Source organism: Lissotriton vulgaris, chromosome 8, assembly GCF_964263255.1.
Source record: "Lissotriton vulgaris chromosome 8, aLisVul1.2, whole genome shotgun sequence".
NCBI classification, from domain to species: domain Eukaryota; kingdom Metazoa; phylum Chordata; class Amphibia; order Caudata; family Salamandridae; genus Lissotriton; species Lissotriton vulgaris.
The window spans coordinates 122405945-123292384 of record NC_141696.1 but is presented as its reverse complement, the minus strand read 5'-3'; the positions used below and the strand labels follow the sequence as shown (position 1 = coordinate 123292384).

Here is an 886440-nt window from a genome sequence, read left to right as displayed (position 1 = left end):
TACTGGTTTCCTTAAACTGCCTGATGTCAACCACTTTAAGTAAATATTTCAATTTTAAAATAATTCTTCAAAACAAATGTTACCAAAATTTCATCACGAAGTACAGCAGCAGAATCACAATAAAATAACCTGTCTGATTTAGTTAAAAATCATACAAGGACTCTACATTAAATGCATACTCTGTTCATAGTTAGACCTTGTACTAAAACCATCAAAATATTCCCCATATTAAAACGTTGATGTATTTAAGGTCCCACCAATTTTTATAGCTGCCAGTAAATAAGAGGCAGTCGCAAAACATTCATATGGGGTTTCTAGTTGTTGAAAGAGAAATAATGCCTCCGCAGAGCAACAGAGATTAAATTTCCACACCAATCAAACATTTGTAGAGTGCGCTACTCACCCATGAGGGTCTCAAGGCGCTGGAAGGGCAGGGGGATGAGGCAGCTTCTTATCGAACAGCCAGGTCTTGAGGAGTCTCCTGAAGGTCAGCAGGTCCTGGGTCTGTTGCAGGTGGGTGGGGAGGGAATTTCATGTCTTGGCGGCGAGGTGGGAGAATGATCTGCCGCCGGTGGTCGTACGGAGGATGCGTGGGATGATGGCGAGGGTGTGGTCAGCAGAGACGAGTTGGTGGTTCGGGGTGTACAAGGTGAGACGTTCGTTGAATTATGCTGGTCCGGCGTTGTGGAGTGCTTTGTGAGCATGGGTAAGGAGTTTGAAGGTGATCTTCTTATTGATCGGGAGCCAGTGCAGGTCTCAGGTGGTCAGTGATGTGGCTGTGGCGAGGGAATCAGAGGATGAGGCTGCGGAGGCGTTTTGTATGCGTTGGAGTCTTTACTGGAGTTTGGCCATGGTTCAGGCATAGAGGGCGTTGTCTTAGTCCAGCTTGCTGCTGACGAGAGCTTGGGTGACCGTCCCTCTGGTTTCAGTGGGGATCCCTCTGTAGATCTTGCAGAGCATGCGGAAGGTGTTGAAGCAGGAGGAGGAGACCGCGTTGACTTTCTGGGTCATGGAGAGCATTGAGTCCAGGATGAATCCGAGGTTGCATGAGTGGTTGGTGGGTGTGGGGGCAGCTCCCAACCTGGCCAGCCACCAGGAGTCATCCCATGCGGAGGGGGTGGAGCCGAGGATGAGGACCTTTATCTGGTCAGAGTTCAGTTTGAGGAGGCTGGTTTTCATACAGTCTGCGACAGCCTTCATTCCCTCGCGGAAGTCGGAAAGTGAGCCGGAGTGGATGGTGTTCATGATTTTGATGGTCTCTTCGTTGTTGACGTTGTTCCAGGAGAACAGGAGGTCGGTGTGTTCGGTGGGCATTGATTGGGGGGTGGGTGTCCCTCGTCGTGTCTGGGTGTCGAAGCGGTTGTGGATGTCCGCGATCTTGTGATGGTAGAAGGTGGCTAGGGAGTCGCAGAGTTCTTGTGATGGCTGGATGTCATTGGAGCTGGAATTTGGGGTGGCGAGTTCTTTCACGATGCTGAAGAGCTCCTTGCTGTTGTGTGCATTGTTGTCGATTCTTTCCTTTAAAGAGGTTCTCTAATTTATCGGTTCTAACTGCCAAGTCATCATTAGGATGTTTAGGGTGATTTCATATAGGGAGTGTGTGAAATGGTTTATTTGATCTCCATTGTGGTCCACTATCCCACAAAATCTCGGTTTGTCTCTTGGTCACGTTCGGGTGGCAATACGTTAGATCCTCAATAGTCCTTCCTAGAGACTCTACCACTGATGTAGGATTCTCAAAGTTGTTATCATAGTAATTTGTTAGAATTAAATCCCAATTATTGTACCCTTTTATTATTAAGATATAAAAATAAGGAGAGTTATTCCAGAATGTCAAAATTATAAGCATTATAGTATTTGCTAGCATAGTAAGGATAACCGCCCTTGGCTCCACCCCCTTTGCATGGAAGAGCTGGTGTATGGAACAAATGGAAGCCATTTAAATAAATAGGTTAAATTTCCCACGCTTTCTGGACACATACAATCTGTAATTTTAATTTAAAGAAATCTCTGGCTCATTAGTAGATACATCCGTTAGGGCAGTTCTCGTGCTCTGAGCCACTGAATCCTCATTAATTCCCCTACTTTCCATGCTCGCTAACTCACTCCTACCACACCCCAGGAGGCTAATTGAAGGGTCTGACTGAGTGTGGCTCGCAAGTCGGTCACAGACGTCCAGGATTTCTAATGGGAGGAACTTATTTGAGATGAAAATCGATGGATTTCTCTCGGGATAGGCCAATTTCTGGCGGTAAGGGGTTCCATACCTATCCTGTGTATCTGTGGTCTTTGGTTATAATTTGGACTGAAAAAGAAACCAAGGGGTACAGTGCATATCTGAGACACTGCTGTAGGAGCTGGGGGAAGTTGTGCTAATAAATCTCCCAAAATCTTAGTGTTACATAAGTTAAGGACAATACAATCCCCATCCCAAGTCTTTGGTGAATGACCTACCCAAGGAGTTCTGGCCATGATCAGATGGTGTTGGATGTGGTGCCCTACCCTAACGTGCTTGGTTAGCCAGTGCTGTGCTTTGTTCAAGAGTTGGGCAGTAGAATTTTGTTGTGTCAAGTTTAGAGAACTGAGGCGTTGATATGAAAACAAAAGGACAGTCTGCCGCTGGAAGGTGTAAACCATGATGGTTAACCCCCCCCCATTCTGAGAGGAGATCTCAGAAATTGATCACTAATCTGTGAGTTCCTTTCTCTCTGAGCAGGTCTGGCATCTATGCCCCGTGGTATTGTTGGACTGTGAAGGAAACTAACCTAGGGCCTGCCTGGAGCTCCTAAGCTATTGTTTCTTTCATTTAAAGCCCCAGCCAAGACATTAGTGCTCTGTACTTTATGCAATGTTGCATAGGTTGGGGGGTCTCTTAGTAGTTTCTAGCCCTTGTTTCCCGTGGTTGCTCATGTTGGGTTGAGATATAATCGATGCCGCATTTGAGATGGATTTATGTTGTGGTTCTATTCGTTTTGCATTTGCCTCTAAATTTCTTAGAACTAGTGAACCATTTTCCATTATCTAAATTCATTTTGTCCAATAAAATTTCTAAATTTGAGGAGGTCTGCGCTGATTCCTATGTTACATTCTGGAGTTTTGGGATGGTCTGAATGGGCGATATCTTTCTTTGTCTCTTTGAACTCTTTAGTAGGGTTTCTTTTGGAGGGACTTTTTTTCTTTTACCAAGGGTATCTGATTGTGGGGGGGTTATATCTCGACCTGAGGGGTGTGTGGGGGAGCTGGATCTCCATAAGTAAACTGGGAGCTTCCCCAACACTTTTTGTGCCTTGATTTCCTTGAGGCATGCTATCAGTATTGTCACTGGGTGTAGAATTACAGGTCAAAGTTCATCCACCACCAAGAGACAGCCTCCTTTCAGTCATTGCAATCTCCTTGGAGATGGCGATAGTAGCTTTAGCCAAAAACGGATCAAGTGTTGACATAGTTACCCCTTCAGAGTCCATTGTGTTAGGCTTCTTTTCCCCATTCAAGAGCCTTTACAACAGCTGTCAGTCCTTGAGTTCCAAACGTTAGAGGGGGGCCCCAGCCTCCGAGCGTGGACGGCCCGCCCTTGGCCCGGGTGCGGCTTGCGGTCGTCCCACACCGTGGGGCCATAATGTTGTTAATAAGCCCCTCTGAGCGCAAAAGAGTCATGGTTGGAGACCCGGAAGTCTGGGAATCAGAGTGCATCCCCTGGCCCGGTCTCCATGCGGCAACAGAACAGGTTTGGCAAGTTCCCCAGGGCCTCGGTGTTGGTAATAATCGGCTCCGGGCTTGAAAGTGACGTGATTGGAGACCGGGGAGTCTGGGAATCAGAGTCCTTCACTTGGCCCGTTCTCCGTGCAGCAGCAGAACAGGTTTGGGAGGTTCTTATGGAATCATTTCCAGGTTCTAGGGTGGGACATCCTTGGCCAGGTTAAAAGCGGCAAGGTTTAAAGCTGCACTAATTCATGTGTCTTAGTCCCTGGCTCATGTTGTGTTTTCCTTCTTGAAGTGCCTGCCAGTCTCAGCTGTACTGTGACTTGCCATTTTTATGGATTTGCTTGGTGAACTTTGAACTTACTTTCTTTGTGGGCTACTCTTTCTCTGCACCCTGTTATGATGGAGTAACCGGTCTACTGAAAACCAAACCAGGCCCTATCTCAATTTTTATGCTCCAATTTCAAATTCCTTTACGTTTACAGAACATTTTTATCATTTTGAAGTTTACATTTTGCTACATTATTTATATGCACTAAATTAACCCGTTAATATTATTTATTTTCTAAGCAGTCGCTGACCCCCTGAGTTCACTTTGTAGATCCTCAAGGATCCCCGGACCATAGGTTAAGAACCACTGCCATAACATTTTCTGCTTTTGTGATGCATGCTACTGGTTCTGGCTTAAACAGCAATGGAATTAATAATCCGCTAGGCCCAGTAGAGTTTTAATTAAACACCAATAGATTTAAAAAACAACTGCAAAAAATAAAATAGTGTTAAGATTGAGCAAAGAATACGTGAAAAGTAAAATCAACTACCTGTTTTGTAGGGATCATTATAACAGACATCATTAAAGTGAAGTACATATCAAAAATTGCCATAAGAAATGTATTGTGTCTTTTTTCTGGGTTCCTGTCCTCGGATCATAGTTGACCATGATCCTGGACATTTCCTAGCTTTTCTGAGAACTCCATGTCCAAGAGTCCCAGGGCAATCATGGCTAGTGGACTAAAATTGTGTTGAGTTTTTCACTCCTGATGTCCTGTGCACCCTTTCTGCGAACCTTCAAACTGGGAATTTTTTAATAACTTGACTCTCAGGGTAGTGAGGCAAGGTAGTTCAAAACTTACTGTTGGAAGTGTGTAAGTGCTTACTAGCCAATCCACCAGCCAAGGGCTTTCTTTGAAGTGGTGTGTTGGCTATAATCTTTTTATTTTACTTTTAGTTTCACAACTTTAGATGTGTTCATTGGCAAGTTGACCCCATGCAGGTGCCCCTTGTTTCCTAGGCACATGAGTCAGCAGTCCAGCCGACTGTGTGGACTTCGGTTTCCCTCTTTGGTCCAGTTGCAGGTAGACAATGGAAAAGCCTCTTTCTAGTCTCCAGTTGTCTGGAGTTAGGAAAAGAGCACAGTGGTACTACTCAAGCCTGCCCCAGCTCTGCAAGCGGCCACAATTTCAGGCCGAGAGGGTCCCACCTACAAGGGGGGCTTTTGATAAAGGTGCAATGGTGTTTCTGATCTACCAGAGGGACCCCAAACCATTCCTGCCATAGAACATCCCACCAATCATCTGTCACTCCTCACATGAGTGGATACCTCTTTTTATGATAAATCTAATTCCATTGCTCCAATATACAGTTATTTCAATCATCAAAAGTGTTATTTTGGGCCCTCTGTAACCCAGCGATTCAGTTAGTGTTTCCTTAATGTTTTTATTATTGCTCTTTGACATTGCTTATTCCTCTTTTGCTGCAGCAGCAGCTGGAAAGGAGCCTGAGCCTACTCTCTTGCCTGCCCTCCTCTGCAGCCCTTGGTAGTATCTTGACCTAGGAACTTCCTGGCGGCAGCCCCCCATTGGTCCTCAAGGTGCTTCCCAAGTAATCAGACTTTATCTGCTTCAGGGTGTATGTGTGCTCCCATCACCTGGGTTAGCCCCCTTCCTTCAGGGTCTGCAGCAAGTCCACCATCTGTTAGCCCTGAGAGGGAATCATGGGACTACCACTGAAGACAAAGTTCAATGAAAGTCCCAGGAAGACAAGTCCAGAGAGTGTCACCCACTCTCCAGACAAGGGCAAATTGCTATGTAGAGCCATTGTACTGCATTGCTTGTTCTTCTATTTCTCAACTGTTCTTCCATGTGCAGAGGTTTAAAAATAAAGGTGGAGGACTCTAAAAGGGGAGAGACAATATCCAATCCAAACATGTCGCATCACTCCCTATCCACAAACAGCAATTCCAGGGAAATGCCCTCTGTCCAACGCCCTGCACAGCTTTCTGAGAAGAACCAGCATGGCAGCACATCCCATTCTCTAAACCATGCTCCACCCACTTAAGTCTTGTTGCTAGACAGGCTTCAAAGAGAATTTCCTGTAGTGACTGAAGCCAGAAGCCTGCCTGCACTCTCAATGTCCCATGTGGGCACATCCTTTCAGTGCGAGTCTGGGAGAGGCAGGTAATTAGTCTATGGAGATTTCAGTGCCACCCTTCTTCTGCAGGGAGAAGGCTAATCTACAGAATGGGCCTGTTGTTCCAGTATAAGCTCTGAATTGGTATGGCCAGCAGACTTAATAAACTGACCCAGGAGCTTAAAGCGTAAAAATCGATTAGGCTAGCTCAGTGAAATATGTCCAATTATATACATGCATAATGTGACTCTGGTGGGTGAAATATTGTTTTCCCGGCAGAATTGGTGGAATTTTGGCAACTCAACTTTACTCTTATAACACAGACTTCTGGTGACATTTTTCCAATAACTGTGTGGTGGATTTTTTCCTCATGTGTGCAACAAAACAGTAAGTTTGAAAGCACAAGCGAGATTTGGTGTCCCCTACAATGCGGGTGGTTGCGGTAGGTCACAACCGTTTACGGTTAGAAGGCTACCACTCAAGTAGAAAATCTACTTGAGTGGCAGCAAAATCAACTCGAGTAGCAGTACTCTCTAGTATGCCTTTTGGTGCCCTTCACGCTGATAGTTCTGTGCGGAATGCGCTCCTGGCACTAAATCATAGTGCATGCTGGGCAATGTGCATATTTCCACATGTTGGTAGACCTTTTATTGTAACTCTGAGGAATTCCACGGAGACAAATCCCACAAGTTCTGCTCACTCATATACTCTGGATGTACAGTGTGACCCAGTCACTGAAGCCAATGAGAGGTATTCGGCACACTTCACTCAAGTTGCAAAAATAGATCAATCCCTAAGGATGTTACATGTTTTGCCAAAACGAAAGAACATTTCATTCAGGAGTCCACAGTTGAATTATAATATATTTTCAGGCCATAACCAATTTAAACTCAGTCCCACCTGTAGACATACCAAGCTGAGTTACACAAGCAATCCATCTTGGTGCCTCTACACACATGAACTTTTCTTTTATATGTTACCTCCTCCAAGCCCTTACCTCAGTTGCACACAGCATCTGACCCCATTTTAGGAAGTAGCCAATGATATTTGTACTATAAATCTTTTTTTATTTAACAGGAGATTAGATTGGGTGAGACTGTTAGGTAGACATGTTGGCAACATAAGTTCCAAAAATAAGGCTGATGCTCGACCAGAATCTGATTTATAAAGCTGGCATTCCGCATTCACTATGCGGTAACAGATGTATGTTTTGGCAGTTTTGGCCCATTTTAGGGTTGAATCTGACTCCAGTGGAACTTGGATGAGCAGTGACTGAAACAGTAGGGGTAAGAGACTCAAACATGGTTCATGAGTGCACACAATTAACAACACTGAATATTTGATCCAAAGCCTGTTAGGTTTCTTTCTGCTCTCCAAGTAACACATGAGGAGCATTGGCAAAGCTAAAAGGCTGGTTTCTAAGTGGTAATATACGCAAACACAAGTCTGTACACATGGGCATAGATTTGCTTTGCTGCGTCAATGTGCAATCTGTGTCTTTCTACGTCTGTGCCCTTTTTTATTCCCCAAGTTTGCAGTTATGCTGTTGTTATTTATTACTTATCTTGAGTGGGAGGTGCCATGCAGCACAGCCTGCTTGGTAAATATAATATAGGAAGAGTTTCTGGTTTTCATTTAAAACCAATAATAGCTGAATAAACACTGAAGGAAATATATGTTTTTGAGCAAAAACTGGAAAAATTGGAATGTTCTACACTTTTACTGATGTGATGCCCCCTGGAGATTAAAGCAGTACAAATATAGAATCTACCTCTTAGAATGATTCTGTGATGGATGCTATTGGGCCATTCTCTTGTGACTATCACCATCTGCAAGGTCCATGCACCGCCAAGACCTGGTTCATCTCCTGTTTTGGGGGATGGCTCACTTCACATTGCTTTGGTTCACTGCTCATTGCACCTTACTGTGTGTCCGCAGGCTCACAACTGAAACATGAGAAGGGTCCCAGTCCAGGGAAAGCAGCATCACCATACTGTGATACCCCTATACCGAGAAGCTTATAGTTGTGCTATGTGAGGGCAATAAAACATATGATGCACAGAAATGGTGTCATAATTAACGTCCTACCATAAAGCTCTGCACTCAACACTGTTCTTAGGTTGCATCATGATGGTCTAAAAAGCATATACTAGCTACATCCTCTCTTACAGAAGAAGCAGGGGCCATCATGAATATATTTAATGCGCAGGCACTGACCCAGAAGGGGTCCAAAAAAACAGGGCAGAGTGACACTGACTTGCAATATTAAAGCACAGAGCAGCCCACAAAATAACTATATCTTAAGTCCTAAGTAGAAAGTCTAAATTTGGCTGATCGTTGTCATTGAGCTGAAAACTAGAGTAGAAAGAAGGTGTTTTAAATGCCCACTATTAAGCTTTCATCTGCAGCAATCGAATTCTAATGAGGGGAAACCAGGTACATCCATCACATGTGGTGGGACTGGCCATTTGAAAAGACGAGTTTGAGTGCTGGCAAAAGAGAACGAAATGGAGGTCTGGCTAATCATGAAATGTTATTTGAAAGAACGGGCATGGGCAGTCACAGTCCTTCAACCAATGGGCTGCTTGGTTTAGAGAAGGGAGCAGAATGAAGAATAACACTGACTGAGAGTGTCCCAGCCATCTTGTCAGATACACATGCCCTTGATAGATCAATCAGACGTGTCTACAGTACTGAGTCCAGCACACCGTCGTGCCTAGACACACTTGACGGGTGATTGCCTCAATTACATGAATTAAAATAACAATCTCACACAGGGTTCCTTTAAATCAATGTACGCTTGCAGAACTGTGAAGATAGCATGAATACACAGGCTTGTTTGTGAACTCATTTTCATGCCTCACTAACTGCGTTTCCTGACATGAAAGTGGTCCACAGGAGCTCCAGGCATGGCTACACAGCACACCTGAATGGCAGACATGTTGGAATGGTCTCAGTAATGAAGTTCCAAGATTGGTGGTTAAAGGATACTTAACAGATAACAGCAGTTGGGCATGATGGCACCTGAATGAGCAGAAAGCTTAATCAACTACCTCAACAGTTAGAGGCTCCATGATGGTTATGATGGCAGAGCCAAGAGCAGGTGCATGGTGGTTGGAGGCAGGGCGTGTGGGTTCAGTGTTACAAATTGTGTTCATATCTAACTTGAGAACAAACAAACAAAACATTCAGTAGAAATTTCTTTCGCTTCACACACTGCCTCAGACAACTGAGGCTCCACGATGGTACGTATAGGAGCAGTAGTGAGTTTGAGGGGATTTGAGGGATTTAATGGTGCAAATGTTTACATTCTAAAAAATGCTGTTGTTAGAGATGTACATTTTAGTGTAAACATCTGCAAAATGCAGTGGGTTGTACTAAATAAAAAAAGTTGATTGACATCCCTCAAAAGTCAGAAACCAAAGCAGACTCACCAAAACAAGCTGAATCCTGAAGATATGTAAGAAAAATTCAGAGCACTTCATTTGGATCTGAAATCATTGGCGTGGTTTCCCCCAACGTTTTGCCTTCAATCCTCCTGTTTTTGCTGACTTTGTTTTTGCTGGCCTTAGAAAATGTTATCCCTGTTAACCAGTGCTGAAGTGCGTGTGCTTTCTCCCTAAAACCTGGCAACACTGGCATACACCCAATTGGCATATTTAATTTACTTGTTAGTCCTTAGTAAAGTGGAACTGTATTTACCCAGGGTCTGTAAATTAAATGCTACTAGTGGGCCGACAGCACTTATTATGCCACCCTTTTAAGTATCCTTTTGAAACCTGTCGGAGGCCTGTCATTGCAGCCTGAATGTGCAGTTTTAATCTTCCATTTCGACCTGAAAAAATCATCCTTTTGCCAGGCAGCCAAGAAGTGCTGCGAGAAACGGCCTGGCATTGGCGGACTGACCAAGCTGGGAGGGCATTCGAGGAGCATGGGTCGACCTCCTCCGAATCACTGACAGAATTTCGATGTCTAAAAAATCGACCTACTATAACATCGAGTCTCTATTATCGATAGCACTAATATCGACACCCTATACTTAACATGTAAACTACAATAATATCGATCAAACTATATCGATGCACAAAAATATCGTATACAGAAATATCGTTCGCATTATTTTCGAATACAATTATATCGACACTCAATACTACATATAACACACTACAATAATATCGATTACTAAAATTTCGATAGCACTAATTTCGTACATATCAAAATATCAATAGCTAAATAATACTCCTTTTTTTAGATATAACACCAATAAATCTATTATCTACGTAATACACACATTTCAAATGACTTCACTAATGTAATTTCAAATTATTAAGTAACATTTAGTGTACAAAATTTTTTTTCCGCCAACTAACGAAATTTTTATATAAACTTGTTGTAAACATACTTATTTAATACTTAGTACTCATTTTACATAATCTTTATTTATTTAATAAGTATTTTTTTACATAAATATATCATTTCAATTCTTCAACATAAACTATTTAAGAAGATATATCTTAAATATTTAACTTAAAAAAAATTCAAACTAACCAATAGTAACTCGTCTTTACATATCTGACCAATCAGAAAGCAAACTTAATTACACATAGACTATATAAACCAATCACAAACAGCCATACAAGTTGCAGGAAATATTCTTCGTGACCACATACTGCCAATTTTGGGAGCACCATCTCTATTCTTCTCTGCAAGAAAATTCGTCCAGAAACTACAAGTAAGTAATCATATAACTCTGTTACTAAATTCTAATGTTATTTTGCTATTACTTATAGACCAACTTTTGTAAACTAATTTGTTATTTCTTTATGTACTTTACCTTTAAACAGACTCTACAAACAAATAAAGTTATACTTCAACTTCAAGATACAGGACACTTTACATTTAAAAAAGGTATCTACATATGTTTAACATTTACTTAACGTTATTTGCCAATTATTGGCCTAATTTAAAACTCTATACTTTGTTTCTTAGCCTGTAAATCTTAATACATAGTGTGAAGCCAGAATGTTTTGATGAACAAACGTTACAATGCTGTGTAAAAAAAAATTTCTTCCTCTTCTTAAATATGTTTTTCTGTGCTTTTACTCATAATACATATGTCATCCTCGGTTCTTTTTAGCAAATAAGTAACAATGCTTAATCACAAATGTGCATTCTTTATATAACATATAAACGCATTAGTAATTTTCATCAACTTTCTCTCTAAACAGAACTCAAAAGTACAGAAATCAGAAAATTCACATCAAAGAACAAACATTCTGATACTACTATAATTCTCTTGGTAAGTTCATAAATAAAACATAACTAGTCTTTATAAACTCTATATAATGTACTAGAAATAAAAGTGACTCTTTTTATGCATCTGTTACTATAATCTTCCTGTTCTTAAATATGTTTTTTTGTGCTTTAACTCATAATACATGTATCATCCCCGGTTCTTTTTAGCAAATAAGTAACAATGCTTTAGAACAAATGATTATTATTTATATAACATATAAACGCATTAGTAATTGTCATCAACTTTCTCTCTAAACAGAACTCAAAGATACAGAAAAGAGATAATTCACATCAAAGAACAAACATTCTGCTACTACTATAATTATCTTGGTAAGTTGATAAATAAAACATAAGTAGTCTTCATAAACTCTAGAGAATGTGCTACAAATAAAAATGACTCTTTTTATCAATCTGTTAGTATAATCTTGGAAATTTCTCTGTTTAAATCCAAAGAAACTAAACTATTTTTAGAGACGTTATAAAGTAAAACAAATGTTACCAAAAAACAAATAGTAACTTTTCCTATAACATACTTAATTATTTCTGTACAGACCGTGCCAATAGAAGAACAACATCAAAGTGAACAAGCATCTACTTTCGATAAATAGAACATTACTGCTGGTAAGTAAATTACTAGAAGAATACTAGCTTTATTTAAAATCTTTTATACATTTCTAATTATATTAATATTTGTATATTAACTTTTCTAGATACCAGAACTCAAGAATGACTGATGATGCAAAATTTATTACATCTCAGAAAGGCAAATTTTTGTTATGCTATATGGGCTACATTTATACTCAGGAGAAACAAAAAGACCTTAAAGTGAATTGGAAGTGTACAAAATATTACTCCAATAAATGCTATGGCCGTGCTACAACAAGGGAAACTAGTGTTATAAATACCACTGAACATAATCACCCACCAAACATCTCAGAAATAAAAGTGAGATCCACTCTTGAGAATATCAAGGAATTAAGTACCAGATCAGAACTACCTACCAACGTAATTCTTAAAGAATTACTACCTAAAGTTCCCAAAGAAGCAAGAAGTCAGCTACCATCTATTGCTTCCATTAAAAGAACAATAGCAAGAACAAAAAAAGCAAGTAGACCCAATATACCAACTCCTAAAACTTTTGAAGAAGTCATAATTCCACCAGAGCTTGTAATTACTCATAATGACGAGCCATTTATTTTTTATGATAATCATAGCAAGGATAAAAGAATTATAATGTTTGCAACTAATAACAATATAAAAAAATTAACTGAAAGTACTACTTGGATGATGGATGGAACTTTTTCTATATGCCCAAAACCTTTCTACCAGTTATACACAATTCATGGGCAATATCATAATACCTGTATCCCCTTCATATATTGCTTATTACCAAACAAACAAGCCACAACTTACTCTGAAATCTTACAAAAAATAAAGGAACAAACTTCTGATTACTTCCCAATGAAAATCATCATAGACTTCGAGCAAGCTATGATTAATTCAATTTTGAAAACTTACCCACACACATCCATTCAAGGATGTTATTTTCATTTCAATCAATGTCTCTGGAGACATTTACAAAAATCTGCCCTTAGTGTTGAATATGCAACAAATATAACGTTTGCATGCCAAATCAAACATCTCATTGCTCTGGCATATGTACCAGTAACTGATGTTGCCGAACATTACAATTTGTTACTTGAAAGTCCTTTCTACACCCAAAATGAGCAAAGACTCGCCCCACTTTTAGATTACTTTGAGGACAACTGGGTAGGAAGACTACACAGGTCAGGCCACAGACGCCAGCCAAAATTTGCAATTCCCTGGTGGAATGTCTATCTACCAACACTCAACCAAGAGGCAAAAACGAACAATGCTGTTGAAGGTTGGCACAATGCCTTCCTCTCTTCTACTGGACGTACAACACCCACATTACACAAGCTAGTCACAGCTATACAAAAAGAGCAAAGCTTTCAGGAACTACGTATGCAGCAATCTGTCATACAACTGAAACCAAAACTCTCTAGACAAACTGCTCAAATGTATGTATATCTTCAACAGCAAGTCCAACTATATCCTACAACAAGAGGACTGGAATATTTAAAAATGATAGCCAAAACATTGAACTAATTGCAATAACTAAATTAATTAATAGAGATTAAACAATATCCTTAATGTAATAAAACACATATTTTAATATAATATAAAAATATTTATTTAGTCTAATTTATATTTTAACACTATTCTAAAAAGACTAAATAAATATATTATTATATCACAATATTTGTTTTTAAAAACTGCTTCCATCCAAATAAAATAACATAAATGTATAACTTACCTTTAAATAAAACATCAAAAAGATAATCCTTTACCGACAATACAATGTGTAAATATCAAAAACTTAATCCAACAAATCATTATTTATGTTTGTTTAACTCTGCTAAAACTCTCCATCATCCAAATTAAACGACTATTTAAATGCCATTTAAAATAACGACTGTTATCTTAAAGTGTGAAAAATATTTCACAGAACTGAAAATATAAAGGAAGAATGTAAATCATCTCCGTTCTAACAACTGAAACACACTTCCTTTCCCAAATAAAAAAAAATCGGAAACGGAAATAGCTGTTTCAAAATACGAGAAAAAAAACAGCTAAACAATCACACCGACATAACACTAACGAGTATCCCATAATATATAAACATAAAAATCCTATTCATTTTTATTTTAATAAAATTATACCACATACTCATTAACTCCAATTTTTTTAAATGGCTCAAAAAGTCGTGAACGAAAATACGTAATAATTCCACTCCATTATATGTAAATAGTCATACTTTAATTACCAACCCCAAATTAACAAAATATAACCTTTATTTGTAATTTACATTACTTTAAAAATATAAAAGTAGAATCGTACCTACTCAAAAGTGAACCTGCTTCCAAACGCGACTTTCTCTTTACCAAAATAACGCAAAAAGACAAAGAGTGGTTACAAAATAAACGAGCCAAATTATATGTAACTGTGAAAAGTACTACTATAAAAGTCCATTATTGTTATATATATAGCTTGAAATTATGTGTACTCTTAAAAAAATTGTATAGTATATTGTAAATATAAAATCTTTTTGGCTGTATATGAATTATATATTACATAATTTTAATATTTATTACATTAAGTATGAAAATATATAAATATTTAATGTAATATTTATTAAAATTATTATATAACTAAATATGGAATATTGTTTTTGTTTATCAGATTTAATTGTTTACAATATGACTAATATGTGAAAATTGTTATTATTAAAACGTATTTATTAATAATAATAATCATACATAAGAATATTGTAATGTTAAAAGAATCATTTATGATGATGTACATGTTCTCATTAGTATATTAATCTTTTATAAAACATTTGAAAGTGTTCATATGTTAATATCATCATCACTATATCACAATATGTATAAAAAAATTGTGACTTATGTTTTTCATTACACATGTCTGATGTTTTATTAAGAAACAATAATTGTATTCTGTATGTATAATATCATACATTGCATTATGTGAACTAACAATTTTTTCTCTACAAATTAAATTTACTTGTCAAGAAAATTACTCAAAAATGTGATTCTTCAAAGAACATTATCCTCCTTTTTTGTTTATATGTATACCAAACATAGCTTGATAAAATGTATATGTGATCGTATATTTCAAGTGTTGAATAAAAAAATATACAAAAAAGAAAACTGGTGTCATTATTTTGTATTACCTATGACAAAATCATTATTATGTATTTTAGCAAATGTATTATAACTGTAATGTTCTATCTATTTCTATATACCACATATAAATAACATACTATACACCGAAGTTATAACAATTATTAATCATACACCCATATACATATAATATCAATATTTGAAAGGCACATAATTAAATTTTGTAATATTCCGACTCCAATAACCATTTACTTTAGGTAATTGCTTCTCAAAAACCGTGATTGATTTACTATTAGAACAGCATTCACCATTTAATTAGAGTAAGTGCAGGACACAGAACATATTAAATTTACTCTTCCAACTCCAAATAACAATTAATTTAAGTAACTGCAGGACATAAAATAATAATTTATTATTATAGTAAATCAAAAGTTAAAAAATGAATAATGTAATATAATTAAATTTAATTTAATGTAATAAATTTAATTTAAATAGAATCTTAATTTATGTTTTCCCTGAACACCTATAACTAAAAACTGACCCTGAAACCTAAAAATACCCCTTGACCCACAAACTAAAAACTGACCCTGAAACCTAAAAACACCCCTTCACCCACAAACTAAAAACTGACCCATAAACCAAAAAATACCCCCCTACCCACAAACTGAAAACTGACTCTGAAACCTCACAAAACCCCTTTACCCACAAACTAAAAACTGACCCTGAAACCTTACAAAACACCTTTACCCACAAACTAAAAACTGACCCTGAAACCTAAAAATACCCCTTGACCCACAAACTAAAAACTGACCCTGAACTCTAAAAATACCCCTTCACCCACAAACTAAAAACTGACCCAGAAACCTAAAAATACCCCTTTACCCACAAACTGAAAACTGACTCTGAAACCTCACAAAACCTCTTTACCCACAAACTAAAAACTGACCCTGAAACCTTACAAAACACCTTTACCCACAAACTAAAAACTGACCCAGAAACCTTTCAAAACTCCTTCACCCACAAACTAAAAACTGACCCTGAAACCTTACAAAACACCTTTACCCACAAACTAAAAACTGACCCAGAAACCTTACAAAACTCCTTCACCCACAAACTAAAAACTGACCCTGAAACCTAAAAATACCCCTTTACCCACAAACTGAAAACTGACCCAGAAACATAAAAATACCCCTTTACCCACAAACCAAAAACTGACCCTGAAACCTAAAAATACCCCTTTACCCACAAACTAAAAACTGAGCCTTAAACCTTACAAAACTCCTTCACCCACAAACTAAAAACTGACCCTGAACACTTAAAATACCCCTTCGCACATACACAAAAAAAGCCCCTAAAAGCACAAAAAGTACCTTTGAAAAAACTACCCACCCTGATCCACTATAAACTCGACATCCCACTCCAAAAAACATGATACATTTATTTTTAAAATATCTACTAACTTATATATTTTTATACTTTTTACTACATACACAAAATACCTCAATTTAGAACACAAACATAATACTGTTCATAATTTCGTATTTAAAGCAAATGTTTATAAAATTTCTAAGAGAAAGAAATTTTAAATAAAATACGAAATTTTTCATTCTATGATTAGATTATACTTTGTTTATACACTACCCACCCTTATCCCCTTGAAACTATACATCCCACTCATAAAATAATTAGACAAATATTTTAAGAAAATATCTACAATTATTATAATTTCTAATCTATTTTAGTATATACACAACAGCAAACTAAAAAAATAAGTACTATATTCGATAACAATCGATAGCATTTCGCATGATTCAAAATATTTTTAATTTTAGAAATTTCGCAAATTTATCTGAAATTGCGAAATGTAATTTTATATAATTACCCTATATATGTTTAAAAAACTACCCACCCTTATCCCCTATAAACTCTACATCCCGCTCCTAAATTTATAGTACAAATATTATATAAATATAATGTAATATTTTATTTTTTTTAAAACTTTTTTGTACATACACAAAAATTAATCATAATGTTTAATATACTCCCTTAATTTCGATAAAATGTCGACTACGACAAATATTGTAAAAAATTTGCGAAATTTTGAAATTTTAAGGAAATTCGAAATTTTAAAGTGTACAATTTCGATATACTTTTTTAAAACACTACCCACCCTTATCCCCTATAAACTCTACATCCCGCTCCTAACATTAAAATACAATTATTTAGTAAAAAATTAAAAATTTCGATATATTTACACAATTAATTAATATATATCCAAAAGCAAAGTACAAATAATTTAACAATACTCAATACGTTTATATAAAAAATCGAAAATTTAAATAATTTGAATTAAATTTCGCAAATGTAAAATTTTTTTCAAATGCGAAATTTATTATTCCATATTTACAATATACTTTTTTAATACACTACCCACCCTTATCCCCTATAAACTCTACATCCCGCTCCTACACTTCTAACTAATAATTATAAAATTATATGTAAAAATTACATTATATATAAACAACATTTAACTATATCATTACTTAACATACTTTAAAACATCACTTTTACATATCGATATTTTTGACATTCGATATTTTCGGCATCGATATTGCTGATTTCGACATTAATGTCTTCGATATTTTTGACACACACATAAATCGATATTTTCTACTACGATATTTTGGTTTCCGATATTTCTTACCATCGATATTTTGGACTCGATAATATAGTACATCGACATTAACAACTCGATATTTTGACTGTCTACCGCTCCTCCATTGCTGGTGTGGCCGTTCCGGCGAACAGCGCCTCAGGAATGTGTTGCAAGGAAAGAGACCGGAAACACAGAAGGGGCAGCTGAGCCGGGGCTGCCGGAGCGACAGATGCTGACTGACTCGATGGGCTTGGAGGGGCAGGACCACCCGGCAACCTGCAGCTGCAAAGGCGGGAAGTATGGAAACAGGAGCATGATCAAGAGGCTGCCTCCCCCTCCACCTGGACAAGTGGAAAAGAAGAAATAAAGCAGCACTACAGTGAGGCAGTGGGCAAACGGCCTCAACCAGAGTGACCACAGAGTAAAATTTGGGAAAGGACAGAGAAAATTGTTAAGGACTGGGCTAAAAGGAGGACACAACAGCGGATGGTGTGGGCAAAAGAAATAAAAATAAGGCACACAACAGGAACGGCAGCCACCACCCCCCTTCCTCTTACTGAAAGTTTTAAGAGGAAACAAGCAACAAAATTGGGGGGGAAACCTGAAAACACCCATTTTGAGTGGACAAAGGCGCAAAAGGATTAAAAATAAACTTGAAAGGGGGAGTGCCTCAACAACCAACATGGCAGTGAAACGCTTAATCGCCGGGAGGGAGATACAAGGGCCGGCAAGCTTCAGGGATTCCCAAGGTGGCACGGAGCCCCGTCAAAAAGCACAGAAGAGGCCAACAACGGATGCGGGTCACGACCAAGACGCAAAACTACAAGTGATGCTGGATAAAGCCAGGGCATTGGTAGCCCTAAAGGGGAGGTCCTGGATGGACCAACACACCAGGAAGGCCCCCCACAGGAAGGGGAATGACCCAAGGTGGGCAAGCTCCCTGGCACCACCCCCCTAAGCAGCCAAGAATGGAGGGCCTGCGACCAAAACTGCAGCCCCCAAGAAGACGGCCAAGGTAAGGGGAAACAGCCCTATTGGCGGAAGAACAACAGGCACTGGGGGCAGGAGAAGAGCCCAGGCAAAGGAGAGAGTGGCGCGCCCCCCCTGAGGTGCTAAGTAGCTCGGACACTGAGGAGAACAGAGAAAACGAGGGGTCTGTGGCCAGCACAGCAGCCCCTCCGGAATCACGAGCAAGGCAGAACAGCACGACAGACAATGACACAGGTATGCACTAGAACAAGAGCGCAAGGGGAAGCTGCAAAGGGGGGCAATGCAATGGTGCGGCAAGTGAGAGAGCCAGGCAAAGGGCGATCTGGGGGGCGCAGCAAGGGATGAACAACCTAGAAATGCAGGTGTCGTGGCCTATCCAGCCACCATAGTGTGAAGCAGTACAAAAGGGGGTGGTGATGGACGGAGCATCTGAATCAATCAAACACTCACACCCAGTCAAAAGATCTGGGTTTAATCCATCACCGTTCTTTAGCCCACTATGCCACCCCAGTTCAGACATGGCTATATGCAAATCAGTCTGACCCTGTGCCTCATGGGAACAGTCCATCCCAAACTGCCAAGCCATTTCTTCCCTGGACCTGAAACAAGCTTCCGAGGACCGGTTTCTGGCATTCCAGCCGTCTTCAGCCCGGCTTGCTTGAACCCAGTGGCAAAGTGATCAAGGGACTCACGTCTGAGAATACCCTGCCACACTTATGGCGGCCAAAAGCGGTACAAAAGGGGGTGGTGATGGACGGAGCATCTGAATCAATCAAGCACTCACACCCAGTCAAAAGATCTGGGTTTAATCCATCACTGTTCTTTAGCCCACTATGCCACCCCAGTTCAGACATGGCTATATGCAAATCAGTCTGACCCTGTGCCTCATGGGAACAGTCCATCCCGAACTGCCAAGCCATGTCTTCCCTGGACCGGAAACAAGCTTCTGAGGGTTCGCTTGACGTGGCTCGCGAATCCTCCGGAATTTTCTTGCGGGGCTTCTCACGACCCTCGAGCTGAACCGCTACCACTGAAACCGCCCCACGTTGGGCGCCAGTTGGAGATACGGGCCTTATGGGCCGGGCGGCGCAGGGCACACCTAAATCCCCGAGTTCACCTGCCTTGCAACTAACAGAGACACGAGACACTCCGTTGAGCGTGGAAGCCAGGTTTATTAGCTGCAGCTAAGCACAGTTGTCCGAGAAGTTACACGCAGGGTGGATTCTAAGGAGACTGCCACTTCAATCCGTGGCGCACAGTCTTTTATAGGAAACACATTTACAATATTCCACTCTTTGCACATACAAAATGAACCAATGAGAAAAGTTGAAAAACAAGCTATCAGGTATCTCAAATACGCCCCTTTCTCAGACCCCGTGTGCTACTCCTCCCGACAAATTAATCAGTGATGGTGTCCACAATCCCCTCTTGCAGGTGGCAGGATGTATTTGTGTGTCTCAAAGGATGGTTGTGTAATAGGAGCATACAAGGAGAGAATAGCGAAGGCTAGTCGGATAAGATAGTATAAGGAAAGAATAGGAGAGGGCAAATCGGCCGAGACAGGGATCAATCGAACCAGACATGGATTAACAAACTCGGCCAGACCCTGACATCAGGTTTCATGAACAAGGACAATGGAGTTACTTTTTAACTGAAAGGACACGTAGCAGCTGGAAAAGCAAAATCACATCCTTCGCCGTGCTGCCTGAGTGAGGGCAACACAAAATGGCGACAGGACACAAAATGGCGGCTAGATACGGAACGAAATCTGAAATCGTAGAACCTCAACAGTGGAACACCGAGAATAGCGGGGGACCAGGAGTGAGAACAGAGAGCGAGGAAAGCTAGGGACCAAAAAGGGGCCGCTTGCAAAGGTCGGGAGATTCTCCATCAAGAAAGGCAGGACCAGGCGGCAAGGACCGCTGAGGTTACAGAGGGGGGTGGCAGCTCCAGAGGGCAGTACTGGAAAGAGCAGAGCCGGTCAGGGCCCTGAACCAAGAGGTAAACTGGCCAGCGAATACCTACGCCACTCCCCAGGAGACCCTCCACAATCACAAGACTCTTGGGCTGGCCAACTTCATCCCTTAGGTGTTAAAATAAAGGATATGTAGAAAGGAATATATAGATATTTTCACACTATTGGAGGGGCGCCAGACTGTCCTGAACCTAACGACGCAAGACAAAAAAGATGATGACAAAAGAGACAGACACAAGCCCAGGGTGGAAAGGTCCTTTGATAATTGGCTACGAGCTTTCAGGACCCCCCCATGTGTATTCATTGAGAAGTTCCCCCAGAGGGCAGCAGCTATGATCTTATATCAGCAGAGGGTGTACAAAGCACAACAAAAATGCCAGGGGGAGGCATGGTTAAAGTAGGAAGAGGGCTTCCGGATAAATATGCAAACATGGCTGGTGATCCAGTAGGATTGCCAAGACATGGAGGGGTTCACAACTCATGTGGTGGCCGCCAGGTAAGGGGTAAGCTAAAAGGATCATACTTTTCATCCCTATGGGGCAAAAGGGAAAGTTGAAGGCCAGGGAAAGTACTCTAAAAGTAAGAACTAGAACAGCAGCAAGGTGGGAAAAGCATGTTGGAAACATGACTAAGACGAGTGCAAGTGGGGGCCACTTGCAGGTTGAAGCACGCATGCAGATCCTGTGGGGGCAGCCACCCTGCAATTCGCTGCAGACAGACCCAGGGGGCTGGGGCCAACAAAGAAAAGTGTCCCTTCCCCAAAAGTAAGAAGCAAAGAGCCCCAGAGAGGGGTGAGGGGGTGGAGGAAGGGGGGCTCCCTTTACCTTCCCCCATAATAGCAAGCAGGCTGATATATTTATTAGGGCGCTATCCCAAATATCAGACAGGGACACATTGACAGAGGGTTTCTCAAGGGGTTTACCCATCATTTACAAGGGTCCGGTAGGGGCCCGGAAAGCCGGAACCTGAAATCGATATGGGAATACCCGGGGGCGGCACCACATAAAGTGGTTAGGGAGGTCCAACTGGGAATGGTGGTTGGCCCATTCAGTTCACCCTGCTAGAAAGCTTAGTGTTATCCCATCTGAGAGTCGTGCCCAAGAAGGAGGCACGCAAGTTCAGGTTGATCCACGATCTGTCGTACCCCCATGGTGATTCCATCAATGATTGGCTAGATCAAGGGAGTTGCTCGGTGGCGTATGCATCCGTGGAAAATACAGTGGTCCTAATCAGACAAGCAGGGACGGGGTCTTGTTAGCAAAAGCAGATATAGAATCTGCTTTCCGCCTCCTGCACCGAGATAGCTACCAGTTGCCATGGTTTCAGCTGGACGCCCAATACTATTACAACAAATTCCTTCCGATGGGCTGCTCCATATCCTGTGCATATTTCGAGGCTTTCAGTGGGTTCTTTGAATGGGAGCTAGGGAAACGCTCCCCGGCCGGGGGGAGAGTCCACTACTTGAATGATTTCATTTTCATCTGTGCCACAGACACAGGGGAATGTACAACCCTCCTCCACCTATTCCTAGAGCTGGTAAAGGAGCTGGGGGTCCCCCTAGCTCCGGACAAGAAAGAGGGCCCCACCACTAAATTGTCCTTTCTTGGAATAGATTTCGACTCGGCAGCAGGGACATGCAAACTGCCACCGAGAAAGTCACAAAACTAAGGCACATCATAAGCAGGCTGAGACAGCAGAAGAAGGCGACCCTAGGTGAAATACAACAGCTTCTGGGAAAACTGAATTTCGCCACTAAAGTAATCCCCACCAGGCACCCCTTCGCCAGACGCCTAGCCTGGATAACCAAGGGCTTGACACACAAGCAACTCCGCTCTTCATCTGTCCAAGCTCGGCAAACTGAGTATCATTTGGTTAAGTAAAACTAGCACCTTTTTGTATAAGGTTTTTAAATACAGAAAAAAACAGTTTGAGAGCACCGTATAACCTATTATTATTATTAATTCATTAGTATTAGACATGAATTCTACTGAAGTCATGTAAGCTCTATACATGACCTGCCTTAATCCTGATTAAGGTGCAAATGGGAGACTCAAATAAGGCCCAAAGGAGGGAAGATAACCAGTGATTAGGGCACTCTCAATGTCAACACTAGCACCTTGCTGGTGTAATGTTCAATAACAGAAATGTACCAATCATTGCCTATATGCAATATATCAGGGCTGATTGCAGATGTTGTGCAGTAAGGGAAGGCGTCGAGTTGATTGAGGAAGCTGAGGAGTGGGGGAAGTGATCCTGCTACTCGGCCCAGTGTCTCCGCCCTGGTTCGGGAGCCCCCGGCCTTCCTGGGATTCAGCAAGTAGCAATTGGAACCCCTCAAGCCTGACTGGCTACAACGTCGGCCCCACGTTGTGGTTAACCACAACCACGCTAACAGTTCGGCTGGTCCTGCTGGGTGGCCTATCCTTGCTGCCTGGCTTGCACTCTGGCTCCAGGGGGGTGCGTGATTAAACCCAGACATTATGCCTACACTAAAGTAAACTGCGGCTCAAATTTCCACATCATTTTTGCTTCCTTGTCCTGCTGCTCTGCCCAACTAGACTACAAGCATGACTGCTGGCTGCAATAGAAGTAATACAAACTGTAATACAAGCTCTGCATGCAGCAGAGGGTGCATGTGGAAATTTGAGTAGTCGAGACCTGTAATCTACCTCATGCACCCACAAGCTGCTCTGGAAAAGGGCATGTGACCATGTGCCTGCCATTAGCATATCAGCTGCTTTCTGGCTCATTAACTGGGGAGCGGAGGGTCGTAAGGCCACTTGAAGCACTTTGCCTCCACCTATTCATTTAGCGCACTCTTCATTTGGAACAAGGTGCGCAGGAAAGCAAGAAGACCAGGAGCAGGCAGTGGTGCCGGCGTATGTGGGGGATGAGGCAGTGATTGAACACAATCACTCCAAGGGCGATGCCTGGTCCAGCAGAGGAGACCCAGCTAGGTCTGGGTGCTGCTTCTGGGCAGCCTGGTGAGCTCCCCTAATTGTCCTCCACCACACAATGCCACATAGAGCCACTCAACACTCAATCCAAGCTGTTAGTCACCTGAAAGGCAGGCTCTCAAGGGGAATATGTACAAAAGAAGTTGCCTTCCCTCTCTTTTACACAATCAAGCCAGGAAGGACAAACTGGTGATCCGCACACCAGGTACCATGCTACATCCAGCATGGTGGATAAGGAGCCAAAAGAGTCTACAGAAGCAACAAATCATTCTGTAGATGAAACTATACTTCCAATAACCCCACAAGGGATATTGAATCTCAACAGCCCAGCTCAGCACCAAGGGAGTAAGGTACTAGTAAAAATGTCTAATAGGAAAACTGTGCCTCGGACAAAAGGCCAAGCATAGGGCACCCCTCATCACCCACCTTCCCTAGAATGCCCTGCCACCCCCCTGATATCACCTACTCATTAGACAGTCCATCTCGAGACAAAAGGCAGACATCAAAGCAGGTGGGTGAGGGGGATGGGGTGAGCGACAAGGGGGGGCACTGCGCCAGGCCACGGAATTCCAACGAATAGCCCAGAGTTTTCTAGTAACTGTGAAATTCCATGAAGTACCACTACGCAAACTCTGCCCACCCCTGGATTTAAGAGCAGCATACCATCAAGTGTAACACATATTCTTGTCATGTAACTGCCTTTGTTACACCAGAAGGGGTATTTCAATTTTGTAGGATGACATTTAGAATAGCTTCTGCTGTGGCAGGGTTCCAATGATTAATGTCAAATATGCTCAGTAATATGGCACACGTGTTCAAGATGACATCTTGATATTTTCAAACACTAATTGCAAACAATTATCATGTTTTGAGTGAAGTGTTGGGAGTATTTGAGAAAAGGGGGGCTACAATGAGGAAAGACAAGTGTACCTTTAAGACAAGAGACATAGAATATCTTAGCCATGTTTTCTTGGAACAAGGGGTTAAGCCCAGACCAAGTCTGGTCAGAAGTATAGTTGAAGCTCCAGAGGCAAAAAATAGAGAGCAGTTGTTATCTTTTCTAGGACTTTGTGAATTCTAGGCAAAATTCCTGAGAAACGTTATGAATATTACTGAGTGTTTTGAAGTATTGTTAAAAAAAGGTGTGAAGTTTTAATGGTCCGAGGAAAGCCATAGCACTTTTGAGAAAGTCAAGCAGGAGATAGTTAAACCACCTGCTCTACGGCTATTTGTAGAAGGCAGAAAAGCAATTGTCACAGTGGATACATGCAAATATGGACTGGGAGCAGTTTTGTCTCTACTGGATGACATCTATGAAAACACAAAAGGGTTTGCTTCCTGAACTCTACGTCAGACAGTATGTAAATATTCTGTCATAGAAAAAGAACTACTAGCGTGTGTCTGGAGTGTGGAGAAGTTCAGAGCATATCTTTAAAGAAGGCCATTTGTGTTAATGACAGCCCATCATCCCTTAGTAGACATCTTATCAGGAAGGAAGTTAAAACACTGGACTGCTAGGATTGCAGTTAGAATTTGTTAGAATTCACGTTCTCAGTGGAGTTTATTACAGTCGACAAAAATCGCAGAATAGACTGCCTTTCGAGGTTACCTATTGAAAATTCAAGTGAATATGAGTGGGAGTCTGAAGTGGATGAGTGTTTTATAGTGCATATTGGAGATATAAGTTGTGGTATCCAGATGTGTGGCATCTTTCCCTTCTAGGTATTAGCAATAGTAGAATGTTAAATGTAGAATGTCATGATGTATACTTGAGGAGCTTCTTTCGCTTTTTGGCAGGAGGAACGTACTTAAAATGCTCATCCTACCAACATTTCTATATATTTTTAGATCTATTCCGCTGGAATTCACCCAGACTAGTCTTAACAGTGCAGAAAGATGCTGTAATAGATTTTTGTGGAGTTATCGTCAGCCCAGAAGGGCTGCTAAATGGATGTGTTTACCATTGGAAAGGGGAGGGTGGGCAGTTCCCAGTCTCCTGCTGTACTATTGGACTGCATTTCTTCAACACTTGGGTCAGCCAATATTTGGTCAGCGATCTTCACTTCCGACGTCACTTAGCCCTTCTATATTTGAGATTGGGTTAGGGGAGGAGGCCAAGGGGATTCTTTCTTTAATCCTTAAGCCCAGTTACTATAAAAAAAAAGTTCAAGGTGATCAAAGCAATGTATTCAATTTGGAGGAAGGTGCGACGGAGGTGGTTAATCTCCAACATTAACTTTTTTACACCTCTGGTTGCTGATAGGCTGCTGCCCTCCATTTTCTAGGACGCAGTCACAATAAGGTGGAGATCGCATGGTATATTTACTTTGGGTGATCTGGCTCATGAGGGCAACATGGCTTCATTTACTTATTTGAAAGAGAAGTTTGGTTTGGGAACACATGAGTTTTTTAAATATTTACAGTTGCGCAGTTATTTATCAAGCCTTCTGCATACTTCTCCGAATGCACTCACGAAAAATGCACTTATGGATCTTATACTGAGGAAAGTACGTATAGGGGCCCTTTATCAAAATCTTGTGGCGGGGCTTCCAGATGATCTTTCCTCCCAGTGTATGAAAACAGATCTTAAATTAGGAATAGTTGGCACAGACATTGGTCGGACCTTGGAATTTGCAAATTCAGTTTTAATTTCAGGGAGCCTTCGTTCCCAAAGCTATATGGCTTTGCTCGACTTGTATTACACTCCCAATAAAATATCTAAATGGGCAGGGGGAGTGGCCCAGGTTTGCCCAAGGTGTGCTCTGCCAGCAGCTAATGATGTACATTTGTTTTTTTCATGCGCCAAATTGGAAGAATTTATTCGAGATATACAATTCTTTATTAATAATTCTTTAAAAATTTCAGTTGACATTACAGCAGAACTGGTAATAACGGGTTCTGAGACACAAAGTGCTAGACCGGTTTGGGAAGCTGCTTTTCTCACTATTGCAATGGCATTATTACGGTTATGTATCACCTCTGAATGGATTAACCCTGATCCCCCCACCTTCCCGAACTGGAGAGCAAGGATCTTAGCTACCTATAATTTAGAATCAGCGGTATTTTTGAGAAGTGGGAGGAAGAGACGGGAGAGGGGTGGGAAAATATGGGCACCATTCAAGCAGTGGTTGGAAAATTAATAGTTTACTTTCTACTCTTTGGTTTGGCTTCTTAGTAGTTGCAAGTGCATTCCATGATACTGCTCGTTACTATGATTTAAATTCTTTTTGGTACTATATGTAAAAATGTATTTCACTGCCATGTTTGGAAATCTTTTTCTTTTTTGTGTAAATGTTGTTTTTCAAGCTTTTTTTTTTAATAAAAAGTTAAAAAAAAAGTTTTAAAAAAAAAAGAGGAGCTTCTAGTGATGTTCTACTGAATCCAAGACTGTGTCAGTTGATGCCTTGGTCTGCTGTGGATGAGATCTTTCATTACTTGCATCTTAATAAAGAACCTATCCTGCACTACCTGGTCTTCTACTTCTTCACACTGGCGATGAGGACTGGTGAAGATCCATCTTACATTTACATTGAAGATCACCTTATTGGATGTGGGTTGGTGCGAATTTGGAAGAGGTGTGAACTTAGAAAAGATCTCAACACTGACTATCTGATTTATAAGGTATTTTGCTCTGCAGTTTGTTTCCTTAAAGCGGTTAAAGGCACAAGACTTTAGTGAAAAGAATATTTTGCTTTCTTTTTAATAATTAACTGTTATCTAATTGTTTTATTCTTCGATAGGAAATGGGCTTTTAAATTAAGACTTTGCTTTAAAGATAAAAGCATTCCTGTGTCTGTGCGATTTCTTACATTTTACTACTCCAGATCTTGACCCCGAGACATCGATTTACGCCGTATGTTGATGCGTTTTGATTTTAAAAGCATCAGTTCGCATTTTACGAGAATATTAATAAATATTTACGAGACGAGGACATTTATTGTAACTATCTCTTTGAACTGTGGCTCTGCAGCTTTAGCCCAACTTTGCTGCCGTTACTTTTCCTTTGACATTTTAAAAAAAAATACAAAATAAATAACAAGTACCTGCTACGGAAAAGCTCACCTAGTCCGGCATCCTTCGTCACCACGCTGTTGCTTCACGTTTCTTGCTTCAACGTCACCGCAACGCCAACCAAGATTTCTCCTTGGCTACGTACATGATTACGCTTTACCTGCAGGCCAATTCTGCGCCCTACGTCACCCAAGCTTCTTCCCTAGCAACGCTTGACAACGCTTCATTCAACAACAACCAGAGCGGTTCCAACGCGACTTCAGCCTGCATTTCGTAGAGCGCTTCACGTCGAGGGAGTCCATCAGGGAGATAAGCATTGGTAGCGCCAAATCGAGCGCTTTGAAACATTTACAAGAGTTTGACAACTTTCAGCTTATGGTTTAACTTTGACATTTTTTTTTTATATAGAGAACTTAAGTGATACATCCCTTATACGGGAAAGTTTGAGGTATTTTCTTTATATGTGCAGAATAATTTTTTATTTTTTATTATCTGCTAAGCACGGTTGAATATTTATTTCCTTTTAGGTTGGTCTTATACTGCGCAGGTGTGTCTATACTACATGTGTATATCTCTTACACGTGCATCTTCGCTGACACACTCAGCTCTTCAAAGGAACTACTACGCGCTGGTATATACAGCTATAGGATATTAATGTATTTTATTGTACTTTGAACTTTTCGTGAGGTTTTATTACTCGCGTTCACTCTATTTTGCTAGAAATGCAGAACGTCACTGCTGCCCCTTTCTTCCTCTCAAAACCTGGCGATCCTCCCATTCGCTGGTCCAAGTGGAAGAAAGTGTTCCTCAACTATGCAAGAGTGTGTGGAACATCTCTCTCTGCAGAAAGGAAGTCTGCCTTATTAATGCACTGTTTAGGCTCTGAAGGGCAAGAAGTGTTTGAGCATCTGACTGAGTTGACTACTGAGGAGTCAAATAATTTAAACAAATTTGAAGTGAATCTTAAAAAGCTCGACAAACATTACCTACTAAAGGTTGGTACCATATTGGAAAGATATCACTTTGGCAGGCGTACACAAAAAGAAGACGAGTCTGTTGAAACGTATGTCACTGTGTCACTGTGTTAGGATTTATGCTTAATGGAACACTGAGCGAGTTGCTAGGAGCTCATAATGTTATGTTGTAAAGTGCTGCTCAGTAAGAAGAGGTTGGTGAAGGAGCTGGAGGTCTTCTGATGTATGCCTATCTAAGTAAAGCTTACTTCCTCCTATAAATTGTTTTGGACTCATCTTTACACTGGCAACGAGGATGGGATGTTAAGTGCTATGGGTGGGGTTGTACCAGAAGAGTGATTGGTTTTATGGAAAGAGTGTTTCTGAATGAAGGGATTCAGAAACTCTAGTATCTGACAACGGGGTGCAGTTGGTTTCTAGAGAAATGAAAGAATTTTTTGGATGGTATGGGAATCCGTCATGAGAGAGTTGCGTTATTCAGGCCGCAAGCTAATGGTCTTGTGGAAAGGATTAACAGATTGTTGACGGAAAATATTCAACTATCTCTTGCTAACGGCTTAGCATGGTCAGATGAACTCAGGAAAATGGTGTGGTCTTATAGAGTCACGCCACATTCAGTTACTGGTGTCTTGCCTTTTGTTTCCCTTAAAGGGCGGGAACCTGGTACAAAGGAGGTTCCAGGTTGGCTGAGGAGCAAAGAGTGTGTTTGGGTTGATCGAATGGGTGTGAAATGTAGTGTTGATAAACGGCAAAGTGATTTGGCTCATGAGTGTGCGCGAGAATGACATTAAAGTGGGTGATTGGGTTGTGACTAGGAAGGGTGGTATAGTGATTAAAGGGGAGAGTAAGTTTTCACAACCTAGACAAGTGAAGTGTGTCAAAAGAAACATCCTTATCTTGAGTGATGGTTCTGCTTGGAGTAGTGGTAATGTTGCAAAATGTCCTACTCCTTAATCTTTATTATTTCATGAAATGTAATCTTTATGGAACATGTTATATCATATTGTATGGATTATCTTGTATTTTGTTTGTATTTGCAATGGGGGGAGATGTGTTATGATTTATGCTTAACGGAACACTGAGCGAGTTGCTAGGAGCTCAGAATGTTATGTTGTAAAGTGCTGCTCAGTAAGAAGAGGTTGGTGAAGGAGCTGGAGGTCTTCTGATGTATGCTTATCTAAGTAAAGCTTACTTACGCCTATAAATTGCTTTGGACTCATCTTTACACACTGTTTTGCGAAAATTAGCCTCAACTTGTAAATTTGAAAGTGCCGCAGAAGAGAGAAAACACCCCGCCGCCATCACCTGCGAGATCGCTGGCCACGCCCCTTTTTAGGCCACGCCCCCCACCCTCATTACTTAAAGCCACGCTGATTACAAGCGCGGTTGCGACATCTATTATCCTCAGAGCGGAAAGCCGGGAGTAGGCGAATCTTTGCACCTATTTTGAAAACTATTTTACCTTTCACTTGCTGCACCACCTGCTCCTCTTGGGGCCACACTATCCTGTTTTCAGCGGACCGTGCGCTGTCACGGGACTCTGGGGAAAGGAAAAGACCCCGCCGCCATCACCGGCGAGATCGCTGGGCCGGCCCCTTTTTAGGCCACGCCCTCCCTTTTGCCGTCTTCCAGCACCCATAAAAATGTGCCATTTTAGGAAGCGCAGCGGACGAGCGCAGCGGGGGCGCGCCTAAGGCAAGCCCGTCCGCGCCAGACCGGGCCCAGGGGCCTGCCAGGCTGGCCATATCATCACATATTCGGCCACTTCCCTGCGGGACTTACAGTCTCCCAACCTCACACCCTCCCCTTCCACCATCAGACGCATCCTTACGGCCGACATTGCCCAACCAGATCGGCATCTCACCAATTTGGTCACATCTCCTAGTCAGCCGACTCAGAGCAACACCACCATTAGAGTCCTCTATTTAAATACTCGATCCTTAGTAAAACATCACGCCGATATCTTCATCCTTCTTTCTAATGAAAAACCTGACGTCCTCCTGCTCACTGAAACTTGGTTGACAGTGGATTCACTCCCTGACATTCTGGCAGCCCTCCCCCCAGACTATTACATCCTCCGCGACGATCAGCCAGGAAACCGCCCGGGGGGTGGGGTAGCGGCCATCATTTCCAAACACCTGAACTCCACTTCCACCTCATCCATCTCCCTCCTGGGAGTCGACAATCTCATTTTCAGCTTAAACATGGATAGCGGGGCCTTAACCTTCCTTCTTCTTTACCGCCCCCCTCAACCGATGCCAACTTTCGCGGCCACTTTGTCTGATCAGTTGATTAATCTCCTCACCTCCCATCCTAGTTTTGCCCTATTTGGCGATCTAAATGACTTGTTCAATGACATCAATGCCGGGCCCCATGCCTTGGAGGCCTTTGAGGCCCTCACTAGTCTCAATCTGTCCCAACAAATTACTTTGCCCACACACATCAAGGGCCATATTTTAGACCAAATATGGACCCAAAACCTTACTCTATCCCCCCCTCCGTTTCACCCTGTACTTGGTCAGACCACCACTTAATAGACACCACTCTTACGATCAGTGGCAAACCCCCCATCCCACTGATGGCCGGAGGTCTATCTCGCAAAAGGAATGCCTATGACGCTGAAGGATTTCTCGCGAACCTATCAGACACCCGCCCTGCCCCTATCCCATCCACTAACGTGGATAAACTAGAAAATGACATCTCCCTCTGGCTGCAGTCAGCCAGTGACAAATTCGCCCCCCTCACCAAATTTCCCCCGACCAGACATCAAAACTCCCACAGAAGGTTCTCGGATGACCTAAAAAAAACTGAAATTGAAGGTACGTCAATCAGAAAGGGCATGGAGACGTAACTACTCCGAAACAGCTAGATCACAATATATCTCAGCTCGCAGAGACTATAAAATTGCCATAGTTTGTGCCAAATCTACTCACTTCTCGGACAGAATCTCCTCCTTGGACAACAAATCCAAAGAAATTTTTAAAATTATGAATGAACTGACATCTGACGATAGAACCCTCCCAGGCCAGACTCCCACCCAAGAAACCTTTTTTTCGTCGAAAAAATCAATAAAATTAAGGCATCGATCTCCACCATCCCTCAGATCACCCCCCTGGAATCTTCCTCCAATAACCCTTCTGTTTTCACCGAATTCCCCCCCATCAATCCTATCTCCCTAGTACAGCTTGCATCCCGGTTAAAATCAGGTTCCCCAAATGATGGCTGCCCACCCTCAGTCCTGCGTAGAGTATGTCACTCCTTACCTGAATGCATACTACCTCTCTTGAACAGCTCACTCAGCACAGGCACTGTTCCGAGATCCTTCAAAGAAGCCATTCTTGTCCCGCTATTAAAAAAAACCAGTCGCGGACCCAGCGGGACTCTCCAATTATCGCCCCATATCGCTTCTGCCTTACTTTTCAAAACTTCTCGAAGCACATGTCACCAGATGCCTCTCCAATTTCATTGAATCCTCTTGTTATCTGGAGCCTAATCAGGCCGGCTTCAGGCCTTCATTCTCTACTGAGGCCGTCATCCTAGCTGTCCTCGACACACTGAGGAGAAATACCGACTCAGGAACCCCCCAGGCTCTCGTTCTCCTGGACCTCTCGGCCGCGTTCGACACGGTTGACCATAACATCCTGCTCAACCATGTCGAACAGGCTGGCATCCAGGATTCCGCCCTCAACTGGATCTGGTCTTTTCTGTCTGACAGATCCCAAGCCGTCCGCCTGGGCCCCTACACAGCTCCCAAGACCCCCACAACCTGCGGAGTCCCTCAGGGCTCCTCCCTGTCACCTTTCCTGTTCAATCTGTACCTCCGGCCCCTACTCCATTCACTTTGTAACTGGGACATTACAGTTTTTAACTATGCCGACGATCTGCAGATTATTTTTCCACTCAATTCTCCCAATGCAATAGACAATTTTCACTCTGCCATGCTTCATATCCAAGATTGGATGAATTCCAACCAATTGAAGCTAAACCCCGGGAAAACCGAGCTCCTCCTCCCAGGCCCCAGCTTTTCTTCCTGGGGAACCCAGTTCTGGCCTTCCGAACTGGGCCCTCCGCCGACCCCTTCCACCTCTGTAAAAAGCCTCAGCGTAATTATTGACGCCGAACTCTCCCTCCGACCTCATATTGGCTCAGTGATCTCATCCTGCTCCTTCCAGCTCAGAAAAATCCGAAAGGTCAGCCATCTGCTTCCCACACCTGCCCTGACCCAGGTTATCATCTCTCTTGTGCTCTCCCGCTTGGACTTTTCCAACTCCATTTATCATGGACTTCCAAAAACTCTCCTTCACCGCCTTCAGGTGGTCCAAAACTAGGCAGCCCGGATCATCTTTAAATCTGCTAAATGGCAATCTGCCAAACCCATGATGTACAAACTTCACTGGTTAGCAATTGAACAAAGGGTGGCCTTCAAGTTGGGCTGTCTCACGTACAAAGCCCTCAACTGCCCCAGCCCTGCCTTCCTGAGTTCCCTTATCACTCCCTACTGTCCAAACCGCAACCTCCGTTCCACCCATCAAAAATCACTTATCACACCCAAAACCAGAACTAACAAATTCAGTGGACGAAGATTTGCCTTTATGGCTCCGAAACTCTGGAACTCCCTTCCCTTGAACATCAAATCAAGCAGCTCCCTCCTTCATTTTAGGAAGTTGCTTAAAACTTTTCTTTTTCCCTCATCCTGCTAACCCTGCACTTTACCTCAGTCCCGGAATTCGATGTCCCATAGCGCCAGGAAACTCATGGTGTCAGTGCGCTCTACAAATTTCATTTAATAATAATATTAATAATAAATACGTGCCCAATTCATGCTAGGGTGCAAATTCGAGAAAGTTAAGGACGATCTCTGGCAGAAAGATGATCCGGATTTGAATGAGGTAATCACTATAGCCAAGAGGTTGGAACATTCTCTTGCCTGTGTTGAGGTTTTTAAGAAAGAGAAAGCCACTCCTGAAGAAAAAGTCCTTTATGTTAATCAAAAAAAATTGTTTAGAAGCCAACTTCAAAACCAACTCTCAAATTCACTAAGAAACAACCCAACTCTACTGCTTCTTCCTCTAACTTCTTTAAACCCTCAACTGGTTCTGGTATTAAATGCTTTCGTTGTAATGCCTCTGACCATCTTGCCATTGATATGTCATGTCCAGCTTTGTCTTCAAAATGTACGAATTGTGGCAAGGTTGGGCATTATACGAAAGCTTTCAGAAAACAAATGAATAAGAGGAATAGCCGGGTTAAAGAAGTTTCAATTGATGATGATTCTGATTCCGACACATTGCATTGTGGGGAAATTTCATTGTCATGTGATAAAAAGTGCAAGGGGGCAGTAGATATTGTTTCCATTGATAATTGTGAAGTCAAAATGCTTTTTGACTCCGGGGCAAAAATTACCCTAATACCTAAAAAATTTTTGGATAAGAATCTTCTTGGAAAAGTAAAATTGTTCAAGCCTGATAAAAGACCATTAGCTTATGGGGAACAACCAATCAAACTTTTTGGTTATTTCATTGGTCAGATTGATTATAAAGGGAGGCTCACTGCGGGTAACATCTACATCTCCTGCATGGGGGATAGCATTCTCAGTTGGTTTCATCAAGCTGATTTGGGTGTCTCTTTGGTTCCTGGTGGGAATCCCTGTATTGTTCTGAGAGACATTACATCTGACTCAAGTTCGTGTAACACCGGGGAAGATTTATTGTCTTCTTTTTCACCCAACAATGATTCTGTTGTTGATCCTAATATCTTGAACTTGATTACATCTGGAGATTCTCCTCCCGATTGCCGTGTTAAATTTAAACCGGTCTTAAGCGACAAACTGGGTTGTCTTTCAGGCTATGTCCATAACATCACCTTGAAAGCAGATGCGGTTCCCATTGCGTGCAAGGTACGTAACGTCCCTTTAGCCATGCAGAAACCTATGTGCTTAGAATTGGAAAAACTCAAGAAAGAGGGGATCATTAGTGAGGCTGAAGCAAGTGAGTGGGTAGCTCCAGTTGTTTTAGCACGAAAACCTTCAGGTGAAATTTGTTTTTGTGTGGACCTTAGGGCTCTCAACAGGGAAGTTGTAGCGAATAGGTATCCTCTACCCAACATCAACACCATGTTAACTCAACTTGGGGATGCCTGTATATTTTCTACTCTTGACCTCCGGGCAGCATATCATCAGGTGAGGATTGATGAGAAGTCCATGGATCTTACATCCTTTATAAATCCCTTCAGCACATATAAATTCACTCGCTTACCCTTTGGCTTAATTTCTGCGGCCTCCGCGTTTCAAAGGGTCATGGAGAATGTACTAAAGGGGATCGTTGGAGTTAAGATTTATCAAGATGACGTGCTAGTTTATGGATCATCTCAAAATGAACATGATCTTAGGCTTAGTTCTGTTCTGGAGCGTTTTGCTGACAGGGGTTTAACAAGTGTAGGTTTAACCTGACTGAAATTGATTATTTGGGTCACTGGTGGGGTTAAACCTAAAGATAAGTTGGTGAAAACGATATGCAACCTTACTACACCAAAGTCTAGAGAAGAGTTAGTTACCTTCCTAGGTATGGCAGAATATTATAAGTTTATACCACATTTTGCAAGCAAAACTGTCAACATGAGATCTCTCTTAAAAAAGGGGGTGAAATTTACATGGTAACAAGAGTGCCAAAAGGAGTATGAACATGTTCAACAAGATCTGAATCTGGCTCCATCTCTACAGAGTTTTGATGTTTCCTATAGCTCGATACTAGTCACTGATGCTAGTTCTCATGGCCTAGGAGCTGTTCTCAAACAAGTAAGGGATGGGAAAGAGGTTACCATCCTGTTTCTCTCTAGATCTTTGTTTGGTCCTGAATTACTGTATTCAGTATTCGAGAAGGAAGCCTTGTGCATTTGTTGGGCTATCAAAAGCTAAAAAAAAATCTTTGGGGAAATCCTTTCACGGTTCACACAGACAATAAACCGTTGAAAGACGTCTTCTGTAAAAAAAAGCCTTGATGCTATTTTGTCTCGTATTTGCAAATGGGTTATTGCTCTCCAAGATTTTGAGTTCGAAGTGAAATATATACCTGGCATAAACAACAAGGTTGCTGATTGCCTTTCTAGGTTGATGCCTGAGCAGGATGCTCAAACTCCTTTGTCCTTGGATGATTCTTGGGAAGTGGATGAGTTTAAGGTGTGTGAAATTGTTGAAGGGGTTGTTCCGGAAACTGACTGGAGAGATGCTATGAGTAAGGATGCAGACTTGCAAGAAATTTGTAAGTTAGTTCGTGTAGGGTGGCCAAGTCTTAAGAATTTGAATGAGAATGCTAAGAAATTTTGGAATGTTAAGGATGAGCTTTCAGTGAGGGAGGAGTATATTTGGAGGGGAACCAGACTCTTTCCTCCTTCTCTTATTAGATTGAAGATTCTTCAATTAGCTCATCAAGGACACCAAGGCATATCCAAGACAAAAGAAAGGGTGCGTCTACATTTCTGGTGGCCTGGTTTAGATATTCTTGTTGAATGAATGAATGAATGAAATTATTTGTAGAGCGCACAATGGCCAAACGGCTTCCTGGCGCTGAGAGCTCTAAGGAACAGAACAGACAGGGCCAGGAGGATTAGCGGGGGTAGGCCAGGGCAAACAGAAAAGTTTTGAGCGCCTTACGGAGAAAAAATAGGGATAGAACGCATGGAGAGAGGAAGGGAGTTCCAGAACTGGGGTGCAAGAACAGAAAATCTAGTTCCACCAGTGCGAGTTTTGTGAAAACGGGGAACAGTGAGGAGGGCTAAAGAAGATGAACGGAGAGTACGGGCAGGGGTGTGGAGGGAAATAAGAGAATTGATGAAAGCCGGTGCAGAGTGATCAAGGGCCCGATAAACAAGGCAACCTAGTTTGAAAAGAGATCTCTGCAGGATAGGTAACCTGTGGAGGGATTTGAGGACAGGAGTGATGTGATGGGTTTTGGGCAAGTGAAAGATGAGACGGGCAGCCTGATTTTGGATTGCTTGAAGGCGGCGGGTTTCGTAGGCAGGAACGCCTGCGAACAAGCTATTGCCATAATCAAGGCGGGAAGTGATAAGGGCGGAAATAATGATTTTGAGAGAGTCAAGTGAAAAGAAGCGGGAGATTTTCCGGATCATCCGGAGGGAGAGGAAACAAGAGGACACCACGGCACTGACCTGGCCATGCATGGACAGGTCCCGACTGACCTTGATGCCCAATGTTTTGACGGAGGGAACCGGGGTGGGGGGGGGCCAAGAATAGAGGGCCAGAAAGCAGGGGACCAAGGGCTGGATGAGCCGCCAGTCAGGACAAGCTCCGTCTTATCTGGATTGAGCTTGAGGTGATTGGCGCTCATCCACCCAGAAATAAAGACCATGGTGGAGTGGAAGAAAGATAGGGAGTGAGAAGAAGAGGAGAGATCAAAGACGAGCTGGAGGTCATCTGCGTAGTTATACACAGAGACCCCCAGCTCAAGGATGGAAGAGATAAGTGGATGGATGTAAAGATTGAAAAGAAGGGGAGAAAGGGAAGAGCCTTGGTGAACCCCACAGGGCACCGGGAGGGGGAGAGCGGAAAAGCCGGGGAGGTGAACAGCTTGAGAACGTCCTGTCAAAAAGGACGTGATCCAAGAGAGGGCGGGGCCTCGTATGCCCGCTGCGCTGACACGGTCCAAAAGAATGTTATGGTCGACCGTGTCAAACGCAGCGGACAGGTCGAGGAGAATCAGAGCTTGGGGAGAGTTTATGTCGGCCTTGGTTTTGAGCTCGTCAAGGACGGCTAGCACCACAGTTTCGGTCGAGTGACCCGAGCGGAAACCAGCTTGGTGAGAGGCAAGGAGATGGTTCTGTTCGACATAAGTAGAGAGACAGGAGGTAACGTAGGATTCCAGAATTTTAGCAAGATAGGGAAGAAGAGAGATGGGTCTGAAGTTAGAAGCGAGAGAAGAGTCAAGACCGGGTTTTTTAAGAATGGGGGAAACAATAGCAGATTTAAATGAAGAAGGGACCAAACCAGTGGAAAGAGAGGCATTGAGGAGGGAAAGAGGGGTAGCAGGACAGGAAGAGAAGAGAATTTTAAGGATGCGGGCAGGGGCACAATCAGTGGGGGAGCCAGACTTGGTTTTAGTGAGCAAAGCTAAAAAAGAGTCCAAGGAGAGGGGCGGAAAAGAGGAAAAGGAAGATTTAGGCACAGAGGGGACAGAATGAAGTGGAGTAAAAGGAGTAGCAGAAATGTTGGATTTAATTTTAACAATCTTCTCGATAAAGAAGTTGTTAAGAGAAGAGCAGAGGGCCTGGGAAGGAGTAAAGTGAGGGCAAGCACGGTCAGAGGTGGCCAAATTGTTGACCAAGGAGAAGATTTCTTTAGATTTGTTGGCCGAAAGAAATACTTGGTCAGAGAAGTACTTGGTCTTTGTGGCCAGAATGGCCTTTTTGTACTCTTTAAGAAGAGATTTGTATTTGGCCTTGAAGTCGGGGCAGTAGCTACGGCGCCAAAGGTGCTCCGAGCGTCTAAGTTCCAATTTGAGGATCTTGAGCTCCGAGTTGAACCAACGGTGAGCCTCGTGAGGACGAATGGACTTGACTAACTTAAGAGGGGCTACTAAATCGCATGCGGAAGATAGCCAGTTGCCAACTGCAGCGGCCTGTGAGTCAAGGGAAATGCCAGTGAGGTCGGGAGGAGAAGAAGCAAGGGAATGAGAGAGTGAAGGCAAATCAACGCGATTCCAGCTACGTGAGAAAACATTCTTGGGACGAGTGGGTTTGTGAGGGGAACCAATGTTGATAGTGAAGGAAATGAGGGAATGATCGGACCAGGTACAAGGGAGGATGCTGGGGGGGGAAACTATGTCCTGGGATGACCAGACTTGGTCCAGAATGTGACCAAGGTTGTGGGTAGGGACCAGTACATGGGACTTAAGGTTGAGACATGAAAGAGTGGCCATGAAGTCCTTGGACGCTAAGTCCTCCCTGGGGTCGCCAGGCCAGTAATTAAAGTCTCCTAGCAGGAGAACAGAGGAGTTGTTAACTACAAGCGTAGCGAGGAGTTCCTGCAGGGAGGCCACAAACAGGGGCATGCTCAGGGGAGGGCGATAGACTAGGACGACAGTGAGAGGTGCAGAAAGATTAGAGGAACGAGCGACCAGAAAGTCCACCCCAGCTATAGGTGATTGGGAGAGAAGCTGGAAATGAAGAGTGGATCGGACAATCATAGCGACACCCCCCCCGGTCTTGCCCACGGGGCGATCAGCCCGGAGGGCATAGTAAGAGTCGGGGAGGATGGCAAGAATGTCGGGGAGAGAGGCCTCAGAAAACCAAGTTTCCGTTAAAAACAGAAAATCTGGGGAGTCTGTGGTTAGAAGGTTGAACAGTTCAAGTTGGTGCTTGCCTGCCGAGCGGGTGTTGAGGAGATAGGCAGAGACAGTGTGAGGGGGTGATGAGGGTCTAATGGGGGGAGGTCCGGTGTCCTGAGCAGGCAAGGGAACAGTGGGGCGAGGAGGCACAACACAGTCTGAAAGGGGGACATAGATATCTAATGCAACAAGGTGCTGCATGAGGGTATGGGGAAGAGGCACAACAGCAGTGCAGGCGCGGAGTTGAGCAGACGAGTATGACAATGAAGAGGCAGGGGGGGTGGCCCCTGGTCCCGGCCCGTCGCGGACGGGCGCAGACGGGCTTAACTTAGGCGCAACTTCGGCGCGCCTTCGTCGCGCCTGCTGCGCGGACGGGATAGTAATGCCATAAGTAGGGGACCGGAAGTAGCAGAGGCGTGAGTGATAAGGGATTGTGTTGAGTGTAGTACTTCAGACAAAGTGATTAAGACTAGAACACAACTTATGGTTATTAGAGAAGCCCCTGTACGGTGTTGGCAGGATGTAGCACTAGATATTCTTGGGCCTGTTTTTAACAGAAGTGGTCAATTTTATATTTTAATCTTGATTGACATGTTCTCCAGATGGCCAGAAGTTAGTCACTCAAAACATCGAAACCAAGGACATCACTAAATTTTTGCAGGATGTGTTCTGTAGGGAGGGTTTTCCTGAAACAATCCTTACAGATAATGGTGTACAATTGGTGTCAAGTGAGATGGAGGACTTCCTAGCCAATAAGGGCATCAGATATAAGCGTTGCTCTCTCTATCATCTGGAATGCAACGGAATGGTAGAGAGATTCAACCGGGTTCTTAAAGAATCTATTCAAGTATCTAAAGATCAAGGCACTGATTGGAAAGCGAATTTACTTGAAAGAGTAATGGTGTATAGGATCACACCACATTCCAATCACTGGTGAGGTACCTTTTGTCTTAATTAGAGGTCGCACACCAAACACGTACATGTTCCAATCTTGGATGAGGAACTTAGGCATTGAGACTAAGAGTTCCAATGTAGGTTTAGGTTTGATCAAACAAAAGGTTAGGTCTACTAATAGGAAAGTGAACTTTGACATCAGACATGCTGTTGCCCACACGAATGTTTCAGTTGGGTGAGAGTTTGTCTCCCTCTTAAGTCCTCTGGAACAAAGTTCTCCTCTCCTTTTCATGTCACAAAACTCTTTCGTAATGCTGTTAAACTAAATGATGGACGCATATGGAATTTGAAACGTGTTGCTCCTATTTCTGGTTTGACATCAAAAGGTAATCAATCGAACAATACTGACATTTATCCCAATTCTAGAAACAGCTGTGGTCAGTCTGTAGTTTGCACTCCTGTTAGGAAAAGTGCTCGTGCGACTAGGGCTCCTGCAGCTCTTTCAGATTATGTTTGAAATAATTTTTTTTAATTCTTTTTTTTTTGGTATCCTCTTATGGTTTTGAACAGCTTTATAGTTGTTGTTTTGGGTTTCAGGGGGAGGTGTGTGGTATCCAGGTGTGTGGCATCTTTCCCTTCTAGGTATTAGCAATAGTAGAATGTTAAATGTAGAATGTCATGATGTATACTTGAGGATGTTCTAATGATGTTCTAATGAATCCAAGACTGTGTCAGTTGATGCCTTGGTCTGCTGTGGATGAGATCTTTCATTACTTGCATCTTAATAAAGAAACTATCCGGCACTACCTGTTCTTCTACTTCTTCACATAAGTATTTGCAAGAGAGATGAGGATTGGATAAGAACTGTTGATGAAGATGAAGTGTTGAAGGAAGTGAAACCACTGGTGTACTCAGTTTGCCCAAAAGAGAAAAGTTTGACTGATGAACTGCAAATGATTTGTAAGATATCTGATGAATTTTCAGTTGAAGGTGGTAAGCTAGTATGCAGAGACTAACTCATTCCACCTTTGTGCTTTCAACAGAAGATCATTAAGCTCCAACATTCAGGATATTTGGGGTCCACTGTAACTAAAAGAAAGATGAGGGAAGATTTTAGGTGGCCAAAGATGTATGGTGAGATTGATAAATTTGTAAGAAGGTGTGTACAGTAAGTGACCACGTTCTGAAAACTGATGGTATACCTGAATTGGCTGTATTATGTCCCAGAAGAGCGTGGCAATGCATGGGTGTGGATTTCTTGGGTCCATATCATATTTTACCTAATCAAATGAGGTACTTTATTTTTATGGTTGACATTTTTTTTAAGATGGGTCAACGTTGATCTTGTAAGTGAACCTACTACTAGGAGTGTGACTAGTTGTTTTCAGGAAGTTTTTGCTAGAAAGAGGATCCCAGGTGAGATCATGATTGATAACGGTGTTCAATTTACATCACAAACACATTAGAACATTAGAATACCGCGGTACCACCTCCAAAGTAATGGAAACGTAGAGTGCTTTAATAGGATCCTGGTTGAATGTGTGAAGTCCACCTACGGATGCAATATGGATGTGGACAAAGCTACCTAAGAGTTGGTATGTTCATACCCCATGACACCCCTTAGTGTTACTGAAAAAACTCCCTTTGAACTGATGAGAGGAAGAAAAGCTGCTACAGAGATGTGTCCTTTCTGGATGGTCTAGTTATTTTCCAATAGTGCAAATGTCAGTGATTGGTGGAGAATGGCTGAGAATAAGTCTAATATGAATAACGGGGAGAGAGAGATGTTGACAAAAAGAAAGTACGTTGAAAGTAGGAGATTGGGTGCATATAAAAATCCCAATTTAGTTGGGAAAGATCTATCTAAGTTTAATGAAGCAGCACAAATATGTGAGTTATGAAGGAACTCGGCAAAATTAGCATAGCTTTAGATCCAAGTGTACAGAATGGTTATGAGAATGGTTGTAGAGGAATACATGGAAAATCAACTTCAGGAGAAAATGATAATTGTGTGAGAAGTTCTCAGGATAGGTATGTACCAGGTCACTAGGCACTATGCAGTATTGCTTTCAAGTAAAGTGTAGGGATAAAAATATGTATTTTATAAGTAAGGTGTAGTATGGATTGCTCAATTATGTAAGTTGAATTTTGTTGGAAAAAGTGGAGAGGCGTTGCGATGGGTAGTATAGGAAGTCATAGAATCATTGTTGACACTTCGGGATACAAATACTTGAACACTACTGCATCTATGAGTGCTCACATCACAAGGCCTGCGTTTCTCCCTGCTGAGTGAGGGCACATAACCCAGTAAAACCAAAATTACCTGCTCTGGAGCCTGGAGCACCAGCACCTGACTGCATGCCAAGAAAAGTGTGCCCTGTGAGGAAGAGAAGAGCGTTGAAGGGAGCTAAGTCCAGTGGGAAGCCTTACCGTGGGGACTTTGTCTGTGAGATGTGGGAATTCTGCTGTGCACTAATTATGCCATAGCCTGTGTGCAGCACTGTTTTCAGTGACCCCAGTATACAAGTAGAGGGCTGCCCTAACTGAGTCATGCAGACTTGTTGCGGTGACCCCCTATGCCAGAGTGGCTTACTGTTGAAGTAGCTGCGCAACCAGCATACCAGAACTTGAGAACTCCTTTACAGCAACCCTGTTTTTCTCAGGAGAGGCCTCCATGGTGTGGGCAATTGCACCAGAGGAGTCTATGTTGCGGCCGAAAGATGTGCTAGGAGCTGCCTGAACCAAATCACCAAAGACTTTGGGCCATTGCCCAGGACTGGAATGAGACTGCCACCAGCGGGTCTAGATATGCTTTGAGATGAATTCATGATGATACAACGCGTGTAAGTACAACGCGTGCTATTAGATTACAGTTGTTACAACGACTGCGATGTTACTACGCTATGCCATTACAACGCAAGTCTATACATCGACTTCTAACATTAGAAAAGTGTAATTTACTATTCCAACTCCAGTCCACTTATCAGAAAGGGAAGGAGTTGGGATAGGAGACTACACTATTTGTAATGTTAGCCCGCCATCTAGCGCAAGTTGATGTAAAGACTTGCATTGTAATGGCATAGCGTGGTTATATTGCGGTTGTTGTAACAACCGCGATGTAACAGCATTGCGGTGTACTGTCCGCGATATTAATGATGTTTCCCCTTTGGAATGTATGATGTTACAATGCGTGTTAGTACAACACGGGCTGTTACATTGCGTAGATCTGCACTGACTAACCCCTGAGGACCATTTGGATGCTTAGAAGAGTGACGGGCCCACATGGGACTGCAGTTAGGAGCCGAAGGATTTAATTTCCTCCGCTAGGGAGAACTTGATTTACTGTATCTCTGTGAGCTGGAGAGAGCCCGTCTTGCCACTCCAGAGCCTGAGTCTGTGCTCATGCTACATTGCCACTTATACCACTAGCAGCCTGAGTTCTCTTAGCAGGAACTGATCTTGCTGTAACTTTGAATGCTTCAGTACTGCAGGAGCAGGTACAACTTGCACTGAATCTGTGAGCTCCAGGGGATTCACTGCTAAAGGTGCTATGGCACCATAGACACTTTTGACTAATTTCCTAAAGAGTCAAAGGGCAACTCTTGAGTATGGTCTTATAGTCTGTATTCTCTTGGATGCGGCCACCAGTGAATGGGGAGGATGCACCCCATTCAGTGTGTAAGGCAGCTAAATATAAGCTTTTTAAATCTGTTGTTCAAACCACATTTGTCGTCAAATAAAAAGAACAGCATAATAGTAATGTAAAATGAGCAACTGTGTCACATAATAGAGCTATGAGCGACCTGCTTCTAGAAGCTTGGTCAAGAAATGCCTATTGTTGGCGAATGATGATGACATCTGTCATAGCATTCCCTCCCTCTCTCGGCCCTCCAGAGGATCTAATTTTGTGCGGAGAAGGGTTGGATATAAACAGTCCCAACAGTCATCCAACAAGACCCAGGATTTAGATAACTGAACTACAAGCTAGAAATCAGACTCATGTGTATTACTCCCAGAACAAAGCTATAAAGATCAAAGCTAATTTCTGCAAGCCCAAATATCCTTAAGAAACATAGGCGAGCCAATATCATACACTCTAAGGGGCCCATTAGGATCTCTGGCGGATCGACACCGCCCGCATGGTGGTGGCGATCTGCCCGAGATCCGTCCCCGCCTGCATATTATTACGGCGGGGGGACCCCGGCGGATGGAAAAACCATCCACCGCTTTTCCACCCGGTCATCAAGTCGACCGGGCGAAAAAGAGTTTAATATGGTGGTAGTGTCTGTTAGACGCCGCCATCCATATTACTATGGGGCGGAAACATGCCTTTCGGAAAGGCATGTGGGAATTGCTTCCGGGGGCCCGTTGCGGGCCACCAGGGACTCTGGGGGTTGGGGGTGCACATGGGGGGTACCTATGGTACCCCCTGCAGTTCCATGCACAACATGGCAGGCACCGCTCAGTGTCTGCCATGTTGTGCATGGAAGTGCGCGACATGCCTTCCTGTCATTGTGGCGGTTCTGCGTGCACCGCCCACCACAATGTCATGAATGCAGGATGCACCCGCCACTGTGGCAGGCGCATCCTAATGGCCCCCACGGGACCCCCGCCGTTATGGCGGCGGGCCCGTTTTACGACAGTCCACCCGCCATCCTAATGACCCCCTAAGAGTTCAGTTAAAGCTATACAAAATAATAACATTATAATTTGATGCTCTGAGATCTCTCTTATTTGATCTCCTATAGACATTAGTAACCTCAAGTCAAGAATACACATTCATTTGAATAGAAATAAATCATGATAGCTGAGTTGCTATAGTAATTTAGTATAGTTTATCAAATCCGAATATAAGTCAAATGCATTAATAAAATTGCATCAGATTATAAAACATTTTAGGCCAATCATTGATGTAAGACGCCAAAGCTAGAGAGTTCTGGAAGGGACATGAAATATGCCAGTACAAGCAGAATCCGAAGAAGAAAGAGACCACTCAGCGCACACAGCGTATGCGTCAGTTCTTAGGGATAGACAGGTGAGTCTGCATTCTGCAAAGGAAAGTTCTGCAAATAATTCAGTAAGAAATTAGCCAACAGTTCGTCCATCACCATCAAGAGCCAAATGAGCAGACAGCAAAAGAAAAGAGCCCTTGTCTCTTGCCCAGCACATGAGACTTCACAAAAGAAAACACGGTTTCACATTATTAGTTCTGCTGAGAAATACTCTCATGAGAAATGGATTCAGCAAATCAAGAAATGTCATAAATGTAGTTAGGCCTACATTAAATCTTGCTATTTTAATGCTAGATACATAGAATGGTTAAATATACATTCCTAAGAAATATAAAGGTGTCATAATTCAAGTATAACTCTGCACTTAAAATCATTTAGTATAGTTACAAAAGATACATAACAGTATAACATATTGCTGCTGTTCGAAGATAGTAATGTGCAAATATGTTTTAATTCTCATTTTATAAATGTCGCTCTAGATGCGTATCATTAGTACAGGTGCGAAATACACGCCATGAAAGTTTCATGTGAGCATCAATCTGGAATGTGGATGCAGACAGAATATCGAGTACGAAATATTAGGTTGCACAAATATCGAGTCATCAATATTGTGTGTCAGGAATATCAACAGCAAGAATATTGTGGTCAAGAATATCGATTTAAGGGAAGAAATATATATTTTTTTGAATCTCAAAGTGCTAAATATCTTTTGCAAAAATATAGGGGCCTATAAAGATAGCGGTCAGAAAATCACTCTTACCGCCATGGTAGCGGGAAAACACCGTCCGCTAGGACCGCAGCATAACCGCCGGTCCAATTAGTATGCTCTGCAGTCAAAATCTGAGCGCAGCAGTCTGAAAGCGGCAGTCAACATTGCGATGGTTGCTGCTGCCAGCAGCCCTGCCACAATGTCCAAAAAAGCATGTCCTGCATATCCCTGCATTGCATGGCAGGCACTGCACAGTGCCTGCCACCTGGTACAGGGACATGCCCATTGCACCCACCCCCCCAAACACATTGGGGGCCCCCAATGGGCCCCCCGTAGACATTCTCCGCATGCCTTTCCATGGCGGTTCCACCGCTGTGGAAAGGCTGGCTCCGCCGGCATCATCATCATGCCGGTGGAGCATGGCCCTGCACCCCCCCCATTTTAGCGGTCCATCTCCCCCCCACCAGGCGAGCTTGCGGACTGCTACTGGCGGAAAAGTGGCTGGTGGAAAATCTCAATGCTGCAGTTTTCTGGTTTGCGATCGCGGGTGGATGATCGCCGCCGGCCCGGCGGTGGTCATCCGACCGCAATCCTAATAGACCCCATAGTTAAAAATATTGTTTTTATTACTATGTAGTTTAGTCTATATTTTAAATGTATGTATTTTGTATACGATTTGTTTGTATTTTTAATATATGTTTTACATTTTTTGTAGTTATTAAAAAAAATGAAATTTACCCTTTTAGTCCAGTATTGGTTTGTGGGTTTATAGGGAGGGAAGTAATTTAATTATATTAAATGTATTCGTTTTTTTATTAGAATTGTGCCCTTAAAGTTCCGTAGCAGGTTGTGGGTTCATAGGGGAATAAGGTGGGAATTAATTCAATTATATTAAATGTATGAATTAAAAACATTTTTTTTTTTTGCATTTTTTGTTCTGCAGTGGGTTGTGGATTTATAGGGAAATACGGTGGGAAGTAATTTAATTATATTTAATTTGTTGATTTTTCTTATTTATTAATATTTGTTTAATTAAGGTGTTAGTGTTAAACGTGCACATTCATTTATTATTTAATTAATAATTGGTCATTAATTCAGAAAATATTTAATTGAAGATTAATTATGGTAATTGTGTAATTAATTTCAATCAATCAGGTGATTGTACGTGCACCAATCACCCGTGATGGTCTGAAGGCGCTGGGGAGGGCAATTAATTTTGGTAATTGTGGAATTAATTATATTTGTGTGTGGTAGTTTGTATAGGTGTAAAGGGTAGGAAGTAAATTATTATTGATTGATTAATAGTTAGTTAACTCATTTTAATTAATTATGATGTGTAATTAATTTTGTGTGTGTTGTGGTTTTTATTGAAGTAAAGGGTGGCAAGTAATTTGTGTTTGATATATATATATATATATATATATATATATATATATATATATATATATATATAGTTAATTAATGTTAATTATTTGATATTTATTTTGGGTAATTGTCTATTTCTTTGTGTTTTATTTTTACTTTTAAAGAGGTGAAGGGTGGGTATTAAATAAAATGTTATTTAATTATTAGTTGTTAATAGTAATAGTTTTTCTTAAAAAAATAATATATAATTGTGTTTTATTATTTTATAGTTGGAGAGGTGTGGTGCAGCAGCCAGGGCAGCTGACTTCGGGGCACAGGATTCACAGTTAGATCCCCGGCTCCAGCGGCAGCTCAGCTCAGCACCATGTGACTCTGGACAATAGCTCACTTAATTTCCACGACGGCCCCCAGCGCCTTGAGACCCGTAAGGGAGAGTAGTTTGCGCTTTACAAATACGGATTTATTTATTTAATATTTATTTATTTATTTATAGTTCAATGTAGGTGTGTGTTGTGGATATTAGAGTGTTAAAGCTTGTGTACTCAATGTTTTTAACTATAAATATGTTTTTAATTTATTATTATGTTAATTATGAAAATAAATGTAATTAAAAATGGTGAAGTGTTTTGTTATTGGTGTGCTGTTATAGGGTATGAAATTAAATAAATGCATTTATGTTTTAAAAATGTTTTTAAAAATGTTTTTGTTTGTTAATATTTGTTACTTTTAAATAATTATTGTTCATAAATATATTTTATTTTATATAATATTTGTAGGTTTTTGTTAGATGTAATTAATATTATATGTGTTCTTTTCATATGTTTAATAGATGAACATTTTATTTTTTTAAGATTTTTTTATTTTTATGATTTTTCAATTTTTCCAAATTGTTTTGCCTTTTTCCAACTGTTTAAGTCTTATTAGCATTTTGTGTTGCTCTGCTATCCAACACTTTCACTAACGTTGCACTACTGGAGTGGGAATAGTAATTTTTACTCATCCACTATCCATAACTTTTCCTACTGTTCTATTCACTGGAGTGGAAATTGTAATTTTTACCCCTCCTCTATCCACACTTTCTGTAATGTTGCACTCACTGGAGTCAGAATAATAATTTTTACCCCTTCTCTATCCAACACTTTCCCTACTATTGCACTAAATGGAGTGGGAATAACAAATGTTACCTATCCGCTATCCAACAACTGTTGTATTCAGTGGAGTGGCAATAGTAATTTTGACCCGTCTGCTACCCAACACTTATCCTACTGTTGTATTCAGTGGAGTGGAAATAGTAATTTTTACCCCACAGCTATCCAACTCTTTCCCTACTGTTGCACTCTTTGGAGTGGTATTAGTAATTTTTACCCCTCCTCTATCCAATACTTTTACTACTATTGCACTCACTGGAGTAGGAATCGCACGTTTTGCCCCTCCTCTATGCAACACTTTCCCTACTGTTGCACTCACTGGAGTTGAAATAGTAAATTTAAATCCTCTGCTATCCAATACTTACACTACTTTTGCACTCACTGGACTGGCAATAGTAATTTTCACCCCTCTGGTATCCAACAGTTTCCCTACTCTTGCACTTTTTGGAGTGGGAATAACATTTTTTACATCTCCACTAGCCAACATTTTCCCTACTGTTGCACTCTCTGGAGTTGAAATAGTAAATGTAATTCCTATGCTACCCAACACTTACCTTACTTTTGCACTGACTGGAATGGCAATAGTGATATTTACCTCTCCGATATCCAATACTTTACCTACTGTTGCACTCTTTGGAGTGGGAATAGTAACTTTTACCTATCCGCTATCTAACACTTTCCTTACTGTTGCACTTACTGGACTGGGAACAGTAATTTTTACCCCTTTGATATCCAACATTTTTCCTACTGTTGCACTCACTTGAGTTGGAATAGGAAATGTAATTCCTTTGCTATCCAACACTTACCCTACTTTTGCACTTACTGGACTGGGAATAGTTATTTTTACCCCTCTGCTATCCAACAATTTCCCTGCTGTTGCACTCTTTGGAGTGGGAATAGTAGTTTTTACTCCTCCGCTATCCAACACTTTCCCTAGTATTGAACTCTTTGGAGTGGGAATAATACATTTTATCCCTAAGCTATCCAACACGTTCCCTACTGTTGCACTCACTGGGGTTGGAATAGTAAAATTAATTATTCCGCTATCCGAGACTTTCCCTACTGTTGCACTTATTCTATTGGGAAATGTTAGTTTTTTTTATAGTTTAATGTTTTAATTTAATATATAATTATTTTTATTTTTAATGATTTATATATATATATATATATATATATATATTTTTTATTTTTATATAATTTTAAAGTTGAAAAGTTGAATACAGATAATAGTTAAATTATTTTTAAATACATATATGTATAAATTATCATGTTTGTGTTTATATTTCTTTAATTAAGTTTATTTGTTAAATGTAGTTAAAATGTATAATAAATTAGATTTATTTTGTTAAAAATATTATTATTTAGTATATATTTTATTTTAATAATATTTTGAAAACAAAAAACAGTTACCTTGATATTTTTGAGTCAATATTTTTGTACTTACCTGCAAAGGTATGGGAGTCGACATTTTTGTAGTTGATAGTTTTTAATTTGATATTTAGAACATTGATGTTTGTGACATCGATATTCTCTCAGTGAACTAAGAAAGAATGTTTAACACCTACTTTTCTTCTGGCATTTCGGTGCACATGTTTACACACATAAATGATAGATTGTAGTAAATTTATTATCATAAGAACATGTAAATATTAGTATTTGATACATTTTTATTACTTATTCCCATGTAAATTATAATGGAGAGTGATTAGTGGCAAATCCCATAGCGTGAGAGTTCACCATTTTGTAAATTTCTACCACTTTAGTAATTCACACCCTATATTATTCATATGAAAGATATCATCTACACTACACCTTTTTCTCCATGCTTTTACGATGACGTAACTAAGATTCTCGTGTTGCGTCATTATTTTCTAAAATGTGTATTTCGTGCATGTTTTTTAATTTCTCTCAGAAAATGTGGTAATTCTGTTTAAAAGTTTGAATGTATTGCCCTTTCCAACTCATCATTATTTATCTTTACTGTCTCCAAATCCTGCAGGCCCTGTCTCTTAGTCCCCTGAGGCTTTAACAAGCAGGGACCGAAACTAAAAACACGGATTGCAACAGCCAAAGATGCTCGTAAGGACTGAACTATACCTCCCAAGAGAACAGTGCTTGGGAAATCAGAATGTCTTTCTTATGTGTTTTTTCTTGTGCACTTCATTCGTCATTACGTTCACATCATCACTCCTCAGAGATACGGCTGCTGCATCCTCGCATCTAATAGTTACAAGTACTTAGTAGGTCCTCTGAAAATGTAGGGGCATCTGGAGAATTATTCCCAGGCAAGAACGGCTGGTCCATTAACGTGGGCTTCTGTCCATAGAATGATGCAAATGAGGTGGAAACAGAACAATATTTACAGTACACATTACACATCATTGCATCGGAAGAGTAAATTGGTCTCGTGACACTTTACATTTAAACTATGAGCATCAATCATGCCCGATATAATTATTTAAACATCATGTAATATATATTTTTTTCAATTAAACGGGAACTCTTTCATTATCTGTTAGGAAGGAACTACTCCCGGTTAAGATGCAGTGCCACAAAATTAACTTTTTGTCTTTGACCTAAGATTTAAAGATATTTTTCAGATCCTATTTGGCAGAAGTGACAGAATTTATGTAGAACGCAGCAATATACAGAAGTAGCTTTCATGACATGGTGACTAATAATCAAAGAGTCAAATGCTTTATTCGGTTAAAGCATAGTAACCATAAATGAATACAAATTATAAAATGTTTCACACAATTACAGAAATGCACTGTCCACAAATTAAATGAGGAGAGATTTACAAAAATGTAAAGCAGAGTTGACGAAAAATTCCACTGGAAAAGTAATTTCAGTGTGTGTTAACATTTGTAAGAAAATAAGTCTGAGTACTTCTTTAATAACAGAACTTGATATCTAAGGTTCCGATTACGATGGCAGTCGGAAAACCTCCCCGATCGCCATGGTAGAGGGAAAAGACCACCCGCAAAGACGGCAGCATAACTGTTGGTCCAATTAGAATGCTCCGCAGTTGAAATTCGTCCGCGGCGGTCGGATTCTGGTGATTAACATTTCGGCGGTAGCTGCTGCCAGCAGTACCGCCGCAATGTTAGAAGGGGCATGTCTTGCATCTCCCTGCACTGCGTGACAGGCACTGCATAGTGCCTGCCACCTAGCACAGGGAAATGTAGGGGGTACCACGCCCCCCCAACACATTGCGGGCCTGCAATGGGCCGCCAGAACATGTCTCCAGCATCTTAATCGTGCCAGCGGTGTTTGGCCTTGATCCACAACAATTGTAGTGGTCCAGCTCTGTCCGCCAGGCAAGAGGACAGACTGCAACTGGAGGAAAAAAGTGGTGAGCGGAAAATCACACCGCAGTGGTCACGGGCGCGATGCTAATTGGACCGGCTGTTTTCCGGGTTTCGATTGCGAGCGGATGGCCGCCGCTCGTACGGCAGTTGCCACAGCCCGACCGGCGGCTGCCATCCACCGGCCATCCTAATCGACCACCAAGTGTACACAGAAAATAAAATTTACAAAAGAAGAACAAATGCAATAAAGTCTAAATGAGTTCTCATCGCAGGAACAACACATCAGATTAGTATTAAACTGTCCCTTGGAAAAAGACAAATAACACAACGTGAACCTACAAAGAAGAGCTGTCTGGCATTGATCTGTAATTGGATGTAACTAGGGGGCATATTACCAACAACTAGCGATAATTTTTGTCTCTAACTTGTTTAGAGACAAAAGTTATCGCCGCAAATCGACGATTTTTATCGCAGATAAACCTTGCTATTAGCAAGGTTTATCGCAAATGCGATAAAAAACGGCCGCAATGCATGAATATCGCTGAAAAGTCAGCGATATTCAAGCATTATCGAGCAAATGCTCTTAGCCATGTTATCCATGATAACATGGCTAAGAACTGCTCAGGGCAGGTGTTAGCTTTTGGAGATATTCGTGCTTAGCGCGAATATCTCCAAAAGTTGGTAATAGGAGATAGCGATGTTAGGGACTGTTTCCAGTCGCTAACATCTTGGCACGCCCACTTTGCATGTCATTAGTGATAAATATCACTGACATGCAAAGCGGGGCCCAAGATGGTCGCTATCTCCTATTAGCTGTCGCTAACTGGTGTTAGCGACAGCTTGGTAATAGGGAGATAATTTTATCTCCGCTTTCTTGGCTTTTAAAGCCAAAAAAGCGGAGATAAACCCCCTTGATAATATGCCCCTAGATCTTCAGAACCACAGTGGTCTGCGGGATTGCATATTGTGCAAGCATCAGCTTTGCAAGCTCAACAAACTCTCGGGAGCTACACTTGCCTTCCAAAAGAAGCCTTCTAGTCACACTGTTTATCATGTTTTATAATTAGTCCAGGGTGAAAAATAATCATGCTCTACCCAAGTCTGTCAAAGCCAAGGAATTTTCAAGCCCTTCGAACAATTTTGGCAATCTTCAATATTCGTCCTGTTAAAAACATTTCATGATTGGTTCATTGAGAAACCCAAAGCAATAAGGGAGCCAGTTAAATAAAATCCGATACACAGGAAATACCTAATTCTTCCGGGCAAAAATAATTACAGTTTCTCGAGGAAATAGCTGAAGCCAGGTGACAGAAGCAGTTTTCTTGGACTTGAAGATTCCTGATAGCACTTTCTGACGCAGAAACCATAAGACAGAATCATTACCTGCACGCTACATTTTATGCATCTCCAGGGAGGAATAGATTTACTTCCGTAATTTGTAACAACTAAGATTTCAAATCATTAATACATAAAATGACCAAAACAGGGGCAATAACACAGGCCTGCCAAGTGCCTCTGTCCAATTTAAAGGAAGTGATACACTCATCCTCTTCACCAAACCTGATAGATGGAGAGAAATCAATTTAAAGCATGAACATGCACACTTATTTGATTGAGGGAGCGTCAAGGCCCAGTTGTGAAATAATTTGCCATAATTTGGTCCTGTTCACAGGATTAAACGTGCTACTCCTGCCCATGAAGGCAGGATGAACAGTGCTCCTCTCAGCCACAGTATACTTACTAACAGATAAATGCAAGTTAAGTCATTGTTACATAATCCTAAACTCTCTCAAAAACTGTATTGGACATGAGTATATCATTTTCATCTGCCCAGGCTAAAATTCTTTTTAACAAGATCCTGCCTACCATCTTGACAATAGACTCAATCATAGTGATTGGCCTGCAGCAATGAGGATCTTGGCGGGTATTCTTTTTTGAACACATGGGCTATGATTGAAGATAACCACTAGCGAGTGAACAAAGTTCGGCAGGCAAAATTCAACCCTATAGTCATTAAAGGGACACATAGGCCTATATTGATGCTGGGTTTGGTGGCGTAGTGGACTAATGCATCCACTGTAGGGGCCTGTGTTCAACCTCATGGTCACAGGCTCGATTCCCTGCAGGTCCACTAAGCCTTTCATCCTTCTGAGGTCAATAAAATGAGTCTCATTAAGTTGGGTAACAATAAACATCTGGTATTCAGCGCCAAGATTAACCCTGGGCATAGTTTGTGTAGTAGCGTTATGCGCATCTACATGAAGTGCACTTTGCACTACGCAAGCTACGCGAACTGTGTAGTGCACTGTGCAAAATGCTGTTTGCACTGCTTGTCCACACTGTGCAATTAGTGCAAATCGCATCTTGCACAGTGCAAGCGGTCGTTTTCTGCCGCTCAAGTAGATTTGTACTCGAGCGACAGTTTTCTCAACGCGGACTGGTAGTTTCTCATCTGGAGCGGTCGCAAGCATACGCGAACACTCGCAATGAGAAACCTGACCTCCCCACATTGAGAATCTCACCGGGTGGTTTATTTTTTGCGATCGGCAACTTGATGTTGCTGATTGCGAACGAGGAAAAAGTGTTGCTGGGATGGTAGTTTACTCTTTCGCAGTCGCCAACTTGACGTTGAGGACCGCGAGCAAGCAAAAAGTGCCTGCTATGCGTTTTTGCACTGTGCTACGTGCAATTGGCGTAGAGTGTAGTTGCCCCAACTACGCACGCTTTCCGAGCGTAGCGTAGTCCTACGCCCAGGGCTAGCCAAGATGCCCTTGGGTGAACGTGCGCTTTGTAAATGCACATTTTGTTATTAGATTTGTATAGAACCACAGGTGTCCTAACAGGCCCCAGAACTTTACCTCCAGGGCTGTCATGAATGGCGAAAACTACTTCATGATAATAAAAATTCAAGGCTAGAGGAAAAGCCAAAAATAAGGAATATGTGTCAGCACTCTCACAGTCTACTTAATGATTAATATTTGTAAACATGAGTGACCTATTAAGCTGCTGACCTATTAGCTGTCAATGAGGGAAAAGTAAATTAGTGGAAGTTATACAATTTGACCACTTTCCAAAACAATGAAGCGTTTTTTAATTTACAGCTTCTAAGGTGTGCCAGGTCTTTGCACTGATCTTTTTTGTCCTGTTCTTAAGGTCAGATTTGTAACTTGCTCTATAGAGAGCAATTTCAGCTTGCACCTAGCCAGGGCAAAGTTTAATCTCCCATTAACTAAAAAAAGGCAGAATCGAACCATGTACAACTAGTCAATGTTTTTCCTGCCTATAGGATTATTGAGAAATCTTTAGACAGGCAATCAATAAAGAGTCTCAGAATCTTAACAGGGCTAATGATCAGGGATAAGTATGACTGACCTCAGACTAAATGAAGTCTTAACAAAGTGAAATAAAATATTTTGGGCTCAGACTTCTTCCAAATAAGTCAGAGCAGATATCCTTAATGGTTTTTAAGTATGTTGCCCAAAAAACAGAAATCGAAAATTGGAAAAAAGACAGCAGAAAGTCTACAATGAGTGGATTATGGTCTCTAAAACAACAGGTTAAGGTAACTCCATCAGTAATAAAAGTCACTTATGCTTCTAGAGACAAATACATTACCAATGAAAGACAAACAGTCCAACCCAGTAAATGAAGAACTAAACCTCTCGTTGAGGTTACAAAATTTGTGAACATGGAAAAAATCACATTGAATTGTTATTCTAAATTTCAGAACTTAGACAATAACCACAATGGATGGAGGAAAAGGGCTGATGAAAAGTGACTTAAAACCAATCTTGGCATTAACATTCTCGCTGAAAACCTAGAGCCTGATTTAGATTTCAGCAGACGAGTTATTTAATCACAACGATGATATCCTGTCCGCCCAAGTATAAATCGCGTAGGATATTATGGAATTTATACTTTGGCAGATGGGATATCCGTCACCGTTGTGATGGAGTAACACGTCCACCGAAATCTATACCAAGCCCTAAGCCTAAACTTGACCAATGCACTCAGAACTGGTCTTAAGACCATTGAAAAATAAGAATAAAGTATAAGAATTAGAATTATTAATGTTGGGGGGTGTGGCTTGGCGCCCAACGAGCATGGCGGCACTGGTGTGAGCGCTCCGCTGGCGTTGGTGGGAACCCGTGGTTCGAGACACTCCTCAACCTCGCGGGAGCCGGATTCTGTTGTTGGAAAGTGGCGGGCATGCTTTAAAACTTCTTCCGACGCCCACTGAGGCTGCAATCTTTTCTTCTCCGTCTGGGTAAGTTCGGTTGCGGCTCTTTGCCGGCCGCGACCACCATTTTTTTTTTCTCCTCAGCGCGATGCGCCTGATTTGACCCTTCGGCTCCCGGCTGCTACATACTTGGGCTTGCTGGTCCATAATGCCTCACAATATGACTTTTTTCTTCCTACAAGTTTTCCTTTGACAATCTGATGTCTACAGTCAACTGCTGCTCCTTTATACCGCTTCATGAGGCATCACCTCCTTTTCTAACGAGGCAGCCATTTTGAGGTTTTCCACAGCCTTTTTACCTCTCATCGAGATATTGCCTATATACATTGTGCTCTGAAATACGATCATGATGCCTTCTTCTCTTTAACGGCTGGTACTTTTTTCTTTTGTTTGCAGTTAATTAATTAATAAAAATAAAAATTCTTGTCCTACTGCATATTCCCCGGCTCTTCGCTACGCATGCCACAGTCTTGACTATAACGCTCTTGCCGCTTGATTTTACCACATTGCAAGATTCATTTCTTCCTCATATCCTCGTATTGACTATCACATTTACCAACATTTTGTGGTTTTCAGTAATATACTTACCTGTCCCGTCTGCATTTGGATATTCTCCTCAGCGTTTGTATCTTATGGGCAGGAACAAGACTTTGTCCCTAATAACCCGAAACATAGCCTCCTTAAAAACGCCAAGCTGTTTGTTTTCTGAATTCGCCAAGTTGAGGCTTCTCAACTGTCTCCTACTCAGGACGCACAATCCATGATGGAATCGTCTGTACCAGTCTCAGGGAAAGCTACCTCCAAAAGACTGAAAAAGGACCCTCCCTCTCTGCCTAAGTCACTATCGTCTGTCTTTGTGGAGCTTTTACTGGAGGAAACAAGAGCTCTTCACCCTTTCATGGAGGAGACCATCGCCAAACTACAAGAGCTGACAGATAATTGGTCGCAAATGGATGCAAGAGTCACATCAGTGGAACAGAATGTTTCCTCTCTTCAAGAATCATCCACCAAAGTATCCCACTTGAGCTCACAGGTCTCTTCACTTCAGCGGCAAGTGGAGGAACTCGAAAATCGCGCATTTACGGCCTGGTGGAAGGATATGAGGGGAATGACCCGATTACCTTCTTTAAGTCTTTTCTCCCAAAGCTCCTACACCTGCCAGAGGGAACTGTGCTCAATATCCAACGTGCCCACAGACTTGGCTGGATCCCTTCTCCAACATCCACGGCGTCAAGACCGAGGGGAACTATTATGTATTTCTTAGAATACACAGATCTCTTGAAAGTTTTATCAGCGGCTAGAGCCTCTCCTCGGCTCACTTGGTCAGGATCTTCTCTATTCTTCACACAGGATTATGCTAAGGCTACAGCAAACCGACGTAAAGCTTTTCTGGACATGCGAGCTGATCTCCGATCCATTGGTGCTAGATATGGTCTTTTTCACCCGTGTCTTTTTAAAGTTACCTACAACAACAAAACAACAAATTACAAAGATCCTGTGCGCCTTCCAAAGTTTCCTGAATTCCTGCAGAACAGCCGATATGGATCTTTCTGGTCCTTCTTCCTCCTTCCCTACTTGAGCCTCTTGATTATTATGTGACTATCTTCATCCTTGTTCCTTTTTTTTCTTTTGCATGCTTTTTAATTCTTACTGTCATTAACTATGTTCTCCATGTTTTTGAGCACTTTTGAAATGACTATGTTACAGTTGTAATTTTTCTTGTTTACTCCTGACTCTTTCAATAGCTTTGACACTGTTGGTTCCTTTTTCCTTCTTTGGTATTTTCACTCAATGCTTTTCCTTATGTCTCCGTAGATTTCACATCTCGTTCCGTGGTGTTCTCCCGGTTGTGCGCCTTGCTGACTCTGGAAGTTTCGCCTGCTCCATGTGGTTCAACCTCCCCTCCTTTCACTCCTGGTTTTGTTCCTGGTTGTGCTCCCTCGTCTTCCCCTTTTTGTAGGTATGTTTTACCCTCAAATGTTTCGCACATCTCTTTCCTTCTACGTCACCCTTCTCCTCTTGTTCTATCTTTTCTACTATTCTCTTCCTTCTACCGCCTTGTCTATTCATTGGCGATATGGCTCTCAGTTCTTTGCACCTTTTTCTCTAGTCCAATACTTCTTTCCTCTTTCTCTCTGCTTTTCGTATTCTTTTGTACTTTGCAATGTGTTCTACTGAACTTCCTTTTCTTTTTCTACTTTCTCTATGTTGTATATCTTCACTAGTTTTGGGTTTCCTTCTTCTTGTGGGTTCTCTCTATGACTTTATCTAAATTGGCTATCATATTTTTGTCATACTTTATGTCATTAAGAATTATTTCCTGGAACGTTATAGGTCTTCATTCTCCCATTAAGAGACCAAGGATTTTATCCCATCTACTCAAATTGAATGTAGATTTTGCATTTTTGCAAGAAACTCATCTCTCTGATATTGAATCTGTTAAACTCAAGAGGGGTTGGGTGGGTGAAGTTTTTTATGCTCCTGGTGATGGTAAACGTAATGGTGTAGTAATTTTATGTCGTAAATCCATTTCCTACTCCTTACTCACTACAGAATCGGAGACTGATGGCAGATGGCTATATGTCAAACTTTCTTCAAGGGGTTTTCCAATCTCTCTTTTATATGTATATGCCCCCACAGGAGGCGACCCTAATTTTTGGCATACGATGGCTACATCCATCACCAAATTTATGGATGAGAATTTCATCTTAGCGGGAGATTGTAATCAACCTCTCAATCCCTTTCTTGACAGATGTTCCAAAGCCTCCTTCAATCCTAACAAACCTCATAAACTCTTTTCTCTGGCAATTTCACAACACAAGCTTATTGATGCTTGGCGCCTGTGCAATCTGGCAACTGAAGAGTTTACCTTCTATTCACCCTCCCATCACTCTCAGTCAAGGATCGATTATATTTTTGTCTCCCATCACATTTCACAAACTCTCACTAATGCAGAAATTGGTCCTATCTTATTATCAGATCATGCTCCTGTCTCGATTAATATTGATATTCTGCCCAAAATTACGGGACCTAGGAGATGGCGTTTGAATAATACTCTTCTTTTGGACCCCAAGTTTAACGCCTCTTATACCAATTTTTTTGATGATATTTTTTAGATTAATTATACTCACTCTCTCCCCAAGCATACCATTTGGGATGCCTTTAAAGCTGCACCGAGGGATTTCATAATTAGTTTTGTTGCCAAAAAAATGAAAATTGCTCGCAAATTTACTGGAGATCTTCTCCAAAAAATTAAGAGATTGGAGCACTCCTATTATACTTCACATTCTCAAGAAAGTTTGACAGCTCCTATTGATGCCAAGATGCAATTCAACAAGAAATCCACGGAAGATGCTTCTTTGTATCTGTTAACATCTAGTGCAAAATTTTACGGGGTCAAGAACAAAGTGGGGAAAATTTTTAGCTAATTATTTAAAAGTTAAACATAATAAGTTGAATATTGAATCTGTTTTTGATGATAACTTTGATCTTAATCATAAGGATGTTGACATTTTAACTGAATTTTCTTGTTTTTACAACACTCTTTATTCTTCTGATACTCAACCCTCCACCCAATCCTTATCAACTTTCTTCTCTAGCATACATCAACCCCACCATTTCCCTCTTGATTTAACCTCTCTAGAATCCAACAATTCCCAACAAGAATTATTCACTGCACTTCAACACCTTGAAAAAGACAAGGCCCCTGGACCAGACGGTTTCACAGTGGAATTTTATCTTCATCTTTCTAAATTACTCATACCAAAATTGCATTCCCTCATAGACTCGTTTGTTACTCTGGGTAGCTCCTCGGGTTCCTTTTCTGACGCTCACATCTGCCTTATACCTAAAGAAGGGAAAGATTCCAGATACTGTAAAAACTATAGACCCATTTCTCTGGTTAACATCGATTATAAAATATTTACCAAGTCACTTGCTGCGAGTCTGGATCTCTTTTTATCAGACCTGTTGGGTCCAGAACAGTCTGGATTCGTCAAAGGGTGTTTTATCACTGATAACACTAGACTCTTGTTTAACGTTCTCTCCAAATCCTCACGTTTACAACATTCCCTAGTAGCGATTGCATTGGATGCTGAAAAAGCACTTGATAGGGTTGAATGGACCTATCTCTTCTCTACCCTCAAATGGTTCGGTTTCGGCCCCAAATTTATTTCTTTAGTTTCCTTTATTTACTCCAACCCACGAGCGGCAGTTTGTGCCAATGGCTTGGTCTCTTCCTCTTTTGACTTAGGAAGAGGCGTTCGTCAAGAATGTCCCCTCTCCCCGTTTCTTTTTAATTTAGCTCTGGAACCCTTCCTTTCCAAGCTCCGTCAAAATCCTAATATACATGATTTTCAGACGCCACACTCTCATATCAAACTCGCTGCATATGCTGACGACATTTTACTTTTTTTGTCTAACCCTACTGAATCTATACCCGCTTTCCTGGAAGAGGTACGTGAATACTCTTTGATTTCCGGATATAAATTAAACAATGACAAATGTGAGATCCTACCCTTAATAAAATTCACTTTTAAACCTGATTTCAGTGCTTCCAATTTCACTTGGAGTCCCTCTCATATTAAGTACTTAGGACTGCCTGTTACCCCCTCAATTTCGGACACAGTCTCACTCTGTCGGAACAAATGCATTAAGAAGCTTCCAGATCTGACAATTAGATGGCATCCTCTTTATTTATCATGGTGGGGCCGCCTTGATACCATTAAGATGAGGTTGTCCCCCATAATCCTTTACAAGATCTCTAATATTCCAGTCCCCATTCCCACAAAATTTTTCAGGAAAATTAACTCGTTCCTTCTTTCTTCACCTGTTTATTACGCCTCAGTACTGCTTACATTGTCTCATTTTTATGATATTTTATCCCATTTGTTTTTTCTTAGAACCCATTTTAATTATCATTACTGATGCATTGCTTTATTTGATTGTTATTACATTTTCTTTGTATCGCTTTTGTATTTTGTATTGACACCCTTCTCTTGATCAATAAAAAAAATTCTGAACTTAAATGGATTATTAATGTGGAAAAAAATCATCATTATAAAAATGAGCAAGGTAAAAATGAAAAATACCCGACTAGGTAACAAAAAATTATAAAATCCCAACATGTTTGATATTGATGGGGATGAATTGACAATTCAGAGATATTCTCTCTGAATAAAAAGCCCCCTTGGATAATACTTTGGGCTTCCGCCCCATATAACTATTCCTTTTACCCATATCAGCTGCTATATTAAAATCACTGCATACACATCGGCGGGCTAGGCCATGTTGTGAGCTCTACTTCCAGATATTCTAAAATCTTGGGATTGTCTTGATTTGAACCATATATTGGACATATAGTAAACCCGATTCCTAGTTCCACCACCGCCCACAGGCCTAGGGCATCTTTTATTTTACACTTAGCCCCACCTAGAGCTGTTTTCCCAAAAATCGCAACACCCCGGATGGTGGAGGTTTGGGATGTGCAGGCCAGCAGATCGAACCCTCTCAAATTCAACAGGTTTCTTTTCCCCCATGGAATATGCGTCTCTTGTATACATACAAAATCAAAGTGGTTCATCCTAACAAATTCCCCCAACCGTTGCCTCTTCTTCCAATCATTTAAAACCCCTACATTTATTGCACATATATTAAATTTCCCCATTGTTTTGTTTCCTTGTACCATCCACTTCCACTACAAAATTGTAATGGTTCGATTTGCAAAAACTTTTCCTGACTATCTATATGGTTCCAAGTATTAGTTTTCTCCCTGTGACCCCCCTCCCACCCACCTTCTCCCCCCTTCCCTTCCCCCTGGCCCCTCCCCTCCCCCTCCTCCCTATGACTACCCCACCCCCCTCCTTCATGCCCTGCCCCACCACCACCCCTGTGAAGCGCTCGGACATAGGTCGGAGCATAGGATGTGCGCAGCATATGTGACAAGGCTGATACTTTTTCTATAATTAGGGACGATTCCCCCGTGGGGTCCTATTAATTCATAGAACTAAACATCTCTAAACCTTTGCTTCCTTAAAACAGTGTTGCGTGCTAGTGCCTGTTTAATTGTGCCTGATTCCCCATTAAAATGTCCTATGTCATCGCGTACATTGAATCAGACTTATTTTAGCTTTATTTGTCCATGCCATCAAGAAATTACTTTGCTTTGATTTCCGATGTGAAATATCATGTCTGACCCTCATGGATCACCTTTAACTGCGCTGGATTAATCAGATAAATTTGGATGTTTTTTGTCCTGGAAGAGCTTAATCATCTGCCATAATCTCCAACGCCTCTCCACAGTGGTATGACAAAAGTCTGGGTGCAAACTGAACAACACATCGCTGCTTGATCTTTTGGATTCGGGTCTGGCCTTCTCCGAGATTATCTGGCCCATCAAAAAGTTGCCAAAATGCACAAGAATCGCACGCAGCTTGGCTGCTTCCTTCGACTGATATCTAGGTTTGAAAGGAGTGCAATGGGCTCTCTGTACTTCCACTGCCCAGTTCCATTCTGACAGTTCTGGGAACGAGGACTTTAGCAGCTCGACTATGTATGCCTGGGAATCGGACCCTTCAACCCCCTCCAATATCCCTAGCACCCTCAAATTATTCCTCATCTGTCAATTTTCAAAGTCCTCCAGCTTCCACTGGATGTCTTTGATTTGTGATCCGTGGACTTCGGTCAAAATTGCTGTGCCTGACACATCTGCCTCTGTGGTAATTCATTCTTTCCCCTATATTAACACATGATTTAGTCAGTTTCCTGAAAACCCTTGCATCTTCCGCATTGCTGACTGGGCTTTCCGGCTATCCTGGTGAGTCTCCTCCCTATGGGACAATATTGCCTTTAGCGTAGGAGGGACTGAACTGGCATCATTAGGGATCGCCCAGGTTGAGGAGCCTGCAAGCTGAGTCGCAGATGTATAGTCCCATTTAAGGTCTTTTCTATCTTGGTGTTGTACAATTGAATCTTGACTTATTTTTTTAGCTACATTACAACAAAGGGAGAGATAGGGAGATTCAAGGACACTCTCTCAGTCCCCGGTTAAATCTACGTAAACAAAAACAGAGAGGTCAGGTCAGTCTCAGGACTGCCACAAAGACGGAGCAAGGTAGAGAAGAGTCACACACTCACTCTGGGTGAGTAGGAAGGCCCTCACACACCGACCTAGTCCGTGTCATGCTTCATCACTGGGCCCCACCAAAGAGGCCGAGTGCCTCTTTGGTGTGCTGCGATGCCAGAAAGACTGTGGAGCTGGTTGTGTGAAGAGGGCGTGACGTGAGGGTGGATCACTGAAATATTATCGACGGGCACATTATCGACTTACCAAAATATCGTTGACAAATTATCGACGACAAAAATATCGACTTACTATACTTATTACACAAACTACAAAAATATCGAGTAAAAAATATCGAGTACTAACTATATCGAATACATAAATATCGCTTTAAAAAATATCGACTACAATTATATCGTTGGACATGAAATTAGCCCTAACACTACAAAAATATTGACTACAAAAATATAGACTACCACAATATCGTTAAAAAAAAAATATCGAGTTCATGTTTGCACACTTTTCTTTCTAAAATACCATCTTTATCATCAATAAAAGTCATTTCTCACTAAAAAAAACTTTTCACATATAATACCTGTTTCTTACATAAAATTACTATTAATCCACATTTGCTATACATTCTATTACATGCATTTTATCATTTTCTATTATTCTTTGCATTTAACTAACATTTTCATTACTTATTTTCACATATAAATATATTTCATTTAAACACGAACCTGCTTTAATGCGGGAATAACCACATACCACCATTCTCACATCAACAAACACTCCAATTAACTTAAAAAAATTCAAACTAGCCTATACTATGCTTCCTTACATCCTACAACCAATCAAATCAAAGCACACATAACACATATACTATAAAAGGGATACATGCATTCTACCATTTGTTGCTGCTACCTCTCTGGAAAGTAGATGCCAACACTTTGAAGATTTTGTTGCAGAATAAACATCTTTAAAGATCCAGCTCACTAGCTCCCTAGCTAATTAATCAAGTAAGTAACACAGCATTTCTGTAGAAAACTAAATTAGAAGTGCACTATTTTCCTTACATCTCCTAAGTCTTACACTTATTTTATTTTCATGTCTTCCTACTTTTCTGATAGAAACTACTCCAACACAATTCCTATTACATGGTCATATTTCTTCACGTGCAAAATCAGATAGTAAGTATATAATAATTCTCTGTTACACACCAACTGCTGTTTTTAAACACTAATTTACAAGAGTATTTATTTTTCATTAACATTATATTTACAGATATACTGAAATTGTGCTATTTCTACAGCAAAAACGATAAAACTACCCTAATTACACATGTAAGTATAGATGTGTTTGTTATAAAACGGCCAATTTCATTAATGCACATTTTTAAACAACATATCTTGCTTTTTACATCTTCCCTATAGATCATTTGAAAGATCCAAGATCAACTATAGCAAAACACAAGAATACCCTTCAGAAAAATGTAAGTATAATTGTTATTTGCTAAAATGTGGGCACAAAAAACGCTAACTATATTCTTAACACCATTTTATTTATTTTGAATTGCCTCTACAGATATTCAGAAAACATCATACATCTATTCTACATATCATATGAAAACATCCTACACAAAATATACCAATATAGAAGAATAGCCTTGTAAAAAATGTAAGTATATTTGTCATTTCTCTAAAACTGCCGAAAATAACACAGACTATGTTCTTAACAACATCTTATCTATTTTATATTTCCTCTACAGATATTCTGAATACATCATACAGCTATTCTACCTACAACAAAGAAAACGACATATTTAGAAGTTAGTATACGTTTAAATCTGTTACATTTCCAAACGGTTCAGTATTAAAATTATAATATTTTGCTTTTATTTCTTCTATCTACTCTACAGATCATACCTGTACTAAATTGATGAACTCCAGCAATTACTACTATTCTACTATTTAAACAAGTAAGTTTATGTAATGTTTACATCAAATGCACTAGTAGACAAAAATGACAACTGCTTTTGAGTAGGAAATACGTTTGTTATATATAAACATTAACGTTGCTTTTCTATATTTTCATACCAACAGCAAATAAAGACATACATACAAGAACATCATTCGAAAGACATTTCTGCTTCTGTGACTACTACTTTGATTAACTGTAAGTATAAATGCATCACTAATGATGTTAGCACCACATAAGTAAAAAAGATGTGTACTGATTTTGTTTCTTTCTACTCTTTCCTAGAACAAGTAAATCAAAATGACTGAAGGTGCAGAATTTGTCATGTCTCAGAAAAATAAATTACTATTATGCTACATGGGTTATGTGTATAATCAGGAGAGACAAAGTGGTAGAAAGGTTTTTTGGAAGTGTACAAAATATTACTCCAACAAATGTTATGGGAGGGCCACTACCGAGGAAAGTAATGTGCTATTTACTAGAGAACATAATCATCCCCCAAATGTCACAGAAATTGAAATTAGAGATGCTTTAGAAAGTATTAAAAGTGCTAGCACACAAAGTGACAAACCCACCACACAAATACCTAAAGAAAAATCCCTGCCCATGCTTCAGGGCAACTACCCTCTATTGACTCCCTGAAACGCACAATTGCACGCACCAAACGACTCACTAGCACAACCCAACCCAACCCAACTTGTTTTGAAGAAATTATTATTTCACCCGAAATGGCCATCACACACAATAAAGATAAATTTATTCTTTTTGATAATGAAAGCAGTACAAACAGAATAATTATGTTTGCAACTGCAAGTAATTTACGCAAAATCCAACAGTGTCCCCAATGGATGATGGATGGAACATTTAAACCCTGCCCAAAACCTTTTTACCAACTGTATTCCATCCATGGTTTATACCATCATTCTAACATACCTTTCATTTACTGTTTGCTACCCAACAAACAGCAAACAACTTACACCGAAATTTTAAATGTTCTCAAAACGGAAATCAATAATTATTTTCCCGAAAAAATAATTATTGATTTCGAATTAGCTATGATAAATAGCATTTTGAGAACATTTCCCCACACAGCAATCCAGGGTTGCTATTATCATTTTAATCAGAGTATATGGAGGCATCTCCAAAAATCTACTTTAAGTGTACTATACTCTACAGATAGCACCTTTGCCTATCAAGTTAAAAAGTTAATAGCCCTGGCCTACGTCCCTGTTACAGATGTTGCTGAACATTACAATTTATTAATTGACAGCGCATATTATAAGAGGAATGAGGATAAACTAACACCATTGCTAGACTATTTTGAAGACACTTGGGTGGGAAGGTTGCACAGATCAGGACATCGACGCCAGCCCAAATTCCAAATCCCTTGGTGGAATGTCTATCTCAGTACTTTAAACCAAGAGGCTAAAACCAACAACAGTGTTGAAGGGTGGCATAATGCTTTCCAAGCAACTACAAACAGAGGCAAACCCACATTCCACAACCTTCTAGAAGCTTTGAAAAAAGAACAAAGCTATCAGGAACTAAGAATGGAACAATCAGTGTCACAAATAGGGCCCAAACTCACTAAACAAACCCAACAAATGTTCCGACTACTTCAAAGTCAAGTCACATTATACCCTACAACTAGAGGTTTAGAATACCTGGCAATAATAGCAAAAAGTCTACTATAAAAATGTCAAGTAAATATACGAATGTCTTCTTACAATACTAATAAAATTCACATGTCATAAACATATATAATGAATTATAAATAAAACATATTTGTTTGACAAACTTTTAAAATTTATATTAAAAAATTCGTAACAAATATGCAATGTTTATAATTTTTTATAACATACACATAACATTAGAAATCGACATTTCCCACCCAATCAAAATTGTAAAATAAATACTTACAATTTGTGGACTTGAGAGACGCAATCAAGGAAAAATCAATCCATACAATCCAATCCAATATCTTACTATTCCAATATGGGAAACCCTCAAAAACCCGAAAATAAATTGTAAAACGTAAAAAAACGCTCCAGGAAATCCCGAAAACAGTAGTGTGTACACGTTAGGATTTAAAGTTATATACACACTATTTTAAAAAAACGGTCACACATATCAATGTATCAATCCGATTCGAAACCCTCCAAAAAACCCGAAAAAGGTTTAAAAAGTGAAAAAACCGCTCCTGGCAAACACGAAAAATAGGAGATAAAAGTCAAAATATAAGCATAATAACTTAAACATTTGTTTCTCCGTTAAAAAACACGCTTCCTTCCATGTAGTTTTCATGCGAGGAACCGAAACCTGTAAAATAATATACATAACGAAAGCCACCCACAAATACCCCCTTTACATTTGTAAATATACTAACAATTAACATTAACCATGTAAGAAGACATTTCCGAACACTTAAAATTAGACTTGAAGGAAAAAAAGCACGACACATCTATAACGGAGACTTTTCACCCAAACGCTACTTAAACTATTAATACATACACCAAAAACACACTACAGAGTTCGATTATACCCTCAAACATGACCACTTACTTATAATTTGTAGTTAAAAATAACCTTACCTCTCTCCACGCGAAGCAACTCCCAACCGCGAGCTTCTCCAGTCCTGAATGGAGCGCAATAACCTTACGCGGTAAAAAAGTAGTCCCCTTAACCCATTTGTGTAAAAGGATAATAGAATAAACAATGTCAAATGTAAAATATATAATACATACACATGTATAATGTAACAAATTAATACACTATACTCATGACATTTTTCCTTTATTAACAAAAAATAATATATTTAATATAAATTAATATATAATATGTATTATATATTAATAATATTAAATAATTATGTAAAACTTTGAATAAAAGATGTAAATATTTAGTTATTCAGTATATTTATATGAATAATTTTGTGTATAATTTTAATAAAACATTATAAATGTTTATGGGAATAATTAATAATGATAAATAATATAACTTATTTATTGTTATTAATATAACAAGTAGAACCATTTAGTATATAAAGAATGGCCTGAAAAAAGTATCTATTTTATCTGTGAATGTATATATTTTTGTTAATAATAAATGAATGTTTATGTTTATTAATTAATAATAATAATAATAATTAATAAAATAATTATTATTTTTATTAATTATTAAAAAAAGTTATATAATTATTTCTAACTATAACAAAATTATATAATTGCTTTACTAATATTTGATAAATACCAGATATTATAATTAAACATATTGTTTCCCTATACAATTATAAACTTTACAACCAAATCGATTTATATGTTTTATGTAAAAACAACATTGTGTAAAATATACACCAAGAAATTTTTTTTTTGTATTTCAATTTATCCTAACAAATGTAATAATAGTTATGTTACTTGTTAAAAAGAAATATGTATTATATATTTTATTATATAAATATTTAATATTAACATTATTAAATATTAATGTAAGAAATATATAACAAATCATTGTTTAATTTATTTCTATTTAAATACTTTAAATTGTAAGTGACTGATGGGAATATGTTAAATTTACTGAAAGAATCTAGTAATCCAAATTATTTTTTACATTTACCACATGTATATAAATGTAAAGATGTTATTGTGTGAATAATAAAAGTCAAAAAAAATGTGATGTTATATTTGTTTGTGATTTTATTGTAGTACACAATAAAAAAATTAAAAATTGTTTAATAAACTTATTTGAAAACATCTATGTTGCATTAATTTTTATTATTAAAATACAGTAATGAACAAATGTATACAAATGTGCTGCACACTGACCAATTTTATATGTATTGTTACTACTCCAGTCAATCTAAAATCATAGAAGCTGCAGGACACTAGCAAAAATTATTTTACTATTCCTACTACACTCAAGGTAATACCATAAAATGTGGTGGAGACTAACCAATGTATTTTTATTAATCCTACTCCAGTGTAGGTAATATTACTGATGGTGCTGGACACCAACCAATTAATAATTAGAATTCCAACTCCACTCTAGCTACTGTCTGGAAACATGCTAATACATAAATTGTTTTGATCTAAATAAAGGGTACTAATGAAAAGTTATAATAATAGCTATTTTCGTGTAATAAATTTATTTATCACTGTTAAGTTAAACTATACATCAGCACTCTAAAATACCCAAAACTGTCCCAAAACACTAAAAAGACCCCTTCACCCTAAAGGCCAAAACTGACCCAGAACACTACAAATACCCCTTTATCAACAAACTGAAAACTGACCCTGAACCCTACAAATACCCCTTACCCACAAACTGAAAACTGACCCTGAACCCTACAAATACCCCTTTACCCACAAACTGAAAACTGACCCTGAACCCTACAAATACCCCTTTACCCACAAACTGAAAACTGACCCTGAACCCTACAAATACCCCTTTACCCACAAACTAAAAACTGACCCAGAACCCTACAAATACTCCTTTATCCACAAACTGAAAACTGACCCTGAACCCTACAAATACCCCTTTACCCACAAACTGAAAACTGACCCTGAACCCTACAAATACCCCTTTACCCACAAACTGAAAACTGACCCTGAACCCTACAAATACCCCTACACCCACAAACTGAAAACTGACCCTGAACCCTACAAATATTCCTTTCCCAACAAACTGAAAACTGACCCTGAACCCTACAAATACCCCTTTACCCACAAACTGAAAACTGACCCTGAACCCTACAAATACTCCTTTCCCAACAAACTGAAAACTGACCCTGAACCCTACAAATACACCTTTACCCACAAACTGAAAACTGACCCTGAACCCTACAAATACCCCTTTACCCACAAACTGAAAACTGACCCTGAACCCTACAAATACTCCTTTTCCCACAAACTGAAAACTGACCCTGAACCCTACAAATACCCCTTTACCCACAAACTGAAAACTGACCCTGAACCCTACAAATACCCCTACACCCACAAACTGTAAACTGACCCTGAACCTCCAAAAAACTCCTTTACCCACAAACTGAAAACTGACCCTGAACCCTACAAATACCCCTTTACCCACAAACTGAAAACTGACCCTGAACTCTACAAATAGCCCTTTACACAAGAACTGAAAACTGACCCTCAACCTCAAAAATACCCATTTACCCACAAACGTAAAAATTTCCCAAATCCCACTAAATACACCTTTACTCACAACTAGAAAAATGACCCAGAACCCTAAAAAATTAACCTATGACAAAAACTATGAAACTGAGCCAGAACACTATAAATAATAATGAACACAACATTAAACATAAATATATAAAAAAAAACAAATTATTTTAAAAAAACTATTATAAAATATATTATCACATTAGCTACAATAATAATTTAGATTAATTAATTTTGTTTAATTCCAATTAATTAATTAACATCAACATAAATTAACACTTTACATTAAAATGTATCCAATTAATGTAATTAAGTCATTATTATAAATTAATTACCAATTAATTTATTTAAATGATATGCAATATATTAATTACATCATTAACTAATTATAATTGTGTTAGCAATTAATAAATGTAAATAATATACTAATTCTTAATACAATAAATCACTAATTATTATTAATTAATAACCAATGTATCAATTAAAATCATATACAAATTAATTATTAAAAATAATAATTATTAATAATCAATTACTCAATTAATCAATTAAATTATATGCTAATTAATCAATTAAACAATTAACTAATTAATATTAATTAATTACCAATTAAAATCTAATTAAAACAATTGCCAAACATATATTGACTAATTAATTATTATTAAATTACTTCCCACCCTATTCCCCTATAAACCCACAACCCGCTCCTAAACATTAGGTACTATTTATTTATATATTATATATATATTATTTTATAAAATCAATATTTTCTAACATTTTCTCGATATTTTTTACTTTCACTATATTTCGATATTTTGTCTAGTCGATATTTTTGAGTCGATATTTTTGTATTCGATATTTTTGGGTCATTTTTGCAGTCGATATTTTTTTCAACGATATTCCTATAGTCGATATTTTGTTAATGTCGATATTTTTCCGTCGATATTTTGTCCATTCGATATTATGTAGTCGATATTATGTCCAGTTACCGTGAGGGTAACTACAATTAAAAGTGCCTAAGAGGGTATCGGTAAAAAATTATTTTAATGAGTGATCCCTAAGACACAAGTGAAGAGTATTTCTGTGTCTGAATTTACATGCCAAGGTTTAGGATTGGTTAAATTCAGAGAAATACAATAAGTCAGTCAACATGTTTCTGCCATACGGGTGGTTTTAGTTTACCAAGGCATTCGTCAGGACTATACCCCGGCGGTATGGACTCTCTAATCGTCCACCCTGACCAGGGGGCGTGAAAGTGAAAATAAAAAATAGTGAAAAAAGTGCTTAAAAAATTAGAAGAGCAAGTCGCTCATTCTAAAAAGGAACTCCAAATTCTGGAGTATCTCAGCACCTGTAAAGTGGAAATACACATACAAACACAAAGAGACATACATACAATTAATATATGCCATTGCGATTGATCATAGTGCTCCATAGTTTGTGGCAAACAATGGTGTACCCAAAGTAGACGCTATTTTTAGCACCATCCAAGTAGCCCTGTGGGGATGATAACGTTAACTTTGGGAAGTGAAGTGCTAAAGGTGTTTTGTTAAAAACTACAACTGTGGAAATGGGATTAAAAACACGATGTAAATGCTCCTTATGGAGGGATCAATGCACCAAAAGGTCTGTGACCCCCTAGGTTGGTAACTTGGATGATATCTCACTTTAAAACAGGGTGCTACTTGCACCATGGGTCTCGGGAGGGGGGTTGGAGCGTACCTGGCACATCCTGTAAAGAAAGAGGGTTTGATGTAAATGCTCAGAAAGCAGGTGATACTTAGCTCGTTATGGTGGAATACCAATAGTCCTGTGTCCGGAGTGCACTCACGCCCTCAACGCTCGCAGCCCACTTAGAACCTTCTTATCACCTCCAAACCGGACCCCGACAATGGTGAGCGGGGCCGGTAACTGAGTATAAGTGTGTTGTTGCTGCCAATCGCGTTCTTCCGGGTGGGCGTGTCCAGCCAAACCGAGGCTTGGAACGCACCCGCCCAGACTGCAGAGGCGCGGGCCGTATCCAAAGCGAGGTTTGGAAGCGGGAGCCATTCGGGAGCCTAACCGGCGTCTATGCCGGTGAATTCCTGCGTTAGCAAGGCTGAGTTATGTCAAAGATAAGCGATGTGATACAGACAACAGGGGCGTTTGCAAAAGAAATTGCCAAAGGTAATTCATGGCACATGGGTACCTAATACGGATTCAAAGCGCTGCTTGCGCTGTATTTATTAAATACAATCACAGCAGGGGTATTCCTACTTAGAGAGTAAAAAAAGAGAGATTGGCAGTGAAATGATTACTAGAATGGGATATTATTACAGAAGGGTACAGAGAAAAAGATACGCACATGCATTCAAATTGTTAGGGACATGCTACTTGGATTATTCATATTATTTTGAGGTTCCAAGACATTATGCTCAGGAAAGCACAGTATTCCACGGGATGTCGTCGTTGAGGCCGTTAGTGTTAGTGCCTAAACGATACACCCTGCACTGCTCTTTTTCGAAGAGTCTGTTTGTTATATTTCTTGTGCCGTTGATTGATTCAATTATTGTCCACCTCATGTCATTAGTGGTGTGGTTATTGTCCAAGAAATGACGGCTTAGCTCGGTTGTTGCCTTTTTGCACCTTACATTGCTCCGATGTTCGCAAATGCGCTGTTTGATCTTGCGTGTGGTCATGCCAACATAGCGGAGCTGGCAGGGACAGGTAATTAGATAGACCACATTCATTCTCTAAGTAGGAATACCCCTGCTGTGATTGTATTTAATAAATACAGCGCAAGCAGCGCTTTGAATCCGTATTAGGTACCCATTTGCCATGAATTACATTTGGCAATTTCTTTTGCAAATGCCCCTGTTGTCTGTATCACATCGCTTATCTTTGACATAACTCAGCCTTGCTAAAGCAGGAATTCACCGGCATAGACGCCGGTTAGGCTCCCGATTGGCTCCCGCTTCCAAACCTCGCTTTGGATACGGGCCGTGCCTCTGCAGTCTGGGCGGGTGCGTTCCAAGCCTCGGTTTGGCTGGACACGCCCACCCGGAAGAACGCGATCGGCAGCAACAACACACTTATATTCAGTTACCGGCCCCGCTCACCATCGTCGGGGTCCGGTTTTGAGGTGATACGAAGGTTCAAAGTGGGCTGCGAGCGTTGAGGGCGTGAGTGCACTCCGGACACAGGACTATTGGTATTCCACCATAACGAGCTAAGTACCACCTGCTTTCTGAGCATTTACATCAAACCCTCTTTCTTTACAGGATGTGCCAGGTACGCTCCAACCCCCCTCCCGAGACCCATGGTGCAAGTAGCGCCCTGTTTTAAAGTGAGATATCATCCAAGTTACCAACCTAGGGGGTCATAGACCTTTTGGTCCATTGATCCCTCCATAAGGAGCATTTACATCGTGTTTTTAATCCCATTTCCACAGTTGTAGTTTTTAACAAAACACCTTTAGCACTTCACTTCCCAAAGTTAACGTTATCATCCCCACAGGGCTACTTAGATGGTGCTAAAAATAGCGTCTACTTTGGGTACACCATTGTTTGCCACAAACTATGGAGCACTATGATCAATCGCAATGGCATATATTAATTGTATGTATATCTCTTTGTGTTTGTATGTGTATTTCCACTTTACAGGTGCTGAGATACTCCAGAATTTGGAGTTCCTTTTTAGAATGAGCGACTTGCTCTTCTAATTTTTTAAGCACTTTTTTCACTATTTTTTATTTTCACTTTCACGCCCCCAGGTCAGGGTGGACGATTAGAGAGTCCATACCGCCGGGGTATAGTCCTGACGAATGCCTTGGTAAACTAAAACCACCCGTATGGCAGAAACATGTTGACTGACTTATTGTATTTCTCTGAATTTAACCAATCCTAAACCTTGGCATGTAAATTCAGACACAGAAATACTCTTCACTTGTGTCTTAGGGATCACTCATTAAAATAATTTTTTACTGATACCCTCTTAGGCACTTTTAATTGTAGTTACCCTCACGTCACGCCCTCTTCACACAACCAGCTCCGCAGTCTTTCTGGCGTCGCAGCACACCAAAGAGGCACTCGGTCTCTTTGGTGGGGCCCAGTGATGAAGCATGACACTGACTAGGTCGGTGTGTGAGGGCCTTCCTACTCACCCAGAGTGAGTGTGTGACTCTTCTCTACCTTGCTCCGTCTTTGTGGCAGTCCTGAGACTGACCTGACCTCTCTGTTTTTGTTTACGTTTATTTTTTTAGCTGTTAGGAGCTGTGCTTTATCACTCTCTTTAGGATCTGATTCTAAGTTACCCAGCTCCTTCCGAGACTTAAAAAAAGCAGTCGCTTGGTTCTCTATCCAGCTCCCCCTTGTTGTTGTTCTCACTATCTACCAAGCTACATGCCAGGTTATGTCAGGGTTCAGGCACCGTGGTACCACTCTTGTGAACCACATCCTCCACGCATTCTCGTGCCTCCAGGCATGATTTGTCTTCCTTAAATAGGGAACCTAATTGCTCTGGGTTAGAATTACCAATATCTTGGTGCTCTGGTAGTTCTAATGGTTCTCCTTCTTTTGACAGTTCTTCACCCTGCTCCAGTAACTCCCCAGATTTATTTTCTTTACTGCCAACCCCTGCTGGCAAAGTGGTATTAGTTCCTGCTATTTGCTGGTGCCTCCCTTCGTTGTTGCTTGGGTGAAACAGTACCTGCTGGCTGCACCAGAGGGGTGTCCAGACTCTCACTTTGGCTCTGCTCCAGACCTTGCTTGCATTTTTCCCCATTGCTCACTCCTAGCTGAGCTTCCCTGGTTCGCTGGAACAGCTCAGCCACCGAGGGGCTGGCAGAACGTGGTTTCCCTGCTCCCCCGCCCCTTCCTTTCTTCTCAGCTGGGTGCTCACTGCTGGAGATCTGTGGCTGCAGGCGCTGCCCGCGTCCAGCTGCCTGAACCATCTGACTCGGTGAGTCATGCTCTGCAATATTCCCTCCGCGCATCTGGCAATTATTCCCTCCCTTGGGTGCTCCGGTACTTGCAGCTGCTTGCGGTCCCATCTCGAGGCTATACGCCAGCTCGCCACGGTCAGCGCAGGATAAGTGCCCCACTGCGGCTTGTTTCAGGATCGACAAGCTGAGATCAAGCCACTCAGCCCAGGCACTACAGCAGCACCTCTGGGATCTCTTCAGTGGTGGACTTTTTTAAAGAATGTTCATTACCACGGACCGAAGTTCATTAAGGATTCAATGTGCTGTACCCCTGCATAGAGAAGGGTAAGTTTTGAGGTAAGAAGAGAACTAATATAATTTAAAAAAATGTAAAAATGACTGCCTAACATTGACACAGTCACAGTATCTTTGTCCTCAGTATTATAAACATGAGTGCCCCTCTTATTCTGCTTGGACAGTTAGGGGGAGGTGGAGAGAAGATCTTAGTGTTGGTTGCAGGAGTAGTGAGATGCTCTGAGGAACGAGACTGCTAAGCAGCAGGATCAAGACCTTTGAGCAAAAAGAGGAACAGGTGAAAAGGGTAATGGTTTGGAGCGGTTGATCGAAAGGTACATATTGGCACCTTCTATTTCTTTTGAGATAATTCTCTAATTGCATGTTGTATGAAACAGTCACTTTTGGTGCCCCTCAAGTGGATTGGTGATGGGGGGGGGTCGGGAGTTTTATCTGCTATCTTCATTTGCACATATTGGCTCAAAGCAGCAATGGAAAAGAGGTGGGGCAGCCTAGCCACTACTGGCCACTGGCAGGCACAGACAGGCCCTGTCTAGTGCAGGACTGCGACCGGGAGTGCCCCACATGTGTCCCGCACAGCAGTATGGCTAATACCTTTTATAGTGCTCATCTCACCTCCTTGTCCTCCATGAGATGCAGGCTTGGATGTGTAGTTTGGTGTCACTCTCCCAGACACTCCCAAAAGCAGGCAACAAACAGCATGTCCCTGGCTTACGGAAACTACTATGGGGTGACTGAATTGGGTACATTAAGAGTTAATATTTGTAGGAATGGTACTCGCAGTCACATTTGCACACATTATGGCAATGGGATTTTTTGAGGTATGTAATGGAAAACTGCAATCATCTGGAATGTGTACGAGGAAGGTTAAATATGTGTCTACTGCATGAGCTGAGTCAGAGAGACAAGTGTTCCAACTGGACACTGTGAATAAAACGCTGAGGAAGATTATGGGGGACATATATGTGTGTGTTTGTTGGGTGAGGAGTGTGTGTTTGGGTCTCTGTTGGGGAAGCATGTGTGTGTCTGTAGGGGGAAATGTGTTTGTGTGTGTGTGGTAAATGCATCTTTTAGTGGAAGAGTGGAGTGAGAGACAGTTGGAGAAAGCTGGAATAGATATTAGAGCTGGCAAGTAGCTGCTGACATTGTTAGCTGAAACTGACCTGGCCAGTATTTCTGTGCTTACCCAAGAAACAGACACATCAGGATAGTAATTTCTGGCCAGTCACCCTGACCACCCTGATGTACAGATTGGGGATCTCTGGACTGAAACTCTTAGAGTAAGGTGGGATTTAGTCCTTCAGAAGACCTAGAACTGATTGAAACTAGAATCTAAGGTAATTTGGCTGGAGTCTAGTACCCCCTGAGTTTGGGTACCTTTCACAAGTTGCTGTTTTGATCAAACTGACTACAGGTTAGGGTTAGCCAGTGCATAACAGGCAGAGGAGACAACTTTTTTTCCAAGAATAAGACCGTAAAATCCAACCTATTTATCACATAACAATAAAATTTAGCTATGCTTGAAGTAAGATTTGTGCTCCACCTTAACCTGTGAGAAGTTTGTTTTCTAGCTGAGAATGCCTGATTTAAGGAAGAAGGTGAAGAGAGGTGAAAGTATTAAGTGAAAGGTTACATTCCAGAAGGGGGGATGGATGCCAGTAGAAGAGGTGTTGAAGAGATGTCACAGAGAATACATAATAGCAACAGAAGGATCAAAGTAAAGTCAGTGTAAGGTATAAAGCAGTATGTAAAGCAGTTACTGATTTAAATTTTAGATTAATGGATAGACCAGTACGAAGCATAATCAAAAACAAAATGCAGCATTACAGTAATAGGAGTATTATGCAGTGATGCAACTCCTGTGAAGTGCACAAGTCAAAGACAATAGAATACCTACTATATAGTAACAACTGATGCAGTGATACTTTAATCAGGCAGCATAGAGTTTGAGGAGGCCCTGTCCATTATAGGTGAATCCAAGTCTGAGAGGTAAGTACGTAGCAGGACTCAAATGACACATGTTCTAGAAGTGAGGTATAGGAGTGAGGTATATGTTTCGAACACGTTGCAACATAAAACAGGGTTTGTTTATTTTCGTTTTTTTTATTTTCTGTCCTCATTGCGCAATAGTATTAGTAAGGAGTTGTCGGAGGCCCATCTCTCTTTGTCCTGGTCCTTCACTACCTCGGTTTCACGTACCTTAGCTGGGCAGTCTCCCTTTGGGTTCGGTGTAGAGAGGGTCCCTTTGTTTCCATTACTATTTCAATGACTTTCTCCAAGGGGGATGAGCTAGCCATCCTGGCTACTCGAACAGGCATTTTGCCTGGTCTATTATTGCCATCGCGTAATCATTGGACTTTGAGATAGAGAGCAATCTTTGACCAGAGGGTTATAGTAATCAAATAGACTGGAATTCTTCCCATATTTCCCAGAATTTATATTTTTTATTGGGTACCCTTTTTCTATCCAATTTATATATTCTTAAAATTGAGGCCAACCATTCGCCATGCATGGGTGGGGCGGGCTTACCCACTTAATGCATATTTCTCTTCTAGCCAGTAGGATTAATAGGAAGAGTAGATTCTCTTGCTTTTTTGTTAATTTTTCAGAGAGATCTAGACTAACAACCCCGAATATAACAAGATCTATACTTTCGGCAAGTGGTCTTCTTAGCGCTTCACTTAGTGTCTTACCCACTTTGTTCCAGAAACTGTGAAGCTGGGGGCAATGCCGAAACATGTGCAGATCATTCGCTTTTTCCAGTCTGCATTTAGGGCAGTTCTTCACTTTGGCCCGTTGAACTTGGAAAGCCTCTTCGGTGTCCAGTAGGCTCTGTGGGTGGTAAATAGGTTTTATATCCAGCGTCGGCAGTTCTTGCCCCCAGGTTTTTTCCGGAATCTGGAAGTCCTCCTCCCCTGCTAGTATAAGGGCCCAGTACCAATGAGAGATTTCTTTGTGAAAGGTTGCCTTCTTCCTCATCTCAGTCTCAAGGGTAAAGTTTCCCTTTTTGTTTTCTTTCAACGTTTTTGCCCAGTTGGAGAGTTGATAATAGTAAAATTTTGCAAGAGATGCGTTTGTTGTTACTGAAAGCTACTCCCAATCTACTATTTTGTTCTCTGACAGTAGTTGAACCCACTCCCCGATTCCAGCTGTTTTTAACGGGAGTGCTAGACTGTCTTTGAGGCAATCTGGGGTACCTGGCGATTCCCATATAGGGGCAAGCTCGCTATATTATGATATGTTCAGAGTGTTCCTCATATGATACCATAGTTTTGCAGCAGATTTAAGAATCTGTAGCTTCACCCTTTTGAAATACTTTGGATGGCCGAATTTATAAAGGAAATGGCTGGTTCCCCTGGTCATTGCTTGAAGGTATTCCGGGGAGTTCTCGCAAGTGTTCAGTAGTGGCCTGGTGTGTTTAAATTGAAAGGCTCTGTAATATTCAAGTAGATCTGGACTAGCTATCCCTCCCTGTTCTTTTTTTCTTCTTAATTTGCTCCATGCAATTCTTGACCCTTTCGATGACCAGATAAAACGTATAGGTTCCCCTTGAATTTTTTCTATCGTCTGCCTCTTGAATTCTAACGGAATGGCGCTAAAAGCAAGTGTAAAATTTGGTATAATTGACATTTTAACTATGTTTGACTTTCCAAGGAGGGTCAGTGGGAGACCTCCCATACCTTTAATAGTTTCCTTACCTCACCTTCAATTCTATGAATGTTTATGTGTGTCACTTTGTCTCTGATTTTCTCCTTAGTGTAGGGGCTGTTAGGATGCACATTCCAGCTCATGACTTTGGTTTTTGACTGATTGATTTGGTAGCCGCATACCTTCCCAAAACTAATCAGTGTATCTTCTATTGCTCTAATGGAGCCATTCAGGTCTCTAGTGAAAATGAATAGGTCGTCTGCGTACAAAGCGACCTTTTTATGTCAACCTAGGTACGTGAAGAGGGATATGGAAGGATGGTTTCTAAGGCTATCTGCCATAGGTTCAATGTAGAGATTAAAAAGTAGCAGAGAGAGTGGACACCCTTGCCTTCTTCCTCTCTTTATTTCTATGTTTTCCGTGAGGTCTCCGTTGATTACAATTTTGGCCCTAGGCGAACTGTAGATCCCTTTGACCAACCCTTGGAAATTCTCTCCCAGATTATACTTTTCTAAAACTTTGTTTAAAAATGCCCAGTTAACCCTGTCAACCGCTTTGGCTGCGTCGAAGGTGATTATAGATGGGAGAGTTTTTATTAGTAGCTATGTCTATTCCCTGATAAGTTTGTGGGTTAAGTCTTGTAAGTGTCTTCCTGCCACAAAGCCTTTTCGGTCAGTATGGATCAATGATCCAACTAACCGCCCTAACCTTTTTGCCATAATTTGCGTGAATATTTTGTAATTGCAGTTCAAAATCGAGATTGGTCGATAAGATTCGCATTTTCGGGGTTTTTTACCTGGTTTAAGGAGGATGGATATAGTTGCATCATTCCAGGAATCAGGAGGGGCACCTTTTTCTACGAAGATTGTATTTAGTACAGTTGTTAGAGGAGGAACCAGGGAGTCTCTTAGCTTTATAAAAAAACTTGTTCGGTAGACAGTCTGGACCTGCTGCTTTTCCTCTCTTGAGACCCTTTATGAATTCTTCAACTTCTTAATTTGTGATCTCAGCATTTAGTTCTTCTTTTCCTGCAGTGAATAATATGGGGAGGTCAAGACCATCAAGGAATAACTTTATTTCCTCACTTGTTGGATTACTGTTCTCAGTATAGAGCTCTGAGATAAAGGATGTGAATTATTGTCTAATCACAATATCCTCTGAGCTTGGAATTGTAGAGTTATGGGGCTCGATGCTGACTATTTTATTTCTGGACTGATCCGTTTTTGTTTTCCATGCCGGCATCTTGCCACATCCTTTCCCGTATTCATAATGAGACAGATTGCTGGCTTCCCATTCTTCTCTCACTTTGTCCTATAACATTTCTGTGACAGATTCCATTTGATTTAGTCTATCTGCCTCTAACTCCTCTTTTTTGGAGGGTACTATTTCCGCTGCTATTTGTAAGTCCAGGGATTTAATAACACTTTCTAGTTGGTATATCTCCTGTTTTGTCCTCCTCGATTAATGCACTGCTAGGCTAAGTATCTTTCCCCTAATTATTGCCTTATATGCATCCCAGGTGGTTTGTGTTGAGACGCCAGCTTTGTTTTTTTCAAAATAAAACTCTATCTCTTGTTTAAGCTGCTTGATAATCTGAGGGTCTGAGAGGATGGTGTGGTTGATTGTCCATCTTGATCCAGAGTTATTACCATTGAGTTGTATTTTTAGTTGAACAGCTGAGTGGTCAGATAGGTGTGCTGGAATATGTTCCACTTTCTGCATTCTTTCTACTAAACATCGATCCACTAAGAAGTAGTCAATTCTGGATTCGAGCCCAAGTTTTTTTGTTCTGGAATGTGAAGTTTTGTTTCTTGTCCCCCTTCTCTTTCCATATGTCCGCCAGGCTCACATCCTTTATGTATAACCACAACTATTCCCTCATTTCAGCAGGCCTATTTGTTTTCTATGAGGAAAGCGATCCACCTTTGGGTCTAGGATAATATTGAAATCACCCCCTACTATTATCGATGAGGACGCCAAAAGCAGTTGTGTGTATAGATTTTGTAAGGGAGCTGGATCGTCAGTGTTTTGGCCATATTAGCCCGCAATCGTGTATAGATTACTATGTATTCTTACTCTGGCTACTGCCCATCTACCTTTTGTTTCCGTTTCTGCAGACTCTATTCTAGCTTTGAGGGATTTTTTAAACAGGATAGCAATTCCCTTGATAACACAGTCTTGGTTTGTACAGACATATGTGTCTACCCAGTTTAATTTCTTTATATTGTCCTCCCACTCCTTTTTTAGGAGATGAGTTTCCTGCAGTATTATAAAACAGGGTTCTTGAACCATACTTGGAATTTAATCCTTCAGCCAGGAGGGTGCTGTAGGCCTCTTAGCTAGTTGGAGTAATACAGCAGTTAATGTACAGCTAGGACTTTTTTCAACAATCGCCACAATGCCCAATAATGAAATTGAGGAGGTCTCTATTGAGAGGTGGTGATGTCATTTTTGACATAGCACTAAAACTCTCCTGTTGAGACAAAAAAGTCCCCTGCATGTTGATGGTCATGTACCCCTATTTTGAGTGCAGCAGCTGCATGGATCTCTGGACCCCTTGTACTGATATTGGGTCATGGGCAAACATGGATCATGTGAATGTGCCAGGAAGTAGGCCTGTCTCTTGGTAATACAGTCTTACTGACCGGGACAGGCGCACCAAGCTCTACCTTCATAGTAGGAGACTGCTACTGTCCGTACCAGGAGTGAAGTGAAATAAGTGCAGTGTTTAGTAAGAATCAGAAGTGTGGACAGACCTATTTGCCACTGTCACTGGAGAGATGCCCAACACCCTCTCATGTAAAGTTTTGCTGCAGTGTACTTTCACCCTTTGCCCCCACATATAAACTATGCGGTGTGCTGTGCAGTGCAGGATAATTGTGTGTGCATGCTGGGATGAAGGTGTGCCTGTGCACGGTACTTAACATAACTTTGAGGCCTGTGGTTTCCATTTTAGAAGAAAAGCTAGTTAGAATTAAGTATTGCAAGCCCCAGACAGGACTAAATAGAGCTGATTTCGTAAGGGCTTGCGTGGGAATGCACTCTGGCAGAAGGGGAGCAGAGCACCTATATGCACCTCAAAGGTCTCTTTAATTATAGGAAGAGTTACTGGTCAGTAGGACTGGGCTTATTATAATACAAGATTGTAGGTTTAATATGGTTGGCACCGTAGGACTATGAAATTGCCTTTAAATCTCTAAGTGGCATATTTCACTGGAGACTGACAGCTAGGTGTGATCCCTGGTTACCCACTTGGTATGTTTTGCGGGTTAATCAAATTGGAGTTGCTCTTGCTATGACAGACTCCCCCTGTGGCAAAGAATGGGGCAGAGGATAGGACACTTCAAAGGAGTCAACACTCAAAGCTCACATTTCAAAAGACTAGACACTAAATCACATCTGTGTCTGCATATGTGCTATAAAAGTAGGAGCATGTGTCCCACAAGCTGTTCATCAGTGTTGAAATAATGACCATGACTTTGAGCAGTTGCAACCAGAAATAGAGACCATGATCTGCTAGGCTCCAAACTGAGAGCGGCAATCACCCAGAAGGCCAGAAAACACTTGCTCAGTGCCTGGAGCACTAGCCTTTTGCCTGTCTGCCAAAAGCAGTGTGCCCTGTGTGGAGGAAAAGAAAGCCTGGAGGTATGACACCCAGCGGGGATCCTGGCAATTCGTCTGTGGTGAGCAAAGTGTGAGGATTCCAATCAAGTTGGGTCATTGTTCCAAAAGAAAGCTGTCACACAGAAGTTGGCGACCCCCATTGAGGCTGGCGTGAAGTTTAGGTTATCGTCTGTACCTGTGTGACCTCTGTGTGTCGGGAGGGCCGCTTGAACCGATGGGACCATCACCCAAATTGAAGGAGTCCACTCAACCAAAGAGGGCTTGAGAACAAGAGCAAAAATCACCCAGCAACACTGCTGCTCCCCATCATGCTACCAGCATGATCCGCAAAGGAGATTGTAGAAGAATTAAGACTCCAGAGAGGTGAGTAAACGTCTTTATTCTTTGATCCTCCAGCATCAACTGACATTACATGAACGTTCTAAGGGAAGCTTCGCGCCAACATTCTACAGGTGAAAGGTTCCAAAGGGAAGGAAAGCGGAGGGGAGAGCAAGAGGGAGAGAAAAGGCAGAAGGGCTGAAGTGCAGGTAACTACAACAAGGCTAATATGAAAATAGATTACAACACACCTCTCTTACAAGGGAACATCAAACAAGAAGATAATCAATACAGTAAGTAAACTGAGCATGGGGTAATGAATGTCCTCAAAGTACGGTCACATCTCCTAGTCAGCTTGCCACCTGGGTGGATGACGAACCTGACATCTCTGATATCCTTGGGTGATCTTGCATTTGGTAATAACTCATCAGGTCTCTCAGATTGGTTGAACTCGGGTGTGTACACCCTGGGGCAAGGTGCCACATTGGCCATGCTCTAATTGTTACCATCCTCCAACAACAAAGAATTTTTAATGGCACATTTGATTCTGAGGGTTTTGGAGAAAGCGGAATACTTGTAACGATTATCTTTGGGTCTCTTGATCACCACCCATTGACCTACTTGCCATTCTGCTGTTTGTTCCCCATATCTGGTTGTACCTAGATTTGTACCCAGCCTGATGCTCTTTAACCTCTTCGCCGCGGCGCAAATTTTGCCACCGCAGAATTTGCCACGTGCGCAGTTTGGACGGCCCCTGGCTGTCTGACGCACTCAAGCACCGTAACGTCGGTCGACCGGGGGCTGTCCGATGCATCGAAGAGGATAACTTTGTCTGAAACAGTTGTTCTATCCACCCACATGGGACACCCACCATTGAGCCAGTTGGGAGTCAATTTCGAACCTGGATTCCTTCCTTTTAAAGAAGTGAAAGCAGAGACTCCGGTGACACTGTTGGGAGTAGTGTGGTAGGACCACAACATTTTTCTTGTGAAATCCTCAATGGGATCCTTAGAGATACAAGCTAATTGTATGGTATCCTTTATCAACCTCTTGGTCATTTCGACCAGCCCATTAGCTTTGGAACAATAAAGCAGAGATTTTACATGAGTGATATATAAAGTCCCCAGAAACAGTTTCATCTCATCAGAAGAGAATTGAACTCCGTTGTCAGTGACAAGGGTGTTGGGAATACCTTCTCTAGCAAACATGTCTTTGAGGAACTCAATAAGTGTTGATGTGGTGATAGATGTGACAGACTTGGTACAAATCCAACGAGAGTGGTAATCCATTAACACAAACCTGAATCTTTGAGAAGGACAAAGTAGATTGAGTGGACCTATAATTTCAAGTCCTAACTTGCCCCATGGTTTGGAGGGAATGGTAATTGGTTAGGAGGGGAGCCTTGCGGGTGATTTTAGTCTTGTCACTGGATCCGGAAGCAAAACAATCCTTTACTGCATTTTCTGTCATAGAGTCCATGCTCGGAAACCAATAACCATTTCTGATTTTTCTCTTTGTCAAACTCCTGCCAGGGTGACCCTTGTGAGCTACTTGAATAATGTGTTCATACATTCCTTGAGGTGGTACAATTTTGTTGCACCTATGTATGTGGTTATCGATAACCGAAAACTCACCTCTTACACTCCAAAAAGGTTTAAGGTTATCAGGGACATCGTTGAGGTTCATGGGCCACCCTTTACTAATGAATTCTTTGAGAAGTTCCCAAGTGTCATCATCTTGAACACATCCCTCCCACTCATTTTTACTGATGGCTGGAATGACAATAGAAAGAATTGCGTAGTCAGAGTTCTCGGTGTTAAGAGTTTTTTGCCTCAATAGGGAGTCTAGACAGACAATCTGCAACTGTTTGTTTTCACCTTGTACATATATCATGATGTAATTAAATCCTTGTAGACCCAAGACCCATTACAGATACGAGGGGTGGCTTTCTCAATGCACTTGGTGGAGAACAAGGGTAAAAGGGGTCTGTGATCAGTTCTTAAAGTGAATGGGATGCCCCCAAAGAAAAAACTAAAAATAATTTACCGAACAGCAACAGGCAAGAGCTTCCTTCTCTATGGTGGGGTAGTTCTACTCAGGGAAACTTAATGCTCTGGATGAGAAAGCTATTATTTTCTATTTCCCCTCATCAACTTGTGTAAGGGATGCACCTAATCCCTTCATACTAGCATCAGTGGTTAAGGTGATTTTAACATTGGGGTTAAACATGCTCAAATGAGGAGCCTCTGTAATCGCTTGTTTGATGTGTGAGAATTCATTTTGACAATCAGCATTTCATTCAAAGAGAGTGCCATTTTCAACAGAGATCTGAGTGAGTGTACACAATCCGCAATTTTTGGACATGTATTCAATCAGACCCAGGAATGACTTAAGTTCCTCCTTGGTGGAGGGTGCTGGAGCTAATTTGACAGTCTCTACAAGACTGGACTTGGGACTTATACCCTCGCTGGTGATAGTATGACCAAGGTATACAGCAGGTTTCACTCCTATCTTACATTTATCAATCTGTGTGGTAAATCCTGCCTTGCTTAACCTCTTCTGGACCTCCTCAAGTATTCTGGTGTGCTCCTGCTCTGACTCACCATACATAAGGATGTTGTCCTGGAAACACAGAACTTTGTCAGTGCCCTGCAGTATATGCTGCATGACACGCTGTACAACTGCTGCAGCGGATGCTAATATGAAGGGTATTCTGCTATATTGGTATGCAACAAATGGGGTTATAAATGATGTGAGAGGCCTTGAGTCAGGATGGAGGGCTACTTGGTGGTATGCCACTGAAAGATCCAGAACACTAAAGTACTTAGCTCCCTGAATGACGCTAAGCATCTCATTTATGTTGGGGAGGGGATGTCTATCCACCCAGATGTTTGTGTTTAGTTCTCTCAAGTCGACACACAACCTGATGCTCTTAGCCCTCTCTTTGGATGCTATAACGATGGGGGCCAGCCACTCAGAACATTCAATCCTTTCAATAATCCCATTGGATTCTATTTTATCCATTTCCTTGTTTAAGTGTCCCGTACTAGTAATGGGACTGACCTTGCTTTGTGTACAACTGGTTTGCAATGATCTTTCAATTTTATTTTGTGGACGTAGCCCTTGAGTAAGCCCAATTTGTTGGAAAAAACTTCAGGGAATTTTTTACAAATGTTTAACCCAGTCATGGATTCATCTACAAAATAGACTGGATCAGGGTCATTAGGATTTAACTTGATACCAAGTTCTTTTTGATGTTTCCACCCTAGTAGGTTTGAACCTGATTTAGTTATGTATACATTCCCAGTGGTGGTCTATCTTTGAACCCAATCTGCACGACTAACATAACTACCAAAGGTATGGGGTCATTGTTGTAAACCCCTGGGTGTACATCAGGAGGAAGAAAGGTATATTGTTTGTTCTTATAGTTCTCCACAAAATACGACTCATTAATCAGTATGAACGGGGAGCATGAATCTGAAAACACTCTGAAAGAAACCTCATCCAAGAGTATATTACATGTGGAGTAGTCGTTGTTGTAGACTCCTAGGTTTTCAGCAATATGAAAAACTATATATTCACTATGATTGTCCTCACAGTTGACAAAGTGAGTGACATTCCTTTGCAAACTTTTGAGAAATGTCATCTTTTATTGCATTTCTTGCATAATACACTTCTGGCTGGGCATCTGTTATTATTGGCTAAATGACTGGGATTTCCACACCTGAAACATTTAAACTTCGTAGGCTTGTTCTTTTGCTTGATACTCTCAGTGGTAATAGGTTTGTTTTCTATCTGTAAAACCATGTGCACATATTTTTCATTAACCTGTTTGACATCAACAGCTTATTTCATTTCATTCTTGCAAAAGGCAGTATGCTCTATGCTTTTTGCAATATCTATGGCCTTTTTAAGGTCGGGTGCATCAGCCAGAATTCTCTCTTTGATTTTTTTTCCACTAATGCATCTCACCCGTTGTTCCCTAATTAGATATTCAGTTAGTATACCAAAATGGCATGTGGAAGCTAGACCTCTCAAAACCGCTGTGTAATTACTGCCTTTTCATTTTTTCGCTGCGATCTTGAAAAAAATGTATTTCGTTCTAATACCACAATACATTTTTCACCAAACTGAATTTCTCATTTCTTAAGGGTATCACGATAAATATTTTGTTGCATATCCCCATCGCATCTTCATTGGTACTTCGATTTTCTTCAGCAAGATCAGTTAAATCATCATACATTTCTCTGGCATGCTTCCCCAGATTATGCAAAAGAATGTGTTGCCTACGTACATTTAAGAATCTGTCACCTCATATAGCTATCAAATAAGATTCACAAAGATGAATCCACTTTTTCCAAGAGATGAGTGGTTCACCCTCTTCATTCAAGAACGCAGGAGGTTGAGACATAGCAAAGGAAGCCATGTTAAAAGATAGGAGCAGAGATGCAGGTAAGAAAGATAGAGAAGACAGAAGAAGTGAAAATAAAAATAGAGGTTGATAATAGTGAAAGAGAAAACACAATGGTGTACAGTGGTAAGATGCAATGATAAAGAAAAAGGTAGACAAAAATCGCAGTGATTGATAGGTTGAAAGTTCACTGTAAGTATGCCTAAATGGTAGTCTTGTTGATAGATATGAGGAGTGTGAAGCAGTTCACAGGAAACTGAAAGATGTGCCTATAACTAACAATAGGGCAACAATGAGGCACCAGAAAGCGTAAATGCAAATAGTAGTGATGCCTGAAACCTGTGTTTGTCAACAAACAGAAGGCACACAGTATGTCGTAGGGAAATTACAATTCCTGGTAGACAGTACCTCGTGAAAACTGTGCATATCAGCAAAAGCAAGGCAAACAACAAGGTTGTGGTTGAGGCAGAATGCAGAGCGCAGGACCCAGGGTCACTGGAGAACACTCTGAGGTAAAAATGAAAGAGTTAATTCCAATAGCGCTGTGCTCAGAGGACGGTAGTCAATCAGCGGAACAGATGTTTGATATAGAGCCACAGACGTCATATGCTAACTTCACATTTCTCCTCGCGTTAATTAACTGAAACAAGAGTCAGTCAGCTGGGCAGCTGGGTGTCCTGAAACCTAGACGTCATACGCTAACTGCGCTCTTCTCCTCAAGCTCTCGCAGGGAAAATACACTCGAGAAACTGTGTGCTTCGGTTCAGCACACTTGACTTTAATCAGGATGAAGAGAAGCTTAAAATCTTCCCAAGATTAATGGAAAAATAACGTGCCACATTACTCAGCAACAGCTGAGAAATGAGGAAATTATGAGGCTGGCAGCTGACAAGGAGAATAGCGTGCGGAAACTTGTTCAAACACCACTTTCCCAATAGCAACTTTCCTGAAGGCAAGTAAGAATCAACGGAGCAATGCTGCCACCTGCTGGGAGGAAGGCAGAGACGCACCTCAAATCTCCTCAGGTAATGAGCATGTCAGCTGCACGCCGGTAATCAGCTGGGTGAAGGCGTCTGAGCTTAAGAATCAAGCTCTAGACTTGGATAGCACATCCCATCCTCGTCGCCAAATGTAGAAAAATTAAGACTCCAGAGAGGTGAGTAAATGTCTTTATTCTTCTATCCCCCAGCACCAACTGACATTACATGAACGTTCTAAGGGAAGCTTTGTGCCAATGTTCTACAGGTGGAAGGTTCCAAAGGGAAGGGAAGCGGAGGGGAGAGGAAGAGGGAGAGGAAGGGCAGGAGGGCTGAAGTGCAGGTAACTACAACAACGTTATTATGAAATTAAATTACAACGGAGAAGCCACCTGCAGGATGCCATCACTGGCTGAAACCATGGCAACCTGTCGCTCCTGCTGATCGAGGGAAGATATGGCGCATCATCAGAGTGCTGGAAGATGTGATTCATGTCAGAATACTTCCTCGGGTCACAGTTAGGTAAGACTGGAGCCGGGAGGCAGGCCTTTTCAGACTTGCAAAAGCCCAGCGTATTAATGCCATAGTGAGTTCAACTTTTAGAGTTGAAGAAATATTTTGTTGTGCAATGCTAGTGTGGGCAGTACCCATGTGTTTGCCTCTTATATCAGATACACGTGTGTTAGCATGGATGGAGTGCCTGGGTGGGACACTTACTAGGACAGCACAAGAACACTCGCCCCCGATAACTAGTGTTCATTATTTAGCATGGTGCATTGTGTGTTTACTAAATATATATTTTCTTACCAAAAGTAAGGATCAGACTGGACAATCAGATTTTTTGGAAGCACTTATTCTATTTTGAGTCATGTGCCTTTGCTTACCTTCCACTTGCCTCAACCCCCAAAGAGCCTTGGACTGCTTTACTCGTGGGAACTACTGAAAGTCAAGTGCTAAAGGGGTAGATGGCACATTTTTCAGGATCCATAGTAGGTGGGGCCAAGGGCACCAGGAGTAAGAGCCCCCACCACGTTAGAGCGAGCAACTCCTGCTTGTGCTCTGGCCTCTCTGAAAGGGATTCTGATACCTCCCTCCAGAATTTGTAAATGTTTGGACTCCATGCCAATGGCAAAATGTCAGCTGAGTCATGTATCATATGAGGCATGGAAAATCAGACTACATTTAGATTGGAGTAATAGGTGCAGTATATTAGTGGCAAGAGTTTAAAATGTTGAGGTTTATGCATGTAGTTCAGAGACACAATCGATGTTTGTGTGCAAACCAACTTAGAATTGTGCCAGATCTTTTTACCTGGAAGCAACAGCCAAATGGAGGATCATTGTGTGGGTGGAAGTTAATAGTATGTGGGGTCTGGAAACCAATCTAAGAGTAGTGAGAGTGCAAATAACAGCTGTAACAGGGCCGTTCTCTGGAAGTTCAAATGGTAAGATAGGAAATCTGTTACACAGAACATGTCTTAGTCTGAAATAGACAAATGTAAGTATTGGCATTGTGGAGTGACTCAGTCATCTGAGAAGGGGTTAGAAAAATGTACCTTCCAGGACAGAATTGTAAATGAGCGTAAACTCCTGTCAGTTAGAACTTCAGAAGCTGTGTTTTCCTATTCAGGGGGAGAATCAGATTGTAAAGAAGAGTCACAGCAGGTGAACAGGATGAATCAGCACTGTAGGGTAGGCATGCCACAAGCCTGAGTAGTTTACAGACGTTTATTTTACGTGATAACCACCATTTCTTTGGTGGCCTGCTGCTGTTTTTTTTTTTTACTCTCATGGCTGGGACAATGCATGAATGTGATCTGGCCTGTAAATCATGTAAAAATTGCTTTACTCTTAACTGGCATTTGTAACTTCCCTGTACAGCCATAGTTTAGAGTGTCCCAAAGTACAACCATTGCATGGAAAGATGAATGTCACCTATGGACTACAGCACCACTGTGCCATCCCCTAGTGTGACCAGGCAAACTTGGCTCCAGCCTGCCTCTGCAGACTGGCACTGCTGCTCAACACTGCAGCTTGACCAGTCAAAATAAAACATTTGGACGGGGGAAAACCTTCAAACCCTCCTTTCAAATATGAATATGTCACCCATACATATGCCTCATGGCCCATAAGGCATGGTGTATATTATTTAAAAGTAGGATATGTAGAAATGTAAGGTTAATGTATCCTTATTGTGACTAGCCTTCCAAAGCTATTTTTCCCGCAGGAAGATTGACTAGCTAATAGAGAAGCACTGGGGAACAATATTAAATATTACTTCTACTATCTCAGGCTAGGGTAGGGTGACCAGATTCTCAAAACAAAAAACCGGGACAGGTGTCATAGACTGACAGAGGAACCCATGGCTTTAAGTAGGATGGAAAACAGGGGGTGGGGGGAGGTTTCTCAAGGGCCGTGGCCGATGTAATTAAGGACGTGGCTTAAAACACTGAAGCTAAAAAAATCTGTACTTAGCATGGAGTCCCGCCCGAAAAATGTGCTGCTTCTGTCACTGTATTCAGATAAATAATATAACGAGTAACCTCACACCTAGAACAAGCCTGGACTATTGGCTTTGCTGTACATAACATTGAAAATGCCTCAGTTCTGGAATGAAGAGACTGTGAAAGAACTATAACGGGTCAATTTGAAAGCAGTGAAGGGTAAGCTTTTCTTTCCATGAGGGCAAAAATGGAGAGCCCAATAGAGACCCGTCTCAGGCTGAGAGAAGTAAAGCAGGCGCACCAAGACACTATTTAAAAACCAGGACATTTATCTGTTTTACCCCGGAACTACGCAAAAACCCGGACATTTCTTTAATTTGGAGCTAATTGTTGGGACACCGGGACACTGCTCCAAAAACCTTGACCGTCCGGGGAAAACCGGGATGTCTGGTCATCCTAGGCTAGGGACCAGCAAGAAAAATTATTCAAGGACTGTTTAATATTTAGAAAATTACCTTTACCCTGCATGAAACTCCTGGAGGTTAATTTGCATTGGCTTTATCCTGTCACACAGCTGGCGAGTAGCCCTGACGAGGTGTGAAAACTGTTCTCAGAGCAGAGACAAAGACCTTGGTGTGAAGAGGGGTTTTGTTCCTCTGGCAAGAAGACCATATGGTCAATGCCCAGGACCTTAATTGACTTCAAAGGGGGGCTTCCAGCCGAGGTCAGATGATACCTGCACCAACCCCTTTCTTTCCCGTAGATGCAGGCATCCGACCCAGTCAAGTGAAAGCTTCCCCACAACTGGTTTGGAGTGACCAAGTAGGAGGGGACTGATCATTAACCTGGTCAGTGAGTGAGAAGCACTGTGCAAATGTTTGCAGTAGGGCACACAGGAACTGATGCAAAAGTGGGTACAGTAACCCATGGCAGCTTTTTCCCTATAGGTTAGGGAGGGGTCAGAAGTCACCTGCTTTCACAATTTAGTGTCAGGCATCAATGTGTCATTCCCTGGCACCCTCCTTAGGACATTACTGGGCCTGTGGAAGAACAGAAGAAAGACTGCACAGGCTGTTTGAGACCTGTAAGGAGGTCTGAAGGGCTGGACCTTCTTCCACTTGTACTCGGGCGAAAGAATTGGACACCAAGGGTCAGTTGGCTGACCTATATCAGCCAACGGGCCACAAAAAAATGCGAGAGTTCTTTTTCTGAAGAGCTAAGCTGACAACTACAAATCGGACTGACCTTTACCTTGTTTGTGGCCCCTAGTGGAGTTAGCTCTGACCACTAAGTGCAGTTCCTGAGAACTTTGGGTGTGTCTATTTCTCCTAACATCCCTGAAGACCGGGGACTTAGACATTGTTTGGACTTGAGGACCTCTGGAGGCATGGGACAAATATGAAACTTTGATTTGCCAGGTCACATTGCTGCTGGGCCAAAGAAACAGGCTTTCCCAGCTGGGAGGATCTTTGCAGGGCAAATCGAATCAGAGGTATCTTGTTGAAAATGTAACCTTTGTTGCAGCACTCAGCCTTGCCCGCTGGAGAAATCAGAAAGTAATATTATAAACAGGGTGCAGGCACCAACACTATCTGTTGGTGAGAAGATTTCCATGGGTGCAACATTTGAAATTTGGATTTCTCCTACTCTGTGCTTTTCTCGCAAAAACAAATACCTTCTCTGGGCCTCATCCAAATACCTATCCAACATTGTGGAACCCTTCTTGGATACAGCATGCTGCCTTGCCCGACTAAAGGAAGTTTAACTTCTAGAAAAAGACTACATCCAGAGGTAAAAATTCTGACCAAATTGAACCTGGTTGGTGTATCTGACCCTCACACCATCGCGGTCAGCCTGAAATAACACATAAGTCCCTGTCTACAACGATCTTTGAATAGCATTGGCCTTTGCACTTTTTGGGGATGTACCTACTTAAAACTGAAATAATTAGTATCTCTGTATCTTCTTATTGGAGTTTTGTCATTTTGGTGTATTTTTGCTCAGTCAGTTATTCTCTCTTTTTTTAAAACGGATTTTAGTTGTGTAGCAACCAGGAGTTGAGCTCAGATTTAAAATACTAAAAACTTTAGTTTTATTTAAGAACATATTGATCCTATAACATGTGGTAGACAACCACTCACCCCAACTAATAATTCACATGACCACAAAAAGGCATTTCATTTTTACTCATGTCCTTGTTAGAAGTATATTTATAACCTTTTTAGGTCGAGCCTAGAGTCAGTGTGAACTTTTTCTTTGTTGAGATACTCCGGCCGGGGGGTTGATGTGTCCGAGTCATACGCAGAGCTCCTAGGAGGCCGGAGAGCAGTTCTCCTTGTTCCTAAGTGTTTATCTCTTCGTCTTCTAATGCTGAACTAATAAATTACATCAAGTAACACTTACCAAAAGCAAGCATTTCTTTTTATTAGTGTGTAGTATTGCAATCAAATACCATTGCTTAAAAAAATAAATCAGTTAGAAAAAAAACTTTTTAAAAGAAATTTTTGATTTTAACTAACTGAGACTGCGGGAAAGATGTCTAACCCGAAAAGCCTCTGGATACTCCTGTTTCAGTGAATCCTCTGACCTCTTAACAGAGTGGAATTATAACATTTTATTGATTACCTGCTGTCTCCACCCAGCAGATAACCGCAATATTGCACTTTGCAATACACAGGAATATAATATTCCAGTCTTTTATTTACATGCACTGAGCTGCAAAGCCAATAGGTCTGACTAACTGACTTTAAAAAGGTATCGCTCTGAGGCATCATTTTCGCTCAGACTCAGGGGCTGTGCCAATGGCAGTTTTTTGGGTGGCACACTCCAAAACGCCCAATGGAAATTAACATGGAGAATAGCAAGCTCTAGGACAAACAATGCCCAGTTCACTACATCCATGTACGGAGTATCCCATTCCACAATGCACAATGTGCATGTCCTGAGCCTGCACCCTGAATTCCAAATTACAGCCTCTAGGTGCCTGGGTATGCAGAGGGTATCAGCCTGGCTGCAGGACCTTGTAACAAACAATGTTACCAAGGGTCCCCAGTGTTTCCTTCTCAGACTTGCTCAAACTGGAACTTACCTTCTCGGTGCTTAGCTCAGGGTTTTAGGAAATGTTTGTTTTAAAGTGTGCACCACATAGCCCCCCAGACTCATTACCCAAATGAAAACCTGCCAATTCAGTTCGGGAGCCAGACATGTAGCGAACACTTCCAATAAATTATTTTGTGTTTAAATATCTTTATTGCATATTAAAAGAGAAATACAATTGTAATACACTAACAATACAGCAGTACAGAGTGAGCTATAAATATATTAGCTCAGAAAAGTTTTAAGAATAAAAAGATTTCAAAGTAAAATTCAGTGGACTGGGATAAAAGAGAATGATACACATATCTTTATTTAAAAATGTAAGCAAATAAATATCATGACATATAGTAGGTGTTACAAAATTCATCAAGTAATACTATAGATCCCAGAAATATACAACAAACAAATCAACTGCATATTTCAAGACAAAAACATATACTAATTGTACTATTTAATAAGTAAAAATGATCAGTCATGGAAAAAGTGAAAAAGAAGAAGAAAGAGAATATTGGAAAAAAAGACAGGAGAAAGAAAACAAAGGAAGGAAAGAGGTGTGAGAGGCATCTGCTCCAATGGAAGAAAATAAATTAAGAAATGGCATCAAAAGGATACTGAGCTATCAAGACCTGGGAAGACATATTCATATAGTTATCCAGAGACCACCAAACATTACTGGAGATGAAAGGCGAGTAATGATATTTCTCAACAAAAGTTTCAGCTCCACAGAAGGGGTGGAGAAAGGAATTCAAAGTTCCCTTTCAATATAAATCTAGGGGGGTACCACTTATGAATCCGGTAAGAACCAAAGGGCACCCTGAGATGCAAGGAAGGAGATCTGATATAGAGTCCAATCCGGAAGATTACAATCACCCAAATCAGAAGGTTTTCTAATGTATTTGGAGGCAAGTCTAGCTCTCTTATCTCTCCATAAAAATTTTGAAAAGATTGAATCAAACTCATAGAAGAAGGCAGAAGAAAGGTTTATAAGTAACATGGAAGATAAAAACTTAATAATCAGGGTTATCATGAATGTAAGAGCTTGTAATATTCCCCACCAAGCAATATATTTAGAAGACCAGGAAGATAAAAGGTATTTAACCTTGGATAAGATTTGAGATTCATTCATAGGTGATGACAGGTTCTTACAGAACCAAGGGGCATATTATCAAGGGGGTTTAGCTCTGCTTTTTTGGCTTTAAAAGCCAAGAAAGCGGAGATAAAATTATCTCCCTATTACCAAGCTGTCGCTAACACCAGTTAGTGACAGCTAATAGGAGATAGCGACCATCTTGGGCCCCACTTTGCATGTCAGTGATATTTATCACTAATGATATGCAAAGTGGGCGTGCCAAGATGTTAGCGACTGGAAACAGTCCCTAACATCGCTATCTCCTATTACCAACTTTTGGATATATTCGCGCTCAGCGCGAATATCTCCAAAAGCTAACACCTGCCCTGAGCAGTTCTTAGCCATGTTATCCAATGGGAGGTGGATAACATGGCTAAGAGCATTTGCTCGATAATGCATGAATATCGCTGACTTTTCAGCGATATTCATGCATTGCAGCCGTTTTTTATCGCATTTTCGATAAACCTTGCTAATAGCAAGGTTTATCTGCGATAAAAATCGCCGATGTGCGGCGATAATTTTTGTCTCTAAACAAGTTAGAGACAAAAATTATCGCTAGTTGTTGGTAATATGCCCCCAAATTCCTAAGTATTTGATACAAGTCCATTGCCATTTAAAACCTGAATCACCCATGTGAAGAGGAAAACACAATGCCTTTAGGGGAAACAATTTCGTCTTATCTTTGTTAAGCGTGTACCCAGAGAGGAGCGAAAAATCGCTTATGATGTTAGAGATAACGAGAATTGCTATTGCAATATCTTCTGAAAAAATAAGAACGTCATCCGCATATGTGGCCGTTTCAACCGTGTACGAACCAAATTGAAACCTCTTAATACCCTGATTCAGATTAAGTAGATGAAGAAGTGGATCTATAGATAGGAGAAAAAGAAGGGTTGAAAGAGGGCTCCCTTGTCTAGTGTCCTGACGAAGATTAAAAAAGGAAGATGCAGCGCCATAAATTCTGATATTAGCTTTATGTTACGCATAAAGAGACATGACCATGTTAGTAAATGAATTTGCCAAGGTTATGGGATTCTTATAGTGCTTGCAAAAAAAGGCCAAGAAACTTTATCAAAAGCCTTTTTGACATCATGGGCTATTACCATTGATGGCAATACTGAAAGCTTTGCTTTTCCAATATATGACAAAGGTCCGAATGTTGACTCTGGCAAGTCTCCCTTTTACAAAGCCTCTCTGGGAAACATGTATTAGATTAGGAATGTGACACTCTAAGCGTTTAGCTAAGACCTTGGCAAAGATCTTAGCTTCCATATTTAATAATGAAATTGGACGATCAATTTTAGGATCAGCATGATCTTTACCATCTTTTGGTATAACTACAATAGTAGCCTCAGCAGCCGAACCAGAAACCTTACCAGAAACAACATAATCATCAAAAATCCTCTTATGATATTGGATAATTGAAGGAGTTAAAGTTTTACAAAAAGCAATTGGAAAACCATCTGGAGCTTTCCCAGAGTGAGTAGCCTTAATGGTCTGGATGATTTCCTCAATATCAACTGGCGTGGGCTAGGGGTTTGGGCGGACCGGAATAACAGGCGTGGAGGCCGGATGTAGTGAGCTATGTCTTAGCTTTCTTTATTGTCAAAGACAAAGTCAGGATGGTGGAAGGTAGAGAAACAGAGGGTAGTGATGGATGAAGAGGTCTTGGATGCAGTCGTCAGGTGAGGAAGGGTCTGAGAAGGGTTCTGGCTGTACGTCTCTGGAGGTCTCCTTCTTCTGTGCGGTTGGTCCGGTGGCCCTCGGAGTTAAAGGGAGAGAGAACAGGGCGATTAGTCCTCTACGCCGGACTCTATGAATACTGTCACCAACACCCGGTTCGTGTTAGGGAAAAAGAGAGAGTGAAGGAAGAGGGTGTATTTTAGTGAGGGTTCCGGTGCGGGGTTCTCTACTTTAGGTGTCTCGGGTAGTGGTCTATACAACATATATACAGTGCTCTTACGGGTGCTATACAGTGAGGGGATGTTCTATGTGCATAAATATACAGGTCCACCTGGGAGCCAGGAGACAGGGTACTCACATGCCCCGCCGCAACTCTCCTCAGAGTTGCGGCCGCTCTCCAGCCACCTCCTGGGGACTCCACCAGTCCTCGCTCCAGATCTCCTCGTCCTCGCCTCCGGTCTTCTCTTCTCCTGTGCCTCCGCTATCTCCGTCCTCCGCCTCCGGTTCTCTGTATGCTGTATCTTGCCACGAGTCCGCCGTCAGGAACGCTCCTCCTTCGCCGCAGTCGCCTTTTCCGGGTTCCGGGCCGGGATCGTAGGCGGGACTTCCGGGGCCAGCGTAAGGTTCTTCCGTCTATCGCGATTGGCTACTGCACGGGAAGAGAAAGGGGAGGAGACCGTGTTGCCAGGGACGCTGTAGGATCACTATCGGAGCCCAGAGAGTTTGTGCTGAGCCATCGCCCAAGGGAGGTAGGGGACGGTTCCGTTCCACATCCCCTTCCCCTAGCAATCTTTCTACTAGGGTTTGTTGGGGGAGGGTATCGGGATAGGTAGTCTGCGTTTCCCTGATCCACCCCTTTTCGATGTAGGGTCTTAAACCTGTAGGGTTGTAGGGTAAGGAACCATCGCAGAACATGGTCATTGTGTCCTTTGTTTCTGGCCATCCATTCTAATGGCGCATGGTCCGTATACAAGATGAATTCGCGTCCGTCCAGATAATACCCTAGGCTTTCCACTGCCCACTTAATAGCCAATGCCTCCTTTTCGATCACCGCATAGTTCATCTCCCTGGGAAAGAGTTTCCAGCTAAGGTAGAGGATTGGTTTTTCGTCCCTATTTATATCTTTCTGGGATAGTACTGCCCCTAGACCCTGATCCGAAGCATCAGTTGGGAGGATGAATGGCCTGGTGTAGTCGGGGCTAACAAGGACCGGTACGGAAACAAGGGACTGCTTAAGTTTGGTGAAAGCTTGTAACAACACTGGTGTTGGATGTCGTAAGGCCTCTTCGGCCTTTGTGGCCTTTTTGAGGAGGTCGGTTAAGGGAGCAGCGGTCTGGGAGAAGTTGGGGATGAACCTCCTGTAGTAGCCCAGGAGGCCCAGAAAAGCCCGTAGTTCTTTGCCTGTCTGTGGAAAGGGGATGGACTGTATGGCAGTTATTTTTTTGTTCTGTGGTCTGATGACTCCCTCGCCTAGTAAGAATCCTAGATAATTCACTGTTTGGGCGGCCAGGGTGGTCTTGGAAGGGTTTATGGTGAACCCATGGGCCCCCAGAGAGGAAATGACCTTCTGTAAATGTTGTAGGTGTTGCTCCCAATCGTCGCTATAGATGATAATGTCATCTATGTAGGCTCCTGCGTATTGGGAATGGGGTTGTAGGACCTGATTCATGGCCCTCTGGAAGGTGGCCGGAGCTCCGTGAAGCCCGAAGGGCATTACCTTAAACTGAAACAGGCCATCGGGTGTTGAAAAGGCGGTTTTCTTTTTATCCTCCGTTCGGAGGGGGATTTGCCAATAACCCTTGCATAGGTCAAGGGTACTGATGTACTTGGCCTTGCCTATGCGTTCCACCATTTCATCCACTCGGGGAAACGGGTAGGTGTCAAAACATGAGATTTTATTGACCCCCCCTGAAGTCTATACAAAATCGTACGGAGCCATCCGGCTTCGGCACCAAAACAATAGTGGAATTCCAATTGCTAATGGACGGTTCTATGATGCCCATTCTCAGCATCAGGTCAGTTTCCTCCTTAATAACCGCCCTGCGAGCCTCCGGAACCCGATAGGGACGTTGTCTCACGGTTTTTCCGGGATCGGTTAGGATAGCATGCTCTATGACCGTGGTATGGCCCGGTAGGGAGAAAAACACCTGTTGTAGGGAGATCAAGGCAGTTCGAAGGTCTTCTCTGTGTGGTTCCCGTAGATCGGGATCAAAACAGACCTCGTAAGGGAGGGGTTCCTGAGTTGTGACACTGGACAGAACGGGTCGGGGTCCTTCCCATTTTTTTAAGAGATTTACATGGTAAATCTGGGTGACACCTCGTTTAGGATCTAGTTCCACTTCGTAGGTTACTGGTGTTACCTGTCGTAGGACGACAAAAGGGCCCTGCCACTGACCCAGTAGTTTGTGGTCTGAAGAAGGTAGGAGGAGGAGTACGAGATCACCAGGGACGAAGGAACCGGGCTTAGTTCCTTTGTCATATTGACGTTTCTGGGAGGTTTGAGCCGTCAATAGGTTTTGTCGCACGATTTCCCTTATCTGTCCTAAGTGTGTTTTTAGATTAGCAACATATTCCGGCTGGGGTTTGGTGCGGTCGGGCTTGGCCTCCCAGGCTTCTCCTGCCATGTCCAACAGGGTTCGGGGAGCCCGCCCATACAACAGTTCGTAGGGGGAAAAACCAGTACTGCTTTGGACCTTGCAGCGGATTGCAAACAGGGCTAGGGGTAACATCTCTTCCCATCTTTTACTCTCTAAGGCTAACAGTTTCTTTAGGGTGGTCTTTAGTGTGGCATTGTAGCGCTCGACTAGTCAGTCAGTCTGGGGGTGGTAAGCAGAGGTCCTTATTTGTTTGACGCCAAGGTGAGAACATACTTGTTTCATGAGGGAGGAGACAAAGGGTGTCCCTTGATCGGTTAGGATATCTCTAGGGAAACCTACACGGGAGAAGATCGAGATAAGGGCTTTGGCAATGTTCTGGGTGGTAGGCTGGCGCATAGGGACTGCCTCAGGGAAACAGGTGGCATAATCGACCAAGACGAGTGCGTACCGACACCCACTTCTAGAGGGAAGCAGGGGGCCTATGAGGTCCATGCCGACTCGGCTGAAGGGAACGTCTATGAGGGGCATGGGTTGGAGGGGTACTCGAGGAGGGCGATATCGGCTGTTTTTCTGGCAGACAGGACACTCTCTGCAGTATCGTTTTATCTGCTGATACACCCCGGGCCAATAGAATCGATCGAGGATGGATTGTCCTGTTTTTACATCGCCAAAGTGTCCCCCTAACAAGTGGCTGTGGGCCAGGAACAGCACCTTATCCTGAAATGGGCCAGGGATTAACAACTGTGAGGCCTGCTGAGGCCCGCCCTTTCTATACAATAGTCCCTTCCGTTTAAAGAAATATGGACCTACTTGAAGAGGGTCTTCGTTATCCAGAGCCCGACTCCATGCGTTCTGTAATGTGGGGTCTTCCTGTTTAGCCGCATGGAATTCCCTATCGGTCTCCCAGGGATGTTCATTCAACTGTATTGGATATGCGGTAGCGTGGTTTCGTTTCTCCTTCTTTTTCTGACTCTTGGTCTTGTAGGGCTTGGTAGGCATCTCTGGGCTTGTACTGGTCCGGGGAAATGGTGCTTCCGCCCACCATTTTTCCAGTGAGTCGGTCGTTTTCTGGAGGAGGTGAGGGAGTCCACTGTAATCACTACCCAGGATTACTTGTTCCGGCAAATTGGGTATCAGACCTACGGTCAGTAGGCTTCCTTGATCTGTAGGGTGTTGTACCCGTACTCTGGCGGTGGGATAGCTCTTGGTGTCGCCGTGTACACATTGGATGACAACCGTACCGGTCACCGGTCCTATGCGGGTCGGAATCTCCTGTGGGCGTAAGACACTTTGTCGGCACCCTGAATCGGCAAGCGCCCTTAGTGGTTGTCCGTCAATCCTCACCGGACAGTGAAAGCGAGGAGGATCCAACTCCGAAGTATCACAAACAAGGTTGCGAACCAGTCCCACCTCCATGGGTTCCTCTTTCTGTGGGCATACTCAGGCAATATGACCATAACCCCCACAATGATAGCACTGAGGTCCAGAGGGCGGTTGTCGGGGTAGGACCGGATAGGGAAAAAGGGGGACGGGGTCTGGCTTTCTGGGTAGGGACGGCCTTTGGGGTCGGATGTGATTGGCATGATGGCCTCGGGGTAGGTGTTCTTCTTTTATCTTCTGGTTATCCTGGGCACGACTGAAAGCACTGGCAATTTCCACCGCCGTTTCCAGTGTCAGGCGTGCGTGTTGGCATACCCACTTCTGGGTGGATGGGTGTAAGGAAGCCAGAAATTGTTCTAAATATATTTTCGCCAGGATGTCTTCTTTAGAGGAGGTGGCGGGCTTCAGCCAACGATTAGCCAGATCCTGGATACGAAATGAGAGAGCCCTGGGATTCTCCTGTGGCCCTTCCTTTGCCTGTCGGAGACGAATCCTGTATGTTTCCTCGTCAATCCCCAGACGCTCTAGAATACAGGTCTTTATCTCATTATACAGGGTTTGTCCCTGTATGTTTGCTTGCTGGTAGGCCGCCTGTAATTCACCGGTCAGCAGGGGATCCAGATAGTGGCCCCAACGGTCAAGTGGCCAAGCAGCGGCTTGGGCCAGGCGCTCGAAATTGGTAAAGAAGTCCGGGTCTTCCCCCGGGACATACTTCTGCAGGACCACCGACGGAAGGGAGGTGACCGGTCTCTGTTGGCCCAACACATCGGTTAATTTTCCCAAGGCCTGGTCTTGTGCTGTGCCTTGGCCTTTCAGGACGTCATGTAACTGCCCCCGATCCTCCTCTGCAGTCTTAAGGAATTGTTCCATTTACTTCCCCATCTGCTCCTGGGATTCAGCCAGCTTTTTTACCGCCGCCTCCATGCTTCCGGTATATCCCACTTCTGACACCAACTGTGGGCTAGGGGTTTGGGGGGACCGGAATAACAGGCGTGGAGGCCGGATGTAGTGAGCTATGTCTTAGCTTTCTTTATTGTCAAACACAAAGTCAGGATGGTGGAAGGTAGAGAAACAGAGGGTAGTGATGGATGAAGAGGTCTTGGATGCAGTTGTCAGGTGAGTAAGGGTCCGAGAAGGGTTCTGGCTGTACGTCTCTGGAGGTCTCCTTCTGTGCGGTTGGTCCGGTGGCCCTCGGAGTTAAAGGGAGAGAGAACAGGGTGATTAGTCCTCTACGCCGGACTCTATGAATACTGTCACCAACACCCGGTTCGTGTTAGGGAAAAAGAGAGAGTGAGGAAGGGGTCGGAAGGGGCGAAGATGGGAAAGAGTACGAGCGGGAAGGAAGATGGTGTATTTTAGTGAGGGTTCTGGTGCGGGGTTCTCTACTTTAGGTGTCTCGGGTAGTGGTCTATACAACATATATACAGTGCTCTTACGGGTGCTATACAGTGAGGGGATGTTCTATATGCACACATATACAGGTCCACCTGGGAGCCAGGAGACAGGGTACTCACATGCCCCGCTGCAACTCTCCTCAGAGTTGCGGCCACTCTCCAGCCACCTCCTGGGGACTCCACCAGTCCTCGCTCCAGATCTCCTCGTCCTCGCCTCCGGCCTTCTCTTCTCCTGTGCCTCCGCTATCTCCGTCCTGCGCCTCCGGTTCTCTGTATGCTGTCTCCTGCCACGAGTCTGCCGTCAGGAACGCTCCTCCTTCGCCGCAGTCGCCTTTTCCGGGTTCCGGGCCTGGATCGTAGGCGGGACTTCCAGGGTCAGCGTAAGGTTCTTCCGGTCTTCCGTCTATCGCGATTGGCTCCTGCACGGGAAGAGAAAGGGGAGGAGACCGTGTTGCCAGGGATGCTGTAGGATCGCTATCGGAGCCCAGAGAGTTTGTGCTGAGCCATCGCCCAAGGGAGGTAGGGGACGGTTCCGTTCCACAACTGGTTTGCCTATTTCAATCATGTCAGTATGAGAAATAGTATAAGTAGGAATTGATTGAAAAAACTTTTGACAGATAGCCTTGGTAGATTGATTTTTAGGAGTGTATAATAATTCATAAAATTATTGAAAGACCCCAAGAATTTCTTGGGTATGGAATTCTTTTAACCATTTTCATCAGTAATATGAGTAATTCGAGTCGTATTAACATTTGTGTTCTGATATTTTAGCATGGCGGCCAAGAGCTTACCAGCTCTATTCCGTAACAATAAATGACAAGATTTTTGGGCATGTACACCAATATGAGCTCTTTTAGTGACTATGGAATTAAAAGATATTTCAGGTTTTTGATATGCTAAAGGAGTGATTTGTCGTTTGATTGTCTAAATAATTCCACTTTGCATTTAATCTCATCTTCCATAGATTGAAGGGATTTTCTAATGTCACTGTTCCTTTTGGCCATTTGTTTTAATAACATGGCCCCGTATAGTACATTTAAATGCATCCTACGAAGCAACAGGGGAGTTCACTGAAGATTCATTATCCTTAAAGAAGTTATCAATTTCCACACTAAGATCTTTAATTCATTGATATCTTCCAAAATGTCTGTATTGTAATGCCAGTTACGAGGGCCTCTCGTATCTGTGAGATTAAGAATAGTTAAATACACTGCTGCAGGATCAGAAACAACTATTGGATGAATCATAACATTCATAGTATCTTTTAAAAGAGAGGCATCTACCAAAAGATAATCAATGCGAGAAAAGGTAGAATGTGGTGAGGAGAAAAACGTGAAATCACTACCCGTAGGATTATGCAATCTCCATGCATCAACCAAATGATGAAATGAGCATATATTGAGTAAGTGTTTATGTGCCCTAGGGAGACAAAATTTAAACACAGAGTGTCTAGCCAAAATAAGATCAAGAGGAAGAATAAAATCCCCGCCAACAATTGTTTTAGAATCCTGTGGAATATCAGTACGTTTTTTATGTATGATGTGCCAAAAGAGTGGGTCATCAATATTAGGCGCATAAATCTTCCAAACCATTAGTCAAACGGGTAAGTAGCCATCTACCACTGGTGTCATGCTCAGCTGCAACAATAGACAAACCAGAGCTTTAGGAAATAAGAGTGACAACTCCATGTTGTTTCCCTAGAGGCCTCAGAACAAGTAACATCAAAATCCCTATCATTTCTCATAAGAAGAGCCTCTTTAAAGGCTATCTTCGTCTTTTGAAATAGAACCACATCACCAGATAAAGGTTTGCAATATTACAACATTTTGTTCATTTTAACTGGTTGATTCAATCCCCGAACATTAAGTGAAACTACATTTAAGCCCGCCATAGATATGAATGGAACAACAAGATTGAGTACATCTGGTAAAGACAAATGGGAAGCCAAGAAATAATTGAAAACGAAAGTAAATGTAAAATAAATCCCAAAATAAAATGAAGCAGATGTACCAGAAGTAGGATGAAGAGAAAGGAAGGGAGTGAAGACTAGAAAGAAGAAAAGAAATAGCAAGAGTACTGCAGAAATAAATGGGGCATTAAAAAAGTGTAACCCCACCAGGGGATTTCTGTAATAGACAAATTGCATAGAGGAAACAACGTGGAGGAGCAACAGCAGAGGCCCTCAACCACGGTGCAGACGGTTCAACAATAAATTGTTATTAAGAAATTAAACAAGTTCAATAATACCAGTGTATTACTATACTGCCTAGAACCCATCAATAAGAAGAAATAATGCAATTTCAATAAGTATACCATACTTAAAAATTACCAAAGACATATATCATATCATAAATGGATGTGGTGAGGTTATATTAGCAAATAAAAATCAATCTAAGGTTTCTATAAATAACAATATAAGGCATTATACATTTCAATCTAAGGTATTATAAATAACAATATGAGGCATTATAAATAACAATCTAATCACCTATAAATTGATGGAAGTCAGGAACAGTCTCATACAATTGGAGCATTTTAGAAAATAGGAATTACATAGCGGATCTAACATTACATGCAATTCATAAGTTCAGGATAAATATTCAATAAAAGAAAAGGGTCAAAACAACAAATGAGTAGATAAGTTAAAAGTTTGCATATAAAACAAAAATCAGCAACATAATTTGGGACATTTCAATAATGAACAATAATACAGATAGATAATAAACACACATAAATAAGTTATCACCAACGAAGAATAATTAGAAGAGATAAAGAGTCAAACAGAAATGACAAAAAACAAGCCAAATAGAAAAAAAGAGTAAAAGGTAGAATAAAACAAAAAAAGAAAATAGACTATGGAAAATTGAGTATAAGATATTTTATCATAAGATTAATGAGAAAGAAAGGCAAAGATATGTCCAAATATAAAGTGTTATTTCACCAATGAGATTTCATAACTATGACCAAAGATTAATGTATAACTATTATAACATTGTTGACGAATGATGTCATTAATTAATATATCTATTAAAAGAGTGTCAGGTCTTGCCTAGCCACTAGTCAAAATAGTGGAAAAACCCCAAAAAACATGTCAAGAGTTCAGACGCAATGTAAACACTCACGCTGGAAAAGACGTCATGTGGTTCCAATAATTTTAGTAAGCGGTGTCTAATTGAACTCCAAAATAGCAGCGTAAACATGGTTGAAGGAACTCGACGCGGCAGAATGAAAAGTTGCCGGTCTAGTGTTTCTCGCTCACAACCAGTGCAGCTGGTGAGGCGCGCGTTCTAATAACGAACTGCGCACTTCAACTGAAATCGTCCTCGAAGACAGAGTGAAGTTCCGGAGTTCAGAGTTTTCCAGAGAAATCTACAGTTTTCATCCGAAAAGATTCTACATTCGCATGCGCAACGAGGGACCTGAAGTAAGATTCTTCAAGCCTCATTCTAGACCGAAAAGAACTGCTATTGACGCGTTTGGCGTCTTCTAGTCAAGGCCTTATCTAGTGACTGAACAGATATGCCAGAAGCTGTTTTCTTTCTTCTATAGTTTACTCATAGCTAGGGTATCGTGTATTTCCTGGAACACTATATTTATATTTTGTTGTCAAGCTACGGAATGCTACTTTAAATGGACTTAGTTACAGAACGCATCCCAACTCTGCCAGGTACATCTATTATAAAATCCATCATAGAGTTACACTAAACTTTTTTCCGTAAAATATTCTCGATAGCTAACGATACTGCGTTTTACATAGGTTAATTGAAACCCGAGTTCAGTTGAAAATTAATAAGAGAGAAGCAATTGCCTGGGGTTTAAGGGTAAGCGTCTTTGCTAGTGTAATAAATGATTTGCATGTAATATAGCTGCTTGAAATTAAATAGGATTTCCTTACAGGTCAAACAGAAGACCCCGAAGACCAATTCGAAGAGTGTTCTCCAACTCTCGAGGGCAGCCTCTCTTCTCTTTTGTTATTTTATCCACTTCCCCTTTCCCTGTTTTAGCGGTTACCTTGACATTGCTGTGTCGGGTGATTTCTGAGGCAGAGGGGCGTTGGGACTAAGCGTCGACTCCTGTGGATTCATCTGGCCTTCCTGACAGATTGAAGTGCCAATAATATCCACCCGAGTCGACATGGCTGAGGGGTTAGATTTAAAAGTGTTGGCAGGAATTCTAGAAGGGTTGCAGAACCAGTTAACCCATTCAGTTGAGGAGAATAGAGCTTTAAGAGAGGAGGTTAAACGTTCCCAACAGGAGACTCACCAAATTAAACAAAAAATGGAAGAGTTGTTGGCAGGTACCACCCCTTTGCCTGGAATCCATTCTAGTATGAGTTCAGCCTCTGAAGTAGCCACTCAAGTGGTTCACTCAGTAGCCCCGGTAGTGCCATTGGCAAACCCAGAGAGATTTAGTGAGGATCCACATAAGGCCCAGATCTTTCTCACTCAGTGCTCCTTACATTTTCTATGTCGGGCAGTGGTGTTTAAAGAAGATCAAGTCAAGGTTGCTTTCATGCTGTCGTATTTGAGCGGTGATGCCGCTGCCTGGTCTATGCCTTTGGTCTCACGCAATGACCCAGCCCTGTACAATTTTGATCTTTTTAAAAAAGAGTTTTTGAGAATCTTTGACAGAAGAACCGCTAACCAAGCTATCGACAACGAACTATTAGACCTTAAACAAGGGAATCGAGACCTGGTGGCCTATATTGCGCAGTTCAACAAATTAATTGTGGAAACGGATTGGCCAGAAGAAAAGCGCTCAGCAATTTTCTATCGAGGTCTCAAGGACGAGCTTAAAGACGCTTTAGCTCAGATACCGAAGCGACCGCAGGACATTTCTGAATTGATTGATTTAGTCCTTCAACTTGACCATCGTCAATTTGAAAGGAGGTCCGAGAAAAAGAAAGATTTTAAACCCTACGTTCTTCGTTTAGACCGGATCAAGTCGGAAGGCAACAAGACGGAAGTCAACACGAGCGAAGAACCTATGCAGATTGGCTCCATCAGGGGGCCCTTGTCTAGAGAAGAGAAAGAGAAGCGGCGCAACAATCAGCTGTGTTTGTATTGTGGTACTTCAGGGCATTTTGTAAAGGAATGCCCAAAAAGACCAAAGACAAGTCAAGGGGTAAAAGACAGATCCTATCAGTAGAGGGAGTTGCCCTGGTGGGATGTTGCAACGAGTCAACTCAGAAACAACAACAATTGATTAATACATTACAGTCGACAGCGCCTCATCTCACGGTCTCATTCACTGTGAAATTTGGGCTCAAAGAAATTCAGGGAGTCTCGGTCATGATCGACTCTGGGGCCACCGGAAACTTTTGTGATTTGCGCTATGCACAGGAAATTGGAGTCAGAACCGGCAAGAAGAGACATCCTGAAATAGTAAAAGCTGTAGATGGTACTAATCTCACCTCCGGTCCCATCATTAATGAAACAGAAACTCTGGAATTGGTGGGGTTGCAAGGCCACCGTGAGTTCATAAGATTCAATCTTATAGACGCTCCACAATTTCAACTCATTTTAGGATTGCCTTGGTTGTCTGAACACAACCCTTCCATAGATTGGGAATGAAGAGCAGTGAAGATGACATCTGAACATTGCCTAAAGAATTGCTTTTCGAGAGTTCAGCCTAAAAGTGAAGGTTCCCCGGCTTCTCAGCTTGCCCAACTTGAAAACAGGATTTGTGCCACCATAACCCAAGAAATTCCCCAGGAATATAGCGATCTTGCTAATGTGTTTGACAAGAAAAATGCAGAGCGACTTCCACCTCATAGAGAATATGATTGCAAAATTGAGCTAGAACCCGGAGCTGTGTTACCTTGTAGTCGCATTTATGCGTTAACAGAAGCCGAGAATGTATACCTGAAGGAATACTTGGACGAATATTTGAAGATTGGATTTATCCGGCCGTCCCAGTCTCCTGTGTCATCGCCTCTGTTTTTCCGTCCTAAGAAGGATGGCAGCCTGCGGACCTGCATTGATTACAGAGCGTTAAATCAAGTTACTGTAAAAAACAGATACCCCCTTCTTCTAATTTCTCAGCTGTTGGATCAAGTTAAGGGGGCCAAAATATACACCAAACTTGACCTCAGGGGCGCGTATCATTTGGTAAGAGTGGCCGAAGGCAACGAGTGGAAGACGGCCTTCCGGACCAAATACGGCCGGTTCGAGTATCAAGTGATGCCTTACGGATTGAGCAATGCCCCAGCAGCGTTCCAGCACTTTGTTAACGACGTATTGCGAGAATTCTTGGATCGAGTTGCGGTCGTTTACATCGACAACATCTTGATTTTTTCAGATAACGTCCAGGAGCATGTGCAACACGTACGCGCTGTGTTAAAGAAGTTGCTAGAGAACCATCTCTACGTTAAGTTGAAAAGTGCTCTTTTCATGCTGATCGTGTGGAATTCCTGGGTTTTGTGTTGTCCGCCGACGGTGTGGAAATGGATGACTCTAAGGTTCAAGTCATACAAGAATGGTCTTCTCCACGAAGTGTAAAGGAAATACAAGGTTTTATTGGGTTTGCTAATTTTTATCGCAGGTTTATACCCAATTTTTCAGATAAAGTTTCCCCAATCACTCGACTATTAAAGAAGGGGAAAAAGTTTGAGTGGTCGGATGAGGCAGAGAAGTCGTTTCAAACTCTCAAGAAGGCTTTTGTTACGGCTCCTATTTTGAAACACCCTGACTCTGAACAACCATTTTATGTGGAAACAGATGCGCCAGACTTCGCCACGGGAGGCATATTATCTCAGAGAGACAAATTAACGGGGCAACTCCATCCGGTAGTCTACCGATCGAGAAAATTGTCAGAGCCTGAATGCAATTACTCCATAGCCGACAAGGAGTTGTTGGCGGTGAAAGAAGCTTTTCAGGATTGGCGTCATTATCTGCTGGGGGCTAAACATTGTGTAACTGTATTCACAGATCACCGCAATTTGCAGTTTTTGAAGTCCGCTAAAACTCTCACGCCACGACACCTAAGATGGTCTCTGTATTTCTCGGAGTTTGACTTCGTAATCACCCACAAACCGGGATCTCAAAATGGCAAGGCCGACGCCTTGTCAAGACTGAATTCTCCGGAAGAAACTAAAACTTCCCGTCCTGAATTAATCATTCCCTTGGAAAAGGTAATAGGAGTTATTCAGCTGGAAGAAATCACAGAGGAAATTTTGAAGAATCATTCTACTGAACTCTCAAACTGGTCCATGTCCGACGACAAGAAAACATTGGTTAATGGCCTCCCCTTTTATGATGGCAAATTGTACCTGCCGTCCAAGGAAATGCAGGAAAAGGTCTTAAAAAACTTTCATGATGATCGTCTTGCTGGGCATAAGGGGGTCAAAAAGACTCTGGAACTAATAAAACGACATTTTTGGTGGCCTGGCATGGCAGCTCAGGTGGGACAGTATGTAGCAACCTGTGAAGTGTGAATTAAAGGGAAATCTAATCGAAGTGCTCCTCAGGGATTATTACAGCCTTTACCTAAAGCTCCAGGCCCGTGGCATACTGTGTCATTAGATTTAATTGTAGATCTTCCACCTAGTTTGGGGCATACAGTCATTCTGGTGTTCGTTGATTCCTTCTCAAAGATGGGTCACTTCATTCCCCTAAAAGCTGTCCCCACTGCTCCTCAGTTAGTTCAACTGTTCAATAAAAATATTGTACGAGCCCATGGAATCCCACAGATCCTCATATCAGATAGGGGTACGCAATTCATATCCAAATTTTAGAAAAAATTCATGCATAGCCTTGGAATTGACACCCGATACTCGACCAGTTATCACCCAGAAACAGACGGTCAAACGGAGAGAGTCAACCAAGAACTAGAACAGTATCTACGGCTCTTTCTGTTGGAACAGGAGGGTAATTGGTCTGAGTTGTTGTGGTCGGCAGAATTTGCCTATAACAATGCTGTGCATGACTCCACTGGGTATTCCCCTTTCTATTTAAATTCAGGAAGGCACCCGAGACTAGTTTTGGGTAAAATGGATACAACAGTGCCTGCAATCACTGAAGTCATAACCAATTTGAGAGTAGCTTATGATAAGGCCCAGAAGAATCTAACCAAGGCTAAAGAGTCATACAAAAGACAAGCAGATAAAAAAAGAAGAGTAGGGTCAAATGATGAGATCAATGATGAGGTGTCGTTGTCCACTAAACATTTGAGATTAAAAGGCAACAGAAAGTTCCAACCCCGATATATTGGACCATTTAAGGTGCTGAAAATCATAAATCCAGTGGTAGTTAAGTTACAACTTCCAAAATCATTAAAGATACATCCAGCCTTCCATGTTTCCCTACTTAAAAAGAATCCAAAAAATGTTAGACTTAAGGAGGCCCCTTCTTCCATAGACGTAGAATCTGGAGAAGAGTTTGAGGTTAGCAGGATTCTAGACTCTAACATTTCTAGAGGGAAGTTACATTACTTGGTTGAGTGGAAAGGTTATGGCCCTGAAGAGAGATCCTGGGAACCTTCTTCAAATGTACATGCTCCAAGATTAGTCCAAACCTTTCATAGAATGTATCCTACAAAACCAAAATTGGGGGACCCTACCTTGGAGGGAGGTACTGTCAGGTCTTGCCTAGCCACTAGTCAAAATAGTGGGAAAACCCCCAAAAACATGTCAAGAGTTCAGACGCAATGTAAACACTCACGCTGGAAAAGACGTCATGTGGTTCCAATAATTTTCCTTAAGCGGTGTCTAATTGAACTCCAAAATAGCAGCGTAAACATGGTTGAAGGAACTCGACGCGGCAGAATGAAAAGTTGCCGGTCTAGTGTTTCTCGCTCACAACCAGGGCAGCTGGTGAGGCGCGCGTTCTAATAACGAACTGCGCAATTCAACTGAAATCGTCCTCGAAGACAGAGTGAAGTTCCGGAGTTCCGAGTTTTCCAGAGAAATCTACAGTTTTCATCCGAAAAGATTCTACATTCGCATGCGCAACGAGGGACCTGAAGTAAGATTCTTCAAGCCTCATTCTAGACCGAAAAGAACTGCTATTGACACGTTTGGCGTCTTCTAGTCAAGGCGTTATCTAGTGACTGAACAGATATGCCAGAAGCTGTTTTCTTTCTTCCATAGTTTACTCATAGCTAGGGTATCGTGTATTTCCTGGAACACTATATTTATATTTTGTTGTCAAGCTACGGAATGCTACTTTAAATGGACTTAGTTACAGAACGCATCCCAACTCTGCCAGGTACATCTATTATAAAATCCATCATAGAGTTACACTAAACTTTTTTCCGTAAAATATTCTCGATAGCTAACGATACTGTGTTTTACATAGGTTAATTGAAACCCGAGTTCAGTTGAAAATTAATAAGAGAGAAGCAATTGCCTGGGGTTTAAGGGTAAGCGTCTTTGCTAGTGTAATAAATGATTTGCATGTAATATAGCTGCTTGAAATTAAATAGGATTTCCTTACAGGTCAAACAGAAGACCCCGAAGACCAATTCGAAGAGTGTTCTCCAACTCTCGAGGGCAGCCTCTCTTCTCTTTTGTTATTTTATCCACTTCCCCTTTCCCTTCTGTTTTAGCGGTTCCCTTGACATTGCTATGTCGGGTGATTTCTGAGGCAGAGGGGCGTTGGGACTAAGCGTCGACTCCTGTGGATTCATCTGGCCTTCCTGACAAAGAGATTACCTTCTAAAAGGTCCACAGAAAAAAGGAGAAACAGATTAAGGAGCAAGATCGAAATTTGAAAAAGCCAAAAAAATAAAACACGAGGAGATAAGAAAGATAGAAATGAATAAGAGAGTAGCTATACATTGACAGTATCACCGTTTTAACAATACACTTACAGAAGAGCCCCGGATAATTAGGTCAACCAACCTATACCTAACCAGCAAGGGATGTAATCCGAGATAACATTAATAATAGTACGGGAGAATGCATTATCCTGTAAAAAAGGAAAATCAGTTAATAGGGAATAACTAATCTAAGATGAATGACACTTCTCTCTGTAATCACCAATTACAGGAAGAACACAGAAGAACAGCAGTAACCACAAAGATTGTGGAAAGGCACAAAAAGCAAATAACCATCATGTGTAACAGATGAATGAGAAACATTAGGCACAGACAAATCAATAAATGTAAATCATTAAGGGCGAGAAGCACCAGAAAGAGAGTCTGAGTCCGTCCGCGATTCAGATTGATTGTCCAAGAATGACAAGAGATCTGAAGGTTCATAAAATATCTGTGGACGACCTTTGAAAGTTATTCTGTATCTTGAGGGACCAGCAAAGGAAAATGGAATATGCATATCAATGAGTCTCTTGCGTAGATTCAGGAAACCTTTGCGATGAATTACAGTGTCTCTGGCAAAGTCTTGTGATATCAATATTCTGTGACCTTCCCATTGTACTATTTTAATCTTCCTCATTTGATCCAGTATTTGCTCAGAATGTTGGTGACACAAAGGTTTAAAGATCAAAGGTCTTGGAGAAGACATCGTTTTAGGTTTAAAAGTTGGAACTCTATAAGAGCGTTCTTTTTCAAGGTCCTCGTGGAATGAGATATTCAGAACTTTTGGGATCCAAGTAAGCAAGAAGTCAATCACTGAAGGAGCAGATTTCTCACAATCTTCAGGTAATCAAAAAATATAAACACTACTTCCACGATTCCGATCTTCCTGCTCAATTAGGTCCCTTCTTAATAAAACCATGGATCGCTCCAAACTTTGGATGTGTTTAGCTTGTTTGTTTGTAAAGTCTTAAACATTACTTATCCTTGTTTTGGAATGAGATACATGTAATGAGAGAGTTTTCAAGTCTTTACAAATTGCTGCCTCCTCCACCTGAAGATCTGTATTAGTTTTGGTACTTTTAGCTATATCATGGACCGTATTAAGTTTATATACTATAGCTTCTAAAGTTGAGGCAGAGTAAGGACTGCCTTAGCCGGAGAATCCAAGGTAGGTGAAGTCTGTATGGATCGTTTCAAATTCCCTTTGGAGTCTCTGTCTTTAGAGCTCACCCCCATGCCTTCCGCCATTGAAGAAATTTGTAATGACCACGATCAAATAATCAGCTCTGCGTAGAAAATTCCTACTATATATTATGAGTCACAAGCCAGAACGATGTAGGGGTTATCAATAGCGGTGATAGTTGTTAGTGCCAAACAATGAAGAAGCCAACACTTCTGAGACCAAGTGTTAAGAATCCAGCTGTTGATATTTTATAGATCAATATACCAAGATCAATGGTCTGTGTTCAGAGATGTTGCACTCAGTACATCTTAGTCAGAGTAAAAATTAAGCCTTTGTGAGGAATGCAGAAGGCCGTTCCAGCTCTCATATCATGACATAACTGCAGCAACAGGCACCAATAAAGACCATTGTCACAGCCGAAATACTTCATGTGTAGTAGCCCGTCAGCATTGACTCATATCCCAAGGATAAAATTGGGGTCTTTCAGAAGGAATTATTTCACACGATAAAGTTCCGGTCAGCAGCTGCCATTTTGTAAGTACTAAAGCTGACAGAAACTCCCAGCACTGAAAAGTGTAAGTTCCAAGACCTGTGGTCTAATGTGGTCTAATATGAAAGCAAATGCGTACCAAACCTTAGCGTGGGAAGATAGTTCTGTGTGAGGCACTCACGGTTGGCTCCAATTCTTAAATGCGTGTCATGACGAAGCTAAATTAGCGGGTGCCATTTCACAGGTCTGTTGCAGTCAGAATGCCTCTCAGGCAGTAGTCCTCGTTGAAACAGCTCAGATCAAAATGAAAAGCTGCCCACAGAGCTCATGAGACGTTCCGCCACTGTCTGTAATAAAAATGTGAACAAAAATCACCCGAAACACATCGAAATTAGAACGTTCGCACAGGTGACGACGCTGAGCTTAGAAAAGTGTGGCCATCTTTGTTGCGCGCTAAGCCACGCCCCCCACTTCCAATAAATTCTTAATTTGTGCAGTTGGTTGCAGAGCCAGGCCTTATGTTACCTCATCAGACTTTGCCCCAGAGCAAGAAAAAGAAAGGCTGAAATGAAGAAATAACAAGGTGAAGAAACCTATAGAACAAGTGTTGAAAATGCAATAGGTCTCTCATTACTTAAAGTTTTAGCTATTATTTATTTATTTATTTATTTATTTGGCAATTTTTAAAGCGCGCAAATACCATTGGGTGTCTCGGCGCTGTAGATGCAGAACTCTCATGGGGGGGGGGGGGGTAGGGAGGTTTAGGCAGGGAACAACCAGGTCTTTAGTTTCTTTCTGAAATTCAGAAGGGTCGGAGCACACTTGATGTGTAGAGGGAGTGTGTTCCACAAAATGGCTGTTGCCACTGAGAAGCGTTTGTCGCCCCAGTTGGCCCTTCTTGTACGGGGGACCATGAGTAAATGTGCTGAGGATGACCGCAAGGTTCTTGTGTGTTCAAGCGGTCGGAAGGCTCTTCTTAAGAATAGGGGTCCGTGGTCATGGATAGCCTTATATGCTATGCATAATGCTTTAAATTTGATACGGCTCCTCACCGGTAGCCAGTGCAGCTGTCGGATGTAGGGGGAGACCGATGCAAACTTAGGGATGGATAGCAGTGTCCTGGCTGCTGCATTCTGCACTGTTTGCAGTTTATTGAGGACCTTTTGTTGTGCATTGAGAAACAGTGCGTTGCAGTAGTCAGTTTTGGAGAATACCAAAGTACTGACCAGGGTTTTGCCTGCATGAGGAGGAAGGTATGGGATTAATTTTTTTATCCTTTTTAGTGTGTGGAAGGAAGAAGAAACCACTGCATTAGCATGTTGCTGAATGACAGCTTGTTATCGAAGATAACGCCCAGGTTGCGTACCTTTGTTACAGGTTCTGGGGGTTGTCCCATCTGGTGGGGCCACCATTGTGGGGACCAGGTAGGTTGAAGCCTCCCGAATGTCATCACTTCTGTCTTATCAGAATTGAGTTTAAGACAGTTGGATGACATCCAGGAGCTTATTGCCATCATTCCCATTTGGAAGTTGGCTGCCACCGAGATTCCATTGTTGTGTATTGACAGCACCAATTGGGTGTCGTCGGCATAAGTAGTCAGGGAGATTCCGCAGGATTTTATGACCCTCGCCAGGTCCGACACCCGACACATAGATGTTGAATAGTGTCGGACTTAGCGAGGATCCCTGCGGTACTCCACATGGCAGGGAGAAGGTCTGGGATGTAAAATTGCCTAGCTTTACAGTTTGCGGACGGTTTGCCAGAAATGAGGCCAGGAGGTTTTTGGCTTTGTCTGTGATTCCTATGGCCTCGACACGGTCGATCAAGGTGGCATGGTCGACCGTGTCAAAGGCCGCGGATAGATCGAGGAGTATCAGTACTGCGGCTCCTCCGTTATCCATCGTAGCCCTAATCTCATCTGCAGCTTTTAGTAAAGCCGTCTCCGTTCCGTGGCCTTGTCGAAACCCAAATTGGGTGTCATCTAGTAGATTGTTATGGTGAATATAGTGTGACAGCTGGGTGTTCATAATCTTTTCAAAGATTTTTGCAGGGAATGGGAGGCAGGCAATGGGCCTGTAGCTGGCAGGCAGGAGAGGGTCTAGGCTGGGTTTTTTGAGTAGGGGTTTGATTATTGCTTTTTTCCATACTGAGGGGTAGACACCTGATGCAAACATTGCATTGCATATGATGGTTAGAGGTGGGGCAATGACTTCCGGGATGAGGTTAAGGATACTTGGAGGGCAAGGGTCCAAAGGTGAACCAGATTTGGTTCGAGCGATCAGGGGAAGGGTGATTTCGCAGGTGGTAAGTTCAAAAGCTGCGAATATGGGGCCAGTATCGGCGATCGATTGAGGGGGAGAGCGCACTACGTCAGGTGTAAACGTATTAAAAATGGCTCTGACCTTGTCCTCAAAGAATTTTGCCAATGAATCAGAGAGGGCTTGGGATCCCTCTGACTGGGGGGCAGGTGGGCTAGACAGGTAAGTTACTACTTGGAATAGTTTCCCTGAGGAGTTTTTAGCCTGATTAATTTGGTTTGTGTAATACGTGGTTTTCTCTGTTTTAATGATTTTTTTATAGTGAGAGAGAGCGCTTTTGTAAGTGATCTTATCAGCCGTATTAAAGTTACGGCGCCACTGCCGTTCGAGGTTTCTGCGGTGCTGGCGCTGGAGTCTGAGTGATTCAGAGAACCAAGGGGCTGAAGGAAGTTTTCTACTCCGATGGGATGATTTGAAAGGTGCTAATTTATCGCAGGCTTCAATCAGATTGTCCATGTAGGTATCTGATGCTGCTATGGGATCATGCTCATTAGGTAGTGGGCTGTCCTGTATCATCTGAGTGAGACGTTCAAGATTTAAGTTTTTCCAGTCTCTGAATTTGGTGGGAGGGGGAAGAGGCAAGCACGGGGAAGTGGGTTTAGTGGGAATAGAGAAGCATATTGCTGAGTGGTCTGTCCAGATTAAAGGGAAGACCTCGGTGATGGAGATTTCAGGGTGGTTGGTGAATAATCCATCCAACGTATGTCCTGCTTTGTGCGTGGGTTTTTTAACAATTTGTGTGAGTCCGGCTGTCTCTAAGTCTCCCAGGAGCGTTATGGTGTCTGGGTCATCTAAAACTTCGAGATGAAAGTTTAGATCTCCTAAGATGGTAAACTGTGGTGATCCAATTGATGTCTCGATTATATGATCCAAGCGTGCTAGGAATTTGGCTCTGGATCCTGGGGGGCGGTAGATCAACATACCTTTGAAAGTGGCTTTACTGGATAAGCCTATTGAGAAGAGAAGGGCCTCGCATTCAGGGTATGTTGTGTCTGCTGTAGTTATCGTGAGGTGATTTTTGTAAATGATCGCGACTCCTCCACCCTTCCTTATCGGTCTATCTAACTTACACACGCAGTAATTGTTAGCGTGGCGTCTCTGAAGTCCGGGCCAGAGGCTTCGTCTCCCCACGTCTCGGTGATGAATAAAATATCTAAATGTTGCGATTCTATGAAATCTGCGATTTCAAATTTGTGTTTCGGCAGTGATCTTACATTTATAAGTGCTGCTGACACTAGTGGCGGAGGTGTAGGGTGAGGGGTAGATGGCGTCTCAGTACAGGTAGGACACTTAAGAGGTCCGATCCTGGGATTGTTGTAGTAGAATTTAGGTATGGAATGGGACAACCTACTTGTTTGCTTGATGCTGAGCAGTTGGTCCGAAGTATACGTTATTGGTGAAGAACTGTTGCCGGGGTGGGAGAGTGATGGATCAGGGGGGGGTGGCCCTGTGCCCGGTCTCGGCGCGGGCGAGCGCAGATGAGCTTGCCTTATGCGCACCTTCGGCGCGCAATTGTCGCGCCCGCTGCGCTCGTCCGCTGCGCTTCCTGGGGAAGCACATGATATATACACGTGTAAGTCAGGGCGGGGGGGGCGTGGCCTCCAAGGGGGCATGGCCTGCGGGCCGCGCGCGGCGCCGATCAGGAGCTGATAGCGAGAAAGCAACTGGCGGTACCCCGCTTTTTGCAGTTTCTTAAGGTAGGTGTGCGTTAAAAACACAGTATCAACAGTATCAACAATATTTAAAAGATAGCCTAACTCCCGGCTTCCGCCTCAGGAGTGGTGCATCAGAGAGGTGGCGCTCGTGGATCAGCGTCTCTTAAGTAGTCAGGGCGGGGGGGGCGTGGCCTCCAAGGGGGCGTGGCCTGCGGGCCAAGCGCGGCGCCGATCAGGAGCTGATAGCGAGAAAGCAACTGGCGTTACCCCGCTTTTTGCAGTTTCTTAAGGTAGGTGTGCGTTAAAAACACCCCGTTGCTTTCTTATTTGCAACACTAATAGCTCAAACTTTCAGTAATGCATGATCAATTATTGCATTGCAAATGCTTGTACTTTAGTCAAAGCCATCTAAAGCTATTTCTTGTCAAAATAAATGTAGTCTGACAAGCAAGCACATTATGGGTATTCCGTTACTTTAATATTGAATGTAGAGCGACCTTCAGTTCGGATATTAGTTGGCCAAATGCTAACTCTGAAGGGAGCAAAATGTATCCAATTCCCTGGCTGGTCGTAAACCAGCGGTTTGTTAGATCACCTGCCTTTAAACGTATGCCAGGTAATAAATGTAGCCTTAAAATATAACTCATTTGCATTTTATATAATGTATTCTTCATCTTTATTAACAATAGATGCTGACATGCTCCTTTAGAGGTAAATGTTAATTCTTTATTTTGTTACACTCATGTATGCAATATGTGTAAAAGGCAATGCCTGTTGACCCTTTGTATGAAGCTTTTAGAAACACTACACCAATAAATATTTGACATTAAGACAGCGCCTCAGCTGCTATATATTCAAATATATGTATAAAAAACAAAACCCATTAGAGCCAATGTTTAATTAAGTAATTGTGAATACGAGGCCTGTGAATTATTAGAGCAACCGTTAGGGAAGTATGTGGTGTGTTTTCTATATAGCACAGCTGTAACTAGTAAAGAGCATGGGGAGCCACCGTGAAACATACCATCAGAAACTCAACTCAAGATGGCCTGACTTGAGAATGCAAATGCCCCATATAAGTCAATGAATTAGGTGTAAACGTTCTCTGGAACATGGATAGATATGTATATTACGCATTTCTATCAACTTGAACTTTATGGTAGTAGACCTCAATTAAAGTGCTTGTGAGAGTTGTTGGCGCTGCCTTCAATGTTTGTAGTTCTACTGTGACATGTAATTTACGCTTTCCAGCACAGGCGTCCTACGCTCGGAAGTTTGAAAACTCAAACATTTGAAATGCAAGGGAGGGCGGGTAGGGGGGCGCGGACAAAGAGGGGGGAGGGGGAGGAAGGGTGGCGGGCACCAAAGGACCTCGTGCCTGCAGTAGGAGAACCTCATTAACGGAACGAGTGCTCACAGCCAAAATACCAGTACCATGTAACACCCAATGTAAAGGGGCCAGTCGCATTGGGAGGTGACAAATGAAGAGGAGGAGGTACTAAGGAGGGACTAACAAAACTATTGACGAATCAGAAGCCAGCATTTGTCAGACAATGATACAGCTAATCGCAAATATGAGCGGAGAGTAGGCGAAGCTTCTATTCACATACTCCTCTACAATAAGCCTCGCAGGGCAGTGCATGCGAGCTGGCTCTAGGCTCGACCTAAAAACTGTGACTCAGGCACCCCAGTGTTCCGCAAAACCTGCGCCAAGCTCCTTTCGAGAAACTTGAGGCCCCTGGGTGTATGTTTTTATTTGCCCAACATTGGGCCCTTGGCCCTACTGCCTGCACGCGGCCGCCAGCGTTTTCATTTGATGTATTGATAAGGCGCGGGCGTCAAGCATTTTGCAAAAACTTATCACATTAATTTTTAAAGGGTGAAGAGAAAATTACAGACTGACTGGGGTTGTGATCCTTTTAAAGCAGAAACGCCCTGCACGCAATGAAAATTGCTTACAGTTTTTGTTATTGTTCATGTTATGCAGACATTTTTGAATGGCCTAGTATAATAGTTTATATTGTTCTCATGGATGCAAAATACCAGTAAAAGGTACCTAACAAGGGGGCGTGGCTTGGGAGCCAAACATGGCATACGCGACTTTGTAGAGCTCTGCTGTTCGCTCCCGCCAGAGACACTATCCGCCACAGATCCTGGTCCCTACCGGCGAAACTCTGGGTTGCTTTGCCGGCAGTTGAGCTGGGAACCTGCCGGTGTGTCTTAAGGGCTCCAGGGGGGGCCCGCTCTGGCTGCCGCGCTGAATCGCGTCCGGCTGGCCGACATCGGGGCTTCCGCGAGGACGGCGGCGACTGGGTAACGGAGGCCGCACGCCCTGGGTGAGGTGTAACGGAGGGGCACATTCCTCGCGTTAGGGCGCCCGCTTGCCGCGGGGTGGGGCCGAGATCCCGGTGACGGCGACCGCAGTCTTGGAGCCGCGGTGCCCTTCCCTTTTCTCTCTGTGCACACGGCTGCGGCCTGCCTGGGCCTGAGGGCAGAGGCCCTGGTGAGGCGGCCGACCGAGGCCGGCGAGGAACACGCCGCAGCTGTGGAGCCATATTCCACTGGCTTCACCTGGACACGGGTGCAGGGGATCTGAGCCACGCTTGCCTGTGGAGGGTTGAGGTTGGCGCCTACACGTCTAAGCGACCCATGCAACGGTTCGCCCGCCAGGTACATCGAGGAGAGGTGGGTCCCGGCCTGTTCTCACAGCACCCCCCTGTTGTGAGGGCCCCCAGATCAAGAAGGCCCAGCGACAACTGCTGGACTTGGGCCTGCTCCAGGTGGGTGAAGAGGCCTGAAGTAAATGAGAAAAACGAAAAGGCCCAGGAATCATCCCTAGACTGGATATGAATCCCAAATTCGTAGTTGTTTGGAGGAAACTTAGCTTAAGGCTCTGGACCTATCCAGCCTGTGAAACAAGGTAAGCACGGGTTGTAAGCATTTATTCCACCTTTTCCAGATTGTTCTACTCCAATCCTATTAATGGATGAATTTTCCTCAAGTATTGAGGTGAAGGGGCCTGAGGCTGCGGGACCCGTTGAGGATACCTGGGTGGGGCCCGAGATCTGCTCCTGAGGACGGCAGAGAGGTCGTCATTGTTTGGGTGTCGGTCACTGTGGAGCCTGTGGGCACACAGAGCTACACTGCCTGTGGGCCAGGCTTGCGGGGGTCCGGGGCACCAGGGGGCTACACCTGCCTGACTACATACCTTGGAGCGCTCTGCTTTGCTGCACGAGTCTCACCATCCTCCCCCTGCTCCTTGGCCCCGCGGCCCGCTCCTCCCCGGGCTGCCCCGGAATCGTCCCTCACGCCGCCATGGGCAAGCATAACACAGGCGCGGCGGTGCCTAAGCAGCCGACAATAGACCAATATGCCATGGCCACCCCAGACGGGAAGAAGGCCGCTGGGGGTGTCTCCTCTGACACGGAGATGCTTCTGGAGGCCATCAGGCAATCTTGCACTGCCATGGAGGCTCAACTTGGCGCAGTGGGCTCTGAGGTCACGTTTCTCCATCAAGACCTCCGGAAGGCGGTGGATCGCATCACGGAGGCTGAGACGAGGGTCTCCATGGTTGAAGATACTGTGTCAGCCCTCCAGAAGAAGGTTGATAAGCTGGCCATGGTCTCCAAAGAGCTTGCAGCTCAGGCAGAGGATGCGGAAGGGAGGGCCCACTGCAACAACATCCACCTGGTGGGCTTTCCAGAGGGCTGCGAGAGGCCTTCGATTGGCCGTTTCCTTTCCAACAGGCTTCAGGCGCTGCTACCCACTGAGGACATCTCATCTTGCTTCATGGTCGAGAGAGCGCACCGTGCCCTTGTTAAAAAGCCACAGCCAGGTGAGCGCCAGCGCCCGGTCATAGCCCGTCTCCTCCCCTACGCCGACCACAATACCATACTACCCTTCGCCAGGATGCATAAAGAAAAGATGGTCTTCGAGTCCCATCCCATCATGGCCTTTCCAGACTACACCCGCATTGTCAGTCCTTTGTAGCAGCAAAGCGGCGACTGCGTGACTTAAACCTCTCTTATGCTCTTCTGTTCCCAGCGCGCATAAAAGTACTTTATAATTCCAAATTGTACTTCTTTGACACCCCGGAGGAGGTTTTTGCTTGAACAGACGAGCGCTAGCTTGTGAAACCACACACTCCGGCGCCCGCCAACTCCAACTCTTCCCAGAGCTCACATTGGAGTGGCCGACAGGGTGGGGACGCCTCTCACCAGCAACACCGTTCCCGCTCCAACTGGCGCTCCCAGAGCAATACAGACGCTGCGGAGTGAGGTACATTGGGGCTTTGTGATCATTTCGTGCCTTAGGTTCCTCCTGTGTCGGCTGGGGCAACACACCAAGACTCCAGACACTGTGTCTAGGGGACCTTTTATGCTATCTCTAGTGGGAGTAAACCCAACTCGCCTTCTTGTTTTAAGTTAATGTGGGGGTTGGGTGGGGGGGATCCATTGGATGGCCACCAGGGTCTTCCCGTTGGAGGGCCAAGACGAGATTCTGCCGCGACAGGTACTCTGAGTTTCAGGAAGTATGGGGGGGTGGGGAGGGGGGTTGGGCAGTTTGTTTTGCAGTTATATTGTATGTTCGTGGTACCGCATCATCTCACATGCTCCTCTGGTCATCCGCACTTTGCTCCACTTAGGGCTCATGGCACACACAGCTAGAGACACTCCTCTGGGGGACCTGAACATTGTATCCTAGAATGTGCGAGGCCTGCTAAACAAGGTCAAGCGAGGGGCGGTACTGACCCAAGCTAAGCGGCATTCCGCATATGTCCTGTTCCTACAAGAGACTCACTTATTGGGTAATAAGGCCCGTGTCTCTCCAGATTTTGCTACAACCTGGTATACCACTCCAGCTTTTCCACAAGGGCACGCGGAACGACCATACTTGTTCATCGCAGAGTCCCCTTCCAGGTCACTCGACAGTGGTTAGACCTCGGCGGTCGGTTCACGGTCGTGTCTGGTACGTTGGCGGGGGAGCAGATAACTATGAGAAGCATATACACCCCACTCCCTCTTAGTCAGACGTTTGTGGACAGACTGACGTAGCTCTGGGGAGAACTCCCAGCGGGTTTGACTATACTCGGGGGAGACTGGAACGATTTCATGGCCCCTCTGGACAGATGGCGGGCACAAACTCCGACGGTCCCTCACTCCAGATCCAAACTTAACATCTTGGCTCATGCTCTATGTTGGACCGATATATGTTGGGTTTTTCACCCATACGAGGCAGGATATACATATGTGTCTTCAGTACACCCCACGCTGGATTTCATGTTTCTTCCATATAGCTACACACACAGGGTCGTCAGCAGCTCTATCCTCCCATGCGCCTTATCTGATCATTCGCCTACCCAGCTCAAATTCCGCCTGCAGACTAGTCACCCTTCCTATCGCTGGGCATGTCACCTTGGTTGCTTCACGATCCCATTTATCAAGAGGCACTCCACTGCGCTATGGTGGACTATTTTGCCTCGAATGTAGGGTCCGTTCCATCCCGGATTACACTGTGGGAAGCTTTTAAGCCCACGATACGTGGGGTTGACATTAGCTATCGCACGGGAGAAAAGAGGCGCCGTCTGGCGCAGATTCTTGAATTGGAGGAGCGACAACGTGCCCTCCAGGAATCGGTGGTGGAAGGGACTGACGTGGATGCTCGCCGCAATCTGCTCCAGGTTCAGCAGCAGCTACATCAGCTGCTTACAGACACTGTCAAAGAGGCCTGGTTGGCGACCCAATACCGGATATATCAGTGGGGAGAAAAATCCAGTCAGATGCTACACAGGCTCTGCCAAGCGCAGTCCTCCTCGACACAGGTCCCGGTGGTTCGGTCCTCTACAGGTGCTTTGTACTCCTTCCCGGAGGCAGTGGTGCAGGTTTTCGCTGATTTCTATGCTGCACTGTACAGCACCCAGGAGGAACTCACTGATTCGCTCATTGAAGCCTTCCTAGTAGATATTCCTCCAAAGCGTTTATCGGATGAGCAACAGGATGCCCTCAACAAGCCCATCTCTCTGGACGAATTGCAGGCTGCTCCCACTAATATCCACCTGGGACACGCACCCGGCCCCCAACGGGTTCCCTGGTGACTTCCTGCACTGGGCCCCATCTTCTCGGCGCTTTACATCAGGTACTCGAGCAGGAGATCTTGCTCCCGGACTGGCGCCACGCCAAAATCGTTGTTTTCCTCAAACCAGGCTGCCCACCGGAGGACCTGGGCTCGTATCGGCCCATATCTTTATAGAACTTCAGACTGAAGTTGCTGGGAAAGGTGTTGGCGGATCGTCTCCGCACCTGTATTCTGGACTTTGTCCATCCGGATCAGTCAGTCTTTATGCCGCAACGTTTCACCAGACATAACATAAGACGGGCACATAACGCGGTTGCCGAAGCCCAACATTTGGTTAGCCCCGCGGTAGTCCCCCTAGCCAATATCGATAAGACTTTCGATTTTCTGAGCTGGACATATCTTTTTAAACTACTAGAGGCTGTGAATCTGGAGCCCCGCTTTAGAGCCTATGTTAAACTACTATACACAGACCTGACGGCCTCTGTGCGAGTGGCCGCGTACTGCTCAGATCCCTTCCATATTCGGAGGGGAACACGGCAGGGTTGCTCTCTTTCCCCGCTTCTTTTTACTTTGGCAATTGAACCGCTAGCAGCGTGGGTGCGCCTGGACGCGACATATAGGGGTTTGGTTTGGCCCCAGGAATATTCAGATAAAATTGCACTATATGCTGACGACCGGACCAAGGGTGTTAAAAATTCTGCAGGTGTTTGGCGAAACGACAGGGCTACACGCCAACCCGTCCAAGTCAACACTTTTTCCTATCTGCGGGGATCAGGGCTGTCGGGACTGGGACTCGCAACTGGTCATAGCATATGAGGGGTTTAAATACCTCTAGGTTCACTTTATCAGAAGCCCTACTGTGGCGTGGTCGCTTAACATTGCACCTCTGCTTCCGGTGGTCCGGGATGAGATGACGATATGGTCTTCCCCTGTCCTTATACAGCAGGTCTGCGATTTTTAAAATGGTGTCCCTGCCACGTTTGCTGTACAGACTGCAAAACTACCCATATCCAATCCCGCCGTTCTGGTTCCGTCAAATGAATGCTCTCCTGAAAAGCTTCCTTGGGGCGGCGGGGCGTTTCAGGTGGCTCTGGCGACCTGTGTCCAATCTACTTACTGTGGGTGCAACGCGGCGGCAGACGTACGGTCCTACTATTGGGCTTCCCAGCTGCTAGTCATTAATGACTGGTGGTATAACCCACACAATGACCTGGCTTACGCGGTGGAGAGACTCTTTCTGGAGGTATATCCCCTGCTTGATCTCCTATTTAGCAACTCTAGCCTGGGGGCCATTCCCCCGGCCTGTCGCCCGGTGATACAGATATGGAGGTGTTATTCTAGGACCCTGGGTTGGTGGGGCATGTTGACGTGCGAGACCCCCCTCTGGCGGGGCATGTGCCTCCGACCGGTCGCGACTCTGCCCGGGTTCCGCAGATGGGATGATTTTGGGATCTCAACGCTAGGTGATGTAAAGCGTGGGCCCACACTTAAATCCTTCCAACAGCTGCAGGAGGAGTTTGACTCACACAAGTCCCAATTCCATAAATACCTTCAGTTTCGCCACACCCTGTCTCCCCTGATTAAAAACCTTACGACTCTGCCAGAATTTTACACGTTAGAGAGTAGACTGCTGATGGGGGATCTAGGAGAACATAAAATTCGCCAAATCTACCAGACACTGACCACACATTCTAAGACAAACCTACACTGGACTAGAGCAGCCTGGGAGGCTGATATATCGACCCTCTCAGATGATGACTGGACTGAGGCCCTCGCCAGTCCTAAAGGTTCTGCGGTGTCCTCCAGATACTGATTAATCCAGTTTAAATACCTTAATCGGGTGTACTACACCCGTCTCTGGAAGATGGGAGCTATCTTGTCCCCCACATGCCTTAGATGCCAATCTGATGACGGTTCCTTTTTGCACACGGTCTGAGGCTGCCCGGCACTGCAACATTTCTGATCGCAAGTGTTGTCCTGCCTGGGGCGAGTGCTAGGATGGGACCTTCCTGCAGACCATCGACTAACTCTTCTCCACAGTACGGACGACATTGGTAGGAACATATATAAACGGCATCTGTTTTTCCTGGGACTTACTTTGGCAAAGCGGGACATAGCTCAGCAGTGAAAGCCCTCTTCCCCCCCGGGGTTGGCGGCCTGGAAATCCACTTTAGACAAATGTATGTCAGCCGAAGTGCCAGTGTTTCAAGCCCGAGGCTACCCGCAGAAGCATGAGAAGATCTGGAAAGCATGGGCTACCTATCGGGCATAGACCTCTCCCGCTTTTCTTGGATGTTCTTGTTTGAATGTGATTGTGTGTATTGGTATGGGTATGATTTTGGTTTGATTGGAAGAGTGAGTGAATTGTGTGCCAATTTTTTATTCTCTTTTTTTGTCCTAGGCTGCTGTATGTGTTTTTTATGATACCCTCAAACAAAATTATGATAAAGAATTGTATGGTATATTAATTATTAATCCTTTTTGAACTGATATATTTTTCTAAGTCAATAAAAAGAAATATTTGATATCATTTATCTGGTTCTTCTTTGGGCTTCTTTGTAGAATTAGGAATTGTTTTCCCTTTCAATTTTGGGAACTCCCCTTCCATGTTCTTCTGATAATTCTCTCGCCCTGGCGGGTTGTTCCCCTCTTAGCGTGTTTAGTCTTCAGGGCCCCTCTTCTGTTCTTACATTATTCCTCTCCCTCTTATCACCATCAGCAGATTCCGACCCTATAGACAGACTTACTATTCAATGATTCCTCAATTCAAGACGCGGATTGGCCAACATGGAGATATGCTTATATGTTTATATGCCTGTACAATGTTTTTAGTGGGAAATGCGGTGCAAGGGAGGGGGGGTGGTGGGAGGTGGGGGTTGTTGGTTTAACTGCATTATTGCTCCTCAAATGCTACCCTCATCAGCAGCTTTTATATTTATAATCTGTGATTAGCATGAACGTTACTTGCCGGGGGAACTCCCCGTTGATTGTAAAATCTCAATAAAATGTATTGTAAAAAAAAAAAGGTACCTAACAAAAGAAGAGGTAACTAAAAATGTAACAAATTCATTTTTGTACTTGAGTCCTGCTACTTCATTTTCTTTTAAAGGGACTATGCACACCAGAATGTGAAGGAAAAAACTGTACTAAAGACCCACTTACGCCAGACTCAAGAAGTCAGCTGCATCGGATATGGCACGAACGTGTGCAGGCGCTGCTGATGCGTGAAAACAAGGGATGGCCCTATGGCCGATGGAGGGCGTTGCTAGAAATAGCGGCCCTGTAGAAGCATCTCTACACTTCCTGCAAAGCAAGGCTAGAGGGTCAGGCATTGCTCAAGTTTCCTGGGTCCACGCCTGTGGGTCTCATCCAGTCTGTATTTTTTTCTTTACGCTCTGAGTCTTGTTTTTCCAATATTGTTATGACATCAGTACTACATGTTCCAGAATGCAAAGCAAACTTATGGACAGGATGAGGGACTCAGTAACTCACCTTCGTGGGAATCTTCAGTGCTCTGACCTGTGAAAACTTCATGAAAAGTAGTGGAACACTATTAACGCTCTCCTTGGCCTTTGGCTCTTCCTCGAATCAGCAGTAACTATATCAACCTCAGGAGTGTGAACATATTAATTTGAGGGCCGCTGAATTGCTCAACGGAACTTATTGAGGTGAAAGCTTCGGTTCACAGCGGTTAAATCGGATGAGCGCATTATAAAATGTAAGATGGTGCAAGTCAACTTGTCATCACGAGCCTTGCAGGCATAAGCCAACATCTCGTGTTTAGGCAGTTCTGAATGGCTGCGGTGCCCTTATATAACACTGAGACAATCACAGCAATCAAATGTATAGGTTCGAGAATATAATGCTAGAACTGCATACACTTTATCTGTTATAGCTTTTTATTAACAGGCCTAAGCCCCTGTCTTGTATACCAGTATGTGTATTTACACTTTAAAACTTTCCCGCATGCTTAGCGATGACTCTATATAGAATGAAATGCATGTTTTTTTCTCCAGAGGCAAACACTGCAGGGCTTTATTTGCGGAGCAGGAATTACTTCAGAAGTGTTTTGTTATGGACAACTATCAAAACATTTTGTGTTCCATGTAGCAAGCGTTCTAGTGTTGCACGTCACGTGGGTTACGTGACGTGCAGGCGGCCATGTTGGGCTGCGCGCGCAGCGCAGGGAGAGAAGCGCGAGAGCCGGTCATAGAAAGACGTGCTCGGCGCTCTTTAGGGATTAAGACTAAATAAACAGCTACGATCATCACTGTGGCTCCAGCACTTCATTGGGGGGAACTACGATATTACATTCCAGAATTCTGAATCATACAACATGCCCATCAGATTACCGGCTCTGCGAGTGAATATTTGGTAACAACAGACAAGTGTGTAATGAATCTTGCCGGGGGCACGACAAAGAGTTACCTTTCAAAGATTCTTTCAACAGCAGCAGGCACGTTTATTCCATCCAAACAGAAATCAGAACATGACAGAGCAAGGATGACATGCATTTGTTGGTTTCTTTGCTTTGGAACGACTTTGGAAAGACTGTATTTAGTAATCCAGCTGAGCATGTTCTTCAACTTAGTTTTCAGACTCTTGTACTATTCACATCTTACAATTCCTAGCACCCAGGATAATATGCTGCATAGCCCAAAACTTTTAAGGTCCCAAAGGCGATACTGATTGCATTACAAATGCTTGTTTTAGAAAGGAAGGGAGGCAGAGTGAAGTTGGTGAACAGCCACAAGCTGACAGGACTCTAATGTCCACGCCAATCACCTGAAATGAAATGTAACAATACAAAAGTGTGTCGGGAGCGCAAAACTAGTTTTTTGTGAATTCAACAGTAGTTTATAAGTTGTAAAAAAATGCATGTGTAAGTCAAACATACTTGCACAACTAGTTTATCAAATTGAGATGCCAAACAGTAATGAAGGGCATGAAAGAAGGTAAGGGAACAGTCAACCTACATGTAACAAATTGTATGTGGGCAGACACTCTTCTATACAAGGGAGGCTATTTAAAGTGATTGCTTTTTATTGGAAATTACTATCACCTCTATCACTACCTGGCTGAAAACAGAGAGAAAACGAAGGACATGATTTGAACATTTTTCTAAAATGTTAAATTGTGTAAGTGTGTCTCCAGAGGCATGGACAGATTCTGCGGCAGATGAAATTATTATGCTTGCATCACAACAACCAGCTAAATTCCATAAGTGCCACTGCAAGTGTCGTGTAGTTCCTATATGACCAATACAGGATCTGCACATTTGGATAACATAAACTGTGGGACTGGTGGCAGACTGATTCTGGGCACCCCCACCTGATATGTTAATCTGTCTGTATCAGCTAGCTCACAGTGCCACTACAATCTCCTCTTACCAAGGAGAGAATATATTCTGGCAACCTCAGAACATGACAACCCTGATCCCTCAGGACTGTGGAAACAATATACTACTTTTCGCTCAGTCACTTGTGCTTACTTAGTTTGTCTCAGAGAGATACACAGAAAAAACAAGCTGGGCGTTTTCAATAAACATTTATTAAACAGTTGTTATTCTGGTGTAGAATAGATGTGCTGCAACAACCGTTATTGTAGAATATAAATGATTAACAGTACTATGAAAGTAAAAGGATGGTATAGTTCTACCATCGTACTAAAATTCTGAATAAATTCACGTATATGAAACAAATGATAATAAAAAGGTGCATACTCCTACGATGCCTCCCTAAATAAATTTACCTAAGTGTACCTAGCATGGGTGTAGGTGTTAAGCCAAGAATTCATTCAGGATCGAGTCAACCCCATTACCTTAAGTGAGACTGTGGGACCCCATCCTGGTCTTGGGCAGGACACCCCACGAGGGATGTTAGACCACTGCGAGCTGGAGTGTCTGCATGCAGAAACCTTAGCCTCTCTGGTCAGTGTGTCAGCCAGGAAGTCTCAATCTCCTCTTGCTATCTTAGCAAGACCTGATGTATATATACCCATAGGTCTCTCCAGCGGTCCTACCTTGCTGTGTTACTGTATCAGCCTAAGGATAATGTAGTGCCTGAACTTTGTACATAGATTTTATACAAGAGATGGAAGTCCTGCTGTGCTTTCAAGAACTCTCATGCATAATGTATGAGATTTTGAACTAGGGAAAACCTGGGTTCTGTATGCAGTCTAATATCTAGGTAAAAGGTCAGGCCCTGTAAAGCGTGAAAAGTGTAATGTAGGGAGAGAATATAGGTAAAGGGTAACAAGTTTACCGAGGTCTATATGATAATACCTATATGGAATATAACACCCACTCCTATTCCGAATGGACGCCATAGTTTAAATTCTACACGTACTACTACGTGTTTTAGATATGTGTACACAAATATACAAAACATTAGTTCCTTATAATATTAAAACATGTGTTTAAAAGCATTTTTCTAAAAAAAATCAAAAAAAAATTGTTAAAAAAAGGAAAATATTAAAAATTGACAGAAAAGCCACTGCTCTAATATGTCCGTATGGGATAGTCCGAACTACTACAAGCATTTTGAAAGCCGTACATGCGTGAAAGTATGACAATTTTGATATAGAGGTTTTAATTTTGCGAGTTTGTTTTTCAAAAGCCAAATTTCTTCCCAGCACACGATGGGCCAAATGAATCAAATGTTTATGTCTTGGCTGGTAGACGCAATATTCTTGTTGCTTGCTTCTGCAGTTGGCAGTCCCTGTAGCGAATCACTGAGAGAATATCCACTACAAGAATATCGACGTGAAAAATATCGGAGGTGAAACATCCAGATCCAGAATATTGACATCCTATCTACATTATGGTAAGTACAAAAATATCGAGAAAAAAATATCAATTTAAAAAATATTGTTGTCAAAAATATTGTTTGTTATTTAAGTCTAAAAAATAATGTAAAATAAAGTAAAGAATACATATAATTAAATTAAACATAGTTAAAAAAAATTAAAATGTTTAAAAGTTATAAATAATATATATATAAATATATATGATGTAAAAATAATTAAACATATACATATAATATATATATATATATATACATATACATATACATATATATATATATATCGAACAAATGCAATCTCCCAAGCTCCGACCACAGCGACCCAGGAAATCACGCGGATCCAGTAATTATAAAGCACAGATTTTTATTCAAAAGCTGAACCAAGCAATCTGACGCGTTTCGGGCATCCGCCCTTGCTCACAGACAGTCAGAGTTGGAAATGCTTGCGTTTTAAATAGTAACCGCTGAGCAGTGAAAAAAGTGCATTTTTTTCTCTTTTTTTCAACATACACCTCGTGATAATAGACAGCGAGGACAAACTACTAGTAAAAGATAGTCTGTTTTCCAAACAGTTTTGAAATAGCAACAGTTCGAAAAATTCATTAACAGGTTTAAATCCATATGTTAAGTAGACAGAGATAAGAACCCATGATATAAAAGTTAAAAGGATTTTAGAAAACTTTTTTAGCAGCATAGAATGCAAATGCCAAAGAATTGTATATAACAAATATATGTACATACATGTAGCCCTCGCCTATATTTGATATAGATAGTGCAAAATAGCATATTAAAGTGCAAAGTGCATTATTAAAAATAATAATTGTTGTTTTTACAGATGCAATAAAAAACCAGCAGTTGTACTATTGGTTATGTGCAAAATACGCTTAAGTGTAAACAGTATAATGTTACATCTGTATCTATCAAAAGTGCAAAACAGCATAATAGTAAACATATGACTGTAGCAGCATAATTATAAGGCATGGGCTATTTGGCATGATAATCATGGGAATATCATAGTCCAAAAAACTAACTGTTGCAAAAACATGTTTCTACATGAATCACAGAGAAAAACTTATGTCTATGTCCTCAAATGAGTGTACCCAAAAGACAAATGCAAATACCTAAATAATAAATCACAGTGAAAATATATATATACATAATACGTGCAACAACCCAACAAGGAGACAAATTATTGAACACGTGGGGGATGGCAGCAGCCAACTAAACCCCACCACCCAAGGTAATGCTAAACGGAGTGGACAAAACAGGGCTAGATTTACAAAAACACATGTAGGTCTTCCGTGTTATTAAGACCATTGGGGGATCTACTGTCTAATTCAAGAATGAAATGAGACTCCATTCTTCTCAGCATCTTAACCCTATCTCCGCCTCTTCTGGGTTTGTCTATTGCGGAGATAACAAAGTAAGATAGGCACTCCAGATTATTATTATGTATTGCCTTGAAGTGCCTGGCTACAGGGTAGGCTGGGTCGTTATTGACAATGGCACGTAGATGCTGGAGGATCCTAACGTGTACTGGTTGTCGTGTACTGCCGACATACCTGAGTGCACATGTGCAAGTTAAAACATAAATGGCAAATTCAGTCTTACAGTTGTATTGGCCCTTGATTTGGATAGGATCTGGACTGAATGGCGTGTTATATTGCCTAGTACTTTTGCCAAATTTACAAGCCCTGCAGGAGGTGCAGCGTATAAAGCCTGATCTTGTTTTCATCCATTCCTGCTGTTTTCTAAGTTCAGGAAATTCATGGCAGACGTGGGATCTGAGTGAGGGACCCTTCCTAAAGGTGACAATAGGGACTTCTGCTAAGTGAGGTTTAAGTACAGGGTCTGTGGCAAGGACTGGCCATCTTTTGGACAAAATAGATTTTATTTGTCTGGCCTGTCTGCTGTATGGCGTAAGGAACCTGGGGTTCGTGGTATCCTCATCTGAAGTGCAAGATGTATTAGCACTTCTGTTGATTTCAAGTAAAGAAGCACGAGATCTAGTCTTGGCTTTGGCCATAGCTGTTTTAAGGACTGATTCACGATACCCCCTAGCACGAAACCTAGTCAAGGCTTCATTTGTGCAAGATTCCAGATCAGAATCTGTACTGCAGATTCTCTTGATTCTTAAGAGTTCACCTAAGGGAATATTATCTACCACATGGCGCGGATGTGCACTACTAGCGTGCAAAATACTATTGCCCGCAGTGCTTTTTCGATGTAGTTTGGTGGTAAACTGACCATTGCGGATCTGGATTTTAACATCCAAAAATGCTGCTGAGGGCAAGGAGAAATTGCAACACTGATGCCAGCTACCAATCGGTGGCTAAGGACATGCTAGATAGATTCAAACAGCGTGACTACCCTGCTTGGGTGCTCAAAAAGGCCAAACAAAAAGCTGACACCGTCAAACGCTGTGACACCCTCAGCAACACTGTCAAGGAGGACATTTCACCCAGTGACAGTGTTACACGCCTTATCCTTACCTTTAATAAGGAATCTCAGCAGATCCAGAAAATTATCACCAAAAACTGGCATATTCTGCAAAGTGACAGCATTATCGGTAATCTGATCCCCGAAAGACCCAGCATCACCTACAGAAAAAGCCAAAACCTGAGGGACATATGTGTCCGCAGTGACATCACGGACTATTCCAAGAACAAGGGCCTCGGCCTCAAGGGATACTTCCCATGCGGGCACTGCAAAGCATGCAAGAGTAGCACTCTGGTCAAAAAAGTAGAATATAATGGCTTAAAGAAAGAGATCACCCAATTCTTGACTTGTAACACCATGTTTGTTATATATGTGATTGTCTGCCCATGCGAACTATGGTATATTGGCAGTACCACCGCCCATGCAAAGAAACGCATCCTAGAGCACTATCGTGCTATCATCCACAAGGATGCGAAATACCCTGTGGCACGCCACTTTAGTGAATTTCACTTCTCTGACCCCACCCTTATGAGATTTTTCATTCTGGAACAAATAGAGAGAAATCCCAGGGGTGGGAACCGTGTCCTCAAAATGAGACAGAGGGAATCTAGACACATAATCAACTTCCAAACCAAGGCCCCGGGGGGGCTGAACCATGATGAAGAACTAGCAATTCATCTAAAGAACGATTATGTTTAAAACACCCTGTTATTGTCTCATTGATTTTACTGTGATATAACATGCTCTCCATGTCCTTATCTTCCCTTCCTAGCGCCTACCATCAGGTTTATTGACGTTATGCATACGCTGTTTTTCATGTTAGATTTTAACATCTGCTATTTTTAAATTCACAGGAACTTCACTGGGATTGAGACCCTTCACTGCACCTGCACCAGTCATCTTCCCTTCACGTTCCTGATATAAGATAAGAGCACGCCTTCACCGGCTTCACTTCACAGACATTGACTTTTTATGACCAGGCCGCCTGATAGAACTTTGGCGCTTCGCCGCCTACCGCTAAACTCTGTAGGCACTATGGGAACCCAGGTATTTCACCTAGTAACTGGCTTAGACACTGTCATCCATTTTGATAGTCTTCTACTTTCTGTGCCATGCATGTTGGTCACCTCCAATACATCATTTATGATCTAGCTTGGCCATGTAACGCGAGTGCCAGCGTAGACTGCACTTGTCTCGATTTGTGCACATGTCAATAATATGCATTAATTTGATTTGTCAATTTTGTCATGATCATGACTCTTTGATTTTATATATTTGTGCAACTGTTATGTTGGTTAAGATGCATTAACAGCATAATTTGACCGTTCCAACATGGCCGACCCACTTTTTGTCATCAGACTTGCGACCTGAGTCCTTTGTTTCTGTTGTTGTTTAGTATTTACACTGAACAGATGCGATGCACAAACTTACGTGAACAAGGCTTCTCGCAAGCCGAAACATGTTGTAAGGTGTCAATAAACACCCTTGGACCTTGCTGATCTCTGGCGTTTACTTGGTGTCTGAGAGCGTGGTGAATTGTGAGACGAAGTACTGTCAATATATATATATATATATATATATATATATATATATATATATATATATATATATATACTTACTAATACTTTTTAATAATTATTTTAATAAAATAATGATTTTAAAAATATCATATATCTTATAAATACATCTATACAGATTAAACAATAATATAAATACAAATTCAATAAATATATATAACAATTAAAAAAATACTCTTAGTAATATTAATTATATGCTACAATAACAAAAATAATATGAAAATTATTAGATAGCAGAGGTAATAAAATTACTAATCCAACTCAAAACAGTGCAACACTAAGGAACATGTTGAATAGCGTAGGGATAAAAATTACTATTCCCACCCCAGTGAGTGCAACATTAGGTAAAGTGTTCGATTATGTAAGCGTAAAAATTACTATTTCCACTCCAGTGAGTGCAACAGTAGGGAAAGTGTTGGATAGCACAGGGGTTAAAATTAGCATTCCCACTCCAGTGAGGGCAACAGTAGGGAATGTGTTGGATAGCGTAGACATTAAATTAACATACTTATTAATTAAATACTTTTTGTAAAATAAATAACATATTAAAATTATTTAACTAAGAAAGTCATAATAAATACCAAAAAAATTTACTCAATAATTACTTAAATACAATTTAATTACTTCCTACCCTATTTCCCATAAACACACAACCCGCTACACATAAAAAAGAACACAACACATTTAATTTGCCATTAATCTATTAATAAAAATGAATTACCAATGAATAATAAATTAATTAACAATTAAAACACATAATAATAATAAATTACTTAATACATTATTTATCAATAACAATAAATTAAAAAATATTAATACATTTTTAATTATTAAATTACTTCCCACCCTATTCCCCAATAAATCCACAACCCACTACACATACAAATTAACATAATTATTGTAATTATCAATTAATTAATAAACATCAATGAACAATTAATTAACAATACATTAATTAACAATAGCAATAAATAAAATACATTGTTTATAAATAATGCAATGATAAGTTAATCAATTATGACAAATGAATGACCAATTGATAATTCATTAACTATAACAATAAATAAAACAAAAATAATATTTAATTAATTATAATTAAATTACTTCCCACCCTATTCCCCTATAAACCCACAACCCGCTCTGATGCTAAAACGCAAAATATACTTAAAAAAATTACTAATTTCTAAACACTTATTACATATATTTAGAAATAATTAAAATACATTACAAAAAATGTTAAACATACATATACAATACATACTAAAATACATAACACTAATAAAAATGTAGATATTATTAACAACAAAATGTTTGCTTACGATATTACTTACTTCGATATTACTAACTTTGATATAAAAACAAACTATATATCTTACCTTAAGGTCGATATTCTGGTCAACGTTATTCTTGACATCGATATTCTGTCCCTACAATATTGATATAATTGTAGGTCGATATTAAAAATTTGATATTTTGACTGCTCACCGGTCCTAGGAATGCCTCCCACAACTTTGGAATATGCTGGGGACACTGCAAAACATGGGCCATTATTGGGTCCAGTTAAGCGTCAATGTCCAGTCGCGCACATGATGGAAGTGTCAGACAGAGATCCAACACACATTCTTCTTCGCAAAACAGGCATCGGAGGATAGGTAAGATGCCTTCCATGCAGCCTGGTCTAAACGACGAGAACCAAGAAGCACTTAGTTCCCTTAGGCGAGGTGTGCATAGAAGTTGTACCATGCGATCACTGTATTTTCTCTCCAGGAGTACTGTTTCCATCTCCTTGATGACTGGGACGTCCAATGCATAGCAGAAACACAACAGTCAGGATACCTGCTATTAGAAACAGGATCAGCGGCAGTCCTCCCAAATGCTTCCCAATACAGAGTGTATAAAATTTGGAATAACTCCGAGGACCATCTGAAAGGTGCTTAACAGTCCAGAACCTACATTCTTAAATAGGTGGACAATGCCTGTCATATCAGACATGTTAAAGTTACGATTTACCATTTCTGTAAAATGAAAAAGGCAGTTTGTACGTATAAGTGCCTGTATCTCCTCTGAAGACCTTGCTACTTGAAGATCAAAAGTCTCTTGAGCATAGGTTAAGGACACAGATTTCTGTGTAAGCATGGCTTTTGTCCTGCTCAAAGTATCAAACCTTATTAATGAAATATTTCATGAAGGCCATAGCGGCGCCTCCCTGACTGTATGTGTTGGGGAAACAATACTTGCATACAGCAAGTAACCCTGGAACTTACAATCACCAGATATGCGATGCCCGGAAGCATCCCACAGCAACCTTGATCGTGCACCCTCAAGTAACTCTCATTCGAAAGTAGTTTGAACACTGGATTGATCACGGCAGCTGGGGCCCCTTCTAAGTGACAGGACAAGTTTAGTTTACTACTAAACCGTTACAGGCCCCATGAAGCATAATATCCTGGCATATAAGTGATCTACTTAATGTATTGTCGCAGTTATTACCGCTAAGAAACATTTCTTTTTCCCCACTCTGGCATCGAAATCTGTATGGCAATTTCCAAGATTCCTGATGAATACCTTATCCATTTCCTCAAAGCAGCCTGCCTGCATTTGTTCTAGGCTATAATGGAATTGAAATGTCATGACCGGGCGAGTTATGTGACCATGGATTAATTCTGTGGACAGTGATTCTGCCACTTTAAATGTTAATCTATCCAGTTATTCAACGTGCAGCATTGTATACTTCGCTCCCTTCTGTGCCACTTCTATCTGTTTCTCTGTCAGATTGTACAAGGAAAACAAAGATGTGCTGCTTATAAAATGCCAAGGCACATAGCCTACACACAAAGATTGCAACTCCCAACTTAACAACATAATAGAACGCAATTGCGATTGCCTGTGTTCTAGTACATCGATAGCAGAAGATACAATGCTGTCCAGTGAATATATCCTGGACATTAAGGTTGTTCACCCATTATCTACCACTAATAGAGCTTTCTCTAGGTTTAAAAGATCAATTTCTCTTAATCTTTCAGTGGCCTCTTGTTGAGAGATTTTCCAAACTTCATTATAGATAGCATATAAGAATTTTTTTTGACATGGTTTCCGAGGAACTAATAAAAAATCCTGTAAGTCCACATCTTGTGAAAGTAAGGATAAGTGTTGTTTCACCTGTGTGAGTGTTGAGGTTTGTAGCCAATCGAGTCATAACTTCCAAACACTGTATAATGTCACTACCCCCGGGAGTTGTCTTTGCACATAATGTGGATCTGGCCTAATATTATTAAATTCTTTGGTTTTACCCAAGGATCTGTCTTGACAGTTATTGGTGTCTATGGGTCAAACCAACCATTCCTTCCAATCGTGGTCTGATCTATTGCTTTGCAAGATGTCATTTAGTGTAACCACTTTTTGTAGTGTTACATTCTCCTCAGTGTGTGATGATGCTGGCACCCGAGCTGTATTCAAATCCTTATTCTTGGCTAAACCAAGACAGGTTGTTTGCTGCACTGTTTCATTTAAAAACATTATTTATTGAGGCAACAGGCACGCTCTATATAGCGCCTCTGTTCCCTGGACCTGCCAGTATCTATCACCCCAGTCTTATTTTAAGTCTATCATGTCTTTCCATAGGTCCAACCCTTGTTCTGACAACTGGGCAATAAAAGGAGCAGAATTGATCTGTTTTGTGTTTGTCAACATATTTTTCTATGCTTGTGTCGGTGCAACCTTATAGTATATGAGTCTGGGTCTGACGTGTTAAACCTTGAAAAATATGGATTTCTTTTTCATAAATGTTTCAGAACTGCTTTTTGATGGTGTTGGGCAATGATGATATGTGAAAACATTCCTAGGTTTAGCAGATTTATGCAAAAAATAATGACCATGATGTTGATAGCAATACATTTTCTCAAAGTATGATGTGTCTTCCAATATTTCATTATTAGAAAAAGCAGCAGATTTATCTAAATCAGACAGCATATTATTTACAGTTTCATAATCCCAATCATTGGAAAATGCTCTTGAGGTAATGATATCGCTCAATAATAATATTTAATATAAATGTAGTATTTTTAACAGTTTAGTTGGACCAAATATATCAAAATCAACCTTGTCCCATACTATACCATCAGGTATAGGAACTGCTGTAATGTTCACAGATGACAGGTCTCTTCTTTCATGATGTGATGATAGCTGTGGTTTCAGGATCACATTCACTTTTTGTACCATAGTGCTTTCTCAAAGATAAGTTCCATTAATAAGCATGCTGAGAACAATTACTAAGCCTATCCAGGAAAGAAAGAAAAGCATTCCTGTATCAGGTAAGTCTTTTCAAATAAGATCAGGAAATCTTCAAATCGCTGTCAATGACTTTTTTAGGCTTGTGTTTCAGTTTCACTTGGATCTAATGAGAATGTATCAAAGTCAATGAAATAGCCAGTTGCAGTTTGATCAATTTTCACTACTTCCTCAGGTTTTGTGGAAACTGTAGCTTGCTCTTTTTGGGGCATGTTGACATAGATATCCGTGTTTAGTTGAATTGAAATTTGTCTTTCAGTTGAGTTCTCATTTTGAACTTCAGCTTCAAGAGGAACGAGTGCCATTGCATTGTTCTTTAATCCTTCACTCTGTGTAGTTGTGAGAGGAAGGTGTCTGTTACTTCGGAGTCCATGTGGCCTACTGCTCAGTATCGGATACTTAGGGCATCAATAGGATGGCGGGCGAACTCTGTCCGTGCAGGTGGATCTCGCCATTGGGGGCCCGTAGTGGGCCCCCAGGGATTCTGGGGGGTGGGGTGCACATGGGGGGGTACCTGGGGTACGCCCCTGCAGTTCCATGCACAACATGGCAGGCACTCGCGGTGCCTGCTACGTTGTGCATGGAACTGCACGACATGCCTTCTTGGCATGGTTTAGTTTTTGCCAAGAATCTACCAAAGGTTTGTCTAGGTTCTAATCAGCTCCATATCTTAGAATGAAGGAGGTCTGGTATCTCTGTTTCGGGATTCTATTTCCCAACACCCCGTAAGGGGAGTTAGAAACACTGGAGCTGGATTTCTCAGCAGAGGAGGGCAGCTTCCTGATCAGTGCGTCAGCTAGAGAGTCGGCTTTCATCGGCACATGCTGTAACGATCTGCATCGGGCATCGTAGGTTGTCGATCTGCTCCGAACCACCGGGCTTTGCCATAGCAAGTGAAGGCATATTTATACCTTGAAGGTGTTTAGGAATGCCATGTTTGACGTTAAGTCAGGCATATGAATGTCATGAATGAACACCTAAGGAATAGATGTTCATTGTAAAACTAACTGAGTTCTTGGAGAAATCAATATTCAAGCAAGGGGAAGTCCCTAACGGCTTATGCTGGTTTTCCAAGAAATCGTTGTGATGTTTGGTGAACGGATGGTAGTAGCCATGCCTGTATTTGGGTTGCATGGGCTATGCCTAAATAAGGGCATGATTTCTATGCCTATATAAGGGCAACGTGAATTGTACCTATAAAAGGGCATGAATTGGGGGAATCCATTCCGAATCAAAAACGCCATATAACAGTCCTTGATCAGATCACGCAGGCTGAAAACCATATCTTATAGAGGCCTTATGTGTGGAAGAGCTACGTTTTTTTCGGGAGATCTCTTCTGATGGTTCAGTCCTGAGTGACTGTGGAAGGTCATTCCAGAGTTTAGCTGCCAGCCATGTGAAAGATCTTCCCCCAACTGCATTCTTTTGATTACTGGTAGCTCTACTCTTCCTGTGCCCACAGATCTCAGAGCCCTTGTAGGTATGTAAGGGGTCAGTAGATTGTGGAGGTAGCTAGGGACTTCTCCCTGCAGGATATGGTGACTAATGCAAAGAGCTTTGAACATAATTCTCTCCTCAACCGGTAGCCAGTGTAGCGTTGCAAGAGAATTCTTGGATGGAGCTCTTCTGGGAAGCCTCAAAACCAGGAGAGCTGCCGCATTTTGAATGCCTTGCAGTCTTTGAATACACCTCCTATTTGCCCCAAGGTACAACGCATTTCCGTAGTCCAGGCATGATATCACTGGTGCGTGGACCAGTGTTTTTCTAGCAGCTGCAGGGAGCACATCTAGTGTCTTCCGGAGGACCTTCATTATTCCGAAACATTTTCTGGCAACCACCCTGGTGTGGTGGTCGAAGGAAAGTGTGGGTCCAACCATATCCCCAGGTTCTTAACCTGTTCCTTGGGAGTGGGGTGGAGCCCAGGGACTGGGGCCACCACCTTCAGGTCCATATAGATGGAGTCCTGCCAACTATTAGAACCTCTGTCTTGTTTCCATTCAATTTAAGGCAATTGCTAGCCATCCAGACTTCTAGCTCCTGTAGGCAAGTAGAGAAATTTGTGGCTGCCTTTTCATGGGCTTGCGACAGGGGTACCACTAGTTGTGTGTCATCTGCATATGACATGACACTAATGTTGTATTTGGCAATTAGGTCTGCTAAGGGGGACATATATAAATTAAAAAGGGTGGGACTAAGGATAGACCCCTGGGGTACTCCTTGTGTCAGCCAAATGCTTTTTGAATAAAACAGCCTCTGAGACACTTGGAAACTCCTATATTGTAAGAAGGATCTCATCCATTCCAAGGCCCATTTGTCCAGTCCTCTTTTTTGAGGCAGCACAGGAGCAAAGAGTGGTTGACAGTATCGAAAGCGGGGCTGAAGTCAAGCAGCACCAGTGCCACCGTCTTGCCCTCATCTGCATGCCTATGTATAATTTCAGTAGATACCAACAAAGCTGACTCCATTGAATATGAAGCCTGAAAGCCTGACTGAGTGGGATGTAAAAGGTTGTGCTTATTCATATACGAGGTTAGTTGTATGCTAACCACTTTCTCTGCGGTTTTGGCAGAGTATGGAAGGAGTGAGACTGGTCGGTAATTATCCAACTGGCTTGCCTTCACACCTGTTTTTTTCTTCATTGGGAAGACGACCACCTCCTTCCATTGCCTGGGGACCACCCCTGCTTCGTAGGAAAGTTTCAGGAGGTGACCAATATAGGGAGCCAAAACTTCCATTCTCTCTCTTATGGTCTTGGGTTTTGTGAGGTCCTTGGGTGAGCCTGACTTGATGCTTAAGGCAATGTTTTTAAGCTCCTCCAATGATGGGGGGATACATCTAGAGAGGTGCTGGGTCTTCACTATGCTAGGCTCCTCATCGCCCACCCCCCTCCGTTTATTGCCTCATCCGGGAAGATGGAGTAGATTTCTGCTACCTTGTCAGAGAAAAAATCTGCAATCAGGTTGCAGGTTTCTACTGAGCAACTATTTGCCGGGGAGGTTCTGGTAAGTGTCGATATGTCCTTGAAAATTCAAAATAATTCTTGGGACTTCCCATCCTGCATCCGTCCTTTAACGTTAGCACACACAGCACTGTATTTCTGTTTACTCCCTATGGCATGTTGCACAGAACCATCAGTGTAAATAATGTTTTTATACTGATCAGGATGCATTATTTAATTTGGTAGAGGATATTCTTGTTCTTATTGCAGGAATTATTTCGATTTTTTATTTGGGTCCTACCTGTATTCTACACCTGTTGCAATGAGAGAATTAGCCCATTGTATCCATCTTGGATGTAAGGCTTTGGCGTCTGGAATGCTTGCCTTTGTTGCAGTCTCTAAAGCTGGAACCGGGGTCACAACTATTATACGTTTCCCTTGAGCCAGGGCTCTCTCTGCTGTTAGAATTATTTCTGTAGGTGCAAAATGCATCTCAACATTTGTGTACAAGTGAGATTTATATGCTATTGGTACTGTTTCATATTCATTATATGTTAGATAGGTGTACTCTGATTGACCCGCAACTATTGGGATCACCAGGTTGCATACGTTTATGCCTGTCTGTAAGTGTTTTGAAGCGATCATGTCAGCTTGTAAGGAACAAAGTATATCCGTGTATTCCTGTGTCCATTGTCGAACTGAAAAATCAGGTTTTATTAAATCGTAGAAAAGTTTAAGTCTTTCTGGGTAATCCAAAGTGTGTTTGAAGCGAAAGTTAAGGAATACTAGTATTGATTGTAAGTTTTTTAATGATTTCGTAGGTTGGAGCAGCGCACACTTTTCTAAAAGTTGGCTGCCAGGCTTTTCCCTTCACTTGAAAGTTCATAACCTAGAAAAAGGACGTTAAGGTGGTCTATTTTCAATTTTTTTAAGTTAAATTTGTAACCTTCAGATGCAAATCCCAAAATGAAGGTATTCGCTCTGTTCAAGTGTTCCTCCAGGTCATCGTCCATTAGATAAATATCATCCACATAGGACAATGCCTCTTCATCCAGGTTCTGATGTTATTCAGTTACCCTGGCTGAAAACAACTCAGGACTGTACTTATACCCGTGGGGTAATTGACAAAATAGTCGTTGGGACATTAGCGCTGAGAATACTGTCAAATATCTGCTCTCAGTTGCTATATTCTGGCAAAAGATTCCATTTAAGATATTTATAGTTGTATTGTATTTTTTCCGCACAATGTTCTTCATTAATGCGGTACTGTGTGCATTTTAAACTGCAAACGTCTTAGTGCAAGTGTTTAAATATATGTAATCTAAAACTAAATAATATGAATTGTCTAGTTTTGATACCGGAAACAAAAGGTTATTCATTTGAGAGGTGCAGGTTTTAATCACCCCTTGATATTGAAGTTGATCTAAGATCTTCCTGACCTGTTTGTTAGCTTTTTGCTTTATAGGATTCTGCCTTTGTGGAGTTGGAGTGTTTTTTAGTGGAATAATGTGGTGGGTTGAATCCTCATCCCAACCTACATGGTTTCTGTACAATGCTGGAGCTTGGGCCACCGCCCACTCCAGCGCATATGTATATTTAAAATTTTCTGGAACGTGGTCAGAAAATGCTAGTAAAATTAATGTTTCTCCCCTAGGGCAATCTATGACGAATGCTGGTGGCAAATCCTAATCTGCTGGCCAAATGTCATAGCCAAATGTCAGGTTCCTCCAAAAGAGACCTCTAACTGTCCTACATTTCCCCCCATCCATTTGTACTGTTATTTCATACAATTTATGTGGGACACTTACCCTAGTATCAGGAGTTCCCACTGTGATATAATAATTCAAGTCCGCTGTCACCAGAAATTCCATCAGGTTCTGGCGAGCTATTGTTCCTTCAGCCACACTGTTTAGCATAGTCAGAGCCCATAACCCATTCAGTAGTCGAGTCCTCAGAATTCTGGGCATGTCTGATCTTTAGACCTGCAACCTTCTTCTTTTCGAACTGTGGTTTTGGTTAGGCTTTATCTTCCTTTTTGGAATGATAGTCTTGAGCGTGCTCCTTGTCTCTGCGCTTTGTACGCTCTTCTTGTCTCTCTGACGGTCCTTCCCTCTCAGAGTTGGTTGATGAACCCTGAAAGGAACGAGAGTAATGTGTATCAGTTTCCTGATACCTGTCAGGTTTCCTAATGTTCTACCTATTCCAAAGGTTGCACCCCCTTCCGGAGGGCTCCTGTGGAGGAGATCTACCTCTGGATTGAGATCTGTTCTCTTTAATATTTAGTTTTTTTATTATTGTCCCACTTCTTTTTAGAAGAGGTAGGTGTCTGCTTGAAAGTCTCCTTCTTGGGAATACCCATCAATTGTGGTTTTAACGCTTTTCCACCCAAACTGTCCCTGCCTAATTCTGCATATGCAGTTTCAATTATTTTCGGTAATTCTTGTTGTAAAGGACTGAATTCCCTTAGGCGTTGGTGGATGGCCACTGATGCTGCTCCCCTTTAATATTCACCAGTATTATTGCTGATACCTGGGCATAGGTACCTAGTGAATGAATGAATGAATGAAATGTATCTTGTCCTGCGCAAAACTTTGCCCAATGGGCGTCAAGGCACCTACTTCAAATAATACAGCTCGCCGGATCAAACAGCATTCTCTCATTGGTAGGCTCTAATGAAGCACCAAGTTTTCAGGGCCTTTTTAAACAAATCAATTGAGGGTAAGGTTTTAATCTCAATTGGAAGAGAGTTCCAGAGCTGAGGAGCGGCGACAGAAAAAGCTCTCGCTCCCCATCTGGTCAGCCTAGTACGGGGCACTACAAGTTGAAGTAACCCGGCCGATCAAAGACATCTTGTTGGAACATAGCGGATGCGCAGGGTACCGAGTGCGTCATGGGGGCCAGCCGCAAGTGCTCTGTATGTAAGACATAGGGTCTTAAAAGAGATTCTATACTGGACAGGGAGCCAGTGAAGGTCTCTCCTAGAAGTCGTGGCCGATGAAGCCATAGGAAGGGCCAGAACAAAGCGCACTGCAGCATTCTGCACAATTTGCAGTCGATGAATGAGGCCCTTGTTGGACTCCACATACAAAGAGTTGCAATAATCCAGCCTGGAGCCAACAAGAGCGACTGCGATCTGTTTGCGCGCCTGGAGGGAGAGATAATTACGAATTCTATTTAGGATCCTAATAACACCCCAGCACGTGGCCACGGTCCTATTCACTTGGAGCGTCATAGAAAGTGAGGTGTCAAAGACAACACCGAGATTTCTGGCTGATTGGGAGGGAGTGGGGCAGGTGCAAAGCGATGAAGGCCACCACTCGCTCGACCAAACATCTTGGTCTTTCCCGAAGACCAAGACCTCTGTCTTGTCGCCGTTTAGCTTTAGGGAGTTGATGATCATCCAATCTGCCACATGCTGCATGCATGACCTAAAGCTAAGGGCAGATGTACGGACAGAGGAGTGAGCCAGCGATACCATGATCTGGGTGTCGTCTGCGTAAGACACCACCTCCATCCCCTGCGATCTTACTAGTCTAGCAAGGGGGGCTACATAGATATTGAACAGGGTCGGACTCAAGGCCGACCCCTGTGGCACCCCATATTGCAATGACTTGGCAGGGGAGAGGAAATTTCCAAGCATTACTCTCTGTTCTCTGCCATGGAGAAAGGAGTTAAGAAGACTCAGGGCCGGCCCAGTGACCCCTGCCTCCCTAAGCCGAGATGTTAGGATGGCGGGAGACAGGGTATCGGACGCAGCCGTGAGATCCAATAGTAACTTTATCCCTAAGTTTAGAGCAGGCTCTGCTCAGTACTCATTTTGTATTTGTCTCAATACGTCTGGTACTACTGCTAACAACAGGATACCATGAGTTGTGGTATATATGGCAGCGAAAACTGTACCCCATGAGGTACAGTCTTCTAGTTGTGGTGTGATCCCCATGGGCAAGCAGATTGTTAGCATTCTGTGTTTTTCAAATGGGATAGTATTTGGGAATACTGCTTCTAGCTGTGTTATTTTCTGAGCTATCCAGAATGGCATTTTCAGGTTTCTTACCCATTACTGTATTTGTTGTTGCCATTGTTGGCTGTACTGTAAATGTCCTCATGATGTATTGCACCGTTTCTCTGTAGAGTTGTATTAATTCTTTGTGAAATATGAGTACGTCGGGTCCTGGCATTGTTTCAATGTCAGGATGTGGTGTATAGGTTGCTAATATTGGCCATGCCATGTAGCTCCATCTCTTCTGAGCGGACCGAGTCTTACTCTTCTTCTTATATGGGGTAGGACCCCTTTAAGCCAGTATAAGTGTTTCTGGTACATGAGCGGAACCTCAATCTCCTCAAACGGACAATATTCCGCTGGTGCATCACCTTCTGTGTAGAAGTGAAAAGTTTTTGTTCTTGCATTTGCTGCTGGGAATGTAACTCACTAATAAAATACCTCTGTTCTGTATTATTTGTGTGTCTCAATCACGAATGCTACTATGCCACCCCTAGGTGTTAACCCATGCACAAGCAGTTTCAGGGTGACTGTATGTCTAAATTTTTCTGCAACCGGAACTGCATTTGAATATTTTTTGTCATCTGTAAGCTGTGGGTTTTGCACAACTCCTCCCCCATTATCCACGTCTTCATTCATTGTTTTAGAGACCAAGAAGATAAGGTGTTTTCGCAAAATTTTTAAGAATTTTGGAGGACATGAGGATGGCGGGTGGATCGCCACCGCCCGTCTACCATTTTCGCCCGCCAAATTAAGATGGCGGTGGGGACCCCAGCGGATGGAAGGACCATCCGCCGTTTTTCTGACGGTCAGACAGGCGACCGGGTGGAAAAGAGCTACAATATGGTGGGGGTGCCTGCATTATGGGCAGCCGTGCAGGGCTTTTCATGTCGGAGACCCCGCCGTGGAAAGCCAGGCGAAGTTTGCTTTCAGGGCCTGTTGAGGGCCCCCAGGTTTGGGGGTGTTGGGTACACTTTGCCCAATGTGGCAGGCCACACGCAGTGCCTGCCACGTTGTGCATGCAAATGCACTACATGCATATATTGCATTGTGGTGGGTGCTGCTTACAGCACCGCCCGCCACAATGCAATATATGCGAGATGCCCCCACCACCGTGGCATCCTAATTTCCATGGCGGGACCACCGCACCTATGGCGGCCGGTCCCGTTTCCCAGTGCAGTGGCGGGGGGACAAAGTCCACCCGCCATCGTAATAGGACCCTATGTGTCCTTCAAACTTGATTAACCAACAGCCAGTAAATAGGATGTTTGTCTACTCAGCTAAGGCAGAATTTAGCCTAGCAGCTCCAGACGTCTCTGGTGTTTTGTGAATAGAGATTTCCGAGAATAGCACAACTGAACGACTCAGATTCTACTGTTAAATAAGTATCCAAGAAACGTTGATGGCGCCACGTCGTGTATTTCCTACATGACCTATGCAGTTCACCACTGTACTGTAGCAGATATGATATTCCTAAATAATGAAAAACAAGTCAATAACTTTCTATGCTGACCATTTTCGAAAAACGCCAGGAACAGAGTGTTTAACTGCCGCCTACCTATATCGGTGAACCTTCTCCCAAGAAAGAAGTGAATACAGTTCAGAGTACTAGATTCGGATTTTAGGAGTGTAGAGTGTCAATTTCAGACAAATATTCTTAACCTCAGAACATGACAACCCTGATCCCTCAGGATCGTGGAAACAATATACTACTTTTCACTCAGTCACTCGTGCTTATAGGATATAAATGAATAACAGTACAATGGAAGTAAAAGGATGGTATAGTTACATACTAAAATCATGAATACATTCAAGTATATAAAACACATGATAATAAAAGGTGCATACTCCTACAATGCTTCCCTAACTAGATGTATCTATGTGTACCTAGCATGGGTGTAGGTGTTAAGCCAAGCGTTCCTCTAGGATCTAGTCAACCCATATTACCTTAAGTGAGACTGTGGAACCCCGTCCTGGCCTTGAACTGGACACCCCACGAGGGATGTTGGACCACTGCAAGCTGGAGTGTCTGCATGCAGGAACTTCAGCGTCTCTGGTCAGTGTGTCGGCCGGGAAGCCTCGACCTCCTCTTGCTATCTTAGCAAGATGTGATGTATGTATACCCATAGGACTCCAGAGGGTTCCTACCTTGCTATGTTACTTTGTCTGCCTAAGAATGACGTTGGCCCTGAACTTTGTACATAGATTTTATACAGGCGATGTCAGTCCTGCTGTGCTTCCAAGAACCCTCATGCATAATATACTGACTGCAGTGTAATATCTAGATAAAAGGTCAGTCCCTGTAAACTGTGACAAGTGTAATATAGGGTGAAGGGTAACAAGTTTTGTAAGGTCTATATTATAGTACCTATATGGAATGTAACACAAGTTCAGATGAGTTAAACACCAGAGTCTTGGAGAACCACGAATTAATAAGAATATTGTACTGTGTAAATTATTCTTTGAGTTTAGACACCCCACATGTAAAGGAATATTCTGGGTTTAGTAGCTATTGAGGGGAAGCCAATGGTGTGATAACGCTCAGTAAAAAAATTAAAGGCTTCTAAGCGCTCTACGCTTCATTCCACACAACCAAATACAATTATCGTATTAAAAAATGGCAGACTCAATAATTTTGCTTTAAAAGTACTATTGATTGACTTGGCTGAGCTACAATTTTAGACCCTCTGGAAGTGATGTCATATTTAGTGAGGTAATACACATAATTCAACAATCAAACACAATTCTAAACAGTTCAGAGACGAGCAATGCAATGCCTAAAGTGAAGATTTCAAAAACATGTAAATTATCCAACAAAGGAGTTAAAGTCCTAGAATAAACTAAAGTTAATGGCTGATAAATGATGCTCAGGAAAATGACTAATGGGATGTTAGAGAGATTGGCAGATTGTATTTGATTGGATATTGATTCTTTACTGGCAGTACCACCACTGGTATTTGTGTGAATAAACCATAAATTTAGAGATAAATGTAGAGCAAGATTGAGAAACTGATTTCCTCCTGTTTGTTCACATGGGTTTCTGGAGGAGGATCGCCTTCAGTTGGCGGTACCTGAGAAATTGTGCTGACTCCAAATGATATTCCATTGAAGATGCTCAAAGGTGATATAGGGCTACATGTATCATTATTTCAAGTACCGATTACCTAATTGCAATTTTCTAAGAGTCGCAATTAGGTAATCGCTATTCCTAATGTATGAAACACTTTTCAGTTTCATTAGCGATTCTTAAAAATTAAACTTGTTTTCCATTCTCAAAGGAGTCAGTAAAATATGAATGTTTTGTGACTGTAATTCGGTCGCAAAACATTCACACATCCCATTCGGATTCGGTATTTGGAAGGGATGCCTTAAACACACCCCTAACAAATACTGAATAGCAAACACAAATTGTGATTTGGTAACATGTTACCGAATCGCAATTGTGTTTCATACATATGTAAAAGCATTTTTGCGGTTGGAAACAGACCGATTGGCCGTTTCTGACTGCAAAAGGCTTAATGTATTTGTCCTATATTGCCCATCGCTAGATAGTTGATCCAGTGTAAAAATACTTTTTTCGGGCTATAAGTGCTACTCCCTTTCTCATTCTTAAACCACACAAGAATGCCTACTTACCATCAATTCAGAAAAATGTGTTCTTTAATAAGATACAACTTAAAATAGGTATAAGTGAGTGGTAAAATACTGGGTGTGAGGTTAGTGTGAGTTGTTAGTAGTGGGAGTCATGTGGCGGGGCATACATTTCGAGTTTTGTAGGTGGGAACAAATCCACTTTTTAGCTTTGGCCACTGAGCACAAATTTTTGCTGTTTCTGGGTTTCATGTCTGCCTTGTAGTCATCACTGATGGAACACGCATTGGTAAATGCATTAGGTTTCGCCTATGGGATTAATAGGAAGCTGTTTTTATTTTGTGAGTTGTAGCTTGCTGAGTAATTGTAGAATAAAAGCTTCAGAGAGTCTGTTAAATTGTTATGACTTGTTTATGTACAAAAAGCCAATATATTGTGCTGTTAATATTATTATAGAGTGGGTAAGTAATAGCACATTTTTGAAAAATGAAATGAAAGATGGAAATATTAGAATTCATTGATGTAATGGCAATATTGTCTGCTTAGAGGAATTCTGACAACATTTGGGCCTGGTACCACTGCACCTGCTGCACCATTCAAGTCATGCCCATAGTGCCTGCAAGATAACTGTATTTGTGACTGCCTCTTTAAAAGTAAATTATGTCAATATTAGGTGTTTAGAGGGGTGTCTAGAGCTTTTGGTCCTGGTGCTACTGCACCTGCTACACAGACCCTATTGCCTGCTAGATAAATGACCTTGTGACTGTCTTGTTTAGTAGTAATATTTTTGCAATGATCTGAGTTTAGTGGGGCCCCTAGAGCTCTTGGCCCCAGTGGCAATGCACCAGCTGTGTCGTATTTTGACGATGGCTGGGTTAGCGCTTAGCTTTGCTACACGATTCCCGCTTAAATTAGCTATACATAGAAACGCCATTTTGTATGTGTTGGCGGCCATCTTAGATCATGAACGGCCTCGTGGCCGGCGTGCCCTTTAGTCCATTGTCCGTTCCACTGACCACTTCAGTCTGCCCAGCAACAGGCTATTTTTAGTACTGGTCAAGCCACACATGCGCAGTTCACACTGACCAGTCGTTCTTCAGGAATGTGCCGCAAACTGACCAGTGGGTTTGAAACCCTCCAATGAGCTGGCAGTATTCCAAAATATGCCCTTATATGTACATAATGTTCTGTAACTTTGTGCCGCGTGTACGTTTTATTACCTGTAGAATCATATAAAAGAAGGGTCACACCGATGTTCGGTGTGATACCTCTTGCATTACCGAAGGGTGCTGTTTGAGTGTACCACCACCCCATGGGGTCTTAATAAACTTGTTCTTTGACTTTTACAGTTTCCGTGCCAACAGTTCTTGAATGTAAGTGGGTTATCTTCGGAACATGTAGGCCTTGGGAACCCTGATTACTTCAAATTGGCGACCACGAAGGGACTCATCGGCGACTCGGATGCCCGAAGGAGAGGTCGTGACGAAGGCTTGGAAACTCGCCATGGACGCGCGCTGCCACGAGTGACCCGAGTCTTGGCTGCCACGGTGTTTCTTCCTTTCCTTCCGATCTGACCTTCCAGGTGGCGCCGGTCTCCGACTGAGTTTTCGAGTGTCCGTATCGCTGAGAAAGTGCCGTTTGGCTGATTTGGCTTACAAGACCTTGGCAGTTGGAATCTGGACATTTGAGAATTTGGGTAAGCTTTGTGTTCGGTAAGGTAGTCTTCGGACGCTTACTGAAATTCTGTGATTTGTGTTCGGTAAGGTAGTCTTCGGACGCTTACTGAAATTCTGTGATTTGTGTTCGGTAAGGTAGTCTTCGGACGCTTACTGGAATTCTGTGATTTGTGATCGGTAAGGTAGTCCTCGGACGCTTGCCGAAGTCCTACGTTTTGATTTGAGTTAGCTAACATTGTGAATTTGTGATCTTTGAACTTATATGTGTAGTGCACTTCACATAGGCAGGCATGTAGAGATGTTTCTCTAACTTTCTTTTTTTTCCTCTGAGCGGCACATTTGTGTGAAGTACTGTAAGTGCCCTTCTATACGGTGTCACGCTTTCGTGATACTTTTTGAACATGCCTGTTTTTAGCACACTTCGAGGGATGTGTTGTCTCGGAAACGGTACCACAATTAGGTTAGCGGAATCACAGCCGGCTCCCCCAGAGGGAACACCAAATCGCGAGATGTACATCAAACATGGCCTTCCCCCTATTATGTACAGCAAATTATGGCATAAGTATACAAAGGCCGATCCTGGATTGCAATGGCCTCTACATGGGTCGTTCGATTTACGTAAAGTACAGTTTTAGAGCAATGTTTGTTTCAACGCAGGTCTAGACAAAATATGTTTGATTGCGTGCGAATGTGGGAGAAAGCGGTGCGCGAGCGAATGAAGCGTGAGGTTGCCTTGGCGGACAAAGAGCAGCGCAAGGCTGCTCGGAATAAGGCTTTACAGCTTGAGGAAAAGGAGGCTCAGGAGAAGAAAGAAAGGGAGGAACGGGAACGTAAATTGCAGACGGCTGGTCAATTTCCTATCCGCCGACCACTCTATCCTGTCCTTAATAATGAAATTGATGATTTTTCTTTGTTAGATCGGTCACCGCCTCCGTATGTTTTGCCGACGGCTCCGGCTGCGGATTCAGAGGACGATGGACAGGATAAGTCGGATCACAAGGGTATATCTGCTCTCAGGTTTACTACGGCGAGGTCCGCTCATTTGCGTAGTTGGGCTCGTAAAGTGAATAAGAATTGTGTTTCTCAGGAGCAGTTGTTAACAGAAAAGAAAGCGTGGTCGGATCTTGAATTAATGTATTTTCTGTCTAGTTTGGCGGATGAAGTTGTAGGCGCGTATCGGGAACTTTCAGACACGTTAGAATCTAAATCGTTGTCAGTGTATCGTGAGAATTTGGCTAAAGGTGATTTTGATCTTTCAGATGTTGACGACCTATTCAAGCAACTGATCGCGCTACGGGATGAGACAGCCGGATTGCGGGAGGAGCGGAAAAGGAGGCAAAAGGAGTCCGGTTCGGGAAATAATGGGCAGATTAAGGAGTGCTCTCTCCGTGGTTCAGATAAGAGTTCTGCATTGCATGTTATGCCTATGCGTGAAGCCACGCCTTTGTATGTTCCACCTAAAGGGGAAGGTACGGATGATGATAAATTGTCAAAGGATGCGAAAGGGTATTTTGTGTATAATTGGGTATATACGCCGTGGAATAGAGCAGACGTTATGGCGTTGAAAAATTTGTTACCTGATCTTCGAAAAAATCCGGCAGCATTTTATGAAGGGGTGGAAGGGGCTATTTCGTCTTGTGTGATGACTCTTGTGGACATAGATTTGTTCTTTGGGTTAATTCTGCCACCTGATATGTGGCGGCAAATTCGTAAAAATAATGATGAAACGATATTGGGGGGCACATGGAAAGAAATTAATGCTGCAGATTTAGACAGAGAACCAGCATGTAAGCCTTGTCAGTTAATTCTAGATCTCCCGGCAGCTATTTTGATTAAATTAAAGACGCTTGTTCCCTCTAAAAAGATTGATTGGACTATGTTGACGTCGTGCAAACAGAAACCCGATGAAACGGTCTCAGATTTCTTTACACGCTTCGAGGAGGCATTTCATGATTACAGTGGTCAATCTTTGACAGACGATACGGGTCGACATTTGTTTGTAGATAAGTATGTGGCTAATCTCCTACCGGAGATTGTGAAACGATTGAAGTCGAGTGAAAGTTCCTGGGCCACGGCGACCCCTGCGTCCTTGTTAACTATGGCTCAGTATTATGAGCGGCAGGAATTGGAGGCTAAAGAAAGTGTAGAGAAAAAGGCGAAGGAATTGAAAACGAAGGTGATGTTGGTGCAGGTTCGGGGAACACAGGGTAGAGGGAATGATAGAGGTCGACGGGGTGGAGGAAATGCGTCGTATGGTCGTACGGACATAGCGGAGGATCAATGTGCTTATTGTAAGGAGTTTGGGCATTGGGCTGAAGATTGTCCGGTACTTCGTGAGCAGCGTAGTCAGCGTGGTCGAGGTGGCGGAAGGTCAAGAGGAGGTTATACGGGAATGAGAGGTGGCGGAGGTGATCGTGGAAAGGTTGAGGAGAGGGGCCGTGGCCAGGATGAACGAAATACGTTTGATAGGCGGAATCAATATCAGATTTCGGAGGGAGAGAATGTGGAACACCAGGATTATGTGCGTGCATAGGACTGCGTAGGATGGGGTAAGGAATCAGTTGAAGTGCCGGTAGATCAGCAGGGTCCATATGTAACAGCGGGTATTCTGGGTTCTACTGATCAATTTCTACTCGACACAGGAGCTACACGTAGCGCTTTGTCAAAAAACTTGGTTCCGAGGGCTCCCCTGTCTGGCGAAATGATTACATGTGTAGGGTTTGATGGCACGCCCTCCCCCAGCCCATTGTCCAAGCCCCTTGCACTATGTCTTGACAAATACTTTAGTTTTGGTCAATTTTTGTTATCACCCCATACCCCAGACAATATCCTGGGTATTGACTTGCTTAAATATTTTCGAGCGACAATACGTTGCGCTCCGGAGGGAGTGCGGGTTATCCTGAATGACAATTATCCTGACCCTGACAGGTTTTACGCAATCTCAGATATTTCAGCTTTGGCCTCTCTCCCGCACACGTTATGGGCGACCTCAGATACGGATGTGGAAGAGATGCGTATTCCACCGATACATATTACTGTTAAGGAGGGGGCCCCTCTACCACGTGTGCCACAGTATAAGATTTCGAGAGAAGGTGAAATTGCATTGACACATATTGTTCAGGATTTGATTTCTGCAGGGGTTGTGGAGGAGGTCCCTTATAATGTTTGTAACAGTCCCATTCTTCCGATTCTTAAGGGAGACACTGACGGCAAAATCTATCGATTTATTATTGATTTGCGAGAGATCAACAAAATTGTTATTCCTCAATACCCGGTGGTGTCCGATATTACGACCCTGCTTACTTTGGTTCCACCAACGGCCACCACGTTTAGTGTAATTGATTTAAAGATTGCGTTCTTTTCTATCCCTGTTCATCCTGATAGCAGATACCTGTTTGGCTTTACGCTAAATAATAAATCGTATAGATTTTGTCGTGTTCCCCAGGGATATACTGAAAGTCCTAGCATCTATAGTCAGGCTTTGAAAAGGCAGTTGGATTCCTTTAAATTGCAGTCTGGCGTTGCTCTTATCCAGTACGTGGATGACCTTCTGCTGGCTGCTGACTCTTATGCACAATGTGAACAGAGTACACTTGCGTTGCTTTCCTTTTTGGCACAGAATAATCAGAAGGTTTCGAAGAAGAAGCTTCAATACTGTAGACCTCAGGTGACCTACCTCGGTCATCTGTTGTCTAAGGAGGGGCGTGCATTAACATCTGATCGAATTCAAGCAATTTTAGACACACCAGTCCCACGCACGCAGAGAGATGTACGTGCCTTCATAGGGTTGACGTCCTTCTGTAGACAATGGATCATGGGTTTTTCACATATAAAACCTTTGCTAGCATTACTGTCCAAAGCTACACCAATGCCCCTTGAGTGGACAGATGAATGTCAGAAGGCTTTTGAACAGTTGAGGCAGGCCCTTTGTTCCGCACCCGTGTTAGGCACACCAGACTACACGAAACTTTTTACATTGTACGTGCACGAGAATGATGGGTGCGCGTTGTCAGTATTAGTACAATTACACGGGGATAAGCAGAGACCATGTGCATACTTCTCTGCCGTTCTGGATCCTGTAGCGCGAGGGTTGCCTGGGTGTTTGAGCGGTAGCAGCAACAGCAGTGGCCATACGGCAGAGTGAGGGAATAGTGTTATCACACAAACTGTTGGTGTTAGTTCCTCACGCAGTAGATGCCCTGCTAAACCAAACGAAGACCCAATACCTCACGAGTGCACGGCTAACAGGATATGAGCTGACACTTTTGGCGCCACATATTACACTGAAAAGATGCGCTACTTTGAACCCTGCCACTTTATTGCCCTATCCGGCCGAGGAGGGTCAGGAAGAAAAACACCATGATTGTGTTTTCCTGACCGAGGAACAGACAAAGGGTCGTGTCGACTTACAGGATGTCCCACTTCCAGATGTGGATGGGGAACTGTGGGTCGATGGATCATGTTTAAGGCTGCCAGATGGTACGACTTCCGCAGCCTATGCGATCACGACACTTAAGACAGTGGTAGAAACAGCTAGGATACCACAAAAGTCGGCTCAGGCAGCAGAGCTGATAGCCCTAACAAGAGCCCGCGAACTGAGTGCTGGTTTATGTGTGAACATATACACGGACAGCCGGTACGCCTTTGGAGTGGCACATGACTTTGGGCTACTCTGGAGAGAACGTGGGTTTTTGACATCTCACGGAGAGCACATTATGCACGGAGAACTAGTGCGTGATCTCCTAAATGCGCTGCTAGGCCCAAAAAAAGTAGCGATAGCAAAATGCAGTGCCCACAAAAAGATTACGGATAAAGTGGGTCAAGGAAATGCCTTTGCAGACAGCATAGCAAGACAAACGGCTATGTCCCGAACTAGCTCCCCCATGTATGTGGCACAATCACAGGCTGAGCGATGGAGTGATGCTAGAGCAGAAATATTAGACATTCAAAAATCAGCTACTGAATCTGAACTTGTGGCATGGGCAGCAGATGGGGTACTAGATGACGAGGGTTGTTGGAGAAGCAAAGACAAGGAAAGGTGGAAATTGCCTGCAGCTTACTTGCAGGCGATGGTCCAGATGACACATGGACTGGCGCATGTCGGAGCTCTTGCAATTACTCGGCTCTTAACACGAGTTTGAGAACATCCCGAGATTGCTAATACTGCAAAGAGAGTAGTGCAGACCTGCCTGGTATGTTTGCAACACAATCCTGGAAAGGGGACCCATACTCCGAAAGGAGGGTTCGTTCCACCTTCTGCACCATTTGAGGTACTCCAAATGGATTACATCCAACTTGAGCGCTGCAATAACCTGAAGTACGTCCTAGTGGTGGTATGTGCTTTTAGCAAATGGGTTGAGGCCTACCCCACGAAAGATAATACGGCTTTGACAACAGCTAAGGTGTTGCTTAAGGAATTCTTTCCTCGCTTTGGAGTTTGCAAATTTCTGTGGAGCGATAATGGGCCTCATTTTGTTGGGAAAATTGTGGAATATGTACTGAAGGGGTTAGGGATTCAGCAGAAGTTCCACGCTGTATTCCACCCTCAGTCAGCAGGTCTGGTCGAGCGGTACAATGCAACGTTGAAGCTTAAACTGGCCAAAATTGTGGCGTCTACATCGTTGAAGTGGCCAGATGCTTTGCCGCTAGCACTACTCTCTCTTAGATCAGTACCCCACTCACGAACTGGCCTTCCGCCTCATGAGGTGGTTTTTGGGCGCCCTATGAATATCTGGGGGGTGCCCAAGCCGCGATTAATACATGATGTGCCTTGTGTTATGCCCAGCTGTGACGTCGGCCGAAGTTGAGGGAGCCTTCCCGGACCACACTGTTGCCGGACGAGAACGCTACAACTTGCGCCCTCGATAAGAAGATTTTTGTATTTTTAATGACTGGTTGGTTACCGCTCCAGGTTTGTGAAACGGAAACCGGGAATTCCAAGGGGGGGGGATCAGTTCTGCCAGTGTAGCGACACCCGTCTTGGCCCGGAGAAGAAAACAACGGCTACCTCGGAGTTCAGCACCACATTTTTCTTTTTAGGTATACACGTATGTGTATGTGAAACTTTGTGACTGAATCGAATTATTGAGACTCAGCGAAGGTTTTCAGAACTATGGCATTATCAGCAGTACGAGATAAGAGACTCTTGGGTGCCATTCTCTTTGTTCTGACTATCGTAGCGATTGCGGTAATAGCCTGGGTAGTCGAACTTGTGGTACCTGCACGTGAACATTTGCTGCTGACTACCCCGGCTCCATCTGAACATTTCCATTTCACCCTGCCTTATCATGAAGAACGGCACCGACAGACTTATCTGAACAATAGTTTTATTCAGATCCTACATCATACACACAATATGACAAACACTTCAAATTGCTGGGTGTGTGGGATGTTGCCTGGGCATCAGAAGAAAGGGGGTACTCCACTCATCCCTCTCCCGTTTTCGCATAATGGGTCCTGTAATGCATTTTATACTCTCCTCTTTACTTTGAGATGGCCCACAAAAGGGGGAGTGCTTTTTCGTTTGAATAAATTGTGTCATCATGATCGGGATGGGTATCCACAAGCTGAGGGTACTCGATTTGAATATGAAGAGTACCGCCCTGACAATGTGTCTGCTTCACGAATGTATAGCAACTAACGGAATGTCAATGTATCGAATGCACATGTCATCAACGTTATCGCTACCAAAGCAGACCTATGTATACGCAATAAAGGTGTAATTTCTGTTGGGAGAAGTGAATGTAACACTACACTTACGTTTGATAGTCCTACTGGTATATCGTTTGTCACTTCCCGAAATACTTACTTCATCTGTGGAACGAAGGGTTATCATCAGCTTCCTTTGGGATGGTCAGGCACTTGCTACGTGTCTTTTGTATTGCCGCCTGTATTCATTGCCCCACCCATGTACCACAACAACTACATCCTCTATCACGACTTTGTTTTAAATCGTGATAAACGCTCCCTTGTCTTTGACGATGTTGACCAAACGGACACTACCTTGCAACAATATGTGGACTTCAATTTGGGTTTGTTCTCTTTCGTTGGGGCAGCTTTGAACAGTCGAAAGATCCGACGACTAACTCGTGTTGTTGAGGCTGTGGCTAATGATACCGCAATTGCACTTGGAAATATCACTGAAGAAGTACAGATTTCTAGAATTGTTGCGCTTCAGAAGTGTACCACCACCCCATGGGGTCTTAATAAACTTGTTCTTTGACTTTTACAGTTTCCGTGCCAACAGTTCTTGAATGTAAGTGGGTTATCTTCGGAACATGTAGGCCTTGGGAACCCTGATTACTTCAGCTGCACCATTCAAATCAACTTTAAATTTTAACTGCAAGGCAACTGCATCTGTGACTGCCTTTTAGTAGCCAAATATAGCAATATTATGTGCTTAGAGGAATTCTGACACCTTTTGGGCTCAGTGCTGCTGCACCTGCCGCACTATTCAAATCATGACCTGGATGTTAGCCTGGTAAGTGCACTTGTGGTTGCCTGTTTAGAAATAAAATATAGCAATATTAGGTCTTTCATGGGGTGCCTTGAGCTTTTGGTTCTGGTGTCACTGCACTTGCTGCACCATTCAAATAATGACACTGTTGCCTGCAAGATAACTGCACTTGTGACTGCCTGTTTAGTAGTTAAATATAGCAATATTTGGTGTTTAGTGGAGTTATGACAACTTTTGGCCCTGGTGCCACTGCATCTGCTGCACCATTTGAAATCAAGATCCTTTCAACTGCTCCATAACTGCAATCATTACTGCCTGTTTAGTAGTAAAATATAGCAATTTTAAGTGAAAAATGACTGTTGACAATTATAGCAATAATCAGTTTTTAGTGGGGTGCCTAGAGCGTTTGGTCTTGAAGCCATTGCATATACTGCACTATTGAAATCATGACCCTTGCGCTGTCTGGATAACTGCACCTGTGACTGCCTGTTTAATAGTAGCTTATACCAATGTTTGGTGTTTAGTGGAGTAGTGACAACATTTGGACCCACTGCCATTGAAACCTCTGCACCATTTAATTCAAGCCCACTGTTAGCTGCAAGATAACTACAATTGTGACTGCCTGTATAGTAGTAAAATATAGCAATATTAGGTGTTTTGTGGATTTCTGACAACTTTTGGTACTTATGCCACTGCACCTGCTGCACCATTGAAATCACAACCCTGTTGTGTGCAAGGTAACTGCACTTGCGACTACTTGGTTAGTTTTAAATTTTACACTTTACAATTGTGACTGACTGTTTAGTGGTCAAATATAGCATTATTTTGTGTTTAGAGGAGTTCTGGCAACTTTTTTACCTGGTGCTACTGCACCTGCTGTACCATTTAAATATGATCCTGTTGTCTGCAAGGTAACTCCACTTGTGGCTGCCTTTTTAGTAGTAAAATATAGCATAGCTCTGTTCTATCAACTTTTTTTTAATATGCAATGTTTGGTACAACTTTAAGAATTTGATCATAAAGACCAGATAGATTAAGTTGAAAACATTGATCTGATAATGCCTGCAAAGCTTTAGTATAAGTATCATAATTGCGCGCAGCCAGGGGAAGTTAACAAAAAACAAGTTCCACACAAAAGCAAATGAATATAGTAATATTTCTGAGTGAAGAAAATGGTCCTTTTTAATAGCATGTTTAATTTTTTAATTAGGTTGTAAAATTCTTAACTCTAAATGTCTAATTTTATTTGCAACATATATAGGTAATCATTTGTTAATACAAAATGTTTCCTATATTGTCCAGGAAATAAACAGAGGTGTTTACGATTTCCTCTTCAGAAGCAATCCATTTTTAAGGGAAATTTGCTGGATAACTTATAGCAAAATTTGTTGATTTTCATTCCTGAAAAAAATCTTGACTGTGAACAGATTCTTTACAAAGGTAGTTATTTTCACAAAAAACCTTAGAGCTATTGTTTGAGGGGGTAGCTAACACACAAAAAATATAATGGCTCAGTTAAGTTCTGACTTTTTTCATTTGGTGAGAGTTTCAGGACTCAAGTTTGATCCTTGTAAGTCCAATTGACCCTTCCATCCCTCCGAGGTCAAACAATTGAGCATCACTGAGTAACTCTTGTTATTTATAGCCCTAAGAATTAAAATCTGTGGTATGAAGCACTATATGAAAAACAAATTATTATGGCACAGTGAATTAAACAGAAACCAAACATTTACAATGCTTTCTATTAATAAGAAGCAGGTCTATTTTTCAAGTAGTGGATCCTATGTTTTTTCATTGCAAAGGCCGGGTATTGTCCTGCATTTTATTTCTAAGGTCAGAGAGAGTGATTCCAATATATGCTGTATTCCACTATTCCAGAACAACTGAATGCTAGTTCTGGGACCTGGCCTTTTCTGCAGAGTCCCCTCAAACCTTTTGTCTTCCTCCTCCCCATTTTTCTGAATTTGTTTTAGTTGGCTTTAGGACTATAGGTACTGTCCTACTCCTAACCAGTGCTAAACTGCATATGTTCTCTAATTTCAAACATGGTAACATTAGCTTATCCACAACTGGCATATTTAATTTAATTATAAGTCCCTAGTAAAGTGCACTACATGTGCCCACGCCCATAGGTTAACATTGGTATTACCTTATTACAAGAGATGGGCCCCCGAGTTTAGTGTCTCTGGAATCACAATTTAAATTCCTAACTTATGGTGAAGTTAGATTTTAATATGTAATTCTGAAAAAGGCACTTTTAGAAAGTTGGTATTTTCTTACTTTAGCTATTTGGTACCTTCTGCCCGTCTCTGAATACACATCTTGGGTGGGTGACAGCTGGGTTTTGTACATTCCCTACAGACAGCCGGACACAAAGGCAGCTTACATATGACTGATGGGCCATCCACATCCTGATGGGCCATCCTGGGCGGGATGGAGGAGTTGGCACTTACACCGAAAAGGGCTGTGATCTGTCCCCCTGTAGTGAGCCTGGAGCTGGGGCAGGAAGAGCACGGACTCTGTGGCCTTCAAAGACCCCTCTTTGAAATCTCCACCACTTCAAAGATGCAACAGGGTATACGTTGTATACCTCGGACACCACCAACTCCTGGACTCTGCCACTGGTGAGTCTTGCCATTTCAAGTGGTGCCAATCCAGTCCTGGGCCCTTGGAAGTGGGTAAAAAGCACAGTCCCAGCAGAAGTTCATGCATCAATGTTGTTGTGCCACTCAGAATGGGCGCATCTTCATCGACGCATTGTCGCTGCTGCGAGGATCGAGTGCATCGTATCGCTAACGACATCTCACATCGCCTCCATTCCTGACTCGTGTTAGACTTTGTGTGGCCCAGAGCGGAAGCATTGCCTACAACCCAAGGATCTACTCCGATGCATTGCCTCCTCTGCTCCTTTCACCTTGTCCTCGACATTTACGCATCCCTTGAAACACTGTGTTTCAGCAGGACAAGGTTGGTCCCTGTATCCAATCCAAGCTCCATTGCAGTCGGCCTGAACTTTTGGATCTGACCTGGTCCTGCCCAACCAGATAGCCCCTATTGGATCTTTATGCTTTTAAGCACTATATTGCAAGGTATTCTTTAAATATTCATAACTCTGGTTCTACTTATTGGATTATTGTTGCTTTGGTCTTGTTCTGATCAATAAATTGAGCTATGTGTATCTAACTAGTTGTGGTATCTCGCCAAGCTACCAAATGGTGAGCACAGGTTAATTTAGAGCGTATGTATGACATTCCCTGACTAGGAGTGGGGTTTCTGTTTGGACAGGGTACATATTTCTACCAGATAGAAACCCATTTTAGCACCAGTCTATTAAGCATGTGGAAGATCACCACCTTGGTACTTCTAACTTGGAAACCACCTTAATACTTGGATAAAGTGGTACTTTCTTTGCATGTCAAGGATATATTAACACACACCCAATGAGTAATTTTAGGAAAGTAGGATCTGCTTTTATGGTTACCCCAACTTTTTGCCTGGTGCTATGCTGTTTCTGACTAGTCGGGCTGGGATACTGCTAATCAGGACCCCAGTCTCTCTGCTTTCTCCCCTAAATTGTTATGGTAAGTACTTAGGTACATCCCAGATTAGATACTGGTGTACACTTATCAGTCCCTAGTATATTGTACTAAGGTACCCAGAGCATAGGTACACCAGATGTCCCCCATGGGCAGTAGCATGTATTATGTCATCCATGGGAGACCATTCAAATGGTAACTACAGGTCTACCATTGCAGTCTGTGTAAGCTGTTGCTAGCACCACTTACGAAAGATATAGGTTTTCCTATATCTAAAGTGACTGCACTTTAAAACCTAAAAGTCACCCCTAAAGCAGACCTTACTATCCTGAAGGCAGGGTGCTTATTTCTAAGTGTGAGGTGCCCCTGCATGAGCAGGACACCCCTACAGCCTCCGAAGTCCATTCTCCAGGACTGTAAGTGAGACAGCCATATAACATGTAGAGGGGCACTGCGTCCGTATGCAATGGCCATCTCAAAACTGGCTGTAACGAACCCTATCATGTTTAGTATCAAACACGTTGAAATCATGCCCCCACACCATAAACGGTATGGGAGGTATGATTCCATGCAGTGTAAAACTCCTCGGGGAGGGCCTCAGTGCTCTCAGTCTTCTACACCCAGACAGCACAACATAGCTGCTGCCAACCAGAGACACAATTCTGCCATCCTGCTGCTGTGCCACGCTCGAGCAGGGGAAGACAGAACACAGAGAAGTGTGGCCCCCTCCTAGAAAGGGTTTAGTGTATTGGGTCTGGGTGGAAGCACTTGACAGCGCAACTCAGTCTGCTTGAAGGGCACATTTCAAGCAAAAGACACACAATTGATGGACGGAATGCTGAACAAATCAAAACATTCACCGCCAGTCAAGAGGTCTGGGTTAAATCCATCATTCTTCTGCTCACGATGCCACCCCAGTTTAGACCTGGCCATATTCAAATCAGCCTTGACCCTGTGCCTCATGTGAACAATCTAGCCCGAACTGCAAAGCCAGGTCCTACTTTGTTCACCCTAAGTTGGCAGGGTATGCCCAGACATGGGTCCCTTGTTCACTTTGCCACTGGATTCAAGATAGCCTGGCTGATGACATATGTTAGTCCAAAACCGGTCCCAGGATGCTTGTTTCCGGTCCAGGGAATACATGGCTTAGCAGTTTGGTCTGGACTGTTCCCATGAGGCACAGGGTCAAGACTGATTTGCATATAGCTGTGTCTGAACTGGGGTGGCAAAGTAAGCTAAAGAACGATGATTGATTCAACCTAGATCTGTGACCGGGGGTGAGTGTCTGAAAAGTTTCCGCACTCAGTCCATTATCTCCTTGTGTTTGCTCTGCACTCTTTGCATAGTCCAGTTAAAACAAGCTCAGGGAGCCGTTGGCTTCCGCTCTGGCATGAAACTGGACAAAGGATATGGCAGTATCCTCCCCAGTGTCCTACCCCCTCCTCTGGGAGGGAACCATGAATCGTCCTAACACTTTCCTTAAGGTACCTAAGGGCTTACCTGAGGGGAGGTACCTAGATTTGTCGTGGGACAAGATTAATTTCAAGACACCACTTCAACTTCTACTGTTTGGGCACTCTGGACTTCGCTCTGGGCATCAAGGCTGCAACGGGGAAGACTCCTACTGCTCCTGAACTTGTTGCCCTGCTCATCTGGTGCAATGTTCATGCCTGTGGAACCTTCCAAGAACTGTGGCCATCCAAGAAACCTGAAGGAATCTCCCTTGAAGTGAAGGAGTCACTTCCCTGCATCCGCAGGTACCGCAACTAAACTGACCAGTCTGCTGATCCTTGGCTCTCACAGACTCCAAAAGGCTCAGCATCACAGGTGGTGGTTCTACACACCCCTCAAGGCCTACCCTGCCCTCTAACCACGTGTGAGGCCAGTATCCCTTGTCACAGCCGCAGGAACCAACCCCTGTGCAACGCGTGGACTTGCTGTTTGCAAAGGCTTGTTGGCTTCCTTCCACTAAGGTTTTCGAGATCCAGGTAGTCCCCACCTCAAGCATCTCCTGTCACCAAGATCTTTGTCCTCACTGGATAACTTGCACCGTGGGCCTGCATCTTTGGTGAGCAGCTTGCGGTCCTATTGCGACTCCAGTGCCTCCATCCTGTGGGTCCTGTTAAGGTCCCCCTTTGATTTCTGTTCGCTCCCCTGATTGCTCGGGTCTGCCCTGACTCCCCTGTTTGTGGTGAGTCACCTGGACCTTGCTAGTCCCGACACTGCACCTTCTTTGCTTTCCATGTTATTTGCAGTTGCAAAGGCTTGTTGGTGCTCCCGACGGACACCAACATAAGCATACATTATTTATGTTATGTTACTGCACCTTCTTCGCTTTCCAGGTTATTTGCAGTTGCAAAGGCTTGCTGGTGCTCCTGACAGACACTGACCTCTCGACATTCGACGTGCGGCAGCAAGTGTATGGCCCCTGGTCTCTCAAAGCATCACCTGGTCCTCACAGCTTCCATGTCACCATAAGCTTCCAACAAAACCCCACATCGGTGTGCACTCCTCTTCTGTGCCCCCTGGTCACTCCTGAGTGACCTAGACTCTGTCCCCTCTGCTTCCAGGTACTCTTCCCTTTGAGTCCATATTTGGGTTCCACCGGACACTTTTACCTTCCCCTGCAGCGGCATATTCCTTGAAGTCTCCGATTGAGTTTGACGCCACTTGACACCTATGCACCCTGCTTTCCTGGTGTAGGTATCCTGGTTCCTGGTTGATCCACACGTTGGGTGGCTCTCCAACCTCTTGTCTTCCACTGGGTTTCTTCAGGGTCCACTGGGAAAGGTCCTTCTTCTTTAAAATTGCAAACACAACTTACACGTTGATTTGTACGGAGAACGTGGTCATGTTCCCACACTGCATACGACATCCGTAGGGCTCCTAGATACTCACCTTTGGTGGTTCCTTGGGTCCCTGACACTTCTACGTCTTCTGGGAATAGTCTTGACTTGACTTGTGGTTCACATACCACTTGTTCTGTATGAGGTTTCGTCCCCCCGTGGTGACCACTGTGCATGCTGTAATACTTACCTGTTTCTATTGAAAGGTATTGTGTGCATTGTGTATATCTCTGGCTAGGAGATATCTGTATGTGTTAGTGAGTGTCGTATAATAAATGCATATTTTTATAAATACACTATAAAATTGGGAGGCGGAGAAATTGAGAGAGTTCCATATTTTACTTATCTGGGGTTACATTTTGATGCTGATTTTAATTGGAAAAATGTTTTAAATATTAGAATAATGCAATTTCAGAAATCTATCAATGCTATTTTTAGATTTGCTAAAAGACTGGGACATAAACCAACTAAGAGATCTTATAAGAGTAAAAGTCATTTTGTAGTAACCTTTGGGGCTGGGGTGTGGGGACATGTACATTGTAAATCACTCCAAATAGTAGAGAATACGTTTCTTAGAAGACTTGTCTCAGTGCCCCAGAGTTTTGCTGTTTCTTTTTGTCATGAGGAAGTTGGTTTGATTATTTGAAAGACTATATTGTGTTCCAACTGCTCTTGCTCTGGTTAAAAACCTGGAAGAACCCAGAGGCTGTCCTCTGCAGAATACTGACAGACCTCATGAAGTTGGATAATAGCTAAGACTTCCCTTGGCTTAGGTATGTCAAAGCGAGTTTCGCCAAAATGGGTGTTCCAGAATAATATACAAACCTCAACATGTTAAACAATGTATCACCTGTCACTATAAAGTCACTTTTTTAGGTCTCCCCTACGCAGGGCGCATCCACTGCATAGGAAAAAGACCTTTAGCCATCGGCACAGCTTTGCGGGCAAAAATGTGCACATGTTGCATTGCTTTGAATGGCAACGCGTGCACGTTTGACGATTCCCTTGCGGGAGCGAGCAATGCCGTCTCGTAGCAATTATTGTGCTCCATTCCGCAAGGGAAAGGCTATGCATCCCTGCTCTCGGCCGCACACCCCTCACTTGTGAGCGCGAGGCGCACATGCTTGTTCCCTCTTGGGTTTTCCTTGTGTTTTTTTAGCCACACCTCTGACTTTTACTGATCTCATGGCTGAGGTACTTGATTCCAGTTCCCAGATGTGGCGGCTTGGTACTTGAGGGTCTTACTTGTTCTAGATCCAGCCTCGTCAGTTGCTGTCATCAAGGTCCCTTTGGGGGAGAGCTGAGCTAAGAGTGAAAAGCAAAGGGTCCTGTCAGATTCTGAGGATGAAGCATAATGCACTCCCATTTGCAGTCATTTCCTTAACCCAGGTGACGTAGTCTAGAAGTTGAGGCATGGAGAGTTTTGTGAGTCACTCCCGTCATCTCTCACGCCTAGTCCCCCTTTCTCCAACCCCTGTGCACCCTTTCAACCCTTGGAGCTGTCTTTGTCCCTGGTGAGGACTAGGGAATTTTATTCTTGAGGTTTTTTTTTGTTCTTTCCCAGTGCTGCTCTCTCCTTAGGGGCGAAATGCTGGAGAGTTACTGCTTCGTGGTTTTTTTTCTCTTTCCGGGGGGGGGGGGGGGGGGGGGGTAGGATGTTTAGGCACGTGGAGCGCTCTTGAGGGCATAGGCTCGGGCACTACTGCCCCTCCGCTATCTCCACTGTCTCCGCTCTGCTTCTTGCTTAGGCTCTCGTGGCTGCTTTGCAGCACTAGTGTTGCTCTGTTGATTGCAGGAGGGTGAAGGCTCGGAAAAAGAGCACCGGGGCGGGGGCAGGATCGCAGGCGGGGCCGCCTCTGTGGTGCCGCGGCCCGGCCGCGCTTGCCTTTTCTTGCCATTTACTGCAAGGCGTTGAACCTTTGCGCTGTGTGCCTTGTCAGAGGTGTTTCCCCTCCCCCAATCAGCATAGCGGGGAGAGTGCCTGCTCTTGCATGAAGCTCTCGGCAAGCACTGGTGTAAGTATGTGTGTGAGCATGGTACAGTTACAGAGAGCAGGGAGCTGACAGCTGGAAAGAAGAAACTTTAGACCGGCATTCCCTTCTTAGCATAATTCTAACTTAGCCTCCTCCCTCATACCCCAAAGCCCTCCCTCAGTGACAGTCATTAAATCACGCAGTCATTTTAAAGCAGACAGACAATACACCCGTCTTTATGGGTTATCATTTCACAACTTAATCTATATTGCCCTCTGTATCTGGCATCGGGACTCATCTTTGAAGATTGAGCACCAGTCATGTGGACTAGTTGAGAGATAGTGACATAAATAAAGTTGAACAGAGTGTTTATGTGCAAAGAAATGAACAACCACTTAGGTGTTGCGAGATAAAGCTACCAGTTTCTAGATACTAATAGATTCTGATAAACTCTTATGCATGATGCTTGCGTGATGTTTCCTTTTAAGGATTTTTACTAGAAGTAACATCTGCAGATAGCGCCAATATTTAAAGTGCCGAGACACTCCAAAACTAGGAGTGATTTTTGGAATGAGCATTTGCTCTTCCTATTTTTATGCACTTTAAACACCTTTTTATTTTTTCACTTTCACGTCCCCAGGTCAGGGTGGACGATTAGAGAGTCCATACCGCCGGGGTTTATCATTGTCCTGACGAATGCCTAGGTAAAATAAAACCAACACTACGGCTGAAACATGTTGACATACTAATGATATATTAATTCTGAATTAAACCAATCATTACCTTGGCTTTACAATTCAGACACATAGAACTCTTGTATTCGTGTCCTAGGGATCATTAATAAACTTTTTTTAGATACCCTTTAGACACTTTTAAGTTTAAGTTTATTTATCCTCACAACACACCCTTTACACAATACCAGCTCCGCAGTCTTCTGGCGTCGCAGCACACCGAAGAGGCATTAGGTCTCTTCGGTGGGGCCCGATGATGAAGCATGACACTGACTAGGTCGGTGTGTGAGGGCTTTCCTTCAAACCCAAATAGGGTGTGAATATCTTGAATCTGTTGGCTCCATCCAAGTGGCTTATAAGAGACATTAACCTCTCTTCTTTTGTTTATTGATATATTACTGGGGATCAAGAGAGTGTTCCTGTACTTCCCTATCTCTCCCATTGTTTTTGGGTAATCTAAAGCAGCCTTCCACGGAATCCAACTCAATTCCCAAGAATTCTAGGCACGTCAATGGCCCAACCGTTTTCCCCTGCGCTAGCAGGACCCCAAAAGTACGCATGAACACGCAAAACTCCTGCAATGCCCACGCGCACTCCTGTGAGCCCGCCGGACCCAGGAAAAGAAAATCGTCTAGGTAATGCATGACAGACTGGTGACCTGTAGATTGTCTCATGACCCACTCGAGAAAAGAGCTGAATTGCTCAAAGTATGCACATGAAATAGAGCAGCCCATGGGCATGCACTTATCCATGTAGTATTTACCCTCGAAGGAGAAACCCAACAGGCGCTGGTCCACCGGATGCACTGGGAGAAGTCTAAAAGCTGACTCAATATCTGATTTGGCCATCAGTGCCCCAGGGCCCAAACTCCGCAACATATCAGCCGCCTGGTCAAAAGACGCATACTTCACACTGCAAATTGACTCATCTATTGCATCATTCAAAGATAAGCCCTTAGGTGCCGACAAATTTTGTATGAGCCTGAGTGCAACAGTAGGGAAATCGTTGGATAGCGTAGGGGTAAAAAATACTATTCCCACTCCAGAGTGCAACAGTAGGGAAAGCGTTGGATAGCGTAGGGGTAAAAATTACTATTCCCACTCCAGAGAGTGCAACAGTAGGGAAAGCGTTGGATAGTGTAGGAGTAAAAAATACTATTCCCACTCCAGTGAGTGCAACAGTAGGGAAAACGTTGGATAGCGTAAGGGTAAAAATGACTATTCCCACTCCAGAGAGTGCAACAGTAGGGAAAGCGTTGGATAGCGGGAGGGTAAAAAATACTATTCCCACTCCAGAGAGTGCAACAGTAGGAAAGCGTTGGATAGCGTAGGGGTAAAAATTACTATTCCCACTCCAGAGAGTGCAACAGTAGGGAAAGCGTTGGATAGCATAAGGGTAAAAATTACTGTTCCCACTCCAGAGAGTGCAACAGTAGGGAAAGTGTTGGATAGCGGGAGGGTAAAGATTACTATTCCAACTCCGGAGCGTGCAACAGTAGGGAAAGCGTTGGATAGCGTAGGGGTAAGAATTACTATTCCCACTCCAGAGAGTGCAACAGTAGGGAAAGCGTTGGATATTGAAAGGGTAAAAATTACTATTTCCACTCCAGAGAGTACAACAGTAGGGAAAGCATTGGATAGAGTAGGGGTAAAAATTACTATTCCCACTCCAGAGAGTGCAACAGTAGGGAAAGCATTGGATAGCGTAGGGGTAAAAAATACTATTCCCACTCCAGAGAGTGCAACAGTAGGGAAAGCGTTGGATAGCGGGAGTGTGAAAATTACTATTCTCACTCCAGATAGTGCAATAGTAGGGAAAGCTTTGGATAGCGTAGGGGTAAAAATTACTATTCCCACTCCAGAGAGTGCAACAGTAGGGAAAGCGTTGGATAGCGTAGGGGTAAAAAATACTATTCCCACTCCAGAGAGTGCAACAGTAGGGAAAGCGTTGGATAGCGGGAGGGTGAAAATTACTATTCCCACTCCAGTGAGTTTAACAGTAGGGAAAGTAATGATTTAATATATTATTAAAAATAAATTAAATATCAATGCCAATAAAAGATTAATTGAAATTAATAACCAATGCAATATTATGTAATAATTAATTAGAAATACAACTACATATTAGTTATTACAAATTAATAACCTATTCATAAATATTTAACAACTAATAAATTTTCAATAACAAAAACTAATTAATAATAAAAATTAATACCAATTAAAAATTAACAGCAAATTAATTATCAATACACAAAAAGTATTTTTAATATGTAATTAATTACAATTACATTACTTCCCACCCTATTCCCCTATAAACCCACATCCCACTACAGAAAATACATTAATACAATTATCATAATTATCAAATATTTAATTAATACAAAATAATTACCAATTAATAAAAATAAATTGCCAATTAATAGAAATTGATTACCAATTAAAAATGAATTAACAATAAATTTAACATCAATACCAATAAATGAAAAAAATTATTTACTTAATTACAATTAAATTACTTCCCACCCTATTCCCCTATAAACCCACAACCCGCTACAGAAAATAAATGTAGAAAATTAACATAATTAACAATCAATCAATTAATACTAATTAATTGCCAATTAATAAAAATTAATTACCAATTAAAAAATAACAATAAATTCAAAATGAATACCAATAAATAAATAAAAATATGTAATTAATTACAATTAAATTACTTCCCACCCTATTCCCCTATAAACCCACAACCCGCTACAGAATCAAATTACGCAAAAATTAAATAACATAAAATCCATTACTTAAAATACATTAAAAATACATTACAATAATTAATATACACTTTTCACACATATAATAACATACAAAACACTTTTAAAAAATTGATATTATTAAAAAATCGATATATTTAATGCCTATATTGTATACTTCGATATTTTGACTTCTATATTTTGAAAATCGATATTACTTACCTTAAATTCGATATTTTTAACCACTATATTGTGTCCATTCGATATTTTGTCCATTCTATATTTTTACTTCGATATTATGTCCATTCTATATTTTGTAATAGATATTATGACTGTTTTCCATTTGCAATATCAGAAGCCAACCAAAGCAAGATTCAGGAAGTGTGTGAAACGTTAGACTCCAAACTAAATGCACTAGGTGAAAGAGTGACGGCAATAGAAGCAGAAGTGGGAGCCCTCAGTAAGAAAGTGGAAATCAATCAGAAAGAGATCAGAGCTTTAAGAGAAAAGGACATAAACATGAATGAGAAACTTGAATCGCTAGAAAACCAGGCAAGAAGAAATAACCTGAGGATCCTAAAAGTTCCAGAGAACCAGGAAGGGACGGATATTAAAAAATTTACAGTGTCACTCCTTGAAGAACACTTCCCGTGGACAAACGCAGCGGATTTGGAAGAAGATATACAAAGGGTACATCGAGACCCCTTCGGCAAAAGTAAAGAAAGGAGAACGCCAAGGAAAATCCTTATCAATTTTTAGACATACACCCTGAAAGAAAGAATCCTAAGTGAGGCCTTAAAGAAAGGAAATTTTAACAAAGGCGATTGGTCTTTCAGAATATGATCCGATATGTCTAAAGCTACCCAGGATAGGCAGTGGGAGCTGGGACAGCATATGCAGGAACAAAAATCTCTTGGAGCCACGGTGCAAATGAAGTTCCCTTCAGCCCCCAGGATCATGTGGAGGAACAAAATGCACAACATAAGGGACCCTAAGGAGGTCGAAAGTTTCCTAGAACAAATCAAGGACCAAATGCGGACCGAAAATAATGGAAAGTAAAATAAGAAAGGTAAAAGCGCTCAGAACAAACGAAGCACGGAGCTCGAAAGGGGCGAAGGATACAGCCCAAAATAAGAAGGGAGGCTTCCCCAGGGAGGGTAATGGAAACGTACACAAAAATAACAAAAAAACCAAATAAAAAAACACGGGTGGGGAGCAAACTAGGGAAAAAAACAGAAAAAATGTCCTCAACAATGAAAAAAGGAGTCGACGGTGCCCATAAACACAAACACATATATGAGTTTCACTCTGACAACATAGGAAGATGAAGACGAACCCCAAAGAATTCAGTATACTCTCTTGGAACGTCAACGGGCTCAGAACAAAAAGTAGAAGAAGGAGGATACTAGAATTCCTGAGGACAACAGACAGTGAGGTTATCGTACTACAAGAGACGCATCTCCTAAAAACAGAATGGGACCAAATAATGAAAAGTCTGAGCTGGGTAGATGCCTATATAGTTACTAACCAAGACTGCAATATTAAAGGCATAGCAATAATCTTTAAGAAATCGCTCAAAGTTAAAGTAGAACACACAGAAGCGGACAATAAAGGCAGATGGGCAATATCCAGAGTAAGAATATGTAATAACCTGTACATCATAGCAGGCTATTACGGTCCGAATGCAGACGACCCAACCCCCCTTCAAAAACTCTATACTCAGCTACTGTCAGCCACCTCTCCAATAGTACTAGGGGGTGATTATAATATAATCATAGATCCTAAAGTGGATAGATCCCCCCCAGGAAGACAAGCAAATCTACCAGAAATGAGGGAGTGGCTAGGACACTACAAAAAGGATCTGGATCTGGAGGACATGTGGAATGAGAAGGGGGACAAAAGACAGGCCTTCACTTTTCACAATAAAAAATTAGGACACACATCAAAAATTGACTACTTCCTAATAAACAGGAGTCTATAAGAAAATGTCATAAGATTAGAGCATCTGCCAGCTCACCTGTCAGACCACTCAGCAGTCCAACTTACTATACTAACAACAAAAAATAACTCACAAAGTAGATGGACGGTTGATCGAACCATATTATTAGATCCACAAATAATACAGGAACTTAGGACAGAAACATAAATCTTTTTTGAGAACAATAAATCTGGGATCTCAAAACAAATCATTTGGGACACTTACAAGGCAGTAATCAGATGAAAGTTACTAAGTACGGGGGCTTTCAGATCAAAGGTTATAAAACAAGAAATAGGAGACTTGGAAAACGGTATAAAACAGTTCGATATACAAATAGTAGCAGAGCTGATAATAACCAATAAAGAAGAACTAGTGAAGAAAAGACAAAAACAAAAAGAAACACTTACAGATATCTTGGAGAACAAAGTAAGGATGAAATGGGAAGCCAGCAAACTAGCAAATCATGAGTATGGAGAGGGATTTGGCAAAATGCTGGCATGGAAACTAAAGACTGATCAAACCAGGAACATAGTAGCCAGCATACAGCAACATAACCAAACTGAACCAAGCTCAGAAGATACAATAATTATGCAGGAATTCACAAACTTCTATTCCAATCTATATACTGAGGATACCAATCCTTCCGAGGAACACCTGGAAGAATACCTAAATGATCAGTCCCTTCTGTCGCTGTCGGAAGATGAAAAAGAAGAACTAAACGCAGAATTCACCAACGAGGAGGTAGGAGAAGCAATAAAAAGCTTAAAAAGAGGGAAAGCAGCAGGTCCGGATGCTTTGCCAAATGAACTATACATCAACTTAAGGGAAACCTTGGTACCTCAAATCACGGAGTTATTAAATCTAATATACAGAGGACACGGAAAAATCCCTGACTCCTGGAACGACGCAACGATTAGCATCATTCTAAAACTAGGGAAAAATCCAGTGAATTGTGAATCATACCAGCCAATGTCACTACGTAACTGTGACTACAAAATTTTCACAAAGATTATGGCAAAAAGACTAGGTAGGGCAATGGCAAACCTGATCCATATAGACCAGAAGGGTTTTGTGAAAGGTAGACAAATACAAGATCTAACGCACAAACTTTTTGGGGCGATAGATATAGTCACCAGTGAAAAAATACCCTTAACAATAATCACGTTCGATGCTGCCAAAGCGTTTGACAGAGTCAACTGGGCCTTCTTGAGCAGAGTCATCATCAAAAATAATCTTGGCGAGTCCTTTTTACACATGGTGGAAGAAATATACAAAAAACCAAGAGCCAAGATCTTAGTCAATGGTAACCTCACCGAAAATATAGCGATTAAAAGAGGAACTCGTCAAGGTTATCCTCTATCACCGCTACTTTTCAAACTTTATATCGAACCCCTAGCAAACAACCTCAGAAACCACGATACAATATCGCCCTTCAATTACCGAGGATGGATCAAAAAAGTCGCACTTTACGCAGATGACTTGATGGTATTTACAAATAATTTCCAAAAGTCTATTGGACCAATACAAGATACCTTAACCAACTTTGGAAAAGTGTCAGGGTACCAGATTAACCAATCAAAAACTGAGGTTATGAGCTGGAACACGCAATTCAACAACCCTTTCATCAAAGAGAAGATAAAATATTTGGGGATCAACCTAGTTCAAGATCTGGATAGAGTCCCCCAGATAAATCTTAACAGGATTGCTAGCGATACAAGAAAATTACTCAAAGTATGGGGGGTCTGCCACTAAGTTTCTTAGGAAAATCCAATATAATAAAAATGTCCATCTTGCCTAAATTCACCTACCTTTTTAATACTATACCTCTGGAATTCAAAAGGGAATCTCTAAAGAAACTTCAGGGAGAAATAACAAGTTTCATCTGGTCATCAAAAGGAACAAGAATAGCGTGGAGTAAACTGAGAAGGCGAAAAGAACATGGAGGGATAGCCAGTCCCGACCTATTAGAATACTACAGAGCTTTCCACTTTAAAAACATGAGACCACTTCTGAGAAGCTGTCAAAAATACCCAGACTTCTTGCAAACAATGACAGAAAGATCAGATCATTTCCTCTAAAAATTCGGCCACCCGAAATTCTCTAAAAAGATAAAACTAAAGATTCCTAAGGCTGTGGCAAAAGTATGGTACCAAATAAGGAACACTCTAAACCTAGCATACTACAGTTCTTTGGCTCCCATATGGGACTCCCCGGGTACTCTAGACTGCCTCAAAGATTGTATGGCCACCCGCTAAAAACAGCAGGTATTAAACACTGGGGTCAATTAATGTCAGGAAGCAACATAATCCCCTGGGATGAACTAACCACAGCTACTAACGCCTCCATATCTAAATTCAAATATTACCAACTTACTAGCTGGGCAAAATCGCTCAAAGAAAATAATAAGGGAAACAATGATATGGAGAAGGAAATGACGAGGGATTCACCCATAAATAAAGAAATATCTTGATGGTACTGGGCCCTAATAACAGCAGGAGAAGAAGACTTCCGGATTCCAGAAATGATTTGGGGGAAAGACTTGCCAACAATAGACATAGAAAATACATGGCAAATATCAATGGAGAAATGCTGGTCGACTCTAAAATCAGCCGCCTTAAAAAGAAACCACCTATTCACAGTACACAGGGCCTACTGGACCCCAAAAAGATTATCCAAGTTCAAAGGGGCCAGAATAAAGGACTGCCCTAAATGCGGACTAGAGAAGGCAAACAATTTACACATGTTCCGGCAGTGCCCTTGCCTTGACAATTTCTGGCAAGAAGTTGGTAAGACCTTAAGTACGGTACTAGGAAAACAACTCGATGTAAGTATAAATCTCGCTCTTTCTGGGATTGATAGAACAAACAGTATGGGTAAGCTAACAAAAAAACAGGAGAACTTAATTTTCATATTGATTTTATTGGCAAGAAGGGAAATATGCATAAAATGGGTAGGCCCGATGGTACCAACTCACGGGGAGTGGCTGAACTTGATCCTAAGAACGAGTAACTTGACTGACTTTGGTTTGATGAATGTTGTAAATGAAATCTTCCCACTAGCCAGGGTTGAATGCACGACTCGCAGGCTGTCAAAATATACTCTCTGGCCTATAACCCTTACAATTGCTCTTTTTTAATTCAAAATTGTTTTGCCTCATATTCTGGTTTGTCCCAAACTTCCGCAGTGGGTGGTCTAGCATTTAGACCTGTGCCATCTCTTACATGTTTAGTCATGGACATATGAAAAAAATGGATGAACTGGTAAGGTGGTATTCAATTCTAGCAAAGGGGCTATTTTACGAATATTGAAGGGCCCCACATATTTTGGCTGAAATTTATTTTGCTCTTTAAGACATAGATATTTTGTGGATACCCACACTTGATCCCCAACTCAATATACTTTCATTGATGTGCTGTGAATATTAGCATACTTCTTAAATCTTTCTTATGCTTGTAAATTCTCTTGCACGCTGATGAATTTTAACGGATTGGTGTCGTTACAACGCAGGCTATTACAACGCCTGCTGTTACAACGCGGTTTTTACATCGCATACCACTACAACGCATAGTGCTTTTAAGCGCTGGATAGTGATTTATTTAATTTACTATTCCAACTCCAGTCCCCGTGGATAGTAGGGAAGGTGTTGGATAGTAAATTAAATATATTCCCTATCCTAGAGCGCCCCCCAGCGCAATGCGTTGTAATGGTTTGCGTTGTAATGGTTGCGTTGTAATGGTAGTGTGTTGTAATAAATGCGTTGTAAGTGATGTTTCCCATTTTAACTATACTTTGCTGGAAATCATGTGCAGCAGGTAGAACGTGGTATGTTTGTGTTTTGCTGTTCATCCATTTTAGGTGAAAGCCATACATTTTCTTGCAAGCTGGTGAATTTTAAGTATAGTTTTTCTGTTCATCAATTTTAGGTGAAAGCCAATGATACAGAGAATGGGGGAGCAACCCAAAGATTCATTAGCAGAAATATTACATTAGAATTCCATAGTCCACAAAGATTCACCCAATTTGGAACTGTCTTGTAATGTTTGTCAATTAATATACTGCTCTAAATAGTAATTTGCTCTCTCACTGGCATATTTATGTGAGGTTTACGTCATGTTTGCACAACGTAATATGGTACATTGTATGACGCAAACCTCTAAGTCATATTTTTGTAGAAACGCAAAGCCATTTTGCGTGGTGCTGAGTTGTTTATGTGGCATAACTCAACACAGCACAAATCACTGCGTTGCATTACTCTTCCCTGGGAAGTGGTTCCATGGGCATTGTGTGAGTGTTCCCATTCTACTCCCATGGAGCTTTATGCTTCCTGTGATATACAAGTGCTTTTAAACCTGGGCATTCACCAAAAGAGTGTAAAATGTGACATTTCAGTGAAGTAATCAATAGTTACCAGTACTGTATTAAATCCTTCTGGTGTACGTAGTAATTCATCAATGAAATCCAATGACACCGTATGTCAAGGCCGTGGAGGAACAAGAATAGACACGAGTACCCCATGGGACATTTATGTGCCCTTTATCCATGAACACATATCCACATATTGCCACATATTTTTGTGAGTCTTTTACCATGGTGGGCCACCAAAAATGTCTTTGTAAGATGGTCCAGAGTTCTTTTTTCTTCTGGACGACCAGATAGTTTATTAGAGATACTCTAATCAAGTACCTTTCCCTTTACCCACTAGTAGGCAAGTATAGATCCCCTTTGATGTGATCTTCACTATTGTTGCAATTGGGTTCCTCCCATTCAGTATGCCCAGATTCTTTCTTTTTGATCACTCAGTTTTTGTTGCACTACTTGTGAATTGCACTACATGTGTCTTACCCACAATAATCACATGGTAAATTGACAGTGTGTTTTTACCTCCAGTGTCTGCCTTTTAAGATAAGGCTGCTGCGACGTAGCTAGGTTAAGGGGAACTTGGCTGGTTACACATGAACACGTGTGTACATGCATGTGCATGCATGTGCGGGATCCACATGTGGGACTACCATTTACACAGCCCAATGACTGAATACAAGTAGCCTGGAGCAGAGGGACTCTGCAGGATTACATATTGCCCTGGGGTAGGCCTTCTAATGTTAGTGTACACTAATGAGGAGAGTCAATATGATTTATTGTCTTGTGTGCTATGACACTCCATTATATATCTATGGGGAAGAATGCCTTAGAGTGCATTTTTGCTTCCCTTAGGCCTACAGAGACCAGTTATGTATCAAAATGGAGTGTAACCTTTCTGCCAAACTCAAATCTTCAAGTTCCAAAATTATATCTATACAACGTATGGGTCAATCCAGATTGTCATATTTCTCTGGCTCAGCTCAGGATCAGAATTTAGGTCTTCTGTCACCCTGCTGCGCCAAGTTAATCAAATTTCTCTCCAGCAGCATTAACAAAGACATCCCCACACAAAAGGGAGCCACTAACAGTGCTTCACTCAGCTCCTGGGGTGGAAAGGGGTGTAGTTTAAGGATCTGCATCAATCACTCAGCTGTCACACTGTACCAGGGATGGGTCAGTCCAAGCCCACTGAAAAAAGGAGGGAGCCTAGACTTCTGGAGTCAGCACAGGGGGGAACCCCTTTGAAGATTTGGTGGGAAAGGCCCAGGCAGTGATGCCAGTGAGGGGAAGTTCTGAGCCCTCCCCACAGGAGATATGACTAGTGACTTCTGGATGATGCCTTCTTGATCTATCCCCACATTCTATGTCAGAGGGTTTCGAGGATGGAGAGGTGACTTGGCATCCTAGGATTGGCTTTTGTGCCTGGCTTCCATATTTAAAATCTCTTATACAAAGGGGTGACTCTCTCTTTGTTGGTGCTTTTCTACTCTTCGCTGCTGGACCCTCGGACTGGCATGAACAACTCAAAAGCAGAACCCCTTGATGCCCAGAAAGGACTAAGGACACTGCCCCAGTTGACTCCAGGACCATTGGGGGGAAGCTCTGGACTTCTGCGCCCAGAGACAGTTACAAGGAGGGAACCTGGTGCAGGGAATCGGGAGAGCCATCTACCTGTAGCTTAGACAACTTAGAGGGTGAGGTTTGCTAGAACTGCTCCTGGTCGCAAGAGCTCCCTACCAGGAGTAAAATGAGCACAATATGTTTCTGATCAATCCAACTGGGACCCAGATATGGCATTTAGAAGATTGGCAAACTCTGACTCTTTCTTTCCGACATCGGAGCATTTGGGATTTTTCTGCCTGCCCTAAAGTTACCCCCAGGGTGGGCTAGAGCCCAGGGGGGGGGGGCTTCCTCCCCAGACTCTCCCTGGGCCCAACCCCCAGACCCATATACAGAAAAGGGGGCAGGGGATCCATCAAAGAGGAAGGGTAAGAAGCTCCTCACCCTAGTCAGTATGGATGTGCATGCCCTGGCTCCACATGCCTATGTCTGGGGTGAGTGTGCAGCCACCCAGCAGCCACACCATGCCCACGTAGAGCAGGCACAGGAGAACAAAGTTGTCAGCTTCAGCAGTCTCACTCAGAAATGTGGGCCACATGGGAGTTGGCGGGGTAGTCAGGGGTGGACTTCCTCAGCTGTCCCTAATGTTCCTGAGGCATCAGGGTGACCGAGTGAGACAGGTCACCTCATGACCAAAATGAAAAGAGAAGTGGTGTGCAAAGCTGAACTCTGAAGACAATGAAAATCGGCATTCCTCAGCGCTGTGGGAGAGCTACTCATGTGATATTCACAGCTTCTTGGGAGAGTGTACACATAATGGCCTGCATGGCCATTCTACCTATGGATTCACTGCTTCTGGTGGCCCTAGAATGGGCAGGATGCACCACCAATGTTATAAAGATCAGATGGGGGGCTGGCGGTGTGCAGCAGTACACCCCTGAGGAAACTTGGCTCAACTAATGCTATCTTATTTGGGTCAAGCAAACCAAATACCCTTTTAAGATTTCCACATAAATATTTTAAGTACTCTCAAAGCTGGAGCGCTTGCTCCTCAGCTGGGAGTGCAGCACCCTCTAGGTGCTTATTTTATGGCTGCATTTAATTTGGCCTAAAGATGTAAAAGAATGTATATGGTGTACAGTGCCCACTAGGAGCTGAATCTATGGTTGCATTTTATATGACCAGAACGTGATGTTCTCCAGGGCTGTTTTTCATGGTTTAAAAGTATATAAAAAGCACACAGACACACACACATTATGATCACTTTAAAAAGCTTTATTGGTATTATAATGATGACAGTGATTATTGAGTGAATATGCTTTATTAACAATAATAAGTGTATTTGCACATAATGAACATATGGTTTGTTGATATTGAGCCTTCAACCACGCCAATGGACTTATCTTATATGTTTATATTAGTTTAGGGCAACAAAGATAATAAAGCAATGTCATCTATGGTATTTACTATCTGCCTAATGTATATATTTGTAAATGACTGTGTAGTATTTGGTAGTGTGTGCATAATAAATGTACTTTTCCTTTTTCTAAAAAAAAGCACTCACTGCACAATTATTGATTGAGTGATATTATTGCACACCAGCCCACACCACCTCCCCTGAGTAGGCCCTAGACTGCTCTGCTTCGCTATCTTGAGAGAATCAAGCACAACTATGGTGTGCTAGGTTCCCAGTATGGGAAAATTGTGGACCTATCACTTGTGCAGGCCACACAACTAATAGCTACATTTCTTACAACTATCATGTTGCTCTAGGACTTCTTTACCTTCCTTTGTGTTTTGCACTAGTTGAACCAGGGTCAAAGATCTATGATTGTTACAATCTCTAACACTGTACCAACCAGAATTATAAGTGGAGGATTATGAATTTTCTTTAGGCTGGAAAGTGATAACAAAATCATAATTGGATTTTTTTTGTCTGTTTTAACTGTAGTGCAATCAAAGTCCAGGAAGAATTTAAGAATTTTAGATTGCAATAGTCAGTAAGATTGGTTATTGTGTGTTGGGCCCCCAACTGATAATGACACCATTCTTCTAATGCATATTTAGTAGCCAAAAGTTCCCTATTGCCATAGTTTAGTTAACTTCAGGAGAGCTGAGTTTACGTGAGTAATAAGCAACGCTTGGGAATGAATCAGTTACCTAGTGCGAACAAATCCCTCCCGCTGCAGTTTGAGATACATCTGCCTCTACTACAAAGGACTGGGCTTGCCCTGGATGCCTAAGAATTGGGGCCTTGACACATCTTTAACTTAGGGCCTGAAAAGATGTTTCTGCCTCCACATCCTACTGGTAAGTTTGGTAATAGGAGAGACCAAAGCACAAAGCTGACTTATGAAACATTTATTAAAATTAGCAAAGCCTGCACTTCCTTCACCTACTGGGGGATTTCTAAACCTTAACAGCTTCAACCTTCTTCATATCCATTTGCACACCTTTTGAACATCTTCAACATCAAAAATACATTTCTCCAACTTTGCAAACAGTGGGTTTTCTCTCAACGTCCTCATAATGTTTTTGACATGATCAACATGTTCTTCTAGAGAACTGTAAAAAAATAGTATATCATCAATATATAAAACAGCATAGATATCAATGCATTCTCTAAATACCTAATTTAGGAATTACTGGAATGGAACAGGGGCATCACAAAGCTCAAAGTGCATAATCAGGTATTCATAGAGACCAAACTTGGAACGAAAATCAGTCTTCGACTCATTACTCTCCCGAACCCACATCAGATTATAAGCCCCTCTAAAGTCTAATTTACTGAAAACAGTGACCTTTTTTACTTGATCTGACAGACATGAAATCAAAGGTAACGTTTACATGTTTTAATAGTAACATGATTAAAGCCTCTGTAGTCTATGCAAATATGGAGTCTCTCTCCTTTTCATGGAAAAACAATGGAGCAGACACCAGAGAACGGGCTGATGGGTGAACCCGATTTCCAGGAGTTCATCCAAATATTTTCTTAAGTGCAAATTTCCCTGCTCTATTAGAGCATAAACCTGCTGCATGGTAACATAGCCCCAGGTTGAAGATCAATCAGACAGTCGAAAGGTCTGTGAGGGGTAAAACAATTCTCTACTTTTTATCAAAAATATCCATGAAGCTATGGTATTCCATATGAACCACTGAGTCATACCCTCTCAACATACATTGTGTATGCTACTGCTCAAATGAGTTTTCTGAAAAATGTTGTAGACAGTTGAGAGAAGGGAAGGTTATTGTCCCTGAAAACCAATCAATAAATGGATTATGATGATATAACCAAACTACTCCCAGAATAGCTCGAAACTGGGGAGCAGCTATATTATCAAAGAAAATAGACTTGTGTTATCCATCAGGCATGTTAGAAATGGCTCTCTTCACAGGACAACCCCACACCTTTTGCCTTCCTTCTACACTATTTGCAGAATTAATTTTTGTTGGTGTTAGTGCTAACCAGGGGTGAAGCACTTGTGCTCTCTCCTTAAAACATCGCAGAATTGGCTTATACCCAATTGGCATATTTAATTTACTTATATGTCCCTATCTGCAGGGCCACCCGCAAAAACATTTTGGCCTCCTCCCCTTTTTGCTGAATTCATTTGTATTGCCTTTAGGACTGCATTTTACCACTGCTAGCATTGTAGAATTGACTGATACCCAATTGACATATTTCATTTACTCATAAGTCCCTGGTATGACAAACAAATGCCCCTGGGTGTACACTGCCTAAGCCCTTGGTGAGAGGCTTCAGTAGAACAAACCTAAGTCCACTTCCAGTTGATTTGAAGAGACCCCTTTCACATTTTTCTCATTTCCAAGTCATTTACCATTAGGTCGTGGATCTTCACTCAAATCATTTGTGTCATGAAGATGGTCTCATGGATACATTACAACAGAGACCGAAATATCAACGTATAACCCAGACTTCCATTTAGTGATTGTTAAATTCATCTGGGGAGATCTAGTTACTCCGTGTAGGACAGACTCTGGTTTTGTTATTTGGAGATGGGTAGTATTACATTAATGACATTAATCTTTCTTAGTTAAATTTTAATTTCTGTTATCAATGTATGTTAGATTCTTGTTATGAACCTCTAAGTTTGTGCATTTTGAAAAAAAAAATCATCAGTGTTACACCTGGCCAACTAAATTGCTTTCTCTTCATAAATATACATGCATTTCTTCAATGACTTTGTCATGATGAGACATCCCATATAAAATATAAATTTAAAGAATTACTTTTTGTAAAATTAAATCCCTTTTAGACATCCTTACATGTTTAATGTAATCAACCAAGCCGACAATGGTATATTGGATTGCCCAATTTCACTTAAATACTGCCTGCCGCACTGATTCTGCCACCCACTGAAGTAGCCCTGGAATCCAAATCAGTCTCAGGTCTGCCATTACAGAGCCTATGTGTGCAGTTTTAAATGGCAATGTCGACTTGGCAAGTTAAACCTCTTGGCAGGCCAAAACCCTTCTTTTTAATACATGTAAGTCACAACTAGGGTAGGCCCTGGACAGCCTAGGGGGCAGGGTGCGATGTATTTAAAAAGCAGGATATGTTCTTTAAAATTTTACATGTCCTGGTAGTGAAAAACTCTTACATTCATTGTTAACTACTCCAAAGCCTGTATCTCCTGTAGGATAACATGATGATTACCTCATTACATTTTATAAGCAAAATTTACAAATGGAAAAATATGACTGGTTCATGTTTGGTGTCTTTGGAAACATAATTTAAAATCCTAACCTAATGGTGAAATTGGATTGTAAATTACAATTCTGAAAATGTCTCTTTTAGAAGGAAGGTATTTTCTTGCCTCTCCTATTTGGTGCCTGAACCCTCTCTCTGGTCACATGACTGGGTGGAGTTGGCAGTTGGGCTTTGTATAGCCCACCTAGACAGCCACACACAATGAGAGCTGAAGTGGGACTAAGGTACTGTGAATTAGCTAGCCCCTATTTCAGCATGTCAAGCTGATAGGACTAAACCTCCTTGGTTTAATGAGCAAGACCTCTGACCTCCTGACCAGAGGCCTGCTCTTCCCCCACAGCTCCGCTGTTGTGCCGCTGCCCCTGCCTCACTGCCGCTCGCAGGTTCGTGTCTGTCCGTGAGTCAGTCTCTGTGATTGTGCCCACTCTGCTCGTGTGCCTGTATTCTTGTTTTTCTGCCCTATTGTTGCCTTGTCCATGCCATTTCTGTTCCCTATCCATGTCCGTCTCTGTTCTTGTGCCTTGTTCTGTATTCGTGTATTGTTTTCTGCCTCATTTGTGCCTTATTGTGCCGCGTTTGTGCTGTATTTGTGCCTTATTGTACCTTACTTGTACCTTATCTGTGACCGTTAATTCACTTTGTGACAATTGCTGTTGTTGAGTTGTGTTCTCTGTGCAGCTTGCAGCTTGCCACCCTTCCCACCGCTGCTGCTGCCCCTGTGGCCCCTTCCCCCTGCTGGTTCCTGCCTCCGCCTCCCAGCTGCACTTCCCTCACCTATTTAATGGTGGCCGTGCAGCAGAAGCATGCATCGGGCGTGCCTATGATACGCCAAAGGCAAGCCCATCTGCGCCCGTGCGCGTCCTGACTGCGACCAGCGCCATGGACACTGGATCTCTGACCCCCCACCGCTATGACTCAGTTGCCCTCCTCGCACTCAACCCTGGAAGGAACAACAACTGCCAGCTGTCTAAACAGAGCACCTCCCACGGACAGTTCTCCTACCTTCACTGCCACCAGACCTGCCCCACTGTGCGCACCCCCATGGCCACCACCCTAATGCCCAACGCCAACACCTCAGAAGCCCTGAGGTGCATCCTCCTCAACGTGCGCCCCTGCACAGACACACAGTAGAAATCTGGGACCTCCCCAGACATCGTTTTCTTCACAGAAACTTGGACCAATTCCACCTCCAACCCAACATCGCCTTTGCCATCCCGGAAAGATAGAAGATCCAGAGGAAGTACCACCCCAACCGCCCAGAGGAGGACTTGCCATTGCACACAAGAGTTCCCTCTGACTCATGATGTCCAGCTCGAGCAATAGCCCACCCACCACCTCCACCTCCACCTCCAGATCCAGACCAGCCCCAGAACGACCCTAAGAGGCAACCTCGCTTACAGAGCTTCCGAGCCTCAAACTGCGTTCACCACCTCTATGGTCGACCTCATCGTGCCCCACGCCATCGCCACCATGGATTACACACTCATTGGAGACCACCTTCTTCCACCTCAAGGACCACAACTCCACCACCCTCCTGGACAACCTTGCCAACCTCGGACTGAAACAGCTCATCACCACCCTCACCCACAAGCCAGGACTTTGCAGGCGGTAACAACATCCACTTAAGCCACACCACGCAGCCCCCATGGCCGGACCACCACTGCGTACACTTTAAAGTGAACTAATCCATGGCACCCAAACCTGCACCCGCCCTCCACGAAGAAACTGGAGCAAAATCACAGAGGAGCAGCTCAAATCTGCCCTCGCCCAATCCCAGTTCCTATGACCTCCTAATTCCATCTGAAGATCAAGGACCTCTATAACAACTTCAACGACCAGATACCAGACTCTGAGACCACTCCATACTCCAGCAACGCAGCCAGCCAGCCAGCCCACTAACTCCGCCTGGACACCAGTCACCACCGAAGACACTGCATCGTCCATGAAAGGCATCCACTCTGGAGCCCCCACAGACCACTGCCCTGCACATCTTCTACTGAGCCGCCGACTTCACCCCAGAACTATGGCGCACCATCAACGCCATCTTCGAATTGAAACCGGCATCTTTCCAGGTGACTGGAAACGGCAGAAGTCAGACCCATACTCAAGAAACCATCAGCAGATCCCACGGACCTTAAGAACTACTGACCCATCTCCCTCCTCCCTTTCATGGGAAAAGTCACTGAGAAAACCATCAACATCTAACTAACGAAATTCATCGAAGAAAACTCTATCCTCAACCCCTCCCAGTTCAGATTCCGCTGCAACCACAGCATGGAAACCGCTCTACTTGCCGCCCCAGACTACATCCACGCCCTCCTCGACCAAGGACACACTGCTGCCCTGATCCTACTCAACCGCTCTGCAGCCTTCAACACCATCTCCCACTGTGCACTCACTGCCAAACTCCACAAAGCTGCCATCCAGGGAACTGCCTTCGACTGGCTCCACTCCTACCTCGCCGGCAGAACCCAAAGAATTAGGCTTCCACCCTTCCTCTTCTAATCCACTGAAATCAACTGCGGAGTACCACGTAATAATGCTAGTGGAAAATCAAGATATACCACACCAACGGCTTCAACGTGAATGAGGGTTTTTAAAGACAGTACGAACCCAAGACCCTGGCTATAAACAGGACAATTGATTCATTCTCCTTTGATTACTTGCTTATTTAATGGAAGCCAAATGAATCTCAGCTGCTCTCCTCCTCAGATGATTATAAGACTATTAGTGGCATTGACCATGTACCTGGTGGTCCACCAAGATAAGAAATGATGGATGCCACTCGATGAATGTCATTGGTCAATCAGAAAGTACATTGGCTTGTACATGAAACGCAACTAACATTGATATAAAAGGGTTGCAAACTTAGAGGACTCCCTATAAAACCATCCAGAAGGAACCAGTGGAACACTATGTGGTGCAATAACCTGAATTACTGGGTTTGATACTTCATTGCCACATGTTGCACCCCATTTATCATCTGCTGTATGCACATCAGAATAAAGAAAAGTAGGAGGGTTTAAAATGGGTTTAATTTGACCCTTCCACCAAAATGTAGTTTTAGGTCTACCCCCAGCACCTCCTGAACCACCTTGTAAATTGTCTTACTATAGACCAAGCTTATATCTTTCCTCTAGAGACTGTTGTATTGCCTGTCATAAATCCTTGGTTTCATTCCGGTGGGGGTCTAATATAGCAATTTTATCTGCCAAAAAAAGGGTTCTGGGATTCCAACTAACTCAGACTAGAATCTTAAACTTGGGCCTTAATTCTGTAATGTCTGGGAACAACCAGTACAGTAGCAGGCTGCACAATCTTGTGGGAGTGAGACATGAATACCAGAAGTTGATTCCCTATGCCTCACAACCACGGGAGATTGGGATAGAACTCCAGGTGATAACAACACCCAGGGGAAAGGGGAAGTGTGAGAAAAGTTTTAGGGCCATATCTATCAAGCCTTTTTCCCATTTGCAAACAGGCAGATTCTCAGAATCTGCCCGATTGCAAATGGGAAAAAGTCTTTTGGAATGTATCATCCCAAAAGGCCATCGCAAAATAAAGAATCACAAAATTTGCGATTCTCTATTTTGTGAAGGCAATCAAGGAATTACAAATTGCGATTGCTTAAATGCAATTCTGGAAGCACCAGAAATTTGCTATTTGACCTTAAGGAATTGCAAATTACCACTAACTTCAAGTTGGTGGTAATTTGCGATTTTCTTTAAAAAAACACTTTTTTGATTTTTTAGTGCCATATGTCGAACATACATGCCCTTAGGTCATGTTTGTGCACAAAATGTGCACAAATGCATATTTCAGGGGTGCAACAGGGTGTCCTTTTGACACCCTTGCAACTTTGAAATTGCAATCTCAATTTGTGATTTTCTAATTGGTAATCGCAAATCGAGAATGTCGTCCCAAACATTCCTATGAGCCTACTAGCCCACAGGAATGAACGGGAAAGTATTCCTTATTTGCGTATCTTAATTTGTGATTCACAAATAAGGAATATGTAGGATTCACAAAATGTTTAGCAAATCCTACATACATTGCATTTTGCGATTCTCTAAACTGTTTTGATACATATGGCCTTTAATCACAAAGGATGCTGGTCCATGGCCCTTAATCACAAAGGATGCTGGTCCAGGGTCCCTTCAAGGTGTTCGCATCGATTCACAGCACTAGAGGTTCCTTCACCATTCTAGGATAGTAATACATCTAAATCGAAATATAATGGACTTTTAAGAACCTTTTCCTCTAACTTATGAACATCTAGAAAATAGCTTTACAACTGCTAAGGGTGTATTATTACTTAATACCTTTCACTTTCCCACTTGTAGCTCACTGCAGGAACCCAAGAAAGGCAGTGTAATCCTAAGTGAATGAAAATGATAGAGGATGCCTATTTAATAACAAAACCAAATAGTCTTATTTCTAAAATCACCCTATATTGCCCAGGAGTACCTAAGCCCTTAACTGACAGAGACTTTAAGGGAGCGACAGAAGACCAGAATTACACGATTCTCTCAAAGTCTCTCAAACAAAGTCGATAGAATATCAGTGATTTAGTCTGTCCCCAGGAGTGCCTCAAAGAGTCTTTGACAACAAACAATTAACATGCACTCTCAATCCCAGGTTCATCTGGATAAATATCCATTGACAGTATTTTCCTTCTTTTGCAGAATGCTCATGACATCATCTGTCGCATTTGAGGGATCCCAATTGCAGGGAGGTGAGTAAATATCCAAACTTACTTCCATGTATACATCTCACCAAATTGGAAGATTAGTCAGTTGTTGGTAAATGTTCTTTATACTGCTTTAGTCTCCACAGGCGAATGGAAGATGGAAAACTTCCCAAACTGAAAGGACACCAAGTAAATCTCAACAGCCATCGAAACATTGAAGGAATCCCTCCAGAGGTTCTGACAGAGGCAGCAGCATGACCAAATCAAGGAGAAGGCAGCAGTGGCAAGGCTGTTGTGAAAAGAAGGTAAGTGTAAAGTTTAAGGTAAGACTTACAGGCACAAACGGGTTCCAGAGTGCAGCTTTTATGCTGCTGCACTCGAGGAACCCAACCATGAGATAGTGCAGCTTCCAGGATGAAACCAACAATGCAGGAAAACACATGAGGACTCAGGGGTGGCTCTAGGCTCATGGCGGTCCTGGGCAGGGAGCGAAGGTAGGGGGCCCAGGAAGAGGGGGTCCGGGCGGGGCGGAGTGTGGAGGTCCGTGAAGAGAGGGGGGGGGGGTCAGGGTATTTGGAAGTGGAACAGAGCCAGAGGCGGCCAGATCCCGGCCAGGGGCAGCCACGCAAATATGTATCCATCCTCAAAGGATTATAATATTAAGGATATATATTGGCGTGGTGGCCTCTGGGATTTGGTGGCCCTGTGTGGGTGCACAGCTTGCACATGCCTAAGGCCGCCCCTGTGAGGACTAGACAGTGTACCCTGCCTCAGCCTTTCTCCTCACTTCCCCCTTGTCAGTTAAACCACGCGCCCTGAACAGGGATGCATCACTTCAGCTGTGACAAATATAATCCCTTCTTGAGATTCATTTTCACAAGGATATTCATTAGGACTGCCAGAAAGGGAATTCTGTCTGTAGTAGAAGATGTTTTTAAAAGTTCAGGTGTGTGCCGCAGATGGCCCCTCACAGACTAGAGCCCCTTCTCACCTTGTCATGCAACTACAGGACACACCTAAGTGTCTTCCTCTTATTAAGTGGCAAGCATCTTTGTGATCCTGCCTGTACTTTGTGATGCTGCCTCTTAAACAATGAGTCAATCAATCAATCAATCAATCAATCAAGGGATTTGTAGAGCGTGCTACTCACCCGTTAGGGACTCAAGGCGCTTGGGGGGGGGTCGCTACTGCTCGAAGAGCCAGGTCTTGAGTTGCTTCCCGAAGGCGAGATGGTCCTATGTCAGCCGGAGGTGGGTGGGGAGGGAGTTCCATGTCTTGGCTGCTAGGTAGGGGAAGGATCTTCCTCCGGCGGTGGCTTTGCGAATACGTGGGATGGTGGCTAGGGCGAGGCTTGCGGAGCGGAGCTGGCGGGTTGGCATGTAGAATTCAAGTCGGTTGTTGAGGTACATGGGGCCCACGTCGTGGAGAGCCTTGTGTGCGTGGGTGAGCAGTCGGAATGTGATTCTCTTACTGACGGGGAGCCAGTGCAGATTCTTCAGATGGGCAGAGGTGTGGCTGTGGCGGGGGATGTCCAGGATGAGTCTTGCCGAGGCGTTCTGAATGCGCTGTAGTCTTTTCTGGAGTTTGGCTGTGGTTCCGGCGTAGAGGGTGTTCCCGTAGTCTAGGCGGCTGGTGACGAGGGCCTGGGTGACAGTCTTCCTGGTTGTTGTGGGGATCCAACGGAAGATTTTCCGGAGCATGCGCAGGGTGTTGAAACAGGACGATGAGACGGCGTTGACTTGCTTGGTCATCGTGAGGGAGGAGTCCAGGATGAAGCCCAGGTTGCACGCGTGGTCTGTGGGTTTGGGGCGGTGCCCAGGGCAGGTGGCCACCAGGAGTCGTCCCAGGCAGAGGGGGATGGTCCAAGGATGAGGACTTCCGTCTTGTCTGAGTTCAGCTTCAGACAGCTGAGCTTCATCCATTCAGATCCAGTCAGATCTTTTTGATAACCTTCGATATGCAGGTATCATAAACGGTAAGAAAGTCTACATAGTTATTTTCTAAAAACTCCATGTATGAAACAACGTGATTATCTTTTCTCGTTTCAGAAGCACTCATACTTATCTCAGCCCTACACCCCTCCTCAGTAGTGCATGAGCTCACAGTGCTTTATCTACAGTAGTGGGTAGATGGATGGCTCATAGGCTGCATCCTCAATGCAGTAAGATGTGTCTCTTAATTTACTATTATTTGTCTCTTGCCGAAGACCCCCAACAAAGAACTCTGATGTTGCCCTAGGCACTTTATAGGGCAGTGTTCTTTCTAGGAACAAGTGTCAGAGTAAGCAACGGTGCCTCTCGCGATGAACTTTCACACTGGAAACAAATCGAATAACATGGTTGCAACAAACAGAATATTATTGAATGTATTTGCACAGCTCTTATATCCTAAGACAGCAGGTGTTAAATAACAAGTATAATAACTGGAGAAACTGCTGGGATTTCATATATGCAATAGGAGTGACTCTCGTGAAGTTATCTTGGTTCTTCATGAATCTATGGTGGACATTTAGAGCACTGCTTTAGCCTGTATATCAGTGTGTTTTATGTACATATAAATGTCATGATTTAGTCACACTGATATGCATGAGACTGCTAAAGTGGACGTATAGAGGCATGAAAACCTGACCCATGGCAATTGAAAATATTACTTTAACATGGAATGCTATTTGATGTCTTGAAAAAAACTAACATTTCTGATTTTAAATGTATCATACAGGTGCTGAAGTAATTTAGAAACTCCAGGTAAACATCTGTGGCTATAGATTAAAGTGCAGCATAAGAGAGTTCCCTGGTTATTGCAGTGAGGAGGATTGCGTCAGGAGTGAGCACATGCTATTTTCATGGTCTATATCTTCCATTCACCTTGGCCATTTTCCACCATGGTGGTGTGTTTCAGGTTTTCTGGACTGCACTTGTTCAAAGCTCTTTTTTCTTGATTTCGTAGAATGAGGAACACCAGGAAGAAACACACACACGATGCCACTTCGAAGACTAACTGAAGCCCCAGATACCTACAAGCATAAAAAGACAAAAAAGTTAAGGGTGTTGTGCTGAGAGAAATTAACACGCTTTTGAAAACCCAATAGGTCTAGCAGTTTTAACACGAAACTGCTTCTCCACTGTGTGTCGTGTTTGTGTGAGTACTTGTCAAAATGTGACTGAGAATGAGTTAAGTATTGGCTGAGAGACTAAAGAGATGAAAGAACAGGTGAGTGTCAGAGCATGGATCTAAGGATGAATTTGTGGGGGAATGGATAAACAGATGAATGCCTGAGTTTGTGGATGGACAAGTGAGTGAGTTCATTTTTGGGTGCAGACAAGTTACAGCCTTCTTGAAGACTGAGACCTTGGACAGCAGTAGTACTAGTGTTGTAAGAAGCAGTGACAGATTAGGTCTGGCCCACTGTCTCTTGACAATAAGAAGGGGAAGTGTGGGATTAGGGCTCCTTTGAAAAGCATTGGATATTTTACTAATATGTGTAGATTTGTATAGTCCTCTTTGCAACATAAACAGGTTAATGTCGGACAGATATGTTCTCAAGACTTCGGTCAAGGAAAGCCCCACACATTGTTGACTGCTGTCAGCACTGTGATAAGAAAGGCAGCCCATGTGGTCTAGAGCAGTCATGGGGTGAGCTAATTTACGCACTTTTAATAAAAAGGTCAAGGAAAAGGATAAGGTGTAACACTGTGAGATATGCTGTAATCAAACGCTGTAATACTATACACAAAGCAGTATGTCATGCCCAAAGAAACTTCATTTTATATCAAACACAGCAGCGGCTCCTATGCTATGGCAGAGGAGCGTCACCCCCTGCTGAGAGCCCGCTGAGGGAGGGAAAAATCAAATGATAATAAATCCATGTATTATCTTTTTCTTTCTGTGCTGGAGCCAGCAAGACAAGTCTGGGCGGGGTGGGGCCATGACGAGAGCAGGGGGAGGAGTTGTGCACCCTGTAAGTGTGCATGACGGTTTTGGCCGGCTGTCTAATTCCGGCTAATCCATCATGCACACTTTGATCTCTCTCCACCCGAGCTGTGCTGCACCGGGGTGGTGCTGGCGGGTGGAGAAGAGACACAGGCTCCTAAGATCTGAGCGAGTGTAAGCCAACCCGCTCAGCCCAATCAGGGCCCTGCTCTCATGCTGTATAACTGTAGCACAGTGATTGGCACCTAGGAGCCTGGCAGTGTGCACCAGTCCGAACGGAGCACCAGAGCAGAAGAACGCCTCTAACTAGTGAGGTAGTGTGGCTCACTGGTTAGAGAGCGGCAGACCCGAGAGCAGAGGACGGCCCCGGACCAGGGTCGATTCCCGGCGCGGCAGGTTTCTGGACCAGGGTCAGCGGACTCGATAATTCTCTCGCCTCGGTGCCCACTCTGATCAGCGATCACACTCGGCAACTCTGGGCATTAGCTTGCCTCATTCTCACTAACGGCCCCACCAGACCGCCGGGGATGCCTGGTCTCACCCTGGAGATACCCATTAAGGGACCATCTCTCAGGGAAGCCAGGAAGGGTTTCGCAGCGGTCGAAGCGCCTTGGGACCCTCCGGGTAAGTAGTGCGCTATATAAATGCCTATACATTTACATACATTTACATTTACATTTGAGATGGCAGCCGGCAGCAGCAGGTATGTGCTTTTTTTGTTAGTATTTAAACCCTCCCCCACACCTCCCCACCACCTGGCCCACCACCGGCCCACCACCTGTTAAGAGGAGCAGCCGCTACTGATCAAACATTTATGCAAGTTAACTATGGTACTTTTACAATAATGTATGAAACAAAAAAATATCTGACAATTATCAGCCTTTTAACAAAAGGCTGCCAGTAATTGGTACTAGAAAATAATGTATGTTGAAGTAAGTCACAGCAATTACTCTCTACAAATGCTTAGAGCAGAAGAGAAGAGACAATTTCACTCCTGAGCACTGAACAATGGTAATCCTTGTCAACACTTTGAAGAGTGCAAGTAGGTATCGCTATCTAAGTCAATAGAAAATGACCAACACCCGACCCAGCACACCATAGATAATTCCTGAATATAGGTTCCTTTGTAATAAAACAATTTAGTCAATGATAGTTGCTCTGTTGGGAAATACCGTATGAAGCCACTAAAATGAATTGCTTAAACGTGACGTGTATATGTTGAAGCCCGCATGGGCACGCAGCGGCACTTGAAAATTATTAAATAAAAGCAAAACATGGAACTATGCTGTCCTAGTCGTGACTGTGATCTTTTGGATTACATTTGGCACAAGTATTGGTTAAAATTGATTACCTATTGGTTTACACTGTGAACTGAATGTGGATCTTTATACATTTATAAGTGCAGTGCGATATTGAGCAATGCAACTGGAGGGAGCATTAGACACGTGCCCATATACATTTGCTAACTACGAAGCCGTGAGAGTGGAACGGACCACGGCACCAGTTAACGCACGTGATTGTTGAGTTAAATTATAAGAAGAAAAGTGCAGATTACATGGGAAGGAGTGCATTCGTGCATCATGTTATTTATACTTTTAGAAAGTTGGCATTTTTTTATGCCCTAGACATTTGATGCCTGCAGCTTGTCTCTGGGTCACATTATTGGGTGTACCTGACAGTTGTGCTTTGTGTACTCCTCCTAGACAGCTACACACAATATGGAGCGTAGGTGTGCCTGGATGGGCATTCACTGGCAGGATGGGAGGTAGGAACGGGGCACAGCCCTACCTACACTTAAATAGGCTGTGCCCTGCCTCCACACAAAGGGCTGCATATCCTCTGTAGTTAGTCTGGAGCTAGTACAGGGAAAACAGGTTGCCTGGGAACTTCAGAGTGAAACCTCTAGAAGCTTCTCCCTCACTTTAAAGGCACAACAGGCTATAAATACTGAATCTTAGACACCAACTCTTCAGAACACTTTTGGGCCCGTGGGTACTCGGCCAGAAAGGAGGACTGCTGTGCTGCTACAAGCAATGCCACAATGCTGCTCTGAAGAAACTGCTGCCCTGCTGCCTTCTTACTTGGGTGAGGAGAGACTTAACCTGCAACTTCACCCTTAAATCCAGGGCACCAGAGTGACTCCAAGGGGTAATCTGCTAGCCTCCTGCTTTGAGCCCTTGGGACATAAAAGTAACCCTGGGCAAAGCACTATGCTACGCTTGCGTAGTTTGCGAAGTTTGCGCAACTTTGAACTACGCGAACTGCGCGTAACACAGTGCAAACACACTTAGCGTAGTGCAGTGGTAATTTTTTGCTTGCTCGCGGTCCTCAACTTCCCGGCGAGACTTTTTCCTTGTTCGCGATCAGCAACAGCAAGTTGCCGATCGCGAGCGTGGAAATCTGCCGCTCATTAAAAATCTACTCGAGCTGCGTAAAACTACAGCTTGCACTGTGCAAGATGCTGTTTTTAATGATTGCACAGGGCTGGATGCTTGTCCGCACTGTGCAATCATTGAAAACAGCATCTTGCACAGTGCGAACAGGGTACTACACAGTTCGCGTAGTGCTACGCGTAGCTCGTGTAGTGCGAAGTGCACTTCACGTAGCTACGCGTAGCGCTACTTCGCGAACTAAGCCCAGCCCTACATAAAAGGACCCCCAACATCCTGAAACAGCTCCTGGACCCAGCTGCAGCTGACCCCCAAGTTGTGTCCCTCGAGTCGTGGATCCTTGGTGTGGCTCAAGGGACCTGAATTCATGTTTTTGGGTGCTTTGCAAATGGCTAACAGGCCTGTTCACACTGAGATCTCACTGCTCACACTGTGATTCGAAGCAAAATTCAGGCAGCCACCTCTTCAAGCTACAGCCTCGACTGCTAGTGGGGGATCACCAACACAAAGCTACAGCAATGCCCACCTGGGATGTCTGGCCGCCTCTATGTGCTACGCCAACAGTCTCCCACAACGCTTTCCCTGCTCATAGCAGCCCTCTACAACATGAACAGGACTCTTGGCACAAATTTGAGAAGGTAAATTTCAGCTGGCCCAACCTGGTGACTGTAGCTGAACAGTGCTGCATTGTGATCATCCTTTAAGTTAAACTTCCACCCTGTCCAGTGTGACCAAATATCCCAAATGGGCACTTTGTGTTTTTTGCTGCTATTTTCAGTAAACTATTTAAAAATTCATAACTTCAGTTCTACTGATTGGATTTATGTCATTTTGGTCTTATATGATTTATTCAAATGTAATTCTACTCTATATTACTAAATGGGCATGGGATCACTGTGTTTCACTTTGTTATTATTTGAAGTGTTGCACAGTTACTTTACACATTGCCCAACTGCTCTGTGCCTAGCAACCAGAGGGTTGAACACAGGTTAATTTGGGTTTGCTTATGACTTCACCTTGACAAGGATTATGGTTGCTGCTTAACCTGGGCTCACACACCAGTCAAACAACACCCAATTTCTCACACTTATACGTTTAATACATGAATCATGAGATTTTATAGTTAATTCTAGTTTCAGATGGTGGTCAATGTAGGTCTGTGAAAATAGAGTGATTTGATAAGTGATGAGGTGGAGCTGCAGCTTTGGGAATAGTCTCCAGTGCATCTTGAGTAGATTTAAGTAAGTCTTTAAGAATAGCTTTGACACCTTTGAGATTTGAGAGTACCAGAACTTCGACCAAAGCAGCCTTTTCAATGATGTTCCCAGAAAGCCAGGCTTTGAGAATGGTCACTCATTCTGGACGTCCAAGGGTTTTTAGGTTATGTTTTATTTTTCGGAAATAGTTTTTAGTAGATATTTGGAGCTGGAGAGAATTTGCCTTCTTACAGGGAGCTTTCAATCATTTTGATGATTGTAAGTGGTACGGTGGAGGCAAGGGGATATGTTGTAATGACGCTCAAGGAAACCAAGTAGAAGTTAGGAGATTTATTCCATCGACAGCTTGTACAACCACCTCAAGCAGGAGCCCAGCATAGAGTGGCTCAAGGTGCATAGAATGTTACAGAGCAAGTGTACAATAACAATTCCAACTGAGAACACAGAGAGAGAACTGCATTACATGGATACTACACACCTTCCCCCTTTGAAAAAAAAAAAAAAAAATACAAAAATAAAAAAAAAGGATTGAAGGGGGAAGACAAGGAAAGAAGGGGAAGTAATGTTCAACAACAATAATCAAGTAACTTTACAGGAATTTGTTTAACACGAGAACTTTTCCTGGGACCAGATTCAGGAAGAACATTCCCATGGGAAGTAGGACCTGGTGGTACAGGTACATCCACTTGAACACCAGAATTGTCAACATTGCTAACAATGGGAGAGGGGGGTACATAGCTCTCATTGACAGGTGTGACAGGGAAAGATGTGGAAGGAACACACTGAGAGGAAAGGCCGCACACAGGCACAGGCACACTAGTATTCTGACCCACCGGTATGAAAGTGTCAAACATAGGAGAATAAGATGCAGGATCCTCCAAAATGGGATCAATGGGTGGAGGAGAAGACAAAAGATTCGGGTTCTTGCACAGAGAGATTCTCCTGAAATTCCATACTTTCCCCCCTTCAACACGAACAGCTTTTGAGAAAATTTCAATAACTTTGCACGGATCAGACCATTTGTTCCACCTGTTCCCAATAGATTTGCCAAACTTGACACGAACAAAATCACCTACATTGATTTTCTTACTGCAATTACCAGAAGACAAGGCACAACCTTTCATTTTCTGTTGATATCTCAGCACTCTATCCTTAACTGCATCACTGTCAAAGGAAGACCCAATAGGAAGTTTAACTTTCATCCACCAGGGAAGAAGTTTTGAACCAGGTTTCCTGCCTCTAAGCATTTCAAAAGGCGAAAGTCCTGTAACCGAGTTAGGGGAGGTGCGGTAAGATAAGAGAGTAGCACCTAAGGTCTTCTTCCAGTCAAGGTTACTCTTGACCGCCAACTGGATAGACTCCTTAATAACCTTGTTAAAGCGTTCTGTCTGGCCATTGGCCTGGGGATTATAGTTGGACGCTCTTTTGTGGACAATGCCACATCTCTGGAGAAAAGACATAAACTCCTTACTAACGAACTGCGGACCATTATCAGAGACAATCTCGGCTGGAATACCTTCTCTACAAAAGACTTCGTCTAGAAATTGGACAACCTGTGTAGAGCCAATCTTATCAACAATCTTGAGCTCAGGCCATTTGGAGAAATAATCGATTAGAACTAAAGCGAAAACTTCTTTGTTCGAAGACAAAGAAAAGGGTCCAACGATATCAATGCCCAATTTCTTCCAGGGATAGTCAACAAACTCAATAGGAGAAATACCAGTAGACAAGGGTTTTACAGTTTTGTCACTATTGGCACAAGGAGAGCAGGAGTTTACCCATCTATCAACCATCCGGTCAATACCCGGCCACCAGTAGAATTCGCGGATGCGCCTTTTGGTATTGGACATGCCCATGTGACCCTCATGTGCCATTGAGACAATTTTTTCTCTTAGGGAGGAAGGAGGAACAATTTTGTCACTGCGAGACACAAAACCCTGGTTAAACATGAGTTCATCTTTAACTTTAAAGAAAGATAGAATGTCACCAGATAAGTACCTTTCTTGAGGCCAACCATACTGTAAGTAATCTACAACACCAGATAAACAGGTGTCATTACACATTGCCTCACGCCAAGCAAGCTCAGAAATGCCAGCAGATAAACTAGTATTGTTGCATTCATTGACATCACCGATGTTAAAAACCACATCAGAGTCCGAGTCAGAAGAAAGAGGCCCAACAGAATTGACAAGAGGTAACCTCGACATGCAGTCGGCATGTACATTTAAGCGACCAGGGATATATTCTACAGTGCACTGGAACTCTTGAAGTTTGGCAGCCAAACGGGCCAAACGCGCAGTCAAAGTTCTGCCACCACCAGCTGCCAACATGTGTATCAAAGGCTTGTGGTCGGTTCTTAATCGAAAACTGGTACCCCAAATGAACTGTCTAAAGTGCTCACACGCCCAGGTACAAGCCAGAAGTTCCTTTTCTATGGTGGAATAATTGTATTCAGCACCACGCAGTGTCCTGGAGGCATAAGAAACTACACATTCAACACCATCATCTTTCTGGATTAGAACGGCACCCAAACCGGTATTGCTAGCATCCACACATACTATGCATTCTTTACCCAGGTTAAAAGGTTTGAGGAAGGGAGCATTAGCTACTTCTTGTTTCATAGTGTCAAAAGCAAACTGCTGGTCCTTGCACCAGTTGAATTTTACATCTTTCTTTAGTAAAGACCTTAAGGAGTGTACTTTTGAAGCATAGTTCTGAACGAACTTGCTATAGAATTCAGTTAATCCTAGAAATGAGACTAATTGTTCCTTATTCGAAGGTGCAGGAGCTTTTAGAATACTCTGTATATGGTTAAACTTAGGTTTAATGCCCTCCGAAGAAATCTCATGACCAAGATACTCTACTTTGGACTGTCTGAACTTGCATTTAGACAATTTCAATGTTAAACCTTTTTCTTGAACAGATTTGAGAACTCTCTCAAGATTGACATCATGCTCCTCGTGATTCTTACCATAAATGAGGATATCATCCTGAAATGCAATTGCACCCAAACAACCCTCTAGCACAGTTTTCATCAGCCTTTGGAACACCGAGGCTGCGCTAGCTAAGCCGAAAGGCATGCGGCAATACTGGAACATGCCTTCCGGCGTGATAAAGGTTGTTAGGAATTTCGACTCTTCGTGTAGCAATACCTGATGGTACGCACTCGTTAAATCCAGAGTGGAGAATACTGATGCTCCAGATAGAGTAGAAATAAGTTCATGGATGTGGGGTAAAGGATGTCTGTCAATCCATATTTCCTTATTTAAACTCCGTAGATCGACACACAGGCGGAGTTCGCCGTTGCTTTTAAGTGACAAAACCACTGGCGAAACCCATGGAGAGGACTCGACAGGTTCAATAATTTTTTTATCTACTAAGTCAGAAAGAATATCTTTCAGCTTTTCACGATAAGCCAGGGGAACATTCCTTACTCTATGCCGAACGGGTACAGCTGAGTCCTTGAGGATGATGCGGTGTTTGAAATTTACAAAGGTCCCCAAATTATCTGAAAAAATGGATGAAAACTTGTTTTTTAATTGTGTGGTGAAATCATTTTCAGGGGAGACTACATATACCGGAGGTGAAGCATTGGGGTCAAGTTTTATCCCTAGGTCGAATTGATGGGGCCAACATAAGATAGAAGCTCCTTTGGAAGATACATAAACTTTCCCTTTAATGGATCTATCCTTGAATTTGATTTCAGCCCACATGTAACCCTCAATGTTAATCTTCTTACCGGTGTACCCACCAGGATTTATGTCTGATGGTAATAACTTGGTGGCATGCCAATGTCGATCAAAAATATTTTTCCCAATGATGGTGTACCAGGCACACGAGTCGATTAACATTGAGATTTCTCTGCCATCAATGGTGATGATATCAGTGGGAAAACCCTTGCATTCAGAATCACCTACGCATAACAGAGTGTTAATTTCAGAAGGTTGTTCGGTATCATCGAATTCATCATTGGACAAGAAATTTACCTTTTGAGGGGATCTGCACATTTTGGTAAAGTGGCCAGACTTTTTGCACTTTATGCAAACCTTATTCCAAGCTGGACAACCTCTGTAATTACCAACGTGATCATTGGCACCACACCTATAACAAATGATCTGGGATTTTCTAACAGGGAACCTACTTTCTCTGGTAGGGAAATCTTTTCTGGGAGGAAAAGAACTCCTCTTGAAATTGTTAAAATTTTTGACTAAAGAAACTTCAGGGATGACAACTTTAGTTTTGGTGTCCTGGCCTCTGATCTCGTTCACAAAGAGTTCAGACTGTTCAATGCCTTTGGCAATGTTCAGTACAGCACTAAGAGAGGAGTCAGTGCCCATCCAGAGGCGTTCTTGAATTTTTTTACTTTTGGTACGCATCATGATTTGGTCTCTCAAAACCTGTTCAAAATTGATGGTTTCAAAAGCACAAGAGCCAGCCAAGGTGCGTAAAGCGGCTACGTAATTTTCGATTGACTCATCATCTTTTTGTATTCTTGAATAAAATTTGAATCTTTCCATTACAATGTTAATTTTCCTGCCAAACCTAGAACTTAATTGTTTAATAACAATATCAAAAACATTTAGATCCCCAGCACCAGTACTATCTATGGGAGGTAAACTTTGTAACTCTTTTAAACCAGCACCACCCAAGCAATTTTTTAACAATGCTAACTTCCTCTTAGGAGAACAACCATCCTCTTCAACGACGTCTACATAGGCTAAAAATGTAGGGAACCAAAGATCCCATTCCACTTTAGGATCACCTGCTGTAGGTAAAAAGTGTGGAGGGGAAGAAATGTTGTTAGACATTGTGAATAAATCCAATACTAATTCCTCAAAATAAGAAAAAGTCCAAAAGAGATAAAAGAACTTATGACTAGAAACAAATGACCAATTATGGAAAATAACAAAAGTAGTCACCGTCGTCAGAGAATGTCAGTTGCAGTCTGGGTCTTGTTGTCATAAATCTTTCTTCAAAATGTCCTTCCTTTTCTTGGTGAAAATGAATAAAAGTGTAGAGGAAGCGCTGTAAATGGCTTTAAATAAACTGCGATTGAGGCGAATCATGCAGAAAACGATCGTGAAGATTGCGTGAAAACGATCGTAGTTGTTACCATGGATACGCTGGAAACAAAATGGCTGCTGAAACGCAAGCGCATACGTGATGCGTGCGTGATGACGATGAGGAAGTGACGTGCGGAGAGTCACCGGCAGGAGCAGGAACACAGCTTTGCGGCGATCGAAGCAATAGAATGGAGACGCTCGCGTGGGAGCAGCGCTCGTGTAGGCAGATGCCGGTGTAACCAAGAGTGCTCGAGGAGACAGAGAGCGCTCGTTAGGTGAGTTTCGAAAAATGCAGAAGTTGCAGTTGTATTGAAATACAAATAAAGTCACAAAACTGTAACGCGTTGGAGTATGAAAATCGCGTTAAGGTGAAAAACGAGATAAATGGATGTCAATACGTTTTTTAAAATATACATCCGGTTAAACAGGAAGCAAGTTCATAAATACATGAAATAAACTGCCGCTGGTGCAATCAAAACACTTGAGAAAGTAAACAGCCGCCGGTGCAATCTTTTACACTATAGTTATAGAAATACCTTAATTTTCTTTAAACTGCAGAGGTGAACGCTGTCAGGAATATCTTGGCTTTTTCTTTAGGAGGAATCCTTGAGTGTGGGTTCTTTTCTTTTCTTGATGAAAAAAAAAAAATAAAAAGAACAGAAATCTTGATAGTTCTTGAGTGTAAAAGAAGATCCCAGTCGTCGCCAAATTTATGTTGTAATGACGCTCAAGGAAACCAAGTAGAAGTTAGGAGATTTATTCCATCGACAGCTTGTACAACCACCTCAAGCAGGAGCCCAGCATAGAGTGGCTCAAGGTGCATAGAATGTTACAGAGCAAGTGTACAATAACAATTCCAACTGAGAACACAGAGAGAGAACTGCATTACATGGATACTACAGGATATTAACAGGGTCATTTGAAAGTGGTCATCAATTACTTAAGGGTGAGGGGCTTTTAGAAGCAATGATTTGAAGTAAAGTGTGATGTTTAACTGTTGGAATAATGACTATATGGAAATGTTTCTTTGTGATATATTTGGAGGACCACATGACAGATTTTTTTAGGTTTCTTGTGAATATTTAGGATGTTCTCTAAGATGATGTCAGCAAGGTTGAACATTAGTTTTAGCTTTGCATTGAACTGTGGATTTTCACCTCAGGTTTATTCATAGCTTGACTGTCTGGAAAAATACTGTAGGTCGGCTTCTTTCATCAGTGATCTGAGTTTTTAAACAAATGAACTCTGATGTGGCAAATAATGTTTTTATGTATTGTTTTCATGCTTTGCACATAGAAAGGTATTTGTAGCGGCGTTCAATGCAGAGACTTTATCTTTCATGTATTTTTGTATGTAAGGCATGAGCTAGCTTATGTTTACGGTGACTTAGTTTTGATATTTTTTGAGGTATATGTGAGGATGTCCACTGATTTCTCATTTCTTCCAACAGCTGCTGTTTTGCAATGTTCTTCTGGGGTTTCTGAAGTCAATGTGTATTCACAATGTTTTTGAAAATGTAACCAGAATAGTAAAATCTAGGCTAACATGCATATCGATGTTGATGATGTTAGAAGGCGAAATAATCAGGTCATAGGCATTGTCCTAGTTTCATGGTGATAGGGAGGTGTAAGAAATTGGGTTACTGGTTGAGAGGGGTAAAACTAGGGGTGGGCGTAATTGGCGTAATTCTCTCTAGCATAATCACTCTTGATTAATACAATATTACTCATCATTATGTGTAATTACATAAGAAGCATGGGCCAGAGGCTGCATTTTGCACTAAGAAAATAGCACTAAAGGATACAGGACACAAACAGCAGTCCCCAATAGCCTCTCACTCTCTCTTAGCTTTGTGTTCCCATGATCCTGCTGTAGGAGTTTTCTATTAATGTCTCTTAATTTCTTAAGCTGGCATATTTGCATAAATTCTCATCACAAGAGAAATGAGCAGTTACCGAAATGACTCTGATTACTCTGGCATGATTACAATTTCACCCAGGCCTAGGTGAAACCCTACTCAAGCAGCAACCACAATCCTTGTCGGGGTGAAACACAAGCAAACCTCAAATTAACCTGTGCTTAAACCACTCTAAGCTTGCCACATCAGCAGTCAGGTTTATCATCAAGGCAATGCGTAAAATATGTATGCAGCATTTTAAACAGTAATAAAGTGAAAACACAAAACAAGCAAAATCCCCCACCAATTTAGAAAAAATAATAAAATGTAACAAAATATTTGAGATGAAAACATCAAAAATCCGATTAGCAGAACTGGATACAGGCAAATATTAATGCTTAGGGAAAAATGGTTCTAAAAAGCACAAAGTGGCAACTGTGTTTATCTGGCTGTGCCGGGCGCGGACACAGTTACACGTTAGGGCTGACCACGATGGAGCGCAAACCCAGTACAGGCACCAAGTTAGGCCGCTGAGCGAATGACCTTAAATCCTGGTTGTTGAGCGTTGCAGGGTCCCTATTCAGTTCTGGGGGCTGCAGGGCTGTGATGAGAGGTTCTGTGTCCGGGTTTCAATTGTCCCGAGAATCGGTGAGGCTGTGATACAAAGTCCTACACTGAGAATGCATTGTGCAGCGATGGCTCAAATGGGCTTCCTGGTCCTGCATCGGGGGGGATGCATTGTGTAGCAGTATTTCAGATGCAGAGCCGTGCTGCATCAGTTCTGCTGGAACCACAACTGGGCTGGCAGGGCACCTTCAGGCCCACTTTTAATGGTCTGGGACTGATGTGGCACCATTTGGGGGCAGGACTCACAGTTGGCTGAGTCCAGGTCCAGGGTTCAAGGTGGTTTGAGCCTTTTCTGTTCCTGAGGTTCTAATCAGGGGGCCAGCCAACTGTTCCTTGGAGTTCCTCTGGTGGTCCTGGGATCAAGATGCAGGTCCAGTACTTCTGACTCAGGAAGCAGGGCACCAGAGTAGCAGGGTGACAAAGTAGCAGTCCTTTTTCGAGCACAGCAAGCACAGCACCCCTAGGTACAGAAGTGTAGTGAAGAGTTGGGTCTGAGATCCACTATTTATCTTTGATGCCAGTATGAAGTAGGAGACGTTTCTAAAGGCTTTCACCCCCGAGGCATCATGAGCTTACTCCCTCCCTGCCCTGGCCCCAGCATGTGAGGGGGCACAAAAGACAAGAATGAAACCCTTTGTGAGTGTCCTATGGCAGAGTGTTTGTGATGTGAAAGTGTGGTAGGTGACAGCTCCTTCTACTCATCCTGATAGAGATTGCCAACTTGCCAACACCTATTCCCCCTTTGTCTCACTGTCTCGGAGCAAAACACAACGACCAACTGCCAGCTACACCTAGTCACCTGACCTAGGATACAGGTTGTAGGCACCAAATAGTTGGGACAAGAAAATGCCAATTTTCTGAAAGTGACATTTTCAGAATTGTGACTTAAAATCTGACTTTACCATGAAAGGGGATTTTGAATAACTTTTTTTAGACAGCAAACTCAACATCCCTACCTGCTTGCAATTGAAAGTTATTATTCATTAAATGGAAAAAGGTCACCAATGTTATCTAATAGGAGAGGAAGGCCTTGCAGTAGTGAAAAATGAATTTGAGTTTTTAATTACCAGGACATGTAAAAGTTAAAAGTAAATGTCCAACCTTTTAAATACATAGCACTCTGACCTATGGGGTGTTTAGGGCCTATCATAGGTGCGACTTATATTTATTAAAAATTAAGGTTTAGGTCTGCCAAAAGGTTTATTTTGCCAGGTTAAAATGGCAGTCTAAACCTGCACACACAGTTCTGAATGGCAGGCCTGTGACATATTTGAAAGGCTACCTGTGGGTGGCACAATAAGTGCTTCAGCTCAGCAAGTAGAATTTAAGTTACAGTCCGTAGGTACATGTAGTACCACTTTTCTGGGGACCTATAAGTAAATTCAATAGGCCAATTGGGGATAAGCCAATTGTAACATGTGTTAAGGAGTGACAAAACGCACTTTAGTACTGGTCAGCAGTGGCAAAGTGCCCAGAATCCTAATGTTAATAAAAACGTGATCAGCAAAAAAGGAGTCATGCAAAACTTTTTGGGGGAAGACCACCCTAACCCCGACAGGTGTAGGAGAAGGGAAGTTGAGAGATGACATAAAGACTGCACATTTCTTTGAGAGTTGTTGATAGTGGGCTCCTAATGAATTTCCAGGTAAGATGTAGTCTCAGAGAAAGCTTTTAGTTGTGCAGTGAATTGCTGCTGAAATGAATGGCTTATGGATTTTATCTAGGAACATTATTCTATTGTCTAGGAGGGCAGTTGGTATGTTTATGTTGTGCATTATTTTTATCATCATAGACAGTAACAGTGAGTCTGTTAGTGCACAACTCCACATATTTTTGCATATGACAACTAGGTCCAATCCACTTTTGTTAGGTCTATTCCTGAGTCGTCATCTGGTACTAGGATGTCAAATGAAGGAGCGGACATTGAGCAGAATCCTGTTTTGGAATAAATAAAAGCTTGGTTATCTGATCTTTTTAAGTTTTACAATCTCACAGATCTAGGTTTGGTGGACTGGGCATTCAGCAGTACACCTTTTAGATTAAAGTTCAGGTGGTGTGCTGTTTATTATATAGGTAATGGAATGTGAATTTGGTTAGCTATATATTGCTTTTGCTACGGTTTTTTAAGGGATGACAGTACCTTTTTGTGCTGAGGAGGATGAGAATGTAATTCACTACAGGTGCTAATAAACTCATAGTGACTAAGGCCCATGCCAATGTAAGAGTGGGAAAAGGTACGCAGGTACCGGTCTATACTGTCAACTTGAATGACTTGGAGAAGGCCAGAAGCTTGAGTTGAATAGGGATGAGAGGTTCTTTAATTAAGCTGTGGCTCAAGAAGACACAGCCACAAACTGTGATAATGGCTTTCACCTGTCAGCCCATTCACAGCAAACATTAGTTGGTAAAGATGGTCTTGTGAAGTGTCAAAGAGCTGTGAATCCCTCAAGTTTTCACGGGGATGGTAGCCTTCACAGAAGATTTTAATTCCTAGCCTATTTGCCGGCAGAGGTTGCCTGAGTGTCTGTTGGACATTGGGAGCCATTGCTTCTTTAGTAGTTGACAGTTCACCTATCTGACATCAGCCTAGTTTTCCCTGAGAAAGCTACAGTTCCAAGTTGTCTGAAACCCTAGTTCTGATAAACACCCGCTTAATGTAGTTTGTCAGGTTGACTTAATCTGGACTGTTATTTCCACAATGAACCCTTCTAGCAGAAGCCTGAACTATCACATCAACTTGTTTGTGTAACTGTAGAAATTTCTGCCAAAGCCTTCTTTCTATATTTAAGTGACTCTTTCACAATCTGCAGCATACGTAAAAAGATGAATGTGCCTCTCAGGATTGTTTTTGTGCAGGAAGGTGTACCTTCCTGCACAAAAACAGTCCTGCTTACTATGCAAGCACCCTTGCACCATGATATATTGGTACTTGCATTGGCACTAGGCAGGCAAAAGTGTGCCAGTGATAGGAACGGACAAGATTGTGCCATATATTGTTAAATATGGTGCATTGTTGCCCTTTCCCTATCATGAAGCTCATGGAACCATGATGTCTTGTCGCGCTGCGTTAAAAAAAATTGTAAATATGGGCCTTAGTGGTTACATTTTATCTCATAGAGGAAGCCTTTATTTAAATTCCAGCCTCACCTTTGACCAATTTACATGATGCTCAGATACTATAAGTAAATCTCTGCCTAAACAATTAAACAATGCTGCTGCATTGGAAACATTTTCTGATGCCTCTCTATTCAGCATGGTCAAAAGTGCAACAATATTGAATGATATAAAGAAGGGCACATCGCTCTACATCATACCAGTCCATATATTGTAGCTGAGATTTCGGAATAACATATGTGGGCTAATTAAAGCTGACAGTAAATTGCTAAGTTAAAAGAAGTTCATTTTAACAGAATCCGGAGCTCTTTTGTATTCCCAGAAAGCATTTGCACGTCTATGTAGGACATAGTTGTGAAAAACCTTAATTTATCGGAAAAATCAATACCAATCAGGCAGAAAACGTGAATTTTAAAACTGAAGAGATTTTGGTGTCAGGTCTACTCACAGAGTCGAATTGTGGGTATGTCAGAGTGAAACCTGTCAAAATTAGGCGGACAACCACAAAACACAAGTCTGTGGGTATTTACGTGCCTTTGTTAGGGAGGAACATTTACACCCTACGATCATGCAGACATCTACTACTGTTAAGAGTAGAATTTAGTCTGTTTTCCAGGCAGGAATAGAGAGGAGTACCCCAAAATCTTGTATGGTGCAGTGGGAGGGGAAAAAGAATAAAAAAGTCTTTGGATGTAAAAATGGTCTTTACCAGTAATATTTCCGAATGTGGAAATTATATATGCACATTTTCGTGTGTGCCCCTTCAGGAATACATGCCTGACTCCCTTTATGACTTGGTATCGGAATTCATATCCGTCTTTTCAGTTAATCCTACGTTAATAACAGCTACTGACAAACAGGAATATTGACAAATGATTGAAAGACAATGTACCTTTTTCGGAGGAGTGTGTTATCATAATATTGACACGATGCATTATTGTCACATTGTCTTTCCCACAATAGACAAGTGCTATCAATGACAGAGCCATACAATACAGGGCAAGGCAAAAAGGCTGAAAAGAAAATATATTTTTGTTAAACTCTGTGAACAAACAGAACCAAAAAGAATAGTAACAAAGAACACAGATGTATTGAAAATGAAAACAAAGCAAACAAAACACAGTTCACCTTTGTTTCTAAATTCTTGACAGTTAGCAACTACATTAAAATAATTTTAAATAAAAGGCGAGACATTCTACAGTGGGAGGAGAATTTAAAAGACTTTACAATTACAAACTTGCCTTTGCATATTAATGCTCCAAAATACCAAACTAAAAATTGGTGACCAAAGAAAAAATATAATAAATGTACTTAAAACAAAGAGGGTAGGAACACACCAGTGTCTAAATTGCATAAACTGCATCAGTACTGTCAGAGGAGAAAGTGCAACCGATCCACATAATGGAAAAAACCTTCACAATGCCCTGCCTATGATGCCTCAAATTTCATGCACAAACTCTGATACATTGAGAAAACTGAGAGACAAATCAAATTGAGTCTTACAGAGCATATAAGTAACATTTGTGCCAACAATCCAAAATAAAATATAGCAGTAGATTTCAATGAACTGAGACATAACATCAATCAGCTGAGAATTCAAGACCCTGGAATGGTATCAGCCACAGAAGTCTAGCATTCAATACAAAGGGAAATATTTTGGATAAGAAAATTGTATGCAGCACATCCCAAGGGACTCAATGACAGCATGGAAATGCCTTCTTTCTTATGTTTCTGCACATTATATTATTTGTTTACAAAATATTTATCCTGTATTTATAGATTATTTAGATTTTTCCTTGTTCACTTCAACGTTTGTAAGGAACCAAGTGTAGGCTTCATAAATTTCAGGAAATTGGTTTTAGTGTTCGTGACATTTTTTGACTGGTTCAACTGAAAAGGCTGTCAATGTGAGGTAATAGTAATTTTATACATATTTTCCACATATTGTTAATTACATTTGCCCTTGCACTATACATTGGTTTAACTCGTTTTCATCAATCTTCCATGTTTGCAGCACAAGTGGGTAGCTAATATGTCACCGTACAAATGAGTACAACATACTGGTGTTTCTCTTAATGATAAGCTCAGAGACCAGAGAAGGAAAAATATTACGCAACCTCACCTCAGTAAATACCGCAAATTCTACGTCCTCTCTGAGACAGGAATTCGGTTTGCGTAGTTCCTGGGCCCAGGCAGTTGCGAGTGTGGTGCGTTGGGTTTTCAATCTAGCTAAAGGAATGCCGGGTACGCTGAGGCATCTTATAAAAAATGAGCTGTTGGGTACCTTTAATACTTATCCTTTAATTGTAAGGAACTTTCAACAGGCAGTTGCATTATTACAGTTAGATGAATTAGATCTTTTTTCACTATCCGCGGGCCAACTAAAGTCGATATTAAAATCGGCTTCCTGGGAGCTAGGCTATAGAGTAGACAGTTGGGCGAGTAAATTGAAGAGATGAATGTTTTTTACCAGTAGTTTTTGTCAAATGAAAAAACCTCAGCTATACATATCCTGGAATGTCCCCCATGGAGTCCGGCGATTTACCCTTTTGCTAAGGCAAAATCTACTCCCTTGAATTGTCTTCTGTCTAAATGGTACGGCCGTTCCGATATTTGCGATTTATGTAATTCCAATCCCCAGGACGTGTATCATGTCATTTTTGTCTGTCCGGCACTTATGGTATTTAGACGCAAATGGTTAAGACCTATGTGTTTCCAAATGGGTATCCTTACAGCTTCTGATTTTATTGAAGCAATGTTTAACCCTCCAAATGAAATGTTTTGCTTTAAATTGTTTCATTATTTTAAATGTTTCCTGCTGTTATATTGACAAATTGATATCATGTACTTTTCTATGGTATTTTATTGCTTTTAACTGTATGTTAGAATTATTATGTGGACCTCAATTGAGTTCCGTTATCATAAATAAATAAACTTGAAACTTGAAACTTGACCAGAGATGGGTAGATATCAGAGTTTCAAATGCTAGAATTAGAACTCTACATCTCGTATGTTACCTACAGCTTCCAGCATTGTTCAGTATGCAACACAAATGTTCTTGGCAAGTTACTTTGTAGCTCTTCTCCAGGTTTAAATAAACCTCTGCATAAAATTGTTGTTAAAAATTAATGTCAGTTCCTATTGGTTGTACTGTAGTATGTCTGTTTGAAATCATCGTGTCCTCCTTTAAATGAAAGAGTTAGAATGAAAATATTTTGGGGGCGGGGGAACAATTTCATACAAATATATTAACACCACAGGTTTTTTGTGTGTGCTATTCTTGTAAGTTTAATTTTATGAATTACCAAAGCAGGTTTATTCAGAGCATTTTCACATTGCACAAAATGTGTGATGTGCAAAAAAGATGCACCCTATTTGTATTTGGGTATTAGGTAAAGCCGTCATGGCATTTTTTATCAAAGGTACTAACTATCTCGAATGCATTAGGGACAAAGCTACTTCAAAAACACACATCAGTCTCTCTAAATTAAAATCTCACAGATGTGTAGCATCCCTGAATGAGAAAAGGCAAGTTTGGTAACAAGTGTATGTCACACCCATCAAGTGCCCTTTTACATTTTATTCTTGTACATACTCACAAACACCTACTCCATCTAATTTGTATCATGATTATGCACTGTGGTGGAAGGTACCATGTATATCACACCAAAAATAATATATTTCTTAGTTTAGTTGCCATTAATGATCCCTGTAAAATGAAAACTCGTGTTTATCATTTACAGATTGATTTACTGTGAAATAATACCTCTGAAGAAGGGCATTTCTGTCCAAAACAACTTTCTGATCTTTTGAAGTATTTGGAATAGTTATGATGTTTAAAGTTAATGAATGGGAATGAAATGTACAATGAAAATGTTTAAAGTTAATGAATGGGAATGAAATGTACAATGAAAATATGCCCATAAATCAATAAGGTATATGCATGGGCATTTTCTTTTGAGAAGGCTTTATCAGAAACTGAAATCAAAAGAAGCAAGCATAGGGCTGCCATTATAGCAGGGCAGAGAAGTATTACAACCCATTTTATGGAAAATGGGAGGTAGTACAAATGGACCTGTAGTACTGTAGTCTCACATGCTGTGCAGTATCTGCCAGCTATAATTGCAAAACCATGACTTGTTTTTCTTCGAAGAACTGCTATCGGTTTCACTGCTACTTTGGTACCTCCTCTAAAACTCACAACACAATGCAATAGGAGATAGGCTCCATCTCAGATTGTTCTTTCCTGCCATTTGGGTCAGATGTTCTATTGATTGGCCAGTAACCAGCTGTGCATCAACATTTCAAAACCACAGCAGGAGTTCTTGAGCAGCAGCTCCAAAGAACTGGTTTTCATCAGCAACAGACTTAAATTTCAGAATACGTTTCTCAGTGACCAGTGAATATTCTACAAATACTTGGGCCCATTCCTCTTAACAGACACAGCCACAGCAGACTTTGCGCAAAAGTCACCCAAGGATCAGACAGGAGAAGATACAAAACCTTTGCACAGGTCTACTGAAAGGTTTTGAAAGGCTTGTAATTTGCAAACAAGTGAGTGCCCAGAAAGAGACAGCATGTCCTGTCTGAGCCAGGCTTGTTCCAGGATACCTATGGTCTGTTCTGTCAGGCCCTCGTGACATTACCACAGCAATGCATTCAATGCATTGCACAGTGATCTCTTAAAAACGCAGTGCTTTCCTTTCTATGGGTGCTTTGGTATTGTGAGCTAATTTTAAGCAAGCGCCCATTATGAAAGCTTTCCAGAGTGTTAAGTTTACACTGGTGTTCTTGGGGAGGGGAAGGGTACCACCGGAAAGGTAAGCCAAACTCTCAGACATAATTGAGTATTTATAAATACCTTTCCAAATGTGTTTTCCAAACCACATACATTTGCCTATGACAAAGTAAATTGGAATAAGCATGTACACTTTCCAAGAACTACATTTTTTAGGGGATATACAGGGAGAGACTTTCCTACATGAAGAAACACTAATTCTGTAGGGCTCATTTTCCTTGCATTTACTGTCACAAATTGTCCACATGGTCTCTCACCGGGGGCAGGAAGCCACCTAGACACCATGAAGAATAAAAATAAAAAACATAAAGAAAGGGGTGAGGTGGGGAGCCCACCCTGTAATTGGGCTACACCCGCCCCTAATTGCCCACAGCAGCATTTCAAGCCCACTCATCTACCAGAGGATAGTGGAGATTGGGGATGGGTTACCTCCAAATCCCCCACTCTGGGCAGAAAGTACAAAGCCCATAAAACACCAAGAAAATAATATGTTGTGAGGGCACCAGCTGCACACCATCCCAGAAAGGGCCCAAATGTATTTCTGCCCCACTCAGAGACCAAGGGGGCTAGAAAACCCACTAGACATCTGGGTTAATTTTGTGTTGAGGACAAATATCAGGTGGGGTTGGGGGCGGGGGGGGTGAGGGGGTTCCCAGGCACGCTTCAGCTCGTTTCCTATCTACACTCCAACCTTCATGTTTCAGTTAAACTATTTGGGGACAAATGTATCAACATTCCATTTTGCGTGTCTATAATAGCGATTTTTAACGATTCGCTATTATAGACTCGCAAAATGCAATGTATGTAGGACCCTGCTAATATTTTGTGATTCCTACACATTCCTTATTTGCGAATCGGAAATTGTGAGTCGCAAATAAGGAATGGCTTCCCATTCATTTCTATGGGCCAAGAGACCCATAGGAATGAATAGGAATTGCATGCGCAATTTGCGAGTACCCAATAGGTACTTGGAAATTGCGCATGCAATTTCAAGGGTGCAAGGGTTCCTAAAGGACACCCTGTTGCACCACTGAAATGTGCATGTGTGCACCACATGGCACTTTGAAAAATGCTACAAAGTGAATTTTTCAAGGTAATAGCAAATTACCACCAACTTGAAGTTGTTGGTAATTTGCGATTCCTTACAGCTATATCACAATTTGCCATGGCTACTAGAATAGCAATTATGGAATCGCAAATTGCAGTTCTCTAAATGCTTGTGCAAAATAGGGAATCACAAATTTTGCGATTCCTTATTTTGCGAGTAGGTTTTTCCTACATTGCACACAGCTAAATTGCGATCGCAAACGTAGAAATTCTGCGAATTTCGGCGCTTGTGATCGCAATTTAGCTTGATACATCTGGCCCTTGATCCTTTACTGTGGAAAAAGCTTTTCTGAAGTATAGGATTTGCTCCTGTTCTCTGATTGTTCCGTTTTCTTAGCCGAGCATGTATTGCCTAACTTACCTACATTTTAGCCTTAGTTCAACCTAACACAGAATTGTTCCTGTTCACTAATAGCTCCAAGCGCTTACAGACAATTTCCTTTCATCTCTAAGGTTTTTCCCAAAAGCCCTTGCATGGTTCAAAAACACTTTTTCCATTTAGACTACATCATTAGTGGCTCTCCTAGTAAACTGAGAAAAAACACAGTTGGCGTCACGATCTGCATAATTGTTGCAAATATTTTGTCTCACAAAAACCTACAAACAAATAATTCTTGAAATTCTTGAAATGAGTCAATAAATAATGCTCAAATAACAACTTAACCATTTTTACAGAGAACAGACAAAATATTTTAGAATTCGTTTCTTTTCTTCAGATAAAGAAGGAAACAAGGAGTGCACATCACTGATAAATATCTAAGCATAAGCACTTTAAATCCATGCAGTCATTTGGTGTGCTCCAGGGAAGTAAACAACAGGCACAAAAAAATGAAATTTCTAATGGAAAATGGTTTCTGTTACCTGAAAGGTATCACCTAAGATTAAGCACTGACGAGCACTAACTCTAATGTGATATATGATGTGCTCTTCCTGATACATTATCAGATAAGCAAACAAAGATAAAATTATTTTCATTAGGGATAAATGTACACTATTGAGACTTCTGGTGTCCTTATCACAGATAAATCAAGCGAAGATTAAGTTCTTCCAATTGAATTGTTCAGAAAATTCGGTTTACACCTTGTCAGTCAATCTCTGTCGCGACTCCTAGAAAGTTTTGATGACTAACAACTGAATGATTTTCCGGATCCTAGCACCACAAAATGGACATTTGTAACACAACCTCCTTCAAAGAAAATGAAATTGAAGTCGCAGACATCTGTGTTGCTACAAAAGGCAGAGCATGCCTTATGAGTATCAAACATTTGTTGATGGAAGCCACCCCAATCTACCGACTGCAGAACCCTTTTGAATCAAGTAACAGGCTCTTCAAACAAAACTACTCCAAATAACTTGCTGAATTGAAAGGGTGGGGATAGACACTTCCCTGCAGAACTGCTCTTGTCTTCTTGATGCTCAAAACCCTTCGTTTTCCAGTCTGCAGGTGCAATCCTAACAGTGACTGGAATAATCAGACATTTTTCATGCTGCTGATGTTGAAATCTTCACCACCATGTTGTGGGGGTAAGAAGAGGTGCTTTCCTCAGCCACAGTCTTACATAAACTGCCCCCCTAGATTCCCCTCTCAACCTAAACATTCCAAAGGATTGAACTGTACTACGTACTATGTAATGAGAGACAGCAGGAAAGTGTGGCACACACCGTTCCAGCAACAAATATGCCACAAAGACAATTATTCCAGCTTGCCCGCATAAATAAAGTGTAGTCTCTCCTAGCCAATAAATGTCTTCAGATAAACAGTATAGGCCAGCGTCCTCTCCCACTGCCTTCCTGCTTGGTTCAGGATAAGCAAATACCACACACATACATACAATTAGACTACGGAGGACACTGTTTCATATGTACATCCAAAATTGTGTTACTCTAGTACAGGCTTCTCCAAGCAGTAGCTCCTGAGCTATTGGTAGCTCTCCAGCTATTTTTAAGTAGCTCTCTTGTGTGCAGTCCAGTCTAGTAAACCAGAAACATTTGCTTGCACCAATTAATATGTCTACCAAGATTGAAAAGAGTGTGTTTGAGGCAAAAATGTGTGTATTTTGTATAACTCATACGCTGATGTTAGGTGAAAAATTGTTAAATTTCCCCCAAAAATATAAATCTGCTATTGATTGGTAATTTATTTGGCATAGGGGAGACTTATTAATGACATTATTACCTTAGTACTTAAACAAAGAAAGGAGTACGAAGTTACTTGGTGTAGTACATAATCACACCACAAATGTCATACTTAGTTAAGTCAGACAAGTGAATTAATGGAAGTGAAGGAGGGGAATTCCTCCTTTCGGAACTAGGGCTTTCACACACCCAGCAAGCTAGATGTCATGCTTCATCATTTGAGCCTGCTCCATGGGGAGTAAAGTACGCAAGTTGTCTCATTAACCCTTTCGATGCTGATGACGAGCTCAGCTCGTCATCAACCAAAGGTGTCGTGTGCTGATGACGAGCTGAGCTCGTCATGGTGCCACTAAAATGGCATTTTCCAGCACAGGGGGGGAAAACGCCCAGCAGCCATGTGGTTAAAGAACAATTCTAGGTACCCCTCCCAATTCATTTTTTACTTAGGCAGGGTCCTTCACAGAATAAAGCAGCAGCATTAGAGGACACCGTCACCTATTTTACTGCACTTCTAACATACATCTACACGTAACTAGGCTCCACACACCCGCATGCACCCTTACTGCAAGGAACAGAAGATCTCCAATAAAGAGCCCCTTTAAGGGTGCCTGTCGGGCATTGCAGCGCCGGCCCGACGAGGAGCAGGCTCAAATGATGAAGCATGACACCTAGCTTGCTGGGTGTGTGAGAGCCGTATTTCCGAAAGGAGGAATTCACCTCCTTCACTTCCTGTAATTCACTTGTCTGACTGAACTAAGTATGACATTTGTGGTGCGATAATGTACTACACCAAGGAACTTCGTACTCCTTTCTTTGTTTAACCCCTTTGCTGCGGCGGCTATTCCGCCGCAGCGCTAAGGGGGTGGGGGGGCGCGCGGCGCGCCCATGCTGGTGACGGAACCGCTCCGTCACCAGCCGCAGTCGTGCTGTGCTCATGACGGAGCGGGTCCGTCACGGCCCCGCCCACCTAATGAGCAGGCCATGACGGAACTGCTCCGTCATCAGCACAGCGCGACTGTGGCTGGTGACGGAGCGGTTCCGTCACCAGCAGGGGAGGGGTTAAGAACCTTTAGGTCGTGTACGTTGGACTTACCAAGCCCTTATTATTGTTCCCTCCTTTTGTCTTAACTATTACCTTAGTGCCAGGAGCACTGCAGCTAAGGCTGCTACTTATTATCCATGACAAGGCATCCCAAATTAGCAAAGGCTTTTTTACATTACTGCTGGCAAGTCTGCCTGATGCATGGGCATGTTTACTGCTTGTTAACGTGCATAGTGTGGTCACTAATGTAATTAGCTTGATGTGCTTCACTATTTTAAATATTAGTAGATCTGGATGATTTCCAATGAACATAAGTAGCTCTTATTGGTGAAATGGTTGCACTAGTACACTTGAGACCATGTTGCCTGAGGGATCAAAGCTGTTAAAAATCATAGCATGAAAGGTTATGTGTGAAGGATGATTCTGTATCAAACATGCATGGTCAAACCTTTGGATATCATTGAAGAGGCCCAAATGTGCAATTAAATGCTCCTCTTTTATTATTAAGCGGATACCTCTAACCAAGATCTTAAGGGGGCAATTTCATGCTACTGGCTGGCACCAAAATGCACAGAGACTTATCACCAGACTGCAAATCAAATGGAGCACTCAAGGAAGGAAGAGATACGCTCTCTGGTGTGTGGCCAAAGCAATGAAACCCATTAAAATGTCAGTTAACAAAACTACAGCTACCTTCATGATGAGTCTGAACCACACATTGGGGCTCATTATGATTGCGGACGGAAGTGCGACCGCAGCCCTGGAGTACGCGGAAAAAGCAGTTTCTGTGTCCGCCTGCCGCAGTCACTCCGTCCGCCATATCAGGATAGGAAAGAGTGTCAAAATTCCGTCCGCGACGGAAGAGCACGCACCGCCGCCCAACTACACCGGACCACGCGGCGGACGTAACCAATCCAGAGACCCGGCCGTACGGACTGACGTCTACGACCGTCCCCCAAATCAAGATGGCGGAAAATACACATAAAACCGCTGCAGAAAAACAACCTGCCTGAACACTGCGGATTCCCCACAGCGAAGATACCATACATAGCAGAGATACCCACCACAAGCTGCTCGCCGTCATGGACCCAGCACTACACGCTTACCCGATACTCTTCGCGATCCACCACGTCCAAGTCCTGGCCCACTATCGACGACGACGCAGGTACGCTACAAACCATTCGCTGTCTGGAGGGGAGTACCTGCAAGGGTCGTGACGTTGGGAGGGGGAGTGTCATGTTTCAGAAACCACTGATTTGAAGCAAATACAAATACACAACTGTAGCACACAAGCAGGAATGACTACGACAAAGCACGACACATGATTGACTTGCTTTATTACACATAATCGGGGTATAATCACAGTGTATGCTTGAGCATGGGCATTGTGGGCACCACAGCAGGTATATCAGAGGCAGCACATGAGAGGGCAGAATGCAGTATCAGAACAGCAACAGGGCATTGTGGCCAACAGAGCAGATACATCAGAGGCAGCACATGAGGTCAGACAGCAGTATCAGAACAGCAACAGGGCATTGTGGCCAACAGAGCAGGGACATCAGAGGCAGCACATGAGAGGGGCGAAGTGCATCAACAGTCCATTGCACTGAACAGGTACATCAGAGGCAGCACATGAGAGGGGCTAAGTGCATCAACAGTCCATTGCACTGAACAGGTACATCAGAGGCAGCACATGAGAGGGGCTAAGTGCATCAACAGTCCATTGCACTGAACAGGTACATCAGAGGCAGCACATGAGAGGGGCTAAGTGCATCAACAGTCCATTGTACTGAACAGGTACATCAGAGGCAGCACATGAGAGGGCAGAATGCAGTATCAGAACAGCAACAGGGCATTGTGGCCAACAGAGCAGGTACATCAGAGGCAGCACATGAGGTCAGACAGCAGTATCAGAACAGCAACAGGGCATTGTGGCCAACAGAGCAGGGACATCAGAGGCAGCACATGAGAGGGGCGAAGTGCATCAACAGTCCATTGCACTGAACAGGTACATCAGAGGCAGCACATGAGAGGGGCTAAGTGCATCAACAGTCCATTGCACTGAACAGGTACATCAGAGGCAGCACATGACAGGGCAGAATGCAGTATCAGAACAGCAACAGGGCAGTGTTCGTAACAGAGCAGGTACATCAGAGGCAGCACATGAAAGGGGCTAAGTGCATCAACAGTCCATGGCATCCAACAGGTACATTAGAGGCAGCACATGAGGGCAGAATGCAGTATCAGAACAGCAACAGGGCATTGTGGCCAACAGAGCAGGGACATCAGAGGCAGCACATGAGAGGGGCTAAGTGCATCAACAGTCCATTGCACTGAACAGGTACATCAGAGGCAGCACATGAGAGGGGCTAAGTGCACCAACAGTCCATTGCACTGAACAGGTACATCAGAGGCAGCACATGAGAGGGGCTAAGTGCATCAACAGTCCATGGCATCCAACAGGTATATTAGAGGCAGCACATGAGGGCAGAATGCAGTATCAGAACAGCAACAGGGCATTGTGGCCAACAGAGCAGGTACATCAGAGACAGCACATGAGAGGGGCTAAGTGCATCAACAGTCCATTGCACTGAACAGGTACATCAGAGGCAGCACATGAGAGGGGCTAAGTGCATCAACAGTCCATTGCACTGAACAGGTACATCAGAGGCAGCACATGAGAGGGGCTAAGTGCATCAACAGTCCATTGCACTGAACAGGTACATCAGAGGCAGCACATGAGAGGGGCTAAGTGCATCAACAGTCCATGGCATCCAACAGGTACATTAGAGGCCGCACAAGTACGTGGTGCAAGGTACCCCTCACAAGGACAAGGACAATGCCAAAGTCTTTTACATGGACACTATACACATCAACTCCAAATAGATGTGAGTGAAGGTAAACACACCGCACATCACGGAGCACTGCCTGTAGTACCTGCCCCTGAGACACTGGTAGCACCAGAAACTGGAGTGTGAGACACAGCCACAGCCCTAGTGACTGACACATGAGCCGCAGACCCAGACACACTGCCAGCACCAGAACCGGGAGTGTGACACACAGCCACAGATGTAGTGACTGACACATGAGCCATAGACCCAGACACACTGCCAGCACCAGACATAGGAGTGTGCGACAGAGCCACAGCTCTAGTGACTGACACATGAGCCATCGACCCAGACAGACTGCCAGCACCAGAACCAGGAGTGTGACACACAGCCACAGCTCTAGTGACTGACACATGAGCCATAGACCCAGACACACTGCCAGCACCAGACATAGGAGTGTGCGACACAGCCACAGCTCTAGTGACTGACACATGTGCCATAGACCCAGACAAACTGCCAGCACCAGAAACAGGAGAGGGTACAACTGAGACAGTGCCACAACATGATGCATGACAGCAGACAACAGACACAGTGCCACTATCTGACAACTGAGAATGAACCTCTGATGCGCCACTGAGAACACCGGATTGATGAGCCACAGGCCTGTATGGGCCAGGTGGCAGGGTGGCACTGGGAGCTGGGGATAGCTGGACTTGAGCCACATCGGTGTGGTCATGTGTCAATGGTGTGTTTCTACGTTTCTTTGGGATATGTGAGGGCACCCTGGACATGACAGGACTGGCAAGTGGTGCGGACTCCAATGAAACATCACCCACCAAAGGTGGAGCGTCTGCTGCTGGGGCTCTGCTCTCTGGGGACGTGCTGGACCCTGCTTGTCGTTTGCTGTGTGCCTGCTGCCTGGACTCAGCATCATGTGTAATGGGGGATGCAACAACAGGTGACTCCTTCCTCAGCTTCTGACGGGCCAGGATGGGAGTGGAGGTATGGGGGTACTCCGCCGCGGAGACATCTGTTTTCCGTTCCTTCAACAACATCAGCCTCAGTGCAGCCAGGGGTGATGTATGCCTGTCCTTGATTGCGCCAGTGTCCATGTGAGAAGCCTTGTCCCCTGGATGTGCCTTGTCCGTAGGAGGAGTGTTGTCATTGTACTTTCCCTATTCCCTGGACGGTGCCCTGTTCTTGGCAGCAGACTTGTCGTCTGTGGTGTACCTGTCTCCAGAACACACCTTCTCCCTGTGTGTGTCCCTGCCCTTGGGAGTGGCCCCTTCCTTAGCACTGTCCCTGCCCTTGGGAGTGGCCCCTACCTTACTAGTGTCCCTGTCCTTGGGAGTGTCCCTGCTCTTTTGCTGTGCCTTTGTCTTTGGACTGTCCTTGTCCCTGCCCTTGGGAGTGGCCCCTTCCTTAGTACTGTCCCTGCCCTTGGGAGTGGCCCCTACCTTAGTAGTGTCCCTGTCCTTGGGATTGTCCCTGCTCTTTTGCTGTACCTTTGTCTTTGGACTGTCCTTGTCCCTGCCCTTGGGAGTGGCCCCTTCCTTAGTACTGTCCCTGCCCTTGGGAGTGGCCCCTTCCTTAGTAGTGTCCCTGTCCTTGGGAGTGTCCCTGATCTTTTGCTGTGCCTTTGTCTTTGGACTGTCCTTGTCCATGCCCTTGGGAGTGGCCCCTTCCTTAGTACTGTCCCTGTCCTTGGGAGTGTCCCTGCTCTTCAGAGGTGTCTTCGTCTTTGGACTGACCCTGTCCAAGGGAGTGTCCATGGACTTGTGAGTATCACTTGCCTTGGGAGTACCTTTAGTGTGGGATGCCTGTGTAGAATGTGAATGCATTTCCCCCACCACCACTTGTGGATCCTGTGTGTGAACTCCAGTGTATGTGACGTTGTCTTTGTGAACAGATTTTGCTGACCTAGGGGATGGTGTCTGTGCCCTCCGTGCCCTGACGTGCTGTCTGTGGCTGCTTCTAGTGCAATAACCTGTATTAGAGTCCTGGTCCGAATATTCACTCCCCCCTGAGACATCCAGTGGTGTAGATGTGGGAACAGAAGTAGCACCCTGTCCATGCGACTGTACAATGGCAGACGACACACTGCTTGCCAATGACTGAACTGTCCTGTGTAGACCAGCAACATCGCCATGCATCCCTTCCATGAATGCCACCACCTGCCCCAACTTCCTATCATGGTCTTGGAAAGCATTGATCATATTGGTCTGAACCACACACAGCTGTCGCAGCAGATCAACAGCCTCAGCACAAAGTGCATTTTGGGTCACCGGGGCAGGGGCAGCGGTGCCTGCACAGAAGGCCACTCTGCTCCCCCTACTTCTGCGTGCACGAGCAGTACTTGGTACAGGTGGCGGCAGTGTGGGCCCTGTGTGCTGTGTCCCGACCGAAGGTTTTGATTGCCCACTCCCAGCCTGTGACAACAGTGCTGACTCTCCGACACTGTCGGAAGATGAGGACAATGGTGTCTCGACATGCGAGTCCTCAGGGACGGTCCTGTCCCCCTCTCCGGGGCTGCCCTCTTTTGTGTCAGTCTGCGTGTGCGTGAAGTCAGATCCGGATGCATTGCCACCACTTATCTCCGCCGTCTGTGGCTGAGTGCCCTCTGCCAAAGCTGAAATGCACAGAAAAGAGGTGTAAGTCATGGCCACACTCACGTACAGAAGGACATGAAATCCCTAATTCCATTGGTGACAGAAAACATCTATCCATCATCCTGCACACGGCCCACCCCTACCAGTCATCCTCACATGATTTTACCGGTAATGGCCGTGAAACACGTACAGCATGCGGACAGAGCAGGAGCATGTAGTTATGCACACATGTCATCCCATGGGGCCACAGACCTCTACGGCATGTGGTTCAACACTCCACTACTAAGCAAGTGGCGTGTCAACATGCCGGACCTGGATGTCAAATTACACTCCACCAATGGCACCAACATGCCATTGCTGCGATACATACGCACCACGGAAGTCACTACAGTGTCTGAGCACCAATACATGCATTGCACTCCCAAGTAACATACACAGACAGTCTGCTTACCGCTAGTTTGCTGTTGATCCACACTCAGCCGGTCGGACAGGTCAGGATGCGTCACAGCAATGATACAGTGCATGAGAGGGGTCATGGAGCGTCGGGCCAGACGTGGTGTTCTTGGAATCATCCCCAGTGTCATCTCCGCTACATTCTTGCTCAGCCTGGAAATGTCGTCCCAGCGTTTGTGGCAGTGTGTGTGTCGTCTATTGCACACCCCAACTGCCCGTACATCACATGCTATGCTCCTCCACACGGCCTTGCGAAGGTGCAGCTTCACCTACCATGATGGGAGACAAGAGGATAACGTTAGTGTACAGTATGACATGCACATACTACGTAGATAGACGTATCTACATCCAGCCATGCCCTGCACAACACATGTTAAGGTCCCACAGCACACCGGCAGCCCGACAGTAGACAGGAGCCACTCACCACCTCAGGGCCAACGACATGTACACCACTGCACTTACCACCTGTCCGGGTGCACCGTACAGCTGTTCGTAGTGGCTGAGCACACCGCCCACGAGAACATCTAGTTCCGTGGCGGTGAAGGGACGAGACCGCATCTCTCGCACTCTCTGCATGGCAAGGTCCTGGACTGTGGCACTACAGCAGCAGTCGGTGGTCAGCTCAGCAGCAGGAGGTCAAGGAGATGGTCACAGCCAGCAGTCGGTGGTCAGCTCAGCAGCAGGAGGTCGAGGTGATGGTCACAGGCAGCAGTCGGTGGTCAGCTCAGCAGCGGGAGGTCGAGGTGATGGTCACAGGCAGCAGTCGGTGGTCAGCTCAGCAGCCGGAGGTCGAGGTGATGGTCACAGGCAGCAGTCCGTGGTCAGCTCAGCAGCAGGAGGTCGAGGTAATGGTCACAGGCAGCACTGGTTCACAGCGTAGAATTTGTGCTTCTGGTAATCACACATATATAGGGGCCTGTGCCCATGTCAGTGGCATACGTCGTCAGCAATTGGTCTCCCCTGGATGCGTGTTTGTAAAAGGGCCAATGACTGGCCCTGGTGTTGCGGTGCACTGCTTCCGCTACTTTCGATTGGGCATACGCAGTCCGCGTTCCCTCTTCCCATTGGCTGCATGTGCACGGACCGTCACGGTCACACGTCGGCAACCGCATGTGCAAGCTTCCGGGACGGATGCTTCTTTTGCAACAATGTTCAATCACTGGCGCCCCCATGGCGGTGCACGTATTCCGCGGGGGAGGTGCAGTCCAACACATCCTTCAGATGATGTCAATGGACATGGCAGTTCATGACCCCCCTTACAGTCACATTGCATAATCCACCGTACACCGGCCGGCCAAGCCCGGCCCAGAACCGCCGTGCCAGGCCCCGTCCACAACCACCGGTCCTGGACCGCCATGCCAGGCCCGGTCCAGGACCGCGGTGCCAAGCATGTCACCCACGGCCTGCACAGCCCCGTCGACAACCGCCGGTCCTGGACCGCCGTGCCAGGCCCGGTCCAGGACCAACGTGCCGGCCATGGCAACCACCGCCGTGCCAGGCGAGTTAACACCCGTCGGTGGGTGACATGCTTGGCACCGCAGCCCTGGACCGGGCCTGGCACGGCGGTCCAGGACCGGAGGTTGTGGACGGGGCTGTGCAGGCGTGGGTGACATGCTTGGCACCGCGGTCCTGGATCGGGCCTGGCACGGCGGTCCAGGACCGGCGGTTGTGAACGGGGCCTGGCAATGCGGTTCTGGGCCGGGCTTGGCCGGCCGGTGTACGGTGGATGATGCAATGTGACTGTAAGGGGGGTCATGAACTGCCATGTCCATTGACATCATCTGAAGGATGTGTTGGACTGCACCTCCCCCGCGGAATACGCGCACCGCCATGGTGGCGCCAGTGATTGAACATTGTTGCAAAAGGAGCATCCGTACCGGAAGCTTGCACATGCGGTTGCCGATGTCTGACCGTGACGGCCCGTGCACATGCAGACAATGGGAAGAGGGAATGCGGCTCGCGTATGCCCAATCGAAAATAGCGGAAGCAGTGCACCGCCATGGCGGCGCCAATGATTGTATATTTTCAGACGCTGCACCGTGGTGTGTAGTCTGCAGTTGCGTCATGAGGGTTGTGAGCATGATAGCGGTCCTTCATATGTTATGCTCTATTTCATGTGTGTTCATACTATGCCCATCGGTGTGCACACAATGTGCAACACATGTGCATGTCGCCGTGTTGACGTCGGGTATTTCCATACAGACGTTTATACTTCGTCACATCTACACAGTACATCACGGCTGTCTACCCACATTGTGCATCTGTTGTCAGTGTGTGGTTAATGTGTGGTAATACCAATGGTGGGGGTACACATGCATTCCGTGTATGTGTGTAGCCTGTAGTGTCACCATGCATGTAATGTCCGTATGCTCACCATTTTTGGTGTTGTCATTGGTGCATGATGACATGGTGTGTGTGTATCATTATCGTTTGTGTACTTGCACGTGCATGTGTGTCTGTTATGATGCTTCTAAAAATGTGGGTCATGACACATGTCTTGTTGGCAGTCATGTTGGCATTAGACTAAGTTGCATTGCACATGTTGACACACATCATGTTGTTAGTGGCTGCACATTGTTCTTACGGCACTCCGTGTTGTTGTGACAATCAGAGATGTCACACATATGACAATTGACTACAACAATTTTCAAGTTGGTAGAGTTGGATGACATGTGATTGAGTTGCTATGCCATGCGTTGTTTGTGAATTGACTTCCATTTCATCTACTCCCACACAGGAGGGCTCCAAATGTCCATCGCCCATACACTGTGCTGGAGGATATGGTTGACGAGGAGGTGATCAGGAAATTCCGGCTGGATCGACGTCGATTGATGGAGCTTGTAGACCAATTGTCTCCTCACCTGCAGCCACGAAGAACCTATCCAGGATCCATTACACCAACAGCAAAGGTGATGGCGGCACTACACTTCTTTGCAACTGGCACCTTTCAGTACACAGTTGGACATGCCGGGGGGATGTCACAGTCCATGTTCAGCATGGTACTTCGGGATGTTCTAAAAGCCATGATGCTGTACAAGGATGACTACATCCATTTTCCACGGGCGGCAGAGTTGGCAGCAGTCAAAGGAGACTTCTATGCACTGGGCCAGATACCACACGTAGTGGGTTCCATTGATGGCACACATATCGCTCTCATTCCACCACGGGCACGTGAGCAGGTGTATAGGAATCGGAAGCACTTCCATTCCCTCAACGTGCAGGTGCTGTGCCTGGCCGACAACATCATATCCCATGTGTGTGTAAGATTTCCAGGCTCTGCACATGACTCCCACATCATGCGGAGCAGCATTGTCCCCCAACTGATGGCAAATCTGCGTCCAGAACGTGCGTGGCTTGTTAGTGAGTATGCTGAGGAGACAGCTGTGATATCTGTGTGGCATGGGGTACCCACCAATTCTGGTTGTGATATCTCTGTCTCTCATCCCCCTACATAGGCAACTCGGCGTACCCAAACAGGCCTTGGCTGCTGAGTCCCATACGTAATCCAACTACAGCGGGTGAAATGCGATACAATGATGCCCATGGAAGGACACGTAGAGTGGTTGAACGTACCTTTGGACTGCTGAAGTCTAGGTTTCGGTGCCTGGATAAGACCGGAGGGGCCCTGCCTTACTCACCAGGCAAAGTATGCAGGATCGTGATTGCCTGCTGCATGCTCAACAACCTGGCCTTGCGCAATAACATTGAACTGCTCTTGGACCCTGAAGACTAACAAGTTCCTCGGCCTCCCATCCCACCCATGTCGACTGATGAGGATAGTGGTGAGGAGGAAGGTGTGGACCAGAGGCGCCAGCTCATTGATCGCTACTTCCCTTGAATGTGAGTGACTACCTCTTGTGCCGGTTGACAATGCCTTATGTATGTTTGCTGGTGTTGTGTGGAAGTGGTGTGCATCAGCTGGGTGTTGTGCTATGTGATGTTTGCATGTGTGTGTGTTTATTTCTTTACACATGCAAGTCTACATGATGTGTGTCCTCTCATCCAATTATTTAGTGATGAGTGTGGTTTGTGTAATGTTGCACTGCAGTGTGTTGTGATGGGTGTGAATCAGTTTGCTGACGTGTATTTGCTGTCTCAGATTTATCCTAGGTCACTCCCACAGCGGCATGATTATGTATGACTTGGATCCATGCACCTGGTAATGTCTGTTTCTGAGACAATCATGTGAATAAACATGGAGGTAACACATCATTGAGTGTGTAAGTGCTATTTATTTACAGGTTGTGCATTGGTGCTGGTGAATATTTACAGGTAAGTGTGGGGTGTGGGAGTGTGAGTTGAAGGTAATGGCAGATGAAATGTCCGTGCTGACACCACATTGGATGATGTCCGGCTAGTCCAGCAGACCTGTGCCAATGATTGGCTATGTGGGACAGGATAGTTGGCAGGGTGAATGGCTGGCTCAGGCAGTTTGAGAGTCATTGTCGGTCCCTCTTGGAGCGTGTGGACGGAGCATCCCCACTGCTCTCGCCCACTTCCAGCCTCGGACGGCCCTTCCGTCTTGGACCCGGAACGGAGTCAGCTTGTGGGGCAGGTTGCTCAGGGGCCACATCCGTCGCCAGGGGCACAGGTGGCGGTGGCGGTGGTGTTGCTGCCCGTGGCGTCTGGACACTTGGTTGAGGGGGGGTGGGGGTGTTGCGGGCTATCCATTCCCTCCACATTGTTGTCTGCTGGCCCATGATGTCCACTATTTGGCCAAGGCGGCCGTCAATGGCCCGCAACATGTTTGTGTTGTCCACCGAGTCCTGGTGGGCACGATCTGCCTGTTCCTGGCCACGCTCGTAGGAAGCTTGGACCCTGGCTAGGTCTTCCAGTGACTCAGCAACAGGATGGGGTGGGTGTCCTTCACCAGGCCGACGATGTGTGGAACTCCTGCTTGGTTGATGTGGCCTCGGCACACTCCTGTCACGCCCACTCTCCCTGCTTGGCTGTGATGTCGATGGCCCTGCGTCGCGCGGTGGGTTAGGCAGGGTGGCACAGACAGGAGTGGTGGTACTGGTGGTGGTGGCTCTGCAGCTCACAGTGGCCGGTGTTGCAGGAGTTACACAGGCGACGGTTGTCGGGTCTGGGATTTCCTGTGAGCCAGATGGCCCTGGCTGACTGCTTGGGCCGGCTCCATCCTCCGCACCGGAGATGGCTGTGGCATCGTCCCCAGAGCGTCCTGGAAGTGTGTGAGGCGAGTCTTGCGGCTGGTTGCTGGTTTCACCAGCCAGATTAGGATCACCTGAGGGACAAGATTGTGCTTATCAGTACTGTGGACATTACATGTTTATTTCGCAATGATAACATTTCACTGTCCTGTCGCACACACCCCACCCACCTCTCGACACACACCAACACCACCGCCCTCCCTGTGGACATGGTGGCCTGCTGGGAGTTGTAGTAGTGACCTCTCACACACCCCACCCACCACCACTGTTGACAGGGGGGCCTGTTGGGAGTTGTAGTAGTGTCCTCCCACCCACCACCACCGCCCTCCCTGTGGACATGGGGGCCTGTTGGGAGTTGTAGTAGTGTCCTCCCACCCACCACCACCGCCCTCCCTGTGGACATGGGGGCCTGTTGGGAGTTGTAGTAGTGACCTCTCACACACCCCACCCACCACCACCGCCCTCCCTGTGGAAATGGGGGCCTTCTGGGAGTTGTAGTAGTGTCCTCCCACCCACCACCACCGCCCTCCCTGTGGACATGGGGGCCTGCTGGGAGTTGTAATAGTGTCCTCCCACCCACCACCACCGCCCTCCCTGCGGACATGGGGGCCTGCTGGGAGTTGTAGTAGTGTCCTCCCACCACCACCGCCCTCCCTGTGGACATGGGGGCCTATTGGGAGTTGTAGTAGTGTCCTCCCACCCACCACCACCGCCCTCCCTGTGGACATGGGGGCCTGTTGGGTGTTGTAGTAGTGACCTCTCACACACCCCATTCACCACCACCGCCCTCCCTGTGGACATGGGGGCCTGCTGGGAGTTGTAGCAGTGTCCTCCCACCCACCACCACCCCCCTCCCTGTGGACATGGGGGCCTGCTGGGAGTTGTAGTAGTGACCTCTCACACACCCCACCCACCACCACCGCCCTCCCTGTGGACATGGGGGCCTGCTGGGAGTTGTAGTAGTGACCTCTCACACACCCCACCCACCACCACCGCCCTCCCTGTGGACATGGGAGCCTGTTGGGAGTTGTAGTAGTGTCCTCCCACCCACCACCACCGCCCTCCCTGTGGACATGGGGGCCTGTTGGGAGTCGTTTACATTTTGGTGAGTATGTGGACCACATGCATGGGTTGGGGCCTGGGAGATGTGTCTTCAGAGTTGTGTGAGGCAGACCATGTCGTTGTGCTGGTGGTGCTTGGTTTGTACTTACCAGCCTCTTCTCCGTCCTCAATTCCTTTCAGGCTCTCTGGGTGCAGTATGCCCAACACCTTTTCCTCCCAATCAGTGTAGGGTATGGGCTCTGGGGGTGTGCCGCCGCCAGTGTGCTGTGCTCGTAGATGGTTTTTGGCACGGATCCCTTTGACACGCGTTTTCTGGTCATGCCACCGCCTCTGTATCTTGTGCTTTGTCCTTGGCACGGTCCCTGACGCATTCACCCTACTTACGATCCTGTCCCACATGTGATTTTTGTGAGCCACGGTGGTCTGCTGGACTAGTGCCCCGAATATGTGGGGTTCAACACGGATGATTTCATCTACCATTACCTTCAACTCGGTCTCTGTGAATTTTGGGTTTTTCTTGGGTGCTATGGTGTGTGGTGCTCAGGGTGTGGGTTGAGTGAGTTGGGAGGTGCAGGTGTGTGGTGTGTAGGAATGGTGTGGTGGGTGTTAGTGTGGTGGGTGTGTTTGGGTGGTGGTTGTATGTCTTCAATTGGTGTGTGCTGTCAGTCGTCTTGGGCCTCTTGCTAGCAGCTATGCTGTTATGCAAAGGATTGTGGTAGTATGTGGGAGTCATTTTATGGTGTGTGTCGTGGTCGTGTCCCAATGGTTGTTGGCAGTCAGGTGCTAGGTGGGTGTGTTGACTAGTGTGCATTGGTAGGTACTTGGGGGGGTGTCATTGTGGCTTGTGACTGGTGTTGGTGTTGGTGTTTCAGGTGGGTGGTAGTCCTGTTTCGTGTGTTTGCTATTTCCTTCCGCAACACTTTTTGTCATTGGTTTGACGGTAGGGATGTTGTTCGTGTTGGCCTTCCGCTGAGATGCACCGTTTCTCGTTGCATTGTTTCCGCTGCGGCGGTGGATTGCGGTGCATACCGGGGTACAGGCGGCGTTATCCTAATCGCGGACACGGAGCGTCTGCAGGTATTGCGGTAGATGTGGCTGTTCCCGCGGTCATGTGCGTCCGCGGCGGGCGGTGTTTCATCGGTTCCGTCCGCGTGCGGCAGTCTCAGGTGTACTCCGTTCGCCGCGGACGGTGTTTACTGAGGTCCGTCTGCTGCAGTCGTACTTTCGTCCCATTTGTATCCTGATTGCAACGGAGGTTTATCCGCGGTGCGGTCTGGAGTAACTTGGCCGCTTCCTTGGCGGACGGAACACGTTTCCGTCCGCGATCCTAATCGGCTCCATTGTATGGCATAAAGGGAAATCACTTTTTCAGTGAGCACTGCTCATGATAAATTACACTTGCACTTCTTCTGGGCTCCTGTGGCCATTTTCCCAGTCTCTTGTTTTAAGCTTTCTTCAATTGCACATTCAATAAAGATAGAGGCGTTCCAATATGAAGAGAAAGGTGATGTGAATCCAACATAATAATTAGCAAACAACGAGAAACTTGTTAAAATCAGGTCCTTAGATTTGAAATAATGTTTGTCAATTCCCTTGTCCACAGCACAGAATTAGGTACCTCTGCAAAATTCCAAAGCATGCCTTGTGTGCTGGCCTTAGCAAAGTTTTCACAACACTCAATCCAGATGTGGGAAGAAATATACAAATACATGGCACGTTCTGGCCCATGGAGATCAATTTAAACTGTTTGCTTGCCCTGGGTTGTGTGCTGGGTAAACTGGCCGATAGAGACGTGCGAGATATTGTTAGCACCTTAATTAGGTGGCAGTCATTCACTGGTTGTTTACAGACAGATATATTTCTACCACACTGTTGTGAGCAGGTGAGAATGCTACACATTTTATATTACTTTTGGTCCACGTTTCAAACACTTTCACTTCACATGAAACGAAACCAAACAAATTATTTATGTTAATGTACTTTTACAACAAAACTTACCCAAAACTCTCAGCAACATATTCTGTATTCCAATGGCTAATGATTTATGTTCCTGCTCCACACTCCTGTGAGGAGGAAGCAAACAATCATTGTATCAGAAAAAATGAACTTGTTTCAGACAGGAAACCTGCAAATTGTAGCATGACAACCACTAAAATAGAAATACAACTACATTTGATGTGACATACTGTAATTTACACCAAGCTTTGGGTTCACCTCATGACAGAAACAGGCTAATGTTACGGAAGTATTATGATCCGAAGAAATGTTTTAAAGGAAAAGTTGGAACTGTGCAGTAAATTGCGACTTGATACTGATTGCCATATACAAGGTAGACTCAAGCTACAGGGCATGAAGCACTAAATAAAGCGCCTAAATGACAAAAATTAACGTGCTTGAGTAACTTCTGAAAGTGTCACAGGAAGTAAGATGCATTTCTACCAATGTATTCCGCCACATTTCCCTTAACAGCAGTATACACAATACTCAAGCAAATGTGCACCACAAAAAGGCATTGTTTATCTCGTTTTAGCTTAAAGGTGACACATTTGGCCAACCCTCTGCCAAAGCAAGTTTGCTAGAAACTCTGCATCCTCTTCAAATTTGACTAGTGCCAGCCTTATCAGGCCTTTGCAATACCTAACCAAGGGAAGCCCAATGTAGTCCCAGGAAGGCTAGCTCCATGTGGCTACATCAAGAAGCTGTCTTTACATTCACTGCATCTAAATGAATCTTATTTGGATATCCTGGTAATTTGGCATGGGGCCAGCAATCCTGGACACATGCTGATCAGCCCTGATTTAACCTATGACCTTTTTAATTTTTACACACTCTGTGAATATGTAGATTTTGTGTAAAGTCAAAATATACTTTTAGATCTGACTAATGGCTGGGGAGAGTCCTATTGTGTGTTTCAAGCTAGACCTTCCCTGGTGGGGCAGTGACTGCCCTGGAGGTCAGCCTAGTGAATGGGGTGGTGGCAGCTGCAGGAAGATGTAAAAGGAGGCCCAGTGTTTGAACCTGGAAGTTTAACTTCGACTTTAATTATTCAGGGAGAGGATGGCACAGCTATGTGCGGCAAAGTGTTTTGTAATATGTATTACATCTCCTTACTGTGGTGTCCAGTATAATATGATTTGTGCCATGTCACTCAGCATGACTGCTTCCTGAGAGGTGAAAGAATGCTAAAGTGGCTGGTGATGACAGAGGCAAAGAAGCAAGCACACTTCTGTGAAGGGAGGTGTAATCACTGTGCTTCACCAAGACCCATTTGGAGAATTTCTCCTGCTTCCTGAATAACAGCTAGTCTCCATTAAAGCTTCTGAGACAGCGGTCCATACAGTAAGATGTTCTAGTAAAAAGGTGAGACCTACAAACTTTAGCTTTTTGGTTCTGTAAGTACTTAGGCCGTAAGAGCCAGATGAACAAAGCCTTCCTCAAACTAGTATGTGAGTATTCCACACGGACTCACCATTTGCGGATGGGGCTTCACTAAGCGATGCAATTGAAGTACTCAGGGGAGGCTTCTCGGTTATGGTGAAGGGAAGTCCCTCCCACCTGCCAGAAGCTTCAAACATGAAAAATAAAATTATAATAAACATATTATATTATTATTTTATTTTTCTTCAGGAGCCAAGTCTTAGGGGTGGAGCCGTCATGACGAGAGCACTGAAGGACGAGTAGAGGGCACTTCTGCAAGTGCGCATGTCAGTTTGGCCATCTGTCTTAGTACGGCCACACTGACATGCGCACTGCGATCTCTCCAACCTCAGCTGCATTGCCAGGTGGGGAGGACAGGAGGCAAAGGCTCCCAGTCTCTCTGGGGGTGCAAAATCACCAGCATGAGAGCAGGAAATTTCTGGTCATAGGGGAGTTTGGGAGTCTGTGTTTAGCGGCAGAAGAGCACTGAGGTGGCGAGCAGCAGGTAACTGCATATTTCTGCGGACCCCCTGTGCTGTCTCACCACTTTTTTCAGATAGCAGCCGTTACCGGAAGTACTATTATTCAGTCGTATTTAAAAATCTATATTCAGTTTACAAAATATTATTATTAATATAACATTAAAATTGATGAGACAGGTTTTTTAGGGGGATTAACTGCCCGGACCACAAAGCGGTAGATGCTATTTTATTTTTAATCTTGACATTTGGGGAAGGCATCAGACAAAACATACAGAGGTGCCCTGGACCACTTTCTGTTCCTCGAGGGCTGACAGGTTTTCTTTGTTAATCAGTGACTCTCCAAGTCAGGGTGTCTGCAACGGAACAATAGTTTGTGACCACAACTTTAGTTACAGAAGATTGACACACTATATGCCGAATTGCAGAAAGGAGGGGCATATCCCTTTCCCATTCCATCTAATTGTGATTCAAAGTGAGTCAGGATAGTCCTCTAGCCCCTCAGGAAGAGGGAATTTTGCAAATTGCACAATACCTTTGCACATCTGGCCCCATGACATCTGGCAGAAGTTGAACTATGATTTTGATCCTGAATGTACTTGGATCCCATACTCCAGAAAGTTCTGTGAGTGATGCACATGAAACTTAAAGGATTTTCGATACACATTTCTTTCACATGTACTACAATACACCCAGGACTGTGACAGCATCCATTGCGGAAAGAAAATGTGCTGTTTGCTGTTGGGGGGTTGTTGCAGTGTTATGGCTGGAGGTGTGGGGAAGATGGGGAGGGGGAGTTGATGGGTGCTAAAAATTACACTGAAGTACATTATGGGCTGTTCACAAAGTCTTTAATGGACCCGATTGAGACCAAGTGGGATGGACGAGATGCTGTTTGCATAACATTAGGTCAGGCAGCTCCCTGCTGCATCCCTTGGAATATTGGTGCCCCGTGCCAGGGCCCAGCTCGCAGATGCCCAAGGCAGGCCCTGCATACACCATACTTGCCTACTCCTTCCTATGAGAAAATTTGATCATTTGAATATTGATCTTCAAGGTGAATAATCTCTGCATTATTTGTAGAGATCAAACACAGATATTCATTTACCAAAGCAAAGTGACAGGCTATGGAATGTGTGTGGCCTTTACACATAAACTAGTAGAAACATTAAGACATATCATTTATCAGACTGATAGCAGTTTAAATGTATTAGTGTCTAAAATAATGCATGTTTTACAGTTGTGCAGAAAGCCAGCCAGGAAGAGCTCTACATCTTCAACATAACAAATAATAGTATGTTAGAAGTTAAAATCTTTTTTGAAGTTCTTGTTGCCTTATAGATTCTTTACTGTTTATGGGCCACCAAATTGATATTGCAGGGCCCTCATAAATATGATTTAGGGAAGACATCTATGCAAATAATTAAGACAAAGATGTGTTTTCCATCATGTCAGCAAACTGTCCTTGACCTCAGATGGAGTTCTATTGTGTTCTTTAGGTTTTTAGAAATGGATCTTTTACCCTAGCACATTTTCCTAAAATGTGTAATTTTCATTAAGGGTGCAGAGGCTGATGATCTGATCAATCTAGGCTGAGGCTGATCTCATCGATCATTTAGGAACCGAAGAGTTATTTTTTCATTTAAAATATGAGCCATAACAAGCACTGCTAAGTACCGCAGGATGAGGATGAAAGATGGTGTTTGTGTAGAGCTTGCAAGAAATGCAACAATGCAGGACAAAACCACAAAGGGCACAAGCAGATTGGAGCAGCCACTGCCGCATGATCCTGGTTGAGCATATCCTTCACTTCCAGAGCCAGGGATGCAGCTACATTGAGTGTAATTCTGTAATGGGAAAAAACATGTGAGAGGTTAGCATGGTATATGTTAGTAGTGAAGCGTTTGTACTGAGTCAGGTGTTGTACAATGAATATAAAAACATTTTACTTTTTTTATTTTTAGAATTTGAAAACTGGTAGAGAAGAAAGTAAAGCTTTGGGGGTTTCCTTTGCTAGCTATGTGGTAACCTTTGAGGCATCTTTCTGCCTCCACTTGATTTTCCTTACAAGCTTTGCTGTTTCAATCCCTGTTGAAGAGCCCATGATGTTACTTTTGTACATGAAAGGTGCTGCTAGTTATAAGGTGACTTCAAGGGGCTGCTGTGACTTTCTGGTCTGGTGGTGATCTCAGAATTGACAAGCCAAAATGATACGGTCTCAGCCAAAGATATAGTCAATGGTGAGATTTTCTTTAAAGTAGGAGAAAATAATGATGGGGTGCTTGCGCCTTAAATTGTTGTTGTGCCAAAATCAATTTAAGAGTTATGCAGTAGTACTTCATATTTTCCCATTCTTTAGAGTTTGCTGAAGGATTGCATGAATGCCCCAGCCCTTGATGTTAAGTCAATTCAAAAGTACTTTATTTGTTTTTTTTCATACAAAAACCATAAAAGTTCATAAAACACAATATATTTCAAGCTTTGAATTAAAAAAGCAAAGTAGGAAACCCCATGAAGAGCTCTTCCAAACTGTCAAGATTTTTGGAAAGTAAAGTAACAGTTTTAAGAGCAGCAGAGGCAATTTTAAAGCTTGTAGGGTTGTGAAGTTGAGTTTAATTGGAATGGCCTCTGTCTTACAAGTGTGTTTAATAAAGATGGACAGTCCCCCGAATAGGTGTCCAAAGAGGTTGGTGAGTGAAGCCAGTTTAAATTTTTCATAAAATCCATGTATCACTGATGGAGTCAGAGCACGTGTCTCTTGTAGGCAAAGGAAGTCACAGTAATGCAAGTAGGCAAGCACATGTATGCTTGACCTAGTTGTCTTAGGGGGATACAACTTTACTGGCTTTATTTCCCAGTCTTTGGGTTACCTGGCCTGATGTCAGCTGGTTGATGATTATTGTAGTCAGAGAGAGGCTCGGTAATTGTAAAGTTGTGTGCAAGGCCATTAGGCAGCTGTTCATGGTAATATTTGCTGACATTGAGAAAGGTCGCCACCATGGCCAGATTCAATGTGGTCCCAGTGAGCACTTGTCCCAGTTGCAAGACGTTGGTTGATTCAGTTTGTTGACGATCGGACTGAGCAGGACCGTTGGACAGCCTACCATTTTGATGTCTACTGTCATTGAGTAAGGTCGCTGCTGCGGTTGGGTTTGGAGGTGCCACATTTAATTCTTGGCCATGTAGTGACCTGTTTGTTCAATGGATGTGTGAGCAGCCTGGATTTGTACCTGTGTCTGCTGTTGAGGCAACTGAAACTATTAAGTCCACCCACAGGTGCCTTTAGATTAACTTTGTTCGGCAGTGGGCCCTTATCTCGTTGCACATTCAATGAAGTACTGGCTGATGTGCCTAAGGTCTCAACGACCATTATCAGTCTGGCCAAGATTGACTAAGTAGGGGCATTGCTTTGTATTGCTTGCATTCTGGGGCATTCATATTTGACTTCGTTTGTAGGTCAAATACAGGAAAAAACTTGGTAGGCCCAAAGCCTGGGTGTGGCACAGGAGTATTGGCTACTCCTAAAGTCAGGGATAACCTATTTAGGATGCACTGCTTCTTGGACTGTTTTTTCAGTTTCTTTTTTACCCTTCTCAAGAGAGTGGTGTTTACTGGAGGGGGTGATCGGGCTGAATTAGCAGAAGGCACCTGTGCTCCTTTGAGTCCTTATTTGTCTCCGTTCATCGGGCTAGAAGAGGCTTGTCTTCTGTGGCATGAAGGAAGAGATTAAGCAGTGTGAGCGGGGATTGGATGAGGGTTATGTGGTAGACTGTGTGGAATTCTGCTGAAAGGTCCAGGAGAAGGAGAGGCACCATGTCACCTTTGTCTACCATGAGTTGGAAGTCATCAGTGACAGTGATTGAGGGCTGTCGCAGTCATCATCATCAACTTTATTCTGTCATTATGACCATCAAAGCACATAGGCATACAGTACATTAAAAAAACAATAGCACAAAAACATTGATGTGTTACATTATGAAGCCTTTATTGATGTCAGTGAAATATGGCAACTCACTAAAATCATTGTTATCAACAGGAAATGGGCTGATAAAAAACTTCTCAGTAGATAAGCCCAGATAGAAGTACATACAAACACCCTTGCCTGTAAAATAAAAACACAAAATACATAGAAATTGATTTCAAAACAAAATAATACTGAGCTCCTTTATATTTGGAATGAGTCAATTTGTCAAATTCTTAATCTTAAACAAATAAGCAAATAATGGTACGTAATGTTTATAGAAAACCATGGGACCTACAGATGAAAACCAGTAGGAAAGGAAAGGAAAGGAACTTGAAGTGCTAGTGCATAATGTGCAAAAATACAGTAAAACATATGTGTTTGTATATACAGTATAGGTATTGATGGAGATTTTTAAGTTTGAATACTCTATTATTGCACTACAAGAACCTCCAAATATGGTTGGCACTTAAAACAGAGTATTGTGGTATACCATAGTTCATTTAATCATGGTTCACCTAGGCTGAAACCTTGAGAAGTACAATACATAAGTAGCATGGGCAAGATCTCAATAGTTTAATCAAAAACTTCTGTGTTTAATTTGTATTTAAAAAGTCAAAATGGACTATTAACTATTGAAGGTAAGATTGCAGCAAGATCCAAGAGTCTACTTTAATCGTTTTTTAATGCCAACCTCCTCAAGAACCACATTGTTCACAAAAATGTAGCCACTGCGCATACTACTACTGGTTTTGTGTCCGTTCGAAGGATGCGCAATGCGTTTGCAGGCTTGGGCTAATCATTTAAGTCTTGCACTTTTGTATAGTGGACATACAAGGAAGATGTGTTCCATGACGCTGTGAGCAATTTCCAGGGGCGACAGTCAAACCAAAATTGGATGTGACTTTGTTTGTAGGTCAAATACAGGAAAAACCTTGGTGGGCCCAAAGCCTGGGTGTGGCGCGGGAGTATTGGCTACTCCTAAGGTCAGGGATATCCTATTTAGGCTGCACTGCTTCTTGGACTGTTTTTTCAGTTTCTTGTTTACCGTTCTCAAGAGAGTGGTCTTTACTGGAAGTCAAAATGGACTATTAACTATTGAAGGTAAGATTGGAGCAAGATCCAAGAGTCTCCTTTAATCGTTTTTTAATGCCAACCTCCTCAAGAAGCACATTGTTCACAAAAATGTAGCCACTGCGCATACTACTACTGGTTTTGTGTCCGTTCGAAGGATGCGCAATGCGTCTGCAGGCTTGGGCTAATCATTTAAGTCTTGCACTTTTGTATAGTGGACATACAAAGAAGATGTGTTCCATGACGCTGTGAGCAATTTCCAGGGGCGACAGTCAAACCAAAATTGGATGTGTAGCTTTCTCTCTTGTGGGATAGTAATAAACACCATGTATTGCTCATACACGGCAAGCAACTTAAACTCCAGAAATGCTAATGTTAAGTGGCCTCCTTGAGAATGTGTGATGACTCTCTCTGCCACCCATTTTCAAAAATAGGTCTTAACCCACTCTCTGCTGGGTAGAGAGCTGCTATCTGTCACTTCCCATAGGATCCCCAAGCCTAATACAGAGAACGATTTCTGGATATTGTTGTACCAGTCAATTTTTTTGAAGCGATCACGTTTGAGGACATCGTCAAGGGCAGTTGCATAGGGGATAAGCTCAGGTGTTTGTTTTAAGCTGAGCCAAAAGAGAAGTGGTCGAAGCCTCACCTTATCCACTATTGTAGTTCTGCCATGAGGCTGTCTCAGTCTTTTGATTGTGTCTGAATCCTGATTGGGGAGTGTCCAGGAAGTGGTTTGTATTGAGGTGACTGGCCAGATGGAAGCTGAAGAGTTTCTCTAGAACGTTGGGCAGAGAGGAGAGGCAGGAAATGGGTTGGTAGTTGGTCAGTGTCTAGAGGTGCAGCAAGCGTTTCTACAGAAGTGGCAGGATGGTGATGAGTTTCCAGGAGTCAGGGTAGGTGGTGCTAAAAGAGAGGTGTTGAGGACGGGAGTGAGGGATGTGCAGATGGGTTTCTATACACTAATCCTAAGTGTGCTCTGTTCCTATTTGATCCCTTTCTAGTGTGCAAAAGTTTTTTATTTGTCTCAGACAGACCTGTCAGCCAGGATTTGACACTGTTGTACCAACAGAATACACACAGCCCCACCCTTAATATTCTGCTGAACTCATAAGAGTAATCCCTTCCCATTTGGTTCGACCTGTCAATCAAACTGACCCATTCAGTAGCTCATGGAATGAAGTTCACAACTTTGTCACACCTCATTCAGGCAAAGTACAGGCTGGCTAGATGTAAGAGGCTAATGAATATTATCCTCATTACGACTCTGGCAGGGAAAATATAACTTCTAAAACTTAGTTTCCTTTAATAATTATTAAAAACATACTTGGAGAGGTTTTTCCAAGTATCTTGCATATTAGTTGTTCGCACAGACGCACCCAGAATTCTTGGGCATCAATTTAACATTAGTAAATCAGCATCATCTTTTACAGATTTAATCATAGAGCAGTTCTCATATGCTAAGCATTGACTTCACCTTCAGCAGACACTTCACAAAGCAATGTTTAGAACTTTCTATATAAATATATCCACCCTTGAAATGACCTGCTTCCCGTAGGATGGGGAAAACAAGCCCCAGTAAGAATACTTTTGTCATTTAACACCATGCATGTTTAACACCATCAGAATAGCTAATAAAACTGTAGAGTTATTCAGAGATAGAACATTTGTCCCTACTCCACCTCTATAATATCCAGATTACTTGTATATATGTTCATCATCAACTCCACTATTGGTAAGATAAAAACCTCAAGATTCATAATTATGTGCTCCTCGAAAGAGATAACCTTAGTTTCTGCTTGACTCTTGTGCCACCAGAAAAATAATCAACAAAAATCAATATTTTCTGTTTCCTATCACTAGTAGTAAATATATCACTTGTTAAGTATGCTTATTACCCTAAGCATAATCATATTTACAAATTATATGTAACCATGACCTTATAATTCTTCCATTCCCATCACATAATTACCCCATAATTCATTATGATAGTTCACAAAGTCTTCAGCCCAGTGTAAAATATTCAAAATTGTTCAAAGACAGTTTCTCAAGACAACTTTCCCATTACTGCTCTCAATTATTAAATGGACTTCCAACAAACTCTTCAAGAAGCAACAGTTTTTTGCATTATAAAATTATCGAAAAAGTGCTAAGGATTTCAAGTCTTCTTAGTCAGAGAGGCCTTTAATTTTGCCATCCTTTGCAACCAAAATATGGGCTTGCTCCAGAAAGCCATAGTGCCAATCCAAATGCCTAAGCCAAGGTTGAAATGGAAGAACCTTCCTATGATTGATGCTGGTATCCGATGAACAACCAGCAAAGAAATACATTTTAAATCCCTCAACTAACAGTGGGTTCTTGGATTTCCGAGCCTCTTGCAGAATGGCTCTGGCATGCTGGTGACATAGGGCACAGGCAGTTTTTGGGCACGGGGAGGATTGGGGCTTCTAAGCCTGAACCAAAATGCAATGGGCCCTTTGAAACTCCAGTAGTTCAAAGAGCTGGAGATCAAGGAGTTTCAGGAGTAGATCCCATAAAAAAAAGTATTACGCCATAATCTAGTGTCATAGAAAGTCAATGTATGTGCCCCAGTAGGGCACAGCCTCATAGACAGCTTCAACTTCATCCAATCGGGTGTGGAGAATGGAGACAATCTGTCTCAGTAATTTCACCTCCATGGTAGGATCAGTCATTTTTTATCCATGGCCATCAACGTTTGGGCCTATTTCTTTAGGCGTATGCTCATGCCTGGAGAGGAGGGAGTCGGTGATTGGCTGGTCATGGTGAGGTTCCGTGACAATTGTAAGTGGTGTTTTGGACTCGCACGAATATGGTCGAGTCTAGTATCTATGAACCGCAAACGACGAGTTTAGTAAGTGTGCGCAGTTTCACTGTGCTAACTTAAACCGTTCGTTTGTTACGTGGGCTTTTTCATCTGCACCCACGGGTTCCATCTTAGATACGGCACCCATTTTGTCTCTTGCCCTCAAGTAGTCAGCGAACGGACGCTGTCCGCTTCGCGACCCTGGGACTCCCAAGATATTTGCGGAAGACACATGTCCTTTGAAAGTGTCTTTATGACGAGGGGGTTGCTACTGTAAGGCAGGTGGCGCCGCTCGAGGCTCATCTTGCCGCACGGACTTATTGTCTCAGCCGTGCATTTCATTAGGCACGTCCCTTTGATGCCTGTATCTCGTGCTTCCCGATACCTCCCCTTTTACACCCTTTCCGATCTCCCCACTGTCTCCGTCTTCCTCTGCACCTGTCTTCGTTCCTGTTTCGATCTACTTGATTGCTGATTGGAATTTGCTAATGGTGGGAAGATGGGTTTTTACAGTTGGGAACCGCCAAATGTTTCCGCACTTATGATCCGGACCTCATGTGTTTGAAAGTGACCAAAGCGACCCCTCTGGGAGCTAGATGTGGGAACTGAGTTGTAAACCTTTGTGTTCAATGTTAGCCTATGGGTAAAAACTGTATAAAAGGAGCGATTCACAGAACCAATTTGAAGCAGTCTCCCCGAACTACACTCGATGTACTTCCTGTGACTTCTGTGTTCCCTGCAGTAAATAAACCTTGACTCTTTGACGCCGAAGGAAGTGTCCCGTGTCTCTGTGACTTGTACGCCGGAACAGGTTACCCACGAAGGTTTCAGGTGTTGTGCCCTGGCACCGCTGGGTCCAAAAGAACCCAGTCCTTCAGTTGGCGCCCAACGTGGGGCTGCATCAGTGGTACCGGTCCAAGCCCGACGATCGTGAGGAACTTCGTGTGAAATCTCCGAGGGAAGGTGCACCCCGCTTCATCGATCCTGTTGTCGAAATAAGTGGCCCGAAGACTTTTCCCGCGAAGATTCCCGCCTCCTGACGGCTGCGACGGACTGCTGCCCTGACTGTAGACCTGTCTTGGCGCCTGGCGTAGACCTTGGTATAGCGAGACGATAGACGGGCCTTCCTGAGGACGCCATTGATCTTTGAGTTAAGTATTTGTGGGTCGCTCCCAGAGTCCTTGGTTGTAAACACTTTAGCGAGTGTTTTTGTTGTAGACACTTTAGCAAGTGTCTTTGTTGTAAACACTAGTGGTTTTTGTTGTACACGCTGGGTGAGTCGGTGACACTTTGCTAGCGTACTTTGTTGTTGTATTTGTTTGACGACTGCAGCCGCCAAAGACCGAGGGTTTTGTTCTTGCTGGGACTTGGTAAATCCCGTAACCCTTGAAGTTTGTGAAACTCGGCTAGTGTGCAAGATGCCTGGTCGCAGTACTTTGTTCAGTTGTTGTAGACCTTGTGGTGCGGATTCCCTGCTGGAGGACTCGTGTCCGATACCTCCGGTTGGAACTCCTACTTATGACTTATATAGCAAACATGGGCTAGGCCCGATTGCTTTTAACGATTACTGGATAAAATATACAAAGAAAGACGGCGATCTTCGTTGGCCACCTCACGGTAGCTTCGAAGCGTCGATCTTAGATAATTTGGAAATAAAGTTGTTCGAACGTAAATCTAGGCCGGCCATGTTCGATGCCTTTCGGTTGTGGCGCAAAGAAGCCCGACAGAAAGAAATCAGACAGAATAAACGTAGTGAGCGAGATAATGTTGCTACCATAGTGAAGAAAGCTGAGCAGTTTCAGCGTGATAAGGAGGATAAGGATAAGGAAGTGTTTGAGAGGCTACAACGTATGACCATAGATAAATGCTATCCTGCTTTGCCTACGGAGTCGGATAACAAGGAAGAGGCAGTTGAGGATCCTTTAATGTCCTATCTTATGAAGTCGCCACCTCCGTACGTACAGGGTACCGTAGCTCCTGTGGTCCCTGCCGTACCTGTTCCTCCACTTGTTATTCCTGCACCCGCTCTTCCGATTGTTCCTGCTCCTGTGCCTGTTTCTATTCCTACTGCTCCTCCGCTTCCACATACTCCTGCTCACGCTACTGCTCCTGTATTGTTAACCCCTGTTGTTGCTAACGTTTCTACCCCTCCTCTTGTTAGTCCTGTGTCTTACTCTTGTCCCTCTACTCGTAACCGTAATTCTCCCATTGCGACAAATTTTTTCCAGTCGCTCGGACCTGTCTTTGGGTCCGCTGGTTCTGATGGTCCGCCGCAGAGGCGTAGTCAGCTTCCTGGTAATAGGGAACGCGCTGCACTATACAATATGGCGATGGGTTGGATGGACAATCCGCAGAGAAATCCACCCCGAGTTGTTCTTGAAACATTTAGTCAATTCAACATACCAACTCAGAGATATGTGTTTGACGAAATGTGTAAACTTTTACATGATCAGATAGCGGCCGTTGCGCCTGACGAGGTGCTGACTGCCCTGTCTAATCTTCGGCTTCAGTTCGCAACTGGACTGATAGTCGATACTAATGTCCGACGTGCTATTGAGCAGTTGCTGTCTTTTCGCCTCGCTCCTATTCCTCACGCACTGTTTGTTGAGGATCTTGAGCGCCAACAAGCCGAGTCTGGCCAATATCCTATGCGTGAAGTTCCGCCGGTTTGGATACCAGCTGATAATACTAATGCTAATGCTCCAGTGGCAGCACATTTCCAGAGAGTGTGGATACATCTCCCATGGAAACGATCGGAAGTGCTTCAGGTGAAACAATCTTTGCCCGATCCTCGTAAAAATCCTGCTGGGTATTATAAGGAACTATCGCAGCTCGTAGATGCTACGGTAATGAATCTTGCCGATATCGACATGTTGTTTGGCAACGTCGTGCCACAACCGGTATGGGCTAAGATACGTCACCAAGATCACGCAAATGAATTAGGTGGCGATTGGAATGCCATTACAGCGGCAGACGCTGGACAAGTGGCTGCTACTAAACCCGATCAGTTGATTGAACTTCTTCCTCAGCGAATCATTACATTAATGAAAACGCTTATGCCAGCTATGAGGGTAAATTGGGACAAGTTGTCAGCCTGTAAGCAAAAGAAGGATGAGAGTGTATCAGACTTCTTTACGAGGTTTGAGGAAACATTCGTCGATCATAGTGGACAGGATCTGGGTACTGAGGGTGGACAGAGGTTGTTCGTGGATAAATTTGTATCGAACTTATTGCCCGACTTGTGCAATAAATTGAAGAATTCAGAAAGTGCATGGGCCGTTTCTACCTCAGCTCAGATTCTGGCTACGGCACAATATTATGAAAATAGAGAGAAAGAAGAAAATGACCGAGCTGATAAAAAGACGAAAGAGCTGAAAACTAAAGTGTTGTTACAACAAGCGTATCCGCCGCGTTCTAATCAGAATGCGTCTCAGCAGAATAGATCTCAGTCGCAATCGAATCGATCGCAGTCGCGTAACGATTCCTCTTTTCAAAGATCTTCGTTGGGGTACAATCAATGTGCTTATTGTAGACAGGAGGGACATATCAAATTCAATTGTCCCGCTTTGAACGAACGTATTAGTGGAAATTCGTCTAGAGGAGGCCGTGGTGGTTCACAGAATGCATCACGTGGTAGAGGTCGTGGTGCTCAGAACGACCGTTCTGACAACTTATCAAATTCTAATAACTGTTTCGACCAACGTGGATCATCGCAAGGACGATCTGCGCAGTACAATGTAGACGATTATTACGTCGATCAGGGGACTGACGATAGTAATTACTAGGACAGCCAAAGACAAAAGGAGGGAGTGGTATCAGTTCCGGTTGATCAGAGAGGGCCTTACGTCGCAGTTGCTACATTGGGCGTCGTTGAGCCTTTTCTGTTGGACACTGGTGCAGCGAAAAGTTCCATTATGCATTCGAAACTCCCTGGCGCACCTTTGTCTGGCTTAACAAATGTTTCCGTTGGATTCTCTGGCGCCCCCGTTAGCAATCCAGTTTCGCGCCCTCTACCCCTTAAAATTGGGCCTCGTGAGCTCGAGGCTCCGTTGATTTTGACCACTGGTTGTGGCGAAAATCTTTTGGGTCTGGATCTGCTTAAACGTTTGTATGCAACATTGTATTGTTCTCCTGCGGGTGTAAAGCTTACGTTAGGTGAGAGGGTTGTCTCTCCTATGTATTTGTCTCTCGATAAGCTTCCACCGGAATTGGATTCTCTTCCTGCGTCTTTGTGGGCAACGGGTCCAAATGATGTGGGCCTACTTGATATCTCCCCTTATGTTGTTCAGTTGAAAGCGAATGTGCGACTGCCACGTATTCCCCAATATCGTATCTCCCTTGATGGTGAGCGGGCTTTGTTAGCGATCATCTATGATTTGATCGAGAAAGATGTTATTGAGGAGACTCGGGGAAACGTGTGCAATAGCCCTGTACTGCCCATTCTTAAACGTACTGATCCTACCAAACCGCCTGTTTATCGTTTTGTTATCGATTTACGGGAGGTGAATAAAATTGTGGTTCCTCAATTTCCTGTTGTGCCTGACATCACGGCGCTACTGACTCTGATTCCAGCTACTGCATCATGGTTTTCGGTGATTGATTTGAAAAACGCCTTTTTCAGCATCCCGATCGCCGAAGAGAGCAGGGACCTTTTCGGTTTCTCTCTTGGTGGACGTAGCTTCCGGTTCAAACGCGCTCCTCAGGGCTACTGTGAAAGTCCGTCTATTTACAGTCAAGCCCTGAAGGGACAACTGGATGCGTTTCGGTTGCCGGTCGGTGCGGCCTTAATCCAATACGTCGACGACTTATTGGTGGCTGCTGATACTCAGGACATTTGCAAAATTGCTACGGTGTCGTTGCTGCAACATCTCTGTGAGTCAAATCATAAGGTGTCACCTTCTAAACTCCAATATTGTTGTCAAGAAGTAACCTATCTAGGTCACTTATTGTCAAAGGAGGGAAGGAGGTTGACCCCAGAGAGGATTGCAGCGATTGCGCGAATGGCTGTGCCACAAACCCAAAGAGATGTGCGTGCCTTTCTAGGTATCACGTCGTACTGTAGGCAGTGGATCCCTAATTTTTCATTGCTAGCGAAACCATTGGTGGCTCTTACGTGTAAGGATGTTTCAACTCCTTTACCATGGACGGAAGAATGTCAGAAAAGTTTTTCTGAACTGCGTGATTCATTGTGTTCGGCCCCTGTGTTAGGTACCCCTGACTACAGTAAGCCGTTTACGTTATATGTTCACGAGAGGGAAGGTTGTGCGTTGAGTGTCCTAACGCAACCTTTTGGTGGTAAGCAACGTCCATGTGCATATTTTTCCTCGACCTTAGACCCAGTAGCTAGAGCATTGCCGAGTTGTTTGAGAGCAACTGCGGCAGCTGCGGTCTCCATCCGACAATCAGCAGGATTGGTCATGGATAATATGCTTACGGTGATGGTTCCGCATGCAGTCGACACTCTTTTGAATCGAACGAAAACTCAGCACTTGACGAGTGCGAGGTTGTCTGGGTACGAATTGACGCTTCTGGCAAGCCACATTCAGATAAAACGTTGTAATGTCCTAAATCCGGCAACTTTGTTACCGATTAGTGCAGAGTCAGATCAAGTAACAGAACATGACTGCTACTTGCGTACAGAGGAGGAAACAAAAGGTCGAGTGGACCTTAAAAACACTCCATTGGAAGACCCTGACGGCACTCTGTATGTGGATGGGTCATGTTTTAAATTGCCGAATGGTGATGTGACTACTGCTTATGCTGTGGTGACGTTGAATACTGTTGTTGAGACTGCGAGATTGAATCAGAATTCTGCCCAAGCTGCAGAGCTGATTGCTCTTACTAGAGCATGTGTATTAGCGAAAGGGAAACGTGTGAATGTGTACACCGACAGCCAGTATGCTTTCGGTGTAGCGCATAGCTTTGGACGACTGTGGCGAGAGCGTGGTTTCTTCACGTCACACGGTACGAAAATACAGCATGGCCAGCTTGTGAATGATCTTTTGGATGCGTTGACGTTGCCTGCTCAAGTTGCGATCGTTAAGTGTAGTGCGCATCGTAAAGTGACGGATGATGTTGGTCGTGGTAATGCATTTGCAGATGAGATTGCTAAGGAGACTGCCCGGAACCTTAGTACTCGAATGTATGTGACGAGTTCGGTTAGGTGGCCTACAGAATCAAGTATGTGTGTAGATACTTTTGAGAGTGTGAAATCAATTCAGAATGAGGCCACTGAGACTGAAAAGATGAAGTGGAAAGAAAGTACGGGAAAGTTGGATGTGAATGGTTGTTGGATTGATTTGTCGGATCAGAAAAGATGGTTGTTGCCTGATGCGTATGTGCTGGCCGTTGTGACAATGGCACATGGGTTAGCACATATTAGCGCGAAAGGCATTTGCAAGTTGTTGTCGCCTGTGTGGAAGAATGATGGAATTACAAAATGTGCTGAGCGTCTGGTGAAGAATTGTATGGTGTGCATAATGTACAATCCTGGCAAAGGAACCCCAACTCCCCCTGGCAGTTTTGCTCCTCCTTCGTATCCCTTTGAGGTGATTCAATTGGACTTCATCCATATGGAGCGATGCAATAACTTGAAATATGTTTTGGTTGTGGTTTGCGCATTCTCCCGATGGATCGAGGCCTATCCCCTTAAAGATAATACTGCTTTGTCTACTGCGAAAATCCTACTGAAGGAATACTTTCCTCGGTATGGAATGCCTAGAGTCGTGTGGTCAGATAACGGAAGTGAGTTTGTTGGAAGTGTGATGAAGAGTGTGTGTAAGGGCCTTGGAATTAATCAAAAATTCCATAGCGCCAATCATCCCCAGTCAGCTGGATTGGTTGAAGGTTACAATGGTACCCTTAAACTAAAGCTAGCGAAGATTCAGGCTACGACTGGACTTTCGTGGCCTGACGCTTTGCCTTTAGAATTACTGTCAACTAGGGCGACTGTACACTCCCGAATAGGGCTTAGTCCCTATGAAATAGTGTTCGGCCGTCCTGCGAATGTGTGGGGGGTTCCTAGGCCAGGAATATTCGTTGATCTTGAGTATCCGATGTTGATTGACTACTTACATGACTTGACTGCTAAACTGAGGTTAATTCATCAACAGGTTTACGACGCCTTGCCGACGCAGACGGAGGGTCCAGGCCACCAGCTCCAGCCCGGTGATTGGGTAGTTACCCGTAACTTCTCACGAAAGAAGAATCTGGACCCCCGCTTTGTTGGACCTTACCAGGTGCTCCTGGCCACGAGGACTGCCGTTCGTCTTGAGGGGCGGAAGAATTGGGTACATGCTACCCATTGTAAGCGAGTCCCTATTCCTTTGCCGGCAGACCCGTGGGTAAGGAAAGGCATTGCGTCAATAGAAGCAGAGACATTGCCGGCGTTTGTACCTTTTAGCGACGCACAGCTTGTTGGAGAAACCACAGCGCAGCAGAAAGCCACTGTTGAAACATTGTCAGCAAAAGACTCGAGACCAGATCAACAAACTGATCAGCAGGACGCTGTCTCTTCAACGGATCCTTTGTTCAACGAGCAGACACGTCCCGGGAAACATCGATATTCTTTGCGTTCTCACACTAAGGACAAATAAAGTTTTTCTTGCCTTGCTGTAATTGACAACTGCAATATCCTCGTTTCCCCTGATCAATTTTGAACATTCGTATCGTTGAAACTTGTTTTGTACATACATCAAGCTTCTTCCTTGTATCTTTTTCCTTCCACAGCAGGGAATTATTGTGCTAAATAAATACATATTGTGTATTGAGGGCCGTAGGGCCGCGCGCGTACTTCCTTCTGGACAGTAGGTCTTGACGTTAGGTTAAAGGCCGTCGGTTCCTAGGAACTCCTGGGGATTGACTATTGCTGCACGGAACGAAGTGCGTCAAGAAACGTTGCGGACGGTCGTAGGGAAATGGCATTTTCGAAGCTGAACGATTTGGAAGGAGCTCAGGCGTACAGAGTCAAACTGCAGAAACTCAGTCGTACTAAATGTGTTGTATTCCAATTGTTTGTATTGTTTTTAACTGCTTCTGCATTCTTGGCGGGTGGGGTGTATTACACTATGTCTCACTTCTTACTTGCTACCCCTACTCCTACTCCTTACCCTAACCTTACTTTTACTACTACTACTGCTTCTCCCCATTCCTTTCATATTTTACCGGAACACGAACAGGCTAGACGTGTGGAATTCCGCAACAATTCCTTTATCCAGCTCCTCCATCAGCATCAGTTAGTGGTTAACACTACTAATTGTTGGGTGTGTGGATTGATGCCACATACTACGGGTAAGGGAATTCCATATCTGGTGTTACCGTATAGTTCCCAAGGGTCAGCTCGAGCGTTCCAAACAATGCTTCGAAGCGCACTGGGTTTCCACCCCACTCCAGAACAACGTTCCCCCAACTCTGGTCCTACCTCGTATCAGTGGGTACTATCGATGGCAATAGAGGATATGGAAGATGAGATCCATGATGCTTTTCTCATCCCTAAAGAAGAGGTACAAGCCTATAGGGTCCTGAGTAGAGGGGAATATAGTATGTTCACTAATGAAAAGCAGCTTAAAAGCTCGTCTCCAATATGGGTCGTACCCCACACTGGTAATCTTTGTCTCGTGGGTCGTGGTTCGCAAGCCTCACTTGGAGCCAGTGCTTGCACTGAAAGTTACGTTCTGCCAATGTCCCCGTCCCCTGTGTTTCTGGCTGCCAAGGGTACGTACTTCATCTGTCATGATCGTGCATACACATGGTTGCCCGTAGACTTCATGGGCTCATGTTTTGTTGCAAATCTGTTGCCTCCGACGTTCACTGTAGATGCCGATTACCATAAGACTAGAGTTGTACGAGGCGTGATTAGCGAAGAAGACACTGCTGGTCAAGAGGCAGGAGACTTTTTCAAGGGTTTCCTTCCGTTTTGGGGACCTATGGTTAATAGTAGGAACCTGAGACATTTGACTCGAGTGGTAGAATCGACAGCTAATGTTACTGCTAGTGCCCTTGGTAATATCACCACAGAACTTCAGGCGGAGAGACTTATGACGTTACAAAACCGAATGGTTTTAGATGTCGTCTTGGCAGATCGCGGTGGGGTATGTAAAGTGATCCATTCGAGCTGTTGCATTTTCATACCTGATAATGCTCCTACTGTCTATCAAGCCATCTCAAAGTTGCATAAGATCTCCGAATCCATACACGTGGATGTAGGGGATTGGACGCTACTCGGTTGGTTTTGGGGCCTGATGTCGACTTGGGGTTGGAAGATTCTGATGATCATCGGAGTTGTGGTAGTGTTCCTGTTCACGTGCTGCCTTTGTGTACAGTGTGGTCCTGCCTTATGTGGCCTCTGTGCTACAACGTGTATGAGACAACCACCTGTTACCAAGGGGACTCGGTCGGACAGAGCTATGCTACAGCGACATCTCGATGGTCTGATGAATATCGAATATGATTCCGACTAGTGCTTGCCTACATGAGGGCAAAAGGAGCGTCTGAGGTTCCGTGACAATTGTAAGTGGTGTTTTGGACTCGCACGAATATGGTCGAGTCTAGTATCTATGAACCGCAAACGACGAGTTTAGTAAGTGTGCGCAGTTTCACTGTGCTAACTTAAACCGTTCGTTTGTTACGTGGGCTTTTTCATCTGCACCCACGGGTTCCATCTTAGATACGGCACCCATTTTGTCTCTTGCCCTCAAGTAGTCAGCGAACGGACGCTGTCCGCTTCGCGACCCTGGGACTCCCAAGATATTTGCGGAAGACACATGTCCTTTGAAAGTGTCTTTATGACGAGGGGGTTGCTACTGTAAGGCAGGTGGCGCCGCTCGAGGCTCATCTTGCCGCACGGACTTATTGTCTCAGCCGTGCATTTCATTAGGCACGTCCCTTTGATGCCTGTATCTCGTGCTTCCCGATACCTCCCCTTTTACACCCTTTCCGATCTCCCCACTGTCTCCGTCTTCCTCTGCACCTGTCTTCGTTCCTGTTTCGATCTACTTGATTGCTGATTGGAATTTGCTAATGGTGGGAAGATGGGTTTTTACAGTTGGGAACCGCCAAATGTTTCCGCACTTATGATCCGGACCTCATGTGTTTGAAAGTGACCAAAGCGACCCCTCTGGGAGCTAGATGTGGGAACTGAGTTGTAAACCTTTGTGTTCAATGTTAGCCTATGGGTAAAAACTGTATAAAAGGAGCGATTCACAGAACCAATTTGAAGCAGTCTCCCCGAACTACACTCGATGTACTTCCTGTGACTTCTGTGTTCCCTGCAGTAAATAAACCTTGACTCTTTGACGCCGAAGGAAGTGTCCCGTGTCTCTGTGACTTGTACGCCGGAACAGGTTACCCACGAAGGTTTCAGGTGTTGTGCCCTGGCACCGCTGGGTCCAAAAGAACCCAGTCCTTCAATGGGGCGGCTGACTGCTTGCGAAAAAGGCAGTGACAACCCGATGGTTTTGTGATGTCAAATGATGCAAGGTCTAGAGTATATTCCATCTATGGAATGACCAACATGAATTGTCTGGGTGCTGGAAAAGTGATCAATATCAGGAGCTAAAGAGTACACAGAGAAAGAGGAACCCTAGGTGATCAGCCCACAACATGTGACTCCAATCTCTATTGTGTAGTCCTGACACAGTACAGAACTAGAGGTAGAGGTCCCTGAACCCCACCGGTTCTGCATCTTTGAGGTATAGTGATAGACTGGCGGTGCACCTACACAGATTCTAGCTCAGTGCAAGAGCCCCCCTTCAGTAATCTCCTAAACTCAGCTGTCAGCTATCCTATCAGGGGAGACAGCAATCATAATAACAAAAGGCTACAAGGGGACATGGTTGTGGACTGACCCATTCCTAGATCCACGCTGGGTGACTGGAGACATGAACAGAGTGTCAACCAAAGGGGACTGGTTTAGACTTTCATAAGGAGCCACAGACGAACCCCCAAGCCAGCCAAGATTGGGCAGGTCATAGGCCCAATGTGGGAAAATGCCTTTCCATGCAGTGAGGTAGGCTTAATACAAAAGGGCTGGTGGATGGCTGCTTGTTCAGGTATGTGGCTACAGAACAACAGGAATGCTCTGTCCAGCGGGAGCAAATTCCTTCACATTTACTACTGGACATTGTAGGCCCCCTCTGCCTTAGGAGAGTCAGGGGTCGACCATCCCCAAGTGCAGCAGCAGGGCAGAGGCTGTTAGTGCTACAGTGGAGCTTCGAGTGGAAGCAGCCATCAGGTTGACTCTTTCTGACCCTGAATACACACTTTTCAATGTTGGTATACCTATATTATTAATTCAACCAAGTAAAAGCTTCTAATTTATTAGCCTTGGTTATAAATAGGAGAGCTATTCACAGGTAACTGGAGAGCTACCACTAGCTCTCGAGCTACTCATTGAAGAAACCTGCTTTAAGGATCACCTTGACAAGAGTTGTGATTACTCCTTGAGATGGAAAGTTGCCCACTTCAAATACTAATCCTTTTTCAGGCAGTGAGTGTCTACTCAAACATCCTGCCAGTGGTTCACAACTTTTCCTAGTACACAGGGTAGCGTCAGTCACTGAACTTGCTAAGCAAGCATACCAAAAGGAAACACATGAGCCACTAGATGAACTACCTGTCTCCTAGTTGAAGTTAGAGTACCAAAGTGTAACACAAGCGACACCAGACCAAAAGTAAAACACCAGCAGACACGGACTTGAGCACCAATGAGTATGAGGACTGAACAGCTACTTCAAGCACTTAGAAGCAATGACAGCTGCCTGTAGAATGAGCTAGCGGGATCACTGAATGAACAAATAATTGCAATTGGAGGGCTGGGAGCACGGAAAGTGCTATGCAATCCACATGGCGATGCCACTATGTCAGACCACAGATACTTAACCATAGCATTCAAAAGTAACTTTCAGCAGACACCCAGATGGGAAATCTAAAGAACGTGCATGTAATTCCTACCAAGACCTTTAATGGGATATGAGATAATTGGCAGAAGATTCCATAAGATGATCGAATAAACCCATGGGAAACCACAAGAACAGTGTTAGAGTCAGTTTGATGGTGTAAAATCTTGACCTTCAAATCTAAGATAGCAAGATCTCACATAGGCTTCCAAAGAACCAAAAGAGAAGTGCCATAAATGGCACTGGGCCTGGTATGACCATGCTAGCACCAACTGAGCAAGCTCAAAGTGAGTCTCACACAAAAGGGGGCAGGGCAGATCTTGTGCTCTCTGCAGCAGAGCCGCTCTCAAGTGTGGTCCACCCACATCAGTCCATAACACCGGCACTGTACCAGCAAAAGTCAAGTCTCGAACCCCCAGGAAATTCAGAGGTGAAGCTCCTTTCCACACCCAACGACCTGACTGAGCAAAGTGGAGCTACTCGTAGCACCTTCCTGCCACAGCGAAATGGGGAACAAAGCGTTACATGTATTAACCTAATTGCGATTTTCTATGATTCAGAATTAGGTAATCACTTTTCCTAATGTATGAAATTCATAGAGTTTCATTTTGCAATTCCTTAGGGGTTGCAAATCGAACTACCTCATTAATATTAAATAGGTAAGTCACAATTTGCGACCCCCTAGGAATCGCTAAAATCACGGGGATGATGGCCTGCTAGGCTTAGCAGACCACCATATTTGTGATTGCTTCTCAATAATGCATATAGGAAAACGAGTTACGTGTAAAAGAAAAAAAATCAAAAGTATTCTTTTCATGTTGTAAGAGCAGGCGATGGTCAGCGGGTCCACTGCCTGCTCTTACAAAATGTTTTGCCACCATTCCCAAAGGGGAACAGGTATCTTGGGGACCCCTTCCTATTTGCGAATGGATTACCACGCACTTGAAGTTTGTGGTAAAATGTGAATGTTTTGTGGCTGCATTCATATTTACAAACCATTTCTACATACCGCTGCGATTCGGTAATTGGAAGGGATGCCCTAAATACGCCCCTTCCAAATATCGAATCGCAAACCCATTCTGTAACAGATAACCGAATTGCAAAATTGGGTTTGATACATAAGAAATTTCTTTTTTGCATTCACAAACAGGTCAATTCTGTGAATCGGCCTATATGTGAATGCAAAATAGCTGCAAACCCATACCCAAAATTACCTATTGCAAGATAGTGACAAAAAACAGGAATAGGGAGCAGCATTATATCCTTAGCTGAAGGTTTGTGATAAAAATTAGAATAGCATATATGGTTGAAATTCAAGAGCTTTTTCTGCAATAGTAGTGCGGTTTGCATTTCTTCACGGTGATACTAACGCTCTTAGAGCGAAGACTGCAATGAGGAGGTAATGACTCACCATCAACAGGCTTTAAAAACTTGCCAACTTACCAAAACCTTATTTTCCCTGAAGTCGTATCTCACATCTCCACACCCTGCATAGCATGGAGAGATGTATTCAATGCCATCATAACCACAGATAGGATTGTAAGCTGTGTCTGAGCAGTGGCACTTGGTGTTACATTTGGAAATGTTTTGTCCAACTTCCTCACTAGGAAAAAACAGAAAGACTTTGTTTACAAATCACACCCAAATACCTAAAATGCCTCATAACCTTGACACAAAACACAGTTGTGTTTATCTGAGCATATTGTTTTCAGAATATAATGAATCATTAACAAGCGAACACAAGTCGTAATCAGTCCGTGGCTTGTAGCCTACACGCCACAGACTGATTACGACTTATTATTCTACTTGTACTTACTGAGGATACTGGGGGCCGAATACAGAAAAATTGGAAATGTAAGGTGTACATTGATTGAGGAGCGTCCAAAGAACACATTTTTATCTTATTGCTCTCATGACTGATAGAGAGTATTGTGTGATATCTTAATGTTTCCTAGCGATAGCCCTGAAGAAGTCTATGGTTATAAATACCAAGACGAAACACGTGTTGGCGACGGCTAGTGTGGATTTTGAAGAACAACATCTATAATAAAAGAAGATATGAAGATTACACATTCTTTGGAATTTGTTTTTTGATGGGCTCACTTAAGCTCCGGATAAAATCTTTTTGTTCAGCTCTCAACCAGTTCTTCATAGAGGGGGTTTCTACACTCATTTATCTGATGAAAGATCTTCATCTCGCCAGCACTAGTGATTGCCCAGTTTTTAAAAAAAATGTACACTTATTTTGTAAGGGAATTTGCTTAGAAGGAAAGCATTCAGATCATCTTGAATACTGAGATTGTTGCTACTCATGAACATGCCTGTCACCTGATTACAAAACCTTTAAATTTTGGGGACTCAAATTATTTCATACCAAGCCTTGCCAATGATTTTTGTTACATAGCTGCTGTGGATACACATGGCTTTACGGGGGCCATCTTTAAATGGGTTTGTTCAAAGATTATGAGTGCATTCAAAGCCTGCCATCAAGATTGCGTGCATCGCTGGTGGACATCTTTGAATGGAATTGATCAAATATTGAAAACCGATTTCCAGGTCCCCTCCAAGCATGCGCAGAGGCAAGTTTCTTGACATAGGTAAAAACCCATTTTAAGCGGGATGACAGGCAAAAGTGCAGACGGAGTAAAAAAAACTTTAAAAAAAAACTTAAATTAAGTTGTAGAGGGGAAGGGGCAACAAGCAGGGAGGGGCACAAGAGCAATAAAGGAGCTGGAGAATGTTTTTTATTTCATTTTTTTAGCGTTTTATATAGCATGAACTAGAATCGTCACCAGTTTCGTTACAGAAAGACACATTCATTTTTTTTGTTAGGCATGGGTGAAGTAGTGTGGCTCACTGGTTAGAGGCGGCAGACCCGAGAGCAGAGGACGGCCCGGGACCAGGGTTCGATTCCCGACGTGGCAGGTTTCTGGACCAGGGTCAGCGGACTCGATAATTCTCTCGCCTCGGTGCCCACTCTGATCAGCGATCACACTCGGCAACTCTGGGCATTAGCTTGCCTCATCTTCACTAACGGCCCCACCAGACCGCCGGGGATGCCTGGTCTCACCCTGGAGATACCCACTAAGAGACCATCTCTCAGGGAAGCCAGGAAGGGTTTCGCAGCGGTCGAAGCGCGGAGATACTCCTCCGGGAGTCGATCCTAGCGCTATATAAACCTTCAATTAATGGGGAGTTTAAGTGATTTGCCCAGAATCACAGGACGTTTTTTAGCATCGTTGGTGAGACTCGAACCCGGTTCCCCAGCTTCGAGGTTGACCGCTCTAGCTGTAAGGCTATACCCTCATCCTCAATAGTGATGGAGAAACAATGAATGAGTTGTGGGAGGGGTGGGAGAAGCAAGATAGCAAATGTGGACAAACTGGGGGAGGTGCAGAGGAAGCTATACGGTGATCGAGGGACTGGGGCAATGTGAAGAGGGTAGCGGCACATGAGGGAGGGAGAAAGTAAATACATGCACTTCCATAGAGTGCTTAAAGAGAATTAGTTTACTGAATGCAAAGAACGTTAGCAGTGGTAGGACACAAAGTAGGTAATCTAGTGCAGCATGGCATGAGTTAAATAAGCATGGTGCTGTGCATGAAACAGAGTCAATTTTAAACTACTTTTATTGAAAGAGTTTAAGATTAGTTTACAGGATTTTAGCCAGACCATTCCCAGCTTGCTTTCCAGCGAGCTCATGGTCAAACTCTGGGAGTCAGACCTCTGGATATTGTCATCAGGATGAACTAGCAAGGCAGGCCGGCTCGCGGTTTGGCTTGCCGGGTTGAACTTGTCCACTTATGGAGGTTTTTACAAAGTTGGTCCAAAGTTCTCCAAACTTCTGGAACTTCTTCCTGAAGTTCCTCTGCTGGTTCCAAAGTGTCCAAAACACAATCATTGGGTCTAGAAGCTCCAAGGTGGTCCTTAAAAGTTGGGTACTTCAGTTCTCACAATCCACTTGGACAAAACCCTTACAAATCCACTGGACGCACATGTGAAGCAAGTTAGGTTCTCTAGGGTCAAGCAGGAGCACACTCCTGTCCAATGAGGCACAGGGCAATACCCCAGAGCACGACCACTTCTTCCAAAATTTCGCAGCATGGTCTTCCAGAAAGCACTATGGGCACATGCATCAAGCATTTTACCAGTCGCAAATGCGCCAATTTTGCAAATCGGCCCATTTGCGACCAGTAAAATGCTATTTGCGATGCATCAAGCCCAAATGCATTCGCAGTTTTTGCGATTACCTATTTTGCGAATGCAGTTAGGGAATCGCAAATTGCGATTCCCTAATGCGATGCATTATGCATTCGCAAATTGTGTTTTCACACATTGGAATCACAAATTAGCATCAACTTAAAGTTGATGATAAGTTGCACTTCCTTTGAAAAATGCACACAAATTCATTTTTCAAACTGCAATGTGGTGCATACACATGCCCTTGGGGCATGTGTGTGCCCCACATGTGAATACTTACCTTTGTTGAGGGTGCATCAGGGTGGTCATTTTGCACCCTTGCACCCTTGAGATTGAATGAGCAATTTGCGATTACCTATTTGGTAATCGCAAATTGCAAATGCTGTCCTATTGGGTCCATAGGAATTAATGAGAAGGCATTCAATTCAATTAAAAAAAGTCTTTATTGCGATTGTTCATCATAAAAGACAAGACCGTCAATTAATTACAAATGGATACACTATATATACAATAGAAAAACTTAGAGCTGTCTTTACAAATTTATAAGTGAAATTTAAATAAATAAATACCTATAATTACAGTTTAAAATCATTTCTTAAGAGGATATTAAATAAATCCAATGCACAAGACTTTAACACATCATAGTAAAACCCATAAGATTTCCAATTCAATGTAGTCATTATAGTGACCCAACAGTTTGAGCTTAACTATTGCGACCGCCCATTTTTCAACCGTAGTATCCATGCCCAACTCAGGAACTTAGCTACTCCAATTACTGCAACATCATTATAACCAGATTTCAGTATCCTTTTAGCAACCATCGTGGATGTAGTTCCCAAGGTCCGACATACTGGTTTCAGCCACAAGTTTTTAGGTTGTTGATAGGCCGGCCAAACAAATAAAAGGTGATCGGAATCTTCTTTGTGGTCAGGGCAAAAACGGCACTGTTGCATGTAAACCTACTGAGTGGTAATGTCCCAACTCTAAACTGATGGTAAAGCTTGCGATCTAAGTGCTTCATTATGAGGTCCCAATAGCTTTCCAAACATGGTTCATCTTTTAGCTCAAGGAAATCCCTAGACAAAGTAGAGCTAGTAAGGGACGAAAACCTTCGGATTTTAATTAACTCCCAATATGCTGCTCTATAAGATTCTTTTGAGGGAAATTCCGCCGTCTCTGGGCTATCCTAGAGATCCCTCATCCCCATATCAATAAGTAGATGTTTAATACCAGTCAACCATGGGATCCTGTGGGAACGATCCAATGCCCTTACTTAGGACAGTGCCCTAGCAAAAAGTTGGAGCTCTGGAGTAATCCAGAGACACCTCCAAAAGGCTAGCGGCCTGTAACCAGCAATATCCTCAATTGTATGGCAGCCTAGATCAAAGACCAATGGGATTCGGGGGGAAGATTGAGGCAAACCCACAACCGATCTCATAAATTTGTTCTGGGCTAGCGACAGTTGGGTCAGATTACAAAAGCCCCATATTTCGGCCCCATATAAAATAGCAGGAATAATTCTCGTTGATTAAATTTTAACAACAGGAGATATAGGCTTGGTTAATGATAACCTGTGTTCTTTGATCAATGCTCCATCTAATTGGGCATGTTTCAACGCAAGAATCTTCACTTGAGGGTTCCAGCTCTGCTTATCACCAAAGGTGACGCCCAAGTAGGTGAAGACATCAGTCTGCTCCAAGAGATTTTCACCCATAAAAACACTTGCCTTAACGGGCTTGAACCCATGGAGCACCATAAACGTAGTCTTCCCTACGTTAACCACAAGCTCATGTTCGCGGCAAAACTCCTCAAAACGAGACAATGCCAACTGCAACCCCTGTCTCGTCTTGGATAATATCAGGGTGTCGTCCGCGAACATGAGCAAGGGCACCTTCTGGCCAGCTAGTATTGGCGCGTCCGTAGTGTGATTATCAAAATACTGCACCACCCCGTTAATGAATAAGGAAAATAGGTTGGGTGCCAGCACACACCCTTATCAGACGCCGCGCCCTACCTCAAATTTCTCAGTGACCTCGCCCGGTTTACCCCAGCACACTTGCGCATAAGTAGGTTTGTGGAGTCCAACCACAAAGGAGACTAACTCTTTAGGCATCCCTATTCTTAGTAAAGCCTCCCACAGTTTCACTCTTGGGACGAGGTCAAAAGCGGATTTCAAATCCACGAAGGCAGCAAAAAGTATACCCCTACCCAAAAAGACATCCTTCCAATAGACTAACATAAATCTAAATTCTTGGTCCAGGGTCCCCATATGAGACTGGAACCCCGCCTGTAGAGGTGTTAGGATGTCTTCTTCAGTCATCCAACCCTGAATCCTACCCAATATCACACGTGCTGCAATTTTTTGCACTTCATCAATTAAGCTGATGGGTCTATAATTGGCCGGAGCAGAACGATCACCCTTCTTGTAGATCAGAATGATTTCCGCTCCGAAACAAGATACGGGGATCGGAGCTCCCCCAGCTATTGAATTGATTAAATTAATAATATAAGAGACCCATAAGTCGGAATCCTGCTTAAATAAGTCAGCCTGAATGCAGTCAGGCCCCGGTGCCTTACCACTCGGGATAGACTTCAACACTGTCTCTCCATCTCTAGCGCTGAACTGCAGAGGATCATCAATTGTAATGTTTGGAACACCCGCTAAACTCTCTGTGCCAAGTTGGAATTCGGCTTTAAAGAAGGCAACCCATTGCAGCGGTTCAACATTGTTATTCAATGTTTTTAGACCGCTGCCCTTTCACCCATTTAATAAGATCCCAAAATTGGGTCATATTCCTACCTTTACAGGCGGATAATAGGCAACGCCAACGATCCTCGTCCCAATCTCTCTTGGCATGTCTTAAAGCCAGTTTATATGTTGCTCTAGACTGCTTAATAGTACCATGGGACCTAGATTTAATGGCATCCACTAGAGCTTTATGGGCTAGCCTACATGTGTTGTTGTACCACGAGTTGGGCTTATGCACAATGATCTTCTTGGCGGGTCTAGCGTTTAAAAAAAACCTTTTCAGCCCGCCAAAAAGGTCATTGTGAATTACCAAAAGTTTATCATTCAGCACCTCTTGGGAGCCGGATTTAGATAGTTTCCTTAGAGACCCAGAAACTAACACCCTAATCTCTGCCACATTCCTTTCATCTGATGCAACCTGTGCCCACCGATCCCTTCTTAAGTCGTTAGCAATAGTTACTAGGTTGTGGCTAATGTCACCTTCCCTCAGTACTCTTCCAGAAAAGCTCATATCTTTGAGTTTAAGGATCAAAGGGTTGTGATCACTTTCAGGCCGGCATTGAACTTCCATATCTACAACCAAAGAACAAAGCTCCACATTCACAAGGATATAATCAATGCAGCTTTTGGATCTACCATTATCAAAGGTCACTGCACCCTTGGCATCAGACTTAGTCCTGCCATTGACAGCCCTTACACCCCATTCCGGACACAATCCTTTCACTTGGAGTGCAGCCTCTGTCCATTTTCTAATAGGCTGGAGATCCAGTTGCGGCACCCTCCAGAGGGCATCAACCTCATCACAAGCCTGCCGTCTTCTGAATCAATTGGTTCAAAGCAGGTGTTAAAGTCTCCCCTTAAAATTAGATTGCTATTGGGGCCTCTTGTGACAGGTGATTCTCTAAAGTCATGATTACCTGAGAACTCCTCCCGCCAGGTTGTCCCCTTGCATAGACATTATACAAAATTATATCAAGGCCGCTCACAAATCTAACTCTTATGATCAGGATATCAGGACTATCAATGCAAACCTCGTCCACCCTTATCCCCTCGGTTTGCCTTACCCAACAGGTCAGTCCACCCACTGGTCTACCCCTAGGATCCCTTATTGCTGGCTTAAAGAAGTTTAAAAAACCACCATGAAAGACCCCTTCTGTACACCATGTTTCCTGAAATGCCCATAAATCTGAGCCTTCTATATATGAAATCCAATCTGCAGATGAGACTTTCGATTCCAGACACGCTATATTCTAGGAGGAAATAATCATTGATGGTCTTGCCGTGTCCGGATCACCGTGCTCACTAAGAGGCCCAACCATTATTGAACTAGATTCTAGTGTAGGTGAGTAGGGTGGGACGCTGGTTCCCGGGGAAGGATGTACCTCCGTTATAATTTGGGTCGTGCACCCTACTGTCGAGGGGTCCTGGACCCCCACCTTCTTAGCCCCTCTACCTGATCCCAGCTGGACATTACCAACCATTCCAAGTCAGTCAATCTCTTCAAGTGAAGATAAAACTTTGTAGCGGTTATTGGTCTTAATGGGGAAGACAGGTCAGTTAGGGGGTTCCTGCGGTGTATAAAAATCCCTGGTTCTAGGCATATTATGCTGCTTGTAGAAGAAACCAAGGGGGAGGATTCTAATCCCATCCTCAAATTTTGATGAGTGATTAGCCATGTCAAAAATATAATGAACCAAAGCTGGTGACCCGAAGCTCAGAACCACACAGTCTTCTGGCATAGATTTAGCAGAATGACCAACCCATCTAATGCGTCTAACCATTTTAAGCTCGAGGAATAGGTCATCCCCAATTCCAGTCTTCTTGCTCAAATAATAAAGAGCCTTGTTTTTAAGTGTGGACCAGTGCTCACGTGTCCCCGGAATGAGAGAAGGGACGTTCGCTAAAATAACCGAGTATGGGGTTGCTTCGGGTGGAAGGTGAAGTTAAGGGGACTTATCAGCTCCACCATCATTACTATTTTCAACCTGCCTCCGATTCCCCTCAGCCCTACCAGGCTGCTGCTGTGACACTGGCTTAGCATTACTAACACCAGCGGTTGGTGCACTCGCAACCCTCCCTGCTAGTTGAACCCTATCCACTGTTATCTGGGCGTTCACCAAATAACCCCCCTATTCCTTATGAATTTCCCCCACACTGACAGGGAGCCCCCCTCCTGTTGCTTGATTAGTAGGCAAGACAGGGGTCACTTGGGGTGGACGTGGCAGGGCATCTTCAATCATGCTAAGTCTAGCATCAACAGAGTCTAATCTTTTCATTATAGGATCAAAAAAAGCAGCTAATTGGTCCCTTAATATGGAACGGACATCACTTTGGTTCAACTGAGTGTTAGTGCACACTGTGGAGGTAGTGTCTGACATGTTATTACCTGGTTTACCAAAAACGAAAGCCCCCCTGGATTCACTAATACCTGGAAATGGATTTTGTTTGTTTGTACCACGCCCCATCCTTTTTTTGGTTGGTGGTTCCAAGTCAGTACCTCCTAAGACCTTCTTCCCTCTAGTCTTTACCATAGCAGGGCTTCCCACACTACTCTGGGGCTGCGGGGAGGCCAGGTTAGGAGTAGTTGACAACGTACATGATAACCTCGATGGAGTAAGGTCATTTACTGAATCAACATCACAATTGGGCTGGCTAGATGGTTTCTGAGCACTGGGCAATGACCCCCCCTGGTTGGAATCGGTTCAAGGGAAAGTCTGCACTCGGTTGCCTGAATCTCATGCATTAAAACCGATTCGGCTCTGTTTAAAAATGCATCCAGAGTGCCCACCACCCTGTCCCCAACCTTCCTTTTACTCATCACAAACGTTAGTGTCAGATTCAGCCCCCGGCAACCAAGGGCTGCAAAACTATAATAGTTAGCTCTTACTGTCTGTGGCGGGAAAGTGTCAATAATGCGTCCCAGCCCGGCCTCCTCCGGCTTCTGAAGGCTTTAGACGGCCCCCACCCTTGTCCCGGACTTCTCCCAGCTCGTCACGCGGGACGAGGATCCACGCGGCCTTTTATGCACTGCCTGGAGAGTCGTCCTCGCCACGTGAGGGATGATGGGCAATGTAGTGTGCTCGTCCCGCTGGTCCGGGTTCTAATCGCGCTCCATGCTGTGGCAGGGCAATTTCAGACAGAGTCAATGGGTCCTTCAAGCAGAGTCACTGGGTCACAGAGGCTTCGGCCCAACACAGAATTTTATGCGCCACCTGGCACGTCGTTTATTGCGTCAGCGGCATCCTCGCAGCAGCCTGGCTAATCCTGTTAACTGTGGGGAATCAGGGCAGACCACCTGAAGGCTGAATTTTGGCTCACAGACAAAAAAGTCTCATAACTTCTTTTTCATATACTTTAAGATAAATTCAACAATAGCATATTGTTGGACTTATCAGTACCATTCTCCTAAGTTCTTGAATGAAATTTGTATGTGGATTCCTAGCAGTAGTTTTAAGTTTGTAAACTATTGCAATGTTAACCTATGTGGCTGGGGATCTACAATGGGGAAAATGATATTACCAATTTTTCCAGCACCAGCCAACTATAAAACATATGTTATAAGGTCCCTGCTTATAGCTACAGGACACCCAGGGGAGACTTAAGGGTCCAGAATATGTAAAAATGGTTTAGATCAGTGCTTTCCAAACTTTTCATGTTGGTAACACACTTTTTAGACATGCATCATTTCGTGACACGGTATTCAGTTTTACTAGCAAACCGGAGGTTAAATTAACTGCATTTTTAGACATGCATCATTTCGCGAAATGCTAATTCAGTTTTACTAGCAAACCGGAGCTTAAATTAACTGCATATAAGAGATAAGGACAAATTCTCCAGGTCATGTCAGCCTCTGTTGAGTTCACTGATTTGGAGGTTGCCTTTGATAAGGTTCCTGGAAGGAAACTCTGGGAAATGTACCATCTGTTTTATTAGATATCAATGTATACCTACAAATAATTTTGCTAAGGTGCGCTGGAGACCAAATGGTTAACATATAAGTCAGCATAGGAGTCCGTTATCAGACTCTCAGTCCGCTTACTCATACACTGCTCACGACGAACTTAATTCATTTTCGGAGGCTGAACTATCTTACAAGTAATTGGAAGTCAAATAAAAGTATGACCCAGAATCCTATCCATGCCAATTTATAAAACCTAGTAGAAACGAAATCACTGACTAGGCAGGGCCACAACACAAAACGAACTGTTAGGAATGAAGTCTTTCTCTCCGGAAATGCTAAATCAAATACAAGTTATGACAAACAGGGCCTGTTGTCTTTCAAAAGGGCAACGAACACATGATCAAGAATGAAAACATAGAGACAATCTCTTTTAAAGTCTATGCCTTTTTTAAGCCACCATCAAAGACTAACTTTACTTTTTGACTCGTGCCGCTCGCAGGCGTGATTTCTTGCTGTAACTTGCAACATGTGGATTCTTTTTAACGAGGAGCCAAGCGGTCTTCACTCTAGTTCATGGTGTCTCCTGACTCTTGACTTGTGTTTTTGCCGATTTGGGGCCAACACCTGCAGCAACATACTACCTTCCAGAGGAGTGGGTCTGGGAGGACCAGCAGTCTGTGCGCATTTTCATCCAGCGCACCTGGGTCCTCTTCCCGCCCCCTTGCCTCCTATATAACATTGGACACTCCCGCTGGATGCGCCCGGGACGACGACCGGGGCGAAGCCCGGGCAAAGGGCGGGCCGTCTGTGGCCGTCCGAGGATGGTAGAGGCAGTGGCGGCTGGTGGATTTTGAAAGTGGTGAGGCGAAAAATGTTTTACCCCAATGTAATAAGCGAGCGAGCGAAGCGAGCGAGCCCGAACTGGAAAAGGAGGGTGCGGGGGGGTTCTCCCCCGCAAGAAAATTTTGAAAAAAATGGATTCAAATGGTGGATTTTGCACCACATATTTACTGCAAATTGTTGAAAAAAAGGGGGAATCCAAATATAGCATTTTGAAGCACGAGTGTGAAGAAAACATTAGAATCAAATCAAAAATGTTCCCAATCCTCCACCTGGTCTGCTTGCAAAATGACCCCCAAGCCAAGCACATACAACCAACGGAAACAGGCCTTCTAAGTGTTTCCTACCTGTAACACATCTCTGAACCACCTCTGTTTTCATTGTATATAATAATGAAAATGCTGCAGCTTGTTCTTATTTATCTTATGCTACTTACAACCATTGACAAAGCCTATAGTCCTGGCTTGTTGTAGGTTTAATGTCACTCGTATTATATATCTGGAGGCAATGACAGAAGAAGCACAATACCAGTGGGGCAGCACACTATGCTAAGTACACATTTTTAGCTTAACAGTTTTAAACCATGCTCGTAATTACATCGGCTGCCCCTACGAGAGACCCCTCAGTTTTTTCATCCCACTTAAACCCCTGCACACATACTTTGCTTACACTGTTCATGAGAGCCCTGGGAAACTGGGACCCAGAGGTTACTCGCATGTAAATCAGAGAAAGAAAAATAAACACCAAGCTCTCTGGAAGACACAGACTAACATTTGACCTCTGTCTTTGATTGCACAGCAAACGTGACAAGATAAGAACAAGATTTAAAAGCTTGTTTACAGAAAGCGAGTTTGTGGAAAAACACAGTATACAAGATTTTGGCAATGGAAGGGACAATCCCGACAGCCTAAAACAAAGCCAGCAAACAGAAAATGTGAGTTGCAAACCACACAGCTAATGGTAAGCAGCGGTTGAATGCATTCCTTGGTCAACTTTCTGAATGTCCCCAATGTCTTTCGAAAACCAGACAGCTATGCGGTTTGGTAGGCTGAGACGTAAAAAAGTAGATATATGAATGTAACCAGTGGAAGGATAGATGTCATCCAGTCAAAGAGATTGTAAAGAAGCTATTTTCCAGGGGAATGACAAACACGAGAGGAAGAAAAGACATCAAGTAAGAAGCAAGCAAACAGGCAATTAGACAGGCAACTAATGATTAGCAATGGGCTGGCACAAAGTCCACTGGAAGTTTTTGATATGGTTCACAGAATGTCTTTTAAGCACAGACAGCTAAAAGGCATCTTTAGGCAAGATCTAAAAATAACAGATGAATGCCAATGCCTAGGTCCTTGCATTGGAGGAATGGGACTATTGGGCTACTAAGGGTTTGGCGGGCTGAAGGGAGAGGGTGCAAATGCATGCGTGTGAGCGAGTGCATAGCTGGAAAGATGAAAGCATGTGTGCATGGATGAAAAGATGAATGTGTGAAATGATGGATGCTTTCCGTTTTCTCCCTATTTTGAGGGCAGAGAAAACAAATGCTTCCCCAGCTCCATGAAACAGAGAAATCTGGGTAGAGGTTGCATTGTTATGGCTATGCTGGGATCAGGGAAAGCCAAATTTCAAGTTCCAGAACATTATGCCATTTTGTTTTGAGTTTAAGTATGGTGCATTGAAGAACGTATGGCCACAACACAATGGGGATTCCTACACTGAATCCTATGGTGCTCCTGCGGAGGATAATGACCTCAGTGTTCAGAATTTGTAAGTCAGCAAGTTCAAAAAACCAGAAAAGTTCATCTGGATATACTTTATTCCAAAGTTCATATATTGTTTTTCATGTAGACTTCGATCAAGTTTAAAGTATGTTCAACGTGTTATTCACCGCCAAAACGATTTCTGAATGCCAAAATCCCAATGCATTTCGGGACGAGGGTCCCTTCGTCAGGGGCATAATGTACTCTGTGAAAGAAACCAAACACTGTTTCAGGGGGCGGACATTGTCTACAATAACGAAAAAATACAAAAGATGGCATAGGGACCTCACTGTTATACGGGTGATTAAAAAGAGAAGGATCATGAGTAACGAAACAAGCTGCAAACAGTGTCAAAAGAAGTCGAGTGGTAGAAGGTGCACCGAAAAAAGGACCGTGAGTAGCAGAAACGTGCTGTAATCAGATGCGAAGGTAATCAGGTAACAGGAGAAACACCGCGGGTACTAGCGTGAATGTGGTCTTTGAACATAAGATTTTGAAGATTCCGGTAAGCACTATGGTTGGGAAATCGGTGGACTTTAATTTCTTTTAATTCCTTTGTGTGTCGGTTAATGGTTTTCCTCGAACTCACATTTGTTGATTACAAAATTCACGCTAGTACCCGCGGTGTTTCTCCTGTTACCTGATTACCTTCGCATCTGATTACAGCACGTTTCTGCTACTCACGGTCCTTTCTTCGGTGCACCTCCTGATACTAGTCGTTACTTCAAGTCCCCCATTAGCCAGAAGGGACAATATCCTGAGGTGCCCAAAAAAGTTTGAACTTGGTTGTAGGATTACCTGTCCTGAACTTGTCTGAAAATCCAGGTGTGCCACACCACCACAAGTCTTTTTGTCACAACACAATGGGGCCACTGACCGTGCACAGACACATACTGGGGAATGTATTATTGCACCAGTGTCTGTAATGATGCGTCAATCGATGCATTAGAGTGGGAGCCTACATGGATGGCTAAATAGTTATGGACAAGTGCCTGGGTGTGGCTGGATTGATAAAGGAAGGTGCAGATGTGGAGGAGGTCAAGAGCTGGACGTCTAGGTCTATTCATAGCGTTCTCTAAGTAACTGCTTCTAGAAGCCACAAGTTCACAGCTGTAATGTGTGATTTGCAGAAGAATTTCTCCTGAAAAGTAGCAGCAGAAAAAGAAAATCACAAAAGCACAAACAAATTCCAGGTGCTGGCTAACTGTTCATGTTAAATGTACAGGCTTGTAAATGCTGAACTCTCAGTGGGAGAATGGGCTCTTTTTGCCTCTCACACTCCTCAGGGCATGTTCAGTGGGAGAAGCAGGAATCCTACTAGTGGACAATGAATTTTGTGGGCGCTCACATTTTGATCATAACCCATGTGGTGACAAATTGATTGGCTCTTGAAGACACATGACCTCATACCCAGTATTGATTTAGTTGCACAAGAAATCCTGAGTCACGTAAAATACACGGGTAGAGAAAAGACGTCCTTAATTGATTTTATCAACCTTTCTAAGGCTTGGGCTAGAAAGGTGTGTACATGTAAATTGTAAAGAGTGTTCTGAATGACCATAACCCACTTATTTTAGGCCTTAACCTACTGGTGCCCTTGGTATCTATGAATGTGAAGATTTGCTACATCGAATATATGAGAAATAGGGCTGTGCACCGTAAATAGACGGATGATGAACCAAAGGTCTTCTTAGCCCATCTTGTGGAGAATCAGAGGGAGCACTTTGAGCTGTGTCTCAGTGCTGAACCCGATCTGGGGTTGGTGCTAGGGGCCTTTGCCAAAATTTGTAAGAAGCCAACTGAGCAATTAAAATTAACACTACAGAGGCACAATACATGGTTTGATAAGTCATGCTCACCAGCTCATAGTAGCCTCATACAAGCTCTAAAAAGTTGCTGAGGGTTTTGTTAGAAATTAGAAACTGTAGGACGCTCTATAAAGAAGTCATTAGGTTAAGGAAAACAGAGAGCAGAAGGGAGGCTTAGGAGCATCTCATTGTTGCCTGTGCAAGGAATGATGCGTCTCAATTTTGGAAGGAAGTCAATGCACCTTTCTTTTCAAGTAGCTCCGCAATTAGCATAGATGGCACCATTCCTGAACATGTATGGGTCAAACACTTTATGAATTTCTATGATTCTAATAAACTGGATTATCGTCATTGAGGATTCAATTTGCCTAGGAGGTGCAGAAGAGCTAACAATCTCCTTTGGGAACATAATCTCGGCTCCGAATAGATGCCCAAGCAATAAAGCACTGGTACCAGATAAGTACCTATTGACCCTTTTAAGGACAGTTTGGCACTTTGTGCCCTAATACTGGTGAATGTGCTTCGGAGTGCGAGCTGTGCTGATCCCCCTAAACCATGGTCTAGGTCAACAATGGTCCCAATTTTTAAAACGGGTGGACAAGTGTGAGGCATTCCCTCACATTCTGACCATTGCTCATGTATTCTGAAGTGGATATTGGGGTCACCAGCAGAGACACAGGAATTGATAGAATGGTTTTGAAGGGTAGACGGCAGGGGTCATGTGCGCGTCTTAGAGAGCAAGTCCTGGTGCAGACACATGATGACACACAGTACACCACTTGCTTCCCTTTGTAAAATCATAAACTGAAGTGAAAAAATGGGCCTGGGCCTTACCGGCTGGTGGTGAACTGCTCGAGTTCACATAACACCAATTATGTCTCGTTGATATGCATTGATATAGCTCAAGTCCGCTGTCTGTTCTCTGCAGCCCACTTTACTCAGTCAGTTAAGTGTGCGCTCCTCAAGTGATAAATGGCACAGATCTGTTCCCTATTATTACTGCTCTGTGCTTGTCATGCAGAAGCGCAAGGGAGATCCGTTCCAAACTCAGAGACAATCCACTCCAGTATTTACCAGATGCTCCACGATTCTTACATTTTCAAGATCCTTGCGTGAGTAGCTCGTCTACTCCCTCGTTATCCTGTGCATTTTAGGACTTCTAGTCCTGATTTCCAAATGGAATCAGCAGGACTACGCTTCCCAGAATGCAAAGAAGATGGTTGCATCTCTTGTTGTAATCAGATCTAGAACCCTAATAAAATATTCCAGATTCATGCCCTCATGTGGTTATAACAAATCATATCCTTATAAAGGCATAAGAATCATATCCATATTTAGTCATAGCCAATGCAGTCCAAATATGGCAAGGCTACTTCCATAGACTCCTAGAAAGTACAACGCGTTCTTTAAACAAACCAAGCCTCCAGCAGCCCGGGATTTCCCCCTGCTTTTGTTTTGATTTGTCCTAGAACTCCTGAGAGTCCTGAAAGAACTGCAAGTTCTTAGTGACGTCTTATGTCCAACCTTACGTCAAACTCGGCACCTTCCAGGTATAAATATACCAGCCCCTGCCTTAAGCAAACACACAGTGGTTTGGAGCAGATCGGCTATCTACTTATCCGAAGCCCAGCTGATGCGAGTGCCGAAGGAAGCCGACCCTCCCACTGACGCACTGAGAGAGACGCTGTCTTTTCTCCTGCCGAGAAAATCCAGCTCCAGTATTTCCAGTCACCCTTGCGGGTTGCTGGGAGATAGAGTCCTGAGAAAGCGATACAAGACCTCCTTCATTCTATAACCAAGGTACGGAGCTGATTAGATCCTCAGAGAATTCTTGATTCAGATTCTTGGCAAAAACTAACTTAACTTAAACTGCAGCTCACTTCCTCCTTCCCACGTACTAGGCTTAGGTTAGGTACACCGGGGTAGGCGTATCTTAGAAGCACCAGTTGAGCATGTTTAGTCAATGATTTTAAGTATGTATATATTTTATCCGTTTTAATTATCTTATGGCTCAGAAACCATATAAATACTTTTACAGTATTATTTCATAATACTCCTTTTACTGTACGCACTTTACTTCATGATAAGTATTGCAATTGTGGCAATTCATTTCTCTTGCATGAGAGAGAAGACTGCTCAATAAATAACACCTTTTATTGAAAACACCCGTCTCTCAATTTATCTGCACACCTGGTGAAACTAACCATGCACGATTGACTGAGTAAAATAGCTATCTATTGTTTTCACACGACTCTGGAGATATACTCCTTATTCTGGGGGGAGCAAAGTTGTCATGTTTTTGCGGTTGTCGGAAAAACTAATCCCTTCTTGTCTATTCAGGAAAGTTAACCCCTTCCTGTTCACTCGAGAAAGTTTCTAGTGACCTCTGAGCTAGCTGGTATACCTAATTAAGTCTAACATATTCAGTAGAGACCTAGATGACCTCAGTCCTACGTTTAAACTACCGTTTATGTTATTTCAATGCGCAGAGCCTATTGGGAATATAGGAACTACACTACACTCTTACCACTCTGCAAACTTAACATATATAGGACATGGGTTGTACGTATCGAACTTTAACATATAGAATTACAATATTAGTTCTTTGAAAGCTAACGTGTTCTCTTCAGGCTGAGCTTTTACGAGAAACCTTCTGGCTCCCCTCCAAGAAAATGTTTTGAAAAACCATGCATACGGGTGCCTTAAATGGATCTCAAGATATCAATATTGGTCACACCATAATCTGCTTAAGGGGCACTGAAAGGTCTTATAGCCCTTTCTCTGCCCACCTCTCCTCTTTTCTCTCATCACCCTCTCACAGGCTATGCCCTATGTCTTGCTCTCCCTTCTCACTCTTCCCACCTCCGACGCTCAGAGATACAGAGACGTCCATCAGCCAAGAGGCTGTGTATGGGAAAGTGACTATGTAAATGAGAGCAAAGTTTTGTCTGACAATGCAGATGTCACACGATTGGAGGAGCCACCTTTAGTACATGACGTAGTTGTATTGCTGCTTCAGTGGCTCCTATATAAAGAAGGGGCGTATTACGTAAAGGGCATTACACTGCTTCCTTCTACTGTGCACATAAAAGGAAATTAAAGAGTGAAATAAAGAAGTGCAAAGAGAGAATGCAGGATTCATTTGTAAAAATAAAAGAGTCCAAGTGAGAGAAAAGTGATTATACAGAGAGGATAGGGTTGAGAAATTAAAAGAAAGCAGCCATGTAAACATAGCTGGCAGTGAAGGTGTGAAAATATTCGCAAACTCTAAAACAAAGGTGACAAGGTGCGAGCCTTTTTAATGATTTAAGCCTTTCATAAGCGAGGCGGAAAAGCATCTCCCTTGGTGGCAAATGGAAAAGTCAAGTACTTAGCTTTAAATCTGACTAATTACTGTGTTTAAAAGCTGAACCTAGAACATGTATGATAAACAAAGGCCTTGCAGCTAACAAGCACACAGAAGACTGGTAGATCAACATTAAAAAAGGGTCTGCTTGGTATGGTGGCGAACATAGATGTCAGACTGTACATTTATAATACTACTTACCATCAACAGGCAGGACTTGGAACAGTAGTGAAGGTGATGAAAACACTGAATGTGCTGTATGACCGACTATACACCTGCTTCACCGCATAAAATTAATTCATTAACAGTCTGTAATGCACAGTCCTCAGGTTTCTGTAGTTAAGTGGTTGCCAGGTTCACTTCAAGTACACACAGTCCCCGCTTTGAGCTCAAGTATCAAAAATATTTTTTATTTCAATAAAAGATTTTCCTAACTAGGGCAGTAAAAGAAAGACTTGATTTAATTAAAGGCATACAACGCAAATATTATGCAGTCCCCAGCCTTGCTACCTTATTCACAGTAGCCACTAACAACGAAAAGGGACTACATCCTCTATAACTCCTATAAGTCTACACTGATTGAGTTATCCAATCAAAACTTTCTATAATGCATACAAACAGGAGCAGAACAACTTCATGTTCATTTAGCCTTACTGACTCTCCAGTGTGCATCCGTAAACTATGCACCTGTAAGCCCATCACTTTTTCACGTGCAAACTCCTTGGGAAGTGCTGTGTCATGAAAACCGAGGCTTGAAAAAACAGGAAACACAGAAACTTGCTAATACAATCACTATAATTATGGAGAAAGAAATGCAACCGTCCCGGGGCTTACACATGATGACACACCACTTGCTTCCCTTTGTAAATAAATAAATCATAAAGTGAAGTGAAAATTTGGGCCTGCACGGGCCTTACCGGCTGGTGGTGAACTGCTAGAGTACACATAACACTGTCTGCAGACTCTGCACACCGTCACGATGTGCACAGCACACGTCCCTCTCCTGACAGCAACCTTTTGTGCCAATTGACTAGCTGCTGCAGCTTCCCAGCAGTAATTCATACTGACTGCTACCTCGACCAACAAACATGCAGTCAGTCATGCTGCGCAGAAGTAAGTAAGAAATGGTGTCCAGTAACGCGGGAAGAAGCCTCACTCACAAGAGGTCCAGTCTGCGCAGACTCGATCCTTGGGTCCCTGACTGCCACGGTCTTTCCTCGAATCGTCACAGGGGTGTCCCACCCACGCCCTGTAAAGAGTCAGGAAAGGGTGGGGTGACAAGGCTCCTCACTCTGTGATTGACGTGGAGGTTTTGTTATCCCGGGCTTGCACTTAAAACGCCCGGGGCAAACTTCACCTCCACGCCTTGAGGGGGTGGAGACTGGGCTTTGAATCCAAGTCTTTGCCGAGCGGATGACATCACAGCCTTTAGGGATGTGATGTTGTCCGCCCGACAAACACTTTGTTTTATTCCTAGGCGGGCTGAAAGAAATCTATCACGCCGGTGTCCATGGTGAGTAGTGCAGACAGTGTCTGCCCGACAGTGCTCCGTGTGCAACATAAAAGATGTAAATTACAAAAAGGGGGCATCTTTTAAAATGAAAACAAATAAATGAGCATTCAGCATTATTATTGCTGTATGTAACGGGGGCGGAGCCCCGACGCCCGTAAAGAGAAACCGCCACTGGGTAGAGGCCCGGCCGGGCCCCGTCTGTTTAAAGTTTGGGTAGGCATTGTGTCTTATAGTTAGAGGTATATTCTGTTATTGTTTATCCCCGGTATTATGGTTCTCCGCTCAGGAAAGGGGAGAAAGGTGACACTTATGACTGCACACGGGGCAGTCACTGGCCCGATAGACCAATTTTTAACGCGTGCAGCGGCAATCCTAGAAAAAGAAATAGCCCTGACAGAAAAACGACTTTCCCTAGATTTAGTGACAGGTAAGCGTTCGTCTTTAGGCGCCATAGGGGCTGTTGCCTCTCCTGACCCAGACTTACCTAATTTAACAGCTGCCCAACGTGCCGGATCTGGTTCTATACTGGTAGAGCCAGATACAGCGGACCCCACCGAACTCAAGAATTACCGCCCCATCTCGCTCCTCCCGTTCCCAGCCAAAGTCATCGAGAAGACCGTCAACAAGCAGCTGGCCGCCTTCCTCGAGACGAATGGATCCCTCGACCCCTCACAGTCTGGCTTCCGAGACAACCACAGCACCGAGACCGCCCTCATCGCTGCCACCGATGACATCCGAGCCCTGCTCGACAACGGAGAAACAGCGGCCCTCATCCTCCTAGACCTCTCCGCGGCGTTCGACACTGTTTGCCACCGCACCCTAGTGCAGCGCCTCAGCAACATCGGAATCCAGGAGAAGACACCGGAGTGGATCAGCTCCTTCCTCGCTGGAAGGACACAGAGAGTCCGCCTACCACCGTTCAGATCTGCAGCCACGGAAGTCATCTGCGGCGTTCCTCAGGGCTCCTCGCTCAGCCCCACCCTCTTCAACGTCTACATGAGCCCCCTTGCGGCCATCGCACGCCAGCACAACCGCAACATCATCTCCTACGCCGACGACACCCAGCTGATCCTCTCCCTGACCAACGACCCCGCCGCCGCCAGAACCAACCTCCACGAAGGGATGAAAGACGTAGCCGAGTGGATGACGACCAGCCGCCTAAAACTGAACTCAGACAAGACAGAAGTCCTCATCCTTGGCTCCTCGCCCTCCGCCTGGGACGACTCCTGGTGGCCCCCCGCCCTGGGCACCGCACCCAAACCGACAGACCACGCACGCAACCTGGGCTTCATCCTGGACTCCTCCCTCTCCATGACCAGACAAGTCAATGCCATCTCCGCATCCTGTTTCAACATCCTGCGCATGCTACGGAAGATCTTCCGGTGGATCCCCACCGAGACCAGGAAAACGGTCACCCAGGCCCTCGTCACCAGCCGACTAGACTATGGCAACGCCCTCTACGCCGGAACCACCGCCAAGCTCCAGAAGAGACACCAGCGGATCCAGAACGCCTCAGCCAGACTCATCCTCGACATCCCCCGATGCAGCCACATCTCCGGACACCTGAGAGACCTGCACTGGCTCCCCGTCAACAAGAGAATCACCTTCCGTCTCCTCACCCACGCACACAAAGCCCTACACGACCAAGGCCCGAGCTACCTCAACAACCGCCTCAACTTCTACGCTCCCAAAACGCCACCTCCGATCAACCAACCACGCCCTCGCCGCCGTCCCCCGCATCCGAAGAGCGACAACAGGAGGAAGGTCCTTCTCCTACCTGGCCGCCAAGACCTGGAACACCCTCCCTACCGACCTCCGCCTGACCCAAGACCACCTCTTCTTCAGGAAGAAGCTCAAGACCCTCTGGGTAAGTAGCGCGCTCTATAAATGCCTTGATTGATTGATTGATTGATTGATAGATATAGTAGAGGATACCATTAATTCCACCACGATCAGTGGACTCTGTAGGTCCCCTTCTTTACATAGTATCTCCCTACCTCCCCCTCCAATACTTAGTCCCCTTGTAAAAACCCCAAGTTTGGTTCTAAAAGATAATAATAAATCTAGGCTCAAAACAAACAATAATAATGGTAAAAGGAAAAGAGGGGGTGGCCCTGGCCCTCAGAAGGGGAACATAGCCAAAATCCCTAAAACAATTTGCCCAGTACCTGTGCTGAGCACCCAGTACGATAGTCCACCTACAGGGCCTCCCATACACTTCAATCCCGTCCGAGATTCTAGTGCAAATGAGCTTCTGGGTAAAATGGAAATCCTATTGAAATCTTTAATGCTGCCCTTAATAGAACGAACTAAAATGATTAACTACAAATTAGACCAGTTGGAAAATATGGTGAAAGCCAACTCTAGTACTCTGGATAAGTTAGTGGCAGTTAGGGAGCCAAATAGGGTACCGTTGATCGCCAGTCAGACCCAGAGGTGTCGCAATGATGCACAAGCAGTCCTACCTGTCCCAGTTGATAAACCTGTAAGTATAATCCCAGCTGCCGCTGTGTCCCAGCCTTGCAGTGATTCAGCTGCTGGGCCCACAGCGGCAGCTCAGGTTAAATCTACGAAGTCAGATGACACACATAAAGAAAAGGTGCAAGCGGATAACAACATGAAGGGGAGATTATTAACACCGAACCTGCCCCCAGAAGCTAACCCCTTAGTGGTCATTCTAGCGGGAGTTCCAGCTTTGAGAGTGCATGCGAAGGAACCTTTTGTTGCTCTTAAAAATAAGGTACCTAGCTGGCTTAACCTAAATAGACCTCTGTCCCCTCAAAGTTTGAGTGAGATTGTAATGGTAAGGAGGGTCCCGTGGATAGGTAGAACGACTAAAAACATAAAAGGGGATTGTATAGTGGTCTCCTTTAGAGACCCTAGAACTGTCTCCCATATATGTGCATGGCCCAACCAAGAGTTGGATGCAACTATCCAGACATTACCTTTAACTTACTTCTATCCTCTTCATTGTGAAGGGGAAGTCAAGAGGAGGCCTAATGAATGGACAAGAGTAGAAAGGAGGGGCGGGAATAGGGGGACATGGGGTAGACCGGGCCCCATGTATATCCCGGATACTTTTTTCAACCATAACCGTTTCAGCTGCCTAGAGGCAGTAGACTGACTGTACCATCCTACTTATGAAACAGGAAACACCAAAGATCAGGAGGGAGCTGAAGGAGTACCCATGGACCATTTAGAGTTGTTAGATTGTGTGCAACCTAATACCTTTGAGGATTGCGGCCCTGTCGGTGATAAGGGAATAGGGTTGCACGAAAATGTGGACCAGGGAGAGACAAATAGCCCTTGCCACTCCCATAAGCAGGGATGTAGTAGTCTGGCCCCCAATCTAGTATATGCGGGGGTCGTAGATGTTACATCCATGGATAGGGGTGATACCCCTGAGCTAGGGACAGAAAAAGGTAGGCAAGGGTACAATTTAGCCAGCTGGAATATTGCGGGCTGGAATAGTAAACTGGGCGCTCTAGGATGGAGAGAATTTGTGGAAACATATGACATTTTATGTCTCCAAGAGACGTGGAGTGTGGACGATATCAGTTTTGAGGGATATGTCTCCTTTAACCTACCGGCACAGGGTTCGAATATGGGTAGAGCCAAAGGTGGTCTACTCATTTTGCTTTCTGTTAATTTCCCAGTGCAAGTTATAAGATATGTAATAGTTGGAAGTCATTCCCAATTGTTATGGCTGAGACATAAGAATGGCCGTAACGTTTTGCTGATTAACTACTATAATAATCTGCCTGACTCTTTGCGATTGACTGCAGGTACTGAAGTAGAGAAGGCCCTGGATAGGATCTGTCGGGCTAACCGTGTTAATTTTGTATTTATTTGGGGTGGGGATTTTAATATTTCTCTGTGTCCACTATCATTAACTAAGGTGTGCGGGATAAATGATGATAGAGGAGAGGGTTGTACCCATTTTATACATAGTACCTATGGACAGTCACTGAACTCTGCCCTGGCAAAATACGACTTGGTTGTGTTACAGACTGCAAGGGATAGAGAAGGAAACCCTGTCCCAACCTTTACAGGGAGGAATACCGCCACATTCATTGACCACTTGTTGGTCTCAGATGATATTTGTAAGTATTGCGACACTCCGGTCGTATTGGAACTTGCGGTCAGCGACCATAATTGTGTCACAGTAATATAACTTATCTGGGGTAATAAAGTATTAGCAGCTAAAACTGTCGTTACTGATATTGTCCCATGTAGACCAAATGGCCATAGGATAAAGTGGAAGGGAGATAACTCGGAAAGCTGCTGGCTAAAATTGTGGTGGCTTGCTTGCCCGACTTGCATCTCTGTCTGGATGGGAGTGCACATCCTAGGGGCATATTGACTAGCTTTAATAGGATTAATGCTATAATTGATAACTCTATGACCACTTCTAAGCATACTGATTGGAAACCAAGGATAGGTTGGTTTGACTCCTTGTGTACAGAGTCACTGCAGAAGCACAAGAAGGCTCTATCTAGTAGGCCCAGGGATAGGTCGATTATTATAAACCTTAGGGCCGCTTATAAGGGGCAGTTAAAACGGCGGAAGCTGGAATTGCAGGAGGAAGCATGGGATAACTTGACGAGGGCTGTTGAACTATCGGACAGTAAACCTTTCTGGGATACGGTTAATTGTCCTCTCCTTAAGAGTGATAACACCCCAGTCCTCACTGCTCAAGTTAGCGAGGATTGTTGGGTTTTACACTTTGCTAGCATTTTTAACCCAGAGAGGGTGGTGGATCCACCAACGGGAGAGGCTGACCCATGGCCAATTGTCCGCCTAAACATTACTGTACCGGAGGTAGATCTTGCCATCAGGTGTAGTAAGGGAGCGAAAGCTCCTGGCCCAGTTGGGGTGCCCATCGATTTGTACAAGGCAGATACAACATTGTGGGGCCATGTCCTGACTAAGGTTTTTAATGCGGCAGTTATGGAAAGCACCCCGCATACCTGGGGTGAATCTGTAATTATTCCAATATATAAAAAGGGGGATAGGTCGGATGCAAAAAATTACCGCCCTATCTCCCTTTTAGATTCATCACTCAAAACAATGAGTCGGGTGATGTTGGCCAGGCTAGAAGAGTGGGCCGAGGGTAGTGGTATCCTTGCGCGGTCCCAATTTGGATTCCGAAAGGGTTTGGGAACAGTAGAACAATGTATACATTTAGATCTTCAAATAGGGAAGTATACCCGTGCTAAGCAGGGCTCGCTCTTTCTCTGCTTCGCAGACCTAAGCAGCGCATTTGATCTGTCGATCACGCGCTGCTATGGTCAACCCTATTAGAACAAGCTGCTCCTGCAGGGATCATTTATTTTCTGGCCAGATTATATTCTAAACTATCCGCCCATATAAAATATGGCCAGGGCGGGGAATGCACTGATTGTATTAGTGTTAACTTAGGTATACGACAAGGCTGTGTCCTTGCGGCCCTTCTTTTCTCCCTTTTTATCAATGCAATAGACACTGAGCTTAAGCAGGTTAATTCCGAAGCCCTGCTAGTAGACGGTCAGGCTGTTCCCATTCTGCTCTATGCCGATTACTCAGTGCTTTTATCAAGAACCCCTCGCGGCTTGCAGAGATTGATGGATAAGTTTGTTGGTTTCATCAAGGAAAGAAAACTAAAAATTAATAATACTAAAACATTCATCATGTCATGTGGAAAGAAAAGGAGGAAGCTGAAAGCGTTTCATATAGAGGGTCAAAAAATAGAAGTTGTAAACAAATTTTGTTATCTGGGTATAACATTTAGTAGTAATGGTATGTGGTCTCAGGAGATATCAAATGTAAAAGCTAAGATGTCCAAAAGTGCTTATGGAGTTTTTAAATTTGCAAATAAACTTGGGGACCGTCGTATATATGATATGTTACACAAATATCTTTGCAGATGTGTTGCAATTGCGCTCTACGGATCTGGTTTTTGGGGGTATTGTCACCACCGGGATTTGCAAATGGAAGAAAACTGCTTTATAAAAAAATTGTTATGCTTGCCTATGTCAGCTTCCACTGTGATAACACACCAGGAATTGGGCCTGGAGTTTTGATCAGATTTAATCAGTCTAAGACCATTGATGGTGAGAGCAATCTGGCAGAAGAAAGAAACTAGTTTCACAAGGAGTATTATAAATGATTGTCTTCACCTAGACAAAAGCTCACTGATCCCATGGATTATTTATGTCGTGACAACTGCCAGTGATTTATTTAACTTAAACCTCCTTGATGATCCGTAGAGTTTTTCCGACATCTCCAAGAAAGAGCTTAAGTGTCTTTATTTGCATAAGAAAGCCCAAGCACGTAGAGACACTACTATGCTGTTATCTATCTCTCAGTTCTACTATTTCAACAGGGGCACTTCTGGCTTTTCTAAATATTTAACGGTAGTCACCAGACCATCCCATCGATTTGTTCTTATTAGATTAAGACTTGGAATCGTTCACCATTTGGTGGCGTTTCCCCACATGAAAAATCATCCCTCTATATCTTGTCTATGTGATGGGGTTACTAAACAGAGTACTGTTCACTTTTTACTTTTGTGTGATCTTTATAAGCACCTTCGTATTGCCTATTTAAAACCTTTATTTATGAAAACGGCATTGACGACGGTAAAATCTGCAATGATGCTGCTGTTCTCCTTAGATGATCCTGATATCTGTATTTTACAGCTATGTATATCCTGAAATCTATGGCTGCTATGAAAAGTATGGTGTTTTAATCATCCTGCTATGTTTAGTTATTGAGCTGCATCATGTCTGTTATCTTCTTAACATTTTTAACGATTTATTCTGGCGATTTGTAAGTGGCAATTGTATCAGAGCTAAATACTATGAATGTATATGTATATATTTTGTACGCTTTTATGATTGTTCTTTTTAAATAATCAAATAAAGCTTTGAAACTGAAACTGACTCTGCACATTCTCAATACTGCAATTTGTTAACAAAATCAGAGTAAAATATCCTGCATATCGATATACTTAGAGCAGTGAAAGAGAAGATAGAACTCATCTTGTTTCAGTAAGTTTCATCTGAGGAAACACTAGTGCAGTTTATTGTGTATTGCCCGTTGTATGCCACACAAAGCAATCTGTGCTTTGAGAGTTACTGTAGTTGACCATCAGGTTGTAATGCATATATCAAGAATGAGAGGAAGATTTATTCAGTGGACAAGAAAGGCTAAAACAACTTCTGAGACCCAAGATAATCGCCACATCGAGCCAAATGAACTCATTATGAATGACTCATGTTTAACTTTTTACAACTCTGCATAATTATTTCGTACCTCCACTACAGGTTGATGCATTATTAAACCATTAAAGTTGCTTCTGCGTGGGCAACCCTGCAGCACCCTCCACAACGATACTATGCCTACCGTTTCCGAGAACAGGCCTAGACCCCTGACCGTGCCTGTAACGGCCCACTTGAGGGCAGAAGTCAGGCGGCCCCATTCCCTGACATTCTACCTATCACCTTGATTATCCATCTCCTTCACAGCGACGACAGCGGACTCTCCGTGCTCCCGCCCTGTGCCTACGGCAGGTGAAGGCTAATCGCATCCGCACCCCCCATACATCACGAAGTGCCGTGCTGTTTCAGGCAAAGGGCTTAGATTCCTGGCTGTGCCTGCGGCATAACCGGACCACTGAACGGGCCCAGAACCCCTGGCTGTGCCCGTAATGGCCCACTGGAGGGCAGAAGCCAGCGCCCCCATCCCCCGACATTCATGCCGCAATATATTACTCATCGTCGGGCCTGAGGGAGAATGGCAGCGTGATGCTGCTCCTTTCCACCTTCTGCAGGAACAAGTACTGCATCACTAACATGCAGCAGTACCATCCTGCATGATGAGTAAACCGCGTCTCGTTGTCATTGTGCAACAGACCCACACATGGCAGGCGACACAGTACTGTGTCGCGACACACAGTTTGGAAAGCTCTGGTTAAGATCCTCACTCCACAGTGCTCCTGGGACAAAAGACAATTTTGGGAAGCACTTTACTAAAATGGGGGGAGTGAAATGTGAAATTTCTCTATCCCCATGGCATTAAAAACCTCTTTTATAGGGGCCCTGCTTATAAGAACCTGACCCCACCCCTGGGACACCAAGGGAGGGACCCTGGTGGTACATAATATGCCAAAATATTGTAGAATATCAATTTCTATGTGCCCCTACCACCAATTCGAGTTGGGGCACAATTTACATTTTAATGCAGTTCTTCAACACAAAGCTGGTTTTAAACTGACCTCAGGCTCCATGCAGTGCACATATGCAAGTGCAGAAAGGACTGCTGGCCTCTAAACTGACATGCCCTATTAGATACTAGAGACTTAAAAGTAGTTTTAATCCCCCTCCCCTATTATGTACTGGGGACTTCTAGGGTACAACACAAATCAAAAGGGAGGTCCCCTCACCAATCCAATACGGGACGGGGGCAAAAGTAATACACAAATAGAGAAAGTCCCAGTCAAAAGAGAAGCTATTGAATCAAGCTAGACACAAAAGTAGAGGCTCAGACGGAAAAGCTAGTACCACCATGTCAATACACTGCTATAGACAAAGATACACATACAAAAAAGACCTAAGTAGGTTTCTGTTAAAAAATCATCAAGAATTTATTAGATATAATATACAGTTATGTGACACAAATTCATAAAAAACAATAAGTTAAAACACATATTTAAAATGGCGTTTCATATATGCTGGTTACAGTTTTCAAGAAGTAGTTGTTGACGCAGCATTTTAGTTGTTTGAAATTATAAACACCTTCTTCAGGACAATTCTCAAATTACAATTTTCAAGAGGTACCAGAAACAAAACTTGTTTTCAGTTTCAGTTTGTTAGGTTGCCAGAACCCAGGTAGAAATGTATGGCTACCAATCTTCACTTCTGTATCAATGTCCTTAGACTGTAGGTCTGATGATTCGTAAATTAACAGCGGAGCCACCAGTACATTGTTTCAGTCATATGGCGGATTCGGTTAAATTTGGGCAAGAGAGTATACCGCTGCAGCCGTAGTTGGGTTTTTGCCTCTATCAACGGCATGTAGTGGACAGGGGTGGTCCTCCTGTTTTAAGACAGTATATTTGCCATTCGGTAAAGTGTCCTCTGGCCTCCCTGCTCCGACTGTATTCATACGACTCTCCTGGTAGTGGAAGAGTCGTTCAAATAAAGGGCACACGAAATTCACACCAGACGCCAGGCTGAGGAGACGCTGATTTAAAGAGCTTCTCGAGAGGGCACACACCCGTGCTTCACCGGTTCTTTTTATAATCTGGCTGTGATTCGACGTTTAAATCCACTAATTTGAATACCGTTCAACTAGTTTCGAAAACTGGCGTCTTCACTTCGATTTGCCTACTTATAGCTTGTACCCTTATCTTCAAATACTTCTACTCGAGTATTCTTTTTGTTACCTCACCGGGTTGGAATTATCACCGGATGTGGGGTCTCCAAAATTTGGATCCAGCCTTATAGCCTGAAGAGTTGTTGAACACTGTTTTCTGCAACGAAACACGTGTCGGCAGGCTGCTTGTACTAACTATATCTGATACACGATTAAAAAAGAAACAAGAGCAGACCAAAGATTCTACTGCTTGGATCATTCTATTTTTCTCAAAAATTCACTCATTGTATTAAATGACTGTACATGTGTGCGCAGGATTCGTGTTAATTGCAATTGTGTGGCTTACTATACAGATTAAGGGGTTTGTGAGGGTCTCCCCTTCCTGCTAGCACCATTCCTTTAGGTTATGCAACACACACACTACGTAATTATTGCTTGAGCGCCACAACTTCCTGATTACTAAAACCCGTCTCTATCCACTGCTAACCTATAGCCTGGTAGTCCTCATCAGCTAAGTGGAAAAACCTAAAAAGTCCTGAGGTCAGTTTGCACACAGAAGTGAGTCCCAAACAAATATGGTCTCAACATCTTCTGGGACCAAACCACAGCAAAAGCTGCTCTCTCAAAGGCACTCTACCTCCTCTCTCTGGGAAAAGGTCGCCTATTAATGAAGGCTACTGGCTGATAAATGGCCCTCCTCATTTACCTGTAATAACACTGCTCCAATCCCTTGTTATGAAGTATCTGTCTGACCACAAATTCCTTTGTGCAGTCAGGGGCCAGTAACACTGGTGCTAAATACATAGCTGCTTTCAGAGTGACAAAAGCCTTCTGACACTCTGTGGCCCAATCCACCTTTTTGGACCTCCTCTTCTTAGGGATGAGGTCTGTCAGGGGAGCCACAATGACCCCATAATTCTGAACACACCTTCTACAGTACCTGGTCCAAGAAATACCCTACCCTGAGTCTGGGTAATAGGAACTGCCCAATCCAAAATAGTTTGAATGTTGGCCTGGAGATGATGTACGTGGCCTCCACCTACCAGATGGCCCAGGTACACCACAGAACTGTGCCCTTTTTTCAATTTACTTGCTTTATTAGTCAGGCCAGCCTGATATATGGCATGAGGCACTTCCCTCAGAAGGCTTAAGTGATCCCCCCAGGTAGAACTGTATACAGCTATGTCATCAAGATAAGCTGGACTGAACTGTTGCAACCTAGACAAGACCCTGTTCACCAACCTCTGGAAGGGGACAGGTGCATTGTTTAAGCCAAAGGGCATTACCTTGAACTGATATATCTCTCTGGGGTGGGGAATGCTGACCTCTCCTTTGCTCCATCTGTGAGGGCAATCTGCCAGTAGCCTGACATCAACTCAAATGTGCTCAGGTACTCAGCAGCACCTAACCTGTCAATAAGCTCATCAAATCTAGGTATAGGATTAGCATAAGTCTTTGTGACTGCAATAAGTCCTCTGTAATCCACACAGAACCATAATGCTTTTGGCCCCGCTGGGGATTAGGTTTGGGCACCATCACCACTGGGCTGGCCCATGGACTGTCAGAAGTCTCAATTGTGCCCAACTCCATCATGTATGCTGCCTCAGCCTTAATGCTGGCTCTGGCATGTTCAGAAAACCTGTTCAGCTTACTTCTGACAGGTAGACTGTCACCAGTGTCAATGTGGCACACACACCACTTGGTGATGCCTGGGGTGAACAAGAACAGACCAGCAAACTGCTCAAGCACCTGCTTGCAGTCTCTGTGCCACTGGTCTGTCAATGTGGAAGAGAGTACAACTCCCTCCACTGAATCATCTTGCACTGACTCAGTTTCTTCCTACCTTCCCTCATCTGTGACCAGTAACATGGTCATATCTGCCCTGTCATGGTGGGGTTTCAATCTATTCATATGCAGGAACCTATAAGGCTTCCTGGGGGTGCCAAAGTCGACCAGGTAGGTAACCGCACACTTCTTTTCAAGGATTGGATTGGGCCCATTCTACTTTTCATGGAAGACTCTGGGAACCACAAGCTCAAACACCCACACCAGCTGTCCTGAATTATACATAGGCATAGTGTCCTTCTGATCAAACCAGTGCTTCATAAACTCCTTGCAGGCCTCTGGTTTCCTGCCTGCCTTGTACATTTACTCTGCCATTCTGTATCTCAGGCCTAGCACATAATCAAGCACATTAACCTTTGCTTCTTTGCTAGGCTTCTCCAGAGACTCTCTCAGCAGGCACAACAACTCAAAGGGATTGACACCAATCCCGTTTTGTGGTACCTCCCTGTAGGCAAACAGTAGCCACGGGAGGAGAAAATCCCATCTCCTCCTAAATTTGTCAGGCAACCCATCGAACATGCCCTTCATGGTCTTGTTCAACCTCTCCATCAGACCATTAGTCTTGGGGATGATATGGGGTGGTGAACTTTTAGTTAACACCACATTTATCCCACATTGCTCTCAGACAGGAGACAGGAAGTGTGTTCCTATATCTGAAAACAACCTCTTTTGGATAACCCACTCTAGTAAACACACCAAGCAGTGCCCTAGCTGCTGCGGGAGCAGCTATAGTCCATTTATTTCAGCTTTCGCAAATAACCATTTTTGCGTAAACTATACTGTTTTCTTTCAAACAAGTAGCTATGCCTCCAAATAGTGCATTCACTTTATTGAACTGAAATGCACAGGCATTTACCAGGTAATCCTTTTTTTTCCACACTAACCTGGACACAAAATTGCATATTATATTATGTATATTATGTTTCTACTTGTGCAATTGGGGCTTTTTCTCATTCCGCCTACATACAGAGTAATATTGTTTTAAGACAAGGCATCCCAATATGTTCTCTTCTCTTCAGCCCTCTATATTTACCTCCTATGTGTATATCCTACAGTTTCATTTTAAACTTGTAATTATGCCTTTAAATATCACATGCGCTTTATTGAGTTCAAATTCACAGGTATCCCTTTAAGAATCTTGACATGCTTGTCGCCTTACATCTTTAGCTGATAGTACTGTTTTGCGGTAAACACTACACAGCCCAAGACGTGGAACATGGCGTTTTGGGGGATTATGCGGTGCAGTGTTTTGGAATCCCTTTGTGGGATAAAGGGGGAGCGTACAGCCCATATTGCAATCACGGAATACGGGAGACCTATTTTCTTGCTCTGTGGGCCCTGGTTTTTGTGCTACCTATTTGTGGTTCCTTGGTTTACAGACTTGATTTGATCCACACACATTAATAGCAAAGACTTAGTTCCACCAAGTGAAATTGTTCACACATATCTTTATTCTTTGAATTTTATTCTTTTTTCTTCACAAGTAGCCCACGCTATTTAAGGACTTCTACAGGGCTCATCAGTAATCCGTTTCCTTACACAAATGTTCTATCTTATCGGATTGGGCAAACCTTGTAATACTCCTTTTCTGCCTCTGTTGTATTAGAGTCAGCGATCAAAGTAGTGCTTATCAGTTTATTCCCTTGGGATTTGCATAGATAAATGGCAGACTCCGTAGCTGATCTGTAGAATCCTGAATAGGGCTGATATTATAGGGCATGTTCCATTAGGCGGTATATAGCCATTGTCGACTCGTGATTTGTGCTTGCCACATCGCCGACTCACTCTTCATCTCAGAATCTCGATAATGGTTCTGAGATCTGAAAGGAGTTAGTACAGTTCACCCTGTATCTTTTTGGCTCTGAATGAAGACTGAAGAGCCAGCATGGTACCTTTAGGGAAGTATTCCTCAGCGTGAAACACCAAACCTATTTGCGGTTCCTTTGGCGCTACTGATCCCTGTGTGTATTAGGGTGGATCGTAATGCACATATTGCAATAGGGGCGGGGGGGCGGGGGACCCGTGTTTTTACTCTGTGGGCCCTAGGAATTGTGACATCTAACATGTGGCTCTTCAGGTGCATTTCATCCCTTTGTGGGATAAGGGGGGATTATACTGCCCATACTGTAACAAGGAGGGGGGAGACCCATGTTTCTTTATATGCGGCCCTTAGTAGTGTAACATACGGCACTCTGGTAATTTTTTTCATATGCACACAACATATTTTAACAAGGAACCTCAACTGTGGAGAAAGCGATAGTTGACGATCACACTGGATGAGTGCAGACATTAGCAATGTCACTCAGGGAATTTTTCAGCATGCCTTCATGAGTAGTACATGTACTCATTACAGCAATATATAGTATATGACTAAAACTTTTAAATAAGAACTTTGATACTCTTTAAGCTTTACTCCACAAGGAGCCGAAATAAATAGTGGCATTATGACCATAGATACTTGGATGCATTTCCCTTTGGGCTGGCGCAGATACCCACATGGGCTGGGGGGGTTTGGTTGCCTTCTTTCATTGTATCTGATACCCATTGATACAGCCATGGATCCTTATAAAGGATCTCATTACGAGTCACGAAGGACAATGCAACGCCATTGGGGGGCACCAGCTGTAATTCTTTATTTCTCTTCTTTGAGGACATGGATTGAATTGCATATTTTAAATAAATATTCCAGAGTCCCCGCTAGTTCTAACCACGCATATTTTATACTCTACTTTCTAGGCACAGGAGCTGTGTAATATTGAACTTCCCCTGGATATAGGCAGGATCAGTTCAAATCAAAGACACGCACTGTGGTACAGGAACCCAACAGTGTTGTCTTAAACACCAACAATCTTTGAAAAACTTAACTAAGACACGATGTCTTCTGTGCGATGTTTTAACTTGGAAACATCTGTCATTGAGGACACTATTGTTCTAATTTTCTCATTTCGTTCTGGATTATGTACTGTTGTAAATGTGAACTTTTATAAGTGAATGTGTATTTGTGTACTTTTTAAATGTGAATGTTCAAATGTGCGTTTTACATGAGAGTCTTTTATGTGGAAAGTTTGAGTTGAAATAATAGGGTGTCTTATGTACATGTATGTGTTATTGCCAATCCTTTACTTGTGGTATTATACACTATATATTTTGTATGTTCTACAGCCCTGAGGAAGTCCAGTAAAGTTTGGCAAAACAGGTTCGCTGTTTGTCTGTTTTAACTAAATTTTTAAGTGAAGAATAAAGAATTGTTGCGAGAACAAGTATTGGAAGGACATAATCATTTTGGCTCTTGGAATTGGTTGTGCAATCAACATTTGGGTTTGATTCAATTTTTGTCTTGGTGACTGCTTCCTGGAAACAGCCGGAGTGGTGGATGTGCACACCGCATGAGTGTAATACTCGAAACATTGGAATTATTGTGTGGGATTTTTGTTTTGGGGAAGTGCGTCACATGTGCAATGATATGTAGATGTTTGGCTTCCTGAGAGGTATTGCCTTAGGTTACCCTAACTTTAATGCAGTAGATAGGTCCAGGGGACCAACAATGCCCATCCCCACCCTATCAAAGGGAGTCCCAACCACTGGCAGTGGTATCAAGGGAGCCTTTGGCTTGCCCCCTGCCTTGCCACTGTCCTGACAGGGGACACAGGAGCTGCAAAACTCCTTTACCTTCTCAGACATATGGGGCCAGTAGAAATTGTTCACCAATGGGTGCCATGTCCTAGTCTGTCCCAAATTTCCTGCCAAGGGGAAATCATGATCCAAGGTCAGGATGTAATCTCTGTACTTTTGGGGTATCACCAACCTCCTGGTGGCCCCTTCCTTGAGGTTTCGAGGTTTCTGGCCTCAGTATTAAGCAGTCTAACTTCTCAGTACATTCTGTGAAATCCACTGGAATCCCCCTGCTCTTGTGTGGAGGAAATCTGGCTCAAGATCTCAATGGTGGGACCATCTCTCTGTCCCTAAAATATCTCGTCTCTGGAGTGTCCACTGGCTCCTGTCTGTTCTGTCAAGTCTGACAGATAAGCCAGGAATGGGATCCCTTCCTCAAAGGGCAGATCCTTCTGCACCTCTGGAATTCCTTGGGCTGGCTCACCAGACCCCAGTGAACTTGTCCTGGGATGCATGGCCCCTTGTTACAGGGTCCAGGCACCCATTCTTTCCCTTATGGATAGCATGTGACCTAGTCACAGCACAAACCCATTCAGGGAGCTCCAATAGTTTCATATGGAATTTCTCTCCACCTCCGACCACTCGGATACTTTGAGATCATTGACCAGTAAACCCTGGACTGGGAGCACAGAAGACACAACTACCTTCAAAGAGCCTATCACACCTCCCGATTCTTTATCCACCATAGCCATGGGACGGGTTTGGTACTGCTGTCTGCATAGGTCACCTGGTGAAGCTTACCAGGTTGCAACCTCCTTTGAAGCACCAGTTTATCTAGGACTATAGTCCCACTAGACCCTGTGTCTCTGATAGCCTCAACCTCAGTCCCATTAGCTTTAGGCCTCTGCCTGTACATATCCATGTTGGGAGGTACGGCAGACAGGATTGCCATATTCACCCAACCCAGGGACACTAAGGTTGCCTCTACTACTTGCCTACCCCTCTCTGGGGCACTCTCCACCTTCACACTTACACTAAGAATCCTTGACGATGGCCCCTTAATGGGAGGCTTCTTGATGCAAACAGCATCTCCCTTTTTGTTCCTTGGCTAATTACAGTCAAAGCACTTATCCACCTTGGAGGGATCAAATATCCTGCTATTCTTTCCCTGACATGCCCTCCCTTTCAAATTGGGTTGCATTGAACCCCCTCCTCTGTGTTCAGGTCATTGTAGGTCTTTGGAGGACTTCTTCTGTTTTTGACCTTCTTTTCCCTGCGCTTTGCCCTGGGGAAGAACGTGTCCTCCTTTCTTCTGGTCACCCACCTGGTGCTGATTAGAAACCTGGTTCTCACCTACTCACCAGCTGCTTCCCACAGCTCTCTGGGGTCTGTCAGCTCAGAGTGCACTAGGTACTGCGTAACGTTGATTCACCACAATGAGTCAAAACATGTTCTTTTAACAACAGCAAATTATACAATCCCTCATATGGGTAAACATTGTTACCAACAACCAAGCTTTCTAGTGACTTCACAGAGACATCCACAAAGTCTACCCAAGAATTTGCACTCACTTTCTGGGTGTCTCTGAACTTCATCCTGTACTACTACTGGAGTCAGATCAAAACTCCTAACTAAGCAAGACCTCATCTGCAGGTAGGACTCTGCATGATCCGCACTTAGGATCAGGAGCCTATCTCTCCCAGCTACTGGAATCAGCTCCCAGAGGAGTGCACCCCAATACTTAGACCCTACTCATTCCAAGGGCCCTCTGAAAGGCTGCTAGCCACTTATCAATGCCACCCCCCTCTGTGTACTTGGATACTAGACCCTTGGGATTCTTGAGGTCAAATCCACCTCTCCTGGAATTGTCAATCTCCTCATCATTTATACTGCCCCTATTTTGTTTCTCCTCCTCCCTCTGCCACTACTTCTTAGCTATTTCCAGTGTCTTCCATTACAAGGCTACTTGGGACTCAAGCTGCCACTCTGCTAGGGGCAGTGGTGGTTCCTGCATAGGGGACCCTGCCCCCCCACCATCTGGAAATACATAGCTACCAGTGGAACCAACGGAGGAGGCATCATCTTCACCCTCCTCTTGAGTGACGTGGGGAGGAGGGTCTGTCTCCAGCCCCCCCCCCCCCTTGAATCTCTTCAGCTATCCTAGCCCAGGCCCAGCCCAGTTCAAATTCCAAAAATCAAAGTCAAACATTTGTTCTAAGACAATTAAGAGGTTTTTTAAAATCCTAATTCACTAGACTGAAAGGTGTACTTTTTAAACACAAGTTTTCATCCACACCGATGAACACTAAATGTTGGAAAGTGGATTATTAGCAGTGGTAAATATACTTTTACCACAGGCAATATGGCCATTAATAAGGTATAGGGCTCAGAATAGGTCTCAGAAAATTATTCCCAGGCTCAACCTTTGGTCGCTTGGCTGCAAGCAGGCAGGCTTAACTTCAGAGGCAGGTATGTTAAGCATATAAAAACATCAATTCGGTAAATAATTAAGACACAACACACAATAAAATTTTTATTTTTCGTGGATTTCTAGCAGTAGTTATAAGTTCATAAACTATTGCAATTTTAACCTGTGTGGCTAGGAATCTACAATGGGGAACATGAAATGTCCAATTTCTCCAGCACCAGGGCCTATAAAATATATTTATTAGGATCATGCTTATAGCTACATGACCCCTCCATGCCAGGGATGTCTAGGGGAGACTTCAGTGGATTACTGAATATGTGAAACTAGTGTAGATCCTCACTCCATTGTGGTCCTAGCACAAATGTCAATTTGGGGAAGTGTAGGAAGGTGGAATCTGACTACATGGTAGCCCCCACTTTTTTCTGGTGTTTTGATGATTTTTGACTTAGTTTGGCTGGGATCCTGCTATTCAGGGAACCAGCCTAGCTACTTCCTCTCTAAATTGATTGCATGTACATTTGCTAGTGCATCAACTTCACAAGCTTTCCCAAAGTTGTGCATTGGGTTACTTGTAGCCCAAGCCCCGAGCACCATCTGCACCAAAGATTGAAGGCCTACACTCCACAAGTGTTCTGTGGGCCTGCTTCTTGCACTTCCACTCGTGGCTCCTTCACAATCCTTGGCCCATTGACTGGTTGATCCCCAAGAAGGTAACTCTACTTTTCCTTGGGCTTCCCTGGTTGCTCCAGACATGCCCTGACTCCTCACCAAAGGGTGAGTCCCTCAGACCTTGCTGGTCTGCACCAAAGCCAATCTCTGGTTTCTGCGTGGATTGCTGGCTAAGGATTGTTGGGTCCAATCCGGTCACCGACACCGCAGCACTCGAATCCAGCACCTGGTCATTGTCAACACCTCCTGGTCCTTGTGGCTGAAGAGACAAGCTTCACCTTCTTCACCTGCAAGCACCCGCCATCTGTGGGCATTCGACTATCGTGCCCCTGGTCACTGGCTAGTGACCCAGACTCTCTCCTCTCTGCTTTCAGGTTCTTCTCATCCTCGATCCAGGCTTGGATCCCTCCGGACACTTTCCACTTGGAGGCCAGCAGCACTTTAAAGCAGATTGCCATTGAAATTGACGACGAAACCCGACATGAAAAGACACCTATGCACCCAGCTTCCCTGGGTGAGGTTACTTGAGTATTCAGGTAGTCCTGTGGGTGTTGACTCAAGAACCATCGATGTTCTAAAGGGGTTTGCTCCAAGTCCTCTTCTAAGTGTCCTTTATCCTTAAAATTCCAACCGCGACTTTCCCAATAGAAGTCAATGGTGATTTGCGGCTGTGTTTAGACACTGCACGCGTTCCCCGTGGGGCCCCTGTGTCACGACTTTGGGTGGTTCCTGGTGGCCCCAGCAGTTCTGAAGACTCTAGGCCTTGTATCTATGCAATTCGTGGTTCTTATACCACTTTATTGATATATGGTTTAGTACACCCCTAGGGCTCAACGTATATTGTGCTAATTTACTGTGTGTTATTGAGTTTACTGAAAGTTATTTTGCCTCTAGCCTCATAAAGAGACTAGAGGGATGTGTTTAGAATAAATACATATATTTTATATATATACCTGGTGAGGTTCTCCTTTCATTTGATCATTCACAAGATTATAGACTGGTAAAAGAAGCTGCTTTACATTCCTACAAGACTTAGCCTGAAGGCTGCTCTCCACAGCTGACACAAGTCAAAATATGATTCCCTTTGGGCGAATTACCGTAGAAAAACAAATTCTTACAAACATACGCATATAAACTCACCAATATCAAATCATAACAAGGAAGCAATATAACATATATTAAAAAAAGCAGTGAAAACACTATAATAAAAGTAAATCTGCACAGTTTATTAGCATACACTATATTTTGTTAAAAATGGGAAACATATACAAGACGGAACACTATAAAAGATATAAATCCAACATTCCTATAAAAAAGGAGGTACAAGTGAAGGACTAAATTCCAACAAAAACTCAGAATTTTCCTTAATTTGTTTTTCCCGTATTACTCCTTGTGCATCGACGCGTTTCGGCGGTTGTTTAATGTTTAACCACCTTCATCAGGGCAATTACAATAAATGTTTCCCAATGGTTCTCAATTATTCTATGTCATTCAATATAAGATCAGGGGTACTCTGCCTCCTTCTCAGTCTCAAAAGATATTCGTCCAGCGAATTATCTCTTCAAAGTTAAAATAGTGTTATCCTCCTAGTGTGTCTTGATAGTAATTAGAGGACAACGACACTTGTATTCTGCGTTGTTTAGAAGCTTCGTGACTGGCAACATGTGCTAATATAAATATCAGTATGGAGTGATAAAGCCACGCACGCGGTATCAGTGTGGTTGTTTACACACACTCTATCACAACTTGTATTTAAAAATCCATTGCTGATTGGCAATCCCAGGATCAGGGAACCATTAGTAACACATGATTTTACCAGCGTGCACTCCCTATCAGCGCTCAGACAAAAGCATCCCGCGTGCTGGCAAACGAAGCTGGAAACGGCAATTTGAAATTGACGACAAAACCCAACATGAAAAGACACCTATGCACCCAGCTTCCCTGGGTGAGGTAACTTGAGTAGTCAGGTAGTCCTGTGGATGTTGACTCTAGAACCATCGATGTTCTAAAGGGGTTTGCTCCAAGTCCTCTTCTAAGTGTCCTTTATCCTTAAAATTCCAACCGCGACTTTCCCCATAGAAGTCAATGGTGATTTGCGGCTGTGTTTAGACACTGCACGCGTTCCCCGTGGGGCCCCTGTGTAACGACTTTGGGTGGTTCCTGGTGGCCCCAGCGGTTCTGAAGACTCTAGGCCTTGTATCTTTGCAATTCGTGGATTTTATACCACTTTATTGATATATGGTTTGGTACACCCCTAGGGCTCAACGTATATTGTGCTAATTTACTGTGTGTTATTGAGTTTACTGAAAGTTCTTTTGCCTCTAGCCTCATAAAGAGACTAGAGGGATGTGTTTAGAATAAATACATATATTTTATATATATACCTGGTGTGGTTCTCCTTTCATTTGATCATTCACGAGATTATAGACTGGTAAAAGAAGCTGCTTTACATTCCTACAAGACTTAGCCTGAAGGCTGCTCTCCACAGCTACCACTAGGATAGCTTTCTATAAAGGTTGTCTTTAACCTACCATCAATAAGGGTCAATTGGACTGGTGCAAGGTGTCCACTAGAATAGGGGACAGCATATGCCAGGCCAACTTCTCACAGGAAGTACTTCCCTACAATGGGGGAAGTGAAATGTGCAATTTTCCTATCCCAAGGCATATACAACCTCTTTTATAAGGGTCCCCCTCATACATACCTGATCCCCCACCCCTGGGACACTTACCTGCTCCCCACCGCTGGGGTACCAGGGGAGCCTCTAGGGCCCTGGTTCCCAAACGGTGCGCTGCGGCACCCCGGTGCGGCGTAATGAGGAGCCAGGGGCGCCCAGACCACAATGAACTACTTTGAAACAACAGTGGTCCCATGCACATATTATGACACTAAAACTAGACAAAATTGATCTATATTGGTTTTGACATGTCCAGCCGGACAGAGGTCGCAATCTTTACTTGAGCAACAATGGAAATGACAAAGAATTCTGGGAGCGGTATTACCAGATGGATTTCCAGATACATATCTACCTGCTAAAAGCATGTGGAATATTTTCACATTGTAAGTCTATTTTATTATGCAGTTAATTAAAACTGTAACATACCCACTTCATAGTAATACTTAAAATAACATTTCAAAGATTAAAAATTGTATACATATTTATAAAATCTGGCAATGCGAAAAATGTCAATTCCAAAAGCAGCATATCAAGTTGATGGCAATATATCCCAATCAGCCAATTAGTCCAAAAGGGGGAGTATATAATATGAGAGACAATAACAAAATTTCACATTGCTTGTTACTGAGAGTTAACTTTCATTTACGTTCATTTGACCTTGTCTTCTCTAGTGCTGGGCATTATGCAGTGCAGTTAAAATAATGTTACCAAATTTCCCAGCCCTTGGTAAAACTTGGGCTGAATTATTACTGAAGCACAAATCATATGCTTCCCTGCAATGTCTCAGTAGTTTTTCCCGATAGAATGGGACCAGTAGACAACGACGTTCGTTGGCAAGATGGGGGTAACAACATAGCAGATGTAACCAGGACTCATGTGGATAATTGCAGAGCCTACAAGTTAACTGACCATTTTTCTGCGCCCACATAAATTGAAATCATAAATTGTAAGGGCTAACAGCCTCATATAAATAATTTTATTACGAGTCTGTGATTGGAGAGAGTAATTAAAATATACCTGAGGTTTCCCCTTAATATACGAAGCTTCAAGAGCTGTAAGGAGTTGTTTTTGGGAAGCCGAGCAATGTCTCTCTCGAATGACACTAAGGTGATTTGACTTTTTATCATTTATTTCCACATTGACAGGGGAATGATTGAATTAGAAAGGCTTGAGATTTCAATCTTCAATGTGGAAGTGGCCAGGTGCAGCTGTCTGTGCCAAGGAGAGAGTTTGTCCGTGAATACTGATTGCAATTGTTCTTTCATGGATTAAGTTTGTGCATGCAAAGTGTAGATATAGAATTTAATTAAGTCTCCTAAACAGTGAAGATCTGTACTTGCCAGGCCCAGCTCAAGTCTCAGCCTCACCCTCCTTGCATGCTGGGGAGCCAAAAATATTTTCTTATAGCCCATTATTTGGTAGTTCACTAAAAATGTGTCCATTTTACCAGGGAAAGCTAGGTGACCATAGACCACTGCCGGAAGTAGTTTGGCTCGTAGGACCCTCAGGATTGGTTCGCCTGTGGGACTGTGTAAATGAAGATTCAAGCGCCTCAGACTATGTATGACCCCTGCTCCCTTGGGCCGAAGGTGTTTGAGATGGGCTATTTGATTTCCTCGATCATTAAACCAAACTCCTAGATAATTATAGCTAGTGCAGGTCGCTATATGTAGACCACCTACTCGCCAATACAACACTTTCTTTTTTTGATGTTTCCCAAAAATCACAACTTTAGTTTTTGACTCCTTTATCAGAAGATTGTTTTTTGTGTTGTATGTATTAAGGGCAATAAGTGCTCTTTGTAGACCTGTTTTTCTATGGTCCATAATAATGATGTTGTCGGCATATTGCATAACTGTAATCGTATACCACCCAATTTTGGAGCTACCAGAGTTGAGCCTGCCAGTTCTTTAGACAAGTCGGCGGTATAAAGATTCAATACTAGAGGGGCTAGTAGACAGCCTTGCTTCAGACCATTTTTTGGTATAATTTTTGCAGATACAGTTGTGGCACTTGTTTTAATCCTCACCCAAGTTTTCTGATGCAGTGACATTAGTGCAGAGAGGAGTGCGCATGGTATCCCCCAGGAATTTAATTTGTTCCATAACGTCCCTCGTTGACTCTATCGAATGCTGCACTGTAGTCCACAAAACAGCAGAATAGAGCCAGATGATTGGGCATAGTTGCTCTCCAAGACAGGTAGGACAGTGCTATTATATTGTTCTGTCGTGGAACAGTCTGATCTGAAGCCTGACTGGGTGGGGGGGGGGATGCTGTTTTCTGTAACCCAGTTTTTGAGTTCTGCCAACAAGACGTGAGCATAGGCCTTAGCTTCGATGTCCAATAAAGCTATTAGCCTATAATTGGCCGGATCTGAGCAGTTACCCTTTTTGTAAAGTGGATGTAATATTGAGCCCTGCCAGGTAGATGGAATTGTAGCTGTAAGAAAGGCTTGTTTAATAGCGGTGTAAGGATCTCTGCCCAGAAAGATCTATTTGATTTAAAAACTGTAGCTGGTATTCCATTTGGACCTGGCGCGCCATCATTCCTCATACAACTGATGATCTTGATCACTACGGCTTCTGAGATGCTGGGGCCTTGAATGTTTACCTGATTTGGAGCTTGAGGTGAGTAGAGGGCTGACAGCTCCTCTATCCCACTACTGTAGAGCTGACTGATGTAATTCATCCAAACATTCTCGGGTACCCCATTCTCCTTGGACTGACCACAATTGCTGACTTGGTTAATATATTTCCAAAATGAAGCTGGATTTTTTTCTTTAAGAAGAGAGAAAATTTTAAGCCAGGCATCCTCAATTCGATTAGCACGTTGCTCCTATACACGTTTCTTGTAGGCAGCTCAAAGTGATCCAATTGCAGAGCCTTGCAACGCTTTTCCCCCTCAGCTTGTATTTGGGGTATATTGGCGCTTCCATTTTATTTCCGGCTTTTCCTTATTTGGGTGCTGGATTGGATCATTTGGCCCCTGTTTCTGTTGAGCATCCGATGTGCCCTCCAGCGCCGGATGCAGGTCCATCAGGAGAGTAGGCCAGTAGTCTAAGAGGGCTTGTGAACCAAAAGCAGTTTTTAATTGTTCATTTTTAATGATTCATGCAGACAATTTTGTACCAAGATTAGCGGTCCATTTTATCCTGCGCTGGACTTTATCGAATTTATCGCACGTTGATTCGCCATGTGGAATATAAGCCAGCATAAAGGATTGGAATTATGGCTTTCTCTGTGGAAATCAGTGCCACACCACTAATTTCCATATTCAAGTCTCCATTCCATAGGGCCCTACAGCATAGCAGGTTGTAATCACTGAAACGATGCCCCCAGTATAGGTTATACTACGCTCTATACTTATTACACCAACATACCAGAGCACTCCTCATTAGGAGCTTAGTGAAAAAGAGCTATCACTGCAAATTTAAGACCAGGTTTGCAAAAAATTGATTTAACCCTTCTGTGAAAAAAGTATATGCAGGTTAAAAAAATAATGCATTTTGCACAATGGCCCATTTCCAAAACTGTTTCTACCTTTGCAGAAATCGGTTGCATATGCAAAATGTCTGCTGACCGTATACAAGTAAGTCTTACTCTATATTTTTGCAGAGGTTGTACATGGGAATAGCAGATGAAGAAACATTTACGGCCTTCATTAACAAACACAAGTGCATGCACCCGCTCACATCCTGTTCTTCCCTTCCCATGCACCGGGTTAGGCTTGGCACAGTAGAAGGCAGAATTCATATAGGGACACTGATTGTAGTAGATTTAAAACCACTTTTGTTTGCTTGGATGGGTATTTAAGGGCATGTACCTCGAAATGGGTATTTCTACTATTGTGGGTAGAGATCTGCAGGCCAGTCTATCAACCCAGGTAGCACAATGGAGCTGGTGCATAATAGGGCGTGCATCAATAGTCTCTCTCTTGTGCATTGAGGCCTGGGCTACAGAGCATTTGCAGGGGTGCCCCGCCCTCCCCGCTCTAGATGCCCTGCATGTGAATAAAAGAAGTGGGCACTGTGGAAAGCATATCACACTACTCAGTTGCGAAAGGTGTACATAAGAGATGTGCTAATTGTCTTTAGTGCACAAGGGTCACAGTATATTCTTGTAAAATAGGAAACATGATGGGGCTCATTCACAGAAATAGTTGAATATATGAGAAGGACTTCTTTCAGGGACCCTTATTTGCATTTATGAATCAGCCCTGAAACACAAAGAGGGCACATTCCTTTCAAGTCTACTCATTTTTTATGAATATTCCCTAAAAAAATTCCCAGTGTATTCGCATTTCAGAATCTTTGGTACCAATCCACAAAGGCTCGTGAGAGCCCATAAAAGATTACTAGAGGACTACTACTGTACATACTTTAAAATGCCTTTGTGAACAGGCACCAATATTATCATTGAAAAACAAGAGAGTTGCAGATTTGATTAACATTTTGACAGTACTAGAAACGTGTTTTACCTTCCAACCGGCACGTGTCCTGGTGCAAAAAAAGTCTGTGTTGGACATCCAAGGAAAATGGTGGGAAGGCCTATGGTAATGCACAGGGACAGTGCAATGGCGCACATGGCTCCACACTGCTTAAGAGACAACTGGAAGTTCTTCATGATTGCCCCGCCAACAAAGATTCCCATCATGGCTGCAGGAATGAGTGTAGTACCTGAGAAGAGCAACCACAAGACAGGAGCAGCTGTATAGAGTCTTCAATCTGATGAGCAGCACATGCAAACAAGAAGTGATTTTTCATTCCAGGATTCCCTGTTAAGTTACATTGAGACATTCCTGGTTTCCTGTCAAGTTAGATAGCTCTCCTGCTGTGGTTACTGTTCTCATCTCCTTAGGACTGGAGTATGTGTATGAAATAGGAGTATCAAGTTTTCCGACTCATCTATAGTACTCCAATAGGAATACACATCCATGGAGGGGTATTATGTTCAACAGGGCATCAGGAATGAAATCTGTTATGTTAAAAAGTCTCCTTGCCTCTCACTGTCCGATTAAGAACTGAAATCAAAGACCCTGCCCATAAATACACCAACATACCGCTGATCTACTTCTACTTAGTATTTGAGTACAGCACGGGCACATCGCCTGAATGCCTGCTCTGAAGCAAAGGTGGTAGAAAACCCAACCTAGCCTGGGGAGTCCCACAGCCATCTTCCGCCAAGCAGAGGTATTGTCTCCCAATGATAAAGCTGAGCATTAGGTGGGAATTAATCACAACTACTCTTAACATAAGCAAAAGGTGGAAACATATAATATTCTCTGTACCTTATGCTGCAGTGCTTTTTAAGTAACCTCATTAGCGACCAGGATGAAATTATTACATTTCAGTGAGACAAGGCTGTGGTTCCTCACTGAACAACGTTGGTAAAGCCAATAGGTAACGCTTATGCAAGAGCTATTGGGTTTGCCAATATATTTTAGCCATGCTGTACACAATCATGGCTAATGTTCAGCATAGCTAAAAGTTAGTGTGGTAAAGAAAAGTAGTGAGGAGTGTCATAAAGTGGAGAAGAGCTGAGTGTTATGGAGTGGCGTAGAGAGTCGTAGAGTTGAGTGAAATGGAGTGTTATGAAGTGGCGTAGAGTGGAGTGGTGTAAAGTGGTGTAGAGTGTTGTGGATCATTGTGGAGGGAGTAGAATATCATAGATTTCAATGGCATAGAGTGGAATGGTACAGAGTTTAGTAGAACGGTGTAGGCTCATTGGCGTAGAGTGCAGTGGTGCAAGGTAGAAAAGAGTGGTGCAAGGTAGAGAAGAGTGGTGCAAGGTACAGAGGAGTGTTGCAGGGTAAAATGTAGAGGTGTAGAGAAGAGTAGAGTGCAGTGGCATAGAGTAGTGTGGCTGAAGCGCAGTGGTGCAGACTAGATTAGAGGGGGGTAGAGTGTAGTGGCGTAGAGTGTAGTTGCATAGAGCGCATTACAGTGGCATAGAGATGACTGGTACAGAGTAGAGTGCATTGACATAGAGTGTAATGGTGTAGAGTAGAATAACATGCAGTGGCATAGAGTGTAAGGGTGCAGAATGTAAAAGAGTAGAGTGTAGCGGCATAGAGTGCAGTCTTGTAGAATATTTGGTGTAAAGTGCAGTGGTGTAGAGTTTATTGCTTTGAGTAAAGTGGTGTAGAGTGCATTGGTGTGGAGCACAGTGGCTTAGAGTGGTGGAGAGTAGAATAGAGTGGTGTAGAGTAGTGTAGCGTAGAGTGCAGTGGCTTAGAGTGCAAGGAAGGAGAGTGGAGTGGCTCAGAGTATAGCAGAGTGGCATAGAGTGCAGAGGTGTACCATAGATTGTTTTAGAGTAGAGTAAAGTGGCATACAGTTTAGTGGTGCAAGGTAGAGTGCAGTGGCACAGAGTGCAGTGTTGCAGAGTAGAGTGTCATAGAGTGGTATAGAGTAGAGTTGTGCAAAGTAGAGTGGAGCGGCCGAGACTGGAGTGGTGGAGAGTGCAATGGCGAAGAGTGCAGTGGAGGATAGTAGAGTGAGGTAGAGTGCACTGGCATAGGGTAGAGTGCTGCAGAGTAGAGAGAGGTTTACATTGAACATAGTGGAGTGGTGCACAGTAGATTAAAGTGGCTTAGATCAGATTGGCATAGAGTGCATTGGCCATAGAATGCTATAGAGTGGCATAGAGTAGAGTGGAGTGGTGCAGAGTAGAGTGAGGTGACTTAGAGTGCAGTGGCATGGAGTGTAGTAGTTCAGAGTAGAGTGGCACAGGTTAGAGTGACACAAATGTCAGTGGAAGAGAGTGCAGTGTTGAAGAGTAGATGGTCATAGAGTGCAGTAGCGTAGAGTGGCATAGAGTGCATTCATGTAGAGTGCAGTGGTGTTGAGTGTTGCAGGGTAGAGTATAGTGCCAAAGAGTGAAGTGGTACAGAGTAGTTTGGGGTAGAGTGAATTGGTGTAGAGTACATTGGCATAGAGTGGTGTTGGCATAGAGTCCAGCAGCGTAGAATAGAGTTGTTGTAGTAGAATGGAGTGGGCAAATTGCAGTGGCATAGAGTGGAGTGGTGTAGAATGGAATGCGCTGAGTGGAATAGAGTGGTGTAGAGTGCAGTGGCATATAGTAGAGTGCAGTAGAGTCCGGTGTTGTAAAGTGCAGGGGAGTAGCTTAGAGTAGCTTAGACTGGAGTAGGGTAGACTGTAGTGGCATAGAGTGGAAGAATTTAGAGCGTAATGGCATACAGTGCATGAGCATAGAGAGCAGTAGCGCAGCAAAGAGTAGAGTGATGCAGAGTAGTCTGGTGTAGAGTTGAGAGGTGGACAATGCAGTGTTGTAGAGTAGAGTTGCTTGGAGTGAAGTGGCGTAGAGTGGAGTGGTCCAGAGAAGAACAGAGTAGTGCAGGGTAGAGGGCAGTGGTATAGAGTGGACTGATGTTATGTTATGTTAAAATAAACTTCTTAAGCGCTCATACACCGGTAGGTTTCTTGGCGCTGACTGGTAAAACAGGGCACAAAACACAGTTACTCTAAGCATACGCCTCTTTAAAAAGCCAAGTTTTGAGAGATTGTCTAAAAATCAGAAGGTCCTGACATTGTCTTAAGACAAGTGGTAGGGAGTTCCAAAAGGTGGCCACCAAATGATGGAAGCAACTACCTCCTTGGCGTTTCTTCTTAAACGGACGGACAGTTGCCAAGCCTTTATGCGGAGATCTTAAGTTGCGCGAGAGGGCATAGTTAAATACCAGGTTTCTGATGAATCTGGGGCCTTTGTCATGTAGGGCTTTAAAAGTGATGCAGCCTGTTTTAAAGGTGATCCTTTGGGCCACCGGTAGCCAGTGAAGTTTTTCCAGACCTGGCCTGATAGATTGACGTCTGGGTAAATTCCAGATGAGTCTGGCCACCTGATTCTGGACGAACTGAAGTCGCTTGAGCAAACCTGCTGGGACCCCTAAGTACAGACTGTTCAAGAAATCTAGGCGAGAAAGGACCAGGGCGATGACTACTTGAATAAGTGCGGAGTGTGTCAAGAGGTGTGCGATTTTTAATCTTTCTGAGCTGGAAGAAGCTGGCAGATACTACGCCTCCTACCTGCGCCTTAAGTGAGAGGTCCGCACAGAGCATGATCCCTAAGCTTTTGACTGATGGGGTTTTAGTGGGGGGGGGTACCCATTTCAGATGGCCAAAAGTGGGGGCCCCATCTCAGTTCACTTTTACCGGGCAAGATCAGTTCTGTCTTGCCCGGGTTCAGTTTAAGGTGATTGAGGTTCATCCATCCCTGTATGTGTGTCATAGTGGCTTGGAACTCGGTCACTGAGTCTGTGGTGTTTAAAGGAAATATTAGCTGGAGGTCGTCCGCGTAGTTAAAAATGGTAACATTGTAGTTATTTAGGGAATATAATAGTGGGCGTAAATAGAGGTTAAACAGTAAAGGTGATAGTGACGAACCCTGGGGAACCCCGCAGATGGAAGGGGTTCCCGAGGTTGTGCAGAGTAGAGTGGCATACTGTATAGTACCAGAGTGAATTTGAATAGAGGGGCGTAGAGTACAGTGGGGCAGAGAAGAGTTCAGTGGCATAGAGAGCAGTGGCATAGAATTCAGTGGCAGAGAGTGCAGTGACAGAGGGCGCAGTGCTACAGAGCAGACTGTCATAGAGTTCAGTGGTGTAGAGTGGTATAAAGTTTATTGCTATGGAGTGCAGTAGTGTTGAGTAGAGTGGTGCAGACTTTGGTGGCGTAGAGAGCAGTTACATACAGTACGATGGCATAGAGATCAGTTTGCCTTGAGTGCAGTGTTTCAGAATGGAGTATACTGGCACAGAGTAGATTTGTGGAGAGTAGAGTGCCATGGTGCAGAGTGCCATGGAGCAGAGTGCAGTGGAGCAGAGTGTACTGGCCCTAGTGCAGTAGCATTGAGTAGATTGTTTCAGAGTAGGGTGGAGTGGTGCACAGTAGAGTACAGTTACATAGAGTACATTGGCATAGAGTACCATTGTGTGTAGAGTGCCATAGTGCAAAGTAGATTCGAGTGACATAGTGTGGATTGGCATAGAGTGCAACCCTGCAAAAATTGATGCAGAAATACCATAACACTAATTACCATCAAGTACTTTAGAACATCAATGCATGTATTACACTTTTCTCTGGAGATTGTGGCGCATTATATGTTTTGGGTCCCTTCATATTCACCTGCTTTTCACTGCTACGTTACATCGTGAATATGCAAGTAAGTCAAATTTTATTGTAAGATTAATTAAAATCTTACAATTAGAACACTCTTTAATACCCACCATTTACAACATAGCAAATGAGTCTAAAATTCATAATAGTCTATTCATGCAATTTCCTCAAATACTAACACAGAAAAATGCATTATAAACATCAATTCAGACCAGCGATTTACTAAAACATTTAAGAAAAACATACTATTTTTACTAGCCCTTAAAACTTTGTTACTTTTTGTGCAAATTTATCTGTATAGTGCAAAAATGTTATCCCTAGCTATTTAATATTTCCAATTTTTACTGAGTTTAACTCACAGGCATCCAGTTTCTTTTTTACAGGTATCACAAATTTGGTAAAATTAGAGTTCATTATAATGTCCATTGGCCTAAAACAAGCTACCATTCGGAACACCTCTGTCAATGAAGCAATTTTTCTGATATCGCGTTCTTTCGGCTGCCATTACTGCACATGTGCAAACCAAATGAATAATGTTTTCCTCCCCTAAATTGCAAAATCTGCAGGGGGTCGGCGTAGATGATCTCAGCCCAGGCATAGCATGTTCTAAGCCTGGCAAGTTGCTGAATCTTGCTTTCATAAATATATTTTTAGTTTGTACTGACCAGGCTATATCTAGATATGGTTGCACTTTTAGATTTGCATATTCTTTCACTGTCATCCATGCGTGTGACCGCTTAATAAACAGTTCCTTGTCCTTTAAAGGGGATAGATGTTTTACTGATTTATTAATTATTTTCTTAAAAGCTTTATGAGTTAGAGACATTTCCCAGATCTTAAGAATTGATAATTCTTTCAAAGCCATCTGAAGTTATTTATAAAAGGATGAGTTTTGATTCCTTCGCATCTCTTGCCACAGTAGACAGCACATTCGATTATTAATTTTAGTTTTAATTTGTTTCCAGGTCTTTACATATTGACCCTTCCTTGCAATTTGTTGATTGCAGAAGTCAAATTCAGGCCTGATCTGCGCAGGCGATGTGTTGGGTGGAAATAGAAACAAATATTTAAATGTTTTCGTGATAACATTGTTTAATAATTTAGAGCCTATTCCACAGAGAACTTCACTTCAATAGGTGAGGCTGGGGAGCAATTTTGCTTTTATTACTTTTAGTAATGGGACATAAGTTGAGTATGCGTAAAGCGCAATACCTCCAAGGAGTGTTTTCTGTTGGTCACTCCTACTGAGATGTAACTGTATAATTCCCTCTTTTATTGATTGGTCCAAGCTTTGTCTTAAAATGTTCAGATGCCTTCAGTTCAAGACAGCGCTATATAAGAAAGCAAGACAAATCACAAAAATAAATATTTTGTGTGTGCAGTTTTATATATTGCAACTCGACAAGAGGGTATTGGAGCGCTGTACATGAGCACCAGTTACGTTACACAAGGACACATTCATTCTTTCTTCTAGTTGGGGGAAAAGACCAATTTCATGATTCTCAGCTTCAACGTAGGCAATATATAGTCAACCAAATCACACTGCACTCCCAAAAGTGTTCCGTAAACATTGCTTCTAAGCTGATCATACAATGAAGAACGATAAGGTTAAAAGCTATATATACCAATCAGTCAAAATTGCCTAAATCGTTAACACAAATAGCTAAAGATACTGTTGACAGCAGGTGCAAGAGGTTTGCAATCTTTAATATTCTTGCCCTTTCTTTCCAAAAAGTGCCTTAAGAGCTTGCAACCGTGGACTTTAAAATGCCACCAGAAGCCATCATTGTGGACCCCTGCACTCAAAAAAACGAATTATAATCGGCATTTCATTTTTAACACAAGTCACCATTTTATAGATAGCAGTCTTCTTGCAATACCAATACACTGCTGAATAAACTCAAGCAATCCTTACGAAAAAACATTTTGACCTTGTTCTACTGTGAAGGAGAAATGCCATTTAACAATGGCTTTATATCAGGTAACAGTGCCTAAAAGGGATTTCCTTTGGAAATGATCAAGTTCAATTTATCAAAATCAATTGTGAGTGCCCAAATTTGTGGCCTCAGATACATACATTATAAAAATTAATTAGAGGTGTCAAAAATGAATGTATTAAAAAATACTGCAAAAGGTGCATACTTTTCTTTGTAGAAATGTATATCATTATATAATTTAGTTTCAAAGAGTACAAAACAACATTCACATACACGAAAATGACAGAGATTGGTTGTCTTTGAGATGAAATTGTCTCATAGTCACTTTGTAAATAACCCATTTCAATTGACTATTAAAAAATAGAAATTATGATTCAACATTCAATATTAAATTCCTATATAACAATTTTTTCTGGAAAATGGCAAGTAAGTCGACGTTTCGGTCTTGTTTTGTGATACATCTGGTAGACCATCTTCAGGACAAAAAAATTCATATGTGGACTCAAGGCCCTCAAGATTGGATCAACAAAGGACCCTAAAGAAATTAGTCTGGATGTGTAGTGGATTCATCAGAGAAGTTGTTGCCAGCGATAAACTTAAATTTCAATGCACGGTCTTGGACAAATTTCACCGTTATACATTTGGCGAGTCGACACTTGAGTGTTGCCCGCGATATACTTACATTTTCAATGCGTGGTCTTAGATGTTTCGCCTTTATATATTTGGAGAGTCGACACTTGCGTTGTTTAAATGCAAGTTACAACTTCAGGGATCGCTTTGCAGGTTAAAGCAAAACAGTTGTGACAATGGCAACATTAATTCAAGCCTCGGAAGTCAACTTCAAGCTCTTTTACACAGATGCTCTTGAACATTAAAAAAATAAATAATGAAATATGTTGTGTCCTGTGTTTGTATGCGGCCTCTAGTAGTCCTTGGAAGGCTTCTTACAAGTAGTATATAATCTGGTGAGTGAGACTGGGTGTGGTTAATAAAATTTGTGAAGCAGTATGCTCAGTTAATGGTTACATGCTGAAGAATAAAGACGTGCAAAACAGAGCTCTTTGTGTGGCGTGGTCTGTTACAGGGTCCTGGGATGGGGAAGAAGCTGCAACTGGTAATGAGATTGGGAAAACGTGCACCCTAGGATGCAATACTGCTCATGTGTGCCACGTGTGCCTCAAAAAGCAGTCTACAGTTGATGTATTTGGACTCAAAGCACAACTCCCAATTTTGAGAGGCCCTCGAAGAAGGAGAAGCTCCTACGGAGGAGCACAATCAGTAAGCCTGCCAAAAAATCTGCTAGTGAGGCGACTGCAGCATAACAAAGAGCCAGCACCCATAAAAAGCTGAATCCCTAAAAACAGTGACAACCAGGTATGAAGAAGTGCCAAAGACATAGATAGCCAGGGTCAAGAAAGTGATAAATCGAAGGACTTCCAGGAAGAGAGAAACTCTAAACGCAGCAACAGCCAGGTATAATGCATAGAGTTAAGAGCCATGACAAGCACATGCAAGAATTGAAACCATTACTTACCATGCAGAAGGAGGATGATGCCCGCTGACCTCAGCGCGGGCAATACAATCCTGAGAACTAGTGTGGGGGCTGAAGTTTGCAGTGTTACCACCAGGCTAAAAGACGCTGAAGATCAAATGCAGTCTGAGCAGCATATATACTCACAACGTCAGTAGGAAACAGGACAAGAAATTATGCAGGTGTTTTCCTGAAACCACCGTCTCCTTTTGATATTGCCAGAAAGCAGAATATTGTCACCAAATGGACAGACTGGATCGAAATGTTTGATGACTTTATAGATGATATAGAAAGCTCATCAAATACCTAGAGAATCTTTCAGGTGACAGAGTAAAAAAGTGATGAGAAAGATATCACAAGCTGATGAAGTATCATGCTGTCAGATCAATAAGACATTGGACACCAAGTTCAATGCAATGACGGATATTTACTATGAAAGGTACAATTTCAATTAAGCAAGACAGCATCCTGGTGAGATTATGGATGAGTTTGATGAAAGAAGAAACCATGGGGCCTATTAGGATGGCGGTCGGAAAACCACACCGACCGCCATGGAAGCAGAAAACAACCGCCTACCGGGACCGTGGAAAAACCGGCAGCCAAATTAAAATCACCCGCCAAAAAAGACCGACCGCAGCAGAACCGGGCCAAGAAAAAACGCCCATAGCGGGTTGTGATGTTCAAACTCAGACCACGGTGGATGGAAACGCAGCTGAAAAACAACAACCCGCCGCAACATAGCGGAGACACCGCACGGGAAATCAGGATATCCCCGATGGTCCAGCGGTACGTTCCACTGTTTTCGACCACCACGGTCACACACTGGAATGAATGGCAGAACCAGAGGAAGAGCTGCAGCAGAGCCACCGCTGCAGACGACCCATTAAAAACATGGCGGACAATGCAAAAACCCCACAATAAGGCCAAACAGTGCAAAAGCAAACTACCCATGCCCCCCAAATACACAAAACACAACCCAATGACACAAACACATGCCAAAATGAAAAATACAATTCCCAGGACAACACACCTGACAGGAACACCCCATTTGGACACACCCACATAGCTGAGTATAAAACCAGCCCTTTCACTGACCAAAATCCTTTGCAACACTCCAGAAGAGAAGGGCATCCACCAGATCTGAGAGGAGAGGCAAAAGAATATAGCACACAAACACATCACCACCACCATCACACCTGCACCACTAACCACCAGCACATTACATACCATACACACCACCCCCACCCCCACCACTAACACCCCTGCACCCACAAACACGTTGCACACCACACACCATGGCAACCCACAAAATGCCCAAATTCATAGAGAGTGAGTTGACAGTCATGGTAAATGAGATAGTCACAACTGTTTGGTAGCCTGCTCCAACAGACACCATTAGCCACAAGGACACAAATGTGGGCCAGGATAGTCCAAAGGGTCAATGCAGTAGGGACCACCCTGTGATCTAAATAGGTGATCATGAAGCGGTGGCATGATCTGAAGAGGGTTGTCAAAGAGAAGAGAATCAAGAACCGGTATCTGGATGACAGGACTGGCGGTGGCCCTCCCATTCCACCAAATACATTCACACCATGGGAGGAGAAGGTGTTTTCCATATTACATCCAGAGAGTCTCACAGGAGTAGCCGGGGGAGTGGAGGCTGGTAAGTACAAACAAATTACTTCCACCACACTGATATGCACTGACTTGCTCAACTACAAAGGCACACCACCTAGGACAAATCCTAGGTGGCGTGTGTAATCCAGAAAAATACATCAATTAAAGAAGTGTCTGCCCTGCCAACTGATCATTGAAAAGGACACGGTTGTTGCATCCAACCGATTCAGCAGAGCCATAGGCTGCAAGTTGTTATGATGACAGGCGCAGGTGAGTATTCAAAAGACGCGGTAGCCACATCCTAACCGATTTGGACACAGCCATTGGTGGCAAGTTGTTATGGTGACTGACGTGTGTTTCAGATTGTGTCCTCATCTTGTCAAAACCAACTTGTTAACCTCCCATCACCAATGTATCAAAGTCAATCGCGGTCTCATGATGAGTTTTTGAACGACGTGGAAACTGTGTCATCTGCAAGCAATGTTATGATTTGGACCGATTCGGAAATGCGACCAAGGCAAACCTATTGCTTTGGCCACATGGAATTAAGACCACCTCTGCTATTTAGATATAAATCTATCTATTTCCTAGAGACTACAATTACCTGCACTACCTGCATCATTCCTGCACCTTCCCATCTCTCTGCTGCTGTGTCCACATCCTCTGGGAGCTACTATGGAACTCACAGTGGTAAGGGCCCCAGCTTCAGCGAGGAGGAGAACCAGGTCCTTCTGGACACCCACATGCCACTGTGCAGCCAGCTGTATGGCAAACCAGAGGAGCAGGTGAGTGATGATCGCACTGCATTTTCATTGGACATGTGCAAATACCATGCATTACTAGTATTAGGAATCTCATTGACAAGCATGTAAACTGTTTTTTGTAAGTTTAGAATTTTGTAGATAACTTAACTGGGCAGGAACACTGCTGTAGAAGTGTGTGTTCTGGTGTAAACATCTTATCACTGTTCTCATGCACTGAATCAATCTGACCATGATTTACACTCCGTCCATCATCCCCTTTGGATTTGCTTTGTTCGCCCTTAGTTGGCATGGTATTTCCAGACGTGGGTCCCTTGCTCACTTTGCCACTGGATTCAAGCTAGCCTGGCTGATGACGGCTGATTAGCCAGAAACCGGTCCCAGGATGCTTGTTTCTGGTCCAGGGTAGACATGGCTTGGCAGTTTGGGCTGGACTGTTCCCATGAGGCACAGGGTCAGACTGATTTGCATATGGCCATGTCTGAACTGGGGTGGCGGAGTGAGCTAAAGAATGATGATGGATTAAACCCAGATCAGTTGACTGGGGGTGAGTGCTTGCAATGTTCAACACTCCGTCAATCATCCCCTTTGGTTTTGCTTTGTTCGCCCTTAGTTGGCAGGGTATGCCCAGACGTGGTTCCCTTGCTTACTTTGCCACTGGATTCAAGCTAGTCTGGCTGATGACAGCTGATTAGCCAGAAACCAGTCCCAGGATGCTTGTTTCCGGTCCAGGGAAGACATTGCTTGGCAGTTCGGGCTGGACTGTTTCCATAAGGCACAGGGTCAGACTGATTTGCATATGGCCATGTCTGAACTGGGGTGGCGGAGTGAGCTAAAGAATTATGATGGATTAAAGCTAGATCAGTTGACTGGGGGTGAGTCCATCATCCCCTTTGGTTTTGCATGATCTATGTGTACAAGTGTCCAACTCAGAAACATGTTTCATGTGAACTAAGGGTTGGCACCATGTCATCCTTTCAGGTCATCCTTTCAGGTCAACTCCCATCAGAAGGCCAAGCTGTGGAGGACAATCGCCCGGAAGCTGCGCTCCGTGGGGCTGGAAACTCGGTGCGTTTGTCATTGCCGCAAGAGGTGGCAGGACCTTCATAGCTGGACCAAGAAGATCGCTGAAGTCCATCTGGGCCTGTGTCTTCCAGGCAAGAGGGGCAGGTGCTGAACCCTGACTCCCCACATGCCTGCATCCTAGCGGTGGTCTTCCCTGACCTGGATGGGAACTTGAAAGCCACCCAGCAGCAAGGAGGGGTGAGTATGTGCCTTGTCGCACAGCTTTCTTTAAACATGCAAGTTGTAGTATGTTAGACTGCTGGCCCTTTCACAGGTCGGAGGCAGCCAAAATCACTGTTCAATTTTAAAAGATTCATATGCACAAAGGATTATTAGATGCCCGGTTATGCCCCTTTCATCAGGGACATGTGAATAAGTTATATTCAGGGTAGTGCCAGTAGTGCCATGCTCATGTGATCAGCACAAATTACAACAACATGTGCATGGAGATTACCTTTAGGAGCAATGCAATTGCTCGACAGATGTCAGCACATTGACTAATGTATGGCCTGTTGTCAGTGTGGGTTCAACAAATCTGTGAAGTATGTTGTTATTGCCACACTCAAGTGTGAAAAGTGCATGCTATACATCACGGCAGCAGGTGGCGTCAATGTCGAGGCCTTACAGAGTTTTGCTTGATCAGTGTGCTAATATTAGGTCCCAGCCGTGGCGCCCGGTGTAATCAAATGTTCCCTATGGGCCAATTCCATGTATTCTAACTCTGGTCACCTGTCACACTGGCCTTTCATATGATTGTGTGGAAGATCCCATTCACTCCATCCAAGGTGGATACTGGTGGAAACATTCACAATAGTTGACGTGTGTAAATGCTCTTGACTATTTTTACTTGAGAGGTTTGTAAACCATGTGATGCTGAGCATCCTGTGATTCTGGGCAAATGACTTAATCTCCCTGTGCCTAACAAAAACAAACAAAAAAATGAATGTGTCTCCTCATGTAATGCAAGTGGTGCTATGTAAAGCGCTCTGATACCCGATTCGGGTCAAGTTCTAGTTATATAAAACTCTGTAAAAAAGATATATACATGCATTATGCTTCACTCTCAGAGTGAGAGATGAAAAATGTGCATCATTTTGAAGTAAGTTAACACAATGAGATGGAAAATAAGAGCAATATAAGCTGTACAAAGTGTGCAATATGTCTAATAGAAGTGAGGGACATTCCGACTTGGCCCATACAAATGGGCACTTCTGCAGTCTAGACAGGATTGGTACACAGCGTTGTCTGGACTCTTGAAGAATAGAGGTTCAGTACTTATAGTCCGTACAGACAATGACCCCTGATGGGCTAGTGGCGTGGTGTTCCACCAGAAGCATTGTGAATATGCAGTCATCGGACATGGAAGTGTGTTGACCATTGTTCACATCTGAAAATGGTGAGCTGTTTACAATGTGCACAATATTCTGATTCATCTTCATGACCCTATGCATAGATGAAACCGGACAGTGTGCCACATTCCTCTCACCCTAGCTATGCCTTGGTGTCTTCACAATAAGAGTCAGATGTCCTGACAGTAGAGAATCTAAGCTACAGGACAAATGAGCACACTCACTGTTATCTGTGTGAGATTGTGACTCATGCAATGACTACGCCATATTATAGTTTGACACGGAAATCATTTGACTTGTAACATTAGAGCCAATGGTTCCAAATTTGATGACTACGGATTGCAAAATATCTCAATTAAGTAGTGTGAATCCTATTTCCATTGTGAGCTCTAAACTCCCTTGCAGGAGATGAGACAGGTGTGTCAGAACACGAAACCGTCAGGGGAAAAAGACGATCCATCTCCTGCTACATAGTGAAGTAGTTGACATTGTGGTTCTGGTATTTGATGTGGATACACCCAATATTGCAAATAAGATAATGTGTGAGGGAGCAATGGTTAACTGGCAGACTAACAAATGCCATGTATGTAAATGTATCAAAAGGTAATAGCACTAGTAAAAATAATGTATTAGTTTGATCTGTGAAGATTTGTGATGTTACCTATGCGTCAAATACATATGGATAACTTGTGTTATTATTTTTCATCAGTATTGGCCAGCAGTGGAGGCAGAACCATGGATGAAGGGGAAACAGTTTGCCAGTCTGGGCCCAGTGCTGAGTCGAATGAGAAGGGACCCAGTGGCACGGGGGTGAGGGGAGACACACTGAGGGCATGTCTGAGACAACATCTGCAGGATCAGAAGACTATTCCAGCTCTAGTGATGACTCCCTTGTGGTGGTAGAGAGACAGACACTGAATCCTCTATATTGGAGTCCACCACTACTACACTCTCCACCCTCCCAGCTGCTCCCAGGCTCAGTGTCTGTGGCCGGTCCTGTGGAAGGGGAGGCTTCTCCTTTGTGCCAGGTACCTCACCCCCTGCCCCAGTCTCCCCTGCTGCCCTGAGTGTGGAGGACATTGACATCCTGAGGCAGATCTACGTGGGGCAGACAGCAGTGCTGAATGTCCTCCAGGTGCATACCAATCGTTTGACACAAATGGTATCATTCCTGGAGGGGATTCACTCAGACATGTCTGCCCTACACTGATCCAATCAGGCTCTGGTCTCCTCACTAATGGCAGCAGTGTACCAGCTCCAGCAGTTCCGTGCCCCACCCCCTCCCCCCTCCTGCCTCTTCCATACCACAGTCCCAACTACCCTCCCTGATCCAAGCACATGCAAACGTACATTTGCAGCCCCATCAATAGCCACATGCATATCACAAACACACAGACACAAGGACACACCCACACACATGTGCAATCAAACAACAGACAGCTCATTCACCACCAGGGAACTACCAGCAGATGACAAACATGCATCCACAGACACTCCGTAGACCTCAGAACCCTTTGCCTCCATACCTTCTATCCTTGCCTCTCCTGTTCCTCCCTCCACTCAAGCACGCCACCTTGTTCCCATTGAATTTTTACCTACACACCCCCACCAAAGAATTGTATATTCACCCCCACAGCCCAGAAATATACATCTGCCCACCTCCCCCCTGAGAAGAAATTAATTCCCAAATCAGCACCCACCAGAATATCTCCCCGGTCTTCCAAAAAAACAATCCACTCCAGCAACCCATACTTCCCCAGGCCAACCCAGTGCACACGTCCCCAACCCCCGTAGAGAGACCACACCCCTCCCTACTCCTGTCCACACCATCAAAGATTTTACAATCCCCAAAATAGTGAAGACTAGCCTGCCCCCCCTCCATCTAGGCATCTCACTACAGCTCCCCCCTCAATCTGAACCAACCACTGCAATGGACCCATTGCCCCCTCAATCTGGTACTACCACTGCAGGGGTCCACCCACCCCGCCTGATCCCATCCCTACAAAAACCCAACCCAGTCCCCTTTAGTTTTGTCCCTTTGGTGCCTGGCATGCCCCTAGATGCCCCTCCCGGGGGAGGTGACACTAGCAATAATTGTGCAGGCAAAAATCAATGAGCAAGATTCTTGGGCCCATAAGCCTATGAACATTTTTGGTCTGGCCATTGACCTTGTGATATTTATTTATCTGCTTCTTCATGCAGAATAAAGCCTGCTTACAGTTTTTCATTTCCGATTTCTGTGTCCACCAAATTGTTTTTTAGTTAACTGAAAATCATGTCCAATTCGTAGTGCAAGTATACAATTATGTTAGTATGGCTTGGATTGCATATGGTCCATTCAGTATATGCCCTTTGACTGTATGTTGTTAGGATTTTGGTGTCTACATTTACTGGGTGTCATCGTCCACATCAGTTTTGGCTATGAGAGTGACATGCAGTCACAAAGCTTTACTTTTTTAAATCACAATTGCACATAAGGCATGCTTTCCTATGTCAACATAGTGCACATGACTCAAAGTGCAACAGTTTCGGAGAAGCATGATGCATATGTTTGTGATGTGCAGAAAGACACCCGTCTCATAAATACACCTGGGTACATATGTAGTTTGAATACATGGTAGTCACTTTAGACACACCCATGTACACAAAATAATGGTACAATACTTGTATGTGATTTCATAGTGGTAGGCCTATGTCTGTTCTTTAGATCTGGTAGACTAGTGGCAAAGACAACCTTGCCACAGATAGCATCCCACTGTAGGCATATTCCCTTCATGGCTGTGTACTATTCTGATATATTTCCTGAGCCCATGGGGCGTGTAAGGCGAGCAGTATTCTCACAGTCTTCTGACCCTGTTGCCTTGAAGGACTCCACTTTTTGTAGATATTCCTGTTCGGCAAGGCATATGTGGTCTTAATAGTCCAGTACACTATAATGTATTTGTCAGTCATGCCATCCTGCTTTTGTTTGGGTACATCATGTTGATGGTGTGCTTTGTCTCCCCAACCTTGTATTTCATAGTTACAACCACATATAAGTCATAGTTAAGCATATTACTTATGTGTAGGTTGTTGTTTTTGCTATGCTTAATGTTCTTCCAGATAACACAGAACTGAACTAGGAGTGCTGGTATGTCTGTTGGATTGCACTGTGCTACATGTGGTAAGCCGAGTGAACAGCAAGTGCACAGATGTGTTGTGGCTCTGTCTGCTGTACAGATGCTACAGGAGCCAGTGTCACAACCATGCTCTTAGTTGCCACACATGGGAGGAGGTGGATTTTGGAATGTGAGGCCTAGCTGCTGATATGTTTTACAAGCTGTTTTACTTGATCAAGCAGCAATCAAACAACATACCTACTCAATCGCCTCTCACCACCAGTCCCCAACCTAATTGTGAGGAAATTGCCACCTTTTTCCATGAAAAATCCAACAAAATTGAATCGGATCTAAGGTCTGCCTTGCTTGAGTTATCATCCTTACCAGACTCCCACTTAAATTCCCAGGCCCTTCTTCCTACCTACCACACCCCTAAAAATAATGCTCATTGGAATCAATTTTCAGCTTTCAATGACACATCCATTCTCAGCATTCTCTCTACCCTGAAGCCCCATAATCACTACAACGATCCCCTTCCCTCATATTTCTTCAAAGAAATGATAAGATCTCTAGTTCCGCTCTAGACCAAGATTGTCAATGCCTCCCTACTTCAAGGTGAGATCCCTGACTGCCTAATGTCCGGGCTAGTTCTCCCCAGTCTCAAAAAACCTACGGCCAACCCTGAGGCTCTGAATATCTTCCGGCCAATCACTTACATCCCTACTTTGGCAAAGCTCATTGAGAAATGTGTACAGGTACGACTATGTAACCACATTGAGGAATTCCAGTTTCTAGATCAATTCCAATCAGGCTTTCGTCAAGATCACAGCACCGAAACAGCCACCACTCATATTGTTGATGACATTCTTACATTGCTCAACAGGAACAAATCCTGCCTATTAATCCTACTCGACCTCTCTTCAGCCTTCGATACGGTCAAACATGACAATCTCCTGAGCCTTTTTGAACATAGGATGGGGCTCTCTGGCTCAGTACTAAAATGGTCTGCCTCCTTTCTCCATATCAGAACACAGAGAAATAAATCCAATCAATCCCTCTCCCATCCCAGTCCTTGCACCCTGGCGGTGCCCTAAGGCATGTCGCTGTCCCCCACACTTTTTAATCTATTCATTGAACCCCTCACCGAAATCTTCAAATTATCTAACATCCAATACCACATGTATACAGACGACACCCAGTTGTACATGTAAAAAGACACTCAACTGAACCTTACTCGAAACCCCTCACTGGCTAACCTCAACCATCTCAAACTGAACACTCTCAAAACTGAATTCCTCCTTATTTCCCCACCAAAAGAATCTCCCATCATTGAGGAATAGCTGAAAAATCTTTCCGCTCTCAACTGCACACCACATATCATAGACACTACGAAATCCCTGGGAATAGTGCTGGATGGGAACTTGAACATGCAGGATCACATTACCGCATCTACCAAAGGAGCAAACTTTAAACTGAGCATTCTAAGGAAACTAAAACCTTTCCTTCCCCCTGATAACTTCAAGCCCGCAGTACAAGCATTAGTCAGCTTTCGGCTTGAATATGGCAGTGCAACTCTCTGCAGTCTTCCAAGGTACACACTGGCCCCCCTCAGAGCCTCAGTGAATGCAGCCGCCAGGCTCATCACAGGTTCCAAGAAGAGCAATCACATCTCCCCAAACTTGAAATGTCTCAATTGGTTACCTTTCGAAGCCAGGATACACCTAAAACTTGCCTGCATGACCCACAAAGCCCTTCACTTCAACACTCCTCTTTACCTCGCAAAAAACTTTAGTTATCGGGTGCTGCCCGTACCTCCAGGAGCTCCAGCACACTGTTACTTAAACCAAAAGAATTTAAAAAATAAAAACTTACAACCGTTCCTTCTTGGTAATCGCCCCAAGAATTTGGAACTCCCTGTCTTCGGAAATGAGACTGATTCCGTCAACAGTGTCCTTCAAAAAGGAAGTGAAAGCACTACTGATGAATACTTGCCTGTCCTGAAGTTTAGCCAGGGTCCTTAGTCTCTGCAACTGGATACGGATGGGTCCTTCTTAGACCATCGATTGGCTACTCCTCATCTACTATCATGATGACTCTTTCGCCTTATTCTACTGCCTAATTATTTTGCCCACTATTGTGTTGTTAAATAACTATTGTTATCTTTGTCTATTGCTATGTTCTGACACGATTGCCTCTTGGGTCATGTTTACGCTACACAAAACTCTTTAAATAACGTTTAAAAAAAAATATGGTTAATGTTGCATGTTTTAAGATAGCTTAAACAAGCGTAGAGGTGAGAAACGCTAGTGTTTCCAATTTTGAAATGGAGTAGAGACTCATAACTAATGGGGGCAGGACAAATTTAGATACTGTCAGAGAGTGTAAGGTATGAGTCAAGTTCATAGACAGTTCTTGTGCAGTGGTTTGAGTGTGAGTTGTGTGAGTGGTTTCACATGCGTGGGTGTGAATCAGAGTATGCAAGCTTGTAAGACTAGGTAAATCCTGAGCAAGGTGCAGTAGTTATAGATAGATGCAGTAGGGGTATAACCAGCTGGCAGAAGATGAGAGCTGTAGTCTGTAGCACTACGGTGAGAGATGACTGTAACAATGCACTTACAATGAGTGAAGATAGTTATTAATGTGCATAAGTCAATGGGGTTAAGGAGCATGGAAGTCATACATGGATGTGACAGGGCCACAGTGAGACATGGTTAAACTTGTAATTTTTAACAAAGTGGATAACTGTATATACAGGGTGTACACCTGTTGTGTAATTTAGGGTGCTGTATGGTGAAATGTGAGGTGTTGTCCAGCTGTATGTTGTGTTTGAATCTGTGGATGCATTTGTTTTAGAAACAAATGACAATCTGTGGAACTTGAGCAGAGTAGTTGGGTCTATGGTGATATGCGAATGACTGAGGACATATTCATTGAGCAATGTAAATATCTTGTTGTGAGATGTGGTGATGTGTTAAGTGTGCATGTCAGAGTGGGCTGTGATGCTGCACATTGCGATATGAGTGCAGTTCAAGACATTACTGAGGGTGCAACTGGTGATGAGAGTGGTCCATTTGACATGTTGCGTTTGACATCTGCTGAGGAGGGGATGAGTATAGTACATTGTGTACATGTCATGTATGTGAGAGGTGTTGTGAACATAGTGATTAAGAATGGTGCTGTGAATGTAGGTGTGGATGTCAGAAGGGCAGCACCAGTGTGAGATTGTAAGAATCGGGTTGGAAGAGTTTGATTACAAGGCTGGGGCTTTTGGGGCAAACATGCTTTTCCGGCTAGCTGCACCAGAGGGGGCTTATGGCTTGTGTGTGTATGATAGGTTTGAAAGATGATCATGTGCTTTGTGATGGATGTGAGAGGGGTCATAACCTCACAAGTAGAGTTCATGCAGGCCATGAGGTGATGTTGAAATGTACTTATGTGTAAAATATGTGTATGTAAGTAGGCAAACACGGTAGCTAGAGTAAGCATGAAGATGTGGAATGTGTTGCCGCAGCGTACTCTCTGCCAATGAATGTTCATGAAAGATTGTTGTAATGGCTGCTTTAAGTACACTGGCATATGCAAAACCTATTGGCATCACAGGACAATTTGCCTCCATATAGCCTTGCCTGGTATGAGTTGTGTGTGGGCATAAATGGGGAGTTATACTTTGTAGGTATTTGTAGTCACTGATTGGTCATTATTGCCCTGGGGTCCTGCTCTGGGATGGAGGTGGTGATTGCTTATATTGTAATGGCATGATGCCAGAACATTGGGTAGCAGTCCATTGCTTAGAGGGCCATAGCCCCCTCAAGTGAAAAGTCAAGGGTGCGTGTTGTTGGGCCATCTGGGGTCAGACTACTCCAGAAATGCATCCCCACACTTCCCAGTAGACTACACACACACAGGTTTTATTGGCATTCTGACTTTGAATGTCTGAGGTATGGGGACCAAGGGAGATGGACTCATTGTGATGATATCTCCGGTTGTGCTGAGGAAAACACAGTGTACTGTAATCAAACACACATGTACCACTGGAACAGTACATCCAGTTCCATAAGTGTTTGCATTGTCGATATTTTGGAACCTTTAACCTGATTTGGCAAGGGGAGCCCTTGTGTGTGTCTATGAGAACTCACATTTTGCCCATTAAACACTACCCTAGAGCCTGAGGGCAATATGTCTTTGTTGAAGGTCTCCTTGATGTTTTCATAGATTTGGAGACAGTGTTTCAGTGCCAAATGGGGACAAAGCAGAAGTCATTCTGCACATATCCTTCATCCTCACAAGATGTACCCTTGTCCCCTGGCTTGAGGATGGCTATGTCAATTGTGTTGGAGAGCCGCAGATTGAGCTACCCCCCTTGCAGCCTCACCAGTGCTGGGAGCTTAATCTTACACAATCAGCTGTGCGCTGGACCCTCCAACACTGTTGGTGGATCCTATATCCTGAGATTTATGCATACACCTACTACTCTGTAGGACACAAGCTACACAAGCAAAATGGGATTATTAGTTTGTGGCACACTCGTCAGCCTGAGTAGCTAGATGCAGAATTGATGTGAATGACATTCTCCGTAGATGACTATGTACACATGCAGATTGGGAGGTGTGTGCAGCACCCCCAATCCACACGTGGAGACTATATCCTACATTGTTGTTGGTCCATGCTTCTTTCAAACCCAAGATGGATTTTGTCTACAAATATTTCACTGAAGCCTGAAACACAACAACTTCTAGATTGCTGTAGTGGGAGGCACTGAAATCTGGAACGTTGAGCTTAAAGAAATCAGGCCTTTGTGTAGTTTGCAGAGTTTTGCTATACGGAACTCTGTGAAGTTACGAAAAAACTCTGCAAAGTTACGTGAGTGGCGGAGTGCAGTGTGAACTGCAGTTTGTGCTGGTATTCCTGCAGCTCGAGTAGAAATTCTACCCGAGCGGCAGCTTGCGAACTTACCGTTCGCGATCACAAGCGGGAAAAAAACTCAGTTGCACAACGTGAAGCGGAGTTTTCTGCACTTCTTGAGCTCCGCGGAGTGCAGAAAACTCTGCAAACTCCGCAAACAGAGCAAAGTTTACCGCCCAGGCCTAAAAGAAATCAAGCATGGAGCAATCGAGCATCTGAGATGCAGCTGAGACGCCTGTCATCCGTGTGAATGCAGCGGAGTAGGCTGGTTGAGCTTGTGCCCTGGCATTCTGGGCTCCGGCATTGTGACTACCCTTCTACCGCCCCCTTCCAGGGGGAGATGGTGTGATAGGGCTAGGAGGGTGCTCCTTGCCAGCTGGGTGCTCCAGCTTGAGAGAATGGGTCCCAGCGTAGCTTGTGGCCCACGGCTGAAACTGTGAAAAGCAGCTGCAGCTTAGAGGGTCACAAGGAAAGAAGAGAGAAGGGTGGAAGAAGTCTGGTAAACACTGCGGTAACATTGCACTCTGTAATGTAACCTAATAATAACCTAGAGTATAACCCCACCTCAGTTCTTGGTGGTGAAAGGTATGTGTACTGCGGAGACAGAGTTGTGTGGTGCCATGTATAGTGAAAGTTCATTGATTGTGGGATGGTCCAGAAGCACTCCATTGCCTCATTGTCATGCTCATAGCTGAAGACGAGAATTCAGACATTAAAACGTCTCCAGAAAATCTTGATGAGGAAGGGGGAGTCTCTACAACTTGGATGAACTTATTAAATGCACTTAATTAAACATTAAAAGCTCCAAATTAGCATTTGACAAAATTGGAGCTTCATTTTGACTCATTATAGCTCATGCCTTCAGCAATAGTAGATATCGATCACAAAGTGGAAACACTATCACTCGCATCTCGGACATGCACTTAAATTTCTGGTTCGAGCAGCACCAACAATGACGTGGATATTTGCTGTTCATCCCAGCCCATAACAGGTAAATTAGCTGACCTACCAGAAATACTGAGGATATTCTCAACAAATATTAAATCAGCACCACTTTACCAGTGCAAAAGGTTAAAAATGTCTGTGTTCAGTCATCAAACTTGTATCTCGATGTACAGGCACAAGTCCATCATGAGCATGAGGGTAGTAAAATCTTACTAATAGAGTCGGATATTTGGGCACAATCAGGCCCAATGGCTAAAGAGTTTTGCACAACTCACAAGCCCATCATTTTCGTCACTCTGCAATGATTCATCCAACTCAAATGTGGCTTTAAACTCCAAAATGTTTTGTGCACTTCAGCCCCAGACAAAAATGCATAGGAAAAGGCAAAGGAAAGTCCATAATAAAAAGGTCTGGCATAAGGGATTACCACCTCCAACCCTACAGAGTGGAAAAGTGATGTCAGAATCTCCAATTTGCCCATAATTGGTTCAGAAACTATTTCCCAAGTGTTCGAAGCAAAAAGTTATACAGGGCACATCAAATATTTGTGCTCATAATTGCATGCCACCTTCAGCATCTCTTGTCTCATGAGCGCCAATTTCCAGTTGTCCTGCGAATTTAGGTCCAAGTCAATCATTACATTTAAGTGCCATCTCATTTATGCAAGATTTGCTGCCTGCAAATTGAAATATTCTTAAAAACACCACAGAGGGGAAATCAAGACCCAAAAATATAAGATGTGATAGGAGGTTAAGTACCCTCATACCGTCTGTTTGAAAAAAAGTCAATATGCCATTGTAAAACAGATTTAGAGTTTGCAGATTAGGGTTCCCAATTCAATTTATTAACATTCAGGGCTCACCTCCACCGATTGATATCATAACAGGGCACCTCATAGTGGGAACCAGTAAACAAGTTGTATCTCCAGCTATTACAAAAATTGTACTGGTGGCTCTCTCAAACATTAGGCATCCAATGGAGAATAAAACAGCTTCAGATTTGCTAATTTATTCAAGCACAAATGCACTAAGACCCATGGATAACTTTCAAAGAAAATTATTTGTATGCCCAGAATTTGAATCGAGGGGACCCTTTGATATCCTAAATAGAGGAAATATTGTGAAGCTTTTGGCTGCCCATGTTGAAACAGCATATTTCATCTAAAGATAATGTATCCATCCACCCCCACCACTTCAAATGGATGCAACTTTGGTTACATGGGCATCTGCTGAAATTGCCAGATTTGTTCTTCCTCAAAAATGTATTTTCTCGAAATGGGCCATCAACATTGACAGATCAATCGAGCAGTCATAACCTGCAGCTCCCCATCCCCTGCCCAAAAGAGTGGATTCTGGAGCCTTACTCCTAAAAACAAATTCCCAAAATACTGATTCAATCAGCATCGCCAACAAATCAGTGCTTAAAAAAGTTGCAAGTACAGCAGACAGAGATACCCGTCTGCACAATCAGCTATGAAAAGTATTAAGATCAGGGGCTAGCTTATCCAGGCACGTTAGCTTCTTCCACACAGGCTCATACTACAGAAGACTGGAATTGACTAACACAGTTGCTAAATATGGAGTCAAAAGCATAAACTGAACTCCATCTACAGACAAGGTCCCTCCTCTAATTAATGTATGGTCCTTGAATGTTGGAGGGTAGGCTTTACTAATGCGTGACAGAGTAGGTGCACATTTCCTAACCTCAATCAATATCATATGTCTGCAAGAGACTTAGATCCTGGAATTTAAGAAGTAGGCCCATAAGAATCAGGCTTTGGTAAGCCAACTGGTGGCCTGGCAATATCAGTAAAAGCAGATTTAAATTTAAATATATCTTGTGTAAAGATTGAGTCTGACACTTTACAAGCTATTTGCGTAGAAGTTTAACTCAAGAATTTGTCTCCTTTAAACTTAGTAATAATTAATGTATGAATTCATCCAAGATTTCCAAAGAAAAAGTTACCTCAAAGAACTGTAAGATTCATTAATTTGTTTCTTCCTAACAAGGATGTTTTGGTCATGGTGGACTTTAACTTAAACCTAATGCAAGCATCCAAAAAACATGAAGTTGACATTTACCAAAACGAGGTATGGGGAATTTGCCCATCAGTTTACACCCGACAAAAACGTGGCAATCAAGGAGGGAAGCTGCTGTACTTGCTAGAGGCTATGGGGCTCCATCACTAAATGGGAGAATTCCAGATGATATTCCTGCAAACCCTGTGCAATTCTCAACATTCAGGAATACCATCCTTGGCTCTATTGATAGTGATCTCCAAAGCAATTAATGACATTCCCATGGCGGAGCCTACTTTATAGGCACAGCCATGGTAACGGCAAAGGAAATGCCCACCATTGACTAAAAAAGTAGTTAAAGGACGGGCGGTCCACACGGTCCACACACTGCTTTGACGCAGCCGTGTCAGCCGAGAGCCGGCGCAACTGCGCCAAACTCGTATTCAGGCCCTAAGTTACTATACCTGGAAGTACATTTCAACCAGCTTGGAGGCCAAGGCTAATCAGTGAATGTAGTCTCTCGGAGTTGATAAACCAGCTTGAGCTTCAGGATTAATGATGGGTGCCGATGCCTCACAATCTTTTTTAAAAAGCAGCATCTCCCTGGCAAAGAAAGCATTTTACCTCAGGGATAAAAATGCCTTTTGCTCCCATTCCCATTCCTGGTTTGTGACACACTCTTATAGATTATTGCACCCTCAGCAATACCTATGTTAATCATTTTCAATGCTTTAAAAAAGTAGGCACCTGCTCTATGGATTTGGCTGCTTGCCCACAAAAAACTGTGGACTGGCATGTGATGTTCTCTTACAACCAAATCATGCTTTTTTGTGCCTAACGTTTTGGATCACCCAAGGATATTTTATGTAAATTCTGGACCTATTTCTCTAGGGCTTTTAAGTAAACTACAACTTCCAGGGCCCGATTCACAGAACTAACTTAAGACAAAATTCTAAAATTACTACCAGTTTGGTATTCACAGAAGGCACTTACTCATTTTGGTATTCACAGAAGGCACATACTCATTTCGGTATTCACAGAAGTTAGAACTCCTAACTTTAGGACTCCTAAATGCCTTCTGTGAATACCAAAAGTCTTAAAATTCGGATTTTTCTCAGTTTAGGAGTAGGAAAGTTAGGACTCCTAACTTTAGGACGCCTAAATGCCTTCTGTGAATACTGAAAGTCTTCAAATTAGGATTTTTCTCAGTTTAGTAGGGGACTCCTAAATGCCTTCTGTGAATTCCGAAACCTGACCCTAGAGTATCGCAGAAATAATCTAGCGAACAAAGCTCAATTCCACCTTAGTTTGCTTGAAATTCCAAATAGTCATTCCAAAGATTTCAAACAGGCAATTTGGGCATGAATACTCTATGACTAGATTATGGCAATGGAACTTACAGTTTGCTATTCCATTGGCACTACCACATATACCTAGGCTGTCCGGTTTTAGGTTTAAAGCTATAATAACTGATAAAACCCCACTGGAAGGGAAACAGCCCTCACCAGTGTAAACATATAAACACTGAAAAAACCTGCACAACCACAAAGTAAATGCCATTCAAAGAAAGGAAAAGGAGAATGAAGGGGTATTTTTTTATTTCTTTCTGAAGAGGCCAGTACAATGTAACTTTGTTATATAAGGTGGCAATGAGAAAGACTGGGCTAACATTATTCTGCTTGCATTTTTTTGTTTAGGGATGTCACTAAAATATTGTTTCTTTTACCTTTTTTCAGTTCTGCAGACTTTGGTCCAAAGATACTGGGGTTAGAAGCATGTTGTTTATTTATTTTATAAACTGTAGAGAATCAGGAAATATCAAAATCATATTTGAATTTGTGGCTACGTTTGAGTCTTTAACTGATAGGAAAAATATAGGTTCCATAAGAATCTTTCCCAATATGTACCATCACATTTACTAATAGAGAATGGGTAAAAACCCTTGATACATCAGCCCCCTGTTCTAGGGAGTCAGTATTGATATTGGTGAATTGCCAAACACCCAAGGTTTTAAACATTCAATGCAAGATATAGTAACTAAGTATGGGCGAATTTTGCGAATTCGTGGTATGCGAATTCGCTTGAAAGCGTACTCGCAGTTCGCAAAATACGCAAACTTCGTGAGATTGCAGATTTTTTTATTTTTGCAAGTTCGCAGGATTTTTTTCACCCCGGCTACCACAAAGTTACCCATGTGGTCATATATGGGCGTGGCCATCTTGTTCGCGTTGCGTGTTTCCGTTTCCAGCCGCGAGTTGGATGCTCGCATTGCGCATTTCCTGTTCTGACTCGCAGTTGCATGTTCGCATCCGTTTTTGCGTGCTCGCGAGGAAAATATCGTGTGAACTAACCCACACGGTTGCAATGGGCGCGGCCAACTTGTTTTTCATTCATTGCTATGGTCTGGGCATGCCTTTTCTATCCAGCTTCAATCTCTTTAATCCTTTGTTTGTTTGAACTTTTTAAAATCTTTTTTATTCATTATCTATCTCTATTTTTGTACATCTATATTTTGTGTTATTGTCTACTTTTCGTTACTTTAATGACTGTTTTTTAACTCTCTCTTTTCTTTTATTTACTTTTTCCCTATTCTTTTCTTTAACCCAGGACCATGGCAAAGGGAGCCGGCAAGTCCAAGGGGAAGAGTCCCGAACCCTGCAGCCAGCTCCTTTGCGGGCGTTTAAGGGGAGTGTTTGTAAGTCCCAGTTAGATCTTCAGTGCGGTGGAGGTGGCTATACTTGTCTTCTTTGTGCAGCGCCACCTCCCCAAGACCATCGCAGCAGGCCCGGTACCGGGTACGGCCTCTGGGAGCGTCGCCAGCTATGGAGTAGGGTGTGCCAGGCCATGTATCGGGAGTCAGGGGTCCGGCGCACCTACAACCAGGTGACGCACCGGTGGTCCGACATCCTGGACCGGGAACAAGACCTGCTCCACCTGCTTGACGTCGAGATCCCTGGGCTTGGTGAGTACTAGTCGCTATTTAATAGCTACTTTGTTTTCTTCTGCTCTGTGTTATATTGCAAACATATGTTTTTTTCCGAAGAGCAAGAATGCTGCTGAATACATTACAGTTAAATTATGTTTCAAAAGCTTCTGTGATTGCAGGTGCTTGCCTGCTCAGTGGCGGTGCTACTATGCTTACTTGTTGTCAATTTTGTGCTCATTTGGCCTGAGTGATTATATATGAGTGTACTTTACAGAATTGCGTAATGCTAGAGACTAGAGAATCAAGTCAAGGCCTTTCTTTGTACTCCTGCCACTAAGAAGAGATAGTGGTTGTGGATTGATAGGTTGAGTATATTATGACTTGTTATGTAGTAGGACATTTTTTAGTGGTCTGCAATCATGACGGACTGTGTCTGTCACTTCGCGTGCTGCTGAGTGCTGCCAGTCCTAGTAGAACCTTTTTGTAGTTGGTTTAGTGAGTTGCATAACTTTCCAAGTAGACGGTCCGCGAATCCAGCAATACTAATACCCTAGTAGACCACATCAGATAGGTCAATAAATTTAGTGCAATTGTTGTTTATTTCCCTGAAATAATTTGTTATTGTTTTTTTGAAATGTTTGATTTCGTTGACAACAATAACTCATGTTTGTGTCTTTCTTTCATGTACATCAGCACCTCCCAGGGGCAAGAAGACAGAGGTGGCAGCGCTGGCGGAGCAGGAAGGCGAGGATTGGTCCACCGAGGGCTCTTCTGAGGAGGAGGAATCGCTATCGTCCATAAGAAATCAATCCGCATCTCAACCAGCTCTGACGCCAACCTCGCTAACTCCGAACACCTTCACTTCCAGATCCACATCGACCCCAAAACCACACTCAGAGGCACCCTCCTCTACAGACCACCAGGACCCCGCGCAAAATTCAGTGAAGACATCACGGACTTCATCACCCCACACGCACTCCCCTCCAAAGACTACATCCTTCTGGGAGACCTCAACTTTCACCTCGAAAAGATCAACGACCGCAACACCGCCACCCTCGTGGACAACCTCGCCAACCTCGGACTTAAACAACTAGTCACTTCCCCCACCCACATCGCAGGTCACACACTCGACCCCATCTTCACATCCAGCAACCATGTCTCCTTCAGCCACACCACGGACCTCCTCTGGACTGACCACAGCTGCGTTCACTTCACCTACAACAAACCAAAACCCAGCATCCACTTCCAACCTACCCTGCAAAGAAACTGGAACAAAATCACCACGGACCAAATCTCCGCATCGCTCCTTCGAAACACCCCAGCCCTCTCTGCTAACGCTAACGAAGCCGCCGCCAACCTCACCCTATGGTTATCCAACACCGCTGACACCTTAGCACCACTGAAAAAACGTCAAAACAAACCTGGCAGCAAGAAGGCCTCATGGTTCAACGATGATCTCAAGAAGTCCAAGAAACTCTGCCGATCCCTTGAAAAGGCCTGGAAAAAAGACCCAACCACTAGCACCAAGGATGCCTTCAAAAACGCCACCCGCACTCACCACCAACTAATCCGAAAAGCCAAGAAAACAGCATTCAAGGATCGACTTGACAACAACGCCCACAACAGCAAGGAACTTTTCAACATCGTCAAGGAATTTTCCAATCCCTCGGCCAACTCCAACGACATCACCCCCTCTCAAACCCTCTGCGACTCCCTAGCCTCATTTTTCCACAACAAGATTGCAGACATCCACAACAGCTTTGACAACCAACCCGGGAACCAACCCACCCTACCATTTGCTGATCATCTTCCCCCCGTGAACACCCTTAACGACTGGAACCCAATCTCCACTGAGGACACCATCCGCCTGATGAATTCCATCCACTCAGGATCCCCCACAGACCCATGTCCTCACCACATCTTCAACAAAGCAGACTCCGTCATAGCACCGCACCTCCGAGACGTCATCAACTGCTCCTTCAACTCCGCCACCTTCCCGGAAGACTGGAAACACGCTGAACTCACCGCCCTTCTGAAAAAACCCACAGCGGACCCCACCGAACTCAAAAATTACCGCCCCATCTCGCTTCTTCCATTCCCGGCCAAAGTCATCGAGAAAGCTGTCAACAACCAGCTCGCCGCCTTCCTCGAAGCCAACAAATCCCTCGACCCCTCACAATCTGGCTTCCGATCAAAACACAGCACTGAGACCGCCCTCATCGCAGCAACAGACGACATTCGAACTCTACTGGACAATGGAGACACAGTCGCCCTCATCCTCCTTGACCTCTCTGCAGCATTCGACACAGTCTGCCACAGCACCCTTTTACAACGCCTCAATAACATCGGAATCCAAGGAAAAGCACTTGAATGGATCACCTCGTTCCTCACCGGAAGAACCCAGAGAGTCCGCCTTCCACCATTCAAGTCCGAGGCCTCTGAAGTCATCTGCGGCGTACCACAAGGATCCTCACTCAGTCCCACCCTCTTCAACGTATACATGAGCCCCCTCGCGGCCATCGCACGCCAACACAACCTCAACATCATCTCTTACGCGGATGACACTCAACTGATCCTTTCTCTCACCAATGACCCCAGCACCGCCAAAACTAACCTACACGAAGGAATGAAAGAAGTTGCCGAATGGATGAAACTAAGCCGTCTGAAACTGAACTCAGACAAAACAGAAGTCCTCATCTTAGGTACATCCCCCTCTGCATGGGACGACTCCTGGTGGCCGGAAGCCCTCGGAAAAGCACCCATCCCGACAGACCACGCACGGAACCTAGGCGTCATCCTGGATTCTTCACTCTCAATGAACAGACAAGTCAGCGCCGTATCCTCTTCCTGCTTCAACATTCTTCGCATGCTCAGAAAAACATTTCGCTGGATCCCCTCCGAAACAAGGAAAACAGTCACCCACGCTCTGGTCACGAGCCGACTGGACTACGGAAACACCCTCTACGCAGGTACTACCGCAAAACTCCAGAAGAAACTCCAACGAATCCAAAACGCCTCAGCCAGGCTCATATTAGACATCCCACGCAACGAACACATCTCTGGTCACCTTAAAGACCTCCACTGGCTACCCGTCAATAAGAGGATCACTTTCCGACTGCTTACCCACGCACACAAATCACTCTACGACATCGGACCAGAATGCCTCAACTCACGACTGTCCTTCTACACCCCCTCCCGCCAACTACGTTCTTCCAGCCAAGCCCTCGCCACTGTACCTCGCATCAACAATACCACCATGGGAGGCAGATCCTTTTCATACCTGGCTGCTAAAACATGGAACTCACTCCCCGCTTACCTTCGCCTCACCCAGAACCACCTAGCATTCAGAAAGCAACTTAAAACGTGGATATTTGACAAGTAATCCTCCTCCCCTTCCTAAGCGCCTTGAAACCCTATGGGTATGTAGTGCGCTATATAAATTCTATGACTTGACTTGACTTGACTTCTGCTGGCCCCAGTAAGTTTTCCTGTTAATATTAATAATTATACTTCCCTTACTTTTACAGCACCTATTTATTCCAAACGTTCATCATAATTCAATTTTTTCCTAAATTGTCTTTGATCTTCTTGTAGACTGTTTCTAAATTCTTATCCTGTCTCTACTATGACTCTGTGCTACTACTATTTATTATTGTTAGTCTGTCTGTGTAGCAAGCTAAGCTTTCACAATTGGCAAAAGGTGTTAAACAAAACTACTATACAGCAATAGCTCTAAGCACTTAGTGCAGTTCTCTGGGTTGTCCATAATGTCTATTGAACTCTTCTTAATGTTTATACTTTGACAATTCCCATCAATAAAATTTCAATGGCCACAAAGAATAGGATACTAGTTTATTTTTTGATTGGATAGGAGGACATACTACTACTGTTGCAGGGACTATTCTGCACATACAGAGCTATGGACAAGAAATAGGGCATTGGTGATAATAGGCGCAGTTAGATTTTCCAAATACCTCAAGTCATAACAGAAGTTGAACCCCCAATCTCCTTACTGACTAGCTAGTGTGTCAGAGTTATTATTTAGCTCCCGAATGCAGCGATGATCCCCAATGATTATACAATCCAGGACATAACACCACGGAGTCAGAGTCCCGACCTCTCAGAGTCACGGAATCATGCTTGCAAATTGCAAACCCTTTCGCTCACTTACTCATGACCAAAAACCACAGAGTCTATGTAACTTTTAAAGCTTTATTAAAAGTAAAACAACTAGCTCTGTGTGTACTCTGTATATACATTTTCAATTGTGCCTTATATAAAAACATTTATTAAAATCAGCTTCATAGAAGAGCAACGGTGAACTCATGAAAACTGAACAGTGGCTGATTTACACATTAATTATGGGAGACCCCTCACCTGGTTGGAACTTAAAGTACTGATGATGAGTAACATATTGCTCTTGTTCGTAGAAGGGAATCTTCTGTCTGTTATGAGAAAAAATTTGCACGCTAAAAAGCAAGCATTCATCAGTTGTGCCAAAAAGTGTAGCATGTAATGGCTAAGCATAAATAAAAACACCCTCCCCTTCCGAAAGGGGAATTTTTAGTTTAGACTAGAGAGTCACAAATAATTACATTTCTTTATGTAGTAAACTTTTTTTCATTCCTAGACACAATAGGGAGTGGTGTATATGGCATCTAAAAATATGAAATGTTTTTTCTAAGTGGAACACCATCATCACAGACAACTACCAGTGCCGGGGCCAGCGTGGAGGTGGTCACTCCAGGGACGGATGCGTTGCCACCAGTGGCCGCAGGAACTGCTGTGGGGGATGCCTCAGTAGTGGCGGGCAGTGGTAAGCTATTATATTCCTTACTTATTGAGATTGCAGAGTAGGCTCGCTGCAGGGGTGTATGTTGTACAGTTCAAGTACACTTTACTGTTAAAAGAGGACTGCCTGGGTGAGGGAAACAGAAACTGTATGTGTGTGCAATATATCCTTTGGGTCAAATTCAAATGCAATTCAAGCACGGATGCATGGGTGGTGGTTTACAAAATAAAATAAAAAGAGTGTTTGTCGGTGAGAAAAAGTAAAGTTTGTCCAGTTGAGACATTAAGAAGAATGATTGACATTTACTTTGAATGGATGGATGCCTGGATGGTATCTTCCTCATAGATAGCATAGGTGTATGTAGAGTAGACAGAGTAGATGGTCACGAATGAAGAGTGTTAGTTTGAAGAGCATTTAACACCGCACGTCCGTACCAGAGTAGCAAAGCCGAGGAAAGTAGAAGTTGTAAATTTTCAGAATGCTCCCTTGACTAACAGTAATTTGCAAGCAAAGCATATATTATGTATCTATTGTATAGTTCACATTATCAAGTCAAGTCGCAAGCGCCTTCCTCCGGCGATTATGGGGACCACTCACTACCTATGTTAATAATTTTTTTTCAACTCTGTCATTCATGTGTGGCCTATCGGTGTTCACTCAATAAATAAAAACAAAGCACCTAAAGTCATCCCTTATATAAGCAAATGTCATGTGAAGGGATCAATGATAATATTAACTTCTTCATTTTCCTTTTGTAGTAGCCAGGGGCAGGGCAGGGGGAAAGTTTAATTTTATGGAGCAGTAGCCCTTGTTTTAACAGAGTATGGCCAGTGCCACCCGTAATAGAAAAGTAAGAGCTTCCCCACCTGCATGTACTGGTAACAGTAACGCGAGTCTGCTTCATCTTGGCTTGCGTCCGTTTTTCTCGGGTGCAAGCTGACTGCGCTGGCATTATGCCGGCTTCCAGGTTTAGATAATAATTTCACTAAACAAGAGAGAAGAAGAAGACTGGTGTACTGTCTGAGTCTAATGTTGTGAGTCCATAGTGCTAGTAGAATTCCTGAAAGTCCCACTAATGTTAGAGCAGAGGCCGACAAAGTGGGAGGTTAGATAGATACATGCCACAAATGTTATGTACTGAGCTCGCAAGTTGCTAGTGCTACTGTGACACAACTTTATGTTGAATTATTTTGTGTTAATCTTAAAGAGTATTGGTTACAGTATTTTTTTGTTTCTTCATATAGATACTCCTTCTAAACCATTGAGGAAGTAGGTGGCTAACAGGGCCAGGGGCCGGAAGCTGGAGGCAATTGTCGCTGAATATAGACAGATGGTGGCTCAGGAGGAGGAGGAGTCGTCTCAGTCAACAACAACAGCTGCATCCTCCTCCACTGCCCCTGGGTCATACAGCCAGCACCATCCTTCAGCGGTACGGCGCCGTGGTACTGCAGCCATCCGCCGCCACCGAGCAGCTCAACCAACAGCTGCCCCCCACAGTACCTGCAAAGCGCATGTGCAAAGCCTATCCCTGCGAGTGGCCTACCTTGAGCAGGAGGTGGAGAGGCAGAAAGTCCTGCTCAAGGCCCACCGGAGGGAGCTGCAGGACTACCTGTCCACAGGACACCGCCGGCCAAAGTAGAGACTGTCCCTTGCCCCTTTTTAAAGACTTTTGGGCGGGGTGGGAATTGGGCGTTGGGGTTTTTGAACTTCTGGGGACATTTATTTCATGGACATTGGTTGGGGTTAGGGAGGGGGGTGGGTTGGGTCTTGTGGGAAAGTTTTTTTTGTTAGGGTCGAAATAATTATTTATTTTCCACTTAAACATAGCATACGCATTTTTACTGTTTTGTGGGGGAGGCAGGGAGGGGGTTAACTGTACATTTGTTTTCTTGAAACTTAACTGGCTGGTTGATTCAAATTGTCTAAGTAATCACCCAAATTTGTACAAAAGTGCCACTGACAGAGTTAGTGAATTCAATTGTCCTACTACTTTACTAGTACTACCGTCAGTCTCCCATCTCCTCATACTCCTCCCCCAAAATGCTTATCTTATCTGTGATTCGTGTTTGAGAATCGGGCTAGGCACAGGGCTGGCTGCATGGCAAATGGTGATTAAGGTTGGCTATGGAATCCTGGACTGATGAAATGGCATCGGTGTGGTGGTAGTAGTAGTGGTACACACTGGCAGTAGCAGCATATAAAAAAAGGAAATGAGACATTGAGTGGCCTGAGAAGAACATTTGGACAGTACGATAGTACAGTACACAAGAACAGTGCCATAAATTGTAGTCTAAGCAATGCTAAAGTATTCAATCAAAACAGTTAACTACTAGTTGTGTGGATTATGGCTACTACAAGAACTAGTACTGAAAGACACAGCAGCGTAAGTTTTAGTCATGTCTAGGAGGATGTTGTCGATGAAGAATCCACTCAATGGCGGACATGAAATTCTGAATTGATTTGCAAATACTCATGGTGTGTGTCAAGCAGAATAAGAATATGTCCATGGATTCCTTGACCTGCCTTGATATAGATTTTCTGTTGCTTTTGACCTTACCCTGCCCAGCAAGCGTGTGGAGTTATTGGTGTCATTTAGTCACACCTCAATGAAAAGCACACAGCCCGCAGGAAGAGGGTTAGAGTTTGAAAAATGGATGGGAATGGGTGTTTTTGAGAAAGTTTTTTGGAGAGAGAAAAAAAAAACACAGCATGGACAAACAACAAACAAAGAAAAACAAATCTTTGGATACAAAGACATCCATAAATCTTTTAAGGAACATAAAGGAAGTGCATGCATGAAGTTGTTTGCTAAATGGATAGTTAGGTTACTGAAAAGTAGTACTTACTACAACTTACTAACTAGTACTAAACAATTAGACAGTACAGGGCTGCAGTAATTACGCAATTTCACTTGCCTATATTGCCCTCAGAGAGACTAAAGACTTAGTAGTACTAACATTAGTTTTAAAAATAGCAAAACAACTTATCAAATAGCTGTAGTGATGAATTTGAAGCAATGAGCAAAAGCACAGAGTCGCACTCATAGAAGTTCACAACAATAACATTACTTAAAAGATAAGGACAAGTGAAGTGGATACTGTAACTGAATGTTGTAGTTGTCCTGGTCTAATTGGGAAGTTGCATGCATCCAGCCATTCCTCTTATTTGCAGTACTCCTCCATTCCATTGAGCGCTCCATCGATCAATCTTGGTGACCCCACTGTCCACTGCCTGTGTAGTGCAAAAATAACACTTTCACTTTCAGAGGTGACAGTATTACATACATGCATACTTTCTAAAGTGCCTACTCTGAGTGTCACGAATGAGGTTATCACTAACCTGTTCAGCCGGATACAGCAGGAGCGATGAGAAGCTGGTTCACTCCCTCCCCTATATTGAACCACCTAGCAGTATTACAAACACCCGCCAGATGCTACCATAGTTGGGGAAGGGGTAAAAAGGGACAAAGGAAACAATAAAGTTGCAGCAGCCAAATGACGTGGTACAAGTACTGTTGTGGAGTTGTGTAGACCTCTCTCCCTGCAGTGACTCAGTGTATCCTGTATAAAGATATAATCATCCACACATAAATATACAGACAACACTGGCAGTGCTCTATCAATGTAATATATGTCTGTGATACACTTACAATTATAACTGCTGCCAGCACCTCATAACAAAAAGGCACAGAAGGAAAAATAAAGATAAGAAAGCAAATAGTGTTCGTATCACTTCAATAGCAGTGATAATTCTAAGGCATAATAGGTAATTAGATACTTTTAACTACTATGCACTTATCTGTCACCAGTCTGTCCTCTGGTACTCTTGTAGTAAAAATATATGAACGTTTCTTTTCAAGATCCGCAGTGTAGACCAATCCAATGCTGCATGCACAACTTATCCGAGCCCTCAACAGCTCAAAGGGCTAGGAGATCCATTACCTCGTAGCAGAGGCTTGAAGGTCACGTACTCCCTGTGAATGAGATTGCTCCTTTCTGCTCAGGAGACCACGTTGAGGCCAAATGGCCCTGGCGTCCAGCCCACAATAAACAATGGATCTTGCGCTTCCTGGTGCGGGAGAATGAAAGTGCCCCCAACCCGAGGAGTTTGGCGCTCCAGGAAATAACAAGGCGCCACAGGCGCGAAAAGCAATCAGGGTTTCAGGGCCTTGCGAAGCGAGGAAAATCACACAGCACCCCTGTTGCAAGGTGATAATGAAGTTTTTAGCGCCGTCCAGCGCTCGAAGGAACAAAGGACCCCAGGCGCGAAGGACTATTGGATTGCAAGTTGGCTTGTTCTTTCAGGTGACAAGCACCGTTCCCCTGGCAGGAAGCGTTTAAAAGAAAAGAAGAAAGGAAGATAGGACTAACACCATCCCTAGATTTCTGGGAGATGTAGTTCATGCATTCAACCATGTTTCCCACTATCTAGCCCTTCCTCGGGTATGAATCGTGACACTGAGTCTCTGTTTCCAGGATAATAATTAGCACACAGCAGGCCATGGCCATGCAGACGGTCAAGGCAGGCACCACTGAGTGAACCAACCTCCATGTAGCATACCTCTTTGACACAGACAGACAAAGCAGATCAAGTTTATACAGCAAGCCACATAGCTGCAATTTTACATGAACCGCTGTCTGGACTCTGGCATAACACTACACTGGCTCGACCCCTCCATACCACGACTAGACAGACATGTGATTCTGCTGTGGTTGTTGTTGACTTGTTTACCTGTTTACCACTCATGAAATGGCCATAGTTCTTCCGTAACTCGACGATGATGATCCATCCATCCCAGTGAGTGACTGTGAAGATATGTAACTTTGGTCATCATGACTCATCATCATCATGGTGTTGGCAAACTCAATGTTGTTCATGCAGTCACAGTCCACACACAGTGAGTCCAAGGAAATTTTCCATATAAAAAAATGCAACGTGGTGGCCCCTGCAGGAGAAGTACAATTTGTATTAAACAAGGTAAACAGAGTAGACTTGAGTTACATTTAGTGTGTAAAAGATTAAATAATAACAGAACTCATAGGATTCATTTCATGCAAAACAAACAAACAGCAATTGGTTTCATCAGAGCCAGACTGCCAGTGTTGTCCACTGCATGCCATCTCATCATTCACTACCTGTTCCACTTTTTGTCAGCATCTTATTCTTAAGTGAAGGGCCACAGGGCAGCCTCTCGTGTCAATTTTCAGAAGTAACAGTCAGCATAGTCCGTCATTCCAGTCCCACTTCTTTTGAGGGGACTCGTCTACGAAGCGACAGTTTCTTGATTCTGCGTAATCCGACCATCTGCCTTGAGGGAAATGAATAGGGGGAGTCTGGAGGAGGAGGATAGAGGAGCATGACTGAGTTGTGAACTTGTGAACTTCAGGAATGTAGGCAGCTGCACCCTCAATATGGAAATAAGACGAAGACAGTGCTGCTGATGGATTTGTTGTGATTAAAGTTTTGTTGTGCTAAAAGTTGCAAAACAAAGAAAGACACACAGGAATAAAAGTGAATAAGGATGGAAAAAAAATAAGTATTTTAAGCCTAGGTGTCAGGAAAGTAGAGCTCGTCCTCAAACTCTGTGAATTGAACTGGGAGTAGGTCAGCTAACAGAGAAAAACTTCCATCACCTAAATCGGTGTCCTCTTCTTCCTGCGTGGATTCACGTATTTTGTAATCTGGTGGTATGAAGTGCTGATTCATCTTGATCATTGTTAACCTCTCCACATTTTTGGGAGAGAGGCGGGTCCTTTTTGAAGTTAGAATGGCACCAGCAGCACTGAAAACACGTTCAGAAGAGACACTTGCGAGTGGGCAAGCCAAATAATTTATAGCCAGCTTGATGATCAGTGGCATTGAGGCCTTTTCCCATACCAATACACCAATGGGTTCTGATCAAAGAAGATCTCTCTTGGGTCATCCAGATAGGCCTGCACCATCCACTCAAGGTCCTTCAGGGGTGCTCCACTTTGCTTACCATCTGTTGCCTTTGCATCAACACTGGAACGAGCAAACCCTTGATGAGTTATCCAATCTGCTTCTGACAATATTATGGCTGGGCCTGGTGCAGGTGATGATATGGTTGCTGGTGTCGGTAATGGCTCTGAGGGAAAGTGACTGCCTTCGGCCACAGAAGTGGACCATGACACCGGATGGCCTGCTGCTTCAGTAGTACTTGTGGTGGTTCCTTCAATTTCCTGCCGCTCTTTTTCGAACCGAGTGACTGACAGAGCTAGCCAATGTTTGTACTTGGAAACATCTGCTTCAGAAAAAGGAATGAATATATTGCTGGCCAGTGCCTTTTTGTACTGTGGATCCAGAATAGTGGCACAAATGTAATGTTGTTCTGAATGTATTGCTTTAAGCCCTGCATTGTCAACTAGGCGGCTCAATAAGCTCTCAGCTACCCCAATCACGTCCAGCACATCTTGATGTAGTGCTGGAACCGTAACTCTGGCAAAATAGGACCGGCTAGGAACCTTCCATTTAGGGCAGACGTTGCCACAAATTCTAGAAAACCCACCCCTTCCACGAAAGAAAAAGGGAGAAGGTCCAGTGCTAATATTCTAACACGTTGGGTGGTTGTGTTCTAATGGCGCCTCCGACTAAAACATGCTTTTAATGGTGGTCTGGACCGTTTTCATATGTGATGATGATCCAGACTTCTTCAACCCAGTTAGGCTCATTGATGTACTTTTTCCCATTGGTGTCTCTACCAGACTCTTACTGTGCCACCTAGATGTTGCTGGGTTAGAGGGTGTGGCCGCTTCCACTGCAGTGCTGCTGCCAGGGCTACTGTGTGTGCCAGAAAAAATCAGATCCTCGTCATCAGATGCAATATCAATGGCTACATTTGGATTTTTACTTTTGGCTTTCCATATGTTACTTAGGTGCGCCTCCCACTGGATGCTGTGGTGTTTTTGGAGATCACCTCTCTGGCCTCCAGTACCATAGTTGGTACCAAGCTTACCCCAACTAACTACTTGTTTACAAATCGAACAAATAACATGGTTTTCCACCTTTTTGCTAATACTAAAAAAGTCCCAAACTGGGGAGTTGATTTTGCTGGTGGTGGTGGAGGTGCCACTTTCAATGCCAGATGAAGTGGGGGATGGGCGTGGCGGAATTTGACTCTGTTGTACACTTACACTACTTGAGGTAATGGAGGTCGAGCTGGATGGAGGTCCATGCCGGCCCTTCTGAAGAGAAAATATGGAAGCTGTAGGTCGTGTTGGTGTAGTAGTTACCTGCGATGGAGGTGGTACCAGTGCTACGCCGCCCACATCCCGCCCAGCATTTCGGGATAGGGTAAAAATGTCTGTCTGCTCATGCCCACTGGGGCTGGAGTGACAACTGTGATGACTGGGTTGTCATCGTCAGACGCTTTATCATCAGCAGAGTACACCACTTCTACTTCTTCTTCTTCATCAACAATAACTGCGGGAACCTTCCTTTTCCCTAGCTTTGTCATGGTGTGCCTCCCTCTCAGACTGAATTGGTGGGTGCCAATCAAGATCTAGATCATCAGAAGGAAGGGGGCTTGAAGAAGAAGTTGTACTTGCGCTAGCCCTCCTTTTCTTTGCTGGGGATCTGGAAGACAATGGATCATCAGGAGTGGCTTGCTCGGCTGATACCTCCACATGAATCTCGATTTCCTGATGTGCTGCCACTTCTGGAGGAACAAGTATTGCGGGCAGTTGTGGCTCTCCTTGTGCCTCTTCTTGTGCCTCTCCTTGCGCCTCTCCTTTTTGCACCTGTGGTTGTCGTTGTGGCTGTGGTTGAACACTCGTCAGATGAGTTACACCCTGCGTTGATTGGATGCTACTTTGTAATAAGTCAACGCCAACATCACTGGTCGATGGTGAAAGAGCAATTAAAGTGGCTCTTTCTGCGGCACTCATGGGCCTGGGCCTAACTTGGCATGGTGGCACTGAGACCAATGAAGCGGAGTTGCTGCTCCCAGCTTGGTCCCCGGCGAACACCGCTGCTGCAGGCGTAGTTTTTTTCCCCCAAAAAAAGTGGTGGTTGGCACACCAGTCTCCTTGGTAAGTGGTGCCACTTCCTTCTTCTGCTCCTTCTAACTGGCAGTGGCACTCGCAACTTTCCTGGTAGAGGAGCTACGGCTACCTTTCTTTGGGCCCATCTTCTTCAGATTTCAGAACAGCAGGTCGCAGTTGCACGAGTTGCAGAGTTGTCTGTGGCCACACGTGACGTCACGTCACGTGACATTGTACACACACCGCAGCAGGACTTCTTCCTGGCACTACGACAAGTGATGATGATGATGAGGATGAATCCTGGTTCTCTTTCTTTGTGCACCTAAAAGCAAAGAAGCCAGAGGAACATCAGTTAAATAAATGTTGCATATGTCGTGCTTCAATTGTTACTATTGCAACTAGGCATTTAATATTATTACCACAATACTCCCAAAAAGGGAAAGACCCAAAATAAAAATTGCAATTCTAATCAAAAATGGATGTTTAAATTAATAGAAGAAATACCACACAGAGAGAGTTGTTTCATGCACCCATTCATAACATTAGGCCTACTGGCCCGCAAGCTTGCCGGCCTATTGCAAAAACTGCCTGGCCTCAATATGCCCCCTCGCCCACATGGCAAGGCCAACAACAACTACAGGAAGGCTAGGCCAAAAGGAACACCAAAAATCGAAATACACACAAAAATCAACTCAGTCCAATGCCATTCATGCCCTAAATGATGTTTAAATTCAATAGACCCCACAGAAAGACTTGCTTCATGCACCACTGAGTACCCCAGGCCATTATGGATGAAAACAAGGCAGACTGGGTGCAGGTCTATGGCACAAAGCGCACTGCCTGGCTTCAAAATGGCCCCTAGACCCCCACCCACATGGCCAGGCCATGGACCAGGCCTCAAAATGGCCCCTAACCACATGGCCAGACCCTTGACCAGGCCTGAAAATGGCCCCCACCCACATGGTCAGGCCCTGGACCAGGCCTCAAAATGGCCCCCACCCACATGGCCAAGCCCTGGACCAGGCCTCAAAATAGCCCCCACCCACATGGCCAGGCCCTGGACCAGGCCCCACCACCCCAAACATCGAAATACACACAAAAATCAACTCAATCCAACGCCATCCAGGCCTAAATGATGTTTGAATTCACGAGACCCCACAGAAAGACTTGGTCCATGCACCACTGAGTACCCCAGGGCATAATGGATGAAAGGAAGGCAGACTGGGTGCAGGCATATGGCACAAAGCACACTGCCTGGCTTCAAAATGGCCCCTATACCCCCACCCACATGGCCAGGCCCTGGACCAGGCCTCGAAATGGCCCACACCCACATGGTCAGGCCCTGGACCACGCCCCAACAACACCCAAATAAATCGAAATACACACAAAACTCACCTCAGTCCAATGCCATCCATGCCCTAAATGATGTTTATGATTACATCCAAGAGACCCCACAGAAAGACTTGGTCCATGCACCACTGACTACCCCTGGGCCTACGGGCTAGTGTGGCTTTAACACGCACCCAAAATAAAAAAAAACTTCCACATATAACAGTGAGCTATTCAATTGCATGCCATCCATGCCGTAAATTATATTTAAGTTCAACAAAACTCACAAAAACAGTTGTATCATGCACCCATGACTAACCCTGGGCCTACTAGATACTGTGGCTACCCACAATATATTTTTTATAAAGTTGTGAAAAAGGTAATAAATTGTAGTTGCAGCAACGGCAATGCCCCAAACAAACAACACCAACTTACTTGTAAAATCTCAAATCCAAAAGTGATCCACACAAAAAGTCCTCAAATACAAATATCCAGCAGCAGCCACAAAGAGTAATCCTTCCAGCTCCAGATCCAAATGAAAAGTGACCAGGACATGGACAAGGCACTGAGAGGAGCCTGCTGGACAGGAACAGGAAGTTGGAGACTCTGGGGCACCTCCTTCCTCCCACCACTCCAAAAATGGACTCCTTGCACAAATAAAGTGCAGCCAAATGTCAATCTGAGGAGTTATTCTGATCCAAATCATCATTTTCAGAAGGTTTATGCTGCCAGCAATGATTTCTTGTGCAGAATTGCAATTTTTGCGACTTTGGAAAATCTCGCGCTGGATGTCAGCTGCGCGTTGCATCTACGTGTTTGCTATTGTTTGCTCATGCGATATGTGATCGCGGGCCCTTATGACGTATTTGCTTCTCAAAGTCTCGCAGTACAAGATGACGGTGCTCCATGACATACTCGCAGTCGAAAAGTCTTGTGCAATCACGCAGCCAGATCCAAAATGGCGCAGCGCAAGCCAACCGGGAGGAAAACAACTTGGCGAACTCAGAAACAAGTCAACGCCCGCCGTGCATGTGAGATTGTATTTTTGAAGCGCGAACAAGCAAAAAAAATTCGGCAACTTGCAAATTGCGAATTTTGGGGCAATTTCGCACGATTCGTGGATTGCGAAATTGCCAAAAATCGTCAAATTCTGCGAGCGGAACGAATTTTCAGCCCATGCTTAATAGTGACAGGTATATGTAAAAAGAGTGCAGTCACAAAGCATCTGGGATACTGGTGAAAGCCTGACACCGGACTATTGGGAAACTTGGAATGCAGTGTCACTTGGAATGCTGCTGCAAAATGTTTTGCCAAGTTCAACAACGATTGGAGTGATTTTGTTTGTATTTGCAGTGATTCAGCTACGTATATGAAAAGGTTGTGTGATGACCTGGTAAAATGGATACCTGAGCTGAAGTGCTGCCCTGTAAGAGATCCTTGCCACTTGTTAGATGGTATGCGGAAAGTATCTTTACAATCTACAGAGTTAATGAAGATTTCTATTGACTTTTTAGTCCATTCTGGTGCACTGTTCTGTTATGCACAGAAACTAAAACACAAATAATTCTTGTTTTGTGCTTTTTGTGGCATCAACAAAAGAGTCATCACAACTGTGTCACTTAGCTGGTGGTTCTCAGTCCTAGAGGACATGAATGCTATAACATCCTTGTGGCAACAGTTTACAGAACTTTTGCTGAGTGATGATATGTGAAGAAATGTGAGGATCTTTGGTCACATATTGATAGTGATTTGAAACAAAAAGTACACTCTACTGCATTCTTAGATTTTTACAGGAAAGAACAACTGTTGTAGTGGACATAATAAAAAAACTAGAGTTTCAAAACACCCTTGTCTACCAAGTGTTCAGCATAATTGCTGTAGATGTGAAACATCTCCTTGAGAGTAGGCTGGGCGACACTTTTAGTGACTTTGGCGCTGCAACATATTCCATGTTAGAGTGCATGCCATTTGGTAAGCAAAGACATGTGAACACTTTAAGAACTTTTATTTTACAATGTATGAGAAGTAGTCCTTCACCAACCATGGCATTTGAAGTCAATGAGGTATCACTGTGGTACTCTGTGCAAGTTATATATCTCTTCCATAAAGGGAAGTTTTCTCTGGAGTTTCAAAAGGGCTGCCTCATTTTTGACTGCTTCAATAACTCTGAGGGCATTTATGCCCAGTTCAACATATATTTTGCAGAACTTGTCGCAGCGAATCACAATCTTCAGGTGGACCACTATTGGCATGGAAAGCAATTTCAGTGGCCAGAGTTAGCAAATTGTATACTGGCTATTTTGGCGTTGCCTATCTTATGTGACAATGTTACACAGATAAAAGTGTACATGGGAAGTATGTTATGGTGTACTATAATAAGTTTGATGTATAAAAATGTATTTAGACCTCATTTACACTGTTGGTACACTGTCTATGTACCATGCACTATCAGTGCAGAAAGCAAGCCATAATAAAAGCAAAAAGTTCTATAAACACCAGAAAAACACAGTTTCTGTTGTTTTTAATGGTGTGAAAATGTGTAACCACTGATAACCACTGTTTTTTAAGTTATTATATTCACTTGAAAACACTGAAAAAACAACACCAGAATTTACCAAACATAGAAACTGAATACAGGAAAGCATTCAAGTACCTTATGCAGGTGTCTGAAAATAAGTTTATCTATATCATTCTGCGCCACACAAGATGTCGATAGAGGTTTTCAAAAGCAGAGGCATTTGGCTGAGAAAATATATGCAAAACAATATTTATTTTTACATCCAAATTCCTATTATGGAAAGCTTTATTTTTGCCCCGTCTTTTTTTAATTGTAGAATCACATTTGATCTTGTCATGATACACGCTCTCTTTCCTATGTGAGACGCATAAAAAACACTTAAAAGCTCTACATGTGCAGCCACACAGTGGCAGCAAACGTTTGCAAAGATTACCTAGTCATCTTGCAGTTACCCATTACTGCTATCAGATGTTAAGCTGATACGAATCAGGGTAAATCTGTTCCTAGCCGCCGTTAATGTGTTGTTAAATAATGAAACATCAAAATAATACTGCAATAGAATGAGATGCATAAACCCGCAACATTTATTACAGTGACCCTAACTTTAGTTAATCTTCATATTATATTGTGGCTTTGATTGCTAACAAATTGTACAGCTGAAAATTGAGCAAGAAACTTTCATGGCAAGAGACACTGGGGAAGTAAAGTTCCACAAGTTTTTACTCTACTTACCCATTATCAGGCTAGCCATTGACACTGTGATAGAGAACTGCTTCTCCATATATTTGCCCATGAATACCATTATACCAGCCACCATTGCAGATAGAGTCACCTGACCCAAAATCACCAGCAGACAGACAGGATTCTTTAGGATTTTCACTAAAACCTTCGGGAAGACTAAATAAAAATAGACAGAACAAACATGAGCAAGCGATCTGTAAAAATACTTTTTTCAAATGTATACAAGTACTTCATAGGAAATTTATGACGACCATGCCAATAACACATTCAATGCAAAATCTTAATTTTCTTTACTGCTAAGGTCTATGACCTCTCTGCAATTTTTCATGCAATGTCAACGCTCAAGCTAAGTTCGACATTTGAATATGGAATTTCAATGAGATTACTTCTATTTCAATAAGATTACTTTTACCTCTCTCTGCCTTTGAAACATAAGTCCTGAATCAAAAACATCCTTAAGGCCTGGTTATATGTAGGTACTCCATCTCAAAGTGTCTGGGTGGTTGATAAGGGAGATGCTTCTGTTCTAGTAGGTGGGGCCTGAGCTGTGTACTGCCTTGAATGTGTGTGGGAGGAGTTCAAATTCTGCAGGTTTGTATATCAGGTACCACTATATTTCCCTGTGGTGTGCTTTGATGTGAGTTCCCGAGAGGGACGTTGACAATAATTCTGACTGCAGAGTTGGATGGTTTGTAGTCTTCTAGTCAGCTGCTTGGTTATCCCAGCATGAAGGGTGTTGTTGGACCTGGCCCTCTCTGCAGGCTCACCCTCAAACATTTTGCCATTTTTCCTAAAGGTTTTTCTGAACTCATTTTTTTGTGCACTTTACCACTGCTAACCAGTGCTAATGTACTTGTGCTCTCTCCTTTAAACATGGTTTCATTGACTTGCACCCAATTAATATATGTAGTTTATTTGTAAGTCTGTTGTAGAGTAGTATAATGTATTCTCAGGTCCTGTAAAAAAATGCTTTTAGTGGGCCTGCAGCACTGATTATGCCACCCACGTATTGTCCATGCCTGCCATTGCAGCCTGAATGCAAGTTTAAGCTGACATGTTGACTTGGTATTAAAACCCCCTTGCCAAGCCTTCAACTCCCATTTTAATAAAAATAAGTCACTTCTAAAGTAGGCCCTAAGTAACCAATAGGGTTGAGTTTTGTGAAACTAAAAAGTTGGATATGTACTTCTAAGTTTTACATGTCCTGGTAGTGAAAAAATTCCTTTGTCACTACTGTGAGGCTGACACGTCCTATTGTGTAACATTGTAGATTCCTTATTAAATTTAATAAGCTGTATTTCCCAATTGAAACCGGTAGATGTATCATGCTTGGTGTCTATGAAATTGTAATGATGAATCCTTTTCAATGGTAAAGTCCGATTTTTTCATAACAATATGAAGATGCCACATTTAGGAAGTTAATCAAATAGGGGTTTGGCCCTGTAAAACCCAGCCAGAACGGGCCCCTTCAATCTGATTTTATAACAAAGAGAACCGGCTGTGACAGTTAGAAGTGACTTATTTTACAATACCCAAGTCAAATTAATTCATACCTTGGTCTGTGTATTTATTTCACATATAATTCAACCTTATTGCACATTCATCTGTTACAATTCGGTATGTCATATTGGACAATGTCCTATAAATCAAGGAAAACATGTATATCCCAAAGAAATGAGAAACAAAACCATCAAACGTGTATGACTAACCATTAAAACATCTTGGAACATATGTGACTAAACATTAAAGCATACAAGACATTGTAAAACATCAAATAACTCTATTATTTCACAAACCAACTTTATACATTTGTTATGACACAATCTCAATGGTGGAATTGGAGTGTCAATGCCAGTCTACCTAATAAGAGGAACCAAAGAAAAACTGTCACAATAAGTTGGAAAAGATGTGACACTCCTGGAACAGGCTTGGGGAATCATACTATAGTGTTCAGGCGTGGGGTGGTTACTTTAGTAGTGTATTCCAGTAACCGCCAAGTTAACCTTTTAGATTTTGCCCTGGTCTTTCTCATTGACACGTTACGTACCCCTATGTCTTCAGGGTTCTCTTCAGGACCTAGACTGGACAGAGATCTGGGCCTAAATCTATTATTTATTTGCACACTATGCCATTCCAGTTTAGACCCAGCCATATGCAAATTAGTCTTGACCATGCTCCCCGTTGGAACAGTCCAGCTCGAATTGCCAGTCCAGGGACTCCCTAGACCAGAAACAAGCACGATGGATTAAGTCCCCGATCTCTGTACGGGGTTACATTTTTGACATTAATAAGCATTCCGTATATCAATCGTTCTTTTTGTATTTGTCCCCCTAAGTAGAAAGGGTGTGCTCAGATATGGGTCCTGTGCTCAACATGCCACTGGAGTCAAGCTGGCCTGGCTGATGAGGGATGACACCCAGAAACTGGTCCCAAAATGCTTGGTTCCAGTCCAAGGAGGGACTGACCTGGCAGTTTGGACTGAACCGTTCCAATTTCGAGCAAGGTAAAGACTGATTTGCATATGGCTGGGTACAAACTGGGGTGGCATGGTGTGCAAAAAAATAATGGATTTAGGACCGACCTCTGTACTGGGGGTAATGTTTAACATTGTTCAGCATCCCATCCATCAATTGTTCTTTTTGCATGAATACTTTACACACCACCTCTAAGTTAAGTCAGACTGCTTTTTGTGCCAAGCCACCTCTGGAGTTGACTTGTGCCTCTCCCTGACATGGATAGTGGTTGCTGCTTGACCAAGGGCTCACAACACAGTCATCAAATAACCCAAGTTCTAACAGGTTTTCACACAGTCCTTCTTTCTGATGATTAGGGCATGATTCACAGTTTTTCTAATGTTGTTTGAGATTTTCTTCAGCATCATCATGGTGTGCAAGTAAGATCCAGTGGCAGCAGTTTGCGGTCAATGATTATTCTGAGGTTCTTGATGTGAGGTCTGGGTATGGGTTCCAGTTCAGCTGGTCACCAGTTGGACTCCCATGGAAAGGTGTTATTGATGAAGATCACTACTCCTGTCATCTTGATGGTGACCTTGAGACAGTTGGCTACTATCCAATTAGCAACTTCGATTTTGATGGCAATGAACTGGTGTCTTGTGCTGGGGATCTTGTCCGAGGGGAGAGGTATGAGTTGTGTGCAGTTCAGTTTGCATAGTAGAGGATGTTGATATTTTGTGCATGTGTCATGATCACTCCCATGGGTAACATGGGAAACACTGCAGAAAATTGATATGTTATACCTGCTTAGTATTATGTGAACACATGTGGTCAATTTAAGTATTATGGAAGAGAATATATACGTTGGAACATTCATGATTAGGTAAATGGCCATCTTGCACTAACATTGTTATGTTATGTTTTGTATTGTTTGTTTATGCCTTTTCTTTTTTTTATGCTTTGTATTTTGGTGTTTTGGAACACGTCAAGTGAGACGCTCCATGGAACGTCAAAAAACATGAAAGAATCACATCAGCCATCCTGGGCATGGCTGACACTATAAATAACTGTCACATCTCCAAGCTGGTGCTCCTTATTGAAAATCCTGTCTTGTATGTGGTGGGGTTCCGAGTTCCTCCAGGTATTCCTGCTGTGGGAGCATTCTTTGGCAGCAACTCTGGGATTCCCATCCTCGATCACAGAGACAGGTAGGGGACATCTCTGTTGCATTTTTGGATTGTTGTGAATGCCAGCTTGTCGGTTTCAGCCCAGAGCAGCATTTTGAAGTCAATTAGCATTTGATTTTTGTACTGAAAAGTGCTTGTAATGGAAAAATAGAAGTGAAGGTACGCTGTACCAGAGTACCTGCTTGTCTCTGAGAAGTGCTGGTACTCTCCAACTAAAATTATAGCATATCTCTTGAGAAGTGCTGGTACTCTCCCTCTCAAAATAAAAAAGTGCTGGTACTATATACCGGACAGTACCGGCTCATTTAAAGCACTGGTACTGACATAAGGAAAGAGAAAATCACAACATTGGGTTCAGTTCCTAAATCAATCAGACACTGGAGAGCACTGTTAACTAATGAAAGTTATTTATTTTATTTTTGTAACTATTATTGTTTATTTATGGACACCATTCTGGAACATTCCTATGTCTTATGTCATGGCATGAACAATAAATAAGAAACAGACAAAACAATATATTAAGACACATGAAAAGCAAGAACTGATGAAAGGTGAATTATAACCGGTGCTGTGAGTCTCTAGAAGTTCATAGGAGTGTAATCAAACCACTAGAGGAAAGCACAGTAATTTCATCTGTCTCTACAAAATAGAAGCTTTTACACTGGTACTAGAAATCAAAGTTAACAAAAAAAATCCAAACTGGTAAGAACAAGTTTCTATTGAAGGATATTTACCACCTTATGCATCAGTGACTTAACATCAAACAGTTAATTGCATGGTATCTTGTTTCAGGTCTCCCTCCGTCACTCTGACCTTCTGTTGCAAAGTACAGAATCGGTGTTGCCGGAAGGTCGTCATATTGTGGGTACTGCTCCTGAGGAATTATTCGTGACAGCATGAATGACATAGCCAGGGGGATTGTGTATGCTTTGAAAAGAGTGGGGCTCAGTGATCAGCCTTGAGGCACTTCATAGATGAGTTTGCAGGCTTCCAAGGAGTGAGGTGCCAGGCTGATAGCTTGTGTCTTAATCATTAACACCTTGGCTGCTAGGCGTTTTCCCCCCCTGTGCTGGAAATTGCTTTATTACTTTATTTATGACAAGCTCAGCTCGTCATCAGCACAGCTCAACTGTGCATCATGACGAGCTGAGCTCGTCATCAGCATCAAAAGGGTTAAGAAGGAGCAGATCCAGGATAGACAGGGCCCTTGGATGCCAACTTTGTGTAGGCAACTGATGAGGATATCATGAAAAAATGTCCATGAAAAAAAGGACTTCCCTTCTCCTTTGTAAGGATCATGTAGATGTCAACTGTGGCAGCGACGAGTGTTGTTTCTGTATTGTGGTTGGGCCTAACTACAGACTGCCTGGCGTAAAGGTGCTGGTGTTTGCTGAGGTGGCCGGATGAGGCATCAGTTGATTAGTTACTCCAAGATCTTTACTGGGTATGGTAGGAGGGGGGTGGGTCAATAGATAGAAAGCATGACTGGCTTGGAAAATGGTTTCTTTAGCAGGGGCATGACAGTGGCATGTTCCAGTTGTCCAAGACTGTGGCTGAGACTATGAAGGGAATTGAGGATGAATGTGTGCTTTGGTGATTGATAAGAGTCATTTACTGACAAGGGTTCGATGGAGCCCTTGAAGGGATGGTGTTTATGGTAGTAGCAATTTTGACGGAAGTTACGACAGGCCACGAGGTCAGGGTTCGTTCAAAGGCTATGATGGTAAGGTGAGGCGCCACCGTGACGGGATCTGTTTGAGGGTCGAAGTTGTGATATATGGAGGTAATTTTGTTACAGAAGCATTGTGAGAGCTTATTGCAAACGCATTGTGATGGGCTGATGCTGTTGGAGGTGGCAGGAGGCGCAGTGAAATCTTTGATGATGGGGAGATTTCATGCTGCTTTTAGTGCTGTCATTGATGTGATCTACAAGAGCTGTGCACTTGCAGTTCTGTATCTGCTGGCGGATGCATCTTAGGACTGATTCAAAGTTGTCTTTATCTGCTGTGTCTTGACTTGTTCTCTATTTGCGCTCAAGTTTTTTGTAGTGGTGTTTTGTCAGCCTGAGTTCCTCTCTGTACAAGCTGGCATGTGGTCAGACTCATGCTGTTGAGTTATGCTTGAGTTGAGCCACAGTGTTGGTGTATAGGGTTATCCAGCTGTTGAGGTTCTTGATGGACTTCAACAAGTTACTCGTGTGCTCAGGTCAGTGCTACGAGATTACCAAAGACCACTCCTCCTTTGAAATGCTTTTGCAGCTAAAGCAGGGTGTTACAGTGGAGGTAGGTATGTAATGGTGTAGGAGGGGTATGCTGAAACTAATGAGCGTGTGGTCTGTCCAGGTCAAAGTTGCTGGCTTGTCGACTGCAATGTTGCTGATTGAGGAGGTCCAACTGGTATGCAGCGGCGTGGGTGAGTTCGGTAACATGCTGAATGGGGCTAAGGTTTCTGAGGTTTTCTAGAAGGGCCATGGAGTTTTCGTCACAGCCGCCCTCTAGATGAAAGTTAAGATCTTTAAGGAAGATGAAGGCTCTGTCGTTGATGGTGAGGGGTATAACGAAGTCTGTGATGTAGTTGGAAACATGAGTGCAGGGTCCTAGGGGTCTTACGTGAGGTTGCCACCCAGCTAAAAGTTGGATGTAATGAGTATCTTGATTTTGAGTTGTTCTATGTAGCTCGTGGAATGTTCATGTAGGTGGGACAGCTGATGGTATCTTTGAATAGGATGATGACTCCACCACTGGACTTGTTCTGATGGTTTTGCCTAGCAATCTTGTAGCCAGAAGGGATTGCTGTAGCAACCTCTGGTGCCGAGGTTACGTTTAGCCATGAGTCAGAGAGAAAGGGTGTGCCCGGAGCATGTTCATGAAGTAGGTCTTCATATTGCCATGGAATGTTTGGTGAGTGAGTGGGTGTTGAAGAGCATGCATGTGATTCTGGAGTGTTGTTAGGGTGGTGTTTTATATGTGTGAGCATTATTTTGTGGCTGGGTTTTGTGAGTGTAAGTGGGGTGCTGGTTGTAGCCTGTGGGAGTGTGCATGAGACCTTTCAGGAGGCATATTTGAAGACTCATCCCATGTTGTGTGGTCAGCAGAGTCAGAGAGTAGCAGGCAGAAGGGTTACAAACTGAAAAGCTGGGTTTCCAGATCAGCAGTACAGTTGAGTCAAGTAGAGTCCTTTGAGCAGTTTAGCAGTTCTTCTAACAGAGGTTCAGTTGTAGGTCCAGAAGTCTCTAATGTATGGAGTAGAAAGAACCATTACTATACCCAAATGTGCCTTTAAAGTGGAGAAGACTACAAAAAGTGGTTTTGAATTGCAAGAATATATATTGTTTAGCCCAGTCCTGTCTGCCAGGCTAACAGGGGGGGGGGGGGTCAATAATTCCTTTGTGTGGAGTCAGGACACTACAGATTGAAGTGTAAGTGTTGGGACCTTCCTCCCTCCCTGCCCAAGAAGGGCCTTCAGAATCCAGATATATGAAAATGGGTACTCAGCTACACCTAGTCCTCCTCGGTGTGTTGCTCTCTGGGGTGAATGCACAAAGTGTAACTGTCACCCAGTCCAGAAGTGTATTGGAGACAGGCTGCAAGGTATACAGAGCAGTATGAGCAGCAAAATGTTCACTTTCTAAAAATGCCATTTCTAAAACAGTAATGTTAAATCCAACTTTACCAGTGAAGAGGATATATCATTACCCTTCAAAAGATATGAAACATGATAAAGCTGCTCCTTTCTCATTATTAATTACAGCTTTACATTTTTTTTGGAGGAATTCCCTATGTTAGCCTATGAGAGGGTTAGGCCTCACAGAGTTGAAAATGAATGTAGCTTTTTGTTAGTACCAGGACATGAAAGGCTTAAAAGTACATGTCCTACATTTTACTTACACAACACCCTGCGGGTTACGTTGAGCCTCCCTTAGTTGTGACTTAAGTGTAAGAAAAGGTGAGTTTTAAGGCTTGGGAAAGGATTTTAAATGCCAAGTCACATAGGCAGTAAATTGCACACACAAGCCCTGCAATGGTAGGCCTGAAACATGGTTAATGGTCTACATATGTGGGTGGCACAATAAGTGCTGCAGGCCCAATAGTGGAATTTAATTTACAGGCCCTGGGCACATGTAGTGCGGTTTACTAGGTACTTATAAGTAATTTAAACATGCCAATAGGGTATGGCCCAATGTTACTATCTTGAAGGGCAGAACATAAAAACTTTAGCATTGGGTAGAAGTGGTAAAGTGCACAGAGTCTGAAAACCAATAAAAACGAGTAATGGAAAATGGAGGGAAGCTTGCAACAAGTTGGGTGAATACCACCCTAAGACTGTCAGGTCTAACACAATGTAATTAACTTAATGGTAATTACATTAACTTAATTATTTAGTGCCCATGAAAGCAACCTTCCCAGCAGAGGAACTTCTATGTGGGATGTGCCTGCCAGGAGGAACCAGCAGGCAATCTTCTCACAGACTTCCTGGCCCAGGAAGTTGCTTTGAAGTGCACTGTTAGGGCTCCGCGCAATGTATCTACCTTAATACAGTTCACATGAACGTAAACACATTGCTCAGCCTCTCACAGTACTTTAAAAATAACTGTGCTTTATTCATGCATACTTACCCCCAATAGAAACAAGCATTAGAAATGCAATAGGCATCATTTTTTTTTTAGTTAGAGCTATTGGCATAGCTCAAAACCTACTGGACAGAAATTGCCCCTTTGCAGGTGCCAAGCAGATCATTGCTCCATGAAATGACCTACAGCCTAAAACGATGTTGATTGCCTGCAAAATAAAAAGTCAGATCAGGATGACCAGGAGGAATGCAAACCTATTGGGATGGCCAACAAGAGCAAACAATGTGTGAAATTACTTAGGCGGGACCCAATCGCGCAAAGGTGGGAGAATCAGACCCAATGCATCATTAAAACCCTGTATCTCTAAATGGCACTACAAAAAACAACTGGCAATTCAGGGCCATGCCAAAAGCTGATAGAGGAGTGTTAGACCCGGGATCACTGGTTGGCTGAGGTAGGTACGGTAGGCCAAGTAGGGACCCGCGTTCTAACCTCAGGGAAAGGAAGGTCATCTTCTTAGAAAGCCCAGTTCACCCCCCTCAGTAGCTTGGCACGAGCAGCCAGGCTTATCTTCAAGGCAAATGTGTAAAGTATTCGAACCACGCTCACAATAATCCAATGATGACACCACAAATAGACTCCACACAAGTTTTATTAATTTTATGTAAAAAGATATACGATAAGACCACATGATATAAAACCAACATATGAGGTTGTGTAATACTTCTCCTGGCCGGTTGTTAGGCCAGCCAGCCCTTGTAAGTTCTGGTGATGTCAATGAGCACTTCTAAACATTCTCCCTGTCAGGATTCCCCGGCCGCTGGTAAATCACTGCCTGCAGCTCGAATCTGTACCGGGCATGAAAAACTACAATTCCCATGATTCCTAGCTCGGCGCGTAGGAATGACGATATGCGACCAGGAAATGGGATATTACGGCGGTAGTGGAAGACGCCTTGCCGATTATTCCTTCCTGGCGAGCAAGTAGGACGGCTCGTGTGACTTGTTCTTCGGTTGGTGCTATCTTCAGTAGGCTGAGGTAAGCTCACGCCGGATTGCACTTTGGACCCGTTGGAATATTAGGTGGGGCTTAGGAAGCGCCCGTTTCGGTTGCTGAATTTCCGATTCTTGGGACTCTGTTTTCACCACCTTGTGGATTACTGGGGAGGGGCTTAGGAAGCGCCCACATCGCGTTTGGCGAGCTTCATATTCAGGTTTCCCCGATCAAGGGGGGTGCTTGTATTTTGCTGAATTATAAACTACTGTTTCCGTTATCTCCAACTTGGTTGGGTTCTACTTTCTGGTTGGATACTGAGGCTAAGTATCCTTGTACTTGTGGAGAAGTGTGGTTCATGCTTTTCCTTGCAGAGACGTATCTGCAGGGGAGCTAAGTCCTTAACAACCTTTCATTTATGCTGGGCTGTTTTCTTTTGGTTCTTTGTTCTTGGATTAGTACCCTAAAAGACTCCCATTCTAGGTGGTTGAGATACGTTTAGGGCGCTTTGTGCACTTACCTGTACTATATATTGAACTCCACATCGGAGGGGATGTTGTTTTCTTTTCACTGGACTGAGTGACAGGTTATGTGAATTCTTGTTGGCCTTCAAGTCCTCTTCCATTTCTCAGTAGGGTAGGTGTTTAAACGTTCTTCCTCATATACTGTGCTTTTGAACCCTATCCATAGAGGCGGGCAGGAAGGGGCATATTTATGGTCTTCTTTATGTATTTAAGCAGAACTGTCTGGGAATTGAGAAGACGCCTGTTCTGTCACTCTTCGTTCCAACATACCTGTATGATCTTTCAGGTGGGTGACAAACATAATATATTTGGTAGAGAGAATTTAGGTCTAGAGTAACTCTCCCATTGATCCCCTGCTTTATATATTCACAGGTTTCCATCTCCAGCCGCCCAGCTGTTCCCCTCCGGACTTCCCTACTTTTTCCCCCGCTTGATCTCCTTAATAGTCTGTGTTACTAATAGCCAGACTTGGGATGATCTAGAGGTGGGCCCCTTTACAGCATCAATCCAATCCTGAGGAGCAACGACGACAGGCCTGACACTCCTGTACTCCTAATATCATGTCATACAGTTCGTAATGCTAGAATTAAGCACTTTTGCAAAATAAAATTACTGTAATGCGTAACATAGCAATCAGACACTCTGCAATAAAAAGAATGCAATGCGTAATGCAACAACCAGGCACTTTGCAAGATGAAATAATGCAGTTCATAATACAACCACCAGATATGTCATTCTGCAAAAATAAGGCAATGCCTTACACTCATAAGTTGATTTGTTATGCAGGAAGAATTTAATGCGCAATACATTATTTAGGTAGTTTGTTATTCAGAAACAAGTCAATGCGTCATATGACACTCAGGTAGTCCATTATGAAGATAAAAATGCCATGAATCATACACTAATCAGGTAGATCGTTATGCAGGAATAATGCAGTGCGTAATACTCTAATCAGGTACTTCGTTATGCAGAAATGATGCAATGTGTAATACGACAGTCAGGTGCTCCATTCTGCAGAAATTGAATAATGCGTAATACACTCAGGCTTCAATCACCAGGGGGTACCCCAGACCTACCATAGGGGTGTCTGATGTGTATAGAAAAGGAAAGGTAAGGTCTGGCAAGTGAGTGCACTTGACAGAACAACATGGCAGTTTAACAAATTGCTAGCAGGCCCTGCAATGGCAGGCCTGAGTTCCCTTTTTAAAGCTACTTGTGTGGGTGGCACAAATAGTGCTGCAGGCCCACTAGTAGCATTTGTATTACCACCCCTAGCCTACATAGTGCACTGTACTTGGGACTTTACTAGTAAGGCAAAAATTACCAGTCATGCACAACCAATTTCCATTACTTCATACAGGGAGCACTTACACTTTGACACTGTTTAGCAGTGGCAAAGTGTCCAAAGCATCTAAGTTAGTCAAAAAATAGGGGCGGTAGAGGCAAAAAGTCAGGGGTAATCACACCAAGAAGTGCCAGGTCTAACAAGGAGATAACAACAGGTCTTGCAGACAGCGCATGAGTGCTGCCTAGGCTCGTCCTAAAAATAGCAGGAATAAATGATGTCCTGTAGGAGTTACCATGAAAATCAAGGACTGTGCAGATTTCTGTATATTTGCCTGGGACTTTCTGTAGCTACCCAGAAATGTATTCCAGGATTTCAAATACGCCTGGGCAGATGTGGATTTCCCATGCTTACGCCTTGCTGTTTGATGCTGAAAAGGGGTGAAGTTGATCGACATAGACTGTCTACGGTATACCTCTCCTATTTGTATTTTAATGTTGCAAGCAACATACTCTTCTTTCTTTGAAACATACTCCTATATTGATTACTTTAAATCTTAGGTGTATTTCAGGATTTCAAATAAGCCACCTGGTGGCATTCCAATTAAAAGCCATCACAATGCTTCTAACGAAACCTATAACTTCACCTGGTGGCATTCCAATTTAAAGCCATCAGTATGCTTCTAATGAAACTTATTACTTCATCTTGGGGGTTTCTTCTCAGAGAGCTGACAAGCAATGTTGAAGGGGGCAACACAGAAGGGCTTCTTTATAAATTTGGAGCACAATTTTTTTTAGGAAAGTGCGCCTGAAGGTTCTGAAGAATGCACTAGAAATCTGGTGCAAAGTAAGGACTAGGTGCAAGATAGGGTACTATTCTAACCACACCCCCATTGGGGACTCCCCGGGGACTCCTCTTTGCCTTAAAGATGGTCTGGCTGCACCTATTAGGGAGGCAGGAGTTTCCGTTTGGTCAGATCTGAGGACATTTATGGGATGCATCCGTGGGAAGCACTGGAAGTGAAGACAGGCCCTGGGTTCCCCAGATTCAAATTTCTACAACTGAAATCCTGGTTCGAGGCAGGGAGCGGGGGTATAATGGGTGATTGTGACACTGAGCACCTCTTTATGTCAGATCACCGGATTAAGAGAGAGGTATCAATTTGGTACAAGATATTGGTTGAAGCTGATGACAAGGATATTCCATCTCAGGCTTTGGTGTAGAGACAATCTCCCTTTGAATCTATAATAGAGGAGTTATTAGAGCCTTCTTTAAATCTACTATATAAATATACGAAAATCTGCTAGCCTAAAGAAAAACCCATTTCTTTGTAACTAACCGTATCTATTATACTCCAGCTAAAATAGCAAAATTTGCCCCAACTCCTGAGCCGAAATATTACAGATGCATGGCCCCTAAAGCAAATGACATCCACAGTTTTTTTGAATGTGCAAAGCTGGTAACTTTTCGGGAGGGGGTTGCGGGCTATCTGTGCAGGATTTTTGGTATAAACATCATGGCTAATGGGACTCTAGATTTTTGCTGACGACCGCTCATCAACAAAAGATCTGACAGCAAGGGATGGAGGACTCTTACTGTGTTTAATCCCACTAGCGCTCAGGGAAATTTGCCTGAAATGGAAAGATCCCAACCCCCCAAGAATGAAGAAATGGCTGAACTCTGCATTTGCGATGGCTCGCCTTGATCTGGTCAGTGCTGGTAATGCCCAAAATAGCCTATGGCAACCTCTTATCACCATGGGCAGAGAACTGAGACGGTGCATATACTGAAATGTGAAGTCCCTCAGTCCTATGATTACACCTTAAAACTTCAATACAAGGAGTTGGTCTGGGGACCTAAGCATCCGCAGTCGGCTGGAGGGAGCCCACGTCCACAACAACGGCTGTAACACTCTGCATAGTGCTTAAAGGTGAGATGAGGACAACAACAAAAAAAAGGATTTCAAATAAGCCTGGGCAGGGGTGGATTTCCCATGCTTAAGTCTTGCTCTTTGATGCTGAAAAAGGGGTGAAGTTGATTGACATAGACATGCCTCCTTATACCTCTTCTATTTGCAATTTAATGTTGCAAGCAATGTACTAATATTTATTTGAAACATCCCTCTATATTGGTGACTTTAAATTTTAGGTTTCACTAAAGCTTGTAATCATCTTAGAAATTTGCAAACCCTTTCCTAATGCTTTCCAGAACTTTTAAGCAACTTATGAAACGATTTGTTGCGACTCCGCTATAACCTGGAATGTTCAGTTTGAACAGGATGCATGGTACCCCACCAAAATACATCTTAAAATGACTCCATCATTAAAAGAAGACTGGTTGAAAATCTAACAATTTTATGAACAAGGATTTAAAATCTGAATTAGCTCTGGCACAATGAAGAAAAATGTTTATAACATGACCCCTTAACTCTTCCTGGAACAGTATTCCATGTCTTATTGCTAAGAAAACCCCCAAAATGCTTTAAGTAAAAAGATACATTATGTATATTTTTATAAAAAGCATTCTGCTTAACCCTGTAACCAAAATAATTTGGCAGTAGCCCATGGTCTGTGTGCCGTGTCTCCCAGTTGTTTTCAATGAACCTCAGACAGCCCAATAAATGAAAGACTGAGATAGATATAATTAAAAAAAATGTCTCCTGTCCTTGAAACTTTTACCAAAGGCACCACACAGAATGAACCTCTAACCTTCATTGTCTGTGGGGCATAAACCTTGGCAAAATTACACAAATAACACACAATCTGACCAGCGCAATGAAATGCCTGGCTCTAAAAAAGCAAAGAAAAGTTCATCAGAGAACACAATTAAGCTTACATTTGATGCTAGGTTGCAGCAATAGACTACACTGATCACTTTCTCTGCCATCTTTACCCTACACTAACCACCTCTATAATAATCCCCACAGCCAAAGGACTGAATTTGTAGCAGCAAGGCACGGACTGACATCAGGACAGTGACATTGGAAAGGTGTGTTTTTAGGGGCAGGGAGTTACACCTTTGCAAACGTTTGTGTAAGTTTTGTAATTCGCCTATTTGAAAATCAAGATGCAAGCTACAAGGAGCGCAAGACTTTGCAGCAGGACTAATCTATGGATTAAAATACATGCACCACATCAGCACAACTTAGAAATCATTCCAATGGCTGCCAATCAAGCAAAGGATTGCTTACAGACCCTCTGTCAGACGCAGCACAGCCCGGACTACCTATCGAAACTATACCACCCCCCCATACTGACCAAACAGATGCCAAAGGTTAGCATCCCACTTCCCTCTCTTACAGTGACATTTAAAATTACAAAGTTTGGAAATAGTGTCTTCCCCATAAAGGATCCTTCCTTTGGAGCTCTCTCCTTCTGAATCTGTAAAATGACCCCAGCATGTGCAACAGCTCTGTCCGAAAGAAACCTAACTACACACCTCTTCCTCCAAGTTTCATCCTGCAATGCTTACCATCGCATCTCGCACCTTTACCCCCCTCCCTGCATGTCATGGTGCTATGTAGCAATATTTGTGTTATAAAAAGACTTTTAGAAAAATGTAAGTGGCATTTATCCTTAATTAACATCAAAAAATGATTCTGCATCAGTTATACTTTGTAAACGGCTACTGCCTTCCCCATGCATTCTGTGTGGCAAAGAAAAACTGAGTAAATGGAAACTTTCTGAAGAAATATATATATTTACCTTTGTGCATACATTAGCTCTGCAAAGAGCAAATGTACAAAGAAAAAGCATGCACACATATTCCAACTTGCCTAGCTTCAATGAGAGGAAACATTAGCTCAGTGCAATGAATATTATCTTGCATTGCACAGAAAAGCTTTGCACAAGCAAAAGAAACTTGTATGTAACCTTTTGTACATATACACTTACGCTTGATAAAACCCATCAATGAAAGATACTGATGTATTTTAGGATTAGGTTTGCATTCACTAATCAGGTCAGTCCTTGGTTTGTCGTCGGTTTCCTTGTCCATTTTTTGTTCCTGAAATACAAATTGATCAATCAGTAGAAATATAAGTGAGTTCATCAGGTAATCAAACAAGATACATGTACTAATCCTTACTGAAGAGCACGGTGACTGAGAATTATACAGTATAACAGTAGATTTTGTGATAGTAATAATCCATTATTATGTCATTAGTTTTCATGGCAACACTGTCTCAGCAAATGTCAATTCATTAGTACCTGTTTAACAACAAAATGCAGTAAACAGCAACTGGAAGATGACAAGTCAACTTTTACGACAGGCCTTCCACTGCACGAGAATACATTACTATGTTTTTAGTAACTTTTCCTCAATTTAAGCTACAAATAGCATTTTTCTTCACAAATATAGATTTAGTAAAGTTAGGATTTTGTCTTAAGTTTGACTTAAGACAAATTTAAGACAAAATCCTAAATTAAGTCTGTCTTAAGTCTGTCTTAAGTTTGTCTTAAGTTAAACTAAAGACAAAATCCTAACTTAACTACTACTAAATGCCTTCTGTGAATACCAAAAGTAGTAAGTTTAGGATTTTGTCTTAAGTTAGTTCTGTGAATCGTGCCCTGTACCTTTAATTGTAATGCACTATAACAATCAAAGGTGGGGCAAAATCTTTATGCAATATGTTATCTTAATAACAATGATTGATAACATTAGAGTCTTAGATTCATTCAATCATTACATTTCAAAACTTTATTCGATTCATAAAATGGATCATAAAAGTACTGAACATACAAACCATCGTACATCATAAAAAGGAAAGAGCATTTTAAGTACACAATTTTCCATAGTTTATAAAAGACATAATAAAGGACCATTATAAAAAATATGAATGCACAATTTTTGGACAGAGAACATTATATACATATTGGTACTAGCCATAGCCCTTCCTAATCTTTAGCGAAACTCTGATAAAATTTAACATGGCACAGCAGATTTCAACGGGAGATAGTGATGACAGGTAATCATACCCTTCCTTATAAGTACAAGGTTGCCGCCCCTTCAGAATTGGTTTAATAAACCGAATTCTTGGCTCTTGGTATAAGGAGCAAAAGAGGACCACGTGTATGGTGCTTTGGCTGACCCTGTTATTACATGGACAAGGGGGCAGCCTCTCACACCAAACCCCTTGTTTCGGGAAAGCAAGCAAAAAATGCAGAATATCCAATCTAAACCTTGTTAATAAGAATCTCCATTGCACATTGAGGGTAAATGTTAAATCGAACTGAGGTTGGGGATTCATTCAATCAATTTTATTATAATGATTTTTAAGAATGCTTTACACGTATGCACTGAAAAGTTCTAGTAGTAGGGCATATTCAGGTTTAGACATTTCTATGCAATAATCACTGACAACGCTGCAATTATTTCTCTATATGAGATGCTTGATTTATTTCATAATGCTTGACATTAATCATGAGTTTATTTTACTAAATAAGAAATGCTAACTTTAAATGCATTGAATTGCCTTTTTCCCTAGTCTGCATTATTTTCTATCCTGGTGTAATGGACTTTACTATGTTTCCGCAAATGTTTATTTATCTGTTCTGTTTATGCAACAATCTTTAATCAATAAGACCCTCTACCAGTATTTCATTGGGAATGAATAGGTGAGAGCTCGGCCTTTTGACTAAACCCATGAAGAGCAACACAGTATATAAGCTCTTTGTAAACTAACCTGTGAGGACAGAATGGACAGTTATTTCTCATGAGCAACATGGGAAAATATGCTGGAGTATCAAATTTAGACCTGTGTACAGAAGAATGGTCACGTGACCATCAGACCATTGTATGGTGACTACTGATGTCACAAATGAACGATTTGAACTATACATAGTGAATGAAGGAATGGGCACCCCTCTCCTTTTAGGCACATCTACTGCTCTTCTTAGCAGAATGATTGGAATCTTTCATTGCCAAAAGCCTATCTGATTACCTTTCCATGCTTTTGCTTTCCTAACACACTTACCTGCTGGAATGTTTGGCGCTCTCTGGTGAGAGACCAGACCTCAACTTTCCTGATTGCTGCCCCATTCCCCGTTGATCATACTCATGGACCTTCCCTTAGTGAACTTTAACTTGATTCCTTTGCTCCTGCTATGAGAACTGTTTTAAACCATCCTTCGGCCTTTGTTGGTGGAATGAATCTTTAAACGTAACCATCCTCTTTAAAATATTACTTATATACATTGATTTGGCATATAATATATAATATTATACAATAACCAAATTATCTAACTTATCTGAGTATTTTTATATTGTGCAAATGTTCTACCCATAGAAACTGTGCTTAGGAGATGTTGATTTCTAAATGCATGCTAGGGAGAGTCATAGGTTATTTTCATAACATCAGGTTCTGTTACTAATATACTGTGTAGCCACTGCAGAGCTCTTGGTTAGTATCATCCTGGATTTATTGAGCTTCTTTAGAAGGTTGGGTCTTCCAATTACAATACTCTATTTTTATAGCATGGTTTTAAGGGGAGTGTACTTGAACATTATCTCTAACTTGTGAGTTAGCTACCAATTATTTGTTCTCATTGGGTGGCCACCAGCTGTACATCCTGATTTCTCGCCCCTCACTAGGCCGAAGGAAGGTTCATCTGTGGACCAATGCCTCTGGGAGTAAAGTATACAACCTTAATTCAGTGACTAAATTATATAATCATTCATGGGCCCAGAATAGTGACTGAAAAAGAAAGCTTCCACTGCAACACAGGTCAACCCACTTCAGCCATTGCTACGTTGCAGTATTATTCACATTTTTGATCTACCAACAGAGCAACCAGTCATCAGTCATCGTGAGCTATCACATTTTGCCTCTTTAGCTTTGAGTCCACCTCAGAAGGAGGTGTACATTAAGAGGTTAAACTGTCCCTGTCCAGATGTATCTGCTTTGATATCCCTCCTCCCTCGCCCCCCACATGCACACAATCATGAAGTGGCCTCCACAGCCTAACAAGAAGGCAGGGCCATGACCACCACCTACCTTAAATAGCCAATATAGTCCCTAGAGCATCTAAAACAATTGTTCCCACACATTTTACATTGATCTGGGGTGCCACCCATGCATGTCTGATTCTGCGTCATTGACCATATATATAAGGATGTATAGCATTTCAAGGTCACTCACAGTGTAGTTATTTTAGAAGTTCGTTTGTGTTACTGAAGCAAGGAAAAATATTTAGCTTAGAAATGTAGAAGAACCCATTTGAAATATAAATAGACACAAACATTATCATTGAATGGATAAGCAATATAATTAGTGAACAATGTATTCAGAGTTTCAGCTATAATAGAAAAGGATTGTGGGTAATGGATTACGGGTATGTAGTACAGCAATTATTTAAATTCTCCTAGCTGTTTTCACATGCATTTGAACAGAGGAAAAACACTAAGGGGCTGATTACAATGGTGGAGAGACTGTCACGGACAGATCTCCCGTAACTTTACCACCCGCCATATTATAATGGCGGGCGCCATGCATCCTTGAGCCTGCAGGTGCAGTGGAGGGGCTCGTAGTCACTACAAGGATTACCCACTATGAAAAGGCAGGTGGAAAGGGACTTTGGGAGCCTGCAGTGGGCCCCCCCTTATGCCCTGGCACCCAGACACGGGACCTAGGAGGCACCTATTGTGCCCCTCTACATATCCCTGCATGATGTTGCAGGCACCTCATGGTGCCTGCCATGTAGTGCAGGGATATGGAAAGTGTCCTTTTTTTTGCATTGTGGTGGGTGCTCCAGTTAGCATCAACCGCCACAATGCAAAACATAGGCAGTGGGTGGCGGTCGCATTGTAATTCGTACTGTGGGACTGCCACCTTGTAGGCAGGCGGTCCTAAATACGAAACAATAAAATAAAATAAAATACATGTAATTATTGGTTTACACTGGCCAACATTTTATACAATCAGATTTTAACAATTATTTCTTCTTTGGAAAGTCACCATTTTAAATTACCCCGATTTGTTCTATATTAAATGAGGTGTTTCATAGAAGAGAGTCATGCCTTAATTGTGCTCATCATTAGTTGGCAAATGATAAATTAAGACCTAGGGTAAAAGCAGTACTCATTTTTGGGGCCCGGCATTTCAGGTAGAGAAAAATAGGAAAACAGTGACAAAGGGAGAAAGCAGATTTGAAAAAGAACATGCAAGAGTGAATAAAGAGTAAGCACTTGTTTGCATGACTGATGTGCGAGTTAAGAGTTGTAGTACTAACCATAACATGTATAATTTTTTAATTCTTTATTTTTATCTAATTTTTAATTCTTTTTTAATTGTTAATTAATTTATTGTTAATTGCTAAATAATTTGTATTAGTAGGTAATTATTTTTAATATTTAATTTTTATTTGTATTTTTAATTGATTAATTAACATATTATATACAAGTGTTAATTATTTTAATTATTTTTGTAATTGGTATCAATATTTATTTTATTTTTATTTATGCATGAAGTATTTACTTTCCCTACTGTTGCACTCACTGGAGGGGGAATAGTAGTTTTTACCCTCCTGCTATCCAACGCTTTCCCTACTGTTGCACTCATTGGAGTGGGAATAGTAATTTTTACCCCTACGCTATCCAACACTTTTCCTACTGTTGCACTCTTTGGAGTGGGAATAGTAATTTTTACCCCTACGCTATCCTACGCTTTCCCTACTGTTGCACTCTCTGGAGTGGGAATAGTAACTTTTATCTCTATGCACTCTCTGGAGTGGGAATAGTAATTTTTACCTTCCTGGTATCCAATGCTTTCCCTACTGTTGCACTCGCTGGAGTGGGAATAGTAAATGTTATGCCTACGCTATCCAAAGCTTTCCCTACTGTTGAACTCTCTAGATTGGGAATAGTAATTTTTACCCCTACGCTATCCAATGGTTTCCCTACTGTTGCACTCTCTGGAGTTGGAATAGTAATTTTTTCCCTCCCGCTATCCAACGCTTTACCTACTATTGCACTCATTGGAGTGGGAATAGTAATTTTTACTCCTATGCTATCCAACGCTTTCCCTACTGTTGCACTCACTGGAGTGGGAATAGTAATTTTTACCCCTAGCCTATCCAACGCTTTCCCTACTGTTGCACTTTCTGGAGCGGGAATAGTAATTTTTACCCTCCTGCTATCCAACGCTTTTCTTACTGTTGCACTCTCTGGAGTTGGAATAGTAATGTTTACCCCTATGCTATCCAACGCTTTCCCTACTGTTGCACTCTCTGGAGTGGGAATAGTAATTTTTACCCTTCCGCTATCCAACACTTTCCCTACTGTTGCACTCACTGGAGTGGGAAAAGTAATTTTTACCCCTACGCTATCCAACGCTTTCTCTACTGTTGCACTCACTGGAGTGTGAATAGCAATTTTTACCCTCTCGCTATCCAATTGCTTTCCCTACTGTTGCACTCGCTGGAGTGGGAATAGTAAATGTTATACCTACGCTATCCAAAGCTTTCCCTACTGTTGAACTCTCTAGATTGGGAATAGTAATTTTTACCCCTACGCTATCCAACGCTTTCGCTACTATTGCACTCACTGGAGTGGGAACACTAATTTTTACCCCTACGCTATCCAATGCTTTCCCTACTGTTGCACTTTCTGGAATGGGAATAGTAATTTTTACCCTCCTGCTATCCAACGCTTTCCCTACTGTTGCGCTCACTGGAGTGGGAATAGTCATTTTTACCCATCCGCTATCCAACGCTTTCTCTACTGTTGCACTCACTGGAGTGTGAATAGTAATTTTTACCCTCTCGCTATCCAACGCTTTCCCTACTGTCGCACTTTCTGAAGTGGGAATAGTAATTTTTACACTCCCGCTATCCAACGCTTTCCCTACTGTTGCACTCACTGGAGTGGGAATAGTAAGTTTTATCCCTACGCTATCCAACGCTTTCCCTACTGTTGCACTCACTGGAGTGGGAATAGTAACTTTTATCCATACGCTATCCAACGCTTTCCTTACTGTTGCACTCACTGGAGTGGGAATAGTAATTTTTACCCCTACGCTTTCCAACGCTTTCCCTACTGTTGCACTCTCTGGAGTGCGAATAGTAATTTTTACCCTCCCGCTATCCAACGCTTTCCCTACTGTTGCACTCACTGGAATGGGAATAGTAATCTTTTACTGCAACGCTATCCAATGTTTTTTCTACTGTTGCAGTCACTGGAGTGGTAATAGTAAATTTAACCCTCTTGCTATCCTATGGTAAATATATTGTATATTTTTTATTAATACTATGCTCACACGAGCATGATACGGCTGCCACATGGACTACATCTGGTGTAGTTCTATTTTGTTCTATTTTGTAGGCTGAGGCGTTGGGGACCGGAGGGAGCCCTGGGCACATGAAATACGGGCTCGCCTGCCACAACACGGCCCCTCTTTTGCTGGACACACAGTGCTCACACGAGCATGATCCGGCTGCCACAAGGACTACATCTGGTGCATGCTGGGAGAGGTGGTTGGACATTGTAATGCCTCTGCCCGAACAACAATAGGATCAGCTGATCTCCCACCTATGGGAGCGTCCAAGGAGTTTCTAAAGAGAGAGAAGGCGTCACCTGGCGGTTACCAGCATCTGAAGAAGGCAAAATCGCCGAAATGCATTATGCTGTATACTGCAGTGAATAAAGGGCTCCTGAAATTAACCCCGTTGTGTCCTAGGATTACTTCGTATGCAAGTGGTCAAGTGGCGATATTTTCTGCGTCTGCCAGGAACGCAGTACTAGGACCCGTCTTGCAAGAGTCCAGGGACATTGCTGGCAAAGAAACTGTTATGGAATCGAGGTATAAATAGTTCCCTGTACCGCCCCAGGAACGAGCAGGCTCAGTGGCTGCTGCCAGTGGCAGACCGTGACTACACGGGGAGGCGGATTGAATCCCTCCCGCTTCACTGTCCGACTTGTTCTATTTTGGAGGCTGAGGCGTTTAGGACAGGAGGGAGCCCTGGGCACATGAAATACGGGCTCGCCTGCCACAACACGGCCCCTCTTTTGCTGGACACACAGCGCTCACACGAGCATGATCCGGCTGCCACACGGACTACATCTGGTGCATGCTGGGAGAGGTGGTCGGACATTGTAATGCCTCTGCCCGAACTACAACAGGATCAGCTGATCTCCCACCTATGGGAGCGTCCAAGGAGTTTCTAAAGAGGGAGAAGGCGTCACCTGGCGGTTACCAGCATCTGAAGAAGGCAAAATCGCCGAGATGCATTATGCTGTATACTGCAGTGAATAAAGGGCTCCTGAAACTTACCCCGTTGTGTCCTAGGATTACTTCGTATGCAAGTGGTCAAGTGGCGGTATTTTATACGTCTGCCAGGAACCCAGTACTAGGAGGCGTCTTACAAGAGTCCAGGGACATTGCTGGCAAAGAAACTGTTGTGGAATCGAGGTATCGATAGTTCCCTGTACCGCCCCAGGAACGAGCAGGCTCAGTGGCCGCTGCCAGTGGCAGACCATGACTACACGGGGAGGCGGGTTGAATCCCTCCCGCTTCACGGTCCGACTTGTTCTATTTTGTAGGCTGAGGCGTTGGGGACCGGAGGGAGCCCTGGGCACATGAAATACGGGCTCGCCTGCCACAACACGGCCCCTCTTTTGCTGGACACACAGTGCTCACACGAGCATGATCCGGCTGCCACACAGACTATATGTGGTGCATGCTGGGAGAGGTGGCTGGACATTGTAATGCCTCTGCCCGAACAACAATAGGATCAGCTGATCTCCCACCTATGGGAGCGTCCAAGGAGTTTCTAAAGATGGAGAAGGCGTCACCTGGCGGTTACCAGCATCTGAAGAAGGCAAAATCGCCGAAATGCATTATGCTGTATACTGCAGTGAATAAAGGGCTCCTGAAACTTACCCCGTTGTGTCCTAGGATTACTTCGTATGCAAGTGGTCAAGTGGCGATATTTTCTGCGTCTGCCAGGAACGCAGTACTAGGATCCGTCTTACAAGAGTCCAGGGACATTGCTGGCAAAGAAACTGTTGTGGAATCGAGGTATAAATAGTTCCCTATACCGCCCCAGGAACGAGCAGGCTCAGTGGCCGCTGCCAGTGGCAGACCGTGACTACACAGGGAGGCGGGTTGAATCCCTCCTGCTTGACGGTCCGACTTGTTCTATTTTGGAGGCTGAGGCGTTGGGGACCGGAGGGAGCCCTGGGCACATGAAATACGGGCTCGCCTGCCACAACACGGCCCCTCTTTTGCTGGACACACAGCGCTCACACGAGCATGATCCGGCTGCCACACGGACTACATCAGGTGCATGCTGGGAGAGGTGGTTGGACATTGTAATGCCTCTGCCCGAACTACAACAGGATCAGCTGATCTCTCACCTATGGGAGCGTCCAAGGAGTTTCTAAAGAGGGAGAAGGCGTCACCTGGCGGTTACCAGCACCTGAAGAAGGCAAAATCGCCGAAATGCATTATGCTGTATACTGCAGTGAATAAAGGGCTCCTGAAACTTACCCCGTTGTGTCCTAGGATTACTTTGTATGCAAGTGGTCAAGTGGCGATATTTTCTGCGTCTGCCAGGAACGCAGTACTAGGATCCGTCTTACAAGAGTCCAGGGACATTGCTGGCAAAGAAACTGTTGTGGAATCGAGGTATCGATAGTTCCTTGTACCGCCCCAGGAACGAGCAGGCTCAGTGGCTGCTGCCAGTGGCAGACCGTGACTACACGGGGAGGCGGGTTGAATCCCTCCCGCTTCACGGTCCGACTTGTTCTATTTTGGAGGCTGAGGCGTTGGGGACCGGAGGGAGCCCTGGGCACATGAAATACGGGCTCGCCTGCCACAACACGGCCCCTCTTTTGCTGGACACACAGCGTTCACACGAGCATGATCCGGCTGCCACACGGACTACATCAGGTGCATGCTGGGAGAGGTGGTTGGACAATGTAATGCCTCTGCGCGAACTACAACAGGATCAGCTGATCTCCCACCTATGGGAGCGTCCAAGGAGTTTCTAAAGAGGGAGAAGGCGTCACCTGGCGGTTACCAGCATCTGAAGAAGGCAAAATCGCCGAAATGCTTTAAGCTGTATACTACAGTGAATAAAGGGCTCCTGAAACTTACCCCGTTGTGTCCTAGGAATACTTCGTATGCAAGTGGTCAAGTGGTGATATTTTCTGCGTCTGTGAACTCAGTACTAGGACCCGTCTTACAAGAGTCCAGGGACATTGCTGGCAAAGAAACTGTTGTGGAATCGAGGTATCGATAGTTCCCTGTACCGCCCCAGGAACGAGCAGGCTCAGTGGCCGCTGCCAGTGGCAGACCGTGACTACACCGGGAGGCAGGTTGTATCCCTCCCGCTTCACGATCTGACTTGTTCTATTTTGGAGGCTGAGGCGTTGGGGACCGGAGGGAGCCCTGGGCACATGAAATACAGGCTCGCCTGCAATAACACGGCCCCTCTTTTGCTGGACACACAGCGCTCACACGAGCATGATCCGGCTGCCACACGGACTACATCTGGTGCATGCTGGGAGAGGTGGTTGGACATTGTAATGCCTCTGCCCGAACTACAACAGGATCAGCTGATCTCCCACCTATGGGAGCATCCAAGGAGTTTCTAAAGAGGGAGAAGGCGTCACCTGGCGGTTACCAGCATCTGAAGAAGGCAAAATCGCCGAAATGCATTATGCTGTATACTGCAGTGAATAAAGGGCTCCTGAAACTTACCCCGATGTGTCCTAGGATTACTTCGTATGCAGGTGGTCAAGTGGCGATATTTTCTGCGTCTGCCAGGAACGCAGTACTAGGACCCGTCTTACAAGAGTCCAGGGACATTGCTGGCAAAGAAACTGTTGTGGAATCGAGGTATTGATAGTTCCCTGTACCGCCCCAGTAACGAGCAGGCTCAGTGGCCGCTGCCAGTGGCAGACCGTGACTACACGGGGAGGCGGGTTGAATCCCTCCCGCTTCACGGTCCGACTTGTTCTATTTTGGAGGCTGAGGCGTTGGGGACCGGAGGGAGCCCTGGGCACATGAAATACGGGCTCGCCTGCCACAACACGGCCCCTCTTTTGCTGGACACACAGCGCTCACACGAGCATGATCCGGCTGCCACACGGACTACATCTGGTGCATGCTGGGAGAGGTGGTTGGACATTGTAATGCCTCTGCCCAAACTACAACAGGATCAGCTGATCTCCCACCTATGGGAGCGTCCAAGGAGTTTCTAAAGAGGGAGAAGGCGTCACCTGGCGGTTACCAGCATCTGAAGAAGGCAAAATCGCCGAAATGCATTATGCTGTATACTGCAGTGAATAAACGGCTCCTGAAACTTACCCCGTTGTGTCCTAGGATTACTTCGTATGCAAGTGGTCAAGTGGCGGTATTTTATACGTCTGCCAGGAACGCAGTACTAGGAGGCATCTTACAAGAGTCCAGGGACATTGCTGGCAAAGAAACTGTTGTGGAATCGAGGTATCGATAGTTCCCTGTACCGCCCCAGGAACGAGCAGGCTCAGTGGCCGCTGCCAGTGGCAGACCGTGACTACACGGGGAGGCGGGTTGAATCCCTCCCGCTTCACGGTCCGACTTGTTCTATTTTGTAGGCTGAGGCGTTGGGGACCGGAGGGAGCCCTGGGCACATGAAATACGGGCTCGCCTGCCACAACACGGCCCCTCTTTTGCTGGACACACAGTGCTCACACGAGCATGATCCGGCTGCCACACAGACTATATGTGGTGCATGCTGGGAGAGGTGGCTGGACATTGTAATGCCTCTGCCCGAACAACAATAGGATCAGCTGATCTCCCACCTATGGGAGCGTCCAAGGAGTTTCTAAAGATGGAGAAGGCGTCACCTGGCGGTTACCAGCATCTGAAGAAGGCAAAATCGCCGAAATGCATTATGCTGTATACTGCAGTGAATAAAGGGCTCCTGAAACTTACCCCGTTGTGTCCTAGGATTACTTCGTATGCAAGTGGTCAAGTGGCGATATTTTCTGCGTCTGCCAGGAACGCAGTACTAGGATCCGTCTTACAAGAGTCCAGGGACATTGCTGGCAAAGAAACTGTTGTGGAATCGAGGTATAAATAGTTCCCTATACCGCCCCAGGAACGAGCAGGCTCAGTGGCCGCTGCCAGTGGCAGACCGTGACTACACGGGGAGGCGGGTTGAATCCCTCCTGCTTCACGGTCCGACTTGTTCTATTTTGGAGGCTGAGGCGTTGGGGACCGGAGGGAGCCCTGGGCACATGAAATACGGGCTCGCCTGCCACAACACGGCCCCTCTTTTGCTGGACACACAGCGCTCACACGAGCATGATCCGGCTGCCACACGGACTACATCAGGTGCATGCTGGGAGAGGTGGTTGGACATTGTAATGCCTCTGCCCGAACTACAACAGGATCAGCTGATCTCTCACCTATGGGAGCGTCCAAGGAGTTTCTAAAGAGGGAGAAGGCGTCACCTGGCGGTTACCAGCATCTGAAGAAGGCAAAATCGCCGAAATGCATTATGCTGTATACTGCAGTGAATAAAGGGCTCCTGAAACTTACCCCGTTGTGTCCTAGGATTACTTTGTATGCAAGTGGTCAAGTGGCGATATTTTCTGCGTCTGCCAGGAACGCAGTACTAGGATCCGTCTTACAAGAGTCCAGGGACATTGCTGGCAAAGAAACTGTTGTGGAATTGAGGTATCGATAGTTCCTTGTACCGCCCCAGGAACGAGCAGGCTCAGTGGCTGCTGCCAGTGGCAGACCGTGACTACACGGGGAGGCGGGTTGAATCCCTCCCGCTTCACGGTCCGACTTGTTCTATTTTGGAGGCTGAGGCGTTGGGGACCGGAGGGAGCCCTGGGCACATGAAATACGGGCTCGCCTGCCACAACACGGCCCCTCTTTTGCTGGACACACAGCGTTCACACAAGCATGATCCGGCTGCCACACGGACTACATCAGGTGCATGCTGGGAGAGGTGGTTGGACAATGTAATGCCTCTGCGCGAACTACAACAGGATCAGCTGATCTCCCACCTATGGGAGCGTCCAAGGAGTTTCTAAAGAGGGAGAAGGCGTCACCTGGCGGTTACCAGCATCTGAAGAAGGCAAAATCGCCGAAATGCTTTAAGCTGTATACTACAGTGAATAAAGGGCTCCTGAAACTTACCCCGTTGTGTCCTAGGAATACTTCGTATGCAAGTGGTCAAATGGTGATATTTTCTGCGTCTGTGAACTCAGTACTAGGACCCGTCTTACAAGAGTCCAGGGACATTGCTGGCAAAGAAACTGTTGTGGAATAGAGGTATCGATAGTTCACTGTACCGCCCCAGGAACGAGCAGGCTCAGTGGCCGCTGCCAGTGGCAGACCGTGACTACACGGGGAGGCAGGTTGTATCCCTCCCGCTTCACGATCTGACTTGTTCTATTTTGGAGGCTGAGGCGTTGGGGACCGGAGGGAGCCCTGGGCACATGAAATACAGGCTCGCCTGCAATAACACGGCCCCTCTTTTGCTGGACACACAGCGCTCACACAAGCATGATCCGGCTGCCACACGGACTACATCTGGTGCATGCTGGGAGAGGTGGTTGGACATTGTAATGCCTCTGCCCGAACTACAACAGGATCAGCTGATCTCCCACCTATGGGAGCATCCAAGGAGTTTCTAAAGATGGAGAAGGCGTCACCTGGCGGTTACCAGCATCTGAAGAAGGCAAAATCGCCGAAATGCATTATGCTGTATACTGCAGTGAATAAAGGGCTCCTGAAACTTACCCCGATGTGTCCTAGGATTACTTCGTATGCAGGTGGTCAAGTGGCGATATTTTCTGCGTCTGCCAGGAACGCAGTACTAGGACCCGTCTTACAAGAGTCCAGGGACATTGCTGGCAAAGAAACTGTTGTGGAATCGAGGTATTGATAGTTCCCTGTACCGCCCCAGTAACGAGCAGGCTCAGTGGCCGCTGCCAGTGGCAGACCGTGACTACTCGGGGAGGCGGGTTGAATCCCTCCCGCTTCACGGTCCGACTTGTTCTATTTTGGAGGCTGAGGCGTTGGGGACCGGAGGGAGCCCTGGGCACATGAAATACGGGCTCGCCTGCCACAACACGGCCCCTCTTTTGCTGGACACACAGCGCTCACACGAGCATGATCCGGCTGCCACACGGACTACATCTGGTGCATGCTGGGAGAGGTGGTTGGACATTGTAATGCCTCTGCCCAAGCTACAACAGGATCAGCTGATCTCCCACCTATGGGAGCGTCCAAGGAGTTTCTAAAGAGGGAGAAGGCGTCACCTGGCGGTTACCAGCATCTGAAGAAGGCAAAATCGCCGAAATGCATTATGCTGTATACTGCAGTGAATAAAGGGCTCCTGAAACTTACCCCGTTGTGTCCTAGGATTACTTCGTATGCAAGTGGTCAAGTGGCGATATATATATATATATATATATATATATATATATATATATATATATATATATATATATATATATATATATATATATATATATATTCACAGAAAAAACCATAGGTTATAGTGGATATATAGTTAGGAATTTGCATTTACAAAACCTTGAAAATTCAATGAAAAAACCATTGGTTTTAGGCCATATATAGTTAGGGATTTGCATTTACAAAACCTTATTTTACTCGCATAAAACCATTGAAATTCCATATATAGTTATAAGCGCTAACTATATATCGCGCACCCGCAATCCACTGCTGATGATGTCACATATTACATCATTCATGACATGGTTAGTGACATCACTGATGACATCACTGATGACCTCTCAAATGACATCACTGATGACATCACTGATGACAACATCCAGTGACTGTATGTTTCTGTAAAGTTAAAATATGTTTTACATATTGAAGAATGAGTGGATGTATAAGTGTCTGGATGAAGGATTTACTAGGTGCATGACTGACTGATTGAGTGAGTGATTAAATGTGTCTCACTGAGTGCATGAGTTAGTGACTAAACTGTTTTAATTTGTGCATCATTATATCTGTTGTTCTACAAACTGCTGCATATGTTGATTCGTAGCTATATGAGTAACTGTATGGGTTATTGATTGGTTGTCCAAGTATTTGTATGGGAGACTGAGTGTGTGTGTATGGGTGGCTGGGAGGTGTGTGACTCTGTACATAGATGTGTGAGTAGTTAATTCACTATATGTATAGATTCAAAAGTGCATGTGCAAACAGCTGTATGGGCGGTTGACTGTGTGCATGAGTGTATTGGTGAGTGAATGGATATCTCAGTGCTACATGTCAAAGTAAGTACATATGTAAAACACAGTACATGTGAGAGTTGACATATATAAATAACTGTGCATAAGAGCCAGTGAATGTGTGAGTGGCTGTATGGATCATTGTGAACTTGTATCAGGGATTGTATAATAGAGTAAATATGTGTTAGTATATGTTTGAATAAGTAAAGTTTGTATAACTGTATAGTTGAGGAAATGGAGGTGTGATTGATTCTTTGCATGACTGACTAGGTGTGTGAGTAACTCCATGGATGAGTGACAGTCTGTGAGTGTCTGTTTACACTGATTGTATCTAAGGTTATATTAGAGTCTGAAGAGGTTCATCGTATTATCACATGAATGATATCATCAGTGATGTTATCAGTCATGTCAAATGAGATGTTTTCAGTGATGTCATCAGTGATGTCATTTGAGATGTCATCAGTGATGTCATCAGTGATGTCACTAACCATGTCATGAATGATGTAATATGTGACATCATCAGCAGTGGATTGCGGGTGCGCGATATATAGTTAGCGCTTATAACTATATATGGAATTTCAATGGTTTTATGCGAGTAAAATAAGGTTTTGTAAATGCAAATCCCTAACTATATATGGCCTAAAACCAATGGTTTTTTCATTGAATTTTCAAGGTTTTGTAAATGCAAATTCCTAACTATATATCCACTATAACCTATGGTTTTTTCTGTGAATTTCATTGGTTTTTTAATAGCAAATATGAAAAGCTTTAAAATGTCAAGTACGTGATAGATAAAAACATTTTCGTATTTATGCACGCTGATGTGCTTTGAACGCTGCACCCCCCCCTCCCCTCTTTTGTCTTAGTAGTACTCTCTCTTTGCAGATAGTGAACGGTAGTTAACGCAAGCCTTTGCCCCCGTTGTAATCCGTCGTGCCTGCTTGTCTCTCCATTTGATTGATTGTTGTCCAAGCATTTACTGTTTTAGAATTGGTTCTCTTTGGATCATTCTCTATTTACAAACAAGCACAAAGTCGCAATACTCTGTTTAGTCTTTGCAGATAGTGAAAAATCGTGTAAAAAAAATAAAAGTAATCGAGCAAAATCAGTAGGCCACTAATTGGATCTCTTTTTGACCTCGCTAAAATAGAAATATTAGGAACAACCCTTCATGAGAAATACGAAAATAGTGAGATGAACTGAGCTCCACACCATGAGGGCTGCAAGACAGCTCGGCTCCGTCACCCATCCCGCCCAAAATAACGACAAACCCTATGCAAATATTAAAAATATAGACAACACACCAGCAAAGAAACAGGGTAAAACATTTTATTAAAAAACTATTTACATAACGTTGGTTTATAAGATGATGTCAGTAGTGGACCGATGTGTGAATAGATCGAAAACAGCACAAGGCTCCAAGATCCGGATGGCAAGCTCCTGGATGTTGGGTGCCATAGTTTAGAGTTCTGAATTTCAGCCTTTTTCAATGCCTGTGCTTTGTTGAATCAAAATGGCGGCTTGACACAAAGCTGACTCAAGCGTTGCTACTGATGCTATGCAGACCAAAACTGGTTTTCAGTTTGTACATTTTTCTAGATTTTTCAATCCAAGTTTGGTTGACTTTGTAGAACGATGGCTTCAGATTTTCAACATACGGTGTGGTGGCGCTGACTGGGAGGGGGCGCTTCGCTCCTGCCCCCTCCCCAAGTAAGATTTTCATACGTGAAAGTACGTTAATGGTTTTGGTCCCTGAGATGCTTCGATGTCACTGCCATTCTCAAATAGCATAAGTTCTGGATGTTGGGTGCCATAGTTAAGAGTTCTGAGCAGTGCTTGTAACACTGTCTGAAGCTTATTTCCACCTACTGCAGCTTCACTATTCTCAAAGTAAGTGAGTGTCGTTTGTGGACCTGACTGCATTAGAAAACAATGTGATATGTTACCTTCCTAAACAGCTTGACGGAGGCCCCTGAGGGGCGGTGTGATGGCCATGGACTCGGAGAAGACGCTTGGCTCCGACACCCTCCCCAAGTCTTATAGCACTGGTGTAGCCTGAGATCGCCCCCGACATAGGCGGCCGGCTCCCGGGGTCCGGCGGAACTTTTTGCCTTTTGATGACTCTTCAATTCTGGACCTTGTCCCACAATCCGTTTGACCTGAAGACAAGCTGTAGTGGGGTGCCCCTTTATCGTTTTAGTTGCCATTCCGCCCGCTTTTGCTACACTGTGCCTCTTCCGCCATTCAGCTGTATACCGCCCGCTCTTGCGACTACAGCGTCTCGCTCACCATGTAGTTGAGTTGCGCCCGCTCTTGCGGTGCAGCGATAGGCGGCTGCCACAGGACTCTCAAAATGGCGGCCGGCTCTTCGGTTTTGGGCCTGGTCCACTAAAATGGCCCTGGGACACCTTGGAACTCGGACGCTTCCCTGATAGGGCTTGGGTCCCATTCTCGAAAAGCGTCCCCTCAGCCGTGAAGATTCTACAAAAGTCTTGGGGGCCTCCGACTCCCGCAGGCTTCTGGTGGGGAGCGACTGCCATGATTGCTCGTGGAATGGCCACGACGGAGCTACGAGATGGTAGTGGTCTCATGCTGACGCCAGCTTTAGTCTGAAACATCCAGAAACACTATAGACTACCAATTCGATCAGTTCCGGTAGCGCCCCAACATGACCCGGAAGAGAAGAACTTGCCCTCCCCTCTTTGACTGATGGTTCTTGTTGCCTGTCCCCTCTGTTGTCATTTAACAGAACTTTTTGGACTGCTGAAAGGGGTTGTGTTCTGAACGCTGGTTGGTGGAGACATTTAGACTATATTCTTGACCTACGTTGTCGCGTAATGCGTTTTATGACACGCCGCGTTAGCGCACCCGGAAGTGATCCGAGGCGCGGCGCGCAGCGCGTAACGTAAGCATAACAGGTCATGTGACTTGTTAATAAAACTTTTCATTGGTTCATTTTACTTTTGTTAATTTAATGATGAAAAGCTTGGTCATATGACCTAAAAATTACGCTTTTTATTGTTTTCGAACAATATTTTTTTTTCAAACATATGTTATAATATTCCAGGCTAATGTACTTTCCCGGAAAATTTACAACTGTCTTGCAAGTAAAATATATTCCTTTTTCGAGAAAAAGGGCGTTTCTTCCTTCCATGACGGAGCCGTTGAGTAAAAGAGATTCGGCCTGCTGTCTTAGTCGCCGATACGCCTGATTATCAGATTCTTATCGATCACTTTATGTTGCAGACATGAAAAACACAACTGCCCTTGACCATTTATCTTTACTGCGTTCCTACATATTATACCTTTTATCCGTCATGTAATTGGACTGCTTTATTTCACTTGCCTTTTACTGATTCGAAAACAGTGACTAAAAGTAAAAACTTTACCAATGTAAATACTACTACCGTGTTTTGTTTTAAAAACCTTTATTGTGAAAATGTCAGTATACAAATACGGGCCTATAACCACGTGGGCCGGCCACGGAGCAAACTGAAATCGTATATGATGAGGAGACATTTACACTGTAGAGGAACGTAACGAGCGGGCCATTAGGTTGCAAGAACTAAGGTGTCTAACAGTTGCTGAATCGGTGGACATACATTTTGTAATTAAAATAGAACAGGGCCACTTACAATAACATTTTCTAGATATACATTTGCGGGCAAGGAGTTACGAGTCCCATTTATACCGGCGCCATTTTGGGCGAGGCCGGGCAGGTCCAAGATATAGTCAAAATGTCTCCACCAACCATCGGCCAGACCAGAACCCCTTTCGGCCCTTTATGCTACAAGATGGTGTCTTCCATTCAGAAAATATTGTTGGCAGCATTTTGAAAGGAAACAGAAACAGCCGTTCTCCTAGTGAGTTTCACATTGTTACATTTAGGAAGAATGTTGAAGAGTAGTATGTGGAAAATCTGAAGCCATTTTTCTACAAACTCTCAATCAGACTTGGATGGAAAAAAAAAACCTGAAGAATGTACAAACTGAAAACCAATTTTTGTCTGTATAGCACCAACAGTAACGCTTGAGTCAGCTTTGTGTCAAGCCGCCATTTTCATTCAATCAATAGCGTCCCCCTGCACACATTCAGGGACCTGGTCGTGTCTTCAGATGAAACGGATTGTAGGAAAAGAAGCAGAAAGGAAAAGGAAAAAAGTTCCGCCGGACCTAATGAAGCTGCAGCAGGTGCAAATAAGCTTCAGACAGTCTTACAAGCACTGCTCAGAACTCTCAACTGAGGCACTCAACATCCAGGACTTGCCATTCGGATCTTGGCGCCTTGTGCTGGTTCCGACCTATTCACACATCGGTCCACTACTGACATCACCTCATAAGCCAACGGGGCACCCCACGCCGACTTTCGGCGCAGCATTGTAGGATGGCCACACCAGTGCGGCAACTTGCTGGACACAACATCGGGGCCATCCAGATCTCGGCGCGTTCGACTCACTGTACCGCAACAGTGACCGCAACTCAGCTGGACACTCCGTCTTTCGGCGCAGCATTGTAGGATGGCCACACCAGTGCGGCAATTTGCTGGACACCACCTCGGTGCCATCCGGATCTCGGCGCGTTCGAGTGACTGTACCGCAACAGTGACCGCAATTCAGCTGGACACGCCGTCTTTCGGCGCAGCATTGTAGGATGGCCACACCAGTGCGGCAATTTGCTGGACACCACCTCGGTGCCATCCTGATCTCGGCGCGTTCGAGTCACTGTACCGCAACAGTGACCGCAACTCAGCTGGACACGCCGTCTTTCGGCGCAGCATTGTAGGATGGCCACACCAGTGCGGCAATTTGCTGGACACCACCTCGGTGCCATCCGGATCTCGGCGCGTTCGAGTCACTGTACCGCAACAGTGACCGCAACTCAGCTGGACACGCCGTCTTTCGGCGCAGCATTGTAGGATGGCCACACCAGTGCGGCAATTTGCTGGACACCACCTCGGTACCATCCGGATCTCGGCCCGTTGTGCTGCCTTCGGCCTATTCGCACATCGGTCCGCTACTGACGCCGCCTCACGTGCCAACGGATTTTCTACACTTTTTGTAGCCCTATGCCGCATAACAGGTCATGTGACTTGTTTATAAAACTTTTCATTGGTTCATTTTACTTTTGGTTTCCTAAAGATGGAAGGCTTGGTCATATGACCTAAAAATAACACTTTTCATTGGTTTAGAACATTTTTTTTTCCCAAACGATGAAAGCCCCACCTTGTTTCTGGATCATTCAGACTGAAGCTGGCGTCAGCATGAGAGCACCACCATCTCGTGGCTCCGTCGTGGTCATTCCGCGAGCAATCATGGCAGCCGCTCCCCACCGGAAGCCTGCGGGAGTCGGGGGCCCCCAAGACTTTTGTACAATCTTCACGGCTGAGGGGACGCTTTTCGAGAATGGAGCCCAAGCCCTAGCAGGCAAGCGTCCGAGTTCCAAAGTGTCCCAGGGCCATTTCAGTGGACCAGGCCTAAAACCGAGGAGCCGTCCGCCATTTTAAGAGCCATGTGGCAGCCGCCTATCGCTGCACTGCAAGAGTGGGAGCAACTCAACAACATGGTGAGCGAGACGCTGTAGCCGCAAGAGCGGGCGCAACTCAGCTAGATGGCCGCCACCTGGGGAGGCCCGTTCACGCCGCCTCCCCCACGCCCCCCCCCCGGGCCGCCGCACGCCAATTTTCGGAGCAGCATTGTAGGATACCAAAACCAGTGCGGCAGTTTACTGGACATCACCTGGGTGCCTGTCGTACATGTTGTGTCAGCCATGTGACACTGGACACAGACCGCTACTGACGAGGCCTCCCCCCGCACCACCCGGGACGCCCCACGCTGTTTTTCTGTGCTGCATTGTAGGATCCCTAAACCAGTGCGGCACCCAGGCGACATCACCTGGGTGCCGTCCAGAACTCTGCATGTTGTGCTGCCTTGGGACTATTCGCACAAAAGACAGCTTCTAACCATTGTTGCTTTTTGTGTTGAGAAATGTTTAAATGTTTTTAGTTTTTGTTCCGTTCGTTAAAGTTAATAGTTAATAAAGTTTTATAACCTTACTTTGTTGGAGTGTTATCTATTTTTTTAAAAACGGGTGAATGGGGCCTTGAATCGGGTTATTGTCATGTGTGGGCTTTGGAAGTGTGCTGCTGCAGGATCGGACATTTCAAACTCAAATGCACGTTCTTTTTCTTACCTTTCCGAAGCATGGAGCGCAATAGCAAGCAGAGAAAGGGTGATGCACGTGTTGAACACTACCTGACCTGGCAAGTTGCTGGCAGTGCCCCCCCGCCCGCTCCTGAAAGAGGGCACACACACCGCCGCTCCGAGTACTTCACAAATCTTTAAAAGACCATGCGCTTGTTCATGAGGCTTAAATGGTTTATCACCTCTTCTAGAACCCCTGCATCGACCCTCTGACGTTTCCTGGAAAAATTACCATGTAACACAATACCAAGCCCTGTCAGCTGAAACCCCCAAGGAATTGTGGGGCATATTATCAAGGGGGTTTATCTCCGCTTTTTTGGCTTTAAAAGCCCTGAAAGCGGAGATAAAATTATCTCCCTATTACCAAGCTGTCGCTAACACCAGTTAGTGACAGCTAAAAGGAGATAGCGACCATCTTGGGCCCCGCTTTGCATGTCAGTGATACTTATCACTAATGACATGCTAAGTGGCGTGCCAAGATGTTAGCGACTGGAAACAGTCCCTAACATCGCTACCTTCTATTACCAACTTTTGGAGATATTCGCGCTAAGCGCGAATATCTCCAAAATCTAACACCTGCCCTGAGCAGTTCTTAGCCATGTTATCCAATGGGAGGTGGATAACATGGCTAAGAGCATTTGCTCGATAATACATGAATATCGCTGACTTTTCTGCGATAATAGCAAGGTTTATCTGCGATAAAAATCGCCGATGTGCGGCGATAATTTTTGTCTCTAAACAAGTTAGAGACAAAAATTATCGCTAGTTGTTCGTAATATGCCCCCGTGTTTTTGCTTGCAGAAATCGGGAGGCGGGAGACTAGCACTGAAATCAGTAGTCACACGCCTGAATCGGGAGGGTTGGCATGTCTGAATTCTCTACAGCTGGGGCCATAAACTACATCCGCAGGGGTAGGTGATAGCCTCCGAGTACTTCACAAATCTTTAAAAGACCATGCGCTTGTTCATGAGGCTTAAATGGTTTATCACCTCTTCTAGAACCCCTGCATCGACCCTCTGACGTTTCCTGGAAAAATTACCATGTAACACAATACCAAGCCCTGTCAGCTGAAACCCCCAAGGAATCGTGGGGCATATTATCAAGGGGGTTTATCTCCGCTTTTTTGGCTTTAAAAGCCTTGAAAGCGGAGATAAAATTATCTCCCTATTACCAAGCTGTCGCTAACACCAGTTAGTGACAGCTAAAAGGAGATAGCGACCATCTTGGGCCCCGCTTTGCATGTCAGTGATACTTATCACTAATGACATGCTAAGTGGCGTGCCAAGATGTTAGCGACTGGAAACAGTCCCTAACATCGCTACCTTCTATTACCAACTTTTGGAGATATTCGCGCTAAGCGCGAATATCTCCAAAATCTAACACCTGCCCTGAGCAGTTCTTAGCCATGTTATCCAATGGGAGGTGGATAACATGGCTAAGAGCATTTGCTCGATAATACATGAATATCGCTGACTTTTCTGCGATAATAGCAAGGTTTATCTGCGATAAAAATCGCCGATGTGCGGCGATAATTTTTGTCTCTAAACAAGTTAGAGACAAAAATTATCGCTAGTTGTTCGTAATATGCCCCCGTGTTTTTGCTTGCAGAAATCGGGAGGCGGGAGACTAGCACTGAAATCAGTAGTCACACGCCTGAATCGGGAGGGTTGGCATGTCTGAATTCTCTACAGCTGGGGCCATAAACTACATCCGCAGGGGTAGGTGATAGCCTGGGACCAGCCTGGCATCTAAAATGGCTGCCGTGCACGACAAAATTGTGGCATTGGAAGAAAGGCAAGATGGCGCAGCCGCTGGAAGAGATGTATCAACATATATCAGCCTCCTCAGCCACCCTCAGGAAACATAGGGGATTAGGATACGTCTCCCGCACCCACTTATACCTAGTAATTTAATTAACGAAGCACAAAATGGCGAATTCCCGTTTCGCTACCAGTTTGCGGCCCAGTTCGCGGCCCGTGAAGCGCTTCTACCGTGAAAAATCTTTTTTTTTTTATTTTCCCCACGGGACCCTTTAATAACCCCAACAACATTCCTAGGGGGTCAAGAGGGGGATACCTTGCCCCCTTTCATTAAATTCCCCTTTCGTTTTTCACCTCTTCTTCTCTCTCGATCCTACCGAGAGACAAGATGGCGGCCGCTCCGGACTGTCACGCAGCAAAAAAAAAAAAAGCTCACGCACAGCCGCTGGAAGAGATGTATCAACATATATCAGCCTCCTCAGCCACCCTCAGGAAACATAGGGGATTAGGATACGTCTCCCGCACCCCCTTATACCTAATAATTTAATTAACGAAGCACAAAATGGCGAATTCCCGTTTCGCTACCAGTTTGCGGCCCAGTTCGCGGCCCGTGAAGCGCTTCTACCGTGAAAAATCATTTTTTTTTTATTTTCCCCACGGGACCCTTTAATAACCCCAACAACATTCCTAGGGGGTCAAGAGGGGGATACCTTGCCCCCTTTCATTAAATTCCCCTTTCGTTTTTCACCTCTTCTTCTCTCTCGATCCTACAGAGAGACAAGATGGCGGCCGCTCCGGACTGTTTAGAATGTTGACAGACACCGGAGAGCCAATCAGCTTTCTGCGCGCAAAGTTCCGATAAGCGAAAAGTAAGCGGACCGGATCGCTGCCCGGAGCGCTGTTACAGATATATATCTTGATTTAAACGTTAATTTCTCAAAATCCACTGAAGCACATATATTGAGACCTAGCAAAGGCACATCGGGCTAACAGTCCCTACAATTTTGCCAAGTTTCGTGCAAATCCATTCAGCCGTTCGAGCTAAAAGTGAGTCCAATCGCCCTATGGAAAACTCAATGCAAAAAACGCGTTTTGGGACCCCCCTTTTTTCTCAGCCCCCCCTTGACGAAACCCCACCAAATTTTCAGGGGCTGCTCAGAAACAAAATGTGCCATTTTCCTGAAAATTTCAGCCAATTCCGTCCACAAACGCAAAAGTTATTAGACATAGAATTTTCAGAAATCCCATAGGGAATTAATCCTAACTATATATACCTACTGGCGATAGCCAGTAGGTAATATATATATATATATATATATATATATATATATATATATATATATATATATATATATATATATATATATATATATATATATATATATATATATATATATATATATATATATATATATATATATATATATATATATATATTACCAAAACTCCCCTTCAGTGCGAAGAAGCAGAAGAGGCCACACGAGGATTTCTTCAGGGAGGCACTTTATTGACAAGCAGGAGTGGCATAATGCATTTCGGCGTACTCTCGCCTTCTTCAGATGCGATGCTTTCCATGCCTTGCATGAACACCGCCTTGAAATTTATCCTCTGCACATCCCATTGGTGGAAATGCTCGCCCCCATCAGTCTTGTATCCGCCCACTGGATACAGCATGGTATCAGACTGCATCTCCCAGAGTTCAATGTACCGGGTAAGTGTTGCGTGGAGGCATTTTACTCAAAATTGTGCCCATGTTGGCTGGAGCAGTGCAAAGTAAGGCCCGGTGAATACAAGTGCCGGTAAATAATGTCCCAGTGTCTCCTCCGGTCCCCGCATATCGTTCAAACCCCCAGAATAAGTGTCCGCTGGGCCGTAGGTTCAAAATACAGTGATTTTACCTCACGTGAAGTCATGCGCTGCCCCTGCCGGCGGTCCAATGCTTTGCATGCGCTGGATGGCGGACTGGAGCTCTCCCAATATCTTGGGCAAAGAAGAGCTGAGAACAGCAGGAGCCAGTGAAAGCCCCAGCCAACTTGCTGAACGGGACCTCTTTTCGGCGTCTCTGGCTGACGCGCACAAATTACCAAAACTCCCCTTAAGTGCGAAGAAGCAGAAGAGGCCACACGAGGATTTCTTCAGGGAGGCACTTTATTGACAAGCAGGAGTGGCGTAATGCATTTCGGCATACTCTCGCCTTCTTCAGATGCCAATGCTTTCCGTGCCTTGCATGAACACCGCCTTGAAATTTATCCTCTGCACATCCCATTGTATTCTAAGTATTTCTAAATGTATTATGCATTTTACAGAATGTGTGAAATTCCTTGATTATTTAAAATTCATAGGATTGTGCGCTTGATATGATGAAATTTGCAAGTAACATTTCTTTTAATACGATCATTCCATGTCTGAAAATGGCGCCCTTATTTGTATTGCCGTCAGAATTCCCTGTGCCAGCATAGTCTTTTAACGATGTTTACCAATGACCAGAAATTGGCGCGCTTTTGTGTGTGGTTGTCCTATATCACAGTGGTAGCCCTTCCACTCTCCATCAGTGAGCAAGGACTTTACGTCCGAAACGCGTCTGAGGACTTGTACCACGAATGAAATAAAGCATTTTTGAAATTTGAAAGATTGACTCCGGCGATATTTCTGGAAGTCTGCATACCTGTCGGTGCTGTCAGGCACATTGAAGACAAGTGTGGATTCTTATATATATATATGTATATAAAAAATTATTTTTTATTTATATTAATTATTCATTAATTTTAATGTTATTTAAGTATTTTAAGTATGTTTAAGTTAGTTACATTTATTATTTCATTAATTTTAAATTACTTTTAACTATTTAAAAAATTCGATATTTTGACTATTTATATTTTTACAACGATATTTTTGATTTGATATTTTTGTACTTATCTGTTTGGAGATAGTAAGTCGATATTTTGGCTTTCTATATTTTTTACTTGTTATTTTTGTAGTTCTACATTTTTGCCATCGATATTGTTTCAGTGATCCCCCATAAACATCCCTGCACTGTGTAGCAGGCACCCCATGGGGCCTGTCACAGGGTGCAGGGATGTTTATAAACATGCCTCTTAGCAGTGAGGCTGTGCTGCAGCACAAGCCTCAACGGTAAGAGGCAAGTTACCAACTGGCTCCACAGCGGTAGGATCGTAATTTGACAGGTGGAACCGCAGACTACCTGTCGGCAGTCCTGTTCCCGCAACGATAGCTGTCAGACGCTCGCCCCACTGCCATCATAATTATTGCCACTGTTTCTAGTTTGCAGGCGGTCTCCTTTGACACATGAAGAGTTAAAACAACAAGCATTGTCAAAGCCAACAGGTGTGTCATTAATGTGCTAATGCACATATTTGTACATGCTTATGGCTCTATGGATATTCACAATAAAGTCAAACTTATTGGCTTTGCTTTAAACAACTGGATTTTCCAACTTTAGTATGTATTTGTGTGTGTGTGTGTGTGGGTGCAACATGTATGTGTAGATCTATGTCACTCACATAAAAAAGACTATTAAATATCAAAACAAACATGATTGCCTTCTGTACAGAGTGCATGTATACGAAAAATGATGTAATGTGTGATGATTCAGTGCACGTTTGAGAAGTAAAATAGTCCCTTATTGTTTGCAGTGACATTCACTTCATAGATCATCATCAAATAGCCAGTAGTAGGGGTTTCTTTAATCCCTTTATTTGTATTTTAACCTTTATGGTACATATTTGGGGAGGCCCTAATCTCATAGTTTCATCAAACTTTACATGTTCATCTAATCCTGTAAATTGTTTTCCCCAAAATTCCGAGGTTGCAGCCTTTTAGATATTTTGGGGGCAATAGTACCTGCACCAATGAGTGATTCCTGCTTCCAAGCAAACTGCTTTGTCCTTATTTCTTGGAAATGAATGTGGGTAATCAAAATATTACGTGTATTGTCTTTGAAATAATGATCAAGAACATTGGATTGTGTACAGTCGAAAGATTGTGGTCACCTTTGGAGCATCTGCCATTGCTCTTGGATGGCAGTCAACATATTTTGGTATGAAAGCCTGAGAGTGATATGACGGGGAAGACCAAGGACAGTCCTACCTATTTGGTTCTCCCTCCCTACTGATTCCTTTGACATCAGGTCCTATCTTGAGTTTTCTACTAGTATTTAATGGACTTATAAAGTGTGGAGCAAGTCACAAGGGCAAGAAAGAAGTTCACAGGAAACAAATTACAAAGAGCAGATACACTGGATCTTGATAGAGAGTGGAAACAGTAACACTATTGAGATATATGGCAGAGACTAGGCTATATTACTAGGTGTAGATTGAAAAGATGGTGCTGCGGGCATTCCAAAATGAGAGCAGATGAAGTATCCTTTATTGATTCCTTTGGCTTTGATTCCAGTTTGTTGAGGCTTTGTATTAGAAAGCCTAATTCATGTCCAGTAAGGGGATAGGTTTCTCTTTGGTGTTCCTTTCACCTCCTGAAATGAGATCAGAAAATGTGACTGCTATATTGGTGTTTAGATGTATCAGATTACCAACTTCTCTAGCTGGCTGCTCGCAGCCAGTAATATACATGCCCCCTTTAAGAAAGTCAAACTTGCCTGCCGTGCAGACGCCCAGAGATGGTTCTCCACAAAACTTAAATCTCACAAATTGACCCTACGTCAACTAGAGCGGAAATCGTGACGTAACTATGCCCCAAAGTGAGTGTGGCCAATGGGTCATTGGATACATCCCTGAGGCACTCAATTGAGTGCCTCAGGGATGTATCCAATGACCCATTGGCCACACTCACTTTGATCTATTCACACTCGCCCAGAGTGATGGGCGACACCTGAGAGCACCTACAAATCTTCTACCTTTTCACAGAAATTTACTAAAAGCAGTGCCTGGCTCTCTCCACTTTCAGTTGTAACTATGCCCCAGAAATGAAGCTCCAGTATATCACAGTGCGGAAAGAATACATGAAGGCCATTCTTTTGGCTAAAGCTACCCATTTCTCCTCACGTATCCTCAATTTGAATAAAAGCTCCAAAGAAATCTTCACTATCATGAACAAATTGACTAACCCAGCCAGAGTGCCCCACTCAAATTCTCTGCGATGCACTTAATGATTACTTCATTGACAACATTTTGACCATCAAAGCTAGTATTCCCAAACACCCCAATATGATTTCCCCTGCTCTCTACAAAAACAAATTTACAATCAACAGTTTTCCTACCATTAGCACGGAGACCTTCCTGGAGCTCCTAGCCAAGGTCAAGTCAGGAGCCCCCACTGACTGCTGTCCTCCTCACATATTACAAAATTGCCTCTCTGTTCTCCCAGACCCTGCCCTCACCCTCCTCAACAACTCTCTTTCATCTGGCCATGTTCCCATAGCCTTTAAAGAGGTTACTGTGGCCCTCTCCTGAAAAAGCCAGAAGCCGACCCCACCTGCATGTCTAATTACTGCCCCATTTCCTTGCTCCCCTTTTTAGCGAACGTTTTAGAGGCACACATGGCTAGATGCCTATCTAACTTCTTGGAAGAGTCCAATTATCTTGAGTCTCATCAGGCGGGTTTCCGGCCTGCCCATTCGACTGAATCCATAATATTAGCTGTATTGGACACCCACCATGACTGCCCATATTGTAACTCCCCACAGGCCCTGGTACTTCTGAACATTTCTGCCATGTTTGCCACTGTCGACCACACTATTCTAGTTGACCGTGTCAGACAAGCTGGCATTTAAGGAACAGAGGCCAGCTGGCTAAGCTCCTTCCTGGTGGACAGGTCTCAGGCCGTCCGTCTAAATAAGATGTTAGCCCCCAAACAGAGAATCACCTGCGGTGTCCCGCAAGGTTCCTCCCTGTTCCCCAACTTGTTCAATCTTTATATCCTCCCCCTGATTCAGTCCCCCAGAGACAGGAAGGTGACTGTCTTCAAACAACGCAGATGACCTTCAACTGGCACCGACTGATCAATCACCGATTTCCAGACCACTATGAGGCACATCAAACTTTGGATGGACCAAAACCACCTCAAGCTGAATCCTGGAAAGACTGAGCTTGTACTTACAGGAGACAGCTACAAGTTCTGTGGCCCGCACTATTGGCCTCCTGAGATGGGCTCCTCGCCCTCTCTCTCCTCCTCGGCAAAAACCCTCCGAGTCACACTAAACAGCGATCTCTCACTTACAACACAAGTGGGTCTAGTAGTCTGCAAATGTTTCTTCCAACTACGAAAAATCAGGAAGATTCGCCGCCTTCTCACACAGGAAGCCCTGACCCAGGTTGTGATAGCCACACCTGGATTACGCCAACTCCGTCTACCTGGGCATGCCTCTCTACCTGCTAAAATGGTTGCAGCTGGTCCAGAGCCATGCGGCCAGACTGATTCTACGACAGCCCAGATGGCAACCAGTCACTCCCCTGCTAAGGAAACTACACTGGCTTCCCATGTCTCAATGCTGTTCCTTCAAAACTGGATGCCTGATCTTTAAATCTTTGCACGGCAAAAGTCCAAAATTTATCACCAACTTGATACTCAGGCATTCCCCTTCCCGCAATCTAAACTCAGCCCACCTCTCACTCCTCCACACCCTTTCATTTAGGCGGAAACCATAGGAGGTTGCAGATTTGCCACTCTCGCCCCCAGACATTGGAACTCCTTTCCCCTGAAGATCCAAGCCTGCTCCAATCTTATGAAATTCAGAAAATCCCTCAAAACCTGGCTTTTTTAGCAAGCCTACAACTGATGCTCTCTTGGGTAACAACCTCTGCCTTTGCTCCTACAGCGCCATGAAACCGCCCGGTGTACGCGCGCTTTACAAGATATTCTTAACATTAACATTAAAATTTCTGTTGAGTACAAGAGGAGGCATTTGGATATCGCAGGATTTGCTTTTAGGGAGACGCATCCAGTCTGTCAGCCTTAAAGAAAGGATATTAAGACTGAGTTGTCAGATGTGACACAAACGTTAATGTTTAGGTGTGTTGTCTGGTTTCAAGTTATGCAGAATCTAAGGGACTGATTAACCCATGACCATTTGTGGAGAGGAGTTGGCCTAACGGCTAGGGCGGTCAACCTCGAATCTGGGGAACTGGGCTCGAGTCTCGGCAAAGACACTGAACATTCTGTAATTTTGGGCAAATCTCTTAATTTCCCCGTGCCTAACAAAAATAAATGTGCCCTCATGTAATGCAACTGATGCTATGTAAAGCTGCTCTGATAGCCGATTCGGGTCAAGTTCACGCTTTGTAAAAAAAAAAAAAGAAAACTGACAAAGAAGCATTACTTTCAAGCCCATAACTCTAAATCCTGCATTGTGACACATTTGCTTATACTACTGTAGGAGCCTGCTGTCTTCCTTCACAGGTTGCTCTCACCTTCCTTCAGCTAGTCCTCATCGATCAAGCTACCTGGGTAGCCAAGAAGTCAGAGTGGGAATATATTACCTCCGACAAGTACTCAATGTCCTGGTTAGTCTGCCTTGCACATCCCCTCAACACTTTGCATTGTATACTTTTATAATAGACTAGCAGCCCGTCCAGACGTTGTCCGGATATGAATTGCTGCCGGCCAGTAGTATATTGTTTTGTAGGATTTCGTTTTGATAGCATTTCTTATCTGTGACAGGCCTGTGAAACGCTCTGATTCACAGTGCACTGCTGATGCACTTAAGAGTGCGCGTTCAGTAGTGTGTGAACTCGAGTTTCCCTACTTTATTTTTCCTTGCAATATTATATAGCGCAAACTTGACAACATGGCATGAGTACAATTTACATTACAGAAGAACACATTCATTTGTGGTAGGCACAGGGAGACAAAGCGATTTGTCTGGAATCACAGGATGTTGAGCTGATGCCGAGATTCAAACGTAGCTCCCCAGCTCTAAAGTTCGCAATTCTCGAACTTGAGGCTGGAGGTGTGTCTAAAAGTGTATGTCGGTGCTGGCCATCAACGAGAGAGACATGTGCATTTTTCAAATGGGTGGTGAAAAAATATGAGTATGTTGCTGGAGATGTGGGCCACCGTGCCACAAATGTACCTACCGGGGGAGGGTAAACACCCATTAATCCGCAACTTTCTTTCCGCATACCATCACTCCGCATACTTTCTTTACGAAAGTACCATGACTCTGCAATGCCATTATAGCTCATGGCTTTACATTTTATATGCTTTTACCACGCATACATTTACAACGAAATTCGTTGTAAATGCATGAATGGTAAAAGCATGTTTTTTTTAATGTTTGGATAAGGTAAGTATGGGTACAGGGGTATATGTTTTGGGATACTGAGGTATATGTTTTGGGGTGTTTGGGTATTTTAAGGGCTCAGATATAGTTTTGAGTTATGGGGTACAGGGGTAGTTTTAGGGTTTAGGGATAGGTATGGGTTTTGGGGTACAGGGGTATTTTTAGGGTTCAGAGCTAGGTTTGGGTTTTGGGGTTATGGGGTATTTTTAGGGTTCAGGGGTAGGTTTGGGTTTTGGGACACAGGGGTATTTTAAGGGTTCATGGCTAGGTTTAGGTTTTGGGGTACAGGGGTATTTTTAGGGTTCAGGGCTAGGTTTGGGTGTTGGGGTATTTTAGGGTTCAGGGGTAGGTTTGGGTTTTGGGGTACAGAGGTATTTTAAGGGTTCAGGGCTAGGTTTGGGTTTTGGGGTACAGGGGTATTTTAGGGTTCAGGGGTAGGTTTGTGTTTTGGGGTACAGGGTTATTGTTAAGGTTCAGGGCTAGGTTTGGGTGTTGGGGTACAGGGGTATTTTAGGTTTCAGGGGTAGGTTTGGGTTTTGGGGTACAGGGGTATTTTAAGGGTTCAGGGCTAGGCTTGGGTTTTGGGGTTCAGGGGTATTTTAGGGTTCAGGGGTGGTTTTGGGGTACAGTGGTATTTTTAGGGTCCAGGGCTAGGTTTGGGTTTTGGGGTACAGGGTTATTTTTAGGGTTCAAGGCTAGGTTTGGGTTTTAGGGTACAGGGGTATTTTTAGGATTCAGGGGTAGGTTTGGGTTTTGGGGTACAGGGGTATTTTAAGGGTTCAGGGCAAGGTATGGGTTTTGGGGTACAGGGGTATTTTAGGGTTCAGGGGTGGTTTTGGGTACAGTGTTATTTTTAGGGTTCAGGGCTAGGTTTGGGTTTTGGGCTACAGGTTTATTTTTAGGGTTCAGGGCTAGGTTTGGGGTTTGGGTGCAGGGGTATTTTAGGGTTCAGGGGTGGTTTTGGGGTACAGGGGTATGTTAGGGTTCAGGGGTAGGTTTGGGTTTTGGGGTACAGGGTTATTTTTAGGGTTCAGGGCTAGGTTTGGGTTTTGGGGTACAGGGGTATTTTTAGGGTTCAGGGGTAGGTTTGGGTTTTGGGGTACAGGGGTATTTTAGGGTTCAGGGGTGGTTTTGGGGTACAGTGGTATTTTTAGGGTTCAGAGGTAGGTTTGGGTTTTGGGGTACAGGGGGATTTTTAGGGTTATGGGGTAGGTTTGGGTTTTGAGGTACAGGGGTATTTATAGGGTTCAGGGCTAGGGTTGTGTTTTGGGGTACAGGGGTATTTTTAGGCTTTAGGGACATGTTTGGGTTTGGGGTACAGGGTATATTTATAGGGTTAAGATGGGTTATGATTATGGGGTGCAGGGGTATTTAAAGAGAGCAGGGTGGGATTAGCACACAATATGAGACATGGCATGAAGGGCCGAACGTACCACACGCCCCCAGAATTTGTCACACCCCCAGCACACGCCCACAGCAGCACAATGCAGACTTGCCCACAAGGGACTACTTTGCTGGCACGGTTCTTTTATCTTTTAAATGTATATGGTGGGCGTCTGCATAGCCTATGTCCTTCTGCTGCAACTGCCCTTTCCAACGCTGTATTGGGTGTTGTGATTGGTGCTGTGGTTTCTGATATTACCTGCCTCAAAGGTTTACGCTCTCTCTTTATTATATTAGTATAGATAATCACTTCCCACCTTTGCACATACTGTGCTCCCATCTCTCCCTGCATTCTTCATTGTGTGGCAGAGGTGCCATGCCATCTTTGGTTTGTATACATGGCTAGCCACGGTTCCCACAGTACGTACTGTCGTAGTGTCTGCTAAGTGTACATGTTGTTTGTCATGTTGCATATAAGGTACTGCGTTTATTCACAAGCAGTGGTTTATCCCATTTACAAATCGCTTTCTTAAAGAGGATACAGAACTTTTTTTCGCAGGTGAAAAGTGCGACCACAATGGCACTCATTCATTAGTATCCAAGAATGTCCAACTGCACGACTCTTCTAAGTTAACAGCCCCCAATCTTGCGTGCTTTCTTAAAACCACGCCAACTCACACAATCAGCCCAACATTCACACAGCCTTCTAACAGCACTTATCTGCTTCTCAATAACATACACTCCTATAGAATATGAGCTGGCACACCATCTGGTTCAAACTGCGTAACTTCCTGTGGCAATGTCTATTCCCACCCACACAAAACAACTCCCAAACTTCAACTTGACCTTCAAAACCAACTTTGAAAACTGATTTCTTTAAACTAACTAAACTGAAACAGCTTTTGTTCAGAACAGAAGTGTCCCTCACTTCTGCAAAAGAAATGTATCGACTGCAGATAACACGAACTTGAAGTAAAATACAGTCCCTTTAAAGTACGAACCTCCCATTACACTTTGTAAATTGTTACACAATTTTCAACACATCTCACACTCAAGGTCTGGCACACTTTTTTTTAACACAGTCTCCCCCGATTTCTCACACTCTTTCAAACCGTTTTTGGTATAATACCAGACTTCATTTATTCGATCATCTATGGAATAACAGAAACAGTGCCCATAATTATCGCTCTCTTTGCGGCCATGCTACTACTATTTTTGCTTCTAAAGAATGGCTGTGCTCCCTGTGCCAACAACAATGTCAGACATAATACGCCTCTACGCAAAGCTACATCAATACTGTCAAAAAATGGAACAACATTTTGGCTGCCTGCCTCTCTCTATTATCGGAGCCAGCTACAACATGACATTTATGTACACATATGCAATTTGCATACGACCATCTTTTTATTGCAAAACTTGCCCATTCGACAGCAGGCGAATGGATCTATGCCTTGTCTACATCCCCACAATAGCTCCCGATATCCAGCAAGTAATCAACACAAAAAAGTACAATGGCGGAATGGGATTTCTGCGCAGCCGGGAAAGATCTCCTGCAAGGTGCGACCTTCACAACATCGCAGATTGTCTGCCAATTCAAATTGCCTCTCCAACATTCGAGGAACATTACTGCTCCTTCAAGGATATGAATTGGATCGCTTTGGTTTTCTCAAACGATGGCAACAATGACCTCTTGGAACATTACGCATCTCAAGCCGCTGAAGAACTTCAATCTCCAAGACTTGTAAGAAATTCACATTATTCTTGGATTGATTTTTTCCAACTTTTTCCTTTAATTTTTTTTAATACAGTTAAATTCAATTATTTTCATACAATAACTTTCTAAGTATGCTCATGCATTTGAACTCTGTTTTCATTATTGCCCCTTACGTCTCCACTCTAACCAGGGATCGGTGATGTATGGCCTATGCAAATACACTATTAACTTGCTAAATTAGCCTAAACCTGACATCCATTTTGAAACCATGTCTATTCTTTGTGCATATGTCTCTCTCTGCCTGCCTGTTATCCTTAAAGCCCTTTCACACAAATTTACTCTTCTTCAGGCTGTGCTCACAAGCTGGCGATCTTGATCAAAAAACACAACATTGTTTAAGAACTGGTTGGCACATTGTGGTGATCGTATCCTACCTTTATTTTTATTATACAATTTAATCATTCATGTCTAATAGCTATTATTCATGTTACATGGAACTGTAACATGTAATGAGGAATTCACTGATGCAGGAGCTGAGGTTTCAATACAGCAGAAGCGATTGATGTTTGCCTCAGGTCGATGCCTTAGCTCTCTGCACAAGAATTTGTACAACAGATTCCTGACTGTTGTACTGTTGCTAATTTTGTGTTACCAAAAAGCAGTACCAGGGTACCTGAAAAAGTGTGATGATTACATTTTGCAAAAAAAAAATTCTTAGTTTTCTTAAAGGATATATGTGGTAATCGTATCCTACCTTTATTTTCCTTATAGAATTTAGAGTCATTCAACTCTAATAGGTATTGTTGATGTCACATGGAACTGTAACATGTAATGTGGAATTCACTGATACAGGAGCTTACACTTGAATCCAGCAAAACAGCTTACAGTTTGCCTCAGCCGGATGCCTTTGTAGTGTAGTTCCTATATTCCCACTAGGCTCTGAGCATTGGAATAATATATCCTATAGATTTGACGAAGGACTGAGGTCAACTAGGTCTCTATCGAATATACTAAACTTAATTGTGTGTGTGCCAGCTAATTCAGAGGTCACTAGAAACTTTCTCGAATACAAAAGAAGGGATTAGTTTCTGACAACCGCATAAACATGACAACTTTGTTTCCCAAGAATAAGAATATATCTCTCAGAGTCGCAGAAACAATGGATAAGTATTTCACTCAGTCAATCGTGCATGCTTCGTTTCCACAGAGTTGCAGAGAAATAGAGAGACATTTAGGTTTATTGAACAGCCTTCTTTCTCATGCAAGAGAAGTGAACTGCTACAATCGTTATGTAGGCTGCAAAGTATAATGCGTACAGTGAGAATAGTATTATACAATAATACTGTAAAAGCATTGTATGGTTTCTAAGTCATCTAAAAATACATACATAAATACACAAGCTGAAAATACTCAACTGGTGCTTCTAAAAAATGCCTAACCAAATGTACCTAACCTAAGTCTAGTACGCGGGAAGAAGTAAGTATTGTGTAGCATAGGTTTCGTTTTCTTTGCCAAGAATCTACCAAAGGTTTCTCTAGGTTCTAATCAGCTCCATACCTTAGTTAGAATGAAGGAGGTCTGGTATCTTAGTCTCAGGACTTGATTTCCCAACACCCTACAAGGAGAGCCGGCAACACGGAAGCTGGATTCTCGGTAGGAGAGGGGCAGCTTCCTGATCAGTACATCAGCTGGAGAGTCAGCTTCCTTTGGCACTTGCTGTACCGAGCTGCATCGGGCAAGTAGATAGTCGAACTACTCCGAACCACCGTAGTTTGCCACAGCAAGTGAAGGTGATGTCATTGTTGATGTCATTTGAGATGTCATCAGTGATGTCATCAGTGAAGTCACTGACCATGTCATGAATGATGTAATATGTGACATTATCAGCAGTAGATTGCGGGAGCGCAAGTTATAGTTAATACTACTAATTATAACAGAGGAATTTCAATGGTTTTGTACAAGTGAAATGTCCCGCTAACTATAACACCCCTAAAACCTATGGTTTTTCAGTGAATTTCTAAGGTTTTTTAAAATGCTAATCCCTAACTGTAACATGTCTGAAACCTATGGTTTTTTCAGTGAATTTCAAAGGTTTTTTCAATGATAATTTTAAAATGTATTTATTGTTTTTTTCATATTGTTTTACAAGATTTTTTTAATCAATTTATTTTAAGATATCTTATTTTTTAAATAACATTACACATATTTAAAAAAATATATATTTTTTAAAATGTACAAATATTTTTTGTTTAATTATTTTATCTTTTTAAAAATATATTTATATTATTTTCTTTATTGTTTAAAAAAAAAATTTGAGTCGCGCACCTAAAGCGCACCTTTCTCGATCACTGCGCGGAACCTAGCTGCCATTTTAGGATTGTTGTGTAGGATCCGCGTAGGGTGTGCGACGGGTACGAATTTTCCTACGCGATTGGTATGCGACTGGTACACGACTTGTGGGGCATACGCAACATGTATGTATACGCTACGCAACGGTCACGCGGTTCCGCGTGATGTCATATGCGTGTTGGACGCGGTGGGTACGCGACTCCTGCAAAAAATTTTAATGTCCAAAAACATATATATATTTAACCCGTTTGTTGCTTCGAACGTTCTGCACCAGGAGACAAAATGGGTACACATTAAAATGGAGTAAAGTAATCCCCACAACCTTCTTTGAGAAACTTTGGGAGGCGTGCTCAAGTAATTTTAGGATTTGTCTAAGTACAAGTTCCACTAAGGATCAAATTATTGAGCACTTTGGAACAATAGCTGCAAACATAAAAAGTAGCCTAAGGGTGGAGGCAAAACGCAGAGCCAAGGGGCCCAAAAGCTGGCTTGACACTGCATGTACAAGGGCCCTGAAAAACCTAAAACATGCAGTACACAGATCCCCTAGGGATAAAAATGAAATAAGAGAGTGCAGGAACACATATACTCAGGCCCTGAGAGTAAGGAAAACCGCGTTGAACAAGGATGCATTAGATTCCCTTTGTGAGGCTGCGCAATCTAAAGATTCCGCTGCATTTTGGAAAGCAATAAACACCCCTTTCCCTTATGAAACTCACACGGCGCGAATCGAGATTGCAATAGACGAGGACAAATGGGTAGACCATTTTTCAAACCTTTACAAAGCACAGGCAGACATCCATGGTGGGGGTCTTAACTCTAGCCTGGATGTACAACAGAGTTACAACCTGGTTATAACAATTGATGAAGTGCTTTTAGCCTTGGGATCTACAAAATGCGGTAAGGCTGCCGGACCCGATGGGATTCCGGCAGACCTATTTAAAGCTAATACTGAAATCTGGGGGCCAATGTTAGTACAACTTTTTAATGCAGCTCTCTCACTGGGTCTGAAAGAATCTTGGTTCACCTCAGTCATTGTTCCCATCTACAAGAAGGGGGATAGGAATAGCTGTGCTTGTTACAGACCAATCTCCCTTCTTGATTCTTCAGTAAAAATCTTAGGACGTGTTGTGCTGGCAAGACTCCAAAGCTGGGCAGAGGAAAATGATATTATTAGTGATTTGCAATTTGGTTTTCAAAAAGGGATTGGTACAATTGAGCAAGGGTTAAACCTAATGCTTTTGCAGCATAAATATGTAAGGATTAAATCTGAACGCTTGTATTTTACTTTTGTCGACCTTTCTTCAGCGTTCGACTGTGTATCACACTCAAAACTGTGGGACATAATGAAAGGTTTGGGGGTGGACAATAACATCATTTGTTTTTTGAGGGAACTCTACAGAGGAGCCACAGCCTCTGTTCGCTATGGCAGGGGAGGTGAATGCTCCAGACAATTTAGTGTAGGCCGTGGAGTGCGGCAAGGTTGCGTATTGGCACCTTTTCTGTTCCTCTTATATATCAATGGGCTCGAGCGTCATCTGCTGCAGGAGTGTAGGGATATGCCCAGGGTGGGGAGGAGGGAAATCCCTGCGCTCATGTATGCGGATGACGCAGTACTCATGGCTCGCACTCCACGTGCCTTGCAGAAACTAGTGGACTGCTTCGAGAAATTTATGTTGAACCTGGGCCTACTAGTAAACTGTAGCAAGACCTTCACAATGAATTGTGGCCTAAAACCAGGTAAATTAATGAAGCGTATCTTTTTAAATATTGTGCCGCAGGATAACACCCCAACCTTTTCTTATTTGGGCATTTTATTCCATGAGTCAGGTTCTTGGACAAGCGCTATTAAGGCTAGAACTCTTTTATTTATGAAAACGATCATGGCTTTACAGAATTTCGTTAGAAAATTGGGCAGGAAACCGATAAAGGAAATGTTAACCATTTATAAAGCTACATGCCTGTCTGTGGCTATGTATGGCTCAGGTCTGTGGGGACACGCAAATGTCGACCAAATCCAGCTGGTAGAGAACAAATTTCTGAGGGGAGTCCTAGCAGTTCCTCAGTGTGCTGCCACATTTAATTGTCACGCTGAACTTGGCCAACCCTACATAACGGATATTATTAGAATTCAACCGATCCTACTGTGGCACAGGGTATGGACTACCAACGAATGTGTTATGAATCGGGCCCTGCTACGTGACACCCTCAGCTTGGACCATGCGGACAGAATGGAATGGCTGGGATATGTTAAGCACTTTTTGACCGAGATTGGTTTACATTCATATTTCTCGGACCCGTCCACAATGGACAATATTCCCAGGAAGACATTAAAAACCATCTGCCTGAACCACTTGCTGGATAAGAGGAAGAGAGTCGAAATCTTGAAACCCACAGTACACTCTCACCTTTCTACCCTCTGTGAGACTATTACTGTACAGCCATATTTATCCCTGTCCATGACTAATTATGATCGTTTTCTTTTAACCCGTTTTAGATTTTGTATATATTTTAGATTAGTGTCTTTTCCATCCATGAACTCTTGGAATCACATTTTGCCCGCTTGTATGTGTGACGGCACGTCACAACAATCTGATATGCATATCCTCTTTTTCTGCAAATTTTATACTGCTATACGTAGGAAAACCATAGTCCCTTTCTTAAAAAACATGAATTTAACCAGATGCCGCCCAGCTTTTTTAGAAGTACAGAAAATGGACACGATTTTAACTGTTACTGTGATTTTAAATTATTTAAAAACTGTTTTTAATTTTAGGAAACAAATTCAAATTGAAACATCCTAGACTCCCTATCGACCTACCTCACTGCATTACTATTTATGAGAAGTAATTATTGTATCTCCTGTAATCATTGTATTTTGTTTATATGTTTGTTACTTTTATGGTTACTCGCTTTTTAACCGAATAAAGTTTATTGAACTGAACAGTGCTGAACGTTCGAAGAAACGGGTGCGGCCACGTCGGCCAACGGATGTGCGCAGCACTGGCAAGGTAGTGCTCGCGACGGCAGCACTAAAGGGGTTAATATAAATATTAAGTCCAGACATTATCTGAGCTAATCATAAAAATAATATTCTTTAACTTTTAATAAAGTTACATTACTGTTAAATGCAATTTCGCGAAGTCGCGCGGGGTGCAAGCTGTTTGCGCCCATGTGACCAGAAAGAAAAATATTTGATTGCTTCATAACACTTCCTATTCAAAGTATTGAAGGACCCCACCCATTTCAATCACTCTTCTTAGACCTTCCTTGGGAGAAGACCTCTGCTAAGAAGAACTTTTGTTTTTTGTGAATTGCAGACCTGGTTGTGCTGTTTCTTTGCAAAATGGCTTCTCAACAACCATCTTCAGATTCTGAGCATTCAAATGAGGAGGGGTTTGTTCCAGAAACCACCACCTCCCAAAAGATACAATTCTATTGTCTGGAGATTTTTTACATGCCCACAGGGACTGAAGAAAATGAATGCCACAAAGGTAACCTGCAAAATTTGCAAAGCAGTTCTATCTAGAGGAGACCCCAACATTAAGTATTCCTGTGGAACTGCCAGTATGTTTAAACATCTGCAAAGTTTGCATCCTGTGATTCTTGCAAGAAAAACATGCAAAAGACTGCAACAGAGTGGACCACCAGCACCGCAAGTTGCAAGCACTTCTGTGGCGTCCACTTCAATATCCACTTTGGACATATGTCTCCAACTTGCTAATGCCAAAATCCAAAATCCAAAATGCAATAGGTTGCTTTGCTATGGGGAGCAATCTGTTGATTTGTTTTGCAGGCCTCTGGAAAACCATCACTGTTAGACTTTTTTTTTGCCCTAAAGTTCATTAGTTTGTTTGTCCCATTGATTTTTTTTTCATTTAAAAAACCCACTAAAAATTAAAAAATCGTTCAAAAAATAAAAAACACAAAAACTAAGAAAAAAAAGTTATTTTCAGAACTAACTACTCTGGTTAAAAAAGAGCTACATTTGTATGCTAGTGTGTGAAAGTTTAGATGAATGTATGTGTAGTGCATAATTGACTGAAAGAATGCATTTGTGGTGTATGGTGAATGTATAAGTGCAGAACTATAAGGAAATGCTACAGCACGACACTGTAAACTCTTTAGCTATAGCGTGCTGTAGTATTTTCGAAGCACAGGGATGCAACATATGTATATAAGCATTTTGCAAGTCTGTGCTTCCCTCTGTACTACTGCTTAAACAGCAGCCATGTGGTGACACAGGCACCCTTGCACCATGGTGTAAAGATATCTGTGTCGTGTGGAGTTTGTTTTTGTGCAAAAAGGCACACCTTCCTGCACAAAAATAATCTGTGAAGGTATTTTTCTCTTCAATGTATGCTGTACATTGTAGCATATTTTGAAAGAGAAACAATGAGGAGAAATCAAAACAATTCTCCTTTTGCCTTGCTACACCAATTGGAGGATGGTCCAGATTTATTATTTCTGATAAATATGGAGATGTTTCTTGTTCTATGAGTGTTCTGTGCAAACAAGCACAGCAACACCAATAGAACGCCCTTTCAATGCAAAGTGGTATGTATGATGAGGTTGTATTTACATGGAGATGAAAAAGTACACAGACTGCCTTTTCCTCTCTTTATAAATATGAAAGACTGTCTTGTGCTATAAGTGTGATGTGCATGCATAATATATAAAGAAATTAATTTGTACTAGGGTTAATGGCTAGGCCAATCCTTAACTATATAAGTAATAAGTAGAACAGTTTCAGAACTGCAAACAGAGAACAAGATACATTTATAAGTACTTAAGTTTTGGCAAACTAATAGGACACGTTTATAGGTTAGTGAAGGGAAGGGATGGGATGGGACCTATGTGACATGTGCAAACACACTCTGTGATGTGTTTTAGGTTAAGGAATTTTGTCTCTTTTAATCCAGAAATTCCCAGGGCCCTACTAGCCCACCATATCTCTCTATTGAATACCATACAGGTGTGTTGCAGAGAGGTGCTCACAAGCTATGTCCTATTTTATACCTGTTTGCAAAGCAATTCTCTGCCACTTTTTAAACATATATGGTGGGTTAGTTGGCCCCCTTTGACAGTCAGTATTCACGTTAACTTTATCCTGTAATTTAAAACGCCCATAGAGCATCTTTCCACACATATCTACTCCATCCATCTCCCCTGTCTTCACCTGTGTGCAAACACAGGCCATTGTGCATTTTAATACTTAGTTAAACTTACCTTCACAGTAATAGACATAAAAACTACACATTTTATTCAGTTGTTTTTTTATCTAAATTGTGGTAACTTGCATGTTTTTGAATTAGGATCTGTGAAAGAAAAGAAAAAATTGTTGTAATATATAATAATATATTTGTACCAGGACAGCATAATTTTAACATTTTACAAACTATTTTGTTTGCCTTTTTTGCTGTTCTCAGAATATTCTTGAATTTCACTAGAAACAGTGATTTCAATCGTACTCATCACATAATAACTGGCGGAAAAAAAACAATCAATAAGATTGTTTAAAAAAAAGAAAACAAGAATCCAGCCTCAATAAAATACCATATATTATAAATCACACATATATAAAAATGCTCACTCCTAGGACAATTTTATAACTTAAAATATAAACACTGTAAATGTTGTTGCTTAAAACTATACGCTGAGACAATGTGCATGAAAAAGTCCACAATTCAAAGAAACACCTTTCTTCAAGGCCAAATGGTATTATTGAAATCCTTTTTGTTGAAATTTAGCAATAGTAATTGTATTAATACATATTAATACATTTTTCAGACGCCGAATTATGTTCCTAAAACTTTGGCTTTAAAAATATTAGGTAGGAATTTGGTAAACGTTGTTTAAAAACCAACTGAGCATCATTACAACGTGTCCAGCCTTTTTCACATTTTAGGTAGGCAGTGTAATGTCTAGATGTTGTGGAAGGACCATCATGGAAAATTATTGCTACTGCTACAAAAGTCCTTCCTGATATTGATAGTTGACTTGCTACAAAAAGTTTTATTAAAGTGTCCAATTTTCTTCCATCAGCTGTACAACACTGCATCATTAAAATGATATATTGTCCATATCGTTCTATAAATAATGCTGATAACTTTTCTGATTTGCATGGCTACACTCCATGTTCTGATTTGCTGCTTTAACTAGTTTATTGAAAGACACTGATTTACAGTCTGGTAATGTCAAATATATAAATCTTTCAGTGTCTATGTTAGTGCTACATGTAGACATAAAATTTTCACAATGATATTTCCATTTGTAACAAAGGCCAAAAAGATTTTCAATTTCAATGCCTTCATTTTCCAATATGGTAAGTATATACATCAGAAATTCCTGAGCATCTTGTTGGATATTCTGTGTAAATTGTGTAGACCCTGAACACACAACCAAAAGATTACGAATATTACAAATACTTTGTATTTTAATTTTATCAGTTCTCAATTTTTCATAAACGCAATGCAACACACCTGAACTATTTTCAAACTGATAACCAGCAATCTCTTCAACAGTGTCCTTTTTCTTTTTGCTTACAATAACATTATCTTGTTTTTTTCTCTTCTCTAAACCTTCACTCCAGATGTTCTCATACATTCTTTTTCGACCTATCACACGCTTTTCAAATACAGGATATGGACGTAAATTGGGAGCATACAGTCTTCTTAACCTATTATACTATTTTACACAGTTTGCATCTGCAATAACCTTTGTGTCATCAAAATCAATCAAAAACAAACCAGATAAAGTTCTGACTCAGACAAAGCAACATATGCCATACCCTCTTTAAACACTGTACTTCCAATGTTGACCAAAGCATTGTCTACACTTAAACCTTGAGATTTATGAATAGTCACTGCATATGCCAGAGAAAGTGGCAACTGTTTTCTACGGACATATAAATCTTTAACAAGCAAACAACGAACTGAACAGCGACCAATTTGTTTCACTTCTTCAATCTGATCACATTTAATTTTTAAAAATTCAATACCATCTTTATTTGGATAATTAACAAAATCCACAAATTTGCCCATTGCTCCATTAACTAAACCTTTTTCTACATCCAAATTACGCCTTAAAATTACCCGACAGTTTCTGCATGCAGTAAGATTCTTTTCTAAACCAGCAGTTTTAGTTATCGATTTTTCGAAAGAATCCAATTTTGTCTTCAATTTTTCTGTCAAAATAATAGTGATTCCTTCATGCTCTATTTTATCAATAGCTTCCATTTTTATTATTTCTTCATTTTCCAGTTTCAAAAGTTGTTCATTGAATATAGAACACTCATGCAGTGTTGGTATTAGGCAGATTACAGATTTTTTTTCTGCAATTTTCATATATATTTTCTCAGGAACTATATTTTCATTTGGAAACAAATTGGAAAGTAACCGACTGCACAAAGCTTCTTTGCCTCGTTCTGTCAATACTCCAATTCTTATATCTTGAAGAATAGTTCCATAATCAACATCATTTGCCTGTCGCATATTTGTAATGAGTTCTTTGTATTCAAAATATGACCAAATGTTAACGTTTCCAACACTACCCAGAGACTTTCTAGTGTCTTCATGCGCAAGTGTTTTAAATACGGGTTTTCTTTTCACGGGAGTAAGTTGCAGTAGATCTCCAAAAACTATGACATGTTTTCCTCCAGATAACATGTTATACTCTGTTTTAAGAATTTGCTGCATTTTTAAATGCTCAAAAGCAAGCATTAAGTTTGAGACCATGGTTACCTCAATAATAATCAGATGTTTAATTTTCTTCAGCACTCAAAATTCACAACAAGCTTCTCCAGATAGCTTGTGATATTCCAATTTGTTTTCATGCTCCACAGGAAGCATCAGTAAATGATGTAATGTAATTCATTTCATGTTGTGTGCTGCCAACCCAGTTGGAGCAGTTACAAAACAAGACAAATGTGACTCAGTTGTTTTCAGTAAATAACTGGTGATCACTTTAATTAACACCTTCAGCGCGGCGCGAATTCCCGCGCTGTGCTGAAGCTTCTAATGAGCCAACGGGCTCATGACGGAACGGTTCTGTAATGAGCACAGCTCAACCGATGCTCAAGACGGAACCGTTCCGTCATGAGCATCGAAGGGGTTAAGAATCTTTTTCCTGTTTCAGCTTGTCCACTCACATACATTTGGATAGGTTAAAACGATGTGCGTGTGCATTCTTTCTTTTCATGAAGAAATCCATGATCAATCTGTTGTCTCACTTGCTGATATATTTCTTTCTGTACAACATTTAGTTGTTCTTCTAAGTTTGCTAAGTCCCTTATATCTTCTTGAGCTTGATGCATTGCTGTTTCCACCTCATTCATGGCAATTGCTGCTTCATTTTGAACAATTGGTTGTCCTAGTGGATCTTAACTCAGGGCAGCAGAACTTTGACTTTCTTGAGAATTGTCTCTAGCAATCTCAGCTGCAATAGTGGCTTCTTGATCAATTTTATCGTTCAACATTTTCAGATAATTTGCAAAAACAGAGCATTCTATAGTATCTTTGCAAGCATTGAAGGAATCTTCATAGCTCTGAAATTCTCCAAGTAATTCCATTTCTGAACGCCATGGTTTGAACAGTTGCAAAAGTGCTAAATAGTATAATTCCCTTTTATCAGCAGTGTCGCGACTCAGCTTTCTGTGATTAATCAAATTTCCTTTCGTTTGTTTCACCAAACATCCTTCATAACCAATGATTCCATATTTCCCATCATTGACGTTCTCTGTAGTTTTACGTTTAAAAGTGTAGTTTTGCAGCACTTCATAGTGTCACATGTTCTAAAGATGATAACTTATGTTTGGGTAACATGTATCCAACATATTTGTCTTCAAAATATCTGTACTTTCTGGATCTTTTTCTGCTCGATATAAAATTCTTTGAACAGAGTTCAGTACCCGATTTCGCATTTCAGCAAGAACTAGACTCACCCAAATTATTCTTCTAGATTTGGAGTAAAGCTTACAGATGATAACCGATCAGAGCATTCATACTCCAATTTCTCGATGGGATAACATTTTCAAACTGAAACTGTCTCATTTTTTACTTACTCTTCTCGTGAGAAATCTCTTCCCACATTTCTTTCAATTCCATCTGTTCTGATTTTGTAATGTAGGACATTACATATTGAGCAACAGCAATGGAATTGTCCACAACGTACTGAATATCCATGTTAGCATTCCACATTAACAGAATAACCGGATTGTGGGCATTTATGAATTTTGACTCTTCACTTCTTCTTAAAGTGTAGGTATTTTTTGGAGACTTTCTTGTGATGGTATATCGCATCACTGACATAAAACTGTTTACTCTTCCTTTGGATATTACAGGACGTGGAAAACCAAAAAGACATTTGGTATAAAACTTTTCCTTAGACTTGTACTTTCGTCGAAAGTATTTTCCACAACGATGGCTTTGGAATCATAGGACTTGTTGTCTTAAGTTGTTTTCTTCTGTGCTTTTGGGTACAGCACATGTGGCATATTCTTCAATAAAAGTCAAAATAGTATCATCTGAATCTGTTCCGAATTTGGGGGCACCCTTGATCCATAATAGCATATGGCTGAGATACCCGCCACCCCCTCTCAACACAATCCCCAAAAGGAGGGAAACCGGAAACAGTTCTTGAAGTTTTTTGGATGTGGGGAGGGAGTGACCCTCCCCCGGCCGTATTTATTAAAACAAAAAATTAAAACATTAAACGTTTCATTTTATGTACAATTTCATTATCACATTGCGATGTTTGGCTCACCTTAACATATTCTCTAATACAGAGTTTCTCCTAGCCGAACTAGCATCCAACAAAACATTCTCTAGAAACACTGAAATTGTACATCCTAACGTTTAAGGGCCAACGGCAAGGTCATAACCGGAGTCAAGATCCCTAACCAGACTTACCCCTCCCACTTGTGAGGGGCGACAGCACAGAGGCTTACCTCAAGTGCAACTACTAACAATTTCCCTTGACTTGACGGGGGCACTTAAGACTCGACGCCATTTAAAGGTCGTTCGAAGACTTGTGTGTGGTATCTAGAAGGTATCGTGGACCTCCCCCCATCCCACACAACTTACCGCATCTGCCGTCGCAGATGACCCTGGCCCCGGGAAATTCCCCAGGAGGGGGCTGTAACCCCTCCTACAAAGGAAGGGGCCTTGACCGCCTTTCCTTTACTTCCGGCGACCCGCCCTTAGACGGGACCGCCTCCCCACTGAGGGGCCAATGGCCACCTCTCCCGAGCGCTCCCATCCGTGTTGGGTGACGCCCACTCATAGGGATCTACCAATTAGTGCTCACCGATCATGACCTTACCGCCTACCAAAAATAAATACGACAATTTTTATTCAAACCTACAAAAAACATTGGTCGCTACGACCGAAGGAACATGCTAAAATTGCAACACTACATCAAATCGTTTTAATCGAAAACAACCTACACAATATTCACCATACTTTATTATGATCAACAACAAACTGATACTTTCACAGCCTGTAAACGGAATGGAAAAACAAACTTATCAATTCACTTTATTGCACAACAACTTGCTGTCCTCAGGGGCTGGTGGGTGGGTCAAAATTGGCTCTTCGTTCTGTCCCGAGCTCACGTGTAGCGAGGAGGTGCAGCTTCGGAGCACAAGAACAAGAGGACGTCTTCTGGTCTTGCGTCACTTTTTATCCGTCTTCAGGGCGGGCGAGAACCCGCCCCTGCCTGCCCCTAGGGCGGGGCTGGCTACGTTGGTGTCTAGGCCAGCCCACTCTAGGGCGGGAAAAAGCGCGCTCCGGCTACGCCGCTTCGGGCATACCAGCCGAGACACGCCTCCCGCCCAAAAATGGCTTCCCGGGGGGATCGAGGCACTCCACCATACGTTCGGGGGGACCGAGTGGTCGCCCCTTTCCATATGGCTGAGATACCCGCCACCCCCTCTCAACACAATCCCCAAAAGGAGGGAAACCGGAAACAGTTCTTGAAGTTTTTTGGATGTGGGGAGGGAGTGACCCTCCCCCGGCCGTATTTATTAAAACAAAAAATTAAAACATTAAACGTTTCATTTTATGTACAATTTCATTATCACATTGCGATGTTTGGCTCACCTTAACATATTCTCTAATACAGAGTTTCTCCTAGCCGAACTAGCATCCAACAAAACATTCTCTAGAAACACTGAAATTGTACATCCTAACGTTTAAGGGCCAACGGCAAGGTCATAACCGGAGTCAAGATCCCTAACCAGACTTACCCCTCCCACTTGTGAGGGGCGACAGCACAGAGGCTTACCTCAAGTGCAACTACTAACAATTTCCCTTGACTTGACGGGGGCACTTAAGACTCGACGCCATTTAAAGGTCGTTCGAAGACTTGTGTGTGGTATCTAGAAGGTATCGTGGACCTCCCCCCATCCCACACAACTTACCGCATCTGCCGTCGCAGATGACCCTGGCCCCGGGAAATTCCCCAGGAGGGGGCTGTAACCCCTCCTACAAAGGAAGGGGCCTTGACCGCCTTTCCTTTACTTCCGGCGACCCGCCCTTAGACGGGACCGCCTCCCCACTGAGGGGCCAATGGCCACCTCTCCCGAGCGCTCCCATCCGTGTTGGGTGACGCCCACTCATAGGGATCTACCAATTAGTGCTCACCGATCATGACCTTACCGCCACAGGTCCGGATAGTTGACCGGCTACCCGGACCCCCCACAAAACTCCTACCTAAAGGTCATGTTTCAACGATTTTAACCAAGCTAAGAAGTCTCCTATGAGTAACTCATTGCCCACCCTCGACAAATGCACACCATCCCCCAAATACATACTGTCATCATTAATACAACTATGCGAGATCGAATGCAATGTCTTGGAACGGAACAACCTACTCACTTTGTTATTCAATTTTCTAACCGAATGATTTAAAGCAGGGATCGAGATAGCCCCCCGCCATACTTTACGTGGGATCATATGAGACCATGCAATTACGCACCCCGGAACTCTCCTTGCTAACCAACTTACCGTGGAAAGCATAGACTCCAGGAGAAGTCGTCTACCGGTGGTGACCAAATCATTGCCCCCCAAATGCACTATGACTATGGACGGCGGTGACCTCATCCGCTCTAACAAACCCTCAAAGAATGCCTGAAACTGGTCAATACAGAGACCGCCCCTTCCGTAGAAGGACACTCTGTACCCGTATTCCCCAGGTACGTGAATCATGTCACCTGCTTTGAATACGTCTGCGGCCCGTCTCACGTATGAGTGGCCCACGACCCACACCTCCTTCCTCTCAGCCGGTGACGTGCGACCGCTGGCCTGGTGTTGGGTCGACTGCACAGTCCGCCCTGCCGCGTAGGCTTGCGCAACTGAAAACAAACAAAAGACAAGAAGCGTGAGTACATGATTACAGCTTCACAACATGTGCAATCGCACGTACCTCTTATAACAATTGGAGGACCAGCGCCCCACACGTTTCACTTGTTCTACAGTAAGACCCCCGGCTGCAGCTTCAGTGGCAGCCCCTATCCGAAAGGAATGGGTCCCGAATTCGCCCGGGTCCAAGCCCGCTGCGGCGATGGCCATTGCAAGCACCCGCTGAAACTGAAACCTCGTCAGTGGGGTGGCGTCTGCATGCCTTAACAATGCCCCTCCCCATGATGCCACCCTTCGTGCTAGGTAATCTACTAAGCACTGTACCGGACACATGGATGACCCGGGGATCCTGCGAATGATCGTGCAGTCCCCCCTCCCATCTTGGTCGGTCTTGGACCTGGGAAAGGAGACAATCATCGCATCGCCCTTGATCTGAACATGCTCCCTGCACAAGCCCCCCGCCACATCCTGTTTGTTCCTTGCAACCAGCTCACTAACTCTCATAGCCCCGTGAAACGCTAGCGTAAATGCAGTCCGGAACAAACAGGTCTCGAAGGGAGACGAGCATGTATTAGGGAGCGAGGCCAGTAACTGGGACAATCTATCTAGCCCTATCGGTCGTCTTACGTCTACACTGTGACCCTCTAGGCGTTGCCACCCACGCAGCGCCTTTTGAACTGTAAAAGACGCTGTTGGGTCCTGGATGCCATGGGCCCTGGCAACGAAGGAAATGGCGGCACGATGCCTTTGGGCCGTAGCCACCGATTTCCCAGCCCTACGTAAAGACATCAGAAAAAGTATTACCGACTCCTCCTGACCCCAAAGTCCCCCTCTCTCTGCCCCCAAAAAGGCTAAATAGGCCCGAAACGCCCCTTCATATGCCTTCCTTGTCCTGGGTGCTAGACTCTCTCCCACGAGGTGACGAAGTTCGGGGCACCGAGAGACCAGAGAGCTTCGGGGAAGGGTGCCGGCTCTGGGTCCGCTGAGGGAAGGAAACCCGAGAAAGCCTGCATGTGAAAACGAGACAGTGCATCAGCAGCCTGATTCATCACCCCTTGGACATGTTTCGCTCTGAATATCACGTTCAGTCGCATACACAGTAAGACAATTTCTTTGAGCAGCCTCAAAATCAATTTACAACGGGCTGCCTGATTATTGATGCATTCTACCACGGTCATATTGTCGGACCAGAACACAACAGAATGATCTCTCAACCCTTCTGGCCATGTTCTCAGGGCCACCAGAATGGGAAACAGTTCAAGGAAAGCGATATTACCCGTCAGCCCCTTCTCATGCCACCATAGGGGCCACTTTTGTGCCGACCATTTTGTGCCGAAGATGGCGCCAAAACCTACGCTTCCTGCTGAATCTGTCCATAGCCCAAGCTCTTCGGAGGACACGGCTGGCTTGCTCCAGACGACTCGGCCATTGAAGTCCGCCAAGAATGCTAACCAAATCCGCATGTCCTGGCGGACCTCAGCCGATAACCTTGTGCGATGATGACCCTCCTTCAGGCCCACCATCGCTTGGGCAATTGAGCGGGAAAAAGGGCGAGCCATTGGTATCACTCTCAAGGCAAAGTTCAATTTTCCCACTAATTGTTGCAACTGATGCAGTGTAACTTTGGATGCATTTAAACAAACTTGGAGTGCTGCCCTGAATTTTGACACTTTGCTTGCTGGTAAACGGAAGCACCCCTCCCTTGAGTCCAACTCGATCCCCAAAAACTCGAGGCAAGTCGTGGGACCCACAGTTTTACCCGGTGCCAATGGCACGCCAAGATGACCCATTAACACACAGAATTCAGCTAAGGCCTGTGCACATTCGAGATTACCGGCGGGGCCAAGAAACAAAAAGTCATCAAGGTAGTGCATTACATTTCGGAAACCCGTTCTCTTCGTGAACACCCATTGCAGGAAGGTACTGAATTGCTCAAAGTAAGCACATGATATAGAACATCCCATTGGCATACACCTATCCATGTAGAATGACCCCTGGAACCCGAATCCCAGAAGACGCTGATCGTCTGGGTGTACCGGGAGCAACCGGAACGCTGACTCGATATCAGATTTCGCCATCAACGTCCCGTGCCCCAGGCGATTCAAGATGGCTACTGCCTCATCAAAAGATGCATATCGCACCGAACAAACCTCTGGATCAATTGCGTCGTTCACCGAAAGACCATGTGGAGCAGACAGATTATGGATCAAACGAAACTCACCTGGGTCCTTCTTGGGGACTACCCCTAACGGAGAACAAACGAAATCCGGTACCGGGGGTACACTAAACGGGCCGGCGACCCGTCCCCGGCTAACCTCTTTCTGAATTTTTTCTTGCACTACAGATGTATGTTGTAAAATGGAAAGTTGGTTTTTGCACATCCCCACCCCCTGAAAGTCCCCTACCGGGATGCGGAAACCATGTGTAAAACCGTTCCGCAGCACCCCGGCAGAAGTACGATCCGGGTATTCGCTGAGCCAGGGAATCATTGCCAAGGTATCAATCGGGGTTGGTAAAGGCGCCCCTCGGCCTAGCTCAGACCTGTTTGGCGCCTCCCTTACCCCCATTCTCACTCGTTCTGGCTCTGCACGATGACTCAGGATGGGATGACCCACACGTACTACATTCGTGTTTGAATTTACACGATCCAGGAGGCCTGGTACATTTCCCCTTGTTGAAATTAAAACAGAAACCCTTTCTCCCTGTATTACCTGCGGGCCTCGACTGGTCGTCGGTGCTCGTACTTGGTCGAAAGGCCGTCCCCACGTTTTGGCGGGAGTAATCAACAACATTGCTCCCGGCCAATGGCATTCTTAACATTCCCGATTCTTTCATTTTATCCCATGTTAGAGAATCGTAACAATCCCAAGTTAAACTCTTGTTATGTTCCTTTTCTTTCCTGAACAGATTATCGTAACAAAACCAATGGTTACCTTGATACGTTGTCGAGTAACCCATAATCCTTGATTGATAAACGGGAAACTCGGGAAGCAACTCGGGCCTACGTTCCCCCAAAATCGATGTAAAAATACCCCATGCATTGCCCCAATTGCCAATGTTCTCATTTACCTTAAAGGCGGCCATTTTTGCGCGCCAAACACTCGGATGCATTAAGTCCTTCTGACTTTTCACATGCTCCACATCATAATGGTCAACAAGCAAGGAAAAAATATTCACGTATTCCCCTGCCCAGATCTTTTCCTTTATAGCTAAAGGCACATGTTGTCCCAATCTCTCTCTACGAGAGGGTGCTGACTCGTCCCTTGCAATCGGCAATGGCCGCTTACCTGAACTGGACGCAGCTTCTGCCGCTTGCGGCTTGTCTATCCCCGCCAACGGCGCAGCCACTCTAGCCGCCTCTCTCTTCTCTCGAAGCCCTTTTATCAGTGCCTGTGCCTCGGCAGCCGTGGCGCCATCACTAATATCCCCCAACCAAGCTGCCAGCTGTGCTGCCAGCTCGGGGGGCATGTCTTCCTTAGATGTCGGGGTGACGACAACGGGGATTGGATTCCCCTCCATCGGTACTGGGGTCGGCGCCTCGAGCGGGGCAGAGGGAACCGGGACGTCTCCACCGGCTGGAACCTTTCTCGGCCTCTTCGGTCTCCCGCCAGCCGGCGCAGGGCCCGAACCCTCCTCCCCATCTCGCTCCGCCAAACGTTTCTTTATGTCGGACACCTCTTTGCAAAGGGCCCGCACCATCTGGTCGGTCGTCATTCTCTTTGCACCTTTCTTGGGCATTTCTCCGAGGAAGAATCTAGAAGACAAAGAAAAAGATCAAAACGCTCAAAATTGGCTCTTCGTTCTGTCCCGAGCTCACGTGTAGCGAGGAGGTGCAGCTTCGGAGCACAAGAACAAGAGGACGTCTTCTGGTCTTGCGTCACTTTTTATCCGTCTTCAGGGCGGGCGAGAACCCGCCCCTGCCTGCCCCTAGGGCGGGGCTGGCTACGTTGGTGTCTAGGCCAGCCCACTCTAGGGCGGGAAAAAGCGCGCTCCGGCTACGCCGCTTCGGGCATACCAGCCGAGACACGCCTCCCGCCCAAAAATGGCTTCCCGGGGGGATCGAGGCACTCCACCATACGTTCGGGGGGACCGAGTGGTCGCCCCTTTCCATATGTATATGAGGAGCACCTCTTGCTTGATACTCCTTTCTCCAAAAGAAATCCACAACTTCTCCAAGAGGAGGATTTTTTTATTGCAGATAAAAGACATCATAGCTTCAAATCTATGATTAAAATACCTGCATACATTAACAGGATCCAAAGAGCACAATTCTCCATGTTTCTTATATTCAATATTTTTTATATTGGAATTTCCCTCTCGAAGGAATTCAAGTAAATCATCCCAAGCGTACTCAGCACAGCTTAGGGTAAGGAACCATGTAGGAGTTCCTAAGTTCCATAGCATACATTTCAGTTCTCCATGACGACGGTACCAATATTCATTAGTGCCACGTAGACATGACATCAGATGAATCAGCTGAGATTCCAAATGATCATCCCTCTGGTACACTTTATCCATACAATCCTTTGCAGGAATATTTTGCAGATGTACTCCTGTTTTCAATATGTGATTGACTGCATATGAAAGTCCAGACAAGTCACTTTCAAATAAAAGATGAAATATATAAGGGATACATTGTCGAAATCTTGGATCTTCTGCATGAAATCTTGTCTGATATTCAGATGCAGGTATCTGCACAGGTCGCTCATCATATTGTCCTCCTTTTCCTGTTGGAAACAACTGGGGAAAACAACAAGCTTCTTTTGAATGAAGTGGATGTACACTGTAATGTTTATAGATTTCTTCACTTCTTAACATGTCCACTTTTTCAATTTGTCCACTTGATGTTTCATTATCTTCTACTAAAAGTATTTCTTCTTCTCCCATATAAACATTTTTATAGCACTTATTGTTTTTTATCAAATATAAAGTTGCCTTCTGCACTTTCCTAACATCCACTAACTCCTGCCAGATTTTCTTACTCTTAGTAGGAACGCCATTGACTAGAATAACTAGATGTTCATTTTCTACACTCTCTACACCAATAGTTTCAATATTTTTCTTTAAATCTAACGGTAAATATACAACTCTTCCCTTTAATCCTCTTTGTAAATCTGAAGGAGGCAATTTACCTGTTTTAGGCTCCATAAGAACAATAGCCTGCAACCGATGCACACATTGAATGAGAAGAGACTCATAGGTATTTAAATCTATCAGTTCTGGAGGAATAGAAACTAACTCTAGATTATAATGCCCAGCTCTAGCTGGCATTTCATTCTCATCTAATTTGTTATAACAATATTTACAAATAATCTGATCAGAACCCACATCAAAATAATTCTCTACCAACAAATACCTTGCAAATTCCTTCCACTGATCATTATTTTTTCTTTCACTTTTTAAATACAGATCAACATTCCTAGTCTGATTTATATAGGGAGTTCGCACATGAGAAATTTTGCTTCTCACCTGAAATCACCTTAAACTTTGTAATTTGATGATCAACATTTTTTGAAATAGTAGGTTCCACATTCTCTTCAACATTTTCTTCTATTCATGTATCAGTTTCTGCACTCTCTTGTTGAGGACCAAAGTAACAAAACTCAATATCATCACAAACCTTCTTCACATCTGATACTGATCCATGCAAAAGAGCACTGTTCAACTCATTTAACTTTAGTGCTGGGCTTTTTGCATAATACAATCTTCTGACTAACTTCCGCATTTGAGTATGATGTACTGCTAACATCCTGAAATGGTGAACACATTTTGACATACTTTTCTAGAAAGACAAGCCAGAGAACGACCTTGGAAATTAGTCTTTTTCTCACTCTGCAAGGGTCTAGTCCCTGCAACATCTTAATATTTTGTTTAACACTTTTTTTTTACTATATTCTCGTAAGAAATTGCGTAAAAGATAAATAGATTCTTGTCGTACACTACAAATACTACTGTAATCCCAAGTGTACACTGGGGCTTTAGGACGTCTGCCTAGAACTTCATCAGCTATCACTTCTTCTGCATTTCTCGGAACCATTTTTTCTTTGTCAATTGGACAACCATTTCTAACCTCATAAGCTCGATCACTGGTGTCAACTGCATGCAACAAATCATTGGTCTGAAAATAACTATCTTCATTAAAGAAAGGCTCTGAACTAGAACTGTGTTTCCATTCCCCCCAAAAAATCTCAATAATTAGTTCTGTTAATTAATCTTTTTCTCTTACTTTTCTGCCTTTATTAAATGCATTGGTTTATCTAGTAATCAAATTCTGTTTAAAACTAAAATAAATAGTTTCCTTTTTACTTCAAAGGCCTTTTCAACAAAGGATTCAATATGCTTCTTCTTTTTATAAAATAGTGCTCTCTTTTTATATTTCTACATGTCTTTCAGCAAATTATGTACTACTCTATTACAAAATAATTTTTTGCGTATTTCCTTATACTGATTTTGTCTTCTTTTACCAAACGTCGTATGTTTTGACTGTACATTAGCTTTTTTTCCTTTCCTATTATTTTGATTATTTTTTCTGATTGAAGCATTGTCAGTGGTTTCAACATTCTGAACATTCTTTCTGGGCCTAGAAAGATTTTTAATAAAGTCCTTAGTGGTCTTACCAAAAGATGTTGTCTTCTTAGCCACATTATGCTGGTCATCCAATACTTGTTGAGTTTTCTTCAAGTAACTGTCCTTTAGCTCTCTTTTTCTCTTTATTGATTTTTCAGGCATGATAACTTTATTTTAATGATGATAAACAATATTTGTAAAAAATAAACATAAATAAATGGATATTAATAACTTTATAAACTATACTTTTCTATTACATTACAAACACATTCTACATAGATACTGACTGAATTGTAGACCTTAAGTATGAAGGTGGTTAGACCACCACATGCATACTGCATAGGAGTTTGAAGAACTCTGTGCCCTAAAGCCTGGCTCACTGCATGAGTACATGCTTACTGACTGAATGATATCAGTACTATAAGGAGAGACACTGGGTAAATTCATAATTGGATGAGTTTTACTTTAGGGAATGGATTACTACATGGTACTGAAAGAGTCACTATGGGATTGCAAGAGCAGTAACAGGATATTTGCTGGAGTGTATGGATACTGACTAGAGAATTGTAGGCCTGAAACACAAGTACGAAGGTGCTTAGAGGTAACTGGTTTGTAATTCTTACCAACATATGAGAACAGGATAGGTTTTTAAGCAGTTATGTGTGTACAAACACATGAAATACCCAAATAATTCTCTCACAATAGTTCCTATATGCACACAGACTCACAGTGTGATTCTACACACGTAACACCATGCCTTGCATTTTACCACAACACATTTACTACTCTGGAAGGGGTAAGGTGACTGTACATATTCCACATATTTCAGTTCTGCATTTTCGTGTGGAAGACTGACTTATTTTGCAAAAACATAAACAATGACTGGCTTTTAAGTCTACCAAAACTTGAGAACAGGATAGATTTTAAAGCACTAATGTCCCTGCCAACACATGAACTACCCACATTCTTCTGACACAATGATTTCCAAATGCACACAGACTCACAATGTCATTCTAGACAACAAAAACTACTCCCTGCACTTTCACAGGAGAAACATGTTACTCTTATTAAAAACAAAATGCACCACATACATCCCCTCACAAATTCATAACTAACCTTTCGAATTGTTTTGTAGATAAAGAAATATATCAGTCACACACCAGGTGTTCTTAAACAGAATCTCTGTATTATACTGCTTTCAGGAAAACCAAGGAATGGCAATCTTTACCACTCATTCTGCACACATTTACATGTAAATATCAAATCACATTGATTCCCACATTAATTCAGAAGCAAACACACACTTCTATTGGTTACACATTTCAACCTTTTCCAATTAACATAAGTTTCAACCCCACCCCCAATCTGCCTTCTGCCTGTTACCATAGTAACAGTTCATGGAACTCTGCACACAGGTCACAAGTTCAGTACACAATGTTGCTAGTCAAAACAGCAAGTGTGCTTGACTTTTCATAATAGCAGCTTATCCTATGTAGTGTACCTTTCAAACAGTTTTTGTTAACCAATAAGAAACATGCTTTTAAAAAAGAGAAACATGCACCCTCATTTTCAGTCTAGAATGTTCTCAAACAACCAATCCTTTCTCTTTTTTTTCAAAACTGCATCTTATCCACCATTTTAGAAGTTTGCTATGGGAGGGCGGGAGCCGCAAGACTCCCGCCCTCCCATAGCAAACAGCAGTGTCCCGGGGATGAGCACCCCAGGACAATGCAGGAGCCGGCCCTGGGTGGTGGCGGTCCCAAGGCCCTCAAGGGCTCCAGGAGGGAGGGCCATGCAGCCCCCCTCCCATAATACATAAAGCCCCAGGGGTAGCGGTCCCCGGGGCTGGGGGGCCCCTCTGAGCCCCCCATAAAATGTAATAATTTTGCCCCCGGGATTTGGCCGCCCAGGGGCTAATTATTAAATAAGCTCCATTTTATTTTTTTATGGCAGGATCCGCGCACCCTGCGCGCACTTCCCCGTTTAAAAAAATATACAAAAAAATGTTTTGGGGGCCTGGGGGTCCTTGTGGGACCCCCTAAGCAGGTCTAGAGGATAAGGGTATTTCTACCCTGCCCCCTTTATACCTTTTGCACACTTGTTCCACTGACGTCTTCAGCTTTGCTTCTACAGAGGCACACAATGGCTGCCAACACTTCCTGGTTCCGAATGTTGACAACCATTTGACAGCCAATTAGCATTCAGTGCGTGATATGGACGGTGCGTTTAGGGTGCGCTCAGGATGCGCGTATCCACGCGGCCATAGATATATATATATGCTATTAATTGTCATTTTCTCAGGAACTACTAAACGGATTAACACCATTTGCGCTGCGATGAATGGTTCCTATGGAAAAATGATTGGGAAAAACTCGTTTTGGGACCTCCTTTTTTCTCTCCCCGCACTAATCACCCCAAGACTTCCAGGATAGGAGCGGACCAGAGAGCCCCACTAGTTATAAAAACTTCACGAAGAATCCTCAACCGGCGCCAAAGTAATTTCAAACAGAATGTTGCGGATTTCCTATAACTACCTACTGGCAACCGCTGGTAGGAAATATATAAACATACATATATATAAATGCATATGCATATATATGCATATATCTATGTGCTTATGTGGGCATGTAGAGAGAGGTAGAGATGTAGAGGTGTAGATGTAGAGGTGTAGAGGTAGAGAGGTAGAGGTTTAGAGGTAGAGGTAGAGAGGTAGAGAGTAATAGAGAGAGAGAGGTAGAGATGTAGAGAGTAGAGGGTGAGTAATAGAGAGTAGAGAGTGAGTAGTAGAGAGTAGTACAGAGTAGTAGAGAGAGTAGTAGAGAGTGAGTAGTAGAGAGTGAATATAGGGAGCGAGTAGTAGAGAGTAGTAGAGAGTGAGTAGCAGAGAGTAGTAGAGGGTAGTAGAGAGTGAGTAGCAGAGAGTAGTAGAGTGAGTAGTAGAGAGTGAGTAGCAGAGAGTGAGTAGTTGAGGAAGTAGTAGAGTAAGTAGTAGAGAGTGAGTAGTACAGAGTGAGTAGTAGAGAGTGAGTAGTAGAGAGTGAATAGTAGAGAGTGAGTAGTAGAGAGAGAGTAGTGGAGAGTGAGTAGTCGGGAGTAGAAGAGAGTGAGTAGTAGAAAGTAGTAGAGGGTGAGTAGTAGTGTGTGAGTAGTAGCAAGTGAGTAGTAGAGAGAGAGTAGTAGAGAGTAGTAGAGAGTGAGTAGTAGAGAGCGAGTAGTAGAGAGAAGTAGAGCAGTAGATAGTTAGTAGAGAGTAGTAGAGAGTGAGTAGTAGATTGAGTAGTAGAGAGTAGTAGAGATTGAGTAGTAGACTGAGTAGTAGAGAGTAGTAGAGAGCAAGCAGTAGAGAGTGAGTAGTACAGAGAGTAGTAGAGAGTGAGAAGTAGAGAGAGTAGTAGAGCAGTAGAGAGTGAGTAGTAGAGTGAATAGTAGAGAGTAGTAGAGTGAGTAGTAGTGAGTGAGTAGTAGCGAGTGATGAGTAGAGAGTGAGTAGTAGAGAATAAGTAGTAGAAAGTAGCAGAGAGTGAGTAGTGGGGAGTGAGTAGTAGAGAGTGAGTAGTAGAGAGTAGTAGAGTGAGTAGTGAGAGTGAGTAGTAGAGAAATAGTAGTAGAGAGTGAGTAGTAGAGTAGTAGAGAGTGAGTGATAGAAAGTAGGAGAGAGTGGTAAAGTGAGTAGCAGAGAGCAGTAGAGAGAATAGTAAAGAGTAGTAGAGTAGTAGAGTGAGTAGTAGAGAGTGAGTTATAGAGAGAGGAGTAGAGTAGTGAGAGTGAGCAGTAGGGTGTGAGTAGTAGAGAGTGAGTAGTAGAGTAGTAGAGAGTGAGTAATAGAGAGTAAGTAGTAAAGGGTGAGTAGTAGAGAGTGAAAAGTAGAGTGAGTAGTAGAGTGAATAGTAGAGAGTAGTAGAGTGAGTAGTAGTGAGTGAGTAGTAGAGAGTGATGAGTAGAGAGTGAGTAGTAGAGAATAAGTAGTAGAAAGTAGTAGAGAGTGAGTAGTGGGTAGTGAGTAGTAGAGAGTAAGTAGTAGAGAGTGAGTAGTAGAGAGTGAAAAGTGGAGAGTGAGTAGTAGAGAGTGAGTAGTAGAGAGTGAAAAGTGGAGAGTGAGTAGTAGAGAGTGAGTAGTAGAGAGTAGTAGAGTGAGTAGTGAGAGGGAGTAGTAGAGAAATAGTAGTAGAGAGTGAGTAGTAGAGTAGTAGAGAGTGAGTGATAGAGAGTAGGAGAGAGTGGTAAAGTGAGTAGCAGAGAGTAGTAGAGAGAATAGTAGAGAGTAGTAGAGTAGTAGAGTGAGTAGTAGAGAGTGAGTTATAGAGAGAGGAGTAGAGTAGTGAGAGTGAGCAGTAGGGAGTGAGTAGTAGAGAGTAGTAGAGAGTGAGTAGTAGAGTAGTAGCGAGTGAGTAGTAGAGAGAGAGTGGTAGAGAGTAGTAGAGTAGTAGAGAGTGAGTAGTAGAGAGTGAGTAGTAGAGAGAAGTAGAGCAGTAGATAGTTAGCAGAGAGTAGTAGTGCGTGCGTAGTAGATTGAGAAGTAGAGAGTGTGTAGTAGAGAGTGGGTAGTAGAGAGTAGTAGAGAGTGAGTAGTACAGAGAGTAGTAGAGAGTGACAAGTAGAGAGTAGTAGAGCAGTAGAGAGTGAGTAGTAGAGTGAATAGTAGACAGTAGTAGAGAGCGAGTAGTAGAGAGCAAGTAGTAGAGAGTGAGTAGTAGAGAGTGAGTAGTAGAGTTTAAGTAGTAGAGAGTAGTAGAGAGTGAGTAGTAGGGAGAGAGTAGTATAGAGGGAGTAGTAGAGAGTAGTAAAGTGAGTAGTAGAGAGTGAGTAGTACAGAGATAGTAGTAGAGAGTGAGTACTAGAGTTGTAGACGGTGAGTGATAGAGAGTAGGAGAGAGTAGTAGAGTGAGTAGCAGAGAGTAGTAGAGAGTGAGTAGTAGAGAGAGTAGTACAGAGTAGTAGAGTAGTAGAGAGTGAGTAGTAGAGAGTGAGTTATAGAGAGAGTAGTAGAGTAGTAGAGAGTGAGCAGTAACGAGCGAGTAGTAGAGAGTAGTAGAGAGCAAGTAGTAGAGGGTAGTAGAGTAGTGGAGAGTGAGTAGTAGAGAGTGAGTAGTAGAGAGTGAGTAGTAGAGAGTAAGTAGTACAGAGTGAGTAGTAGAGAGTGAAAAGTAGAGAGTGATTAGTAGAGACAGAGTTGAGTAGTAGAGAGCAGTAGAGTGAGTAGTAGAGAGTGAGTAGTAGAGAGAGAGACTAGTAGAGAGTAGTGGAGAGTGAGTAGTAGAGTAGTAGAGAGTGAGTGGTAGAGAGTGGTAGAGAGTAGTAGAGAGTGAGTAGTAGAGAGTGAGTAGTAGAGAGTAGTAGAGAGTGAGTAGTAGAGAGTGAGTAGATGAGAGTAGTAGAGAGTGAGTAGTAGAGCATGAATAGTAGAGAGTAGTAGAGAGTGAGAAGTAGAGAGTGAATAGTAGAGAGTAGTAGAGAGTGAGTAGAAGAGAGAGAGTAGTAGAGAGTGAGTAGTAGAGAGTAGTAGAGAGTGAGTAGTAGAGAGTAGTAGAGAGTGAGTAGTAGAGAGTAGTAGAGAGTGAGTAGTAGGTAGTAGTCAGTCAGTGTCAGTCAGTGTCAGTCAGTCAGTCAGTGTCAGTCAATCAGTGTCAGTCAGAGTCTGTCAGTCAGTCAGTGTCAGTCAGTCAGTGTCAGTCAGAGTCAGTCAATGTCTGTCAATCTGTGTCAGTCAGTGTCACTCAGTCAGTCAGTCAGTCAGTGTCAGTCAGTGCTGACCTGGTTTCTCTGGCTCTAAAGCAGGTCTGCTGACCTGGTTCTCTGGCTCTAAAGCAGCTCTACTGATCTGGTTCTCTGGCACTACAACAACTCTGCTGACTTGGTTCTGTGGCTCTAAAGCAGCTCTGCTGACCCAGTTCTATGACTTTAAAGGAGTTCTGCTGCCATGGTTCTCTGGCTATAGAGCAGCTCTGCTGACCTGGTTCTCTCCCTCTAGAGCAGCTCTGCTGACCTGGGTATCTCCCTCTAAAGCAACTCTACTGACCTGGTTTCTATGGCTCTACAACAGCTCTGCTGACCTGGTTCTCGGGCTCTAAAGCAGCTCTGCTGACCTGGTTCTATGGTTCTAAAGCAGCTCTGCTGACTTGGTTATCTGGCTCTAGAGCAACTCTGCTGACCTGGTTCTCTGGCTCTAAAGCAGCTCTGCTGACCTAGTTCTCTGGCTCTGGGTCAGCTCTGCTGAACTGGTTCTCTGGCTCTAAAGCAGCTCTGCTGACCCGGTTCTCTGGCTCTAAAGCAGCTCTACTGACCTGGTTCTCTCCCTCGAAATCAGCTCTGCTGATCTGGTTCTCTGCCTCTAGAACAGCTCTGCTGACCTGGTTCTATGGCTCTAAAGCAGCTCTGCTGACCTGGATCTCTGGCTCCAGAGCATCTCTGCTGACCTGGTTCTCTGGCTATAAAGCAGCTCTGCTGACCTCGTTCTCTCCCTCTAAAGCAGCTCTGCTGACCTGGTTTCTCTGGCTCTAGAGCAGCTCTGCTGACTTGGTTCTCTGGATCTGAAGCAGCTCAGCTGACCTGGTTCTCTCCTTCGAAAGCAGCTGTGTTGACCTGGTTCTCTGTCTCTTGAGCAGCTCTGCTGACCTGGTTCTCTGTCTCTAAAACAGCTCTGCTGACCTGTTTCTATGGCTCTAAAGCAGCTCTGCTGACCTGGTTCTATGGCTCAATAGCAGCTCTGCTGACCCGGTTCTCTGGCTCTAAAGCAGCTCTGCTGACCTGGTTCTCCCCCTCTAAAGAGCTCTGCTGACCTGATTTTTTGGCGACCTGGTTCTCTGGCTCTAGAGCAGCTCTGCTGACCTGGTTCTCTGGCTCTACAGCAGTTCTGCTGACCTGATTTTCTCCCTCTACAGCAGTTCTGCTGACCTGGTTCTCGGCCTCTAGAGCAGCTCTGCTGACCTAGTTCTTAGACTACAGAGCAGCTCTACTGATCTGGTTCTGTGGCTCTACAACAGCTCTGCTGACTTGGTTCTCTGCTCTAAAGTAGCTCTGCTGAACCAGTTCTATGGCTCTAAAGCAATTCTGCTGACCTGGTTCTCTCCCTCTAGAGTAGCTCTGCTGACCTGGTTCTCTCCCTCTAAAGCAGCTCTACTGACCTTGTTCTCTGGCTCTAAAGCAGCTATGCTGGCCTGGTTCTCTGGCTCTAAAGCAGCTCTGCTGATCTGGTTCTCTCCCTCTAAAGCAGCTCTGCTGACCTGGTTTCTCTGGCTCTACAGCAGCTCTGCTGGCCTGGTGTTTAGGCTCCAGAGCAGCTCTGCTGACCTGGTTCTCTTGCTCTAAAGCAGCTCTGCTGACCTGGTTCTATGGCTCTAAAGCAGCTCTACTGACCTGGTTCTCCGGCTCCAGAGCAGCTCTGCTGACCTGGTTCTCTGGCTCTAAAGCAGCTCTGCTGACCTGTTTCTCTCCCTCTAAAGAGCTCTGCTGACCTGGTTCTCTGGCGACCTGGTTCTCTGGCTCTAGAGCAGTTCTGCTGACCTGGTTTTCCCCCTCTAAAACAGCTCTGCTGACCTGGTTTCTCTGGCTCTACAGCAGCTCTGCTGACCGGGTACTCGGCCTCTAGAGCAGCTCTGCTGACCTGGATCTCTGGCTGCAGAGCAGCTCTGCTGACCTGGGTCTCTGTTTCTAGAGCAGCTCTGCTGACCTGCTTCTTAGGCTCTGAGGCAGCTCTGCTGACCTGATTCTCTGGCTCTACAGCAGCTCTGCTGACCTGGTTCTCTGCGCTCACGATGCATGCACCTGACTTCGGTAAAATGTGCGGGAGCAGGAGTCGCGGACCGGTCTCATACCAATCGTGCACATCACGTAATATTAAATGTATATGATGTAACTGAAAAACATTCAGCTGTCCCACACCATACGCGTTTCCTTCACGACTTTTCTAAAATGGTGACTACAATCTGCGCACCCATCGTGAATGGGTACGCTTTGAGTGCGCGACTCCGAAAAAAATGTGGGGAACATTTTTAAAAAAAAGAAAATAATATGAATATACTAGCAGCCCGTCCCGATGTTGTCTGGGTATGAATTGCTGCCGGCCAGTAGTATCTTGTTTTGTAGGATTTCGTTTTGATAGCATTTCTAATCTGTGACAGGCCTGTGAAACGCTCCAATTCACAGTGCACAGCTGATGCACTTAAGAGTGCGCGTTCAGTATTGTGTGAACTCGAGTTTCCCTACTTTATTTTTCCTTGCAATATTATATAGCACTAACTCGACAACATGGCATTAGCTCAATTTACATTACAGAAGAACATATTCATTTGTGGTAGGCACAGGGAGACAAAGCAATTTGCCTGGAATCACAGGATGTTGAGCTGATGCCGAGATTCAAACGTAGCTCCCCAGCTCTAAAGTTCGCAATTCTAGAACTTGTGGGGGGAGGTGTGTCTAAAAGTGTATGTCGGTGCTGGCCATCAATGAGAGAGACCTGTGCATTTTTCAAATGGGTGTTGAAAAAATATGAGTATGTTGCTGGAGATGTCGGCCGCCATGCCACCAATGTACTTACTGGGGGAGGGTAAACACCCATTATTCTGCAACTTTCTTTCCGCATACATCACTCTGCATACTTTTATTACGAAAGTACCATGACTCCGCAATGCCATTATAACGCATGGCAATACATTTTATATGCTTTTACCACGCATACATTTACAACGAAATTCGTTGTAAATGCATGAATGGTAAAAGCATGGTTTTTTTTATAATGTTTGGATAAGGTAAGTATGGGTATAGGGGTATATATTTTGGGGTACTGAGGTATCTGTTTTGGGGTGTTTGGGTATTTTAAGGGTTCTGATATTGTTTTCGGTTATGGGGTACAGGGGTAGTTTTAGGGTTTAGGGATAGGTATGGTTTTTGAGGTATAGGGGTATTTTTAGGGTTCAGGGGTAGGTTTGGGTTTTTGGGTACAGGGGTATTTTAAGTCTTAAGGGCTAGGTTTGGGTTTTGGGGTACAGGGGTATTGTCAGGGTTCAGGGCTAGGTTTGAGTTTTGGGGTACAGGGTTATTTTTAGGGTTCAGGGATAGGTTTGTGTTTTGGGGGACAGGCGTATATTTAGGGTTCAGGGGTAGGTTTGTGTTTTTTGGGTACAGGGGTATCCTAAGGGTTCAGGGCTAGGTTTGGGTTTTGGGGTACAGGGGTATTTTAGGGTTATGAGGTAGGTTTGGGTTTTGGGGTACATGGGTATTTGTAGGGTTCAGGGCTAGGTTTGGGTTTTGGGGTACAGGGGTATTTTTAGGGTTCAGGGGTAGATTTGGGTTTTGAGGTACAGGGGTATTTATATGGTTCAGAGCTAGGTTTGGGTTTTGGGGCACAGGGGTATTTTTAGGGTTTAGGGATAGGTTTGGTTTTTGGGTTACTTGGCAAAATGGTAGAACCTGGTATGCAGAATATTTGGGGAAAATAGCTCCAGTAGTTGTTGAGAAAATTGAATTTTCCCAAATTATATATCTATGGGTGGGACACCGTGAGTGCACTGTAAGCTTACTGTACTCTGTACCTTCCCGAGTATGAGCAGCATGCTGATTGACTGCCACTGTCTGTCAACACTCCAAAACAGACATTGTTGGTAGCCATCTTGTGCCTCGGTAGACTGAGGCACAGGAAAGCAGAAAAACAAACGTGTAGAACTCAAGAAGGGGGCAGGGTTGAAGCACCCTGACCCCCTAGGCCTGCTCAGGGGGTCCCACAAGGCCCCCCAAGGCCCAATTTAAAAAACAAAATCCAGAAAATCACGGGGGTACGCGCACCGTATGCCTGGGGGGCTTTGTGGGACCCCCTGAGCAGGCCTAGGGGGTCAGGGTGCTTCTACCCTGCCCCCTTTGCGTGTTGTGCACCTTTGTTTCACTGCTTTCTTGTGCCTTGGTTCTACTGAGGCACAAGATGGCTGCCAACACTTCCTGGTTTGGAGTGTTGACAGACAGTGGCAGCCAATCAGCATGCCTTTCACAGGAAAGCAGCATGCTCATTGGCTGTCAACACTTCTAACCAGGAAGTGTTGGCATTCATCTTGTGCTAGGCAGACCGAGGCACAAAAGAAGCATAAAACAAACATGTAGAATGCAAAAAGGGGGCAGGGTAGAAACACCCTGACCCCCTAGGGCTGCTCAGGTGGTCCCACAAGGATATTAACATATTTAAACGTTATCCGCTAATAGAATTAGCATTTAAAATACCTTGCAAATTCATGGAAAAAACCATAGGTTTCAGGCCTTATATAGTTAGGAATTAGCATTTAAAAAACCTTTGAAATTCACTGAAAAAACCATAGGTTTCAGGCCTTATATAGTTAGGAATTAGCATTTAAAAAACCATTGAAATTGCTCCTATATAGTTAGTTGTACTAACTATATTTCACACACCCGCAATCCACTGCTGATGATGTCACATGTTACATCATTCATGACATGGTCAGTGACATCACTGATGACATCACTGATGACATAATTCATGTGATAATATGATGCACCTCCTTACACTATAATATAACCTTTGATACACCCAGTGTTAAATCCAGACTACCATTCTTGAAACCATTGACACACCAATACCAGTTACTACATTCGCACTCACTGATTGCTAGGTTTACACACACATCCACTTATTCACCCATAGAATCACTCATGCATACAGTCACTCAACAATACAACAATAACATATGCACTCATACCCCTATACAGACACTCACACACTGCCACTCATCCATGGAGTTACTCACACACCTAGTCAGTCATGCAAAGAATCAATCACACTTCCATTTCCTCAACTATACAGTTATACACTTAACACCTTACTTATTCAAGCATATACTAACACATACTTACTCTCTTATACAATCACTGATACAAGTGCACAATCATCCATACAGCCACTCGCACAATCAGTGACTCTTATGTATAGTCATTTATATATGCCGTCTACCCACACACACACTCAGTCTCCCATACAAATACTCGGGCAACCAATCAATAACACATATAGCCACTCATATAGCTACTGATCAACACATGTAGTAGCTTACACAACAACAGACATACTGATGCACACATTCAGACAGTTTAGTCACTAACCCATGCATTCAGTAAGACACATTTAATCACTCACTCATACATTCAGTCATGTACTTACTAAATCTTTCATCCAGACACTTATACATCCACTCATTCTTCAATATGTAAAACATACTTAAACTTTACAGAAACACACAGTCACTGGATGATGTCATCAGTGATGTCATTTGAGATGTCATCAGTGATGTCACCAGTGATGTCACTGACCATGTCATGAATTATGTAATATGTGACATCACAGCAGTGGATTGCGGGTGCGTGAAATATAGTTAGTACAACTAACTATATAGGAGCAACTTCAATGTTTTTTTAAATGCTAATTCCTAACTATATAAGGCCTGAAACATATGGTTTTTTCAGTGAGTATATATATATATATATATATATATATAAATACACATATATACAAACATATATTTGATGTTTTAATAATGTACTTTTACAATGTATATGACTTTACCACACATGCATTTGCGTTATAATGGCATGCGTGATAAAGCCATATGCGTTGTAAAAGTTTTAGAAATTATGTCTTTGCGGAGTAATAGTCCGGCGTTATAAAAATTGCGGAGTGATGGTATGCGGGATGTTGGTTTGCGGAATATCATCACACATTCCCGGGGGAGAGATAGTCCCTTTCTTGCTATTTCCGTGGAGGCAGGCCTTGTGTCCGGATGTGCGTGGCGCAAGGCCTGTGCGCAACAGAAGTGGAAAATCTCCAGTGTGCGCTTCAGGCGTCACCGGAGGTTAAGTCGAGATTACATTTCCTGCACAATGGCCCCTGTTTGCGCTCCTTCCGGCCCTTGGGAATAGCACCATGCCTGACCTCCATACAGTAAAGCAGGTGAACGTCACTGGGAGCGCGGGGAAAGCACACCCAGAGATGGAATGTACAGAACCTGGGAAAAAAAAAATGAAATATTGGGCACAACGCTCGCTTTTTTTTTCCGTAATCCCGCGCCCCGCACACGACCACGCCCCCAGCACACGCCCACAGCACACGATATGAGACATGGCATGAAGGGCAGAACGTACCACACGCCCCCAGCGTTTGTCACGCCCCCAGCACACGCTGATATCATAACGCAGACATGCCCACAAGGGACTACTTTGCTGGCACGGTTCTTTTAATTTTTTTTTTTTTTTTTTTTAAGTTCAATTAGCTTTATTCGATTTGGTTTAAAATCATAAAAGCGTACAGTTAAAAACAGTCATAAAAACAGACATGCAGTAGCAAAAAGTATCTACAAGTTAAAAAACTTAGGGCCAGCCTGTGGGAATAATTTCCTTATTGTTTACGTGCTTTTCACAGGATTAGCATTCACAGTTCTACCATTACATCAGATTGTCACTTACTAGAAGCAAATCAATAGAACTTTCCATGCTTATAGTTATTGAATATTGGTTTGAGTCAATTAGAAGCGGAAAAGCTACTACCATTCAATGCACAGACGCTTCTACCCATCGAATGATTATACCCTGTCTTTGTTCTTGATAGAGGGGTGTATGACGCAGTGGGGTAAAAGTCATGTAAATCCCAGGTGGAAATAGGGCCGTCTCCTTATTGGGGCTGCCAGGTATGCAGGTACGGGACAATATGTCTGTTCCTAAATTTAACTAGCACTAAATCACCGGGAATGTCTTTTGGGAGAGAACCTAACCAGCCCACCCTTCTGACACTCACTATTCTTCCATTAAGGTCCGTTGGCAGGGGTCTATTTTTTGTTAACCAAAACATAACCTTGTTTAGTAGGTCTTCTTGTCTTTCGACTTTTCCATGAGGGAGTGCTGGTACTCCCGAAGATACATTGACGAATATTGGCGCATTTTGACATGTGGGACTGTCGAGATTGAGAAACCAATGTTTTCCCATAGACGTGGGGAAAACCTCAGGGACATCCTAGTGCACACATGCCCTAAACCTACTCCCCAACATCAACCCTCAATGCAAGGAATACAGGGACATTTTCCTTGTGGAAACTGTGCTAGCTGCCACCTAACCAAAAAGAGTAAGCAATTGACCTTCGCCAATGGCACGAAGTAGGACCAACGAAAAATGACAAACTGCAACAGCAAGAATGTTATTTACATGATTGTGTACCCCTGCCATTTGGAATATATTGGCATGACCACCAGATCAGTGAAGACACGACTCAGTGAGCACAAGAGCAATATCCGCTGCAAAAAGAGTACAACGAAATTGGCGGCACATTTCTTTGAGATGGAACACTGTGTCAATGACATCTACTGGACTGTGATTGAGCAATTACCCACAGAACAAGGACTCTTTGAAAAAGAGCAACGTTGAGTTTTCCGCTTAGGTACCCACATATCTGGTTTGAATGATGCCATCCCCTGTGGCCAACTAAAACCCTAAAAGAAAAATAGATCCTGAATTAAGAGTCTTTCTCCCACTCTACACAAAAGTAACTCTGCCTCATTTTAATGTCCGAATGAATATCCCATATGAACATTTTCCATGTAAACACTTAAAATGTGCCAAATTCTGAACAACCTGTAGGACATATGGGTTAAACAAAAAGATGAACAAAATTCCATGGGATATATTGATTATCCTTACCCCTCTCTCATCCCCCTGTAAACTGACTATTTACACTAATATCTGAACCTTAGAATTGTTCTCAAAATCCTTGCGTCATCTAAACATGTGTAAATATAATTAACGATTGCCAAAATAAAAACAAACACTCGGCTCACTGCAGGCACGAACCCGAGTCCTTGAGGATAAGTCTAGAAACGAGTAGAAACCTCTTTCCGGGCATGCGCTATAGACACGAGGTCCCGATAGCCTAGCACGCATGCGCAACAGCGGGTAACTGCCTATCGCGCATGCGCGGTTCGATAGAGAAGCTAAAAGCAAACCCAATTACCGGCGATCCAAATATGGGTATCCCCGGTTACAAACCTTATGAATAACCTAATTAAGGGCGAGATACCGGCGAACCAAATATGGTGATCCCGGTTAGAAACTCTACCAATAACTCAATTAAGGGCGTGACAAGGATAGTATATATAGGGCCCCTTCTCAGGCACACCGGCACAACCAACGGAGCCGGCGTAAGGGGTAGTGAAGAGGGACTCTCCTGATAGACTCGTGAGTAATACAAGTGCAAAATGAAAGAACTTACCACCTCTACCAAAATGTAAGTAGCATGATAAATAGCAGTATACGCATTTTTTTCTCACAGGCAGCAAGGAAGCACGAGTAACCCCTACATTATCACGGACTCATGGAGTAACAAACTCTAAACAAAACAGTATGTTATGCCCACTGTGAGCTTTGCTTAATCTTCTTATTATTCACAATAATTTTAAGACTTAACAAGTACCACATGGGCTGACTACAACCCGGTTATACCATGATCATTAGAGTGTGTGTTTTATGTTACATGTGTGTCTGTCTAGTATGTGTTTATTTTAAATTAAATCATTTTTCACCATAGGCACGTTCATCATTTGTAGAATGACACAAACGTGTCTAGACTATTTTTTAACCACACCTTTTTGTGACTATATCCACGGGTAAGCATACCTATGGTGTCTCAAGGGATGGACCACCTGAAAAAAATGTTTGTCCTTTTCCTTACAGGTCAGCTAAATAGCGGTTGTTCTGTAGGTACGTTGATATACCTGCACTCGTTGACATGTGGGACTGTCGAGATTGAGAAACCAATGTTTTCCCATAGACGTGGGGAAAACCTCAGGGACATCCTAGTGCACACATGCCCTAAACCTACTCCCCAACATCAACCCTCAATGCAAGGAATACAGGGACATTTTCCTTGTGGAAACTGTGCTAGCTGCCACCTAACCAAAAAGAGTAAGCAATTGACCTTCGCCAATGGCACGAAGTGGGACCAACGAAAAATGACAAACTGCAACAGCAAGAATGTTATTTACATGATTGTGTACCCCTGCCATTTGGAATATATTGGCATGACCACCAGATCAGTGAAGACACGACTCAGTGAGCACAAGAGCAATATCCGCTGCAAAAAGAGTACAACGAAATTGGCGGCACATTTCTTTGAGATGGAACACTGTGTCAATGACATCTACTGGACTGTGATTGAGCAATTACCCACAGAACAAGGACTCTTTGAAAAAGAGCAACGTTGAGTTTTCCGCTTAGGTACCCACATATCTGGTTTGAATGATGCCATCCCCTGTGGCCAACTAAAACCCTAAAAGAAAAATAGATCCTGAATTAAGAGTCTTTCTCCCACTCTACACAAAAGTAACTCTGCCTCATTTTAATGTCCGAATGAATATCCCATATGAACATTTTCCATGTAAACACTTAAAATGTGCCAAATTCTGAACAACCTGTAGGACATATGGGTTAAACAAAAAGATGAACAAAATTCCATGGGATATATTGATTATCCTTACCCCTCTCTCATCCCCCTGTAAACTGACTATTTACACTAATATCTGAACCTTAGAATTGTTCGCAAAATCCTTGCGTCATCTAAACATGTGTAAATATAATTAACGATTGCCAAAATAAAAACAAACACTCGGCTCACTGCAGGCACGAACCCGAGTCCTTGAGGATAAGTCTAGAAACGAGTAGAAACCTCTTTCCGGGCATGCGCTATAGACACGAGGTCCCGATAGCCTAGCACGCATGCGCAACAGCGGGTAACTGCCTATCGCGCATGCGCGGTTCGATAGAGAAGCTAAAAGCAAACCCAATTACCGGCGATCCAAATATGGGTATCCCCGGTTACAAACCTTATGAATAACCTAATTAAGGGCGAGATACCGGCGAACCAAATATGGTGATCCCGGTTAGAAACTCTACCAATAACTCAATTAAGGGCGTGACAAGGATAGTATATATAGGGCCCCTTTCTCAGGCACACCGGCACAACCAACGGAGCCGGCGTAAGGGGTAGTGAAGAGGGACTCTCCTGATAGACTCGTGAGTAATACAAGTGCAAAATGAAAGAACTTACCACCTCTACCAAAATGTAAGTAGCATGATAAATAGCAGTATACGCATTTTTTTCTCACAGGCAGCAAGGAAGCACGAGTAACCCCTACATTATCACGGACTCATGGAGTAACAAACTCTAAACAAAACAGTATGTTATGCCCACTGTGAGCTTCGCTTAATCTTCTTATTATTCACAATAATTTTAAGACTTAACAAGTACCACATGGGCTGACTACAACCCGGTTATACCATGATCATTAGAGTGTGTGTTTTATGTTACATGTGTGTCTGTCTAGTATGTGTTTATTTTAAATTAAATCATTTTTCACCTTAGGCACGTTCATCATTTGTAGAATGACACAAACGTGTCTAGACTATTTTTTAACCACACCTTTTTGTGACTATATCCACGGGTAAGCATACCTATGGTGTCTCAAGGGATGGACCACCTGAAAAAAATGTTTGTCCTTTTCCTTACAGGTCAGCTAAATAGCGGTTGTTCTGTAGGTACGTTGATATACCTGCACTCGTAAATTTCACTTTTTTAGAAATAAAAAAAGCAGAAATAGAAAAACGTGAGTAAGGTGGGGATTTGTGTTTTTACATCGAAACATGTTGACACACACATAGGAGGTAGCGCACATAGGTAACGCCAACACCTCCACCCTTTTTTTAATAGTATCAGCCCGGGGGCCAATTAAAGTTTTGTTGCTACCCCACGAGCCAGGCACTTTTTAATCTCACTCACTATTTAAACCCCACCACAACACTCACTTACACTCTCCCTCACTAACACCACACATAGTCAAATCAGTGCTCCCACGCAACCGTCGGTCGCAGCACGCCTCATCCCGTAGAGGGATGCGAGGACCCCAATGATAAAGCATGAAACCAAGGGGCCTGTTGGTGTGGGAGGGGTACCCAAAAACAACAAGTGTGTTCCCAACCACAGTAGGGACACCTCTTTCCCATTTCCCAATGGATTCCTCTTGTTAAATGTGTATAACTTAGGGAGAACTAATCCATTTCAAAGGAATACTTTCTCTCTCTCTCCCTCCTTTTGTTGATATTGGTACTCCCAAAAGGACATACACAAATGGGGCGGCCTCCGGTGGTAGGTGTATATAAGGTGCTTTATTAAGCTGTGCTCTAGGAGCAGTACATTGTGCTAATACGGGTTTAGAAGGGATCTTAGGAGCATTTGGGGCTGATGTATTAAGGGCTAGTGGCCGAATTTGAACGTTAATGCTTTCTGAGGTTAACGTAGGCACTTCGGAGGCAGCGGGTGGCTGAGAGCGGTTAGATGTTACAAAGTTTTTAGTGGGTGGCAAGTTGGCCTTAATCATTTCTTCTAGTCCCGTCAGCCTATCCCCTAGAGTGTTTAATTTTTCCATCAACTGTGTTATAATAGATTTGACCAGTAATACAATCTGGGACAGTAAGGTCAGCTGAGAGGGAAGTACTAGATCAGGGGTCTCCAAACCGGTCCTGGAGGGCCGGATCCATGCCAGATTTTTTGGATATCCCCTTTGGGATACATGTAGTAATTTTAAAAATCTGGCATGGATCCAGCCCTCCAGGACCGGGTTGGAGACCCCTGTACTAGATGGTCTAATTCTTCTGCAGCCTCTGAGGTTAGGGGGATATTAGTGGTGGACAATGAGGGGCTTACGCACAGTTTTTGTAGCTTTGGGTGATTCCCTTTGTGTTTATCCCCCTCATGCTTCCTTTTAATGGATGAGACCTGGGGGAGTGCTATTCTTTGTGTGTTAGCTTTTTTAAGTAATAGGGGGGGTTCCAGCGGGCAGTTGTTAGGGGATAATGTACCGATAGTAATTGCAGGACAAGGTAGAGCACTATTTTGTTCGATTTTCGGTTCCACTCAGACATACCTAGTTTTACACAGAATATTTAGTTCCTCTTCCAGTGAGAGGCTTTGCGCAATACCGGCTGTTAGTGAAGGAGAGTCTTGGCTGAGTATACTATCTACGGGCTGGCGAGAATCATTTTCATCTCTTTCTCTTGGAATGGGCAGTATTTTCCCATTTGGGTGGTGTACTTGTGTCCCATGGCACGAACCCCTCTGAGGGATGGCTTTTCTGTTAACCCCCTTATGAGGCATAATGTGGCTTGGTTATGACTAAGGTGGATATTGTTAATACCAGGCAGCGACACGGTCAGGATATTTTAGTTTAAGGAAGTTAGAGTCCACTAATAAAGTCAAATCATATATTAGTTAGACCACAAAGTATGGAGTCCAAGTCTCTTTACCTCCTCTTGTGGGTAAGCCAAGGGGGGTGGTCCGTCCCGTCCTCCGACGTGGGTGCTGGAGTCCCTTTTGTAGCGCCTCCTGGCGTAGGATTTCCGCGTGGCGGCGTGTTCCGCCGCTAGGGCATCTGGGTAGTGTAGTTTATTGAGGCAAAAACGCCCCCCTCACACACTCGGCCCCTGGTCTGGCTATGCGGCGGCGGAGGGGAGCGATGGAGCTGCGCTGGTCCTAAGTCCTGAGAGCTGGTCAAGGCATGCCCCCAAATGTCATCTGGTCCCCCTGCTCCACCGATGCTGGAGTCCCTTTTGTAGAGTGTCCTGGCGCAGGATTTCCGTGTGTTGGCATGTTCCGCCGATAGGGCGTCTGGGTAGTGTAGTTTATTGAGGCAAAAACGCCCCCCTCACACTGCGGCCGCTGGTCTGGCTATGCGGTGGCGGAGGGGAGCGATGGAGCTGCGCTGGTCCTAAGTCCTGAGAGCTGGTCAAGGTATGCCCCCAAATGTCATCTGGTTACCTTTTAAATGTGTATGGTGGGGGTCTGCATAGCCTATGTCCTTATGCTGCAACTGCCCTTTCCAACGCTGTATTGGGTGTTGTGATTAGTGCTGTGGTTCCTGAGATTACCCGTCTCAAAGTTTTGGACTCTCTCTTTATTATATTAGTATAGATTAAAATAAAAAATAAAAACAAATATATTAATCAATATTTCAGTTCTAATTTTTTTGTTTTTTTTTTGCAATTTTCTGAAAAATATATGGTGTTTAATGAATAAAATATTTATAAACAAAGATTTAAAAAACTGTAGAAAATCAGTACAAAAAATAGGTATAACTACTATCACACTTAAAAATTAGCATTTAAAAAACCTTTAAAATTCACTGCAAAAAAACATAGGTTTCAGAGATGTTATAGTTTGAAATTAGTATTTAAAAAAGCTTTAAAATTCACTGAAACAACCATAGGTTTCAGAGACGTTATAGTTAATATGGCTGAGATACCCGCCACCCCCTCTCAACACGATCCCCAAAAGAAGGGAAACCGGAAACAGTTCTTCAAAGTTTTTGGATGTGGGAGGGAGTGACCCTCCCGCGGCCGTATTTATTAAAACAAAAAATTAAACATTAAACGTTTCATATTATGTACAATTTCATTATCACATTTGCGATGTTTGGCTAATCTTAACATATTCTCTAATACAGAGGTTCTCCTAGCCGAACTAGCATCCTACAGAAACATTCTCTATAAACACTGAAATTGTACATCCTAACGTTTAAGGGCCAACGGCAAGGTCATAACCGGTGTCAAGATCCCTAACCAGACTTACCCCTCCCACTTGGGAAGGGCGACAGCACAGAGGCTTACCTCAAGTGCAACTACTAACAATTTCCCTTGACTTGTCGGGGGCACTTAAGACTCGACGCCATTTAAAGGTCGTTCGAATACTTGTGTGTGGTATCTAGAAGGTATCGTGGACCTCCCCCCACCCCACACAACTTACCGCATCTGCCGTCGCAGATGACCCTGGCCCCGGGAAATTCCTCAGGAGGGGGCTGTAACCCCTCCTACACAGGAAGGGGCCTTGACCGCCTTTCCTTAACTTCCGGCGACCCGCCCTTAGACGGGACCGCCTCCCCATTGAGGGGCCAATGGCCACCTCCCCCGAGCGCTCCCATCCGTGTTGGGTGACGCCCACTCATAGGGATCTACCAATTAGTGCTCACCGATCATGACCTTACCGCCTACCAAAAATAAATACGACAATTCGAACTTATGAAAACATTGGTCGCTTACGACCGAAAGAGCATGCTCAAAAAGCAACACTACATCAAGTCCTTTTAATCGTAACAACCTAAATGATATTCACCATACTTTATTATGAAAAACAACAAAACTGATACTTTCACAACCTGTAAACGAAAAAGGAAGAACATACTTAGAAAATCCACTTTATTGCACAACAACTTGCTGTCCTCAGGGGCTGGTGGGTGGGTCAAAATTGGCTCTTTGTTCTGTCCCGAGCTCACGTGTAGCGAGGAGGTGCAGCTTCGGAGCACAAGAACAAGAGGACGTCTTCCGGCCTTGCGTCTCCTTTTATCCGTCTTCAGGGCGGGCGTAAACCCGCCCCTGCCCGTCCCGAGGGCGTGGCTGGCTGCGTCAGTGTCTAGGCCAGCCCACTCTAGGGCGGGAACAGGCGCGCCCCGGCTACGCCGCTTCGGGCATACCAGCCGAGACGCGCCTCCCGCCCAAAAATGGCTTCCCGGGGGGATCGAGGCACTCCGCCATACGTGCGGGGGGACCGAGTGGTCGCCCCTTTCCATATGGCTGAGATACCCGCCACCCCCTCTCAACACGATCCCCAAAAGAAGGGAAACCGGAAACAGTTCTTCAAAGTTTTTGGATGTGGGAGGGAGTGACCCTCCCGCGGCCGTATTTATTAAAACAAAAAATTAAACATTAAACGTTTCATATTATGTACAATTTCATTATCACATTTGCGATGTTTGGCTAATCTTAACATATTCTCTAATACAGAGGTTCTCCTAGCCGAACTAGCATCCTACAGAAACATTCTCTATAAACACTGAAATTGTACATCCTAACGTTTAAGGGCCAACGGCAAGGTCATAACCGGTGTCAAGATCCCTAACCAGACTTACCCCTCCCACTTGGGAAGGGCGACAGCACAGAGGCTTACCTCAAGTGCAACTACTAACAATTTCCCTTGACTTGTCGGGGGCACTTAAGACTCGACGCCATTTAAAGGTCGTTCGAATACTTGTGTGTGGTATCTAGAAGGTATCGTGGACCTCCCCCCACCCCACACAACTTACCGCATCTGCCGTCGCAGATGACCCTGGCCCCGGGAAATTCCTCAGGAGGGGGCTGTAACCCCTCCTACACAGGAAGGGGCCTTGACCGCCTTTCCTTAACTTCCGGCGACCCGCCCTTAGACGGGACCGCCTCCCCATTGAGGGGCCAATGGCCACCTCCCCCGAGCGCTCCCATCCGTGTTGGGTGACGCCCACTCATAGGGATCTACCAATTAGTGCTCACCGATCATGACCTTACCGCCACAGGTCCGGATAGTTGACCGGCTATCCGGACCCCCCACCAAACTCCTACCTAAAGGTCATGTTTTAATGATTTTAACCAAGCTAGGAAGTCACCTATGAGTAACTCATTGCCCACCCTCGACAAATGCACACCATCCCGCAAATACATACTGTCATCATTAATACAACTATGCGAGATCGAATGTAATGTCTTGGAACGGAACAACCGACTCACTTTGTTATTCAATTTTTTAACGGAATGATTCAAAGCAGGGATCGAGATAGCCCCCCGCCACACTTTTCGTGGGATCATATGAGACCACGCAATTGTACACCCCGGAACTCTCCTTGCTAACCAACTTACCGTGGAAAGCATAGCCTCCAGGAGAAGTCGTCTACCGGTGGTGACTAGATCATTGCCCCCCAAATGTACTATGACTATGGACGGCGGTGACCTCATCCGCTCTAACAAACCCTCAAAAAATGCCTGAAACTGGTCAATACAGAGACCGCCCCTTCCGTAGAAGGACACTCTGTACCCGTATTCCCCAGGTACGTGAATCATATCACCTGCTTTGAATACGTCTGCGGCCCGTCTCACGTATGAGTGGCCTACAACCCACACCTCCTTCCTCTCAGCCGGTGATGTGTGACCGCTGGCCTGGTGTTGGGTCAACTGCACAGTCCGCCCTGCCGCGTAGGCTTGCGCAACTGAAAACAAACAAAAGACAAGAAGCGTGAGTACATGATTACAGCTTCACAACATGTGCAATCGCACATACCTCTTATAACAATTGGAGGACCAACGCCCCACCCGTTTTACTTGTTCTACATTGAGACCCCTGGCTGTAGCTTCTGTGGCAGCCCCTATACGAAAGGAATGGGTCCCAAATTCACCCGGGTCCAAGCCCGCTGCGGCAATGGCCATTGCAAGCACCCGCTGAAACTGAAACCTCGTCAGCGGGGTGGCGTCTACATGCCTCAACAATGTCCCCCCCCATGATGCCACCCTTCGTGCTAGGTAATCTTCTAAGCACTGAACCGGACACATGGATGACTCGGGGATCCTGCGGATGATCGTGCAGTCCCCCCTCCCATCTTGGTCAGTCTTGGACCTGAGAAAGGAGACAATCATCGCATCACCCCTGATCTGAACCTGCTCCCTGCACAAGCCCCCCGTCACATCCCGTTTGTTCCTTGCAACTAGCTCACTAACTCACATAGCCCCGTGAAATGCCAGCATAAATGCAGTCCGGAACAAACAGGTCTCGAACGGGGACGAGCATGTGTTAGGGAGTGTAGTCAGCAACTGGGACAGCCTGTCTAGACCTATTGGTCGTCTTACGTCTATTCTGCGACCCTCCAGACGTTGCCACCCTCGCAGCGCTTTCTGTACCGTAAAAGACGCTGTCGGGTCCAGGATGCCATGGGCCCTGGCAACAAAGGAAATGGCGGCACGATGCCTTTGGGCCGTGGCCACCGATTTCCCAGCCCTACGTAAGGACATCAGGAAAAGTACTACCAACTCCTCCTGCCCCCAAAGTCCCCCTCTCTCTGCCCCCAAAAAGGCTAAATAGGCCTGGAACGCCCCTTCATATGCCTTCCTTGTCCTGGGTGCTAGACTCTCTCCCACGAGGTGACGAAGTTCGGGGCACCGAGAGACCAGAGAGCTTCGGGGAAGGGTGCCGGCTCCGGGTCCGCTGAAGGAAGGAAGCCCGAGAAAGCCTGCATGTGAAAACGAGACAGTGCATCAGCGGCCTGATTCATCACCCCAGGGACATGTTTTGCTCTGAATACCACGTTCAGTTGCATACACAGTAAGACAATTTCTTTGAGCAGCCTCAAAATCAATTTACAACGGGCTGCCTGACTATTGATGCATTCTACCACGGTCATATTGTCGGACCAGAACACAACAGAATGATCTTTGAACCCTTCTGGCCAGGTTCTCAGGGCCACCAGAATGGGAAATAATTCGAGGAAAGCGATGTTACTTGTCAGCCCCTTCTCGTGCCACCATAGGGGCCACTTCTGTGCCGACCATTTTGTGCCGAAGATGGCGCCAAAACCTACGCTTCCTGCTGAATCTGTCCATAGCCCAAGCTCATCGGAGGACATGACTGGCTTGTTCCAGACAACTCGGCCATTGAAGTCCGCCAAGAATGCTAACCAAATCCGCATGTCCTGGCGGACCTCAGTCGATAACCTTGTGCGATGATGACCCTCCTTCAGGCCAACCATCGCTTGGGCAATTGAGCGGGAAAAGGGGCGAGCCATTGGTATCACTCTCAAGGCAAAGTTCAACTTTCCCACTAACTGTTGCAACTGATGCAGTGTAACCTTGGATGCAGTTAAACATACTTGGAGGGCTGCCCTAAATTTCGACACCTTGCTAGCTGGTAAACGGAAGCACCCCTCCCTTGAGTCCAACTCGATCCCCAGAAACTCGAGGCAAGTCGTGGGACCCATAGTTTTACCCGGTGCCAACGGCACGCCGAGATGACCCATTAACACACAGAATTTGTCTAAAGCCTGGGCACATTCGGGACTACCGGCGGGGCCAAGGAACAGAAAGTCGTCAAGGTAATGCATTACATTTCGGAAACCCGCTATCTCAGTGAACACCCACTGCAGGAAAGTACTGAATTGCTCAAAGTAAGCACATGAAATAGAGCAACCCATTGGCATACACCTATCCATGTAAAATGATCCCTGGAACCCAAATCCCAAAAGACGCTGATCGTCTGGGTGTACCGGGAGCAACCGGAACGCTGACTCGATATCAGATTTCGCCATCAACGTCCCGTGCCCCAGGCGATTCAAGATGGCTACTGCCTCATCAAAAGATGCGTATCGCACCGAACAAACTTCTGGATCAATTGCGTCGTTCACCGAAAGACCTCGTGGAGCAGACAGATTATGGATCAAACGGAACTCACCCGGGTCCTTCTTGGGGACCACCCCTAACGGAGAACAAACGAAACCTGGTACCGGAGGTTCACTAAACGGGCCGGCGACCCGTCCCCGGCTAACCTCTTTCTGAATTTTTTCCTGCACTACCGATGTATGTTGTAAAACGGAAAGTTGATTTTTGCACGTCCCTACACCCTGAAAGTCCCCTACCGGGATGCGGAAACCATGTGTAAAACCGTTCCGTAGCACCCCGGCAGCAGTACGATCCGGGTATTCGCTGAGCCAGGGAATCATTGCCAAGGTATCAATCGGGGTTGGTAAAGGCGCCCCTCGGCCTAGCTTAGACCTGTTTGGCGCCCCCCTTACCCCCATTCTCACCCGTTCTGGCTCTGCACGATGACTCAGGATGGGACGACCCACACGTACTACACTCATGTTTGAACTTACACGATCCCGGAGGCCTGGTACATTTCCCCTTGTTGAAATTAAAACAGAAACCCTTTTTCCCTGAATTGCCTGCGGGCCTTGACTGGTCGTCGGTGCTCGTACTTGGTCGAAAGGGCGTCCCCACATTCTGGCGGGAGTAATCGACAACATTGCTCCCGACCAATGGCATTCTTAACATTCCTGATTCTTTCATTTTGTCCCAAGTTAATGAATCGTAACAATCCCAAGTCAAACTCTTGTTATGTTCCTTTTCCTTTCTGAACAGATTGTCATAACAAAACCAATGGTTACCTTGATACGTTGTCGAGTAACCCATAATTCGTGATTGGTAAACGGGAAACTCAGGGAGCAACTCGGGCCTACGTTCCCCCAAAATCGATGTAAAAATACCCCATGCATTGCCCCAGTTGCTAATGTTCTCATTAACCTTAAAGGCGGCCATTTTTGCGCGCCAAACACTCGGATGCATCAAGTCCTTCTGACTTTTCACATGCTCCACATCATAATGATCAACAAGCAGGGAAAAGATATTCACGTACTCTCCCGCCCAGATCTTCTCTTTTATAGCTAACGGCACATGTTGTCCCAATCTCTCTCTACGAGAGGGTGCTGACTCGTCCCTTGCAATCGGCAATGGCCGCTTACCTGCACCGGACGCAGCTTCTGCCGCTTGCGGCTTGTCTATCCCCGCCACTCTAGCTGCCTCTTTCTTCTCACGAAGCCCTTTTATCAGCGCCTGTGCCTCGGCAGCCGTGGCGCCATCACCACTATCCCCCAACCACGCTGCTAGCTGTGCTGCCAGCTCGGGGGGCATGTCTTCCTTGGATGTCGGGGAGACGACCCCCGGGATTGGATTCCCCTCTATCGGTACTGGGGTCGGCGCCTCGAGAGGGGCAGAGGGAACCGGGACGTCCCCACCGGCTGGAACCTTCCTCGGCCTCTTAGGTCTCCCTCCAGCCGGCGAAGGGCCCGAACCCTCCTCCCCATCTCGCTCCGCCAACCGTTTCTTTATGTCGGACATATCTTTAAAGAGTGCCCGAACCATCTGGTCAGTCGTCATTCTCTTTTCGCCTTTCCTGGGCATCTTCTTCGACGAAGTATCTGGAAGACAAAGAAAAAGATCAAAACGCTCAAAATTGGCTCTTTGTTCTGTCCCGAGCTCACGTGTAGCGAGGAGGTGCAGCTTCGGAGCACAAGAACAAGAGGACGTCTTCCGGCCTTGCGTCTCCTTTTATCCGTCTTCAGGGCGGGCGTAAACCCGCCCCTGCCCGTCCCGAGGGCGTGGCTGGCTGCGTCAGTGTCTAGGCCAGCCCACTCTAGGGCGGGAACAGGCGCGCCCCGGCTACGCCGCTTCGGGCATACCAGCCGAGACGCGCCTCCCGCCCAAAAATGGCTTCCCGGGGGGATCGAGGCACTCCGCCATACGTGCGGGGGGACCGAGTGGTCGCCCCTTTCCAAAATTACCATTTAAAAAACCTTAGAAATTCAAAGAAAAAAACATAGGTTTCAGGGGTGTTATAGTTAGCTGGCCATTTCACTCGTACAAAACCATAGAAATTCCTCTGTTATAGTTAGTTCTGCTAACAATAACTCGCGCCCCCGCAATGCATTGCTGATGATGTCACATATTGCATCATTCATGACATGGTCAGTGACAACACTGATGACATCACTGATGACATCTCAAATGACATCACTGATGACATCATTCACATGACAATCTGATACACCTCATCATACACTACTATAACCTTTCATCACTCACTGTAAAATAGAGTACCATATTTGAAACCATTGACACAACAATACCAGTTACTACATACCCACTCACTGATTCCTAAGTCTACACACACAGCTACCCATTCAACAACATAATCACTTATACATGCAGTCACTAATTAACAGAACACTATCAAATGCACTTATACACATGTATAAACATTGACACATCAGCAGCCATCTTAGTCGGTTATGCACTCATCCTACTCACTCCTGAAAAAAAATATTCACAATTACATTTACTCACTTACACAGTTATACACACAACACCTCATTTATTAAATCACATTGTAACTCATAGTTATTATGATAAAAATCACCATTACAAGTATACACTCATTCATAAAGTTACTCTCACAATCACTGACTCTTACATTTACTTATTTATATACACAAACTCTCACATACAATGCCTTTTATTTTTTTAGTTTGTTGAAGATGTACAACTAAAACATATATTCGCTCACCAACGCACAAATAAATACACTCAGTCACCCAAACAACTGTTTCCCCATGCACTTTTAAACCTATACACCTAATCAATCAACCATTCACATATCTATGCATAGAGTTACACACATCCCATCCAACCACACACAAGCTCAGGCCACATTAGCAAGCCATATCGCCACTTTAGCGTCACTTTTTGCCACTAAAGCGGCGATATTTGATCGACCTATTACCAAGCTGTCGCTAACAGCAGTTAGCAACAGGTTTTAGGAGATAGCGACCGGGTTGGGGCCCGCTTTGCATGTCAGCGATATTTATCGCTAATGACATGCAAAGTGGGCGTACCCAAACTGTTAGCGACTGAAAGCAGTCGCTAACACAGCTATCGCCTATTAGCAAGGTAGGCATAGCGATAAAACAAATCTTGCTAAGCGTGATTATCGCCACAATCTAATGCCTGCTAAAAACATGACTGGGAGGTGGATTCTCAGGTTAAGTCCCCATTGGCGTTAATGCGTGAATATCGCTGGAATATAGCTGGATATTTCACTCGTACAAAACCATTGAAATTCCAACGTTATAGTTAGTTGGACTCACTATAACAAGCGCGCCTGCAATGCACTGCTGATGACGTCACATATTACATCACTCATGACATCGTCAGTGACATCACTCATGACATCACTGATGACACCAGCCAGTGAAAGTGTGTCTTTCTGAAAAATTAATATGTTTTATATTTGTATTTGTAAAGGTTGATGGAAGAATAAATGGTTAAATAAGTGTGTAAATGGATGTTTAAAAAAAAATATATTGGTTAACAGCCTTATTAAGTGTATTTCATTGAATACATATATTAGCGAGTAACTTTTAAATATTGAAATATAATGGTAATGGTAATGGTAATGATAAGGATCTTATAATGTCAAGTCAAGTCAAGTCATAACATTTATATAGCGCACTACATACCCAGAGGGTTTCAAGGCGCTTAGGAAGGGGAGGAGGATTATTTGTCAAATATCCACGTTTTAAGCTGCTTTCTGAACGCTAGGTGATTCTGGGTGAGGCGAAGGTAAGCTGGGAGTGAGTTCCATGTTTTGGCAGCCAGGTATGAGAAGGATCTGCCTCCCATGGAGGTCTTGTTGATGCGAGGTACAGTGGCGAAGGCTTGGCTGGAAGAGCGAAGTTGGCGGGAGGGGGTATAAAAGGACAGTCGAGAGTTGAGGCACTCTGGTCCGATGTCGTAGAGTGATTTGTGTGCGTGGGTAAGCAGTCGGAAAGTAATCCTCTTATTGACGGGTAGCCAGTGGAGGTCTTTAAGGTGACCAGAGATGTGTTCGTTGCGTGGGATGTCTAATATGAGCCTGGCTGAGGCGTTTTGGATTCGTTGTAGTTTCTTCTGGAGTTTTGCGGTAGTACCTGCGTAGAGGGTGTTTCCGTAGTCCAGTCGGCTCGTGACCAGAGCGTGGGTGACTGTTTTCCTTGTTTCGGAGGGGATCCAGCGAAATGTTTTTCTGAGCATGCGGAGAATGTTAAAGCAGGAAGAGGATACGGCGCTGACTTGTCTGTTCATTGAGAGTGAAGAATCCAGGATGACGCCTAGGTTTCGTGCGTGGTCTGTCGGGATGGGTGCTTTTCCGAGGGCTTCCGGCCACCAAGAGTCGTCCCATGCAGAGGGGGATTTACCTAAGATGAGGACTTCTGTTTTGTCTGAGTTCAGTTTCAGACGGCTTTGTTTCATCCATTCGGCGAATTCTTTCATTCCCTCGTGTAGGTTAGTTTTGGCGGTGTTGGGGTCCTTGGTGAGAGATAGGATCAGTTGAGTGTCATCCGCGTAAGAGATGATGTTGAGGTTGTGTTGGCGGGCGATGGCCGCGAGGGGGCTCATGTATACGTTGAAGAGGGTGGGACTGAGTGAGGATCCTTGTGGTACGCCGCAGATGATTTCAGAGGCCTCGGACTTGAATGGTGGGAGGCGGACTCTCTGGGTTCTTCCGGTGAGGAACGAGGTGATCCATTCCAGTGCTTTTCCTTGGATTCCGGTGTTTCTGAGGCGTTGTAAAAGGGTGCTGTGGCAGACTGTGTCGAAGGCTGCAGAGAGGTCGAGGAGGATGAGGGCGACTGTGTCTCCATTGTCCAGTAGAGTTCGAATGTCGTCTGTTGCTGCGATGAGGGCGGTCTCAGTGCTGTGTTTTGCTCGGAAGCCAGATTGTGAGGGGTCGAGTGATTTGTTGGCTTCGAGGAAGGTGGCGAGCTGGTTGTTGACAGCTTTCTCGATGGCTTTGGCCGGGAATGGAAGAAGCGAGATGGGGCGGTAGTTTTTGAGTTCGGTGGGGTCTGCTGTTGGTTTTTTCAGAAGGGCGGTAAGTTCAGCGTGTTTCCAGTCTTCTGGGAAGGTAGCGGAGTTGAAGGAGCAGTTGATGACGTCTCGGAGGTGCGGAGCTATGACGGAGTCTGCTTTGTTGAAGATGTGGTGAGGGCATGGGTCTGTGGGGGATCCAGAGTGGATGGAATTCATCAGGCGGATGGTGTCCTCAGTGGAGATTGGGTTCCAGGCGTTAAGGGTGTTAACGGGGGGAAGATGGTCAGCTGATGGTAGGGTGGGTTGGCTTCCGGGTTGGTTGTCAAAGCTGTTGTGGATGTCAGCAATCTTGTTGTGGAAAAAAGAGGCTAGGGAGTCGCAGAGGGTTTGAGACGGGGTGATGTCGTTGGAGTTGGCCGAGGGGTTGGAAAATTCCTTGACGATGTTGAAAAGTTCCTTGCTGTTGTGAGCGTTGTTGTCAAGTCGATCCTTGAATGCTGTTTTCTTGGCTTTTCGGATCAGTTGGTGGTGAGTACGGATGGCGCTTTTGAAGGCGTCCTTGTTGCTGGTGGATGGGTCTTTTTTCCAGGTCTTTTCAAGGGAGCGGCACAGTTTCTTGGACTTCTTGAGGTCGTCGTTGAACCATGAGGCCTTCTTGATGCCAAGTTTGTGTTGACGTTTTTTCAGTGGTGCTAAGATGTCGGCGGTGTTGGATAACCAAAGGGTGAGGTTGGAGGCGGCTTCGTTGGCGTTAGAAGAGAGGGCTGGGGAGGTTTGAAGGAGCGATGTGGAGATCTGTTCTGTGGTGATTTTGTTCCAGTTTCTTTGTAGAGTTGGTTGGAGGTGGATGGTGGGTTTCGGCTTGTTGTAGGTGAAGTGAACGCAGCTGTGGTCAGTCCAGAGGAGATCCGTAGTGTGGCTGAAGGAGACATGGTTGCTGGAGGTGAAGATGGGGTCGAGAGTGTGACCTGCGATGTGGGTGGGGGAAGTGACCAGTTGTTTAAGGCCGAGGTTGGTGAGGTTGTCCACGAGGGTGGCGGTGTTGCGGTCGTTGATCTTTTCAAGGTGGAAGTTGAGGTCTCCCAGAAGGATGTAGTCTTTGGAGGGGAGCGCGTGTGGGGTGATGAAGTCCGTGATGTCTTCGCTGAATTTTGCGCGTGGTCCTGGTGGTCTGTAGAGGAGGGTGCCTCTGAGTGTGGTCTTGGGGTCGATGTGGATCTGGAAGTGAAGGTGTTCGGAGTTGGCGAGGTTGGCATCAGAGCTGGTTGAGATGCGGATTGTTTTCTTATGGACGATAGCGATTCCACCTCCTGTATGGTCGGTGCGGTCCTTGCGTGTGATCTTATAGTCATCAGGGATAGCGATGGCTATGTCGGGGGCGGAGGAAGCGTTCATCCATGTTTCCGTTAGGAAGGCGACATCAGGAGAGATGGTGTCTAGTAGGTTCCAAAGGTCAATGGCGTGCCTGTGGACCGAGCGGGTGTTGAGAAGGATGCATTGTAGGTGGTTGGGGTCGGGAATCTGTGTTGTGGTCGTAGCGGAGATGTTGTCGGTGCCGCTAAATTTGCAGGAGAAGCAGGAGAACGATCCATGGGTGCGTCCAGGGGCGGCTTGGACGCAGTTGGGGACGCGACCGGGGTTAAGGGCTAGGAGGGTGGCGGCATCGTAGGTAACGCGGGAGGGCTGGGGAGCGCGAGGGGCAGGGGGTCTGGCGCTGGGCGCGGTCCAGGCGCGGACGGGCGTAGACGGGCTTACCTTTGGCGCACCTTCGGCGTGTCCGAAGCGCGTGGACGCTGCGCGTTGGGACATCAGGCATTTAATGGAGAGTGGAAGGGGCAGAGCGTGGGAGGGGGATCTGGGAGGCGGGATCGAAGGGGGAGGGGCGGGCTGCAGGCACAACAAAATGGAGGGGGAGATAAACACCAACAGGACCGGGAGATGCGAGCTGGCGCTGGAGCAGGGGAACAATGGCAGTCTCAGAAAAGTGAAAGCAGTGCGCAGCTTTCCCAGATGCAATATGCCAATCAGGCTCACCAGTGTGTATGCAACACAATTCACGTACCAATCTTACTGAAAGCAGGGCAAAGCTGAGCGCTACGCGACCACAGCGTGTGCAGATTCAATGAGTGCCCAGTCAACAAGCACAATTCACGTGGTGATTTCTACTAAAGCAGGGCAGAGCTAAGCGCTACGCGACCACAGCGTGTGCAGATTCAATGAGTGCACAGTCAACAAGCACAATTCACGTGGTGATTTCTACTAAAGCAGGGCAGAGCTAAGCGCTACGCGACCACAGCGTGTGTAGATTCAATGAGTGCACAGTCAACAAGCACAATTCACGTGGATATTTCTACTAAAGCGGGGCAAAGCGCTACGCGGCCAGAGCGTGTGCAAAATTAATAAATGCAGAGACAATATTGCAAAATGAGCAGCGCTACAATACCACAATCAGCGCTATGGTTTCTGGAGGGAGGGTGGAGCGGCCGCCTCACACGGAGTCAGGCAAGTCACGAAGGTTCTTCAGCTGGGACGGTCCTGGTATCTCGTGGGTGGGAGGGGGATCTGGGAGGCGGGATCGAAGGGGGAGGGGCGGGCTGCAGGCACAACAAAATGGAGGGGGAGATAAACACCAACAGGACCGGGAGATGTGAGCTGGCGCTGGAGCAGGGGCACAATGGCAGTCTCAGAAAAGTGAAAGCAGTGCGCAGCTTTCCCAGATGCAATATGCCAATCAGGCTCACCAGTGTGTATGCAACACAATTCACGTACCAATCTTACTGAAAGCAGGGCAAAGCTGAGCGCTACGCGACCACAGCGTGTGCAGATTCAATGAGTGCCCAGTCAACAAGCACAATTCACGTGGTGATTTCTACTAAAGCAGGGCAGAGCTAAGCGCTACGCGACCACAGCGTGTGCAGATTCAATGAGTGCACAGTCAACAAGCACAATTCACGTGGTGATTTCTACTAAAGCAGGGCAGACCTAAGCGCTACGCGACCACAGCGTGTGTAGATTCAATGAGTGCACAGTCAACAAGCACAATTCACGTGGATATTTCTACTAAAGCGGGGCAAAGCGCTACGCGGCCAGAGAGTGTGCAAAATTAATAAATGCAGAGACAATATTGCAAAATGAGCAGCGCTACAATACCACAATCAGCGCTATGGTTTCTGGAGGGAGGGTGGAGCGGCCGCCTCACACGGAGTCAGGCAAGTCACGAAGGTTCTTCAGCTGGGACGGTCCTGGTATCTCGTGGGTGGGAGGGGGATCTGGGAGGCGGGATCGAAGGGGGAGGGGCGGGCTGCAGGCACAACAAAATGGAGGGGGAGATAAACACCAACAGGACCGGGAGATGCGAGCTGGCGCTGGAGCAGGGGCACAATGGCAGTCTCAGAAAAGTGAAAGCAGTGCGCAGCTTTCCCAGATGCGCAACTAAGCCCGGAGGCATCAAGGCGCCTAAAAATTAATATTATAAAAATGAACAGATAACAAGCACTACGGATAGGCCTTGGTGAACAGCCACGTTTTCAGGGCTTTCCGAAAGTTCTGGACCGTTGGCTGTGTTTTGATTGCAAGAGGCAGACTGTTCCACAATTTAGGGGCTACAGCTAAAAAAGCCCTCCCAACCCATTTGGTTTTAGGAACGCGGGGAACCACCAGTAGATTCTTGGTTGAGGATCGAAGAGCTCTCTCCGGAGCGTAAGGATGCAGCAGTCTCCTCACGCCCTCAGCCCCCTTACCAGTGAGCACCCCGTAGGTCAGACAGAGGGTCTTAAAGGCAATCCTAGACTCAATAGGGAGCCAGTGTAGGATTTTCCTGGCCGCTGTGCCGGAGGATAGTCTAGGAGCGTCCAGCACAAATTTGGCCGCCGTGTTCTGTACTGTCTGAAGGCGCTGCAGGAGACCTTTGTTCGCTCCAGCATAAAGGACATTACAATAATCAAGCCGCGAGGCCACTAATGCTACGACGACCTGCTTACGAGCCTGCGGAGATAGGTAGTGCTGGATTTTGCGGAGTACTTTAATGATGCCCCAACAGGTAGCTATTGTTCTATTAACCTGCAGTGTCATTGAAAGGTCCCGGTCCATGATTACTCCCAGGTTCTTAGCAGACTCTGTAGGAGTAGGACAGGTTCCCAACGAAGGAGGCCACCATTCGGCCGTCCAGATTCGCCACCGAACACCAGAACTTCTGTCTTCTCCCCATTCAGTTTGAGTGAGTTGTTAATCATCCACTCAGCGACCGCCTCCATACAGCTTCTAAAGTGATGTATAGGGGCGTGCACCGAACGAGGGAGGGACACCAAGATCTGTGTGTCATCAGCATAGGTGACTATCTCCATCCCATATGATCTCATCAACCTGGCAAGTGGGGCCACATAGATGTTAAATAGGGTCGGACTTAAAGCCGACCCTTGGGTGACCCCACATTGCACAGGAGTGGGAGGAGATAGAAAGTCTCCCAGCTTAACCCTTTGCTCCCTCTGATTCAGGAAAGAGGCCAGAAGGCTCAAGGCCACATCATCTACCCCTATCTCCCTCAGATGAGATGTAAGAACAGAGGGAGACAGGGTATTGAAGGCGGCTGTCAGATCTAAGAGAATCAGCAAGGAGGTATGGCCCTGATCGACCACAGTACGGATGTCATCAAGGACAACCGTCAGGGCCGTCTCCGTGCTGTGAGACCTCCTGAAGCCGTGTTGGGATTGATCTAACTGTCCCGAGTTGTCCAAGAACGCCTCCAGATGCCTATTTAGATGGGACTCCAGCATCTTGGCAGGGGATGGGAGCAAAGAAATTGGGCGGAAGTTCTTGAGCACCTCTGGGTCTAGAGTGGGCTTCTTAAGGAGGGGCTTAACTACAGCACTCTCCCATTGGTCGGGAAAGATACCCTCCCTCATTGCTCTATTCATGGTGTCTAAGAGCGGAGGCAACAGGGTGTCTCTGCACTCCTTCATGACTTTAAGGGGACAGGGATCTAGGGGAGACCCTGACCTCAGATTGGTTATGAGCAAGTCAATGTCCTGGAGGGAGAGCGGAGGGAACACAGATAGGCTCTCAGTGATGGCGGGGACATCAACTTCGAGAGGGGGAAGGACGACATCAGGAGAAACAGGAAGAGTTTTAGCCTTTTCTGAGTCAAGGGCCGAGTGAATGTCTACAATTTTCTTATGAAAGAATTCTGCGATTTGATCACAGAGGACTTGGGAACATACCTAGGGTCGGGCATCTGCAGTGTACAGAGGGAGTCGACAATCTTAAAAAGATCTCGCTGGGAGGTGAGAGTGGTCGTGAGATGAGCAAAATACTCTTGTTTCACCCTAACCACCTCCATCTTGTATTCCTTAAGGAGGGACTTGTGTTTCTCCCTCTCCAGGGGATCCCTTCTCAGCCTCCAGAGCCTTTCCTGCTTCCTGCACTCCTGCCTCAGGAGTCTTAGAGGCTCCGAAAACCACGGGGCTGAGGGTCTCTGCCTGGCGGAGTAGCGCAAGGTTACAGGGGCCAACAGATCCACTGCTGCCGTGACAGCAGTTGTCAATTCAGCAGTGGCTATGTTAACATGCTTGGATGAGCTAATGGCAGAAGTGTGAATCAGAGGGGCAAGAGAGGCATTAGTGACCTTCCTAAAGTCTCTTTTGGGTACCAATTTACTGGGTTGTGTCCACTAGGAATTCACAAGAACCTCCTTACGTTCCAGAGGAACAGCCGAATGGTCTGACCAGCTCAGTGGAATATATGTATCAGTGTTTCACTTTGTGTATAAGTAGCTGCATGGGTTCGTGACAGACTCACTGTTTGTATGTGTGTGGAAGACAGTATATGTGCAGGACTGTATGGGTGGATGAGTGTGTATATGTGTATGTTAGTGAGTGAATGACTGTCTCACTATAGTCTTTATTAGTAACGACATATATTTTAATCTAGTGTATGTGAGTTTTGATGTATATAAGTGAGTATATGTGAGAGTAAGAGATTGTAAGAGTTCCTGTTTAAATAAGTATTTGTTTCTATAAGTGATTGTTTAAGAGAGTAAGTATGTGTTAGTTTCCTTAGAAGTAAGGAAGTAGTGTGTGTATAGTTGTATATGCAAATAAATGGATGTTCAATAGTTTATTTGCATGTGTGAGTATGTGTGTGAGTAACTTTTGGATGACTGTCGGTGTATAACAGGATGTATAGATGTATCACTACATATGATGAGTGAGTATATGTATGAGTGACTATATAGAACTGTTGGTGAATGAGTGAATGTGTATATAGATGGTGGAATTACTGAATTGGTTGTTGTAACTGGTATGGGTATCTCCATTTTTTTGAAAATGTTAGTTTCTATTTTTGAATATGTGTTTCAAGGGTTACATTACACTAAAAGGAGGTCTGTCACTCTGTCACAAGGATGGTGTCATAAGTGATGTCATGAGTGATGTCAATGACGATGTCATGAGTGATGTAATATGTGACGTCATCAGCAGTGCATTGCAAGCGCGCTTGTTATAGTGAGTCCAACTAACTATAACATTGGAATTTCAATGGTTTTATGTCAGTAAAATTTCCAGCTAACGATAACTGGTGTGAAACCTATGTTTTTTTCAGTGAATTTAATAGGTTTTTAAAATGCTAATTCCTAACTATAACTGGTGTGAAACCTATGTTTTTTCAGTGAATTTCATAGGTTTTTTAAATGCTAATTCCTAACTATAACTGGTGTGAAACCTATGGTTTTTTCAGTGAATTTCATAGGTTTTTTAAATGCTAATTCCTAACTATATATAGGGCCTCAAACCTATGAAATGTAATATTTTTTATAATGAATCCTATATTGTATATTTATATAATACAATTTTTTTTTGCCCTGGAGCGCTCCCGGTACTCGCCCCGGTGAGCGCACCGGAAAGCGCAGTTTTCCGGCACGCCAAGGGGCGCGCACCGGTGAGCGTCCCGTTAGCGCTATTGCCGTGAACGAAAACATCATTGTGACGTATCGCGTAGCCGCGGCCGCGTGATACGCACGCGTAAGCGCACCCAGAAGCACTCGCGCGAATGCGATCGCACAACGTAAGCATCCGACGCGCTTACGCGACGCACCCCGGGGCGAGCCAAGTGGCGCGTAGCGTAAGCGCGTCGGGTCATGTGACCTGAAAAAAAACCTTTTTATTGGTGCAGAACAGTTTTGGTTTCCAAATGATGAAAGCCCGGGTCATGTGACCTGAAAATAACACTTTTCATTGGTTCAGGACAGTTTTTTTCCAAATGATGAAAGCCCCCACCTTTTTTCCTTATTCTGACTTTGTCCTTTGACTGAGGAAGACCTGTTTGGAGATCTGTGACTAATATTTTGTACTTTAAAATGGCTACAGTAGCAGCAACAGCTGGAGCATCTGCACCACCACCAAGAGGACCACCACAACACCACAGTGGTGGAGATGAAGAAGAGGAGGAGAAGGAGGAGGAGGAGGGGAGGAGGAGCTGGCTGCCAGAAGATAACACCCCATATAGGCCAAAGCAGCACATTGTATGGGAGTTTTTTTCCATCCCAGAGGGCAAGAAGAACGTGAATGCGCCAAAGGTGACATACCAAATCTGTGGCATTGAACTTTCAAGGGGGAACCCTAATAAGAAATATTCATTTGGCAATAACACCATGATTCGACACATGAAGCGCAAGCATCCCAACAACTATTCTGCGGCAGAGGTGAGAGAACTGGCCAGCAACCCTCCCCAATCTTCACCCAGCACCTCCAAACGAAAGCAACCCACTCCATCGGGACCAGAGACAAGGGAAATGGTCTCAAACATTCATCCAAATTTTGGGCAATACAAGATCACTTGTATTTTTTGTGGTAAGACCATCCCCTATGGTGAGCAAAGCATAACGCTGATCAACTGTGCTGGTGACAACCACAAATGCCCCAAAAATCCATAATTTTTTCATGATTTTTTTTTGCTCCAGTTGAGCCGTTTTCAATTCCCTGTTTTCTGTTTCTCCCCATAAAAATAACAAAAAAATATAAAATAGTTCATAAAAGCCAAAAAAGTCCAAAATGTTCAAAAAAACAAATAAAAAATATAAAACAACAAAAAGAAGAAAAAAAACAGTTCTTTTTAGAACTACCTCCAATTTATAAAAAAAGGCTACATTTTTTAAAAACTCTGTCATTCTTTTTTTCCCCATGGTACGCTCCCTGGTCCGCTCCCCGGTGCGCGTACCGGGCGCTCCCCCCGCGCAAATCAAAAAAGCCCCCACATCAAACCTAGGGGGTCAGGGGGGTCTACTCTGCCGCCTTATGGTCATTTCCCCCTTTGTTTTTGCCACCTCTTGTGTCTCGATCCTACTGAGACACAAGATGGCGGCCGCTCCGGACTGTTTGGAATGTTTACAGATACCCGAGAGCCAATCAGGTTTCCGCGCGCGAACTCGCGTACCGCGCTGGTTCGCGCCCCGGTGCGCGTACCGGGCGCGCTTATAGATATATATATTTTTTTTAACCTAAATTACTCAAAATCCACTGGAGCACATATCTTGAGACATAGCAAAGGCACATCGGGCTACCAGTCCCTACAATTTTGCCAAGTTTGGTGGAAATCCATTCAGCCGTTCGGGCTAAAAGTGAGGTCGACCGCCCTATGGAAATTAACATGAGGAAAACACGCTTTGGGACTCCCCTTTTATCTCGGCCCCCGCTTGACGAATCCCCCCCAAACTTTCAGGGAAGGACCGGAGTGCCGCGAGGCAAATTTGAAGAAATTGTCAGGTAGATTCCTCAACCGGCGCCAAAGTTATTCCCAATAGAATGTTGCGATTTCCCTTTTGAAAATAATCCTAACTATAACTACCTACTGGCGACCGCCAGTAGATATATATATATATATATATATATATATATATATATATATTTATATATATATATATGGATAAACAATGTGCCTTTCAGCATTTGGGAGGGCACTCAGCTTGAAGTTTACCATCCGGTTTGTAATTTAGGCGCTCCGAGGTGTCCCTCATTTACGTAGTCTTCCCTGACGCATTTCGATGCAGAGCACATCTCATCAGAGGCTTGCTACACTCTTCCAACAGGATAGGTTCTCTTTTATTTCGCTTTTGAGCACGCATGAATGATTACGCTGCATGCTGGGAAACACAATTCCTCTTCAAGCCGCCTATATTCCCTCAGTGGGTTCCTGTTGAAGGCGATTTATAAAGCTATTATTTCTCCTACGTAGGATTCAGGGTATCTCGGAAAGTATTTTCCCAACTTCAAATTACTGTATTGGCCGCAGACCGATTCGATGGCACAGCCTCTCTGATAGCATCGCAGAGATGGTGCCACCTCCCACGGCGGGGCCACCGTTAGAAACATGGATCAACAAGGTGCCTTTCAGCATTCGGGAGAGCACTGAGCTTGAAGTTTACCATCCAGTTTGTAGTTCAGGCTCTCCGAGGTGTCCCTCATTTTTGTATTCTTGCCTGACGCGTTTCGATGCAGAGCGCATCTCATCAGAGGCTTGCTACACTCTTCCAACAGGAATTTGGTGATTCATTTTTCTGATGGCAGCCTGCGTCATAGGAGGAGCACCATCTCATTGTTGTTTCAATAAGGGCCGTGCCGTGGAACTGTTCAGCGGCAGTATGGCGTTGGAAGCCAAGTACGGAGACTTTGCAAAATCCTACCAAGGGGAACTAATGCTTTTATTAAAAACATTTCCAATAGAAACCCACTTAGGGAATATATTTTTTGGCTCAGGAGTGGACTACACCTCCCAGCATGCAATACAATTCTAGCACTATGCGGACAATGCATGCTTACAATAGAAATAAAAGAGAGCCTGTTGGAAGGAAATGTAACAAGCAAGCCTCTGATGAGATGCTGAAGGCTTCGAAACTCGTCAGGCGACAACGGATAACTGAGGCACATTGCGGAGTGCCGTAATTACAGACCAGATAGTGGGCTTCCAGCTGTGTGCCTTCCTGAAAGCTTGCGGTTGCCAGTAGGTAGTTATAGTTAGGACCTATTTACCATAGAAAAATCGCAACATTCTATTCCCAATAACTTTGGCGCCGATTGACGAATCGTCGCAAAATTTTCAAAACTTGTGGCCCGCTTTTGGGTGTGATTCATCAAGGGGAGGCCAAGAAAAAAGGGGGTTCCCAAAATGTGTTTTCCCCATGCAATTTCCTATAGGAAACTTTAGCTGCGGCTACCACCCGAACTGCTGAATGGAATTACACCAAATTCGGCAAAATGGTAGCTCTTGGTTAAAAAAACCTCTTTTTGTTAAATGGTGTAAATCCGTTCAGTAGTTCCTGAGAAATTTCGATATCTGGACAGAGCCTAACCACACATGTCATTGTGAGATCTGATTGGCTGTCAGCACGTCATCCTGGAATTGATGGCAGACATCTTGGGACCAATATACATGATAGTACCCCATTGAAATGCATTGTAGTGAATCAAAGATTGAAGGGTTACCAAAAGGAGAACTATAAAGGGTGATAACAGATTTTAGTTACATTAGAATTCGTTTGTTGATGGTACCATACTAATTTCAGGAATTGTGGTGTGTTCTAAGGTGATTGTACCCTGTGAAAAACCTTCCACACCAACCCCAGGACCACACTTAGAGGCACCCTCATCTACAGACCACCAGGATCCCCCACACAATTCAACGAAGACATCACTGACTTCATCAGCCCACATACCCTCACCTCCGAGAACTACATTCTACTGGGAGACCTCAACTTCCACCTGGAAAAGAAAAACGACAGCAACACCACCACCCTTCTTGACAACCTGGCCAATCTCGGACTCAAACAACTTGTTGACACCCCCACCCACTTAGCCGGACACACGCTCAACCCTATCTTTACCTCCAGCAAACACATCTCCTTCGACCACACCACAGCCCTCCATTGGACGGACCACAGCTGCGTTCACTTCAGCTACAAAAAGACCACGACCCACAACCCCCCACATCCTATTCCTCGAAGAAACTGGAACAAAATCACCACCGACCAACTCTTCACATCGCTTAACCAAAACCCTCCTGCCATATCATCGGACCCAAACCATGCTGCCACCAAACTCACACAATGAATCACCCACAGCGCTGACGAATTAGCACCCTTGAAAAACCACCAGATAAAAAAAAGTATCAAAAAGGCCCCCTGGTTCAACGATGACCTTAAGAAATCCAAGAAGGTATGTCGTACCCTCGAGAAAACCTGGAGAAAAAACCCAACCACTGACAACCTGACCACCTTCAAAGTCGCCACCCGCAAACACCACCAACTGATCCGATCAACCAAGAAATCAGCATTCAAGGATCGACTCGACAACAACGCCCACAACAGCAAGGAACTATTCAACATTGTCAAAGAATTTACCAACCCCACCGCCGGCACCGACATCACTCCCTCCCAAGACCTCTGCAACTCTTTATCCTCTTTCTTCCACAACAAAATCGCCGACATACATAACAGCTTTGAAAACCAGTCCGAAGAACAGTCAACTCCACCCACCCCCAAACCAAAACAGCACTTTCACAAGCTTTACGCCTGGTACCCAATCACTACTGAAGACACCATCCGCCTGATGAACTCCATCCACTCAGGTTCACCAACCGACCCATGTCCCCACCATATCTTGAACAAAGCAGACTCCATCATCGCACCCCATCTCCGCGATGTCATCAACTGTTCCTTCAACTCCGCTACCTTCCCGGAAAGCTGGAAACATGCCGAACTCAGCGCCCTTCTGAAGAAACCCACAGCAGACCCCTCTGAACTTAAGAAACTACCGCCCCATCTCACTCCTCCCATTCCCTGCCAAAGTCATTGAGAAAGCCGCCAATAGTCAGCTCGCCACCTTCCTTGAATCCAACAATTCCCTCGACTCCTCACAGTCTGGCTTCCGAGCCAAACACAGCACCGAAACGCCCTCATCGCTGCCACAGACGACATCCGAACGCTCCTGGACAACAGAGAAACAGTTGCCCTCATCCTACTTGAACTCTCCGCCGCCTTCGACACAGTCTGTCATAGCACCCTCATTCAACGCCTCAGCAACGTCGGAATACAAGGAAAAGCTCTGGACTGGATCATCTTGTTCCTTGCCAGAAGAACCCAGAGAGTCCCCCATCGCCCATTCAAATCAGAGGCCACCAAAGTCATCTGCGGCGTACCACAAGGATCATCTCTCAGTCCCACCCTTTTCAACGTTTACATGAGTCCCCTCGCATCCATCGCACGCCAACACAACCTCAACATCATCTCCTACGCAGACGACACCCAGCTGATCCTCTCCCTCACCAAAGAACCAGGCACCGCCAAAACCAATCTACATGAAGGAATGAAAGAAGTAGCCGAGTGGATGAAAAACAGCAGTTTAAAACTAAACTCGGACAAAACGGAAGTCCTCATCTTAGGATCATCCCCCTCTGCCTGGGACGACTCATGGTGGCCACCGGCCCTGGGTACAGCACCCATACCTACAAATCATGCACGTAACCTGGGCTTCATCCTAGACTCCTCCCTCTCGATGACCAGACAAGTCAACGCCGTCTCATCTTCTTGCTTCAACATCCTACGCATGCTCAAAAAAATCTTCCGCTGGATCCCCACCGAAACAAGAAAGACAGTCACCCACGCACTGGTCACTAGCCGACTGGATTATGGAAATACCCTCCACGCCGGAATCACAGCCAAACTTCAGAAAAAACTCCAACGCATCCAAAACGCCTCCACCAGACTCATACTGGACATCCCCTTTCAAGCTCACATTTCCGGCCACCTGAAAGACCTCCACTGGCTCCCCGTCAACAAAAGAATAATGTTCCGTCTCCTTACCCATGCACACAAGGCCCTTTACGACCTAGGACCCGAATGCCTCAACACGCGACTGTCCTTCTACACACCCACCCGCCAACTACGATCATCCAATCAAGCCCTCGCCGCAATTCCGCGCATCCATAGATCCACCATGGGAGGAAGATCCTTCTCCTACTTAGCGGCCAAAACCTGGAATTCTCTCCCCACTCACCTCCGCCTTACACAGAACCACCTCTCCTTCAGAAAGCAGCTAAAAACCTGGCTATTCAATAAGTAATGCACCCACCCCCCCTAAGTGCCTTGAGACCCTCTGGGTGAGTAGTGCGCTATACAATTTCTTGAACTTGAACTTGAACTTGAACTATATCATGAATCATGTTCGAGAGAAAACTATTTTCACATGCTTGTCCCATAGAGTTTAGGAAGGTGCTCTAGAAGCTAAAATGAGAGCAAATTTTCTGTAAATTCACATTATCTTTCTCAGTCTTTCTCTAAAACATGTACATCCAACAAGGACAGAGACTGTCAGTTGATGCCTTTGTGTTCTACTGCAGCTTCCCAGAGTGTTCTAAAGAACAACTAGAGCGCTAACAGTCTTACTTATGACAAAATTATGGCACACCTGAAGCCATCTTGATTGGAATAAACTGGTAACTCTTAAAACATGTCTTTTAAAAAGGAACAAAATCAGGGGGTTCATTTTGTCATAGAAATTATGGTTTGTGCTGTAGAAAGAAAAATTAGGACATGTTTTAAGTGAGATCTCAAATATATTCCTGTTATATTTCAACAGGAGGGGTTCATTGCACTACCCTAAACCCTAGAAGAGAAGCCCCCACCCCATGCCAAATCCCCCTTACCTCTCACTCCTCACGGTTCCTCTCTCCTCGTGGTTCCTGCTTCACATCGTCTCTGAGGAGCGGTGCACGTCATTGGGAGGAAACGGAACAGCCTCTGTTTCCTTACAACGACGTGGATCATCTACATGTTTTTTAGAACGCATGGTCATTTACCATACATACCTTTACAACAAAATTTGTTGTAAAGGCATGCATGGTAAATGACCATGCGTTCTAAAAAATGCGTAATAATGACTTTGCGACGTACAACGCATGCGTGGTAATGCATGCGTTGTAATGGTATTGAGAAATTAAAAAGTTGTTGTAACAGCTGTTTACCGATCGAAGCTGCCCCCTGTTCTTCAGTGAGATGTTTAATTAGGAGGAAGGAATGTGTTTTTTGGACCGAAAAGGGCATTCCCGGCTGTTGTATTGTGAAAGTGTCAGCGTGGCCTGGTTTTGCTTCTGGTGAGAGAGTGGAAGAGTCTGTTTGGGTCTAAAGGAGTTCTGTTGTTGGACGGGGCCGACGCGACACGTCATCAGAAAACATAGCTAATGGAAAGCATCCTCCCTGAAGTGTGGAACAGTGCCATGAGAGGTTAAGGAGTGTGCGTCCTACCGCAGTATGACTGTACTGCATGACCTATGTGTTGCCTCCAGGGTACGGGAGGCAGAAGCGACATCACAGGTCCTCATAAAGACCATTGTAGCACTAATTCTACATTTTGGTACTAGGGCTTTTTAACTTCGTTGTTCCTGTTAGATACAAAGAGAATATCCTTTCTTTTTCAGTGCCCTAGTTACCTTTTTTGTGGGTTGTGGTGCTTGTCACTACGCTGCCCCGCCAGTGCACATGACTGGGCACCCCACCTCGTCTGCAATCTGCAGGGCATCTGCCCTCAGATCACTGGTTTCGGTTTCTGGAGTGGCACCATGAACATTTGCTTCCAAAGGACTAGCCTGAACACTTAGGTGAATATCCTCTGCACCAGCATTACACGAAAATTCTTTCCTAGCTCTCCCATGTCGACAAAGATGTCATAATAGCACAGCTCCACTCGCGTCAACGTATGAGGTCATCGGAGCCATAAGAGGACCTCGTCGGAGTGCTGAAGTCAGTTCCATTTTTTCCGTGCCACCGAGGCAAACAGGCGGACCGAGACATTTTCACATGTATACATAGTATAATAAATATATATATATATTCACTGAAACAGCATAGGTTTCAGGCACGTTATAGTTAGAAATTAGCATAAAAAAACTTACAAATTCACTGAAAAAACATAGGTTTCAGGCACGTTCTAGTTACAAGTTAGCATTTAAAACACCTTAGACATTCACTGAAAAAAACATAGGTTTCAGGGGCATTATAGTTTTTGGACATTTCACTTGTACAAAACCATTGAAATTCCCCCGTTATAGTTAGTTCAGCTAATTATAACTTGCGCGCCCGCAATGCACTGCTGATGACATCACATATTACATCACTCATGACATGGTCAGTGACATCACTCATGACATCACTGATGACATCTCAAATGACATCACTGATGACATCATCCATTGAATGTGTGTGTTTTCTGAAAATTAAATATGTTTTATATATGTATATCTCAAGGTCGATGGAAGAATAAATGGGTATATAAGTGTCTAAATGGATGATTTGTTTTGTAAAATCGATTGTATAACTAACTGATTAAGTGTATCTTAGTGAATGAATACATGGGTTAGTGAGTAATGTTTAAATATGTAAATATCTGTATCAGTCACTCACTTTGTGTATAATTGGCTGCATGGGTTGGTGAGTAGGGGTGGCCGAAATTTGGGAAATTGCGTTTCGCAAACTTCTGCGAAACGGCAAAACATCTCCGCGAACAAACGGAATTTTGCATGCTTGCTGAGATTTTCCGGGGGCGGGGCTACTTTGCAAGTTCATAGTGCTTTTTCTACACTACAGCTGCGTAAAGGGCCAGAAGAGTTGTCTCTCCAGTGACCATGTGTGCGTAACTTTGCCATTGCACTGAAAGGCGCCAGGGTCCCTTGATTGAACTGTCCATCATAGTGGGTAAGGTGCCAGTGTGTGGGACTGGGCCAAACGGGCGGGCTTCTATGTGAGTTCACATGCCTCTTGTGTTTTTAAAAGGTCAGAGACCGATCACAGCAGTAGATGAGGAGAAAGAAGCTCCTGGTCACAGGAACTGCACGGGGATTGCGCTCGTGAAAGTCAAGGATGCAAAGGCCTCCATCAAGCATCACAGCTAATTTTCGAAGGTAGATATGGGGAGAAAGCACAGCTGCCCAGCCTCGGCAAAGCTCACAATTTTTTTGGGCTGATTAATGAGTTACTGAATTTGAGCTTCAGCTCGGGCACCTGCGTTAATAATCTGTTAGTGCTTCCTGTTGAAGTTTCAGTTTTGTGACTGGAGCATCGTGCCAGAATGAATCCTCCCCTACATATTTATCCAAGTAGACGCCACTGTTTGGTGCTATGCCTCTACTCAGCTGGAGTACTTCCTGCTGAGTAGTGTGTGGGGTGGGGTCAAATGGGCGGGTTTCTATGCGAGTTCACATGCCTCTTGTGTTTATAAAAGGTCAGAGACTGATCACCGCAGCAGATGAGGAGAAAAAAGCTCCTGGTCACAGGAACTGCACGGGGATTGCGCTTGTGAAAGTCAAGGATGCAAAGGCCTCCATCAAGCATCACAGTTAATTTTCGACGGTAGATATGGGGAGAAAGGCAAAGCACACCTGCCCAGCCTCGACAAAGCTCATGATTTTTTAGGGCTGATTACTGAGTTACTGAATTTGAGATTCAACTAGGGGCACCTGCTTAATTTATATCTGTAAGTGCTTCCTGTTGAGGTTTCATTTTTGTGTCAGAAGCACTGTGCCAGAAAGAATCCTGCCCAGCATATTTATCCAAGAAGACACCACCGTTTTGCAATACAATTCCATTCCACCGCAGATCGCAGATGTTTTGACATTTTCGCGTTCCGTGCAGAAAGCGAAAATGCTGAAATTTCGCAAGTTCCGCGAGCGGAACTGAATTTGCGGCCCACCACTATTGGTGAGTAGCTACATGAGTGTCTATATGGGTTATTAGTTGGTTTTTTGAGCATCAGTATGAGTGTCTGAGTGTTTATATGTGTTGAAGACAGCATGTGTGCAGGACTGTATATTTGGATGAGTATGTGTATGGGTGTGTTGGTGAGTGAATGACTGTCTCAATAGTGTCTCTAAATATGTTTTCAACCAGTATATGTGAGTATTGGTGTATATAAGTGAGTATATGTGAGAGTGAGAGATTGGAAGAGTTCCTGTACAAATAAGTAGTTGTTTCTATAAGTGATTTTTTAAAAGAGTATGTATGTGTAAGTTTCTGTAGAAGTAAGTGTGGTAGATAGTGTATAACTATATATGCAAGTAAATGGATGTTGGATACTTTGTTTGCATGTATGACTATGTGTGTGAGTAACTCTATGGATGAGTGGTGGTGTGTAACAGGATGTATAGGTGTATGAGTGCATATGATGAGTGAGTACATGTATGAGTGACTGTATAGGGACTGTTGGTTAATGAGCGGATCTGTGTGTAGTTCTTGGAATTACTGAATAGGTGTGCTGTAACTGGTATTGGTATGTCCATTGTTTTGATTTTTTGAGTGTGTGTATCAAAGGTTATATTTGGGTCAGAGGAGGTCTGCCACTCTATCAGAAGGATGATGTCATCCGTGATGTCATTTGAGATGTCATCAGAGATGTCATGATTGATGTCATAAGTGATGTCATGAGTGATGTCATGAGTGATGCACAAAAAACCTAATAAACAAATGCGAAAAATGCAAAAAGGGGGCAGGGTAGAAACACCCAGACCTCCTAGGCCTGTTCAGTTTTTTTATAAATCAGCAAAATCCACGCAGGGTGTGCGGATCTTGCAGAGGGAGAAAAAAGACAAAGCGCAGGCTCCACGCTATATTAGTTATTTTCCCGGGGGCATCTTAATTAAAAAAAGTGTGGGGGGCCGAATCCCCCCCACACTTCTCCGGGGACCGCCACCCCGGGGCAAAAGTATGTATAATTGGGGGGGGGGCACACTGACCCCCCGCTGCCCTGGGGACCGCCACCCCTGGGGCTTAATACTTTAATTTTGGGGGGCCTCTAAGGCCATCCCCTGAGCCCTGGGGACCGCCACCCCTGTGCCTCAACTTTTCATTGCCGGTGGCACACTGCCCCCCGCAGCCCCGGGTATCGCCACCCCTGGCTTTTTTTTATAAATAACATACCATGTGGTCCCCGTTTCATACACATGCAACGGGGACCGCCACCTCCCCGGGGCACTAAATATTTAAGTTGGGGATGTCTGTGAGGGGACCACCACCTCCCGGGGCTTTGCAGATGGTGGGAGGGGGGCTGCGCGGCCCGCCTCCTGGAGCCTTGTGATGGCCCTGGCAACCACCACCCCCCAGGGCTGGCTCCTGTAGTATCCCGAGGTACCCACCCCCGGGACACTGTAGTTTGCTATGGCAGGGCGGGAGCCTCGCGGCTCCCACCCTGTCATAGCAAACTGATTTGCTATTTGGAAGAGAGAGCAGGAAACCTGCTCTCTCTTCCAAATAGCAAAGCAGATTGCTTTTCCAAAGGGGGAGCATCATGTTAGCTGCTCCCCATGTGGAAAAGCAAAGCCGTCTGGGACCGTGGGGGGATTTGGGACCCCCCACGGTCCCCAAAGGAGAGGGCCAGCCTGGGGGATGAGGTCCCTGGGGCTATTAGTGGCCCAGGAGGGGGGCCACATGGCCTCCCTCCCCAAAATGTAAATTACAACTAAAAAAAGGCCGCCCGGGGATGGGGTCCTCGGGGCCTTAAGTGGCCACAGGAGGGGGGCAAGGCAGCCCCCTCCAAAAAAAAATATTTTAATAAAAGGCCCATGCCCAGGGGAATGGGGTCCGCGGGTCCTATGGTATATTCTTTAAAGGCAGAACCCATTGCCTCAGAAGAAGTAATATTCTCAGAAATGCTTCAAGCAGAGGGTCAAGCTGCCTTTAAAGAATTGCTGCATGAATACTGTCCATACCAATAAAAGGAGTGTTACTTCAAACAGGGGTCTGAGTGCTTCCTATGAGTGGGCAATTCTGGAGCTTGATGTAAAATGCGGCAGCCCAGCAGCAAGGAGAGCACCAACCCCGCGAATCCCAGGGGGCAACGGCTGGTGCGATATTGATGGCACCGACACAAGTGGGGCCATGTTATGGATTAAGGACAGTTTTCAGTGCTGAGACTCACCTGGAGTTTTGTATTTCATTTGCAGAGTGCAATTATCTGAATGCTAATGAGCAACTATGGTTTCCAGCATGCACAGCGCTGTGACATTTGAACTGCCCAATCAGGGTGTGCGACCACGCACGGTTAATCTGGGACCTGCAGCATTTGCACTGAACCCATCGCCTCAGAAGAAGGAATAATCTCCGAAACGCATCAGGCAGAGGGTCCAGCTGCTTTTAAAGAATTGTTGCATGAATACTGTCCATACCAATAAAAGGAGTGTTACTTCAAACAGGGGTCTGAGTGCTTCCTACGAGTGGCCAACTCTGGAGCTTGATGTAAAATGCAGCAGCCCAGCCGCGAGGAGAGCACCAACCCCGCGAATCCCAGGGGGCAACGGCCGGTGCGATATTGATGGCACCGACACAAGTGGGGCCATGTTATGGATTAAGGACAGTTTTCAGTGCTGAGACTCATCTGGAGTTTTGTATTTCATTTGCAGAATGCAATCATCTGAATGCTAATGAGCAACTACTGTTCCCAGCATGCACGGCACTGTGACATTTAAACTGCCAAATCAGGGCGTGCCACCACGCACGGTTAATCTGGGACCTGCGGCATTTGCACTGAACCCATCGCCTCAGAAGAAGGAATAATCCCTGAAACACATCAGGCAGAGGGTCAAACTGCCTTTAAAGAATTGCTGCATGAATACTGTGCATACCAATAAAAGGAGTGTTACTTCAAACAGCGGTCTGAGTGCTTCCTACAAGTGGGCAACTCTGGAGCTTGATATATATATAGTCATAAGACAATCGGACAAGGGGGGCAACGTTGTCTTGTGGCCAAGAAAAATGTATCTAGAGGAAGCTCACAACCAATTGAATGATACAGACTGTTACAAGCGCATAACTTTGCAAGATGCAAATGCAGCAAAGAATGACATTTATTTTAAGCTGTCTGCCTGGCGTAGTAAAGGACTATTGACCATGGAGGAGTACAAGTTTTTAAAAAATGAACATCCTGTAACTCCGGTAATTTATTTTATTCCAAAGGTCCACAAAAATCAAGAACAACCGCCTGGCAGACCCATTATCTCTGCATGCAACAGTCTTTTAGAAAATGTGAGCAGATACATCGACTTCTTTCTCCAAGGGCATGTAAGAAGTCTGCCCTCGTTTGTCTTGGACACAACTGATTTGTTGAAAAAAACTCATCGATTTCAGATGGAAATCCACCTATATGCTGGTGTCTATGGACGTCACTTCTCTTTACACCAGCATATTCCATCAAGATGGTCTAAGAGCCATTAAACACTTCCTAGGGAAGAGGGATGAATGTTTTAATGAACATTCTAAAATGGTGGTAGAGATGATATCGATGTGTTTAAATAACAATATATTTTTGTTTGCTAAACAGTTATTTTTACAGACCAGAGGAGTAGCTATGGGGGCCTGCTTCTCTCCGAGTTACGCATGTCTGCACATGGGGTTCTGGGAGGAGCAGGTCCTGATGGTAGAACATTCTGACATTATGAATACAAAAGTGAAACTCTGGTCCCGTTACATTGATGATTTGTTTTTTGTTTGGGAGGGGACTGAAATAGAGGTGAGAGAATTTATTGATAAACTCAATATCAATAATCTTAATATCCAACTAACCAGCACTATCAGTTCCCAATCTGTTGTGTTTCTTGACGTTGAGATCTATGTTCAGGAAGGCACTCTCCAAACTAAGTTGTACCGGAAGCCCACGGCTGGTAATACGCTACTGCATGCGGACAGCCATCATCCCGCCCATTTAATTCGCAGCATCCCCTATGGGGAGATGCTGCGGGTCAGACGTATTTGCAGTAGTGAAAACCAGTGCCGTGTAGCACAATTGGAGTGTAGGGAGCGATTTCTACAGCGTGGCTACAAACCAGCTATCTTGGATGCTGCCATGACTAGGGCTAACAGAGCTAACAGGATGGAACTCCTAGGTTTAGGAGGTGAAAACCAGCCGACTGTCCCGGCTAGAGTATGTGACAATGATACTAGATTGATCATTGGTTATAGTAACCAGCACAGAGTAATTGAAAAAATAATCAGAAGCAATTGGTCTCTGATTTCAACGGATCCTGTGTTGGGCACTATTCTGCCTCAACATCCTAGCATCACATACAGAAAAGCTAAGTCAATGAAAGATAGCCTGGTATCAAGTAGCCCAGAAGTTGTAACTAGCTCCTGGTTAGACGACAGCAAGGGGTTCATACGATGTTCCAGCTGCAAAGCATGCAAGCATGGTGTGAGTAAAACTGAGGTAGTTACACCTTTATCTCCCACACCCATTAAGATCCAACAAAAACTTAGCTGCAAAACAGAATTCGCAGTCTATGTTTTAGAATGCCCATGCGGGCTCCGGTATGTAGGCAGTACTCGACCTCAGGTCCATAAGCGCATATTACAACATCTTCGTGCAATTGCACATGCTGATCCTACATACCCAGTAGCCAGGCATTTTGAAATAGCACAAGGTAAAGATGCATCAACGTTGCGCTATTTTGTTATAGATTGCATCCCCCCTCAAAGGAGAGGTGGTGACAGGGAGGCCCAACTCAGGAAGCTGGAGACCCGCTATATTATCTCCCTTGACACCAAGACACCTCAGGGTCTCAATATGGGAGAGGATTGCTATACACATCTATAACCTGTACATACCCATTCTGCTGTTACATTCCAGTCTAACCTGAACTAATTCCGTATGTCCTGTAACTTGAAATTACTATGGAAATGGTGGTAGGGCTATTAGTTAACATGAACCCTGGACCTTCACACTGTTTGACCAATGATTTTAACTATCACTTACAAAATTAATGAATTAACATTACTTTTTGCACAATTCACTTTACAGTAGCACTTTTTTGTCATCAAGTCATGTGATGTGGTCGTAATAACTGTGTTGCACAATTGATTATCAGGCGGTTAACATTTTATCTTGTAGTAGCCCACATGGGCAGTATTTCTACATTATCCGATCATTTGATACTTTGGTACAAAATGAATTGTGGTTTGTACTAAAGATACAACAGTACTTGTTAAGTAACAATGGTGATAATGAATCTCCCGACAAGTACATAATTAGGGTGGCGACAGTTTTAAATTGTAATATGAACAGTTAAAACTATTTATAGGCTTTTAAATGTTTTTAAACTTTTTGTACTATCAATAAGTTTATTTATTTATTTATTTACTAGCCATGCCATGAACTCTTACATACGTATGTAATTCTAATGATTGTTGATATTTGCGTTTGTGTGACTCATGCATTCATGCAGTTATTATACACCTATATTGTATTTGAATAGAAAGTAGAGTATTTCCTCGCTTTCTATCACATGTGATGACTTGTATTGCACTTTAAAAGGGGCGGTCATCCCCCGTGACGTTTGTCATGTGATCAAGGCTATCTCTAGCCGAAACGCGTCATGGCGGATTGGTGCTGGGCTGAGAACTAAATAAATTCATTTGCACCACGTTTGGGTCTTGCCTGTTCCTGACTAGCGGTGTGGCTGACTGCGCTGCGCTGCGTTGTACTGGGAACTACACGTACCTCATATATATATATATATATATATATATATATATATATATATATATATATATATATATATATATATATATATATATCCGAAAATCCTCAAACCTCCACACCAGCGGCGCGGCGAAAGAAGAAGACAGACCCCACGGCTTCAGGCAAGATGTTGCTTTTATTAAAAACCTTCCTGGCGACGCGTTTCGAGTAACTAGTACTCTTGTTCACACATATATATATCTACACAAAAATGCGATTACCGCGCTTCAGCAGAAATCAGCCGGCACTCCAATGAGTAAAGTCACTCAATCATTATTTTAGTGATGAATACATCAACACATTTCAACAGCTTCATGCTGCCTTGTGAATCATCTGTTTCAGTTAAAATAGGTATTTAGAAAAAAGACATGGGTGACAAACTAAATGCGAATACCAAATGAATGCTATGCAATACACAGCGGCCATCTTAAAACATTAGGTTCAAAGATAAATAACATTCAAAATTGCGGCATGTTACAATATTAAAAACTTTTCAACATTTTTAAATGGTTATTTTGGAGAATATGTTTACCATGATTACAGCAGTAGGAAATAATTATCGCAGGAAAACTAATATGGCTGAGATACCCGCCACCCCCTCTCAACACAATCCCCAAGAATTGGGAAACCGGAAACTGTTCTTGAACTTTTGGAAGGCGGGAAGGGAGTTACCCTTCCCGGCCGTATTTATTAAAATATGAAACAAAATAAAACATTAAAATAACAGTTTCATATTATGTACAATTTCATTTCCACATTACGATGTTTGGCTAACCTTAACAGATCTCTAATACAAAGGTTCTCCTAGCCGAACTAACATCCTACAAAACATTTGACTTGAAATTGTACATCCTAACGTTAAGGGCCAACGGCAAGGTCGTAACCGGTGTCAGATCCCTAAACCAGAAATACCCCCCTCACTTGTGAGAGGAGCGACCGCACAGAGGCGTACCTCAAGTGCATCTTACCAATTTCCCTTTGTACTTGACGGGGGCCCCAATAAACTCGACGCCATTTAACGGTCGTTCGAGGACTCGTGTGAGGTGTCTAAAAGGTAGCGTAAACCCCCTCCCGCACCCCACACAACTTACCCATCTGCCGTCGCAGATGTCCTGGCCCTGGGAAATTCCCCAGGAGGGGCCGTAGCCCCTCCTATCCAGGAAGGGGCCTTGACCACCTTTCCTTTCCTTCCGGCGGCCTCTCCTTAGACAGGACCGCCTCCCCGTTGAGGGGCCAATTGGCCACCTCCCCCGAGTGCTCCCATCCGTAATGGGTGACGCCCCCTCATAGGGATCTTCGAATTACTGCTCACCGATCATGACCTTACCGCCCGACCAAAATAAATACGACAATTCTACCTAACTTACTAAAATTACAAAGCAAAACATCACTTATTACCAAGCGTAAATACTGATCACTCCTTGTTCAACATCGCTTTATTTGCAAAACATACTGAAAATCACCATTCTTTATTGCATCTTAAAAAATTTCACGACAATCATCACAACCTGTAAGAAAACAGAGAAAACAAAAGAGATACTATATCAAAAAACTGTATACACAACGACTCGCTGTCCTCAGGGGCTGGTGGGTGGGTCAAAATTGGCTCTTCGTTCCGTCTCGAGCTCACGTGCAGCGGGGAGGTGCAGCTTCAGAGCACAGGAACAAGAGGATGCTTTCTTGGCTTCCGTTCCTTTTATCCGTCTTCAGGGCGGGCATAAACCCGCCCCCGCCTGCCTCCGAGGGCGTGGCCGACCGCGTCAGTGTCTAGGACAGCCCATTCTAGGGCGGGAAAAAGGCGCGCCCCGGCTACGCCGCTTCGGGCATACCAGCCGAGACTCGCCCCTCGCCCAAGATGGCTTCCCGGGGGGATCGTGGTACTCCACCATACGTTCGGGGGGACCGAATGGTCGCCCCTTTCCATATGGCTGAGATACCCGCCACCCCCTCTCAACACAATCCCCAAGAATTGGGAAACCGGAAACTGTTCTTGAACTTTTGGAAGGCGGGAAGGGAGTTACCCTTCCCGGCCGTATTTATTAAAATATGAAACAAAATAAAACATTAAAATAACAGTTTCATATTATGTACAATTTCATTTCCACATTACGATGTTTGGCTAACCTTAACAGATCTCTAATACAAAGGTTCTCCTAGCCGAACTAACATCCTACAAAACATTTGACTTGAAATTGTACATCCTAACGTTAAGGGCCAACGGCAAGGTCGTAACCGGTGTCAGATCCCTAAACCAGAAATACCCCCCTCACTTGTGAGAGGAGCGACCGCACAGAGGCGTACCTCAAGTGCATCTTACCAATTTCCCTTTGTACTTGACGGGGGCCCCAATAAACTCGACGCCATTTAACGGTCGTTCGAGGACTCGTGTGAGGTGTCTAAAAGGTAGCGTAAACCCCCTCCCGCACCCCACACAACTTACCCATCTGCCGTCGCAGATGTCCTGGCCCCGGGAAATTCCCCAGGAGGGGCCGTAGCCCCTCCTATCCAGGAAGGGGTCTTGACCACCTTTCCTTTCCTTCCGGCGGCCTCTCCTTAGACAGGACCGCCTCCCCGTTGAGGGGCCAATTGGCCACCTCCCCCGAGTGCTCCCATCCGTAATGGGTGACGCCCCCTCATAGGGATCTTCGAATTACTGCTCACCGATCATGACCTTACCGCCCGACCAAAATAAATACGACAATTCTACCTAACTTACTAAAATTACAAAGCAAAACATCACTTATTACCAAGCGTAAATACTGATCACTCCTTGTTCAACATCGCTTTATTTGCAAAACATACTGAAAATCACCATTCTTTATTGCATCTTAAAAAATTTCACGACAATCATCACAACCTGTAAGAAAACAGAGAAAACAAAAGAGATACTATATCAAAAAACTGTATACACAACGACTCGCTGTCCTCAGGGGCTGGTGGGTGGGTCAAAATTGGCTCTTCGTTCCGTCTCGAGCTCACGTGCAGCGGGGAGGTGCAGCTTCAGAGCACAGGAACAAGAGGATGCTTTCTTGGCTTCCGTTCCTTTTATCCGTCTTCAGGGCGGGCGTAAACCCGCCCCCGCCTGCCTCCGAGGGCGTGGCCGACCGCGTCAGTGTCTAGGACAGCCCATTCTAGGGCGGGAAAAAGGCGCGCCCCGGCTACGCCGCTTCGGGCATACCAGCCAAGACTCGCCCCTCGCCCAAGATGGCTTCCGGGGGGGATCGTGGTACTCCACCATACGTTCGGGGGGACCGAATGGTCGCCCCTTTCCATATGGCTGAGATACCCGCCACCCCCTCTCAACACAATCCCCAAGAATTGGGAAACCGGAAACTGTTCTTGAACTTTTGGAAGGCGGGAAGGGAGTTACCCTTCCCGGCCGTATTTATTAAAATATGAAACAAAATAAAACATTAAAATAACAGTTTCATATTATGTACAATTTCATTTCCACATTACGATGTTTGGCTAACCTTAACAGATCTCTAATACAAAGGTTCTCCTAGCCGAACTAACATCCTACAAAACATTTGACTTGAAATTGTACATCCTAACGTTAAGGGCCAACGGCAAGGTCGTAACCGGTGTCAGATCCCTAAACCAGAAATACCCCCCTCACTTGTGAGAGGAGCGACCGCACAGAGGCGTACCTCAAGTGCATCTTACCAATTTCCCTTTGTACTTGACGGGGGCCCCAATAAACTCGACGCCATTTAACGGTCGTTCGAGGACTCGTGTGAGGTGTCTAAAAGGTAGCGTAAACCCCCTCCCGCACCCCACACAACTTACCCATCTGCCGTCGCAGATGTCCTGGCCCCGGGAAATTCCCCAGGAGGGGCCGTAGCCCCTCCTATCCAGGAAGGGGCCTTGACCACCTTTCCTTTCCTTCCGGCGGCCTCTCCTTAGACAGGACCGCCTCCCCGTTGAGGGGCCAATTGGCCACCTCCCCCGAGTGCTCCCATCCGTAATGGGTGACGCCCCCTCATAGGGATCTTCGAATTACTGCTCACCGATCATGACCTTACCGCCACAGGCCAGATAGTTGACCGGCTATCCGGACCCCCACAAAAAACTCCTACCTAAAGGTCATGCTGTAAACTCCTTAACCAGGCTACGAAGTCTCCTATGAGTAACTCGTTCCCCACCCGGGACAAATGAACCCCGTCCCCCAAATACATACTGTCCCCTTTGATACAACCATGCGAAACAGAATGTAATGTATTTGAACGAAACAATCTACTCACTTTGTTATTTATCTTCCTTACTGAATGATTCAAAGCAGTAACCGAAATAGCCCCCCGCCACACTTTCCGTGGGATCATATGGGACCATGCAATTGTGCACCCTGGAACTCTTCTTGCCAACCAACTTACTGTGGAAAGCATTGCCTCAAGAAGGAGTCGTCTACCAGTGGCCACCAGATCGTTACCCCCAAGATGGACTATGATTATAGACGGCGGTGACCTTGTCCGCTCTAACAAACCCTCAAAAAAGAATTGAAACTGGTCAATACAGAGCCCGCCCTTTCCGTAGAAGGACACCCTGTACCCGTATTCCCCAGCCACGTGAATCATATCACCTGCTTTGAATACGTCCGCGGCACGCCTCACATATGAGTGGCCCACGACCCACACCTCCTTATTCGCAGACGGTGATTTCTGACCGCTGGTCCCCAGGAGTCGGGTCGACTGTACAGTCCGCCCGCTTCGTAAGCTTGCGTAACTGAAAATCAAACAGAAACAAGAAGCGTGAGTATATCATTACAGCTTCACAACATGTGCAACCGCACATACCTTTTATAACAGTTCGAGGACCAACGCCCCACACGTTTTACTTGTTCCACACTCAGACCCCTGGCTGTAGCCTCAATAGCAGCCCCTATCCGAAAGGAATGGATCCCGAACTCGCCGGGGTTTAAGCCCGCGGCCGAAATCGACATCGCAAGCACCCTCTGGAACTGAAACCTCGTCAGTGGGGTGGCGTCAGCGTGTCTCAAGAAGGTCCCCCCCATGCTGCCACCCTCTGTGCCAAATATTCCTCTATGCATACCACAGGGCACATGGAAGACCCGGGGATCCTCTGAATGATTACGCAGTCCCCGATTGCTCCTTGATCCGATTTGGACCTAACAAATGAGACCGTCATCGTCTCCCCCCTGACCTGAATGTGCTCCCGGCACAATCCCCCCATCGTATCCCGCTTGTTCTTTGCCACTAATTCGCTTACCCGCATAGCCCCATGGAATGCTAGTGCAAATGCGGCTCGGAACAACACTGCTTCATACTGGGATGAACAAGTTGCCGGGAGCACAGACAATAACCGGGTCAGCCTGTCCAAACCTATCGGGTGCCTCTCATCTACTCTGCGACCCTCAAGGCGTTGCCACCCACGTAGCGCTTTCTGCACAATGAAAGACGCTGTTGGGTCCTGGATCCCATGAGCCTTTGCCATAAAAGAAATGGCGGCCCGGTGCCTCTGGGCCGTAGCTACTGATTTGCCTGCCTGATGTAAAGAGAGCAGAAATTTCACTACAAACTCTTCCTGACCCCAAAGCTCCCCCCTAGCAGTACCCAAAAAGGACCAATAGGAACGGAACGCCCCTTCATATGCCTTCCTCGTCCTGGGTGCTAAACTCTCTCCCACGAGGTTTTGTAGTTCGGGGCACCGAGAGACCAGAGAGCTTCGGGAAAGGGTGCCGCCACCGGGTCCGCTGTGGGCAGAAAACCCCAGAAGGCCTGCATACGGAAACGAGAAAGCGCATCAGCCGCTTGATTCATCACCCCCGGCACATGTCTTGCCCTAAACAGTACATTCAGTTGCATGCATAACAACACAATTTCCTTGAGCAGTCTCAGAATCAATTTGCATCGTGCTGCCTGACTATTGATACACTCCACCACGGTCATGTTATCAGACCAGAACACCACAGAGTGATCACGGAAACCCCCAGGCCACGTTTTCAGGGCCACCAAAATAGGAAAAAGTTCGAGAAAAGCAATGTTACTCGTCAACCCGCACTCATGCCACCATGACGGCCATTTTTGAGCCGACCATTGTGTACCAAATATGGCGCCAAAACCCATACTCCCCGCCGAATCTGTCCAAAGCCCCAGCTCCTCGGAGGACACCGCTGGTTTGTTCCAGACAATTCGACCATTGAAATCCGCCAGAAATGCCAACCAAATGCGCATGTCCTGGCGAACCTCTGCCGAGAGTCTCGTGCGGTGATGTCCTTCCTTCAGGCCGACCATGGATTGTGCAATCGAGCGGGAAAAGGGGCGCGCCATCGGTATCACTCTTAGGGCAAAATTCAACTGACCCACCACCTGTTGCAATTGATGCAGGTTTACTTTTGTTGCACGAATACATGTCTCAAGGGATAATCTGAATTTCAACACTTTTTCCTTGGGTAATCGAAAACAACCTTCCACCGAGTCGAGCTCGATCCCCAGAAACTCGATCAAGGTCGAGGGACCCACAGTCTTACCTGGCGCCAATGGCACACCAAATCGATTCATTAAGACACAAAATTCATGTAAAGCCTGTCCACACTCAGGATCCCCGGCTGCCCCCAAAAACAGAAAGTCATCGAGATAGTGCATAACATGTTGAAAACCTGTCTTCCTTGTGAACACCCACTGCAGAAAACAACTGAACTTCTCGAAATAGGCACATGAAATCGAGCACCCCATTGGCATACATCTATCCATGTAATAGCGACCCTGAAACATGAAACCAAGAAGACGCTGATCGTCTGGATGTACCGGGAGCAACCGGAACGCTGACTCGATGTCTGATTTTGCCATCAGCGCCCCGGGCCCCAGGCGATTCAACATGGCTACGGCCTCATCGAAAGATGCGTACCGCACTGAACACACTTCCGGGTCTATCGCGTCATTCACGGAAAGACCACGTGGGGCTGACAAGTTATGTATCAGCCGAAACGCACCCGGGTCCTTCTTGGGGACCACCCCTAGAGGGGAACAAACCAAGTTAGCAACCGGTGGCAAATCGAATGGACCGGCAACACGACCTCGAGTCACCTCCTTCCCAATCTTTACCTGTACCACCGCCGCGTGCTGCAAGACCGACAGTTGATTCTTACAGTTTGCTACACCCTGAAAATCCCCCACTGGGATGCGGAAACCATATGAGAACCCGTTTCGCAACACCCCAGCGGAAGCATGATCCGGGTATTCGTTGAGCCAAGGAATCATTGCCATGGTATCAATCGGGGTAGGTAAAGGCGCCCCTCGGACTATATCAGACCTGTTTGGCGCCTCCCTTACCACCGTTATCACCCGTTTTGGCTCTGCACAAGGACTCAGGATGGGATGGCTGCCCACACCCCCCACACTCATGTCTGAATTTGCATGACCCCTGGGGCCTCGTACATTTCCCTCTGTTAAAATTCCAACAGATCCCCCTTTTCCCTGTGTTGCCACTCGGCTTCGAGTGGTACTCATTACCTGCACCCGTCCGAAAGGGCGTCCCAGAGTTTTGGCGGGAAGATTCTCCTCCGTTACTCCCTACCAATGGTACCTTCAACATTCCTGTACTCTCCATTTTTTGCCATGACACGGAGTCGTAACAATCCCAAGTCAACAATGGGTTGTGTTCCTTAGCTTTTCTAAAAAGATTGTCATAGCAGAACCACTGATTGCCCCCATATGCCACAAAATACTCCATAATACGTGACTGATAAATGGGTAACTCGGTCAGCAACTCGGGCCTGCGCTCGCCCATGATGGAGGTAAATATGCCCCACGCTCTGCCCCAAGTACCAATGTTCTCGTCAACCTTAAAGGCGGCCATTTTTGCGCGCCAAACACTCGGATGCATGAGCTCCTTTTGGCTCTTCACATGCTCTATCTCGTAATGGTCGGTAAGCAATGAAAACATGTTTACATACTTATCCGCCCAAATCAATTCCTTAATTTCTAGTGGGACATGCTGGGCAATCTTCTCCCTTCGAGAAGGTACAGACCCCTCCCCCGCAATCGGCAATGGCCGCTTACCTGAAGTAGACCCCGCGCTTCTCGCCGAACTTGGGCCTGCTGTACTTCCAGCCGCCGGAACCTGTGGGGGAACAGAAGATGTTGCCTTCGCAGCCTCCCTAGATTCCCGCAGTTGCCTCATTACTGCCCGGGCGTCGTCAGCCGTGGCGCCCTCGCTATCTTTTCCCAACCACGCTGCCAATTGTGCCGCTAACTCGGGGGGCATATCCTCCCTGTTCACGGGGGTGACCACCACAGGGATTGGATTCCCCTCTTTCGGCACCGGGATTGGCTCCTCACGTGGGGTATCGGGAACCGGGGTGTCTCCCCCAAGTGCTCCCCTTCTGGGCCTCTTGCTTTTTCCACCGGGGACTGCTCCCTGCAAAGGCCGTTTCGGTCCTCCCTCCCCGTCCTTAGCCTCCACCTTTTTCTTCAGATCGGCTATCTCCTTCATGAGCATGCGGAGCATCTGCTCGGTACCGACCCGCTTTCCGACTTTCTTGGGCATTCTCAGACGGGATATCTGTAAGACAAAAGAAAGATTACAACGCTCAAAATTGGCTCTTCGTTCCGTCTCGAGCTCACGTGCAGCGGGGAGGTGCAGCTTCAGAGCACAGGAACAAGAGGATGCTTTCTTGGCTTCCGTTCCTTTTATCCGTCTTCAGGGCGGGCGTAAACCCGCCCCCGCCTGCCTCCGAGGGCATGGCCGACCGCGTCAGTGTCTAGGACAGCCCATTCTAGGGCGGGAAAAAGGCGCGCCCCGGCTACGCCGCTTCGAGCATACCAGCCGAGACTCGCCCCTCGCCCAAGATGGCTTCCCGGGGGGATCGTGGTACTCCACCATACGTTCGGGGGGACCGAATGGTCGCCCCTTTCCATTCTTTGCATATTTCATTACATTTCCTTAGAAGCCTGCATCAGATTTTAAAAGAGTGTTGGAACATTCATTATAAAATTTATTTAATCAATGAATCAATTCTGATTAATAAAAGTGCCAGTGCCCCATCTATACTAATATAATAAAGAGAGAGCCCAAACCTTTGAGGCGGGTAATCGCGGGAACCACAGCACCAATCACAACACCCAATACAGCGTTGGAAAGGGCAGTTGCAGCAGAAGGACATAGGCTATGCAGACGCCCACCATATACATTTAAAAGGTAAAAGAATCGTGCCAGCAAAGTAGTCCCTTGTGAGCGTGTCTGCTTTGTGCTGTGGGCGTGTGCTGGGGGCGTGACAAACGCTGGGGGCGTGTGGTACGTTCCGCCCTTCATGCCATGTCTCATATAGTGTGCTGTGGGCGTGCGCTGGGGGCGTGGGCGTGTGCGGGGCGCGGAATTGCAGAAAAAAAAGTGAGCGTTGTGCCCAATATTTCATTGTTTTTTCTTCCCAGGTTCTGTACATTCCAGCTCCGGGTGTGCTTGCCCCACGCTCCCAGTGATGTGCACCTGCTTTACTCTATGGAGGACAGGCATGGCGCTATTCTCAAGGGCTGGAAGGAGCACAAACAGGGGCCATTGTGCAGGAAATGTAATCTCGCCTTAACTTCCGGTGACGCCTGAAGCGCACACTGGAGATTTTCCACTTCTGTTGCGCACAGGCCTCGTGCCACGCACATCCTGACACAAGGCCCGCCCCCACGGAAATAGCAAGAAAGGGACTATCCCTTCCCCGGTAATATGTGATGATATTCCGCAAACCAACATCCCGCATACCATCACTCCGCAATTTTTATAACGCAGGACTATTACTCCACAAAGACATCATTTCTAAAACTTTTACAACGCATATGACTTTATCACACATGCCATTATAACGCAAATGCATGTGTGGTAAAGTCATATACATTGTAAAAATACATTATTAAAACATCAAATATATGTTTTTATATATGTGTATATATATATATATATATTTCTATGTATATATATATATATAAACATTTTTTTTATTTAATTAAAACATTTTTTCTTTTAAATTAGATTATTTATATTATTTTTATTTATTATTTTATTTTATTACCCTTTACACCCTAAAAACTAATCCCACCCTGCTCCCTTTAAATACCCCTGCATCCCATAATCATAACCCACCCTTACTCCTTAAAATACCCCAACACCCTTAAACACTAACCCACCTTAACCCTATAAATATACCATGTACCCCAAAACCAAAACCTATCCCTAAACCCTAAAAATACCCCTGTACCCCAAAACCCAAACCTAGCCCTGAACCCTATAAATACGCCTGTACCTCAAAACCCAAAACTACCCCTGAACCCTGAAAACACTCCTGTACCCCAAAACCCAAACCTAGCCCTGAACCCTAAAAATACCCCTGTACCCCAAAACCCAAACTTACCCCTGAACCCTAAAATACCCCTGTACCCCAAAACCCAAACCTAGCCCTGAACCCTTAAAATACCCCTGTACCCCAAAACCCAAAACTACCCCTGAACTATTAATATACTCCTGTAGCCCAAAACTCAAACCTAGCCCTGAACCCTAAAACTAACCTTGTACCCCAACATCCAAACCTACCCCTTAACACTTAAAATACCCCTGTACCCCAAAACCCAAACCTACCCCTGAACCCTAAAAATACCCCTATTCTCCAAAACCCAAACCTAGCCCTGAACCCTAAAAATACCCCTGTACCCTATAAACCTAAACTATATCTGAACCCTTAAAATACCCAAACACTCCAAAACATATACCTCAGTACCCCAAAACATATACCCCTATACCCATACTTACCTTATCCAAACATTAAAAGAAAAACATGCTTTTACCATTCATGCATTTATAACGAATTTCGTTGTAAATGTATGCGCGGTAAAAGCATTTAAAATGTAATGCCATGCGTTATAATGGCATTGCGGAGTCATGGTACTTTCGTAATGAAATTATGCGGAGTGATGGTAAGCGGAAAGAAAGTTGCGGAATAATGGGTGTTTACCCTCCCCCAGTAAGTACATTGGTGGCACGGAGGCCCACATCTCCAGCAACATACTCATATTTTTTCACCACCCATTTGAAAAATGCACAGGTCTCTCTCATTGATGGCCAGCACCGACATACACTTTTAGACACACCTCCCGCCACAAGTTCTAGACTTGCGAACTTTAAAGCTAGGGAGCTACGTTCGAATCTCGGCATTAGCTCAACATCCTGTGATTTCAGGCAAATCGCTTTGTCTCCCAGTGCCTACCACAAATGAATGTATTCTTCTGTAATGTAAATTGTGCTCATGCCATGTTGTCGAGTTCGTGCTATATAATATTGCAAGGAAAAAATAAAGTAGGGAAACTCGAGTTCACACACTACTGAACGCCGGCAACAATTCCTACCCGGACAACGTCGGGACGGGCTGCTAGTTATTAATATTCACAATTATATATAGTGCAAATGCTTTATTTTCCTTCCTTTCCTCCAAAATACAGTACTAGATATTACAAAGTGCTAATGCTTTATACACATATCCATTACTTTTCCTTATGTTTCTTTTGGCAGGTACTAGACATGCCAGTGTTCCTCACTGATCTTAACAATTATAAATTGCAAGTGCTTTTTAAGTGTTATTATATCTCAGTTGCCTTTTTGTTTGCTTCAGCAATTCTAGAAAGCTCAAGCGCTTATTTTCTCACAGTACTAAACATAAAAAAATGGGGTAGTTGCTTTATCATACCTTAATCTCTCTACTAAGAGTGCAAGTGCATTACAGTATATTAATCCTGTAAAAAAACAGGAATATAATCATATACCTCTCTATAGAACTCCATATGTTCTCTACTTATAGCAAAGTTCTAATAAATATATTCTTGTTAAAATCACAATAAATATATAAATATCCTGCATTCTTAAAAACCAGCATGCATAAAAACATGGAGGATCACTATTCTTCATCTTATGGTGGATGTATTTCCTCCCTCGTTAAAATACATATGCACATCTTTACACTCTTATATACATTACTATACACTTCACATTACTATACGTATAAATTATAAAAAATATTTGCACTTTTAGAAAGTACTATTTCATTTTATCAGTTTTAAACTTTCATCCTCGCTTTACATCTTGTCTGTTCCGCCCCATGCCCATTTCATATAACAACATTTAAAAAGAATTTTTAATTTCTCATGTGCAGCAATTTTTCATTATCTCCAAAATCATCATTCATTTAATTCAGACAGGTGTTCACATCCTCATCAATATTTAGTCCATAGGGCTCTTTACTATTGAATTCTAAGATAAAATAAGTTTTCAGTCTCCTAAGTTTTTTTTCCCTGTATTCCCCTCTCTTCTTTTTAGAAATTTCTGCTACACAGCTATACTGCAAGCTAGAGGGATTACTCTGATGATATGTTTCAAAGTGCAATTGGGTATGTTCTGTCCTTATAAATGATCGCTCAACGGTGCTGTAAAATTCGTTGATATACAGGTAGAGTGGTACTTCCTATATATACCTTCAGACATGGGCGTTGTAACAAATACACTACGAAGCTAGATCTACAGATTAAGTAGCCTTTAACCGCAATAGTTTTGTTAAAAAATTTCTTAAAATGTGTGCGATTCAACCCATGTTGGCACGCCTTACATTTAAAACATTTTTAAAACCCATCTTTTGTTGGAGCCAAGCAGCGGTTCCTTTCTTCCTTTCTTGAAACTCGCTCCTTACCATCAGATCTTTCAATGATTTTGATTTCCTGAACGTTATATCTGGATGTTTGCTCATTTTATGGCCCAAAATCGAATCATCCCTTACCAGATGCCAAAGTTTATTTAGGATTAATCTGATTTCTTTATGTTCAGTGTTCAAAGTTGTTATAACCTCTAACACTTTTTGCCTCTCAAGAATTCTTGCTTTCTTAGCTGCCCCATTAATGACACTAGCTGAGTAACCCCTTTGGATAAATCTAGTAGTCATTTCCTGTTCTATTTTAGAGTACTCATCCAGACTACTGCATGCCCTTCTAGCCCTATAAAATTCTCCAAAAGGTCCTCATTAATGGTGTGAGGTAAGAGCTATGGGTGTGAAGGATGGTGTTCCCGGCTGTCAGTTATCTAAAGACAGTGGTCTCTAACTTGTCACCCTGTGGCGTAATTCTAATGTCTAGAAACTCTATAGATGCTTGACTGGAATGCACCACAAACTTCAAATTCAGGGTATTCTGGTTAAGGTCATTAATAAACAGTTCTACCTCATCTTCCGTGCCCTGCCACAGCAGGAAGACGTTATCTTTAAACCTGACCCACAGTAGTATGTTCCGACCACTGTTCCAGGGGGGGCCCCGAGCACCTGCTCCTCCCACCAGCCAAGATGTAAATTGGCATAGCTGGGGGCGAAGCAGGTGCCCATCGCCGTCCCCTGCTCGAACAATTCAACCCCGAACAAAAATATGTTTTTTATTAAACACCATTCCATCAATTCCAAAATCATTGAATTCTGTTTCACAAATCTTATAGGCCTCTTATTTAGAAAATACTTGGTTGCTTTAAGGCCATCCCTATGTCTTATACTTGTGTATAATGTGGCAATGTCCAGGGTCACCAATACCATATTATTCTTGTCCCAACGTACATCATATATACACTTTAGGAAATCAATTGAGTCTTTAATAAACGATGTTAATGTCCGTACAATAGGATTCAGAAAGTAGTCTATATATTTTGAAGCGTTCTCAAATAGACGGCAACAAGAGGAAATATTAGGCCTCCCTGGTGGATTAGTGGTGCTCTTATACATCGTTAGGAGCATATAGAATACTGGTAAAACAGGTTTTCCTTTCTTAATGAACTTGAACTCATCCCAACTGAGTAGCTGATCCTGTTTCCATACTTCCAACCTTGTGTAAAATTGTTCCTTCATTTTCTCATAATTCGCCATGCTAATTTGGGAATAGCATTCACAGTTATTTAGTTGACTTAGAGCTTCCTTTTTGTATAGTTCTCGCCCCCATAAAACAACATTTCCTCCCTAATCTGAGAGTTTAACCAGTATACCATCCTCTTTCTGTATTTTTGTCACTGTTTTATGCAGCATCGATTTCCTAGGATTGTACTTTCTTTTTTCTTTGGAGAGTCTTACCATACAATTGTTTGAGATCTTTAATTACATTCTCCCCAAAGATATCCAAATTATTTCGTACTCCCTGTGATGTAAATTTAGAAGGTAAATGGAATGGGGTATGATCTTCTCTCCCTAATGTCTCAGAATTAGATTCTCCTGTATCAGCATTTCCCATTGCTTCATTAGTAGTCACTACTTCTTGGCTAATATTATTCAACAGTGCCATCAGATCTCCCAAGACAGGTACATCATTTACAGTTAAATCACTGGGGTCATTGGGTGCATTCGGACGGGCTATTCCACCAGAAGAGGTCTGAGGATTCTGGTTCATATGAACTTTAGACAGTTTCAACTTTCTAATGAATCGGTATAGGTCCATCCTACTGTTTGGATAATCAAAATTATTCTCATCACAGTAGCTGAGTCCAAGTTCTTACACCGATTGATCCTCTTTAGTTAAAATCATTGTACTTAAATTGATCACTGTCTTACCATTGATTATTTCTTCATTGATTTCTTCTCTTGTGAGCGCATGGCTTTGTTTGTTTACTTTTCTGATGCTCCTCCTATAACCTTCTCCTCCTCTTCTCTGTTTCCTCTTCCTCTGCTTCTTCCCCTCCCCGGCCCCTTGTTATGCGATGATCGGTTTGTTGTTCTAGTTGCATAAAACGGTACTCATCTGTGACCACAAGTCTTACATCTTTTGTCCCTCTTCTCTTTTGGCCATCCTGTTCTTGTTCTGAGCCCGTGTCTGAGCTTATATATATATTGGAATGCTATACAGATTTCAAGGCCAAATCACATTTGGCATGGACAGGAAGCTTGTTTCTATGAGCGAAAGTTGACTGTTATTGCATCATGATGAACTGTGCTTTAAAGAGGGGTGTCTTCAGCCTTTTTCCAAACTGGACTAGGATTGGGGCAATCTGAATCTATCAGGGCTGTTGTTTCAGATCCTAAGAGTCTTTCCCGCAGCATAGCGGCCCAAGAATCCCAACAAAACACACTCTATTGGTCAAACATAGCTGAACAAACCTCATTATTAAAGAGCAATCTGCATAATCTACCGGTGTCCATTTATGAAACAGGATAGAGGAAGTGGTATCACACTCCCAATGAAATCATAGGGCTGACTTGTTATCCCACCATATAACCCATCAACACCCTCCTATGACCTACTATGGGGCTAGGAATTCGACATGGATAAGAAACCACAAAAGGTAAACAGGGCTATATGAGCCCTTTTTCTATTGTGCTCCTAAATCAACCTTTATAAACCCTCCTATCGAAAGTAGCAAGGGCATTGCTGATTACAACCAAGGTTGACAGCACATTTTTGATCCAAAAAGTCCACCATCCTTGAGCTGCTAGGAGATCTCTGAATCGGGTATTCCAAGAACTTTTTCTGAGATGTGTAACTGAAGCTTACTAAGTGTTACTCTTCCCCAGCCGAAGTTACAGTGAATCAATGAATCAATAAATAATGTACTCCGTAGTTACAGTGAATCAATGAATCAATAAATAATGTATTTCTCTAAATGTTGTATGTTATACTGAGTATGATCCCCAATATATTGACAAAGAAATAAAGGAGTAGCAGCATCATGATCATCTTTAAGAGCGTCACACCATTTGTGATACATTAATGGATTTGATTCCAGAAATAAATCTGTCCCCTCAATGTCTCAAAGGATTAGGAAACGTTATCAGAGATAGCGTCTTTGTTTTCATGATAATAAATATAGCTCAAGCACAAACTCCATATAAAAATGATCACACACGTAAACCTGTAAAAGGGTGTGGCAGCAGCCAGCAAATACATGGCAGCACTCTTTTGTCTATGCCATCCTATTCCCCTTGGCATTGGCCTTAGGACCATCAATGGGATGCTATGAGATGATACTGTATCAGGCACCAATTCAAGGCTGAAGAATGAGGATGGAATATGCATGCTCTAATGTACACTGAAAGGCAAACTCAACACTTTCTAACCTAATAGAACTGGATTTAATGTACTACTGCATGAAAACAGCATTTGTACATTGCAGTGTTTGCATACTTTAGCATGTTAAAGCCTTAGCAAAGCCAACAGGCTTAGCTTTTCTGTAGTGCATGCGCAGATCACCAACACTACAGACATGGACCGGGAACATACGCCCAGGAAACATGTGGTCCAACATGCAGAGACAACACAAACTAATCCACAGGCACACAGTAGCATATATACATGTACCACATAGGTAGCGCATACAGATCCACAGGCACATCGATACATGTATGCATGCTGTCTTTGTGCTTGTTGTGTATGGGGAATGTCATAGGCTGAAGCTGATGGATGCTTCAAATAAGCAGCTGCTTAATGAGCTGATGGGGACTGCGCTAAAATCTACTCTCCATTTGATTTATACACAATAAGAGGTCTTTTGGCTATCAAGGCTTGACTGATCATTTATTCCATCAACTCTCCTCAGGGTTGGGACAGAAAGCATGAAAGAGAGGGAGAGCGAGAGAGACAGAGCGAGAGAGAGAGAGAGAGAGAGAGAGAGAGAGAGAGAGAGAAGGAGAGAGAGTCTGAATCCAAAGTAATAGAACAATTAATATTTTTTTGCCAGGACTGCTTTTGGTTCTCAGTCTGTATTTACAACAAGGGGTGGTGAGGGACAGAGTCTCTGAATTAAGCAGAAAGCTCTCACCCAGTCAAGAGATCAGGGCTAGATCCAACACCGTTTTTTAGCTCACTGCACCATCCCAGTTTCAGAACCTGGCTGTATGCAAATTAGTCTGTTCCTGTCCCAGTGCATGATGGGAACAGGGCAAACCAAACTACAAAAGCCAATTCTTACACTGGGAAGGAAACAAGCTCCCGGGGACCGGTTTCTGGCATTACAGCCGTCTTCGGCCCGGTTTGCTTGAATCCTGATGGTGCAATGAGCAAGGGTCTCACATCTGAGAATACCCTTCCACGCTTAGGGTGGACAAAAATATTTACAACAAGGGGTGGTGAGGGACAGAGTCTCTGAATTAAGCAGAAAGCTCTCACCCAGTCAAGAGATCAGGGCTAGATCCAACACCGTTTTTTAGCTCACTGCACCATCCCAGTTTCAGAACCTGGCTGTATGCAAATTAGTCTGTTCCTGTCCCAGTGCATGATGGGAACAGGGCAAACCAAACTACAAAAGCCAATTCTTACACTGGGAAGGAAACAAGCTCCCGGGGACCGGTTTCTGGCATTACAGCCGTCTTCGGCCCGGTTTGCTTGAATCCTGATGGTGCAATGAGCAAGGGTCTCACATCTGAGAATACCCTTCCACGCTTAGGGTGGACAAAAATATTTACAACAAGGGGTGGTGAGGGACAGAGTCTCTGAATTAAGCAGAAAGCTCTCACCCAGTCAAGAGATCAGGGCTAGATCCAACACCGTTTTTTAGCTCACTGCACCATCCCAGTTTCAGAACCTGGCTGTATGCAAATTAGTCTGTTCCTGTCCCAGTGCATGATGGGAACAGGGCAAACCAAACTACAAAAGCCAATTCTTACACTGGGAAGGAAACAAGCTCCCGGGGACCGGTTTCTGGCATTACAGCCGTCTTCGGCCCGGTTTGCTTGAATCCTGATGGTGCAATGAGCAAGGGTCTCACATCTGAGAATACCCTTCCACGCTTAGGGTGGACAAAAATATTTACAACAAGGGGTGGTGAGGGACAGAGTCTCTGAATTAAGCAGAAAGCTCTCACCCAGTCAAGAGATCAGGGCTAGATCCAACACCGTTTTTTAGCTCACTGCACCATCCCAGTTTCAGAACCTGGCTGTATGCAAATTAGTCTGTTCCTGTCCCAGTGCATGATGGGAACAGGGCAAACCAAACTACAAAAGCCAATTCTTACACTGGGAAGGAAACAAGCTCCCGGGGACCGGTTTCTGGCATTACAGCCGTCTTCGGCCCGGTTTGCTTGAATCCTGATGGTGCAATGAGCAAGGGTCTCACATCTGAGAATACCCTTCCACGCTTAGGGTGGACAAAAATATTTACAACAAGGGGTGGTGAGGGACAGAGTCTCTGAATTAAGCAGAAAGCTCTCACCCAGTCAAGAGATCAGGGCTAGATCCAACACCGTTTTTTAGCTCACTGCACCATCCCAGTTTCAGAACCTGGCTGTATGCAAATTAGTCTGTTCCTGTCCCAGTGCATGATGGGAACAGGGCAAACCAAACTACAAAAGCCAATTCTTACACTGGGAAGGAAACAAGCTCCCGGGGACCGGTTTCTGGCATTACAGCCGTCTTCGGCCCGGTTTGCTTGAATCCTGATGGTGCAATGAGCAAGGGTCTCACATCTGAGAATACCCTTCCACGCTTAGGGTGGACAAAAATATTTACAACAAGGGGTGGTGAGGGACAGAGTCTCTGAATTAAGCAGAAAGCTCTCACCCAGTCAAGAGATCAGGGCTAGATCCAACACCGTTTTTTAGCTCACTGCACCATCCCAGTTTCAGAACCTGGCTGTATGCAAATTAGTCTGTTCCTGTCCCAGTGCATGATGGGAACAGGGCAAACCAAACTACAAAAGCCAATTCTTACACTGGGAAGGAAACAAGCTCCCGGGGACCGGTTTCTGGCATTACAGCCGTCTTCGGCCCGGTTTGCTTGAATCCTGATGGTGCAATGAGCAAGGGTCTCACATCTGAGAATACCCTTCCACGCTTAGGGTGGACAAAAATATTTACAACAAGGGGTGGTGAGGGACAGAGTCTCTGAATTAAGCAGAAAGCTCTCACCCAGTCAAGAGATCAGGGCTAGATCCAACACCGTTTTTTAGCTCACTGCACCATCCCAGTTTCAGAACCTGGCTGTATGCAAATTAGTCTGTTCCTGTCCCAGTGCATGATGGGAACAGGGCAAACCAAACTACAAAAGCCAATTCTTACACTGGGAAGGAAACAAGCTCCCGGGGACCGGTTTCTGGCATTACAGCCGTCTTCGGCCCGGTTTGCTTGAATCCTGATGGTGCAATGAGCAAGGGTCTCACATCTGAGAATACCCTTCCACGCTTAGGGTGGACAAAAATATTTACAACAAGGGGTGGTGAGGGACAGAGTCTCTGAATTAAGCAGAAAGCTCTCACCCAGTCAAGAGATCAGGGCTAGATCCAACACCGTTTTTTAGCTCACTGCACCATCCCAGTTTCAGAACCTGGCTGTATGCAAATTAGTCTGTTCCTGTCCCAGTGCATGATGGGAACAGGGCAAACCAAACTACAAAAGCCAATTCTTACACTGGGAAGGAAACAAGCTCCCGGGGACCGGTTTCTGGCATTACAGCCGTCTTCGGCCCGGTTTGCTTGAATCCTGATGGTGCAATGAGCAAGGGTCTCACATCTGAGAATACCCTTCCACGCTTAGGGTGGACAAAAATATTTACAACAAGGGGTGGTGAGGGACAGAGTCTCTGAATTAAGCAGAAAGCTCTCACCCAGTCAAGAGATCAGGGCTAGATCCAACACCGTTTTTTAGCTCACTGCACCATCCCAGTTTCAGAACCTGGCTGTATGCAAATTAGTCTGTTCCTGTCCCAGTGCATGATGGGAACAGGGCAAACCAAACTACAAAAGCCAATTCTTACACTGGGAAGGAAACAAGCTCCCGGGGACCGGTTTCTGGCATTACAGCCGTCTTCGGCCCGGTTTGCTTGAATCCTGATGGTGCAATGAGCAAGGGTCTCACATCTGAGAATACCCTTCCACGCTTAGGGTGGACAAAAATATTTACAACAAGGGGTGGTGAGGGACAGAGTCTCTGAATTAAGCAGAAAGCTCTCACCCAGTCAAGAGATCAGGGCTAGATCCAACACCGTTTTTTAGCTCACTGCACCATCCCAGTTTCAGAACCTGGCTGTATGCAAATTAGTCTGTTCCTGTCCCAGTGCATGATGGGAACAGGGCAAACCAAACTACAAAAGCCAAAAAAAAGTGAGATAAATAACGGTGATGGATCAAGCCCTGATCTTTGGACTGGGTAAGAGTGGTCTGCTCAATTCAGACACTCTGTTCATCACCACCCCCTTTTGTAAATCGATTTTGGCCACTATAGGTGTGGCAGGGTATACTCAGACATGAGTCCCTTTCTCACTGCTCCATCAGGATTCAAGCAAGCCGGGCCGAAGACGGCTGAAATGCCAGAAACCGGTCCCCGGTAGCTTGTCTCCTTTCTGGTAAAGAATTGGCTTGGTAGTTTAGTCTGCCCTGTTCCCATGATGCACTGGGCCAGGGACAGACTGATTTGCATATAGCCAGGTTCTGAGCTGGGATGGGGCAGTGAGATAAATAACGGTGATGGATCAAGCCCTGATCTTTGGACTGGGTAAGAGTGGTCTGCTCAATTCAGACACTCTGTTCATCACCACCCCCTTTTGTAAATCGATTTTGGCCACTATAGGTGTGGCAGGGTATACTCAGACATGAGTCCCTTTCTCACTGCTCCATCAGGATTCAAGCAAGCCGGGCCGAAGACGGCTGAAATGCCAGAAACCGGTCCCCGGTAGCTTGTCTCCTTTCTGGTAAAGAATTGGCTTGGTAGTTTAGTCTGCCCTGTTCCCATGATGCACTGGGCCAGGGACAGACTGATTTGCATATAGCCAGGTTCTGAGCTGGGATGGGGCAGTGAGATAAATAACGGTGATGGATCAAGCCCTGATCTTTGGACTGGGTAAGAGTGGTCTGCTCAATTCAGACACTCTGTTCATCACCACCCCCTTTTGTAAATCGATTTTGGCCACTATAGGTGTGGCAGGGTATACTCAGACATGAGTCCCTTTCTCACTGCTCCATCAGGATTCAAGCAAGCCGGGCCGAAGACGGCTGAAATGCCAGAAACCGGTCCCCGGTAGCTTGTCTCCTTTCTGGTAAAGAATTGGCTTGGTAGTTTAGTCTGCCCTGTTCCCATGATGCACTGGGCCAGGGACAGACTGATTTGCATATAGCCAGGTTCTGAGCTGGGATGGGGCAGTGAGATAAATAACGGTGATGGATCAAGCCCTGATCTTTGGACTGGGTAAGAGTGGTCTGCTCAATTCAGACACTCTGTTCATCACCACCCCCTTTTGTAAATCGATTTTGGCCACTATAGGTGTGGCAGGGTATACTCAGACATGAGTCCCTTTCTCACTGCTCCATCAGGATTCAAGCAAGCCGGGCCGAAGACGGCTGAAATGCCAGAAACCGGTCCCCGGTAGCTTGTCTCCTTTCTGGTAAAGAATTGGCTTGGTAGTTTAGTCTGCCCTGTTCCCATGATGCACTGGGCCAGGGACAGACTGATTTGCATATAGCCAGGTTCTGAGCTGGGATGGGGCAGTGAGATAAATAACGGTGATGGATCAAGCCCTGATCTTTGGACTGGGTAAGAGTGGTCTGCTCAATTCAGACACTCTGTTCATCACCACCCCCTTTTGTAAATCGATTTTGGCCACTATAGGTGTGGCAGGGTATACTCAGACATGAGTCCCTTTCTCACTGCTCCATCAGGATTCAAGCAAGCCGGGCCGAAGACGGCTGAAATGCCAGAAACCGGTCCCCGGTAGCTTGTCTCCTTTCTGGTAAAGAATTGGCTTGGTAGTTTAGTCTGCCCTGTTCCCATGATGCACTGGGCCAGGGACAGACTGATTTGCATATAGCCAGGTTCTGAGCTGGGATGGGGCAGTGAGATAAATAACGGTGATGGATCAAGCCCTGATCTTTGGACTGGGTAAGAGTGGTCTGCTCAATTCAGACACTCTGTTCATCACCACCCCCTTTTGTAAATCGATTTTGGTTCTCAGTCTGGCTTTGCCAGATCTGCAGAAAAAAAGTTCTATGGAACTGCAAAGCCTGAATTTTCTAGTGTGATTACGAGGAACACGAATGGGAGATATGTGAAATATCTTTCGCTGTGAAACAGACCTAATCATATATGTTACACTTTTAGCTTGTAGGCTAAGCTTTAAGCACAGAAGGTTAACTTTAAGCTCAGTGCTTTCACAAATGTACGGGTTCTTACCTCTTTTTGCATTTCTCTTGAAAAGAAGAAGATGGGGAGAGCAGAAAGCCCCACCACACTGGCAGTCACGAGAAAGCCCATCCACCAGGCGCCAACCCATCGAGGATCCTTGGGAGTGAGAACAATGTCAGCTACAACAAAAATGAAACAATACATTATTTATTTGATACTAGCTTACCCGTCGCGCGTTGCTGCTGATGAAGCGGACTTTCAGAATAATTTTAGAAATAAAGCACGCTGAATTAAAACTCCTATAATTTTAATCTACTAATGGGTGTTGCATGTTTTTGTATACTGATTCAACCTAAACTAATGTGCACCAACACGAACACGCAGGTTTAATTATTTGTGCTCTTGTTATGTTTATCATTTTGTTTTAAATAATACATTTACCTTGTCTTTTGCTTGTCATTCATTAACTGCTGCTGTTTCAAATAATGGCATGTGCTTTTTTTAAATGTTTTGTTTTTGTCGTGTCCTTTTATGTTACTGTGCTATGTTTGTTTTTGTTTGCAAAACTAGGTAACATAGATTAATGGGTTAAATATTAGTCAAGGGGTGGGTAACAGAATAATTATCATTTCTCGAATGAATTATTGTCTTGTGTTTCCTTGCATACTAGAGTCTTGCTAAAAAGGCCTGTGGCCTATTTCTGAAATGGATGTCTGAAGTCCTGTCAAAGTTGGATGTATGACATTACAACGCATGCTTTTACCACGCATGCCTTTACAACGCGGTTTTTACAACACATGCCTTTACAACGCATAGTGCTTTGGGGCGCTGGATAGTGAATAGTTTAATTTACTATTCCAACTTCAGTCCCCGTGGATAGTAGGGAAGGTGTTGGATAGTAAATTAAACCTATTCCCTATCCTAGAGCACCCCCCAGCGCAATGCTTTGTAATGGTTTGCGTTGTAAAAGTTGCGTTGTAAAGGCACTGCGTGGTAAAAGTTGCATTGTAAAGGATGTCTCCCGTCAAAGTTGGGCCTTGCACAGCAGCGTTTGAGATGGAAAAATATTTTCTACAATAATTCTTTGAAAGTAGCTCGTAAAGCAAGGCTGTGTGGAAGTATTGAATGAACATTTGATTCAGCTTTCATGGTCAAGGACAGGATGTGCAGCGGCGGAAAAGCTTGGACAGAGGAAGCTTTGGATATTTTACCTAATGTTGCGAAGTCACGGAAGAGCCTGTGACACTCTTAGTCTATGAACAATGCCGCTCTTGAAAAATGTGGTTTCTGCTATGTGAAAGGCGAATGACTTCATCGGACGATATTTTTCATCCAATCATACTTCGTGTTGCTCGAATACTTGTATTCTTTTAGTTAGTTTTAGATAGGAAAAAGGTATAAAAATTGACCCCTTCGAAGGAGCACTGCTGGCTCGTTCCTGTGCTCCAGAGATGCTGTCGGACTTTCGTTTCACGTAAGATCCATTAAGATTTACTTTTCCCTTTAGGTTTTACTTTAGCTAAGTTAGGGAAATAGGGTTTAGGGAATTTTCCTAAATGTTTGAGCACTTCTCATACTGAGTTTGGTTTGAAATTCAGTCAAATGTGCCTTTCTAATAAATAATTTTGCTTAATAAAATTGCTCATAAAAGAATTTATGCTTCAAAATGCATTCAGCTCTATAATAAAGTTAATAAAATAGATTTTGAAATGACAAGCTGGTCTTGTTTGTTTCCTTGAGTTACCATTAGTTAATCCATTGCCTATGATATTGACTTAATTAAATGTATTATAAAGTGTTTCTGATTAATTAGGTCATATGATTCAGTTGGTCAAATCATGTCTCAGTCATTTATGGGCCTAGTGATAGATTTAAGAATAATGGTGAGTATCATGGTGTAGAGTTGTTTATATGAGACTGAATTTCTCTTGGCCCGCTGGATCACTGCGATCTCAGAAGAAAGGAAATTTAAGGAAACTTGTTATGATAACATTTAATTTACATTGTGTCATTTTTATTGAAACCTATTCATTTTATTATGGAAAGCATTTTAAAGTGTTGTTTTAATTCTGTTTATGTATTCAAGTGCTTGTGGATACACTGTATTTTTTGTTTTTTATCCGTCTGGTGCGTACACGAATAAATCAGAAGGTTTTCCGACGCGTGAGCTGGCCACATACAGTTGTCCATGTGAGAAGCACGGATTCTCCAAATCTAGTCCACACACTTGCAGCGAATGTCCTTGTGCTTTATTGATGGTCATTGCAAAAGCGAGTCGCACTGAATACTGTAAACGTTCAGTATTGGAAAGATTATAAGGGCCCTGGGGGGCCGGGGGGCCGATATTTAAAAAAAAAATCTTTTTTTTTTGCCAGAAACCTTCGCGGGAGTGTACTCAACAACTTCCCAACTTTCGTTTTTATATATATAGATATTGTACAGGAGAGGCTGCAAAAACTACTGATTATGGCTACTTTTTCATCCAGCCCACTACACCGACTACAAGGACAATGTAGTTACACATCTGAACATATGAAAATGTTTATAAAAGGTATTTTATATTTCTGAGTGCATGGTGGAGAGAGATCCAGGAGACTGAACCAGCACCTGGGAACCTCCCTCAGAAGGAGAGGCAGGGCTCTTCAAAAGGCAGCTCTTTAAAACTCGGAAGAGGGGTGTCTGACTTGAGTCTTAGAGCACCATCTCCATACCAGGTTTTCATGATATTTAGGGAAAAGAGATTTACACTCAATGACACGTAATGGAACTGTTTTACTTACTCAAAGGCCATCCTGAGAACCTACCATGGATCAGGCCCTCCTGACACCAAGTTGGACACCAGTGTCAGAGAAGTTGGGAATGATGAGGAAATGAGCAGAAACGTAAAACTCTAAGGGCCTCATTTATGAGGCTGTGCGTCACTTTTTGTGACGCACCAGTGGCGTACAAAATGTGCCTTGTTGCGCCATATTTACAAAGTGACGCATGTAGATAGAGGCTTCACATTGCGCCAGGTATAATGTATGCAAGAGGGGCGTTCTGACGCCAGAGAGGGTCATGGAAGTGATGCAGTGAAATCTATAAGATTTCACTGCGCCATTTCTTAGCCGCTAATGCGTCAAAATCTTACACCTGCATCATGGCAGGCGCAAGACTGACGCAAACACTAACAACATGGGACTTGCCCATGTGACAGTACACATTGCTGGAGTTGCGTCACTTTTGTGACACCTTCCAGCAATGCTTCACTTTTGCGCCTACAGATACGTCAGAAATACTGACGTATCTGTAACTCCTTGCAACATGATGCATCATATTATAAACATGACGCATCAATCATGACGCAAGGAGTGCGCACTGAGAAGTGACGCATCCCTGCTTTCACGCAGCGATGCGTCATTTCTCATAATTGAGGCCCTAAGAGGTTTGCCGTTCTAATCAGTGTGCAGGCGCAAAGTATGTGCATGGATCGGTGGATTTTATTGATCAGCCGGGCCATAAGCATTAACTTAGTCAATGACTAAAGATCACTAAATCTTGATCATGGGCTTTAAAGGGATTGTCACTAGGATATCAGCAACGCCTGTATGTGCGTCTCTACTCTTCTACTCCTGTGACACTGTATGATGGCTGCAACATTTTGTGAGCAGCCGGCTACAAATGGTCAGAGTATGATACATATATGCTGAGTGGTTGTCCTAAGTATGACTTGGAACCAACAGGGTGTGCACGCAAACCACAAGCCTTAATTAAGGTTGTACTTCTGATTATCAAATCCAACAACATCGTGGGGAAAATATATATAGAGGACAGAATATCAAGAGGCAAAATAGCAAAAGGTGTGTGGATTTAGAAAAGTATAGACTCCTGAGCATGTACCGTGAGCTTGTATGAAACACATTGGTACACATAGAGGAGTTAGGTATAGAAAATTTAGACTTCCTTACCTGTCAATATTTTTTGGGAGATGTTTTGTTCTCAATATTTTGTACCACCAATATTGTGGGTTTAGGGTGCACACCATTAATTACTGACACCTCCACTGCTACATGTAAATAGACAAGAGATGTTTTCCTTTGTTAACAGATATTTTAGGTACAAAACAACACATTGATGTTACTCTTTCATTGTGATTTTTGGCACTTAGAAACGATGTTTTCATACATGTATATTTGGGGTATTTAGCATGGGTGAATAACACTCTGGTAGAATTTCTGCAACCCTATTTAAAAAAGAAACGTTTACATAAGTATGCTTTCAACAGTACAAAACCATGTGGTGTGAAGTTAAAAATATAGTCTGTATAAGAACAAACATGTCAGTCATAGTTCCAGTGAAATTTAAAGATGCAGATGAGTCAGTTACTGATGCAGGATATAGAATTTGGAACCAACCCAAGATCAAATAATAATCATGTTTCATTTAACTAAAAATAACTCGTCAGATCTAATGAACGTCTCGACATTCAATCTATTCATTTATTTTGGCATCATCGTGTTGTACTGCATAAAAGACATGCATCTCATTTCTAATGCCACACAAATATTCACAGAAGTACAGCAACATACCTTCTGGGATTTTGTCTATGTCCACATAATAGCTCAACATAGCGGATCCCAACATGAAGGCGAACGCAGGGCCCGTGAACCCCACAGCAGTGAGTATGCCTGAAAAACATAAAACATTTTACTATTATTTATATCAACAATTCAAAAGCAGATTGGGGTTTGATAAAAAATAGACAGTGAAATAAATTCTCAATGCACTTTACTCAATCCTATAGTGAAATATTGTTCTGATTTCACAATAATGATTTCCTTAGGGGCAGTGTGGTGTGTTACTTATGGTTTAATTCAGAGCTTTTGGGTGATTATAGATTGTAATGGGGGACTCTATTTAATGGCTGGAGTTTTAGTATTCTGGATTTGACCTTACTAAGTACTCTTTAAGGAATACATTTCTCCTTAGTAGCCCCACATTAGTGTGTGTGTCTTTGTACTTCTGAAGAGAGGAGCAGACTACCTTCTTGAACCAGTTTGGACAGCACTGCATGTGGCAGCAAGCAATGCTTGCATCTGTCACCGCTACGGTGCCAATTCAAATTGTGCTGACAAGCATGGCTGGTACAAAGAATGGCGTAATATGAGATAAGTGAAGTATGGAGCTGCAATACTGAAGGCATCGCTTGGACTCAATGTTAGTCACTTTCAGGAGACACATGATTGGGGATTGCGCTGTTCAGGCTGGGCTTTCCTGATAACATATGAAATTCTAGAAGCATAACTGTGAATTACGGGAATGTTTTTTACTAAAGGGATCTGAGTGACATCAAATAGACAATGAGAGAGAACAGTGGCAAAAGGGGCTTGAGTGTGGAGAGGTGTTTACACTTCAAAGAATAGTCTGGGGCTATACCTAGACTTTCCAGACTTCAGAAGAAGCCTGCCTTGTTACTGGCCAGTTAGGGTTAGACAAAGAGGTGTTCCTCTCCCAAAGGCTTGCACTGAGTGTAAAAGTGTCATCCCCAGAACCTGAACCCAGAACACTTCTAGACCTGCAAAGATTCAGAAGAAGGACGATGCTGCTGTCTGAAAAAGAAACTGGACTTGCCTGTCTTGAATCTAGGACTCCAGAAGCAGAGCCTCGCCACACAGATAGAAGCCTCACCAGATCCAACACTGAGTGACTCAAAGATCTACAAAGCATTGGCATGCAGACCCCACATTAAAGTCAAAAGGTAAAACCTTCAGTAGGATGAACTTGATCCTGAGTGAGGCATAAAGGCTCGGCACAGTACTTCTAAGTTAACTGCTTTTATGTCAAAGTTCTACCACACATATGCCTTTGACAAGCATGCCTTTAACATGCTAGGTAATGTATTTAAGGTTAGTATACATATTTGCATGTTTGTGGTGTGAATATGTATACTTATATATTCACTGAAAAACCATAGGTTTCAGGTACCTTATAGTTAGAAATTAGCATTTAAAAAACCTTAGAAATTCACAGACAAAAACCATACGTTTCGGGGGTGTTATAGTTAATTGGACATTTCACTCATAGAAAATCATAGAAATTCCTCCGTTATAGTTAGTTCTGCTACCTATAACTCGCTTGCCCGCAATGCACTGCTGATGATGTCACATGTTACATCATTCATGATATGGTCAGTGATATCACTGATGACATCTCAAATGACATCACTGATGACATTACTGATTACATCATCCAGTGAATGTGGTTTAGTTTGAAATTTAAATATGTATTATATATTTACCAATCTGTATTGAAGATTGAGTGGATATATAACGGTGTGGATGGAGGATTTAGTAGCTGCCCGACTGTCTGTTTAACCGCTTCTGCGCAACCGCGTTTTCCCGCTGGATTTTCAAAAATCGCGGGTTACGTGACAAAGCCAGCTCGTCATGCGCGTAGCGCAGGTGACGAGCTAACTTTGTCATCCGCCCGGAAGTGGTTAAGTGAGTAATAAAAAGTGTCTCACTTAATACATGGATTAGTAACTAAACTATGTGAATGTGTGCATCACTGTCTCTGTTGTTGTATAACATGCTGCATCAGTTGGTCACTAGCTACATGAGTGTATATATTAGTTATTGATTGGTTGGGTGAGTATTTGTATGGGACACCGAGTTTATGTGTGGTTGGATGGGGTGTGTGTACCTCTATGCATAGATGTGTGAATGGTTGATTGACTAGGTGTATAGGTTTAAGAGTGCATGTGGAAACAGTTGTTTGGGTGACTGAGTGTATTTATTTGTTTGTTGGTGAGCGAATATATGTTTTAGCTGTACATCTTCAACAAAGTAAAAAAAAAATAAAAGGCATTGTATGTGAGAGTTGGTGTATATAAATAAGTATATGTAAGAGTCAGTGATTGTGAAAGTAACTATATGAATGAGTGTATAATTGTAATGGCGATTTTTTAACATATTAACTATGATTTACTATGTGTTTGAATAAATGAGGTGTGTGTATATCTGTGTAAGTGAGAAAATGTAAGAGTGATTATTTTTTTTCATGAGTGAGTAGGACGACTTCATAACTGACTAAGATGACTGCTGAGGTGTTAATGTCTATATATGTGTATGAGTGCATTTGGTAGTGTTCTAATAATTAGTAACTGCATGTATAAGTGATTCTGTTGTTTAATGGGTAGTTGTGTGTCTAGACTTAGGAATCAGTGAGTGGGTATGTAGTAATTGGTATTGGTGTGCCAATGGTTTCAACTATGGCACTTTGTATTTTACAGTGAGTGATGAAAGGTTATACTAGTGTATGATGAGGTGTATCAGATTGTCACATAGATGATGTCATCAGTGATGTCATCAGTGATGTAATTTGAGATGTTTCAAGTGATGTCATCAGTGATGTCACTGGCCATGTCATGAATGATGTAATATGTTACATCAGCAGTGCATTATGGGCGCGCAAGTTATAGTTCACAGAACTAAATATAATGGAGGAATTTCTATGGTTTTGTATGGGTGAAATGTCCAGCTAACTATAACACCACTGAAACCTATGTTTTTTTCTGTGAATTTTTAAGGTTTTTTTAAATGCTAATTTCTAACTATAACGTCTCTGAAACCTATGTTTTTTTCAGTGAATTTAAAAGCTTTTTTAAATGCTAATTTCTAACTAACGTCTCTGAAACCTATGGTTTTTTCAGTGAATTTCAAAGGTTTTTTAAATGCAAATTTTTAAGTGTAATAGTAGCTATACCTATTTTTTGTACTAATTTTCTACAGTATTTTAACTGTTAATTTATAAATATTTCATTCATAAAATAATATGATATATTTTTCAGAAAATTGCAACAATTTTTTTTTTACAAAATTATACTGAAATATTGTTTAATTTTTTAGTTTTCTTTTTTCTTTTAATATATTTATAATATTTTCTTCGTAAAAAAAAACCATTTTTTTTTTCTGAGTTGCGCACCCAAACCGTACACATCACGGTGGGTGCGCGGATTCTAGCCGCCATTTTAGAAATGTTGTTAAGGATCCGCGTTCGGTGTGCGACGGCTGCGTGTTTTTCAGTTACATCATATACATTTAATATTACGTGATGTGGGCGATTGGTATGTGACCAGTCCGCTACTCCTGCTCCTGTGCATTCACGACACATGCACATTACGGTATGCAATGCTTGCGCAGTGGCAGGTCCCGCGTGACGTCATAAACATGCTGGGGCACGCTGGGTGCGCGACTTCCGCGAATTTGTCTTTATGATCTAACATGATATGTATGTGTCTTTAATATAGATATTAGGACAAGAGATTATCTAAGATATGCATAAAAGTAATATATTTGTACTTATAATAAACGTAACGTATATTATTTTTAAATATATTTTTGGTAAGTCACGTTTGGTGCGTGCTTCATGAGCGTAGAGTGCACAGATCCCATGTGACCTAAAAAAAAAAAGATTTAATTGGTTCATACCATTTCCCACTGTATTATTGAAGGACCGCGCCCATTTTAATCATTCTTGTTGGAGCATCTTTAGAGAGACATCTCTTTTACTACAAGAACCTTTTTTGCTTGTTTTTTGGGTGTTTTTCAAAAAAGATAAAACAAAAGGGCATCTGGGCAGCAGCAGCAGCAGGAGGAAGTATCTTCTCAAGAAGAATTCTTGTAGGAAGCACCACGTCCACAGAGTCCGGAATCTGTTGTGTGGAAATTTTTCACTTTTCCACCTGGAGAGAAGAAAGTAAATGCGAGAAAGGTGACGTGCAAAATTTGTGGCCGAGTCCGCTCAAGAGGCAGTGAAAAAAAATACTCTTGTGGTACTGCATCTCTGCACAAGCATCTCCGGATCACACATCCTCTCAATCTTGCTCGAGAGGAAATGAGGCAAGCTGCATTGAACCCCAGCAAGTACACCTGGGGCGTCGTCAGGAACACTTCCAATGGACATTAGGCCACAATATGCTGTTCTTGAGCAACACTGCGTGAAGTGTAAGAAACGTATATGCTTCGGTGAGCAGTCGGCAGATGCAGTTTGTGCTGAGCGACACAACCATTGTTGTTAATTTTTTGTTTTTTGTTTTTGGAATGATAAGTAATTCTAAAATTTTCCTTTTCTATTCGTTCTTTCTTCATTTAAAAAAATTATACAAAATTGTTAAAAAAAAATACAAAAGAAAAAAGAAGAAAAGAAAAGTTCTTATCAGAACTACCTTATCTGGTTAAAGAAAGAACTATAATTGCAAGCTAATGTGTGAAAGTTTGGTTGAATATATGTATACAGCATGAGTGATTGAAAGAATGCATTAGTAGTGTATGGTGAATTTATAGGTGAAGATTTATGAGGAAGCACTGCAGTGTGACACTCCAAGCTCTTTAGCTGCACTGCACTGTTGCACTTCCGAAGCAAAGGGATGTGACATATTTACATGAATATGTTGCAACTCCATGCTTCCCTCTGCACTGCTGCACAAACTACAGCCATGCGGTGACACAGGCACCCTTGCACCATGGTGCAACGATGTCTGTGTCGTGTGGAGATTGTTTTTGTGCAGAAAGGGACACCATTGAAAGAGGAAAGAATGAGGAGAAATAAAAACAATTCACCTTGTTGCGCCTTGCTACACCAACTCTAGGATGGCGCAGCATTCATCCACATTTCCAGATTTACGATTTCTCATAAATCTGGAGATGTGTTTTGTTCTATGGGTGTTGCGTGGAAACACCCACAGCAACACCTATGGAACCCCCTTCAACGCAAAGTTCTGTGTATGAAGGGGTTGTATTTACAAGGAGAGGAAAAACCACGCAGGGTGGCTTTTCCTTTTCTTGTAAATATGAAGTAGTGCCTGGCGTCATCACTACATTACAAAAAGTGACGTAATGGTGCTGCAGGGTGCTTGAAAATCTGCCCCATAAGTGCTTAGGTTTTGGCAGACTGATACAATAAGAACATTGTGCTGGATGGGTGATTGAAGAATTGCATGAGACTGACAGGAGGTATCCTACGCTGCATGGATACTACTTCAGTATTTAATGGAGTGGACCAATAGTATGAATCTGCTTAGAGATTTGTAGGGATTATGCACAGAATATTTTATTTGTTCTTGTGTTGGTGCCTCGGTCATTCTATACGAATACCACTAGTAACTGGAATGATGACAGTGCTGCAAACAGAGTGAACACTTAATTTATAAGTGCTTACATATTGGTGGAGTGATAGGATAAGTAGATAGTGGTAGATAAGTGATTAAAGAAGTGCATGGGACACACTGGATGATTCCTACTCTGCATGAGTACTAACTGGGTATTTAGAAGAGTGAATCAACAGTATGTAGCTAGTTAAAGTTCTGCTTGGATAGTGCATAAAATATTATAGCTGTACTTGTGTTAGTAGCTAGACCATTCCATAAGTAGTAACTAGGATAATTATAGTATTATGAACAGAGTGTATAGTGAATTTATAAGTTCTTAGGTATTGGTGAAGAAATAAGGATTCCTAGGCTGTATAGGTACCAGCTAAGTATTTAAAAGACTGTATCAATGCTATGTAGCTGATTACAGGTCTGTATGCATAGTGCACAGAATATTGTAGCTGTACTAGTTTTTCTGGCTAGGATATTCCTTAGGTACATGACTAGTAAATCGAATAATTTCAGTGCTGAAAAGAGAATACATGTTGAATAAGTGCTTGGGTATTGGCAGAGTGATAGGATACGTAGATTGTGCTCTATAGGTGATTGGAGAAATACATGGCACAGACAGAAGATTCCAACACTGAATAGGTATTAACTGGGCATTGAGAAGAGCTTGTTAGAAATCTGCATGCATAGTGTACAAAACATTGTACCTGTACCTGGGTTAGTGGCTAGGCCATTCCTTAACTATATGACTAATAACTGGAGTAATTTTGGTGCTGCAAAGAGAGTGCATGCTGAATTTATAAGTGCATGCAACAGACAGAAGGATTCCTAGACTGCGTAGGTACTAACTGAGTATTTAAAAGACTGTATCAATGCTATATAGCTGATTAGAGGTCTGCATGCGTAGTGCACAGAATATTGTAGCTGTACTAGTATTGGCGTGTCTATGGTTTCGAGAATGGTAGTCTGTATTTTAGGGTGTGAGGAGGGGTGCATCAGATGATCACGTGGATGATGTTATCATTGACGTCATTTGAGATGTCATCAGTGATGTCATCAGTGATGTCACTGACCATATCAAGAGTGATGTGATATGTGACATCATCAGCACTGCATTGCGGGGTCGTGAGTATTAGTTAGCACAACTAACTATAACGGCTGAATTTCTCTTGTTTTGTACGAGTGAAATGTCCAACTAACTATGACGTCGATGAAACCTGTGGTTTTTTCAGTAAATGTTTGAGGTTTTTTAAATGCTAATTTCTAATTATAATGCCTGAAACGAAACGTGTATATATATATATATATATATATATATATATATATATATATTCATATATATATATTTTTCTGTGAATTATATATATATATATATATATATATATATATATTTACAACACACTCCTAGAAATCGGCTCCAGGATAAAAACGGCCAGCACTCCAGTGTCGGTGTTCTTAGTTTATTTTATTTCCAAACCCCCCAGCACCCTCGACAGACGCGTTTCGCACAGGGCTTCGTCAGTGTCATCTGTGTTCAAACCTACTCGCCATATTCAAACCATCTGCCCTTTTGACAGTCATAGACATCAACAATGGTGTTACACACATATTCGTGGTGGCCATCTTGTGGTATGTACATATATACATAGTTATTTACATGGTTTACGCTTGGCGGTTAATAAAAAAGTGCTCAGTGCAAATGAATTAAAGTGAAGTTTGACATTTGACAAAAGAATATGTTTTCAGAGACTGTCACCTATATACATACATTTAACAATTTGGTACTGAGAGCAGTGTTTCAGCAACTCTATCGTAGCTGTTTATAAGGGGGTGTATCCCCTAAGGTGTTCTAATAGCATTATGCAGATTGTGATTTCCCATGTGGTGTGTTCTTAAACCCACAATGTCTGGTTATTGAACATCTTTACGGTTGTGCAGGGGTGTATCCCCGAATTCAAACATGATTAAGATGTGTACCTATTACCTCCACAATTTACAAGTACACAGTGTACCAATGTTGTTGGCCCATGTCAGCACAATATACATATTTACATCAAATTTACATATTTTCTAGAAGAATATATTCTTCCGCTGACCTTCTGGGTTCTTATTTGGTATCATATTAACTTGCAATTGTGCCACAGTTTAACCTGACCTGATGTTCTATGTTTATATATAAAAAAAAAATATATATATATATATATATATATATATATATATATATATTACCTACTGGCTATCGCCAGTAGGTATATATAGTTAGGATTTTTTCCCTATGGCATTTTTGAAAATTCTATGTCTAATAACTTTGGCGTTTGTGGACGGAATCGGCTGAAATTTTCAGGAAAATGGCACATTTTGTTTCCGAGCAGCCCTTGAAAATTTGGGGGGGTTTTGTCGAGGGGGGGGCCGAGAAAAAAGGGGGGTCCCAAAACACGTTTTTCCCATGTTAATTTCCATAGGGCGGTTGGACTCACTTTTAGCTCGAACGGCTGAATGGATTTGCACGAAACTTGGCAAAATTGTAGGGACTGTTAGCCCGATGTGCCTTTGCTAGGTCTCAATATATGTGCTCCAGTAGTTTTTGAGAAATTAACGTTCAAAACAAGATATATATCTGTAACAGCGCTCTGGGCAGCGATCCGGTCCGCTTACTTTTCGCGAAACGGAACTTTGCGCGCAGAAAGCTGATTGGCTCTCCGGTGTCTGTCAACATTCTAAACAGTCCGGAGCGGCCGCCATCTTATCTCTCGGTAGGATCGAGAGAGAAGAAGAGGTGAAAAACGAAGGGGGAATTTATTGAAAGGGGGCAACGTATACCCCTCTTGACCCCCTAGGAATGTTGTTGGGGTTATTAAAGGGTCCCGTGGGGAAAATAAAAAAAAAAATGATTTTTCACGGTAGAAGCGCTTCACGGGCCGCGAACTGGGCCGCAAACTGGTAGCGAAACGGGGACACGCACAAACCTACCTGTGAGACCGGTGAGACGCCGCCACACTCCACAGCTGCCAGGAGTATCAGCCCACGCCGCCACCGCCGAGAGTCACCTCACCTGCAGTTTGCTAGCGCCGCCGCTCCGGGACTACGAATCCCGGCAGCCTACGCGGCGGCGCGCGTCAGTGACACCGCGAGGGCGCCAGGGGAGGCGCACATAAGCGCCGGAGGACCGGCGGAGCGCTGGGACACGCACAAACCTACCTGTGAGACCGGTGAGACGCCGCCACACTCCACAGCTGCCAGGAGTATCAGCCCACGCCGCCACCGCCGAGAGTCACCTCACCTGCAGTTTGCTAGCGCCGCCGCTCCGGGACTACGAATCCCGGCAGCCTACGCGTCGGCGCGCGTCAGTGACACCGCGAGGGCGCCAGGGGAGGCGCACATAAGCGCCGGAGGACCAGCTTCGCGGGACGCGAGCGGGACGCCCGGGGCGAAGCCCGGGCAAAGGGCGGGCCCTCATCGGCAGGAGGAGGCAGGGGCAGGGCCAGAAACTCTGCAAGTGTGAAGACATCGTTTGTCCCTCAAGTAAGTCACGTACATATATTATATAGTCTGAGCAATGTCTAAAAAACCTGTAGCAGTGCAACAAAATAAGATAAACAACTACATGGTCCAGACCGTTCAGAAAATAAACATGCAAAGGAGGGAGTCATTGGGGCTGAGCCTATCACCTGACTTGCTATGCCCATCCCCACCTACATCCGCTTCAATCCTGCTCGATGGTACATTAACTCAGGACATTCATACTGTAGACTCTACAGCTGATTTTACACCCCAAGTTATACCGGGATCACCGGAGAATGCAATTCCGGCTCTTGAAGGCTTGCCTACCGATGTTATTATAGACACTGACATTGATCAAGACCCAGAGCAGGATACACAATCACAGGTCTCCGTCCTAGATCAATCCCTTATAGGACACGCTGGTAGACCTAAACGTCAATGCACAAAGAATCCTTCCAAGCGGGGGGGTTTACGCTCAGGGACTAAGCGGAAGAGGGCTACCACTCCAAAGCACAAACAAATGACTCTTGTTGAGGAACACCCTTTTTGTTCCTCCGAGGAAGCCCTCCTTGATAAAATCGCTGATCTCATTGAGATGAAAATCAATATCATTGTCAAACCTCTCATATCCAAGATCGATAAACTGCAAGCAGAGGTCAAGAAGTTGGGCGCACTTCAAAATACAGTTGCAAGTGGTATTGAGAAATGTACTACGCTAATTACTAATCTGGATAATAATCCTAGAGGAGCTGAAGCTGGAAGTAATACGGATGTTGGAGATGAAATGGAACTGCTTGGGCCAAATCCAACGCAACAAACACCATCAGTAGCATTTGAGGGCTCTATACCAGCATGCTCCACATCAGACCCACCTCCTTCGCTTAACATTCCTCCCGCGCAAATACAAGTGCAACCTCAAACTCATCCCACGGACCCCTTGCAATTTATTGTTGAGGCCACACCCGTGGTTTTGGTCCTCGCAAACGTACCCCCTTTAGAAGGGGGCATAGCTGAAACTTCAACTTCACTCTGCAGTAAAGCCCTACACTGGTTAACTACCAATATGCGACTAGCACCAGGTGGGAAACATCATCTTGCAAGTGTGATTAAATCTGCAACCAGGGTTCCTTGGCTGGGAAACCGGCCAAAAAAATTTAAAGGGGACTGTGTGGCAGTGAGCTTCTCTAACCCAGACGTTCTTCCCAATATTCTCACAAATATTTTTCCTCCCCAACGAAGAAGAGGCACTGTGGTTCCACTTACTTTGAAATTTTTTTATGGAGAGCAGCAGAATGTCTCTTTTCCAAGGACTCCCGCCCCTGGGTGGGATACCAACTGGGAGTCTCACTTTAGATGGGGGCAAGACCTAAGGAACAACGCCTCAGTTCACCGTCATCAACCTCCAACGTTTAACCCTGTCATTCAGCCACTTGAACTTTTTAATCGTTTTGCGCCTCTTTCATTCATGGACCAAAATGATTGACTTTTGCCAGCCGGAGAAGAAAATAACTCAGAAGGTTTACAGCCAGCTCCTGGCCCTTTGGCTCATTCTTCAGTAAGTGCTGAGGTTCGAAGAATTATGAGCTGGAACATCGCTGGGCTTAGAGCTAAATTTAAAGATAAGAACTGGCTGGACCTAATTAGAAACTATGATATCCTTGCATTCCAGGAAACTTGGGAAACATCAGTGTGTCTGCCTATAGATGGTTATTCACTTTTTTATGTACCTGCAGACCCCAGTAAAGCAGGAAGAGCAAGGGGTGGGTTGGCTTTATATATTTCACTTGATGTAAAAGGAAAAGCGAGGCATATTAAGTCTAACACTAAAAATTGTTTAATGGTGGAATTGAGCTCATCAAACTCCCATCCTATTTTACTCATCAATTTTTATAATTCCCCAGCCAGTCAATTTCCTACCGAGCATTTAGCATCCCTAGAGGACCTCCTATCGACTTACGATACAAATAGTTCTTATGGGTACGAGGTGATCCTCATGGGAGATTTTAATATTCATCCTTGCCAGGCGGGTTGCCAAAGAGAAACAGAGGAATCTTTTCTATATTCTTCCACGCCGCATTTTGAACACACACCTAGTGGCGAGGCTCTGGAACTGTTTTTGGCTACCTTCAACCTCTATGAATTTTATACTTGCTCAAATGACTCACGGTTACCGACTTATGAGGGCAAGGACCGAGGCACAATCATTGATTATATTTTTGTATCTCTTAGACTTTTATCTGATGTATTTGTTTGCAAAGTTTTAATCTCTGTTTTTAGCGATCACAATCCTGTGATTTTAGAGGTTTTAGCACAGGGAGCTTTGGGTAATAGAACGTCTGATAATTTTTGTGCAACAGACCTTGCGCTGAGAGACCAAAATCGAAGGCTTAAATGGGACAAAGTTACCCCTATAACCTTCTTACAAGATACACTGGCCAAGGTAGAAGGTGAAGTTGCCATATGTCTAGACAACAAAAATTCTAGCACTACTCTGGTTGAGGCCTTTCGCACTATTTGTCAACAAGTCAATTTAGATCTGACTGTGAAGGTTAAACGTAATATGACAATGGGCCCCAAATGGTTCGATACAAACTGTTCTAAGGCTCACTCAATTCTACTTAAAGCCTTAAAAAACAAACCTAGAAACAGAGTATTGGTAGCATCTCTAAGGAAAAAATATAATTTGGCTATTAGAAAGAGGAAATCCGAGATAAAAGATGAAGCTTGGAATAACCTGTTACTGCCTGAGACACAGAAAGATAGTGCTAAATTTTGGGCAGTAATAAATCACCCGTACTTTGTAGGGTTAGATCATCAAAGAGCGGATTGTACCATCCCAGACGAGCAATGGGTGACACATTTTAGTAATATTTATTGTCAAAATGATACGAGCATAGAACGGGTACTTCCTCTTTCCCTAACGCCAAATCCCATCTCTCCTTTTACTCAGGAAGAGGTGAAAAAAGCTATCAATGATACACTCTGTAAAAAGGCACCAGGTCCAGATGGGGTTCCGGCAGACTTTTTCAAGAGTGCCCCTGATTTTAGCTCGAAAATTTTAACTAATGTTTTTAATGCAACACGGGAATTTATTTTCCCCTCTAGCTGGGCAAACTCAACTATAGTGCCAATTTTTAAGAAGGGTCAGAGGACAGACCCGGCTTGCTATAGGCAATTTCTCTTATTGACTCGAGTGTAAAAATTATGGGCAGAGTCCTATTATCAAGACTGACCCTTATTTTAGAAAGTAGGGGTATCTTATCTAATGCACAATATGGTTTTAGATCCAAGAGAGGAACGTTAGATCAGTGCCTTAATTTAGAATTAATTTTAAATAAGTATGTAATCGGCAGGGAGGGATCTCTCTACATGGCCTTTATGGATCTGTCATCGGCTTTTGACCTGGTCAACAGGGCAAAGCTGTGGCGGATCCTTTTGGCCATGGGTCTCGACCCCCCCCTGGTCGAATACCTGGCCGAGCTACACAAGGACCTTATGACCTCGGTCAGAGTTACTCGGGAAGGTAGATGCACTTGTCACTTTAAGTCGGAGAGGGGGGTTAGGCAAGGGTGCATACTTGCTCCCCTCCTCTTCACTTTATATATCAATGACCTAGAGGCAGTAATGATAACAGCCCACAGCGATATTCCGCGTGCAGGGGAGACTAAGATTCCTGTACTCCTGTACGCGGATGACGCTGTCCTTCTGGCACGCTCCGGAGTTGCGCTAAATAAACTTCTTGCATCCTTCGGGACTTTTATGTCATCTTTGGACATGAAAATTAACACAGACAAATCACATGTAATGATCGCTGGACCCGCAGGAAGGAAAAGAAAGTTACTAACTTTTTCCTGCGCAGGAAAGGAGGTTAAGAGAGTTTCCTCCTTCCCATACCTAGGAGTCACCTTCGACGATAGGGGTACTTGGGGCCCTCAGCTTTTGGTCAAAAGCAGCGCTGTCGCTAGAGCGGCCGCAGGGCTGCTGGGTTTTGCCAAAAAGCTGGGTGCCCGCCCCATGGAAAGCATCATTAAAGTTTATAACTCCAAGTGTTTGTCAGTTGCCCAGTATGGCTCGGTAATCTGGGGATATACCAGCCCAGCTAAAATACAGATTGTAGAGAATACATTTTTGAGATCCTTGCTCTCTGTCCCCCAATCAACTTCGACCTTTGCAATACATACAGAGCTAGGTGTGGGCTACATCTCAGACTTATTAAAACTAGCCCCAGTGATTGGCTGGATAAAAACATGGCTCAATCAGGAGCTTACTTTAAATCATACCATCTTAAAAGATTGTTTAGCCCTGGATAGAGCCCTCTACATTCCCTGGTTGAGATACGTTAAATTGCAGCTTACCCTGGCAGGTCGTCCGGAGCTCTTCTCTTCTCCAGAGGGGATAACTTATGGCGATATAAAATCAGTCAAAAACACCCTGACAAATTTATACGCCATGGAAAGGGAAGAAGTAGAGCTAAAAAAGATCATGGTGAGGAAACATTGCACGCTCTCCTTAGCTCCAGGAATGGAACCTTATCTCCTTTTTACTACAAATTCCTATCATCGCTTTCTCTTAACGAGATTCCGCTTTGATCTAATTCATTTTGTACTGGGTAACTTCAAATCTTGGTCGCGACCCGAGGATGCCGATCCATGCGACTGTGATCACTTCTCGACACAGGACACGATGCACTTTATTATGTTCTGCGGACATTACACTGAGTTTAGGAAAAGTTATCTGCTCCCTATTTTACGCCATCAGGGCTTCATCCAGGTTAAACCAGCCCTGTTGTTCTTGCAGCTCCTCCCCAATGTACATGTAGCTTTCTCAGTGGCTAGTTTTCTGGTTGCAGGTGCACGTCAAAATAAGCACCGCACAAGGCACAGGCACTTTATCCTTGACAAATGAATTTCCTCTCTTCCTCATTTCCTAAATGAATTGTGCTCAATAAACCCTTCTTTTTTAGCTTTTTTAGCTTTTTTAGATATTTATGTATGTTGCATTGTAGCCTATCTGTTTTTATAATATTGATTGAATGTTTTAGATTTGTTAAATTGTTTTGTGCTTCAATGAAATGTATTGTAACCATGTTATGTAAAATGCTTGCTCTTTTATGATTTTAAATAATCGAATAAAGAAAATTGACTGACTGACTGGGAATTCGCCATTTTGTGCTTCGTTAATTAAATTACTAGGTATAAGGGGGTGCGGGAGACGTATCCTAATCCCCTATGTTTCCTGAGGGTGGCTGAGGAGGCTCATATATGTTGATACATCTCTTCCAGCGGCTGCGCCATCTTGCCTTTTTTCCAATGCCACAATTTTGTCGTGCACGGCAGCCATTTTAGATGCCAGGCTGGTCCCAGGCTATCACCTACCCCTGCGGATGTAGTTTATGGCCCCAGCTGTAGAGAATTCAGACATGCCAACCCTCCCGATTCAGGCGTGAGACTACTGATTTCAGTGCTCCCGCCTCCCGATTTCTGCAAGCAAAAACCCGGGGGCATATTACGAACAACTAGCGATAATTTTTGTCTCTAACTTGTTTAGAGACAAAAATTATCGCCGCACATCGGCGATTTTTATCGCAGATAAACTTTGCTATTATCGCAGAAAAGTCAGCGATATTCATGTATTATCGAGCAAATGCTCTTAGCCATGTTATCCACCTCCCATTGGATAACATGGCTAAGAACTGCTCAGGGCAGGTGTTAGCTTTTGGAGATATTCGCGCTTAGCGCAAATATTTCCACAAGTTGGTAATAGGAGATAGCGATGTTAGCGACTGTTTCCAGTCGCTAACATCTTGGCACGCCCACTTTGCATGTCATTAGTGATAAATATCACTGACATGCAAAGCGGTGCCCAAGATAGTCGCTATCTCCTACTAGCTGTCGCTAACTGGTGTTAGCGACAGCTAGGTAATAGGTAGATCATTTTATCTCCGCTTTCTTGGCTTTTAAAGGCAAAAAAGCGGAGATAAACCCCCTTGATAATATGCCCCACGATTCCTCGGGGGTTTCAGCTGACAGGGCTTGGTATTGTGTTACGTGGTAATTTTTCCAGGAAACGTCAGAGGGTCGATGCAGGGGTTCTAGAAGGGGTGATAAACCATTTAAGCCTCATGAACAAGCGCATGGTCTTTTAAAGATTTGTGAAGTACTCGGGGCGGCGGTGTGTGTGTGCCCTCTTTCAGGAGCGGGCGGGGGGGGCACTGCCAGCAACTTGCCAGGCCAGGCAGTGTTCAACACGTGCATCACCCTTTCTCTGCCTGCTATTGCGCTCCATGCTTCGGAAAGGTAAGAAAAAGAACGTGCATTTGAGTTTGAAATGTCCGATCCTGTAGCAGTACACTTCCAAAGCCCACACATGACAGTAACCCGATTCAAGGCCCCATTCACCCGTTTTTAAAAAAATAGATAACACTCCAACAAAGTAAGATTATAAAACTTTATTAACTTTTAACTATAATGAACGGAACAAAAACTGTAAAAACATTTAAACATTTTTCACCCAAAAAAGCAACAATGGTCAGAAGCTGTCTTTTGTGCGAATAGTCCCAAGGCAGCACAACGTGCAGAGTTCTGGACGGCACCCAGGTGATGTCGCCTGGGTGCCGCACTGGTTTTGGGATCCTACAATGCTGCTCCGAAAATTGGCGTGGGGCGTCCCGGGTGGTGCGGGGGGAGGCCTCGTCAGTAGCGGTCTGTTGTGCGAATAGTCCCAAGGCAGCAGAACGCGCTGAGATGTTGATGGCACCCAGGTGATGTCCAGTAAACTGCCGCACTGGTTTTGGTATCCTACAATGCTGCTCCGAAAATTGGCGTGCGGAGGCCCGGGGGGGGGGGCGTGGGGGAGGCGGCGTGAACGGGCCTCCCCAGGTGGCGGCCATCCAGCTGAGTTGCGCCCGCTCTTGCGGCCACAGCGTCTCGCTCACCATGTTGTTGAGTTGCTCCCACTCTTGCAGTGCAGCGATAGGCGGCTGCAACATGACTCTTAAAATGGCGGACGGCTCTTCGGTTTTGGGCCTGGTCCACTGAAATGGCCCTGGGACACCTTGGAACTCGGACGCTTGCCTGCTAGGGCTTGGGCTCCATTCTCGAAAAGCGTCCCCTAAGCCGTGAAGATTCTACAAAAGTCTTGGGGGCCCCCGACTCCCGCAGGCTTCCGGTGGGGAGCGGCTGCCATGATTGCTCGTGGAATGACCACGACGGAGCCACGAGATGGTGGTGCTCTCATGCTGACGCCAGCTTCAGTCTGAATGATCCAGAAACAAGGTGGGGCTTTCATCGTTTGGGAAAAAAAAATGTTCTAAACCAATGAAAAGTGTTATTTTTAGGTCATATGACCAAACCTTCCATCTTTAGGAAACCAAAAGTAAAATGAACCAATGAAAAGTTTTATAAACAAGTCACATGACCTGTTCTGCGGCATAGGGCTACAAAAAGCGTAGAAAATCCGTTGGCACGTGAGGCGGCGTCAGTAGCGGACCGATGTGCGAATAGGCCGAAGGCAGCACAACGCGTCGAGATCTGGATGGCACCGAGGTGGTGTCCAGCAAATTGCCGCACTGGTGTGGCCATCCTACAATGCTGCGCCGAAAGACGGCGTGTCCAGCTGAGTTGCGGTCACTCTTGCAGTACAGTGACTCGAACGCGCCGAGATCCGGATGGCACCGAGGTGGTGTCCAGCAAATTGCCGCACTGGTGTGGCCATCCTACAATGCTGCGCCGAAAGACGGCGTGTCCAGCTGAGTTGCGGTCACTCTTGCGGTACAGTGACTCGAACGGGCCGAGATCCGGATGGCACCGGGGTGGTGTCCAGCAAATTGCCGCACTGGTGTGGCCATCCTACAATGCTGCGCCGAAAGACGGCGTGTCCAGCTGAGTTGCGGTCACTCTTGCGGTACAGTGAGTCGAACGCGCCGAGATCCGGATGGCACCGAGGTTGTGTCCAGCAATTTGCCGCACTGGTGTGGCCATCCTACAATGCTGCGCCGAAAGTCGGCGTGGGGTGCCCCGTTGGCTTATGAGGTGATGTCAGTAGTGGACCGATGTGTGAATAGGTCGGAACCAGCACAAGGCGCCAAGATCCGAATGGCAAGTCCTGGATGTTGAGTGCCTCAGTTGAGATTTCTGAGCAGTGCTTGTAAGATTGTCTGAAGCTTATTTGCACCTGCTGCAGCTTCACTATTGCCCTTGTGTGGCCAAAGGTCGCACATGACATAGGCGGCCGGCTCCCGAGGTCCGGCGGAACTTTTTTCCTTTTCCTTTCTGCTTCTTTTCCTACAATCCGTTTCATCTGAAGACACGACCAGGTCCCTGAATGTGTGCAGGGGGACGCTATTGACTGAATGAAAATGGCGGCTTGACACAAAGCTGACTCAAGCGTTGCTGTTGATGCTATACAGACAAAAATTGGTTTTCAGTTTGTACATTCTTCAGGATTTTTTTTTCTATCCAAGTCTGATTGAGAGTTTGTAGAAAAATGGCTTCAGATTTTCCACATACTACTCTTCAACATTCTTCCTAAATGTAACAATGTGAAACTCACTCGGAGAACGGCTGTTTCTGTTTCCTTTCAAAATGCTGCCAACAATATTTTCTGAATGGAAGACACCATCTTGTAGCATAAAGGGCCGAAAGGGGTTCTGGTCTGGCCGATGGTTGGTGGAGACATTTTGACTATATCTTGGACCTGCCCGGCCTCGCACAAAATGGCGCCGGTATAAATGGGACTCGTAACTCCTTGCCCGCAAATGTATATCTAGAAAATGTTATTGTAAGTGGCCCTGTCGTATTTTAATTACAAAATGTACGTCCACCGATTCCGCAACTGTTAGACACCTTTGTTCTTGCAACCTAATGGCCCGCTCGTTACGTTCCTCTTCAGTGTAAATGTCTCCTCATCATATACGATTTCAGTTTTCTCCGTGGCCGGCCCACGTGGTTATAGGCCCGTATTTGTATACTGACATTTTCACAATAAAGGTTTTTAAAACAAAACACGGTAGTAGTATTTACATTGGTAAAGTTTTTACTTTTAGTCACTGTTTTCGAATCAGTAAAAGGCAAGTGAAATAAAGCAGTCCAATTACATGACGGATAAAAGGTATAATATGTAGGAACGCAGTAAAGATAAATGGTCAAGGGCAGTTGTGTTTTTCATTTCTGCAACATAAAGTGATCGATAAGAATCTGATAATCAGGCGTATCGGCGACTAAGACAGCAGGCCGAGTCTCTTTTACTCAACGGCTCCGTCATGGAATGAAGAAACAACCCTTTTCTCGAAAAAGGAATATATTTTACTTGCAGGACAGTTGTAAATTTTCCGGGAAAGTACATTAGCCTGGAATATTGTAACATATATGTTTTAAAAAAAATAATGTTCGAAAACAATAAAAAGCGTAATTTTTAGGTCATATGACCAAGCTTTTCATCATTAAAATAACAAAAGTAAAAAGAACCAATGAAAAGTTTTATTAACAAGTCACATGACCTGTTATGCTTACGTTACGCGCTGCGCGCCGCGCCTCGGATCACTTCCGGGTGCGCTAACGCGGCGTGTCATATAACGCATTACGCGACAACGTAGGTCAAGAATATAGTCAAAATGTCTCCACCAACCAGCGTTCGGAACACACAACCCCTTTCAGCAGTCCAAAAAGTTCTGTTAAATGACAACAGAGGGGACAGGCAAGAAGAACCATCAGTCAAAGAGGGGAGGGCAAGTTCTTCTCTTCCGGGTCATGTTGGGGCGCTACCGGAACTGATCGAATTGGTAGTCTACAGTGTTTCTGGATGTTTCAGACTAAAACTGGCGTCAGCATGAGAGCACTACCATCTCGTAGCTCCGTCGTGGCTATTCCACGAGCAATCATGGCAGCCGCTCCCCACCAGAAGCCTGCGGGAGTCGGAGGCCCCCAAGACTTTTGTAGAATCTTCACGGCTGAGGGGACGCTTTCGAGAATGGGACCCAAGCCCTATCAGGGATGCGTCCGAGTTCAAAGGTGTCCCAGGGCCATTTTAGTGGACCAGGCCCAAAACCGAAGAGCCGGCCGCCATTTTGAGAGTCCTGTGGCAGCCGCCTATCGCTGCACCGCAAGAGCGGGAGCAACTCAACTACATGATGAGAGAGACGCTGTAGTCGCAAGAGCGGGCGGTAAACAGCTGAATGGCGGAAGAGGCACAGTGTAGCAAAAGCGGGCGGAATGGCAACTGAAACGGTAAAGGGGCGCCCCACTACAGCGTGTCTTCAGGTCAAACGGATTGTGGGACAAGGTCCAGAATTGAAGAGTCATCAAAAGGCAAAAAGTTCCGCCAGACCCCGGGAGCCGGCCGCTTATGTCGGGGGCGATCTCAGGCTACACCAGTGCTATAAGACTTGGGGAGGGTGTCGGAGCCAAGCGTCTTCTCCGAGTCCATGGCCATCACACCGCCCCTCAGGGGCCTCCGTCAAGCTGTTTAGGAAGGTAACATATCACATTGTTTTCTAATGCAGTCAGGTCCACAAACGACACTCACTTACTTTGAGAATAGTGAAGCTGCAGTAGGTGGAAATAAGCTTCAGACAGTGTTACAAGCACTGCTCAGAACTCTTAACTATGGCACCCAACATCCAGAACTTATGCCATTTGAGAATGGCAGTGACATTGAAGAAACTCAGGGACCCAAACCATTAACGTACTTTCACGTATGAAAAACTTACTTGGGGAGGGGGCAGGAGCGAAGCGCCCCCTCCCAGTCCGCGCCACCACACCGTATGTTGAAAATCTGAAGCCATCGTTCTACAAAGTCAACCAACCTTGGATTGAAAAATCTAGAAAAATGTACAAACTGAAAACCAGTTTTGGTCTGCATAGCATCAGTAGCAACGCTTGCTATCAGAGTGCATGAGTTTCATGCTCGATCGCTTGAGCTAGCCGGATCGGGCAATAAAAAGTATAAAGTAGTTATGTAAATAGTTATTTAATAAAATGTTTTACCCTGTTTCTTTGCTGGTGTGTTGTCTATATTTTTAATATTTGCATAGGGTTTGTCGTTATTTTGGGCGGGGTGGGTGACGGAGTCGAGCTGTCTTGCAGCCCTCATGGTGTGGAGCTCAGTTCATCTCACTATTTTCGTATTTCTCATGAAGGGTTGTTCCTAATATTTCTATTTTAGCGAGGTCAAAAAGAGATCCAATTAGTGGCCTACTGATTTTGCTCGATTTCTTTTATTTTTTTACACGATTTTTCACTATCTGCAAAAACTAAACAGAGTATTGCGACTTTGTGCTTGTTTGTAAATAGAGAATGATCCAAAGAGAACCAATTCTAAAACAGTAAATGCTTGGATAACAATCAATCAAATGGAGAGACAAGCAGGCACGACGGATTACAATGGGGGCAAAGGCCTGCGTTAACTACTGTTCAGTATCTGCAAAGAGAGAGTACTACTAAGAGAAAAGAGGGGAGGGGGGGGGCAGCGTTCAAAGCACATCAGCGTGCATAAATACGAAAATGTTTTTATCTATCACGTACTTGACATTTTAAAGCTTTTCATATTTGCTATTAAAAAACCAATGAAATTCACAGAAAAAACCATAGGTTATAGTGGATATATAGTTAGGAATTTGCACTTACAAAACCTTGAAAATTCAATGAAAAAACCATTGGTTTTAGGCCATATATAGTTAGGGATTTGCATTTACAAAACCTTATTTTACTCGCATAAAACCATTGAAATTCCATATATAGTTATAAGCGCTAACTATATATCGCGCACCCGCAATCCACTGCTGATGATGTCACATATTACATCATTCATGACATGGTTAGTGACATCACTGATGACATCACTGATGACATCTCAAATGACATCACTGATGACATCACTGAAAACATCTCATTTGACATGACTGATAACATCACTGATGATATCATTCATGTGATAATACCATGAACCTCTTCAGACTCTAATATAACCTTAGATACAATCAGTGTAAACAGACAGTCACAGACTGTCACTCATCCATGGAGTTATTCACACACCTAGTCAGTTATGCCAAAAATCAATCACACCTCCATTTTCTCAACTATACAGTTATACACACCTTACTTATTCAAACATATACTAACACATATTTACTTTACTCTCTTATACAATCTCTGATACATGTTCTCAATGATCCATACAGCCACTCACACATTCACTGGCTCTTATGCACAGTTATTTATAGATGTCAACTCTCACATGTACTGTGTTTTACATATGTACTTAATTTGACATGTAGCACTGAGATATCCATTCACTCACTAATACACTCATGTACAGTCAACCGCCCATACAGCTGTTTCCACATACACTTTTGAATCCATACATATAGTGAATCAACTACTCACACATCTATGTACAGTCACACACCTCCCAGCCACCCATACACACACACTCAGTTTCCCATACAAATACTTGGACAACCAATGAATAACCCATACAGTTACTCATATAGCTACTGATCAACACATGCAGCAGTTTACAGAACAACAGACATAATGATGCACAAATTAAAACAGTTTAGTCACTAACCCATGCACTCAGTGAGACACATTTAATCACTCACTCATACAGTCAGTCATGCACCTACTAAATCCTTCATCCAGACACTTATACATCCACTCATTCTTCAATATGTAAGACATATTTTAACTTTACAGAAACATACAGTCACTGGATGTTGTCATCAGTGATGTCATCAGTGATGTCATTTGAGATGTCATCAGTGATGTCATCAGTGATGTCACTAACCATGTCATGAATGATGTAATATGTGACATCATCAGCAGTGGATTGCGGGTGCGCGATATATAGTTAGCGCTTATAACTATATATGGAATTTCAATGGTTTTATGCGAGTAAAATAAGGTTTTGTAAATGCAAATCCCTAACTATATATGGCCTAAAACCAATGGTTTTTTCATTGAATATATATATATATATATGTATTTAATCTCCTCTCACTCTTACAAGGAAGGAATCAGCACTCGAACCTCGATGACGATACAAAACGTCATTGTAGCATCCTTATTTAAATGTAGAAATGCCTCCAGTTGCCAACATTAACAAAGGACTACATATTACTTTAATTCAAAAAGCTAGCGGCCATATTGGCCTGGTCACGATGTGAAAATTCAGGATTTGATACAATAAAGAAAAGAAAAGTTGTGTGAATATGCACACAATGCATTTGGCTGGGCTCGAACTGGAATGGCATCGTGAGCATAAAACAGATGGATTTAGGCCCAGATCTCTGTAATGGGGTGTTGTGTTTCGTTTTAGGCTCCGAATGAATTTTCCAGATTCATGCCCTTATATAGGTACAATTCACATTGACCTAATATAGGCATAGAAATCATTCCCTTATTTAGACATAGCCCATGCAGACCAAATACAGGCATGGCTACTTCCACCGGTACCAAACATCACAAAGATTTCTAGGAAAATCGGCTTACGCAGTAAGGGACCTTCCCCTTGCTAGAATATTTATTTGTCCAAGAATTGATGTACTTGGCTAAAAACTATTATTCCCTAGGGGTTCTTTCATGACGTTATCATGCCCGACTTTACGTCAAACTAGAAACCTTCAAGGTATAAATATACCTTCACTTGCTCTAGCAAGACACAGTGGTTCGGAGCAGTTCGTCTATCTACTTGCCCGACGCAGCTCGCTACAGCAAGTGCTGAAGAAAGCCAACCTTCCAGCTGATGCACTGATCGAGAAGCTGTCCTTTCTCACGCTGAGAATCCAGCTCCAGGGTTTCCAAGCTTCCCTTGTGGGATGTTGGGAAATCGAGTCCCGAGACAGAGATACCAGACCTCCTTCATTCTAAACTAAGGTATGGAGCTGATTAGAACCTAAGAGAAATCTTGGATAGATTCTTGGCAAAGAAAACTAAAACTAGACTACACAATACTTACTTCTTCTCGCGTACTAGACTTAGGTTAGGTACATTGGGGTAGACGTATTTTAGAAGCACCAGTTGAAGTATTTTTAGTCATTGCTATTTATGTTTTTTTATATGGCTTAGAAACCATACAATGCATTACAATAATATGTTATAAAGTTCTTCTCGCTGTACGCATTATACTTTGCTGCCTGCATTACAATTGTAGCAGTTCACTTTTCTTGCATGAGAAAGAAGACTGTTCAATAAACCCTTTTTATTGAAAACACCCATATCTCTATTGCTCTGCAATCTGTTAAAAACAAAGCATGCACGATTGACTGAGTGAAATACTTATCTATTGTTTCCGCAACTCTAGAAATACATTCCTTTTTCTTAGAAAACAAAGTTGTCATGTTATGCGGTTGTCAGAAACTAGTCCCTTCTTGTTTATTCAAGAAAGTTTCTAGTGACCTCTGGGCTACCTGGCACTCACTATTAATTTTTATATATTCAATAGAGACCTAGTCGACCTCAGTCCTACGTCTAACCTATAGGATATATTATTCCAATGCGCAGAGCCTATTGGGAATATAGGAACTACAATACAGGGGTGAATGTATGACATTGTTCTGCATTTTGTCCATCAACTGTTGTTTTTGCATTTGTCACCCCGAGTGGGACGGGTATGCTCAGAGGTGAGTCCTGTGCTCTCCATGCCACTGGAATCAAGCCATCATGGCTGATGAGGGCTGAAAGCCCGAAACCGGTCCTAGGATGCTTGTTTCCAGTCCAGGGATGACCTGGCTTGGCAGTTCGGGCTGGACTGTTCCCATGGGGCACAGGGTCAAGACTGATTTGCATATGGCTGGGTTCAAACTGTAATGGCATGGTGAGCAAAACAACGATGGATTTAGGCCCAGATCTCTGTACTGGGGTGAATGTATGACATTGTTCTGCATACTGTCCATCAACTGTTGTTTTTGCGCAATATAATTTCAGCATATCTTGCCCCGTGACCGCCATACCTGTATGTTCGTCAACATGACTTATCTTATTATATTCATAATAAACATACTTAGGATTGCAAACATCAATATAAACAATGGACTACAAATTACTTTAACCTCATAGATGCTATTAAACATTCCTCCCCAGTGCTGCGCTGTCCATTGGAACTAGTGCTGAACGGACGTCCAATGGTCGTGCGCAGCACTGGGGAGGTAGTGCTGCCGTCGGCCAATGCACCGAGGCAGCACTTAAGGGGTTAAAGTGAAAGGCTATCGGCCATATTAATCTGGGCACGTTGCGTATTATAATGGTTCTTACACGAAAGAAAAGAAAAAAAAGGGGTGTTAATATACACACACAATCCCTAAATACAGTTCTAGTGATTATAGTTCCATTCTAATCACAGCTCATTTGAGATGTCATGAGTGATGTCATGAGTGATGTAACTGACCATGTCATGAATGATGAAATGTCTGAGGTCATTAGCAGTACATTGCGGGAGCGTAAGTTATACTTAGCTCAGGCAACTATAACTGCTGAATTTTACTGGTTGTGTATGAGTGAAATTTAAGTCTAAGTATACGTCCCTTTAATCTTTGTTTTTTCAGAACATTTCTAGTGTTTTTTTAACGTTAAGTAAGATGCATATCACAATTGATGGTGGGGGGTTGGAAGCAGGACCTGGCATTGTGCTGGCCCCACCCTAGTTTGCTTTTCCTGCTTTCCCTCCTCCTAGCCATCCATTGTCCAAGTCCATGTTCCTGCTCCCTTATTACAGCCCTGTGTGGCCGTTGTTCTGCCACTGGGATTCCCGTCTTCTATGAACAGTTAGCTTGCTGCCCCATCCACCTCCTCCCCATCCTCTGTTGTTTGAATCCATGAACTAGCCACTGCCCTCCATTTAGCACGATGTACCAGTCCACTCCTACTGCCCTCCATTGCCCAATTCTGTGCCCCATCATTGACCTCCTGCTTAGCCTCTGTGCTTAGCTTGCTGCCCCTATTCTCCTTCCCCCTGCCCTCCGATGTCTGTGTGCATGCCCCTGCTTCATCCTTTTTGCCCACTATGTTCCATGGACCTGCCACTCCTAGCTACTCTGAATGTTCTGTTGAGCTGCAACTCCCCTCCCACCTGCCTAGCATTGTCAGATGGCTGTAAACTGTCCCTCAAAACACACAAGATGATGTATGGAATGTTGCACAATGGCAAAACATTCCCCCCAGTAACAGATCTGGGTTTAATCCATTGGTATTTTGCTCACCAAGCCACCCCAGTTCAGACATGGCCATATGCAAATCAGTCTTGACTGTGTGCCTCATGGGAACGGTCCAGATCGAACTGCAAAGCCATGTCTTCCCTGGACCGGAATGAAGCATCCTAGGACCAGTTTCTGGCTATCAGCCTTTATCAGCCAGGATAGCTTGACTCCAGTGGCGTAGTGAGCACGGGACCCACGTCTGGGCATAGCCTTCCCACATAGGGTGAACAGCAAAACAAACAAGATGATGGACGGAATATTGCACAATGGAAAACATTCACCCCAGTCAAAGATCTGGGTTTAATCCATCATTATTTTGCTCACCAAGCCACCCCAGTTCAGACGTGGCTATATGCAAATCAGTCTTGACACTGCATCATAGGAACAGTCCAGACCAAACTGCCAAGCCATGTCTTTCCTGATATAAATATTAAGGCAAGTCATTATCTGAATTAATCATAAAAGTAATATACTTTTACTTTTAATAAACCTATATTACTTTTAAATGCAATCTTGTGAAGTCGCGTTGGGTGAGTGCTGCATGTGCGCACGGTGCGTGGACCCTATGTGACCTGAAAAAGAGAGATTTGATTGGTTCATGACACTTCCTATTCTAACTATTGAAGGACCCCACCGATTTCCATCATTCTTCTTAGACCTTCTTTGGAGGAACAACTCTCTACTGAGAAGAACCTTTTTTTTGCTGATAGCACATCCGTATTGGTATACTTTGCAAAACAATGGCTTCAGGACAGCAGCCATCATGTGAGTCAGAACATTCGTCTGATGATGGATTTCTGCCTGAACCTCCACGCCCTAAGAGGTATTCATCTGTTGTGTGGAAATTTTTTACATTCCCCGAGGGACAAAAGAAAGTAAATGCAACAAAAGTAACTTGCAAGATCTGCAAAAGAGTGCTCTCACGTGGGGTTCCAAAGAAAAAATAATCTTGTGGGACCGCACGTATGCTCAAGCATTTAAAGACTCTGCACCCTGTCAACCTGGTGCACAAAGAGTACAGAAGACTCCGGGAGAACCCACCACCAGCAGTACCAAGCACTTCTGGGACCTCTCCATCCGTGCAAAACCTGGATATACGCCCCCAAATCGCAAACCTCGAGGTGCACTGTATTAAGTGCAACAGATTACTCTGTTACGAAGAGCAGTCTGAGGATTTGATTTGCAGAGCACAAGAGAACCATCGGTGCTAGAGTTTTATTTGCCTGAAGTTCATTGTTTTGTTCTTCAAATTCTCTTTTTTTTCCTTTTGAAAAAAACCCCAAAAAATCAAAAAATTGTTCAGAAAAACAAAAAAAAATATAAAAAATAAATAAATTAAAAAAAAGTTATTTTCAGAACTAACTTCTCTGGTTAAAAAAAGAGCTATATTTGTATGACAGTGTGTGAAAGTTTAAATGAATGGATGCGTAGTGCATCATTGATTGAAAGTATGCATTAGTAGTGTAGGGTGAATGTATAAGTGCAGAACTATAAGGAAGTGATGCAACATGACACTGTAAGCTGCAGTGTGCTGTGGTACTTCCGAAGCACAGAGATGCAACATATGTACATAAATATGTTGCAAGTCTATGCTTCCCTCTGCACTTCTGCTTAAACTGCAGCCCTGTGATGACACAGGCACCCTTGCACCATGGTGCAAGGATATCTGTGTCGTGTGGGGTTTGTTTTTGTGCAGGAAGACAAACCTTCCTACACAAAAACAATCAGTGAAGGCATTTTTCTCCGTCAATGTATGCTGTGCATTGTAGCATATATTGAAAGAGAGAAAATGAGGAGAAATGAAAACAATTCTCCTTGTTGTGCCTTGCTACACCAATTGGAGGATGGTGCAGCATTCACGCACATGTCCAGATTTATGATTTATGATAAATCTGGAGATGTGTCTTGTTCTATGAGTGTACTGTGCAAACACACACAGCAACACCTATAGAACGCCCTTTCAACGCCAAGTGGTGTGTATGATGAGTTTGTATTTACATGGAGAAGAAAAGGTACACAAAGTGGCTTTATTCTTTGTAAATATTAAATAGTGTCTTGTGCTATAACTATGTTACAAAAAGTGACATATTGTTGGCACAGGATGCTTCTAAATTTGCCCCATAAGTGCTTAGGTATAAGCAGACTGTTACAATAAGATCATATTACTAGGTAATTGTATAAAAAAGTGACAGTGACATGAGGTAAGCACAGAGTTATGTCCCCAAAAATGCTCAAAGAGGAATGATAGAATGACTGAAATGATTGCGGTCCTTCAATAGGTACAATGGGAAATATTATGAACCAATCAAATTTTTTTTTTTCAGGTCACATGATATCCTATGACAGGGAGATTCCAAAACCACATAGGTATAAACTGATAAAGTGATAGGACATGTTTATAGAGTAGTGAAGGGAAAGGATGGTACCTGATGTGACATGTGCAAACCCACTCTGTGAAGTGTTTTAAGTTAAGGAATTTAGGGGCATATTACCAGACAATAGCGATAATTATCGCTATTGCTTGGTTAGCGGGGAAAAAATATCGCCGAGCACCGAGGATTTTTACCACTGAGATACCTTGATATTATCAAGGTTTATCTCAAAAGCTGTAAAAATCCTGCGAAATGCATGAATATCGCTGAAAAATCAGCGATATTCATGCAGTATCATGACAATGCTCTTAGCCATGTTATTCACCTTCCTTTGGATAACATGGCTAAGAACTGCTTTTAGCAGGCGTTAGCTTTTAGAGAAATTTGCGCTTAGCGCGAATATTTCCAAAAGTTGTTAATAGGAGTTAGAGATGTTAGCGACTGTTTTAGTCGCTAACATCTTGGCACGCCCACTTTGCATGTCATTAGCGATAATTATCGCTGACATGCAAAGTGGGCCCCTAAATGCCCGCTATCGCCTACAAGCTGTCGCTAACTGGTGTTAGCGACAGCTTGGTAATAGGGCGATAAAATTATCGCCGCATTAGCGGGAAAAAGTCCCGCTAATGCGGCGATAATACCCTTGGTAATATGCCCCTTAGTCTCTTTTAATACTCAAAGTCCCTGTGCTCTACTAGCCTACCATGTATCTCTATTGAACTCCATACAGCTGCGTTGCAGAGAGGTGCTCTGAAGCCATGTCCCATTTTATACCTCACTGCAATACAACTCTCTGGCACTTTCTGCACATATCTGGTGGGTTAGTTGGCCCCCAGGGACACTCAGTATGGAAAGGGGCGACCAATCGGTCCCCCCGAACGTATGGCAGAGTACCACGATCCCCCCGGGAAGCCATCTTGGGCGGGAGGCGAGTTTCGGCTGGTATGCCCGAAGCGGCGTAGCCGGGGCGCGCCTTTTCCCGCCCTAGAGTGGGTTGGCCTAGACACTGACGCGGCTGGCCACGCCCTTGGGGCAGGCAGGGGCGGGTTTACGCCCGCCCTGAAGACGAATAAAAGGAGGAACAAGACCGGAAAGCATCCTCTTGTTCCTGTGCTCTGAAGCTGCACCTCCTCGCTGCACGTGAGCTCGAGACGGAACGAAGAGCCAATTTTGAGCGTTGTAATCGTTCTTGTTTGTTTTCCAGATACTCTGTTGGAGAATGCCGAAGAAGGCGGGAAAGCGAATGACTACCGACCAGATGCTGCGTGTTCTCATGAAAGAGGTGACCGACCTAAAGAGGCGAATGGATAAAGACGAGGAAGGGGGGCCGAAACGTCCTTTGGTGGGAGCAGCCCCGGGAGGAAAAGGCAAGAGGCCCAGGAGGGGAGCAGCTGGGGGAGATATCCCGGGTCCCAGTGTCCCGCTCGAAGCACCCACTCCCGTGCTGGAGGAAGGGAATCCGATTCCCGTTGTGGTCACCCCCGTGTCCGGGGAAGATATGCCGCCCGAGCTGGCAGCACAATTAGCAGCGTGGTTGGGTAAAGGTAGCGAGGGCGCCACGGCTGTCGACGCGCAGGTGTTGATGAAGCAACTGCATGAAACACGGGAAGCAGCGAGGTTTTCCACGCCGGCTGCGGCCGTAGAGAAGCCACAGGGGACGGTTTCAGTCACAGACACAGCGTCCGGTTCAGGTAAGCGGCCATTGCCGATTGCGAGGGAGGAGTCGGCACCCTCTCGAAGGGAGAAGTTGGGTCAGCATGTCCCTTTAGCTATTAAAGAAAAGATATGGGCAGGGGAGTATGTAAACATCTTCTCGTTGCTTACTGATTATTATGAGATGGAGCATGTTAAAGGCCAGAAGGACCTCATGCATCCGAGTGTTTGGCGCGCAAAGATGGCCGCCTTTAAGGTAAATGAAAACATTGGCAATTGGGGAAAGGCGTGGGGGGTTTTCACATCGATCTTGGGAGAACGAAGGCCCGAATTGCTACCCGAATTGCCGATTTATCAGTCACGGATCATGGGGTACTCTGTATCACACGAGGGTAATCATTGGTTCTGCTATGATAATATTTTCAGAAAAGCAAAAGAACATGATAAAAACGTAACTTGGGATTGTTATGATTCTGTGTCCTGGTCCAAAATGAAGGATACTGGTATGTTGAAATTGCCATTGGTAGGGAGTAATGTGGGCGAATCCTCCCGTCAGTATGCGGGGACACCCTTTCGATCAGGTACGGGTACCGACAATCACTCGAGGCCTACCGGTAATACAGGTAAAAAGGGGGTTTGTTGGAACTTTAACAGGGGAAAATGTTCTAGGCCCCAGGGGTCGTGCAAATTTAGACACGAATGTAGTGGGTGTGGGCAATCATCCCATCCTGAGTCCACGTGCAGAGCCAAAACGGGTGATAACGGGGGTAGAGGAGGTGCCAAACAGGTCTAACATAGTCCGAGGGGCGCCTTTACCTACCCCGATTGATACCTTGGCAATGATTCCCTGGCTCAGTGAATACCCGGATCGTGCTTCCGCTGGGGTGGTGCGGAACGGGTTTTCATATGGTTTCCGCATCCCAGTGGGGGACTTTCAGGGTGTGGAAAAATGCAAGAATCAGATATCGGTCTTGCAGCATACGACCGTGGTACAGGAAAAGATCCGGAAGGAGGTTACTCGAGGTCGAGTCGCCGGTCCGTTTAGTGTACCCCCGGTTGCTAACTTTGTTTGTTCCCCTTTAGGAGTGGTCCCCAAGAAGGACCCGGGTGAGTTTCTGTAAACGAAGCGATAGACCCGGAAATGTGTTCGGTGCGGTACGCATCCTTCGATGAGGCCGTAGCCATTTTGAATCGCCTGGGGCCCGGTGCGCTGATGGCAAAATCTGATATCGAGTCAGCGTTCCGGTTGCTCCCGGTACATCCAGACGATCAGCGTCTCCTGGGATTCATGTTTCAGGGTCAGTATTACATGGATAGGTGTATGCCGATGGGATGCTCTATATCTTGTGCCTATTTCGAGAAATTCAGTAGTTTCCTACAATGGGTCTTCACTAAGAAGACGGGTTTCCAACATGTGATGCATTATCTAGATGATTTTTTGTTCCTGGGGGCAGCCGGGGATCCGGAATGTGGGCAAGCTTTGGCTGCATTTTGTGTTTTAATGAATCAGTTTGGCGTGCCATTAGCACCAGGTAAGACGGCGGGTCCTTCGACTTGCCTCGAGTTTCTGGGGATCGAGTTAGACTCCGGAGAAGGTTGTTTCCGTTTGCCAGGTGATAAAGTGTTAAAGTTCAGGGCATCCCTGTAAATGTGTATGAGAGAATCTAAGGTTAAGCTGCATCAATTACAGCAGTTAGTGGGACAGTTAAATTTTGCTCTAAGAGTTATACCAATGGCCCGCCCTTTTTCCCGTTCGATCGCTCAAGCCATGGTCGGACTGAAGGAGGGCCATCATCGCACAAGGCTCTCGGCAGAGGTCCGCCAGGACATGCGCATTTGGTTGGCATTTCTGGCGGATTTCAATGGTCGAGTCATCTGGAACAAACCGGCCGTGTCCTCTGAGGAGCTGGGGCTGTGGACAGATTCGGCAGGGAGCATGGGTTTTGGTGCCATTTTCGGCACTCGATGGTCTGCACAAAAATGGCCGGCATGGTGGCATAACAGTGGACTGACAAGTAACATTGCTTTCCTGGAACTTTTCCCCATTTGGGTGGCCCTGAGAACGTGGCCCGAGGGGTTCAGAGATCACTCTGTGGTATTTTGGTCTGACAATATGACCGTGGTTGAGTGTATCAATAGCCAGGCAGCACGATGCAAATGGATTTTGAGACTGCTCAAGGAAATCGTATTACTGTGTATGCAATTGAATGTGCTATTCAAAGCAAGACATGTCCCGGGGGTAATGAACCAGGCGGCTGATGCCCTTTCTCGTTTTCGTATGCAGGCCTTCTGGGGTTTTCTTCCCACAGCGGACCCGGAGCCAGCACCCTTTCCCGAAGCTCTCTGGTCTCTCGGTGCCCCGAACTTTGTAACCTCGTGGGAGAGAGTTTAGCACCCAGGACGAGGAAGGCATATGAAGGGGCGTTCCGGTCCTATTTAGCCTTTTTGGGGACCGCTAGGGAGGAGCTTTGGGGCCAGGAAGAATGGGTAGTGAACTTTCTGATGTCGTTACATCTGGCAGGGAAATCGGTGGCCACGGCCCAGAGGCATCGGGCTGCCATTTCCTTTGTGGCTAGGGCTCATGGGATCCAGGACCCAACAGCGTCTTTCGTTGTGCAAAAAGCGCTACGTGGGTGGCAACGCCTTGAGGGTCGCAGAGTAGATGAGAGGCGCCCGATAGGTTTGGATAGGTTGGCCCAGTTATTATCCAGACTCCCTACAACATGTTCATCTCAGTTTGAGACAGTGTTATTCCGAGCCGCTTTTACGCTGGCATTTCATGGGGCTATGCGGGTAAGCGAATTAGTGGCGAGGAACAAGCAGGATGTGACGGGAGGGCTGTGCGCAGAGCACGTTCAGTTCAGAGGGGAGACAATGACTGTCTCGTTTGTGAGGTCCAAGACCGATCAGAGTGGGATGGGTGACTGCATAATTATACGCAGGATTCCCGGGTCGTCCATGTGCCCAGTGAAGTGTTTAGAGGATTATTTAACACGAAGGGTGGCATCATGGGGGGGGACCTTGTTGAGACACGCGGACGCCACCCCACTGACAAGGTTTCAGTTTCAGCGGGTGCTTGCGATGTCGATTACAGCTGCGGGCTTGAACCCGGGCGAGTTTGGGACCCATTCCTTTCGGATAGGGGCTGCTACAGAGGCTACAGCCAGGGGTCTGAATGTGGAACAAGTTAAACGTGTGGGGCGTTGGTCCTCCAATTGTTATAAAAGGTATGTGCGTTTGCCCATGTTGTGAAGCTGTAATGATGTACTCACGCTTCTTGTTTTGTTTGGTTTTCAGTTACGCAAGCCTACGAGGCGGGGCGGACTATGCAGTCGACCCAACACCGGGCCAGCGGTCAGACATCACCGGCTGTGAAAAAGGAGGTGTGGGTCGTGGGCCACTCATACGTGAGGCGTGCCGCGGACGTATTCAAGGCAGGTGACATGGTGCACGTGGCTGGGGAATACGGGTACAGTGTGTCCTTCTACGGAAAGGGCGGTCTCTGTATTGACCAGTTTCAATCATTTTTCGAGGGTTTGCTAGGGCGGACGAGGTCACCGCCGTCTGTAGTCATAGTACATCTTGGGGGCAATGATTTGGTCACCACTGGTAGACGACTTCTCCTGGAGGCGATGCTTTCCACTGTAAGTTGGTTAGTGAGGAGAGTTCCAGGGTGCACAATTGCGTGGTCCCATATGATCCCACGAAAAGTGTGGCGGGGGGCTTTTTCTGTTTCTGCTTTAAATCATTCTGTGAGAAAAATTAATAACAAAGTGAGTAGGTTGTTCCGTTCCAATGCACTGCATTCTATCTCGCATGGGTGTATTAATGATGACAGTATGTACTTGGTGGATGGTGTTCATTTGTCTCGGATGGGGAATGAGTTACTCATAGGAGACTTCATAGCTTGGCTGAAGACGTTAAAACATGACCTTTAGGTAGGAGTGTGGTGGGGGGTCCGGATAGCCGGTCAACTATCCGGACCTGTGGCGGTAAGGTCATGATCGGTGAGCACTAATTGGAAGATCCCTATGAGTGGGCGTCACCCATTACGGATGGGGGCGCTCGGGGGAGGTGGCCATTGGCCCCTCAACGGGAAGGCGGTCCCTTCTAAGGATGGGTCGCCGAAAGGAAAGGGAAGGCGGTCAAGGCCCCTTCATGGGTAGGAGGGGTTACAGCCCCCTCCTGGGGAATTTCCCGGGGCCAGGACGTCTGCGACGGCAGATGTGGTAAGTTGTGTGGGGTTTGGGGGGGGGGTCTACGCTACCTTCTAGATACCTCACACGAGTCCTCGTACGACCTTTAAGTGGCGTCGAGTTTTATTGGGGCCCCCGTCAAGTCAAGGGAAATTGGTAGTTGCACTTGAGGTATGCCTCCGTGCCGCCCCTCACAAGTGAGGGGGATATGTCTGGGTTAGGGATCTTGACACCGGTTACGACCTTGCCGTTGGCCCTTAAACGTTAGGATGTACAATTTCAAAAGTTAAGTAAATATTTGGTAGGTTGTTAGTTCGGCTAGGAGAACCTTTGTATTAGAGGATATGTTAAGGTTAGCCAAACATCGCAATGTGGTAATGAAATTGTACATAATATGAAACTGTTGATTTAATGTTTTAATTTTGTTTCATATTTTAATAAATACGGCCGGGAGGGTCACTCCCTCCCGTCTTCCAAAAACTTCAGAACTGTTTCCGGTTTCCCATCCTTGGGGATTGTGTTGAGAGGGGGTGGCGGGTATCTCAGCCATATGGAAAGGGGCGACCAATCGGTCCCCCCGAACGTATGGCAGAGTACCACGATCCCCCCGGGAAGCCATCTTGGGCGGGAGGCGAGTCTCGGCTGGTATGCCCGAAGCGGCGTAGCCGGGGCGCGCCTTTTCCCGCCCTAGAGTGGGTTGGCCTAGACACTGACGCGGCTGGCCACGCCCTGGGGCAGGCAGGGGCGGGTTTACGCCCGCCCTGAAGACGGATAAAAGGAGGAACAAGACCGGAAAGCATCCTCCTGTTCCTGTGCTCTGAAGCTGCACCTCCTCGCTGCACGTGAGCTCGAGACGGAACGAAGAGCCAATTTTGACCCACCCACCAGCCCCTGAAGACAGCGAGTGGTTTTAAATAAAGTTTGATGGATAATTCTGATTTTCGTTTACAGGTTGTGGTATTATCGTGAAGATTTTGAGTATGCAATAAAGAATGATCGATTTGTGTTATGTTTTGCAAATAAAGTAATTCTGCAGTAGTGTTCATCAGTAAGCATGCTTTGAATAAAGTGTTGTTGCTACTGTCTGTTATATTAGTCTTTAGTTATTTAGTTATCATTGTCGTATTTATTTTGGTCGGGCGGTATGGTCATGATCGGTGAGCACTAATTGGAAGATCCCTATGAGTGGGCGTCACCCATTACGGATGGGGGCGCTCGGGGGAGGTGGCCATTGGCCCCTCAACGGGGAGGCGGTCCCTTCTAAGGATGGGTCGCCGAAAGGAAAGGGAAGGCGGTCAAGGCCCCTTCATGGGTAGGAGGGGTTACAGCCCCCTCCTGGGGAATTTCCCGGGGCCAGGACGTCTGCGACGGCAGATGTGGTAAGTTGTGTGGGGTTTGGGGGGGGTCTACGCTACCTTCTAGATACCTCACACGAGTCCTCGTACGACCTTTAAGTGGCATCGAGTTTTATTGGGGCCCCCGTCAAGTCAAGGGAAATTGGTAGTTGCACTTGAGGTATGCCTCCGTGCCGCCCCTCACAAGTGAGTGGGATATGTCTGGGTTAGGGATCTTGACACCGGTTACGACCTTGCCGTTGGCCCTTAAACGTTAGGATGTACAATTTCAAAAGTTAAGTAAATATTTGGTAGGTTGTTAGTTCGGCTAGGAGAACCTTTGTATTAGAGGATATGTTAAGGTTAGCCAAACATCGCAATGTGGTAATGAAATTGTACATAATATGAAACTGTTGATTTAATGTTTTAATTTTGTTTCATATTTTAATAAATACGGCCGGGAGGGTCACTCCCTCCCGTCTTCCAAAAACTTCAGAACTGTTTCCGGTTTCCCATCCTTGGGGATTGTGTTGAGAGGGGGTGGCGGGTATCTCAGCCATATTCGTGTATTCCATTGTGCATTTTAATACTTAGTTAAACCTACCTTCACAGTCATAGAAATAAAAAATGCTACATATTGTTTTCAGTTGTTTTTTATTATTTACATTTCAGAAAATGTCATATTTAATAATTAGGATCTGTGAAACAGAAGGAAAAATACAGTTATATTATATAATATTACATTTTTTACAACAAAGCAAAATTTTAGCATTTTACAAATGATTTTCTTTGCCTTTATTGCTGTTCTCAGAATATATTGAATTTCACTAGAAACAGTGATTTCAATCTTACTCATCACATAACAGTGGGCAAAAAAAAACAATCAATAAGATTGTTTAAAAAAACAAACTACATCTAACATATTTATCATATACCGAACTATTTCTGAACATTCCACAACAACTACATCCTTAATAACAAATCATATAATACAAATCACACATATTTAAAATGCTTTCTTCTAAGAGAAATGTCTTACCTGAATATGAAAGAACTCAAATAATAATATGAGGATCAAGGATTTTTAATTTTCATACACTGTAAATAATGTTCTTTAAAAATATATGCTGAGAGAATGTGCAAGATAAAGTCCTTAATTGAAATGTATACTTTTCCTCTAGGACAAATATTATTTTTTAAATCCTTTATATTGAAATTGTCCAATAGTAATCGTTTTAATACATATTAATAAATTCCTCAGAGGCCAAATTATGTTCCTAAAACTTTGGCTTTAACAATAATTGGTAGGAATTTGGTAATTCTTTAGGCAAACGTTGTTTAAAAACCAATTGAGCATCATTACAATATGTCCATCCTTTATCAGATTTCAAATAGGCAGTGTAATGTCCAGATGTTGTAGAAGGACCATCATGGAAAATAATTGCTACTGCTGCAAAAGGTCTTCCAGATATTGATACTTGACTTGCTACAAAATGTTTAATTAACGTTTCCAATTTTCTCCATCAGCTGTAAAATGTTGCATCATTAAAATGATATATTGTCCATATCTTTCTATAAATAATGTTGATAACATTTCTGATTTGCATTGGCTACACTCCATTTATTGATTTGCTGCTTTAACCAGTTTGTTGAAAGACACTCATTTACAGTCTGATAAAGTCAAATATACAGATCTTTCAGTTTCTATGTTAGTGCTACATGTAAACAGACAATTTTCAAGGAACAACATATTTTTTCATTATTCTCCATAATTTGCTATTGCAAACTTTCAAGAAAATAAACAACATTGACCACTACATTAGCATAGCAGTTGATACCTGAACTATTTTCAAACTGATAACCAATAGTCTCTTTAACAGTGTCCTTTTTCTTTATGCTTGCAATCACAACATTATCTTGTTTTTTCCTTCTCTACACCTTCACTACAGATATTCTCATACCTTCTTTTTTGACCTACCACACACTTTTCAAATACAGGATATTGACCTAAATTGGGAGGATACACTCTTTTTAACCTATTATAGTCTTTTACACAGTTTGCATCTGCAGTAAACTTTGTGTCATCAAAATCAATCAAAAACAAACCAGATAAAGTTCTGACTCGGGACAAAGCAACATATGTCATACCCTCTTTAAACACGGTACTTCCAATGTTCATCAAGCACTGTCTACACTTAAACCTTGAGATTGATGAATAGTCACTGCATATGCCAGAGAAAGTGGAAACTGTTTTATACGGACATATAAATCTTTTAACAAGCAAAAAATGAACTGAACAAAGACCAATTTGTTTTACTTCTTCAATCTGATCAAATAACATTTTTATTAATTCATTTCCATCTTTATTCTGATATTTAACAAAATCCACAACTTTGCCCATTGCTCCATTAACTAAACCTTTTTCTACATCCAAAATTACGCCTTAAAATTACCCCACAGTTTAAACATGCATATAGATTCTTTTCTAAACCAGCAGTTTAAGATATCAATTTTTCTAAAGAATCCAATTTTGTTTTAAATGTTTCTGTCAAAATAATAGTGATTCCTTCATGCTCTATTTTTTCAATAGCTTCCATTTTTAATATTTCTTCATTTTCCAGCTTCAAAAGTTGTTCATTGAAAATAAAACACTCCAGCAGTATTGGCATTAAGCAGATTACAGATTTATTTTCTGCAATTTTCATGGAAAGGGGCGACCACTCGGTCCCCCCGAACTTATGGCAGAGTACCTCGATCCCCCCGGGAAGCCATTTTGGGCGGGAGGCGCGTCTCGGCTGGTATGCCCGAAGCGGCGTAGCCGGGGCGCGCTCTTTCCCGCCCTGGAGTGGGCTGGCCTAGACACTGACGCAGCTGGCCACGCCCTCGGAGCAGGCAGGGGCGGGTTTACGCCCGCCCTGAAGACGGATAAAAAGGGACGCAAGACCGGAAGACATCCTCTTGTTCCTGTGCCCTGAAGCTGCACCTCCTCGCTGCACGTGAGCTCGAGACGGAACGAAGAGCCAATTTTGAGCGTTTTAATCTTTCTTTTTTGTCTTCTAGATACTTGGTCGGAAACAATGCCCAAAAAAGGCGCGAAGAGAATGACGACGGATCAGATGGTTCGGGTCCTCATGAAGGAGATGTCCGAACTGAGAAAGCAGGTGGCGAAGCGGGATGGGGAGGGGGGATCGGAGCGTCCATCGGCTGGAGCAACCCCTGGAGGGAGAGCCAAGAGGCCTAGAAGGGGACCAGCCGGGGGAGACGTCCCTGTTCCCTGTACCCCGCTCGAGGCGCCAACCCCGGTACCGGTGGAGGGGAATCCGATTCCCGTCGTGGTCACCCCGACATCCACTGAGGATATGCCCCCCGAGCTGGCGGCACAGCTAGCAGCGTGGTTGGGCGACAGTAGCGAGGGCTCCACGGCTGCCGAGGCACAAGCGCTGATCAAACAGTTGCGCGAGAAGCGAGATGCAGCCAAGGTGCCCGCGCCGGCGGCAGTGATAGACAAGCCGCAGGCCCCGGTTTCGACCACAGAAGCAACGTCCGGTGCAGGTAAGCGGCCATTGCCGATCGCGAAGGACGAGTCAGCACCCTCTCGTAGAGAAAAGTTGGGGCAACATGTTCCTTTGGCAATAAAGGAAAAGATTTGGGCGGGGGAATATGTGAACATTTTCTCTTTGCTTGTCGACCATTATGAGGTGGAGCATGTTAAAGGTCAGAAGGATTTGATGCATCCGAGTGTTTGGCGCGCAAAAATGGCCGCCTTTAAAGTAAATGAGAATATTGGCAATTGGGGCAATGCTTGGGGGATTTTTACGTCGATCTTAGGGGAACGTAGGCCTGAATTGCTTTCTGAGCTACCAATCTATCAGTCACGAATTATGGGGTACTCAACGTCTCACCAGGGTAACCACTGGTTCTGTTATGATAATCTCTTTAGGAAGGCGAAGGAGCATAACAAAAGTTTAACCTGGGACTGTTATGATTCTTTGACATGGGATAAAATGAAAGAGTCAGGAATGTTGAAAATGCCGTTGGTGGGGAGCAATGTTGGCGAGTCCTCCCGCCAATATGCGGGGACGCCCTTTCGGTCAGGTACGAGTACCGACGATTACTCGAGATCTGCCAGTAATTCAGGGAAAAAGGGTTTCTGCTTCAATTTCAACAAAGGTAAATGTACTAGGCCACAGGGATCGTGTAAATTCAAGCACGAATGTAGTGGTTGCGGTTCGTCCCATCCTGAGTCCTCGTGCAGAGCCAGAACGAGTGAGAATGGGGGTAGGGGAGGCGCCAAACAGGTCTAACATAGTCCGAGGGGCGCCTTTACCAACCCCGATTGATACCTTGGCGATGATTCCCTGGCTCAGTGAATACCCAGATCGTACTTCTGCTGGATTGCTGCGAAACGGTTTTTCATATGGTTTCCGCATTCCGGTGGGGGACTTTCAGGGTGTCGGGATATGCAAAAATCAACTTTCCGTCCTGCAGCATACGACTGTAGTACAGGAGAAGATCCGGAAAGAGGTTATCCGAGGTCGTGTCTCCGGCCCGTTTACTGCACCCCCGGTACAGGATTTTGTTTGTTCTCCTTTAGGGGTGGTCCCCAAGAAGGACCCGGGTGAGTTTCGATTGATTCATAATTTGTCAGCTCCACGTGGTCTTTCTGTAAACGATGCAATAGACCCAGAAGTGTGTTCGGTGCGGTACGCATCCTTCGATGAGGCCGTAGCCATTTTGAATCGCCTGGGGCCCGGGGCGCTGATGGCGAAGTCAGATATCGAGTCAGCGTTCCGGTTGCTCCCGGTACACCCGGACGATCAGCGTCTCCTAGGTTTTAATTTTCAGGGTTGTTTTTACATTGATAAGTGTATGCCGATGGGGTGCTCTATATCTTGTGCCTATTTCGAGAAATTCAGTAGTTTTCTGCAATGGGTCTTCACAAAGAAGACGGGTTTCCAACATGTAATGCATTACCTGGATGATTTTCTGTTCCTTGGGGCAGCCGGGGATCTTGAATGTGGCCGGGCCTTGGCCGAATTTTGTTTATTAATGAAACAGTTTGGTGTGCCATTGGCACCAGGTAAGACGGTGGGTCCTGCGACTCGCCTCGAGTTTCTGGGGATCGAGTTAGACTCCAGAGAAGGTTGTTTTCGTTTGCCAGCTGACAAAGTGTTAAAGTTCAGGGCAACCCTGCAAGAGTGTCTAAATGGGTCAAAAATTACGCTGCATCAGTTACAGCAGTTGGTGGGACAGTTGAATTTTGCCCTGAGAGTTATACCAATGGCCCGCCCCTTTTCTCGTTCAATTGCACAAGCTATGGTCGGCCTAAAGGAGGGCCACCACCGCACGAGACTATCGGCTGAGGTCCGCCAGGACGTGCGTATTTGGTTAGCATTTCTGGCGGACTTTAATGGTCGAGTCATATGGAACAAACCAGCCGTATCCTCTGAAGAGCTGGGGCTATGGACAGATTCTGCAGGTAGCATAGGTTTTGGTGCCATCTTCGGCACAAAATGGTCAGCACAAAGGTGGCCGACGTGGTGGCACGACAATGGTCTGACAAGTAATATTGCTTTCTTGGAACTTTTTCCCATTTTGGTGGCCTTGAGAACCTGGCCAGAAGGGTTCAAGGATCACTCTGTGATATTTTGGTCCGACAATATGACTGTGGTTGAGTGCATCAATAGTCAGGCAGCACGATGTAAGCTGATTTTAAGACTACTCAAAGAGATTGTTTTGTTGTGCATGCAACTGAATGTGCTGTTCAGAGCAAAACATGTCCCAGGGGTACAGAATCAGGCGGCTGATGCACTGTCTCGTTTTCATATGCAGGCTTTCTCGGGCTTCCTTCCCTCAGCGGACCCAGAGCCGGCACCCTTCCCCGAAGCTCTCTGGTCTCTCGGTGCCCCGAACTTCGTCACCTCGTGGGAGAGAGTCTAGCACCACGGACGAGGAAGGCATATGAAGGGGCGTTTAGGTCCTATTTAGCCTTCTTGGGGACTGATAGAGAGAAGCTTTGGGGCCATGAGGAATGGGTGGTGAATTTCCTGATGTCCTTACGTAGGGCTGGGAAATCTGTGGCTACGGCTCAGAGGCATCGTGCTGCTATTTCCTTTGTTGCCAGGGCTCATAGTATCCAGGACCCGACAGCGTCTTTCGTTGTACAGAAAGCGCTGCGTGGGTGGCAACGCCTTGAGGGTCGCAGTGTAGATGAGAGGCGCCCGATAGGTTTGGATAGGTTGGCCCAGTTGTTGGCTACACTCCCTGCCACATGTTCATCTCCGTTTGAGGCGGTGTTGTTCCGAGCCGCTTTCACGCTAGCATTTCACGGGGCGATGCGAGTAAGCGAACTGGTGGCAAGGAACAAACAGGATGTGGCGGGGGGTTTGTGCCAAGAACACGTTCAGATCAGAAGAGAGGCAATGACGGTCTCCTTTGTCAAGTCCAAGACCGATCAAGATGGGATGGGTGACTGCATAATCATACGCAGGATTCCCGGGTCCTCCATATGCCCGGTAAAGTGTTTAGAAGATTACCTAGCACGAAGGGTGGCAGTATGGGGGGGGACCTTGTTGAGACACGCGGACGCCACCCCACTGACGAGGTTTCAGTTTCAGCGGGTGCTTGCGATGTCAATTGCCGCTGCGGGCTTGAACCCGGGCGAGTTTGGGACCCATTCCTTTCGGATAGGGGCTGCTACAGAAGCTACAGCCAGGGGTCTTAATGTTGAACAAGTGAAACGAGTGGGGCGTTGGTCCTCCAATTGTTATAAGAGGTATGTACGGTTACACATGTTGTAAAGCTGTAATGATGTGCTCACGCCTCTTGTTTTTTGTTTGGTTTTCAGTTGCGCAAGCCTACGAGGCGGGGCGGACTTTGCAGTCGACCCAACACCGGGACAGCGGTCAGACATCACCGGCTGTGAAAAAGGAGGTGTGGGTCGTGGGCCACTCATACGTGAGGCGTGCCGCGGACGTATTCAAAGCAGGTGACATGATTCACGTAGCTGGGGAATACGGGTACAGGGTGTCCTTCTACGGAAGAGGCGGTCTCTGTATTGACCAGTTTCAAGCATATTTTGAAGATTTGTTAGGGCGGACGAGGTCACCGCCGTCTATAGTCATAGTGCATCTAGGGGGCAATGATTTGGTCACCACCGGTAGACGACTTCTCCTGGAGGCAATGCTTTCCACTGTAAGTTGGTTGGCGAGGAGAGTTCCGGGGTGCACAATTGCGTGGTCCCATATGATCCCACGAAAGGTATGGCGGGGGCTATTTCTATTCCTGCTTTGAATCACTCTGTTAGGAAGCTTAATAACAAAGTGAGTAGGTTGTTTCGTTCCGGGACATTGCATTCTATTTCGCATGGATGTATTAATGATGGCAGTATGTATTCGGGGGATGGTGTGCATTTGTCTCGGGTGGGAAATGAGTTACTCATAGGAGACTTCTTAGCATGGTTAAAAACGTTGAAGCATGACCTTTAGGTAGGAGCTTTGTGGGGGGTCCGGATAGCCGGTCAACTATCCGGACCTGTGGCGGTAAGGTCATGATCGGTGAGCAGTAATTGGAAGATCCCTATGAGTGGGCGTCACCCAACACGGATGGGAGCGCTCGGGAGAGGTGGCCATTGGCCCCTCAACGGGGAGGCGGTCCTGTCTAAGGAGAGGCCGCCGGAAGGAAAGGAAAGGCGGTCAAGGCCCCTTCCTGTGTAGGAGGGGTTACAGCCCCCTCCTGGGGAATTTCCCGGGGCCAGTGACGTCTGCGACGGCAGATGTGGTAAGTGTGTGGGGTTTGGGGGGAGGTCTACGCTACCTTCTAGATACTCACACGAGTCCTCGAACGACCTTTAAGTGGCGTCGAGTTTATTGGGGCCCCCGACAAGTCAAAGGGAAATTGGTAGTTGCACGTGGGGTACGCCTCAGTGCTGTCGCCCCTCCCAAGTGGGGGGGGTATTTCTGGTTAGGGATCTTGACACCGGTTACGACCTTGCCGTTGGCCCTTAAACGTTAGGATGTACAATTTCATTATTTCAAGAAAATGTTTTGCAGGTTGGTAGTTCGGCTAGGAGAACCTCTGTATTAGAGAATCTGTTAAGGTTAGCCAAACATCGCAATGTGGTTATGAAATTGTACATTAATATGAACTGTTTAACGTTTAATTTTTTGTTTTAATAAATACGGCCGGGGAGGGTCACTCCCTCCCTCTTCCAAAAACTTCAAGAACTGTTTCCGGTTTCCCTCCTTTTGGGGATTGTGTTGAGAGGGGGTGGCGGGTATCTCAGCCATATGGAAAGGGGCGACCACTCGGTCCCCCCGAACTTATGGCAGAGTACCTCGATCCCCCCGGGAAGCCATTTTGGGCGGGAGGCGCGTCTCGGCTGGTATGCCCGAAGCGGCGTAGCCGGGGCGCGCTCTTTCCCACCCTGGAGTGGGCTGGCCTAGACACTGACGCAGCTGGCCACGCCCTCGGGGCAGGCAGGGGCGGGTTTACGCCCGCCCTGAAGACGGATAAAAAGGGACACAAGACCGGAAGACATCCTCTTGTTCCTGTGCCCTGAAGCTGCACCTCCTCGCTGCACGTGAGCTCGAGACGGAACGAAGAGCCAATTTTGACCCACCCACCAGCCCCTGAGGACAGCTAGTTGTTTTAAGATGGTTCGATACTTCTAATTTTTCGTTTACAGGTTGTGGCATTAGCATGTTGATATTGAGTGTGTAATAAAGTTGGCCGTTTATGTATGTTCTGTGATTATAGATTTTCTGTTTTTGTGTCCGTTGGTATTATCATGTTGATATTGAGTATGTAATAAAGTTGGACGAATTTTTTGATGTTCTGGGATTAAAGATTTTCTGTTTTGTGTCCGTTATAAGCATGCCTATTCGGGTCATAGTGGCCAATGGATTGTTGGTTTAGGTAGCATTGTCGTATTTATTTGGTAGGCGGTAAGGTCATGATCGGTGAGCAGTAATTGGAAGATCCCTATGAGTGGGCGTCACCCAACACGGATGGGAGCGCTCGGGAGAGGTGGCCATTGGCCCCTCAACGGGGAGGCGGTCCTGTCTAAGGAGAGGCCGCCGGAAGGAAAGGAAAGGCGGTCAAGGCCCCTTCCTGTGTAGGAGGGGTTACAGCCCCCTCCTGGGGAATTTCCCGGGGCCAGTGACGTCTGCGACGGCAGATGTGGTAAGTGTGTGGGGTTTGGGGGGAGGTCTACGCTACCTTCTAGATACTCACACGAGTCCTCGAACGACCTTTAAGTGGCGTCGAGTTTATTGGGGCCCCCGACAAGTCAAAGGGAAATTGGTAGTTGCACGTGGGGTACGCCTCAGTGCTGTCGCCCCTCCCAAGTGGGGGGGGTATTTCTGGTTAGGGATCTTGACACCGGTTACGACCTTGCCGTTGGCCCTTAAACGTTAGGATGTACAATTTCATTATTTCAAGAAAATGTTTTGCAGGTTGGTAGTTCGGCTAGGAGAACCTCTGTATTAGAGAATCTGTTAAGGTTAGCCAAACATCGCAATGTGGTTATGAAATTGTACATTAATATGAACTGTTTAACGTTTAATTTTTTGTTTTAATAAATACGGCCGGGGAGGGTCACTCCCTCCCTCTTCCAAAAACTTCAAGAACTGTTTCCGGTTTCCGTCCTCTTGGGGATTGTGTTGAGAGGGGGTGGCGGGTATCTCAGCCATATATATATTTTCTCAGGAACTATATTTTCATTTGGAAACAAATTGGAAAGTAATCGACTCTGCAAAGCTTCTTTGTAATTTTCTGTCAGTACTCCAATTCTTATATCTTGAAGAATAGTTCCATAATCAACATCATTTGCCTGTCGCATAATTGTAATGAGTTCTTTGTATTAAAAATATGACCAAATATTAACGTTTCCAACGCTACCCAAAAACTTTCCGGTGTCTTCATGCGCAAGTGTTTTAAATACTGGTTGTCCTTTTACAGGAGTAAGTTGCAGTAGATCTCCAAAAACTATGACATGTTTTCCTCCAAATAAGACATTGTACTCTGTTTTAAGAATTTGCTGCATTCTTAAATGCACAAACGCAAGCATTAAATTTGAGAATATGCTTACCTCATCAATAATCAGAAGTTTAATTTTCTTTAGCACTCTTGAAACTTCACAACAAGCTTCTCTGGATAGCTTGTGATATTCCAATTTGTTTTCATGCTGCACAGGTAGCATAAGTAAATGATACAATGTAATTCCTTTAATGTTGTGTGCTGCCAACCCAGTTGGTGCAGTTACAGCACAAGACAAATGTGAGTCAGTTGTTTTCTGTAGATAACTGGTGATTACTTTAATTAAGAAACGTTTTCCTGTTCCAGCTTGTCCACTCACATACATTTCTATAGGTTGGAATGATGTGCATGTGCATTCTTTCTTTTAATGAAGAAATCCATGATCAATCTGTTGTCTCACTTGCTGATATATATCTTTCTGTTCAACATTTATTTGTTCTTCCAAGTTGGCTAAGTCCATAACATCTTCTTGAGCTTGATGCATTGCTGTTTCATCCTCATTCATGGCGATTGCTGCTTCATTTTCAACAATTGGTTGTCCTAGTGGATCTTGAATCAGTGGAGCAGAAATTTGACTGTCTTGAGAACTGTCTCTAGCAATCTCAACTGCAATAGTAGCTTCTTGATCAATTTCATAGTTCAACATTTTCACAAATGTGCAAAAACAGTACATTCTATGGTATCTTTACAAGCATTGAAGGAATCTTCATAGCTCTGAAAATCTCCAAGTAATTCCAATTCTGAACGCCACGGTTTGAACAGTTGCAAAAGTGCTAAATATTAAAAATTCCCTTTTGAGTTGAGAAAGCTTTATTGAATCAAATATACCATGTAGAACATCATTAAAAAGAGAGATAAAAACAGGTCAAAACAAAAATCACTCAATATATAAATATATGTAAAATATAAAAGTCAAAAAAAAATCCCAAAATGGGATTAATAGGAAATTATACTAGGAGAACATGCTTTTTAATTTTTTTTTAAATGGGGGGGGAGGGAAGAGAAAGAAGTGGAAAAAGAGAAAGAAAGGGAGGGTGGAGAAGGGGGAAGGTAAAAAAGTCATAAACTGTGAATGGGGGTTAGGGAACTTGTCTAGAAAGGATATCAGTTAAAGGTAGCCACACCAGATCAGAAGGGGAGTTGTGGTGGCAAAAGCACGATCAAGTTCAAGGATGATGACACAATAAATTCCACCAAGCACTGTATGTGTTGTTAGGCAGAATGGAGAATAGTCATAAGGTCTGAATAAAGAAGGAAATAAGCAATGATACCACTGGGTTTAGAAGTGGAAGAAGAATTATTTTGTCCAAGGCGATGAGCCCTTTGTATATTGACATCCAAGTGTTTAGGGAGACTAGTAATAGGAAGGACTTGAGTCTTCAAAAATTGGATGATGTCAGACCCTTCAAAATCTTCCGGAATGCCATAAATACGCAGGTTGTTGCACCGATTGTGATTTTCCAAATACTGTGAGGTTTTTTAAAGTTGATCAACTTCCTAGGTAAGGCTAGTAACCCTGGCTACAACGTCCTGAGCATCACTGACTTTTTACTACACATCCTACAGTCTCATAGCCAAACTAGACCATTTGTCATCAAGCCTTTGAAGGGTTGTGGTGGTATCTGTCATAAATGGATGAATGAGACGTAGTTCCTCCATAATGTCCTCCAACTTAACAGGAAGCGGAGATTTTGATGGAGATGGAGGGTCTTTTTTAAGATGTTTAGCAGTAGCCACAGGGTCCTTACGTGTACCAGAAGCAGCACCATGAGCCTTAGAATTATGTGAGGTTCCATTGTGACGGAGAATACCAAAGAAGCAAAAATAAAGGCAAAGAAGGAGACAATCACCAGCAGCACCAAACTATAATGATGAAGAATGAGTTAATACAGAACAGCAGACAGTCGGGCCATATTCTGACTGAAAATAGAGGCACCAGACGTTGAAATGAGGAGCCAAAAGGAGCAAATTAAGTTATCTGCATAAACTCGATGAAATGGAATGCCTAACTGGAAGAAATAAAATACTGCCTCCACATTATCAGAAGAGAATGTGAAAATACTTGAAAAACAGCTCAGATAGGTATTGAAACCCTGTCGCAGATGTGTACCTGAGGTAAGTTGCGTGAATCAAAGCAGAGGTACATTTGGTGCTTCACATTTGATGTAACAAGTCCAGAGAAGAGGCGAGAGGTCCAGCATGAATATTAGCAAAAAATGAGGCCATGAGATATGAGCAAAAACAGCAGCAAGGGAAAGACTCTGCATGAAGAAAAACGGAAAACAAAATGGAGGTCGCTAGCGAGGGAGAAACAGTTCAGCCCAATAAATTGCTCAAAACGCCATACATTATCCTGAAAGCTTGCCCATAGGTGGAGGGGTGCTTCCGATAGCAAAATCGGCCATTTTAGCAGCGAAACGCCGCCGTGGAATCTGCCCTTTCTTCAAGAGCGCTGCTCGTCGATGCGGAGCTCCTCAGGGTGCGGCCATCTTGGATCGCCGCGTCGCACGCCTCCCATAAAATTCCCTTTTATCAGCAGAGTCGCAACTCAGTTTCCTGTGATTAATTAAATTTCCTTTCCTTTGTTTCACCAAACATCCTTTGGAACCAATCACTGCATATTTTCCATCATTGATGTTTTCTGTAGTATTCCGTTTAAAAGTGTAGTTGTGCAGCACTTCATTGAGACATATGTTCTCAAGATAATGACTTCTATTTGGATAATATGTGTCCAACATATTTGTTTTCACAATATCTATACTTTCCGGATCTTTTTTCTGCTAAATATTCGATTTCTTGTACAGATTTAAGTACTCAATTTCGTGTTGCAGCAAGACCGAGACTCACCCAAATGAATCTTCTAGATTTATGATTTATGATAAATCTGGAGATGTGTCTTGTTCTATGAGTGTACTGTGCAAACACACACAGCAACACCTATATAACACCCTTTCAATGCAAAGTGGTGTGTATGATGAGGTCGTATTTACATGGAGAAGAAAAGGTACACAGAGTGCCTTATCTTCTCTTAACCTTCTTCACATCTGATACTGATCCATGCAAAAGAGCACTGTTCAATTCATTTAACCCCTTAAGTGCTGCTGACGGCCAATGGTCGTCAGCAGCGCTACCTCCCCATTGCTGCGCACGACCATTGAACGTCCATTCAGCACTAGTTCTAATGGACAGCGCAGCACTGGGGAGAAATGTTTACACGCAGCTAAGGTGTTAACATTAGTGCTGGACTTTTTGCATAATACAATCTTCTGACTAATTTCCGCATTTGAGAATGATGTACTGCTAACATCCTGAAATGGTGAAAAACACTTTGACATACTTTTCTAGAAAGACAAGGCAGAGAATGTCCTTGCAAACCAGTATTTTTCCTCACTCTGCAAGGGTCTAGCCCTTGCAATATCCTAATCTTTTGATTCACACTTTTTTCATTATATGCTCATAAGAAATTGTGTAAAATATCAATAAATTTTTGCCGTACAATACAAATACTACTGCAATTCCAAGTGTTCATCAGCTAACACTTCTTCTGCATTTCTGGGAACCATCGTCTCTTTCTCAATTGGACAACCATTTCTAACCTCATAAGCTCGACCACTGGTATCAACTGCATGCAATAAATTATTGGTCTGAAAAAACTCTCTTCATTAACCCCTTCGGTGCTGATGACGGCTCCCAGTCGTCATGAGTCACGGTGGGCATGTGCTGATGACAGCTGGGAGCCGTCATGACCACACCCATTTCTATTGACCGTCAGCACAGCAGGGGAATATCTCAAGCAGCCAAGGAGTTAAAGAAAGGCTCCGAACTTGAACTGTGTTTCCATTCACCCCCAAAAAAATCACAAAAATTAGTTCTGTTAATTACTCTTTTCCTCTTACTTTTGGCTTTCATTAAATGGATTGGTTTATCTAGAGATCGAATTCTAATTAAAACTAAAATGAATAGTTTCCTTTTTACTTCAAACAAGCCTTTTGAACAATAGATTCAATATGCTTCTTCTTTTTATAAAACAATGCTCTTTTCTATATTTTTTCACATCTTTGAGCAAGTTAACAACCACTCTATTATATAAAAAAATGTATGGATTTCTTTATACTGATTTTGCCTTCTTTTACCATACATCGAATCTCTTGTATGTAATTTTTCATATTTTCCTATCCTGTTATTCATATTCTTTGTTCTGGTAGAACCATTCTCAGTAGTTTGGACATTCTGGACAGTGTTTCTAGGCTTTGAAAGTTTTTTAATGAATTCCTTTGTTGTCCTACCGGAAGACTTCTTCTTTTTACCCACATGATGTTGGTCATCCAATACTTGTTGAATTTTCTTCAAATAATTGTCCTTTAGCTGTCCTTTTCTCTTTCTTGATTTTTAAGGCATGATAACTGTATTTTAACGATGATAAACAAAATCTGTAAAAAATAAACATAAATAAATGTATTTTAATACATTTATAAATTATACTTTTCTATTACTATACAAACACATTCTATATAAAAACCATTTACCACTTTCTTTTGTCATCACTAATTGAAATTGTAAATCAAGGTGTATACATAACTGTATAGGAATGCAATGGGAGTACCAGGGTGTTTCCAGCAGTGTACGGATGCTGACTGGGGAACTGTAGGCCTGATACACAAGTGTGTAGGTGGTTAGATGACTATATGCATAGCGCATAGGAGTTTAAAGCAGTCCATGTGCTAAGGCCTGGCTCGCTATATGAGCACTTGGATGCTGACTGAATGATTAGAGTAGTATAAGGAGAAACACTGGGTAAATTTATAATTGTTTGTGTTTACTGCAGTGAATGGATTAGTACATGGTACTGAAGAGGTCACTGTAGGATTGCAAGAGCAGTGACAGGGTGTTTTCTGGAGTGTATGGATACTGACTGGGGCATTGTAGGCCTGAACCACAAGTGTGTAGGTGGTTAGAGGACTACAAGCATAGAGAATAGGAGTTACAAGCAGTCCATGTCCTAAGGCCTAGCCCGCTATATGAGTACTTGGATACTGACTGAATGATTAGAGTAGTACAAGGAGAGACACTGGGTGAATTTATAATTGGTTGAGTTTTACTTCAGTGAATGGATTAGTCCATGGTGCTGAAAGGGTCAGTCGAGGAGCGCAAATCTTCTCTCACAATGGTTCCCAAATGCGCACAGACTCACAGTGTGATTCTAGATAATAAACACTATCCCTTGAACTTTACCAAAACACATTTACTACTCTGGAAGAGGTAAGCTGACTGCACACATTCCACATATTTTAGTACTGCACTTTAGTGTGGAAGCCAAACTCATTTTGCAAATACATAAGCAATGACTGGTTTCTAATTCTACCCAAACTTGAAACAGGATAGGTTTGTAAGCAGGTATGTGTCTGCAAACACATAAAGTACCCAACTGCTTCTGTCACAATGATTCCCAACTGCACACAAAGTGTGATTCTAGACTAGCAACATTATCCCTTGGACTTTACAAAAACTCATTTACTTGGCTGGAAGAGGTAAGGTGTCTGCACACATTCCACATATTGTAGTACTGCACTTTAGTGTGGAAGCCTGACTCATTTTACAAATACATAAGCAATGACTGGTTTCTAATTCTACCCAAACTTGGCAACAGGATGGGTTTTTAAGCAGTTATGTGTCTACAAACACATGAAACACCCAAAAGCTTCTCTCACAATGGTTCCCAAATGCACACAGACTCACAGTATGATTCTAGACAAGAAACACTATCCATTGGACTTTACTAAAATACATTTACTAGTCTGGAAGGGGTAAGGTGACTGCACAAATTCCATATATTTCAGTACTGCATTTTAGTCTGAAAGCCTCACTAATTTTGCAAATGCATAAGCAATGACTGGCTTCTAATGCTACTAAAACTTGACAACATGACAGGTTTTAAAGCAGTTATCTGTCTGCAAACACATGAATTTACCAAATGCTTCTCTCACAATGGTTGCCCAAATGCAGACAGACACACAATGTGATTCTAGACAAGCAATACTACTCCATGCACTTTAGCAGGAGAAACACCTACTCTCCTTAAAAACAAAGGCATCACACACAACTCCTCACAAATTAATAACTCACCTTTCAGATTGATTTGTAGATTAAGAATTGTGTCAGTCACACATCACATTTTCTTATTCAGAATCTCTGTACTGCACAAATCTTATCAAAACCAAAACATGGCAAACTTTCCCTCTCCTTCTGCACACATATATATGTAAATATCAAATCACATTGCTTCCCACATAAGCTAACACACATTTCTACTGGTTACACATTTCAACCCTTTCCAAATTACATAAGTTTGAACCCTACCCCCAATCTGCTTACTGCCTGTTACTCTAGTAACAGTTCATGGAACACTCAACTGAGCACACAGGTGACAAGTTCAGCACACAATGTTGCTAATCCAAACATCAAGTGTGCTTGACTTTTTAAAATATCAGCTTATTCTATGTAATGTTCCTTTCAAACAGTTTTTGTTAACCAATAAGAAACATGCTTTTAAAAAACAGAAACATGCACCCTACTTTTCAGTCTAGACTGTTCTCAAACAGCCAATCATGTATTTTCTTTTTTGAAAACTGCATCTTATCCACCACATCTATATTTTCTGGAGCCAAAGGTATGCAGAAAACAGAGGCATTGACAAAGACCTAGCTTTGCCAAATGTAGACATTACATGGATTGGAAAGAGAGGGTTAAAGTGGTACCAATTGATGCCGTTGGTTAAATCCTTTTTAAATCTCCAACATCCTGACATCATAATTGTGCACTATGGTGTCAATGACCTAGGCACTTTGACTGGGGTAGGTCTGGAAATGCTTATGAAGGAGACCTTTGGAGAATTGATGTCACTTTTCCCCCAAACTGCCTTTGTCTATTCTAAATTTTGCCAAAGGCAGAAATGGAACTGGTCCAATCAATTTTCTCCACAGGTTGAGAAAGCTAGAAAACATGTCAATAAAGCTGTTTCTGCTTTTCTCCGAGATTATAGGATGGGGTCCATTTACCACAACAATCTGCGTTTCAATATGGATGGCATCTATAGGAGAGATGGTGTACATTTAACAGAGACTTCCTCATCAACTTTAGAGTCTGCATAGGTACATACTTATAGGTACCAAAATCTCTCGATAAACACAATGGCTCTTTTTAGAGCCACCCAAGATCTAAACACATTAGCTTGATGTATATCTGAAAAATATAACTTTTTTTCTGCTTGGAGTCACTCAACCAACGCGATAGCAGTCGTGCACCCAATGCATAGGAGTCGCGCACCCAGCGCATTCACACCAGGGGGCCGCACTGAGTGCTGCACAGGGTGCACAACTCCGAATTTGACCGTAAAAAAAAATTAGCACCTATCACTAATTTCTATTCTCCCCGGGGACACCATCCCCCTGGGCCTATATACTACATTAGGGATCAGGAGCCGGCATTGCTTTTCCACACGAGGAGCTGCTGATATGCAGCTCCCCGTGTGGAAAAGCAATATGGTTAGCATTTTGAAAGAGAGCGCAGTTTCTATATCCTAACCAAGTTTGCTATGACAGGGCAGGAGCCTCAGCTCCCACCCTGCCTTAGCAAACAGCAGTGTCCCGGGGTGGGCACCCCAAGACACTGCAGGAGCCAGCCCTGGTGGTCCCCAGGGCCCTTGACGGCTCCAGGATGTGGGCCACGCAGCCCCCCTCCCACAACATACATGGTGGTCCCCAGAGCTTGGGGGGACTTTGAGCACCCCCACCCATTTTTTTGAAACCCCTAGTTGAAGTCCATGCCCTCTTTCTCCACCACTCTTCAAATGTACCTCTCAGCACACTGCTGGTGGGGGGATAAGGTGCCCTTGCATTCTGAGGGCCTCAGTACTAAAGTTAACTTTTTCCCCTGAGTAGTGCGCCAGGAGGCGCATTTGCAGAGTCTTAGAAAAAGGGGACATGCCTCTGACAACCTCTCAGTAATCCACCTGTGTGAGTCTTACTAGAGGTAACAGGAAGGCTAGTTGGTCCCTAAGGACCCTCACGAGCCAAGCAGAATTTATTCCCCAAATAGTAGTGCACCAAGAGGTGGATTTGCAGGGCGATGGAGAAATTCCTAAGTATAACAACCCTTTAACATTTTTTTTTTCTGTGAAGTCCTAAGGTTTTTTTAAATGCTAATTCCTAACTATTTACCTTGTATTACGAAAAATTATTTATATATATCTATTCGCTGGAAAAACCACAGGTTATGGGGATGTTATAGTTAGGTTAAGATTTTACACCCCGAAATCCAACAGTTATAGTTACTGGAGCCAAATATAACTTATGCCCCACATTAGTGAATTCACTGACCATGTCATGAGTGATGTAAAATGTGAGGTCATAAGCAGTGCATTTCGGGGGCGTAATAATAGTTAGATCAGGTAACTATAACTGTTGAATGTCAGTGGTTTTGTACGAGTGAAATCTGAGCCTAACTATTACGTCCCTGTAACCTTTGTTTTTTCTGGAATTTCTAATTTTTTTGTTTTAATTGCACTACAATTTCATCTACAATTTAAAAACAGTAAAAGTAGTTTTTTTTTAAATTCTATGAATTCATTTTATTTGTACAATTATAATTATAAGACATTTTAAAAGTAGAAAAGCACAATTCACGCATATGTAAACTACTTACTGGTATTCTAAATGCACTAAAACAATTGGTCACACAGACCTACTGCCGTATCCCAAAAAAGGGCACTTTTTTAATGGTTTCTAATTGTGGTCATGTTATGGGAATGAACCATGTTTCGGGACAAATCATAGTGTCAGCAAAACCTGTAAAAATAAAAATAACAGGTAAACATGCCTCAGATTTTAGTGTTTTTTAAAATACAGTTACTAATGGAACTAGAATGGCTAAAACACAAATCTACAGACTGGGTCTGTGGACTTGCTTGATCAGGCACTCAAACCTTGTCTTCTGATTGGGTACACTAAGACCCCACCCATATACATAGAAAATCACACTCTAAATCACTAATTGGACTTTCAGCTTTTCACAGAGAGGATTAAGAAGCAGTGCTGCTGTGCTTTTTTTCTTCACTTTTGTGGAGAAGAAATTAGAATAGCTGCAGGTATGTCTTCTGACCAGCAAGGAGATCATGACCTTGTTATGGAAGAGGAAGAACAGATGCGACCTGCAAAAGGGAGAGTGATGTTTGGAAATATTTTGTTATACCATGAGATAGAAAAATGTAAATGCTAAATTTGTGCAGTGTAATATCTGTGGAAAGCAATTATTGAAAGGGACTGCAAAAGTATCCAATGGGATGAGCTCCATGTGGAAATACCTCCAAGCTATACATGACCGGGTGTATAATTGGATGATGTAGGAAAAGGCAGGTGAAGCAGGGGGATAATCATCATCTTCAGGAACTTTGGATGAACCATCAGCACTGGAAGTTATCACTGTTCCAGCTTTGTGTGAGCAGTTAATCAAGAAGGTTACTCTCTGTAGTAAGTGCTTCATTCCTTGGCTGCATACCTGGATGCAGTGAAAAACAATTGCTGTTAATTTTGTTTGGGCTCCCCTTTGAACTTTCATGTTTTTGAGATCCTAAAGCCATTTGATTCTTTACAGTTACCTTCACCTAATCTCTTTTAGCTTATTTTTGTTCTGAATAAAAAAAAATATATTTAAAACTGTCAGAAAAAGTTTTGAATGTATTTATTTTTTTAAACATTTGATATGGCGAAGAAAGAGCAATCTACGTGTTTTATGTTTTTGTAGATTTGTCTGTTGAAATGTTTCTGAGTTTTTGTATTTGTATATGTCATACACTTTAATTAAGTGAAATTAAAATAGTACATCAAACTACTCCAATATTCACCAAGGAAAATAAAGCTATAAAATATTATATACTTAAGAGCGAGTAACCATAATCAACTGTGCATATGTTCATGGAATGTTAATGGCCTAGCCACCAAAATATCTGATTCAGATTTTTTAAGCTATATAAGATCCTTTGATATTGTGGCATTACAAGAGACATGGCAAGCAGACCCTCCGCACCTTCAGAGATTCTTGCGCTTCTTTACTGGTGCAATAAGAACGGCAAAATACGGTCATCCCCAAGGCGGTCTAGTAACCTACGTTTCAGATACAAGTGCACTCACAGTCAAGGAAGTTGGACCAACTTCTTCAGCGTCAATGGCAGTAAACCTTCTCTTCTCGAAACTAAACCCAGGCAATGGGGAAACTAATTTTACTTTGGTTAACTCCTATGTCCACCCAAAAAAGAAAACAAAGGCAGCTAAAGAATTATGCAGCTTCCTGAAGGAGTGCATAAGGGAAAGGCAGTCAACAAACCTCATGCTCACTTGGGACTTTACCCTTTACCTTATGGGAAACTTGTCAGATGACGAGATTCTAACTCAAAACTCAGCTTGGGATATTCCATCACAAGGGAAGCCACTAGTATCCAAACAAACCAAATTAGGTAAACAGATATTAGAAGACCTTGAACTCTTCAACATCAGACATTAAATGGTAGGTTTTCTTGGGACAACCATCCAGCCGCAACATTTCACTGGACAAGAACCAATACCATACTGGATTATACTTTTATTTCATAACCCTTGTTTCAATATATGACCTCATTTCTGATAGGTGAAAAAGCAACAGCGACCACTGTCCCCAAGAAATTGTCCTCAAAACTGAAAAAAGTTTATACCATTAACTATAAAAAGATTAAGTACTCAGCAGCAACATATGAAACCATATTAGGAAAGACTAAACAGCACTTCAGTGCCAGAATTGGATCTAGTGAAATTGAGAAATGGGAACATTTCCCAACAACTATGTCCACTTACGCTACAAGACCTAAGCCACCAGTCCAATTGGGCCGCAGCAGTATGGAACAGTTTACGCAAGAGTATAAAGAGAAGATTAGGCGCACAAAAATATCAATTTATCATATGATGAGACAACTTCAGCAGCACCCTATGGATATAGTGAAATACGATCTCTTACAGAAACTAAACGCAACGCTAACAAAATTAAAATGAGAAGCCAATAGATCTGTGGAGGACAATATGTGGGCAGAACTACATACTGACACCAAACGGAGAGATGGGGCAAGATTTTGGAAAACCATAAATCAGTTCCCAAGACCTATGCACGATGGAGTCTCTTCTAATATTACAGAAGAAGTATGGGCAAGCCATCTTGGGAATCATTTTAACCAGGATATGGATTATAATTTGGGGATAAAAACTGATAGTGTGATGAAAAATCTCATCAAATATAAAGCACAGTCATTCCAAAAGAGCAGCAGCATTCTTGATGGTCAGAATCAAAATATAAATGACGGACTGACAAATATACAAAGCATCATTAAGTGCCTAATTAAAAAAGGAAGAAGAGAGGGGGCCCCAATTCCGCCCATTCTTTATAAACAAGATGAGAACGGATGGCAGCAGCACTTGAACCCCTATTTTTGGAAATAAGACTTATTAACAGATTACCAAGCTCCTGGAAGGGCTCAATCATCGCTCCAATGTTTAAGACAGGGGAGAAGTCTCTCCGACAAAATTATCGTTTGGTGGCCCTAATGGATAACAAGGAAAAGAGAAATCCTTAATTCCGGTCAACCAGGCCGGCTTTGCCAAATCAGTTGGGACAACGACTAATATTCTAACTATGGGTATGTTAATAGACAAGGCTGAATCAACTAAAATGCCCATCCACTTCTGTTTTATAGACTATAAAGCTGCCTTTGACCATATAAATCGGAACATTTTATGGTCCAAATTGAATAGTTGGGAGGATACCAAGGCCTCTGTAAGACTTGCTGATTAACCTTCACACGGAAACATGGATCCAGATAAAACTGGGTGACGGATCACTCCTGTCACTCCGCATACCACCCAATAAAGGTCTCAAACAAGGTTGCTTCTTGGCTCCTACACTATTCAATCTGTTTTTAGGAGATCTTATCCCAATCTTAAACAGCTGTAACTCTCATGCCCCCAAGTTAGGAGGGATTCAATTGCAGTGCCTTCTCTTTGCAGATGATATAGTCCTTATCAGCCACACAAAGGTATCTTGTGGATGCTACATATGGCTATTCTGAAGCAAATGAACTGACCATAAACCTGGAGAAAATCCAGACAATGACAATTAGTAAGAATAAGAAAAAATCGTCATCCTGGTACTGGAACAATGTTCGAATTGAAGATATGTCAGTGTACAAATATCTAGGAGTAAAAATCGATAACAGTGGGCAGTTTACTATACAGAAAACTAGCATCAGAGCTAAAGGTCTTGCCTTGTCAATCTCTCCAAAAGCACTAAACAGCAAACTTACTGAGCCCTCCCTTCTTCCTCTGGTACAGTAATACGAGCTAAACTCCTGCCAATAATCACTTATGGGAGCGAAGTACAGAGAGGCAGAGACGCAACAACTCTCGATAATACAGTCATAGCCGCATACAGAATTATTTTTAGCCTGCCCAAACAAACCTCACCGGCACAAATTAGTCTAGTGTTTGGTCTCCAGAAACAGCTCCTGGCAAGGCAGGGGGCATACATGACTATCTGGGACAAAGTGCGAAAATCCAAACAGGATCTCTAAATAAATACCTATGGATGGAGTTAGAGCAACACCCTGCCTCACCAGCTGCCAAGTATTTTAAAAGTAGCCCGGCGAATACAGGCTAAAAGCAGCTTTGGCATACACCCACAAATCATACAACGCTTAAAAACCTGGTAAAAAAAAAACAAACAAACATCTTTCGTGGGCTGAAGATAAGGCAGCCCTCATAAAAAGGTCTTAAGGCTGGATGACTCTGAACTCTTATTCAACACAAGCACCACAGAGTTACCTTAGATTGGGTTATGTTAAAACTGCTAAAATGAAGTTTTTAAAGTACAGGCTGGGTTTGCTACCCTGCATCCGACATCTCCCACATTGGCTAAAAGACAAAGCGGTCTCCCTCTGCCGGGTATGTGGCTCAGTGCGAGAGGATATGCTGCACTTGTTATGCTCCTGTGACAAACTATTGGATTAACAAAAACATCTGCTGAATCACTATTTTAATCAGCGCAAGATACGTTCACAAAGACAAGCTGTTCTCGCCTGCTTTCCACCTCAGGATCCACAGTAGAACTGTAGTTTTGTGAAGTCAATAAATGCGTGGAAAAGAAAATGGCAAAATGTGAATTCTCAATGTTTTACATAATATTATAATACAAAACTGTATCTATTTCCAAGGTCATCCAAAAAGGATACATCTTTATTATTTTAAAATGAAATGAGAAATTGTGATTATGATATGCTTGTTTTATCAGTGCATGTAGATTTACTTTTAAATTCTGATGTTTGTACTGCAATGGTTTTAATTAACTATGCAAATAAAATATTACCTTAACTTACCTTACTATAAAATATTAAAGACTCTGCTTATGGCTGGGTCCAAACTTAAATCTCTTGACTGGGTGAGTGATTGAAAAGTTTCAGCACTCTGTCCATCATCTTGTGTTTGCTATGTGCCCAAGGTTATGCCCAGATGTAGTTCCCTTGCTCGCTGTGCCACTGGATTCAAGCTAGATTGGCTGTTCACGGGTGACACCCCTAAACCTATCCCAGGATGCTTGGTTCTGGTCTAGGGAGGACCTGGACTAGCAGTGTGAGCTGGAATGTTCCCATGAGGAGCAGGGTCAAGACTGATTCATATATGTCTGGGTCCAAACTGGGGTGGCATACTTCGCAAAATAACAATTGAATACAATCAGATCCCTTGACTGTGAGTAAGTGGTTCAAAAGCTTTAGCACTTCCTTCTTAATCTTGTTGTGGTTATTTGGATATTCTCTTGGAATACTGAATTATCGTGGAGTGAATATTTTATTACTTACATAACTAATTTGACTCATGAGTTTAAAACATTGACAGAACCAGATTTATGGGAGAGTATATGGCCCTGGGATAGGGATTATCTTTGGTAAAGGAGGTTAATTGTTAGGCAATATTAGTGGTGGTATTCTTTGATCAGTTCTAGCACCTGTTATAATTGTGATGATTTGTGAAATTGCTCTCTTGCGTTTACTAAAGTTGCTAGAATATATGATCATCAGATATAATAACACTACTAAGTGCTACAGCAAATTGAGAAAAAGGTTGATGGATGTGGAACAACTCAAGCAATTGAATGATAATGTACGGTTACCTAAGAAGATTAAGGTTTGAAAGATCTAATGATTAATACATTGATTAGTAGTGTTATTAGTACTTATTAAATCATAATCAGAGGGGGGGAGGTTGTTAAAAATTGTTCTGATGTGAATTAGTAATTTTAATGATGAACTAATGGTTTTGTGCTTAAAAATATATAAATATCTCATTTAGACATGTGATGAATGATGTAGTATAGTTAAGCCACATTTTAATATGAGACACTGTTTAATAAAAATTATTGCAGTTTCATCTTGCTCCTTCCCCCTCCCTAGCAGCTACAGTTGCATGTCTTCTCTCCCGGGTCTGGCGGATCAGTGGACTAAAGCAGCCACTGCAGAGGCCTGTGTTCGACCTCATGGTCACAGATTCAAATCCCTGTGGGTTCACTCAGCCTTTCATCCATCTGAGGTCGATAAAATGAGTACCATTGAGTTGGGTAACAATAAACATCTGTTATTCAGCGCCAGGACACCTACGGGTAATTATGTGCTTTACAAATAAACCTGTTATGTTCTCTCCCCACTGTTTCTGTGGAATATGGAGTACAATGGTGAAAATGCATTGTAGTATTAGAAAGCATGCATTGTGAATGAAACTGTACATTGTGTACCTGATGTATAATTTCGAAGGCTTTCTGCCCAAAGTTCTGATGCAGGGATGCAGAACATGAGTCTAGGAGTTCTACATTTATGGAGTACAGTTGCAGAGGAAGCAAACAGATTTCTTGCAACTTTACTTTAAGAAATGGTTTAGTGTTAAGAACATTTTGGATTTACAAAATTGTTTTTAATTTGCCAATGGGACATAACCATGATCGTACTATACTGAATTAGCAGTTGTATTAATTAATATGCATACTTTTGGGGGATATTTTCAAGAACATGAGATAACCACGTCTGATCCTCGACATCCCCAGCCACATCACACCCCACCTGAGAGACCAAACCTGGCTCCCTGTCAACAAGAGGATAACATTTAAGCTCCTCATCCACTCACACAAAGCACTCCACAACACCGGACCAGCATACCTCAACAGACGACTCAGCTTCCGCACCCCCACCCGCCAGCTCCGCTACATCAGACTTGCCCTCGTCGCAGTCCCCCGCATCCAAAGAATGACTCCCGGCAACAGATCTTTCTCCCACCCAGACGCCAAGACCTGGAACACCCTCCTCACCCACCAACAGCAGAGCCAAGACCTGCTGGCCTTCAGAAGACTCCTCAAGACCTGGTTCATCCAGCAGTAGCAGCACCACCCCTTCCCCCAGCGCCTTGAGACCCTTACGGATAAGTAGTGCAAATTACAAGTGATATGATTGATCGCAAATTTAGCGAAATGCAACTTTGCATATCACAGTCCTTCACAAGAAAATAACACAGTCTTAATGTCCAATTCCCAACCCGGCGGTACCATGGGATAGCAGCATGATAACGCGCCAAATGACCACGTAAAAACCAACGCGACAAACACAAAATGCCCAAAAAGTTGCAATGCCACAAAGCGCGATCCAAAATCAGCGAAAACCAGCGACAGGCCTGCAATTCTCATGCGTCATGCGGGAAAATGCATTATAAAAGCAAAAAAAGACAAACACCAAAACCTATTCAAACTGCGTAGCGCCATGGATGCATCCAGACCAAGTGCAGAGGACAAGCCGAACCCCACTAGCCCCACGGAGGACCAACCAGGAACCCCGTGTTCAGGGAAGGGCATGGAGAAGAGGAAGAGGAAGACTGATTTCAGTGCTCAGGAAGACCGGATCATCGTCACGAAAGGGACTGAACGCCATCAACAACTGTATGTCACCTCCACTGCGGCACTGGCAACCCAAACAGAAATATGGCAGTCCATCGTCACCAAAGTCAATGCAGTCAGAGTGTCGAGGCGGTCAATGGAGGAGGTCAAGAGGCGCTGGCATGAAGTGCACAGCCAAACCAAGGAGAAGCTCTCCGCCAACAGGAAGGCAGCAAAGGCGATTGGAGGTGGGCCTCCTGTTCCACAGGAGGAGCTGGAGCAAATGGTGGCCACTGTCATTAGTGTGGAGATGGTGGCAGGAGTTGGGGGCATGAACACAGCTCGAAATGACCTGACCCAACAGCAACAGGGTGAGGAACCACCAGGGACTGGGGGACGGGGAGATGGGCACAATAGCACACATGCACAATTATGTGTAGCAAACTGCACACCCACAATGATTGTGGAACATGTCCCTGATACCCTTGGCACACCGCAGCACACATAGGAACACCAAGTAGGTCCCCGTCCACTATGGGCACACATGGGCCCCCTCCAAATCACAAACGACACATCCCAACCATGCACATGTGATGAATACAGAAAATCAGTGGCTGTGTGAGCCACACTGACTATGCAAGTGACACTGCATGACTGATAGCATGGCAGCAGCCAATATACATGACATGGTGCATGATTCAACATGGAGGGGGCCCATGCACCCACAACCCATGCCGTCCAATACACGCAGCAGACGAACAATGCACAAGGCCACAAAATCTGTCCATGAGCACATATGATCCAAATCGCTAGCATGTCAGCCCCCGAAAGCACACAATTCAAAGGCACACTGCCTCAAAGGGATACGGGTACACAAAATCAGAGCTGCAGGGGCAACTCCCTGGCAATGTAGCACACACACATAGCAATCACAGAACATCAGCAATGACGGCAAAGTGGTACAAAGTGCAACACCTACACCACGGGACAGAGAACACAACAGGTTCTGCTTGTGCGTAGTAACTGGCCACTCACATCTGGCATTGACTGACACTGTGTGATGATAATATACGGGTACTACCACACATCAGTCATGTAGTCAAAAATCCCACTGTCTGCCATCAAATAGCCAGCCCCTACCAAAACAGTCACAATGTGCATTGTCATGCAGTCTGTATGTAAACATCTGCCAAGTGTCAACATACAGGGGAAACTGTTAACCTGCATCTCCCCTTAACATTGCAAAGGGACAATCAACACTTACTGCAGAGCAGACCACAAACCCCTTCATTGATGTTGTAGAGGACAACCTGCACATATGTCAAGACTCCATCCAACGCATAATGGACAGCCTCCGCAGCCCACCCCCAAGAGCAGGGCAGGCCAGCTGCCTCGAGGTGACCCCACCACCAGCACAGCCACACAGCAGGAAACACACACCATCACAGGTGTCTCCCAGGACCCCCACGAGCAATACATGGATTTTTAACGGTATGTGTTGGGTTGCCAGGTGGAGTTGGCGGATCAGCTGCGGGTGGTTTTCTAGCATGTGGTAGCCAAACTTGAGGCCATACGTGGTCTCTGAGTCCCATTAGGGACCACATACAGACCCTTACGGACATCCCCTGTCAGCACAATGCTCACCGACAATCTTTGGATGACCTCGCTGGGGCCATTACTCAGATACAGGAACTGTCCAGTCAGACAGGCACCAGTGATGACAGCACAGAGTTGGCACAGATGTGGAGGACAATGGAGGCCATGGAGCAGATGCAAGAAGGAAGTAGGGCTGCCACGGCAGCACACCAGCAAGATGTAGCTGGGATCTTCCATGCCCTGCAGTTCATCATCTTGCCATTGCTGCCACTGAGCCAGTCCCAGATAACTGCAGGGGGAACTTCGGCCCACACATCTCCGACCCCTGATGTGTCAGTGGCACACAGTGACGCAGCCCCATCACCTTCGCACCCTGATGTGTCAGTGGCACCCAGTGATGCAGCCATTACACTGCCACACACACACCGGACACACCGGACACAGAAGAAGTAGCAGATGAGTAAGATGTGGATGGTAAATACTGCATGAGGAAGGAGGTAGTAGCATCCATCACTGCCAGATGGCCTGTTCCTGCCTGGTTCAGCCCTATGCATCATGCCCTGGGACAACACCTCCCACTGTCCCCAGGATTACTCTGCGACATTCACCCGGACCCCGACATGGACTGCCACATCTTCACTGCTTGACAATTACACAGCAATCCTGCTGTGGACTGCACTCCCCCTCTTCCCAATCACTTTTCAATCCCAAAAGGACTCTTGTTGACCCACCACTGGGCTTCCATGTTATGTGGGCTTGGATGACCTTGTACGGCTTTAGCTGCGTCAATCACCAGAATGTGAATAAAACATTCAAAATAACACTAATGTGTCATGACTATGTTCACTTATGTATAAAAGTATGGCTGGATGTAGGGACAATGTTTGCACAAGAAGGTATACCATGGTGAAGGACATCAATGCGCATGTTTATTTCTGAGACACGTGGCCAATTGAATGACTGTGAAGGTGACTAATAGCTGTGTCCTCATTGCACATTGACAGCAATCTCACAACCCCCCAACTTAGGCACACGTCCATGTATTGAATAGGGCTGTGTGTAGGAATGACCAAGCCGGTAGCAGTTCAGGAGTGGTGTCCTACATCACATGTGACAACAGAACTTCACGTTGCATATCTACTCACACACATCTGTGTGGACACATTCTGTTTTGAATGAATGAAGGAACATTTCTAAAGCGCGTGGTTACCCAGGGGCATGATATATGACATTGCTACACATGGTCAGAGGTTGGACACCATACTCACATTGCTGAATACACGTAAGTGCACAGGTCTGCCAACACCTATCCCTAAACAATGTCTGGCTCACAGAGGTGGAGCTGTCAATAGGGTCCCATCCCCATTGTACATGCATCAGTCAGACTCTCCCTGTGACGATGCTCATTGTGGCACACGAGTGGTCAATCTTATCAACACTCATCACAGTTAGACACCAGGGAAGTTGTGTAGACTTTATTGGCATGTGAGTGTCATTACAGTCAAGGCAATGGCCACAACAGGCAGGGACATGCTTAAGACACCTGCATGCAGCATGGGAACCTTTTAAGTTGCAGGAAATGGGGAGGCAGAGCTGAACACATATCCTTATGGATGGCAACGGTCTCTGACCACCTTGTCTTGCTTGATGAGTCATGTGTTGTTTGACGTCTGCCCATTGCCCCATTTGAGGGGGCACGACTTAGAGTTCGTGGGGTCTGCATAGTGCGATGCCACCGGACTGCACTGACTGTCTGCTCCGCTGACAGTGATCAGGTGAAAGGGTCTGATAAATTCACATGTCGTGCAACATTGCCATGTGTGTGCTCACCCCCCAGCAGTGTGTCCGAATTGTTAACGTTGCCAAACAACGCTGTGCTGCTCCGACCATGGAACTGCATCGCCTTGTACAGGTGTGGGTACATACGCGTAGTTCAACGCACATGCATTCAGAGTTCACACGAAGGCAGACATGTCCTTTGTGGTGGTGGGATACGTGAGCATTCCCCACGATGCAACAAGGTTTTGGGACCTGTGCGGTGGGTGCCAATCCGATGTAGCTGCAGGAACGTAGTTACTCGTCCATGAATGCCAGCGCAGCCTCATGTGCAAAATGGTCCAATAGTACGTCGTTGTTGGGTACAAGGAACACCAGGGTGAGCCAATCCATTGACTGGTCCGGGCAGATGTGCTCAGTCCACGCCGTTTCCCCGATCTGCAACACAGCCCAATAGGGGAGTGCCTTGATGTGGCAACTGCACACGAGGAGTTGTGCACTGTCCCATGCGCAACTGCCAGCACATACGCCGGAGATCAATGCATCCCATGCATGGCTATCCTGGTGACAATCCTGTACGTGGGCCAACAGGAGGCGCAATCAGGTCATTATCCAGTTCAGCTACCGTTGCGTTGGATAGGCAGACCTCCATGGGCCACTCGAATGTGCATAATCGGCAGTGGAACCATGGCTGGATGCAGGTAACGTAGGCAAGACGGAAACTCAGACGGAAACTGATTTGCAATGCTGCCATTGGCAGGGATCCCAACAGATGCAGCATTCATGCACAGTACAGTTGCATGTGAAAGGGGTTGTGCATGTGCCTGGGAATTCTTGCAATGCGTTTGTTGGGCTCGTGGCACCGGCACTCCTCAGACCGGCGGAAGTTCCGTAGATGATATGCCACAGCTCTGGGCAATGAGTTGTATGTGTGTGCTATGTTTGAACGTATGGGTAGTTTTTAACTTATGTGTCAAGGGCACCTCTTGCAGGTGTAGGTCATGTTGGGACAAGTGTGTGTGAGGTGTGGACACTTTGGTGTGTCATTGGCATAGTTCATGGTGTGGGAGTCATCGGAGGCTGGTATGGTATCTCACGTAGGGTGTGCCAAACGCATTCTTATTTTATTTATTTATTTAATAATTTTGTAAAGCGCGTAGTAACTCCGAGGAGCATCCCAGCGCTGAACTGCTTCTCCAGAGATTTTTAGCCAACTAGGGGATTATATTTGCGGGAAAAGGAAGGTTTTCAGGGTCTTTCTGAACTGGAGATAGTTCGGTTCAGTCCTAAGTTTTCGGGGTAACTGGTTCCATCGTTTTGCCGTGTGAACCGAAAAACGGCGGCCACCAGTCCTGGCTTTTCTCACTCTAGGGACAACAATGAGATTTTCTGTGTTGGATCGAAGATCCCTCTCTGCTTTGTAAGGGATTAAAAGTTCTTTCAGAAGAGGGGGGCCGTTGTTATTGATTGTTTTATGGGCCAGGCAGAGGGATTTGAACAGAACCCTTTCTCTGATTGGGAGCCAGTGGAGAGAGTTGAGGGCCGGCCTGGCGGAGGATCTTCCAGGAGTGCCCGTAAGTAACCGGGCTGCGGCATTTTGGGCTTTCTGCAGTGAGTTCAGGGTGGCTTCAGGGGCTCCCAAGTATACAGCGTTACAGTAGTCTAATCTTGCCAGGATTAGACCCTGTATGAGGAGCCTTCTTGCAGTCTCTGGGAGCAGGGGAAAGATCTTCCTGCAGGCTCTAAGTAATCCAAAGCAAGTCCCTGCGGTTCTCTTTGCCTGGGTTTTGAAACTCATGTCTTTCTCAATCCACACACCAAGGCTCTTGACCTCTTCCTTGGGTGCGGGGGGGTCCCCTAGGCACCTGGGCCAAAGGTGCGGTGGTAGAGAGGGTCCATTATGGCCCATCAGGAGGATCTCAGTCTTGGACCCATTTAATTTTAATGAGGAGAGATTCATCCATCGGTGGACTTCGGAGAGGCAGCCGTGGAGGTCAGATGGTGCATGGTGAGGGTGGGAAAGGGTGACGACCAGCTGAGTGTCGTCGGCGTAGTTGATGACTGACACGCCGTACGAACTGACCCTCTTCTCCAGTGGGGCCATGTACACGTTGAAGAGTGTAGGGCTCAGAGATGAGCCCTGTGGCACTCCACACCGGAGGGGGATGATGGACGAGCAGCTGTCGTTTTCCCGCACCTGGAAGGAGCGTTCAGTCAAAAAGGATTCTAGCCATTTCAGGGCCAGACCCGTTACTCCAATCTCTCCCAGTCGGTGGATCAGGGTGGGATGGTCTACAGTGTCGAAGGCCGCACTGAGGTCTAGGAGGATCACTGCCACTGATCCTCCTGTGTCCAAAATGCTTCTGGCCTTCTCCACTGCGGTCAGGAGGGCGATGTCAGTGCCCTGACCTGGACGAAATCCTGTCTGGGAGGCCGCTAGGAGGTTGTTGCTTTCTAGGTAAAGCGATAGTTGCCTATTTACCAGCTTCTCTGCGATCTTGCTGTTTCCGGGGAGAAGGGATATAGGCCTGTAGTTGGCAAAGTCCTGCGGGTCTAAAGAGGGTTTTTTCAGCAGACCTTTGACTGCTGCTGCTTTCCAGCTGGGTGGGACAATGCCCTCTGAGAGAGAGGAATTGATCAGGGCTGTGAGGGGAGGGATGATGGTACTTGCCACTTTTTTTAGGAAACGAAGGGGGGCAGGATCGAGGGGAGAACCACTTTTAATTGCGGCCAACGTGGTTCCTACCTCTTCCGTTGTTACGGGTCCGAAGGTGTCCAGGGAGGGTTGGGGGGCTGGCAGCAGTGGAGGGTTGGCGGTGGTGATGGTAGGGTCCGGCTGTGTGGGGTCCTGTTCGGGAGGGGGTATGGTAAGGAGAATGTTTTGAATTTTCTCGTCGAAGAAAGTGGCTAATTTTTGACATTTGATTTCAGCTGCTTTGGGATCGAGGGGTTTGAGTGGGGGGTCGGGGGCATGGAGTAATTCTTTTAGAACTACGTAGGTTTCGTGAGCCGAACAGGCCGCGTTTTTAATTCTGTCCTCGTAGAAACTGGTTTTGATGCTACGGAGCTCTTTTTTATAGGATTTTACCGCGGCGCGGAATGCTTCTTTACGTTCCTCGGTTTTTTCCTTCCTCCAGATACGTTCATATCTTTTGCATGCCTTACGTAGCAAATTGAGTTCCGGGGTGTACCAGGGTGAGGGATTAACTCTCTTGATATGTCTAAGAGAGTGGGTTTTGGGCAAAATGGCGTCCAGCGATTGGGTAATCCAGGTACTGAATTTTTTGTCCCCTACTAAGGTGTTATTGGGGGGGTGAGGAACGTTTTCTCGAAGTTTGGCTGCCCAGATGTCTGGTTCCAATTTTTTCCATTGTCTGGAATACGTTCTGATTTTTGGGGGTGGCGGGGGCACAGTAGTAATGTCCCAAACCAGGGGAACCAAAAAGTGGTCCGTCCAGGGAAGGGGGATATGGTCTAGGGATCTAAGGTTGGGGATGTTGGAAAGAATGGGGTCAAGCAGTTGCCCTTTTTCGTGAGTGGCCTGTGGATTTTTAAGATCTAGGCCCATTGAGGTGAGGTCCTGTAGTAGTTCGTTGGCCGGTTTATCGTGTTGGTCCAGGAAATGCACATTCAGATCTCCTAATAGGAGGTAGTTGGTAGTAGATGTGCATTTGATGGAGATCTGGTCAACAATTTTGGTCGGAAAGTCCCCTAAATTGCCTGGTGGACGATATATCAGCGTTCCTGATATCGAGGTGACAGGGGAGATTGTAATGGTATAATGGTAACTTTCATAGCCCTTGATGTCGCCATCAGACGTTCTACAGGTGAGGGTGTCTTTGAGTATTATTGCAAGTCCACCTCCTCTGCCCTCTGGTCTGTTCTGTGAGCACATAACGTACCCGGGGGGGAGTGCTAAAACGATGTCTGGTCCACTACTGGGGGTGAGCCAGGTTTCTGTTAAAAACAGAATATCTAAGGCATTGTTGGTGATTAGGAGATTCACTTCTTGTGCATGTTTCACAAGCGACCTGCAGTTAAGTAGGCCTAAGTACAAACCTTTTGATGCCCCGGTCTGATTGGCGGGGTTACAGCGGTCACAACCGGAGAATTGTGTGTTGCTGGTTAGGATGCGCGGGCAGGAGGAATGTTTATTGGTGTTCAGGGCTAGCAACTCAGCCCGCGTGTAGGTCAGGTTGTTAGGAGCTGCCACGGCCAGAGTGGCTGGGCCTAAGGCCGGCTGGGCCCGGACGGGCCCAGACGGGCTTGCCTTTGGCGCGCCTTCGGCGCGCTGACGGCGCGCCCGCTGCGCCCGTCCGCTGCGCGTCCGGTGATTGCACATTTTTGTAGGTGGGAAGGGGGCGGGTGGGCGTGGCCTGAGAGTGGGCGTGGCCTCAGTTCCTCGCCGTGAATGGCGTCCAACTGTTTGTTTTGTTCCTGAATCGGTGCAGCGAAGGGGTCGCTGTTTGGCGTGTCTCAAGCCCGCTGCAGAGGTGCCAGCCGGGTGAGTGCGCAGTTAAAAATACAAGTTATTTAAGCGTGACACAGAGAAAATAATTTTTTTAAAATTCGGTCGTCTCCCGGCTTCCGCCTCAGGAGATTTAGCAGTTCTAATTACTTAGCGCTGTAGCTCGCGCTTTTATACTGTGGCGGGTGGGCGTGGCCTGAGAGTGGGCGTGGCCTCAGTTCCTCGCCGTGAATGGCGTCCAACTGTTTGTTTTGTTCCTGAATCGGTGCAGCGAAGGGGTCGCTGTTTGGCGTGTCTCAAGCCCGCTGCAGAGGTGCCAGCCGGGTGAGTGCGCAGTTAAAAATACAAGTTATTTAAGCGTGACACAGAGAAAATAATTTTTTAAAAATTCGGTCGTCTCCCGGCTTCCGCCTCAGGAGATTTAGCAGTTCTAATTACTTAGCGCTGTAGCTCGCGCTTTTATACTGTGGCGGGTGGGCGTGGCCTGAGAGTGGGCGTGGCCTCAGTTCCTCGCCGTGAATGGCGTCCAACTGTTTGTTTTGTTCCTGAATCGGTGCAGCGAAGGGGTCGCTGTTTGGCGTGTCTCAAGCCCGCTGCAGAGGTGCCAGCCGGGTGAGTGCGCAGTTAAAAATACAAGTTATTTAAGCGTGACACAGAGAAAATAATTTTTTAAAAATTCGGTCGTCTCCCGGCTTCCGCCTCAGGAGATTTAGCAGTTCTAATTACTTAGCGCTGTAGCTCGCGCTTTTATACTGTGGCGGGTGGGCGTGGCCTGAGAGTGGGCGTGGCCTCAGTTCCTCGCCGTGAATGGCGTCCAACTGTTTGTTTTGTTCCTGAATCGGTGCAGCGAAGGGGTCGCTGTTTGGCGTGTCTCAAGCCCGCTGCAGAGGTGCCAGCCGGGTGAGTGCGCAGTTAAAAATACAAGTTATTTAAGCGTGACACAGAGAAAATAATTTTTTAAAAATTCGGTCGTCTCCCGGCTTCCGCCTCAGGAGATTTAGCAGTTCTGGACCAAGGTTGGGCATTCAGGACCAAGGTTGGGCTTCGGTTGGCCTTCAGCCTTTCAATAATAAAATAGTTTATAAATAATAAAATAGTTTATAAAGCGCCTGGTGACGCCATCCCAGCGTGTCCCCGAGCTGAAGACAGTAAGTTATCAGAGGCATCCAGACTTCTCCCGAAACCCCCCCACAAGCCCCTATTTATAGTTTATATAGGTGTGTTTTTAGCATTGTTCTGAATTTTGTTTCCGATTCCTCCAGTCTTAGGGATGTGGGGAGAGCATTCCAGTTTTTTGCTACTATATATCTAAAAGAGCGACCCCTAGTTTTGCTCTTTTGTCACGGGGGATCATCAGCAGTCCCATCCCCTCTAATCGGAGGGCTCTGGTAGGCTGATATCTACATACTAGATCCAACAAATAGGGAGGGGCTTTACGTTGGAGTATCCTGTGGCACATTAGGAGGGCTTTGAACATCACTCTCTTTTTGATCGGTAGCCAGTGTAGAGCAGCTAAAGCTGGTTTAGAAGCTGCTCTTCTGGGGAGTCGTAAAACGAGACGCGCTGCTGTATTTTGGAGGACCTGTAGGCGCTTTAGACCATGTTCTGTAGCCCCCAGAAACAGAACATTCCCGTAATCCATCCGGGAGGTCACCAGCGCCTGGGTCATAGTGCGTCTGGCCTCTAGTGGGAGTAAGTCCAGGGTTCGATTTAGTGTTTTCAGGACTCCAAAGCATTTTCCTACGAGGCGACGAATGTGGCCTTCGTAGGATAAAGTGTGGTCCATCCAAATACCCAGGTTTTTGGCTTCTTTACAAAGAACAGGTGTCGGACCCAGGCATGTCGGCCACCAGTCTGGGGACCAACTCAAGTTGTTTCCTCCCACCACCATTACCTCTGTTTTGGATCCATTTAGCTTTAGGCAATGTGCATCCATCCATTCTGCTAATGCTTGCATGCACGCCTTAAAATTCGATGCTGCCATTTCAGGTGCTTGAGACAGCGAGATCAGTAGTTGGGTGTCATCAGCTTAGGATAGAAGTTCTACTCCATATGCCTGCACCACTTCGGCCAAGGGGGTCATATACAGATTGAAAAGCATTGGACTCAGGGCCGAGCCCTGAGGAACCCCCTGTTCCAAGGCCATTTCAGCTGATCTGCAAGAGCCTTGTTGCACCATAAAACTTCTACCTATGAGGAAGGATTTCAGCCACCCCAGTGCGGAGCTGATGACACTCGCTCTAGCTAGACACTGTAGTAAGATGGAGTGGGCTTCTGTGTCGAATGCCGCACTGAGGTCAAGCATCACCAAGGCCATGGTGTTACCGGCATCCGCCCCCTGTCTGAGGAACTCAGTCGCTCTCAGGAGAGCTGTCTCAGTGGAGAATCCCACCCGGAATCCAGATTGCGAGGGGGGCAGGGATTCGTTTTTTTCCAAATGTGTCATTAATTGACCATTTGCTACTTTCTCCGCAACCTTAGCTAAATAAGGGAGCAGAGAAATGGGTCTTAAATTTTCCAGTGAATCCTGGGCCATATTGGATTTTTTCTTTAAAGGGAGCACAATTGCTTTTTTCCAAATTTCTGGGAGGTGTTCCGTGGAAAAAGAGACCTGGAGTAGATGCCTAATATACAGCTCCAGTGTCGATAGACTTTCTCTCATTACCCTAGGAGGGGCTGGATCGCGGGGGGAGCCTGATTTAATTCCCTGACAGATGCTGGAGAGCATCTCTGGAGGAGGAACTGAAAAAGATGACAGTCCCCATCAATATTATCTGCTGACCTACTTACTACAAATTTCGTACCGGCTGCAGGTTTGTTGGAGAAGGTATCATATATTTTCCTCACCTTTCCTGCAAAATACTCAGCAATTTTGTTAGATTCTGCTATTGAGTCAGAGTGCTGGGTGGTTGGGGCACGTATCATCGAGATCTCTTTGAAGATTTTAAAGAGCTCCTTCGATGAGTTTTCTGCTTCCCCAATACGAATCTTATAGTGAGTTGCCTTTGCTTCACGTATCATCGTTTGATATTTTTTCTGAGCCTCCTTGTATTTTAGCTTACTTAGAGGGCAAAAGTCTATTCGCCAACTCCGTTCCATTTTTTTACATGCCGATTTAGCCTCTTGTAGCTCAGGCGTAAACCATGGAGCTGATTTCCCATTTCTGCACCCTATTCTAGCGAGATGTATCGGGGCTGTCTTATCAAGTGCTTCGAGAATGCGCTGTTCTAATCTTTTGAGAGCGAGCTCACAATTGTCGCCTCCCGGTGGGCCCCCATCTAGCAACAATTCATTGAACACCTCTTGGGAGAATTGTTTCCATTTGCGTCGGGGGTATCTTTTATTCTCCGCTAGGTGAGAGTCAGGGGTTGAAATAAGAATTTTAAATGGGACTAAATAGTGGTCTGACCACGGGATCGAAAGGAGAGTGTCAGTCATTATTCCATCCCAGCTACCAAATACCGGATCTAATAGGTGGCCATGTTTGTGAGTGGGCATGTGTTTTTTTTGGTCCATTTGTAGTGCCTGTAGATCTAATATCAAGTTAGCGGCTTCCTTGTCCTGTTCATCATCAAGGTGGATATTAAGATCTCCTAACATCAGAAATCTGCTCTTTCTGGTTGCCAGATGAGCAATGCCCTCCAACAGGCTACCTTTAAAGTTTTTTTAGTCCACCTGGGGGTCTATAGACAAGAATCCCTGATATAGAAAATTGAGGCTCCAATTTTAGTACAAAGCAGCCTGCCTCACAATTGTCTATATTAATAGCTTCTAGGGTACCTTCCATCGGTGATTTAATAACAATGGCAATTCCCCCCCTCTTCCTTCACTCCTGTCTAGTCTGGCCAGTGAGTAGGAGGGTGGGATAGCTTCTATGATCTCTGGATCAGAGTGTTCCCCTAGCCAGGTCTCCGTTATGAAGCGAAAATCCAATTTGCCCTCCAGAAGGAGATCCCAGATCTGAATGCTGTGCTTCCTTAAGACCCACAGTTAAGCAGGGCTCCCTGGACGAATCTATTTGTTGATCCACTTGATGAATCTTTTGTAACTCTAAAAGAACAGTGTACACAGTTGCGTAGAGTCAGAGCTTCCATAGAGTGCCAACAGGGCTCCTCTTTAGGAAGTTGTATTTTTTGCAATTCCTGTTTGTCATATTGAATGTGTGTTTGCCCTGTCTGTGCAGAGATCTTGGCCCCAGGTCCCATCCGGTCGCGGACGGGCGCAGACGGGCTTGACTTAGGTGCGACTTTGTATTGAGACAAAGGGGCTTTCATTTCTGATATCAGTCTGACTACTGCTTGGATTTGTTGGATGTGGTGTGGACTTCGCGCTGACTTTGATGCTTTGTCTGTGATTTGGGGTGCACAGATTTCGAGACACATGCAGCTGTTGCCATGTTTGCATGAGCCAAGGGCCCAATTGGCCTTGCCCACCATGTTCAGTTTCTCTCTTTCTCTCTCTCCCTGTCTTTTGATGAGTGTCCGACACACCTTATTATCTTGGATATTGTCTTGTAGGCTGTGAGTCACAGATTGTCTAGGGATGTCCCGCCATGACTCTTCAAAATAGTTGTTTGTTGACAAATTAGGATGTGACATTTTGTTTGGTCTTTCAATGGTGAATGTATGAATCAGGATTTTGGTGCTCAGATGTATGTTGATTGTTGACATTGTGCGACATCAGGTGGGTGGTTTAGTTCATGTTTTCGTGCTGTTGATGTGCAGTGTCTTGGTCCGGGGGAGGTGGGGGGTGCCTGGGGTGGAGCCTTTGGTCCTGGTGTTGGTGGCGGTGGGTGTTGTGGCCCTCTTTGATTTCTGGCATTCATGTTCAGTGGCTCCATGGCATCTGTTGTTCTTCAGCTGTGGCTCTGGGCTGGGCTCTCTTTTATGGTGCAGGTTGTAGTCTGACTTTGCATCAGGTCGGAGCAGGTGTTAGTTTACTGGTGCTAATGCGCCTTATCGCATCGCATGTTTTGTGATTTTATTGCAGATCTGGCTGGTTATTGAGAATGCTGCGGTGTGGTCTTGTCGCTGCTTTTTGCATGGGAACGCCTACCCTGCATCTCATTAGCGATAGTTGCCATGGTCATCTATGGCGATGTTTTTTGAGGATGCTTTAGCTGGAAAACTGATGACATCAGCTGTTTGCACCAGCTTGTGAATGGTGTGATATATTTATCGTGACTTTGATGGGATAAAGTGTTGATAACTCTGCGATAACTCCATGAGAATATGCCCATTGTGTATACAAATCCATGGCTTTGAGGGATCAGGACTACTTTCCATTTCCTCTAAAGACTCTTGTCCAATTATTCGATTATTTTCTTTCTCACTTTGGATGCTCACAGTACTCTCTGAAAGTTTGGCACTCAGAATTTAGATTTCTATGAAAAGACTAGGGTTCTGTTATGATTTATGAATCTGTATTCCGAGTCTTCATGACAAAATTATGCATTCCACTGTAATGTTTTTAAATGATTCTGCATGAAACCTCTGAAACTTAATTGAAATCTAAATCTCAGTTCTTGATTGTTTCCAGTTTCTAATTATGATTTGATTTTGCTATGTTTCAGTTATTAATGAGGTAGGGGGCTCTTACTCCTAGAACATAAGAAGATTTGTGAAATTGAACTACCCAAGATAATGTTGAGGTTCGTACAACATTGGGGTTCAGGATATTATTGGGGTTCGGCTCCCAAAAACAGACTGATTTATGAATCACTTTGTGAGGGACAGGGAGTGGCGTAACACTTAGACAGACTCTGTTGCTTGATCCCCGCTAGATCTGTCTCAATTTTAGAAGTCAAAGATAGCAATTTTAAATACCGGAAATGTTGAAAACATTTGGGGCCAGATGCATCATGCATTTTGCTCCTCGTAAACGGGCCGATTCACAGAATTGTCCCATTTGCGTTCCCAAAAAATGCATTTCTGATCCAGCAAACCCAATTTTGCGATTTGGGCGCAAAACATTCGCATATTAATACCTACTTCTTGTAGTTGGTAACCCATTTGCGAATGTTAGCTAAATCATTTTTTAGGAGCAGGCAGTGGTCCTAAAATTTTTCTTTTTCTTTTTTAAACCCATCTCGTTTTCCTTTAAGGAAAATTGGCTGCATTTAATTTTTTAAAAATGCGTTATTAAAAAGCAATCAGAGAAATGGTGGTCTGCTGAGCCCAGCAGGCCACCATCCCTGTGATTCTTGTCATTCCTAAGGGGTCGCGAATAGCGACCTTCCTCATTATTATTCCTGAGGTAGGTCAATTGGGATCCTCTAGGAATCACGGAAAGTGTTAAACACACTTTGAAGCATTCCGTTTTGCGATTTCCTAATTGCAAATTGCAAAGATTCGAGATTAGGAAATCACAAAACATGGCCTTCATACATCTGGCCATTGGTCTAATAAGAAATGACAGACAATGAAGTCTCAACCTCAAATGTTTTATTTTTAGAATTTTTGTCAATAAGCCGATATTTCAATGTCGTCAAAATCACGTAGTCAATACATCAGAATTCAAGAGTCAGCTAAAGCGCATAATCAATCGAGAAATCAGTAAAGTTCAGATTATCAAAATACAGATCTCCTATGAAGGGGATCAAATCCAGCATATATTTGCCTTCTAAAGCAGATGGAAAGGGCTTGTGCACATATCAAGAAATCACACTTGTATATAGTGTTCAAACCAAAGAATTTCCTACATCAATACAGTAATGCATGGTTCACAGACTCAAAATCAATTAGAATAACACAAACGTGAAGCATTTAGAACTGAATACATTCAACAGGATTATCATAATTCTGCTACAGAGCTTCTCACGTACAACATCTGGACATGGAAGAGTAAAGCTACATAATATGTGATTCTCTCTGGTACAGCCAAGTTTAACATTGAGTGTGAATCCCATACTCAAGACAGTCTGTGAAAGGCTTCGTCCCAGGGACATATTTGATTTCATCCTAGTGGTAAATGAGAATACAAATGTATTCACTTGGGACAATGAGCATCAAGTTAGTATGGAGTTTGAGGATTAGTTTTCCTTTAGTTAGCTAGAGTATGAATCTTGAGTTAATGCACACACATTCCTAGTATTTTCTAATCAGGGGTTAAAGCAAGGAAGGAGATGCTGTGGCTGTTTGCCGCAGGCCTCATTCTTTTCAGGGCCCTGCGCTGTCACTGCTCAATGTATTTACATATCACAAAGGAAAAATAGCCTGATTTTGTGATCCATTCATGATGAGGCAGGTAATGCCAGATGCCACTAGATAGCACAATATCACCGTAGGCACTGCCCCCAAAAATGTCCAAGGACATTATTTTCCTTTTGAATGAGATGCTATCCGACAGGCCCCATGGAAATTACTGCATGTAATAGAAGGTATTCTTTGCAGTCTTCATAATCATACTTTATAAAAGGAACTTACGAACAACCCCCTATCAGGCATCACACAACATATAGAATCTAGGCTCATGTATTGGAAATAACAGGGCATGATCTCACATTCAGAATACAAGTATCTTTGTGTACCAACTCCTCGAGCACCTTGTATTTACGCACTCCCTAAAATCCACAAGCCAGGGCCCTTCCCCCCAGGGAGACCAATTGTCTCTGGAATTGGATCCCCTACGGATCACTTGTCCGAATAATTGACGTCTTCTTGCTATCTCTGGTTCACAAAATGCCGTCATATCTCAGAGATACGGGGGATCTTCTCTGCAAATTGGAGTACAAGCAGTGGACGGAGGGATTATCCTTTGCCACGTTTGACGTCTGTTCCCTATATACCAGTATTCCCCAAGATATGAAGCTAGAGGCACTTAGGGACACACTTTATCAAAGAGGCGCTACTATGTACGACCATACAGAGATGTTGCTAGATTTTACAGATAGTACTAGGGAACAATGTGTTCTTATATCAAGGCACGTGGTTTAAACAATCCATGGGTGTCCCCATGGGATCTAAATTCTCCCCATCGTATGCTAATCTGTACATGGGGAGATTCGAGGCCAAACCTTTGTGGCTATTTGGAACCCCGGAATTGACAGAACTTATAGTGTATTGGACACGCTATATATATGACATATTTGTCATCTGGGCAGGCAGCGTGATCCAGTTTGAGGCCCTGACGAAATATCTAAATAGCAATAGCTACAATTTGAAATTTACCTCCAAACATGACAAATCTGAAATAGAATTTTGGGATGTTATCATCTACATCAAGGACAATAAAATCATGTTGCGACTATGTAGGAAGCCTAAGGCATGCAATGCTATATAGCAAACCTCTAGTGCCCACCCTACAATGCAGTTCAAAGCAATTCCTTTTGGTAAAATGACCAGACTCAGGAGGAATTGTAGTAAAGAAGATGTATTTATTCAGGAGTTGATGTATCTTGAGACAAGCTTCCAAAATAGAGGATACCCTTCAGATGTGTTAAAACAATCCAGACAAAGAATGCTGCAGAAAACCAGACATGCAATACTAAAAGAGTCAAGTAGCAGACAACAGAAGAAGAATAGGGATATAATTAGTCTTGTAACAAATTACAACTCAGAAAGTCATCAAATATACAAATCATGAAGAAACATTGGCACCTTCTAAATTTAGACAGCTCAATGAAGAAGTTTGTTTCACCTAATCCCTGCATTGCATGTAGAAGGGGCAGAACACTAAGGGAACTTTTGTGCTCAAGCTATCTTCCCCCTAAATATACTAACCATACCTGGTTACCCTGCAAAACGAATGGTTTCTATAAGTGTGCACACTGCAACATGTGTCAATTTGCTTGCAATAAATTGAAGGAATTCAAATACAATATGAACACAACATATCAAAATAGTCAGTTTATTAATTGTAACACTAAATATGTCATCTGCGTTGTATCTGTGGCCTAAACTATATAGGTAGCACAATACGACTGTTGAAGGAGAGAATCCAAGAACACATGAGGGCCATCCGTAACCCTCTAGCTGTGCACTACAATAATAACCATCCCAACAGAACTATTACAGGTCTTAGTTTTCATGGCATTGCAAAAGTACAGCTTGATGCTAGAGGAGGAGACAGAACACTTACTTTAAAAAAAGCAGAAGCTTAATGGATTATCTGCCTTTGCGTGGTAGAAAGAGGTATCAGCATTAATTAAGAATTACATATCTTTCCTAATGACTAGATGAAACTGATAAGATCATGTCAATGTCTTTATTCATATACGTTAATCTTCTCTATGTCATATTTTGGGGATACATCTATCAACATCTGTGTTATTTACCATCTGTGGCCTATAATGAGAATATATTTTCTTTCTGACTTTCTTTGTATATAGTATTAGAAAACAATGGTTTTTCTCTTATTTGTTGAGAAAATGCATCGTAATACAATACGTACTATAAGTTGATTGTGAACAGGCTCAAGTACAGGAATCTGAATTTATTGCATGACCTGTATTTTTTTTAACTAAAATATATCTTTTGCCTTATATGACTGTATGCCTTCAAGTGGCTATGTAGTCATAAATGCAGGACATGATTGTCTGTGCATTGTAACAAAATCACAAGTTATGTGATACATTGTGATGACAAAGGTTGTTTCAGGTTAGAAAAAAAATATATACTTTTCTCCGTCGATTTTGGTACATGCCAATATGATAACAGGGGCTGTATGATTTCACAATAATATCTACTCACTTTTAGCTACTAGAATTTTTCTCTTCCAACTTCACTAATTGTTAATTTTACTATTGCTTGTTTTTCATTTTATAAATGTATTTGCATGATATATTTTTATGACTTCTATTTTCCACGTAAACATTTCTTTGACAAAATAAAAATTACAATCAGAATTAGGGTAGGGATACGGACTACAATAAAGAGATAACAAAAAACACCATTCAATAATGGCCGCCGCTCAACCAATAGAGAATGGTGACTGGTGATTGGTTGTCCATCTTTAATTTTTTGGAACCAACGTGGTGACGCCCTTTTGTCGGGAACACGTCATACGTAACTGCCACGGTAAAACCTAAAAAGGGGTCCAAAAAACGTTCCAACTCATCGAAGACCTACTCAGGACGGCCGCTACATATGGCAGAATTCGCGTGAACAGCTTAGTGCAAAACGATAGACAGCTTTAACGAGACAATGGGTACATGGTTTTTTAAAACGAGCACTCGCTACGGCATTCTTTGAAAATATAATGAGTGTGCCATTCTTTTAGCATTTGAATTAACAATGCATGATGGATGGCTTTTAACATAATCGAATCTGACAGTTATTTTACTCAAGCCTCAAACTGCCTGATGTACATCAGGAGAACTGTGTCTTAGAAACTTGTTTATCGGTTGTTTTGTGGACAATGCTGAAGCACCAAACTACGAGGCGCATGTGGCATTTGTAACAATGCCACAAAGGCAGGTTGTGCCTTTCAGAGCACAACATGACAGGCACCGTGTGGTGCCTGCCTTGTTGTACATTGAAATGCAGGGGGTACCAAAGGTACTCCCCTTGTGTACCCCCCACCCCCCAGAGTACCGGGGGCCCACAACAGTCCCCCGCAAGCAATCCCTGCATGCATTTCTGTGGCGACAATGCCACCACGGAATGGCATGTTTCCGCCCCCATCGTAATATAGTATACATAATATACATAATACATAATATAGTATACATCGTAATATTGAATCCTTAAAAGCGGCGGACAGTCTTTCCGTCCGCCCCGGACCCCCCAGCCATCCTAATATGGCAGGGGTCTTTGCTGCATGGATGGTTTGACCGGCCCAAGACGGCCAGCCAAACATTCATGTGCACTTACATTGTGCTCACCACTCTCCCTGCTCCTGCCGTGAGAGCAACACTGTCATGCAAAGCTGCTAGACATCAGGACAAAAAATATATAATAACGCTAGCTGTTATAATTCTATTTATCCCTAACTTTACTGCTAATAAACAAAAGGGAGATGCACCCCCGCCTTAGCGGAGGAGCATCCACTGCACAATAGACAGGCATAAATCTTTAGTAAAGTGGAATCAGTGCCTTCACTAAGTACATTTTATACTGTCAGTATATATGCTGATGTTTGCTGCAAGCCCCCACTGAGGCGAATCTCTTCTGTAGCACTATGCAATAGAGGCTGCTGGTTCTGGTAAAGCGTTCCTTAGCACCAAGTGGGAAATGAGTGTCATTACTGCCCAACCAGTCTCCTGCCTGACTCTTGAATACTTATTTAAAGGTTTGGATCGGTACGACCTCCTGCAGCCAGGGACTTGCAGATTCAAAGACATTTTAGCAGTAAGCACTTGCTTGATTTTGTACTTTTACAATACTTGATTTTGAAAGCCATACCTCAAAGCTTCATATTAAAAAAAAGACTGGAGAATTACCTTCAAAGTCAAAGACAATTTTCATACCATAGAAGAATATGCATGAGGGGCGTGTCAGTATGCAGAGACAGTCAATGTTGAGAACAACGGTAGAAAAAACAGAGGCATTGCAGTCAAGTTACGGCAGCTTCAATATGGCCGACTTACCTATGTAAAGGGGTGAGTTCCTTTTGCTGGCAAAATCATCAATGTACGAAATACCAAATGGCTGAATAGGGACTTCACCCACTCCGAAAAGAAACTGGCCAATGAAGAAGAAGGATATGACGTAGGTAGTCCCCTTTACGGACTGAGTGGTGCAACTGGAATTATTCAGCACCCGGCTGGTCCCATCCAGATGACAAATGTCAGTCAAGTTGCTGGACACACCTGCTAAATGGGAAAACAAATGATCAGGGACCTATTACAACTTCACATTAATGGGTGTTTTTTATGTTAGTTTAGGAGAAAATGTATGTTTATTAGAAAACAGAGCATCTGATTTCTCTTTACATATAACTAATTCCACTGTTCTTTCATATTGTAACAAATAGGACCAGTTCTAGGGTTTGTGGTGCCCCAGGCAGAATTTGAACATGTGAGGCCGGCCAAGATGTGATATTACAGGAAATAATAATAATAATAATATTAATCAAATTTGTAAAGCGCATGGTTACACTAGGCTCGTGTGTCCCCGTGCTGCAGTGCCATTCTAAGGCCACCCCCAGAAGAGGACCCTACAGTAAGGGCAGCAGACAAATCGTTTAGTCAGAAGGAAAAAGATAAGTCTCCAGCTCCTTACGGAAAATGGTCTCTGACGCCTCCAGTTGGAGTCCCTGAGGGAGTTTATTCCACTACTGTGCATTCCAGAGATCGAAAGGAACGGCCACCCATCCTTGATCTCCTGATGGTAGGAATACTCACCCGCCTGTCCCGCTAAATCTCAATTGGAGGGGAGGGGAATAGGGAGTTAGTAGGACGTGCAGGTAGGTGGCCCCTTACTTTGTGGGATCCGATGTAAGGGGATAATAAAAGAAACGGGCAGCAATTGAACATTAGTGTTCTGAAATTGTTGAAGCAGTTTTGCAAGAAACTACTTACCTAGTGTGAATAGCATTTAAAGGGCTAAAAATATGAATAATAATACTACCAAAATAATAATATATCTATATCTATATCTATATCTATATCTATCTATATCTATATCTATCTATATCTTTATATATATATATATATACATATATATATATATATATATATATATGTATATATATATATATATATATATATAGATTCCCGTTTTCTCATTATGAGAAGTTTTGTTGCCTCATGCACTCCCGTGTCCATAAATAAAGTACCAGCCACAGAGGTTTCACTTGATTGTGGTTTTAATCAGCATACAGCTACCAGCAACACCTTACGCGTTTCGGTCTCGACGGAGACCTTGCTCACAGGTAACTGAAATTGACATTGTTTAACATTTAAATAAAGTGTTTTTTTTAAGGGAATACATAACTTCCTGTTTCTCACACAGGCTTTGTGGGACATGTAGTTCACCATTTCCGTTATATTACAATCAATCATAGTAAAGCAATTTAAAGGTCACTCTCTTTGGGAATGAACTAATATTAATAAATAATATATACAACCCAAAATGAGGCCCTACGGTGGGCGTTTTCAAAACATGCAGAGAGTTAATGCCTGCTCTTCAACATCCTTTAAACCAAAAATTCAATTTTTTGGGTAATGAGACAAAATTAAGCCATTTGGTATCCAGTATCAAACAATAGACTTATTGGTCTCAAAGACAGCAGTGCTAATGTCTTGTATCACAATTATTCTTACGTGTCCCAAATTGTAAATGAGAATTAAAGAAACAATTTAAGGAGATTTATGTACAGTTTAAAATCAGGCAGGGTAAGTATCAGGGAGTCTCTGAACAATTTGAAGTTGCCATTTTACAGGTGGTAATGTAGTTCTTCGTCCTGATTATGCCCATGAGGGCTCAGAGTTCGAAAGTTCATAATGTGTTTGGATTCTTTTTGTCTCATCACTCGCTCTCGGTCCCCACCTCTTTGGTTGGGTCCCACACATTCAATTCCGTAGAAGATTAGAGCTTTCCAATCCCCTTGGTGTTCCTTCTCCATGTGCTTTGCCATGGCATTGCTGCGATCAGTGTTAATGGTGGCACGAACATGCTCCAAAATCCGAAGTTTTAACTCTTTTTTGGTGCTTCCGATATATTTTAGGGAGCAAGGGCATTCAAGGGCATATATGACAAATTGTGTTTTACAGTTTATCAGTTGTTGAATCTTCCAAGTTTTTTTATTTGCCATTTTTATTTCCTTGGTAGTTTTAGCTATGCAACAGACTTTGCATCCAGAGCATTTATAGAATCCTGTGGGTCTACGCCATACCTCTGGTTTCTTTTGTTCTTGAAAGTGACTGAAGATGAGTTTGTCTTTTAGATTTTTTGCCCTACGATAAGTCACATTAGGATGATCTCCTACGATTTCTGCCACTTTGGGGTCCATGTGTAGAATGTGCCAATTTTTTCACAGTATTTTGACTATGGCTTGATTTGTTGTTGAGTGTGTGGTGATGAAACGGATTTTCTCTTGTTCTTCCACATCTGGTTTTGGTTTGTCTCTGAGTAGATCAATTCTTTTTATACTGGAGGAGCGATTCAAAGCTGTTTGAATCCATGATGGATTATATTTCCTTTTTTCAAATCTTGTTTTGGCTAGGTTTCGGTGTTTGTGCCAGTCCTCTTCGTTAGAACAAATCCTTTTTATGTGGAGAAACTCTCCATATGGAATGTTCTGTATCAGGCTTGGTTGGTGGAAGCTTTGGGCGTGTAGCACCGCATTTGTTGCAGTGCTCTTGCGATGTAAAGTTGTATGTAGAACATTGTCCTTTACGAATATTTCTGTATCCAAAAATACAACCCTTGTATCACTGATTGTGTACGTGAAGGTTAACCCAAAGTCAGAGTTGTTGAGAGTTTCGAAGTAGCTTTCAAATTCTTCGTTTGTACCCTCCCATATTAGCAACAGATCGTCTATATATCTTAACCAGGCTATGGTTTTCTGTACCGCTTCATCGTTTTCTGATCTCCATGCCCATGTTTTCTCCCATTGACCCATTGTAAGGCATGCATATGAAGGGCTAAAAGAAAAGCCCATCGCTGTGCCTTTTGATTGACGATAAATTTCTTTGCCAAATAGAAAGATGTTTTGCTCAAGGCACATTGTGATCATCTCCATAAGCATATTATTATGATCCATAAATTGTATGCTTCTATCCATAAGGAAAGATTTGCAAGCTGCCAGGCCAATGTGATTTTGAATGTTCGAATATAAAGAAACCACATCCATCGTTATCAGTTTATATGAGGGTTGCCATGGAGTGTCCTGTAGCCTTCTCAACATGTCCCCTGTATCCTTTATGTAGGAGGTTAGGCCTTTGACATATGGTAGTGAGAATACATCTATGTAGTTGGCAATCGGTTCTAATAATGCTCCTTTTGCTGAGATTATTGGTCTTCCTGGTGGTCTAGTGGGATGTTTATGAATCTTCGGTAAGAAGTATATTGTAGCCATTTTGGGATGTTTGGTTTGGAGATATTTGTACTCCTCGTTATCAATTAATTTTTGGTTAAACCACGTTTCCAATTTTTGGTCTAGCTCTTCTTTTAATTTTGGGAGTGGGTTGCTTTTTAGCTTTTCATAATATTCCTTGTTTTGTAATTGTGAGTGGGCTTCTCGCATGTATGCCTCCTTGTCTAGGACAACGACATTGCCCCCCTTATCAGCAATCTTTATTTCAATAGTGTCATCTTTGCAAAGTGAATTTAAGGCTTGACGTTCTTGTTTAGTTAAGTTGTCCTTGGTGGGCGGAACTTTGAGTTGGTACAGATCCTTGACCACACATTCTTGAAAAAGATCAATTTTATTCCCTGGTGGTAGTTGAGGGTAGAATTTAGATTGTGGCTTCATTTTGGAGATTCCTGCTCCCAATTGTACACAATATGTTTGTACTTGTCCGCCCCCTTCTTGTGGGGTCTGGCTTAATTCCATCAGGTTAACAAAATGTTCAGCATCCTGTATAGGGGTTTGTAATGTTGGTTGGATTACGCTTCTTTTGTAATTCGCCATATCTGGTTTATCAATGAATAATTTGGCAAGTTTGATTTTTCTCACGAATTTGTAAACATCAATTCTTGTTTCAGCCAAATTCATGCCACTGGTTGGACAGAAATTCATGCCACGTTTGAGAACCTGTAGTTCTGTTTCACTCAATTGTTTAGAAGATAAATTGATTACTTGCAGTTCTTGATCATGAGACGTGTCGCATTGTTGTGCCATTGTCTGATCCTTTTCAAAAGAATTCTGATATTGCTTTAGCTGTTCCATTTCTTTCTCATGTTGCGTGTCATGGGTCCTACGCGGGGTACGCCAGAAGCTTGTGGCGTACTTTCGCTTGCCTCTCCTGGTTTGTTTTGGGGTGCGCTTCCCCTTCCCCTTCCTCTCCCTCTTCCCCTCTGGTTTGTATTTCTTGGGGGCCCCATTGTTTTTTCCCAAGTCCTTTGGTTGAATGCCAATTTTAGATCGTCTAAAAAAGAATTCCTTGCCCTGGCTTCTTCTATATATATATATATATATATATATATATATATATATTTATTTTTACTTTAAAACTGTATTACGTGAAAATACATTACATTAATCAAACAAGCTTAAAAAGCTAGCCTAGGTCGCTCCAAAACAGATTTGATTGCTACAATGTTCACAAATTGTTTCCAGATTAAGACATGATACAATTTCAAGTCATATTGTCCCAGAACTATACAGTGGAACTATAAGTGACTGCCCAGCCCTGCCTTTAAGCTAGTGGAGTTCAAGATAAAGCATTGGGGTTTCAGCAGGTTTGGGGATGGACATGAACAGAGGCATGCTAGATTGAGTGAGTGACCTGCAAGAGCTGCAGCCAACAACAGAAAGAACAGAATCCCCCTAAAAAGAAGATGAGAGAGCACTAATGTAATACACAGATGTGGAGTGGTTAATATATTGGCAGGCAGAAGCACCAAAGGCTAGCCCACACCTGCACACTGAACATCTAAGCATAAAAATGAGTCTCAAACTCCATTGTGTAGTGATGCAAAGAGCTGAACTAACACAGATATACAGATGAGATGGCTAAAAGGGAAAGCGGAGAAAAAAAGATGACTGCTAAAGCTATACTGGGAGCCAGTTACTAAAGAGATACATTAAAGCAACAACACAAAAAGGGCTTACTATAGTAGAATATGTGCAGGTTACAGCTATACGGAAAGGAAATGTAGCAATGTGGAATAGGTAGGGTGGGGGAGGTGGGCCTTGATATGCAAAATAGCACTAAACTAATACTGGACACTTACGGTTAAAAAATAATTAAGTAACATTTCCTTAATATCGTAGAAGAAGCCTCCCAAATTGTGAAGGGATCAGAACTATGCCACTCAACGCATATTTAGCTTAATACGAAAGAAACACATTGCACCCGCCCTAAGGTAATTCCATTTGATATTAGGTAAGGAGATAATTGAATGCAAGACCTTTGCAAGACCATTTCCATCATCCACAAGCCACTCCCCTCGGTACTTAACCAAACACTTTGGTCTACCAACCTCTAATGCATAATCTGGCTCTCTGAACATACTGGCTACCTACTCTCGTAGGCTCAGTGTTTGGCAGATCACCCCATAGGCATTGATACACTCTATAGAATGCTCCCTCACTTCTCAGTTGTCCTCCACCTTACAGCACCCATCTTCTGTAAGCCCCCCCTTCTCCTCCTCAGCTCCCACATGCAAATTCTAACTGTGCTCCTGAAAAGCAAGCTTTCCCCAGGCCTTGATGTCACTCCCTGAGGTTTGGGATTATTTGTTGTGGAAGGAGGTGCAAGCCATACTGTGCTTGACCAGACTGGCCCGTTGTCAATCTGCACATGACAAGGAGCAGGCTGGCTATGTGAGCTCAGTCATATTGACTCTTCACACCAACTCAATGGCTGTAGCATGCTTTTAGATTGTGCGGCAGCGTCCAAGACAGCCCAGTTTATCCACAGTGATAAAAAGAATCAAACCAAGTGGCCCAGCCATAGGCTCAGCAGTCATCTGTGGATTCTCTGCCTCTCCTACTTGAATCTAACACCTTCCGAGGCCCTCACAGGACAGACTATTGTCCATTCTCACTTTGCAGGACACTTTGCATACAAAGAGACATTGTAAGATGTTTGTTGGTTACTGTTGGTCTATTAGTCACAGAACACATTTTAGTTTTTCATTCCATTACCACCTGATTTTAAGCAGTCCCTTGTAAAATACATAGTTAGGCAGCTGGATAAGGTGCTTATCATTTATGCTTAACACAACATACTGTACTTGAGTTTCAATACCTTTATGACATTTGAGAGTAACATTTGACTGCTCGCTATTGCCACTGTTGGAGAGACAAGTTTCTAAAAGGTATAACTCTTGAACAAATAAAATAGTCAGTACTGAAACAGCCATCATAAACACTGGCATCCTCCATAGATGCTGCAAATTAATCACCTATTGCCTCTGACCCAAAGTAAAGGTCTCACAATATACTTCAGCTTTTTTCCTTTTACAGAATATATTGTGGGACATTTGAGAGGAAGGTAACAAAGATATATCAGAAGATGGGGAGAAGTTTTAAGTCTGATCAAGGTTGTTTAATGTTTACATGGGTATCAAAGTATGATGAGGCAAGCAAGATATTGCAAAAGAAGTTCAGGACAGGAGCTACGATCTCTAAATCTCCAGTCAGGAATTGGAAGGAAAGGGTATTACTGAGAGTGAGATATAATAGAAAGTTCAAGAGGGGTAACAGAGTACACAGAGAGCATGATTCAGCAGACACATTGAGGATGGACATTTTTTAAATATGTTTTACAAGTAAGTAAAGAAATAAGAATTGCAAACTTTGGCAGTGGGCTCAATGGACTGAGCAACACACAATGGTTCAACATTTTTATCTCTTCTCCAGTCTCTCACTTTGTTTGCTGATTTTGCCCACTCACATCTACGTCACCCCTCCTTGCTCTACTTTTCACCTCTTCTCTCGCCCAGCCTATTACCTTCTCTTGCTGCTTCCGCCCCTATGATATCCACTTTATCCCTGAATCATCTCTCCATTTTTCCCAGCCTCTTTTTGCTGGTTCCCTCCTATGTCCACTTCTTCCCTCTAATGCTGCTCTTTACTACTCTTTTTCCCCAAGCCTCTTACCTTATTTCAAAAAACAATTTGATGGACAGAATGTAGATCAATGTCTTACATTCACCCCAGTACAAGGATCTGGGCCTAAATCCATCGTTTTTTGCACTCCACACCACCCTGGGTTAGATAATGGCTTTATGCAAATCAGCTCTGACCCTGTGCCCCATGGGAACAGTCCAGTCCGAACTACACAGCCATATCTTTCCCAGACAGCTGTGCTCTGCCTTTACATCCATCTTCCCCTTTCAGACTCACACTCTACAAAGGTTTTTTACTTTTTTGAAAAGATTCTGCCTCTGCTAACATTACTCTCTTTTGAAATGCTATTATAGTTGGACAAGCTACTGAAAACTCCTGCCAGAGGCCTGGCTCTGCACAGCTCAAGAGCCTCCCGGAGCCTCAAGTCAAAAATTAGCTGAGCTTTCAAAGGAGGCAATCTTGCCTCGTGGTTACACTGCCCACCATGCATCAAGGGGAGCCAGGCTTCAATCCCAGTCTTGGCTCAGCATCCTCTGTATCCAGGCAAATCTCTGTGCTGGAAAACAAAATGACTGAAGTCTGTGTCTACTGTGAAGCACCCCTTTGTCCATGGCCAGCGTTCGTGCTATGTAAAACTTCCAAAAATACAATGTGAACCCCGCATGTCACTTAGATTCTAGTCTCATCCTCCAAGAATTAAAGATTAAATGTTAAGCTTGAATGTCATAAAGAAATTTCCATGTATTTGCCCAATTGCACAGTGAGAAACTGACAAATCTAGGATCAATTTTGGCTTCCTTGCTTGACCAAATTGTATGATTGAAGGCAAATAATGTATTTCACCAACATCCATTTTGTTCATTATCACACAGGATAGCATATTCAAATAAGTGCAGTCAGGGTGTGCGTTGTACCTCTTGAGTTTGATGTAATAGATTGTCTTTTGCTGCATGTTTCTTAAAAATATACCCCACATATAATTCATTTTGTTTCTAGCTCAAATGCAGTTATACCCCAAAACCGGTCCCATGATGCTTGTTTCTGGTCCAGGGAGGACCTGGCCTGGCAGTTCAGGCTGGACTGTTCCCATGAGGAAAAGGGTCAAGACTGATTTGCATATGGCTGATTTCAAACTGGGGAGGCATAGTGAGGAAAATAATGATGGATTAAACCGAGATCGGTAACTGGGGATGAGTGGTTAAAAGGTTTCTGTACTCCATCCATCATCTTATTGTGTTTGCTCTAGCTCAAATGGATCAAACGTTACTAAAAACACAGCAACACTTATCGATGCACAGTGGAAAGCTCTTCGCAAGGATTAGCTGGTCATCTTTCACTTGGTTATTGCCAAATTTGGGTGACTGACAAACAAATGAGGTAGTATCACAAAATGTGTTCCATTATCCAACATGATTTGCCTTTTCATGCCACATAAATTAGTAAACCCTGCCACCTAATTGTGTCCTTTCTTGTCACATAATTCCAGTGGCCCATACTATTTTCAGAAGGGCAGGGACAGCAATGTTTTGCAGTTCATGTTTAAAAACTCTCACTTGTATTAAATATATCTCAATGATGTAATATAATCCCATGTACTAAGGTACAATGCTTCTGTGGGTAAAGAAATGTCCTTGTAAAGATAAACTACAATGCCCATTTTATGTGATAATTTATTTACATGCCTTGCTTGAAGAGGATGTGGCATTACACCCAGAGCCACTGACTTTAGAGTTGGAGCACATGCTTTGAGTCTTGGTATGCTAAAAGACTGTTGTAATTATGAAAACTGTAGATCATACAGTCGATAGTTAGAGAGCTCATTGATGCAAAGCTTTCAAATACGCAAGGGGGTCGATTCCGATTCAGGAAAAAACACTCCGAATAGCCGTACGGAGCATTTTTCCCGTACGAATCATACCCTGAAACGTCCCCGTACGTATGATGAAGTACGATTCGCACCAGGAGCAGAACTCCGTACGAATCTTACAAAGACTGTACGACTCTAATCTCCGCACGATTCTCACTCAGAACCCGCTGTACTCGACATCCGTATGGTTCGAAGCAGGTTTTCCTGACCCAGCAAGTACGATTCGTGTTGAGTACGCACCGTACGATGCTTTTTTTACGGGAGCCCAAAATGTCCGGAGATGCAGAGTTCGCCTCGAAACAGGTACGGAACGGCCCCCCGGGTACGGTGTGTACACCCCATGTCTGCAGGTGCATGGTGCATACCCCTGCGATCATGGGGTGTACGCACCGTACGGTGTGTATGTGGTTGTTTGGTTGTCCGTACGAATCGCCCTTACCTGATGTGGACCGTGCGAATCGCATCCTCATACCCCGGTCCGATCGTACTCGTCGGGTCGTACAGCATGTTTACGAATCGTACGGTTCACTGTGAGGGTTGGTGTCATATGGTTTCACCCATGCAATTCGTACGGTTCGCGACGATTCGGACGGATTGGCGAGATACGGATCGTACTACGCGATTCGGAATGACGTGTACAATTCGTACGGAGACAGCTCCGGATACGATTCAGACGGACGCTTTTTTTCCCGAATCAGAAGCAGCCCCAAAATGTTACAACCCATGTCAAAAAACATTTTTCCAAAATAATTATGCTATAAACAAGGGGGCCTAACAAGAAGCAAGAACATTCTTACGTGAACCTAATTGTAATCACAGCAAGGTCACCAAATGCTCAAAGTCAGTAGTATTTTAAACATGAGTGAAGGCACAAAGATCTTCACTTTAAGAAAAGCGAAATAGACATAAGAGGCTATTTTTTATGAATTTTTATGATGCCTGACTTCCTTTCCTCCATCCTAGATGATGGGACATGATTCTTTCTTTTGTTGTGAGGCATGCAGGACACCCTTCTTTGTATTCACGCAGGCGCAGGCTCACTTCATACCTAAAGGCACTTAAAGTACCCATCTAATTGCAGTTATCATGCAGCTGCAGTGATTTGAAATCGGAAACCATTTCAGCACATTGTTGCAAGGCCCTGGGGCGAGGGCACCCTTCTCTTAGGCTACACAGTGCTGCACTACTGTGCTCCTTAGGCCTCATAGCCCTTTTGATTTTTGAAAGGCAGTGCATGGCCCCTTAGTTGTGTTGGTATGAGAGGGCCCTGGGCAGCTGCCCATACTTCCCATGCCTAGCGCCAGCCCTGGTCACAAATGTACATTATTGAAGCAAAGTTTTCCAGAAGAGATATGCTCCATAATATGGAAAAAGCGTTGCGGAACTCAATTCAACTTCAGCATGCTTTTTTCATAACTGACAATTTAAAGTAGCACAGACACAGACATGGGACGAGGCCAAAGTTTAGGTGGAGTTGTATGTTAAAATATTCACCACACTATTATCAATTTGAACAATATCAATATAAGCATATACGGGGAGTGTAGATTTACTATTACAATGCCTCATTTACTTACATAGAAAATATTGGAAAAATTGCTATCTGGCTTTTTACTGTTGCAGGCTGGTATTTTAGAGTTGATATTTTGATACTGCAACTGCAGGGCCAAACCTGGAACCCAAAGCAACCTTGGCAATTATATTGGACCAGCCCTCTGGAATAGGGGGTGTAGTTGTGAAGCACTGCTGCTTTTGCTAATGGGGACCGATATTGCAGCAACTCTGGAAAACTGGCACCCAGTAACAAAGCAGGCCCTCACTGCTGCAAAACTGGCCTCCACTCTTCCAGCCTCCTGGGGATACACCTGATGCTTGATATTGCCAGTCTGGCCTGTCTGGCATGTATAGTCATTTATATACCCCAACTCTCACATACACTGCCTTTTACATATTAGTTACTTGGACATTTACCACTGAGACATCAATTCACTCACTAACACACCCATACACACACTCAATCACCCATACAGCTGTTTCCACATGCACTCTTTAACCCTTACACCCAGTGAATCAACCACTCAAACATGTGTGCACAGAGTTACACACCTCCCACGTAGCCACACACACAGTCAGACACCCATATAAATACTCTGGCAACCAATCAATAACTCATATAGACACTCATGTAGCTACTGAGCAACCCATGCAGCAGCTTATACAACAGCAGACAGACTGATACAAACATTCACACACTTTAGTCACTACCCATGCATTCAGTAAAACACGTTTTATCACTCACTTAAACAGTCAGTCACACATCTACTAAATCCTCCATCCAGACACGTAGACACCCACTCATTCTTCAATACAGCTTGGTGTGTATATATATAATACATATTTAAAGTTTAAAGAAAAACACATTCACTGGATGATGTCATCAGTGATGTCACTGACCATGTCATGAATGATGTAATATGTGGCATCAGCAGCAGTTTATTGCGGGGCGTGAGTTATAGATAGCTGAACTAACTATAACTGTGGAATTTCTCTGTTTTTGTATGAGTGAAAAGTCCAACTAACTATAAAGTCAAAGAATCCTATGGTTTTTTCAGTGAATATATATGTAAATATATTGCAACTTTAAAGACACAGCTTGCCGGTGTGCTTCCTAAATGCTGGTGGTGCAGTCCTAGAGCGGCTTGCCATCTCACCACATGTCATGCAACAATGTATCCAGACCACAAACAAATGGATATGGACGAACTCCTTGGCAAATAGTGCAGCAAGTGTTTATTAAAAGGGTTTAGAGTGACATCCTGTCAACGCGTTTTAACTGCTCACAGCAGTTGTAATCAAGGCTGCTGTGAGCCCTTGAAACGCGTTGACAGATTGTCACTCTAAACGCTTTTAATAAACACTTGCTGCACAATTTACTGAGGAGTTCGTCCATATGCATTTGTTCATGGTCTGGATACATTGTTGCATATGCATACATAAATATATCATTTTATATATATATATATATATATATATAAATATAATTATATATATACATATATATTTATATGTATACTCTAAACAGGAGAAAGAACCGAGGAACATCATAAGACACAATTGACACTTTATCCAGGATGATCCTGTGATTGGTGACTTGATGCCCTCCAATCCCTCAATCTCTTTTAGAAGATCAATGAGTATGGGGAATATGTTGGTGAAGAGTAGTCCGGAGAGCCATCAGAAAGATATGTGGTTGACAACGAGAAAGGGATTTTTTAAATGTCTATCGTGTAAGGCTGTCAGTTTGGGAGCAATACAAAGACCTATACCACTGCTTTTTCCAGAACAGTCAGGGAAATTAAACAACACCTAACCTGTAAGACAGAATATTGTGTCTATGTTCTGGAATGTGATTGACATCTAAAGTACATATGCAGCACCAAGCTGGCAGTACATAAACATATCTTGCAGCATTTAAGAGCAATAACGAATAAAGACCAGAGTTACCCAGTTGAGAGACACTTTCAGGCAGTACATGATAGCGATCCACAGTATCTACGTTATTTTGCTATTGAAGCTATACCCTTGACAAAAATAGAGGGGGGACAGAGATGCCAAATTACGATGCCTGGAGACAGGCTATATTTTGGAGTTCGACTCCAAGTCTCCAGATGGGCTCAACGTAATGGAAGATCTTTATACCTTTTTATGAGTGTTAATTTCATTTCTCTCTAGCAAATAGCTGTAGAAAGGTCGACCACCAATCTTAGTGATATGAATTTAAGATGAAAATGTATGTGTATTTTATCATGCAAACTACTTAGGAACCAATGAATTGTAAATCTTCTCACTTTAATTATGGATTTGCTAAAGGAACAGTATTTATGCACAGAATTAATTTCTGATCTTGGTTTTTAATGATTGGTTTTTAGACAGGAATGCAGTTTTTATCGTTGTGTCTTTTAACTGGTCAATTTTAAGCAGGGCTCTTTGTGTATTTGCTATTTTATACTGAGTTTTACAAATCATTTCCACACTCCAAGTAAAGAATCCATGTAAGATGAATTTAAACAACATACAGCATACGTTTGCACACCTGTAAAAATTTGAAAAATGGAATGTTTGTGTATTTGCACTTTATTGGCATGATTCACTTTAATTCCAAGTACTGTAGCACAGAGTCACACTGATAGCTTAATTATTTATTGAGAAAGGGATTGAGGCAATTGGTAATCATTTGAGTATTCTGAAGTACATATATAGCATTAGCAACCAAACGGAAATATGTGCTTTAGTAAAATAATCCTATTGAGTAATGACACAAGTAGGAGCCATACCATTTAGATCAATAAATAGTAGAATAACAATTGACTTTTAAGCAGGGATGCACAATAAATAGAGTAACTGCAGTATTTATTATTATTATGTTTTATAGGGTGTATCCACTTGTGTCTTCTCAACTTGTTTGGTTTATACAGGTGGATATGTCACCATTTCCACGTTCAGGGAGCACTTTAAGTTATTATCACATTATTTAGGAATTGTAGGATAGGATATACATTTATAAAGCGCACAAATGCAACAGCGTCTTGGTGCTATTGTAAATGGGGGAGCATTACATGGATGTCAGACTATACTTGTGAGAACAGCAGAGTTTTTAGGTTCTTCCTAAAAATTCGATGATTGGGCAGATGGCAATTTGTTCCACAGCCTAGCTGCACGATGGGACAATGTTTTTCCACCCCATCTCACTCCCCTGATTTTGTCTATTTGCATGAAGCAGACATTGCTAGACCATAATGTCCTAGCTGGAATATAGGGCCTAAATAGCCTCTGCATATCCTTGGCCCCTCCCAATAGTGCACTTTATGGACCATACATAAAGCATTGAACTCCACCCTTTGCTGTATGGGGAGCCAGTGGAGGGCTCTAATTCCCTTCGACGTTGAACTGCCTTTGGGAATATTTAGCAACAGCCTATTAGCTGCATTTTGCAAGGACTGCAATTTGTTATTCTAGGTTTTATCAATTCACAGAAGCAGTGCATTACAATAGTCCAGTTTAGACAGCAAAAGACCCACTCCCACTGTCTTTTGCAGAGCCTGGCCAATGAAAGGAAACATTTTTCTCAGTTTTTTATAGGGACAAAGCAGGAAGAGGTAAGGCTGTTTACATGCGCTGAAAAATTGAGCTGACTAAAATCACCCCCAGATTTCTGTCTTTAGGCACCGGCTTGGGGCATTCCCCTACACTTGTTGGCCACCACGCAGAGTTCCACAGGGATTGTCCTGGCCCAAATTCCATGACTTCCGTCTTATCTGTATTGATTTTTAGGTAACCCTGGTTCATCCAGGTCAGGATCTCCAAAAGGCAGCCATGGAACTTGGCAGCAGTATCCCTAGGTTGCTTAGCCAACGATATCATTAACTGGGAATCATCAGCGTAGGATACCATTGCGAAGTCATGTTTCCTGACCAGTCTGGCCAGGGGGGTGACGTAGATATTAAAAAGCGTTGGCGAAAGCGCTGATCCCTGCGGGACGCCACAAGGGAGATTAAAACTCTCTGATTGCAGTCACTCCGAATGCAGTTTTTGTTCTCTTCCTTCCAAAATTGATGCAAGGAAAGCCAGGGCTGAAACCCCAATACCAATATCCTGCAACCGTTGGACCAACACTGAATGATTTACGGTGTCGAAAGCTGCCGACAGATCTAACAAGATGAGAATCTCCTTACCCCCTCTGCTGACAGTCTTCCGAATCTCCTCAGTTGCTACCGTAAGGGCAGTTTCTGTGGAATGATGGGATCTAAAACCGTATTGGGTCGGGTCCAGCAGATTATTAGTATCCAGGTACTCTGTTAGAGTGTTATTCAATATTTTCTCCAGCACTTTGGCTGTCATTGGAAGGCCTGCAATAGGGCTATAGTTCTTAAGTTCTGAGGGATCCAAAGTGGATTTCTTCAGAATAGTTCTAATTATCGCTTTCTTCCAGGCAGTGGGATACTTCCCTGACTCAAGCACCTGATTAATTAGAGGTGTTAGTTGACCTCTGATTTTACTAGCCCCTAAGTGCATAATTATAGGGGGACAAGGATCAGTGGGAGAACCTGGTTTTATCAAACCTAGTATGTTCAAGATCTCCTCGTTGGTGGCTGCATGGAAACTGACTAGGCTAGAGTGGACTGGTTCTGCCTCAGTGTATAATTCCTCATCCATAACTGTACGACTCTTCTGAAGGTCGTCATAGATAAGGTGAACTTTATTTTGAAAATATGTGGCCAGGTTGTTACGCATATCTTGGTCCGGCTGAAACCTCTCATCTTGCTGGGGTTTAGATAAAGAAGTGATCATCTTAAACAGCTCTTTATTGGAATTACTAGCCTTCTCAATCTTTTGTGTATAAAACAACTTTTTTGCGTATAATGCCTGGACAGAGAGGTTTTGAGTTTGAAATATACGGCTCTATGATCTGACCACGGAAGGGCACTCACCTTGGTCACATTGATATCATCATTATTATAGAAAATGCCTTCCAGTGTATGGCCCGCCTGATGGGTAGATTCCATAACTAGTTGGCTAAAACCAAAGTCTGCCATGTTATCTAATAATCTACAGGTATCAGTATTATTAACTAATTCAAGATGATAATTGAAATCACCAAGAATTAGCATAGAGTCAGAATCAGTACAAGATTTCAGATGTGTCATCAGGGCTTGTGAGAAAGCAGGTCTGGGCCCAGGTGGTCTGTAAATAAGAAGTCCCTGGAGCTTCCAGAATTGTGTACCTTTATAGAGAAATAGCATGCCTCTGCTGGTAGGTCAGTCACAGCTTCAATATACAGTTTTAAGTGGTCACAATATATATTTGCTAACCCCCCACCTTTATTAACCTCTCTGTCCTGGAACATCACCGCATATCCCTGTGGTAATGCAATGTTCCAATCCGGGCCCGAGGCATGGTCTGTCCAGGTCTCGGTTAAAAAGAGGATATCAGGCATAGTATTTTGAATCAGATCTTCAATTTGATATTTATGTTTCCCAAGTGACCGTATATTTATTAACATACACTGAATTTGCTGAGTTGTGGCTTGCATATGTTTCTCGTGTGTGTCAGGGGTTGAAATGTTACGTGGTGTAGCTTCACTGTCACAATTTTTTACAAGCGGCATACAGTCCTCCCGCCTAAAAGTCCCCCTGGTTACAGGCTAGAACAGGTCTGTTAGCTCTATCTACAGTTCCAGGGTTAAACCCAAATGTACAGCTACTACAGACTGACTTCTTCAGGTCCTTTTCTAGGGGCCAGGTGCCATATGGCCATATTGTACCACTTGTGAACCGTAGAAATAGGGTCAATATTACATTTATGCCAAAATTCATATTGCCAAGATATGGGGCAAAATGTTTCAAATTGTCATCATTCAGTTTGTACAAGCATTAAGCTGATATGTGTGTATATATGTCAATATTTATATGATCTTTTGTTTAAGTGACCCAAAGCATACACATATACATATATTGTTTCTATATTCATTAATGTGGATATGCACTGGCACTTTAAAAAGCGGGGTAAATTGCTAAGCGCAGTCATGTGATCAAGTCCACTTGCACGTCCGAAACGCGTCAAGGCAAAAGAAAACTGGAATAAAATATATTTGCACTATTGAAGGTCTGCACTCATCATTTCTGCGTGAAGCAGAGGAAGGTGTCACAAGGTCGAGTGATATATCTATATATCCTACATGTGATGCTGATTTCCTTGCGTCTTCAGACGGTGGCCCTAGCGGGGGTCGCTAGCCCCTTAACAACACTCAAAATAGTCTTCTTATATCGGCGGTGTACCGTCAAGCAAAACACGGAAGACAGCCAGGGCACAATTCCATTTAGGATCATTTATTTTTCAAGCAGCAAAACAAAAGCGCCAGACGCGTTTCAAAGCTCGCTCTTCTTGGTTGCGGGTCTATATATATATATATATATGCCATTACCATGCACATAAATGTAAGTATTTTACAGGTAAGTATTAACCCTTTCCACCATTATATATATATATCTGTCTATCTACCTATGTTGCAGGGAGTCTGATCCTACACAGAACTGTGCACAGAGACTTGGAACCTCAGTGAAATAGGGTGTGCCAAAAAACGCCTTAGTATCCAAAATCCCCTACCAGACTAGCAATCAGTGTCTCATTGGTTCTTACACACCCCCAATGATTAAACAACCTAGAACATGAACTTAGAACACCTCAGGTCACGTGGAGCACATGAACACTCTTTCGTTATACTAACATACCAATCCAGAACGAGGAGTAAATGAGGACACGTGCGAGTTTGAAATATTTATTTCTAATGCAGTGTTCTCAAGCGCAGTATCTTGGCTAATACAAGCAAACATATTATAAACAACAAGGTTATCAGCATAGCTACTAGTCCATAAAATACAAAGGGTGAAAGCATGCTAAAATGCTAAAGTGAAAAGGTATAAATAGAACCTCAGTCCTACCCTCCCTTGCTAGTATATTATATTATATTATATTATAGAAGGTCTCTTTGGGTTTTAGAAGGGCGGCCCCATACCTCTGTTCTTAGTAGAAAGGTATCACATCTTCTTCTACACCAGTTCTCAGCATGCGAATGTTCATCAAGTGTGTGTGCATGCTCTGCACAGTGCATTATTAAACGCGCCAAAAGCCAGAGTTGGCCACAGTTGCCTATGTGTTATGTGTAAGACGTGCGCTGATCAGACGAACAACAACCGCTGTGTTGAAATAACCTTGAAGGCCGCGGCACTTACTGTTCAGACATAGCTTACCAAGCAAAGCTGATACTATAGGAAAACATATTATTCTCGTGTTCAGCAAAATATTCTACTAGGCTCAAAGCATTAATAACAATTTGTGCCGTGTGCAAAAGCAGCAGAGAGGTAAAATGGCGTTTAAACTACTAATAAGCTTGTGCTAATTTAACACAGTGTAAAGGCAAAGCCTATCTACATGTCACCTATCTATACATATATATATATATATATATATATATATATATATATATATATATATATATATATATATATATATATATATATATATATATTTTTTTTTATTATTTTTTTTTTGAGAAGGGGCGCATTAGCCCATTCAGGGCTCAATTCTGGGGACAAAATTCTGCCAATATGCAATAACAACATAGCCTTAGTGAGATTGAGCACTAGAGTACAATAGGCAGAATTTTTAATGTTTGCCAATAAATAAAACATGCATGCACTTTAGATAAATATATTCATTGATCACCTAATGTTTTTTAAACTTGCACTGAGCACTTTATGTGATGTATACGCCATGAAATGTTTATTTTTGCGTTATTTGCACATTACAAGATGGCTGCTATATACTGCATTTGAAAACAACATACCGTCATTGATGTCTATGACGAGTGAGCTTTAAATGGCGTTTGGTATTGTTACACGGGTGAACACTGACGAAGCCTCCGGGCGAAACGCGTCTGTTGTGGGGGTAGGGGCTCTAATTTAATAAACTTTTGTGAAGCTGAAGGTATGGCGTGCTGGTCTTCTGTCTAGCCCTACTGGAGTGGACTGTTCGTGAATATATATATATATATATATATATATATATATATATATATATATATATATATATATATATATATATATATATATATATATATATATATATATATATATATATATATATATATATATATATATATATATATATATATATATATATATATATATATATATATATTTATATATATATATATATATATATATATATATATATATATATATATGTGTGTCTTTTTCGGTTTTCCCAAAGGGAAGTTTTTTCCTTTGTGGACTCAGAAGCTTCAAAATTATTTCTCCACACGCTTTTCAATGGTAATTTTCTTTAATTCAATATCACAGCAAGCCAGCAACACCTTCCGCGTTTCGGTCTCAACGGAGACCTTGCTCACAGAAAAATTATCACCATGCTCGTTTTTTTTTTTAAATAAAGTGCTTACATATTCAGTACCTTACATCACTTCCTGTTCACTTCACGGGGATTTCTGGGACATGTAGTTTTACTATCTTTTGCGCAAAACAACATAGTTTAAACCACCATTGTGTTTACATATTTAAAGTTAGTATTCTGCCCTCTAGTGGGCTTTTTTGGCGCACTTCGATATTAGCATTATTAGTGCTGCATTCTAATTTCATCTATCGTACAACCCTCCAGTGGGTATTGACATGTTCCAATAATTTGGGCCCCCCAATGACCATCAGGCTACCCAGAATTTTCAAGTACTACAACAATTAATCCATTGAACCAAAATTATTAGGAAAGTAATTTTTCGTGCATTTGTTCATTCAGTTTGTATATACAGTTCATAGGCAGTTTCAAAGATGGCAGTGTAACTCTTTGTCCTGATTCAATCCATACGGGCTCATAGTTCTGAAGTTTATTATATGTTTTGATTCTCTTTGACTCATCATTAGTTCACGATCCCCTCCTCTCGTGTGTGGTTCTACACTCTCAATTCCATAAAATGTAAGCTCTTTCCAATTACTACCATGTTCCTTCTCCATATGTGTTGCCACTGTATTACTTCTATCGTTGTTGGTTGTGGCTCTTATATGTTCCAGTATTCGTTCTTTTACTTTTTTCTTGGTGCTGCCCACGCATTTTAATGCGCAGGGACATATCAACACATAGATAACAAATTGTGTGTTGCAGTTGATCAATTGTTGTATTTTCCATTTTTGATTGTTAGCCATGCTGATTTCTTTCGTGTTTTTAGCAATGCAACAAACTTTGCTCCCTGAGCATTTATAAAATCCTTTTGATTTTGGCCATATTTCTGGTTTTCGTTGATCAACAAAATGAATGTAAATCAATTGATCTTTCAAATTTGTTGCTCTTTTGTAGGTAATGTTTGGACGGTCTCCCACGATTTCTGCTATTTTAGGGTCCATGTGTAATATATGCCAGTTTTTTTGCAGGATCTTCATTATGGATTGATTTGCTGTTGAATGAGTTGTGATAAATCTGATTTTATTCTTTGTCTCTTCCAAGTTAATTGGCAATGTTTCTTTTAGTAAATCAGTTCGGTTTGTTCTGGATGCTCGATTCAGAGCAGATTTGACAATGCCTGGATTGTATTTGCGTTTTTCAAATCTCATGGAGGCTTGTTGTTTGTTCATATTCCAATCTTCTTCTCGAGAACATATCCTTTTTATCCTTAAGAGTTCTCCATAAGGAATGTTTCTGATCAAGCTAGATTGATGAAAGCTTTGGGCATGCAATACCGCATTTGTTGCTGTATTTTTGCGATGCAGTGTGGTCTGTATCTGATTGTTTTCAATGAATATTACGGTGTCCAGAAATATCACTTTCGAATCACTGAGTTCATAAGTGAATTTTAAACCAAAGTTTGAATCATTCAATTTATAAAAATACTGTTCAAATTCTTCTCTTGAGCCATCCCATATTATTAGCAGATCGTCAATGTATCTCAACCAGGCTATGGTTTTGCCCACAGCCTCATCATTTTCTTCCTTCCATGCCCAAGTGTGTTCCCATAGACCCATTGTGAGACAGGCATATGAAGGGCTAAAAGAAAAACCTATTGCGGTTCCTCTCGATTGTCGGTAGATTTCTTTTCCAAACATGAAAACATTTTGTTCTAGACACATCAAAATCATCTCCAATAGTATATCATTGTGATCCGCATATTGAATGCTTCTATCCATCAGGAAGTACTTGCATGCCTTCAATCCAATTTCGTTTTGAATATTTGAGTACAATGATATGACATCCATAGTGATGAGTTTTTATGAGGATTGCCATGGAGTATCTTGCAGTCTTCTCAACATGTCTCCTGTGTCCTTAATATATGATGTTAGTCCTTGTACATATGGTAATAGAAATGTGTCTATGTAGTTTGCCATAGGTTCCAATAATGCGCCCTTTGCCGATATAATCGGTCTCCCTGGTGGTTTAGTGGGGTGCTTGTGGACCTTAGGGAGGAAGTATATTGTAGCCATTTTGGGATGGGTTGTTTTTAGATATTTGTATTCATCGTCATCAATCAAATTTCGCTGTAACCATATGTTCAGTTTTTGGTCTAGTTCTTCCTTCAACTTAGGTAGTGGATTAGTTTTTAGTTTCTCGTAGTATTCTTTATTCCGTAATTGAGAATATGCTTCTCGCATGTATGCCTCTTTGTCTTGGACGATTACATTTCCCCCTTTGTCTGCCATTTTGTTTTCAATGCTATCGTCCTTGGCTAAGTTGTTCAAGGCTTGGCGTTCATTTTTGCTCAGATTGTCTTTTTTGATGGGAATTTTCAGTTGGTACAGATCCTTAATAACACATTCATGAAAGAAATCAATTTTATTTCCTGCTGGTAATTGGGGATAGAATTTAGATTGTGTTTTTTTCTGGGAGATTCCTGCTCCCAGCTGCACACAGTATGCTTGCACCTCTTTGCCACTACTTTGTGGGCCTTGGCTTAATTCCATTAGATAAGTAAAGTGTTCTGCATCTTGTATTGGTACTGTCATTGTAGCATGTGTAATTGTTTTCTTATAATTAGCCATATTGGGTTTGTCTAGAAAAAGTTTAGCCAATTTGATCTTACGTATATATTTGTAGAGGTCTACTCTTGTTTCTGCCAAGTTCATACTATTTGTAGGACAAAAGTTCATTCCACGTTTGAGGACCTTTAATTACAAATCCATTAGCTTTATGCGGACAAATTGATCACCTGTAGTTCCTGATTTTCAATTGGTGTGATTGTGACTTTATCTTGTTCTAGTAGTTCCACTTTTTCCGCATATTCCTGGTCATTGTCACTATGCGGTTTGCGCCAATATTTTGTTCTGCATTTTCGCTTGCCTCTCCTTGTCTATTTTTGCGCGTGTCCCCACGGCCTCTTCCTCTTCCCCTGCTGTTTGTTTTTGGGGCCATCATCATTTTTTCCCAGGTTTTTGGTGGAGTGCTATATATATACTAGCAGCCTGTCCCGACGTTGTCCGGGTATGAATTGCTGCCGGCCAGTAGTATATTGTTTTGTAGGATTTTGTTTTGATAGCATTTCTTATCTGTGACAGGCCTGTGAAATGCTCCGATTCACAGTGCACTGATGATGCACTTAAGATTGCGCGTTTAGTAGTGTGTGAACTCGAGTTTCCCTACTTTATTTTTCCTTGCAATATTATATAGCGCGAACTCGACAACATGGCATGAGCACAATTTACATTTCAGAAGAACACGTTCATTTGTGGTAGGCACGGGGAGACAAAACGATTTGCCTGGAATCACAGGATGTTGAGCTGATGCCGAGATTCGAACGTAGCTCCCCAGCTCTAAAGTTGACAATTCTAGAACTTGTGGCGGGAGGTGTGTCTAAAAGTGTATGTCGGTGCTGGCCATCAATGAGAGAGACCTGTGCATTTTTCAAATGGGTGGTGAAAAAATATGAGTATGTTGCTGGAGATGTGGGCCGCCGTGCCACCAATGTACTTACCGGGGGAGGGTAAACACCCATTATTCCGCAACTTTCTTTCCGCATACCATCACTCCACATACTTTCATTACGAAAGTACCATGACTCTACAATGCCATTATAACGCATGGCATTACATTTTATATGCTTTTACCACGCATACATTTACAACGGAATTAATTGTAAATGCTTGTTTTTTTTAAAATGCTTGGATAAGGTAAGTATGGGTATAGGGGTATATGTTTTGGGGTTCTGAGGTATATGTTTTGGGGTGTTTGGGTATTTTAAGGGTTCAGATATAGTTTTGGGTTATGGGGCACAGGAGTAGTTTTAGGGTTAAGGGATAGGTATGGGTTTTGGGGTACAGGGGTATTTTTAGGGTTCAGGGCTAGGTTTGGGTTTTGGGGTTTTGGGGTATTTTTAGGGTTCAGGAGTAGGTTTGGGTTTTGGGGTACAGGGGTATTTTAAGGGTTCAGGGCTAGGTTTGGGTTTTGGGGTACGGTGTATTTTTAGGGTTCAGGGCTAGGTTTGGGTTTTAGGGTACAGGGGTATTTTAGGGTTCAGGGGTAGGTTTGGGTTTTGGGGTGCAGGGTTATGTTTAGGGTTCAGGGCTAGGTTTGGGTTTTGGGGCACAGGGGTATTTTTAGGGTTGAGAGGTAGGTTTGGGTTTTGGGGTACAGGGGTATTTTAAGGGTTCACGGCTAGGTTTGGGTTTTGGGGTACAGGGGTAATTTTAGGGTTCAGGGGTAGGTTTGGGTCTTGAGGTACAGGGGTATTTATAGGGTTCAGGGCTAGGTTTGGGTTTTGGGGTACAGGGGTATTTTTAGGGTTTAGGGATATGTTTGGGTTTTGGGGTACAGGGTATATTTATAGGGTTAAGATGGGTTAGTGTTTAAGGGTGACAGAAGAAATGCTCGGCTAGTGGTATTGTTTTTAGGTCTAATGGCGCCACTTAGAATTTCACACTTGATTTGAAAAGGTTCTATTTGTTAGACGTGCTAAAAGGTAAAGAGAACCACATTCCCCCTTTAGGTTTGGCAAAGCCTACACATGAAAAATCTCTCTAGCACACATCATAGATTAATGTTCTTCACAGTATACAAGTGTTTCCACCATTCATCATTCTAGCATTCATAAATAATTCTTGTCCTTAGGGTCCTGTAGATTCTTTTGTAGTTTTATTTCTGTAGATTCACAGCCGACACGTGTTTCGTCGCATCGGGAATGTAACCCACGACTTTCTCAAGGCTGTACATGTAAAGAAGAAAACAACATAGAATAATGTTTTTTGGGACATATAACAATGTCCTCAAGATTAGTGCTTAAACAGTTGCACAGAAAAAAGTGTGTCAGTGTCCGTACTAAGCTATCATTGTGCATTAGTACTGTGATTTAGAACGTCTTGGTGGAGGTAACAAGAGATTTTTTTTTTTTTATTAAAACTTGTGAGGGTTATTCTTATATTATTAAGCATTTTTAAGTTTCACACATAATGTACCTCTGACATTCAGTAGGTCTATGAGCCTATTATAGAACGGAGAGACCAAGTGTTGAATAATTATTCACCGTGGTAAGTGCTTCGTCATTAATTCTTAATTGGTGTTGACAGTGATAATGTCTCAGTGGAGCACTGCATGCATTGTATCTGATTAAGACTTTATAGTTACGTTGAAATACCTATTTCCAGATAAGTCGGTCGTATCTGTGAAGATGATGAAGGGGAAAAACGATCAGTGAATATTAAATAATGGTATACATAACTAGCACCTTGCTGAGTTACATCGTACTTCTACTTACTTATTATGCAGAGATAATTCCAACCACAATGGGGTTAAATTGGGGATGTCTGTTGTGCAGTGATCCTATTTGTTGAAGTAGCCAATATGTGACTTCCAATCCAAGAGCAGTGGCTGAAATGGTAAGGTGGTGTCTAATATTAGAGTCTAAATATTCCGAGCGTAGTTAGGTTATTATTAAGTCGTGTAGTTGTTAATGTTACTTTCATTAACATGAGCCTTTAGATTTACATACAATTTGACTGACAAGCCAAGTCTATAGGACTTCTTATTTTATTTTCTCTTATTCGGTTATTCAAAGCCTATTCTGTAGCAACCACTAAATCATCAACGCAATCACCAGGGATCAGAGATCCCTGGCATTAGTGTGGCCATCTTGAGGCCGCAATGTGCTTGGTGCAGGCCTGCCAAGCATAATGTGAGTTTCCTCACTGCCACATTTTTCATGGCGGCATGAAAAGTGGGGTGGTGAGGAAACAAGGGGGTCCTACAGGGCTCCCTTGTGTCTCTGCTCCATGGAGTGCATGCAAGGGGCACAAGCTGTGCCCCCATGTGTGCATGTACCCAAGTACCTGCATTGCAACAGTCCATGTTAGACAGGAACTGCTTTTGCGCCCCCATTGCAGTGCCTATTTCATAGGCTCCATCGTGGGAAACCCAAAAGAACTGCCAGTCCGATAGGAGAAAACTCCTAATCTGGTGGGTGGTTTAACCACGGGTATGGAGTGTGAAAGCGGGGAGTTCTGCTCCTGCACCGCCAAACTCGTAATGAGGCCCTCTTTCCTATGTTTGGCCTTACAATGCGCAAGGCAACTCAGGGCAATGTAAAGGCTCATTTGGAATTTACCATGCCACTTATAATTTGATTTTATTGGCCCTTTATGACTCTGTAAAGAAAAGTAACACAACGCTGATTCTTGCGCTGTGTAGCGATGCATTTCAGATTGGTTCATATGCATCCACTCATGGATTTTGGCACATTTCCAGATTTACTAAAACTAGTAAACCTGAGATTTTGTTAACATTTCTGCTTGTTATTTCCCCTTTCCACATGTGCTGCATTCTGCAGCATAAATAGAAAGAGGAAAATCATCTTTAGGATTGTTATTGTGCAGAAAGTTGTCCACCCATCATGGTGCAAGCGTGCCTGCGTTGGTCCTAGGCTGCAGAGAGCAGCCAGCTCATTGAGAAAGCAGAAATGCTCCATACCTTTGAGAATATGGAGCATTTCGGTGTGCACCCTTTCACATAAAACAGCAACTTTGACTGCTGCCCTGTGTTTGAGAAAGATAGTAAATATGAAATATGCCACGCAGTCTTTTCACAAAAAGCAGCTTTCCACCTTGTGGTTGTCGCTGACGGTAACATGTACCGAAAGATGAAGACTACTAATGGTCTCCTTGTGGAGAAGTGTGGCTCAGGGGTTAGAGGCGGCAGACCCGGAAGCTGAGATCGGCCCTGGACCAGGGTTCAATTCCCCGCCTCGGCGGGTCTTGGGCTAAAAATTCCACGGACTCGATAATTCTCGCTCCGGTGCCTTCTCGACTCACGGGTTCACACTCTGTGACTCTGGGCAATAGCTTGCTTAATCTCCACAACGGCCCCTCGTGGCGGGATACCTGGCTTTCACCTTGTGGATACCCTGCCGGGGTTATCTCACAGGGGAATACCAGGACGGGTTCCCTAAGCAAGCGCCGGGAAACCCACTGCGGGTAGCTGTGCGCTATATAAGCTCAAATACATTTACATTTATGAAAAACTAATGAATACGTTTGGGTGCATCTAAATAGAAGAAACAGTACCATCTTTTTAGTAGTATTCACACATTTACTAACATACTGGTATACATTTACACAATTGCAAATTTGTTAAAGAATTGCATTTGCTTAAACAAACTTACTTTCTCTCTCTTTCAATGTGAAACACATTTTCCCGGTGGAGTACAATCCCTCTGTGCCCCCACTAATTCAGGAATAAGAGATAAGTAGAACAGGAAAATGCTCCTGTCACTGACAGCAGTACATATAAGACTGCATCCTGGGTAGAAAAAGCCATTTCAACAGTTTGTGAACATTCAAATTCACAAAGTTATGGGTGCTCCCTAACTTTCAATGTCATCAGACCTAGGCCCTGTCTCTGCCCCACTGAACATATTTAGTGGTGCAAAACTACATTACTCATTAAAAGTAATTAGGGCATTTGTGAATACATAACATTAATTTAAACATACACCACAGGCCATGGACCTGTTAAGTTTAAATCAGTTACACAAATGGATTTCTGTATAGGGACAGAGGTGTCTAAATTCCTGTTTCTAAAGTAATGCCAAGTAACAACAGCAGCTTGCCTTTCAAACAATATCTGTACAGAGTAATTACTTACTGGTAATAGACTGATCATATTCATATGGTCCCACCATAAAGTGAGGAAGAGACATGATAAATGCAGCAACACAAATTAGCAAGGCGCCACAACCAATCATGCGAGGCCTATGGACTCTGCTTCCGAAGTAACTGACGAAGACAATTAGACTCACATTTCCAATCTACAAAAGAAAATAGACATGGTTACTTAGTAAAACAAGTGTAGAATTACGCCTACATGCACATGTACATGCTCAAAGCGAGACCAGTTTTAAAACAAATGGAAATGGTGGTTTCTAATATTATAAGGGTCTGTAGTGACCAATGCTTGCACTTCCTCCCTTGGGGTGAGGAATGCACACCAGGTGTTTTGCAAGGTGCACATATTGTGTATCATGTTTGTATAACAATTGAATTGTGTAGCATAGTCATCATGAAATGATCCACACATTTAAAGACATACTTTGGAGAATGTACACTCGATTCCAACCATTGAAACATCCACACTGAAACACACGTTCACCACCAGAACCAAACCTGACTGCATTCTTTTAGTCATATGTGTATTACACTGTCCTCGTGGCCAAAGACATATTTGGAAGCCAAATTTCACAAAATGAAATGAGAATTAGCAGCCAACATAGATTTTTTCCCCCACTGTGAAATGTCTGAGAACAAGTTTAACACAAAAGGATTGCTAAAAGTGCATGTGAGAAAGTTATCCTTTTTGGCTGTTCACCCCCTATTTTTTTCTACTGACTGACACTGGTGGTAGCTGACTCTGACTCTGGTAACCAGACCCAGGGCCAGTGCTACGTTAAACACTGAAACATGCATTGAGGTACACTTTTAATTGGCATGACCTACTCTTTAAGTACCTAGTATATCACAGGGCATGGCAGTTTAGAGGCCAGCAGCCTTTGTTGCACTTGCATGAGTGCACTGTTGAGAGTCTGATGTCATTTTAAAAACAACCCTGTGTTGCAGCACGGCTTTTATAAGTAAAATTCACTGCAATTCTACTTTAATGGTATAGGCAACTTAAAAGTGATAAGTTACCCTATTTGTACATTATGGGTATCTCCAAGGCCTCCCCTAGGTATTCCAGGGATGGGGGGTCATGTGCTATAAGCAGGGTCCCTATAAAAGATGTTTCATAATCTCTGGTGAGTGAAAGTTGCCCATTTTATTTTTCCCCAGTGTAGGAACTTCACTATAAAGTTGACTTTGGCATCACGGACACTGTGAAATCATAACCAACATTTTTCTCCCCTTGGTGTTCCAGGGGTGGAGGGCCCTGTAAGTATGAGCAGGGGCTTTATAAAAGATGGTTTATAACCCCTGGTGAGGAGGTAACTACACATTTCATTGTCCACATTGAAAGATACTTGGCCTCAGAGGCTAAGATGGCAAGATTTTATGGATGCGTATCTATTGCTAAGAAAGTACGGACGTATCATTCAAGGACTAAATAGAATGCAATTGATAAATCCAGCAACTTGGCATTGTTGAATTTATAGTAAATTATACATAGAAAAGTTATAAGAATTTATTTTCTGTAAGTCAAGATTCTGCCTCTAGCACTTTTCCCTGATTGGGCAGCCCTGAGGGGATTAGTCAAGGTGCCTTGATTAGGTGATAAGTGGCCTGGCCAGTCTGAGTCTATCTGATGGAGGGAGCTCTGTGAGGCATAGGAATCTGATGGAGGGAGCTCTGTGGGGCACATGAATGCCAGAGCAAGGGGATGGGCATAAAGCATCAGCTTCAAAGGAAGAACAGGTCAAGCCAGCCTGATCTGGAGCCTCCCAAATCGAGTATCCAAACAGGGCTCCATCGCGGTCAGCCTCAAACCTTGACTTTGTCGTAATCAAGTGCAACCAGATGTTCAGAAGGGGCGCTATTGGTTTCTAAGCACTAATAACTGTTTATTCTTTAAAAAATCATATCTCCAGTTATCTACATTGGATTTTGATGGTTTTGCTATCATTTTAAAGATGGACATATTTCCTATGTTTGCAAATTGTAAATTGTTGTGGGATTTTTATAGTGTGTTGTGTCTTACTTATTTAATGTAATATTTTTTTGCTTTTCTAGCCTGTCTCCTAAATTAAGCTTTATTGCTCAGTTTCAGCTTCCAATGGTTGAGCAAGGGCCTAATTTATAGAGATCCAATTTAGGACCCAATATCATGTTGGTGGCCTCTTTGCTGGTTTTAGGTGTCTACCTACCACTCCTAATAACCCAACTTCAAACAATACAGTCAGTCAAATACACTTTATTCGATTTATAAAATCATAAAAGGCATAAAACATTTACATACATACATAAAAGCATAAGATACATTTTCCGGATTCAATACGAGCTCGTTGTAAACATGTGCAATACAATTCATCAGATAGGTATTCGCTCAACTTATACACCTAATTAAAAATATTTTATACTACATTCAGTGGCAAACTATGTGACTTAATTCTAGTTGCCACCACTATAAAATTGGCCACGCAGAATATAGTGCGGGTGCTACTCAAAACTGAAGATAGACTAGAGCCGGCCTCACATGAATGAAGGCCACCTCTCTCAGTATAGGCTGCAAACATTTTTTCCTGATGTCCGTGAAGAACCTGCAGAACATGATAAAGTGCATGTTGTCTTGCAATGAGAATTTATCACAGTTACACGGGGGCCCCTTCCGGTTTAGCCCATGATTGATAACTACCCAGGTAAAAGTGAATCAGGTTAAATCTAATCTTTGTTAATAAAAATCTGTGAAATGGTCTGGAAACAATCTTAAGGTATGGCTCGAGTGAGGGGGAATATAATAGCAGGTAATGCGATCTTACTGTGGGTTTCAGCAGTTCGTGTTCCTCACGGGCCAATCTGGCCCTGTCCATAAAATGCTTTTTAATCAAATTAATGTCCTCTCTCCTAATGCTGGATGGTATAGAAAAGAGTTCCGGACGTCCCAGCTGTCCAAAAGTATTTCTCACAAATTCCAACCAGGGCACTTTTTTAGTGTGATCTAATGACATAACGCCAGTCAATATTGCATGGTAGAGGGTTAGTTCCTTGTTGAGCCATGTCTTTCACCAGAATGTTAGCGGAGCCAGACTAAGCCTATCAGTAACATAGTCCAAACCCACCTCTGAGTTGATTGATAAGGTCAGAGTGGACTGAGGAACAGACAGTAGTGATCGCAGAAACCTGTTTTCCGCCTTCTGAATCAAGTCATGATGTACATACCCCCATAAGGGTGAACCATACAAAGCGATTGGGATGCATTTGGTGTTATACATTTTTAAAAGAGCCTTGCCCCCAGCCTTTTGGAGAACCCCATAAGGGCAGAGGTCGATCTAGCCACAGAAATGCTCTTTGCCTTGATTTGGGGGCCCCACGATCCCCTATCATCAAAAAGAACCCCCGAGTAAGGGAAGGTAGCTACCCTAGAAACCACCTCACCCTTACCCCTTACGGTTTTAGATTTACCCTTCTTTCAGTGTTGGCCAACCACCATCGTGTGTGACTTTTTAGCATTTATTTTTAAGTCCAGCCGGTCCATAAATACCCCAAATGCATCCAACAGACGCTGGAGGGTAATGCCAGTGCGGGCGATTAGGACTGCATCGTCCGGGTATAGGAGAGCTGATATCCTTGCATCTCCTACACGCGGAAAGTCCCCCTCCACTGCCTCCAAGTAATTTCCCAGGCCATTAATGTAGATGGTAAAAAGGAGGGGCGCCAGAATGCAGCCCTGGCGCACACCTCGCTCTGATTTAAAACGGCTCGTGCACCTTCCCTGCTTGTTGACCCTGACTGTGGCAAATAACTCCTGGTGGAGAGATGATATAAAGTTTATCAAGGCAACATCGATCCCAATCTCCAGTAAGATAGCCCACAATTTGGCCCTGTTCACTAAGTCGAAGGCCGAGGAGAGGTCCATAAAGGCCAAAAATAAAGACCCCTCCTTGGCTACCGTAGATTTGGAGATTAACAAATCCAAGTTAGAACTTTGCTCCAGAGTGCCTCTCTTCCCTCAAAACCCATAATGGATGTTTGATAGGCCCCCACAACTCTCAATACTGTCCCTTAGCTTAACCAATAGAACACTGCCTAGAATCTTGACCGCAGAGTCCGGAAGGGAAATGGGTCTATAGCACCCCGGGTCATCTCGCTGGCCTTTTTTAAAAATTGGGACGATGATTGAGGTCGCCCAAGAGGCGGGGAGGAGTTTGCCATTTACAGCAGAAAAGATATTTGTTAGTACCCTGGCCCAGAGTTTTGGTGAGTGTCTATAGAGGTCGGCAGGACTACGTCCGGCCCAGGAGCCTTGTTCTTTGAAGTCTCTGAAATAGCTCTCTCTACCTCAGCTAAATTAAAAAGTAGTGGGGCGGACTCAGGTGCTGCCAGGGGAGAACCTTGAAGGCCCAAGTCTGAGGCTCCACACACCTCTCTAAAGTGACCCAACCATTTCTCATCAGGTATAACACAATCCATAACCGTATTGTCTAGATCTGAGAAAAAGGGCTGGTTGATTATGGCCCAAAATTGGCTACTGTTGCGTAGGACGTCAGTTGAGAGTAGTTTATCCCAAGCCTCCTGCTTTATATCGTGTTTCCAGCCCTCAATGGTTGACTTATACTCCTTCCTTAGGGAGGCAATGACAGCCTTGTCTCTCGGGTTGTTTTTTAGGGCTTGGATAAGCGCTCTATGAGCTTTCGAGCAGTTCGAGTCAAACCATCTGTGCTGATTGTTCCCTCCTTGCCCTACTTTGGCCGTTAGATCTTTAGAGATTTGTGCACATATAGATTCAAAAGCCCCCATGATTTCATGGTTTGCCGCATTAGAATCCTGGCAAATCGCCATATTACCCTCTATTTTAGGAAGTAATTCTTCAAAGAAATTATCTGGGACTACGTTTGACCATTTTAGCCTTCTCCCTTGGGCCACAGGACGTAATGCTGGCCTTGATTGGGCAGGGCAAGACTTACAGCCCATAGGGTCACCCCAAAACACCTCAAGCGATACAGGATTATGATCACTGTGCATGGAAACAATCGCTTTATAAGAAATGGCCCTGTATAAAATGCCTGGGGACATGAAAATGTAGTCTATTATTGAACCGGTGTCAGAGCCTTTATAGGTAATTGTTCTGACCCCTCCCTCAGAGTTAGTAAGTTCAAATAGGTTATAATTTGCCAACAGTACTTCCAAAGCCTCTCCGGACTTGGTATGCTCGAAATGGGGGGCCTCAGAGCCAGATGGGACCTCATAATCTCCTATGCGGCAGAGATCGCTACATTGATGGATATTAAGATCGCCCAATAAAATAAGCTCAAAATTAGTGTGGTTGTTTTGACTGATAGAAAATAAAAAGTTTTCCAAAGTGACAATATGGTCATCTTCATTATCCCTTGCCCAAATATGATAAAAATTAATAAAAATTATGTTACGTGTAGGGGATATCACCCATTCCACAATTAGAAGTTTCGGGGAGGCTACTTTGACTAGATTTAGGTCCCCCTTAAGATTTAGAGAAAAAAGAAAGATAAGGCTTCCCTTTGCTCTGCCCGCGGAACTGGGGACGGCCGGGGTGGCAAAGGTAGTGTATCAAACAATACATTTATGCATTTTAGAATAATGAACATTAGCAGCTGAAATACTAGATCACACATCTTCCCAATAGCTCTGGTTTATGGCTCCGGTTTATGCTCTACAAAACCATTACACACTATTCCATGTGCAATTAATTGTCATTAATACTAATATGAGTCAAGGGCACTTGTCATATGTAGTACAGAATACATCCAATATAATTAACAATATTGTATCATTGAGCCTTTGTGTTATCACTTTTTCTGTAACTTTATTTAATAACACTTACCTGGGCATACATAAAGCTATGGTTACGTTGCAAATTGGTACACCAGATTTTTAGATAGGTACATAGATTCTAGACCTATTTTCACTGTTCAATTAGTGAATTCAATATTATTTAATATTTTATGATCTGTCCCTTGGTATAATACTGTGCTCAGGATCAACAACCAAACTTCTAAAATTTTAAGCAGTTGCTACAAATTTCTGGGTTTAAACTTTATGAGGAGCAGCTCAAATAACAAATATTCTGCTTCACTGTTGCACATAAACTCTGTGCACTGATCTTTATACCTGGGAGACCCATCTTATTATGACTTATATTTCTGTGATCCGGAATGCTGACATCTTTGTGAAATCTGAGTTTCTCTTGTCAATAATCAACAACCTTTATCAACGAACAGTCTGATTGACTTGTAACATAACATAAGTATTTGTAAAGCACAGGTTGGCTAAGAAGGGAGGCCTGGAACTGAATAGCATATGTTTATTGTTACCCGACTTAAAGGTACTCATTTTATAAACCTCAGAAGGATCAAAGGCTGAGTTGACCTGTCGGGATTTGAATTTGTGATCATGAGGTGAAGCACAAGTCCTTCCAGTGGATCATTAGTCCACTAAGCCACCAGAACCAGACACCAGATTTGTTTTAATGTTGCACAACATTACTTCTTGCAGTATTTCAAGGGCAATCCTTCAGAATGGTTAGAACTCTCAGTAAGGTCTTTGCCACATTCATACCAATTATGAGAAAATGTACACCCAGGGCAAGCATATTCTGAATCCACACTACTAACATATTGAACATTTCTTTCTAAAGAAGTGAAAGGGAGCAGAGACCAAATAACTCAAGAACAATGTGTTTTTTATTTGCATTCCAAAGGAGCTTCAAGCAGGGAAGCAAGGAAGACGCCGAAACTGCCTGCCTGCCTACCTGCCACCCCGAACCACCTTACGTCTCACCGGATCACAGGCTCACCGGTGATCTTTCCTCCTTCACGGGGGCCATAAATGATCTTTGTCACCCAGGGGGCCTTTCGAGACCGAGACCAGCTGAGCCTCGGCTGCCCCACAGTGGGATGAGCAGCGGTTTGAGTGAGAGGCAGGAGACAGGAGGCAGAAAGTGGAGAGAGGACGAAAGAAGAAACGGTGAGCAAACAGAGCTAAACAGAGAGCGAACAGAGAGCAGTTTTGCAATTTTGCCCAGCGGAAGCGGCTTGGTAGTCTAAGACTGGGTGCGGCCTGCGGGTGTGGCCGGTGGGCCCTGGGACAACTGAGGTGTTACCCCAGATAGGGGAGCCCGCAGGAACTTAGGAAATTTTCTAAGGTCTCCAACCTCAACCGACTCAACAGACTACCGGACTACTGAACCCCCTAGGGCAGCATAGTGTTCAGACTGCACCTCTCCGCTCCGTAGATTAGGCTGTACTTTGGAATAGAAAAACATCAGAGAAAGACGACATTTGCAGCAAAAGTGTTTTTCTGATTATTGGATCCATTTCACAGGGGAACAAATAAACGAAAGCAGAGGAAAGAGAAGCGTGAAGTCAACCCTTTGCCTGTTCCGTGTTAGGGGAGTAACGCCCGAGGTGCTGTAAAGGACTCAAAGGAGACATACCATCTGCTATCACCTGTGCTGGGGCTGAGCACCGCCCACCGCCGCATAAAAGACCTCGTCAAATCCGCTGCGTGGGAGCGCGCCGGGAGAAGCCCAGGACAAGGGTGGTCCATCTGGGTCCGTCTGGGGCCAGAAGAGGCCGGGCCTGGCGCACCCTCTTTGCAGGTCATTAATCCACCCAGACTCATTTCTCTATTTAGTCCGCTTTGGACATTGACTCTGACTTTTCCATTTTTTTTCCTTGCATCTGTTTTGCTGCATTGGTTTTGGGTACTTAATGTGCATTTAAACTGTTGTGTCTACAAGGTGAATTAGTGGTTTGATAAGAAGATAGCTAGCTTAGGGCGAACGTTCTGGTGCTCCTTCTTTCTTTAACACATTGGCTTGTTAAGGTTAGAGAGTTCGATATGGGGAGGCGGAAGATTGCACAGAAGGCGGATAGCCTTAAATGTGTAACAAGGGCGAATGTTTCCACGATGGATGCATATCTGTTAAGAGCGGCCTCTGCGCTTGATAAAGAAATAGAACTGGTTAACAGACGGTTATCTAGATCACCCTCCATGAGCGTCCCTCTTCTATCTGGTGAGATAAACAAAGTAAATGTGACCACTATAGAGGTTTTGGATGGTTCCCAATTACTTTGTGCTGAGTCGGAGTCTGGGAATTCTCAAGACATATCCTTCACGGAAATAAATCCCCCTGTGCTTTCACCGGTTGTAACCATCGTATCCAGGGCAAGCAATGTGTTACCGATGGTGGGTCCTGCAGCCCGGCGATCCCCTGATATATCATCAGAAACAATAGGCTGTAAGGACAGACCCGAGGAGTGCAGAGATTTAAGTAATACAACACGTAATATGACAGGGGGGGTGAAAAGGAAATCAAAGCTCATTGGGGGTCCTGCAAAAAAAGCCAAACTAAACATACCTTCCAAACCTGGTCTGAAGAACCCCCAATCATCTCTCTTACTGGGGAATAGCGCATTGCAGCAACTTCAGGATACCTTAATAAAAGCCTAGGGCAGTTTAATGGATGAAAAGCTGGCCCCAGTATGGGAAAAGTTGATAGTTATGGAGAAACTATTACTGAAACAGGGTAAACCACCCATTATGCCTTCAAGGGACCCAGTACATCCCAGTCTTCCACACACGAAGGGACCAGTGAAACAATTTTGCCCTATAAATAGAGATCAAGTTGATAGTACAGCCAGCAGGGTTACGACTTCTAACGGCCCATTAAGAGTAGTTACAAACAAGCAGGGGCCAAATCATGTTACAGATGCTCGTGCTCCCGGTCCGTCCCAGCCCGATATAACTCAGGCAGAGCGGGATCAGCCAGCGCAGGGCAAAAGCAGACTCAGTAACCATAAAGTTATTCACCTACCCCCCCAATCGACCCCCTTGGTGATAGTCTTGTGTAATGTGCCACCCCTACCGGCGGTTTCTAGAGGGAACTTTACTCAGCTCAAAAACAAGGCAACTCACTGGTTATCCAATAATACTTCCATGACACACATTATAGAACGAAATATAATCATGGCCCGCCGAGTAGATTGGATAGGGAAGTCTAGGAAACGAGATGGGTGATTGCATTTTTGTAAATTTTAACAGCCCATCTGTTGTTGAATGTTGTAAATAGAAGGGTTAGACCCATGTAGTCAGTGGGACCTGGGTAATTGGTTGAGGTATACGAAAGGGGTCCCAGACCAAGAGCATAGATAATTAATTATAATCACATAATTGTTTGCAAACAAGTTTGCCGACAGACGCGGAGACGCCGGCTTCAGGCTCGGCTTTGGCTGCACCTCGGACTCTTGACGAGTGAGGCATTCAGAACCTCTTTTAGCGCGATGACATGTCAAACCGAAGACACGCGAAGACGCCCGCCTGGTTGTTAAACTTTGTTTTATCCAGATCGGATTGGCACGTCTGACAAGTGTAATTTTGCTAATACGTTTAGGCACGATGACTTGAACTACCTCACTGCATCTATCAGATAAGGAACCAGCCCCACACTACCTTCACCCCGCCCTCACGTCCTGATGAAGACCCGCGAGTAAGGATCTACAGTCCTACACCTTTGGGTCGAAACGTAGACCGCCACCCTTTATCAAGAACTCCTAACCCCAGCCTGATAATAATAATCAATACGGGAGTCTCTTTTTCTTGTAAATGACCTTGCGACATGTGCCTCTCTTGACCTCTTTCATGTGGATCAATGATAATCATGTTTTTTATGTTGAATTAATGCCTTAGGGATTTCTTTGATTAGTGATGTTTAACTAATTGAAACCTATTCCCTCCCTCACACACCTCCCTTTCCCCCCCCCTGTGGGTGCATTTAATTCTGTGTACTTTTTCATGATTTGTTTCAAACATTGGACGTGCTTTGGTACAGTGATAATAAAAATACACTTGGTACCATTATCAGTTTTGATTTCATGCAAACAATTATGTGATTATAATTAATTATCTATGCTCTTGGTCTGGGACCCCTTTCGTATACCTCATCTGTTGTTGAATGCATCATTAGGCATACCTAATCGGAAGTACCCCTTGGTGACTCAGGAATTCAAGTGCTTCCCCTTGGTTATTTCTATAAAGCTCCCCCAGACAGAGCTATAGTTAATGGGGGTCGGGCTCATAGATTACATAGTTTATCATCCAACGGGAGAGGGGAAATTTTACATCCTACAAGGGGTCAATTGTACCCGAATATCACAGGGCTGGAACTTTCAAATAGATTCACAGCCTTATCCATTTTGGACGACTGTGATTGACTTCCTGCCTTCATGGAGGGTGGGGGAAATAGTTTACAGCACGGGGTTTCCCCTGTACTCCTCGAACAAACTACCATGGTGACAGGTGGGGCCCAGTCTGGGCCAACTGGAGATTATACTGAGACCATATCGCTGGCCCCTGTTAATATGTTACCCTCACTTAATGGTATTTACAATATTCTATCGTGGAACGTTGCTGGTTTGTCTAGTAAAGGTAGGGACCCCCTGTTCCTTCAATTTGTTAGACAATTCACTGTGATTTGTCTTCAAGAAACTTGGTTGGTGGCCAGGGATTTATACTTGGAGGGCTATAAGGTCTTTTACGTCCCTGCATCCCCATCTTTGAGTGGTAGAGCCAAAGGTGGATTGGCTATCTTCATCTCTTACCATCATCCAGGACAAATACCCAAGTAATTGTTTTGGGGAAGGGAACTGAAAGCCTTGGAATTGTTAATTTTTATAACTCCCCAGATACAACCCGATAGAGAAGCTTGATTGCCCTGTTGGGTTTTACATTGAGGGAAGCTAGAGGCTTGCCATTACAGAAATGAATGGTTATGGGAGATTTTAATGTCCACCCTTGTGGTAACCCTTTAACAACTGCAACATCAGGTTTGGGATGTGCAAGAATGAGGGGCTTTCATTTTGAAAATACATACCAGGGGGCCGAGCTAAATAACCTTCTAGATGACTTTGATTTGGTTCCATCTATTTCTCTCGTGTCCCTTTTGAGCACGCAAATTATTCCCACTTTTAAAGGAGGAAGGTGTGGCTCCTTTTTGGATTATATTTTGATGAAATGAAAATGAAATGAAATGAAAATTAATTTGTTAAGCGCGTTTGCTGCCCACGGACGTCCAAGCGCTGAGTTGAAGCAGAGATGTGACGGAGCAGAGAAATTAGATCTCCTCTTGTATCCTTGATCGATTTCAGGGGTATGAAATAATTGAGAGCGCTTTGAGCGACCACAACCCCGTGTGTGTGTCAATTAGTGATAGGCAGTTGGCCATACAAACGAGGGTGCCCGTGCCAGCTCAAGTAAGTTTGACGGATGGGCGCCGTCACCTGAGATGGTGCCAGGTTACTCCAGATATATTCCAAAGCAAAGTGCAGGAGTCATGCTCTGTAGAACTAACTTCTTGTGTGACACCAGATATTAAACTGAATGTTATCCTTAATTCGTTTGCCTCCATTATCTTCAAGATAGGAGACATTTTGAGTGCCCCGGTTACTAACCCTAAACTGACAGTGCCAAGATGTTTTGATTCAAATTGTTCTAAGGCAGGGAGGATATTACAGGAAGCCATAAAAATGGTCCCGAGAAACAAAGACTTAATTGGTGTTTGCCGCCACGAGTTCAAAAAAGCTCTGGCTGCTCGCAAAAGTGAAATTAAAGCCGGGGTGTGGAGGGACCTGTTGGAGGCAAGTACCCTGGGGAACAGCTCTGGGAGATAATTAATCAGCCATTGTTTGAGAACTCTCGGGGCGGCGATGTAACAACTAACTTAACGGAAGATCAATGGGTTTCCCATTTTAAGGATATTTTCAGTGTCTCACAGGACATGGACCTGTCCCAGCCCACAATTATTGGTAACGTGCCACTAATATTTGAGCTAGCCGAGGTGGAAAAGGGTATCGCAGGTCTTACATGCAATAAAGCACCCGGGCCAGATGGCATTCCCCCGGACCTATACAAATCTAATCCCAGCCTGTGGGGCCCGGTTCAGCAAGCAGTAATTAATGCTGCGGCCATGTCCGGGTGCCCAGAATCCTGGGGAGTTTCTATGATCATCCCAGTTTTTAAGAGGGGAGATCGCAACTGCACTACATGCTACAGATCGAGCTCTCTTCTGGATTCTGTGGTGAAAGTGGTAGGTGGGGTAATTTTGGAAAGACTCTCAGTGTGGGCTAAAAAACATAAGATCATGGCAGATATGCAGTATGGCTTCTGCCCTGGTCACTCCACTCTAGCCCAGTGCTTAACCTTTATCTTATTACAGGAAAGTACACAATCACGCGCTAAAAGGGGAGCGGCATAACCAACAAAACTAATAATTCTTCCAAAGAAGCATGGCCTATATGAGTGAAGCTGTGGCCTGCAACGTGTGAACTAAAATCTTGTGCTTCCCATAGTGTGCCACTTGACCAATATTGTGGTGCATCTTTGAGACCTTTCTCTTATTGCACCCAGGCATATAATATACCACAGTAAAGGACATGCACCTAAAAACAAGCCAAACCTATTCACTTTGCCAATGCTCGTTAGCAGTATTAGATGAATGAATAACAACAATTTTATTGTGATTAATTAGAATTGAAAATAGACTGTGAATTAAATATTACTAAAGTCCGTGGAAGGGGTACTAGACTTTGAAGCTATCATTCACCCGTGTTCTTCCCGTCACGCCACTTTCCTCCACAGTCTCTCCCTGTTAGGCACAAACGCTCTTTTCTCGCCACATCTTCATGAAATCCTACATCTACAAGTCTCCACGTCTCATCCCGCATCCATTTCCTCTTCAGCACCCTATTTTCACTTTATCCTGACTCCATCTGCGAGTACAGTTTTACATCTCCTTCAATTCATCACCCCCCAAACACACAAATCACCCACCCGCCTGTAAGCGCTGCATTTTCATTTACTTTGGCCTTGTTTATATTTCAACAGCTGTGTACCTCCTTCCTACACTTTTGCATAGAATCACAGTTTCAACTGGCACTTCTGACCACTTCTCTGCACGATCTGCAGATGCACCAAGGACTGGATGACCATGTATTCTAAACCCTGTATGACCCACTGACAGGCACTTTAAGTTCAGACTCAACTTCATCGTGATGTGTTATAAACACCCATCCGAAACAAAAAATCCGACACTAGAGGCCTGTTCACGGTACGCACTATACAAGAGCAATATGCTGCATGAAAAACAAGCATTTGCAATGCAATAGGTCTCACATTATTAAAGTTTGAGCGATGTTTGAGCTATTGGTGTTGCATTATTATTAGCAATGCCAATAGCTCAAACTTTAATAATGCGAGACCTATTGCATTGCAAATGCTTGTTTAATAGAGTCGGTCTTCATTGTTAAACCATGCTGTCTAGTTTTTTTTACAGCGGAACGAACGCTTGCTGCACTCACTTCCTGGTCGTTCAAGCATTTAGTTCTGGCTTGCATAGCCGATTCACACATACAACACGACGGTCGCTTCACGGATCACGCTCTGTCTTAGAGCATTCACAGGTATGAAATTTCTTTAAAACAACTCCGTCAAGAATTATCTGAGCGCTTATTAATTTTACCGGTGCACTGCTTTTCAGCCTCAAAGTTCAAATGTAAGGTTGCATGTACTAAGAGAGAACTTGTCCTTTTAACTCTCGTTAAGACAAGTGCATATCATGGAATTCTTTCCTAATATGACACAGTTAATTAAGGAATGGGCACAGCGTTGCCTCTTTGAGAGCCTTAAACGTATCACTACTTAATCTATTTTCACGGGTACAGTTTCTTCGAGTACACTTTATTACCTCTAAGTATCACTTTTACGAGCATTATTCACTTCTGTTGGTACAAAGTACGACATGTGGGCCACTTGGCATGAGTAATTTATTTTTAATCTCGCATGTCATCGAGTGTGATCGCAAATTGCCATTACATTGTCGCATATGGACCCAGGGTCAATGGGCATACTATTTTTAATTTTTAGGAAGAATCCCCTGAAGAAGGGCTGGACCCGAAATGCATCAGGGTATCATTTCTGCTATTCCTGTGCACCAAAAAAGCGTCTGCTTTTGAATAATTGAACAATTAAATGCATCTTTGAATGAACATTCATAAAAGTGATTGATGTTTCACCATTGGAATATGGAGATGAATAAACCAAAGTGAAACTTGTTAAAATGAATGGTGATTGCTTAGTGCTAGGTGTAACATCAATGCCGAAATTATACCCCCCTCGAATACAGGAAGACCGTCACTCACGTTCTGGTTACCAGAAGACTCAACTACGTAAACGCACACTATGCCGGAATAAACTAAAACTTCACCGCAAGCTACAGAACATCTAAAACGCCACCGCAAGACTGGTCTTCAACCAGCCAAGACACTGCCACATCTCCCAGCACCTGCGCACACTCCACTGGCTCTCCATCGAAGCTAGAGTCACCTTCAAGCTGCTAACCCACTCTCACAAAGCCCTCCATGACACCGGACCAGCATACCTGAACAGCTGACTCAAATTCCACACACCCCAAAGGACCCTACGAGCAGCCCAGCTCTCCTATGCCGTGGTCCCCCGCACCGGAAAGACCAGATCAGGAGGCCGTTCTTTCTCCTTCCATGCGGCCAGAGCCTGGAACGACCTTCCGCTCCACCTCAGACAGACAACATCGCTCCCCATCTTTGCAAGAAACTTCATAACCTGGCTATTCGACATACCCCCTCCTTGATGGACTGGAACCTTCGAACCCCCAGCGCCTTAAGACCCCCTACAGGTGAGTAGTTGCTCTTAATAAACACCTGATTGATTGATTGATTGACCACATCTTTCAGATCAAGAAATAAAAGTAATACCTGTCAATGCAGATCCCAACCTCTAAGGGGCATATTCTCAAGGAGTCATCGCTGAGTTATCGGCACTTTAGCGCAGCCAAAGTCACGACAAATTTACCATCGCATTCACAAGCTGGTGCAAACAGCTGATATCACCAGTTTTCCGGCAAAAGCATCCTCAAAAAGCATTACCACGGATGACCCCTGCAACTATCGCTATTACTACGAACTTTGTACTGAACTGAAAATGAGGCACTAAATTTACCAAGATGCCCAGAGATAATGATGCTGAGACATGAAGACAGTGTGCTCCTACCCCCTCTTACTGTTTAAATTGGCTCCCTTGAGCCTCCTGAGCTGACGAGCTTGGGAGAGCCTGCATGCCCTGAGTGGAATTATGCCTGTGAAAATTAAGCGGCAGCATGTCCAGCAACCTACGACTTTTTCCCTACTGATGACGGAGGAATCCAGAAACACGTGTCTAGGGATACACTATATCAAATGAAGGCATTAGCCTATTATTTCTACGAACATTGTACTGAACTGAAAATGAGGCACTACATCTACCAAGATGCCCAGAGGTAATGACGCTGAGACGTGAAGACAGTGTGCTCCTACCCCCTTTTACTGTTTAACTATCGCTAATGAGATGCAGAGCAAGCATTCCCAAGCAAAATGCTGTGACAACACCACTCTGCAACATTCCCAACGACCAGCCACATTGGTGATAATACCACAAAACATGCAATAAGGCGCGATAGTTGCAGGATTCTAACACCTGCCCTGACCTGTTGCAAAGTCGGACAACAACCGGCACAGGAAAAGAGAGCCCAGACCACAGCCACACCTGAAGACCAACAAATGCCATGGAGCCATTGACCATGCAGCACGGAGCCCCAACAGGGCCACAACACCCACTGTCACCAAACCCAGGACCATTACTCCCCTGTACCCTCCAAGGACCACTACGTAGGAAGCGCAGACCAAGATAGGGGACCTCCAGAAAGCGCACCAACCTCACAGACCCAACACCAGGGAATGTCATTGCCCACTACAGGATCAAAAGGACAACCATCCTATGCATCCTGACCACCATTGTCCACAGGCTGACCCACCAACACTGCAGACAACCAACATTCCTCCGCAGACAAAGCTGCTGGCAGTGCTGCACATGTTGGCCTCTGGGACCTTTCAACCAACAACTGCCAGAGTCGGAGGAGTCTCACAGCCAGCCCAATCAAAGTCCATCACAACAGTCTCACAGCCAGCACAATCTAAGTACATCACAACAGTCACAATAGCAGATGATGTCATCATCAGCTTGGTACCCCAGTACTTATAGTCCCCCCCCCCCCACTGCGCAGGAACAGCTGGAGACCAATGGTGATTGCTTAGTGCTAGGTGTAACATCAATGCCGAAATTATACCCCCCTCGAATACAGGAAGACCGTCACTCACGTTCTGGTTACCAGAAGACTCAACTACGTAAACGCACACTATGCCGGAATAAACTAAAACTTCACCGCAAGCTACAGAACATCTAAAACGCCACCGCAAGACTGGTCTTCAACCAGCCAAGACACTGCCACATCTCCCAGCACCTGCGCACACTCCACTGGCTCTCCATCGAAGCTAGAGTCACCTTCAAGCTGCTAACCCACGCTCACAAAGCCCTCCATGACACCGGACCAGCATACCTGAACAGCTGACTCAAATTCCACACACCCCAAAGGACCCTACGAGCAGCCCAGCTCTCCTATGCCGTGGTCCCCCGCACCGGAAAGACCAGATCAGGAGGCCGTTCTTTCTCCTTCCATGCGGCCAGAGCCTGGAACGACCTTCCGCTCCACCTCAGACAGACAACATTGCTCCCCATCTTTGCAAGAAACTTCATAACCTGGCTATTCGACATACCCCCTCCTTGATGGACTGGAACCTTCGAAACACCAGCGCCTTAAGACCCCCTACAGGTGAGTAGTTGCTCTTAATAAACACCTTATTGATTGATTGATTGATTGACCACATCTTTCAGATCAAGAAATAAAAGTAATACCTGTCAATGCAGATCCCAACCTCTAAGGGGCATATTCTCAAGGAGTCATCGCTGAGTTATCGGCACTTTAGCGCAGCCAAAGTCATGACAAATTTACCATCGCATTCACAAGCTGGTGCAAACAGCTGATATCACCAGTTTTCCAGCAAAAGCATCCGCAAAAAGCATTACCACGGATGACCCCTGCAACTATCGCTATTACTACGAACTTTGTACTGAACTGAAAATGAGGCACTAAATTTACCAAGATGCCCAGAGATAATGATGCTGAGACAAGAAGACAGTGTGCTCCTACCCCCTCTTACTGTTTAAATTGGCTCCCTTGAGCCTCCTGAGCTGACGAGCTTGGGAGAGCCTGCATGCCCTGAGTGGAATTATGCCTGTGAAAATTAAGCGAGAAAATTACAAAAAACAATTTGATGGACAGAATGTAGATCAATGTCTTACATTCACCCCAGTACGAGGATCTGGGCCTAAATCCATCGTTTTTTGCACTCCACACCACCCTGGGTCAGATAATGGCTTTATGCAAATCAGCTCTGACCCTGTGCCCCATGGGAACAGTCCAGTCCGAACTACAACAGCCATATCTTTCCCAGACCGGAATCAAGCATCCGAGGACCGGACCGGTTTCGAGGTAACACCTCTCATCAGCCCGGCTAGCTTGACTCCAGTGGTGTGGAGGCTCTGGGACCCACGTCTGAGCTACCCCAGTACACTCAGGGAGAAAATTACAAAAAACAATTTGATGGACAGAATGTAGATCAATGTCTTACATTCACCCCAGTACAAGGATCTGGGCCTAAATCCATCGTTTTTTGCACTCCACACCACCCTGGGTCAGATAATGGCTTTATGCAAATCAGCTCTGACCCTGTGCCCCATGGGAACAGTCCAGTCCGAACTACAACAGCCATATCTTTCCCAGACCGGAATCAAGCATCCGAGGACCGGACCGGTTTCGAGGTAACACCTCTCATCAGCCCGGCTAGCTTGACTCCAGTGGTGTGGAGGCTCTGGGACCCACGTCTGAGCTACCCCAGTACACTCAGGGAGAAAATTACAAAAAACAATTTGATGGACAGAATGTAGATCAATGTCTTACATTCACCCCAGTACAAGGATCTGGGCCTAAATCCATCGTTTTTTGCACTCCACACCACCCTGGGTCAGATAATGGCTTTATGGAAATCAGCTCTGACCCTGTGCCCCATGGGAACAGTCCAGTCCGAACTACAACAGCCATATCTTTCCCAGACCGGAATCAAGCATCCGAGGACCGGACCGGTTTCGAGGTAACACCTCTCATCAGCCCGGCTAGCTTGACTCCAGTGGTGTGGAGGCTCTGGGACCCACGTCTGAGCTACCCCAGTACACTCAGGGAGAAAATTACAAAAAACAATTTGATGGACAGAATGTAGATCAATGTCTTACATTCACCCCAGTACAAGGATCTGGGCCTAAATCCATCGTTTTTTGCACTCCACACCACCCTGGGTCAGATAATGGCTTTATGCAAATCAGCTCTGACCCTGTGCCCCATGGGAACAGTCCAGTCCGAACTACAACAGCCATATCTTTCCCAGACCGGAATCAAGCATCCGAGGACCGGACCGGTTTCGTGACATTGATCCACATTCGGTCCATCATCTGTTTTGTTTGCAAAACCCCTGTGAAAATTAAGCGGCAGCATGTCCAGCAACCTACGACTTTTTCCCTACTGATGACGGAGGAATCCAGAAACACGTGTCTAGGGATACACTATATCAAATGAAGGCATTAGCCTATTATTTCTACGAACATTGTACTGAACTGAAAATGAGGCACTACATCTACCAAGATGCCCAGAGGTAATGACGCTGAGACGTGAAGACAGTGTGCTCCTACCCCCTTTTACTGTTTAACTATCGCTAATGAGATGCAGAGCAAGCATTCCCAAGCAAAATGCTGTGACAACACCACTCTGCAACATTCCCAACGACCAGCCACATTGGTGATAATACCACAAAACATGCAATAAGGCGCGATAGTTGCAGGATTCTAACACCTGCCCTGACCTGTTGCAAAGTCGGACAACAACCGGCACAGGAAAAGAGAGCCCAGACCACAGCCACACCTGAAGACCAACAAATGCCATGGAGCCATTGACCATGCATCACGGAGCCCCAACAGTGCCACAACACCCACTGTCACCAAACCCAGGACCATTACTCCCCTGTACCCTCCAAGGACCACTACGTAGGAAGCGCAGACCAAGATAGGGGACCTCCAGAAAACGCACCAACCTCACAGACCCAACACCAGGGAATGTCATTGCCCACTACAGGATCAAAAGGACAACCATCCTATGCATCCTGACCACCATTGTCCACAGGCTGACCCACCAACACTGCAGACAACCAACATTCCTCCGCAGACAAAGCTGCTGGCAGTGCTGCACATGTTGGCCTCTGGGACCTTTCAACCAACAACTGCCAGAGTCGGAGGAGTCTCACAGCCAGCCCAATCAAAGTCCATCACAACAGTCTCACAGCCAGCACAATCTAAGTACATCACAACAGTCACAATAGCAGATGATGTCATCATCAGCTTGGTACCCCAGTACTTATAGTCCCCCCCCCCCACTGCGCAGGAACAGCTGGAGACCAAGCAAGGCGTTAATGCCATAGCTGGCTTCCCACACTTGTCAGGGGGCAATTGACTGCACACAGGTCCTACTTGTGCTCCCTGGTGACACTGCACTCAATTAACTCAACAGAAAGCACACACATTCCATCAATGGGCAGGCAACAGTGGACCGCCTGGGTAACGCCACCAACATCATCGCCAACTACCCAGGGAGTGTGCCTGATTCCTACTACTAACAACAGTCCATCATCAACCAGCGCTTCCAGGTTGGCACCTACGAAAATGCACTGCTCGTTGGCAAGTACCAAATGAACACACCACACACATCAACTGCGCAATCATGCAACTCACAGCACTAGGAATGCATATTTCACAAACTCACAAACAACATGCCAAACAACATGCCCACCCACCAGACATGACAGCACAACTTACTGTGGCGACCTGGGTCAGCCATGCACATAAGCCAACAGCATGGCACCTCAGCCACTTGATAGTAGATTGTGGGAAGAGGTGGGGACCAGGCATGTGCGAAGGAGGCAAGTGACTGATAAAAGAGAATGTACACAATGCCAAGTGTGGAGTGGATGTGATGGCCAGACTACAGTATGCAGACTACAAACATATCCATGCCAACATACACCGCTGGTGTCTGGAGTGTAGTGGACAGTGGAGGCAGACATGTCACCCCAGCCAGTGGGGAAGATCCCAGAATTGTAGCTTGTTATGTCCCCCCTATAAGCATGAGAAGAGTGGGCTCACCTGGCGTACGTCAGGCACGCGTAGGGGTGTGAATAAAAGGCACTTAGCTCTTGGAATGGTTCTCTTCCAGAATGCCCAACGTCTCTGCCAGGGCAGCGTCCCTCACCCCACCATGAGACCGACGCCCTGAGCGGTGTTGCCTGCGATCCTGTGCGCCTGCTGCACCCCGGGCATCTGGTCTGGGAACCGGTCCTGCCTGGCCCTACGCACCCAGGTCTCAATACACACCTGCCGACACCGGCATGTATCAAAGAGGGCCCAACATGTGCTGGTGCAAGCTCCAAGTCTGAGTGCCCCGACCCTGGCAGCCTCCTCAGACCAATACGGGCTTCTCAACACAGTCCTGCAGTACTCCTTTCTCATTGACGTACTCCACCGGCATACACAGTGGACTAGTAGGTCATACATTTGGAACTGAGTCTTGATTACAACATGGCAGAGGACATCAATTATGGATGATTTTATGTCACTATACTCCTTTCTCTGTGGTGACACCAAGTCTGTGAATAGCATTCCAACCACACATGTCCGTGGGCCCACGTGGACTACTGCCCTCAGGCAACACTGTGCTTGAGTAGGTCTCACATTTGGGACTGAGTCTTGATTTTTCAATAGCAGGTTACATATCATTGCAAGCAAGGAAAGGTGTAAGAGGATGATGCGTTTCAGACAGGAGGAAAAAAGGACCATCGTTAAGGAGGTGATCGAACACTACCGACAACTGCCCTGGTGTCCTCTGTGCATCGCGAGCCAATGACACGTGGCTGTGGGCCACTGATGAATGCTGCCTTTGGCCAACATTGTGGTTGAGTAGGTCACACATTTGGGACTGAGTCTTGATCATACAATGTCCGAGGACACACATGAATGCAGAGTTGAAATCTCTTTACTCCCTTCGATGTGGTGACATCAAGTCTGTGCATGGCATCCCAACCACACATGTCTGTGGGCCCTTGATGATTATGCCTTCAGCCTACACTGCGGTCGAGCAGGCCTCTCACCAATCCAATCCAGTCCGTGCCAGGCAGGACTGACTGAACACAAGCAATTACGTGATGCTTAAAACCACGCCTTCACTGGAGCCCTATCTATCATGGTCCATATCAGGGCACGAGCGGTTCTTGTTAACAAGGTTTTGGCTGGATTATTTCCACCTTTTATTAGCTGTTCTGAGGGCCTCTCATAGAGGACGAGTGTTACCGCCCTGCGGCTGCGACAATGTGTCCCCGCAGGACCTGGTGCACTTCCTATTTGTTTGCTCCTTCTATGATGTACCCCGGAGGTTCTTTTTAAAGCCCCTTTAAAAAAAATGAATTTTATCCAAGTTCGTCCAGCCCTTTGCTATTTGCAAATGTTGAAACCCGAAAGCACTTTATTCTTAATTGTTTTTTTAAAATCAGCCCTAAAATCCAGAAACTGCAGGGATAACTAACTGTTCCATAATTTACTGATACCACCTTAATTGTTCCCCAATGGCTGTTTATTTATACTTTATATCTTTTTTAAATGGAATGTTTTTTTTATAATGGATTGCATTCATAATTACAGATCATGTTTTAACTGTGTATTATATTAATTGTGGTATTGTTGCTTTTATGGTTTTTATACTCTAAAAAACCGAATAAAGTATTTTGATTTGACTTGACTGAACACACACTCAGCTCTGGTGCTCCTACCTCCGTCATCCACAAGTCACCCCCACATGCCATTTCAACGTTGTATGTTAGAGTTCCAGGAGGAGCTAGCTGAATAACGGTTGCCCGCGCTGACCGTTGTCTCTGGCCTACACTGTAGCTGAGTAGGTCACACTTTCAGAACTCAGTCTTGATTTATTCATGGCAGATTTTATATCTTTGTACAGGCCTCATTGCAGGCTGCATCCCCTTTCATCTCCGGTGACACTAAGTCTGTTCCCCGAAATCCATGGACACTTTCTGGTTGAACTTTGTTTGGGACTGAGTCTATGGACTGGGGGTTGTTGTCATCATCTTGGCAGTGATACTGACCTGGTGGCAAAACGAGGCAGTAGCATTCCACTCCTCCATTTGCCACTTCCGGCCGGCTTCTACCCTCTGCATCATGCCCTGGAGGACACCTTCCACTGTCCCCCACATCCCTCCGCCACATTCACCTCGGACATCAATGAGGACCCGCTCAGCTCACGTGGCCTACTTCACTGCACCTCAAGTCACCGTCCCATAACGGTGTGCCTGTGCTGGCCGCAGTGCATCCAGGGTCACACTCTGTGCAGCTCAAGTCAGGGACCCTGTCTACTGAGATATTGGATGGCCTCTGAGACGATGGCCTTGGGTAATCGAGGCATGTGTCTGTGTCCCTGTGCTGTCCGCTGCCTCCGGCTGCAACTGCGGACCAACAGGGATCATACGACAAATTGAGTAGTTTTGCGAAGAATTTCTAAATGTGGGTTGACAAACAAAAGGGAAAAGTGTCAAACAAGACTGGGTCAGGTCAACTATTTGGGTCATCAAATTTCGACAGAGGGTATAAGAACAAAGAGTAGTATTGTGGGAGCTGTGAAAGATGCTCCTTGTCCTACTAATAAAGAGCAATTGAAGTCCTTCTTAGGTCTTGCTGAATATTGTTCGAAATTTGTTCCGAAATGTTCTGATTTAGTGGAACCTATGAGACTTCTTTTGAAGAAAGGGGCTGTGTTTGAGTGGAATTCTGAATGTGAGGATGCGTTTGGTAAGGTAAAAATTTGTCTCGCCAGTGCTCCATCATTGGGACATTTTGACTCTAAGAAGAAATCCATATTGGTTACGGATGCTAGTAATGTCGGATTAGGAGAAGTTTTGTTGCAAGTGTCAGATAATGATGAAACAATCATTGGGTTTGCTTCACACATATTACAGGGAGCAGAGAAGTTATGTTAAGTTATGTTATAACTACTTATATAGCGCTCAGCTGCCCCAGCGAAGGGGTGTCCCGGTGCTTACAGCAGCGAAAAGAAAAGCATACCACAATGAGACCCAGTAAGACAAATTCCCACGAGATTTTATTTTTTAAAGGGAAAGAGATGGGTCTTAACTGCCTTCCTGAAGGTCAGCAGGTCATCTATTTCTCGTATGTGGGTCGGTAATGAGTTCCACAGTTTTGCTGCTAGATAGCGGAAGGAGCGAACCCCCGCTCTGCAGGGTTTTAGCCAAGGCACTGTGACCAAATGCTGCCCCATAGATCGTAATGCACAAGAGGGGACGTATGGGATCAGCAGATTATCAAGCATTTTAGGCATAGCCAGTTCCAGAATTTTAAAGGACAGGCATTGTGCCTTAAACTGAATCCTTTGTGCCATAGGTAGCCAGTGGAGCCTCCGGATGGTATCGGCAGCAGAGCAGAACCGTGAAAGGCTAACTAAGGCCCTGGCTGCTGAGTTCTGAATACGCTGCATCCGGGTGATCTCAGCTTGATTTTCCCCCAGAAGCAGGGAGCTAGCGTAGTCCAGACGTGAGAGGATAGTAGACTGGATTATCAGCTGTCGAGTGGATGCGTCAAATAATTTTAGGATAGGTTCAATACCTCGTAAAATGCCGAAACAAGTGACAGCGGCTTTTTTTGTGTGGCAGCGGAAACTGAGAGAAGAGTCTATCCACACCCCTAAGTTTTTAACCGCATTCCTGGGTTCAGGGACCTTACCTAAAGCAGTAGGCCACCACTTGTCACCCCATAAGTCAGTGTTCTTACCATCTATCAAGACTTTGGTTTTGTTTTCATTTAATTGCAAACAATTAGATGTCATCCAACCCGCCACGGCAGCAAGTCCATTTTTAAACTTGGAGTTTGAGGCGTTCAGGCTCGAGCCATCCAAAAAAGCAACCACCAGCTGCGTGTCGTCCGCATATGAGACCATGGTGAGGTCCCATTTTCTTGTGACAGCAGCAAGTGGCTGAACATAAAGATTGAACAAAGTGGGGCTTAATGCCGAGCCCTGAGGAACGCCCTGCTCAATCGGATGTGCTTGGGATAGGAATGGGGGAGTGGACACACGAAAGGATCTTCCTGTCAAAAAAGATCTGAGGGGCGTGGCCAAGATGGCGGAGTGAGAGGACGCTTTTTCTCCATGCTCCCCGGCACGACTAGGCCCGAGCCCTGAAATATAGCTCTTTCTCCCCCCTCCGGAGCTTAACGGCACGGGGAGAGATAGCGGAACCTGCAGAGACGACGCTGGTCGAGTCCCAGCCTCCGTTTAGCCTCAGGACAGCCCGTCGGACGGTGTTGAAGGTCCGACCCGGGAGACGCGAGGAGGAGGAGGCCGACCCCAGAGCACGTCGGCCGGACACACGCAGCGCCCAGTGCCGCTTGGAGTGAGCAGCCGGTAGAGATGCCGCAACGCCTCGATCAAGAGGTCCTGGAAATTTGGAGAAACCACCGTAGTAGCCCCGCAAGAGCAGCAGAGTGTGACGCTTGAGTCCCGGCATACCCATTTGGCCGTCCCCGGGAGGGCATCGAAGGGACAAGGGTGCGGACCCGGGGCCTTGTGCGGAGCCTTCCCCCCTCGGCTTCTCCAGCGGCAGGACTCCACAACTTTGTGAACGCCAAGGCTCGCAGCGACGCCGGAGTCCCCGGCGGACCCACGCCCTGCCCTGCATAGTCGGGCCCAGAGCGAATCCCGGCCATTAGCACTGTGACGCACGACAAATTTGGCCGACGCCTAGAGATGGCGGAATCGCCCTGAAGGGCTTCTGATGGCGGCGACGGCTGGGGAGTCCTGCGCACCTACGGAGGAATCCACAATGCCTCCCGAACAGTGACGGAAAGAGGGGACAGTCACAGGTGATCGTATCTTGGCCTAGTGGAGGCCGCGACAGACGGAGGCTGGTGAGGCCTACAGACGGAGTGCGCACCCTGCAATAGCTATCGCACCCGGACCCCCACGTGAAGATCCCAGAAGTACTAGCCCCAGAAGGTGCTTGGTGTAGTGCCGGTGGCAATCCACGGGCCCTTGTCTACCACGAGAGAGGTGACCCGGCCCGCATTCAACCCAAGATGGCGTCGGGCAAAGGCAACATGCGGGGAGAGCGCACTCTCCCGGAGATGCTCAGCAGATCCCAACAGAGGGGAGATAGGGGGCCGTCTTCAGCAAGCCCGGCCGGGGCCTCGCAGAGTTCGACTGGAGGAGAGCCACCGGTCACCAGATCGTTTCTTGAGTCGCTGTTTAGCACCCTCAGAGACGATTTTCAGACATTGAAACAGGAAGTGGCGGGCGAGGTCCGGGAGGTGCGAAGAGAAGTGGAAGAGATCGGGGAACGAGTGGCCACAGTGGAGGGTACGAACCACCGTATCGATGAGGAGTTAGCCCTGCTACAACAGGAGGTGCTGCGCCTCAGAGAACAGCACCTAAATCTGCAGATGCATAATGAAGACCTTGAGAACCGCTCTCGGCGAAACAACATTCGAGTCCGGGGGGTTCCATCCTCGGACGAAGGCACGGATGTGACTGGCTACCTGAGAGACCTGTTTCGAGCGATCCTAAGAGAACCACCGAAATTCCCGGTCAGGATCGACAGGGCGCATCGGGTGGGCCCACCACGGCGAGCATCGGCACCCCCCGACATTTTGGCTTTCCTTCCGGACTTCCCATTGAAAGAGCGCAGCATGGCGGAGGCCCGGAAACAATCTGGGTTCACTTTCCGTGGCCACTCTGTGGGACTATATCAAGACCTGTCCGCCATTACTTTGCAAAAACGGAAATCATTTAAGATCGCCACAGACTTTTTGAGAGAGCACGAAACACCATATGCCTGGGGCCACCCATTCCGCCTCATCTTTAGATGGGACGGCACGATGCACCAACTTCGATCGCTACAAGACACCTGTGAGGTCCTGGGGATCACGGCGGAGGAGGAAGACACGAACACGCTGAGTGGGAGACGCGGCCCCAGAGACGGCTGGCAGAGGGTGTCACGGAGACGAGGAACGGCCAACCCCAGGAGGCCAGACTCGCCCACCATTAGAGCCAACATGGCGGATGCGGTCTCCGAGGCTGCCAGAAGCAACGCAGCTACCGGTGACGTGGCTCTTACAGCATAATGACGCTCCGGGGGGAGAACACCACAGCCTTACTGGAATAGCAGGTTCGGGTCTTGGAGGGCGGGGGGTGGGGGGAAGTGGGGAAGGGGGTAAGTGGCTGGACGTCCACATTGGTAACTCACCACAGACTTGCCCGAGGGCATGACTGGGACTAACATTTGTTTAACTTTTGGGGGTTTGTTGGGGGGAGGGGGAGAGATCCTTTTGGTTGATTGCATGAAGGGTGTGTTGGGGAGTGGAGGGTGTTGCTGGAAGGGGGAGGGGAGGGTTGGGCAGTCTGGGAGTTGGGTGGGGGGGTTTGGGGGGAATCACGGGGTCCGTCCAGTGCAACTGTGCTACTCATCACAGCCTGGCTGTGCTTCTACACATCACCTACACCGTGCCTACCCCTCTTAGGCCGTGACATATTGCGTCTGCCTTGGTCTAATCCACACAGATGACGGCTTTCACAGTGGTTACCCTTAACGTGAAGGGGTTAAATAATCCTATCAAAAGAAGGGCGGTTCTTTCTTTATTGGAAAATACCCACGCAGATATTTGTCTTCTACAGGAGACACATCTACTGACCAGAGACTGCCAGAGGATGCGCTCCCATAAGTTTCCCACTCAATTCTTCTCCTGCAATACCACTAAGACCGCTGGGGTCGCACTTTTGATATCCCACAAGTTTAAGGGGGAGATTCTACATAAGTTTGCTGAGCAGAAGGGCAGGCTCCTGGTTTATAGGGTCAAGTACAGGGGACTGACCTTCACTGTAGGATCGATGTATAGCCCCAATGAACACCAGGAACAATTCCTACATTCGGTGGTGGTGGATATCACCTGCCACACCAGATAGGCACATCATCATAGGGGGGGATCTGAATATGGTCTTCGACTCCACCCTGGATAGGTCCGTGCAACGGCGTCCGCAATCTGGGGAGATCTCGCAGATGGGCAAACGCCAGCTGGAGGACTCGGATCTCCATGACCTCTGGCGTTCCTTGCATCCCACCACCCGGGATTATTCCTATTATTCACACGCTCATAAGACCTACGCTCGCCTCGATCATCTCCTGGTCTCCAAACCGTTCCGCGATTTAGCCATAGCGTCCACGATAGGGGTTCTTTCTCTATCAGACCACGCCCCTGTTATGGCAGAGTTTCAATTGCCACCGATATCGCCGAGGCACGGGGTATGGCGCCTCAGAGATACCTTGCTGCACAGACAGACGGTGGTAAAACATATTCAGGATTCAATTCGGGAATTCCAGGAGCACAATGATAATGGTGACACTTCCCTAGCAACGCAGTGGGCGGCACTGAAGGTGGTGCTCCGAGGGGAATTTATTGCCATCTCCTCAGCTGAGAATCGGGAGCGTCAGCAGAAACGTGAGGAACTCGCAGGCAAGGTGCGAGAACTGGAACAGGTTCACCAGAGGACGGGGGCACCCAGAATCTGGAAGCAGCTTAAGGCGGCGAGGAAGCTTTTAGCAGCCTTGGATACGGACAGGGCGGAGTACGCTGCATTGCGCTTGAAGCATGCATATTATACTGGTGGGGACAGGTGTGGGAAACTCCTGGCACATAAACTTAGAGAAGCACACCAGAAGCACTTAGTGAAGGAGCTAGCGACGCCCTCCGGGGAGTCGGTGACGGAAGATGACCAAATAGCTGACGGCTTCCGTCGATTTTATGCCGACCTCTATGGGGGCGAACCCCCATCAGCACAGGCAGAGGAGACCTACCTGTCCTCGGTTGACCTTCCCTCCCTTGCTCCGGAGCAGGCAGAATATCTCGAGAGGGATATTCGAGTGGAGGAAGTAATCACAGCCATTTCCAGGCTTAAACACAGGAAAGCCCCGGGCCCCGACGGTTATACCTCCCTCTTTTATAAGACTTTCTGCCCCACGCTGGCCCCGATCCTCACGTGCCTATTTAATTCCTTCTCCGAGCCTGGAGCTATTCCCCCGGATCTGCTTGGGGCAACGGTTTCGGTTATCCCCAAGCCGGGGAAGGACCGGACACAATGTGGCTCTTACAGGCCTATCTCCCTCTTGAATGTCGACCTTAAGTTGTACACTGGGATCTTGGCGGCCCGTTTAGCGCTTCATCTTCCGGGTCTGGTGGACTCGGATCAGGCTGGATTCGTCCCGGGGAGGCAGACGGTGGACAACACCAAGAGGGTAGTTCATGTTCTGGAGAAGGCCTCCAGAATACCCGGAGAAAGGATGTTACTAGCAGTCGACGCAGAGAAGGCCTTTGACAGGGTGCACTGGCCATATCTAGAGAGAGTTCTGGCGAAAGTCGGCATTGGCGAGAAATTCCACACTCTGGTGTTTAACTGCTATAAGTCTCCATCAGCAGTGGTACGGGTTAACGGTTGCAGTTCTCATCACTTCGCGATCGAAAGGGGTACCAGACAGGGGTGCCCATTATCCCCCCACTTATTCGCGCTTTACATGGAACCTCTGGCCAAAGAATTCGTCAAAATCCGAATGCCCTGGGAGTTAAGATGGGGAGTACACCCACACTATCAGTCTGTATGCAGACGATATCATTCTGAGATTGGAGGATCCGGGGAGGTCGCTCCCTGCTTGCATCCACGAGATGGAAGCCTTCGCTGCCATTGCGGGCTTTAAGATGAATATGGGGAAATCGGCTGCCCTTGACGTCTCACTCACCGTGGCCGCTAGAACCGATTTGCAGAGGCGATTTCCCATGCACTGGTCGAAAGATCTGGTGCCTTACCTGGGCATTCTTCTGGCGCCTACACTACCTGCCATGGTGACTGCGAACTACACCGCTTTAGGCTCTAAAATTAAGGAGGAACTGGGTCGCTGGAGCAAGGGCACATTATCCTGGCTGGGTAGGATTGCCGCGGTGAAAATGACCATCTTGCCGCAGGCGCTTTACCTATTCCGCGCCCTGCCACTGCAGCCCCCAAAGGGATGGCTGCTTCAGACTCAGGCGGACATTGCGCGCTTCATATGGCAGGGCCGTAAACCCAGACTCAAGAGGACCTTGGCCACTCTGGCACCCGAGGCAGGGGGGCTCGGAATACCGGACCTCCGGAAATATTTTCAGGCAGCCCAACTAAGGTATCTGGTAGAGTGGAGCAAATGGGAGTCCGACAAACACTGGCTCTTTCAGGACCAGGCAGTTGCGGGCCGGACCTTGCAAGAAGTGCCCTTTCTGCGGCGGATACATCGCCCTTCCAATTTATATGCATCTTATATCACACTGGCCCTCTTGAGGGTGTGGGATGCCACGAATTTGACTCACTCACTTACCACCTTCCCCTCTCCGTTCACGCCCCTGATCGATAACCCAGAATTTAGCCCTGGCGCGGAACCAGGGGCCTTTACACGTTGGCGAATGGCCGGGTGCAGGGCTCTTTTTCATTTGTATGGCCCGGAGGGCATCATCCCGTTCCCGGAACTCAGGAAAGAATATCAGTTGCCGGAGGTGGAACGGTTGTGCTATATGCAGGTGTGTCACTGGGCACTGCAACCACAGACTCGAGAGTCGGCAGACCAGAAGCTTTTACCATATGAGAAATGGTTTGTACCACGCACCTCAGACAAAAAACTAATTTCGGACTTGTACAAATTCCTGCAGCCCTCCCCCTTCGACATCTATAACCCAGGTAGAGAACGATGGGAAAGAGAATTAGGGAGATCCTTGAGCCGTAAGGAATGGGACAGCATTGCATATAGGGCCCGACACTCTGCATATCACACTGGGCTAACGGAGACATTTACAAAAGTATCCAAATATTGGTATTACACGCCCCAAAGGCTACATGAGATGAATCACAACATTGACGCCACCTGTTGGCGAGCATATGGGCAACCGGGTACCCTCACTCATGTTTTATGGGAATGCCCGATACTAGCTCCCTACTGGAAGGAGGTTTTAGACTTGATTGACTCCAACTTTGAGATTGAATTGCCTCGTTTTCCAGCGTATGTTCTGTTGGGCTTGCCCAACGGACTGATGTATCCTCTGAAGTCGCGTAGAGGGAGGCAAATTGCGATAGCACTGGGTTCTGCTGTTCAAAATATACTTATTCACTGGTGCACTACCACACTTCCCTCCACCACAGGATGGTTGCATAGACTATGGCATGTCCTGGGAATGGAAAAATTGTCGCTCATGGTGGCGGGAGAGGTGGAACAATTTAATGAACTATGGCAACCGTTTCACTCATTGCTTGTGGGGGAATTTACAGAGCTTACGTGCCCCAGATACCTCCGCCTGTTGAGGCTGACTACATTGGCAGACTTGGAAGGCGTACGAGCCTAGATGTGAGGGCACGGGAGAGAAGGGAGCGGTCTTTGGAGGGGTGGGCGGTGTTGCTTTGGGGCACTGGACGGGGGTGGGGGAAGGGGCATGGTTTGGTTCGGGGAGGTAGGGAGTTGGGGGGTTTGTTCACTTTGGAGCACCTTACAGTAGCATACGCACCAGCTATTGCATCTGAATGTACACTGCTTTTACATGACCCTAACGCGCTGGTGCGCTATTATATGACTGTATCGGACGCTTGCTCCCATGTGTCAACTGTTTGTCCTTTTTTTTTGGTGAAGGCTTAATAAAATGCTTTAAACCTAAAAAAAAATGTAAAAAAAAAAAAAAAAAGATCTGAACCATTTAAGGGCCAGATCTGAGATCCCTACCTCCTCCAGGCGGCGGAGCAGAATCTCATGCGAGACCGTGTCAAAGGCAGCACTGAGATCAAGTAGAATCAGCACCGCCATTTGACCAGAGTCTAGAATGGTCCGCAGGTGTTCTGCCATAGCAAGGAGAGCCGTCTCCGTGCTATGGCCGGTGCGAAAGTCATGTTGAGTTGCATCTAGAATGTTGTTAGAGAGCAAAAAGTTGGTAAGTATGCTATTAACATGGGCTTTGGCAGCCTTTGCCACCCAGGAGAGGAGAGAAGTAGGTCTATAATTCTCGGACTTCGTTGAGTCCAAGGTGGGCGTCTTGAGGATAGGGGAAATCCAGGCTTGTTTCCACTTGGCAGGCACAGTGGCAGATGAGAAAGAGGCGTTCATTAACGGGCATAGAGGCAGCAGACAGAGTGAGGAAGATTCTCTGATCTGAGCCGGCAGGGGAACCAGATTTAATTTTTACGAACAGTTTACGAAGTTCTTCAGAGGAGATCTCTGGAATTACTTTAAGGCACAAGACCAGCCTGGGTCTGGAGAAGGTATATGTGCGAGAAGTGGTCACGGGAGGGTAGGACCGATAAATTGCCCGTACTTTCTCCAGGAAGAAGAAGGCTAGTTCTTCACAATGGAATTCAGACGTGGTTATCGGTACCGGGCTTTTTTGACACTGAGGTCTTTAAGGACTTTGAATATGAATTTGTCCGGGTTAGGACTAAGTCTAATCTCGTTGGCATAGTATGCCGCTCGCGTCTTGCAGATAGCTCTATGATATGCCTTTAATTCGGCCAAGTACAACACTTTTTTTCCCGGGTCATAATCCTTCCTCCATACCTTTTCATTTCTTTTACATGCTTTTCTCAATTGTGTCAGGGTATCGTTATACCAGGGACTAGATTCCTGGGAACGGCCTTTGATCCAGGTTGCCGGTATGAGGGAATCAAATGCCCTGGTGATTCAGGCACAGAACATATTGTAGTCTGCCTCAACATTATTGAAAGGACCCGGAGGATCCTCTCTGAGGAGATGGTGAAAGTCCTCGAGTCCGAGTTTATGCCAAGGACGTTTATAAACTGCCCGTTGGGTGTTCTTATGTAGTTGTTCTGATATAGGATGGGTCAGTTCAACCATCAGATGATCAGACCAAGCCACCGGGGTAGGGGTTGTCACTGTCGCAGTCACTATATTCGTAAATATGGGATCTAACAGGTGACCTCCTATGTGAGTGGGGCTAGCGACCATTTGATGGAGTTGAAATGCAGCTAGATCAGCAAGCAGGCTGCTGATAGTCTGGTCCTGAACGAGGTCAAAGTGAAGATTTAAATCGCCAAAGATGCTAAAGTTGGCAGTTCCCATAGCGAGTGAGCCAACTGTCTCTAAAAGAGCGTTCTTAAAGTCAGTAGCCTGTCCTGGAGGTATATACATCAGTAGCCCAGAAAGAGTAAGATGGGGACTCACAGAGATGCAAAAGCAAGCGCTTTCACAACCCTCTATAACCATCTTGTTGAAGAGACAGGAATAGCAGGATTTGGTGACAACAGCAATGTCGCCTCCCCTGGTTTCTGGATTGATCATATAGATAGAGTAGTCAGGGGGGAGAGCCAAAATAGGCTCGGCTGCCACATCCTCATTAAGCCATGTCTCAGTCAAAAAAAATATGTCTGGGGTTTCATCTATGATGAGGTCGTAGATTTCAGCGTGGTGTTTGACTAAAGATCTTACATTCAGCTGCAGGATTTTAAACCGACGCTGGGGAGGTGCGACAAGGGGGGTCGGCAGGGCCAAGGGTTTGAAAAGTGAAAACCTGCCACACGAGCATCTAATAGGGCCACTCAACGGGTGTAATGGAAGGCTCGTACACATGTGGGCTGACGGGAGCAGACTTAGCAGAGCTTCTCTCGAGTACATGCGTCTTCCTGTTGTACATCGGCCAGCACTTCTGGCAAGAGGCGATGTACTGGCGTGGACGGGCACAGACAGGCTTGCCTTTGGCGCGCCTTAGGCGCGCCGCCGGCGCTTCCACTGCGCTCGCGCTCCATACCCACCTAAAATAGGTGTCAGGGGACGTAGAGCAACTAGACCACCGACCAAAATGGCAGGTCAGTGCGTGCTACCGCAAGTGAGTATTTCCGGTGCTCGCTCCTCTTTCAGCCCTCCACATCAATCAGCCACAAGGCTGCAATGGGCCGGGGCAACAGAGCAGGCAAATACAATCAGGTAGGTGTTCAAGGTAATTTAAAAACAAGGCGATAGCTTTTAAAATCAAATGAGCCCTCCACCCACTGATATCATGAAGTATGCAGGAGCATAGACCTTACCGTGTATCCCCCGTAGCAGCAATCGATTAACTGCTGTCAAACAAAGTGAACGCGGGTCAGCACAGATTAAATATCGGAGTAGTCATACTCAACTATAGAGAAAGAAGCCCTGGCATGTTGTTGGGGAATGGCGCATTTTAGGTACTATTTGTGGGGCCTACCTTTTGTTGTAAAGGCGGATCATAAACCTTTAGTCCATATTTTTAAAGGTGGGCAGGGTTTAGATGGAAGTGTAACTCCCCATATATCGAGGTGGATACTATCTGTTTTATATTACAATTTTGTGGTTGAGTATGTGCGTGGCAATAGAAATGTTATTGCTGCCTGCCTTTCTAGAATGCCAGTGGAAGATGACTCTAGTGTGGAAATTTTGGAAGATTTTGTTATACGTGTGGACTATGAATTTGCTATTAATCAAGATGATTGGAAAGAATCAATGGAGAAGGATGAGGAATATAAGAAGTTGAGAGAACTGATTATGAATTCCTGGAATGGATTTGGCAAAGGGGGATGTACATAAACAATACTTGTCAGTGAAGGATGAGCTTAGTTTGCAAGGAGATACAATTTTGAGAAGGAATAGGATAGTTCCTCCGGTTTTGTTGAGAATAATTTTATTGAGAATCGTACATGAAGGGCATTTAGGCAGAAGTTTGACTAAACGGAGATTAAGGGAATCTTTTTGGTGGCCTGAAATGCACAGGAATGTGGAAGATTTGTGCGGGATTGTCATGCGTGTAGCAATAGTGATAAGGTAAAAGCTACAAGAGAACCTCCTTTGAGATGTGTGGAATTACCTATGAAACCTTGGGAGAAATTAGCTCTGAATGTGTTGGGTCCAATTGACAAATTGGGAATTAATAATTGGTTTTTGATTGTACTGGTTGATTATCATAGCAAATGGTTTACTTGTAAATCTATGGAGCAACTTACTACTGCAAATGTGATAGCATTTCTAAAGGAAGAATTTTTGGAAGGGGGAGTACCAAAAACTCTTGTAACAGATAATGGAGTTCAATTGGTTTCTTCTGAAATGACTAGTTTTCTTTATGGTCTCGGAATCAGCATGATAAAGTCGCTTTGTTCCATCCACAAGCCAATGGACTCGTGGAAAGAGTGAACTGGATTGTGATGGATTGTATTCAACTTTCTCTGGCTAATGGATTGTCATGGAATGATGAATTACGGAGAATGATGTGGGGACATAGGATTACGCCTCATTCAGTGACTGGAGTTTCTCCTTTTGTTGCTTTGAAGGGCAGAGAGCCGGGTACTAAGGAGTCTCCTATGTGGTTGAAGGAGAAGAATCAGGTTTGGGTTGATAGAGAAAGGATGAGGTCAAGAGTTGTAGATTGTCAGTGGCATAATAAAATGGATTTTGACAGTAGAAAAAGTGCTAAGGGGTTGGTGTTTGAGGAAGGTGATTGGGTAGTTGTAAGAAAGTTTGGATTTGTGAAGAAAGGAGTGAGTAAGTTTTCTCAGCCGCATAAAGTAATTTTTGTCAGAGGTTCTGTGGCTGAACTGGATGATGGCAAGAAGTGGAGTTTTGGTAATTTGTGCAAAGTATCTCATTTATAATGTGATGTTTTTTTAATGTATTTTGTTTTTGTAAATATTCTCAAAATTGTTTTCCTGTAATACTTGTATTTCTTAGGTTGAATGTTTTCTCTAATATTTTCTCATCTAATCTTTTAGATTCCATAGGGGGGTGATTTGTGGTAATATTTAGAATTGTATGATGCAACCATGATGCAGTGGAATTGCATCACGGTTAATGTTCCAATGTTACCCAGTATTGAGTTGTGCAGCTGAGGGTTGCAGCATAAAATCTGTACTCCATTAAAGACACTTCAAGAACTTATATGAAGCTTTCTGTGTAGATTACTACAGTTTATTGTAATCCAACTCAATGGAACTCATTTGATTGTCCCAGAAGGATGAAAGGCTGGGTAGACCAACTGGGAAGGTTGGAAATGAAGTGCTGACCGCACACTGCTTTGAACTTTAGGAGTGATACCAATGGGTGATGATGGACGGAGCATTTGAGCAAATCAAACACTCATCCCCAGTCAACTTATCTGGGTTTAATCCATCATCATTCTTTAGCTCACTCCACCACCCCAGTTCAGACATGGACATATGCAAATCAGTCTGACCTTGTGCCTCATGGGAACAATCCAGCTCCGAACTGCCAAGCCATGTCTTCCCTAGACCGGAAACAAGCATCCTGGGACCGGTTTACAGTTCATAACCCTCATCAGCCTGGCCATCTTGAATCCAGTGGCAAAGTGAGCAAGGAACCCATCCATGTCTGGGCATACCCTGCAAACTTAGGGCAGACAAAGTGATACCAAAGGGGATGATGGACGGAGCGTTTGACCAAATCAAACAATCACCCCCAGGCAACTGATCTGGGTTTAATCCATCATCATTCTTTAGCTCACTCCACCACCCGAGTTCAGACATGGCCATATGCAAATCAGTCTGACCTTGTGCCTCATGGGAACAATCCAGCGCCGAACTGCCAAGCCATGTCTTCCCTAGACCGGAAACAAGCATCCTGGGACCGGTTTCCAGTTCATAACCATCATCAGCCAGGCCATCTTGAATCCAGTGGCAAAGTGAGCAAGGAACCCATCCATGTCTGGGCATACCCTGCAAACTTAGGGCAAACAAAGCGATACCAAAGGGGATGATGGACGGAGCGTTTGAGCAAATCAAATACTCACCCCCAGTCAACTGATCTGGGTTTAATTCATCATCATTCTTTAGCTCACTCCACCACCCCAGTGCGGATATGACCATATGCAAATCAGTCTGACCCTGGGGTGGATAGGTGGATGGATAGGTTTTTATATAGCGCAATATAACCACCAGGTCTCAAAGCGCTTTGCATTTGGAACCCGTCCTGGTTTTTCCCTGTGAGATAGCCCCTACTTGGTATCCCCAAGGTGAAAGCCAGGCATCCCGCCGCGGGGGACCATTGTGGAGATTAAGCAAGCTATTGCCCAGAGTTGCAGAGTGTGAACCTGTGATTCGAGTAGGCACCGAAGCGAGAATTACCGAGTCCGTGGAAATTTTGGGCTCAAGACCCTGCCGCGTCGGGAATTGAACCCTGGTCCCGGGCCTGATCTCAGCGTCCGGGTCTGCCTCCTCTAACCAGTGAGCCACACTTCTCCACCCTGTGCCTCATGGGAACAGTCCAGCACCGAACTGCCAAGCCATATTTTCCCTGGACCGGAAACAAGCATCCTGGGACCGGTATCAGGTTCATAACCCTCATCAGCCAGGCTATCTTGAATCCAGTGGCAAAGTGAGCAAGGGACCCACGTCTGGGCATACCCTGCCAACTTAGGGCGAACAAAGCGATACCAAAGGGAATGATGGACGGAGCATTTGAGGAAATCAAACACTCTTTCCACAGAGTCAAAATTGATTTGCATATGGCCTGGTCTAAACTGGGGTGGCATGGTTAGCAAAAGAATGATGGATTTAACCCAGATTTCTTGACTGGGGGTGAATATTTTGATTTGTTCTGCATTACGTCCATCAATTGTGTGTCTTTTGCTTTCTTGAACTTTAGGACTGTCACCTTTCATAGTGAACACAAGAAATCAGAACTTGGATTACACCTCATGTTTGGGAGACTTAGAGTAACTTTGGACTTTTGAGGAGTGTGGAAGACGCATATAAGGTTTTTCAATGAGGAGAGTTGCAATCATGGAATTATTATGTACCAACGAGAAGTATATGACAAAATGATCCTGGAACTTCCGTAACTATCAAAAGACTGGAGCGCCTATTTACTGCCCTGAGGAAGCCCTATCTAGGGCGAAACACTTTGGCTGCACTGTTGGCTGTATTATTCAATCATCTTACGCCATATGTAGACCAAGAACTCATTAATGGGTCATAGTCAATGCCATCAAAGAGTCCAGAATAATTCATCTACTGTGCATTTGTGCATTGTAAAATATTTATGTTGCCTCTCTGTGCTTTTTTAAGTGACTGGGAAGTGAACCTGTGACCATGAGGTCAAACGCAGGCCCCAACAGTAGATGCATTAATCCACTAAGCCTCACGACCTGGCTTAGTTTATTCAATTATAAACATCTGGACAGATTGGGAAGTCCTATCAAGTCCAAATGGCTTCAGATTAGGTGAGCTCTGAAAACACGGAGGCAGATCAGTAGCCTTCTCATATTCAGAGTTCTCCTGCTGCTAAGTCAGACTGAGGACTTAACAAGACAAAGGGCCTGATTTAGACATTGGCAGAGAGGTGACAGGGCACCCTCCCCACTAAAGCGGAGTTCCACCAGCCTTATTTAGATAAAACATCATCATGTAGATGTCAGAGACTACTCTAACTCCTCCACATATATACACCCCTGGTGCACCCACCTTATTTATGTGGACAAACACCTGGCCAGCTTTCACTGTCCGTCATTGCCAGATACAACATGGCAAAAATGGGCACTGAAAACTGCAAATTGACTCCCTCACTGTGGTAGAAAATTCCCATGGTGTGGGAGCTCATTGGCTATTTTATTTCCCAAAACAAAATTTGGAATTTAGTTTCTGAAAATAGAAAAAATGTTGAAGGCTTGACGTACGGCTCAGTCATTTAGAGGGTAAAGTCCATCACACTTTCAAAGCATTTACATGGACCCGCCATCTTCGCCATGTAGAGCGTAACGTTCACGACACTTTCAAAGCATTTACATGAACCACCATGACAAAGGTTTTTGTACATGCAAGAGATTTCCACTGGGCCAGCAGACATCTCTAAATGTTGCAGGCTGAGTCCACTAGTGATGCTGGGATTAAAGCACTACGAAATGGCAAGTACTACAAGATTATCTGTTCACCAAAGTCAAAGCCGGTCCCAAAACTTTTCCTCTATGTGAATAGCATACAATATTTGGTAGATCAGCACTTTGGTTTAGTAAACATTAACTGCATTCATTCATACATCAACATTTTCTTATGTTTGTGCCCATACATAGTTTCAAATATTGTTTTAATTTACAGTGTATATGTCAAAAGATCTACAACACAAATGTGCCTACTACTTAGTGCTGATACACACTCTGAAGTATAGATGAAGCACAACCTTAGCACTGTTTTATTTTATTTAGTCCAGCTGATTTAGAAAAATGAAGTCATAATAGAAAAGGCCACTGAAGCCTATAAAATCAAAATAAGAAAAACAACAAGTCATGTCTCTCGCGCTTATGCCCATGAACTCCACAATGACCACATTGTTGTGTGGCGTTTAGAGCTCCGAGTGAATTTTCCCGATTCATGCCCGCATATAGGTACAATTCACATTGCCCTTATATAGGCATAGAAATCAATCCCTTATTTAGATATAGCCCATGCAGACCAAATACAGCCATGGCTACTTCAACCCGTACCAAACGTCACAACGATTTCTTGGAAAATCGGCTTAAGTAGTTAGGGAACTTCCCCTTGCTTGAATATTGATTTGTCCAAGAATTCATGTACATTGAAAAGACCAACTATTCCCTAGAGGTTCTTTCCTGACGTTATTATGCCCGACTTTACGTCAATCTATGGCATTCCAAAACACCTTCAAGGTATAAATATGCCTTCACTTGCTATGGTAAACTACGCTGGTTCAGAGTAGTTCGACTATCTACTTGCCCGACGCAGCTCGCTACAGCAAGTGCCGAAGGAAGCCGACACTCCAGCTGACGCACTGATCAAGAGGCTGCCTTTCTCTTGCTGAGAATCCAGCTCCGGTGTTTCCAAGCTCCCCTTGGAGGGTGTTGGGAAATCGCGTCCTGAGACAGAGATACAAGAACTCCTTCATTCTAAACCAAGGTATGTAATGTAATGTAATGTATGTAATGTATGTATACTTGTAGAGCGCACTGTTACCTCGTTACGTGGTGTCCTGGCACTGTATACCGCTGAAGCTGGAGGTATGGAGCGGATTAGAACCTAGAGAAACCTTTGGTAGATTCTCGGCAAAAAAAACTAAACCTATGCAACACAATACTTACTTTCTCACACGTACTCGACTTAGGTTAGGTACATTGGGGTAGGCGTATTTAGAAGCACCAGTTGAGTATTTGTAGTCAATGTTATGTATATATGTATTTTTAGTTGGCTTAGAATCCATACAATGCTTGTACAGTATTATTTTATAATACAAATGTCGCTGTACGCATTATTCTTTGCAGTCTGGTTAACAATAGTAGTAGTTCACTTCTCTTATATGAGAAAGAAGACTATTCAATAAAACTTTTTATTGAAGACACACGTCTCTCTATTTCTCTACAACCTCTGTTGAAACGAAGCATGCACGATTGACTGAGTAAAATACTTATCTATTGTTTCCGCGACTCCAGAGATATATTTATTATTCTTGGGAAACAAAGTTGTCATGTTAATGCAGTTGTCAGAAACTAATCCCTTCTTGTGAATTTGAGAAAGTTTCTAGTGACCTCTGAGCTAGCTGGTACTCACTATTAAGTTTAGTATTTTCGATAGAGACCTAGTCAACCTCAGTCCTACGTCTAATCTATAGGATATATTATTCCAATGCGCAGAGCCTATTGGGAATATAGGAACAACACTACAAAATATTAGCTGTTCTTTTATTGATTGTGAATTTTGAAATATTCACTATTGAGACACAGCTCAGTGGTGCTTAATACAGACACATGCATGATAAATTAAGTATCTAATATGGAATTTTAACACATATATTAAGTATATTTGCAGAAATGTATTTCACCTCTTCTTCTGCCCTGGATTTCCATTCCTCCCTTCACTTCTGCTTGCCATTTATGGCAGAAAAATACACATCCCAACATTTTTGCACAAGTGATTTCTGGCTTGTCAACAATATATGTATGATTAAGCCCTGTACTATGGGGCCGAATCACAGAACTAACTTAAAACAAAATCCTAAACTTTTCAGTATTCACAGAAGTTAGGATTTTGTCTTAAGTTTGTCTTAAGACAAACTTAAGACAGACTTAAGACACAATCCTAACTTAAGTCTGCCTTATGTCTGCCTTAAGTCTGTCATAAGACAAACTTAAGACAAAATCCTAACTTCTTTGAATACCAAAAGTAGTCTTTTAGGATTTTGGCTTAAGTTAGTTCTGTGAATCGGGCCCTATATACCTGCGCTAGTCAAACGTATGCAGTATATTTGTATAACTTTACTAACTTGTATTTTAGGACCATATACATCCAGGTTGAAGATTGCCTGTTCCACTTTGTTGGTTTACTGGAAAATATACTACATTTGAATGAAAATTATGAAAAGAAGCAGACAGGAGAGAAATAAATACTCTGCTACCATAATTTGATCTCAATACAATGAAAACTAGTTTACACCCAGACTATGTATCAGGTAGGTCAAAATAGCCTTTTATTTGGACTCCACTGCATTGTTTAAGGAACAGACGCACATATCTGGGTACAAAAGACAATGTCTGAACAGCATTCCGTCAGTTCTTCATTTATGGCTCACATTGAAAACATCAGTCTCAAGGTATCTTTATCAGTTCGTTTCTTACCACTATGTGCCAACTTTTCAGATCATTATCAAAACATCAACCTGTGATTTATATATGTATTTCTATAATAAATTCATCAAACACAATCAGAATTAAAGGGCTGGGATGAACATCAACTAGTATATTTAAAAAAATTGATAGCAAGGGTTTCATGCCTTACAATAATAATAATTCATAAATAATAAATGTGCTTCAACATGTCCTGTGGTATTTGATACGTGAAAATGCCATACCCCCATGTTAAATAGTACATTCTATTAAATCAATCAATGTTTAGTGTTCTACAAGACTGAAATTGGAGTTTAAAAACTGCAGGCATTTGCCCAGACTTGATGGAAGTTCCTCTTTCCTGCAAGAAGAGGATCATTTAACCAATTCCATGAAGCTCACTTCCTATCACTCAGTAGCTTTGGTTTTTATCATGTCTTTTCCAAAAATGCAATCACACCCTGTGAATAGAAGTCCACGTTGCATGAAATCTTTTTTTTTTAACACTTTATTTTTTGATCACTTAAACATTGTTTACATACCATCACATACAAGCAATATACCAATTCTGAATCTCACACCTAAAAGTTCAATAGCAGTCGTAATCATGGCAGCATTAATAACACAGTCACTTACTACACTTATCCCGCAATATAGAACTTGCGCTCAGCCCAACTCCACGCCTTTGCTGCGTAGTTGTCACCGCTACTCCTCCCCCAACCGGACATACCCAAGTCCCACATAGGCACTTCAAACCGAACATTGGACCATTCCGGCTGCATTATATAACAGCCACCCGTTCATCCCATTCCCTCTAGTACAATGCCTTTTTCTATCTGCGTGTCTAAAACTTGTTTATTAGCTGAAACATAGTCTCTGAATGGACCCCATATGTCTCTGGGGCAGGATGTCAATGGCATCAAGCTGGCATAACATTCGGCATTAATATTCCAATATGCAGTACTTTGTAACCAGACCTGCAATTTGGGAGCAGTTTTCTGACCCCAATGTATAGCAATCTCTCTTTTGGCCAAAAGAAGTCCTAAGGAGGCCAATCTCCTGACTTTTATGGGGATCTGTACCGTATATCCTAACAGCGCAATCTCAGGGACGGGATTCAGCTGGTTGCTGATTATTTTCCCAGAGTCATGTGTACCCCGTCCAGTAAGCCTGTAATCGGGGGCAAGACCAAGCTAAGTGTATGAAATCGGCATATGATGCAGCGCATTTCAAACATGTACGGGACCTAGTAGCGCCTATCCTGTGTGCCATAGCAGGAGTAAAGTAGGCTTGGCGCAGAAACTTAAAGTGAAGCAGTTAGTGCCTACTATTAAGGGAGGTTTCTTTAGTGGCCCGCAGCACTTTGCTCATTGGTCGTCCGTTATTGGCCCCCTATATCTGCCTCCCAGGCTTGTTGAAGTTTGGTGTCACATATTGGTTTTAGGGCAATGCTACCTTTATACATTTTGGGAATTAGTCAAGCCCTATCGGGATTCTCTATCACTAATGTCAGTGGGGGAAATGAGTCTAGCTCGATCGGGAATGTGGGAAATGTGGCCCGCAGAGCCAATCTTACACGGGTCATGATGAAACTGCAACCTTCCAACTTGTCGTCCTCATCTAGGTAGAAAGCGTGCCCCACGGGGAATATATCACCTATTTTGTTAATGTCCAGTGTAGTCAATGTGCCCTGTACCAGCCCCTCACCTGTGAGGGGGAACCATTGACCATTTGGCAGGGGAAGGGAGGATGAATAGAGATGTGCAGCGCCGGTGAATTTCCTCAATTTCCCCCAGGCCCATGAGGTGGTAGAAACTGTCTGGATGTCACATCTGTCTCGAGGCAAACCTCCGGGGAGTACCGCGGATAGTTTGACCGGAAGTACCAGGTCCGCTTCTGGACATGGAAACGCTATACGTGCATCTGGGTGATATCAGGCGTGGGCATACTGACATTATGTCACTAAATAATACAGTGGAAAGTCTGGGACATTATACCCCCCGCTGTCATACGGTAGCATCAGGATTGACCAGCTTTTCCATGGTTGTCTCCCTTCCCATAACAACCGGACCAGGAGCGAACGCAGTGTGTGAAAAAAGTCATCCGTAAATGGAATAGGACTGTTATTAAAAAGATATCAAAATTTGGGAAGGACAACCATTTTCAGAATTGTCACCCAACCCGCTAATGACAATGGTAGCCTCAGCCATTTACTGATCTGTTTCTCTAGTTTGTGAACGGCCTGGCCGTAATTATACAAATAATGTGAGTGGCCTCACGGTGGATGTGAATCTCAAGGTATTTTACTGAGTCATGATGTTGCATGAAATCTTAGTATGTCACAGTTAAAACCAATAACTTACTCCTTTTACACCAAACATTCCTCTTTTTTTTCAACCTCAACCCGGGTAAAAAAATATCACAACCATTCAGGGGCCTTACTCAGAGCTCTTCCGCCATTCATCGGGGCACAAACAGATAATCAATATGAAATCATCAATTAGTTTTATTTCTCTTACTCAGATTTTCAGAATATGAAGTAGGATGTTGTCTAAGAAACTTTGTCCATATACAACACAGTATGGGCCAAATATATGGTCGTAAGGATTCTTCAACCGATAATGATGAATTGCAATTGAATATAAATCTTCAGAACTGGCAGCAGTTGGAAGACAAATGCAGAGCTTGCTAGTTTTTCCTACTGTTTTTTGAGTTTGGAAAGTTCCAGATTTCCATTTCAATTTACTTACTATCATTTTTGACAAGTGTGATAAAGACTGTTCATCAAAGTAAATACACATTTTAGAAAGGTATATTTATTGATATATGTCCATAAATTGCAGCATAATCCGTACCTCATTGAATGAAGTCACTAAACCAGACATCTCACTTGATAATCCAAAACGCTTTTCTATTGTTGAAATCGAGCTTTTGAGATATCCGGAAACCAAAAAGGCGGAAAGTTGGATAAATCCATGACAGCAAACAAAAAACTGGAAGAGACAAAAATTAAAGGTGTTATGAACATTAGTTAATGAAATACACACCTCCATGAAAATAATATTTTTTAGAATCTAATCTTAATGGTGTTTTTAATGTATTTTCTGTAGTGTTCTTTTTATACCCTCAAAACCTTGTTTAAGAACTCAAAATGAAACAACTTTCGCAGAGTTAGTAGATAAATGTTTTGACCAAATATAAAACACCTGATTATGGAAGAGACTGTGTATTACATTAAGGGAACACCACCTTCAATAAACAGAACACTTGATATATGCTCAAGGTTAACATTAGATAGATTTATTGTCAAGCAGCAAGCAATATGAAGCAATATGAAGAATATGCTTCAAAGCTATGATCTGGCCCCATATTAAGAATGTCATGAACTGTCTCACCTGAGAATGTGCAAGCTGTATTATTAAAAGGGGATGCACAAGCATCTCCAGCCCCTTCTGTAATAGCAAAGGGCCCTAGTGAGCAGAAAGTGGTCATACAAACACACACTTACCCGCACACACACACACACACGCTCACACACACGTTGTGCCCCAGGGCACTTTGTATAATACCGGTCCTGGTCTTTCAGCATTGGAAATTGATTCATTTTTTTTGCAGAAATCTATTCACAGCCCCTTTCAGTTAGCCACTCCACATGAAATTTAAAGACTGAAAATTGTTTCTGTGAACAATTGGTTTGTTGGTTGAGGGGGAAGTGAGTCCTTCTCAAGCAACAGGCACCATCGTTGTCAGGGTGATCCACAAAGGGTCACAAAATCAACCTGTGCTTAACCCTCTGTTAGCTAAGTACAAACGCAGATAGGCCTACCGAACAGGCAAAGTGTTAAATGTTTAGAAGTGCTTAAACTGTATTAAAGTAAAAACACAACAAAAGAAAAATCCCACACCAACTTAGGAAAATGTTTAACAAGATTTGACATGATATTAGCATTTGTTCCCAAACACAAGTTGTTACTTATGAAATGTATTGGGCTAACCTAATGCTATCCTAATGGAGAGTTAGGCCTTGCACGCGTGAAAAAAAATTCTGGTTCTTGTCACTACCACGACATGTAAAATTTAAAAGTACATGCCCAATTTTTTTTTAAATTCATGGAACCATGCATTAAAGACTGTCTAAGGTTTACCTTTGGATTGACATATGGATTGAAAAGGAAAGTTTAGGCTTGGCAGAGGAGTTACTTTGCCAAGTTGAATCAGATGTTTTAGGCTGTCCATAGGTTGAAATGGCATGCCTGAGACATGTTTAAGGGGCTACTGTAAGTGGTTGACACAAGACGTGCTGCAGGCCCACTAATAGCATTTAGTTTACTAGTCCTCGATATATCGTATACCACTGTACTAGTAAATAAAAGATGCTGATCAGGTGTAAGCAAATTTTTCAATATTTTAGGGAGTGAACAGAAGCAATTTAGCACTGCTTAGCAGGTCTATGCCACTCCACTCTACAAAACTCCATGCCACTCCTGTCTATAAAACTCCACGCCACTGTACTCCAATTCACTCTATGACATTTTACTCCACCTTATGGTACGCTACTCCACTCTATTGGTTCGCCTCTATGCCTCTCCACAGCAATTAACTTCACTCCACATCCCTTCACTCTATGACACTCTACTCTGCTCAACTCTACTCCACTCTGTGCCACTCCACTCTATGACACTCCACCCTACACCTTGCCACTCCACTCCACACTACTTTACTTCATGATATGCCACTCTAAGACACTCTACTCTATGACTCTCCGTGCCACTCTCCCATACTCCACTACCATATAGCCATGCTGAACAGCAGCCATGCTAATGTAGAACATGGCTAAAATATATTGGCATAGCCAATAGCTCTTGCATAAGTGAGCCCTATTGGCTTTGCAAATGTTTGTTTATGACACTGCACCTACAAAAACACTAAAATGAAGATCCTACACTTGCAATTATCCTCCTAAAATCATGTGATTGATTCTGTTGAAAGATAGGGTTATGATACTAATTGTCTCCACACATTTTAGTAGACTGATTAGTCATTCAATGAACATGACTAAGTTAAAGATATTGCATGTAGAGATCTTTCCTCATGGTGAGATGACAATGTGTGCAAGACGATCACTCTGATTTCATTACATTACATGAGTTTAATGCTTTCAAAGCAACAAAACTATATACATCAGCCATCCTTCTAGAGTCCAGCATGACCAGAGATTTTTGAACAAGAAAATGAACGTCAAATGCCTGAATTTGGGTTCTTTCATTTTCACACGGAGGCCTCAAGTTATCAGCAGGTAATTTTCATTATTCTCTGACAATATTAATATAATATATTGTTATTGCAGTTAATAATAATATAGCAACTATGATGATCCTGAAAGTCTAAATCAACAATAAACCAATATAGCGGAAAAACAAGAATTATGATCTAATGCAAAGGAAAAGAATGACATATTCATTTGGTACATTGTGAAATTTTCCAAAGCTGAGAAGGAGATGTGTGCAAAACTCAATATTAATGAAAGAACGTGGATTTCTATATTAATCACTTCTTTGAAATGAGAGAAACTACTGAAATATATAAACTAGCCTTATTTTTCTGATAATGTTATTTGTATATCTTTAGTTAAAATAGCTAGCACAATTAAACAGGTCTTCTTTATCAATACGCTAAGATGAGAGGCATAGCAATCTTTTGAAGTGTGATGTTGACTGGTGGGTTTGATTATTAATTATATGGTTTAACAATTTTAAAATCTGGTAAGGCTCCAGCACTATGGAAAGGGGCAATACGTTTCCCTGTCTTCAAAAAAAGCGGAGAGTTCTGGCCCAAGCAATTACTAACAGCTTGTGATGATTAGGCCAATGGTTAAAGCATTTGCAAAGATCCTAGCATTAGTTGATGATGCAAAGATCACAATCTCACTTAAATATGTTTTAGAAAAGGCCCAGGGATTCACATTTCCAGCAACAGTATGATTAGTATTCCCAGGTCTCCTAAATTCTATGTCCCTTGTCTATACCTCTTCTATTGTCAAACTAAAGCTTTATGAAAAGCTACTTATTTCATTTGACTGTTTAACAGGAAGGAAAACAAATATAAAAATGTGTATTTCCATTTCTGTAGACCATGGCCATATTTTCCAGTTGCAAATAACATATTTTAAAATCACTACTACTGATTCTTTTCAACCACAATCTGCTGTTTATCCGACCACTTTTTCTAAATGATTAGAGAAAATATATTTTTCGTTTAGTGACCTATTTATTATAATTCATTTTAAATTCAAAATAACCTTTCGATTTTGTTAGTTAGTGTAAATTTTTAATTTTATCATTTACAGTTTCACATGCGTTGGCATCGTAGGGCACTTTGTTTGTTCCAATTAGCAATAAGTTGTCACTGCATCAGTTTTTAAGCAGGACAGCTGCAGAACCCACTTCTTAGGCTCATGACAGGATTATCACCTCAGGCAGGGTAGAAAGTTCGTAGTAAGTGTTTGTTGTCCCTAAGACTTCAGAAACAAAGGGCAAGCCATTAGGCCCCTGGAGTCACATTGGGCTCAAGTAAGATGGGTCCAATCCTTTTCTTCAGCAAGGCAGATATAAGCAGGCAGCAGGGCAGCTCAGCAAAGCAGTTCTTTCAGAGCAGCAGTCAGGCAAAATGGCAATCCTTGTAGCACAGCAGTCTTTACTCCTGTCTGAGTTCTTCACAGGTCCAGTAAAGTACTGCCTTGGTAGTGTCAGAGCCTCAATACGTATACCCAGAGGTGCCTTTAAAGTAGGGTGACTTCAAAGCAAACCCTCAATGTGCACAGGCCCCCTTTCCATCCCAGTCCAGGCTCCAGACTATCACTAGGGGGTAGCAGCCCTTTCTGTGAGACACAGGACATTATCCAGGTGTAAATGTCAACTCCACCTCTCCCTATCAGAATGGAGGTGAATGGAGATGAATTCTGTTGCACCCAGGCTTCCTGTGTTTGTGACTGTCCATAGGGAGTGCACAAAGTGCAGCTTTCACACAGTCTTGACATGTATTGGAGACTGACTGCAAGGCACACAGAGCAGCACCAGCAGAGAAATGTCCAGTTTCTAATAGTTGCAGTTCTAAAACAGTAATGTATAATCCATCTTTACCATCAAAGAGGATTTAGCATTACCATTCCAAAGATATGAAACATGATGCAGCTACTCCTTTCTAATCCGAAATTACAGCGTAAAAGTGTTTTAAGATTTTCTCAATGCTAGCATTTGAGAAGAGTAGACCTCACACTAGTGTAGCTGTTTGTCACAGACAGGTTATGTAAAACTCAAAACATGTCCTACATTTTATTTGCACAGCAAAAACGCGGAATTTCTATTGATTGCAAATTAACATGTAAATGACAAATTTGAGTGTCTCATTATATTCTTTTTTAGGGGGTTGTTGAAATTTTGAGAATTTGTAAAAGTGTGATACATTTTGTTCTCTTTATTGAATGCATTTTCAGAACCTTTTTTAATTATGTTTTTATCATATTATTGTGAGATTTGTATTAAATGTTTTAAGTGCCTTGACATCCTGAGTCGGTGTGTTGCCTTGCTGAGCAGTTGATGACTGTACATGACTGGTGTGGATATCTGTTTATGTATACATGCTTGGAAGTATCTTAAAAGGGTAAATTGATTTGTGACTTTAGAAAGCTCAGAGTCCCAAAGCCAACAAAACAAATTTAGAAAAAGAGGATGAGGCTATCAAAACGTTTGGGATGACGCTTCAGAGATGGCCATTTTCCAACACACCGGCTCACTCAGAACATGATAGTATCACGCTTAGGGCCATATTCACAAGGAGCTATCGCTGAATTAACAGCACTTTATCGCCGCCAAAGTCATGATAAATGTACCTCCGCATTCACAAGCTGGTGCTAACAACCCACAGCACCAGTTTACCCTCGATGGAAGCCGCAAAAAACATTGCCATAAAGGGTCCCTGCAATTATCGCTAATAATATGCAGAGTAGGCGTTCCCATGCCAAAAGCTGCACCAACACCACACCTCAACATTGTCAACAACCAGACAGATCGGTGATAAGAACACAAAACCAGCAATAAGGCATGTTAGCACCAGGAAATCTGAGAGGGAGAAGAAGAGAGAGAGAGAGAGAGAGAGAGAGAGAAGAAGAGAGAGAGTAGAAGAGAGGGAGAAGAAGAGAGGGAGAGAGAGAGAAGAAGAGGGGGAGAGAGAGAGAGAAGAAGAGAGGGGAGATGAAGAGATGAAGAGAGGGAGAGAGAGAGAGAGAGAGAGAAGAAGAAGAGAGAGAGCTACAACTGCGTACCCAGGCCACACAGCTCACCTGTGTGTTTTTAACCACTTGCCGGCATGTAGTGCAGTCCATTAGGTCACACATCTGAGTCAGAGCCTTCATCTGAAACAGAATCCAGATACCTGACTGGTACAGTACACACACTTGCACAAGACAAATGCACCCGCCCACCCATGCACACCCAGTCAGAGGCATCACAAAGGCACCCGCCGACCACGGAGCATGCCCGCCCATGCACACCCAGGCAGAGGCATCACAAAGGAACCTGCCGCCCATGGAGCATGGCCGCCCATTCACACCCAGGCCTCACTGCTCACCTTCCGCCACCGGCGTGTAGACTCGATGTCCTACCACGTGCGGCTACAAGCCTGTGGCCCGCAGACACGGCACCCGCACACCATGCAGCCACGCTCTGCAGGCCATCAGGGCCCACGTGTGTTGCTCGGTCTTGAATAACACGTGTGCTCTGGGCGTGGTTCAGTCCATGTCCGGACAAGGAAGTGAGTGATGCGTGTATCTCAGTTGTAGTGTCCATGGGACCCGGTACACAAAATGCAATGTAGTACACTCTGACTGCCATCCCACTGGATGCGCATCATTGAGGCAAGGGAAATCACTGTCCCTACATTCATCTACACATGCATACATGACTGATGATAGACATGACACAGCAGTGCGTCAATGGATGTTTATTGCACATCCAGTGTAGTTATGCAGCTGGAGCGGTTCAGAGCAATGGCCAGCACACTACACAATATGGGCCCATGGAGGGCCAGCCAGAGTCCATCCAGGGATGACAAGTCCTGCTGAAGAGAAGGACACAGTCCGTAGCCTGGTCGCCGTGTCATTGGACATCAATCCGGAAGTGGCAGTCCATGTCGCTGTCCAAGGTGAGTGCATCGGAGTGTATCGTGGGTCAGTGGAAGGTCATGAGGCCATGTGTGGGACCAAGCAGACACAGGCCAGGTGGGAGTGATGAATGATAGTGCCTGGTCATTCTGACTACAGTCCCATCCACGTCCTTGCCCCTGCTTGTGTGCCCTGCCCCACCCATGGGTGTTGCTGAACCGGCTACCACACTCTGTGCCACTGACACATCAGGATAATTAAACAACAAGGGGTGGTGATGGACAGAGTTTCTGAATTAAGCAGAATACTCTCACGCAGTCAAGAGATCAGGGCTAGATCCAACACCGTTTTTTAGCTCACTGCACCATCCCAGCTCAGAACCTGGCTATATGCAAATTAGTCTGTTCCTGTCCCAGTGCATGATGGGAACAGGGCAAACCAAACTACAAAGCCAATTCTTTCACTGGGAAGGAAACAAGCTTCCGGGGACCGGTTTCTGGCATTACAGCCGTCTTCGGCCTGGCTTGCTTGAATCCTGATGGTGCAATGAGCAAGGGACTCACATCTGAGTATACCCTTCCACGCTTATGGTGGACAAAATAATTAAACAACAAGGGGTGGTGATGGACAGAGTTTCTGAATTAAGCAGAATACTCTCACCCAGTCAAGAGATCAGGGCTAGATCCGACACCGTTTTTTAGCTCACTGCACCATCCATGCTCAGAACCTGGATATATGCAAATTAGTCTGTTCCTGTCCCAGTGCATGATGGGAACAGGGCAAACCAAACTACAAAGCCAATTCTTTCACTGGGAAGGAAACAAGCTTCCGGGGACCGGTTTCTGGCATTACAGCCGTCTTCGGCCCGGCTTGTTTGAATCCTGATGGTGCAATGAGCAAGGGACTCACATCTGAGTATACCCTTCCACGCTTATGGTGGACAAAATAATTAAACAACAAGGGGTGGTGATGGACAGAGTTTCTGAATTAAGCAGAATACTCTCACCCAGTCAAGAGATCAGGGCTAGATCCAACACAGTTTTTTAGCTCACTGCACCATCCCAGCTCAGAACCTGGCTATATGCAAATTAGTCTGTTCCTGTCCCAGTGCATGATGGGAACAGGGCAAACCAAACTACAAAGCCAATTCTTTCACTGGGAAGGAAACAAGCTTCCGGGGACCGGTTTCTGACATTACAGCCGTCTTCGGCCCGGCTTGCTTGAATCCTGATGGTGCAATGAGCAAGGGACTCACATCTGAGTATACCCTTCCACGCTTATGGTGGACAAAATAATTAAACAACAAGGGGTGGTGATGGACAGAGTTTCTGAATTAAGCAGAATACTCTCACCCAGACAAGAGATCAGGGCTAGATCCAACACCGTTTTTTAGCTCACTGCACCATCCCAGCTCAGAACCTGGCTATATGCAAATTAGTCTGTTCCTGTCCCAGTGCATGATGGGAACAGGGCAAACCAAACTACAAAGCCAATTCTTTCACTGGGAAGGAAACAAGCTTCCGGGGACCGGCTTCTGGCATTACAGCCGTCTTCGGCCCGGCTTGCTTGAATCCTGATGGTGCAATGAGCAAGGGACTCACATCTGAGTATACCCTTCCACGCTTACGGTGGACAAAATAATTAAACAACAAGGGGTGGTGATGGACAGAGTTTCTGAATTAAGCAGAATACTCTCACCCAGTCAAGAGATCAGGGCTAGATCCAACACCGTTTTTTAGCTCACTGCACCATCCCAGCTCAGAACCTGGCTATATGCAAATTAGTCTGTTCCTGTCCCAGTGCATGATGGGAACAGGGCAAACCAAACTACAAAGCCAATTCTTTCACTGGGAAGGAAACAAGCTTCCGGGGACCGGTTTCTGGCATTACAGCCGTCTTCGGCCCTGCTTGCTTGAATCCTGATGGTGCAATGAGCAAGGGACTCACATCTGAGTATACCCTTCCACGCTTATGGTGGACAAAATAATTAAACAACAAGGGGTGGTGATGGACAGAGTTTCTGAATTAAGCAGAATACTCTCACCCAGTCAAGAGATCAGGGCTAGATCCAACACCGTTTTTTAGCTCACTGCACCATCCCAGCTCAGAACCTGGCTATATGCAAATTAGTCTGTTCCCGTCCCAGTGCATGATGGGAACAGGGCAAACCAAACTACAAAGCCAATTCTTTCACTGGGAAGGAAACAAGCTTCCGGGGACCGGTTTCTGGCATTACAGCCGTCTTCGGCCCGGCTTGCTTGAATCCTGATGGTGCAATGAGCAAGGGACTCACATCTGAGTATACCCTTCCACGCTTATGGTGGACAAAATAATTAAACAACAAGGGGTGGTGATGGACAGAGTTTCTGAATTAAGCAGAATACTCAAACCCAGTCAAGAGATCAGGGCTAGATCCAACACCGTTTTTTAGCTCACTGCACCATCCCAGCTCAGAACCTGGCTATATGCAAATTAGTCTGTTCCTGTCCCAGTGCATTGCAGTGAGATAAATAACGGTGATGGATCAAGCCCTGATCTTTGGACTGGGTAAGAGTGGTCTGCTTAATTCAGACACTCTGTTCATCACCACACCCTTTTCTGAATCGCTTTTGGCCACTATAGGTGTGGCAGGGTACACTCAGACATGAGTCCCTTTCTCACTGCACCATCAGGATTCAAGCAAGCCGGGCCGAAGACGGCTGAAATGCCAGAAACCGGTCACCGGTAGCTTGTCTCCTTTCTGGTGAAGAATTGGCTTGGTAGTTTAGTCTGCCCTGTTCCCATGATGCACTGGGCCAGGGACAGACTGATTTGCATATAGCCAGGTTCTGAGCTGGGATGGTACAGTGAGATAAATAACGGTGATGGATCAAGCCCTGATCTTTGGACAGGGTAAGAGTGGTCTGCTTAATTCAGACACTCTGTTCATCACCCCCCCCCCCTTTTCTGAATCGTTTTTGGCCACTATAGGTGTGGCAGGGTATACTCAGACATGAGTCCCTTTATCACTGCACCATCAGGATTCAAGCAAGCTGGGCCGAAGACGGCTGAAATGCCAGAAACCGGTCCCCGGTAGCTTGTCTCCTTTCTGGTGAAGAATTGGCTTGGTAGTTTAGTCTGCCCTGTTCCCATGATGCACTGGGCCAGGGACAGACTGATTTACATATAGCCAGTTTCTGAGCTGGGATGGTACAGTGAGATAAATAACGGTGATGGATCAAGCCCTGATCTTTGGACTGGGTAAGAGTGGTCTGCTTAATTCAGACACTCTGTTCATCACCACCCCCTTTTCTGAATCATTTTTGGCCACTATAGGTGTGGCAGGGTATACTCAGACATGAGTCCCTTTCTCACTGCACCATCAGGATTCAAGCAAGCCGGGCCGAAGACGGTTGAAATGCCAGAAACCGGTCCCCGGTAGCTTGTCTCCTTTCTGGTGAAGAATTAGCTTGGTAGTTTAGTCTGCCCTGTTCCCATGTTGCACTGGGCCAGGGACAGACTGATTTGCATATAGCCAGGTTCTGAGCTGGGATGGTACAGTGAGATAAATGACGGTGATGGATCAAGCCCTGATCTTTGGACTGGGTAAGAGTGGTCTGCTTAATTCAGACACTCTGTTCATCACCACCCCCTTTTCTGAATCGTTTTTGGCCACTATAGGTGTGGCAGGGTATACTCAGACATGAGTCCCTTTCTCACTGCACCATCAAGATTCAAGCAAGCCGGGCCGAAGACGGCTGAAATGCCAGAAACCGGTCCCCGGTATCTTGTCTCCTTTCTGGTGAAGAATTGGCTTGGTAGTTTAGTCTGCCCTGTTCCCATGATGCACTGGGCCAGGGACAGACTGATTTGCATATAGCCAGGTTCTGAGCTGGGATGGTACAGTGAGATAAATAACGGTGATGGATCAATCCCTGATCTTTGGACTGGGTAAGAGTGGTCTGCTTAATTCAGACACTCTGTTCATCACCACCCCCTTTTCTGAATCGTTTTTGGCCACTATAGGTGTGGCAGGGTATACTCAGACATGAGTCCCTTTATCACTGCACCATCAGGATTCAAGCAAGCTGGGCCGAAGACGGCTGAAATGCCAGAAACCGGTCCCCGGTAGCTTGTCTCCTTTCTGGTGAAGAATTGGCCTGGTAGTTTAGTCTGCCCTGTTCCCATGATGCACTGGGCCAGGGACAGACTGATTTGCATATAGCCAGGTTCTGAGCTGGGATGGTACAGTGAGATAAATAACGGTGATGGATCAAGCCCTGATCTTTGGACTGGGTAAGAGTGGTCTGCTTAATTCAGACACTCTGTTCATCACCACGCCCTTTTCTGAACTGACACATCAGGGGCCTGAGTGGATCCGGCTGCCGCACTGTGTACCACTGACACATCACGGACCTGAGTGGATCCGGCTGGCACACTGGGAGGCACTGACACACCAGGGGACGGGGATATGGATGGTGTGGGCGCAGCAACATTCATCAGCGCCACGCCTTGTGACAGCAATGTCATGATGGAGGTCTTTATGGAATGATAGATCCCAGCTACATTTCTATGATATGCAGCGGTGGCTGCCATCCCTTCTGCCTCCATCCGCACCATGTCCTCCATGAGCCTCCGTATGTGTGCCAGCTCACGGCAGGCATCGCTGGAGCCACTCTGAGCGGACAGGTGTTCTTCTCTCTGTGTCATGACTGGGGCGATGTCAGGCAGGGCTCGTTGGAGACCATGGGACGGACATAGACACCCAAAGATGGTGTCCAGTTTGACAGCCATGATGCCGAAGCCCACCAGCACCTGCTCAGCCATCTCCATCTGGCACTCCAGAACACGGCGTTGGAAGGCAATGTGTTATTCCTGGAGGTCCTGGGAGGGTGCTGGGCTGTGGGTACCTCCTGCTGGGTGGTTTGGGTGGTGTTTGGGGTCTCATTGATGTAGCTGGGCTGCCCTGAGTCTAGAGGTGAGTGGTGGATGAGGACAATGATGTCTTGGATGGTTTGGGCGTTGATGCTGGCGTTGTCCTTCTCGTCATCCGTGAAGAGTGTCTGGGACTGCTCTTTAGGAGGTGTCGACACTGCCCTGAGATGTGAAGGGGAGATGGTGTATTACAATGTGTCCACATGTGTGTAGATGCATGGTACAGGTTGACATTCAGACAACATGTCATTGTACATTGTGTCAGTCTGTAGACCTGGGTGATGACCCAGAGGCATTGACGGTGTGCATTGTGCTCTGCTTAATTGTGTATGTGTGCCATCGTGGCAATCTCCACCCATCTCCTCAGTATCTGGTGGTCACACCCTGTTGCAGTTGTGTTGTGTCCTGTCGAGCAGTGTCGGGTCCCCCCACTCCAGCCACAGTCTCCACACTGATGACTGTCAACACTAGCTCCTCCTTGCCATCCAGCTCCAGATTTGGCTCTGGGCCCCAACCTCCGGTCTGCGTTGCTGCCTTCTGGTCGGTGGAGAGTTTCTCCTTGGTCTTTCTCTTGATGTCATTCCATCGCCTCTTGACCTTGTCCATTGTCCACTTATGCTCTCCTTTGGACATTCTAGAACAGTGTTCAATTTCAGGCTGTCTTCCAAGGGAGCTTGTTGATTACTTTTCTTTCTCTGACTTCAAAGTGAGAGTATTTATGTGAATATCTTGCTGGATAGTAGGAGTAGGAAAGACAACCTTTTATTCCGGCACACAACAAAATTTAAAATCTGTAAGTGAACGGTACAAATATTTCAGAATATGTTGGAATTAGGAAAGAACCAAAAGGAGCACATTTTGGTAATTCTAAAATGTGGTGTAAACAAATACTTTTTTGCTCTGTGTACTGTATAGTTTCAGTAGTAAACCTGTATGTACAATTGTAATATTCATTTAAGTTAGAAATGCATTGTCTGTTATGACAGTGCACTGCCATATGATGCATATTCCACTCTATGCCATTCCACCTCACAGCACTCTGTTAAAATTCATTCCACATAACTCTACACCACATCATTCTATGCCACTTCTCACCACTTTACTCCACTTTTCTCCACCCTATGCTATGCTACTGTGATCTATTTGCATGCCACTCTATGTCACTCCACAACAATTATCTCATCTCTGCACAACGCCACTCTATTAAACTCCACTCCATGCCCCTCCACTCTATGCCACTCCACTCTGATTAGGCTAAACGATTCATGTGGTTTGTGTGACCTCACAACGCAGAACTGGCGGATGCTGGAGACAGCATAGACGACAGCCAAACTTTGCATCCTACGCAAATAGCGTTAACCTTACATACCCACACACATAATGAGTGACTAGCAGAAATGTATAAAGTGGCTTCCTACAAAAGAGTTGTTTATCAACTTCAGGATAAGGCACCCGGTTTGAAGCCACTTGGTCTCATTTCCTGAGACTTGGTAACCTAACTATAAGGCCCTCTCCCTGATTATGTGTACAAAGCACATGGTTCACTCATGACCCCTTCCAAGCCATGTAGTGCTATTAAGTCACCCCCCCCCCCTTTTCCAACTTTCCGGCCCCTAGAAGTGTGAGAAAAGCCAGAAGCTGATTAAGAGCCCACATCCACTGCTCTTTTTCCCCACCACTGATGTTTCTCTGTGTACCTCTCTCTTTTCACCATATGGGTCTTTTGACAGAAAATTCAATTTTCTTCCCCAGTGTATTGCCCATCCCCACACGCTGCTCATAAATATGGTGTACCTAATGAGCTTTACTGTTTGGATGCAGATTTTTCTTAGGACATACCCATACCTTTTTTTGGTCCAATACAGATTGGTATGTTGTTTTGTTTGTTGACCGGTTAGATCCGCTTGTCCAGGACCAACTCCTGGTCCCCTGCTCTACGTACTATGTTCGATCCTTTAGTGACAGGATGATGAACCTACTGTACTTCATGCACAGCTGGACTATTGGCATTATTATACAATACATGTGTTCAACAAATGTATTTATTTACATATATTCACTGAAAAAACAGGTTACAGGGATGTCATAGTTAGGCTCAGATTTCACTCATACTACAACATAGAAATACATCAGTTATATTAATCTGAACAAACTTTAACTTACGCCACTGCAATGCACTGCTTAAGTCCACACATATTACATGGCATAGTTAGTGACATCATTGATGACATAATTTATTACATCTCAAATTACATCACTTTTTGTACATTTAAAAACATAAAAATCACATATGTTGTCAATGTAAAGTATATAAAAATTTGAAAGTAATGAAACCAATTTTAAATAAAAATATTTTTGGGGTTCCGCGATATCTTCGGGGGTTAGTGAACATAGGCGGACTACTACTCTATGGTTTTTGATCCTGATCATCTGATTAGAATGAATTGGTGATCCTGAATCCACTGATTCGCTGAAAGTTTTAAAGATTACTGCAACTATGTACACCACTCAATTGTCATTAATGATCACAAGTTTTTATTACACCACCTTATATCTGTTTACCACCAAAGGTACCTATTTAAAAACTTTCGGGAATCTGAAAATTTACACATCACATTGATGAATTTACTCAAAAACACACCCAGACCTTGTCATCTGCCTGGCTATATTAAGACCCAACCCTTGCACATGGAAAACCACAGCACAAAGCAGTTACATCTCCAGTGAAGACTCTAGAATGAGGATTGAGAATCACTATGCTTTTAGACAATTGTTGAAGCTGCAATGTCTGTTCAAGATGAGCACCCACAACCTGTTGAGGATGAGGAGAAAAATACACCACCTCACAGAAAAGAAAGTGATATGTGGAAGCGTTTTTCTATACCTTCTGAGGGAAAGAAATGAACAGAAAAATATGTGCAGTGCAATATTTGTGCAAGCAGTTAGCCAGAGGCACTGCAAAGAAGTATTCACATGAGACAAGTTCCATATAGAAGCACCTAAAACAATTCATGAACGGGTCTACAACCAGATGATGCGAGAGAAAGCAGGTACAGCAGGACAGTCGACCTCTACAGTAGCCTTTGGAGAGCCATCATCAACTGCAGTCATTACAATATCAGCTGCCAGTGAAGAATTGAGTGACATGACTATTCACTTGTCACTGTAAAATTTTCTTCTGTGAGTGCATTCTTGGATACAGTGAAGCATAGCTGTTAGTTTTTTGTTTTTTCTTTTGCTTCCAGTGACTACATAATGTTTTTTGAAGACTGGAGCCAATTGATTCTTTGCATTTCCCCATTCTTACCATTTTTTTATACCATGTTTACAATTGTTTTTAAAAACTGTTAAAAACCCTTCTAGACAAAGAAAAATGATTTCTCCCACTCAAACAAAGAGCTAACTCATTGTCAGTGTTTGCATTAATGCAGCCCAGGTATGCCAACGTGTGCCATAGTATCACCCTGGGTGTGTCACAATATGCATCTGTGTGTCTGAGTGTATTACTGGATGAATTCGAGTTTGGTTAGGTGTGTCAGTGTACGTATTTGTGTATGCCTGGATGTATCAAAGTCTGCTTTAGTGTATGCCTGGGTGTGTCAGTGTATGTGTCACTGTATGCCTGGAGGTCTTCTTGGATGCATTATAGTTTAGATGGGTGCATCTGTGTCTGTATTGAGGAATGCCTGGGTGTGGAAGTGTCTGCATTGGTAAGTCCTATGTTGTTTCAGTTTTTATATCAGAATGTGCCTGGGCGTGTAATTGGATGTATTATTGTTTGGCTGGGTGTGTTATATTCTGCATTCTTGAATAAATGTGTGTGTCAGTGTATGCATTGGTAAGTTCCTGGGTGTGTCAGGTTATGCATCAGTGTGTGCCTGGGTGTGTCACTGTATGCAACAGTGTGTGCCTGGGTGTGTTAGTGTATGCAATAATGTGCACATGGGTATGTTAGTATGTGCATCAGAATGTGCCTTGGTGTGTTAGCAAATGTATTAGTGTGAGACTTGGTGTGCCAGTGTATGCATCAGTGTGTGCGTGGGTGTGTGATTGGATACATTACTGTTTCCCTTGATGTGTCTGTGTCTGCTTTGCTATGTGGGTTGGTGCGTCAGTGTCTGTATTGGCATGTCTATGGGTGTGTCAGTGTATGCATTTGTGTGTGTCAATGTTTGTGTTGTTCTGTGCCTGGATGTGTCAGTGTCTGCATTGCTGTATGCCTGGGTGTTTCAGAATCTGCATTGGTAAGCCTCTGGGTGTCTCAATTTGTGTGTCAGTGTGTGTCGGGTTGTATTATTGGATGCATTAGTGTTGGGTGTGTCAGTGTCTGCACTGCTGTATACCTGGATGTGTCAGTGCATGCCTAGGTGTCTTATTGGATGCATTAGTTATCAGATAGGTGTGTTGGTATCTGCATTGCTCTTACTCATGCTGCTTTTCTTAACAAAAGGGGGTGGTGATGGACGGAGCATCTGAATCAATCAAACACTCACACCCAGTCAAAAGATCTGAGTTTAATCGATCTCCGTTCTTTAGCCCACTCTGCCACCCCAGTTCAGACATGGCTATATGCAAATCAGTCTGACCCTGTGCCTCATGGGAACAGTCCAACCTAAACTGCCAAGCTATGTCTTCCCTGGACCGGAAACAAGCTTCCGAGGACAGGTTTCTGGCATTCCAGCCGTCTTCAGCCCGGCTTGCTTGAATCCAGTGCCAAAGTGAGCAAGGGACTCAAGTCTGAGCATACCCTGCCACACTTATGGCGGACAAAAGGGGGTGGTGATGGACGGAGCATCTGAATCAATCAAACACTCACACCCAGTCAAAAGATCTGGGTTTAATCCATCACCGTTCTTTAGCCCACCCTGCCACCCCAGTTCAGACATGGCTATATGCAAATCAGTCTGACTCTGTGCCTCATGGGAACAGTCCAGCCCGAACTGCCAAGCCATGTCTTCCCTGGACCGGAAACAAGCTTCCGAGGACCGGTTTCTGGCATTCCAGCCCGGCTTGTTTGAATCCAGTGGCAAAGTGAGCAAGAGACTCACGTCTGAGCATACCCTGCCACACTTATGGCGGCCAAAAGCGGTACAAAAGGGGGTGGTGATGGACGGAGCATCTGAATCAATAAAACACTCACACCCAGTCAAAAGATCTGGGTTTAATCCATCACCGTTATTTAGCCCACTCTGCCACCCCAGTTCAGACATGGCTATATGCAAATCAGTCTGACCCTGTGCCTCATGGGAACAGTCCAGCCCGAACTGCCAAGCCATGTCTTCCCTGGACCGGAAACAAGCTTACGAGGACCGGTTTCTGGCATTCCAGCCGTCTTCAGCCCGTTTGAGTGACTGCCAGAGAGAAGCTAGGTGGTCCAGTCGGCATAGGCTGGCTGAAGCACTGGCAGGGTCTGTTTTAATAGTTTTTCTACCAGCCGTCCGGCAGCATGAACAGGTGTGTCCGACCAAGGCAGCGCATAGGTCCCATGATCATGTTCAATTTCCTACCTGCGCCCCAGCCCAGCCATGCAACACTAGAACTTCAACACATGTCTAACTTTAACACTTGCTTGAGTCCGAAAGAGCTGAGCAGAGGTGTTGCTTATCATTAAAAGCCAGGGCAGGCACTGGTAGGCGTCTCATAACAGTCATGGTGCCATCAGTGTTCTACAACTGGGTCCTCTCAACAGGGTCCAGCCTGTGCCTGGCATGACTATACTATCAGGTTACAAGGGCACTAGGTTAGTTCCCTTCCAATTCTTGTGATGTGCAGCACTTTTAAGGTCCTCTTAGAGTTTCTTGTTGCTCAAATGGGTGTAATTTCTGATATTTTATATGTTTCTCTCGTCTTCATTGCTTGATTTTGCTCACAAGAAGGTGTCACTCATATTCCTTGAAATGTCACTCATAATTACACTGAAATAATGAAAATGTCACACGCAGCAATTTCAAACCTTGGCAGCTATGCACATATAGCGCTTCATGCCGCACTTGTGCCATGGGCTAGGTCTTGAAGCTGTTTTCCCTCAATGGGTCTTAGTGTGTTGTGCCTGCCTTGCATCGTTTTCATATTTTTTTTTCAATATATATTGGTTTATATTGAACACCGAGCATATGTCATGAAATTTACACAACAGGATCAAATATTAAAATAAATCAGTAGATAGAAAATATATTTTGATTAAGTTGAACAAATATAGATGAAGGGCTGTGTTTATTGTTTGTTTTGTGTACTCGCCCTTCCCTCCTACTTGCAGTTGCCCCTTGTGGCAGATGAGACGGCGCGTGGCCTCCTTGCCTGAGGACTTGTGCCCCCCCGTAGCCTCGCACTCTACCCCGGAAGTGCATTGAAGGTCATTGGCGGTGTGCTGCAGCTGAGAGCCTTGAACTGCTCGTTCTGAGGAAAGCGTCTCCTGTGTAATAGAGAGCGATGACAGATTACATATCCGACCAGGTGTCCTCCGCCTATTTCCCCACAAAAGGGAGGGGATAGACGTGTTTTTTTAAATATGCTGTGGCCAAAAGCTTTGAAATTATTATGTTCTCTTCATTACAACTTGAAAACTTCAATTTTGTGGGTTGGGTTATGTCTGTCTGGCAGCTGATGGACAATTTGCACACATTAAAGCCCCCATCAGACTGAGCATTATTGTGGGGCCTCAGCTGGCGCACTGTGGCCCAACAGCCCCTGGGACCCGCTGGGAGCACAAAGAAGCCGTGGGGCACTGCCCACTTTAAGAAGGCATTCATCACTGACGCTGCTCTGAGTGTTCGTCACAAGGGGTGCATTAATCCACTCATCCGCCCACTGCACTCAAGGGGGTATCCATTACACCGGCTCTGAAAAGGCGCCAGAGTGTGTGGGACTGCGTCCCGTGCAGAATCATGTGCCCTGCATGCACCGAGGATGTTAGCACACCACTGGCTTGGTTGTGGGTGCTTAGCACACCCGTAGGCATTTACATCTAGCAGAAACAGACTGTTGTGTATTGCGTCTAAATCTACTAGGTACTTTAGCGAGCGAAGCATCAGCTGCTGCGATTATCTTGCGTCTGTTGGCTCAGTGGACTGATGCTTCCACTACAGGGGACTGTGTTCGCCCTCAGGGTCACAGGTTCAAATCCCAGCAAATTCACTCCTGGCCTTTCATCCATCTGAGGTCGATAAAATGAGTACCATTGAGTTGGCTAACAATAACCATCTGTTATTCATCGCCAAGATGCCTGCAGGTGAACCTGGGCTTTACAGATACACAGTTATGTTATGTATAATGCCTATAGAGACGAAATTGGAGAGAGAGTGGTGCTAGCGCTTACATTAGAGTCTGCTGTTGGAACAGGGAGGTGCTAACGGGCTGGTTATTCAGTGGCATTTAGAGCAAGCTATTGAGGCTTTGAGGTGGTAACGCTGGCACTGGAGTGTGTGGTTGGCTCCTACGCTTCTGCTACAGTGAGGCAATGGAGTAATGCCATGAAAGTGCTCGTGTCATTAGACCTGGGGGTGCTAACACTCGCCCTAAGAGTACCCTGAGGACACAGAGCTGCTTTAACACTCCTGATAGCACACAGTGTTGCTGCTGCAGTGGAGCGTTAGTGGCGCTACACTCCTGATAGTGCACTGTAATGGAGGATGGGGGTGTGAGCGCTAACCCTTACGTGAAGAGTGTCCCGTTGGCACAGAGTGGCTCTACACTCCTGATAGCACACTGTATTGGAGGATGGGGGTGTGGGCGCTAACTCTCGTGTTGAGAGTGCCCAGTTGGCACAGAATGGCGCTACACGCCTGATAGCGCACTGCATTGGAGGATGGTGGTGTGGGCGCTAACCCTCATGTTGAGAGTGCTCTGTTGGCACAGAATTGTGCTAAACTCCTGATAGCGTGCGGTGTTACTGCTGGAGCACTGCGTTAGAGTCTAGTATGGGCGTAAGGGGGCGACCCTGCTCCCCTGAAGAGCGCCCTCCTGGGTCAGGGAGGGGTGGTACTGCCGCTCCGCAGCGCCCCTCTCCCTGGTGAGTGTGGGTCTGCCGCCAGGCGCTGCCCATCTGGCGGATCGGTGGCTCGTCATCTGGTGCCGGCTGACTTTGTGCTGGAGGGAGACCTTTGTCTGCTGATGCCTGCCTGAGTGAAAGGACTCAAAAGAGGCCTGCCCCTCACACCGATGGCGTCTGCCCACGGGGAAGCAGCGATCTGCCTACTTCAGGTGCTCTTCAGTAATCCCGGGAAAATACTAGATGCCAGCCGGATAGCAGGGCGCCAATTACCGGCTCCTGACACCAAATCCGTTACTGGGGAAGCTGTGTGCATGCGTGGGGGTGTTCATGGAACACACATACTATGGTGAAAAGGCTCTGTGCCTTGTATTCATGGTTCTCACTCCAAAGTGCATTCTGACAGTCATCCGGACCTCTAGTGCAGCTTTTTTTAACTTGCTGCGGCTGCTTGCAATGCTTGTGTGCTATGGTTTCCGTGATCTGCGGGACCCTGTGTGCAAGCTCGCCGGCGATAAACTATCTCCTCCCCACGCATTGACTCCGCAGCATCAATCCATTATCAGGGCTTTCCTTGCTGTTCTGTTCCTAAACCGCTTGTCCTGACACTTGCATCTTCGTTCTGATTACAGCGCTCATGAGGGTGGCAGTGAAGGTTTCTCGTGTAATCGTATGTGGTCTGGTCTTAACCGTCATACAGATGCCAGACGTTAAAGACCAGCACGTCCGTACCACAGCATGACGAGGCAGAATATGATTTAACCAGCGTACACTAAAGTCTCCAATTAAAGATGCGGCTACCGCGTGAAAAACAGATGGCACACTACAGGCAATTAAAAGAAGTGCACGCAGTAGTTATGCACAGCTGAATCGGGACTAGATGGAAGTTAGCAAATCCAACAGCCAACAGAAAGTGAGATGACAATAGCAATACCACAAGTAAGCCAATAGCAAGTGGAAAAACAGATTACATGAAGTTTCAGCCAACATACAGATTACTTTAGGTCTTGCTGAAACTGCGCATGCGCTGCCAAGGCGAGACCTAAAAAATGTAAATGGTATTTTATGCATTATATTAAAGTTAACTTTGCTAGATGATGACAAAAGTTATGTCATTTGAGATGTCATCAGTGATGCCACTGACATGTTATGAGCAATGTAATATGTAAGGTCATAAGCAGTGCATTGTGGGAGTGTAAGTTATAGTAAACTCACGTTTTGTGTGTGTAAAATCTGAGCCTAACTATAACGTTCCCTGTGACGATTATTAAGGAATCGCTATTTATGAATCACAATGCCTTATGCATGTAGGAATCGCTAAATAAATCGTGATGCCTACACATTAACTGTTAGCGAATCGCTAATTGTAATTCACAAATAGGAAATGCCTACCCATTCATTCCTATGGGCCTCGAGGCACATAGGAATGAATGGGGAACCATTGGCAATTTGCGATTACCAAAAAGGTCATCACAAATTGCGCATGCAATTTCAAGGGTGCTAGTGGGCCAAAAGGCAACCCTGATGCACCCCCAAAATTGGCATGCGTGCACATGGCACTTAGAAAAATGCAATTTTGTGCATTTTTTGAAGGAATTGCAAATTACCATCAGCTTGAAGTTGATGGTCATTTGCTATTCCTTAATGCAAAGTCGCATTCTGAGAATTCTTCTTGCATTGCAGTTAGGCCCTCACAAATTGCGATTCCCTACCTGTATTCGCAAAATAGGTCCTTACAAATTTTGCGATTACCTATTTTGCATATGGCTTTGGGCTTGATGCATCCCAAAAGGCTAATTACTGGTCACAAAGGGGCAGATTCTGTGAATCGACCCGTTTGCGGCCGGTAATTAGCTTGATGCATGTGCCCCTGAGATATGTGTGTGTGTGTGTTCTTCAGGCTGGAAAGACCTTTAGTAACCTGCAGTACCTCAAGTTGCTATTAGAGGCCCTACTCAAGTCAGATGAACAATCATTAACATGTTTACACAAAGCTGCAGTACTTCAGTTGATTACTAGGTGTCCCTCTTGAGTAAGATCCAACTGAAGTCTAATCAAGCCATACCAAAGCCCTTAAATTCTTTCGTGCAGCTGCAGTACCATAAGTGGTTACTAGATGTCCCTCAAGTCACATTCAAGTTATCAAATGTCTGTCATGAAGCTGTAGGATGTGGCATTTCTGCTACTTCAATCATATGTGTTTGTTTTCCAAAGAGTAAGTAAATATGCCAAAGTGGCTTATGATAATCAGTGAATGTTGCTGATTTCAATACAATTGTTTTTTATCGATGAAAGCGTATGCAGACAGGCTAGTGATCACTAATAACTACAAGTATTTCTAACAACTAGCAGTGTAATGGGGTCATTTTTTTCAGCTGAGTGTATATAGGTTCACAAGTGAAAAAACCTTTAGCAGGCCTGCAAACACTGGGAAATTATAGATTCAGCTCCTTGCTACCTACCAGGCAAATGTCATGGAAAAACTTGTCTACAAATGGCTGGTTGACTACCTCAATGACAACCACCTCCCAGACCCTTGCCAATCTCAATTCGGGCTAAAGCACTGTTCAGAGACTGCCCTTCTCACCACAACTACTGATGACATCGGTCTCATCTGGACAATGGTGACACCACAGCACTCTTTCTTATCGACCTCTCTGCCACAATTGATACAGTCTCCCACCCCATCCTCATTCAACAGCTCCAAGAGACCAGATTACACAATCAGGCACGCTGATAAATCAGCTCCCTCCTCACAGTATGCATGCAGTCCCCGTTCACCTCCTCTGCCTTCAACCTGATCTGCAGCATCTCTCAAGGTTCCTCACTCATTCCCAAGTTCTTCCTTCTCGACATAGGACCACTTGCCAACACTGTCAGAGCCCATTGATTCAACATGATTGTGTAGGTCAAACCCTAGCCCTGGACAAACTCCTAAAACGGCTTTAACGCATCCAGAACGCCTCTGCAAACCTGATCCTCGGCATCCCATACCGCAGCCACATCACACCCCACCTGAGAGACCTGCACTGGCACCCCGTCAACAAGCGGATAACCTTCAAACTCCTCACCCATGCACACAAGGCACTCCACAACACCGGACCAGCGGACCTCAACAGTCGACTCAGCTTCTACACCCCAACCTGCCAGCTCCGCTCCGTCAACCTCGCCCTCGCCACAGTCCACCGCATCCGAAGAGCGACCTCCGGGCGGCAGATCGTTCTCCCACCTCACCGCCAAGACCTGGAACACCCTCCCCATCCACCTACGGCAGACCCAAGACCTGCTGACCTTCAGAAGACACCTCAAGACCTGGCTCTTTGAGCAGTAGCACCCCCCCCCCCCCAGCACCTTGAGACCCTCACGGGTAAGTAGTGCGCTTTACAAATGCTATGATTGATTGCTTGATTGATAGCTTATCCTATCTCCCTCTGATGACACCTTTAGCATCCTGAGCAAGTTTACCAGCTGCATTGGGGCATAGTGCAAACTGGATGGAGATTAAATGCTTGAAGTCTACTCTGACAAGACATAGGTGATACTCTTAGCAAAAGATACCTTTCTTTTGGGCTTTTCCTTGTGACCTTAAGAATTAGGATATACGCCCATCCGGCTGAATGAAACCAGGAACCTAGGGTTCTTGATCAACAATCAAATTGTAAGGACCATTGAGGTTAATACAGTCACCTCCTCCAGCTTCCACACCCTAAAGCTATCAGGCCAAACTTTACATGGCTTCCACTCAACACCTCCAGAAACCGCACTCAAGCCCTGATCAGAAGCATGCTGGACTATGGTAATGCACTGTATGCCTGCATCACCATGCAGCTCACCAAGAGACTCCAGGTTATCAAGAATGCAGCAGCCAGGCTCATGCTCAAAACTTCCACCCTGCACTTATTCACACACACCTCAAAGACATCCACTGGGTTCCCACTTACAGACCCACCCTCTTCAAACTCTTTACACAAATACAATCAAGTTCCTGAATACCTAAACAGCCACATCAGCTTCCACACACCAACCGATTCCTCCAATCTGACAGCAACCTGCTCACCTTCCTCTCCCACATCCAAAGACCCAGAGCTGTCAGTTGAGCTTTCTGGTACCTGGCTCTGAAGCCTGGAATGACCTCCCTCTGCACATCAGAGCCGCCAGCTCAGTATCAGAATTCAACATAAATGAAAACTTTGCTATTCAATAGGTCCCAGTCAAGGCAGCAGCTCTTCATAAGCACCAGGATCACTCCTGGGTGACATGCATGCCATACAAATTCACATAGCAGGACATGAAAAATGAGGTCATCCAAACACGGGATATTTAGAAGTTGAAGTAGGTTGACACTTCATCTTATTGTTTGTCCTGTGCGGGTGGCAAAAGCATAATTCAAGTGACAATTATGCAACCAAAAGGTTACATTTGGTTGACTAAATGCACCATATATATACATATGTATGTGTATGTATATATATATATATATATATATATATATACATATATATATATATATATATATATACATATATATATATATATATATATATATATATATATAATTCACTGAAAAACCATAGACCATATATAGTTAGGAATTTGCATTTACAAAACCATGAAAATTCACTGAAAAAACCATTGGTTATAGACCATATATAGTTAGGGATTAGCATTTACAAAACCTTAATTTACTCACACAAAACCATAGAAATTCGCATATATAGTTAGTTGCAATAACTATATATCGCGCACCCGCAATCCACTGCTGATGATGTCACATATTACATCATTAATGACATGGTCAGTGACATCACTGATGACATCACTGATGACATCTCAAATGACATCACTGATGTCATTTGAGATGTCGCCAGTAGGTAATATGTATATATATATATATATATCCAAGGCTCAAAACACCAGCTGGTAGCACACGTGAGCGTGTGCACGCCAAACGGGGGTGTACCCGTTGTATTTATCACAGCTTCAAGCATCCACGAACCATCTGTTCGTAAGGAAAGCAGCACACACAGGGGGTAGTTCCACGTAGATTTTATTCGGGAACTTCACAGCATACAACGCGTTTCGCCAGAGGGCTTCGTCAAGATATGCAAAGAGCGAAGGCGCTCAACTCATTTAAATCAAATGTCTTACTTCCGCAATCGAGTAGGAGAACAAAAAAGGACTATACACACAGTGACTAATGGATCGGCCATCTTAAGATGGTGTGGTGAATTACCAATGTACCACAGTCTTAAGTTGAACATATAAATGATGTATGTACTTTCAATAAACATTTACGCAGGTCCCACAATAAATATCTAGGAGACTGCACTTGTTATCCCGCCCATGATGGACAACAATAGTCCAATTGTCCTTCTATCACATTAGTGCCCTGGATGGGCTAACCGTCGAACAGGTGAAAATATACTCAATGTTGAGGTGCAAACCAAATTGATGAAATCAAACACTAAGCAATGTAATGAACCATGTGAAAACATATGAGGACATAATCATGGCATGAGAAAACCTGAGTAAAGATACTCCAAATACATAGGCTCCCAGAATCATAACTCATGCTATAGTGTAAAACGCACCCGTTGTAAAATTGCATACATGGCAACCTTGATAATGCCCTGGATGGGCTATAGTATAACACCTGTCCGAGGGTATACAAAATTGCGTAGGATGTAAGGCCTAATTGTAAGTACAACAGTTACAATCAAAAAATTTCATAAAAAACAGAAGTTCTAAACGCATATACAGACAAGGGAAGATACCAATCAAAAATACAGTGCTTATGCCAACATGTACGTCCATCATGAATAGGAGTGCATGAGATTTAACCCAAATGAACTGAAAGTTCTTCGTGCATGTTAAGGCCATTCGGGTGTTTACTCTGCAAGTCAATTATATATCTGGACTCTAGCCTTCTAAGCTTAAGAAGGCGGTCGCCACCCCTGATATTGGCCGATACACTATCGAGACAAATATATGATAACAGATCCCTGTTACTATTGTGTTTCTTTTCGAAGTGCCTCGCTACGGGGTAGGTGACATCTTTTTTGGCAATGGCACGCATGTGCTCTAATATTCTCAATTTGACGGCATTGGTGGTACTACCAATGTAGTTTAAGCCACAAGGGTAGGTGAGACAATAGATGACATATGCTGTGGAGCACGTCAGGAATTTGGTAATCTTTTTCGGTGTGGAGAGACCTGGTACCTTGAAAGCAAGCATCCGCTTGCTGTGTTTACAGGCCTTGCACCGGCCACAAGGATAGAAACCATTAAGTGCAGGAAGTTTAGGGGTATTGTCAGGAGCAGTGTAGTGACTGGAGACCAAATGGTCTCTGAGAGATCTGGCCTTCCTAAAAGTCACTAGAGGATTGCTAGGCAAGTCTGCTTTTATGATGTTATCGGACATTAAAATGTTCCATTTCTTTTTAAGTATCTTTTTGACTTGCCCTGCGTTCCGTGAAAAGGTGGTGATGAGGCGAAATGCCCCATTGTTGGATTTGACAGTTTTCTTAGGTTCTAACAAAGCTTTTCTCTGCATCTTGTTAGCTCTGTCATAAGCACTGGCTAGGACCTTCTCACTATACCCCCTTATCCTGAATCTTTGAAGACTGGCCTCCGCTGCCTTCTTAAAATCATCCTTGTTGGAATTATTACGCCTAAGCCTCAAAAGTTCTCCATAGGGGATACTTTCAACTAATTGGCGTGGATGACTGCTTGTGGCAAAGAGGGTGGAATTCCCTGCCGTCTCTTTCCTGAATAATTTAGTTTGCACTGTTCCTTTGTCATCTATATATACAGTAAGATCGAGGTAGTTGACTGAAGTCCTGCTTATATGACCTGAGAATTTTAAATTCATGTCATTGTCATTGAGTACGTCTATGAACACACTAGCAGTTTCTATGGGACTATCTAGGATGATGAAAAGATTGTCTATATAACGATGCCATCCTATGATTCTGTTGTTCCACTCTAGATTAGTAATGTTCCAAGGAGCCTGCTCCTCCCACCAACCTACGAAGAGGTTGGCGAAACTCGGAGCAGAGCAGGCTCCCATGGCAACTCCAGAAATCTGCTTATACAGCTGTTTGCTGAAAAGAAATATGTTATTTTTCAGACTAAAGTTCATAAAGTCAAGCAGCATCTTATTGTGTTCATAATAACGTATAGGACGTCGATCCAGAAAATTAGCCTTCGATCTCAAACCATCGTCATGTGCTATACATGTGTATAGACTGGCGATGTCTAGTACCATCATGCAGTATGTATCTTTCCAAACAATATTGTCCATAAGTGTCAAAAAATGCTTAGTGTCTCTAAGATACGAGGGCAATGACATGACCAAGGGTGAGAGGAACGAGTCCACATAAATGGAGAGGTTTTCTGTGAGGCTGCCGTTGGAGGCAACTATGGGCCTTCCCGGTGGATTGAGTATGTCTTTGTGCACCTTGGGAAGGTGATAAAAAGTGGGAATCACTGGACTGAGACAACGCAAGAATAAGTATTCATCTGTACTGAGCATGTTTATGTTGTACCATTTAGATATCATATCATGGTGCTCACCCACGCTTCGATTGTAGTCTTTGTCACTCACAGTTATGTAGGTTTTCGTGTCTCCCAACAGACGTATGGCCTCATTCTCATATTGTGCAGCTGTGAGGAGCACAATGTTTCCCCCTTTATCAGAGGGTTTTCATACCAGTCCTGAATCTTTGCACAAGGTTTGTAGAGCAATTTGCTGTTGCTTGGTGAAATTGTCATTGGACAAAGTATGTTGTTTCACTTTGCGTAGTCTGAAAGCAGAATATATTAGCAGCGGTCCTGCCGCTGGGTAGCACCACCCCGAAGAAACGGGGGCCACGAGACCCTCTATCCAAGGAGTCTCGTATGTGGAGCTGTGCAATGGATGAGGACAGGAGTGATGTTTGGGGGCTTATGTTAGAGCCTTTGGAACGAGCAGTAATTTGAAAGTGCATCCATCAAGGATATATAGACTACATCTCCCATAAGCACAATGCGTGTTTTCATACAGGGAGATGGTAGACGTTGTGCACTTTACTGCTGGCCCGTGATGAGGAAAATAAATTTCCGAAACGCGTCGGGCCTATTTCAAACACGCAACTGCCCATACCAACTAACGCCTTGGGGAAGGCGCACGCAGGCTCGGGTGCTACCCGCTACTTGGACAACCCCACGGAGTGGAATATATTAGCGGCGGTCCTGCGGCTGGGTAGCACTACCCCGAAGAAACGGGGGCCACGAGACCCTCTATCCAAGGAGTCTCGTATGTGGAGCTGCGCGATGGATGAGGACAGCAGTGATGTTTGGGGGCTCATGTTAGAGCCTTTGGAACGAGCAGTAATTTGAAAGTGCATCCATCCAGGATATATGGACTACATCTCCCATAAGCACAATGCGTGTTTTCATACAGGGAGATGGTAGACGTCGTGCACTTTACTGCTGGCCCCTGTTGAGGAAAATAAATTTCCGAAACGCGTTGGGCCTATTTCAAACACGCAACTGCCCATACCAACTAACGCCTTGGGGAAGGCGCACGCAGGCTCGGGTGCTACCCGCTACATGGACAACCCCACGGAGCGGAATATATTAGCAGCGGTCCTGCCGCTGGGTAGCACCACCCCGAAGAAACGGGGGCCACGAGACCCTCTATCCACGGAGTCTCGTATGTGGAGCTGCGCGATGGATGAGGACAGGAGTGATGTTTGGGGGCTCATGTTAGAGCCTTTGGAACGAGCAGTAATTTGAAAGTGCATCCATCCAGGATATATGGACTACATCTCCCATAAGCACAATGCGTGTTTTCATACAGGGAGATGGTAGACGTCGTGCACTTTACTGCTGGCCCCTGATGAGGAAAATAAATTTCCGAAACGCTTTGGGCCTATTTCAAACACGCAACTGCCCATACCAACTAACGCCTTGGGGAAGGCGCACGCAGGCTCGGGTGCTACCCGCTACTTGGACAACCCCACAGAGCGGAATATATTAGCAGCGCTCCTGCCGCTGGGTAGCACCACCCCAAAGAAACGGGGGCCACGAGACCCTCTATCCAAGGAGTCTCGTATGTGGAGCTGCGCGATGGATGAGGACAGGAGTGATGTTTGGGGGCTCATGTTAGAGCCTTTGGAACGAGCAGTAATTTGAAAGTGCATCCTTCCAGGATATATGGACTACATCTCCCATAAGCACAATGCGTGTTTTCATACAGGGAGATGGTAGACGTCGTGCACTTTACTGCTGGCCCCTGATGAGGAAAATAAATTTCCGAAACGCGCCGGGCCTATTTCAATCACGCAACTGCCCATACCAACTAACGCCTTGGGGAAGGCGCACGCAGGCTCGGGTGCTACCCGCTACTTGGACAACCCCACGGAGCGGAATATATTAGCGGCGGTCCTGCCGCTGGGTAGCACCACCCCGAAGAAACGGGGGCCACGAGACCCTCTATCCAAGGAGTCTTGTATGTGGAGCTGCGCGATGGATGAGGACAGGAGTGATGTTTGGGGGCTCATGTTAGAGCCTTTGGAACGAGCAGTAATTTGAAAGTGCATCCATCCAGGATATATGGACTACATCTCCCATAAGCACAATGCGTGTTTTCATACAGGGAGATGGTAGACGTCGTGCACTTTACTGCTGGCCCCTGATGAGGAAAATAAATTTCCAAAACGCGTCAGGCCTATTTCAAACACGCAACTGCCCATACCAACTAACGCCTTGGGGAAGGCGCAAGCAGGCTCGGGTGCTACCCGCTACTTGGACAACCCCACGGAGTGGAATATTTTAGCGGCGGTCCTGCCGCTGGGTAGCACCACCCCGAAGAAACGGGGGCCACGAGACCCTCTATCCAAGGAGTCTCGTATGTGGAGCTGCGCGATGGATGAGGACAGGAGTGATGTTTGGGGGCTCATGTTAGAGCCTTTGGAACGAGCAGTAATTTGAAAGTGCATCCATCCAGGATATATGGACTACATCTCCCATAAGCACAATGCGTGTTTTCATACAGGGAGATGGTAGACGTCGTGCACTTTACTGCTGGCCCCTGATGAGGAAAATACATTTCCGAAACGCGTCGGGCCTATTTCAAACACGCAACTGCCCATACCAACTAACGCCTTGGGGAAGGCGCACGCAGGCTCGGGTGCTACCCGCTACTTGGACAACCCCACGGAGCGGAATATATTAGCGGCGGTCCTGCCGCTGGGTAGCACCACCCCGAAGAAACGGGGGCCACGCGACTCTCTATCCAAGGAGTCTCGTATGTGGAGCTGCGCGATGGATGAGGACAGGAGTGATGTTTGGGGGCTCATGTTAGAGCCTTTGGAACGAGCAGTAATTTGAAAGTGCATCCATCCAGGATATATGGACTACATCTCCCATAAGCACAATGCGTGTTTTCATACAGGGAGATGGTAGATGTCGTGCACTTTACTGCTGACCCCTGATGAGGAAAATAAATTTCCGAAACGCGTCGGGCCTATTTCAAACACGCAACTGCCCATACCAACTAACGCCTTGGGGAAGGCGCACGCAGGCTCGGGTGCTACCCGCTACAATGGACAACCCCACAGAGCGGAATATATTAGCGGCGGTCCTGCCGCTGGTTAGCAGCACCCCGAAGAAACGGGGGCCACAAGACCCTCTATCCAAGGAGTCTCGTATGTGTAGCTGCGCGATGGATGAGGACAGGAGTGATGTTTGGGGGCTCATGTTAGAGCCTTTGGAACGAGCAGTAATTTGAAAGTGCATCCATCCAGGATATATGGACTACATCTCCCATAAGCACAATGCGTGTTTTCATACAGGGAGATGGTAGACGTTGTGCACTTTACTGCTGGCCCCTGATGAGGAAAATAAATTTTCGAAACGCGTCTGGCCTATTTCAAACACGCAACTGCCCATACCAACTAACGCCTTGGGGAAGGCGCACGCAGGCTCGGGTGCTACCCGCTACTTGGACAACCCCACGGAGCGGAATATTTTAGCGGCGGTCCTGCCGCTGGGTAGCACCACCCCGAAGAAACGGGGGCCATGAGACCCTCTATCCAAGGAGTCTTGTATGTGGAGCTGCGTGATGGATGAGGACAGGAGTGATGTTTGGGGGCTCATGTTAGAGCCTTTGGAACGAGCAGTAATTTGAAAGTGCATCCATCCAGGATATATGGACTACATCTCCCATAAGCACAATGCGTGTTTTCATACAGGGAGATGGTAGACGTCGTGCACTTTACTGCTGGCCCCTGATGAGGAAAATAAATTTCCGAAACGCGTCGGGCCTATTTCAAACACGCAACTGCCCATACCAACTAACGCCTTGGGGAAGGCGCACGCAGGCTCGGGTGCTACCCGCTACTTGGACAACCCCACGGAGCAGAATATATTAGCGGCGGTCCTGCCGCTGGGTAGCACCACCCCGAAGAAACGGGGGCCACGAGACCCTCTATCCAAGGAGCCTCATATGTGGAGCTGCGCGATGGATGAGGACAGGAGTGATGTTTGGGGGCTCATGTTAGAGCCTTTGGAACGAGCAGTAATTTGAAAGTGCATCCATCCAGGATACATGGACTACATCTCCCATAAGCACAATGCGTGTTTTCATACAGGGAGATGGTAGATGTCGTGCACTTTACTGCTGGCCCCTGATGAGGAAAATAAATTTCCGAAACGCGTCGGGCCTATTTCAAACACGCAACTGCCCATACCAACTAACGCTTGGGGAAGGCGCACGCAGGCTCGGGTGCTACCCGCTACTTGGACAACCCCACGGAGCGGAATATATTAGCGGCGGTCCGGCCGCTGGGTAGCACCATCCCGAAGAAATGGGGGCCACGAGACCCTCTATCCAAGGAGTCTCGTATGTGGAGCTGACCGATGGATGAGGACAGGAGTGATGTTTGGGGGCTCATGTTAGAGCCTTTGGAACGAGCAGTAATTTGACAGTGCATCCATCCAGGAGGACAACCCCACGGAGCAGAATATATTAGCGGCGGTCCTGCCGCTGGGTAGCACCACCCCGAAGAAACGGGGGCCACGAGACCCTCTATCCAAGGAGTCTTGTATGTGGAGCTGCGCGATGGATGAGGACAGGAGTGATGTTTGGGGGCTCATGTTAGAGCCTTTGGAATGAGCAGTAATTTGAAAGTGCATCCATCCAGGATATATGGACTACATCTCCCATAAGCACAATGCGTGTTTTCATACAGGGAGACGGTAGACGTCGTGCACTTTACTGCTGGCCCCTGATGAGGAAATAAATTTCCGAAACGCGTCGGGCCTATTTCAAACACGCAACTGCCCATACCAACTAACGCCTTGGGGAAGGCGCATGCAGGCTCGGGTGCTACCCGCTACTTGGACAACCCCACGGAGTGGAATATATTAGTGGCGGTCCTGCCGCTGGGTAGCACCACCCCGAAGAAACGGGGGCCACAAGACCCTCTATCCAAGGAGTCTCGTATGTGGAGCTGCGCGATGGATGAGGACAAGAGTGATGTTTGGGGGCTCATGTTAGAGCCTTTGGAACGAGCAGTAATTTGAAAGTGCATCCATCCAGGATATATGGACTACATCTCCCATAAGCACAATGCGTGTTCTCATACAGGGAGATGGTAGACGTCGTGCACTTTACTGCTGGCCCCTGATGAGGAAAATAAATTTCCGAAACGCGTCGGGCCTATTTCAAACACACAACTGCCCATACCAACTAACGCCTTGGGGAAGGCGCACGCAGGCTCGGGTGCTACCCGCTACTTGGACAACCCCACGGAGCGGAATATATTAGCGGCGGTCCTGCTGCTGGGTAGCACCACCCCGAAGAAACGGGGGCCACGAGACCCTCTAGCCAAGGAGTCTCTTATGTGGAGCTGTGCGATGGATGAGGACAGGAGTGATGTTTGGGGGCTCATGTTAAAGCCTTTGGAACGAGCAGTAATTTGAAAGTGCACCCATCCAGGATATATGGACTACATCTCCCATAAGCACAATGCGTGTTTTCATACAGGGAGATGGTAGACGTCGTGCACTTTACTGCTGGCCCCTGTTGAGGAAAAGAAATTTCCGAAACGCGTCGGGCCTATTTCAAACACGCAACTGCCCATACCAACTAACGCCTTGGGGAAGGCGCACGCAGGCTCGGGTGCTACCCGCTACTTGGACAACCCCACCGAGCGGAATATATTAGCGGCGGTCCTGCCACTGGGTAGCACCACCCCGAAGAAACGGGGGCCACGAGACCCTCTATCCAAGGAGTCTCGTATGTGGAGCTGCGCAATAGATGAGGACAGGAGTGATGTTTGGGGGCTCATGTTAGAGCCTTTGGAACGAGCAGTAATTTGAAAGTGCATCCTTCCAGGATATATGGACTACATCTCCCATAAGCACAATGTGTGTTTTCATACAGGGAGATGGTAGACGTTGTGCACTTTACTGCTGGCCCCTGATGAGGAAAATAAATTTCCGAAACGCGTCGGGCCTATTTCAAACACGCAACTGCCCATACCAACTAACGCCTTGGGGAAGGCGCACGCAGGCTCGGGCGCTACCCGCTACTTGGACAACCCCACGGAGCGGAATATATTAGCAGCGGTCCTGCCGCTGGGTAGCACCACCCCGAAGAAACGGGGGCCACGAGACCCTCTATCCACGGAGTCTCGTATGTGGAGCTGCGCGATGGATGAGGACAGGAGTGATGTTTGGGGGCTCATGTTAGAGCCTTTGGAACGAGCAGTAATTTGAAAGTGCATCCATCCAGGATATATGGACTACATCTCCCATAAGCACAATGCGTGTTTTCATACAGGGAGATGGTAGACGTCGTGCACTTTACTGCTGGCCCCTGATGAGGAAAATAAATTTCCGAAACGCTTTGGGCCTATTTCAAACACGCAACTGCCCATACCAACTAACGCCTTGGGGAAGGCGCACGCAGGCTCGGGTGCTACCCGCTACTTGGACAACCCCACAGAGCGGAATATATTAGCAGCGCTCCTGCCGCTGGGTAGCACCACCCCAAAGAAACGGGGGCCACGAGACCCTCTATCCAAGGAGTCTCGTATGTGGAGCTGCGCGATGGATGAGGACAGGAGTGATGTTTGGGGGCTCATGTTAGAGCCTTTGGAACGAGCAGTAATTTGAAAGTGCATCCTTCCAGGATATATGGACTACATCTCCCATAAGCACAATGCGTGTTTTCATACAGGGAGATGGTAGACGTCGTGCACTTTACTGCTGGCCCCTGATGAGGAAAATAAATTTCCGAAACGCGCCGGGCCTATTTCAATCACGCAACTGCCCATACCAACTAACGCCTTGGGGAAGGCGCACGCAGGCTCGGGTGCTACCCGCTACTTGGACAACCCCACGGAGCGGAATATATTAGCGGCGGTCCTGCCGCTGGGTAGCACCACCCCGAAGAAACGGGGGCCACGAGACCCTCTATCCAAGGAGTCTCGTATGTGGAGCTGCGCAATAGATGAGGACAGGAGTGATGTTTGGGGGCTCATGTTAGAGCCTTTGGAACGAGCAGTAATTTGAAAGTGCATCCTTCCAGGATATATGGACTACATCTCCCATAAGCACAATGCGTGTTTTCATACAGGGAGATGGTAGACGTCGTGCACTTTACTGCTTGCCCCTGATGAGGAAAATACATTTCCGAAACGCGTCGGGCCTATTTCAAACACGCAACTGCCCATACCAACTAACGCCTTGGGGAAGGCGCACGCAGGCTCGGGTGCTACCCGCTAGTTGGACAACCCCACGGAGCAGAATATATTAGCGGCGGTCCTGCCGCTGGGTAGCACCACCCCGAAGAAACGGGGGCCACGAGACCCTCTATCCAAGGAGTGTCGTATGTGGAGCTGCGCAATGGATGAGGACAGGAGTGATGTTTAGGGGCTCATGTTAGAGCCTTTGGAACGAGCAGTAATTTGAAAGTGCATCCATCCAGGATATATGGACTACATCTCCCATAAGCACAATGCGTGTTTTCATACAGGGAGATGGTAGACGTCGTGCACTTTACTGCTGGCCCCTGATGAGGAAGATAAATTTCCGAAACGCGTCGGGCCTATTTCAAACACGCAACTGCCCATACCAACTAACGCCTTGGGGAAGGCGCACGCAGGCTCGGGTGCTACCCGCTACGTGGACAACCCCACGGAGTGGAATTTATTAGCGGCGGTCCTGCCGCTGGGTAGCACCACCCCGAAGAAACGGGGGCCACAAGACCCTCTATCCAAGGAGTCTCGTATGTGGAGCTGAGCGATGGATGAGGACAGGAGTGAAGTTTGGGGGCTCATGTTAGAGCCTTTGGAACGAGCAGTAATTTGAAAGTGCATCCATCCAGGATATATGGACTACATCTCCCATAAGCACAATGCGTGTTTTCATACAGGGAGATGGTAGACGTCGTGCACTTTACTGCTGGCCCCTGATGAGGAAAATAAATTTCCGAAACGCGTCGGGCCTATTTCAAACACGCAACTGCCCATACCAACTAACGCCTTGGGGAAGGCGCACGCAGGCTCGGGTGCTACCCGCTACTTGGACAACCCCACGGAGCGGAATATATTAGCGGCGGTCCTGCCGCTGGGTAGCACCACCCCGAAGAAACGGGGGCCACGAGACCCTCTATCCAAGGAGTCTCGTATGTGGAGCTGCGCGATGGATGAGGACAGGAGTGATGTTTGGGGGCTCATGTTAGAGCCTTTGGAACGAGCAGTAATTTGAAAGTGCATCCATCCAGGATATATGGACTACATCTCCCATAAGCACAATGCGTGTTTTCATACAGGGAGATGGTAGATGTCGTGCACTTTACTGCTGGCCCCTGATGAGGAAAATAAATTTCCGAAACGCGTCGGGCCTATTTCAAACACGCAACTGCCTATACCAACTAACGCTTGGGGAAGGCGCACGCAGGCTCGGGTGCTACCCGCTACTTGGACAACCCCACGCAGCGGAATATATTAGCGGCGGTCCTGCCGCTGGGTAGCACCACCCCGAAGAAACGGGGGCCACGAGACCCTCTATCCAAGGAGTCTCGTATGTGGAGCTGCGCGATGTATGAGGACAGGAGTGATGTTTGGGGGCTCATGTTAGAGCCTTTGGAACAAGCAGTAATTTGAAAGTGCACCCATCCAGGATATATGGACTACATCTCCCATAAGCACAATTCGTGTTTTCATACAGGGAGATGGTAGACGTCGTGCACTTTACTGCTGGCCCCTGTTGAGGAAAAGAAATTTCCGAAACGCGTCGGGCCTATTTCAAACACGCAACTGCCCATACCAACTAACGCCTTGGGGAAGGCGCACGCAGGCTCGGGTGCTACCCGCTACTTGGACAACCCCACCGAGCGGAATATATTAGCGGCGGTCCTGCCACTGGGTAGCACCACCCCGAAGAAATGGGGGCCACGAGACCCTCTATCCAAGGAGTCTCGTATGTGGAGCTGCGCAATGGATGAGGACAGGAGTGATGTTTGGGGGCTCATGTTAGAGCCTTTGGAACGAGCAGTAATTTGAAAGTGCATCCTTCCAGGATATATGGACTACATCTCCCATAAGCACAATGTGTGTTTTCATACAGGGAGATGGTAGACGTCGTGCACTTTACTGCTGGCCCCTGATGAGGAAAATAAATTTCCGAAACGCGTCGGGCCTATTTCAAACACGCAACTGCCCATACCAACTAACGCCTTGGGGAAGGCGCACGCAGGCTCGGGTGCTACCCGCTACTTGGACAACCCCACGGAGCGGAATATATTAGCAGCGGTCCTGCCGCTGGGTAGCACCACCCCGAAGAAACGGGGGCCACGAGACCCTCTATCCAAGGAGTCTTGTATGTGGAGCTGCGCGATGGATGAGGACAGGAGTGATGTTTGGGGGCTCATGTTAGAGCCTTTGGAACGAGCAGTAATTTGAAAGTGCATCCATCCAGGATATATGGACTACATCTCCCATAAGCACAATGCGTGTTTTCATACAGGGAGATGGTAGACGTTGTGCACTTTACTGCTGGCCACTGATGAGGAAAATACATTTCCGAAACGCGTCGGGCCTATTTCAAACACGCAACTGCCCATACCAACTAACGCCTTGGGGAAGGCGCACGCAGGCTCGGGTGCTACCCGCTAGTTGGACAACCCCACGGAGTGGAATTTATTAGCGGCGGTCCTGCCGCTGGGTAGCACCACCCCGAAGAAACGGGGGCCACAAGACCCTCTATCCAAGGAGTCTCGTATGTGGAGCTGAGCGATGGATGAGGACAGGAGTGATGTTTGGGGGCTCATGTTAGAGCCTTTGGAACGAGCAGTAATTTGAAAGTGCATCCATCCAGGATATATGGACTACATCTCCCATAAGCACAATGCGTGTTTTCATACAGGGAGATGGTAGACGTCCTGCACTTTACTGCTGGCCCCTGATGAGGAAAATACATTTCCGAAACGCATCGGGCCTATTTCAAACATGCAACTGCCCATACCAACTAACGCCTTGGGGAAGGCGCACGCAGGCTCGGGTGCTACCCGCTACAATGGACAACCCCACGGAGCGGAATATATTAGCGGCGGTCCAGCCGCTGGTTAGCAGCACCCCGAAGAAACGGGGGCCACGAGACCCTCTATCCAAGGAGTCTCGTATGTGGAGCTGCGTGATGGATGAGGACAGGAGTGATGTTTGGGGGCTCATGTTAGAGCCTTTGGAACGAGCAGTAATTTGAAAGTGCATCCATCCAGGATATATGGACTACATCTCCCATAAGCACAATGCGTGTTTTCATACATGGAGATGGTAGACGTTGTGCACTTTACTGCTGGCCCCTGATGAGGAAAATACATTTCCGAAACGCGTCGGGCCTATTTCAAACACGCAACTGCCCATACCAACTAACGCCTTGGGGAAGGCGCACGCAGGCTCGGGTGCTACCCGCTACTTGGACAACCCCACGGAGCGGAATATATTAGCGGCGGTCCTGCCGCTGGGTAGCACCACCCCGAAGAAACGGGGGCCATGAGACCCTCTATCCAAGGAGTCTTGTATGTGGAGCTGCGCGATGGATGAGGACAGGAGTGATGTTTGGGGGCTCATGTTAGAGCCTTTGGAACGAGCAGTAATTTGAAAGTGCATCCATCCAGGATATATGGACTACATCTCCCATGAGCACAATGCGTGTTTTCATACAGGGAGATGGTAGACGTCGTGCACTTTACTGCTGGCCCCTGATGAGGAAAATAAATTTCCGAAACGCGTCGGGCCTATTTCAAACACGCAACTGCCCATACCAATTAACGCCTTGGGGAAGGCGCACGCAGGCTCGGGTGCTACCCGCTACTTGGACAACCCCACGGAGCGGAATATATTAGCGGCGGTCCTGCCGCTGGATAGCACCACCCCGAAGAAACGGGGGCCACGAGACCCTCTATCCAAGGAGTCTCGTATGTGGAGCTGCGCGATGGATGAGGACAGGAGTGATGTTTGGGGGCTCATGTTAGAGCCTTTGGAACGAGCAGTAATTTGAAAGTGCATCCATCCAGGATATATGGACTACATCTCCCATAAGCACAATGCGTGTTTTCATACAGGGAGATGGTAGATGTCGTGCACTTTACTGCTGGCCCCTGATGAGGAAAATAAATTTCCGAAACGCGTCGGGCCTATTTCAAACACGCAACTGCCCATACCAACTAACGCTTGGGGAAGGCGCACGCAGGCTCGGGTGCTACCCGCTACTTGGACAACCCCACGGAGCGGAATATATTAGCGGCGGTCCGGCCGCTGGGTAGCACCATCCCGAAGAAATGGGGGCCACGAGACCCTCTATCCAAGGAGTCTCGTATGTGGAGCTGACCGATGGATGAGGACAGGAGTGATGTTTGGGGGCTCATGTTAGAGCCTTTGGAACGAGCAGTAATTTGACAGTGCATCCATCCAGGAGGACAACCCCACGGAGCAGAATATATTAGCGGCGGTCCTGCCGCTGGGTAGCACCACCCCGAAGAAACGGGGGCCACGAGACCCTCTATCCAAGGAGTCTCGTATGTGGAGCTGCGCGATGGATGAGGACAGGAGTGATGTTTGGGGGCTCATGTTAGAGCCTTTGGAACGAGCAGTAATTTGAAAGTGCATCCATCCAGGATATATGGACTACATCTCCCATAAGCACAATGCGTGTTCTCATACAGGGAGATGGTAGACGTCGTGCACTTTACTGCTGGCCCCTGATGAGGAAAATAAATTTCCGAAACGCGTCGGGCCTATTTCAAACACACAACTGCCCATACCAACTAACGCCTTGGGGAAGGCGCACGCAGGCTCGGGTGCTACCCGCTACTTGGACAACCCCACGGAGCGGAATATATTAGCGGCGGTCCTGCCGCTGGGTAGCACCACCCCGAAGAAACGGGGGCCACGAGACCCTCTATCCAAGGAGTCTCTTATGTGGAGCTGTGCGATGGATGAGGACAGGAGTGATGTTTGGGGGCTCATGTTAAAGCCTTTGGAACGAGCAGTAATTTGAAAGTGCACCCATCCAGGATATATGGACTACATCTCCCATAAGCACAATGCGTGTTTTCATACAGGGAGATGGTAGACGTCGTGCACTTTACTGCTGGCCCCTGTTGAGGAAAAGAAATTTCCGAAACGCGTCGGGCCTATTTCAAACACGCAACTGCCCATACCAACTAACGCCTTGGGGAAGGCGCACGCAGGCTCGGGTGCTACCCGCTACTTGGACAACCCCACCGAGCGGAATATATTAGCGGCGGTCCTGCCACTGGGTAGCACCACCCCGAAGAAACGGGGGCCACGAGACCCTCTATCCAAGTAGTCTCGTATGTGGAGCTGCGCAATGGATGAGGACAGGAGTGATGTTTGGGGGCTCATGTTAGAGCCTTTGGAACGAGCAGTAATTTGAAAGTGCATCCTTCCAGGATATATGGACTACATCTCCTATAAGCACAATGTGTGTTTTCATACAGGGAGATGGTAGACGTCGTGCACTTTACTGCTGGCCCCTGATGAGGAAAATAAATTTCCGAAACGCGTCGGGCCTATTTCAAACACGCAACTGCCCATACCAACTAACGCCTTGGGGAAGGCGCACGCAGGCTCGGGTGCTACCCGCTACTTGGACAACCCCACGGAGCGGAATATATTAGCAGCGGTCCTGCCGCTGGGTAGCACCACCCCGAAGAAACGGGGGCCACGAGACCCTCTATCCAAGGAGTCTTGTATGTGGAGCTGCGCGATGGATGAGGACAGGAGTGATGTTTGGGGGCTCATGTTAGAGCCTTTGGAACAAGCAGTAATTTGAAAGTGCATCCATCCAGGATATATGGACTACATCTCCCATAAGCACAATGCGTGTTTTCATACAGGGAGATGGTAGACGTCGTGCACTTTACTGCTGGCCCCTGATGAGGAAAATTAATTTCCGAAACGCGTCGGGCCTATTTCAAACACGCAACTGCCCATACCAACTAACGCTTGGGGAAGGCGCACGCAGGCTCGGGTGCTACCCGCTACTTGGACAACCCCACGGAGCGGAATATATTAGCGGCGGTCCGGCCGCTGGGTAGCACCATCCCGAAGAAATGGGGGCCACGAGACCCTCTATCCAAGGAGTCTCGTATGTGGAGCTGACCGATGGATGAGGACAGGAGTGATGTTTGGGGGCTCATGTTAGAGCCTTTGGAACGAGCAGTAATTTGACAGTGCATCCATCCAGGAGGACAACCCCACGGAGCAGAATATATTAGCGGCGGTCCTGCCGCTGGGTAGCACCACCCCGAAGAAACGGGGGCCACGAGACCCTCTATCCAAGGAGTCTCGTATGTGGAGCTGCGCGATGGATGAGGACAGGAGTGATGTTTGGGGGCTCATGTTAGAGCCTTTGGAACGAGCAGTAATTTGAAAGTGCATCCATCCAGGATATATGGACTACATCTCTCATAAGCACAATGCGTGTTTTCATACAGGGAGATGGTAGATGTCGTGCACTTTACTGCTGGCCCCTGATGAGGAAAATAAATTTCCGAAACGCGCCGGGCCTATTTCAAACACGCAACTGCCTATACCAACTAACGCTTGGGGAAGGCGCACGCAGGCTCGGGTGCTACCCGCTACTTGGACAACCCCACGCAGCGGAATATATTAGTGGCGGTCCTGCCGCTGGGTAGCACCACCCCGAAGAAACGGGGGCCACGAGACCCTCTATCCAAGGAGTCTCGTATGTGGAGCTGCGCGATGGATGAGGACAGGAGTGATGTTTGGGGGCTCATGTTAGAGCCTTTGGAACAAGCAGTAATTTGAAAGTGCATCCATCCAGGATATATGGACTACATCTCCCATAAGCACAATGCGTGTTTTCATACAGGGAGATGGTAGACGTCGTGCACTTTACTGCTGGCCCCTGATGAGGAAAATAAATTTCCGAAACGCGTCGGGCCTATTTCAAACACGCAACTGCCCATACCAACTAACGCTTGGGGAAGGCGCACGCAGGCTCGGGTGCTACCCGCTACTTGGACAACCCCACGGAGCGGAATATATTAGCGGCGGTCCGGCCGCTGGTTAGCACCATCCCGAAGAAATGGGGGCCACGAGACCCTCTATCCAAGGAGTCTCGTATGTGGAGCTGACCGATGGATGAGGACAGGAGTGATGTTTGGGGGCTCATGTTAGAGCCTTTGGAACGAGCAGTAATTTGACAGTGCATCCATCCAGGAGGACAACCCCACGGAGCAGAATATATTAGCGGCGGTCCTGCCGCTGGGTAGCACCACCCCGAAGAAACGGGGGCCACGAGACCCTCTATCCAAGGAGTCTCGTATGTGGAGCTGCGCGATGGATGAGGACAGGAGTGATGTTTGGGGGCTCATGTTAGAGCCTTTGGAACGAGCAGTAATTTGAAAGTGCATCCATCCAGGATATATGGACTACATCTCCCATAAGCACAATGCGTGTTCTCATACAGGGAGATGGTAGACGTCGTGCACTTTACTGCTGGCCCCTGATGAGGAAAATAAATTTCCGAAACGCGTTGGGCCTATTTCAAACACACAACTGCCCATACCAACTAACGCCTTGGGGAAGGCGCACGCAGGCTCGGGTGCTACCCGCTACTTGGACAACCCCACGGAGCGGAATATATTAGCGGCGGTCCTGCCGCTGGGTAGCACCACCCCGAAGAAACGGGGGCCACGAGACCCTCTATCCAAGGAGTCTCTTATGTGGAGCTGTGCGATGGATGAGGACAGGAGTGATGTTTGGGGGCTCATGTTAAAGCCTTTGGAACGAGCAGTAATTTGAAAGTGCACCCATCCAGGATATATGGACTACATCTCCCGTAAGCACAATGCGTGTTTTCATACAGGGAGATGGTAGACGTCGTGCACTTTACTGCTGGCCCCTGATGAGGAAAATAAATTTCCGAAACGCGTCGGGCCTATTTCAAACACGCAACTGCCCATACCAACTAACGCCTTGGGGAAGGCGCACGCAGGCTCGGGTGCTACCCGCTACTTGGACAACCCCACGGAGCGGAATATATTAGCAGCGGTCCTGCCGCTGGGTAGCACCACCCCGAAGAAACGGGGGCCACGAGACCCTCTATCCAAGGAGTCTTGTATGTGGAGCTGCGCGATGGATGAGGACAGGAGTGATGTTTGGGGGCTCATGTTAGAGCCTTTGGAACAAGCAGTAATTTGAAAGTGCATCCATCCAGGATATATGGACTACATCTCCCATAAGCACAATGCGTGTTTTCATACAGGGAGATGGTAGACGTCGTGCACTTTACTGCTGGCCCCTGATGAGGAAAATTAATTTCCGAAACGCGTCGGGCCTATTTCAAACACGCAACTGCCCATACCAACTAACGCTTGGGGAAGGCGCACGCAGGCTCGGGTGCTACCCGCTACTTGGACAACCCCACGGAGCGGAATATATTAGCGGCGGTCCGGCCGCTGGGTAGCACCATCCCGAAGAAATGGGGGCCACGAGACCCTCTATCCAAGGAGTCTCGTATGTGGAGCTGACCGATGGATGAGGACAGGAGTGATGTTTGGGGGCTCATGTTAGAGCCTTTGGAACGAGCAGTAATTTGACAGTGCATCCATCCAGGAGGACAACCCCACGGAGCAGAATATATTAGCGGCGGTCCTGCCGCTGGGTAGCACCACCCCGAAGAAACGGGGGCCACGAGACCCTCTATCCAAGGAGTCTCGTATGTGGAGCTGCGCGATGGATGAGGACAGGAGTGATGTTTGGGGGCTCATGTTAGAGCCTTTGGAACGAGCAGTAATTTGAAAGTGCATCCATCCAGGATATATGGACTACATCTCTCATAAGCACAATGCGTGTTTTCATACAGGGAGATGGTAGATGTCGTGCACTTTACTGCTGGCCCCTGATGAGGAAAATAAATTTCCGAAACGCGCCGGGCCTATTTCAAACACGCAACTGCCTATACCAACTAACGCTTGGGGAAGGCGCACGCAGGCTCGGGTGCTACCCGCTACTTGGACAACCCCACGCAGCGGAATATATTAGTGGCGGTCCTGCCGCTGGGTAGCACCACCCCGAAGAAACGGGGGCCACGAGACCCTCTATCCAAGGAGTCTCGTATGTGGAGCTGCGCGATGGATGAGGACAGGAGTGATGTTTGGGGGCTCATGTTAGAGCCTTTGGAACAAGCAGTAATTTGAAAGTGCATCCATCCAGGATATATGGACTACATCTCCCATAAGCACAATGCGTGTTTTCATACAGGGAGATGGTAGACGTCGTGCACTTTACTGCTGGCCCCTGATGAGGAAAATAAATTTCCGAAACGCGTCGGGCCTATTTCAAACACGCAACTGCCCATACCAACTAACGCTTGGGGAAGGCGCACGCAGGCTCGGGTGCTACCCGCTACTTGGACAACCCCACGGAGCGGAATATATTAGCGGCGGTCCGGCCGCTGGTTAGCACCATCCCGAAGAAATGGGGGCCACGAGACCCTCTATCCAAGGAGTCTCGTATGTGGAGCTGACCGATGGATGAGGACAGGAGTGATGTTTGGGGGCTCATGTTAGAGCCTTTGGAACGAGCAGTAATTTGACAGTGCATCCATCCAGGAGGACAACCCCACGGAGCAGAATATATTAGCGGCGGTCCTGCCGCTGGGTAGCACCACCCCGAAGAAACGGGGGCCACGAGACCCTCTATCCAAGGAGTCTCGTATGTGGAGCTGCGCGATGGATGAGGACAGGAGTGATGTTTGGGGGCTCATGTTAGAGCCTTTGGAACGAGCAGTAATTTGAAAGTGCATCCATCCAGGATATATGGACTACATCTCCCATAAGCACAATGCGTGTTCTCATACAGGGAGATGGTAGACGTCGTGCACTTTACTGCTGGCCCCTGATGAGGAAAATAAATTTCCGAAACGCGTTGGGCCTATTTCAAACACACAACTGCCCATACCAACTAACGCCTTGGGGAAGGCGCACGCAGGCTCGGGTGCTACCCGCTACTTGGACAACCCCACGGAGCGGAATATATTAGCGGCGGTCCTGCCGCTGGGTAGCACCACCCCGAAGAAACGGGGGCCACGAGACCCTCTATCCAAGGAGTCTCTTATGTGGAGCTGTGCGATGGATGAGGACAGGAGTGATGTTTGGGGGCTCATGTTAAAGCCTTTGGAACGAGCAGTAATTTGAAAGTGCACCCATCCAGGATATATGGACTACATCTCCCGTAAGCACAATGCGTGTTTTCATACAGGGAGATGGTAGACGTCGTGCACTTTACTGCTGGCCCCTGATGAGGAAAATAAATTTCCGAAACGCGTCGGGCCTATTTCAAACACGCAACTGCCCATACCAACTAACGCCTTGGGGAAGGCGCACGCAGGCTCGGGTGCTACCCGCTACTTGGACAACCCCACCGAGCGGAATATATTAGCGGCGGTCCTGCCACTGGGTAGCACCACCCCGAAGAAACGTGGGCCACAAGACCCTCTATCCAAGTAGTCTCGTATGTGGAGCTGCGCAATGGATGAGGACAGGAGTGATGTTTGGGGGCTCATGTTAGAGCCTTTGGAACGAGCAGTAATTTGAAAGTGCATCCTTCCAGGATATATGGACTACATCTCCCATAAGCACAATGTGTGTTTTCATACAGGGAGATGGTAGACGTCATGCACTTTACTGCTGGCCCCTGATGAGGAAAATAAATTTCCGAAACGCGTCGGGCCTATTTCAAACACGCAACTGCCCATACCACCTAACGCCTTGGGGAAGGCGCACGCAGGCTCGGGTGCTACCCGCTACTTGGACAACCCCACGGAGCGGAATATATTAGCAGCGGTCCTGCCGCTGGGTAGCACCACCCCGAAGAAACGGGGGCCACGAGACCCTCTATCCAAGGAGTCTTGTATGTGGAGCTGCGCGATGGATGAGGACAGGAGTGATGTTTGGGGGCTCATGTTAGAGCCTTTGGAACAAGCAGTAATTTGAAAGTGCATCCATCCAGGATATATGGACTACATCTCCCATAAGCACAATGCGTGTTTTCATACAGGGAGATGGTAGACGTCGTGCACTTTACTGCTGGCCCCTGATGAGGAAAATTAATTTCCGAAACGCGTCGGGCCTATTTCAAACACGCAACTGCCCATACCAACTAACGCTTGGGGAAGGCGCACGCAGGCTCGGGTGCTACCCGCTACTTGGACAACCCCACGGAGCGGAATATATTAGCGGCGGTCCGGCCGCTGGGTAGCACCATCCCGAAGAAATGGGGGCCACGAGACCCTCTATCCAAGGAGTCTCGTATGTGGAGCTGACCGATGGATGAGGACAGGAGTGATGTTTGGGGGCTCATGTTAGAGCCTTTGGAACGAGCAGTAATTTGACAGTGCATCCATCCAGGAGGACAACCCCACGGAGCAGAATATATTAGCGGCGGTCCTGCCGCTGGGTAGCACCACCCCGAAGAAACGGGGGCCACGAGACCCTCTATCCAAGGAGTCTCGTATGTGGAGCTGCGCGATGGATGAGGACAGGAGTGATGTTTGGGGGCTCATGTTAGAGCCTTTGGAACGAGCAGTAATTTGAAAGTGCATCCATCCAGGATATATGGACTACATCTCCCATAAGCACAATGCGTGTTCTCATACAGGGAGATGGTAGACGTCGTGCACTTTACTGCTGGCCCCTGATGAGGAAAAAAAAATTCCGAAACGCGTCGGGCCTATTTCAAACACACAACTGCCCATACCAACTAACGCCTTGGGGAAGGCGCACGCAGGCTCGGGTGCTACCCGCTACTTGGACAACCCCACGGAGCGGAATATATTAGCGGCGGTCCTGCCGCTGGGTAGCACCACCCCAAAGAAACGGGGGCCACGAGACCCTCTATCCAAGGAGTCTCTTATGTGGAGCTGTGCGATGGATGAGGACAGGAGTGATGTTTGGGGGCTCATGTTAAAGCCTTTGGAACGAGCAGTAATTTGAAAGTGCACCCATCCAGGATATATGGACTACATCTCCCATAAGCACAATGCGTGTTTTCATACAGGGAGATGGTAGACGTCGTGCACTTTACTGCTGGCCCCTGTTGAGGAAAAGAAATTTCCGAAACGCGTCGGGCCTATTTCAAACACGCAACTGCCCATACCAACTAACGCATTGGGGAAGGCGCACGCAGGCTCGGGTGCTACCCGCTACTTGGACAACCCCACCGAGCGGAATATATTAGCGGCGGTCCTGCCACTGGGTAGCACCACCCCGAAGAAACGGGGGCCACGAGACCCTCTATCCAAGGAGTCTCGTATGTGGAGCTGCGCAATGGATGAGGACAGGAGTGATGTTTGGGGGCTCATGTTAGAGCCTTTGGAACGAGCAGTAATTTGAAAGTGCATCCTTCCAGGATATATGGACTACATCTCCCATAAGCACAATGTGTGTTTTCATACAGGGAGATGGTAGACGTCGTGCACTTTACTGCTGGCCCCTGATGAGGAAAATAAATTTCCGAAACGCGACGGGCCTATTTCAAACACGCAACTGCCCATACCAACTAACGCTTTGGGGAAGGCGCACGCAGGCTCGGGTGCTACCCGCTACTTGGACAACCCCACGGAGCGGAATATATTAGCAGCGGTCCTGCCGCTGGGTAGCACCACCCCGAAGAAACGGGGGCCACGAGACCCTCTATCCAAGGAGTCTTGTATGTGGAGCTGCGCGATGGATGAGGACAGGAGTGATGTTTGGGGGCTCATGTTAGAGCCTTTGGAACGAGCAGTAATTTGAAAGTGCATCCATCCAGGATATATGGACTACATCTCCCATAAGCACAATGCATGTTTTCATACAGGGAGATGGTAGACGTCGTGCACTTTACTGCTGGCCCCTGATGAGGAAAATAAATTTCCGAAACGCGTCGGGCCTATTTCAAACACGCAACTGCCCATACCAACTAACGCCTTGGGGAAGGCGCACGCAGGCTCGGGTGCTACCCGCTAGTTGGAACACCCCACGGAGCAGAATATATTAGCGGCGGTCCTGCCGCTGGGTAGCACCACCCCGAAAAAACGGGGGCCACAAGACCCTCTATCCAAGGAGTCTCGTATGTGGAGCTGCGCGATGGATGAGGACAGGAGTGATGTTTAGGGGCTCATGTTAGAGCCTTTGGAACGAGCAGTAATTTGAAAGTGCATCCATCCAGGATATATGGACTACATCTCCCATAAGCACAATGCGTGTTTTCATACAGGGAGATGGTAGACGTCGTGCACTTTACTGCTGGCCCCTGATGAGGCAGATAAATTTCCGAAACGCGTCGGGCCTATTTCAAACACGCAACTGCCCATACCAACTAACGCCTTGGGGAAGGCGCATGCAGGCTCGGGTGCTACCCGCTACGTGGACAACCCCACGGAGTGGAATTTATTAGCGGCGGTCCTGCCGCTGGGTAGCACCACCCCGAAGAAACGGGGGCCACAAGACCCTCTATCCAAGGAGTCTCGTATGTGGAGCTGAGCGATGGATGAGGACAGGAGTGATGTTTGGGGGCTCATGTTAGAGCCTTTGGAATGAGCAGTAATTTGAAAGTGCATCCATCCAGGATATATGGACTACATCTCCCATAAGCACAATGCGTGTTTTCATACAGGGAGATGGTAGACGTCGTGCACTTTACTGCTGGCCCCTGATGAGGAAAATAAATTTCCGAAACGCATCGGGCCTATTTCAAACATGCAACTGCCCATACCAACTAACGCCTTGGGGAAGGCGCACGCAGGCTCGGGTGCTACCCGCTACAATGGACAACCCCACGGAGCGGAATATATTAGCGGCGGTCCTGCCGCTGGTTAGCAGCACCCCGAAGAAACGGGGGCCACGAGACCCTCTATCCAAGGAGTCTCGTATGTGGAGCTGCGCAATGGATGAGGACAGGAGTGATGTTTGGGGGCTCATGTTAGAGCCTTTGGAACGAGCAGTAATTTGAAAGTGCATCCATCCAGGATATATGGACTACATCTCCCATAAGCACAATGCGTGTTTTCATACAGGGAGATGGTAGACGTCGTGCACTTTACTGCTGGCCCCTGATGAGGAAAATAAATTTCCGAAACGCGTCGGGCCTATTTCAAACACGCAACTGCCCATACCAACTAACGCCTTGGGGAAGGCGCACGCAGGCTCGGGTGCTACCCGCTAGTTGGACAACCCCACGGAGCAGAATATATTAGCGGCGGTCCTGCCGCTGGGTAGCACCACCCGAAGAAACGGGGGCCACGAGACCCTCTATCCAAGGAGTCTCGTATGTGGAGCTGCGCGATGGATGAGGACAGGAGAGATGTTTAGGGGCTCATGTTAGAGCCTTTGGAACGAGCAGTAATTTGAAAGTGCATCCATCCAGGATATATGGACTACATCTCCCATAAGCACAATGCGTGTTTTCATACAGGGAGATGGTAGACGTCGTGCACTTTACTGCTGGCCCCTGATGAGGAAAATAAATTTCCGAAACGCGTCGGGCCTATTTCAAACACGCAACTGCCCATACCAACTAACGCCTTGGGGAAGGCGCACGCAGGCTCGGGTGCTACCCGCTACGTGGACAACCCCGCGGAGTGGAATTTATTAGCGGCGGTCCTGCCGCTGGGTAGCACCACCCCGAAGAAACGGGGACCACAAGACCCTCTATCCAAGGAGTCTCGTATGTGGAGCTGAGCGATGGATGAGGACAGGAGTGATGTTTGGGGGCTCATGTTAGAGCCTTTGGAACGAGCAGTAATTTGAAAGTGCATCCATCCAGGATATATGGACTACATCTCCCATAAGCACAATGCGTGTTTTCATACAGGGAGATGGTAGACGTCGTGCACTTTACTGCTGGCCCCTGATGAGGAAAATAAATTTCCGAAACGCATCGGGCCTATTTCAAACATGCAACTGCCCATACCAACTAACGCCTTGGGGAAGGCGCACGCAGGCTCGGGTGCTACCCGCTACAATGGACAACTCCACGGAGCGGAATATATTAGCGGCGGTCCTGCCGCTGGTTAGCAGCACCCCGAAGAAACGGGGGCCACGAGACCCTCTATCCAAGGAGTCTCGTATGTGGAGCTGCGTGATGGATGAGGACAGGAGTGATGTTTGGGGGCTCATGTTAGAGCCTTTGGAACGAGCAGTAATATGAAAGTGCATCCATCCAGGATATATGGACTACATCTCCCATAAGCACAATGCGTGTTTTCATACAGGGAGATGGTAGACGTCGTGCACATTACTGCTGGCCCCTGATGAGGAAAATAAATTTCCGAAACACGTCGGGCCTATTTCAAACACGCAACTGCCCATACCAACTAACGCCTTGGGGAAGGCGCACGCAGGCTCGGATGCTACCCGCTACTTGGACAACCCCACGGAGCGGAATATATTAGCGGCGGTCCTGCCGCTGGGTAGCACCACCCCGAAGAAACGGGGGCCACGAGACCCTCTATCCAAGGAGTCTCGTATGTGGAGCTGCGCAATGGATGAGGACAGGAGTGATGTTTGGGGGCTTATGTTAGAGCCTTTGGAACGAGCAGTAATTTGAAAGTGCATCCATCCAGGATATATGGACTACATCTCCCATAAGCACAATGCGTGTTTTCATACAGGGAGATGGTAGACGTCGTGCACTTTACTGCTGGCCCCTGATGAGGAAAATAAATTTCCGAAACGCGTCGGGCCTATTTCAAACACGCAACTGCCCATACCAATTAACGCCTTGGGGAAGGCGCACGCAGGCTCGGGTGCTACCCGCTACTTGGACAACCCCACGGAGCGGAATATATTAGCGGCGGTCCTGCCGCTGGGTAGCACCACCCCGAAGAAACGGGGGCCACGAGACCCTCTATTCAAGGAGTCTCGTATGTGGAGCTGCACGATGGATGAGGACAGGAGTGATGTTTGGGGGCTCATGTTAGAGCCTTTGGAACGAGCAGTAATTTGAAAGTGCATCCATCCAGGATATAAGGACTACATCTCCCATAAGCACAATGCGTGTTTTCATACAGGGAGATGGTAGACGTCGTGCACTTTACTGCTGGCCCCTGATCAGGAAAATAAATTTCCAAAACGCGTCGGGCCTATTTCAAACACGCAACTGCCCATACCAACTAACGCCTTGGGGAAGGCGCACGCAGGCTCGGGTGCTACCCGCTACTTGGACAACCCCACGGAGCGGAATATATTAGCGGCGGTCCTGCCGCTGGGTAGCACCACCCCGAAGAAACGGGGGCCACAAGACCCTCTGTCCAAGGAGTCTCGTATGTGGAGCTGCGCGATGGATGAGGACAGGAGTGATGTTTGGGGGCTCATGTTAGAGCCTTTGGAACGAGCAGTAATTTGAAAGTGCATCCATCCAGGATATATGGACTACATCTCCCATAAGCACAATGCGTGTTTTCATACAGGGAGATGGTAGACGTCGTGCACTTTACTGCTGGCCCCTGATGAGGAAAATAAATTTCTGAAACGTGTTGGGCCTATTTCAAACACGCAACTGCCCATACCAACTAACGCCTTGGGGAAGGCGCACGCAGGCTCGGGTGCTACCCGCTACTTGGACAACCCCACGGAGCGGAATATATTAGCGGCGGTCCGGCCGCTGGGTAGCACCACCCCGAAGAAACGGGGGCCACAAGACCCTCTGTCCAAGGAGTCTCGTATGTGGAGCTGCGCGATGGATGAGGACAGGAGTGATGTTTGGGGGCTCATGTTAGAGCCTTTGGAATGAGCAGTAATTTGAAAGTGCATCCATCCAGGAGGACAACCCCACAGAGCAGAATATATTAGCGGCGGTCCTGCCGCTGAGTAGCACCACCCCGATGAAACGGGGGCCACGAGACCCTCTATCCAAGGAGTCTCGTATGTGGAGCTGTGCGATGGATGAGGACAGGAGTGATGTTTGGGGGCTCATGTTAGAGCCTTTGGAACGAGCAGTAATTTGAAAGTGCATCCATCCAGGAGGACAACCCCACGGAGCAGAATATATTAGCGGCGGTCCTGCCGCTGAGTGGCACCACCTCGAAGAAACGGGGGCCACAAGACCCTCTGTCCAAGGAGTCTCGTATGTGGAGCTGCGCGATGGATGAGGACAGGAGTGATGTTTGGGGGCTCATGTTAGAGCCTTTGGAATGAGCAGTAATTTGAAAGTGCATCCATCCAGGAGGACAACCCCACGGAGCAGAATATATTAGCGGCGGTCCTGCCGCTGAGTAGCACCACCCCGAAGAAACGGGGGCCACGAGACCCTCTATCCAAGGAGTCTCGTATGTGGAGCTGTGCGATGGATGAGGACAGGAGTGATGTTTGGGGGCTCATGTTAGAGCCTTTGGAACGAGCAGTAATTTGAAAGTGCATCCATCCAGGATTTATGGACTACATCTCCCATAAGCACTAAGCATGGGCGAATTTTGCGAATCTCGCGTTCGTGAATTTTGCGGATTTGCGAACTCGCAATCTGCAAAAATCCGCAAATTTGCGGATTTTTTTTTTGTGCGCGCGGGTTTCTGCCAGTTCGCGAGGGTTTTGTACAATTTCGCAAACGCGAACTTACCTGTCGGGTCGCAAGTTTTGCGAACTTGTTGTTTCTACGTGTCCAGCCTGTTTGGGACACTCTTCTTCATCACTGCCACCCTCTGTCACCACTGCCACTCTCTGACTACTCATGCCACCCTCTGGCCCACCCATGCCACCCTCTGTTTCATCACAGCACCCTCTGGTTGTCCAGTGTACATTATTGTAGCAAAGCAAAGCACACCTTCCCTGCCTCAAGTGACCTGAATTAATTTGGGGCTGATTAATGTGTCACAGAATATTTTTTTTGCTGGCACCTGCTTCCTTAGTGCTTCCTGATTAGTGATCTTTTGCACTTGCTAAGTGCTTTCATTGTTGCAAAATTAGTTACAACACCTGCCCTGCCCCAACTGACAATAATGAATTAGGGGCTGATTAATGTGTCACTGTTGGATTTGAACTTCCAGCCTGGCTCCTGCTTGTCTCCCTTAGCTGTAATTCAGGACCTTTGTGGCATATGTGTAACTATTCTGAGGGTCAGAGCAGGGTCACATAATAGTTGCAAGTAGGCAACTGAACTCTGGAGGGGCCCCTCAGGAAGCACTACAGGAAATGGCTACTAATGATGAGCTTGAACTTTTGAACCTGGTAAGTAGTTTGAGTTTTGCTAAGATCGTATTTCTGCAATTTAGCGCCTATTCGCGGGGCGCGAAGTTGAACTGGGAAGCCGCGAACTCACGCGAACAGTGCGAGCAAGCCATAAAATCCGCTGCTCGCGGATTTGCGGATTTCGCTGGAAATTCGCGAATCTCGCGGAATGCGAATTTACCAAAAATCCGCAAAATCCGCGAGCGGAACGGATTTTCCGCCCATACTTAATAAGCACAATGCGTGTTTTCATACAGGGAGATGGTAGACATCGTGCACTTTACTGCTGGCCCCTGGTGAGGAAAATAAATTTCCGAAACGCATCAGGCCTATTTCAAACACGCAACTGCCCATACCAAATAACGCCTTGGGGAAGGCGCACGCAGGCTCGGGTGCTACCCGCTACAATAGCCAACCCCATGGAGCGGAATATATTAGCGGCGGTCCTGCCGCTGGGTAGCACCACCCCGATGAAACGGGGGCCACGACACCCTCTATCCAAGGAGTCTCGTATGTGGAGCTGCGCGATGGATGAGGACAGGAGTGATGTTTGGGGGCTCATGTTAGAGCCTTTGGAACGAGCAATAATTTGAAAGTGCATCCATCCAGGATATATGGACTACATCTCCCATAAGCACAATGCATGTTTTCATACAGGGAGATGGTAGACGTCGTGCACTTTACTGCTGGCCCCTAATGAGGAAAATACATTTCCGAAACGCGTCGGGCCTATTTCAAACACGCAACTGCCCATAACAACTAACGCCTTGGGGAAGGCGCACGCAGGCTCGGGTGCTACCCGCTACTTGGTCAACCCCACGGAGCGGAATATATTAGCGGCGGTCCTGCCGCTGGGTAGCACCACCCCGAAGAAACGGGGGGCACGAGACCCTCTATCCAAGGAGTCTCGTATGTGGAGCTGCGCGATGGATAAGGACAGGAGTGATGTTTGGGGGCTCATGTTAGAGCCTTTGGAACGAGCAGTAATTTGAAAGTGCATCCATCCAGGATATATGGACTACATCTCCCGTAAGCACAATGCGTGTTTTCATACAGGGAGATGGTAGACGTCGTGCACTTTACTGCTGGCCCCTGATGAGGAAAATAAATTTCCGAAACGCGTCGGGCCTATTTCAAACACGCAACTGCCCATACCAACTAACGCCTTGGGGAAGGCGCACGCAGGCTCGGGTGCTACCCGCTACTTGGACAACCCCACGGAGCGGAATATATTAGCGGCGGTCCTGCCGCTGGGTAGCACCACCCCGAAGAAACGGGGGCCACGAGACCCTCTATCCAAGGAGTCTCTTATGTGGAGCTGCGCGATGGATGAGGACAGGAGTGATGTTTGGGGGCTCATGTTAGAACCTTTGGAACGAGCAGTAATTTGAAAGTGCATCCATCCAGGATATATGGACTACATCTCCCATAAGCACAATGCATGTTTTCATACAGGGAGATGGTAGACGTCGTGCACTTTACTGCTGGCCCCTGATGAGGAAAATAAATTTCCGAAACGCGTCGGGCCTATTTCAAACACGCAACTGCCCATACCAACTAACGCCTTGGGGAAGGCGCACGTAGGCTCGGGTGCTACCCGCTACTTGGACAACCCCATGGAGCGGAATATATTAGCGGCGGTCCTGCCGCTGGGTAGCACCACCCCGAAGAAACGGGGGCCACGAGACCCTCTATCCAAGGAGTCTCGTATGTTGAGCTGCGCGATGGATGAGGACAGGAGTGATGTTTGGCGGCTCATGTTAGAGCCTTTGGAACGAGCAGTAATTTGAAAGTGCATCCATACAGGATATATGGACTACATCTCCCATAAGCACAATGCGTGTTTTCATACAGGGAGATGGTAGACGTCGTGCACTTTACTGCTGGCCCCTGATGAGGAAAATAAATTTCCGAAACGCGTCGGGCCTATTTCAAACACGCAACTGCCCATACCAACTAACGCCTTGGGGAAGGTGCACGCAGGCTCGGGTGCTACCCGCTACTTGGACAACCCCATGGAGCGGAATATATTAGCGGCGGTCCTGCCGCTGGGTAGCACCACCCCGAAGAAACGGGGGCCATGAGACCCTCTATCCAAGGAGTCTCGTATGTGGAGCTGCGCGTTGGATGAGGACAGGAGTGATGTTTGGGGGCTCATGTTAGAGCCTTTGGAACGAGCAGTAATTTGAAAGTGCATCCATCCAGGATTTATGGACTACATCTCCCATAAGCACAATGCGTGTTTTCATACAGGGAGATGGTAGACGTTGTGCACTTTACTGCTGGCCCCTGATGAGGAAAATAAATTTCCGAAACGCGTCGGGCCTATTTCAAACACGCAACTGCCCATACCAATTAACGCCTTGGGGAAGGTGCACGCAGGCTCGGGTGCTACCCGCTACTTGGACAACCCCACCGAGCGGAATATATTAGCGGCGGTCCTGCCGCTGGGTAGCACCACCCCGAAGAAACGGGGGCCACGAGACCCTCTATCCAAGGAGTCTCTTATGTGGAGCTGCGCGATGGATGAGGACAGGAGTGATGTTTGGGGGCTCATGTTAGAACCTTTGGAACGAGCAGTAATTTGAAAGTGCATCCATCCAGGATATATGGACTACATCTCCCATAAGCACAATGCATGTTTTCATACAGGGAGATGGTAGACGTCGTGCACTTTACTGCTGGCCCCTGATGAGGAAAATAAATTTCCGAAACGCGTCGGGCCTATTTCAAACACGCAACTGCCCATACCAACTAACGCCTTGGGGAAGGCGCACGCAGGCTCGGGTGCTACCCGCTACTTGGACAACCCCATGGAGCGGAATATATTAGCGGCGGTCCTGCCGCTGGGTAGCACCACCCCGAAGAAACGGGGGCCACGAGACCCTCTATCCAAGGAGTCTCGTATGTTGAGCTGCGCGATGGATGAGGACAGGAGTGATGTTTGGCGGCTCATGTTAGAGCCTTTGGAACGAGCAGTAATTTGAAAGTGCATCCATACAGGATATATGGACTACATCTCCCGTAAGCACAATGCGTGTTTTCATACAGGGAGATGGTAGACGTCGTGCACTTTACTGCTGGCCCCTGATGAGGAAAATAAATTTCCGAAACGCGTCGGGCCTATTTCAAACACGCAACTGCCCATACCAACTAACGCCTTGGGGAAGGTGCACGCAGGCTCAGGTCCTACCCGCTACTTGGACAACCCCATGGAGCGGAATATATTAGCGGCGGTCCTGCTGCTGGGTAGCACCACCCCGAAGAAACGGGGGCCATGAGACCCTCTATCCAAGGAGTCTCGTATGTGGAGCTGCGCGATGGATGAGGACAGGAGTGATGTTTGGGGGCTCATGTGAAAGCCTTTGGAACGAGCAGTAATTTGAAAGTGCATCCATCCAGGATATATGGACTACATCTCCCATAAGCACAATGCGTGTTTTCATACAGGGAGATGGTAGACGTCGTGCACTTTACTGCTGGCCCCTGTTGAGGAAAATAAATTTCCGAAATGCGTCGGGCCTATTTCAAACCCGCAACTGCCCATACCAACTAACACCTTGGGAAAGGCGCACGCAGGCTCGGGTGCTACCCGCTACTTGGACAACCCCACGGAGCGGAATATATTAGCGGCGGTCCTGCCGCTGGGTAGCACCACCCCGAAGAAACGGGGGCCACGAGACCCTCTATCCAAGGAGTCTTGTATGTGGAGCTGCGCGATGGATGAGGACAGGAGTGATGTTTGGGGGCTCATGTTAGAGCCTTTGGAACGAGCAGTAATTTGAAAGTGCATCCATCCAGGATATATGGACTACATCTCCCATAAGCACAATGCGTGTTTTCATACAGGGAGATGGTAGACATCGTGCACTTTACTGCTGGCCCCTGATGAGGAAAATAAATTTCCGAAACGCGGCGGGCCTATTTCAAACACGCAACTGCCCATACCAACTAACGCCTTGGGGAAGGCGCACGCAGGCTCGGGTGCTACCCGCTACTTGGACAACCCCACGGAGCGGAATATATTAGCGGCGGTCCGGCCGCTGGGTAGCACCATCCCGAAGAAATGGGGGCCACGAGACCCTCTATCCAAGGAGTCTCGTATGTGGAGCTGATCGATGGATGAGGACAGGAGTGATGTTTGGGGGCTCATGGTAGAGCCTTTGGAACGAGCAGTAATTTGACAGTGCATCCATCCAGGAGGACAACCCCACGGAGCAGAATATATTAGCGGCGGTCCTGCCGCTGGGTAGCACCACCCCGAAGAAACGGGGGCCACGAGACCCTCTATCCAAGGAATCTCGTATGTGGAGCTGCGCGATGGATGAGGACAGGAGTGATGTTTGGGGGCTCATGTTAGAGCCTTTGGAACGAGCAGTTATTTGAAAGTGCATCCATCCAGGATATATGGACTACATCTCCCATAAGCACAATGCGTGTTTTCATACAGGGAGATGGTAGACGTCGTGCACTTTACTGCTGGCCCCTGATGAGGAAATAAATTTCCGAAACGCGTCGGGCCTATTTCAAACACGCAACTGCCCATACCAACTAACGCCTTGGGGAAGGCGCACGCAGGCTCGGGTGCTACCCGCTACTTGGACAACCCCACGGAGTGGAATATATTAGCGGCGGTCCTGCCGCTGGGTAGCCCCACCCCGAAGAAACAGGGGCCACGAGACCCTCTATCCAAGGAGTCTCGTATGTGGGGCTGCGCGATGGATGAGGACAGGAGTGATGTTTGGGGGCTCATGTTAGAGCCTTTGGAACGAGCAGTAATTTGAAAGTGCATCCATCCAGGATTTATGGACTACATCTCCCATAACCACAATGCGTGTTTTCATACAGGGAGATGGTAGACGTCGTGCACTTTACTGCTGGCCCCTGATGAGGAAATACATTTCCGAAACGCGTCGGGCCTATTTCAAACACGCAACTGCCCATACCAACTAACGCCTTGGGGAAGGCGCACGCAGGCTCGGGTGCTACCCGCTGCTTGGACAACCCCACGGAGCGGAATATAATAGCGGCGGTCCTGCCGCTGGGTAGCACCACCCCGAAGAAACGGGTGCCACGAGACCCTCTATCCAAGGAGTCTCGTATGTGGAGCTGCGCGATGGATGAGGACAGGAGTGATGTTTGGGGGCTCATGTTAGAGCCTTTGGAACGAGCAGTAATTTGAAAGTGCATCCATCCAGGATATATGGATTACATCTCCCATAAGCACAATGCGTGTTTTCATACAGGGAGATGGTAGACGTCGTGCACTTTACTGCTGGCCCCTGATGAGGAAAATAAATTTCCGAAACGCGTCGGGCCTATTTCAAACACGCAACTGCACATACCAACTAACGCCTTGGGGTAGGCGCACGCAGGCTCGGGTGCTACCCGCTACTTGGACAACCCCACGGAGCGGAATATATTAGCGGCGGTCCTGCCGCTGGGTAGCACCACCCCGAAGAAACGGGGGCCACGAGACCCTCTATCCAAGGAGTCTCGTATGTGGAGCTGCGCGATGGATGAGGACAGGAGTGATGTTTGGGGGCTCATGTTAGAGCCTTTGGAACGAGCAGTAATTTGAAAGTGCATCCATCCAGGATATATGGACTACATCTCCCATAAGCACAATGCGTGTTCTCATACAGGGAGATGGTAGACGTCGTGCACTTTACTGCTGGCCCCTGATGAGGAAAATAAATTTCCGAAACGTGTCGGGCCTATTTCAAACACACAACTGCCCATACCAACTAACGCCTTGGGGAAGGCGCACGCAGGCTCGGGTGCTACCCGCTACTTGGACAACCCCACGGAGCGGAATATATTAGCGGCGGTCGTGCCGCTGGGTAGCACCACCCCGAAGAAACGGGGGCCACGAGACCCTCTATCCAAGGAGTCTCTTATGTGGAGCTGTGCGATGGATGAGGACAGGAGTGATGTTTGGGGGCTCATGTTAAAACCTTTGGAACGAGCAGTAATTTGAAAGTGCATCCATCCAGGATATATGGACTACATCTCCCATAAGCACAATGCGTGTTTTCATACAGGGAGATGGTAGACGTCGTGCACTTTACTGCTGGCCCCTGTTGAGGAAAATAAATTTCCGAAACGCGTCGGGTCTATTTCAAACACGCAACTGCCCATACCAACTAACGCCTTGAGGAAGGCGCACGCAGGCTCGGGTGCTACCCGCTACTTGGACAACCCCACCGAGCGGAATTTATTAGCGGCGGTCCTGCAGCTGGGTAGCACCACCCCGAAGAAACGGGGGCCACGAGACCCTCTATCCAAGGAGTCTTGTATGTGGAGCTGCGCGATGGATGAGGACAGGAGTGATGTTTGGGGGCTCATGTTAGAGCCTTTGGAACGAGCAGTAATTTGAAAGTGCATCCATCCAGGATATATGGACTACATCTCCCATAAGCACAATGCGTGTTTTCATACAGGGAGATGGTAGACATCGTGCACTTTACTGCTGGCCCCTGATGAGGAAAATAAATTTCCGAAACGCGGCGGGCCTATTTCAAACACGCAACTGCCCATACCAACTAACGCCTTGGGGAAGGCGCACGCAGGCTCGGGTGCTACCCGCTACTTGGACAACCCCACGGAGCGGAATATATTAGCGGCGGTCCGGCCGCTGGGTAGCACCATCCCGAAGAAATGGGGGCCACGAGACCCTCTATCCAAGGAGTCTCGTATGTGGAGCTGATCGATGGATGAGGACAGGAGTGATGTTTGGGGGCTCATGGTAGAGCCTTTGGAACGAGCAGTAATTTGACAGTGCATCCATCCAGGAGGACAACCCCACGGAGCAGAATATATTAGCGGCGGTCCTGCCGCTGGGTAGCACCACCCCGAAGAAACGGGGGCCACGAGACCCTCTATCCAAGGAATCTCGTATGTGGAGCTGCGCGATGGATGAGGACAGGAGTGATGTTTGGGGGCTCATGTTAGAGCCTTTGGAACGAGCAGTAATTTGAAAGTGCATCCATCCAGGATATATGGACTACATCTCCCATAAGCACAATGCGTGTTTTCATACAGGGAGATGGTAGACGTCGTGCACTTTACTGCTGGCCCCTGATGAGGAAATAAATTTCCGAAACGCGTCGGGCCTATTTCAAACACGCAACTGCCCATACCAACTAACGCCTTGGGGAAGGCGCACGCAGGCTCGGGTGCTACCCGCTACTTGGACAACCCCACGGAGTGGAATATATTAGCGGCGGTCCTGCCGCTGGGTAGCCCCACCCCGAAGAAACAGGGGCCACGAGACCCTCTATCCAAGGAGTCTCGTATGTGGGGCTGCGCGATGGATGAGGACAGGAGTGATGTTTGGGGGCTCATGTTAGAGCCTTTGGAACGAGCAGTAATTTGAAAGTGCATCCATCCAGGATTTATGGACTACATCTCCCATAACCACAATGCGTGTTTTCATACAGGGAGATGGTAGACGTCGTGCACTTTACTGCTGGCCCCTGATGAGGAAATACATTTCCGAAACGCGTCGGGCCTATTTCAAACACGCAACTGCCCATACCAACTAACGCCTTGGGGAAGGCGCACGCAGGCTCGGGTGCTACCCGCTGCTTGGACAACCCCACGGAGCGGAATATAATAGCGGCGGTCCTGCCGCTGGGTAGCACCACCCCGAAGAAACGGGGGCCACGAGACCCTCTATCCAAGGAGTCTCGTATGTGGAGCTGCGCGATGGATGAGGACAGGAGTGATGTTTGGGGGCTCATGTTAGAGCCTTTGGAACGAGCAGTAATTTGAAAGTGCATCCATCCAGGATATATGGATTACATCTCCCATAAGCACAATGCGTGTTTTCATACAGGGAGATGGTAGACGTCGTGCACTTTACTGCTGGCCCCTGATGAGGAAAATAAATTTCCGAAACGCGTCGGGCCTATTTCAAACACGCAACTGCACATACCAACTAACGCCTTGGGGTAGGCGCACGCAGGCTCGGGTGCTACCCGCTACTTGGACAACCCCACGGAGCGGAATATATTAGCGGCGGTCCTGCCGCTGGGTAGCACCACCCCGAAGAAACGGGGGCCACGAGACCCTCTATCCAAGGAGTCTCGTATGTGGAGCTGCGCGATGGATGAGGACAGGAGTGATGTTTGGGGGCTCATGTTAGAGCCTTTGGAACGAGCAGTAATTTGAAAGTGCATCCATCCAGGATATATGGACTACATCTCCCATAAGCACAATGCGTGTTCTCATACAGGGAGATGGTAGACGTCGTGCACTTTACTGCTGGCCCCTGATGAGGAAAATAAATTTCCGAAACGTGTCGGGCCTATTTCAAACACACAACTGCCCATACCAACTAACGCCTTGGGGAAGGCGCACGCAGGCTCGGGTGCTACCCGCTACTTGGACAACCCCACGGAGCGGAATATATTAGCGGCGGTCGTGCCGCTGGGTAGCACCACCCCGAAGAAACGGGGGCCACGAGACCCTCTATCCAAGGAGTCTCTTATGTGGAGCTGTGCGATGGATGAGGACAGGAGTGATGTTTGGGGGCTCATGTTAAAACCTTTGGAACGAGCAGTAATTTGAAAGTGCATCCATCCAGGATATATGGACTACATCTCCCATAAGCACAATGCGTGTTTTCATACAGGGAGATGGTAGACGTCGTGCACTTTACTGCTGGCCCCTGTTGAGGAAAATAAATTTCCGAAACGCGTCGGGTCTATTTCAAACACGCAACTGCCCATACCAACTAACGCCTTGAGGAAGGCGCACGCAGGCTCGGGTGCTACCCGCTACTTGGACAACCCCACCGAGCGGAATTTATTAGCGGCGGTCCTGCAGCTGGGTAGCACCACCCCGAAGAAACGGGGGCCACGAGACCCTCTATCCAAGGAGTCTTGTATGTGGAGCTGCGCGATGGATGAGGACAGGAGTGATGTTTGGGGGCTCATGTTAGACCCTTTGGAACGAGCAGTAATTTGAAAGTGCATCCATCCAGGATATATAGACTACATCTCCCATAAGCACAATGCGTGTTTTCATACAGGGAGATGGTAGACGTCGTACACTTTACTGCTGGCCCCTGATGAGGAAAATAAATTTCCGAAACGCGTCGGGCCAATTTCAAACACGCAACTGCCCATACCAACTAACGCCTTGGGGAAGGCGCACGCAGGCTCGGGTGCTACCCGCTACTTGGACAACCCCACGGAGCAGAATATATTAGTGGCGGTCCTGCCGCTGGGTAGCACCACCCCGAAGAAACGGGGGCCACGAGACCCTCTATCCAAGGAGTCTCGTATGTGGAGCTGCGCGATGGATAAGGACAGGAGTGATGTTTAGGGGCTCATGTTAGAGCCTTTGGAACGAGCAGTAATTTGAAAGTGCATCCATCCAGGATTTATGGACTACATCTCCCATAAGCACAATGCGTGTTTTCATACAGGGAGATGGTAGACGTTGTGCACTTTACTGCTGGCCCATGATGAGGAAAATAAATTTCCGAAACGCGTCGGGCCTATTTCAAACACGCAACTGCCCATACCAACTAACGCCTTGGGGTAGGCGCACGCAGGCTCGGGTGCTACCCGCTACTTGGACAACCCCACGGAGCGCAATATATTAGCGGCGGTCCTGCCGCTGGCTAGCACCACCCCGAAGAAACGGGGGCCACGAGACCCTCTATCCAAGGAGTCTCGTATGTGGAGCTGCGCGATGGATGAGGACAGGAGTGATGTTTGGGGGCTCATGTTAGAGCCTTTGGAACGAGCAGTAATTTGAAAGTGCATCCATCCAGGATATATGGACAACATCTCCCATTAACACAATGCGTGTTCTCATACAGGGAGATGGTAGACGTCGTGCACTTTACTGCTGGCCCCTGATGAGGAAAATAAATTTCCGAAACGCGTCGGGCCTATTTCAAACACACAACTGCCCATACCAACTAACGCCTTGGGGAAGGCGCACGCAGGCTCGGGTGCTACCCGCTACTTGGACAACCCCACGGAGCGGAATATATTAGCGGCGGTCCTGCCGCTGGGTAGCACCACCCCGAAGAAACGGGGGCCACAAGACCCTCTATCCAAGGAGTCTCTTATGTGGAGCTGTGCGATGGATGAGGACAGGAGTGATGTTTGGGGGCTCATGTGAAAGCCTTTGGAACGAGCAGTAATTTGAAAGTGCATCCATCCAGGATATATGGACTACATCTCCCATAAGCACAATGCGTGTTTTCATACAGGGAGATGGTAGACGTCGTGCACTTTACTGCTGGCCCCTGTTGAGGAAAATAAATTTCCGAAACGCGTCGGGCCTATTTCAAACCCGCAACTGCCCATACCAACTAACGCCTTGGGGAAGGCGCACGCAGGCTCGGGTGCTACCCGCTACTTGGACAACCCCACGGAGCGGAATATATTAGCGGCGGTCCGGCCGCTGGGTAGCACCATCCCGAAGAAATGGGGGCCACGAGACCCTCTATCCAAGGAGTCTCGTATGTGGAGCTGCACGATGGATGAGGACAGGAGTGATGTTTGGGGGCTCATGTTAGAGCCTTTGGAACGAGCAGTAATTTGAAAGTGCATCCATCCAGGATATATGGACTACATCTCCCATAAGCACAATGCGTGTTTTCATACAGGGAGATGGTAGACGTCGTGCACTTTACTGCTGGCCCCTGTTGAGGAAAATAAATTTCTGAAACGCGTCGGGCCTATTTCAAACCCGCAACTGCCCATACCAACTAACGCCTTGGGAAAGGCGCACGCAGGCTCGGGTGCTACCCGCTACTTGGACAACCCCACCGAGCGGAATATATTAGCGGCGGTCCTGCCGCTGGGTAGCACCACCCCGAAGAAACGGGGGCCACGAGACCCTCTATCCAAGGAGTCTCTTATGTGGAGCTGCGCGATGGATGAGGACAGGAGTGATGTTTGGGGGCTCATGTTAGAGCCTTTGGAACGAGCAGTAATTTGAAAGTGCATCCATCCAGGATATATGGACTACATCTCCCATAAGCACAATGCGTGTTTTCATACAGGGAGATGGTAGACGTCGTGCACTTTACTGCTGGCCCCTGATGAGGAAAATAAATTTCCGAAAGGCGTCGGGCCTATTTCAAACACGCAACTGCCCATACCAACTAACGCCTTGGGGAAGGCGCACGCAGGCTTGGGTGCTACCCGCTACTTGGACAACCCCACGGAGCGGAATATATTAGCGGCGGTCCGGCCGCAGGGTAGCACCATCCCGAAGAAATGGGGGCCACGAGACCCTCTATCCAAGGAGTCTCGTATGTGGAGCTGACCGATGGATGAGGACAGGAGTGATGTTTGGGGGCTCATTGTAGAGCCTTTGGAACGAGCAGTAATTTGACAGTGCATCCATCCAGGAGGACAACCCCACGGAGCAGAATATATTAGCGGCGGTCCTGCCGCTGGGTAGCACCACCCCGAAGAAACGGGGGCCACGAGACCCTCTATCCAAGGAGTCTCGTATGTGGAGCTGCGCGATGGATGAGGACAGGAGTGATGTTTGGGGGCTCATGTTAGAGCCTTTGGAACGAGCAGTAATTTGAAAGTGCATCCATCCAGGATATATGGACTACATCTCCCATAAGCACAATGCGTGTTCTCATACAGGGAGATGGTAGACGTCGTGCACTTTACTGCTGGCCCCTGATGAGGAAAATAAATTTCCGAAACGCGTCGGGCCTATTTCAAACACACAACTGCCCATACCAACTAACGCCTTGGGGAAGGCGCACGCAGGCTCGGGTGCTACCCGCTACTTGGACAACCCCACGGAGCGGAATATATTAGCGGCGGTCCTGCCGCTGGGTAGCACCACCCCGAAGAAACGGGGGCCACAAGACCCTCTATCCAAGGAGTCTCTTATGTGGAGCTGTGCGATGGATGAGGACAGGAGTGATGTTTGGGGGCTCATGTGAAAGCCTTTGGAACGAGCAGTAATTTGAAAGTGCATCCATCCAGGATATATGGACTACATCTCCCATAAGCACAATGCGTGTTTTCATACAGGGAGATGGTAGACGTCGTGCACTTTACTGCTGGCCCCTGTTGAGGAAAATAAATTTCCGAAACGCGTCGGGCCTATTTCAAACCCGCAACTGCCCATACCAACTAACGCCTTGGGAAAGGCGCACGCAGGCTCGGGTGCTACCCGCTACTTGGACAACCCCACCGAGCGGAATATATTAGCGGCGGTCCTGCCGCTGGGTAGCACCACCCCGAAGAAACGGGGGCCACGAGACCCTCTATCCAAGGAGTCTCTTATGTGGAGCTGCGCGATGGATGAGGACAGGAGTGATGTTTGGGGGCTCATGTTAGAGCCTTTGGAACGAGCAGTAATTTGAAAGTGCATCCATCCAGGATATATGGACTACATCTCCCATAAGCACAATGCGTGTTTTCATACAGGGAGATGGTAGACGTCGTGCACTTTACTGCTGGCCCCTGATGAGGAAAATAAATTTCCGAAACGCGTCGGGCCTATTTCAAACACGCAACTGCCCATACCAACTAACGCCTTGGGGAAGGCGCACGCAGGCTCGGGTGCTACCCGCTACTTGGACAACCCCACGGAGCGGAATATATTAGCGGCGGTCCGGCCGCTGGGTAGCACCATCCCGAAGAAATGGGGGCCACGAGACCCTCTATCCAAGGAGTCTCGTATGTGGAGCTGCACGATGGATGAGGACAGGAGTGATGTTTGGGGGCTCATGTTAGAGCCTTTGGAACGAGCAGTAATTTGAAAGTGCATCCATCCAGGATATATGGACTACATCTCCCATAAGCACAATGCGTGTTTTCATACAGGAAGATGGTAGACGTCGTGCACTTTACTGCTGGCCCCTGTTGAGGAAAATAAATTTCCGAAACGCGTCGGGCCTATTTCAAACCCGCAACTGCCCATACCAACTAACGCCTTGGGAAAGGCGCACGCAGGCTCGGGTGCTACCCGCTACTTGGACAACCCCACCGAGCGGAATATATTAGCGGCGGTCCTGCCACTGGGTAGCACCACCCCGAAGAAACGGGGGCCACGAGACCCTCTATCCAAGGAGTCTCTTATGTGGAGCTGCGCGATGGATGAGGACAGGAGTGATGTTTGGGGGCTCATGTTAGAGCCTTTGGAACGAGCAGTAATTTGAAAGTGCATCCATCCAGGATATATGGACTACATCTCCCATAAGCACAATGCGTGTTTTCATACAGGGAGATGGTAGACGTCGTGCACTTTACTGCTGGCCCCTGATGAGGAAAATAAATTTCCGAAACGCGTCGGGCCTATTTCAAACACGCAACTGCCCATACCAACTAACGCCTTGGGGAAGGCGCACGCAGGCTCGGGTGCTACCCGCTACTTGGACAACCCCACGGAGCGGAATATATTAGCGGCGGTCCGGCCGCAGGGTAGCACCATCCCGAAGAAATGGGGGCCACGAGACCCTCTATCCAAGGAGTCTCGTATGTGGAGCTGACCGATGGATGAGGACAGGAGTGATGTTTGGGGGCTCATTGTAGAGCCTTTGGAACGAGCAGTAATTTGACAGTGCATCCATCCAGGAGGACAACCCCACGGAGCAGAATATATTAGCGGCGGTCCTGCCGCTGGGTAGCACCACCCCGAAGAAACGGGGGCCACGAGACCCTCTATCCAAGGAATCTCGTATGTGGAGCTGCGCGATGGATGAGGACAGGAGTGATGTTTGGGGGCTCATGTTAGAGCCTATGGAACGAGCAGTAATTTGAAAGTGCATCCATCCAGGATATATGGACTACATCTCCCATAAGCACAATGCGTGTTTTCATACAGGGAGATGGTAGACGTCGTGCACTTTACTGCTGGCCCCTGATGAGGAAATAAATTTCCGAAACGCGTCGGGCCTATTTCAAACACGCAACTGCCCATACCAACTAACGCCTTGGGGAAGGCGCACGCAGGCTCGGGTGCTACACGCTACTTGGACAACCCCACGGAGTGGAATATATTAGCGGCGGTTCTGCCGCTGGGTAGCACCACCCCGAAGAAACGGGGGCCACGAGACCCTCTATCCAAGGAGTCTCGTATGTGGGGCTGCGCGATGGATGAGGACAGGAGTGATGTTTGGGGGCTCATGTTAGAGCCTTTGGAACGAGCAGTAATTTGAAAGTGCATCCATCCAGGATTTATGGACTACATCTCCCATAACCACAATGCGTGTTTTCATACAGGGAGATGGTAGACGTTGTGCACTTTACTGCTGGCCCCTGATGAGGAAATACATTTCCGAAACGCGTATGGCCTATTTCAAACACGCAACTGCCCATACCAACTAACGCCTTGGGGAAGGCGCACGCAGGCTCGGGTGCTACCCGCTACTTGGACAACCCCACGGAGCGGAATATATTAGCGGCGGTCCTGCCGCTGGGTAGCACCACCCCGAAGAAACGGGGGCCACGAGACCCTCTATCCAAGGAGTCTTGTATGTGGAGCTGCGCGATGGATGAGGACAGGAGTGATGTTTGGGGGCTCATGTTAGAGCCTTTGGAACGAGCAGTAATTTGAAAGTGCATCCATCCAGGATATATGGACTACATCTCCCATAAGCACAATGCGTGTTTTCATACAGGGAGATGGTAGACATCGTGCACTTTACTGCTGGCCCCTGATGAGGAAAATAAATTTCCGAAACGCGGCGGGCCTATTTCAAACACGCAACTGCCCATACCAACTAACGCCTTGGGGAAGGCGCACGCAGGCTCGGGTGCTACCCGCTACTTGGACAACCCCACAGAGCGGAATATATTAGCGGCGGTCCGGCCGCTGGGTAGCACCATCCCGAAGAAATGGGGGCCACGAGACCCTCTATCCAAGGAGTCTCGTATGTGGAGCTGATCGATGGATGAGGACAGGAGTGATGTTTGGGGGCTCATGGTAGAGCCTTTGGAACGAGCAGTAATTTGACAGTGCATCCATCCAGGAGGACAACCCCACGGAGCAGAATATATTAGCGGCGGTCCTGCCGCTGGGTAGCACCACCCCGAAGAAACGGGGGCCACGAGACCCTCTATCCAAGGAATCTCGTATGTGGAGCTGCGCGATGGATGAGGACAGGAGTGATGTTTGGGGGCTCATGTTAGAGCCTTTGGAACGAGCAGTATTTTGAAAGTGCATCCATCCAGGATATATGGACTACATCTCCCATAAGCACAATGCGTGTTTTCATACAGGGAGATGGTAGACGTCGTGCACTTTACTGCTGGCCCCTGATGAGGAAATAAATTTCCGAAACGCGTCGGGCCTATTTCAAACACGCAACTGCCCATACCAACTAACGCCTTGGGGAAGGCGCACGCAGGCTCGGGTGCTACCCGCTACTTGGACAACCCCACGGAGTGGAATATATTAGCGGCGGTCCTGCCGCTGGGTAGCCCCACCCCGAAGAAACAGGGGCCACGAGACCCTCTATCCAAGGAGTCTCGTATGTGGGGCTGCGCGATGGATGAGGACAGGAGTGATGTTTGGGGGCTCATGTTAGAGCCTTTGGAACGAGCAGTAATTTGAAAGTGCATCCATCCAGGATTTATGGACTACATCTCCCATAACCACAATGCGTGTTTTCATACAGGGAGATGGTAGACGTCGTGCACTTTACTGCTGGCCCCTGATGAGGAAATACATTTCCGAAACGCGTCGGGCCTATTTCAAACACGCAACTGCCCATACCAACTAACGCCTTGGGGAAGGCGCACGCAGGCTCGGGTGCTACCCGCTGCTTGGACAACCCCACGGAGCGGAATATAATAGCGGCAGTCCTGCCGCTGGGTAGCACCACCCCGAAGAAACGGGGGCCACGAGACCCTCTATCCAAGGAGTCTCGTATGTGGAGCTGCGCGATGGATGAGGACAGGAGTGATGTTTGGGGGCTCATGTTAGAGCCTTTGGAACGAGCAGTAATTTGAAAGTGCATCCATCCAGGATATATGGATTACATCTCCCATAAGCACAATGCGTGTTTTCATACAGGGAGATGGTAGACGTTGTGCACTTTACTGCTGGCCCCTGATGAGGAAAATAAATTTCCGAAACGCGTCGGGCCTATTTCAAACACGCAACTGCACATACCAACTAACGCCTTGGGGTAGGCGCACGCAGGCTCGGGTGCTACCCGCTACTTGGACAACCCCACGGAGCGGAATATATTAGCGGCGGTCCTGCCGCTGGGTAGCACCACCCCGAAGAAACGGGGGCCACGAGACCCTCTATCCAAGGAGTCTCGTATGTGGAGCTGCGCGATGGATGAGGACAGGAGTGATGTTTGGGGGCTCATGTTAGAGCCTTTGGAACGAGCAGTAATTTGAAAGTGCATCCATCCAGGATATATGGACTACATCTCCCATAAGCACAATGCGTGTTCTCATACAGGGAGATGGTAGACGTCGTGCACTTTACTGCTGGCTCCTGATGAGGAAAATAAATTTCCGAAACGTGTCGGGCCTATTTCAAACACACAACTGCCCATACCAACTAACGCCTTGGGGAAGGCGCACGCAGGCTCGGGTGCTACCCGCTACTTGGACAACCCCACGGAGCGGAATATATTAGCGGCGGTCGTGCCGCTGGGTAGCACCACCCCGAAGAAACGGGGGCCACGAGACCCTCTATCCAAGGAGTCTCTTATGTGGAGCTGTGCGATGGATGAGGACAGGAGTGATGTTTGGGGGCTCATGTTAAAACCTTTGGAACGAGCAGTAATTTGAAAGTGCATCCATCCAGGATATATGGACTACATCTCCCATAAGCACAATGCGTGTTTTCATACAAGGAGATGGTAGACGTCGTGCACTTTACTGCTGGCCCCTGTTGAGGAAAATAAATTTCCGAAACGCGTCGGGTCTATTTCAAACACGCAACTGCCCATACCAACTAACGCCTTGAGGAAGGCGCACGCAGGCTCGGGTGCTACCCGCTACTTGGACAACCCCACCGAGCGGAATTTATTAGCGGCGGTCCTGCAGCTGGGTAGCACCACCCCGAAGAAACGGGGGCCACGAGACCCTCTATCCAAGGAGTCTTGTATGTGGAGCTGCGCGATGGATGAGGACAGGAGTGATGTTTGGGGGCTCATGTTAGACCCTTTGGAACGAGCAGTAATTTGAAAGTGCATCCATCCAGGATATATAGACTACATCTCCCATAAGCACAATGCGTGTTTTCATACAGGGAGATGGTAGACGTCGTACACTTTACTGCTGGCCCCTGATGAGGAAAATAAATTTCCGAAACGCGTCGGGCCAATTTCAAACACGCAACTGCCCATACCAACTAACGCCTTGGGGAAGGCGCACGCAGGCTCGGGTGCTACCCGCTACTTGGACAACCCCACGGAGCAGAATATATTAGTGGCGGTCCTGCCGCTGGGTAGCACCACCCCAAAGAAACGGGGGCCACGAGACCCTCTATCCAAGGAGTCTCGTATGTGGAGCTGCGCGATGGATAAGGACAGGAGTGATGTTTAGGGGCTCATGTTAGAGCCTTTGGAATGAGCAGTAATTTGAAAGTGCATCCATCCAGGATTTATGGACTACATCTCCCATAAGCACAATGCGTGTTTTCATACAGGGAGATGGTAGACGTTGTGCACTTTACTGCTGGCCCCTGATGAGGAAAATAAATTTCCGAAACGCGTCGGGCCTATTTCAAACACGCGACTGCCCATACCAACTAACGCCTTGGGGTAGGCGCACGCAGGCTCGGGTGCTACCCGCTACTTGGACAACCCCACGGAGCGCAATATATTAGCGGCGGTCCTGCCGCTGGCTAGCACCACCCCGAAGAAACGGGGGCCACGAGACCCTCTATCCAAGGAGTCTCGTATGTGGAGCTGCGCGATGGATGAGGACAGGAGTGATGTTTGGGGGCTCATGTTAGAGCCTTTGGAACGAGCAGTAATTTGAAAGTGCATCCATCCAGGATATATGGACTACATCTCCCATAAGCACAATGCGTGTTCTCATACAGGGAGATGGTAGACGTCGTGCACTTTACTGCTGGCCCCTGATGAGGAAAATAAATTTCCGAAACGCGTCGGGCCTATTTCAAACACACAACTGCCCATACCAACTAACGCCTTGGGGAAGGCGCACGCAGGCTCGGGTGCTACCCGCTACTTGGACAACCCCACGGAGCGGAATATATTAGCGGCGGTCCTGCCGCTGGGTAGCACCACCCCGAAGAAACGGGGGCCACAAGACCCTCTATCCAAGGAGTCTCTTATGTGGAGCTGTGCGATGGATGAGGACAGGAGTGATGTTTGGGGGCTCATGTGAAAGCCTTTGGAACGAGCAGTAATTTGAAAGTGCATCCATCCAGGATATATGGACTACATCTCCCATAAGCACAATGCGTGTTTTCATACAGGGAGATGGTAGACGTCGTGCACTTTACTGCTGGCCCCTGTTGAGGAAAATAAATTTCCGAAACGCGTCGGGCCTATTTCAAACCCGCAACTGCCCATACCAACTAACGCCTTGGGAAAGGCGCACGCAGGCTCGGGTGCTACCCGCTACTTGGACAACCCCACCGAGCGGAATATATTAGCGGCGGTCCTGCCGCTGGGTAGCACCACCCCGAAGAAACGGGGGCCACGAGACCCTCTATCCAAGGAGTCTCTTATGTGGAGCTGCGCGATGGATGAGGACAGGAGTGATGTTTGGGGGCTCATGTTAGAGCCTTTGGAACGAGCAGTAATTTGAAAGTGCATCCATCCAGGATATATGGACTACATCTCCCATAAGCACAATGCGTGTTTTCATACAGGGAGATGGTAGACGTCGTGCACTTTACTGCTGGCCCCTGATGAGGAAAATAAATTTCCGAAACGCGTCGGGCCTATTTCAAACACGCAACTGCCCATACCAACTAACGCCTTGGGGAAGGCGCACGCAGGCTCGGGTGCTACCCGCTACTTGGACAACCCCACGGAGCGGAATATATTAGCGGCGGTCCGGCCGCTGGGTAGCACCATCCCGAAGAAATGGGGGCCACGAGACCCTCTATCCAAGGAGTCTCGTATGTGGAGCTGCACGATGGATGAGGACAGGAGTGATGTTTGGGGGCTCATGTTAGAGCCTTTGGAACGAGCAGTAATTTGAAAGTGCATCCATCCAGGATATATGGACTACATCTCCCATAAGCACAATGCGTGTTTTCATACAGGGAGATGGTAGACGTCGTGCACTTTACTGCTGGCCCCTGTTGAGGAAAATAAATTTCTGAAACGCGTCGGGCCTATTTCAAACCTGCAACTGCCCATACCAACTAACGCCTTGGGAAAGGCGCACGCAGGCTCGGGTGCTACCCGCTACTTGGACAACCCCACCGAGCGGAATATATTAGCGGCGGTCCTGCCGCTGGGTAGCACCACCCCGAAGAAACGGGGGCCACGAGACCCTCTATCCAAGGAGTCTCTTATGTGGAGCTGCGCGATGGATGAGGACAGGAGTGATGTTTGGGGGCTCATGTTAGAGCCTTTGGAACGAGCAGTAATTTGAAAGTGCATCCATCCAGGATATATGGACTACATCTCCCATAAGCACAATGCGTGTTTTCATACAGGGAGATGGTAGACGTCGTGCACTTTACTGCTGGCCCCTGATGAGGAAAATAAATTTCCGAAACGCGTCGGGCCTATTTCAAACACGCAACTGCCCATACCAACTAACGCCTTGGGGAAGGCGCACGCAGGCTCGGGTGCTACCCGCTACTTGGACAACCCCACGGAGCGGAATATATTAGCGGCGGTCCGGCCGCAGGGTAGCACCATCCCGAAGAAATGGGGGCCACGAGACCCTCTATCCAAGGAGTCTCGTATGTGGAGCTGACCGATGGATGAGGACAGGAGTGATGTTTGGGGGCTCATTGTAGAGCCTTTGGAACGAGCAGTAATTTGACAGTGCATCCATCCAGGAGGACAACCCCACGGAGCAGAATATATTAGCGGCGGTCCTGCCGCTGGGTAGCACCACCCCGAAGAAACGGGGGCCACGAGACCCTCTATCCAAGGAGTCTCGTATGTGGAGCTGCGCGATGGATGAGGACAGGAGTGATGTTTGGGGGCTCATGTTAGAGCCTTTGGAACGAGCAGTAATTTGAAAGTGCATCCATCCAGGATATATGGACTACATCTCCCATAAGCACAATGCGTGTTCTCATACAGGGAGATGGTAGACGTCGTGCACTTTACTGCTGGCCCCTGATGAGGAAAATAAATTTCCGAAACGCGTCGGGCCTATTTCAAACACACAACTGCCCATACCAACTAACGCCTTGGGGAAGGCGCACGCAGGCTCGGGTGCTACCCGCTACTTGGACAACCCCACGGAGCGGAATATATTAGCGGCGGTCCTGCCGCTGGGTAGCACCACCCCGAAGAAACGGGGGCCACAAGACCCTCTATCCAAGGAGTCTCTTATGTGGAGCTGTGCGATGGATGAGGACAGGAGTGATGTTTGGGGGCTCATGTGAAAGCCTTTGGAACGAGCAGTAATTTGAAAGTGCATCCATCCAGGATATATGGACTACATCTCCCATAAGCACAATGCGTGTTTTCATACAGGGAGATGGTAGACGTCGTGCACTTTACTGCTGGCCCCTGTTGAGGAAAATAAATTTCCGAAACGCGTCGGGCCTATTTCAAACCCGCAACTGCCCATACCAACTAACGCCTTGGGAAAGGCGCACGCAGGCTCGGGTGCTACCCGCTACTTGGACAACCCCACCGAGCGGAATATATTAGCGGCGGTCCTGCCGCTGGGTAGCACCACCCCGAAGAAACGGGGGCCACGAGACCCTCTATCCAAGGAGTCTCTTATGTGGAGCTGCGCGATGGATGAGGACAGGAGTGATGTTTGGGGGCTCATGTTAGAGCCTTTGGAACGAGCAGTAATTTGAAAGTGCATCCATCCAGGATATATGGACTACATCTCCCATAAGCACAATGCGTGTTTTCATACAGGGAGATGGTAGACGTCGTGCACTTTACTGCTGGCCCCTGATGAGGAAAATAAATTTCCGAAACGCGTCGGGCCTATTTCAAACACGCAACTGCCCATACCAACTAACGCCTTGGGGAAGGCGCACGCAGGCTCGGGTGCTACCCGCTACTTGGACAACCCCACGGAGCGGAATATATTAGCGGCGGTCCGGCCGCTGGGTAGCACCATCCCGAAGAAATGGGGGCCACGAGACCCTCTATCCAAGGAGTCTCGTATGTGGAGCTGCACGATGGATGAGGACAGGAGTGATGTTTGGGGGCTCATGTTAGAGCCTTTGGAACGAGCAGTAATTTGAAAGTGCATCCATCCAGGATATATGGACTACATCTCCCATAAGCACAATGCGTGTTTTCATACAGGGAGATGGTAGACGTCGTGCACTTTACTGCTGGCCCCTGTTGAGGAAAATAAATTTCCGAAACGCGTCGGGCCTATTTCAAACCCGCAACTGCCCATACCAACTAACGCCTTGGGAAAGGCGCACGCAGGCTCGGGTGCTACCCGCTACTTGGACAACCCCACCGAGCGGAATATATTAGCGGCGGTCCTGCCGCTGGGTAGCACCACCCCGAAGAAACGGGGGCCACGAGACCCTCTATCCAAGGAGACTCTTATGTGGAGCTGCGTGATGGATGAGGACAGGAGTGATGTTTGGGGGCTCATGTTAGAGCCTTTGGAACGAGCAGTAATTTGAAAGTGCATCCATCCAGGATATATGGACTACATCTCCCATAAGCACAATGCGTGTTTTCATACAGGGAGATGGTAGACGTCGTGCACTTTACTGCTGGCCCCTGATGAGGAAAATAAATTTCCGAAACGCGTCGGGCCTATTTCAAACACGCAACTGCCCATACCAACTAACGCCTTGGGGAAGGCGCACGCAGGCTCGGGTGCTATCCGCTACTTGGACAACCCCACGGAGCGGAATATATTAGCGGCGGTCCGGCCGCAGGGTAGCACCATCCCGAAGAAATGGGGGCCACGAGACCCTCTATCCAAGGAGTCTCGTATGTGGAGCTGACCGATGGATGAGGACAGGAGTGATGTTTGGGGGCTCATTGTAGAGCCTTTGGAACGAGCAGTAATTTGACAGTGCATCCATCCAGGAGGACAACCCCACGGAGCAGAATATATTAGCGGCGGTCCTGCCGCTGGGTAGCACCACCCCAAAGAAACGGGGGCCACGAGACCCTCTATCCAAGGAATCTCGTATGTGGAGCTGCGCGATGGATGAGGACAGGAGTGATGTTTGGGGGCTCATGTTAGAGCCTATGGAACGAGCAGTAATTTGAAAGTGCATCCATCCAGGATATATGGACTACATCTCCCATAAGCACAATGCGTGTTTTCATACAGGGAGATGGTAGACGTCGTGCACTTTACTGCTGGCCCCTGATGAGGAAATAAATTTCCAAAACGCGTCGGGCCTATTTCAAACACGCAACTGCCCATACCAACTAACGCCTTGGGGAAGGCGCACGCAGGCTCGGGTGCTACCCGCTACTTGGACAACCCCACGGAGTGGAATATATTAGCGGCGGTCCTGCCGCTGGGTAGCACCACCCTGAAGAAACGGGGGCCACGAGACCCTCTATCCAAGGAGTCTCGTATGTGGGGCTGCGCGATGGATGAGGACAGGAGTGATGTTTGGGGGCTCATGTTAGAGCCTTTGGAACGAGCAGTAATTTGAAAGTGCATCCATCCAGGATTTATGGACTACATCTCCCATAACCACAATGCGTGTTTTCATACAGGGAGATGGTAGACGTTGTGCACTTTACTGCTGGCCCCTGATGAGGAAATACATTTCCGAAACGCGTATGGCCTATTTCAAACACGCAACTGCCCATACCAACTAACGCCTTGGGGAAGGCGCACGCAGGCTCGGGTGCTACCCGCTACTTGGACAACCCCACGGAGCGGAATATATTAGCGGCGGTCCTGCCGCTGGGTAGCACCACCCCGAAGAAACGGGGGCCACGAGACCCTCTATCCAAGGAGTCTCGTATGTGGGGCTGCGCGATGGATGAGGACAGGAGTGATGTTTGGGGGCTCATGTTAGAGCCTTTGGAACGAGCAGTAATTTGAAAGTGCATCCATCCAGGATATATGGACTACATCTCCCATAAGCACAATGCGTGTTCTCATACAGGGAGATGGTAGACGTCGTGCACTTTACTGCTGGCCCCTGATGAGGAAAATAAATTTCCGAAACGCGTCGGGCCTATTTCAAACACACAACTGCCCATACCAACTAACGCCTTGGGGAAGGCGCACGCAGGCTCGGGTGCTACCCGCTACTTGGACAACCCCACGGAGCGGAATATATTAGCGGCGGTCGTGCCGCTGGGTAGCACCACCCCGAAGAAACGGGGGCCACGAGACCCTCTATCCAAGGAGTCTCTTATGTGGAGCTGTGCGATGGATGAGGACAGGAGTGATGTTTGGGGGCTCATGTTAAAACCTTTGGAACGAGCAGTAATTTGAAAGTGCATCCATCCAGGATATATGGACTACATCTCCCATAAGCACAATGCGTGTTTTCATACAGGGAGATGGTAGACGTCGTGCATATTACTGCTGGCCCCTGTTGAGGAAAATAAATTTCCGAAACGCGTCGGGCCTATTTCAAACACGCAACTGCCCATACCAACTAACACCTTGGGGAAGGCGCACGCAGGCTCGGGTGCTACCCGCTACTTGGACAACCCCACGGAGCAGAATATATTAGTGGCGGTCCTGCTGCTGGGTAGCACCACCCCGAAGAAACGGGGGCCACGAGACCCTCTATCCAAGGAGTCTCGTATGTGGAGCAGCGCGATGGATGAGGACAGGAGTGATGTTTAGGGGCTCATGTTAGAGCCTTTGGAACGAGCAGTAATTTGAAAGTGCATCCATCCAGGATATATGGACTACATCTCCCATAAGCACAATGCGTGTTTTCATACAGGGAGATGGTAGACATCGTGCACTTTACTGCTGGCCCCTGATGAGGAAGATAAATTTCCGAAACGCGTCGGGCCTATTTCAAACACGCAACTGCCCATACCAACTAACGCCTTGGGGAAGGCGCACGCAGGCTCGGGTGCTACCCGCTACTTGGACAACCCCACGGAGTGGAATATATTAGCGGCGGTCCTGCCGCTGGGTAGCACCACCCCGAAGAAACGGGGGCCACGAGACCCTCTATCCAAGGAGTCTCGTATGTGGAGCTGCGCGATGGATGAGGACAGGAGTGATGTTTGGGGGCTCATGTTAGAGCCTTTGGAACGAGCAGTAATTTGAAAGTGCATCCATCCAGGATATATGGACTACATCTCCCATAAGCACAATGCGTGTTTTCATACAGGGAGATGGTAGACGTCGTGCACTTTACTGCTGGCCCCTGATGAGGAAAATAAATTTCCGAAACGCGTCGGGCCTATTTCAAACACGCAACTGCCCATACCAACTAACGCCTTGGGGAAGGCGCACGCAGGCTCGGGTGCTACCCGCTACTTGGACAACCCCACGGAGCGGAATATATTAGCGGCGGTCCGGCCGCAGGGTAGCACCATCCCGAAGAAATGGGGGCCACGAGACCCTCTATCCAAGGAGTCTCGTATGTGGAGCTGACCGATGGATGAGGACAGGAGTGATGTTTGGGGGCTCATTGTAGAGCCTTTGGAACGAGCAGTAATTTGACAGTGCATCCATCCAGGAGGACAACCCCACGGAGCAGAATATATTAGCGGCGGTCCTGCCGCTGGGTAGCACCACCCCGAAGAAACGGGGGCCACGAGACCCTCTATCCAAGGAGTCTCGTATGTGGAGCTGCGCGATGGATGAGGACAGGAGTGATGTTTGGGGGCTCATGTTAGAGCCTTTGGAACGAGCAGTAATTTGAAAGTGCATCCATCCAGGATATATGGACTACATCTCCCATAAGCACAATGCGTGTTCTCATACAGGGAGATGGTAGACGTCGTGCACTTTACTGCTGGCCCCTGATGAGGAAAATAAATTTCCGAAACGCGTCGGGCCTATTTCAAACACACAACTGCCCATACCAACTAACGCCTTGGGGAAGGCGCACGCAGGCTCGGGTGCTACCCGCTACTTGGACAACCCCACGGAGCGGAATATATTAGCGGCGGTCCTGCCGCTGGGTAGCACCACCCCGAAGAAACGGGGGCCACAAGACCCTCTATCCAAGGAGTCTCTTATGTGGAGCTGTGCGATGGATGAGGACAGGAGTGATGTTTGGGGGCTCATGTGAAAGCCTTTGGAACGAGCAGTAATTTGAAAGTGCATCCATCCAGGATATATGGACTACATCTCCCATAAGCACAATGCGTGTTTTCATACAGGGAGATGGTAGACGTCGTGCACTTTACTGCTGGCCCCTGTTGAGGAAAATAAATTTCCGAAACGCGTCGGGCCTATTTCAAACCCGCAACTGCCCATACCAACTAACGCCTTGGGAAAGGCGCACGCAGGCTCGGGTGCTACCCGCTACTTGGACAACCCCACCGAGCGGAATATATTAGCGGCGGTCCTGCCGCTGGGTAGCACCACCCCGAAGAAACGGGGGCCACGAGACCCTCTATCCAAGGAGTCTCTTATGTGGAGCTGCGCGATGGATGAGGACAGGAGTGATGTTTGGGGGCTCATGTTAGAGCCTTTGGAACGAGCAGTAATTTGAAAGTGCATCCATCCAGGATATATGGACTACATCTCCCATAAGCACAATGCGTGTTTTCATACAGGGAGATGGTAGACGTCGTGCACTTTACTGCTGGCCCCTGATGAGGAAAATAAATTTCCGAAACGCGTCGGGCCTATTTCAAACACGCAACTGCCCATACCAACTAACGCCTTGGGGAAGGCGCACGCAGGCTCGGGTGCTACCCGCTACTTGGACAACCCCACGGAGCGGAATATATTAGCGGCGGTCCGGCCGCTGGGTAGCACCATCCCGAAGAAATGGGGGCCACGAGACCCTCTATCCAAGGAGTCTCGTATGTGGAGCTGCACGATGGATGAGGACAGGAGTGATGTTTGGGGGCTCATGTTAGAGCCTTTGGAACGAGCAGTAATTTGAAAGTGCATCCATCCAGGATATATGGACTACATCTCCCATAAGCACAATGCGTGTTTTCATACAGGGAGATGGTAGACGTCGTGCACTTTACTGCTGGCCCCTGTTGAGGAAAATAAATTTCCGAAACGCGTCGGGCCTATTTCAAACCCGCAACTGCCCATACCAACTAACGCCTTGGGAAAGGCGCACGCAGGCTCGGGTGCTACCCGCTACTTGGACAACCCCACCGAGCGGAATATATTAGCGGCGGTCCTGCCGCTGGGTAGCACCACCCCGAAGAAACGGGGGCCACGAGACCCTCTATCCAAGGAGACTCTTATGTGGAGCTGCGCGATGGATGAGGACAGGAGTGATGTTTGGGGGCTCATGTTAGAGCCTTTGGAACGAGCAGTAATTTGAAAGTGCATCCATCCAGGATATATGGACTACATCTCCCATAAGCACAATGCGTGTTTTCATACAGGGAGATGGTAGACGTCGTGCACTTTACTGCTGGCCCCTGATGAGGAAAATAAATTTCCGAAACGCGTCGGGCCTATTTCAAACACGCAACTGCCCATACCAACTAACGCCTTGGGGAAGGCGCACGCAGGCTCGGGTGCTACCCGCTACTTGGACAACCCCACGGAGCGGAATATATTAGCGGCGGTCCGGCCGCAGGGTAGCACCATCCCGAAGAAATGGGGGCCACGAGACCCTCTATCCAAGGAGTCTCGTATGTGGAGCTGACCGATGGATGAGGACAGGAGTGATGTTTGGGGGCTCATTGTAGAGTCTTTGGAACGAGCAGTAATTTGACAGTGCATCCATCCAGGAGGACAACCCCACGGAGCAGAATATATTAGCGGCGGTCCTGCCGCTGGGTAGCACCACCCCAAAGAAACGGGGGCCACGAGACCCTCTATCCAAGGAATCTCGTATGTGGAGCTGCGCGATGGATGAGGACAGGAGTGATGTTTGGGGGCTCATGTTAGAGCCTATGGAACGAGCAGTAATTTGAAAGTGCATCCATCCAGGATATATGGACTACATCTCCCATAAGCACAATGCGTGTTTTCATACAGGGAGATGGTAGACGTCGTGCACTTTACTGCTGGCCCCTGATGAGGAAATAAATTTCCAAAACGCGTCGGGCCTATTTCAAACACGCAACTGCCCATACCAACTAACGCCTTGGGGAAGGCGCACGCAGGCTCGGGTGCTACCCGCTACTTGGACAACCCCACGGAGTGAAATATATTAGCGGCGGTCCTGCCGCTGGGTAGCACCACCCTGAAGAAACGGGGGCCACGAGACCCTCTATCCAAGGAGTCTCGTATGTGGGGCTGCGCGATGGATGAGGACAGGAGTGATGTTTGGGGGCTCATGTTAGAGCCTTTGGAACGAGCAGTAATTTGAAAGTGCATCCATCCAGGATTTATGGACTACATCTCCCATAACCACAATGCGTGTTTTCATACAGGGAGATGGTAGACGTTGTGCACTTTACTGCTGGCCCCTGATGAGGAAATACATTTCCGAAACGCGTATGGCCTATTTCAAACACGCAACTGCCCATACCAACTAACGCCTTGGGGAAGGCGCACGCAGGCTCGGGTGCTACCCGCTACTTGGACAACCCCACGGAGCGGAATATATTAGCGGCGGTCCTGCCGCTGGGTAGCACCACCCCGAAGAAACGGGGGCCACGAGACCCTCTATCCAAGGAGTCTCGTATGTGGGGCTGCGCGATGGATGAGGACAGGAGTGATGTTTGGGGGCTCATGTTAGAGCCTTTGGAACGAGCAGTAATTTGAAAGTGCATCCATCCAGGATATATGGACTACATCTCCCATAAGCACAATGCGTGTTCTCATACAGGGAGATGGTAGACGTCGTGCACTTTACTGCTGGCCCCTGATGAGGAAAATAAATTTCCGAAACGCGTCGGGCCTATTTCAAACACACAACTGCCCATACCAACTAACGCCTTGGGGAAGGCGCACGCAGGCTCGGGTGCTACCCGCTACTTGGACAACCCCACGGAGCGGAATATATTAGCGGCGGTCGTGCCGCTGGGTAGCACCACCCCGAAGAAACGGGGGCCACGAGACCCTCTATCCAAGGAGTCTCTTATGTGGAGCTGTGCGATGGATGAGGACAGGAGTGATGTTTGGGGGCTCATGTTAAAACCTTTGGAACGAGCAGTAATTTGAAAGTGCATCCATCCAGGATATATGGACTACATCTCCCATAAGCACAATGCGTGTTTTCATACAGGGAGATGGTAGACGTCGTGCATATTACTGCTGGCCCCTGTTGAGGAAAATAAATTTCCGAAACGCGTCGGGCCTATTTCAAACACGCAACTGCCCATACCAACTAACACCTTGGGGAAGGCGCACGCAGGCTCGGGTGCTACCCGCTACTTGGACAACCCCACGGAGCAGAATATATTAGTGGCGGTCCTGCTGCTGGGTAGCACCACCCCGAAGAAACGGGGGCCACGAGACCCTCTATCCAAGGAGTCTCGTATGTGGAGCAGCGCGATGGATGAGGACAGGAGTGATGTTTAGGGGCTCATGTTAGAGCCTTTGGAACGAGCAGTAATTTGAAAGTGCATCCATCCAGGATATATGGACTACATCTCCCATAAGCACAATGCGTGTTTTCATACAGGGAGATGGTAGACATCGTGCACTTTACTGCTGGCCCCTGATGAGGAAGATAAATTTCCGAAACGCGTCGGGCCTATTTCAAACACGCAACTGCCCATACCAACTAACGCCTTGGGGAAGGCGCACGCAGGCTCGGGTGCTACCCGCTACTTGGACAACCCCACGGAGTGGAATATATTAGCGGCGGTCCTGCCGCTGGGTAGCACCACCCCGAAGAAACGGGGGCCACGAGACCCTCTATCCAAGGAGTCTCGTATGTGGAGCTGCGCGATGGATGAGGACAGGAGTGATGTTTGGGGGCTCATGTTAGAGCCTTTGGAACGAGCAGTAATTTGAAAGTGCATCCATCCAGGATATATGGACTACATCTCCCGTAAGCACAATGCGTGTTTTCATACAGGGAGATGGTAGACGTCGTGCACTTTACTGCTGGCCCCTGATGAGGAAAATAAATTTCCGAAACGCGTTGGGCCTATTTCAAACACGCAACTGCCCATACCAACTAACGCCTTGGGGAAGGCGCACGCAGGCTCGGGTGCTACCCGCTACTTGGACAACCCCACGGAGCGGAATATATTAGCGGCGGTCCGGCCGCTGGGTAGCACCATCCCGAAGAAATGGGGGCCACGAGACCCTCTATCCAAGGAGTCTCGTATGTGGAGCTGACCGATGGATGAGGACAGGAGTGATGTTTGGGGGCTCATGTTAGAGCCTTTGGAACGAGCAGTAATTTGAAAGTGCATCCATCCAGGATATATGGACTACATCTCCCATAAGCACAATGCGTGTTTTCATACAGGGAGATGGTAGACGTCGTGCACTTTACTGCTGGCCCCTGATGAGGAAAATAAATTTCCGAAACGCGTCGGGCCTATTTCAAACACACAACTGCCCATACCAACTAACGCCTTGGGAAGGCGCACGCAGGCTCGGGTGCTACCCGCTACTTGGACAACCCCACGGAGCGGAATATATTAGCGGCGGTCGTGCCGCTGGGTAGCACCACCCCGAAGAAACGGGGGCCACGAGACCCTCTATCCAAGGAGTCTCTTATGTGGAGCTGTGCGATGGATGAGGACAGGAGTGATGTTTGGGGGCTCATGTTAAAACCTTTGGAACGAGCAGTAATTTGAAAGTGCATCCATCCAGGATATATGGACTACATCTCCCATAAGCACAATGCGTGTTTTCATACAGGGAGATGGTAGACGTCGTGCACTTTACTGCTGGCCCCTGTTGAGGAAAATAAATTTCCGAAACGCGTCGGGCCTATTTCAAACACGCAACTGCCCATACCAACTAACGCCTTGGGGAAGGCGCACTCAGGCTCGGGTGCTACCCGCTACTTGGACAACCCCACGGAGCAGAATATATTAGTGGCGGTCCTGCTGCTGGGTAGCACCACCCCGAAGAAACGGGGGCCACGAGACCCTCTATCCAAGGAGTCTCGTATGTGGAGCTGCGCGATGGATGAGGACAGGAGTGATGTTTGGGGGCTCATGTTAGAGCCTTTGGAACGAGCAGTAATTTGAAAGTGCATCCATCCAGGATTTATGGACTACATCTCCCATAAGCACAATGCGTGTTTTCATACAGGGAGATGGTAGACGTCGTGCACTTTACTGCTGGCCCCTGATGAGGAAAATAAATTTCCGAAACGCGTCGGGCCTATTTCAAACACGCAACTGCCCATACCAACTAACGCCTTGGGGAAGGCGCACGCAGGCTCGGGTGCTACCCGCTACTTGGACAACCCCACGGAGCGGAATATATTAGCGGCGGTCGTGCCGCTGGGTAGCACCACCCCGAAGAAACGGGGGCCACGAGACCCTCTATCCAAGGAGTCTCGTATGTGGAGCTGCGCGATGGATGAGGACAGGAGTGATGTTTGGGGGCTCATGTTAGAGCCTTTGGAACGAGCAGTAATTTGAAAGTGCATCCATCCAGGATATATGGACTACATCTCCCATAAGCACAATGCGTGTTTTCATACAGGGAGATGGTAGACGTCGTGCACTTTACTGCTGGCCCCTGATGAGGAAAATAAATTTCTGAAATGCGTCGGGCCTTTTTCAAACACGCAACTGCCCATACCAACTAACGCCTTGGGGAAGGCGCACGCAGGCTCGGGTGCTACCCGCTACTTGGACAACCCCACGGAGCGGAATATATTAGCGGCGGTCCTGCCGCTGGGTAGCACCACCCCGAAGAAACGGGGGCCACAAGACCCTCTATCCAAGGAGTCTCGTATGTGGAGCTGCGCGATGGATGAGGACAGGAGTGATGTTTGGGGGCTCATGTTAGAGCCTTTGGAACGAGAAGTAATTTGAGAGTGCATCCATCCAGGATATATGGACTACATCTCCCATAAGCACAATGCGTGTTTTCATACAGGGAGATGGTAGACGTCGTGCACTTTACTGCTGGCCCCTGATGAGGAAAATAAATTTCTGAAACGCGTTGGGCCTATTTCAAACACGCAACTGCCCATACCAACTAACGCCTTGGGGAAGGCGCACGCAGGCTCGGGTGCTACCCGCTACTTGGACAACCCCACGGAGCGGAATATATTAGCGGCGGTCCGGCTGCTGGGTAGCACCACCCCGAAGAAACGGGGGCCAGGAGACCCTCTATCCAAGGAGTCTCGTATGTGGAGCTGCGCGATGGATGAGGACAGGAGTGATGTTTGGGGGCTCATGTTAGAGCCTTTGGAACGAGCAGTAATTTGAAAGTGCATCCATCCAGGAGGACAACCCCACGGAGCAGAATATATTAGCGGCGGTCCTGCCGCTGGGTAGCACCACCCCGAAGAAACGGGGGCCATGAGACCCTCTATCCAAGGAGTCTCGTATGTGGAGCTGTGCGATGGATGAGGACAGGAGTGATGTTTGTGGGCTCATGTTAGAGCCTTTGGAACGAGCAGTAATTTGAAAGTGAATCCATCCAGGATATATGGACTACATCTCCCATAAGCACAATGCGTGTTTTCATACAGGGAGATGGTAGACGTCGTGCACTTTACTGCTGGCCCCTGATGAGGAAAATAAATTTCCGAAACGCGTCGGGCCTATTTCAAACACGCAACTGCCCATACCAACTAACGCCTTGGGGAAGGCGCATGCAGGCTCGGGTGCTACCCGCTACTTGGACAACCCCACGGAGTGGAATATATTAGCGGCGGTCCTGCCGCTGGGTAGCACCACCCCGAAGAAACGGGGGCCACGAGACCCTCTATCCAAGGAGTCTCGTATGTGGAGCTGCGCGATGGATGAGGACAGGAGTGATGTTTGGGGGCTCATGTTAGAGCCTTTGGAACGAGCAGTAATTTGAAAGTGCATCCATCCAGGATTTATGGACTACATCTCCCATAAGCACTAAGCATGGGCGAATTTTGCGAATCTCGCGTTCGTGAATTTTGTGGATTTGAGAACTCACAATCCACAAAAATCCGCGAATTTGCGGATTTGTTTTTTTTTGTTCGCGCAGGTTTCTGCCAGTTCGCGAGGGTTTTGTACAATTTCGCAAACGCGAACTTACCTGTCGGGTCGCAAGTTTTGCAAACTTGTTGTTTCTACGTGTCCAGCCTGTTTGGGACACTCTTCTTCATCACTGCCACCCTCTGTCACCACTGCCACTTTCTGACTACTCATGCCACCCTCTGGCCCACCCATGCCACCCTCTGTTTCATCACAGCACCCTCTGGTTGTCCAGTGTACATTATTGTGGCAAAGCAAAGCACACCTTCCCTGCCTCAAGTGACCTGAATTAATTTGGGGCTGATTAATGTGTCACAGAATATTTTTTTAGCTGGCACCTGCTTCCTTAGTGCTTCCTGATTAGTGATCTTTTGCACTTGCTAAGTGCTTTCATTGTTGCAAAATTAGTTACAACACCTGCCCTGCCCCAACTGACAATAATGAATTAGGGGCTGATTAATGTGTCACTGTTGGATTTGAACTTCCAGCCTGGCTCCTGCTTGTCTCCCTTAGCTGTAATTCAGGACCTTTGTGGCATATGTATAACTATTCTGAGGGTCAGAGCAGGGTCACATAATAGTTGCAAGTAGGCAACTGAACTCTGGAGGGGCCCCTCAGGAAGCACTACAGGAAATGGCTACTAATGATGAGCTTGAACTTTTGAACCTGGTAAGTAGTTTCAGTTTTGCTAAGATCGTATTTCTGCAATTTAGCGCTTATTCGCGGGGCGCGAAGTTGAACTGGGAAGCCGCGAACTCACGCGAACAGTGCGAGCAAGCCATAAAATCCGCTGCTCGCGGATTTGCGGATTTCGCGGGAAATTCGCGAATCTCGCGGATTGCGAATTTACCAAAAATCCGCAAAATCCGCGAGCGGAACAGATTTTCTGCCCATACTTAATAAGCACAATGCGTGTTTTCATACAGGGAGATGGTAGACATCGTGCACTTTACTGCTGGCCCCTGATGAGGAAAATAAATTTCCGAAACGCGTCGGGCCTATTTCAAACACGCAACTGCCCATACCAAATAACGCCTTGGGAAAGGCGCACGCAGGCTCGGGTGCTACCCGCTACAATAGACAACCCCACGGAGCGGAATATATTAGCGGCGGTCCTGCCGCTGGGTAGCACCACCCCGAAGAAACGGGGGCCACAAGACCCTCTATCCAAGGAGTCTCGTATGTGGAGCTGCGCGATGGATGAGGACAGGAGTGATGTTTGGGGGCTCATGTTAGAGCCTTTGGAATGAGCAATAATTTGAAAGTGCATCCATCCAAGTCAAGTCAAGTCATAAAATTTGTATAGCGCACTACATACCCAGAGGGTTTCAAGGCGCTTAGGAGGGGAGGAGGATTATTTGTCAAATATCCACGTTTTAAGCTGCTTTCTGAACGCTAGGTGGTTCTGGGTGAGGCGAAGGTGAGCGGGGAGTGAGTTCCATGTCTTAGCAGCCAGGTATGAAAAGGATCTGCCTCCCATGGTGGTCTTGTTAATGCGAGGTACCGTGGCGAGGGCTTGGCCGGAAGAACGTAGTTGGCGGGAGGGGGTGTAGAAGGACAGTCGAGAGTTGAGGCAATCTGGTCCGATGTCGTAGAGTGATTTGTGTGCATGGGTAAGCAGACGGAAAGTGATCCTCTTATTGACGGGTAGCCAGTGGAGGTCTTTAAGGTGACCAGAGATGTGTTCGCTGCGTGGGATGTCTAATATGAGCCTGGCTGAGGCGTTTTGGATTCGTTGGAGTTTCTTCTGGAGTTTAGCGGTGGTGCCTGCGTAGAGGGTGTTTCCGTAGTCCAGTCGGCTCGTGACCAGAGCGTGGGTGACTGTTTTCCTTGTTTCGGAGGGGATCCAGCGAAATGTTTTTCTGAGCATGCGAAGAATGTTGAAGCAGGAAGAGGATACGGCGCTGACTTGTCTGTTCATTGAGAGTGAAGAATCCAGGATGACGCCAAGGTTCCGTGCGTGGTCTGTCGGGATGGGTGCTTTTCCAAGGGCTTCCGGCCACCAAGAGTCGTCCCATGCAGAGGGGGATGTACCTAAGATGAGGACTTCTGTTTTGTCTGAGTTCAGTTTCAGACGGCTTTGTTTCATCCATTCAGCAACTTCTTTCATTCCTTCGTGTAGGTTAGTTTTGGCGGTGCTGGGGTCATTGGTGAGAGAAAGGATCAGTTGGGTGTCGTCCGCATAAGAGATGATGTTAAGGTTGTGTTGGCATGCGATGGCCGCGAGGGGGCTCATGTATACGTTGAAGAGGGTGGGACTGAGTGAGGATCCTTGGGGTACGCCGCAAATGACTTCAGAGGCCTCGGACTTGAATGGAGGAAGGCGGACTCTCTGGGTTCTTCCGGTGAGGAACGAGGTGATCCATTCAAGTGCTTTTCCTTGGATTCCGATGTTATTGAGGCGTTGTAGAAGGGTGCTGTGGCAGACTGTATCGAAAGCTGCCGAGAGAACGAGGAGGATGAGGGCGACTGTGTCTCCATTGTCCAGTAGAGTTCGAATGTCGTCTGTTGCTGCGATGAGGGCGGTCTCAGTGCTGTGTTTTGCTCAGAAGCCAGATTGTGAGGGGTCGAGGGATTTGTTGGCTTCGAGGAAGGCGGCGAGCTGGTTGTTGACGGCTTTCTCGATGACTTTGGCCGGGAATGGAAGAAGCGAGATGGGGCGGTAATTTTTGAGTTCGGTGGGGTCCGCTGTTGGTTTTTTCAGAAGGGCGGTGAGTTCAGCGTGTTTCCAGTCTTCAGGGAAGGTAGCGGAGTTGAAGGAGCAGTTGATGACGTCTCGGAGGTGCGGTGCTATGACGGAGTCTGCTTTGTTGAAGATGTGGTGAGGGCATGGGTCTGTGGGGGATCCTGAGTGGATGGAGTTCATCAGGCGGATGGTGTCCTCAGTGGAGATTGGGTTCCAAGCGTTAAGGGTGTTCATGGGGGGAAGAGGGTCGGCAGATGGTAGGGTGGGTTGGTTTCCGGGTTGGTTGTTAAAGCTGTTGTGGATGTCTGCAATCTTGTTGTGGAAAAAAGAGGCTAGGGAGTCGCAGAGGGTTTGAGAGGGGGTGATGTCGTTGGAGTTGGCTGAGGGATTGGAAAATTCCTTGACGATGTTGAAAAGTTCCTTGCTGTTGTGGGCGTTGTTGTCAAGTCGATCCTTGAATGCTGTTTTCTTGGCTTTTCGGCGTGTTTTCATACAGGGTGATGGTAGACGTCGTGCACTTTACTGCTGGCCCCTGATGAGGAAAATAAATTTCCGAAACGCGTCGGGCCTATTTCAAACACGCAACTGCCCATACCAAATAACGCCTTGGGAAAGGCGCACGCAGGCTCGGGTGCTACCCGCTACAATAGACAACCCCACGGAGCGGAATATATTAGCGGCGGTCCTGCCGCTGGGTAGCACCACCCCGAAGAAACGGGGGCCACAAGACCCTCTATCCAAGGAGTCTCGTATGTGGAGCTGCGCGATGGATGAGGACAGGAGTGATGTTTGGGGGCTCATGTTAGAGCCTTTGGAATGAGCAATAATTTGAAAGTGCATCCATCCAAGTCAAGTCAAGTCATAAAATTTGTATAGCGCACTACATACCCAGAGGGTTTCAAGGCGCTTAGGAGGGGAGGAGGATTATTTGTCAAATATCCACGTTTTAAGCTGCTTTCTGAACGCTAGGTGGTTCTGGGTGAGGCGAAGGTGAGCGGGGAGTGAGTTCCATGTCTTAGCAGCCAGGTATGAAAAGGATCTGCCTCCCATGGTGGTCTTGTTAATGCGAGGTACCGTGGCGAGGGCTTGGCCGGAAGAACGTAGTTGGCGGGAGGGGGTGTAGAAGGACAGTCGAGAGTTGAGGCAATCTGGTCCGATGTCGTAGAGTGATTTGTGTGCATGGGTAAGCAGACGGAAAGTGATCCTCTTATTGACGGGTAGCCAGTGGAGGTCTTTAAGGTGACCAGAGATGTGTTCGCTGCGTGGGATGTCTAATATGAGCCTGGCTGAGGCGTTTTGGATTCGTTGGAGTTTCTTCTGGAGTTTAGCGGTGGTGCCTGCGTAGAGGGTGTTTCCGTAGTCCAGTCGGCTCGTGACCAGAGCGTGGGTGACTGTTTTCCTTGTTTCGGAGGGGATCCAGCGAAATGTTTTTCTGAGCATGCGAAGAATGTTGAAGCAGGAAGAGGATACGGCGCTGACTTGTCTGTTCATTGAGAGTGAAGAATCCAGGATGACGCCAAGGTTCCGTGCGTGGTCTGTCGGGATGGGTGCTTTTCCAAGGGCTTCCGGCCACCAAGAGTCGTCCCATGCAGAGGGGGATGTACCTAAGATGAGGACTTCTGTTTTGTCTGAGTTCAGTTTCAGACGGCTTTGTTTCATCCATTCAGCAACTTCTTTCATTCCTTCGTGTAGGTTAGTTTTGGCGGTGCTGGGGTCATTGGTGAGAGAAAGGATCAGTTGGGTGTCGTCCGCATAAGAGATGATGTTAAGGTTGTGTTGGCATGCGATGGCCGCGAGGGGGCTCATGTATACGTTGAAGAGGGTGGGACTGAGTGAGGATCCTTGGGGTACGCCGCAAATGACTTCAGAGGCCTCGGACTTGAATGGAGGAAGGCGGACTCTCTGGGTTCTTCCGGTGAGGAACGAGGTGATCCATTCAAGTGCTTTTCCTTGGATTCCGATGTTATTGAGGCGTTGTAGAAGGGTGCTGTGGCAGACTGTATCGAAAGCTGCCGAGAGAACGAGGAGGATGAGGGCGACTGTGTCTCCATTGTCCAGTAGAGTTCGAATGTCGTCTGTTGCTGCGATGAGGGCGGTCTCAGTGCTGTGTTTTGCTCGGAAGCCAGATTGTGAGGGGTCGAGGGATTTGTTGGCTTCGAGGAAGGCGGCGAGCTGGTTGTTGACGGCTTTCTCGATGACTTTGGCCGGGAATGGAAGAAGCGAGATGGGGCGGTAATTTTTGAGTTCGGTGGGGTCCGCTGTTGGTTTTTTCAGAAGGGCGGTGAGTTCAGCGTGTTTCCAGTCTTCAGGGAAGGTAGCGGAGTTGAAGGAGCAGTTGATGACGTCTCGGAGGTGCGGTGCTATGACGGAGTCTGCTTTGTTGAAGATGTGGTGAGGGCATGGGTCTGTGGGGGATCCTGAGTGGATGGAGTTCATCAGGCGGATGGTGTCCTCAGTGGAGATTGGGTTCCAAGCGTTAAGGGTGTTCATGGGGGGAAGAGGGTCGGCAGATGGTAGGGTGGGTTGGTTTCCGGGTTGGTTGTTAAAGCTGTTGTGGATGTCTGCAATCTTGTTGTGGAAAAAAGAGGCTAGGGAGTCGCAGAGGGTTTGAGAGGGGGTGATGTCGTTGGAGTTGGCTGAGGGATTGGAAAATTCCTTGACGATGTTGAAAAGTTCCTTGCTGTTGTGGGCGTTGTTGTCAAGTCGATCCTTGAATGCTGTTTTCTTGGCTTTTCGGCGTGTTTTCATACAGGGTGATGGTAGACGTCGTGCACTTTACTGCTGGCCCCTGATGAGGAAAATAAATTTCCGAAACGCGTCGGGCCTATTTCAAACACGCAACTGCCCATGACAACTAACGCCTTGGGGAAGGCGCACGCAGGCTCGGGTGCTACCCGCTACTTGGACAACCCCACGGAGCGGAATATATTAGCGGAGGTCCTGCCGCTGGGTAGCACCACCCCGAAGAAACGGGGGCCACGAGACCCTCTATCCAAGGAGTCTCTTATGTGGAGCTGCGCGATGGATGAGGACAGGAGTGATGTTTGGGGGCTCATGTTAGAGCCTTTGGAACGAGCAGTAATTTGAAAGTGCATCCATCCAGGATATATGGACTACATCTCCCATAAGCACAATGCGTGTTTTCATACAGGGAGATGGTAGACGTCGTGCACTTTACTGCTGGCCCCTGATGAGGAAAATAAATTTCCGAAACGTGTCGGGCCTATTTCAAACACGCAACTGCCCATACCAACTAACGCCTTGGGGAAGGCGCACGCAGGCTCGGGTGCTACCCGCTACTTGGACAACCCCACGGAGCGGAATATATTAGCGGCGGTCCGGCCGCTGGGTAGCACCATCCCGAAGAAATGGGGGCCACGAGACCCTCTATCCAAGGAGTCTCGTATGTGGAGCTGACCGATGGATGAGGACAGGAGTGATGTTTGGGGGCTCATGTTAGAGCCTTTGGAACGAGCAGTAATTTGAAAGTGCATCCATCCAGGATATATGGACTACATCTCCCATAAGCACAATGCGTGTTTTCATACAGGGAGATGGTAGACGTCGTGCACTTTACTGCTGGCCCCTGATGAGGAAAATAAATTTCCGAAACGCGTCGGGCCTATTTCAAACACACAACTGCCCATACCAACTAACGCCTTGGAGAAGGCGCACGCAGGCTCGGGTGCTACCCGCTACTTGGACAACCCCACGGAGCGGAATATATTAGCGGCGGTCGTGCCGCTGGGTAGCACCACCCCGAAGAAACGGGGGCCACGAGACCCTCTATCCAAGGAGTCTCTTATGTGGAGCTGTGCGATGGATGAGGACAGGAGTGATGTTTGGGGGCTCATGTTAAAACCTTTGGAACGAGCAGTAATTTGAAAGTGCATCCATCCAGGATATATGGACTACATCTCCCATAAGCACAATGCGTGTTTTCATACAGGGAGATGGTAGACGTCGTGCACTTTACTGCTGGCCCCTGTTGAGGAAAATAAATTTCCGAAACGCGTCGGGCCTATTTCAAACACGCAACTGCCCATACCAACTAACGCCTTGGGGAAGGCGCACTCAGGCTCGGGTGCTACCCGCTACTTGGACAACTCCACGGAGCAGAATATATTAGTGGCGGTCCTGCTGCTGGGTAGCACCACCCCGAAGAAACGGGGGCCACGAGACCCTCTATCCAAGGAGTCTCGTATGTGGAGCTGCGCGATGGATGAGGACAGGAGTGATGTTTAGGGGCTCATGTTAGAGCCTTTGGAACGAGCAGTAATTTGAAAGTGCATCCATCCAGGATATATGGACTACATCTCCCATAAGCACAATGCGTGTTTTCATACAGGGAGATGGTAGACATCGTGCACTTTACTGCTGGCCCCTGATGAGGAAGATAAATTTCCGAAAACGCGTCGGGCCTATTTCAAACACGCAACTGCCCATACCAACTAACGCCTTGGGGAAGGCGCACGCAGGCTCGGGTGCTACCCGCTACTTGGACAACCCCACGGAGTGGAATATATTAGCGGCGGTCCTGCCGCTGGGTAGCACCACCCGAAGAAACGGGGGCCACGAGACCCTCTATCCAAGGAGTCTCGTATGTGGAGCTGCGCGATGGATGAGGACAGGAGTGATGTTTGGGGGCTCATGTTAGAGCCTTTGGAACGAGCAGTAATTTGAAAGTGCATCCATCCAGGATTTATGGACTACATCTCCCATAAGCACAATGCGTGTTTTCATACAGGGAGATGGTAGACGTCGTGCACTTTACTGCTGGCCCCTGATGAGGAAAATAAATTTCCGAAACGCGTCGGGCCTATTTCAAACACGCAACTGCCCATACCAACTAACGCCTTGGGGAAGGCGCACGCAGGCTCGGGTGCTACCCGCTACTTGGACAACCCCACGGAGCGGAATACATTAGCGGCGGTCGTGCCGCTGGGTAGCACCACCCCGAAGAAACGGGGGCCACGAGACCCTCTATCCAAGGAGTCTCGTATGTGGAGCTGCGCGATGGATGAGGACAGGAGTGATGTTAGGGGGCTCATGTTAGAGCCTTTGGAACGAGCAGTAATTTGAAAGTGCATCTATCCAGGATATATGGACTACATCTCCCATAAGCACAATGCGTGTTTTCATACAGGGAGATGGTAGACGTCGTGCACTTTACTGCTGGCCCCTGATGAGGAAAATAAATTTCTGAAATGCGTCGGGCCTTTTTCAAACACGCAACTGCCCATACCAACTAACGCCTTGGGGAAGGCGCACGCAGGCTCGGGTGCTACCCGCTACTTGGACAACCCCACGGAACGGAATATATTAGCGGCGGTCCTGCCGCTGGGTAGCACCACCCCGAAGAAACGGGGGCCACAAGACCCTCTATCCAAGGAGTCTCGTATGTGGAGCTGCGCGATGGATGAGGACAGGAGTGATGTTTGGGGGCTCATGTTAGAGCCTTTGGAACGAGAAGTAATTTGAGAGTGCATCCATCCAGGATATATGGACTACATCTCCCATAAGCACAATGCGTGTTTTCATACAGGGAGATGGTAGATGTCGTGCACTTTACTGCTGGCCCCTGATGAGGAAAATAAATTTCTGAAACGCGTTGGGCCTATTTCAAACACGCAACTGCCCATACCAACTAACGCCTTGGGGAAGGCGCACGCAGGCTCGGGTGCTACCCGCTACTTGGACAACCCCACGGAGCGGAATATATTAGCGGCGGTCCGGCTGCTGGGTAGCACCACCCCGAAGAAACGGGGGCCAGGAGACCCTCTATCCAAGGAGTCTCGTATGTGGAGCTGCGCGATGGATGAGGACAGGAGTGATGTTTGGGGGCTCATGTTAGAGCCTTTGGAACGAGCAGTAATTTGAAAGTGCATCCATCCAGGAGGACAACCCCACGGAGCAGAATATATTAGCGGCGGTCCTGCCGCTGGGTAGCACCACCCCGAAGAAACGGGGGCCACAAGACCCTCTATCCAAGGAGTCTCGTATGTGGAGCTGTGCGATGGATGAGGACAGGAGTGATGTTTGTGGGCTCATGTTAGAGCCTTTGGAACGAGCAGTAATTTGAAAGTGAATCCATCCAGGATATATGGACTACATCTCCCATAAGCACAATGCGTGTTTTCATACAGGGAGATGGTAGACGTCGTGCACTTTACTGCTGGCCCCTGATGAGGAAACTAAATTTCCGAAACGCGTCGGGCCTATTTCAAACACGCAACTGCCCATACCAACTAACGCCTTGGGGAAGGCGCATGCAGGCTCGGGTGCTACCCGCTACTTGGACAACCCCACGGAGTGGAATATATTAGCGGCGGTCCTGCCGCTGGGTAGCACCACCCCGAAGAAACGGGGGCCACGAGACCCTCTATCCAAGGAGTCTCGTATGTGGAGCTGCGCGATGGATGAGGACAGGAGTGATGTTTGGGGGCTCATGTTAGAGCCTTTGGAACGAGCAGTAATTTGAAAGTGCATCCATCCAGGATTTATGGACTACATCTCCCATAAGCACTAAGCATGGGCGAATTTTGCGAATCTCGCGTTCGTGAATTTTGTGGATTTGAGAACTCACAATCCACAAAAATCCGCGAATTTGCGGATTTGTTTTTTTTTGTTCGCGCAGGTTTCTGCCAGTTCGCGAGGGTTTTGTACAATTTCGCAAACGCGAACTTAACTGTCGGGTCGCAAGTTTTGCAAACTTGTTGTTTCTACGTGTCCAGCCTGTTTGGGACACTCTTCTTCATCACTGCCACCCTCTGTCACCACTGCCACTTTCTGACTACTCATGCCACCCTCTGGCCCACCCATGCCACCCTCTGTTTCATCACAGCACCCTCTGGTTGTCCAGTGTACATTATTGTGGCAAAGCAAAGCACACCTTCCCTGCCTCAAGTGACCTGAATTAATTTGGGGCTGATTAATGTGTCACAGAATATTTTTTTAGCTGGCACCTGCTTCCTTAGTGCTTCCTGATTAGTGATCTTTTGCACTTGCTAAGTGCTTTCATTGTTGCAAAATTAGTTACAACACCTGCCCTGCCCCAACTGACAATAATGAATTAGGGGCTGATTAATGTGTCACTGTTGGATTTGAACTTCCAGCCTGGCTCCTGCTTGTCTCCCTTAGCTGTAATTCAGGACCTTTGTGGCATATGTATAACTATTCTGAGGGTCAGAGCAGGGTCACATAATAGTTGCAAGTAGGCAACTGAACTCTGGAGGGGCCCCTCAGGAAGCACTACAGGAAATGGCTACTAATGATGAGCTTGAACTTTTGAACCTGGTAAGTAGTTTCAGTTTTGCTAAGATCGTATTTCTGCAATTTAGCGCTTATTCGCGGGGCGCGAAGTTGAACTGGGAAGCCGCGAACTCACGCGAACAGTGCGAGCAAGCCATAAAATCCGCTGCTCGCGGATTTGCGGATTTCGCGGGAAATTCGCGAATCTCGCGGATTGCGAATTTACCAAAAATCCGCAAAATCCGCGAGCGGAACAGATTTTCTGCCCATACTTAATAAGCACAATGCGTGTTTTCATACAGGGAGATGGTAGACATCGTGCACTTTACTGCTGGCCCCTGATGAGGAAAATAAATTTCCGAAACGCGTCGGGCCTATTTCAAACACGCAACTGCCCATACCAAATAACGCCTTAGAAAAGGCGCACGCAGGCTCGGGTGCTACCCGCTACAATAGACAACCCCACGGAGCGGAATATATTAGCGGCGGTCCTGCCGCTGGATAGCACCACCCCGAAGAAACGGGGGCCACAAGACCCTCTATCCAAGGAGTCTCGTATGTGGAGCTGCGCGATGGATGAGGACAGGAGTGATGTTTGGGGGCTCATGTTAGAGCCTTTGGAATGAGCAATAATTTGAAAGTGCATCCATCCAAGTCAAGTCAAGTCATAAAATTTGTATAGCGCACTACATACCCAGAGGGTTTCAAGGCGCTTAGGAGGGGAGGAGGATTATTTGTCAAATATCCACGTTTTAAGCTGCTTTCTGAACGCTAGGTGGTTCTGGGTGAGGCGAAGGTGAGCGGGGAGTGAGTTCCATGTCTTAGCAGCCAGGTATGAAAAGGATCTGCCTCCCATGGTGGTCTTGTTAATGCGAGGTACCGTGGCGAGGGCTTGGCCGGAAGAACGTAGTTGGCGGGAGGGGGTGTAGAAGGACAGTCGAGAGTTGAGGCAATCTGGTCCGATGTCGTAGAGTGATTTGTGTGCATGGGTAAGCAGACGGAAAGTGATCCTCTTATTGACGGGTAGCCAGTGGAGGTCTTTAAGGTGACCAGAGATGTGTTCGTTGCATGGGATGTCTAATATGAGCCTGGCTGAGGCGTTTTGGATTCGTTGGAGTTTCTTCTGGAGTTTAGCGGTGGTGCCTGCGTAGAGGGTGTTTCCGTAGTCCAGTCGGCTCGTGACCAGAGCGTGGGTGACTGTTTTCCTTGTTTCGGAGGGGATCCAGCGAAATGTTTTTCTGAGCATGCGAAGAATGTTGAAGCAGGAAGAGGATACGGCGCTGACTTGTCTGTTCATTGAGAGTGAAGAATCCAGGATGACGCCAAGGTTCCGTGCGTGGTCTGTCGGGATGGGTGCTTTTCCAAGGGCTTCCGGCCACCAAGAGTCGTCCCATGCAGAGGGGGATGTACCTAAGATGAGGACTTCTGTTTTGTCTGAGTTCAGTTTCAGACGGCTTTGTTTCATCCATTCAGCAACTTCTTTCATTCCTTCGTGTAGGTTAGTTTTGGCGGTGCTGGGGTCATTGGTGAGAGAAAGGATCAGTTGGGTGTCGTCCGCGTAAGAGATGATGTTAAGGTTGTGTTGGCATGCGATGGCCGCGAGGGGGCTCATGTATACGTTGAAGAGGGTGGGACTGAGTGAGGATCCTTGGGGTACGCCGCAAATGACTTCAGAGGCCTCGGACTTGAATGGAGGAAGGCGGACTCTCTGGGTTCTTCCGGTGAGGAACGAGGTGATCCATTCAAGTGCTTTTCCTTGGATTCCGATGTTATTGAGGCGTTGTAGAAGGGTGCTGTGGCAGACTGTATCGAAAGCTGCCGAGAGAACGAGGAGGATGAGGGCGACTGTGTCTCCATTGTCCAGTAGAGTTCGAATGTCGTCTGTTGCTGCGATGAGGGCGGTCTCAGTGCTGTGTTTTGCTCGGAAGCCAGATTGTGAGGGGTCGAGGGATTTGTTGGCTTCGAGGAAGGCGGCGAGCTGGTTGTTGACGGCTTTCTCGATGACTTTGGCCGGGAATGGAAGAAGCGAGATGGGGCGGTAATTTTTGAGTTCGGTGGGGTCCGCTGTTGTTTTTTTCAGAAGGGCGGTGAGTTCAGCGTGTTTCCAGTCTTCAGGGAAGGTAGCGGAGTTGAAGGAGCAGTTGATGACGTCTCGGAGGTGCGGTGCTATGACGGAGTCTGCTTTGTTGAAGATGTGGTGAGGGCATGGGTCTGTGGGGGATCCTGAGTGGATGGAGTTCATCAGGCGGATGGTGTCCTCAGTGGAGATTGGGTTCCAAGCGTTAAGGGTGTTCATGGGGGGAAGAGGGTCGGCAGATGGTAGGGTGGGTTGGTTTCCGGGTTGGTTGTTAAAGCTGTTGTGGATGTCTGCAATCTTGTTGTGGAAAAAAGAGGCTAGGGAGTCGCAGAGGGTTTGAGAGGGGGTGATGTCGTTGGAGTTGGCTGAGGGATTGGAAAATTCCTTGACGATGTTGAAAAGTTCCTTGCTGTTGTGGGCGTTGTTGTCAAGTCGATCCTTGAATGCTGTTTTCTTGGCTTTTCGGCGTGTTTTCATACAGGGTGATGGTAGACGTCGTGCACTTTACTGCTGGCCCCTGATGAGGAAAATAAATTTCCGAAACGCGTCAGGCCTATTTCAAACACGCAACTGCCCATGACAACTAACGCCTTGGGGAAGGCGCACGCAGGCTCGGGTGCTACCCGCTACTTGGACAACCCCACGGAGCGGAATATATTAGCGGAGGTCCTGCCGCTGGGTAGCACCACCCCGAAGAAACGGGGGCCACGAGACCCTCTATCCAAGGAGTCTCTTATGTGGAGCTGCGCGATGGATGAGGACAGGAGTGATGTTTGGGGGCTCATGTTAGAGCCTTTGGAACGAGCAGTAATTTGAAAGTGCATCCATCCAGGATATATGGACTACATCTCCCATAAGCACAATGCGTGTTTTCATACAGGGAGATGGTAGACGTCGTGCACTTTACTGCTGGCCCCTGATGAGGAAAATAAATTTCCGAAACGCGTCGGGCCTATTTCAAACACGCAACTGCCCATACCAACTAACGCCTTGGGGAAGGCGCACGCAGGCTCGGGTGCTACCCGCTACTTGGACAACCCCATGGAGCGGAATATATTAGCGGCGGTCCTGCCGCTGGGTAACACCACCCCGAAGAAACGGGGGCCACGAGACCCTCTATCCAAGGAGTCTCGTATGTGGAGCTGCACGATGGATGAGGACAGGAGTGATGTTTGGGGGCTCATGTTAGAGCCTTTGGAACGAGCAGTAATTTGAAAGTGCATCCATCCAGGATATATGGACTACATCTCCCGTAAGCACAATGCGTGTTTTCATACAGGGAGATGGTAGACGTCGTGCACTTTACTGCTGGCCCCTGATGAGGAAAATAAATTTCCGAAACGCCTCGGGCCTATTTCAAACACGCAACTGCCCATACCAACTAACGCCTTGGGGAAGGCGCATGCAGGCTCGGGTGCTACCCGCTACTTGGACAACCCCACGGAGTGGAATATAATAGCGGCGGTCCTGCCGCTGGGTAGCACCACCCCGAAGAAACGGGGGCCACGAGACCCTCTATCCAAGGAGTCTCGTATGTGGAGCTGCGCGATGGATGAGGACAGGAGTGATGTTTGGGGGCTCATGTTAGAGCCTTTGGAACGAGCAGTAATTTGAAAGTGCATCCATCCAGGATTTATGGACTACATCTCCCATAAGCACTAAGCATGGGCGAATTTTGCGAATCTCGCGTTCGTGAATTTTGTGGATTTGAGAACTCACAATCCACAAAAATCCGCGAATTTGCGGATTTGTTTTTTTTTGTTCGCGCAGGTTTCTGCCAGTTCGCGAGGGTTTTGTACAATTTCGCAAACGCAAACTTACCTGTCGGGTCGCAAGTTTTGCAAACTTGTTGTTTCTACGTGTCCAGCCTGTTTGGGACACTCTTCTTCATCACTGCCACCCTCTGTCACCACTGCCACTTTCTGACTACTCATGCCACCCTCTGGCCCACCCATGCCACCCTCTGTTTCATCACAGCACCCTCTGGTTGTCCAGTGTACATTATTGTGGCAAAGCAAAGCACACCTTCCCTGCCTCAAGTGACCTGAATTAATTTGGGGCTGATTAATGTGTCACAGAATATTTTTTTAGCTGGCACCTGCTTCCTTAGTGCTTCCTGATTAGTGATCTTTTGCACTTGCTAAGTGCTTTCATTGTTGCAAAATTAGTTACAACACCTGCCCTGCCCCAACTGACAATAATGAATTAGGGGCTGATTAATGTGTCACTGTTGGATTTGAACTTCCAGCCTGGCTCCTGCTTGTCTCCCTTAGCTGTAATTCAGGACCTTTGTGGCATATGTATAACTATTCTGAGGGTCAGAGCAGGGTCACATAATAGTTGCAAGTAGGCAACTGAACTCTGGAGGGGCCCCTCAGGAAGCACTACAGGAAATGGCTACTAATGATGAGCTTGAACTTTTGAACCTGGTAAGTAGTTTCAGTTTTGCTAAGATCGTATTTCTGCAATTTAGCGCTTATTCGCGGGGCGCGAAGTTGAACTGGGAAGCCGCGAACTCACGCGAACAGTGCGAGCAAGCCATAAAATCCGCTGCTCGCGGATTTGCGGATTTCGCGGGAAATTCGCGAATCTCGCGGATTGCGAATTTACCAAAAATCCGCAAAATCCGCGAGCGGAATAGATTTTCTGCCCATACTTAATAAGCACAATGCGTGTTTTCATACAGGGAGATGGTAGACATCGTGCACTTTACTGCTGGCCCCTGATGAGGAAAATAAATTTCCGAAACGCGTCGGGCCTATTTCAAACACGCAACTGCCCATACCAAATAACGCCTTGGGGAAGGCGCACGCAGGCTCGGGTGCTACCCGCTACAATAGACAACCCCACGGAGCGGAATATATTAGCGGCGGTCCTGCCGCTGGGTAGCACCACCCCGAAGAAACGGGGGCCACAAGACCCTCTATCCAAGGAGTCTCGTATGTGGAGCTGCGCGATGGATGAGGACAGGAGTGATGTTTGGGGGCTCATGTTAGTGCCTTTGGAATGAGCAATAATTTGAAAGTGCATCCATCCAAGTCAAGTCAAGTCATAAAATTTGTATAGCGCACTACATACCCAGAGGGTTTCAAGGCGCTTAGGAGGGGAGGAGGATTATTTGTCAAATATCCACGTTTTAAGCTGCTTTCTGAACGCTAGGTGGTTCTGGGTGAGGCGAAGGTGAGCGGGGAGTGAGTTCCATGTCTTAGCAGCCAGGTATGAAAAGGATCTGCCTCCCATGGTGGTCTTGTTAATGCGAGGTACCGTGGCGAGGGCTTGGCCGGAAGAACGTAGTTGGCGGGAGGGGGTGTAGAAGGACAGTCGAGAGTTGAGGCAATCTGGTCCGATGTCGTAGAGTGATTTGTGTGCATGGGTAAGCAGACGGAAAGTGATCCTCTTATTGACGGGTAGCCAGTGGAGGTCTTTAAGGTGACCAGAGATGTGTTCGTTGCGTGGGATGTCTAATATGAGCCTGGCTGAGGCGTTTTGGATTCGTTGGAGTTTCTTCTGGAGTTTAGCGGTGGTGCCTGCGTAGAGGGTGTTTCCGTAGTCCAGTCGGCTCGTGACCAGAGCGTGGGTGACTGTTTTCCTTGTTTCGGAGGGGATCCAGCGAAATGTTTTTCTGAGCATGCGAAGAATGTTGAAGCAGGAAGAGGATACGGCGCTGACTTGTCTGTTCATTGAGAGTGAAGAATCCAGGATGACGCCAAGGTTCCGTGCGTGGTCTGTCGGGATGGGTGCTTTTCCAAGGGCTTCCGGCCACCAAGAGTCGTCCCATGCAGAGGGGGATGTACCTAAGATGAGGACTTCTGTTTTGTCTGAGTTCAGTTTCAGACGGCTTTGTTTCATCCATTCAGCAACTTCTTTCATTCCTTCGTGTAGGTTAGTTTTGGCGGTGCTGGGGTCATTGGTGAGAGAAAGGATCAGTTGGGTGTCGTCCGCGTAAGAGATGATGTTAAGGTTGTGTTGGCATGCGATGGCCGCGAGGGGGCTCATGTATACGTTGAAGAGGGTGGGACTGAGTGAGGATCCTTGGGGTACGCCGCAAATGACTTCAGAGGCCTCGGACTTGAATGGAGGAAGGCGGACTCTCTGGGTTCTTCCGGTGAGGAACGAGGTGATCCATTCAAGTGCTTTTCCTTGGATTCCGATGTTATTGAGGCGTTGTAGAAGGGTGCTGTGGCAGACTGTATCGAAAGCTGCCGAGAGAACGAGGAGGATGAGGGCGACTGTGTCTCCATTGTCCAGTAGAGTTCGAATGTCGTCTGTTGCTGCGATGAGGGCGGTCTCAGTGCTGTGTTTTGCTCGGAAGCCAGATTGTGAGGGGTCGAGGGATTTGTTGGCTTCGAGGAAGGTGGCGAGCCGGTTGTTGACGGCTTTCTCGATGACTTTGGCCGGGAATGGAAGAAGCGAGATGGGGCGGTAATTTTTGAGTTCGGTGGGGACCGCTGTTGGTTTTTTCAGAAGGGCGGTGAGTTCAGCGTGTTTCCAGTCTTCAGGGAAGGTAGCGGAGTTGAAGGAGCAGTTGATGACGTCTCGGAGGTGCGGTGCTATGACGGAGTCTGCTTTGTTGAAGATGTGGTGAGGGCATGGGTCTGTGGGGGATCCTGAGTGGATGGAGTTCATCAGGCGGATGGTGTCCTCAGTGGAGATTGGGTTCCAAGCGTTAAGGGTGTTCATGGGGGGAAGAGGGTCGGCAGATGGTAGGGTGGGTTGGTTTCCGGGTTGGTTGTTAAAGCTGTTGTGGATGTCTGCAATCTTGTTGTGGAAAAAAGAGGCTAGGGAGTCGCAGAGGGTTTGAGAGGGGGTGATGTCGTTGGAGTTGGCTGAGGGATTGGAAAATTCCTTGACGATGTTGAAAAGTTCCTTGCTGTTGTGGGCGTTGTTGTCAAGTCGATCCTTGAATGCTGTTTTCTTGGCTTTTCGGCGTGTTTTCATACAGGATGATGGTAGACGTCGTGCACTTTACTGCTGGCCCCTGATGAGGAAAATAAATTTCCGAAACGCGTCGGGCCTATTTCAAACACGCAACTGCCCATGACAACTAACGCCTTGGGGAAGGCGCACGCAGGCTCGGATGCTACCCGCTACTTGGACAACCCCACGGAGCGGAATATATTAGCGGAGGTCCTGCCGCTGGGTAGCACCACCCCGAAGAAACGGGGGCCACGAGACCCTCTATCCAAGGAGTCTCTTATGTGGAGCTGCGCGATGGATGAGGACAGGAGTGATGTTTGGGGGCTCATGTTAGAGCCTTTGGAACGAGCAGTAATTTGAAAGTGCATCCATCCAGGATATATGGACTACATCTCCCATAAGCACAATGCGTGTTTTCATACAGGGAGATGGTAGACGTCGTGCACTTTACTGCTGGCCCCTGATGAGGAAAATAAATTTCCGAAACGCGTCGGGCCTATTTCAAACACGCAACTGCCCATACCAACTAACGCCTTGGGGAAGGCGCACGCAGGCTCGGGTGCTACCCGCTACTTGGACAACCCCATGGAGCGGAATATATTAGCGGCGGTCCTGCCGCTGGGTAACACCACCCCGAAGAAACGGGGGCCACGAGACCCTCTATCCAAGGAGTCTCGTATGTGGAGCTGCACGATGGATGAGGACAGGAGTGATGTTTGGGGGCTCATGTTAGAGCCTTTGGAACGAGCAGTAATTTGAAAGTGCATCCATCCAGGATATATGGACTACATCTCCCGTAAGCACAATGCGTGTTTTCATACAGGGAGATGGTAGACGTCGTGCACTTTACTGCTGGCCCCTGATGAGGAAAATAAATTTCCGAAACGCCTCGGGCCTATTTCAAACACGCAACTGCCCATACCAACTAACGCCTTGGGGAAGGCGCATGCAGGCTCGGGTGCTACCCGCTACTTGGACAACCCCACGGAGTGGAATATATTAGCGGCGGTCCTGCCGCTGGGTAGCACCACTCCGAAGAAACGGGGGCCACGAGACCCTCTATCCAAGGAGTCTCGTATGTGGAGTTGCGCGATGGATGAGGACAGGAGTGATGTTTGGGGGCTCATGTTAGAGCCTTTGGAACGAGCAGTAATTTGAAAGTCCATCCATCCAGGATTTATGGACTACATCTCCCATAAGCACTAAGCATGGGCGAATTTTGCGAATCTCGCGTTCGTGAATTTTGTGGATTTGAGAACTCACAATCCACAAAAATCCGCGAATTTGCGGATTTGTTTTTTTTTGTTCGCGCAGGTTTCTGCCAGTTCGCGAGGGTTTTGTACAATTTCGCAAACGCGAACTTACCTGTCGGGTCGCAAGTTTTGCAAACTTGTTGTTTCTACGTGTCCAGCCTGTTTGGGACACTCTTCTTCATCACTGCCACCCTCTGTCACCACTGCCACTTTCTGACTACTCATGCCACCCTCTGGCCCACCCATGCCACCCTCTGTTTCATCACAGCACCCTCTGGTTGTCCAGTGTACATTATTGTGGCAAAGCAAAGCACACCTTCCCTGCCTCAAGTGACCTGAATTAATTTGGGGCTGATTAATGTGTCACAGAATATTTTTTTAGCTGGCACCTGCTTCCTTAGTGCTTCCTGATTAGTGATCTTTTGCACTTGCTAAGTGCTTTCATTGTTGCAAAATTAGTTACAACACCTGCCCTGCCCCAACTGACAATAATGAATTAGGGGCTGATTAATGTGTCACTGTTGGATTTGAACTTCCAGCCTGGCTCCTGCTTGTCTCCCTTAGCTGTAATTCAGGACCTTTGTGGCATATGTATAACTATTCTGAGGGTCAGAGCAGGGTCACATAATAGTTGCAAGTAGGCAACTGAACTCTGGAGGGGCCCCTCAGGAAGCACTACAGGAAATGGCTACTAATGATGAGCTTGAACTTTTGAACCTGGTAAGTAGTTTCAGTTTTGCTAAGATCGTATTTCTGCAATTTAGCGCTTATTCGCGGGGCGCGAAGTTGAACTGGGAAGCCGCGAACTCACGCGAACAGTGCGAGCAAGCCATAAAATCCGCTGCTCGCGGATTTGCGGATTTCGCGGGAAATTCGCGAATCTCGCGGATTGCGAATTTACCAAAAATCCGCAAAATCCGCGAGCGGAACAGATTTTCTGCCCATACTTAATAAGCACAATGCGTGTTTTCATACAGGGAGATGGTAGACATCGTGCACTTTACTGCTGGCCCCTGATGAGGAAAATAAATTTCCGAAACGCGTCGGGCCTATTTCAAACACGCAACTGCCCATACCAAATAACGCCTTGGGGAAGGCGCACGCAGGCTCGGGTGCTACCCGCTACAATAGACAACCCCACGGAGCGGAATATATTAGCGGCGGTCCTGCCGCTGGGTAGCACCACCCCGAAGAAACGGGGGCCACAAGACCCTCTATCCAAGGAGTCTCGTATGTGGAGCTGCGCGATGGATGAGGACAGGAGTGATGTTTGGGGGCTCATGTTAGAGCCTTTGGAATGAGCAATAATTTGAAAGTGCATCCATCCAAGTCAAGTCAAGTCATAAAATTTGTATAGCGCACTACATACCCAGAGGGTTTCAAGGCGCTTAGGAGGGGAGGAGGATTATTTGTCAAATATCCACGTTTTAAGCTGCTTTCTGAACGCTAGGTGGTTCTGGGTGAGGCGAAGGTGAGCGGGGAGTGAGTTCCATGTCTTAGCAGCCAGGTATGAAAAGGATCTGCCTCCCATGGTGGTCTTGTTAATGCGAGGTACCGTGGCGAGGGCTTGGCCGGAAGAACGTAGTTGGCGGGAGGGGGTGTAGAAGGACAGTCGAGAGTTGAGGCAATCTGGTCCGATGTCGTAGAGTGATTTGTGTGCATGGGTAAGCAGACGGAAAGTGATCCTCTTATTGACGGGTAGCCAGTGGAGGTCTTTAAGGTGACCAGAGATGTGTTTGTTGCATGGGATGTCTAATATGAGCCTGGCTGAGGCGTTTTTGATTCGTTGGAGTTTCTTCTGGAGTTTAGCGGTGGTGCCTGCGTAGAGGGTGTTTCCGTAGTCCAGTCGGCTCGTGACCAGAGCGTGGGTGACTGTTTTCCTTGTTTCGGAGGGGATCCAGCGAAATGTTTTTCTGAGCATGCGAAGAATGTTGAAGCAGGAAGAGGATACGGCGCTGACTTGTCTGTTCATTGAGAGTGAAGAATCCAGGATGACGCCAAGGTTCCGTGCGTGGTCTGTCGGGATGGGTGCTTTTCCAAGGGCTTCCGGCCACCAAGAGTCGTCCCATGCAGAGGGGGATGTACCTAAGATGAGGACTTCTGTTTTGTCTGAGTTCAGTTTCAGACGGCTTTGTTTCATCCATTCAGCAACTTCTTTCATTCCTTCGTGTAGGTTAGTTTTGGCGGTGCTGGGGTCATTGGTGAGAGAAAGGATCAGTTGGGTGTCGTCCGCGTAAGAGATGATGTTAAGGTTGTGTTGGCATGCGATGGCCGCGAGGGGGCTCATGTATACGTTGAAGAGGGTGGGACTGAGTGAGGATCCTTGGGGTACGCCGCAAATGACTTCAGAGGCCTCGGACTTGAATGGAGGAAGGCGGACTCTCTGGGTTCTTCCGGTGAGGAACGAGGTAATCCATTCAAGTGCTTTTCCTTGGATTCCGATGTTATTGAGGCGTTGTAGAAGGGTGCTGTGGCAGACTGTATCGAAAGCTGCCGAGAGAACGAGGAGGATGAGGGCGACTGTGTCTCCATTGTCCAGTAGAGTTCGAATGTCGTCTGTTGCTGCGATGAGGGCGGTCTCAGTGCTGTGTTTTGCTCGGAAGCCAGATTGTGAGGGGTCGAGGGATTTGTTGGCTTCGAGGAAGGCGGCGAGCTGGTTGTTGACGGCTTTCTCGATGACTTTGGCCGGGAATGGAAGAAGCGAGATGGGGCGGTAATTTTTGAGTTCGGTGGGGTCCGCTGTTGGTTTTTTCAGAAGGGCGGTGAGTTCAGCGTGTTTCCAGTCTTCAGGGAAGGTAGCGGAGTTGAAGGAGCAGTTGATGACGTCTCGGAGGTGCGGTGCTATGACGGAGTCTGCTTTGTTGAAGATGTGGTGAGGGCATGGGTCTGTGGGGGATCCTGAGTGGATGGAGTTCATCAGGCGGATGGTGTCCTCAGTGGAGATTGGGTTCCAAGCGTTAAGGGTGTTCATGGGGGGAAGAGGGTCGGCAGATGGTAGGGTGGGTTGGTTTCCGGGTTGGTTGTTAAAGCTGTTGTGGATGTCTGCAATCTTGTTGTGGAAAAAAGAGGCTAGGGAGTCGCAGAGGGTTTGAGAGGGGGTGATGTCGTTGGAGTTGGCTGAGGGATTGGAAAATTCCTTGACGATGTTGAAAAGTTCCTTGCTGTTGTGGGCGTTGTTGTCAAGTCGATCCTTGAATGCTGTTTTCTTGGCTTTTCGGCGTGTTTTCATACAGGGTGATGCTAGACGTCGTGCACTTTACTGCTGGCCCCTGATGAGGAAAATAAATTTCCGAAACGCGTCGGGCCTATTTCAAACACGCAACTGCCCATGACAACTAACGCCTTGGGGAAGGCGCACGCAGGCTCGGGTGCTACCCGCTACTTGGACAACCCCACGGAGCGGAATATATTAGCGGAGGTCCTGCCGCTGGGTAGCACCACCCCGAAGAAACGGGGGCCACGAGACCCTCTATCCAAGGAGTCTCTTATGTGGAGCTGCGCGATGGATGAGGACAGGAGTGATGTTTGGGGGCTCATGTTAGAGCCTTTGGAACGAGCAGTAATTTGAAAGTGCATCCATCCAGGATATATGGACTACATCTCCCATAAGCACAATGCGTGTTTTCATACAGGGAGATGGTAGACGTCGTGCACTTTACTGCTGGCCCCTGATGAGGAAAATAAATTTCCGAAACGCGTCGGGCCTATTTCAAACACGCAACTGCCCATACCAACTAACGCCTTGGGGAAGGCGCACGCAGGCTCGGGTGCTACCCGCTACTTGGACAACCCCATGGAGCGGAATATATTAGCGGCGGTCCTGCCGCTGGGTAACACCACCCCGAAGAAACGGGGGCCACGAGACCCTCTATCCAAGGAGTCTCGTATGTGGAGCTGCACGATGGATGAGGACAGGAGTGATGTTTGGGGGCTCATGTTAGAGCCTTTGGAACGAGCAGTAATTTGAAAGTGCATCCATCCAGGATATATGGACTACATCTCCCGTAAGCACAATGCGTGTTTTCATACAGGGAGATGGTAGACGTCGTGCACTTTACTGCTGGCCCCTGATGAGGAAAATAAATTTCCGAAACGCCTCGGGCCTATTTCAAACACGCAACTGCCCATACCAACTAACGCCTTGGGGAAGGCGCACGCAGGCTCGGGTGCTACCCGCTACTTGGACAACCCCACGGAGCGGATTATATATTAGCGGCGGTCCTGCCGCTGGGTAGCACCACCCCGAAGAAACGGGGGCCACGAGACCCTCTATCCAAGGAGTCTCGTATGTGAAGCTGCGCGATGGATGAGGACAGGAGTGATGTTTGGGGGCTCATGTTAGAGCCTTTGGAACGAGCAGTAATTTGAAAGTGCATCCATCCAGGATATATGGACTACATCTCCCATAAGCACAATGCGTGTTTTCATACAGGGAGATGGTAGACGTCGTGCACTTTACTGCTGGCCCCTGATGAGGAAAATAAATTTCCGAAACGCGTCGGGCCTATTTCAAACACTCAACTGCCCATACCAACTAACGCCTTGGGGAAGGCGCACGCAGGCTCGGCTGCTACCCGCTACTTGGACAACCCCACGGAGCGGAATATATATATATATATATATATATATAATATATATATATATATATATATATATTATTCCAAGTGCCCTGTGCATAGAGGACGCCACTCCGTAAGGGTTGGATTCACTGATCATTTATTCTCGAGTAAACAGCCTTCCAAACAGAGTTTGTTTCCAACAATCCCTGACGCGTTTCGAGGCAAACATACCTCTTAATCATAGGGAAATAGCAGTGGGTGTACGGCTGCGCACTACAGTCTATTTGATTGTTCATCATAGCATGCTACTCACAGGTGAGTATTCTGACGGCATGCTGGGGGTTGTAGTGCGTTGATTTTATGCCTCCAGTGGCTGCCGAGCACCAACAACAATGTCAGCTTTTTCCAATGTTTTTTGTGGGAGGATGCACCGCCCGCGTAAATGAAAGGCGGGTCTGCTCGTCGGAATGATGCTGGCGGCAAAGCGGCACAAGGATTGTCTCTAAACTAAAACAGCTTTCAACGCAGAGGCCCACTGGAGGGCTTTAAAAAACATTGGAAAAAGCTGACATTGTTGTTGGTGCTCGGCAGCCACTAGAGGCATAAAATCAACGCACTACAACCCCCAGCATGCCGTCAGAATACTCACCTGTGAGCAGCATGCTATGATGAACAGTCAAATAGACTGTAGTGCGCAGCCGTACACCCACTGCTATTTCCCTATGATTAAGAGGTATGTTTGCCTCGAAACGCGTCAGGGATTGTTGGAAATAAACTCTGTTTGGAAGGCTGTTTACTCGAGAATAAATGATCAGTGAATCCAATCCTTACGGAGTGGCGTCCTCTATGCACAGGGCACTTGGAATAATTTTCTACACGGCAGCCCGGCCGTGGGAGGATGCACCGCCCGCGTAAATGAAAGGCGGGTATGCTCGTCGGAATGATGCTGGCGGCAAAGCGGCACAAGGATTGTCTCTAAACTAAAACAGCTTTCAACGCAGAGGCCCACTGGAGGGCTTTAAAAAACATTGGAAAAAGCTGACATTGTTGTTGGTGCTCGGCAGCCGCTGGAGGCATAAAATCAACGCACTACAACCCCCAGCATGCCGTCAGAATACTCACCTGTGAGCAGCATGCTATGATGAACAATCAAATAGACTGTAGTGCGCAGCCGTACACCCACTGCTATTTCCCTATGATTAAGAGGTATGTTTGCCTCGAAACGCGTCAGGGATTGTTGGAAATAAACTCTGTTTGGAAGGCTGTTTACTCAAGAATAAATGATCAGTGAATCCAATCCTTACGGAGTGGCGTCCTCTATGCACAGGGCACTTGGAATAATTTTCTACACGGCAGCCCGGCCGTGGGAGGATGCACCGCCCGCGTAAATGAAAGGCGGGTCTGCTCGTCGGAATGATGCTGGCGGCAAAGCGGCACAAGGATTGTCTCTAAACTAAAACAGCTTTCAACGCAGAGGCCCACTGGAGGGCTTTAAAAAACATTGGAAAAAGCTGACATTGTTGTTGGTGCTCGGCAGCCACTGGAGGCATAAAATCAACGCACTACAACCCCCAGCATGCCGTCAGAATACTCACCTGTGAGCAGCATGCTATGATGAACAATCAAATAGACTGTAGTGCGCAGCCGTACACCCACTGCTATTTCCCTATGATTAAGAGGTATGTTTGCCTCGAAACGCGTCAGGGATTGTTGGAAATAAACTCTGTTTGGAAGGCTGTTTACTCGAGAATAAATGATCAGTGAATCCAATCCTTACGGAGTGGCGTCCTCTATGCACAGGGCACTTGGAATAATATATATATATATATATATATATATATATATATATATATATATATACATATATCTATACTACTATTATAAAGAGAGAACACAAACCTTTTGGCAAGGTAAACTCGGGAACCACTGCGCCAATCCACACACCCAATACATTGTTGTAATCCTCAGGGTGTGCAGATGAACATAGGCTATAGAAAATGTTTTAAAAACGTACATTTAAAAATATAACGTTTAAAAAATTGTAGTGCCCTGAAAGTAGCGCCGGCCGCGACGCTGACGGCCACGACATAGCGCTGGCCGCAACGTACGTGATGATGAGGAGTAGCGGCGGTGAAGTGAGGATCTCGGGGAGTAGCGGCGGCTTAGGTAAGGCTCTGGGACATGGGACGGGAGGGAGTCGGTGCGGGAGGTTGGCCTGGAACAACTGCGGTAAGGCTCAGGGTCTGGTGGCAGCATTTCAGGCTTGCAAGGAGGAGCGGCGGTGAAGTGAGGAGCTCGGGGAGGAGCGGCGGCTCAGGTAAGGCTCTGGTACACGGGACGGGAGGGAGCGGTGCGGGAGGTTGGCCCGGAACAACTGCGGTAAGGCTCAGGGTCTGGGGGCAGCATTTCAGGCTTGCGTGCCCTCCCGCCCCGGCCCTCGCCCGCCACAACATTGTCCGGGACACAGACAATGTCGTGGCGGGCGGGGGCCGGGGCGGGAGTGCACGCAAGCCTGAAATGCTGCCCCCAGCCCCCTTCTGCCACGGGCAACGCTGGGGCAGGCTGCTAGTATATATATATAATGAAAACTGGAGACTGGCACCTTTCAATAAATGCTTTAATTACTATAGAACATTTGTGATGACATCCTTGTAAGCTTATGGTCTAGCAGCCACTGGTAAATTCAGTAGCTTCAAATGCATTCTTAGCAAACTGTTTTTGAGTGCCACATGTGGCCTATATTGAGTATTAGGGGGGTAATCCATACATACTACCCAACCAGGGTTAATAATACCGTACAAAAAGATGTGGTCAAGGTAGCAAGGAACTTCTTTACGAGATAATCAATAGTAGCAAACAACAATTGTTCATTATGCCATAAGGCCAATTTATTCACTTTTTGGAAACAGAGCATCTAATGCAATTGTGTTCAAAGCATTAGCATATAATGGCAACCCCGTTACTCAGTCTGATTACAGTGCAATATATTCAAAGCATTCGTAAATAATGGCTACCTCGTTGCTCATTATGGTTTCAGTGCAATATATTACAGTGCTCTTGGTGCAGGAAGGAAAGAAGGAAGGGAAATGGTGTGAAGTGGTAACATGTGCATGGGGGACAGGGAAAAGGTATTTATGACATATATACATCAATGTTGCATGATAAGAACTTTTCCAGTCTGTGGATGGTCAAGCGTTCCTGAAAATACTCTAATGGGCAAGCATTTCTTGAACAATGTCGCCAGATTTTGTGTTGTATGATATCTGTGTGCTGTTGACGTTTCAACCCCTGAGTCTAGTATTGAATGGTGTCCTTACGGTGGGGTCTTCATCCTAACTGGACTGTAAAGAACACCTATAAATAACTGGAGAGACCGTGTAAGGAAGTGATAATGTGACCATGTATGCTACTATTATATCCGGTGATCAGTACCTACTTAAAAACAGCGATGGGAAACCTCCACGGTTTGAATGGTAGTGGTGGGTCTGGTTAAGCTCCTGAAGGAAGAAGGAAAAAATCAAAAATCTGCTGATTGAATCAGCTGCTCTCACTATGTAGCGACAGTGGGGCGGGTACTTCCTCAATAATGAGTGGAAACATGCAGCGAGAGGTAAGCAGCTTGCACTGCACTGGGAATCAATCCCTTGGAATCTAAAGAAGAAAAATTAAAAGGGGTCGAGATGGACCGTCTGATAACATGTTGCACATCCACTAACTCCCCTGCAGTGGAACAGTAGCATATCTTTATTAGGTCAGTGGCCAACTTCCTAGTCTGCCGCTATCAGGTAATGGCTGTCTGTAAATATACAGTGCCGTACACCGCAGTGTGTCTATATAGAACAGCTTATATGTAAGAGAGTGTGTGACATGTGGCTGAAAAACAGAGGTTGCGTATATCGGAGCTCCGTGTCGTAACCTTCGTCGGTGCCCGGGTGCTGGCGGTATCATTAAATTGGGCATGGCGTGCTCCCGGTGTGATGACTGGGGAACATGCGCGTAGTGCCAAGAGTACGAGCGCTCGAGTCCTGTCAGTGACCCGAGAGCTAATAATGTGTTGTTAAATCACAAAGTACTCATGATGGAGGGGGTCTGGCTATACCATCAGTCAGGCAGCAACTGGCCGCGGTCTAGGACAGGTTAATGAACTCGCAATCGTGCGTCACTTCATTTCTGGAAACTACCAAACATGCCTAGGGTGAATCAAGAAACCCAATCTCCAAAAACAAAGTGATGGTTATAACTGTAATAGAGCATGTAAAGAGGTGCGCTTACCTTTCACTCGGAACGGATGCTCTGAATGAGAGCTGTCTGCCGGAAAAATTTGGTAATATGAAGAATGATGTGGCATGCGTGCAGGCGGGGGTGCAGCCACTCACGTCAGCCGTCAGGGGGCTCGTCAGTGCTAAGCCTATAGTAGCTCATAGTTTCGAAATGTCAGGATCTACTCAGAACCATCAGGGGAGTATGTAAAAATGCCCTGGTCGTCAGAAGCATGTAACTAAGGAGGGAGTGTGTAAAAAAAATGAAGTGTCTTCGTCATGAGATGGCATTGCAGTTAACTTGCGTTGTTGGTTGTGTGCCCTGCGCATCACCGCCCTTTACAGAAGTAGGGATGTAGACTTATTACACATACTTTAGTGTACACAATGCCAGTGGCGGCTGGTGACATTTGAAAGTAGTGGGGCGTAAAATGTCAGTCAATGCAGAAATTGATTTTCAGATTGTAAATTGAATAAAAATAAATAAAGCCCTTTCAGCCTGATGGCCGTAATGCGCCTGCCACCTTCTAGCTCAGCACTTTGTCATTAAAAAAACGTTTACCATACCCTCTTATTTGTTCTGCTGCTGCAGAACAAACTACCACAGTGAGCAGGCTGTTTGTCTGCTCTTATCGGATACTTCAATTTATTTTAAAAACAGCAGGCCCCGGTATTGATTTTACAGCCCCACTGGGCTGCCTGTTGATATTGTTCTCGCTGTTTATCCCAGCGAAGCGTTCCCATCGGAGGCGCATTTTTTAACAGACATGCAAGGAATCGCTCCTTTGCCGTATAATTGTGAACGTGTGAAACAGAACCGGTAGGTAGGATTCTTTCCGGCTGCTCTGTTTCACAACACTCTTTGCACAACTGACGTCAACAATGCACTCAATTGATAGTCTGCAACGGTCCCAGACAACACTAATTTATGTACATTCAAGATGGCCTCTTGCCCGTTTTGTCTGGGCATTCTCGGTACTCGTGCCTTGCAGTTGTACAAGTAACAAACTGAGGAGAAAGTCAAACTTTAACAGACAGGTTCTATAACAATGATGAATATTAGGCAGAGATACTTGCCTGTAGCGTCCTTCTATGTCCTCCATATTGGACGCGGGAGCCTTTACATTCGCATTAATAGCTCTTGGACATTTTGTCATGCTTTTTACTTCGTTACTTCTCTTGCTCTTTGGCCTATTTTAAAAAAAAGTTGTTTCCCCGCCTTAATGATTGTACTAACCTAGCGTTTATACCAACAATTATAGCGTTAAAATTCTAGGATGGAGGAACTAGTATTCCCAGCAAAAACAGTAGTCACTGATCCATTGGTAACATCTCCCTCCACCTTTCAATCCCTGAAGGAAAGTGAAGTAGTTCTAAAGAGGCAATCGTGGCTCCATGACCGGACACTGAGAACAGGATTAAGCATGTTCCAAGCTCATTCAGCGCCCACAGAGAATAAAACTCTATAAATAAATATAAAAAACTTACCTTGGCAATGGCTTCCCGAGTTCCCGCTCTGACTCTTGAGTCCCGAGACTGCTCCCGCCATCCTGAAATTCGAATGCCGCCGCTCTCGTCACGGAAGGCTGCAGGCAGCCTCCCTCCCCTCCATGGCAGCCGGCGCTGATTGGTTCGGCCGGCTGCCCTAAAAACGTCATTCCACTTAGTCTGCATCCTGCAGAACAGAAAGTGGGAGGAGGCTTGGGGGAGCGGCTTGCCCTCTGTTGCTAATACTGTCTGTTTGGACTGCCTCTCAGGCTGTCCAAACAGTCCGTATTAACAACATTGGGCAAGCCACTCCCCCAAGCCACTCCCCCCTTCCCTGAGACTCGAGTCGGGTTAGTAACCAGGAAGGAAGTTCTGTTCTGCTGACTGTAGTGTTTTCTCGCCGTGCGAGAAGGGCAGGCAGAAACAAATGGTAGTTATAAATAAATAACTACCATTTGTTTCTGCCTTCTTCTCGCACGGCGAGAAAACAGGGGGGGCGGCGCCCAAACGCCCCCATGGGGAAACCGCCACTGCACAATGCTATACAGCGGTGTGTCACTGGCATAAGACTGCGTTTGATGTATTATACGTTGCGGGCCTTGTTATGCAATCTAAGACCATTATGAGTACTAGCACAATGATAGTACACAATGAATGATTGGCATCTAAATAGTCAGCACCTTAGTTATAACACAACCCATGTGAGCCGTAGACATGGTTTCACGTCACTAGGGTAGGACAGGTATGTAGTTGGTTATCTTATACAGCATGATTACATCTTGAGCATACATATGAAGGCATCATTCATTTATAACAACGCTGTGTGTGCTACACTGGTAATACACATGTTTATTACAAAACCCCAGCCTGGGTCATTAGAAAAACAATGGACATGTCATTGACAGGGTCATATGGCAGACAATTGTTACATAGTGGGTCTGTCGTTTACTCTGGGGTTAGACCCGCCAATTGTGCATCTAGTTCATTTAGTCCATTATTCACTGTGTCCGAAAGAAAAATCAATTTACATTCTCTGACAATCAAGATAGGCCCAAGATCACTGCCCCTTTATCTCAATAACACTTTCTCAAGGACCAGCCATCTGATGGAGTCCGGCGGGTGTGTGTGTGTCCTAAAGTGTTCCACTAGTGGGGCACCGGGGGTGTCACAGAGAATTCTGCTGCAGTGCTGCAGTATCCATGTCTTGACTTTTTGTCTGGTTTGTCCCACATATAGTAGATTACATGGGCATAGGATGGCATAGATGACGTCACTTGAATTGCAGTTGGTGTGTGCCTTTGGTTGGATGGTGTGTTCTTTGTAAGTGAAGGACTTGGTTTCCATCGTCATTTTACTTTCCTTGCATCGTGTACATTTGAAATCTGAGAGGTTCCACATCATTTGGATTGTTGGTCTTGGTGGTGTGTCAAGAAGAGAGCAGACTACGTGATCTCTGATATTTTTAGCTTTTTTGAAGGCATGCATCGGAGGATCCTGTGTGTTAAGGTCATCTGCTATGAGCTGCCAGTGTCCTTTGATTATATTCTTGAACTCATTGCTTCTGGTGCAGTAGGTTGTAACACAGATCATTCTGCTGGTACTAGGTTTGTGTTGTTTAGGGGTCAAGAGTGTTTCTCTGTTGTAGTAGCAAGCTTGTTTCCGGGCCCTTTTGACAAGTCTCCTGAGGTATCCTCTCTCCATCAGGCGGGTAATTAGACCATCTGACTCCCGAAAATAGTCCTCCTTCAAGGAGCAGTTCCTCTGGATCCGGGGAAACTGACTGAACATTAGGTTGTCTCATAGGCTTCTGTTGTGATGGCTGGTATACCTCAGTAGGGAGTTTCTTTCTGCCGGCTTTCTATACAGTGATGTGTACAGGCAGTCCTCCATAGTTCTGATTGTGATATCTAGAAAGTCTATGTTGGGTCTGTCCCAGTGGATGGTGAACCTGATATCTTAGGAGCAAGTGATGATCCACTCGAAGAACATCTGCAGTTCTATTTCATCCCCTGTCCAGATCAACAGTACATCGTCTATGTACCTATGCCAGTGTGTAACGTTCTCTTTGAATGGATTAGTGTCAGAGAAGATTCGTTGGTCCTCAAAATTATCCATATCGAGGATAGCTAGGTCTGGTGTGAAGGCTGCCCCCATAGCTATTCCTTTTGTTTGGATGAAGAAGTCATTTTGAAAGATGAAAAAGTTCTGCATCATAGCAACCTCAATGAGGTCCATTATGAATTCTGTTGGTACGTTTGCTGGTTGGGATCTTTTGTACAAGGCCTGTCTCATTATGTCTAGTGCTGGTTGTTGCGGTATACTCGTGTAGAGTGATGTGATGTCCAGAGTGGCCACTAGCTGTGATCTTGGATCAAACTTCATTTGGTCCACCAGGTTAATGACCTGCATTGTATCTCAAAGGTATGTTTTAGTTGCTTCAGCCAGAGGTTTCATGGAGAAGTCTACGTATTTGCATACAGGTTCCAAGAGGGAACCACAACCTGAAAGTTGCGAGTATATTTCTGCTTTGTAGTCACTTGTGTTTTGCACCACAATGGTGCCGCCCTTATCTGCTGGTTTAATGACTATGTTTTGTTATTCTTGAATGAGTTCAGGGCTTCACGTTCTCCCTTGGTGATGTTGTATTTGACATAGGACTCGATCAAAAGTTTCAAAAGTTACGATTTTATGCGACATCATGTGGCTGGATGGCATGAATGTAGAGGGTGGTCTCATTCCAGTGGTTGATGTTGATTGCGATGGAGTGGAGTGTCTAAAAACATTTCTCAACCTCACTTTATGGAAGAAGGGGTGTTATTCTGCCCTGATGTTGAAGCGATTGGGGAAAGGTGTGGTTACAAAGGATAGTCGTTTGGTAAGAATACTGGTTTCATCATTGGATAGAGTGTGTGCTGACAGATTGATGATCTGGCTTGTATTCCTTGTTACCATCTGTATGTCCTCCATCCGGTGTTGATCTCCCCATGGTTTTCTGGTTGGAACTGACCTGCTTGGGGTTCTGTCCCTGTGGCCGTCCTGCGTCCCACAATTGTTGGTGTTGTCCACGTCAAGACAGCCTGTTCCAAGGGTAAATACGTCCCCTGGGCTGTCGCCACTGGGTAACCTCTAAAAAAGAAGTGCCAGATGTTTGCTGGCCCTGTTTGCCTGCCCTGGGGTGGTTGGTACCATGGTTCCTGGTAGTGGTATCCACTGCTGGGCCCTGCTTGTTCACTGTCTCTCCCTGTGCTGTAAGACAAATCTGAGAAATTAGTGAAACATCTGCTGCCCCTGTCCCCCTGTTAAAGAAGCGCCCTTGAGTGTTCTGTTTCTAATAATCCTCCTGGAGGTAAGGGTATGTGGTCGTTTTGTCATAAAACCGTACGTCTTTGGCTAAGTTGTCTAGTTTCTTCGTTTTTGTGGTTATTTCAAATTATTTGATTTTTTTTTCAAGTCTTTCCAGAGAATCCCGGTTTATTTCCAATTTCAAATTGTTGATCTCCATGTAGCCTATAATCACAGTTGCTTTTGCTAAAGCCCACATCCCTATGCTCCATGCTTTCGTAGGAAGAATCAAAATGTCAATGTTTGTGGATCAAACCAATAGATAACAAAAGTTTTATATATATTTCATTATGGATTTTATTTAGGGTGGAAAGACATTCAATAAGCTAAAGTACCTCAAGTTGTTCCTTGAGGTCGCTCTTGAGTCAAATGTAAGTGTTCAAATGATCTTCACTAAGTTGAGAGTGTTTAGCTTTAGCAGATACATTTGCATACACAATTTGTTTGTTTAATGATTTGTGTTTGTTTTCTATAAGATAAATAAATATACAAAAGTGGATTACAATAATGATTCAATATTGCCAATTTATATAAATTTCAGAAGCAAAGTGGAGTCACTCCCAGTGAAGGTATCCATTAGTACAATGGAGCTGACCTAGTGCAGGTATACAATATTTGATACAGTGCACAATACTGTTTACCCTGGCGGAAGGGGCATAATTTAAGTGACATTTGAGCCTCCCAATTGATAAATGGGATTGACTAATAGCTCCCCTATTTGCATGAATGTCTTTTATGATATATTTGGAAAACATGAGGCTGGCATGAAAGTCTATACTTCTACAATTAGTACAAATAGATAGGCCTTTGCCCTCCTTAAATCTTTATTAAATATGAGCTGGATTTTCTGAGTGATTCACAAAGGTATAAAGAGTACACCTGAAGTACTATTAGTAATCTATACATTTTCATATCCTGGAACTCTAAGGCCCACATGCATCAATATGGGCTTTTGCGATTTCTAATTTGCGAAAAATAGCGATTCGCAAATTAGAAATCGCAAAAGCCTATGCATGAATATTTTTGCATTTTTTATGCAATTCGGTAAAAATCGCTATTTTAACCGAATCGCATAAAAAATGCGATTTTCAAATTGCGAATTCGCAATTCCCATTCATTCCTATGGGCTGAAATGCCCATAGGAATGAATGGGAATTGCGAATTCACAATTTGAAATCGCAATTCAACAAAGCATTTCAAGGGTGGAGAGGGGGGTCCAAATGACCCCCCTTGCACCCATGAAATGCACTTTTACCTATAAGTTACATACACACATGTCCTAAGGACATGTGTGTCTGTAACTTTACAGTTTAAAAAATGCATGTTTGTGCTTTTTTAAACAATTTCGCAAATTACCACGAGGTTCAACTTTGTGGTAATTTGCACTTGCAATTTCAAATTTCGCAATTTGAAATCAAATGATGCCTAGCATTTTAGAAATCGCAAAATTGCGATTTCTGAAATGCTATCGCAATTTTAGAAATCGCAAAAAAGTTGCGATTTCTAAAAAAGCATGATGCATCTCAAAAAGCATTTTTGGAATCGCAAACGGCCGATTTTAAGGAATCGCACCGTTTGCGACTCCAAAAATGCTTGATGCATGTGGGCCTCAGACCATCTTAGATTTTAAGGACTGTAAGTGACGCTCTTTGTTAATCTCCAAAAAGGCAAAAAAGTCTAAAAAAGGCAAAGGCACCAAATGTACTCTGAGAGGTTTCTTCCTAGGTCTCTAGAAGAGATTTCAAACTATTTCAAGTTTGCGCTGTGTTTAATGAAGACCACTGTCTTACCAGCCTTACCTCTTTCAAACCATTCCCTTTTCTTTACACACACCCACTTCTTCCACTCCATAAAACAGCATACCCTAGCAGCTCAAAAATCTGGTACATCACCTCTTAGTCGAATAGCACAGTGAAACTGTGATAGAACTTTAAGTTGTACACACTTAGCCATTTGTAGCCAGTGAAGAGTAGCCATCACAGGGATGCTTTGTCAATGGTAGTGAGCTACGTAAAAGACAGGTGACCAAATATCAGATTACTGGAGCTAAGGCATAAGATATTCCAGGACTCCTATAAAAGAGAATTACTTTCACTTAGGCAAGAGCCTATGATGATAGTAAGTTGAGCAAGACCATCTCCTGTTACAAAGGAGAATCTTCTTTACAGTAAGCCAACACTATGTATACATTAAAAGTGCAGTTAAGTGGCAACTTATTTTCAAACAAAGGGATAGCATAAAAGACGGAACTGGCCCCAGTGATCAAATTCTTGGTTTTCTCTAAGTTAAGCTTGTGTCTGTGGTTCTCCGTTCAAATTCAAGTGTCTGTAATGCAAAGCTGGAATTTTATTTAGCACATTCAAATCTAAATGGTCCTGTATTATTAAACCAACTGACAGGCTATTTGTTTATTTATGTGAATGTATATAGTTGTTAATGCAATTTCCAAATTATCATTTCCCTGCAACCTTTGGCTGTTTGCCTGCGTAACTGGGTGAGTGAGTGTGTAGTAGTTGTGTGAGTGGGTATGTTAGTGTGTGAGTGAGTCTGTGGATGGGTATGTGAGTAACTGTATGGGAGTGTGAATGAGTGTGAAAGTGGTTTTCCTGGGTCCCATCATGGATGTGTGACTGGCTGTGAGTTGGAGAATGGGTGTGTGAGTGTATAAGGGTGTGTGTGTGTAGGTTTGTGCTGCATGTGTGTGTGGGTGTATAAGTGGGTATGTTGGTATGTGAGTGGGTGTGTCTCTAGCTGTATACGTGAGTGTGTGGGTGCCTACATAGATCTATGAGTGGATATATGACTGGTTCTTTGGGTCAGTAAGTGGATGTGTGAGTGGCCTTTATGAGTATGTAAATGGATATGTGGTAGTTTTTAGATCTCTGACTGGGTGTGTGAGAGGCTGCATGGGTGTGTAACTGTGTGTGAGTGGTTGTGTGGGTGTGTAATAAGCATGGGCGGAAAATCCGTTTCGCTCGCGGATTTTGCGGATTTTCGGTAAATTCGCAATCCGCAAGATTCGCGAATCTCCCGCAAAATCCGCAAATCCGCGAGCAGCGGATTTTGCTCGCACTGTTCGCGTGAGTTCGCGGCTTCCCAGTACAACTTCGCGCCCCGCGAATAAGTGCAAAATTGCAGAAATACGATCTTAGCAAAACTGAAACTACTTACCAGGTTCAAAAGTTCAGGCTCATCATTAGTAGCCATTTCCTGTAGTGCTTCCTGAGGGGCCCCTCCAGAGTTCAGTTGCCAGTTGCAACTATTATGTGACCCTGCTCTGAACCTCAGAATAGTTACACATATGCCACAAAGGTCCTGAATTACAGCTAAGGGAGACAAGCAGGAGCCAGGCTGGAAGTTCAAATCCATTAATCAGCCCCTAATTCATTATTGTCAGTTGGGGCAGGGCAGGTGTTGTAACTAATTTTGCAACAATGAAAGCACTTAGCAAGTGCAAAAGATCACTAATCAGGAAGCACTAAGGAAGCAGGTGCCAGCTAAAAAAATATTCTGTGACACATTAATCAGCCCCAAATTAATTCAGGTCACTTGAGGCAGGGAAGGTGTGCTTGCGTTGCCACAATAATGTACACTGACTGGACAACCAGAGGGTGCTGTGATGAAACAGAGGGTGGCATGGGTGGGCCAGAGGGTGGCATGAGTAGTCAGAGAGTGGCAGTGGTGACAGAGAGTGGCAGTGATGAAGAAGAGTGTCCCAAACAGGCTGGACACGTAGAAACAACAAGTTCGCGAAACTTGCGACCCGACAGGTAAGTTCGCAATTTGCGACATTGTACAAAACCCTCGCGAACTGGCAGAAACCCGCGCAAACACACAAAAAAAAAATCCGCAAATTCGCGAGAATTCGCGGATTTTGCGGATTGCAAGTTCGCAAATTCGCAAAATTCGCGAACGCGAGATTCGCAAAATTCACCCATGCTTAGTGTGTAAGTGTCTGTGTGGGTCTGTGAGTGGGTCTAGCAATGGTTCTCTGAGTGGATGTATCAGTGACTGCTGGAGTGGAGAAGTGTGGCTCAATGGTTAGAGCGGCAGACCCTAATGCAGAGGTCTGGCCCGGGACCAGGGTTCAATTCCCCGCCTCGGCGGGTGTTGGGCTCAAAATTCCATGGACCTGATAATTCTCGCCTCGGTGCCTATTCCAATCATGGAGTCCCACTTTGCAACTCTGGGCAATAGCTTGCTTAATCTCCACAACAGCCCCCACAATGCTAAGGATGCCTGGCCTCCACCTTGGGGGTGCCCAGGAGTGGACACCTCACAAGGAAAGCCAGGATGGGTTCCACAGCGGTATTCGTACAAGCGCCTTGAGACCCTTGCGGGTGAGTAGTGCGCTATACAAGTATCAATTTTAGTGTGTGAGCGACTATATCGATGTGTGACTGAGTGTTTAAATCTGTATAAATGGATGTGTGAGTCATTTTTATCAGAGTGGGTGTGTGAGTGGCTGTATGTGTGTGGGTGTGTTAGTGGTTATGTGGATGTGTTATGGGGAGGTATATACATGGGTGTATAAGTGGCTGTGTGGGTCTGTGAGTAGCTGCATTGGTGTGTATATGGTTATATGAAAGGGTGTGTGACTTCTTGTTTGGGTCTAAGTGGGTATATGAGTGGCTGTATGGGTGTGTGTGTAGGGGCTTTTAAGTGAATGTGTGAGTGTCCGGGGGTGAGTGGGTGTATGTGTGGATATATAAGTGGCTGTGTGGGTCTCTGAGTGGTATATGAGTGCCTATGTGGGTCAGTGAATGGGTGTGTAAGTGGCTTTATGGGTGTGTATGTGACTGCATGAGTTGGTGTGTGAGACTCCGTGTAGGTCTGTGAGTGCATCTAGCAATGTTTCTCTGAGTGGATGTATCAGTGACTGAATGAGTGTGTGAGTGGGTGTGTGAGTGACTATATGGATGTGTGACTGAGTGTTTGAATGGTTGTATGAGTGTGTAAATGGGCGTGTGAGTAATTTTTCTCAGATAGGGTGTGTGAGTGGCTGGGTGTGTGTGTGGGTGTGTTAGTGGGTATGTGGGTGTGGTAGGGGTAGGTATATACATTGGTGTATTAGTGGCTGTGTAGGTCTATGAGTAGCTGTATTGGTGTGTATATGGTTATGTGAGTGGGTATGTGACTTCCTGTGACTTCCTGTGTGGGTCTAAGTGGGTATATGAGGGGCTGTATGAGTGTGTGAGTGGGGGCTTCTAAGTGAATGTGTGAGTGTCCGTGGGTGGGTGTATGAGTGGATATATAAGTGGCTGTGTGGGTCTCTGAGTGGTATATGAGTGCCTATGTGGGTTGGTGGATGGGTGTGTAAGTGGCTTTATGGGTGTGCATGTGGCTGTGTGGGTGGATTTGTGAGTTTCTACATGGGTCTGTGAGTGGGTATGTGAATGGTTCTTTGAGTGTCTGAGTGAATGTGTGAGTGACTGTATGGGTGTATGAGTGAGTGAGTGTATGGATATGTGACAGTGTGGGTCTGTGAGTGGATTCCTGGGTCTCTGGGTCTCTGAGTGACTGCATGGGTATGTCAGTGGGTGTGCGAGTGGTTGTGTGGGTGTGTAAGTAGGTGTGTTATTGGGTGTGTGAGTACCTGTGTGGTTCTGCGAGTAGATGTGTGAGTGGTTGTCTGGGTCTCTGAGTGGATGTGTTAGTGACTGTATGGCTGTGTGAGTGGGTGTGTGAGTGAGGGACTGTATGGATGTGTGAATAGGTGTGAGTGGTTGTGTGGGTGTATGAGAAAGTGTGTGAATGGGTCTTTGAGTAGGTGGATGTGTTTTAAATTTGGTTCTGGATCCGCAGTGGATGCACACTGGGGGCCGCACTGAGTACTGTAGTGGATCTGTGGGATCTCAAACACACAAAATAAACCAATTTTGGAGAATTTCCTGCCCTTGAAGGGGCCCTTAAAGACCCCTCCATCAGTCCCATGGGTTCAGCATACATCTATTCTGATACTTTATATCCTATTTAGTCTTTATTTTTCTACCCCCCGGGAACTGTATCCTGATTCATAAGATCGTTGCCAAAAGTTTTCTCTCAGGTTGCAGCCAGTCAATCGCGGCATTGTTGTTGGCTTGTGGATCCATAGATCTACCATGGTGGATCCGCGTATCCAGATATACATACATCTATTTTCTTTAAAAACTCCAAAACTACTGAACTGATTCACAACAAATTACAAAAAACACTCTTTCTGGACCAAGATCAAGATTTCTGCCAATTTGTGTAATTGCGTTCAACAGTTCAGGTTGTAGTCGTGTCTGAAATCCCTATGGGAAATTGAATGGGGAAAATGCGTTTTGGGACACTCCATTTTTATCAGCACCTGCTTGATAAATCACCCAAACCAGACAGGAGTGGCAAACAAGTTTTGAAACTTTTGTGAAGATTCGTTAAATGGCTCCAACGTTATTAACAAAACAAAAAGCTTTGTTCCTATTGAAACTAGGTCCTAATTGTATTCACATAATGATGACCGTCAGTAGTTTAAAAAAAAAATAAAAAAAAGATATATATACACACATATATATATACATAGAGAGAGAAAGACAAGTACTCATACACACACACATAAGATGTATTTTTTTAGACCTATTGAGATGTATACAAAACAGAAGAATAACTAGAAACATATACATGATAATCTACTGATCAAAAGTTAAACTGAACCCATGATGTGAATTTTCTTAGTAGAGCTTCCGCAGATTTATCCTGGAGCAAATGAAGATTCCTTTCTACAAGAACCAATACGGGGTCTGCCAAATCACATGCAAAGCTGAATAATGTTTTATTAGAACAGCGAATGACTGTTTTTTGCTGGCCAGCATGACTGGCCAGAGATGTGTCATAAGGATTTTTTTTTCTACTCTGGTGCACAGCAACCACAATGTTGTTCAACATGACTCATAACATTAACCCCTTCGCTGCGGCGGCTATTCCGCCGCAGCGCTAAAGGGGCGGGGCGGCTGCGCGGCCGCCGCATGCTGGTGACAGAACCGCTCCGTCACCAGCTACAGTTGAGCTGTGCTGGTGACGGAGCGGTTCCGTCATGACCCGCCCCGCTCATTAGAACGCCCGCGCAGGTGCGAAATCAGCGCCGCGCAGGCGCGGCGGCCGGGCCATGACGGAACCGCTCCGCCATCAGCACAGCTCAACTGTAGCTGATGACGGAGCGGTTCCGTCATCAGCATGGAAGGGGTTAACAAAGCCAATAGGTCTACTAGCCAAACCATATTGGCTTTACCAATTGTCGTTTATATTGGCAACACAAAGTGTATCCTGAAGGAGAGAAATATTGCAACTCAGTTACTCATTTAATTTGATAACTGTAAATCAATTCCCTTACACATAATGCTCATAATGTCATAAAGAAAAATGTATACTGCAAAAATTGCAGCTAGGCATACTACCTTATGCATTGACATGTCTTATGGGTCAAATAAAACACACTTTCCTGCTGTCAGAATTACATCACCAAACATTATTTCTCTCAGTTGCGATGGCGATTCTAGGCACATCTCTTGTTAAGCCTAGAGTGGTGACTATGTGAACTTTGCAAACATTCGCCTGGGCATTGATTGACGATAAAGACCGGCTACAAATATTATGAAGTTCTCACTCATATGACTTGAATCAGCTTGTCTTTGACTTTAGTTTTGATTTGGAGACCTTGGCATTTTAGTGAGTGATTCTGAGTATATGTTCAATTGTTGAGCTTTGGTTTATTGTAATATTGATTGTACATTGGGTCTACAGTATTGTGCAACTCAGCACTTGGTCCTCAGAGTGGTCTTGTGTATTTGTTAGACATATAGGGCCAGATGTAGGACGGCTATTACCGGTCGGTAATGGCCGAAATTAACGAATTTCGGCCGTTACCGACCAGTAATAGGCTTTTGTTATGTAAGGGGCTAATTTACAGATTCGGTAAATACCAAATCGGTATTTACCGATTCGGTATTTACCAAATCATCATTTACCGATTCGGTATTTACCGAATCAGTAAATGACATGTAGGAAGCCCTTTAAAGAGTGCTTCTGTGCTTTAAGGATTCGTTATTTACCACCAACTACTAGTTGGTGGCAAATAACGAATACCTCTGTAAATGCAAATCTGTGCATTTACACCTATGCCATGTGACATACATACATGCCCTTAGGGCATGTATGTGTGCCACAGGTGCACACAAGCACTATTCAGGGGTGCAACAGGGTGTCAAAGTGACACCCTGCCACCCTTGACGTTTTCCCTATTTTACCGAATCGGTAATTACCGATTCAGTAATAGGCATTCATTCCTATAGGCCTCCAGGCCCATAGGAATGAATGGCAATTACCGAATCGGTAAATACCGATTCGGTAAATACCGAATCTAAACGATTCTGTATTTTTTACCGAATTATTAGCAACATAGGATTTACCGATTATAAAATACCGAATTGGTAAAATTCGGTATTTTAGAATCGGTAAATCCTATTTACCTACATCTAGCCCATAGAGACCAAAACATAGACAAATTAGCTACCACATCCACATAAATTGCTTGATGAAGTGATAGCGCAATTCTTAAATTTAAGCAGGACAATACAGTTGGGTGGTCTCCCTATGTGTCTGAGATTACCACCAAAATTGAGAGAAATAGAATTCGCTGATCTTATTCTGACAGCGGGAAAGTCTGTTTTATTTTACCAATATGATTCATATTCTTTGTGATTGATGAAATCTATGTTAATGTATGAGGAAATACTGTTAGCCACAGTTTTTGAGGTATAAATAATTGTTCTTGGCTACCTTTTGTATATTGGAATAGATATACAATTACCAAATCCCTCAAATGAGTAACTGAGTTGAAAATATGTCTTTCCTTCAGGAGAACACTTGGGGCCCGATGTAGGTAAATCTATATTTACCACCTCATAAATACCGAATCATACAGATTCGGTATTTATGAAGTGGTAAATTAGAGGGGGGGAGATGTAGGTATTTCAGATTCGGTAAATACCGAATCTGTAAGATTCGGTATTTACCGATTCTGTAAATACCGATTCGGTATCCCCCATTGATTCCTATGGGCCTTGAAGCCCATAGGAATCAATGGGCATTACCGATTCGGTATTTACCGAATCCGTAAATACCGATTCCAGCAAGGGTGCAGGGGGTGTCACTTTGACACCTTCTAGCACCCCCAATACTGGCTTGTGTGCCATGTGGCACACAGACATGCCCTTGTCTGTCACATGGCATAGGTGTGCATGCACACATGTGCATGCACACCTGGATTCGGTATTTTAACACCCAATTGGATTGGGTGTTAAAATACCGAATCTGAAAGGCCTGTGGGACTCAGAAGAGTCCCACCTACATCTGGAAGATACCGAATCGGTAAAAATACCGATTCGGTATTTTACAGATTCTGTAAATTTACCGATTCGGTAAATATACCGAATAGGTAAATACTGGCCCCCTACATCTCAAAGTGCCAAATACCGGTCGGAAACGGCCGATTTCGGCCGTTTCCGACCGGAATTTGCCACCTACATCGGGCCCTTGGTGTTGTTAATTTTTATAACCAGTCTCTTCAGGCAATATTTGGTCGCCCTATAGTGTTGTGCCTAAGTTAAGGCTGATAGTTTGCCTGCAAGGGCTTTTACATTAAATTAAGTTTTGTTTATATAGCACTTCATGCCATGCGATGCAAGTGGAATTTCTAAAGTAAGAAACCTAACCTAAACATTGCCAACAAATGATCATGTAACATTTCGTATTTCGTTTTCTTACCATTCTCCTGGCATACGGCCCACAATACCAATGTCTTTCATCACTTGTCCTACCTTTATGCTAGAAAAAGGATTCTTGGAGCATGCTTTTCTTTCTTGGTCGGCACTGTTCTTTGGTATTGTGGCTTCCATATTGCTGGATGTGTATTTTAATTAACCAGATAGTCTGAAAAAATAAAACATGTTTTTAAACCAGAGAGTCCTACAAACATGTTAGGTTGGTCTTTTCAATAATGTTCAACAATGAAAAGTTTGAAAATAACACTGGTTGCTTAACAGGTACAAACTTTTATTATTAGACCCAAACTCACATTAATGTTTTCCAGTGGGGGCTGATGGGGTGTAGGCTGATTTTGTTGCGGGGGTGGGGCAGTCCGGCCAAGTTTCTAGACTGCAGCATGTGAATAAGTATTGTAAATGGTTTTAAAAGCAATTCAAAACCCTTTGTTTTTGCACTTGGGTGGTCCTGTCTCCTGCCAAGTCCCTACTCGCAGAGCTGACCTGCAGTGCTCTCAGGGGCAGACAGGGCTGAGGAGTCCAATACCTTTGGGTCGAGTCTGCGCTATATAAAACTGGAAAAAAATGGCCCCTATGGTCAGACAGGGCTGAGGAGTCTCCTCTTGACTGGCTCAGAGAGTTCGGTACAAATATGATATTGAATAAAATCCAGACCTGCAAACTCGGAAGTGAGGCACATAGAACAAAACAAAAAAATGCGGCTACAGTTTATAGATACATAGTGCAACAAAAAATATCAGACGATTACTGCAAACAGTAATACATGTAAACAGTGCATATGGTTGCTGTGTTCAAAAGACAGGTTGTGTTACGTCTTAAAAGTCTTAAAATTAGGATTTTTCTCAGTTTAGTAGTAGTAAAGTTAGGAGTCCTAACTTCACTACTACTAAATTGAGAAAAATCCAAATTCTAAGACTTTCGGTATTCACAGAAGGCATTTAGGAGTCCTAAAGTTAGGAGTCCTAACTTTACTACTCCTAAATTGAGAAAACTCAACATTTTAAGACTTTCGGTATTCACAGAAGGCAGTTAGGAGTCCTAAAGTTAGGAGTCACTGAGGTGTATGCTTTTGCTGCTTGACATTTAATTTGATTAGAAGCTCCTGGAATTATTTGCTATTGACATTTGTCTTCTTGTGGAAATGAAAATCCACATCAACAGCACAACTTTTTCTTCTTTGGAGACATCGACTTGCGTGCATCTACCTTGTGCTTTTGCTAGCTCTTTCTGTTCCAGCTTTCAAACAGCAGCTTGTGGATCTGCTATTTCCTCTACCCTTGTAACAAGCGGTACTTTTTCTAAGCAGAGCATCTCTCTCAACATTCCTCTCCTGAAAAATTCAGAAAGACCACCAACGATGACTCACAGATGTATAGCATCTTCATCATTAATTTCACTAAACTTGCTGTTTTTTTTAAGCTCTTCAAGTTTTTCAACAAAATTGTGCATCCTTTCACGAGCTTGCTGTTGTGATCGAATGAAAACTGAAAAAATAGTAATTTCCCCTTGACTATGCTTCAAAATTCTAATACAAGCATTTATGAAATAACAACTGAGATGTAAAAAGACATTAGTTTTATTCAATCATTTTAAAATAGATCAAATTAAAAACACAATAAAATACATAGATTAAAAGAAACTGGTCCCTCCAATAATACAAAAAGCAATTTCAAGTAAAGTACATTAACATCAAATTATGACCCGCATAATTACATACATGGACAGACACATGAAGGACATTCAGATTAGTGCAATACAATTTGTACACTCTATTAGGCAGATGCATCAACGTTTTCATTTGAGATTCCTTATTTGCGAAAAATAAGGAATCGCAAATAAGGAATCGCAAATGACAATGCATCATTAATTTCACAATTTTATTGTGATTCGGTAAAAATTGCAATTTTTACCGAATCGCAATAAAATTGCGAGTTCCAAATTGCGATTTTGCAATTCCCATTGATTCCTATGGGCCAAAAGGCCCATGGGAATCAATGGGAATTGCGAATTCGCAATTTGGTACTCGCAAAATGTGCATGCATTCCATGGGTGCAGGGGGGGGTCCAAAGTAACCCCCCCTGCACTACTGAAATGTATTTTAAAGTGCATGTTACACACACACAGATCCTAAGGACATGTGTGTCTGTAACATGACAGTGTTTAAAAATGCATGTTTGGGCATTTTGACACATTTTTGCAAATTACCACGAGGTTCAAACTCGTGGTAATTTGCACACCCTAATTGCGAAATCGCAATTTTAAAAATAATCATGCATTGCCCTAAAGACACCTATTTAGGAATCGCAAACGGCCGAATTTTGCAATTCGCACCGTTTGCACTTCCTAAATAGTTTGATGCATCTAGGCACAAGTCCTTATTAGAACCTTAATACATCACACTATACTATTTGTACTTATACTAATGTTATGGAGTCTTGAGTTGTACACAAAAGGTGCCTCAACGCGTTTTGATGGTAAGAAATTATTAATCCATCTTTGTCGAGACTATCTTTGTCTCTGTCCTAAAAGCAGGATCATGTACAATAATTCACCCCTGTTTTCGGTCAAACAACGTCAAAAGTACGGCGTTGCCAACTCCATATTATACTCTTCTGATAAGAGCGTCACAAGGAGGTCCTCCTGATGGGAGACTTGATATATGGCGATTAGGGCGTCCTATTGACGTCTGTGTTGTAGTTGGATCCCTCTGAATCTGATCTAGGATCTTCGGTAAGATTAAAATATGCCCACGTGTAGATCAGTGTTTGTTATAAACAAGGGAACCCCATACAGTAGAACCTGGGGTAGAATGATAATTTTATAGAACAATGGTTCGGAGTAGGCCTTATGCGGTCCTTTAAAGAAAACAGAGGGTGTTAGCGAGTATTTAATAAGTCGCTAGGGAGCATTGGAAGTAGGAAAAAATTGGAGTTTTTTATTTTTACTCTTTTCTCATAACAATATATAAAAATATATATACACTGTATTGCAGGTGCTCAGGTGAATAGTACGGTGCAGGACGTGACATAGGTGATCAAAGTGAACGAACTGTCACACACAACAAGGATAAAAACACACAACAATTATATACAATGGTACAAGTGAAATTCCTTGGGTAGGTCGACGGCGTTTCGATCTATATTGTTTTAGATCTTCATCAGGACAGTTGAGCCTCCTGAAACTACAGAAAATTCAATTATACTCTCTTTCTTATATGTTTTCCTACATGTTTGGATCTGACATTGTTTTTGTGCTCCCGGAGAGATTTAAAATTAAAAAGGAATATATTCCCAAGCATGCACATGTTCAATTTTCTAAGCATGCATTTTTGTGTGAGATGGAATAGTTCGGGGGTAGATGATTAAATCTCACCCAGGTGCGCGGTGTTTGTTCAGGCTTAAGTTATGCGCGCATGCATCCAAAAGAATTGACTATTATAATTAAAAAACATTATACACCTTGCCAGTGGAGAGGGCAAGGATGGTCATTCGTGCAATACAGCTGGGTGGATGTCGCAGCTTTTCAAGGAATCTGTGGGTAATTTAATAAGCATGGGTTGGGCTCAGTAGCTGTAATCATTTATTAGGCCTTGGCGAAATGAGGGACTGAGGAGTAAACATAATTGCTTATTAATCCAAAGACTTACATAAAATTGGTTAGATTCCAGGCTTTTATTAGGGATTTCAAGTGGCGATTGTTCACTTCTATGTAGGTGAAATCCTACTTGGACTCTTAAATAAGAGAAGGAATTAAAAGTTATTAGGACTCTAGGTGTATTACTGGCCATAGTCAGAGGAAAGAGGGGGTATTTACTTACAGAAAATTAGGTCAAAACATAATCAGTGCCAAAAGCGCATACGTCGCTATGGTAGAGAAACGTGCCTGAAACTGAAAAACATCATCAGTGGTCAGGGCATGCTTCCCGACCTGCGCGCGCACTATCCCAGACACGCTTTTAATGGAGTCCGGGACGCTCACTCCTTTGTGAGCTGCTGTAAAGAGGTACTCGGACCCCTTGCCTGCCGCACCGACCTGCAATAATTAAGTAAGTGAATCGCCAACCCCCCGGCCTCTCTCTCGCCATGCTGACTCTAATAGATTTGAACTCGCCACGCACTGACCGGTACCATTCTTTCAGTTTCAGGCGCCCATAGCGACGAATGCGCTGTGTGAACCCACATTACTTGCGTAAGTGTATCGTCGATAACGTGGCCATAACCACCACAATTTCTAACTAAACAAAAGCATGCCCTGACCACTGATGATGTTTTTCAGTTTCAGGCACGTTTCTCTACCATAGCGACGTATGCGCTTTTGGCACTGATTATGTTTTGACCTAATTTTCTGTAAGTAAATACCCCCTCTTTCCTCTGACTATGGCCAGTAATACACCTAGAGTCCTAATAACTTTTAATTCCTTCTCTTATTTAAGAGTCCAAGTAGGATTTCGCCTACATAGAAGTGAACAATCGCCACTTGAAATCCCTAATAAAAGCCTGGAATCTAACCAATTTTATGTAAGTCTTTGGATTAATAAGCAATTATGTTTACTCCTCAGTCCCTCATTTCGCCAAGGCCTAATAAATGATTACAGCTACTGAGCCCAACCCATGCTTATTAAATTACCCACAGATTCCTTGAAAAGCTGCGACATCCGCCCAGCTGTATTGCACGAATGACCATCCTTGCCCTCTCCACTGGCAAGGTATATAATGTTTTTTAATTATAATAGTCAATTCTTTTGGATGCATGCGCGCATAACTTAAGCCTGAACAAACACCGCGCACCTGGGTGAGATTTAATCATCTACCCCCGAACTATTCCATCTCACACAAAAATGCATGCTTAGAAAATTGAACATGTGCATGCTTGGGAATATATTCCTTTTTAATTTTAAATCTCTCCGGGAGCACAAAAACAATGTCAGATCCAAACATGTAGGAAAACATATAAGAAAGAGAGTATAATTGAATTTTCTGTAGTTTCAGGAGGCTCAACTGTCCTGATGAAGATCTAAAACAATATAGATCGAAACGCCGTCGACCTACCCAAGGAATTTCACTTGTACCATTGTATATAATTGTTGTGTGTTTTTATCCTTGTTGTGTGTGACAGTTCGTTCACTTTGATCACCTATGTCACGTCCTGCACCGTACTTTTCACCTGAGCACCTGCAATACAGTGTATATATATTTTTATATATTGTTATGAGAAAAGAGTAAAAATAAAAAACTCCAATTTTTTCCTACTTCCAATGCTCCCTAGCGACTTATTAAATACTCGCTAACACCCTCTGTTTTCTTTAAAGGACCGCATAAGGCCTACTCCGAACCATTGTTCTATAAAATTATCACGTGTAGATCAGGGCTGCTATTCCTATAGCGTGATCAGGCGGCCTCTGTAAGTGCGTACTGTCATACGTCAATGCTGCGCGCTTCACGATAAATATGTCAAAAGATATAGACACTTGTGGAAACCGGGGCTTTTAACCCCAAAGACGTGATAATGTGGCCTCTTTAAGCGCGATCTGGCTTTTGCTGCTAGATTGCGTTTCCCATTGTGGACGTCAAGAATAATCAGGGGTCCCTGTAGGCTTCTCTGCTCTATCGGAGTGGCGTCTCGTCTGGGGCTCTGTGTAGAATGAAAATTGACCTTTCATAGTCGATATTCGCCTTCGATTGATCTTGGCTTCTAATGCTTCCTTGATTTGAAGGTATTATACTGCATCAGCTTGTGGTTTTTATTCAGCACTTCTTATACTCTGTCACCAGAAAGGCTTGCTTCTACTATGTTCCCTGTCTGTAGTTTGGGGTCAAAATAGGGGATTTCAGTTGCATTTTCAATTGTATCTTTTATTGTATTGAAGCTTTGATTACATTCCGTAGCCCATTGGAAAAGGTGATTCTGTTTTGTCAACTGTCTCAATAGGGAATAGTATTTTAACATCTTGTGGGTGGCACATAGCTGACAGTGCTTTCACTTTATCAAGATCAGGATTCATTCTCCCATCACAAAATATGTGTTCAAAGAGTTTAAGTCTGGTATTGTGAAACTCACACTTTGCTGTGTTCAGAGTAAGACCTGCATCAGCCGGCAACTGGCACACTTGTGTAAGAGCCGCCATATCATGTTTTTTTGCTTTGCTCCAAATACCAGTATGTCATCACTGTAATTAAACCAAAAGAGGGGGGTTTCCTTTCTGTGGTTATTTTATAGAGTAAGACCACTGTTGCGGGACAGATTTTGCAGTATCCTCAAAAATCTGCAAAATCTGTCCCGGAACAGTGGTCTTACTCTATTGGTCTGATTTATTGTACAATCATTATAAAATAACCACAGAAAGGAAACCCCCCTCTTTTGGTGTCACTATTTCCCAGTCCTTTCTGGGTTGATTCGGGAAAACTCTCTCCTGTTTTTCGCATCATTGTAATTAAAAGCATTTGTGACAGGTTGAATTATTCAACGTATAATATCCTGAAATATCTTAATGATTTTCTTTTCATCTACTTCTTCTAGAGCATCTATGAAGTCTTTTAACTTCTTGTTCCATGCAGTCCACCTGGCTCCAATATTCTGCTTCTTCACTGGTGGTGGTTTCAGAAACACATCTGCATCAATCTTTGTGCTCTTTTCTAATGCCTTTCAGAGCATATGCTGTTTGGACAGCACCAGCTGTTTTTCCGGGCCAGTACCTTCTGCAAGCACTGGCCTTGTGCTTGCACTTGCATCATCACACTCAAACAGAGGTTGCAAGACACCATGGGGCATATTAGCAACAAAGTGGTAAAGAGAGGTGTTAGCCGCCTTGGCTAAACGCCTCTCTACAACACTTCGGAAACACTAGGCTGCACCATAGTACCAAGGATATGGTGCAGCCTAGCATTTCCCCCTGCGATGGCGATAAGTTTTACAACTTAACGCCAGCACAGGCAGGGAAGGTTTGTTTATGTACAGGAAGGAGTTCCTTCCTGCACATAAACAAAGCTTAATTGCCATTTTGTAACTTACATGTGTGCTGCTTTATGCAGCACACATGTAAGTTACAAATTGGCATTTTTAAAAAGAGGTTTGTTTATGTACCAGAAGGGACACCTTCCTGTACATAAAGAAACCTTGGCATTTTGCTTTTTCCATATGTGCTGCACAAGGCAGCACACATGGAAAAAGCAAAAACGAGGAGAAATGAAGCATTTCTCCTTGTATCGCCACCTTAAGAACAGGTCCGACCTGTCCTTAAATTTTGCGCTGCCACCTATTATCGCCAAGCTTGATAATAGGTGGCAGCATCGAAATGAATGGGTGTTGCAGTGGAACGCCCACCACAATACTCACAAAGTGTTTATCGTGAAAGAGGCCCTATTACCAAGGCAGCGTTAAGTCAATTAACGTGGCTTTAAGCCACATTAATTGACTTAACGCTGCCTTGATGATAGGGCGATGCAGATATCACCGCGTTATCGGCAGAAAAGTGCCGATAACGCGGCGATAAGGGGCTTGTTAATATGCCCCCATCTTCTTTCTTGTGGGTAAGTAAAGATTTCGTCTCTCATACTTGTTCATCACTGACTTAAGCTTTTTGCATCATACCTGGTTGAGGCTGCCTTTAGAATTTTGCTATGTATTGATGACAGCTCTGTATTATTTTGTAGTGCAGTGTCTCTTCTTTGGGCTTACCAGTGGGTTTCTTGCAGGATTTTCGAATGCACTGCTGCCCAGGGACTGCAACTTCTTTGAGTCCCGGATATGGGCTACAGCGGTGCTTCGAATCTACACACGCCAACTTCTAACTGCTTCTCATCGAATTGGGTGCAGGTGGCACACAAAAGCAGTTTGCTGTAATATTGAAAACTTTCAGGGAGAGCTCTTTTGTTTGTCTGGGGCACAGACTTCATCCTCGTCGCCTGTTATAGCATCCTTCCAGCCCAGGATCATGCAAATAAATACCCCACACGCTGAGATCTGGACTGTACATCTTTCTTTCCCAGCATAAAATTACAAAGAGCTCCCTGATACCATCATAACAGTTAACACCTTGGCTGCTAAGGGGTTTTCCCCCTCCTGCGCTGATTTATTGAAAACCCCATTATACATGACGAGTTATCCTTGTCATCAGCACAGGTCAACCAGTGCATCATGACGAGTTACCCTTGTCATTAGCATTCAAGAGGTTAATAAACACACCTAAACACCTCCCAGCCAGTATGTAGATCCTCTGTTAAGTCGCCCAGAACTGCAAGGGTCCCAGTGCTTACAGTCTCACAACACTATATCGTTGCCAGCAGAAATGCAGTCAAATCAAAAATCTCAATCCGCAAAGCTCTGTGCCAGGTGAATGGTTAAAAATGTTGCAGATGCACCATGCAGGTTTCTTCATGATATTTACAGTTCGACTTTGTGAACTGTAAATTGTTTGTCTGCACTTTGTTTAAACCTTATTTCTGTCATTTACCTCTTCACATTTTCGCAGTCCTGCTAACAGGTTTTCTTTTACTCCTAAGGACGGGGTTAGATACAGCTCATGCGGTCTATTTTCCAGACACGTTTTTTACTGAAGCATATGTTAGGAGTATTTTATAAATGCCAGCTCAGAAATCTGGTGCTCCTCACCACAATGTGTGGCTCCTCACCATAGTTTGGTTCTCCTCTGCAAACGTTTTTTTAAATGCTGTTTTATATTTTTGGGAGCGTTATTTATTTTATCAAAAATATAGTTAAAAAACAAATGAATTCATTTTTATGATGCATTATAATATTATCAATAATATACTTTTTTGTAAAATATATTTTTTACTAGTGGGATATTGGGTTCATAGGGGGTTAGGGTGGGGCCTAAATTAAAAAAAGTCATTATTTAATTAAATATAATATAATTTTATACTTATATATATATATACACACACACACACACACACATATATATATATATATATATATATATATATATATATATATATATATATATATATATATATATATATATATATATATATATATATATATATATATTTTAGCAAGGTCATAATTTTTGCAGTGGGATCTTCGGTTTATAAGGGAAAAGTGTTGGAGTAACTTAAATCATATTTTACTATTTAATGTAATTTTTTAAGGAATTATAATTATTTATGTAATATTTTCAGAATATACAAAATTTTAGGAGTGGGATATTGTGTTTTGAGGGGTTAAGGGTGGGGAGTTATTTAGAAAACAATTTGCAGATGTTGCAATGTTTGTATTAATAAATACATTTAGTTGAATACTTTTGTACTGAAATGTTTTGCTTTTTAGGTTTATTAAAAGTATATTTGTTTTTTAAAGTTTAGGAATATTTAACAAATTGTGTAGAAGTTAGACATGTTTAGTAGTTGGATGTGTTTGTAGGAGATATTGTTGAGAAGTGTATCAATATTTAAATACATTTAGCAATTTTTCTTATAAGATGTTAAAAAATGTGGAGAAAAAAAACCATTGGGTTATATTTTTTATTTTTGGTTTTATACATTTGAGGAACATATGTTTTGTATTGTTTTGATATAGGTAATGATTTAAAAGCCCTGCTGTTGGGGGCCCAAAGCTTTGAGGAGGCCTGTGACTGGGACCGGGAGCTGGGGAGTGCTGGACCACATTCCCCAGCATCCCTTGCACCATCCAACGCAGCCGCCAATGTTCCCTTCGCACCAGGAGGCGCCTACAAAATCAAAGCCCAGGGGTCCCAGAGGCCTGTCTGCACCCGTCAGAGCCCAGAAGAGGCTGGGCTGGGCAATTTCCCTAAGGCTGGACTCCCAGACCACAGGAGCTAAGGTCAGATTTGCTCGTGTTTTATCATCTTATGGAGTCCGGATTTTATTGACTCCCACTCAGTATCATCTTTGTGTATTGGGGGCTTATGACAAAACTGCCCACCTCAGACTGGTTCCACTTTTTAAACTTTTTGAAGTAAAGGTCTGGCCAAGGGTAGGCAGGTGAAATATTTGTTATAAGTCCATCGCAACAGAGCATTAACAATCATGGGAAAGCGCACTAGTGAAGGCAAATTTCTACTTCAATCCCCCCACAGAGCAACACCCTGCCAGCAAACGTCCATTGACATGATGCTCCAAAGGGCAACATAAAGCATTTATCGCTGGGCACAGATTTTGTTGCACTTTTCCCCAACTAGAATGACCCACCTGTTTTACAAGCTCTGGCTTTAGACTCACCTAGCCATCACCCAAACCCACATACTAAAGCTTGCAAGCCACCAGGCCCCAAAGCGACCACGGAAACTCGTCTTGTTCCACCACGAACAAGTAAACGTAAGACAACAGTAAACACTGGATCTAGATGTAAGAAGCTCCCCACAGAACCCTTGGTGCCTGACGATCTGGGTGCAATGGAGACAGGGCCCACTTTGCTGGAATGCTTGGCACAGACACCCTGGTGCATACACTGGTCAAGGACATGCAGGCCGAAATGAGGGCCATTATAAAAGAAGAACTCAACTTCCTCCTGGGAAGGGTTGATAAGGTTGTGACTCTGGTTAAAACTTTGGTGGGTAAGACCGAGACTCTTAGAAGCGGGAATGAGCCTCCCAGACATCTAGTTTTGCTCCAAGACCCTCCTATTATCATGATAGAACATTCAATACCAAGTGCAATGCCTTCTAACCCTACACAAAACCATATTAGCCAGGAGGGAGAGAATAAATGGCTGAGCCATCTAGCTAGGCCAAGGATCAACAATTCACCTGACAGACAGGGACAAACCCAGGACCAAATGACAGAAAGAGATAGCAGGTCCCATATAGCAAGTTCCCAGTAATATGAACATCTCCCACAGCGACAATACCTAAAGCTGGAGTAAATTCCGCTCAGTGCTTGGGAAGTGTTGAAGCAAGCCCAGACCTGCTATCTATTAATCTACTACTGCCCTCAACTCCATATGTAATATGTTACAGGGCTGAACAAGGTCTCCAGGGAATGTCTTTTGGCACTTAAATAATTTTTTTTTTGGGTTGGCCAGGCATTGAAATTTCTCAAACAAGAACTCAGATGATAAACTCATGACTCGCAGGGTGGGATGGGTAGGCTGGAGGCTGAAAAATGCCACAGGGGACTGTGTTGTGATCAATTTTAGGTTGCCAAACTTAGTCCAAGTAGTCTTAGAGGGGAACCATATAATGGGGGGTATAGAGGCTTTTCCACTGGGTTATTTTTACCCCAATAGCATTACACCGGTACGTACAAGTGAGGATGGTCTTTAGAGGGGCTTTGGGAACAGACCAAGCGTCGTCCCATCACAGGTACACACCACCCTAGCCCACTTTTCTATAATCTGCCACTCTCAAATAGATTTGATTCACTGGAGTTGGTGGATTGACCAGTGTGTAGCGAGTTAGCAAATGGGAATTCCATCATAACAGGGAAAACTGGAGGGGCACACTTTGCCGGGGGCTCATGGTACTAGGGCAGGGGCCAGGAGAACAGAAGGGGGTAGAGAGTGGAGCAGATAGCAAAGGATGGTAGCTGCTAACACCCAAATTACATCTGATCACGCCCTGGAGACCCCATGTTCATCTATAGTACAACAGTGTATGTCTATAAACAACATAGATAACACTGCTAGCGTCCCTGCCATCAGTGCATGCCCACACCAAGCTAGGCTGAAGGAAATCAGCTCAGCACTTCAAAACCTAACAGCAAAGCAGGGCAATCACCTCCTAAACCCAGAAATTTGCAAGGGTCCACCCATTAAAATGCCTTTCTTGAAACATAGCAGGTCTCGTCCTCAAACTAGACAATCCAGAATGGGGTTTGTTCATTAATCATCATGATCCGGAATACAGGCAGCAGACAGCAAATGGTTAGAAGCCAATTTTCTAAAAGTGGCATTTTCAGAACTGTGACTAAAAATGAATTAATAGTTGGATTTCTGTAGTGCACAGCTTCTGCAAGGAGTGTCCCGGCACTGAACAGAAAGTAAGAGAACAGAGATGGCAGAACTAGAGAGTGAAAAGCCATGTCTTGAGTTTCTTTCTGAAAGTCCTCTCACCTTTAGCTTGGAACTACTCAGCAGGAAGTCTATTACAGGCTTGAGGGCCCAAAAGAGAGAAAAATCTGCCTCCTGTTGCCAGCCGTACTCTATGAACTTTAGCCAGGTGACCATAGGAAGAGTAAAGAGTTCTAAAGGGAGTGTAATAAGGAATTCAGGAAGACAGGTACTCAGGTCAGTATGGTGTTTGAGGACAAGAGCCTTGAACAGGATCCTTTTATTAACCGGAAGCGAGTGCAAGTTCTTCATATGCGATGAGACTGAAACTCATCTAAGTAGATTGAGAACCACACAGGCCTCCACATTTTGGTCTGTTTGTAGTTTCCTCAGCAAATGGTGAGGGGGCCCCCATAAAAGGCCATGGCGTAATCTAATTTGGACATGATTGAGGACAGGATTACTGACATCCTCACAGGCATGGAGAGGATCTGTAAAAAAGTTTTGAATTACACATAAGGCCAAATATTGCCGACTACCATGTTAATTTGGTATTGAAGTGTCAGCTGTTTGTCAATCTTGACTCCCAAGTTTTTTACAGCGTCAGCTTGTATGCTATGTGGAGGGGCCCCTTCCAGCCAATGAGCTTGCAGATTAAGAATACAATTGAAGCCAAATCTGAGAACCTCTGTCTTATCAGTGTTGCATTTGAGTTGGTTAATACTTATCCATTGTAACTCAGCTGATAGGCTGGGTTTAATGGCATCCTGAGCAATTGATGCCCTTTTTTTGGATGGAAACAGTAGTTGGGAGTCATTGGCATACAAGAATATCTTGTCCCTGAAGGACTGAACTACTAAAGGAGTCATATAGATGTTAGACATGATCGTGCTTAGGGCCGAGCCCAAGGCAATTGTACACTCACTTCTCTGTGCCAAGCTACCAGAGGGTGACCACATGTTAACTTTTAGTGTGTATCTTACTTTTCCCAACTTGGATTGTGGTTCCTGCTTCGACAGGGAACATACCTCTGCCAACCAGATACACAATTTAAAACACTTAGGGTACCCCCTGAACAGCACTTAAAGCAGGGTGCACTCTATCTAAAAAGTTTGACATGTATGTAGGGTGTCATTAACAACACAATGAAGCAGCATGGCACTGCAAGCTATTTTGCTGCACTAAGCTGCATCATTTTAAGCATACAGGAATGCATTATATTTAGAACAATATGACGCATCCTTGTGTTTTCCCCTGCGCTGGCGCACAATGACTGCCATGCACCAACACAGGCATTCTTGCACCATGATGCAAGGGTGCCTGCATTGCGGAAATGATTGTTTTTGTGCAGGAAGGGTCACCTGATGGTGTTTTTCTTTTTCTATTTTGTTGTAGAATGCAGCACACATAGAATGAGGAAACTACAAGGAGAAAAAGTATTTTGTCTTCATTGTGCCTTCTTACGCCTGGGGAGGTATATGATTCTGAGGTATTCCCAGGTTTACAAAATGTTACCAATCTAGGAATGTGGTAGAATCCATGGGTGTTGCATTTGAAAACCCACAGCAATGCAATACCAATGGCATGCCCCTTTCACGCAAAGTGCTGTGTAAATAGGGGCCATATTTACAAGGCAATGTAAAGCCACGCAGGTTGGCTTTGCGTGGCCTTGTAAATATGGGCCAGCACACTGCGCCCTCAGTGGGTCAAAAAAGGTGAGGCACTGGATGCATCGTCAGGCTTTTGAATAAGTCCCTTTAAGTTTTACATGTCCGGGTAGTGAAAAACTTTTAAACCGTTTTTTCTATCCTGCACGGCCTACCTATCTCATAGGACAACATTTGGTTTCCTTATTACACTTAACAAATTGCAACTTTCAATTACGAAGCAGGTAGGAATGCCGAGTTTGATGTATAACGAATTGTAATTTAAATCCCTCCTAATTGGTAAAGTCGGAAAATTGTGGGGATTCAAAAAAGTGTAACAATAATAGGTCAGTAAGTCTTTGGTCCTACACCCCCAGATAACATCAACTGCATTCTTTCTTCATTTGAAATGATCTCGATGGATGATTTGAGATTTGCTATTTACACCTCAGGTCAGGCTCCCATTCAGATCCTTGTCCCCGTTTTTTCTAGAACAGGAAGTGGATTTCATTAATCTGGCCCTGAACTCCCTACTGAACATCTCTCTGTCATCTGGGATTTCCATTCTAATTGGAATCAGGTAAAAAGTCTGCCCCTATTAAGAAAACCTAATGCAGATCTCAATATCCCAAGTAACTGAAGGCCTATCTTCTTCCTGTGAGCCTCAACTAAACTGGAAAAGCTTGTTACTTAGCAGATTTCCAAATACATTCAATCTAACTTGCTCCTTTATCTGGGCCAAAATTAAGTAGAGAGGCAGCTGTTCTGGAAGTCTTCAAAGTAATGAAATGTATGGCACATACAGCAGAAAAAGCAGTTTGTTCTAGTACTATCACACCTTTCTGCGGCATTTGACACAGTCCTGCACTCCAGGCTGCTTGTTCTCCCACATGATATAGGCATCAGGGGAATAGCGTTGAAATGGCTGAAGTCAGTCCTTGAAGACAGATACCAAGAGGTTTGGATGCCACCTTTCTCATCTCCTCAGAGCAGTGTCAGGTCATGGAAAGATGCAGATAGTTTCTGAGATAATGGGTGTCTGGAGCACAGGGCACATTTATATATAGTGTCTCCATGTAGAGGTTGAGGATGACACAGACAATATGGAACATTAGGAGACTTTGCAAATGATTGATATTTTTTGGCACCTGGAGATGCCAATATAAAAAATTGATGTTGATTGGGTTGGTGGGAGAACCAGTCATGGGCACTGCCATTGAATCCTACATTAGTTTTTAGAGAGTAGATTAAATGAGGTATGTTCAACAGCAGTGAATACAACAAAGAGGTCCATAAATATCAGGAGGGAAAGGAATCTTTATCTTCGGTCAGGAGAGTACGCCACCGATGTGTAAGTTAAATGTGTCCGTGATATCTGAATCTAAATTCCTATTGCGGAGCAGATGAGATTTTAGAGTTGTGTAAAATGCCTTATCGATGCTCTTGCTGATAAATGGTGGAGGCGTGATGACCCGGTAGTTGGTGAGGTCATCAGGGATTGTGTGTGTTTTTCAGGAGTAGGGAGATCTATCCTGTCTCGAGACCTTCTGGGGAGATTCCTCAAGTGACATAGGCCTTGATGATGGAGCTTCTCCAGAGAGAGCTTTAACAAAGCACATGAACATCATCTTCATAGTTGGAAAGTTATATCATGACTGTGTTGAACTATTTGTGTCACACCCCTTCAGAATTCACAAGGTAAAAATCATGCTGTAAATTCATTTAATTGCCTGTTTCGTTTCAAACTTATCCCACTAAAAGAATTGCAAAACTCCTTAGAGGCAGCTATTTATACCAGACTACATTTAAATATTATCAGGAGTCCCTCAAATTAATGGAAAATGAGAAGTGCTAAAAAGGAATAGGTTTGGTTTTTCAATACATCAACAGGAATAGAAAATTCCAGATGTCTATTTTCATCCTCCAACAATAACAACAAAGGTCTTTTTACAGCCATATTTGCAAAGTACAAACTGATATTCAGTATAGGAATATGTAAAACATTAATCCTTAATAAAAAAATATTTCAATATGAAAAGAGGACGAAAAAATACCTCATGTTGCTGTAACCCAATTTAATGGTATTGGACTGTACCAAATAGTAATGTCTTTAATACATTTTATGAATAGAATGAAACCATTCATTTGAATAAAATAAATTGTACAATAATGCAATGCAAGAAATAAAATGGAAAAGATGTAATGCATCATCCTGATAAACCCCGTGTGCTTCAGGAGTCTCCAGATATACTCAAACATTCTCACTGTCTCAACTAAACCCATTAGGCAACTGCATTAAGCCTTCATGTGCCCAACATAGCACCATAGCAGAAATGTTGGACAAGCAATGCTCTCCAAAAAAGAGAACCCTCTCCTCAAACAGCCATCTTTAATTGAACCAATAGTACATGTTAGACATCCTGCATCCTGTACATTCAACGCAGCACCAAAACAATATATTTGGCTGGAAAGCTATTCAACAGCAGCCCTTTAAATGGGCAGGTACATGCCAGTACTGACTACCTGCACTTCTTTAGTTTGAAAGGGAAGTACATGCACTTCTCAGCACTACTAGGAGGGTACTGGCACTTTTGAGATGCAAACAGGTACTAAGGATAGTGAGTACCTGCAATACAACATTTCCATATAAGCCTCATACAACAGTACAAATCAGTTGCTAAGCCTACCAGTGTTCACCCACACAATAAAATGGTGGAGACTGTCCAAGTCAGATAATTGGCAAAAGGATGATCATGAAATATAAAGAGTTTCTCTAAAAAGTGTTTGTTACCAATAGGATACATCCAGTCCACATGTGCCCTCAGGAACACATCACAGTATTATTAAGTAGTACATGATGCATCACAGGAAGCAACAAAGTCCCAGAACACAAAGGATAGCCATAGACCCACAGGGAACAAGAGCAATTTGAAATTCATGTGGCTCCCCACTTTCTCTCTGACCCAAAAACATAGATGTCAAACAATCTGTGGAAAGTAAACCAATTACTATGAATCAATCAGTAAACTCTACAAACAACAGACACAATGCCATACATTATAGATCAATGGAAAGGTAAGAGTACAATGAGGCAAAGGTGTGAATTATTTTCTAATTACATGCGCAATCTGATGTCAGAGAGTATCTATAAAATATTTTGGTAGTAATTTGTAATAAATAACACACATACATTCAACTGTCACCAACCTCCTCTGCAACCTCCCATGCAAGAAGAAGGAGCCAGGGCAATGATGCAAAATGGCATGCTTTGTGATGCCTCAGAAAGCTTCGGTTAGTGGAGCCACAGACTAAGGCTCAGGTCTATGCTTGAGAGTTGTTGCCCTGCCATATCACAAGTGCCACTGCCTAATGGAGGAATGAATTATATGGAATAATATACCCCCAGCTACTTCACTTATAAGCATATTGCAACTTATCTCAGAGATCTTCCCATTAGAAAGGCACACAACTTTGAGCCTGATGCCTCTACAAGGTCATGAAACTCCATGGCGGCTTGCCAGAAATTTCTTATAATATACATTTGGGTGTAAGTTATGCCACGTTAACTGTAGCATGATTTCATGATTTCTCTTCATTTTAATAAAACTAATCAAGACAGCCCTCACCAAAATGGAAGATCTTCATTTAGTGTGATTCCAGTGGTTATAGCGGTATTCATGTACTATTCATTTCATATTAAAATATAGTATTTATTTAGTATTCACGAAGACTAAGTAGTATGCCCACAAGCCGAAATATGCAAATGAGGAATACTAGTTCTACTCAACTACGCTTCAAATACATAATGAACACTTCATTTGAATGCTAAAAGAAGACTAGTAGTATTCTAGACGAATAGTATTTGAAGCTTAGTAGTATTCTGTTAGGGTTTATTTGCAGCTCGTGCTATTTCAAGAGCAAAATGAAGAGTAGTCGCATTGATTGTGACCACTATTTGAAGACTAGTGGTATTCTTTGTGAGCAGTATCTGAATACTAACTGAATACTAACCAAACACTAACTAAATACTAACTAAACACTAACTGAATACTAACTGAACACTAACTGAATACTAACTGAATACTAACTAAACACTAACTGAATACTAACTAAACACTAACTGAACACTAACTGAACACTAACTGAACACTAACTGAACACTAACTGAACACTGACTGAACACTAACTGAACACTAACTGAACACTAACTGAACACTAACTGAACACTGACTGAACACTGACTGAACACTAACTGAACACTAACTGAAGGGGGAGGGGTGGTGGTTCGGGAGGGGGTGGTGGTTAAGCATGGGCTGAAAATTCGTTCCGCTCGCGGATTTTCCGCAATTTCGCGATCCGTGAATCTCGCGAAATTGCGGTAAAATCCGCGAATCTGCGGGGGCGAATTTTCAGCCAAGCACTTACAGGGTTACAGCAGCAGGTGCAAAAGTTGAAGCTAATTTTTTGGAACCTTTTACAAAAGGGTTACAAAGAAATAACTTCAACTTGGGGGCCTGCTGCTGTAAGCCTGTAAGTGCTTCCTATGTTTAGAAACAACAAGGGACCCAATTAGATCAGAGGGGACCTTTGGGGTAACGTTATTCAGACAACAGTGGTCCCATCTCAAGGGAATACATGAAAAATAAATATAAACACAATCGTAACTATATTGAATTGCAGACTTGTCCAGCCGGACAGTGGTCTAATATTTTACTTCTGAGGAATAGAGAAAAATATTACACAACAGTACACAATGTGGGGCACAAGCCTGTACCAAACTTACAATTGTGCAACTGACACACACTAATGACAAAGGAACAAGAGGGCTTGTAGGCACAAATGTGAGGTTCGAAGTACTTGAGTTACACAATGTCATAGTACATCACAACATAGTTTACACCTTTACATCAATTTATAAAAATACAGTTTGTATAAGGTGTCTTTTAAGTCGACGGCGTTTCGATCTGTCAGCTAGATATACAGATCATCATCACAACATAATTCTTATGCCTAATAATTTGAAGCCTCTGATGCCGAGAACCGATATGATGCGGCTCGGCAAAAGTCATTAGTGCATAATGGCTCTTGGTGAGCACCCCGTCGGCGTGGTGGCCGGGTCCAGGGTGATTACAGCGTCCCGATCGTGGCGTCTGTATAGGTGTTTCCTGGCGCCTCGTTGCCTACTTGCAACTATTCTCTGACCCTGCTCTGACCCTTGAAGCAGGGTCAGAGAATAGTTACAAGTAGGCAATGAGGCGTCTGTCACGAAAATTAAACCTCAACAGGAAGCACTGACAGATATAAAAACAAGCATTTGCAATGCAATAGGTCTCGCATTAGGAAAGTTTGAGCTATTGGTCTTGTAAATGACAATTTTTTTTATTTATGTGTCGGTTTTGAAAATTGCTAAATTAATAGCTTTGTCATTTAAAATGCCAATAGTTATAACTTTCGCAAATGTGACACCTATAGCATTTGTAATGCAACATGTTTTGTATTTACGTGACTTAGATGTATTGATATTACAAATTACAATGGCTTTTAATTTTTTTAAATAATTAATACTTAAATAAAAGTGATTTTAATTTATAATGGCAATAGCTTAAACTTTTGTAAATAACTTTTGTGAAGATTATGTTCAGTGTATTTTATTGTGACGAAAATCCAAGAACAGAAGTGAAATATTAACATCTTTTTGTGACATTTGTAATAAAGCTTGAAACATTGAGAAAACATATTTGAACCAGTTGTTGTTGAATGGTTGCGCAGATTGATGCTGGGGTGGAGCTGAGTGGTGCTGTGGTGGTGCTGAGTGGTGCTGTGGTGATGCGGAGTGGTGCTGTGGTGATGCGGAGTGGTGCTGTGGTGATGCGGAGTGGTGCTGTGGTGATGCGGAGTGGTGCTGTGGTGATGCGGAGTGGTGCTGTGGTGATGCGGAGTGGTGCTGTGGTGATGCGGAGTGGTGCTGTGGTGGTGCTGAGTGATACTGGGATGGTGCTGAGTGGTGCTGTGGTAGTGCTGAGTGATACTGGGATGGTGCCGAGTGATGCTGGAGTGGTGCTGTGGTGGTGCTGAGTGGTGCTGAGTGACAATGTGGTGGTGCTGAGTGATGCTGTGGTGGTGCTGAGTGATGCTGTGGTGGTGTTGAGTGATAATGTGGTGGTGCTGAGTGATACTGGGGTAGCGCTGAGTGATTATGTGGTGATGCAGAGGGCAGAAAGGCACAAAAAGCAGTTAACAAAGGGAAGAAGGGCAGAAAAACAAGGGAAAAACGAGTCTAACAGAGGGCAGAAGGGCACAAAAAAACAGTCTAACAGAGGACAGAAGGGCAGAAAAACAAGGGAAAAACGAGTCTAACAGAGGGCAGAAGGGCACAAAAAACAAGTCTAACAGGGGGCAGAAAGGCACAAAAACGAGTCAAACAGAGGGCAGAAGGGCACAAAAACGAGTCTAACAGAGGGCAGAAAAACAAGGGAATAACAGAGGGCAGAAGGGCACAAAAAACGAGTCTAACAGGGGGCAGAAAGGCACAAAAAACGAGTCTAACAGAGGGCAGAAGGGCACAAAAAACGAGTGTAACAGAGGGCAGAAAAACAAGGGAATAACAGAGGGCACAAAAAACGAGTCTAACAGAGGGCAGAAGGGCACAACAAACGAGTGTAACAGAGGGCAGAAAAACAAGGGAAAAACAAGTGTAACAGAGGGCAGAAGGGCACAAAAAACGAGTGTAACAGAGGGAAGAAAAACAAGGGAAAAACGAGTCTAACAGAGGGCAGAATGAATCCCGCCCTGCGTGTTAGTCCACGAAGATGCCACCGTTTTGTGCAATACCACTACTCAACTGGAGTACGTGGCGGCGGTGGCGGTGATTCGCGCAGGGGGGGATTTTCAGAGGGGGTCGCGCGCAGAGGTCAGTGATCTCTTGGGAAAACCCACTCTTCGGACTAATGATCAATATACTTAGAAACTCTGAATACATTGGATAATGTCTTTTTTGGTAGATTTGTTTTTCTCAGTTATGTATTTCACTTTTTTGCCCCAGGCTTCTTATTCCGCAGTGCTTAATTTGTACCGTGATTGCTGGTGGTGGGTATTAGCACTTATTTTTGGAGACTGGGACACATTTTTCATCATTAGCCTTTGCTTCAGTGCAATTAGAGAAAAACAGAAGAAGAGGGGAAGACAGGAAGGAAAATAAAGATACAACAAGCATTTGCAATGCGATCGGTCTCGCCTTTGGGACCTTATATGTATTTAGCTATGCAGAACATTATCCTGGGTGCTGAAAGATTTACTATTCTTTAACATGGAGGGATTGTACCAGGAGACTCCTCCTCCGGCAAGTAGAGAGTAGCTCACTAAGGATCAAGAGGGTATGTGAAAAGAGGACTTTTAAGGAAATTGCACCTGTGAGTGCACTAACTCCAATGGTGAATGCCAAAGGAAACCTGCTTCATTGGAGAACAGAGCATGGCTAAAATAAAAGCATATGGTGTGCCAATATCTAGGATAGCTCTGGGGCATCTAATTGTTACTCTCGCTTTGTTTTTTTTTTACCAAGAACGTTCGTGTCATAAACTACAAAGAGTTATACCATCAAAGGAGCTCATCCACCAATACCAAACACTCAATCAATCAAGATTCCCCTCTGGGGCCTCACTGGGCCCCTTACGGGGTCACAGGTGCAGGGGGCACCCTAAAATGGTCAACCCTAAACTATTAATAGAATTTGTGCCGATCACAAGGAAAGATCCGAGCCTGTGCAATCAGTCTAAGACCTGTTCATACGTTTTGCCCATTCCAAATGTAATGCTCTGACTCCAATATTAGAAATGACATCTTCTCATAATCTGGATTAGTGCAATACAAAAAGCACAGAGCTCAATAAAATATTTCCTTGCTTGCAGCCCTAATGCCCATTGCTGGATTAGTTTAGTAATATAATATTTCAGTCATCTGATTCACAAAGGCTCCTACATAAGTTGCCTTCCTGTAAAGGTTAGCACTATTGCTAATTATTCATAGTTATTTTAATGTTTCATACACCAGTGGTCAGGGACGTTTTTGTTCTAATCCAGATGTTAGGAAGGAAATCTCCTTTGTAAACCTCAAGATAACTGGTTTAAATACTGACATGGTGAACTCAGATACACTGAGACTGAATTGTAACTGGGAAATAATATAAAAAACAGTTTTCTTTTGCTGCCCTTCATAAGGCCTAAAAGAATACACAGAAAATGTATATTTGATTGAAATGCCATAAGGTTACTGGTGTCTAAAGATGCCACCATGTATTGTAGCAAGACACCACTACCACACAAACTGAGACACGCAGTGAGAAAGGCAGGTAGATAAGTGTAAGTGCAAACACACACATGCATACACATACTCTGACACGTATTCCTTCTTTTTTTGTGTGCATGCACTGTTTTGTATTCTGAACTCACAAATTTTACAGTGCTTTACTGCACAATAATTGATAAAAAAACACACACAACACATGGACATTAGCAGATCACATTTTCCTTGCGCACACGGAACTAGTACCATATGAACATCATGATTTCAAGATCCAAATGCGACCTGCATCAGCAGAGCAAACGTTCCCCACACACACACAGACTGTATACGTGCACCCTCAAGAGGAGACATAACATCCATCATATATATCCAATGATCTAAACAAGCGACATATTAGACTACAGATGCTAGATCAAAATGTAAGATTCCGGCGAAAAGCAAGGACTCAGATATGCTAAAGAATAAACTATTGTTAACTGTCCCCCCACTGAAACTGCAGCGCTGCCTGTTCTATGACGAGATTCATACAACGAGCGAGCACTCCGCATCATACGTGCATACGGTGAGACCCGGCCCACTTAAAGCCCTGCCCAAGGGCACATTGGGTTACTTACTCTGTGAGTTAAGGCTGCAGCTGCTGACATCTGCGGTGACCTGTGGGTCACAAGTTTGAAAATAGGTAAAGCAAATCATTCTGTTGGGGTTGAAAAACTGAGTATCAATAGGTTTAGTAATAGTGTAATTTGTTGTAAGCAGTGCTTAGAATCGGGCGACATACAGCGCTCGCTCAACTACCCTTATGCACACTAAAAACAAAACAAAGGTACAGACTTCTAGTCCCATCTCTCTGGAGTGCTCCTCGTCACAGGACTGCACAGCATTGCGAAGCCACAGCTTCAACAAGAAATCGATCCACAAAGTATGTTCAGAATAAGCAGGCATGGAGCTCGAAAATTAAATATAGGCTCGTGGAAGTATGTTTATTTTTACGATAGTGTACTTCTATATTTTTAGTCAATATTGTTGTGATTTGACATTTTTGCCTTCAATATTTTGACATCCAGTCCGCGTTGGTCATTTTTCCTAAGGATTTGTTCATCATTTTGTGCCCCACAGGTCTGTATCTAACGTGTCTTTATCACCAGGTGGAATGCAAACAAGAGAGGAAATCGACAGGGAAAATTTGTGAAACAAACGCCCACTAAGAGAAAGTGTGTTGTGGTGAGGAGACCCTCTTTCAGAAGATGCCAATCATGCCCTCCAGATCGTTGATCAGACCTGTACCCAGGACAGCCTGATACTCCAAGGGCAGAGCTTTAATACAGCATAAAAATGCACATTTCATAGCGCGCGCCTTCAGACCGCTTGCCTCGTTCTTTCGCACTAGATATGTTGGAGCTTATAAAAAATAAAGCATATATTTTCAAGCAACAGAAGAAAACTCTGCTCAGTATTTAATTATAGCCGGGATGCTTTTTTTAGCCCCGTTAGGCCTGTCACCCGCAAAAGGCACTGCAGGAATGTAACCACAACACTAGTGCCTGCAAGAGAGATGTATCCTCATGTTGAGCCTGTGTTGCAGGCAGAGCGCACTGGAGTCTGTTCTATCCTCTGGAAAAGTGCTGAAAATAACTGGGTTAATTTATTCAATTACATAAATGAAGGTAAAATTAAGAGTCGTGACACTCAAGCTTAAAATATGGATGAACGTTCCTATTCAATCAGGGACGTAAAAATCAAAGTTAAAAACTAATTTAATATATGAATTAAATTCGTTGTGGGAAATAAGTAGTGTGAGAATCTCGGTGTAGAGTAAATCAAATATTTCTGAGAGCAGGAAGCAAAAACATAAGCATACATTAAATTCAACATGTAAAAAAGCTGTTTGTAGTAATGTGCTGGACGATTTTGCCCTGAACAAACCCAAGGCATTGCTGTGGCCCTGTATATAATTATTTTGACCGTGTAATGAAAGCACTAGCTCAAAAGCTGCACGTATTTCTCCTCTTGATCGACCCTGCTATGCTTTGGGAAAAACATGGTCAACATTTCATATCATATTCAAGGCCCAGTGACACACTTTGTCATCTTTCTCCTACTTCCTGTTCCTCGCGTATCTTTCTCCATCTCTCCTTTAACCATGCCAGCTTCTATCGACATCTCTCATCGGTGGCCTCAATTTCGCCCTTATCATTTCTCTTCCCTCTGTGAGGGAGTACATATGGTTGTCCTGGGAGCTAGGGCACTCTATAGTAATAGTCTTCACACAAAGTTCCAATAATAAATCTTCTTTATTTGAAATAGTATTCAGCCAGTACAAAGAAGGGTCCTGCGCTGCCTTAGACTCCAGCATAAACTAATCAGGCAGCATACTACATTCTACCTAGCTCTATTCTAAAAGCACAGTAAACTTCTAATTCTAATAACGCATTCTAAATGCAAAAACTATGTTACAACACACTCCCGTTTAAGTCAGTGATGACCCGGGCGGTGCAGGAATTCTGGGATTGTGACGCTAAATATGCACTCGACCTATTTCGATAATTAATACGGATAGTGGGGCAGCAAATGAGGGGGATGTTCAGCAGCTGGTGCGCCCTGTTACACCAGACCTTTAAATGTGTTGACATTCGACTGGTGGTAGAGATCGTTTTGAAATTAACAGAAGTGAGACATTGTACGAGGCATGAGAGGGCGGCACACTGCAAATTACGAAGTGATGAAAGATTCCGTTAATAAGTTCTGTCACTCACATTGTACCATTCCACATTGTGAAAAATGTACGCCACTTACAAGCAAAAATAATCGGTCGCTGATCCCTCGCCACCAGGTGTCTTTTCAGCAGTATTCTGTCATAAACCCGGATTCAAAGTCCGCGCCTGTCTGTACAGCAGCCTACGCACAACGGTTACTGCTATGGAAACAGAAGAAAGACAAAAGAACCCCATTGTCCAAATCCCAAGATCACGAACTGAAAGTGGCGGCCATCTTTAAAGAGTGTTTTAATTATAGAGGGATATAGCGTGAGAAAAGAAACTGCTCACCAAAACGTTTTATCGTATCATTGATCTCATTTTCAGCACTGTGAATTAAAAAAAAGAATACTCGCGCTCTCTCAGTAGATATTGTTTTATGTTTTAATATTTAAATACGCATAGTCAAAAAGGATCTATTGCTAGACTTAGTGATTGAAATGCAAATCGAAACTTTAAGACTGACGCATTACTTTGTTACTCCATAACTTAATGGATTCAGATATAGCAGGGTTAGTAGACTAGAGCTCCGTTCATACTTGCACGATGCAGTTCATTGTCCATGAAACCAGACAATATTCTGAATCCGAATTCGTACAGAGTAGGAAGGCAGCTGGTTAAAATGTCTAGCTATTCAAGAATAAAACAGGCATAGGCAATAGTTCTGGATTAAAGGAATGTTGTGTAGTATTGTGAAGCATTACAAGTAACTAGTATAGGAATTAATATGTTTTTGTGCGGAAGTAAGTAACTGTAGAATATTACTAGCAGGCCGCCTCAGCGTTGCCTTGGGCAGAAGGGGGCAGCATTTCAGGCTTGCGTGCACTCCCGCCCCGGCCCCCGCCTGCCATGACATTGTCTGTGTCCCGGACAATGTCGTGGCGGGCGGGGGCCGGGGCGCGAGTGCACGCAAGCCTGAAATGCTGCCTCCAGACCCTGAGCCTTACCGCAGTTGTTCCGGGCCAACCTCCCGCACCGGCTCTCTCCCGTCCAGTGTCCCAGAGCCTTACCTGAGCCGCCGCTCCTCCCGAGCTCCTCACTTCACCGCCTCTCCTCCTCGTCATCACGTACGTTGCGGCCAGCGCTACTTCGTGGCCGTCAGCGTCGCGGCCGGCGCTACTTTCAGGGCACTACTTTTTTTTTAAAGTTATATTTTTAAATTTACGTTTTTGTTTTTATTTTCTATAGCCTATGTCCATCTGCACACCCTGAGGGTTACAACAATGTATTGGGTATGTGGATTGGCGCTGTGGTTCCCGAGTTTACCTTGCCAAAAGGTTTGTGTTCTCTCTTTATAATAGTAGTATAGATAGATAGATGGATGGATGTAGGTTAAAAGGTCAGGTGACAGTGCACTGTCACGCCAGACCTAAACATCCATGTAAGATAATGACTGCCATCCTCCCATCTGTGCTACTGCCATAGAAAGACAAACACCAAGAAGTATGTAGTTATAAAATACACTTTTACTGCATTGCAATATATTATGTGTACCCCTGAAAGTTCAAGTAAGCCAGCAGGATAAACACAAAATGATCACAGCTGGTGAAAGCAAGCACTTTTTTAGTGGAACAATACAACTTCTGCCCAATCCAAACATGTACTCCTTTTCCCCAAGTTGTGGGCGGAGCCAAAGCACCTCTCTAGTGTTGCTCACATAATGGTTGGGGCCAGCTGCTGTCAAGCAAGACCATAAAAACAAGCCTTGGCATAGCCAATAGGTCTCACCTTTGGGACCTTATAAGTATTTAGTTATGCAGCATAATATCCTTGGTGCAATAACATCAACTGTTGCATGGCTAAACACTTATACGGTCCCAAAGGTGAGACCTATTGGCTATGTCAATGCTTGTTCACTCGGCGGCGGTGATATGTTTTTCAGGGTAATGAGGCTCCCACTTCATAAGAAGTACATAGCTGCTAAGGTTTCAGATTGGTATGTGTGACATTTTCCTAATTTTAGTGCAATTATGAGTGACATTTTAACAGCTATGAGTGACATTTTCTCGTGAGCACAATCAAGCGATGAAAATGAGAGAAACATATAAATATCAGAAATTAAACCCATTTATGCAACGAGAAACTCTAAGAAGATCTTAAAACTGGTGCAAAGCATCAGAAATGGATGGGCATTGTTTAAATGCTACCCTTTAACACCTTGATTCCAAAATGTATTCACTGTGTCTAATTCGCCCCAGCGCCCTTGTCCTCTGTCACTTCATTCGGCTTTTTAAGGGCAGACCAGACAACCTGAAATAGTCACTTGGTAGTGGTTCCCACTTTCTAGCAATTAGATGGGAGTGACAGGGCTACTCTAGCCATCTAGAGTATGTAAATGCTGGGAGAAGGGCCATTGTGCCACTGTGTTCTTGGCATCTGAAGGTAGTGCTAGTGAGTCACTGAACTGGCACCTGCAGGAAGTGCTTATTCCTTCTCATTCATACTCAGCAGCATTAGATGTGCACTAAGATGCTGTTATCTCACAATCACGACGAGCCATTTGGCAACTGTGTTAGTAGTCATCTAGAAAGACACTAATGCATAACACACATGCGACATAGATGCAAAGTAAAACTGATCTGAGACAGAGTGTTCTTTAGTGAAAGGTGTGTGCATGTCACAGAGCAGGAGTGATCTTTGACACATACAGTATTGTGTCTAGGGGACTGTCATTGTAGAGGTATGTCATCTGCCTAACTTGGATGGAGTCTTCTCGAAACCCAGCAACGTGACTAGACACAGAGGAAACACTTCATGGCAATAGCCTAACAAGAACAAGAGTTTAGAACCTCTGAAAGTAACATGGAGTCTGCAGTGCACCTAGCCTTTCCATGATAACAAAATGCGAAGGGGTTGCATGCAGAAAGAAATGTTCCCCCTCAAACTGAACACTCACTAGGCACCCTGCTTTGGTTTCAAAATGACTAGTTTAGCAGCGTAAACCCTAATAAAAAGATCATTACCCCGATCTGTGCGGGCCACCCGGGTTGGCATGCCGCTACCTGCCCAGCCCCCACAGCCTGTCTGTGTCACAGAACCAGGCTGTTATTTAGTAACACTCCGGCTTGGAGGCACGCTGAAAGTAGAGTAAATGTTGGACCTTGGAGTGTGACTGCCAAACACCGAACAAGTATAGTGAGCGACAGACTCCCTGCAGTGTATGGCAATCCAGAATATAACACGATCATGATGGCTCTGTGCCCTCATTCTAAAACACATTAGAATCAGCAGCTTAAGAATGCTACATCACTCTAGGCTAGCCACTTACTTTATTTTTGCTGTTCGGAACAGTACGGGCCTACCTGGAGCTTGCCGCCGCACCGTCTGCTCAGACTACCGGCCTGCGGCAACCCTAGCTGAGCATGATTGAGGCTGAGCTAATTAGGCTGCACAGTGATGTCTGCTCCGTGGACTGGTGAGTAAGGAACCACATTTCAGCACCCGCCTGATGCAGTCCCTGGTACACTCAGCCGCCGGGACGGTGAGGTCAGAATGCAAAGCCGGGAGATCAGCTAATGTGGATCTTTAATTATTGCCAGCAAAGCACTCTTACATTACTCTTATTTCACGTCCCTCTCTAACTTCGGGGCTAGGCAGGCACACACACTTACTTGAAGAGAGCAGCTGCATTTCACACAGTGATGCTGGCTGCCTATCTTGCCTCTCCCTGTGTTGTGACCGGCCGCCTGAATCAGGTTCGCTCGGGCCGGCCGGCTGAGCTGCACAGTTCCTGGTGCTCTGGGGCCGCAAACGAACCACTCCAGCCGCCGCAGGCGTTCTATGGGACTCTGCCACCACCCGGGCTTTAGTGAGAGAGCTGAGTCAGGCGCGCGTGATGCAGCGGGCACGGGATTAATTTACCCCGCCTGCTGTGACCTCATCAAGACCAGCCTGGAGACATTTCTGGGATCAGTTGCTGCCCGAGAACTCATGACAGTGAATGTATGCTGCGCTCCCGGGTGGCGATTCACATACACTTGCTACATTGTAGCAAGCGCAGCAACTCAAAACCCAGCCCCCAAGAAGTCTCCCCTGAAGTCTCCCAGCACGAGCTGCCTGCCTGTACCACTGACGCAAGTGTTTTATAAGATCAGCGCTTGATAGGCACAGACCCTAATATGCGTGACTTCGCATTTCAGTGCAGTGTTGCGGACCACCTCACTGAAGTGCTGTAGAGTCACGCCTGATGCGTGATACTTGGCAGGGCTGGATGTATACCGCGGGGTGGGCACCATAATGCAGGGTGGGCACCTGCAATTAAGACAGCAATACGCGGGGTGGGCACCCGCCGTGTCCTTCATCACGGGCATGCTGCCAAGGTTTCAGATTGCTGTGAGTGACTTTTTCATAATTTCAGTGTAAGTGACATTTCAACAACTATGAGTAATACTTTCTCGCAAGCAAAATCAAGCATTGAAGACAAGGGTAACATATAAATAGCATAAATTGCATCCATTTGAGCAACAAGAAACTCGAAGAAGAACTTAAAATCGCTGTAGGCACCAGAAATGGAAGGGCACTGCCACAGACTGCTGGCACTGCAGCTGGTCTGAATATGATCTAATTAATCTGATCATTCATGACAGTTCATCAGACCATCCTTTGTATTTTAGATTTACTGCCATAGTGTGAGACATTTCATAAAAATTAATATAAAGTAGGGTTACCCTCCCCGACCCTCAGTCCGGTCCCAACACTTGAACACTACCCTGCACAACCCCAGCACTACCCTGAACCCTAAAACACTACCCCAGCACGACCCCCGATCCCCAGTTCGGTCCATACACTCAAACACTACCCTGCACGACCCCCCAGCACTACCCTAAACCCTAAAACACTACCCTCCACGACACAAACACCACAACACTACCCTAAATCCTTTAACACTACCCTCAGCACAACCCCCCGACCCTCAGTCCGGTCCCTACACTCAAGCACTACCCTACACGACCCCCCAGCACTACCCTAAACCCTAAAACACTACCCTACACTACACAAACACCACAACACTACCCTAAACCACTACCCCCGCACGAACCTCCCCCAACCCCAGTCTGGTCCCCACACTTAAACACTACCATGCATGATCCCCCAGCACTACCCTGAACCCTGAAACACTACCCTGCACTACACAACACTACCCTAAACCCTAAAACACTACCTCCAGCACGACCCTGACCCCCAGTCCGGTCCCTACACTCAAACACTACCCTGCACGACCCCCCAGCACTACCCTAAACCCTAAAACACTACCCTACACTACACAAACACCACAACACTACCCTAAACCACTACCCCCAGCACGACCCTTCCCTGACCCCCAGTCCGGTCCCCACACTTAAACACTACCATGCATGACCCCCAGCACTACCCTGAACCCTAAAATACTACCCTGCACTACACAACACTACCCTAAACCCTAAAACACTACCCCCATCATGACCCCTGACCCCCAGTCCTGTCCCTACACTCAAACACTACCCTGCATGACCCCCCAGCACTACCCTAAACCCTAAAACACTACCCTACACTATACAAACACCACAACACTACCCTAAACCACTACTACCCCCAGCACAACCCTCCCCCGACCCCCAGTCCGGTCCCCACACTTAAACACTACCATGCACGGCCCCCAGTGCTACCCTGAACCCTAAAACACTACCCTGCACTACACAAACACCACAACACTACCCTAAACCCTAAAACACTACCCCCAGCATAACCCCCGTCCAGTCCCTACACTCAAACACTACCCTGCACGACCCCCCAGCACTACCCTAAACCCTAAAACACTACCCTACACGACACAAACACCACAACACTACTCTAAACCCTAAAACACTACCCCCAGCACGATCCTCCCCAAACCTCCAGTCCGGTCCCTATACTCAAACATTACCCTGTACGACCCCCGAGCACTATACACTAAAACCTGAAACACTACCCTAAACACCGCAACACTACCCTAAAAAACTACCCCAGCACGACCCTCCCCTAACCCCCCAGTCCAGTCCCTACACTCAATCACTACCGTGCACGATCCCCCAGCACTACCCTAAACCCTAAAACACTACCCTACACTTCACAAACACCACACTAGTATAATAAATAACGCATAAAAATAGTATAATAAATAAGGCACTGATCTACCATTCAGCATGCAGCTTGAATAGAATGTTAATAGTAGTCTGTTTAAAGTCCAGTAGTATTCAAATTGTTTGTATTCACTAAATGTTCTGCATTGTAAATGAAGACTATGCGACTACAAATAAGTATGTGCTTAGTATTCTGTTAGTATTCAAGAAGTACCACTCACATATCAGTAGTCTTCATGCACTAGCCTTCCAAAAAAGAATACTACTGAATACTAAAATTGGCATAAATTAGTCTTCGAATGCTATAAAAAGACAGGTTAACCACTAAATGTAGTATTCCACTTCGGTAAGGGAGTGTCCGAAATGTTTAGTATGAGCAACCTTCATTATTGTAAAAGAACCCTTGGTTGTTTTATTTAGAATAAGCATTGTTCATAATTGTGTAAGAGCCTTTGCTTCTTGCACAACAACGTGCATTATATTGGCAGTTTTGGACACTGGATTGATTTTTATCAAAATTAAGGGAAATCATAATATGATTATGAATAAATAAAAACAAACTGAGGAATACTGTAATATCTTGTTTTGCATACACATTGTGAACAGAACAGAAAACTAACAGCTTCAGCCAGAATCCATTTGCATTTGTTAATTTTATTGTTCTTGTGCTCCTGCAGTTGGATATCTGTGTCAAATTGCTCATATGTACTCAAATGGGCGTTATCTTGAAGTTTCTGTCAATTTGTGTCAAAAGAGTAATGCTAACCACCAAAATGACTCCGATTACTCTGGCTTAAGTAACATTTATCCCAGGCCTAATAATGTGCATAGTTGTTGCACCGATCCAAGATGGCTGACATACTGCTTCTAAATATGGAGGTGATCTTGGAATGGTAATAAAATGATAATCCATAAAGAATACTATTCCAAGATAACCACCAGATTTAGAAGTAGTGGCTGTATGGGGTGCTGTGCACTGCAAATGAAATGAGTGATGTGAGAAATTGGGTAGTTGGTTGAGGGTAGTGTGAGCTCTTCTCAAGCCGCAGCTACAATTCTCACCAGGGGGAACCACAAAAGTTACTAAATTAACCTGTGCTCAACCCTCTAATAGCCTGGCACAAAAGCAGTTAGGCTTAACTCAGAGGTAATGTGTAACGTATTTATGCAGCATGCAAGCAGTCAAAACACAAGAAAAATCCCACACCAATTTAGAAAAATAAAGTAAAATGTAATAAATAAAATTACACCCAAAAAAGTGAAATCTAGTGACTTAAAGATCAAAGCGCCAGTGCAGGCACCCAGTCATGTGAGACTGGTCAAAGGTCAAAAGGTATGGCTGACTGCGATGGAATGTGATGTGGATGCACAAGATTGGATTGGGTCCGTTGTTTGCTTACCTTCGGACTTTTGAAGAAGTTTTGAAGAAAAATGTCTAAGAAGGTACAGTTCAGCAGGGTAGGCCAACCAGCAGTTTCCAAGGAGGTTGTGTTGTCTTCGGGGAGCCGCTTGGAGAGGAACTTCTAGACTGGATTTTCTGCAGTGGCGAAGAACACAGGGGAGCCACTGTGAAGTCAGGTTGACCAGTAATGCACCTTAGGATGATCGGTGGGCAGGTCGGTCCGGGTCACCTGTTGGTTTTCAGAGCAGTTTTTTGCTGAAATGTTTTTATGACTCAGGTTTTGAATTTTTGAATTTGGGTTATCTGTAAACTTTTAGCACCACTTCTGAGAGTCCAGGACTGAATGGGTACCACCTGGAGGGTCAGGGCTCACCCAGGGTGTGTCCATGTGTGGGTTCAAGATGGTTGGAGCCTTTTCTGCCCCTGGAGCTCTGTAAGGTAGGGGAGCCAAATAGACCTTGGAGTGACTCTGGTAGTCCTAGGTTCAATCAGCAAAGCTGGTATCAAGCAGCAGGGCAGTCTTCTTAAGGCACAGGAAAGGCTTTCAGGCAGCAGAGCAGTCCTCTTGGAGAAGTAAGGCAGTCCTCTGAGAGTCCTCCTTAGGTCCATAAGTGAACTGAAGAGTTGGTCTGAGGGTCCTATTTTATACCCGCTGCCAGCTTTGAAGTGGAAGAAACTTGTTGAAGTTCTCCTCCCACAGTTGGTTCTGAAATTTCCTTCCTCAACACTCTGGCTACAGTATGGGGTCACATGAGGCTAGTGTGAAGATGTTTGCGTGTGCTGAGGCAACCCCCTTTGAAATATAACTGGGGCTGTGAACAGCTCCGTCACTCCAATTCTGGGGCTGATGGCCCATCCTGCCAACAACAAGAAAGCACCCATTAGCGTGACTGACTGGGAGGAATGCACAAAGGCCAACTGCCAGCTACACGCAGTCGTATGATCCACGATGCAGGCTGCAAGCCCCAAACATTAAGACAAGAAAATGCAACTTTTTTAAAGTGAAATTTTCAGAATTATGACTTAAACTATTTATTTACCAATTAAGTGACCAAACTTGGCATTCCTCCTTGTTCTCAATCAAAGGGTAACTCTAACTGAATGTACTCAATTAACCCAATGTTATCTTATGGGAGAGGTAGGCCCTGCAGTAGAAAAAAATGAATGCAGGGATTTTTCACAACCAGGTTACGTAAAACTTAAAAGTACATGTCCAGCTTTTTAAATATACAGCACCTTACCCTAAGGGCTGTTTACGCACTACCTTAGGTGTGATATATGTCTTAGAAAGAATGGTTTAGGTTTGGCAGAGGTGTTATTTTGCCAAGTAGAATTTGCAGTTTTAAACTGACCAAAAGCTGTACTGGCAGGGCTAAGGCAGGTTTCAGGGGGCCACCTACAAGCCCTGGGTACATGCTGTACCCCATTAAAAGTGACTTACAGAAATATTTAATGTTCCAATTAGGTGTAAACTGATTTTACTGTGTTTAGAGAGTAAGCACAAGCACTTTAACACTGGTTAGCAGTGGTAAAGTGTATAGAGTTATAATGCCAGCAGAAACAGATTTCGGCAAAATAGGAGGAGTGTAGGCAAAAGGTTTTGGGGAAATCACACTAAGGCTGACAGGGCTAACAAGTAGTAAGTAAGCGCCAGGATACCCACAGGTTTACAGCACGCTCTACAAATGTCAAAATAATATTATAAATAATAATAAAGTAAATGGTCTGGTAGCTTTGTCTGGAGAGCTGCTGGATGGTCTAAGCAAAGTAATTAAAAGTGGCCTGTAAAAGGTGAAAATGTAAGGCTAACGGACTGGGCCAAGCAAAAGGAGAGGGGCCCCTCTTAACCAAAGGGACAGGGCGCCGAATTGACAACTAGTCAAAAGTAAACAATTTCCCTTTGGATATGTATACATAATGAATGAATGAATGAATTATCACTTATATCGCGCTAACTTAGCCCAATGGGCGTCAAGGCGCCTAAATCAAATAAAGAAATAAGCCAGGTCAAACAGAAGTATCTCATTGATAAGCTCTGGTGAAATAAAAGGTTTTCAGGGCTTTTTTAAACAAATCGATAGTAGGTAAAAAATTTATTTCCATAGGAAGAGAGTTCCAGAGCTGAGGAGTGACAACAGAAAAAGCTCTTGCTCCCCATCTGGTCAATCTAGCACGAGGCACTACCAATTGATGTAACCCGGCCGAGCGCAGGCATCTTGTGGGAATTAATTTCTATTCATCAAACCAATCATCCAACAATAAACGAATGTCACCAACATGTACTGTTCAAATTCATAATCCATGTACAGTTTTATTTTTTGAAAAAGTTAGAAGTTTCATTAAAACACACTCAATGTAGCAATGAAAATGTGTAAAAGAGGTTTATCTATATAGTTGAATGTTCTATGTGCAAATTCAAATCCACAACAAAATTGAACTAAGTTCAGATTGCCAACCCTAAAAAACTTTAAAATTCATGTAAACACAAGAGGAGAATACCAAAGACATTCATTTTTGTCATTAAATACCACTAATTGAGCAAGAAATCATTGGTTAAACCACCACTGTGAAAGAAAGTCTCTTGCTGCAACCAATGTTGAGACGATTTAGTGTAGAGACGTTTCTGCATTGAAGCGTTTCAGTGGGTTTTAATGATCCAAACCACCTTCTTCAGGAAAAGAATTGATGTCTCCCACAACTTGGAATCAGCAATGTAGGTGTGGTACCTAGCAAGTATTACTCCTTGTTAGATGACTCCTTGGGTTCATATGCCACACACAAGGTTTTCAAACGGTTCCATCCGGTTGGATCTTAATAATAAACTGAGTTTCTTCAGTTCGAGCCTTTTTTGTGTTATGTGTGGGATTTAATAATCTCCACTGCTTGTTTGTTGCAAGCAACGATTACATCAGGCAACTTCTAAGGGGCCCCAAAGGTGCGGGAAAAAAGCTGACTCAGATCCTGATGCGATCACCTTCCGTTTCACGTTTGAACGTGAAACGGAAGGTGATCGCACCAGGATCGGAGTCTGCTTTTTTCTGGCACCTTTGGGGCACCTTAGAAGTTGACTTAATTGGTTAAACCACCACTGTAGTGCCCACTTTGAGCACCCCGGGGCATGTTGGTATTACAGAAGGGGACGCATACACTTGTGCTGCCCTATTGGTAATACTGAAAGTGCTGGTGCAGAACTTTATCAAGAGGATATTCCCTCATTTGCACGGAGGCATGAAATCTCTTTGCCTCTGCACCCACGGAGCATTCTAGACTGAGGCGAAGAGGCAATAAAGCTGTCAGGAGGTGCACTGTCAGTGCACCCCTTGATAGCAGCCCTGCAAGGGGATCTCAAATCCCTGTTTGAAGGGTTTGGGGGTTTCCACCTGCACAAAGAAACATGGTGCAGCTTTTAAACAGCTGCTTCATATCTCTCTTGAATATGCTGCCCTGGGGGCAGCACGAGTTCGCAGCTGCTCTAAGGCCAGTGCATTCTACATGATAGGGTGCAATTTTCCTTTTTTGCACCCGGTGCATTTGATTACAGGTGTGCTGTGGCGGAAACAGGAATAGTGCGCCCCCAACTGTAATAGCGTCCCAGGAGAGTGTGAGGAGTGCTGAAAGAACCCAAAGATGTCATGTAATTATATAAGCACAAAAAAGTACGATGAAACACCAAGATGCAAAATTTGGGATGGCCTTTATATACCCTGTGATTTATTAAACAAGAAAAAAGTTCAAATAGTGTACCAATATATCATTGATGTCCACAAAGACAATTGATATTCTTAAGTGCAAAGACAAAAGTAAATCTATATATATTGGCAGCAGTAGCAAGTCTGAAACACAAAATGTATGGTGTAAAATAAACACAGTTTTCATAGAACATTGTATACATATTATGGGGCTAATTACGATGTAAGGTGGACTTAAGTCCGCACTAGACCCTCTTTGTCCTGGGACCGACCACCACTGTTCGGTCGCATTCCTACACTTCCCTATGCGAGCATGCTTTACTGCTGTAAATGGGGCATAAACATGCTTCCAAAGGGAAATGAGAGGTCAAGGTGCCTGCCACGGAGTGCAGGAATCAACAGGGGGCAACATAGGTGGCCCCTCAGCCCCCAACCGGAAGCCGCACACCAAAGGGGACTTTGCTAGAGGCCCCCAAACACGCTTTCCGACATGGTTTCCATCATAATCCCAAGGGCGGAAAGGCCCACTCTTTGGGATTTTGAGTCGGTTCCTACTGACCAACAGGCTCCTTGAGCCCATCAGAAGCCAGCCAGAATTACAGGCCAGTTTACTTTTCCGACCACCAGCATTGTAATGTGGCAGTCGAAAAGTAAATGGAGGGTCCTATTACAATTTAGCCTTTACGGACTGAATCGTAATCAGGCCCCAGCCCCTAAATCAGATAAGACAGCTCAATACAGCTCAAAATATGCCCAATACTTATGGAGAAAAATATTTATATCTGTACTTATGTATAACAGTAAGAGTTTTGATAACGCAGAAGTGTAAAGGCATGGAAGTCCGTTTATCACTAAAAGAAAGGACATGCTGTACATTAAAAAGTAAATAGTGAAAATTAATGTTACCTCAATGTCTTCAGGAGAGAAAAAGTCAGAATAAATGCTTGAATATGATAGTTTATAAGGCTATGTTTAAAAAGTGAAACAAAATACTAAATGGGCATATTTATCTTAAGTGAAAAGGGAAGAACTAAAGTAAAAAGGGCTGCATACAAGAACAACAAGCATTTGCAATGCAATAGGTCTGAAAGTTGGAACTATTGGCGTTGCAAATATTAATGCAGTGCCGGAGAGAATGTGGCCTAACGGCTAGGGCGGTCGACCTCGGAGCTGGGGAACCGCGTTTGAATCTCGGCAGGGACACTCAACATTCTGTGATTCTGGGCATATCACTTAATCTCCCTGTACCTAACAAAAAATAAATGAACCTGCCCGAATGTAACTAACTGGTGCTCATGTAAAGTGCTTTGATACCTTCGGGTCTAATTCGTGTGATATAACACTCCACAAAAAATAAAATGCAAACCTTATTGCATTGCAAATGCTTGTTATAAATATGGTCATGAATTGCCCCAAGGCTCTGATTATGGACAGGGTTCTGTTGTTCATTATTCAGAATTGTGCTCTCTAAGACCAGAACTACCATTATGTCAAACCATCCATTGCATATTAAGGGGCACAGGGGGTCTAGCATTTGTTCCAGTTTTCATTTCGAGAGGCAAAGGGGCTGTGCAGGGAAATGTTGTAGTTTAGGGCTGTGATCATCCACTTATCCAATTTGCAGGAGTTCATGGGTGAATAGTCATTATGGGAATCAGGAGGGTGTTTTACCAAGGAGGTGATGATGTAGTCTTCAGTCTAGGGGTTTGAGATGGTCTCATATGCCAATATGTTTTTGATAATCGGAAATGCCTGGCAGGACTCATTTCCAATAAACGGATTAAGCAAACCAAGCTTGGAAAAATAAACATTTTAGGAGGTAAAATGTGGGGAGGCAAAAGAAGAAAGCAGGTATAAAAAGAACTATAAAAGGGCCCCAAAATAGCAGAAACAAGAGCTTACAAGATTCTGTAAGCAGGAAAAGAAAGGCTGGATGAAGCATCAGTAAACAAAACGACATTGGCTGAATAATTTATGTCACAACAAGATCAATGTATTCATTTTAGGGAAACATACGATTATCTGATGAGGTTGATGGAAATAATAGAACAATTATGTAATTCCAGATGTAACTGGTCGTTTATGGAGAAGAGATACACCACCTAAGGAGGTTTGCTTTGTGTACCAGTTGATCTCAGGGTTAAGGAATGGTTTCTGAAAACATCTACTAAGTTTGCTAGGGGTTTCAGTTGTAGACAACAAAGGGTTAAAATGATGGCAGCCCCTTGATATGAGTAGACAGATTTTTCAAGGACCATGTTTCCAATGTGGAAAAGTGTTTTACTTCAGTTCGAGTTTAATGCTTTAGTGGAGTGTAGCAACTAAGCATGAGATCAGAAACAGGAATCAGTGAGTCCAAAGACTCAGATGCGGCAAGGAGGGTGAGGAAAAAAGAGTTACGTCAGAAGGAGGGGACTGAGCAACAATGTGTTATTTTAGAGGCTGGAAAGAGGTTTAGGAACAGTTATATATTCATCTGATCACGAGGATATATTACTTTGTAATGTTAGAGGGCACTGTTTTTTGTATGTGTAACCAATCTCATGGAAAAGTGGTCTATTATTGACAAAAGCTTTTTATCTCGGTCCTTCATCCCAATGGGTCGGGTACATGATTATGGTAAGGTACCTAAATATATACTCTCACAGCAGTTATTTTCGCGCCTTCCATATTTTCTATTTCACGTGAAGGGGCGTGACTAAACCTATTGCCAAGTTACTTTTTTTTATTTTTTTGATTAATTAGGTGCCCAACTAGGGTGGTTAACAGCCATAATTGTGGGTGCAGTGGGCTCTCTCTCTCCTGAGCCAGGTGAAACTGGACCTGCTGCACTATTGTTAGCTATGTATCTATTTGGAATAAACAATGAGCATACATCAGCCATGGTTAATAGTGTTAGTTGTTGTACGCACCTAGGATGGAACGTGCCAGATAGTGAAATCCCTCAGAGCAGTGCAAGCGTTGCACACAGGCCTCCAATATGCACTAGAAGGTGAGCAGGTAGGTCAAACAGAACGGAATATAATTTTTTGGCCTATCCGTTAAGACTGACAATGTAGGTGTCCATTAGAGGCAGCCAAAATATTTTCGGGGACCCTCACAGGAAACTGAGTTAACTATTTCAGAAACGCAATGGAGTGCAATACAATACCGTGTCTGCACTGTCCAATATCTCTGTAGACTTGGTGATCATTGAAGCAACTCCCAGTGCGTCTCCTGCACCAATCAATCAATCAATCAATCAGGGAATTGTAAGGGTGCTACTCACCCGTGAGGGTCTCAAGGTGCGGGGGGGTCCGCAGATCTGTTTAGCCAAAGAGCCAGGTCTTGAGGGTCTTTCTGAAGGTGTTCAGGGAGGAGGTGCATCTGAAGTCTGCTGGTAGCTCGTTCCAGGTCATGGCTGCAATGTGAGAGAAGGATCTTCTGCCTGCTCTGGCTCTGTGGATGCATGGAGTTTCGGCCAGTGTGAGGTTGGAAGATCGGAGGTTTCTTTTGGGTACGTGGAAGTTGATTCTGTTGTTGAGGTATTTGGGTCTGTTGTTGTGTAGGCATTTGTAGGCGTGAGTGAGGATTTTGAAAGTGACTCTTTTCTCCACAGGGAGTCAGTGGAGACTTCGTAGGTGTTGGCTGATGTTTTTTGTGTTGAGGGATGCAGAGGACAAGCCTGGCGGTGGTGTTCTGTATTGTCTGGAGTTTGCGGAGTTGGGACTTGTTGATGTCAGCGTAGAGTGCATTTCCATAGTCCAATCTGCTGGTGATGAGTGCGTGGGTGACTGTCTTTCTTGACTCAGGGGGATCCACTTGCAGGTCCTGCGGAGTATGCAGAGGGTGTTGAAGCTGCTGGAGATGACGGAGTTGACCTGTCGATTCATGGTGAGTGATGAGTCGAGTACGATACAGAGGTTCTTGCCGTGGTCTGAGGGGTTATGTGGGCTTCTGATGGTGGTTGGCCACCAGGTGCTGTCCCATGCAGAAGGGGTGGTACCGAGGACGAGGACTTCTGTCTTCTTGGTGTTGAGCTTCAGGCATCTGTTGGCCATCCAGACTGTGATGTCTTGCATTCCGTTGTGGAAGCTGAGTTTGGCAGTGGTGGGGTCTTTGGTGAGGGAGAATATGAGCTAGGTGTCATCGGGATAGGTTACAATGTTGAGGCCGTGTTGTCGGATGAGGGCTGTGAGGGGGGCCATGTAGATGTTGAAGAGGGTGGGGCTCAGGGATGAACCCTGTGGGACTCTGCAGGTGATTTTTGTGGGGTCGGAGAGGAAGGGTGGGAGTATTATCCATTGGCTTCTTCCAATGAGGAATGATCGCATCCAATCCAGGGCTGTTCCATGTATGCCTGCGTCATGTAGTCTGGTGACTAGTGTGCTGTGGGAGACGGTGTCGAAGGCTGCTGATAGGTCAAGTAGGATGAGGGCTGCGGAGTGGCCTTGGTCCAGGATGGTGCGGATGTTGTCTGTGGCGTCGAGTAGGGCGATCTCTGTGCTGTGGTTGGTTCGGAATCCAGATTGAGACGGGTCAAGGATGGCGCTCTCTTCAATGAATCATGTCAGTTTCCTGTGGACTGTTTTCTCTGCAACTTTGGCTGCGAAGGGGAGGAGCGAGATGGGCTAATAGTTCTTGAGGTTGGTGGGGTCAGCTATGGGCTTCTTGAGCAGGGGTCTGACTTCTACGCGCTTCAAGTAATCTGAGAAGGTGCCTCTTTTGAAGGTGGCGTTGATGGTGTGTTGTAGTTCGGTGCGATGGCGGCCGCGGCTCTGTGGGAGATGTGAGGGGGGCAGAGGTCGTTGGGGGCCCGAGTGGATGCTTTTCATAGTCGAGGTGGTGTCTTCGGCCGTGATTGGTGTCCAGTTGGAGATAGTGGGCTGGTTGGTATTTCTGAGGGGCGGGGGCCATTTGTGGTGCCTGGTGGATGGTCAATGAAGTTGTTGTAGAGGTTTTTAAACTTGAGGTGGAAATAGGTTCCAAGCTTGTCACAGAGGTCTTGGGATGGGGTGATGTCTGTGGCTATGCTGCATGGGTTGGTGAATTCTTGAATGAAACTGAAAAGTTCCTTGGAGTTGGTGGAGTTGGCCAGGATTTTGTTGTGGATGAAGTTTAATGTAAAGATGAGGTCTCCATAAATTGAGTAGAAAGTAGTTTAATATGCCCAACAGGGAGGCAAGTCGTTCTCTTCATAGACCATGTAACAACTGACACTCTTTAATCACATTACATTCTAATAATGACCTAGCTACATTCTCAACAAGGAATGTACTCAATTAAAGGTAAAGATACAACACATCTCCCTTATTATAATAACAAAACAAAAGAAAGAAAGAGAAAGGGAAAAAAAGGTAATAGTGCAATAAAAGTAAAAAAAAGGACAAGGAAAAAAGAAAAGGAACAGTCAGGAAAACAAAGATTAGGAACATAGAGATATATCACTCTGGATAGTAATCTTGAAGGTACAAAGGTGGTCTCCTAGTTCTAGTGCTACTGCTGCGAAAAGGAACATGCTCGTTCTGAGGTAGTTGATTAGAGCATTTCTCAGAAGCAGGTTCCACAACACATTTTCCTGAACCAGGTTTCACAACACCATCATCCCCCTCCACACACCTTGACAAACGAGACATACTCCAAACATCTCCCCCAGCAAGCATAACCACATTCTTCATGACTTTTTACAATGCGTCTAGGCCCAAAATACTTTGACTCACCCCTAGGGGACCAAACAGCCTTTTTGATAAATACAAAATCACCCACTTTCCAAGAAGAACTCTTCGCCCCCCTTAAGACATCAAACCTGCGCTTGTATTTATCTTGATAGTTTTCCAACCTAGAATCTTTGACCACACAGCCCCTATCCTTCACAGACAGCCACAGAGGATTAAGCTTAGAACCAGCAACCCTACCTTTCAGCTTTTTGAAGGGTGATAAACCAGTAACACTATTAGGTTGGTTCCTGTGCACCCACAGTTTTTCCCTAAGAATAGGTTTCAATGGAAGTCTTCTCTCCAAAGCGGTCTGGGCATACGCTCTAATCAACCTATTCATGCTCTCCACCAAACCATTGGCCTGCGGGGAGTAAAGAGCAGTCCTATGGTGGGTGATAGATAGATCCTTCAAAAAGTCAGACATTTCCTGGGAGGTGAATTGGACACCATTATCAGAGACCAATACGTCAGGTACCCCTTCACAAGTAAAAGCATCCTTCAAAAATTCAATAACATTCCTACTCAATACGGAACCCATGCAAGAAGCAGACAACCACTTTGAAGTGTAATCTACCAGAACAACAACAAATCTCTCAGAAGGTGCAAGGTTCTCAAAATGTCCAATAATGTCAACAGCAACTTTAGACCAAGGACGCTCAGGTATGGCAACAGGGGAAAGAGGGGCGGTGTTCACCTTCCTGGACTTATCATTGCCAGCACAAATATAGCAGTCCCTCACAACAATCTCCACCTCACGGTCCAACTCAGGCCACCAATAGGATTCCCTGACCCTAGCTTTAGTGAGGCTACGACCTAGGTGTCCTTCATGTGCTAAATTGATTATCTTCCCCCTCATCCCAAAAGGGGGAATCAACCTGTCACCTCTGAACAATTCACCTTGAACAATGTTCAATTCATCCCTCACATTCCAATAACCCCTAGCAGGATCAGGAACTTCTTTTAAAACAGGCTAACCACTGACCGTGGCTTCTAAAACAAAATCCCTGGCCCGATCATTAGAAAAACTATCTTTCCATTCTGCCTCATTTAATGCTGATTCCCTCACCCAAGAGACAGCAGGAGACTCAGAATCACACATGACCAGCTTATCAAGGGGTGACCTGGAAAGAAAATCAGCAGGGACATTTTTAAGACCAGGTAAGTATTCTACACAGAAATTGTACTCCAGGAGTCCTTCGACCCACCTCTTAACCCTAGGAGTTGTACATTCAACATTCCTACACGAAAATAACTGCACAAGGGGTTTGTGATCGGACCTAACAACAAAAGGTAGACCCCACAAATAAAACCTGAAATGCTTGATGGCCCAAAAACAAGCTAAGGCTTCACGCTCAATAACCGAATATCGCTCCTCAGCACCCTTCAAAGAACGTGATGCGAAACCAATGACCTTTTCCGAACCATCCACCAGTTGGGACAAAACAGCCCCCAAACCACGTAAACTCGCATCAGTAGACAAAATAGTTTTCTTGTGCACATCAAAATGCCCCAAAGTTGGCATTTTTGCGATTTCAGCCTTGACCGTTTCAAAAGCCTCCGAACACTCCTTGACTCCTTGTTCCAATTGAAAACAGCACCCTTTTTCAAAAGAAGTCTAATTGGCTGCATCACACTAGCAAAATTTGGAATGAATTTAGAATAATATTCGGATAACCCATTAAAAGATTTCACATGATCCTTGTTAGAAGGGGGTTGAGCTTGAAGGATAGCCTCCGCAAGATCAATCTTGGGACTGATACCCTCCCCAGATATATTGTGCCCCAAATAAGACACTAATTTGACTCTGAATTTGCATTTCTCCCATTTCAAGGTCAAACCAGATTCCTTGAGTCTAGACAAAACTCCAAATAAGATGTCATCATGCCTGCCAACATCATTTCCATAGACCAAAATGTCGTCCTGGAAGAAAAGAACGGAATCAATACAAGATAAAACATTCTTCATGATCCTCTGAAAACAGGCAGCTGCGCTGGCTAAACCAAAAGGCATCCTACTAAACCTGTACGCACCAATGGGAGTTACTAAAGATGTTAAATGTCTTGACTCCTCATGCAATAAAACTTGGTGGTATGCTGCTGACAAATCCATAACGCTAAACACAGTAGCACCACCTAACTTTGTCAAAATCTCATTAATATTAGGCAAAGGCTGCCTGTCAACCCAAATTGAACCGTTTAAACTCCTGAGGTCCACACACATCCTAATTTTGGTACCCTTGTCCTTAGGTGCCAAAACAATCGGCGCAAGCCATTCAGAGGATTCTATCTCCTCAACTACACCCAGCTTCAACAGCCTATCAATTTCATCTTGAAGTGGTTTTAACATGAGATTAGGTACCTCCGAACTCTATGTACAACAGGTTTTGCATTCCATTTCAAAATAATCTTGTGCTTGAAACCTTTCAAAAGACCCAAATCTTCACTAAAAACTTCAGGAAATTTTTCAAAAATGTCTGAAAAATCACCCAAAAGAGAAACCAACATAACCTGTTCAGGAGCATTGGGATTCAAAGTAATTCCTAGATTCCTTTGATGACGCCAACCAAGGAGATTATCTCCCCTTTTCGTAACATACACCTTTCCAACAGTTTCTCTGCCCTTAAAAGTAATGGTCTGGATGGAGTATCCAATCAAATCAATCTTTTGTTTAGCATACCCAACGGGATTAATGTCAGGAGCCAAAAGTTTGATCTTATCTCCATCAAAATTTGTAAACCAAAATTTGTCACTGATAAGAGTAAAAAGTGAACCAGAATCAGCAAGTACGGGAACAATCTTGTTGTCAATTTGAATGTCGCAAGAGGGCATAATTACTACATCATCGTCAACTTGACTCACACCATTAACAACATCATCCTGCAAATTGGTGATGCAATGAATTGCATCTTGAGAGTACTCTTCTTCATCGTCTACACAATTAACTTTGTTGTTGTTACACATCCTTGCATAATGGCCTTTCCTGCCACAATTCCTATAGACAGTACTTTTAGCAAAACAGTTCAGATAGTTCGGTCCATGTTTCTCACTTCCACATCTGGGACATCTAAATTTATTCTCCCTGTTAAAACTGTTGAAATTGTAATTTTGTTTAGGTCTTTCAGTTTTGAAAGTCGTTTTCTCTTGCTTTGAAGGAACTTTACTAACAGCAGCATCACTTGTCTCCGGTTGGAAAATTTGACGATTTTCATTACTTATACTGGAAACAGGATCAGTTTGAGAAGGGCCCTTCCTAATCTCCTTAACCCAAGTGGAGGTATGTTCAACACTTTCAACAATAAGTATGGCCTCTTTCAAATTTGGATTTTTCGACAAAAGTTTTTCTTGGATTTTCAGTTCATTAGTGCAACGAACGAGTTGATCACGAATGAGAGAGTCAGTCAAAAGTTCATATTCGCAAGTTTGTGCAAGAGACTTAAGTGCTGCCACATAGTTTCCAACTCTCTCACTCTTAGCCTGTGTACGCATACAAAATTTATGTCTTTCCATTACAACATTAATGCGTACACCAAAATGATTCTTCAAAAGAAGTACACTCATCTCATACACATCAGAAGGCTCACCCGCACCCCTACCAATAGGTATTGGATCCAAACTATCGTAGATATTTCTACCTTCGATACCTAGATTGTTCAACAAAACAGCCTGTTTCCTGACAGCAGAAAACTTCTCCCCACCAATAGCAAGCAAATAAGAGTCAAAAATTGGCTTCCATTTCTTCCATGGTAAAATTGGTTCGCCTTGTTCACTCAAAAATTGGGGAGGTTGATTCATTCCACTCGCAGAAGATGACATGCTGAAAGGCAAAAATAACTAAACAAGCTAACACAATAAGTTAACTAAACAAGCTAACACAACAATCTAAAATAACAATCCAAAATAATAAAGGAAAAATAACAATGAGAAACTAAAGAAGTGAAATCTGTATTAAACAAAAATATTAACTTCTCTGTTCATCAATGGGTACTTCTTTTCTTCAGTCTAAACGAACATCGATATTCTTCTATACATCAGGGATGAATTCCAGCTGATTACGTGCATCCTATGGTCAAATCTTGCTTCAAACAATAAATATAACTTGCCTCAATCCGTACGATAAACGTACTAAAATGCGCAAAATAAAGGCAAATACTTGAGCGAGTATCGTACTTGTCCAATGCCACTGCGCACTTCCGCAACTTGCTCAAAAACAACAATGCGCGTCACAGTACGTGACGGCGAGAGGACGGCAAGAGGACAGGGTTGCTTAGCACGCGGTTGCTTGACAACGCGGAATGCGCGCTCTACGAGTGATGACAATACGCTCTCACAGCTTGTGCCGAGTTCCTTGAGTGACGACAAGACGTTCTTCAAGATGGGAGGCACGCTCCAGTATAGCTCGCGCAACAGTTCGCATGCAGAATTTAAATCACACAGTTCAACGAAGGCAGGCACTTCTGCAGGAAATACTTAAAAATAATATATTTTTAAAAAAAGTACTTGCCGCAATGAAATCGCCACTTCGAAAATCAGTTCAGTTTAAGAAAGTCACTCGGGAAAAGTCAGGAATCCAAATAAATAATAAACTCACTGTAGCAATGATGCTGGAAATCGAAAATCAAATCACGCAGGGTTCTTAATCACCTGTTGGGCTCATCGTCGCCAGTAATGTAAAGATGAGGTCTCCATAAATTGAGTAGAAAGTAGTTTAATATGCCCAACAGGGAGGCAAGTCGTTCTCTTCATAGACCATGTAACAACTAACACTCTTTAATCACATTACATTCTAATAATGACCTAGCTACATTCTCAACAAGGAATGTACTCAATTAAAGGTAAAGATACAACAAAGTTCCTTTTGGTGGCTCTGATCTGGTTGTGTTAGTGTGTCATATGTCCTTGTATGTGGTGTGGTTTTTGGTTGTCTTGGTGTATTTCCAGATCTTCTCCAGGTGTCTGCAGGTGCATCTGGCTTCTTGGAGAGTGGTGGTGAACCAGGCAGCTTTCCTGGGGCGTTGTCTGTCGGGTTTGCACAGCAGGGCGAGCTCATCTGCGCAGCTGGATATCCAGGTGTGGTTGTCTCATGTGATGGTGGAGTTAAGCTGCTCGTCGGTAACCTTGCTCTAGTTCCTTCATGGTGGGCATGGGGCTGGTTTGGGTTCCTAGAGTTCATTGATGGCAAAGCGTAAGCAGTGGTGGTCAGTCCATGGTGGCTGCATTGTGTGGCTGAATTGGACGCTGTTTCCTGCCGCGAAGATGGGGTCCAGGATCTGCCCTGCTCTGTGGGTGTGCTGACGAGTTGTTTACGTCCGATGCTGGTGAGGTTGTCATGAAGGATTGTGGAATTGGGGTCGCTGGGGTTGTCGAGGTGGAAGTCCAGGTCTCCATTGAGTATGTAGTTTATTGAGGCGATGGCGTGGGGTGCGATGAAGTTGGTGATGGTGGTTGCGAAGGATGTTCACAGATCATTAATTTGTTTATATTAGTGTGGCCCCATATCTCTGCTCCGTACAAGGCTCTACTTTGAGCCTTAGCACAATAAACTTCCAGTGCTGGAGTTAAGGATTGAGCATATGACTGTTTGTGGAATCTCAATATTCATTGGGACCTCTGACTTAGGACGAGGTGACTCGTATCTACCTGTTGTTCTCAGCTAAGTGAGTCACTCAGTCTGATCCCAAGGTAATCAAAAAATTTAACCAGATTGAGAGGTTCCTGTGCAATCCTGATCTCACGTAGTCCCCCCGCACTTTCCCAAACACCATATGTTTTGTTTTGACAACATTAAGTTCCAAACTCCTGTTCCTGCAGAAGTCCATGAATCTATCCACTAAGTGTCCCTTCTTATATATAGTAATTATCTCTGCTCCCCTCAAAGTTGCCTGGATATCCCCACCAGCCAATTCATAATTAGACAAAAGATTTATGTATGGGGCCCAAATCATGGATTCTGATTTATACAAATCTCCTTGTATCCGGTCAGCCTTACCTGCCTTTAATCTATTAATCGCTGACAAAGTGTCATCTAAGCTAAAAACAAGTGCAGTGCCAGTCATAATCGTAGCAGGAAGAGTATTATTAATGTCCTGATCAGCTCTAAGGCTGATTAGGCTTCCAGAATCCTCAGTCTGGGTGTATTAGGAAACAATTCACACCCAAACCTCTGGCTGATTATGGTAACGGGGAGCGATTACATTTTCCAGACTACCCTTTATGATAAAATGCCAGAACAAGCTACTATCATTACATTTTGCAGATAATACAAAGTCCTGCCAATTTTTGTCTGTGAAGTCTCGCTTAGCTTTAATTAGTGCAGCTTTGTATCTTTTACGAGCCAGGGATACCCTGGGCTGGCTGTGCTCCTTAAGTGCTAGATGTAGTGCCCCCTTTTCTAGCTTGCACTCGCTATTAAGGCTTATGCTATCCGCTGTACCACCAGCCTCCACTAGAGCTATTTTTGGTGAAGACAGTTTGAAGGGCTTCAAAGAATTGTCAGTGCACCGATAAAATAGGAGTTAATTCAGAAGGGTGTGCACAATCCAAACTACTAGCCAAGCCCAACATAAAATGTGTAAATAGCTCATAGATTCTGGTATATGAGTCCTGGTCTGCTAAAAATATAGGCCATGGGACTCTTCTGCGGTTGTGAGCTACAGGAGGCTTGTCTATTCTGGAAATACACCTTGGAGGATTCCTGTCCAGGGCGCTACCCATCATTTTTAACAACAAAGGATTGTGGTCACTATCAAACATCTGGGCAATAGTCATATCCTCCACTAGAGACCAAATTCTTACATCAACTAGAATGTAGTCAATGACACTGGTACTAACACCCTATTTAAAAGTGGCCTGCCTATTTAAGTCAGATGCAGTTCTCCAGTTGCATGCCTTCAAGCTCCTTCCTGTGATCAGTGAGGCTATCTGCAGGGAAACCGATGTTAAACGATGGCAGCTACTACTAGCTACTAAACTAGGTTAACCCCACACCTCATCCTATTCCTCGAGTAGGGTGCCGTATGGTTCTAACCTAGTATTGACATTAAGCATGGTCACGTTTATGCCCGTCGGAAAGGTAAGCTGGATCCCCAAAATGTCTTTGGACTTTATTAGTAATTGCTTGTGTTTGCAGGCTAAAGTGTTCTTTTGCAAGAATTATCAATACCCAGCTCGCCTCTAGCAGTTGTTTTCGGAGGAATAGCTTCCACACTGTATGTGGTACAACGGTTTATGTACACCCTGTTCACAGTCCAAGTCTCTTGGAAGATGCAGACATCATTTTTGACTATATAAAAATACCATTCGGGGTCTTGAAGCTTAGAGTGGATCCCTGCCAGGTTCCAGGAGATTAAGCTTGATTTATTTTTTACCTCGTTGTTTAGTAGTTGAGTTACTAACATTATGTGCATAACATGCTTACTCAGTGGGGATTTCATACATACCTCTTCCATTATAATCTTGCTATGTATTCACATTTCTCTTCCACCCATTGCAAAATGGATCACAGGACAATGGGTCAGCCATTTTCAGCCATCCATTGGCTCACTTAACCCCTTCGATGCTCATGACGAGCTCAGCTCGTCATGAGGCACAGTTGAGCTGTGCTGATGACGAGCTGAGCTCGTCATGAATAATGAATATCAAGGATCTCCAGCACAGGAGGAAAATATCAATAGCAGCGAAGGTGTTAATACATGTTTCCCTTTCACAAGGTAACATCCACACCTAAAGTAGTTCCCTTCAGTACCAGGGACTACAACGATAATGTGTGCATGATAGAAACAAAACATATTTTTGCCTTTAGCCAATTCATTTTAGAGAGATGCAGACCTACAGCTTCTCCAACAACAACGTTTTGCAAAAACTATGACATAGGCAAAAGGCTAGAGGCAAACGCCAGACAGTTGGGTTTTGCCAATGCTTGTTATATTGTGAATCCAGAGAACCACAGATTCAAAGGAAAGCATCCACTTTGAGAAGCAGGTCTTTTCAAAAGTGATGAATTGTTGCTTTGTAGTACCATTATGACTCTGACAGTAAGAAGAGCTTTAACAAAGGGGAATACAGCGGATAATGAATTTCACAATCATCTGGTGACTGGATGATTCTTTCTTTGCAGTTTAATGAAAATTTTCTTGGCTGGTTAAGTTTATAGTTTGTTCCCAAATCCCCTATCCCTTGGAGATACTCCTCTGTCACGATCCGCTTGGTAATTAGCTTGGCAGTTGAGAGTGTATGAGGGACCCTGAGTCCATGCTGCCCCTCCATCTTAGCAGAGAGAAGACCACATTCAAAAGTACCAGGATGCCAATGTTAGACCTGTTAGCCTTTGGATATCATTCTCCAAAACGTTTTGCTATTTTCCCTCTATTTTTGCTGATCTCCTATTTGCTGGCCTTCTGGCTGTGCAATTTCCCACTGCAAACCAGTACTAAAGTGCATGTGATCACTCCATAAAACATGGTAGCGTTAGCTTATCCCCAATTGGCATACTTCATTTACTTGTACATCACTAGTAGAGTGGAACTCCATGTACCCACTGACTGTAAATTAAATGCTATGTGTGGGCTTGCAGCACTGATTATGCCACCCACTAAGGAAGCCTTTTAACCTACCTCAGGTCTGCCATTGCAGCCTGTGTGCGCAGTTTTAAACTGCCAGTTCAGGATAGCAAGATAAACCTGTTGCTAGGCCCAAAGGTTCCTTTTTTAATACATATAAGTCACCCCTAGGTTAGGCCCTGGACAGCCCACAGGTCAGGGTGCAATTTATTTAAAAAGTAGGATACATCTTTCACGGTTTACATATCCTGAAAGTGAAAATTGCTTATGGTTGTTTTTTGCTACTGCAAGGCATTTAAGTTTCCTTATTGCTCCTAATAATCTGTAATTTCCAAATGGGAGCAGGTAACTAGTTCCTGTTTAGTGTCTTTGAAATTGTGATGAAAAATCCTCTGTCATGGTAAAGTTGGAGTTTAAATTACAATGTTGAAAATGCCACTTTTAGAAAGCCGGAATTCTCCTGCCGAGCCCATTTAGTTCCTTTAACCTGTCTCTTGGTCACATGACTGGGAGTAGCTGACAGCTGAACTTTGTGTATTCCTTCTAGACAGCCACAAACAATAGAGAGCTTAGGTGTGACTGGATGGGCCATAAGTGGTAGGATGGGAGGGCAGAGCTGAGCAAATCCCTACTTACAATTAAATGGGCTGTGTCTTGCTTCCACACGAAGGGCTGCATAACCCCTGCAGTTAGGCTGGAGCCAGGAAAGGGGATACAGAAAGCCTATGTACTTCACAGAGAATTCTAGAAACCTCTCCGGCATTTCAAAAAAAGGACACTATGTAAAAATATTGTACCTCAGACAATACGTATTCAGTACAAATCTGGACCTGTAGATACTCTGCTAGGATGAAGGACTTTTGTGCTGCTGAAAGGACTACCACTCTGCTGAACTGCTGTGCTGATATGCTGCCCTCTTGGGGAGAAAAAACTGGATCTGCAATTTCATCTTGAACCAGGGCTTAGAAGGTGACTCCTGATCTGAGCATCAGGGATATAAAAGGCTCCTCCACATTCTGCACTAGCCCCTAGAACCAGCTGCAGCGAGTTCCTGACCCCCAAGTGGTGCCCCTCCGGTCCTCATCCCTTGGTGTGGCTCTTCAAGCTGAAATCAAGTTGTTGTGCTTTTCGCAATCACATATGGTCCTGTTTGCACAAAGATCTTGTGCAAAGCTCGGTCAGCTGACTCTTTACATTCCACTGTCCCCATGTTTTGGGAGTACCCTCGACCTTCATACATCACTCTCTCAGCTACCATACACCAGTACATATCACGTCTCCAGTCTTCTAATTGCGGTACCTGATCTTCACCCCAAAGCTCAGCCAAATTCCTTTTCGCCACTGCTAACCCCAGGATGAACTGTATCCATTCCAAACAGAGCAAGTCTGTTTCCTACTAGATATTCAAGAGACACCATTTCACTGAGGCAGTGAAGGGAGCCCTACATTCCTCAACCAGATAGACAATCACCTCCTCCCAGAAGTCCTTTGGTGCTGTGCAGTCCCAAACCATATAATAAAAGGTGCCAGTACAGTTTCAACAATCATCAGTCAGTGGCCTGACCATTTTAACCAGAGTGGTCTGTGTGTAATAGGAGAGGTGGAGGATCTTCATTTGGACTATGTGAAAACCTCACCGTAGGACCAATTCATTAGAGGATGGCAGGGCTTCTGCCTAGTCCTCGTCTGATATGTTTAGTGAGCGCCAGTTGATAGTCATGCTGTAGGTCTATAAGGGGAATAACATCTTACACTCCCACTCTGGAGAGACCAATCAGGTCCCATTTATCAAAGCCTAGCAAATACCCAGTTTATCCAGCACTGCTGTGTCCCATAGGGCAGTCGCCTGTGTGACCCTCCCCTTCCGGCCCTGGACCCATGTGGCAGTATGCCAAAGATTTACCACGTCACATTAGGGCCCTGATGGTTGAGGTGTAGATGAGTACCATTGAGAGCCCTAATATGTCCCCTGGTTGCATCGCCAGCCTAGCCATCTGGTAGGCCAGTTTTTCGGTGTAGTGAAAAACTCATCCATTAATAGTGGTCAGCAGCACCATCCAATAATATTTCTGTATATCTGGTAGTGCTACACGCCTGTGATGCTATCTCCTCATCAATTTGTGTTGCGCTATCCATGCAGGGCCTCCGTCCCAGAGCAACGCTCCGATCTTGCTCTTGATTTTCTGAAAATACAAATTAGAGGCAATGTATGGTGAATTTTGGCAAAACATTGAGAAAAATAGGTTGGGACATCATTTAAAAAAATGATGCCTTGCCAAGGAGCGATAATGGCGGCGACCTCCAGTGTTGGATGTACTCCTTCAATCTCTATAGGGTGTTGACAGGCTGTTGTGGAAGTATGAGTCAGGGCCAGAAGTCACAGGAACCCGAGTTAGTGGAATCCCTCAATGACTATTTCTGCTTTTATCATTCGTCCCTTCAGATTACATATATGAGATTTATGCCAATTTATTGTATATCCTGAATAGCAGCCCGAGGTGGTATGATCTACATTATTCTGTCCAAGGTGGTCTCAGCAGTGATGTCACTTGAGATGTCATCAGTGATGTCACTGACCATGTCATGAATGATGTAATATGTGATGTAATCAACAGTGCATTGCGTGGGCACAAGGTAAAGTTAGCTGACAGCGGAATTTCACTGGTTTTGTACGAGTGAAATGTCCAACTAACTATAACATCCCTGAAACCTATGTTTTTTTCAGTGAATTTCTAAGGTTTTTTAAATGCTAATTTCTAACTATAACGTCCCTGAAACCTGTGGGTTTTTCAGTGAATTTCAAAGGTTTTTTAAATGCTAATTTCTAACTACCACATAGCAGTCGCATTTGCAGAGTGGTGGAGAAAGGTGAGCGTAGCCTCCAAACATCCTTTAGCAATCCCACTGTGAGGTATTTAGCAAAGGTAACAGGAGGGATAGTTAGCCCCCAGCGTCAACCTTGGGGGCCAACTACCCCTTTTATAACCTCCAGTGAGTTTCACACAGCAAGATTGCTAACTTGTCAGGCCCGCCCCCTCCCTGCACCACTGTGCAAAGGCGCCCCCTGGTTAGTTGTAAGTTGGGAGATTAAGTCCCCTTGAATCTTGAGGGTCCCCGCGGGCACTCTAGCCCACCAGGTACCTCCAGTAAGTGCTACAGAGCTGCATTGCAGAGAGGTGGTCGAGGCCACGCCCATTTTTACACCACGCTGCAAACACAGCATCTGGCGCACTGCTGATCGGAGGATGAAGTCCACTTGTGTCCTGAGGTCCTCCAAGAAGCTATGTTGGAGATAGTAGCGGTCGGTGGTGGGAGTGCTGCCGGGTGATGATGTGGGGCGGTGGAGGGGCAGGGTTGGGGGTAGTAAACTACGGAATATGGCCAAATACCAGTACGTAAACATATCAATAAATAAAACAAATTTTGTTGCGCGCACCACATCGCATATATGTTTACTTACCTGTATTTGGCCGTATTCTGTAGATTACTGCCCCCCTCCTTGCCCCTCCCCCACCCCATGTCACCGCCCGGCAGAAGCACTCCCACCACCGACTGCTACTGGTTGCAGAGAGGTGATCTGAGGCCCCACCCCTTTTTACACCAAGCTGCAAACACGGCTTCTGGTGCACTGCTGCTCGAGGATGAATTCCACTTGTCTTGAGGTCCTCCGAGAAGCTATGTTGATATTTTCTCTTTCCAGAAGCACTCAAACTAAACTCAGCCCCACACCCCTCCTCCTTAGTGCATGAGCTCACAGTGATTCATGTACAGTAGTGGGTGGATTGATGAGTCATAGGCATTATCATCAATGCAGTAAGATGTGTCTCTTAATTTACTATTATTTATCTCCCACCTAAAATCCCCACTAAAAACTCTGTTGTTGCTCTAAGCACTTTATAGGGTGGTGTTCTTTCTAGGAGCAAGTATCAGAGTGAACAACAGTCCCTGTTGCAACGACCTTTTACACTGGAAAAAAATCAAATAACTTGGGGGGGGGGGTGGCAGGGGCAAAAGAAAAAACAGGACATGTATGTGCACAGCTCCTTTATCCTAAAATAGAAAGTTAGCTTTTAATAACATATAGAATAAATGGACAAACTGCAGGGATTTGTTATATGCGATAAGGAGCATCTGTTATGAAGTTATCTTGGTTTTTCGTGAGTCTATGGTTGGTATATAGAGCACTGTTTTAGCCCCTACATCATTGTGCTTTATGTACATGAAAATGTCATGATTAAGTCACATGGATGTGCATGGGACTCAAACAGGATATTAATAGAGGCATACAACTCTGGCCATGGCATTAGAAAATATTACTTTAACATGGAATAAGATTTGATTTCTTGACAACATTGATAAAATCACTAACTTGAAATGTATCAAACGGATGCTAGAGTAGCTGCAAATCTCCAGATGAACACCCATGGCTGTAGATTAACGTGCAGTATGAGAGACTCCCCTGGTCAGTGCAGTGAGGAGGACTCCATCAGGAGTGAGCAAACGCTGTGTTCATAGTCAGTATCTTCCATTCATGCAGAGGCACCTTGGCCACTATCCCCCCTGGTGGCGAGTGTCTGATTTTCCAGACTGCACTTGTTCAAAGCTCTTTTTTCTTGATTTCGTAGAATGAGGAACACTATGAAGAAACACACACACTATGCCACTTCAAAGACTAACTGAAGCCCCAGATACCTGTGAGGATAAAAAGACAAAAAAAATGGTTTAAAGTTATTGTGGTGAGAAAAATTAACAAGCTTTTGAAAATCCAATAAGTCTTGCAGTTTATAAATGAAAGTGCTTCTCCACTTTCTGCCACGTTTGTGCGAGCATGAGTCAAGCTTTGAATATGAGACTTAAGAGATGAACAGGTGAGTGACATAGCATCAATCACATGGATGAACAGATGAATTCATGAGTTTGTGGATGAACAGGTGAGTGAGTGCATGGTTGTTGCAGATAATTTACACCCTTCTCAAAGGCTGAGACCTCAGACAGCAGTGGTGTTAGTGTTACACTGGGGACTAACTCATTGCCTCTTGACATAGAGAAGGTGAGATGGTGGATCAGGGCTCCTTTCAGGAGCATTAATAACGTATCTAATATGTATGTATTTGTAAAATCCGCATTCCCAAAATAAATAGTTTAATGAAGCGCAAATGTGTTCTCAAAAGCCCCACTCAAAGCCAACTTTTTTTTCAAATGCAGTCCAATTTCACTGAAGGAAAAAATACAGTTTTTTAAAAATAAGTCACTTCTTTTGTTTGTTTATTTAACAGTGTCAGTGGTCCCCTGCACCAATGCATACTCTACAGCGAACCTTTTATTTTTTACATTTACTAAGGGGTAGGGATCCCAAGGGAACTCGTTCCCTTTTATAAATGCATTATCACCTCCTTTGAGGTGTCAGTCAAATATCAAAGCATTGTGACTGGATCTCCCTCATAAAGCATTGATACCTTAAATGACATGTCAGTATTTGGAGGAGTTGCCTACATCACACCCCTTCCAGACACCGAAACGGTATCCATTCCCAATCCCATTTTAGGAGTCAGAAAAACTTTTCAGACTCCTAAAAGGAAATTAGTAGATGAGAAAACACATTTTAATGCCAAATTGGAGTGTTTGCAACTGATGCAATATTTATGACGTCTGGCCCTTACATTGTTGATGTTGAAGCAGTTTCTGTTTGGTTCAGTAATCAACATTGCTCATTGTTTTTGCCAGAGGTTGTGCACTTGGTTCGATTTTACCATTAGTTATTGCAGTTACATCAGTTGTTTAAAGAGTGTCTTTAATAATAATGAAGTGTCAGACGTCGAAGGATGCACACACAAACCTGAACACAGGATAGTGGTGAATGGTTGAGTCAAAGGAGCCAGAAGTACATCCACCTGATGAAGGGAAACTCCAAGGGCTCAACACGTAGTATATGGGTTTGCAGGCACGTTCACTGACAGCAATACTGTGTGGTCTGAGGCCACCTACGCATGTGCAAAGGCATGCCTTGGTCTGTTCAGCAGCCAAGTTTATTTTCGTTTTGATCATGTAATTGTGTTTGTTTCACTACTGTCAATGAATGCTCAGCACATTCTGTACAATTTACCCCATTACTATCAGAATCTTTCAGAAGAGAGCAAACCAAGAGAAGGCACACAGAGTTGGTTTGGGGACATGCTGTTCTCAGAGAATTCCTTCTTCTTCACCTATCCTCTGAGGGAATGGAGTGTGAGTACTTATCAATAAGAAAACATATTACACAATTAACTGGCTCAGGGAAGAGCTGGATGCAGCAGACAGGAAACAGGATGCAGTACCTTCCAGATATAAAATAATAAAGGGCCACATAAGAGAAGAAGTCTCAGGTAGAGTTTTGCATAGTATTCCTGCCTAGGACTCCAGCTTCTGAGGTAAATTGTTGTAAAGGCCGGTGTCACATCCACCTCAGTGTCAGCGTAATTATGGCGGTGCCACGGTCACCACATATTTCACCTTCAGCTGCACATTTTGCAAAAAATGTTTTTAACTAAAACTTTTCTAAAAAAACAAATTAACCATGGTGCATCGCAATGCCAGCCACTTTGCGAAAGTTAGCTGGTCACATTTCAGATGTTGATTGCTTTGTTCAGGTTTCGAGAAGATGAAAAGATATGAAAATGTTCCCCAGCCAGATTGAATGTCCCTGATTAACTGACTGTGGGCAGGCAATTCTTTGCAGCATAGAGTTAATAAGGCACAGAATGTGCTCCACAATTCCCTGCAGGATAATTTGGCTCTCCATTGCCACATAATTCCAGTGACTCTGCCAAAGGACTGCTATATATACATATCCACAGAGAAGAGATATTTTGCTCTCGCTGTACAATGGATTTTTATTTCCCATTGTTAAGTTCTCGCTACAGACATTCTGCCACAGACAGCACTGTATACAATACTCCGTAGAGTCAATCCTTTCCCACAATTTGATTGTTATCGTGACCATCTCAGTTACCGTGCTGTTATTGGTGACTTTTCTACCTTTCTGTGTTTGACCCGCCCAGAGAAGCTTTATAGTTTAACTATTGGCAGATTCGCAGGATCGTTCCGACCTATAAGGCAATCAGGCAGTGCCTGAAGGACTGGTCCTGCAGGTTAGTGCGTGGGCCTTTTTTTAGGTCGAGCCTACAGCGTGTATGCGCTGTCTGCAAGACCTGCTGTAATCACTAGCACAACGTTATTCCCCCCTGCTGCTTGCCATGGATTCACTTCAGTGCTCCTCTTAATTGTTGCATCCTTACTCGTTCTGGTAGCCGAAAGCTCACTTCCGTTCAAGGTAGAGGAGCACCAGCCAATTACAATCTCCTAACGGTTTCATTGTTTATCTGTTTTTTTGGAGAATTCTTTTTTTTTTAATTATTGTTGTTTCTTGTCCATCTCTGCCTGTTATTATTACCTGACCAAGATCAAACGGCAGAAGGCGCCCGCTCATGCACCAATTACCCTTATGGCTACTTGCCCTCCTGACATATCAAACTCTTCATCGCATTTTTTTGCACATCCCTGCAGAGACTGGAACCGATTACCCAGTTCAAAAGTAGGCCTCTCGAGTTGTTATGCTATATCCACATTGATTAGATTTAAATCGCTAACTCCATGCTGCAACGTCACTGCATCCACAAGACACTGGTGTCAATAGATATACAGTTGATAAGATCGCAAGTTCCTCATCTGTCCACACTAAGGTGAAGTCAGCCCTCATAAGTGCCACCATCTGGGTCAGGCAAATGCATTTTTTTCATGTTTCCAGACAACACACCAGAGAGCAGTTATCTTATATGTGGCCTGCCTTTCTACACTTTATTTCAACACACCTTGATTGTTGTGTCAAAAATGCTGATGCACACATTTAATTTGTTGAGCGGCAGCCACACCGTTGAGATGTATTTACTGTCTGTCAATGGTAAATATATTCTAAATGTAAAACCATACTCGGAAGATACACACCAAACTTTCAGTTAATTCATTTGTATATCTACCTTCTGCTGAGCAGACGGTTATAGTTGATTGGGTGGTACTGAAATTACTGACAAAAAGTAATCTCATGCCATTCCAACGCCGTGTGTGAGACTTCCAGGAGGAGCTGGCTGAACAGCGCTTGGCCCGCGATGACCGTTGGCTCCGGCCCACACTGCAGTCCAGTAGGTCACACATTTGGAACTGAGTCTTAATTTATTAATGACAGAGTTTATACCATTGCACAGGCCTCATCGCAGACTGCATCCCCTGTCAGCTCTGGTGCCACTAACTCTGTGCCCCAAAATTCATGGACACTCTCTGGTTGAACTTTGGTGGTGTCTGTGTCTATGACCTGGGGTTTGTCTTCCTCATCATGTAGCTGGTACTGACTTGGGGTTAAAAATTAGTCTGTAGCATTCATCACCTCCATATTGTTTCTGCTTGGTTCTGCCCTCTGCATCATACCCTGGAAGATCTGCTTCCACTGTCCCCCGAAACACTCCGCGACATTCACCATGGACATCGCTGAGGACCTGCTCTGCTCTGGTGCCCCTATCTCAGTGCACCTGAAGTCACCGTCCCGTGGTGCCTGTGCTGGCCGCACTGCATCTGGGGCTACTAACTCTGTACAGTTCCCCACAGCTCACTGACCCTTTCTGATTGAGTTTTGTGCTGTGGACAGATCACGCAACAATGTCACCTCATGCAGTGGAGAAGACCTGGGACGATGCTGAGGAAGATGAGGCAAGTGTGCCGTCGGGAGAAGGCACAGACAATGGGAGGGCAGGAAGCAAGAACCAGAAGGCAGGAATGCAGACTGGAGGTGGTGGTCCAGCTACACACCAGGAGCTATGACTGAGTATTTTGCTGTGTACTGTGGGCGCAACTATGTCACCTCAGGCAGTGTGGAGGACCTGGAATGATGATGGGTGAGATGTGTCAGGTGTAACACACTGTACTGAAGCTGCAGCAGGGATATCCCGAAGGGACACAATCCGAGACAATTTCTCACATGAGCACGCTCAGCTCTGGTGCACCTACCTCAGTGCACTGCAACTCACAGAACCTTCTGACTGAATATTGGATGACCTCTGTACTTGGTCCGGCTACCACCATGATGCCTCGCAGTTGTTTGTGTTATGTGGGTGTTTTCTGTTTCCGCTTCAATAGTGATCACTGTTGCAGTTGTTGCCAGCTCCACCGACTTCCTGAGGGCTGGAACACATGTAACCCACACACCCATCCAGCAAAGGCGTCACTGGTCATGTGGGCCTGGTAATAAACAGTGGCCGGGCGCACGTGCCCGTAGCCAGTTCAACTAACTATCACAGTGTGTCCTTGTGCTCATTACTTATGCATGGTGGCCCCGGGCCCTACCACATTACATTGTGCGGTGTACAGCGGACGCAATCTAGTCACCCCAGGCAGTGGGTGAGACCTTGGATATGTAGCTCGGTCATCCCCCCATCAATACTTAAGAGGAGTGGACTGGTGTGAATGATCATCCCCGGGCTCTGGGGGTGGTTCAGTACTGGAAATGTGCAAATGCGTGTGTCTATGTTGCAGTGTGTGTGTCCGTTGTTGAGTGTAAGTGGTACCTGATGGGAAATAGAAACCCTAGTATGTGATCTAGTTCGGCTGCCATGAGTTCGGACCCCACCGGCACCTGTTCAGCCACCTCCCTCTTGCAGTCTAACACTTGGTCTTGGAATGAGATGTGTGCTTAGGTGAGGTGCTGGGAGCCAGCCGTGTTGGTGTGTGCCTCCTGCTGTGTGGTCTGTGCAGGGGGTGGGGTCTCCGGGATGCAGCTGGGCTGCCCTGCTCCTGGAGGTGGGTTGCAGTAGATGTCCATTAGCTGTTGTAGGGTTACGGTGTGGAGGTCCTCTTCATCATCACTGAGGAGTTGTATGGTCTGCAATTCAGGAGGTTTTGATTGTCCCTCTGCCATGTAAAGGGGAGATGCATGTGGACATTGTGTTGACATGTATGTTGATGCATTGTACAAGTTTACATACAGACTGCATGATACTGTACATTGTGACTGTTTGTGAGGAGCTGACTATTTGATGCGGGCCACTGGACATTTCAACATCAAGGATGTGTGTTTGTACTTGGCCATTTTCAACTCACATTTCACTGCCATGCCAGGAGGGATTGACCCGTTACTATGGATAAGCTGTCCCAGTTGTGTCCCCTGTTCTGTTTTGGACGTGTTGCGGTTTGTACCACATTGTTTTCAATGTTGATGTGCTCTGCATGTTATGTGTGTGTGCTGCATTTTGGGAGAGTCGCCACTGCAGCTCTGATTTTGTTGCCTCTTATCCCTTTCATGCAGTGTGCCTTTGACTTCTGTGCCTCTACAGTGCTGGGATGTTGCATACTTGGGTACATTGGTCTCTTGGTGGGAGTGGGGGTATGGGGCATGTTTTGTTTGCAGATGTGTTGTTGTTGTCAGAGGTTGTTTGTGTACGTGGATGTGTCAGAGTGTGACCTGCTCCTTTAAGGATGTGGTCCACACTCAGTCACCTCAGTGTCGTTGCGTGCAATGTTTCATTATATATTGACTGTGGCAATGCTATTCGTCATGCAGTGTCACTTGCATTGTCGGTGTTGCTCACAGACACATGTGCATGGGTGGTTGTGAGATTGGTGGTGTGTGGAGGGGCCCCCTCTGGGAACAAAGTGGATGGGGGCCTACTGGCTGTTCCTAGATGTGCTGCAGTGTGGCAAGGGGATCTGGTACAGGCTCCAGAGTCATTGTGGGTGTGCAGTCTGCTCTACTTAATTGTGCATTTGTGCCATTGTGTCCATCTACCCCCGTTCCCACAGTCCCTGGTCATTACTCACCCTGTTGCTGTTGTGTCAGGTCTTGTTGGGCAGTGTGGGGTCCCCCAAATCCTGCCACCGTCTTCACACTGATGACTGTGGAGGCCATTTCCTCCATCTCATCCAGCACCTCCTGTGGTGCTGGACTCCAACCTCCTGTCTGCATTGCTGACTTCTGGTTGTTGGCGAGTTTCTGCTTGGTTTTGCGCTTCACATCATTCCAGCGCCTCTTGACCTCTTCCATTTTCCTCCTCAGCACTCCGACTTCATTCACCTTGTCCACCATGGACTGCCATATCCCATTTTTTGTTGCCAATGACAAAGTGTAGGTAATAAACAGTGGTTGATGGTGTTCTGTCACCTCCGTTATCAGGATCCTTTTTTCTTGCCGTTTGAACAGCGTCTTCCTCTTCTTTTTGTCCTTGCCTTTCCCTGACCCGAGGTCACGGCCTGGTCATCTGTGGGGCGTGTGGGGTTCGAGTTGTCCTCTGCACTCGGTCCGGGTACATCCATGGTACTATGCAGTTTATTTATGTATTTTTGTATTTTTGACTGCATTAATTATGCATTTACCTGCATGAGGCATGGGAATTGCAGGGCTGTCGATGGTTATCGCTGATTTTTGTATCGCGATTTGGGGCATTGCTGCTTTTTTCGCATTGGTGTTTCGTATTTTTTCTGTGTCGTGTTAATTTTAATGCGAGCATTTGTCACATTAGCGTGTGAGACTATCGCATGGTGCCGCCGTTTTGAGAATACAACGTCAAGAAGGTGTTATTTTTCTGCGATAGACTGTGATATGCAAAGTTGCGTTAAGCAAATCTTGCGATAATTAACACACGTTCTTGAGAATATCCCCCTGTATGTTTTTTAGCTTCATTGCAAGCCATCATTTAGATAGTTCAGTGTGATCTATAAACTGCTAGGTAGTAGGTTCATTGTAACCTGAATGATTGTAAATTACAATTTTGGACTTTACATGTTAGATTTTACATCGTCAGGATTTAACTAAAAGCAAAATTAATCGTGGTTTCTGAAAACAATCAGGTATGTGGCACAGGTGTAGAATGTGTTTTACCATTTTGCTGGGTATATTTAGTGATTTATTGATCATTCCTATTGCAACTGCACAACATGGAGTGTAGTTTGAGTTGGGTTTGTTTCTGGGTGAGTTTTAGCGCCTTCTTGCATTGAAGGGACAGAAAAAATATGAATCTCGTTACTGACATTGAAATATTATTTTTCTCTATCATAAGCAGGATAATGCATACACATTCCACGAGGTGCAGGTTGTTGTGTGAATGGAGAAATAAACAATTTGACATTTTGATTGATTAAAAATTGCTAATTTCTGCAGTCTATTCTTCTGGGTGCCAAAATGTAGTTCTGTTCTGTGGATAGACAGCTGCAGAATTTTCATCAGGTACCTGTACGGGCATCAATAGAAGGGCTTCATTTAAACACTTTTCTAAAGTGTCCTGCCTGAACCAATATCTGCCTATTCTATCTTGAGTACCTTCTAAGACTCCTCAGATCACTAGACTTTCAGAGGACAAATCAAAATCAAAAAATATTTACTATGTTGCAAAAAGCAGAACTATTTCTAAGAATAAGTTAGATGAAACAACATCCATGATTAATGTAGAAAAGTCGTCCTACTGGTCCTGTATGGCAACATCACTTTTTTTATTTCACTCCGACATATTTTGCCAATGTCCAATACTTACCCTCCTCTTTCAAAGCTGCCCCTCATTATTCTTGAATAACCCCCTCATGTGTAAACCCTCATTGTGTGAATTTCCAGTGTCTGTGTCACTATCTCTTAAGGTGTCCAAAGTATCTCCTCCTAGTAGAGGCAAAATATGACTCAATGTTCCCATATGAAACTCTTTGAAAGAAGTCAAGGCATATATTCAGAGTGAGGACTCTCATTTCATAGTGCCATACAGATTGACCTGGTTCTAAGTGTTGGCGACCACTAGGCTGCTTAGTTTTGAAATTTAACGTGAATAGGAAGACCTTTAGAAACCAATAGCAAAAGATCTTCTATCAACCATGGAGGCAGATTTTGAGCTCTACAGAAGCAAAAGATCCCTTGATCGAGGATTAAGAGAATGGCAGTATAATTGTTTTTTGTTAATTTTGCAAAAAAAAACATTAACTATAAGGCATAGGGCAGCTGACTGGAAGCATGTGAGCTATGTGATTAATTAACATGCATGTTCTGATGATAGACTCCTTTGTTGTGAAGCCAACAAAATAAATTCATGCACAGTGTACCCAAAGAACTCTCTATTGGCTGTTGCGAATTATATTCTCATTGGGTATCTCAACATTTCCCTTCAGAATGTAGTACCACAGTACATGCACTAATGCAGATACATGTACTTCCAGCTCGGCAATTAGATCTTTTTTTTTATATCCCTTATATTCCAGCGGTAGCATAAGTAAGGGAGCACTACCTTATGTGGCTAATAGAGGTTCCTTCACAACTCCTCAGGGAAACCTAGTAACAGCTGTGGTACTGCATCCTTTTCTTGCTTCGGGAATTTTATATTATTACTTATGATACTGCGAGGACATAGTTTTACCAAAAAAAAAGAAAAAAACATTTTCATTTGCAACACCAATAGCTCAAAATTTGAGTAAAGCAAGACCTATTGCTTTGGAAATATTGTCATTATGTAGTATTTATGGGCTTGTGTTGTGGTCTGCTGGGTCGGTTTTTACTGTTAATTTACCAGATATTAAAAAAATATTGACTACAGCAAGCACAAATACATGCAGCCTTCCCTACATTTCAAAACACTACAGTGTGTCTTTAGAAGTTTGACACTGCCCCAATTTGCAAACATGGCCACTTTTCTCGCTATTTAATTCACTAATGAACTCAACTGAGCTCCAGATCGAGGAATAACTGTATATCTAATGAGTGTGGTCAAATGGAGTGGGTAACATTGACAGGTCAAAGAAATGGTTTCAGTGATATCAGACAAAGAATTTCAGCTGACCTTTTTTGTAATACTTATGAGATGACTCAACATAAATGACCCTGTACCCCCAGTCTGACAAAGCATCATCAACTAACCCAGCACTCACAGCGGCCAGTTAGCGGCAATGAGTTTAAACCATAATGCACAAGCTTTGCAAATGGAAGATTGTATATTAAAGTTTAATACATGCTTCCGCTGGAGCAAATAATCTGAAACACAGAGAGGAAATTTGGGAAGAAGTAGCTAAATTTGGGAGCCCTTCTTAGAATATATGGCTGAGGAGAACTTCGATGGGGATGCAGTGTGCTTACCATGTCTAAGGGCATTAGTGATTTTTGCTTCAGGGTTGATTGTAGTAAGGAAGGAGAAGATTTATTGTTAGCACAGTTTGCACACTTAGCTACAAAGGAAAGCTGCTTGTATTGAAGAGTATCTTTAAGGAGGGCAGGGACAGTATTGAAGTGGGAGGAGGGTCAATGTGAAGGCTGGAAGAACAGATTTGCGAAATGTTCAGAAAAATATATAGTAAATGAGTGATTGCAGGAGTATTTGGTGGTTTGTTCGAAAATCCCAAAACGTCAGTTGAGATGGGAATATATCTCGTAAATGAACTGCGCTTAATGATACTGAGTATGCAGTGCTTCATTGTGCTGGGCATGTGGTATGTGTCCTTTTGAATATGCCATGTTACCTCGCATGCTTTCCAACTCCAGTCTGCAACAGTAGGGAAGGTTTTGGATTTTAAATACAACACTTTCTGACCCTTAGAGCAAGTGTTTGTTCCGACTTGCAGAGTAATGGCATGTGTTTTAACAACGCGTCGTTGTAACAACCATGTTGTAATGGCATGTGCTTTTTCAGTTTTGTGGTAAACTATGTTTACCTGTCCTTTTGCACAGCAATATGCCACAGGCCTGTTTTTCACAAAGTTATGTGACACACAACAACGCAGGTTTACTAATTTTTCCCTCAATGCAGCCAGCTTCCATATTTTCTATGCAGTTTTGCAGAAAAGGGAGAAACACATTGAAGAGCTAAATCTACAAAGATTGTCCTGCTGCCAGTGTCATCTAGTCCTCTGGCACTCAAACAAGGCTACTTTGTGCAACACACAGCATTCCCTTCCAGTACAAATTCCAGTGCTTGGACAAACTCTGAAGGATCCTTCACACTGGACGTGTGATGTTTGCTGCAGCCCTTGGCAATTCGTTTTTTTTTGTTGAGAAGAGAACACATTTCAACTTCTTTCTGTCTGCTTCAAGCAGGCATTGGTTTTTGGGGAAAAGGCGGGTCTGGCTATCTTAGTACAGAGTAGCAATCCACTATGTAGCCCCCGTCGTTGCAGCAATAGTTTTATAATGATGCAAAGGGTCACTGAATCCTCCACTCTTTTTTTGAAGCTTTGAAAGCCTTTCATGTGCAAAGTTCTGTATCTACAGACATCACAACTTTCCACACCCCTACAAAAGACACAGGGGTATATTCGCAAGAACGTGTGATAACTACAGCAAGAGTAGATTAAGGCAACTTTCAATATCGCAGCCTATCGTGGGAAAATACCCCTGTGCCAACGTGGAATTCACAACACGACAGTAGCATGCGATAGTCACCAGATAACCTGCCAAATCTCCGCGTGAAAATCAACGCCAAGACACATAAATGTAATACGCAAATGCAAAAAACATGAGATGAGGCCAATCGTGGAACAAAAAATAGCAAAAACTTGCCACAGGCCTGCAAATCCCACACGTCTGGCGGAACAATGCATCATAAAAACCACAAAAAAAACACACCAATAACAATCAAAAGCGCGTAGCAACATGGATTCACCCTGACAGGGAGCAGGGGCCAACTCGAACCCCACAACCCCCATAGAATACCAGCAAGGAACATCGGGGTCAGGGTCGGGGAAGGCCAAGGAGAAGAGGGAGAGGAAGATGGGGTGCAGACCACAGGGAAACAAGACCAGCGTCACGGCGGTGAAATAACACTACCAGCTACTGACCCACTAGCAGACCACCTAGATTGCAGTTGGAGTGCCGAGGAGGCCAATCCAGGAGGCCAATAGGCGCCGGCATGATGTGACCAGCTAAACCAGGCACAAACCTGCTGCCAAGAGGTACGTACATCAGATTTCGCCCTCAGATAATCATTTTTTAGTTCCAGTTTGCTCAGAGAATTCAAACAGGTGGGGTCATTACATATATCCATATCAAACAGATCCTTAACAGTTGAGATAACATATTTTAACCATGGTATACTTAAAACCTTATCCAAGAGTAAGCAGTCCTTAATAATGTCTTTGGTAAAGGCAGTTTCCGTCTTGGTAAAAATGGATTTCCATACCAGCAATGGCCTTAATCCAGTTAAATCAGACAGGTAATCCAGGTCTAGTTCCGAATGGGTTAAAACAGTGGATGCCGAGGAAGGAAGACAGAGCAGCCGTTTGAGGAACTTGTTTTCCACAATTTGCAGGGCCTTTACGTTGCAGTGCCCCCACACCCCCGACCCGTACAAAGCTATCGAAGTACATCTGTGCTTGTATATGGTCAGCATATCAACAATACGGCGGCTTCCTACTTTAGAGGCAAAGCGGAAGACGCCTAGGGATGCTTTCCCCATTCTGGCTTTGACATTTATCTCCTCTGGGGCCCACGAGCCTTTGTTGTTAAAAGTAACACCCAAATAACAAAAATTGGTAACAGTCTCAATATGGTTTTTCTTAAAACAAAAGGGTTTAAAAAGTTTCAGCTTTTTACCACACACCATAACAAAGGTTTTAGAATTATTGATTTTAAGTTTCCTTCTCTGTATAAAATCGTAAAACCCGTCCATCAATTTTTGGAGGCCTATAGGAGTCCTGGAAAGTAGGACAGTATCGTCGGCATAGAGTAATACCGGTATGGGAGTGCCTCCTACTTGGGGGGCATCAGCATGGATTTGCTTTAATTCTTGCTCAACCGAATTAATGAAGAGCGAGAAAAGCAACGGGGCCAATACACATCCCTGTCGGATACCAGATCTTACTCTAATCTTTCGTGTGCACTACCCCGCTGGACCATAGCGAATTTGGGCAGATAAATTAGAATAAAGTGTGGCTAAAAAATGAATAATGTCAGGGGGGGCTCCCATACCCAATAAAGTTGACCATAACAAAGCATGGTCAACCAGATCAAATGCGCTAGAAAGATCCGCGAAACACAGAAATAGAGATCCTTGTTTGGCCTTGGTATATTTCCCTATTAAAAGGTTCAAGTTGATACATTGTTCAATCGTACCAAGGCCCTTTCTAAAGCCATATTGGGATAGGGCAAGGATGTGATTGTTTATGGCCCAATCTTCCAGACGTGCTAACAGGACCCTGCTCAAGATTTTAAGTGAGGAATCCAGAAGGGAGATAGGGCGGTAGTTCTTAGCCTCTCCTCTGTCCCCCTTCTTATAGATTGGGATAATGATGGATTCACCCCAGGTAGAGGGGGCCCTGTTATCCATAGCGGCGTTAAATGCTATGGTCAATAATGGACTCCAAAGGGCTGGATCAAATTTATATAGGTCGATTGGTACCCCATCTGGACCCGGAGCCTTTCCCCCTTTACTATTCATTATTGCCATATCCACCTCGTGGATCGTGATTCTCGGGGTTTCAACTGGGGTAATATAATTAATATAAGAATTATCATTAGGTTCTCCAGTTGGGTCAAAGATCCCTGTGAAGTGTAACACCCAGCCTTCTTCACTAACTTGGGCGGTAAGAACTGGAAATTCCTCTTTTTGGAGGAATGGACTATTGATGGTACTCCAAAACAGCTTACTGTCCCGGAGGGCTGCAGCTTTGCTCAGATCTTCCCAGGCTATTTCTCTTAGTTCTTGTTTCCTGAGTTTTAGCTCATTTTTGTAATTAGCCCTCAGGGATGTGACTGCTTCCCTGTCTCTGGGGGTGGTGGAGAGGGCAAGTTTAAGGGCTTTTAGTGCCCTTGTGCATGCTTGGTTAAACCAACCCTGTGGATCCCGTTTAGTTTGGGTCTTCTTGATGGTAAGGGTTTGCTTAATTATGGCACCCAGTTTCTCAAAGTTATTTACGGATTGTTCAGGTGGGGCTTCAGTATCAAGGCAACTAAGTATCGTATTTAGGCAAGCTTTCACAACACTACGGTGTAGATTCTCTGATTTTTCCCCACACCACTTGATGCGTATCCCATTTGGCCTACAAGGGATAATGTCATCAACAACCCTACCGGAAGGTACATTCCTGGAGAGCTCACAGTATATGTCATAGTAAGAGCATTGTGGTCACTCAGACCGAGGTCTAAGATCTGTGGGACCGAACAATGGAGGGCTAACCGGTTGGAGATAAGCAGAAAATCAATGATAGAGGTAGTATTTCTCCCCATGAAGGTGGGGGCCAAGTTACCCTCATTATCAGGGGCATGTTGGAGAATGGATACATCAGACTTTAGCATCAAGTTGTTAAGGGAAGTACCATAGGGAGAGTGTAGGAAGTGTAGTAAATTCTCCCCATTGTCCCCATCGTATCCACATGTAGTTGAGTAGGAGAGAGGGCAAGTTTTGATGTTCAAGTCTCCCCCCCAAACGATATCATAGGATATAGCCGATTTACAGAGAATTGTGTCCATAACAGATTCCAGTTCATCTACAACAGTAGTACTAGAAGGGTCAAAGGTGTTATTGTAGTGGTTAATCAATAGTAAATTTCTGTCCCTACCGACCAATATTTCCAGGATTTGCGAATGGGACCCCACTATATGACTTTCCCTTACATGTATAGGGAGATGTACAGATAATAAAATCAGTAATCCAACTTTGGCCCTCCCCATTACAGATTCTACCGCATTACAGTTGTATGAAACAAAACCATCATAGAAAATATCTTCCACTGACCACGTTTCTTGCAAACATAGGATGTCAAAGTCCATAATGTGCTCCCTCCAACCTAAGGCTGAAGCTTTTTGCCGCCACCCAGCAATGTTCCAACTCGCCATTGAATATCCCTTTGACCTTAGATCCTGTACTGTATTAGTGTGGGTAAGTGGGATGGGAGATGTAATATGGGCCATATCGGGAGGAATCTGGTCCGGTTCGGTGGGGATAGCTGGGGTAGGAAGGGTGGGAAGGGGTTCCAAGCATTGGGTTGGTAATTTAACCGTAGGTAGGGCTTCAGTGTTAGCTGGGGCATGGGACGGCACCAGGGAGGAAGAGGCGGAGTGTAGTCAGTCGACTCCCTCTAAGTCTTCTAGGCAGCCAAAGGGGTTGTAATCCATAAAGGGATGGAATTGGGCACGTATTGGGTTTGTCTAGATGGTCTGGCATCGTATGCTCGTTGCCTGCCCCTCCATTCCACAACGGTCCAGTCCCCTCTTCTCGGGTGGTGGCGAAGGTTAGTTGGTGGAAAAAAATAGGAAACTGGAAGGGTCTGGATGGTTGAATCGAAGGATCTGTTAAAGCCTGCACATATGTGGGATACTGTACGGGGATCTCTGAAACTAACGATTAGACAGTCACCATTGATGTTTTTAGGGGTCTTGCCTATCCAGGGAACCCTCCTGACCATAATAATTTCGTTGTGTAAGTGGGCCGGGAGGGGTCTATTCCAGTTAAGCCATTTGATTACCTTGCTTTTCAGGGAGCTAAAGGTTTCTGTCTCCCCTGATTCTAGTGGTGGTACTCCAGCTAGGATGACAGTAAACCGGTTAGCCTCTGGTGAAAGATCAGGCCGTCTAGGTCTAGGGGTATTGTGTACCTCATTCGGGGGTCCCTGGTTTCCCTCAACCATATGGACTGATGAATTAGATTGACTTGGCTGATGACTCGCCACATTCTCGGCAGTTGAATTACTGGGCATAGAGGGAGTTGGTAAGCAAGTATTCGGTGGGGGGATAATTAGTTGGTTCGGGTTCGGGTTAGGAGGTGCAGGGATCGAAGCAGTTGGAATAGTAGAAGGGATATATTGACACTGGGGGTTACTAAGGGTGGCTAGAATGGAGGCAGTAGTTTTCTCTACATTGGATATTCTGGAATATAACCTATCCAGTTTGGCCTCTAATGGGGATATAATTGATTTAAGTAAAGCCACAGCCCATTCCATGGATATTTCTCTACCCGGAGGGGAGACATCATGGGAGTTAGTAGTGGTCTTGGGTGACTCCCCCCGCACTTTGGCTGATTTTACAGACCTTCCCGTTTTAGTATCTTTCTTGTTATACACCCTTTTCCGCTTCCTAACTGCACCCTCTCTCTCCCCTTGGCTCTTATTTTCGGCAATGCTCACTTCAAAGTGGGATGAAAGGGAAACATTATTGCTTACAGGGACACAGTTAATGTCAGCCACAGTGTCGGTTGTGGTAGCCAGGGTAGCCAAGGTGCCAGGGTCTTCTCTAGGCGGGGACGTTACCTCCATAATAGCAGACTGGTCGCTATTTCTGTTGGGCGTTTTGGCGTTAGCAAGGGGTCCTATGGATGAGCGTTTAAGAGAGATGAGTTCAGTTGACAAACGCTTTTCCAGGATGACAATCTCCTTGTCTATGATATTATTGGCCCTTATGAGGAATTTCTCCATACCTCCGGCGGTTGACAGGCTACCAGTTAAGGAGGATTTGATCCTATTGTCTCTACCAGCCATTGTCCTTACAAAAAGAGACTCACACAGGTTAGAGGGATGGCCCGGTCCGGTCACTCCGGGTCACGAACGGTCACAAACGGTCCCGCCCTTGTCCCGGGCTTCTCCCGGTGCCCTCCCGCGCGCTCCCGCTAGCGGGTACTGGCTATCCCTTATATAAATGGTCCGTTGATTTGCAGTGGTGGACAGGGAGAGCGGCCAGGTGTTGGTGGGCGGGCGCGGTGTGCAGAGGCTTCTGGTCCTAGAAGTCCTGCTCCGCGCGCTCGCAGCCCTGGTCCAGTCCACGCAACTCACTCCTGCTCCCTGCTGACCCTGGAGCGCAGCGGGACCCGCGAAGCGGGTTCCGCAAGTTGTTAAAGAGAAATAAGGGTCCAGAAATGCCCTCGAGCCACGGCAGCAGCAGTCTCCGGATACAGGCGTCCCACGGAGACCTCTCCACTCCGCCCTTTAGAAGAGCTGCAGGCGGGGCGTGGTGGACAGGGAGAGCGGCCAGGTGTTGGTGGGCGGGCGCGGTGTGCAGAGGCTTCTGGTCCTAGAAGTCCTGCTCTGCGCGCTCGCAGCCCTGGTCCAGTCCACGCAACTCACTCCTGCTCCCTGCTGACCCTGGAGCGCAGCGGGACCCGCGAAGCGGGTTCCGCAAGTTGTTAAAGAGAAATAAGGGTCCAGAAATGCCCTCGAGCCTCGGCAGCAGCAGTCTCCGGATACAGGCGTCCCACGGAGACCTCTCCACTCCGCCCTTTAGAAGAGCTGGAGGCGGGGCGTGGTGGACAGGGAGAGCGGCCAGGTGTTGGTGGGCGGGCGCGGTGTGCAGAGGCTTCTGGTCCTAGAAGTCCTGCTCCGCGCGCTCGCAGCCCTGGTCCAGTCCACGCAACTCACTCCTGCTCCCTGCTGACCCTGGAGCGCAGCGGGACCCGCAAAGCGGGTTCCGCAAGTTGTTAAAGAGAAATAAGGGTCCAGAAATGCCCTCGAGCCACGGCAGCAGCAGTCTCCGGATACAGGCGTCCCACGGAGACCTCTCCACTCCGCCCTTTAGAAGAGCTGCAGGCGGGGCGTGGTGGACAGGGAGAGCGGCCAGGTGTTGGTGGGCGGGCACGGTGTGCAGAGGCTTCTGGTCCTAGAAGTCCTGCTCCGCGCGCTCGCAGCCTGGTCCAGTACACGCAACTCACTCCTGCTCCCTGCTGACCCTGGAGCGCAGCGGGACCCGCGAAGCGGGTTCCGCAAGTTGTTAAAGAGAAATAAGGGTCCAGAAATGCCCTCGAGCCACGGCAGCAGCAGTCTCCGGATACAGGCGTCCCACGGAGACCTCTCCACTCCGCCCTTTAGAAGAGCTGCAGGCGGGGCGTGGTGGACAGGGAGAGCGGCCAGGTGTTGGTGGGCGGGCGCGGTGTGCAGAGGCTTCTGGTCCTAGAAGTCCTGCTCCGCGCGCTCGCAGCCCTGGTCCAGTCCACGCAACTCACTCCTGCTCCCTGCTGACCCTGGAGCGCAGCGGGACCCGCAAAGCGGGTTCCGCAAGTTGTTATAGAGAAATAAGGGTCCAGAAATGCCCTCGAGCCACGGCAGCAGCAGTCTCCGGATAAACAGTCACAATGTACATTGTTATACAGTCTTCATGCAAACCTGCACAATGCACCAACATACATGTCAACGCAAAGTCAATACGCACCTCCCCTTCACATCGGGGTACACAACACCATAAGCAGAGCACAGAATACAACACATCAGTGATGCCGGAGAGCACCACCACACCGTCAACACCGATGCCCTACAACAGCACATGGATATCCCATGCAACCCACCAGGACCCGGACCCGGACAGCCAAGCTACTCAGAGGAGAACACCCAGCCTGCAACAGACCACACAGCAGGAAGCACCCGCAAGCATAGCTGGCCAATGACCCTTCACCCACCCACACATCGCAACCCAATGCCATGTTCCTGCACGCCAGAAAGGAGGTGGCCCAACAGGCGTGTGTGGGGGCCAAACCCATGGAATGCAAACAGGACACATACATAGGAGTCTATCACCCTTCAGGGGCCACCAACACCCCACTAAGGAGACCCACACTGCCATTGAGACACATGCAGTTGCACATTCACAGTACAGAACCACGGGCAGGGGCGCTCAAACTGTAGTCACACACCCATGCTGGCTCTGCGTACGACGGCCCTGGCCACTTCCCTTACGAATTGAGTGGGTGACGACAAAGCTACATGTCCAGGCTCCATCCCGCTGCCTCCGGTGACATGTCTGCATCCGATGTACAGAGCACAGCATAATGTTCTAGGGCACAGGACCCTCAAACATACAACAAGACCACAGGGACACACATAGATATCATGTTGAACTGGCTACAGGCACGTGAGCCCGGTCCCTTTATTGGCAGGGCCACATGTACATTGACGCCTGTGCTGAATGTGTGTGGGGTGAGTGTAAGCAAGTCCACATGGAATGCTTAGTGCTGGCAACAACTTGAACATTGGACACCAGTGGAACAGAAATAGAAAACACATGCGTAACAGAGTCAACTGCACAGCAACATGGTGGGAGCTGGAATAAGGACAGAGGTCACCCAATATTCAGTCAGGAGGTTCCTTGAGTTGCAGTGCACTTAGGTAGGAGCGCTAGAGATGGGCGCGCTCATGTGAAGGAATTGCTAGAATTGTGTCCCTTTGGGTTAGCCCTGATGCAGATGCAGTGCGGTGTGTGACACCTGCATCAACTTCCTCATCAACGTCCCAGGTCTCCCACACTGCCTGAGGTGACTGTTGCATCTGCAGTCCACAGCGCAATACCCAGTAATGATTTCGGGTGTGTGGCTCGACTACCACCTCCAGTCTGCATTCCTGCCTTGGGGATGTTGTCTACTGCCCTCCCATTGTCTCTGCCATCTCCTGTATGCACACTTGACACATCTTCCCCATCATATTCCTAGGTCTTCCACATTACATGAGGTGATATAGCTGGACAACATCTCCACAGAACAAGACACAATCACTAACGGCTTGCGGTGCACTGAGTCACTGGCACCTTGAGTGCTGAGCAGGGTATCAGGCTGATGATGGCATCCACGACAGGTCTGAGCAACTCACTAGGTCTGTCAGGACCACGGTATCAACTCTGGCAGATGGCACTTGGAGGCGGTCCTTGCGGTGGTGGCGTGTGCCTCCTGCGGTGATGCGACATCTGGGCCGGTCTGGACCCAAATCTTGTCTGGGCCCTGGTGGCCTGCAGTTGAGGCCAGAGGCTGGGGACAGCGCAGGCCACAGACACATGGCATTAATGACTCCAAGGCCAATGCTTCAGGGCCCATCCAATATCTCAGAAGAAGGGGTCCTGGACCTGACCAGCACAGAGTTAGTGGCCCCGGATGCACAGCGGCCCGCACAGGCACCCCGCCACGGGACGGTGACTTGCGGTGCAGTCAGATGGGCCATGCAACCTGAGCGGGTCACCATCAATGTCCGAGGTGTATGTTGCAGAGGGTATCGGGGAGAGTGGAAGGTGTCCTTCAGGGCATGACGCCGGAAGGTTTGATTTTATCCGGAAGCAGCAAATGGAGGAGTGGAATGAGATAGCCTTGTTGCCACCACCAATTAGGTATCAGCTACATGAGGATGCGATGATGCCAGTATGCTGATATGAACTCAGCCATTTGAAAATGAAGAGGCTGTGACCTACTGGACCGCAGTTTAGGCTGGAGGCAGCAGTCAGCAGTGGCCCACAGCCACGTGTTGTTGGCTTGCGAGGCACAGAGTTAGTGACACAAGGGCATTTGTTGGTAGTGTTCGATCACCTCCGTAACGATGATCTTGTACCCTCCGGACTGAAACGCGTCATCCTCTTACGCCTCTACGTGCGTGCTATGACATGTATTCAGCCTTTTGAATAACCAAAGTTCAGTTCCAAATCTGTGACCTACCTGAATGTGGGGTAGGCCTGAGACAGCGATCAGCAAGGCCCATTCACCAAGTGTCGCCAGTATAGGTTGGATGGCCCCACTGGCCTGCGTAGTTCAGGTTTAGTGGTACCACTTTTTGGGACACCTCCGTGTATGTGACCCGAGTTTCATACGGACTGAGATGCATCCTCCTCTTACTCCTCTCTGTGCGACCACTGATGTGGACTCTGCCATTCGTGCTTTGCGCCTTGGTTCTGGATGTGGGACCTACTGGTCCGCAGGGTAGTCCTAGTCCCTCATCCAGGGTTAGTGGCACCACGTGTCGCCGGCTGGCCTTGAACAGTGTTAGTGGCACCACGTGTCGTAGGCTGGCATTGAACAGGGTTAGTGGCAACACGTGTCGCAAGAAGCCCATATGGAACTATGCCTCACTGATCGAAGGGAGTCTGGTGCTGTTGCCAGTGGCCCAGATTTCGAGTCACTGCCATTAATGACTCCAGACACAGTTTCACACATGGGACCTACTGGGCGGAGGAGTAGGCCTGAGGTGGCAGTAGAGTATGTCAACGAAAAAGGACTAAAGTGGGCCTGTGTTGTGGAGGCCGTGATGGTATGATAGGCCGCCAAGGTCGCGGGACTCGGGCCTGGAGCTTGCGCCGGAACGTGGTGGGCCCTCATTGACACACGCCGGTGTCTGCAGGTAATCAGTAAGGCCTGGCTGCGCAGGGGCAGGCATGACTGGTTCGTGGCCAGGCAGGTGCACAGTGCCGCAGGCAACTCTGCTCTAGAGGATGGTGTCGGCCTTGTGGAGGGGTGAGAGGCGCCGCCCTGGCAGAGATGTTGGGCTTTCCAGAAGAGGACCTCGCCCAGGGCTATGTGCTTCTTATTCACACCCCTATGCTGGCTTGGTGTACGCTGGGCCACCCCAATCCGATCACGCTTGGGGGTGGGCATAGCAGGCAAGATTTCCACGAGGTCCACCACTGACTGTGGTGACATGGTTGTATCCACTGTCCACTACACTCCATACACCAGAATTGTACGTTCTCCATGGATATGAGTGTGTGCTGCATACTGCGGTCTGTCCAGCACATCTCCGCCACTCTTGGCATTGTGTACTTTCCCAATCATGGTACTACTGCATTCTTCACACATGCCTGTTTGCAACCTCTTACCACATTCGGCTGTTGTGTGGCTGAGGTGCCATGCCGTTGACCGCTCATGTTCATGGCTTGGCCAGGTAACCATTGTGAATTGTTCTGTCGTGTCTGGTGGGTGGGCATGTTGTTGTGCATGTTGGTTGTGATTTTGTTGTGACGTGTGCATTGCCATTGTTGCGATTTGCATGGTTGTGGAGTTGAGGTGAGTGGGGTGTTCATTTGGAACTTGCCAAGGGGCTTAGCATTTCCCTTCTTGCCATCCTGGGTATTCTGGTTGGTGATGGACGGTCGGAGGATGAAGGAATCATGCATACTGGCTGTGTATTTGAAGGTAACATTGTTGGAGGTTCCAAAGTGTTCTGTTGTTGCCTGCACATTGGGGTGGGATGTGTGCTTTCTGTAGCAGTGATTGTGTTCTGTATCACCAGGGGGCACAGGTGGGACATGTGTGCTGTGGATTGCCCCCAACACGTGTGTGCATCCTGCTATGGCATGTAATCCTTGCTTGGTCTCCAGCTTTATTTGCGCATTGTGTTGGACGTATGGGGATTGGGGTTCAAGGGTGATGGTGATGTCCAGGACAGGTGTGAGGGACTTGGATGTGGCTGGCAGTGAGACTCCTATGACTCTCGGTGGTAGTTGGTTGGGGGTTGCCAGGGGCCAACAGGTGCAGCCAAGCCAACAGACTGGTGTGGGGTGGGAGGTTGGTTTTCCGCTGTGTTGGTGCCGTAGGCCTGTTGGGCGATGATGTGTCGGGATGCCTGGGATGGTTGTCCCTTTCAGCCTGTGGTGGATGGTGACATTGTCAGGGGTTGGGTCTGTGAGGCAGGTATGTTTCCTGGGGGTCCGCTCTCTTTGTCTGCGCTGTGTCTGTGGTGGTCCGGGGGGATGTTCCGGGTGTGGGTTGTGGTACTGGGGTAGTGTGGGTGGGTGTTGTGACCCTCTTGGGTGTCTGTGCCGCATGATGGGTGGCTCCATGACATCTGTTGCCCTTCGGATTTGGCCCTGGTCTGGTCTCCCTTTTGTGCTGCAGGCTGCCATCCGACTTTACACCAGGTCAGATAAGGTGTGGATTTCCTGGTGCTAACGCGCCTTATCGCCTGTTTTGTGTTTTTATCGCAGTTCTGTCTGGTCGTTGAGAATGATTAGGTGTGATGTCGCAGCTTTTGGCACGAGAACGCCCACTCAGCATCTCATTAGCGATAGTTGCTGTGAGCCTCTATGGTGATGTTTTTTGAGGTTGTTATCAAAGGGATAAACTGGTGCTGTGGGCTGTTTACACAGGCTTGTGAATGGGGAGGTATTTTATCACAACTTTGGCTACGATAAAGTGCCGTTAGTTCGGCGATAGTTTCTTGTGAATATGCCCCCCCGATTGTGATTCTGTTACTCAGAAAAAGGTTATGGCAAGACAGCTAACTTAATTTTTGCATGTGGAATATGAAATATTTCACATTGGAGGAAAGTGCTGACAAGAAACCGAGAGGAGAAAACAGTACCCATCCTTCTAGAGATGTAAGCAGTTGAAACTCATTCTTTAGAATAATAACAAATTAAAATACTTAAAACAACAATTCCAGGGCCAAAATAATATGACTATATAACCCTTAGGGCCTGATACCACGTGGTCATTCCTCAGGGGGATTTGTAGCACTCAGCCAATAGATGAGCCTCTGGGGGAAGTAGTTTCTGGGTACTGTAAATACCTCATATTTTGACTGTTGACCCTGCAAATGAGACATAACACTCAGATGCAGTACTACCCATATCACATTTTGCAGGTTTTGCCTCTACCAGGCATCAGGGGCGTAACACAGGCCCCCGCAGCCCCCGTGGTGCGTGGCGGGGGGGGGTCCCCAAACTCCAGGGGGCCCCCCTCAAGTTTTCTTACGCCATTGCGGTGAGGCAGTCTGGTGGTGCTCACACTTTTCAGAATCAAAGCCAAACTCTTGGGGTGTGGCTTGTTGACGCCGGGCACTGAGGGCCACCGTCTGCCTTGATGCTTTGAGGAATTTGTGGGGTTGCAGTGAAATTCGATGCAGGTAGGTAGCGCTGCTGATTGTAGGCTTGCCTGATTGTGTATAGGTAAGGACGAGGCACCGGCACAACCGAGCTTGACTGTGAGGAGGGGGCTGTGTGCTAACATAAACAAGCAAGCCTTCACAGGGGCATTGATGTGCATGACTGGCACCCCCTGTTTGCTATCCTGCCTGGCCCCGCCAGTAAGGCATCACTGCTTATTGTGGCGGGCCCGGCTGGCGTGGGAAACAACATTTAGGGGGTCTTCAAATGACTGAAAACTACCGCTTGAGACTCCTGAGGAGAGCTGCCTGTGGCTCGCCGTGTCCTCTGAGACAGCTTTAACCTCAGCCCTGAAATGGCAGCACTCGAATGAGTGAGTAATGCATTCTACTTAGAGTTCACACCTTTCCAAGAGAACATTTGCGGCCATTAATTGTTTCAAGAGTCTGCAAAGGCTTGTACCCTGGACATGACATACTAACTGGAGACAAAATCGTATTTAGTCATTCGTAACGTGCAGTGTCTGAGTTTTGTTTGGTAGTAATCGTCATGGATAGAACATATTTAAATGTGGTTTCTATTTATATTTGTGACCTATACAAATAAACTGTAAAAATATGTATCAACTTCTGTCATTTTGCTTATTCTTGTACTGGCCTGTTTTTATTTGATCTCTGCAGCACGTACTTACTGTATTATTTATTAGGATGCAATAACGTGTAATGACATTGGGGTGTAAGACATTTATGATGTTTGCTTTACATTTATATCTTCTTCTTGGTACCCAAATAGTTTTGTATCCATTTTTTAACGTTCCATTTCAGGGTTTCGAAGCAGTTTGTGGCTTCTCAGTGATCAAAAGGGTGGAACTTCTAATTTTTATTTATTTCCATACACTTCATTGCTTCGTTTTACTCGCAGGACAATGTCACACATTTGGCAGTTGAGTGCCACTCACAAGTGCAATGAAACCATGGTAATGTCCCACAATCTGAAAACTTGGCAGCTATGTGTATGAAGCTCTCCTATACCCCTCTACTTCTCTCAAAACCCCTGAAACTAGGGCCTGGCTGCAGTGGGTTGTATGTTCTTACTTCGCATTCCGTTGCAACGCATGCCTTTACCACGCATGCGTTACAACGGAATGGTATTTCTACGCATTTGCTTTTCCTCGAATTCTTCCGTTGTGACGTCATACGTCGTTAAGAGGAAGCGGAATTTTTTTCCGTTTTCTCCTAAACGACGTTGATTGCCGCATATCCCGACGTGACTTCTGGTAAGTTTTATTTATGGGGGGGAGACCCCCACAAGCCCCCTTTTTTACTTTTAACCTTTACAACATATGCCTTTACTACATACCTCGTAGTAAAGGTATGCATGGTAAAGGCTTTCGTTGTAACCACGCATGCATTGTACTGCATGCGTGGTTAAGGTATTCGTGGAAACGGCCTTGTTGTGGTGGCCTTTTCCCGCTGCAGTGACACACAGTCTCCAGGTAGCAACCCCTTGTTGGGAGCCTTCTCACACCTGCTTTCCTCAAACCCAGACTCTGGGGCCTGACTGCAGCAACCCACAGCCTCCATGCAGCACCCCTATGTAAAGGCACTAAGTTAGTGCCCTTCCATTTCTGGTGCTTTGAAGCAGTTTTAAGATCTTAGAGTTTCTCGTTGCTTCAATGGGTTTTATTTCTGATATTTATATATTTCCCTCGTCTTCAGTGCTTGAATTTGCTCGGGAGAAAATGTCACTCATAGTCGTTGAATGTAACTCATAACTACACTGAAATTATGAAAATGTCACACATGAGCAATCCAAAACTTTGGCAGCTCTGGGGGTCCTCTGGGGCCCATGCTGAGGATGCTGGGTGGTTTCCGCCGGTCGGCCCACGCAGACAGGCCCCCGCAGCCCCCGTATAGCGGGGGGCCTCCATGACTCTCTGGAGGTGGCAGTTGAGTGATGAAGCGGGAGGCAGAACTGGGCAAGCTGACCACATCGCCATATTGTAATGTCCATGGCTTTCCTGGTCAAGGCGGATTCCCATGCCCAAGGGATGCCAGCGTTCCTGGTTGGGACACCAGCATTCGTGGTCAGGCGGTGCAACAACCAGAGGCTTACACATCTTGCCCGTTGGGAGAAGAACTGCCGTTTGTGGATCCAATCATGTTGTTTCATGCTTCGTGTTCACATGATCGCGGGCTCAAGCAAAAGGCCCTCAGAGCTGGGGTGGTCAACTGGAACACCCCTGCTCTGGGACATTACAGACATTAACCCAAAAAATATCATGAAAGTGCACCCCTTTTCTCTATTGTTCCACTGCTTTATCTCCTTCTTATTGTTGTTTTCTCTTTTCCTCTCTTTTTTTGTTGCAAGATGCACCCTCTGCCCCTCTCACTTTTTGCTCACTGCTGCAAACTCTTTTCATTAGGTCCAAGCACTGCACCCGTTGCCAACAGCGGAGTGCCTGTCTTAAGTAGCGACCCAGCAGGGTGCAGAAATCATGGCAGAGGGAGATGCCAGTCTCTCCATGCCCCAGGATGTGAACAGCTACATTTAAGTGTTCATTTGAAAGTATAAAGAATTGTTATGGATGATAACATGCTAAATGCATTTCAAAGAGTGGGCTGCAGTACAAGCGACCCTCCCCTGGCTGTACTCACTGGGAGGGTGGGCTGAGACAGTCTTGGGCAGCCAGTCTTAGACAATGCTAGAACTTGTCATTTTTATTAGATCCTGCGCTAGCCAAGACCTTTTGATTTTACAAAAATGTTATGTGTAATATACTTGTAGTATACTCATAGGGGTTTTGCGCTAGCTCTCTTAATGGATTGGTGTGTTATTGTATCTTCCACATTTTTCTTCCGCCAACTACAGCATACACCTCAGGGCAACGAATCAGTCCACTTTAGCCATTGGCTAACTTAACTGTGAGTGACTGCATTCTGCCCTTTCACATCTATAAACAAAGTAGTTTCCTTCAGTAGAAGGGACTCCTTTGGGATTGTGAGATTTTTGAGACCAAGAAATATTTTTGCTTTTAGCCAATGCTTTTTTCCAGATTGACGAGAGCCCAGCAGCGTCCCCTCCTCAATAACGTTTTATGCATACTGTGAGAAAAAAACAAGCCTTGGCAGTACCAAAAGGGTAGCCAATGCTGGTTTCTCTACATGTGAGCAGAAAGTGCCACTGAATGCTTGACTGATTAAAAGGCTTAGAGTGGCAGTGTAAACACAGAGTGGCTGTTGCAAAATAATAGGTTTAACAAAGATGTAATATATTTGGCGATTATACATTTGTGTAACATTTTGGGTTGTGTTAGACTTGGCATCTTTTGGCGTGTTTCCCCTGACTTTTTGCTTTCTGACCTCGCGGTTTTGACTTTGTTTTTGCTGGTGTAATGATTCTGCACACTTTCCTCACTGCTATCCAGTGGTAAAGTGCAAGTGCTCCTATATATAATTTGTTGTGGATTGGTATTTCCATGATTGGCCTATTTGATATATGTGTCAGTCCCTAGTAAAGTGCACTGTGGGTGCCGGGGCCTATAAATCAAATGCTGTTGGTGGGCCTGCAGCACTGGATTGTGCCACCCACGCAAACAGCCAATAAAGTGTAACTCTGGTCTGCCATTGAGGAGCCCGGGTGCAGCCTGGGGCTGCCATGTCGACTTAGCAATTGCACACACTTGCAAGTCCCTAAACCTTCCCTTTTCTACATGTGAGTGTATGTAAAAGGTAGGACATGCCCTGGTGTGTGTGGCATGTCCTGATAGTGAATTACAGCCTACTTCGTTTTTTACTATTGCAAGGCTATCTGTTCTCCATAGGCCAGAATCGGGAGTTTGATCATTACTTCCTATGATCCTAACTGACTCAGGGAACATGGTAAAAATTTAAGTTTAGTATGCCTGAACTCAGAATGATAAAATACATCTTTTAGTGAAGTTGGTTCCAACATTCTGGGTTTGAAAATACCAATTTTAGAAAGTAGGTATTTTCTGACCTAAGCATCCAGCCTGCCTCAGCTAGCTTGTGTATTAGCTGTCTGGTTTGTGAGTGACAGTGACTGGTATAAATATTTGGGCCCAGACCCCAAGACTTGAGAACTCGCTTGAATCAAGGAACCTGCCAAGAAGAAGAGCTGGAAGAGCTGCCAGGAGGAGTACTGCCCCTTTGCTGTGTTGTTGCTTTGTTGGGTTGGCCTGCAGCTGCTGCTTCTGCCTTGGTCAGTGAAAGGACTGGATTGAACTTTCTCTACTTGTGCTGAGTATCTCAAAGGGCCTGAGGTAGAGCTTCCTCCCTGTTCAAGAAGTCTCAGGAACAGCTAAGACTTCAAGCTCGACGCTGTCTACAGCGCCGCTGCCGACACCGTGTCCTGAAGGCACTGCAGAGAGCACCGCCGCAACGCCGCACCGTGACCCTGGTCTCACCGACGACGCCTGCTGACGCCGCCACCGAGCCACTGCTCGCACCGCGACCTGTGGGCCCTGCACTCCGCAACGCCTTGCCTCAAGACAACGCCTTGGTATTCCGACGCCGCCGGTCCACACCGGACTTGACGCCACTGCTTGCACCGTGGTTCGGGGGTACCGCTTGCAAAGTCATACGACGCACCGCCCTCATTCCGCACCGCAGCTGTGGCCTTCCGACAATGGTACCATCGACTCCAGTTGTCAGCCGACGCCAGCGTTTCAGCAACAGCGATGCCGCTGCTGTACCGTGACCTGCCAGCACCGTGACAAGCACCGCCTTCATCTCACACCGCAACCCTGGTCTCACCGACGTCACCTGATGCCACCACAGAGCCGTTGCTCGCACCGCGACCTGAGGACACCGCACGTCGCACCGCTGCACTTTGCACCGCAGCACCCGACGCCTGGGATGCGAGTGCTCCTGATTCCTTCAGAGAGCAGATCGATCTGCAACTGGTGTGACAACAAGAGGTCATCGGCAACCTGCATATCTGAAAGGTACTGTTGGCGGGTATTTACAATACGACGCACCAGGGTGAAAGGAGTGACAGATGCATCTGAAATTCTAATGCATCTGCTTGCGCAAAAGTCATGCACTGCTGGAGTTGAGACGCAAGTATGATGCAACTCCAGCAATGCATGGGGAGGGCTATACTTACTATGCTGCATCACTCTTTACACCTGCTCCAAGCAGGAGTAAGGTTGCGAAACAGTGGCGTCCTAAATCTGGCACAGTAAAATCTTGTAGATGTCAATGCGTCACTTCTACAAGGTTTTCCTGCTTGGGAACGCCCACCCTGCATACATTATACCTGACACTGCTATAATGTGGCTCAGGGCTTTACAACATGACTCATCTCCCTAGATGCGTCACGTTGTAAATGGGCCGCAACATTTACGCCACCACTGCGTCACAAAAGTGACGCAACAGCAACACAAAAACGATGCAAGGGGCTTGTAAATCTGCCCCTAACTGCATTGTCCTCAAGTGCTTTGAGAGCCTGCTACTTGTGAAGACACAATCAATCATGCTTTGAAATCAACATCTGTGCAGTGCTGGTGGCCAATGGGTTTATTGCTGAAGTAAAATAGGTGCTCCTGACATATAGTCCAATGTCAGCAACTCATCGACTTGGAGGTTTTACACATTCACAAATAATTATTTTAATTAACTTTACAGGCTGCACTTAAAACTCATAATAAACTTAGATCTACCATTACAGGAAACTGATCTAAAAAATGTAAATGTTTGAAACATCAGTTTCTTCAATTGGTATTAAGTCGGATTCCAAACTATTCCCACTCAGGAAGAGTTCAGTAAGAAAAACAGGTGTCAGAGGAAGATGGCATAGGACCGCGTATTTGTATAAATGTCAGTCAGTCACAAAACGTCATTCGCCAAATCACGGCCAAAAAGTACCGATAATAATAACAGTTCATAAATGTAGCTTCATCTCAAGATTCAAAACACATGATGGGCAATGCAGATAAAATGCATATATACATTTCAATGTTATTGGCAATGAGATCTGACTTTTAGTAGCACAAGACATCTACATGTTCTGTCGTGAAAGAGCACATACACTTGTATGCCATAATACAATGATGAACAATTTCAAATGCTTGATTCACCAATCCTACAAAAATGCACATTAAAATAAAAAGGTGATAAGTCAGAAATATTAATATATGTCCCCCAAAAATTAAATGTTTGTACTCCCCTGCTGTAAATGTTACTTGCCCACACTCCAATTATATGTCAGAGCCAAAGAAAAGGTGCGCAGCAAGGTGATGGAGGTGAGGGAGCAAGGGCACATTTCCAGATTTTAAGACCCGGTATCATGTGCACAATAAGGGATTTGAAACTTCCTATGCCCCCAGCTTCAGTGGTAGCTTGCTTATGTGGGCATAGGGGATCTGCTCTCCTTATTTTCTCCTGCAGGACAAATTCGGCTTTATTTCATATCCAGGATTTAATATTCTTAAAACAAAAGCCCAGACCTTGCTGGCTGGAGGCAGCACTCTCCCCAGTTGCACCAGCATGCTTGTTCAGGACAGGGATTTGAAACCTGATGATATGAATCTCAGACAGCTGATGGCAAACATTTATTGGGTTGATAACCCCATAACCTTGAGGGCTGTTAAATCATCAGTCCTGCAAAGCCATAGCCTCTGGGGGTAATCACCACCCCTGATGGCATGGATGCAAAGTTAGATGTGCTTGAGGCTCACGACGTGCAGTGGCAGGCGAGTCATGTTAATCAGATGGTTGACTTGTCACCCTACCATGTGATGAGTTGGCAAATGGTCAGTAGAGGCTGCTGACCAGAGGCAGAGAGGCATGGTGCACAATAAATCAACACAATTTTTGAAGCATGACTGTGCAGACTTGAGATGTCTGCTTGGTGGTTGCCCTGAGGAAGAGGTGCCACAGAAGAGAGTGGGCTGCTGCAGACACCAAGGGAAGTGTGCACTGCGATTACGGACACCAGCAAAGCAGATGAGCTTTCGGCTTTTTTGTTCAGTGCATTCAAAATCTGTGCATGTTGATCCATGAGCAGGTAAAGTAAAAAAAATGCACATAACAGAAATTTATTTTTGCTTTGAGACATGTATTCTTTTCAGATTAATGAAGGCTCGGCAACTTCCTAAACAGTAAAGAATTGTGAAAACCATGAGATGACAGTCCAAAAAAGCAGCTATCGCCAGACCTCTTGGTTCTGCCAATGGTTGTTCCCAAAGCACTTCACAATAAATGAGGAGCAGTGTAGCATCACGTAGGGAACGATTTCCTTGCAAACTGACCCCAAACAATATGTGAGTGCTCCTTAGTGAACTGTTTAATTCTGACTGACACGTGTCTATTTTAGTTCCATCGGAATAGGTGCCCTGGTCTGTGAATAGTTCATGTCAACATAGCGCCCACTTAAGGCCTTTCAAAGCTGTTTATTTTTCCGAAAATGTGAGCTGGCCCCAGTGGTACACCATGATCTGTCCATGAAGCCATGTTCAGTCCAGCAAGAGAAAGCTGAAGCTGTGAAGTGACACACTCAGGAGGTATCTCCTTATGGTAAATGAGCAGAAGTGCCAGTAGCAGACACATTTGTGGGCTCAACAGAGTGGATACAAGCTGGGCTTCCCGGAAGGAGCGTGCTCGGTGACATCCCATCTCTTCTGCGAGCAATGAGCAATGTGTGCAGGACTAGGTTCACCCTTTATGTTAAGTTATGTTAGGACCACTTATTTAGAGCCAAATTACCATCGGTCTCTTAGCGCTTTCCTAAGGGTTAGCAGCCTAGCACCAGCTAATACTAGGAGCTAGGCTGTATTTGTGCTACTTTGGGCTAGGGTTTGTGCTACATTGAATGTGTAAAGGCTTTATTATTTTATTACATCTTTTATTGATAGGTCAGACTCCGCACACCCCCCTGCAGAGGAAAATAGATAAACAGGATGAATACAGCAGGTAAAGAATATACGTGCAGGATGATGTTTCCTTTTTGTCTTAGTTTAAAGAGGGCAGCTTGTAGTATGCTTTTTTTCCATTCATCCCTCTGATGCATGTCTGGCTTGTGAGTGACAAGGGCTGGGGTGGCTCCAGGAGACAGGGTGAGTCAGCACTAGGCTGAATAGACCTATCTGCATTGGGAGTGGTGTGAGAAATAGCACCCGGGCCTGAATAGGGCTGTGCCTGCCTTCCACAATGCTGGCTCCACCTGCTGTGGTGCGTCTGATGACCCTGGCCCACACTGACAAAGGAAGAAGTTGTGCACGGGCACAATGCACCCAGCACTGGTTTGGACTAGGTACAGACACTCTCTGCCTTCAGAGACAAAGGATTTGTGTGTATAAAATGGGGGACCCAGACCCCAGAACTTTAGATCACTTCTGGGAATCAAAACAAATATTTGCCAAGGAGAAGAACCAAGGAGACTGATGGAGGAGACTGCCCCTGTGCTGTGCTGTTGGGGTTGGCCTGTAGTGGTTACATTATTGCCAAGGAAAGGAGAAAAGGAACTTTGTGTGTACTTTTACTATCGTGAGGAAGATCTCCAAGGGCTTGAAGCTGAGCTTGCCTTCTGTTCTGAAGTCTCAGGGACACAAAGACTTCACCACCAGCTCCCCCTGAATTTCCTTGTTGGGAATTCTACTTGCAGAGAGGTGCCTACGGTCGCTTGGGCCCTCTGAGAAGACTGCATGGCGATGGGAGCGCAATGCAACAAGGAGAGGCGTGTCACCGCAGCAGTAGTTGCCATCGCATCGCCGAAGAAGCGTGCCGCCGCTGCAGCTGTTCGCCATCGCATCATCGACGAAGCAAGTCGCATCACCGGAGAAGCGTGTTGCCGCCGCAGAGGTCACCATCGCATCACCAGAGAAGCGTGTCGCAGAGCCTGTCGTGGCTCAGAAGTTACAGAGTTTGCCGCACGACCGTCGGGCATGCACGCAATGTGTCCAAAGTTGTCACATCGTATCAAGATGCCGTTTTATCAAATCGCACCTGATCGTCATATCGCATCAAGGCGCCATCTTGTCGCATCATCACTGGGACGCAGTTAGAAACAACGCATCAACTCCCCACACAGTAAGGGGGTGAGCCTCAACTCTCCTGCGCTGCAGTAAGGAACCAACACATTCACTCCCCTGAGTGTAAGGAACAGCGCATTAACTTCCCTGTGACCCTTTTGTTTGTTTGTGTGACGCATCTAAGGCACTTTGAGAGTAAAGTGTTGCATTTACCATCTACCTTGAACTAAGCTATTTTGTTCCATTTTAGAGTCTATTTTTGATTACAGTATTGTGGACTTTTGTTTGGTCTTGTGTCACGTCTAGTAAAGATTACTTATTTTTCTAAACTGGTGTGGTGTCCATTTGTAGTGTTTTCACTGTATTACTGTATGTGTTCACAAATGCTTTATACACTGCCTCTGCGATAAGCCTGTCTGCTTGTGCCAAGCTACCAAAGGGGTTAAGAAGGGGTTCTTTTAGAAGTGTAGCCCCTTACCCTGACTAGAAGCAAGGGTCCCTATTTGGTCTAAGGTATCTACCTCTACAAACTAGCGACCCCCAGTTCTAACACTGTGTAACACTCGAGGGGCCAGCAGCCATTGGAGGATACAGATGATGACACAGCCATAATAAGGAGGGACTAACAAGCCTCATAATCAATCAGAAGACAGCATTTACGGAGGCCAAACAACGAAGCCAAGATAAATATGGGTGGTATAGTGGACAGGGCTTCTCTCCCATACTGAACTACTACAGATCAACACCAGAGCAGCGCTTGCGAGCTGGCTCAGGGCTCGACGTAAAAGCCCTCTCTTCTGAGTCACTCTTTAATACTAACTGGAGCCAAGGGGAGCCACAGAGGCATGAGACTAGTACCACCAGGCTAAGGTATTTTCACATACACGCAAGCACAAGGTGCCACTTAAAAAGGTGATATTCCAGTTAAATTGCACTTCCTGGCAGTAAAGAAAGCATGTGCTCTCTAATTTCCACAAATGTAGGCGTGTCTCTGATGTGGAACATGAACCGAGCAGCCTTAAGTGTCTTCCTTCTGAGCTCTGTTTTGCTAATGGGGCTATTACAGAAGGTGACCTGGTGAGTAGCATCTCCGCATCTGCGCATGTGCCGCCGGAGGAAACGTGAATACTGGCAACTTCCCCGAAGAGGAGTTTCACATTAGTTCTGGTCTAGCCTGAGAGTTGTATAATCCAATAAGAGCCTGAAATACAATTACTGCCGCATTTACTCACTAGTCTGTTCTTTCACCTGGAAAATGCAGTAAGCCAAACAGTTTCCAAGAGGAGTCAGATAAGGTGAGTATGAGGTTGTCAATGAACATCACTATATAGTCACAAAAACAGGTATTGCAATGTTGCTGCTGTACAACACGGAATGCTCAAGGAGAATTTCCAATAAAGGTGCTCTTATGTGATACATAGCAGGAGGGCATAGCTCAAGTTGTTTCATTTCAAGATCTAGCGTGGCTGAGTTCAACCAAGCCAAAGCCTGCTCAAGTTGGCTTACTCACTAGCATGGGTCCTATTTATAGAAATTGAGACTGGCCTGAGGTGGATGACTGTTTGTACACCGGGGGTGGGCGGGGGGGTAGAGTGCACTCGATGAGGATCGTACTCAATTGAGTCCCTGCTTGTGCCTCGGGGGTACTAGGTTGTGCATGCTTCATCTGGAGCCAGAGAAGAAATAAAAGGTATGTTGGAGGAACTCCACAGAGATAATACCAGTGTGCTGAGCCCACAGCACTCAGGCAGCACTGTAAATCTGAAGCAAGGGCGTAGCTCCTATAATGTCAGCAGGCGGAGATACATAAAAAGAATTTGACCAAAGCAGATGAACACAGTACTTGGCCGATGGGAAATATGATAGGAGAAGCATACAGAGGAACTATGCTAAAGCCAATAGGAACAGAGGAAATGTAAGTGGCAAGCACAGGAACCAATAAAACGCAAGGGGGAGGGGAGTGAGGCTCTTTTAAGATTGATATTGAATACAATAGATTTCACGAGCACATTGCAAGCGCTGTGCAGGCAAAACCTTAAAACAAGCTAAGTATTGAAGCATATCAGTTTGTATTTGAACAACTCTGCACAAACCACTGAGATCTTTCATGTGTGCTTTTAAACATATGTTGCACCTCTTTCTATACAAACAAAACTAATAGAATTGATAAACGCTAACTTTGACAGAGAAAACAGAAGCCACTCAGCTGCTATTAAACAAAGATGAAAGTTATTTCCAGCACTCTAAAGCAACAGCATAACAAAAGCCCCAGCAGCCCCCGCAGTTCAGGTGGGCTCCACACTTTACATTTCGGGGAGGGGTGGGGGGGGCTGGCTTGCAATGAGATTAAATTAATAAAAACAACAGTTTAAGAGCTGAAGTTGTGTGGCTTTGACTTTCCTGCCAACAGAGCAGATTCAGGAGGGTTACTGCTATGACTTGGAAGGAGACCCCTTGGCTCGTGCTTCTAGCTCTCCACTGAACTTTGAAATGTTGGTGAGGATTGGATGGAGAGAGAGAGGAACGGACGAGAGAAGAAGATGGTTGGGGAATTTAGACATGTTGTGGTCAGCTGCCTGCATATCCATATGACCTTATGTAAATAAATTCCTTTCATTCAGAAACTGATGCATTTACTAACTTCGCATTTAACACTAGAGTCGAGCTGTATGAACCCACAATTACTTTGGCAGTTTTTTCTCCTCATGATGGGTGGCACTTATTGTTCAGCACTTTGATTTCTTCAGTCAGCACGGACAACCTATTGTCCTGTTAATTCTGGCATAGATGCAGAAATGCTGTTTCATGTTTCCTTGGTGGTGCCACTAAACTGTCTCTCGGAAACATTCAAAGTAGCCATCTTCTGTTCCTTGCTCATCGGCAAGTGGCACCTATACGCATGTTCCGCAAAAATAGTGCATGAGCCCGGAAACTGCGTCAGGCACTTTTTTCAGTATTCATTTCTGAGCAGCCACATTGTGAGTGCCTGTATTGACTGAAAAATGTGTCAGGCATATCCCTACTGGCCATATGAACCTGGGTACTGAACTTAAATTAGACTTTCATGTGTCAGTATCTGCAAGATATATATATTTGTAAAATCAACATTGGGATGGGTTTTGCTCTAAGTATAACCAGTATTAAATGCTACTAATGTAGCAAATTTTTCTTTACTGCCAGAAGTTTTTTTGCCGTTACTTTTTGGGTTTTAAATTAACCCTCCACTAAAGCAGAGCTGTTGAAGAAGAATGCCAAGTTTGTCTGGGGCGAAATGCCAACTTAAAGAAATAAAAAGTGAACTTTCAAATGCACCATTGCTCAGTCCATATTCTCCTTGAGAATGTTTGACAGTCACTGTTGATGCCAGTGGTGTTGGACTTTGGGCTACTTTATTTCCGGAGGTGGAGAGAATGAGTGCGCCAGTGTATTTGTCTCACTCTCACATACACTCAGACCGCAGGAGTGGCAGCATTCTGTTACTGAGCGTGAAATACTTGTGTGTGTTTGTTCCGTGGACAGTGGCGGTTTCCCCATGGGGGCGTTTGGGCGCCGCCCCCCCTGTTTTCTCGCCGTGCGAGAAGAAGGCAGAAACAAATGGTAGTTATTTATTTATAACTACCATTTGTTTCTGCCTGCCCTTCTCGCACGGCGAGAAAACACTACAGTCAGCAGAACAGAACTTCCTTCCTGGTTACTAACCCGACTCGAGTCTCAGGGAAGGGGGGAGTGGCTTGGGGGAGTGGCTTGCCCAATGTTGTTAATACGGACTGTTTGGACAGCCTGAGAGGCAGTCCAAACAGACAGTATTAGCAACAGAGGGCAAGCCGCTCCCCCAAGCCTCCTCCCACTTTCTGTTCTGCAGGATGCAGACTAAGTGGAATGACGTTTTTAGGGCAGCCGGCCGAACCAATCAGCGCCGGCTGCCATGGAGGGGAGGGAGGCTGCCTGCAGCCTTCCGTGACGAGAGCGGCGGCATTCGAATTTCAGGATGGCGGGAGCAGTCTCGGGACTCAAGAGTCAGAGCGGGAACTCGGGAAGCCATTGCCAAGGTAAGTTTTTTATATTTATTTATAGAGTTTTATTCTCTGTGGGCGCTGAATGAGCTTGGAACATGCTTAATCCTGTTCTCAGTGTCCGGTCATGGAGCCACGATTGCCTCTTTAGAACTACTTCACTTTCCTTCAGGGATTGAAAGGTGGAGGGAGATGTTACCAATGGATCAGTGACTACTGTTTTTGCTGGGAATACTAGTTCCTCCATCCTAGAATTTTAACGCTATAATTGTTGGTATAAACGCTAGGTTAGTACAATCATTAAGGCGGGGAAACAACTTTTTTTTAAAATAGGCCAAAGAGCAAGAGAAGTAACGAAGTAAAAAGCATGACAAAATGTCCAAGAGCTATTAATGCGAATGTAAAGGCTCCCGCGTCCAATATGGAGGACATAGAAGGACGCTACAGGCAAGTATCTCTGCCTAATATTCATCATTGTTATAGAACCTGTCTGTTAAAGTTTGACTTTCTCCTCAGTTTGTTACTTGTACAACTGCAAGGCACGAGTACCGAGAATGCCCAGACAAAACGGGCAAGAGGCCATCTTGAATGTACATAAATTAGTGTTGTCTGGGACCGTTGCAGACTATCAATTGAGTGCATTGTTGACGTCAGTTGTGCAAAGAGTGTTGTGAAACAGAGCAGCCGGAAAGAATCCTACCTACCGGTTCTGTTTCACACGTTCACAATTATACGGCAAAGGAGCGATTCCTTGCATGTCTGTTAAAAAATGCGCCTCCGATGGGAACGCTTCGCTGGGATAAACAGCGAGAACAATATCAACAGGCAGCCCAGTGGGGCTGTAAAATCAATACCGGGGCCTGCTGTTTTTAAAATAAATTGAAGTATCCGATAAGAGCAGACAAACAGCCTGCTCACTGTGGTAGTTTGTTCTGCAGCAGCAGAACAAATAAGAGGGTATGGTAAACGTTTTTTTAATGACAAAGTGCTGAGCTAGAAGGTGGCAGGCGCATTACGGCCATCAGGCTGAAAGGGCTTTATTTATTTTTATTCAATTTACAATCTGAAAATCAATTTCTGCATTGACTGACATTTTACGCCCCACTACTTTCAAATGTCACCAGCCGCCACTGTCCGTGGAGCAATTTAAAGCATATGTTTCGGATACAAGGTTCATCTTACGGTCTGATCACATAACCCCCTGATACCCATTTTGAGTGGATGTAATGTGCATTCCGCTAAAGCTACCACCAGGATCACTAGATTGAGTATTAAGCTACACTGTTATATAATTTTTCCATGGTATATATACACCAGGTGGAAGGAATAAAAAAGCTGATTGTCTTTCTTGCCTACTTACATCAGATGGGGAAGACAGCTAGTGTGTTTTGGATGGATATAAAAAGGGGACGCCCGATTAACTTTCTGCCCCTTCTTTGCTGCTTGCCTCTGCCACTGGCTACGCCACTTGCCTCACCCTGCCAGCTAAAGCCAGCGTGCTTGCGGGGGCCATTGCTGCTGGAGAACTCCAAACCCCAGGGGGCTGTGCGACATCGCTGCTGGAGCCACGCACCGCCTCTGCGCCTCCTGGCGCATAAATCATTGCCAGGGCTCCCCGACGTGCGCGAGCCGCTCCTGGGCGGAGCCCGGGCCCGTCTGAGCCCATCAGGGACCGACAGAGGCTGGGCCGGGCCACCCATCTGACATCTTTATTCAACCAAGCCCCGCAGTGGTGAGTGGGGTATTATATTACATTAGCTCGATGCCTGGGGCAGCAGACATCATGGGCAAATGCAATATTGCCCCAGCACTGCGTAACACCACAACGATAGACAGCAACATGCTGGAGAGAGCAGTTAGTATTGTCAGTACCGAAATTGAATTAACCGAGAGGCATTTGTCCTTGGTTCTAAATAAATCACATCTACTTACACAAACTGAACATTAATACCAGCAACTCCCAACCAACACTGCCCACACCAGTTGATCAAAACTTAGACCCACTTGGTCGGGAAAGGGCATTGAGTGCAGAGGGAGTTGTGAACAATGGAGATATTGGGAACCTGGAGGACACTGGGGCATATTACCCAGGGCCTTATCGCCGCTTTAGCGGGAATTTTTCCCGCATAAGCGGCGATAATTTTATCGCCCTATTACCTAGCTGTCGCTAACACCAGTTAGCGACAGCTAGTAGGAGATAGCAATCATCTTGGGGCCCGCTTTGCATGTCAGCGATATTTAGCGCTAATGACATGCAAAGTGGGCGTGCCAAGATGTTAGCGACTGTAAACAGTCGCTAACATCGCTATCTCCTATTACCTACAAACGCGCACTTTTGGAAAAATTCGTGCTAAGCGCGAATATCTCCAAAAGCTAACGCCTGCCCAGAACAGTTCTTAGCCATGTTATCCAATGGTAGGTGTATAACATGGCTAAGAGCATTAGCTCGGTAATGCATGAATATCGCTGACTTTTCAGCGATATTCATGCATTTTGGCGGATTGTCATCGCTTTTGAGATAAACCTTGATAATAGCAAGGTTTATCTGCGATAAAAATCGGCGGAGCTCGGCGATAATAATATTGCCGCTAACCGTGTTAAGCGATAATTATCGCTTAATCTTGGTAATATTCCCCACTATTTCTACGGGTTGCTTGAGGGACATCTCTGGACCTGTTATTGTAAATGTGTCACTGACCCCAGAAGTCTCTGGAGCAAAAAGGAAAAGGAAAACAACTAAACTGGTTGGCTCTAAACGGAAACAACCTCCACTTTTGGACTCTCAACATACTACTTTAACTACGTGGATTCAGGGCCTGACAACTTTAGCCAACCCAGTACCTGTTAGTGCCTTGGTTGACTTTACATCTTCAGAGACACCAACCATTCTGTATATACACAGACTGAATGTAAATTGACACCTTTTTCTAATTTTACACTTGGGGCAACCACTATTGATATCATTATAGATACAATGTTTGAACATGTTAAGGTACTCGGAAACAAGTATTTTGCTAGCCTTTGGAAGCATTTAGACCGTTTAGAATCCTTAACTAACAAATTAACCTCGCCCAGCAAGGTAACTAAGCAGGTATCTGCACAGGATAGCACTAATATAAAACAGACACTGTGTGATCCGAAAGAACAAGAGGGGATCAAAATTTCCACTCATACCCCGGCCTCTTGTGCCACCTGTTGCAAAGTCCAAGATCGCATGCTGTGTCAAATAAAGATGTTTTAAGCCTACCTCCAGCAGCCTGTCCATACTTCGTGGTCCTCGCAAGTGTGCCACCGCTAGAGAAGAATAAGCCTGAGTCTTGGGACCAATTACGGAACAAAAATATTGATTGGTTGACTAAACATAAAGGGTATAAGAGGTTCAACATAAATTACATCATAATGGTACATAGGGTTGGATGGGTTGGACCATCAGAAAAGACCATTGAGGGAGACAGTATTGTTATTAATTTCCGGCAACCAATGCTTGTTAGAACAATACTGAGGGTAAGGGGATTAATTGCTTCATACCTACAAATATTTGGGCACTACCCCTTGATTTCTTTTATAGACCAAACTCCCAACAGCAATTCTCACTTACTCCCTCATATCTATCTATAAACAGGTTTGCTGCCCTCTCGGATCTTGATACTTTAGATTGATTGTCAACGATACTAAAATACGCTGTAATCGCCCCATTAACACCTATGTTAGCCGTAGTAAAGAAGAAGCCACCCTCGCGAGCGAGGGAAACGGGTGTCACCTGCCAAATGTTAATAATGGACCACGTCTCCAAAATGATAACAAGAACCAAACTAAGGGGCCCATTATGATCGCGGACGGACTTGAGTCCGCCCGCGATCACTGAGTAGGAGGGAACCTCCGAATGGCCTGCGGAGTTCCCTCCTGTGCAATTAGGATGTGACTGCCACCATGGCGGTCACATCCTCTATTTTTAACATTGCGGCGGGTGCGGCTTCAAGCTGCACCCGACGCAATGTTAAAAATGCATGCAATGCATTTGTATGCAGAAAGCGGCAGGCACCGTGTGGTGCCTGCCGATTTCTGCATACAAATGCAGGGGTACCATAGGTACCCCCCATGTGCACACCCCCCCTTCACCCAGGGGGCCCGCAACGGGCCCCCGCAGTGAAGGTCTGTATGCTTTTCCACGGTGGAAAACCCGCCGCGGAAAAGCATATTTTTTTGGGCATCCTAATATGGCTGGCGGTGTCTGAGAGACACCGCCACCATATTAGGGCTTTTCCACCGCGGTTGTAAGCCAACCGCGGCGGAAAAGCTGCGGACTGAAACCAGTACCCACCAGCCATCCTAATGCGGCGGTAGGTCTTTGGTGGGTCCGCTGCGGTTTTTCCGCATCCTCCGGGCCGGCGGTGGCTTCCGCCGGCCCGAAGGATGCGGAAAATCCACAATCCTAATGTGCCCCTAAGTTCAAATCCAGGGAGAATGCGACATGCCATAGAAACCAAAATTATAATACAAAAAACAAGATTTATTAGTAAAACTGTACATACAAATTATTTAATTTATCAAGAGATGCATCACAAAGCAAATAAGGCAAACACACAAAAAAAATGTATTATCTGCTGCAAACATTCAAAAATACAAAAGAATTTTTAAATCTTTTTAGGCCATTTTCGAGTCAAAACATATATTCTCTAATTTTATAAGTGAAAATTATTCCATCCCCACACACAGAGATCTCAACGATAAAAACGGACCTCAGACACATGCACAAATACTCTCATCCATCTTGCTATGCACACACTCAACAAACTCACATACGGCAATGACACAATAAATATAAACAACAAAAGGAGAAATGCAGAGACCCAGAAAATAAGTAGTTGGGCAATGGTACATCAGTGTTCACAGAGAATTCTTGCCCAATGGTCTCTGTCTTGCACGGTGCCTGTGTTAGCCATCCCAGGAAATGATGGCTCTGAGTTTGACCCCGATACTGACATAGAAAATGATGGTCTCCGTCCTAATGACCATACATTATATGTGCTAAGCTGGAATGTCGCCGGTCTGGCATCGAACTTAAATAGTGATGAATGGGTCAAGATGGTAAATAAATATGATATTCTCATGTTCCAAGAGACATGGGCCATATCTGAGTTATATCTCGAAGGGTATGAATGTCTTAATATTACCTCACCCCACCCTAAACAAGGCAGACCCATGTGTGGCTTATCCATCTTGGTGAGCATTGCGTCAGGTGGTAGTATAAAAACAATCCCCACTAAAAACACTAATTTTCAAGCTTTGATTTACACACGGGTGGGTCTCGTTCTGTTTTATTCACTTCTATAATAACGATTTTTAACTACCTTTTTAACTTTATTTCGGACATACCTAATTTCATAGGAAACCAAAAACTTGCAGGGATTTGTCTGGGAGGTGACTTCAATGCAAAGATAGCAGGGGGAAAAACCCTAATTCCCCATTGTCTCCCTATGGGTAATATATGTAAAAGGGGGTCTGAGCTATTGGACCATTTATTAAAAAGTAATCTCACTAATGTGATGGACATTGGAGCCACAAACAACGTGGATAGCCCAATACCAACTTATAGGGGCCATGGCTGCGCTTCTACAATAGATTACGTCTTTATAACTGCCACACTAGAAGACTACTTAGTCAAAGCAGAGGTTAAGTCATCTACTTTTGAGGATCACAATCCAATCTCAGTTTTATTTAAGGTTATATCAAGACTTGATCTTAGAAAGGAGATAGGGGCCGGAAACCTTGAACCATCAACAGATAATCTAAGGGTCAAATGGAAAGGAATGGATAGCAGTAGTGTGTTTGAAATTTTTTTAAAAACCTACCGATTACTCTGTGAGACTTGTCTTTCACCCGTCGATCCTAATTTAGAGGCAGTCCCTGCTTTTGTCGACTTATGCACAGGCATAAAAGAATTGATTTCAAGACCAGCACTTGTATCCTATACCAACCCTAGGTGGTTTAATTGCGCCTGTTCCCGGGCGCTTGTTCTCGGGCAAATAGAGAGCTTAGAGTCGCACTCTAAACTTCTCCCAGGGACCCCAACATCATTAGATCTTTGAGGCATGCCTACAAAAGAGAGAGTAAGCAGAGGAAAGGCGAGATCATAAAAGAACAATGGAATAACTTGGCCTGTGCTGCAAGATTTAACAATTCATATGTTTTTGGACAGTTGCCAAGTCACTGAGATCATTGGGCAATACACTCACTCCGTTAGGTTGCAAACATAACGAGTGAAGCTTGGGTAACCCATTTTTCTAAAATATATGCTGCTATTCCCCAGTGTGAAGATACCATTAACAATCATGTCATCTTCCGAATTCAAATATCAATATCGGAGGTTGAGGACGCTATTAATCAAAGTCTGGGTAACAAGGCCCCATCCCAGATAGGCTCCCTATCCATTTTATAAAATTCAGGCCAGAGTTTTGGGCCCCTCTTTTACTTAACGTTTTTAATAATCTGGCCTCAACTAAAATCCCAACACCTGGTCCACATCTGTCACTGTCCCAATTTTTGAAAAAGGAGACAGATTAAACCCGAGTTGTTACAGACCAATTTCTTTAATTGATAATACCCTTAAAAAATTGGGGAGGGTATTATTTAACAAAATCAGAATCTGGGCCGAGGAGGATAATATTTTAAATATATGTCAGCTATATTTTAGAAGTAAACTTGGAACAGTGGAACAGTGTCTTAACCTTAACTTGATTATAGGCAAATACACCATAGCTCGACACAGCCCCATTTACCTAGCATTCATCGACCTCACCTCGGCCTTTGATTTTGTTAATAGATCTCGGCTCTGGAAATGCCTTTTAGACCACGGGTTGGATGAGGACATGGCGCACTTTTTAGCATATTTACATGAAGATCTAAGGGCACGGGTGAGAATAAGCGCGGACGGGGCAGTAGTCTGAAGAGGCGTAAGGCAAGGGCGCGTTTTAGCCACTCTTTTGTTTATTTTGTATATTAATGAGTTACATAACGTACTGTCTGACCTGACTACAGATGTCCCTATGATTAATGGCAGCAAGCTGCCCGCCCTTTTATATGTGGATGATGCTGTTTAGATGGGCAGAACACCCAACGCTCTGCGCACATTAGTTAGGGGGTTTGTTGATTTTATGAATGGTCTGAATTTGTGCACAAATTTTAAGAAATCTTTTTTAATGTGTTGTGGTCATAAAAAATGTGTTAATAATGCTATTACCTCGGGTTCTGAAACCTTGTTACGCACACACACTTTTCCATATCTGGGTCTGCAATTTTCAGACAATGGATCTTGGGCATCCCATTTATTATATGGGCAGAGATCATTTTTAAAGGCAGGCAACTCCGTTTTAAGTCTCCTCCAACCAAAAAGAATTGAGGTAGTGTTGTCCCTACTCAAAATCTATCGATCACAATGTATACCCACTATAACATATGGGCTGAAATCTGGGGCTATATAAATATCAAAGCCGCCCAGGTCGAAGAAAATAGATTTTGTGGGAGAATATTGGAGACACCGAACTCTTCTTCATCCTTTGTCTGGCATAAGGATTTAAAATTATTTTACCTAGAGGACTATATCAGGTCGCGCCCTGCCATGTTTTGGTTGAAGGTTTGGCAAAACCCTGATGCCTCTTTGATCAGGAAAATTATAGATAACTGTTTAAAATGCGACAAGGGTGGAGACATTCCTTGGTTGCAGAAGTGAAGGCAAGTTTAACTAGAGTAAACCTGGGGTATATTTTTCATAATAGAGACCAGTTAGATGGAATCAATAAAATGACTATTCGAGATGCCATATATAAGTATTATGGGGACATAAAATATGCACAAGAGATTTCTAAAAACTCAGTCGCATGTTATATATCATTGGTAGATGACGGGGGCCCTCCCACCTATTCACCAGCTGGTTACCTTTTAAGGGACATTACTCGCTGGGAACGTAGTTTGCTCTTTCCCCTTAGATCTGGCACATTAAAATATTTGCTGTGTTTTACCCTAGGCTACCAACCTAATATTAAGGAATTGCCTTGCCCTTGTGGAAACTCAGGCAAGCAATCCATTTCCTGTTCTTTTGTAATTTTTATCAAAGGTACTGTAAACATCTCTCGATGCCAATTTTTAGGGCACAACAGATTTTAAGGTTATATGGGACTATCCAGTTGAAAATACAGTAAATTAGGAACAGGTTGAATTATGGACTAGGACTGACATCAGACACTAATAAATGTATCTAAACAAAAATCTTGGTACAAAAATGTGTATTCTTTATTAGATCATATTCAATTATAAAAGAGAAATCATGTTTGGCTACTATAAATATATATATGTGACGAGCTATCTACATATATGACATACTGTAGATTCCAATTCATTGATATTTGTATTGCATTACAGTAGTTGTCTAAAACATGGCTAAAGGTTACAGTTTACTACGCGCGTTTCGGCTGTGAGCCTTCATCAGGAAGCCATGAGTATTCCCAGAGAACCTGAGGATAGGTAGATGTTACCGAAAGCAGCCTGAGTGGGATATAATGGTGTGAGGCAATGATATCTTATTTAGAGGAGTGGGAAGCTGCCCAGGCCATTCATGTAGGTGTAGCTAGGATTGTATAGTTGAAGTTGGTACTGCGCACTGACTGTGTCACGTTGTCCAATATTGGGGTCTGGTGAGTTGGTAAAACAGTCTATCAGAATGGATGGCGGTAAAACTTCTGTGGCTGTTTTTATCTGATTGGGCAATCTTTTGGGTTGTTCTATGCGGGGATCAGTAGATAGTGGGCTGGGATTGCAGCCTTTGTTAGGTCGGGAATCCGTTGTACCGTTATCTGTTCATGGGGTCCCGTAATCGATCCTATGGTGGAGTCTGTTGGCACCTCGGTGATGGGTCCCGGTCGGTCTTGCACACTATATGGGACTATCCTCCAACTTAATGGGGAAGACTTAACATTTCGAGTCTGTACTTTTTTTAAAATGGCCATTCGTTTGCGTGCCTCAAAGAACCCCTGATAATTGTATCGGATTGGATGTTTTTATTTAATAGCCTATTCTCTTCTGCTGCTTTTTCTATCTGCACTTTGCACTTCGTCACTTTATTATATGATGCTGCTATACATATAACTTGAAACATCCCTGCTGCTATTCTTTCCTAAAACTACCTGTATTCTGCACTTTGGCATTTTATCATTCGATGCTGCTATATTTATAATTCGATACATCTGTGACAATTTTGTCTTAATTTATTGAATTGTTCTTACATAGTCAAAGCTTGATGCATGTCTTAGACCCAGACGATGTTCTTGTGTAAATGTTTGAAATTATTTATTTTGTGAGAATTGTTTGAGCTTTTATGGATCTTGTGTGTTTAAATAAAGATTATTGAATTGAATTGGATATAAAATGTGTCATTGAAAATGGATGGCGATGCGCCCTTAATCAGGATATCTTGTTGAGTAAGATTATTGAATTTGTGAGGAAGGGTTGGCCAAGAGATGAAAATCTTCCATTTGGGTTTTAAGCGTATAGTAAGGTACAATCTGAATTGGAGGTTGAGGCAGGTTTATTCATTAGAACTGACAAATTGATTACTCCACTGTCATTAGAGATAATACGTTGCATATAAGTCATGAGGGTCATTAGGGCATGACTATCACTAAGAGAAGGTTGAGAGAGACCTTTTAGTGGCCAGAAATCAACAGAGAAATGGAGATATGGACTGAAAAAAGATGTATCTTGTGCAAATAATGATATCTTAAATGTGCTTAGCCACCAACGAGTACTTCAGCGAGTCTGGAGAGAGTGTGAAAAAAAGAGCGAGGGAAGATGTTTTGGGTTCTTTTTATGGGCTGTCCAATGTTCAACGTTTTGTGATTGTTTTGATTGATCATTTGTTGAAGTGGAAAAAAGTAAAATTTGTTCAGGAGCCCAGTATCGAGAGCTTTTTTTAAAGGATGTCTTTATTAGGGAAGATTTCCGCTCTGAATTAATTTCTGATAAAGGTGTGCAATTTGTTTCATCTGAGATGAAAGAGTTCTTGTGTGGAGCAATGGCCAGGGTGAGCGAGCCAACAGGTTGGTGGGTGAGTGTATCCGAGGGGTGTTCTTGGATGGCATAGACATGGTGGATACAGTCCGTGCCATGTTATGGTTATACCTCAATTTACAGCACAGTGCGACTGGTGTTTCTCCTTTTGTCGCTTTAATAGGTACAGTCACTCAGGATCATTTGAGGCCAGTCTGGTTGAATAATGTATCTAGGGTGCCATCTACGTGCATGGCTGATATTGGTGAGATGCAGAAAAATGTCTTTAAGTCAAGGTAAAAGTAAAGAGCGATATGATGCAATTTGTAAGCGGTGATTGGGTTCTTGTGAAACTACCAGATTCCAGGGTGGTGGAAGGGAGAGAGAAATTTGGTGCACCTTGTCAGGTATCATACGTTAGTAAGGATGGGTGTGCTGTGAAATTGGTAAATGAGAAGTGATGGAACGGTGCATGTCTAGTGAAGGTGAAGTGGTCTGAAGCAACACTTGTTAATGAAAAAAGAGATAGTTTGGCCCCAACCAGTGAATCTAAAGAGATTTGTTCACATGGGAAGCGTAATGGTCAGTGGCGGCTGGTGACATTTGAAAGTAGTGGGGCGTAAAATGTCAGTCAATGCAGAAATTGATTTTCAGATTGTAAATTGAATAAAAATAAATAAAGCCCTTTCAGCCTGATGGCCGTAATGCGCCTGCCACCTTCTAGCTCAGCACTTTGTCATTAAAAAAACGTTTACCATACCCTCTTATTTGTTCTGCTGCTGCAGAACAAACTACCACAGTGAGCAGGCTGTTTGTCTGCTCTTATCGGATACTTCAATTTATTTTAAAAACAGCAGGCCCCGGTATTGATTTTACAGCCCCACTGGGCTGCCTGTTGATATTGTTCTCGCTGTTTATCCCAGCGAAGCGTTCCCATCGGAGGCGCATTTTTTAACAGACATGCAAGGAATCGCTCCTTTGCCGTATAATTGTGAACGTGTGAAACAGAACCGGTAGGTAGGATTCTTTCCGGCTGCTCTGTTTCACAACACTCTTTGCACAACTGACGTCAACAATGCACTCAATTGATAGTCTGCAACGGTCCCAGACAACACTAATTTATGTACATTCAAGATGGCCTCTTGCCCGTTTTGTCTGGGCATTCTCGGTACTCGTGCCTTGCAGTTGTACAAGTAACAAACTGAGGAGAAAGTCAAACTTTAACAGACAGGTTCTATAACAATGATGAATATTAGGCAGAGATACTTGCCTGTAGCGTCCTTCTATGTCCTCCATATTGGACGCGGGAGCCTTTACATTCGCATTAATAGCTCTTGGACATTTTGTCATGCTTTTTACTTCGTTACTTCTCTTGCTCTTTGGCCTATTTTAAAAAAAAGTTGTTTCCCCGCCTTAATGATTGTACTAACCTAGCGTTTATACCAACAATTATAGCGTTAAAATTCTAGGATGGAGGAACTAGTATTCCCAGCAAAAACAGTAGTCACTGATCCATTGGTAACATCTCCCTCCACCTTTCAATCCCTGAAGGAAAGTGAAGTAGTTCTAAAGAGGCAATCGTGGCTCCATGACCGGACACTGAGAACAGGATTAAGCATGTTCCAAGCTCATTCAGCGCCCACAGAGAATAAAACTCTATAAATAAATATAAAAAACTTACCTTGGCAATGGCTTCCCGAGTTCCCGCTCTGACTCTTGAGTCCCGAGACTGCTCCCGCCATCCTGAAATTCGAATGCCGCCGCTCTCGTCACGGAAGGCTGCAGGCAGCCTCCCTCCCCTCCATGGCAGCCGGCGCTGATTGGTTCGGCCGGCTGCCCTAAAAACGTCATTCCACTTAGTCTGCATCCTGCAGAACAGAAAGTGGGAGGAGGCTTGGGGGAGCGGCTTGCCCTCTGTTGCTAATACTGTCTGTTTGGACTGCCTCTCAGGCTGTCCAAACAGTCCGTATTAACAACATTGGGCAAGCCACTCCCCCAAGCCACTCCCCCCTTCCCTGAGACTCGAGTCGGGTTAGTAACCAGGAAGGAAGTTCTGTTCTGCTGACTGTAGTGTTTTCTCGCCGTGCGAGAAGGGCAGGCAGAAACAAATGGTAGTTATAAATAAATAACTACCATTTGTTTCTGCCTTCTTCTCGCACGGCGAGAAAACAGGGGGGGCGGCGCCCAAACGCCCCCATGGGGAAACCGCCACTGGTAATGGTATATTGCCAGAAAAATTCTAAGATTATTTTCTTAATTCATTCCGTTTTTTTGTTTTAGATTGTCTCATATACGCTTATGTGTTTTAAAAAAATAATTTTCATTCCATTGCATCTCGTTCGTATTTTTGTTTTTTGTTCATCTTTTGTTTTTTTGTTGTTAAAAAATGGAGGATCAGTTGTGATTTGAAGGAAGGCTCCTTGGCTCGTGCTTCTAGCTCTCCACCAAACTTTGGAATGTTAGTGCAGAATCAATGGAGAGCGCGAGAAACAGGACAAGAGAAGAAGACGGCTGGGGAACTGAGACATGTCGTGGACAAGTCGCTGCATGTCCATATGAGCTTAAGCAAAAAGATTCCTCTTATTCAGAAACCACCGAGTTCAAGGACTCCGGTTTCTTAAAGTAAAAATTCCTTTATTTATGTGTTTCCCACTTAGAATTGCCACTGTTTCAATATTAGTCAATGGGGCAAATAAATCCCCCTAACCCTATTGTTTTCACTCTCTCTCTCTTTCCTGTTGGGAAATGTGACTTTGTATGATTCAGCAAGCAAACAGAAATACTGTGCAGTTGAAGCAGATTTTGCATTTCCAAGCCTTGGGTAGGGTGTGAGTCCCCTTTAGTGATGGCTGAATTAGACTGGAATCGACAAATGTCATCCTCCAGGCCTGAAACTGTTGGTAGAGCAGAGGCCTGTTGCAGGAGCACATTGGATCTTATTCAAAAACTTTATTTTGTGGTACACTTAGTACTACTAACGTACAACAAAATGCTATTCGCTAAGCTATATGTGGGATCTATGCCGCTGCCTCTCCTAACTTTTATGTAGGTTGATTTCCACTCAGACTGCAGAGATCTCTGCATACATAGATATATGTTTTAGTACTCAAACAATACTTAACAAAGCCTTTAATTATCGTATGCATTGAGAGCGCAGTACCACATCATCCGTAAAGAACAGCACCAAGATCCTCCCATTACCAAGTATCAGGTACTCGAACTTCAGGCTATCTAGGTGTGAGCCAGCATTGTTTAAGAACAGTGAGAAGAGCAAGGGAGCCATCTTGGTGCATTCCTCTTGGGCCCATAACACACCTGAGCTGTGGTATCTTTATGTAAATTCTGCAAGGCTGTAACCAGATAGGGATCATGCAGCCCATGCTGATTTAGCCCCAGCCAAAGTAAGCCTCTGGGTCAGATTTACTAATTTCTCATGCAGCGCAGTGCAGCAACTGCAAATGCTGCACTTTGTGAGAAGGAGAGAGCAGGAGTGCGCCACATTTAATGAAATATGGCACTCTTCTCCCCTCTCCCTGACCTGGCGCTGAAATCATCTGCCGTGCACCATGGAGACAACTTTGCACCATAGTGCAAGGGTGTCTCCTTGAGTCAAGCATAGTTTTTGTACTGGAAGGGAACTATGCTTAGACTAATTTTAAAACTTTCCCACTTTGTATGTGTGTTGTACTGTGAAGCACACACAAAAAGTTGGAAAGTAAAGGAGAAAAAAAGCATTTCTCCTTCATAGCACCTGGTTGAAGGGTGCACTATTTTCTGTTGCTAAACCCTGTCTACTTTATTTAGTAGATTGGGTTTAGCATCAGAACCCATGAGTTTTTGCATGGGAGCACTCATGCACCTCCCATAGTGCACCTCCTAGGCGCTAAGTAATGTTCACATTACTTTCAAGTTATTTCCAGCACTGGAAAGAAAATCAGACAAAAAGATTTTGTGCCATAAAGGATGCAAACATGGTGTAAAATCATATCAAATCTGCACCTCTTTCTACTGAATCAAAAGCTGACTGCAAATCAATAAATATTAGATGCAGGAGACTTTCCTTTGCCTAACACACTTTATACATTTATAGGATAAGCGCAAGGCCTGCTCCACCATTCCAATACCCCTTCTAAAGCCTGCTTGATCGTCTTCTAATATTTTCCTGTATTCAACCCTATCTTGTATATGATTGGAATGCACCTTCTTATAGATCCTACCCATACCATCTTATAATGATAATGATATAGAAAGGTAGTTAGATGGATCCTTTCTAGCACATTTCTTAAATAATGGGATGCCATGATTTAGGGTTGTATCCCAGCACAACAATAAAAACTCTGACAAAGATTGGGACCCATAGTAGCAGATCAGCCTTATAAAAATCTAAGGGCAAAAAAATCAGGGGATTTATTTATATTTTGTTGTAGAATAGCCTCTTTAACCTCCAATTCGGAAAAATCCCAGCCACTCACTGCCAGGGCTGTCTGAATGAATGAGCATTGTGGTAGCCTGTGGGGGAATTCCCAGGCATATGAGCAGCATAAAGACTGGTAAATAGCAAGAAGTAATGGAATAGTGTTAAAGTGGGCAAAAATAAATAAAGACGTATTGTTGCCTACTGTAATAGGGAGCACCCAGAAAAAAATATCAACCTGGCTCGACTTGCATAGGGACCCGCAAAGTATAGTGCAGGCCTTTGTGGCCCTACTGAGTGTGGAGGAAAGCAATTTACAACCCAGGAAGAAATCCTGTTTATTAAAGACCCCACGTTGGTTTAACACGGCTTGCACCAAGACACTTAGTAGTCTACACAAAGCGCTAAAGGAAAGGCCAAGAGATATTGCCCTGGTCAGCTCTCTCCGTGCGCAATACAAGATATGTAGGCAGGAGAGACATCTGGCCCTAAAAGAGGATGCCTGGGACAAATTACAACTTGCCTCAGCATTAAAAAGCTCTTAAGAATTTTGGGCGATAGTAAACTCACCATTTGTGAGCAAAGATACAGGTCTCTCTCTAAGTGTAAACCTGAGGGAGGACGCATGGGTGGATCACTAATCATCAGCTATATTTGGGCTAGCTGTAGATAGCGGAAACGTGATTGATGATCACCCAAACTGTGATGTGGGAATTCCCATGACCTTTTTTATGGCAGAGGTGGAAAATGACCTTATGCAAAGCAGTAGTGCAAAGGCTCGGGGTCCGGATGGTACCCCAATTGACTTTTTCTTTGATTATCCGGATCTCGGTATTCCATTCCTGACGAATGTTTTCAATGCAATTACTAAAGGGGGCCCCCTGCTTCATGGAAAATGACAGTTATCATGCCAATATTCAAAAAAGGGGATTAAGCACTGCCCAAAAATTATAGGTCAATTTCACTTTTGGACGGAACTGGCAAACTAATGGGCAGCTTGTTGTTAAACAAACTTGAGGAATGGGACGCTGATAATTTTTTTTTAATCCCAGAGCAATATGGTTATAAAAAAGGGATGTGGACACTGTATCAGTGCCTAAACTTAAATCTAATTGCAGCAAAGTATACCAATGTTAAAGGAGGGAATGGTTTTATGGCGTTTATGGATCTCTCCACTGCTTTTGATTCTGTTTCGCATATTAAATTATGGAATATCCTGAAAGACATGGGAGTGGGTGATAATATTCTACTTTTTATCCATCCACTATACTTCCAGTACTCTGCATGTGTTAGGTATGGCAGCCAGGGCGAATGCACAAGATGTTTCCCAATTCTCCGGGGCGTTAGGCAAGGATGTGTCCTAGCCCCTTTTTTGTTTTCATTTTATACCAACAGTGTGGAATCAGCAGTGAATCATGAGGTGACCGATGTGCCCATGGTAAATAGGAAACAGCTTCCTATCCTGTTATATGCTGACAACGCCGTACAGGTTGCTAGGACAGGTGTAGCCCTGCATAAACTAATAAATAATTATGTGTCCTATATGGCTGCATTAGATCTTCAGGTTAACAAATAAAAAAACATTTGCCCTTATAATGGGTAAACAGCCCAAAAAACTACCATCGTTTTTTATCACCACATGGAAATTGAAATAACTAAGACTTTTTTATATTTGTGTGTACTCTTTAATAGTGCAGGGACTTGGTCAAACATGATAGACAACAGATGTAACGCTCTAGAAAAGAGCACCATGGCTATATGTTCATTCACAAAAAAGTTGGGTACAAAGCTTATGGAACCAATCAAAAAGATTTATTGTGCTAAAGCTATTGTTTCAGCCATATATGGAGCACGGATTTGGGGCATTACTAAAACTGAGCTATTGCAACAGAAAGAAGATGGATTTAAAAGAAAGTTATTTTCTCTTCTGAAAGGTTGCTCATATTAAATCATGAACCATGAGCAGAATGTCCCATTTATATCTGATTAAATATTTATAGCCTTGGCTCTACTCTGGCACTCAATTTGGTCCTGGGATACTGTGGGACTTACCCAAAATATTATCAGATATTGTTTATCCCTTGATCAGGCGCATCAGGTTCCATGGATGCGATACGTAAAGGTTACCCTGTCAAAATTGGGATTAGAAACCCTATTTACTGATCCCCCTACTTGTACATGTACCCCTAAAGTGGAAATTAAAGCTCGCTCGAAAGAGTATATGGAGAATGAAAGATACATACTAAATTGTAATAAAACCATGGTGGTTTTATTTGTGGGCCTTTCGACTCCCCTTGGGGAAACAAACTCATATCTGTTTTTTGTGACAAATGCCTGACACCGATATGTACTCCTGAGATTTAGACTAAATCTTATTCCATGCATGCTGGGATTTCCATCAGGGGCATACTCAATTAACGAACTTCCAGTCTGCCCCTGAGATGGTATTTCCATCCAATATAACCTTCATTGTATATTCTTCTACAAGTTTTATTCCTGTGCACAGAAAAAGTATATTCAGAGTTCTTGAAATACATATACGTTTGTACAATGTCGCCCAGCCTTGTTTTTTTTCCAAACGCTCCCTGACACTTCCATACATTTCTCTGTTGCATCCTATCTATGTATGTTTTTATCCAAAGGAAGACTGTTTAGTATATAGTTGGTTCTTACCCTGATTGTGACACTGTTCTGTGCTATATGTTATTCGTAATATTAAATATGGCCGTGTTTAAGGGGTGCCCCCCTTTTTTTATTAGATACTATCTACTTTTAATCGGAGTCAGTAGATGGTAGATATATTGGCCCGCTGTTTGCAACCCAACTTCCTCTAGCACCACACTAAGCACTTTATGATTTTTTGAGTGAATTCATTATGTTTTAACTAGTGTTTTAGCTAATGTTTTAACATGGTTCTTATCTGTGTTTTACTTTGTGTTTTACCTAAATGTGACAGGAATGTATTATAACTCTAAATGTGTATTTTATGAATTTCTTTACTTTCATGATCTTAATGTTTAAGATCTAATGAAGTTATTTTGATTGATTGATTGATTGATTGACTGGTAAACTGTGTAACCCATTCTCGAGCCCCAATACACATGACCTTCTTAGTCCTGCACTGCCCATTCTATTCCTGGTCTTAAACATAAAAAATTTAAAATTAAAATTCCAGCTTGTGCCTATTGTTTATGGTATATGTCTAGCCCTCTCATTTCATTCAAACCATTTTTTGAGAAGTCTGGTATTATTCTCAGATCACTTGCTACAAGCTGACCTTCAATAAAGCAGATGTCCTCCTCTTAAATGGCACTATTTGAAGCTTTCAATTTTATGTGCAATCCGACCAATTCAACTACCATGAAATTGGCTGCATCTAAAGTAAATAAAGCCATTGGTTTAAATATTTTCGTTTTAAAAGCTTAATAACAGAATTTGCTATCAAATTGGCCTTGTCTCTCCTTATTTTGGTGAGGGAAAATAGATATATTAAAGAATGGCTGTTCCCCATATTGTTTTCATGTTCTCATTAATAAATTCCTAACTATGCTTCTAGGCAATTAGAAAACCTGTACAGTAGGTGTTTATGGAATAAAAACAGAAACGATTTTTACAATGCCGTCTTTACCCTGCATGACCCGCATGACCTTTGCAAAGTGTTAATGAAGCAGGTAAGCATTTTTTTAATTAATTAATTGCAGGTTTATATAGCGCTAGGATCGACTCCCGGAGGAGTATCTCCGCGCTTCGACCGCTGCGAAACCCTTCCTGGCTTCCCTGAGAGATGGTCCCTTAGTGGGTATCTCCAGGGTGAGACCAGGCATCCCCGGCGGTCTGGTGGGGCCGTTAGTGAAGATGAGGCAAGCTTATGCCCAGAGTTGCCGAGTGTGATCGCTGATCAGAGTGGGCACCGAGGCGAGAGAATTATCGAGTCCGCTGACCCTGGTCCAGAAACCTGCCGCGTCGGGAATCGAACCCTGGTCCCGGGCCGTCCTCTGCTCTCGGGTCTGCCGCCTCTAACCAGTGAGCCACACTAAATCACTAAATAAAAGCAGTTAAAGGTCCAGATAGAGGTAAAAGGAAGAAATGGTGATTATAGGGTTATAGGATGGGTAGATGTAAGGGGAGGTAAGGATAATTTTTACATTTAGGGAGAGATAGTGGAAAAGGGAAGTAGGGAAGATTTTATGGTTTAGGGGCGGCTAGAGGTAAAGGGAGGTAAGGGTAACTTAAGCATCTATGGGTGTGTAAAGGTAAAGGGGTTGAGGGCAGGACAGGGGTAGATTTCAATTGTTCCTCCAAACAATTAAATAACTTCTAGAAGCTATTGAGAAAATAATTGCTTGAACTATATATACATATGTATATGTGTGTGTGTATATATGTACATATATATGACAAGCTCCGAACTTTCCCAAATTATGAGCAGCACTCGAGCACTTGCCTTAAAGCACAACACTTTTATTAGGTATGGACAGCATACAGTCCATCAATTCAATTAGATAGTTTTTTGCCAAACCGTGCCTGACGCGTTTCAAAGAGTTTCCTTCTTCCTCAGAGGTATATAGGCAGAAAAGATTACATGCAGCCGGTCTTCATCCCACTTTAATGATGCATGATGCCACGCCCCCAGATGGGCTTCTCGAATGAGTATCCTGTAGGGCATTATGGGTTCAGAAGTCCCAGAAATAAATTGCTTGAATAGCTTGCACTGATTACTGTCAAACAAACATTTCCAGTCCATGGATGGGCCTCAAACGGCAGCTGCTGTCCTAAATCCTAAGCAAGCGCTCCTAACACTCCATCTGAATAAATATCCAACCAGCCGCCCAACATGACAAGCACCAAACTTTCCCAAATTATGAGCAGCACTCGACCACTTGCCTTAAAGCACAACGCTTTTATTAGGTATGGACAGTAAGCAGTCCGTCAATTCAATTAGACAATTTTTTGCCAAACCGTGCCTGATGCGCTTAAAAGGGTTTCCTTCTTCCTCAGAGGCATATAGGCAGAAAAGATTACATGCAGCCGGTCTGCATTCCACTTTAATGATGCATGATGCCACGCCCCAATATATATATCAACCAATGCTGTCTCCTCATAAACCAAGCAGCAGGCCATGGACACAATGTTTGCAAGGTGGTATTTATTTAAGGCTGCTAAGCCACACAGAAATGCTTTTGGGAATGATGGAATTTTGCCTAATGAATAACATCTTTATCTTTGATGGAAAATTCTATATACAGAAACAAGGGACTGCAATGGGGGCTTTCTTTGCCCCTAAATATGCAAATCTTACGATGGGCTTCTGGGACGTTTTATTGATGACCTCTTTCTCTTGTGGAAAGGGGAGGAAGCCAAACTTATCACCTTTTTGCAGTCACTGAACATCAACCCCCAAGGTTTTGAATTCACATATACAATTAGCAAGACCGAACTCACTTTCCTTGACGTTCAACTTTATGTATCTGATGGCAAAATCAGCACAAACGTTTTTAGAAAACCCACAAGTGGAAATAACTTACTGTTAGCAAACAGTGCACACCACAAAGCTATGAAATGGAGCATCCGTATGGCCAGTTCCTCAGAGTCAAAAGGAACTGCTCAGAGAAAAGATTCTTTGAGGAACAAGCATCGGAAATGAAACAGAGATTTTTAGAGCGTATCCAATGTCATGAAAGATGCTTTACGGAGAGCAAAACAAAAGAATAGAAATGATCTTCTATTACCCAAGAGAAAGAATCTGGAGGAGGCTGATGGTGAGTGCAAAACAAGGTACATCATGGACTTCAAAAAAACCAGAAAAGGAAGTGAAGAAACTCATCAAGGATAACTGGGAGGTCCTGGAGCAAGATGATGAACTAAAGAGACCATACAAAGTCACCTGAGTATAACTTATTGTAGAATGCACTTCCTTGGTGAACTATAGATTCAGAGTTTTATGCCACTACAGCTAAAAATCAGTAGTTGCACCCCCCCCCCCCTTAAAGCAACTATATTTTCTAAGTGTATGAAATGCAAAGCCTGCGAATGGGGAGACAACAGGACAGACATGAAACTGATTTTTGGTAAAGTGAGGAAGACCACAGAACACATACACGGTGAGAGCGACCATGTTGTGTATGCATTAGGGTGTGGAATGTTATACGTAGGGAGTATGGTAATTCAGTGCCAATTTTGGCATGCATCTTAGGCATGGTTAACATCTTTCCTGACTAGTAAGGAAATGCAATATAAGGTGTCCTGGAGATGGAGCCCAGAGATAACCTATTGCAAGAAGGTTAAAAGTGCACAAGCAATTTGTGTAATTACTGTATTTTTTGAGCAGCTTGTTGGTGCTAGATTAAATATCTTGATTTTGGCAATAGTGGAAATACTTATTTGCGCGAGCTATTACTGATTGTTCAAACAGAAAATGAAGCTCTTTGCGGCTTAGTAACTATCTAGTTAATGAACTGTATATACCTTAATGAGAGCTGAATGTTGAAAGGTTCTAAATGTTAAAATATTGGAGATAAAAGACAAAAAGAGAAAGGAAAGGAAAAAATCCCTATTGCATACATTAATGTGGTTGTTTGTAATATGAATGGCTTCTATCCCTTTTGCTTGTTAATAATGTCGTTGTTGTTGAGGTGTGGGTGGAACGCCTGCCCCTTTAAATACGTACACTTTAGATAACATCTCTATGGCCCTGTCGAAGGCTACGGCTGAAACTTGTAGGCCATTTTCAAGAATGATCTCTTTGGTGGGCTGTGTCCTTCTGTGGCAAAGTGGAGGTTGTGTGAGGGCCCTCCGTTCGCTGCAGAAAGGATCAATTATATATACATATATATATATTCCTGTGCAAACCACATGTCTGTGTACTGCGTGAAGAACAAGCCCATCCAGTCAGGAGTAAAACTAATTGTAATTCCAGCAGGCATAGCATGCCTCAAAGCATACCACATAACGCAATTTTGACCGTAGTTCAGTCTTAATCATATGTAAAAAGTGAGGGTCCATGGCTCTCGGGTTTAAATATACTCAGTTCCCAAAAAGTGAGGAAGGACTCCTAATGGGAACACCACCTTGAAGCAATATCATCCAATTCAGTTCGGTGATGATTTCTTTCAGTTCAGGGCTGAAAGACTCTTCTTTACACAAATGCTTCAATTTATCCATCGCTACTGCGTTTACTTAATTGTGTTCGAGCTAATAGTGTTCAAAGCCCCAGTAATATCACTTTAACTGGGATTCATTGCCCATAATGAATGGTAACAGTCCCACATTGCTTCATCCTTCATCTTGCAAACCCTGTCTGCACTCTCAGAGGAGGCACGTTGGCCGAATAATTCACGGACATTGAGAGAGCAGTCAGGCTTTGTAGTTAACTTTGAAAAAAATACCCAGAAATATTTCCTTGATTTGAAAAAAAAATACTGTCTCATGCAGTTATACTTTATTTGGCCCCCGGGTGGGCCAGGCCAGGAGGGGTGGAATTGGGGGCTGGAAAAGTAGGGGGCGCACGGTGGCCCCTTCTAAGACTTATAGTGGCCCCAGGGACCGTCACCTCACTTGATTTTTGAAAAATAAAGAGGAGGGACATATGGCCACCCCCACTGCACCAGGGACCTCCACCTAACTGGGGTGTACTTTTTTCTTTTTAAAATGGGTGGGGGGCCCTCAGACCCCCCAGCCCGGGGTACCACCACCTCCAAGCTTAATCATGAAATAATGTGGGGGTGTGCAGACTTTCTCCGCAGCCCTGGGGAAGGCCACCTCCTCAGAGCAAATTAGAAGAAAAGAGGGGGGCCACGCAGACCCCCTCCTGGAGCCATACATTGCCCTGGGGACCCTACCCCCAGGGCCAGCTCCTGCAATGTCCTGGGGTACCCATCCCGGGGACACTGCAGTTTGCTATGGCTTTGCAGGAGCACCAAGCCATAGCAAAGTACTCTGCTTTGAGCAAATGAGAGCATGTTGCTCTCGCTTGCTCAATGTGGAGCACAAATTGCTTTTACACACACGGAGCTGCATGCTAGTATGTGTAAAAGCAATGCTGGTGCCTGCAGGCAGTGAAAAGCCGGCATGCACTTTGATGCTCCTCCTGCGGTCCACAACAGTGACAAGTGGGTGTCTTGGGTGGGACCCGGTTAACGACACTGCAGGCCATGCCCCGTGGAATGAAGCCCCTAGAGCCAAAATCAGCCCGGAAGTGGCGCTGCCCCTCCCATTAATGTAAAAAATTAAATAAAAAGGCCTTGCCCCGGAGGGATGGAGTCCCTGGGTCAGAAATCAGCAAGAAGGGGGCCGCGCTGCCTCCCCTCCCAGTAAAAACAGAACTGGCCCCAGGGGATGGGGTCCCCCATGCACAAATTGGCCCAGGGAGTGGTCATGTGGCAACGAATGCAGATCAGCAAGTTGGCGAAGGCCCAGCCCCCTTTCTCTACTACTCTGCGAACGTGCCTCCTTGTGTTGTGGTGGTTGGAGGATGAAGTCTTCTTGGATGCTGAGGGTCCTTGGTGTCCATGAACCCCTTCTGTTACCTCCAGTAAGTCCCAGACAGTGGGATTGCTGAGATGACTTGGAGGCCACGCCCCCTTTTTCCACCAGTCAGCAGACACACCTCCTGGTGCACTGCGGGTTGGGGAATAAATTCCACTTTACTCCCAGGGACCTCAGGACTAAAGGTGACTTCTTACCACAACAAGGACGCGCGTTTGCAGAGCAGTAGAGAGAGTAGTAGACAGAGAGGGTGTGGCCTCCGACACAACCTCTTAGCAATCCAGCTATGTGGCACTTACCTGAGATAACAGGTAACAGGACTCTGCAAATATGACTACTACTTAAAAAAAACATAGAAATTCACTGAAAAAAGCCAAAGGTTACAGGAACATTATAGTTGGAAATCAGCATTTAAGAAATCTTAGAAATTCACTGAAAAAAACAAAGGTTACAGGGACGTTATAGTTAGGCTCAGGTTTCACTCGTACAAAACCAGTGAAATTCAGCCTTTATAGTTAGTGAGCCAACTATAACACGCGCCCCGTAATGCACTGCTTATGACCTCATATGTTACATCACTCAACATGTTCAGTGACATGCAGACATATAAGATAAGTCTTCTGGCTTGGTCAGAGGTTTAAAATCAACAGTCCACATATTAAGGACATCATTTTGTAGGTAAATGCAATCATTAATAATAATCATCAGGTGTAATGCACTTGATAATGTTAATGAAGCTTATTCCTTTTGATCAATAATCATTGTCAATATTATTAAATCAATTAAGCATTTAAACTGAGAATCATTTATAAAGTGTCTGTGTATTTTTAATAAATTGTCCCCATGAAAATGCAACTATCAAAGCAGCATCAAGAGGGTATCACATTTAGATTACATTAAAATGCAACCATAGGTTTTGCCACTAGAGAGTGTTTTGGTACATGTATCTATTTTTATTTTTAAACATATTTAGGTCACTATGATTGCAATGATTGCAGTGTTTGAAATCTGCCACATGAATGCACAGTACTCCCAGCTGTAGAGCAGAAGCTTCAGCCTGGGGAATGCAGTGAAAGTGGGGTACCCCATGCATGGTCCCTTTCTGAGCAAAACATGGAAAATATCCCGTGCTGACCCATGGGCCCTAGCCCACCCTTGGGGTAATTTGAGAAATGATGGCAGAGCCCCAAGCGCTTTGCGGCTAAAAGGTCAAAGGTTGCCAAGCTTTAGTAGCCATAACTTGGCTCTGTTGATCCAATTTTGACGTTCTTTGACTCATTTTACTTCAGGTGGTTGCAGCAGACCTCATCACTTCCATAGTGGTGCAGTCCTTAGGGAGCTGGTTTTCCTGGCTCCTTGCACCAGCTTTCCTCCTGGTCTTGGTTGGTGGGCATTGTAGTCCATGGCTTTCCCCCAACTACTCCTCATGGAATGCAAGTGGGCCAGCCTAACTGGCCGTTGGGGACACTTCAACCGAGTACCTCATCCTTTCTGGGTAACAGGGGTGTTCTCGATGGAGGTCCCAGGGTCCATCAGCAAAGTGTAGAGAAATCAATAGGCAATGGAGAGCTTTCCCCTTGTGCAAGAGATTTTAAAGGGGAGAAAGGTTCGAGAAGCCAGACACCCCTGGCCACTCCTAGGGTGCCACATAATCGTTCCACCCCTGTAAAAATTCCAAAACTGGATGATGCAAAAAAGCAAAATATTCTGGGCATACCGAATGAGCAGAACCCGGTTGCAACAAGCGTAAGCATTATTTTTTTCTTATGAGCATAATCCAGGTCTCCTTTTGATTATACTTGAGTATATCTTGGAGAATTTTCTTTTAAAACGCTTTTGCATGCCAAATTTGAATTTTATAAACAAACGTAAAGCACTAAAATCCACAGATTTTAGAATTTTCAAAAATGTTACAATGTTTTTACTTCTCTGGTATGGTATTACAAATATCTTAACATTCACAACAAGTCATTTTGTTGGAAGCATTGAAACGATTAATGCATTTCCTGGGTTAATCAGGTATGAGATGAATTTTCCATTCTATTCTTTCAAGCATAACCCAGTGAGTGTGCTAGTAGATATCCTATATTGAATGAGTCACCCACAAATTATGTATCCACTAACTTTGATATATTTCAGCTTGGCAATGTTCCATTAAGAAATCGTGAAATATTATTCTGGAGGGGTGCTATTTCCAAGGACACCATGATTTACAAACTACTGTTTCAACCAAATACAAATAGATCCAAATCTTCAATTGAGCTCACTTGGGTCAATGATAATCAACAAATCTTCAATGTTCATACTTGAAGCAAATTTTGGACTAATTTGTAGTGGACGTCCTAATCTGTGACTATTACTTAATCGTTAGGCTTTATATATAATACATTATTTATCACACCAGTTCAAAATAACAAAATTGATAAGAATGTTTGTAGTTTATGTAGGTTATGAAAGATGTAAATGTATTTCTAGGTTCATTATCCACTCTTTGGTATAGATTCAATTATGAACTTATGTTAATAGACCATTATATTGCTATTGGTGCCCCCACGCCCTCCACCAAAATTACAGCCTTTCTGCACCCCCAGGGGGCAGATGAGGTAGTAGCCCCCCACAAGCCCACTAGATGCCAGGGATTTGTTTGCCAATTTGAATCAGGGATGGGGGCTACCCAAAACAGGCATGTGCATGCCAATGCCCCCACCCCGCCCACAAATATTCCAGTCTTTCTGCCCCCACTGGGGGGAACATGGGGGCAGTAGCCCTCAATATGCCCCCCATGGAGTAGAAAGGCCACCTGAAACCAGAGATTTTTGTTTTGTTATTCGTGTAGGGGTGGGGGCTGCCCAAAATGGGCATGACAGTACCCCCAGTCCCTAAAGAAATTCTGGTCTTTCGGCCCCCCGCCACGTGGGCAGAATCCCTTGCAAACCTTCAAACTTTGTTAAAAAATATATATATTTCCCTCACATTTATGTGGTAGAAAGTAGTGGAATCTGCATGGATCCACAAAATTCCACCCACCGCGCATTCCCCAAAGTCTTCCAAGAAAAATAGTACCTCGCTTGTGTGGGTAGGCCTAGTGCCTGCGACAGGACATGGGCCAAAACGCAACGTGGACACACCACATTTTCACAGTGAAAACAGACCCTTTTTTTTGCAAAATGCCTAGCTGTAGATTTTGAACCCTAGCTCTGCTGGCACCTAGGGAAGCCTAGCAAACCTATGCATTTCTGTAAAGTAGACTCTCAGGGGAATCCAGGATGTGTTGACTTGTCTGAATCTCACCAGGTTCTGTTACCCAGAACCCCTTGAAAACCTCAAAATGTGTCCAAAAAAACACATTTTCCTCACATTTCTGTGGTGGAAACTTCTGGAATCTGCATGGATCCACAAAACGGTGCCCAAAGTTTTCTGAAAAAATGGTACCTTACTCGAGTGGGTGGGTCAAGTACCCGCGACAGGCAAGGGCCCAAAACCTATTGAGAGACATCAAAATACCCTATCACCAAACAACCTGGTTTTTGGCCCCTGTGTCGGCGGCCATCTTGGGAAACTACCAAATCCACGTTCTTCTGAAAACGAGACACCCGGGGGAGTCCAGCGAGGTATGGCTTGCATGGTCCTCCAACGTTTTCCTACACAGAATCCCCTGCAAAACTCAAATTTAGCTGAAAAAAAATCACTTTCTTCTCACATTTCTGTCTGGAAAAGTTGTGGAATCCACAGAACTTTCCCACACAGAAATTCCTAGGATATTTTATGAGAACAATAATGGTTCAGAGAAACAGAGCAGGGTAAGTAAAATACTAAAAGTGTTCTAAATTATCTTGTTGATTTAATTGCTAGCCAGACAAAAGGGGGACATGAAAAGAATCTGTTTGTTGACAGATCTAATCTTTGGTGTGAATAGGGTTTCTATAGGGCAGTACCATGCGCTTTTCAGTGAGTGTGACACTAAGGGGCCGATTTCAATCTCGGTTGGTAGGGCACCGAATCGGGCTCGGCATTAGCGGATCCGATTCGGAGGCTGAATTTCCGCCCGAGTCATACACTGGTCCTGAGGTCGAAGTACGATGTGAACAAGCACGAAATCTCCGGCCGAATCGTTTGCGGGTCCAAGCGCTCCATACAACTCCGTCACAAGCAAACTGTGGCGCGCAATGGAGACGTTTCACGACCGAGCTAGTACGATGCTCGATTCGGACAGCCGTATTGAGTTGGAGCTTCCGGCTCACAATAGCTCCCGGAGTTGGTCCGCGTCAGACCCTCTGTTACCTGCAGCCTTACGACTCGCACACAAAGGGAGACCCACAGGCATGTACTGTGCAGATGGCGCCAACGCATACCCACTGAAGGGGGCTCACTTGTGGGAGACGTACCCATTCAGTCAATGGGAGCCCATGTACGCGTCGTACGACCGGCTCCCATTGACTTCTATGGGAGTCCGACCGAACCGAGTCCGACAGCATACGGCCGCATCGTACTCGCTCGGTCGGACTGCAGGTGTCCGGATCGGTCGGAAAACACCCCGGATCCGGCTCGGTCGGGGTGCTTTCCGACCCAGATCTGAATCGGCCACTAAATGTCTCAGGTAGTCCTGGACCACCAATGAATCATTGAACATAACTGGCTCACTAAAGTAATCTTTTTTCCACTTGCAGTACCTGCGGATACACAGAAATAGTCAGTAAGGTAGGCTGTCTCAAAGGCCTGTAAGGTGGTTGCTGGTATATAGAAGCAAAGTATTCTGTCGATGTCCCTATTTTGCCATCCTGAATTTCTAATGAAAGGTCTAAGAAGGGGAGGTCATTATTTTTTGCTTCAAAGATAAATTTCAGATGAAGCCGTCTGGTATTTGAGCCAGGTGATAAGTGAATCTTCCATGCCATGCCATATGAGTAAAATGTCATTGATATAGTGCCGCCAGAAAGAGGTCTGGTTGTGGAATGGAATGTTTTGTGAGAGTATGGTGTTTTTTTGCTAAGCTATCATCATAGAAAATAGCAAAATTCTGAAGATGGAAGGTATCTTTATATAGCAAGCAGTTGTGTTTTAGGGCTATCTGTAACAGTTCCATAATGAAGTCATTGGGTAGGCATGTGGGGTTCGGTCTAGTGTTTAGCAAATCATGTATGGCTTGCATGCCTTCCACTTGGGGAAAGTTGGTGTACAATCACTTAATGTCTAAACCAACCAAGAGGTCCGTAGTTCGACATTTTAATGCAAGACACAGTTTAATTAAAATGGATGCAGTTTTGGGTGTTCTGTTCATTTTGCTCCTGCTCATTCCTCGTCCCCATCGGCTACCAGCTGCGAGTCTTCTCTCCGAACCGTTTTTGCAGAATATGGAGCACATGGATGCAAATGGATTGCAATATTAGAAAGTATGTATTGTAAATGTAACTTTCCATTGTGTACCTGATGCATCATTTTTAAGGATTACCACTGATATTTCTGATGCAGGCATGCAGACGAATATGATTCTTCTGGCTTTTGTTAAAAAAAATGTCATATTGAATTGTACAGCTCAAGAGTACAGTTGCTGAGGAAGCAAGCAGAAGATTTCTCTTACTTTAAGAAATAGGTTATTGTTAAGAACCTTTTGGATTTATGACATTGTTTTTGGTTTGTCAATGTGAAATAACCATGATCGTACTATGCTGAAATTGCAGTTATATTATTTAATATGAATAAATTGTATATAAAAGCCCCTGGTTATGAGGGATTGGGATGTCTTTCCATTTTCCTGCCAAGGTTTCGTCCAATTATTTTAAGATTTTCTTCCTCAATTAGGATGCTTGCAGTACTCTTTGTGAGTTTGGCGCATAAAATATACAGGGATTTTTATGAGATGACTAGGGTTCCATTATGGTTTACGTTTCTGTATTTCAAATCTCCATGACAAAATTATAAATTTCTCTGGACTGGTTTTTTAATGATTCTGCGTTTAAAACTTAATTTTAATCTAAAACTCAGTTCTCGAGTGGTCCCCGTTTCTAATTATGATTTTATTCTGCTAACTTTAAGTTGTTGATGGGGGGCTAGATCATGAGAAGATTTGCAGAGCTGAACTGCCTATGCTAAAATTGGGGTTCATACAATATTTGAGGTCAGGAGATTATAGGGGTTCGGCTCTTAAATATGGACAGGTATATAAATCACTTAGTTTGTGACGGGTAGCGGTGTAGTCCCTAGACAGACTTTGGTGCTCCCCGTTTGACTCATCTAAATTCTAGAAGTCAACATTGGCTTTTTCAAATAGCACAAATGTACAACACATGTAGGGGCATATTAGCAAGAAGAGGCGATAATTATCGCTAACCCAGGTTTGCAGCATTTTTTTAATCGCCGTCTATTGCTGGATTTCATCGCCGAGAGCGCGTTATTAGCACCGCTTATCTCTACGGCGATAAAAATCCAGTAATAGCGGCGAAAACCAGAAATAGCGTGAGAATACCAGCGCTAAATTAACTGCGCTAATGAAAAGATTGCTAATAGGGGGAAGTTGTGTTTGCGATTGTTACCCTTTGCTTTTAGTGAGGAAAGTCTACTTTGCATGTCTTCAGTGATAAATATTGCTGACATGCAAAGCGGCACAAAAAAACGGGTGCTATTGCCAGTAAAATATCGCCGCTTTAGCAGCAAAATGTGCCGCTAAAGCGGCGAAACAGCCCTTGATAATATGCCCCTTAGTTCTACCAGAAATGACAGGCAATTAACTCTCAACCTCAAATGTTTTGTTCTAAGAATTTGTCATACAGGAGTTCAATGTGGTCCAAATCAATTAGTCAATACATCAAAAAAGCAAGGTTCAAGTAACCCGTTTGTTGCTTCGAACGTTCTGCGCCACTGCTGAACGTTCGAAGAAACGGGTGCGGCTGCGTCGGCCAACGGACGTGCGCAGCACTGGCAAGGTAGTGCTCGCGGCGACCGTTGGCCGACGGCAGCACTAAAGAGGTTAAAATACAAAATTAATCAAGAACTCAGTAAAGTTCACATCATCACAATACAAAGCCTATGATGGGGAAGAAATCCAGCCCAGATTCACATTCTTAAGCAGATGTAAAGGAAATTGTGCTCATATCAAGAAATCATACTTTCATACAGGGTTCAAAACAAAGAATTACATACTTTCAATACAGTAGTGCATGGTTCACGGACTCCGAACAAGCAAACGTGAAACATTTACAAATCAATACTGTGCTGTCACTGCTGAATGTATTTAGAAGTCACAAAAGAAAAGCACAGCCTGCTTTCATGATACATACGCAAGGCAATGGCAGTAGCCACTAGATGGCACCATATCACTAAATGTACTGCCTCAAAACAAGTCATAGGACATTGTTTTATTTTCTAATGAGATCCTATCCGTCAGGCCCTATGAAAAATAAAGGCTCTGCATGTAATAGAATATATTCCTAGCAGTTTTCATAATCATGCTTTGTAAAATGTGCTTGACTCCGAAAACTGCCCTCGATTGATCAAACAGTTATGAGTGCACATGCTGCCTATACATATAGAGAAGATTGAGGAGAGAAGCAGTTCAGAAGGGGAGTTTAAGAGGTGGTGGAAAGGGAATGGAGTGCAGATTGTAAGGGGTATTTAAAACACAATATTTTGTAAAATAACTAACATTTTTAAAACCTTTATATAACAGAGATTACAGAGTGTGTGTGTGTGTGTGCTTGTGTTTTTTTCTGTGTGTATGTAAAAATCCCAGGCGAAATTCTACAGACTCCTCACCATACCTGAGTGAAAACACCTGTACCCAACTATTTACTAGAGAACAGATGTATTAGGAGTGTGTGTAGTGTCTTGAGACTATGTGCGGTAGTACCCTTGTGGTTCTGAATGGACTCTGTAAGGGAATTACGTAACTTGCTGGGAGTTAATAAGGTGTGGTTTTTAAAGTTATGCTAATGAATAAAGACGTCTGTTACAGAGCTCCGTGTGTAGCATGTTCATTTGTATGCTGCCGGGCTGGGGACGACACTACAACTATCAATGAGTAGGGGATACATGCCCCATTGTCATGGAGGTTGGGCCTTGCATTTACACTGTGTTAAGTTAGCATGAGCTTATTAGAAGTTTAAACACCATTTTCCTTTCTGCTGCCTTTGCACACGGCACATCTTATTATAAATGTTTAGCGTCTAGAGGACTGTTTTGCTTCACACGAGAATATTATGTTTTTCTATAATAACAGCTTGGCTTGGTAAGCTTTGTCTGAACAGTGAGTGCCGAGGGCTTCAAGGTTATTTCAACACAGTGGTTGTTGTTCGGTCTGATCAGCGCACGTTCTAGACATAACATATATGCAGCTGTGGCCACCTCTGATTTTGGCATGTTTAATAATGCACTGCACATGCATGCTCAAACACTTTTTGGAGAACATTCGCATGCAGAGAGCTGGTGTAGAAAATGATGTGATCCATTTCTACTAGGACCAGAGGTATGGGGCCGCCCTTGTAAACCCAAGAGACCTTCTGTAGATATAAAATAACCTAATAGTAAAGGAGTGTGAAATCTAGGTGTAATCTAGTGTATTTCCATTTAGCATTTTAACATGCTTTCTCCTTTTGTATTTTATTGAATA

At 44.7% G+C, this 886440-nt stretch overlaps 1 protein-coding gene across 3 annotated transcripts; it reads right to left on the bottom strand.

The window, feature by feature from the left end:
- Positions 1-179068: 179068 nt before the first annotated feature.
- Positions 179069-797019, bottom strand: LOC147693577 (solute carrier organic anion transporter family member 2B1-like). Of its 3 annotated transcripts, none has more exons than XM_086933807.1 (16): positions 796428-797019; positions 764302-764413; positions 638410-638547; positions 594750-594912; positions 568107-568331; positions 487912-488010; positions 483392-483522; positions 354588-354699; positions 339674-339838; positions 295497-295695; positions 251762-251921; positions 232243-232412; positions 228668-228732; positions 206356-206476; positions 190090-190238; positions 179069-187514 (listed from the first exon to the last, which is right to left on the bottom strand). In XM_086933807.1, the coding sequence occupies exons 2-16, from the start codon at positions 764377-764379 to the stop codon at positions 187489-187491; spliced, it is 2001 nt and encodes a 666-aa protein (XP_086789933.1). In that variant the 5' UTR covers positions 764380-764413; positions 796428-797019; the 3' UTR covers positions 179069-187488. The 3 variants fall into 3 exon arrangements, with proteins under 3 accessions (XP_086789933.1, XP_086789934.1, XP_086789935.1); XM_086933808.1 differs by having other exon boundaries at positions 568107-568328; XM_086933809.1 differs by lacking the exon at positions 179069-187514 and having other exon boundaries at positions 189480-190238.
- Positions 797020-886440: the final 89421 nt, after the last annotated feature.

Coding starts and splice junctions, on each gene's coding strand:
- LOC147693577 (XM_086933807.1), bottom strand. CDS start 764,379: ATGGAAGCCACAATACCAAAGAACAGTGCCGACCAAGAAAGAAAAGCA. Junction 232,413..251,761: donor TCAGGGAAAATAAGGTTTTG/GTAAGTTGGCAA, acceptor TTCCCATTACAG/AATTACACTCAATGTAGCTG. Junction 190,239..206,355: donor AACACACTCCTCCGAAAAAG/GTACATTGTCTT, acceptor TTATGCTTGTAG/GTATCTGGGGCTTCAGTTAG.